This window comes from Panthera pardus, unplaced genomic scaffold, assembly GCF_024362965.1.
Source record: "Panthera pardus isolate Hobbes unplaced genomic scaffold, ASM2436296v1 HiC_scaffold_13, whole genome shotgun sequence".
Taxonomy (NCBI): Eukaryota; Metazoa; Chordata; class Mammalia; order Carnivora; family Felidae; genus Panthera; species Panthera pardus.
The window spans coordinates 187750040-188579284 of NW_026526688.1; the positions used below are offsets into that span (position 1 = coordinate 187750040).

General features: G+C 38.8%; 2 protein-coding genes across 8 annotated transcripts; one reads left to right on the plus strand and one right to left on the minus strand.

Moving 5' to 3' along the window:
- Positions 1 to 223494: 223494 nt before the first annotated feature.
- Positions 223495 to 760537, plus strand: KCNIP4 (potassium voltage-gated channel interacting protein 4). Of its 3 annotated transcripts, none has more exons than XM_019453907.2 (8): positions 223495 to 223682; positions 650170 to 650294; positions 726441 to 726510; positions 734307 to 734377; positions 754299 to 754406; positions 756483 to 756587; positions 757194 to 757256; positions 759045 to 760537. In XM_019453907.2, exons 1-8 carry the CDS (start codon positions 223583 to 223585, stop codon positions 759090 to 759092), a joined length of 690 nt encoding a protein of 229 aa, XP_019309452.1. In that variant the 5' UTR covers positions 223495 to 223582; the 3' UTR covers positions 759093 to 760537. The 3 variants fall into 3 exon arrangements, with proteins under 3 accessions (XP_019309452.1, XP_019309451.1, XP_053757620.1); XM_019453906.2 differs by lacking the exon at positions 223495 to 223682 and adding an exon at positions 534843 to 535372; XM_053901645.1 differs by lacking the exon at positions 223495 to 223682 and adding an exon at positions 627244 to 627375 and having other exon boundaries at positions 650174 to 650294.
- Positions 756726 to 779880, minus strand: PACRGL (parkin coregulated like). 5 transcript variants are annotated; one of them, XM_053901646.1, is made up of 10 exons: positions 779720 to 779880; positions 775558 to 775625; positions 775275 to 775429; positions 772161 to 772228; positions 770075 to 770165; positions 767250 to 767384; positions 766674 to 766781; positions 764851 to 764931; positions 761930 to 762027; positions 756726 to 761167 (listed from the first exon to the last, which is right to left on the minus strand). In XM_053901646.1, the coding sequence occupies exons 2-9, from the start codon at positions 775607 to 775609 to the stop codon at positions 761971 to 761973; spliced, it is 747 nt and encodes a 248-aa protein (XP_053757621.1). In that variant the 5' UTR covers positions 775610 to 775625; positions 779720 to 779880; the 3' UTR covers positions 756726 to 761167; positions 761930 to 761970. The 5 variants fall into 5 exon arrangements, with proteins under 5 accessions (XP_053757621.1, XP_019309446.1, XP_019309447.1 ...); XM_019453901.1 differs by lacking the exon at positions 756726 to 761167 and adding an exon at positions 777377 to 777624 and having other exon boundaries at positions 761238 to 762027; XM_019453902.1 differs by lacking the exon at positions 756726 to 761167 and adding an exon at positions 777352 to 777624 and having other exon boundaries at positions 761238 to 762027.
- Positions 779881 to 829245: the final 49365 nt, after the last annotated feature.

Below are 829245 nucleotides of genomic sequence, written 5' to 3' on the forward strand. Positions count from 1 at the left end.
TGCTGAAACCAGAATTTTCCTGGATGATTTTTTAATATTGTTTTGAGTAATGTCTACTAACATATTGTAGAAGTAGTATTCTGTGGAAGATCCTTGGTGGTAACCTTATCTACAGAGTTATTTCAACATGCCTGGCAGTTTGAGAAAGCAGACATGGTAACCATTTCTGAGATCTTCTGGGAGAAAGAATGCATGCCATCTCGTCCTCAAGGAGGCTCCCGTGTCTTGGGAGGTTTGACTTTTTATTCCCATGTAAACCAGGAGACCAAAGACTTGAGTCTGTGTCCCATCTCTGACACTCAGTTAGCAATTATGGGAACTGGGGCAGGTCTTCTCTAGACCGGATTGTCCTGGTCTTTAAGTTGGATATAGTGATAGCTGAACCATGTACCTATTTGTTGATAAAACACTTCATAAAATGAAAGAACTATGTAAAAAAGAATTGCCATTGTATCGACATCATTGTAATTATCCTTTAAAGGCTCTCTGACTTGAAAGCCAATAATCTGTGAACATTTCATATTTTTCTCAAACATCCATTTTCATTCATGTGTCGTTTTCATACATTTCTCATCCCTTAAAATAATATCTTGGCTTTCCAGATTTGCCGAACAAAACTTACTTAACTCAATTGTTTATCGAGACACAACAAACCAAAAGATACTCTTTGCCTTGTAATATTTGGGATCTGAAGTCATTCCTGGGTTAGCTAAGCATGCATTTTTATATAGCATACAGCTGGGTCCACAGACACACCTGGCCCAGTGAGCTTCCAGCCTCTGATGGACCAGTTAACTCGATCTGGAATTGAGATATGAACTCTGACAACTGTGGAATAACTGGAGACGTTGGTCCCAGTGATCCTATTTTTGTCCAAATATATAATGGAGGCCTCTCTGTTTTACATGCTTATGATAACTGGATATATTCAAAATTTATTTAAAGGAAAATATTTTCCAAACATGACAGAGAAGTCCTTCTGACATGTTTCTTATGCCTACCCATATTTGAGAATATATGTTGTCTAAATGGTTCAAGTTTCCCTGTTGTGGGCTGCACCTGATTTAGTTCTGTGTTCTTGTTTCCTTGACTATCACGCTTTGCCACAATTGCATGGATTTAGCTTTGAGGTTTCCGTTAGAAAAAGTCCAATTGGGAGCATTAGACACATCAAAAAATTGAATATTGTTAAAGACCCCATTGCCCTAGAAATCTCACTGAAGGCCACAGCTGTTAAATCCATTCATGCTGGCATAATTGAAGGAAGCAGACACTTTTCACTGCTTCTATGTGTATGTGTGTGAGGTATGGTCCACAGATTTTATTGATGGTTCAGAACTCGCGCATGACAAAGACAGCACAGCTCAGTGAACTCAGTGCAGGACAGGGATGGAAGAAAAGCCCCCTGAATCACTGTTCTGGTGCAGTGATTTGGTGGACAGGTTAATGCCCCTCACTCTGTCTCTGTTATCGCAGGTAACACAGGGAAAACACCCTCCTTTGCTTCTTGAGACATTTGCAAGCCAAGGACAATAGGCCAATACTTGAGAGCAATTCTAGTGAACAGTTAGAAAAATGTCTAGATTGTATTCTGGTACTAACTTCTACAAATTCATTAGCTACCAGAAGAGGGTCTATGTTTAATTAAATAGTGGGATGGAATAAATAAAGCCAGGCAAAATCACACCGAGACCAAGATTCATTTACACATTTCATGACCATTTATTCAGTGCCTATTGTAGCATGTGCTAGTTTCCAGGAGTATCCGGATGAATAAGGCATAGATGTGACCATAGAGAATGATATAGTCCAGTAGGGGTGGCAGTCCGGTAGACAGATGGTGAAAGTACAGTGAAGGAAATGCTCAGGGGAATACGTGCTCTGGGGCGCGGAGGAAGGGTGGGTGGGCTTTTCTGGGGAGTTGAGACAGAGGACCGGCAATAGCAGACAGGGGAAGGGCAGGCAGGCAGAAGGAATCACTTATGCAAACGCAGCGAAGCACGAGATGATGAAAAGAAATGGTAGGGAAAATGGAATTTGGTTTCAATATTGGCAAAGGAGTGCTCTTGGAGCTTTGTCTCATTCTTAGAGCCAATTATTTGAGAATGTAATATTTTAAATGGTTCAGTCTGTGTCTGAGGTTTGGTTGGAAATAGAAGGTCTGCCCAGAAGATGCAGATGACTGCGGCTCTCAGCCTTGCTGTGGCTCCACGTCAAACTCAGAATAAAATACATAATCCTCCCTGTGACCTCCATGCTCCTGCCTTAGCTCAGGCCGCTAGAACGGAATGCCATAGATTGGGTGGCTTATCAGCAACAGAAACTTATTTCTCAGAGTTCGGGGAGCTGGAAGTCCCAAGATCAGGGAGCCGGCACGGTCAGGTTCTGGTGAGATACTTCCAGGTCACAGATGGCCCTGTCTCTATATCCTTCCATGGCCGGGACAGAGGCAGGAAGCAAGCTCGCAGGTCTCTTACAAAGCACTAATCCCACTCCTAAGTATGGCGCCTAAATTATCCCCCAAAGGCCCTGTCTTCTAATACTACATTGGGAGTTAGGATTTCAACATATGATTTTGGGGGGACACATGCATTGAGGCCCTGACAACGCCTTCATCTCTTTCCCATTTACTGCACTGCTTTCTGCTGTGCTTCCGGCCACCCTGACTTTCCTGATTTTCCTGTCGTAGGTCTTTGCTTTTACTGCTCCCTCAGCCTAGAACATATGTCCCGTTTATTTGCCTGTCTTGCTGTCTCCAGTATTATTCAGCTCTTGGCTCAGATGTCAGCCTCGAGAGACCTTTACTGACTACTCTCTCCAAAGAGCATCTCCTCCTTTATCCCTTTTTTCTTTAGAGCACTTATCAGTCCTTGACATTCTGTAATGCATCAAGTTACATGCTTAGCCTCTAACTTCCTGTAGTGGCTTGAACTGTGATCCTCCAAAAGATACCCATTTCCTAACTGGGGAACTTATGAATGTGACTTTATTTGGAAAAAGGGTCTTTGTAGATGTAATGAAGGTTAGGACCTGGGGATGAAGTCGTCCTGGATTTAGGGTGGGCCCTGAATCCAACGACAAGAGTGTTGAGAAGAGAAAAGGAGAAGATAAAGCTCTTGACTCTCTTGCCCTATACTAAGGACGATGATGATAAAGATAAGAGCTAACGTTAACATATGAAGAGATTTGATTTTGTTTTCTTTTTAATGTTCCTAACAATCACATGAGATGGTGAATTATTACAGTCTCACTTTGTAACTAACCGAATTGAAGCTCACAAAAATCTCAATGACATGCCCTGAGATCACATAGCTGCTACTAAGACGCCTCATCCAGTGGAACAGGGTCTCAGATGGGACACCTGCATCTCTGTAGGCCTCGAGAGTGGTGTGGCCCGGCTCCAACTCTGTGCTCCTTGTAGATCTGTGCTTTCTAGCCTTGGCATTGGTAGTAGGGAAGAGAAACCTCCATCGGGACTGTATGATATGCAAATATTGTAGTAGGTATTTTCTCCCTCATCAGTCTTCCTGACATTTCTGTGAGGCTGCCAGTATTGGCTTCAATTTACAGGCATGAAAACGGATATTAGCACAGAGCTGAAGAGAGATGGAGGGACTGTAAAGTCTGCTTGGTTGACCCAAAAGTTCCTGATCTTTCCACCACAGACAACTTTCAGACTTTGCGCACCTGTGCTACCAGTGAGTTTATGCTGACTCTTGTGCCTCAGTTTGAGCTTTCAGGTGCAGTTTCTCAGAGTTCTACCACTATGCTGCACTCACCACCCTTTTCCATCCATCCTCTCTCGCTCCTTATTAGAAGGGTTTTGTTTTTCCCATCGGTCACCACCGGGAGCCTGAGATTCTTGCTGCTTTCTTTTCTTTGGACAGCCAAGTAGGATGTGAGCCAAAACTTGTAAGGCCACATCCGGGGTTTTAGTGTCTCCTCTACACTCAGTCTCCCTCAGCTGAAACTTTATTTTGCTTGTATATTTTTTGCCCCCACATCCCCTTTATTTTCCGACACTGCTTTTTCATTGCTTTGGGAACCCCAGGAGGCCTGAGAATAGAGCTCTGCAGAAAGATAAGCCGCCCTAAGGAAAGGTCAGTCTCCCAAGAAAAGCCTGGAAACTAGGTATTAATAAAGTATGCTTTGCTGTGGTGAGTGCAGATAACACTGTGTCCTTCACATCCTCCTCAACCTCTGTCTTCTTTGAAAATAAAAGTGTTCCCAGTTCTAGAGACTTTATGACTCCATGGTTATATCTGATTAGGGTAGGTGCAAGAAATAGTCCATAGGCAGGGACTATTCATGATTTGTAATAACAGGAGAAAGGATCCCAGTGTTCATTCCGTCTTCAGTTGATTCATTTTTAGATGCATAAAATGCTTCCTCTAATGTAAAAGTGGTAAACTGCCTCAACCTACTGGGTTAATTTTAAAGGAAAAAGACTAATGTCTTTCATTATTTTTTTTTCATATTAGTCTTTTACCGGTATTTCTGTTATATCTGATAACATCATTTCTGAATTAATTAATTGATACTTTTACTCCAGGATCTTATGTTTGTGGTTTGAAGGCAGTATCACTAAATGGTAAGGTCAGCAGCTTGTCTCCAAATAAGTGGAATTTGGGTAATCAGTCATTGAATTGACCGTTCCTAATCACACAATTCATTAACACAATTTTGCACTAATTGCATACCTATTAGTTGTAAAAAGAAGAATACTTAATGGTTTGTAACATATATAGGCTTAAAAACAAAGTTTCCCCTGTCTTTCAACCTACAGAATAACCCAGTGAACATATAGAACCAGACAGGATTAAGCCACTTTTACAAACAAGGAGACAGACTCAGCCAAGGAAGGAACTTGCTTGGAGTATCTATCTGAATATTTACCTACAGTGAGAATCTCTTAACTGGTATCTTTTCTTACAATCAGCATTTCTTCCATCCTTCCATTTTGCACTGCTACCTCTGGTCTTTAGAGATGTGTTCACATTTAGAGAGGAAAGAAAACAAAAAATTCTAGGGCCAATGAAAGGAAGGAAGGTATAAAGGCCCAGTGTGTGCTAGGCCAGGCTAGCTATTTTGTGGCTATTTCCTCCTCATGAAAAATCCTAGTGTGCCTTCTCCAAGAGAGAAAGGGAGAATTCTAAAATCTCCACACTTAACAGCTTTTGGCAGGATTGTATCCTTTCCATTGAAAGAATAATAATTAATTTTTTATCAGCCTGTCAAGGATGTTTAGTCTTTTTGTAACAGTTCACAGCACTAAGACGCATAGGACTGTCACATTTCTATAAACTAGAGCCAACTCCAAAGATCACTGAATAATTCAGCAGGGAAAGTTCCTAGTATATTAATGACAAGGAGATGTGAGCCTGGCTATGGATTGGGCACAGGTAGAAATCACAGTTCCTCACCAAGGGAAAAATGTATCATTAAAAGCTGGAGGAACCAAAGAGTTTCAGTTAGACATCTGTCAACTTTATTATTTGCTTCATTGCATTCCTCTTGAATAATCTAAGTGTGTTTATACATTTTACAAATATAATCAGGACCTTATTAAACATTTATTACAAATATTTCAGAATTTGAAGTGAAGATGTGAAAAAGCATTTATTTTCCAGTTTTACATATCACCTAAAGGATACATTTTACATGCAGCAATTATTAACAAATATATATATCACATTTTTGTGACAACACATAGCTATCACTTTGTGTGTGTGTGTGTGTGTGTGTGTGTGTATAACTGTGTCTCATGTTTGCCTGTTTTTTTATTTCTAGTCTTTTAAATCTTCAAGAATGTACTTGGGTTATAAATTATCTGAATATGTAGTAAGTGACCATGAGTGACCCTCTGAAGCATTTTAAAGTGTGGTAATGCATCTAGGTGTGACAGAGGACAGAGGAGGGGGTCTTTGGGATGAGACATAGCAGTGTGGAGTTTCTGGATGAGAAAGATTGAGAACTCCATTTTCCTTTTAAGATGTTAAAAATTTATGTTTATAGCCTAGTTTTGAAAAATTTCTCTGTCAAAAATTATATTTAGTAAATTCAGGACGTAGTTCTCCTGGAATGCCCTATTACATAAAAGATAGTTTACTATGTAGGTAATCATATAGAACTTTGTTTTTCCTTTCAGATTCATGAGAATCGATGTGTGGGATCATGTCTGTGGGTAGGGATGTTATGTGGTCAGGAATTTTGGCCCATCAGGGACAGATGTGGTGATGAACCATAAGGAATTGTGTGACATGAGCAGTAACTAAAACAAAAAGAGCTGGCTAGAGCAGCAGCTGAAATGATTTCTTGAGAGAGGACAGAAGCTAGAGATAAACTCGTAAAGAGCAATTTTTGGTGAGTTTATGGAATGGAACTTAGCATATTCTTGTGCACTGTAATCTTCTAATTTGTTGTGAGCATGGGGGTTACAATAGTCAATTTAGGTGAGGAAACTGCCCCCTTCTTCCAGTGTTCATTATTAATTTAATTAACACCCTTTGGCTGATCAAGTCTTTTGGTACTTACTTCAGTGTTGATTTTCACGGTCATCTGGCCAGCAGTTAACTCTTTTCTCCTACTGGCTATGCAGGAAGGGAAAACTTACGTGTATTCTCTGCAACCTTGTCTGTGATTGGCCATGACCTTGAAAACCTTGAGATGAGATACATGGAGAAATTTGTAAGACTGTTTTATAAGCAGCCTCTCCTCCCTGCCAAATTTTCTCATAGCAAACAGGTTTAAGGGGATATATGTCCTAAAACACCAAGAATTTAAATCAGGGAAGATGGATGGCTGCCATTGGGAACTGGGCTGCTGTAGCTGGACATTGTCTGATGTGTGGTCCGCTTGCCTTTAATGAAATGAATGTAACAACATAGATTTCACTGTGATTTAGGTGCTCACAAATTGTTAGCAGTGGAAGGGTCCTCTGAGGTCACGTGGCTCAGTTTCTAGATTTAGCAGATGAGCAAAGTGAGCTCTTAAGAGATACTGCTCAAGTGTGCAAGGCCCAGCTGGAATCCTGATGTCTCAAAGCCCATTCCATTTGAGACTTTCTCTCCATAAGTCCCACTGCCCTGTGTTCAAATCTTGGCTCTACTTACTACCTGAGCAACCTCTCTCTGTGTTTCAATTTCTCATCCATAATATACAAGTAATAATAGTATATAAGGCAAGTAGCTTTATGAGGAGTAAAACGAGTTGCAATGTGTCTGACAAATAGTAAACATCATATTGTGGCTATTTTTGTGCTGTTCTTAGCGTCTAGTATTAGAAGAAAGAGAGAATTGCATTGTGTTTCTCTAGATTGATCACTGGTTCTCAACTTGGGGAGATTTACCCCCAGGGGACATTTGGAAATGTTTTTGGTTGTCTTAGCTCAAGGTCAGAGGGTGCTCTGCCATCTATTGGTAGAAGCCAGAAACGTGGCTGAACATCTCTCATAATGAGCTGTGTTGCTGAACATCTTATAATGAATTCTCCCTACTTTTAAAGACTGTACGTAAGATGTATTTCCACAATGTCAACACCCTTCATTCTTCTCCAGCAATTAGTTGTTATGATCTCAGCAATTTCAGATGATCCAAGTTTTTTTCTTGACACATAAGTTTGCAAGAAGGTATACATTTTAGTACTGTGTATATTGGTTATTCACTTGGATTATGTAGAGTGTTGCTATGCATTGTTTTTGATTTCATGTTGAAATAGAAAAATAAATCTTAGGGTCAGAAGTCTTAATAGATGGTGATGTCCTTTTACAACTGTTGAAATAGAAGAAGGCTTTCCCAACCATTGACATTTATTTCAATACTGTTTTTAAAGTTTCTCCCTGCCCCAGTATTCTTTTTTTTTTTTTTTTAATGCTGTATTGGTGCAAGGGGACAGTTGTGACCTTGATGTAACCTGCAAGTATTTTTCTCTTATTTGTAAAAATGAAACATCAAATCTCACAAAATTAGATGTAATATATACCTGAGATCGTGTAGAAGGTTATAGCCTTTTCAAAAAGCAGTTTCCTGTAATGCCTATATTTATAGAGTTATAAGATCCCTTTAAAATTGTGAATAACCAGGAGAATATAGTGGCTGATAGCCCAACAGGGAGAGCTGACAGTTCCAGCTGCCTTGTGTTACATTTCATTGTGAGCAACAGCAGCATATAGAGACCTCTTTACATATAAATTTTAGCATGACAAGCTCTCCCAAAGGGAGCACTTTTATAAGTGTGATACACTTTTAAGAAAACACTACTCACACACATACACATATATGCTATATCATAGATACAGTGTGTAAATGTGAGATATAAATATGTATATATTAAGCTGAACTAGATTTAAATCTAAAGATGCATCTCTAGATTTTTTCCCTTACTTTCTCTTTTATGTTAGTCAACTAGGTTGCAATAATGCTGTGTAACAAACTATCCCAAACTCAGTGGGCTTGCAACAGTAAATATTTATCCTCCAATTCACATTTCTGCAGGTGACTCTGGTTCAGTGGATATAGACCAGGTTCAGCTGGGAGGCTCAGGCTTGTCAGGTGTCCGTATCTATGTGTCCTAGTGTGCAGTTTGAGACAGATTGGTTTTATCACAGTGGATAAGCTAGAGCACAAAAGCCAAGTCAAACCTCACAAATATATTTAAGGCCTCTTTTCAGATCCTAGTCTCTAAGGTTCTGTTGGCCAACGCAAGACACATGGCCAAGTCCAATGTCAGTGGACTGAGAAAAATACTTTTCCCGCAGTGAGAAAGAAAGGGGGATTTGAATACATATTTGTTCAAAACTATTTCCAATGATCACCTTCTTATTTCAGGTCATGGTAAATTTTCTCTGTTTCCTGGGGTTATGTTCTCTGCCTCTTCCCACCCTAAGATTTGAGGCCAGTTATCAGAAAAGCAAGCCCAGATCTGTGCCATATCATTTAGCTTGACATTCTATAGCACACATCTATGTTTTTCCTCATTTGTAATGCTATGTTAATGTATGCGTGGATGTGGTTAATTTGTTTGAGACAATAATTTAATTACAGACTCAGACGTTCCACAGCATAAACAGCTTAATAGGAAAGGAAGACATAAGAATGGCTGAAAACTTCAGATTTGGTACCAGAGTGGAATTATGAAATGGCACACCAATTAGGAGATGCAAATGAGTTTTAAGAAAAACAAGCATTTTGGAATGTTTTATGTCTTCTTCGAGAGAGCATTAGTTAGCAAGTCAGAGAAGAAAAATAGTACACAGTATTGCAGGTCATGACAGGTCTGTTTCATTCTTCTTCACTCTATCAAATTACATATTTTCTTGTCTCTTGTTCTCTCTGACGTATTTATTTAACTTTATATATACCAGGGTTCAAGCTCCCAGCAAAACAGTTAACTTTGCTACCCCTTGACATATGCTGTGCATACAAGAGGAAATCATGTAACCCCAATAGAATGTCTGTGATAGACACAATGGCCCTCAGTGACCCATCACCCTTGTACAATCCCCTCCTCTTTGAGTGTGGATGGCGTCTTTGAATATGATGAGTTAACATTCCTGTGATGATATTGCATGACAGAGCTGACCTTAAAGTAGGGAGATTATCCGTGTGGACCTAATATAATCACACGATTCTTTGAAAGGGTAGAGCTTTCCCCAACTGGTGGCAAAAGAACAGGCCAGAGAGCTTCCAAGCATGAAAAGGACTCAATGTACTGTTGACAGTTGGAGGATGAAGAAGGCCACGTGGAAAGGAATGGAGGACAGACAGCCAACGCATCAGAGCCACCCTGAGAAGAGACAGACAACGAACAAATGGGGACCAAGGACCTGTCACCACAAGGTACTGGATTCTGCCAGTAACCCGAATGAGCTTGGATGTGGATTAGTTGCTGGAATTTCTAGATAAGCACACAGCCAGCTGATACTTGGAGTTCAGCCTTCTGGGATCCTCAGTAGAAAACGAAGGATGAATAATATGAACAATAAATGAATAATGTTTTCAGCTGCTAAATTTTTGGTATCTTATTATGCAGAGGTGTAAAATGAATACCGTATCTTAAAACTTTTATACCTGTGTGTTTCTGTTTATCAGTGTCAATGTTACCCTCCTGATATGTTAAAGATGACACATTAGCTCTGACAAATCAAATTACATAGACTTTGCTATTTTTAGATTGGCCTTGGAGTTTACTTAAGTCATTTAATCTTGCCCTTGTAAAGAAGCAGATTTAGATTTTGTGGGGTTTGAAACTTACATAATTTTAGGTCTCCCTTTAAGAAAAAGATTACATGAATAAAATATAAAATTAAGTGTAAAGTTGAAGAAAGTTTATTTAGGATGAGATATTATAAATTTCAAAATTATAAATTTTAGAAAGTTGATAAGTTACATAAATATAAAAAACTAAAACAGTAGCATATTTTAAATGTTATCTGCTTTATTGAACTGTGTAATGTTTTTCTTAATTCATACTTACATACTATTAGATAATTTTGCAATATTTCTTGCACAGAGAATATAAAGGTAGCTCAGATTTATAGCAGAGTTAATAGAAATTCATTTTAAATTATAAATAAGAGATTTTCCCAACCTATTATTTGTAATAATATATAATTTTTTTAAAAATTATTGCCAAATACGAGACAATGTCTATTGATTTTCTTTCATATCTCAAACTTTGTTGTGCATTAATAGTAAATCATCTTTAAATTGAAACACCAGTTTCTCATTGGTGTTCTTGTGTTAGTAGTATATTAAGAGTTATTTTCTCAGTATCACTAATTTGTGTTATTTTAATGTGAAATTGAGTATTTTATCCGATGTATTCATTTGATACATTATTTATTTCTCTTCATTACTTGAATTATCAATCCAAGAGCTCATACATTACTTCTGGCCAAAATATATCTCTTCTACTTATGGCCATTCCTTTTATGCAAACTAATTTGGTTTTTTTTTTTTTTGATATTTTCTTCATGTCAACACAATTTCTAAATTGGTAATTTCACTTTTCACTTTTATCACTATTATTACTGTGTATTATTTTTGCCTTCCATTATTTTTTATTGAGATATGATTGGCAAATAACATTGTATTGTTTTAAGTGTACAGTATCATGAGTTGATAAGTATGTATATTGTGAAATATACCCCGATAAATATATTGAACATCCATAATATTTTATCATTATTATCTAAATTTTATTCCATTACTTTAATATGCCATTCTATAAGTTACAATAAAGGTAATTTCACATACATACTAATCAAGATCTATAATTTCTCGCTGTGTTATTGAAATGTGCTACAACATGTTTTCAAATTGCAGCTAAAATGGCATATATGAGCTCTCAAGCTTTCGAATATTTTACAAGCTTTTCCTTGTTAAGTTTTTCTTGAAAGTCTATAGAAATATATTTTTGGAGAGCCTGGTTGGCTTAGTTGGTTAAGCATCTACCTCTTGATTTGGGGTCAGGTCATCATTTTGCCCTGCTTTGGGTCCAGTGCTGACAGCACAGAGCCTGCGTGGGATTCTCTGTCTCCCTCTTTCTCTGTCCCTCCCCCACTCATTCTCTCCCTCTCTGTCTCTCTCTGTCTCTGTCTCTCTCCCTCTCTCTCTCTCACACACACACACACACACACAACAAATAGACATTTAAAAAATAGAGATATATTTTTGATGCCTAAAATATCTTTGACCCCAAGTTGCAAGTTGCGAGCCTTGAACAGTTTTGTAATGAGAGTCCATCCAGTATTCATATACTTTCATTGCTGGGGACTGCCAGAGGCGTTCATATCACCTTTGGGTAACCTTTATATCAAGACGCCAGGGAAGTTCACGCATTAGGTGGTAGTCAACTTTGAGGAAGCCTCTCCTATCCTAGGACAATCTTCTGTAACTTGGCTACACATAAAGTATGATAAGGAACCACACAAATCGACCTGTCTATTGGCTCAATGGAATCTTTTTCTTTTCGTGAAATTTCAAAAAGGAACCTATCCAATGACACTTGCTTTTGCCTCCTTTTGAGGATGATGTGGAAATGTGACATTGCATTGTCATTGAACAGATCCACTGCTACAGCCTTATTTGGTGCTTTTCTACAAAATTTTGCACTGTTTCCCACAGTTTACACATCTCCCTAATCCCCTTTGAAGTGAGGGATTCCTCTGCCTTTTTCTCCTCCTCTGCAGACAAGATCTCCTCCATAACCTCTTTCTGTTGCTTGCGATGCAGGTTCATCAGTTGTTCAGTGGTCAGCTCTCGGCTCTGTTCCTCCACCAGCTTTGAATGTCATCCTCAATCACCTCCAGTCCCCTGGTCTTCCCCAAGGACACAATTTCCTTGACAACCGGCAGCTCTTGTTCGTGAGCAAGCCTCTCTAAGTCATGTCCAAGAATGTCATGAGGCCACAGTGTTCTCCAAGCAGAATTGAGGGTTCTCTTGGTGACCCCATCCCATGTTTTGTCAATGATCTTGAGGCAGTTCATGATGTAGAAATGGTTTTTCCAAAACTTTTGGAGAGTAAGGTTGGTTCCTTTGGGCACCTCGAAGCATCACTAAAATAGTGCTTTGGTATAAAGGTTTTTAAAGTTCAAAATGACCTGCTGATCCATGGGCTGGAGGATTGGAGTGGTGTTGGGAGGGAGGAACTTAACCTTAATGAACTCAAATTCCTCGGGTAAGTTGTCTTCAAAGCCTGGAGGATGAGCAGGAGTATTATCCATAAACAGAAAGGATTTGAGGGTAAAATTCTTTCCTAAAAGCTATTTCTTGGGGCGCCTGGGTGGCTCAGTCAGTTAAGCGTCTGACTTTGGCTCAGGTCATGATCTCCTGGTTTGTGAGTTCAAGCCCCACGTTGGGCTCTGTGCTGACAGCTCACAGCCTGGAGCCTGATTCGGATTCTGTGTCTCCCTCTCTCTGTGCCCCTTCTCTGCTCATACTCCATCTCTCAGCCTCTCTCTCTCTCTTTCAAAAATAAACAAACATTAAAAAAAATTAAAAGCTATTTCTTCACTGCAGGACTGAAGGCCTCATTGATCCGCTCAATAAACAGGATATGAGTGACCCAAATCTAACATTTCACTGGCTCTTCTGCACTTTGCATTTCCTGAAGGCTCCTGGATTCTCGGAATGATACAGGAGCAGGAGCTTGACTTTGAAATCCCTGCTTGCATTAGCACAAAATAAGAGGGTGAGATGGTCTATTATCACCTTGCATTCTCTTCTTATGTAATGTAAGTCCTCTTTGGCATCTTTTCCCAAAAAAAGCCCTGTCTCATCGCAGTTAAACACTGGCTCCAGCAGGTAGGACTCAGAAGCCATGAGCTTATGGAACTCAGTAGTGAATGTCTTAGCTGCCTTAGTGTCCAAACTTGCAGCCTCTCCATGCCTCACAACACTATGGATGCTACTTCTCCTCTTAAAGTTATCAAATCATCCTCCGCTTGCCTTGAAACCTTCTTTGTTTTCTGTTGATGTACCTGACAGTTTACTTAGGAGGTTGGTATACAAGGCCTTTGCTTTCTTGCAGGTAGAGTTCTTGGTCATGGTATCACCTACTAGTTGGTTCTCGTTTATCCAAACCAGAAGCGACTTTTCTACATCTTCCAGAACACACATGTCTTTTGCTTTGATATTGTCATGAGAAATGATTTTGCTGCATTTAGCCCCCTTATTTCTTCTTTCTTCTTTAATATTGTGCAAATGTTCGATGTAGACTTCTTATAAAATGTTGCAATTTCAGCCACTTGCTTACCTTGTTGGTACTTCTTGATGATTTCCTTCTTAACTTCCACCATAATCATCTCCTTCTTCTTACTACCTTTCCTTTCGACCTTTTTCTGCATGGGGATCATTGTATACGCTCACACCGGTGTTGACCACAGTACAGTATTAATAAACTCATGTCATATACTGTATTTAATGAAATTGGCAATAGGCAGCAGAGGAAAGAGTCTATATCTGCAGGCAGACTAGACTAGAATGAAACAAAGCATTCCTGCACTTACTCTTGCATGGAAAAGCAAAGGACTGTCCATAGTTGCTTTGAAGTGACAGAAAAAAATACACTAGTGCCAGTTGTGGGCACCTTCCAATGTTCTGAAAAATTACTGATTTCTGCCAAACACTATGGCCTGAGACTAAGCATCCAAGCGAGATTCCACCCACAATACCACAGCAAGAATTAGACAGAGAGAGAGAGAGAGGAGAGCCATTGGCTCAGTTGTGATCATGTGACATTCGGCATCATGTACTACTCGTATTGCAAGATATCACTCATTTGTCAAGTTAAAATTTATTAGAAATATTTGCTCATCTTGTGGAACACTCACAGAAGAAATTACTCACAATCCAAAGTTTTACTGCATATCTTAAAATCTGGCATTGTGATACCTCCAACTTTGGTTTTCTTTCTCAAGATTGCTCTGACTATCCAGGGTCTTTTGTGACTCCATGCAGACTTTCATATTATTTGTTCTAGTTTTGTGAAAAAATGTTATTGGTATTGTGTTAGGGATTGCACTGAGTCTGTAGGTTGCTTTGGGTAGACATTTTAGCAATGTTAATTATGAAGTAGGCACTTTAACAAAGATTGGAGACAGCATTACTTAAAATCCTCTTTTGTTCCCTCGACAAAGTATATTTTGGACCCACATGTAAATAATTTTGGAAGTTCGGTGATTCAAGAGTGTAAAAAACATTTTCTTCATAACCTGGAGGAGAAGTATTACTCTGAGCTAAGCTTGTCACTATGGGCAGAACTTTTCAGTGTTCTTCATTAATAGATGGTTTTATCTAAGGTCAGTGTTACCCAAATGTAACTCTGTACTCAAGTGTCTCTTTTCACCAGAGATGTTAATCAGTGTTAAACTGGAAAAAAAAAAAAAAAAAAAAAAAAAACCAAAGAAACAAAATCTCAGAATCTTTGACTGAATTACTTTTGGAAACCCTGGGTTTAACAGTTTCCTTTAATGCAGAGCTTTTCAGAGTCTTTAATGTGCCAAAGCACATCATAAATTTACTGCAGAGTGATAGAATACGCAGTTTCTAAAATTTATTTGACCACAGTAATTTTGTGGGGAGTCAGATATGCAAAATGAGCTTATTAAGACTTAGACACCCTAGATTTTCTTGTAGCACTCTTTGGGTTAGGCGGGTCTGTGGCTGTCATCCTTTTACTGTCCAGATACCTCTCATGTATCCTGTTCTGGAACACACTAGCTCCACCGTCTCCAAGTTTTCTGATTCCTGTGTTCCAAGGTATTCTTTTGATGTTGAATTATTGTTTACATCACATTTACATCAGAAAATCCTTGATTTCTAGAGAAGGCCCCTGACATGCTATAGCTTCTTTCCATACTTTGAGTTTCTGATTATCCCTGATGAGCCAGCGGCCTCCCCCTTGCACATAATCACCTGATGTGAGCCTTGATGTCAAAGTACCAGTACTTACAATTTTAGCCATGGCTCATTGTTGGAAAACTGCGATTTAAATGCTGTGTATGTGTGAAGTTGTCTATTTTTGTTGTTAAAGGTTGTCAGGTGGCAGTGTGATTTTATACCATAAACCGTAAGACTTATTTTCTTCTTTATTTGGCCATGTGCCCGTTCTGTATTCTCTCATGATAACACGTGCTCTAGGATTTGTGTGAAAATGTATCTGGGGAGGGCACATGGTTTAGTGGAAAGAACATTTAGATTTTCAAATCTGAAGATCCAATTAAGTTCAAGGCCCAGCACCTCTATGTATTATAATAGTGTATGGCTATATACAAATTATCGAAGCTTTGTTGTACACCTCGAATTTATCCTGTGTAATTGGGCAAAATTAGCAATGAGATTCTTGTAAAGCAAATACAAAGGTTTCTGGAGCAGTGTCTGAAATGGAAGAGACACTCACGAATGTTAGCTCAATCCAAACATTAGTGTTTCAGTGGTCGTGTAATTTTCTGTGAGGTCTGATATAAATCTCTAAACACAGTCATTGGATATTATACACAATTAAAATGTTTCCTTAATTTATAGCACCAAGGAAACCAATGTTAAGAATTTGAAGAATCCTTGAAATTCACCCATTATCAATGTTTCCTTTCTTTTCCCTTTCAAACTTCCTTTCTTCCATCCTCCCCCTCCTTCCCTCTTTCCTTCCTTCCTTCCTTCCTTCCTTCCTTCCTTCCTTCCTTCCTTCCTTCCTTCCTCTAAATGGGGTATGTTCTGGTGGTTCTTTTAATTTTAGAAGCTGCTAGCTCCTATAAAAAAGTAATCCCAGAGTTTGGGAGGAAAAAACACTTTAGCTGTTGTGATGGAACTGGGAAAACTGGAAAACATGGAAGGCATATCTGGATGTTGTTTTTATACATTGGATGATTTTAAGAGCTATTTGTTTTACTATGTGCTTAATGGTTTTTGTTGTTGTTGTTGTTCTTGTTTTTGATAATAGTTTTGTGTCCTTCATCTCACCACAGTCATGCGGGGCATACACCTGCATTACAGGAGCTTGAATGAGATCTCACGTAACTCAGTTCCCGGGACACAAGCCTTGATAAAACCGGGAGGTCATATGTGCTCTATGTGCAGCATGTGTTTCCACCTTGTGCCATTTTACTATATTGCAAGGAAAACACAGTTATAAGGCATAAAATATTGGAAACAGAAGGAAATCCTAGGAAATCCACTATATAATAAGCTGTAGCTGAGGAGCCAAGGAATAATAAGGAAGAGAAAGGAAAGGAATAATGGCTTGTGGCACTTTGGAAGTAAAAGGCTAGAACTGAAAGGGAGAGGAACACTTTTGAGCTTCCTCCCTGCACCTACAGGCACTGATATGGACCACAGAAGCCAGGCTTAATTCTACTCTTCTGTATTCTCAAAATTGAACTGGGAACCTTGCATATCACAGGTGATATTTATGGAAGATGTCTTAGTTTCTTAGGGTGATATTACAAAGTACCACAATCGGGTGGCTCAAAACAACAGGAAGCTAGAAGTCCACAGTCAAGGTGTTGTCAGGGTCATACAGCCTCTGAAGTCTCCGTGGAAGATGCCTCTTCTAGCTTCTAGTGGTTTCTGGAAAACCTTGGCATTCTTTGGCTTGGAAATGCATCACTCAGGTCTCTGCCTTTGTCTTCTCATGGCCTTCTTTTCTGTGTCTCTGTTTCAGTGTTCAAATGTTCCTGTTCCTATAAAGACTCCAATCATACTGGATTTGGAGCCCACTCTAATCCAGTATGACCTCATCTTAACTGGATCACATCTGACCCTATTTCCAAATAAGGTTGTATTCACAGGTTCTGAGTAGACATGAACTTTTAAGGGGCACTATCCAACCCAGTACAGAGGGTTTTATTTGTTAGTTTGTTTGTTTCTGCAGTATGCCAAGAGCTATGCCAAAACACACACAAGTTGATAAGCTTCTGTACTTTAGGATATAAAGTTTAAAAGTATCCTACTGCCCTTTTAGTACCATGAACTTTAATGCATAAACAGTACTTAATCATGTGCAGCAATGTGCTGTGGTTCCACTATTCATAAACTGCTGTTTAATAACATGTTAAAGGCAACCTTCCACAGTATCCCGTCCAGTGAACTTGGATGTTCAGAATAGAAGTTGGAAAGTGACAAGAAAATGTTGAGTAGCTTTTACAGGAGCCAGAACCTCAATTGACCAAAGTTTGGGGAACCAAAGATTACCTGAAATATCTGTGCCAATTTAATCCTCAATGTGTGTTGCTCAGAGCAGACCCAGATTCTTCACTGAATGCATATGCACTGTGACCGTGGAGAAATGGGACTGTTGTGTGGCTTTGGAGGAATTCTCTGTCATTACTATGTGGCCTCAGTGTAATTTCGTAGTTGTTTTCTTTAAGTGCTAAGTAGTTGAGGGGAAGAAATGGAAGCAGTGTGGTGTAACAGGAAAAAATGAAGAGGTTTATTTTAATTTTAATTTTTTATTTTCTTGCCTTGGGTGTAATAGGGCTCAATATCCACTGACGAGATTTACTGACTTTGAATAAATTAGTTTTTTTTTTTTTGGGGGGGGGGCTTTGTTTTCTTTTTAAATATAGAAATTAACAATATCCTCTTCTCAGAGAAGCTGTGCCGATTAAATGAGGTAATAAATGTAATCGTGGTAGATGCATAGAGTGTCTTTTTCCATCTTTCAGTTAAGTGTTGTCACTTGTTGAAGTCAAATTTAAGACAGAAAGTAAAACAAACAAAACGATACTAAGAAAACAGAATTAGCAAATGCAGAGATGCAGTACTGAATGGCAATTTCCTTTTTTGGTGTCAGAGTCTGCATAACACGTTAATTTATAATCATCCGTAGCTTGCAAAATCTCAAATGCCCAGCCTCAGCAGGACACCAACCAGGCTCATGGGTGTTAGCATTTATGTTCTGTTGGATGGAGTTTTTTCTTCTTGACTTTCTGGAATTAATGAAGCATTTACCAGTCAATGACTCTTCTGCACCTGGGCCTTCCTTGCCTCACAGTGCCTAATTCGTGAGAGTGTATTTAGGTGAGAGTGCCAAGATATCTGTCAGGCAGGTTAAAGAAAGCTCATAGCACCATCCCTGAATTTAATCACTACTGTGGTGGATTACAAAGGCTGGAGGGTGAGATTCACTATGAGAGATTATTTTCGAGACTGAGCTACTGGCTCCAAAGATTTAGGTTTTCAGGAATGGGGTAGAATCCATGAATAGACATTTAAAAAGCACGCCAGGGATTGCTGATTTAGGTAATATACAGACCTATCTTTGAAAAACTCTAGAAGAAGCAAAGATAATATGTAGTCAGAGCAGTGAGGGACCCCAAGATTGAAATACATCCCCCAAAGTAAGGAACAACATAAAGCATTGAGTTCATTTTGTTTCTTCAGTCAATTCATATGGAAGTATGGTTTGTAAATGTAGGGTCAATAAAATTAATGGGGCTTCTCGAATCTCTGTTAACATCAAACAGGATGTTTCAGAAGAATAGAGAATGCTTACAAATGAAATGATGGTGTTTGAACTCCATTTGTCCTAAATAACTGAGGTCTTTGTACTTTACAGAAAGGAGGGATTGGCAAAAGTTACAGGAAAACATGATTCATAAAAAAATCTAGCAGTGATGGTGTAGCACCTTCAGGAGAAAAGAGAACCCTGATTTGAAATTATAGACTCTTGGTCTTAGTTTGGAGGTATCATCAGCATGGCAAAATACCCCCTCTAGTTTTCATGGTTCGTTGGAAATACACCCTGAAAACATCTTAGTTTTCCTCATGAGTAAAGTCCCCAAAGAATGAAGCCTTTTAAGTATATTTACCTACTAATAGGAAGAATGCTGTGAGTAAATCTGGTTCTAGAGCAAGGAGTATTTAAATTATTTTCCAATGTGTTCCATTTCACAAATTTAAATATGTTGTAAATTACTAAATTAGTTTTTGGCTTGGTGAACCTATTGATTAAATGAAGCTTGGTCAGCCTGAGAGTTCCTTGAGAGCAAATTCTAGTTTTATTCTTCTCTGTAACAGAAGTTGCTTCTTAGAGATTCACTTGAGATAAGTAGTCAGTAAGTTTGAATAGAATGGATGGGGATGGAGTGGAGGGTTGTGAAACAGACTGGAATATAAAAGAATACAATGGAATGGGAAGGAAAAGGTTGAAATGAATGGAATATGGAATGGATGGAATGTGGAATGGAATGGATGGTGTGTGGAATGGAATGGAATAGAATGAAATGGAAAAGGATGAACTGGATGGAATATGGAATGGAAGAAAGTGGAATAGAACAGAATAGAGTAAGTGGACTGGCATATAGTATTGGATGTGTTAGAGTTTTGACGTTGATCAACTCTGGATGAATGCAGTAGTCAGGAGTGTGGGCTTAATATCAGACAATACGGTTTTCCTTGTAGACTCTACCACAATAGCTGTAAACTCAGGCAAGTTATTAGAGTTTACTCAGCATTTATTTCCTCACCTGTAAGATGGAGATAAGAGTATCTACATCAAAAATGTTTAAATGAAATTAAAATAAAATCTATGTAATGCCCTTAGCATAATCCCTTTTATTGGTTAATGCTATATTAATGTTAGTAATTATTTAAAGGACAAGATGCCACTAATAGGACATTCCAATGCACACTGGTATTTCTTTCTTTTTTTTTTTTTTTTTAAAAAAAATATGCAGCCGAGAATCCTTTATCCAGCAAGTCTGTCATTTAGAATAGAAGGAGAGATAAAGGTCTTCCCAAACAAGCACACTGGTATTTCTAAAGACAACACAGAACTCTCTCTATGTCTTGCACCACAAAACCACAAGCAGGCTGTCTTCACATAAATCATTAGCGCTAACATTATCTACATGATTATTGTAAACACAGGACTGTGTTAAGTACTTTATGTGTACTTAGTCATTAAATGGTCACAGATTCTATGCAGTGGGTCCTCTTCCCATTTTATAGAGAGGAAACTCCATGCACAGATGGTAGACATCTTGCCCAGAGTCACATATTTAGTACATAGCAAAGCCATAATTCATAAATTCAGCAGTCTAGACTCTAAGCTCATACCCAACTACTCTTCTGTACCACTGTCACGATCATTTAAGTTTCCATGAAGTTTGCCACCAGAGTCATCCGTCCTCTGCTCGATCTGCTTCCATGACTTCACAAAGCTTCATGGCTACTCAGAGAATTTGCTTTATTATGAGGGTTTTTTTTTCTTGTAATTTCCTAATGCTTTGTAAAATTTGTTCCGACTTTCATTTCTTTTGCATCACTTTTGTCTTCCCAGCTTCAATTGCTTAAGTGAATGGGTTTTATAGGATTCCCTGAGGAGTAAATGCAATACCTAGCTAATACATGCCTGTAATAAATGAGGCACGTATCAAGATGTTTTTCTGCTTTCTCCTTGCTATTCATCCCTACTAAACTCCAAATCAATTTTAGTCAATTTAAAATCAACATGATTTTCTGTTCTCCAGAAAGTCATTATTGATTATTTATCTTCCCATTGGATATTAAATGTGTGCTTGGATATAACAGATGAAAATGGTCTCAAATGAGGTAGGACTATTAAGCTGGTTAGCAGGCTAGACAAGCTATTGGTCCTGGACCACTTCTTTCCTTTTTTTTTTTTTTTTTTAATGTTTACTTATTTTTGATAGAGAGAGACTGAGTGCGAATAGGGGAAGGGCAGAGAGAGAAGGAGACACAGAATCCGAAGCAGGCTCCAGGCTCTGATCTGTCAGCACAGAGCCCAACACAGGGCTTGAATTCACCAAACATGAGATCATGACCTGAGCCAAAGTTGGACGCTTTACCAACTGAGCCATCCAGGTGCTCCCAGTCCTAGATCACTTCTTGATGTCATCCTCAATTTACCTTTCATATTCTTTAAAAAAAGTCAGTCAATCGTGGGGTGCCTGGGTGGTCAGTCGGTTAAGCATCCAACTCTTGATTTCGGCTTGGGTCATGATCTCACAGTTGGGGAGTTGGAGCCCTGCATCAGTCTCTGGGCTGATAGCATGGAGCCTGCTTCGGATTCTCTGTCTATACCCCTCTTCTGCCCATGCGTGTGCTCGCTCTTTCTCCCCTACCCCCTGCCATCAAAATAAACACATATCAAAAAATAAAAATTAGTCAAACCATCAGGTAAACAAGCAATTTGCTTTCACTCCTATTAGTAATACTTTAGTGAAAGACGAAGAATTAGAGTAACAAACAGGACATGAGTGAATAGTGTAAGTGTTAGACAGCCACATGATCTAATAGGACAAGCAAGCCTAACTTTGGAGTCAGGCGCACTTGAGTTTGGATCCTTGGATCTCTTCTTTGCTGCTTTGAGACTTGGCACAAGTTATTCTTGGTTGCTAGCTCCAGTTCATCAGAAAAGGGGTGAGGTGGGGTATGGAAAACAGGGTAGGGTGATCATCAGTATGTCCTGGTTTGCTCGGTATGATATTGCTGGTTTTACCAGGGGACACCCTACTCACTGGGAAACACCTCAGTGTCAGACAAATGCAGATGGTTGGCGATCTTGCAAAACTGATATGTGGATTTAGTGAGATGACAACGTGAAATGCCTGTAAACTGGGCTTTAAGCAATTCTAAGTATCATATTAATTATTTTGGCATGGAAACCCTCTGTTCTAGGTTAGGTACTGCAAAATCAAAGCCTGAGCTGGGGATTCTTGTGCAGTGATTTATTGTGTGTTGAGGCGAACACATCAGGGAGGGAGGGAGGCTGTGGAGGATAGGGCTAGGCAAAGGTGGAAGTCCAGCTAAGTTCCACCTCAGCCTGCTCCTATGGAAAATTCTGGCTTGTGAATGGTACCACAGTCTCGTCCTACTTTGTGACAAAAGGGCTGGCCATTTGTATCCCCATATCATCCATCATTGGCTGTAAGCTACTCCAGTAGGATATCTTTAACCAAGGGAAATTCTCAGGAAGGGGGCACAGCTATGCACTATATACTAGAGAATGGGTGTGCCAGCCTGTGAAGAGGATCTGGACAGAGGCCACCAGTGTCTGCTACAACTGCTCAGGAGTTTTCTCAAAGAACATTCTAGCAATCAGTTGAAGTGAAGGAACCCACAGTCTTAACAGGCCATTACTTCCATAGCTTCCATTTTAATATTTAGATGTCTTACCACCTCGCTGATTTACAGACACTGTAAACATTTATGATTGGTCATCTAAAAGGGATTTTCAACTGCTTTGGAAGAAGGTACGACATTGTTATAAACAGTAATATTGTTGTATCAGGCATGTGTAGAAGAGGGTACTTTTTTTGTTTGTTTGTTTGTTTTAGTTCAGTAGCCTCCAATGGGAAATCTAACAAACTTGAGATGCAAATTAGGAAAGAAATGAAAGACGATTTTAAAATCTTGGATAATATAATATAGTAGATTCCTGTAATTTAGAACAAATGCCAAGTTAAATAGAATGCATCTTCTCCAGAGAGCCATATAATTTGGAAAACGTTTCAATTAGTCAGCAGACTTAACATTGCTGATTGCCCATCAGCAGCTGCAAAAAAAAAAAAAAAAAAAAAAAAAGGAGAAAGAAAGAAAGAAAAAAAAAAGGCAGAAAAAATACCCTTAAAGGCAAAGTGCTAAATTAGCTCATCAGTAAGTTGATACACATAGATTGATTTTACCCTCCTCAGATTTAGATATTTTCCAAAAAGAAAATTATATTAAGCATTGATAAATTTTAATGGAGGAAAGTGTATGCTACCTTGTATTGGCAATATAACTGATATCCCGTTTATATTTCTAATAAATTCTCCCCCACCCTACATATTTCCTGCTTCATCTTTTAGCATGCACATTAAGGGAGGGAAAATCACCCCATGCGTTCTGAAATAACTTGACGTTTTAATCAAAAGAGTGCTTTATCATAATAGAAAGGTAAGAATGTTAAATATGGGAGAAAATTCTATCATTGTAAAAGCCTATGAACCTCACCTGAAAATGGGATAATTGCATACATGGATTTGCATTTGAAATGAAGTTGCATTAAACACCATCTTCTACTTTGTTGTTCAATGCCAAGAAATATATATAGTCATTAATCTTCATATAATAATTATTAGCCTCAAAAAAAGACTCAATTTTTTTTTCAATTTTTGAATTCTTTTGCTATCTGTGTATTTTTATACACGTATTCCTGTATCAGTATGACAGTGATTTCATATTATAGTTGAATGTGCCAGCAATGTGCCAGTATAACAGCACATTAGAAATAAATTTCTGAAGATATTCAGAAAATATTTGCCATACACTGAACAGTGTTACTGAAAATAGCAGTGCACCCCAGTTTCTACCCATGTCATTATTAACTCACGTCCTGTCATCCTTTGCCACATCAATGTTTGAAAGAACAGGAAGTTGTTTTACTTTGACTCGCACATTATATTGTTACTGACCATTGACTACGTGATGCATATCTACCTGAAATAGCACAAAATGACATATTTTAAATAAAGTATTTTTGGTATAACATTTAGAAAATAGGAGACCAGCAAAAATCCCACCCCCCATCATAACTGTTTCTTTCATGTTTTGCACATTTGCTATTATTATTTTTTCAAAGGCAAGAATCCTGCTGCCTCCTAACCTGACAGTAATGACAAGTGAAAGCAACTGCAGTTTTCAAAACCACTTTCCAATTTCCCCTCTTTCTCCTCTAATTCTCGATGAGGCAAGACAAGCAGGTGGATGTTCACTTGGAAGCCTCGGATAACAAGTTCAAAGAGCAGGTGGAGGCTCCTGACTCTGTCAAAACCATATGACCAGCCCTCCTCTTCTGCTCACGGTCATGGTTCTTATCATGACTCAGAGCACTGTGCTTTGACATGAGTCCTTGAATCATAGTTTTCAAGGATTTCAATCCCAGCCTATAAACTTTGGACCTGAATGCACACCTGCCTCGTAGCCTCTGAGAAACTATCTCTGGAGTCTTTGCATACATCCAGCCCAAATAGCCCAGTTTCTTCCCTGTAGCCTAACCCTCTATTGTCTTCAATATGCTGAATGTGGACACGGGTTCCTGCTGATACGCAAGCACCAAGAAAACAGACTTGTTGCCTGTCCTGTTTAGAATGGTTGTTAAAAAATTATCGAGTGAATAAACAAATTGTTGAATCTACTCATTTTATTGTGATAGTTTCATTACCTTAGAGGCCTCTGATAACCCTTTATTCAGTGATCTAGAATTAGTATACAATGAGTCCTGTGAATCTTTTAAGACATTTACAAAGAGTTGAGAGATCTTGTGTTCTATTACTCCCCCCCCATGCATTGATTTATTATAATATCAAAAATTATTTAACCAGATTGTCAGCAGAATTATTGTTAGTACTTTAAATATTGTGATAAGCTATGTTGTGTTTATCCAGACTGTGGTTACTAACCCCATAGATCTGTCACAACATATAAAGATAAGACAAATATTTAAGGATTAGAAGTTCTAAAAATAGTTCCTAACTAAAACTGAATTGTAAATAAAGTATTCTAAAGAATATTGCAGTCGTGTTTGTGACATTTAGTTACTCTTACTTTCAGGTTTGTGTAGGACTCAGAGCTGTACATAGGACTGCATGACCCCAGTGCCCAAGGTATATTATATATTCGCCAGCAGATTTTTTTTTCCTACCAAAATCACAGTGAGAAAAATGCTGGCTCCAGAATATTCTTTGAGATTTATCAGTGCCTCATCCAAACGGAGTCTTAGGGAGGTCAAGGAACTTGTCCTTTGCCACTTAAGATTCTGTTTGAAAGACGAATGTGGTAATGACTCCTCATATTGGAATTGCAAGGATTAAATGAGTCCAAGTGTAGGCAGTGCCTCACATGGCGCCAGATACCTAGTCCGTGATCAGTGTGTGCTGGCTATTAATTATTACTTGGTGGATTGATAACTAGAAGAGAAGACTTCTGAGTTTCCTGACAGTTGTAAATTGCAACAGTGAGGCTGAGTAAAAGCTCAGTCGTCTCTGTTCACTCGGCACAATCAAAGTGCAAGTTTCCAGGACACATCATGAGGCATTTAGTGTGTCGTAAGACCAGACATCCTCAGATTCACAAAGCAGCAACCCTCTTGTCTTGTATCTCCTAATACCTGGGATCATGCATCAGAGGCCATAATGTTGATGGTAATGCCTCTCTTGATGGTCATTCCCATCTCTTTCCACTTAACACCCTGCAGAGCAATCTCAGGATTTATTACTGACAAAGTGACATTAAAAAGTGTCATGAGCCTGGAAGGAGGCCTGAAAATATTTCATTGTAATAAACCTTCTTTGAGAGAAAATAGGAGATGAGAAGACCAGAGAGATTGATTCCTGTAAAATTCTATAATGCATTCCAGTAGTCCTGGCTTTCAGTCACCCCTCTCTTGTCAAAACAAAGTTCTCTCAGCTGTGGAACTTTTCCAGTTCCTGAACTAATCTGAGGAAGTATGCTTGAACCCCTGTCTTGAACTTATATCCTTGCTGCTCTTTGCCCCATCTCTGGGTGAGCTGTGGATGCTGGGGTTCTAGGAAGCTTTCATGTACTTTTGCACCTTATTCCCCTCCACTGTGTTTGCTCAGTTTCTGAAGATCATTGTTCTTCCCATTCTGGGACAGATTATGACCGGAGCCTAACTCATTTGTCTAGAGTGGGTTCAGCAAACAAAGACTGTGGGGCTCTCACACAGTTTGCATTCTGTCCCAGACTTCAGTTTCCATCCTCACAATTCCAAGCGAGTTGTTGCCCTGTACCCTGTTTCCAGGGTCTAGGCATGAGGGAGGAACAAAAGCAATATGGAGGAAGGTGCCAAGCTTAGGAAAGGACAGCACAGCTTTTACAGAAACCCTCCACAGGCTTCTATTTCTCATTGGCTAGAGCAGTGTCGCATGGCCACTTGCAAGGGCAGCTGCGACAAACATGTAGTGTAGCTGGGCATCTTTGCCACACCCCCCAAAATTGAGATCTTGTTTCCATGGAGGGAAGCAAAAAGTGGATTTTGAGTAGTCAATAAGGAGTGTATAATCATTAACAAAATAAAACCAGGGGCACCTGGGTGCCTCAATTGATTAAGCATCCCACTCTTGATTTCGGCTCAGGTCATGCTCTCATAGTTCATGGGTTGAAGCCCCGTGTCAGTCTCTATGCTGAAAGTGTGGAGCCTCCTTGGGATTCTCTGTCTCTGTCTCTGTCTCTGTCTCTGTCTCTGTCTCTCTTTGTCTGCCCCTCCCCTGCTTTCTTTCTATATCTATCTCTCCAGAAAATAAACATTAAATAATAAATAAATAAAACCAAATTATTTTGTTTGAGCCACAGATGAGTTACTAAAGGAAGCCTTGGATTAAAGCAATGCAGAGAGGCACAGCCAACTATTTAATCTAAAGAATCACTGATCTGGGATCAGTGAAAGCAATGATCTCTAATAGCTAGGGACAGCAGAGGGTGCCATTCAATTAAATACTTTCATTAATTATTTAAAAGATCCTTAGTACTTGATGACAAATGTATTAAAATTAAGTGCTGATTGGGGCTGACCCAATAGCAATTTCTTCAGAAAGTTAAAAAAAAAGGGTTTTATTTAGGCAATATTTTTACCCCCTTGATGTGGGAGTACCTGGGAGGACACCTTTTCCTTGGAGGAAACAGAAAGCATAAATAGAAGCAGGCATTGGCTGGACCCTGTGGTATAGGGGTTAAAAGATGCAGTGTATCCTCACTAATTTTGACGAATTAGAGAGAAATGCAGATTGACTATGAGAAGTCTGATTGTATAATGGCTAATATGAGTGTCCTGCTGCTACATTTTATGATTATACAAATATAGTTTTAGGATCTTATGTAGTAGAAATTTTCATTTTATCCATTACAATTTTCTTGTACAACTGATATGACTGGCTCAAGGCCAGTCTTTGAGAGACACTTCTAAGATAATTTAATGCTTTTTTATGTACAAGCTAAAACAAAAGGATTAAAAAAATTATCAAGACATAACTAAAAATGAGTAAGTAAGAAAAGATGCCTTTTATATCACCATAACATCTAACTTTGGATTCAACTGAAATGGACATTTACACCTATAGAAGGAGCTCAAGAAACTAGGAATAGGAACTACAGGTAGTCAGAGAAAAAGAGAAGGGATGTCCTGCTGCTGGAGATGGGCTGGCCTATGTTGCTGAGAATTAACAAAGAAAAACCTGAAACCAAAGCAGGGGCTGGTGACAGAATCCTTTCTGTTCTTGTTGCCAGCTTCAGTGGGGCAAGTCTGCCTAGGGACACAGAGCATGTGACTTCTCCATCACTGAAGAGAGAAAGGGGTCCAGCCCAACTCTGGAAATAATGCAGAACCCAGCCTTCTCCAAACCAGAGCTGCCATTTTGATCTTGGTTTGGGCTATATCAGCTCTTGACTGATCCAGAGTGACTGGTTTTCCTGCCTCCAGGCTCAACCTCCTTCAGTCTTCTCAACACAGTGTGGCCAGATTGGTTTTCAAAGTGCCAAACTGATTATTGTAGTTCCTGTCTCATAATATTTCAGTAGTGTCCCACTGCCCAGAGGAAAATGTCCACTCTTCCTCTAAAACACATGTGAGGGGCACTTGTGTGGTTCAGTTGGTTAAGTGCTGACTTCGGCTCAGGTCATGATCTCACCAAGTTTGAGCCCCACCTTGGACTTGGTGTTGAGAGGTCAGAGCCTGGAGCCTCCTTTGGATTCTGTGTCTCCCTCTCTGCCCCTCCCCACCTCTTGCTCTCTCTCTCCCTTTCCCTCTCTCTCTCTCTCTCTCTGAACAATAAATAAAAGTAAAAAAATAATAAAAAAATAAAACTGCTATGATGTAGATGTAACTCAGTATTTGTGAGCACGTACTGTATGTTTTATCTCAGTCTCGTCAGTTGAAAGACAGAACATCATAGGGTAATGCTACTAGAAATATCAGGGCCAGGATTTGAACGAATTTCTTCTGCTGTCCAAACTCGTACCTTCTCCAGTATGCTGCACTTCCTTGTATGAGCTAAGGTGTAGTGTATGCCCAGGACTCCACAGCTCTTTATAGTAGGAAGGATTGCCTCTTTTGTCTGTCTCTCATTGTTTATTTAAATATATATATTAGGATGAGGAGGTAAGGATAGAGGAATATCAGTAACTGAGGGACTATCTTAGAGAGTTCTTTTCAGCTTTGTATTTATTTTTACTATGCTCCATATATCAACTTAAACACACTCATCATTAACTTGGGAAATGTACATTCATTTACTACCATTGACGGGAATCTTCCTTGGAAAGAAACTGCAGCCTAAGCATTTTATGAATATCACAACCCTCAAAAGAATGATGTCCTACTAAATGAGGCTCAAAATGCTGTAGATCAAATTCTGTTCTCTTATGTACACAGATATATGTAAGAAAAGCCTAAGTGACATCAACAGCTTAAGTGCAACGTTAGTTCTGTCCCCTGAAAACACTATTGAAAATAACCTCTTTGGGCGCCTGGGTGGCTCAGTTGGTTGAATGTCTCACTTTCCATTTCAGCTCATGTTCTGATCCCAGGGTCTTGGGCTCCAACCCTGTCTCAGGTTCTCTGTGCTGAGCATGGAGCCTGCTTAGGATTCTCTGTCCTTCTCCCTCTGCCCTTCCACACACACACACACACACACACACACACACACACACACTCTCTCTCTCTCTTAAAAAAAAAAAAAAAAAAAAAGCAAAACAAAACAAACCTTTGTGATTTGTAGTGGGTTATATCCAATAAGGAAAAAGCATCCCCCCAAATTGCTCAATCATTTCACTGAAACACATCTTATAGTGGAAGAGTGACTTTCTAACATTTTATTGGCAGCTTGGAGCCCTCTTTGCGTCCTTCAGGAACATGTCTGGAAATTATTGATGTTTACTTTTTTTTGTTTGTGGAAAATCCATAGACTTAAAAAACAGGCTGTAAGCTTAGTTTCTATAAATATCACCTCCATTTTGCTAGAATCTGAGCCCCCAGATCTCATAGAAGTCTTACTCTTATTTCCAACTCATGTGACATGATGTTTGGGGTATTGGATAATTCAGGACTGTTAAAATGAACTCAGATCATGTGACCAATCAAGGAAAGGCACATCACTTCAATTTTCCTACATGCAGATAAGAATGTTATTAGATGCTTACTTATATATTTGTCTACATATTCTTCCTTCCGTACATTTATTTATCTACCCATATATTCATCTGTCAAGAAATATGCCAGTAAAAAAGAAAAAAAAAATCCTGGCTAATTTGTTGCTTTAGTAATATGAAAATTGCTTTATTTTTCTTTGTACAAATATCATTTATAAGATTAATATAATTTAATTTTCGAATCAAGAACAACTCTTTCCCGGTCACTAATGATTATAATGATTAGACGGGAAATAATTACTGCTGATTTACTAAAATATGTCACAATAACTTGAGGATTGAATTGCTATTAATTAATTAAATTGTATAGCAAGTTTTCCCCACTTAAGAAGGAAAGAATCATGTTCTGTGATTCCTTGCTACATTTGTCAATCCTCAATTTAGGGTGACCACAAGCACAGGGATACACATTTCACTGGGGATAACACTGTTGTATTTGTATTTATTGCTTAAAGAAAGGGAAAAAAATGCCTTTCAGGTTTTAGGAAATGAGGTGTCTCTTTGACTGACTACCTAAGATACTGGTTATTTGGTGAGGCATCTTTCATTTTCCTATGTTTATGGGGATATAGGAAGTGGTTGGGTATATTCCCTGAAGTTAAAAATGTAAGCCTCTCTACTCTCCTTTCACATTTGAGTTTATAAGTGGCACAACATACATAGTTTACTTCATTTGTATTATATCCAGTATCTAAGGTAATATTATCTGTAATATAAAAGCTCAAAGTTAATTCAGCATGTTTTTATGAATTATCTATAAAGCACCTAACTATTACTAGGCATTTTAAAGAATACAGAGCTTGGGGCGCCTGGGTGGCTCAGTCAGTTAAGTGTCCGACTTTGGTTCAGGTCATGATCTTGCAGTTTGTGAGTTCGAGCCCCACATAGGGCTCTGTGCTGACAGCTCAGAGCCTGAAGCCTGCCTCGGATTCTGTGTCTCCCTCTTTCTGCTCCCCCGCCCCCAGCTTGCACTCTGTTTCGCTTCAAAATGAATAAATACTAAAAAAATTTTTGGAAAAAAAAAAAGAATACAGAGCTGAAGTTAGAACTTTTGACCTTCAGAATCTTTTTGTATCACTGAAAAGATGGAATACACAAAACAGTATAATGGCATGAAGTGTTTTTTTTTTCCATATATTATGTCAGATTTACACATAGCTATAAGATTTGGCATAGAAATTTCCTTTTGAAATATTTTGGGTTATATTGCTCCTTTTTTAAAATCAATAGTTCTTTATAGATAGTCTCTTTGCTAGTTATTTGTCAGATGCAGCATGGGAATTTATAAAGCTAGTGAGAGGAGAAGATGAATATCTGATGGTTCCAAGCTGGATTGCTACTGGGTATATTGGAAAACAGTCTTCCAGAGGGTAAGGGCACATGACTTTCTTAGCAAAGTACCTTCTTCATGCATAGTATATGATAAAATGATGGTAGTTTAGTTCAGTTAAGACAGAAGTCATCAGGGGGCACCTGTGTACCTCAGTCAGCTAAGCATCTGACTCTTGGTTTCGACTCAGGTCATGATCTTGCAGTTCGTGAGTTCGAGCTCTGCGTCAGGCTTGTGCTGATGGTGCAGAGCGTGCTTGGGATTCTCTCTCCCTCTCTCTCTCTGCCCCTCCCTCACTTGCACTTGCTCTCTCTAAAATAAATAAATAAATAATAAATAAATAAATAAAATTTTAAAAAGGAGAGAAGTCATTCATGGATCCAACAAGTATTGACTTCATTAAGTGTCAGACACTGTGCATGGTACTAGTTTGGGCCAACGAACCAACAGTGTCTTAACTTTTATGGAGCTGACAATCTGGTGATGGATGCAGACAGCAAGTGATTCAAAAAATAAGTGATAGGAAAAGACGAGATGCTATGAAAGAGAATAATAGGGGGCTTACTTAGAAGGTTTCTCTGAAGAGTTGATATTTGAAATAAAACCTAAAGAATGAAAAAAATTTAAGTATGTGAAGAATGGGAAGACAGAGGAAGAGGAATAGAAGTTGTAAAAGCTAGAAGTGGAACAGAATTTGAATTGTTCACAATGTTGGGAGGGGAAGAAGGAGGAGGGGGAGAAGAAAAGTCATAGTGGCTGTACCATATATCAGAAAGGGGCATGAGACAAAGTTTGAGGAACAGTTAAGTGCAAGATGTTGCATTTCACAACCATGTGAACTATTTGGGTGGGGGGACTCCAAGGGGCTACTCAATTAATAGCACCTCATCCCTATCTCAATCTGGGCAAAGTGAGACAATGCTAGGGTGAATATAGAAGCCAAAACATCTGCTTGGTGTGAGAGCCAAATGGGCCCACCCCCGGAACACAAGAATGATAGGTACTGCCAGCCTGTTCATAAGAAGGATTGCACCAAGGCCACCCAGCTGAGGGACAGGTGTAAAGGGCATCAAGCACAGCAGAGCATGCCAACCTGTTCTCTCACTTGCCAGTCAGATATGTATCATCACCTTCCTCAGGGTGTAACAAATTAAGGAGCAGGGGAGAACCAGGGTCACACCGAACCTCAGTCCTTCATAAGCAGGGAACCTCATGACGGCAAAGAGACATGGCGGGTATTATACACTTTGGCTGTTGTCGGAAATCCACTTTAAGGTTGTAAGGAAGGTGTACATGATCCTGTAAGTCATTACATATAAATAAAGTACCTTAGGGGCTTAATATAAATAACTACATAGAAAGATTATGAATATTATTTAAAACTAAATCATATCAAATCACCATTATCGATGCAATTTCATATTTACTATAGCAGAGATAAAAATAAAAAGCAAACATCATTTACTATGTGCTAGGAAGTGTTCTGGGTGCTTTATAAATATTAACTCATTTAAGGCACTTAATAACCTAATGAGTTAGGAGTTATTTTTTTATCCCGGCTTTATAGTTAGAGATATCAAACATTATAATATTTGAGAGTATATAGCCTGAGGTCAAACAGGTATTAACTGGTAGAGGTAGGAATTGATTTTAAGGCCTCTCTTACAGATGCATGGGGTAGGGGGAGGAGAATTTAGGGACCAGTTTGCATTTTCTTTGTCTTACGTTCTGTTTCACTGCTTTGAGTAGAGAGAATTAGTCATATCCCAAGTATGCTGTGATGGGTGAAAATCTATTTTACTTTATTCATAATTGCTTAAAAACATATTACAATATTATTGCTTTGAAAAGCATTAACAAAGAGGTTTAAAATTGCAGTGGCTACTGTTGTTCTTTCCTGGAGTCTCTGAAGGGTTAAGTGCAATTCCTTAGTCAGTTGGATTAGAACATGATAATGTGTAGACTGAAGTAAAATACCCTAATGCATATTATATTAAAATAGTCTTTTATTTTGCAATCACCTGTCAGGTCATTTACTTCTATTAATTCAGTGTTAACTATGATAGGCACAGGTTGAAGTCATTAGTGTTTAAAATGTCTCTCAAAAGTGTGTTACATTCCCATCATCCCCGAGAGGAGGTGGACATATTGATGCAGTATCTTGAAAGACAGTGGGCTTCTAAGAAGTATTTAAATGGGCCAGGCGTTTGTTTTTTTTTTTAAATAATGTTCATCACAGGTGAGTGTGGTTTTTTAATTTGCACATGTTTTCCAGATTGCCTGGAACTTCTGAAAAAGACACATCATTGAAACAATTTCCATCTATTTCATGATAGAAACTACTCTGGTGGCTGGGGAGAAGAAAGGTGGAAGATGGTTAAGAATGGAAGTGGAGAGAGCATTTCGTAAGCACTCTCAGGGGTCTGGACTAGAGATTGTGGTGCCTAAGATAGTGAATAGAGCCAAGATACAGTTGAGATCAGCATTCTGAGACTTGCTGATAGATTGGGCGATGCAAAAAAGGAAGAATTAGAGGAATCCCTTCTCTCAGGTTCAGGATATGAGGTAGATGATGATGATGATGATGATGATGATGATGATGATGATGATGATGATGCCATTCCTGAGTAAGTGAAGACAGGAGTGGGTGGCCTGACAGATGATCTTGGGGAAATGGGATGATTTCCACATGTCAATTTTGAGATTCTTGTGAGACCTCAAAGTAAAGAACTCAAAGTAAAAGAATAATAAAAGCTAACGCTGCATGGGCTACACTGTGTTCTAGGTCTGTTTTCACAGTTTATATCATGACTTCACTGAACCCTTACAGCAACTGTATGTGGTCATCAGCAGGACTATTGTCATACCCATTTTACATATAGAGACAGTTGTACATAAAAATGAGACCCTCTAGGTTGAAGTATACAGATCAGTGTCAGGGACTAAGAAAATACTCATTAAAATGTATCCATTAAGTTTCTTGCTTGGAATACTCACTGATAATATTTTGGAAGCTGTCCGATGCCCCTGCTGGATGCCGGATTGTTGAAAAAGTGCTGTATTTTGAACCTGGGTACAGAATTAGATGGTAATTAGAGGCACAGAATAGCTAACACTCTGGAGGACAAATGAATTAAAGAAGATGCTGAAATTATGACAAAAAGCACCGGCTGACAAATTCTATGCTCCAACAAGTTCACGATTCTACTTCACAAAATGATAATAGAGAGCAATTTAATTAAAAGATAATGGAATAAATTAAGACTGCTCCAGTATCTCTGTATGCCTTAAGAGCATACATATTCCCCTCATAAAAGTCAACCCAGAAATCTTTCTTACCCAAATGGAAGCAGTCTATAAATATCACACATTAAGGTTCAACTATATTGAAACAAAGCTGGTGGAAATATTTGCTTAAGTTTTCTCAAGTAGGCATATGGCATTTTTTTTTTTCATTTAAAAATGAACCGAGTTAAAAGGAAAAGTGTGAACAAGTCGTCTTGTAAAATTTCGACTTCTTTCTTAACGTATTATCTATGGAGTGCCAAGAACCGTGCTGAGACATCACGCCGAGAGTTGAGTTCACCTCTTAATAGATAACCCCACGAAGGTAAAGATTCTGTGAATTCTAAATAGGATCTGTGAGAGCAGAGACCTTGTACTCTTCAGTGTAATATGATGGTTAGAAGCGAGGGATTGAGGACCCTGGGTTCAAATCTCAGTTCTACTAATTCATAGCTGTGTGGCCTTAGACACATTCTTCAACCTTCTTGTTCTTCTGTCTGCTCAATTGGTTAAAGGAATGTCATAATGGCATTTCCTCATAGGCTTGTGTATTACATGAATTAATAAGTATGAAAAGTGCTTTGAACAGTCCATAAGAGGCACTCAAAAATTCTCAGCTGCTACTAAATCTAAACCTTATTTGGGACAGGATTCATATTCTCTTTTCTTGGGCACTAGGAAAATTAGGGGGTTGTTTGATATCTGTTTTAGTGTCCCCAAACATGCCCCCAAGTGGTGGATAGGCCGCTTGGAATTGGCTGGTCTTCTCTGACCACATGACAATTTACAAGGGATTCTACTCGTACTTTCAGATTCAAGCCTAATTTCTGACCTAGACATAAGACCACGACACCTTCTGCACTACAAAATCTTTGCAGATCCTGATAATCCTTCTTGGGGCTAAAGAAGTGCTGTCTTTAGCGGTACATCCTGGTACTTTGCCAAACTTAGTTCCTAAGGACCTGTGTTCTAGCAAATGAAATAGTGTCAGTCTCATAAGAAATAGGGCCACTGCTGAGCATTAGAGAGCCAGGTCAAGTACACTATTGGTGGTTCCATTGGAAATGCTGTTCTGCAGGTTCCTTTTATGGCCTGTCTTCTCCACCCATAGGTAGGACTTTCCACCTTCCCTAGTGAGGGCTCATCTTTTGAGTCTTATCAGGAGGCCTCACTGAGTAGACAGATTGAGAACTAAACTTGAACTGTGAGCTGCAGGGTTCAGGAAGTGATTCCTTTGCTCTGTGCTCTTCTGGTCACCGTTACTTGCTGCCACTGCTCTGTTGTGCCTCCCATCTGATGGCTGCTGTTCCCCCTCTACGTGTACCCTTGATCATTAGGGAGGGTTAAATTCCCCTCCCAATGAAAATAAAATGCAATACTTTACTTTGGGTGTCTTAGAACTGATTCCTGAGGAAAAAAAATAGATAAATGGGGGGATGGCATTTGCCTTTAACTCTTCAGAGTGAGATTGGATTTGAGTCCTGAACATTCACACTTGTTAATGCATTTACCCAAGCCAGTTACTTGGTTCCATGGAAAGACAAGGAATGTTTGATGGAATGAGTGGGTGTATTCTATTTGATTATATTCAAAATTCTGAGAAAAGGCACTGTGGAAAATGTGGGAAAGTGGCAATAGGCACAGGATTTGGAATCAAAAAACCTGGGGTGGGAAATCCTATGTTCATATCTTGTAAGATGTGTGGCGTTGGGCCAGGCTCCTAAGTTCTCAAAGTTGTAGTTTTCCTATGTGTGAGTTGGAAATAGTAATGCCAGGTCATAGAGTTTTATGTGGATTAAATGGGAATGAATGGAGTATGTCATTGTGAAGTGACATATACTAGTGGTGGCATTGTATTTGCATGACTTGATGTTTCCTCAGCCTTCAGTTAAGGGAAATTTGAATTATGTGCAGTGTTCTTCATCTCAACAAGTGCTTGCTTAATTTCAATCAATATGTCAGCAACAGGGTTAAGTACTGTGAAGAAATTAGTAAGACAAAATCCTTTGCCCTGGAGGAGAATAGGAACACATTAACTCACAATGGGCAAGATAAAAATCAATGATAAATAGAAACGTAAAATTTATTGAAAAACCTCAGCTCACTGGGGTGTAACAACGAAATGATTTTATGTCTCTCCATAACTGCCTCATTTGCAATATGTGCCCTCCCCGCCTTCTTTCTATTCCTTAATGACATCTCAGGAATCTTCTAGAACTTTCTGACCAATGTCAGATATTAAACATGAGTACTTTGAAACTCCTTATCACCTTTTTTATTCAAAATACTCTACCTCCCCTCCTTGTGTGTGTGTGTGTGTGTGTGTGTGTGTGTGTTTTGTTTGTGACCTAGCTCCTTTGGTTTGTGACCTAGATCCTTTAGTATATGAGGCAGAGTGAAAGAGAGAGAAATATACTTCATTTCTGTGTTTATGGTTGTTAATGGGAAGAAAGTCCCCCTCTAATGTAGTTGTTTCTCAGTGTGTGGTGCTCATGGTTTTCCTGGGTGTTGATATTCAGCTTCCATGGTCCTGCCTTAATTTAGAACCCTTATCTACATTGGACTTATCAGCTCTTTAGGCTGCCCCAGAACCTCCATGATCCTTCACATGAAGGTGTGAACATGACTGAGGTCTTCTGTAACATTCTCTGAGTGTCCTATGGACTTGGAATAAGTTGTAGCCATTTTTCCCAGGCACACAACCCCATATTCTCCGCAAGTATGGGCTCCTCTTCCAATTCTTCAATCTTGGGCATTCTGCAGACTATAGCCAGGCATCAGGCTCCATTATCATGCATGTTCCTAAACTCCACGTCTTCACAGGCATAACTCACCAGGCTCTTCTCCGACTTGCTGGTGGTACTAAGGTAGACCTGTGTGTTCTGCAGCTAAGCAGCCTGTAGCAGAATAAATAGATATAAACCTGGATAGGCACCCCAGATATTGACCAGTGAGTCATGGGTGTCATCAAGCAGTTTAGTTTGAGGGGCTATGAGAGAAGAGCAGGAAATTCTATCAGTCTTGTCTCTGCTGTCTTTTTTTCCACAAGTCCCCTCTTTAGTTTTCAGTGGGTCGAAGGGAAGGAGGGATTGTAGTTGACAAGACCTATTTTGTTCTTTTGGTATGCCCATGTGATGGTATCTAACCTTAGTTATAGGTGACTCATTAGAGTTGAATTATTTAGCACCTACAAGAAAACCTCTCAACATCAGAGAACAGATACAAGTATCTTTTTTTTTTATGGCAATGAAGAGGGGCAATGACTAATAAGTTTTCTGAAAATATTTAGGAAGGCTCCTCAGTCCCTCTCTTACTCCCTTGCTTCACACAGCACCTTGCTCAAAGTTAAAGCTTGTTGTGGATTTTTTGTTTGATGTTTTTCATTCATTGACCAGTCTTTTCATATGTGTCTTTATTCTCATATGCAGCAATCATGTATCAAGCTACTACTCGATGCAACTGGTCTACAAGAAGATGATAACACACAAAAGAGAGGACAGATAAAGCCCATTGAAGGAGGCACTTACAAGTGCAATGAATATGATCCTTGAGAAGTAGGAAGTTCTTACAGAGTAGCAGAAGCACTTGTCCCTGAGACCCAGCCTGGTCAAGGAGCCTCTGGAAAACTTCTTTAGGGAAGAGATGGTTAAGCAAGAACCTGATGGTAACATAGAAACTAGTGAGGCAGAGAAGGTAGCAATAGTTTCTAGATCAAAGAAGGGGCTTCTTCAAGTCACTGAAAGAAATTTAGAATGGTTGTAAGGTAAAGAATGAGCTGTGCTAGGTAATATTGGAAAATAAGTAGAGGCTAAATCAAACAGACCTCATAGGTCATGTTTAGAATGGAGGTCGGAATGGATGAATGAGCGAATGAATGAGAGTTGAATGAATACTCTTCTTTCACGCACACATCTCCCCTGAAAGGATGGATAGATAGGTCAGGTTTACCTATGCATAATGATTGAAAGCATAATGATGTTTCAATGCGAAGAAGTGACCAGCCTACATCCTTCACCATTTTTCCTGAGGGGTGTGAGGGTAGACATTTGGGAATAAAGAAACGAAAAGTCTCTGATGGGGAGACAGCCTTTCTTTCACCAGGGCCTTTTCAGCTATAATTTAATAGCCCCTTTCTATTTCTAGCCCTCCTTTTACTTTAATATTTCTTTCTTTTTTTCCTTGTGTCCCATCTCTTCTCTAACCCTCCAGTGACCCTGTGCTAATTAGGTTTGCTTATCTATCAATATACTTTTAATTCTTTTGAGGAAAGAAAAGTTATCGTCATATATTTACTGTTTTCCCCATTAGCACTGTCTTTGTAGGCTCCATGTTCTCTGTGGAAACATACACTCTGTTTGAAGTGGTTATATTTTATTGTGTGGATACCAATAATCTGATGATGTCTTTTCTAAAATATCTGCCCTTTTCCTCTGTGTACCATGGAGAAAAACATTAGGCTTGTAGCGATCCAATTGCCTTGAATTAGTGACAACAGGCTTTTCTCTACTGAACTGAAAATGTTTTCACCTTGGGAAATATAACTGAAGACATCATGTCACTGTGCCATTTTTGAAGGCATAAATACAACTTAGAAACAACATCAGTGCATGCAAATCACTCCAATGCCTTATTTCTGAGGCTCTATCAGGGAAGCTGCCTTGTCTCTAAAGGGTCAGGATGTAGCTTACAGTTAAGATTTCTTTCATTTCAGGGCTCTGACAGTCCCATCTTAGAAATATTAGGTGACTACACAAGGCTAACATCTTCACTTTTCACAGGGGCTTTCTTATTCCCCGTGATTTATGAAGCACCTTTGTTGAGAGGACCTACATCTATTTCAGGAAAGAAAACCAGACTTGGATGTGTTTACAATTTTTAGCCTGTTTTCTTGTAGCTGAGGTGCCCCATTTGCATCTCCATTAAACTTATTCATAAATCAAGCTCTCCTAAATCTTTCTCCTACCTCCGGGTCTCACAGATAGATAGAGCTGGCAACATGGACTAAGGTTTTTCTATACTATTGTTCAAGCCAAAGATGTGGTTTCTTTTCATCTCTTTTATGGTTATCTAAATGAGATCTAACTAAAAACAGCCAGGTGGCAAAGTTGAAAAAGTAGCTATCAGGGAGTAACGAACATGATAATAAAAAATGTATTGGCCATTTAGTATATGTCATGTAAAAAGGCCAAATTTAATGTTCACAACAAGCCCCTGGGAAAAGACTGTTGGTGGATGAAGAAATGTGTTCAGAACTGCTTAATAAATTGAATAAAATCCCACAGATATTAAGAGAAAGATCCAGGATTCTAACACTTGTTTTTCTGATTCAATTATACCAGCATTAAAAGATTCATATGTGTATTACATGGACCCCTGAATATATTTTTTTTATTTAAAACAGGTTTATATGTTACTTAAGTTTGAAAAAATACACTATGCTATACTGCTTTTTTTTAAGTTTATTTATTTGTTTTGACAGAGAGAGAGAGAGAGGACATAAGCTGGGGAAGGGCAGGGAGAGGGAGAGACAGAATCCCAAGCAGGTTTGGTCCATCAGTGCACAGGCTGATGTGGGGCTCGAAGTCATGAACCACGAGATCATGACCTGAGCTGAGATCAAGAGTCAGACACTTAACCAACTGTGCCCCCCAAGCACCCTATGCTATACTACTTCTTACAAAGAAGTAAGTATATTACTTCTAACAAAGAATTGTTGCACCAATCTTTCTCTTACTTGCTATGTGATAGTAGATATTGCAAACACTCCCTGAATCTCACTTCCTCGTCCGAAAGCTTTAAGGGCTTGAAAGTCTCTTTTGGTAACAAATCACTCTTTAAAAAATAATCTTATTAGTCATTAGGTATATTTATACAATTTGTTTCATTAGTATGAGGTTGATTACTCTTGTAATTACAAAGTAAACTACAGAATTGGTCTCATAATGATGTCTTCAATGTGATATCATTTGTCTTATTACAGGACTTGAGTATGAGATACTTGTTCTAATGAGAAAGGCCCAAAATATAAAAATGCCTCCATATATCTGAAAATATGGACATTTCAAGGAAAATTAATTCATCCTCATTTTATATATGTTGCTTTGTAGAACTTCTCTGTTCCAAGTCTACTCCCTAAATGTCACCAATATAAAATGTTGATGAGGCAAACGTGAGTTTGTTACGTGCCCTGGTATGGAAGAACACTGCCTGGGGAGAGGTTTGGCGATGTCTCTGAAGAGGGCCTCAAGGTCAGATTTTATTAAGAATTTCAAATTCGGCTTAAGGCTGGTCTTTCAATGAAGAGCCTTGATTAGGATTGAGTAAGGATCATGATACAACCAACCAAGATTGGTAGAAACAGCAAAGCAGGATTTTGAGCTGAAGGTTTTGTATGGTCTCAGGGTATAAGCTGTTGACTGATGCCTCCTGGGGAAGAGTTGATGGATCTTTCGGGAGGTTCCTTTAATGAACTATCAAGTCACTTGCTTGGACAAGAATCTCCTGGAACACAAAGATATGCTAACAGAGACAGCAGCATAGTGAATTCCTGTGAATGTAGACAGTGTGTTAGGGGTGGGAAATAAGTAGTTTCCATTGTCAGGGTTCATCTTGCATGTGGAGGTAGATGGCTTTGTTCTCATAGCTCATAGTGAGAAGGGTATTTAATTTTATTCTTGTCTCTACTGCTGGAGAATGAACTCTTCCATAACAGAGCCATCCTGCTAATCATTCGTGTTTCTCCACAAATGACTTGTATGTCTCCACCTGGAACAGAGTAGTACCCTAGTAGTAGAGAAGGGTTGGTGAAGGCAGCATATATGGTAATGCTATAATAGCTTTTCTCTGCTGCTCACTCCCCCCTTGCCAGATGTCCTGCTATGTACTTCCTGGTGAGTTATTTCATCCAGTCTTTATAACAAGCATATGGGATTGCTTCTATTTTCATTTCACAGATCTGTCATTGAGAGAGATTGTTTTCTTTGTTTAATGAAGGGTTGTTACAACTAATTGGGCATTCTTTCAATAGATTCGTATCATGGAAGTCAGTTTACTGTGTTTATCTTTATTCACTCCAACACAAATTTTAGCATTATCCACAGATTTGCATATTATCAACAGATTTGCAAAGCTAAGACGGAACATTAGCCATTAGTAATGTCAGTGAGTATCTTACAGTGATCATAAAAAAACTCATTAACCAATATTTCTTTTGTCAGAGTTTTTAGCACAGAATAATTGATTGCCATTTGATTCCCATGTATATCCTTCATGAGAATAGGTATCTCAATACTCTGGTCTCCCTGAATCAGACCCTTGAGTTGAACCCTCCCCAGCTTGTGGCTTTTCCAACTTTTTAAGTCTCTGCTGCCACACTGTGGGGAAACACAAAATAAAACATCAGCTTTTTAGATGTTGTTTTCATCTTTGTATTATGGAGCAATTGTCACTTACAGTGCCTCAAATTCAATTAAAAACCAAGGGACATTAAAGTAAAAAGCATTCAGACAAAGGATTATGTTAAGTGAAGTCATTACAAATTGAGGCAGTGATGGTACTATTATTAATAGGGTTACTTTATTGACTCCTTGGGTAATGAGTTCAATTCAAAATGTGGTCACTTTAAGAGAGGAAGCCTGGTATAATGAAACAAATATAAGCTTCAATTCTTACTATATCAAAGAGACAGACCTCCTTCCTCACTTCCTTGCTTTTTAGTTTTCTTTTTTCCATTCCTCTTTTCCTTTCTTCTTCTACTAAAATTTATTGAGTACCTACTACCCTGTGCCAGACATTATGCTGAATGGTACTAACACAAACTCAAATTAGGCTATGTCTCTGAATCTCAGTAGGGATGCCTTTTAGTCATAAAGGTATATCAAATGAAAATTAGAATATAAAGCAAGCTTGAGAGAATTCTGCACAAGATATCATGGGACTATGAAAGAACAGCTTCCAAAGCCACAGTTTGAATTATTGGCAGCAAATTTTGATACTTTCTTTTCTGAGTCAGAAATCCCGTCATCCAATGACTGTGACAGCTATTATCTGCAAATGGCATGAGCTCAAGTTACCTTACTTACAATGAGACCGATTGTTGTCATCTTTGGTTGAAGGCAATTGGAATATATGGGGATTAAGGAAAAGTGATTGTTAAACAGACCCCTTCAATATAATCAGTGCATTTCAAAGTAGTTGAAAGAGCTGTAGATAAAAAGGTGGAGATCTTTTCAATCTCCTTAGAAATATGCTGCTTTTTAATCACATATATTTCATCATGGATATAATGCAATACTGGTATTCCTCATCTGCTTTCAAGCATTTCTAAGCAGGAACACCTAGAATGAGGATATCCACTAGGGTTTAAAAAATAGAATGCTTAGTATTGCTTCAAAGAGCCTACAAAATGACATTATAATATTCAACCTCTACTATTCCTTTAAGTCATAAAAGTGGTAGCTATTTCCTAAAAATGAGCTTTATTTATTTTTCTTTAATATACTGTTTCCCAGCATCAAGAGCCTAGAAATACCCATATCTATTTCAAGGCTTAGCAAACCTGGGAAGCAAGATTAAAATGTTCATGTTAGTTGAGGAGATTCAATAAGGGAAGGATGCAAATTATTATTTTTTGAGTGTATATTATTCACAGGCATGTGTCAGACAATTTATATCTGTTAGCACCTCAAAAATAATTTTAAAAAAAGGTCAGTGTGTTAGCTCTATTTCCGAGATGAGGAAACTAAGGCTTTAAGAGGAAAAGCAACATGTTCAAAGTCTCATAACTAGTAGGTGGCAGGACTTGGGTGAAACCAGCCCCATAATGTCAATTCCACCATCTGAAAGGAAGCATTTATATATCTACATCCAAATGAAAATGTACATTGTTTAAATTTGTCTGAGTTTAGTTTTTAAGAGGAAGATCGTATCAGTGGTATCAGGAAGATAAATACAAAGATGTTGTTTTAAATCACATGAAAATGTATTTGCTTATCGTTGAAGTGCACATTTTTTTTTATTAAGGACATTTTAAATTAAGCCTTCTTCTTGGAGGTAAAAGAAAACTGTAAACTAATTTAAAAGTCAGGAATCTGAGTTCTTTTGAAGTGCAGGTTTTCAGAGCCAAAATTCATTAACATCAATTCGACGGGAAAATCAAGTCAAATAGTTTAATGCTGAGTCTTTTTATGATGTGGAGCAGATGGTTGCCGTTCATAAATCCAGGGGAGATTTATAGTCCAGTAGCAATGGAAAAAAACAAACGAAAAGTAGAAGGTGGGGAGAGTCTGTTTTGGCAGCTTGATTTGGGCTCAAGGACAAAAATCTGGCCTCCTAGGAGCAAAGGTAGGAATACGCAATGCAGGTTGCTAAGGAGGGAACAGCTTGATCAGTGGATGAGGCTGGCATGCTGCCCATGGACTGAACTTCACTTTCCACATCTGTAATGGGGATAATAGTGGTATCAAGCCATAGGATTACTGTGAAGATTGAACAGAGTAATGCATGTAAGAATCTTGATTCAGCAAATGCAAATAGCACATAGCACATAGCATTATACTTGGTTGATAAATGTTAATCTTTATTATCCCTACAGGCAATAGAATTAAGCAGACATAACACAAGTTACCTTATCACCATATCAGGTCTCCAGAAGCAGGCTTATATCATAATGGGTGCATGACATTCTAGACTGACTTAATTTTACCAACATTCAATTCTTGTCTTGTAAGAAGGGAATATTAAATACCTACTGTGCAAAGGTGTTGTGGGGTCAGGTGAAAGGGTCTTTGTGAAAGGCCTTTGTAAAATGTACTCAAATGCTGGTTGTCATCATTATCTCTTTCTTCCTAGTTTTCATAGGGATCTCATCTTTAAATTCATTAGTGAGTCAGATTAATTCATCAGTGATCAGGAATAATAATCTTAATAATATAACAATAATATAAATATGTTCATTAGCTAGGATTTACTCTTCTAGCTCTCTGCCATGAATACCGAACTATGAGGGGGAAAAAATCTCTGAGTTCGCCAGTTGATAACACAGAACTCTGAGGGGAGCACATACAGATTCACAGTGAACTGAGGGAAGTAAAATGGCAGCTAGGGAACAGAAGCAGGGCAGGTGCATATGTTAGGAATCTATTTAGCTACAAGTAATGTAGTGTTCAACTAACAGTGACCTCAATTTATGAGCTAATGCTTTATTTTTTAACACGATTATGGGATGATGGTTTCCTAGTCTTGGATCAGCTCATAGCAGTGCTGTCTGAGCCCCCAGGATCTCTCTTTTCCACTGCTTATCGTTTTCATCCCATACTTGGTATCTTGTGGCAGCACATGGCTGCCACAGCTGCATTGTCCATGTTTAAGGCAGGAGGAAGGGCAAAAGAATGGTACCAGCAATTTCTGTCCCTTACAAACAGAGCAAATGCTGTACCAAGATCCCCTGGCAAACTTATGATATCTCAAAGGCCAGATGATGTCAGATGGCTATTCCTGGCTGCAACCAATGCTGGGCAAATGAATATTTAATTAGGTACATGTTAAGTCTGAGCAAAATCTAAGCTTCATTAACAAGGAATATGGATGAAAGAAATTGAAGAAGACACAAAAACATGGAAAAAAAGATTCCACGCTCCTGGATAGGAAGAACAAATACTGTTAAAATGTCGATATTACCCAAAGTAATCTATGTATTCAATGCAATCCCTATCAAAGTAACACCAACATTCTTCACAGAGCTAGAACAAATAATCCTAAAATTTGTATGGAACCAGAAAAGACCCCAAATAGCCAAAGCAATCTTGAAAAAGAAAACCAAACATCACAATCCCAGACTTCAAGCTATACTACAAAGCCGTAATCATCAAGACAGTATGGTACTGGCACAAGAACAGACACTCAGATGAATGGAACAGAATAGAGAACCCAGAAATGGGCCCACAAACTTATGACCAACTAATCTTTGACAAAGCAGGAAAGAATATCCAATGGAATAAAGACAGTCTCTTCAGCAAGTGGTGCTGGGAAAACTGGACAGTGACATGCAGAAGAATGAACCTGGACAACTTTCTTACACCAGACACAAAAATAAACTCGAAACGGATGAAAGACCTCAATGTAAGACAGGAGGCCATCAAAATCCTCGAGGAGAAAGCAGGCAAAAACCTCTTTGATCTTGCGTGCAGCAATTTCTTAACACGTCTCTGGAGTCAAGGAAAACAAAAGCAAAAGTGAACTACTGGGATCTCATCAAAATAAAAAGCTTCTTCACAGCGAAGGAAACAATCAGCAAAACTAAAAGGCAACTGACAGAATGGGAGAAGATATTTGCAAATGACATATCAGATAAAGGGTTAGTATCCAAAATCTATAAAGAACTTATCAAACTCAACACCCAAAAAACAAATAATCCAGTGAAGAAATGGGCAAAAGACATGAATAGATACTTCTCCAAGGAAGACATCCAGATGGCCGACCGACACATGAAAAAATGCTTAACGTCACTCCTCATCAGGGAAATACAAATCAAAATCGCAATGAGATACCACCTTACACCTGTCAAAATGGCCAACCTTAACAACTCAGGCAACAACGGATGTTGGCGAGGATGTGGAGAAAGAGGATCTCTTTTGCATTGTTGGTGGCAATGCAAGCTGGTGCAGCCACTCTGGAAAACAGTATGGAGGTTCCTCTAAAACCTAAAAATAGAACTACGTTACAACCCAGCAATTGCACTACTAGGCATTTATCCATGGGATACGGGTGTGCTGATTCGAAGGGACACATGCACCACCATGTTTATAGCAGCACTATCAACAATAGCCAAAGTATGGAAAGAGCCCAAATGTCCATCGATGGATGAATGGATAAAGAAGATGTGGTATATATATACAATGGAGTATTACTTGGCAATCAAAAAGAATGAAATCTTGCCATTTGCAACTACGTGGATGGAACTAGAGGGTATTATGCTAAGTGAAATTAGTCGGAGAAAGACAAAAATCATATGACTTCACTCATATGAGGACTTTAAGAGACAAAAAAGATGAACATAAGAGAAGGGAAACAAAAATAATATAAAAACAGGGAGGGGGACAAAACAGAAGAGACTCATAAATATGGAGAACAAACTGAGGGTTGCTGGAGGGGTTGTGGGAGAGGGGACGGGCTAAAGGGGTAAGGGGCATTAAGGAATCTACTCCTGAAATCATTGTTGCACTATATGCTAACTAATTTGGATGTAAATTAAAACAAAATAAAAAAGAAAATTAAAATTCATAAAAAAATAAATAAAAATAAAAATTCAAAAAAAAAAAACCCACGAACACACCAAGGAATATGGGAAGAATGGGTAGGAATAATGACACAGCTAGCAGTCCCTGTCACAATGCAGTTCTTAGAGCTGGTGGAGAAGGGACCATTCCCAATTAAAGGTATAGGAACTCCAACATAGTAAGCATGATGGCATTTCCAATGAGGTTGGAACCTTGAGTTATTTGTGTATGTGTTTTTAGGCTGAGAGACAAAGAACATATAGAATAGATGGAGATTGAATTTTGAATTAAAGAAATGGAGTGAGGAGTTTGCTTTAAGTATCAGTTCCCTTATAAATTATTTCTCTCCTAATTGATGGAAAAATAATATGTGTACTTGTCATGTGCTATATCCTTAAGTGAAAATATCACATTTTTCCTAATCCAAGTTTTTTTTTTTTCCTGGCAAAATAAGTACTATCTACTCTGACTCTCTGGGACATTTGTCATAGTTTTGATTCTGTGTTCAGTGTTGTTCAAGACTGTAACTAAAAAAGAAAATTGGCTAAGGAAACTATATTTCTAAGCAAATGATTTAAACACCCTAAGCTTATAGGGATAAAAAGAGATTTCATGAGACACAACCTATCTGGTGAAATTCAACTCATTATAGAAAGTAGTTTCTGAGAAATCTGAAAACCTCATATCCTTGCACATAAAATGGGTGTGGCAAACTTCAGAATATCTTTTTTGAGGAGAATTGAGATTTGCCTGATTTTTGTTGTTGTTAGCTTCTTAAGATGGTGCTTTTTAACCCATTAATTAATTATAATTGTTTTTGTAGACCTTGGAATCAGCATAGCAAAGAGACAGTGTACTCTTAGACTCAACAAGATCAGTTTAACAACTTTTATTTAAGAACAGTATTTGGTTCCAGCACCACCCAGTGACAAATCTAAAAATTGCACGTTACTGAGTTGGGATGGCGTCTTCGTCTTAAGAAGCCATTGTCTACTATACAGGCTCTTGGCCATGGGCAGCCAGTGAGTGCTTGTAAATGTGGCTAGTTCTAACTGAGATTTGCTGTGAATAAAATGCACACTGGATGCCATTAATAATTTTTATATCGGTTGCATATTAACATGATAATATTTAGATATATTTGGTGACAATAAATATATTCAAATTCATTTCATTTAATATCTTTAAAATTATTTTTAGTTTGGCTATTAGAAAAAAAACTTAAACTCTATACCTAGTTGGTATCATATTCCTAGAAGACAGTGCTAACTTAGAGACTCATTTGGGTAGTTTTGTCCAGGTAGGTCATTTGGTAGAAGTGTGCGGGTAAAGAAGTTGATGTAAACCATCTAAATTTGTTCAAAAGAACGTATTGGATCATAAGTAGAGGTGGCCAGAGTGAATATACTCAGTTTTTTTTCTTTTTTAAGTTCATGATCACAAAGAATTAATAATGTTTGCAGATTTATTTCCTAATAAAGTACCTATATTGTGAATTCACTAGGTGCCAGGCATTTTTTAAAGAACTCTGTGCACATTTATTCACTCAATTCCCACAAAAATATTCTGGGAGGCAATTACTGTTATTTTCTTCATTTCATACAAAACAGAGTGAGGCCCATAGAACTGGTCTTGTCCAAGGTCACATGACTATCAATAGATAGAGCCAGGATTTGAAGAGACTGCATTGTTGTCCTCCTACTGAAAAGAAAATGCGGATGAAAAATAAAAACCACACTGGGCATAGAAAAACCATTTTCAGTATGTCTACCCTTGAAATTAGAAAGTAGTCACAGATTGTTGCTAAATTTTTAGCTATCACATTCTTATCAATAAAATTCAAATGCGTTTAGATAGTAATGCGGTCATATTTAAATACTATGTTTCAGGTTGACCATTTAGCATCCTTTGCAGTGAGGAGACACCATGAGGGTCCCAAGATAAGTCAGACACATGGTTTTCCTTCCAGGTATCCAGGAATTGGATCTATAAACAGATAATATATACATATGAAATATGCAGAAGAATGGCTCTTGGAGGAGATGGCATTTAACCAGAAGTTTGAAGGAAAAATAGGATTCGTCAGGCAGAAATAGGAAAAACTGGGAACGGACAATCTAGGTAAAGTTATATAATCATGAAACAGCATGGCACATGCAGAATGGTAGGAACAGTGCAGTATCGCTTGAGTTTAATATTGTGGGGAGAAGTAAGGGAGTTAGTCTAATGGGACAGTCATGAAGGTCTTTTACACCCCCATACTGAACTCAAAAATGTGCCGGCATGATGACCTGAGTAAGAGAAAATGATTCTGAATGGGAGATGATAGGTCCTGAGTTTGGTTTGATCTATTTCTCATTTTTTGCTTTCATGTTGCAATTTTATGTGATGAGATAGATGCCCTGGGGAAGGAAATCTCTGAACCCACCGTCACAGAAGTAGTTCAAGAACTTGTCTCTCTAAACTTTGAATGCTCTATGGGTCTTGTGAAGATCAAATGAATCCATATGTATGACACTGCTTTGAAAATAGCCCAGTGCCATGTAGTGTACGACTGTAGTCAGCTTGGGGCTAAATCAATCAGGTCATTTAAAGGTCTAGAGCACAGTTATTTAAAATTTAAAAAAGAAAAAAAAAAAAAACTTTTGGATGCCCTTTTTATTCGTTGTTACTATAGTGAATATTTTTAAAAGTTTTATTGGCTGTGTGACAACACAGGTGATGGTTCATTTTCCATGAGGATATTTGAGGCCACGATACACCAGTACATTGATTTTGATTAAGATGAATGGAAAATTTGGTAAAGTGATCCAAATGCATACATATGTACACAGACTAAGACTAATTGAAAAGTAATCACAGGTTGGTCTTTTTCATGACTCTTTTAAAAAGAACTTACTAAATATACATAGGTTTTGTCTGATAATATCCCATGAGACTCCCCTGGTCCTTTTAGTCTCTGTTGAGAAATGAGAAAGACTCAGCATAGAATGCCCTCAGACTGAGTTAAAGGTCCATTAGCCTCTCTAAAGAGAGACCCCCAATCGAGACCAGCAACTCAGAGACACAGGTCTCTAATTCCATCCTCACGGCAGTGTTGCCCCGGAGCTGTGTACAGACAGGTGCAATGTCTGATGGTGACTGGATTAAGTCACCCCAGGGATGTTTAAAATGCACATCTTTGAGTCCCATAGAGGCAGGTAAGGAGAGTCTGTGGAGGTGGGGCACGAGGACTGGTATTTTCACCAAACATCTTTGATGATTTGAATCTGTTTGCAAGTTTGAGAGGCTTAGGATCAGATTGTGGTTTACAGACAGTCAGTTCAATTGATCATCAGTCACTGTTCTATGGGATTCTCACTAACTACTTTTCCAGAAATCAAGAGCTGAGAGCCGTGGCTAATATAGCTTCTCCCTTAGCAAACTCTAAGATACTGCTGGCACGAAATTTGAAGCATAGCTCAGTCAATGCTGTTCTGATTTCATCTTGCAGTCTGATTTCATCTTGTCTCGACATCCTAGGGAATTAAACTAAATCGTCTCCCTGCTGACTTGCTCCATGACCATTTGGCAAGTCTTTTCATTAGTCACTTCCTTGCCACAAAAAAAGAGAAAAGTGGCAAGAGAGTATACCTTAAAATTTCTCATCACAACAAAAAAAAATATAACTATGTGTGGTGAAAAATGTTATCTAGATTTATTTCAGTCATCATTTGACAATTGTATGTGTGTGTGTGTATAATTATTTTGTGATCATTTCACAATTTATATATATATATATAATTTTATATATACATAATAATTATGTTATATACCAAAACTACTGTAACATGTCAAGCATATCTCAGTGGGGGGGTGGGGGGAGGGAAGAAAGAAAAAAGAAAGAAAAAGAGGCTTTCTTTTCTTCCATGGAGAAATTCTGAAATTCCAGTCACTTAGTATATATTCTTGAAAGGAAAAAAAATATTATTTCAGCACATGATTTGAAATGAACAATTCATGTAACTTTCCAGTTTACCGGTAAGTGAACAGATCCATTCTGCATGCCTGATACTTCCAGTGTGAAGTACACCAGATTATGTTTCTTATTATAAAAATAATTGCTATTATACAATTCATGATTAATTAGGATGATTGAGGTGTATGATGACAGTTTTATTTGCATATTTACCTCAAAGAATTACAGGTGATACAACATGTATGTTTGTTTTGAATCTCTCTCCACCCCCACCCCAAAAAGCTAATTGTTATGACTGGTTTATACAGAGGGAAAGGAATATTAAGGAGAATGTGGTTAAAGGAGCCAAAATTTGCGACAAGAAATATTAGAAAGATCACTTGTTGAGAAAAATGGTGGGTATAAATTACAATTCAGTTTACATTTTGGCTTAATCTTCTTTCCCATAAAATATAATCCTCTTTAAAGAAATGAGATACAGAAACAGCATACTTTTTTTTTTTTTTTCAAATGTCAGATTAAACCCAAATTAAGACAGTGGACTGGAATTTTATCACATCAAGTAAGCCCCAGTTCTCTTGACCATATTCATCCCTTGCCACTGGTATATGTGATTATAAAATCACTTCCAATAATAAAAGATGCTTATTCAGAAGAACTGGTAAATACGATTCCACAAATTACAGGTATATATTTTTTTTACAAAAAATTAGAATGCATCAGCCACTATGTGCTTTTATATGGGTACCCGAGGACCTCTTAGGTGAAGTTAAGGGTTACAGTAAGTCCCATACTATGTGCAAAATGCAGTCGGGTTTGTACATCTTAGTCTAAATTATGCCAGCTTTCAAAGCCTTTTCATAGAAAAACAACTTCCCTTATTAAAGGTAAAACTCAAATTTCTGATTTTATAATTTATTCCAGAAAGAGACAATACTGGAGAATAGAAGTAGTGACATTTCAATGAGAGAGAATTTTGTAGGGAAAGTTTTAGAGAAAGGAAGGAGCATCATGGATTCAGGGGACATTGAAGAAACAATCTTGGTTAAATCAGAAGATCTGAATGGAAAAAAAGTTATAAACCTTGAAAAAAAACTTCCCACTTAAAAACTGAGACCCTGTTTGCATATTCTTAGGAAAAAGCCTGACAATGGCAAAGAATTGTTTGATAATTTCTTTTATAATAACTGTGCAGTTTCAATTCATTTAGGTAAGATCTAACCTATTTTTTTGTCTGATGATTAATTCTTTCATAAAAAGAGGGCTCCCCCCTCACTCCAGTTTTCTCACTCTAAACGGTGCTATTAATTAGGGGAAAATGCTGATTTCCATTTTCAACATGTATCAGACCTTGAAATAGAGATGAGTGTGCCCTGTTTTCAGCTTCATCTTGATAGTGAAGGGATTTGAGCTACTACAGCATTATAATTTTCATACGGAGAATATGTCCTTTATGCTGCTTTCATAATTTTGAACCTTAGTTTAGAGATCCAGGGAGAATTGGGTAGATTCCATACTTAGAATTGTCAGCAAACCTTCTGCCTTAGGCTGCAGTGTGTGTGTGTGTGTATGTGTGTGTGTGTGTGTGTGTACGTACATTATATAAAATTCATCTATCTGTGCATCTATCTAGAGAGACAGAGTACCAGAGAGAGACAGAAAGGCAAGTTTTTTTTTTAATTTTCAGCAAGTGAGAAGTTGAACCTAGTATATGAGAAAGGGGGTGCATTACAAATTCTGGAATAATGCTGGTAGCGATATTTAGGCTTATTTAATCTAGACGTTCATAGACAAAAGGTCTACATGGTATTGGATATAGACCTCCTCTCCTAGGAAAGCACATTTGTGCATTTGCAAAATGTGAGATTTGAGGGTCACAGCACTTAAACTTAACTGAAACAAAGTTGAAGATCATTGTGATCCAGGCTGGGAGGATGGCTGAAAACTTTGTTCATTTCACCAGAATGGTTTCCCGCCACCTGCTTCTTTTCTAAATGGGAAATTAGAGAAAGTTTAACATGTCAGGTTCATGAACAGAAAAATTGAGACATCTGGGACATGAATGCGAAGATGACGGATGTGATGGTGAAGGTTTTCATTCAAATAAAACCAAGGAGACAAACTCAAGGTAAGGGTATGGTGTCCATTCCCAAATGGGATTCTATAGCTTTGTTCTTACAGGTGCAAAGCCATGAAAGGCTATTTGTTTGCAGATTGTTTAAACTGAGATGTGCACAAGTTAGGGCAAGGGTGTGTGTGTGTGTGTGTGTGTGTGTGTGTGTGTGTGTGTGTGTGTATGCACCAGAGCAAGAGGGATCTAAGAATAAATTAGTCCACTGAGAGTGATATAAAGTAGTGAGGCCGTTGTCAAACTAAATAGCTTTCATACTTAAATACTGTCACTGACTCAGAATTTAATGATTAACTGTAGAATTCTAACATCTTGGGAAGACACGAGAACATGAGATTATGTGGCAAGAATGTAAGAAATGCAAAAATACATTGAATGTAAGAAATGCAGAAGTTAGAGATGAGAGGTCTTGCCTAAATGTTATGCTCTCATTTGTATTCATGTGCCTGAAAAACTTTTCTTTACTTGGAATGATACAAACAAAGCTTTCGACACTAGAATGAAGAAGATGAAGAGAAATGGGAATCATCATGCTTGTTGACAACAGGGCCAAAGATGTGACTAGTGTCATCATCATTTGGGAGTCATGATATAATTTTTGACTTTACATAGTCAGCAGTTTTAACCTGGATTCCGTGGACTTAACAGGTTTTAATTTTGACAAGGTCTCAAGTGAAATTTGAAGCCCAGATATTCAGCTCAGATGAAGGCTTACAGGCATTTTAAAAAGGATTCATGATAGTGATTTTACTGTTGAGATAAAAGAAACAGTAACACACTCTTTATTTCCTAGATTTTTTCTCCATACATTAAGACAGGATTTAATACTGTGATAAACTTATAAATCTCTACTAACTCAGTGCCCTTATATTTGCATGCACTTTGCAGTAACTAAAGAGTAATGGTTGAATTTTTTATCTGCTCCATATACTGTGTTTAGTTTAATCCCTTTGGAGCAAGGAGAGTGGCTAATGTTTTTGTTTGTTGTGTTTTTTGTTTAAGGAATGTTTGCGAATTTTTTTTTAGTGTTTATTTTTTGAGAGACAGAGTGTGAGCAGGAGAGGGGCAGAGAGAGAGGGAGACACAGAATCTAAAGCAGGCTCCAGGCTCTGAGCTGTCAGCACAGAGCCCAATGCAGGGCTCAAACTTACGAGCCGTGAGATCATGACCAGAGCCGAAGTCAGACACCTAATCAGCTGAGCCACTCAGGTGCCACAATGAATGTGAAATGTTCAGTTTATTGCCTTGTATATTTTGAAAATGCACATCTGGGCAAATCAGTGGGACTAAGGGGTTTTGGTAAAACATAAATCACATCCCAAGTTACAATCCTTTTGCTCACTGAGCTGCTCTCCTTGGCTTGTGAATTCTGGCCACTTCTTGAAAAGGTGTGGGAGATTAGGTGAGATCAGCAACAGTAGGTCTCTTGATGACCCTGAGCGGATGTGCTGCAAGAGAACTTCCAGACAGTCTCTATTCAACAGAGTAGCAGACACTGCTTTGCCTGTGGGTTAAGAAAGGTGTGTTGATCTTCCTCTCCCCTTCATGTTAGATGGTCCTCTTGACAATAGGGTTGAGTATCTTATTTAAGGCATTTGACTCTTAAAGCATACTGAGGATTGTGAGTCTGTGTCCAGGCAGCCCAGTCGAAGGAATTACACACAGGAGCCCCTCTCTAGGAGAGGTGAGGGTAACAGCCTTCAAGGGGCATGTCTCTGTCTCTCCAGGTAACTGAGTAACTAAGGCTCAGGGAAGTACTCTAAGATGAAGTTGCCAAACATCAAATAAACTAATAAATGGTACATTTCAGAAACCAATTTGACTAGGCCATTTGACTCCCCAACCAGTTTTCTCTCCTATACACATGTCAGATGAAGGTGATAAAAGTTATAAGTTAAGTGAAATTTTCTCTTGGTAGTTCCCATGATGGTCTCCTAGAAGCACATGTTTGTAAGATGAACACAAAGACATAAAACTCTTTAGAAACATTGGTAGCATAGAAATTGAACACTGAAATACCTATTGGTTGGTTTTATTTGCTGTTGTAGTTGTAGCTTTTGTGGTTTGATTCTTGCATGTTGGTGTTTATAAAAGAACCCAATATTAGTGACCTTGTATATGAACTTGAAGTTCTGATTATCTCAAATTTTACTAACTTGTAAACTACTGTCTATGTTCCTGGATACTTTGTTTTCCAAAAATTTGAGACCAGGATCTGTTTTGTGAATATTCATTTGTGTGTGTATGTGTGTGTGTGTGTGTTTGCACACGTAAGATAGAAAGAAATTGGAACTTGGAAGATAAATCAGCTTTTAAAAGTAGTGGTTACAGTTATAAACTCTGAAATCAAAGTGGTTCTACATTATTATGTTCCATCTCAAAGTAACTGTATAATTATCAATTTTAATAAGCTTTCTGAAAATGAAATAGCTCTGTTACACTGCCCATATGCTCATAGAAGCCCTCTATACTCAAAGATGTAAGATTCCTTATACCATACCTAAGTTATTTTCCACCTTATATAAACTTCTATCTCATGTATTTGTCAAATAAATGTAATACTGAGATATTTCTGTGAAGGAAAAAAGGGAAAGTACTTTATTCGAGTTCATTTTTCTCAATGATTTGATCTACACATCACTTGTGCTATTACACAGTTTTATTGGCTTTGAATTATTATCAGTACTTATGTAGTATTTCCAAGACTTTTAAATAATATATGCAAAAGAAAGTTTAATAAAGAAAATTATGATATTATGTAGCCTTATAAGTAAGCCAGCCCTCCCGCCTTCATAGAAGCAGTGACTTCATTGCTTTGGTAGTAATGGAAATTAATTGCCCCTTTCTTGGTTTTGAGTTTGACATTTCGGTTTTGGAATCTGTTTTCTTGTGCGTCAGAGTCACTGTTGGCTTTACTGTCATTTAATATGCTGTCAGCCTCAAATTGTCAGGAGACAATAATTAAGCAGAAGTATTTATTTGGGATCAAAGAATTGCAACTTGGGGTACACAGATTTGGGTAACAACCCAAATAGTGTCCCATTAGGGAGCAAAAGTCAGGGCTTTTTAAAGACAACAGGGAATGCTTGTAGAAGTCGTTGACAAAGACTCTGATGGGTGTTGGTGGCCAGAAAACTATTCTTGGCTAAATGTAATTGGTTGTTGGGGTTGTCACTAAGCAAAAGTCTGCTACTGTAGCTCATAGCAAGTGTTCCTACAGAGTCCTTGGAGTATTTGTGGTTTGGCCCCATTCAGGTTCAAGAGTTCATGGCTCCACCTAGGGAGGAGATGGCTTCCTCCTGAATGGCTTCCCAACTGCATTTTAAAACCCCTCAACGTAAGTGAGCCTGTTTTATTTCCCCTTTCACAGCACGGTGCACTGCCTTGTGAGACACAGGTGTGTGATTCACGTTAGCAGCACAGCCACCCCCCAGCTCCAGCTTCTGTCACTCGTGTGCACAGTCGCTATTCCGGAGAAGCCAAACCCAAGTGTTGATCAAACTGGTTTTGCTGTCAGTTGCTGTGCCTTCAAACTGTTGTCATAAGAGATTGAGAAGTGAAAAAGTACTACCCATTGAGGGGCTTGCCCAATTTCCGGTTACCTAATTTCCACCCAGCTGAACTGCCTAAATAGATCAGCATATCACAGTACTGATCGTGACCTGGCTTATTTATCCATCCATTCGTGATTTATTTGGTTGTTTAGTAACATAATTATTTATATATCTGGGTCAATAGAAATTTTAGATAAATTATTTTTAAAAACCCAGAAATTAAAATAATAAGGTATAACCTAGAGAAGGGACAAGAGGAAATTCAAAAGCGAGGCAACACTATAACTGTAAAGGAATGTACAGATAGCACAGTGTCAGGACTTGAGCTGTTCTAAGGGCTGAGGCACATATTTGTCTCTGATACATCTACTGACCAAAGACAATTTCATAGTTCTTAATATCCAATAGAAAAAAGTAGTAGTTCTTTGGGAGGGGGGTAGTCAACTTTTTTCCCAATTGTTAATTTAAAGAATATCTTTCACACTACCTTCATTCCAGCCTGTAAACTTCAGTTCTGTTTGAAATTTGAAAATTTGAAAATTTGGCTTCCGTAGACAAACGATACTCAGGTGAGCTTTTTATTTCCTGTGAACTCTCACTCTGCTAGTCACTTAAATTTGTAAAGATCTATAGTTTCCTTCTCCCCTTTAAAGTCAAGGTTTGAATTCAGGGCTTTCTGAAAGATTGTGGCAATTTAAGAATCATTTGCTGAGATGGCCAACGTCAGAAAGCCCAACATTATAATAGGTGCTGAGGATATTATTACAGATTTTCCCATACCTGAATAACTTTTATATATCAGTGCAGAATTTCCCACCAGAGTGCAGGTCACAAATGAATTAACTGGTAGATGAACAAGGATTTTTGTTGTTGTTGTTGTTGTATCATAGTTATTATTTATTTTTAGCATAGTGTGAACTAACTTGATAATTTATAATAGTTATACAAAGTTCCCTTTGAAATGAATTTAAATAAGCAAAATTGAGAGTTGATTTCAGGAAAAATTTTCAATTATGGTAAAGGTCTATGAGGATACGTCATCAATTTTGAAGGTGTACAAATAATGGCATAGTTTGGGACATACTTGTCTCATAGGAGACTGTAAACTAAAAGACTAGTATCAGTACAGATGATTTACTGTAACAATAGAGTCTTGGACTTAAGGTAGCTTTAATGAAAGGGTGGGTATAAAATTGGGTGGAGTCAGGGAAAACCACAGGGAGGAAACATCTGAGCCATAGCTTGAGGGGTAAGTAGGAGTTCATTCCTTGGAGAAGGGAGGTACATTTGGACTGAAAGATCTTGGTGCTGAAGCCTGAGGTAGGAAACAGCATCATTTAAAAACCACACATAACTTGATAAGGATGGAGAATAAGAGTCACATAGAGAAATGACAGAGGGATAACGATGATCACAGTCAGCTCTTACTGAGAGCTAACTGTGTGCCAGGCACTACTGTACATATTTCCTATGCACTAAACTATTGAATCTTCTTGACAATCACATGAGGTATGGATCGTCAGGCTGCTTCCTTGCTCTGATCCAGGGGATGCTTTTTATTTCATTGCTCAAGTGAATGGTGCTCCGTAGAATTTCATGTGTCTATTTTATAAATGAGAAAACTTTAGCACCAGGAAGTTCAATAACTTGACCAGTATCACACTGCTGTGAGTACAAAGGCTAGATTTGAACCTGATTAGTCTACTTTAGATAAATGAGAAGTAACCTATTCCACATGGCCTTTAGAGAAAGAGTGGACATTATCCTCTGGGCAGTGGGACACTACTGAAATATTATGAGACAGGGACTACAATAATCAGTTTGGCACTTAGAAAATCAATCTGGCCACACTGTGTTGAGAAGACTGAAGGAGGTTGAGCCTGGAGGCAGGAAAACCAGTCACTCTGGATCAGTCAAGAGCTGATATAGCCCAAACAAAGATCAAAATGGCAGCTGTGTTTGGAGAAGACTGGGTTCTGCCTTATTTCCAGAGTTGGGCTGGGCCCCTTTCTCTCTTCAGTGCTGGAGAAGCCACATGCTCTATGTCCCTAGGAAGACTTATCCCACTGAACCTGACAACAAGAACAGGAAGTAGCTGAATCACTCCTGTCACAAGCCCCTGCTTTGGTTTCAGGTTTTTCTTTGCTGATTCCCAGCAACATAGGTCAGCCCATCTCCAGCAGCAGGACATCCCTTCTCTTTTCTCTGACTACCTGTAGTTCCCTTTCCTAGTCTCTTGAGTTCCTTCTATAGGTGTAAACTTCCATTTCAATTGAATCCAAAGTTCTTAGATATCATGGTGATATAAAAGGCATCTTTTTGGGGTGGCTGGGTGGCTTGGTTGGTTAAGCGTCCGACTTCGGCTCAGGTCGTGATCTCGCGGTCCCTGAGTTCGAGCCCGGCGTCAGGCTCTGTGCTGACCGCTCAGAGCCTGGAGCCTGTTTCAGATTCTGTGTCTCCCTCTCTCTCTGCCTCTCCCCTGTTCGTGCTCTGTCTCTCTCTGTCTCAAAAATAAATAAACGTTAAAAAAAAATTTTAAAAAAAAGCGTCTTTTCTTACTCATTTTTAGTTATGTCTTGATTATTTTTTAACCCTTTCATTTTAGCTTGTAACATACAAAAGCATTAATTTATCTTAGAAGTGTCTCTCAAAGACAGGCCCTTGGGAAATACAAGGGAGATCTTGACTTCTGGATTGTGTAGGGATCCAGTCTGCATTAGAAAAAGTGAAAGAAAAAAAGTCCGTGTTTAGCAATGTTACTTCTCATAATAATCATCACAGAATCCTAAAGCTACCCGTCGACCATCGTCATTTGGCATCTTCTCACTCTAAGCTTGTTTCCACATTCTGGTTTGATCCAATTTTCTGCCCTCTTCCAAACTCACATAGTCTTCCACTACGTCCGCTGGATTGCAGAGTGTCCCTTTGGCAAGATCCCTTCAGTTAACAATGTTCTTCCGCTTCTCCTTCAGTCTTGGGAAAATGGTGCTGTTCTCTACTCCTCCCTCACCAACACCACGGAACCAGTTAGGGTGTTTTCCTTCACCATGATTTCTGCTTTCCAATCTTGTCCCCTTTTCCTTCCACAAAACCTCAGGTGCTTTGGGACGCTTGTGAATCGAACTGTCTCCCAGTGTTGAGACCCTGACCTTGTTGAAAACGACCTGGTAGTACCTCTAGGAAAAGCAACTCATGAAGTGTTCCCATAGGGGCTTTCTACTAAAGAACTGCCCAAGAAGGGCTCTGGAGGGAGCGGCTGGCTGCTGTGTCCCATGGGAGCATCGTGCTGCACAAATCATGTGCACTGTGTATTTCTGTTCAGTAAGCACCCCAGAACCAGGAAGGAAACTCCTTTCTCCTAGAATGCCTCTCTAGTACCCCCTATTGACAAAGCTTACCATCTGGCCCCTGACAATGGAATGATATGTACTTAAAAGAACTGCCTGAGAAGGGTTCTGGAGGGAGCCGCTGGCTGCTGTGTCCAATGGATCCTGCTTCAGATTCTGTGTCTCCTTCTCTTTCTGCCCCTCCCCTGCTCACTCTTGTCTGTCTGTCTCTCTCTCTCTCAAAAATAAACACACGTTAAAAAAAAAGAATTAGGCAAAACTTAAATTAATTTTTCAAAAAATAAACCGTAGTCAGCCAAGAAATTTAAAATCTCACTAAACTTATCCAAGTTCATTTTTTCTCCCAATCAGAGAACTTTGGGATGTCACATCTTTTTTCATCCAGTCCGGAAGAATGTGTCACAATCTCATTGTTTATACAGTTTGGCTCATTCTATGAACAGTTTGGGAATAAAAGCTCCTGGTGATAAAAGTTGCCCATGTTCTGAGTGTACAGAAAGCTGGTGACATCTTTTAATTAGAGGACAAACTCAGGATATCTACCCTCCAGTCCTTTGCATCACCAAAGCAATTTCTAAAGATGGAATTGTCTGCAGAGAAGTACAATGCCGTTAAAAGTGTTCATGATACATCATGCAGAAATTAGAGTAAAACAGAAACACTTAATAATATAATTCCTTACCTATAGGTCTCTGGAAAATAAAGATGTAAGATGCTAGTGAACTACTTGTTAATGGGACTGTAGGATAATAGGATTAATTAAATGCCCTAATATAATTTATTTTTTAATCATCGATTTTAGTCCTTGCAGATAGATTACTGAATTAGTTATGATTGCAGCAATTAAGGTCTGAAAAAAAAATCATTGGAAAAACGAATATACCGAAGGCCCACCTTCTTAATCACCTGGAAGGGCATTGCTTTAGTGCTGGAGGGAGGGTGGTGTCTTTTCTTCTTCTTTTTTTAAACTCTGTTTATAAACCCTCAACGTCCAGGATTCTCTCTTTTCCTTTGTTCTATTTATTCAGCATGTACTCGGTTACTGCTTATTGCCAAGCACAGTGCCGAGTGTTGATCAAAAGGAACTTGTCATGGGCCTTGTCCTTAGAGACCTCACTCTCTTGCTTGCAAACATATAAACGAATAATTACAATAGTGGTGAGAACAATCTGTGAGATTTGGATGAGGAACCCCGATCTAGGGCCTCAGCGGCTTCTTGGGAAAGAGCTTTGTGTTGGATCCTGAGGGACATTACTCAATGCTTAAGATTAGCCAAATGCTCTTAATTTCTTGTTGATTTTAATTAATATTTAGACTTTTCTTCACAGAATCTATGTAAAATCCCTAAGATAAAGTACTATGAGACCTTGTACCTAGAGAGCATCAACTCTTTCCCTGTCATAGATATAGATTCTGAGATCCCAACCTTTTGGCCCTTTTCACTTTATTTTCATTACCTCTCCAAAGCTCTGTTTAGCTGGTCATTACCCTTTTTTTTTTTTGCTTTTCTCTGCTTTATGGAATCTGTATTCTCCTGGTATGGGTTTATTTACCCACTGCCAACACTCATGCTTTTTGTGTATTTCTTAATTCCTAGTACTGCTATACATATATACTGGAATTGAACCGTTACATAAACAGATGGTGGCTGGGAGAGCCAAGTTACTTACTTTTGAGGGAGAAGTTATAAATAAGCAAAGGGAGGAGACTAGACTAATTTATGTGGTGATGGATTAGAGCTGGACATATCCATAGAAACTCATGTTTAGCTCAATATAGATACAGGTAGTTAAATGTAGAAATAGCCATGTATATGGGTGTACACACAGCTTAGTACCAGACACGTCAGCCAAGAGGTCCTAAAATCAACAAACACCCCAGTAGCAATGAGCACACCTAGTACCTAGAATTTGGTAATTAATACCATTCTTCAATAAAAGGAACCAGGGCTCCTTGGAGAAATAGTTGATCCTAGCACTAAGACAGAATATACATAAGATGAGTTTGAAAGTAAGGAAATACTAAATTAAAAACACAAGCCAAAACACTAAATTAAAAACACAGTATGTCCAAGGGACACAGAAACCAACTGAGTTAACTTCCGCTGGCCAAAGCTGGAATTATTTGACCAGAGAAAAAAGGTGGTAGTTTTATTACAATTCAAAATATAAAATAAATATCCATGATTTCATGTTGAAGTCAATGATTGAATAAATTAATAAAGAATGACAGGCAAATGTCCATGCGGAAAAATTCCAAATAATTTTTTTAATTTTTTAATGTTTATTTATTTTTGAGAGAGGGAGACAGAATGTGAGCAGGGAGAGGTAGAGAGAGAGGGAGACACAGAATCCGAAGCGGGCTCCAGGCTCTGTGCTGTCAGCACAGAGCCTGATGGGGGGCTCAAACCCATGAGCTGTGAGATCATGACCTGAGCCGAAGTTGGACGCCCAACCAACTGAACCACCTAGGCACCCCCCAAATAATTTTTGTAGGTAACTTTGCTACCGTGGAGATGGTCTGCATATAGTGACTTCCTTCTAAAGAGCACAGTATGGAAAAGGAGAAAAAGAGAATACCTTCACACCAAAGAAGCCTGCCAAACACTACCTTAGCCAGGTGATCAGAGTTATCCTCAACAGTGATAGGTCATTTGATACAGCATGCATCCTTGATATGATATGATGAAAATAGCACTTTACCTCTGTGGTCTTCCTGCAGAGGAAAATATATAATCCTGGTCTAATTGGGAGAAAACTACATGACAAATCCCAGTTGAGAGGCATTGTGCAAAATACCTGACCAGTTCTCAAAAATAGACAAGGTAACAAAAACAAGGAAAGTTTGAGAAACTGTCACAGCCAAGAGGGCTCCTCTTGTCATGTCTGCTTAAGCCTAAGCAAATGTAATTTGCTATCCTCAGTGGGATCCTGTAACGGAGAAGGACTTTGGAGAAGAAGTAGAAAAGTCTGAATGAAGTATGGACTTTACTTAATAAATACGCATCAGTATGGTAATAAATGTGCCAAGTAATAGGAAGTATTAATAACAGGGGAAACTGGGTGTACTACATATGGGAACTCTCTGTACTAACTTCAAAATGTTTTTAGTTATATACAAAAATGTTCTAAATTTTAAAAACTTTATTTGAAAATTAGAATATAGTCTAGTTGATAGGAAACGACATAATGGGAGGAAGGAAAAATCTGGGGGAGAAGATTTACAATGATGTAATTGAGAAATATTGTCCTCAGCAGCAGAGATTTTAGAAGAGAAAAAAGGGCCTTTATTTTCTCTTAATAATTTTTATTTTATTTTATTTTTTAATTACTGCAGTTCACTATTTATTTTTGAGAGGGAGAGGGCGCGAGTGAGCAAGGCACAGAGACAGAGGGAGAGAGAAAATCTCAGGAGGGGCAGAGAGAGAGGGAAAGAGAGGGAAAGGGAGAGAATCCCACGCAGGCGCTGCACTGTCAGTGAAGAGCCCGAAGCAGGGCTGGAGCTCAGCTGATGCCGGGTTCGAACTCATGAATCCTGAGATCATGACCTGAGTCACCCAGGTGCCCTGCTCTCTTAAGAATTTTAAGTATTTAGTCAATAAATGAGGTTGAACTGGAATTACACAAAATACAAACATGAGCAGAACTCACAGTTCCACTGATGGTTCTTGAAATGAGTCTTCCCATTTCCTTTGATCTTGGGGGATAGAGTGCTAAAATTCTAAAACCACCTAAAATACATTACTTATTTCTTATCTCCTATGTTCAGAGCATCTCTCAACTTACAAAGTCAGCTTTTATCTTGGAGGTTGCTTTTGAGTTGTGGAATTAGTAAGTCTGTGTCCTAATCCAAGCCCAAAGCATACTTCTGAGCCCCTGAACCGCCTGCAGCTTCCACTCACAGCATTGCGAGAGGAAGTGAGTAATCCGCTGTAAGAAAGAAGAGACACATTGGGTCATTGCACTGCCATACTGCCCAGCAGATTCTTTGGCATGATCAAAAACACCAACGCTAATAAAAAAAAAAAGTAGATCCAGTTCATTTCTGCTAAGTTTCCAGGAAGCTGCCCTAAACTGACCAGCAGTTATAAAGCATAGTCATGGAGAAAACAGAGGGCTAGATCTTCCTGGAATTCTTTCCGTGAGTTTCCTTCTTATGCCACAAGGCAAAAATAATAAGGTAAAAACCAAATCCCAGGCCGTGCCCAGCAGTGGAAGGCAGCAGTGAAGTTTTTCCAAGGGGAACTTTTCTCAACACTAGTGATTGGGAACAGCCTGAACCAGACCGTCCTGTTTGCCCGTCACCTCTCACTGGTTAAGTGGCTACTAGGTGCCTGCCAAGGCTATCTGTCTTGGATCCTGGAGATTCACAAATAAGCGAGACTCAGCCATTTCTTTCAAAGGGGTGAGAGGTGGATGGGTCCTGTGACAAATAGTTACAAACATTGTGATACATACCGTTGAGTTGTACGCCCGGGACCATAACGGTTGCAGACAAGGAGCCCATGATTCCTCTGGGGCTAGGGAAGGAGTTGTCACAGAGGATGCGAAGTGGCTTTTAGGCTGAGACTAAAAGTATGAATAACCATTTCAAGTCGATGAAAGTAGGAAGGACATTCTCGGCTGAGTGACAGAATGTGCGAAAACCTAAAGTTGTGAGATGATCCCAGGAAATACGATTGGATCAGGGCAGCTGCACTGCAATTTCAGTTTACAGAGTGTCTGAGTATTCGTGTATGTCTGATGTGGCATGCGTGGGAGGGGGAATACGAGGGGCTGGCGGATGAACTTCGATAGACAAGAATCAAATTATCAGTAGCATTGTAGGCCTCACTGAGAATTTTGGACATTAGGCAGCGAGGAGTAATTGAATGGTTATAAATGAAGTAGGTGTTTTAATAATTTAAAGAACACAGTGATATAATTGTATCACTTGCTAACTCTTTTATTTGCAGTGCCACAAAACTTAATGTTGCAGTATTTATCTATGATGTCTAATAGTGAGGGCTGATAGGGGTGTTTTACTAACTGTAAAGATTTTATAGCTGAGAACTGTCTCCTTGCTAATTAATGTGTGAAAAGACAGCTGCAAATGCTTTCGATTCTTCTATGCCCTCCAGTAAATGTTTGATAATATCGCCAAATGGGAGCAAAGAAAATCCTATCTTGTGTGTTGCCACCCAGTAGAGTCTCTCTCTGGGCCTTCTTATTCATTTATTCAACCAGTGTTATTAAATGCCTACTACGTATCAGACCCTATGCCAGGAATCATTTATGCAAAAATGATTAAGACTTTCTGAGCTCAAGCAGCTTGTAATCTGATAGAGGAGCCAGATGAGTGAATCAAGAAGCAAGAGGCGATGTTAATGTTGTATGAGAGTAGGTTATGGATGCGACAATGGCAGGATGGAGAAGAAAGTGGTCACTTGTACCTTGTTGTATGTGCCAGGAGTGGGCCGGGAAAGACCTTTCAGAGGAAGGGGACTTTGGATTGAGTCTTGAATGCTAAATCCATGTTCACAAGGTAGATGGGGGAGGTGGGGAACGGAGGTGGGGAACACCTTAATGAGTTTAAGGAACTCTAGAAGCCTGCTGAGTTCAGTTGTATACCTTGTGTGCAGTAACACCCTGGGGGACATAACTCACGTCAATGTCTATGAGAATGCCACCTCTCCCCCAGTGCACATAATCAGTGGAACTGTGCAGTGCACAAGCTATACAACTTTATATGGCTGTCCTACAAATCAACTTAATGTAAGCACATTGTGCAATTAGTTATGTAATTAACTGTGAAATGGGAATAAGAGTACCTAGCTTGTAAATTGGAGTGAGGATTGAATAAGTCAATATACATAACCATTATTATAAGTACCATATAAACATCAGTTATTATTAATTCACACGCAGAACTTGAAACATTTTATATGGTCAAATTCAACCATTTTTAAATATATGGCTTTAGGTTTAGGCTGTATCCACCCTGATATTACACACTTATTTTCCTATACTTATAATAATATTTTTATCTGGCCTGAGATGTGTGCATACATATGTGGTACATGGAAAAAGTGAGGTTATGATCTGTTATATATCTGAGCCAAAGATGACCCCTATATATTGGCCCCGAGTTGTTCACTTTTTCATAGCAGTCTGGGACCCTTTAGCCCAAAAGCCCACCAGTGCCAAATTCAAAGTGTTACATTTCCAGTTGTTTGTTTGCTTTTTGAGTTTGTTTATTTATTTTGAGAGAGAGAGCATGAGTGGGGAGGGGTGGAGAGAGAGGGAGAGAGAGAATCCCAAGCAGGCTCTGAGCTGTCACAACAGAGCCCGATGAGGGGCTCGGTACCACAACACTCAGTCACATGTCCCCTTTAATGTGCATTACTGATTGCACGTGAGTCTTGCTGTTTGAGAACAAGACCATGAGAGACACATCTGCCTTCCCACAGAGTTAAGCACATGGCCCGTGCTTAGCAAATTGTTTTTAATTTACTGTCATTGTCTGCTCTGTTCTGTCATATGAGCCTTATCTCATATGTATTTTCTATTTTGCTTCAATCTGTTGTCCTTCTGGGGCAGCAGCACGGTAAGACCGAATAATGAAAAGATAAGGAGTTGGTAAGAGTTGAGTGTCTTCTATCTGAATGGTGCCCTACACATCCTGGGTTTATCCACATTTCTGTTCCTTCTACATCACAGAGGCTTACAGAAAGACCCAGTTCTAGTTCAAACTCTTCAAAGGCGAGTGCTAAGAGGCATAAAAGATCATCTACGGCATGATGTAACTGGCATATTGTTGTCCTTATGTATTTGTGGAAATAATGACGTCATAGGTGGGCCCTCTGCCTTCTACTTGAAAGTTAGAAAGCTGAGCAAAATAAGCACAAATGTCAAAACTTGAACTCAAGTTACCTAACTCTGAAATCCATGATATGATATTGCCATTCAGGTAATCTAATTTTGCTGAACCTACTAAAGGTTCTTCAGGAATGTAAGGGATTTACACTGAATCTATAAACCCTGTGATCAAACTAGAAAAATCTGAAACCTCTCCTGAAAACCACAATGCTTATCATTATTGCCCTCACTGTCTCACTTTCTCTTGGACATTCCGATCCTGAGAGAAAATGAGAGATGACCAGAATCAAGGCCGTTCCCTGCATCAAGGGAAGAGCAGACCTTCAGTCTCTCAATGTTATTTTGAAATGTTTAAAAAATAGAAAGTTAATTCTAGATTATGGAACAACAATAAGACACGTTGACCAGTAGCAACAATAAAAAAAATACATAAAATTCCACCCTTAAAAAATGAGAAGGGCAAAAGTTTTTCTAAGAAATAAGAATGGGATATTTGTTGAATAACACCAAGATATGTTGACAGTTTGATACTAAACAGTCAGAGACGTTGAAGGCAGACTTGGATTAATCAGTTTGTTTTATAACAACATTTCAAAAAGGAAAAAACAAAGGGGCACCTGAGTGGCACAGTCGGTTAAGCATCCAACTGTGGCTGAGGTCATGATCTCACGGTTCATGATTTCGAACCCCCCATTGGGCTTTGTGGTGACAGCTCAGAGCCTGGAGCCTGCTTTGGATTCTGTGTTTCCCTCTCTCTCTGCCCCTACCCCACGAGTGCTCTCTTTCTGTCTCTCAAAAATAAATAAATATTTAAAAATTTTTAAAGGAAAAAAAAAAGGAAATAAATTGTGAGTGAAGGTCATAATAACTCATGCAAGAAAATACCTTTAGGTTTATATTCCTTGGGCTAAAATGCTCTTTTGTCCCTGTAGCACTTAGGGGACATATCAGAGCAGCTTGGAGCCAGGAGAATGAGTCTCCAGTGGGTCTTACACACCTTTTTTTAATACAGTGCACACATAGGAAATTAATTATAACATACTTCGACTAATATTCTTGAGAGAACATCATGAGAACTAAGGTAATGATTTTTTAAAGTAACACAGCTTCTTGTTTCTGTCATAAATGAGCAAGTTTGGAGGGTCAGGGAGAGCCATCAATGCTCACATTCATCCACAACAAGGCTACTGGTTTTGCCATCATGACACGCTTCAGTAAACTCTGGAATCGTGGCCCCCGTGATACATGGGTTGGTTGATACACTGTTGACGGGGATGTTCTACCCAGAAAGGGGCTATTTTTAACTTCAGAATTCAAGAAAAGTCAATAGCATTCAGTGGGAATTAGTTTGGGTCACTGGATTTAATATTTTCATCAAGATCTAGAGGAGAAACTCTAAAATGAGCTCATTAAATTTGCTTCTGACACTGAGCTAGGGGTATCGAGCACAATCCTGAGAAATAGCTTGGTAATGCAAAGTTGCCCTCAGGAGCTGCAGAATATTTAGTAAAGACAGTTGTTTGCAAAAGAAAAAAAATTGAATAGATGAACTGAAGAATAATTGGCTCTAGAAATATGGCCAAAAAAAAATTATAGGGTACTCGTTCATTATATCCCAACCATGGGTCAGAGCTAGGGTACTGAACTTTTCAAAACACAGATGATTTTTTAAAAATTATTCAAAAATGGGGCACCTGGGTGGCTCACTCAGTTAAGTGTCCGACTTCAGCTCAGGTTATGATCTCACAGTTCATGGTTTCAAGCCCCTTGTCAGGCTCTGTGCTGACAGCTCAGAGCCTGGAGCCTGTTTCAGATTCTGTGTCTCCCTCTCTCTCTGCCCCTCCCCTTTTCATGCTCTGTCTCTGTCTCAAGAATAAATAAACATTAAAATTTTTTTTAATTATTCAAAAAATATTTTTTCAAGTGAGAAAGTGCTGGTGACACACCCTCAGCTTGTTCCTCCTTTGGGGACAGGGACTGTATTCAGGGTGCTGTTCCACCATCAGCACCTGGAGAAGTACCTGGTGTAGAGTCCTGCTTGGACCCTTCGTTAAAGGAGGGTGTGGGATGGGCAGGAACACAAAGAGCAAAAGTGCCCCACACTCTAAGGACAGAGTACCCTCAGGGAGAGGGGCAGACACACACTTCCTCCTAGAGTCTAAAGGAAAATGCAACTCAAGTTTGACTTTCAAATTCTCTAGGTTCTAGCACATGGGCCACAAAAAACTCATCTCTGTGTTTTAGAGTCCTCGCATTTAAAATAAGGCTAATAAATTCTACTTTCACCAATGCTATGAGAAGCTTGAATAGCATTGAATGGATGGATGGACAGATGGATGGATGGATGGATGGATGGATGGATGGATGGATAGACAGACAGGTAGATAAACATTACTTTTCTTCGCATTCCCTCTGTAAAATATAGAATTTAGTTGACTCTCAAAGGAAGATATAAACACCTCCAGTAGGACAGCTGGGCAGCTCAGTCTTTTGGGCATCCCACTTTAGCTCAGGTCACGATCTCGCTGATCATGAGTTTGAGCCTTGCGTTGGGCTCTGTGCTGACAGCTCAGAGCTTTGAGCCTACTTCGCATTCTGTCTCCCTCTCTCTCTGCCCCTGCCCTGCTTGCGCTCTGTCTCTCTTAAAAATAAACATTAAAAAGAAAAGAAAACAAAGGAAAGGAAAGGAAAGGAAAGAAAGAAAGAAAGAAAAAGAAAGAAAGAAAGAAAGAACCTCCAGTGAACCCTTCCTTTTCCTTTTTGGTTGGAAATGTTTATTAAGTAACAGATTTGAACTAAACTCCATTAATCTAGAAGGCAGGATGCTGGGTCTTCATATGAAAAGCAATGGGAGAATATATATTTTTCCCTTTAGAGAACTTATCTGTATGAAGGCACTGCAGGAATAAGAATTTAATGGCATAGCACTGAGGAGAAAGATGCTTTTCATGATAAAATGGTTTATGCATTTTAAAGTGAGGTTTGTGGAAATTAAAAATTAAATAACATGGCTACACCACCTAGAATATTTTTAATCTTCTAGAACTGGGTAAAAAATATGAATGTATTTTTTTACTTGTCAAAATTAGAAATTGCCAGTGCAATGGAGATGAATAGTTTTAGCTTTAATATCAGAGTTTCACAAAGCTTACATCTCTGCCGCTTCAATATAGCTGAATTTTGCATTTCAAGAAACATACTGGAGCACAAATTTGAATTTGAAATGGAGAACTTGTTTTTCATTACCCAAAAAGGGTCTTTGAAAAGTGTACCAAGGCTGGTCAGTATTAAATATATGGTTGGAATGTTTCCTGATCACTGGACAATTAGTTAAATCATGTTTTTCAATGATCCCATTTTAAACCTTTTCTTGCATTTGGTAGGAAATGCCAGTTAATGGAGAATTGAAACTCATCAGGTTCTCAGTCTTGGTTCCATGGGTAGGTGATGGTGTTTCCCGTGCCGTGTGGGCTATGGATGTGGTGGCCTGAGTTGCACCTTACTTCTGTCGTGTCTTTTCCGAGCATTTTTTTTTTTTTGTAAGATGAAGATAAGCGTCAATCTTAATGAAACTCAGTGTTGCTTTGGGAGTTAAGTATATTTCTAATGTGTAAACACTTGGCAAATTATAAAGCATGTTTAAATAAAAATACAGAAGGATGTATTCTCCAAAGTGTGCTTTTTAACAGCATTTTAGAAAGAATAGATTGGTATGGTGTCTGTTAAGCCTCCCAGTAAAATACACAGTGCATAAGGAAAGCTGTGATAAACATAAGGAAGAAAGCATAGAGCAGAGCTTTTTTTTAAAAATGTGCTTTCTTCCTCCTCACACAAAGGCTTTGCCCCTTTTCCTGCACTGCCACTGCCATGATCCGACCCAGGCCAGCCTGTGCACAAAGGTCTGATCATTCTAGATGATGTTTTTGGGAAAAGGCATTCTTTTCAAGCAATCTTACCAACTGTGGGAGGGAGGAGAGGGAGACTACCATAACATATATTGTTAAAGTAACTCTGTGGTTTTGCAAAGAATATCCATAAAGTAAGAAAATAGCCTGTGGCATGCATTGCCTGTGTACTGGGAGTTCAATGAATTTATCTTCTTTGATTCACTGTGATTATAGTAAAATTAGAATGAGAACATTCCTTTTTTTATCTACAGACTCTGAGTTAATATGACTCTGTAGTAGTAAAATGCTAGGTTAAGTGTGGCAGTCCTCCCTCCCCCCCAAAAAAGAGTAATAATAATGGGAAAATTTGAGTAATTGGCAAAAGCTTCAATGACATTTTTTTCATCTTGCTTATCCTTCAGTGGAAATTCAGCTAAATATTTCTCATGATTATAATTCACAAAAGTGAATCATCACTTTAATCATCATTAAAGGTACTGTTTTTATCTTGGCTTCTTTCTGCCGTTTTCCTGAGAAATTTAGAATTGTTCTGCAGAGGTTCAATTTTCTATCAAGTTCTGTTATTCCACAGCCCTGTTAAAAATTCTGAGCCTTCTACACTACCTCCATATGACTTCTCCAAGTGCTGACTTTGCCTCATTGTAAAATATGAAGTTCTTATCCAACTTTTCCTTACTGCTCACTAAAGTTAGATAGTCTAATAAAATGCTGTAAATTGAATTTCCACAAAGCCCTAATTTCTATTTATTAAATATGAACTTCCAAAGGACAGCATGGAAATCAGATCTCCAGGTGTTTTTGTTTTTGTTTTTGTTTTTGTTTTAACCCTTTTTGACTACCATCAGAAAATACTTCATTCTCTGTATCACAATTTCTTCTGAAAGTGAGGTAGGGCAGAGCTTACATTGTTTTTTTATTAGTGGTCATTCATAGGAGGCAAGGAAGGAAGAACAAGGAAAGTGCTAGACTTCTGGTTCTTGGTGACAAGTTTAACAATTTAAGGAGTTTCCCATATTCTCTGATTGAGAAATATATATTTAATCCATTTGTCAGAAAACCTGTGTTGAGCTGCAGTAACAAATGGCCCCCAAATCTCCATGTGTTATGACCAAAAAATGTGTCATCTGTGCCATTGTGGGCCAATTGTGGCTTTGCTGTACGTCATCTACTTTTAGGATCCAGAGTTATGGAGTGATTTCTAGTTAGAACACTGTCAGCTGTTTTATCAGCTGATTTTCAGCAGAAACTTTGCAGGCCAGAAGTGAATGGCATGATATATACAAAGTGCTGAAAGAAAAAAGCTGAACTCAAGAATACTTTATCCAGAAAGGCTATCATTCAGAATAGAAGGTTGGGTGGGAGGGAGATAAAGAGTTTTGCAGACAAACAAAAGTTAAAGGAATCTGTAACCAGTAAACCAGTCTTACAAGAAATGTTAAAGGAAACTCTTTGGAAAAGAAAGACCATAAGCAGGAGTAAGGAAAGGAGGAAGCACAAAAGCAGTAAAATTAAGTATATCCATAAAAATCAGTCAAGGAATGCACAAAATAAAAGGATGTAAAGTATGATACAGTAGACCTAAAACCAAGGAGGGTGAGAGGAGTAAAACTTTAGTGCTTTTAAAATGAGTTAAACTTAAGCAACCATTAATTTAATATAGAGTTCTATATGCATATGCATAAGATGTCATATATAAACATAATGGTAACCACAAATCAAAAATCAGTGATAGATATTCAAAGAGAGAGAGAGGGAGAGAGGAATCTAACTATATCACTAAAGAAAGTTAGCAAACCATGAGAAAAGAGAGCAAAACAAGAGAAGAAGAGAGGAATAGAAAAGAACTATACAAACAGCCATAAAACAAGTAAGAAAATGGAAATAAGGACACACCTATAAATAATTACTTTGAAAATAAATGGAGTCGATACTCCAATCAAAAGACATAGAGTGGTGGAATGGTTTAAGCAGCAGACCCATTCATATGCTGCCTTCAAGAAATTCATTTTGTATCTAAAGACACACACATATTGAAAATGAAGGGATGGGAAAGCACTTGTAAAAAGAAAGCCAGGGTAACAATACTTATATTGGACAAAATAGACTTTAAAACAAAAACTGTAACAAGAAACAAAGAAGGACATGACATAATCATAAAAGTAAGTAAAAGAAGATACAATAATTGTAAATAAGTATGTACCAGACATGAAATCACCCAGATATATAAAGCAGCTAATAACAAATGTAAAGGAAATAATTACTAGTAATACAAAAATAGTAGGGAACTTTAACACCCTGCATACATCAATGAACAGATCATATAGACAAACTCCACAAGGCTTTGAATGACATATTGGACGAGATGGATCTAACAGATATATTCAAAACATTCCATCCTAAAACAGTGAAATGCACATTCTTTTCAAATGCACATGGAATGTTCTCCAGAATAGATGACATGTTAGGCCACAAAACATGTCTCAACAAAGTCCAAAGATCAAAGTCACACCATGTATCTTTTCTGACCACAATGGTACAAAAATAGAACTCAACCACACACACACACACACACACACACACACACACACACACACAGTCTGGAAAGAACACAAATGCATGCTATTTATACAGGTTAAATAACATGCTATTAAACAATGAATTGGTCAACCAAGAAATCAAAGAGGAAGTCAAAAAGTACATGGAGACAAATGAAAATAAAAACACAATAGTACAAAATCTTTGGAATACAACAAAAGCTGTTCTAAGAGGGAAATTTATAGCAATTCTGGTCTACCTCAAAAAGCAAGAAAAATCTCAAATAAACAACCTAACCTTACACCTAATAGAGCTAGTAAAAGAAGAACAAACAAAACCCAATAACAGTAGAAGGAAGGACATAAGAACGATTTGAGCAGAAATAAATACAATAGGAACTAAGACAACAGTAGAACAGATCAAGGAAACCATGAGCTGGTTATTTGAAAAGATCAAGAAAATTTATAAACCTTTAGCCAGAATCATAAAGAAAAAAAAAAAAGGGGAAGGGGGATTCAAGTAACAAAATCATAAATAACAGTGGAGAAATAGCAACTGACACCACAGAAATACAAAATATTGTAAGAGAATATTATCAAAAAGTATATGCCAACAAATTGGACAACCTACAAGAAATGGATAAATTGCTAGAAATGTATAGCCTCCCAAAACTGAATCAGGAAAAAGTAGAAACTTTGAACATACCAGTTACCAGCAATAAAATTAAAACGGTAATCAAAACCTCCCAATAAAGGTCCAGGTCCAGATGGCTTCACAGACAAAGCCTACCAAACATTTGAAGAAGAGTTAATGCCTATTCAAATTCATTCTGAATTTGATACCCTGATACCAAATCCAGATAAAGGTTCCACTAAAAATGAGAACTGCAGGCCAACATCTCTGATGCACATAGACATAGAAATCCTCAACAAAATATTAGCAGACCAAATACAACAATACATTTAAAAAATCACTCACCACGATCAAGTGGGGTTTATTCCTAGGATACAAGGGTCGTTTATTGTTTGGAAATCAGTCAATATGATACATCATATCAACAGGAGAAAAGATAAAAACATATGATCATTTCAATAGATGCAGAAAAGCTTTTAACAAAGTGTCACATCTATCCATGATTAAAAAAAAAATACCCTCAACAAAGTAGGTTTAGAGGAAATATACCTCAACAAACAAAGTCCATATATGAAAAACCCAATGAGGAAAACCTGAGAGTTTTCCCCTAAGGTCAGGAACAATATGAGGAAGTCCACTCTTACCACTTTTATTCAACATAGTACTGGAAGTCCTAGCCACAGCAATCAGACAAGAAAAATAAATAAAAGGCATCCAAATTGGTCAGGAAGAAGTAAAACTTTCACTATTTGCAGATGACATGATACTATATATAGAAAACTCTAAAGACTCCATCAAAAAACTACAAGAATTTGAGGTGCCTGGGTGGCACAGTCGGTTAACTATCTGACTTTGGTCAGGTCGTGATCTCATGATTCATGATTTTGAACCCTGCATCTGGCTCTGTGCTGAGAGCATTGAGCCTGACTAGGATCCTTTGCCTCCCTCTACCACTCACACAAGCATGTTCTCACCCTCTCTCAAAAATAAATAAACATTAAAAGAAACCCACTAGAACTGATAAATGAATTTAGTAGGGTTGTAGAATACAGAATTAATATACAGAAGGCACCTGGTTGCTCAGTCAGTTAAGTGTTGGACTTGGGCTCAGGTAATGATCTCATGGTTTCCAAGTTCAAGCCCTGTGTCAGGTTCTGTGCTGACAGCTCAGAGCCTGGAGCCTGCTTTGGATTCTGTGTCTCCTTGTCTCTCTGCCTCTCCCCTGTGCTCACTTGCTCTCTGTCACTCTCTCTCAAAAATAAACAAATATTTAAAAAAATTAAAAACAAAAACAAAATTAATATACAGAAATTAATTACATTTCTATATATTAATAATGAAGTAACAGAAAGAGAAATTAAGAAAACAATCCCATTTATAAATGCACCCAAAATAATAAAATACCAAGGAAAGGAATAAACTTAACCAAGGAAGAGAAAGACCTGTACTCTGAACACTATAAGACACTGAGGAAACAAACTAAAGATGACACAAACACATGGAAAGATACCACATGTTCGTGAATTGGGTAGAGTTAAAATGGCCATACTACCCAAAGCAATCTACAGATTTAGTGCAGTTCTTGTCAAAATACCAATAGCATTTTCACAAAGCTGGAACAAATAATGCTAGTTTGTATGGAAGCACCAAAGACCTCAAATAGCCAGAGCAATCTTCAAGAAGAACAAAACTAGAAGTATCACAATTTAAGACTTTGAGATATATGACAAAGCTATTATAATCAAAACACTATGGTACAGGCACAAAAATAGACACATAGATTAATAGAACAGAATAGAGAGCCCATAAATAAACCCACAATTTTATGGTCAATTGACCTTCAACAAAGGAGACACAAATATGCAATAGGAAAAAGCCTTTTCCAAAAATGGTGTTGGGATAACTGGACAGCTACATGCAAAAGATGAAACTGGACCGTTTTCTTACATGATACACAATAATAAACTCAAACTGTATTAAGGATGTAAATGTGAGTCCTGAAACCATAAAAAATCCTAGAAGAAACACAGGCAGCAATTTCTCTGACATTAGTTGCAATGACATTTTTCTAGATCTATCTCCTGAGGAAAGGGAAACAAAAACATAAACAAATTATTGGGACTCAGCAAAATAAAAATCTTCTGCACAGCAAAAGAAACAATCAACAAAACAAAAGAGACAGCCTACTGAATGAAAGAAGATATTTGCAAATGACATTTCCAATAAGGGTTTAATGTCCAATACATATAAAGAACTTATATAATTCAACACACAAATAATCCAATTAAATAAATGGCCAAAAAGATATGAACAGATATTTTTTCCAAAGAAGACATAATAGATAGCCAACAGACACATAAAAAGATGCTCAACATCACTAATCATCAGGGAAATGCAAATCAAAACCACAGTGAAATAATCACCTCACACCTGTCAGAAGGACTGAACTCAAAAACACAAGAAACAACTGATTTTGGCAAAGATGTTGAGAAAAGGAACCCTTGTGCTGTTGATGAGAATGCAAATTGATGCAGCCACTGTGGAAAACAGTACAGGGGTTCCTCAAAATATTAAAACTAGAAATGCCATATGATTTAGTAATTCTGCTATTGGCTATTTACCTAAAGTACACAAAAACACCAATTTGAAACGATGTGTACACCTCTCTGTTTATTGTAGCATTATTTACAATACCCATTATATGGGAGCAACCCAAGTGTCCATTGATAGATGAATGGATAAAGATGTGGTATATGTATATACAATGGAATGATCTAGACGGATCCATGAGTGGATCTAGAGGGTCTGATGCTAAGTGAAATAAGTCAGCCAGAGAAAGACAAATGCCATATGATTTTACTCATATGTGGTCTTTAGGAAGCAAAGAAAATAAGACAAACAAATATATTAGAGAGTAACATATAAATCTATAAATATTAGAGAGCAAACTGGAGGGAAGGTGAGCGGCGGGATGGGTGGAACAGGTGAAGTGGATTAAGAGTACACTTATCATTGTGAGCACTTAGTAATGTGTAGAATTGTTGAATCACTAATTGTGCACCTGAAACTAATATAACACTGTATGTTAATTACACTGGAAAAAAAATACTGTCAGCCATCGTATCAGAAATAAAAGAGATCAGGCTGCAACTTGCAAGTGAGGAATCTTTTTCACTTACATTTCATTAACCAAAGCAACTCACATAACCAAACCCAATGATAATGGGGTAATAAAGAAAGTATAATTCTCCCCTGGGAAGTATCAGCAAATATTTTTGAAAAACTACCACCAACTGTTAGTATGATCTATGAGCTAGGCACTGTACTAGGCATTTACGAATATTCTAATCTTGATAATAATGTTAGAGGATGGGGACTTTTAACCTTTATTTTGTAGAAGAGGAAAGAAGCTCATCTGTTTGTCTGTGCTCACACACCTGGAAATGGAAGAGTCTAGAACTATATCCATATCTGTCTGAGCTGTACCTCAAATAGTGCATTCACTGTAACCAGCATTCTTTTTGAAGAGAAATAAAGAAAGTGGGGGGCAACCCATCAGGCTCCTCAAAATCTGAGCCAAGAACCTGGCTCATGAAACTCTATGACTCACACTTTTCCAAACATGGAAGTACCCCTCAATAAAACTTATCATCTAAGAGAGGAAATGAAGCGCATTAAGTAGGGTGTTGGTACTTGTAGTAAGATGCAAACCTTCAAATCTCAGCAAATTCACACCATGAAATTGGTTTTCTTCCTCACGTAGCTCCCTAGTGTGAGCCTCCCTGGTGACCTGGAGGCTTTCTTCTTCCTCCTGGTTCAGGAATGAAGGTTGTGTCTACCTTGTTGTTTCTCCATCTCCTAGGAGTTTAGGATCCTCTGCACTCAGTGGATGGGGAAATAGAAGGTGAAGGCACACATGTTTCTCATCTCCCTCACCCTAGATGTGACACACATTACTTCTACTCCCATTCTGATAGGAAGAACTAGTCATGTGGCTCCACTGAGATGCAAGGATGGCTGGGAAATGTAGATCCTGACTGGGCAGCCACTGCCTATAAAAACTCTTTATTATGGAAGAGTATTCATGAAATTTTGGTGAACTTAGAGGCACTTATGCCACATAGAACATTGTCATGTTTTATGATGATACAAACTAGAACACGAATTAGTTCCCTGGAGAGATATAAATCTACTTCAGTCCATGAAGTATTTGTTTCTTTGTTTCCTTTTTCTAAGTGCAGTCAATAAAATTAAATATAACATGCTTTTGCTAGGAAATCTATTAAATTACCTTCAGATGTTTTACTGGATAGTGTTAGGGATATAAAATCAAGAATGATACGTTTTCTTCCCTCAAAGGGACACCATGGGCTTCTCCCATTTGAATGTCAAATCCAAGGACAGAAGGAATTCTGTTTGAATCTCATCCACAGCTGAGCAAGTAGCTGGAAGAAACTGTATCTCACTTGTGAAATGGAAATAATAACAATATACCTGTCTGGGGGTGCCTGGGTGGCTCAGTTAGTAAAGCACCCAATTCTTGGTTTTGGCTCAGGTCATGATCTCACGGTTCGTGAGTTCGAGCCCTCATCGGGCTCCTCTGTGACAGCACAGAATCTGCTTCGATTCTCTCTTCCACCCCCTCTCTCTCTGCCCCTCCCCTGCTCTATCTCTCTCTCAAAATAAAATAAAATAAACTTAAAAATAATTTAAAAAATAATATACCTGTCTGGTAGGGTTAAAATTAGATAAGGATTATAAATTCTCATGAAGAAGGGCATTAAGGTACTGTTTATTTTCTCACTTTCCCTTCCACAAGCCATAAGAACTAGCATATATGAATATTGGCAGAGCCTGGCTTCTGAACACAAAATGCAAATTTAAGGAAACCCATTGAGTTCCATTTACATAATCATGGCAAAAGGTAAAATGCTCACCTTATAGAATTGAAATGTAGAGAGAAAGATCATCAGTAATTTGTTCATTATTCCTCCCTAATTCCCTTAGTCCCTAACTTGCGCAATTCTTTCACTCTACTCAGAGTTAGGAAATAAAGCCTAGCACTCCGGGAATTGGTAGTCTACTGTCCTAATTTCAATCCATCTACAGCTGAAATGAGAGAAGAGAATATGAATTACTAGGCCCAGCTCTAGGGGAAAGGAGTATATTTTATTAGGTCTATGGTAAAAGTTTCCCCTTGATACCTAAAGCGGGCCCCTCAGACACACAGGTCAATAACAGGAACCTAGAGCATGTACGAAACAAATGAAAGGACTTATCTGAACTTGCTTTTCAAACTTGAGCATGCTTCTGAATCCCCTCCAGAGCTTACTAAACGCAGATTTCTGGGCACTGCCCTCAGAGATTCTTATTTAATGGGTCTGGGGTGGAGGATACGGAGGATTTACATTTATAACAATTCCAAGGTGATACTGATGCTCCTGGTCCGGGAACCACGTTGTGAGAACCACTGAGCTGAAAGCCTTGGCACTCCGCCCTGGCTGCTCATCCCAGTCGCCTCTGATGTACATCTCGAGTTAAAAGTACTGCCCTAATGATTATAGGCTTCCAGAGCAGACAAATTTATTTTTATTATTATTATTATTATTATTATTATTATTATTATTAACACCTGGACTTGCATCAGCAATTTGGCCAAGGAACTTTGTTCCTTATAAGCGTCTTCGCCTCCTGCTCTCTCCCTGACTGGGACCCAGAAGGTTGTTTGGCCAAAGTATTGAGAGGTGCAAGGTAAGCAGTGTCTAGTTCAGTTGCCCTTCCTTTTTTTGTGCTTGGCTCTACCACTTACCACCTATATGACTAAGGCAAACTATAATTTTTTCTGAAGTTCAATGTTCTCACCTGTTAAATAGATGTTCACATGTTTATGTGAACAAATAAAAGTACTTAGTGCAAAGTAAGGGCTCAAAAATATTCTATATTGCCTTTTCTTGTCTGCTTTCTTGTTTCCTCATTTTCCTTTTTTCTTCCATTCTGTTGTTTTTTTCCTTCATTCCCTGCCTTGCCTTCAATGTAAAGAACAGATAAGAGATCATCTCTCCCCATTTCCTACCTCGGCCAAATGGTTCCATGAGGCCTGCTTTTTGCCAATATCTTGCTTTCCTTCTCTGGAACATGCTTTTTATCCTCAGGTTCTAGAAATCCGACCAAACGTAAAGCCCTAGGATCTCACTCTGTTCCATTGTACATTATTAAAATGATATCATAAAGCAACATAATTCTTAAATGTAGTTTTATGTATTATTTCTTAACAGACATTCTCATTATTACCTATACTCTCCTCCATTTTTTCTTTATAATATATCTCTGTCATAATTATGGCATAGGTAAATGTTAAAACACAAAAACGCAATATGTGAGCATCTGAAAAGGACTGAATAATTTCAAAACTCAAAAGTCCGGCTACTTGTGTGTTAGGTCATGTATTAAAATGTGAATAATATAACTTAATAACTCTGGCATTGGGGATAAGATCAACACCTATCTTTAAAGTTCTTTATTCTGTGTCAAGTCTAGTCTTAAATTTGTCCCTTACAGTGAAGCAGTTGTGTTTGAACACACTGAGGTAGGACCAGAAACTAAGAACTCTGATTCTCCTTTGGTCTCCATAATTCTGGTATTTCAATGGACTAAATTACTTTCCACAAAGTAGAGCTGTTATGCTGTTCTTGATCTGTAGAGGGCAGTAGAGGAGCTGTGTGAAAAAAAATCCCTCTTTAACCAGGAAACACATTTTTCTTTCCCAAGTTTTTCTGCAAAGCTTTCTCTTTGGAAGGAAAGTAAGGATTCTCACAGGTGAATACATTTTTAAAAATGAATAAAGTATATCCTGGTATACTTCATATATAAGCACATTTTCCTGTGAAAAATTTACCTTCTGCTGATTATTAACATGAGGAAATCCAAAATAAATTTTAAAAAGGGAATTATTGGCTATAAAAAACTAATGTAGGTTTTAAGTATTTTTTATTCCATTTATGTGGTTTTGCATTATGTATTTAGAAAGACAAAACGTTTTGGAAGACTGTGGCTTTGTAAACAGTAAATAGATAATGTTGACAGTTTGAGACATATAAACTTGTAAAAAAAATACTAATTTCCCAAGGGAGTGAGAAACCTGTTTTTGATTTAAGAATTTAAAAGCCAACAAATGAAAATATGAAACAGGACTTACTTTTGGGGATCCTTCTAAATTAGATTTTGTTAGCTAGTGAGACTTGCATCCGAATTTAGCCATCATACTATTTAGGAGAAAATTATTCAGAAAGCGGTTTCTGAGATCTTACTAAAGGCTACAATCAGAAATGCTCGTCCTGGATTTCCTCTTGTTCTCTGGGTGACCCCAAATCCATAGGCACATAGCCACCATGATGACTCATTCCAGTCCCCATCAAGTAGAATACTGTTAGGGTTGAAGTGCCATCTACACCACCTAGACCATTCTATTTATGATTTATTGCAAGTCTACAATGCAAGACAATAGGGTGCACTGCGTAGTATGAGTGATCAAAAAAAAAAAACAAACAAACAAGCTTATTCAGCTTTCTCTTGGTCTGAAATGTTTCCTTTGGGGATTGGGTCCTGCCTACCTGCTTTGCACTAGTGACAGATGGGGGGCTGCTCACAGCTGCTTCTCTCTCTGTCTCTCTCTCTCTATACACACACACACACACACACACATATATATGTTTTTTTTTAAGTTTTATTTATTTATTTTGAGAAAGAGAGCATGAGCAAAGGACAGGCAGAGAGAAGGAGCACAAGACAGAATCCCAAGCAGGCTCTGCACTGTCATGCAGGCTGGATGAGGGGCTCGAACTCACGAATTGTGAGATCATGACCTGAGCTAAAACCAAGAGCCAGATGATTAACCCACTGAGCCACCCAAGGATGAGTAACCCACCTGCTGCTACTTTTGCAGTAGAAGCCCATAGTTCACACCTTGCCATAGAAGCTTCCCTGCCTGCCTTGCGCAAATTCTTTTCCACTGCTCTGCAAGAGTTGGGAGCTCAGGTCTTTCTTCCTCCTTTGAGATGTTTATTGTCCTTCCTTTAGATTTTAATTCTTCTAGTAACCCTTTGATCATTTCCCTTCATCCTCATCTTCTGGCTCTCTTCTTTCTTTTGACTTTTTATCTGGGAATATATCTTCTCAACCCCTTATAACCTGGCTTGTGAGAAACGAGGCATGTGATTGGATAGCCCTATATTTTCTCCAGTAAATGTATTGGATGGTGGTCACTCCATCTTGCTTGTAACTCTCACAGGAGACCTTCTGGGGCAGATCTTCTGTCACCATCACTACCAGCTTTCCGTATAGCAGGGTCATTCAGGGTGTGCTGATGCTACCCAAGGCTCTCTGCCCACACGGACGAGATATCACGACATTTGCTAAAGCTTTGTGGTTCTTATTTTTTCAATGTAGTCATATTCTCCATGACCCTGAGCCAGCTGGTTTTAAGAATTTCACTCAACCAATGTAGCATGACCATTTGACATAATAAAGTGGGAAAGGACCTCAGAAACTCCAAAAAGAAGTCCTGATGGCCTTCAAACTTTTAAGAAATGTCATACTCCCTTAGTTGAAAAGTCACAGTCAATATGACAAAGCAGAATTCCAAGAGTCTCAAAACCCCAATTCAAAAATGATTTTCATGTATTCATATATCCTCCTTGGGCATGTGTGTCTTCAGTGAATTCTGTAAGGTGCTGTATCTAAGCATGTGTTCATGAAGATACCCACCTTCTGTTGCTTTTTTCCACTCATAATTCTGGAGAGGGAAATGGCCTGGGTGTTGAGGGCAGCCTGTTCTTTCTAACCCAGTAGCTCGCAGGTGGCTCCATCTTCACTGAGAAAGGGGTGCCAGTACCCAGGGGTACCTGCACAAGGTGAAGCATAGTGTCCATGAACAAATAGCAGGCTGTATACACCTCCCACAGCAAATCAAAATGCAGAGAAAGTTTACAAGTTGGAAAAACATTTCACTCATGCGTTTATCACATTTCCTCTCTTAGTCTTCTTAACCCAAAATACCCTGCATGCCTCCCATGTACCCAAGAGGCTACTCAACATGTTGTCGAATTAATAATCTTTAAGCAATAAAAATAAAAATAATGTGAAACCGAGAAGGAAAGTTATTATACCAGGATTTTTTTTTTCCGTGTAGGTTCTTGCGATGCTATATTGCATAACATTTCTAATTATTCTGGAAAGCCTTATGGCCAGGGAAAAGGAATTTTGTTTCTTTTTAAGTGTAGGATGGTCATTAAAATAACAGTGACCGATGTGCTATTTCTTAGGGGATTTTGCTCCATGTCTACTGACCACTGCCCAAGATGGGTACACTATGACTTTAGGATACAGATAGGATCACACTTCTTGGAAAAGATCCACCCAACCCTAAGTATGTTGGTTTTCATGATATTATATGGGAGCCCCATTAGGAAATGTTATGTGGGGTGTTTCTATAGGTGGGATGGTGTCTCTAGGATATCACAAAAATGATGCTCTTTGTGCCTTTAATCTTGTAACTATGCTCAGCATGATTTGCCCTCTCAATTTCACGGTCTTTCCTTCTCTCTTCGTTTCACTTTTTGTCTCTCTCTGTATTCTGAAATGATTTCGGAATCTTTTAGTACCACAGGTTATCACTGTGACAATTAATTATCATTGAACTGGCAGTGAAATGTTAGTTAATGGATGGTATTTGTTGATAAAATGCCAGATAGCAGATAATTAATTATAATAGCTCATCTTGGGGAAAAACAAGTCCATCAGAATGAGGATAATGATCCATTTGCCATCTGGCCTAGATTAAAGGACTGTCTGGGTCAGTGTTGAGTCACTGTAAGTTCCCTGAAGTGTCTCAGTACAGGCCAAATGCATCGACTGCATCTATGAACATTGTGGATATGATCCTGGAGTTCAGATTTTGCTGTCCATTTTGACTGGCCCTGAGTTCAAAGGGGTTTGAGTATTTCAGAAACCTGAACCAATGGGGAGAAGAGGAAGAAACAGAAAAAGTAAGCAGAACAGTGAGCCCGGATTCAGGGAGCAGCACATGCAAGGGGATGTGCACGGATTATAGAGGAACATGGTGAACTTGAGTGTTGTGGGAGCAAGTTGCTGATGTCCAGCAGCAGCTTGGGACCAGGTGACAAATTCATTCACAGCAGAATTCCAGCTGACAGCCGGACAGATAGGAAGAGGGGACACTTTACTCTTACCCATCCTTGCCCCACTCCCCCCCCCCACCCCCCACACACCTCCAACATGAAAAACATCAGTTTTTTTTGCAGGTGCTGGATAGGACAAAAAGAACAGGTCAGCAGTCTTGACTTCAGAATGAACTCAACCAGCTTAGAGTTTGATTGTTGGCCAGAAAACAGAGTGAGAAGCTAAGAATTGTTATTGGTATGTTTTAAGCTACCATTTGTAGAGAGTGCCTATTATGTGCCAGGTACTATAGTGTCATTATCATATTTTAAAATATTTACTACAATTTTGTGAAATGGGTGTTTTCATATCTGACATGCAGATTAGAAGACCACAGAATTTAGGCAAATCGCTCAATGTCCTGTATCTCGTAAGTTCCAGAGTCAGGTTTTATAGTTTGATCTGTCTATATCCAGAGATCTTTCTGCTTTAAGGCAGCAAGCAAGATAATTTAATGGGGATGAGAGGGAAAGTTGCATCTTGGAGGTGATTGGGGGAAAGAACAGGGCACATTATCCTGGACAATTGACAAGAGTTAAGTAAACCTGGTTCTACTTCCAACTGACTTGGAAGAAACGGGATGTGGTTAATCCTGTAGGCAGAAAGCAGCCATATCCCTAGCTTTATCTGGAAAGAGAAAGCTCCTACACCTGCTGATCATGCCGGATTATTACTCTTAGCTTCTTTCTGTGGGAACAACCTCAGATTTCTTTTTGGTTTGTCTTATATAATAGTAAAACCAAGTATAAAACCTGCTGTGAGTATTCTGAATACCTGGCTCACACTAGACATTGAATTCATTCCTCATGAATGACTAAATAAATGTGTTCATTTTCCAAACTAGCAAAGGCAGTGTGGCACTCCACGTATGTGTTTTCCCAACTGCAGCTCTGCTTAAAGCAGGAGACGGGCTGGCAGTCTGTCCTTGTACGAGCAACCCCCAAATAATTCTACTGAAGCGAACCTTCAGAGAGTCCTTAAGTGAAGGCATCTGGGGCTTTCACATTCTGTCACAAAATCTTCAGTTATTGGTATCCATGTTAGAGACTTTTTTTCCTGGTGGTAAAAGGGTATTGCTCGTACTACTTTTATGAGAAACAGAAAAATAAGACGAATGCTTTTAAAGATATATTAAATTAAAATTAAAAATAAATACTGAAATAGAAGATCAGCAAGAAACTAGAAGACTTGAACGACACCTTGATGAGAAACAATGTCTTGATAAGGACACTGCATCCCAAAACAGGAGAATACACATTCTTTTCAAATGTTCATGAAACATTCTGCAGGGTAGACCATTTTCTAGGACATAAAATAGGCCACAGTGAATTTAAAAGGATTGAACTGGGGGCACCTGGGTGGCTCAGTCAGTTAAGTTTCTGACTTCAGCTCAGGTCATGATCTCATGGTTCTTGAGTTTGAGCGCCGCCTGGGGCTCTGCGCTGACAGTTCAGAGCCTGGAGCCTGCTTCGGATTCCCTCTCTCTCTCTCTCTCTCTCTCTCTCTCTCTCTCTCTCTCTCTCTCTCTCTTTCCCCCTCCCTGGCCCCCTCCCCACATCACACTTTGTCTCTCTTCCTCAGAAATAAATAGACGTTAAAAAAATTAAAAGCATTGAACTCATACAAAATATCTTCTTGGATGACCATGGAATGAAATTAGAAATCAGCAACTTTTTTTTTAAAGATTTTTTTTTTTTAAGTAATCTAACTCACAACCCCGAGATCAAAAGCTTCATGCGCCACCAGCTGAGCCAGCCAGGTACCTCAAGCACCACACTTCTAAATAATCAGTGGATCCCCCCACCCCCCCAAAAAAAAATCACAAGTGAAATTAGAAAATACTTTGAGATAAATGCAAAAGAAGAAATACATAGCAAAATTTACCAGATGCAGCTATAGCAGCGCTTAGAGGGAAACATAACTATAAATGCCTATATTATAAAAAGAAGAAGAATCTCAAATCAATAAACTGTCAACTTAAAAAGAAAACTATAAGTGGAAACTTAACCCCCAAAAAGCAGAAGAAAGTGAAAAAAGAAATTTATAACACAAATAAGTTTAAAAGAAACGAGAAAATAAAAGCAATAAAGAAAATCAATAAAACCTGGTTGGTTCTGGGAAAAAAATCAACAAAACTGGCAAACATTTATCTAGATTTAGCAGGAAAAAAAGGCCTCAAGTTAATAAAATGAAGAGTGAGAGGAAAAATATTACTCCTTACCTTATGGAAATAAAAACTATCATAAAGGAATGCTACGAACATTTGTATGCCAAAAAAATTGGTAACCTGGATGATATAACAAATTCTTAGAAAGACACAAACTACCAATACCGACTCAAAGTGAAATAAAAACTACCTCCATATCAAGTAATGAGATTGAATTCATAATTCAATAACTTATTAAAATTGGTAAGATTCAATTACTAAATTAAAACTCAGACCCAAATGGCTTCATTGATAAATTCTACCAACATGTAAAGAGGAATTAGTTACAATTCTTTACAAACTCTTCCAAAGAAAACAGATGTGGGAATAAGCTCCAACCGATTCTGGGAGGCCAGAATTATCCTAATACCAAAATCTGATGAAGACAACAAAAGAAAAGAAAACTAGAGACCAATATCTCTTCTAAAGAGATGCAAAATCTTCAAGAAAGTATTGATAAATTCAATCAATAACATATGAAATGATTATACATCAGGGACAAATGGGATTTTTCCAGCAATGCAATGTTAGTTTAACACACAAAAATCAATTAATGTAATAACATATTAATAGAATAAAGGATAAAAACCACATGTTGATTTCAATAAATGTAGAAAAGGCATTTGACATAATCCAACATCCTACTCCTACTAGGAGTAGAAGGAACTTCCTCAACCTGATAGGGGACATCTATAAAAAACCCACAACTAACATCATACTTAATGGTGAAAGAGATAATGTTTTACCTCTAGGTTAAAAAAAAAAAAAAAAAAAAACAGGAACATCTACTGTTGCCAGTTATATATGACCTTTTATACAAATTCTAGTGAGGACAGTTAGGTAAGGAAAAAAGAATATATTCAGTTTGGGCAGAAGGAAGTAAAATTTCTATTTGCAGATGACATCATCCTGTATTTTGAAACTCTTGATGAATACACACACACACACACACACACAATATTAGAGTAAGTAAGTTCAGAAAAGTTGCAGTATACAATGTCAATATACAAAAATCATTTGTATTTTTATTGAACGATTCATTTATGACAGCATGAAATGCTTAGTAATTGGTTTAACAAAAGAAGGGTAAAACATAACTTACACTCAAACTAAAAAAAATTGTTGAAAATAAGTAAAGAAGATTTAAACAAATTGAAAGACACCCTATGTTCCTGGATCAGAAGATAATATTATGAAGATGGTATACTTCTCGAATTAATATATACATTTACCACAACTCCTATCAGAACCCCAGCTGGCATTTTTTTGCAGTAATTGACAAGATGACCTTAAAATTCATATGAAAATTTAAGAGACTAAGAATAGCTAAAGCAATCTTGACAAAGAACGAAGTTAGAGAGATCCTGAATTTTAAAACTTACTAAAAAGCTACAGTAATCAAGAAAGCATGCAATAAAAAAAAGAAAAGAAAAATAAAACTTAAAGGGGGGCACCTGGGTGGCTCAGTCTGTTAAGCATCTGACACTTGATTTCACCTCAGGTCTCAGATCTTCCTGTTTGTTGGTTTAAGCCCTACATTACGCTCTGTGCTGCAGCACAGAACCTGCTTGGTATTTTCTCTCTCTCTCTCTCTCTCTCTCTCTCGCTCTCTCTGCCCTCCCCTGCTCAGGCTCTCTCTCTAAAAATAAATAAGTAAAATTAAAAAAAAAAAACAAAAGCATGCAATAAAGTATGCAGCTAAGATAAGGAAAAATATATAGATAACTGGAATAGAATTGAAAGTCCAGTGACAGACCTTCACATTAATGGTCAATGATTTTCAACAAAGGTGCTGAAACAGTTAAAAGGGGAAAGGATAGTATTTTCAACAAATGATGCTGCACAATTGGGTATCCACATGAAAAATAATGAAATTGGATTTATTCCTTACAACACACTCAGATGAACTCAAATGGACCAGCTTCCTAAATACAAGATTCTTATGGGAAACTATAGGAGTGCATGTTCATTACCTTGGTTAGGCAAAATGTTTTTAGAAATGACACTAAGTGGTGCCTGGGTGGCTCAGTCAGTTGAGTGGCTGACTCTTGATTGTGGCTCAGCTTCTTGATCCCAGGGTCATGGGATGGAGCGCTGAATCGGGCTCCATGCTGGGCATGGAAACTGCTTGGGATTTTCTCTCCCTCTGGCCCTCTCTCCCTGCTCGCTCTCTCTCTCTCTCTCTCAAAAAAAAAAAAGACACTAAAAGCTCAAGTGACCAAAATAATAATAATTAATAATAAGATAAATAAATTGATTAATTAATTAATTGGTTGGCCTTAAAATTAAATGTTTTTTTTTTTCTTTAAAACACATCACCAATAAAGTCAAAATGCAGCCCATATATTTGGGAAAAATATTTGCAAATCATGCATAAGATTGTGAATATCTAGATAACATAAAGAAGTCTTAAAATCAATAAAAGTGAAGAATCTAATTTTAAAATGAGCAAAAGATCAGAATAGACATACTCCAAGAAAAATATATAAAAATGGTCAACAAACACATGAAAAGATGCTAACATTGATTGTCCATCAAGGAAATTCAAATCAAAACCAAATTGAAATAATTGCACACTCACTAACATAACTGTAATCTGAAAAGACAGAAAATGACAAATGTTGGCAAGGATATGGAGGAAGTGAAACTCTTCCTGTATTGCCAGTCGGGATGTTAAATGGCGCAAACTGCTTTAGAGTATAGACTAAGAGGTCATGAAAACATTCAACATAGCCTTACCATATGTGTTAGTTTCCTAGGGCTGCCATAATAGATGTCCACAAATTCTGTAGTCTAAAGCAACAGAAATATATTCTTACACCATTCTGGAGGCCAGAAGTCTAGAACAAAGGTATCAAGAGGAATTCACTTCCTCTGAATTATCTACCTGAGGCTCCTTCTTTGCCTCTAAGTTTCTGGTAGCCCCATGTGTGCCCTGACTTATGGCTGCATAAATCCAAACTTTGCTTTCATGTTCACTTGGCCTTTTCCTCTGTTTTATCTTTTTCTGTCTCTTACAAGGACACTTGTTTTTGGATTTAAAGCCCATACAGGTAATTCAAGATACCATCTCCAGATTTTTAACTTAATTACATGTGGAATAATACCTTATAGATTCTGGAACTTAGACATGGACATATATTTTGGGGGCCATAGTTCAACTGATGACATTGTATGACTCAGCACTTCCCTCCTAGATACATGCTCAAGAGAAATGAGAGTATATTATGGTGCAGAAACTTGTGTATGCATGTTTATATCGGTATTGTTTCTAATAGCCAAAACATGGAAACAAACTAAATATTGGTCATCTGATGAATGAATAAGTAAAATATGGCATACCCATTCAATCGATTATTAGTTGACAATAAAAATGAATAAAAAGTAAATGCTACGGGGTGGTTGAAACTTGAAAAAATATTATTCCAGGTAGAAGAAGCCAAGCAGCAGAGATCACATATTGTACAGTTCAATTTATAGGAATGTCAAGAACAGGCTTCTCTATAATAGAGACAGAATATATTAGTGGTTCCCCAGGGACAGGTGTGAGGTGAGAGGGAAAGGAAAGTGATTGGTAGTGGGTATAGGATTTAGGGAGATAATGAAAATGCTCTAAAATTGATTGTGATGATGGTTACACAACTCTGTGAATACATTAAAAGCCACTTAATTGCACAGGTGAATTATATGGTATGTGAATTATATCTTAATAAATCTGTTTAAAAAATACATTCCAAATAATTATTTAGTAGGTGTCGTGTTCGCTAGAGAGTGAACTCGCAAGGGCAAGAATTTGGACTTATTCACATCTGCCAGTGAGACTATAGGTCCTCACATACTATCAGCGGTCAATACATGTTTGTGGTAAAGAGAGAGACATCAGTTTTGGGACAAGCCTTCCAGATTGCTGTGGGAGTACAGGGAGACAACCCAAGTCTGTAGAGAGGAATCTGAGGTTTCTGCACTGAACCCTGACCCTTAGCACCTGAATTTTGGAGGATAAATTAAAGTGCACCAGCAGGTGCGGAGGACAAAGGCTTATCAGGCAGTTGAATAGCGTGGATTGATGTTACGCACAGACGAGCAAGCTGACTCTGTTGACATAACAGGTTGCAACTGGAGAAATGGCAGTTTCGTGGCCTAGAAGTGAAAGTGGTAGCTGCCTCTTGAAGTGCTCTTTTATACTTTTGGATTTCGACGCACGTTCTCCAACCAAAATGTTCTCCAAGGAGTTGTTTCTTGAACTGTCTGGGGGTAAGGACAGGATTTTTTATTATTGATTTTAATACTGATTAATTTTAATCAGTCGTGAACTGATACCTTTTAAAAACATAATAATGAATTACTAGAAAGATGAAATGAGAAAAAAGTAAAACACAAGCCCGCTGAGAGTTGCTCTTGGCAGCAGCATCAAGGTGCTGTAAAATTTTCTAAATATTTACTCTCAATTTCTGTATTTTTCTCATTGCAGACAAATAATAAATGATTTGTGAACTAGTACTGCTTCACAGACCACATTTTGAGTATCACAGGTGTAAACAACACATTTCAGAAAATGCCCTCACATCACAGTGACCAAATGTGTATGGGGTACATTGGGTATCTTATCTCCCTCGTCCTCCCCCAGGAGATGTGTAACCTGCACTATAAAATTAAAAGAGCCTTACGAAAATCTTGCAGTAAATAAATTTGCTTAAACTGGCCTAAATTTACAAAATGTTCCTTTCTTTATTCATGAATGCATTCATTTCATCTTTCATCGATCAAATGTTTGCTGAGCGCCTACTGTTTGCCCAGCAATGTTCCATGCACTGAGGATACAGACAAAAGTCCCTGTTCTCATTTACCTTGTGTCTCAGAGGAGGAGACTGACAAAAAACTGAATAACTCAGGAAGATTCGAGCGAATTAGATACTGGTAAGTGCTGGGGTGACCAGTGAGGTCCAACAAGGGATGTAGGAGTTAAAGGTTTTCACTGAAAAGATGTTATGTAGGTAAAAAAACAAAGGTGAGACAGCAAACCATGCAGATGTGGGCTGGGAGGAAGAGTGATCAGCCAGAGAGAGTGATACGTGCAAGTCCCCTGAGGCAGGAGGATGCCTGTAAATGTGAGTGAGAGCTAGAACGGAATGAGTGGAGAGAAGAGAAATAAGAAAGAAAGAGAGGTAGGAGGGAACCAGACTGTGCAAAGCCTTGTAGATCTTTGTCAGGTTTTGGCTTTTACCCTGAATAGCATCAAAAGCCATTGGAGGATTGGATCAGAGGACTTGTATCATCGGACTTGTGTTTGCACTGGACCACCCTGGCTCTGCTTCAGAGAAGAGATTAAAGGAGACACAGCTTTAATCAGGGAGACCAGCAGGAAAAGTTATTTCAGTAATTCAAGCTTGCAGTGGACAAGGCTCAGAATCAAGTGAACGTACTGGGGTGGTGAAAGTAGTTAGATTCTGAATGTACTTTTCCGGTACTTCTGACAGGATTAGCTCATAGATTGGATGTGGAGCGTGCGAGAAGACAGGGAAATGATGCTACTAAAGTGGTTGACCTCAGCGATTAGAATTCACCTATACTGAAATGGGAGAAAGCTCAAGGAGGAGGAGATTTGGGAGTGTGAGTATCAGGAGTTCAGTTTTGAACGTGATGAGTTTGAGATGCCTGGTAGACATTCTGGCAGGGAGGCCAAGTAGGTGATTGGATATGTGAGTCTGGGGAGCAAGAGGTGAAGATCTACCTTGGGGAGTTATCAGCATTTACAGGGTATTTAAAGCCAACAAACTAGATAAGACCCCTAAGGCAGTGAATGTAGACAAAGAAGTCCAAAGTCTGATCCCTGGGGCACAGAGCTTGTACAGATAAGAAGAAAGACCAAATAAGGCAGGAAGATCATCTGCAGAGGAAACAGGAAAACTAATATAGTTTGGTGTCATGGAAATCAAGTAAGGGATGTATTTCTAGGAGGACAGGGTGTTCAACCTTATTAAATACTGCTGATGGTCAAGTAAGCATAAGATTGAGAAACAGTGCTGGGATTTAGCAAAGAGAACATCACTGGTGACTTTAACAAGAAAAGTTTTAGTGACGGTGGAGGTGAAAGCCTGGTCGAAGTATGTTTAAGAGGGATATGGAGTAACAGAATCAAAGAGAGAGACCACAAAAACTCTTTTGAGGAGTTTGGGGCAGTAGCTGGAGGGGACATGAGAATAAGTGAAGGGATGATGGTGATGGTGATGGTAATTGATGATGGTGGTGGTGGTTGGTGGTTATGAGAAGAGTAACAACATGTTTGTATGTTGATGAAAAATGTAATGCTTTCGGTGGGGGGAGAGAGGAACACCATCAAGCAGGTGAGAGGAAATAGAGTCTTGTACATAGCTGTAGAGACTGGTCTTACTAAGGGCAGTTTCGGAAAGGAGAGAGGAATTTGAGCATAGATGAAGGTAGGTGAGCATCTATGGTGGCAGAAGCCAGAGGGGCTTCCTTTTTGATTGCTTCTCTTTTCTCAGGAGATTTTAAGCTGAGAAGGAGAAAAGGACAAGTATAAGAAACCTGAAATGAGAGTTAACATGAGTCAGTTGGCCAAGGAGTTGGGGGGGTGGTAGTGAATGTGAGTAATGTGCTTGGTGGCCAGGCAGCACTGAGGGCTCTCTTAGAAGTGATCATGGACTTACTGTGAGGCCTGTCGGCATGGCCGTGTGATTGAAGCACACACACTTCCCTTTTTCATGTAACACTTCTTGCCAATCAGCTGAAGCTTTTGTAAAGTACCCACTGTTCTAGATCATAGGTGGAAGGAAGGTTTTAGGCAGGACATTGACGTGGTCAGATTTACATAGAGGATCACTGTGGCCTCAGCGTGTAGGATGGATTCATGGAAATAAGATGAATAATTTCCCTAAGGGAAATTATTTCCCTTAGGGAAATCTTATTTCCCTAAGTTCTGAACTTAGGGAACTTAGGGAAAAGCCTACTGAGACAGTTAAGCAAGAATTGACAACCTGCGTATTGATTGTTTCATTTTTGGGTCTATATGTGGTTCAGAGATTGTCATATTTAAGAAGATATCCTCTTTTTCCAGATAGCAGTGAAGAAGCATATGCCCACCAAGCCTCTATAGCAGATGATTTTGGTATTTGCTTTTGATTAACCTTATTCTGGGGCTGCCATATGCCAGCTCTGCATACCCCAGCATTTCCATCTGCCTTTACTCTCTACAAGAGGCAGGTTTACAGGAAGGAGCGATGCTGGCCAGGTAGTGTGATTTTGTTTGCATGAATGAACTCGTTTTGCATTGTTACACGCCACTGTTTTTTTTTAGCCCCATGACTCCCCAAGACCAGAAGAACTTTCTTATAAGATGAAGCCATTTTTTACTGTCTTATGGAGTTCTTTTTATGGAGAGAGAAGCTCAGAAGATGAGGAGTTGAGATAGTAAATGATGGTGAAGGATTATCTGAGAAAATTTCTGATTGAGAATTGGGAGCTGGAGATTTGATTTTTTTTTTTTTTTTTCGTATCTCATTTTGGAAAAATTCTGAAAAAAAAAAAAAAAAAAAACAACATAGCTGGCCTGCTAAAAGGCAGTAAACCTGGCAGGAAGGTAAAGAGAAAGGGCCAGCAAGCTGCCAACAAGGAATTAAAAGAGATCATGGAATACAGCCCAGAGCTCTGTGAGGCTGCTAGGGGAGGTCCAGGAGAAGCGGCACCACATAACAAGGGATCATAAGCTGAGTCCTGATTCATTCAATGGGAAATGAAGATGGAAGCAAAGAAAGGAGCCTAGCCTCCGCTAAATTAAAGATGTCTTTTAGAAAACAGACGTAGTAAAATGGAAGGAGAGCAAGAATGCAATTTAGACACAATACATAGGATGGTTTTTCACACAGCTGAAGAGGGTACGTGCCAAGGCCACGAAAAATCACCAGATTCAGAATTTGACTCATTTGAAGTGTTCCAGCAGAGGAGAAGACGTTGAAAAAAGCTCAAGACAGCTCGGATCCTGAGTGAGCAAGGGGTGTATGATGAGGAGGTATTCCTTGGAGTTCTTGAACAGCACATCTTGAGATCTTTGGGGATCTGCAAATTCACAAATAGCATCGTAGTCTATACTTCATCCTGTAAAGTGAACTAAATATGACTCTAATGGAAAAACAGCTCCGGGTGTGTGGGCATAAGGAGAGCTACCTGGCAATAATCAAAGAGGAGCAAATTTACATGGAGCTGGAGGGGCTGGATGGGGCTAGCTTACCCCACAAAAAAGGCTCACTGAGCTTATCTGCTTCTCTTGGAAGTTGATTCAAACACATCCTAAGAATGACTCACAAAATGAAAGTAGCGAATGTAGCATTTCCCCAGACCAAGAGTCTACTGAACTCCCTTCTTTAAATTTATTTGGATTTACAAAGTGACATTACAGAAAAGAAGAAATCAACTTTTAGCAAAGTTGATAGAGAAAACTGTATAATAGGAAAATGACCATTTTTTATAATGTTTCGCAATCTGAACCTGTATTTATTTTAATGTGTTTTAGAAACTATGTCACAAGTGCATCACATCTATGGTTTTATGGATATTATTACTAGGACAAGATGTAATTGTCAAGAGTGAGTTGATTTAAAGAAATATAAAATTTAAAAAAAACCTATACAAGTGAGTAGTAGATTGATATAACAATTGAGCCAAGGTGTATGGCATAATTGTACTTATAAATATGGGTAACAGCATAACAAAGAAAAGTTATTTCAATATAGAGAAATAATGTGCCATCATCCAGACTTGCTCAGACTCAGAGGATATGTAAGCAAATCTTGATTCTACTGCAAAGAGATAGTTTGGCAAACTGGAAAGATGAAATTTTTGGGGGCAGATGGATCTAGATTCAAATGTTGGCTCTGCTACCCGTCCCCTACCCCCCCACCCCCACCCCCCGCCTTTTTTTGCTTTTTTTTTTTTTTTTTTTCCCTGAATGGGTTTAGGGAAACTACTTAATGTCCTTGTGATTAAGTTACTTTATTTCACTGTAATACCATACAAAGTGCTCAGCAAATGCCTTACCCAGAGAAAGCACTAAAGAAATTCTATCACCATTATTGCAGATATAAAAACAAGGTCAGTTTCTTCTCTCTGTGTTAACCAGCAGATAATAAGGCGTTCAAGTCAGATGGAGTGATATGACAGAGGAAAAGATGTATAAACAAAAGATTTGGGTTTAGTCTGCAGAGTCAAAATTTTTTCACTTAATAAATGTGCAACTTAGCCATTCATTTATTTTCTATGAACCTTATATAGAAAATCCAAGTGGGAAGGGTACACAATTACCCCAACAGGAGTATATCTATAAGATGATGTCTATAAGACTATCGTATACATATGGCTATATATGGAGACAGGGGCAGAGAGCACGAGGGAAAAGGGGAGGATGGGAGGATAAGAAAGAAAAGGGTATTGTGGACAGATAGTTGGCTTAGAGCTCAAAAATGATTTGATTCATTTGTCCATTTGAAGAGGAAGGAAATTTCAGCTTCCTTAAACATTAAATAAATGCAATAGAACCTCAATCAGTGAGTTCTTTGATAAATTATCTACCTACCTATCTATCCACCTATCAATTAGTTTCACAGGGTAAGTGCTCAGTGGATTTCAGTCACATTTTAGTTGTTTCTGTCACAATTAAGCTCTGTCCTGTGATCTAGGGGAGCATGGCTGATTTGAGTGGATCGTGCCTCCCTAGTACATTTGTAAAAGAAAGCAAAGTTGAATTTATAAGGCAGTCAGAGACACTTTCTGAGAGATTACAATAGATACCCTTTGGGGTCATTGCTTGGATCCTGTCTTCTCTGGGAATTGATCTCTATTTCACAGGAGTGGGCACTTACCACTGAGTCGGGGTGGTGATGACACAATTTGTTCCTTGCCTGTAGTTGACTGGGCCAGGAATAGACACGCCTGACCCAAGCCATTCCAATTTGGAGAAAGACAAAGAATGGGAGCAATTGAATCAGACTCACCTTGACTGATACATAAAAACCCTACTGCAAGGTCTCTGCTAGGGTGATCAACTCTCCCTGTTTGCCTGGGACTGAGGAATTTCCCCAAAACTAAAAGTGAGACAACCCCAGTAAACTAGGGTGGTTGGTCACCCTATGAACTGTCCTAGTCACTGTCCTAATCAGAGACCAATTATTCAGATCTTGCATGGATTCCTGCCTCTGTATCCTTTCAATAAACTAAATTTTCAAGCTTAAACTATCCAGAATTAAATCAAAAGAATCTTTTTTTAAAAACATTTATTTATTTTTGAGAGAGTGAGACAGAGCATGAGCAGGGGAGGGGCAGAGAGAGAGGGAGACACAGAATCTGAAGCAGGCTCGAAGCTCTGAGCTGTCAGCACAGAGCCCGACATGGGACTTGAACTCATGGACTGCACGACCATGACCTGAGCCAAAGTTGGAAGTTAACTGACTGAGCCACCCAGGCGTCCCATGAATCAAAAGAATCTTAAAAAAGCATAGTGCTGTATGCAAAAAAAAAAAAAAATACTGAAAGACCAGGAAGAAGAAAAGAACATTGATATAAAATGGAAACTGTTAACTCAAGCTGTCAACCTTGAATGGAATTCTTTATTGCCCGTAATATTTGTGCTAGAAAACTACTGCTTAGTTGGGTTTGCAAAAAGGATGCCTTTTCTAATCTCCTTAATATTCAGTGAATTATGTTAGTAAATTGAGAAGGATTATCTACTTACTCTGTTTGGAAAATTGACTCATTACCTCTGCTACAGAAAGGGATGAGGGTGTCTTAGCATCAGAAGCATTTTACCCTGAAGTCATGATGATGAATCAGGAATTCGATCAGGCTGTGTCTCCAGTGAATTGCACTGTCAAATAATGTTAATAGAACCAACTAAAGCTTCTCTCACGGCTTTCTCAAGCTTTACTGTGCCTTAGAATCTCTTTGAGAGTGAGTTAAACATTTAGTCTCCTGGGCCTCCTTCCTAGAGTGTGAGGCAGGGCCCCTGAATCTGCTGTTAATAAAACACTCTAGTTCATTGCTACTCAACATGTGCTCTGGTCCAGGCTCCAACTGTGAGACTGGGAGAAAAGTAAAATCTCAGGCCCACCCTAGACCCACTAAAGAGCATAATGCTTGAGGTGTGCTGTGCTAGGAGATTCCGAGGCAATGTTTTAAGGACCACATGTTGAGAAAATATATTCTAGTGTCCTCTGATCCAACAGTGACAACAACAGTTAATGTTTTTGAGTCCTAATTATATCCCAGGCATTATCTTAATACTTTAACATGACTTAACTCAGTGGATCCTCATGACAACACTTAGAGGTCATTTTTTTCAGATGAGGAAATGGAAGCCTTCACAAAAAGAAGGTTCTCAAGCTCACCAACAGATGAGTAATAAATAGGGCCTTGCTTCAAAGGCAGAAGGTTTGCCAGCTGGAAGGAGATGGGTACCATGTTCAAGCAGCACTTAGGGAAGACATTTCTTGTGGCCTGAAAATCAAAAGCTGCAAGGCAGTGTTTATTGTGTTGCTAATAATGAATGCCAAATATGGTTTCTGGGGATTCTGCATGGACTCAGTTGTCTCACCTGTGACGTGTGGATGACATACCTCAGCTCATGGTGTCTTTGTGAGGCTGGAGTGGGCTGCCTGAGCAAAGGGCAGGGAGAGGGCAGGACAGGTGTGGACATGGGGCTCACAATGTTTCACAATGTGGGAAGAGTGAGGTTGAGAATCTGGGATGGGACCCTCAGTTCTGCTAATCATTTTTTCCTGTGCAAAAATGTCACTGAACTGTGCTTACAGGTGTGTTTCCTCACCTGTAAAATGAGGTTTAAAAAAAAATCTTCTAGTATTGTTGGAGGATTTCAATGAGACATGTTCATTAGGTACCTATCTACCAGTTCCATATAAAGGATTCAATAAATTGTTATTACTTATGCTTTCCTATTGTAATAGTTTTCACCCTGAATTTTAAGCCATTATCCTCTGCCAGATAATTATGAAGTCTCAGCATTGGAAGGGATTTTAGAAGTTGTAAAATTTTTCTCCCAACTTTTCACCCTCAAGCCTTCACACTCTATGAGACAGCTGACTCACACATTACAAAGCAATGAACCTCTGCTTCCTAAACAAGAGGACCTTCTCTTTGAATCTGTGGTTCTCAAGGGACTGCCCCAAGGCAGTAGAAACTAATTTATTGATGGCTAAAAGTTACCTAAACTATGGGTAGCCCCCAGTGTCTCATCTATGAAAATGATTTTTCCTCTTGAATAAGCCCATACCCAGAATGAGGCAGGTTTATTAGTATTAATTAAAACAAGAATGAAAAGTGTGCATTCCCTTCATTAAGGAATACAGCCTCTCTTCACACTGGGAACTTTCATAGTATTAACTATTTTAAAAGACTTCACAAAAAAGGATTTTTTTTCTTAGAGATAACAGCTTTGGCTTTCTTCCTCTAAAGGAACAATTCCACATACAGGACAAATAATACTACTGATGACGACCATGAGGATGATAATCACAGCAGTGTCGACATGGTTATGATAATGGTACCTGGTATTTCATGTATTTATTTCATGCCAGGTGACGTTTTGAGCACTTTTTGCTTCAGGCATTTGTTCAAACTGTGAGGAGAGTATTGTTATTGTTACCCCCATTCAGGTTAAGTAAGTTGCCCAAGACCATTTGTATGGAAGCCAGGATAGGAACTGGACAGTGTGATGACAGAACCCAACTCCCAACCACCAAGCAATGCCAACTTGGGTAAGAGAGATACATCCCTTTCCAGCAATTTCTACCATTTCGTCTCTAGGAGTCTCCTCTTCTGGCAGCTTCTGACTTCCTTTTCCCCACGTCCATGTACTCTGGCTCTTGGATGTAAGGAGTCTCAGCTGCACACCAGAATTTAAAATATTGAATTTTCATTGCAGTGGCATCATTTGGTAGAATTCTACTTTTTTTAAATTTTCTTCTTTTAAATTGTTAAAATTTGAAATCTTCTGTTTTCTTTCCAACATGTGCAATGATCACAGATTCTCTCAGTGCCTAAATCCCCTAAGGTTCAAACCAAATGGTTAGGGAGGCAAACACTTTTGCTTTCTGGAAGGTTAGAGAAAGAATTCTTTTTTTTTTTTTTTTTTTCTTTTAGCTGTCAACATATTAAGATCTTATTTCAGTAAGCTTAGTTTCAATAAGAAATGATATTCTTTTTAATATTTTTTTATTTATTTTTAAGAGAGAGAGAGAGAGAGAGTGAGAGAGACAGAGCATGAGCAGGGGAGGGGCAGAGAGAGAGAGGGAGACACAGAATCTGAAGCAGGTACAAGGCTCTGAGTTGTCAGTACAGAGACCGACATGGGGCTCGAACTCACTAGCCGTGAGATCATGACCTGAGCCAAAGTCAGACACTCAAGTGACTGAGCCACCCAAGCTCCCCAGAAATGATACTCTTGTAAATGACTAAGAATCCTCAACCATCTTGAATGTTAGTTTAGTCATATGCTCTAAGAATTGCTCTCTTATGATTTTCTTTTTCTTCAATCCTCACTTGACTTTGGGTCTGAAAATGGCCTTGAAAGCTATTTGGTGCATCGTTACCAGCAAAGATGTTTTCACAATATTTTCTCACATGTCTTTTTGTAAAAATTACCTTGATCACCTTTAGTATTTTTGATTACGGTTACCACACCACTGATGTATTTGGTAACACTTGCCAGTGTGCAGTGTGGTTTCATTAAGGAATCTTTCATTTGTCATTGTGGAGGGGGGAAGATGATCATTGTTGAGTTATCTTCCCTGCCACAAAAACAGCAGTAACCACTAATTTCTTACAGTATGCTAAAAATGAAAGGACATTCAGATGCTTCTGATTCTTCAAACAACTTTGCAGAAGAGGGGTTATTATAGTTGTTATTATGTAAATAAGGAAAATCAGGAACCAAGAAGATAAATGCCATATGTCTATAAGTGAAACCAGAATTCAAAACCATTTTTTTCGGGACACCTGGGTAACTCAGTCAGTTGGGCATCAGACTTCAGCTCAACTCATGATCTCGTTGTGCGTGAGTTCGAGCCCCACATCTGTGCTGACAGCTCAGAGCCTGGAGCCTGCTTCAGATTCTGTGTCTCGCTCTCTCTCTGCCCTTCCTCTGCTAGTACTCTGTCTCTCTCTGTCTCAAAAATAAATAAAAATTTAAATTTAAATTTAAATTAAAAATTAAAAATTAAATTAAAATTAATTTAAAATTAAAAATTTTTTAAAAACACCATTTTTTTTTCTGATTTAATCTCTTTACCCCATGGAGTTGGATTCACTTGCAATTAGAATGTTTTCTGGGATATTATGCCAGCATGGATGTTTGAGTCTGTGATCAGAGTTTACAAATGGCATAAACCACTGTTTCTTACAATTGACATTTCACCTTCTGCTAGTGTTATTCTCAGCTACAAAATGCCAGATGGGAAAGCAATCTTGTTACTCATTACTCAGGAAAAGCAATAACTATGGAATGAAAACTAGCTTCAGACGACAAAGAACCACTTGCTGTTATCACAGGTCTAAGAACATTCGCCTGTTTCCTTGCGATTAGGACTTTGAATTTCCCTTATCCCCAAAATGTTTGAATATTCTTTTAATTTGATGAAACACCTCTCTTGTGCCATTTACAATCACTGTTATGTTATTTTTGCTCTGTGTCTAAAACCACCCATTTGTCTTCATATCTGTAAGCAGCATATGTGCTGAATGCTCACTTTTACAAATCTCAAAGTATTCCATGATTTTGAAATAACTGTGAATAGTGATTGGCACATGGTAGAATCTCAATAAAATATCTTCATGAACAGTAACTTAGATTTGTAAAGCAATTAAAATGTCAATGTCTTCACATGCTTTTATTTGATCCTTACAATACTCCTACAAATAGGCCAAGGACGTATAAGATTCGTTCTGTCGATGGTAAATGGAGGCACAGACATGAGAAGTAACATCCAAATCCACTGAACTATTATCAGGTTTCAGATTGGGAAGACCGAATGGAAACTAATTTAAAGGAAAACATCAAGAATTTAGCAGTGGCCATGCTAAGTTGTAGTCCCTATTAAATATGTGAGAGGAGTTTGATACGAATCCTGAAATGTCCAGGACATGGAGAGGAAGTTGTTAGAATACCAATGGATTTAAAGCTGTGGGTCTGGATAAGGCCACCAAGAGAATATGCCAGGATAGAAAAAGAATGAGTTATGAAAGAAAACTGGGGGTATTCCAAAATTCAGGGGTGGGGAAATGACAAAGAATCAGCCAGGAAGAATAAGAGGAACTTTCAGTAAGAATGGAAGAAAGTAAGTAGTTGTTTCCTGGAAGATAAAGAAGCAAAGATTTCTATGGAAAGAAGGTCATAATGGGTTAATGTTCCTGATATGCCAAATAAGATAACAACTGAAATTAATTCTTATATTTGGCAACATAGCAATAACTGTCAACGTCACTAAGAGAAGTTTCAGACTGGAATAAAAATATGAGACAGGACAAGAAGCAAGGAATTAGACACAGTAAATATAAACAGCCTTATTGAAAAACAAAGGACAGAGACTATGGTTCCCCATTCTTGAAGCATAGTTGATTCTTATGTCAACATGGACATAAGAGCCACTCAGCGCTCTTGATATCAATGGTGATGTCATGAACTATAAGTTCTAATGAGGGAGACGTATCCAGGGACTCCTGGGGATCTCTGCAGGCTCTGGAGAAGAAGGTGTCCATGGTAGCCTCTAATGCAATTTGTCAGGTATGATCTCTCACTGGCAGGGCCTGGAGTTGAAGTATTATTGGAGAGAAATTTCCTGATTTCAGCAATAATTCAAAAGGTTGAGGGAGGTTTAAAGTTTAAAAACTAAAGACAAAGAGCACAAAGATATAGGAAATAAAAATAAAACATAAGTTGGTAAGCAATAGAAAGTAGGATGGTCTTGGGGCGCCTGGGTGGCTCCGTCGGTTGAGTGTCCAACTCTCGATTTTGGCTCAGGTCATGATCCCAGGGTGGTGGCATCGAGCCTCTGCTCAGCGTGGGCCCTGTTGATGATTCTCTTTCTCTCCCACTGCCCCTCTCCCACACTCATGCTCTCTCTCTTTCTGTCTAAAATAAAAATAAGAAGGAGAAGGAGAAGAAAGAAAAAGGGGACCAGTCTTGAGTATCTTACCTTTTTCAATAGGTATTTGCAGGTACTTTTTAAATGAAGTAATGACATAAAGTCAGTAGATTTGATATTCAATAAATATTAGATCTTTTTCCAGAATCCCGAAACCAACCTTGCTGTTCTCCCTCAGATCCTTTGTCTCTAGTATATCAGACAAAGTATTTGAAATGAAGAGGAATTGCAGTAGATTTGAAAGTAATCATAGAAGGATGAGTGGTTATAACAAAAAGATACAGTGGGAGAAAAAGTGTCTGAGTAGCCCTTGATCTTTTTTCATTGGGGGTGGGGAGAAAAAAAGGTTCAGGAAGGTTACATAATTTGCTCAAGTACTGTGCTTTCTGACTCTTAGTTCATCCTTCTTTCAGTCAATTCTATTTTGGTATGAAAAGTCCTGTGAATTAGATGAACTCCAGTGAATGGACAATAGGGGAAGGGAAATTGAGAAAGGCATTGTAAACAAGGGCAGATGGAAGGCCCTGAAGCGGTGAGAATAATTTAAATTTGATACAGAAGGTGATAGGCAGCCCTGGAGGATTGAGAAAGGAAAGAATGTGGTCAAAACTATGGGCAAGGAAGATTATGTTGACAGCCTTTGGTACTGATTGGACATTTCATAATATAAAACAGTGCTTGAGGTCTTGGGGAAAAAAATATCTTATATCCGTTGATTTTTTTTTTTTTTTGTATTTTTCCAGTATTACATAAATTACCATACATTCTAGGAATTAGGCTCTTTGTTTTGCTTCGTTTAAGGAGGTCATGCAATTGAGTTATGCGACAGCACTAAATAACTCAAACCCAATCATTTCATTTGGCTTAGCACAATTTTCACAATATAGAAATGATTCTGATATTTATTCAAGCTGAATAGAGATGTATGATCCCATCAAGTTAATTATTAGCAAAAGAAAATGAAAGTATGATGTTGTTTAAATAGCAAATGTGTTAATACAGAGTAATTATGTAGACTGAAAATGAGCAGTTCCATCAGGCACACGCCCAATTTTTCCCCTACCAGTGTCAACACTGAATGTCTTTCAATACACCGGAAAATTACTAGGCAGATCTGAAATAACAAAGCAATCACTGAAGGCTTTGTTTAAAATTCCTCTAGAGAATAGGACAAATAAAATGATTAGAGTGATTTGAATCATTGGAATTTTATAGCCATTCACTTAGAAAAACAGTCTCCCAATTAGTTGACAATTGATAGCTTCTGATATTTCCTGAAGTGGTTTCTGCATTAGGAGTATTGATCTGTACTTTTATTCAGTAGGTTACCTGAGAGAAGGTTATTCTAATTGTAGTGAACACACATAAATGCTGTACTTACCAATACACATCTTTTACTATTTCAGATTTGTGATCCAAATGTCTTACCTAGATATGAGCTTTTATTGCTTGTACTGTTAACTATTGTACTATTAACTATTGCAACGTTATTATGCAGGATATTAGTGAATTTAGAAGCTTTATTTCCTTCTAGTTGTCTCAACTAGAGTTCTGAATTTAATGCTTTTATTTTTCCTTTGTAATTGGGGCAGAGAATAAGCAAGTTCACTGGATTTTTTAGCTTGAGTGTTTGAGAAGTCTGAACATGGACTGTGATTTTCTAAGGTTATGTATCTTAGAGTTAGAAGTAATCACAGGGGCACCTGGGTGGCTCGGTCCGTTAAGCTTCTGACTTCCGTTCAGGTCATGATCTTGCACTCCATGAGTTCTAGCCCCACATCGGACTCTGCTGACAGCTCAGAACTTGGAGCCTGCTTCAGATTCTGTGTCTCCATCTCTCTCTGCCTTTTCCCCACCCACACTCTATCTCTCTCTGTCTCTCAAAAATGAATGAATGTTAAATTTTTTTTTTTAAATAAAAAGTATTCAGATATTTGCTTATAAGTGAAATTGGTGGATTGTGGATTGAATACTCTGTTACCAAGTATATTAGATAGGTACTTCATGTATAACAGAAAACCAAATTAGCATGGCCTTAAACAGGTAGAGCTTAACTTTCTCACATACCAAGAAGTTTGAGAGTAATTTTATTTTGGTTTTGTGAATCAAGCCCATCCTAACCATGGTTTGGTATCTCTTGTGAGCATCTTTCACTCATGCTCACAAGATGACTGCCTGAATTTCAGGCATAATATCAAAAGTCAAGGCAGGAAGAAGAGAGAAAGGAAGTGTCAGGTTTGACCGTGTCAGTCCTCTTTATCACAAAGCACTATATTTGCAATCCAGCAGACTTCTGTTTGCGTCCCATTGGCCAGGACTGTACCACATGACCATCCCAACTTGCAAGGCAATCTGGGAAGATGTGTAGTTTTATAGTCTCTCTAGAGGAGTCAGGCCAGGAAGAGAGTTGAGAGTGAACATTGCATTAATTAGTTAGCCAGCCATATCTGCCACAATCTGAATATGGAACCCATACCCAGGGTTTCATTTGTTTTGCTATAGTTAATTCTATGTAAGAATCCACTGTAAGGGATTTACTAATGTAGATGTTCAGGTTTCATGTCCAGTGGGACATATATAAACCTGGGTTTGAATTATTCACCTGCATTCCCACAAGATACAAGATACACTGGCAAGTTGAGGTCAGGTCAGGATGTAGACTTCCGTCTTATTGGCTCCTTTCTCTACTTTTGGATCACTTCTAGTATTTGTTAACATAATTTGGCTTTATCCCTGGAATTCTCCTAAAACCATGTGAAAAAAAAAACAAAAACAAAACAATGTTCTCTAAATTATAGCCTCAACTGCATATTTAGATGAGCATAACCATGTGAAACACCTATAATTGGTAAAATATTATGTAACTCTCTTTCGATGTCAATTAATTTTATTTTTATGTGCATACTATTTAAATACCTACTTTATTGTATTTCATTCATACTTTGTGATTATATTTCTAAGTTTTTTATATAATCATCTAGGTCTTTTATCAAAATCTTATTCTGATTTTATGTATTTACTATACAACATTGGTATCTCAATTGTGCATTGACCACTCACTCACATTTACAGCAACTACCCATTCTAGGAAAAAAAAAGCCCTAAAAAGGCACATTCGAGTCATATTTTTGCACAGAAAAAAAATTACTATAACATATAGTATGCTAAATGTTTTGTAGAAATGATAAAATTCTGACCTTAACCTAAGCTTTTAAAAGATCATATATCTCTACGTAACATATTGCATATATAAAGATGTCTAACTCTATGTACATATATCAAATAGCAAATTGGGTACAATTGCATTCAGAATCCTCAGAGAACTTTCACTCTAGAAAAATGTTACCATCACAGCACCATCACAGGCTTATCATGTCTCCTTACACAAATGGATGTGTAAGATTGAGAAACATCACTTTTAGATGAACTCATGCTTTGAAAATATCTGGCAAGGAACACCGTCTAATAATCCCAAAAGCAAAATGTTTCATCATCATAACAAGATTCGAGAAATTCATTACTGGAAAACTGAGTTAACTAGTATGAGCTAAGTTAACAAGCACATAAAAATCCGTGCTCTCCTTCAGACTAGTAATCAAGAAAACACACACACACAGAGGGCCATGTGTAAAATAAGAAGCCATAAAAGCTTAAGTCCCATTGACTTCATGTTGACTAATCACTTTAGTCACACAGCTTTAATTAGAAGAAGATTAAAAGTAACAAAAGCTGTATCAGCCCTTTTTGTTTCAAAAGGAGTTAGTTTTTTGTTTTTGTTTTGTTTTGTTTTTTTGTTGTTGTTGTCTTGCTTAGGAACCCTATCAGTATTTAGTTAAACTAGTTTAGAAGATCCACAGTACTTCCTTTATTTATGCATTTCAATTTCCCTTCTTTGAAAACTGGACACAGTTCTCTAGCACATGGCAGGAAGTTAGGTTACTGGAAGTTGGGGCACCTAGAATTATTGGCCCCAAGACAGTGGATTTAAAATGCTCACCAGTGGGGGCCTGGGTGGCTCAGTGGGTTAAGTGTCCAACTTGGGCTCAGGTCATGATCTCACAGTCTGTGAGTTCTAACCCCTCTTCAAGCTCTGGAATGATAGCTCAGAGCCTGGAGCCTGCTTCAGATTCTGTGTCTCCCTGTCTCTCTGCCCTTCCCCTCCCTGTTCACTGTCTGTCTGTCTCTTTCAAAAATAAATAAATAAAATAAAATAAAATAAAATAAAATAAAATAAAATAAAATAAAATAAAATAAATAAAATAAAATAAAATAAAATAAAATAAAATAAAATACAAATGCTCACCAGAATCCTCAAAGTTCAGCAAAACTTCCTCTGGATCTTAGGAGAAAGGAAAGTAGCTGTTGGGTAGATTCTTGCTTTTGAAATCCCTGGAGAAATCCTAGAATCATTTTTTAGTTGTGGGCTTCCGTAAAAGATTTTGTTTGAAGAAAGTTTGTCTTGCTTTAAATTTTTGTTGTTGTTGTTGAAAAATTAGTTGTGCCAAGGGAATACAGATGCAGGAAAGAAGAAAAGAAGGCCTGAGCAAGACCCAATGGAACCTCCTGTGAACCTGTGCTTTCTTTTCTGACACAAGAAAATGGCATCCAAAGAGAAAATTAAATCCGAGGAGTAATGACCTAGCATTTCCACTGCCTACCGCTCTAATGCGCTCAGAGGATAAGACAAACGGAGTAACGTGTTGGGGGGATATAGCTATGGTGGGAAGAATACTGCACTTAAATTAGAAAATTCGGTTTCCTGACTTGATCCCACCTGGAGTCAAAGGCCACAGCTTCCTTAGAACTTGGACTCACCAGTTTATAAAATGGTGGCACAGTTCTTTGCAAAGTACCTGTGTACCAGGCACTGCGCCAGGTGCTGAGGACCCAGACATAAATGTGACCTGCTGCCAGGCCCTGAAAGAACTTACAGATAGTGTATTCATCTGAATAGTAAAGTGGCTAATGAGTTCCATAATTGTTCTGGGTCACGTAATGTCCTAAGTATTTTTACAAGAATTACTTTTAAAATCTTCGTGGCAATCCCACTAGTTACACAACACACTTATTCTGATTTCATAGGTATGGAAATGAGGCATTGATCAGGTATAATTTTCCCCAACTCACATTGCTAGCAAGTGCAGAGATGTCTCTGAGCATAGTTCTCAGAATGCCAGATCCTGTACTCTAAATAATTTAATTTTTTTGCTTTCCCTGAATCAAGGAGATATGGAAAAGGGAAATAGGTAGTGGTTTTGTGAAAGTGTTTTGGAAACAATGGTGTTCTGTGTAAGTGTTGGTTATTGTTAAACCAGAAGAGATAAATAAAAGTTATATAAATCACAATTAGAAATGTCCAATAATATGTAAAGTTGTAAGTTAAATACGGAAGAGTTAAGAGGAACTACCTCAGATTTCTAAGATATAAATAATACTTTATAAATTATTCCTGTGCCTGATTCAGACTCCATGGTGGGTTAAATATCAGTAAGGACCAGATATTTCCCAGGCCCTGACTATGTATGTATCATTCTCAGCAACCTGCAAGACCATTCAAATGTAGATACATTTGATTTTCATGGTATTGAGTTGATCTACTCCAAGAAAGGACTTGGTTTGGGCATCAGTAATGAAGAAATAAATCCTCTTTGAGCTAGAGGGTGAACATTTTAAGTGGAGAAATCTGTCCATACAATTTCACATGTGTCTCAGAATTAAGCAACTCTGGCATTGTCGAGATAAATAATAAGGAAAGCTCAAGGTGTATGCATTTCCTTTTCCTGTCGGAGCCTGGATTGTGTCCTGCTATTGTGTCTAAAATCTGTTCTCTCAGAACCTCTATTTGCAGAAACCACATTTGTAAATAAAAGCAGATTATAGTAACTTAAAGGTCAATGGCAAAGCTGAAATATAACCAGCGTTAAGCACAGCTTCTACTAGAAGACATTCTTAATAACAAGGTCCCCGCAAACATCGGAGGTGAGGAATTGGCTTTAATTCCACTAGTGGGGGAGAAAGAAAGAAAAATCTTGTCCGTATTTGTGATTTAGCTTTAGCTCTTCACTTCTAGAAAATGTGCCCTTTATTAAGAGCATGAAAATAGACATTTTAGAAATTTGCTATCCAGTGTCACTCCTCAATTAACTTCTATTCATTCAACCAGCAAGAATCAGTGTTCAGCCCATTAAAAATAAGAGGCTTCCTTTTCTATTCCCTTTGCTGTTATTGATATTGTTAATCATTTTAATTAGTGGCTTCCCACGATTCCAATCAAGCCCAATTAGACTCAAACCTGATAAACAATGAAGAGGTAAAAACAGCAGCTTAAAACATGGATTAATCTCACTAGTACAAAGTGGAAAAGCTGAATTTTAAATTGTTTCTGTTCACCTTTAAACCAGGGCATTCCTGGTCTCACTGACTAGAATAGCATCTGGATGTTTATATGAAATGTAATCCATGGTTATACCTTCCAAAGAACCTTCACCTTCTGTGTCCCCTCATGCACATATTTGCTTATCCACGTATTTTCCATCATACCCTGGTGTGCATTTTTTCCACACCAACTACCACAACAGTTTACATTTCTTGGGCTTTCTCTTTCTTTCTCCCCTTTTATGTGTGTGTTTGCCTACCTTTCTCTGACCTTAGAAAGGCCCATTCTCCTTTAGATAAGAGTGATTTCAAATCATTCTCAATGATGCTATGGAAGTTCATGGCATGTATTTTTAGGTAACCATAATGTATCTACCCTGGTGCTAAATTATTTTATAAGACACTTAAAGTTTATTAATGTTTATTTATTTTTGAGAGAGAGAGAGAGAGAGAGAGAGAGAGAGAGAGAGAGAGAGAGAGAGGCAGAGATAGAGCATGAGCATGAGCAGGGGAGGGGCAGAGAGAGAGGGAGACACAGAATCCTAAGCAGGCTCCAGGGTCCGAGCTGTCAGCACACCAACTGCGGGATCATGACCTGAGCCAAAGAGGTCAGAAGCTCAAACAACTGAGCCACCCGGGTGCCCCTATAAGACACTTTTTATTTAATTTCCTCAAGAGCTCTATGAGGTAGTTACTTCTGTTAGCCTCATTTTACAGATGAGGAAATTGAGGTTTCAAGAATAGAAGTAACTTCATCAAGCTAGAAAACGTTATATCAGGATTTAAACTCAGCTCTATATGGTCCCAGGGGCCAGTGTCGAACTCTTAAGTTCAGGCTTATTTGGGTCTTTCCCTTAGGAGCAGAGCAAAGACCATCTCCCAGTAGAAAAATGTACCAACACTAAAAATTCACCATTATTCTTAAAGTAGATGCAATTAGTAATATTACTTTTTAAATAAGAATTGCCAACCTATCATTGTTTCTCAGACCATATTTGCCAAGTGATACGGTGCATACTATCTTTTAGATGAGCCCAGAAATGTTATCAGTATTCCTAGGTATGCACAGTAGACACTTTTATCTCTTGGGAACTATTCAATTGTAACATCGACGTTTCTCTCATTACTCAGAATTGCATGATCTTTCCATTTTAAATATTTGATATGGAGTAGCCTAATGAGCAACAGTTGGGTTTGAATCCTGGCTTTAGCATTTAACTGTCTAGAATATCTCAAGCAGGTTACTTACCTTTTTTGAGCTGAGGGCCTGGAATATAAACAATAATAAAGAATTAATGAATTGGGCCCAGAAAATTACAATCATAAAATCTGCCTTGTAAGATTTTTTTTGCAATTTTGCAGAATTAAACCTATATTTAAAGGTGCTTGACCTATAATTTCTTCTTAATAAATCACAGTGTTGATGGCCATTTATTTCTATCATATGTAAATCATTTTATGATTTTTATATATTGAAGCAGGTGGATGGGAGATTTCATCTAGGCAGAATATCAAGAGAGTACGACAGCTAATAGCAAAATCCAACCAAAGGGACACAGAGTAGAAAGGAAATTGTGTACATTAGGCCTTTAACCTGATTATTGGAGATAGAGTAGAAAGCTAGGCTTGATTCAAAAGAGGAAGGTAATTAAAAGAGCAATTATTAACACTCAGAAGCAAGTGTCTCAGTCACCTATTGCCATAGTAATGCCAAGAAATAACTCCACAGTACAATGCTTATAAGAGCATCTCTTGCACACTCATTTTGCCTGATCTAAGACAGCTCACCTATATATCTCATGCTGTGGGTCAGCTAGGCTTAGCTAAAGATGGAATTTTGGTTTAGATATGTTCCATGATTTTTTGTTCTGGAGTCCAGTTTCCAGAACACTAAATAACAGAGAAATCTCAATTGTATATGCACATTTCAAACTTTTGCTTACATCAGGTCTTCTAATATCCTGTTGACCAAAGCACATCATATAGCATCACATAGTGAATTCTGTTCCAACCCCCATCAGACAGTATATGGACGTACAGTTTTATTACAGAGGGATGGAGAACTGGGATCAGTAAGTTAGTCTCGTACCCAAAGGTTGAATTTGAGGTGTCAGTGAGACTTTAGAGACTGCTAAACCTTGGAGCTATTGATCTAGAGATTCTTCTGCCTCCTTTGCAGAAGGTCCAGACTTGTTCCAGAACTGCGACCTGAAACTTAGGCTTGGGTTGTGAGACATGAACTCAGAATGGAACGAAAATTTCCCTAGTGAAAGAAAAAATCATCCTGTTTATGCCTGTGGTTCAACTATTTGATGTAGCCCACATAACCTTCTATTTGTGGGATGCCATCCTTAAATGCCTTGCTTTGGTCTTGGAGTTTCATTTGTTTGCTTTTCTCAAGGTTGCTGGTATACATTGATGGAGCTATTGATTACACACCTATTTGCCTTCCTAAATTATTTTCTCCAGGGACTTCATGTCTAACTTTTGATTTTCCATTTCTGGAGCGACATTTGTAAGCACAATGCAGAAAGTCTGTTATTTCACCATTGGTACTGGGATTTTTCCCAAATGACAATTTGAATAGTAATAGTGAAGACTCAATAAAATTGTATCTCCTTGTTTTGTGCTTATGGATAGATGCATTCTTTAAGGCTGTTAAACATCATAACTTCTGTTACACATCTGCAGTGTGTATCTTCCCCAGAATCAATATATGTGGAATCAATTCTAATTTAAGTGCTTTGCAGGTACCATTATGTTTCGCTAAATTGAGTTGCTTCCTATGGCCAAGGAATGAGAAGCAACTTAGACTAAGTTTTATTGGGAACTTTTGCTGGCTCTTGAGAGAAATGACTGTCATTATTCATTGAGCAGCTTGAACCTAATCTGGAGTTTTTCTGCCTTTGTTTAGAGTTATGTGATCTTACTGGCATAATGCCTTCTTAATGTGGTTTTCTCCAGTAGAAATTGAGAATAGCATCCCTGCCTCCAGATGTCTGTGCCTCCTATAAGAATTTTTATATATGGCACCTTGCATGTATTATCGGTATTCTATCTCTGTTCCCTAACAAGATTATGAAAGCGCTATGGCAGATACAGGGTGTTTATTCATGGTGTGCCCAGTACCTGACATATTTATCAATTACATTTTATTAAAAGGTTAATTGTTGTGGTGTTAGGTGCACTTTACAAGACACTATGATCAAGACTTCAAACACAAGTCACATTCTTTTTTCTACAGGTTTCCCTATCAGTCTTTCTCATTTCATGGGAGAAGTGGTGGCTTGTGGCCACTAGTCTATCCTAGAAGGTTGTAGTTCAGTCTTTAATATTTTAATCAAGTGACTGTGTCTTCATACAATGTTTTAATCTATCTTGAGAAATGGTCCCTATTTGAGTCACCTCCCTGTACTTTCCCAGACATTTCCATTCTTTATCATTTTAGTGCTGATTCTTTTTCTAGATCTCTCTGGTAATAATTACTCTTCTGTGGGTGGTACTGAGATACACACAGCACATAATCGATAGCAAATTACCTTTTAGAGTAGTTTGGAGTAGGGAGCAGTTTTGAGTTTATTATACATGTCTCAACATCATTTACTGACATTTTATGAATGCATTTCATTGTTGTCATATGGTAGGTATACATTCATAGCATTCAGTCTGGGAAGAAAAAAAGTCAAAGCAAACCAGAGAATTGTGGACGGTACTCCGTGGTTATAAAGATCAGTGTTTTGTCCACGTCCTTTTCATATTTATTATGTGTTCCTGATTTTACTTTTTGGTGATTGGAATGTTCTGAATGAGAACTTTCTTGCATTAATTAATTCTTGCATTTCCTTCTGTCCTGCAGACTCTTAACTTTTCTCTGAATTTTTCCTCGTCCTTTCTTATATTCTTCTGTATCTTCTTACACAGTTCTGTATTCTTTATCCTTCATTCCTTTGAATGTATTGCATGCCCTGGCCCTTCTCCTCTGTTCTTTAATTCAGTATATTTTATTGGAGAAAGGCTCACATCAAGTTGACAGCAATCTGCCTCATCTCTCGTATCTCCTTGTATCTAATGAGGTTGTTCTTGCAAGAAATGTGCAGCAGAAGCACATCACATTCTATGTTTTACATTGCGTAGATGCTTTGTTTGAGTTTCATAATATCTTAAATCAGTGCCTTTCTTTTGAAAGTCTTTGAATCTGTTTGGAATAGCGTGACTATTTTTATCTTTGGCTCCACACTTATATTTCATGATCCAATTTAGAAGCAGTAGAGTAGTGTGTAAAGAGCTGGATTTACTCAGCCTGAGGTTTTGAATCCTAGGTCAGCCACTTAACTGGCTAGGTGACCTTGGGTGAATTACTAATCCTCTCTGAGACTCAGATTTCTCACCTATTAGTCTTCTGTTATCACCTATAATGCCTTTAACCCTCACAGGCTATTTTGAGGATAGATAAAGAAAAAATATCTGGCACATAGTATACCTTCCATAGGTGGTGGCAAAATGATGCTGACATCCACTTGAGGGACATTCAGAAAATTACTCTGAGAATTAATGTTGAATAGATTGATTTCACTGAGGCTTCTTCACTCTCTTCAACGCCATCGCGCTGTGTTGATAATGGATATGTGGCAATGCTCCCCTGAAGGTGATTGTACAACCTCCCTCATATTGGGCTCATCTCTTCCTTTTTCATAGTAGAATACTTCTGATCACTTTTCCTCTTCTGTTTACCTTTCCTCTGAAGGAAAGCTATTCCGGAGAGCCTTTATCGCTTTGAAATATTTGTTCAAATCATTAAAATATGTGCTAGTAATTATGGAACATGATGTCAGCATAGACCACTGTGGAGCCATTTTAATTTCAGCTTCTTAGGATAAAAGATATGTCAACAGGGAAATAAATTGTACTAAATTGAAAAAGCAAACGGACAAAAATGCAGAAGAGAAAAGAGCATCGATTCTAAAATACTTATGAGAACATATTATGTGCAAGATACTGTTTTAGGATTGTCAGTGATACGAAACCATTTTAAGCCTGTCAGCAATGACGATTTTCTCGGTGGAAATTCTCCTTCCAATGGAAGTTCCTTTCTCATCCTCACAGGGACTGATAACGGATGCAGAATATATACCGGATTGAAGGACAGATTGGAGCTGAAAAAGGCATAGCTAATGTTACTTTGGAGGCAGCTGGATTGGAAAAGTTAGAAGCATTGTTTCAGTAAGAGTAGATGATCAGATAATAAGAGATGGGGGTTTTAAAAATATTACACTTTTCAGTCTGGAAGTTAAGAAAATAAACTTCTAGAATTATAGGTGGCCCAAATTAAAGAGATCTCAGAGATGATTCTAGTCTACTCTCCTTGTTTTAGAGATTTAACTGAGCTTAAATTTATACCCGAAAAATATGCGCCTATTTCTGACTATTTCTACCATAGGGTGTCACCTTTCATCTTGGCGAATTAGCCAGAAAGCATACCACTGGTCAATTTGAGTTATGTCTATGGGGCTCCCATTTGTAGTCTAAAAACTATCGTGGATTCCATGATAGCTTCCTCCTCTCCACCAAGCATGACTGTGGGCCACATGTTTTCATGTCAGCTGTAGTGGTTTTTGAAGATAAAGACTGATTTTAATGCTGGTCAAAGTACACGCAAGTTATATGAATTCTTCTTATGGAAAAATATCAGCTTTTCTTTTATTTTGGTTGATTTTTCTGGCTCCTCTCACTGTGGCTTCTCATCAGTGTCTACACTTGTACAATTATGTTGCTGGCAATGCAGGATATTACATTTCCAAGGGAGAGTATACAAATAAGCTCGGAACCCTTCAGTGTGTTTCCTTTAAAAATGACAATATAATGTGCTTGTCTGATTCACAGCTAGCAGCATGAGAAAATAATAGAGTCAGCTCTTCACTTGTAATAATAGTTCCATTTGCCATCCATTTGTCTGACCCCTACCTGCATAAAGGCCCTCTCAGATACATCCCAGCACCGGTTCCTCCTTCTGGGTTACCATATCCATTGTTGCTCAAACATGTTGCCTCATTTTCCCTGGAAACAAAGACAGCAGTTAGTCCTTACCTTGTTTTATGTTTCTGTTAGAAGGAGAATTCATGTTGACTGCCAGTTAATGCCTGCCAATAAGTTTCCTTAAGAACTTTGAAAAAGAGGACAAGCTAACTCTTCATTGAAAATGCTCTCCTACATCTGGTTCTTGATTTCAACTCAGGTCATGATCTTGCGCTTCATGGGATCAAGTCCCTCATTGGGCTCCTGCGCTGACAGCTCAGAGCCAGTTTAGGATTCTGTCTCCCTATCTGTCTCTCTCTGCTCCTCCCTTGCTTGTGCTCTCTGTCTTTCTCTCAGATAAATAAATAAACATTTAAAAAAAAGTGTTCTCTAGTTTCTGCGGTACCTGGATAATTTTTATCCATAGATATAATGTTAAAACCTAGCTCCTATCCACTCCTAGGAGATTCAATTTCTTCCAATTCCTTATAATCCTAAAGTACTATTCATATTCCTCCAATCACATGCCTCAGGATTTTTAGGCCTGAGAATCTTCACTTTAATGAGTCTGCAGGTAGGTTTTATGAACCCCGGATTTGAGAACCAATTCTTCTCAGTCAGACCTCTCTGAGTTACTCTCAAAGTTTAGGCCTCACCTAAAGACCAAGCCTGTTTCCCTGCAGTGAATCCCCTAGAAGTCCTAACTATTATGATCACTTTATAGTTCCCTCTACTTTTGAGCTCACCATAGAGGAGGCACAGTATAAGGAAGGCTGTGCTTGTCTTCATTAGCCTTTCCAAGGCGTGGGCACCATCCATTTTTAAATCACCTATAACACAATGTAAAAAACCATGAAACATTACCCGACTAAAGATTTGGAAGTATTGGATTGAAAATGAAAGTCTTAAAGTTGAATGTTTTTTCAGTTTTATCCCAAGATTTAATGTTTTATCCTTAAACCATTACATAGCCCATAGTAGATGCTCAATAAATATTTGTTAAATACATGCTAAGTATGACTATTCCCAAAGAAAATAAATTATAACTTTACCTAAAGTTTCCTCATAGACATACTCGTTTCCTAGCCTAAAGTTCCTATGTTGAGGCCCACTTTTCTTGTTTAGACTCCTAAATAAGCATTTTCCAAAAATGCAGGGGAAAAATAAAGAAATTAATAAGCATTTTTTAGTTGATCTACCCTCAGACTCACTTACAGAAAGATAATGATTGGTGAGAAAGGTATTGGGGGTGTGATTTGATATAGTGTATCATGCTTAATTGAAATGTTTCTTTAAAAGCAGTTTGGATTTTAAAGAAAATAAACCTAATTCATGCCGTAAGGCATATTTAGTGTTGATTCCTTCTCTTTATCAAAGGATATGTTTTTCTACATGTTAACTAAAGAGAATTACATGTTTAACTGTTCATGGGAAATTCAGATTTAAAAAAAAATATGTGTTCTAGAGGAATAACAGCGTAAGAATGAAGGTTTCCAGATTTCCAAAATCCTGTTATTTTATACTCTTCTTCTTTCTGTGTAGTCTAACTGTTTCTTCATTAAAGAGTGAAAGTACAGATTTTTAAAATAGCTTATTAAAGTGCAATTTACAAATTATAAAAATAACTCATTTTACGTATACACTTCAATGATTTTCATTAAATTTACAGAGGTGTGCGTCCATTACAACCATCTGATTTTAGAATGTTTCCATCACACCCCAAAGATCCCTCCTGCCCATTTGCTGTCCCTCTTATCTCCAAACTTGGGCATTGGCAATCACTAAAATACTTCCTGTGTCTATGTCTTTTCCTGTTGTAGAGATTTCATATACATTAAAACACGCAATACATCATCTTCTGTGTCTGTTTATTTTACTTAGTGTGATGTTTTTGAGGTTCTTCCATGCTATAGCCCATATTAATATTTTGTTCCTTTTATTGTTGAATAATATTCCCGCAGATTGCTTTCTAATATATGCTAGCATGTAATGCAGCATTGAAAGCAAACGTGTTTAAAACTCTGAAGAATTTCTTTTTTTTAAGTAATGTATGTTACCATAACGTCTGAAAAAATTATAATGAAGCTTAATGATATATAATATAAAATATAATATATAAATGTCATATTGTATATATAATCCGAATATACAGAAAAATCTTCCAAATGTTTATTTTATTCATTCATAATTCATTCTTTAAAATATCACCTGTTAAATTCTTCTCACTTAATTTGCATACACACTTAACAAATATTTCAGATATGAAGTGTAAAAGGATGAGGGGGAGTTAAGTTGTAATGTTTTCTAACTCATGTCAAGAAAAATGAGAGACTATAGTGTTAGTATCACAGACTGTTTTTAATTGTCTCTTGACAAGTCAAAATATTTAGTGGAAAGTACTTGAGGTAAAATTACTTGGGAAAATTAGCTATTTCTTAATTCTACAATATTGAACTTTAAGTTATGTTAGAGAAATATAGTATTTTATGCCTCATTATTTTATTTCATTAATAATTGAAAAGAGGTAAAGCAAAATGGAAAAAAGACTAGATACAACCAGAGTTTTTCAAAGGTCAAGCAAAAATAGATTTTTGAAGAACATTCTGTTTCCTTCAGCCTTCCTGGGTTTTCACACCTCACTTCCAATATCTCCTCCTACATCTTTTTATTATTCATCTGTCTCACTCAATACGTTTCTTCCCTTTCCTTTTTCCAAAAAGAACTTTGTTGTGAGGGGCAGGGGATTTGTGAAAAGTCATTATAAAATAAAAATTAAATTAATCTATGTGCATTTGGGGGCAGAATCTGTTCTACCCAGACATCTATCCCTCTCCCAATATGTAGCACTGAGCATATTCTATCTGTAAGACATTTGATTAATGTTTACTAATTTGAAATGATACATCAGAGGAGACATGAAGAACTTCCTGTGATATCCTAAGTTCTACTTTTTAATGCTTGAATTTGCCTCTCTCTTAAATTTTAAGAATCTTAGGTATATATTTAGTAGGAGTGTTGTAAAATGGTTCTAAAGAAAAAGGAAACTTCCTTCGCTATTTTTACTAAATATGTGTTATAATACATTATAGAGTCCAAATGTAGAGACCTTGTTCATTTAGTGGTAAAAAGTTAAATATGCTTTTTCACTTCCCTTTACCACTGTTCCATCCTTTTACCTTTCATCACTGAGTGAAAAAAGACATCTCATAGATAACATGGCTCAAATATAGGATGCTGTACATTCCCATGAAGTACCCTTGCTGTTAGGGTGGTTTTCTCTCCATAGATTTTGGTGGAAACACATCATCTCTGACATCAACAACTCTGTAAAATTACAAAAAAAAAAAATCAACTAGGTTGAAGAATGTGTCCCGGACTCAGTATACAGAGATGGGAGGGGCTGAAATAGCGATTGTGGGAAATAAGGAAACATGTTAGAAATTAATCACTAAATTGCTCTTTCCTAATTAGCATTTTTCCTTTACCTTTTCATTCAACATATGTTTACAGGGCATCTTTTTCTGTATTACATACACAAAAATGAGCTATAAGGACACGGTTTCTGTAAGTAGAGCAAAGTGAAAATTTAGAAACTGCATCTTAGCTAAGTGAACTTACATTGTTCTCACTTAAAGCATCACCCCCAAGAGGGCAGAGTGAACATCTAACCTCCCATCTCTCTTACATGTATCTTTCTCTTGATAGCAGAAGGCTGTCTAAGTCCTCTTTTCGACTTATGGAACCTTCTCTTAAATAAGTCAGGGTATGTCTGTCTAACTTTTTATTTATGTAATAAAACACTATTGTAAAAGTAGACTACAGATACTTTAGAATTAAAAAGAATCCCTTCCCATAATTTCAGTGCTTTGACTTTTGTGATTATGTTCAGGCTATGAACTTCATAGCTCATAGGAAGCCAAAAACTAAACATGCTTCCTTTTTCCTTTCATTCCTTCTGATCTTATCTATAGCAAAAGGATATCTCTCGTTAAATAGAGGGGAAGTGAAGTGCAAAAGAATTGATACTGTCACACAGTCTGTTAGAGACTCCAGATGCTATGTAAGTGATGTCATGTAAAGGGAGATATGATAGAGGGGATATAGATTCCACCAGAAGGAGTGGCAGTTTGGGTAGGTCCTGCATTGCTCTAGAATGAAGAATGTCTTCTCAGAGAAAAAGACACGTAAGCTCTAAGTTAAAGTCTTCATGTTGAATAGCAGTCATTCCACTTAAAAAGGAATTACATATTCCAGAGGGGAAACAAGGAAAAATGAAAGATGTGTGTGATAGTTAGAGGGTAGAATGTCAGGGAAGAATAAAGGATACTAAAGAGAAACCAGGCCAGGAACTGTAAGACCTCCTAAGGCGTATAAAGGATTTTGGACCTCCATAATGGGAAGATATTGAAGGCTTTTCAATAAGATACTGACTTTCACTGATGTATATGCCACAGATTCCTTCGTAGAACAGACCTCTTAGAGGCATGGACTAGAACAAGACCATAACGAGGAAAATCTATATGGAGCAGGATGATGATGATGATGATGATGATGATGATGGCATGGTGGCCTAGGGAAGGGTGGAAATATAGAGATAAAAGATTTAAATAAGATACATTTAGCCCATTTAATTTCATTTTTTACAGTTAAATTGAAAAAAAATAAATCCCCAGATATCTGGTACAATGTGTTCCTTGATTTTGATAATATTTTGTTATGTTTCTCTCGATGGAACTTGGGGCCCTGACAATTAGGTATACATTGTCTGTCTGCTTCTTGGGGTCACACAGGGCCACTCTTACAAATAGACAAAAGTGAAGCTACAGGACTAGCGACAGGTCTGACCCAGCTCCTGCGCAGTGTCAAAGCTACAAGTGAAACCTCTGTGCTTGTAATTATTTTTGATGTTGGAATGACCTCTGTGCAAATGCAGAAGGAAAATCAAAGTTACAGCTCCTCTGTAATTATCCAACCATCTCTGCCCAAATCTAACAGCGAGGCAGTGCAATTTCTGCATCTACTAGGATTCATTTGGGGGACTTGGTGTCATAAGCTTTTCCTAAATCTCTTCTGCACATCTCATCTCTTCCTGGATTGGTGATAATGGCAACTTGGCGAGAAGCAAAGCCAAATAGAATAAAATTTAAAAATTCAATTTTTCCCCTTCCTTTGCTTGCTTGTCCTCCTATGTTTTACATCCTTTTTAAAAGGACATTCATGATAAATAACAATAGCTAATCATTTTTAAGCCCTGCTAGGTGCTAGACACTATGCTATATACTGTGCACACGTGATTGTATTTAGTTATTCCCAGATAGTTATTATTTTATTAGATACAATAGATATTATTATTATGTCTACTACTTAGGCGAGTAAACACAGACCCCTAAAGTCAAATAACTTCATGACAAAGATGGAATTAGATTCAAGCCTCTCTGACTCAATATAACCATCTGGTTGTGCTCTTATACTCTCCATTTTGTTCCACCCAAATCATCATCATATCATCATCATCATCATTGCCTTTGTGTATGTGTTACACCCTGGAAATCAGGAATACGCTCTATGAAAGTGTCTAGGAAACTATTGCTTGGAATGGAAGGAGATAATATGCTCGATCAATTTTTCCACACATTTCACATTCCAGATACTGTGCTTGGTGCTACTGCTGAGAATGCAATTGTGAGTAAGTTTCTGTCTCCTACTGGGGAAAACAGGTGGAATGACAATTTCATCAGAAGGATACGCCAGCCTGGATTCAAATTCTGGGAATAGCGCATACTGGAGGGCAGGTGAAAACTCCCTGGTGGGCAACGCTGTAGCCCTCCCAGGAGTTGAGGCGAGTGAGCCCTGGCTTGCTCTCTTTCCTGTCTTGGCCTTGTTTGCCTTTGCTTCTTTCTCTCCATCTCTGAGCAATCTCATTCTAGCTTCCAACCATACTATGAGGAAAAGAATTACTATTATCCCTACTCTTGCGGAGAAATAGCTCTCCATGAATAGTCTCATGTGTCTGCATGGTTGGGGCTTTCTGAGCAAAGAACACTGGCACTTGGGTTGAAAGATGATTGAGTAGCAACTCTCAAGGTAGAGAGCTCCAAGAGAGAGAAACTCTGATCTGCCCTGGAGACATTTGATTACATCCCAGGATGTTAATATATAGCACTGCCCTCCACTCCCCAAATGGAAGCTTTTATATCATGGAGCAAATGTCCGTTTTGATCTCTTCAAAAGGACAGAGGGACATATGGGAAAGCCATCCTGCGTAAGGTCCAAGTTTCATAATTCTGGGCCTCCTTTCCTATGATACAAACCCCAGTGTATACACAGGGCACACCAGACTCTCACTGTATCATGTTCGGAGTAAAGACCTCACATAAGCTGCTCTGTGAGTGAATAAACACTCTGATCGCTGATCCAAAAGTCTTGTGTTCGCGTTAGTGTGTGTGTGTGTGTGTGTGTGTGTGTGTGTGTGTGTGTGCATGTGTGTGTGTACATACATGTCTATTTGTAGATATAGATCAATCACAGACGCTTCACAGTTTCAAACTTATCATCCCTATAATGAAACCGAGGCGAGAAACATATTCTCTTTACTGCTTTGTCGAGTAATTCTTTTGTTCTATTTTTTCAGTTTCTGTAGGGAGGTCCCAAAGGCGCAGTTCAAGAGTGTTGATTCCTGTCTCTACTTCCTTTTAAATACTCACTTCTGTTTAGCTGCCATCATGTCTACCTTAAGTCACACTGAGGAGCAGATTTCTGGGAAGGAGGGGCCATCTCAGAAAGGTGTGCCCTGGCCCAATGGCCTCAACTCAAACCAGTGGTCTACAGTAAAAGTGGGATTCTTTATTGTTCTATATGACCCTGCTATATCTGTCAATAGGTGTAGGAAGGCCCTACTTTGTTCTCCAAAGAAAGAAGAAAACTCAGAAAATTACTTATGATCTCTCGTGCTAAGGGAAAACTTTTCCAGAGCACCCTCTCTTGTCGCAGGTCACATGACCTGGGTCAGAGTGACCTTCAACCAGATTCAGCTCTGACTGAGTCCCTCCAGGAGATCATGAGCTCTTCTCTGTCTACTTTTCAAAACAGAACAGAGACGGACTTGGAAATGCCACCATATTCCTTAATGCCACAAAACTAGGAAGAATATCATTTTAGACCCTTAGAGATTATCCTCCATGGAGTTTCCCTTCTTGTTTTTTTCTTATCTTTTCACGAGCGCCTTGTCTGGTGTCCCCTCCCTCCGGCTACCTTTCAGGGTGCTTTAACAGGTATTGGGAATGCAGGCCCTGAGTCTCTCACCTTTCTTGTGCTTTGCCATTATGCTCTCCTGATGTTTGGGCAGCATGAAAAATGTGCCTTCCCGCCTCTAGACTTTGCTGTCCTCAGAGGGTGAGAGGGAGTTGGGAGCCTGATAGGAGAGAATGACGATGAGTATACAGTGCCTGTTCAGACTTTCAAAGAGTGGAGACTGCCCTCAGTTTCCTTATAAAACACCAAGACACACATACTTTGCTGCAGCAAAGATGTTTCTTTTTTATTTTTTTTCTTTCTAAAGGAACACAGTTTCACACAGGGAAAGCATCTTCCTCCTATTAGCATGACATTGACCCTACTCATTGCAGGTAATAACCTTGGCTCCCCTGTTTCAGGAACACATGACTCTGGCCCCTGGCTGAGTACACTAGACAAGTGGAATTCTTCTCAAATTCAGTTCTACTCAGCCGTGACTGACAGGTATTCCCCTGTCACAGTGGGAGATGGAACCAGAGTACAAATCCCTCTCAGTGAGCCTACATATTCCATAGGATTCCTCCTTTGCTTCTGCAGTTGAAATCAGTTCCTTAAAGAAATATGGGTGTGCGCTAGCTTATGTTTGTGAATTTGGGCAGCTTTCAACGTGTTTGATGTTCCATGTGCTTTGTTCCGTTTCCTTTCTTCCTAGCTTCAGACGTTTCTCTTTTGTATGTTTAAATGATGGTTAACTATGAAGAAGACCAAAATAGACAAAGTAATTGCCACTTGTCCCTTTGTCTCTCTGTGGCTTGCTGTGCTATAAATGTATTTAATCTAGACCAAACTGGGGAGGTAAAACCTAATTTAATAGCTATCAATCACAGGCAGCAGGTCTGCAAGAGGAGAGAGAGAGAGAAAAAAAAAAAAATTGGTTCTATTATGGAGTCCTCTCTCCGGAAAAACAGAGTGAAACATTAGACACTCCATATCTTTACAAGACGGCTTCTAATCCCTCTACCAAGTTACACATCATTCGAAACTCTGTGTTTTCCATTTCCACTTGTATGCCACCAACCTTATATTAAAAAGTAGGTGACTGACATGTGAGCTAAAATATTTCATAGGAATTAAATGCATTGAGCTTTGTTAGAAGGAAACAGAGCAACTTGATATGAGACCCAAATACTAATTAAATAAAGCCTCCCTCTGTGGAGCTAAGCAACTGCTTTTCTTAGCTCCAGAATAATGCATGTGGCTGTGCCTTCCCACCCTCCAATAGTGAGACTGTCGTCCTGTGTTGTTTGTTAAATCCTTCCAGAAGCTTCTCAATTTCCTTTTTTCTTTTAAGTTCATTTATTTATTTTGAGAGAGAGAGAGAGAGAGAGAGGGAAAACACGAGCAGGGGAGGGGCAAAGAGGGAGGAGAGAGAGAGAATCCCAAGCAGGCTCTGAATTGTCAGCGCAGAGCCCATCCCAGGGCTCAAACCCACAAACTCTGAGATCATGACCTGAGCTGAAATCAACAGTCAGATGTTGAACTGACTGAGCCACCCAGGCACCCCAGAAGCTTCTCAGTTTTCTCTGATTAAAAAGCCAAAGTCAGACAAGTTCAGTGGCTTACCGATCTGCATTATTTCTCTGATACCCTCATCCCCTGCCTTCCTTGATCACCCCCTCCTCGCTCATTCTGTTCCAAAAACCCTGGCCTCCTGATTTTCCCTTTCACACACCAGGTGCTTTCACATCAGAGTCTTTGCACTTATGTTCCCTCTCCCTGAACACTTTTTTCTGAGATGTGCACATATCTCCCTCACCTCTTCCGGTTGTCACCATGTCGGTGAGGCTTTCCCTGTCACTCTATTTAAAATTGTGTTCTGACCACCTCCAGAACTCCCTGCCCTAGTTCCTTGTTTTTTCTTCATAGGGCTTATCACCGTCTAACATACTCTATATTTTACCAATCATTGCGTTTATAATTTGACTCCCTCTGCAAGGACATAAGGGAAAGACTTCTGTTCACTGTCTTATCCCCAAACCGATGACTAACACAAAGCAGGCATTTGGTTAATACTGCTGAGTAAATGAATGAATGAGAGTAAAAGCAGTCTGTTGTGCAGACGCTATAAGTAATTTCAAAAGGAAATTGAGTGTAATGGAATTGGTAGAAAGGTTACTTGGGGGCAGAGACTAATAATCCTGTTATAAATAGGTTGAGACACTGCAGACTACATTTACCAATCCAGACACTTTACTTAAACTCTAACTTTTCCCATCTATTGGACATAACAGTTTTTGTCAAGGGATGAAGTAAGGAAGACGGTGAAGGAACCAAAGGTTCATTCGTTCATATATTGATGGCTTTTCAGAAAACCAGGCACTGTGTTAGGCTCCAGGGATATAATGCTGAACAGGACCTAGCCTCTGTCCTTACTGAGTTCATAGGTACTGGGGAAACAGGTAACAACACTTCATTACAACACAACACTTTCAGTGGTTGGTATGAGTGCTATTAAGCAAAATTCTGGGGGACAAAGAAAGAAAGGGTCAGTGAGCTGACCTGTCTGTGGGGATTTAGGAAGGCATTACAAAGGAAATTAAATTTTATCTGGATTTTTGTTTAAGACACTTTCAATTACAAATAATGAAAAACTCAGCTCAATTAGGCTTAAGCAATGAAGGAAATGTATTAGCTCAAGTAGCTGGGAACACTCAGAGGTAGAGGGGAACGCAGGGCTAGAAATCAAAGCTGCATAGCCACCTCTCTGTGAGTTTCTCAGGTCTGATCTCTTCCATGTGGCAGCTGCATCCTCAGGCTGGCTTCTCTCAAATGTGGAAGTGGTCCCATCAGTGCCACATCTCATATTAGTCTACCCTACTGCCATCCCGTCCACATCAAGAGATGAGTGTCCCCCGAATATTGAATAAAAATATAGTGGTCAATCTAGGGGGACCACCGAAGGTTACTGCCCGCTCTTTAACCAGTTGTGGCCAGGAAATGCCGGCCACATTGACATGTAGCTGAGTTACCTGCCAGGCCTACACCCAACACAGGAGCAAGGAGAATGGAACTAGGGGCTCTGGCTTGCAGCAGTGATGGTCCACCTTCGAAGGAATATGTTGTGGTTGCTCGTACACAACCACAGAATAGTTATACAAATGGGAAAGGAGGTGAATTCTTGCAGAGCAACTTCGATATGCCCTACAATCTTAAGGGATGAGTAAGCATTTTCAAAGAGATGATGGAGAAAAGTAATGTTGAAAGGAGAAGGAATGCCAGATGAAAAATCATAAAATATAAAATGGCATGCCCTATTGTGGGAAAATCGCGTTGGACACAGGGGCAAATGGACTGTCTAGAAATAAAACCCAAATGTAGGCTATAGACAGATTGGAATGACTCCTACATATCATAGAAAGAAATGGGATGATTCTGAGAATAACTTAAAGCTTTGGTGTTATGAAACAAAATAAACATATATTTCAAAAAAAGATTGCCTATATCAGCAAAGTATAGAGGAAGTCATAGAAGCAGAAGTTATGGTCCCTGTTCTCCAAAGGCTATGGAGACAGTCAAGTTGGTTAACTAAAGTACCAATCCAAAGGGTTTCATCATCAAGCTGTGTGTCCATAACTCTTAAGTTAGAGGTTGGAGAACTAGTGGCTAGAGGAAGACTTCAAAGAAGAGGAAAGAACCTGGGGAAACCTTGGAAATTGAATCCATGTGGAGTGGAATAAGTGGAAAAGAGCAGAAAGATTTCTTCAGGAGAGGGAATCAGCATATGATCAGGTGAAAGGTTAGGTAGGAACATTGTATGAACAGGAACAAAGAGGAGAATGGTGACTGGTTGTGTATATATAATGTGCAGCCATCAAAGAATCCTGAGATGTTAAGAACAAAAGGTCAAACTTTAGTCTTTAGCCCAAGCTCTGGACAATTAATTTATTTCTCTTACACTCAATTTTCTCATTTATATGTGAGGACAAGCATCTCTTTATTAATGGTAGTATACTTAGGAGTGAAGAGAAATTGAGTATGGCTAGCACCCCATACATGGAGATAATTTGTGATCAATACCTGTACCTTCTCTTTTCTCCTCTGATGAAGAGGATAAGGAATAGGAGGCTCGTGATGATGATGAATGAATAGAAGGCCAGATTGTAACTACTTCATAAGAACAAAATAGAAAAGGCAGAGAAAATGGTCAGAAAATCCTGACTTTTCATTGACAAAAAGTGAGGGAAGACATTTCTTTGGCTTTCACTGTTCTTCGACGATACCAGTGGTGTTGATCTTCATTTACTGTTGGTAATATCACTAAGAACAATCAGAAAAAGGTTTATTGATAGATTCCCATCATGATTGACCTGAACATGGCATAAGAGAACCAAATCTGGCTAAATATTGATCAACGTTCCTCACTATCCAAAAGTTATCTTGCCTACTTTTTTAGTGTAAAAAAATTGACAATTACATTAAAGTTCATTTTTGACTAACATAGACTCTTTACCCCTTCTCCATCCTCAAGGATCCTAAATTTTACTGTATCCAAAACCAAACCCCTCTTCCTAAGCACCTAAGAATTTTTACCTGAGACAGTATCAACCACTAAGACACTCTAGTTCAAAAATGTAATGTCATCCTTGAGTAAATAATTCCTGACATTTGTAAGTTTCATCTTTTATTTTTCTGTCTCCTCTCCCATTGTCCTTCTCCAGGTCACCTCTACTCTGGGAGACTAAAATAGACCCAGTCACCTTTCAGTATCATCTGTCTCCTGGCCATCTGATTCCTTTCTCAGTGTTGCCAGACTATAACTGCCACATTGGCACCATCATGGTGACATTTCAATTATTTATAGAGTGTCTGAAAGGTTAAAACACATAGGGTAAATTTATTTTTAAAGAGTATGTTTCCATTAGTTATTTATTGATGCCTAAATAAGTACCACACAACTAATTTGTATAAAATTATCAACATTAATTATAATCCAGAGTTTCCCATGGTTCTGGAAACTGGAAGCAACTTGACTGGATGGTTGTGGCTCCATCTTTCGTAGTGTTGCAGTCAAAAGGTTGGTTCAGGCTTCTGCCACCCAAAGGTCTAAATGTGGCTGGATGGGCCACTTCACTTATGTGCCTGGAAAGGTGGTGCTGGGTTATGTCAGGAGGCCTCAGTCCCTCTTGATGTGGGCTTCCCTGTGGGATTGCTTGAATGTCTTCACCAAATGAAAGCTGGCTTCCCCCTGAGAGGTGGTTGCAAGAGAGCCAAGCAGAGGCTATATCCCTTTGATGACTTTGCTAGTCACATAGCGAGTCACTTCTGCTACATTCTCTGGTTAGAAGGGAATCATTAAGTTCCAACCCACATTCATGGGGAGGGGACTTAGGCATATCCTTTGGAAGAGAGAACTGCCAAAGAATTTGCAGACCTATTTTAAAACCACTGTAACCTTAATTACATTTTCCAGGAATATGCTCAGTACAATTTTCTTCAATCTCCAGCACCTCTCAGGGAACAATAACTCGAAATTTAAAGAAGTAAGTCTCACTCTTAATCTGAACAAAGTATAGTAACTGTACCATTTCCCCTGTGTTTCCAGGCTTTCGGATACTCTGTAGTGTATTTGTTGTACTCCTATAGAAGGAGTCATATCAGCTGCATTTATTACGAAATGTGTTTATTTGCTTTTTCTTTGACTTTTCTAAGATGTAGTCCATCATGAAAGGCTGGCTCTACTCCTCCAGTTCCTATGTTTTTATCACTGCCTCTATAGCTTTACTGAGACCATTTCTCATTCCTCTCTTCTGCCTTTTAAACCCTTGGCACCTATGACAGGCAAATTCAAGTCTCACCTTTCCATGAAGAGTTGACCACTGTCTTTGCCATGCACAGTCCCCCAAGTTCTGACAGTTCATATATACTCATACATGTCTTTACCTGAGTATATCCAGTTCAACATGATTTTATCCGTGTTTGTACCTATAACATAGCAAGTACACATTAAATATTTGTTGAATGAATATTAGATTAAAAGATTTAATTTAATCCATGTATCGAAAATATTCTGTTTCAACATGTAATCAGTATAAAAATTATTAATAAAATATTTTACTTTTTTGTACTGAGTTTTCAAAATTTGATGTGTCTTTTACATATCTCAATTTGTGTGCTAAATTTTCATTTATTTAGATTTCATAAAACATATAACTTAAAAAAGTAGATTTATATACATGTTGCCACAAAGTACTTAGAAGTTTTCAAATAACTGGGGCACCTGGGTAGCTCAGTAGGTTATGCTTCTGACTTCAGCTCAGGTCATAATCTCACGGTTGGTGAGTTCAAGCCCTGCATCGGGCTCTGTGCTAATATCTCAGAGCCTGGAGCCTGCTTTGGATTCTGTGTCTCTCTCTCTCTCTGTCCTTCCTCCACCCACTCTGTCTCTTTCTCTCTCAAAAATAAACAAACATTAAAAAAAAAGTTTTCCAATAACTAAATTGAGTTTTCAATAACTAAATTTTTACATTTAAATGAAATAACATAAAAGTTATGTATTTTAGAGTCACTAGCCACATTTAAAGTGCTCAATAACAATACGTGACTGGTGATTACCATATTGGATAATTTAACTCTAAAATCACAGAACTAAGAAACATATTTGAGTGTCACTGAGTTGTAAACTAACCTTTACTAAAAGGAATGCTAATACGAGTGGAAGAAAATGTAGCTTGTGTCAATGCTATGTATTTCAAACTTCACAAATGAAATTTTGTTGGAAAGCCTCTGTAATAAGAGTTATATTGGGCCTTTTTATGACAAGGATCCATATATTGGTGATTGCATCTATAATTTAAAAAAGTGGGGTGCCTGGGTGGTTCAATGGGCTAAGCATCTGACTTCAGATCAGGTCATGATCTCATGGTGTTTGGGTTCAAGCCTGGCATCGGGCTCAGTGCTGACAGCTCAGAACCTGGAGCCTGCTTCAGATACTGTGTCTCCTTCTTTCTCTGCACCCCCCCCCCTTTCTGTCTGTCAAAAATAAATAAATAAACCTTAAAAAATAAAATGAAATAAAATTAAAATAAAATAAAATAAAATAAGTAAAATTCCAAGTGCGACCTAGCATAGCAAAGTAATTTTTCTTTCATGTTATTGCTCAGAATATCACATTGCAATGAACACAAACACCTCCCACATACTCTTTAAGCCCTTTCTCCCCAAACCCAAGTGTATCTCCTTTTTGTCCCCTCAAACTCTCCTCAGAAATCCTGAGCCTATGCTTTTCTGGCTTCTCCTCTTCCTCTATGCTCCCTTCCAGAAGCTTATTGTGTAAGTCAACCTATATTCCTTTCTTGTACTTTGTCTCTTTACACGTTCTCTGATTAGCAAAACTGGCTGTCCCCCAAAACCTGAGCAGATCAACATTGAATTCTCCTTGGGGGAGCAGAAAATTAGGACAAAAGATCTGGGAAGTCTCTGAATGCCAATGTTTCTGTCTTCTTATATTAATATAAAGGATGAATCTTAACTTGTGTTGTTTTTAGGACTGAAAGACACCCATTGTTCTCTGGTTAAAAAATCTGTATAAAAATGATAGTACAAGATTTTGAAATGGGTCAGAAAGATAGCTTGGGTATCTTCAGTGTCTGCAGGCATTTGTCTTGGTTTTCTGATTCTATTGGGTCTCTGTGTGTTTTGAGCTAAATTATTCATAGAAATTCAAAATTGTGTCCTGTGGAGATTCTGTTGTTCTTTTGCCCTGTGAATATTGATCAGTTTGGCCAATTTTGCATCTAATGAGCAAATTTATTTCAGCATTCCTGATGGCCTATGTTTGTGCAGTTTATAAGTCTCCTTACAAATGACTAGACTCTTTCTTTCCTTAAAATATTTGGAGTGGAAGACAACTTATCTAACAACAAAAACAAAAGCAAAACTTTTAAACTTAAGTTATAAATATATGGCCTAAAATAAAAGTTGGCAAGGGAAATGGGGAAATGAGTACTTCCAACATTTTAGAGAGTTCGAAATGTAGACTAGTAAGTTAGTTAAGAGTTTGGATGTTGGCACTCAACAGTTATCAATTCCAGTTTTGCCAACAAAAAACTCGGTAAGTTTGCTCAAGGTGTTTAGCTCCTCTGCCCCTGAGTATACTAAAATTTTAAATGTTTCATTGATCTGTTCATTCAACACCTATTTATTATGTAGTATACGCCCAGGCATTGTTCACGGCTCTGGCAAACAGTAGGAAACAAAAGAGATAAAATAAACCAATTTCCTGCATCACAGAGGTGACATCTCTTTGGGAAAACCCAGCAACACTTAATAAATGTGTTAGGGAATGACCCCAAATTATAAGCACAATGGGGAAAATTGAAGATTTGGAGAGAAGCTGCTTTGGATGGCACTCTCAGGGGCAATTTCTCTCTGAAGGGAATATTTATAGAGATCTGAATGAAGTCAGGAACCTGCTGTGTAGTTCTGTGTTCCTTAGACAGAAGGAATAGCATAAGTGACGTCCAGAGGCATGTTAACCAAAACAAAACGTAAGGAATCCAGTCTTGTTGGAAGACTGAACAAAGAGGAGGTGACAAGAGTCACTTGTCACAACCACGGAGAAGTATAGTTACTCTGGAAATCTATTCATTCCATCTAGGATGTTGGATCTTTTTACCCATACATGATATTGTGGCGCCATGTATTGGTCATTGGGAAAATATGGATTCACAAAGTTATGCATGTTTTCCAAAAGTGATCACATTTTGTTATAAAGCATTAAAAAATCACATTCATTAATATCATCACCAATTTCATCAGTAAAGGTTTGAACTATTGCAAAACTACCAAGTTCATAGTAGCAGATTGGAGTTTTTAAAATTCTAATTTTTATTTGAAAGCTCAAATTTTATCATTAGCCACCAATTCTGTCAGTTGTTTCCTTGAAGGGACAGGCTCACTGTTCATTTTCAAGAAGATGTCTGCCAAATACCCAAGTCTACATGACTGTAGTTCGTCCGTCATTCTCGCAAGTAAAAAAAGGTGACTAATTCAACTCACCACTCAGTTACACAAGTGCCATTCACTGAGACAAATGTACTTACATAGGCCATAGGAGTACTTCTATATACCTATTATGTCACAAGGAATATCAAAAAACATGGCCTCAAGACTTGAGACTTAATAAAAGTAATAATTTTATTGCTTATTAAGTACATTCAGAACTGAAACTGGCCTAGTTGGTTTCTGCCCGTGTGTGATGGTAAAGAACACAATGAACATTAATGCTGTTTGGTGCCACAGCAAAGAGACCAGCAGTTTCACCCACCTCTGATTTTGTGCGATTGGTGTAAATATCAGTCCGGTGAAAAAAAGCAAATAACATGTAGTATAATTATGAAAACATTTCTATCTTGTTGATGCTACTGTTTACATCCTCTGGATTATTAGATTAGGAGGAAAATGCGTGAATAAATAAATAAATAAATAAATAAGCATTAAGAGGGATTAAGAGGAAAATTCAGAAGAGGATCTCAATGTCCCTTTTTATTTTTTTTTATTTAAAAATTTTTAATATTTATTTATTTTTGAGACAGAGAGAGACAGAGCATGAACAGGGGAGGGGCAGAGAGAGGGAGACACAGAATCCTAAACAGGCTTCAGGCTCCAAGCTGTCAACACAGAGCCCAATGCGGGTCTCGAACTCATAAACCGTGAGATCATGACCTGGGCCAAAGCTGGACACTTAACTGACTGAGCCACCCAGGCAACCCTCAGTGTCCCTTTTTAAGGAAATTTTTGGTTTTTTTTTTTTTTTTAACCCAAGTATATTTTCACAAAGTCCTCTAAGTTTCCATCTCTCAGCCAAGCCTTTGTCCACCAGCCACTTATTTGCAAGAGAGGTTGAGAAATGTCAACTTCCAGGTGAAGAGTAAGGCCTTATGTCTTTAAGATCTGAAAGATGACAAGCCACAATGGACTGAGACCTCCCTATTGAGAAGAGGGAAGGATCTCATGCAGGCCAACAAACCTTAAGCCATTTACATATTTGTAGCTGATACTTGAGTTAATAGGGGTAACAATAGTAATGACAATGGCTGACATTTGTTGGGTCCTTTCATGTGTTAGGCATGATGTGTGGTCTGTTATAGACATTATTTCATTTTAATTCTTTTGAAGTGAGAAAGGATGTAAGGTGCTGAGCCAGTAGGTAGTTGAGGAAAGACTCAAGTTCACATCTGTGTGACTTCACAGACTGAACTCTTCACTTCACCACTTTTTGCACTTCCTGGGCAAATACCTTGGGGTCCTATGGTTGAAAGGAAACATCTGCTGGGGTGTCTTCCTGAAAGGTTCTGGTGTAGAGGGTATACTATCAGAAGTTTTTGTTTTGAGTTATGAAATTATTACAAAAGACTTAGGTATCTTAGAGCTATGACATAGGGTAGTTATCAGTTTCTCTCTTTGGTGCATGGCTAATCAACTGCAATTGCCAGTTCCAGGCTAATATTGTACCCTCAATCTAGAATCCTTTCTCATTAAAACCATGTATATAATTCACTTATAATCTGGTTCATATAACAACAGCTAGTAATTGCTTTAACATTCTTAGGTATGTCTATCGTACCGTAAAATGACAACTTTTCACAGTAGATGTGATGCGTGTGTACATCTCTGTGTGGATATAAACTTACATTTATGTGTGTGTATAAGATTGGGATACTTGGAAACAGAAGAAGTACTCAAAATTTAAGTGAAGTTCAGTGGTATCTTGAGGCAGGAAGACAGATACACATGATGTTGTATCACAGAGATGGAGATTCATTCAACCACAGGTATTTTCTATGTGACTAGCACTATTCTAGCCTTTGAAGGAACAGAAGAGAGTAAAACAAGTCCCTGCTGCCATGGAGCTTGTAGCCTAAAGGAGGCAGAAAAACACTAATAAGTAGCTGTTGTTATTGTAATAAGTGCTATTATAATAAGTGCTATTATAATAAGTGTTATTGTAATAAGTGCTATTGTAATAAGTGTAGTGAAGCAGGTTGAGGGGAATGTAGAGTGTTAGGACTAGGAGGCACAACTTCTTGCATGGTATCTGGGATTTTCGAAGGAGCAAGCTGCACAGATACCTGCCAGGAGAGCAATCCACACAGAGGACTGTGTGAGAGCAAGGACCACAGATCAAAGCAAAGCAAGCATATGCAGGGAACGGGAAGAAACCCATTGCATTTGCTGAGGACTGAGTGAAGTACAGGGAGTCATTCTGTCAGGTCCAAGAGGTGGGGCGGAGGGGATCATGTTGAAATTTAAATTTTATTCTAAAGGAAAAGTAGACTGATGCATGTCCACTGGGTTTTGAGCACAAGAGTACCTGACCTGACATATTTTAAAAGGATGGCACTGGCTGATGGGGCCGCTGGACAGAGAACAGACTGGAAGAGGCAAAAGTGGCAGCTAGGCCACTTCTAAGGAGGTCATTTTGATTGTACAGATGTGAGAAGATGACGATATGGACTAAAATGATAGCAGTGGGAATCTTGGGGCTCAGCTTCTGGATATATTTTAAATGCATAACATAACTTGGGTGTGAGTGTACATAGACAATAACAGAGGTTTGAGGACAGCACCTGGGGCCTTCTAGTATGTAAAAGATCAATAAACTGATAGTTAATAAAAAATAGAGGTGAGAAGGAATAGCCTAGAGGTGAAAAGAGAGCCAATAGCTTTCTGAAGCCAACGAGGGAGAAATGTTTCCAAGAGGAGAGAGCTTTTAGCTGTGCCAAATGCTGCTGCCCTGTCCAATAACATGAAAACTGGGATATACCACTGGATTTGATAAAGAAGTTTATTGAGTGATCATGACAATAGGGTATTAAAGACTAAATTCTGATTGGGAGTGAGCAAATGGGATCTTGCATGAGTAGGACGTGATGTGGAAGCAAAGGGGTTTAACTGCAAAGGGAGACATGAAATCTCTGTCTAGAAAGGGAGGGGGGTGTAAGGAAGGCTTTGTAAAAAGTGGGATTTATTGTAGAATGCCTGTATGCTAATAATCCAGTGATGAGGGAAGAGTGATGGTGTAAGGGAGAATAGGTGCATCCCAGAGAGAAAATGGGATCTGGAGCAGGAGGACAAGAGTAGGCCCAAGCTCCAAGCCTGGCTGTGCATTATTAATGGGAGGGAGCACTCCGTACCAGCAGGCGCAGGTGAGAGATTTTGTGGTGGGATGACGTGGACATTCCCTCTTGAAGTTTCCATTGTAGGGCTGAAGACTTTTAGAAAGAGCAGTAAAGGGTGAAGGGAAGAGGAAGAGTTTTAATCTTGTCTGTGCCTTTTAGGAAACCAGTGTAAGAATGGAGTCATCCTACCCTACAAGGAGGCACTGAGTGATTGATGAGGCCTATTGGCCACTTAATGCTTTGTCTTTCTCTATGAACACAATTCCACGAGGAGACAGTCCTAGTCAGTGTGACCATATCATATCCATGATTATTATGGTAATATGAAGAGACAGGGCAGTGGAGGGAAATTTGCTGTGATTCATTTGCTCTTCAAGAAAGAAATAGCCATTTAGGCCTCCATTGAAGACATTTAAACTTGCAGCCATGACAAGGCTATCTTTTTTGAATAACTGCTTTCTTAACAAATGTAGTATTCATATTTGGGGAAATTGAAGTACATCCAGAGAATCCATTTAGCCAGCGAATCTGAAGAAGACAAGTCTTTCTCCCCCCTTCACTCTGCATTTCAGAGCAGTTAAGAATGTGTTCACTCTAAGTAACCTGGAGGATAAAGTATATGCTTTTGAAAAATGGATTTAGATCAAAGACCCTTTAATGCTTCATTTTAAATTAATAGACCATGACTTTCTTTTTCATCTATGACATGCTGAAGGATCCTTTCCATGCATGGGAAAGTATGTGCTTCTGGGAGAAGTAAAAATGAGCACCATTCTTTTATTATTAAAATAGTAGGAGCTTCTGAAACACAGAGACCCAAATTCTCTCCTCATCAAAGGACTACCCTCATGCTTCTATAGCACCTCTGTTTTCTAGAACTTGCCCTCCCTAGAGAAAGGCCCCAGAATCTTGCTAGATTATATAATGCGCCCATGACATAAGGGTAAAGAATGAGCCATGAATTAGCACATCAGTCTCATTTTCACTGGTAACCTGATTTTACAGTGTGCATTGCACTGCTATAAGTAAAATCAGAAGGCATCCTGTGCTCTTTAATTTGCTGTTGCCAGCCTTTCTTAAGCAAATTAGTCCAGGTTTTGTAAGAAGCTGAGTGACTTCCTTTTTTTGCTACATTCACATCTGAAATAGGGAAATGTCGACTAGCCTCCAGTTTGGCAGACCCAGTCCAACAAGCTTCCCACTTGCTGCTGACTTTTTCGAACAGTGGCACCTTAATAGGTCTGCCCCAGAAAAAGAAATAGAAGTGTTTGGGGAGCCCCTTGGGTTTCCCTCTGAGCAGGGGCATAGGAGATTTGTAAAATGGGACAGTCCTCACTCATCGTCATTCCTTAAAGAGAAAGTCCATGTTTTTCCTTATTTGAGAAAAGTCTAAAAGATCATTCTAGGCTACTGGGGAATAAAATGAAACTCAGCTGTATATCTTCACAAGATAATCGTCAAAGGGGGAGAAGAATTGGGACATAAAGAGCCTGCTGGTTAAATGCCCTCAAGTAAGGCACAACAAGCGATTCTAGAATAACCACACTGAGCTCTAGCCCCAGATCTGCAGCTGGCATCAGTGACCTGATCTCTCGTTGCTGTCTCACCTGTACAATCAGGGGTTCCAGGTCTGAAGTCCTACACATTTGCTGAGTGCGGATCTCATAGAATTTGAATTCTGTATTCATGAATCCTAAGCAAACCAGCACCGCTCGACTCCACTCGACTTCACGCCCACTGTTGGCTTTGCCCTTGAAAATACATCATGATTATTAGAAAAGCAGGGGGACTGAGGGAAGAAAGGAAGAGCAAAGGGGAAAGAGAAGAGAAGGAGGAAGAAGAAAACAGGAATTGGTAATCTCTTACCAATTTGTTCAAGATGAGCACTCCAGCCCACCCTCCTGCATGCCATACCTCCCCACCAAAGTCCCACTCAGATTCCATCTCCTTTTTTTTTTTATTTTTTTTTTTAAATCTTTTTTAACGTTTTTTATTTATTTTTGAGACAGAGAGAGACAGAGCATGAATGGGGGAGGGTCAGAGAGAGAGGGAGACACAGAATCCGAAACAGGCTCCAGGCTCTGAGCTGTCAGCACAGAGCCCGACGTGGGGCTCGAACTCATGGGCCGTGAGATCATGACCTGAGCTGAAGTCGGATGCTTAACCGACTGAGCCACCCAGGCGCCCCAAAGCAGGCGGATGGAGGGAAGAAAGGAAGAGCAAAGGGGAAAGAGAAGAGAAGGAGGAAGAAGAAAACAGGAATTGGTAATCTCTTACCAATTTGTTCAAGATGAGCATTCCAGCCCACCCTCCTGCATGCCATACCTCCCCACCAAAGTCCCACTCAGATTCCGTCTCCTCCAGGAGTGGCGTTCTTGTCTTCTCTATGTCAAAATAATAGGTGTTATCATTCTCTTCTTTTTGCCTATATTTGTCCCTCTGGAAAGACTGAGGCCTTTGAAGTGGAGGAATTGGGACCCCCTTGCCCATGTTTCCCGACGATGCTCTCCATAGTGTCTGAGGCAGAGGCAGCCTCCTGTGAATGCCTGCCTGGGGAGAGAAAATGAATTAAAGTGAACCCCAAGAAAGTCATGCTTAATATAAAGGCTGTTACTACTACCTTCTCTGGTGGATGAATCCCAGGACCTTGGGTTTAAAGTCAATGTAGAAACAGGGGGAAAATAAGGAAATTTGGAACACAAGTTTGATAAATACCAAACCTTCTCTTTTCCCATTATGCGTGAGAACTAGCCTTTATTCCTCCAATAGAAGTGGATAGAACACCTCACTACATCCCATGATTTATTTGTCTCTGTGCAGTGGTCACAGCCTCCTTTCTTTGTCCACTGGCCTTGCTCAGCATGTGGAAATAGCTTCCTGTAGGAGTTAGGATCAGGGTTGTCAGACTTCCCAAATAAGTCTGGGACAGCATGGGACATACTTATACTGAAAAGCTGTTTGCTTTTGTCTGAAATTCAGATTCAACCAGACATCTTGTATTTTACCTAGCAACCCTAGACAGGACTCAAGTGGCTTGCAACCCAGCTCAAACTGGCTTCAACAACAACAACAACAACAACAATGACAACAACAACAACAACACAACAAGAATTTATTGGTCCACATAACTGAAAGGCCCAGGTGGTAATTCTGGGCTTCAGGTGGGACTTCATTTAATAGGTCATTAAGAATCCATTTAATCTCTCAGCTCTGGCTTCTACCTTAATGGCGTGATTTTCTGGTGTCCTGTGGTGCTAGGTGATTGCAGACAATGCCTGCCTCATATCCTACCACGGTCAATCTCACAATCGCAGTGGGTATGAGCCACTGCTTCCCGCCCAGCAGCTCCAGCAGAAGCTGCCTGAAGCACATGTCCCTGGGCTACACTCCCAAAGCTGTACTTACATCCTGGCCAGGGCAACACCATGCTCTGCCTGATCAGACCTGAGCCCCATGTCCCACCCTTAAGCCCCTCTGCAGGTATGTGGGCTCACCGTGGGAAAGGAGTAATTCCTTACAGACTAAATTGGGGTGCCCACATTTTCTCAGACAAAAAATGGATGCTGGGTGGCATATGTAAAAGGGGGAAAAAAAAAAAAGAAAACCTAACTACACTTACTATGGGTTCCTACACCTCGTAATTATTTTTTTTTACTTTTTAATTTTTAATTTTTTAATATATGAAATTTACTGTCAAATTGGTTTCCATACAACACCCAGTGCTCATCCCAAAAGGTGCCCTCCTCAATACCCATCACCCACTCTCCCCTCCCTCCCACCCCCCATCAACCCTCAGTTTGTTCTCAGTTTTTAACAGTCTCTTATGCTTTGGCTCTCTCCCACTCTAACCTCTTTTTTTTTTTTCCTTCCCCTCCCCCATGGGTTTCTGTTACGTTTCTCAGGATCCACATAAGAGTGAAACCATATGGTATCTGTCTTTCTCCGTATGGCTTATTTCACTTAGCATCACACTCTCCAGTTCCATCCATGTTGCTACAAAAGGCCATATTTCATTTTTTCTCATTGCCACGTAGTATTCCATTGTGTATATAAACCACAATTTCTTTATCCATTCATCAGTTGATGGACATTTAGGCTCTTTCCACAATTTGGCTATTGTTGAGAGTGCTGCTATAAACATTGGGGTACAAGTGCCCCTATGCATCAGTACTCCTGTATCCCTTGGATAAATTCCTAGCAGTGCTATTGCTGGGTCATAGGGTAGGTCTATTTTTAATTTTCTGAGGAACCTCCACACTGCTTTCCAGAGCGGCTGCAACACTTTGCATTCCCACCAACAGTGCAAGAGGGTTCCCATTTCTCCACATCCTCTCCAGCATCTATAGTCTCCTGATTTCTTCATTTTGGCCACTCTGACTGGCGTGAGGTGATATCTGAGTGTGGTTTTGATTTGTATTTCCCTGATAAGGAGCGATGTTGATCTTTTCATGTGCCTGTTGGCCATCCGGATGTCTTCTTTAGAGAAGTGTCTATTCATGTTTTCTGCCCATTTCTTCACTGGGTTATTTGTTTTTCGGGTGTGGAGTTTGATGAGCTCTTTATAGATTTTGGATACTAGCCCTTTGTCCGATGTGTCATTTGCAAATATCTTTTCCCATTCCGTTGGTTGCCTTTTAGTTTTGTTGGTTGTTTCCTTTGCTGTGCAGAAGCTTTTTATCTTCATAAGGTCCCAGTAATTCACTTTTGCTTTTAATTTTCTTGCCTTTGGGGATGTACCGAGTAAGAGATTGCTACGGCTGAGGTCAGAGAGGTCTTTTCCTGCTTTCTCCTCTAAGGTTTTGATGGTTTCCTGTCTCACATTCAGGTCCTTTATCCATTTTGAGTTTATTTTTGTGAATGGTGTGAGAAAGTGGTCTAGTTTCAACCTTCTGCATGTTGCTGTCCAGTTCTCCCAGCACCATTTGTTAAAGAGACTGTCTTTTTTCCATTGGATGTTCTTTCCTGCTTTGTCAAAGATGAGTTGGCCATACGTTTGTGGGTCTAGTTCTGGGGTTTCTATTCTATTCCATTGGTCTATGTGTCTGTTTTTATGCCAATACCATGCTGTCTTGATGATGACAGCTTTGTAGTAGAGGCTAAAGTCTGGGATTGTGATGCCTCCTGCTTTGGTCTTCTTCTTCAAAATTACTTTGGCTATTCGGGGCCTTTTGTGGTTCCATATGAATTTTAGGATTGCTTGTTCTAGTTTCGAGAAGAATGCTGGTGCAATTTTGATTGGGATTGCATTGAATGTGTAGATAGCTTTGGGTAGTATTGACATTTTGACAATATTTATTCTTCCAATCCATGAACAGGGAATATCTTTCCATTTCTTTATATCTTCTTCAATTACCTGCATAAGCTTTCTATAGTTTTCAGCATACAGATCTTTTACATCTTTGGTTAGATTTATCCCTAGGTATTTTATGCTTCTTGGTGCAATTGTGAATGGGATCAGTTTCTGTATTTGTCTTTCTGTTGCTTCATTGTTAGTGTATAAGAATGCAACTGATTTCTATACATTGATTTTGTATCCTGCAACTTTGCTGAATTCATGTATCAGTTCTAGCAGACTTTTGGTGGAGTCTATCGGATTTTCCATGTATAATATCATGTCATCTGCAAAAAGCGAAAGCTTGACTTCATCTTTGCCAATTTTGATGCCTTTGATTTCCTTTTGTTGTCTGATTGCTGAGGCTAGAACTTCCAGCACTATGTTAAACAACAGCGGTGAGAGTGGGCATCCCTGTCGTGTTCCTGATCTCAGGGAAAAAGCTCTCAGTTTTTCCCCGTTGAGGATGATGTTAGCTGTGGGCTTTTCATAAATGGCTTTTATGATCTTTAAGTATGTTCCTTCTATCCCGACTTTCTCAAGGGTTTTTATTAAGAAAGGGGGCTGGATTTTGTCAAAGGCCTTTTCTGCATCGATTGACAGGATCATATGGTTCTTCTCTCTTTTTTTGTTAATGTGATGTATCACGTTGATCAATTTGCGAATGTTGAACCAGCCCTGCATCCCAGGAATGAATCCCACTTGATCATGGTGAAGAATTCTTTTTATATGCTGTTGAATTCAATTTGCTAGTATTTTATTGAGAATTTTTGCATCCATATTCATCAGAGATATTGGCCTGTAGTTCTCTTTTTTTACTGGGTCTCTGTCTGGTTTAGGAATCAAAGTAATACTGGCTTCATAGAATGAGTCTGGAAGTTTTCCTTCCCTTTCTATTTCTTGGAATAGCTTGAGAAGGATAGGTATTATCTCTGCTTTAAACGTCTGGTAGAACTCCCCTGGGAAGCCATCTGGTCCTGGACTCTTATTTGTTGGGAGATTTTTGATAACCGATTCAATTTCTTTGCTGGTTATGGGTCTGTTCAAGCTTTCTATTTCCTCCTAATTGAGTTTTGGAAGAGTGTGGGTGTTTAGGAATTTGTCCATTTCTTCCAGGTTGTCCAATTTGTTGGCATATAATTTTTCATAGCATTCCCTGATAATTGTTTGTATCTTTGAGGGATTGGTTGTAATCATTCCATTTTCATTCATGATTTTATCTATTTGGGTCATCTCCCTTTTCTTTTTGAGAAGCCTGGCTAGAGGTTTGTCAATTTTGTTTATTTTTTCAAAAAACCAACTCTTGGTTTCGTTGATCTGCTCTACAGTTTTTTTAGATTCTATATTGTTTATTTCTGCTCTGATCTTTATTATTTCTCTTCTTCTGCTGGGTTTAGGCTGCCTTTGCTGTTCTGCTTCTATTTCCTTTAGGTGTGCTGTTAGATTTTGTATTTGGGATTTTTCTTGTTTCTTGAGATAGGCCTGGATTGCAATGTATTTTCCTCTCAGGACTGCCTTCGCTGCGTCCCAAAGCGTTTGGATTGTTGTATTTTCATTTTCGTTTGTTTCCATATATTTTTTAATTTCTTCTCTAATTGCCTGGTTGACCCACTCATTCGTTAGTAGGGTGTTCTTTAACCTCCATGCTTTTGGAGGTTTTCCAGACTTTTTCCTGTGGTTGATTTCAAGCTTCATAGCATTGTGGTCTGAAAGTATGCATGGTATAATTTCAATTCTTGTAAACTTATGAAGGGCTGTTTTGTGACCCAGTATATGATCTATCTTGGAGAATGTTCCATGTGCACTTGAGAAGAAAGTATATTCTGTTGCTTTGGGATGCAGAGTTCTAAATATATCTGTCAAGTCCATCTGATCCAATGTATCATTCAGGGCCCTTGTTTCTTTATTGACTGTGTGTCTAGATGATCTATCCATTTCTATAAGTGGGGTGTTAAAGTCTCCTGCAATGACCACTTTCTTATCAATAAGGTTGCTTATGTTTATGAGTAATTGTTTTATATATCTGTGGGCTCCGGTATTCGGCGCATAGACATTTATAATTGTTAGCTCTTCCTGATGGATAGACCCTGTGATTATTATATAATGCCCTTGTTCATCTCTTGTTACAGCCTTTAATTTAAAGTCTAGTTTGTCTGATATTCGTAATTATTTTTTAAAGAGATTTTGAAAGAAGAGATGGCATCAGAAGTTCTGGGCAATAATTCTGATGACTACAAACCTGTTCAAGTTGCTTTAACTTTGTGGATTAATACCCACACATGTAAAAGGAAGAACTAAGTGGTAGGTGGTTTCTGAAGTCCTTACTAGTCTAATACTTCTCAGTACTGTGAATAGTAGTAGAGGGAGAATATAAGAAAAATATAGAGAATTCTAGTGCATCTGATATGTTTAGGATCAAATGCAGGTCCTAAAAAGATATAGTCTTAATATAAATGGAATGAGTTTTATTTATAGTTATTCAGTATGGTTAGGTCTCTGTTTTTGTGGCTTCTTTTTTGAATACTTAAAAAATAAATGTAACTCTAGGCAAATGTTTGTGTGTGTGTGTGTGTGTGTGTGTGTGTGTGTATGCATTAAAATTACTGTTCAATCACTGACACCAAATTGGTTTTTCTCTCCAAATTAATTTATTAGAGAGGAAAAAGAAACTGAAATCTCAGAGGAATGATCAAACTCTTGTGATTTTATTTCAACATAGCTACCATTAAAATGACATAGATCATCTTTGTGTCATGGGATTAATAGTAATTTGTGAGCTTTTGAAAGCCCTTTGAAATGTTCAGATTAAAGGAATTAACTTCAATTTGAAAATAACACATCTAATTATGGGGTTTCCTGAACATTCAAATGAAGAAGAAAGTCATTTTTCCCTTCCTCCTTCCTTCAGATAGTTTTTAAATTTGTTCTCTTACAACAGAGCCTTTAAGTTCAAAGGCAGTTTTCATCATTTCGGCTTCAACTCTGGGAAAACAGACCTGAAGAGACTTGGCCAGACTTAACCTTGACAAGAAAAAAAAAAAAGAAAAAAGAAAAAAAAATTGAGTCCAACAGCCCAGGCCTTGGTTAAAATTGCAGCTGTTTGTAATAAACTTGTGAGGTCTGGTTTTTCAGCCTCCTTCAGCCATCTCCCCAAATCATCCCTGTGGGGATTGACCCCATGGTGTGTATTATTGTGCTTGCCTCCAAGTTTTGAAAAATTGTTTAAGTAAGTGCTGATGCGGAGCTTTCCGTAGACTGCCATCTTGGAATGACATGTCATTTTTATGATGTTTAATCCATCATCCCCTTCAGTTTGTAGGTGCAAAGCAGAGAACCATTTAGGGAAGAATGACATACCCAAGGGCAGAGAGCTACGAGAGACATGAATTCCCACTTCCATTTTCATGTCCAGCTCACATTCTTTAAGAGCAAAAGTGGAGGCTCCTGGGTGGCTCAGTGAGCTAAGCATCCAACTTTGGCTCAGGTCATGATCTTCTAGTCAGTGAGTTCGAGCCCCACGTCAGGCTCCGTGCTGTCAGCTCAGAGCCTGGAGCCTGCTTCAGATCCTGTGTCTCCCTCTCTCTCTGCCCTTGCCCTGCTCATGCGCGTGCTCTCTCTCTCTCTCTCTCAAAAATAAACATTAAAAAAACAACAACGAAAGTGATCACCAATCTGCCATATTTAGTTTTTTGACAAGATCATCAAATTCATTAAACTAATTCTAGGTCATTGGGTAAGACAGAGGCAACATATTTGAAAAAATAATTAAACTATTTATTAGCACTGAATATTAATTAAATCCTCTTTAATATCTTACTTTGAGGAATAATGAAAAAATGATTTAGGGTGTTATTGATACGTGTGACAGTATGGTTTCATGGGTGAAAGTATGAATCTCAAGGTTTTTCTCATTCCAGGTATACTCATGATCCTTTGAAATAACTTAAATGCCAAGGGAAAATTTGAAATAGGCTTGAAACTACAGAGCCAGACATGTCGATGTTTTACAAAAGTTGTCCCCTAGCTATTTGGACATAATTTATTAACCCTTAGGTATTGAGTTTCTTTTGTTTCAGATTTAATTTTTAAGAAGTCTGAATATTAACATGTGGTTTTGTCTTTCATATTCTTTTTTGTTGTTGTTGTATTTTTTTTTTTACCTTTTCACCTCAGTTAAAGGTTCAAAAGAAATACCCCCAGTTGAAGAGGCAGATGCCATGTAAATACTGTCTTTTATTATACATGTGCAATTGTATTCATTTTCTTTTTTTTTAATATTTATTTTTGAGAGAGAGTACAAGCAGGGGCAGAGAGAGAGGAGGACAGAGGATCTAAAGTGGGCACTGCACTGACAGCAGAGATTGTGGGGCTTGAACTCACTAAACTGATATCATGACCTGAGCAGAAATTGGGCACTCAACCAACTGAGCCACCCAGTTGCACCTTGAATTAGTTTTCTATTGTAGTGGTAATAAATTACCAGACACCAAGTGGCTTGAAACAGCACAAGTTTATTCTTCATAGTTCTGCACATCACAAATTAGAATTAGTGTCACTAGAACTAGACTAAAATCAGTTGTCAGCGGGCTGGGTTCTTTCTGGCACCTGCAGGCTAGAATCTGTTACCTTGCCTTTTGTGAGTTTCTAAAGGCCTCCCACATCTCTCAGCTCTGCCATAGTACCTGCTTCCAATGTTCCAGCTCCTTCTCTGTCCCTGACCAGCCTGCCTCTCTCTTGTAAGAATCGTTGTGATTCCCTTGAGCCCACTTAGATAATCTACACAGAGTTGTTGGTGACTTTGACATGACCTGGCTCCACCATTTATTATCTATGTAACTTTTGATAGTTTGCCTACTCAATTGTCAGTGTCAGAATCCTCATTTAAAAAATGAGATAAGAAGAATCGCCACCTCATATGGCTTGGGGAAGAATTAAATGAGATTATATATATGTATGGTCTTCAGAACCAGTTTTTTACCATGAATGACATGTGAAATACTATATATCAGTCATCTATGTAAAGCGAAAAGTCAATAAAAAAGCATGTTTCCATACTGAGAAGTTCTTGGATGAGATGGAACTGAAGTGAAAGTATATGCAGAATAAATTTTATTTTAGGCCAAATAGGTGCTTTAAAACTTTGAAATGACTTGAAGTATCAAATTAGGATTCATTATAGTTTCTTTGAAGGTTACTTTCCACTGTGTCATTTACAAGGAAGTGCTTCGATAATTTGATGATGATGATTAGCTTCCTAATATAAAGATTGTAGCTTATTTTTTTTGTGAGCCTTGTGCTTGGCACAGATGTTTAATAAATGTGAATTCAATAAAAAAGTGCCAAAGCATGCAAACCAATTTATTCAACAACATTAAAGGACAAGTGTCAGCCAAGACTCAATTATAGGGAAAAACATAACTGAATCCAAAAGGGAATTTATTAGCATATATTACTAGGAAGTGCATTGTGGCTGGTTTAAATCAAAGAATGATCTATAGAAACTAGGAATCTGTAGATTATAATTGGAACTCAAATTAGCAGGACTCTATCAATCTCTTATCTTTTGTTTTCTCTGTTGCCCCTTACAATAGATCCCCCTTATCCATGGGGTGTATGTTCCAAAGCCCCCAGTGGATGCCTGAAACTATAGAGAGTACCAAACCTTATATGTGCTATGTTTTTTCATATACATATCTGCCTACAATAAAGTTTAATTTATAAATTAGGCACAGTAAGAGATAAATAATAATAACATATAAGAAAATTGAACAATTGTAACAATACACTGTAATAAAAGTTATGTGAATATGGTTTCTCTCTCTCTTTCTCTGTCTCTCTCTCTCTAAATATCCTATTGGGCTGTACTCATGCTTTCTCTTGTGATGGTATGAAATGAGAAAATGCTTATGTGATACAATGAAGTGAGGTGAATGACATAGGCCTTGTGACTTAGCATTAGGCTACTATTGACAGTCTAATGATCTGTCATAAGGAGAATCATCCACTTTAGACCTAGGTTGACCACAGGTTACTGAAACCACAAAAAGTAAAAACTCAATGAGGGGGGAATTAATGTATATGTTGGTGTTGTTCTAGCCTGCTGTAATGAGTATTCTTAAGTAGCAAGGAACAAAGGGGTCTCATATTCCCAGGTTAGCAACCTTGCAGGATCAGAGAACATATTCCCTCCGGGGCCCCTATGAATAATGCCAGAGGAGAACACTGATTGAACATGAATTTTTCTTTCTCTGATTAATCACTGATCCCAGGAAGATAGAATCGTCTGGTCATTTCTGGATCACATGACTATGTAGTTGTGTGTGTCAGAGGTAGGGAGAAGTTGAAGAAATACAGATAGGACTGTCTAGAGAAGAAAAGGGAAATAAAAAAGACTGCCACGCACTTGATACTATGATCTATTATAAGAGTTAAGAAGTAGTGATTTTTTTAAATTTTAAATATGTTTTTTGTAGGGGTGCCTGGCTGGCTCAGTTGGTAGAGTATGTGATTCTTGATCTCAGGGTTTGAGTTTAAGTCCCATAGTGGTTTTTAGAGATTACTTAAAAATAAAATGTCCACAATATGTATATATTTCCTTTTGATTTAGTAAAAGAAACCTTGCTTCTGTGTAAACACTGAAATAATCCATTGCCATTATGGAACCGTGGGTTTTTATTTTCTTCTCCTAAATTTGCTCAAATAATCTAAAACTTTCCATAGGTTCATAATATTCCCCTAAATGCTATTCAGTTGATAAACATAAAGCACAAATTTGTTTTAAGGGAAATAAATGATACTTTGCAAAGCAGGCTGGTGGGAATTCAATTAATACTTATAATTACATAGATCATCTACACATTTTGATCAGTGGATTTGGGACCTTAAATCTTCATGTAGATTTGTGTAGGTTCTGAGTATCTATATGATTAACTATTTGACTGTAATCAGCACTTTATTAAGGTGTCTTAAAACTTAGGTACCTAAGTATAAAATGGTTTACGTAGTAGATCAGTGGAAAATTTCAGTTATGGCAGTAGGAAACCAAATAATTGCAACTAGAGAAGAAAATCATGTAACATTCTAAAAATGGCATCACAAAATGGTTCAAATAGTTAGAAAATTAAGATAAGTTTTTGATAAAAATATAAGTTCTTCATAACTTGAACTTCTTGGGGTTCAAATCCATAGTTTGTTTCCATTGGGCTGTAGCACAGCTTTGTTTGTGGACCAATGAACTAATGATATCAGGCCTGGGATATTGAATAACGTGCAGCATAGATTTCCAGTCACTCATTGGGCAAAGAGCCTTCTTCCTTACTCTTTATGATAGACTTTCTATAAACAACCGCCCCTGTACAGTTATAGGTAACTGTGCCCAGTGGTGTCCCTTCCTTCCTTTGCTTCTCTGTAGTCGAATTTTTTTCCATACTGTGAACTTTGTTGCAAATTTTGAAGATAAGATGTCAGAGTTAAATTAATTGGAAAAATATCTTCTAGATCTTCTTCTAAGGAAAAGAAAGAAAGAAAGAAAGAAAGAAAGAAAGAAAGAAAGAAAAAATGCAACTCTCAAGCATTAAACTATCTTTGACTTGACTTTTAGGTCCCATGGTATGCCTCGCTAAGGATAAATATCTATCCTGGTGGACATTTGAAAGAAGTTTTCTAATAATGATCTGACAGTCCTTTCTAACAAATATATCTCAGGATACACTTTCATGTCCGCCTACTGATTACATTTTTTCAGGAGAGAGAGACCAATCTTTGAACAGTGCATCACTGCAACAAATTTGATTCCATTTTTATGTTTATTTTTCAATGACAGGCCTAATACCTAAATCAATGTGTTTAAAAAGAAGCCCCCTTAGGTTTCTTCAAATGATTTATTGCCTTAGTTACATTATTGCTTCAGGTATAATCAGGAATATTTGTCTTCATGTCATTGCAACGGAGATATGGGATAGAATATGCTAATGTGCCTGTCTTTGTACATAATGTTTTATTAGTCTTTTGTTTGTTTCAGTCTCTTAATTAGTGACAGTCATTTAAAGCCATCCATCTTTGTTCAAACTTATGCAAATGTTGTAAGTTCGTAATGAGAGCTTCAAAGTACCGTTTATCAGCCTGTATTTTGAGTTTGTTAGTCTGTTTGTTCATCTAAACAAAATGTCTTTTTTAAAGCTATAAAGCTCAAATCCATCAATCAAATAATTATTAAAAGTTCTTTAGGATAATTTTATGTTTCACATCAGAATACAAATACCATGTGTGACATGTAGCAGCTCTTCAAATATCCCAATATTGCTTCTGCCTCGATGCAGCCCCCATCCGTCGCTTAAGTGACGACTTAGGAAAATGATAAGGTCCTGTTAATATGTACTCCCAAAATGGCATCTTGAATGTATTGACTTATTGCAATTTAAAACAGAATCCTTGTAGTTTACTAATGGTAATTGGAGTTAATGCTATAGAGGTTGATTAAAATGCTTGTTGGTACTATAAGAAATTCACCCTTAATTATAATCTTCTTAAGAGTTAGCTCACAAAATCAAGACAAAAATTATCACTTAGCTTACAGCTTTGCATATTCATTGTGCACTTACACCTTCGTATCTGGGTTATTACATTGTTTTATCTTAAAACTCATATGGCAGATAGCTTAGAAGTACTAACATGCAATTCTCAGCAGTATATTGCTGGGGTCTCTTCCCATTTATTGCTATTATCAAGAATCTATCTTCTATGGAATGTAGAAAGATCAGTAGTCCCAGTAAAATGTCAGAATTGCTTTCCTTAAATCCCAGATTTTTCCAGAGACTGTGCTTGGTAGTGAGTTTAATGATATGATCCTTGGGCTAAGAGTATCTGCAAGATAGTGGTGAAAACAGACACAAACTAGACTTTGAACTCTTTAGGGCAAGGGATTGGACATTGTCTACTATTGTATCTCCTCCGCTTTGCACGCATCAGGAACATAATGGTTACACGAGTATTGCTGGCTGGATTAAGAAGAAGTATATACACAGAGTAGGGAAAGGAATGTAACTGCAAGGGGGTAAGGAGAATGACAACTTTTGAGCAGATGGCCTGTAGAATCAGCAGAATTCTCCGGGAGACAGAAGAGTACAAACTTCCTTTACGAAACTGGGAAACTTGTGGTTTTCCAGATGCATGAAATGCAGGGTAAGGGAATGACATAGAATGAAGCTGGGTTGGTGGGGTGAGCCAAGAATGGGAAGGCTTTGAGTGGCAGGCTGAAGTTGAATGCTATTCTGTGTGTTGGAGGAGCCATCAAAGAGGTGCATTCAGGGAACATTCCTGATAGAAGTTGCAGGATCAGAGAAGGTAGCCCACAGAGGATGAGCTCATGTACTCCACTACGCTCAGGTGGTCAGCTAGCATCTGAAAAACCACCATGCATCCTGTGGTGTTAGCTAAATCTCAATCTGCCACATGTTCAGCTGGACAAAGTGCCCCATTCTCTGCTCTTTAGTGCTCTAATCTAAAAAGTGGGAGTTGTAATACCAATTTGCATAATTACTATTTAAATATTTGATATTATAAGTATAAAGGACTTGGAACACAGTAAGTGCTCTTTAAATACTGAGAAGGCATAGAAATGACTCCATAGTGATAATATTTGCTACCCAAATAATCCAATTAAAAGAGGGCAAAGGATCCAAATTGACATTTCTCTGAAGAAGATTTTAAAAATGGCAAGATGTGCATGAAAAAAATTCAACATCACTAGCTATCCAGAAGATGAAAATCAAAACTCCATTTATATAGCACTTTACACCCACTAAGATGGCTATAATAAAAATAAAATCAATACAGATCACAAACAGATGTTGGCAAGGAAGTAGAGATTTTATAGCCTTTGTGAACTGTTGCAGAATGCAGAAGGTTCGATCACTTTAGAAAAAAGTCTGGCAGTTCCTCAGAAGGTTAAATATTGAGTTCCCATATGACCTAGCAATTCCTCTCCTGGGAATATACCCAAGAAAAATGAGAAAAGATTTCCCCACACAACTCTCACGAGAATGTTCATAGCATTGTCGATAATAGCCTGAAAGTAGAAAACCCAAATGCTGGTTCAAATGATGAATAGATAAATAAAGCGTGTTACATACCATGGAATATTATTCAACAATAAAAAGGGGTGATGATGACACAACATGGATGAACCTTGAAAATATTGTGAAAGGTGAATAAAACCAGTCACACAGACCACATATTGTATGATTCTACTTAAATGAAATTCATATGAAATATCCAGGACAGGCAATTTTAGAGAGTGGTCATCCAGGTATGGGGTGTTGGGGAGAAGTAGAGGGTGACTGCTAAGGGGTAAGTACAAGGGATTTTTTTTTTTTGGTGCGGGGAAGGAAGAAAGATGTTCTAAAACTGATTGGGGTAGTTGTTGTATACCTGTGAATGTATGGCACACCACTGCGTTCACTCAATACAATTTAACGAGTGAATTATTTGGTACGTGGATTATATTTCAATAAAGCTGAAACAAAAAAAGTGAAAAAGTAATAATTCATGCATTGAGTACTTATAAGATACATGAAAAGTGATATACATAAATTACCTCATTTATTCACGGAAGCAGACCTTTTTATGAAAATAGGGACATTTTTAAATTCCACTTTACAGGCAAGAAAATTGAAACTTACAGGTCCAGTTTGTCAGTGGGATAGTTGGGGATTTTATTCATTATATTAAATATGTATAGCGTGTTGTCACATATGATATGTATTCTATACATACACTGCATATATAGAAAATATTATACTATGAAAATATGTTCATTTTTAAAATAGTGGTAAACAGTATAGTTTACTTACCTGTAGCTAATTTACTAGCTTCCCTCATTCCTGGTCAGGAGCATATTCTCAGGCAACAGTGGCCCTCTCCAGCTCTCCCTACCATTGCAGTTTTGTGTATAAATGCCTCTGAGCTCATCCCAGAGCAAAGGATGTATCTGGCTTTCTCCCTATTCACCATTCTGAGCTGCCCCTGATATCTGTTATGCAAGCCAAGATAGTCAGGAGCAGAGAAGGTCCATGGAAAAAGTGCTGCTTAGCACAACACCTGTCGCTAGTAAGCAATTTAACAGCAGTTGACATTTTTTAATGTTTGTAAGTATCAAGCATTACTATGAAATGCTTTTGAGAAGCATTCTTTCATTCAATCATCATAACACATCTATGAAAAGAGAGGTGAAGTGACCAATACATCCTTGTTTGCTGGGGACTTTCCCCTTTTAGCACTGAAAACCCCATGTCCCTGGCCCCCCTTAGTGCCTGGCAAACCAAAATTGTTGATCAGCCTCAAGAAAGGATTTATATTGATTGGCTTTCTGAAATGGGAATGTGACGGTGTGTACTGCTCTTTTTTCTAAACGTGGAAAAATTTTAGAGTGTAATTTCTAATTCTCATCCTATTTTACAAGTTAGTTTTGATGACATATCCCTCATTGATTGGATCACCAGGCTTCGTGAAGGGAAGCTGAAGACATTCTCAGAATAGTAACCGAGTGTATTTTTTTTTTTTAATTTTTTTTTCAACATTTATTTATTTTTGGGACAGAGAGAGACAGAGCATGAACGGGGGAGGGGCAGAGAGAGAGGGAGACACAGAATCGGAAACAGGCTCCAGGCTCTGAGCCATCAGCCCAGAGCCTGACGCGGGGCTCGAACTCACGGACCGCGAGATCGTGACCTGGCTGAAGTCGGACGCTCAACCGACTGCGCCACCCAGGCGCCCCAACCGAGTGTATTTTAGGTGACATCCACCAAAAGGTTGATCCATTAATTAGCACACCTGAAATCTGGTGCACAATGTAATTACATGTTGCATAGAAACTTTTATATTGAACCAAAGAAAAACATGTCTTCTATTTAAAATGTCAAACTTATCATTGTTCCTCATTTTTTCTCTTGGCTATAGAGCGACATTTTCATGAACACTCACTTCTGGTGTAGTGATACAGCAAAACACAATAGCTATTACCAATTATTTAGTTCCTACTGAGCTGTCCATAAATGACACCTGAAAGCAAGGGTATCAATTGATATTTCTACTCGTCGCGTCTCCTGCCTGCTCTATTTCAAGGTAACACTTTCCAGAGCTTGGCATGAAATTAATCTATCCTGAGGTGCTGGCCTCCAAAACGAAGTTTCTATCTTCACCTCCTGCATCTCATACCACAGGGGAGTTACTTCTTTGGGGTCATCCACAAAAATGAGAACTAAAAGTTTAGGCTGTGCAAGAGGAGGGATAGTGTCTAGGAAATGAACTTTCCACAAAGGTTAGAGTTTGCGGAAATTATTTCCTCAAAGACAATAAGGCCAGATAATAGGCAGCTACATGGTGAGCTAACTAGCCTGGGTATACTGCGAGAATAGGCTGGTTTCCTAGCCTTCTGAATATTTGCACAGCATCTAGCATGGTGCCTGGCATATAAGTACTTAAGAAATAACTTTCCTTTCCTCACTTGAGGGATTAAAGATTAAGTACTTGGAACTCAGTACTTCGTGTTTGTGGCAGCTACTAAAAAAGTAGGATTCATGAAGGTAGGGACAAAATTTCCCTGTTCGTTGTAGCCATGGCATCCCTTAATGGTGTGCAGCTAATACTAACCCCTAGGAATATTTTACGGATTAAGGAATAAATTAATAAGTTTCTTTGTCAAGGTGTTTCTCATTGGGGGGAAATTGTGTGGTTTGATAGTAGGTGGTATAGAGAATGTGGAGAGTAATTTCCCCAAAGTTTTTAAAGGCAGTCTCTTAAATCTACTTATATCTGGTTGAATTATAAACAACAGTCAAATTGCATCTTGAGCTGTAGATCAATTTAAAGGCCAGGTGGTTGAGGGCAAACAGAGTGGAATAGAGATCATCTGTCCCATGTACTCTTTGAGGAGCTTGATGTCTATTATTTGGGGAAATTTGTTGTTACAGCAGCTGTTCACTTTCATCACTGTCTAAGAGATAAGTCAATTCTGCTTCAAGAAAAAGTGAGGAATCGAGAACATACATGAAAAATGCAATTACGTATAAACCACCAGGTTCTGAAAAACAATTGTCAACTTCTTTATTGTTTTTAGAGCATCTGCTAATTTTTTATTAGTGTTTCTTTAAATTTATTTTGAGAGAGAGATTGAAAGAGAGAGTTCAAGGGAAGGCAGAGAGAGACTTATAAGTGTAGAGCCTGATGCAGGCCTTGGTACCACCAACTGTGAGATCAGGACCTGAGCCAGAATCAAGAGCCAGACTCTTAACCGACTATCCTGCTAGGCACCCCAGAGTATCTGCTATTAAAGTCATTCCCCAGAATTTATATCATCAACTACAGACTAAAATATAGTTTTAGAAAGAGTTTAGAGTAATATTCTTCCTCGGTGGATGAGTATTAAATCATCAAATTCCCATGGCATGGTTTATTCTAGTTCTCTCAAAGTTGTATCCATCAATCCCTTGTGTGATCCACTTTTGATGTGTTCAACAAAATTGTGGAGAAACTGGACACAATTACTTAGCGGTACTTGGGATGGAGTCGTTTCACCAGTAGTTGTTTTAATCTGGCATTCCATAACTAAATCTCGTGGCACTGGATTTACATTTGTGGTTGGCTCCATCCAGCACTTGACCCAACTAAGCACCATCCTCTCTAAGCTTCACAGTTTCAATTCAATACTTTGATGATGGTGATGTTGACTCTGATGGTGGTAGTGGTGATGATAATGAAAAACAACATATCCTAAGCACTTATTATGAGGTTGAAACTTACCTAGATACTTTAAATATCAGAATCATTTTACCCTTCATGATCATTCTATAGATTCTGGCATTGCTCCCTTATGGAGATGAAGAAACTGAATCTCAAAGAAGTAAAGTCAGTTGCTTGAGGTCACCCCACCAGGACACGGAAATTCAAATGCAAGCATTTTGGTACAGGAGCTCACATTCCTAACCATTGCACTATTTGATCTTCATTCTGATGCTCTTATTTCTTGCAAGACCAGTATCCTTCAGGGAGTGACAGACACTCATGTGGAGCATGTTGCTTAAGTCCTATCCCATCTCTGCCCAGTTGCTCCTAGTTCTATCTTTCAACCTTGAAGGTCTCTATCAATGAAGTCCCAGTAAGCCTTGCCTCATTACAGTATAGAAGTTATATAGATGGAGATTATCTTCAGGAAAGAGCCAAAGCACCCCTCCCAGTTCCAGGACTAACTCAGTAAATCATGTTGCAAATACAGAGTTGATGATATTTAGCTGCAATCTATTGCATTGCCATTCCCAATTTTATCCCCAGGGAGCTCAGCTACTGAAAACAAAAATTCCATTACCTCCTGAACTATTTCTATGCTATAAGAAACAGTATTGTCACCTGTAATTTACAGAACACTTTATATTGTTAAGTGTATTATTCAGAGTCAGATGACAATGCCAGTTGGCAAATCCTTTGGATCAGTTCTGTCCCTTTTGAATCACTGTGATTTGTGGGCACACATAAATGTGTAATATATTCTGCTGGGCTTCATAATGTGCCACATGCTATTCCACAACTATCTGGGATAAGATTTTACTGCTACCTTTATTTTCTTGTACCACAGGGTTAAATTTGTTTCTGTTCTCTAGGAGTTCAAAATATAGGGAAGTGATGAATCACTGGGTTCTTCTTCTGAAGGCAATACTACACTGTATGTTACCTAACTTGAAGATAAATTTAAAAATAAAATTAAAAAATGAATAATCATCCCACTGTTTACTGTATCATGTTCAAGATGGATGATGTGAATTTACAATTGGAGTCAGTTTGGATGATTTAACATTATTAATTTAACACATGCTTATATCGTATTTCCAGTGTGTCAGTCACTGTTAGCAAAAGAAGTGAGCAAATAGATGAGTCTTCTATTTCCACAGGGCTTAAATTATAGTGTGGGGGAAAAGAGGGATGATAAGGGAAGAGCTTAAGTAAACACTGTGGTTTAAAATAGGATAAGTGCACCCCAAAACCAAACAATCCAGTTAAAAAATAGGCAGAACACATGAATGAACATTTCCCCAAAGAAAACATCCAGGTGGCAAAGAGACACATGAAAAGATGCTCAACATCACTTATCATCATGGAGGTGCAAATCAAAGCGACAATAAGATATCACCTCACGCCTGTCATAATGGCTAAAATTATAAACACAAGAAACAACAAGTGTTGGTAAGGATGTGGAGAAAAGGAATCCTCCTGCACTGTTGGTAAGAATGCAAATTGGTATGGCTCTGTGGAAAATAGTACAGGGTTCCTCAGAAAATTCAAGATAAAATTTCCCTGTGAAGCTGTAATTGCACTAATATAGGGTACTGAAAATATAAAGACACTAATTTAAAGGGACAAATGCTATGTTTATAGCAGTATTGTATACAATACCCTCATTGTGGAAGCAGCCCAAGTGTCTATTGATAGATGAGTGGATAAAGAAGATGGTGCATAAATAAATAATGGAATATTTTTCAGCCATAAAGAAGAATGAAATCTTTATGATAATGATGGAGCTAGAGTATTATGATAAGTGAGATAAATCAGTCAGAGAAAGACAAATGCCATATGATTTCACTCATATGTGGAACTTAGGAAGCAAGACAAACAAAGGGGACACAGAGAGTCAAACCAAGAAACAGACTTAATTATAGAGAACAAATTAATGGTTACCAGAGGAGAAGGTGGATGGGTGAAATAGGTAATGGGGATTTAAAAGTATACTAATCATGATGAGCACTGAGTAATGTGTTTTTAAAAATAGGATAAGTGCTATGAAAAAAAAAAAAACTAGAGTAATAGAATAGATATAACCATGAAGGAGTAGAGGAAGGTTCATTTAGATAAGTTAGAGAGGACTCTTCTGAGGAGGTGATGTTTCGGGTGAGATGTAAAAGGTAAGAAGGAGATGGATACACTAAAACCTGGTAGAAGACTTCTAGACAGAAGAAGTAGCAAGTGCAAAGACCCTGAGGCAGGAGTGGATTTGGCTTTCTCTTGTGGAGCAGAAGGGAGCCTGCGTGGCTGGGGATGAGTGAGGTCAGGCGATGGAGAAAGGAATTGAAGGAGGTATGAAAGGTAGGCGTGTGATAGATCACACTGACCTTTGCAGGTAAAGATTATTTATGTAGATCTTTATTTATTTGCTTAATTGTAAATAGTGTGAAAAGTCTCCGAGGCTCTTTAAGGAGGGCAGTGACATTACCTAATTCAGGTTTTTTAAAGACTCTCCAGGCTGTTGTAGAAACGCAGGGGAGTAAAGAACAAGAATAAAAGCAGGGAAATCAATCCGGAGGTATTTGCATTAGTCCAAATGAAATCTGAGGCAATTTTAACCACGTTTAATAGATAAGCCCATAAAAGAGTCAGCAAACACACGTTGAGTGACTCAGCTATGCCAGGTGGTCAGGTTCTTCCAATTGTCACACTGTTTTCTGGGCTTTTCCACACATGCTTGCACACATTCTTGTGAAACTCTACCCTCTTTGTTGCCTTGCTACTCCTACTTAGGCTTCAACCTAGATTTCAGTCTCTCTAGGGAGCCTTCCATGACCCCTGAATTAAGATTAGTTACCCCATTGCACCCTCAATTCCCCTTATCATGGGACTTATCTTCTCTTTGTGTCTTTGCTTCTGTCTGTTCCCATTTGGACTATAATCTGCTTGAAGAAGGTTCTACAGTTTTGACACTGTATTAGTTAACTAGAGCTGCATAACAGGATACCATGGACCAGATGGTTTAAACAACATAATTTATTTCATTACGGTTCTGGAAATCTGGGATAAAGAGTTTAGCAGGGTGGGTTCCTTCTGAGATCTCTGTCCTTGGCTTGCAGATGGCCACCTTCTCACTGTGTCCTCAAGTGGTTATTTCAATGTCACACACATGCTTGGTATCTCTTATGTGTCTGAATTGTCTCTTCTTATAAGGACTTCAGTCATTGGATTAGGGCCTACCTATGTGAACTCAGATTACCTTGATCACCTCCTCAAAGGCCCTATCTCCAAATTCAGTCACAGTTTGAGGCACGGGGAGTTGGGATTTCAATATTTGACTTTGGGGGAGATACAGCTCAGTCCATAATAGTCACTGTTGTATATACAATATCTGGAACATAGTAAGCGTTCAATAAATATGTGTTGATGAAATGTATTTTATAATGTCTTAATAATTATATTAAAGGGTGTATTGTGATGTCTCATTTACAACTCCAGGTATTTTGATTTGGGGGTGACCAAGGGTTTGAGGCCTGGATACAGCTTGCTTTCCAATAAATAAAACAATTAAGTGGTAATAGTCTTCTTTATTACCAAGATTCATAGATCATTGCAGGTGAGGATGTTACTACATCTTGGAGCCTTATACTAATGTCCCACTTTTAGATCAAGATTCTAAAGTTTCAGCATCAGTGTGTGTTTTTGGATAATAGACTAAACCAGATTCTGTCATTTATACCCTGAGAGTGTATTCATTAACTCAAATGGAGACCTAATAATTTTAATTTTTACTTTGAATTTATTTGTATGACTCTCTTTAATCATTATAGTGATTCTTTGAAGCTATCAATACCATCCATAATTGTATTCAATTTTAAGTGAACTCTTTCAGACGTAAACCTGGTCAGATCAGTGGTTTGCTGAAAATTCACCTATGTTTCCCATTGCTCTATGAATAAAACTGTCATCACCATAGTCTAGATGCACTGAATACTTCCTTTTACCTCACTGGGCTCTTGGCCCACCATCGTCTCTCCTTGTATTAACTCTGGCCTTGGCAGACATCTCTGTCCCTAGATCATTCAAGTGTTACAGACATTAGTATGTGCTGTTATCTCTGTCAGAAAATCTGTCCTTCTGTCAGTTTTCATCCTACATTCATTTTCAGTTACATTATGTTTCCTTATGACCACTTTTTGAGATGTCTCCCCTTCCCTCAACCAGGTAGATAATGTTCCATTTAGTCTAGGCTGCCTTAGCTCCTCTTAATTGTCTAGCCACCTTCATAGCACTTTGATACCTTCAGTTACTTATTTAAATATGCATGTGTTTGACTAATGCATACCTTCACGCTAGACAGTCAGAACCCTGTGGGAGTTACTGGGTCTCTCTTTGTTCTCTGCTGTCTCTCCAGGGCTTATCTATTTAATACCTGGTGCTCTGTGAATAGCTGTTGACAGAAAATAAAGCTGGCTGTCATGGAAACATTAATTTACTCCTTGGTTATTCCAAAGCGGTAAGAAGACTGAAATTCCAAGCCCCCAGTTCCATTGCACCCTCCAACATGGTTATAAATAGATCATCTTTGGGACAGTATGAAACCCAAGCTAGAGTTTAAAACTGAAAATAAATCAACCTTAGTGAATTCAAATTTTAATTCACCTACACTGATCATTGGCTTAGCAGGAGAACTCTATTACACATGACACATGATTTTTCCCAAAGTTCACATTTTACCTTTTATCTTTATCTTGGGGGAAAAAGAAACAAGATTAATAGAATTAAAATTCTCACCCTCATTAATTTCAGTGGCAGCACTCACCAAGATTTTGGTAGGAACAATGCTGTATTATTTCTACGTACATGAGTCACTCAAGAATGCCAAGTACTTTTAAAAGCTACGTAAAAAATGTTAATCAGAGTGTGGAATCATATGAATGATAAATCCAGCCCCAAAATAGCACGTGTCATTGCTAATCATTACAAATCTACTATCTGCCTGCAATGCTGTGAAAACTATCCATTTCCTGTGACTTTCCTCCTGAAGGGATACAAAGATCTTAAAGCAAAATAAAAGCTTCAAGCTTAATTGGGTGACAGTGGAAAAGCAAAGAACTATAGTTTTAAAGCTGAGTTTTCAATAAAGCCAGAGGATAACTGGAAGAAATGACATCTTGTACCTTCTCTCCAGCTGACATTTAGTTATTAATGAAGGTTCAGAACACCTCTTAGTTGTTTACTTAAAACTATTGCCAAATCTGTAGACATTGACACTGCGGATCTCAACCATAGCTGCCTTTCACTATCTGTAAACAAGAGCTCTGACCCTTCAGATTCAAAAAGCAAAAAAGCAAACACACTCAGGTCTGCATCACAGGTTTAACCGGGCTGAGCTGAGAACCTGCACCTTCACAGAGCTCATCAAGTACCTCTTTCTGTGTTGGGAAAGTCAGTGGGCTGTTCCTCAAGTCAATCAGTATGTCTGTGTATCAGTGACACCCATGGAAATACTGTGTAACTATCAGTGGGGGGAAAGGTACGAAGAGGACCTTTGGAGATTATGTATGAAGAAAGCAGATCTGTCCAATAAGGTAAACAGCAATCTATACCTAAACATGTGATTATTGATTCAAGTTGAATATGTCTTTCTTCACTCACAACCCCTGGGTTGGAGTACATTTTAAGGCATCTGGGTAGCTCAGTAAATTAAGTGTCTGACTCGATTTCAGCTCAGGTCATGATCTCACAATTTGTGGGATTGTGCCCTGCGTCAGGCTCTGTGCTAACAGCCCGAAGCCTGCTTGGGGTTCTCTCTCTCTGCCCCTCCCCATCTCTTGAGTACAGGCCACACACACACACACACACACACACACACACACACACACACACTCTCTCTCTCTCTTTCTCTCTCTCTCTCTCTCTTTCAAAATAAATAAATAAACATTTAAAACATTTTTAATGTTTATTTATTTTTGAGAGAGAAAGAGACAGAGACAGAGACAGAGTGTGAGTAAGGGAGGGGCAGAAAGAGAGGAAGACACAGAATCTGAAGCAGGCTCCAGGCTCTGAGCTGTCAGCACCGAGCCTGATGTGAGGCTCAAACTCACAAACCATGAGATCATGACCTGAGTCCAAGTCGGATGCTTCACTGACTGAGCCACCCAGGTGCCCCAATATAAATAAACATTTTTTAAAGAGGTTTAAAAAAAGATATACCATCTTTCTCAATATTTCAGTGATTCATTTCTGGAGGCTAATTCATCAATAATCATCAAAACTCCATACATTATAGGTGATCTGTACTTTATGTTGGGACTGGGAGCAATATATACCATCTTTCAATCTCTCTCCCTTCCTGTCTTCCTCTTTCCCTCTCCTCCCCTTTCTCTCTCTCATGCTACTTAAGAGTGAAGGACAGATGAACTGTGTTTTTATTCCAGTTGTTGAGTCCGCCTCTACTTAAAATTCTGATCAATCAAAGAAAACATTAACAAAAGTTGGCATTGGCTAAACAGAATAGAATCTAGCAATGTTTGCATAGCATCATCTAAGGAGGTTATTCAGGAAGCACCTCCTGTGCAGCAGACAAGGAGATAGAAGAATGTGGTAACTTGAGGTGAGGTTTTAGCATCTGGACTTTTTGTACCACAAACACTGCCTTTTCCTTGTTCTGTAATCATGGCTCTCATTTTTTTCATCTGGAAAGTGGGAGTCATAGCAATAACCCCTCACCAATAGCAAGTGTAAATAGGCTGCATGGGTAAGAAAATTGCCCTGTGCTTGATCATGGATTATCTCAAACTAGAGAATTTTCATTTTATCTTCTTACACAGTAGTATGTAATTGAAGACCCAGTACTGAGGTCACGTAGTTCCGGGGGTGCGTTGCAAGGGTGAGGGGGTGCACAAAAATATATAATTATAATACGAACTGCAGGTGCAATAATAAAATTATTTACAATGCCCACAGTGAAAGAGCAAACACAAATCTTACGGAATGGGATATATAAGAGGAGCTAAGCTGGGTTGGGGATGGAAGGACTGTTTCTTGGAAGATGAGGAGTTAAATAAATAATTATTTACCATCTATTGTCTCCAAAGCCATATGCCAGCATGCTCCAAAGGCATACAATTGGTCTACACATTACTGGTGTGATCATAAATTGGTATAATCACTTGAGAAAGTAATATAGAAGGATCCAGTAAAATTTAAAATACTGTATGATTTGGTGTCTAAGAAACAGAATTTCATTGATAGGAATTTACTTAGAGAAACTCCCACCTCGGAGTAAAAGAAGGTTCTGTGCAGGATCCAAAAGATGCTAGAAAAAGGCATTAAAAGTAGGCAGTGCTAGTGTTTTATTAACCAAGAAATAAAATATGTGGAAGTTTGAAATCTTGAGATTTTGAAAAGCAAAAATGAGTGGAAGGAGCTCAATCTGAATGTTCTACTAGGTTTAATCTAAAAGAATTACCTAATAATTTGATAGTCATCCAAGAGATTGGTTTCTAGATCTGCAGGCTATGAAATGTAACCCAAAGGGTAGTTCAGGAGCAAGTTTAAAGCATGTGAAATACTTGGAGTGAAGTGAATGTTTGAACACGCTGGTTAAGCCAGAATGTTGATATGAACGGTTTCCTGCCTAAACAGCAATCCCCCGGCATCGCCATCATCACTACCACCTCATACAAATAACCATCTCCCAGGGAAACACCAACTCATCAACCTTGGTTTCTCCTGGCACTTCATTCAGACTGAAGGTCAAGAACATGAGGTGCTATGGTTTAGTACTTTGGTTTAGTGAAATCAGTGGACGGATGTGCAACTCACTTCTCTTTCTCACCAGCATCCCAACCAGAGCAGTTACAGTATGTAATAAGCTCTAAGGGGCATGAAAAATGATCATGCTACCCAAGTTTTGTCTCAGGTTCTGAATCTTTATTTTCATGTGGCATTAATTTACCACTTCCTTTTCTGTGTGCTTAATATGCTGACAAATTGCCTGATAAACTTGGATGCTAACAACCAGCAATGAGGCAGAATGAGGTACCGATATTGTGCAGTGATACGGTGCCTATAAGATCAGACTTGAGTTTTTCATTTTTTTTCTCCTTCAGCAGAGCCTTGCACAAAAAGACTTGATACAGATATTGTGTTTTGGTAAATTACCCGTATATTCACTCTATTATTATTTAAACCTTGTTGATAATAAATGGTCAAGTGAGCGAAAGCAGGAGTCTCTTATTATTTTTCGTAATCGTCTCTCTATGCCCTATCACCACTTATTTGTCACAGCTGGACTTGATCTATAAATAGCTCTGTGACATGATGGACAGTTTTTAAGGCTTGTTGGCGTGGAATCAATACATGGCAGAAGGGACCATATGAATCAATTACATCGTCCCTGGCAGGGTTACCATGGAAGCCTTAGCTCCTCATAGCACCTTACTTCTCTTGTCCTGGTAGTACTCTCTGTGTATCTTTAATTAGAATGGATGCAATTTATTTAGTAATGGAAAGCTGACTTGAGCGAGTTCTGTGAAGGTGTCAGACAGAATTCAACCAGCCATGCATATTCAGAGAAGACTAATGTGAAAATGCAAATGATTCTTCTAATTTAATTCCTTACTTAAAAAAAGAAAAAGGCCCTCCTATCTTGGAAGTAAGCTTTCTTTGATTGTAAAGAAATTATGTTTGATATTCTATCTTTACTCAGACACAAAACAAGCAGCAGTTCTTAAAATAACCTCTTCTGCTGTAGATATAATAATCTGCTATACACATTTATTCAGTTACTCTCTGGAATTTCTTAGTGTCAGGGTTGCCTACAACAGCTTCATGTTGGGCACAATGCACAGGGGCAAATGGGAATCATTATTGGATCCCCACTGTGTGCGTGGCCCACACACATCTTGTTCTCGAGGCATGAGTTGGGGAGACAGTCACACAGGCAAATCTAACAGAATAATAAGCTTCGTGGAGCAGGTCTGCAGGGAATGGTTTAACTAAACAGAAGAAGATGTGGGGGATGGGGACATGTAAGACATGCTTTTCTAAGGACGGAGACCTTTGTATGAATTTTGAAGGATAGGGAGCAACTGCGTAGTTTGATCAGGTGGGGGAAGGACAAATGACCAGAAGGACAAGTACATGAAAAGACACAGATTACTGAAAGACCTGGCTGTGTTTGAGGAACTGCAAATACGTGGTCAGGACTGGAGAAATGCATCCTAGGGTCTGGCACCGGAAGTTGGGCACAGATCATGAAAGTTGCCTATTGTCCTCAGATTCTGTTTTATTTTGAAGGCAGTGGTTGGGAAACTTTTTTTTTAATATTTATTTATATTTGAGATGGAGAGTGCATGTGGGGGAGGGACAAAGAGAGAGGGGGACAGAGGATCTGAAGTTGGAACAGGCTCAACTCTGAGAGCAGAGAGCCCTATACAGGCCTTGAACTCACGAACCCTGAGATCATGACCTGAGCCCCAAGTCCAACGCCCAATGGACTAAGACACCCAGGAGCCCTGGGAACATTTCTACTTTAAGAAAGAGTAACGTGTCATCATGTGGAATAGAGTATACTGGTTTTAGCAAAAACAAAACAAAACAAAAATAAAAACGAGAGAGAGAGTGAAAGAGAGTGTGTGTGCTCATGCATGGGAGGGGCAGAGGGAGAGAGAGAATCTTAAGCAGGCCCCCCGCTCTGCACAGGAGCCCATCCTCCCAGGGCTCACAAGACCCTGTGGTCATGATCTGAGCCGGAATCAAGAGTCTGATGCCCAACCAACTTGAGCCACCCAGACACCCCAGGTTTTAGCAAAATTTTGCAAGTGGCCAGTTTTTGGTAATGTTATTATTTTTAAAGTCCTTTTAACTTAAATTTTTAATCCACAGCGAAGGTTTCAAGATATGGGGAAAAATAAATTGCACAATATTAATTTTGGCAGAAGACATATTTGTACTTTTAGCGAGAACACAAAAATTTTCCCTGGGGCTTTAGATATTGCCGAGTAGAAACTAAAAGCCAAAGGATGAGACTGATTTCCAGGAACTTAGACACCCTGTGGAATGTGTGTGCCTATTTGTTTTTGGAACCCTCCTCCCTCAAGGAGGACACTAATACATGGCAAGTACCTTTTTGAACATGGGACTTTTTCACTTGCACAAACTCTGTTGACAAAGCTAATGATGAGGCACCTGGATGGCTCAGTCAGTTGAGCGTCTGACTCTTATTTTCAGCTCAGCTCAGGATCCCAGGGTTGTGGGATCTAGCCCCGTGTCCACTCAGCACTGAGCTTGGAACCTGCTTAAGATTCTCTCTCTTTCCCTCTGCCCCTCTCTTCCGCTTGCACACTCTCTCTCCTTAAAGGCTGATGACAATATAATGATTTACTACACTCTTAATAAGATGCACTGTACTGGACTTAAGCACTTTACGTACATTATCCATGTCACCTCCCCCACTATGCTGCGAGCTCATTGCCCCTCAGTTTATGGTTGAAGGAACTGAGGCTCCGAAAATAGAAGTAAATGGCTCAAGATCAGTGGGCCACCCTACCTGAGAAGAGGTAAACCTGGTATTTGAATCCAGGTTATTTTTACTTCAAAGCCCTTATTCTTATTCCACTGTGGAAGAACTTGGCTTCCACAGATATTCTTCGAGGTAGTTGAGTACATGTGCACCATTCTGTTAGTATGACTCAGGATTGGAAAGAATGTAAAAGAAAACAATAAACATAAAAAGCTACATCCTGTGGTCTTTATGACTAATGTACCTCCAGAAACGTCTGCTTTTGAATACTTGAGTAACCCATTTGCAAGCTGTTGGAAAATTTAAATCCGTAACACACACTCCTGAAATTAACACACTAAGTGCTTTTTGCTCCTCATTACCTCCGAATTCTGTATCACTTCTTCTGTGTATATGACATTTGAGGTTACTTAAAAAAATATAAATGCCAAATAAGCTGTATTTCTTCTGTCATTAGGGCAGTGCACAATCCTGAGGTAAACATGCTTTGGGCAAGTGGTTTTATCTCATTTACAAAAGGAAAACAAAATTACCCTCAATGGTAAAAATAACTCCCAAGAAATGCTTTCCATATCAGTGCCTACTAGACATGAATGGTGAGTGGGCCTAGGACTCTCTACCCAAGCCTGGTTCAAAGGGAATGTCAAATGGGCATTAATCTGATCCCTCCTTTTTTATAAGATACATTTACAGTCCTCACATCAATAATGAAAAGGCCATCCACTGGTCAAAGTAAGCCGCCATCATTTTTTTAAACGATCTGTTGAGGTATCACTTACATACCATACAATTCACCAATCTTTGCCTTCACTGTTTTTTACTTGCGATAAAACTTGCCTATCATGGTTGGTCATGCTGGTCTGCATTAGCAGGCACCCCCTAGGTATTCTTCACACCTGTGTAACAATTCTTTCTCATGCATTACTTATGTAATCCCCAAAATAACCCTGTAAGGTATATTTGTGTTAGGGTTTTGTGTTCGTACTGGTATTGGTTTCAGTCTAAAAATGAGAAGCCAAATCTTCATAAAGTTTACATGATTTGCCCAGAGTTATCCTGGGCCAGAGCCTGGCCATGAGCTCAGTCTGCTGGTCTTGTGTCCTTGACCTTCCTCTTGAGTCACACTGATACCAAAATAACATGACAGTGCAAAGTGTGGGAGGGGTAGTTTCCGTAAGGAAAACCCAGTTACCAACCTAAAATAGATGCTGAGAAGAACCAAACACTAGATATCCATCATACAGACCTCCTTAGGTCCCCCAGATCATTTTCACTGCTCGTTGTATTCAACTACTCTTTCTAGCTTTACTTTCTAAAATTTCACCAACAAATTCATGTATCACATCTTTGTATTTGAAGGATATTCTCATAGACTTATTTGTAACTAAGAATAGTTATAAATAACTCTTCAATATAATATGTACAATGAGCCATATTATCCAGTCCGTTATGACCAATTAATGGAGAAATTATATTTAAATTTTATTTTCTGCTTAAAATCTGGTAGGCTTCCATTCATTTCAATTGAATCCTATTAACACAGTCATATGAAATGCATTTTCAGAAGTTAAATTTCCTCCTGCGTCTAGCAACCTGTCAACTTGGAAATAATTTGTTTTGCACACTGGATTAGTGCTACTGTATTCACTCCTTAACATTTTGGGATGTGCAGTATTTTGAGAACTGAGAACAAAGCCTCTGCCTGATAAGTACTGTCTAATTGTTCCTACAGTGGCCTCTTGTGAATTTTTTTTTGTTCCATATTCCTTGTGGTTTTTCTTTATCAAGGGATGACATTTTATGAAATTACTTAAACTGTTCAACATCTTTGATGACAGTTCTCGATGCTACAAGGTAAATCTGTTATTGCATACCCAAATCAGCATCTTTTCCTGCTTTTGGTTGCAGATATTAGCTGATAGCCCCAAAGAGTAGAACCTTATGATTACATTTTAAAAACCTACCTGCTGTGATCTTTAATACATAAAACAGCAACGGAATGATAAGTGAAGTTCTTTCTCAGAGAGAGGCAATATCTATTGGTACTGAACCAGAAAACTATAAAGAGAACTAGAGAACCCTATCCAAGTTGATTCATAAAGCATATATTAACTTTAAAGGAAAGAAATTTGAAGATAAAATTAAGAAACATGTAGGTAGCAACCTATTCCTGGGATAGGTGAGGTAAGATTCAATTTATAATTTGGGGCTCTTGTCAACATAAAGACCATTTCTGAAGTAGGGTAAAGTATAACGCTATGTTCTCTATGAATTCTTCAGTGTGTCGAGGCCAGCTGTCATATTGAAATAAGTCTTATTACAGAGAAATGACCATCAATCATTTTTCTGAAGCACTGAATTTTGTTCCCAGACCATTTGAGTTCATTAAATATGAAAATTTGGCAGCAGTAGGAAAATAGGCATTGTGTTTATTTTAAATGACATACCTTTTTTTTCAAGTTTTAAGAGCTCCTCATAAATACCCTTCTATTTCCAGAGCTCAGACTTACTAATTATTAATTTTTTAGAACTATTCTGACCTCTGTATTATCTCAAGGGTTTAGCCTAGATGAATCCTGTTACAAGCCTTGGCCTTTTAAATTATGAATTTGGATATTAAGGATCAATATTTAGATTTATATAATATAATCAACCTCCTGAAATTATATTGCCTTCAATCATGTTTCCTTCTATTATGGTCCTTGAACCTGGGGCCAATCTCTCATATACTCTCCCAGCTCCCAAGGCACAACATATCATAACAGCTAACATTTTGTGAGAATTTACTGTGTGTGAGGTACAAAAGTAATACTTTATCCATATTATTTAATTTAATAACAGTCACAAGGGAAGTACTTTCATTATCCCTATTTGTGTAGGAGTGATTAGATAAAGAAAAATTAGGTACCAGGCCCAAGGTTACAGGGATAATCTGTGTTAAAGTCTTGACCTAGTAAGTTCCAAAGCTTTCCAAATATAATGCTGATTTTCCAGTCTTTTCTCAGAAGGACATGTTATTTACTGGTTTCCTATACTCCAGATTCATCCTCATTCCAGGTCATCACTATTGTTGACCTTCTTGTCTAGAATGTTCTCTCCTCTACCCTCTCATTAATTCAAATCCTATAAATGCCTCAAAGTTCAGTGTAAGTCCTACCTTCCTGGTGAAGCTCATTAGAACATTTCATTCCTGTGCCTAAAATACTTTAAAGACCTCCATTTCCAAAAGAGAAGTCCAGATATCTGAGCCTGGCATGACCTGGTCCCTACAAAACTCTAATTGAATGTAAGGCTGGACTGCCCTATTTGGCCTCTTTCACTCCCGCTCCATTACCCGTGCACACATTTTCTACTCCAGCCATGCTTGAGAACTAGATGCCTGCCCTTTCCACTACTCAAGGATTTTGTTCTAGAATTCTCCTCTTTTTCTCCCGAATCACCAAATTTTTGTTTTGTTTTGTTTTGTTTTCTCTATGTTCAACTGGCAAAGTTTTTCTTCACTTTACTTTGCTGCCCAAGTCATTCTTTCCTCCATAGGGTTACCTAAGTATAGTATCTCGTTTTTCTCCCCATTTCTTTCTTTTTTTTCATAATTTTTTTAAAGTTTTTTTTTTTATGTTTGAGACAGAGAGAGACAGAGCATGAACGGGGGAGGCGAAGAGAGAGAGGGAGACACAGAATCGGAAGCAGGCTCCAGGCTCTGAGCCATCAGCCCAGAGCCCGACACGGGACTCGAACTCACGGACCGCGAGATCGTGACCTGAGCTAAAGTCGGACGCTTAACCGACTGAGCCACCCAGGCACCCCATCTCCCCATTTATTTCTTGAGCTTTCTTTTATCTGGGTTTGCTGACACCAATCTCCCTGAAATGCTCCTGTCAAGTTTATTGAGGGGCTTCCATGTTGCTAAATCCAGCAACTCCTGTCTATTCCTCAGCCATGCCTGTCACCTCCCTCCTTGGGGCTTTACGGACGCTATCTCTTCCACTTGGCAGACATTCTCCCTAGCTGTCCCAATGGCTCACTCCCACCCCCTTCAGAGCTGGACTCTTCTATCTTGTGTTGGGCTATCTCTTCCCTGATTATCTGTTTAAAATAGGGAAATTTCTCTGCCCTCAATGTATTCACCTCTTCCCTGCTTCATTTTTCTCAATAGCACTTAGAATATAGGTTTTATACTTTGGTGCATGTTTTTATTTTTACTGTATTCAGGGCTTCTTGTTTTACTTGAATTGGTGTGTGTGTGTGTGTGTGTGTGTGTGTGTGTGTTACTTTGGGTGTCTCTATTCTAAAGAATAGATAAGGTCCACACAGGCAAGAATTTCAGTCTATGTTTTACAACATCCAGTATCTAAATCAGCCCCTGGCATATAATAATCCCTCAATAAATAGTCCTTGCATCAATACTCAATCACCCCAAATTCCTTCAATGTGTCCCGTGGTTTGATTTCTTTTTGTCATTGTTCTTACCGCTTCCTGTGTACTGAATACCCTCACTACCCATCTGCTCAAGAATGCCTCATAATGTTTTAAGACTCAGCTTAAAGCCTGCTTTGTTAATTTTTTACATTAGGAGTAAATTGGGTTAAGGTCTCAGCTCTTCCCTTTTTAAGTATATGATTCTAGGCACATACCATGATTTCTCTAAGTCTTACTTTTTTTATTTGTAAAATGAAGATAATAATAGAGTCATCTATTCTTAGAGTCATGATGAGAATTAAATGAGCTAGTAAGTAGGGGGTCTATCTTAGTGCTTGATACGCCAGAAAATTAATATATGTATTATTATTTATTATTATTATTTATTATTATTATTCCATTCCTGATTTCTCTATACCTAAACCTTGTAGAATTAACCATTCCACCTTTATCATACTTATGCCATGTCCCTATTAGACCACTGTGTTTCCGAAAGGGCAAGAACTGTGTCCTTTCCATCTTTATATGTTCAGAACGTAACTCAGCACCTGACATATAAGAGCCTGTTGATAGGCATCATTTCTTATGTTTAATTTTGTGCTAGATACTGTGCTTAGAAGCCTACAAACATCATGTTATTCAATTCTTTTAACATCCCCATTAAATAGTACTTTAAAAAAAATGTATACTTTAGAAGATTCAATTAGGTTACCTTACTTCCTCAAGTTCACAGTATTAGTAAGGGATAAAACGCAGAACTAAACTTGAGACCTACCGAACTCTACAATTTTGCTCTACATCACTTTACTACAACCAGAAAGTTGGTGAATGGTAGATGGATAGATGGATGGACGGACGGACAAATGAATGAAGACTGTTCTTGGTCATTCTAAATTAACTCTCTCTTCCCATTCTCTCAACTGTATGGTTTGGAACACATATAGACTCTGCTGCAGTATTTTCGTAATTAACAACACAGAGAGTAGAATTAGTATGTCAGGTTTTTTGTCCACTTTTCTTTTCAATTTAAAACCCCGAGGAAAGACTCTTTAGTTACATTAACACTATAGAGGGCTTCTTTTAATCCAACAAAGATGGTTGACAATTTAGGAAAGGCAGAGGAAGGACAGTTCCATAAATAAATGCACAGGCTATACCAGACTCCCAGAGCTACACCCCTGACTCTCTGTGTAACCTTGGGCAAATTACTTAAATCTCACTGGGACTTAGTTACCGCAACTGCAAAGTGAAGATAATATTTGAATTACAATCGGACTTAATATAAATGGCCGATTTAATGCATGTAAATTGTTTAGAAAAGGATCTAGCACATATTACGTATCGTATATTTTACCTACTTTTCCTTTGGGCACGTTTCTCTTATGCACAAGTATTAGACATGCCTTGGTTAATCACAATTTAGGCGCCACTAGAAAAATAAGCTTACACCACAAATTGGAGCTTTGTTCTTATGTATTGTTCAGTCGATACTATTGTCATTATAACTAACCATGCTTTTCTTTAGAGAAAGCTTCTTAAATTCTAGTCACTTCAACAAGACTCTTATACCTTGTTTCCATTGATCCCACCAACCTCAGCAGGTATTACTACCCCAATCAAAGTCTGTGTACCATGCAGATTCTCATACTGACACTGATAGAGCCTGAATTCAAACTTACATCTTTCTGAACCCAAATCTGGCCTTGTTTCTACAGCTCTATGCTGACTGGTTTGAAATGGCATTTCATCTCAGCCTAGCCAGGAGGATTTGAGAGTTAAAAAATATATATATGTGTGCTTGATTTCAGAATCTCTGCCAGTTACAAACAATGGCTACGAGCCTGCTTGTTTAGGGAGTCTTTGGGGAATCACGTGCATTTTTACTATCTCAGATCAAATGTTGCAGACATGGAAGGATGTCAGATTGTGAATTCTCCCAGTGGACTCTGTGTTTACAAGCAGTAACAGCCTTGACTTTGCATATGTAGACTTAAAAAAAATCCCTGAAGGGTAAAATGTAGCTATGTGTCTTCCTTTTAATAGGACTTCCTACACAGATGCATTTCTACATTTCCACTATTTGAAGCTCCCTGTGGAGCCACAGATTTCCATCATGTGTCTGGGTTTTGATACAGCTGCACTGGTTGGGAGAAATTCTTATCAAAGCCTTTTAGGAACAGTGAATATTCAAGTTGTGAAATGCTTCTGACTATAGAATGAATAACCTGGCCAGTCTTGGTTTTGATCACCACCACCTTTTATCATCACCATCTTTTAAGCTTTTGAAAGGCAATGAATGTATCCAATTTTGTGGGGTCTCTAGCATGCATAATGATGCTTGGCTAGGGTCCTGATAAAGAGAATAAAAGATAGACAAATAAAGTAAGCAAAATAAAACAAGAAAGGATCAGACAGTGCGGCTATAAAAAGTATAAGAAGGACAAAACAGATATAAGAAGCCAGGTGATGAATCTCCTTCCCCATCCATTTTAGGTAATTTGGCCAAATGTAAGATGCCATGTAGTTGCCATATTGTTTGTTTGAGGTATGACTGAGATGCAGTGAACTGGAACCCATCCCTTCCTCCTCCCATGTGCATGCATGCGTGTGTGTGTGTGTGTCTTCTTTCCCTCCCTCCTTCTCTCCCTCTGTCTTTCTCTTCTAATCTTTCATTTTCCTGGGTAAAGATCAGAGACCATAGGGTCAGGATTCTTTTTTTTCCTCTTCCTTCTCTCTAGCCTTAAGGCTTACAGATTTTGAAGGGTGAAAGGGAGATTTTCCTCAACCCAAGGATAAAGCTGCTTTCACAGCTCAAGGGTGGGCTGTGTAACTTGCTTTCTTCCCTGTCTTGAGCTAGCCAACACAAGACTTGCTACATTCTCAACTTTAGTGTTCTGCCTTTCATCCCTGACGGTGGCCCTAAAGCACTAAAGCAAGAATCTTGAGCCCCAAACCTCTGGAAGTTCCTTCTTGTTTTCCCTCCAGCTTTGCTTTTCTTTTGAACACAAGGCTACGAGGGAGATTTCCATATGAGGAAGACACGATTGCTTGAATGGCTAAAATTTTAGAAGGATTCATGATAACTGCATTGCAATGCAGCATCCCATGGAGGTTGTGGGCTAGAGTACAGGTGACTCTTGAACAACATGGGAGTAAGGAGCATTGGACCCCGTGCACTTGAAAATCCACGTATAACTTTTGACTCCTTAAAAACTTAACTACTAATAGCCTACTATGACTAGAAGCCTTACTGATAACAGAAACAGTCCATTAACATATATTTTATCTGTTATATGTACTAAATAAAGTATTCTTGCAATAAAGTAAGCTACAGAAAAGAAAATGTTTTTAAGAAAATCATAAGAAAAGGAAAATACATTTGCAGTACTGTGAAAGAAAATCTGTGCATAAGTGGGTCTGCACAATTCAAGCCTGTGTAGTTCAAAGGTCAGATGTGTTTTAAAATGTTGAAAAAGAGGGTGGCTCCTTGTTTGCCAAACCAACCAGGTGATAGTTTCTTCTCTGTCACCCCTGGGGTAGCTGGCTGAGTTTCATGTATTCACCAAAAGCAAACAAACCTTTGTATTTGAGGGCGCAGCTGATCATTAAGAGAAATAGTGGCTGTGTTTAAAGATATGTATGGAAAATGCAATACTGAAGTCTTTAATGCTTTTATCAGAAGACTGCTTTATGAACATAAACGTGGTTAGACATTTTACACCAGACAGACACCTGTTTCTGGTCTAGGCTCAGCCAGAAAGGTCGGCGTGAGAAAAATAATAGCAGAATAAAAATTAACCTTTGCAATTTTAGGTATTTCAGAATGTAAGTATTCTTGAGTTTGGTAGATGGATGTGAGCTAGTTATAACTGAGGTTTGAATGTTTCTGTAATGGACACAAATATATTATTCAGATCTCAGGTTTCAAGTTATTGCTAATCTGAATCATTTCTATTCTGGAGGCGTTTTAGATAAATGTTCGCTGCCAAGGTTAATCATGACAACATAAACCGAATGAATAGCTATTGGGTGAGGAAACAACATAGAATAAGAAACAAATTGCAGCTGATTTCAAATCAATCACATGTAAATACAATAGAGAAAATACAACTGTTTTAGATATGGAAAAGGTTTGATTTTTTTCAATATAAACTGGAAAGGAAAGGTAGTATTAACTGCATGTTTGAGCTTCAGGGAATCACAGTAGTCCTTGGCCAGAAACACTTTAGCATCTCTCAGTTCCCCACCAAAAAGTCCAAACCCTTAGGAGAAAACACCTCTCACTTAGTACAAACCGATCTTTCCAGTTTTCCCTTCCACTGCGGCATTCCTGTCAGGTGGAAATTATTCCATAATTCCCACTTTTTTTCCTTTCTCTCCTCTTTCACATCCACCCCCAGCGTTTTTTCTGGACTTTGTGCCTTTACTAAAGTTCCCCTGCCAGCCTGCAAATTCAAACTCATGTACTTTTCCTTCCAAGATGGATTCCCCTGACAAGTAGTACTCTTGATGTGATGAAGTCATCTCAATTTTTATTTATACCTTTCTCATTGTTCTTATCTCATGTTATCTTTTATTATAGTTAATTTGGTTTGTGTCTCCTCAAGATCTACTTGCTTATCTGCTTCTTGAGATTCTCCTAATCTTTCTTTGTTGCTACCCTTCCCATCACGTAGATGTATTTGCTTGTCCTTCATGGCTTCATTCATTCCTATCGTATAAAATAAGTATGTTATATTGTAAAACTTCAGTTTATAATGAGATGCTATCTTAATTAAGATTCCATCTACAACCGATAGGTTATATATTCTTTCCTCCAACACATATTATTGATGTCTCCTATATATATACTTAGTCCAAATCTTTTTTCCCATAACAATTTCTACACACTACTCTTATAGATCTTATCACACACAATAATATACTGCCTTCCAGAAATCCTAATATATCCCTCTTGTAGCGACTGTGTAATTTAGTTTTAAACTCCCAGCCCCTAGCACTTAATAGGCTCTCAATAAATGTCTTTTCAATAAACATTTGGTTGGATGCATGGATAAGTACAAGAACGAAGGCATGAATGAATTCAAGAAAAAGGAAAGTTTCTTCAGTAACATGGTTACTGTGGGCATAATATATTTGGAGGCAAAAAGTCCAATTGAGGATATACTATTTTTGATATAACATTACTAAATGAAGTGTTGACAATGAAAAGTACCAAAGAAGGATCACTAAAATGTAGAGATCTAATTGGGACTCATATTTTCCTGATCTAGAGATAGATAAGTAACTGCTGCCCTACTAACATAGCCCTGCTCCACCCTCCCTGCCACCACAACCAAAACACTCATATTTTATATGGCATCTAGCCTCTGGACTCCAAATGATAGCCAACAAGAGAGCTCTTCCTGCACCAACTATTTACTTTCTGATTCAGGAAATTAGTTTACCAGCATTTAGGCAGTATGGTGCTGGATCTTTATACATTTCTAGGGGTTGCAGAAAAGGAAGGGAGCTGATTCCTAATATGCTCTTCAAATCCCGAAGAATACATTTTACCTCAGCCCCTCAGGTGATAGAAGGGGCTACCTTCAGCTTTGGGCTCTCTTTGTGCCCCTGCTGTTCACATTGATAGTGATGATAGTCAAAACCATCATCTTTGAATTGCAAAGACCAGAAAGTGCATATCAAAAAAATCAGTAATGATATTTTACAGCACAGCTTGCAACCGAGAATTTGAAAAGTTCAATTTTCTCATTTCCAGAAGAGCTATATAACTTGTAAGCGTAGTGCAGATTTTCATTTTACAGATGAAAAATGTGGGCACCTGGTGATTTCCCTAATGCTGGTACAGTTGGTAATAAAAGCAGGTGGCAAACACTCCTGGTTCACTGTTTTATGTAGATGCATGCACACTAGCTAGAAAGACAAGCCCCACAAGACTAGGGCAAGGTTTGGAAAACATCTTTTATCCATAGTCATGGGTGGGGACTTGGAACTGGAAAGGAAGCCTGGAATAATGTTCCAAAGAGAAACTCAGAGCTACAATTTGGGAAGCATATCCAGCTGTGTAATTGGATCAAGCAGGGCTCATCAGAGTGCAAGGCCCAAGGATCAGAGAGGCCGGAAAGATGAGGAGAAGAGAACATAGATAAGTAAGCATCTAAATCATGGCTTCACTACTCGCTAGCTACTGTGTGGTATACAGCAGGTTATTTAACGTCTCTGAGTCTCTGCTCATTTGAAGTCAGGAGATGAAAAAGAAAACCTGTTCCCTAGACTACAATGGGAAGTAATTAAAATAAGAAGCTATCATTGGAAGAGAGAAGGGGCAAGGGATCAAAGCATGGAAGGGATGTGTTTTGTTTTGCAGAACCAACACTTCCAGGCAAGGAGACACCCAACTAGATGTTTCACCTGAAAGCCCTTTGCTAGATGTGTCTTCCCTGATAGCCCCTATGTGAGACAGCTTGAGCCAGATTGGAGCTGAGGACCTGAGCAGAAGCCCCCTCTGAGTAGTCCTGAAGTTGCTGTTAGCCCGTTACAACATTAAGATCTCCTCCTATGGGCAGAGTTTTCTGCCAGTGTTTTGAACATACCATGTATGCACGAGCAGACAGACATATGAGGCATGTGCTGTGGAGCCAAAAGTGCCTATGTGAGTTCCTTGTTCCAGCCCCCTAATCCACTGAATAAAAGCTTACTGTGCTAGCCCCACAGGGAAACAATACTTGAGAACTATCTCTCTGTCTCCTTACTTGTAATAGGTAATAAAAAAAAATGTTGTTTGCAGCATTCCTTGGGTTATGTTCATTTAGATGCACCCCAAGTGGCAAACCCCTTGAGTTTGGTTATAAACACTCCTCGAAAGCAACTGTATCAATTCAATGAGATTTTAAGTATACAGTGTTTACACTTCAGTTCAATAAATGCTAGCTGTTATCACCGTCATCATTAATTATAATACAATAGGTAAGTTGGAGATCTGGCTGAATAGCAGATACAAGAATGAAATAGTCTTTGTTATGCCCCATTGCATCTCTGAGATGTGTTCTATGGACAGGTGGGGCCAAATTAAATGACTAGATAAGAGTAACCCAGTCTGTAGTTTTTAACTTCAATTTCATGTGTAGAGGAGGTGTTTTAGGCTCATTAGTTGGGGCACCATAAGTTAGATGAACAAAAGACAGATTAACAAGAGAGAAACAAACAAGTTTATTAACGTGTGCATTGTCCATACATACGCTTGGGAACATTCAGAGACAGTAACTCAAGGGGGTAATTAGAATTTGGGTTTACATAGCATTTTAACAGAAGAACTGTATTTTTATAGAGAAGTGGCAAGATAAAGAAAGACTTTGAGCTCCTAGGAGTGGCAAATTGAAGGAAAGCAAACAGTGTAGGTAAAGGCTAGCTTTAGCAAGGTTTGTTACATGGATTCCTCTGGTTAGTGTCTGGACTGATGAGGACCTAAGAGTTGTCAACAGTGATTAACTTCTGTCCTTTCCGGTAGAGAGGGGAAGATGGGGATGCCTTTACAAATCTGGAAAATTAAAAGAGGGCAGGAAGGTTTTTTTTTTTTTTTTTTAGTATCTGCTTCCTTTCACTTGCCTTCAGCTGAAAAACAATCCTTCTGTCAAAGTGGTACACCTTGGGGTAGCATATGATGCTACCCGTTACACCCACTAGTGAAACAATCCATGGAAACATTTCTTGCTGTTTATGTGCAGTGGGAAGATTTGCATTGTTTCCAGAGGGATTTGGTTGTCTAGCATGTTTTGTTCCTGACTCATTGAGATTATTTTTGTAAAAGAGGGGCTGGGGCATATAGATTAGAATAAAAACTGAATGTGTATGACTTGGGGTTTGAAGTCTTTTACCAAATCTTTATCTCAACCTAAGAAATAGGTATTAATAATCTCATTTTCCAGGTAACAAAACTGAGGCTGAGATATGAAATAATCTACTCAAGATTACCTAGCTAGGAGTTTACATGGCAGATCCAGAATTCACACAAAGTGCATTAGATCCCAAAGCCCATGTTTCTTCTAATATCATCACTTTGGGATAGTTAGTGATTTTCCATGGTTATTTCTTCTTATCCTCAATTCTTACCAACAGCAGTTTCTAGAATTGCAAGTTTTGGGTCAGGAGAGGAGGTTCATTGCTTTTCCACGATAAGGTCCATCTCCATCTGGATCCAGGCTCTGGGCTATTCTGTGGCTCCTTCTTTTATTACGTGGTGTCTCATCTGCATACATTCCTGATAATTTATACCACTTTGGCTGCATTACATAGTTGTTTGTAATCTGGAACTCAAGACGTCTCAGGTTGAATTTGATGTATCCCGTTTCAAGAAGACAGAACAGCAGTTGAATGTACAAGTCTGTTTTCTCTGAGTCATGCATGTTAGCATCTTCTCCTCCAGTTTTAGCCCCTTCCCTCTTCACTTTCGCATGAGTACTCTTGTTGACCCCAACAAATATTTGATTCATGAGCTATGAAGCATGCTTCCTTCTTGGGCTTTGCTGTGTGAAGGGAGGCAGAACAGGTGAATTGACAAGAGAAGGGAGAGTTTGGGGGCTCATTGTTTCTTTTACTCCTGGAGGGTAAGTATAAGGTAATACTAGTTTTAGTTATAAATATGAACTATTTATAGTTATACAAAGTGCAACACAGAATATTCATATTATTAAATATTGTAACTTGTAAATTTTATATGATTACAACACTCAGCTTTCATGTAGTTCATTCTATAATCCTTTTGTGATTTTTGGAAACTGACTCAGTTGCAAATGCCAAAAAAAAAAAGGAACAGAAAAGTAAAAACCAATTTGAAAGACCTCAGGGGTTGAGATCATAGCCAGTGTAAAAGTTGTACTTAGTTCTCTAGGCAAAGTCAACTTAGGCAGTGATTGCAACTCAAATCCTTTTGGGAGCCAGACCATAAAAACAGTTAACATTTTTTAAGTATTAATTGTATGCCAGATAATGTCCTTCTCTAGGTAAAGTCCATAATAGAGGGGTTTTAAATGCATATTTCAGGGAACAGACAACAGCAATGGCTAACATGTCATAAGCATTTCTGTGTGCCAGATAGTGTTTGAGGCACGTGTAGGTAGTATCACAATTAGTCCTCACTACATAAAACTAAAGGCAGGACTATTCTACTGATTTTATAGATGGGAAAATTAAAGCATTACAAAGAGAATTAAACAGCTAAGCAGTGTTGGACCAAAGTTGTAAACTAAGGCATCTGACCCAAGAGTTTCTGTCTATAGCACTCAGCTTTATTCCCTTCTGTTCCCTTCCAAGTATCCAGGAATAAGCCAGTCATAAGTAATTCAGGTAGTAGAAACTAGACATGTACCCAAAGCATGTAAATAAAGTGACAAGGATGACAATGACAATGAGAGTGAAAAATGTGTTAGCCAAATAAAAACCCTACCTCTTTGGTCCAGTTTCTACCTCTGGGCTTTCAGTTTCAGCAGGATGCTGACTTAAAGAGATTTATGGAGTTGAAAAGTGACAATGATTCTGGAGATATTGATACTTGGCCCTTGATGGAGAGAATTGAAGGATAATTGCTCTTTTGTCTAACCCTGACCTTATAAGCAGAGAGTCATACATTCAGTCCCAAAATTCTGATTGAGTTTTAGACTGCTTCACCTACATTTATGCAATTAACATTATTTTGAATGTACATATATATTTTTAAAAATTTTTTTAGCATTTATTTATTTTTGACAGAAAGACACAGAGCATGAGTGGAGAGGGGCAGAGACAGAGGGAGACACAGAATCAGAAGCAGGCTCCAGGCTCTGAGCTGTCAGCACAGAGCCCAATGCGGGTCTCAAACTCACGAGCGGTGAGATCATGACCTAAGCTGAAGTCAGACTCCTAACCCACTGAGCCACCCAGGTGCCCCTGGAATATATTTTTTAAACATTTTTTTAAACTGGTGGTACAACTGTGAGGAGTTTTTAGAAACACAATATCCACTTTCCATTAAAGGCTGTTATGGAAAATACAATAAAGTACACGGAGAAGATTCATTGTTAGTTTAAAGAAATTCATTAATTTACATTGTATTCTTGTACTTTTGAAAGATAATGATGCACTGGCGAGGAATACTTCCTGGACAAAAAAAATAAGAAACAACAAAAAAACCAATTAAACACAAAAAGGTTTTTTTCACAGCATGTCAATTCTTCAGAAAGAAGCCACCAAGAAACCAAAACCAAAATCAACATTCTCTTTTAAAGCTCTGAATGACTTTTACTTGAATGGATAAGCAAGCCTCTTCATATTCTTTTTTGGAACTAGGTGAGATACAAATAACATTTATTATGAAAATGTTTTAACTTTCTAATATATTCATAAATAGAATATAATGGATAATTTATCAAAATTATTTTTCTTACCCAAATAAGTGGAACCAATGATTCATAATGATTCCCGATTATTTTGATTCACATTTTTCTACTAGATTGAAATAAATGTAAAGTCATGTCAATCAATCAGTATGAGATTAGATACCTTACTTCTAAATTCTGAAAAATAAAAGAAAACAAAGTTAAAAAAACAGTTTAAATTTTGAGACAGTGTTACCTGTAGTAGGGATCAATTAAGTGTTTTGGATGAATGGATAGATGACTGAGTTAAGTGAGTAAATGGATCTGTAATGCAAACTATTTGCAAATTCTTATTCCTGCATAGAATTTCCTTTTCAGATTTAAATTTTTCCCTTTATTTTCTTGATACTCAATATTGGTAACTGGTAGTATAATGACCAATTTTCCAAATGTTATCTCTTTAGCTAATGTAAATTCCAATAAATACAGAATGAAAATAATTAATTCATCTGATTTCTTCATGGTGCCCTCTAGGGACTGTTTGGAAACCCAAGACTGGTCTGATTGCCAGGAACACTATGTCATAGTGTGGTTACAACTCTGTCATGAGCTGATTAAGTGGTTAAAAGTCACAAGAAACTCACACTACTGTAAATAGTCACTGCAGGCGTTTTAAAGGTCAATCTCCTTCAAGACAATGGTCTTGAAGCACTTTAAATGGTGTTGAATGTTTAGGGGCACCTGGGTGGCTCCGTCAGTTAAGAGTCTGATTTGGGTCCAGGTCATGATCTCATGATTTGTGAGTTCGAGCCCGCATAGGGCTCTCTGCTGCCAGCACAGAACCCACTTCAGATCCTCTGTCTCCCTCTCTCTTCCTCTCCCCTGCTCATGCTCTCTCTCTCTCTCTCAGAAATAAGTAAATATTTTAAAAAGTAAAATAACTGGCCTTGAATGTTTAGAGTGTTACAGTATATGCTTTCCTAATTCATTTTTTAACATCCAAAGAGAGAACCAGAGCACAGTGTTCACATAGTGATAACTATCCCGTAAAATACCTGTATAAATACCTATGACTTCTCCGACCTTCATTTGGTTCATAGTGTCTATTGTAATTAGGAAGAATATCATATGCTCATCCTTAAGAAACCAGGGTAAAGAATGCTCTTCAAACTCAGCCTTAAAGATAAAACCCTATTTGTTTGCTAGTGTTGCCATAACAAAGTACCACAAACTGTGTGGCTTAAAAAAAGAAATTTATTGGGGCGCCTGGGTGGCGCAGTCGGTTAAGCGTCCGACTTCAGCCAGGTCACGATCTTGCGGTCCGTGAGTCCGTGAGTTCGAGCCCCGCGTCAGGCTCTGGGCTGATGGCTCGGAGCCTGGAGCCTGTTTCCGATTCTGTGTCTCCCTCTCTCTCTGCCCCTCCCCCGCTCATGCTGTGTCTCTCTCTGTCCCAAAAATAAATAAAAAACGTTGAAAAAAAAAAAATTTAAAAAAAAAAAAAAAAAAAAAAAAGAAATTTATTGTCTCACAGTTCTGGAGCCTAGAAGTCTCAGACCAAGGTCTTGACAAGGTTGGATCCTTCTGAGGGTGGTGAGAGTGAATGGGGTCCATGCCCATCTCCCACATTCTGGTGGTTTGCTGGCAATCTTTGGCATTCCTTGGCTTCTAGAAGCATCAGCACTGTCTCTGCCTTTGCTTTCACATGGCATTCTGTGTGTGTCTGTGTCCAAATTTCACCATTTCATTAGGGCAGCAGTCATTTTGGATTAGAGCTAACCCTAATGACTTCATTTTAACTTCTTACTTCTGTACAGATCCTATCTCCAAATAAATTCACATTCTGAAGGACTAGAGGTTGGGACTCCAAATATATCTTCTTTTAAGAAGACAAAAATTCAACCCATTTACATCTTTAAGAGAGAAATCTCTTAGGATATCATATAGTGCACACACACATATGCGTGCACGCGCGCGCACGCACACCCCCCCCCCCACACACACATAAAACAAACAAAACAAAACAAAAAAACAGGGCTTACCATAATCCAGGCATTTATTTGTTATATTTTTTTCAATCCCTTGACCACCTAGTGAGGTAGGTGTCATTTGCTATTTCAACAAATAAGGAATGCGAAGTTTGGAGAGGTCAAATAATTAGGGCAAGAATGCCCACTAGTAAATAGTGGGGCCAACATTCAAATCCAAGCTAAAAATCTATGTGCTTTCACTCTACTCTGCCTTTACAGAATGTGAAGCCCATATGGGCTAGGCTTTTTATATATGTATTCACTATTATATCTCCAGTATCTGGAACAGTGCCTGTCACCGAGTACATACTCAACTAAGTATCTGTTGAACAAACTAATAAGAAAAGTTAACTGATTTGTTCACAAGTGATTTTCCTCCTTAAAGGATGGAAGGAAATGGAAACCCATCTAGTATGTGGCCTTCCCACAAAATGAGGATTGTCGTTATGCACCATCGTTAGTCAGTTGAGATGTGGAGGGCCTTTTTCATTCTCAACAAGACTCTCAATCAGTATTGGAGAAGGAGCACACCATAGACCATATTTTAAAGTACACTCACACACAAAGACACACACAGAACATTTATAATAGGAAGATATCCTTCACCAAGTATGTGGTTCCCAGATGCCACAAAAACCTAGCCAGAAAGAGCATGACTCTTCAATGGTTAGGCTATTTCAAGAATTTTGTAACTCACATGCAGGAATATTACCTGGAATATTATCAGAGAACCAATGTTTAGTGCTTGCTCTTGATTTTAGCTGAAATAATTTCTCTGTCAAATGATGAGTGGACTGGAAAAAAAATGCAAAAACAAGGTCAGGCTCACCTTTAAGATGATAAAACTGCCGTGAATACGAAAAAAACATTTTCTAGTCTGAGCTTCATTTTAGTGGTATTAAAATTAAAATATATTAATCATAAGGAAAAACCTGAGTCAATACCTGACAGAGAAATTTTGAGAGAAATCACTGAATAGAAGATCTGTTGATGATATAAAGGTTATGCATATATCTGCAGAAATACTTCCTAGCAATAATAATGAAGTTGAGAATGGATGAATGAATGAATGAATGAATGAATGAATGAATATGTGAGGGCAGGAGTTACCTTTCTTGATGATCCTAGGGTATCATATCTGATGCTGCTTCTCCTCCTATACTCTATTCAGACATGTAGTTAGTTACTTGAATGACTTCCCTAAAAGAAGCCTTTTTTCAAAAAAATAATAATACCAATCAGCATCAACTGCTTTGTAGTTTGCACATCTCTGTTTTGATCTCATGTGAGGTACACAGTAACTCAATGAAGCAGGCCAACTATTACTCATTAATTACTCAAGTATTACTCAATGGTCCTCTTGAATCAAAGGACGTTCAGAAGATTCATTTGATTCAGCTCAACTCAGCATGTTGTTAACTAACAAGTGTCAGAGACAGGACCTGAACTGGCCTTAATTTTGTTTAGGGATTATTGTTAGCTGCTGTTGGACAGTTGAGCGAAGGGGGGGAAAAGACTATATTCCCTGTGCTTTATGGGCAGGGCTATTCCAAGCCACAGCCTCAAGCAGTTCATCAACTCTTCAACCAAGCAGCCTCAAAACCCACCAATTCTATGCCAGAAAGCATTTCATAATGGGATTAGGTTCAAGGCTGATATTTAAAAGAAAATCACTGTAATTAGTTATATTAATTTGCGAAGGCTGACATAACAGATGCCACAAGCTGGGTGGCTTGAACACTTTATCACAATTTTGGAGGCTAGAAGCGCAATATCAAGGTATGGGCAGATTGGTTTCTCCTGAGAGGTTTCAGATGATGTCCTCACACGGTCTTTCCCACATGCCTGAGCGTGTCTGTGTCCTAAATCCCCTCTTCATATAAGGACATTAGTCATCCTGGATGAAGGTCCACCCATATGACCTCATTTAACAAAGGTAAAATTACTTCTTTAAAGGCCCTGTCTCCAAATACAGTCACACTCTGAGGTGCCTGGAATTAGGACTTTCACACATGATTTTGAGGGTGGAGAAAACTCAACTTATAACAGTTAGAATGACAGTATATTTTGATTTGCCAGGAGAGTCTTTTTTTGACACCTGTTGTCTCAGTATAATTATCATCAATTTCCTATCCTACTCAAAAGCTTTCCAATTGGTACGATAAATTACACGGTTATTTTGCCTATAGTCAAGATAATCTTTGAATCTTCTTCACAATCACCACTAAAAGCATAGTGTAGATGTACTATTTCTCAGTAACTCCTCCCCAGCCAGGTTTTCTTTCATTGTCAGATACCATTTCTTCCCTTCAGTCATATTAAATTAAAATGCATATTGTTAAACACTAGACATATACGCAGTCTGGCAATATGCTCTCATTCTTTTTTTTATATTTTTTAATGTTTATTTATTCTTGAGAGACAGAGGGAGACAGAGCACAAGTAGGGGAGGGGCAGAGAGCGAGGGAGATACAGAATCCAAAGCAGGCTCCAGGCTCTGAGCTGTCAGCACAGAGCCTGACGCTGGACTTGAATTCACGAATGGTGAGATCATGACCTGAGCCAAAGTTGGACACTTAACTGACTGAGCCACCCAGGCACCCCAATATGCTCTCATTCTTAAAGGCATGTGGGAACTGAGACTGACAGAGAAAAGCAAGTTCCCTTCTCCAGGGTTATACACATTTAGAGGTGAGTATTGTGATGATGAGTAATGCGGCTTCAGCAGGAGGATATGGAGATCCTTATCTCACAGAAGGGACTTCAGTCCCTTCCCCCCAGGAAAAGTAACTGACCAAGGTTGTCCTGCAGGGCCATGGGATGCCCTGCCTCCACCAGTGGGTTAGGGCTTTCTTGTCTATGCAGGTTAAAATAATCAGATCTACAACTCAGAACTTCCCTGATGCTTTAAGTGACATTCGCCATTCATATTTGTAGTGTTCCTGGAGGACAGATTATAAAAGTCTGTTTCATGACTTCTGCTTTACCAGAAAAACTGCTGCTGGGAGTGCGAGACAAGGAAATCTGCAGAAAATGGAGTGTGGATAAGTGGGAAGAAATTATGGAGGAGGACACAGCAGTCTTTGGACTTAAAGTTCTTAATGAAAATGTTAGTGATAACTGGCATGTCCATATCACTTTTCTGAGGTTTTCCAAATGATTTTTACTAATGATAAGGTACCAGAATTGATGAATAATTTATTTTAAATAAATTTAGAGTCATTATTCCTCTAATTATAATACACTTTCATTTTGATGCATGTTATTGAGTGAGAGAGACAGAGAAGGACGTGGGGTTATAAATTACGTTCAGTAGGTTGAACATAATATTGGTGTACCCACAGGAGTGTTTCCTAGACTAGAAACTCTTCATTATGTAAATCAGCACAGAACCATAAGGTTGAGAACTGCTGCTGCTCTTTAGAGCAAAGTTAATGTCCTTGAGAACGCTATCCCTTGGATTTGCTTCCCCCATGCTTTATTGCCCTGGAGGACTAACAGAAACATCTTCATTATCAGCCCCTTGTCATGGCAGTTTTTTTACCCTTCCCCCATTTTGAGTCAAGGAAGGACTGGAAAACCTGTTCCTGCACACTCCCCCCTTAAGAACGCAGAAGTTCTCAGGGCTCCGGTGGCTTGCCATGTTAGCAATCCATACATTCTACAGAGTGAAGTCAGGTACCAGTGAGAGTCTCCAATACTTGTAAGGGACCCCGGATTTATTGCTGTGTGATTAAATGCATTTTTGTGCCAAGAGATTCCTCCTCTCAATGTTCTCTACTGCTTCATCAAAGGTTTATAAAAGAAGTTGCTGAATGACATGGTGCGTGCACTGTACTTCTAGATTCATCCTTAAAAGTACTCCTCATTGTGCCCCTGCTCAATCCCAGTGCCTCCAATAATACCTGTTTCAGCAGGGGAGTGTCTGGAATCTGGCCTATGGTCAAGGCATTTAATATTCCGACTCAGGTTGCTCTTCTGTCTTCCATATGGCAAGTACTCAACAAATGTCTATTGGAGGAAGAAATACACTCTGTACTTGAGTGATAAAATAACAATAACTAAATATTGACTAATGTTTATAATATGTCAGGAGGTTTCTATGTTTCTTTGATACTTAACAATAATCCCATGAGTCAGGTATTAGAATTATTCCTATTTTGCACTTGGAGAAACTGGTTAAGTGACTTGGTCCACGTGATTTATTAACTTACTGTGTGTCAAAGCCAAGGTTCTAACTTGGCCAGACTGGCTGTGGAGTTCAGGCTCTTGAATCCCGCCTTGTAGTGAGTCTCTTGCTGATCAGCCAACTCTTCCATTACCACAGCAAGCCTTTGTGCAAGTGCGTCTCCCATCCAGGTGCACCCTTGCTGCTCATGCCACCTTGGCTAGCCCCAAGTGGCCCATCAAAACCCAACTTGATCCCCACCCTGCCATGGAGACTCATGAGTCGTCCAACATGCCACTAACTCTCTTTCTTCAGAACTCACTATGCTCATTTTCTGCACCAATATTTTTTTTGGCTCCCAGCATATGCCAGATGGTAAAGTCTCTAGGATTGTTGCTTTGTATTATTTTTTAACTCAATGAATGTGTAATGAGTAAATAAATTATTACAATGAGGCTCTGAAGTCTCTTGGAACTCCATTTTGGCTTCTCGCTTACTAATACCTCAATGCTCTTTCTCACATACTCTTTGCTGTTCAAACAGGTCTATATTCAGATGAGTTGGTTTAAGACTAGAATGAGTTAGCTAAAGCAGTGACAGTCATTGTCAGGGAGAGCCTGTTGTATTCAGTATGGGTTTTGCTTGCTGACTCCCAAACAATGAGCCAGGATGGAACCATTAAACAGAATGCTGCATTTTTCTCTGCTGTATGAACACAGGCCAGAATATAAATGGGCTTGGTTATGTTTTCTTCCACAGAGGAGCTATATGCTAGCACTTCGATTTCTTTGCAGTATAACCTAGCAGAGACATCTGTGTCTATTTTGTAGGCTTTTGATGACTTAACTTGGGGAACAAATCTACTGAGGACACCTGTTCTTTTCATCACTGAGGATTGTTAGTGCTACAGTGTTTTTATCAAATAATGTAGCTTCTCAGTTTTGGCCACGACATCTGGAAAGGCATGCAGGCCTGGTCCTAGTCAAGAGAGAAAACGATCAAATTACCAGCCAATCTCAACACTCCTGAAGTTCAGAACAAGATAACATGTATACTGGTACATTGCACTCGATCAGTCCATGCAGTCAACCTTAATGGGTGAAGGAGAGTACCTTTCCCCTTTGCCTCCTTCCCTCTGTCTTTTCTCCCCTAAGCCCTTCATTTCTTCACACCCCTTGTCTTGAGCACAATCCAAATAGAGTCCTCACAAAGTCTCCAGTTTTGAGTGTTGCTCTGAGTGCACCTCATTGAGAAGCTGTAGGTTCTTACAGTGTGCCTAGTAGAAAGCCTCTCTGATTGAGTTTTATGGATGAAACAAGCAGATATTTCCCCTCTTAATACAATTTCTCACAGCATCATTTTAATGCATTATTATATTAATAATAATCTGTATCTAATCTCCCTAAGACTCCACGTACCAGAAGGAAGATTGGTGATAGGAGAGAATGGGATGAGAGACAAGGTTGTCATACCACACAAAGATGATGATGGTGATGATGACAAAAGTAATATACTAAGCCACCTATTAAGGGCATTCTATGTAAAACATTTCATTTCTGTAACATAACCCCCACATTTTACACATATGTGTGCACATATTAGGTGGAGAGTTAGAGTGTCAGTAACTTTCTGTGCCGGTCTTTTGCCACTTTGCTCTCAGATCCACTTTCTGTCTTCCCTAGCACTGATCTATATCACAAGGAACTATGTTTCAGGCTCTCTTGCTGACAGCTTCAGTGCTACTAAGTTCAGCCCATGGAATATTCCAGAAGTGATTGAAAGGTGGGTGGGAGTAGCCTGGGTATCTCTCTACTCCTGCCTCAGTAGTATCCCTGGCCTCTGCTCTGTGGCTCCAGCTTCCCTGGACAGTCCCTTGCCCTGGGGTGCCAGCTTCTGCCAGGCTCCTGCAACATCTAGTGCTCCTTCTGTCCCTCCAGGAATAGGAAACATCATGGTTTCTTCTATCTTGCTATTGTTATCCTCTCTGTCCCCTTTGTTCACTGGCCTCTAAACATTACCATTACCTGAGTCATAAATTCCCTATATTGAATCTCTTTGGATTAAAATACCTAAAGTGGTTTTTGTTCTTTCTTGGGCTCTGATTCCCTGGCACCAGGTCACATAGCTAGAATATTGCAAAGCCAGAATTCTAATCCATGCACATCTAACTTCAGGCCTGGATTCTTAGCCACTATTACTTATGTTCTGGAAATTAAATTTAAAAATAGGTAAAATAACATTTAATTTTATGCCTAGATTTGTGAATTTTACTATTAAATATCATCTTGATTTGGTGAAGTTTGGTTGTAGCTAAAACCTAAAGCCATGAGGCACAGTGTTGAGTCATCTTCTGCATCATAGAAAATGCACAGTTGCTCTCATTAATTGTGTAGATTAAAGTTTTGCTACTTAAAGTGTGGCCTGGAGTTCCAGCAGGATTAATATCACCCGGGATATTTTCTAGAACTGCAGAACCCCTGGTCACATCACAAACTATTTTAACAAGATCTCTAGGTGATTTGTATACACAGTAAAGTTTGAGGCACACTGTGCTAAAATAATATGATTTGAGTAAAGAATAAAGCAAAAGCATCCTTAAAATTGAAAGGAAAACACCATCCAAAAGCTTGTTTGTGAGTTCCTGGTTTTCCAAATTTAACAGCCACCGTGTTTCAGCCTTTTCCTCTGCTTACAAATGGGTGATGTTCAAAATCCTGTTTGTTGGTACAATTGTAGAATTCATTTCCTCACAAAAATGATGTTCTGGATCCTGATTAGGTTTCCAGGCTAGCCCATTAGAACTTAGGCTAAATTATGATGTGATGAGCACCAGATTAATTTCAAAGTAGAAGAAAAATGCCTCTTCTCTTTTCTCAGATACGAAGCTGGTGAGAGGCACTTTGTTGTTGTTTTTACATTCTCAGAGTTACACTGACATGATGCTGCTTCACTTGGGGAAACTCTCTCCCACTTTATCACCCCTTTCCCGAGGATCAGCCCACTGTGGACCCTTTCCCAGGACCACCATGTCCCGCAAGTACTCCAAAATGAGCTAACACCATGCCACTTTCATCAAACCCTGCATTTCTCAGCATTGGTCATTTTTGCAAAGAGTTATGGAAGTGAGTGAATTTTAATTCAAACTGATGAATGGTTAGTTAACCATTTAAACCCTCAGAAGACTTCAATTTGTAACAAGATGGTTCTGGGCTCAATGAAATCTTTAATTTGTGGAGTTTCACCTAGTATAAAAAAAGGAAGGAGGAACAAGTTCATCAGCGGGGAAGTGACCTGGTGAGGAGGCCAGCTATTCCTGGGGGGCCTACACTGGAGCCCACTCCAGTTTGCTCTCCTCGATGATCACCGCTTCTTTCCTTCAAACAGCTTTCACGTCGTTGCCACTCTTTGTCTTTTTGCAGAGGTTCCTTTGGAATAGAGCAAAAATTCCTGTTTGAATATGTGCTTTGCTTATAATCAGGATTACCTGTAATATAAAAATTGATTGGTTCCCTACTATGTTAATTATCACTCCTACATGACAAATTACCCCAAATCGAGTGGTTTAAAAAAACATTTGTTTTCTCACAGATTTTGTGAATTATCTGGATGGATCAGATTCAGAGTCTCTCATGAAGTTGCAATGTCACTGGCGGAGACAACAGTCAATTCAGTGCTTCACCCTAATCTGTTGGCATGTCTCAGTTCCCCACCACATGGGCTTCTCCAGAGGCTGCCTGGGTGTCCTCATACATGGTATCTGGTTTCCACTCTCCAGGGCTGCTGTGTGACATGCTGCCCTTAAAAGCACAGATTCAAGAGGGAGAAAGTATGAGAGAGTGCCACCACCCAGGAAGCCCAAGTCTTTAATAACCTAGTCTTAGAAGTGACATCACATCCACAGTGTTCTTCTTTCTAAAAGCAAGTTGCTAAGTCCAGCCTACACTCAAGGGGAAGTGAATTAAGCTCCACCTTCGAAGGAGAGGAATATCAAAAAATGTGTGGGGACGTATTTCTAAAAACAAGACACCTACATAATAAGTTGGTGCGGTGACACCAGAACTTTCTGTCAGACTTCAATTCTTTTGTGTTTCTGCTCCTGGGTATGTCACTATTTGAAGAGGGCACTAACATAGGAGTCTGGAGACCTGTTGTTAGTCCCAGATCCTACATTTACTGGCAATGTGGTCCCAAGAATTACCTGAATGTTTTTTGAAGTTGGGCGGAGATGTTGCTTTTATTTTCCTTTCTGGAAATTGGGAATATTGATGCTTATTCTACCTAAATATCAGGAATAGTGTGATGCTGTGATGAGACCATGGGTTTGAAAATACTTTGGAATATGCCAGGCTAGCATTCTGCTGAGGCTGGTTTGTTCCATCTACTCTCCTTCTTGATCCTATCTACCTCTTAGTAAATTCTGTTTTCTCTTTTGGTTTAGTGGTTGTTCCTTTTAGATTCAACAAATAAAACTTCTCCATCCCTCTGTTGTGTTTCTTATTTTCAAAGATTAGTTTTTAGAGAAATTTAAGGTCAAAGCAAAATTGAGAGGAAGGTACAGAGATTTCCCATATATGCCCTGCCTCCACACATGCATAACATCAGAATGGTGCCTAAATTTTGTTATCAAGGATGAACCTATGCTGATGTATCATCATCACCCAAAGTTCATAGTGTACCTGAGGGTTTACTGTTGGTCTGTACACGATGTGGGTTTGGACAAATGTATAATGCGTGTATCCACCATTATAACATCATACAGAGTATTTCACTGCCCTAAAAATTCTCTGTGCTCTGTCTATTCTTTCCTACCCTCCCAATGACTGATGTTTCTATTGTCCCCATTGTTCTGTCCCACTGTTTTTAGTCTCCACAATTGGAGATTAATCTCCACAATCTCTTAATCTCCACAATTTCATCTACAAGCTCTTTGGCTATTAAAAATCCAACTAAGGAATGTATTTATGAATCTAATGCCATTTTCACAGGTAGCCTCTGGGATTATTTATTCCTTAGCCTCTGACACAATTCTCTTGACCTTGTATTTTCCATATTGAAAAAGCCACATCAAGCCCTTATTCTCTTTGACAACTTAATGTTCTTTTCATAGTCCATATTAGATGGAGACTAATAATTACACCCTTCACCTATCATCCAACTGCCCTTTGAAGATTGGTTCTCTAGACTTACCAGGTTCTATGGTTAGAAAGTTATCTCATTCTTATTGGCTGAACTTGGCTTATTCTTCTTGATCCTTTGTCAGTACATGTCTTCTCAAATAATTGTACGCTTCCTATGTTCTTTTCTGCTCACTTATCTTACTAGGCATCTGTATACCTACATGATGAAGCAGAAAGGGTATGGCAATGGATAGATAGACCAGATACTTAAATCCTGGTCATTTACTAACTGTGACTTTAACCAGTATTCCCATCGGTAAAAGGGAGTTCATAGTTTCTTTCTTGGAGTATCTTTGTGAAAATTTAATGATTTAAAACCTCCAGTTTCCTCCTCTTTGTATGTTTCAGGTGTGGCAAGTAGGACTGGTCTGAATCAGAATTAGCAGGAGGGCTTTTAAAATGGGCATGTTTGAAACTTCTTCTAGGAAACCCTTTGGGAACAGAGTTGGAGAGTGTGCATTTTGTGCTCCTTTGGTTATTCTCATGGACAGTAAAGTTTGAAAATTATTGCTCCTTGGGAAATGACCGGGGCTCATGGGTCCTGGTAAACAGATTCATATAAAAGTACCCTTTTTATTTTATGGGTTGAATGGTCCCAGTCAATAAAGAACAAGCTCATCACGATATAAGCCATTTTACTGACTAAAGAGAGATAATACACTTGGAAGAACGGGATGTGTAACTCCCCAAAGAGCTACCTTTCCTGTCCAAAGTAGAGGTTTACCAAAGTACATAGATTTCTTTCTTTCTGATTATACTCTGTCCTCTCTTTCCACTTTTTCTAAGGTGTTATCTACCTAAATATATCCTTTACTTTTCGATACTTTTGCTTTCAGGGAATTTGTGACCTCGTTTACCACCTTAGCTCCAAGTACATTATGTACATTTTTATTGACTTTGGACCTGCAGAACTCTTTCTATTTATCATAGACATAAAAGCAGCTTCTCAACTTCCTTGCTGTCACCAGTATTATAAGAAAATGCAGACTGCTGTAATTGGGTCCATCTTTCAAAAACTCTTTCTTTCTCTGTTCACATATTGCTGCTTCTAAGCAGGCTGAAGCACCACCTTACGGAAGTGGATGGCAAGAGGTAGACTTTACAAGGAAAATTCAAGGCTCAGAAAAGATGAGCAGTTTTTTTTCCCTCAGAATCTATCAAGCTACCCACCACCACTATCTCTAGGCTCAAAACGCCATTGCCTATTTCCTCTGTGCTAAGCAGATGAACAAGATGTGTTTGAACCTTGACATTTAGGGAGGACTTGGATCAGGAAAGGGATATTCCAGAGGGAGGAACAAAGTACCCATGCGTTTGTGGCAGGATTTTTTTTTTTCTACAAGAGGATATAGCAACTGCTGAGCCTAGCAGCATAATGAAATGTTTTATAGATGACACGAGTAGAGAATAAGGAGGGAATAGAGTTTTTAGGTCATATTATAAAGATACTTGAATGGTTGGGTAAAACATTTATAATTTTACTCATCAGGTACTCACATGGTAGCAAAAAGATAAATCAAGGGTCTTTTATGACAATAAACTGGAAAGAGGACAATGGATTTATAGTCAGTAGAAGTGTGTTCTAGGTCTAATGTTAGCAGTTAATAGTCGTGCGTCCTTGGGCATGTTATTTAAGCCTTTAATTTCCTCAAATGAGGAATAGTGGCAATGCTTTATTCATGGGCTATTTAAAGGATTAAATGAAACAATGTGAAGACTGCTTTGTATACTCTAAAATAATACTATATTCCTATATATGGAAAAAATGCAAAATATTCAATTCCTTCGTCACTAAGTGATGAGTCAGTCAGTTCCCTGACTCTCTCCCATCCTATTCCCTTGCCCTTGAGAAAGATCATCTTCTCATAACTTGCTGGGCCTTCACCTGCCTAGGTCTGTCCCTTTCTGGATCCTTCTTCTATGCTTTTAAGTCACTACTTTTGCTTCATTTCCTCTTTCTCCCTATGTAGTCCTACCTAATTTTTTTCAGGGGAAAAAGTAATCTCTGCCAGCATGTCTGCAAGACTTCACCTAGGTGGCTTCTCTAAATTCTTCATTCTGATTGGTGTGGGGCAGCCCTTTGTGTGAACAAAAACACAATGAGGACAATCTGATCAATACTACCCAATAGTACCTTGTTGAGTAAAGATCTTTCATTCTTCACCATATCAAATTTGAAGTCAACTACAACTGAAAGCAGGGGAAGACATCAGACCAAAGATCAGGTCAGTGATCAAAGAGAATTGTGGATCTGGTGCCATCAGAATTGTGGTGATAGCAGAAGACCCAGAGGGCAGACAAGCCCACCCTGGAAGGCCCACGAGGCTGAGGGCCAAGAACTAAAAACAAAGAGAGATTGTAGGAACCAGAAGCACTGAGGAAGAGGAATAGTCAGGAAGACGGAGAGGATACTGGTTATTAATTGTTTCAAGAAGGAAATAGGACCAACATGTCTTCCTCTTCTTACTTGTCCCTTGGGGGCCAATAATTTGTATATCTAGGGATGCAATAGGAATTGGTAACTAAAAGAAACTATTAATAATGGCATTTTAAAGTTGATTAGCATTTCCCCCAAATTGTTTTGATTTTAAAACATTTTTGACTGAAGGCATCAAAACACATGTATTTTATCAATGCATTTGCACAACTACTTATCAAGTATATAGGAGGAGGGTGAGTGTGGAGGTGGTATCACTCTGAATCTGCCTCTGACTTTGTAAGGGAAGCAAATAAATTTAGAGTTGTCAATTTGTCATGTAGAGCCTGCATTAGTTTCCCAGACTGCCCTAACAAACTGGGTGGCTTCAAACAACAGGAATTTATTCTCTCTCAGTGCTGGAGGCTAAAAGTCTGAAATCAAGGTGCCTGTGGGGACATGTTCCCTCTGAAGGCTCTAGGGCAGAATCCTTGCTTGTTCCTTTCCAGCCTCTAGTAGTTGCTAGTAATCCTTGATGTTCCTTGGCTTGAAACTGCATTGCTCCAAACTCTGCTTCTATTGTTATATAGCCCTCTTCCCCCTGTGTCTTCCCACACAATCTTCTTACAAGGCTTCCAGCCCTTGGGTGTCCGCCATGTGGGGCTCAGTCTAATCCAGTATGTCTTCATCTCATCTCAACTAATTTCATCTGCAAACACCATGCTTCCAAAAAGGTCACACCAATAAGGTTCTAGGCAGACATGAATTTTGAGAGATGCTATTCAACATAGTGCATAGCTTTTTATCTGCCATATGTCCCTTAAATATACACAATGTAATGTATAGAGCTGGCCATATTGAGGCAAACCTGAAGAATCCACTTAATGCTTCTTTCTACAGAAGATTCAGTTCCCACAGATTTGGCTGTTGAATCTCATAATGGACTGGAATTTTGTGTACTTGAGATATTGCATAAAAACACAGATACATTTTTTTTTCTAAGAATGTTTTTCTGGTTGTGTGTCAGTGGGGTAAGTACTGATTATACACAGAATTCTAAAATGTTTTTGCCCTTTAGATGCCCTTAGTAGATGTGTGTGATCATGAATCTTAGTGACAGTTATTTCGTAGATTTGCACCATGCTATAGCTGCTGTGAGATCCTGCCAAGTTATTATTCTATACATACTAGAACTAACCAGAGATAATATAAATCAAGTTCTGATCTTTCATGTGCATCAAATTTGAATTTAAATAACAGATGGCTTCAAATAGTTTTCTGAGATCAGGCCTACAAGAATAATTAGAAAGAATAATCTGGTTAATACTGATAAGATTTTTGAAATGTAAATGGACTGTTTTTAAATGAGAAGGAATTCATTAAAAAAACTCTCAACAGGTGAGATAATAGATCTTAGAAAGTTTTAGCAGGTCATAAATCTGTAAAGAAGAATTACAGTTAATTTTTTTTTAATGATTTTGCTCATTGACTAGGGGAGGGAAAAAAGTTGATTAACATTTCCTTTTGAATCATCACTAAGGAGAAAACAATAGGAAAGAATGTAGGCTCTCTCTGAGACTGTTTCATTTTTTTAAATGGGAAAAAATACTGCCTGCATTGTACAGTGATTACTGGTTGGAGGGGTCATGTGAAGCAGCATTATACAAAAAGAAGTTGAAAGTTTGCAGAATTAGATGTATACAAAGAAATTGAGTGATTGATGAACATGAGGATATAACAAGACTAGAGGAAAATATTGAACATTATGAAAAATGGCAAAGGACTTTCTATAACTGTCAACTCTGTTCTCACATTGGTACGAGTTATGCCATTCCAAATTCTGTATGTATTCTGAGAGATATTCTACTGGCATATCATACTCAACATATAGATGATGCAACTTCTTTTCTTCCTTCTGGTGGCTGTTTTGTTTCATGTTAGCTTGTTACGTCTCATGACAACAATTAAGCCAAGGTTGAAATCATAGGGGATCTTGAAAGCTTCCATCTTTGCTTACTAAAAATTATCTTTAACTGACATTTCCTCTCTACCATTCCTTTCTAATTCTCTTACCTATTCCCTTTCTGTCCATCTCCACTTTGGATCCCATTTTTAGATCTATTACCTATATTCAGGACATCATTTTTTCTGCTTTCCTTTTCATTCAGCATACCAGATGAAACCTCCAAAGCCTGGTCCTGACTTTGTCATAGGATTACTTAAATATATTCAATTTCTTGATAAAATTGCTTAGTTTTCTGCTTTTTAAGCTGCTAGGAATTGCTTTTCCATATCCTGTGTTCAAACTAAAGCATACTACCTCTCATTCTATGAATTAAAACTATGCATTACTGCTTTTATATTGATTCACACCATTTACTCTGAAATAATTTCCTTCTTACTCTTACACGGTACATACTCAGCAATATTAAGGTGAAAAAATAGTTACTTCTGTAATTAGGTAACACTGAGCTATCATATTGTCATTTGGCCAAAGTTAACTACTTACGTGATTCTGACCCTGTAGTCAAAACCAATAATGCTTTATCTATCTAGCAGCAAAACACCTCACTTGTATAGGGTCAATCCCTTTGCAGATCTCAGTAGAAGGCAGGGTGGGAAGCTACTCTCTGTTTTAGTAGCTAGCAGAGCACAAAACACACCCTTGATGTTTATTCTCATGAAACTTCTTTACGTTTCTGTGTTTTGCAGAGGCTAACTCTCTGGCTCTCTTCTCAATTCTACAATTCTGTATCCTTTTCTGCTTGTTTGTCAGATTGTATTTCATCAAATATAATGAATAAGGTCTAAGTAGCAGAATCAGAGAAGGATCTTAATAGGTATGGCATTTGATTTGGGCTGTGAAGGCTTAACATATCCTTGAAGGAATAGACATAACTTTATTAATCATACGTTAATATAATTATTTTGAGGTAAGAGTTATCGAACAGTTACTTGTATGCTAAGACTTCCATTAATTTTCTTTTTAAATTTCAAAGTAACTCTTTAATGATAATATATAGTAGGCACTGTTAGTTACCTATCAGCTATTCATTTTGACATCTTTCTTGCTAAGAGAACCCTGATTTTGTCGGGGAAAGCTATATACTTAGCAAAAAATCTTTGGTCTTTCAGTTTCCCATGGAACAAGGTATAATCATCTTTCTTAGTTTTGGCCAATGGACCTAAGTGATAGTCTCTGGGGTACAATGTCCTTCTGAATAAAATTGTAAAGTCTTACAAAGGGAAAGATTCTGGACCCTTTCCTTTTTGTTTCTGCCTCAAACTCAGAAGCAATGCTCAGTCGTAAAGGAGTGATCTTAAAACCAAGGACAGGAGTTACATATTGAGAATAGTGAAAAATGTCTGTTCAGTTCCTTTGCCCATTTTTAATTAGGTTGTTCAATTTGTTTGTTTTGTTTTGTTTGTTTTTGTGGGTTTTTTTGTTTGTTTGTTTTTTGTTTGTTTTGCTATTGAGTTGCATGGAGTTTTTTTGTATGTTTTGGATATTAACCCCCTATTGGATCTATAGTTTGCAAATATTTTCTCCCATTCCACAGGTCACTCTTTTAATTTTGTCAATGATTTCCTTTGCTGTGAAGAAGCTTTTGAGTTTGATATAGTCACATTTATTTATTTTTGCTATAGACATTTTTCCAGGGAAAACAGGTAAGTGGCCAACAGGTACATGAAAAGGTGTTTAACATCAGGAATCATGAGGCTAATGCAAATCCAAACCACAATGAGATATCATCTCACATCTGTTAGGATGCTTTCTATCAAAAAGATAAGAGGTAACAAATGCTGGGGAGGAGAAAAGGGGACCCTTGTGCACTGCTGGTGGGAATGAAAACTGGCATTTTCACTATGGAAAACAGTATGGAAGATCTTCAAGAAATTAAAAGTAAAACTTCCATATGATCTAGTAATCCCTCTTCTGGATATATAATCCATCCACAGAAAATTAAAACATTATTTTGAAGAGATATCTTTATTCTTATGTTCATTGAAGTGTTATACACAATAGCCAAGGTACAGAAACAGCCTAAATGTCCATCAGTGGATGAGTAGATAAAGATGATGTGGTATATAATAGAATATTATTTAGCCTTAAAGGATATCATGTTATCCATGGATGAAACTGGAGAGCATTTTGCTAAGTGAAATAGACCGAACAGAGAAAAACAAAAACAAATATTGCATGGTATCACTTAGAAGTGGAAACTTAAAAAACAAAACAAAACAAAAAAAGTTGAACTCATAGGAACAGAGAATAGAATGGTGGTTGCCAGGGTCTAGAGGAGTGAGGGAAGCTGGGAGAGGCTGGTAAAAGATTACAGACTTTCAACTGTGAGATGAATAAGGTCTGTGGATCTCATCTATAACAGTGACTATAGATGATAATGCCATATTCTGTATTACATAATACTTTATTGAGATTTGCTTAACAGGGGTGCCTGGGTGGCTCAGTCGGTTAAGCGTCCAACTTCGGCTCAGGTCATGATCTCGTGGTCTGTGGGTTCGAGCCCCGCGTCGGGCTCTGGGCTGACAGCTCAGAGCCTGGAGCCTGTTTCAGATTCTGTGTCTCCCTCTTTCTCTGACCCTTCCCTGTTCATGCTCTCTCTCTGTCTCAAAAATAAATAAATGTTAAAATTTTTTTTAATTTGCTTAAGAAAGTATAACTATTGTTCACACACACACACACACACACACACACACACACAGATATACAGATGGCAAACACATATGAAAAGAATCCACATCATATGTCATCAGGGAAATGGAAATTAAATCAACAATGAGACACCACTACATGCCTATTAGAATGACCAAAATCTAGCACTCTGACAACACCGAGTGTTGAACGTGCAGCCATGGGGACTCTAACACACCAGGTGGCAATGCAAGAATGCACAGCCACTTTGGAAGACAGTTTGGCAATTTCTTCCAAACTGAATGTACTATTACCATACAATACAGCATTTGTGCCCCTCAGCATTTACCCAAAGGAACTGAACACTTACGTCCTCACAAAAACCTCACACAAATGTTATTACCAGCTTGATTTATAATTGGCCAAACTCAGAAAAAACTGAGATGTCCCTCAGCAGCTGAATGAATAAACATTGGTGTCTACGTGGAACCACAGTACCAGCCTTGAGCTGCCTGTCTCTGATTTATTACAATATGGGGAAAATAAGAAACTTAATCACATAGGGATTAATTTAGGAATCTGGCCACATGGAGCCAAATGCAATTCTAATATAGAAAACTGAGCTTCAGTACTTTACTTGAATGTTCTAGTTTATAATGGGGTTGTCAAGATTTGAACCCATGTATATTGCCTGCCAGGTCTGTGTACTTAACCAACACTAACTTAGTTTTTTTCAAAATCAGATACATTAATTATTTTTCAAAGTGCAATTCTCAGCCATTTTAGCCATTCTGAAAAAAAAGAGCTTCTTAGAAGGCATTTTTTTCCCTTCCAGAAATGATGTTTATTTTGAATATTCAATTTAAGTTTTTTTCTGGGAATACTAAGAATTCCATTAGGTTCTGAGTTTTCTATTACCAGGTATAACTGTAAAACCATGAACTCTTTTAAACCAACCTACTGGAATTCAAAAATCAAAGGAGTGTGTTTATTCAAAGTAGTCACCTTCAGAGGCTGCAGTCTTATTTCTGCAATGTGCCCTCCTACTTCTCAAAACCCCTGGGCAATCCTGTTTGAGAAGTGACAATCCAGTCAGTCTGCAAGCCTCACAGAAATGAGTTTTATGGCTTCATTTTTAAAATGAAAATCAAATAAATGACCATCTGCCTTGGATACAAATTTGATTCCAAATTGCTTTGGGAGGTTTTAAAAATCAAATCATCAACAAAATGATGAAGATTTATTGCACTTTGACATAAAAAACACAACAGAGCTGGCCTCACAGCCCAGCGCTTACCCTAACACTTGTGCTTTCGCCACAAGTACCTTTGTTGACTTCACCCTCCTGCCTGTAGACTTTCACCCAGGGGGCTTCTGAGTGCCTGTCAGTTAAGCATCTGACTCTTGATTTCTGCTCAGGTCATGATCTCATGGTTCATGGGTTCAAGTGGGGAGTTCAAGCCCCCTGTAGGGCTTTGTGCTGTCAGGTCAGAGCCTGCCTGGGATTCTCTCTTTCTGCCTTTCTCTCTCTCAAAATAATTAAATAAACATTAAAAAAACCTTTCTAAAAAACAAAACAAACAAACAAACAAAAACAACGAACTCCACCCAGGCTCTTTCCTCTTCCCAAATTTCCTTACCACCATCCAGTGCTCAGAGTATCACCCACACAATTCTGGATACAGCTCCTCTGAACCTCCTGGAGAAGATATTTCCAATTCTTCTCTCTTTCCTACTTGGATTCCATCATCTATACTTTCCTAGTACCTTATTTGTGTATTTTGCAGGTGTTAAAGTTACTTATGTGCATGTTGTTTCTCCTACTTGCTTGTGAGCTCCCACCGGCATCATAGAATCACGGTCAGAGGCGAAGAGGCCTGGGAAATGCTCTTGTCTGGTCCTTAATATTACAAAAGAGGAAACTGAGGCTAGAAGAGATTAAGGGACTTGCCCAGGTTTTCAAAGGTGGCAGGAATGAGGCCTCAATGGTAGGTTCCTCCAGTTTCAGTGTAATTTTGTCACCTGTTGCTCTGCATTCCATACTGAGCCAAGCACAGTGATGCATCCAGAGGAGACACTCAAAGATTATTAAATTTGATTTCTAAAAATCAAGTTAGTGATCAGCAAAATTTAAAATGTTTAACAACACTAAGTTTTGGGGGAGTGTGGAGCAATGAGAATTTTATACCCTCATAGGTAGGATGAATGTTGGTGCAAACATTTAGGAGAAAACTTAATAATAAATAGTACAGATGAAGATGTCAATTTGCCATAATATAGAAAATCTATCCCTAGGAAATAAGCTGGACAAACCCTCTGATGTGCACAAAGGTGATAGACACAAACATATTTATAGGTAAAGTGTTTGTGGTACCAAAATATTGGATATCACCTAAATATGCATCAGTAGGAAATAGGAAAAATCGTTGAGCTTTGTTTTTTTTTTTAATGTAATGCCCTACAGTATGAATATTGATGAAGTAGAATTCATATTACTGTGGGTAAATAACATAATACTGAGGGAAAGCAGCAGGTTGCTAAAGAATACTTTGAGACATACATATATATGTATATCTGAAAGAAGACATTGCCATATATTACTTAGTACAACATATATAGAGAGGGAAGGATAAATATATGCATGGGGATAAGTATGTTCCAAAGCACTGGCACTCATTTATTTTAAAGCTTTGTGATTGGTGCATGCATGTTCATTTTATTATTCTTTATACTTTTTGCTATATGTTAAGTATTTAATAATAAGTCTTAAAGTGAATTTGAAAAAAAAAAAAAGCCTAATCCATTAGTTTAGAGGACAATTCCAAAGTGAAATATCCTAGATACTAGCTCTGAGCAATGTCAGAATAAATGAAAAAAAAGTGTATAGTCACTGAGATGACTGTTTGGAAGGTAATGCGTGTTACTTAGATTCATATAATTTTAAATGTTTGATAAAATAATCTACCCTATTCTGTTGTAACGATGTTTGTTTTATGGCCAGTTAACTTTGAATGAAATAACTGCCTTAACAAAATATGGCCAGAGAAATATAGCAATATGCACGAGAACCTCAAAAGCAGAAGAGGCATATTTATAGTATCAACTTGTGAATCCTGGATCCTACATGCAAAAATAGTAAACAAATACTTTATCCTTCACTTTCTGTATCATTTTTTTGTAACTATTGCTGGCCTCCCACATAGTGCCCGGCCCTAGAATATGCCAGAGGCAGGGGAGATGATTTATTGAGTGTATGTTTTTTTTTTGCATTGGTTTTAAATTCTCTAGTAACTGAAAGTATTATATGCTTTTAAGGTAAAAGACGGTTTAAAGAACATCTATTTGCTGTGTTTGGTTCACAAATGGAGACACCTAGGCATTAAAAGTTATATTTCTCTCCCAAGGTCACAAAGAGACTCAGCAAAAGAAAGAACAGACAAAAATTGACATGCTTTTTTCCACTTCATTGTATGAGCTGACCATTCAATAATCATTAGTGATGGAATTTGAACTCTTCTCCTCTCCCTAACTAGTTGCACTGGAATCCTGTCAGGGACAGATCCTTTACTTAAAGTGAAGGGGAAGTCATAGGAATCTACTCAAAAGAAATGAAAACGTGTCTAGAAAAAAGACTGTATGTGGGGCATCTGTGTGGCTCAGTCAGTTAACTGACTTTGGCTCAGGTCATGTTCTCACAGTTTGTGGGTTCGAGCCCTGCATCGGGCTCTGTGCTGACAGCTCAGAGCCTGGAGCCTACTTCAGATTCTGTGTCTCCTTCTCTTTCTGCTCTCCCCTGCTCGCACTCTCTCAACAATAGATAAATGTAAAAAAAAAGAAAAAAGGACTTGTATGCAATTGCTTACAGTAGCATTATGTGCAAGTCAAAAAGTGGAAACAACTCAAATGTCAGTCAACTAGGGGATAGAACAATAAAATGCAATATATTGATAGAATTGAATACCATTTAGCAGTAAAAAGGAAGTAAGTACTGATGCATGATATCATAGAGCTGAACGTCCACCTTATGTGATATGAAAAAGCCAGACACAAAAGGCTAATATTGTATAAGTCAATTTATATGAACTATCCAGAACAGTCAAATCTACAGAGACAGAAAATAGGCTAGTGGTTGCCTGGGGCTGAGAGTGTGAAGGGTAATGACTACAAATGGGCATGAGAGATCTTTTAGGGATGATGAGAATTTTCTAATGTTGGATTTTGGCAATGGTTGTGCAATTCTGTAAATTTGCTAAAAGTCATTCAAGGTGCGCATAAATTATATTATGCAAATTACACCTTGATAAAGTTGTTTTAAAAAATGTGGAAGGAGCACAGTTTCTCCTGAAAAAAAATATTACTTAACTCCATTCATTTCACTCACTACCCTATTACTCCTCTCCACCCCCGCTAAAACTTATATGCTCAAGATTCAGGATGCCTTAAACTTTTGCCCCATTGGACACATTATTCTGCGACAAAAACTAACATTTCTTGAGATCTTTCCTACACCGTTGGCATTTCACTCGTTTTGTCTTTTATTCCTCATCACAACCTCATGAGATTGTCATAATGTCAGCCCTATTTCAAGGATGAGAAACTGAGCCATTTGTCAATGTCATACAGCTCATACAAAGCTGAGGAGAGACTTGAACTCTTGATTTCCAGAGCCTAGACTCTCAACCACAATGCCACTGCTTGCCACAATGCCATCCAGATGATCTATGAATGTTTGTTGGATGACAGAAAGGTGAGTTTATGTGGCTGCTTTCCTGAACTGGCTTTGCTCCAGACAGCGGGCAGCTGTATTACAAACCCTTTCTGTCACAGTCTTGGTACATTTAGGAATATAATGCCTTATTATTTCCTGAAGTTTATTTCTAAAGCGAAATGATAAAGTAGTAGTATAAAAATGTTCAAGGTTTTTGGACTGAATTACTAAAGAATAAGCAGGTGATTGCCTTTCTCTTTTGGCCACCAGCCATTAGTCTTATGACTGGAAGGATCCATTTTCTCTAACACATCTTTAATTTACTATTGCGGGCTTACATAGGAGATTACTATCCATGAGGTTTTTGTTTTGTTTGTTTGTTTTCCAAGAGACAGTGACAGTGTATGCTGTCATGTTTTTTTTTTTTTGTTTGTTTCCTCAATTAAAAAAATATATACACATTTACCTGGGAGAACAAAATTTTATGGTGAAATGTCAGCAGGAGGTAGAAACTAGTTTTTAAATTAAACAATGATTTTGATGAGATAGAGTATAAACAAAGCAAATCGCTGGAATTGGATTAAGGGACTTAGGTTAATACCTGAAGATGGTTACAAGCACTTTGAGAAAGTTAACTTTCCTTGTTGGTTAAATAAGAATAAGACAATGTACCTTACAGTGCAATCGTGAATATCAGTGGGGTATGAATGTGGGGATATACCTCTGTGCCGAGAGTGGATGTTCGGTTAGGGCCCATTGAGTTTATCTATTTTTAATTATTAATGTATTTGCTGTTTAACACATAATATTTTAAGTGTTTTGCTCTATACTGGTTCCTGGGGATACAGTGGCAGGCAAGAGAATCAAGAGTCTTTACTTTAAAAAAGTTTATATTTTAGGGGCGCCTGGGTGGCTCAGTCGGTTAAGCGTTAGATATCGGCTCGGGTCACGATCTCGCAGTTTGTGAGTTTGAGCCCCGCGTAGGGCTCTGTGCTGACGGCCCAGAGCCCAGAGCCTGGAGCCTGCTTTAGATTCTGTGTCTCCTCCTTTCTCTGCCCCTCCCATGCTCGTGCTCGGTCTCTCTCTGGGTCTCAATAATAAATAAGCACTAGAAAAATATTTTTTAAGTTTATATTTTAGGGAGGAAGGTAAGTATGACCCCCCAAAAGAGAAGTATTATTGTGTTAACAGTTAAGAATCAAATAAGATAAAAACTGAAGAATTCTGTGTTTCTGCAAGGTTGAGGGAATGGCTATTTAAATAGCATGGTTAGAGAGGTTCTCTCTGAGGAGATATTATTTGAAATATTATTTGAACAGAGAACACAATTCTGAGAAGAAACCAGCAATGGAAAGAGTAAGAGTGAAGAGCATTTCAGGAAGAAACATGCGCAAAGGCTCTGAGCAGGTAAAGAACTTCCGCTACGGGAGCTCAAAGATCACGGAGTCTGGCACATCGTAGGAACTAGAAAGGAGGGCTTGTCAGTACTTGATAAGCCATAAAAGGAGTTGGAATTTTATTCTAAATAAAATGAAAAAACACTGAATTCTTTTAAGGAGTAGGATGATGCAATATATATTTCAAGAAATCCCGTCAGATTGGAAGGAGTAAGAGAAGAAAACAGGAGGGTAGATAGGAAGTTGTTTCAGTACTGAAGAGAAGAAGTAATAGGAATCGTTACTAATGCAATTCATTACAGGGGATGGATATAAGGGTTTGATTTATTTTGGGTGAAGACTCAGCAGGGCTTATTAAGGGTTGGACGAAAGTGGAAGGAAGAAAGGCAGAGTCAAGATCACATCAAGGTTACTGTGCCTGGGTTTCTGATGTGAGATAGTGGGTGGAGCCATCATAGTGATGGGGAGACTTAAGGGTAAAACAGGTCCCTTTTGGGCCTGTCATGGTTGAGGTGTCTCTGAGACATCCCAATGGAGATGACTTGTACAGAGATGGAGAAGAAACTTGGAGTGCACGGACTTCTGAGCTGGAGTTACAGAATAGGAGTCATTACCATAAAAGTGGTAAAGTTGAATGGTTGTAGGTAATTAAGTGGGACTAGGTAAATAGCGCTAACAATAAACAATCAGAATCCTTGGATTCAGCTCCTTAGAGTATACCGTCTTAATTAACTTATAATATCTACTATGTCTTGTGGCAACAGAGGACATCATTCAAGTCCCCAATGGGTTTTACAGTATGTTGCATTTTAGGAGATGGGACAATCAAATGTATTATTTATGATTCTGTTCTTCTTTAAACTGGTCTGGACTAATGCTATATCGCTTTTAAAATGTTGAGAGATCCCTGGAATCACTTGATTTGGGCTTGCTTATGGATAGCAATGCTAAACTGCAGGATGTTGATTTTATACTAAATCCTATACATGCAGATCCTCAAGGTTATTATCATACTTACTGTTGGTTGAGGACCTACTATGTGCAGTGCATTGTTAAAAGTACTAGGGAGGTAGAAATCACATCTCATCTCACTGAGTGAGTCTCATTGGGAGAAGACAGATAGGTGAGCAAGTAATTACTATGAAATGTGGTAAGTGCCATATTCTGGGGGTGATATTAAGGAGAAGAAACTGGTTATCTTCTAAAGGTTAGAGAATATTTCATGGAAAACCTGATATTTATGTTGAATCATGAAGGATGAATAGAGATTTCTAGGAAAACAAGATAGAGGGTATTCCATGAAAGAGGTATGTGCATGGCAGAAAAGGTGAAACAGACAGAAATAGATCATGTGGCTAAATCGAACGTTGAGTGTAGTACTTAATAGAAGGCTCAGGACATATCAGGCACTCAATAAATATCTGTTGAATAAATAAATGGGTGAATGAGCCCCCAGATTTTACTCAGTCAATAATAGCCTCCAATGTCTAGGAAAAGGAAATAGGAAGATTCCTTGTGTATAGATTTTATATAGTGTTATGAGATACAAACTATGTAATTACATATGAAATTCCTAAAGACAATATAAATAGATATTTAATAGTGTGGTAAATGTGCATATGTTTGTGTGTTCAGGAGAGAGAGAGAGAGAGAGAGAGAGAGAGAGTGAGCAGGGAAAGAGAGAGAAAAAAAGGAAGGAATGGAAAATCAAAAATCACTTTAAAAAAGCATCTTGTGGGAAATGAGCACTAAAGGAAATTGCTCTAAGATGGCAATGGGCAGAACTTGTGAAGTCAAAACCATGAACTACTGAATTCAGGAAGAGAAAAGCCTGCCTAAATATTGGTTTTAGCTGAAGGAGCCAGAAGCAGTAAGACTACAGTCAAAGTATGTGTTAGGGAATCAAACTGAGAGCCTCTGTCTACCAAGGAGGAACAGGATACAGCTTTACAGAGGAGCCAGGCCAGGTTATGAGGAACTGAGGAAACAGGGAAGTCAACAGGAGAGTGGCCCATGGAACATGTCAAGAGTTAACCCAGTTTAATTATAGTGCCTGATTCAGGTTTGACTTTGAGGAGACAAGTCTTAGTTTTCTGAACTAGCCATTTTGGTGTCTGAGCAACTGAGCTCTTCCAGAAGTGGTGGGCAAGGGGCAGCTCAGAAAAAAAAAAGCCTCTTTTCAAAAAGCAACGAAAGAAATAGGGATAAGTAAGGACACTGCTGAAGATGGAGTAGGGAGATTCTGCTAAAATTCATTTGCAAAAGGTAATTGGAAGTAGGAGTGACCAAGTTCAATGACAACAGTGATTATGTTGGAAGAGGAAGGTAGAGAGGTGGTTATTCTTTAAAGACATCACATTTTTGTGGAAAATCATTCATGTGGTATGTTCTATGAGGTTCCAGTTAAATTTGTTTAGGATTGAAGGTGAAATTATTCCTTGTTTTCACTTCAAGAGAATTAATACCTAAAGCCCTCCTTGACCTTATAAATTGACAAAATGAATGCCATCGCTCAGTTTTCTAGTTGATTTTTGTATGAAGGTGGATAGTGTCACTGTTTAATTCCTGGAATTCTTATAATCAGAATTCTCTAGTCACAAATATTATTGTCTGTGGTTCCTTAACTTTGATTCTATTTTATCTCTTACAGTCAGTACATCAAAAGAATACTTCACAGCAGTATTCCTGAGATTCTATGACTTACTCAGATTCAGAAATTTCTGTAATATATCCAGGCTGATCAATTTATACACTTTTATAATTGTTTACTTAAAAGGAATGATTTTTACTTCTTAGCTTTGTATTAATCAAATGTCCCATGATGCCTCTGCAGCAATTACAGTTAGTTTGCAAGAAATTGGTATGCTCTTGAACACTACTGAACACTCAGATTACATAATAGATGGTTTATAAAATGTTAATAATGGCCCTCATATATTAGATATGCTAACCTAAACAGGAGACATGTTTTAGCTTATGTAGTTTGAATACATTGCTTTTAATAAGTTCTCCTACAGTGAAGAAGGGAAATTTGCAATATATTTGGTTGGGATGTTAACATTCTGCTTGAGATGGCCTTGAACTCATCACAGTATTTATTGATATTTAAGTAGACTTGAAAAAAATCCAAAATTGAAAAATTTTAGGTAGTATTTATGCATCCTCCTGATCAAATATGAGTAATTTTGCAAATAATACTTTCTTACCACAATCTGCCATACTCTTCTGTTATCTATTATCTTTATACCTGCATTGACTGGCATATAATGTTCTTTCTTCTGGAAAACTCTTATCCACTGCTCAAGAACTATTGTGGGCCTCGTCTCCTTTAGGAAGTCTTCCTTGATAAAACCTTCAGGCCTGCTATCAGCTGATTCAAATCATTCCTCTTCTGCATTCTTTAGAGTCATATGCTTTCTCTAAATCACTAATGTTGTTTTATAACTGTGTGTTAGCAAATTTTCTCCCTCACTAGCCTGTGGGGTTCTTGAGAGATGATCCCAACTAATATTTTTTATTAGCAATGCTTTGTCCAAGTTCTGGCACGTAGAAGGCATTCCATAAATACTAGTTGAATGAAATCTATTGGAAAGAAAAATCTCAAATGGCTGTTTCAATTTTATTTACCTTCCCATGCATTTATGTTTTGTCTCCCAGTGGACTTATAAGCTCTGTAAGTATAGGGACTGAGTCTCCTATTTCCAAGTATAAGTATTCTCTTAGGAGCACATAAACAGCATTTTTATATTTATGAAATCAAATATACTAGATATTGATTTTCAGTCTTATTTCTTAGCACAATATCGTACAAGACATGAAGTGATTATGTGGATTGTTTTACAAAAGTTCAGCATCTCTTGAGATTATCCAAATATTAGACCCACTTTATATGACATGGAGGATATCTAGCATATTTTGTGATAACGGAAGTAACAAAGAAGGGAAAAGATTTTTGTTCTCAAAAAAGGCCATTTTATAGATACGGACATAATTGGCTCCGACCTAATTCAATAGTTGGTGAAAATCTGGCAGCGTTTCAACAACTCATGGCCAAAGTTGTTGGAGATGCTTTCCTGATCTCAATTATACCATCAATTCCCTCCAGTTCAATTTAGCACATCTTAATTGAGTGCTTACTATGGGTTATGCATCAGGCAACTTGCTGAGTGTTAGGTATGATGGAAACACTGAGTATAAGCTGACTGGAATTATATTTATTCCTGGCTGTTTCTCATACTTTATCTAATTGATTTAGACGACATGACTTCACCTCTTTGACCTCAGAATATTTTAATCTGTGACACGGAGGGTATGAGTCTCTACCTCATAGGAGGTTATAAAGGGGGTAGGGCTGGCACAGTGTTTGGCACGCAACTGCCACATGTGAACCTTGTGATTTACCTTTTTCACCGGACTTTGACCAGTCTACAGTAGAGGGAGGAAGCATGAAGGACTCCGTAAGAAGGCAGGTGCCAGCTACAAAGAGGCAATTGGACTATAGGTTATTTCCAGAGGTCTTTATTTTAGTAGCATTATTATGTGTTGGATTTTTAAGTGGGGATATGTGCCAGGGTGGTGTTATAATTCAATTTCAATTACAGTAACTGTTATGTGTAGCAAGCTAGCCAAAGGTTGCCAAGTTCCCTGTGCCCAGGCCCTGAATTTAATAGCAGTAATGGCTTTGCACAGCGACTTTAACTCCCCATTACTGTCTCCTTTTGATTTAGTGGCAGCCTTCTCCCCTGAGGTAGAGCACTGATGCCATCTTCTCAACTGGCTCAGGTTTCTGGGGAGATGTTCATTCTGCCTGAGACCTGCCAGGAATCTATTTTTTAATTTTCTGTTATTAGATATGGTGGAATAAGACATAGTTCCTTCTTTCTTTCTCTTTTTCTTTCTTCTTTTTTTGGTACCCTCTCTCACTCACACCAAACAGAGCTGTTTTACAGAAGCTTTCCTTACACTGTATGGATTCTATATGTGGAAAATCACCAGTACACATTTATATGTTAAAATTATTGCATGACTGAGTTTTGTATTAAAAAAAGTCTACACAAAACACAATTATCAATATTGCTGGTGTATTTTATAGAGAAATACATACAAGGGAGGATTTGAAATGTCTTGCTATCCTTCCTTTATTCCTTCTATCCTTCCTTCTACCCTTCATTTCTTCCTTCCTTCCTTTCTCCATTCCTCCATTCCAGTTCTTCATTTCTTCCTTCCAAACATCATTCATCTATCCATCATTCCTTTCTTCCTTCCTTCCTCCATTCAATCCTTCATTACTTTCTTCCAGCCATCATCCATCCATCCATCCATCCATCCATCCATCCATCCATCAATCCATCCACCCATCCATCCCTCCTTGTTTCCTTCTCTTACCCTACTTCTTTCACTCCCTTCTTCCTTCCTTGCCTCCCTCCTCCTTTATCCCTTGTTTTTTCTTCTTCCTCATACTCCTGTGCTGTTTTTTATTCTTCTTCCCTTCTCCTCCCTCCTTTATGTTTTACTCCTTAACTTAATGAATCCTTTTGCAAAAACCCCTCTTCTTATTGTCTACAGTTTCACATTTTCTTCCTGTCCATTCCTGCTAGTTCTGTCTAGTATGTACTTAGAAGTCCTTTGTACCACCCATATTTTTATCCTCCCAATATTTGTAGATTCTTATCCTATCCCCTGGTTGTCAGTTAGCCAAATAATATGCATGTATCTCCTTTAATCTGGCCTCATAAATCAAACCTTTCTTTTCCCTAATCTTTTTTTTTTTTTTTACTTTTATTATTCCCTAAATGGTTTCCAATTTGTCTTCATCTTTCTGGAATGGAAATGCCTCAAATTTAACACAGGAGTCCAATTGGGGCTGAAACCTCACTGGCTGAATTTTGCCATTTCTTTTCCTCTGAACAAACATTTCATGACAAACAAGTATAGTATGGTTCTTTGTCTTGCCAATTGATTGCTTTGCAAATTCATGCAGAAAAGTCTTTGCTGAGGTTGTCTGAAGTAGATTAAAAAATGCACTTTTTCCCAGGAGGCAGGGGGACAAGGGTTTAAACCCAGATTCAATGCTGTTTGTGACATGTGCACTTAAATTCTGTGTGACTAGAGTTCCTAATATCTAACACAGAATTAATAATGTTTGTTCTCATGAAAAGATCCTGGACCAGTGTGAGGTGAGCAAAGTGCGCAGAGCACTTGCAGGACCCTGAAGAATGAGTACCCCCTTAAAGTGCGCCTCATTTATTTCATCCAAGTTCCAGTCCTTCTCATGAGAATAAAATAACATGTGTGACAATGCTCTGAAAAATGTGAGCATATGGACAGATATAAGGTACTGTGATCATTGTTCTTTACCAGTGCTGTTGAACGTGACTCATTAACAGTGGAGTCATTGCACATGCTCAGCACCCTTTGCCAAGTCCCTCCCTCTGGTCTCAGCATGTCATTCCTCCAGGCTCCAGGTGCCCTAATTATGTTAGCCCCTGCCTACTTAGGCACCTCCAGGCTGAAACTAGCCCAGTGTACTGTTCATACACAGGCTTTATTATTTCTTTATCTTGACATCAATATGTACTCATTTAGATTCCCGTTCCTTTGGATTTCTGCTTATCTGCTTCCTTGAAAATAACAAGCTTATCAGATGAAATTGCATTTGTCACTGTGTCTATAAGGAAGGACTGGTTTAATGTGTGATCCATCTCAGGTCACAAATTTGTAATTTCATTAAGGTGTTTTGTAGATACAGTGCCTTGCTCTCCAAGAGCTCTAATATATGGCTTATAAAACTATTTGATCATGAACTACAATAAGAAGTGTATTTTTTAGCATGACCCAGAACACACATGAAAACAATTAGAAAAGAATTTCACAAGATACTACTGACCCATTCTACTTCTGAAGATTTATGTATCCTAAGACAAGGATTCCATTTTCTTTCCTAGTGTACTCAATTCTAAATTGAGGATCATGAACTCATTAAGTTGATTTTGCTAGCCATTAATATGACACAATCATTCTTGAAAAAAGCAACACTCAAAAGTGTTATTTTTTCCACTGGAACTGGGCGGATGGCTGTGACACAGACTTTTAACTGATATTTGTGTGCCTATGTGTATCTGGTTATGCCTAGGTAAATGGTAGAAGACAGTGCTTGTCTGACTTCACCATGGACATTAAAGAGTTCGCCTTGATGGGGACATGACTGTCTCCTGTGCACTGATAATTAACAGGTTACTAGGTGATTCAAGCAAATTTTGTAAGAGGCCACGAGGCTCATTATTGGGTAAATAGCTAGAATACCACAGTGGGGCATTGAGGAGAAGGCAATCTCCAGAGATCCAGGGAGGCAGCCAGCATTTGGGGATTTCCTAAACAGAAAGAAAAATCTGGCAATTGAGAGGCGGGTATTAGAGGTAAACAGTGGATTTAGATATAAGAGAGAAACTAGTTACAACTGTATCATGAAATCACAGTGTGACTTCAGACAAGGCTCATTCCACACTATATCCTATGTCGGTCTGTTGGCTTTCTGCACCTTGTATCCCCCTTTACTTCACCTATGACTGATGCAGCTACATGCAAATAGAACCAGGAGATCAAAGCTATAACGGAAGCCAGTCCGAAAGTGCAAAGAATGAACAGTGCCTGGTAGATCCTGGGAAGCCGGTCGGCCTTGGACCCTTAGACTTTTGTTTTGATTTTCCTCCTTTTGCCTGTGAATAGAGCAGGCCCTGAGTACCGCATTAGAATATGTACCTCTGTGAATGTATTTTAATGAAGTTTTTTTCTGACTTATCAATTCTGTCTTCAAATTGCTCTGGTTTGCCATCTACTTGGAGTTGTGCCTCATTCTTCCCAGGTGTGCACAGCCATTATCAAATTCATAATATTTCAGAGTTCATTTTTTTTTAACATTTACTTATTTTTGAGAAAGAGAGAGTGAGAGAACATGAGGGGCAGAGAGAGGGGTAGACAGGATCCGAAGTGGGCTTTGCTCTGAAAGCAGATATATAGATATATATATATATATATACATACATACGTATGTATGTATATATGTATATATATATATATATATACACATATATATATACGAACACACACGTATACATGTATATGTATATACATGTATGTGTATATATATATATATATATATATATATATATATATATGTATACGTGTGTATATATATATTTTTTTCCTAAACAATTCCTGATTGAATGACTCTTCATATTTCTGATGTCCAGGAAAAATATAACCTTGTGAAGGTTTTTTGCTAACCTTATAAAATTACAGGATTATCTACATGAAGAGAAAAATAAGCTCCTCTTTATGCCCAGGCTCTTTCAGAAAATGAATCCCAAGTTCATGTATAAACTTGCAGTTACTAAGGACACATATCAGGGAGCAGTACAAAAGTAACAGGGTTTTAGAAAGAAAAAAGTCACAGAAGAATGTGTCATTTTTTTTTCTTCCGCTATTTGGTGCTACAACAGTAACAAAGTACTTTGATACACAATGCATAAGTCTCAAGAAATATAAAAGCAAATAACTGATAAAATATATAGAAAAATGACCTTTTCAAAATCCCATTTCAAACTTTCAAAGTCAGGAGCTTAAGTGAATGATGAATGTAAGATGCCTTTTCCAAGTAGAATAGAATTGTAGAGGCTCATTTCTACCCTGGGTAGCAAGAAATTATTAGGATCACCCTGACTCACAATGATGCTGTGAACTTCTAATTACCCCAGGTAATGTAGGCATGGGTAGTACATAATTGAAGTTCAATGATAACACAAAAGGCTTCTTCTAACCATGCATTTCAACCTTCTTTCCTAGCAAACATTTGTGTAAGCCAATGAAAAATAGCCAAGTTGCCCTCTGTGTCCTTTTACGTCTCTTGCATATCTTCCTTTTTGGTGATGCTGTTTATAAGACATAAAGTAGTCAAAATGTTATGAAAAGAGGCTATGCCTTCCTGTGAGTTGGATAAAGCTTGAGTTATTTTTCATACTGATGGCAGTGAGGATACATGTAAGGTTCAGGAAGACTCCAGGTTCTATTGATTAAACACACACAGAAACAATCTGCAGGTGGAACCTTGGCCAACCACAGCAAGCTTCAGGAGCCCATGGTTGATGGTAGCCACATATGATGTTCATGGTGAGGTGAGACAAAGAAGCTACCATGTGAAGCTCAAGCAGCTGCCAAGATGCTCATCACATCTCCAAGGCCCACAGGCATCCACCATGGGAGCCACCCGCCATTTACAGAAAAGCTTGCTAATAAGATATGGCTCTAAAAATGCCATCTGTTCTCATTTTCACTGATGCAGAGGATTGAAAGGTTTGGGCCTGATGGCAGCCAGAATTTAAAGGGAATTCCCCAAAGGGGAGTTCCAAAATATTTGAGCAAGGGCAGCATCATTAGAAGCACTGCATAACTTCCCAACACGGCTTCTTTGAAGGGTAGAGGCGCCACTGGATTCACAAGTCCTGACAGTGAATACTCACACATACTGGCACTTACTTTATATCTTTTATAGTTAGAGCTTCCCTTTATATGTATAATAAGAATGGATGTTTGCTTATTTATCAGGTTGTTGAAATTATCTAATTGTTAAAAAAACTTGGTTGATGGAAATATTTACTTTCCTATTTGATTTCTTCCATGAATATTAGTGTGTGTGTGTGTGTGTGTGTGTGTGTGTGTGTGTTTTCCTTCCAAAGGAAAAAGAGTCATATAAAAATGATTAAAAGTGTTTTTTTTTTGTTACTGAATAGCAAATATATTTTTATGGTTATATGTTAAATAATCAGAATGACTCACATGCTCATTAATAAAAATGTGTTGATTAATTTTATGTTAAAATCATTAGGGTTTAAAAATTATGAAAAAGGGACTGTTGGCATCTGAATTGAGTTTGACCAAATTCAAGATATTGTAAAAGCAGTGTGAATACTCAGTACCTAGATCAGATGCAAATTTTTCTTCTTGCTTATGACAAACATTTCCATCCCACAAGAAGCCTGAGCCACCTTTCCAGTGTCTCCGGAATGGTTGGCCATCCACAAAGAGTGAAGGCCTGCACAGATCACAAGAGCAAACTGATGTTACCCTGGAGAGGAGAGTACCACATGAAGCGGGGGGGTGGGGAGGGTCCTAAAGAAAGGGAATATATGAAAGCTAGTCATTCCCAGTTCAGAAGCTGACCACTATAGAGTTGCTTTAAAAGTTTGGGAGGCTGCATCAATGAAGTGAGGGTAGTGGCCAGTAAATAATTATTTCAAGAAAACAAATTTGTTCAATAGAGTAAAAATTTAATAGAAAACAGGGGGAAAAGGCACAATTTTGTGGATCAGTGATTGTCTTAAACCTCCGGATGGTTTTAGAATCACTCCGAATTTTCCAATTTGCCTAGCTATTCCATTGGATGAGCTTCATACTTGCTAAGAGACTGGTTCTTAAAATATCTCCTTCTTCATGCATTAGTGTCATCAGGCATCAAGTTGTCAGGTTTCCAGTGGTCTCACTTTTCCTGCACAGATGTGATGAATGAAACTCTTTTTCACACCAAGGTGTTAGAGATTAATTTTTTTCTGCCATTTAAGTTCTTTTTAGGACCCCTGGAATACTTAATGTGAAAAAAATTAAATCATTAACGGTGGGGTTCTAGATATGGTGATTCTTTGTTGGAGGCTTATGCATGTGGCTTAAATCCTGCCCTACAGGTAGCATACCATTTGTTTCTTCCTTCTTTCCTTCCTCTCCTCCTACCCTCCTTTCTTTGCTATAACTTTTACTGATCAACCAATGTATCCCAAGCACATGAATAAGTACTGAGTACAGAAGGATGGATATGATCCCTCCTCTCAAGCACTCATAGTTTCATAGAGGAGATAGTTATGTCAACCAGCTCATAAACCTTGAAATGATCATAATTAAGTACAAAGAAGAAAGAAGAAGGGGATCAATCTTGTTGAGGAAGGGACTTGTGAGAGACCCCACTCAGGTGAAAACATTTAAGCTGATTCTTAAATGATGGAAAAGAATTTCTCAGAAGGAAAAGGGAGGGATTAGAGAAACCGGCCTGAGAGTTTGGCGACAGCAATAGTTCAGCATGACTTGAACACAGGGTGTGAAGAAAATATGTCAGGAGATGAGGCGGGAGAGCTCCCCAGAAGGTTGGGAGGGACTTTGTGGGCCTTGCTATGGTTTGGGGATTCCATTCTGTAGTCGGTGACATACTACTGAAAATCGAAGCCAGAGAATAACATGCTTCTATCACTCTGACAACAATGTAGACTGTGGATAGGTCAGAAGAGGAAGAGGATTAACAGAATTTTATCATCCTAAGAGGGACTATCACAGATGAGCCTAATCTAACCAAGTTATCCCTGAAAAGAGGTCAGCAAGATTTGAAACATAAGAGAGATTTTCCCACTAGCGGTGACAGAGCAAATTGCCATGTTGTAGAGAGAGCAAAGAACCAAAAGCAGTTTCTGGGGGCTGAGAGTGGTCCCTTTCCTACAGCTAGCAAGAAAACAGGGACCTCAGTCATGCATCCACAAGGCAATGAATTCTGTGAACAACCAGTGGTCTCAAAGCAGATCCCGACAGAGCCTCAGATATGATCATAGCCTCAGCTTAAACTTTAATTTAAGCTTGAGTAGAGGGCTCAGATAACCCATGATCAGACTCTTCATCCATAGAACTGTGAGATATAAATTTGTCTTGGTCTAAGTCAGTTTGTAATCATTAACCATTCAGCAGTGGAAACCTACTACATGCATGTACTAATGGCACAGTTCAGAGAGGTGCTGTCCTCAAAACCAGCAGGTATTGCTTGACTGACTTTTTTTTTTTCTTAGAGAGAGGTTGTATGCACACGCACGCACACGTGCGCAGGGGTACAAGTTGGGAAGGGGCAGCTCAGCACAGTGCCCAAAGGCTTGATTTTAAGACCTTGAGATCAAGTCTTGAGAGTTTAACCCACTGAGCCACCCAGGCACCCCTTGACAGACTTGTTTTGATGACCCTTCAAAAAAGTTTTAATCTGCTGACGGCTATATATACGTTTAACATAGTGTGCATTCAGTTATCTATAAAAGTTAATCTTTCATTCTTTGGGGCCATTTTGTTATTTAAGAAGCTATATTTCCATTACATTGATGATAATTTTTCTTTTCAGTGTGGTCCTACTAATGGCAAGTCTGTATGTGTGTTTCACATGAAATATACACTTTATTATTGCACAAAATTTGGTTCTAGCATGATATAAATATTATGGCTATTGTATTTGAAATATTCTTTTTGAAAAGCAAGTTTATTAAAAAGTAATTAAGTTGGAGTTTTTAGTAATTAAACTACAACATAAAAGTAACATGAATAATTGTCAAGGAAATTGTTGTGTATTATTTTTCATATTTTTATTTCTTTGGTGCAGAGAAAGAAAATGACAAACCATTTTTATACTCTATTACTGTGAGGAAATACAACATATCAACTGTAATGAGGAATAATTTGTTGGAAGGAATAATATTTGGAATGAAATCTGGCTAAATATATATCTCCGCTAAGATTTCCGTTAAGCAGGGCTAAAATCTGTAGAAATTGCCCTGGGTTTAATGATCACATAAATAATCCTGTTTCAATTATCTGAGACTTAGATAATTTCTTAATAAATGAGTTAAGCATCAGACAAGTTTGTGTCTTTTGTTACTTTACAGTATTGATCTAGATAAAGATTATCCACAGTGGAGTTATGGGAAGAGGCTCCATGTGGCTGCTGTTTTGTTTTTTTATTAGATTTCCAACTAAAATATCTACTTTATCTAAATCAGCTTCACGCTTCCGAACATCGGCATTCATCAATTGCTATTTATTTCACTTTGCTGGGTTATTAGGATGACTGTGTCTCAGTCTTGTCCCTCACTTAGGTGCCTGCATTTGGAGCTAAAAGAGGGATGTTTAGGGGTAGATTCAAGAAAGGAACTAGGATATGTAGCAACGCAGAGAAGCGTGAAAAGGTTTATCGTCCTCTCTCCATTTACGTTGCATCTGAAGCTCCCTGGTGAAAGAAACTTGCGATGGATTCAGAGAATGAGTCATCAAACAATACTTTGACAACATGGAATGGAAACGTGTATCTGTTCACAAACGATTTAAAAATATCTTACTTCTGGTAGAAGAACAAACTTTGTAGAGAAGTTTGAGAAACTGATGGAGCGCCTATCTATTCTTAACCATGACGAATTTGTGAAAGGTGTGAGTCGCGGCTAGTTTTTAATAAGCTGGGGAAATGTCTTCCTGGAGGCTGTGTTACTTACTGGGTGAGAGTGTTTGAGCAGATTAATGCAGTGTTTCTCATGGTGCGGTCCAGAGAAGTCCTGCATTAGAATCATTGAAATGTTTGATTGAAAAGGAGATTCATGGGCTGTACCCAAGACCTACTAAATCAGAATCTCTGGGGAAAGTCTGAGGATTAATTTTTTTTTAGTTTATTATTTTTGAGAGAAAGAGAGAGAGAGAGAGAGAGAGAGAGAGAGAAAGCACAAGTGGGAGAGGAGCAGAGAGAGGGAGGCACAGAATCTGAAGCAGGCTCCAGACTCTGAGCTGTCAGCACAGAGCCTGATGTGAGCTGAAACTCAGAAACCCTGAGATCATGACCTGAGCTGGAGTCAGATGCTTAACCGAATGAGCCACCCAGGCACCCCATGAGGATTCACTTTTAAGAGGATCTCTAAGTAATTCTGATGCATGCTAAATTTTGAGCACCACCAGTTAATATATACATATAGCAGCTCCCTGTTCTTTCTTGCCATTGCTGGATACTATCACTACTATTTACAACTTCCCCCATTTACCCTCAGTCCTGTAAAGATGCGCTAAGGTACAGCTTCACAGTGTATCTGAATCACTGCCTATTGTTCCTCCTTTTAACTACCTTCAGCCACTTAGTAGATTGCTTCTGCTATTCATCCTGAGGTCAGCGTTGTCTGGTGAATCCTGGTATAATGTTGCTTCTTTACCACTGAGGATATTGCCTAATCATGGAATGTTGAGTGTGATGCATCGGTGGAGTTGATGAGACTGACGGAGGAGAATATGTCCTTGAAGGGGAATTTCCTCAGCAGATGACAGAACCCTTAGAAAACACAGATGAACCTGAGTAGAGTCTGTAGTCTGATGATACACTGACACATCACTGTATCTGTTCGTTATGTGGAGTGTTCCAGAAGGGAAGGTGACTAAGATGTTGTCAAAAACCAGTGCCCAGGAAAGTTATTTCAATGCTGTGTGTATATGTATGTATGTATGTGTGTGTGTGTATTTATATATATAACTATATATATATAGATAGATAATTATATATATATATAGATAATTATATATATATATAACTATATATATATAAAATTATCTATATATATATATAATTATATGTATATAACTATATATATATAAAATTATCTATATATATAATAGATCCTAATCTTAATATATCATCTTAATATAGATAATTATATAGATAATATAAATAGATAATAATTATATAGATAATATAATAATATATAGATATATAATATATATAATATATATTATATATAATAATATATAATAATTATAATAATATAGATATATAATAATATAGATAATAATTATATAGATAATATAGATAATTATATATATATATATAACTCTCTCTCTCTCTCTCTCTCTCTCTCTATATATATATATATAATTATCTATATATATAATTTGCAACAGGGATACCTGGATAGTAGTTTTCTTAAGAAGAGTTATTTAAAAGCCAAGTTCATTATAAATGGATAAATTATTCCTATATTACTTGTGGTGAAGATGGTGGTAATCTTGATGGGTGAATGTGAGCAGTGTGTTTTCTTTAGAATCCCAACTCACCTGAAGACACCTCACAACTTCTTATCCACATCGTGGCTAGAAATAATAACAGTATTTAGCTAATTAAGTTGTTCTGTGGATTTATTGAGATAATTCACGGAAAGCAATTAGAACAGTACTTGAGGGGATCCTGGGTGGCTCAGTGGGTTAAACGTCAGACTTCAGCTCAGGTCATGATCTCACAGTTCCTGAGTCTGAGCCCCGTGTCCGGTCTGTGCTGATAACAACTCAGAGCCTGGAATCTGCTTTGGTTTCTGTGGCTCCTACTCTCTCTCTCTGTCCCTCCCCTGCTTGTACTCTGTCTCTCTCTCTCAAAAATAAATAAACATTTTTTAAAAATTTAAAAAAAAGAACAGTACTTGATATGTGACAAGGACTCAATAAATATTAACAATAATAGGTACCATTTATTGAACATTTACAATGTGCCAGTGTCTGTCCTGAGTGCTTTGCATGAATCATCTTAGCAAGTTGCCCAAAGTCATGGAGCTCTAAAATGGCAAAATTGGGATTTGAACTCAAGCATGCTCCTAACCTCTGCATTATCCTTCCACTTCCATGAATGTGGGTCATTATTCCTTCACAATATTATTACTGAAATAAATTCCTCATTTGATGCCTTGCTGCTTGGTTTTACTTCAGCTCATTTTGAAAATCCAAATAACCTCCCTATTCACTCAGTCACAGGATTTAGCCAGGCTTCTTGTGGATCAAATAACTACCAAAGAAGGGAAATGAGTTAGAGGCAGGCAAAGGGTGCTCATTTTGCATGTCAGAATGGGAGATGGCCTGAAAACTGAGAGAAGAAATGTCATGAGGGCATTGGGACAAGTGAAATGGCTAGCTTTGAGTATTTTCCAGGCTCTGGGCAAGTTCTCTGCCAAGACTAGTCTTAGTCCCCAGGGGTCATGCAATGCAGACTGCCCTTGCTGTGGAAAAGAAAAAAAAAAAAAGTCACCACCTAATATGTGTATGGTGTAAGCCCTATGCAGTAAAGTTGATCTCGGTTCCATTCTCCAACCTCCCGCTGCCACTCAAACCTAAGTGGTACTTTCCATATTTGCTTAAATGCTTCCACCAGATGCTGCCATGGATTTTATTTATTTACATTTATACTTAAAACACTATCTGATTATGATCTCTGGGGTCAGCCCTGAGTTTAAATCCTGGGTTGGATATTTCCTGGTATGATCTACTAAACCCTCTGTTCCTCAATGTCCTCCTGTAAAATGGAAACGAAAATGGCACCCATCTCATAGGGTGTATATGAGGATACTGTGAAAGAATCCATATAAAGAGCTTAGTTCACTATTCTGTGTCAAATAGATTTTCCTAACAATATTAGCTATTATCATCTAAATTTTGTTTTAGTAGATTTTTAAGCTTTGCAAAGACAGGGGAGAGGATTTCTATTGCCCATACACCCTTGTATGGTACCTAGACCAAAAATCTAACAAATAAATAAATGACAAATAATCAGAAATAAATGGAATGAAGTTTAGTTTTGACCAGGCCAACTAGTTGAGGCTCTGAGACTAGGGTATGGAGAAGCCTTTCTCCCCTTTCCCTCCAGTTAATACCATCCCCAACCTGCAATAATAAAAACTACAAATAAGCAGAATCTCTTGCTTCTCTGCCTTAGTTCACAAAAGGGCAGCCTCATCTCTCATTTTAGAAGGAAATATTGTTTTCCTTCCAAAGACATATTGCAGAAAACAAAGCAGAAATGGGTTCATTTCTGCCAGGAACTGGTGATTTTGAATAAACTGCACTTTAGTGATATGCTCTGAAGTGCAAAAGTGTCTCTAATTAAGTGTGTTTATTTTTCTGGGGCCAGGCCAAGGAAATCTTCGTGTGACAGTAGACATTGAGCGACTCCCCAACGTTGTTTTGTTGAACCCTCTTTCAAGCAGTGAGACTGAATCTGCCTCTCACCCTCCTCATTAGTTTCTTGAGAGAATGCCATGCAGAAGCTTTTGGCAAATTGTCATGCCAGCGTTCCCTTCTCTCACTTCTGCATCACCTCCATCCCTCCCCACTCCACTCTCAGGGCTGGGGCACTTGCATCTAAAATTGCATCAATCCAGGAAGGCCAAGCAGTCTTTTCAAAGCTCCTAATAAAGTGTTGGCTACTTACCTCAGTGATGTTTATATGTTAGTGAAGGGAAGCATTTATCAAGTTCTTAGTGTATACCTGGTTGCTATCAAGTCCTGGGGAAGGTCCTGAAAGTCAGTATACAGCTACCAGCCTGAATGGTTTCTGATGCTTTGGGACGTGGAACAATGTACCAACTCTTCCCAAGGCTCTGTTTCTTCATCTGTGACAATGAAATCTGGATCTTCTTCAAGGAGTTGTTGAGAGGGCAGGACAGCCAATGTGCTTAGCTCAGTGCTTGGCAGTGTGTGTGTGTGTGTGTGTGTGTGTGTGTGTGCATGCTTATCACATTTTCTCCATTCATCCATCAACAGACTCTTAGGTTGTTGCCATGTCTTGGCTATCGTGAGTAATGATGCAATGAACATGAGAGTGCAGGTGCTGATGAACTGATTACATTTCCCTTGGGTATGTACCCCAAAACAGGGATTGCTGAATTATGTGGTGATTCTATTCTTAATTTTTAGAAGAAATTTCATACTGTTTTCCGTCATGGCACCACCAATTAGATTCCCACCGACAGTGCACAAAAGTTCTCTTTTCTCCACATCCTTGCCAACACTCGTTATCTTTTATCGTTTTGATAATGCCTGTCCTAACGGGTGTAAGGTAATACCTCACTGAAGTCTTCCTTTGCATTTGCCTGGTAATTAATGATGTTGAGCATCTTTTCATGTGCCTGTTGATCATCTGTATGTCTCCTTTGGAAAAATGTCTATTCAGGACTTTTACCCATTTTTTTAATCAAGTTATTTGGGTTTTTTTCTATCTTTCTTCTCTTTCTTTTGCTATTTAGTTGTATGACTTTCTTACGTTTTTGAGATATTAACCCTTTATCAGATATATGATTTGCAAATATTTTCTCCCATTATGTAGGTTGCCTTTTCATGTGTTGATGGTTTCCTTTTTGGTGCAGCAGCTTTTCAGTCTGATGTAATGCCACGTGTGTAGTTTTGATTTTGTTGCCAGGACATCAATTTTAAATATGAACATAAAGGACCTGATCATTGGCTTTCATTTACAGTGCAAGCTGAAGGGCTCTACTGGGTTCCCTTGGGTAGAAAAAACATAGAACAAGCCCCTCTGGACACCAGAGGTGATATATGTTTAAGTAATGATAATCCTGTGAAAAAGCAGGAAGAAGGGTCCAGGAATTCACTTAACTACTAGTTTGGAAACTTCTTATGTTGCAAAGTTATAGGGGCTGGTGGATTAATTAGAATGTCACAGAATAGTTTGCAAGGATCATTTTGGGTACAACCTGCATTTCTGGGCTGACAACTATTTGTGCCGATGTTTGGGTTTTTAATTGGTTTAAAGCTGTGTAGAATAATGGGAAAAATATTGGGCTTTGAGTTGAACGATCAGAGTTTGAATCTTGGTCCTATTACTCACCAGTGGTATGACCTTGAGCCTGCTATTTAAACTCTCTGAGGCTTAGTGCTTCTCTATAAATCTTATCTAATTATGCCTGTTTTCCAAGTGGCTAAGAGGGAAAAGCAATGTATGTAAAGGATCTGGTATATGGTAATTACCCAATTAATAGTGACTGTTGTTATCCAACATGTATCTATTCCATTCCATATGTCTGTGAACTATAAAGTGCCTTCCACGGAGGCATGTGAGGAACATAAAGGTAAAGAAGGCATGATTTCTGCCTTCTAGAAGCTTACTCTTAAATTGTGAAGATGTGTGCTCGACTGTAATATAACGTATCATAAGAGGAAAAGGTACTGTAAAAACACACAAAAAAAGGAAGAGCTTTCCTACAATTCTGCTTGAAGTTTTCTGGGAGAGTTTTAGTAACTTGACAGGCAGAGAAAGGACTTTCCAGATAGATACCGTGTTTTGAACAAAGGCTGGAGACGGAGAAGCTCAGAGTGAGTTTGGGAGAAGGAAGCTGAGCTGTCAGATAGGGTGATATACAGAAGTAGTGCCCATGAGGTGCGATTTTCCAGCTGGTCTCAGATCATAGAAGGACCAGGATGCTGTTCAAAAGAACTTGGACTGTTTTTCAGTAGGCGACTAATCCCATGGAAGGTGTTTGATTAAGGGAATGATAAGATGAGGGCTACATCCTAGAGTGACTACTTTGGCAACCCTGTGTGGTATGAATCAAGCGTGGAGAGACTTGTGATAAAAATAAGAACTGGTAGTGATTGAACACTCTCTCTGTTCTGGAAGTATTACTCATTAAGTCCCTCAACAGTCCCATGAGAAAGATGCTATCATCATCACCTTTTATACAGATGAGCAGATTAAGGCATGGAGATGTTAAGTAACTTGTCCAAGGTTGCACAGCTAAAAAGGGTAATACATGTGATCTAGGCATTCTGGCTCTGGAGTCCAGACTCTGAACCATTATACTACGTTGCCTTAAAAGCCAACCAGCAGTTAGGGACACCTGAATTCTACCGTGTCCTGCTTTTGTCTGCCCTTCCGTGCTCTTTCTTGGCCCTCAGTTTTGTTCATCTATGAATTGGCTTTCTGAGATGCTTTCTAACTCTTGTTTTTGTTTTTGTTTTTGTTTTTAAGTTCTGTATTTTAACGTAGGCCTGATCTATATGGGCAGTAATGGGGTGGAAGGGGAATGAAATGATTGTGCAAGATAAAGACAGAAACGCCAAAGTTTTGTTTCTGATTTTTTGGTTGTTGTTCTCAAACTTTTTCTGGCTCTAAATTTATCAATATCAATTAAAAAAAAAAAACAAGCATAGGAAGTACACATTGTAAAGAAGTATATATTTTGTCATATCGAATAGCGATGGGCTAATGCATAAGATAACTGCTAAAGTCTAAAATTTACAAATATTAGGGATATTTATTAGTTTATTATACTCAGGCTTTGACACAGTATGATAGGTATTATTCAAGTGAGAATATTAGTTCACAGTGACTCAGATCGAGTCCTAGCATAAGGCATCTCTTTGAGAAGAAAGTAAATCCTGAACGACTCTCTAAAGCCCCATTTCTCTCCGCACTCAGCTAGTTGGGGCAAAACACACACTTGCTTTTCCTGACTAGTAAACAGTGTTTCTGAAGCAGCCGAATCCAAGCTGTCACTCTACCTCTCGGCATTTTCAGGCTTTTTCTTCCTATTTCAAGATGCCGAGCTTGGTGGCTGTCTGCAATGGGAGTCCTGCCCTTGCTTAGTTTCCGTTTCCAAGGCAACTGACCAGCCCAACAAAGCCACCAGCGGGAGCGCGGGTCCTGGAGCCGCGGAGCCATCACTGCCATGCGCGTCGTCTTTCCTCGGGACCGTCCTGGTGACCTCGGGGTCTTCGGGTGATCTGCGCGTTACTTCATGCGTGACTGTCTCTCTGTGTAAGAGTGATAACAAGGAAGCCGATAATTCCGACAGGCCCCACTTAATCCGGCTGCCACTTCTGGCCTCTGCTACAGTAGACAGGATGGATGCATTTCTCTTATTCACGCCCTTTCTCTCAGCCTCTCCATCTCGCGCCTCTCTCTCTCTCTCTCTCTCTCTCTCTCTCTCTCTCTCTCTCTCATCCTCTCTCTCTCTCTCTCTCTCTCTCTCTCTCTCAACCTCTCCTCCTCCCCTTCTCCTCTGGCAGTAGCCTTCTTAATGTAGTTTAATGGCTTTACAAAGAAAGCCAGGCAGAGGAGCACTTCTCACTGGCTGTGGTCGGACCATGACCTAGCTGACCATGAACTTGGAAGGGCTTGAAATGATAGCAGTTCTGATCGTCATTGTGCTTTTTGTTAAATTATTGGAACAGTTTGGGCTGATTGAAGCAGGTTTAGAAGGTAAGGGAGTGCTTTTTAGTGACTTCTAAAAATTCTCTGTTTTGCAATAAAAATTTCTTAAGTGAATGTAAAAGGCACCTGAAATGGGATCAGAGAAATGTTACTCTGGGATGGACAGGCAGACAGGCAGGTCTTTCAGAGTAGGGAAGATGAATAAAATAAACTTTTTGTAAGTTTCAGTAATGTTTTCAGAGCAGAACATTAAGACTCTGAGAACCACTTTGAATCAAAATGTGGAAACCAAAATTGAGGAAATTAAATGTTACTGATTGGTATGTCTGTTATATTGAGAGCATCTAGTCCATATTGATGTTAGAGTTTGTTTAATCTAATATCCCCTTTTATTGCATCAGCAATTTTATTTGAGTATGTTGTAAGGTCTGGGTTTTTTTTTCTGCTGTTGTTGTTGCTAGGCAAATGCATTCATCAAATGAAAACAGACATTTATTATAATTTCTTATGGTTTAAGATTAGAGCCTAAGAATGACAAGCTTTTTGTAAGGTTGTCTTGAGAAGTATTTATAATATTACCTTTTCACATTTCAACGTAGAGGCTAAGGGGAAGAGTCCCCAACTTACGAAGGACTTTAACACAGATTCCAAACGGCCAATGTATTTCAAGTCTTGCTGTTTACATTCATCAGAGGCTCATTCTCCTATTCTCCTTAGCAATCATCTCTTTCTTAAAAAAATAAGGTGTGTTCTTGGCTGTATTTTTTCCGGATTAAATGTTTCTTTGAGAATCTGAGTAAATTTAGATTATTGTTTTCTTATTGCTCGCAACACATTTGAGAGCATGTTTGCATACAGCTAGTTAACTGTTTCTCTAAAGTTGTCAGAGCAATTTCCAAAAGCATCCTTGGGTGATATTTGGCATGGCTATGCTTTGGTATTCTTGTTGCTTCAGATTTTAAACTTGAGCAAAAATGCAAATATGTTGTAAATGTATTTATATCCACAACTAATCCAGCCCTCCAGAGAAAGACTACCACATGTGACATGATTACATTTACAAATAGCAAACATCAAATTACAGTATATGTGTCACTCTGATGTAGGTTATCAGAAACCTACATCCATAACTCCTTGTGGGGTAAGGGATGGTGGAAAGCAAGGTTTGCTAAAGTAATTTTAAAGTGAGTTTGCAGAATACTTCTTGGAGCCTTCTGTGATGGAAACTTTCATAGTGCCAAAAAGAAGATAATTCCTAAATTCCGGAAGTGTGGAGAGTTCTTTAAAATGGACTTTATCTTGTTCATTGTTATAAAAGCAATCACTTGTTTTGGCTTCTCTGTTCATTTCTATGTGTTATTTTACCTGGCAAATGTGACAGGGACCTCCCATTTTAATGGACTAGTTTGGGTTTGTTTGTTTGTTTACGTTTTTTGTTGTGTTTTGTTTTATATTCTGAGTCTGACAGGAACATGAAATAGTGTCAGTATTTCTAGCCACATTGAGGGATTTGTTTTACCTGATTTTATAGATGGTGTGTGCCCATTCTTGAAACTCTTTTGTTGAGGGCTTTTACTCTGGATTTGGGGATGAAATCTACTGTAATATTAGTTTTGTTTCAGGAGCACAAACATTCACGCTCCCAAACGAGACCAGGTGTTTCCTTCTTCTAAAGGCTTCTAACCTCTAAGAAACTATTTGTTTTTCCTTTTCTTTATTACTTGCATTCCAAATTGTACTGATTCGTATGAACAGTTTCTTTCTTGCATTCTATCTATATTTTACCCTATCAGCATTTTCCAAGCTAATATTGTACTAATGGTATGGAGAGAATGTGCTCTGTCATAAACTTCAGTAAAAATTTATATCTGATTTGTGTCCACTGTTTTTAGAAAACATTTTGAAATGGCAAAACGTTGATAACCACCTGAAGGATGAATTATATTTAATCTGTAAAATTTGATTGAAACAGAGAGTAATAGTGCTTTCCATTTTGAAGTTTGTATAGGACTTATATCCCAAGTGAATGTGAGAATCAGAAAAACCTTCAAAACAAGATTTAAGTTGGCCGCATACTTTGCTTACTGGAGATGTAAAACAAATGAATAGACTGAATTGTTATATTTTATTGTATATAGTGTGAATTTATAGATCAGAATGTGCACACTCTAAAGTTACAGCCCAATATTAATTAATGAAAATGGTAAACAGTATTTAATATCAAAATAGCCTCCTAACAGATTCTCTAGAGCTTTCTTAGAAACAAACACTGATGCTCACTTCATTCAGGTTTATTTTCACATAGGAATTTTCTTCCTTGCCCACCATTTTACATATCTAGGTTGGGGATAATGATTTCTTTCACCTTTCTTCGTTCTGTCTGCTCAAGAGTCCTATTAAATAAATTTGAATACTAAGTAGAAAAATCTGAACCTAACTTAAAGCCCTGTGAGGATGATTTTGATTTTTTCCCCCTAAACTATTAAACCTTTTCTTGTAACGTTATAACTGTTCTACAATGTAGTTATCATTCAGAATGCAGTTTTTTTTTCTTTTTGTGTTATTGTATATGCAACACGCATTGTGTTCTCAAGGGCACATATAATACTATGTCTGCATAATGTAGTTACTATCTTGCTTTAAATATAGAGAGAGTAAATGGACTTCAGAATAAATTGGTAACATTAAAGTCTGAAATATTTGTATTTGGTTGTCTTGGAGTACTTTGAGTTCTCATTCTTTGTGGAAGAACTGGGGATTAGGTCCTGGATGTCCTGGGTCCTTCTGTGCCAGTCTATGTGTGATGTGCATAAACACATAACGCTACACATACATCCATGGCTTATATTTATAAACAAAAAAAGAGTTGCGTTTAGCAGGTGACATTATTTAACATGAGACAATGAAACAACAGTAAGAATACAGATTCTTACCCCTCCCCTGCCACACGCTTGTTTTCTAACCTTGGATAAGCCACTTTACGTCTTTTGTTGTCTAAACTGAGAAAACTGGAGTTGAAAATCTCCATGGAACTTTCCATTTCAAAAAGTTTGTGAGTATCAGGTAATTAAAATTGTTCATTTACATAATACATATCCTTTCTTATGAAATAGGTATCAATGGCCTACTTTGTAATTGATATGAAGTGCAACCATGAGACTGGTCTTTCTTCCTCTTCCATAGTGGGATAATTCATCATACCTCAGGGAGATTTTCATTGTATTCCAAATGAATAGAGAAATGTCCTTTCCTGTAGCTCTAGACTTTGACATTTGGGACTGCTATTTTAGGCATCCTTGTGATAGAATTTCTCAAATCTTACATGGAGTTCTAATAACAAATAAACACATCGTGTTATGATTTATTAACAAAGGTCAGTAGTTTTATGTTTTGGTGTTTTGTTCTGTTTGTTGGTTTTTTGTAATTCAGTTAAATTTCCATAAGTTTTTCCTTTTTTTTTTTTTTTTTAAGCAAAGTAAGTAATCTTAATACCAGGTCAGTATGCATACAGCTGTTTTAACTTGAGCAAAGTTATAGTTTTAACTTGAGCAAAGTTTTGAGGCTATCACAGAAAGCCAATGTTTTGAATTTTTAAATTCCCTCTTCTTAGTGAAGAATTTAGGCAGCTCAACTCATGTTGCTTTGGAATACTCCTAATACCCCACAACAATAAATTGCCTCTTTTCCAGCTATAAAAATGAAAGTGGTTTTCTGTTAACGCATTCCAGGGAGAAATTGAATCAAAATTTTAATGGCAAAGCTATTTCATTATCTCTATGCAACAATGGGCTGTGAAAATATCTACTTTTCATCCAAATATGCATTAAATCATGGTGAGGTAGTTACTGAATTAAGAAAGAACCATCTTTCTCCCTTCTACCAACCTTAGTCAAAGGCAAAATTTTACAAAAATGCAATCACACACATGGCTTGGGAAAAAAAATCACTTTTATTGGTAATGGTCTTCAATAAAAAGACAAAAAAAGAAATTAACTGATAATCTAAGTCATCTTTCTCCCTTCTACCAACCTTAGTCAAAGGCAAAATTTTACAAAAATGCAATCACACACATGGCTTGGGAAAAAAAATCACTTTTATTGGTAATGGTCTTCAATAAAAAGACAAAAAAAGAAATTAACTGATAATCTAAGTCTTTTGTAGAATGTATGCACATTAGAATTTCTTGTGTACTTATTCAGCTCGCTTTATTTATCATATATCTGCAATACTGTAATACAAGTTTCCCCAAGAGTTCTAAACAAGGTATTAGCCATATACACAAAGATGGATTTTTGGAACCCAAGTTCTTAATTATCCTGTACTGTTGACAGAAGTGTGGGTATGTTGGGTCTGTTAATAAATTGGGTCAACTGGAAAACAGTACTGACTGTGTATACATTGGATGTTGTCTAATGAGGACCAAGGGGCTGGAGATGCCTGGAAGGGGGCAATTATTTCTGTCTCACATAGCTTAATTGAAAGTCATAGAGCAGACTCTTTTTTAATTCTTCTGGCATTCTGCTTTCCTAAATGCAATGGGATGCCAAAACCGATGTGTACTTGGACTATCAGAAAAGTTTTGCTTAACTGTAGTGTTTAAGAAGTATAAACGTAATATGTGGTGATATCATAAAATGGAAGCATACTCTTTATACCACTTAAGAATGGAATACAGGGAATATTTATATTATTTGAATTTCTTTAGGGTGTTTTATAGTTAATATGTGCTTTATCTCAAGAATATTAATGTCTAAGAAGTGACTAAGGAAGAGGACTTAGTATATTCAGAGGCAGTATATTCTCACAGAGAATCTAGAGTTATTTTGCTTGGATTCTGATCACAGTTTTGCCTTTTGACAGTCATGTGATTTGGGGTTATTATCTTTTTTAATCCATAAGATTAAATAATGATAAATAATATTAATGTCTTGCTTTATTGAAGATTACCTATATGTAAGGCAAGTGTTAAACATGATATACTATAAAACTGTGCATAGCATTGTATTACCATAGTAATATCTTGTTAATCTACACCATAGTCCTCTGAGGTAGGTACTATTATTCTCAGTTTAGATGAGAAAACTTACACTTGCAGAGGCTAAGTAACTTGGCTCAAGGTTACTCAACCAGTAAGTCACAAAGCTGCAGGTCAAATGCAGGCCACAAGGCTTTATATCCTAGTCTATAACTTTAACTTCCTGGACATTTAAAGCATGATGGCAATGGCAAAGAATTTGGTGAAAAGGATAGAGCGTTAGGTCAAGTATCTATCAACTTTTTCTACTAGCCTCTCTTGAACACATTCTATATGCAGAATACCCTTAATCACTCACATTGTATAATACCTATCTTATAATTAAGACAAAATCTTGTAACATAAATGAATCTGCATTAAATTCCAGTCAAGTCAAGTACAGTCTTTCATTCAGCTTTGAGGTGAAAAATGAGGAGAAAGTAGATATACATATTTGTTCTCAGACTGAGCCTAGTTTCTGTTTGATTTGTCTGTGGCTAACAGGTGGGACAGCTAGAAATAGATGGGACAGAGAAGGTCTGGTGATTCTGGAAAAAGGAGAAAACTCAACATAAGATACTACAGTGTAAAGAAGAGACCTTGAATCTGGGAAGGGGATTATTTATGAAAGGGTCTGAGATTTATGGAGGGGATTGATTGGAACACAGATAAACAAAGGTAGTAAGATGATTTATATTGGAGGAGGATTTGGGGTTAGGTGCATTCAGTGATGATTTAGAGCATCACATAAGCTTCAATGGGGTTTTCAGCTTGATTGGGATGGTGGTCAACAGAAAATGTATTCCAGCCTTTATCAGCAAATATAAAGCAGTAGAACACAGGTTATTCTTATGGGGAGCAGAGGGCAAGGGAGGAAGAAAGCTTGCTTTAGTTGAGGATCTATAGGACAAACCAGGTGAAAGAAGGGTTACATATGCTATGCCCTGGAATTATCGTATCAACCACACCAGTTTGCAGGTGTTACTTCTGGTTTGCAGGCAGATAAACTGGAGATTCAGAGAGGTTAATAATTTGCTCAAGGTCACAAGAGAATAAGTGAAGGAATCTGAATTAGTTCCAGTATCTTCAGAGTGGCACTGATCCAAATGGTGTTCACTATGACTACGGAAGATAAATATTCAAAAATAAGAAGAAAATGTACACAGATAACTAAAAGCCATACCAAATATAAAACCTATAGACTATTAAAAAAAACAGTTCCTTTTTAAAAATTTTATTTCTTTTTTTAAACTTTTTTTTTTAATCTTTACTTATTTTTGAGATGGAGACAGAGTGTGAGCAGGGGAAGAGCAGAGAGAGAGGGAGACATAGAATCCAAAGCAGGCTCCAGGCCCTGAGCTGTCAGCACAGATCCCAATGAAGGGCTAGAACTCACTAACCGTGAGATCATGACCCGAGCCAAAGTCGAACACCCAACCAACTGAGCCACCAAGGCGCCCCGAAAAAAGATTTATTTCTTTTTACTTCTGTGGAGAGGCATTTATATCAAAACACGACTGTGACAATGAACCAAAATAAATGAAGAAAGAAGGGGAAAAAGGGAAAGGCATATCTATAAATCACATATTGAAGTTCTAACTTAATCAAGACTTCATAAAATGGAAATTCTTCAGAAATTACAAATTCGGAATCAATCATTTTGTCGATGAAAACACTGAGTCCCAGAGAGATTAAGCAATTTACCAAATGAGTTGTTTTTGACAGAAATCTTCTCTACAGAGAAAAAATTCTAATGGATTATACTCCGAAAATAAACTTTGAATATGACCTAAGTTCCACAGAATATTTACCCAAAATAAGGATAGCTCTCCTAAGTTAGTTATTTTGCTAGCAGACCAGTAATTGTAAAGTTCAAGGATTCTAAGATTTCGTTGATGGTAAGTTAATTTCCAGCATAGTTTTATCATTTGAAGTATAGGTAGTACCGGGCACTGGGGTGGCTCAGTTGGTTAAGTGTCTGACTTTGGCTCAGGTCATGATCTTGTGGTTTGTGAGTTCGAGCCCCGCATAAGGCTCTGTGCTGACAGGTTGCTCAGAGCCTGGAGCCTGCTTCGGATTCTCTTTCCCTTTCTATCTGCCCATCACCCACTCACACTCTGTCTCTATCTCTCTCAAAAATAAATAAACATTTGAAAAATTAAATTAAAAAAAATTTAAAAAGTAGGTAGTACCACGAAGAATCCTTAAGCTGAGGAACTTGGCTGTAAATTAAGGTGTTTTCTACTTGATGATTTGTCTAAGTTAGTGGTAGACGGTATTAACCACCTGACAGCCATTCAGTGTCCCAGTGGATGAATAACAGAAGACCCAGGCTTAATACCCAGTAGCAACATATACAAATCACAAGGGCAGGTATCCTAGTTGTTCATCACTTTGATTATTAAAAACGGAAGCTAAACTCCTTACTTTATTCGCTGCTTATACTCTCTCACAGAGGCCTACCTTGGCCTCTCTGTTTGAAATTCACCCATACCATCCAGGTTTTGGGATGTAATTATTTGAAAAGCATTTGACCAGGTCAGGAGACTCATCATCAAACAAATCTCACTGCTGAAACAGTACCAACTGTATATTTCAGTTATTACAGAGAGATCTTGGAGTATAGACATTAAGAGCACAGACTCTAAAGCCCAAAATAATTGGATTTAATAATAATTAAGTCCCAGTTCTAACACATATTAGCCATCTTGGGTAAACACCCAAATCTTCTCTACCTCGGTTTCTTTATATCTTAAGTGGGAATAATCATAGCATTTCCCTCTTCTGTTTGCTGTGTGGTTTCACATGAGTTTGCGAGCTTAGAACCCTATCTAGGATGTTATAAGCAATGTGTGTGTTTTGCCATTATGGCAAGGCACCATCACCTTTCTTTCCAAAGAAAGCAGGTGACCACTCAATATCTGAAACTAAAAGTTGAATTCATTGCTTGCTAAGCAAGTGCGAACCATACTTATAGGGTGCAATTGCTTGGAGCCAGACACTGCTGATGTTATACAGGGTTTTGGGCTTTCCACAGAGTGGTTCCCACTAATAAGAAGTTGTCTTTGATTGATTTGGTTGGGTTTAAAACTGGTTCTGGTGCTACTTGTTACTGTAATCAAAAAACCATTCACTTTCTGTCTTGAAACTATTGTATAGGAACGTCTTATTTTCATGGTGAATAACATTTATGATTATTTATTGAGCAGCTCCCAAGTGCCAGTCACTGTTCTAGACACTGGGGATGCAGCCCTAAGCAAAAACACAGAACTTCCTTTCTTGCAAGTTAACCTGCCAAGTTTTGAGATACAAACTATAAATACTACAAAAAGGTATGGGAGGCAGAATAGTTATAGTAGAATCCATTCATTCATTCATTCATTCACTCATTCACTCACTAAATACATGATCCATGTAGACTACTATAGCGACTACTATAACCCATACATTGTTCTAGGCACAGTAATGAACACAATCCAAGTTTTGTGGAATTTATGTACCATTGAGGAAGCAAGCCACAAAGGTAAACAAAGGGATATATAATCTGATGTTTAATAGAGACAAGCACAAAATATAGTAGGGGGTCAGAAACAGGGGTGTTGTTTATAAGAGCGCCTGGGTGGTTCAGTTGGTTGAGCGTCAGACTTCGGCTCAGGTCATGATCTCGCAGTTCATTGGTTTGAGCACCACTTTGGGCTCTGTGCTGACAGCTCAGATCCTGGAGCCTGCTTTGGATTCTGTGTCTCCCTCTCTCTCTGCCCCTCCCCCACTCACTCTCTGTCTCTCAAAAATGAACAAACATTAAAACAAAACTTATAATAGGGTAGTCAGAGAAGGCCTTTCTGAAGAACTGACTTTTCTGCTAATACTTGAAAGAAATGAGTGTGTAAGACATAGTAGAGTTTGGAACAAAAGGATTCCAGGTAAAGAGATTACCATGTACAAGAGCCTTTGACTAAAAGTATGTTTCATGGGTCCAAAGAGCACAGGGAGACTTGTGGACCTGGAGCAGAGTGAGCTAGTGAGGGTAGTGGGAGCAGTGGAGGCATGGCCAAGGTCATGTCGTACCAGGGGATTATAGGACTTTGAGTCTTATTCTTTTCCTGCTGGGAAACCATTGAAAGATTAGGGTAGGAGGTCGCTACAAGTCTCCCATTCCAGCTTCTTTTATAAGCCCTGATAACAGTTTCTAGGCCATATATGCCTACCACAGTCTCTGCATGGGGTAGGCAGAAACCCCTTTGCCCTGCCTCAGACACCTGCCAGGACACTGATTCATTACCTTCTGTCAGAACTCTCTTCCCTGGAAAAACTCCTTGTACTTCCCATGACCGATCTTCCTCATATGCTCAGGCTAAATGATTCATTCCTCATTCCTTGTTGTGTAGCCAGGTCTGCCCATCTACCAGCCACCCGGGGTGGTGAGCTGGTGAGCAAGTCGAGCTCACCAGGTGAGCAAGTCGAGTCTTTATTTCCCCTTACCAGAATGCTTCAAGATCCTTGGACATAAACCACACTCTTAATTGCATCTATAGGACTGTTGTAAATTGTTTTAATAAGACCTTACTAGAAAAGACATTTTTAAAAATTCAAATAACACACCTTGAGCACCTGCCACAGTGGGAGTATTATGACAGTGAAGGCAAACAGGCAAGTTCCACAAAAGAGAAAGTCATGTTGTTTTCCTTTGGGTAACTCCTTCTCCCCCACATATTAGCTTTAAATTCAAGTTGGCATATCCCACACTGAGAGAAGAATAAAACATTTACATTCCAAATATTTGTAATAATAATAAGTTTTCTTTGTAACTAGCATGAATTGTAGAGACTAGTCCAACCCCCACATTTTATGAGTAAATTGAGGCCCAGGAAGGTTAATTGACTTGTTAGAAATGACAAAACTAATTGGTATCATTAGACACTATAATAAGTACATCATCTATGATAGAATGATAAACCATATTCTGGGTGAGGCACTAATTTTACATATTTATGGCATCCAATTTTTATAAAACCCTCTAAGAGTAATCGTATTAGCCATAATTCCAGGAATTCTGGTTCTTTATTTACTTAAGAATATATTATGAACATTTTTTCATCACATTCCTATTTTCTAGTTTTAATGCCTTACGCCCAGGAAGATGGGGGGATTTTCTGGTGCACAGGTAGAAACAAGGCTCCTGAAAAAACTGGTGATGTATGCCACAATGTGATCCACAAGAGTGAAAACAGCAAGTTAAATCCAAAGTGCCTAGTGTTCAGGCATTCAGGCAGCCATCAAATGAACCAGAAGTGGGGCCTCAGAGAAGTCCCAGACCAGGTGAACAGGAAGATGGTGTCAGTTGCTAAGAATACCAGTAACACCTGAAGGAGCACTTTGTTGAGTAAGTGTCAGATACTGTGGCCAGCATTTTGTATGCATTATTCACATTGAAAACAATTTTTAGGAACCAATTATGTAATTGAAGATTTAACAAATGATAAAGTATTTGTTCCAGAAGTTTCCATCACTTGTCTGAAATCTAGAAGTGGTGGAGTTGGGATTCAACAGGTTCTAAGCCTAAGTACTAGATAGGGCTAGGTTATGGTCAAAGACAGAATTATCTTGAGATAAATGAAGCTTAAGCTACAGAACCCCTCAAGTGTGTGGGCCCTTTCCCATTCCCATTCCCATTCCAAATAAATGTTCACTTCCATGCCAAATTTTGCATACGTGATGTTTTTATTCTTTTCTTACGGACTTTTCTCCCCCAAATTATATAAGGTTCAGGCCCCTTAAAACCAAGATCTGCCCTTATTGTGAGCTTCGAAGAAGTGCCTTCCTTTCTATGATTAACATTCATGTCTGGGGACACAGAATACTTTCTGTGTCTATCCTCCAAGAGGAAGCTGGCTATGAAGTTTCCATTAGGGGTTCTCATGTCTCTGCCTATTTCCACGGCTACTCAGACTTCATGCCTGACTGACAGGGTGAGGATGAGATCATCTGGCAACATGATGTTTCCAGGCCTCGCTGATTATAAAGAGAGTGCAGTTCCTTTTGCCACAGAACGGACTCAGAAACTAGCTGGGTGTGGGCCTGCCGGAGGGTTTCAGGAGCCAACTGACAGCATGGCTGAGTGGAGAGAGCATGGGCTTTCACATCAGACGGATGTGGATTTGAGTCCTACCTCTTTCACTTACTAGTTGACCTTGGGAAACTTACTTGATCTATTTGAGCCTCAGTTTCAACATATTGTAAGCTTGTCATTGTTGTGAAGACTAACAGCAATGAATGGATGGTGCCTGGCTCCATTACTGTGGTCTGTAAGTGTGGTCATTAGTTGTTAGATCCAGTGTGAAAACCAGACAGGATGAAGACTAGGGAAATGAAGCACAGGTAAACATCATGTATTATTTACCATTTATTTTATATATGATTATCTAAATATATGCTACAGATTTGGATACCACCATGGATATATTTATGTCTGCCCTTGTCCTCCTCATCATTTAGGACAGATGGACCCTTTCATATTAATAAACATTCATTCATTCATTCATTTATCCAGTATTTACCAAGTTTCTACTGGATGCTATTCTAGGGACTGAGCATATGAGAGGGACAAAAACACTGAGGCCCCTGCTTTGGTAGAGGAGTTGGCTTTGGTTGCAGCAGGGACTCTCCTTCCTTATATTATGTGTTAGGAAAGGCAAAGAATACTGGTATAGATGTGGGTACATTCATAATGAGAAGTTGAGAGACATTGTGTCTGATTGTTTTCTTCTGTTAATATGAAATGGGATGAGGTAAAAAACATTTGTGGGGTGGCAAGTAATGGATACTTAAAGGGAACAGAAAGTACAGTATGGTCTTTTCAGAGACTGGGGGGAAGTGAATTTACCAAGCAAATGTGAGAAGATTGCCCGGTGGTGCTTAGTGACCATTTGAGGCCAGTGGTCATAATTTTAAAAGAAGATGCTCCCTGACTTGGATGCACTAAACACTTTCATGGGTACATTACTTCAAGATCACTCTTTCCAAATATGTTCAAGGAGAAGGATTAAATGGGATAGCAAATGTAAGAATGGGGAAAATAGCAAGGAGATTAGAGGGAGTATGCTCAACACAACCTCCAAATATGCAAAAACAGATATAGAGGCTCAGACTATGGAGGTCCAAAAACAGAAGACTTGAAATTGAGCCAGCTGGGAACTGAATCCTCCAGTTGTAGGATGAGGCAGAGACCAATGATTGAAAATCCCATTTCTCAATCGTGTCACTATAATGGTAAACTATAAATCAAAATAACTAGTAAAATTGCTCAGGAAGGGGGGCACCTGGGTGGCTCAGTCGGTTGAGCGTCCGACTTCGGCTCAGGTCATGATCTCACGGTTTGTGAGTTCGAGCCCCACGTCGGGCTCCGTGCTGACAGTTCAGAGCCTGGAGCCTGCTTCGGATTCTGTGTCTCTCCGTCTCTCAGCTCCTCCCCTGCTCATGCTCTGTCTCTCTCTGTCTCTCAATGGTGGATAAACATTATTTTTTTTTAATTGCTCAGAAAGGGGATCCAACAAAGTGTTTACAAATACTGGTTCATCTGTTATGGTGAAAATACTTGAGAAAATACTTTCAGACTGCTCTTCAAACAACTGATGAATTCCATAAAGTTGTGTCTGCACTGTGCCTTCATAAATGGAGTACAATTCAAATACAGAGAGAGGGATTTTCTGCCTAAGTTCTGAGTTTCATAAATAAAGCTTTTTCCATTAGGTTTTTTAAGATGTTTTTAATGATGATGCATTTGCACTTTTATTTGTTTCTGCAACTTTCAGCCACCAATCTCTTACTAGCTTTTAGAAGATTCAGTATCTATTAGCCACAGATATGATCCCTACATTCCAAAATGTGTGTTCAATGGCTGCCAAAATTAATGAGGTATGTAACTTTTTATGTTCGTGTACATATACCCACTTGTGCACAAATATGTTTGTATAAACATATACTGGACTCATCAGGGCATGTGCTTACACACTTCAGACACACACATACACACACTCCAAGAACATAAGCTATGAAATTTATCAGTTAATGTAATAGGCCACTGTGCTCATTGAAGAAACAGATTCTTGATTCTTTGAACCAAGGCCTGTGAAGATCCCTCACGGGGTAGATTTATATTTAACCATTTGTATGAGTACAAAGGAGAAAAGGGGGCATAGTGAAAAAAAGAAAAGCGAGAGAATGAAGCTTGAGTGTGGGCTCATGTGGAAAATGCTATGCTCTGGAATAAGAAAGCCCTACAATCTCTAACTAGTTGTGTGATCTTATCCAAGTTATTTAACCTCCTGATTCTTCTCTAAATGACTCCCCTGAATCTAACTCACAGACTAGTGTCAGAAACAAATACATATTTAATAGACATTAAGTGCTTAGAATGACTAGTTTTGGTCCCTAGTAAGTGCCCAGGTGAGTGTTCTCACCTTTGCCTGATTCTTGGTCACCAGGTCATGTGCCTCTATCCTTGAGTTTGGAAGGGTTCTGTTTGTGTTTTCCTGGATGCTTCTTCTGGGTCCAACCTGCTGCCGTTCCTAAGATTGGGGTCCTCCTTCACTGTTTGGTGGCATCTCCCTTGGCCACACTTCAATTCTGAACTTTGTTTGGGCAAGAGCCTTATTTCGTCTGCATGCTAATAAATTCCCCCATTTACCCAGCATATGTCCCATGAGACTGGCACTGTTGCAAAGATGTTCAGAATATATTTCTTAAGTTAAAAGAACAAGTTTCAAAACAGGATGCAAAATAATGATCCCATTTAAAAAATACAGAGGGTGGATGGAGAATGACCTTGAACTTGTACATTTTTGTTAGCTTTTATATAATTTTTAGAGGTTACTTTTAAAGGGAAAAGAATATCAATATGAAATGCACATTTATTTTCCAGTAGAAGTGCAGTGCCCATTGGAGCAGAGTCATTTATCAATTGAAAATGAAAAGCATTTTTTTTTTTGATCCAGAAAACATATTTAAAATGGAAACGTTCTGTTTGTTTGTTTTATCTTTAAAAATAAGATAACTCAGAAGACATATCTTGGAACTAAGGACAGAGTTTCATACCTTGAAGTCATTTTTCAACTTCAAGTCAAACATTTTCATCAGTGATGTTGATAAAGAGCTGTCTCTATAAATATTCCTATGTCAAAGAACTTATCAAGGGACTAGGATATTGATATTTTGCCTAAGAGCCTCACTTACCTAAAAAAGGAACTCATTTTCTGCACCTTTTACGAGGAATTGCAGTTTTATGATTCTTGGGCATAAACTAGTTCACTCTATTGATGTGTTTTGCTTCATTTCCTCTGAAAGGGGAAATTGACCTGGGTGTGTGATATGTGGAAAAGGGCGGGGCAGAGGGGAGTGTGCAGGGGACCATGGTTGCTGCTACTTGGCTGTTCTCCACAGCCTCAGTAATTTTCTTTCTTGAACATCAGCTTGCTTGCGTCTGAGTGGGCACCATTCGTGCAAAAGCTTAGGTTTGAATTCTTTAATATGGGGAACAGATTAAAAGGAAAGAAGTGACAGGAAGAGCCTTCAAGAAGTGCAAGGAAGTATTTAAGACCCGTGCAAAGATTCCATGACATGAGCCCCTAGCAAAGAATTATAAGGAGTTCTCACACATTTTTTGTTTCTTTCAAAAGTACTTTATAAAATTTGGCCATAGGGATCATCCACCTAATTTTCGTTTTTCATTACTAGATTTTTTTTTTAATAATGAATGTGAAGAAGACTAGGTTGACCTTGATTCAAATCAGTGCAGTTTGGAGCATAAAAAACCCTACTTTGAGGAGCTAGGCTGAAATCTGGGGATGCAAAGGAAAATATGATCAGCACCTTTTCAGAATGTAAGTCCAAGAATGATTCCCCCACATTGTGGATGCCATGGAAGGAACAAAGCATTGGTTTCAAACAGTCTATATTTTCTTTTTCTTTCTTTTTTTCTCCCTCTCTTTCTCCCTCTCTCTTCCTCCTTTCCTTCCTTCCTTCCTTTCTTTCTTTCTTTCTTTCTTTCTTTCTTTCTTTCTTTCTTTCTTTCTTTCTTTCTTTCTTTCTTTCCTTTGTGTATGCTTCCAGACTCAGCTTTACTAGTTACCTACTAGTTAGTTTTTCTTCTCCAACAGGTTGAGATCAGATCAACCCCAGTGCATTCCTGTGAATACTGCTGTTTCTACAACATCACTTGCAGTAGCCAGCTGAGAAGGACCACTCAACCAACACTTGTTACACCCTGTATCACAGGTGGCCTGATGGTAACAGGAGCATGCACTCTGGGATCTAATGCCCTGAGTTCAAACCTCAGTCCAGATACTTACCTGATTTGTAATTCTGGGCACACCACTTTTCCTTTCTGTGCCTCAGTTTCCTCATCAGTAAAAAGGAGATAATAGTATTCATATTGTATATAAAGCGTCTGAAGTCCCTGTCTCAAAATAAGCACTGTGTGTGTATCTGCCTTCCTTGTTTTTAATAATTGTCAATTCTTTTTCAAAATCGAGTCTAAGTGGTTAGTCCATTCTTTTCTTTTTTTTTTTCCTTTTTGTAATACTCATAGTGGCTTCTACTTACCTCAAGTTTCTTTGATTTTACATTGTTTTGCATGTGTTTTTCCTATAGCCTAAGCACACATCTGTACATGGTTAAACCTTCACAGAAAAAAAAAAAAAAGACAGGTGACAGGCTCAGCACTGCGCAGGGAGCCGTGCTGTGATCCAGTGCTCAGTTCATGGCTCCCCCCGGGCTAGCCACCATCCAGCTGTACATATGCCTCTGGGCACAAGCAAGACCTCCTGAGAAGCTGGGTATGAGTCAACACAAATCCTGCCACTGAGGGAGCATACCCAGCTTCTGGTAGCCAAGCGGCTTTCCTCCCCAGTAGAACCAAATATCTTTCTTCAGGCAGAAAGTATTTAACATATGCTTAAATCCCCTGCAGCAGTACTTAATAGATACTCAGCAAATGGCTATGAATAAGGAAGTCAGACAAATGACTATAAAATACTACTTTTATATTGCTAAACCAAGTTTATAGTTTTTTGTTCTAAAATATTTTTATAGGGGCACCTGGAAGACTCAGTCAGTTAAGAGTCTGACTTCGGCTCAGGTCATGATCTTGCAGCTCGGGGGTTTGAGTCCCACGTTGGGCTCCTTGCTGACAGCTCAGATCCTGGAGCCTGCTTCAGATTCTGTGTCTCCCTCTCTCTCTGCCCCTCCCCCACTCACATTCTGTCTCTGTCCCTCTCTCAAAAAATGAATAAACATTAAAAAAAAATAAAAAATAAAAAATTTTATATATTACATATAATTCAACTTATAAATGTTAAATAATATTATAAAAATTATAAATACTTTTAAAGTTACAAATTTTATATATAATTCCCAGTAATGAAAGGGTAGAAGGTAGGGAAGATGGGGGTAGAAATTTAGAGAAGGGAAGTAAAATAGTGGGAGCCCTTATTAGTCTTTACATAGCCTAAAGAAACCCTCCAAAGACATCTAGATTCTTTTGCAAAATAGGTTTAAGTGCGGGTCATAGCAGTATAGAATTCTTGAAAACCAATTGGTAGCAGGTTCTGACACATACTTGCTTAGACAAGTCACTAGTAGGACTTTTGTGAAATAAATTAACTTACCTGTACCCCCGGTTCCTCATCTGTCCTGTGGAGCAAATAATGTTTTCTCAGAGGGTTGTTGTAACGATTAAATGGATTAACATATACCAGCCACTTAGAACAGTGCTTGGCCTTATGTAACTGTGTTTGTTATTGCTTTATTATTCTAATACTCATCAGACATTACGTGAATATGTTATTTTTTTACATGAATATAGTCTCACTTCTGTCTTTACATAGTGATCATAAAGCATATGGAACGTTGTTTAGTGCATCTTTATTTTCATATATTTATAAATGCACTCTAATGGGAATATACTAGTGTTATTAGCATTAGTATAATTGTATTATATTGCTTCATATAAATTATACTTTGGTTTTTTTTCCCCAAATTAAGGCAGGTTCATAAAATTTGGGGCAATGGAGAAGTCTGTGAAATAAAAATGTAAGCCCTTTGGGTACCTGTTCTCTCTCCTCTCCTGCTGTAGAGTACTGCTGGAGTAACAGTACTTTCTTGAGTATTTTCAATAGAGTTTGAGGTTCAGGCAGGACAAGGTCTCTAAGGTCATGGAGTTTTATAAACACTGAACTGTAGGCCCCCGGGGCGCACACAGAATACACTTGGACATATTAAAAGTGTTGGAAAGTATTGTAAACAAACTGGCCTGCCTTTGTTGAACCATGAACAATGCTTACCTCCCATTAACATCCAACAGAACACATTTGGAAAATGTTGTATAAAGCTATAGTCAGCATGAAAGAGTGGAAAGTCCATGAACTTCTGGGTCAAAAGGGTCTGGCTTTGAATCTAAGCTCTGTCCTTTAGTGAATCTGTGTTAATTCTTTTACTTTCTGTTTCATTTTTAACATAATTCAGTTTTCTTGTCAGCAAAATAAGGACAATGTTATCCCCAAAGGTTCATTGTAAAAATTAAATACCAGATGAAAAGCATAAACATACGTCACAAATATTACCCCCCTTCTCTTCTCTCCAACGAATGGAAAGAAATTTACATAGAGGTTTCTGACAGACATCAGGAATCCCTGGGGAAGTGTTTTGCAAATTGCTCATTGAAGAGAAATGTTTCTGGCTGTGGTTTAAAATCGGATATAAGATGCCTCAGTTTATGAGAATCCCTTTTCAGAGAAAATGCTTCCAGGTTCTTGGTCTTGGCCTCATACTTCCTTCACCCCAAAATAATATACCTTATCTCTTCATTTTGTCACTTTCATGGCTTAAGATATAGCCAGTTGGGGTGCCATTTATCACATAATAAGCTCAAGTCATGTTAATTCTCACCTACCCAACCAATGACTATGTCCTTTTAACAGGGCACTGTGGCCTTATCAAATGCAGGCGTCCAGAGTAGCATTGTATTTTTCACGTGAAATGCACACACAGTCAAATATTCTATTTACTTCAAATGTTCTGAATTCTTGGCTACTTATTCTACAGTTGAGAGCTCTGAGCCCGGTTTTCAAAATAAGCAAAACAAGAGAGATAAGGGGGAAAAGAGAGGTATGCATGATAAGTGGAGGACAGAGAAATCCCTTTGAATATCTGCATTTAAATGGAAAGGATGCCGAATTGGGGGAAGGACAGAAATGGATGAATATAGGCTCTAAGGGCTCAGATGAGCAATTTTCATTTAGAGTTTGTCATTCTTTATAAACAGAGCTTTGTAGTATTGCAATAAGTCATGCCTTTGTTGGAACAAAGCCAGTTCTTTTGTACAATGCTGGATAGCAGGCATTATGCCATGGTTTGATTTTGTTTGCTTGTTGTTTAGATTGTAGTTTCTACCATCAAATTCCCCTGGCCTTTATGATTTTATTTTTGATTTAAAAAATTTTAAAATACATAGTAATTTCTCTGAAGTTCAGACTGGCTCATTTGGAATGTGTAGTGATTGGGGCATTGTCTGAACCAAGCTTCTAAGCAATTCTTTATTCATAGAGAGTTTTAGTCTAAAGAAGATTTGGAATAGGAAATATTTAAAATGCTGGAAGAAGTCAACTGCTTTCAAGCAACATTCAAGTTCCTCAGACGCTATTTAAATAATGCATGTAATTAAAAATTATTTTTATCTATTCATTAACAGCAAGATTAAAGAAGGGTGTCAAATAGTCTTGACTTTGTTATCCTAGTTTGAATTAATATTTAGTTTAAAAATAGATGCTAATGGATCGACCTAGGCCATAACTGGGAGGGTTTGTACATTGTGTGTGTGTGTGTGTGTGTGTGTGTGTGTGTGTGTGTGTGTGTGTGTTGTATGTTTTAAGGACAGAAAATAACAAAATGTGATGCTAAAAAAAAAAGGGGGGTAAGGAGGTAAGAGCACTGATGTAGAGATCACAATTATTGGGGTTTGAATCTGAGGTATTCTTCCTAAGGGTGTGATTTGAGCCAAGAACTTTAGCAGATGTTACTGGTACCTACCCAGGGCTCTCAGAGCCTTTTTTTCTGGTGATAGTGCCTATCCCCCAGCTGTGGGCACTCCCTAAGTGCTCATAACTCTGACTTTCTCTGAAGGATTACCCTTGAATGATTGTAGCCAGGGTGCCTGGGAGTTATTACCATCCCCCACCCCCTACACACACATATACACACCCAGACTATCTGGGACAGTAGGTATATTTAAGCCTCACTCCCTTGCCTCAAGACAGGACAGACTGCTTTCCTCTTTATCTTGCTCAGCTCCCCCTGGATTAGACTCCTTCTCCTTTCCTTTCTTGCTTCCTACATCCATTTTTAGTTTCTCCTGAAAACATTCCCTCCATAAGCCATTTGCATGAGAAATGTGCCTCAGGCTCTGTGTCATCCAGGGCTCACAGCCTAAGACAAGTGGCTTAACTTCCCTGTGTCTAGTTTCTCTCTCTGGAATAATATCCACAGAATGAGAAGCACGTGAAGTAAGTGTCTGGGACGACGTTGCTGCCTTTGCTGTTGTTTTTATTACTCCTTGAATTGGTAGCCGATAGGTTGAGATATTAAACTACTTTTTAAACTTAAATAACAAAGGGTAAATTCTTCATTTCAGAGCAGCCAACCTAAGAATAGCCACCATGGGACATTTGCACATGTATTTTCTTTACCATTAACCATCATTAAATAACATTTGCATCCAATACTTAGATTCACCAATATTTTTACATGGAGGAGTCCACCATAGTTTGTATCTACAAAAACTTGTAGTCCAGTAAGGATATTAGAGAAATACAATACAAGGAAGGGTTAGAAGGCACACAAAAGGATCCAAGAAATATAAAAACACAATGTGTGTTCTTTCAAGAAAAGGAAAGCTACATTCAGATTGAGGCATGAAATAATCTTGAAGGAAGGAAGAATAGATGAATAGATGGATAGCTAATTGGCTGACCTTCTGGCTGGAATTTTTAATAATTTTAAATGAGGAATAATTTATATTCCACAGTATAAATTTACCCATTTTAGGTAGACAATTCACTAATTTTAGTAAATTTATCATGTTGCCCAACTATTCTATCCATACAGTTTTAGAACATTTCCATTATCCTGATAGGATCCCTCCTACCCATTTACACTTAATCTCTATGCCCACCAGGAGTTCCAGGGAACCAGTAATGTTTCTGTCTTTATAGGTTGTCCTTTTCTAATGTTATACAAATGTGTTCACATAATATGTGGCCTTTTTACCTTTCTTTTTTATTTAATGTTTGAGATCCATTTATGTAGCATATGTCACTAATGTATTCTTTTTTCTTGCTACATAGTATTCCATTATGGCTATACTACATCATCTTTAACCATCCACTTGTTGGTGGACATTTGGATTGTTTCTATATTTTGGCTATTTGCGGTGCAAATATTTGTGTAGAGAATAGATACATTTTAACAGTTGAATAGAGCTAGAAGTGAAGGAAATGCTGTGAAAAAGGAATGGAGATGAAAAATTTGTATTGTGTTTAAGAAAGAGTGATTACTTATTTAGCAGAAGCAAAGAGCATCATAGAGGCATAGAGAATAGAAAAAAAGGAAAAAAATAGCACAGTTTGTCAGTATGTATCAAGAGAAATATATATCTTATGATATGTTCTACCTAGAAAATATATCATGCTCAAGACATTTTGCAAAATGCTTGATCACATGCCCCTCTGGGAAAATAGCAATCAATTCTCATTAACATTTTAAAAATTCTGAAAAGTCCTGTAGGGAAGATAACAATTTTTTAAATATATTTTTAAAATATCTAAATTTTGTTTAATCTGGCATCACACACACACTCGTTAGAATCTATTTTTATTAATTAACTGTATTAATATTTCATGAATCTCAAGTCCTATGGATTCACTGTGGTTAGTGCATATAAAATAGATACACAACAGATTCTCTATGAAGGCCAGGATAGTAATTATGGGGGAAAAAAAAACGACTCTCTATAAAAGATAATGTGGACATTTCTAAAATTAACGTAGCTCTTTGATTCCTTACCATCTTTTAATTCATACTTCTGTTAAGGCAAATTGCATCCCAAATATTAAAATGGGAATACCACCACTCTAACCTATTCCTCCAAGTTTGTGTTTTACAAACTATTTGTCATATGCCATTATTGGATTAAGAAGTCATTTGTGTGCATTTTGAATGAAATAGAAAAAATTTCAGAGTGCACTGCGTGTGGTTAAGGTAAGTATTGTTTCACAAAACTTTTGTTTCAATTATGTGTGTGTTAGTGTATCTGTGTCTGTGTGTTGTCCCAATTTATGAACAGTGTGTTATAGTTAACTAAAAAGTGAAAGTCATTGTTCTAAATCATGGTTTCTCAGAGTTTAAGGAAAATATTATGATGATGCAAGATGCTTTTTGGTGATATATGGACATCATATTAGTAGGGAGGTATTTATACCCTTCCTAATCCTAGTTCAACCCTTTGATTTTAGAAATGAGACGATCTCTTTTTCGTACTGGTCTTTAACACACCAAAACCAGTTTCTTATGTCTCTTCTTTGTACAGAGATAACAGTCCTGAGATCAGACCTAAAACTCCAAAACAGTGTTGTTTTATTGTATTTGTATTTATAATTACCTCCTTATCACAAATGGTACTTATCTGCAATTTGATTGTGATATAATATTCCCTTGTAAGTAGCATTTTACGTGTAAATTAGAAGTAGCATTTAAGTATAAATTAAGTGAAGTAATTAAAAAAATAACAATTGTGTGAGTGAAATAATGGATTTGGGTAAAGATATTAAGGTGTTTGTGAACAACTGAAATTTTGGAAACATTCTAAGCTTTACCTAAACTGATAATGTCTTTTACTTAGGAAATCTTCCATGATATATATTTTTAACGAGTTGTTTAATGTCTCTTTGGTGATCACATTCTGATACCTGGAAACCAATCATTCCATTTTAGACGCTACCCAAGCAAACAACAAGGAATGCTCTAGAACTCAAAGTTTGCTGGTGAAAGAGGCAGACATGGCTTTTATAGAATTTGTTTTTCTTCTTTCTTTGCCAAGGAATCTGTAGAAAGACTGCAGCCTGTCGTGAAAGGCCCATAGCTGTTTTCCACATCCCTATCTCATTAGATGAAATCAACTCAGTTAGTTGTCAATGCCAGGGTGTTTCGCTTAATCCGATATTCAGATCATTGAGAAGTTGCCATATGTACATAGACTACCAATTTTCAAATAATTAGAATGCAATAAAAATAGAACCAGTGCTCTCCTGATGGCTGTGTATAATTTAATCTCTTCTTGTTGAATCGCAATTGAATTCAGGGTCTGAAAGACTAATGAGAATATTAATTGGATTTGTATTATATATGTGCAAAGATACCACTTAATCAAGTTGCAATTTATTGGATGCCAGATAAGAGTTTGCTTGGGCTCTGAGTTTGTCTGCCACCTTCAAGAGGGGCCTGTCTCTTCTAAATTTGACACATCAAGTCAGTATCTTAATTCAGTCTTATGTGTCTGCTCTATGAGGAATCCAAACAACTGTGGCCCACATCAGCTTCTTTTTCTAACTTCTCAAAAGGTCCTTATTCACACAACTTGTCCTGGATCCCAGGATTTAATTGTTTTCCAATGTTCTGATTGTTTTTTGGGTCGATCTTAACAGCTAACAAGTCACTGAGGGCAAGCATTCAGTTCTACATATGACCCGAGGATCACTGATGATTGATTAATTAATTGATTGATTGATTGACTGATTGATTCTTGCATTCAACAAATACTTTTCTAGGTTATTGCAGGGAATTTGCCCTTATGGGGAAGACCATGAAGGTTTGGGACAGAAGAACGTTATGATATAGCTTATATTTTCGATAAGTTATTCTAGCTGATGGCTTCGTGGAGTAGGGGGCAAAGGAGAAGCAGGAAACACAGTCTGGAGGCTTTTGTGATTACCAAGCTAAGACACGATACTGGCATAAACCAGGGTGGTGGAAGTCACATGTGCTCGTCTTGTACTTTGCGATGTGCCTGGTATTTTTCTCTTTCCAATAAGTTGTTTAATAAGTATATGATAATATATTCCTATCTGCCGTATACCTCCCCACTTTAAAACTCCTGACCTTCCAATAAATATAAAAAAGGCTTGTCTCTGCATATTTACAAAATAGTCTCAGAATTCGAGTTGGTGGGCAGGGAATTGGGATACATTTTATAGCTGCTGTGTTCAGCAGAATCATTCTTTTGCATCATATGCAGTTGAGTGCATTTTGATTTTCAATAGTTTTATTAGGTTGTTTTTTACATAGGCACAGGAAAAGAATGGAATTGATAGGACTGCATAGGCTACAAATATCAACATCAGTATTTAGACAAAATCAAGTGACTAGATGCAGAATTGGGCAAACTGCCTTTTAGGACAAAAGAGAAATGTGGTGATCATTTTGTGATGTTGGTGGCCTCGTCCCCCAACAGTTCAGTTTTGAATGCCAGAAATAATTGTAAACTTGACTCTTTGAATGTAAAGTAATGCTTTGTGAGATGCTTTCTTTAGCACAGGAAAATTCTAATCTGGACACATCCCCAAAATTCATTTTACAATAATGGGTGGATAATATCATGCCCACTTGACAGATGATGAATCCAAAACTCCAATAGAATACCTGACTTGGTCAAGGTCACACTATCCCAACACTCTCAAAATAAAACCTTGATGTCAATGGAGAGTGAATATTATGAGAGTCTCTTGTGTTCACTGCTGTATCCCCAGCACCTAGACTGGTGCTGGCCGAATAAACAGTTGAAGAAAAAATGACTGACTGAGGGAATAAATGAAAGTCACAGAACCAAGATTATGATAAGACCTGACTTAAAATATTAAAAGGGGAACAACTTGATAAAAGTATAGAAAATATGTGCATCCATAGTAGTGATAAACTAGAAACAATAACTGTTATTTTACTTCTTATTCTTTAATGTTTATGTATTTATTTTGAGAAAGAGAGAGAGCACATACATATATATGCGCGCGCGCACACACACACACACACACACACAAAGATATACAGGATAAACATCACAATGGGATTACTCCATAAGGAATTAAGTAATTATATACAAAAAGGGATAATTCGGGTGATCATCAGCTGTAATTAAGATTCCCAGTGGGGATTCTCTTCCCTCAGGCATTATGTTAGTTTGCTAGATTGGCCGTAACAAAGTACCACAGACTAGGTGGTTTACACAACAGATATTTATTGACTCACAGTCCTGGAGGCCAGACATCTGAAATTAAGGTGTATAAGGAGTTCTTTACCTCTGAGACTCTGAGGGACCATCTGTTTTATGCTTCTCACCTAGTTTCCAATAGCCTCCGATATTCCTTGCCTAGTAGTGGGTGTTCTTCCTGTGTCTTCACGACATTTTCCATCTATATGTGTCTATCTCTATGTCCAAATGTCCCCTACTTATAAGGACACAATCGTGTTGGACTGTGACCCACCCCCATGACCTCATCTTAACTTAATCCTTAGCAAAGACTCTATTTCCAATAAGGTCACATTCACAAATACTGAGGGTTAGGACCTCAACATATTTTGGGGGGCCCAATTTCAAATGGCATGTTCCTTTTGTTCTGTAATTCCAACTTGGACAGATATTTTTTCCCCTGGCACCATAGGATATCATGGTTTTGCATACTCCTCACCCTTTCTTCTTGGTTGGTCTCCAGCAGAGCTAAGGAGCCTCTACAGAGGTTGCAGGTGTCACTGGGAGAGATGGGGAGTGGTTGTGCTAACACTCCCCTGCTTCCTGAGGATGATGGTGGAGGGTTTCAGTGTGCTGTTAATATTGACTACTATTTTCCTGACATATTGTGTCATTCTAGTTGGGTTGAATGTAGCGGTACCACTCACACATGACAGGGGAAGGTCAACAGTCATAAAGTCCTGCTGCCTTCCCCCTCTCCCCTGCCCCCCCAACTGCCCCTGTGCCTAAAGAGGAGGCCTAAGTCCTCAACATTCTACAGAGTGGACAGAACAGAGTTTGAATCCCAACCATGTATTATTATTCACTAAGTTGTGTTAGAGTTGCCTCCTCAAAGCCCCTTTTATCTACAAAATGAGAACAGCAACTGTGACTTCTCGTAGGATTTTAGGAAGATTGGATGAACTCTTGTGTTTTGTTTGGACCTACCTGCCTGCACTAAAAGTATTAATAAATTGGAGTTGTGTTAACAAGTGTCATAACTATAAGCATGAACACTTGCATGATTTGAGTGTCCATTTGCTCATTCTGTCCCACTAGGCTAAATTCTATGACTTCAGGTTTCCTGTTTTATGTATCTGCCTATCACTGTGATCTAATGTGGCCAATGGCATTCAGTATGGGCTCGAAAAGTATATGTTGAACGTAGACGCTCAGGTGTGTGACCTTCTAGGATGCAGCGACTGAAAATAAAAGGAACACTGGACTGGAAGTCAGAAGACTTGGATTATGATCATAGCTTTATCATGAGTCAGCTGGGAGAGTCCAAAGGGCCTGGGAAAAGTATTTTTCTTCTCATGATCTCAAATGTTTTCATATATAAAGTGAAAAGGCTCAATTAGAAATTCATAGACACAAATGAGATTCACCTGTTGGCATATCAAAATCAATGCATGCCTATTAATCATACTAGATCCTAGGATTTAAGCCAATGGGATCTAGACCATTCTAGACCAATCGGATCTGAATATTAACAGCAGGACTGAGATTAGTTTTCCTTTAGGAATTGCTCCAATTTTGAGTACAACGGGATTCAATGATCAAATTCTTTTACATTTTGGAATTCTATGAATCTAGATTGTCACATTCACTTTTTTTAAAGTTCCTTAAAAGTCATTTGTTAAAGGGAGTAAAAAAGTCAAATTAACCATCTTCATAGTGATTTTTAAGCAAGATCCCCTGTTTTCTAGAAAGCAAACACAAAAGGGACATCAAGTATAGACCCCAGCTGAGTGAGTTTGTTGGGGTCCATACATTTAGAACTCTTGCTGAAACATTTAAATATTAGGACTTTGGCTCCTAAGTTCTTCAGATGTCATGAACTTGTGCTTAGAGAGAATATATGTACTCACCAAATCATTCACAGCACTTCATACCTTGGAGATACTAGGTTCAGATCCAGGCCATTGCATTAAGCAGGTATCACAATAAAATGAGTAGCATGATTTTTGTGGTTTCCCAGTGCATGTTAAAGCTAAGTTTACATTGTAATGTAGTCTATTCAATGTGAAATAGCATTATGTTTTTAAAACAATAGATATGCCTTCATTTAAAAATACTTCATTGCTGAAACATACCAATCATCATGTGAGCTTTTAGCAGATTGAAAGTTTTGTGCTGGAAGAGGATCCTGTGTCCATGCTGATGTCTGTTGACTGATAAAAATGGTGGCTGCTGAAGGTTGGGGTGGCTGTGGCAGTTTCTTAAAGTAAGACAACAATGAAGTTTGCCACGTCTGCTGCTTCTGCCTTTCGTGAATGCTTTCTCTGTAGCATGCACTGCTGTGTGATAGCACTTTGTCTACACTAGAAATTCTTTCAGGATTGAGGTTGGTGCTCTCAAACCTGCCACTGCTTTATCAACCAAGTTTATGTAACATTCTAAGTCCTTTGTGGTCATTTCAACAATCTTCATAGCATGCTCGTGAGGAGTGTATTCCGTCTTTAGAAGCTACTTTCTTTGCTCATCCAGAAGAAGCAATTTGTCATCTGCTGAAGTTTTATCATGAGACTGCAGCAATTCAGGTATATCTTCAGGCTTCTCTTGCTATTTTCACCACATCTGCAGCTGCTGCTTCCACTGAAGTCTGGAACCCTTCAAAATTATCTATGAGGGTTGAAATTAACTTCTTCCGAATTCCTGTTAATGTTGATATTTGGACCTCTTTCCATGACTCATAAATGTTCTTACTGGCATCTAGAATGTTGAATCCTTTCTGGAAGATTTTCTTTCTTTTTTTAAAACTTTTTAATGCTTATTTATTTTTGAGAGAGAGAGAGAGAGAGAGCAAGTGGGGGAGGGACAGAGAGAGAGAGAGAGAGGGAGACACAGAATCTGACACAGGCTCCAGGCTCTGAGCTGTCAGCACAGAGCCCGCAAGATCATGACATGGGCTGAAGTCGGAGGCCTCACTGACTGACCCACCCAGGTGCCCCCAGAAGAGTTTTGATTTACTTTGCCTGATCCATCAGAGGAATCACTCTCTATGGCAGCTATGGCCTTCTGAAATGTATTTCTTAAATAATAATACTTGAAAGTAGAAATTACTCTTTGATTCATGGGCTCCAGAATGGATGTTGTGTTACAGGCATGAAAACAACCTTAATCCCATGTACATCTCCATCAGAGCTCTTGGGTGACCAGGTGCATGGTCCATGGGCAGTCGTATTTTGAAAGGGATCTTTTTTTTCTGAACAGTAGGTCTCAACAGTGGGCTTAAAATATTCAGTAAGCCATGCTGTAAACAGATGTGCTGTCACCTAGGCTTTGTTGTTCCATTTATAAAGCACAAGGAGAATAGATTTAGCATACACTCTCAAGGGCCCTAGGATTTTTGGAATGGTAAATGAACATTGGCTTCAATGGCATTAGCCCCTAACAAGAGAGTCAGCCTATCCTTTGAAGGTTTGAAGCCAGGCATGGACTTCTCCGTAGCCATGGAAGTTGTAGATGGCATTTTTTTCCAATAGAAGGCTATTTCATATACACTGAAAATCTGATGTTTCATTTAGCCACCTTCATGAATGATCTTAGCTAGATCTTCTGGATAACTTTCTGCAGCTTCTACCATTCGCACTTGCTGCTTCAGCTTCACTTTTATGTTATGGAGATGACTTCTTTCCTTAAACCCAACCTCTGCTAGCTCCCAACTTTTCTTCTGTAGTTTCCTCACCTCTCTCAGCCTTCACAGAATTAAAGAGAGTTAAGTTGTTGCCCCAGATTAGGCTTTGCTTTAAGGGAATATTGTGGCTAATTTGATCTATCCAGACCACTAAAACTTCCTCCATATCAGCAATAAGTCTGTTTTGCTTCTTTTCATTTGTGTGCTCATTGAAGTAGCACTTTTAATTTCCTTCAAGTTTTCTTTTGCATCCACAACAGTGTGGCTAACTCTTTGGTGCAAGAGGCCCGGCTTTTCACCTGTCTTGGCCTCCCAACATGCCTCTTCACTAAATTTAATTGTTTCTAGCTTTTGAATTATAGTGAGAGACACGTGAGTCTTTCACTTGAACACTTAGAGGCCAATATAAATTATTAACTGGATTAATTTCAATATTGTGTCTGAGGGAGGCTGGAGGAGAGGGAGATGGGAGAATGACCCCTCAGTGCAGTAGAGCACAGACTATATTTATCAATTAAGTTCACTGTCTTCTATAGACACAGTTTGTAGTGACCGAAAACAATTAGAGTAGTAACATCAAAAAATCACTGAAGGGGCACCTGGGTGGCTCAGACGATTAAGCATCCCACTTTGGCACAGGTCATGATCTCATGGGTGGGTTCGTGAGTTTGAGCCTCGGGTCGGCTCTGTGCTGACACCATGGATCCTGCTTCGGATTCTCTATCTTCCTTGCTCTCTGCCTCTCTATCACAAAAATAAACATTAAAAAAACAAGAAAACATTAAAAAAAAAAGATCACTGAACACAGATCAGATCACCATAACAGACATAGTAATAATAAAGAAGTTTGAAATATTGTGAGAATTCCCAAAATGTGATACAGAGACATGAAGTAAGCAAATGAAGTTTGAAAAACAGGGCCACAAGCTTTCAGTTTGTGAAAAAATGCAGTTATCTGTGAGGCACAATAAAATGACGTATGCCTGTATTTGAGGAAATATGATGATTTTCATTACAAATGAAGACATTATAATTCTGTGCTATTTTAAGTAAAGCCCATTAGGAGTCCCTAGTAATTGAATTTTTCCATTGTAGTAACCTTTTAGATATATGACCTTCTACATTGAAGTTGGAAGTGATTAGTACAAGTGTTCTCAATTTCCTCTTAGCTCTGTTGTCTTAAAGGATTCTAAATTAATTTGTTAAATGTCATATCCCAAAGGGAGAAATAAAGATTCTCCTTTTTGTGATTAGAATCCTAAACCCTTTCTAAAACTGTTGATTGTTAACTGAGACATGGTTTCCAAAAAGTACACCTCTTGAGAAATCCTGTAAGAGTAGTTTCTCCTTCCTTGTTTTTCCTTTATTGGGTCCACAATATTTTAATCTCTCACACGTGGCACTTCACAGCATCTAGATGGTTTTCACAAATCTTTTTTTAGTTTGATTTTCACAACACATCTGCTTCCTAGGACATATATTAATATGTAAAATAAATTTATGGGGGATTCTTTTTTCTTTTATTTGAGATTAATTTTGAGAAGGCGGGGGGGGGGGCAAAGAGAGGGAGAAAGGGCAGAGAGGAAAGACAGGAGAATTCCAAGCAGCCTCTGCACTGTCAGAGCAGAGCCTGACATGGAGCTTGATCTCACAAATTGTGAGATCATGACCTGAGCTAAAATCTGGAGTCAGACATGTAACCGAGACACCCAGGTGCCCCTAATATGTTAAAAAAAATTTTTTTTAATGGAAGATTCAATCAAGTAGAGAGGAATTAAGTGATTTCTCCAAGGTTATGTGAGACCTGTAAGCAAAACCTTAGTCTGTTCTTTTCTGCCTGTCATCTGTTTATTCTGCAAGAATTTATTGAGTACCTCCTGTCCTACCACATTCCAGAAACTGCGCTGTACATTTGGGATTCAGATGTGACTAGGACCTTGACCATGGAGAGCTCCAGTCTTATGGAGACACACACATACACACATGTGCATGCAAATACACCCACACACATATACGTGCATACATGTACACAAACACACAGTATAGGAAGTGCAACGGTAGATGTATATACAAGGTATGCCTGTGGACTATGGAAATGAGTGATCAACTCCCCAGGGGGTTTGGGTTTAGTAAGAGAAAAAATTAGAGGAACTGTGGCAGCTTCAGATTCCATTATAGGTGGTGCTTGGGAGCTCTGCAGTTTGCATGGAAATAGATATTACATTGTTTGTCTTAAATATATCAGGAAAGAATTTATGGAAGATCACAGCATACACAGAATATGATGATGCCAGTAGGCATCCTTTGTCTCTGTCACTGTCACTGTCTAAAGATGACTCTCAGATTCCTGGCCTGAGTGACTGCTTGGACAGAAATGGCTTTCACTGAGATAGGGTAATACAGACTTTCTATGGGAGATAATTCAGCAGCGGTCTCTCCATTACACAATATTGCCTCCACCCAACATGCTTTCCATTAGTAACAATCCACAACAGAAAAGGGACTTCTCTGGAAGTAGTTAGATCTATAAATGGACTAATTAGGCAGGTGCTTGAGGTATAGTGGGTAGACACTTATGGAGGGTAGACACCGATGGAGTCAGAGGGACTATGGGGACCATGTGCTTCCCAGTTGAGTTTGAACTAATAGGAAAAACTTTTATTCAATTATCCTTTCCATCTTTTGATGTACTATCAGTAGTAATTAAGAATAACAATAAATAGTGGCAACAGTATTATCAACAAAGCGGCACCTTAAGAATCTGCCTGTATTGTCCTTGGCAATGAAATGAGATGCTGTAGTCTAGTCATGTCATTCTTAAGGGTGTTGCCGCTAAAATGCTTCATTTAAGCGAAGGCGATACCATTAGGAAAATATAGAAGTGAGATTTCTTAGTCTTAGAATAACTGCTATAGATAATTGACAACTGACTTTAAAGGAAAAAATCAGAGAATCTTAGAACTTCATTAGCATATATGCCTTTCATCATCCTAACAGCACACAAGAAGGGTCTGAATAAAATATTTATATGTACAAGTTGCCTAGTAAAATAATGGCATTAAAGTGAAATACAGTGAGCACAGCGTCATGGCTTATGGAGGTATGAATTGTTGAGCTGAATTAAACAAGAATAGTCTGCCTTAATTCTTCTTCTTCTTTCCTTGGTTTAGCCATCTTTTTAGTGAAGTACATTTATTTCTTTAACTGTTCTACAAGATGAAGGAGATATTTGAAATGACTGGAAAAAGAAGTTCAGAGTTCATATTCAAGAGCTGGCAAAATGTAATGATAAAGCACGTCAGGCCTAGGGTTTGCTGCTCAGTTTCTTGATCTGTAAAGTGGGGATAATAAGCCTTCTGCCTAATAGGTTGCCATGGTGACATACTTGCATGATATCTGACTCACAAAAAGCACTCAGTAAATATCAGCTATTATCGTCAGTTAGCGTTGTTTTACAGATGACTAAATAATAATAGCCAACTCTAATGTAGTATTTATAATATGCCAAATGCTATTCTCAGTGCTTTTCATGTAGTAGCTTATTTGCTTTTCCAGCAACCCTATGCAGTGGGCACCACTACTATCCCGAATATAGGTGATGAAACAGTGGTACAGAGGTTAAGAAAAATGTCCAAGAAATACCTACCTGAGAATGGAGCCCAGTGGTCTGTCTTTGAGACTATGTGCCTGACCATCATGTGATAACCTCCTCAAGATAAATTGCCAGTAATGCAGTTATCACAAATAATAATGCTATTTGACCAAAAAGAGGTATTCTTCATATTCTGGCATTTCCAGATAATGATGGTTCTCTTAAAAAAAACAGCAAAATAAGTCAAATATATGGGGTGCACTCTTTGTGAGTGCTTCTAAGAATTTTACCTCTTTGCCTTGCCCTATCCTGAGAGCTTTTCATGATTGCTAATGATTTCCCCGTCTTGAGAAATTATTGCCAGACTACTTGATAATTCGTTTCCTTTCCTGTTTTCACCAGTAGTTTTGGTTCTGTTTTCTTTCACTGTGAGCCTTTTAGCAACCTGCTGCTTTGTTTACAGAAAGGTTTTATTTCTCCTGTTGATCCCAGCCTTCTAAAGATGCTGTTCGAAGCACCATGCAGTGATTATGAGGCCAAGACCACTGCCCTGTTTATCCCTCCTCCCGCAGGCTGGTAACCAAACAGGAAGTCCCCCTCTAGGCCTCTCCTTTTGGTCCCATCAATCCTTTGGACAATGCTAGTCTAGTTGCTTCCAAGAAGTCTTTATGAGCACTGACACCCTAAGAGTCATAAGTAACACAGGTGCAAAACGCAGATGAACACAGGTTGCATGAGCCATGCCACAGTCCAGAAATTGAACATCTCAAAGCATGAATCGGTTCTTTTGACTACCACAGCTTCTGCTTCGTCCAGATGGTAAGCTCAATATTTAGAAACGAGAGGCATTTTGTTTTCCTGTCCGATTGTCTCCATTCCACCCAGAAAGACAGGAGTAAAATAGATGCTCATCAAAATATCTCCAATTCATCAGCTCTATCAAAGCCAGGAGGAAGTGTTCTGCCCTGAATATACCAGACTAAATATTCTGAGTCTGTAGTGTCTGACCATGACCTGACACTGTTGCAGAAAGATAAACAGGCAAACAAGTAAACTTTTGGTTAGTGATCCCATGGAAGAACCTCCTGTATGCCTCAGATTTTATACATCAAAATCAGATGGCCAGATTAAAACACTGATCCTCAAGCCATATTCCTGAGAAGTGCTAGTATTTCAAGCTGAATCAACATGCTTCTCTCCACCCTAAATTAAATAATGCAGCCATTCCTCATTTGTCAGGGGAAAAATATATGGATAGAACTTTTGCAACTTTAATCTTTCTTCTACGGTCTATCCTTAAATTACTGGTGTCTGCTGGAAGGTTCTGGAGGGAGATAAACTGAATGGGCAAATAGCAAACATCTATCAATGCAGAAACTAAAAAAGACTAGCTGATCATATTTTGATCTTTGGATTTCTTCATGCATATAAATGATGATTGAATGTGAAATATTCCTCCCTTCTGCAATTAAAACTGACCTTGTCCATTGGATAGAAGGAATGCCATACTGTTAATGCCATAGTTTCTAGGTGCTCTGGTGTCTGAGCATTCTTGAGCTGCTATCCTTCCCTTAGCAAAAAGCCACCTCTCAGGCCTGTGAGTATGAGTGTGCACATCAGCGATGCCTGTGGTTCCTGAAGAATTGCTATGTCGTGGGAGATGAGAGAGGACCCATCATCTGGGCCCTCAGACCTTCCTCAACTAAAACAGCTGTACTTTTCATCCTTTGCATGGTTGGCCTTTTGCATTTCCATGTTAAGTGCTAATTTGATTTTTTCTTTAAATGAGTGGCTCAGTCAGTTAAGTGTCTGACTTTAGCTCAGGTTGTGATCTCATAGATCGTGAGTTTGAGCCCTGCCTCAGGCTTACTGCTGTCAGCATGGAGCCCTCTTTGAATCCTGTGTCCCCCTCTCTCTGCCCCTCCCCTGCTCACACTGTCTTTTTAAAAAATAAACATTTTTAAAAACCTATTACTACAAAATGTTGAGAACCACTGCCCTAGCCAGTGTGTAAGATAACCCAGAGCTTGAAAAGTCTTTGTGCCAATGAAACTTGCTGGTGGCCAAACTATTTACCAGAGTATGACAAGTTACCACCCACATCCCACCCCAACACACCTGACTTAATTGTCAAGTGAGGTGTTCAACACGATAAACTCAGATGAGCTTTGCTTAAAAATGGGAGAGTAACAGGGTAGAACTAAGGCAAGTTCCATTTAGGATCTCTTGCCAAACTATTTCTCTTTAGGTCATGTCCAAAACCAAGGACAATTACAGAAGTCATGCAGATGTTGGGGACGGTGCCTCATTTGAGCTCTGACTCCCAGAGTCCCAGTTCTTTTCATGTAGCCTCAATCTTTTTTTTCCCTCCCCCAAATTTGGAGGGTCTATTTTCTCCTTCCTCCTTACAAATTTCTAACTTCGTGCATGTGAGTCTTGGTTGTCATGGCAGTATTCACCCAGGCCACTCTAAAAAGGGAATGGGGATGAAAGAGGCGGTGAAAACCTTATAGATGGATTCCTTGGATTTACTCCATAGAAGCAGTCCCTGTGGCCCTTATTTGTGATAGCTAGTCAATCACCAAACCCTGTCTGTTGGGTGTCCCAATTATCTTTTGATACAATATATCATCTCTATGCCTTCTATCACTAGAAAAGCATGTTTCACTTGGATCATTAACCTTCTAAGATGTTTCCTTATCTTCTTTTAGCTTTTCAGCCTTTCTTCCTCATCATACACAGGTTGTGATTATATCACTGTCCTTTATAAAACCACAGCTGGGTTCCTTAACAGGGCAGACAAGGCCCTGGTTCATTGTTGTGATTCTACCTCTTGATATACAATCTTGTAAACTGTATTTTCCAACCAAAACGAAGCACTTGTAGATCCCTAATCAAGACCGACTCTACCTGTACATGGCATGCACAGATGCTATTTCTCCTTCCTGATAGACATGCCTCACAACTCACCACACCACCCTCACTAGTTTCTTAGGTCAGTCTTCCTCATTTTCCATATCTCAGTTTTAACCATGACTTTTGTCCAGGAAGCCCTCCCTCACTATCAATCCAAAGACTGGACTGGATATCCTTCTATGGCTCCCAAACCATCTCTGTCATGACCATGAACACATTGGATTTTAACTGCCTTTCCTATTTAAACTCCCCAATGAGGCTATAAAGCCCTTGAGGGCATGGACTGTTATATCTTGTGCATTCACTTCTCTCCTGCCTGCCCATCCCCACCTTAGGCCTAAACATTGCCTGATACAAAATGTGTGTTCAGAAAGTATTGGTGAATGAATTGCCCCTTAGTTCAAATATCCCACGACCGTTTCAAAGACCACATGTAAAAGAACTATTCTTCTTCTCCTTGAGTGAAGCAGTGACTAATACATGTCTATAACTTCCTGTTCTCCCCTACCTCCCTCAAGACAAAGTCAGGCTCATTAATTTAGAACCCTGCCAGTGATCTGTGTCTTCCAAAGGAACATTAATGGCTAATTAGTGAAAGAAAGCAGTAGTATTGGTGTTAAAATGAGAAAATATTAGAATGGGGAATGGCATCCCTATACAACATTCATAAACGTTGAGAGCACTCTGTTTCACTTGGTCCCATTAAAAGATCAGTAAAACCTGTTTATGTGCAGCCAGAGACTCTGTTTTCATCTAAAAACATGATGCAGATAGTCATTTCAAAATACACACTGAGACTTGAATATTTATTCAGTTAGTTTAAGAAAATTCTGCTGTTGAAATTCCAGAAAATGTAAATGTAGAAAGATTGATACACGGAAAGCCCAATTCATTAAAAGTGACCTTTTAGAATGGGTTGCAAAACTTAGCTGCAGGATTGTTATGTTGTACACAGGATAGATGGTATAAAAATAACTCCAGAAGAGATTTTTTTAAATTCACCTTTTCCATTCAGGACTTGAGATTAGTCAAACATAAGGTTATGACATTATCCTCATAAGAGAATGAAAAGGCAGCTTAATGCACTCTTCAATGAAAAACAAATTCAATTAAAAGAACATATAAAACAGTAGGAAACTGCCACGATGAATATTATCCCAGCTAGGCCAATTCAATAAGACAAATTTTTTGAGTCAGTCACACTTGGGGAAAAAAAAAAAAAACAACTAAACTTGAAGCAGTATCTGTAATGTTCGTCATCGCTGAACTAGTCCTTCTGCCTGTGTCGTTTCATTGAATGTCAAAACTAGCCTGCATTGTAGTCACTGTCACCCCCACTTTACAGATAAGGAAAGTCACTATGTGACGTGCCCAGTATCTCACGGATAGTAAGTGCTAGGGCTGGGACTCAAAGTCCATCCTGGCTGACTCCAGATCATCCAGTGGTCAATAGTGCATTATACCCCTTTCTGCCAACAGGAGCCTGTTGCCACAGGGTCATTTTGTGTTGTCTTCAATCTTTTTTAAACTTAGTTTGCTTGGCATTTTGTATTCAAGTAATAATTTGTTACTTTAAGTCAGATGCTGGGCCTCAATAAAAACATCATTATATGAAAATGAAAGCATAATAATTTGTATGAAAATCTACTGGCATAGGAAAAACGATGCCTTAACCATGCACAGCAAGCTTTGGGAAGTAGTGTGTTCATTTCCCTAAAAGTATACCTGAGCTCAAATTCATCAGTGCAAGAGCTGACACCACAGACATCATCATTATGGACTCCTAACATTCAGAAAGACTTGTGTTCTCACTCTGCTACTTGATATCTCCGTTAGGGGAGTAGCTAAATACATTTAAACCCATATTTATCATCTGTGAAATGGGACTAATAATGCCTATCTCCTTGGATTATTGACAAGACTAAATGAGATAATATACATAAATTGCTAGTATAGTGGAAATGAGTAAGTGCTCAAGAAATTTTGACAATTATTATTACAGTCTCACTGAATTAATTCCTCAATAATTATTTATGGGAATTACCGTAATCACAGATAAATTATCTTATTATGTAGGAAATTTATAGAACTCCTTAGCCCTTTCAAACATAGAATTGTTTCCAGCAGCACCTGGGTGGCTCAGTTGGTTGAGCATCCAACTCTTGATCTCAGTTCAGGTCATGATCTCACCGTTTCATGAGTTTGAGCCCCGCATTGGGCTCTGAACTGGTGGTGTGCAGCCTGCTTGGGATTCTCTCTCTCTCTCTCTCTCTCTCTCTCTCTCTCTCTCTCTCTCTCCCCCTCCCCCACTCATGCTCACACTCTCTCTCTCTCTCTCTCTCTCTCTCGTATAATAAGTCAGTAAACTTAAAAAAAAATCTTCTAACATGTAATTGTTTCTTTACTGTTCCAGGTAACATAAAAATTGACAGTTTATTCCATGAGTTCAAAAGTCAGAAATAAACGGTGTGCATTTAACTGCATTCCGTGTATCAAACAGGAGACGACGGCTGGCTTTTAATTTGGAGCACCAAGTTCTGATTTGTGAAGCTTATTTTTGATTGTGCTTTTATCTCTTTGCCTTCAAGGTCAATACCTTCACTCAAAATAAGCTGACTACAAATTTGACCATAGCAAGCAAAATTGGTTTGTCTGTTGCTATTATTCCAGGCTCTTGCCATTCTTGCCGGGCTTTTACGCCTGCAGCCCAGTAAATGGTTTTCATGCTCCCAACTCCACTCAACAAAATCCATCCTCCCCATTGTGGTCAGAGTGATCTTTGTAGATTGCAAGTCTGATCATGAAATGTTTCTTGCTTAACATTCTCTAATGGTACTTCATACATAACATAACAAGGCCCTTCATGGCCTGGCTCCTCTTAGCCAATCATCTTATGCCTCACTCCCCTCTCTTGTTGCTCCTTGTGCAAACACACTCAGGTACATAGCAAGCAGTTTCCCATTTCCCTGCTGTTCCTTTTGCTGGTCTTTCTCTTTCCCTCCCCTCTTTCATTGGTGATTTCCGGGTCCTCTCTTAAGAGTCACCTCAAATGTTACATCTCTGTGATCCTTTTCTGGTCCTGTAGACTCAGGCCAGGTGCAGTCAAGTATTTCTTCCCTGCGTACTCCGTAATATCTTGTGTCTATTTTATTCTAGCTTTAATGTATTTCTTGTACAACTTTGATGTCGCTCATTGTGTGTCAGGCACTATTCTAAGCACTTTACAAATATTAACTCCTTTAATCTTCAGGACCACTCTGCTCAGTGGGTGTAGTGTTTTTATCTTCATGTTATACATGAAGAAACTCATGCACAGAGAGATTAAGTAATATCACTAATATGTGGTAGAGCCAGCGTTCAGATTCAGCAGTGAGCTGCCTGCATATACGTGCTTAGCATATGCACTGTGTTCTTAGCCATTTTGCTAACCAGCTGTGTCCCACACTAGTTTTGGGAGGAATCTTTCCGGTTCTTATTTCAGTGTGTCTTTTTCCTATCAAGTGCATACTTGCCATATGTAGGTGTTGTATATATGGAAGTAGTTGAATACATTCATCATTCAGTGCTATCCCTACATCATTCCATTGGTTTTTCAGGCCTTTGAAATTATTGTCTCCTTGGATCACAAGGCTTCCATTTATTTTGTGGAATGCTGGGTATCAGAACAGATCTTCTAAAACCCCCCACTCAGCCACTCATGCTCGTCATCCATCCTGAGTTTCCACAATTGTTCCTATGGCAGAGAAAGCAAAAAAAAAAAAGCTCCTTACCCTTAGTACCCCTTGTCATTGGAGCTGAGTAGTTGCTCAAAAAAAGTCATAGAATTCTAGGATTTGGCCAGCTAGATGAAGGCCCAGGAGCTTATTCTTTTCACTTGATTAATCCCCAAGAAGATGACTCAAGCTAAGCAACCTAGAACAGAAGCAGCATGATGAGAGTTAAGACCATGTGTCTTACAATCAGACTTGTGTTCTCATAGAGCCTTTGCCACTGACAACCTGGGTGAACTTGTGCACATTCTTTAGCTCTAAATCTTATTTTCTCTTCTGAAATACATAGATTTGTTTTTTAGGAACTTTTTCCATTTCTTCCAGATTTCCCAATTTGTTGGCATATGATTGTTCATAATATTCTCTTATTGTTGTTTGTATTTCTGAGGTGTTGGTTGTGATCTATCCTCTTTCATTTGTGAATTTACTTATTTGAGTCCTTTCCTTTTTCTTTTTGATCCAAATGACTAGGGTTTTTAAATTTTATTAATTCTTTCAAAGAGCCAGCTCCTGGTTTCTATGCTAAGTGAAATAAGTCAGTCAGAGAAAGACAAATACATGATTTCATTCATATGTGGAATTTAAAAAAACAAAACAAATGAACATGGGGAAGGGAAGCAAACATAAGGCAAAACCAGAGAAGAGACAAACCATAAGAGTTTCTTAAATACAGAGAAAAAACTGAGGGTTGCTGCCAGAGTATTAGGTATGGGGGATGGGCTAAATGGGGGATGGACATTATTAAGGAGGGTGCTTGTTGGGATGAGCACTGGGTGTTACATGTAAGTGATGAATCACTAAACTCCATTCCTGAAATCATTATTACACTATATTGTAACTAACTTGGGTTTAAATTTTTAAAAAATGAAGACAAATAAAAACAATAAAGTAAAATAAAAAGAAATACATAGATAACGTATCTGCCACACCAAAGTGTTTGCTAAAATTTAATAAAATATTATATCTCTACCTTAGTTCTACCCAGCAAATAGTAAACACTCAAGGGATAATGACATGTTATATCAACTAGAAATGTCACATGGACAGAATACTTATGTCACCATGACACAAGCATATCACCAAGGCATGCTACCCTTATAGTTAAACTCCATGAAAACCTGGATTCTAATCAGAAGCTATTTGATGGAAGCCATGGAAACCAGAGAAGGGGCAGGTATTTCAGCCTTGATTATGAGCGGCATCAGGAAATGTTTTGTTATTTTTTCAATCATTCATTAAACAGATGTTAATTAGACACCTACTATGGGTCAACCACTATACTAGGTGCAGAGGATACACTAGTTAAAGAGAAGGGTAGAGTCCCTGCCCTCAACTTGCTCACAGTCTTATAGGAGATATAGATAAGACACAAGTGAACAAGCAGATCAATGTAAGATAACAGCTTTGACACATGCTACAAACAAAATTAACTTAGGGCACTGATGGAGAATAACTGGGTAAGGTTGAAGGGCTGGCTTAGCTGGATTTCCCAGATGCATATCCTGAGATGAGATTTTGTGTCAGTGTGATTTATTAGAGCATGCTCCCAGGGAAAAATGGTAGGAAAGTGGGAATAGGGCAAGCAAAGGAAGGAGGGCACGCAAGAATGCAATATCAAGCAAAGACTCTCAGAGGACAACTTTGGCTCAGTCCTGCAGGAGAGCTCTGAGGGAATTGTATTTCAGCTTCAGAGTTGGGCCCATCATCCACTGAGGGAGCTGGAGCATTTTTACTCTTCATCCACCAGACTTTGGTTAGGGTTGCATTCCAGGGCAGAGAGAAATAGAAATCAATAGACACTTCTAGCTCTCCAAGTGGTCACTGAAATTCATCTGCTGACAAAGATACACAGAGCTGACTGTTGAGAGTGAAAGCTCAGTGACAGTTCATGTTCATGAAGACACAAGCGTGGCCCAAAATGACATGGGCAGAGTACCAGAAGCACCTACTATGGGGATTGTCAGCTGGCGAGGTGATGCTAACCAAGACCTGAATGATGAGAAGCATCCAGCCTTGTGAAGAAGAGGGAAGCATTTTCCAGAAGAAGGAACTGTTTGTAGGAAGGCATCGAGATAAGAAGAAGCATAGTGTGTGTAAGGAATTTGAAGGATCTGTATGTTGGCAGTGTCACAAGTGAGATGAAGAATGTTATAAGACTAAGGAAGTATGCAGGGGTTTGAAATTTGTAGGCAACATGGAAGAGCTAGGATTTATTCTGACTGCATCAAGTTTCCATTTGAAGGTTTCCAGCCTTGGAGTGACATTACGTTATTCAGGATTTAGAGAAACCTCGCTGACCGTTATATGGAGTATAGATTGGAGCAGGGGAAGAAGAGCAGGAATAGAGCTAGCATTCTGCAGTTTATTGTTGTAGTCAAGGTGTGGGGAAGAGTAGCATCAACCAGGGTGGAGAATAGCAAAACCTGGAAGAGGTAGACGGAGATAGCATTCATTGTAGAAGTAAATCCAGGAAGTCTTGCTGATGAGTTGGGTGTGTGGGTGAAAGAATGGAAGTAGGTGAACGTAAGGCTCAGTGTTTCTGGGTATAATAACTGGGAAGGTGTGGTGGACATTTACTGATAGCAATGCAAGACAGATGGGGATAATGCTAAATGTCCAATCATCGAGATGACATTCCCTTGGAAAGAAATAGAAGCAAGAGTTTTGTTTTGTTTGTGTTTGTTTGTTTGTCAGACAGAGCCAGGGCAGTCAACACCCAGGGTTGTCACCCAAGACAAGTTGCAAAGAACTGAGGCTGAAATATAAAAAGACCAAATCCCTTATGTGTTTACATCGGTCTTTCCCCTACCTGTCTGTAAGATCCTTAACATAATGGACTGCTTTCTTCTTTTCTATATCTATCATGCTCAAAATGGGCCTACTATGTAATAAGATCTGAACACGTGTTTATTGAAATAACAAGAGTTCCAACATCAAAACTTGCAGCCGGAGGCAGAAAATGAGATGAAGAGTGGAGAGGGGTAGAGGATTAGAGGTGGGATTAAATGGTATTAGAATTTGAGATTGCCATCAACCTATCTGTCACTAGACTTTAAACCAGGAAACTGAAGGCGTTTTTTATTTTCCAGCCATGTGTATTTACACTCATGTAGCCCAACAGAGCATCTATAAAATGTATATAGACCCACTGTGTTTGACCCTATGAACTAAATGAGTCTTCTCAATGCCTGTATCATTAGCTCTGATGATAGGCATTTAGCAGTGCGGTGGTAATTACCTTAAGGCAGGAGTCAAAATACAGTTAATTCATGAGTTTTGGAGTCTAACAGTTCTGGATTCAAATCTTGGCTTAACTGCTAAACTTGAGTGTGATTTGGGAGGTTACTTAAACCCAGTGAGCTGTAGTTCCATCACTACTAAAGTAAGAACAATAGTATCTCCCTCAGGGCTGGATAAATGTTACCATCCATGTTAAAGCATCGCTGAGTGGTTGGGACATAGTAGGAGCTCAAAAATTACTTGCTATTACTGTTATGATCATTGTAAGTGTCATTAATGGTTCAGTGTATCACTGAATGAATGTCCAGAATGAATGTAACTAAAGAATAAATAACACTCTTTTTTTTTCCTTTGGTTTTAAATGTCTATTAGGATAAAAACCAAATAATTGTGTTTAGAGGTTTTTAAGCGAAGCTAAGTCAGACTATATTTTGGAAGCACATTGAAAATTCTACAGCTTTAGGCAAATATAGGGATGTTTCATTATTATCACGCATCTGGTAGGCTAAAAGCATTCCAGTAGAAGAGGGATATGTCTTAGGTTTAAAATAAAGAGAGGCAGATAACATTGGCAAGAAGCAATTACAAGGTGAAGGACATGTTGCCAGGTTTTTGTTTTGTTTTGTTTTGTTTTGCATTTCTTAGGTAATTCAAAACAGATCAAAATACAGAAGCATTGAAACACTTTCAAATTCACAATCGACAGTATAAGAAAAGTAAAGGCATCAAGAATTATAGAAACTATATCAATTGTCTTAAAGAAATAGGAAGAAAGTGATAGTTAATAGCTTCAGAATTTAATTTATGTCTCTTCCCCAAAACTTCCATGCTTCTGGATCATGGGTCTGGATAATGTTGCCAAATGTGATGAGCTGGTTAGTGGATCTCCAATTAAAGAAATGCTCAGGCTGATATATTATTCTTGTTTATTTCCCTCTCCCTCTCTCTCTCTCTTTTTTTCTTTTTCCTTTTTTTTTTTTTTTTTTTTTTTTTTTGTTCCTTTTTGCTGAGGTGAGTCTGCATTTTCTTAGAACCTGCAGTCTGCAGTGTCTGTTTCAGGAATTACTAACTCAGTCAATGAATATTTATTTAGCATCTATTTTATAGTAGATAGTGCCCGAAAGTTATAAGGAAAACTCAAGACTGAGCTCTATTCATCCCATATTTACCAACAGTGAATTTTTGTCTCACATCTGCCTAAGCCTGTAATGTGAACATCAATAAATCACCCAATGGGACAGTCCTAAATATGGTCATATGTGGCGTGGGGCTAGAACTCCCATCTCTACTATTTCATGGCCCCTCCAAAGCTAACATTAAATGACAGAAGAGAAAGTGTTTTGAAATGCTACAATTATGCTTGGGAAGTTGTGTTGTTACCATTGCCATATAATTGAAAAAGAAAACATTTGATTCTGGACAAAGTAATTCAAGGCTGATCGATAAAGCAAGACTTGGTGAGAGCCAAGAAACATAAGAGCAATTTGTTAGCTTGAACAGTTCCCCAAACCCTCCATTGACTATTCAACTCTTTCTGATGACTGTAACTGACAGTGGTTTAGATGAGTGGTTCTTCAATTTGAGTGTGCATGACAGTCATGAGGAAGGCATGAGGGAGGCATGAAGTCATGTGAGAGAGAGAGAGAGAGAGAGAGAGTAGGGAAGGAAGGAAGGAAGGAAGGAAGGAAGGAAGGAAGGAAAGAAGGAAAGAAGGAAGAGAGAGGTAAGGAAGGAGGGAGGGAGGGAAAAAGGGAGGGAAGAAGAGTGGGAGAAAGAAAGAAAGAAAGAAAGAAAAGAATGAATTCTAGCCCTAAGCTCCATATACCTGTAAGTATTTACTTTCTAAGAGGTGTCTTATATCTAACATACCCAAGATGGAGTGTTTTCCACCCACAAACGTGTTCTTCTGGTCTTTCCCACCGCAGTTGACAACACACTCTCAACCCAAGGGCTCAAGTCAAACACTTTGGCGTTTATCTCAGCACCCACACCCAAGCCGTTTATTCATTTATTCAACAAATGTTTACTTATTTAGCATCAGCTGTATGTCAGGGACAGTTCTAGATATTGGGGGATAGAGCAGTGACCAAAAGTAAGCTTGCAATGCTCAAAGAACTTAAATTCTGATACGTAAAATATAAAACACCAAGTAAATAAATAAGTATATAGTATATGGCATATACTGTAACCAAAATATGAGCATTTCACACCATCTTCATTGCCACTACCCCAATATCGGCCATCACCCTGCGTCTGGTCTACTGAAATGGACTCATTACTAGTCCTCCTGCTTCTGCTGTCCCCCAAGCAGTCTATTATCCACACAGTTTTTAGTTGATTTTTTAAGGTATTTATCAGATTATGGCATTGTCCTACCTTAAACCTCTTGGTGACTTTCCTTTGCATTTAGTGTTATATCCAGATTCCATAATTAGCAGGGCAAACAAGACCTCTCCAAACTGTCTTACTTGTCTCATCTCTTCACCATTCAGAAAGCTCCTGTGGCCTTCTTTCTGCCCCTCTGAATGCTAATTTCATTCAGGCCTCAGGGCCTTTGCACTTGCGCTTCTTCTTCATGTAAGTCTCTCCTAAATATCTGATTCTCATTGTCATCATTTAGGTCTTAGACCAAGTATCACCTCCACAGAGAAATAGTTTCTGACCCCACTTCCAGCACACCTCACTGCCACAACTCTGTGTCTTATTACTTGTTTTTTTCTCTTGTGGCATTTACTGTTCTCTGATATTATTTTGCTAGCCCCATGGGTAATTGTCATGAAAATGTAAGCTTCATGGGGACAGTGACTAATTCACATTTGCTCATTGTTATGTCTTCAGTGACTAGGTAATTGCTTGACAAATCATAGGTACTCAATGACAATTAAATGAATAAATGAATGAAAGAATGAATAAAATACTATGACTAATTGTCACGATGTCTCTTCAGATCACTTTGAAGTTGCTTAAGGTCATTGACTGTGCCTTTCAACTTTAAACCCGTGTTTGACACAGCACTGTGCATACAGTAGATACTCCACTGGAGTGTTGAATGAGTAAATAAATAGACAGTTGACTTCCCTGAACCTCTGCAGCAACATTCTGAGTTAGATGATATTTCTTTATTTTAAAGGTAAAGATTCAGAGGTTCAAAAAAGTTGAAGGGACTTGCTTAAGCAGAGGCAAAGAATAAGAAAAACAAAACAAAGGTAGATCATCCCAGAGGCTGAGGGAGGGGAGAGTTTAGGAAGATTAAATGTCAGAGGACCAGATGCTGTGGAGGAACTGAACATTGACAAATGGATTTGGCCTGAAGATGGATTTTGATAACTCTGAAGAGGATAGTGGAGCTGAAGGAAGGGGTATGAGAAAAGAAAGAGCATGGGTATAAGAGAGGGTGTTTAAGAACACAGACAAAATTTTTTTTAAACTCAGATGATATTATTATTTGGATATGCGGGTGGAATTTAAACATATTTGGGCTAAGGTGAAACTATTGCTAGTGAGAAGGGGAAAGTCCAGGTTGGGGCGTGAGTATAGGAGTGAGAGTGCCAGGCAGTGAGAAAGGTGAGAAAGGTTGGGATCCCAGAAAGGCTGTTTCTCCCTCCACAGTTGTGGGAAACCTGGGCAGAGGCAGAAGCCAGTGCATAATGCAGTACACACAGCAGTAGGAAAAGAGCTTATCCAACACTGGCTTGGTTTCAGTAAGATGTGATGGGGCAAGGGTGAGAGGTCACCTTCCCCTGAAGTCAGAAAGACCTGGAAGCTTCATGAACGATTATTGAAAATGGTGGTTCATTTGTGGATGAGTCCAGGGATGGGTAAAAGGTACAGAGCATTTTAGGGACCATATTAGAAGATGGAAGCAATGGGGTATTGAGAGGCCAGTAGCTGATAATTTGGGGGGGATGATGTGATTGTCACAGAATAAAGTCTTAAAGCGTTTTTAAGAAAAATAAACCTTTGGTTATTATAAATAAGCCAGTGTGGTTACTGGTTTTACCCTTTGATAAATGTGTAATCTTGGATGAGTCATTTCCCCTCTCTCCACCTTCATTTCCTCTCCTGTGGAAGAGGATTACTGCCATTTGTGAAGATTAAAAGAGATTATATATACTCAACCCTTACCAGAGGAGCTGGGTCAACAGAAAAACTCAAAAAATGACTGACCAGCAAGAGTAAGGAAAGGTCCAAAGAGGGCCATAGATATCATTGGAAAACTTAATATACAAGAATACATCGGGAAAATAATTTTAAACACATAAACTTGCCTGTCTCCTGCTATGAGATTCTGGGTCTGTAGGTCTGCAGTGAGGCCTAGGGATATGCACTGTAACAAACCAACACTCTAGCTGATGCTCTTATGGGCAATCCATGAGTTGTGCTGAGAAGAACCTTGAGAGATGGAGTGGTGATTGGTGGAGTCGCACAGGAGGGAGCCAGCCCCATACAGCTGCAGTGACATTGGTGTAACAGCCATGTTTGACCCTCTAGATCAGGGGTCTTACTTAGTAAATAATGGAAAACCATCCGTGTATTTATTTATTTGTTCATTCATTTGATATAAAGTGTGGTATATGCACCATTTCTACCTAATTTCAAAACAGTTCCATCACCTCAAAAGGCAAACCTGTACCCATGAAGCAGTTGCTCCCCATAACCCCCTCTCCCTTGCCCTTGGAAGTGACCAATTTGTATTCTGTCTTTATGAATTTACCTGTTCTAGATATTTCATATACACGAATCATAACAATATGTGAAATTTTGTGTCTGGATTCTTTCACTTAGCATGAGGTTCATCCACGTTGTCACATATATCAGTATTTCATTCATTCCTTTTTATGTCTGAATAATACTCCATTCAATGCATATACCATGGTCTGTTTAGCCATCGATGGACATTTGGGCTGTTCCCACCATTTGGCTATTGTGAATAATGCTGCTATGAATACAGTTGTGTGGAGACTCTTAAAACATCTCTCTGCAGAGGCAGAGATTTAACCCACCTAGTTGAAATCACTCAGGTAATCGTAATATGGAGCCAGTACTGAGAACCTCTGTTCAAGATGTTGACTTGAAGAAAGATTTGAATTGCCGTATGATTTTAGCACTATTTAGCAGGCACGTTCCTCTTCTAAGACTGATGAAACATTCCTCTAAAAGGCTTAGTACACAGGTAGTACTCAATAATGAAGGTTGGATAGCTGGAGAAAGAGGTATGATTCCAGACTAGGTCAAAGTGAACAATTGGTGTGAGTGAATTAGCTGTGTCCTGCCTCAAATGGGGCCATAGCACATGGAGTCACAAATGACCTCCTGGAATGTATTCTACTTTTCTCTCCTCAGACGATTGCTTTCTAGCAATGCCTAAAGAGAGAGGTAGGGGGTAACACATTTTATACCTGTCAGCTGAATAATGCAGCTGAATGAGCCAAAAATGAGCCTCAGAGACCCCTCACAGTGATCTGAGAAGGAGTGTTGGGATTTGTCAAGGCTGCATGAGAATAATATCCAGGTAGGAAAGAAAAGAAATTGCTGTGGCAATTATTTCAATGAAAAGGAACACTCAGTGTCAGGCCTATACATTATCCTATCCCTGAACCACTCTTGATGTCTCAGAAAGGTATGAGCGTGTCCTTTGATGCAAGGGTTTTGTACTTCTGTAAAAGCTTACTTCTGAAGAGTTCAAAGTGCCTTCCGTGGACTCTCTCGTAGTCTCTTTCAACCCCTTTGTGGGGTAGATGGCAAGTGCTATTCTCATCTCACAGATGATAGGAAAGCTGAAACACAGAGAGGTTAAGGGGTGTGTTCAAGGCTTATCCTCAAGTCTTTTAGGATGGGACTCAAGGCTCCAGGTTTCCAGAGTCCTCACGGTTGGCCCTGACACCCCCTTACCCTTTCATCACAAGGTCAAAATATAATAGTTACTTAAAAAAAAAAGAAAAGAAAAGTATCTGCCAACAGGGGAAGATGGATATTTTCAATATAGTACCATCAACTGCCTGAGTGGAGTTTTCTGTCAGGGTCACAGTATCATTATTGATTCATAGCATGGGGAAATTTTTTACCTTCATTGTATTATTATTATTATCATCATTGTTATTGGAAATCAGACAATTGTGTTAGCATTGTTGGTATTTCATCAGGTCTCATAAGTTGCTGTCCTTAGATGGGGGTGTGAAATGGTACATTTTTTTTTTTTATCACACTTCATTTCATTGTGACAGAAAAAGTATTATAAAGCCACCTCAAGCACATGATCTACTTGAAAGATAATTAAAGTGTGAGCATTTCTGAGTATATGACAAATATTTCCTTCCCTGGAGAAAATTTAGAGTAATATTGTTGTCTGAACTCTGATTAGACCTTAGTATAGCACCCAAGCATTATAGGAGGCCCCTAGTGTTCTTACCACGGGACAAACATCAAAACATCAGAATTCCTTTTACACTTATAATTTACTTTATTATATTACAAAAGCAATACATAGAAATAAATATTAAAGGAATAAAATTCAGCTCATAGAGAGGGATTTAAGATGAAACATAAGTACCTCTTTCTTTGTATCATTTCCCTAAAATTTTCTGGATTATACTATAATATACTATATTCTATTGGATATCTTGGATAGCTTTTTGAAAATCCATTTCAACTTTATAAATCTAACGTTTAATTTCTATTATGTGGTATTCCATTGTTTGGCTATATAATAACTTCCTCAGTGTTGGACATTTATCTCTAATTCTCCAATAATTAATAAGAAGCTGTAGTAAATAAATATTTCCCCATATGTGTAATTTTTGTGTCAAAATAGAGGATATTGCAGAAAATGAATTTCTAGGATAAAGCTTAGATATGGCTTATATATGTTTATTTTAAAATCTATAACATATAGATATATATGAATATAATACATGTTTATTACCTATATTACATATATTCATATTTTTTAGAATGTGCTAGATATATATTGCTACTGTTCTCTGAGGAGATTTGAAACAAAAAAACACAACTTCTCAAGTCCCAGCATAAAGCACCTCTTGGATCATAATCTCCCAGAGTATTTGCTGAATATCATTTTTTGTTTGTTTGTTTTAAAGCCAAACATTTAATTCTGAATCACAGTTCATTTAAATTCTCCATTCCATAGGATTACCAGCCAAAAACATAAAGGTCAATTTGAGTCTACAATCCATGCAAAAATCTAACTTTTAAAAATTATAAAGACTAGGGACACCTGGGTGGCTCAGTTGGTTTCAGCTCAGATCATGGTCTCACAGTTTGTGAGTTCAAGTCCCATATCAGGCTCAGGCTCTGTGATAAGAGCATGGAGTCTGTTTGGGACTCTCTCTCTCTCTCTCTCTCTCTCTCTCTCTCTCTCTCTGCACCTTCCTCCCTCCCTCCCTCTATCTCTTATCGACCGTCTTTCTCTAAAAATCAACAAGTAAACTTAGAAAAATTATAAAGACCAGGTCTATTTTTATATAACTATTACTCTTGATAGGAAGATCCGTGCCAGTTTTTGTCTTGAACATTGTCCCAGGAAAACCAGTGTGAAAACTCAGCAAAATAATAGGTTGCTGCTTCACAGGATGGGCATTTTTGGTGACTGGCACTTACTGGAAAGATTGGGTATCCACTTGAGCAGAGCACTCATTGTCATTTTCTCAGGTTAAAGTCTCAGAGCTGAATAATAAATGAACATTGTTATAAATATAGGGAAGAAGTTTCATACTACATACAACTTTCCAAGTCTAGAATTTCTGTTTGCTATTTTTATTATGATTATCAGCATTTTCATGCATATATTAATATTTTGAACGCTTGGGATTTTGAACAAAGAGTATAGTTGTCTAGAATCTTTTATGACCACCTGTGTTCTTACAGAGAAATATTCCTGGAAAATAAAAATGCAAGAAATAAATGGGATGCTTCAGGCTTTGCAAACAGTTTACTACTCCCTTTACACTTTTAGAAAATGTGTTGCTTGGATAAGATCTCTACTAAAAAGCCTTAAGGGATATCAAGAAATCACCACTCTGAACCCTTCCTTATTAAAAAATACATAGAAACCAGCTTTGTCACAAGGCAGTGCTTTCAGTTATCGAGAAGCTATTATGCTTGCATAAAATAATTAAACCACTGGCTGTAAGCTTATTGAATATTTCAAAGAGAAAAAATTCCTCCATAGAAAAATATTGCACAAATGTTAACATAATCCATGTTATCGGCACAGTTTTTCATTACCAAAATGTTGCTACATTTTAAGATATGCTGCTGATTTGAAGAGCGATCAAATTTAAATAAAGATAGGTGTGCACATTATAAATGAACACTTACAAATCTTATCTCATTAATGTATTTAACTCAGAGAAGAACAAAATATGTGTGTGGGGTGGGGGGGGGGGTGGGGGGAGTGGATATTGGATCAAAGGGGAAGGTAACTATTACCTAAGAAGAAATCCTAGATTATTTCATGTTTCACTATCAAGAGTGACGACACAAATTCAAGAATTTAGGGTGCCTGTAGCTACCTTAACTATGTCTATTCTGCCATCATCTGTTGTTATTTACTACTGTACCAAGGTTTAAGTTTCTTGGCGGAGAAACAAGTTCATGTTCAAGCGCCACAATTTATCAGACAAGTTAAACTTGGACAAGTCACATAATCTTTCTGTTGTTCAACTTCATTGTCTGTGAAATGGTTAAAATAGCAACTCTCTCACAAGTTTGCTACGAGGCTTAATTATTATTGGACATGCAAAGTTCTGGGCACAATGTCAAATAAATGGGAGGCATTCATTGTCACCCTCAATTAGATGTATCTCTCGGGCCATTGTGGTTAGTTGACCCTACAAGAATTGTCCCCAGTCCCTGTGCTTTGAATATGCTCTATGAGCAAAGAATCAAGGAAAAGAAAAGTACCCACTCTGTTCTAAACACTCTGCTAGGTACTTGATACACAGTATTTTATTTAATCTTTTCACCAGTCTTTACAAGGTCAAGAAAATAAAACTTAAAATGATTATAATTTGCCAAAGTTCACAAAGTTAGCACGATATGGAGCAAGTAGTTTAAGCATAGTCTGGCTACAAGGTTGGAAGGTAAGAGACTCAATACTTACAGAGATACTATTGACTTCATCTTCTTCAAACTCATTGTATCTCCAGTACCACCACTAATTTGTAATGACAAGGACTGCTACTTGGACTTTTGACACTTCCATTTCAGACTACAGGATTTCTTCTTTCTTTCTTTCTTTCTTTCTTTCTTTCTTTCTTTCTTTCTTTCTTCCCAGACAGGTTTCTATTATCTAAGTCTACTTTATTTTTATTTTTATTTTTTTAATATATGAAATTTATTGTCAAATTGGTTTCCATACAACACCCAGTGCTCATCCCAAAAGATGCCCTCTTCAATGCCCACATCACCTACCCTTCCCTCCCTCCCACCCCCCCATCAACCCTCAGTTTGTTCTCAGTTTTTAAGAGTCTCTTATGCTTTGGTTCTCTCCCACTCTAACCTCTATTTTTTTTTCCTTCCCCTCCCCCATGGATTTCTGTTAAGCTTCTCAGGATCCACATAAGAGTGAAAACATATGGTATCTGTCTTTCTCTGTATGGCTTATTTCTATCTAAGTCTACTTTAAAGATATATCTATCTATATCTATATCTATATCTATATCTATATCTATATCTATACCATCTATATATATTACCATGCTGGAGGCATACCAAATATAATAGTATGATTACCCCAAGGATTGAAATTTTCAGCCACTTTCTTTCTATTGCATTGGCTGCTGTCTACACGATATCAGAAAATCTAGTCATTTCCACTCTAGAATTAAAGAAAAGTTTTTTAGTCTAAACTGAAAAGAAAATTTGTTCATTAGACTGTTCTCTGTTGTATGGAGAAGGTATGTGGTACTTAGGAAATTTTTCACTTATTGACAACTTATATTGGATTCATAGGGGGAGCTACAATAGCAAAAACATTGACTTTAAAATTATTATATGCATGTTCCAATCACACTCAACCACATAATGGATGTATGACTTTGCAAGTTATTTAACCTGTTTAAAATAAGTTTTCCAGATGAATTTGAACAATAATAGTACCTACCCCATAGAGTGACTATTTGGACAAGGACTATTTGGACAGTACAAGGGCTGTGCCTGACTCACATTAAGCCTGTTAGAATGGTACATGACGTCAAGAACTGCTGAGCTCCCCACCTCTCAACTGGGCTTTGTTAACACCTATAATAGGGGTAGATTAATCTCAGAAGGCAGATTTGATTCTCAAGAACTCCTATGAAAGACAGAGGACACAAGTTCATATATACCATTCATACCATTTGCCTGGCTAAAAAAATGCAGTATTTGGAAATTCTCCAGTTATCAAGGCTTTGGGTAGGCTAGGCAATCACTAGTGAACCACCAGACGTTCAGAGAAACCCAGTTAACAACTATATGCAGAACTTGTGTGAGCACAGCTTAGGGGAGTCCTCTGCTTCGAGTCTCATAAGGTGGCAATCAAGATATTGGCAAGGAGTGAGTTCTCATCTGGAGGTATAACCGGGGAAAGAGCTGTTTCACTGCTTATATGATTATTGACAGCATTTGATTCCTTGTGGCAACAGAATTCATGGCAACTTGCTTCTTCAAAGCCAATAATAAAGAAACTCTAGCAACACAGACAGTACAGCATCACATGATGTAATCATGTACACTGTATCACAATTGCCATATTCCCTTGGCTACACTCAAGTCACAGGCCCTGCCCAAACTCAGGGGAGAGTACCATACAACAGCACAAATTTTAGCAGGCCAAGGTCAAGGAGGGCCACCTAAATCATCTGTCTGCCACATGGCTTCTTCAGGTGCTCTAATTCTTGATGTGGCCTCAGTTACTTCTTTCAAATTTCCAGTTTGAACTCTGACATATTCTACTTCTCCTCATCTGACTCCTAGTACTGGTTTTAGAGATTATTCTTTTCTCAAAAACTTATCACACATGGTTCACAGGGATTTCACGTTTGTTCACTCAACGAATGTTTGTTGAGCACATGCTATACGAAGGTGCCATGAAACCATGGAATATACAAAACTAAGCAAAAATAAGGAGCCAATGTAAAGAAAAGCAAAGTATTGCATTCATAGAGCTTACACTTAGAGCTCCATGAATTTGTGATACCTATTTACTTACCTGTATTAGAAATGAATAGACACAAATGAGCGATTGTAACTCATCTATGTGTTGTGAAGTGTGGACAGTGAATACGATGTGGTGTCTTCAGGCAGTCACTGAATGCCTGGGGGAAAGAGCAAAAGTTCAGAAAGCCAGTCTCTTCCTCATTGCCTAGAGAAAGTCAAGGAAATGACATTTATTTTCTCATTTTAACCTCATAGAAACATAATAATTCATGTTAGCAGCCACATTTAATAAAAAGAAAAAAGCCGAGAGGTCAAATAGTTTAGATCCCAAGTGTGAGATTTGAGACGAGATCTTCATATCACTAATATCAGTGCCCCAGGTTGTTATTCATATAGGATAGGGCGGGATTTGTTTCTTTTTCTATCCATTTTATCCTTAATTTAGAAATAGCCTTCCTGTAATAAATTTGGGCAAATTATCAATCTATACAAACTTATGATTCATTAACATTCAAGAACTTTTTTTTTTTTTCTAAAATAAATTTGAGGGGCGTCTGGGTGGTTCAGTCAGTTAAGTATCTGACTTCAGCTCAGGTCACAATCTCGAGGTTTGTGAGTTTGGGCCCCGCATTGGGCTCCATGCTGACAGTACAAAACTTACTTGGGATTCTCTCCCTCTCTCTCTGCCCTCTCCCACTTGTGCATGCTGGCTCTCTCTCTCAAATAAATAAATAACTTTAATAAAAATATTTTTGAATAAATTTGAATTTTAGTATTGCATAAACAATATTCAATTTATCATCTTATTAGTAATGAGATGGAAGCATTAATTATTGTTATTGAGGACTTAGCAACTTAAAGAATCAGGGCTCAGAGACGCGTCTCATTTAAATGTGCATTTTAATAAAGCATTTGTTTTAAATGTTGAAAAATATCCTAATAGTTTCAACTAACCTCAAACTTGAGTATTTCGTGATGCATTTAATGGAATATTTTTAGAATCAGAATTCATCAACATTGGTGCCGAATTAACATTCTGTGTCTCAGTTTGATAGAGAATTCAACTGGAAAGACATTTTCCTCTCTGTGGGATTAGTAGGTTTATATTCAGTATTATAAATAGAATAGATACATAGCCACTCACAAACGTGTTCTTCCCAAACAACCTCTCTCTACTGGTAGAAACATAAATGTGAACTGTCGATGTGGTAGAGCTTTATGGCTAGTAAACGTTTGTCTATCCAAAAAGCAAAAACAAGTATTCAGATTACTGAACAATGTATAAGGAAGCCATTTTAGAAGTGGCTTTGGTCTTTAGCCATTGATAGCCTGGTTTTGGTGGTAAGTGGTACAGAGGGAAACTGTCAGTATGTGTTAATCTTCCACAATTAAGAGAAACGAATGAACAGTGAAGATGAACTTTTTATTAAAATATTGACCCAACTAAATGGGCCGATGAAAAGTTTCTTTCTCCCAGAGAAAGCCATTTCAGCACTAACAATTCCTCCATGTTTTACAACATGCTAAAGCTCTCCATATGTCAATGAATTCAGCAAATCTGCAGTCAAGTCTATCCTTGTGGTCCATGGGGCTTGGCATGTGTCATTTCCTCCAAAAAAAAAAAAAACCGACCAGGGATCTTCTCCAACCAAGGTATTCATGCACTAAAGCACTCTAAAGAACAGGAGGCTTGTTTTAGTTTTGATTCGGTTTTATAGCCTCAGGAGTATTTTATGCTCAGACAATGAAAAGGTATAAACAGGTTTATAAAACCAGTTGCTGAAGGACCAGAGTAACTAAGGGATTTAACTTCATTTGCTTCTGTATTATTTCCTGCACTGCAGAAAGTATTTATAATTTTTTAATGTTGATTTATTTGAGAGAGGGGGAGACTGGTGGAGGGGCAGAGGGACAAAGGGCCAGAGCCTCTGAAGTGGGCTCTGTGCTGAAAGTAGAGAGCCCCATGCACGACTGGAACTCACAAACTGTGAGATCATGACCTAAGCAGAAGTTGGTTGCTTAACTGACTGAGCCACCCAGGTGACCCTGCAGAAATATTTAAGGTAACTGTTAATTGCAGGTGGAGAGTTTCTAGTTCCTGGATTTGCCCATGTGAAGATCTCATACATAGATTTATCCATAACTCCCATAATCTATTCAAACTCTGAGATTGCCAGGCTCCAACCACTCCAGGATGTATTGGGGTTGTCCTAGTGACAAGGAAACAAACCTGCATTCTTAGCAAACCCATTAGCAAGTGTTATGTACAATGCCATTTGCTTAGAATTTGTTAGCAAAGACATTTCCACAGAAATATAAACTTCTTTCATTATTTTTATCTGTATACAGAAAAAAATAACTCTTCGGTCCACACATAAAGTTCCTGAAACAACTAAATAGATCTCTACTTTTAAATCATCCTTATATATTTTTATTATTACCATTAATTACTGAAAATGCCCTCTATCACATAGAGTGTTCTCTATTATTAAGCCGTTACTTTTGCTCAGAGAATAAATAAATATAGCTTAGGAAAGTACCAGTTACTTCTATGAATCACCTTGAGGAAAGTGCCACATGCTTCAAGAATAATGGTTATTCTTGGGGCGCCTGGATGGCTCAGTGGGTTAAGCGGCCGACTCCGGCTCAGGTCATGATCTCGCGGTCCCTGAGTTCGAGCCCCGCGTCGGGCTCTGTGCTGACAGCTCAGAGCCTGGAGCCTGTTTCGGATTCTGTGTCTCCCTCTCTCTCTGCCCCTCCCCCATTCATGCTCTGTCTCTCTCTGTCTCAAAAATAAATAAACGTTAAAAAAAATTTAAAAAAAAGAATAATGGTTATTCTTGACTAACAATAAGCACTAAACACTCACTAAACACTCACTCACACTTAGACACTCTGCTCACTATTTTATATACATGAACACATTCAATCATTGTAACAACCTATGAGGTGGTGACTATTATTATCCCCATTTTACAGATGATATCACAAAGGCAGAGTCTCAACAACAGTACAGTATTTGCTCATGGTGTCTCCTCAGTGTAGTGTTTATACATTTGAAAGATTTTTCTTACACAGGATTTGTTTGGTTAGTTGTTTGCTTTGGATCTGTGATGGCCTCCCAACAACCCTTAGAGGTGAAGAGGACAGAGAAGTCATTCCTACGCCCACAGTACATGTGAACACGTGGCAGTTTTAGTGGCTAAATGCCCTGTACAGAGTCTTGGAGTCGAACTGTGTGGCTTCCAGTTGGTAACTCGAGGCCCCGTGTGGAGCTTAAACCAATATAAATGCAAAGCCCCAGCCTATTCCAGGGAGTGACAAAGCCTCATGAATTTCCACCCAATATAAATAAAAGCCCCAGTGGCTAATTCTTAAGGTTTCTCGGATTCATTCATGTCATTTCCTGACAGAACCCCTCTTCCCCCATCTGGCTCATTCCCCTGCAACGACTGGAGTTCGTCGTCAGCTCCGTCTGCACTGCCACCTTTAGTCCTTACCTGTTTTACCTCAAGACTCAGCCACAGGCCTCTGACTTGACTCTAACCCTCACTTAAGTGACAAACAATGAACCTGTGTCTCTTCAACAAGTGTTCACCACACAAAAAGATGTATTTTCCTGATTATAAAAGGTAACTCATGATTGCTTTAGAAAGTTTTGGAAAAAACATGAATAAAAAGTTGTGTTTTTTTCAAACTACTCAATTTACCACTATTAAGTTATGGGGAGATAGATAGATAGATAGATAGATAGACAGACAACACTGCACATACTGTATGTAAACTGCCTTTTAATTTTCATCTAACTACATACCATGCACACACTCCCACTAAGTATTCTTCTGCAACATCACTTGTAATGGCTCTAAAGTATTCCTCATATATAAACATATAAGTGTGTGTGTGTGTATATGTGTCTGTGTGTGTGTGTGTGTGTGTTAATGTAATCTAACCAGTTCCATATTTTGGCCTACTTAGATTCTTATTTTCAAATTTTCAATATTATAAATAACAATGAGATGAACATCCTTATGGATAAATATCTGATTGCATATCTTGTTATTTCCTTTAGGCAGACTTTGACAAGAAAAATGCTATTAAAGCACACAAGCAATTTTAAGGGAAAAATGTTTCAACATTGATTTAAGGGATTGCTGTCTATAAAGTGACATTCTTCCACCTGAAGACTGGAGAGGAAGGCATTTGGAGATGGCTGCCCTATTGGGAAGTGATTTTTCTTCCACTTTCACCTTTGATTTCCCGACTGTTCTCGTTTTAGCCGTCCCCGTTCTCCAGTTTAATCTACCACCACCTTCCAGATTTACATGGAAGCCAGAAAGCCTTTCCTAATTTACTGTACCATGCATTGGGCTTCTCAGACAAAAATCACATAACTTGAGGCTAAGGATAGCCAAGTGAAAACAGACGAAAGGGGATGAATAATATTTGGAAAATCTTGTTGATGGAGGATTATACTGGAATGAGTAACTTGTTGGGAGAGATTGGATTTTAGAAAAGTAATATTTGCATCATGGGATCTGTTGTAGGCTGCATGTGGCCTCTGTAAAAGATGTAGGAATTTCTCTTGCTGCTACTTTTGAAGTGTGAGGGCTTGGTTGGACCAGAGATTAAACTTCAATTGCTTTTATTCTAAGGGACTTTGAAGACCTATACGGATCAAATCCCTTTATTATTCATTTTATTGTCTTCATAACACTCATAAGTACGTGAATTCATTCATTTGCTTGTTGTTATCTATCCCCTTGTTAGAAGGTAAACTCCAGGAGATGGCACCTTGTCTAATTTGCTCCCTTTATAATGCCAGCACTCAGCACAGCATATGGCATTGTTATGATCCCAAATAATATCGGTAGGACAAATGAATGTAAGGATTGTTATCTTTCTCTAACCCTTTGTATACCTACATTTTTAGTATGTAATATATCATGTACTGATTTTTTTGTCTTCTATAAGGCATCAGAGATTTTTCTCTGCATATGCGCACCCTCGTGGTTTTCTGTTATGCTCTTAAAGGACAAAGGGGCATAACTGAGAGAAAAATGTATACCAACTGAATGCCTATTTTAAAGGACAAGCTTAATGACCACTTATTAGATATGTGTTTGCTAACTAGAGGCTAATTAAAATTATGTCAATTTCTGATTTTCAGTACCACCTGTAACTTAGTGGATCTGGCATTTTCAGATAAAGCTTGCTGACATTTATCTTGAAACACTCTTTCAATCAGCATAAAACCATGCCTGTCTCAAGTCTGGTTAATATAAGAATTTGAATGAGGAGAAAACCATTTCAGTGAGGAAAAAAAGCCAGTGGCATCAGTGATTTGCTGGTTGAGATTCAAATGTTACATTTCCCTTTTGATGGATTTGAATGCTTGTAATATGTCTTAATGGAAACATGAATCAAGTTTTCCTTATGAAAAGTAATGTGGTTCTATCAGTACAAAATGCAGAGCCCGTACCACCTGCCCGGTTCTTTGATAATAGAACTCATCTTTGGAACTCTGTTATTTATTTTGCCAACTTTATGTTGCTTCTTAAAAAAAAAAATCTTAATTAATGCAGGGCTTAGAATGTAAAGAGCAAATACAAAATCAAGACCATTAAAGTATGACTGAAAAAGCCATTTATTTTCATTAAACATGACTTGAGACCTTCTAGATTGGAACCTAAACATCTCTCCAAATGAAATGTTTCATATTCTTCTTTCCTTCCGTCTCTGATGATTTTAAGATGGTATCTATACAATATCTCCTCCTTGGAGCTGGCCTCTTCTCTGAGTCCCCAGGACATTGGGTTTGCCCCATTTAAGCACCTACCATAGCTTGTTGAAATGATCTGCTTCAACAAATGTTAACTGATCATGCTGTATGCCAGTTTCTATGAAGTTGAGCCAGAGACATCGCTGCTTCATAGAACTTGCATTCTAATAGGCAGACAGATCCACGATATATTACTAGGTAAATGGATGTTGTGAATTGAGAAAGCAGGTTAAAGCAATACAGGAGGAAGGGGGGCACTCTTCTAGGGTCTCTGGGGAGGAACATTTGATCAGGGACCTGAACACAATGAAGGAGCAAGCTATAAATATCTGACGAGACTGTTATAGACAGAGGAGGACATGGCAGGTATAAAGGCCTTGGGACAGAAGCCTGCCCTATGTGTTTGACAAAGAGCAGGAAGGCTGATATAAGGAGAGCAGGATGTGTGAGGACAGGAATGGAGGAGATGAGGCAAAGCGACAGAAGGCAGTCAGTTCTTCCCAAACTGCCATTAGCACAGGTGTGTTAACCCGGGCAGGTGGACCAGAGCATTCAGGGGGTCAGTGAACTGGATAAAAAGAATATTTTATATGTATTTTCATTAACCCTAACCGAAATTTAACATTTCACTTAAATATAAATGCAGAAAACAAGCCACAGTATTATTAGCAGCATCTGTGACTTCATAACCAATAGACTTTAAAATATTTCATATCACATTGTAATGTGAATATCTCAAAATGCTTTTTATGTTCTTTGCTACTTTAAAATTATGCTAATTATTAGACCTGTTGCTACTGTGTCTTTTTTTTTTAATTTTTATTTAAATCCAAGTTAGTTAACATATAGTGTAATAATGGTTTCAGAAGTAGAACCCATGATTCATTATTTACATACAACACCCAGTGCTCATCCCGACAAGCGCCTTCCTTAATGCCCATCACCCATTTAGCCCATCCCCTTACCCACCTCCCCTCTAGCACCCCTCAGTTTGTTCTCTGTAGTTAAGAGTCTCTTATGGCTTACCTCCCTCTCTGTTTTTATCTTATTTTTCCTAACGCATCTTTAATATTTTGATAACTCTATCATAATAGAGCTGATTTGTTTTGTAACCTTTTTTAATATATTATATATTATATAGTATATAATTTATATATTCAAACAGCATTTTTCTGAGGTATGTATAAGCTCGACCACACTACCACGATGTCATAGTACAAAACAAGTTTAAGAACCCTTGCAATAGTAATAAATATTGCACTTCTTAACCAGATGTTTTTAATAAAATGGAATAAGGTGAAAACACATAATAACACACAATGCATGTCACATACTAAGTAAAAGTGTATACCAGGTAGAAGTTTGGTAAAACTTTTGGGTAAGATGTCTGTGTGTGTGTGTGTATGTGTGTGTGTTTTGCATCATGATCTAAGATGTGTTTCTTAATATTTTTTAATGTTTATTTATTTTTGAGAGAGAAACAGAGCCAGAGCATGAGTGGGGGGGGGGGGCAGAGAGAAGGGGAGACCCAGAATCCACAGCAGGCTCCAGGATCTGAGCTGTCAGCACAGAGCCGGGTGATGCAGGACTTGAACTCAGGAACAGTGAGATCATGACCTGAGCCGAAGTCAGACGCTTAACCGACTGAGCCACCCAGGCATGGCAAGATGTGTTTCTTAATGTAGGATCATAACTTTAAAAAGGATGAAGTCAGTGGGTGAAGGTGGGAGCATATGAACAAGAGGCAGGAAGATTCTGACACATTTGTGAATCTCTGTGGGGAATCTTACAGTCTTCAGAACATGGAAGTGCCCCATATACATTTCTTGCCACCACCTGCCTAAGGAGCTGCTTTGAGGCTCATCCCTGTACCAGTGTGTTCGATTCCTGCCCCCACCCCTCCCTCTCCTGGGCTCTTGCTCTGTCAGTGTTATTAACTCCCCTCAAATCATGGCCCTCTTTCCCGAAAGCCTGTACTCTCTCCCTTCTTGTATTTATGTTACATATTATGAATGTATCCACTCAGTAGTAGGAGACGATGCTTAACCTCGAATCTGAAAGATAATTAGAAATCTGCTAAAAGAACATCCAAGACAAAAGACATTCTAATGAGATGAGGAAAATGTGAGCAGTGAACGAGAAAAAGGAAATATTTACGCAGCACCATCTGTGTTCAGGCATGGTGAGCGATGCCCTGTCTTCTGGGACCCACAGCCTCAGAACCCATTATATTCCAGCTTCCTTCCCTGACTTCACTGAAATAATGTCTCAGGTTACCATCCTGAACTCATCCTGAACTCACTGGAATATTTGCGGTCTTTGTCCTACTTGACCCTCACCTATCTCTCTGTTCCTGATCCCCACGCCTCTTGAGTTCATGCCTTCCTATCAGTGATCTCAAACTATTTAGTTACCCAATTTTTCCTGTTTCCTTTTTCTCATTCACTGCTCACATTTTCCTCATCTCACTGGAATGTCTTTGTCTCAGATGTTCTTTCAGCAAATTTCTAATTATCTTTCAGATTCCAGGTAAAGTGCTGTCTCCTCAGTGAGCTCTCCTGCCCCCTTCATGCATTTCTGCATTCCCCTGAGCTAATTACCTCATTCTCTCTATCGCCAGACCTCATTTATTATATATATCATTATTATATTTGCATTTTAACCACTTATCTTCTTTTCACCTTCTGTGCTAGCCTGGGGGGTTTCCCTGAAGATGAGGAATAACTCTTTTTATTGTTTTGTTTTTTGTAAGTTTATTTATTTATTTATTTTGAGAGAGACAGAGACAGCACGGGTCGGGAAGGGGCAGAAAGAGGGGGAGAGAGAGAATCACAAGCAGGGTCCACACTGTCAGTGCAGAGCCTTACACGGGGTTCAAACCCACGGAACCATGAGATCATCAGCTGAGCTGAAACCAAGAGTTGGACACTCAACTGATTGAGCCACCCAGGTGCCCTGACAAGGAAGAGCTCTTAACATAATTCTTTGCACAGCGTATGCACTCCAAGAATACTTTTGAGTGACTGGATGACTGAATGAACTCATAAATAAATGAAAATAAGTAATCCTTCTATTCATTCAACAATAAACTCTAGATCTAGGGCAGTGCCTAAAATACACAGTGAGTTCTTAATAATAATTTATTGGATAAGATATTTCACTCATAATAGGTAGACATAAAAACTATTGAATGATATGTAAGAAGTAATTCTTCAATTTGGATATATTTTGCTTATAAGACACATGCCCCACAGCCAATTGTTATTACCAACTGTTACCCAATTCCTTTTACTAAGTTCTCCTTCTTTATCCGTAATGTAGTCATTGATAAGGAACTGTTTTATAAGTGGATTAAAATATTGTCTTCATTAAAGCGTTGTATATAATAAGTCTGATTGTGCAATTCAGTAAGTCAATTGCATTGCTATTCTGTGTGTTCAGCTCCTTCAAAGTGACACTGATGCTTTCCACTACTGAAGTTAACGCCTTTGTTAGGAAATTTGTACCTGCGCTCACCACGGGAAAAAACAAAAATAATATCTCCGACAGATGACAGGGTCTGAACATAGGCATTCATTCTACCCAGCAGTTTATCAGCAACAGTGGATCAAGGCCCCTTGTCAAAAACAAGCACTGGGGTAAAGAACAGGTCATTTCACCTTATTGATGAGAGCATTATTAACCTGCTCATATTCTTTAAGTGTGCCCTTGCCTATCGGGCAGCTTCCTTTCTCCCTCTGATTGAGTGCATGTGGTTATCTGTGTCTTGACATTGACCACAATTGGGAAAGTCAGGCATCTGTGCCACAAGGTTTGAACACTGGAGATAAATGGACTCGAGAGGCCACAAATTATTGATATTATTGCAACACCAAGTGCCACGCTTACCCTCTCCCTCACCTTCTGACAAATGGCTTCCCATATTTGTCATTGAGATGGATGCTAACGTGGTACTCTCAACAGTAGGCAGAACCATTTAAAGAGAAGTGTAATCATCTCAAATCTTCCTATAAATACACATGGTAGCCCACTGAGAAGCACTCAGTCATTATCAGAGAGAGGAGTTACAACAACCTATTTTTCAGGAAAGAGCCAACTCATTATTGAGGCACAGTTCCAAGATATACTGGGTCATGGAGAACCTTCAACTCTATCAAAGAATATGCACTAGTAAGCTGTATCTTTTTTTTTTAATTTTTTTTTAACGTTTATTTATTTTTGAGACAGAGAGAGACAGAGTATGAACAGGGGAGGGGCAGAGAGAGAGGGAGACACAGAATCTGAAATGGGCTCCAGGCTCTTAGCTGTCAGCACAGAGCCCGACGTGGGGCTCGAATTCATGGATCGTGAGATCATGACCTGAGCCGAAGTCGGACGCTTAACCGACTGAGCCACCCAGGTGCCCCGTAAGCTGTATCTTATACATATGTTCACAGGCTTGGATAGTTTATCTGCACAGGTTACTTGTTCTTAATCAATTAAACAACACACCTTGGGAAACAGCACCTTGTATAGATGTGACAAATATGTCCTGAACCTGGAGCTACTTTATATGACAAAGACCCATATATACAAAGAGCATCAAAGTTTTGTACTCGGAACACGTGATGAAACCCAAGTTTATTTAAAATTAAATGAGATTCACTTACCTAATTTTAGTGGATTTAGAGAATGAGAATAAATTCATAGGCCTTTAAGAGAATCTGGCCATGCCTCCGATGTGCAAAATTTCAGCAGAGTGCTCCATGGAAATGAAGTGTCTGAGGCTGGAAGGGAGAAGATGTTTCTGAGATGATTGGCCAAATTAAGGAAGAGTTTACGTCTGATCTATTTACGTTGTTATATTAGTACCCTAGGGATGCTGTAATAGCCATAAACTTGGTGGCCCAATGCTGTGGACATTTCTTCTTTCATAATTCTAGACACTAGAAGTCTGAAATCAACATGTCATGAGGACCATGCTGTCTCTGAAGGCTCTAGGGGAGAATCTTCCCCTTGCTTCATCACCCCTGTGGTTGTTGGCAGTCCTCGGTAGTTCATGCCTTTTAGCTGCACCACTGAATTCTCTGCCTTTTCTCCACAGTGGTGTCTTCCCTCTGTGTGTCTGCCTCTGTTTCCAAATCTTCCTCTCCTTATAGGGATGCCAAATGATTTTGGAGCTCATCTTAATCCAGTATGAGATCATCTTAACTAATTTTATCTGTAAAGACTTATTTCCAAATAAGTTCACATTATGAGGTTCTGGGGACATGTGAATGTAAGGGGTTGGGGGAGTGCTCCATTCAATCCAATATAGTTGCTGGACTGCTTTATTTAGAAACATGGTTGGTTGAATGACTCTTAGCCATGGCCAACAAGAGAACTGCAGCTGCCTATAAGTCCACAAAGAAGTCTCAGGGAATAAACTAGAGTTAGACTCTCAGGATTGCACCAGGGAGCAGAATCAAATGGGAAAAGCAATCAGATAGCTGTAAAATACCAGTAAGTCAAAATGGCTATGTGAATATTAGCATTGTGTATCATTCCTCACTACTTTTTAATATTCTTGGGGTTTGTGTTTGCTTGTAAAACCAATCTGTTTGCAAGAAGCACTGCTTTTTTACATACACTCGTCCATATGCTCCATCTTTCTAAGTAGCCACCTCTCTCTCTTTATTCTCTAGTGATGGGACCTGCCTATACCTACTGTACACCAGACAGCTGTTTCCTGTCTTGGAACCTTTGGGGTTCCCAGGGGGACAGCCTGAACACTTTCCCCTGGCCCCCCTCCGGCGTGCCTTTCTTGGGCTTGCTTATCTTTCTCCGTTGGCACCTCCTGAAGAATGACTCCCTAGGCACTGTGCTCACCTTTATTCTGAGCTGGGCATCCTTCCTCCCATCTTCTATATTGCTTAATGCAAAACACTCTCTTTGCACTTACCAAAAACAGCTTGATAATTACCTGTTAATGTATCGGCTTTCTGCCAGCACACTGGGAGTTTGGGGATGGCTGAGAAGGTATGGCCAGCACTTAGAAGGTTCAGAAAACTGTAGGCAAATAAAAAAGTAAATAATTGACTGAGGGTCAAACAAAGGCTAAGAACCTACTAGGAAGGAAAAAGGCACTAAGTGTGACCTCAGAGAGCTTGCATGGATGATAGGTGATAGGTGATGTGCCTACAAACCATGTTTTGAGACAGTCTGTAGTGCCAGAAGCGAGGCAAAATGGAATAGATTAGGAAATTAGCAGATTGAGTAATTATTCCAACTGTGGGATGATCTTCTGAGATTTCATGGCAGGTATGGTATGGTATTCAAGTTGGGCATTGAAGAATAGCTATTTTCTGCAGAGAAAGCTCAGTGGGGCTGGAGAATAGTAAAGGGGGGGGGATTTTTAAGGCAGAAGGAAATAAACATGACTGAAGGCATGAAGGTGTGCGAGTCCAGGACCCATTGGAAAACAGTCAATAATTCAACTTCGATGCAGGGCTGCTGACATGATGAGATTGCTGTGGCAAAACAAGTTGACAGGAATTAGATGGCAGAGGCCTTGGGTGGCGGCACAAAGAGACGTTGCATGAGCATAATAGTGGAAGGGTGTGTTCAGACCTCTGTCTGCCTTGGTGTAGTGAGTCCTACTCCCTAGTCACAAAGGCTCTGAAGAAGCGAGTGCGGGAGTCAGTGGAGAGTGTAAGGATAACACAACACAGAGGGACAAGCCATGACAGGAAAATGGACAGGAGGAAAAACATGATATAAATAAAAGAATAGCAGTGTGTTTTAGGAGGGAGTGGGTGACCGGATCGAGGGCGATCTGATGGAAGCAAGTGGAAACTAGACCTTCAAGTAAGCAAAGATGGAGGAGGAAGCGAATGAAAAAGTGGGTCCTTATGTTTCTCTGGGAGACTGCTTTCATGCCGCAGCCAGGATGAACTGAACACTCACGTGTTTTCCAACCGCATCTTATTTACGATGTTTTAACAGAGTGCTCTCAAACTGTCGTCTGCAGAAGGAGGTGTTTTGCAAACTGTTGACTGCCCACTTGTAAGGGCAAAGCACAGAAATTGAGCATAAGCGGGGCACCTGGGTGGCTCAGTTGTTTGGGCGTCCGACTTCTCAGGTTATAATCTCACAGTCCATGAGTTCCAGCCCCACATCGGGCTCTGTGCTGACAGCTCGGAGCCTGGAGCCTGTTTCAGATTCTGTGTCTCCCTCTTTCTCTGCCCCTTCCCTGTGCAAGCTCTGTCTCTGTCTTTCTCAAAAATAAGTAATCATTGAAAAAAAATTTTTAAAGAATTTGAGCATAAGCATTTAAAAACTGTTGCAACAATTTGATATCATCACAACAACTTTAAGTGCTATTTTTTATTATATAAAAGTATCTGTGTGCAATGCATTGGAAATTAAAACAAAACTGATCCTTCACTGTAGATAGTTTGAGAAACACTGTTCTATAAAACCAGTCATTCTCCCTAAACTAAAGGGTAGTTTATGTGTCTACTCCTCCAATAGCTTGTCAGTTCTCTGTAGAAGATAGAAGAATGTATTTGAATCCTTTATGAACCTTCAACTTTAAGCATGGGAGAGAGCACAACACTCATGATCGAGAAATAATTAGGGTGAAATTGATCTTGATAACAAGACAGTCATTTTTTTTTTTTTTTTTGCTGTTGAGAGGTAGTATCAGGTTGACTATTTGGGGTAAAAGCCACAGAACTAGAATTTAGGAAATAGGAATAGACACAAGCAAGAATAAATCCAAATACATAAAATGTAAGCAGGCAAGAGAAAATTCACAGTAGATGCCCCAAAAGAGGGATGAAGAGTGAAAGGCAGCTAGAAAAGGTGAACAGTGGTATGCTTCAAACTTTGGGGAAAATGGGCTCAAGAAGAATGGGCTCACAATGTGGACAGAGAGGAGAGGCTAAAACTGAAACTGTCTTCAAAATCACAGCGCACAGTGAGGTCCAAATGGTGAACGCATTTCCCTTCTGAGACTTTTGCTTTCTGTAGAATCAGAAAACTGCTTCTGGTTTCCAAGATCCTAAGCATGAACCATCCCCAGTAGGCAACCCAGTGTCCTTGACCCAACAAAACTCTGCTGCCGGTGATAACTTAACCTAAGAAAAACAGATGATTACCAATTTCACTGCAACACACTGCGTGTTGTTGACAGACTGAAGCCGTTCTGGACTAAGGGTCTGCTACAGGACTGTGCAAGCTTTTGCGGTTACACTTGATCTACCTAAAGAATTTCAATTAGTTTCCATCTGTGAAATATAAAACTGCATTCTTCTGAATGCCCTGAGCACTTTCTAAGCACCAGGCTATGTTGCCAAAGTGACAATTTGCAAGGAATCTAGGCCATATTTCAGAGAATCAGAATCTGGTCAAACTTGAAAGGATGTTAATGACAATCTCCCCAAGCTTTCATTTTATAGAAAGGGTAAGAAAGGCACAAAATAGTAAAATAACTAGTTCAAGCTCATGTGATGAGTTATTTCAGACCAACTGGAATAAAGTTTTCCGTCTTCAAAACCCTAAACACTTTCCAGTATCTTTAGTTCTTCTCTGTCAACTATACAATCATTGCATTATGGATTTCCCATTAGGAAAAAAAAATATTCTCTCAAACCCCACAACCAGTTGATTGTTTTGGAAAAAACAAACAAACAATTCTTATGTGTGATTCTTGTCACTGACCATTAACCACAGAGCACCTTCCTACGTTTCAAGATATTGTAGCATTTCATGGTGATTAAAAAAGGAAATACTAGCAAATAGGAATTAACATTTGCCAAATAAAATTCATAAAACTAAAGCAACCTTTCCAACAAAGAAAGCCTTGCAAATTATTTAGATGTTTCAAGGACATTTTGGACTCTTGTGTTCTTCAAGCACGGACCTTAGGGTTCTAATTGTTTCGCCAAAATCCTCTACGATCACCAAAAACTTGTTAGGAGGCAAGAGACTGGATTTTTGACTACACAGCCTTGCAAGTCTCACCCTCACAGTGAAGTTCATGGTGCTTACCTTCTATAACTCTTGTAAAGATGATTTAAAGTAATACATGGACGATGCAAGTCATGATGCCCTTGTCATGATAAGCACTCCATACATGTTAACCACTCATCATAATCAGGAGATGGCTTTGTCAGGGATGTTGCAGGGAGGTTTCTGTATGGTGGTGGGGTGGATTGGATTTGAAAGTGAGGAAGATCTTTTCTGTTTCTGAGATTCTGTGATTCTGCTGGTCCTTTCTAGCTGTGGCAAGTTGACTGAGTCTGTGTTTCCCTCTCCGGCTAAATCCTGCTTTTAAGTACCTTCTTCTAATACTAATTAATCAATGGACCCCACAATGTTTGCATCTCTGTTTTTAGTTTAAGGCGCTCAGTCATTACTGGAAGGGAAGGAAACTCATTCAGAGTGAGCATCTTCTGTGAGTGCCATGTTCATCATTCATGTTACTTAATCCATCCAGCATCCTACAGGGGAAATAGTGTCACTTCTTTTTATAGATGAGGAATAAACTCTCAGATATATTAGGTGAGTCATCCAAAGTGCAGGATGGAGTGAATGTATAATTCATTGTGCAAACCAGGACACTTTGAAGAGTAAAGGGGGCACTATTTATTATTCTGGGTCAATAATTATAAATTAGGACTTTTCCCAGGTAAAGTGGGACAAGTGATCTCTCTCCCCTGTGAATAAGTTATAGAGCCAGAATCAAAACACAAGACAATCTCTAATATCCTGTGTTTAACTATAGTTATGTTAAAAACACCTTCCTTGTTACCATTTTATTATGTTGGGCTGAGGCCACTGTCCAAGTATAAGTGAAAACTGGGGCACATATGAGAACCTGCTGACCTGAGATAGATAAGGAAGGAGTCATTGACACTTATGGCATTTGGTTGGTAATTTGTCCTTTTACCAAAAGCTAAATATTTATTGAGACCATAGGACATGCCAAGCACTTTTCTGCATGATTTGCATATATTTTCAGATTTAAACTATGCTGTGAGGCAGGTGCTGTTTATCCATTTTACAGATCAGGAAACTGAGGCACAGAGGGGATGATTTCCTTTCCTGAGATCTTTCATATGCAAAGCAGGCAGATACGTTTCTTATGGCTACTGGAAGGAATGACCACAACCATAATGATTTAAAGCGACACAAATTTATTCTCATACATAGTTCTGGTGGTCAGAAGTCTAAAATGGGTTGACAGGGCTGATTCCTAATGGAAGCTCTCAGGGAGAATTTGTTTCTTTGTCTTTTCTAGAGTCTGGAGGCCTCCTATGGTCCTTGGCTCATGGACTTTTTCTCCAATTTCAAAGCCAGTAACATAGCATCTTCCTCTCTCACTCTCTTTCTCTCTCCCTCTATGCTTCTGTCATCATAATGTCTTTTTATGACCTTGACCCTCCTGCCTTCCTCTCATAAGGACTTTTCTGATTCCATTGGACCCACTGAATAATCCAGGATAAGTTCCCCATCTCAAGGTACTTAATGTAGTTATACTAGTAAAGTTGCTTTTACTACGTAAGATAACATATAGTATTCTGCCTTCCACAGCAGGGTTCAAGCCCTTCTGGCTTCCTTAAACCTCTGTAATATAGTGTCTGAAAATTCATAAATAATTTAACTTGAGAATGTGTTATATGCCAAGTACTTGCCTCATGTTTTATAGGAATTGAAAAAAAAATACGATGATCCCACTCTTATGTGCAATGCTGGCATTAAAAAATATTCAGTCACTGTAAAAAATTGTGTTATGTTCTATAAAGTATGTGTGCTATGGAAAAGGACAATGAAGACAAGAAAGGATCCATGTTACAAATTAGAAGTTAAGGAAGACTTCTGTAAGGAAGAGACATTTAAGCAAAACCCAAAAGGTGAAAAATATTTGCATAGATGTGTTCGTATAAATAATACTCGAAAAAAATTTTAGAGAGTATTTACATTTGGTTATGTTAAGAGATTAAATCAAGGAAGTGATTGCATCCTTCTTTCTGTGTTTTTGTTTCCTCTTAATTTTCCAAAATTTCTAAATTGATTAACTTTAAAAAATTTTTTTAATGTTTATTTGTTTTTTGAGGTCGAGATAGAGACAGAGCATTAACAGCAGAAGGGCAGAGAGAAAGGGAGACACAGAATCCGAAGCAGGCTCCAGGCTCTGAGCTGTCAGCACAGAGCCCAGTGTGGGGCTCAAACTCATGGACTGTGAGATCATGACCTGAGTTGAAGTTGGATGCTTAACTGACTGAGCCACTCAGGTGCCCCCAAATTGATTAACTTTTAAATGAGAAATATTACCTTTAAATTTAAAAAAATTGAAAGAAACTTTAGTTTATGAAAGATGTGGCTACTGTGTTGCTTTTTAAGACTGAATCTACAGAAAATATCCTCAATCATCTATGAACATAGACACTCAGCCTATTTCTAAACTGCCTCTCATTCAAATACATTCAAGTTTCTTTAAGACCAATACTTCCTTAGATTATGCATTTCTTTTTATTCAACATTGTGCTACCGTGAAAGAAAGTATGAGGTCAACACTCTAAAATACAACAAAAATTGAAAAATATTTGAGATGTTTTTAAACATTTATTTCTCACATTATGGTGTATTAATTTCAAGCTTGCTTATATTTGTAGTATGGAATGGACACTTCTGATACTAGAATCCATTCTAGTCACTTCTATTGCTCTAAGAAACATGCTTAGTCTATATTTGGAACAACTGACTCAATAGAAAAAAGAAACAGGCCTCTCTCATTAATGTTTGATCTGATAGATGCGTCCAAATGCTGGTCAGCTTTCCACTGAATGTTACCATGGGCAACGGTTTTAAGAACTTCATAGGAATACAAGAGAAGAGGAAAAAGAAATACTGTATGAACATTCAGCTGTGTGGCCATGTCCATTTTATTCATGTGGCTGTTTATATTTAGATCTTAACATTTTGTTGATTTATTTCTCTGAGCCCTTATCCATTCTTCTCTGGAATACTGAAATGCATACCTAATTGGCTTCACTCCCTATTGCTCCCTCTCCCATCCCAGTCTTTCAGCCCACTGCTGCCAGAGTAATCTGCCACATTCTCTCACCGCATCCCTCCCTGCTCTAAAAGTCAATGTAATGCTACAGCTATTCACTATGTGACGGGCATTATGCTGGGGCTCACGAGTCTGGCCGCATGAGTAAGAAATAGCTTCTTCCCCCAAGAAAACTCAAGGAGTTTTCATTTACAATCTAGTGAAAGAAAGAAACATTTGAACAATGAGCTCTAAGACAGGGCTGGGTAACATCAATGACAAGTGTAGTCTATGGAGCAGGTTCTAAGAGCACAGTGAGATGAATAATGAATTATCTAAAAGCCCAAGCTCTAGCTAATTAGAGTATCTCTCAGAGCCCTTTGTTTTCTAGTTCAGATCATTCTAGATTTAGCCCATCTTTTGCCTTCATGAACTTTCGTCTCTACCTTGGCCTTCTCCATGAGCTACTAAAGACTTTTTTCCATGAGGACTTTTGTTAAAGGCAAGTTTAAGAAAATTCACATCATACCAGTTTAAATAAAAATGATAACATATTACGTACCTGGAAAGTTTAGAGATACTTCTATACTTTTAGAAACTATCTAAAAGTGAAGCTTCAGGTAAAGTTTAATCCAGCAAGTAAAATGATATCGCATGAGTCTTGGCTTGCCTCTCCTTTCCTATGCCTTTCAGGCTGAGGACCTCTAGCCATTCTGGGCTCAGCCTCAAGTTGCAGCAAAGGGGCTTAGTGCTGGAAAAAAGGAAAAGTTTTATTTCCTAGGAGTCTAACACAGTCTTTGAGTCTTATTCTCATTGCCTGGAATTGAGCTGCAGCGCCATTCATGAATCCAGTTATCCTCACTGGAGCATTGTATCAATTATCTTAGCCCAGTTTGGGCCCATTCCTAGAGTTGGTGGTGGTGGTCATCTGTTAGCTGCATAGTGAAAATGGGGGAGGAGCACTTACCTGAAGGGAGAGTGTGGTAGTGATTTGCAAAAAGATGGGTGAATAAACTGGATGGAAAAATGCTAAACAAGAAGGAAATTAATGAATTAAAAACTGAGTAAACGGTAACTTTTTGAGCCCTCGTGATTCTTGGGTAATATTTTCCATAATGTCTTCCTATGCTGTTGAAGGAATCTTGAACTCAAACATTGTTTCCTTTCATCAAGTTTGTCTTATATGTTGCATTTTCCCAACAAAACCTGGCATAATATTTTGCACAGAACAAGCATTCAATATGCTTGTTAGCATTCTTCAATTCAAAAGTTTTCACTCTACCATTCTACTGAAATATTTTTCTTAGAATTTGACCAATGTTCTCTCCGATTTTAAAACAAAGGTTTCTTCCGTGGTTTTTTTTTTTTTTTTTTTTTTTTTTCCCATGGCTTCATTTCTTTTTGGCTCATTTATTTTTAGCACTGAGTAATATTCCATTGTCTGGGACTTATCCATTCACCTACTGAAGGACTTCTTGGTCATTTCCAAATTTTGGCAGTTATGAGTAATGCTGCTATACACATCCATGTGCAGGTTTTTGTGTAAGATTTCAACTCCTTTGGGTCCATGCCAAGGGACATGATTGCTGTATAATCTGGTAAGAATGTTTAATTTCCTAAGAAACTACCAGACTCTTTCAAACTAGCTGTACCATTTTGTATCCCCACCAACAATGAATGAGAATTCCCGATGCTCCACATTCTCACCTTTGCTTGGTGTTGCCAATCTAACTACAGTTTTTTGAAACCAGTTCAACTCATTAAAGAGAAATCATGTTTCTAGAACTCCTAAAAATACTGTCAAGATTTACAGTAGCTATATCTGGAAATTTAACTCCTGACTTGGAACCTTCAAACACGAACCTGCTATAGGGTGAAAATTAAAGTTAACTCTCATACATACATACATTTTATTGAGACATTTTAAAATAAATTGTAAAAAAATGTAACAGAAATCCTAAATTTAGGTCCTTCTCAAGGTTTTCAGTGAGAGAAACACTAACTGAGCCCAGAGATTTTTGTCTTGAATTCCATGGAGACTAATTCATAGGCCTCAGGGCATCTGAGAATTCCCTGTCATTGTATGAAAACTTGTATGTGTGCCTTTTCTAAGAAGATAGTTCAGAGGTTTCTTTGTTTTCCTAGCAGTACCAATGCCCTATTAGAGGTAAAGAACAAATTCTCTATCACGGATATGAAAATACTCATTCATTCACACAGGAAGTAAGCACTGAATGCCTTCTATATGTCAGGCATTATTCCAGGACCTGGGAAAACAATGGTGAACAAAGTTGAACAAAGTCCCTATAACTATGGAAAGATGAATACAGGAAATAGAAAGTAAAGACAACTGTTGGTATCATACAGAATTTGAGGGACTGAAAATTCTACCACGAATCAAACAATCAATCAATCTATCTACCTATTATCTATCTATCTATCTATCTATCTATCTATCATCTATCTGTCTATGCAAAGTGTGAGTAACCACAAGCTACTTTGGATACAGTGAGTAACATTAAGTGAACTAATATTACCCAGTTCTGGAACAATCCGAAATCTGCAATATCAACCTGTCTTTTCTTCTAGTGGGCTATCCCAGTCGCACAAATTTGTAACAGCCTGCTGGACCATCAGGTGTATGTCACATTGACTCCTGTAAATCAGAGTTTCCCAGAACATGGTTAACATTTTCCTCTCATGACCCCCTTCCATGCCTTTGACCCAGCCCAAGCCCATTTTTATAACCTTGCACCCTATTTTTATTTAGATGACCCCCCAAGTCCCAACCCACTTAAACTCAATTCCTCAAAACTTATTTTGTGCACTTTCTGCCCCCCCCCCCCAACCCGGGTCCTATGCAATCACTTTCCAAGTCTAGCTCAATGGTCTCTCAATCCCAAATGTGCGTTTCAAATGTGCGCTCTAAAAGTTGTGTTCTAGTTAGGTTGTATACTATAAAATGTTTGTTCCATGGTAGTTTCTCAAATTGACCCCTTCTGGACTTAATCTGCCTGCACTCTGCACCCCATCCTGCCTTTAACACATACCCCTAACCGCTCCCAAAGCTAAGCCCTTTCTGTGGGCTCTCTGAAGACTTCTCTGATGTTGTTCTCGGTAGTCGCCCTTTTGCACCTTTGACAATAAAATGACTGTGAAGGGATAGTCGCCTTTATAATTATTATTGAGCATTTATCATGAATTTGACGCTGAGCTAAGAAAGTACATTGCATTTATGAAGGGGAGTTCAGGTAACACAGTGCGAAGAATTTGGGCTTTGAATCCCGGCTCTGCAGCCTATTTAACGCGGGCAAGATGCTTAAATGGTACACCTCGGTTTCGACTGAATGAGAGACAATGACAGCCAATTCATAGGTTGTGGTGAGAAGTGGTTAAGATCATGTAGCCTCACGCCCTGCCTGATGTGCGGTAATCACTCAGTGAATGTTGATTGTTAGTATCGTCATTAAAATTCATGACAAGTATTCAGAATAGTTATTATTGTCTCTCTTCCTGCTTGAGACTTGCTGGAAAGATAAATACCGCATATTCTTCTGGTAGATAGCCTCCTTCACATTTCGGCAAGTGGGAAATCTTTGCATGTTCCTTGCAACCTTCTCCACAAAGATTTTAATTGATTTCCCTCCCTTATATCATTATTCATTATTTATACCTGATCTATGCTATTCTTCACATAAGAGGGATATATGTCTGTGCGTTTTATCTTCCTCAGATAGTAATTCCTTTGGGAGCATGTACTAGAATTAAAGAAGCTTGAGGGCTTCAAGCTAAAGGGCTTGAGATAAAAGGAACTGGTTTTGAAGTCTGGCTCTGCCATTTCTCAGCAAATTGCTCAGTCTCTCTGTTCCTCAGTTTTCTAATCTCTAGAATGGGAACACAAATGTTTCCTTCGGGCGTGTTTGTGAAAATTAAATAAGCCAGTGGAGGAAGAGCACCGGGTACAGTGTCTGACATGCGGGCAGGGTTCCGTTCAGAATAAATTCTCCTCTTACAGTGTCCTCAAGAGGATACAGTCCTCAGCCTCCTATTCTCCACAGCAGTCAGCACACTTTCTTGCAAATATTTGGTGCTGAGAAAATTTCCAAAACACTGAATTACTGTTGCATCTGGTGATAGCAAATGGCAATATCAACAGTGAGGACACATCACAATATAAATATACTAGTGAGTATATGGTTGCTATAAAGTTATCTTCTTCTTACGATGTAATAACTGCATATCAGAATTATCCCTGGGGTTATTCTTACAATAACTCTCACAAACCACTAGTCTGGAGAGTTTGTTTTTGTGAAATCGTCACTACCGTGAAATGACCTCACTCGTCTCTGCATTCATCGCACTTTGGAGGTACCTTGGTCACAGACTTTAACCCTTGTGTTGTACTTGTTACTTTACATTTCCGTTTTTCCTACTGACCTGTGATCCCTCAAGGAGGGGCTCCCCTCTTACTTGTCTTTCATCCCTAGTCTCTGACACAGCATCTCGTCTGGAGAATGTGCCAGGCCACACGGCTTGGTCCTCAAGGAACTGACGAGATAGAGGATGATGATGAAGTGTAATCATGCTCCCTCCTGCATGAGGGTCCAGGTGAGCACAGAGGAAGAGCCTCCATAGAGGGAAGGATCCCACGGAGGCTTTCTGAGGAAATGAAGCATTCACTAAGTTTCAAAAAAAAATGAGAGAGAAGAAAGCACTAATAAGAGAAGAACACTCATTTGGTGGAATGAATGAATGTGTCTTTTAGTTAAATCTCAAAGAAATGTAGCTTATAACATTGACTACTGGACTGAACCATGAAAAGCCTCACGTTTTTTATTACCACAAAGCTGCACCATTTGCTAATTGAATTATGTTCATTAATCGGAAAAAAAAATACACCAACGAAATGAAGAGACTTTATAAGCCATGCTTTATACATCAGATCCTTTTAAACTCCTGTAAGATGTTTCACTGTTTCAAGCCCATCCTTGAAATGATCGAATAGGTCTCCCTGAAGATCTCCAAAAGCATGCCAGAATGAAGATAATACACTCTGTTATCACTCAGTTAATTTGTGAACGTGAGTAATTAGAGAAATTGGCTGTCAATACGTACCTGTAGGACTGAGCTCTATTACAATCCTGTGGGTAATGGCTGCCAGCACACATTGCTTGGCTATCAGCACAGACTTTTCTTGCAGATACTGGGAGGCTGGTGCTCTTGGGACTTATAACAGAAGGTTGCAAGATAAATACTATAAATCTTCTGGAAAAGTCCACCCAGCGCATTTGCTAAAAATTAGCCCTGGGGCACTGGAAAGACTATGTAAATGAATCACGTCCTGCTTGTCTGTCTCCAAAGCTCAGCCTCCATGTATGCAAATGGATGATAATAAATGAGAAAAACAGCATGAAGAAAGTAACAAGGATAGACTGTAGAAGACAGGGGCTGAGATATATTTTTTATATGTAAAGTAGTTTTTGCGTACGTACCTAGATGTATCTGAATAGTTACAAGGTAGTCAAGTTTTAAACTAATGGAAGATAAATTTGTATAAAATGGTAAAAATGTATGTCTCAGCTTTAAGATATGAGGATAAAATGCTGTATCATTTTTTATATATAGGTGAGAAGAGGAAGTCTATTCATGCAACACAAGTAATCCAATTGTATCAATTGGAACAACAATCATCAACAATCTTTATTTTAGGTACTAAACATAGAAAATTATATAAGACAAAAGATCCTCATTCATATGGAAGTTAGGAGTAAAGGAGATGGTCAGATAAACTCACCGCTCATTACACAGTGTAAAAAGCACAACAAAAGAAGAGGGAGCCAGGAGCAGAGTCAAACTGATGAGGCTGAAGGTAGGACTTCTTTCTGGAGATGACATCTGAGCTGGGATTCTTGACTTTTAATGCGGCACATACTGTGTATCGCTCCAGATCTAAAGAGACAATGAGTTAGTTGTTGACATTTTTACATTTTCACCAAGTAAACACTAACAGCCAGGCACAGTGAAATGTTTTACCTGTTGTTTTTTTTCTTCATGGCTAAAGAGAGAGTATACATCAGCATTCCCACTTTATAGATAGAAACACCACGGCACAAGAAGAACATAAATCAATTATACTCAATCGTAAGTTTCAGGGTCAGGATTCAGATCCAGGTCCTTGTAAATAAATGCAACACCTGTGTTGTAAGGCACCTGTGCGGGGACATCAGAACTTTCCAGAGGAGAAAAGTAGATGTAAACTGGAAAAGTCAAAGATTTCTTGGAGGTGGGAAATAGGACTGGCTCCTGGCAGATGGAAGGATTAGGAAGGCAGAGTGATGGGGGAGGGCATTTTGTGTGGAATGGTGAGCCCTTTGAAGACATGGTTTACTCTTGTATGGGCCAAACCAGTTCCCTCTGATTCTCTGATTGTTTAGAATCTTAGTGGCTTGATCTTGCCAATTCTTCCCAACTTCCAGTTCTTCCACACTTGGTTTGGATAGCATTTCAGCACTCCAGTGCCGGGATTGTCCCCACTCTACCCCATGTGTTCTAGGATAATATATGGCGATCATACCGTCCTCTGTGGCTGAAGCAGCTGAGAAACAATGATTCTTACTTGATTCTGACCTTGCTGAGAACCAAAGCCATTGTAAGCTTAGTTCACTGCAGTTATATACTCTCTCTTCCTATGCCAGTGTTGCTCAACTGTTTTTGTTATTGTTCTATTAAAATGCCTTTTTAGAAATTTTTGTATAATCACCACTGATTAAATTTTAATACCCAGATATGTTGTATATTTAGGTATTATATGCAAATCTGTGCTTTATGCATAAAACGAGTAAGATTTTTTTATCATGAACCAATTATCGTCCCCTTGGGACTGATAAAGCCCCTGATGATAATGAATGCCTTATGCTATGCCTTGTTCCCTATTTTGCATTCTGATCTTTTGGGGACAAGGAGAATGATGAAAACAGACAATCTGGAATCAAACTACCTTCCAAGACAGGTTACCTAACCTTCCTTCATGCAAATTTCTTCTGTGAAAAATGGTAATAATACATACATACCTAGGGAAGTTTTATTAACAGATTAAAAGAGATAATCAGAAACAAAGACATAATAGGAACTTAGAAAATACAACTTTCTCCCCTTTCCAATGCATAGTTTCTTTCAAACTCTGCCTTTATACTGCATTTTTCATCTGCTGATTTGCTCTTTTGTTCAAGAGGATAGAAGTAAGGAGGCAGAATAACCCCAGAAGGATTTAGGACATGGAAAAAATAGAAAAAGCCTCACCGGGGAAATTTACAGAGCAGGTGTACTGTCACAGTTGTCTGAAGAGGGAGAGTCAGGAGTCCTCTCTCTACACTGATGGGCAGGTACCTTTATCAGGAAGGTGTGTTCCTCCCGGAAGTGAACTCTCACTTTTATTAACCCTGCCTTGGAGGAGAAGCTCTCCACTGCTGTGTGGTGAAGAAGAGAACAGTATTTGAAGAAAATCTAGGCAGAAGTTAACTGTGCTGTTTGTGCTCTGACCTGGCCAAGTATTTAAATGCTTCCTGATCTATAAACTGGCTTTAAAATGAATACCTGAGTTAGAGGATTATTTTGAAAATTAAATAAAATAATACCCATTACAATGCCTGGCACATAGTTAGGTGCCCAATATCATTTATGCTGTTTTCTCTCCAAGCAGCTTGGCTCTCTGAAATGCCATAGGGTACAATGATTTCATATACATGAGGGATTAAAAATGTACACTTTATATAACAATAAGTGTAAGGATAATAATAGCTTACCCTTCTAGAGTACTTCATAGATATATAATATTTTCTCATTCATATTCTGCAAGAACACTTGGTGAAATAAGTGTGAATGACATTATTATCCCTATTTTAAAAGTCAGAAAACTCAGACATCATGTGACCAACCGAAGGTCATAAAGTAATAGATTATATAGCTGGAATTCAAATCCAATTTCTCTGATTCTAAATCTAGAGCTAAACCTCACTGTTGCTTAAAATTGCTTATAAATCCTCACTTCTCAAGCATGAAATCTAGTGAATTTTTTAAAGTTCTTAAAATCTTTAAGTAGACCTCACTTGTTTCAATTTTAATAATTCTCCATTGGTAAATGTTAAATTTTTGTGCATTTTACATATGACCCTACCCATAATTTTCATTGAGGTCTCATTAGGTCTTTGAATAATGTTTGAAATTCAGTTTAATTCTCCATTTAAGAAAGGATTTGAGAAAATAGGATCTCTTATCATGGGCTTAAGTTGGAAGGATGGAAAATTGTAGCCCTTTCGGCAGGTACTTGGAAGAAATACTGAAAGAAAGGTTTTATAATAATACTTACACAGCTTTGCACATACGATGCAATCTTGGGCAATAATGATCAAACTGTTTTTTTTTTTTTTATATCACCTAAGTTATTACATAAAGCCTGTCTCTATTTCTTGCAAATGTCTTAAAAAATAATTTTACTTTAAAAGCCAGTGGTAATTATTTTAGATAAAACGTCTTCCTTTCTGTGCTTGGATCTATGCAAATAATAGATTTCTAGCTTTCAATCACACTCAGAGCCTAGTTTTAATCTGTGTGTTAACTCTCTAGACAATTTTGATGGTGGAAAATTTCACCAAGGGAGAATGCCTTTCAGAATACTAAATTCCAAAAGCACAACCTGTCCTTCCATATTGGATTTGGCAGTTTAATAAGAGCAGGAGCTAAGTACAGAACTGCTCAGAAATATTTAGAGTAGTGAAAGGAAAGAGGCAACAAATCTTAATGAGCCCACAGTCTTTACCAGGCAGCTAGTCCACTTAAGCTAATTTTCCCATTATTCACAAGTTCTTGAGAGCACTACAATATAGGTTCCTTTATTAATAGCTCTTCTGTCATCCATTATTTAGGCGTCTTCCATATTAAATCACCAGTGCGTCAGTCCCCTAAAGCAATACACATAAGAGTTTTAAATAACCAATTGACAGGAAGTTGTCAGGAGAAAAGTTTATTTCAACTAGTTAAACATTTCAGCACCAACAATGCTTTGTTTATAGAGAAGACAAAATAGATGAGAAATTGGTTATTAAACTTTGCTTAATTAGACAAAGTCTTGTACTCAAAAATTGCCTTATAAATGATGGAATTGTATTTATTTGGTGGAGGATTAAATTCAATTAGTTATCATGAACCTAAATATAATTTAGTGAAATTCTATCAAGCATCTTCTATATTCTTAACACCTACAAGGCACTGATAGGGATATAAATAAAATATAGATTATTTCCCTGACTTTCAAACGTTTAAAGTTTTGTTAGGGAACCAAAGTACACATAACACATCCACACCCACACCCCCTATATATATATATATATGTAACATTAATATCTAATAATAAAATAAGTCTTATTAATGATAAAATATATGATAAAGATTTGCATTACTAAAGGATAATTAAAAAGAGTGCGTTTACAGGCACCTGTGTGGCTCAGTTGGTTGAGTGTCCAACTCTCAATTTTGGCTCAGGTCATGATCCCAGAGTCACGGGATTGAGGTCCATGTCAGCGTGGAGCCAGCTTAAGATTCTTTCTCTCTCCCTCTGTCTCTTGCCCCTGCTTGTGCATTCTCTCTCCCTCCCTCTCTCTCTCCCTCTCTCTCTCTCTTAAATAAAATTTATAATGAGTCCAGAACTCATGGTAATTGCAGAAAGCTTTGCAGAAAGCTTTGGTAATTGCAGAAAGAGATCCCACTGGAAAGAAGATAAGCAGAAGAATAGATGAAGACTGTCATCAACCAGAAAAAAAAATAAGAATCAAAACACAAGACCAGAGACTGAGCAAGGTCAGCTTATGCAGCTGAGAATGTTGATGTGTTAAGACCCCTGGGAAACATGGTTTGGTGTAAAAGTAACAGAACCAGATTATGAAGAGATTATTCTGTAACTATTTTGGAAAGGATCTACAGATAATGGGGAAATTACCATCTATACTCAAAAACCGCCATGACCCACATTATTCTTAGAGAGTAATATAGTGGCACTGTGTCTGTGGTTGAGAATCATGAGGTCATCAGGAGGGAGGACATTTAGGAAACTGCATAATAATCTAGGAAGAGGGAGAAAAGGTCTTGGCATAGAAAATGGAGGACAAAACGAGAATAAAGAAAAGAGGATGCATCTTACAAATTGTAATTTTTTAATTAATCCACTTAAGTTGTTAGTAAATACAATTCTTTTAAAAAATAGAAATAATTAAGTGATTGAAATAGGATCTTCCCCTGAAGACATCCTGTCATATGGTTATTTAAAAGGTACATTACCTTAGGAAAACATTACACTGATGATTTACATGGAATAAGGTTAAAAATAATGAATGACACCAGAGAGATTAATAAAAAGACATAAATTTTTTGATGCCTCCATTGCCCGTGAAGTTAGCCTACTCTAGAAGGCTGCCACAAAGTAAATTTCTGTCTGAGTTGTTAGCTAACCAAAGATTGCTTGATGGTTTGTGATTTACTTACAACAAGGCATTGTGTGTGTATGTATTAAATTTTTAGTGCACAAATAGCCCGTATTTATTGTGAAAAAGTTAGCAAAGTTTAAAAAGAGAAAAGAAATGAGAAATTCTGCAATCCCACCACCCACAGATAAATATTGTTAACATTTTGGAGTATTTTGCTCTTGTAGATCTTCTGTGTAATAAATATATTTGCTTGGCTTACCTTTAGTTCTTGTTTTCTCTTTTTGTCTGTCTCTTTTATTTTTATTTTAATTTTTTAAGAGATAGACACAGAGTGAGCACAAATGGGGGAGAAAGAGAGAATCATTTTTTTAATGTTTATTTTTACCTTCTTTGAGAGAAACAGTGAGTGGGAGAGGGGCATAGAAAGAGGGAGACAGAATCCCAACCAGACTCATCCATGTCAGCACAGAGCCTAATGTAGGGCTTGAATTCATGAACCATGAGATCATGACCTGAGTGGAAATCAAGAGTCTGATGCTTAACCAACTGAACCATCCAGGAACCCCTGTCTCTTTTATTTTTAAATACACGTATTCTAAATCATCATAACCTATAAAAATAAAATCATCGCATTTCTCTTAGTCTCACAATATGGAAACACAGCATCGCTTATTTTCGGTATGGAGTGTCTGGGAGACTTGGAAAGGAAAGAGCATGAGTCTTGCCTTTGTTCAGGGTCTGGGTTGTTTTTGTTTGCTTGTTTGTTTGTTTGTTTGCTTTTACTTTAGAGGGTGGACTCCTGTATGTGTCCCCTCAGGCATCCAGGAACTGGTTACAATGAAGATGAGGGCCTGGGTGTTATTCCTTAGAGCCACAGGGCCTTGGCATGGAGATGCCTACAGGCAGGTGGTCTGGCATGCACATGTGATGGCTTCCTCCGGTCATTCTCACCTGGTCCCTCCTTAGATATTATCTATCCTAGAGGATCATTAACTCCTTATCCCTCGCAAGGAGGACAGTATGAGGCATGGGTAAAGTGGGGTGAGGGTGCAGGTCCTAGCAAGAACAGAAGCAGGAAAAGGAGCAAACGCAGATTATTATGGGGTCCTTCGGTTTCCCTGAAAGTTGCAATAGGCTACCATAAACCATGAACATTAGACATATTCAGGAGAGAAATGGGAAGAAGTGGCGACACCAAAATGCACTAAGTCTCCAGGGACGATGAGTCATTAAGGTGGAAAGCTGACCGGCCCTGGTTTCCCAGCTGCACAAGCCCTGTGGGAGTCCCTGCTCCATTTCTTAATAGCTGTGTTGGGAATGTGAGCATATTGCTTAACTTCTCAAAGGACAGTGTTCCCGTCTGTAAAATGTGAATAAAACATCCATCCCATAGGTTTGTTCTAAGGAATAAATCCGATATGTCATGTGCCTGCCACAACACCATCCTTCAAGTCTGAACAATGATGCCGTGCTGATGCAATATAACCGTTAGAGCAGTAAAGCGCATGGGTTTCAGAGCAGGTGAGAGACAGCTCAAGGTCACGTAATACATCAGTGGCAAAAGTGAGATGTGTGGAGGCCTGGTTCCCAGTCCAGTTCTGTCACTTTAGAAGGAAGCCATTCCATTCCCAACAGATGGAGTGCATGTTGGAGTAAACATTCAGAAAGCCTCCTTATGCCATTTCCCCCAGCTCAGGGAATCGTGGAGCCCTGCATCCCAACCGGAAACCTCTCTCCGTGAGGTATTCACAACTATTTAAAGCAAAATAAGAACAACAATGAAAACCCCTCTCAACATAGTCTGTTTGACTGTTAGGAAAGGTCACAGCCACGTAGTATGACTAATTTGGACTGCAATCTTTTAGTTACTGCAGTATCCAGAAATAATTTATTATCCTGACATTAGGTAAAAGAAGGAAGTACAAAACAAATATTGCGACTGGCATTTTATAAGATGTCAGTGGAGCAGATCAAAGAGTCCCTATTCTTTATTTTATATCAAGATGAACCTGTTTGGTACCTGTCATGGAGTGAAGCTTATCTAGAGGCAACAGGAAGCAAAGGTTATCTTGAATACAATGGAAAAGGGCAAATGAATGTTAACGTTTAATTAAAGCCACTGGAAAAGAATGGCCAAGTGCAGGTGGGTGCTGGAAAGAATGGTGTGTTGGTGCCTGAAGGAGGCAGGCTGGCTGAGCACCCACCGGGAAAATCTGTATGCAGGCAGTTGAAGGGACAGCTCTCTTGGGGTCACTGATGTTACATGACAATTGTTTGCCTTCCAAAAAGAGCACACAAGAGAAAGAGGCCATGCAGTGTGGTGGTTAGCTGCAAGAGCTTTGAAATCAGACTTCCTGGATTTGAGAAGCAAGGGCTGGGAGCCAGACCACCTGGCCTCAGACACCAGCAGTGACCATTTACCAAATGTGTGACCTCAGGCAAGTCACAGAGTCTCTGTCTCTTCCTTTCCTCTTTTATAAAGTGGGGATAAAACTACCTAGTCACAGTAATTAAATATTTAAAAATAAGGTACTATTTGTAAAATACAGGGCAAGCTTTATATATAAGTATTTATCAAATAGAGTCCTGAGTCCTTGCCCACCATATACTCCTAATAGAAGTTACTTCGACTTCTAAGCCTCAGGCCCCTCATCTGGAAAATGGGTCTAATCACCGTCCCTGGCTTACACAGTTGTGAAAGCTACATGAGATCAGGCACACATACACCTAACATACAACCATCAAAGACTTACTATCTTGGTTTCTATTTCACCAACTAGACCAGAAGCTCCCTGAAGCAGATGTTCTGTCGTGTTCTTCTTTGGGTCTACTTCAGGGATTTCCTTATTAATGTTTGTAAAATGAGCAAAAAGATATAAAGACCCAGATAAAATACTCTATTTACATGTAATACAGACACATTCGTGCCCAAACTTAGAACATGCCCTCAGAAAAGAGTCACATGGACACCCTCTAAGACATACATGGAATATACTCAGATAATTGTAAAGAAATGAGATTTGATCTAGTAGTCACATAACACACTGATATTTTCTCTTGTATCCTTGACAGATGGTCTCCAACCTCTCTCCAAAACTTCCAACAAACAATCCATAATCACGTCTTTCATGGAGCAAATATATTCCCTTTTCTCTTACATCCCAGTGGAGCTTTTAAAAATAGCTCTCTTTGGTAACCATGAAAAAGTCTCATTATTGCAGTCAGTTTTGAGCCTGTCTCCATCAATGAGTTGTAAGTCCTTTGAGATAGAGGATAAAGGAGCGCCAACATTCTCATTCTTCTGTCTCCCAGCTGCATATAAAATATTCTTATGCCCCTCGTAGATGTTCAGTAGCTATTAATTTAACAAGTGAATCAAATGATTAGAGATCCCATATGATGTTTCCCTTTCTAAGAAGGTAGCTTATTTTAAGTAAAATATCTCCTAAATCCAATCTGCCCTTCTGTTAATGTATTATTTATCATATTTAAAATCTCAAAATCTATAAGCGATCGGTCTTTATTTCCTGACTCAGGGATCAGGAATTTAGATTTTTTTAATAGCTGACATTTTAATGTTATGGATTATTAGACCTCTAAGGGGAGTCAAAATTGCCTCCTCATTTTACATATTGGAAATCCAAAGCCAATCATTAGCCAAGCCAGGGTTTAAGGCTGTGTCACATGACTCTTAATCCCACATTTTTTTTTCTACCCTACCATTCTGCAAGCACTTTATTATTTACAAAGTTCCTTTAACCTGCAAAAAGCTATATAGCTTTTTGATCCTTAAATCTATGCGATAGAAACAACACATTATGCTATTATGTGTCAGAGAGAAGAAAACAAAGTCTAAAATGTCCAAGGACATCCTGCCTCAGGGGAGTAGTAAAGCTGTAAGAGTACCCAGATTCAACTCAGTTTTTTTTTTTTTTCTTTCATGGGAGCAACCAGGAAAATGTACATGAAAGAATGGATATATCTTTAAAAATGGGGAGAGTGGAGAAAATAAAGGTATATCCAAAGTGGGTGGTGATAGTCAATGTCAAAAGGATTTCCTACCCACTTCCCTCATTAAAACCAGTGGGACAATTCTGGGGATTAAAACAACTGAGCTCTGCATGGAAACCAACTGAATGGTGAGCACAAAGCAAGTTTCCCTCACTTAATGCATGAGAATAAACCCATGTTTTCCACCACTGAGGAGCCATCTTGGGATAGAAAACAGGAAAAAAGAGAACTAGCCCTTGCAGAGAGTTGGACTTTGGATAATTTGTCTTAACAAAAAGAGAAAACTGAGATATGTCCAATTAGTAAATTTAAATCAACACACCACCTCTCATTTTCTGCTATCTTTATATCATTTGTGTCATTAAATTACATGAAAATCCTTTAAGACATTCAGGAGAAACACATATGCGGCTGCCTCATGGGTGTAATATTTGGCATAAGGTCCCTAGAAGGATGTGTGCTTACTTACCTTGCTTCCCTGCAGAAGTGGTGTCTGATCCCTACAGAGTGAGAGCTGGCAGGGGTGTGGACAGGGCAGTCCCCTGCCTTTCGGTCCTCTGCCTTTCAGAGGCAGGAGCTCCAGAGGAAGCATGCAGGTTCAGCAAGCCGGAGACGTGTGTCAACCCAGGCAGAAAGAAATCACAACCTTCTTAACCAGGCATTGCAACTTGGTTGTTCTCAGTTGGAATCAAAGGAGAGTAAGCTGGAGTTGTCTTGTAGATGCTGAATAATTAGTGACTCTGAGGAATAAAATAAAACCATGATTATGGCTCTTTTCTTCCATTTCTGGAATGATCCCATTTATTGCAATGCTTCTCCTTCCTGCAAATCAGCTAGTCAGTAAACATCATCTGAAGACCCACAGGCACCATGATTTTGAGGGGTCTCTTCTGGTCTCTTCCAGCTGTGCCCCTACCTATAGGACCAAGGACACCTGATCACCTGAGCCCACACTCTGCCTCTGTTCCACATTCTGAGCACCCAAGACCTCAGAATCACTGAGGTAGCTAAATGGCCCACGTCTGTTTTCAGGGCCTGCATGAGCCACTCTCCTGAGTTCAGCTTATGAATGGCAGACTGCACAAGGGTACGTGCAATTCTAGCCTGGAAGAAGAGCCACTGTTGGTGAGTTCACAGAGGGTGTGGAGTGAGATTGGACTTATGGCCTGGAGTATCCACACATACTGTGCAGGACTGAACTAGGGATGTGACTAGAAGAGAGCAGGCCATCAGCCAAGAACTTCCACGTGTATTCTTGTCATGGCCCACCAATGAGACAAGTGGGCCCAGAAGCTCCTTTACATGTTCTATTTAGTTCCTTGGTTTTCTATTTAGTGACGTATCAAGCACCTTCACGAAGTTGTAGGGAGGTACTGGCAAGCAGGGCAGTAACCTGGCCCATTATAGGGTTTATAAGTCGATGTGTGTGAATTCATTAAAGTCCTGGAAGCATGAACGAATATGATGGAAGAAGCAATGTAAACAAGTGGGAAGAACAGGGTTCGAAAGAAACAGATCGACACCCAGGTTCTGACCTGCCACTTCTTACATTGGGGACCTTGTGAAAATTACTTAGCCTCTCTGAATCATGGCTCCAAATGTCTGACTCTAGATTTCGGTTCAGGTCATGATCTCATGGTTTGTGAGATTGAGCCCTGTGTCAGGCTCTGCACTAACAGCACAGAACCTGCTTGGGATTCTCTCTCTCTGCCCCTCCCCTTCTCTCTCTCTCTCTCTCTCTCTCTATCTGGGGGGAGAAAACCTTTAAATAAATAAATAAATAAATAAATAAATAAATAAATAAATAAATAAATAAGGCTTTAAATTTTACCTACCTTCTAAGCTTATAGTGGCAGGAATAGATGTGAATACAATACATTAGGATACTTCACCCGCACAGTAAGCATTTTATAAAGGTAGTGATTTTGTAAGTGTGAAGGGTAATAAGAAAATAACGTTTGCAACACAGAAAAGACCTAGGATGCAGTGGGGATAATTGATCTCAGAAAGGTTTAGATTAATTGGAAGATGACATCTACTGAAGGTCAAACACAATAGATATTTCTGTTTTGAGAAAACTTATTTGCCTAAACATTCAGTAAAAAGTATTTTACCCATTTTAAAAGACTATAATAAATGGACAGTGGATGCTTACAATTCAGAGTGCAGCTGTACAATCAATGAAAGTGTGTGAGCACTTAGGGGTCCTGAAGGCATCACTTCTAAATTCTTCTCTGACACTTAATCATGTGTTCCGACCCTTTTTGTGTATCTTTCTCTTTCATTACCCTTTACTTGTTGTCCTTTTAACTTGAATGTTTTTAAAGCATGTCAACCTCTGGACTGCAGCAATTAAAAGATGTGGGTTAACTTACACAAATTAGTGCCTCAGGTTAAAAGCATGTCGGGCAAGAATAGACATTGCTAGAATAGAAGGCTTCATGAAGTTCATATTTGGAAACTATCATATAGGCATAGGCAGTCTTATGTAAATCCTCAAAACATATTCTCTAATAAAAAGGTGTGACATAATAAAAGTTTATAGGAGAAGAGTATAAAGAAAGTCCATATTTGGAATGAGAAAGATCAGGTTTCTATACAGTTCCACATATCATTGTTAATAATTCCTTTAAAATTTTTTCACAAGATGGGGTGCCCGGATGGTTCAGTTGATTGAATGTCCGACTTCAGCTCAGGTCATGATCTCACAATTCATGAGTTCGAGCCCTGCTCGCTGCTGTCAGCGCAGAGCTGGCTTCAGATCTTGTCTCCTTCTCTCTGCCCCTCCCCCGCTCACATTCACACTCTCTTAAAAATGAATAAACATTAAAAAATAATAATGAAAAAATAAAAATTAAAAAATTTCGCCAGAATATCTTGATGTATTAAATGAAGTGGTTGAAATTGATTCCTTACTCTAAGGTTTGAAGCAACATATTGAGGTTTTCTTTCCTAATTAGTGAGACTCAAGCATATTTGTGTTCCTGGGATCATCAAATCCAAAGTTCAGATATTTTTAGAACTGTGAATAAGTAACCTAAAGGAAAATGTTCAGAAAAATATAGATTGCTTATATAGGTTTTTGTTTCTAATGGTGAGATAGTCATAGTTCAATTTATATTTTTGGAATATTTATTAAGCATCTAGTATGTGTCACGCATTTGAATTCATGCTCTCCCAGACCTTTCTATGGCTTTCTTGCATGACTCCTCTTTAATATGTAAGTACAATAAAGTCATATAATTTGCATATCAATCAAACTAAATTAGTATCAGATCTAGATTCGATGTCATTGCTCTGGTTGTAAATCTCAACATGGAAAAAAAATCTGAGAATTGAGAGAATTTTCTATCTCAGAGGGTTATCTATCTCAAAGGTTTTAGAAGATCTAAATATGTGATGGAATGCAACATATTGCACTGGAATCAAAATAATTTTTAAGGGGTTCCTGGGTGGTTTATTTAGTTAAATGACCAACTCTTGTTCTCAGCTCAGGTCATGATCTTACAGTTGGTGAGTTCGAGCCCCACATATGGCTACATGCTGTCAGTGCAGAGCCTGCTCGGGATTCTCTCTCTCTGTCCTTCCCCCACTAACACACTCTCTAGCTCTCTCTCTTTCTCTCAAAATAAATAAATAAACTTAAAAAATAAGTTTTAAATGATGAAGGCATGGATAGAGCACTATAAAATGTTTTCACTTTGGGCATGCAAAAGCCAATACTTGGGGCGCCTGGGTGGCTCAGTCAGTTAAGCGTCTGACTTTGGCTCAGGTCATGATCTCACAGTTTGTGAGTTCAAGCCCCGCATCAGGCTCTGTGCTGACAGCCTGGAGCCTGGAGCCTGCTTCAGATTCTGTGTCTCCCCCTCTCTCTGCCCCTCCCATGCTCATGCTCTGTCTCTCTCTGTCTCTCAATAATAAATAAATGTTAATTTTTTTTTTTTTTTAAAGTCAATACTGGTTTCTACTAAAGCAAACATAAGTATACACTGTGAACCAACAATTCCCCTTCAGGTGTCCATCCAAAAGAAAAGTGCATACATCCATCAAAAGACACGTGAAAGGATATTCATAACACCCTTATTCATAATAGCCAAGTATTAGAAACAACCCAGATAGCCACAATAGTACCATGGATATATTCATATAATGGAGCACAACACAGCAATAAAAAACAAACAAACAAAACAATAAAAAACAAACAAACAAAATTCACCAGATCATGGTGAATTGCACATATATAACGATGAAAGAAAACAAAACCAAGCACAGTAAACTACATTGTGTATGATTCCATCAATATGAAGTTCAAAAACAAGCAAAATGAATACTTTGGTGATATGTCAGAATAGTGGTGGCTCCTGTACAGGCAGATATTGACTAGGAAGAAGTATGAGGGGCACATGAAGAGTTAAAAAAGTTCAGTATCTTGAGGTGGGTGGTGGTTATGTGTGTGTGTTCACGTGCGTGTATATGTATGAGAAAACTTATCAAGAGATACACTTAGGATTCGTGTACCTTACATATTTTCCACCTCAGTATTAAATTGTATAAAGAGACAAGATTATACCTGTTTTTCCTGAATAATGAGCATTGTGTAACATGTGAACCTATGTCTTTGTGTTGTGGTATATATTTGCATAGAGATAGGGCCAGTGCAAAATGAAACTGCTGCTCCCTTGTTTAAATATTAAAAATTTTAGGGGCGCCTGTGTGGCTCATTAGGTTGAGAATCTGACCCTTGATTTTGGCTCAGGTCATTATCCTGGGGTCATGGGATTGAGCCCTATGTTGGGGCTGTTTGGAATCCGCCCCCCCCGCTTACGTGTGCTCTCGCTCTCTCTAAAATAAAATTTCAAAACTATTTTTAAAATATTAAGAATTTTATGACGGCAGTAGCAGAACGTTAAGCCGAGCGTGGGAACCTCTTAAGCACAAGGCTCTAGGGCACACCCGTGATGCCAGCCCTACAAGGAGATACTCAGAAGATAGTCTGAAAATCAAGGAAGGTTGCTAAGATCAGGCATCTACATGGTGTAAAATGAATGGTGAAAATTCCTGGTTCTGCTGGGAAAGCGTAGTTCTGGGTTAAGGAGGTTATGTCCCATTGAGCTGGATGGCTAAGACGTGCTAGTACTCTACCGAAAGGCAACAGGATAAAAACTTATTATGGGAAAACACACTAAAATGGAGATTAGATAGAATGCCTTAATTAAGAGAAATCTACGTGAGAGTTATGAATAGAAAACATGTGTTCTATTAAAATGAAACATTCAGTGCTCTCCGTGCCAGAAGAGAAACACTGAAATTGTACAGAGATAATAAGCTAGAATAGCATGAGTGCCAGTGATGACTTCGGCTTCACTGATTGAAAATGTTTGACGCTGTATTTATATTACTGTAATCATTAAATACACCAAAACCCTTTGGGAGATTCATGCCTCCGGGGTGAAGTATTGGACCTATGAGAACAAGATGAGACCATGAAAACACACTGGAAGCCAAAGGAGGCTGGGAGGCTTGGGGATGCCCAAGTAGCTGGACATGGACTTTGTTTCCTTACAGGATTTTGTTTTCTTCTTACAAAGTGAGATCCAGCCAGCTGGGTGTCACCAGGCTTTCAGAGGCAGGGTCCATAAGATTAGCCCCAGGGTTTAGCACACTGGAGAGTGAGAATCTCCCTGGACAGAAAAAGGTCGCAACATTTTAAAGTTTGTTTTTTTTTTTTCTTATACTGATTTCTTTTATTTAAAGTGTATATCATGGTGATTTGATATACACATATGCTGTGAAAGGATTCTGCCCATCTAATTAACACATCCACCACCTCACATATTTATCTTTGTGTGTGTGTGTGTGTGTGTGTGTGTGCGTGTGTGAAAACATTTATGTTCTACTCTTAGCAAATTTCAATTATACCATACAGTGTTATCATCTCTAGCCACCATGTTTTACCTAAGATCTTTAGATCTTATTCATCTTATGGCTGAAAGTTTGTACCCTTTTACTAACCTCCCCTTCCTATTTCTCCCCTACCCAGCATTTGGCAACAGTTTTCTACTCTCTGTAAATTCGAGGTTGGTTTTGTTTTGTTTTTGTTTTTGTTTTTTGTTGTTGTTTTAGATTTCACATATTAAGTAACATCATGCAGTATTTGTCTTTTTCTTCTGGGTTATTTAACTTAGCATAGTGCTCTCAAGTTCTATCCATGTTGCACATGGCAGAATTTACTTGTTTATCGTGGCTGAATAATATTCCATTGTATGTATATACCACATCTTCTTTTTCCATTCATCCATTGAGGAACACTTAGATTGTTTCCATGTCTTGGATATTGTGAATAATGCTGTAGTGAACTTAAGGGTGCAGATTTTTCTTCAATATCCTGTTTTCATTCCCTTTGGATATATACCCAAAACGTGTGATTGCTGGATCATGTGGCACTTCTATTTTTTTTTTTAAAATAACTGCCATACTGTGACTGCATCGATGTACATCCTTTTTTATTTTTTGAAGGACCTCCATACTCTTTTCCATACCGGTTACACGAATTTGCATTCCAAAAGTATACCAGGGGTTCCTTTTTCTCGACACCCTTGCCAACACTTGTTATCTCTTGTCTTTTTGGTGGTAGCCATTCTAACAGGTGTGAGGTGATACCTCATTGGGATTTTGATTTGCATTTCCCAGATGATTAATGATGGCACACACCTTTTCATTGGCCATTTGTATGTGCTCTTTAGAAAAATGTCTTATCACTTCCTCTGCCTATTTTGGTTATTGAGTTGTATGGATTCTTTGCATGTTTTGGATATTAACCCCTTATCAGATCTGTGATTTGAAAGTATTTTCTCCCATTCTAGAGGTTACCTTTTCATTTTGTTGATTGTTTCCTTTGCTGTGCAAGAGTTTTTTGATTTTTTTCTATTTTATTGACTGGTAGTTGACATGTGATGTTATATTAGTTTTGGGTGTACAACATAGTGATTCAACAATTCCATACACTATGCTCTGCTCGCCACGATAAGTGTAGTTACCATCTGTCCCCATACAATGTTACTATGATATTATTGACTATATTCCCTATGCTGTGTTTTTCATCCCTGTAACTTATTTATTTTATCATTGGAAGTTTGTACCTCTTAATCACCTTTGCCTATTTTGCCTATCACCTCAACACTCTGCTCTCTGGCAAACACCACTTTGTTCTTTGTATTGATGATTCTGTTTCTGTTTTTCGTTTGTTTTGATTGTAATAACCTTTAGGTCCATCCATGTTGTTGCAAATGGCAAAATCTCATTCTTGTTTATGGCTGAGTAATATTACAGTGTATGTATGTATGTGTGTGCCTGTGTATACCCACCACATTGTTTTTATCCATTCACCTATCAGGGGACACTTAAGTTGCTTCCATGGGTTGACTATTGTAAACGACGCTGCAGTAAACACAGGAGTGCATATATCTTTTCAAATTTGTGTTTTTGTTTTCTTTGGGTAAATACCGAGTGGTGCAATTACTGGATGATATGGCATTTTTTTTTTAATTTTTTGAGGACTCTCCATACTGTTTTCCACAGTGGTTGCACCAATTTACAGTCCCATCAATAGTGCCCAAGTGGTCCCTTTTCTTCACGTCCTCACTTACAATCGTCATTCCTTGTCTTTTTGATAGTAGCCATTCTCACAGATATAAGGTGATATTGCATTGCACACAAAATTCTCAGTAAGGCATCGCAACCTGGCTGTTCTCAGCTGGAATCCGAGTGAAGACAGTTGTCTTGTAGATGACAAATAACTGTCAACACTGAGGAGTGACACATGACAAAGCTCAACTAAACTAAACTAAAATAGCCGTTATTGGTTTTTTTCTTCCGTTTCTTCAATGACAACTAATGTTCCCATTTACATCAATGCCTCCTTTCCAACTACACAGCAACTATAAGGGCCTCTTGAAAATCTAGTGGCATAAAGCAAGCACTCCCTTAAAATTAAAGTGAGCTCACTCTGAGCTGCATGGGTTTACAAATGAATGTGGGTCTTAAGACCTTTTTATAAAAATCTTCATAATTTTTGAATGGATGGCTATATTGTCAGTAAGTCATTCTCTAACATTTGTAACAGCAAGTTTCCAAAAGCTTACAAGGCTGCTGATATAAATAAGACTTTATTTGTACTGGCATACCTTGTTTTATTTTTCTTTGCTTTATTGTGTTTCACAGATATTGCTTTTTTTTTTTTTTTTTTTTTTTTTACAAATTGAAGGCTTGTGGCCACCCCGTAATAAACAAATCTCTCAGTTGTATTTTTCTAACAGCATTTGCTTGCTTCATGTCTCTGCGTCACATTTTGGTAATTCTCACAGATTTTTCAAACTTTTTCATTATTTTTTTAATGTTTATTTATTATTTCTGAGACAGAGAGAGAGCATGAGTGGGGGAGGGGCAGAGAGAGAGGGAGACACAGAATCCGAAGCAGGCTCCAGGCTCTGAGTTGTCAGCACAGACCCCGACATGGGGCTCGAACTCACAAACTGTGAAATCATGACCTGAGCCAAAGTCGGTCACTCAACCGACTGAGCCACCCAGGCGCCCCAAAACTTTTTAATTATTATTATGTTCTTTATGATGATCTGTGATCAGTGACCTTTGATGTTGCTGTTGTAATTGTGTGGGATGCCACAAACTGCATTCATATGACAGCAAACTTCATCATAAATGTGTGTGTTCTGACTGCTCCACCAGCCAGCTGTCCCCTCCTCCCCCTCTTGGGGCCTCTCTATTCCTGAGACATAATAATGTTAAAATTAGGCCAAATAATAACCTTACAATGACCTCTAAATGTTCAAGTGAAATGAAGAGGTGCGTGTCTCATTGTAATTCAAATAAATAATTAAGAAACAATTAAGCTTAGTGAGGAAGGCACATTGAGAGCTCAGGCTGAAAGCTAGGTCTCTTGCACCAAACAGTTAGCCAAGCTGTGAATGCAAAGGAAAACTTCTTGAACGAAATTTACTCTCCAGTGAACACGCAAATGATACGAAAGTGAAAGGGCCTTATTGCTGATATGGAGGAAGTTTTAGTGGTCTCGTTACATCAGACCAGCCATAACAATTCCCTTAAACCAAAAGCTAATCTGGGGCAAGGCCTTAACTCTCTTCAATCCATGAAGGCGGAGAGAGGTGAGGCAGCTGCAGAAGAAAAATTTGAAGCTAGCAGAGGTTGGTTCATGAGGTTTGGGGAAATCAGCCATTTCTATAGCATCAAAGTGCAAGGGTGAAACAGCAAGGGCTAATGTAGAAGCTGCGACCAGTTATCTAGAAGATCTAGCTCAGACAATTCATGAGGGCCTCTACGCTAAACAACAGATTTTCAATGTTGCTGAAATAGCCTTCTACTGGAAACAGATGTCATCTAGGACTTTCACAGCTAGAGAAAAATCAATGCCTGGCTTCCAGTCTTCAAAAGGCAGGCTGACTCTCTTTGTAGGGGCTAATGCACTTGGTGACTTACAGTTAAAGCCAATGCTCATTTACCATTCCAAAACTTCTAGGGCCCTTAAGAATCACGCTAAATCTATTCTGCCTGTGCTTTATAATTGGAACAACAAAGCCTAGATGACAGCACATCTGTTTACAACATGGTTTACTGAATATTTTAAGCCCACTGTTGAGACCTCGACTGCTCAGAAAATAAAGGTTCCTTTCAAAATATTACTGCTCATTGACAGTGTACCTGGTCACCCCAGCAGTTCTGATGGAGACGTATGTGATTAATCTTATTTGAATGCCTGCTAACACAACACCCATTTTGCAGCCCATGAATCAAGGAGTAATTTCAACTTTCAAGTCTTATTATTTAGGAAATATATTTTGGAAGTCTGTAGCTGCCATAGAGAGTGATTCCTCTGATGGATCAGGTAAAGTAAATTGAAAACCTGCTGGAAAATGTTCACTATTCTCATGTCAGTAAGTGCATTCTTGATTTATGAGAAGAGGCCCAAATATCAACATTAACAAGAGTGTGAAAGGAGTTGACTCCAACTCTCATAGATGACTTTGAGGGACTCAAGACTTCAGTGGAAGAAGTCTTCAATGGAAGATTTCAATGCAGATGGGCTGGAACTAGCAGAAGGAAGAGAATGAGAAGTGGAGTCTGAAGATGTGATTGAAATGCTGTGATCCCATGGTAAAACTGAAATGAATGAGACATTGTTTCTTACAGATGAGCAAAGAAAGTGGTGTCCCGGGACAGAATGTCCTCCTGGTGAACATGCTGCAAAGATTCTTGAAATGATAAAAAGGATTCAGTAAACTTATTTGGTCAAGAAGCAGCAGGGTTGGAGAGGATTGACTCTAATTTTGAAGGAAGTTCTACTGGGGGTAAAATGCTATCAAACAGTATCCCATGCTACAGAGAAGTCGTCGATGGAAAAGAGTCCATTGGTGTGGCAGACTTCACTATTTTCTTATTTTTAGAAATTGCCACAGCCACCCCAACCTTCAGCAACCACCGCCCCGATCCGTCAGTAGTCATCCACACTGAGGCAAGACCCTCCACCGGCAAAAAGATTACAATGTGCTGAAAAGTTGGATGATGGTTAGCATTTTTAATCAATAAGCTATTTTTAAATTCAGTTACGCACACTTTTTACATATAATGCTAACACACACTTCATGGCCTACAGTGTTGCATAACCATTAACTTTTATGTGCACTGGAAAACCAAAAAAATCATTCCACTTGCTTTATTGAGATATTCACTTTATTGCAGTGGTCTAGAGCCAGATTTGCTGTATCTCTATGTGTGCCCATATTAATATTTGAACGTAGCCACACCTGTATCACATCAACTCTCAGTTATCTCTGGGTGTCCAATAGGGTGTTTCATGTGGACTTACCTGCACTTCTGCCCTGGCCTCCTGGTAGATGCCCACAGGTCCTGAGCCACTTTGAGGTCATTGACGACCTTGTGGAAAGAGACATTGTGGCAATCCCTGGGGGAGTGCGAAGAAGAAAAGTCAAATGATGCTAAGGAGATTATAGGAGAGATGTCACTAATCAGGAAGGGAACTTTCCCCTTTAGAAGTAATACTTGTGCTGAGATCTAAAGGTTAGGTAGGAATTAGCAGGGCACTATCAGAACAGTAGGAGCAAAACCGTTAGGAGAGAGGGAGCTTGGTGTGGACAGGGGAAATATGTTAAAGAGAAAATGTCTGCCCTAGCAACAACAACAACAAGCCCCGAAACATTACTTCCTTAACACCACGGCTCTTCATTCCTGGCCTCCATAGTGCAGAATTGCAGCAGGTGGCAGTGTGTCTGTCACACAGTCTTTGGGGAACGCTGGCTGGCAATGATTGGATACGCCTCCTTGGACACTTGACCTTCCATGTTATTTTGTGCATTGACAATACAGCTGCCGAAGGACAAGAGAAAAAGCATGGCGGGGGGTGTAGTGTGGGGAGGTCTGGAAAAGCCATATAACATTTCCACTTACATTCCAATTACTCTGTCTCAGGAACATGGCCACAAGGGATGGTCAGATCTATGGAGGAATTAAAATTTTTAGAAAATAATTCATAGTTCTGAAGCATCATAGATTATAACTGAGACCATAGAATCCAAGATTATTTATTACTGTGGCTGAGTTGAGATATAGGCTTATTCCTTTACTCATTCATTCACTCTTTCACCCATTTATTCCTTGAACATTTATCAGCGACCTACATTATACTATGGGATTGGTCAATAAACCACATTTTCATGCCGTGATTAATAAGGTGGACAGGTTATAAACAGAAATGCCAGAAGGAGACATGGGCAAACTTTTTTCATTTCACATTCTGGATAATCATTACGGAGAAAGCTGTAATTGCTCATTGGTGCCTAAATGAAATTCTTATGAATATAAAACAGGTAGCATTAGGGAGAAAGTTTTTAAGTAAAGAATTCATTTAAAAAAAAATATTTGATGGGGGGCACCTGGGTGGCTCAGTCGGTTGAGCATCCGACTTCGGCTCAGGTCATGATCTCACAGCTCATGAGTTCAAGCCCCACACTGGACTTTGTGCTGACGGCTCAGAGCCTGGAGCCTGCTTCAGATTCTGTGTCTCCCTCTCTCTCTCTGCCCCTCCCCCGCTCACACTCTGTCTCTGTCTCTGTCTGTCTGTCTGTCTGTCTCTCTCTCTCTTTCAAATAAATAAATATTTAAATAAATTAAAGAAAACACTTGATAAACTAAAATCTGTGAATGTATGTTTATGAAATTCCATTGTTCCATTCTCATCAATTGTTCTGCTTTAGATGTCTCAGGCATTGTCACTCAGACCGCAGCACATAACCCCCCACATTTTATGCACTGAAAGACTCAGCAGTTTGATTTGCTTTAGTAATTGTCAAGTAAGATGTTAGAAAACATGTAATGATTTTTGCCATTCCCTTAAGTAGTTTTAAAATACATTTTAAAATTGCAGTTTGTGATCAATACTGTATGATTGCTAGACAGGGATTTGCAGACCCAGAAGTTACCCAGGCAGAGGAAAATATGATATTTCTCCATATTTTTGACTATTTGGAGTCAGGTGGCTGATAAAACACTTTCCTAAGCAGGAGCAGGACGCTGCTTAAACACCCTGCCAATCATCATAGCTTATTTTACATTGACATTTAAAGCATTTCTCTGCTATCTGTACTTTAAAATCCTTGGCTCAGTTGTGACACATAAAGATAGCTTTAAAAGAAGTGTGAGTAATTAAAGCAACAAGCAATTAACTAATTGATCCTAGAAAAAACGATAGCTTACACAACACCAACAGGGTAATTGTAGCCATTTTGTGAGGCAGCCTGGTCTATGATCATGTATGAGTCTCCCTTGTTAATTCTTTTGCAACAAGCAATCAGAGTGAAAATACTTACAAACAAATTTCCACTGGGATTGTAAACCTTTGGACCTGCTCTCATTTGCTATCTCCCCCCTGTGTCTCTTTCCTTGTTCCTCTGCTTGGATGTCTCCCATCCCCAGTCCTCCTATGCCACTTAACAGATGATCCATTGCTTGTATGGGAAACCTTCCCTTACGTCCTCTTCTGCCTTCCAGAGAATCTGTGTAGACACTTGTGCTGGGCTTCTGTAGCCTCTCGTTAGGTCCCATCATAGACAGGACCAGTGAAATAACGTTCATGCCCAGTGAAAGATGAAAAAGCAGGGCCCATGCTGACAAACTAAAAAGAATTTTTAAATGGTGACATCAGAGCAGGAGAAGCAGGAGATCAAGCCTGGAGGCCATCTGAGATGGGGGGTTGGTAAGGAGGCGTGAGGAGGTGGGGGTAGGGGGCCCATGGCACTGCAGGGATCGCCTGCTCTGTGAAGCCAGTTCTGTTCATAGCCTCAGCTTGGGATTGCTGCTGTCTTTGCCTGTGAGGGTAACACTGCACAAAGCAGGAGCCATAGTGTAACTTGTCTGTATCGCCATCAGCCACAAGTGCCTGCCTGGCCCCGGTAGGGTTAAATGTCATGATCTGCAAGGCATTGTTTAACTTGGATGTCTTCTATGATTACATCAACTCCTCTCTAGCTCACTCTCCTGGAATCTCACTTGCCTTACTGAATATTCACTTTGTCTCAGGGCCTTCAACATGTGCTTTCCTCTTCCCCAAAAAAACCATACGGTTCTGTAAATCTTCAGGTCTTGACGCAAAGCTTCTTTCCTCAGAGAGCCCTTCCCTGGCCACTGCTAACTCAAGTAGCCCCCGACAGCCACTTTTCTGTTGCCTTTGTTTATATTCCTGCACTGATTATTATTTTAATTTATATATGCTGCATTTCCATTCCCTGTCTCTTGTCTCTAAAATGGAAGTTCCATCAGGGCAAGAACTTTGTCTCTCTTGGTTTCCCCTGTATCCTCATAAGGAAAAATGAAATACAGAGCCTGATACCTCTAAGTACTTGTTGACTAAATGAATACATAAGTGGGGCGCCTGGGTGGCTCAGTCGGTTAAGCAGCCGACTTCGGCTCAGGTCATGATCTCGCGGTCCATGGGTTTGAGCCCTGCGTCGGGCTCTGTGCTGACAGCTCAGAGCCTGGAGCCTGTTTCGGACTCTGTGTCTCCCTCTCTCTGACACTCCCCGTTCATGCTCTGTTTCTCTCTGTCTCAAAAATAAATAAACGTTAAAAATATATATATATAAAATAAATGAATACATAAGTGAATGTATGTTTAAAAACTGCTTTTTATGGGGCGCCTGAGTGGCTCAGTCAGTTGAGTGTCCGACTTCAGCTCAGGTCATGATCTCACACGGTTCATGAGTTCTAGCCCTACGTCGGGCTCTGTGCCGACGGCTCAGAGCCTGGAGCCTGCTTCGGATTCTGTGTCTCCCTCTCTCTCTGCCCCTCCCCCATTTGCACTCTGTCTCTGTCTCTCTCAAAAATAAACATTAAAAAAATTAAAAAATAAAAACTGCTTTTTGTCTGATCTTAATTATTTGGCAAAAATTTGAGAATAAAAACTGAGTTTCTGTTACCCAAATGCCGGGTGTCCACAACCACAGCCCAAAAGCCAAATCTAGCTCACCTGTTTTGGTAAAGATTTACTGGAACACAGCTATGCCCATTCATTTCCATCCTATCAGTATCTACTTTCGTGAAACAGTGACAGGGCTCAGTAGTTTCAGCCGAGACTGTATTGTCTGTAAAGCCTATTTTCTCTCTGGCTTGTAGAGAAAGGATTTACTAACCTCCGGCATAGTGCACACACCATTTGAGAACATAAGAAAAAGTTACCTGTTAGGGCAGGACCTGGGTGGCTTAGTTGGTTAAACATCCGACTTTGGCTCAGGTCATGATCTCACGGTTTGTGAGTTCAAGTCCCTGTCTGTGCTGACAGCTCAGAGCCTGGAGCCTGTTTCGGATTCTGTGTCTCCCTCTCTCTGTGCCCCTCTTCCGTTGTGCTCTGTCTCTCTCAAAAATAAATAAGCGTTAAAAAAAATTTTTTTTAAGAAAAACTACCTGTCAAATAGTTTAGAGTCATCTCCATTAACAAAACAAAAGTGAGCCAACTGCAAAAAAAATTCATTTTCATTTTAAATGAAGAATTCTCACATTTATCTTCCTTTAAGTGAAAACAGCTCCATGTGAGTCTGTTCAATGAATACAATGAATCCACTGGGTGCTTAGCTAACTATTATTTAGGAATGGAGAGAGCAGGAGAGGGGAAAGAAAACAAAAGTGAGAAGGCAACACAGAAAAAGACAAGGCATTTTATTTTTTTTTAATTTTTTTAACATTTATTTATTTTTGAGACAGAGAGAGACAGAGCATGAACAGGGGAGGGTCAGAGAGAGGGAGACACAGAATCTGAAACAGGCTCCAGGCTCTGAGCTGTCAGCACAGAGCCCGACGAAGGGCTCGAACCCACGGACCGTGAGATCATGACCTGAGCCGAAGTCGGCCGCTTAACCGACTGAGCCACCCAGGCGCCCCAAGACAAGGCATTTTAAAGAACAAGCCAGGTGGAGACTGAAAGCACGCTAAAAGGAGAGTTGGGTGGAAAATCCTTTGGTGGTTCCTCAGAAAGTTGAACAGGGAATTACCCTGTGGTCTAGTAATCCCATTCCTAGGTGTGTACCCGAAAGAATTGAACACAAGAATTTAAACAGATACTTATACATCAGTGTTTATAGTAACACCCTTCAGGATAGCCCTAAAGGAGAAAAAAAAAGTGTTCTTCAACACATGAATAGATAAGCAAACTGTACTGTATGCACACAAAGAAACACCATTCAGCCAAAAAAAAAAAAAAAAAAAAGAATGAAATTGTGACATCTGCTACAATATGGATGACCCTTAAAAATGTTATGCTGAGTGAAGTAAGCATTTTTTTTTAAATACAAATATTGCATGATTCCACTTACATGAACTGATGTAGCCCAATTCACGGGAACAGAAAGTAGAGTATGGTTACTAGGGACTAGGGACGGGAGGGAAAGGGATTATCACTTAATGAGCATAGAGCTGTTACTTGGGATGATGAGAAATTTCTGGAAATAGATGATGATGATAGTTACACAACATTGTGAATGTACTTAATGACACTGGATTGTACACTTAAAAAGTTTAAAATGGCAAGTTTTATATCATGTGTATTTTACCACAACACCAAAAAATTATTTTAAGAATAAGAAACAAGGGCGCCTGGGTGGCTCAGTCAGTTAAGCATCTGACTTTGGCTCAGGTCATGATCTCACAGCTCATGGGTTTGAGCCCCGTGTCAGGCTCAGTGCTGACAGCTCAGAGCCTGGAACCTGTTTTGGATTCTGTGTCGTCTTCTCTCTCTGCCCCTCCCCTGCTCACGCTCTATCTCTCTCTCCTTCAAAAATAAATAAACATTAAAACATTTTTAAAAAAGAATAAGACAACAGAGACTGGCAGCAGAGATACCAGTCTCCTCTTTGTCCCTAATGCCATGCACAATTCTAGACAAAAGGCATATAACCTTGAGACAACAGCTTATGGAAAAGCAAAGGTCATACTGCATGTGGAAGCTAGAACTGATGAGTGACCAAATTGGGTATTTAGCTGGGGAGATTTCTAAGCGAGATGTTGAAGGAACAGCTTGGTAAGAGATGAGAAAAATGAAGACGGAATTGTTGAGCCAAAAGGGAGCAGGACTTAAAGATTTGGAAAATTCTCAGCCTGTCCACATTAAAAAGAAAAGTAGAAAGTGTGTGTGGAAGACAACCCTAAAGGTGTGGAAGAACGACCATTGGTCAAAGAGATTCGTGTGGGGATGAACCACAGAATTCATCAGCCACCCCAGCAGGAAACTGCCAATTTGAGCTGAGCGCGGAGGAGAAGGGACCTAATGGAGGAAAGCTGCAAATGGGTGTTTTTACAAGACAAGGGAAGAAGGCTCCTGAAGGCAATTCAGAGATCATCAAGGCCATGGTTTGGGTTTTCGTAGGCTCTGACAGAAGCTCTGTGGATAGGACCACTCAGAGCCCTGGAGCACAGTCTGTGCCTGGTAGAGAGCTGTAGTGTGGGCAGGATCCGTTGAGTTGCGGGGGTGCCATTGCCACCCCAGGGAGTCTGGAAGGTAGAACACTGAGCCAAAGTAGATGGTTGCCAGTCCTAAGATCTCATGGAGTTTGCCTTTCGAGGTGTTGGACTTACTTGGGACCCATCACTCCTTTCTTCTTCCCTGCTTCCCCCTTTTGGAATGGGAGTCTCTCTCCTCCATCTCTCCCATCATTGTGTTTTTGAAGCATATAACTTGTTGGATTTCACAGACTCTTAGCTGGAGAGGAACTTTGTCTCCAGATGAATCCTACTTCCAATCTCTCTCATATCTGATTTAGATATTTAGACAAGACTTAGAGTTTAAAATGGATGCTAGAACAAGTTAAGATCTGGGGACTCTTGGGGCGAAATGAATATATTCTGCATGTGACAAAGACATGAATTTTGGGGGGCAGAAGGGATACAAACATTTGATCCACAGCATTCCACCAGACTGCTATGTATGGGTTGTTTGTATGTCTCCAAAATTCATATGTTGAAGCCCTAATACGCTGCTAATTAGAGGTAGAACTTTTTGGAAGGTGATCAGGTCTACAAGGTGAAGCTTCCATGATGGCGTCCGGATCTTATAAGAAAAGGAAGACAGCATGGGGTGCCTGGGTGGCTCAGTCAGTTAAGCGTCCGACTTCTGCTCAGGTCATCATCTTGCAGTTTGTGGGTTCGAGTCCCGCGTTGGGCTCCGTGCTGACAGCTCAGAGCCTGGAGCCTGCTTCAGATTCTGCGTCTCCCTCTCTGTGCCCCTACCCCACTCACACTCTGTCTCTGTCTCTCTCGTTCTCTCTCTCTCAAAAATAAATAAACATTAAAAATTAAACCAGATGATTTCTAACTGATCTGTACATTGAATGGAACATTTTTATCAGGAACAAAACACACACACACACACACACACACACACACACACACACACACACTTGAGACTCATCTGATGATGTCCCTGAAAATTGAGGTCATCACAGAATTAAAGCAGTACAACATTTTGATGAAACTATTTACCTATAAGAAAATGCTGATGTTATCCTACTGGTAGAATACTCTACAGTTAAATTTCTCTCCTTAACCGCAATAAAGTTGCCCTCAGAGTGTCACTGGATGGCTGCTTGTAAGTTATAGGTCTAGACAAAAGGATTCAACATTAATTCATATCTTTAATATAAAACAACGTGAAGTGGATGAATATTAGGGAGAGTTATGAATTAAGATCTCTATTTAGAAGCATAAAAATGAATCATGTGTTGAGGTCATATGATTCTAGTAAGAAAAAGATCATAATAGTAGGAAAAATAAGGATTTCTGCCATTCAGTGTATGTCCACTGTGTGCCAAGCTATGGACCCTTTGCTTTACATATATCCAAACAGTCAATAAGGAAGGTATAATAGAACTGATGAATCAGGAATAAACACACTGCTTCCTTTTACGTGTTTTAAACCATATTATTTGAGACTAACTCCGCCACCTTTAAATTGGTTTCATCCATCATTTAAGAGTCTACACTTAATATTACATTACCAGATCTTTGGAAAAATCTGTTTCATCCATGAGGGACTGTTCATTTTCCAAGAGCAATACAACTGTGTTTCATAACCGGGTCCACTGGCCGTGTTACATGGGGATCCCTGGTCCTCATTTCCTAGTTAACTAGCATAGCATTCTGTTGTTGCACATGTGACCACCATCTTTTGGCACTAGGGGAACATCTCCTTGACGTGTTCAGGAAGGGGATTACATGGCACCAGTAAGACAAATTGGCCTGTGGCAGCACCGGGTTTGTGGTTTCCTTGCAGCATAAAAATTTTCAGAAGACCTATGCCCACCTTCACTCATTACGCCGTATGCAATATACAAATTATTTCCAGGCCCTAAGTATGGAACCGTAAGATGCTGCTCACAAGTTCCACCCTATCCAATATCATGTCCACCCTCTCCAATAAATCTGATTTCTTCTTCCTCTGCTATCAATACACAAAGCTGTCAGATGAGGTGACTCAGAGTGCCGGAGTAACAAATGTTATTTGTTCCTCCATGTTTTTGCATGCTCTCAAATTCTATCTTTGTTCAGAATATCTCTGTGCTTACTGCAAACAATTCTCTTTTGGACCATTTTGCTTCTTACTGTAACAAATGACAAAGAAATGGAATTCATAGAGGTATTGCTTGGAAAGATGATACTAGCAGATTGAATTTCAGGGCAAAGCTATTATTTTGAAAGCCACAATTCTCTGATCTACCGGGATTTGCCTTTCTTTCCCTATCCAGGGAAGGATTACTGCTGACAAATTGTAACTCCTTTTCAAAACATTTACTTTTTCCTTTCAAGGCCTCCTTATGAAACCTTTGAAACTCACAAATAAACACTGTGAGGCAGGAGTAACAGCAGCTGTGCCATCTAAATGTAATTACACATGTAATTTGCATGGGACTTGGTTAGGTAGAAGAATATGTAAACAGATTCTTTGTTGGTCATTAGGATTTCTTTCTTTTTTTTTTTTCTAATCTCTCTCTTTCTTTCTGTCTTTCTCTTTTTTTCTTGGAAAGGCAAATAAAGTACAATGTCCTTAGGTTTACTTTTCAAGCCTGTGGAGTTTAGGATGTTAGTTGATAACTGTTTGCTAACCTTTCACTTTTGGTTACTGTTCATCTTTCCTGGTTTATCACTGAATCTCTGGCACCTGATCCCATGTCTGAAACGTGGGATCTCTGGCACGTGATCCCATGCCTGCCCACCCGCAACTCCCAGCAAAAAGAAACAAAGAGAAATTGCACTTAGTTCCAAAAAGTAAGAGGAATGTGACACACACCACATTCTTAATGGGCAGTGCTTTCCTACACTCCTGAAATCATGTCAACCATTGCAGCCAAAGAAAGATTAGGCTGCATCTTTCCCCCAGTTAGCTGAAGGACGGGGAGTGAGGTCTGTGACCGGCATGCCCCCAAATTGTTTAGTAGATGGTACTTATAATGGTTATCACAGTATCACCATGACGGTAATGAGAAAAAGCCCAAAGGTCTTCCTCTTTGTATCCTCTTACAGGAGAATTGTAGTTTTAGAATGAGCAAAATTCATATTCAGAAGTGTGAAATGGTCAAAGCCATTAACACAGACACAGGAATTTTGAAATCTTCTTTGGCACTTTTTTTCTCATATATCTTAAGAATCATATTTCTTCAAAAGGATCACATTAGGTTTTTATTTTTTTATCCAATATTTAACCATAGGAATGGACTTGAACTACAAAGTTGTAGACACTCAGGAACATCAGTGGTTTGATGGTAAAGCCTCACTGGTATGGCTAAGGACATAAAATGCAAAAAGGAATACAAAATTCAGAAATAAAATGAAGGGTAAAATGAAATCCCTGAATTCGATCTTTTACTAGCCCTCTGGCATTTGAATGAAGATTGTATCACCCTGAATAATTACTATAATAATCATTACAAAGCTGAATAATTTTATATTCCTCACAGACACAAAGTGCTGCTAACAACAATATATTTTGCCCTTCAAAATATTAATTGATAACAGGATTGGAATTAGACTCTTTACAATATTACATTTCACTGGCATCCCATTTGGTGTTGTAAGATACATTCTGTTGACGTTTCAGAGGGACCAGGAAGATGGATGTAGATTTTAAAAAGGTGTATGGATGGAGTTGTAAAGTGGGATGATGAATTTGAAAAGCTTCAATAGTACCAAGCCTGATCCTCGTTCCTCACATTACATAATCAATTCTACATGTATCTACTATGTTAGAATTATGATATTGATAGCAATTATTATGAAACATTTGACACATATCAGATAAAATCTTCTGTGTTTGAAGTACATTTTTTTTTACACTTTGTAAATGTTTATTTTATTTATTTTGAGAGAGAGAGAGAGTGCAAGCAGGGGAGGGGCAGAGAGAGAGAGAGAGAGAGAGAGAATCCCAAGCAGGCTCCACACTGTCAATGCAGAGCCTGATGCAGGGCTTAATCTCACAAACCATGAGATCATGACATGAGCCAAAATCAAGAGTTGGACACTTAACCCATTGAGCCACCCCAGCTCCCCTCTTTTATGCTTTATAATAGCTCTGCAACATAAGTATGATTCTCATTTTATCAAAAAGAAAACCAAACTCTATGCAGAGTATAGAGTTTTATCCAGGTTCAAATCCAAGTCTTTCTAAATCTAAAGGTGGCTCCTTACCATGGTCTGTTCTGTCTCTCTAAACTTTTCTTAAGGGTCTATGTGCCCATCTCCTTTCTTAATTTTGGGAATGAATTAGTGAATGGGCTTGACCCCTACCCTTAAAGATATTGCCCTTTAGCTAGTGAGTTAGATTTTTTAAAGTTTTTTTAACATTTATTTATTTTTGAGACAGAGAGAGACAAAGCATGAATGGGGGGAGGGTTAGAGAGAGAGGGAGACACAGAATCAGAAGCAGGCTCCAAGTTCTGAGCTGTCAGCACAGAGCCCGATGTGGGGCTCAAACTCACGGACCGTGAGATCACGCCCTGAGCTGAAGTCGGACACTTAACCAACTGAGCCACCCAGGCGCCCCAAGATTTTAAATAACTATATTAGCATTTAATCCATTACCATGATGGTTAATATTATGGAGGAAAAGTCCAAGATGCTATTGTGGGTGGGGGCATGGTCCTCAAAATAGACAGAAAGAAGTCTTAAATATGGAGGAGTAGGAGTTATATATATCAGGAAACTTTTTTAACTTAGTTTTCTAAAATCATCAATTCAGGGCACTTGGGTGGCTTGGTCAGTTAAGGTCACGATCCCAGGGTTGTGGGATCCAGCCCTGCATCAGGTTCCATGCTGAGCATGGAGCCTACTTAAGATTCTCTCCCTCTCCCTCTCTCTCTCTCTCTCTTTCTCTTTCTCTTTCTCTCTCTCTTCCCCCCTCTCTCTTTCTGCCCCTCTTTCCCACTCATGCACTTTTTCTCTAAAACAAAAAATAAACATATAATCAATTGAAAATATTCTTTTCATAACATGTTTAATTATTTTTGAGGGCTGAGCTGAATTTCCTGGCAATTCTCTACAGATAATAAAGGTATCTTTTTTAAAAAACAAAATAACATAAGAAACCTTATCTATAATATATTATTATCACCTTTAACATTTTTCTATGCTAATTGAGAAGAAAGGAGGAGAAATCACACTTTTGGTCAATGTTTTGATTCAAGTGCATGTTTGGGACTTTTGGCCCTTGGTTGCTTACTTGAATTTAGCAGTTTAAGTGAGTAAAATCAGGGTATTGTTAGCCAGGAGGTTTTGCTTTGAAGATTTGCTTTTCCCCTTCTGATTTTTTCTTTGATCCAATGCAAAAAAAAAAAAAAAAAAAAAAGTGTCCTTTTATAAAACTACATCCACAAGGCAATTGCAACAGAGATTCTTTGGAACAATGTTGTCATCATTCAAAACTCATGATAAAGATAAATACCAGACACAATTGTGAAATATGACAAACCTTTCCTCCACCTAGAGAAGTAATATTTCCTGGCTGCGAATGAGATGGCAGGTGCTACATGATTTTTAAAGGTTTTCTCATTTCACTGTCACAGCAACCTGATGAGCTGGGAATTAGTGCCATTACTGTTGTTAGTAAGGTGAGACTTGTGACAGATGCGAACACTGAGTTTCAGAAAAACTAAGTGAATTTCCCCAAGCCAAAGGCTAGTGAAGTGCACAGTCAGGTTTCAGTTCTGGGGTCATTGGACCACAGAGCCTCTGCTCCGTCCATTGTAGCTGGGACGTTATTCTGTATTTGATGTCATTTTCTTTCAGCCCAGCTAGAATAGGAGCAGCATGTTTTCAGGATATATCAAGCACAGAGAGGGCTCAATCTACAGGCAGAGCTAAAAACTAGAAAGAAGGAAACGCTAGAGAATGAGGAAGGATAATCTAACTGCCCTAATGCCAGACTCAGCAGGTTGCTGCTAAAGACTGACTTCCATGCAATACAATCCTGTAACATGACACTCTTCTGTTCTCTTAATTAATCAAAACCCTATTAAATTTCTCACCCACCTTCCGCTGTGCCTAACAGAGGACAAGCATGCATACTGAAAATAAGCAAAAATGTATTTCGATAAATTAGGTAGAAATCTTCTCAGTGAGGATGAATGAGCAGGTCTCACTCTTACAGGTTATGCCCTTCATAACTTGCCACAGTCTCTTGGCTATTCTTTTGCCCTTAATAAATATCAGTGATCCGATTATATATTTATTACCTCAGCCATTTAGACCATCCATTTGAATGCAACTGTGTACAGCCACGCATGGTTAGCTTTCCTTGGGATTTCATATCTGTTTAGTTTGGAAGGGGAAACTTAAATATACATATAAAATTGATGTTTAAAAAAATAAATCTCAAGCTGTGGTCTTGAGGATTGTCAGAAATGGACCATATACCCATGTAAATGATAACTTTGACTTTTATTGGCTTCAGCTGAGCTATCCCTTAGAGGTATAACAAAATAAATGAATTACTTATTGTCATATTGCCCAGAAGAAAATGAAATGAGAAAATACCCACGTTGCCTTAAGCCAAACATATGGAGTCTAGAAAAAAATAAAAAGCCATGGTATCATAAAATATGATGTTTGGTGGCTGCCTTTTGCAAAGCCTGTTAAGTTGAGCTAGTAAATGGGTTGAGAAAGGCAGGAAGGGAAATTCTGTGCTTTCATTTTAAGGGTATAAAGTGGCGCTAGTTTGTTGATCAAAATCCTTCTTTAATTATTGAATTTTTAAATAAGATTAGGAATTTGAACCGATTTCACTAAGAGATGCTTGAAAAGGTGAAATGTACTCTTTAGGAGAACCCATTTTACCTCCACTTATCTCTCCCTTATCCCACCTTGACCTTGGGTCACCTATCTACTTCCCCAGAAAAAGAAAACTTTAAAGAACCTCTGATATAATGAAATGTTTCTGTGGACACAGCAGAAACCTTTGCTGGAAATAGTTGTAGGTATTTGCTAGGTGTTTCAGTGCAAGCAATTGGGCTAAGCAAAGTATACATTTCTCTCATAAAATCATTGATTCTTTTTGGTAAATTAAGCATAATCTCTCTGATAATAACAGTTTGGAGCAGCAAATTCTCAGAAAAGTAAAGAAGAACAGAGAGAAAGGAAAGAGGAGATAAAATTTTTAGAAAGAATATTGAAGATCTATGCTTGGAAAAGTGGACCTATGAGCAAGAAAGCAAATAGAGGGGGACAGTTACTCAAACTAGATGTAAGAGTTGGGCTATTTGTGTTTGAAATCGAGAAAATAAGATGTCATTTAATTATCTCAATGAGAGGGAAAGTCTGTATCTCAAAGCCCGTGTTGATAGATGCCCTCAGCTTTGAACAAGTAGTAGTGTCATCAAAGGGTCAGGAATGAAGAGAGCCTTATAAAAAAATAAATATAAAGTGACAAAGAGCTTGTGTTCAGCCAGTGGAAATTATTTTTTCTCATGATGCTTCTTGTCGCTGTCTGCCGGCATTGCAGATGGCTAGTGTGGACCCATTTGCCATTGTAGAAATGGTTTTAAAGGGGATTACACTCGTTTCAAAAGCAAACAAACGAAAAATGACCTGGAAGTGTTTTGTCCCTAAAGATTAGTTGAAAAGGTCCACAAGGATGATAATGACAGTGATTAACATTGACATGTTTTCACACGTGTAGAACCTGGTAGGGCACATATTTCTATCCCTGTTTCCCAGATGAGTGAATGGAGGCAGGCAGAAACATGTAGCCATGAATCAAGCAAGAAAAGTCAAAGAAGACAAGCTTCTGGCGACGTGCCAGGTAAATGTCCCAGGGAAAAGGTAGACTTTTCCTGGAGCCCTGAAATCATATGACTCACTGAGCAAAACATAAAGCTTCCCTGGTATGAAAATCTTAGTCACAGAAACATGACGTTTTCTCCTAAATCTCAGCACAATTTGAATTTTAGAGATAAACAAACATCTTAAAAGTCCAAACCAAGAGTTATGTGTATTCTGTCCTACACAATATTTATATTTCTAGAAATTATACTAAAGGAAAACAACTTTTTGTGACTGTAAGCAATTGTGTATATAATGAGCTTGCACTTTCCTGTTTGGCTGTGCTTACCTAGTACCACCTGGTGGCAGCTAACGTTATTTCAGGACAGGAGAAGACTGTAAACATTCCCAATTTCTCAAATTCCAGCTTCAGTCTCAGGCAGGAGATGTTCAGCACTGGCAATATTATTGGTCTGGGATCCCAGGTGCTAGGGAGTTGGAACTCGGTGGAAAGGTAGCACTGAAATCTCTCGTCATGTTGCCAAGGCCAAGAATCAGCCCACTATTTATTAGGAATGCACTTTCAGGTGAATTTTCCTTAGTCACCACGGGAGGATGTTTATTTCTTTGTTCTCTTTCTTCCTGATTCCAGACATCGATGCATAAGGCAGCTTAATAGCAGTGGGAATGCCAAGTAGAGGGTCACAACGGAGAACAAACCTAAGTGGAACATACAAAGGTGTCAAACCTACCACCTTGTCCTCATTAATATCAGGTTACAGCTAATTGTGCTAACAACACGTTTCAGTCTCTCCCCTATCGTTATGTAATAATGACTTTCTTTTCATCCCTGGCTTAAATTGCTTTTTTAGGTCTAGTCCCCTGGAAATTTCTTATGTTTCCCTAGACGCTCCACTGTAAAGCATTTATTCAACCAATATTGATTTGAGTGTCCACTATTGCCAAATGCCTTGCTAGATACTAGGGATTTCACTTCGAACTAAAGGATTAAATTCCTATTCGTACAGTTCTGATGGAAGAGGCTCCTACTATTGCAGCTGCTACAATTACTATTGGTACTGCTACGCTTTTCCTACTGCTATGAACTTATTGAAAGCTGTGCCAGGCTCTCTTCTAAGTGATTTATTTTCATTGGTTCATTTAACTCTCACAACAAGCTTATGAGGTAGTTAACTATTTGTATCCCAGTTTTATTCGTGAAGAAATCGAAGCCCAGGGAAATTAAGCAACTTGCCTATAGTCACCCAAACAATAAGTGGTAGAGATGGGGTTCAAACTCAGGCCGATTCCAGAGTCTCTTCTTTTTTGAAATTTTTTTAACGTTTTTAATTTATTTTGTGAGAGACAGAGACAGAGTGCGACCAGGGGAGGGGCAGAGAGAGAAGAAGTCACAGAATCCAAAGCAGGCCAGCAGAGAGGCCAATGTGGGGCTCGAACTCAGGAACCCCTTGACATCATGACCTGAGCCAAAGTTGGACGCGCAACCCACTGAGCCACCCAGGCACCCCCAGAGTCTGTTCTTAACCACTGCTTCTCAATAAACAAGAGAAACAACAATCAGCAGAAACACTAATAAACAGATTTACAATAATTTACAATAGCAAATAATTATAATTTATAATAATTGTAAAGTAATTTACAGTGGCAAAATGAGTCATAAGGAAAATCTAACATAGCCACGAGGATACACAGTGGATGGTCTGGGGGGAGAGAAGTGAGAATAGAGGGGCTCCTCTAGACTGAGTGGCCAGAGACATTTCTGAACAATAAGAGAGGATCCATTCTGCAAAGATGGAGTGTGGGAAACTCCCAGGAAGAAGGAACAGCAGGTGTAAAGGCAAGAAGAATGTTTGAGAGGACTCAGGCTGGGGAAAGATGGTTTCTGCAGTTGGAGGTTAGTGAACAAGGATGTGGAGGAGATGAAGTTGAAAAGGTATCAAAGGCCTGATCCTGCAGAGCCTTAAATGTCAAGGCAAAGAGTAAGAAAATGTGTGGTCTCCTACTGCGGACTCTGCAAGTTCCTCTGAAGAGATTCATTCTAATGACAGTAAGACGTCACTGGGTAGCCTTGAGCAAGGAAATAATATGATCCCTTTCATCATCGTGACTGCTTCTACTGAAAGGCTTTCGCCTATTCATAGCTTCTACAGTTTTTCTCAAAACATTTCACCAGGCACATAAGAAACCTATATCTAATATCCCAAACCTCCTTAGCTGGGTTCTCTCATTGAAAGGTCAACAGCCTTCTTTCTCTTGACTATTCTTCGAGACATTCTTCTTTCTAATTGTTCTGAATGTCCACTTACAGCGTCCAATGTCAGTGAAAGTAGAGCCATAATTACATCTCCTCTGACTAAGGGCTCCAGTAGAGGCATTCCAACAGTGCTGAAAGCAGATGAAATCATGTTTTATTGCTAGAAACTGGAGATTGTTGGCATTTAGTAAAGCAACTGTTTGACCGAAGGGCACTATCATGCTAGTGTTAATCATGAATCTCTTCTATGTTTGTTTTATTAATTTTCAAGATTTTACTATCTGATGAATAATATTCCCACAGTGGGTGTTAAGGGTCCAAAGGAAAGAATTATGGCATCTATAGTAATGGTATGGAATGGATGCAGTGAGGTCAGAAGAAAAGCTGTCTGAAAGGAGGCAGGACATGTGCTTCTTCAAATACATGGTGTCTCAACTTCCTCAGCATTTCATATGTGCTTCCCATATGTGTTTGACTTAGGCTTACTTATTAGATTGAAAAATCTCTAATTAAGAAGTTTTATAGCTTTTTATTATCACAAAATCAAGCATGACACAACACCTTGTAGTTTATAAGGTGCATATGGTTAGTTGGATGGATGTGTGAGTGGGTGGGTGAATGGATGGATGGATGGATGGATGGATGGATAGATGAGTGGATGAATGGATGGATGGATGGATGGATGGATAGATCGATACATAAGTGAGAATTCAAAGGTCTTGACAGAGTGCAGTCCTGGTAATGCTTCTTCCTTGCAAGTCAACCTTGGTGATGACCAAACCAGATGAAGTAACATGTGGTCAGGAACTGAAATAGCACTGATAGTATGTCTTAAGAGAAACATCAGCTTTAATGTATAGAGAATGGCTGAGTTTTAGGTGTCGTATTTCTAACTGTGGAGCCAAGCAAGTCAAGGGCATTTAATCTAATGATATTAGTGCAGGACAAAACTTGTCAACCTATCCTAACCCCCTTTTAGACTGGCTAACACCATAGGTTTTAGATTAAAGGTCTCTATGTCACTGCCTTCAGGAATATATTCCTCACCCCCATGTAGATTAAGTGCCCATCCCAAGTCCTTCTACTCCACAAGAATATATTGTAATTTCAATGTAATGTGTGTCGTTTCAAGTTATATCCTCTGTGTTTGAGGCCTTGTATATACTAAAATGACCAAGGATGTTGTTTCTTAATGAGTGAGTATAACTCCTTCCAGTATAAATCCTTAAATATATTCTTATAATCAGTAGATTAAGATATTATTGCATAATCACTTTATGGTCAGTATTATGTTCACTACATAAAGATACTACAAATAGGTAGGTAGGTAGATAGAGAGATATTTGCATTTTTAATTGATAGAGGCTATCTGTGAAGATGTAAAATAATCATTCTTTTATATATTTGCCTACATATACTCGGGTGGGTGGGGAGCACTTGGACAATAGAAGCCATTTAACTGACCAACATTATCTTTTTCTCTCTTTATTGAATTTAAACAAGAAAAGCAGTACAATATTTGTCATTTGAATGCATCAGTCAAAGAGACACCTGGGTAGCTCAGTCGGTTGAGCGTCCAACTCCTGATTTTGGCTCAGGTCATGATCTCACAGTTGGTGGGATCGAGCCCCACATCAGGCTCTGCACTAACAGCATGGAGACTGTTTGGGATTCTCTCTCCCCCTCTCTTTCTGACCCCCGCCTCTGCTGGCGCTCTCTCTCTCTCTCTCAAAATAAATACAAAACATTAAACAAAAAACTTAAAAAATGAATGTATCTATAAAAATAGGGACTATGAAGTACACTCAAAGTTGTTAATTTTAATCATGTTTTATATATATATATATATATATATATATATATATATATATATATATATTTGTTTGTTTTGTTCTTGTGCTCTCTTCCATACGGCACCTCATTAATTTTTTCTCTTATCCATTTTTTTTTTAATTTTTAGAGAGAGAAAGAGAGAGCAAGCAGGGGAGGGGCAGAGGGAGAAGGAGGGAGAGAATCCTAAGCAGGCTCCATGCTCAGTGCAAGCCCCATGCAGGGCTCAGTCTCACAAACTGTGAGATCATGACCTGAACAGAAGTCAAGAGGCAGACGTATAACCAACTGAGCCACCCGGGCGCCCCTTTTCTCTTATGCGTTACTTCAAATATACTCAAGATCAGCTACCTCCATTTTCCTGCTCATTTATTCTTTATATATTTTTGTTTTATTGGCCTTTTATTTAGTTTGTAAGTTTTCACTAATTAACATCTATTACTTTTTCATCAAAAATAGATATTAATATATGTACAGTAGAAATCTAAGAGAAATCTAAGCATACAAATATTTATGCTATCTGTTATTATTGTGAATCATTGTTTTTTATTTGTAGGCAATGAGAATGAAAAATTATTATTGGAATTCTAGTTATAAACTCTGGAACTGAAAGTCTGATTCATGCAATTAATCTGGAATTACTTTAAGAGCATTTCAACTATTTGTCCATGGATTTTGGAAGGATGCAGATGTCAGATTTATGAGAGTTTGGGTAATTGTGCTTTTAGGCATTTATTTAAAGTGGTGTCATCTTAAACATTTCAGTGCATTTATGTTCTTTATTGACTTGGGTCTTGAGTAATTAAATGCAATGGAAGAAGTACTTGGTTTCTTAGCAGCCTGTTATAAGCCCTTGATAGAAAAAAATATTTATTGCCTGAACTGTCTCCTCAGCCACCACTGTCATTATAACCTCAGCGACCTACTCTGTACTTTGTATGGTGCATGATGCCTAGTGGGGGCTCCAGGAACTGGCATGTGATTGAAGAATAAATGAGCTAAAAGAAGTGGAGAGAGATAATGTAGACTGTACTTTAAGGAGATGGATAAGTGAAAGAAAAAAATAAATGAGGTGTCATTTGGAAGAAGACACAAGGACAAAAGAAGCATTTATAAAGACCATTACTTTCCCACCTGTTATAAAAGCCACATAAATTAGTTATAAGAAATTAAGAAAATTCAGAGAAATGCAAAGAAAATTAAAGCCCTGCCTAATCTCATAAGCTAGAAATAACATTTTAATTTATTTCGCTGTAAACACCCACATGTACACACTACCACACACTCATTTATAGGAGCTGAATTTCTGAATTTAATTTGGAGAAGTTATGGTATTTTACTCATGACTAAATTTTTCCCATGTGATTTGTCATTTTTCAAAACATTCCATCCTACATATCTATCGATCCACGTACTCTACTCTTTTATTTCTGCCTGAGTAACTACTGAGGATGCATGATTACTATTCCTGGAAATAAGCTACATCTATGAGTCTACCCTCCCTCATATGAACTGCAGTAACAATAATGGAACTGGCATTAAGTGACACCAGGTGACCCCTAGAAGCACCATACTCAGATTTGAAAAACAGTGCTCTGGACAAGAGGTACAAGAAAGACAATGAAGTCTTTATTCCTATCAATATTTATGGTTTTCAACTAGAGAAACAGGTGATAGAACTTGCGTTGACTTTCAAGCACATCTTCTAACTTATAATTGCATATATAATCAAAATTAAGCCTTGAAGCTGTCTTATGCCCTTTGGAGCCCCCAGACTAACCACTTTCATTAAGAGGCTGGACCTTATTTCTAAGGCAGATAATTAAAAGTTGTTGTAACAAAGATGGAAATGATAGTGTCTTATGCTAAATCCATGGGGATTTGTAGCTGAAGTAGGTTGAGGCTTTAATAGTGAAAAGATGTTTTTGATAAAGCTGCCTGGGGCATGCTAATAGATAGGTCTTTCTGAATTTAATTTGGAGAAGTATAATAGCTTGTGACATGTGGGGACATTATTGGAAACTTTGTTGAAAGTTTGCTTTTTAAGATGTGTTATAATTTTATTGCAGGAATTTGTTTTTAAATATTCATTCAGGCATTAATGGCTGTGTCAGAGCTCTCCTGATACGTGCAAGGTGCATGCAGGATGGAGGGTCAGAGAGAAAAGATGTAAATATGAACATAAGCTTTCCTACCCTTGGGAATCTCAAAATCACCTGTTCCCATAATGCATGGTCTGATAAGACGTCATGCACATAGTTTATACTTGAAGACTTCCTGATGCCCTAAACTCCAAAGCACCTAACCAGCAGTCCTACAGTTTAAAATTTCGAATTCCGAGAGTGTTGAGGAAAGGCAAATATCTTCCGCTAGGTTGTATTGTCCACGAGGTCAAGGGCACTTTAACTTCACTCTACACTGAAACCCCTCCACAATGGCTACATGCAGTATACAGTAGGCACTGAATAATTTGAATCAATAGGCCAATTGCACCAGGCATCTTGGAACAAGGATCTGGAATTCCCATTACTGAAGTGATTGTGTTATGGATTTGGACATTATATCCAAAGTATAGCTGACTAAAATGTAAATATGTATTCTCTGAGGGGTAGCTAATTACTAGATGACTTTTTTATCAGCAGCAGTATTGGACTGATATATGAAATAACTGAAACTTTGAGAGCAGACCCTGGAGAACAGAGAGAAGTGCTGAATTTGCTTTGCTATGTTACCAGGGGGCTTGAGGTCTGGAAAGAGCCTCAAAATGTGAGAACTAAAAGAGCCCAGAGATTTCTAGATGTGTCTCCCAAGGCAAGGAGAATAAAAATAAATCACAGGGGCTACAGGTGTCCATCGACAGATGATTCAATACAATGGAATACTATTCAGCCATAAAACAGGAGGGTACCTTGACATTTGTGACAACATGGATGGACCTAGAGAGTATTGTGCCAAGTGAAATAAGTCAGAGAAAGACAAATACCGTATAATTTCACTTATATGTGGAATCTGAAACACAAAATGGACAATAATAGCAGAAACAGACCCATAAACACAGAGGACAAGCTGATGGTTGCCAGAGGGCAAGGTGTGGGGGATGGACAAAATCGGTGAAGGGGAGTGAGAGATCCAGGCTTCCAGTTATGGAATGACTAAGTCATGGGAATGAAAGGTACAATGTAGAAAATATAGTCAATGGTAATACAATAGCGTTATATGGTGACAGCTGGTAGCTAGGCTGGTGGTGAGCACAGCAGAACGTATAGACTTTGAATCACTAGGTTGTACACCTGAGATTCACGTAACATCATGTGTCAACTATACTCAAATACAAGAAAATGAAAGTGCCCATAAAAACATCAGACTTTAATTTTACATTTTTTTTCAGCTGCAGCATTACCTGTCTTTCAAATGAGGTCAGAAGAGAACCCACCCGATTTATTTTATTTAAGTGTAGATGATCTCAGAACCCTAACCAAGGCTCTTTGTGGTCCCATTTCTCTTGTTCATGGAGGCTTGTGGGGGAACTTCCAGATCCACCTATGAAGCCAGGAATCTTGTCCACCTTCCTCACTTTCCAAAGAGCAAAATCAAGGCCATCTGAGTTATATTACTTTTGCAAGATAATGTCCTTCTTAGGATAAGAATTCAGATTACCATCTTGGTCCTGAATCCCACTCAAGTCCATATGAGAGGAGCACCTGTGATCTTAAAATCTCAGCTTTGCCTTGTCTGGTTGGTGACTGTGGGCCAGTGCTCCAGTGGAAAGTTAAACAGAAAGAAGGCTTTATTCAAGACTGTTGCAATAGGGGATCAAGACTATTGCAGTAGGGAAAGAGATTGAACCCAACTCCTCTGTATTAAAAAAAATGGTGAGATGATTTTTTTTTCTGTATTAAAAACTGCTTCCTTGGTCATTTTTTCAGGTCTTAATTTCTATATTGGGCCTCCATGCACACATAATAAAACCTTGATATTTTTTCCTCTCAATATGTCTCATAGAAACTTAATTCTCTTTTACTGAGATAAAGTTGATATACAATGTTACATTAGTTTCATGTGTACAACATAATGATTCAAAGTCTATATGTTACGCTGTGCTCACCACCAGCCTAGCTACCAGCTGTCACCACGCAGCCCTATTACAGTACCATTGACTGTATTCCCTATGCTGTACCTTTCATTGTGACTTTTCATTCCATAACTGGAAACCTGTGTCTTTCACTCCCCTTCACCCATTTTGTCCATCCCCCCACACCTTGCCCTCTGGCAACCATCAGTTTGTCCTCTGTGTTTATGGGTCTGTTTCTGCTTTCCTGTGTGTGTTCATTTGTTCATTTTGTCTTTTGGATTTCATGTATAAGTGAAATTGTATAGTATTTGTCTTCTCTGACTTATGTCACTCAGCATAATACTCCCTAGGTCTGTGCGTGTGGTCACAAATGGCAAGACATCATCTTGTTTTATGGTTGGGTTATATTCCATTATATTGAATCACCTGTCGACAGACACCTGGGTTGCTTCTATATCTTGGCTATTGTAAATAATACTGCAATAAATATAGGGGCTCATACATCTTTTTAAATTAGGGTTTCAGTTTTCTTTGGGTAAACACCCAGTAGTAGAATTACTGGATCACATGGTATTTCTAATTATAAGTTTTTGAGGAACCTTCATGCTGTTTTCCACAGTGGTTGTAACGATTTACCATTTAAGGTGGGGGAATTTTAAACATTGAGTTGAGCAAGTGGTAAAGTATTAGAGAACATTAGGGAGTGGTTGGTCAATGTTATTAGGTCATCTGGGTTTGCTAATTGTTACTCATGAAAGTTAGGCTCCTACTCTCCCACAAAGACTTGGAAACATGTGCTCTTTCTTTATTGACAATTACAGTTCAAAGGGGATATAATCAGGTCCTTGAAAAAGAGGTTTTTGGGCGTAGGAGATTTACATCGCCAAGGGTCAGAGAAAGAATTTATAATCTCAACCCTTCCATAGTAAATACACTAAGAAAAATAAGATTAGGAGCCTATATTTAGGAAGAAATTTGTCTCAAGGTTAGTCAATGTGATGGGACATTAAGTGCCCTCATCTCTAAAGAGGAGGTAGCAAAATCATATCTTAAGAAAGTTTTTGAAAATCACATGGGTTAATGTTATGAATGCATTTTTTTCTTCCAAGATTTTATTGAAATTCAAATTAGCTAACATATAATGTAGTATTGGTTTCAGGAGTAGAATTTAGTGAATGAATGCATCTTTATATGTAGAACTTAATATCATGCAAATATCAAGTACCAGAGAACCTATGAGAGCTTGTCACATGAGACCAGCTTTGGGTAAAGGATGTAAAGACAAAACCAATACTTCCTCATGTATAACAAGTTCTTAATGAATGTCAAGTACCTAACATATTATGTTCAAGCCTCTAAACTTTATCCTTGTTTTCATTTTGCAGGGAAACAAACTGAGTCACACAAAGTTTAAGTCCTTTTTTCAAGGTCAAACACCAGCAGGGGTAGAGTTGTGATTCAACCACAGGACTGTCTAAACTCTAAGCCCTTGTTTTTTGTTTTTTTTTTTTTCCCCCTCAAATACCAGACTTCTTTTCAGAAACTTTATCAGGCCTGAGGCCAGAGAAGACAAACCTATACAGTCTTTTTGTACAGAAAACTGAGAGGTCAAACTTACTGTTATTTTGTTCCCAAGTTTTGTTGACTGTGAGTGTTAAAATGAGAGGCAAAGATTGAGTGGACCTATTGACTGGACAATAGACCCATTCAACTAACTGCCAACTAGGAGCTATAAGGGTGCAATTTGACATTTTCTCGGACAGGCCATGTGAGCACTTAAGGACATCAGTACCCCATTAGGTGGAAGGCAGGTGACCTTTTCTTTCCTTGCCTTCTATACTTGGCATTAGCAAGAAAGGAGTGGGGTGTGCAGAGACAAGAAAAGCTCTCTGTCATAAGCAAGAGCCTTTTACCTCCTTGGGTACAGCTTGGCAAGAAGTATTTTATAGGAGCCACACACAAAATAAAAGCTTTCCTTTTTTTTTTTTTTTTTTTTGTTTAGACTGCAGCACACGACTTTCTCTTCCACTTTGCTTATCAAGTCAAAGAAAGTCTGTTCGATAATTCTGCTGGAGATGTGATTTAAGAGGTGAACTCACCTAGCTGAAGTCAAAAGCTCTTTGCAGATAGTACTGGACCTATTGTCACAGGCTTGGGTTTTAAGCTACTTTCACTAAGAGGTTATGACCGTAGAAAAAGCAATATTTTTTTTCCTCTGAGCCTCAGTTTCCTCCTTCATAGAAGAATACAAACTAAATCATTCCTGTGATTGATTTCTTACAGTCTTTAATTAAGATTCTAGGGAGCTGTCCAAATAATGTTTTTCCCAGGGGTGTTTTGGAATCACCCTAGCCGGAAGAGAACATTTTTTCTCTGAAATCCCATCCTGCTGACTCTCTGGACCTCTCAAATATACTGCCTTTGTTTGTGTAGGAGGCACCCTCAAAACAACATCCAGAGACAGGCAGATCTGTGCCTATATGCTCACCCTGATGCTTACTGCTTGCATCATGTGGAATAAATGATCTAACCTCTGAGCCTCAGTCTCCTCATCTGTAAAATGGAGAAGTAGTGGCTATTTTCCTATTTCCCCAGCTAGGGGTCTTCCTCTCCAAATTTAAAGCACACACTCACTTTTCCATCTTCCCTTGTAGTTAGGGATCAGTCATCTGACCAAACCCTCCATCAATCAGATACACAATCTCAAGACTTCGATTGAATGTGAGGAAGCAGATGCCACTAAGAATCCATGTCCTGACAAGGGTGGTAATAGAGTCATTCAGGTCCCAAGGAGAGAAGTACTGGGATTTAGATGTTCATGCTAGCCACGTAGGCTGTATTGCTGCTCCTATAGCCATCCTGGGATGTGATTGGTGTATGAACTTGACCAAGAATAATCCAAGAATGATATGGCAGCTCTCTCAGAAATTCTCAGAGCTAGTGAATATCCTTGAATGAATTCCACTGTTACTCAAACTCACTACCGCAGCATCTGTTTACAACTGGAATTTGCGACTGTTACATGTGGTGCCAAATCAGTTTAAGGGTTAAAATCACATCCGTAATGTGCTGAACTTAATACCTGGAACAGAGTGGGTGCTTTATAAATGGTATTGTGTTTTGCTATCTTTGCATATTCAATCTCCTCAACTAAATGAAGAATTCCTTGTAGGTCAATATCCATGCCATATCAAGGCACCAGGTTGAGTGCTTAGAGGGCATCAAAGAAACATTCATAATTATTGTTCCTTTAAAGACATTACATCTCAGTAGGAGAGAGGCAGGAGAACATGAGCTCGTGTGTTAGACTATCTATATTCCCATCCCATCTTTTGCAGCACCTAGCTTTCCCACTAATTTTGCAATACAAGGCAATCCTATACCTGTGTTATATTCTTGGTAGAATAACCTATTATTTTCTCCCTTATACAGTTTATGTAAATACTAAATGAGTGAATTTGATGAAAGCATTCAGAATAAAGCCTAGTACCTAGTAGGTGTTTCCTAGATGTTGGCTCTTAGGAAAGTGAGATACCTATGCTCGGTTATATTGCTTAAATGATCAGAGTGTGCAAAGCACAAGTTCCCAAGTGTCAAAATCACTGAGGCAAGCACTCATGGAAACACCAGGAAGCTCCCAGAGTCTCAGAAACTTCTGAGAGCCACCATTAATTGAGTATGTACTGACAGCCAGGTGCTCTAAACCCCTTACACACACATCATATTTACTGTTCCCCAGAAACATGGAGCTAACGATGACTATTTTTATTCTGCAAATAAGCAATTGCTTGGTGAGTTGGTCAAAAGACCCAAGATGGAAAGAAGGGCCAGGACTGGATTCCAGGCTTTCTGATGCTAAACCCATGTTCTTAATCCCTACACTGCAATTTTTCTGAGTCCTGGGTTCTCCTGACCAAGTGATTCTGAGTGAAGTTTGATCTCCTCAGTCCTTCTGAAAACACTTGCATTTATGTAGTCTATGGAAACAGATTACTGCCCATTATTTTAGGACGTGTAATGGTTTGGAAACTGTCCACTGAGAGGGTGGTTCCTGCTTGAGTATAGCTATCCAAGAGCAGCACAGATGTAGTGTTCTGTCTCTGACAAAGAAGGAATCCTCTTTCAGCATAGGACTGTTTTAATTACAGAATCTGATTTTATTGACTCTACATAGCTCACCATCTGTCTAGGACCTTATTAACAGTTGTTTTAGGAAAGTATTGTTGACAATTTCCTACAGGATAGGACTCATTTTCTCCTCTACCCCAATGGTTTAGACAAAACTCACTTTGTCATGGATGCAGTTGGATTTGGCCATTTAACTGTCTAAAAGCATAATTAGAAGTTTGCAAAAAGAATCAATAGGGAAAATGGAGGCATTTATGTAGATTTATTTGTAATATAAACCTGAACCAGTTGAATCCTCAGTTATTGAAGTCAACTGAATTGAAAAAATCTTACCACTCTCAGAATACAAGTTAAAGAAAGCTAAGGAAAGCAAAATAGTTGGCATATAAAGGTTCCTACGTCACAACCCATTTCCTACTTAAAAATTAAATTTGCTATGGGTGGCTCAGTCGGGTAAGCATTCGACTTCAGCTCAGGTCATGATCTCAGGGTTTGTGGGTTCAAGCCCTGAGTTGGTCTCTGTGCTGACAGTTCAGATCCTGGAGCCTGCTTCAGATTCTACATCTCCTCTCTCTCTCTGCCCCTCCCCTGCTTGCAATTTGTGTCCCCCTCTCTCACTATCTCAAATATAAATAAACATTAAAAAAATTTTAATTAAATCTACTCTGATTAAATACAGCTGATTGAGAGTTAAGAAACATCTGACACAGGGAATTAAAAAAGAATTAGAACATGAATCAGACTTCCATATCTGTAAAAAGGGAAATTTACCTTTTATCTAAGCAAAATATGTTTCACCTGATGTATAAGCAATAGATATGTTATTGTAAGTATTATCAGGGTATCTTAAAATTATTTTTTGGTGTTTTATTTTCCACATGTCACATAAAATCTCAGAAATTCACTTTAAAACACTCCTTCCTGCAATACATACCAAGTAATCATAATGCAGTTAAATTCAAGTTTTACTAGACTTTCAAATGGCATTTATTACAATATTGCTTTTTATGGCCTGTATTCTTTAAAACAATGATTTTTTCTTTGCCTGCTTTCTGACTCAAATCCCAGGGATTAATGATTTAGAAGGAAAATATGGAAATTTCCTATTGGGGTAAAATTATTTTAGGTTTATTGACAGTCTCAAATATCACTTTTTCATGTTTATTTAAATTTTCCAAAGAGATTTGGGGGCTTCCACTAGTGACTGGCGACAAGGGCAAAATTTTTTTCAAAGATGTCTATTAGACACCCAAGCAAATTATGCATTCTACTCCATAGTTATGGTTATATTGATATAAAAAACATACTCCCCTCCATCCTGTAAAAAATAGTTTTATAAAATTAGCACTAAAGAAACATCTCCCATGTTTCACCTATGATTTTAAGTATTGCTCAACACAGAACACAGAACTCCATGAATGGGGAGCCAATTATCTGGCTGGGGCATCATGGCAGTATCCAAAATAAACCTCAGTGGTAAAGCTTTACTAAGTGTAATTTGATATCTCCTTAAAGGTACTTTAATCTCAAGAGTCCCTTTTTTCGTACAAACATCCTGTTTATTTGAACTCCTAGTCACTTAGACTCTAAATAAAAAGAATTTCCATTTTTCTGTCTTTAGAAATAGGATAACAAAGTAAGGGTGTTCCTCTTTGATATGTAGGGGGACTGTTTGCAGACATTATAGAATAGGTCTAACAGGGGTCTAATTGTTTACGAGAACAATGGTTTTTCTGGAATATAGCAAAGTAAGAAACATAGAAATGCACAAAAGACCCTTGAATACAAAAAATCAGGGCCAGAGCCTAAGAGAGTGTTTGAGGAGCACATGGGGTCAGTCATTCAGGGGTCTTTTAATTTAGGACCAGGTTCATATATCAGAAGCCTAAGGGGAAAGGACTACCCTGAAAAGCAAATATAAAACATAACAGCCACAAAAAGTAAACAGAACCAACAAAAAACTTCCCAAGACTGTGACCAAATTTAGTAGCATTGGGCCCTTATTTATTCCATGAAAACTTCCTCTGAATATCTATTTTGCAAAAAAAAACAAAAACAAAAACAAAAAACAAAAAACAAAAAAATACCCTACTGGTGTGGAGTTTGATAACATCATTGAAGTGCTTTAATGTAGCTTCAATTCCTGATTTGGGGGCCATAGGGTTCAAATCTACAGCTATAGATTGACTTACACACTTACATCAATTCTTTATAAAGAAGAATTTTTTTAATTAATTTACTTGTGTGCACGACATCCCTGGTGCTATTGGCAGAATAGAAGTGGTTTCGCTGTGTTTTTATGACTATCAGCAGCTCTAATAACAGTCATAGATCAGAACGGGAATGAGCAAATAGAAAGAAACTGTCAGGTGTTTCCTGGTACCTGAGAAGATCTTACTGAGATCACATGTGAGATATTATCAGAGAACTCCCAGAAATACTTGCAAGTCATGTTTAAAGAGGTGGTATAGCCATGGGGGCAGTGAGGACAAAGGCAGATATGCTGTTTCATGATTCTTGTCTTGACCCTACTTTGTTTTTTCCAGGTTAATGTGGCCTTGAGATATAATGTTGACAAATATAAAGTTCCCAATCATGTTGAGTATATAATGGGAACTAGTAAATATTGGTATTCTGAATCTATTGAAGGTCATTGAGATATTTTCTGAGAATACTGGAAATTATGTCTCCATCTACCTTAGGATAATAGGTCTTTGGATATGAAGAAAATCTAGATGGTTTCTATAAAGCTGTCCTTTCTTTATTTGCATATTTATTTCTATAACCTGCCTAGGCTAGGAGTAAGAGAGACCCTGAATACCTATGCTTAAGAGAGTCTTTTCCCTGTATGGACATCTCTCTCTGGTATACCTGGGAATGAGAGTCCACCATAGCCATTAAGTTGCAAAAGGGAATGGAGAGAGGTTAGCACTCTTTGTGGAAGGCTAAGGATAGTCGCCCTTGGTTCCATGCTACCATCTCTAAGTATCTCTTTGTGGTCATTTCCCCCAGAGAAAATCTTCCCATTCAATACCAAACCATCAGCACACGTGGCTGGAATGAAGGCAAAGATTAAAAGTATATAAGGGACGCAGAGAAAGACAGATACCATATGTTTTCACTTATGTGTGGAGCTTGAGAAACTTAACAGAAGACCATGGGGGAGGGGAAGGGGAAAAAAAAGAGAGAGGGAGGGAGGCAAACCATAAGAGACTCTTAAGGACTGAAAACAAACTAAGGGTAGATGGGGGATGGGGGAAAGGGGAAAGTGAATGATGGGCAGGGAGGAGGGCACTTGTTGGGATGAGCACTGGATGTTGTATGGAAGCCAAGTTGACAATAAATTATATTAAAAAATAAATAAAATTTAAAAAATAATAAAAATATATAAGGGAGAGGTGCCTGGGTGGACTCAGCGGGTTGAGTGTCTGACTCTTAGTCTGGCTTAGGTCATGATCTTACAGTCCATGAGATTGAGATCTGTGACAGGCTCTGTGCTGAAATTCTCTCTGCCCCTCCCCTGCTCTCTCTTACTCTCTCTCAAAATAAATAAATAAACTTTAAAAAAAGTAAATAAGGGAGGATTGCTCTAGTACATGAAACTAGCCCTTCCTTTCTTCTTTCCTTCTTCCTTTCCTTCCTTCCTTCCTTTCTTCTTTCCTTCCTCTCTCCCTCCCTCCTTCCTCCCTTCTTCCTTCCCCTGCCCCTTCCCTTCCTTCTCTCCCTTTCGTTCCTTCTTTTTTTCTTTTTCTTTCTTTCTTTCTTTCTTTCTTTCTTTCTTTCACTTTCTATCCGTATTTCTGTCTTTCCGTCTTTCATTTTTTTTTTTTTCAGAAAAATAATGCTCTTTTGAACAAGCAAATGGGCAAATGAATCCTTTTAGGAACAACTTTTTTTTTTTTTAAATAATAGTTTGCTCCCTGGAAGGCAAGGTGGCTTAAAAGCAGGCTGAATTTCTTATGATAATAGCCACCGAGCTCTGAGACACTGATTTCCGAGGACACTGAGGTGGCTTCATCAGCGTGCCAGCAGTCTTCCCCAGGACCATGAATCACTGCATAATTTCTATACAAGTACTTTCTGTTCACAAAAGAAAATAAGTGAATGCTGGCATCAGTAAGAACTGGAAATGGCGGTTCATCATCTTTGTCACCCTCATTGTTAATCTTAAAGAAGTATTTAGAAGTGGGAGGTGGGCAGGACTTTCATTTTGCATTCCTTACTCTTGGGCACAATTACAATTTTTATTAGGTGTGAGCATGCAGTGCATTTATGATTTTGTAAATATGCATCAAATAAAAGTCACTACTGATAACCAGTGACCAACTTGATCAGTAAGGAGCAGTAATGCTTTTAATGTCAATTTGAAGACAATATTAGCAGAAGCATTTAACATATAATATGTTTATGTCCACATAATAAAAAATGATTTTTTAGGCGTGCCTGGGGGGCTCAGTTGGTTAAGTGTCTGACTCTTGGTTTTGGCTCAGGTCATGATCTCCTGGTTCATGAGTTCAAGCCCCTCATCGGGCTCTGCAATGGCAGTGCTGAGCCTGCTTGGGATTCTCTCTCTCCCTCCCTCTGCCCCTCCCTCACTTGTGCTCTCTGTGACTCTCAAAATAAATAAATAAACTTAAAACTAAATGAATTTCTAACACTAGTAAGTGGAGACACACTAATAGTTCCATGCCAACAGGATCTTCAACTCTCATGCAAATGGTTGAAAGAATGATGGGAAGCAGAGAGTTTGATGAATTCATTACATGTCCTGAATCAGGAAATATCCCAAGTGATAATTATTTTTCTTTTATATTTTTACGTTTCTCAATTAAGGTAAATAGATATAAAAGAAACTGCACATATTTAAAATGTTTAAACTGCACATCTTTAAAATGTTTAATACGTTTTCATATACATTACAAAATATATAAAGTATATATATAATTCCATATAAATAATTCCAATCAAAATAGTGAACTTATACATCTATCATCCTCAAAAGGTTTTCCATTTCTCCTAGTAATCCCTTACTCCTGGCCTTCCCTACCACACTTCCCCAGGCAACCATGGGTCTGTTTTCTATATTAGTTTATTTTGCTTTAATTTTACTTGTATTTCTAAAATTTGAGTGTAACTGACTCAGAATGTTATGTTGCATTAGTTTCAGGTGTACAACACAGTGATTTGACAGATTTATACATTATGCTGTGCTCATCACGAGTGTAGCTGCCATCTGTGACCATACAGTACTTTTGAATTATCCTTAACTATCTATATTCCTAATGCTGTGCCTTTTATTCCTGTGACTTATTCATTTTATAACTGGAAGACTGTGTCTCCCATCCCCATTCACCCATTTTGCCTACCCCCTCCCCTCTAGCAACCATCCTACTGCTCTCTCGATTTATAGGTCTGATTCTGCTTTTTGTTTGTTTATTCATTTGTACGTCTTCTAGATTTCACATAAGAGTCAAGTCATATGGTATTTGCCTTTATTGTCTGACTTATTTCCATTAGCATAATACCCTGTAGGTCTATCCATACACTGTGTACCCTTTCGTCTCGTTTCTCACATTTCGCATAATTATTTTGAGATTTTCTTGTTGTGTGTATCTATGGGCCATTCCTTTTTGATTCCGAGTAGTATTCCACCATATAGATGTACAACAATTTATCCATTCTCTTCTTGTGGGATATTTGGGTTGCTCCAGTTTGGGACTATTATGAATAATGCTGATATTAATATTTTTGTACAAGCCTTTGTATGCCTGTGTATTTTCTTTCTTTGGGGCAAATCCCTAGGAGTGAGATGGATGGATGGTATGATAGGTATATATGTTTAACTTTTTAAGAAACAGCTAAACTGTTTTCCAAGGAAGTAGGACCACTTTACATTCCCTGTAGCAGCTTTTGAGAATTCTCGTTGCTCTACCTCCTTACCAACACTTGGTATGATTAGAATTTTAATGTTAGCCAGTTGTGCTGGGAGTATAACGGTATTTCATTAAGATGTGAATTTGCATTTTCCTAATGACTAATGATATTGAGTGTCTTACATATATGTCTATATACCAACCTATATGTCTTTGGAGAAGTGTCTGCTCTGAACTCTTGCCCATTCTTTAAGCTGGTTGTTTGTTTTCTTTCTATTGAGTCTCGAGAGTTCTTTACATATACTGGGTACAAGTTCTTGACACTCTCATATATGCTTTGTAAGTAATTTTTTCTGTCAGTGTCTTTCAAAGTACAGACATTTATTTTAAATTTGAGGAAGTCCAACTTAACGATATTTTTTTCTTTAGTAGATTATGCTTTTGTTGTCATATCTACAACATCTTTACCTAATCTTAAGATCATTAAAATTTTTTCCTCCTCTAGGGGCGCCTGGGTGGCTCAGTCAGTTGAGCATCTGACTTCAGCTCAGGTCATGATCTCATGGCTTGTGAGTTTGAGCCCTGTGATGGGTTCTGTGCTCATAGCTCAGAAACTGGAGCCTGTTTCAGATTCTGTGTCTCCCTCTCTCTCTGCCCTCCCCCCACTCACACTCTGTCTCTCTCTCTCTCTCTCTCTCTCAAAAATGATAAATAAACATTAAAAAAATTAATTTTTTTCCTCTTCCGGATTTATGATTGTAGATTTTAATTTTAAATTTAAATTTTAAAATTAAATTTGATGCATTTTGAGGCAATTTTTGTAAACTCTGTGAGATAAGGATTGAAAGAATTTCTTTTTTATGTAAATCAAGTTGTTTTAGTACCACTTGTCAAAAGACTGTTCTCAGTTGATTTGCCTGCACTGTTATTAAAAATCAGATTTTCACTTATTAGAGGATCTTATTCAATTCTCTCAATCTGTTTTTCTGTTTTTACACTTATGCCACACTGTATTGAAAATTATGGCTGTATACTAAGTCTTGAAATATGGTAGCATTATTTCTTCAACTTTTTTTTGATTTTGTAATTTCCTCAGCTAGTCTAGATTCTTTGAATTTTCTTATGTATTTAGAATCAGCTTGTTGCTTTGTACCAGAAAAAAAAAACAAAAAACAAAAAAGAAAGAAAGAAAGAAAGAAAGAAAGAAAGAAAGAAGGAAAGAAAGAGGAAAAAGCCTTCTATGGATTTGATTCGGATTGTGTTGAATCTATGTCATCTTGGGGAAAATTATAATTTTATTGTCTTTAATTTTTGATGCTATTATAATTTATTTTAGTTTCTTATTATTCAACATCAGTATAAAGAAATGCAATTACAAGAAGTTTAATTATTATCTCTAGTAAGTTTTTGTGCAGTTTAATTGGAATTTATACATGGATATGTCATCTTCAAATAGAGACAATTTTACTTCTTCATTTTCAGTCTTGATAACTTCCTTCTTCCTTCCCTCCCTCCCTCTCATTCTCTTTCTGTCTTCCTTCCTCCCTTCCTGCCTTCTTCTCTCCTTTTCTTCCATTCTCTCCTCCTTTCTTTCTCCCTCCTTCTCTTTCTTTCTCCTTCCTTTTTTTTTCTCTTTCTCTTCTTTCTTCCTTTCTTTCTTTCTTTCTTTCTTTCTTTCTTTCTTTCTTTCTTTCTTTCTTTTTCCTCCCTCTTCCTTCCTTCCTCCCTTCCTCCCTCTCCCTCTATCTCCCTTCCTTTTTTCCTTCCTTCCTTCTTACCTTCCTTCCTTCTTCCTTTCTCTCTCTCTCTCTCTCTCTCTCTCTTGCTGATTGCATTGGCTAGAACTTGCACTATAATGTTTAATAGAAGAGATGAGCAGATATCCATCTCTTATTTCTGATACTGGGAGAAAGCTTTCAGTCGTTCACCATTAGGTTATCTGCAGGTGTTTCAAAAATGCATTTGATCAGGCTGAGGAAGTTTCCTTTTATTCTCCGTTTGCTGAAAGTTTTCATTAGGAATGGATGTTGGAGTTTTATCAAATGGTCTTTCGGCATCTGTAGAGATTATCAGTTTTTTAGATGATCAATTTAGTAAATTACAGATGTTGATTTTCTAATGTTAAACCACTCTGCAATCCTGAGATAAACCGTACTTGATCATAGTATGTTGTCATTTTAATGTATCATTGAATTTGAGTTGCTAACGTTTGGTTTAGAATTTTTCTGTGTTCATTGGAGATATTGGTCTGTAGTTTTCTTTCACTGTAATGTCTTTGCCTGGCTCTGGTATTGGGATAATGCTGACCCCATAGAATGTATTGGGAAGTCTCTTTTCTTCATTTTTCTTGAAGAGTTTGCTTAGAATTTCTATGATTTCCTCTTTATTTGTTTGGAAAAATTGCCAGTGAAACCATATGGACCTGGAGAGTTCTATGTGAGAAGACTTTTAACCACAAAGTTAATGTTTTTACAGATGTAGAGTTACTCCGATTGTCTATTATTTTTTAAATTTTCAGTTTTATTGAAATATAATTGACAAATAAAATTGTAAGATATTTAAAGTATGCATCATGGTGATTTGATACCAATACACATTGTAAAAGGATTCACCCCATAACTAACATATGTATCTCCTCATATATTTATTTTTGTGTGTGTGTGCATGAGAACATTCAAGTTCTATTCTGTTAGAAAATTTCCATTTTTTAATTGAAGTGTAATTAACAAATGATATTATTTTAGTTTCAAATAAAAGCAAATTTCGATTATACAATACAGTGTTATCAACCATAGTTATCATATTTTACATTAGATCCTCAGACTTCATCTTATAGCTGAAAATTTGTACTCTTTTACTTATTATAGTTTCAAATTCATTTGTTTTTTTATGCAATGTATAATCTACTGTAAACCCTGTTTACTGCAATTTACATCTCAGACATTGTAGTGTTTATCTCTAGGAGCTTGATCTAGGTTTCCTTATGTCTTTCATGTTGTTTAATGTTTTGAACATACAGAATAGTTATAATAAGTATTTAATGTTTTTTTCTTCTATTTTATTAACTTTTGTGGCAGTTCTGGTTTGGTTTTGATGGAGTAATTTTTATTCTCATTATTGGTTCTATTTCTGGTTCCTTATATAGAACCTAGTAGTCTGATTGGACAATAAATTGTAGTGAATCTTATAATATTGTGTGCCTGGAATTATTTCCTTATTGTAAATGTTCTTGAGCTTTGTTCTAGAATTCAGTTAAGTTGCTTAGAATCAGTTTATTCCTTTTGGGTTTTGCTTTTAATATTTGTTGGCTAGAATGAAGACAGCATTTTGCCTATGGTAATTACTTTTTACTCTTGAGTCAAGACCTTTCTTCATACTCTAGCCAATGTCCTAATGTCCCATGAGCTATGGGTGTCCCACTCCCATAATTGAGAGGATAGTCACTACACCTGGTTCTGTGTAAATTCTGAGTCCCATCTCCTCTAATCTTTGGTAACGCTTCTTTCACCAATGTTGGGTCATTTCTCACACACATATGATGATCATAACTCTGACCAGTGATCAAGGTGGATGTTCTGCAGATCTGAGTTTTTCTCTGTGAAATTCTCTTTTCTCTGATGCTCCATCCAGTAAACTCTAGCTTTGTCAGTCTCCCAAACTCACAAACTCACCTGAGATTCCATTCTCAACATGGCCACCTGAAACTTCTCTTAAGGTAGCAAACTAGGGCAATTGTAGGGCTCACCTCATTCATTCTCAGAGATCACTATGTATTATTGCCTGGTGCCCCGTGTCTTCCAAAATATTGTATAATATATTTTGCCTGTTTGTTGTTATTTTAGGTAGGAATTTAAAGTGCATCTTTGCTACTCCATCTTGGATAATTAGAAGTTTCTAAATGGCAATTTCTTCTATTATGGGATGCTAGGAAAAAATAAAATTAAATGGAATATGTTGTTGGGGCACCTGGGTGGCTCAGTCGGTTAAGTGTCTGCCTGGCTCAGGTCATGATCTCGCGGTTTATGAGTTCGAGCCCCGCATCGGGCTCTGTGCTGACAGCTAGGAGCCTGGAGCCTGCTTGGTATTGTGTCTCCTTCTGTCTCTGCCCCTCCCCCACTTGTCTCTGTCTCTCTCTATCAAAAATAAATAAATGTAAAAAAATTTTTTTTAACTAAATGGAATATGTTGCATGGAAAGAGGCAAGAATTTTGTGTGTTTTGCTAATTATTGTATCCTTGGTGGCTAAAAGAATATCTGATGAATAGTAAGCATTAAATACATAGTTCTCGATTGAATTAAATTACGATCTATTATATACTGAATAATTCATTAAGATTTTTATCATTAGTATGTATTATCATCATCCTAAAAAGCTGGTAATTCTGTCTTTAGCAGAGGAAGACCCACAGCTCAGAAAGGCTGTATGTCTTGCTCAAGGTCATAACAGGTCATGTTTCGGTCCAGGTATTTCTGACTCCTCAGCTCTTATACTTTCCCCTAGGTCATATTATATCATCAACCAGAAAAATTAGGAGAAATTATCCATTGAACTTGGAACAAAATAACAAATCCCATCACTGAACCTCTCAAAGCAAATGATACTTTCCCAGTGAAATTCATGTTACTTATCAGTAATTCATATTACCATAATACCTGGTTATGGGGCCTTGCAAACATAGACTGCACACCTTGAAATGTAGGATTTTATAATTTCTTTCTAGCCTATAAAAACAATTGCACCAAATCTTCACAAATTTGTGTAAGAGGGTGATGATGATTCTGAAGTAATACACTCCATGATCTAATCCCAGTTCTGACACTTAATATCTTAGGAAAGTTACTTAATTTTCCCAAACCTAATTTCCAATATATACCAATGATAATGTTAATATTTTCTAGTAGTATGTTAGTGAGGGCATGCCAGATTTGGCTCAAAAGTCTCAGTGGCTTAAGAAAATTAATGTATATTTCTTATTCATGTCACAGTTGGACATGTTCCAGATCGCTGTCCTGGGTAACTCTTTTCCATGCAGTAACTCAGGGATCCAGAATGTCTCCAATCAGCTGCTACACCATTCCTTAGAATCTCCTTGGAATTTACCTCTAGAGCCTCAACATTTAGCTGGCTGGTGATCGAAGAAAGACAGCATAGAAGTCCTACTGTGTTTCCTTATCACTTGACCCAGAAATGATAACACTCTTGCCCACATTTATTGGTAAAATCCAGTCACAAGGCTCAACATTTAGCTGGCTGGTGATCGAAGAAAGACAGTGTGTTTCCTTATCACTTGACCCAGAAATGATAACACTCTTGCCCACATTTATTGGTAAAATCCAGTCACAAGGCTTCACCAAAATTTTATGGATACAGGGAAATGTAGTTCCTGGCAAGACAGCTTTTTCTTAGCTAAAATTTCACACTATTAAAGGTGAGCCTGAATTTTTGTTGGTAGCTCTCCTTCTCTGCCATACCTATGTCAAGGGATTTTTATGAGGACTACAGAAAGGATATATGTAGAGTTCTTAGCATTTGGCAAATATTATCTCCTTAAAATTTTAGGAGTGTTACTCTTATTAAGTCAATATATTGATCCAGATAAATTAAAGAATATTTAGGTACAAATCAAGATCTGTTCTTACCTATTTATTGAAAGAGGTTCAGAGATTTAACTAAATGATATAAAATTATATCAGACGATAGAAAATGTTCTGAGTGTTGACCCATTTATTGTTCAGTGAAAATAACTTAACAGCATAGGTTTACAATATAAGTCTTCAGTGTAGCTCATCTATATAACATAAAGATAAGTAAGGCAGCTAAAAATAGTTACGGAGATTGAAAGACCAGAAATTTATTACCTATATGTATATCAGGCTTCTTCCTCCTTTTCTAATAGTTGTATACATTTATTTAACAAATATCATTCTGTACATTCAGCCCCTAACTGTGGTATATCAGAATTAAGTTTTTCTTTCTACTTTCATTTCAAACTTTTAAGCTTAATCCCTCCAGGATAATCAGCATGGAGCTTCTGTGATCTAGTCTGGAATACATCACTAACAAATGACTTTTTCTAAAATATGGCTTTGTTCTGTACTACCTGGGATTAAGAACCTACAGTAGCTCTTTATTACCTATTGGATCAAGTTCAAACTGCTCCGCCTGACTTTTAGATCTGTAATTAACTGTCTCCACCTGATATATCAATGAAATACTGTTTATCAAAATGGCTTAACATAACCTTCTCAGCAAATTCTTCAATTTCAATATCTCTACTAAATATGTCCCTGTAATTTTTTTTTTTCACAAACATGCTTTGGCTCATAATACTCCTCCTAGAGAGAACATCTTCTAAGGAATGTCTTCTTAGGCAGAGGCAATATGTGCGTTTCCTTCAAGAGAGATTTAATAGGATGTTTGCATATAATAGAGAACTCAAAATAATAGTAACTCAAATAGTTGGATATTAATTTCTTTCTCATGTAAAGAAAGTCTCTAGGTAGACAAAAAAAGGGTTCTGGCACCATTTCCACCATCAAGGGACTGTCCAATTTTTTCTTCCACCATCCTAGGTCAAGGCTCAGCTAAATAAAACTGATAGGCATATCTGGCCCATGACGGTTTTGTGTGATTTACAAGCTAAGAATGGCTTTTACTTTTTTTTTTCCTGCCACATATATGTGTTGCATCTACTTCTGGACTTTCTGTTCTGTCCCATTGACCTATATAGGTCCATAATTTCACTAATAATACTTTGTCATGATTATTGTAGTTTTATAATACATTGCAAAAAATGGATAGTATGTATCTTCTAACTTTGTTCTTCTTTTTCAAAATAGTTTTGGCTTTTCTAGTTTGCTTACTTTTCTATATAAATTTTAGAAATCAGCTTGTCAAATTATACTGGAAAAACCCTATGGGAAGTTAAAATTTTTTTTTTTGTTTATTTATTTTTGTGGAGAGAGAGAGACAGACAGACAGAGCATGAGTGGGGTAGGGGCAGAGAGAGAGGGAGACACAGAATCTGAAATAGGCTCCAGGCTCTGAGCTGTTAGTACAGAACCTGATGCAGGGCTCAAACTCACGGACAGGAAGATCATGACCTGAGCCGAAGTCGGACACTCAGCCGAGTGAGCCACCCAGGCACCCCCCTACTGGAACTTTAATTGGAATTGTGTTTAACCTGTAGATTATTTGGGGAAAACTTGATGACTTCCAATCCATGAACGTAATATATCTCTCCATTTGTTTCAGTCTCCTTTGATTTATCATTGTGTAGTTCTCAGCATGCAGACCTGTTATCTATGTATTTGATGGGTTTTGGTGCTGTTGTAGATGGTGCTTTTTAAACATTTACTTCACTTTCCAATTATTTATTGCCAGTATACAACATTCAAATGGATTTTTGGTATAATGACCCTGTATCCTGTGATCTTACTAAACTCACTTATTAGTATTAGTAGCTTTTTTGATAGATTTTGGAGTGTTTTCTACATAGACAATATTTTTCTTAATTTTTTTAATGTTGATTTATTTTTGAGAGAGGAAGAGAGAGAGCATAAATAGTGGAAGGGCAGAGAGAGAACGGACACAGAATCTGAAAGCAGACTCCAGGCTCTGAGCTGTCAGTACAGAGCCTGACACAGGGCTTGAACCCACGAACTGTGAGATCGTGACTTGAGCCAAAGTCAAACGCTTAACTGACTGAACCACCCAGGTGCCTCCATAGACAATCTTGTATGTGAATAGTGCAATTTTTCCCTTTTCAATCTGTGAGCCTTTTATTTTCCTTGCCTTACTGCATTGCCTGAAACCTTCACTACAATGTTGAAAAAAAAATGGTAAGAGTGGGCATCTTTGTTTTAAGTCTTCCATTTGTGCTTAATACAAGAATGTCTCTCCTTCAGAAGTTTATTGCTAACATTGGTAGTTTGTTGCTTGCTAGTGAGGTAATGAGGGGTGGAGGTGTTCACATTTTCTATTCTCAGTAATCTTGTTCTTCTCTCAGCAGTAAGAGATCTCTTATAATCTGGACCTCCTCCTTTTTTTGGTCTCTCCCCCGTAGATCCTCTATTCTCTTCTCCCACCTGCACTAGATCTTTCCCTGTGCTCTGAACACTGCCCTTTCTTTCCTGAACAGCTTAAAGATTTGTTTGTAGTGGAGAAATTGTTAACAGCTTAAAATTTTGTTTGTAGTGGAAATATATAAGCATCTAAGGCAAGGCTGTGTGTGTGTGTGGGTGGGTGGGTGGGTGGGTGGCTGGGTGTGTCCACACGTGTGCATTCTCTGAAGTGGTTACTGTACATCCTTCAAGTAAAACAAAACAAAAACAGGAAAGAAAAATATGCAGTGGAGACCAGATGTAGCCCTCAGAGGGGAAAGCAGAAAGGAGAAAAGAAGAAAGAGCAACGAGGACATGCCTTCCAGTTGAAGCAGCTCCGTTTAGGGAGCTTTCCTGAAGTCTTACACACTGCTTCTTTGTTCTGCGCATGGGACTGAACTTTGCCACTTGGCCAGATCCAACTACATCAAATCTGGAAACAGGAAGTCTTTAGGCTGAGACATTATTACTCCTAATAGAATTGACCTTCTTTTGTTAACAAAGACAGATGTTGGATAGGCAAGTATCCATCTCTGTTGCACATCTGATAATGAATCATATAAGCTCTCTAGGCTGCTGTTCCAGGGTCAATAAAGGAAGAGTCTCAGCAGTTATGAATGATAGAATGCTTATGCAATTAAAGTGAATTGTAGATTGAAGGGCTGGTCACAGTCCTGAAATAGGTTATAAGCACAATGAATAATGACTGTTCAGCACACACTTTGAGATCTCTTTTCCTTTGGATTTCTGTGTTGCTTGTATATAAACATGCATTCACTCTTGCTATACTCTGAGTTCCTTTAAGGACAGGGACACGTCTTGTTTATCTTGTTATCTCTAGAGCTCTTCAGTTGTTGTAGAGGTAAAATTGAGGTTTGGTTTTTGTTTTAAACATGCTGAGTCACGTTATTTTACTTTAAAATTTTTGCCATAAGGAGGAATGCACTTCTTCAGTGATGAATAATTACTGAGTGCCTGCTGCAAGCCAGCCCATGTCCTAGGTGATACTAGTGAATAAAACAGGAGAAAATCTCTGTTCTCAGGAACTTATATCCTAGTATAATGGAAAAAAAACAATAAATATATAAATAATAAAAATATATATTATGTTAGATGGCAAATGTTATCACAAAACTAAAGTAGAATAAACCAATGCCGGATAGGGAATTTTGTGTGTTGGGGGGAGTGGGGATTCATAGTTTTAAAGACCTGTTCAAGGAAGGCTTCAAGGATAACAGGTAATATGAACAAAAAAAGAAGACAAAGATGGAGGTGGAGGAGGAGGAGGAGGAGGAGGAGAAGAAGAAGAAAAGAAGAAGAAGAAGAAAAAGAAGAAGAAGGAGGAGGAGGAGGAGGAGGACGAGGAGGAGGAGGAAAAAGAAAGCAAGCCAGCCACATGGGTAGCTATATGAAAAGTTCTTAAGACAGGAAGGATTCAAATGCAAGGCACATGGTAGACATGTTCAAGTAAGAGCAAGGAAACCACGGGCATGATTAGAGCAAAAGAAGTGAGGGAGAATAGATTGAAAACTGATTGGTTGACGTGCAATCTTGTAAGCTATTATTATGACTTTGACTTCTACTTTGAGTGTCAAGGGAAGCCATTGGAAGGTTTTGCAAAGAAAAACAATATGATCTGGGTGACCTTTCAGAAGTATCACTCTGCTCGTTATGGTGAGAATATATAGAAGTGGTGACGGACTAAAGCAGGTAGATTAGTTAGGAACTAATGCAATGATCTAGAGAGAGACTATGATGTCTAGGATAAGGTGTTAGAGGTGTTGGAGAGAAATTTCAGATTGTAGCTACATTGTGAAGGTAAAGCCAACAGACTTTTTTGATGTATTGAATATGGGAGTGAGAAAAAAGGGAAACAAAGATGTGTTTGAGAATTATTGCCTGAACAACTAGAAGATAGTTTTCTTTTACTGAAAGGATAAAGAATAAGTAATCCTACCAAAGAAATTCATTTAGAAGGATAAAAAACTCAGTAGAATACATTGAGTTTGAGATTCCATTAATGGGCCCATGTATAGAGGTGACAGGAGAGACTGGCATTCAGTGGAGAGTTGCAAGATGGAATACAAGGCTTAGAATTGTTAGCATATGGATAGCATGTTTGGCATCCAGGAAGCCACGTGAAGAAAGTATTTCAAGGAGAAAGGGTGATCGATTGTATGGAAAACCACCAGCTGATCAAGTTAGATAGGAACTGAGAATTGCTTGTTGGATTAGCTACATAGAGGTCATGTTTGATCTCCACAGTGGAAATTTTAGTAATGTGTAAGGGGAAAAAACTTTATTAGAACAAATTGAAGGGATAATGTGTTCATATCACAGATAATGGAATAATCTCTTTAGTATATAAAGAGCTCAAAGAAATTGAGAGGAAAAGGACCAGCAACAGGAAAAGGCTTTGTGTATAAAAAGTATTAAAAAGTACTAAGAAAGAAATAACGACAGGTCTTTAACCATATGGAATAAAATGCTCAATGACACTCATAATTAAAGAAATGCAAATTAAAACCACACTTAAATATGATTTTTTGGCACATCTATCAGTACCAAATATGACAATATGCTTGGTTGGCAAAGTTCCAGGAAAATAACAGTTTCATATGTTGTTGGTTGGAGTAGAAAATGGAGCAACTCCTAAGAAGTGAAAACTTGGTAGTAAATTATAGATGCACTTACCTTTTGAGTGAACAGTCTACTTCTAGGAAATTATTCTGCACAGACACTTGCACAAATAGGAAATGCCACATGGAGTATTGTTTGTATGACAATAACAAGCACATGTTCATCAAGAGAGGAATGGCAGAATAAATTATGACATGCAGCCATCAAAGAGATGAAACATGGGGCACTGGGTGGCTCAGTCAGTTAAGCATCTGACTCTTGGTTTTGGCTCAGGTCATGATCTCATGGTTTTGTGAGTTCAAGCCCCGCATTGGGCTCTCTGCTGTCAGCATGGAGCCTACTTGGGATTCTCTCTCTCCCACTTCCTCCCCGTCTCATGCTGTCTCTGTCTCTCTCAAAATAAATAAATAAACATAAAATATTATTTAAAAATTTTAATTTAAAAAGATGAAATAGAATAAAGAAGTTCTTTAAACACTCACAGTGGTAAGATCTTCAGGCTATGTCTTTGAGACAAAACAAAGAAAGCACCAGACAGACTGTATAGTATACTGACTTCTGCAAAAGAAAGGATCAGAAAATTAGAAACCAACAGAATGGTTCATCTATGAATTGGGAGGGGCAGGAGCAGAAGCAAGATTTCTTTGTTTATAGTTTTCTATATTGTTTGAAGTTTGAATCATGGCATTATTTCTTTTTCAAACTGAGAGGATGGAGGGAGAGAAGTTAGAGTGCATATAGACACCTTACTTGGGGTGATTTGCTATAATGGAGAGTAAAGAAATGAGGCAGTAGGCCTAGAGGGGCAGGTAGCTCGAAAGTTTCCTGCATTTTATTTTTATATTTATTTGAAAGATAGAGAACTCATAGTATTGTGTAGACTGATGGCACTGGTCCAGCAGAAAAAGGAAAATTGGGGATAGAGAAGAGAAAAGAGGACTTGAGGTGATATCCGTGAGCAGGAGGAACTCCTCAAAGCCAGTGGGCAAGGGGGTGGGCAGGCTTAGACAGGAGCCCACACCCTTCATCTTCAGGAAGGGAAGGGAAGGCTATCATAGAAGTACAGAGGGACTACTATGGACTGCATTGTGTCCCCACCCCCAAAATTCATATGCTGAGGCCCTAGCCCCAATCTGATGGCATTTGGAGGTGGGCCTTTGGGAGATAAACTGGTTTAGAAGAGGTCAATTGGATGGAGTCCTGGCTATGGAATTAGTGTCCTTATAAGACAAGGCATAAGAGAACTTGCCCTTTTCTCCCTCCATTATTTGTAGACATAGCTAGAAGGCAGCTGTATGTAACCCTGGAGGACAGGTGTCATCGGAACCAGACAGTGCTGCCATTCTGATCCTGGACTTCCCAGCCTCCAGAGCTGTGAAGAAAACTGTTGTTGTTTAAGCCACCCAATCTGTGTTATTTTGCTGGGTCAGCCTGAGTAGTCTGAGACAGAGCTGAGGGCCAGATGTGACTGTAGGAGCCTGTGAGAGTCATTAGTTAAAGTTTTAACTTTAATAAAATATTCATGGTTCTTTTATACAAATTGAATTACTTAGAGTGTGATCAATGCTGTCATTGTCTCTAGGATTCATTTAAAATCAACCTCCAATGACAAACTGAATTTAAGTCTTTTAAGAAAGAAAAGTTTCTTGGAATTGTTCTAACAAAGGTAGTTTCCTTTAACACACATTACTAATCATCAGTTTATAGTCTATATTTCTTACAGTTATTGAAAAGAGATTTTTCAATATTACAGGAAGGCTCTTTGTCCTTCTTAGCAAGTAGATATTTAGATAGAAACATAACTCTATGATGACAAGGTACAGAAGGAGTATAGAGATGTAATTTAAATGTTATGAACAGGAATATAAATTTTATATTCATTAGTTTCTGTGTCTATTAACAAGAAGTAACGGCTAGCTCCCGGCTTGTCTTTTCAAAGCACCCAAGTGAACAGATTGCCTTTATTCCAAGCTCCTTCATTAACTGCTTATTAAGACTGATAGTCTCTGAATTGAGGTCTCCTTTTCTACCACAGCAGAATTACAGAATATGGGGCTTATAAATTTCTGAATTGACTCCATTGAGCTCTCAACAGTTTTCTTATTGAATGAGTAAACACACACACAACTTTATACTCACAAATTGCCTTGAAATAAAAACCAGTTGAATGATGTTGTTATTTCTTGCTCGGCTTATAATTATTCCCTCCCCATTGTGCACATTCACATACACACAATAACCTGACTATATTGAACACTCCTCCAAGACAAGGGGTGATGTCTTTTGCCAAAGTCTCAACACCTGGTCTGAGTCCCCAGGTTGGGACCAGGCTAACTGAGATCACAGTCTGGGGAGCCCTTCCAGAAAATCAGAGTCAAGGGTGGTTTTGCAAATGATGCTTCCCTGACTGGCCTCATAGATGCTTCCCTGACTGGCCTCCCTGCTTTCAGGCTTTTCTCCCTCCAAGCTTATTTCCACCGTGTATCCAGAGCACAAATGGAGTCAGGCACTACCCTGCTTATGACTGCCGTCATCCTTAAGTCAGTCGTCAATCCCAAACTTCCCCGAGTTCTGTGGATCCTAGGCATCAGCTGGAGCTCCCTCTCCTTGGAATCTTGAAGATTGACTCCAAATCGTGCACACTGTCGTATGAACAGTCTCACACCCTCTGCCACACTTCTGTAGGTTCACCTCTCACTTCTACACCCTCTCTCCATTAGAGTTCTGTTTTACTCTACATATTGATTCTAATACGTAATTCTTTCTGCCCAACTCCACCCTGATATCCCAATAGATGTGGATTCTTTCTTTGATTTCCACAAGTTCAAAACAAAATAGTAAACATCCTACAGGTCTTTGTGGTAGACAATCCAGAATACTTCAGGGAGAGGTGATAAAAGGGCATTTTCAACAGAGCAAAATGAAAAGATTAAAATAGCTGTTTTATAACTTCTTTGTCCCCTTTCATATTTCGATCCCTGCTTTTTTATCTCCTCCCTCCATCTCTTTTTCTCATGTCCTCAAACCATAAAAGCCAGTTTACTTCCGAAGCAGGTAGATCAGCTTTCTCTATTCTTGCCTTCACTGCTTGCTACCAGCCTCTCTTGAAGTGTTGCTCCTTAGCCCAAGTTCGGGTATATCCCTAACCAAAGCTCATTTCCTTCCTCACAGGGATTTGGAGCCAACCACTAAGAATTTTTTTTTCACCTCACAATTCTAAAAATTCTTTCCTCATCTTATTCCATGTCAACAATGCCCTCTGTAGAAACTTCACATCTGTTCTTGCCAAACTCAATCTCTTGGGATCCCGGGTGGTACAGGGCCCTCTTATTTCTGGCCTTTTGAAGATATTATTATCTTTCCTTGGAAATCCCTTCACTCAGATAATTCCTCTTCATCCTTCAGGTCTCAACTTAGAATTCATTTTCCAGGCTCCTCAAGAGTAGGGCGGAGGCTCCAGTTACTTGGTTCTGGTTCACTTAGAGCATTTTCAGGTATGTGGCCATTCCAATTACTCAGATGAAATCCTCTGACCTTTTTTATGTTCCTTGAAGACAGCAAAGTTTCAATATCTAATCCCCACTTCCTAAGACAGACTTTGCACTTAAAAGTATTTCAATAAATAGTAAAATGCATAAATGCATGAAGGAAGAAAAGACTGAAATTTAGAGTTTCGCCAAATTGTTTAGTCTGAAACTATAAAACTCTTTCTAATTCACTGCCAATGTCTTTGATCAGACTAGCTATTTTTCTTTGTATAATCCTCTTAGGCTTTTACTGCATTTAGAATTTCAAGAACATTTCAAATGTAGGAACCAAGACAGTATCAATTATTATTTTAGTTTACACACTTATGTGATTCCTCTTAAGAAAAGTAGTTGGTTCAAATAAAGCTACTGGAAAGATATTTCTAAGCTGGCAATTCATCTTTTAATGCAGTATATTCAAAACCAATTTAATTCACATCTTCTTTAACTGTATCCAAATTTGACATGTTAGAAGCAGTGCAATTTTCCGTTCAGCAAAGTTTGAGTGTTCATCAAAACAGATAGATCATTCATATTGCCTCTCAGAGATAAATAAAATAATTTAGCAAATTGAATTGTGATGTCTTTCTCAGTAGGGATAAGTTGTCTATTATTCGCTGTGATTTGTCACTTCCCTTGACTTTTCTTAATGTTGTTTCCTTCAGCTGTGTTTTTTTGTTTTTTTTTTTTTCTTCAGGAATATCACATTTTGAATTTGGTCCGACTCTCTTTTAAGACCAACACTGTTTAAACTGAAAAAAGAAAAACCAATGATTAATGCATCTTGACAGCAGAAGTTATGTTAAAGTTAGTAAAATAATTAGCATACGGTGAAAGTATTAGATGGGGGAAAAGATATAAGCATGCTTTGATACTAGATAAAACACAACTACTATCATCAAATACATTACAGTTATTCAGGGAGGTGAAAAGGGTGACATTAATTTAGTCATCCAAATATGGTTTTGGTAGTGTCAGTATTCCATATTTCCAGATTATTAACTCCATTAGTCACCATTTTGTCCAAGATCTTAGCAATTGTTGACTCAGGCATACTCTGTTTTTACTCTCTGTGGGTTGTTATTTTGGGGATAAATTGTTCTTTTATAATAAACAATGTTTAGAAACACATGGTTTCTTAGCCTAAAGGCTTTCAAAACAGTGTAACAAATGTAAACATTGCCATGGATTTAAGCTATTGAGCAAAAAGCATTCTATCGAAAGTTGAGTCATTAGCCAATAGCTTCCCAATTTTCATATTATGAAGAGATTAATTGAGTAATATTTAGTTTATGATTTGGAAGAAAATGTTGCTACTGATTGTATGGGGATAAAATTACTTAAAATGTCAGAAGTCATAGAAATATTATTTGATTTTATTTATCTCTTTTTTAAATGGACTAACCCATAACCTAAATGAAATATGCTATAAATCCATTTTTTAGTTCATTTACTTATTTTGAGACAGAAAGAGAGAGAAAGAGAGAGAGAGAGAGAAGGGGAGGTGCAGAGAGAGAGAGAGAGAGAGAGAAAGAGAGAATCCCAAGTAGGTTCTGCACTGTCAGCTCAGAGTCTGGCATGGGGTTCGAACTCACGAACCAGGAGATCATGACCTGAGCCAAAAGCAAGAGTCGGATACTCAACCAACTGAGCTACCCAGTCTCCCCACCATAAATCCATTTTTGAAACAAGTGAGAAATACGTACATCTTTTTAAAACTTAAATAATAAAGTAAGATACACTCTGTGTGAGAAGCTAAACAACTTTGAGGACATTTATAAGCAATAGGCTTACCACTATAATATTCACTAGATCAATCAGGGGCCAAGTCAGAAAGATATGGAATACATATTGGGTATGTGAGAAGAGTTTAATAAAGGAATTCTGTGCAAAGTATATAAAGAAAGCATAAGAAATGGTCCAGTCTCTCAGGCTACTACCAGCGGGGCCAACTGGGCAATCCTGCAACCTGAAGAAGTGAAGGAGGAGCAGCTGCTAGAACCTGGTGGGGTTTGGGGGTAAAGGGGTGAGTGTACAGAGGGCAAGAGGTGGAAGTGACCTTTAGTCAAAGAGCGCACCCAACCGCAGCCAGGCCTCTGGGAAGGAGCTTAAACATTCCATTTCTCTCTTCTGCTCTCTCTTAACTCAAGCCAGGGCACCCTAAGGGCCGAACTCCACCAGAAGCTGGAGGGTTTGAGAACCTGGAGGGTTTGAGAGCCTTGACAGTTCCTGGTTTACCACCTGAGATCGAGCAGGCAGTGCAGAAGGACGCAAGGAGGGGCAGAGATGCACCTCCCGGTCACCATGGGGAGCAATGGAACGTGTGTTGATAGAGCAAACGAACAAAAAGTATTTCTTTACAGCAACTTTCATTCCACTTAATATTAATTATATCCTATTTTGTTTTGAGTATAAAAATAGTTTTAGGGGCACCTGGGTGGCTCAGTCCGTTGAGCGTCCGACTTGGGCTCAAGTCATGATCTCGCAGTTCGTGGGTTCGAGCTCCGCGTCCAGCTCTGTGCTGACAGCTCAGAGCCTGGAGTCTACTTCGGATTCTGGGTCCTCCTCTCTCTACCCCTCCCCCCGCTCATACTCTGTCTCTCTCTGTTTCTCAGAAATGAATAAATGTTAAAAAAATTAATAATAAAAATTAAATAAAAATAGTTTTATGTTCTGCTGTGTTTTAAAATCTCATCATACTAGTTTCTGGAAGGAAGAACTTTCTTCTAACTTGCAGTATTTTCTTTCTTTCTTTCTTTCTTTCTTCTTTCTTTCATTTCTCAGAGTCTTGCCATGTGTAAACATATACCTCTGATAACAAATTTGCTGAGGGCTCTATCTCTGGGTGGTTATTTGGAGACTGTGAGACTGTGGCATAAAGTGACAGGAAGATTTATTCTCATCATTTTGGAAGTGCAGAGGACTCTTTAACCTGCATTTCATATTGGGTGGGTGTATGTGGTGGGAATGTAAACATAATGCTGGTGACTGATCTTCCCCGTCTGGCTGACAGAATCTGGATTTTTCATATCAGTGTCCCACTTGTAAGGAGTTTCCTCTTTCCCACCAACCCGTACAATTATTTAAATGATGGACTTTAGAAAGCCAGTGCATAACTGGGAATAACAGAATTTACACTTTAAAATGGATTGCATATACTGAGTTGAGCAGTATTATTTAAGCATAAAGACAGAAGGAGTAAGTTGCAAATAATATATAGACACACTTGCAGTGTAGCTGTGATGTTTATGCTCAACCTCTTCTAGCTAAGGGTTCAGTGAAATCTTTAGAGATGTTGGAAACATCTCTTTTCTGGATCGGTCTGACTGCTCTTACACTTACGATTCCTGTCCTCATCACCTTTGAGTTACCAGGTCATTTTCTGGGCTATGGTGATTTTCATCAAGCTCATTGTTTTCTTTGAATCAAAGCCAATGTAGTTACTTCAAAGACAGAAAAACAGTTCCTTCGATTTTAGGCTTTAATCAAAGCCCTTTCTACCTGCATTTTTTATGACGTCTGCATTCTCTACTGTACAGAGCCCAGTGCCCAGGAGACGTTGGAGGACCGTTGCCCTTATGAGCTTTAGCTGAGCTTGGAAACATAGGATCAGGTTACTTTTTGAGCTAGAGCAATGGTTTTCAAACTCGTCATACATAGGCCAGTTGCATCCACTTCACCTGTGAAGCTTTGTTAAAAGCCCAGATCCCCTGAAGTTTTTATTCGCTTGGGCTGCAGTTCAGGAACACATGTATTTAAAATCTCCTGTTTGTAACTTTCTCCACCACCTCCATGAAGCTCCAAACAACTTTCTAGACCTCTCATTGCACAATTTATGGCTTTTACTAAGAATGCAGAAACAATTGGCAGAGGGCGCTGAAGAAGCATAAGGTTTAGGGCTTTATTTGCCTGGCTCCCATGAGTGCTCAAAGTTGCAGAAAGTTTGGAATGGGGAGGGGACCAGGTTACAGTCAGGAATCATTTCTACATAAATGTTTCTGGTAAATTGCCGTAAGAAATCTCAAAAAGAATGGGCATGAAGGTTTATGACTTTGCTAGTTTGCTATGATATCTTATCTCATTCTGAAAGACTATCTAATTTTTCTTCTTCCCCCTAAAGATGGCCCTCCAAATAGTAGAAATGCCAGGCACCCCAAACTGGATCTGGCTCTATTTGAGCTTCTATTAGTGTGAGAAGGAATGAGGATGATTGGAAGCAGAGGCAGAAAAAGGGAGTGACTACAAAGGAAATGGTAGATGTTGAATTCACAGCCTTTGATAAAGGGAGGGAGGGAGATGAAAGGATAGAGTGCTTCTAAGTTGTGAAGCCTGAGTGACTAGGAAGATGTTGGCATCAAGAGTGGACTAAGGGGGGGCACCTGGGTGGCGCAGTGGGTTAAGCGTTCGAGTCTTGATGTCACCTGAGGTCATGCTCTGTGTTTGTGAGTTCGAGCCCCGCATCAGGCTCTGCACTGATATTGCAGAGTCTGCTTGGGATTTTGTCTCTACTTCTCTCTGACCCTCCCCTACTTGTGCTCTGTCTCTCTTTCTCAAAATAAATAAACTTAAAAAAAAGTTTAAAAAAAGAAGAATGGACTAAGGAGATGGAGGAAGAAGTGTTGGATATGGCAAAAGGAGATGAGCTCCATTTGGCATTGGAAAACTATATGGCAAAATAGAAATGAGAGTAACTTCAAATTTCAGTTTGTTAAAATCTCAGCTCCAGGACTCCAAAACTGTGTGTTCTTCAATAATGTTGTGATATATCTGAGTCTCAGTTTCCTGATTTTACATGGGGACTCCTCTTAGCAGTCTTGGAGGTTTGTTGTGAGGAATAGATGAGAATTTAAGTATGGCATTTAGCTCTCCTCTGGTCTTAAGACATGAGATGAATAAGTATTTGTCCCTTCCCTATAACATTTGGAAATCTTCAAATAGATCACTGTTAAATGATACATTTCTAAATTAGTACTCTTATACAGACATAAAATGAACACGTTAAATATTTTATTTAACTCATCAATTAATAAGGGAACCAGCAGGATGTTACAACTGGATCAAAAAGCAATTTAGTGTACCACCCATATACAGGCAGGTAGGAAATTCTGAAATGAATTTACAAATAGAAGCAAGGTAGCTTATTCCTTGGGGTAGAGGGAGATTATATTTCTAATGGATAAAATTCATTTGCATGCCTATGTCTATGGACAAAAAACATTTGTATTATGAATTATCTATGACTTATAGAATTATACAATCGTTCAAGGAAAATGAAAGGTACAGATATTCCATAACATAAAAACCCTGAGGGTTGATACCCGTGTATTAGTTTTCTATTTCTGTGTAAAAATTATCACAAATGTAATGGCTTAAAATATACCCATGTAACGGCACCTGGTCTGCTCATTCAGTTGAGAGTCCAACGCTTGATTTCGGCTCATGATCTCAGAGTTCATGGGATCGAGCCCTGTATTGGGGTCTGTGCTAAAGTCCAGAGTCCGCCTGGGATTCTCTCTCTCACCTCTCTCTCTGCCCCTAACCCACTCGTGTGCTCTCTCTCTCTCTCAAAATAAATAAATAAATAGATAAATAAATAGATAAATAAATATTTTTTTAAAAAAACATACCCATTTATTACCTCACAGTTCTACCAATCAGAAGTCCATCATGGCTTAACTGTCTTAACTGCTTGGGGTTTCATAAGAGTTGCCCAGCCTGGGCTCTTCTCTGGAAGCTCTAAGGAAGTCTTTCCTTTCAAGCACATTCAATCATTGGAAGAATTCAGTTCTATTCGGTTGTAGGACTGAGGTCCCATTGTTTTGCTGGCTCTCGGCCCAGGGTTGCTTTCTGCTCCTGGAACCAGTCGTATTTCTCCTCATGTGATCCTCCCCATCTTCAAACCTACAATGGCTTTTTAAATCCTTCTACTGCTTTGAGTCTTTCTCCCTCCTTCTTCTGCAATCAACTGGAGAAAGCTCTCTGCTTTTAAGGACTTGTGATCAGAATAGGTCCAGGTAGATAATTTCCATATTTTAAGGTCAATGGATGTATAACTTTATCTTTTTTTAAGTTTATTTATTTATTTTGAGACAGAGAGAGAGACAGAGAGAGTGTGAGCAGGGGAGAGGCAGAGAAAGAGGGAGACAAAGAATCCCAAGCAGGCTCTGTGCTGTAACACAGAATCCTATGAGGGGCTCGAACTCACAAACTGTGAGATCATGACTCGAGCTGAAACCGAGTCAGATGCTTAACTGACAGAGCCACCCAGGTGCCCCAAGGACTTTAATTACATCTGAAAAATCTCTTCATAGCTATTCCTAAATTAGTGTTGATTGCATAACCAGGAAACCAGAATCTTGGGAGGAATGAGCTTTAAGATTCTGCCCACCATCCAGTAATCTTCTTGGCTCATTTCAATATCTTGCACAATTTTTTTTTTCTCACAAAGCAGCATAAAGAAATTGCTTTATGTGGTTTAAATGTTAGGGTCCTCTCCTATGTATTTTAGGTAGATATGAACTAAACATAGTAAGAACATGTAAATGCTTCCTACTTATCCATAGCTTCAGCCTGTTTATAACACCAATTTTCAATACCCAAACATTATAGGTCATACAAGTATTCACAGTGTAATTCATTAATCCCCAAATCATTACATGGCCATTAGAGTTATTGTCACTTTCTAATAGCCTTGACTTTTCTCGGGAATGCATGCATCCCATTTGTGTCAGTAGCATTTGCTCAGAAAGCGTGACAAAAGGAAGGGAGCTCCTGAGAAAGCTAGGCTGGGGGAGGGACAAGAAGAGAGCCTGGTGCCTCTGCCTCAGATCTCCACTGCTTACCTGCAGCTAATACATCCAGGAATCAGCAGAGCCCAAGGAACGTTGGTTACAAATTACATTTCTGAGGCAGCAAGTCAGAGAGGATTAGAAAAAATCTTCCTTATTAAATCTCCACAATGGGGTCGCTAAAAGCCAAAGAACCACCATAAGCCAAGAATATGAAAGTTTTAAAATTTCTGCATGTAACGGGGGTGCCTGGGTGGCTCAGTCGGTTAAGCATCTGACTCTTGGTTTTGGTTTCTGCTCAGGTCAGATATCACGGTTGTGAGATCAAGCCCTGCAGCAGTTTCCGTGTGGAGACTGCTTAGGATTCTCTACCTTCTTCTTCCCCTCTGCTGCTTGTGCCCATGCTCTTTCTCTCTCTCTCAAAAAAAAAAAAAAAAAAAAAAAAAAGAAAAGAAAATTTAAAATAAAAAAAATGCATTTAGAATTTCCACATGTAACTAACCCCTCCCATTTTTCAGTGTCATCACTAATTCCTAAAGCTAGCCAATTTATCACCCCTCTCTTTTTTTTTTTTTTTTTTAAATTTTTTTTTTTCAACGTTTATTTATTTTTGGGACAGAGAGAGACAGAGCATGAACGGGGGAGGGGCAGAGAGAGAGGGAGACACAGAATCTGAAACAGGCTCCAGGCTCTGAGCCATCAGCCCAGAGCCTGATGCGGGGCTCGAACTCACGGACCGTGAGATCGTGACCTGGCTGAAGTCGGACGCTTAACCGACTGCGCCACCCAGGCGCCCCTATCACCCCTCTCTTAACTTTCATTGTGGTCCAAACTTATTTACCTTTAAGACCAAACTATTCTCTGAGCAAATAATACAGAAATTTATTGAGTCTCCATCAGACCTTTCTCCTATCAAAGTATATTCTAATACCTACCAGTTCTTGGCAGCTTTCCTGTTGTTCTCTTGTCCTGAAGCTCTCTACACAGACCTATATTCCACTCCATTTTATCCCATTTATATCTAACGCCATAAAATGAGATTTTCTTGTCAAATCAACTCAGACTCATTTGAATTGATTATTTTCCATTTAAATACATGTGTATTTCAATGAAAGATGGGGCATGCTTTTCCTAAAATTTCACTATTTTGCAAATATTTAGCCAACACCATAAACTACACAAATTTCTACATTAAAAACAAGGAGTTGATATCTTACAATGAAGAGACAAAAATTCTCTTTGTTTACATTTTTTTTCAAGTCATAGCTGATAGTTTTTTTGGACCAACAATACAAAAAAGTATTATTATATAAATACTACCATTCAAAGGAAATCAATAGGTAGTTATTGCATATCTGTGATAAGAAAAACTAACTACTATATTCCTTTCTATGGAAAAGGGATAAAACACAGACTCCCCCTCCTTAAAGCATGCACAATCTAGTTTATATGCAAGCCACAATTGACCAAGATGATCAATAACAGTGTGCAGTTCTTAGATGAGAGAGAAAAATGATTATTCTAAACAATACATGCTAGTAGGGGCAGAGATGGAGGCAGGTTTGGAGGGAAAAACAGCCTTCATGGAGAAACCGAGCTGAAAAGGCTTTAAAGGTGATACATAGAGGGGCACCTGGGTGGCACAGTCGGTTAAGTGTCCAGCTTTGGCTCAGGTCATGATCTCCCGGTTCATGAGTTTGAGCCCTGTGTCGGGCTCTGGGCTGACGGCTGAGAGCCTGAACCTACTTTGGATTCTATGTCTCCTTCTCTCTCTGCCCCTCCCCCACTCACTCACGCTCTCTCTCACTCTCTCTCTCTCTCTCTCTCTGTCAAAAATAAATAAACATTAAAAAAGAATTCAAAAATACGATACACAGAGAGTAGGGGGTACTTTCCAACCATGGAAACTAACTTGAGTGAATACATTCTTGCAGAAAGGAAGGAGGCCCAAGGAGTATGTTAACTTGGCTGGAGTGGACAACAGGAAGTCAGAAAATATACTGGAAAAGTGGTTGCAAGTCAGACGGTAGAGGATGTGTTATTCTTTGGGCTGCCATAACACCACAAACTGAATAGCTTGGACAATAGAAATTTCTTGTGTCACAGTTTTGGAGGCTAGAAGTCTAACAGCAAGATGTTGGCAAGATTGGTCTCTTCTGAGGGCTAGAAAAGACAATCTATTTGATTCTTCTCTCCTAGGTTCTGGTGGTTTGTGAGTGATATTTTATGTTCTTTGGCTTCTAGACACATCACCCTGATCTCTGCCTTCATGTTCACATGGCACTTTTCTGTGTGTGCATGTTTTTGTTCCAATTTCCCATTTTTATAAAGGCATAGTGTATTGGGGGCCCAACCTACTCCAGGATCGCCTCATTTAGATGATTACATTTACAGTGATCCTATTTCCACCTATGGTTGTATTCTGAGGTACCAAGAGCTAGGACTTCAACATATGAATTTTAGGTAGACACAGTTTAGCCCCAGACAGAAGGCACTGGAAAGCTGCCTTTAGTCTGGACTTGATCTGTTAGGCACTAAGAGACTATTTAAGGTTTACTTATTGCTAAACTTAAATGTTAAATTAAATGTCCTTATTGTTAACAACTTCTTGTTAAATTGGCTTTTAGAGCAGTGGGGTGCACTGAGAAAGAGAGAAACCTATTAATATGAAGTTATGAATTAAAATGTAGACACAGAGGTGGCATATCATATCGATAGTGTATGGTTCTTACAAGTTTATTAATTAATTAATCAACTACTCTAAGCACAGAGCAAAGAGAATATATCTATGAGGTTTAAATGAATTTTAAGCACTTCCTGAGCACCTAAAATGTATCAAACATTGTTCTAAGAACTTTACACAAACCGCTTAATTTAACCCCTTTCAATATCTCAGTGGTATATATATTCTTATGGTTTCATTTTCAGGCAGAGAGGCTATGGTATAAAAAGGGTAGGAACTTGCATAACTGGAAAACATGAATTCCAACCCTAGGCAGTCTGACACAGTAAAGTAACCAGCTATAAGTTGGAGATTATTTTTTGAGGGATCATACATTAGTTTAAAAATTCATCACATTTGGCACTCTACTCTGATATATTTTTTTTTAAGTTTATTTATTTTGAGAGAAAGAGAGAGAGTGTATATGAGCAGGGGAGGGGCAGAGAGAGGAGAGAGAGAATCCCAAGTAGGCTCCGCACTGCAAGCTCAGAGCCCAATGTGGGGCTCAAACCCACGAACTGTGAGATCATGACATGAGCTTAGATCAAGAGTTGGATGCCTAACCAAGGCACCCTCTACTTGGTATTTTAATATTTTTTTTTTTAATTTTTTTTTCAATGTTTTTTATTTATTTTTGGGACAGAGAGAGACAGAGCATGAAAGGGGGAGGGGCAGAGAGAGAGGGAGACACAGAATCGGAAACAGGCTCCAGGCTCTGAGCCATCAGCCCAGAGCCCGACGCGGGGCTCGAACTCACGGACCGCGAGATCGTGACCTGGCTGAAGTCGGAGGCTTAACCGACTGCGCCACCCAGGCGCCCCTCTACTTGGTATTTTAAATCTGAAACCAGTGTTTTAAATTTCTGGCAATTGAAAATTTGCCCTGCAGAAGATACTCATTCTGTGACTTTCACTTGATGAAGTTCCAGGAGACATAAAGCCCAGTGTGAAAAAGTACATGGAGCCTGGAGGAAGACAGTGGCTCAATAAATGTGGCTTTGAGAAATTAGTTAACCTCTCCACACTCTGTTTTCTTCACTCTGGAAATTGTGTCACAAGTTGGGGTCCCTGAGAAGTAGCCCCTGAGAGACGTTTCGTATGCAAAATATTGATGGTGGGATGCTCTTGGGATCAACTTCTATGACAGGAGAGAGAGTAGACAGAGGAAGATGTTGAACTGTGATATAGTCTCAGTAGAAGCTTCAGCCCATCTCCTGGAGGGTGCTGGCAATAGAATGGCCTTCGGGGTTTCTGAAGTAGGGCATAATGGAAAGCTAATACGTCATTGGATGTGGGTCAGCCTGGGAGAGACATGAACATGGTCGGGGGGGCTATCTGCCCCTGAGGCCATCCCTAAAGGATGCAGTGTAGTCTGCTGATAGGTGTGTCAGCAGCTGGCTGAAAAGTCCTTCCTTGAAGGGGCATCTGGGCAGGGCATCCTAATTCATAGTTGTTCTAATGGCAAGACTTACGTGACAGGTGCTCGAAAACTTGTTGACTTTCTTCTCATTTTACCTCAAGTACTTCTGACTGGTACCATAAAACTGAAAGTATTGATTACTTTTGTTGACTTTTCCTTTTATGTCATTTTTTTTCTTCTCTTTTCCTTCTCTTCAAAGCACAAATCAAGTATTTGAAACAAATAATGAGTTTATTACGGACTGAATGGTGCCCACTCTTCAAAATTCAAATGTCTAAGCACTCATCCCCCAAAACTCAGAATGTGATTGTATTTGGAGATAGGAGCTTTAAAGGAGTGGTTAAGTTAAAATGAAGCTCTTAGGGTGGGCCCTATTCCAGTTTGACTAGTATTCTTAGAAGAAGAAGGTATTTGGATACACAAGGACACCAAGGATGTGCACGCATAGTATAGGAAAGACCATGTAAGACTATGGCCAGAAGGTGTCCATCTTAAAACCAGAGAGGCCTCAGCAGAAATGAAACTTGATGACACCTTGATCCTGAGCTCCCAGCATCTAGAACTGTGATAAAATGAATTCCTATTGTTTAAGTCACTCAGTCTGTGATATGTCCTTATGGTAACCTAGCAAACTAAAACAGAGTTCAAACTAATATAGCCAGTTCATGCTGCAGTTTCCCAGGTTCCTAATTATTGTTTTAGGGATGATATTAAAAAAAAATCAAAACCTTGGTGTGATGTGGGGTACTTTATTTGAAGCAAAATCTAAAATAAATGCAAAATACAAACACAAGTTAAAAAATACCTAGTGTTGGAATGGAAGAAGTATATTCGTTTCCTGCGACTGCTGTAGCAAATACTACAACTTAGTGGCTTTGAACAATATGATATTATTGTCTTAGAGTTCGAGAGGTCAGAAATTGAAAATGAATTTCACCGAGCTAATAACATTTTGGCAGAGTTGCATTCCTTTCCAGAGGCTGTAGCAGAGAATCTGTTTTGTGGTCTTTTTCATCTTCTTGAGCCTGCCCTGACTCCTTGACTCATGGCCCCTTCCATCTTCAGAATCAGCAACAGTAGGTCAAATCCTTCTCATCCTGCATCACTGGGACACCCACTTCCCTGCCTTCCTTATGACCCTTGTGAATTCATTGGACCCACCCAGATAATCCAAGATAATCTCCTATGTCAACATTATTAACTCTATCAATGTGCAGTCCCTTTTTCCATATAAAGTACAGGTCCTGGGAATTAGGACTTGTACATCTCTCTTTTTTTTTTTTAATGTTTATTTTTGAGAGAGAGAGAGACAGAGCATGAACTGGGGAGGGGCAGAGAGAGAAGGAGACACAGAATCTGAAGCAGGCTCCAGGCTCTGAGCTGTCAGCACAGATCCTGACTCGGGGCTCAAACCCATGAGCCATGAGATCCTGACCTGAGCTAAAGTTGGATGCTCAACTGACTGAGCCACCCAGGTGCCCCAAGGACTTGCATATCTTTAGAAGGCCGTTTTTCTGCCCCAGCGATGTGAGATAATTATGAGAGAACCAAAGAAAATGCCTTGTCTCTGCCCAGGTTGGTGATGGGACCATCTTCAGAATTTGAGCTTTTGGTATTAGTAAGTAATTCCAAGGGGAATAAAAGTGAGGATCCACTCTAGACAGAAAGATCACAGCATGAAAAATCATATTTGTTTTTGGAGAAATACAGGAATATATGTTTTGTTATTCAAAGCAATATATAAGCACAATTAAAAAATATAAGACAATTAGATGGGAAATAGGTCATTTGAACTATGTTTCAAGGAAGTAATAATGTTTAATAATTTGAATGGGATCTGTAGGAAGCAATAATGAGAAGAAATAGGAAATAAAAAAGAGAATTCCATGTGGCAGAGACACTACCAGCAAAGTCATGGAGATAGTAATGCCTGGGCACATTCATTTTAACTCTGCCTTCAGGAATGCAAGGAACATACTGGGAAATACAATCATCAAAGTTTCTGGTAGACTCAAAGAGGCTTCAAAATTCCAAAAGGAGGTAGGATAGAGGAGACACTACTCATTTTAGGAAGATACCATTTTCACGAGACATTAATTCTAAACATGTACATCTTAACCTCCAAAGTTTTCCATTACTATGGAAAGTTTTCCTATCGCTAAGTCTTCCACTGGTATTCCCATGACTATGTCACATCAATAATCCAACCATAAATATCCTGTATCTAGTTCTTTGCCAATGCAAGAGTAAAGGCTACATTAAGACTCATTGTACCCATGGAGCAGATGAAGAATAAAGGCTCCGACAAGTTAAAACATTACTGTAAGTCACCCAGAGACAGATCTGAGACATTTTTCTGAAAACAAAATTCTAATAGGGATTACAAGAAGTGAAAATAGTTTTGTCAATTTATAAAATTGCAGAATCAGAAGAAGCTTGCTTTTTCCCCCTAAACATATAGTATCTTCAAATGTAAAAGTAATGCATAAAAAAGATATCAAAGAAAGAAACAGTGGAAGAGGGAGGAAGAGAAAGAATCTCTTCTGGCTCTCCTGATTAGAAAGGTTTTGAAGAACCACCTGTTGACAGCTGGGAGTTGCCACTTACAGGGATTTAAGTGCCTAGGCTAGTTACATCTCTGGGGATGCCACTCACTGCAGTTCTCCTTTGGCTGAAAGAGTCACTTTTTCTTCAGGAAGATGCAGTGATTTGCTCTCTGATGGACAGCCCTTCCAGTGAGTAGTCAGGTCCCAGAATTCCAAAAGGACCCTGATGTCTCCTGACCTTGAAAACTAACCATGAAAGTTAATCTTTTACCATGATCTACCCTGATCCTTATTGCTGAGATATTTCATCAAGATAGAGGGAAAGAAAAGAGACATTCACTCACTGTATTCATTCATTCACTAGGGGCGATCAAAGGGATGGAACACAGAGGCCAGTTCTGAGAACAGGTTAGAAGTTCATAGGGAACAAGCCAACGAAGAGGAATGGGAAGAACACAAACATAGCTAAGGTTGTATAATAGCAATGGTATGAAGGTAGCAGAAGTCTTGTTGCGGAAGAAGGGAGCCATAAACAAATGGAAAAATTCTCAAGGAGAAGGGACCTGTGGTCATTAAGACACATCTTGCCAAATTAATAGTTTGTCTCGAATGAATTTTTATCTCCGAGTGGTATCAGGACTCAGGAGTCTGGCTCCACCCTGTTTTCTCCTCAGAATTTATCTTGCTGAGACCCCCCCCCCCCTCCCCCAACATCAGCATTAGTACAGAACTTGATTATTTGGCCTGGATTGCAAGATGACTCCCCAGCATGTCTCTTAGATACTTAGGTCTCTGAACTTTATGGCAGAAGAATTGTAATTAAAAGTAGGCTTTTAACATATTTGCTAAGGGAAGAATGGACAAGAGGAGGGGACACATCTAGAGCATTCTGGTTAGAATACATCTCTAATAATTGGATAGTTTCCTCAAGATTCAGCATACTGTAACTTCTAGCTTAAAAACCCAGTGACAACCTAATCCTTATTTACTCTACTAATAAACATAGAACAACAGTCAAATCACATTTCAGTGTGGTTATATTTAAAAAGAAGAATGCATTGTTTGGTCTGTGTACTTTGTTGCTTTCATTGTTCCTTCTAAAAATTATTCTTTGCTAATTTTCCCAAAAGATTACTAGCTTCCTTCAGTGGTTGTTTGTTCTTCAGGCAAGTCATTAGGTGGAGAACAGAAGGTCAGAAAACAAAACACTTTGCACCATAGGCCATTAAACAGTGGTAAATAGAATTAAAACACAGAGATATGTTGAAACCTTAGGGCATGGCAAACATTCAGAAACATTTTTTGTGGCTCAGAAAATTTAAGGCATTACTTTAAATTACTCAGTTAGTGTCGGAGCTAAGGCTGTGTTCTAAAAGCATCTTTCTCTAGGTATCTACAGAGTGTATTTTAAACCTGTGGTAAAATAACTTTTCTTTGGACAATGTAATAAATTCTGTTACTTAGGCTGTGGATTATAACATTAATGGTAACAGTTAAGATTTACTGACCATTTCCTTTGGGCCAAGGACTGTTACACATATAATTTGGATATTTCAAAAAATATTTATAATATCATAATATTATAGATGAGGGGATATTATTGTAAATGGGGGTAATACTTTTCCCCCATTTGACAAAAGAGGAAAGTAGAACTCAAAGATATTCATGGGCACACGGGTGGCTCAGTTAGTTAAGTAACCAACTCTTGGTTTCAGCTCAGGTCATGATCTCACGGTTTGTGGGGACAAGCCCCGCATAGGGGTTTGGGATTCTCTCCCTCTCTCTCTGTCCTTCCTCCACTTGTGCACATGTACATATGCCCTCTCTCTTTCTCATAAACAAACTTAAAAAAAAAAAAAGATATTCAATAACTGCCCCAAGGTAATGTGGCTAATAAGTGTCTAAGCCCTGAGTCAAACCTATTGTGTTTGGCTTTTTTTCTTTTTTAAGTTTATTTATTTAGTTTGAAAGAGATAGAGAGAGCAGGAGAGGGGCAAAGAGAGAGAGGGACAGATTGAGAATTCAAAGCAGGCTCCAAGCTCAGGTCAGAGCCCGATTTGGGGCTCGAACTCATGAAACATGATATCATGACCTGAGCTGGAATCAAGAGTCAGATGCTTAACCAAGTAAGCCATCCAGACACCCATGTGTTGGGCTTTTTAGTCCATGTTTGTCTTCATTGGACAGTTATTAGGGTGCTCTCAGTATGCAAATATTCTGGATAATCAAAAACTACCACTGACATACTCTTAAGAATAAGTTTTCAATAGAATAAGTTGCACAAATACAGATAGATAGATAGATAGATAGATAGATTATATATATATATATATATATACATATATATATATGTATATGTGTGTGTATGTGTGTTTATATAATTAAATTTAACCAGCCTTTCAGCATTCAGAAAACATTTTAGGATTTTGCAATGTATCAAGGTCATCATCCCCAGTAGAACTTGCCGATTTTCCGTTAAAAATGCAAACATGATGGCTAACAGAAAGTTTTGTACTAAAAAGCGGTAACAGGTTTCATGATTGCTGAAGTATATGATGCAGCCCATATGCTCTATTAATTAAAGGTTTAGAAAAATGGGGATTGATCAGTGAGATCAGCCAGTCACAGAAGGACAAATGTAATATAGTTCCACATGTGTGAGGTATCCAAAAGAGTCAAACTCCCAGACACAATAAAGTGGTGGTTACCAGGGGCAGGGAGGAAGGGACGTGAAGAGTTGCTATTCAAGAGATAACATTACAATGACACAGATGAGGAAGTACTAGCATTCTGTCATAATACTGTACCTATAGTTACCAGCGCTGCGTTGTGCATGTCAAAATTTGTCAAGAGGGTAAATATCTTGATCTACCACATTAAAAAAGAAAAGGGTGATTAATAGGACATCTTTGCTGTAGGGATCCCATAGATCTGCACTGAAATCGGTTTCTCTGCAAAAAATACGTATTGAAGCCTATGAAGTCATCTTAGCAACTACAATTGTCTAATGCCAGTCCATACCATTTCGAAAGCACTGTATCTTCCCTCTTTGACCCGTTCCACATCTCTGTTCATCTTAAATGAAAAGAATAATGCTTTTGACCAGCAGAGAGCAGCAATGACATACTTTATAGAGCAAGTCTGGTGAACCCGACCATCTTTTATTGTGTCCACGTTGTGAGACCGACACAGACTGTTTTGCATGATCCCAGTATTTGAGGGGCGTATTGTTAAAAGATCCCCGAGGTCCCCTGAGCTCGCTGGAGGAGGCTGTTCTGCCGGCCCGTGTTCCCATACCATGTTACATCCTACTGGTTCCATGGGTGGCGCTGGTCACTGATTGCAGCATCGCTTCTTGGTACTGCCAACAGGGGTCAGATGTCTTGATCGAAGAGTGCCACTCCATTGTAGTGGTATCTGACATCATTACTCAGTTGTGTTCAAGGCTGGAGGATGTGGTGCCTCACGATGGTGTTCCCTGTTGACTCACGATGTGGCCTTCTTGTATAAAAGACTGTTACGGATCTTAGGGATAGCGGAACAAATCGCATTGGTAGAGCAATATACAGGGACATAAGCTGGGGAGGCTGTATATTTTCAGACAATAGGAATAAAGGAGATGGAATAGGAATCTAGAAAAAAAAAGACAGAAAATGAAGAATCTTTGAGTAGAAGCTAAGAGAAGAGATCATTTCAACAAGATGTTTGATTTCTAAATTTTCCTGGTGATGGTGAAAGTGAACTTAGCAATGTTATTGACTTTGGGAATAGAGGGACTTAAGGGACCTCAGAACAACCTTGGCCTCATTTTGAGGACTCAAGCTAGAGTACATGGGGTCAGAGGGAAGTAGTTAGGAAAGAATCATACGGAAGAGAGTTGGTGTCAAAGAAACTTGGGGAAGAGGAAAGATTCTTTCCCTTCAGTGCAGGAGGGAAGTAGAGAGCTATGAATAATGACACAGAGAGACTTTGAGGGGAAAAGGAAATTAGCAATTAATTATCTCAATCTGCTCAATAAAGCAAAAGGCTTTGGCTTCTAGAGTGTGTGTGTTTGCTTCTTTGAGGGTGGGTGGTTTGAGAACAGAAAATAGAAAATGAAATACAACTTAATAAGAAGGATGCTGAAAAGTCTCCTAAGTCTCGCTGAGATCATGTAACACCCAATTGTGGTGGAACTAGAAGAAGCTGAGATTTTAGGTATTCGGAAGGTAATAGATGGTAAAATTTACTGAGTGGCATCGAGGAGGATGGTGGAAGGTGAAGGGGCTGATAAATCCAGGGAGAGGATGGTTGAATCACCTAACCTTGGATTCTAGGCAAGATAGAAGACAAATGGGCCTTGATGCTGGACTGGGGAATAGGAATTTAAGAAACCGGAGCCCTATTGGACTCCAGAGGAGCATGGGATGCAGAAGAGCTGAAGTTTTTCTCCTCATTTCCCAACTGGCTCTCTGATCTGTCTGGAGCGTTTTTAATTCTTGGCACAGAGAAGATAATCAATTCATATCTGCTAAATAAATTAATAATTACTATTAAACATAGGCCGTCTATAAAATAAAGCATTACATTTGTATATACCAAGAAATAAGCACCCTTTGTTATAAATAGGAAAAACCTAGAGACATTTAAAGTGAGAATATTTTAACTACGTGTCCCTCTCCGTAGCCATCACCCAAGGAGAGAAGTATTAGCATCATGTAATAATTACCAGTGAGGCAATTAATGAATTCCCTTCTGTTAAAAAAGGACTCTTTTTGACATTTTCAAAAAACTTCTTACTCTGACATCCTGTTAATTACATGTGCTGCACGGCTGCAAACCCATAAAGGGGCTTTTGCCCGTCACTTGCACTGGCTCGTGGAATCCAGGCTCCATCTGCAGGTGCATAGATGGCTAGAGATCTAAAGATGGAAAATTCCTTGGGAGCAGCAAGACCGTATAATTTACCTTCCAAATCAAGACAACTCTGAGAAAGAAAGGGGACACTTTTAATACGTAGCCAAATTGCAGTTTAAAGTGGAGAATGTCAGTAAATGCAAACCCCTGCTCTACATGAGAAATGAAGGCTCTGAGACGGTTAAGTGGTTTCTCCTAATCCAGTGTCTCCATTCAACAAGGACAAGGATTTGGGTAAACAGCAGAAGATTCCCATGGTTTGTTGGGTGCTGTGTTACAAAAGCAAGTGGCAAATCCATTTCTGCCAAATATGTAAACGTCTAACGACAAGTGGTACAAGCACAAGGTACATTGATACAAGCTGTTCTTACACGCTTGGTGAGGTTCCTGCTCTTGGCCCTTTTATGCACCGTGATAAACATTTTGCATGAAAAATCTCAAAGCACATGCAACAGAATTCTCTTTTTACATTTTTTAATGTTTATTTATTTTTGAGAGAGAGAGTGAGACAGAGCATGAGCGGGAGGGGCAGAGAGAGCTGGAGACACAGAATCCAAAGCAGGCTTCAGGCTCTGAGCTGTCAGCACAGAGCCCGACACAGGGCTTGAACTCACAAACTGCGAGATCGTGACCTGAGCCGAAGTTGGACGCTTTACTGACTGAGCCACCCAGGCGCCCCTGTTTTTACACTTTACATTATTAATTTTGAAATATTTCCAAACTCATAGGAAGGTTACCAGAACAGCACAAAAAACTGTCCTTCACTTCATCCAGAATCCCCAACACCTGTCTCTCTCTCTCTCTCTCTCTCTCTCTCTCTTTCTCTCCCTATGTATGTATGCGCGTGTGTGTCTCATAATAGTTTTTGAATCAGGAAATCAAGATCAATACTTCCATTTAATCCAGTGACCTCATCTGAGGAGCCACATCTGGAAGGTAGATTCTTTCAAATGTTAATTTAGCGTTCTGGAGATTAAGATAGAAATTATGTTCTATACAAGTATACACTGTACTGTTTATACAAAAGTATTTTTTTAACTTTTTTTATTGATGAATAATGGGTATACAGAAAAGCATACATATGCGGAGTTCACATCTTGGAGAGTTTTTACAAAGCAGACACTTTTACAAAGTAACCACCGACCACATCAAGGGCATAAACAGCATCCCATACACCACCCTACATGTTTACTCCCTGTTATTATACCTTCCCTCTGTGATGACCATTCTCCTGATTTCTAATAGCAGGGATGAATTTTGGGGTTTTGGTTCTCTATGTAAATGTACAACATATGGTATGTACTCTTTTTTTAGTGCTCAAAATTATCTTCACCACCTTCATCCACAATGTTGCATGTGTTTATAGGATTCTTGCTGTTCATAGTATTCTATGAATACTAGATGTAGTATACATAGTCTGTGTGTGAATAGGCCCTAATTATTTTTCCATTCTACAATCTCAGCCCGTGTCTCCACTTTCAAGGAACTTACAGTACAGTGGGATCTACTGGGGATTAGGATGGACCATAAAGTGATGTTTTTAATACTAGAGAGAAAGACCGACATTACTCCTTGGAGAAGCTTCTTGGAACTAGTACCTTTTTAACTTTGAAGACTGGCTAGGAATTGCATAGTGACAAAAGGAAAGAAAAGGATTTTCAATTGTGCAGTGGTTCAAAGGCAGAATAATTAATGTACTGATTCTCAACCCCATTTACACGTTAGAATCATCTAGAAAATTTTTAGAAATAGGATGTCTGGGCTCCGCGTCAGACCGATGAATTAAGAATCTCTGCAGGTGAGGCCTAGCTATCTGTAGTTTTTACAGTTTTGCCAGCGGATTGTCGTGCAAGGTCATGATTGAGAACCACAGGTTTGCAGATTTGAAAAATTACAGGTTTGTGCATAGCATAGGAGGGAGGGAATAGTAATCAGAATCCTGAAGTGGAAGGTCAACAGGCAGACTACCCAAAGCTTCCTCCTCGGTCAAAAAGTTTGGTCGGGGGGCGGGTGGAAAGTCACATTGGCTCGTTAGGTAATGCAGCTTATACAGTGTGAAAAGCAGGTCTGGAGTGGTGTATGAGAATTTTCCTAGTCTGTGATGTTCTAAAACGTAATTTACATTCACACTGGTTTAATTAGCATTTCTGCTTCAACACCCTTTATATTATCTCACATTTGTTGACACATTTGTCTCAAGAACATCAACTTATATCAAACAAGCATGTTTTAAATAGCAAACTTAGAGAATCTGCCCCCCCCACACCCAATATTTTACATTTATCGTGACCCCAGGCCAGTGTCTCTACTACGAAGTAGGAAAAATTCCCCAAAGTTGAGGACTTCTGTAAATTCACTGCTTTTTAAAAGTCAACAACAGCCAGTTCACTACTTCAGAAGTGGGATTGGGGATGCCAGAAAAGCTGCTGTGTGTGTGTGCACAGGAAGCCAGACTGAAAATATGAGACATTTATGCCTGAAGTACCTCCCCTGCACAAGAGGCCTTAGAGTGGACAGAAAGACGGCGGTTTCTGTAGTTGGGGAGACCTGAGCCCTATTTACTGAAATCCCAGGGGGGTGATCCCGGAGAACGCCATTTAATCCTTCTGAACCAGAGTTTTCTCATCTGTAAAACGGGAGGGAAAGTAACAAGTATTTTGTTGAGTGTGAACTCTGTCTCCAGCATTGCATGCGTCCTTTGGACAAGTACAACCTATAGAATCCCTCAAGGAATAAATTCTTATAAGTAATTGGCATTAATGGCTCCGTTTTATCTATCAGGAAAAGGAAGCACCTGATTCCAAATCCTGATGTTTCACTTAACGCACACCATTCACACCTTACCACAAAGCATATCCGGAAGTAGCAAATTCTCTTTTTTCTCGGGGGGAGGTGGGGGGAAACCAGATGTAAAAAACTGCAGACTCACAGGGCCTCTTACTGATCCTCATATAAGTAAAAAATGGGCTGCACTGGTTTGCAAGTGATGTTGCAAGTGAGACTCTTTTCTCCCAGAAAAATACAAGGAATTGTACCTTCTGTCTTTAAATGAAGTGTTTGTGGAGCCCGTCCTATATGCCAGATCCTCTTCTAGGTGCCGTGTATGAGAGGAGGCTGGCAATAAACAGGCCAGTTTCCACATTCAGTACCCTTTCATTTCTTGTGGAGGCCAAGCATTTCGGGGAAGAGCATCCTCATCCTCAAGCCACAGAGCCCCTATACGGGCCTGGCCTGCTAGTGGGAATAAAACTGCTACATACGCTCTTTTTTGTTGAACGGGGTTTGTTTGTTTGTTTAAACAAACTGTTAATCGAAGTGTAACTCTGTTGTCACGTTTTGAAGTGTCAGCTGCTTCATAAGCTAATACGCATTTGATGTTTGCTTTGACAATGTATTTTTTTATCCGGGGAAAATGATCTCGAAAGCCATTGGTTTTTGTCCTCTTCATTCCGCGTGAGCATCTCTAAACACGAGCTCTTTTCCCTCAACTTTCCTTCTTCATCTCGCTGAAAGCTGTTTGTTCCTTCCTGTGTTTTTATGTTGTTCTAGCTTCGCCTTGCAGCTCTTTGTAGTATGAATGATTGAACAAGCCAATACAATTTATTCTAATTCCCTAGCTTATTAAATCAAGCACTTCAAGGTCACTGTCAAACCGAAGCAGACCAGGGGTTCTTTTAATAAGCGTAGATGGTTATGCAAAGCTAATGTGATAGGAGCCAAAGGAGCAGAGACTCCTGATTTAGGATGTCTTCAATATCTGCTTATAAATATAGATGGAGGAGAATAATGAAGTTCTTGGCCCCAAAGCCTGGATTGATTTTTATATGCCTTTGTAAACTTTGGATTGTGCAGGACAGCATATTTAACAAAAGTGATTGATCAAGGAGAGGGTACAGAAATGGAAAGAACTAAGACACCTGATTGGGAATAAAGCAATAGGAGAATGCCCCAGTTCAGTAATTCAAGAGCATGACTGCTCATCGAGATTCCCCTACATTGACAAGTTGCAGAGTTTCTGGTATCCAGTGTCTTTATTAGTTCATTTTCCTCATTCAACAGGCATTGTGTTGAGCACCTACTATGTACTGAGTAATGTTCTCAATTCTGGGGATACCACAATGAACAGGTCGGGCAGTCAGACCACCATGATATTTACAATTTTTTTTAATGTTTATTCATTTTTTGAGAGAAAGAGAGACAGAGCATGAGTGGGGAAGGGCCAGAGGGAGAAGGAGACACAGAATCTGAAGCAGGCTCCAGGCTCTGAGCTGTCAGCGTGGAGCCTGATGCGGGGCTAGAACTCCTGAACCACGAGATCATGACCTCGTCAGAAGTTGGATGTTTAACTGACTGAGCCACCCAGGCACCCCAGACTACCGTGATGTTTAGATTTTATTTTATTTTTTTCAGTTTTTATTTTAATTCCAGTTAGTTAACATACAGTATTATATTAGTTTCGGGTGTACAATATAGTAATTCAACAATTCCATATATAGCCCTGTGCTCATCACAACAAGCGCCTTCTTTAATCACCACCACCTATTTAACCCATTCCCCCACTGCAGTCCACTCTGGTAATCATCAGATTGTTCTCTGTAATTAAGAGTCTATTTCTTGCTTTCTCTCTCATTTTTTTCCCTCTTTTCTCATTTGTTTTGTTTCTTAAATTCTACATGTGAGTGAAATCGTATGGTATTTGTATTTCTTCTTTTTTTCCACTTTGCATTATACTCTCTAGTTCCATGCATATCATTGCAAATGGCAAGATTTCATTCCTTTTTATGGCTTAATAATATTCCATTATATTTATATACCACATCTTTTATATTCATTCATTTATCAATGGACACTTGAGCTGCTTCCATATCTTGGCTGTTGTAAATAATGCTGCTATAAACAGGGGTACGTGTATATCCCTTTGAATTAGTGTTTTTGTATTCTTTGGGTAAATACCCAGTAGTGGAATTGCTGGATCACAAGGTAGCTCTATTTTTAAGTTTTTGAGGAACTCCATACTGTTTTCCACAGTGACTGTACCAGTTTACATTCCCACCAAAAGTGCACAAGTGTTCCTTTTTCTCCAAATCCCTGCCAACTCTTGTTGTTTGTTATGTCACTGGTTTTAGCCATTCTGATAGGTGTGAGGTGATTCCTCATTGTAGTTTTGATCTGTGTTTCCCTCATGATAAGTGATGATGAGCATCTTTTAACATGTCTATTGACCATCTGTATTCTTCCTTGGAGAAATGTCTGTTCATGTCTTTTTCCCATTTTTTACCTGGATCACTTGTTTTTTGGGTGTTGAGTTGTGTAAGTTCTTTATATACTTTGGATATAAGCCCTTTATCAGATAGGCCATTTGCAAAGATCTTCTCTTATTCAGTAGGTTATCTATTAGGATTATTGGTTGTTTCCTTTGCTGCAGAAGCTTATTATTTTGATGTAGTCCTAGTAGTTTACTTTTGTTTCTGTTTCCCTTGCCGCAGGAAACATACCAAGAAAGAAGTTGCTACAGTCAATGTCTAAGAAGTTACTGCCTGTGTTCTTTTCTAGGATTTTCATGGTTGCAGTTTATTGCATTTAGGTCTTTATTCCATTTTGAATTTATTTTTGTCTAAGGTGTAAGAAATGGTTCAGTTTCATTCTTTTGCATGTTGTTCTCTAATTTTCCCAATACTGTTTGGTTTAACTTTTTTTAACTTTTATTTATTTTTGAGAGACAGAGAGAGATAGAGCACGAGTGGGGGAGGAACAGAGAGAGAGGCAGACACAGAATCCAAAGCAGGCTCCAGGCTCTGAGCTGTCAGCACAGATCCCAATGCAGGGGTTGAACCCACAAACTACAAGATCATGACCTGAGCCGAAGTCGGATGCTTAACTGACTGAGCCACCCAGGCGCCCCATTCCCAATACCATTTGTTAAAGATATTTCCTTTTTCCCATTGGATATTCTTTCCTGCTATGTCCAAGATTAATTGGTCATATAATTGCAGGTTTATTTATGGATTTTCTATTCTGTTTTATTGATTTTTGTGTCGGTATCATACTGTTTGATTACTATAGCTTTATAATAAAACTGGAAGTCCAGAATTGTGGTACCTCCAGCTTTCCTTTGCTTTTTCAAGATTACTTTGCTTTTTCAGGATCTTTTGTGGTTCCATACAAATTTTACCATTGTGTGTTCCATTTCTGTGAAAAATTCTGTTGGTATTTTGGTAGAGATTGCATTAAATGTGTAGAATTTTTTTTGGTTAGTATACACATTTAAAAATATTTGTTCTTCCAATCCATGAGCATGGAATGTCTTTCCGTTGTCTCATCTTCAATTTCTTTCATCAGTGTTTTATAGTTTTCAGAGCACAAGTCTTTCACTTCTTTGGTTAGGTTTATTGCTGAGTATCTTATTTATTTTTGATGCAATTATAAATGGGATTCTTACCTTACTTTTCTTTCTGTTGGTTCCCTATTGGCACATAGAAATGCAACAGATTTCTGTATGTCGATTTTGTATCCTGTGATTTTGCTGAATTTGTTGATCAGTTCCTATAGTTTTTGGTGGAGTCTTTAGGGTTTTTTTGTATATAGTATCATGTCATCTGCAAAGAGTGAAAATTTTACTTCTTCCTGACCAATTTGGATGCCTTTGATTTCTTTTCCTTGTCTGATTTCTGTGACTAGGATTTCCAGTACTGTGTTGAATAAAAGCGATGAGAGTGGACATCCTTGTCTTCTTCCCGACCTTGGGGGAAAATCTCTCAGTTGTTCACCATTAAATATGATGTTACCTATGGATTGTCACAGATGGCCTTTATTATGTTGAGGTATATTCCCTCCATACCTATTTTGTTGAGGATTTTTATCACAAATGAATGTTGAACTTTGTCAGATGTGTTTTCTGCATCTATTAAAATGATCATATGGTTCTTATCCTTTCTCATTGATGTCATGCTTCACATTGATTGATTTTCAAATTTGGAACTACTTTTGCAACCCAAGAATAAATCCCACTTGATCATGGTGAATGATTTTTTTTAATGTATTGTTGAATTCGGTTTGCTAGTACTTTACTGAGAAATTTTGCATCTGTGTTCATCTGGGATATTGGCTCATAGTTCTTTTTTTTTAGTGGTATCTTTATCTGGTTTTGGTGTCAGGGTAGTGCTGGCCACTTGGAATGAATTTGGAAATTTCCCTTTTTCCATTTTTCAGAATAGTATAAGAATGGGTAGTAACTCGGAGTGCCTGGGTGGTTCAGTTGGTTAAGTGTTCGATTTCAGCTTGGGTCATGATCTCTCAGCTCATGAGTTCAAGCCCCTTGTTGGGCTCTGTGCTGACAGCTCGTAGCTTGGAGCCAGCTTTGTTTTCTGTGTCTCCCTCTCTCTCTGTCTCTCCCCAACTTACACTTGCATACTCTCTTTCTCTCTCTCTCTCTCTCAAAAAGAAATAAACATTAATAAAAAAATAGGTATTAACCCTCCCTGAATGTTTTGCAGAATTTGTCTGTGAAGCTGTCTGATCCTGGACTTTTGATTACTGACTCAACTTATTTGTTGGCTATTGGTCTGTTCAAATTTTCTATTTCTTCCTGTTTCAGTTTTGGTAGTTTATCTAGGAATTTATCAATTTCTTCTAGGCTGTACAAATTTGTGGCATATACTTTTTCATAACATTCTCTTATAATCGTCTTTCTGTGGTGCTGGTTGTTATTTCTCCTACCTAATTTGTGATTTTATTTATTTGAGTCCCCTCTCTCTCTCTGTCTCTTTTTGAGAAGTCTGGCTACAGGTTTACTGTAGATCAAAGTTTTGTTGATCAAAGAACCAGCTTTTGGTTTTATTGATCTGGTCTACTGATTTTGCAGTTTCTGTATTGTTTATTCTCCTCTAATCTTTATGATTTCCTTTCTCCTGCTGGTTTTAGGTTTTGTTTGCTGTTCTTTTCCTAGTGCCTTTAGGTACAAAATGAGGTTGGTTTTTTTTTTTTTTTTTTTTGAGAATTTTCTTTTCTTTTTGCTAAATTTTTTAAATGTTTATTTAATTTTGAGATAGAGAGAGACAGAGTGCAAACGGGGGAGGAGCAGAGAGAGAGGGAGACACAGAATCTGAAGCAGGCTCCAGGCTCCGAGCTGTCAGCACAGAGCCTCACGTGGGACTCAAATTCACAGACTGCAAGATCATGACCTGAGCCGAAGTTGGACACTTAACAGACTGAGCCACCCAGGTGCCCTGAGATTTTTCTTTCTTCTTGAGGTAGACTTGTATTGCTATAAACTTCCCTCTTGGAACCACTTTTGTTGCATCTCAGGCATTTGGACTATTGTGTTTTCATTTTCATTTCTTCCCATGTACTCTTTTATTTCTTCTTTGATTTCCTGGTTGACCCTGCCATTGTTTAGCATATATTATTTAACCTCCATGAATTTGTGTTCTTTCAAGATTTTTTCTTGTGGTTGACTTCTGGTTTCATAGCATTGTGAACAGAAAATATGCATGGTATGATTTTGATCTTGAATTTGTCAAGGTTTGTTTTGTGGAGTAAATATAGTGTCCATAGTCCATAGATAATATGTGATCTATCCTGGAGAATGTTCCATGTGCACTTGAAAAGAATCTGTATTATGCCGTTTTAGGATGGATTGTTCTGAATGTGTTTGTTAAATCCATCTGTTCTAGTGTGTCGTTCAAATCCATTGTTTGCTTGTTGATATTCTGTTTATATGATCTGTCCATTGATGTAAGTGCGGTGTCAAAGTCACCTACTATTATTGTATTATTATTGACTAGTTTTCTTATGTTTGCTATTAACTGTTTTATGTATTTGGGTGGTTGTGTGTTGGGTGCATAAATGTTTACAATTGTTATATCTTCTTGTTGTATTGTCCTCTTTATTATTATGTAATTTCCTTTCTTGATTCTTGTTACAGGCTTTGTTTTAAAGTCTATTGTGTCTGGGGCATCTGGGTGGTTCAGTTAAGCATGTGACTCTTGATTTCAGCTTGGGTCATGATCTCACCATTCCAGAGATCCAGCTCTGTGTTGACAGCATGGAGCCTGCTTGGGATTCTTTCTTTCTTTCCCTCTTTCTCTCTGCCCTTCCCCCATTCATGCTCTCTCTCTCTCTCTCTCTCTCTATCTCTATCTCTATCTCAAAATAAATGAATAAACTTTTTTTTTAATTTAAATTTTTTTCATGTTTATTTTTGAGAGAGAGACAGAACGGGAGTGGGGGAGGGGCAGAGAGAGAGGAAGACATAGAATCTGAAGCAGGCTCCAGGCTCTGAGCTGTCAGCACAGAGCCCCACGAGGGGCTCAAACTCACAAACTGTGAGATCTTGACCTGAGCCAAAGTCGGACACTTAACCGACTGAACCACCCAGGTGCCCCAACCTTTTTTTTTTTTTTAATTTAAAAAATAAACTCTTTTTTTTTTTTATATAAGTCTTGTTCCCCTGGCTTTCTTTTGACCTCCATTTACATGATAGAGATTTCCCCATCCTCTCACTTTCAATCTGCAGATGTCTTTAGGTCTAAAATAGGTCTCTTGGGGCACCTGGGTGGCGCAGTCGGTTAAGCGTCCGACTTCAGCCAGGTCACGATCTCGCGGTCCGTGAGTTCGAGCCCCGCGTCAGGCTCTGGGCTGATGGCTCGGAGCCTGGAGCCTGTTTCCGATTCTGTGTCTCCCTCTCTTTCTGCCCCTCCCCCGTTCATGCTCTGTCTCTCTCTGTCCCAAAAATAAATAAAAAACGTTGAAAAAAAAAATTAAAAAAAAAATAAAATAGGTCTCTTGTTGGGTCTTTTTTTTTTTTTTTTTTTTAAATTCATTCTGTCAGCATATGTCTTTTGTTTGGAGCCTTTAGTCCATTTACAGTCAAAGTAATTATTTATAGATAAGTATTTATTGTCACTTTATTACTTGTTCTGTGGTTGTTTCTGAAGACTTTCTCTGATCCTTTCTTATCTTTCTATCATGTTTTGATGATTTTCTTTAGTGATTAATTAGATTTCTTTCTCTTTATTCTTTACACATGTAATAGTGTTTTTTGAGATCTCATTACCATTAGGTCTGTATATAACCTCTTCTTCCTATAGCAGTATATATTAAGTTGTTGGTCATTTAAGTTTGAAACCATTCTTTTCTCCTCTACTTCCCACATTTTAGGCATATGTTATTATATTTTATATCCTTTTTTGTGAGTTGTTTTAATTTTTACACAAATATTTATTTTTACTGATTTTGTTTTCCCTACTTTTATACTATCATTTTTATCATACTATTTCCCCTCAAATAATCCCTTTTAATATTTCTTGCTGAATTGGTTTAGTGTTCACAAACTCCTTTGTCTGGGAAACTGTCTATCTCTCCTTCTAATCCATATGATAGCCTTGCTGGAAAGAGTATTCTTGGCTGCAGATTTTTCCCATTCAGCAATTTGAATATATCATGCCAGGGCGCCTGGGTGGCTCAGTCAGTTAAGCGTCCAACTTCGGCTCAGGTCATGATCTCACAGTCCGTGAGTTCAAGCCCCGTGTCGGGCTCTGTGCTGACAGCTCGGAGCCTGGAGCCTGCTTTGGATTCTGTGTCTCCCTCTCTCTGACCCTCCCCCATTCATGCTCTGTTCTCTCTGTCTCAAAAATAAATAAACATTAAAAAAAAGTTTTTTAATATATCATGCCACTCCCTTCTGGCTTGCAAAGTATCTATTGAAAAATCTCCTGCCAGCCTTATGGGTTTTCCCTTGTAAGTTAATGACTTCTTTTGTTGCTTTATTTTTTTTTTTTATCACTACATTTTGCAAATATAATTACAGTTATGTGTTGGTATCAGTCTGCTTTTGTCAATTCTGTTGGGGATCTTCTGTGCCTCCTGGATCTCAATATCTGTTTCCTTCCCTAAATTAGGGAAGTTTTCAGCTATTATTTCCTCAAATAAATTTTCTTCTCCCCTTTCTCTCTCTTCTTCATCTGGGATACCTATAATTCGAATATTATTATATTTGATGGAGTTAGTGAGTTCCCTAAGTCTATTCTCATTTTGCATAATTCTTTTCTCTCTTTTTTGTTCATCTTGATTACTCTCCATCACTCTGTTCTCCAGCTTGCTAATTCATTCATTTCTTCCATCCTGCTGTTCATTCCATCAAGTGTGTTTCTCATTTCCTTTATTATGCCTTTTATCTCTGCTATGTTATTCCTTACCTCTGTGTTAGGGTCTCACTCATGCCTTCCACTCTTTCATCAAGTCCAGTGAGTATCCGTATGATCATTGCTTTACATTCTGTCAGGCATGTTACTTATATATGTTTAGCTTAGACCTCTGACTGTAACCTTGTCCTGTTCTTTCATTTGGGATAAAATTTCTGTTTCCTCATTTTGTCCACCACTCTGTGTCTGTTTCTATGTGTTAAGAAAGTCAGCTGTGTCTTCTACAATTGAACGTCACAGCTTTGTAAAGAAGAGGTTCTGGGGGCACCTGGGTGGCTTAGTCAGTTAAGTATCCAACTTCAACTCATGTCATAATCGTGTGGTTAGTGAGATTGAGCCCTGCATTGGGCTCTGCACGGATGGCACAGAACCTGCTGGGATTCCCTCTCTCTCTCCCTCTCTCTCCCTTTCTCTCTGCCCCCCATCTGCTCATTTTCTCTCTATTTTCTCTCAAAAAAAAAAAAAGTTCTGGAGTGTCCTGCAGTATAGTGTCCACTGTTGGTCAGAAGCTGGCACTTCAGGAGATTATCTCATGCCTGTTGCTTATGCCCTGCTGTCGTGCCTGAGTCATTTTTCCTTTCAGTGCAGTTGTCTGCACTGCCTCTCTGCCTCTCGTGGGCTTGCTCACTCTCTGTGGTATTAGTGGAACCCAGTCAGCCAGCTCTGAGGGGAGGGGGGGGCATGCCTTCCAGGGAATTTGGGAACAGGGCGGCATAGATCACAGGGGCGGGCCATTAGCCCTGGGAGCGATCCCCTGAAGCTCTGCATTGGTTAGGAGTTTGGGGCTTGGGCGGCTAGGGGCACAGGCTGGGCAGGGCATGTGACATCAGCTGGGCACCCGGCAGCACACGAGCTGGGCTGGAGGCATAAGGGTGGGTGAGACACACAGCTCCCACCGAGGGTGACCGGTTGGGTGTGGTCGTAGTGCATGGCACACGGTGGTAGCTGTGCACCCACTGGCTGGTCAGGGCACCCATGAGGTTTAACAAAATTGCCTCTGAGTCCTGGTCCGAGGCTAGCAGGCTTGGAAGGGTGTGTCCTCAGCAGAACTTATGGGAGTGGTACGACCCTCTGCTAAGGGGTTACGTAGCAGTGTCTGTGCAGCCCCACCTCCCCACGGGTGTCTCTGGGCTTGTGCTGGGATCAAGGGAGAAAAATAGTGCCTGCCCGCTCCTTTGTTTTTGAACTCCCCGAACATGCTCTGAAATCTTATGAACAGATGCCTGTCCTGTTCTCCTCTTTGCCGCCCCCCTCCCCACTGCATCGTGTAAACGGCCATTTTTGTGTTGCCTCTCCACTCAGGCTGCTGTTTCTTCAAGAGCAGCGACCCAGCTGTCACTGCCCTCCCAGCTGGTCCAGTGCTGAGACAGCTGACTTTTAAAGCTCCAAGTTCCAGGTCCCACTGTTTTTACAAACTCATGAAATACAGCCCCTCTGGTTTTTAAAGCCAAATGTAATGGGGATCAGTTTTCCTTGTGTGAATTCCCTGGTGCGAGGGCCCATGTCTCTGTACTCTCTGTATGCCCAGCTCCCTCCCTCCCATAAGCAGCCTCCCTGCACCTTTCTGACCTCGCTGACCTTTCAGATGAGGCTTCTTCTCTATATTTAGTTGTGGAGTTTGTTATGCTAGTCTTTGGCTTGCTCTCCAGTTTATTGACTTGGATGTGGATGATATCTAGTTGAAAACATGGGATGGGATGAGCTCAGCGTCCTCTGACCCACCACAGATGTTTATATTTTACTGGACACCTGGTCAGTGGGGTAGAGAGGGTTGGGAGGGATAGGAGGATCAGATAGGATGGCAGTGTAGATGACCTACAAGTAAACAGACTAAAGTTAGACACTTTTAAATAGGAAGCGGTGCTATGAAGAAAATAGTTATGAAGGACAGGGTCAAAATGACTTTGTGTCTGGGTTGCCGTAAAAGCAGACCCTGACACAAAAAGGTGGAGGCAGGTGATTGATTGGGGAGTTGATCCCAATAAGTAAAGTGAGAAAGAAAGGAAGTGAGATGGTAAGATGATGAAAGGCAGTTGAGACTAGGGAGTACCCTCCCCTCCTTCTGGCAGTTGGACACAGAGAAACCTTGCCCTGTATGGGGACTGCCAACCTGCATTCTCAAGACAGGCTGGGGATGTAGTCGGCATTCACAGGTATCACACGGAGGGAGGACCTGTTGGAGGCATCCTCTTGAGTTGAGACCTGAATTAGGTGGAAGACTTGGATCTGCAGAGATCCAAATGCAGAATATTCCAGGCGGACAGAATAGAAAAGCTAAGGCCTCCAGGTGAGGAGAGGTGAGGTGAAAACAAGTTTCGCCTGTTCAGGAACAGAAAGACTAATTCTGAGCCTAACCATGGATGGACTTTGATGTCAGGGTGAAGATTTAGAATTTGATATCCATGCCTGACCTTGGCAGAAAGACCATGTGAAAGCCTAGATACCAGTCTTCCTTCTACCTTGATGGTTTGCCTTGGCAAGAAATAGATTTCCTTTTGTTTTTAATATCTCGTTTGATTGAGACATGTCAGAACATCATTGCCATGTGCTATGTGACAACAAAGAAACCATTCGGCAACTCTGGACATTGGTTTCCCTGTGTATAAAATGGGAATGTTAACTGGATCCCTTCCAAGAATACAATCATTCGTCTTCCCTAAAATGGAAGCACCACGAGGGCAGGGACTTTTTTTTTGCTGGGTTCTCTTCCTCTCCACAAAGTTGATGCTTAATAAATATCTACCGACTCAGTATTGATTATGCTTCCTGAGGGCTGTGGTCTTTGGAGTCAGATATGCAATAGCTCAAATTTATGTTCTGCCCATTTGAGCTGTGTTCCCTTGGACAAGTGATTTCTTACTACAAAGAATCACCAGAATTACATGACATACTATATGTAAAACCACCCAGCACAACACTGAGTGCTTACCTGATTTACTACTGTCCCACCTGTTGGTCTTGTGAGGCCAGTGAGAGCTAACCCCATGCCTATTACAATCTCTAGGGAAGGCTCTGACTGTCGTCCTGGGCTTCCAAAGGTCGATCATCATTTCAATAACATAACAGACGACATCTATTCTAATCACTAGAGTCTTTGATGTGGTGTTTATACTTGTTAAAAGTTCATGGAAAACAGAAGCTAAACCCAGATTGCAAAGTCGTGGGCTCAGTCTGCCCAGGACAGCTGCGGATTATTTCTAAACTCATGAATCATAAATCAAAGCCCCATATTCACATCTAATACTTCACATCTGAACTCTAATGACTAGGAAGGAATTGTTCAAATTAAGACTTTGGTCATATAATAATCCCTGCCATCCCTGTATGGAAGTCCTCTCCCTCTCCTAGAAGAAGTAAAATAGCAAATGAGCTTTTTAAAAATGTTACAATGGAGCACCTGGGTGGCTCAATGGGTTAAGTGACTGACTTCACTCAGGTCATGCATGATCTCCCAGTTTGTGAGTTTAAGCCCTGTGTTGGTTGGGGCTGCACTGGCAGTGTGGAGTCTGCTTGTGATTCTCTCTCTTCCTCCTTCTCTCTCTCTCTCTCTCCCTCCCTCTCGCCCCCTGCTCCTTCCCTACTCACTTTCTATAAACAAACAAACAAATAAACACCTTCAAAAAATGTTATCATTTCTGTGCTTCTTACAGAATCCACCACCGGGAATAGCTATGCTAGAAAATGTAAGGGATGATGTGACCCTCTTACTTCACCCTTAATAATAAGAGGTCGGAATAGAACAGAGTTATATTATATGTAGCCTGATTACAGAAACATTCAGAGTCCAAAAAATGTGTTCTTTTCTTTTAGCTCAAATCACTTTCAGTAATTTACAGTGTGCGAATGGTTTTCAAAGTGTGGTCTGAGGTCCAGCACCCGGGCAACAGTATCATCTGCGAACTTACTGAAAATGCAAATTCTCAGGGCTTTACCCCAGACCAACTGAATTAGAAAGTACAGGAGTGGGCCTATAAATCTGTTTTAACAAGTCTCCCGGAGCTTCCGATGCACATTCTGATAACTGCTGCTTTCCTCATCTGGCCAAGCGTAAGGGCAGGGGGCTTCTCCAGAGCAAAAGGTGGGGGGCGAGGGCATCGTTCAGGACTTCAGAGTCCACCATCTACAGGTGGGGCAGACTTCCCTGGGGACTCCATTTGCCTGCTTCTTTTGAGACCTTGGATACTCCTAAACTACTTTGCTTCTTTATTTCTCTATCTCAAAGCCTCACCACTTGTGTTAAGCCTTGGACCTCAATAGCCAACCAGGATTTTCCAGGATGTGGATGAGGACGATTGAGGTCATGTCGATGAGATCATGCTGGTGAGGGAGATGACAAATAACAAAAATAAAATCTGCCCTTACTAGTCCATTGTGGTGTCAGGACTAAGTCAGGCTCGTTCTCAAGGTGGCATGTTTCTAAAATAGCCCTGGGCTTTCTTTTGCTAAGAAACTGTAGCTTTTTCATTTCTGAGTGTCATAAACACTCCCATCCTTTGTCCTAGCTCAGTGGGCACCTGGCCCAGGCACTCCCCAGGAAGATGGGGAGGAGGGGGAAGCAAAAGAAGAAGGAAAAGTCTTCTCCATTCAAATATTAAATGCTCCAGGGGGTGCCTGGGTGGCTCAGTAGGTTAAGGAAGCATCCAACTCCAGCTCAGGTCATGATCTCAGGTCTGTGAGACCTGAGCCGCGTTGGGCTCTGTACTGACAGCTCAGAGCCTGGAGCCTGCTTTGGATTCTGTGTCTCCCACTCTCTCTGCCCCTCCTCCACTCCCACTCTGTCTCTCTCACTCTCAAAAATGAATAAATGTTAAAAATAACTTACAAATATTAAACACCCCAACTCAAAGAGAGCAGCTGGGAATGTCATAGCTGGAAACGATTTTGGCCAAAATTGAATCCAAACCACTCATTTTCGGAGGGAGGAAGTGGAGGCTTAGAGAAGTGAAATAAATTCTGAAGATCATAGGTTAGAACTCAGGTCCTCCAAAGCCACCTGCTTTTTCGGGGACACCAGAGGTTTTCAAAGCAGAGTCCCTGAGCTCCACTCCATGGGTCCCTGACACCCTTTCCAAGGTCCATAAAGTAAAAACTTTTTCATAACAATATTAAGAGCTAATGTGCCCTCCTCTCCCTTGTTCTCTCACACACAGACCCTGGAGCTTTCCAGAGACTGCATGCTGTCAATACCACAAATTGAATAAAGACACAAACACAAAAATCTAGCTCTTCTGTTAAATCAGAGAGAAAACAGATTTGCAAACTTGATGTCACTCTCCTCACTATTTGTTTCAGAAAATGTAGTTATTTTCCATAAAATATGTTATTTGAGGCATGTAATGGGTTCATAATTCTTTTTTATTTTTTTTTTGATGTTTATTTATTTTTGAGAGAGAGAGAAAGAGAGACAGAGCGTGAGGAGGGAAGGGTCAGAGAGAGAGGCAGACACAGAATCTGAAGCAGGGTCCAGGCTCCAAGCTGTCAGCACAGAACCCGACGCAGGGCTCGAACTCCCAAACTGCGAGATCATGACCTGAGCCGAAGTTGGACACTTAACCCACTGAGCCACCCAGGCGCCCCTCATTATTCTTTTTTTAATGTTTAGTTTTGAGACAGAGAGAGGGATCTTGAGCAGAGGAGGGGCAGAAAGAGAGGGAGACAGATGATTTGAAGTGGGCTCTGTGCTGATAGCATAGAACCCGACGCGGGGCTCAAACCCACGAACCCAGAGATTATGACCTGAACCAAAGTCAGTCGCTTAACCCACTGAGCCACCCAGGCACCACACCCACCCCTGCCCCCATTTTATTTTGGTTTGATTTGGGGGTTTTTGGTACCAAGTTTATCTTAAGATGCAGAGATGTGACCTGGAAAATATAATTTAAGAAATATGGCCCCATTTCCATTTCCACTTGGTTCAGAATTATCAGATGACCCTGAATAACTGGGTGAAAAAAAATCTTGACTCACAAAAATTGCACACTGCCCTACTTTCCTCAGGTTGCTGTTTTGGTCTTATTTTGCTAAGAAATAATTTTTGTAAGAGAAATGTTCGGTCAGTTTACTAAACATTTCAGCCTCCTGGTAACTTGCAAGGATTGATGCTTCCTCCCCAAAGTGGAGCTCCACCTGACAGAGGACGTGTTCCTGTCACATCTGCAGAGCTTGCTGTGTGCAAGGCACGATGACTCTTTTTGTTTTAGTGCTTTGCACGCACTGTCCTCCTGATCAATTGTGTCGAGTGCAAACGTTGGCCATTGTCTTAGTCCATTTGGGCTGCTATAATAAAATACCAGCTGGGTGGCTATAAAGAAAGAAAGAATTATTTCTCACAGTTCTGGAAGCTGGAAGTTTGAGATCAGGGTGTCAGCACGGTCTGCTTGTGGTGAGGGAGGGCCCCCCTCCATGTTTTAGAGCTGCCAGCTTCTGGTTGTATCCTTGCATGGTGGGAAAAAGCTAGCCCTCATCTTATGAGGGTTCCAGTCCTACTCATGAAAGCTTCACCCTTAGGACCTGATTACTTCCCAAAAGACCCACATCCAAATACCATCATATTGGGCATTAGGATTTCAAAATATGACTTGGAGGAGAAGGGTGAGACACACACATACTGACCATAGCAGTCATTATCTGCATTTTAATATGGAAAAGTCTGGGGCCTAAAGAGGCCTCATAGCTCTGAAGAAACATTAAGTTGGGGTTACAATCGAGATTTTTGGAGTCTTTGTAAGGACCTTTTATTTTCATGACAATATAAGGGAAAGTTCTGGCAATCATATTTCCACCTGCATAATTAACCTAGAGAAGAAAAAGGTTATGTGCTGGGCAATGTGCTGGGCAATGTGCTTATTGTTTTACATGAAATATCTCACTTCTCCCTTACCTGATCGCATTGCAACTAATGAGGGATAGGCAGTTCAGGGAAGTTAAGTAACTTGTCCAACGTCACACAGCCTGAATTAGAGGTAGCATTTTAATAAAACACGTTCTATGTCTTTGTGGATTCCACTGCAAGATACTGCCTTCAAAATGAGAAGACATAAAGACAGAAATATTACCTTTCACATATAATAAGACAGTGATTTAAGCTGGGGTGCATGATTACCCAGCATCAAATAATGAAATTAAAAAAAAAAAAACTAAGATGATTTCAAACCTTTAAGTAATTTAAGTTGTCTAATCTGGAATGGTGGACTAGAGGAGAAAATCAGTATTTATAATACATCCATCTCTGCAACGTTGTGATCTCTGTACTAGGAGAAGAGGAGAGAAACTACAGCCTCTGCTATCATCTGAATGTGTCGCTTCAAAGTTCATGTGTTGATCACCTAATGCCCATGATGAGGAGGTGGTGTCCTTGGGAGGTGACTAGGTGAAGAGAATGGGGCCCTCGCTAATATGATTGGTCCCTTTATAAACAAGGCCCAGAGAGGGGCGCCTGGGTGGCTCAGTCGGTTGAGCGTCCAACTTTGGCTCAGGTCATGATCTCGCGTCCGTGAGTTCAAGCCCTGTGTCAGGCTCTGTGCTGACAGCTCAGAGCCTGAAGCCTCCTTCGGATTCTGTGTCTCCCTCTTTCTCTGACCCTCCCCGGTTCATGCTCTGTCTTTCTCTGTCTCAAAAATAAATAAACGTTAAAAAAAAAATTTAAACAAGGCCCAGAGGGCTCCCTGGTGTCTTCCACCATGTGAGGGCACAGTGACAAGTTGTTGGTCTGCAACCTGGAGAAGAGGCTTCACTTCCCTAGGACCCACCCTGAGCTCAGACCTCCAGCCGCCAGAACAGTGAGAAATGAATTTGTGTTCTTTACAAGCCATTCTGTGGTGTTTTTTAGCCTGAACAGACTAAGGCAGCCTAACTAATTGGAATCGGAGGCTCCAATGCACAGATTGACCAGAGTCTAGACACAGGACGACCATCACCCACATGGCCGTCTTGGTGCCTCACCCAGAAGAAAAGGGACTGGGGATGCTGGAGGGGTCCCAGAGATGGTGCCTTACTCACTTACCCATCCCTCCCTAGAAGCACAGCGCACTCAACGCCTTCCTGTTCTGCTCCCTTGGGTGTGAGTTTTTTCTCCTCTGTGTTCCTAAACCACACAAAGCATTGGGTTGTCGCTGCGGACGCACTGAATAACACTTAATTAACGAGCACACACAAGTCTAGCACCTTTTACTAATTAATTTACCCCAAGTTTAATTTTATTTGCCTCTCGGTTTCTAAATTCTAACTAAACCTGCTAATTACTTTGTGCTAATTCTGTTGCATTCTGCTGGAAAGGAGATTAAAAAACTCTTACAAATATCAGTTTGGGAAATAAAGAGGGACAATGAATTTCATAAAAGACCCAATTTCTGTTTAAGGAATGTAGGTTAGGTGGTAGGGAAAGAGTTGTTATTGTTGTTGTTAGGTAGTAGGAAAAGACTTGTTGTTGAATTTAATAATTAGCCTTAAAATTTTTTTAAAAGCCTTAACAGCTTTTCTCGGTGTTTGGTTATGCCTATTTTTTTAACCACTCACATGTATTTAATAACTGTAGAAATCAGAAGAATCTCCACATCACATCTACGAGGCTATGAGTGAACTGATAGTCTATGGTTGGCAGGAGATGACTGGGGGGCGTACCTTGGTGTCTTTGCTCCCGCTCTGCTGGTTCCAGCAGGAGATCGATGTCAGTGCAGTCACTGTGCTGACTTCTGTATTATGTTCATCATGTGGGCTTATTCCAATAAAGCACCTGTACTAGTGGCTCTGGGCCTTAGAGGTACGCGTATCCAAATCCTTCCCAGCTTTCATGGCCTGCTCAAGATGCTGTCTCCTCCATGAATCAGGCATTGAGATCCTCCCTTTTCCAGGGCGTACTGTCGTCTCCCCCACATCTCTAAGAAGCCTACTCAGGTTAGCACCACTCAAGTATTCAACTGGGCCAAAACAAACTTTATTCTCTCCTAACTGACCTTGATTTCTATCCTCAATTTTCCTTCTGTCTGATCTTAAAGAAAACAAAGCCATCTTTTTTTTTTTTTTTTTTAAGTTTATTTGTTTTGAGAGAGAAAGAGCATGAGCAGGATAGGGGCAAAAAGAGAGGGAGAGAAACAAAGAATCCCAAGCAGGCTCTGCAGTGTCAGCACAGAGCCCGAGGCGGGGCTTGAACTCACAAACTGTGAGATCATGACCTTAGTGAAAATCAAGAGCCCGACGCTTAACTAACTGAGCCACCCAGGCGCCCCAAAGTCATCATTTTTAGGTAAATTCACTTGATGGTGTGATTGTTCTCATATCAAATACAAGGGTGATTAAATTCACGATTTCATCCCTTTTTTGAAATTGATGCTAAGGTTCGAGGTTTTTACTCAAACGCCACTGTGACATTGAAAAGAGGTCAAGTCTCTGCTTCCTCAGGTTGATCCCTCTGGATTTGATGCGGGTCCCAGCTACCCCTTCTGTCATAGTGCCTGTCACCTCCCTGAAGGCATCTTCAAAGGGAAGCAGGGGGATTTCAGGGAAACATGAGAAGGCCACCCTGGAGAGGGTGGGCTCAAACTTCTGAGTCCTCCCTCCCCTTGCTCTATGGAAATAACCGAAGACTATTCAGTGAGAACGAATGGAGATTATTTATTCAGAGCTTGCTACATCTGAGTAGTCAACACCATCACCGTGCTTGGCAGCGGCTCCAAGGCAGGCAAAGGAGTGGGCAAGTTTTATAGTGAGAGAGAGGAAAGCTTCATGTATGCTCTGGTTGGAGGTTGTTGGCTCTGGTTGGAAGTGGGCTTAGTAGAAGTGGAGTATCTTCTGTGATTGGTTCAGAAAGCAAATTTAGCTTTCTTCGGTGGGTTATGAGTTGGAAGGAGGGCAAAAATAGGGCAGCTGACAGTTGTTCAAATCCCACCTGCTCTGGGTTGATTGCTATAGGGGTTGTTGTTTGTCTGCCTGGATTGTTTGCTGCAGCGTTGTGGGTCAGAGTTTCATTGTCGTATATGGTCTGGCCATTATCTGTTTATATATTGAGTCTCCCAGCTCGAAGAGGAACAGGTAGGACCAGCTGAATACGGCAGTGGATCTCAAGCGTTAGCGTGATCAGACTGAATCACACACGCTGAGACAGACACGCGTACTCACAATCAAGTGAGAACTTTACAACCCATCTTGCCCCATTTGTCTGCAGGTCCCCCTGCAAAGTTATTAGCTCTTTGGGAATTTCTCTAAGTCATTTTATACTGTCACTGTAGTGACTAACACCTAGCAAACTGGTGCATAAGAAGTTATTTTTAGTTTGGTCTCTTTTATCGGTATCTTTGGTTTGACTGTGACTAATAGAAAAAATTTGGCTCCAGAGTAGAAAGGAAAGCTCCTGTTGCCTACTTTGAGTGCTAATTGCCTGGCGTGCCGTGGTTCCCCACTCTGCAGCAGACAGGCAGCATGCAGCACGGTGACACATTAAGGATAATAGGGTGAGGGAATTGGGGAACATAAAACAATGAAATGGACCAAGGAGCCCATTTGAACAACTTAAGTCAGTTTGATGCACTCAGTAGCTTCCCCAGTGCATCCCTGTCCACATGAAAAAGGGAGTTAGACTGAGCTGGTCATTTACGGAATCTGCTCACTGCCTCTCTCTGGGAAATAGCAGTGACTCTTTGGCAAGTGGTCTGGTCAGAGTAAATCAATTTTGACAAAACTCATTTTATTATTTTCTCTGAGTGGCCAATTAAATGCTATTATTATTTTTGTTTCAATGAAACTGTCAATATGTATTTCTTACAAAACATAGAAAATGAGGCGATAATGCATTAATGCCAAAATTGTTCATTAACTCATTCATCACCTAATGGTTAATGGTTAATAACTTAGTTTGTACTACAGCAGTTATCAAGCTTGGCTGCGTTAGTAGAATCACCTAGGGAGATGGGGGGGGGGGGTGGGGGGCGGGAATCTCATCTCTACAGGCTGTGCCTCAGATCAATAAATCAGAAACTCTGAGGGTGGAACACAGGATATTGAAAACTCCTCAGGCCATTCCAACATTCAACCAAAGTTGAAAGTTGCTGATCTAGGATTAAATTTCCTGATTTAAATCCCAGCAATTTGCTTAACTTCCCTAAGCCTTAGTTTCCTCGTCTGTAAAATGGTGAAGGGAGTAGCATCTGCCTCAAAAGGCTTTAGAGAAGACTAAGGAAAATAATACATGAAAATACTAGTACAGTTCCTGACACATAAAAAGTTGTATGTTCATTGCATTTTTATTTCAATGCATATTGTAATGACATTATTTCTATTATTAAGCCCAATAGAAATATAGAAATCATGAAATAAAAAGAAATATTTAAATAATTTTAACACTGGGAAGAATTCTATTTCCTGGAGCTATGAAGACAGAATCATTGTGCTGGAGAAAAAGAAAAAAATAGAAGCAGATTCATGGAAGGCACCATTGAAGTAGGAACAATTAGTTGGGTCTCAAGTTTTTTCTTCTAATAATTGGATCTAGGAAGAGGAAAACAGTATCCATTAATAGCTGAATTGGCAATCTTATTTTAAACTGAAAAGAACTACTCAATTTGTTTTTTTGTTTTGTTTTTGTTTTGTTTTTTGGTTAAGTATTTCATTTTTGTTATTGATACAGCAGACATGAATGGGGAGCACAGGAAGATGTATTTAAATGTTGGGTCGTATTACACTTTTGGAAAATCCCAAGGAGAAAGAAAAATTGGTTAAGTTCATGATGTACCTAGCTGCCTGGGTAAATAGGGCTAAACCCCATGTGGGACAGCTGAACAGCTGCCACAGTTAGTTCTTTTCTGAGGGAAGACCCTCTGCCCACAGTCCCGGCCAAAGAGTTGGAATTGTCAACAGCATTTTCTACACAGATAGGCTGGTTCTGTCCACATAGCATCATGCCATAAAGCCACCCTTTGACCATATTATCTGTAGGCAGCCAATTTATGGCTGGAAAATGGTCTGCTGGGTGGTCTACTCTGAAAAAGTTGGCCCAGTGAAATTAACTTATAACAGAGACAATCACATGCCTTTCTTGGGAATGGTAAACCAGAGATAAGAAGAAGTAAGTACTCATAGCAAAAATTGAAAGATGAATGGAGGGAACCATGAAGTTGCACAAGACGGGTACAAGCAGAAGCCATAAAGTATAGAAAGATATCCAGGGGAAAGCGTGATATAAGTTATTAGTGACAGAAGCTGAAGAACAGGAGACCAGAAGTTATAGTCATTTTAAAGATGTAACATTGATGATTTCTACCTGCCAAAAATGTGATTAAATAGCCTACTGCCTAAAGCTTCCCTTTTCAGTATCCAGTTCTAGACTAGGTCCCCAGGCCTGCAAGGTCCAGAGCTATCCCAGTACAGCCTGAAGTCTGACTGCCTGAGGCTATTTTGTTTATTTCCACATTTCCTCAACTGCCATTCTTCCATATAGGACAGGCGGCAACAAGAAGGAGTCTCTGTTCCTTGGATGAATGAATGAATGAATGAATGAATGAATAAACCTAAGAAAACCAGAATAAAGAAAATCTTTGCTAAATGGAATCTTAAAAGTTTCATGGATTCCAAGGGAACACATGCTTGTGATCAAAAGTCAAATGAAGGTTTGTGGGACTGAAGTTTGAACAGTTTGGAGGCTCTGTTTAAGAAAAGGAATTTAAGGGGCACCTGGGTGACTCAGTCAGGTTAGGCTTCTGACTCTTGATTTCAGTTCAGGTCATGATCTCCTGATTCATGAGTTTGAGCCCTTCTTGAGCTCTGTGCTGACAGTGTGGAGCCTGCTTGGGATTCTCTCTCTTCCTCTCTCCCTGCTTCTCTCCCCCTCTCCCACTCTCTCTCTCTCTCTTTCTCTATCTGTCAAAATAAACACATAAACATTTTTTAAAAGGAATTTAAATAATCTTATTAGAATGAAGTGGGGCATGAGTTTAAAGGAGGCCCTAAAGCTTCAGCTTCATTAGATTCATGATGAATCTGGTAGAAAGTGGAGGGAAGGGACACCTGAGTGGCTCAGTCGGTTAAGTGTCTGAGTGGAGCTCAGGTCATGAACTCGCGGTCCGTGAGTTCAAGCCCCGCATCGGGCTCTGTGCTGACAGCTCAGAGCTTGGAGCCTGCTTCAGATTCTGTGTCTTCTTCTCTCTCTGCCCCTCCCCCACTCGCACTCTGTCTTTCTCTCTCTCTCAAAAATAAATAAAACATTAAAAAAATTAAAAAAAAAAAAAAAAAGAAAGTGGAGGGAAAAAGAATGAAAAGGACGGTCAAGTGTTCCTGACATGGTCTTCTCCACAGTTTGCCTAGACCTGACCCTGGCAGAAACTTTGGAAATTCTCATGATTCATTGCTAGTCATTCTAAATGATTTTATGACTTTAGCAGTGGGATTGGTCCTCTTTCAAAAACTTCTGGTGACACTTGTGTACTTAAAAAGCTTATATCTGGTGGGGTTATTATCGCGCATCGAGCATTTGTTTATCTTGCTGAGGCTCTATCACATCTTACTGCATTCCAATGAAATATGACATTGATTGTAAAATAATTTTGTTTACTCACTAGTGTTAGCCCAGAACATCTTTACTAAGGTTTGCTTTTCTTTTTGGTACCCATTTATCCCCAAGGGTTAAAAATCCAATTTATTATTATTGATCATTCAGCACGGTGCAGAAATGTGTTGGCTTAGATTTTTTTTTCATCTTTGCTTAGTTTAGTTTTATAATTAAACTCCCACTGAAGCTGAATTGTCTAGCATTTCAGTAAATATTGGAAAGATATGTGTTTATGCCTTTTTCTATCATTTCAAAGTAATTTAAGCCAATGTGAAATCTCTAGAAAATTCATGTAATACTTTATTTTGTTTGAAATTAGTTCTTATTTATTTACCTACACAACAATTATTTATTTAGTCTTCTGTAAGTTTAAAATTCTGTTTGGAGGTAAAAAGACAAATTGGGAATCCACTGACCCATAGGTAAGTGTTTGTTCTAGATAAAGTAGGAATGAAATCTACAGAAAACCAATGATTACCTATAGAAACTTAAGTATGGATGCTTGTTCTTTTGCTACTGTATTGGCGGTGTGTGGTTAGAGATGTGACCTAGAAGGTAATACGCGGAGAGAATAACAGTGGCACTATGGAAGGAGAGACAGGAAATACATTTTGCAGAAAACACTGTGAAAGAAGGTGACAAAATGTATACAGAGCCATGGCACAGACTTCAAGGAAAATGGCTTGGGGGATGGGGATCCAGGTAGAGGACAGGTGAAAATAAAGATAACATTAATAAGAAGCAGCCAGATCACTGGAAATCTTAAGGTTTTCTCTTACTCTTGTATAGGACATGAAGTCATTGATGATTCCTGAGTGGGAGAATAAGTTTATTATGCTGCCAAAGATTTAATAGCTGAATTTATAGTCAAAGAGATCTGTGTTTGATTCATGTCTGAAACTTACTAGCTGTGTAACTTTAGGCAAATTCCCTAGCCTTTCTAAGTTGAGTTTCTTCATCTATAAATGGTGGTATTAATTAACAGTTGTATGTTTCACAGTGTATGTTTCATAGTGAGTTTTTAACAAAGTATCATAAATAGTCTTGGCATCTGAGAACATAGTAAACACGCAATGCATGATAACTTTTGCCATGATTTCAAAGTTAGAGTCTAGTGTGGTTAGTATTCTAGTGCTGACCATCGCCCAAATGGAAAGACTGTGAAGGCTTTTGTTTTGTTTTGTTAAAATCTATTGAATTTAGGACAATAATGAAGTATGTAATTAGGTAGTATAAGTAAAAACAATATATACGATTTTAAGTCGCATTATTTTATTTAGGGCACTGGATAATCTACAATAGTATGTGGTACTCTAGATGGGCACCACTGTGTATACACATGAAGGCGAAATGAAAAATTTAAACAATTAGCAAATTAATCTTGGCCTTGATTTGTACTTTTGGCTGCATCCTATAAAACACTGATGAGTTGTGCTTGTTTATTTAAAATGAGTCATTTGGATGATTGCCTTGACTCAGAGAATAGTAGAATCTGTGTTGAGAGAGGCAAAGGAAGAGCTTCCGTGGTGGACATAAGCACTTCTGTATAATTACTTTCCCATATTCTAAAGCTGTGAGGGTAGTTTTACAGATTATGGAAAGGGATCTGATAAGATTGAATCAGGGATAGGAAGCAGGCTACAGATGCATATGGACCACATTGAATTCTCCGGCTTTCCCATTTTAGCCTCATCAATGTGACCAGCCAAAGGAAAGGGGAAAAACTTCTAAATTCTAGACTTAGATCAAAATGAACTCATTTTATTTTTTTGATGGAGAAAGAAAATAATTATGAAACATTAAAGTTAAGTAAAATGTCCCCTATTTCTTGGTATGGTTCAGACAATATATCTGTGTGTGTGTGTGTGTGTGTGTGTGTGTGTGTGTGTGTGTGTGTGTTTAAATGACTTAGTGTATGATTTTATTTCATTTTACACAAATAATAATTAAATATCCAGTAGTCAGGCAGATGACAAACAGTAGGAGACAAATTCTTTAATGAGATTACAAGTAGAGTTTCTCAGATTTTTAGTATATCTAGGAATTAACTACAGAGTTTGTTAAAAACACAAATGTGTAAGCCAAGTACCAGGTTTTAATTTAGTAGGACTGGGATAGAGCCTAGGAACCTGAAAATTATTTATTTTTAAGTTTATTTATTTATTTTTAAGAGAAAAAGAGACTGAGAGAGTGAGCATGAGTGGGGAGGGGCAGAGAGAGAGAGAGACAGAGAAGGACAGAGAGAGAGAATCCCAAGAAAGTTCTGAGCTGCCAGCACAGAGCCCAATGTGGGGCTTGAACCCATGAACCATGATATCATGACCTAAGCCAACATCAAGAGTCGGATGCTAAACTGACTGAGCCAGTCAGGCAATCCTAGGAACCTGAAAATTATTGATCAATTTAATGACTCTGATAAGAGATAAAGAGATTATTGTAGAGTTAAGCTTGTCCTTATATTTCTGGTTTGAACTGGACAAATAAATAGATGATGGGTAGGGTAGAATGAACACCATTAGGAAAATTAAAGTAGAGGCAAGAACAAGGCAAGGTATTTTAGCCTAGCTTAAAAGGCTCTGATTAGAAACAACTTCCTGTATGAAAATCAATAAAAACAAAACAAAACAAAACAAAACCTGAGGGTTAGAATCTTGAAACCATTGAAAGTTTCAGAATTGGGGACTAATAAGACTAATTTTTAGTGGAATGTTGATTTGATGGGATGAGCTAGAAAGCTGGAAAGCCAGTTAGAGAAGGTTTAGAATGTCATCTTATATATTTTTCTTCCTTCTTTATTTAAAACAACAGCAACAACAACACTAATACTAATGTTTGCTACTCAAGCATCGAGCATTGGTGAAAATACCCGTCTCTTATACATGCTTGACTTCAATCCCAGAATAGTCCCATATGTCCACAATGGGGTCTAGCTATGTAATTGTTTTCAGTGCTGAAAGAAGACATGTTGGGCAATCTCTCCCCAACCAAAGAGCAAATTGTGATTTTAGAATTCCTTAGTTTAGATTAGGTCCCAGTGAGACCAACTGAAGTGATTCTTCCATCCCCTCCACCGAATACATCTTTCCCTTCTCTCTCAAATAGATCCACTTACTCCCTTATATTTCGTCCAGCCTTCTAAGCAAGAGAGAAAAGCCAAACCATAAACAAGAGGAGAGGAATCATTTTGTCAGTAGAAGTAGACAAGGAAATGATATTCCCCGCTGTTTGCCTCAGCTGAATTACAGCCCCATGTCTGCGTGAAATCCAACCTGATGAGATTTTCTTTGTCACCGTTGCCGAAAGAACCTGTTGCTGAGGAGTCCTGCCTGGAGCTAGATTGTGCTGTCGCCACCTCCAGAGTTCCTCATCTCCTCGCATGCTCAGGAAGCCTCATTCCGCTCCCTCCTCCCTGTGCAGCTCCCCTGTGCCTTATCAGTTATTTCCCTGGGATTTGAATTCAGGAGAATAGATATTGTCAAACATGTCAAAACTCTGATTGTTATGTTTTAAGAGTTGATGGTATGTACAGAATAGACTAAGTATAGAAGACATTCTCCCTGGGAGTTTATCGTCTGGGAGAAATTTGTCAACAAACACAATCAAATCTCAAAAACGGTAGCAGATCGGCTATTTTCATATCAGTACGATGAGACTCTTTTTCTTCTGCGGCTGTTAGAGGAAAAGGAAAGAAGAACATACCAATCCCTATGGGCTAGAAGAGTAAGGAAACAAGCTTCCCTTTTCTGTATTTCTGATCGATTTGAGGCAAATAAACTACAGATTGTATTTAGGGGTCTGGGAGACTGCCTCAGTTTCTCTAGATGACTGAGAAGTGGATAGGCCCAGTGAAGTTCAGTGAAGCAACGCATCTGCCCCAGAACCACGTGACTCTGGGGCACACCTCAGTGACCCAGGAACCATTTGCCAGGGCACAGTGGTATCAGTAACCACAACATTGACACATTACTGGGAGATGTCATGATTATGCATGAAACCTCTCCCCTCTGCCTTTCTTCTTCTGTGGCAGGTCGTCCACCCTTATATATCACTGTCTGTAAAGTGGCACAAATGCTTGTCCTTACTTGGAGGGTATTGGAAAACCTCCCATTCCTGGCCCACTGTTTTTCCCCTCAAACTCCATTCACATGCAGAGTGGGGACCAGCGCACCAGCGTTGCTTCTGCATTAGAACTCTGGCATGAAGGCTGCACCGTAGGACCAGGATTAAAACCCAAAGGTCCAACATTGTAGAAATTCAGGGGTAGTCAGAGCAACATGCGTCCTCAAGGATTTTGGTCTTCGAATCCCTCTAATATCTACTTTTCTCCAAGTTCATTTTACCCTTTCCACTCCCATCCTCAAAGACATCTGGTGTCTTAAACTCTACCACAGTCTTAATTTATTGAGTCTCAGTCCACCAGAAACTTCAGGTAGATAGAAAAATGGATACAAGGATACGTGGGTAGATTCATGGATGGATGCATGGATAGAGAGAGATTTGTTACTTCTTTATACTTTATTTTGTATGAGAAACTTCATTTCTATTTCAATTTTCTCAACTATGTATCAGAAATGTGAATGAGCACCCTCTCCCCAACCCTTTCCCTTTACACAGAGCTTATTAATATGAGAACCTGGTGGGAGCTGGTGGTTATGGGATGCGGATGGGGATCATAGCTGGATCTTCATTACCTCTGTACTGTCCCCACTGTGTCCTGCCTCACTCCTGTCTGTAAAATGTCTTCAGGTCAATGGTTGTCTGAGCCAACCCACCCCACCCCTTCCCCACCACTGGAGGGTAACAAGAAGCATTCTATGTTCCTGAAGCAGTGGTGGGCTAACGTAAACCTATACTCAGAGCCCCTTTGGGCATCATCTAATTCCTCTGGTGCCAGAGAATCTGAGAAGCTGTGAGACTGATTCAGTTCAGCCCATGTGCAACCTTGGCAGGAGCCTTTTCTGTTCCCACCTCTGCTAGACATAGACCCCAGGGGATTGCTAATTGCCTGGGTTTTATGTGGAGATGGTTGCCATGTCCCTCATAAACTTCATTCCGTAAACCTGTCTGGGATTTTTATTGTTTCTCTTACTTCCCTACCTATGAATTCAGTGCGGTGGAATCTTGACTTTATGTGAGGATGGGGTTAAAGTGCAAGTAAACATTTCTCTCATCATATATTCTACTAAATCTTTTGTCTTATGTCAGAGCCTATGCTATTTGAAACTCAAAGCGAAGGATCAATTCTTTTGTTCTCTCTTTCTCTGATGTTCTCTTTTGGCTGGCTGCTGCTGAAGCAGGAAAACATAGAGCGATAATGAAATGCTGGGAATCAAAAACAGAATTGATGAATAAATCAAGATATTATCTCTCTGTATAGTAGTTACTGAGATATTAGCAAATTAGAGCAGTGTTTATAATTCTGATGATTAGGAGCCGTTTTAACACCAAAAGCCCATCAGACTCAAAGGGGCAAAAAGAACTAACATTTCAAGTCCCATGATTTCCACTGCAAAAACAAATGAAAATATGTTACTAATGTCCTTTAACCTTCAAAACAAACTTCTGAGGTATGCAATTATTTTTCCCAATTTAGAGATGACCACCTTGAGGCTCAAAAAGGAAGCAGTTAGCTGCCACACAACTAAAATGTGCTAGATACAGAATTAGATTTTTGATCTGTCAACCGGGCTTCAAAGTGTGGACTCATTCCTGGTGCCACACTGGGTGAGTAAATGACTAAGCTGCATCCAATTCAGGTGGGGGAAGTTATATTTGTAGCAGTAGCAAAGAACTTTTGAAGATGGAATTGTGTTTCATTTTGTGAAATAATATTTAGTAGGCATTTGATACACATAACATCATGTCAGATGATGAGAAGGAAGATAAGAAACCATCTCTGCCATGAGGGAACTGATAGAGACAAAGACGACATGGAAAGGATACATGTAAAGCACTGTGACAGATGCCGTTATAGTGGTACACGTTTTTTGAAACAAAGGGAAATTGATCCTATGCTTTATCTGGAGGAAGCAGAGAGGTCTTCAGAGGAAGTTGCTGCCGAGCTCTTTTGAACAATAGAGTCCATTAAGCTGAGGGAGGTGAGTCTAAGAGATGTGAAGCCATGGGATATATGCATTAAGTCAGAAAGTTTCTAGAGTGTATTTAATAATATTCATTAATTGTATTAATAAATATAATTAATTATATTCTAAGCAACTTGTAAACATTTTTTATGTAGTTTTCTAATGTTTGCATTTGTATTTTAAGTTAATTTTGATATCTACAATGGCATCAATATGCTTTGAGGCAGTAGTCACAAGAAGACATACTTATGTGGTTCCCAAGAGTCCTTCGTGAATCATTGAGAAAAAGGCAGGAAAGTCATTCCACCCAAAGGGAGCTGCTGCTTCATTACATGTTGTAAAATGTGAAAAGGATTTTGGAAATGTTTTAGTTCAATGTTTCTATAGCTTCAGTAAAGTAGAAAACTCCTTCTAAAGGATAAGGTTCTCTAGAATGTCAACTATGAAATCGTATTTATTAAAATGTTATTTAAATGTGTACAAAGAGAAAGCATAAAACTCTTTATGTTTATAGATTTTTTTTAAAAAATTCTGTTTTAGAGAATGAGTGAGGGAGGGGCAGAGGGGGAGAGAGAGAGAGAATCTTAATCAGACTTTACACTCAGTGGGGAGACCGACACAGGGCTCCATCCCATGACCCTGGGATCATGACCTGAGCTGAAATCAAGAGTCAGATGCTCAACCGATGCAGCCACCCAGACACCCCTATATTTATAGATATTAAACAACCTCAAAGGCTAAAGTAAAATATGATCAGCCTCATTTATAGATAAAATATAAAAAAGTACAAGGCCAGAGAAATCTGAAATAACTGGCAATAATGTGACAGAAGATTATGGTACTGACTGCCAAGAGCAGGGTCAAGTTTGACATGTTTATTGCCATAGGTCATTGTTAACTCAATTCTTTTTTCATTTTTCGCTTCCCAAACTCTGGGAGAATTTTCAGTGGTACAATGAGCTGAGATAATGTTCAGGCTTCCCTGTTACGGATGTACCATTTAGACATGCTAGTTCCTTCTGTCTTCCTTAGTCCCACAAAAGTAAAGTAACATAACCATTCTGGTGATGCAGACTATCATTTTATTTATTTCTTTTGGCATTGTCATGAAAATGTAAGCCCAAATCTAAAATTCTCAGAAAAAAAGAGCAGCAGCCAATAAACTTCTAGAGACCTCAATTCCAATCTGACTATTTTGGACATGGAACTAAATGATTGGTTCCAGAAGATTAAATATTGGACCCCAAGTACGTAATTAAAAGTAGAGCTGGAACTGAAGGCGGATGTCTTTGTTAGGTTTTAGAATGTTAGGTTTAGGAATGTGCCATCCCTAAATGATGAATTTGTGTGACAATCTATAGATATGAACAATAACATCTGTTTTTCTTACACATTTTTTCCTTTAAAAAATTAAGTTCTTGAGTCCTTCAAAAAAGAGTAGTTTCAAGTAAGCCAACAACGAGTTTCTAAAAGCGTCTAAGATCAAAGGGGAATGCTAGAGGGAAATTACAGGGAAAAAATCCATTTTAAGATGTGTCCAAAAAACTTGGCTACATTGAAATTTTGTGGGAAATGCATCTGAATAATGCCTCCTCTGGTTTCAGATCCCATTACATGTGGGAAATAATGGTATAATGAGAGAAATTTCCAGAATTATCCTTTCTACCATCTACGAAGGATGAATTCATCAACCAATTTTCTTGGGTTTATATATTTGATCTCAGGTTACCCTCACCAAAACCCTACTGAAGACATACATATATTTCAGTTCTATGGATGAAGAAACTGAATTTCAGAAATATTTTGCAATTTACCCAAGATCATAAAGCCAGTGAATGGAAAAAAACTGTTGTTTAAATCAAAGTTCACTTGATTCCAAATCATAGATCTGTCACCCTATAATTTACCCCTTTTTGATAATATCTTATCGAAATAGCTTAAACATTAAAGCTAATATTTCAAATGCTACATAGCAAGAATGAGTGGATTTATATTGAATAAATGTAAACATTTCATAAGGGAAAAACCATTATACCATTTTTCTTTTTTCCTACCAACTGCTCTGTAGATGGACTCACATTTTTTCAGACTGTGGATAGCTCAAAAGGAGTGTATTGTAGAAAGGTAATAGTGTGAGAATAGAAGGAGAAATTAATAATTGCAGAGTGAGTCTGTCTCAGAGGGACTTTTGCATGGTTGAAGGTAATTGGAGAGAACAGAAAAAGTTCTCAGAGCCAACAAAAGCAAGCTTTATTCACAGCCACTATTGTTTTCAAAGAAAATGCATTATGGTTGAAGATTTTAATAGTATCTTATTCAGATTTAAAATCAGCCAGGGCGCCTGGGTGGCTCAGTCAGTTGAGCGTCCAACTTCGGCTCAGGTCATGATCTCGTGGCCTGTGAGTTCGAGCCCCACGTCGGGCCTGTGCAGACAGCTGAGAGTCTGGAGCCTGCTTCCGATTCTGTGTCTCCCTGTCTCTGCCCCTCTCCTGCTCATGCTCTGTCTCTCTCTCTGTCAAAAACAAATAAACGTTAAAAAAAAAAGTTTTAAAATTAGAGCCCAAAATAGAACTAATTACTTGGGAATAGTTTCTGTATAGCTTAAAAGAAATTGATTTGTTATTGATTTGTAAGTCATGGACACCCATGAGTTAAACTACACTGAAAACTTCCAAATTTATATCCTTAACCCAAAACCTTATATTGAGATATAAGCCAAACAGCTCCAAGTCAATGGGATGAGGTCCTCTTAAATAAATTCCATATGTCCAAAATTGACCTCATTAGCTCTCACTCATACCCCAAACCTGCTTTTCATCCAAATTTTCTCACATAGCCCATGCCCATTGCCCTTGAATTATAATATAGCATGTATATGTAATAATTCAATGTATAGATAGTTCAATAGTTTTCCTATTTGTCTATTTTAACGAATATTTTTTGAGCATGTACTATATGCCAATCAGCAAAGCTGATTTACATTTCAGCCTCAGCAAACATAGCACATAAACTAATGATGTGCAGGTAGAGACTTCTTTCCAATATTTTACAAATGCTGGGGATTTCAGATTAGAATCAAACACCAGAAAACCTATATTGTATTACATTATCATTTATCAACCTTTCTCCTAAAGAGATTTTCTAATTCTTATCCATGTGTGTATATAAAGGTCATGGTCTGCAAAACAAGCCACCCAGCTTGTTATTGTGACCCTGGAACTGACCTGGACAATTCTTTTGTGCCCCAGTCTTTCTATCACCCTTAGCTTTCTATACATCACTTTTTTTTTATCAAAAGGAACTTTGGTTACTTAAAGATCAGCATACACTTAATCATAGTTTCTACGTTGAAGGCCACCTCTGTATGTGATGTGAGCATATAGATTATAGACTTTCAATAACCACAGCAATGTTGGTTTTATGACTGTTTATGCTGTTTGTTTTTTAATAACTTAACTGAAATATGATTTATATCCCATAAAATTCACGTTTCAGTGTATAATTGAATACATTTTATCATAGTTATCTAGTGATCACGGCAAAGCAACCATGTAGCATTTTTATCAGCTCCAAAGGAAGCCCTTTGTTGCATTTGGTTGCTACTGTTCGTCCTCCTTCCCCAGCCTTAAGCAACCACAAATCTACTTTCTGTCTCTGTATACACCCCTACACTTTTTTTTTTTGACATTTCATGTAAATGGAATCATACAACATGTGATATTTTGTGTCTAGCTTCTCTCATCAAGTATAATGTTTCTGAGACTCAACCGTGTTGTAGCTTGTATTGAAATTTTGCTCTTTTTTATTGTTGAGTAATGTTTCCTTGTATGGATATACCACGTTTTATTTATCTCTTCACCTGTTGATGAATTCACTGTTGTGAATACAATTGCTGTGAACATTTGCATACAAATCTTGGTGTAGACATATGTTTTCATTTCATTGCGGAAGATACTTAGGATTGATTGATATTGCTAGGTCCTATGTTCATATGTTAAGTCTATTTGTAACTTTTTAAGACATGCTATTTTTAATTAGTAGAATTGTTTGTTGTTTTGTTTTAATTTTGAGGCATTTGGAATTTGGTGGCCAAATAGAAATTGACAAAACCTTCTTGGAAAGCATGCCACGTTGTTCTGTTGTTTTTTCAGCTTTGAATTGCCTGTATGTTCTCAGGACTGGAAGGGTGTTCAGGCACAGCATCCTTTGAAAACCTTCAGACATCCCTGCTCATAAGATGTTCTGATCCGTTTCCTAGCTATTTATTTACTGCACAAAGTAAACCTGTAAGAGGCTTTATGAGACAATTAGAAATTGTGTCTTCTTTTTAAGTTAAAGTTATTTGGAAGTGACACATGAACACGTCAAGAGGAAATCAAAGCTATATAGATGAATGTAAATATTTAATATCTAAAATGTGAAATACAAAGCAATCCATTTTCTACATTCAAAACAACTATTTTCAAATGAACTGTTGAAGATCTAGCTTTAATGTTTTGGATCGTGGTATTTGTTGGCTTCTACGATGGAAATTGATGTTTGGTGTCTATATGAGTAGCTGTCTGATGAAGACAATGCATAGTGACGGAAAACATAAAAGCTAAAGATGCCTAGAACAAGCACGGTCCGTTAATCAGCCTATTACCTGCGTAGTGAGCATTAGGGTCCATTTAGAAATAAAATGTGACTATTATTACAATATCCAAAAGGTAAACGGAGGATTCAGCAACATATTGATTGTTAGAATCTTTTTTTTTTTTTTTTTTTCATGAGCATAGGAAATGGGAGAAAGATTGCACGGCACTAAGAAATGAGATGAAGTCATGAGATGGGCAGTAAAGCAAGAGTGGATGATAGAGCAAGAGTATCCACTCATTACCAGTAGGGTGGTTAATTGCATCACTCCAGTTATTGTTTAGTATATTTTGTCCCCCTCTCATAAAAGCTATTCAATGTCTCGTTCTGCATTTTTGTGTATGGTAAATTTAAATCTCTCCAGAGACTCTCTGTGTTTTTAATTTTATTTTAGTAAAGTACAAAGATAAGCCAAGTGACATATTCAGGCTTGTAAATACATGCAGTAGAATATCATAGTGTATACATTATGTATTAGGATTTGTCCAATTTCACTTTTGCTGGTTTCTTGGGAATTTTTGTTGTAGCATCTGTGCTGAATTTTCTTGGCCATTAAATGCAGTAGTGTATTACAACTAAGCAGCTGTGGATACATACAAAACTCTTCCAAAATCACACCTGCAGGATCTGCCTTTTTGTAGCTCTCCAGAGAGAGAATCTTATTTATTAAAGGGACTTATATATTACAATGAAATAAAGTCACATACCTGGAGTTATACCAGAATTTCCCTTGGTGGTTGCTAGCCAGGAGAGAAAAATGGAGAAAACGTTAATTCTCAAACTTGAATTTTTTTTGTTACACACCAATGAAACACTGGGTATACATTCAGAGTATTCAGAGTTTCTATTCTAGTTATCACAAAGCAACCAGTCTAATTATTTTTTATTGCATTGATGTTTTAACTGAACTAATTTGTTTGGATTTTATTTAACTGCCACTTGCTTTCTAAGAGACAGGTGTTTTGTTGTTGTTGCTATTTTAATTTTGGATCATGCCCACATCTAGAATGATAAAGATATGGTCAAAAAAAGTGAAGGGGAGTGAGGAATTTTCTAGCCTTTTATCAATCCCCAGAAAGAGGGTAATATAAACATTTTCATTTGAGAGAAACCGTCTTTTAACCATATGTTAGTGGAGTGAAACCCCTCTGGAATTTTCCTTGCCTGGAAAACTCAAATCAGGGATTTTCCACACTAGCCCACTCATTACCTTCCCTATGTATCTACTTAGTTCTCCAGACGACTCCATGAGTGAGCACGCATACGCACACATCGCTTTCCAAGCTGCTGGTATCTGATCCCCTCATCTTCATTAATATCCCTAGTATCCTCCCTGTTATGCGTATCTGAAAAATTAGATCGTTTTTAATCTTCCCCTTGCCCTCTCTCATATCTCATATCCAACTAATTTCTGAATTTTAGCATTCTTTTCTGCTGTGGTTATGTTTCATACGAATACCAGTACTTTTCTGTCCTATGTCTTCCATCAAGAGGCAGTACCTAAAATGCTTAAGGACACAGACTCTGGGTTCCGAACCCTAGATCCGGTACTCCCTAGTTGTGTAAACTTGAGCAAGTCCTTTATCCTCTCTGCCTTGGTTTCTTCATCAGTACAACGAGTAAGTTGATGCTGGCCCTTGGCACGAGGCTTCATTTCTTCTCCGTGGGAACCTTCCAGTAGGATTGCTTGAGTTCTCTCACAGGTAGCAACTGGCTTCCCCCAGAGCAAATGATCCAGGAAAGTGCAAGGCAGAAGCCACAAGATCTTTTATAACCTGGTCCCAGAGGTCGGACAACTTCATTTCTCTGAGAACCTATCGGTTTCATAGGTCGGTGTGGGACATCTCCCATAGGGTAGGGAACCAGGAGGCCAGGAATATTGTGACTACCATGGAGGCTTGCTAGCTATTCTTATTAACAGCACTCTGTCCTGCAGCTAGTTTTCCTTTCTTTTCTTGTGTTATGCTCTCAATTGACTTTTCCTTCTCATCTTGTGCATCTCCAACAATTTTCCAGTCATTACCAACAAAAACTGCTTCATACCATTTTCTATGAACGTCTTATACAATTAAGATACTAACTCTTCCTCATATTAGATGTTAATACCTTCTATAATCACATCCCTTTGCTTTAAATAATAATTTTCATTGTATGAAAAAGTTTTTGTCTGGAGTCAAATCTGTCAGTACTTTTGTTGTGGTTTCTTCTATCCTTCTATAAAAGTACTATTCCTCCAAGAAGCTCATACCTATAGTTCTATTTTGGACTAGAATGCTATCTATTATTTTCAGTTAAAGTTTTGATTCATTTGAAATTTGTTTCGCCATCTGTTACAATGGTGTAGATCTAAATTAATTTACTGAACAAGCTCTTAAAAAAATTGTGTTACCTCTCTGCTTATTTCCATTTTATAAATTCTACTGGTCTCTATTTTCTTTTTATAAGCAGAACATTAATTATCCTTTATTTAAAGACTGTCACTTTCTTTATAATGATCTCATAGTGTCTCTAATTCAGTGTCTCTGAAAAATTTAAAGTAGGTTTATAAACATGTATTTGATTGAACTTGGTAAAATAACTGAGTTTGTGTGTGTGTGGTTTTTTGTTTTGTTTTCTTTCGTTTTTATTATTTTTTTTTTTTTAGCATCTCTCCCACTGAGATCACAAATCTTGAAGTTAAAAGGGCTCTGTAGGATACACCGATGTTTTGGTCCTGATGAAATTTCCTACTTGTCATCCTGGGGTACAGTGTTACTGTTAATTCAATTCTTTTTCTAATTTTAGAAGGCAGTTTGCATTCAGCTTATGTTGACCTTTAAATCAGGTGAAAATGAGAGTCCATGCTTTTATTATTGGAATGCAAGTTAAGTCACATTCTGATTGTAATTAAGGGCCATTAAGAAGGTGACTTATTTTCCTGCAGATTTGATGCCAGTCATGCCTCGATTTGCAGACACCATATTACCCACTATGTAGAGCAATGGCCAGTTTTATGAAGTCACGTACAAAATACAATTTGTTTTTTAAACAATGTTGCCTGCTCAATCTTGAGAATTTTATGGGAGCAAATCTCAAAAACAGCTCTCATGGTAGAAAGCAAATTATTTTTTCAGGGATAAGCTTTTCTGAATATATACATATAGCCTTTTCAATGATGTATCTTCACTAACAACATTGCCTCAACATCTGTATGTTTTTTGAGGTCTTCTGGTGGCAGGGTGCTTATATGCTTTTGAATGATGAGTTCTAGCCTCTATCCTACACTTTTGCGTAATAAATTCCTTCCTGGTGCTTTCAGATGATTTTGGCTCATTTGTCTGTAATGGCGCTCATCACACTATATGACATTTAGTCATTTGTGCCACTGTTTCCAGACTAGGTTACAAGTCGGCACTTACTTGAGAAGTTTGATAGGAAACTGGCTAGTCATTGCTTGAGCCTGGATGTTTGTTTATTTCCATCATGAAGCCATGCTCCCTGTCACCATCTACAATGCCCCTTATCTGGTACTGTGAGGACTGAAAGGGGAAGCAAACCACATTGCTTGCTCCTTCATTGGCTCTCTGTCCTTGTACTAACAAGTATTGCCAGAAATCTCTACGTGTGGTTGAGGATGGTGGTAGGAGAGGAGAAGTCACAACAGAAATTTAAATAGATGGCTCTGATCCAGATACTTACTTAAGTTTATTCTTTAGCTGTAATATATATTTGCAAAAAAAAAAAATAGATAGGAAAGAAGAAAATGTTGGCTACTCTGGTCTTGAAACTTGTAATGAACTATATATGTGATTAGAAAATGATATGTTTTCTGGCTGGTGAGTTAAGTAGATGACTATCCTTTTTAGACTGACCCCTGCTGAGGCGTACAGAGACATTAGTCCTTTGACTCTTCATCTTTGGGACAGCAGATTGCACTCAGTATGCTTATCGTATAGTGGTGCCTACCTAGTGTTTTGTGAGGATTAAAAACGTTGAATCATGGAAATTACCTTTAAGGAGGGCCTGGTACATAGCAAATGCTGAAATAGGGGTAGCTATTTATAGCCATTAAATTATTGCACAGATATATGGGCTTGAGTAAACTGGAATAGACAGGAAGCTGGGGAGAGTAGACATTGTATAGATTGCAGAGTTGGACAAACCTGAGTTTGAATTATAGTTCTGCCATTTGCTAACTTGTTAACTCTGTAATTTGGGCAGTTATGGAATCTGCCTGAGCCTTAGTTTCCTCAACAGTATATTGACAATTACAATTGTTCTTTTTCATGGTTATTTAGGATTCCATGAGGCTTATGTAAACTATGTATCCATATGTAACATAGATGGCATGGAGCCTGAAGCACTCAGCAAAGGGAAATTGGGGTATAGGAATTGGGAGACCTGAGTCCAAACCCCCATCTTTTCATTCATTATCTGTGAGAACTTCATGAAACTACTTTACAGTAAACACATGTGTTGACTCTACCACTTAGCCATTTTTTATTAGCACTTTCTTTTGAAAATAGAAGTATTGGGGTTTTTTTCTTGTCATATTTGAACTCTTAGAGTTATTCATCTTTGCATATCCGGAGCCTAGCACAGTTCCTAGAACATAAAATTTGCTCAATAAATGGTGAGTAAAAGAATGAATGAATGCATGAGTGGAAGCTTACGTATTTTTGCAAGAATGATGCATGAGGAACATGCAAGGACAGAGAAAAAGTGACTGCCCTCATTTCAAGCTACAGCCAGGCATTAGAAAATTAAAAGTTGGTTGAGCAAAAAGTCCCCCAGGATATTAAAGATGAATAGCTCTTTCCTCTATGTGAAACTATTGCCAATGCAATTACATGTGTCAAAATTAAGTTTACTTTTACTGCCATTGCAGTGTGAGATGTAATTGGCATTGGTTCTATTAAAATTGGTCTGTTTTTGCTCTATCATTTTTGTAAGGTTAGCACACTAATATTTTCTCAGTCATTTACCCAGTTTTTTCACAAACAAATTTGAGGGGAAAAAATGTCATTTGCAATGTTTTAACCTTGTAATACACATTTGATATCAAATCTGATTACTTTTCAAACTGTAACACAACAAAAGACACTGAGTTTCATAAATGCAAAAATCTATTCTGAGGTTTGCGTTTTTTAACAAAAAATAAAACAAAATTATTGCTATTAAAAAGATCTATGACTACAAATAATTTGAAAATATCTGGGGGAAAAATAAACCTCGGTAAGTAAAATGCGTTAAAAATGGAAGGCTCTACCCTTTTATTTTCATCTATCTACTATTTAATCTGAAATAGTATATTTCACAAACATTTGTCTTTAAATAACATCTTTTGAAGGCAAGTTTATCTCTGTCACCTACCAAACTTTTGGGGATATATGTTATTCTTTTTTTAGAAACACTCATATGCCTCAGAACTCTGCATTGGTTTTCTATTGTCCTTGTTTCAGGAAAATGTGTCTGCTTCATTGCCTCATTCATTCAATAAGCAATCATTTAGCAACAAGATATGCATCACATTCTGGTATATGAAGCCAAATGACATCATCTTGATGGCTGCCCTTCTGGAGCTCAGAGTTCAATCTAAGAGACAAACATTACACAAATAAACATATAAGTAAATAATACAAAGACAACTTTGGACGAGAACACAGTGTATGTTTGAAAAAGAATGGTGGCAGGGGCAAAGGGAGGGAGACTGCTGATTTACAATGGCAGGATTGCAGAACATCTTTCTGAGGAAGGGAAGTCTATACTGACCCTTATAAGATGAAGAGTTGAAGCAAGGATTGAGGGTAGTGAGTTGGAGAATATTCCAGGTAAAGAAAGAGGGGAGCATATTTTAGGATAGAAATTTTAGGTAGGCATATCAGAAGGATAGAAAGTAAGGAGTGTGTGTCTGTAACAGAAATAATAAAGATGGGGTTAGGCATGGTTTCGGGCGGTGTGATCACGTTTGCATTTTGAAATGATCACTCTGGATGAAACGTGGAGATTAACAAGTTCAAGCATGCAAGGGAAGACACCATTTAGGAGACCACAGCTTCAATAGCCCAGGAACGAGGGGATGGCTCCATGGACCACTAAGGGAATGGGGGTCTAAAAAGAAGTATGCAGATTTGAGATATGTTTTGGTACTTGTTACCTTGTGGACTTCCTCATTTTTTTCTTCATTTTTTAACATCAGAAAACTGGATGTGTCTTTTAGTCAATGGCATTTCATGGTTTATTTTCCAGCATTATTTTCATGTCTTAGTTGTACTTAAAATAATGACACATTATATTATTGATGATATCTTAGATTTAATGGAATATGGTAAAACTTGCTAAATTTTATGAAGGATAATGGCCTCAATTCCCTTCCTTAATATAGTTTCATTTTTAATTGAGATATCTGAAGTTATAATAGGATGTGACATCATACAAGGGAATTTTCTATTACCAAATATTCATTCATTTCAAAAGTATTTATGGCATCCCCGGCACTGAGAGAGGTTCTGGGGATACAATGGTAAGAGAATAAAATAAGAATACCGATCTCTTAGAACTTCTAGTGTGGTGGGGAAGACAGACATTCGATAAATAATAAATTCTTTTGAGTTCTGTGAGGAAATATAGCATCCTATGGCCGGGAGGAGAACATGTGCCTGATCTTGTCTTGGGTGAAAAAAAAAAAAAATTCTTAAGGAAATGACATTGAATCTGAGACCTGAAAGATAAGGAGTTAAAATGGAGAATGAGGAAGGGGAAGTCATTCAAATATTTCCCGACACATTTGCATAATGGAAATGTTAGTATGGCTGGAACCCAGAGAGAGAGAGGACAAGTGATGAAGGATGAGGTGGTGGAACAGGTGAGGGCAGATATCATCTTATGGATGGTGAGAAGGGATAGAAGAGGTTTATATAATAATCTTGTTTGTCATTAAGGTCTTGCGATCACAACGTGCAGAAAGCATTTGCAGAAAAGGAATGGAGAGTAAGAGGGGATGCATGAAGCCATATGGAGAGACAGTTGTAGTCCTGGGACTGGAAATAACCGGACAAATACAAGAGATACTTAGGAGGTAGAATCCACAGGACTTGGCGGTGAGCAACTATTCTGATTTGACCAGTAGCATCCCAGTTTTAACAATATTTAAAGTTCTACACCCCAGGAAATGCACCAGTCCCAGGTAGAACAGGATGTTTGTTCATTCTAGCTGGGAGATTGAGAAATCTTATTAGCCTCCTATCTTTCTGGCTTGAACAATGAAGTAGATTCCGGTACCACTCCCTGTGTCAGGATCCTGAAGGAGGCCAATTTGGAGTGGTAATGGCTAATGGATTTGAGTTGCCAGAGAAAAAACAAGTACCCATTTGAATAGAAATGTCTGGAATCGGAAGCAAGATCAGTGCAGTGATAGATATTTAGGACTTGGGGATTTAAGTAATGAAAGAAACCATGGAATTGGGGGAAAAATGAACTAGTGAGATTATATTGACTGAGAAGTACATGTCCCAAAGATTTTCAACTTTAAATGTCTGGTAAGGTAAATCAAGGGGTGGGGGTGGGGGGAGGAACATTGAGGAGAGTGGCTACAGAGAGGAAGAAACAAAGGAAAGCAAGACACAATGATCGCTTCGAGGGAGTACTGAATTGTGTTGAATGTTGTTAACACATATATGTGATGATAAGTGAAATTCATTGGATTCTGATACAGTAGCAAGAACAATGTTTATAGATTGATTCAAATATAAACACAGTTGGGGTGTGATTGTCTTGTGAAGTAGGGGGGAGGAAATGGAGAGCAAGTGAAAGCTATTTAAAAGCCTTTAACTATAACAACTATAAAGAAGCTGTCACCTGAAGGAGTGCGGGAAGAATTATCAGTGGTTGTTTGAGAGAAACTTGAGCCAACAGAGATGGAGAATTTGAAAGAATTGAAAGGAGAGAGCATAGGGTCTTAGAAAAAAGAGAGAGAGAGAGAGAGAGAGAGAGAGAGAGAATCTAAAGAGAAGATAAAAGAATTTCTCTTAGCTGTGAAAAGGGATACCTTCCGAATTGTAACAGGAGGGAAGTAAGAAATGAAAGGCACAGGGATGCAATTCAGGGCCATGTTTGTATATAAAAGCATGCTTCATAAGGAAATGTTTCATTACGCATTCATGGGCAAAAATATGCTTTATACGGAAAAGTACAGTAAGCAGCCCAGTGAATGATTTTTATACATCACATATTCAGAGTTGTATCTACTATCGATTTACTATCTGATCAATTATTTTTCAAATTTTCAGTGACATGTTTCAAAGCAAATTTATTGTAAATCTAATACCTGCCAAGCATTCATGGTGCCATCAAGGCCTTGCGGTGTACTGATGGAAATGGTACAGATGGTAATGTAATCTGACAGGAGGTGGGACTACAGTGCAGTGGACGTAGAGAGCAGGGAACAGTTTCATGAGTCACATGAATTAAGATATGGGGTTAGCCACCTGATTGAGGCTGAAATAACGCTGGCTTTACCATATAGAATTGTTATGCACTCCAAAGGTGGGTGAGTGGAAAGACTAGAACTGCTCTGCTCTATGAGGTCATGCAGGGATCCATATTTTTATCACTTGGTTGCTCCGTTATATCTGGATGATGGAAACTGGCTCCCTACCACCATCTTCTTGTGTCAGTGCACAGGAAGTGAGTAGAGGCAAGTGAGGGTGTCATCTGGGTGTTGAGCACATCATTTATGCTCAGATCCTGTATTACCAGTGAAAACTCTTATTATCATGGGAGATGAGGAGAATCCCACCTGGGGACAAACCACTCATCTGTCACGGGTGGTGGACATTGATTTAAATCTTCAAGGACATGAGGAGTTTTCAAGGACAAAAAGAGGCTTCTGGGTTAAAGGACTAACATATGTAAAGGCTAAGTAATAAAAAAAATTAACAACCATATGCCACACATTTTATAGTAGACTCATCCAGTGCCTGTATCACCTCCCTTAGAGCATGTCTAATATCGGCAGCAGGTGTGGTGGACAATGCCACAGGAGCTCAGACTCAGCTTTTAATACCAGGGTTTTGCCTCGCTGTTCACTGCATATCTCTCTGATTCAGCCTCCTGGCCTGGTGTGATGTCTTGGGAACTCCCTTAGACTGTCCTCAAATACAGCCTGGAAGTGGAAAGAAATGAACAGACTCAACCCCAATGATGGAAGGATAAAAGCTGTATCTTTCTGGATAATTCTGGGAGCACTGAGTAGGCATCTCAGAGGTCCCCACATATTTGAGCTTCTGATTCCTCAGCCGCATCCTTGGCAAGGCGCATTTTCCTCCAGCCCTGTATCACTCGCTGCTTTCTCATTTCTGCTTTTATTTTTTTTAATTTTTTTTAACGTTTATTTATTTTTGAGACAGAGAGAGACAGAGCATGAACGGGGGAGGGGCAGAGAGAGAGGGAGACACAGAATCGGAAGCAGGCTCCAGGCTCTGAGCCATCAGCCCAGAGCCCGACGCGGGGCTCGAACTCACGGACCCTGAGATCGTGACCTGAGCTGAAGTTGGACGCTTAACCGACTGAGCCACCCAGGCGCCCCTCATTTCTGCTTTTAAAGATCACCTCCTCAAAAAACTACTAAACTACTTGTATCCGATTCCTTGTCTCAGGCTCTGCCTTTGCCAGAGCCCAAACCCCCCAATCAAACAGAGCAGATGCCCTGATCCATCAGAATAGATATCTGCTGCTTTGGTCTCACCAGTGTATCCCTACTCAACAGCAGCTATGTGTGAAAACATGAAGCTGGGAAGTTGGTGGTTCCAAAAAGCCATGAGACATGTGTAGAGCTCTAACACAGACTCCATTATAGGATAAGGCAGAGGAGGGTGCAGAAGTAGATGAGGCTCAAACTGTGAAGGCATTTTAATCTAGGTATTATACACTCACATAATGTAGTTGCTATATAATATGGATGCAATATATCTAAATGTATGACTGTATATATTTATGTGCACACACACACACACATATATATAGTATGAGATCTATATTTAATCCTGTGGAATGACAGGAATCCAACAGTGGTGAATTTTTTTTTCAGTTTTTTTCTTTGTGTATTTATGCATTTTAGTAGAGGAGTTAGATGTTTGGATTGGGTTTAAAGACAGTTTGTGTTGAGAATAAATTATAGGGAACAGTTCTGTAGGAAGAGGGATCTCTGAAGAGGCTATTTTGGGCACGCAAGTGGGAGACAAGGATCCAAATAGTGGCAGACCGGAGCCACAACACTGGGATGGAAAGAAGGGAATATACATTCTAGAGAAAATGGATAAATTGAGATGATGTTAAAAATATATGATTCCTGGTCCTACCAAGCACCAACTAGCAAGACTGGATTTTACTGTAGGGCCCCAGTATGACAGAGCTGGTGCATCCTGGCTGATTAGCAGCTTGGATGATAAGGGTCCTCACTAACTTTCCAACTGACATAGGAGAATGGAATCCTAGCCCTATGTAATGCCATTTAGATGTATGTACTTGCCCACAATTCCCATTTCTCCCATTTTAAGGATTCCTGGAAAATTCTATTTTAATATATTAAAAAATAGCAGTGCGCCTTTGGTGACTAACTCATGATTGCCACCACACCTTGAGGCCTGTGCACATTAACCATTTCATTTCTCGCTTACCTTTTCTTTTAGCACGTCACAGAGGCTAGCTAGTTCTGACATGCTGATAGACCTAAACGCATGTGAGAGCAGGTGTTAGCACGCTGATGAGTATTCAGACAAGAATTAACACTTCTCTTAGGATAAATGACCTTATATTCTTTTCTAAAATGTTCCAGTTCTGCTAGAGCTACTGAAAAGTCAGGTCGATTTGCTCAACGAATATCTATTGACCGCAGGTAATATTCCAGCAATCAGAAGATGTTTGGGCACAAAGAGTAGAAAAAACCCAAACCGTATGATCATCAGGAGCTTTACAGGCTTATGCAGAAGGAAAATGCCCCTGTCTTTCCTAAAGTTTATCTATGTTTTCTACTACCCACAGGGCTAGAGTGAGCATGCAGTGTTTTCACATTACAATTTCCCCTGCCACCAATTTCAGAATTAAAAAGAGGGAGTAATAATAGTTTCTGTGCCCGCCATGACAAATTACCACAAACTTCAAAGCTGAAAACAACAATTTGTTTTCTCATGGTGGTGGAGGCCAGAAGTCTGAAATCAAGGTATCAGCAGAGCCATACTCCTTCCAGAGGACCTAGGAGACAATCCATTCCTTGCCTCTTCTACTTCTCCAGGTAATTTCTTGGCTTGTGACTTCCTGACTTCAAGCTCTACTTCTATGGTCATATGGCCTCCTCTTCTGTGTGTCTGTCTCCCTGTAGAGAGAGAAATCCAGAGGGAGGCAGATATCTTTATCTTTCTGATAATACATGTCATTGCATTTAAGGCCCATCTGGATACTCCAGAATAAGCACTTCTTCTCCAGATCCTTAACCACATATGCAAAGACCCATTTTCTGAATAAGGTAGCAGTCACAGTTTCTGGGTTTAGAAGCTGGGCACATATTTTAGGGGGGCATAATTCAGTACTCTAAAAAAAAAGAAACATATTTTGAGAGAGTGAGAGAATATGAAACTTCCATAAGAATAAAATAATCTGATGAGACAAAGAAGTCTTTACCTATAGTCAGTTCCTACCTTTGCCTGTGTTAAGAAACACAGAGAAAAGGGTCATCTGTGTGGCTCAGTCAGTTAAGTGTCCAACTCTTGATTTCAGCTCAGGTCATGATCTCAGGGTTCATGAGACTGAGCTAAGCATGGAACCTGCTTTGGATTCTCTCTATCCCTCTCTCTCTGCCCCTCCCCTGCTCTCACTCTATCTCTCTCTCTCTCTCAAAATAAAAAAAATAAACTTTAAAAAAAAAGAAACACTGAGAAAGGAAATACAGAAGAAAAATGAGTAAGACCAATATGATGTAGCATAAAGACAACATACTTTGAAACCAGTAAGACCTGCCTCCATATCCCACCAAAACGATTTACTAATGGTGTTACTCTGGGAGCATCTTTAATGTGGCAATGATAATGCCTAAATGCAGAGTTAGTTTAGCACTTACATGAAATTATATATATATATTTTTACATGTGTTATAATTTATATTTTTACATAATATAATTACAATAAACTATATGATATAATAAATTATATGTAAATAACTTACATGAACTATATATGGCCTGACACAGAATGTGGCACACAGCTAGGATCCCCACACATTTTTCTCAAGAGTGTTCAGTACACATTAGGTATAAGCACATTTTCCTTCTGAGGGAGAACAGATTCAGAGCCCTCTTCTTCGGCTCTCACTGAATTAATAACACGGGCTTAACCCCTTGCTCATCATTTCTTCATTTCTGATAATGACCTCATGTAACTTTTCTTTTTTTTAAGACGTTATTACTTCTGCCTCTTGCCCCAGAAGCTGTAAATCCCAGTGGTACCCAAGAGAAGGGGAAGTACGACAACTCTTCGAGGCAGATGCCTGAGATATTGCCATCATAAAGCAAGTTGTTGGGTTAGCATATTACAGAGGCTAAGTTCATCACAACTCATGAGAATCCAAATGATCTGTTAATGGAGTGGCTCTTTGAGTTCTGTATCATTTTAAAATATGGGGCAAAGGGTACATCAGAGTCTTTACACAAATTCTCTGGGGTGTGTTTGCTCCTAGTAGCTTTCTTTGCTTAAGTGCCCCTAATGACACCCTCCGATGGAAATGGAAGTGTTTGGCTAATGCATTCTCAAAATGGAAGTTGTCAACTCTTAGGGGAGTCTTGTGTGCCTTGATGAGCTATCAACCTTTGCCTTCCTTTAAACACTTAAAAATCAGCATGAGAAAAAATCATTACAGTTATTTCTAACACAGCAAAAGAGAAATTTAAAAAAAAAATCGCTAACACCAAAAGCTAAACAAATATGAGAAAGCCAGTTTCTGCATTAGCAGGATCAATTCAGAGTGACTAAAAAAGAGTAGACTGCTTGTCTGTGAAAGCATAAACAACCTACCTTTTCAAAGGAGAATTACTTTTTCAGTATGAGGTTAGTGGCATCAGAAAGGAAGGTCTGTCTCTTCATTTGACATAGATAGGGTTTTGAAAAGTTTGCAAGCTGAAGACATGTTTTCTTCATTTGTAATGTATGCTGTTTTCAAAGGTTGTCCTCTTCGGCATCTGAATGTATGAGCCTCCACGTTTTCTGCTTTTACATAAAAAATTCCCTAATTATTGTAACTCTCAAGCCAGTGAGCTGTTCGATGGAGTTACTCTTGCCTCAGTATAGCATGCATAGGATGTAAGTAAAGACTTGTTTTTATATGTCATTAAATTACAAATATTTTACTGGAATGTCAAAATAGTGACAAAAAGCAGAGTCATGTAAATTAGCTTCTTATTACAGCCACTAAATCAGAGTTTGTATGGTTTAGAAGATTGAAGTCCCCTCCTTCTCAATAAGTAACTTTCCCTTCCACAGTTTAAAAAAAAAATTGGGACTGTTGGAGAATAATTTCAAAAAATACCACCAAGGTTAATGACAGTTGGTTTTAATTGGATTTCATTTCTTGTGCTGTGCTAGGATATAACCTCACAGTAATTATCAGTGTTTTGAGACTTACTAGATGTGTGCAAAAAATGAACATAAAAACTAACGAGAATATTAATTTTAATATTTAATATTAATTTTAGAACTTAAAATATTGATTTCTGTGGTAATTATGTTTGTACTTTTTTCACCCCATATCTGAAATACTGATCAGCTGACCACTATTAACAGAAAACCCTCTGAAGTCAACTTTTTAACAACATACCACAGTCTTAATGGAAAGGTTCTAGACATTCAAAAATGAGGTCTCCTGTCATATCTTTGCAAAGCACTAAAACTCAGTCCCCACAGCATCATGCTTCAAACTTTCAGAGCAGACTTATAAAATATACTTTAAAGGAGAATTAATTAAAAAGAAATCTTAACCTGACGTGATTTACATTAAGGTTAACATCTAGAGTGAAAGAAAAACAAAATCTGAATCCTATCAATTACCGTGGAGCACATTTTCTATGAATGTAGTGACACTCTTGTTGGTTTTGATTATTTCTCGATACAGATGTTGCTAACCACTATTTGGTGGGTGATTTAGTTTGTTTTTTGAAAACACCATTCGTAGCTCAAAATATGTTTCTCAAACACTTATAATATGCAACAACTGGCCCCAAAACTGTGGAAATAATAAGATTAATGTAAACAAACAAAACACATATCAGTAACTAACTTTTTGCAAGATTTTATAGCTTAGAGATGATTCAACATGCATGAAGGTGATTAAATAAAATTTAAATTGCCAAGGGCAGTAAAAAAATTATAAAGGTAAAGTTCTCTGTGGATTTAAGGAAGTGAGATCTTATTGCCCAGGAAAGGAGAAGGGATAGGCATTTTTTTGGTGAAAGAGATGACATTTGAACTGATTATCAAATCATTTGTAGAGGGAGATATACTACTGATAATAATAACACCCACTTTTGTACTGTTTATTGTGTACCCATTGCTCTAAGTGCTTTCATGTATATTAATTCATTTAATCCACTCAACAACCCTACAAGGAAGGTATTATTAGAATCCCTATTTTGTAGATGAGGGGCACAGAAGTTAGATAACTGGGGTCACAGAGCTAGCAAGTAGAGGAGCCAGAACTCCTCTCTGGAAGTCTGGTCGATGTCCATGCATTTATAAACTCTCACTCAGGGAGGAGAGGAAGAACATGTTGGGTTGGGTGAATTGCAGAGGATATTAGTTTCTCATTATCGCTTTAACTAATTACCACAGATGTAGTAGCTTAAAACAACACAAATTTATTATTTTACAGTTCTGTAGCTGAGACGTTGGAAATGGGCCTCACTGGAATAAAATCAGATGTCATAAGGGTGCATTCCTTTCTGCAGGCTCTAGGGAAGAATATGTTTTCTTCACCTTTCCCATCTTCTAGAAGCTGCCTTATCTTGACTGGTGGTCCTCTTCTATGTTCAAAGTCAATTGCATCACCTTGCCCTCTGCTTCTGTCATCACATCTTCTCTGACTGACTCCTCTGCCTTCCTCTTTCACCTATAAGGACTCTTGTGATTACAGTGGAGCCACGCAGATAGTCCAGAAAACCTCTTTATCTTAAAGTCAGCTAAATAGTAACCTTAATTCCCCTTGCCATGTACCAACGTATTCACAGGGTCAAGGAATTGAGATGTGGAAATCTGTAACTCCACTTACCACACAGAGCATAAGTTAAGTATCGGTGACAGGAAGGAGAAAGATCTATTAAGGGAAAGGCAATCCAGCTGGTAAAATTGAAAAGGGGACAGTTTGTGAATTATGCATGAGGAGTACCATAAATTAATATCTCTAAATCTTTCTAAAACAATCTCTAAATAGAAGATAATTATTTTCCCCATCTAATTTGAAATATGTAAACTCCATAAATACTTACACAGCAGTTATAATGTGTTATGGAAGATATACAAACATATGACATGCTTTATTATAGTTGGCTCAACATTTAATAATTTATATGAGTCATTTTTGTGAGATGCTAAAATAGGGTCTTAAATGTGTTGTTAAAATTACAGAAAGGTTCAGGAAGATAGCTTGTTGGAATCTGAGAAGTCCTGTAAACCACATCTTTCTTTCCTACTCCAATACTAAGAAATCTGAGAAATGAGGAGCAAAGATGGAAGTCAAACCATAACTAATTTGGGACATGTAACTTACAAATGTGTGTAAGTGAGGCAGCTAGTTTCAACCAGGAACTACGCTGGACTGGGACAGCATGGCCCCCAAAAGGCAGGTTCCTATGCAACCTGAAAATCTACATTGTGGCATAAAAGAGCACAGATCATACTCTCCACAGGCAAGTTGCTTCCTAATGGAAGAGTACCCCTGCCAATGTTACTCTTTCCAGTTTTACCTCTCAAATGAATCATTCACCTTCCCAGAGGCAAAGTGCATAAAGAAGAGAAGCCAGAAGTATCACACTAGAGGAATTTCCTCAAGTATGGACGGACGTATGAGAAGTAGGAACAAACATTCCTCGAAATACACCTCAAGTTCATCCCACCCAAAGTAAACTCATCATTTCTTTATGTACTTATCTAAACTAGACACCCTGAGAATCACCCTTGACTCTTCCCTCAGAATTGGCTCATTCCAGTATTTCACAAAGTGTGACCTTTTCTCAAATGGGTATCTGTCCCATCTCTTCTAATGTGTTGTCATTTTACTAGAATAATTCACGTTGGTCCTTAAGTTATACGCTCCACTCAACCGCATTCCTTCCTGCTAACCTTACCCAAAATGTAAATGTAGGGGCGCCTGGGTGGCTCAGTTGATGAAGCTTCTGACTTCAGCTTAGGTCACAATCTCATCGTTTGTGACTTGGAGCCTTGCGTTGGACTCTGTGCTGACAGCTCGAAGCCTGGAGCCTGCTTCAGATTCTGTCTCTCTCTCTCTCTCTTTCTGCCCTTCCCCCACTCACACTCTGTCTTTTGTCTCTCTCTCAAAAATAAATAAATAAATAAAACATTTAAATAAATTAATAAATAATAAATAAATGAATAGAATAGAAAAGAAAAGAAAAGAACAGAACAGAATAGAATAGAATAGAATAGAATAGAATAGAATAGAATAGAATAGAATGTAAATGTACCCAAGCCAACTTGTCTCCATCAATGACTTTTAATCTCTAAGACTCATACCAGTCATGCTCTGCTCCAGGTATACTTTCTCATACCCAGGTTTTGTGAAGTGCCCTCTTCTCCCATCCAAGTACTAACCAGGCCCAACCCTGCTTAGCTTCCGAGATCAGACGAGATCGGGTGCGTTCAGGGTGGTATGGCCGTAGGCGTGAAGTGCCCTCTTCTACACTACTTTGGCATCTTGGTCTAGTTCTAAAACTTTATTAATTTTATTATGTTTTAATCAATAATATATCCCCTACTCAAAAGTTAAGCTTAACGGTAATGATGATTGAAATATAATAACAATACTATTATATTATGTTAAAAATGGTGCTCATATACAGAGTAACTTATCCTTTAAAATCTTACATGTTTTTCTTAACAGTTCTAATAAGATTATTTATGTGAACAATTAGGTTTCACAATAATCCTGAGAAATAGATATTGCTTTGTCAATTTTCCCTATCCATGCAGAAACTGAGACCATTAGATTTACTTAGAGCCATATAACTAATAAATAACAAATATGGAGTCTAAATTCACAGCACTTTAATTATAAAATATGTGAACTTTGTTTTTGAGGTGTTTATCCAAATACCAGCAGATAAAGGACTAAAGTGGCCAAAATGATGTATTTTGAACATTCTTCGAACTGATAAAGAGACCCTTGTGACAGACCTCATCTTTATGTAACTTCTAGAGCCTCTGACCTATAAGTGAGAATGTTAAACTAGATGATTTCTAAGAATTCCAAATCCTAATGAAAGCCTCTTGTCTTAGTCCTGTCTGGATCTAGTCCATGTGTGAAAGAGGATAATATTCCATGCAAATTAACCCTTTGTATCACCTTGATTTATTGTGAGGATAGGACACCAAATGGTTGACAGCAACACAACTTAAGTAAATAGTGAAATAAATCACAAAGACCTCTTTTTAACTAATCTACTTGGTAGGTAGTGATGACTCATTCCAGAACTCAAAATGTAAGCAAGCTCTTTAGGATGGCCTTTTAGTTCATCACTACTGTCTACTCTATCAACTAGGTATCTCAGTAACTGCCAGAACCCAGGTATACTGAATAAGTTTACCACTCAGGGTAATTAATATAGTCATCTTTGGCCTTCTTGTTCTCTGTTCTTTAGTACTGTAGAGGTACAGAGTTATAAAGAGCCTAGAAAACTCATATGGTCAATTATTTATACTTTGAGTAGCTCTTATGTGGTCATGTTTTCTAAATGCTGAAGGAGAAACAGAAACGCATGAGAATTGGTCCTTTCCTAAGAATTTACAATTTAGCATGAAAGAGAAGATATCCTTGACACAATTAGAAAACAGCACAAGGAAATATATAATTAAGTACCTAATTTTGTGGTGCAGGCAATGAGATTTCAGAACAGGACTGAGAGTAGAGTAGGATGGAATTGTCAGAGGAACTTAAACAGGGGAGGTAAGAATATTGGGAGATCCTGAAGAATGGATAGGAGGGAGTAAAGACGAACCCTGAGAATGCAAGCAGGAGGTATATTTAGGAGACTGGCCTGAGAGGAATAGATGTCCCATGTTAGAATGAAATGGGAAACAAAACTGACTCTTTGTTTTCTTTTTTCTTCATGTCATGTCTCTAAACTGCATTGGATAATAAATCTAATTATAAAATTTCCAGAGAAAGAAATTCTCAACTAATTTCCTTGTTTTATGTACTTGCATGTAATTCTTTCTCACATCCATGTGTGTATAATACCACGGCCTTACAAATAATCTTTTACATTTATTGGATCTATTATACTTGCAAAGCCTGTGAACATTATGATTGCTGATACTTCCCTCCCTAAGCTTTTTGTGTCTTATTGTCTTCTATTTTGCTGTGTAAGGAGAAAACTCATAACTATCTGAGTAATAATGATGGAGATAAAAATAACATTTATGTTCATAAATAACAGCAATTTAGAAAATATTTACACATTTCCTAACTAATTTGATCAATACAATAATTCTGAGAAATAGGCAAAGCAGGTGTTATTACTACTGTTTTACAAATTTGGAAACTGACACCCAGAAAAGTTAAGTGACCTGTTCTAAGAAAAACAGCCAGACATTAGAAGAACCAGGACTTTTAAATCTTCTGTCAGAACTTAGAAAAATATCTCCCGTTGGCATATTTCCAAACATAGACTATTTTCTAACTCCTATCTTGATCCAGTATGATTTTTTTAAATGTTACAAATGGTCAGTTCTGAGTGTTGGGCACATGTATGCTTGTTATATTGTTCCATGTACGTTTCTTTCTTTCTTTTTTTTAAGATTTTCTATGTAAGTAATCTCTATACCCAACGTGGGACTCAAACTCGTGACCCTGAGGTCAAGAGTTCCATGTTCTTCTGATGGAGCCAGCCAGCCACCACCAGTATGATTTTTTTTAAATGATTTAATGACAATTTTATTCATATAAAAAGAGCCTATTCTTTAAAACCCAAGAGTTTAAATTTTAAAAATATAAACATTTGGTACAAGAACAGTTCCATGCACAAACTGACCACGTACAAATGGATAAGGCACTTAACTTCCTTGTCCAACATTCTCATAAGTGGAATGGGGTTAATACCTGCCTTTTGTAATGATCTAATAAAGCTGAAAATCGAAACACACATTGAAAAATAGTAGCACTTCTCTGTAACTTTTATCTTCTGCTTCCAGGAAGATGAAATTCATGTACCCTATTTCTCCTGCTGGATAGTTAAAAACCCCAGACAATATACATAAAACAAATACAAGGAGACTCTAATAGATATAGAGAAGGAAGCAGACCAGTTAGAGATCACAGGACAAAGGAATGACACAACGAGGAACCCAGCAACTTGGAACCAATAGATACAGACAGAAGAAGCCTGCTCTCTTCAGCCAAAGAATCAAAACAGGACTATCCAAGCAAAACAGGAAACTTCCAGACAATACTTCTATTCTAGCCAACACCGCCAAAAACACTATGGCCCCACTTCCACCCCTGTCAGCAAAGGGCTAGTGGAGAGCCTAGATTTCCATGCTTGACAGGCTATAGAGTCATCCCCAAACCACCAAGGTGATGTCACAGAAGGTCCAGTGGGGAACCCCACCCCCCACAGTATCAATGGAGATAACATAGCACCATCCAGCCCCATCTGGCTGACAACCACAAGATGCTGATGAAAGAAACTGAAGAAGATCTAAATAAATGGAGACACATACAGACTGGGATGACAATACAGTAAAAGTGTCAATTCTCCCCAAGTTGATATACAGTCTTAACACAAGTTCTATTAAAACTCGGGCAAGATATTTGTACACATAACAAGACTAATCTAAAATTTATATAGGAAGCCAAAGAAACTATAATAGCTAAAATCATTTTGCAAAAGAAGAATAAAGTAGGTAGAATCACTATAACCTGGGTTTAAGACTTATTATATAGCAACGGTAATCAAGATTCTGTCGTATTGGCAGAAATATAAACACACAAAACAATGAAACAGAATAGAGAACCCAAAAATAGACACATGCAAATATACTCAAGTGGTTTTCAACAAAGAGGCAAAAGCAACTTAATAGAGGAAAGATAGTCATTATCAGACAATGGTAATAATAAAAAAGAAAGAAAGAAAAAAAGGAAAAGGAGAAGAAAAAAAAAGAACCTCAACCTAAAGTTAATGCCTTGAAGGGAACCAGAATGTGTCACCCCCAAATATGCCACTTAGGCACATTGATTATTTTGAATGAAAGTGACTTAAGAAACAGCTGGTACAAGCAGAACACTCTGACCTTCTCTGTCCCCCTGAAGTAGGAGATAAATCTCCCATGTGAAAGGTACCTTCCCTCTACCTGGAGACTAGAAGGCATCCTTGCCACCAGAGAATTTAGGGCTGAGAAGGCTGAATAAGGCTGGTTACTTCTTTATTGATTTGCCAACCCAAACCCAAACCCTCCGTCTTCTTCATTCTTCACAAATTTATCATTTTCTTGTCTAAAAATCTGCCTGCTTTGATCACTTTTTTGAGTCTCATATTTTATGAGGTCTTGTATGTATGAAATTAAATTTGTCTTTTTAAAGTTTTTATTTTTTGAGAGACAGAAAGAGTGCAAGCAGGGGAGAGGCAGGGAGAAAGAATGAATCCCAAGCACGATCCATGCTGTTGGTGCAGAGCCTGATGCAGGACTTGAACTCATGAGATCATGACCTGAGCTGATATCAAGAGTCAGACACTCAACTACCTGAACCACCCAGGTGCCAGCAAATTAAATTTGTTTTAATACTGTTAATCTGTCTTATGTCAATGTATTATAGCAGCCAAAGAATCTAGAAGAGAAGAAGGAAAGTTTTCCTCCTCTACAACCTCATAAAAAATTAGCCTAATACAGAAGATTTTTTTTAATGTTTATTTACTTTTGAGAGAGAGAGAGAGATAGCGACAGAGAGACAGAGAGACAGAGAGACAGAGAGACAGAGCTCAAGCAGGGGAGGGGCAAAGAGAGAGGCAGACACAGAATCCGAAGCAGGCTTCAGGCTCTGAGCTGTCAACACACAGCCCAATGCAGGGCTGGAACTCAAGAAACGGGAGATCATGACCTGAGCTGAAGTCAGACGCTTAACCAACTGAGCCACCCAGGCGCCCCAAGATTAGCTTAAAATGAATCATGGATTTAAACGCAAAATATGAAACTCTAAAACTTTTAGAAGTCAACATAGAAAAAAATCTTTAGAACTCAGGAGTTCTTAGATATGATCCATCAAAGAAAACTATCAACAAATGAACTTCATCAAACTTAAACAACTCTTGCTCAATGAAAGCCCCTATTAAGAGGAAGAAAAGGCAAGTAACAGACTAGGAGAAAATATTTGCCAACCACATATCAGATAAAGGACCCAGATCTAGAATATATAAAGAGATTTCAGAGCTCAACAGTGAACACAAGCAAATAAACAATGCAATTAGAAAATGGGCAAAAAAACACAAAGGTATTTCACAAAAAATATATATATTGGTGGTAAATAAGCCTATGAAAAGATGATCGGTATCACTATTATGGAAACTGGTCTGGATCACCCAACGGAAGAACCAAGTGGTACTCAGAGATCTTGGAAGGTAGGAGGTTTATTTTACACAGGCGGGTTCAGAGGAGATCGCTCTCCAGAGGTCTGAGTCCCAAGCAAAAGCAGAGAGGACAATTTATAGTCTGTTCATGCATGGCAAGTGGGGTGGGAAGAAAAACCTGGAAGGGGAGTCTTCGGGAAGGGACTAGAATTCCCCTATCAGTCCTGTTGGCCATCGTATAACAGATTTTTTCCTATCATCATCAGGCATCAGGGAAATATAAATTAAGATGACAAGGAGACAACACTACACCTGTTAGAACAAACTAAGACATAGTGACAATAGGAAGCTAAACTAATGCAGCCACCCTAAAGACTCTTAAAAGCTATACAGTCACCATTCAACCCTGTAGCTGCCCTCCTGAGTGTTTATGCAAGAGAAACAAAACCTTGTGTCTACACGAAAAGCTGTGCGTGATTGTCCATAGCAGCTTGATTTTTAATAGCCCAAGACTGGAAATGATCAAACTGCCTCATAGGTGAGTGGTTAAATTAACTGTGGTATATCCTGCCCATGGAATCCCGTTCAGCAATAAAAGGAACAAACTGTTGATAAATGCCACAATGAGGATGAATCACAAGGGCATTATAGTGAATGGAAAGGCAATCTCCAAAGGTTACATACAGTATGATTCTATTTATATAACATTCTCTAAATGGCAAAAATGTAAAAAAGGATAACAGTAGGTCGATGATAGTTAGGAATGGTAGAAGAGAGGAAGGTGGTAATGATAAAAGCATAACACAGAGGTATCTTTGTGGTAATAAAATATTGATTGCTGTATCTTGAGGCAGGCAGAACTTGAATCTCCCCCAGCACTAAAATGACATGGCCCTCTACATGCGTTATACTGATGTCGAATTCCTGACTTACTATTATTAAGTACTATATAGGATTTAACTACTGGGGAAAACTGAGTGAGCATTCTCGGGACCTCTCTGCAATTTTCTTTGAACTTAGAATTGTTCACAATGAAAAGCTTAAAAAAAAAAAGTTCCTCTATATCCATGTTGCTATTTTCCCACGTCTCCTTCCCATGATCCTGATCCTCACCAGTGGATGTCCACGTGCTTCATTTGTCTTCTGTCCTCCTCCTCTACAGCCCCGGTCCTCCCCTCGGGTCAGGTCCAGGTGTTCACAGGCCTATGCTTGGTGCAAAGGAAAGGCAGTTGCTAGAAGAGGGCCCCATGAATCCTCTCAAAGGCCTGTAGACTGAGGTCACTAGAGTTGAGTACCTCAGATTTTAGATTAAGACCCTGGGTCCAAATATCCAAATTGACACTTAAGGAATAAACGAATTGAAATTGTCAGCACTTTCAGCAGCTTCGAGTGATATACTGAATGTGACAAAATAAAGCTGATCGATAGAAAATTCTATAGTTGGCCCCAAAAGGCAACTGCATAAGCACAAAAAGATCAAGATGGCAGTTCCCAGCCGCACACATAAAAAAAAAAAAAGACATAGATTTTTTTACCTTATACAAGTGTAATACACATCAATGCTATAGCTGCCCCAAACACTGAACATGAGGCTGAATTTACTATTCATCGCAAAAGTTACATAGCACTTATCATCGCATTATACGCAACTGTTTAAATTTATCTCATCCTTCCAATAACCTTAAGAAGAAAGTAGCATTCTCATCCTCATTTTTTTTTTTAGATGTATAACGTCAGGCCAGGAAATGTTCGTAACTTGTTCAAAGTCTGCCAGCAAGTGCAAATCAGCAATTCAAACCCAGGCTCAGGCTCTTAGGTCTCCGTCACATGGCACATCACAGCTCTGGATCTGCTATTCAGTAGCCAGGCATACATCGTGCACACATTCATTCAATACTACTTAAGCACCAAACATTGCTCTGAATGCGATCATTAAGGTTGCTGCTACTGTGGGCTTTATCTCATTAGGGGAATAGACTATAAATAAACAAATGATAATATATTAATGACAGCAAGTACTATTACAGTATTAAAATAGGGTGACATGGGGTTCCAGAGTGGCTCAGTCGGTTAAGCCTCCGACGTCAGCTCGGGTCATGATCTCAAAGTCTGTGAGATCGAGCCCAGTGTGGGGCTTTGTGCTGACAGTGCAGAGCCCGCTTGGGGTTCTCTCTCTCCCTCTCTCTCTCTGCCTCTCCCAACTTACACTTTCTCTCGCTCTCAAAATAAACAAACTTTTTAAAAGATTAAAGAAAAAATAAATAAATAACATAGGGTGACATGATTGAAAGGAATGAGAGAAGCTATTTCACATTCTGTGGCCAGGAAAGGGACACGTAACCTGACCTCGAGGACAAGGAGGAGGCAGCCATGCAACTGTGTGCTGAAAAGGCTGCTGTGCAAGGACAGTCCGGGCAAATGCCCTAAGGTGGATCCCCTTGGCCTGACTGAGACAGAAGGAAAAGACAAATGTGGCTGGAGCACTGGGAGTGGTATGAGGGGAGTCTGAGGTAGGTGAGACTACAGAGATGACACAAGGCAAGAAGTCGGGATTTCATTCTCCTTGTAATGGGAAGTCTCTGGAAGGTTTTCAACGGAGGATGACTGGACCTACTTTATGTTTGCAAAAGAGCCCTTTGGCTTCTAAATGGAGAATAAACCGGAAAGATGTATGAGGGGAAGAGGATGACCAGTTCAGAGCCTGTTCAGGCTGCACAGGTGACAGACAATTGTGATGTAGCCACAAGAAGTGCCAGAGGCCAGGGAGAGAAAGCAGGCAGGGAAAACAGGAAGTCGCTGTCAGCTCTGCTCAAGTCTTGGCATCATTCACTGAAAGGATAGGTGACAGGATAGGACAGGGAGGAGAGCCTGTTAGAATAGCCAAAGAAGTTTCTTATGTATATTATCACACTTTAAATATTTTAACAAATGATCCCTCTTTTAATATAAAATTTTTAATTTTAATAATATCAACAATTTTTTTGAGCAATAAGCAAACCTCCTCTTTCGTATAAAAACTGTAGGAAATAAAGCTTGATAAATTATGCTGACGGGGCTAATTACAGAAAAGACTGAGAAACCTCAAACTGGGACATGGTCGGAGGAGATTCACCTGGGTGGTGAGTCAGAGCCTTGTTCTGGGCAGAAACGCTGGAGACATTGAGTGCTTAGTCTAATGAGAAGAAAGTTGAAACTAGATACCTGCCTTCTAGTGGTTAGAAGACTAAGGAGGTAAGGAAGACAGAACTCTTACTTAGCACCAAGAGGAAGACTTGAGGAGCACCTGGATGGCTCAGTTTGTTAAGGGTCCAACTCTTGATTTTGGCTTAGGTCATGAGCTCATGGTTCCTGGGATCCAGTCCTGTGTTGGGCTCTGGGCTGAGTGTGGAGCCTGCTTGGGATTCTCTCTCTCCCTCTCTCTCTGCCCCTCCCCCACTCACAAACTTTCTCTTTCTCTCCAAATAAACATGAAAAAAAGGAGGAAGACTTGAACTTAATGAATAGAAGCTACCGGTAAATAAGTTCCTGCTTAGCGCAATGGGACCATTAGAGCTGTCCACAAAGTAATGGATTCTTGAATATTCCACATCAGTATAGTTTATCCTGTAAATAACCCACAAGGGTGGGGAATGAAGCAAAGGGTAGGGTTCTTCTAGATTCTATTAGAAAAATAGGAGAGGTAATTAATTATTAATTTCCAATGTATTTTTCCCTATACTATGCTATTTTTCTTTCATACTCTTAAAAGGAATTTCACAAGTAAGCATCTTGGTAGGTAGGCACTATCAAAATTCTAAAAATCACGAATATTAAAATACACTATTATTCTTCCAGGGTCATACTGGGAAGATCTAAGCCATATTTACACTCTAAAAATAAATAGTAAAATATAAAATTCATCTTAATTCATTTGATGTTTGATTTTACTGTTTTTAAAAGTAAAATTCTGATGTTAGATAGATTCCAACAAGTAATATCAACTTATAATATTTTATTGCAGTAACAGCCAGTATAACCTGTTATGCTGTAGTTTTAATGCTCATGATATTATGCAGTCAGCAAGTTGAAAAGATAATATATTTGCGTTATTTATGCTTGTAGAATTTAGAAAGAATTCTTCTTTAGTAGTGCATTAAGAAAATCAATTAATAATGAATTAAAGCAATTAAATAAATTGTTTTAGCATTTGAGATGCTAGAAGCACTGTTACCTTATGCTGTAAATCAAGCCAATTTCAGCAGTAGATGAGTTTGGTCATGTGTATGAAAGCCTTAAATGCAATTCCAGGACATCTTAGTACCATTATCTAACAAAACCTGGGCTCTCAAATTGTTTTTCCAAGCCCAAAGTTGTGCCAGGTACTCATTTTCATGGGAGCCTTTCAACTAGAATTGGCACTTTGCTGGCGTTAAGGAAGCTTAATCTTCTTGAAACGTTTGTAAGTTACCCACAAACCATTCTGCTAAGAGTGCATCATAAAGCCTTCCTAGAAGGTCAGACATAAAAAAGGAATGAGCTTACCTTCAAAGGGAAGAAAGGTGTGACTATGTGCTTGAGAAACAAAACACAGGGTGGCTACAAAGGCTGGAAAGTGAATCCCCAGAGCATCGTGGACACTTGTAAATCTTTGTTGAATGCATGAATGGATGCATAATTGAGTTAATCGATTAACAGGTACCCAATGTACTCAAGATTAAAATATTGGCAGTATGGTTGTTGAATAAAAGCAGTAACTTTCTGAAGTTAGATGCTGACACATATTTTGCTTTTGGTTTTGCTTTAGAATGTTATTATTGTTTTTTATTTAAATCCAAGTTAGTTAACATATAGTGTAATAATGATTTCAGGAATAGGATTTAGTGATTCATCACTTACACGTAAAACCCAGTGCTCATCCCAAGTACCCTCCTTAATGCCCGTCACCCATTTAGCCCATCCCCCCACCCAACACCCCTCCTGCAAACCTGTTTGTTCTCTATATTTAAGAGTCTCTTATGGTTTATTGCTGACCCACACTTTAACATTAAATTATTTTTGAGCGCATTGCTGATGACTTTATTGACGAAACATTCTTGTTTTTATTTCGAGTTTCTTATTTTGCAAAGTGCATTCACGTATGCTATCTGCCTTTTTACTTCACAACACTGTTTGTGAGGTCTCAGAGAAGTATGGCTTCCTCATCTTTATGTCCCCCCTCCCCAGCCTAACACTTGGCCCTGAGGAGTCCCCAGTAAGTAATGATTATAAAAACATCAAAGAGTGACTATTCATCACTTACCTGATGTTCCTTCTACCTAACTTTCCAACGAGCTGCATGACAGTAGTCCCCCTTATCCATGGTTTCACTTTCCACCATTTCCATTACCCACAGTCAACCAAGGTCCAGTAGCGAATGATCCTCCTTTCTGATGCACTGGCAGCAGGTCACTAGTAGCCACAGTGTCTGTGTCGTTCACCTCCCTTCAGCTCATCATACGGGCATCTTAGCATCTCACATCCTCATGAGAAGAAAAATTAGCACAGTACAATAAAATACTTTGAGAAAACTACGTTCACGTAATTGTATGACAGTACATTGTTAGAATTTTCTTACATTGTTTATTGTTAATATTATATATTGGTTAGTATATTCTATTTTATTAGTTATTGTTAATATCTTACTGTGCCTAATTTATAAATTAAACTTCATCATAGGTCTGTATATATAGGAAAAGACATAGTATATGTAGGGTTTGGTACTATCTGTAGTTTCAGGCAACCACTCAGCATCTTGGAACATACACCCCCATAGATAAGGGGGTATTCAATCTTTCAAAACACCTTTGGAGGTGAATACTCTTCATGATCCCATTTATAGCTGAGACAGTTATAACATAAGAAAGTAAACCACTTTCCCAAACCACAGAGCTAGTTAATGGAAAATCCAAGATGTACGCCCTGCTCTACCAGATTATAATGCACATACTATTAATCACTGTGACCTACTCTTGTAGCATTTTCTCTTTTTTTGTGTGTATGTGTGAAGGAGAGGGATATCAAAATGTCAAAGCACTATTTTTATTGATCAGTGATCATAAAACATTCCCTTTGAATGCTTCTACAAAAAGTTTGGAAGCTACTCGTCAGTATAATATATTTAAGAGAACATTTCTTTTTCCAAAGCAAAAACATAAATCATTAACTAAAAGCCATATTTCTTGTCAATGTATCTAATTTCAGCTTGGAAATGTTTGTATTGAAGTGTGTAAAGCAGTAATGTGATAGTAAATTCTCATGATGACAGGCTGTCACCAGGAAATTGTTGGATTAGCAAGAGGAGAAAAAATTGCTATTTTAGTGACAATCCTTGAAATGGAAAGTGAAAAATTATACAGCTTAACAATTAATTATGTCTAAGCTTCCATTCAATTACAGTTTTCTAACACTGAGATCTTAGTATAAATCTTTAAACTTGTGGAGATTTAAACACAAAGCTGTTTCCTTGACATTGACATGTGGATCATAGATGTTCCGTTTGTGAAAAGATTAAAAATACTTCATGTTACTACAGACTCAGGAGCCATTTGATTAAGAACATCATTCATAAAAACATGTAATTTCATACTTCCTTTCCCCCAAAACTATTATGAATTCAGAAGTTCTTTCAAAATACTTCAACTGTTTGTCTTTTCCCTTCTTTAAGTAACCCAAAAACTTACTTTCCAGAATCAGGACATCTATTTTAAAATCCTGGGATTTGGAGTCAGAGTGGATCTGAATAATATCATGTACTCTATTTGATATTTCTATCAATACTCAGTCAAGAGTTGAATTTTCTTTACAGCTCTTCTGATAATCATAATATTCAATGACATAATACTGGTGATGATTATGATGATAACTTCAGCCTTTTTGTCTAAATGTCCTGGGATAAGGAAAAAAAAAAAAAAAACTAGCACAATCTTAGATTTTATTCGAAGTTTTTTCTCTAATCCTTATAACTTAGACAAAATCTTTTTTATGTTTTCTCATAAAGATTGTGATATATTGTATTGTAGTTTAACATAATGCAATATTTTTTCTTATTAACGAATCCCTTCTCCCTCACACACACAGCATGGAAAACAAAGAGATTTTTTATGCTATTTAGTCCAGGGCTCTAATCTTACCTTCTTTCATATTGAAAATGCACCCCACCCCTCCATCCTGGCCCCACCAATAATAAGAGATTTGAAAAAAGTGAGTTATCCAGATTTTACTTACTGATGGTGCTGGTTGCTGTAGAAGGTATCTGAAAACAACTGAGTTTTCTAAAGTACTTGTTTGGGATGAACAAAACAAAACAAAACAAAACAAAACAGAGAGAAAGCCATCTTAGTTTATTCCAATATGGAAATCAGATCATTGTGAGAATACTGGGGTTTTAGACTTTTGTAAAGTTAATAGTAGTCTCCTGTTCTTATCTACCACAATATAATAAATAGGGCCACTTTCTAAATCTAGACAGGTGTGTCTTTGCAAGTGTAGAGAGAAAAAAAAGAGGAGGGGTTTATAAAATAATAAGACAAGTAGTTTTTGTTTTTAGTTAAGAGCAATTAAATATTGGGTCACCTGGGTGGCTCAGTTGGTTAAGCCTCCGACTTCGGCTCAGGTCATGATCTCAGGGTTTGTGAGTTCGAGCCCCGCATCAGGCTCTGTGCTGACAGAGCCTGGAGCCTGCTTCAGTTTCTGTGTCTCCCTCTCTCTCTGCCCCTCCCATGATTGCACTGTGTCTGTCTGTCTGTCTGTCTGTCTCTCTCTCTCTCAAAAATAAATAAAAATTTAATTTTTTTAAAATAGCAATTAAATATTCACCTGGAAATGGGGAAAACAAAGAAGAGTAGGTTATTCTTAATAAAGAGCAAAATGCCATGAACGTTGGATTGCTACCTCCTTCAATATTGTTGTTTCCCACACATCCAGGAATTGTTCAGGGAAAAAAACAAGACAAAACAAAATGATAAGAGAAACATTTCTCCATTCTTTCTTCTCTTTGTGTTCCCAAATTCTTCTAAAGAGCAACTAGGGATCTTCTATTTTTCTCCCCTACTGATAAGTACTTTATTTTGTGATTAAAGTTCACATAGCCCATCTGGCCTCTTTGATCTTCTCACCCCTTAACGTGTATTTAGAGGTGACATTACCTTTAGGATTTATTTTCTTTTGCTCGGCAGAATATAAGCAACTTTAATTTGAAATTAAATCGATGCTGAAAATAAATCAGCATCAGATAATTATTCCATGTCTTCCCAGGAACTACATCACACTCAAATCTGAGATTGGCATCTCCTGCTCAGTGGCATTTGTCACAACCTCTATGGCACATTATAAAAAATAGGGATGAAAATACTCAGTAAGGATTGGTTGAAAGAATAGAGGGTATGTTCATGAATGGCAGATAAAAGAAAATAAATAGTACAAGACTGGCATGGCTTATTCCCCTAGCTCCAAATGTCAAGCAGCAGGGTTTATTTACTGATTCTAGATTTTAAAATATTTAACCTTCATTGTGGAATGGATGATGTATTAGTTTGCTAAAGCTGCCATAACAAAGTTCCACAAACTGGGTGGCTTAACCACCAGAAATATCTCAAAATTCTGGAAATCAGAAGTTGGAAATCAAGGTGTCCGCAGGGTTGATTCTTTCTGGTTATGCTCCTATGACAAAAAGATCTTAAATACAGTTGAATAAAAAAAAAAAACCCACAAAAGTTTACTTATCTCTTATGTAACAATAGTTTAGAAGTAGTCAGAAGTCCAGTGATTAACAGCCTTTGCTTTGTAAGGTCATCTAAACACCTAGGTCCATCTATCCTGTTGCGTTTCTATTCTTTCAGGTATGATTCTCATTGATACAGTTGAGACTGGCTCACCACATTGCTTTCACTTTGCCAGACCCAAGACTAAGCACTTTCACATGTATATCATTATAATTGTATGTTTTAAATATTGTGTCATGAAAAAGAAAAAAAACTATTAATGCATAGTATAAGTGAGTAAACTATTCGTCTTGCCTTTCATCTCCAAATGGGAGGGTCTAGAATTATTGAACACATTGAGTACATATAATGCTCTCCCCTTTAATGACATAACCTGACAACACATGTTAGAAGCTATGAACATATATTCAGATGATCATTTGCTGAATATTGATGCATATGCGAAAGCCAAATTCCAAATTACAAAATGTTAATCTTCAAGAGAATGAAGATTAAGCAGTTTCTACTTATCCACCCGCTTACAACATCAGATCAAGCCACAAGTACGTCGCTCTTTTAGAAATTTAATTTGCCTTACTGAGGAAATGTTACAGTGTTAAATTCTATTCAATCGTTTAAAATATGCATATATTTTAATAGACTTGTTCTATTGGACCCAGTTTCTCATTAACATATGTGTTTCCACCTTTCCATAGGAAATTCTTACATTCAACCTCAGGACTGTAATATACTTAAGATAATGCATGCTACTGTAACAAATAAACATACAAATAGACAGAGATTTCTCACTCTTGTAAAGCCTAAACAGGTATTTCTGATTAGTGAACGGTTTTGTTTTTTTGGGGGGTTTTTTTGGTTTTTTTTTTCAAACAATTCTTCAAGGACCCAGTCTCTTTCCATCTATTCCTTTTGTCATCTCCCCGGGGTTCACGGCCTTTAGCTAATCCTTGCTTCTGAAAGAAAGTGGAAATGGTCTCACTGCTTCTTAACCACTTTTGCTCATGAACATTCTGTTGGCAAAACTAATTATGTGACCCTTTTATATGCAAGAGGTACAGGTAATGTGTCCTTGGCTGGGCAGCCACTTCCTGGCATTACTCTGCCCTGGAGAAGGAGCACAGGTGTTTGATAGAAGGTTAATCATCCCTGCAACAAACATTCCCTTTAATTGAGCATTGCAATGACCTTATGTATCTTATTGGAACAATATCTTGACATCACGTCAGATGCATATGATTTCTCTATAAATAAAATAGTTATTTTGTGGAGAGAAGCAATTCTGAGTTGAGCCAGAAGATACTATCTACTGAAAAATCTTTCTTAGTCAGTTGTTCAGTTAATATATATTATGCATAATTGTTTTAAGCCTGTTGCCAATCAGTTCAAATCTTTGGGCAGACCAATTATCAGAATAGGTATCCAAATCCTCTGGGAATGTGTGTGGCCAATGTTGTCAATCGTTATTGTAAAAATTTTAGCAGGTATTTATAACACCCAAACAGAACACTAAGAAACTGGAACTTCAGAGATTTAACTATAAAAACAGAATTTAACTATGAAACAGAATTTTTATGGTATTCAGTAACTAATCTTAAATTGTTATAATTACAGTTTGTCCCTGTTGTTGTGAAACAAAATTGGTTAGGACATAAAAATTTGATCTGGCATGTATATAATAAGATATAGTTATGTTGGATTGTAAGATAATGAGGCATAAATGTGAGGTTTTTGTTTTGTTTCGTTTTGTTTTGTTTTTAAGACAAGGGCCAGGTTTTAGTTAATTCTCTGTTCTGGTATCTAGTACAGTGTCTAACCTTGAATATTTTCTCACTTACATGATATTGATGACTAAAAGAACAAGTGAGTGAAATGGAAAGAGGTTCATATAAATGAATAATGATTATTTATTTTACTAAGTAAATGTACTTTAGTGGTATTTGTTTTTCAGTTATTTCTCTAGTTCTCTAGAATCTACAATTAATATCATAATTTATCATTTTCCTTCTTTATCTCATAAATGCACTCTCATTAAAAGCACAAGTTCCAAATCAGTAATGTGATCCACATCCCCGGTACTCCTTTGCCCAAGACTTAGGACCCCCACTGTCGTCCTTTTCTTATATGGCCCAGACTGCTCTTTCCAAGCTGTCCTAGAACAGTATGTCAGAGGATTCCTACCGCAGGCCTGGGCCCAAGAGGATCTGAGGTACTGAGGATCATTAGGCAACTAAACGTTAAAGCCGTGTAGCTTTCTGAGTATGAGAAAGAAACGAAGCACTGGATTTCTGAAGAAGAGTTGGAATGGCTGAAGCCTACCGAGGAGACTGGTTCTCCAGGAGTTTGGTGTACAGTGATGAAAAATCAACATCTCTAGAAGAGGGAGGGTAGACGTAAGATTATGGAGAGAAGAAAGTCTAAGTATTGCAGAATCACAAAGTCTCAACCAACCCCATAGAGAGTTCTGGGGCATCAGAGCTATCCTGTGATGGCCCAGAAGAGTTTGGGGCTTTATACCCATTCCAACTGGTCCTTGGGCGAGGCAGCTCTGTGCGGATGAGTCGAACCCTGAAGCTGCTGATAGCCTGAGTCACTCTTCCAGGCTAGAGCAAACGTTTCTTCCCCTGAAGGAGGAGAAGGGCAGCGGAACTCTGTATCTATCACACAGATCAAACACATAGCAAAAGAAATCAGTTTCTCAATTCATCTATGTTTGATTCAATCATACATATCCATGAACTAATGACATATTCTGGCTTCTTAGTCAAAGTACCAAACAACTGCTGCCCCCAACTCCACCCATCAGAACCAACACCATCTAAAAAACTCCATTTGGCCCTTATCAGTGTGATCCCCCTGAGTGTCAACCACTCGTGCAACACCTTTGCAACTGAAACAGTAAATTTGTTCAAATCTTCGGTGTTAAGAAAAGAGTTTATCATGGGGAAAAAAAAAGAAAAAAGAAAAGTTTGGGTAACTGAGCTTATTAAAGGATTGTTAAAGGCCCTTATCTATTTTTATTAATGTAAGTGAACATTATGGTCGGACTCCACGAGGGCTTGGTAAATGCCAGGCATTGTGTTCAACCCTTCGATGATCTTATGTAACATTCCCAGTGCTGTGAGACAGGTACCATTATGATCCCTTTTACAGGTGATGAAATTGGATGTTAGGAGTGACTGAAATGCTCATGGAAAAACTTAATATGCTTTAGAGCAAGGTTAGGAGTCCATATTCATCCAAGTCTAGAACTTGACTCCATTGACTGCTATGCTGCTCATTTAAATTTCTGAACATTCATGGATTTATCATTCCCTGTGTCTATTGCTTGCAGAAGAGATAGGATTGTGAACAATGACAATGCAATTTCTTCTTATTCAATTTAGTTTCTTCCTTTTCTGTTTCTCTGGGCCACCAATCTTTAGATTTACCACACACTGCTCCAAGGTTTTTCCCTGACTAGCCACTGAAAGTTTGCATCTTTCCTCTTATGACTTTGCTAACCCCTAATTAATTAGAGTGAAGAAAACCAGAGGATCTGAGTAGGTTTTTTTTTGGTTTTTGGTTTTTGTTTCAAGTTCAGGTCATTGAATTGTGGCCCTAAAATATATACCTACCAAATACTGACTGTCTTTAAGCATACTTTTATCTCTTTTCCATTCTTCAACTTATCTTTTCAATGTCTGTGAATATAAAATATTGTTATGATAAGTTTAAATAGCGTGCAATGCCTGAAACTCTTTAAAATTTTCTTTCTTGTTTGGAAGTCACTGTGACACTTTTAAACTATGCCATTGAATAAGATACAGATAACCAACATGCCACAATAATGAGAACCTCAGTTTCTAACATCTTCATATATTTTAGTTGTTATCATTGCAATTCTTATCCACTGCTTTCCAAACAATAAATTGAAACACATTAGTAAGTCATGAGAATTTTTCTGTGAAATGTAGCCTAAGAGAGCTAATAAAAACAGATAATTCTCACCTCAAAGATAACCACTATGCTATGAGTTATTTTTGAACCATTTAAAAAGAAGTTAATTTCAACCTTGTAGCAAAAGTCTTTTTCAAATGGAGATGCTATTGTTTGAGTCTCACAGAGTATGACTGTAAGAAACAATTGTTAATCCTTGTTATGAAAAATAGATTTAAGTCTATGTTCACTCTGGGAAAATTTTGAGGTAATCAAATAAAGTTTAAAAGTATTGTGTTGATATTTTTTTCTTTGAAAAATAATTGCTACAGCTACATTTTAGGCTGACAAAGTCTCCCTTCATAAATGATGTGCTGAGAAAGGATCACAAGTGCTTTCTAAAATAAATGCAAATGCAGAAGTGATTGAAAATCTACTGCACAGCAGACCTGTGTGCTTCTTTTGAATCCTAAGAACTTTCCACAGGAATAGTGGCAATGTAGAGACATGGTATACAAATTATTGCTGGTCCCTAAGTGGTTCTCCACACAGATATGCAATGGTAACAACCAATTAACAGAATCCATATTGCAAAATGCAGGGAGATCCTCTTAATGCGTTATAACTAATTACATGTGAAAATGCGTAGCCAAACAAAAAATATTTCTGAATGTTCTCCATGTGTAAGTCACTCTCTAGATGTTGTATACTTAGTTAGCTGGGACTGCTATAACCAAATACCATCAGCTGTTTGGCTTACATAACATATACTTATTTCTTACAGTTCTAGAGGCCAGGAAGTCTGAGATCAGGTGCCAACATAGTTGGGGTCTGGTGAGGGCTCTCCTCCAGGCTCCATATAACTTCCTTCTTGCTGTGTCCTCACAGGGCCAGGTTTGGGGGAACAAGCGAGCTCTAGTCTCTTCTTGTAAGGAAACTAATCCCATCATGAGGAACTCACCCTCATAACCTCATCTAAAGCTAATTATTTCCTAAAGGCTCTACATCCTAACACCTTCACTTTGAGGGTTAGTGCTTTAATACAGGCATTCAGGGATGACACAAACATTCAGTCCATAACACTATGTCGGTAGGAGATGTCTTCTGAGGGTTTCAGCTCTCTGTCAACAGTTTACTGTTACCCTTTTGATGAATTGATGTGTATGGATGTACATTTATAGTGATCCCTGGAAGGACAGAAATAGTATTTTTTTCCTGGTGTCATCTTCAGTGCCAAGTACAAGAATACAGAGTAGGGAACAGGTATTTGTAGAGTGAATGAATGAATAATGAAGAGAGATGAGACAGACACATGGATGTTAAAAAAATAACAGCAACATCAAAAAGAATATCTTGTAGGCAAATACATCACACTTGGTCATACATGTGGTAGAGACATTTTATCTCACAGTCCTATTAGGAAGGGGTGTCATTATGGAGGGATAGCCTGGGCTTGGTGAAGAGGTGGGACAGTGAAGAGAAGGAATTCTTGAGGAAATAACTAAGGAAATTTTATAAGAATAAGCCATAGATAGGAAATTCCAGGGCATCGACCTAGGATACTGAATAGTCTATATTTACAACAAAGATGGTGGAAGGAATTGGGGAATTCTGCCGTAATTGCAAAGTTCATGAACTTGGGCCTCTAGATTCCACATTAGCTAATGTTTGTTTATTCTTTGTTCTGTACTCTTTTAAATATTTGTATTAGTTGTCAATGCATACATGTTGGAAAATTTCACATAAAAATCTAAATTCTCAGCTTTTCATTAAAATTTTGTCATTTAACATTACTCTCACATCCAATCAGTGAGATCAGTGGGAATGAAGAAGCAGCTGGCGAGACTGTCCTCCTGTTGTTTACCATTGATCCCACAGGATCATTTCTCTCATCTATGCTTATCTGTCTGGCTCCTTACAGTTTGAGAGGTCTGATGAGGATGTGCTTTGAGATCAAATCTCTCTCTCTCTGAATATGCACCTGGTTGAATCCTCATAAGCTTTAACTCTTCCAACCCTAGAAGCTGACAGCTGTTCTGGCAACTCACAAGTGGCAATGTGAAGTCGGCAATCGTCACAGCTCTGAATGTGACACTAATTCAACAGAAGACCCTCTTAAACCTGAGAAAGACAGAGGAGGTCCAGGAAGTATAAGTTAGAGAGGTTAGACTTTAGATTCAATGTTGAAATTCTTCTAAGGGATGGGGGGTTATTTAATAAAGTATGCCTTACAAAAGGAGGGATTCGATGGTCCCTCTTTTGGTGACTAGTTACCATCAAGAAATGTTTCTGCACATTCCTTAGAAGTCTTAACTGCTGCTACTTCACAGCGTTTAAAAAACATATGTTCTCAACGGTCTGGAAGATATACAACTTCCCAAATTCGGAAGGGCTCCTTTTGAGCATATGTAAGAGTCATAGGCCTTAATCCCAGGAAAATAAATAACAGTTTTGCATACAATTTCAGGAGGTTCAAGGGATTCTTGAAAAGACCCTTCCTTGGCATCTTGGTTGTACATACACATTCTAAATTAAAGGCATTTTGTTCAAGGATATTACCAAAAGATGATCTGAAGGTTAAACTGATGAAATTTGAAACTCTCAGCAAAGGGTATGCATAAGACTTTCAATTCCAGACAGTTGGAAAACTGGTGAGATGTATCTCAAATGTGAGGATCATGGATGAGAGGTGACAGCTTGATAGACTAGGAGAGGAGCGGGGGGGGGGGGGGGGGGGGGGAAATAGAAAGAGACAACTGGGATAAGAGATGGGTGTGGTGCCTGGATGACTCAGTCTGTTAAGCATCTGACTCTTGATTTCAGCTCAGGTAATGATCTCACAGTTCATGGGATTGAGCCCTGCATTGGGCTCTGCACTGTCAGTTTGGGAGTGTCTCTCTCCTTCTGTCTCTGCCCCTCCTCCACTCATTCTCTCTCTCTCTCTCTCTCTCTCTCTCTCTCTCTCTCTCTCTCTGTCTCTCAATAAATAAGGAAATAAATAAACAAACATCAAATAAACAAAGAAACATTGAAAAAAAGAGATACTGGGGCGCCTGGGTGGCTCAGTCGGTTGAGCATCTGACTTCAGGTCAGGTCACGATCTCACAGTTTGTGGGTTCGAGTCCCGCATCGGGCTCTGTGCTGACAACTCAGAGCCTGGAGTCTGCTTGGGATTCTGTGTCTCCTTCTCTCTCTGCCTCTCCCCCACTGGTGCTCTGTCTCTGTCTCTCTCAAAAATAAACAAAGAATACCATTTTTTAAAAAAAGAGAGAAATACTGAGGAAATAGAGTCTGACTGATGTTCCCTCTTTTTACAAATTCCAATGTATGGAAGTGTGAGCCACATCAGGGACTAAGACCTTCTGATATCCCAGCGATTATATATTAACAATATGAAATGTTCCCAATTCTTTCCAAAGTCAGCCTTCCCTGTAGCATTCACTTACTTTCTTTTTGAAACCTGCCTCTCTCTCTCGTGATCTAAATCTTATTTCATGTTGTAAAAATTTCAAACTAAATTTCAAACTAGATTAAACTTGAAGAGTTTAAAATTTAAACGACGAGCCGAGTTCGTCTTAATCTTCCATGCATCTTCTCTGATGTGCTGCACACTCTCGAGTTTTAGCAGCAGCTCAATAACTTTATTTAATAAGTCAAAGATTGTAAGTAAAGTTATGTTTTAGGGTCCAAAAATTTCAAAACTCAAGGGACAAGCTGCTTTGTTTTCACTTTAATACTGAGAATGGCCAAACATTTTCCATTATGTATAAAATAAATGAGATAGAACTAGACAATATTTAGACAACATTTATACCTGTACTTAATGATTCAAAGGAATGAGTTCTGTTTTTCTACAATACCTCACGCAGTGACAAGTACATGGTAACATGTAATTAAGGGAAGCTTAATTACCATTTTTAGTTTAGAATAACTGTCAATCATGAAACCAAATGGACCTCAAAATTCAAATAACTGAGAGCTACAACTGATACCATAGCAGAAGAGAATTTTTCCTGTTTTCCTCCTAGACTTGTGATTTATTTCGCTCATCTATCAGACTGTAAACCTATTTCCCTTAACACATGAAATGACTTACAAAGATCTGTCCTAGGAAAGGACATGGATTTAAAAAATAAGTGAAACAGAAATGACACTTTTTGATTTCGGCGTTCAAAGAAGCCAGGCCCGAGTGCCGTGCCCCCCAAAGGAACAAATGTGAATAAAACATGTGCTCTGCATCTTGAGAAGTTTCCAGTCTGGCAGAGGAGCTAATGCATGGAAAGAATTGCAATTCAGAGGGGAAAATACAGAATTCCCGGTGCGTGCTACAAGGAGCCCTGAAAAGAAGAGATGCTCTAGGAAGAACCTGAGGAGCCATTTGTGAAACGGCTGGTGTTTGAGCAGGTCTCAGAGAATGAATCGAGTTTGGATACAGCTCTCTTTAAGGGAGTGCTAGGTGTGAGCTAAATTACTGAGAATGGAAGAGGCCAGTAAATGAAAATCACTCAGTTACATTCTTAACTGGATGCGTGCTTCTGATCTCCAGCTGCTCAATTTACCATCTAGCTTTTCCTAATTTGAATGTGTTGAAATAAATATGATATTTTTGAACCTAAGTAACTGACCACAGGAAAATAACGTTTATTACTACGATCACAGTACCACCATGATTTGATCCTTTTGTATTCTTAGTGTAATTATATTATGATTGCATTGCAGCTACAAATGGCTTGAATGTGAAAGAAAAGAAAGAAAGAAAGAAAGAAAGAAAGAAAGAAAGAAAGAAAGAAAGAAAGAAAAAGAAAAGGTTTAGGCATAATTCCTAAATATTTATTTTCAGCTTTGTATGTCATTGCCAATTTTGTTTTCATTTATTCACTTTTATGCATAAATATTCTCATTTGCTGGCTACCTCAAATGGGTAACTTCAGACTCAGGGATAAATCATAAATCCTCCCTATAGGGAGCCTTAAGCGTTTTACAGCTAATAGGAACAGAAATGCTCTTCAACTCATGAATATATTAAAGCAACCTCTGTTGCCTCTGGTTGCTGGATAAGTGGGAAAGTCAAGATGGAGTTCAGTTATAAAGCATGCATACAAGTAAATTTAACTAACAATAGCTTATGTGAATGATTGGCTTTTAAAATTATTAATACATGGGAATGAGTTAAAAGCAATCTTTCTGACACTACTGCCCTAATTCACTTGTGTTTCACATTGTTTCCTTGGGTGGAAGATAAGAAATGGGAAATGATAGAGGCCCTTAAAATGGGCACTGGAATGTGGCCCGTGGTGAGCACACTGGCTATGCAGATGACAGCAAATAAAAACTAAATATGCAGAAGTAATCAGGTGTCCTGAGTGTTGTGAGAGATGCACGTATACAGAGCCTTCAGGGTGTAGAAAAGAAGACAGTCTTCAAACTCATAGCAGAAGAAAGATAAGGAGTTCACTGAAAAGGAACATTTGTACGATAACATGAAAAAGCTAACATCTTTTGGAAAACCTTGAGCCCGAGGTCCTGAGAGGTAATGCGTGCATTAGGGCCAAGACTGCAGGTATTGAGGTTGAACAGGTAAGAGTCAGCCACCCACAACCAATTAGTGCAATTATCTGTTGCAGTATATCAAACCACTCCAAGCTTAGTGGCTTAAAAGAGCACTTATCAAGACCACATATTTATTTTGTGGGTCAAGGATTTGGATGGGGATGGTGTGCTTCCGCTCCACAATGTCTGTGACTTCAGCTGAGATAAGCAGAAAGTGCTGAAAGAGCTGGGGGGCTATTAGGACATCTCTGTTTCTTCCTCCATGCAGCCTCCCCAAATGGCGAGCTTGTGCTTGCTCACAGTATGGCCATCTCAGGATTGTCAGATCCACTTCATGGGGGTTTAGGGCTCCTCTAAGACCAAAATGGAAACTGCCAGCTCTCCTACAGGCAAGACCTTCAGCTGGCCACAGTGTTACCTCCTCCGTAATATACTGGTCAAAGTTATCATAGGCCAGCCAAAATTCAAAGCGAGGGGACACAGACCCTACTTCTCAAGGAAAGAAGGATCAAAGAATTTGTCACCTTCTGTAATCAATCACAAATAATCTTTCATTTAATATCAAGTGTTCACTGCCTACCAGCCACTGTTCTACACTTGATCTTGTTTCCATGACAAATAAAAGAAAATCTATAACGATATGGAGAAATTTTCTAGTGAAAGGGAGAGAGCGGAGAAAAGTAAATAAATACAAACACTAGTGTAGGGTAGTGTGGCAGTGATAATGTTCACTAAATATACATGAGCCACTCTAGATGTCCCAGCCTTGCTTGCGGTTAGTTGAGAGCCAAGGACTCGTTCTGGTCAGTGTACTGTGAGCAAAAGTAATGTGGGTCACTTTCACCACTTTCAAGCCGAGCCAATTAAGATCCAACATGCCTCTCTCATCCCTTCTTATCCTTTTGTCTTTAGTGTTTCCTTATGCCAGATCATATAGCACTGACATGGAGGGGGAACATCTGGCCTACCTCAAAGTGATGGAAGAAGGAAAAAGCCTGGTTGTGCTAACCCACTGGGGTTTGGGGTCTTTATTACTATCGAATGAGGTAGCATTAGTTAAACTGACTAATGTATATAATTAGAGCTATGAAGAAAATAGCTCAGCAAAAGGAACACAGAGTAACTGTGGAGACAGGAGCATAGTTACAGGCAGAGTTGTCAACGCAAAAATTAAGAAACATTACTATAAGAATGTACTAGAACTTTTCAACCCACCCAGACTTCCTCCACCATGCCACACTGTCCCCACATATATTGGACAGTTGCAGATGTCCTTGATAGTTGCATATACATGATACAACCATGAACTTAAAAAAAATGATAATAAGTGGTCTGTTGAGCTTTAAAGGGGAATGAGGAAAGATGAGATTGGAATTAACTGATGGAGAAAGATCTTGCAAGACAGACTGTGGAGGCCATATTATTTTAGCAAATAAAGTTCTACGCTCTTCGACATGGGGATAGCCTTCAAACAACATCTGGCAATTTTTTGGGCATGTGGAATCAGTGTGGTTTGGCAAAGCTTACTAAAAAGAAAGTGGCCAGCACAAACTTTCCTTAAAACACTGTTTTCTTAGCTACTTCTCCAGCACTGAGGTGTTGCTGGATCCGTTTGGAACCAGAGAAAACAAGGCTCGTCTGTTTACTATTTCTATGACGTGAGGCTCACCAGGAACTTCTCTGAGACTCAATTTCCTCACGTGTCAAAAAGGAAGAATGATGCCTTCTTAGTTGGGTTATTGTCATAAGTATCAATTATATGTGTGCAAAACTTGCCAGAATGCCTGTCAAAGAGGGATTTTCAATAAAATGGTAGCTACCATATGATTATAATTAATGTTGTGGACAGGACAGATACTAATCATTTTGTGATAGGCACTGTGGAGGGTTCCATGAATTCCTGGACATAGTGCTCATTCTTATGCTCAAAATCTTAAGACAATAAGAGAAAAAAAACACAAAGAGATAGATTTTCTAAGGCACGAAAAGCCTTAGCAAAAGAGATGCCACAATACACTAAATACATTTTAATATGATGATGGATACCATATATATTTTGTCAGTAAGAAGATCATCTATTTTAGAACCACTGAGATTTTCTGTTGTTAATTTTAAAAGTATGTTATTATTAATAAGTGGCCATGTAGGTATTTTCCCAGGTAGAGAAAGTGACTGTCCTAAGACTGTGCCTTTTATGTTTTGTTCTTTAAGGCTCATGCTCTTATAGTGGCAGAGTACAGTAGATATCATCTGAAAATAGGCTTCAGTGAAAAATATATATAAAATTTATCTTTAATAAATTAGCCAGTAACTCTCTCCCTCAAAGGTCTCTTCTTTTTCAAAGGGAATATTTTCTGACTTGTTTTAAAAGTCTAGATTCTACCATCTTCTACTCTGTTTCCCACTCTGAATCTGAAACTCAAAAGAGAAATGCCAAGGCATAAAGAAGTAACATCTTCACAGCCAGGACAAAAATTGAGTAGGGAATGACAATCCATATGTTATAATATATTTCAGCAAAATAGTAAGGACTCCAGAGATTTGGGTGGGTCAGCCTTTCTCTCTACCAGTGCAGGGCTTTGTTTCTTTTTTCCTACGAGGTCCATTTTGGATCATTTAAATATGCCCAGTCTTCTATTTGTGATTCTCCTCAATCCTGGACACAGACTGAACAGCGGTGTTTTCCTCCTAGGAATGAAGATAATTCTGTGTTATGTTACTCTTTTCATTTGCATTGCATTCAAAATAGGTCAGTGGGAATGAATACCTTTCTGACTGTCTTTTGAATTTCAATCATCATAGGTAACCCCAATAAATGCATTGAAAATTTGCCGTCATTGTGACGGCCCCATCAGACATCTTGTCAGCCATATCAAATTAAAATTTCTCATTCTTCTGAATAAATCACTTCACAGTCATTGAAAGAAATACAGAGATGGTGTACAGCATAAAACAAAGGCAATAGCTGTCTGAGTTTATCAAATTACACATATAATCAATCACTCATTTCTGGAGTATTTCGTGAGTCATGTAATGATATGTCTGGCACACGGAAAGTGCTTAATAAACAGCATAATAAATATTATTTCTATTGAAGAGTAATTTGTATTTTTAATTCTTTTTTTTTTTTTTTTAGTTTATTCAATTATTTTTGAGAGAGACAGAGACAGAGTGAGCAGAGGAAGGGCAGAGAGAGAGGGAGACAGATAATTCCAAGCAGGCTCCATGCTGTCAGCACAGAGCCCGACGTGGGGCTTGAACTCATCAAACCGGGAGATCATGACCTGAGCTGAAACCAAGAGTCAGATACTTTAACTGCCTGGGCCACCCAGGTGCCACTGTTTTGAATTAATTATTCATATTTTTTCCTCTGCAGTTTCCTCTATTCATTTTTCCATGATTCCATTTCCCTAATAATTAAAATATGCACTCAAGGGTTATGACTTCATGTCAGCTGTATTATCTAAGAATGTCTTTTTTTAATCTAAGAATACGTCTTAAATGTTTCATTCATCTAAACTTATACACAATCTACGCTCAGTGGAATTGAGGCGAGAGTAGTACAGAGAGCCAAAGTAATTGTCAGCAACTTTGGGTTCTGATTCTCCCTTTAATTGCATGAGATTTATTACATAGGAATCAGAGCTTTGGCCAATCGGTAAAAGGTAGTGAAAAATGAAAGAATGGAAATATTTTGAGACAAACCAGATTATAGAAATTAGAAGTCATTTGCAAAGTTCTCATGTTTTGCTACTCAAAGTGTGGTGTGTGAACCAGCAGCTTCAGCATCATCTGGGAGCTTGTTAGAAATACAGAATCTTGGGCCTTACCCCAGACCTGCTGGATCTGTCTGCATATTATCAAGATCCTCAGGGGACTTGTGTCCATTAAAATGTGAGAAGCACTGTGCTAAGACACACAAGCATTAACCTCCATGTGCATGGGGGGACAATTCAAGGAGAAAGGCTTCCCATAAAGTTAAGGAAACTAGAATTGAGCTGTGTGGCTTGCCAAAAGTCATACGGTTAAGTGGTGAAAGCAGGATGTGAATGTAAATCTCAGTTGACTTTTGATCTTTCCCTACATCACCTTGAGAAAGAATTTTATTGGTAATCTCTAACAGAAATATTTCCTTTCTCTACTTTTAAAATTTAAATGATGATGCCAGTGTGCCTGACTTAACTTTTTAAAACATTTATTCCTTCTGGGTATTAATGTAATGCCTATTAATTCTCATACCACAAATGTCCTTTTCACCATCTATCTGGTTCCATCCTTTTCATAATTTTGTGCTTTTCTTGGTGATTTCCCTCTTTAAGATGGTCCCCGTGCAGGGGTACATGGGAGGCTGTATTTGAGCAACCAATTCTTTATATAGGCTCAGGTCCTGATCCTAGGGTTGCGGGACTGAGTCCCGTGTCAGCTTCTGTATTGAGCATGGAGCCTACTTGAGATTTTCTCTCTGCCCCTCCCCCTCTCCCTTGCTCATGCTCTCAATCTCAAAAAAAAAAATTAATTAAAAAAAAATGGTCCACATGCATTGGGCTAAAGTGCTGTCTAATCTTCCTATGCTTAAGAAGCTGTGAAGTGCCTTATGGAGAAAACATGTGTACTAGATAAGCTTTGTTCAGGTGTGAGTTATACTGTCATTGGCCGTATATTCAATGTTAATGAATCAACAATACAGTAGTCCCCCCCCCCCCCATTTGCAATTTCACTTTCAATGGTTTCAGTTACAGTCAGCTGCATCCGGAAACAGATGATCCGCCTCCTGATCTATAGTCAGAAAATCAATAGTAGTCTCATGCCACATCAGAATGCTTCTTCATTCCCTTCACTTCAGCTCATCACACTGGCATTTTGTCGTCTCACATCATCACAAGAAGAATGGTGGGTTACAACAAGGTATTTTGGGAGAGAAGGGCACCTGGGTAGCTCAGTCGGTTAAGCATCTGACGCTGGATTTCCACTCAGGTCATGATCTCACGGCCCCGCATTGAGATCTGTGTTGACAACGCAGAGCCTGCTTGGGATTCTTTCTCTTCTGTTCTCTCTCTCAAAATAGATAAGTAAATTTAAAAAAAAAAAGAGATATTTTGAGAGAGAGACCACATTCACATGACTCATATTACAGCATAAAGTTATAATTGTTCTATTTCATTATTAGTTATTATTGTTAGTCTCTTACTGTGCCTAATATATAAATTAAACTTCATTGGGGCGCCTGGGTGGCTCAGTCAGTTAGGCATCCAACTTCGGCTCAAGTCGTAATCTCAAGGTTCGTGAGTTCAAGCCCCACATCGGGCTCTGTACTCATAGCTCAGAGCCTGGAGCCTGCTTTGGAATCTTTGTCTCCTCTCTCTCTGTCCCTCTCCCCCTCACTCTGTCTGTCTGTGTTGCTCAAAAAATAAATACATATTTTAAAAATTTTAAATTAAACTTTATCAAAGGCATGTATGTATAGGAAAAAAATATAGTATATATAGGGTTTGGTACTATTTGCAGTTTTAGGCATTCACTAGGGATCTTGGAATATATCCCCTGTGGATAAGGGGGGCCTATTATACATATTAAATAAGGTAACTTTAAACAGAAATACACATATACCAAAGTGATATATTGATTAGTTGATGAAAATCATGTGACCAGAGGTTTGTAGGAACTTAATTCTGTATTTCTTCAAAAGCAGTGTTTCAGTATTCACTAATTCAGTGATTTCAATAACTTTACAGAACATACATGCTGAAAATCATGAGAATTGACTATATATAAATGTTTTTGTTATTAGGAATATGTCATATTATTTTTCTGTGCCAATTTTACCTGAGCATCTATACACACTATTATATATATATATATATATATATATATATATATATATCACACTATTGTATATTTATATTTATAATATATACACACATACTTCATATATATATGTGTGTGTATATATATATGCATACATATACTTTACTTTCTATGCCTCTATATATTATATAATTTCTAAATCTCTATACATTACTTTTTGTTCATGAACCATTATATCTACCAAGAACATTTTTCAGGCATTAATTTCCCTTGGGAAATGACAGTTTAGTTTGATAATGTGGTATATATATATATATATATGATAATTATGTAATATAGGCAATTAGGGTTCAGGACAGAATAATGAGTATTCCTGTTGGGTTACTTGAATCAATAATGGCTGGAGTCCTCATAAAAGGCTCCCTAATACAAGTGTAGTTTAAACCCGACACTGATGAAGAAGTGTAATTGTCTTAGTTAATTAGGAAGAGGTCACAAAATCTATACATGAGAAACAGGAAAAGTACCAAGGTCAAAGCTGGCAGGTTCTAGAAGAGTACAGGGGATAAGAGGAGGGATAATAAGAACAGGATATTTGTTCAAAGTCAAAATTAGGGGTAATGAGACGCAGACAAACATGGAATTGTATATTCTAGAGATCTGGGAAAACCCCTGCCAAGAGACAGAGATGCTGTGTGAGAGAGGAAAAAATAAATTTACCTCTACTCTTCTAGTTCTTAGTTAAGACCCCTGTAATAAAAGATTAACCAGAGGAAAACAAGTTTCTGTTTATTAACAGATATACCTCAGCAGGGAAAAATCAATGGCCCAAAGAGGTAGCTTAGAACTCTGGCTTATATTGCATTTTTAACAAAGAACAATACATTTATGAAGAAATGATAGGACACAGGAAAGCAGTTTTAGGCTTCTAAGAGTGAAGATGAAGGGTAGCTAGTAAAGTGTGTTTTATAGCTGTTTCTGGTTCAGTCTTCTGGCTGCTAGGGTCAAAAGTTGTTTCTGATGATTAACTTTTCTCCCTCCTGGTAGAGAGGGAAGGAGGGACACCTTTGAAAATTTATGTCCTGCTTTTAGGCAAATAGAAAAAGGCAGAGATCTTTTCTTATACTGCTTCTTCTGAATTGCCTTTCAGCTCAGAAAAACCCTTACATTCAAGTGGCATATTTGGGAGTGGCATGTTATGCTATCCTTACTTGTGTCTTTATAGCGAAATCTAGAACTTACTAGTTTTCAAAAACAAAAGAGGGACTTAACATGCCTTTATAGAACACACTGTAGATATATTGTTTATAAAAGAGCATGAAGGAAAATAAATAAAAGAGTAAAAATAAAAACAAAAATTATGCATCTCCTTTGCTGGGAAGTGTGTAAGTCCCATAATGAATAATGAGGCTGTCTTATATTTGTATATATCTTGAAAATCCCATTCCATTTGCAAGATCTCATTTATTCTCACCACAAACCTGGGCAGCATGCATTGTGATGATCATCTTAATGCTTTAAAGGTGAATCCTAGTTGGATAAAAAAGCAGGTAGTCCCAAATCTAATCCCTCAGTAGTGTTGGAAGGTGGGGGAATACCCAGGACCAGTACCCAGGATGAGTCTGTGGGGAATCCCTCCAGACTCATCAAAGTGACTAGATAACAGAAAAAGGTATGAAGGAGAAGACAAAAGAAAAGTCCTGGCAGCAGGGGGTGGGGGTGGGGGTGCTGCAGAATGGATTTGGCGGTAAACATTGGCAGCTTTGCGGATTGGATCTCTTCCTATAGGGGAATGTGGGGGCAAGTCTGCCTTTCTTTTAAATGGACAAAGGGAAGGAATGCAGGTGCCGTTTATTTAGGAAGTAATTATTGGTGAGAAAACTGAGGCAATAAAATCATTTACTAGAGAATTTACTAGAATAAAATCATTTACTAGAGAATTCAAATTAGAATCCTACAACAATGATGTGGAGAAGGATTTGGGGAAGATATGAGTGAGCTGAATGAGTAGAAAGGTAGCCACTGTCCCTTCCAGGAGAAGCTATGGATTCCATGAGAGATTCTATTAGGATCACCCAGCCGTGGGTGGAGCCAGACATAAAGTTCTCAGCAGGTGTTTGAGGAGGTCATATCTGCCAGCACCCAAGGGAAGAATTTCTACTCCAGAATTGTAAGACTGATAACTGACCGAACTCCACTATATTCCTAATCCATCCGATGGAAACTAATGTTAAGTGCTCTAGACAACATAATATAGTAATGAAATGCATGGGTTTTTGTGTCCAATGGATTTGACTTTTGACTATTTTCAGTGTTTCCCTTTCTGTGCCTCAGTTTCTTCCTATTCATATGAAGACTAAATGGCATAATGTACACAAAGCACCTAGAATAATACTTGATACATAGTTATTTTTGATATTATTTACCTGAAAAATTAGCACAGTTTCTGGCACATAGTAGCATTCCAAAAAACATGGGTTCTATTTTCTTCTACTACTCTGTATTCAAAAAACAACTACAAAGCAAAAGATACCTCCAGAACGCATTGCTTATCTCAGTGTCACAATCCATTTGTATTCTTTTGGTGGAATTAAATAAGAATCTTTTTCCACATTATGGAAAACTGAAGCTAACAGAGATTGTCCTACTGTCATTGGCCAAGATAGCTTTCTTTCCTGACAATCTGGCTCTCTCCTGGTATTTAGACAGCTGTCCAGCAACCGCGTGCTAAATCATCTCCACAATGTCATGGAATAGAAAACTATATTGAATGTCCTCCATGTAGCCTACTAAAGCCTTTAAACAGTGGGCAAGATCTGAATCAATTTGCCTGGACAGAAAATTCTCCATTGTTATGATACATTTATGTCACTTAGATCTCTGACTTCTCCTCTTAAGGAAAAAATCTTCCCTTCCCCCTTCTAGGATCATAATGTTCATCACATTCTCTCCCCCACAAAAAAACAAAACTGTAGCATTATGAAGTCACATTCTAACCCTCTTTTTGGAATCATAGGGAAACATAGAACACCCTTAAGGCTTTTCCCATCTCATAGATGTGGAAACGGAGGCCTGGAGTGGACCAAAGACATATGCAAAGGAGGGAAGCAGAGAAAGGAAAATGTTGTTCACTGAGCATCTACCCTGAACCAGATTTGTGGCTTGTGTTTGTCCATGGGTCACCTAATCCTATCCTTACACCAGGTCCCCAAGATCCTTATGTACTTTATCTGTATTTTACAGATAAGGGCATAGCAGCAAGGGGCAGGACTAACATCAAACCCAGTCCTCCTGATTCCCACTTCCTTTACTTCATGCTGATTTCATCATGGAAGCTGTTGGCTGCCAAATCCACAATATGTTTCATTTAGATAAAATAATATTTGCCTCCAGATATTTATACCATGCTGTGTGCTTGTGTTCCCATGTTTTCTCCAAAGTTGTTTTTCCTCTAGTTACTGTACAGACCAAAAGCTTAGTTTTTTGTCATCACCAAGAAAATTGTTTCTAGCTTCTTTGCCTTTCCCTGGGATGAGTTCCTGTCTGGCTGCAATTATACTGTGGTCAGCAGCAAATAAAGCACAGGGAGAAACATTTTATTGGTGTCTTTCCCAGATGTGGGATTTTGCAAATAAGAACAGTAGCTTATTTGAAAATGCCCTTCTTCTGTCTTACTTGCTCCATAATCCAAATTCAATTACTTTGATTTGAATTTGCATTGCATGGTTAGTTTTTTGAAAAGTGAAGTTAAATCTTTAAGATAGAAGCTGCTTAAGAAACTTCTGATAGAAAACTTCATTGAGCAAGGAAAGTGGAGAAGGTGTACATGCTGCTTGCTAGTTCTAGATAATGGGTCAGTTTTCATGAAATATACTGGCCAAAAGAGAGTCGATGCAACTCATCCATTTCAGAGTCAACAATGTATCTAGAACATGGTAAATGTTCATATATATTAGCTTAATTCCTCACTATCTCACTGTACGATATCAATCCTCACTATTTTATATCTGCAGGTACTCGTATATTATCAGAAATCCTTGCTACAAATCTTGCTATCAAAGAGTTTTGGGAGTTAAAGGCTGAAGCTGAGAAAAAAATAAAGACGTGTAGAACATTGATTGGTCTGGTTTTGTATGGTAATTTTGTCTTCTTCAAAACTCAGTTCCATTTCAGGTAAAATAAAAGTGCATTTATCTTATCACATGAAGGAAGTTAACCAAAATAATAATAATATATGATTAGGATTATTAGCATATATTATATATATGTATATATATATACATATATATAGCTAATAATATATTATTAGCTACATTATTAGCATTAGGGAATACACGTTACTTGAAAAAGAACTTCACATGTTTTTGGACAAGGCATTTGAAAGCCTGTCTTGTCAGTTCCATCCACACACTGTAGATCTGCTTGTGAATTTTCAGGTGTGTGAGGTCTTATTCATTAGTCCTTAGTAACTTGAAATTTTGATGTAGTCAAAGCTAAGCTGAAGGGCAGATTGTATGGATTCTTCCAAAAAACCTTGATTTTCACATATATCCTGCCTAAAGTAGCACTACAATAAAGAAGAAGATGATTATATTGAGCAGGTATTGCTTCAGTCCTAGGTCTGAGATAATTTAAGACATTCAGTGTTAGGTAGAATCAAGAGGCACTTTTAAAATGTGACCCTGTTCGGGGCACCTGGGTAGCTCAGTCGGTCTAGCATCGGACTCTTGATCTCAGCTCGGGTCATAGTCTTTTGATTCAGTTCCTGAATGGAGCCCTGTGCTCTGTGCTGACAGCAGGAGCCTGCTTGGGATTCTCTCCTTCCTCTCTCTCTCTCTCTCTCTTTGCCCCTCCCCCACTCACTTGCACGTGTGTGCTCTCTCAAAATAACAAAATAAAAGAATAAACATTTTAAAATGTGAACATTTTCCTTTCTGTAAGAGGATCAGCTGCAATATTTTGGTAATGAACTTCCTTCTAAAAGCCCTTCCTTCCAAAGCCCTAAGCCTGAAGCCCCAAATCACTGTTCCTCTTTAATTATCTTTAATCCTTTCTAGAAAATAGCCAGTTGTGACCTTGTGTCTCTTAAAGTTTTCGGGGGAAGTAGCCACTAGTGGAAAATGTGATACAGTCTATCTCTCGTTATAGGAACATCAAATGTTTCAAAGAGCAAACACGGGAAAGCTCGGTGGCTCCCGTTTTAATGGAGACAATAGGCCTTCCTTTGAGCTACCATTTCTACTCTTCAGCAGTCTTTCGGAGCGCTTCATTGACAGGTGCTCCATATGTTCATTACTCTATTCATTCATTAAATGGGCACTCATTGCGTCTCTAAAATCACGCTAGAGATTAGGCATGTAAAAATGAATAGGAAAAAAGCACCACTCCCAGGGCTTTACAGTCTGTTAATAAAAGCAGACTCAAATAAATAAGAGTAATGAAAAGTTATCATTGAATTACCGTTGAGTCACTCGATTTCCTTAATAGCAGTTATAACAACCTGAAATTGTCCAGTTTATTTTGTCTCTCCTACTAGAATGTAGGTGACTTGAAAGCAGGGATTTAGTAAATGTAGGCACCCACTGAGAATCAGTTTAAGAAATAGAATAGGACTTAAAACAAAAGAAGAAGTAGTATAGAATGGAGCACTAAGTCCCTAGGGGGGATTCCAGGGCCTGTGAGTGATTAAGTCTATCTAGGGTTACAAAATATTCTTTGCTACTCTCCTGAAGCGAGTTTCTGCAGATATACCTGTCTACCTGTCCTGTATCTGCCACTTCAAGCTTCACTATCACTCTTGAACATTTGGAAAAAATGCCTCCACTCGCCTACCTAAACATGAGGATGATGACCTGGAGAAGTGGCTGTGGCCTCTGCACAAGGTAGCCTTTTCCATCTTGGACCCCTGAGCCCAGTGGTCCATCATAAGGGAACTCAGGCACTGAGCTCCACCTGGAGACACATGGCTTTGAAGCTCAGCTCTTTCACATCCTGGAGCGAACAGGTCATAATGCTCTTTGACTCTCAGACGCCTCATCTGTGAAGGAGGGAGGCAATCGTACTTTCCTCACCAAACTGATGTGCACAGAATGTTTGGCATTTCACGTGCATTAGCTGAATCAGCATTTGTGCAACTAACGTTGAGAGATAATCATCCTGTTTCCTGAGAGCTTCATTCCATGGAAGTTATTCCTCCAACTGTGTGGTAAGGCTGCAACGTTAACAATTTTACCGCGCCCCGCCCCCCCACACACACCTGATATTGGTGAAGAGATTAAAGCCCTTCCACAGAAGGTGAATTGGGCAACGTTTGTGTGTCTCACCTGAAGCTCTGGGGAAGTGGGAAGGAGGTGGCCAGTCTAAGAGTCACAGCCCTCCTGAGGCTGTTAGCAGTGCTTATTGTATGAGTCATAAACAGCCCTCCAGCTCTGGCATCTCTGAATTCCCCAAGCACCAAAGGTAATAAAGAAAAAAAGCAAAAGACAATGGAATCTTTTGGGTAAAGCTAATGACAATCTAGGGGGAATGTTTTATTGTGGAGGTTGTGGAAAGCATTTCTTGTATTTGCTTTCAAGGCTACTTTATAAAACTAATTTTGTCAGGAGCACAGTGGAAGTTATTAATGAGAAAGACCAAGCTAAATACTAACTATAATTCCATCCACTGGAGGCCATTAATCGGAATTAATTTGCTATTAAAAATCCAAGCTGAAGGTTTGCGGGCTTTCATCATCTTCTGCCAAGTTTCTTAACTTCTCTGGTGAGCAGCAAAGGGTGACTTTATTGATCTACTGTCTGCAAAGATTTGTTTCTAGCAAAGGCCATGTTACTGTGAATCTAGCAATTTCTAATTTAAGTACTTTATTTTGAAAAGTAGGCTGAGGGGTGCCTAGGTGGCTCAGTCAGTTAAGCATCTAACTCTTGATTCCAGCTCAGGTTATGATCCCAGAGCCATGGCATCAAGCCCCATATCAGGCTCTGCACTGAGTGTGGAGCCTGCTTAAGATTCTCTCACTCTCCTTCTGCCTCCCTTCTTCTGCCCTCCTCCCTCATTCATGCTTGCTCTCTCTCTTTCTAAAAAAAATAATAATAATAAATAAATAAATAAAAAGAAACAACACACACAGGACTTTTTGAGTCTCACTTCCAATGTCAAGAGATATGCTTAATTCTTTTTTTAAGTTTTAATTTAAATTCCAGTTAATTAACGTAGTTTCAGGTGTACAATATAGTGATTCTACACTTGCACACAACACCTGGTGCTCATTACAACAGATCCCCTCCTTAATCTCCAACACCTATTTAATCCATCATCCCACCCACCCATCCCATCCTTCCCCTCTGGTAACAATCGATCTGTTCTCTGTAGGTAAGAGTCTGTTTCTTGTTTTGCCTCTTTTTCCCCCTTTTACTCATGTTATTTGCCTCTTAAATTCCATGAGTGAAATCATACGGCATTTGTCTTTCTCTGAATAATTTCGCTTAGCATTGTACTCTCTAGCTCCATCTATGCTGTTTGCAATGGCAAGATTCCATTCTTTTTTATGGCTGCGTAATATGCTTGATCCTTGGTATTTTTTTCAACCAACAGACTGTGAACCTGTGCTTATCGTTTTCCTTCTCAAATGATGTCTTTTCAGTAAGTAGTTAGCATTTACATTGTGCCTAATGTGTAAAAGCCGTCTATCTGCAAGTGCATTTATTCCCAAAATAGTATTTATGCATTTTATACCCTTTGCCTGTGCTGAGAATGGAATAAATAAAGTGATAAAACTAGGGTTCAAAAGGCCATACTTCGACCACCTAATGTCTCTATGATTTTGGGCAGGTTAATTAGAATCTTTGATCTTCAGTTTCCTCCTAGATTGTGTGAATCATATGCACAGTATATATAAAAAGGCATAGCATATGTCATAAATGAAAGCCATAGCATATATAATATAATATAATATAATATAATATAATATAATATACACAAAAGGCATAGCATATGTCATAGAGTATACATAAAATGGACAGTGTAGCACATCCTAAGCCGACCCTGAGACAAGAGTCTTGGGCAAGGGATTGATTAAGGTAGTGATCCCAGGAGAAAGAAGGAAGGGAGTGGGAGAAGGCAGACTGGGAAGGAGAAGAATTCAAGCAGGGATATGACTTCAGCAGATCCTAGAGAGAGGAGCTTTGTTGTGCAACTTATGTTTCAGAGTTTCCTATCACTTAAGGCCCAAGAGCTGGGCCTTCTTCTTCCCTCCCATATCAATCTGGCTACAGAATAATGGCCATAAATCTCAGGCACATCCCTTTCTGCTTCTGTGGGAAAAGTCTCCAGCAACCTGAGGGCCAGCCTCCCAAGCTGAGCCATAGATTCATGCCTCTGATAAAGCCAAAACTTATCGATGGGGTGCTATAACCTGGTAACAGGGACCCAAGGGGACCCAGGCAGAGCACTGTAATGGTGTCCACTGTAATGATACATAGTAAAGTCTCAGTAAATATTAGTTCCCTGCCCTTCCTTTTCCTAAATAGTCTCCACTTCTCTCATATATGCTAGCCACCTACTTAATGAAGCCTTGAGGTCAGAGATTGCATACTTTTTGACTTTCCAGTCACTATGCATCACGACCAATGAGACTTTGCTGGGCCTACAGGAATATGAACATGAGTCATAACATGTGAGAGTAAGATCATTATGCATTTCTGATTTGCTTTAAATCTCAGAGCCGCATAGGGGTGGTGGGCAAAAATGGTTTTTACTTGTCGGTCGTTGGCTATAGAGCACATGACAATTTTAACCACTCTGCTTTTTTTATTTGAATGATTAGTGAGATGTCATACTCTAATCCCCAAATGCTTCTGATACATACTAAAATGAGCTGTGGCAATTGCAGACAAGGTTACAGATTCAGTGTTTTGGAGACTAACGGTTCTGACAAATTCATCAGAGAAGCAACTGTTTTTCAATACATTAAAGATGAAAACAAGAACCGACGTGTAACTAAGAAATGAAGCCTGATGCTCTCACACAAAACATTGCATCTGAGAAATTTTTGGTAACTGACAGCCCAGACTCACGTCCGCTAAAAGCAAATGTAATGGAGAGGCAAGGATAAGAGGAAGGAATTGCTTTGGGCCATTATCAGGTTGTTCTATCGATCGATCATGCTGGACGGCAATGTGCTGTTTGTGGATCTCTCGCAGGCTTCCTGCCTTTAGTCTGTGCAAATTAATGGTAGGAGAGAACTATCCAGTGATCCCTACCATAGGGGGCAGCTGAACTATGAGGTTCTCCAGATGTGAACCAGGTCTGAAAGCACCCCATTGCCTAATTCCAATAGCTGTCACTAAGGCAAAAGGAAATATTTTCCTAAGCTGTGTTTACTGGGCTGAGTTTTAGGAAGTGACATTTACTTTTAATTCATTCACTAACTCTTTGTCTGGCATATAATCTACACAAATGCTTAGGATAACAGCTGGAACTTGCATTGTGCCTTGAAATTTAATATGGCCTTCCACTGGTGACTGACAGAGGAAAACCATCCCTTGTGACTAAAGATTTCTAAGCCTGTGCCCTCAACTTGGAGAAGTATCACAGGGTACCACGCTCAGGAAGACCAAGGAAAGACAGGAGTGGCCCTTGATCTTAGGACATGAGAGACCTTCACCGAAGTTAAAGGCCATTTTAATCTTCTGCACTTTGCATTTGAAAGTGGAAGCAAAGCAGAAGAACATATGTGGCCCAGACAAAACGTTCTCTATATAGTTTGTGCTATTAAAGAGGCAAACTGTATCCTTCCCGCACAGCTAAGGCCTCCAGGCTGATTTGTTTTTAATACTGATCAGTAAACAAATACAAGGGATTCTCTTCAAGCTGTAGGGTGATATGCAATTTGGTTTGGTTCTGCTCTATCCTAGAACCCTGGGGTCCAAGAGACCCAAGTACAAACAGTAAGTATGAACTGTATCCCAGGGATAAGATGGTAAAAACTTCTCCACTTTCTCTTCTGACAACTGGTTAGGCTTTACATGGAAAACATAGATATCTTTTTTCGCCACAGCCCTTTCTGCATATATTTAAAACACTACTCAGAAAACCAAATGGAATTATATTTGTTTATCGTGTAATTATGTGTTTATGACACTGGCCATACAAAGTAACTTTCTTATTAACATGAATTCACTAGCCAGAGAAACCATATGTAGTTTCCTTCAAAGCCTGAACAGTAAGTATAAATCAGTATTTTCCACTGTTAGTGTTGTTGTTGTTTATTAACATTTATTTAATTTTGAGAGAGAGAAAGAGAAAAGAGAGAAGAGACAGAGCACGAGCAGGGCGGGGGGGGGGGGGGGGCAGAGACAGAGGGAGACACAGAATCAGAAGCAGGCTCCAAGCTCTGAGCTGTCAGCACTGAGCCCTACTAGGAGCTCAGAGTCACAAAAGGTGAGATCATGACCTGAGCCCAAGTCAGATGCTTAACCCCTTAACCATCTGAGCCACCCAGGTGCCCCTAGTGGTTTTAACATAAGCAAAATCCCTGCTTATTGCTTTAAAACTTTCCACTAGAAACAGTTTTCCCAAATTACCTGTGTGTGTGTGTGTGTGTGTGTGTGTGTGTGTGTGTGTAATATACATAATATTTATATATATAATTAAATCAGATGATGTTTGTTTCAAAGTTCTTCTTTTATAGAAGGCATCAATATAGAATGTATAGAATAATAACCTCAACCATTTATTTGGCTAGTAAATTTTAATGAATACCTGCCATTCCTGATTTACATTTGATGCTGATACCATTGGATTTGTTTGTATTCTCTATTAATACCTGCCTGCTTTTCATTGTCTTCTCTGACTCTATTTAGGAGAATTTCAGCTGTAAAGATTCATAAAAATCTAAAAGTCAGGTGAGGAAACAGCACAAAGAGTTTGCCCCTCAGGCCAAGATGTACTAGGCCAGTGGGTAGGAACTAAAGGTTTCCTTTTGTTCCTATCAATAAACACAGCTTGACTGTGTTTGGCTTGACTTTTTTAAGGGTTTGCTTGTTAATGATGACTAAAATCCTAAACCTAATGGCTATTCCTTGTGAATGAAAAACCTATGGAGAATTTTCTACCCTTTTATTGAAAGTTGGTTGTAAAAATCTACCAAGAATTAAAAGGTTTCCTATTTGCCAAAGGAGATGAGGATATACCAGGAATGAGAAGGGAAGGAAAGAGTTCTCATTTAGAATGTATCAAAGACTACTTGTAGAACATTGAAAATCTTAAGAGTTAGAAGAAATTGAAATATCTGTTGCCCAGTGGTTTACATTTTATTTTCTTTATTTTTAAAAAATTATTTGGGGCACCTGGGTGGCTCAGTCGATTGAGCGTCCGACTTCAGCTCGGGTCATGATCTCCCAGCTCGTGAGTTCAAGCCCCACACTGGGCTCTATGCTGACAGCTCAAGAACCTGGATCCCACTTGCGATTCTGTGTCTCCCTCTCTCTCTGTTTCTCCCCTGCTCGCACTCTGTCTTACTGTCTGTCTCTCAAAAATAAATAAAGAATACAAAAATTAGAAAAAAAATTATTTTAGTAGAACACTTTCTTCAAAGGAAAGCATTTTAAATATCCAATATGTGCAACAGGTGAAAACAGAGCTTCTGTAGATCAAGGAGGAGGTGGGCAAAAGGTCAAGGTGTGGAGTCCAAGAAGCTTGTCTGGCCTCTCCCTCAGTTCTGTCTCACAGGTGGTAGGTGGGCTCCCTAAAGCCTGTTTGCTCAAACCCTCACAGAATGCAAAATCTCTAAGCAGTATCAATGGTGAGTTGTTATTCAACTTCTGCTTGATTGCATCTAATCACAAGAAACTCATTGGTTCACAAGGTAGCTTATTCATCTTTTTATACCTCTGAGATACTTCTGTAAGTGTCCTGTACTCCCATGGTTACAGATTACCGGTCCAGGAAAGATTTTCAATAAAAGTGGAATCTTAAACGGGGTACTGTGGAAAAAAACCACCAGATGCCGAATAGAAGCGAGGCAAGATTTTATTCACGGCCGGGCCAAACCTGATCTCCTGATCTTAAGGAGGAAAGTGCAGAGAATGGCCCCGAAAAAAGGCAGCAGTGAGCTTATATGGATTTTAGCAAGTCAGAATACGTCATTATTTGGTTAACCGATTACAATTTACAAGATTTCATGGTAGCCGATTATATTGTGACACACAGACGTTAGTTTTGGCGGGAACCTGTCAATTTAAAGGTCTTTGTCCTAAGAGGGTTTAAAATGACCAAGCATAGTTAGACACCTGAGATACCGGAGGGCAGTGAGTACCTGACTTTTTACATGTTGGTGTTGCCTAGGCCAGACCTTGGTAGAAGGGATGGGGGAGCGTTTTGCATCCTAAGTTATCTATTTAGCAAGCAGGTGAGGTCACAGAAGCGAGATAGGGCCATTAGTAATTTCTGATAACCCTAATAGGGAACTACATAAGCCTTCTATCTCAACTATTCATGAAAGGTGAGTTTAAGCGGAACTTATATACAATAGGTTTCTGATATCTTATAAGTTGACCTATTACAGAATCAGAAATAATATTAGACTATGTTTATTCATTGTCGGCTCAGAAAACTTACTAAAAGTTCACGCATGAGGCAGCAATTTCTCCTTAAGGATTTTTTGGGCTCCCCGATGCAGACTCAGAACTTTCCATGGGAAGTTTCTCCAAAGAAATGTATCCCTTGAATAACATCAAGCATGCCAGATTCATCTTTGACAAAATGTTTGTTCTGAATCATAAGTCCTGTAAAAAAGCTTGGTGTTACAGGGGTTATAATGAAAATGCCAATAATAGACCCTTAGCAAGCAAACCTGTTCAGAAACTTTGTTGAAAAGGAAAGCGCATCCCCAATGCAATATTTATATATTCTCCAGCTCTCCAGAGGACAGCACCATTCCGTATTGACTGTTCTTGGCCCTTAAGCCCAGCACAAACACAAACACAAACACAAACCACTCTCTGTCAAACAGAAGCCACTCAGATAGGCTCAGGTAAGAAAGACACAGAAAAGCTTTCCTTTTTCTTTGTCTCTGTGAGGAGCTCTGTGAGAAAGACCTGCAAAGTTTCTAGGAGGCTGGTGAGACAGAAAATAAAAGCACTGTTTGGAATTTTCCTGTCATCTCTCATCTGCCACGTCTTGACACAAGAATCTTAGAGAACTGTTTTCTGTGAGTGGAGAACCAGTTGCTTGCTGCCTGTTTTTGTAAATACATAGTTTCAATGTGGTTTTGCGGTGGTGGGGGTCCTCAGCCCACAGCTAAGAAAGAATTCTTTTCTTTGGTGCAAAAAGGTGATTTTATTAAAGCATGACGACAGGACCTGAGGGCAGAAAGAGCTATACTGGGGTAGTGAGGAGTGATTGATTACATACTAAGGAGTGGGGGGGAGGTAAAGGCCAAAGGGAGGCTTCCAGAGGGACTTTCATACGCTAACGAGGACTCCTAAGACACTGGGGGCCTAGCTATTGTCAAGCTAAGGTTGTTTCACCTCTAGTAAGGCGTTAACATTAAGACAGTAGGGGCGGGGGGGAGGTCCTATAGGATTGTTATATTCTGCCTGCCTCAAGTATTTGTCCACGGGCTGCAGGTTCTAAGGAAATTTAATTTTACCTTCCATTTCCTTCTTGCCTTTGTTCCCCACATCACCATGGAGGGGAGGGTGGTGTTAGGACTCCAGGAAACCGAGTCTGTTTCTGGAGATTAGGCTATTAGTAAGATTGCCTTTTTCTTGTAATTTACTAAAACACTTGTAAATTGACAAGAGACTCATATCCTGCATGAATGTGATCTCGATCAGTTACTTGTTTTTCCCTTTCCTTTATTCTGGGGCAGCCAGGAGTGCCTGAGGATGTCGCACACAGCCCACCTGGTGGGGGAGGGGGCGGTGTTAGCTCGTGCTTTGCCCACAGCTGGCCATTGGCTCCCTCATCGATTTCATTGGAAAGTAGCCACACTCATTTACTTACATATTGTCCTTTGCTTCTTTTGAACTACAATGGCTGGATTAATTGCAGCAGACACCTTACTAACAATGATGCCTAAAACTTTTTCTATCTGGTGCTTTATAGAAAAAATTTCACTGACATCTGCTTCAAAAGTGGTTATAAAGAGAATTCAACATAAAACCAAACCAAAACAAAACAAAACAAAAAACTAGTGGAATTGGCCAGAGAGACTAGACTACAAAGAACTCAGACTTCTGTAACATTAACTTTTTAATAGATCCTGAAGATCATGGAGACCGAGGATTTTTATTTTCCATTTGAGGAAACTGAAGCCAAGAGCAGGGAGCAGGTGAGTGGGGGAGCCGCTGATGGGAGATTTTCCAGGGAAGAGGAGGGTTTTTCGCACGTGTCAGAACAAAAGGACACAGCCTGTGTCTTTTAGGTCAAAACCCACTCACCAATTTGAATTTTGGGGAGTGTAACTATGTAACAGCAGTTAGGCTCTGTTCCTTTTACTGATCAAAATTCACAGAATTAGTGACGGTAGAATAAAATGGTAAAAGCAATAGGAAAATAGAAATGGACTCTGGGCTTTGCTACCTATTATGATTTATAAATTATTCGATTAAACTCTCTGGACTTCAATTTATCATCTGTAAAATGGGTATTGTAGTGATGGGACAACTGTTTCTGAGGACTCGGACATCATAAATGAAAGATGTCTCACCCAGAGCAGGAATTCAATAAATCTCAATGAAAAAAATGAGCAAATAAGTGTCTTGGTTAAGGTTTCCGTCTCTGTGCCCCTGAAATCAGATGCAAGGTAAGCCTGTAGATGCAAGGAGTTTGTTTGGGAAATGCCGCCAGGAAGCCATGTGAAAAGAGAGAAAGAGGAACAAGAAAGCAGTGAAAGATAATAAAGTAATTAGGGTCCAATGTGGCTCAATCTCAAGGAGATTCTCTAAGGGACCATGTGGAATCTGCCACCAGGTTGTCCCCCTGGGATGATTCCTTGTTGGATCAATGCTGCTCTTGTTGGATGAATGTTCCCTAGTATACATTTCACTGAGCTCGGAAAGCATCCTCAGGCAGAGACATGGGAAAGTGCTACTGTGAAAGGAGCCATCTTAGATGGCTTCCACTGTAGATCAGGGGGTGTGCTTAAGACATCAACCGCGTTTGTTACAATAAGCAAACAAATGACACCGCATGTCCCTTTATTGTAGGTCAGTCACACAATTTCTAATCAACAAACCTTTCATTTTTGTAGCAATTATTAACTATATACTTCATTGAGCTTCTGAAGATGTTACATCAAAGTCTAGTAATTTATTGTTATTATTAGTGTGATTATAAGAAATAAGAATCTTAAAAGCAAACCACAGAAGTCCTGAAAACATTTGTTAAGTCAATCAATTTATGTGTGGCTTGACGAAGAATAAGAAACAGACTGTTCAGTGCCTTGGGTATTAGATGAAGTCGCTAAATGAATCACAAAAAAAAAAAAAAAAACTGAAAAAAGTATGAGTTTTACGTCTATGGAGAGAGGTCAGTAATGAGTGTTTTGGATGTAGAAATTATGTAATGAATTAGGACTGAAATTTTTTTATTAATGGAAATTCAGGTAAAATACCAATAAGAATATGAGATTGAGGAGAGTCATTATTTTAGCATTTCTTGCAGTCAGAGACCTCTTGTGTAATTAAAGTTTCCCACATCCATTTAAAAACATAAGGGCCAACATGGGGAAGGGAGGGCCACTCACGTTCCTTAAGGATGCTCACCAACCAGTGTAAACAGAGACATTTCTTTTTTTTTAATTTTATTTTAATTTCAGGGTAATTAACACACAGTGTTACATTAGTTTCAGGAATAAAATGTAGTGATTGAACAATTCCATACCTCGCCCAGTGTTAATCAAGATAAGTGTACTCTTAATCCCCATCACCTATTTCACCCATCCCCTACCCACCTCCCTTCTGATAACCATCCCTTGTTTTTTCCTTTGTTAATTTGTTTTGTTTCTTAAATTCCAAATATGAGTAAAATCACATGGTACTTGTCTTTCTCAGACTGGCATATTTCACTTAGCTTTATACTAAGCTTTATACTATCTAGATCTATCATATTTCTAGATCTATCTATCTATCATCTGTCTATCCATCTATATCTAGGCATATTTCACTTAGCTTTATACTGTCTAGATCCATCTAGATCCATCCAAAGTTGCTATTGCAAAGGGCAACTTTTCACTTTTTATGATTAAGAAATATATATACTATATATATATTCGCTGATGATGAGCAATGTTGAGCATCTTTTCATGTGTCTGTTTGCCATTTGTACGTCTTCTTTGGAGAAATGTCTGTTCATATCCTCTTCCCATTTTTTAATTGGATTATTTGTTTTTTGGGTGTTGAGTTATATACGTTCTTTATATATTTTGGATACAAGCTCTTTATCATATAGGTCATTTGCAAATACTTTCTTCTATTCAGTAGGTTGTCTTCTGGTTTTGTTGGTTGTTTCCTTTGCTGTGCAGAAGTTTTGCCTCAAGAAATATATCTAGAAGAATGTTGCTATGACCTATATCAGAGAAAGTTGCCTGTGCTCTCTTCTAGGATTTTTATGGTTTCAGGCCTCACATTTAGGTGCTTCATTTTGATTTTATTTTTATATATGGTGTAAGAAAGTGGTCAAGTTTCTTTCTTTTGCATGTAGCTGTCCATTTTTCCCAACACAATTCATTGAAGAGATTGTCTTTTTCCCATCACATATTCTTACCTCCTTTGTTAAAGATTAATTGACTAGATTGTGGGTTTATTTTGGGGTTTTCTATTCTCTTCCACTGATCTTTGTCTATTTTTGTGCCAGTAACATACTGTTTTAATTATTACAATTTTGTAATATAACTTGAAATCTGGAATTGTAATAGCTCCGTTTTTTGTTTTTTGTTTTTTTTCAAGACTGTTTTGACTGGGGTCTTTCATGGTTCCACACAAATTTTCAGACTGTGTGTTCTAGTTCTGTGAGAAATGCTGTTGATATTTGGAGAGGGATTATGTTAAATCTATAGATTACTTTGGGTCATATAGACATCTTGACAATATTTGTTCCCTAATCCACGAGCATAGAATATCTTTCCGTTTGTTTCTGTCATCTTCAATTTCATTCATCAGTATTTTACAGTTTTCTGAATGCAGGACTTTCACCTCTATGGTTAAGTTTATTCCTAGATATTTTATTTACAGTTCAATTGTAAATGGGATTGTTATCTTAATTTCTCTTTCTACTACTTCATTATTAGTGCATAGAAATACAATGGATTTCTATCTTGTGACCTTACTGAGTTCATTTATCAGTTCTAGTAGTTTTGTGGCGGAATCTTTAGGGTTTTCTGCATATAGTATCATGTCATCTGAAAATAGTGAAAGTTTTACTTCTTCCTGATCAATCTGGATGCACTTTATTTCTTTTTGTTGTCTGATTGCTGTGGCTAGGACTTCTAACACTTGTTGACTAAAGTAGTGAAAGTGGACATCCTTATCTTGTTTTGGACCTTAAGGCAAATGCTCTAAGTTTTTCCCCATTGAGGATGATGTTAGCTGTGGGTTTTTCATATGTGACCTTAATTATGTTGAAATATGTTCCCTCTAAACCTACTTTGTTGAAGGTATTTATCATGAACAGATGATATACTTTGTCAAATGCTTTTTTATTTTTGCATCTATTGAAATAATCAAATGGTGTTTTCCTTTCCCTTGTTGATGTTATATATCATGTTGATTGATTTATGAATGTTGAACCATTCTTGCATCCAAGAAATAAATCCCACTTGATCATGGTAAATTATTTTTTAATGTACTATTGGATTTGGTTTGCTAATATTTTAATGAGGATTTTTGCATCTATGTTCATCAGAGATATTGGCCTGTAGTGCTTTTTTTTTCCCTTTTTTTTGGGGGGGGCGTCTCTGTCTGGTTTTGGTATCAGGGTAATGCTGGCCTCATAGAATGAATTTAGAATTTTTCCTTCCTTTTCTAGTTTTTGGAAAATTTTGAAAAGAATAAGTATTAACTCTTCTTTAAATGTTTGGTAGATTCATCTGTGAAGCCATTTGGTCCTGAACTTTTACTTTTTTGGAGTTTTTGATTCCTGATTCAATTTCATTGCTGGTAATCAGTCTATTCAAATTTTCTATTTCTTCCTGATTGAGTTTTGGTAGGTTACATATGTCTAGGAATTTATCCATTTCTTCTATGTTGTCTAATGTGTTGGCATATAATTTTTCATAATATTCTACTATAGTTGTCTTTCTGTGGTGTTAGTTGTTATTTCTCCTCTTTAATTTCTGATTTTATTTATTTGAGTCATTTCTATTTTTTTCTTGATAAGTTTGGCTACATGTTTATCAGTTGTATGGATGTTTTCAAAGAACCAGCTTTTGGTTTCATTGATCAGTTCTATTGTTTTTATAGTTTCTGTTTCATTTATTTCTGCTCTAATATTTATTATTCCCTTCCTTCTGCTGGTTTTAGGTTTTATTTATTATTCCTTCAGGTGCAAGTTTAGGTCATTTATTTGAGATATTTTTTTCTTCTTGAGGTAGGCTTGTATTGCTATAAACTTCCCTCCTAGAACCACTTTTGCTGCATCCCAGAGGTTTTGGACCATTGTGTTTTCATTTTCATTTGTTTCCATGTACTTATTTATTTTTCTTTGATTTTCTAGTTGATTCAGTCATTGTTCAGTAGCATGGTATTTGACCTCCATGTATTTGTGTTCTTTCCAGATTTTTTCTTATGGTTGACTTCTAGTTTCAAAGTATTGTGGTCAGAAAATATGCATGGTATAATTTCTATATTGAATTTGTTGAGGTTTGTTTTGTAGGCTAATATGTGATCTATTCTGGAGAATGCTCCATGTACAGGTTAAAAGAATGTGTATTCTGCTGTTTTGGGATAGAATGTTCTGAATGTATCTGTTAAATACATCTGTTCCAGTGTGTCATTCAAAGCCAATGTTTTCTTGTTTATTTTCTGTTTAGGTGATCAGTACATCAATCGTAAGTAGGGTATTAAAGTTTTAAAGTCCTCTATTATTATTGTATTACGATAGATTAGTTCCTTAATGTTTATTTTAACTGTTCTATGTACAGTATTTGGGTGCATAATTATTTACAATTGTCATATCTTCTTGTTAGATTGTGCTCTTTATTATTATATAGTGTCCTTCTTTGTCTCTTGTCACAGTTTTTTTTTAAGTCTATTTTACCTGATTGAGTACAGTAAAACCTTGGATTGTGAGTAAATTGGTCTACAAGTATTTTGCAAGATAAGCAAACATTTCTAACTTTAACTTGATAATGAGCAATGTCTTGGAATACCAGTGGCACGTGACACCGAATATCACATGATCACAACTGAGCCAATGGTTCTTGAAATTCACTTTGATATACGAGTGCTTTGGATTACAAGCATGTTTCTAGAACAAATGCTTGCAAACTAAGGTTTTACTGTATTACTACCCTGGCTTTCTTTTGACATCCGTTTGCAAAATGTTTCTCCATCCCCTCCCTTTCTTTTTTTTTTTTAATGTTTATCTATTTATTTTGAGAGAGGGAGTGGGGTAGAGGCAGAGAGAGAGAGAGAGAGAGAGAATCTCAAGCAGGCTCTGCACTGTCAGCCCAACACAGGGCTTGATCTCATGATCCAAGAGATCATGACCTAAACTAAAATCAAGAGTCAAATGCTTAACTGCCTGAGCCACCCAAGTACCCTAATACCCTCACTGTCAGTCTGCATGTGTCTTTAGGTGTGAAATGAGTCTCTTGTAGGCAGAATATATATGGGTCTTGTTTTTTTATCTATTCCTTCACCCTAGGTCTTTTGATTCGAGCATTTAGTCCATTTGCATTAAAAGTAATTATTAATAGATAAGTATTTATTGATATTTTGGTACTTTTCTGTGTGTTTTTCTGTGGTTCTTTTCTAATACTTTCTTCTCTTTTGGTCTTTCAGTTTGCTGGCTTTCTTCAGTGATATACTTGGATTTATTTCTCTTTATTTTTTACATATCTATTACTGGTTTTTGATTCGCTGTTACATTAGGTTTGTATATAACATCTTCTGCACATAGCGCCTGTATTATGTTGGTGGTGGCTTAAGTTTGAACCCAATCTATACTCTCCCCTCCAACCTCCCCACATTTTACTTATATTATGTCATATTTTACATGCTTTTATTTTGTTAATCCCTTGACTGATTTTCATAGATACACTTATTTTTATTGCTTTTGTGATTCATACTTTCCTTACTCTTACTTATGGTCTTTTCCACTCAAAGATTCCCCTTTAACATTTCTTGTAGGTCTGGTTTAGTGGTCATGGACTCCTTTAACTTTTGTTTGTCTGATAAACTCTGTATCTCTCCTTCTATTCTAAATGATAGCCCTGCTGGATAAAGTATTCTTGGCTGCATATTATTTATTCCTTTCAGCACTTCAAATTTATCATGCCACTCTCTTCTGGCTTATGAAGTCTCTGCTAAAAAATCCACTGACAGTTTTATGAGGTTTTCCTTTTATGCAAGTTATTTCTTTTTTCTTGCTCCTTTTAAAATTCTCTCTTTATCACTATTTTTGATTATTTTAATTACTATGTGTCTTATTGTAGACTTCCTTGGGTTGATTTTGGTGGGGAATCTCTGTGCCTCCTGGATCTGGATATCTGTTTCCTTCACCAGATTAGGAATTATTTTTTCAGCTATTATTTCTTCAAATAGTTTCTGACTCCTTTTCTCTCTTTTTCTTCTCCTGGGATAACTATAATGTGAAGGAGTATTATGTGTTATATGTGTGATGGAGTCGTTGAGTTCTCTAAGTCTACTCTCATTTTGCATATGTTTTTTTCCTTTTACCTACTCAGCTTGATTAGTTTCCATTACTCTGTCCTCCAGGTTGCTAAATTGTTCTGCCATTTCCCCTAGCCTGGTATGTATTCCATCTAGCATATTATTAATTTCATTTATTGTGTTCATCTCCAATTGGTTCTTTTTTTATCTCTTTGTTAAGGGTCTCACTGATGTCCTCCAATCTTTTCCCAAATCCAGTGTGTATGTTCATGATCATTATTTTAAATTCTCTATCAGGCATGTTACTTATATTTGTTTCACTTAGTTCTCTTGCTGTGGTTTTGTCTTGTTCTTCCATTTGGGACATATTTCTCTGTCTCCTCATTTTGTCTAACTCTCTGTGTCCGTTTCTATGTATTGGGAAAGTCAGCTACATCTCTTGCTCTTGAAAGCAATGGCCTTATGAAGAAAAGGTAGTATCCTGCAGTGCAGTGTCCCTGTTCATAGGAGCTGGTGCTTCAGCAGGTGTCTCCTGTGTGTGTTGTGTGTACCCTGCTGGTCTGTCCTGACTTATTTTCCCTTGAGTCCAGTTGGCTGCGCAGGCTCTCTTTTCTTGTTCTGGGCAGCGTTTGGTCCCTGGCTGGGGTGGGACACATAGTTTTAACAAAGTGCACACCAGTCTATTTGCAAAATGAGACCTGTTGCTGCTGCAGGGACTGGGGCTATTTGAAGTGCATACAGTTTTAACAAGGTGTGCCTTAGGCTTCTGCAGGCCCCACCACTGCCACCACTGTAGTGACCAAGGTCTTGCAGAACACACAGGTCGGGAGATGTGGTTTTGACAAGGTTTATGCATATCCTCTGGGGGAGGAGATCCACTGTGCTGGGTCTGAAGCAAATGTGACTGGGAAGACTAAAATGCTGAAGCCCATGAGAAGCTGGGCATGATGTTAGCAAGTCAGGCAGCGAATGCTAACACAGCACTGTTTCTTACAGGGGCCTGTGAGTGTATGCTGGGGTGTGGGGGACATTATGCCTGCCAGCTCCTTTGTTCTTGGAGAAGTCCCTCAGCTAATCCTGCCCCTCCAGGACATGCTCTGACACGAGTAAACTATTCTTCCTCCTGTATGTCCCTAGGTGTTTTTCAAACTGCTACTTCTATGCTGTATTTCTGGGGGCTCTTTGTCCAGCTGTCTCTTTAGGGAAGGGCCTGAGCTTCCCATAGGCCTCCATGTTCTCCCAGAACTGAGCCTGCTGATTTTAAAAATTCTAGTTTTTAATTTCTTCTGGTTGTAACACCTCACAAAATTCAGCTCCCCTCACTTTCAAAGCCAAATATTGTGGGAATTTCCCTTCCCCATGCAGACTCCCCAGTGTCATAATCTGTTTCTCACCCTTCTCCATGCCCATAGCTCTCTCCTGCCCGTGGATGGCCATGGTTTACCTCCCTACTGCGTCTCTTCCCTTCCTACCCTCTCTGATGTGGCTTCCTCTCTACCCTTAGTTGTGAAGTTTGTTCTGTCAGTCTGCAGGTTGTTTTCTGTGTTATTTACAGAGATGTGAGTATTATCTAGTTATGTCTGTAGGATGAGGTCATCTTAGGGTCTTCCTGCTTTGCCATCTTCCTAGCCTCCAATAGATACACTTCTTTTTTTTTTAAATTTTTTTTTCCAACGTTTTTTATTTATTTTTGGGACAGAGAGAGACAAAGCATGAACGGGGGAGGGGCAGAAAGAGAGAGGGAGACACAGAATCAGAAACAGGCTCCAGGCTCCGAGCCATCAGCCCAGCGCCTGACGCGGGGCTCAGAGCCTGACGCGGGGCTCGAACTCACGGACCGTGAGATCGTGACCTGGCTGAAGTCGGACGCTTAACCGATTGCGCCACCCAGGCGCCCCAAGATACACTTCTGAGAGCAACCTCCCTAAAGGAATTCAGCAGTCTCTAACAATGGAGGCCCAGGTGGCAGGAACTAAATTCTGTAGTTTGTCTCCAATGTGATTAGTTTACCCTTGCCTTTATAAGGCAGGAAAACATTTCAATCCACCTAACTGGCCACAGAAACCTTTCTCTCTGATCTTCAGAACAGTTAGGTGATTTTCTACTGCACCTTAACCATCCAGTTTCAACTGGACCATTTAGGTCTATAACATACAATATATCAAAGGATAATGGATTGGCTATAAGGCATAAGAGAAACTAACAAAATACTCCCTAGTACATCATACAAAGTGTTCTGCATGTTTCATATATTATCATATTTAGTTTTCAAAACAATCCTGTGAGGTAGAAATTAATATAATAACTTTGCATGCAGGAAATGTTTAAGTGAGAGTCACTTGTCAGCTGTGTGCCCTAGGGTGGATTTCTTAAGATCTCTGTACTGTCTTCACATTAACATTAAACTTACCCTCAGATTAGAAAGAAGGCAATCTAATAGAATAATTCAACTAAAATGTGGGCCTCTCTTGGAAGGACTGCATTTGCATTTTAAAGGTATGGATAATTAAGTGAAATCTATTCTTGGAACAATGTTTGTGACTCAAGTTGGGAAGCATTTTTTAGAACTGCCTTCGTCTTTCCAGGTCCTAAAAAGGGCAGGACCAATTCTGAAATATCAGCAGCTCCTATTTTAGCTCATATGCATTATTACCACCTGTAAATACTCTCTTCGCATATGATGGTTTTTCTATTACCTATTTTGATTTTTATTCATTTATTTAGTTTTCAAGATTTGGCAGAGCTGGAGACCTTTGGGTCTCTACTCTAGCATCCCTTTTGATTCGTAAGCACCTATGCCATACAGAATACTAAACGTGTTTCATATTACCTATTAATTAGCACACAAGACATTTCTACAAATTTGTAAGAGATCCCAAGTATATCGAGAAATGTTGACTATTGTAGTAGCATAGAGGAAGCCATGACTGCAAAAAACGTTTTTCTAACTTCTTTCACCTCCACCCAAAGTGAGAAGTACCTTCAGGAGATACAGTGCCTATCTACATATATGCCTGTGTTTTTATATAACTAAAACAAGTTTTAAAAAGCAATATATACCCTTACTGCATGCAGGACACTCTGATATTTTCTCCTCTATTTTTTCTACTTTATCAAGTATAATTTACAAAAGTGTAAGATATTTAAAGTGTATATTGTGCGATTTGACATACATATACATTTTTAAAGGATCCCCTCAGTTAATTAACATGTACATCAGCTCATGTATTTATTGTTTTGGGTTTTGTTTGTCTAATCGTTTGGGTGAGAATATGTAAGTTCTGCTCATCAAATTTCACTTGTACAATGCAGTGTTATCAACTATAGTTACTATGTTATACATTAGATCCTCATACCTTATTCATCATATAGCTAAAAGTTTGTACCCTTTTACCAACCGCTTTCTATTTCCCTGACCCATCCAGCTCCTGGCAACCATTTTTCCATTCAGTTTCCATGAGTTTGGCTTTTTTTCCCTTTAGGCCCATCCATGTTGTTGCAAGTGGCAATATTTCCTTCTTTGTAATAGATGAATAATATTTTATTATATATTATCTTCTTTATTATTCATGTGTTGATGCATACTTAGGTTGTTTCCATATCTTCACTACTGTAAATAATGCCTAAATGAACATGACAGTGCAGGTATTTTTGATATCCTCTCTTTATTTCTTTGGATAGATACCCAGAAGTGGGATTGTTGAATTATGTGGTAATTCTATTTTTAATATTTTGAGGAGTCTCCATACTGTTTTCCATAGTGGCTGTGCCAATGTACTTTCCTACAAACAGTGCACAATAGTTTGCTTTTCTCCATATCCTTACCAACACTGTTCTCTTTTATCTTTTCAATGATAGACATTCTCACAGGTGTGAAGTAATATCTCATTGTGGTTTTAATTTACATGGTGATTTAATTTCCTTGATGATTAGTGGTGATGAGCACCTTTTCACTACCTATTGACCATCTGTATCTTATCTTTGGAAAAATGTCTATTTAGTTCTTCTACCCATTTTTTAATCAGATTGTTTGACATTTTGGTATTGAGTTGTTTGAGTTCTTTATATGTTTTGAATATTTACCCCTTATAAGATATATGACTTAGAAATATTTCCTCTCATTCTGTAAGTTGCCTTTTTATTTTGTTGATTATTGCCTTTGCTGTACAGAAGCTTTTTCATGTGATGGAGTCCCACTTATTCATTTTTTCTTTTCTTACCTTTACCTTTAGTGTCAAATCAAAAAAAAAAAAAAATCACTGCCAAGACCAATGTCAAGGAGCTTACTTCCAACATTTTTGTCAAGAACCTCTACTGTTTCGGGTCTTATATTTAAGTCTTTAATCCATTTTGAGTTGATTTTTTGTGTATGGTATTAGATAGGAGTCCAATTTCATTCTTTGTATGGCATAACATAGGAGTCCAGGATCATTCTTTAGCATGTGATTGTCCAATTTTCCCACCACTTTGTATTGAAGAGACTATTCTTTCCTCATTATATACTCATGGCTACTTTATCAGAAGTTATTGACCATATATGCATGAATTTCATTCTAGGTTCTGTATTCTGTTCCACTAATCTATGTGTCTCTTTTAATGCCAATACCATACTATTTTGATTACTATAGATTTGTAATATAGTTTGGAATCAGGAAGTATAATACCACCAGTTAGGTCTCCTTTCTCAAGGTTGCTTTGGCTACTCAGAGACTCTTACAGTTCCATACAAATTTTAGGATTGTTTTTCTTTTTCTGTAAAGATGCCATTTGAGTTTTGATTAGGGATTACACTGAATATGTAGATAGCTGTAGGTAGTATGAGCTTTTTTAAAAAAATGAATTTTTCCAATCCATGAGCTAGAAATATCTTTCCATATATTTGTGTCTTCTTCAATTTCTTTCACCTATGTCTTACAGTTTTCAATATACAGATCTTTCACCACCCCCTTGGTTAAATTTATTACTAGCTATTTTATTCTCTTTGATGCAATTATAAACAGGATTGTTAATTTCTTTTTCTGGTAGTTTATTGTTAGTGTTTAGAAATGCAATTGATTTGGTATATCTATTTTGTATCCTGAAACTTTACTGAATTCACTTATTAGTTCTAACAATGTTTTAGTGGAGTCTTTGGGGTTTTCTACATATAATATCATGTCATCTGCAACTAGGCACAGTTTTATTTATTTATTTTTTCTGGTTTGAATGATGTTTATTTGTTTTTTCTTGGCTAATTGTTCTGGCTAAGATTTCCAGTATTATGTTGAATAAAAGTGGCACAAGTGGGCATTATTGTCTTATTCCTGGTCTAAGAAGAAAACTTCAGCTTTTGCAACTGAATATGATGTTATCTGTGGGCTTGTCATATATGACATTTGTTATGTTGAGGTACATTCCCTCTATACCCACTTTTTTGAGAGTGTTTATTATGAATAAATGTTAAATTTTGTCAAATGCTTTTTCTGGATATATTGAGATGTTTATATGATTTTTATCCTTCATTTTATTAATGTGGTATATCACATTGATTTGTAGATGTTAAACCATTCTTGCATCCCTGTAATAAATCTCATTTGATCATGGTAATTTTCTTTTTTTGTGGTGTCCTTGTTTAGTTTTGGTGTCAGGGTAATGCTGACCTCACAGAATGAGTTTTGAAGTAGCCCGTCCTCTTATATTTTTTAGAGGGGTGTGAGAAGAATTGCTATTATTTCTTATTTAAGTGCTTGGTAGAATTCACCAGTGAAGACTTCTGTTTGTAAACTGCCTTTGTTGGGAGATTTCTGATTACTGATTTAATTTACTACTAATGGTTTGTTTAGACTTTCTGTTTCTCCCTGATTCAGTCTTGTAGATTGTATGTTTCTAAAACCTTATCCATTTCCTCTAATTCTTCAATTTGCTGGTGTATATTTTTTTATAATAGTTTCTTCTGATCCTCTGTATTTATATGGTATTAGTTGTAAATGTCTCCTCTTTCATGTTATAATTCTGTTTGCGTCTTCTCTCTTTTATTTCTTGGTAAGTCTAACTAAAGGTTTGTTTATTTATATTTTCAAAAAACACTAGCTCTTAGTTTCATTGATCTTTTTAGTCTTTTCAGCATTTTTAGTTTCTATTTCATGTATATTTCTGTCCTGACCTTTGTTATTTCCTTCCTTCTACTAATTTTGGGCTGAGTTTTCTCTTCTTCTTCTAGTTCCTTGAGGTGCAGTTAGGTTGTTAGTAGAACTTCTTTTGCTGCATCTCCTAAGTTTTAGTATATTGCATTTTAATTTTCATTTTTTTCAAAATATATTTTATTTCTCTTTTAATATCTTATATGCCCCATTGATTATTCATTAGCATATTTTTTAATCTCCACATTTTATGAATTTTTCAGTTTTCTTCTTGTAATTAACTTCTAGTTTCATACCATTGTGGTCAGAAAAGATTATTAATATGATTTCAATTATCTTAAATTTACCTATTTTTTTAAATGTTTATTTATTTTGAGAGAGAGAGAGAGAGCGGTCACACATGAGAGCAGGGGAGGGGCAGCAAGAGAGAGAGAGAGAGAGAGAGAGAGAATCCCAAGCAGGCTCCAGCTGTCAGCACAGAGCCTGATGTGGGGCTTGAACTCACAAACTGTGAGATCATAACAAGAGCCAAAATCAAGAATCAGATGCTTAACTGACTGAGCCACCCAGGTGCCCCTACCTACTTTTTTAATTGTGTTTGTGTGTCTACATGTATCAAATACTTAATGTCCTGGAGTAGGTATAAGACTACAAATTTAATATGGCCCTTTGTAGCAACGTGGATGGAACTGGAGAGTGTTATGCTAAGTGAAATAAGCCATACAGAGAAAGACAGATACCATATGTGTTCACTCTTATGTGGATCCTGAGAAACTTAACAGAAACCCATGGGGGAGGGGATGGAAAAAAAAAAAAAAAGAGGTTAGAGTGGGAGAGAGCCAAAACATAAGAGACTCTTAAAAACTGAGAGCAAACTGAGGGCTGTTGGGGGTGTGGGAGGGAGGGGAGGGTGGGTGGTGGGTATTGAGGAGGGCACCTATTGGGATGAGCACTGGGTGTTGTATGGAAACCAATTTGACACTAAATTTCATATATTTTAAAAAAACAAATAAATAAATGAATAAAACAATTGTTTTACAAAAAAATTAAAAAATATAATAATAAATGAAGCTCTGTCCCTAGCTAGAAAAAAAAAAAAGAAATTTAATAATGAATTTTGTTGCAAAGAGCATTAAAAGAACTACTTTGAAATATTCCATAGAAGCTTGCAGAATGTGTATGATGCCTGTTTTAGGAAACACTTGCAAAATATTTAGATTCTTCTTCTAAAAAATTGGACATAAACCTATTTTTTTACACTTTCTCTGTTTATTTCTCTCCCAATATATAATCCACTCATCATATATTTTGTCTTTATAATTAACATTTCACAAGAAATTATCATTAATGTTTTATACAGAAAATATGCATTTGGATTTATCTGTTTATTTTTTCAATATATGAAGTTTATTGTCAAATTGGTTTCCATACAACACCCAGTGCTCATCCCAAAAGGTGCCTTCCGCAATACCCATCACCCACCCTCCCCTCCCTCCCACCCCCCATCAACCCTCAGTTTGTTCTCAGTTTTTAAGAGTCTCTTATGCTTTGGCTCTCTCCCACTCTAACCTCTTTTTTTTTCCTTCCCCTCCCCCATGGGTTTCTGTTAAGTTTCTTAGGATCCACATAAGAGTGAAACCATATGGTTTCTGTCTTTCTCTGTATTGCTTATTTCACTTAGCATAACACTCTCCAGTTCCATCTATGTTGCTACAAAGGGCCATATTTCATTCTTTCTCATTGCCACGTAGTACTCCATTGTGTATATAAACCACAATTTCTTTATCCATTCATCAATTGTTGGACATTTAGGCTCTTTCCACAATTTGGCTATTGTTGAGAGTGCTGCTGTAAACATTGTGGTACAAGTGCCCCTATGCATCAGTACTCCTGTATCCCTTGGGTAAATTCCTAGCAGTGCTATTGCTGGGTCATAGGGTAGGTCTATTTTTAATTTTTTGAGGAACCTCCACACTGTTTTCCAGAGTGGCTGCACCAATTTGCATTCCCACCAACAGTGCAAGAGGGTTCCCATTTCTCCACATCCTCTCCAGCATCTATGATCTCCTGATTTGTTCATTTTGGCCACTCTGACTGGCGTGAGGTGATATCTGAGTGTGGTTTTGATTGTATTTCCCTGATGAGGAGCGACATTGAGCATCTTTTCATGTGCCTGTTGGCCATCCAAATGTCTTCTTTAGAGAAGTGTCTATTCATGTTTTATGCCTATTTCTTCACTGGGTTATTTGTTTTTCGGGTGTGGAGTTTGGTGAGCTCTTTATAGATTTTGGATACTAGCCCTTGGACATAAACCTTTTAGAAAGATAAAATGTTTAACACTCTTTTATCGTGGGTGCTAAGGGTTAAAAAAAAAAGGTATTAATTTTAAGTGAAAGAAACATACCATATGTGTACCTTTGGTTGTCTATTTCCCTGGGCATCCTAGCTTATTTGAGAAAATCACCAAGATTTTATTGCAGTTTGGTTCTCAAGTTATCTTTTACTCTGCAAATCATTTTAAAGAGGTATTCATTAGAACAAGTGATCTCAAACTTCTAGATTTTGCATCATTTCAGGATGGCAATGTTCCCTATAACCATTATCTTCACTAGCTCATGGGAAGAAAAAAAATGAAAAGAATTTATAATGTTCTTGAACTGTGGCAAAGAGGAAAACAATTCAGTAGTTAACTCACTTCCCACACAAGAGCATAGACATGGTTACTGTGGAAATAATTTTACTGTGTAGAGATACCTACAAGTCACTATATAGCTTAAAATACCTAGGTCCCTCCAGATTACCTAGGTTCAGTAAATTTACATGGTAAAGGATCTCTGTCCTTGGTTCTGACATGGCATTCTTTTATTGCATCCTGCCATTCTATGTCTGTATTTATGACATTGTTTTGCATTGGTTGGTACACATATCAGTTTTCCCTACTGAATGGTTAGTTCTTGTTTTTTATTGATTTTGCTATCACCAGCATCTAGCAATTACATAACACATAGTAGAAGGTACTAAATGTTTTGCCAAATGAATTATGCCAGGAAGGAAGGAATAAAGGAAGGGAAGAAGGAAAGAAGGACCAAGGGAAGGAACAAAGAAAAGAATGAATAAAGGAAGGAAGAAGGTAGAGAGGGAGGAGGGAGGGGAGTTATCGCAAGTCATCTCACTAATTCTTCCCTAAAATCACGTTTATTTCCCACTATTCTATTATAGTATACCTGGAATAGGAACATGTTCATTCAGAGAAGCTTTTATGGTTGCAATGGAGTAAAGAGTCAGAAGAATAAGTGGAGCTCAGATTATTTAATGACTTGTGGACAATTTTAGGGACTTTGAGTGAATGAAACAGGGTTATTAATGGGTTGTGAAGTTATGTGATATGAATTCCATTTTATTTTATTTTATTTTATTTTACATATAAATTATTGTCAAATTGGCTTCCATGCAACACCCAGTGCTCATCCCAACAGGTCCCCTCCTCAATGCCCATCACCCACTTTCCCCTCTCCCCCACCTCCCATCAACCCTCAGTTTGTTCTCTGTATTTAAGAGTCTCTTATGGTTTGCCTTCTTCCCTCTGTAACTTTTTTTTCCCCTTCCCCTCCCCCTTGGTCTTCTGTTAAGTTTCTCAGGATCCACATGAGTGAAAACATGTGGTATGTGTCTTTCTCTGCCTGACTTATTTCACTTAGCATAACACTCTCCAGTTCCATCCACGTTGCTACAAAAGGCCAGATTTCATTCTTTCTCATTGCCAAGTAGTATTCCATTGTGTATATAAATAATGTCTTCTTTATCCATTCATCATTTGATGGACATTTAGGCTCTTTCCATAATTTGGCAATTGTTGAAAGTGCTGCTATAAACATTGAGGTACAAGTGCCCCTATGCATAAGCACTCCTGTATCCCTTGGGTAAATTCCTAGCAGTATTGGGTTGTAGAGTAGATCTATTTTTAATTTTTTTGAGGCACCTCCACACTGTTTTCCAGAGTGACTATACCAGTTTGCATTCCCACCAACAGTGCAAGATGGTTCCCATTTCTCCACATCCTCTCCAGCATCTATGATCTCCTGATTTGTTCATTTTAGCCATTCTGACTAGCGTGAGTTGGTATCCCAGTGTAGTGTTGATTTGTATTTCCCTGATGAGGAGTGACATTGAGCATCTTTTCATGTGCCTGTTGGCCATGTGGATGTCTTCTTTAGAAAAGTGCCTATTCATGTCTTCTGCCCATTTCTTAACTGGATTATTTGTTTTTCGCGTGTTGAATTTGGTGAGTTATTTATAGATTTTGGAATCTAGCCCTTTATCCAATATGTCATTTGCAAATATCTTTTCCCATTCCATCGGTTGCCTTTTAGTTTTGTTGATTGTTTCCTTTGCAGTTCAGAAGCTTTTTATCTTGATGAGGTCCCAATAGTTCATTTTTGCTTTTAGTTCCCTTGCCTTTCGAGATGTCTCAAGTAAGAAATTGCTGCAGCTGAGGTCAGAGTGGTTTTTTCCTGCTTTCTTCTCTAGGGTTTTGGTGGTTTACTCTACTTGTTTGAAAATAAAATATAGGTGGCAAGACTAGAAACAAGTACGCCTGTTAGGAAGCTATTGCTGGAATTCAGGCTACAGACGATGACATCTCTGAGCAGAATGGCACCAATGGAGATAATGAGAGATAGGGAAACTCTTGATATGATCTGAAGGTGGAGATATCAGAGTTCCCAATGGAGGACTCCGGTGTTGTTGACTTGAATGACTGGAAGAATGGTGTTTTTATTAACTGAAGTGAGAAAGCTATGGGTAGAGCCGTTACAAGGGAGGTTAGGAATTCGGGTTAGTTTGTGTTGACTGTGACATAGATATCTGTTAGACATTCATGTGGAGATGTTGACTAGGCAATTAGGTATGAGCCTGGAGTTTCAGAGCTTCATACTACAAATATAAATTGTGAGTTGTTGACGTATAGAAGTTATTTAAAGCCACGAGGTTAGAAAAGATCAAAAAGGAACAAATATATATAAATATGAGGACTGAGTTCTGAGACACTCTAACAAAATTAGAATAGTGATTCTTTCCTTCTATAATTTTCTCCACTTTTATTCTTCAAAGGAGACGCTAGATCTATTAATCAAAACAAAAAAGCAAAGGAAGAAGTTTTATTCAGCATTGGAATGATTTGATGCCAAATTCAAGAAGATTATAGATCAGAATGGTGATGGATCCTGTCTGGAAAAGCAGTACAACTGTCAAAACCAACATTGAATAAATGTGACTGTGTCAAACACAGAATTTATGAAAGTCTATCCTACAGCCCAACATTCTTCCAGTAAAAACAGGCCTTTGGCATTCCATCTCCACTACTGGAAATTATCTAGGTGCCTCTTACTGTCTCCAAGCCAGTAACTCCTGTATTAATTTCTTCCTGGTACCATAACAAATTACCACCAATTCTCTCCACCACTTTTGTAGGGCAAGTGCCTCTCATTGGTTGAATCAAACTGGAAACCAGAAGGCAAGGGACGCTGAGAGAAGCAGTCTGTAGAAGTCAGTTCTCCTTACATGTTCTTATAACAACTATTTCCCTTCTAACACTTTTCATGATGTAATATTTTTATTTTCAGGATTATTGGATTAGTATTTCTCTTCTCTTAGAATCTACACAGCATGATGTCAAAGTTTATGCCAGTGTTGCTGACAATTATATCATCAAATCCTGTCCTAGGCCTCTCATACTGAAGGTACTCAATAAATAGTTATTTAATAGTTGAAGGAAAGAAAAAAATCAGTCAATGAACTGTTTTCAGTTTTCTCTCTCAGTTATTCTCACTTCATGCACCATACTGGTGTCTACTTGGCTTCTGGCAACAGTGTTGTCTTGTCTCTCTTCTAAGTCCCTTGCTAACCACTTGGACTTAAGAACAAAATTTTATTCCAACTGCTTTGACAATTGGTCCATCCTAGGACAGGATTTCTAGCTCCTCTGTTCATTTGGTTCTTGTTCACCTGATGAATAATGACAAATGGCAGCAGTTTAAATGATAGTGACTGTATGACTTTAGCATGCTAAATTCTCATACTTCTCTTTTGTTAGGAAACTGTTCATAACCTTAATTCAAAAGCTCTTTTGGCTTTTCCAGTAGGTCTCTTCTCAAGTTCTACTTGGTCCCATCCCACATTCTCAGAGTTCAGTGAACTCGACATATTTAAATGAATACATGTTTCACATGAAAAAAAAGTTACCACTTTTCTTTTTCTTCTTAAAATTTGTGGGGAAAAAAATGAATAAAAATGTCCTGTGAAGGATTTGGCACTTTAAAAAAATAACATGCTTACTAGGTCCAAAAATATATTTCCTAAGATTTGAAGTAGATTTTTTTTTCCATGATAAAGTCAGTGACAATAGGATCTTATTACACAAGGCTGATTTAAGTGTCTTGACATTCACTAAATGCCAGCAAGTAAGGTTGAAATTTTGAAGCGACCATTAAGGAAAACTTTCTACTCAGCCCAAGTATATCCAATTAGTAGATATAACAACAGATTTATTGTTTTGGGTTTAGTGATTACCATAGAAAAGGTATTAACACATAGGGATTTCTTTGGAAATATATGCAGATGAAAATGTAAGCTCTAAAAATCCTACTATAAACTCTACTATCTGACAGGTTTGTCAGATATTTTAGTTGTCAGAAATAACTATAAATACTATTCAAGGTTTGCCAACTTTCCCAGAATAAAATGACTTAACAAAACATAGTATGGAATAGAATTCAGTGTTTCATTCATGGTTCAGAAGGAACTTCAGGATAATCTCCACTTCTCATGTCAACTTTGTTGACATTAACCACCTTGAACCAGAGAATCTGTTAAAGAGAGGATTCTGTCCACAAGAGATGGCTAATAGTAATTGATATTTGAAGTCTAATCATACCAGTTAATAAAATTATAAGTCAAAAAGCATTAACATATTTGTTTTCAAGCCATATTCAACTGAAAATATGTAGATGTGATTTCATCAGTAAAATAAATTTTGTCAGTAACGTAAATGAATTAAAAGTGGACAACAGAAACCATGATACAAAATCACACGTGCTAGATCATGAGGTACCTCTTCCATTTAACTTGATTACTTTAACTTAGTTATTTTAAATTTAGTTAAGAATTGTCAGACTTTCCAAAGAAGCTTAACCATTTCACCTTCCACCAGCAGGGTTTAAGGGTTCCATTCTCTCTTCATTCTCACCAGTCCTTGTTCTTATTTGTCTTTTTTGATCACAGCCATACTGATGGGTGTGAAGCAGTATCTCCTTGTGATCTGGATTTGCATTTCCCGATGGCTTACAGTTGTTGAGCATCTTTTCTTGTGCATATCAGTCATTTGTGTATCTTCCTTGAAGAAATGCCTATTGAGATCCTTTCTCCATTTTTCAATTGGGTTATTTATCTTTTCATTATTGAGTTGTAGGCATCGTTTTCCTATTCTAAATATAAGCCCCTTATCAGATAGATGATTTACAAAAATTTTCACCCATTCTGTAGGTCATCTTTTCACTTTCTACTAGCAAATTTTTCATTTTGGTTGTCATACTTTCAACTGAAGCATTTTCATTTGGTTCTTTTAAAAAAATAATTTCTATATCTTTACCTGAGATTTTCTACTTTATAATATTGTCAGCATAGCTTACTTCTATAAGAATGATTTTTTTAGGTCTTTGAATATTTTCTTAATGGCTAAAGTCCTAACCATTGTTTTAGTGTTTTCTTTCTTGAGCCACTCATTTTTCTTATTCACATTTTAGGAGTAAATAGGGGATAAAAAAAATATGGGTTAACAGGATAAGAATCATTAAATGATGGTCAGAGTCACTGAGACCCAGTAATTCATGATTTTTAAGGAAAAAATTTAAAAAAACCTCTAGAATTCGTTTGTAATAGTTTTAGTAGGAATTTGAGGAATACCTTTTGAATTTTACTTATTGTATTTTTGTATATATACCATTCCTGACATGAGAAAAGAAGGAAGAAAGAAAGAAAGAGAGAGAGAGAGAAAGAGAGAAAGACAAGAAAGAAAGAAAGAAAGAAAAGAAAGAAAGAGAGAAAGACAAGAAAGAAAGAAAGAAAGAAAGAAAGAAAGAAAGAAAGAAAGAAAGAAAGAAAGAAAAATCAAATTGCTTGGTTCAAATGATCCAATTCCAGGTTTAAACTTTTTTTGTATTTTCATCTCAGGCTAGGGTGTGCTAAATTCAGTGCAAAGATGTCACTTATATCTAGTCAATATAGTCAAAATTATCTAGAAAATCCTTTAAGTATTAACCTCCTAAGCACCTCCCAATCCCAATATTCTATGGCTTTGACATTCTGTACCAACAGATTTTTTTAATAGTGTCAGGTGAAGTGGTTGGATTTGCCTAGAGGCCATGGAGTATGAAAAATGGGTTTGAGTTTGTTTATTTTCGAGATGCTTGTATAGGCTGAATGTTTATAGGCTTAGGTGCACATATGATGCAGTTTGACCAAGTATGACATGATCTTCCACTCTCCAATGGTCAGAGATGCTATGAGAAAATGTGGAGTGATTAAGAAAATGGCAACACCAATTAGAGTTATGTTAAGCCCCTTAAATGTATTTGAAAGATTCAACAGGTCTTTTCTGTAGTGATTTTCCATTCCTGACAGACTGAAATGATTCGGTTTTCAGAAAGACAAGATAGTAACCCTTCCTCTCAGCTCCTCTTTGGCTTTCCTACTCCATCATACAAATCATTTTATTCATTTTCTTAAATTGACTGCCTTCACACAACATTTTCATACCCATCTGGAAGGCTGAACCATGATAATAGCTTTCAGTTAACTTCTAGACTTGATAATGAAAAATAATGCGGTCAAAATTGGAAAAGTGCTTTATTTTCTTGGATACCAGATAATGAAGTCATCTTTTTTAAAAAAAAGCAAGCTCATATATCCGAAGGATGATGGAATGGCAACACTATCAAGCATCCACAAGACAAAAACTTCTCTGTGCACTCTGAAGATCATGTCCTTTCTGGGTGCATAAATCATGAACAGTTTGGCAAATTTAGGGTGCAGAGGGTACTTACCTAACTACAGACAGAAGAGGGAGTATCATCCCAAACATGCTAAGTTTCAGATTGAGTGTGCATGTTGAAAAAAGACTTGGCGCATCACTCATTATTTTGTTAATTAATATTTATTGGTGACCTAAGAACAGCCTGAGAGAAAGGTAGGAGGAACCAATGGATGTTGGATGAATGTGAGCATTTCTAGAGGACAGAACACCAGAGGCACTTGAATCTCCTGCAGCTAATTCAGGGAATACGATAAAAAATATGTCCTTTTCAGAGTAGCAGCACATCTGAGCCTATGGTCTGAACTTCAATGTCTGCTAACTCAAAAGACTTTAAGGGATCAATATTGTACATGTGTGATGCAGCCGTGTGCTAGGGGTACAAGTGGACCTCTGGAAAACTACAGAGACATCTTCTATTTAGGGGCTTTTCTATTTTTATTTTCAAAACAACACACATCTATAGGCCAAGTTTGCCTCTTAGCTACCAGGTTTTGAACTCTGGGTATAGCTCAAATAAATACACCAGACTCAGGATCATCGAACTGTCACAACATAAACATGAAGCTCATGATCTGAATTTTAAAATTCTTTCTGTTTCCTTTTCAAGTTTATCATATAATTCTACTTCATATAACTATTGGATTATATAGCTTCTATATAATTTATTATTAAATAAATCAATGGACAATGGTTCTAATATATGAGGGGGTTCATAATGAGAAAAAAACTATAAAGATTGACTTATGTGTACGAGTGACATTATATATGCAATTGTATTTATTGTACAATTGTATTAATTGTAATTAATAACTCTGACTCAGAGTTATTGGCTAGTGTTATGGGCAAAATGACATTTCCTCAAAATTCATATGTTGAAGTTGTAACTTTCAGTATCTTAGAATGTGACTGTATTTAGATGTAGTTCCTTTATAAAGAGGTGATTAAGTGAAAATGGGTCCTAATTCAATATGACTGACATCCTTATAAAAAGAGATTAGGACACACAGACACATAAAGGGAAGATGGTGTGAAGGTGCTAGGAGAAGATGGGCATCTACAAGCCAAAGAGAGCAGACTCAGGTGAAGCCACCCCCTCTGAACACCTTGATCTGGACTTATAGCCTCCAGAACTGTGTGAAAATAAATTTCTCTTGTTTAACTCATACACATTTTTTACTGGAGGCCATAGCAAACTAATACAGTTAGTAATTCATAAATTCAACTCAATATTATCAGAATTCAGAATTACCTATACCCCAAACTCCCATAAACAAATTCAGCTTGAAATAGCTCTGACATTTCTGTAGTTCTCATTACTATCCCCTGTGTTAGTCTAGACTTTCCAGGAAATAGATCTCAAGATAATGTTAATTGTGCAAAAATGTTATTATGAAAATCCCTATGAGGGGCACTGGGTGGCTCAGTTGAACGTTGGTTAAGCGTCTGACCTCAGCTTAGGTCATGATCTCACAGTTTGTGGGTTCGAGCCCCACATTGGGATCTGTGCTTCCATCTCAGAGCCTAGAGCCTGCTTCAGTTTCTGTGTGTCCCTTTCTCTCTGCACCTCCCCTGCTCATGCTCTGTCTCTCTCTCTCAAAAATATTTCTTTAAAAAAAAGAAAGAAAAGAAAATGTTCATGAAAGAAAATGGAGACAGCAAAGCTGGGATAGCCATTAAACTGTGATACAAGTTTGACCCCAACTGAAGGAGATATGGAAGGGAAGTTGAAGGAAGCCATCTAGACTGCTGTGTAGTGTAAGTAAGATTCAGCAATCTTAAGGGAAATCGTGAAACCAAAGTTAGCTGTGAAAGAGTTCCTTGCATCCTAGACATAAGCCTGCCTTAGTATCCCCTATAAGCTCAGTCAGTGGCTGAAAGAGTCTGTGCGAGGTGTGGCCTTGGTGCAGACATACAAAACAGTGTAGCAACTATGACTCAAGCTATACCCACAGTTCAGAAACTGGTAGCTAAGAAGCAAACTTGGCCTGTACATGTGTGTTGTTTCCTTAGAGTGTTTTAAAAATCAGTCGACTACCTCCTTGTATTTGGAGCTCTATATGATGCATTCCCATGAATACTGTTAAAGAAATAATATTATCATTATTGAAGAAAAATATTCAATGATATTTGTTAAAGCAAAATAAGGCAGACTTTATTCTCAGGAGCCCATGGCAATAGGTGTAAGGACCACAGCAATGGGATTGTGCAGTGGGGGAGAAAAATATTGGACTCAACTCTGAATACAGCATGAGCAAGTGGGAATTTATAGCCAAGAAGCAGACTGGTGATCATTGGATAGAAAATTACAAAGTGGAAACATCAAAGGGAAGAGGGAATTTTGGCTAAACCAACCTAACAGGATTCTTGCTGAAGACAGCAAGACAGGAATTTTGGCTAAACCAACCTAACAGGATTCTTGCTGAAGACAGGGTGATCAGGTATTACCAGGGGGATAGTGGAAGATGAGAAACCCAATGAGATATAGAAAGTGAACAGATAAGGAGGATGGGAGATTCTGGCTAAACCAACTGAGCAGAATTCTTTCTAAAATTGGACAATGCAGAGATAAACACAGAAGTTCAAAAGTCCAGGCATTGTTGAAAACTTTAGGAGAGCCCAAACAGAATTTGGTCAAGAGGAGCTTTGTCAACACCTCACTTCCAAATTACCCAACTGATGAAACAGCTTTGACTTTAAGAGAATAGATTATGTGTGTCATCTCTGGACCAACACTATATTTAGTCATCAGATAGTTGTTGAGTATGTGATGAGGGCTTGACAACAGTCAGGGAGCTAAGGACCATAAAATGATAGCAGCAATGAAAGAAAGTCATTGCTTTCAAACCATCTACAAACTTGCTGAGCAATCAGAGTTGTGCCTGGAGAATAATTTAAGAAGCAGTAAATCATACAATTAAGATTCATTTCCCTTTAAAGCATGATTTATATGCCACATGGTGTAGGAAGATGACTTCAGGTGATACATAGATGAGCTTTTATTTTAATAGCTAGTCGTTGATTTCAACATACTAGAAAAAAAAAAGGAAACAACACATCAAAACTGCCATTTAATTGACACTACAGCTTGAGGTAAAAATGAACTTAATTGGACATTAGGACAATGAGTCTGTGGGTAGAGCAAACAATACACAGATGTTATAAGACTCATTAGAGTTTGGAAAATATTGGCATGATGAATTGTACGGTTCAGATGTAATCCTTCTGAGTCATCAAATGATAGAATCCATGACAAAAGGAAAAAAAAACTGGCTCTTATTGAATTTCAAATAGAAATGAGACCTCTGGAAGACAACATTTTGGCCCTTATGTCAAAATTAGCATTTAATTTTTTTTTTTAAGTGTGGACCAAATAAGCTTTAAGATTCCTTCTAATCTTGGTATTTCATGTTTTTTGTTTGTTTGTTTTTTGTTTTTTTAAATACCTACTTCCTCTTGAGAGTTTACTGCATGCTAGGCATTGTGCTTAAAAAATACAGGCTGTAAAAGACTCAGTTCTTTCCCCCAGGAAGCTCTCTATTTTATGAGATAGTCAAAACCAGATAATCACAATTCAGTGCACTTAGGATAAAGGATAGGTGTGGACATTACCGGTCAGTGAGGCTGAGCCCTTCATCCAATTCCTGAGGGAGCATGGAAGGAATGCTGGAGAGGTCCTCATGTGTCAGGCTAATATGGACAGGGTGACAGGGTGTATAATGCAGATGAAGATCGTATGGGTGATTGTAGAACCGCTGGAGTCCAACGTGTGAAGTAGGAAGTTGCATGTCATTAATTTTTTTTTTTATTGTTCATGTTATATATATAACAAAATTTACCATTTTTACCATTTTTAAGTATAAAATTCAGTGGCAGTTAAGTACACTCACATTGTTGTACAGCCATCACCATAATCTATCTCCAGAACATTTCTATCATATTAAGCTGAAATTCTATACCCATTAAACAAAGATTCCCCATTGGCCCTTCCATATAGTCACTGGTAACACTATTATTTCTGTCTCTATAAACTTTCCTATTCCAAATACCTCAAACAAGTGGAATCATACAATATTTTCCTTTCGTATCTGACATTTCGCTTAGTAGAATGTTTTCAAGATTATAGCATGGATCAGAACATCATTTCACTTTACATCGAATAATATTCTTTTAAAGGTGTATTATACCATATTTTTTTTATCTGTTGGTTAACGTTTGGATTATTTCCACATTTTGCTTATTGTAAATAATTGCTTTGAACATGTGTCTTTTGAGTCTCAGCTTTGATTTTTGGGGGGTATGTATCTAAAAGTAGAATTGCCGGGTCATATGATAATTCTATGTTTAACTTCTTGAGGAACCACCATGTTGTTTTCCACAGCAGCTATACTGTTGTATGCTTCTATCAGCAGTGCTGTTTTCCAGTCTCTCCACATCCTGTTTTGTGACTTTCCTTTTTTTAATATTTATTTATTTTGGGGGAGAGTGCAAGAGGGGAAGGGGCAGAGATTTGGAGACAGAGGATCTGTAGCAGGCTCTGCAGTGACAAGCTGACAGCAGTGAGCCCCATGTGGGGCTCGAACTCATGGACCATGAGATCATGGCAAAGTCGGATGCTCAACTCAACTGACTGAGCCACCCAGGTGCCACTTCTTTTTTTCTTTTTCTTTTTTTTTTTAAATAATGGCCATCCTAATGGGTATGAAGTAATACTTCATTGTGGCTTCACTTTGCATTTCTCCAATGAATGGAATGTGGTTTTGAATGCTATTCTTTAAGGAGATATTGATCAGTTATAATCAGTGCTTTCCTGTGTTTCAGGGGTAGGAGAATATTTGCATTTAAAAAACTCACCCTGGCTTACAATATAAATTTGGGTATAGGGAGAGGACTGGGGCATGAAGACCAGAATGAAGTTCAATTCAATAGTCTGGGAGAGAGTTAGAAGAAATAAGACCCATTCGATCAGTAATGTAGTGGTCATGGGAGCTGAACTTGACAAATTAGACATGATGGGCTTTGAGGGGAAAATGAGAAGTCAACACACCTCCTAAATTCTTAGTATGGCTGACATGGGGTGTGTGGTACCCCCACAGTAGAAGGAGGTTTTGGATGTGAAGATAAGTCCTGATTAAGTTGCATTTGAGATATCTGTAGGATACTCAGAGCCAGAAGTTAGAAGTAGTTATATAATTTTGAAGATCCGAAGTCTGGACCAGAGGCAAAGATATAGTTGTCTTCCAAAGAGAGATATGACTGGAGGAAGAAGCGTGGGTGAGATCACAATAGGGAAAGAGAGGGCAAAGCATGAATTTCCAGGAATAGCAGCATTTTTATAAGTTGGGAAGATAAAAAGGAATCCGTGAAGAATTCACAGAAACAAAGAGGCATTGAGAAGATCTCTGTCCCATGGAAATTGACCAAGGAAGGAGTTCGAAGGAGTTCATAATTTTATTGTACCAAATATAGCAAGGATTTCTAGAAATATTAGAGCTGATCTTAAAAGAAAATCTAATTATAACCTAAACTAGAACCTAGGATTCTATCCACTGATTCATATTCGTATTTCTGCATAACTTCTAAGCCCAAATTCCAAGTCCAGGTGCAGAATAGACACTGATATCCGCTACATTAGCCTATTTGATGTTCTTCTACCTGACATAAATCCTGCGTAGTGAAAACTTCTCTGTGAGGCAAAGTTTGAAAGTACTGAAGTGTTGTACCGTTTCAAGGGCTGATATAGTCTCCATCATAATTAATTCTGAGCCTAAGGGCCTGCTGCTATTTTCAGGGCTTCTTTTCAGCTACTGAGTGGGACTATAAAGAGCTAGTCAGCCCCTTGTCTGGTGTCTGGGAGTCAGTGGGTCATCGGGGGGAATTTAGGCCCGGAGCACCTTCATGAACATCAAGCTGCACCTTGTGTTCAGTAGAAGCTCAGCATACTTGACACCCTTTATCTGGCTTCTGGTGCCCAATGTCATTTCCCGAAAGTTCTGACCTCCTCTCCTAATACCTGCAATCCCCTTTTTCCTAGGGCTGGGTTTGCTACCATTGCCTGTCACATCATCTCAGCTTGGCCTCTTTCTAGTCCTGCTGATGCTGAAATGTTATGCATATCAGGATTCCACCACTGCATCTTTCTATCTCCTCTGTTTAGACACCTTGCCTATTGGCTCTGGCCCAGAATTAGCCAGTTTACCTTGAATTCACTAAAAGACTACAAGCATCCATTTTTTTTCCCATCTCACTTTATTTTGATTTCCCCAGTGAGAAGTTCCCTCTGGGCTCCTTGCCCTGCGCCACGATATTCTACCTCTAAATTCTTGTAATTTCCAAGATTAGGAGGATTCACACCTTTGAATTAAAGCATTCTGTTCTAAGCTAACTGTGTTACATAGAAGAACAAGCATAGTGAGTTGCCATTGTCTGTTAACATCATGACATGTATCAAATAAACTGGTCATTATCCCATCACCAGTAAGATCTTGAGGGATAAAGGACAGAGGTCTTTTCCAAGATTGATCCATTTTCAATATGGAAGGTAGACATAATTTAGTCCTATTTCCTATGTGGTATACAAACCCCTACTTTATAACCCTAATCTGGTTTTCCAAGGCATTTTCTGTGACAAGGAATACTGAACATACAAAGAACTTATGTCTTTGGAGAGTCTAGTGGTTAGATTTGCTACTCTGAACTCCAAACCATTATTTCCTCCCCAGAAGAGCTTAGACTAAATTATGTTCAACAAATATTTATTGAGCATCTACTATATGCCAGGCACAATGCCAGGTGCTAGGCACACGAAGAGCCAGGGGGCTTGATCTCTGCCCTTTGTGGTAAGTCCATGTCCTACCAAAATGTTGGAATGATGGGTAGAAACAGTATGTGACACTGTCCTTCAGTTTTGTCACGGTTGCTTCCTTACAAATTAGCTTAGCACATTCTAATCATGCTTCTGTTTGAGTATCCTTCTCTTTCTTTCTGAAAGACTCCAAACATCAAAACTATTTTGAGACCAGTTTGGGATTTTTTTTTTCATGATGAACTAGTTAGGAGATAATTCATCCAGCTTGTCTCAATTATGCCACAGAAGCTAAGTGATGAAATTAGATCCTGAAAGGAATAAACAGGAGCATTAACTCCACCCCAAAAAAACATCTGTTGAATCTAGGAATAGCGTGAAAGAAAGGGACTTTTTCAGAGGCACTTTGGAAATGAGGTTTTAATGGAATTGGTTATTGTTCTTTAAGGCCAAGTTTGGGAGAGCTATCTGTACAACCATTATCAAAAAGGGTTTAATTTTTGTTAACTTGGAGATAAGATGAAAAAGAGTTTTTCATTATAAATGTATTTTTCTATTTGAAAACTAAGAAGCAGAAGCACTCAGTAGGCACATATGTGCCCAGAGATCTGGTTACCACGAACATCTTCTATAAGTCTAAATTATAAATAATCATTTGTAGTGCAGAAGCAGGTGCAAAGTAAGCATGCAAAGCTGTTGTGATGATAGGTGCTATTTTTTTCAAGGTTAGCTATGAATAACACAATATTCTAGAAGATGGAAAAGTACTGAGGGAAATAATAGCATTGTCCAAGTATTCGAGACCCTCAAAATATTTTCAGAACAATGAAATCTTTAGAACGGTTACTCTTATGACTCAGTGATCAGAAGACATTTCAGAAGCAAGGGTTGTCTGAAATCTTGACTCAGTCACATGGCATGCAAACAGATCTCTTGCAAAGCAACCGTGAAGTGAATATGATAGAAGCAGCACTTCTAAAGTTAATGAGGAAGATTCATGAGGCTGGGTGAATGTGTATTTCACAAGAAGGCAAAGATGCCAATTATTTCCAGTTTTTCTAAGTGACTACATTCCCCCCCTCTTTTGCTGCCCCTAATTACAATCAAAATTATTATTAATCTTTTGCCCAGTTATTCCATTACTGAACATATGTCACTCCGATAGCATCCTATCTTTAGTAGAATAAATAAGGAATATGTGCAGGCTATGTTTCCTAAAAGGTAGATCTCAGGATAGAATGAACCCACCCAAAGTATTTTTTGAACAGTATTGCTTTATCAGTCTTTGACCTGATGACATCAAATTAGCTAATATCAACTGAAATTGGTCTAATTTCAAATAAAAACTCAATTTCACAAAGACAATCTTGAAAAAAAAAACAAAAAAATATTATAGCTTAAGCTTTCGAATGTGTCTTGCCCTACAAATTTTTCACCTTAATCTACACATTTAATATCTATGCTATTATTGCTTAAACTCAGGAAAATATCTGTATTCTTGGAAAATATCTATATTGTAATTGGTGTCAAAACAAGTTTTTTAAACCTGGTAGTGGACATACCCATCACTCTATGGTCTTTCACAGTTTTGTTCCAAAGCAGAATTCCTTAGTGTGATCGCTTAACTTCATTGCAGATCTTGTCTCCATACACTTTTGTTATTTCCAAGAACCAAATCTATGGTGTAAAGGTCAGGGATTTTCCTGGCAGTAGATAGTCAAAAGAATATGTCACAGACTCTGCAGGCCTGTCTCATGGGGAATTCAAAGGGTGTTTGAGCCTCAGTAGCACAATTAAACTAAGTGTACGGGCACCCCAAGGGACTTCTTGGGAGAGCATCATATTTCACTTAGATATATAGGTTCTGTTTTGAATTTTTTCCAGCTTTACTGAGATGTCTTTGGTATGAAAAACTGCACATAATTAATGTATACAATTTGGCGAGTTCAGAACTTTTAAACACTCATGTTAACATCATCATAATCAAGGTAATAAACATATCCATCACCTCCAAAGTCCCTTTGTTTCCTTTGTTGTTATTGTTGTTTTTAATTTGAAAATAAAACACATGACTTTATAGTCACATCTTTCATTCTTTCAGTGAACAGGAGGAGAAAAAAGTCAGACATATTTCTGTAAGACAGTATCCAAGAAAATGCCTGGTGCATTTTCAGGGCTGTTGGTGCTGGTGATGTCTGTGTCTCCTATGGCTTCTAATATCTTCAAGATCCTCTGTACTTAATAAGTGACAGAGACATGTCTAAGAAGCAGTAGGTGTGTGACTGTAATTACCCCTCTTGGACAAAGTCTACGGTTGGTGTATGCTCATTACTTCCTAGGGAGCCAGTGACGATCCCTGAAATGGTGTCTGTCAAGGACATCAAAGATCATTGTTACACTTGAAAGGCAGCATCAGTATTTATTAATATTGGAGAGGCAGTGGGGTGAGGTACAATGGTTTCCAAACAGGCTGTGAGTCACAATCCCCAATGGAAGTTTTTTAAAATGTAGAGAGAGGTGGCCCTATCACCAGAAGGCTGAATCTTTATAATAGGGGGTGGGTCCTAAATGTTGGTGTTACTTAAAGGTCCCCACAAGTGAGACTAACACATCTAATCTTCAGACCAGTTGGTGCAGCCACCTGAACGTAGTGAAAGGAGACCTAAGTGAGGGTCCCTATGCCACCGCTTCTTAACTATATGACTATGCACAAGTTGATTAACTTATTGGAATCTCATTTCTAAAATGGGAGTCTGCATGGCTACGTGTGATGATACTAAGATTTAATAAACCACATGTGAGATATATTTGGCACACAATAAGCTCTCAAAAGAATTCCTATTTCCTCTTCTTCCAACATTCCCCTTTCCCCTGGTCAGTAGGTGTTATTAACTGAATGTTTGCATCCCCCTAAAATTCATATGTTGAAGCCCTAACCCCCAGTGTGATGGTATTTGGAGATGGGGTGTTTGAAGGTCATTGGGATTAGGTTAGGTCATGAGGGTAAGGCCCTTATGATGGGATTAGTGGCTTTAAAGTAAGATGAAGATCCCTCTCTCTCCCTACTTCTCCCTCTCTCTCTCTCTCTCTCTCTCTCTCTCTCTCTCTCTTTCTGTGTATACACACTATGGAGAGGCATTGTGAAGAAATAGTGAGAAAGTAACCATCTGTAAGCCAGGAAAAAAGCTCTCACCAGGAACCAAATCAGCCAGCACCTTGATCTTGGACTTCCTGGCCACCTGTGAAAAGTAAATCTGCATAGTTTAAGCTACCCAGGTCAGTCTATGGTATTTTGTTATGGCAGCCTGGACAGACTAAGATATAGGCAAACAAGACCTAAAATTCCACAAGCAGTCAGGACAGTTCAGTGGAAAGGGGCAGTGGACAAAATTTCTTTCCTGAGAGTAAGCCCTATGTGAGCATCTTTTCAGAGTGTATGTCTGGAAAAGTTCAGATTGGGCAGCCCACCAGTGCACTGCATGTGCCTTTGGCAGGACATGGACTCAGATGCCCCAAGAGTTTAGAAATAGAGGAAAAAATAATGTCTTCTGAGAATGAAGATAAATACATTATAGTAGATATGGAGGAAAAAACCAAGAGATGGTAATTAAATGCATTATAGAGTAATTTAGAATGACCAAATCTTCCATCATGGAAATCTGGAGTGATCTCTCTGGGAAAGGCTGGAAGTAACTATAATTCTCTGCATGGAAATTTAATCAAGCATGCCGTGGCTAGATTTAAATGGTGGTACAGGGAGGAAGGAATGGCCAACCATTAACACAGAAAAGGAAAGAGAGTTTCAAGGGTCAGAAAAAAATCAGGAGCATTTAGTTTCAGAATGCTTTTCATTCCAAGTGGAGGCTCTGAACCCATAGTTTATTGAAACTAGCCTTCACGGCCATCCAAACCCACCCTGCAATTTTGTTCACTCATTGATTCATTCATTCGCTCATTGAACATGTATTTGTTGAGTATCAACCATGTGCCATCCAGTGAGCCAGGCGTTGTGTATGCAGATCATGGAGCCCACTGTTTATGATCTGTGTAAGAGGGTGTGTGTATTTGCCTTTTTTATGAACTTCCATACCTTTAATCAGATTTTCAAATGGTTAAGAGCCACAGAACAATGGGAAAATTAGCTCACTCTGTTTGATTATTATAATCCAGGAAACATCTGTTCCCTCATTATTCGTGGAAGTTTTTTTTTTTTTTTCTTAGTGCACTAAGTTAGATGGTTTGCAAAATGCACAGGGCAGACAGAGAAATCCTGAAATCCCAATCTGCATAAGGGGGGGGGGGGTGAAAGGGATGTAGAAGCTGGAAAACAAAGGCGCTTAGAGTTAAATTATTTAATAGTTCCCCTACAGGAATATCCAGAGATCAGCACCTTGTAGATTTCTAAAAGGAAAATGTCCGTATGATGAAGTTGAAATTATTCTGAGCCATAAGTATTACCAATTTTGTAAATAAGAGGTTTATTTTTAACAAAGACATTTATGGCATAGAGCAGCTCTTTGGCAAACAGGCTAGAAAACCTAATTTCAGGCAGAAACACTGGTTAAGACTCAATGGTATGGACCCCCCAGATTATCACTCTCCAAATGAAAAACCAACTAGAAAACAACATGTTAAAGGTTTGGAGTTGGAGGGAGAGTGTGGTCTCAAACCTTGGGAAGTGAATGTAAGTCTACTCTGGTTTCTATAGCAAAATACAATTCGCATGACTGGATTTTGATCTTTCTCTTTTTTATTTTAAGCTAGAGCAATCAACGGTTTTTTTCTCTTCTCATCCTGCCCGCAGGCCTCAATCCTGAGCAGTGTTGTTTGGTGCAAACGTTTTGGCAGCTCCCGTATATTATAGGCTTAAGCAGGTTTTCAGTCATCCCAGACAGAGGGGGGACATGTTATTTCAAACCAGAAGCAGGCTCTGAAATGGGAGACTCGTTAGGAACAAAAACAGACGAGCTCCAATTAAATGAACTGTTCTCTGGCAAACCCCCCGTGTCTTGGAGCGTAGCTGTTTAACTAAGGTTTACAGAACAAACAAACGTGCTTCAGGTGTGCTTATGGAAAAGCAAGTCAAGGCATGACTCACAATTGCTTTCTCAGTCAGATTACTTCTCATTTACTGTCACTTGGGACTGTTCAAAGTCAGCGCCCCACCCCCCCCTTGGCACCACTGTTTTCTTCTGAGATAATTACTGAGGAGTGTTTGGGGCACCATTAAGTTCAGATCTCTCCATTAGACTTCAGAGCCTGGTTGCATAACCATTACATGTCTTTCATTTGTTTTACCTTGAAAATGACCTTTTTTTTTTTTGTTTTGTTTTAACCCCGGAACATGGACGCTGTTGGTTCGAGGACAAGTCCTTCCCAACTCCTTCTGTCGTGCGTGATTTCTTCCTGTGCTGGTTATGCACCATGTGAGATGGTGCATGTCTTCAGAAGAACTTAGTTTCCCTGCTGATCCATCTGGAAGGAGTGACCCTCAACACTGGTTGCCCATTAGATTCACCTTTAGAAAACCTCCAGTGTCGAAACTCCACTCCCAGACCTTCTGATTTTAATTGCTCAGGGATTCTTTTCTTAAGAGAGAGAGAACATAAGCAGGGGAGAGGGGCAGAGAGAGGGAGAAAATCTCAAGTAGGCTCCATGCTCAGTGCAAAGTCCAACCTGGGGCTCAATCCCATGACCCTGGGATCACGACCTGACCCAAAATTAAGAGCCAGATGATCAGCCAACTGAGCTACCCAAGTGCCCCATTGCTCAGGGTTTTTTAAAAATGTATTTATATTTATTATAAATGCCTCTAGTGATTCCAATGAACAGCCAGGGCTGAGAACCACTGACTTAACCAGGGTACCTTCCACCCATTCATCAAGAGAACTTGGAAAGCCAGACAGGCACTGCCAGGAAATGCTGGCAGTGGAGCATTTTCAGGGACATTGTCCTTAAAAACAGAGAAAAGAACTTATTGCAAGGCCTTGCCAGCTAAATCATTTCCAGGTGCTGCATTTTGTTGAACTATCTCGTGACTCCCCGTTCCAAACCCTATGTTAGCTCAGTTGTGACAAAATACCCAGATAAAATCCATGTTCTATCATGCCTCTATTCCGTTTCACGTGCTGTTCTGAGCCAGGCACGGCTCATGCCCACCACCTCCCTGCCCATGTCCCAGGCTTCTCCCTCCAGACCCAGCTGAGCCCCCACATCCTTTCCTGGCACACTTATTCCACCCACAGCAAACCTCCATTCTTCCATGCTTCCGTAGCATCTTGAACATATCTCCGTCATAGCTCGTGATATCTAATACCATCATTTATCATTTGACATATCTATTTCCACCCTTAGATGATGGGCCTTGGAAGGGCTATACTTCGGGCTCACAATAGGAAATGTGTGATTTGAAAGTTGGTTAAGAGCAAGTTTTTTCCTATCTCAGGGCCTTTATGGCTGCTCTTCCTTCATGCAGTATGTGTTGTTGCTGTAACTAGGGTAGGGAGAAACTCATATGTTACCTCCTGGAAGAAATCTGCAAGAAGCAACTCCGTGGTCTGTCTCTATCACCGTGCCCTATTTTATTTTCTTTGTGGCATTTAGGGCATATCTGAAGTTCCTTTACCTATTTGTTTCCTCTAGTGTCCGTCTCCCTCCCTGGGATGCAAACAGCTTGAGGGCAGCTGCTCCACTAGCCTATCTACTACTACACACCAGGTAAATGAATATTTGTTCTTGACCAGCTTTCAAAATCAGATAGACCTGGGTTTCCATCCTGGCCCTTTTAATTCCAGTTTATATCCCTAGGCAAGATAGGTAACCTCTCTATGCCTCAATATCCCCCATTCTAAGGATCATTATTGCTAGGGCTCCTGGGTGGCTCAGTGAAGCATCCAGCTCTTGATTTCAGCTCAGGTCATGATCTTGCAGTTTGTGGGTTTGGGCCGGGAGTCAGGCTCTGCACTGATAGTGCAGAATCCTCTCGGGATTCTCTCTCTCCTTCTCTCTTTCAAAATAAGTGTATAAACTTTAAAAAAAGGATAATTATTGCTATCCTGTTGGTATAACCACTTCCAAGGAGAAGAAATGAATACTGTATACCATGAGTGGACCAACCAAAAATTGCATGCAAATTCCAGTAAAATGTCAGAGGAAATAGTACGTTTTAGCATCATACTATTTCAAAATAATTGTTCACAATAATTGGATAATACTTCCCTAGCGGGGCGACTGCTGTGATTAAATAAGAAGGTGTCTGACACACCTGAAAAGGACCTGTACTCTCTTTTTCACTGTGTCCAAAGTCACTCTGTATTCAAACCATGCAAGAATGCTGGATACCAGCTCCCTCAAATTTGATTACTCCATTTTCAAAATAAAGCTGTGTCAAACTTTATTCATAGTGAAATTCATCAAACTTGCCCCATTGTTTAGCATAATTTGAGAATCATTTTGGTCTGACCTCTCAGGCAAGTTAGATGTTGGAAAAAGTTGTGTATATATATATATACATACATACACATATATACATATACATTCACACATATATACACACATTTGCTTACACATACACACACATACTATGTTTCAAGTAAATTTATTTAATAAGTAAATATTAAGTATAAATTCTCCAACCATCTGTATATTAGAGCTGAAGCAATTAAAGCTTTCTATGATTAAGACCTTTGGTATTTATTCCAAAAGCACTTCAATAAATGAGGGAAAATGGGAAGGGCCCAAGGATTACTGGTTTGGTTTACCTGCCATACCTGTATTGCCAGAGTATATTCTCATTGTTATTCAAGAGATATGGAATGTGCTTGCCAAATCAGAGAAAGCATGTGGCTGGATTTGCCTTTGTACTCAAGTGAGGCACTGTGTGACCAGATGGGTGTCAGAAGAAACTTGTTAAGTCTTTCCAGACATCTGATCTGCAGTTAATATTATAATGTAGGAATCCCTGGTGTTTTACAAGAACCCTCCAGCTGTAGTATAGAATTAACTCCCATAAAATTTACATGTTTGATATACAAAGGTCTATACTTATAGGTATTCATACAAGTTAACAAGATTTCTCTAAGCCAGAGCCAAATAGCGCCTGTTGACCCCTCCACTTTCAGAAATTCCCCCTCAACTGTCCCATATCTCTCTAACTTCTTTGTCTCTGCTGGCTCTGCAATATGTTTATATGTTAGATGTTTAAATTATTCTGATCCTGCCCATGCTATCCTCTTGCCTTGGGCAGCCTCATACTTTGTGATTTTGGCTATGGGCCAGATGTGTCGACTGTCTCCAGGATGGCTCTGCAGTGATAATCCAATGACACAGTGACCTCGGTGCTGGGTTTACAATTTCCACATAGCCAGTGATATTCCTTCTTGCTCTCCCTGCCTCATCACCATCCATCAGTTACCCCAAGCTAATACTCCAGGAGTTACGCTTAAACCCTCTCCTTTCAATCACTAGTGATCAAAAAATCTTTGGAATCTTCCCTCTCTCTTGCTAGTAGAATTGACTTTGCACAGGCTATACCTTCTTTTGCCTAAAATATTACAAGTCTAACCAGTTCCACCATCTTTAGTCTTGGATTCCTCCCCTCCTTTCTTCACCCCTTAAATTGTTGTTTCATAGTCCACATTGCAGCCAGAAGGAGCTAGGATACAAATCTGACAATGTCAGTCTCTGGCATAAACTCTTTAATAGTTCTTTATCAATTTCAAATGCCCTAGAATGACATATTCAGTCCTCCATGACCTGACCACTCCGTATATCTCTCTCCAGCCTCCCTTCACTATGCTTTCTAAATTGCACTTAAAATTTGTTAGTAGTATGAAATTTTCTAATAGTTCCACAAACACAGTCCTTGATTCCAGAACCCCGTAATGTTGCTTGGGCTGTTGCCTTTGCCCAGAATGATCATCCCAAATTTATTAGCTTGAATAACCCTCATGCATCATTTAAGATTCTCTTGTACCACAATTTCATCTTGCTTAGAAATGTCCCTTGAACATGGATGCATGGCTATAAAAAGGAATATTCAGTTTTATTTAATAACACCATATCAGCAATAGTACCAACTCAGGTGGGCAGTTAGATACATTCTGGTCAGATCTTCCATGAACCAGCTATGTGATCTTGGACAAATCACATTGTTGCTCTGGTTCTAAATTCCCTTTTGCTTATAATGACCTTTTTAAGATAGAAGCTTTTCAAAGATCTCTCCACCTTTCATTTTCTGTATCTTTTCACCAGGGACAAAACATCTCAGACTTGTCAATAAATCAGCAGTTTAATACAACTACAAGCCTTGTTTATTGATCACTCTTAGGTAAAGTGGCTTTTATATGAAGTCAATATATGTGTTAAATATATTCAAAGTAATTGCTTTATATACTTAAACAAATTGTCCAGTCTGCCTAGCCCCATCTTGTGGACTGCAGCAGTTTTTTGGGTTTTTTTGTTAGTTTTGTTTTTTTGTTTTTGTTTTGTTTTGTTTTGTTTTGTTTGTTTTGTTTTGTTTTGGTTTTTTTTTTTTTTTTTTTTTTGGTTTTCCTTGTACTGAGGAAAGATCCCAAATCTGGGAAGGTAAACCTTGGCAGAAGGGAAGGAGCATAGATTTTGAAATCCGATCTGGATTCAAATCCTGACACTGGCATTTCCTTTTTGTGTGTGTGTGTGACCTGGAAGAAGTTACGTGACCTCTTTGTTTCGTTTTTTTTTTTAATACTAAAATCAAAATAACTACTTCTAGAGGACGTATTTCAAACAAAAGTCAAACTCCTAAGAAAGTGCATGGCACACAGGAGGCACAAAGATATTACTGTTATTTTTGTTATTATGATTTTGATTATTATCATTATACTAGGTAGAAGAGAGAAGACCAGGCAATCATTGTTAGCCAAATCTTTTATTATGTGGCAGTCATTTATACCAGCATCAGCTTACCATAAGGTGCTCTAATATTATGTTACGAAGTCATTCAAGGAGGGGTGCCTGGGTAGCTCAATCAGTTGAGCGTTGACTCTTGATTTTGGCTCAGGTCATGATCCCAGGGTCCTATCCCAGGGTCATGGGATTGAGCTTTATGACTGGCTGTATGCTGAGCATTGAGCCTGCTTAAGATTCTCCCTCTCTCTCTCTCCCTCTCTCTACCCCCACCCCCCAACCCTGTCCCCCACTCACACGTGCATGCTCTCTCTCTCCCATCAAAAAAAAAAAAAAAAAAGTAATTCAAGGATATTAGTTCAGCTCCTTTACAGATAAAGAAAAAGAAAGCCAGAGTGATTAAGTGGCTTATTCCAAAAGAATTCTCTATCAAGTATTGCTGCAGGGACCTGAATCCTACTCTCTGGGGAAAAGGTTACATACTTCCCTTTAGTTTATGTTCTCAAACGTTAGCGAGCATCCCCATCGCCAGAGTGTGCACAACACGGATTGCCGCATCTCACCCAAGAAATTCTGATTCAGTAGACCCGCAGTGGATCAGAAATTTTGCATTTTTAACAGACTCCCAGGAACTGCTGTTGCTGTCCTTTGAGGAACATTGCAATAGACAACTGTGGTTCGAATTGGCTAGGAGGATTTCTTGGCTTCCTTAAACGCCTCGCACTCCGGAAGTGGCAAAGAGAGAAAGATGAGGCCATATGCCTTGATGATTCCCTACCAGGTTTTGTAGGGGGTACAGTGCTGCCAAAGAATGGAGTCTGAGCTATTCTGCCGTTCTTGCCTCTTCCTACTACACTCGTAGACATGGAGCATTAGGTTTCAGAAAAACATGCTTCCAGATTTATTTTATAAAAATTACAGTTTGTTTTGGCTGACATGTTTATAGTCATATTTGGAGCTTGCAGATGCACCTTGAAATCTGTAGTGTCTGGGATGAGAAATTGGCTCTGGTGCTCCTCACTTAACTTCTGTGCAGTAGCAAATCTTGCAGCTTTGGTAGTTTGGTGGTGGGAGAAACTACAAGACCAAATGCTGTCTGGGAAGATGATACATGGAATGCGTTGAGGAATTGAACATCGTCACCTATTTATTTCGTCTCAGAAGAGGGAAGCAGATTACATCCCCAAAGTTCATTCGTTAAGTTGGCAGTTTAACACTCCTGGCTCATATTTCCATAGAAACAATCATGATCTTTTGGCTGTTTTCTGCCTTACAAAAGGTTTTAATTGAACTTACCTGGAAACCAAATTACCATTTGTGAGATCATTTCTGAGGAGAAATGTCTTCTGCTATGTGGCAAGAAGGAAAGGGTGGTTCAACGAACAAAGAAGGAACATTTCTTGGAGAAAGAGGTGTTGTGGCAGATGAGGTTCAAACTCAAGCGCCAACAAATTCTGTGCAAAATCGAAAGCCCTTTAAATCTCCCTCAGGCTCCTTATCTGCTAAGAGCAGATAATATACACCTCACAGAGTCCTCGTGAGAGTAAACAGGATAATGTATGTGAAGGCTGTCTGCTACCATATCTTAACCAAAGTAGGCACTCAATAAATTACTGTTGCTGAAGGAGTGTGCATTCTCTGAGTTCTGTTTCCTCACTTCCATTGCTTTTTTCCCCTTCCTTGGGTCTGAGGTTTTTACCCACACAAGTGCAGTCACTGAAGACACAGGAAACAGAAGAGATGGTGCTTCAAATCCTATCTTCCTCAATCATGCATAGCAATTCCGCTAGCCCAGTTCAAATCCAAATGTTATACCAGATTCTATCTTGGCACTCAAAAAAACAAAAACCAAAAAAATCAAAACAAAACAAAACAAACCTCTCCATTTCAGGACTCACCTGCTTTGAAAGGAGGCAGATTAGTGACCTTTTGTTTTTTTCCTTTATCACTCAAATGTTTTTTTGAACTTTAGTTATTTGTCATATTTTCAATTTCTGCATAAGCAATGTATGAAACAATTCCTAGGGTTTTTTCTTAGAGGAAACTGAGATTTTTTTTCCTATCTATATTCTTGTTACATATAAGTATAAAATATTTAAAGGTGATATAGTACATCTATTTGTGTTAATTAAGGGGAAAAACTGTGTATACTTAAGAATGAATGTTTATTGCTTTGGTAAATATTTCAGGAAGCATTCATCAACTCATTATCTAGCACCTAGTACATGTCAAGTCTGTCCTCAGTGTTTGGGATTGTGAATGAAGCTGATAAAAATCCTGTCCAAAGACATTTTGAGTCTAGTGGGGAAAACCACATAAAGAAAATACAAAGTCTATATGATGGTGATATTTTCTAAGGAGAGTAAAAGGGTTTAGAAGAGGTGAGGGGACATTGGGGGTGAAAGAATGCAGTTACGGGTAAGGCAGCTTTCAGAGGTGACTAAGGTGATAATGGGATACTGACCTGACACTGTCAAGGGAGTAAATCATGTAGAAATCTAGATGAAGGTTGGTCTGGGTAGAAGAAACCACTAGTGAAAAGACCCTGAGGCAGGGGCATGCATGCTTGGGAAGATCAAAGCACATTGAGACCAGTGTGGCTGGAGTCCATGAGTAAAGGGGAAGCAATGAATGCTGAGATCAGAAAGTTATCATGAAGACTCATACCACATTTTGCCTGGGTCTTTACTTTTTACTTTTAGACAAATGAGAGCTATTGGAAGATTTTGAACAAGGTTGTCACATGATTTATGTTTTAAAAGGTTTACTCTGGCTATTTTTTCTATAGATTCGAACATGGGAAGTCAAGGGCCCAAGATGAGAAATGACCTAGAGGACAAAAGTCAGGAAGGAAACGATGGCGATTTGGCTCATGGGGTGGCAGTGAGGTGCTGAAAATTGATCCAATTCTGGATAATCTTTAATGGATTTGTTAGTGATTAGTACAGTAACCTAAGAGCTTCCTACTTGGCATTACAGAATAGATAGCATAAATCTACCTGGAGAATACACCTTTCTGAGAGAGGAGGAGGTGGGGAGAGTCCAGCAAAAGCATTTGATTTTTAATGTCCATGAAAAAACGTTCTCAATTCTTTTACTCCATTCCTTGATAACAACTGAGCGTTCCAAAGGTGGAGGTGGATGCTCTGGGAAGGATTAAGTTGCTTAGATTACAAAATTCCAACTTGTGATGCACATGCCTGATTTCCATCTTATCTCTAACCACTGTATTGAATAGTCACTAAACTTTATGCTTCTTGTTTCAAACCTGCATGTACCCCTTTGTTAGTCCTTGACAACATGAGTCATTTTGCAACTAATCCCAACTTTCAAGTAGAGGGGGTAAATGTTTTTGTTTTTGTTTTTGTTTTTGTTTGTGTTTGTGTTTTTTCTGGAAACTTGCTCTTCCAGGATTCTCCCCATTTCTAGCTCTCATGGTTAATTCAGTTCTTAGTATCTAGAGATTCCATCACCTCCGTATCTCTCACATCTCCCCACATCTCCCCAGCTAGTTGGCCACATTCCTAATTCATCTTTCCCTTGGAATAGCCTCTTATCAGTCTCTTTGCCTACAGTTTAGCTACACTTACTTCCCAGTCAATTCTGTACAGAGCAACCCCAGTGATGTTTCTAAAGGACAAATGTGATGATGTCTGGCCTCTGCTTACGATCTTCCATTGGTCCCCCAACGCTCTCAAGACAAAAAAGCAAATTCCTTTAGCATGCTTAAAGAGTCCCTGGGATCTGGTCCTGCTTACTTCAGCAGCCTTATATCTTGAAATACGATAGTCCCCATCCAATCCATCCACTCTGTGTGACTCCTGTCCAAGCATGCCCACTCAGGTCATGGAGTTCTTGCTCATGTCTGAGACATTGCAACCACTGTTCCTTCTACCAGCAACACGGTTTCCTCATCTTTGTGTGGCCCTACTTACCCTTAAGGTCTCAACTCAAGTAGCATCTTTTTTTCGAGGAAAACTGTCCAGATTCAAATGCGGGTTAGGTGTCTGTCTAATGAGCTACCATGATGAACGACTGATGCTCCCACATTGTCTAACAACTGCCTATTTGCTTCTCTGCATTCCCCATTGGCCTGTAGGCTCTAAGAGGGTAGGGGCTGCCTCATTCATACACATATCTCCAGCATCTGTGTCAAGTTGGGCACATACTGGATGTTTGGTAAGACTTGTAGAATTGTCTTGGCTTTAAGTAAAAGAGCATAAGAATCATAGTTGAAAATCCCATAAAGCATTATCTTTTTCCTTTCATCCCTGAACTTCAGTCTTCTGTAAATGTACACACGCCTACAGCTACCTCCCCTGCCCCCTCTCCACATATACACTTGCACTTTGACCAGTCTCAAATTAATTTGTGCTAGGATCACACTTTAATTTGGAGAATGACCGGGTTTTTCATTTAACACAACAGTTAACTCTGTACCTGAAGCTCTTTCTTCTTTTAACTCCCATGAATATACTACTTTCTGAGCTCTCTAGATTTCTCCCACCTCTCCTGTCTGGCATTCTAGAATGCCAGCATTCTAGAATGTTGACTCCTTGCTCTTGTCTTTCTTTCTCTGTACATCTCTCTTCCCTGAATATATCTCATTCACTCTTGTCACTTCAACTATCACTTACAAGGATTAATCCAACTTTTCTGTCTAGCTCTGGCCTCTCTCCCAAGGTATAGCTTCATGTTTTATCAACCCAGAAGCTCTACTTGAATCCCTCCTGGTTATTCAAATGCAATTCTATAAAAATTATAATTATCTTCACCTCCTTACATGTTCCTGTCCAGTTTCACCCGGGGATGAGTTGGAGTAGCTGCCTGGACCCTCACGAGTTTCCTTTCTCCTGAAAGGATCCCAGACCACAGGAATGGGTCTTCAGTGCTCTTCTAGGTGACCCAACTCCTGGCTACAAAAATTGATTCAGAGATATTTGCTTGACCCAAGGTGGGCCAAGCAGGGGCTCCCTTTTTGAAGTTTGAAATTTGGAGGTGGATAGATGCCATGGTTAAAAGTACCTGAAGATGAGACATGTTAAGGGCAGCATGTTCAAAGTGGAGCTGTATGAACTATTGTTGTAGCCCCTACCCCTGAGCTGCCTTCCTTCTGTCCTTTCCTTGATGGTTCTTCCTTCCAATTCATGAGTTTTATCCTTGCATCCTTTCAATACATTTCTACCACTTTTTCCATTCTTGCACTAGTTAGAGCCAGGAAAATGTTGACAAATAAACCTCCATGCTTCACAGTCAGGTCAGATAACCTTTGATGCCTCCTGTCCTTGGTCTTGGCATCACTTGGTTCAGCCAAGTTCATCTTTCCATCTTTCTACCCAGGGATGTGACCTCTGGCTCAGACCCTTGCAGCAGCCAACTCCCTGGTTTCCCTGTCCCTGATTTCTTTTCTCTTTTCTTTCATCGCTGTGGTCGCTTTTGTTTTTATTATTGCCAGATGAAATAAGTAGGACACTACTGTCATCATGCCACTTCACTACCCAGAAACGTTAATTAGATCCTCATCATTCAACTCTCTTACAGATTCTTGTAATTCTTCATAGTCTGGCCTCTCTCACATTTCCAGTCTGGTAAATTTTCTCTGGAATCCACTGTGCTATAAAATGAAGTTAGCTGCTAATCTCTGATTGTGACCATTGCTGAGACAATTCATGTGGTTTCAAATGGCCACATGTGGGGAAAAAACCTTGTTTTATGTCATTCATTCATTCACTTATTCATTCAACAAATAGTTATGAAAAGCCTATAGTGGCCAGGCAGTCTTCAAGGTCCTGGGGATACTGTAAGAAGATAACATTTGCATCTAGAACAGAGTGATGAGAAAGAGCAAGAAAGAAGAAGGGGCCGCCTTGAGGGAAAGAGGAATCACGAAACACAAAGGCCTTAGGCAGGGATAATCTTGGCTTATTAAAGAACTAAAAGGCTATGTCAGGAGAGAGCTGTGGACACAGGGGGTAGGGGTTCAGAATAAAATTGGTCTCATTTGAGACCAAGGAGACGCCAGTGAGTGGTGAGGAGTTTAAATGTCATCCCCAGTGTAGCAGACAACTATTGAAAGGCCATCGCAGGGAAGTTGCATGAAAAATATACTTTTTAATCTGGCTACTGTGTACAAGCAGACTAGAAAGGTATAAAAGTAAAAGCAGGAAAATTAGATGAGAATCTGTTGCACGGTGGCTTGGGTCTATGGCTATGTTAGGAGGCTTGGTGACAATTAGTACTATAGAGGTTATATGTTAGAGTTAACAGAAGTTGATGGCGGGATTATATTGAGGGCTCTTGCATATTTTAGCACATTGTGGACACTCACTACATGTTGATTGAATCACTGAAGGAATGATTGAACTACTATCAATCAAACCCAGATTCCAGGAAGTATTCACTAATGACCTCCACCCACCTACTTCTCTATTCCTCTCTCTCTTTGAAATTCCCAGTGCTCTTGAAACATTTTCCCGTGAACACTAATCTTCTTCCGGGGATTTATGTGCACTCCTTACCTCCCCATCTATACTATAAGTTTCTTCATGATATTACCCCCCATAGTTCCTTGCATATTTGGCATGGCACATAATCAATGTCAACCTTTCTGAAGGATGAATGAACACATGCATGAAAGCAATGAAATGGAAATTATGTGAAAGTCAAAGTTCTCAAATAAAGAAATGATTACTGAGCTACATACAGCATCTGAAACCTGAGGACCTTTCCAGATGGATTAAACCATTCTGCAGCTTGGTTTCTTTAGGCTCCACCTTGCTTGAAAGCCCGGGACTAACTGAGTGACCGAGAGTGTCTCTGTTTCAAAGAACCACACCCAAAGAGGCAGAGCGAGGCTGACTTGTGTGAATCAGGATGGGTTCTCATGGCTGCCTCTGTCACACACCAGTTGGCGACAAGTCTCTAGCCATTCTGAATCATGGTTTCCTCATTTGTCAAAGAGGCATAACAATAGAAATGCTTCAGAGCTGGTTTGTGAAGAAATATTACCAAGTGCTCTTATGAATAAAGCTCTTGCTATGTGTCCTACAGTCCCCCGAGTGCTTTAACTGTACAATGTACTCACCTATTTATTGCTCTGGACAACACTAGCAGCTACACACTTTTATTAACCTCATTTTATAAATCACAAATATGAGGCACTTGCCACAGCATGCAACACAGAAAAAAGCAGTCTGTAAATACTAGACATGAAAAAAAGTTCAAAACTAGATATGCAGCCAGAACACATGGCTTTTAAAAACCAGGTTTGCTGCTGTTTTTGACCACAGATGAGGAAACATAACCTCAATTTTCTCGTTTTTAAAATGGAACAATACAAGGACTAGGTGAGACAAAGTCTGTGAAAATGCAAATCTATGTAAAATTATAACAAAATCCCGCATAAATGTAGGTGTTTGGAAAGTGTTAGAGGTGATTTTTAACTCCTGTGTGTAAGCTACCAGCCCATTTAAATGCAGTGTTTTTAGCAGGAAGCATCATATGGATCTTCAAAGGAGAAAACTGCCCATTTGCCATAGTTTTGTTACTTCAGTGAACAGTCTTTGTGAGAGTCATGGTCTGTGACTTGTTTGTGTCCAGCAGATTGACAACTTTAAGTAAAATGAATACCTCGGTAGCTGAAGATGTAGGTTCATTTCTAGTCTTATCTATTGCAGGGCATCTGGGCCAGTTGGTTAAAGCATTACCCGTGAGTGCTCTTCCCCCACTTATAAAGCACCTCCTCCTCCATTATCTTTTGTGATCCTCCTGGAAATGCTGTAAAGAAGGAACATTATCCCAGTTCTTTCTTCTCCGAGGCTCCATCTCTTGTAACTCCTAGGTTAGTCCTGGGTTTACAGGAAACACCGCCTCTGCATCTAATTGCTTCTGACCACTAAAATGAAAATAGAGTGTCCCTCGATCTGATCATTAGCTATGTCTTCTAAATTGTTTCATGTTCCTTTTTAGTATTTTGAAATGTACTTTCTTCAGAATCCTTTCTTACTGAAAACTGGAAATTCAGAGATAGGAATGCTAATGAAAGCTGCCCTTTCCTTCCGAAAGAGAAGGTTCTTTTTCTGTACATTAAACACACACACACACACACACACACACACGGACATATCTCAAGTGACTTGGGCCTGATGAAGTAGAGTCTACCTTTGTGGCTTTAGTTTAGGGGGTAGCTTTTCTTTTCCTAATAAAAGCAGTGTTTCTTATTAAAAGCTATTCATATATTTTAACTGTGTGGTGGACATAATAATGGCCCTCCAAAGATGTCATCCTAATCACCAGAACCCATGGCTGTGCTAGTGACATGGCAAAGGTAATTAAAGTTGCTGATGAAATTAAGGTGCTACTGAGCTGATCTGAAAATAGGAAGATTATCCTGAATAATCCAGGCAGGCATGATGTAATCACAGGATGAGGGAAAGAGAGAAGCAGAACAGTCAAGTTCAGAATAATGCCAGACTCAGCTGGCCATTGCTGGCATTGAAGTTGGAGGTAACCACAGCCAAGGCATGCAGGCCGACTCTAGAAGCTGGAAAAGGTCAGGGAACAGTTTCTCTCCTGGAGACTTTTAAAGGAACACAGCCCTGCCAACACCTTGATTTTAGCCAAAGGAGACCCATTGAAGACTTCTAACCTTGACAGCTGTGAGATAGTAAATTTGTGTTTTTTTAAGCCATCAATTTTGGGGTAATTTTTTATAGTAGCAATAGGAAACTAATACAAACTGATTTCAGCATTAGAGTCATATAAGTGTAATGATAGAAAACAAGCAATCTCCAGCAGAGACAAACTACTGACCGATTATAGGTTCTGGGAAACATGTAATTCTCAGAAGAGGAATGATTCCCTTTCCAGCCCTCTAAGCCTCTGACCTTGGAGCTGGGATAGGGAGAAAAGTTTTCCTTTATCTGTCTTTTTTCCAAATGAAATTTAGTCCCTTTTACCAAAAAGATTCATTCGGATGAAGCCCCCAGCTTCACCAGCTGCTAGTTTGTAGTGGATATTGCAAAGAAGTCTTAGATGTGTCTGATTTGAGAGCACTACTAAGAGCTAGCACTCATGGGCAGTACCTGGACATATGTAACATCAGACTTGGCCTTCATGCCTCATTCGCTATGTCTTCTCTTTCTTGTGGATATTTCTGATCTCACTAGAAGAAATCTCCCTCTTCTATAGGGCATGGTCCCTCCTTGCTTCTGTCTTAGCTATTGTGCAGATGTCTTATCTTCCTGTTAGGGTGGAGAGAACACTGGACTGAGGGTCTAAAGCCTTGGCTATGAATTCTAGATGTCAAGCCTGGGCCAGGCATTTAAAGAGCAATGCCTATCTACCAGGACCCACACCCTACATCCTAAACATTTACTGTGTAGGCATTCACTGAACATTTCCTGTTGCTTCTCCATCCCCAGCAGGAATGTGCACACGCTAAGCTCAGTGTAAAAGGGACTTCTGTTTTCACTGTGGTCTCACCTATTCTGACTTTGCAGATGATAGAAATGACCTTGTGGGGTGTGTGTGTGTGTGTGTGTGTGTGTGTGTGTGTGAGAGAGAGAATGAATGAACAAACAAACAAGGGGGATTTAGAAGTGCTTTCAGAGAGGGTCACCTGGGTGGCTCAGTCAGCTGAGTGTCCAACTGGCTCAGGTCACGATCTCATGGTTCATGAGTTCGAGCCCTGTGTTGGGCTCTGTGCTGACAGCTTGGAGCCTGGAGCCTGCTTTGGATTCTGTGCCTCCCTCTCTCTCTGCCCTTCCTCTGCTCATGCTGTCTCTCTCTCTCTCTCTCTCTCTCAAAAAATTAATAAATTGTTAAAAAAAATTAAAAAAAAAAGAAGTGCTCTCAGAGAAGGACCTGGAGACTTCTACAAATATTCTTTGCAGAATGGGTAGAGCAATATCCATGGAGATGCCGTTCTTAGGCTTTTACAGCCATCTGCTCAATTTCCAGGCTTTGGTTGAGAAAGTGGAGGGAAAGAGACAGTCTGTATTGCTAGTTATAGGGGCCCCAGAGCTTGATGGACCAGAGAAGAGGGATGAGTTCAGGAAGAATTAACCCTTTGCTCAACCCTTTCCTATAGTCTGGTTTACTTCTATTTTAGATCTTATGTCCCAGGAAGTCTGAAAATCTCACAAGCAGAAAACACATTCAGCTCTGTGTTCTTGACACTCACAGGGCATTGCTTACCTCTTCCCTCATGTCTCCCCCTTCTTTTTCTTCTCTTCTCGCATCCCTTCAATTCTTCTTCCTCTCCTTATCTCCTGAGCCCCTTCCCTCATCTCATTTGTCTTTTCTTTGCCCTCTTGATCTCCTTTCCAGGAAAGAACTTGATAATAAGGATGTACATTTCAAGGTGAGGTAAGTGCCACACCACCTGCTACCTTTCTGGAAGCCATTTGCATTTTTTTGCCATTTGCATTTTAAATCTTGTCTCTCTTTGTTTTGTAGGGCCACAATAAAAACAAAATAAAACAAAAGTAGTGATCTTTACAAATGATACCCGATGGATGTAAGAATACTGAAGCTTGAGTGAGAATTTCTGAGGCTAAATCCCAGCTCCTTGACATCTAGCATGTAATTGTCAGGGAGGAAAAAATATTTCTTCTACCCTCTTAGGTTCAGTTTCTGGAGGCCTGCAAATTAGATAAACAAAAGCCATATTAATAGAAGAAAAGGTATACCGTTTTTATTTTATATGTATGGACATTCACCGAAAAGAAGTAAAACTCAGAAGCAAGCAATTAGATTCCAAGGCTTATTGCCACTTTAACAAAAGAAAGGGAGTTTGGGCTTCAAGGGATGATAAATTGTGGGGAAATGACTAGGAAGTATATGAGGGAAACTAATAAAAGACAAGGCTTCTTTTAGTTAGGATATTTTATGCAGACTGATCATGGTGCTGACTCTCAATCCCCATTGATAAGAGTAGCTTTCTGATTCCTTGTACAGAAGGGTTGGGCAGCTTCACAAAGGGAAATTTATGCCACGGTTGGGGAGATAAGAGGAGGACTGAGAAATCTTGCATTTGCTGATTCTCACATGCCTTGAGCTCAACATAATCATTATGCCAAAGTAGCATATTTTGGAGTGGCATATTCTGATTTTTTTTCTTTTTATAATCTTGGGCAAGTTACTTAAGCGCTGGCATTCCAGTGTCCTCAACTATAAAATGGGATTAGTAATTATACCTAATGTTTGGTGGGTTGCAGTGATTCAATGAGAGAGTTTGTGTAATGTGCACAGTACAGTTACATGGAAAAGGAAACCAGCTCAGGCAAAAAGTCATAAACTGTAGGGAGATTATATTCTTGGGAATGTTTCCTGGTTGAATTTCCAAATAATATGCTAATTTGTTTTTATATAGTGCATAAGTTTTGATTATACATGAGACCTATGTTCAAGATACATTAGTGCGATATTGCTAGAGATTTCTTAAAGTGGAAGCTATCCCCCCCCCCCCCCACTTGCGGACTCAATAGGCACTCAGGCCAGAAGGTTGGATGCTTAATTGTTTAATGGACAAACATATACATATTTTAAAGAAATCCATTCCAGATGCATTTAGGAACCTTTCAGAATGAGCCCTGCAGCTAAGTGAAACAGCGTGAGTCCTGACATGTTTGAGTAGAAAGTTTATCCGGAGAACATTTAGGGATCTTTCCAAGTAATTGAGAAACCCCAAGACAGAGGGACGTGATATAGTTTGGGGTGGAGGTGAGCACTGGGGATAAAACTGAAGGCACAGGGAAGCGAATAGCTTTCGTCATTTTGGTGAGAAAGTCTTAAATTTAGAAGAGATACTGTCACACACCAACCCTGTCCTCATTACTTGCTCTATTAAGATGTTAAGAGGCCTCTAAACAACAATTTTCCAGCCCCATTTTTCTTCCCTGCTTCAGAGGCCTCAGTGCAGCTATGCACTATGAATTATGCCTTAATGTGTGCCCATTTCTACTCCTGGGAAAGTCATTCCTCCTCTCCTCATTTGTTTTTAAAAACCTAGATTAGGGGCACCTGGACGGCTCAGTCAATTGAGCATCTAACTCTTAATTCAGCTCAGTTCATGATCTCACGGTTTGGGAGTTTGAGACCTCAGTCCGCTCTGTGCTAACAGCATGAAGCTGGCTTGGGATTCTCTCTCTGCCCTTCCCCCATGCTTTCTTTCTCTCTCAGAATAAATAAATAAACTTCCAAAAATAAAATAAAATAAAATCCTAGATTAAGCTTCTATCTTCAGTGGAATCTTCTAGATAATGCCAACCCCATTGAGGCCTTGCTTCCCCTACATCCTACTTCCTGTGTGTGGAATCTGACACCCGGGATACCCAAGTTCAAATCCCAACTCTGCCAAGTCCTATCTACAAGACTTTGGGCTGATTGCTTAATCTTTTAAAACCCAAACTTTCTCCTTGAAACCAGAGCAATAATATAGATCTCATAGAATTATGAAAAAATTAAAGTAGTTAATAGGTGTGAAGATTTTAGAATAGTGCCTGGCATTTACACCTTCTGCATAACTCTTAGCAGACATAATGGAATAAATCACGTATAAATCATGGCTGTGCCCCCTTATTGAACATAACTTTGTAAAAATAATCTAAATGACCCTCAGCTTTATTTATTTTTATTTTTATTTTTTTTTTGCAATAGGAATAATAACACTTCCCTTATTAGTGTAGGGTAAGATTAAGTAAATTTATACATGTAAAATACATAATATGGTACTGGGCTTAGAGTCAGTGAGAAGGAGATGTTAGTTTATTCCTTTGACATTCTTTTCTTTTGGTGTGGGAAACAGATCTTTGCTGGACATCCACCACAATGTGCAGAAAGGAGTGAGCCTAAGAATAAGGAGAGGAAGTCAAGGCATATTTTAATGTAACAAACTAGGTTGGGGCTAAGAAGCTACTGTAATAAAATTATAGAGCCATCATCTGGATTTATTTATTTATTTATTTATAACTTTTTTTTAAGGTTTATTCATTTTTTGATACAGACAGAGTGTGAGTGGGGAAGGGGCAGAGAGAGAGGGAGAAACAGAATCTGAAGCAGGCTCCAGGCTCTGAGCTGTCAGCACAGAGCCTGACATGGGGCTCAAACTCACGGACAGTGAGATTACCACCTGAGCTGAAGTCGGACGCCTAACCAACTGAGCCACCCAGGCGCCCCTGGAATTATTTTTTTAGAAACACATAGCCACTTGTTCTTTCCCAAGATTGCCCTAGAAATACACTCTTCCTCAGGTGTCCCCCAGTTCCCTAGACTGGTCACATGATAATGAAACTCATAGTTGGCACTGTTAGCTTCCAGAATCCTGCTGTGGAGGGGTGCCTGTGACAGAGCCCCTGGCATTCTTGAGAGCCAGAAGATCCTGTAGCTGGAACTAACAGGACGAGCTTAGAAAACCAAGTGGTAGAGGTAGCTAATGCAGATGGGGATTGGCTGGGCTGCCAAGACTCTCAGTTCATGGATCTCATGTTAGGAATGCCATCGTTCTGAAGCGAAGTCCTGCCTGGAATCAACAAAATTATGTCCGTGGGCCTTTTTGTGAATTTCAAAGATGGTGGGGATTTCTTTCCAGGAAAATGAGATGTGACAATTTAAAAATTCTTTGCCTAAGTCTATAAATCAAGAATTCAGTGGAAAACTATTTTCTGAAACCTGCTGAGGGGTGTAAAAGGAAAATCATGAATATCGGAATCAGACAAAGCAGTGTTTAAATTCTGCATCTTGGGGCGCCTGGGTGGCTCAGTCGGTTGAGAGTCTGACTTCGGCTCAGGTCATGATCTCGTGGTTGACGAGTTCGAGCCCCGCATCAGGCTCCGTGCTGACAGCTCAGAGCCTGAAGCCTGCTTTGGATTATGCTTCTCTCTCTCTCTGCCCCTCCCCCACTCATGCTCTGTCTCAAAAATAAAATAAACATTAAAAAAATTTAAATTCTGCATCTAGAGGTTTTTAGCTGTGTGACATTGGTCAGATCATATCACTTCTCTGTACCTTAGTTGTTTTTCTTTTTTAAACTTTAATATGACATTGTATAGGATTAAAAGACATAGTTACAGCTAACTTGACCTAATTAATTTCTCTAATTTTTTTTTTAACCTTTGGATGTCCTATAGCCAAATGTTTGCAGGAATTTCAGAGAATGGATACTTAAAACGTTTCCTTACCAGTCATCTTCCAAGAACTGCTTCCCCTTCACTGGCTTGCTGACAAACTGAAAACAATGTGTTTAGATAGATAGGTGGTTGGGCAAGTAGACAGATATTGCCCATAAACATGTAACCATAAAATGAAAAGCACCATCATAAAAGCCAACTTGGTGGCCCAAGTGTATTACAGGTGCCCAGAGAGGGTGCTAGGACCAGTGAGGAGCAAAGTCTCTTCATCTGTCTAGACCCACCAGAGCCTCTAAAGTGTTGGCCTTGCCACCTGCTGAGCAGGAACCTGACTCAGCTTTCCACAGGTAACTCTATTAATAACAAAAAGGGGGCAAGTGCACTCCCATCTTGAACCTGGAAAACTGAAACTCAGAGATGCAGCGGCTTCCCCAAGGTCACACAGCAAGCAAGAAGTGACAGAACCAGGATTTAACCTAAGACTGTGTGCCCCAAAGCCTGTGTATGATGTGTAACTTCTAATAATAATGAGAGCTACCGTTTTTACGGTTACCTCTTCTATAAAGTCTCCCTCCCATTATCGCCACCCATCTCTCCCCATGTGGAGCTGGCCCTTCATTCTTGTGCCCCCACTGTACTTCACAGAGAGATCTCTTCAAGTGCTAGTGCATTTATCAGTCAAGTTCGAGTTCATGCCTGCCTCCTTTATTATATCATACGTCCCCACAGGATAGGATTGGACATCATTTGCCATTTTATCATTCATGTACTGTTGCTCGTAGTACCAGGTTAATAAATGTTAATAAATAACAAATGAGTGAATGAATGCCTATTGCCTACCAAGCACTCAGCCCACCACAGCTTTGACAGGATAACCTCTTTATGCTTCAGTTTCCTTGCCTATAAAATGAAGATGATCATAACACCTACCAAACAGAGTTGTGGGGATGAGTTAATTGTTGATAAATTACATACTCTTGATGAGCACATACTAAATGCTCAGTAAATGTTAGCCATTATTATCACCACACTTAATTCCCACAATTCCCTTTATGTTTAAAAAACTTTTTTTAGACTTATTTATTTTTGAGAGCTGGAGAGACAGAGCATGAGTGGGGGAGGGGCAGAGAGCGAGGGAGACACAGAATCCAAAGCAGGATCCAGGCTCTGAGCTGTCAGCACAGAGCCTGACATGGGGCTCCAACTCACAGACCATGAGATCGTGACCTGAGCCAAAGTCAGATGCTAACCAACGCTAACCACCCAGGTGCCCACCCCTCACAATTCCTTTTAAATTTTTTTAAAGTTTATTATTTATTTTGAGAGAGAGAGGGAAAGTGTGAGAAGGGCAGAGAGAGAGAGAGAGGGAGAGACAATCCCAAGCAGGCTCTGTGCTATCAGCACAGAGCCTGTCGTGGGGCTTGAACCCACAAACTGTGAGATCATGATCTGAGCCAAATGGAGAGTTGGAAACTTAACCAACTGAGCCAGCCAGGCACCCCTAAATGGAGAACTTTAAATAAGGTATTATAATCTCAGTTTCACAGAAAAGGAACTGTTTTCAGAGACACTAAAGTTCTTGCAGAAAATCACATAGCCAGAAAGTAGCAGAACCAGGAAATGCCCCCCAGGGTCTAAGATATTTTTCATAAACCCTTATTTTCATAGTGAGTTCCAGGGCCTAAAACCTCTTTTACATACAGGGTCCCAAATGATTCTCTTCACCAGCACTGTGGGCCTGGGCTTCAGCCTAGAGGAAGAAATTGGCAGGTGATTAAACCAATGTGGTCCTGATAGCCCAGAGTCCTAGACCATTCCACAAAGCTGGCTAGGATGTTTGGTGGGTTTTGTGGCAGAACACCCCATGGGATCCTTCAGGACACCCTAACCCACTCTTTCCTGATAAGAGTCATCTAGCTTCTTGTTCTTGATCCAGAACGCTCTGAATCAGACTGTCCACAAGAGAGCATTTTTAAAAAACACCCCTGGGTGATTTTTATGATCAGGGAAGTTTGTGAAACTTGGCTTTGAAAGGAGGATAGTTCAGTCCCCCTCCAGCGGGCAGTTACTGAACATCAGTGTTCCTCCAAGGTTCTGCTCTGCCCCCATCCTCCACCCCTTCATGTTTGTAAATATAAGGACTAAATCAGACTCCCTAAAAATGTTCTCCTGTGTCAGCGGGGACCACATAGCCCCAGTGGGGTGGCAGGTGGGAGGCGGCTTAGATGCTCCCGGGTGACAAAGACACTGAATCATGGTTCTTTTGCTCCTGCACTTTTCTCCCTAGAAAAAGTGCCCACGGGCTTCCATGGGGGGCTTTCTGGAAGGGGCTGTAGGCAGCAGCCGAGAAAGCCGATTTTGTCCCAGCATCCCAAGAGGGGCCTGAGCTGTCTGGCGCAAGCTCCGGGAGGCGAGAGCCGCTGCTTTGGCGAAAGGGGGCATTCGCCGGCTTCCCAGGCAGCAAACTAGCGCGCAGCCAGCCTGCCCAGCCCGCGCCGCGTCGTCAGCGCGTGGAGCGCGGCCGTGCTCTCCGGGGCAAGTTTCCTGGGAGTGTCCCTCCTCTCCACGGACACAGCAAAGTCCCCCGTTCTCCGACAGATGCTCCCCTCGCAGCCCTAAGTGCAAGGACCCGCTGGCGGCCGCGCAGAGCCGGGAGGCCGGCGCGCTGTGGTTGGGGGGACCCCCCTAGGAAATGCCAGCATCAGCATGAGAGGCTGGACTCCAGCCCAGGTCGGTTCTCACCCCGGGGGGCCGCTGCTCCGCCCGGTGCGTCTGCGAGGAGCTGCTCACTTTTCCCCCTCGCGAGTCTTTGTTCCAAGCCAGAGCTTGCTCGGATTCTCTAATTAACTCCCTCCGCTCCAAAGGGGGCCGGAGGCTGGGATGCTCTGCCAGCTTGAAAGATGTTGACTCTCGAGTGGGAGTCGGAAGGACTGCAAACAGTGGGTATTGTTGTGATTATATGTGCATCTCTGAAGCTGCTTCATTTGCTGGGACTGATTGATTTTTCCGAAGGTAAAGTGGTCGCTCCCACTCTGTGCGGTTGGTCAGGTCTGGTTCAGAACTGGATACAGACGCTGCAGAAGTTGAGGAGGCTTACTTAATACCCAAAGTCAAAGTTTTAAAATATTGCATGCTTGACATGGAGCAGCCTAGCACTGGACAGTTCGTTTATGTTTACCGAGATATTTGACATTGGGAGGGAGGAGATACTGTACCCGCGGTCTTTCTGTTTGAAAGCTATTGAGTGCAGGGTGATATTGTGGGTTAAATATATTTCCATGGTGCCAAGTTAGGACTCTACTCTGGGGTGGTAATACAGGTTGTTTTTTGGTCATCAAGTTCATGATGGCTACCACGCCTTAATGTCATTAAGAATTCCATTCTCTGGAGGAGTACCCTGATTTGTGAGGGAAATATCTGTGTGTGCCTCATTAGTTAGGAGGTGCGGGGGTGGAGCTGAGTTGTTGATTATGATATAAAATGGGTAAGCGTTTCGGTTAAAATTGAGTTAATGGGTGCTTAGCAAAAATGTGCTTCGAACACTTAATTTGCAAAAGTGTTTCATTTACATTTCCCAGTGAGCCACTTTGCTCGTTTGTCTTTTGAGGGGGAGCTCCTATGCACGGGACATCGTTGTTGCTACCAACAAGTATTTTATCCACCTAATATAAATTTTACTACTCATATCAATTTTATTATTCAAGGATGGGGGTAAAAAATGTTGATTAACTTTGCTTTAACAATTTGAATAGATGTGTATGTGTGTGTGTATGTGTGTGTGAATATATATATATACACACTCTATATATGCACATGTATTTTTTCATGAAATAGTTTTTCTGCTGAAATGACATACTTTGAATCTTTTAAACCTCAGCATTCAAGATCAATTCTACATCTAAGCTCTCCTTTCTTCTCAAGCGAAAGAATGGAGTTCCTAAGACACTTGCTAATATTCCTTCTGGATCAGGATTCGATCTTCTATTGCTGAGTTATTTATGACTATTCACTTCTCACATTGTGTGTAATGTTGGAAGATGATGGAAATATTTAGCCTGCCCATGCTTAGCTAAAATGACATCATCCCAAACTACATCCGGTACACAGGTTGTTTCTGCTAATATGTTATAATGGTCAATGTATTTTATCTTTAGGAAGTCTTTTTTTTTTTTTTTAAAGTTTAAAATGTTTGTTTGTTAGGTTCTAACTGTTTAGATCACTATAAGAACGTAAGAAGTTCCCATTTGATTTTCATATCATCTTGTAAGTATTCTCACTCTGTGGCAAGTTCTGTTTAGGCACACAATAGAATAATGTATTGGGATTAAATAAAACTTCAGAAATTAATTTCTTCCTTTTCTCACATTACACGGTGATTGTATTTAACCCCTGGAAGGAAAACAATGCATAAGCAAACTTCTTCAAGTACTACACTATAATCTTGCATTATTTTGAGATTCTGCCTCAGTGTATTAACGTTGTTATCATAATAAAATGCAGATGAGATCATTGCAATTTCTTTGATGGAAATAATTTCCTTCTGTTAAATTTTATCACTATATTAGTTTTTGTTCTCTGAACTAGGTTGAGCCATAGTCACCCAAATTAAGTGCATAATACTCAACATAGCTTGGTTTCATAGCTAGATGTAGCATTCGCTAAAGGAAAACAGCCATGGGGGTATTGAGGAAGTCAACCTTCACAGAGCTATGGGGTAGCACACAGTTCTTTCATTGCCAGTGTTGACAAGGTACACGTTTAAAGTCAGAGTCCCCAGGTTTAAGACCCCTACACATGACTCAGCTTTTATTCTTTAAGTTCATTTTTATGTCACTTAAAGTTGACAGTTTTCAGATGAAACCTTCAATTTGACTTCCAACAATATGAAAAGTAGAATTGTAAACCAGACTCCCTCAACTAGAATCACAGAATTTTGAGCTAGTCCAAATGTCTTTCTTGGGATGGATATCCATATTCATATTCTATTACTACCTATATCCATATATGAATCTATATCTCTTATACACACACATACATATAGATGATGTACATACACATTTATAGATATTATTTAAAATGTTGAATAAGCTGGGGCAAACTTGGATTCAATATGTAGGCCTTGATCATGTTAAAATACAAAGATATAGGTTACCATCATGCACGAGGTATAACCAATTTTACTTCACAAATCAATCCTTTTTTGTTATGAAGCTCATATTAGAAAATTCTGCTCTAGTTCAACTCTTTCATTTTATGTAGGAGAACAGCTACAGCCCAGAGAGGTTAACTGATTTATCAGAAGGCAAAACTAACTGAAGGAGAAACAGGACCAAAACTAAGGACTACTGAGCACTTTATGGTTCTTTTCCTACTATAACACCCTTTTTACTTATTTCTCTCCCCTAATATTGGAAAAGAGAGTTAATGAAAACACATGTGGGAAATGTTCTGAATTCTGGAATCTTGTCCTGAACTGTCTACTAACACGCTGAAGAATATCTGAGGGAAATACATTCACAAGAAATAATATTACACGCTAGCCACACAGTTTCTGCAAGGCATTGAGCCCAATACAAGTGTGGGACCCAAGAATGGCATTTAAGTGAGCTATGCCTGACCACTGACTGTATCATAGAGTGGAGGCAGGATTAGAACAAAAGCAAGCCAACTGGTGTCCTGATCGTCTTTGCCTCTAAGACTTGCCCAACATTTTGACTGTGACACATAGTCAATGGCAATGAATGCATAATCCAGGTAGAATCCAACAGTGAGATCGAATAAGACCATAAGAACTCTGGCCTAAGCCACCTGTCTGTGTTTTCTAAGGCTGTGGCATATCCAAGCAGAAACAGACTTAGGGTGTATGATCTCCAGCCAGGTGGAGGAATAAGAAAAAGGCACAAAATACAGAGAAAGTCACCAAATATCATCCTTTCTACCTGCAAATGATAAGGTGTCCCAAAGGGCTATCCCCATGTATACTGCTAAACTTTTCACTGACTGCAGTAGAAAATACAGCCCAGGATAAGGCCAGGGAACTAACCATTCTTTTTCATGGAGAAATGAAGATGAGACCCGGAGTAGAGCTGTGAGCTTTTAGGCCACGTTGAACTTTTATACTATCCTCATGGCAATGATTCTTCTCTGGTACAACTGTAGAGTATTTTATTTAGTATGACTGTGCATTGATTTACTTAGAAAGCAGTTCTGAGTCTGTTTGAATGAGAGAGTCTATATTAGTGTTGGGATAAAGCAATGCTACCTTAGTATTATCATCTCCAATGGCTAGTGAAAATTAGCCATGGGTGGAAAAGAATAAAGGGAAACATTTCTGTTCCCACCTAAATGAGATTCCGATTTTGATAAAATCTTATTTTAAAAATGTAATTCTCTTTCAGTTGAAATTCAACATTTAGAAAACAAAAGCAATTTGTAAAGAGGATTCAAAAGACTAATGGGATTTTAATATGATGATTTGAGGTTTTCCACATAGCCACTCACTACGAAGGAGAACAAGGAGGAACACTCCGAAAGTGAATCTCACTGTGTCGTAGATTAGTCTATAATATATTTCCTTTTGAGTTCTAAACATGTGCAGATTTCTCTGTTAAGCTGAGACAGTAGAGAGGTGTGCAAGATGAGCATTAAAAGAATGTACCCTCAGTGAACTTACAGTCTAGGAAAAGAAACTAATTACCAAACAAGACAGAAGGGGATGAACTGACGTAAGCAAGAAATGGCCTGTAGAGGCATAGATGGGGTGGTGCCTCCTGAAAGGGCTCAGAGGAAGGCTTCATGGAAGGTAACAGTTGTACAGGACTTTGCAATGTGAGAAGGGCTTCCCAAATTGGAGGAGGGGAGAACATTCTAGGTTAAGCAAAGATCTTGAGCTGTGCCCCTAAGCACTGACAAGAGGTAGCTTTCATGGATAAGGGCAGTGGCTTTTGCACACATGGGTGTTGAAAGTTGAAATGGGAGATATAGCAGAGGGGGTGACTTGAAGCTCAATGCTAAGAGTGTATGCTTGCTCTTGAACCCGTGAAGAACCACTGATTCAAAGTCTTCCACTTTGGGGAAACAAATGAGTAACGTAGCAGACCACTGTTTTAGGTGGGTCTATCTGGGAGTAGGTGAAGATTTGTAGTAAAATAATGGAAGCAGATGCTAGTAATGCTCTTGGAATAATTCAGGTGAAAGACAATAGGGCAAAAATCTATAGATTCCCTTTCTCAATAAAATACATAATGTGAACTGTCAGTTTCCAGTTTTTCCAGAAATTCGTGTTTAGTAGAACATCCTTGGCCTGCACTTGTTCCGGCACAGCATAATTATATTTTATTTTAGGGCAACGTTTTAGACTTTAAATATCTTTTTTAAGAGAAGAGAAAAGAAGTGTGAAGCACACAGAGGTCATAGTTATAGATACGGTAGTGCCACTTACCATAGGAACGTAACAGTTCTGATATGTATACTGACATCTTGCAAGGTCTTCAACCTTTTTACTTTGAACTTTTTATTTTGGAAAAAGGCACAGAGAAAAGTGTAGAGAGTAGTGTAATGCACTGCCCCACACCCCTCAATAATGACCATCACTTTGCCATTTGTGTTCCAGCAGTGACTTGCATTTAAAAAATATTTCTCTATTGTCTACAATATTCCAGGCACTCTGCTAGGCCCAGGATACAAAGATGAATTAAAGATCATCTCTACCATCACAGAACTCTCATTTGTGTAAGGAGATGGGAAATATAAACAAAGAAAAGGCGATGCATTATGGTAGACAGATCAACATAAGTCCAAGATATAGAAAAAGAATGGAAAGAAATTAAGTCCAAGTGGAAAGGCTAGAAGTGATCAGAAATGACTCCCTGGAGGAGTTGGCTTTTAGCTAGACTTTTATGGATAAAGAAATTTTATCATAGTCATATGCCAGCAATGGTGTATTCAGGGCTCTGGGTAAGGTAATACCATAGACCAACACAGGGACGTGATACACAATGTGGAATTCCTGGAGCAATAACAACAAAAAGTGTCAGAGGGAATTAGCACAGGTTTATTCTTTCTCCTTGATGACGTAATTATCCGTGCTATCTACCACAATGCTTGGTGTATAGAAGACACTCAAAACATCACGGGGTGAGCGCCATTTAACTGTCACAGAAGAATGGTGCCTGTGCACTTCTACGTACGCTACATAATTGAGGGCCTCCAGTGCCTCTTTCAAGTTTCCATGGTAGCCTGGAAACTGTTGATTAGTTGGCTACATTGTTTTATTTTTTTCTACGAGGGAGATTTCAGATCAAAATCCCACTGCAGAGTAGAGATACCCATGTACCAGAGGCATCTGGAGCAGCTGTTCATTAGAACCCCACGGCCATGGGAAATAATTCCAAATGCGATACCCAGCAGTGAGTTGGAAAAGCCCAGCTTACATGGGCTTTGATTTGGCAGGGAAAGTAGCCCTTTCAATTTTACAACTGGAAAAAAAAAACGCATAAATGTACAAGTGAAATTGAACAAATATATATCAAGCACCTACTGTGTGAAGGAGGATAGAGGAAAAAGGGGTATTTTACTGTCCTTAAAAGTTTTCAAATTGAGATTTTTTTTTTCCAATTAGACTCCAAACATGAATAACAAATCCAAGACTAAAAAGGGTCTGGTGAGAGGGAGAAAGGGTTTTGGAAAACTTGAAGAGAAGAGCCTTCCCATCCAGTTGGAAGTTTTCAGGGAAGTCTGCAAGAAGACACAGTGTGGCATTGAATCGAAAGACTGACAGATAGAAACTGGAGGCTGTGAATTGTAATTTAGAAAAGAACAGTTATTTCCTGAAATCGTTGTTTGTAATCAGGTTCCTTCTAAAAGTCCATTAATCCATTTAAGACCCCAAGTGTCTGCTCTGGATCTGGCATCATGCTCAGTACTGATTGGTTTGGGGAATATTATTTTTCAGTTTTGCTTACTTTGGGAACCCATTCCCCACCCCAGCTAGAAACAGAGAACTGGAATCTTAACGAGGAGGAGAGATGAAGGTGAAGAAGTTGTACATTTCAATGGCCTCTAGCCAAGGTCATCAGGAGCACACCTGTGGTTGAACAATTTGGCTTCGTTGCTCTTTGCAGAGATGGGGAAGACATACCATGGAGAGCAGTGAAACATCTCGGTAAGGAGGTATTAGAAAGGACTTGACAGTATTTGAGCTTGTGTCAGGGGATTATGATTTGGAAGTGGGGCTTTGCTCTGGATTGAATTAAGTCAAGAAGCCAGGCTAATTCCATGGTCGAGTATCTCAATAAATCTTATCTATAAGCAGTGAAGACTAGACAGAGGCCAAAGCTGTAACTGGCAAAGAAACAAGCTATAGTAACTAGGATGGGGGTATTTGGTCATTTTTGTGGCTTACACAGAGTTCATATTTATGCCTCTTCTCACATACAATTACAGAGTGGTCTTGTTTTTGTCTTGATTGATCAAAGGTACAGAGTGATCTTGTCTGATGCTGATATTCTGTGAGATTGGACTTGCTTAAATTCACTAAGGGAACACGAAGGCCCAGTTGATAAAGCAGGGCAGCTCCCTCAGAATGGAAGGGGTCCGTTTTCTCCTCACACATGATCAGAAGGAGGGCAGAGTAAGGTGAGAGGCAGGTGTATAGGGTATATAGCAGACAGATCTAAGTTTAAAGTTTCCCTTCCTGAGCTTGAGTTCCTTTTTCTGTAAAATGAGGCTCATAAATCCAACCTTTCAAGATTGTTCTACGGAATACAAAAATATAAGTGAAACATGTAGCTAGTGCCTTGAATACAAATAGGAGCCAATAAATAAATGCCTTGCTTGTAATTTTGTTGGGATAAGATGTTCAAATTCCTTGAGTTATACCAGTGGTTCTCAAATTTTACTGTGTATCAAAATTACCTGCATGACTTGTTAGACCACAGATTGCTGGACTCTATCCTCAAAGTTTCTGATGCACTAAGTCTAGGTTAGGGTCTGAGAATTCACATTTCTAAGGATTTCTCACTTTAAGCTAACACAGCTGTCAAGGACCAGCGCTTGGAGAAACACCGAGTTAGGCAATAAACCCATAATGTGAGCAATGTGTTCGCGGAGTTCTTTGGCACCTGTTAAACTTTATTCTGGAGCAGTGATGAGACTTTTGTTCTATAGTAAATATTTTAGGCTTTGAGGACATGCTGTCTATTATAACTACTCAACTCCATTACAGTACAGAAGCAGCTGTAGGCAATATACAAATGAATACGCGTGGCTATGCTCTGATAAAACTTTCTTGATAGACATGCAAATCTGAATATCATATAATTATTCTGTCACAAGATATCATTTTTGTAGTTTTATTTTTTAACCTTTTAGATGTAAAACAATGCTTAGCATGCAGAGAATGCAAACAGACAGCAGGATCAATTTGGCCTGTCACTGTAATTTGCCAACCCCTATTCTAGAGCTGGCAGTAAAGGAACCCATTGAGAAGGGATCTGAGGTTGAGGAGTTACTGCTTTTTGGAGACTTGTCTAGATTTTCTGAGCCCTCAGTCTCATTGAATGGAGAGGAGTCTAGTCCCTCTTTGGGGTTTGATGAAATTATCTGCCAAATCAGCAAATAATTTGAATTAGCATGTATGTGTTTGTCCAATAAAATGCGTTCTCTTCCCTGATTCCGCATATTCAGGCCAACGTAGAGGTCATTATATAAAGTAAGGCATCCGCATGATTTTGTCACACAATGAGTCAGCGCTGGGGCTAGACATTTTGGGATGCCCTCTTACTGCTTTTCATTTTAGGTATCGTTGCCTCTAGGACAGGTGGCATTATGCCCTTTCCATTTCTTGAAAATGAAAGATATTCAAATCCTGAGTAAGATCACATTTCTCGAAGTGAGACGGACCTGAAGTCACTACACATCTCTACCTTTCACTGGCCACATGGTCTCAGTCAACGTTTATTTTCCACCTTGACCTCAGTTTTCTCACATGTAAAATGGGGAGAATAATAGTAACTATGTCATAAGAGTATTGTGAGAAGAAAATTAAATATCTGTTAAAATTCTGCTTAGCCCAGTGCCTGGAGCTGAGAGTTCAACAAATACTGAGTGTTCTAACATCAGTATCACGGCTGTCTTTGTTCTTCACATCCATCATACCTGTTCCTAAACATGGTCATTCATTCAGTCTGTTAAAGAACAAAAACTCAACTGAGTAAATAGGAAGGTCTAAATAGCTTTGTTAAATGATTCATGAATCAGGCAGCGTCCCATCTAGCAAGCAGAGGGGGCTCTGAGGAGTTGTATGAAATGCAAGGTTTTTATGGGAAGGAAAGTGGGGCAAAGAGTTAATAGCAGAAGAAAAGAAAGGATTTTTCCAGGCAAAGTCGATTTCCTTAGGGGGAAGACCAAGGAACATTATCACACAGAATAAGTCATCTTCCTTTGAGGGATGGAGGGCACTCCTGTGACAAATTACCTCATTGGTGCTTATCAGAAAATTCCTGACCGACAGGTTAAAACTTACATTTCTGGGAGAGGTTGAAACTGCAGTTAGTTAAGGCATTAAGCCCTGGTTTGATGACTTGGCCTATGTGACACCATCTTGGGCATGTTCTGTTCTTTTAACAAATTATCCATGAAAGAAACGTTTTTAAATGTAATCCTTGTACCAGGCACTGTGCTAGTAATTGGGAACTGAAAGCACAGATTTGGTGAATAGGGGTTTATATACAAATGAACGTGCAAACACATCGGTTTAGTAAATTGCCCTGGTCTCACATCTGTGCAAGGATGTGTGTGTCCCTCCGGGGACATACGGAAGAGACTGACTAGTCAGTCCTATTTAGAAAGGGGTGGAGGTTCAGGAAGGACTCGCAAAGGTGAGCTTTGAGCTAAATCTGGGTGACACTTTTAGCACTCGGTATCACTCATTCTTGAGAACTACTGACAATTGATCAAACCTATTTTCACATTTTCAAGGATAACTCATGTTGATCCCAGTTTCTAAATCCTGACTCACATTTTATTCCCTTTTCTCCCACAATGCCTCATTTACTCAAATACACCCATATTTCTTCATGTAAGCCCTCACTAGAACCTATTCCCTGTCTTCATATCCTAATCTAAATTCAGTCAGTCTTGATACATGTTATACCACATAACACAATAATAATAAACCTTCATGCACTGTTCACCAAATCACGTCATTTGTGTAATTGATTTTCTCTTCAATTACCTCAGTACAGAGTCAATTTTCCTTGTATTTCCACTGGGTCCAGAGCAGTAGAGAGTATATAATGGAGCCTCAACAAATACTTATCAGTGGGTTTCTCAGCTCCTTTTTTGATGGACTCTTTACATCAATATACTTTTCCCATCTTAACTGCATTCCCCCCCCCCCCCATTCTCTTCCAATCTGACTTCGTATTCTCACAACAGAAATCTCTCCAAATATGGGGGGACTGAGATCAGGCTCAAGAGCCTTCTGTATCACCTACAACATAAAATCTCCATGTTCTTTGCATCTGATACAAAGATGGGATCAGACCAGTCCCTTCTCTTCCTCCTTCTGCTATTTCTTGTTCCAGGAGTACTGTACTGTACTGAAGTTACTTGAATAGCTTCACGCTGTCTCCAGCTGCCACATTTTTGCATATACTGTTCTTTCTCCCCAAAAGCCCTTCCCTCCTCATATTCCTGGAAACGACTTTTCAACCTTCAACTCTTGGCTCATATTCTTCCTTCTCTAAGAAGCATTTCTTGGCTTCCTCAAGCATCAAAAGACACTCTGACTGTGGGGCTTCTCTGCCTCTGTGCCCATTTTATGCTCCATTGCTATCAAACCTATATTTCTCAAGCGCTCTGTGCTGTTTCCTGCTTCATGCCTTTGCTTGCATGCTGAATGTCCCTCCTTCTAGAATACAAATCCCATCGGTCTTCACCTGATTAGCTCCTTCTCATTGTTTAAGCTCAGCTCTGGAGCCGTCTGTTCCAGAAGCTTCCCTTGAACCACCTAGCTGGATTAAGTGTCCATTTCTGTTATCCTAAAGTACTCTATCTTAGCACTTCAAACTACATTAAATTCTTGATTTCTATGTCTTTCTCTTTTCCTAAATTTCAAGCACCACGTAGGCAGGCACTTACCTCTGTATTCTCAGTACCTTATGGAAAGGTTGGGTAGATAATGGATAGACAATTTATTCAGAGGTCTTAGTGATAAACTTCTCAGTTTTCACAACATCTTTTTTTAAGTTTTTATTTAAATTCCAGTTAGTTAGCATACGGTGTAATACTAGTTTCAAGAATACCATATAGTGATTCAACAATTCCATACAACACCCAGTGCTCATCACAGTAAGCGGACTCCTTAATCTCCATCACCTTTTACGCCCATCCCCCCACCCAGCTTCTCTCTGGTAACCATCAATTTGTTCTCTGTAATTAAGAGTCTGTTTCTTGGTTTGTCTCTCTTTCTCTCTCTCTCTCTCTCTTTTGCTCATTTGTTTTGTTTCTTAAATTCCACATGAGTGAAATCATATGACATTTGTTTTTCTCTAACTTCGCTTAGCATTGTACTCTCTACCTCCACACATGTTGTTGCAAATGGCAAGGTTTCATTCTTTTTTATGGCTGAATACTATTCCATTGTGTGTATATATACCCCATTTTCTTTACCCATTCATTAACCGATGGGCACTTAGGGTGATTCCATATCTTGGCTATTGTAAATAATGCTGCTATAAACATAGAAGTGAATGTATCCCTCTGAATTAGTGTTTTTGTATTCTTTGGGTAAATACCCAGTAGTGTGATTGCTAGATTTTAGGGTAGTTCTATTTTTAACTTTTTGAGGAACTTTCATACTGTTTTCTACAGCGGCTATACCAGTTTGCAGTCCTACCAAGAGCGTGTAAGTGTTCCTATTTCTCCACATCCTTGCCAACACTTGTTGTTTCTTGTGTTTTTGATTTTAGTCATTTTGACAGGTGTGAGGTGATATCTCATTGTAGTTTTGATTTGTGTTTTCCTGATGGTAAGTGATGATAAACGGCTTTTCATGTGTCTGTTGGCCATCTGGATGTTTTCTTTGGAGAAATGACTTTTATGTCTTCTGCCCATTTTTAATTGGATTATTTGTTTTTTGGATGTTGCATTTTATGTTCTTTACATATTTTGGATACCAGGCTTTTACTGGATATGTTATTTGCAAATATCTTCTCCCATGCCATAGATTTCCTGTTAGATTTGTTCCTTTGCTGTGTAGAAGATTTTATTTTGATGTAATCCCAATAGTTTATTTTTCCTTTGGGTTCTCTTGCCTCAGGAGACATATCTGGAAAAAAAAGTTGCTACAGCCAATATCAAAGAAGTTACTGCCTATAAGTAAGAAGTTACATACCTAGATTTTTCTAGGTCTTTAATCCATTTTGGATGCATTTTTGTATGTGGCATAAGAAAGTGGTCCAGTTTCATTCTTTTGCATTCTTTTCCAGTTTTCCCAACACCATTTGTTGAAGAGACTGTCTTTTTCCCATTGGATATTCTTTCCTCCTTTGTTGAAGACTAATTGACCATATAATTGTGGGTTCATTTCTGGGTTTTCTATTCTGTTCTGTTGATCTATGTATCTATTTTTGTTCCAAAATCATACTGTTTTGATTACTGCAGCTTTATAATATAACTTGAACTCCAGAATTGTGATGCCTCCAGCTATGCTTTTCATTTTCAAGATTGCTTTGGCTATTCTGGATCTTCTGTCGTTCCATATACATTTTAGAATTGTTTGTTCTAGTTCCACAACAGCCTTGAACTGATATAATTTTTAGGGTTTTCAACCTTGACACTATTAATATTTTGAGCTAATTCTTCATTATGGCTGCTCTCCTCTGCATTCTAGGACAATTGGCAGCATCCCAGGCCTCTACCTATTAAATGCCAAGAGCACCTCTTCCTGAACTGTGACAACCAGAAGTGTCTCCAGGTGTTTCCTAACATCCCAGGGGCAGGAAGGCAGACAAAATCACCTCCTCTCATCTTGAGAACCATTGGGCTGAGGTCTGATCAAACATAGTGTATAAGCTTTTTTAATACACATATTTATAAATCATAAAATTAAACTTAAGTTGGGGCACCTGGGAGGCCCAGCTGGTTAAGTGTCCAACTTTGGCTCAGGTCATGATCTTACATTTCTTGTGTTTGAGCCCCATGTCGGGCACTGTGCTGACAGCTCAGAGCCTGGAGCCTACTTCGGATTCTGTGTCTCCCTCTTTCTTTCTGCCCCTCCGCCACTCATACTCTGTCACTCTCTCAAAAATAAATAAACATTTTAAAAAAAGTGAACTTAAGTCTAAAAACATCATAGATTGAAATTATTGGAAACCAAAACTGAGTGTTGAGGAGTATGTTTTTCATTACACTCATTATTGGAAACCAAAACTGAGTGTTGAGAAGGAGTATGTTTTTCATTACAAAAGTAATAAACAGTCATCATAGAAATCTTATAAATATATAAAAAGAAAGAAATATGAAGAAAGTACCCTTAGACCCACCAAAGGAAAACACTGGTAATATTTTCTATTTACTTTTAGTTTTTCCCACATAGACTTGTTCCTTTAAACTTCAAAATAATACTTAAAAATTACAAAAATTATAGATTTAAATTCAGTATTAGAGCAGAAGTATTTTTATATTAGCTCACAAATCCTTCATAAATATTTTAATGCCTACATTATATTCTATAAATGTGTGTGTATAAATTACTTACCCTGATTTTAGGACATGGAAGTTATTTGCATATTTTCCAGTATTTGAAAATTTCTTTAATAAAATCTTTGTGTATAAATTGTTTATATAATTAGAATTATGTTCTTTTTTTTTAAAATATGAAACTTATTGTCAAATTGGTTTCCATACAACACCCAGTGCTCATCCCAACAGGTGCCCTCCTCAATACCCATCACCCACCCTCCCCTCCCTCCCTCCCACCCCCCATCAACTCTCAGTTTGTTCTCAGTTTTTAAGAGTCTGGCTCCCTCCCTCTCTAACCTTTCTTTTTTTTTTTTTTCCTTCCCCTCCCCCATGGTCTTCTGGTAAGTTTCTCAGAATCCACATAAGAGTGAAAACATATGGTATCTGTCTTTCTCGTATGACTTATTTCACTTAGCATCACACTCTCCAGTTCCATCCACGTTGCTACAAAGGGCCGTATTTCATTCTTTCTCATTGCCACGTAGTAGTCCATCATGTATATAAACCACAATTTCTTTATCCATTCGTCAGTTGATGGACATTTAGGCTCTTTCCATAATTTGGCTGTTGTTGAGAGTGCTGCTATAAACATTGGGGTACAAGTGCCCCTATGCATCAGCATAGAATTATGTTCTTAAGATAGGATCTTAGAAGAAGAATTAATGGGACAACAGAATGAAATGTTTCAAATCTCTGGACATATATGTAAGGGCAAATTGCTTTTTAAAGGAATTGCACAATCCACTTGCCCCATCATAACGTAGGTATCCCCAGTGGTTTGCACACTATCACTGTGCTATTGGTTAGGGGACATTTTGAAGGTCGACCCTAAAAACCATATTGGCCAGCTCAATGCTAAGAAACTGTCCTAGGGGTGAATTGCTAATGGCTTCTAAGCTAACATTAGGAATCTTATTTTGTGCAGACAGGAAATTTCCATTGTGGCCTGAAGATGTTCTTCCTGTTCTGTTGTCAATCAGGATGCTCTGTCTGTATGAAACAGTACTAGCCTTTCCCAATCATCATGCCCATCTTTGCAATCAAATTCATCAATTTTTCTTAGATGAATTTAAATGGCAGGGAGGGAGAGAAATGTCTCTTGTTAGAGATATACTCAGCTCAAGGAAAAATTTGGTGTGTTTTGTTCATGTAACAAGGTCTAAAACCAAGCATTATAGATCCTTGTCTAAGAAGATATGAAAATCTATCCAGTCAAACTCTCTTATGTTAAATAGGTCATGATAAAGTAATTAGGCACATAGAGTCCCTTTGTGAATTAATGGTAGAGCTTGCTTGCCGAGGCAGAGCAATACTGAGGTTAGGAAACACTGAGCTTTGAAGACAGAAAAGACATAGGGTCAAATCCTGCCCCTGAAATATGCTGGCTGTGAGTCCTATGCAAATCTCCAGACCTGTCTGGACTTCCATTCCCTTGCCCACAAGATGGAAATCACCATAATATGAACTTTATAGGTCTTTAAAATTGTCCAGTAACTTTGAGACAGAAGAGTTTAGAGACAAGGCACTGACTGTATTGTAGTTCAAAATTTCTTTTTTTTAAATTTTTTTTAGTGTTTTTATTTATTTTTGAAGGAGAGAGAGAGACAGAGCATGAATGGGGGAGGAGCAGAGAGAGAGGGAGACACAGAATTCAAAGCAGGCTCCAGGCTCTGAGCTGTCAGCACAGAGCCCAACACAGGGCTCGAACTCACAAACTGTGAGATCGTGACCTGAGCCGAAGCTAGACGCTCAACTGACTGAGCCACCCAGGCACCCCATGTAATTCAAAATTTCTAATGATTACTTTGTCTCCCCTTACATAACTATTGGTAGAAAGGATCGCAGACACTGTGAGCAGAGTTGCCAAAAATACACATTTCTTTTTGTTGATTCTGAATATTTTGTGTTGCAATTTATACTAGGTTGCATGTCAGACAGTTCATAGGTATTTTCTATAACCACTTTTATAGATGAGAAAATTTGTTCAAAGAGGCTACATAACTTGTCTACTTTATGAGCAATCAAACAGTAGAATTGGAATCAACCAGAGATTTCAGAAGCTAGAGCTCACATTTTCTCATTCTGACCTTCCCTATAAGAGCTAAGTTTTTGTTTTCATTTTCTAAATCTCTGTGATACGTGAAGAAATACTCCAACATCTCTGGATTAGTAAAATCAACAAAGTATATTTGGGGCCAGTTACTCTCCCAGACATCCATTTGAATAGAATTAAGTAGGAGTGACTTATATGTGTCAATAAACATCTAATTATTAATGACCTGGTCACAGAAACTCTCTAATAAATAAACAGGAAATAATGAAGATCTGGCAGCAGTGAGGTAAATTGGTGATATGATTTCAAATTTGAACAAATTACAGGGGAAAATGGATAACTATAAAATAATTAGAACACTTGGGGTGCCTGGGTGGCTCAGTCGGTTGAGCATCAGACTTCAGCTCAGGTCGTGATCTCACAGCTTGTGAGTTGGAACCCCGCATCAGGCTCTGTGCTGACAGCTCAGAGCCTGAAGTCTGTTTCAGATTCTGAGCCTCCCTCTCTCTCTCTGCCGCAACCCACTCGCATTCTGTCTCTGTCTCTCTCAAAAATAAATAAACATTAAAATTTTTTTTAAATAAATAAATAATTTAAAAAATAATTAGAACACTCAGGCACCTAAATAAATAGCCACATCCCACATCTGTCTTCACTATACCCAGCAATTCCTACATATCACTGGTGCATTGAAGAAGAAATTACCAGAGGCTTCTAAACATCACCTGAGTAAGAAGTAGGGTGAACACCTTGCTGCAAATGTTCAAGGAGACACGGAGTGAATTAGCCAAATGCATTCCTCATGACAATAGGTGATTGTCTAGCTAAAACTCTCTTTGAAAATGTACCTCATTAAAAATGTGCACAAAAGTTCTAGGTCCCTAATAAGATTTTAGACTAAAAATATCATGCTCCAAATAGTAAGCTGGCCTCAATATTGTTGTATATCTCTTTTATAATACATCAACAATGAAGCTCACACATAGCTTAGCATTTTATAGGTGTACTCGAGGGAAAACACAAAATCAGCGAAGAAATCCCATAGTTGCAAATTCTTTGTGAAGTTCAGAGTTGACCTGTCAAGTTAATGTATTCAAAAACACACATTTTACAATAATAGGAGCTATTCTTGCTAATGGCTGTTTAAGGTGAGCGGGGAAATTTTTCCATGAAGACAAATCTCTTCACCCCACCCCACTCCAGAGGGACCTGAATATGTCTGTTTTTAAGGGGACAATTTAAGCCCCGGAATACTTATTTAAGGAAAGTCTGTCAGCTACTTTCAATAAGTTTTCTCAGGCTGGGAATGGAGGGAAATATTTCAAGTCGGTAAAAGTGGTTTGAAACCGTGTTCCATGACAGCTACACCATGAACTGCCTCGTCTTAGAGAACTTTCCACTCACTTCATTTTGAATGGTGTCAGTGGGGGCGTTCCTTAAGGCGCCATGTTCTTCGCTCTTAGACCTGGCTTATGCTTTGCATGGTAAGCCACAGACAGTCTGCTGATGTTTCAAGCACATTATGTATTCTGACATATCAAGAGTATTAGTCTGAAGCCAAACTCACAGATAAGCAGGGATAAAAGATAAGAATTGACTAACTCTGGTTATCCTTTCCTTGATTTGCTTCTTCTTGTTCCTTCTTCTGAGTGCTGGGGCACTGGAGTGGCTCAGTCGGTTAAGTGTCTGACTCTTGACTTCAGCTCAGGACACAATCTCATGGTTCCTTCATTCAAACCCCGCATTGGGCTCTGTGCTGATGTTGCAGAACCTGCATGGGATTCTTTCTCTCCCTTTCTCTCTTCTCTTCCCCGCCCCCCCCCCCCCCCCCCCGCCCGAGTCTCTCTAAATAAGTAACTAAGTAAGTAAATAAATAAATAAATAAAGCTGGGTTCTGATCCCATTAACATGTATCTATGGTGGGAGAGACTAGAGGCAAATCCCAAGTAGAGGGTTGATGGGGCGCCTGGGTGGCTTGGTCGGTTAAGCGTCCGACTTCGGCTCAGGTCATGATCTCACAGTCTATGAGTCGGGCTCTGTGCTGACCGCTCAGAACCTGCAGCCTGTTTCAGATTCTGTGTCTCCCTCTCTCTCTGCCCCTCCCCTGTTCATGCTCTGTCTCTCTCTGTCTCAAAAATAAATAAACGTTAAAAAAAAAAGAATAAAACTTCCAAGCAGAGGGTTGAAAGTTAAATTAATTACATTATTATTTCATTCTTTTCACCCTCTGTTGGTTAGAGAATTTGATTAAATAGAATTAAATAGAACTATGTAGAATTATTTAAAGTGTCATGAAATTAAGTAAACAAATGAGAGATTTCCCCTCCTCTCGACCCTGTATGCTGCTAGAGAATATTTATGTACTGTACCTCCTAATTAAAATGATCTTCCCCCAAATTTTCTAGCATAATGATAAGTCTGACTCCGTAGGTGAGAATTAGGCTCCTTTACATTTCACTTGGCCCTGTCCCATCTCAGCATCAGTTACTCCATATTAGCTCTGTTTTTCCTTCAAAGATGAGAAAATATTTAAATATTTATTTCCGATGATATCAACTAAGCACTCAGTCTAGTCAATATTCACAACGTTACTGCTCAAGGAGAATAAACATGATGAGTACAAAACAGGCTTAACAAATGGTTCCAAATAATTTTTGTGCCAGAATTTTAACCCAGAGTAGCTGGAGAAATCATCAGAAAAGAAGATGAAGGCTAGAATGTTCACTTAGTTATTGCACCCCCACAAAGAAAAAAATTGCTTAGCTTCAGGCTGAAGAACACTCACTTTCTTTTTTTTTAATTTTAATTATATTTTTTTAAATTTACATCCAAATTAGTTAGCATATAGCGCAACAATGATTTCAGGAGTAGATTCCTTAATGCCCCTTACCCCTTTAGCCCATCCCCCCTCCCACAACCCCTCCAGTAACCCTCTGCTTGGTCTCCATATTTAAGAGTCTCTTATGTTTTGTCCCCCTCCCTGTTTTATGTTGTTTTTGCTTCCCTTCCCTTATGTTCATCTGTACTGTGTCTCAAAGTCCTATGGGGCGCCTGGGTGGCTGAGTCGGTTAGGCCTCTGACTTCGGCTCAGGTCATGATCTCATGGTTCATGAGTTTGAGCTCCAAATCGGGCTCTGTGCTGACAGCTCAGAACCTTGAGCCTGCTATGGATTCTGTGTCTCCCTCTCTCCTGCCCCTCCCTTGATCACTCTCTCTCTCTCTCTCTCTCAAAAATAAACATTAAAATTTTTTTAAAAGTCCTCATATGAATGAAGTCATATGATATTTGACTTTTTCTGACTAATTTTGCTTAGCATAATACCCTCTAGTTCCATCCATGTAGTTGCAAATGGCAAGATTTCATTCTTTTTGATTGCCGAGTAATACTCCATTGTATATATACCACGTCTTCTTTATCCATTCATCCATCGATGGACATCTGGGCTCTTTCCATACTTTGGCTATTGTCGATAGTGCTGCTATAAATATAGGGGTGCATGTGCCCCTTCGAAACAGCATACCTGTATCCCTTGGATAAATACCTAATAGTGCAATTTCTGGGTGATAGGGTAGTTCTATTTTTAATGTTTGAGGAACCTCCATCCTGTTTTCCAGAGTGGCTGCACCAGTTTGCATTCCCACCAGCATTGCAAAAGTGACCCTCTTTCTCTGCATCATTGCCAACATCTGTTGTTGTCTGAATTGTTAATGTTAGCTATTCTGACAGGTGTGAGGTGGTATCTCATTGTGTTTTGATTTGTATTTCCCTGATGGTGAAGAACACTCTCTTCTTTGTTGCCAGATCAATATCTCTTTTCTTCTAATGATTGTTAATAACCTATACGGTCATATAGATCATCATAAGAATGATGATATAAAAATAATGAAATATTTGAATCATATATTTTCACTATGGTTGAGGTATGTTTCTTAGCTTCATGGCAAAATCTAATTTTCAACCCAATCAGTAGGTGGTGTGGCCAGAGTTAGACTATGTATGGTGGTCAAGAGTATACGTTTAAGTAGGTTTGGATTCCTGAGCATTGTTTACAAGATGTGGGGTCTTGGACAAGTTATTTCAGCTTTCCAAAATTCAAGCTTGTCTTATGTAAAATAGCAACAGACCTTCATTGGGTTGTTGTAAGAACTAAGGGTTGAGGAATGTGTGTGTGTGTATGTGTGTGTGTGTGTGTGTGTGTGTGTAAAATACAGATTCCAAAGTAAATAACGCTCAATAAATGGCAATCCTGTAGTCATATATAATAATGTGTATCCAATTATTTTTATACTGAGAATATAACAAATTCAAAAGTTGTTTAAAGACAATCCAGAGAGGTTTTATAAGAGACTTTTTAAAATCATACTTGTGCCACGTTCCTACCAAAAACCATAACTGAGAAGTTGGCGTGCATGCTTGTTGAAATAGACCATGCTTCATGAGCTGTTTACCAGAGGGAAGAAATCAACTTGAACAACTACTCTGGCACTCACACCATGTCCATTCCTGTCTGATTTTACCCATGTGTTCATCGCCATTGAAATTACCTGCCTGCTCTCCTCCATCCATTTGGGGCTAGGCTGACTTTAAAATCAAGCCTATGGCGCCTGGGTGGCTCAGTCGGTTAAGCGTCCGACTTGAGCTCAGGTCACGATCTCATGGTCCGTGAGTTCGAGCCCCGCATCGGGCTCTGGGCTGATGGCTCAGAGCCTGGAGCCTGCTTCCGATTCTGTGTCTCCCTCTCTCTGCCCCTCCCCCGTTCATGCTCTGTCTCTCTCTGTCTCAAAAAATAAATAAACGTTAAAAAAAAAATTATAAAATCAAGCCTAGTCCCCTTTTAATTTTTTAACCTCCTCTTTCCTTCTGATTTTTACTCCACAAAGTCCACTTTCCTGTTCTCTTTTTACTTTTTGTTCCCAGTGTGTGTTGTATCATTCTCTTACATAAAAACTTCTTGACAACGGGAAGCATGTCTTGTTCCTTCATTATCCATAAAACAAAAAGCACCTTTCCTAGTACATGTAGGATTTCCTCTATCAATCATTGCTGCTTAACCTGAAAAAAGTACATGTAGAAAAATTACATGATTCCTTGAGTAAAAAAAAAAATACCAAATTCCTGAATAATAGGATTTAATTCATAAAAGAAATAATAATTCATAATAGCGTATTATTTTATTGTGGATAAATCACCATGATATGGACTCCCATTTTATTTTTGCCTTAGCTTTTTAAGAAGAGAGATAAATTTTTATTCCTATTTTACAGAAAAAATAAAGATTAGAGAAATTAAATGGGCTCCCAACGATATTCTGTCAAAATATTCTAACTATTTATGCTTTATTTTAAGTCCAGATCTGATGGGTGATAGATGAATTGAAGCAACTTTGGAGATTTGGGTAAATGTCTTAAAGCTGAGATTGCATGTTAGTTATAAATCATATTCTCACCACTACAAATTTTTCTTTCTAGGCTTGTTTTTGGATAAAATGGGACAAACGTAGCTTGTTGGTTTCAGTGTTGAGATCGATGACTAATATTGCTACTCTGATATCTGCCCTTGTTCTGACTATCAGGGTTTTGAAGGGAGATGGATAAATAGCATCCCTTTTCTTCCCACCTTATTTTGAACGAATAACAAAGACAAAGGAATGGAAGAGAGAAAAACGCAGTCTGTTGATGGTAGAAACCAGATGGAGGTTGTAGCTCCATGTGAGAGCCTCCCGGACTTGCTGACTGGATTCAAACTAGACAGACCTGGCCTCTCAGTCACAAGCAATGCTGCCTAGGATGGACCCCCCCCCCACCCCCCCGGACTCAACCTCCCCAGCCACAGTCTCTGAAGGGTGGTGCTGCCCAAGGGAGACTGAGGTTTAGAAGAATGCAGGGGAATCTTCCTCTTTGTGGGGAGTTTACTCCCAGAAAAACACAATGGAGAACATGCACAGAGCAGGAAAGCTATTCCTCCTAGATTTACTAATCAGATAAGTCATTCCTCCACAAGGAGAGAGGGAGTGAAAACCAAGTGATGCCATGATGGTTTAGGGAAGATGTGTCATCATGGAAACCAAAGGGTGGGGAGGAGCTTCTTTCCTAACAATGACCTGTGGATAATCTCCAAATAGAAAGGGCTCATTTCAGGAGTTACACACATGGGTTGTTAATTATAAAGCCACTCTTAATCAGAACGTGTGGAAATATTTATGGGTTGTGTGTGCAGTACTTTCATATTTCCTTAGGTAGAAGTGGATTTTTTGTTTATTTTCATTGCATTCCAGGGGCAACTACATTTTGTCTGCGGACCCCTAGAATCCGAATCTCCAGGGTACTTGATTCTCATGCAGGTTCTCTGATTCTATTTTCAAATTCTAATCTTGAGACCTGAGTCTCCACTTAGCAGTTTTAAGAAGCACCCAGGTGATTGCAAGACAATGTAAGTTTTTGAAACACTAACAGAAAGTTTAGTTATTGAAATCAATTTCCATTTATCCAAAAAAAACCTTGTATATTTCAGAGGTACACTATTTGTTCATTTCCAGCAAGAATTTGAATTGTTGCCTCTGATGAGTTTTGGGAATCTTTCATTTTCCACTGGAGATCAGTGTATTCATTTCCCAAAACCATAAGCGTCTTTCAAACTCTCAGAAGTTGGAGCTTTATCCACAAAGAAGATTTTGTGTGATCTGTTGTAGAGTATGGAGGCTTGATGAAATTGAATAGCTTTTTAGTTTCTGATGTTTTCTTCATTTGAACAACCAAAGATGGTTTTAAACATTTCCTTTGTTTCTTCAATAGTCCCAAACATAAAAAATAATTTATTGCACATTTTGTGATCTGCTTTGGGAGTTATTATCGAAATGCTAATAAATAGGAATTTAGTTTTTACTGAATTCTTAAGTTCTATTTTATTTTTTCTTAGGCTCTTTTTGGTCTGAGGAATTCATATCTAGTTATACAGTGAAATAGCAATGGAAAATGTTTCTCATTAGTCACAATTTACTAAATAGGCAAATGATTAAGAATGTTAGTTTTCCATGACATAAGTTATACCAGAGAAGAGCAGAAGTCTGTTTTCAAAAATAAAAAAACTCTTTGATATACATACTTCATGTGCATGATCCTAGTTTGCCCAGGCGCTGTGATAAATTACCATAGACTGGGTGGTTTAAACACCAAACATTTATTTCCCACAGTTCTTGGGGCTGGAAGTCCAATATCAGGGTGCCAGCCCAGTAAGGATCTGCTGAAAATTCTCTTCCAAATTTCAGACTGCCATCTTCTCATTATATCCTCCCATGGTGGGGAAAAAAGCTAGTCAGCCCTCTGGCCTTTTCTTATGAGGGCACTAATCCCATATATGAGGACTCCACCCTCATGACCTAATTACTTCCCAAAGGACTCACCTCCAAATACCATCATATTGGAATTAGGATTTCAATATATGAATTGGGGGTGGGGCACAAACATCTAATCCATCCCACAAAATCCCCAAGTCTCCATGGGTTCCTCCCTTACCCTCACATCTAAGACTGCATATCTGCTTCCCTTTCTTTTAGGATCATCTGACCCCCTTTCCTGCTTTATTTGTCCCCATAGTACATCATTCCCTATAGACTTTGTTTTCTTTAAGGTCGGCTTAGTTGGTTTTGCTTTTTGGGTTCACTGTTTGCTTCCTAGCGCCTGAAATAACGCTGGAACTTTGTAGATGCTCAGTATTAGTTGGCTGAATTGGATACATTCCAGTCAGAGTTTCAGTGGGTTGTCGTCCCTGCTAGATGGGGAGCCTTCTCAGGATGAGGACACTGCTTTGCACGACTCTCCATTCCCTGCACATACTCCTGGCTCCCTGCTCCCTATGTATATGGTGAAAGCTTTTCTGGGACGTTCACTGCCAGAGAGGTTCACCGGGAGGCAGAGCAGGGACAAGCACCAAGTGTCCGTGGCCAGAACACGAGAGTTTGGCTCATAGAGTTTTCGGTGACTGGGAAGGAGCAGCTCCTTTATTGCTTCCCAGGCTGTACCTAATTTTGTCAAAGTGTTTCTGAAGAAAATCATTTAATACAAACGTGGTCATCCAGATCCACTGTTCCTTGCCTGAATTGTTTTAGAACTCTGTAGGGCATAAGAATGTTTACAAGTACTCTTGATTTCTTATAAAATATTTTAGGAAAATAACTGGAGGCTCAATGAAGAAACTCCAACGTCGGACAAGGGGGCAATCAAAGTCAGTCCCTGAACACATACTTTCATCATCTGCGCTCCTTATTTAACTCTAACCATTTGGAGAACTGACAAAAAAACCACATTAGAAGTGCATTTTTGTTATGGAATTTCTTCTTCCTTTTTATACACGATTACAGTATGTCAATGCTGACATTAAGCACGACAATAGCGATCTTGAAAGAAAAAGAAATAATGGCAAACACTTACCTGAGCCTGCTGCTATTCAAAGCACTTTGTATGTTATTATCTCATTTAATCCTTGTAATAACTCAATGAGTACATAGTCTAATTTTCCTCATTTTGCAAACAATTTTAAGGATTGTGCCCAAACTCACATGGCTGTGGAACCAGGGTTGGAACATAGGTAGTTTGGTTGCAGAGCCCATTTTAACAACCATATACCAACTTTATTAATGATTTGGTTTTCTTCCTAAAGGGTTCAAAGTTGGAAGAGAGATATATAAACAAAAATGTCATAAAACATGATAAAAGTGGTGTGATACAAAGAACGACAAAGCACCAAACTCTGTTTCCTGGAGCTGGGGAAAGCTTCTAAGAGAGATAGCACAGTGGGCTTTGAGGGATGATTGGAAGTTTTCTGGTAGAGGAAGGAGACAAAGACTAGGGATAGAAAGAGGAAAAATTTTAATAATCAGTCTCCTTTATGACTTTACTTATGCTAGTTTTAGTAATTCCCATCCATGCTCTTTCTTCCAGGTAATATTTGAGCATTTTGGAACTAAATCTTAACCTGGTTTATTTGCTTTTTTATTTTTTTTGTTTTTTGTTGTTTGTTTTTTAATTTTTATTCATTTTTGAGAGAGAGACAGACAGAACATGAGCGGGGGAGGGGCAGACAGAGAGGGAGACACAGAATCTGAAGCAGGCTCCAGGCTTCAAGCTGCCAGTACAGAGCCCAATGCGGGGCTCGAACACACAGACCACAAATCATGACTGGAGCTGAAGTCAGATGCTTCATTGATTGAGCCACCCAGGCGCCCCAACCTGTGTTTATTTGTAAATAAATATGTAGGTCACTATATGAAACAGTAACAAGTTAAATGCTATCTAAGTGCACATCATTATAGGATAGCCAATGTAATAATAGAAGACAGTGAACACTTCCTGTTAAAGATAATTATTTAAAAGTATAGTCATTTTGACTACCTGTTGTCAGGAGCTGAGAGGTGGGTCGTGTTGTCCATTGGCCGTATGACTATCCACTCTTATGCTGTTCTTGAGTAATGGCCTTAGAGCACATGAAAAGTACCTTATTTTACACCCTCCTTCCCTCTTCAGTGTTATCTGCTAAACTCCGTGCAGCAGGCAGTAAATGAACCTTTTCCACCTGGCCAGAGTAATCGTATAGAGATTTATATACACCTAATGATTTCAGTGTGTTCCATGATGGTTGGCTTTCAGGTTTGCTTGGCTTCCCACAACTTGAAGGATTAATCCCAACACTGTTCCCAGAGATGCCAATCTTTTCATAGGCTGTGTGTGTCCATCACTTTCCTCCCCTGGTAAGAGGGTGTATGCAATTGCTGGTTTTCACACTAGTGAAAATCAACATACCTCTTTCCAGGCACTGTTTGATGCCGGAGACATGAGTGGGATTGAGTACCCTGATGCTTCTTGTCAGCTACAGATACTTGCTAAGTTGTCTCAGATTATGTTAGAGGTGTGCATGTCTCCCAATTCGTTGAGCTCTATGGGAGCCATCCTGTAATAAACCTCTAAAAAAGATACTATTGCTTATCTCTGCAAAATAAGTGGCATTTGGGAAATGACTGGTCCAAAGTCTTCTTTTCTTCCTTAATTCAGTTGAAAATAATTCTAGGTATAATGATACATCTACTGAAAGCTGTCTAAAGGAAAGCCACACTTTGTTCTTCTTCACCAGTTTTTATTGTACAGGAAGAGGGAAAGAGTCTGCATTTGCTCTCGCCTCCGGAGGAATCTGTAACTTTTCTGGCTTACTCAACAGTGTGAAGTGGTTAGAAGATACAGTGGGTTTCTATTGCCCTTTGGCTTTAGTGGAAGACTTTCTTTTCCGTGCATTTCTCCCATAGGCACCCTATTTTCCAGCTGAGGGAATGAGCACAGTGACGTCACACTGGATTTGTGTTCTCCTGAAGAGGAAGTTCACTGGCCATTAGGAACCCCGCCTACCACATCCTCTGGGCCATTAAAGTGAATCACCTGAGTCCAGTGAATTTCACACGGCTCCTTCTACAACACTAACATTGGATACTTTCCCATAAATGCTTATTGAGTAAGGTTCCAAACATATATACAAACCAAATCATGACTTTTAGATAATTCTATACTTTGTCAGTTTGGTTATTAAATTATAATTATTAATACTAATATATAAAGCAATTTATATGCTTACAATAACTATAGTAGTACCCCAGGGGGTTTCCACATGTATTTCACTATTTGTCTTCATAACCCATTATGTCAGGAAAGGCACGGATCATTGTCTTATTTCCCAAGGTCATTGGCACTGTAGTACAAGAGTATAGACAACCTGCTCCAGGTCATGTGGTTGATTTGTGAGGAGACTACTGGCCCAGTAGCAGGACATGGGCTTTGAATCCAAACAAGTCTAATTTCTAATTTTTCTCTCTCTTCCTTTTTTCTGTGCTTTTAAGAATTGGAACGGTACTAATAAACCTAATGCATACATCAGATATCTGTGGCTGAGGTGAACTTCAATGTATTTAGAAATGCTTTGTATTTTATAGATGCTTTACAAATGTTAGTAATCATTTGTGTTTTTCTGACTTCTGTTAGGTGCTCTTTCCCCATATAATTCTGCCCAGTTCTAGCAAAAACTGTCCTCTCAACACCTCATAAATTTGTAACTGGTAACTCTTCTTTTGTAAAGGATTATGTTTTATATCTTGCTTTGGCTGCTAGGAAGCTCAATACCCAATTTAAAACCCATACCGACTAAGTGTTGGGATCATTATATTTCCCTAACCTGGCTTCATTTTTTTTTTTACTCATCTTTTATTTTGCTTAATCTATTGTTTTATTCTTCTGCAGTGAATATACATTTTTGAACACCACCTCCAATGAGGTTGGAAAAAATTAACAAAACAATAGCTACTTAATAGTAACGATGAAGTCAGAGAAAACTTAAAAGAAAGCACTCTGAATTTTAAGAAGAAAAGATTTTATTAGCAGATATTAGGGGGCAGTTGAAAAGGCTGGAGAAACAAATGCTAGGAAGCACTTCTAGAAATGACTCCCAGCTCCCAGACCCATCCCACGTCTGCTGTGATCAGTGAGACTAACTAACCATTGCCGCTATGAGTCCCCCCTATCCAGGGGCTGAGGGCACAGAACTACACTGCTTCTGCCCCAGCCCTGCCTCTCTCCCCTCCACTCCAAATTCAAATGGAATGGAAATATGGAATGCTGACTGCAGGGGAGTCTAGATAAGACAGGACTTAACTTCTCAGTCTCTACAACAAAGGATGACTTGAGAAGGAGGTCAAAATAGATATTAGGTGAAACAATTGAGACTGTCTGCCAGAAATCCAGGAGAGTGCTAAAAAAATAGGATTAGGGGATCCAAGCCACATCATGTGAGGAACAATATAAGACAGAGATGACAAATAGATTTCATTTTGCCAGCCAGTTCTAGCTAATTGGCTGCCAAGGACAAAGAATTGAGAAAGATTTGAGAAATGCATCTGGGCCCAGCAGGATAAAGCCCAGTGACTGATTAGTGATGTCTGCCAGAAATATGGGCATGAAGCAATCAGAGTTGTATGAATGCCACATATATCCCGTACGTCAGTTGCTGCCTGATCAGCTTGGTTGCAGATTATCCCATAATGCCTTATGGCACTGTTGATGTTGTTGTTGCTGTTGTCTAATTAGATCTTGATTGGCTTCTCTGCCATGTCATGATGATCGTGCCTTATTGAATAAAGCAAACTATCAATTATTAGATGAGTTAATTATCCCCTCACCCTACATCTTACTTGATATACATTAAGTTAGTATCTATTGATTTGATTTTAAAATCTCAACCATTCCATCAAAAATCATTAAATCGGTGTTTGCTTTGCACAAAATAGCATCATATGCCATGGTTTCAGGCTTAGTGAGACCCAAGTTTTTAAGGGATTTCCCCAAGCCTCCTCTTAAAAAGAATGTTTTGTCCATGTTTTCAGAATCCCAAGAGGTCAATTTGGAGCAACTTAGATGGTGTACTTGTTTATGGACCATGGCCTCAGTTAATAACTTTAAGTCCATCCAGTTTTTTTTTTAATGTTCTTGTCATAACTTTATCTTGAGCTTCTCTGTTTACTTGAGCCGATACTTGTTCATAAAGATAGTTTTACTCTGAGAATGTGCAGACAGGCATCACATAGAATGGATACACTTAGAACTTTGAACCGGGGCTGTTGATTTATTATTTCTGTAGAATATTCTTAAATACTGCACAGAAAGGCTGCCTACTTCTTGAGAAAGACAGGGAAGTATTCTGTGTGACTACTTACTAACTCGCATGGCCTGCTGTCAGTAGGGAAAGACTGAATCACACTCTAGGAGAAGAAGAAGAAACTGACCCATTTTTGGTGATTGATAATGACTCTCCTTCGATAAGTTCATGAAGAAGACCACTTGTTGGGGAACACTGGTAAAGTTAGAATGAATATTTGTGGCTATGGAATACAAAATGGATCTCATTAACACCATCCATTTACTGAATACATTACGGTGTATTTATTATTATGCACGATGTGTTTTTATTTTTTATGCATTGTGTAGGTCTCATGATATGGAAATCTCAAGTTGCATCTGGTCATTAGGGGTCTGACAGATACAATGAAAAGGTGGATGTGTAACAAATGAACTCTGCACCAAACCATTATGAGGCTCCTTGTGCAGAGACACAGAGCTCTTAAGGTGTGTGGCAGAGGAGAAGGTAACTAACTTATGCTTCACTGGCTGAGAAGAAGAACTGTTGGGTTAAGCAAAGACTCAAATCCACACTTCACCATTTAACAGCTGTAACCTTGGCAAGTCATACAAGTTCAGGGTCCTCATCCCCAGGGACTGTTACAGTATTAAATCAATAATTAGTTTTTTGATCTGGTATAAAATCAGTATGACAAATTAGTAATTCTAAAGTTGTATGAGTCAGGTAAGGAGAAAAGTTATACTTTCTAATGTAAATCATTTCTAAATAAGAAAATATTGCTGAACCTTATAAGGTTTTTTTACAGCCTTTGGACATAGCATTTTTGATTTAGCAAAATTTACTTCTTGTCAAGGTTTCTATTACTAGGTAATACAATTCTGTAGTTTTCAGGGTGATAGCCAGGGAAGAGTAAATGTAATAATAACTTCAGAACTTCCTATTGTGACCACTGAATTCTTAAATAACGTCACTGTCAGTGGATAAAGGAGTATTGAGATGATAATGAAAATGTTAATTCTAAATCTGAATAAAATTAAGTGCCCTTTGCTCCTTGCATGTTTGAATCCATGAAAATGCCTACCCATAATCCTCCTGTTTGGGCCCTGGGCTTGGAGGAGGGAGGCAACCACTGACATTTTGAGAAAAAAAAATACTTTGGAATAGATTATGGCAGAAAAGTTTGGCAATAATATTTATTATTATAATCCCAATCTCTTCTGTGAAGTTTGTTACAGATAAATCACAAAAGCAAAAATTATATTTTTTCCTTATTAAAAATGTGTTTGCAGTGCAATCAGATTATTCATTTACAATCACTCACTGGTATTTATTTATGAAGTGCCTACACCAGGCACCTTGTCACTTACATGATGTAACAGTTAGCAAAGCATACATTTATTATTGTTGCAGGAGGAGGTTGAGTTTGCTCTTTAAAAACTTTATCGTATATATTTTTAAAAAGAAGGAAAGAGCAACTGCTTTTTGAATGCTCTGTTTCCAAATCTATTGTGCTATCTTTAACTACTTAAGCAGGGCCAGATTTTCCTCCTCCTGTTTTCTGGCTTTCTTCCATCAGAAAAGTAAAGTCATTAGCTCAGTAAAACACAGTATTGCAGGCTCAACACTCAAATGAATAGATATATTGTTGGTCTGGTCTCAGTTATAGTGTAACTTTACTACCTTTAGGCAGAAGTAGATGATGCCTATTCAAAACAGGTGTATGAGGGTGTTTGTAGGGGAAGAAGGAGGAAGGGGTTAGTATTTAGTGTTCTATCAAACAGGAAAGTCCATGAGCAGAAGCTGCTAGTTCCCATTTGAGCCTTAAAAAAAAGATCATATGCTAATTATTTCTAGATGATCAAATGTTTTCTCCTCAGTATTAATTTAATATTAATTCTAATCACATTTGCAAGGATTTTGAAATAATTCATCTAACCCTTCTAACAAATTCATTCAGATATCCAACATTGCCCAGATCAGTTGTGGATTAGTCAGCTTAGGCTGCTCTGACAAAATACCACAGTCTGGGTGGCTTAAATAACAGACACTTATTTCCTCATAGTTCTGGAAGCTGCAGGATCAAGGGGTCTGCACAGTCTGATTCTGGTGTAAATTCTCTTCATAGCTTGTGGATGGCTACCTTCTCACTGTGTCCTCTGTGGGGGCAAGGAGAAAGAGAGAGGCCTCTCTTGTGTCTGTTTTTATACACGAATCCTATCAGACTGAACTCACTTAACCTTAATTACTTCTGTTGAGGCCCCATCTCCAAATACAGTCATAGTAGGGATTAGAGAGCTTCAACATAAGAGTTTGAGAGACATAAACATTCAGCCCATAATAAATAGATCCCTGTATCACCCCCACACACACAAAATAGGGTTTTTTGACATGGAGAACAGAAAGGAAGTTCAGCAAAAACAACAGAGTGCAGTAGCAAAGCTGTGTACCTTGCCTTGAATGCTAGTTTCTCCTTGAGCATTCTGGCATCATCAAATTGTTTTGGAAAAGTCAAGTTGGTTTTGTAAGACTCTTGGAGCAAAAAGCCATGATTGCATTATTAACTGCAGAATTTGATTCGGAGGCTAAAATCTCATTGGCCTCAACATCACATGCCTCTCCAACTGCTTACAAAAACCAAGTCTGTGAACCTACGAAGGGAGAGGAGCCCATAATGGCATCACACTCCCCTGTACAGAGCACTGATTGCATCAACTTGGAGTTAAATTGCCACCAAAATCTCATTAGATCTCTTCTCAGTGACTTGGGAATTTTGACTGCAGCATGGCTGTGAGAGGAATGTTCTCCAGTATCAAAGAATAGCAATGGAGATGAAAAGGAATGCAGCTTTACTTACCCTAGCCAGGACATATAGACAACGAAATGTCCACAGGTATCAAATGAACCTTTTGGCAAGTTTTTATGCTTTCTACTCAACAGTATAACTCAAAGTCAAGAGAAAAGGCAAAAGGTTAGAAGGCCAAAGAGCTGAGATAATGGAAAGTCACACTAGCTAATGGCTGTAGATCTTCTAGGTAAAAAAAAAAAAAAAAAAAAAAAAAAAAGAAGAAGACATTTCCCTGGGTATCTTTCCTTTACAGAGAATGAAGCAGCATTTCCATTGGTGACAGATAAAATCTGCCCCATCCAATTAGTGAACCACATGGGCAGAAAGCCAAAATAATGACCCCATAGTCAGCTAAAGGATGAGCCCATAGCCAGCTCTGTCACAGAGTCTATTAGAATAACATATAAGGGTATTGGACCTATTTTTAAATGAGTACAGGCATACTTTTCATTCAGAACTTTCAAGACACTACAAAAACATGACCGGTGGCTTCAGTATTTACAAAGGATTTTATTCAGTGACCCACATCTCGGCCTCTCCCTTTCTTTCAAGCAACTAGAATTATTATATTTTATTCAGGAAGGCTATGAGGAATAATAAGGGAAAAGCCAGATTTATATGAAGACATGTGCTTAAAATATCATTACCGCTTACCAACTGTGTGACCCCTGGGGGAATTACTCTCCCCTCTGGCCTTCAGTTCTTACCATAAAGAGGATTTTTGAGGATTCAATCAGATGATTCAGTTAAAGGGACTCACACACTGCCCCGGAATCTATTCTGTAAGGCCCATACTTCCTTCCTGTCAGAACTAAGATATTAATACTTTATATATTACCACTCTCAGGAATATTTACTGTCATTGAAAAAAAAATAAATGAAAGCAAAGTGAATTATCCCCAATACTTGAATTTCAAACAATAGTGATGCTGATATTGAGAGGGAGACCAAAAGGTTTTCCTGATTCCACTTAAATAATATGTACCTCCTTCTCCTGGGGGATCTCCCAGACCTATGTCTGAAAGAGCCGCATCCTGAACTGTGTGTTTAGGCAAAGCTGTACGAGGCCGAACGTCTGTTTTCCCACGGACTGTAATTCCTTTCCTTGGTAGCCACCAGGCTGCAGAAGCAGAGTGAATATTCTCCCTCCAGCCTTGGTGGGTGGGTCACACTCCACTCTGGGATAGGAGAGCCCCCTCAGAGGAGAGCAGCAGACATGAAAGCTGAGCAGTGGGCCCTGCCAAGTCCAGCCCGTTATTTGATTCGGGGAAACACTGGCTTAATTAATTGAAAAATAAAGGTTATTGTCAAAGCAAACTAGAATTGAAGGACCTTAGTCAATACTTATTGAATTTTGCTTTCCTGGGCTCTTTAGGCTTCCAATATTGCATTGAATCAAACTCTCTTTCACTTATGACCTGTTTCTGAGATAAGTTCACATTGAACCAGTAACTTAGAAATATTGCAATAAATAAGGTCCATTTCTGGAGCAGGAAAATGAACTATCTGTTGCTTTTGGAACTCTGGTGTTGCCCCAGAAACAAGAGTTACTTTCTACTTCTTAATTTTTATGTTTGTCCTTCTTTAACACATGTTTACATGGCACTTGCTGTATTTTCTCATTTGATTCTCACAACTACCCTGGAAAAGAGAGAAGTCAAGGGTTTATTATAGCATTTTTGCAAATGTGTAAACTGAAACCTAGAGAGATTGGGAAGGGCCTACTCTATTGATCGGTACTTGAACTGAAACGGGGTCCAAGTTTTCTGAGAGCATTTCCCACCAGGCTGAGTCTCTTCAGACCAAATCCATGGGGCTGCAGGTAGGGATTTGACAAGGAGCAAGTCAGATTATTAAATGCTGCATCCATTGGCCCAATATCTGGCATCCACTATGTGTTCAGAACCAATTAGCCATTATCAACATCATTGGTTGATTATTGCTGTTGTGATTATTTCTCCCCATCCCAGAGGGAACCAGAATACAGCTAAAACACCCTTGCCTTTTGAGGCTTGTCTGTACTGATGCTGTTTTTATCATCAGTAATAACCATTTCTTACATCTATTCAGAGCAGGAGGCTAGGTACCTGGAGGATGAAATGATAAAAGATCAGCTCAAGTCCCCGAGGTACCATTCTCCAGCTGGGGTGGGGGTGGAGGATGACCAGTGAGGTCTTAACGCCCAGGAGTAGCACTCAGAGCACCCTAAGTGAGAGATGTTCCTGGAGAGTTGATAACGGAAGACAGGGACTTGGAATTGATCCCAGAAGACAAAGGGCAGTTGCCGGGTGTGGAGAAGATGGCAGGTATGCCTGAGGGAGCCTCAGGGAGGAGGCTGCAGGTGATTCTTGGCACCACTGTGGAGAACGTTAAGCACAGGCAAGCCCACCCCTATAGACTTTTCTTCAGCACAGTCGGATGGAATCCTAGTTGTACCTGTTACAAATTCTGCAGTACAACAAACCGAAGTTTCTCTTAGCAATGTGGAACCACTGATTGCTTTGGAGTAGTGATCTGGCCCTAATCACAGAGAGGAATTGAACCTCATAAGAAAGTTAGTCAAATGTTCATGCTTGCAGAGACATACACAGTAGCTGCCTTCGTTGCTAACCACCCTTCTCTCTGTACCTGAGAACTCCCAAGTTCATTCTCACTTTGGGATATTGATATTGCCTTGGAAGCTCTCTCCCTTTGTCTGCAGGTGGCTTCTTGTCCTTGAGATCACAGTTGAATTTTCATCTCGGAGGAGCTGCCTTGACCATCCAATCATAAGCAGACTCCTCCAAAGTACTTCAAAGTACTTTTTATGACCCTAAGTTGTCTTGCTCATTTGTTTACTTTTCCATGCGTTTCCTGCTCCACCACAGCTGCTGGCCCTAAGACATCTAAAAGAAGGATCCTTGCTGGCCTTGTTCACAGTATGTCCCAAATCCCTAGAACAATGTCTGCCATATAGAAATTGCTCAGCAAATATTTGTTTAATGTATGATGGATACTATCAACAGGACCCTCCTCCCAACCTTTGTCCTCTTTCTCTCATTTGTTTTTTCCTATCTCGTTCTCTAAACCACATTTGATTTGAGTAGCTCCCAGGAATTCTCTTTTTCAAAAGAAGCTGTCCATCTCTCCTGGGTAGTTTTTCTACCTGATCCAATGGCCCCAAATCTAATGCCATCTGATATAAAACCCCATGATCTCAGGCTGCCTTGACTGTGGCAGTGGAAACATGTCAGGGAGGCCCAGAGGGCCTGTCCATTTTGAGAGCCCTTCCGAGATTTAGAGGAGAGAGTATTCTTTTTTTGGCAACCAGTCTGAGAATTAGGTTACATTCTAAATTAAGTAGGGCAAAATTTTTCATATATAGCCCAGTTCTGTATTTGGAACTCCTGTGCACCTGCACACTCGCACCCATGAGTGCGTGCACACACACACACACACACACACACACACACACACACAATCTTTGAGGATTCAAATTAGTTTGGTTTGACATAATGACATGCATATTTGTTTGTGTAAAGTTTCTTGTTAATAACGTGCTTTCACAGATAGTATCACTTTTTATACCTTGAAGGAGGCAAGGCAGTTGTGAGTATCCCCATTTTACAGAGGTGGAAAGGAAGGCCCATAGAGGTCCATGATAGCATCAAAGGTTATTACATACTGGCATCTAATCTGGTTTCAAATGTGGGAGGTTCTGGAAAGCCATTTAATTGAAGCTCACTTTCTCTCCCTGGAAAATGAGGGGATTGATTGCTCTCCAAGGCAATGTTTCTCAAACTTCAGTGTGTCAGCAGGTCACCTGGAGCTCTTGTCAAACTGCAGTGCTGAATCAGTAGGTCTGGATGGGTCTTGCTACTCTGCATTTTTCACAATTATGAACAGCTCCCAAGTGATCCCCAAGTTACTGGTTCATGGGCCACATTCCAAAGAGTAAGGCAGTGGAACTAAATGGATTGTTGATGGATCAAGATCCCTGAGATTTCACCAGCACATAGATGAATTGGAGAAGCACAGCTCTAAAGAACTACAGGTCTGACACTAAGGTTCTCCTCTCAGTTGCATCTCTGTTTGGGTTGTAATCTTTAGGGAAATCACTGGGTCTTGATTGAGCTGGCTCAGTGGGGAAAAGCAAGGCAAGGAAGGGGGTATTTGGCAAACAATGGCTTTGAAAACAGAATTATGAGCTCCCCAGAAGTGGGTGGCATTTTTATATATGAGTAAGTGACTAGATATTGTACCCACATCTTTCTGGCTTATCTTTATCTTGGTTTATTTGGGGATGAAGGCAGAGGGAAAGTTATCTGGCAACAGATAAACAGCCTAAGGCTTGGCCAGCCTCCTGTTTTTCCCGGAGCCATGCAAAGCCTGGGGGAAGCACGTAGGCTAACTTGCAGAATTCTTTGTCTCTGTCAGAATAAGTGTAGAGCACTGTCACAGTGAACTAGCCTTTGTGGATTTGCATTTGAGAAGAACACGCCTGGGCTAATAAAGAGAAAATAAATCACTGTATTTTACTTTTTTTTTTTTTTCATCATCTAGTGATGCACAAGTAGATTTTCCATTATGCCTTGTCTGGACCTGAATCCTCAGTCACTGAGGAATGCCTGATTGTCCAGAGATACAGTGAATGAAACGGACAGGGCCCCTTCCAAGTGGCAGGTCAGTCCGTGGTCTAAGGAAATGGAGGTACAATCACGTTCAAGGTGTGCCTGTTTTCCTCCACAAGATCACAGCCTGGATCAGTATAGACATGGAGCTGTTTCTTCAGATGGCATGGGGTGACCAAAGGGCCCATGCTGGGTCACTGCAGCTAAGAAAGATTGAGAATGTTAGATACAGGGTTGGAATAGGGGGCCATTGGTGAGTCTTGTGTATGCACAGGAATGGATTTGGGTGCTCTACTTATTTTCATACATTTGACCTTAACTACCCAATGAGTTAGGTCTGATTATTCCCATCTAATAGAACATGGAGGGAAGTAAGTCTCAGGTAAAGCAACTGGCCAAGGCATCCTATGGTTCCTTGGATTTACCTTGTTGATTCATTCCTTATTGCAGCTACCAGAATCAACACTTTCATCCTTCTCTCTGACATCTATAGTCTCCCTACCACTCGAAGAATATGTCCCTTTCATATTTCATCCTATGCTGGGCTGCCATGCAAAATCATAGTTTGGCAGAACTGAGGAAACAGTGCTTTGCTGAGCTTGTACAGGACCTGCATGCCTAGCCCTTATTACAGAGCTGATGCTGTTTCTTACACAGTCACATTACTGTCCCTGTTTAGTCCTGTAGTGTTATGTAGTAAGGGCAACAGGCTGTTAGATCAGAGACACCTGGGGTTCAAATGCCAGCTTTGCAGCTTATTAAGTGTATGCTACTGACAATTTATTTTTCCTCTCTGAGCTCAGTTTTCTCCTCCATGAAATGGGATTAATAATCTATTTTTGGACCATTAGGGGGATTAAATATAAAGGTTGTGGAATAGTCTCTGGCCCACAATGAGCATTCAGCAACATAATGAGCATTTAACAAAAAATCTGGAGTAGGCTGCAAATAAACCATAATAAATTGCAGAGCAGGGATTGAACCTCAGCTCTTAATCACGAAAATATTGCCTCTGCCATAAATGGTAGCTCTGGCTATTAATAGATGTTCAACATCCATAGGAAGAGACTAAAGCATAATAGAGTATACACTAGTTGGCATGCACACTGATGCTTTCTGAGAGCATTTGTGGCTGAGGTTCTACAAACCAATATCTTGGCAGCGTCTTGTCTTCTGAAGAACATAGACTAGTATAACATCACTGGATTTCTCACCAAATATATTCTACCTTAAAGGAAATGTAAGAACTTAATAGTTATAAATCAGATTTAAAAATGTAATGGTTATATTTGTACATTCTACATGTGTACTTTGGGATTTTATTATTTTTCTAGATGCATTTCTTAATCAGGCCCATTGATCCTGAAATCAACAACCTCAGGCAAAATATGTAAGCTCCTTAGATAAAATTAAATACCAGGGATTAGTTGTTCATTATGGATGTGCCATCACTTTGAACAAGTTATTTAACCCTGTATAATCTCAGTTTCGTTATCTGATCACTGCGGATAATAATAGCCCTACCTTATAGACATGTGGTGGGGACTGAAGGAGATAACACACGGAAAACATCTGGTGCTTAGCATGATTTCAGTAAAGGTTAAGCATTATAGTTGCTAGTGACGTATTAGCCTTAGATGTCCTTAGGGATGCAATATTGCATAGGCTTTGGTTTGGAGACTGAATTTTTTTTTTAGTTTACGTATTTATTATGAGAGAGAGAGACAGAGAGTGAGGAAGATAAAGAGAAAGCAGAGGAGGGATAGAGAGAGGGAGAGAGAGAATCCCAAGCAGACTCCATGCTGTCAACCCAGAGCCCAATGCAGGGCTCGATCCCACCAAGCCTGAAATCATGATCTGAGCCGAGATCACGAGTTGAATGCTTAACCCACTGAGCCCAGGCAAACCATGGAGATTGAATTATTAAGAGTTTACTAGCTGAGAGCTCTGGATGAGTTCTGGGGGATAAAGGGAGTTTAGCCTGTCTTACAGGCTGGTTAGGAAAGGGGAAGTGAGATGGCATTTATCTTGTGGCTTGCCCAGCGTCCAAAACAAAATTCTGAGTTCTCCTCCCACTCACCCACCCCTGCAGCAGTGACCAGGGACAACAGTGAAGAGAGTTAAGACTGGAGCCACCACCAGGCATTCTCGCCTCTGCCTGAGTATCCACACATTTGTCCCCTCTTCTCACGAGGTCTCTCCTTCCATATAACCTCTGTGGACAAACTTTAGCTGACCCATTATTACTGTACTGAGTGATCAGGAAACAGGTGTTTTCAAACCCTAGCTTCTTTCTTCATAGCACTTGTTACTACAGGACACCCCGTTGTATTGATTTCCCTAAGGTGGGTCTTTCCCCACTAGAGTGTAACCTCCATGGGGCTAGGGACCTTGCCTGTTTCGTTCATTCTCTTTCCTCTGTGTCGAAAGCAGTATGTGGCACAAAGTAGGGCCTCCACACATACATTTTGTTGTTTTCAAATCCACCTGGGGTCCGATCTGCGTCAACCAAAATAATTCTGGACTGAAGTCACTAGAGAAATGATCAAATGTGAATGTTTCAAGTGAAGGACCAAAAATCACTATAATTTTTTCTCGTATTTTTATGTATTGGACAGTTATAAAATAGTCCTGCCCCTTCTCTGGAACACGTATTCGTTTCTGTTTTGCCAGTAAGCTCTGTTTCAAAACTAATAACAATGACATTTTAAATACAAGAATACATAACATTCTTTAAAATAGTTAACCTTTCCTTGTGACATTTCATTGGATGTCTAATTAGCAGTAACATTTTGTTGTTTGCCGTCTTAAACGAGCAGGTCCTTAAGCCTCAAAAAACTACCTCGCTTTAAATCATCAATCTTCATAATGAGAGAATTTCTGTCTTTAAAAAGTTCCTCTCCTTTTGTCCTTCTTTCTCCATTCATTTGACACCAGAATGTTCCATTTGCAACTTTCATTCTGTGCTAGACTTTCTATTAAGGCTATCACTCTTTTAGAACTTTTTCTTTGAGGTATTTTTTTTTTTTTTTTGGCCAATTAAGAAAAGTTCATCCAATTTCTACTTTCATATAGTCAAGGATAAAACTTTGGCAACCAGTCAAGCAAAGCAGAAATAAGTTCATTACCAAGATGGAAAAAAAAAATTGTATCATACTATCATTTTATGTCACTGATAGTCTTCCTTTTGAGAAACCCTATTTTTATTATACATGTTAATATGAATTAGAGAGAATGCAAAAAGTTAAAATACTCAGACATTTATTTAATTCTCTTAGGCTCTCCTATGTAGTCCCTGCATACCAACTCTAAATGAAAGGGGAAATCAAATTATTATATTTTATGTTAATTTTAAAGGCATTAGTTTATGTAATCTCACAGTAATCCTATAGCATAGCACTTTATTTCCCTTCTTTTTTTTTTTTTTGAGAGAGAGAGCGAGCACCCCCACCCTCCCAGCGCATGAGTGGGTGAGGGGCAGAGGGAGAGGGAGAGAGAGAAAATCCCAAGCAGGCTCTGCTGTGCCCCACAGAGCCCCACAAGGGGCTCTATCCCACAAACTGTGAGATCACAAACCTGAGCCAAAACCAAAAAGCAGACATTTAACCAACTGAGCCGCCCACATGCCCCTATTTCCCATTTCAAAAGGGAATGGAGTGAGGCCCGCCGTGGTTGAGAAACCTGCACATTGTTACCGAGTCATTAAATGCCTGGCATCGGAGTCCAGTGGGTCAAGCTCTAAGCCATGTTCTTCCCACAGTCTTGCCCTGCCTTCCTACAACAGGGATTCAGTCAATGTAGACATTGTCTCCTAATAATTAGTCTTTGGAGGAGGCAGAACAACAGGTACACTGAGAGGTCCAAGACTGAGAAAAGAAATAATGATGAGAACAGTCCTCTGGATGAACAGTGGTGTCCTGGATAAGATACTTGCTTAAAAGAAAGTCTCAACTGGGTGATAATCTGCAGAAGTTATTTTCTAAGACATTTGATTCTCCTAAGAAATGAGCAAATCAGAATATCCTTTATAGGAAACTACTACATAAGACATTTCACAAGTTTTATTTCTCAAATGTATAAAAAGAAAGATTTGAAGAAAGTACTTATCCCATTAATTTCATCAGTCTCTGAGCATGAAAAGCACATCTTATTTCTGTTTTTTATGGGAAAAATAAAAGTGAAAGTGAATCACCTCCTTAATTGTCAATGTGATTTTTTTTTTCATGTCTATTTCGTGCCTGGCACCTTGCGAGATGTTGGGAGCACCTAGATGTTTGAGATACAGCCATTTCCCTCAAGTTGCTCAGATGCTGTTGGGGAGATAGTTTTCAGAACAAATATAATGCAAACCAGTTAAGTGATGATTGAAATAATTGGTCACTGTAGATGTAGTGAGCTATGGTAACTCCTTCAACCTGGGAAGGGGAAGGAGGCTTCTAGAGGAAATTATGATGGGGCTTTTCTTTGATGGACAAATGAAAAAGAGCTGATGGAAAGTAGGACCAGAGGGGCATTTCAGGTGGAGAACATGTAAAACCAGAGGCACATCGTTGTAAAATAGTTGGTGGATATGATTGTTGATCTACATAAAGTGCGAATCAGGCACTTGTAAGAAATGCATCTAGTTGTAGAATGACAAAGTCAATTTTGTGTCTTCATGGAAAACCATTGCTTAGGGGTTCACATATGAGGATAAATAAAGCTGGAGATGGAGAGGTAAGTCAGGGTACTACAGAAGAAGTTATTGATAAAAGACCTAAACCAGCGTAGTTGTCATTGCTGTGTCATCTGTAAAGAACAGATGGAGACAGTAAGATGGAGACAGTAAGATTCTGTAAATATTTCAGAGGTAGAATTAAGAGCATTTTGGGGTGAGTTGAAAATGAGGTTGAAGGGGGCGCCTGGGTGGCTCAGTCGGTTAAGCGTCCGACTTCAGCTCAGGTCACGATCTCGCAGTTTGTGAGTTCGAGCCCCGCGTTGGGCTCTGGGCTGATGGCTCAGAGCCTGGAGCCTGCTTCTGATTCTGTGTCTCCCTCTCTCTCTGCCCCTCCCCCGTTCATGCTCTGTCTCTCTCTGTCCCAAAAATAAATAAACGTTAAAAAAAAAAAAAAGAAAAGAAAATGAAGTTGAGGATGGCCAAAGATGACTCCAGGGGTGCCTGCGTGGCTCAGTCGGTTAAGCGACTTCGGCTCAGGTCATGGTCTCGCGGTCCGTGAGTTCAGCCCCGCGTCGGGCTCTGTGCTGAAGGCTCAGAGCCTGGAGCCTGCTTCGGATTCTGTGTCTCCCTTTCTCCCTGCCCCTCCTTTGCTTGCCCTCTGTCTCTCTCTTTCTCAAAAATAAATAAACATCAAAAAAAAAAAAAGTCACTGGAAAGAATGTTCTGCAAAATTGGAGAATATCAGAAGGAGATTTTGTTTTTGTTTTGTTTTGTTCCTATTATGAAATGTGGGTTCCAGAAATCTCAGTGGAAAGTGTTTGATGGGGAGGCAAGTTGGAGGAATTAATGACCCGGAAGAATTCGGTGTGGGGAGGAGTTTAGACCTGGTTGTGTGATAAAGGCCAGGAGGGCCTAGTTCTGTGCCCAGTAACCAAGGACAGCAGGAAGGAGAGACATGGTTGGAAGAGTCTGCTTTTAAAGGGATAACTTAAAGTCTCATCATTTTGGTGCCTCAGCAGACACTAGTCATCAGAGAACAGTCACAAAACCCAACAAACTTTATAAGTATCGTGGTGAGCTGGTTATTTAGTGGTGACAAACACAGTGATATAAACACTGGCAGTATTGGATTTGGCTTCATGAAATATGACTAATCTCTGAGCCAGTCAATATCAAAAGTAAACAAATGGACTTTCATTGGCTCCTCCTTGCTTTGTCTCTCCTGATTCAACACAAACCTGTAATTGAGCAGTGAACTTATACTGAAAAATGCATTAGTAAAATCTTTTGTATGAGAAAAATCTAGGGAGGATTCAACTTAAGCACATCAAAAGCTCCATTTAATATACAAGGTGACATTTGCATGAGCTCTGTCTCTTTGGAATCTAAAGATGTGTATTTATGAGAACGGCTATTCATGCTTGGTTAGCTGTTTCTTTTGTTGTGACTTAAAATTGAAAGCCACTAAACAGGATGTAGTTACTTGTTCTAACTTTTCAAAAATCTTCCCATGGTATCTTTGATAAAAAGAAAAAGTAGAACTGTTTACCATTATGGTTAAGATTGTGAATTGAAGAAAAATTAAGCTTATGTGTTTATTAATTGGCAAAAATAATTGTGGCTTAGTTTTTCATCTGTGACATACCTTGGACAGACTGAAAGCTAGGCTATAAACAGTGAAAAGTAGCACTCTGTGAAACTCTAACTTCTACTCAAAATCAAGGCCATGCGAAAATTTCCTAAAGCCTTGAAAATTTGAAAGGCTTTAGTATCCCCCCTTACATATTAAAAATCAATTCTAAATGATAAAATAAAGGCAACAGTTTTGAATGACATTCTGATTTTTTTCTATGATGATTAAAAAACGTGTTTTTTTCTAATTTCAAATATAAAAATTCTTTCTAAAAATTCTTTGGGGTCACCTTTTACTTGTGCCCTGATCAAGTGCTCATGAGAAGTAAAGACCTTCCCTACAAGTCATGTAAGTGGCCACACTCTTTAGGCAGGGGGTTCACACCAAGTCAACTCTTGCCTGAAGAAGGCTTTGTCCCTCTTCTTTCATGCTGCCAAACTGTGCAGCAGAATAAAGCAGACATCAAGAAAAGAGCATCATTTTTTTTTTTTCCAGCTGACAGATTAGTCCGCTGATATGCCTGCCTGAGATCATGCCCTAGATAGAGCTGAAGTCCTAGAGTAGCCTCAGGGAAGGCTCACAGGGATAACTATTATTCAGGTTTGTGTTGTGCACTCTGTCTTTAATAACTGTGGTTTTATTACTAACTGTTTTCCAGGTATCGGTCTTGGGCTAAATTTTATTTTAACTGCATTGCTTTGTTTGGCCTGAGTGGGAAGTAGTGAAGGATTAAAACAAAACAAAGACACACTTTTCCCACCAATTGCTTAGAGGCTAGTTTAGGACACAGTCCTATGCAAATATATGGGAGAATGAAGAGATGAGTGGATACAGGTAGGATATGGGCAATATTGTATGCAGTCTACATACTAATGTGGTAAACTGCTACCATGTAGATTGAACGTTGAGATTATTTTTGTTTGTACCCATGAGACAACTGGACTTAGAGTGTTTAATAAATATTTGTTGAAGGAGTGAAAATTATTACTGAAGGAAATTTCACGAAGGATGAAATCTTCAGTAAATGACTTTAAAAAAGAAATCTATGTAATCTCAGAGTCGGGCACACAAAAGATCCAAGAGGAATATTTGTGAAAAGAATGAATTATTGGAGGTGCCTGGGTGGCTCAGTCAGTTAAGCATCCGACTCGGCTCAGGTCATGATCTTGCGGTTTGTGAGTTCGAGCCCCAAGTTGGGCTTTGTGTTGACACCTCAGAGCCTGGAGCCTACTTTGGATTCTGTGTCTCCCTCTTTCTCTGCCCCTCCCCCACTTGCATTCTCTCTCTCTCTCTCTCTCTCTCTCAAATCTTTAAAAAAAGATTTTTAAAAAAGGAATGAGTAATTGGAACAATTTACTCCAATTCTATTCTTTCCTACACAGTGGTTGTATTAAGGTAACCCTGCCTTAGTCAGAGGGGTAGATACCTGGATGGAAAGAACAGCTTTCAATACTGTTACAGGCTCAGGATCAACTTTATTGTGGACAGAACCTTTCCCTTAAGCATCTCACAGAAGATTATAAGGTGTGATGATCTTTGTCATCAAGAGTGTCATTGCTTGAAAACCCGCTAGGTGCCAGGGCCTGTACTAGATGTGTTTTTTTTAATTTGTTTTTGTTTTTTTAAGTTTATTTATTTATTTTGAGAGAGAGAGAGATGCAGGAGGGGCAGAGAGGGAGGAAGAGAGAGGGAGAATCTCAATCAGGCTCCACACTGTCAGCAGAGAGCCCAATGTGGGGCTCAAACTCACGAACCATGAGACCATGACCCCAGCCAAAACCAAGAGTCTGAGGTTTAATTGACTGAGCCACCCAGACACCCTTGTACTAAATGTGTTTTTTAATTCATCCTTACAATGACAGTTCTGTGAGGTGAAAATCATTAACACCAGTTTATAGGTAAGAAAAACATATCCTATGTATGATCGAGGACCTTGCAAGCAACAGCTTAAGCTCTTACATTTCAATTTTCTAGTTTATAATATGGGAATCATAGCACCTACCTCATCAGGGTTCTTATGGAAATTAAAAGTTCCATGTACACTGTAGGCACACACAAATAAATACTATCAGGCACCTTGGTACTCACTAAGAGATGAGGGTGATAATTGGTGGTACAGCTAGAGTATGGCTGGTTTATGGAGCGTTTGGAGAGTTGTGGCAGGAGAGGATGGAGACTATTGGGTAATTCAGGATGAAAAAAGTCTTTGGAGAGCACAGAAAGGAGTTTTGAGTCATGAGAGCTCCTTTAGGAGCATCAGCTAAGAAAACCTGTGTGAAACATCTATTTGTTTGTACGTGTCTATCTCAAATATTGGACAACTACTGAAGGATTTTATGTAGAGGTAACATGATGAGGTTTTTTTTGTTGAAATTCCCTCAAAAGCAGTGTAGGAAATGGGAATTGGAACTTGGAAAAAAATAAGAACAGCCTAAATAAAGTAGTAGAATAGGGATAAAGATACCTTGATACACTTTTAGGAGGTAAGATTGACATGAGGCAAGGTTGCATGGGAGCTAAGAGTCTAGAAAAATTCCTAGATTCTTAGCTGAGGAACAAGGGTCAGTATTTAAAAGAGGTCAGAAGCTGGCTGTAAGAGGTCACCATAATTATGGTGACTTCCATTTTGAATATGTGGAGTCTGAAGTCCTATGAGCTACTTAGAAAGGAATATCTCAGTGACTTCTTCATTTTCTCCATGTATCCCTGCAACAATTTAGTCCCTATTGTGGGTGGATAGTGTCTCCAGAAAATTCATGGGTATGTGACTTTATTTAGAAATAACATCTTTGAAGATGTAATCAAGTTAAGATGAAGATACATGGGTTTGGATGGACCCTACATTCAATGACTGGTATCCTTATAAAGAAAGGGAGATTTTGAGACACAGAGGCGTGGATGAAACAGACACATAGGGAAAAAAGCCATGTGAATACAGAGGCAGAGACTGGAGTTATGCTACCACAAGCTAATGAATTACTGGAGCCCCTGGAAGAGGCCAGAAATGATTCTCCCCTCGAGTCTTTGAAGACAGTACAGCCTCCCGGAGCCTTGATTTCAGATTTCTGGCCTCCAGAACAGTGAGAGGATGGATTTATGTTGTTTAAAGCCACTGAGTTTGCAGTGATTTGTTTGTTACAGAAGCCCTAGGAAAGTAATAATGCCTTCTTCCTAGCTTTCATTTTCTTTGCAGTACTTAGGGCACACTGATAACAATTTTTTTTAATGAGTATATTGTCCATTTCTCTTCACTAGAATTTAAGCTCCATGATGGTAGAGATTTTTATGTGTATTTTTTAACTCATTGCTATATCAGCAATGCTTATATATGTGTGGATTAAGGAGAGAAACATATCAATGACAGAATTTGAGAGAACATGAATATTCAAATTTAAGGGTAGTAGAAATAAGACAAATCCCAAGTACAGATCGAGAAAGAATGGACAAGGATTTGTGAGAGGAAAGCCAGGAAGATGTAGTGTAAATAAATCAAGAGAGGGGAGAAATTCAAGGAGGGAAGGTCACACGATGCAAAATGATTTGGTGAGCTGAGAAGAGATATGGAAAGTCTTGAGGAACTTTGGAAGAGAAGTCCAGAAGTGTGGTAGCCTGAACTTCTGATGCTAGATGCCAGCAGATAGAGGAATAAATTGTTCTAATTTGCTAAAATATGAGAGGCCTAAATGTGTGTACTTGGTGGGGGCAGGCAGGAACAAATGGACAGGGAAAACCTAAAAGAAGAGAAAACCAAGTAGATCTATCTTACAAGCTCCATTCCACTTTAAATGTTTACTCCATCTATATCATAACTTCTTAGATTTGCTTTCTAAAATTTTCACCATTTATATAGGAGGGGTCTTTTTTATGTATATTTTCCATACTTCAAACAAGTGCTTGTTGCTGATCTCTTAGATGGCTCTTAACTTTATCAAACCTTTTTCTACCTGACTGTGTATATGCAAAGAGAGGGGTAGGAATGTAGTCCATTGACTGGGAAGAACCCATGATTAACGTGACCAACCATTCAATTTGCCTGAGATTGAGGGATTTCCTGGGACATGAGATTTTGAATCCTGAGATCCTGAGAGACCCTAGATAAACCAGAATGTGGCCACCCTAGCCATGAACATTGTTGAATAATTTTATTCAGAGATAGCTAAATTTCTTTCTGTTTTCTGTTCTTTTTAGCTACATGTGGTATCTAAAACTATAGAGAAAGGAAGGACTGGAGAATTAAAATCAATATGCTTCCAGCCTAAAGTAACCGTTGTTTGGGTTAACATTTTCAACATTTACCAATGTTGGATCTGCTACATCTTACCTTTAAGTTCTTATTCAAATATCATGAATTATAACTACATTGTGATATACTTGAATCTACGTAGGAATCCAATTTCTGTGTCATCCCTTTTGAAAAGCCTTTGTAAATATATCCCCTTCAATAGATAGAGTCAGGTGCCCCTTCTGTGGATTTCCACAGCATTCTTATTAACTTTGAACATTGTATGCCTCAGGTTGCATTGTAAATATTTATTTAATTGTATTTATCTCCCACTGGCACATGAGATTTGATCCAAGATTTATATTGTAGCCATACTGGGCATTTTTTTTTTTTTTAATTTTTTTTTAACGTTTATTTATTTTTGAGACAGAGAGAGACAGAGCATGAACAGGTGAAGAGCAGAGAGAGAGGGAGACACAGAATCTGAAACAGGCTCCAGGCTCTGAGCTGTCAGCACAGAGCCCGACGCGGGGCTTGAACTCATGGACCATGAGATCATGACCTGAGCCGAAGTCGGACGCTTAACCAACCAAGCCACCCAGGCGCCCCCATACTGGGCATTTAATAAATACTAGTTGGATTAGCTAGGTTCTACTCTGTATAAATAATCATTCCAAGTGTGGCAAAGGGTACTCAGACTATGAGAACTTCTCTAAATTGCAGTCACACTGGGGCTCCTGGGTGGCTCAGTTGGTTAAGCACCTGACTTCAGTTCAGGTCATGATCTTGAAGTTCATGAGTTAGAGCTCCACATCAGGCTGTCTGCTGTCTGCACAGAACCTGCTTCAGATCCTCTCTGCCCCTCCCCTAGTAGTGCATACATGCTCTCTCTCTCTTTCTTTCTCTCTCTCTCTCAAAAATAAATAAGCATTACAAAATAAATAAATAAATAAATTGCAGTGATACAGATTCATAATTTTTAAAAGCAACGATTATATTTTTCCATAATTAATTAAACATATAATGACCTGGTAAAACTTCTTCTGATTTATTTATATTAATTTATGCATATCAAAAATCTTAAAAATTGATTTATGTGAAGATCGTTAAAAGCTTAAAGTTAAAGCTATACTTAAGCATGTTTTGACAAGTAAGCTGCAATTTAAAAAGAATAAAATATGATGAAATTGGAACTGTCTTAGAAAATTTGTATTTTCTAAGCATAAGATAATATAATCTATAGGTTTTACATAGTTTTAAATGTGACACTAAAATGCCATTAATTAGAGCACATTCTGAAAATAATACATTCCTTTGAACATATTTTATGACTTATTCTTCTCTGTGTCCAATTACACACATGCAAATACACACACACACACAAAATTCTTAGTTTTAGTTTTAATATTTCTTTCTGTTCCTTTTAGAATTGAGTAAGTTATTCCCCTGGAAATAAATCATGTCTTCAATTATTAAAAAGCCCTAGAAACAATAGACATTTTAATATAACACTGCTTAGAATTATAGTTTAAAAATATATGCTGCTGTATTGTCTTTTAGCTTTAAAAATACCAAGTATAGATAAATGTGACATTTTCTGTGCCACTGAAACTGCTCAGCTGTATACAACTGAAATGGTATTAGGACATTATGACTAAATCCCACACATTTTAATTTAAACTGCAATAAATAAATACTGAAAACAAACAGCTAGAATTCAGTCTCAAATCCTCCTCCAGAAGTCAGAATGCTGGCAAGAAATATTTTGCCTTGGCTTTTTTCTTTCATAATAAAGCTACTCCATGAAGAGGTTAATATTGCATCAAGGAAAAAACTTTTTACTTTTACCCACCTGTTATCATATTTCAAAGAGCCGCAAATAAAAAAAAAAAACATAATGGTCTTCAAAATATTTTAAGATAGGGATAAATAGCCTCAAATTCTAAACACTGTAGTCCCACCAGCTATAGGCCCTATCACAGCTGCAAGGGAAACAGCAATTTAAATATTTTATTCCCACATGCTTCTTTCTCCTGGTCTGTTCACTAAAATAATCACTCACTTTCTTGGATAAAGGCCATCCAGCCATAGTCCCAAAATAAAACCAGCAAGAATATCTTAAGAAAAACACAACAAGATTGCATTTTGATACTAATTGTTGATTTTGTAGTTTCTTGATTTGTTTAGAGAGGTGTAAGAGTTTATTTTTGGCCATACGATCATTCCCAAGGGCCAAATGCTACATTATTTGAGCAGGAGAGACTAAGCCAAAAGCATAAATTTCATACTGTAACAAGAAATCCAGGAGACCCTGTTCTAGATTCAGTAATTTCTAGGAAAGTCAGTATGTTGGATTGATTCATGTAGAAACTCAACTACAAAAACTTCAAATGCCCCATGGCTGTGCCTTACTTTACAAAATCTCAAAAACACTAAATTCTGAACTTAGGGGATCAATAACTTAAGAAGTGAACTTTATAAATGGATTTCTCACTTTCCCAAATGGTTCTGCAGAGACTGGCTTTAAACTGTAGGCTTCAAAATTGATAAAACACAGGGACACAATATATGAGGTACTTTTCAGGAATGCAGCCACAGTTGTCTTGCATGGTGTATGGATTTAAAATCACCTCTGATTCCTTTGTGATGAGCAACAAAATCAAAAGGTAAGGCATGCAAATGATGTTATTAACCCATGCATTATCCAGACTTCCCTTGCTTTCTGCCCAGGAAAGGGGAGGGGAGACAGAACCCCATTGTATTCTTCCTTTACTCTCTGTACTCCTCACTCTCAAGCTTTCCTTTCTTTATAAAGCACTGCAAAGACCCAGAAGCCCAGGCCTTTCTTACATGAACACTCTTAGGTGCTATGTAGAAAACAGTAATCATACAGTCCCAAGATTGCTCTCCATAGAAAGGCCTCCTACAGAGTTGACCCTGTCTGGTGTCTGGGAATGTGGATTTCAGAAGAATTCCCTTTATTCCCTAATTGCTAAGAATAGCTCACTGTTCCTGAACTGTATGAAAATTATGATTTATAGCAAACACCTAATTTCCTTCTAAGAGTCTGAAATCTTCGTATATCCCAAACTAGTGTCTATATGACCTGCTCCCTATAGAATCCTTGGGAGCTGTGTCTTTAATGAGCTTTCCAGGTAGACAACAATTCAACATGTTATCATAACTCATTCTGGGAAAACTAAGTGTGTCCCATATGACTCCATTGGGAGAGTCGGATGCTTGCATCTGGTTTTCTCTGGACTTTGCCCAAAGTCCCTTTCCCCTTTGTCAATTTTCTTTTGTATGCCTTTGTTGTAATAAATCATAGCCATGAGTACAACTATATGTTGAGTCCTGTGTGTCCTCTCAGTGGATCACCAAACCTGGGGGTGTCTTTGGGAGTTCCAACAGAAGTATCTGTGATAAAAAATGTAATTATATAATAAATAATGCTTTCAACCAAATCAAGGTAATTAGGCTCAAAGTGCAAAAGCTTCAAGACTGTGTCTCTAGTCATTGGCATTAAATGCCCCAATAATTGAAGATATACATACTCAAAATTCATTAGGAATATATAAGGCATTTTAATATATTGTAGAGTCAAATGATTGAAACCAAATATGAAGAAACAATAAGTCATGGGTTAAGTACCCCCTATGTTCTAGGAGCTACACAATGAAAATAAGATGCAATCTTTGATCTTGAGGAGGAACATGCAGTTGAGTATATGACAAGATACCACAAAACTACAAATATATTGAATATATTGGAGCTTAATTCAGTGCTGTTGTCAACTTTGAATGAAAGAAATGTTTAAAAATGCAGTGTTAAAGCTGAGTGAATCAGACAGGGCTAGACATTGCTTCTATCCGTTCTCTTTTCTTCCTCACTAACAGAACACCAATTTTAATTGGGAAGCAATGTGCCTACAGAAAATATACCATCATCTGGACTTTTTTGCCGTTAGAGATGTTCATATGACACAACAGCAAACAATGAGCTACAAGTGATAATCTGCTGGGTAGAATTTTCAGGTGCACTGCTGTTTTCCTAATTAAAATGGAAGAGTAGGAGGAACAGACTCATTCAAATGTGCTTTTCCTCCTTCAGTCATTCCCTTCTTTGTGAAGGCAAGGAAAGTGGGGTGTCTGGAGGTATGGTGGCCATCGTTAAGCATGGGAAAACCACAGATTAACATGACAGCCAAAACTAGAAGAAGGCTTAAATTGGACTGCCTACTTCTAAAGTTTGTCTTGTTGAAAAAAACAAAACAAAACAAAACGCAAGAAAAACACTTATTTGCTTAAGTCACTATGGTCCATATGAAGCTGGAAACTAAAGCTAAATCATACCCCCAATGGTTCTCCTGCATGTAATCCTTTGCTTCATTCAAATTGCTATTCTGAGAATGTCCGTCCTTAAGGCCATTTTAGAGTCACTCCTTCACATTATAAGTTAAGTATTTGTGGGTGTTTTTGTGATGCTTCTATACAATGAAGAATCTAGACAACATGCCATGCAGAGGATTCTGCTGATTCAATACCCACTGCAGAGATCCCACTTTCCAAACAAGATAAAGTGACAAGAAGATGGGAAGGGTGGGGTGGAAATTCACAAGCTGACACAATAGTTGGGTTCCTTGTGTGAACTTCACATTTGTCTCAAATATGACCATGTCACTGGTCTGCTCATGGCTTTAGCTTTGTGCCAGGTATGATTTGAGGTGTTTTCTCTTGCAACTAAATGAGAAAATAAAAATGCAACTTGTGACTGTAGATACAGACAAGTTTTTAGCAAACACACTGGGATTTATACATGCAAATGATTCTTGGCCTTTAATGAGACAACCATGAAAAACTGTTCTCTGATTTTGATGACACTAACAGAATCTTTTGATAAATTACCCTTTTGAAATGGTCTAAAAAGCCAGTTTAAAACCCAAGGAGGAAATCCATCTTACTTCATATTCACACTCAAGGAAAAACAAACAAACAAACAAACAAACAAACAAACAAAAACAATCCTCTCGCAAATTCAACTATGGACTATATATATATATATATATATATATATATATACATGTATATACATATATATATATATTTCAAATGTTAACTGTTCGTTAAAAATATTTTTTATACAATTTATTTGATATGTTTCATTCTCCTGATGTAAAACTGTAAGGTATCTCTGACAAACTTAAGAAATGCTATATCTATCTATCTATCTATATATATATATATATATACACACACACACATATACATATTTTTATATATATATGGTCTATATATATATAGATATAAGATAGATATATATAGATATATATGTATATGTGTGTGTATATATAGCATTTCTTAAGTTTGTCAGAGATACCTTACAGTTTTACATCAGGAGAATGAAACATATCAAATAAATTGTATAAAAAATATTTTTAACGAACAGTTAACACTCTTGAAAGAATTCCACATCTTGGCCTCTACAGATCTTGCAAGAAACATTTCTAGGTAGTTGTCTTATTTAGTTATTCCACATTTTTATTCTTATAGAGTGCTTTAGACTGTTTAAGAACATTTCCATGTGTTACTGTTAATTTTCATATCTAGTATCATTTTTACAGAGAAGAAAAGTGAAGCTCAAAGACATTTATGTAAATTTACCAGGGTCCCAAAACTAATAGTAGTCACTAAACTAAGCCTAAAATGTTGATCTGCTGCATCCAAATCCACTGTTTTTTTAACCAATATTCTTTTATTTTCTCACATCCTCTAAAATAATTTTGAGCAATTCTGTAACATCTTTTAAATATATGAAGTTGAATCTAACTGCTGTAGCAAATTGATACCCATCATGCATCCATTATTTTTCTTAAGAGGTAGAAATGCTTATCTTTTTTCTTTACTTTTTCTGGAGACATTTATCTAAATATAACACGTACATTTTTTATGGTTGAAAGACTTTTATTCATCATGCTATGATATTTCTCTGAAGAAAAATATGTATATGAAATGCAATTTTGTTTTAAATTTTTTTCAACAGTTTAGTTGAATAACAATCATTAAGAGTATTGATCAAAATAATTTATTTAAAAATTTAAAAGTAATTAAAACAAAAGAACAAAATTTTCTTGGAGTGCTGTCTCTTGGTTCACATATCTATGGAAGACCCATACTAAATACGCGAATAAGGAAGGACTCATTACCAATCATAGTCCTCCTTTACATTCTTACGGATGGATGTAAGGTGCTAAAAATTTTGCTCGTAAATAGTAATGACACCTCAACTCATATAGTGCTTATTACTAGGCATAGATCCAAATGCTTGCTGTTTTGTTTAACCCATTTGGTCCTTACTACATAGCTCTATGAAATGTCATACTCTTTCTGTTTCCTTTATATAATTTTTAAATTTTGTAATTTTAAAATACTTATGTTTATGTTTATCGTTTTGATCTCTCTGAGCTTCGATTTCTTAATGTAAACTGAGATAATAACATTACCTACCTCACAGAGTTATTGTAAAGGTTATATGAATTGATATATCTGAAGTGTCTAGATATTAGTGCTAGCTATTAGAGTTTAAAATCTAGGCATATAGAAGGTGATAACCTGCCCATGGTCACACAAGTAAGTAAGCAGCTGAGTCGGAATTCAGCCAGAGTCTGGCTCTGTATGGCCCCTTTAAAGTGCAGCAAGTAGATTGGAAAGGAATGAGTTTTGTTGAAATCATGTTATAATTGTTGGAACTCCAATTTATTTGCCAAAAATCACCTAATGATTCATCATAAAAATCAGTTGTGATGATTCTATCAGCTGAAAATTTAGTTATATCCTCTATTAATTTCGTTGAAGTGAAGAATTAAAAATTGACTTTGAAATGATGTGTTACCCTAGGAATTAGCATCCAATGGGGAATCATACAGTAAAACCTTGGATTATGAGTAACTTGTTTTGTGAGTGTTCCAAGATGAGCAAACATTTCTAATAAATTTTAACTTGATAAGTGAGCAATGTCTTGCAATATGAATAGTACCTCATGCCGAACATCACATGATCACAACTGAACCAATGGTTCTTGAAATTTGCTTTGATATATGAGTGCTTTGGATTACAAACTTGTTACTGGAATAAATTATGCTTGCAAACCAAGGTTTTACTGTATATGATATTGTCCCTGTAATTGACATTCCAGAGGACTTTACACCCCAGAGTCATACACCATAGTAAGTTTCTGGAATGGCCAAGAAAATGACTTATTTGTTTTTCAATGGGAAAATGGTTTATGAAGGGGAAGGCATGCAAGGAAAATCAAAACAACTGATTCTTTTAATACTATATGCACTCCCTAGGACATGTTTGTGTTCATCTCCTCACTCTAAACAACTATACAGTTTTCTGTTATGGCAATCAATGAGATAGAATATAAATAACATGACACGGTTGCCTGCACCTTATTTATTCCAGGTTGTGCCTTTCAGTGGAACAAATGTAACTAACTGGTTAGTACTGCATTTCCAGAGGCCATCTGTCCTTGCATGGACAGAAGAACCCTTAAATTAAAAGTAGCCTATGTTTTACATAGATTAGTAAATGTTTTTTTGAGGGGTCCTAAAGAGGAGTTCACTATTTTCCCAGGATATTTCTAACAGAATTTATTGGGGGAAAAAAAGGAGAAAGTGTCATTCTTCTCTAGATTAAAGATAACCAAAATTAGCATTGAGAGAGCAAAAGAATATTCTAAATATGGCATAAAACCAGATTTCCTCTTAGAGAAAACACAGTTGTATAAGAGACAGAATACATAGGGCAATGATCTATATATCATCATTTGTCTCTAGAAGAAATGTCTACTCTAACTCTACTACACATCCACAACTATTTGTCTGTTCCTTAAAATTACCACCTGAAGTCAAGACATCTGGTAGGTACATAACAATTAATATTTAAAAGACATATTCTTTGCAGATATCAATATTATAGACAACTAACCTGGATTATTGAGAATTCCAGTGGGTTAAGTTAAAAGGATCTCTCCACTGTTACTCACTAAATTGATTACCTTACCACTGTGCTCTTATAAACTTGGAAAGTATTCAAATGAAAAGCCATAAATTTCAAATACTACTTTGAGGATGTCAAAGGGAAAGTTTTGGAGAATATCAAAATATTACCTAGATACACAGTCCAGGAAAATTAATTATGTGTCAAAGCAAGGTTATAGCAAAAGATACTTCATTTTGATTAAATCGTGGTGGGTTTTGCCATAAAATTCTACTTTAATAATTAGAAGATTAACAGATCATTATTCTAATAGTTGAAAATTAAGGGAATAGAATAAGATGTTTTTCAATACTTCCTTTTCAAATGGATAATGTTAAATATGTAGTTTGAATATAAATATGTCAAAAGATAAACTTTTTTAGCAGAACTATTCACTGATGACTCAGGGGAAATGGTGGTAACTGTCTTTGGTAAATGTCTGGCATCCATTTATTGATAATGTAACTGATAAGGTAATTTATTGATAATGTAATATTGATATATCCTGTCCCAAATAGATATCAAAAGTCCCATAAAACAAATGTGGTAGAGATAACCATTCATTAATTTTAAATTTGTTAACATAACCACATGAACTTATCAACAGTTGTTTCTAGAAATTAATTATCTTTTTTATTTCAGACGTATAACATGTTTCACAAGGACCATACACACACAAAAGAATATTGTGCAATTGTAATCACAGTTTTTTATCATTTCAATCCCACAATTCCACTTTCTAAAACCAGATAGTGAATACGAAGAATTCAAATATTTCCTAAGTGTTGTGATTCCAAGTAGTTTTATTTATAAATATGACTTTCTCTATTTCACTGGATGTATTTAATAAAAAGGAACATGATATAGTAAACACATACATCTTCCACTTATTATCAGGTGACCTTGCCAAGTAAATTGACTTCTCTGAGCCTTTGTTTCCTTATCTACATAGCTACCTATTTCACAGGATTATTGTGTGGCTCTAATAAAGAAATGTACTTGAAATTACTATGAACAATTTAAAGCACTACAGAAATCTATACATTTAAATACTGGTCATCATAAATTCATACTGCATCTCTTTTGGTTCAAAAATTGCAAAATTGGTTTTAAAATGGCAGCTAAAACAACCTTATTTATATCATTCTCTATCTATCATGTCTTTCAAGTGCTTAACACTTGGTGTTATCTGAGATTCTTCTCCCTCCAGTCTTGTCAATTTTGCCTCAGGAGCACCTCTTGAATCTAGTATCTTTCTATATTCCCAATACCAATGCCTAGTTTACCTTTTCATCCACTCTTGCCTTGTCTGTAGACACAACCCCTTGTCTACTGTTCCTATTGCAATGATTTTTCATACTCAAGTTCTTCCTGCACCCTGCTGCAAAGGTTATCTTCTTAAAAATGCAAATAGATCATTTTTATTCTTACTATTTTCCACAGGAAGTAAGACCTGACTCTTCCATGTGTCATTTATGTTCATCAAAATCTACCAAATTTAATCTTAGGCACACTTTGTCTCTCCTACTGGGTATCCTTTGCCCCAGCCGTTTTGAAATTTACAATTCCACAAACTATGCCTTTTTATGATTTTCAACTTATGCTAGGTTATCCTTTCTATGTAGAATGTTCTCAATGTGACAGGATTGTATAAAGATAGAAATGAAAGCATTTCAAGTTGAAAAGTACTGTAATATGAAATTATTATTAATGTTATTGTACAAATCTTAATAATTTCAAAAATCTTAGCCCACACATACAATGACAATTTTTTTTCCCTAATCTCTATCTGTAGGACTGCGCAGGAATAGTCTAACAAGTCACTTAGCTCACCGGAATGTAACAATCTTATAAAATGAATAGTTTTAAAACTGAATAGCTTTGGCAATATAGAATATTCAAATAGGCTTCTCCCTCATATCTCTTGAAAATTGCATATAATTGCATATAATTTGATGTTATAAATTTCAGTGCATGAAAATTACATTCTGAAATAATTTAATTAGTTAAGAATGGTATAATGATACTATGCTTTTCATTTTTTATAATCCCTTTATTTAAAATGGCCTAAGGTCCTTTAATAAACATTTCTATGATAGAAATATGGAGGCAGCAGTTCCTCTTCAGACTTCAAAGCAAGGTCCTAGGAAACAAAGATGAGACTTTACTACACATATAGAGTGACGTGCAAGGTTGAAATTGAGTTTCTGAGGCCAGTTTCACAAATGATGAGTGATGGAGGAATGGAGCCAGGGATAATGATAATGCTTTAGGAAACATTCATTGAGCATCACCCATGCACTAGGGTCGTGAGAGTCATTTGACCCTCAAAACAATGCTAAGACATATGTATTTATATTCCTTTAAAAAAAAAATGAGAGTAAAAAACGATGAGGGACCCAGCCCTGAGGCAGGAGAACAAGGAATTCTCTTTTCATTCAGAACCATCCATTGTATGTCTGCCATGCTCCAGTTAGTGCCGTGGCCTGGAATACAAATGACAGGTACCCCAGAGACCTTGCTCTCCAAGCACAAATGTCTATTGCCTTGACACTCAGGACTGCTTGGCTCCTTTTTCTTATACGGAATAAGGCATGTCAAATTGTAAAATATGATAGATCTGTTATTGTTATTTTTATTACTATTATTATTTTTTTCTCATTCATCTACCCTGCTGTTAATCCTGATGAACTTTACTTTCTTGAACATTTTCTGAAATAGAGTAAAAAAGAAAGTAGATAGAAAATAGAGAGGTTTTTCCTATTATCGGACCTTTACACCTGGCTGCCTTCTCTGAGCACCTTTGTATGACAGGACCTTGGCAAAAGAGAACATTAGCCGACAATATCTGCACTCCAGATTGTATCTTATTATACTTGGCCTACTTTCCACTGACCTTTTTTCTTACAGATTTGGTTTTCCCACTGTTTAGACTTCCCTTGTAGATTTTTTGGATCGAGCCTGGACTCAGTTATATACTCCCTGGTTTTGATGCAAAGTGCATTTTTGATAAGAGACTGCCTTCTCCAATTCTAAACCATGAAATCTAAGAAGGAAGATTCAAGTGAGTGGAAGGGAGAATACAAGAAAGAAAAGGAGGCAAGATGAGACGACTCTGGCTAGACTGCAAGCTTCAGGAGGGTGGGGAATGTGGCTGTTGTGTTTACTACTGAATTCCCAGTTCCTAGAACAGCATCTGAAGCCATAGGAATTCAATAAATATGTGTTGAAAGCAAAAGGCAAATCCAGAAGAGCCAATGGAAGGTTCAGGATTACAGAATACTTTTCATATTCTCAGAGGAAATACTCTGAAAATCCATGCCTCCTCCCAAAAAATTTTGAAAGAGAAAAAAAGAAAATGGATAGACTTGGTTCAGCATCAATCCATGCCACATACAGCTTGATATACTACTATATCTGATAGCCACGAATTCTTTAATATCAGAGAAGCCAATTTCTACCAAGCATATGAAGGGTTTCTTCATGTGTACTTAAAATAAAGAGTAATATAGACTTAGAGTACAAAAAAGAAGTAAGCTGGCTAATAATTTCCTGGTTAAGAGGTTATGAAGCCCTGGAACATTTTACAAAGGAAGCTTCTGTCAGATTAGCACCCCATCTCTTTGATGGTTTGGCAGAGTTGTCCTGTCTGGAGGCAACAGTGGAGGTGAGCTTGCTCAACATCACTTTCAACTCTGTGGCTTAGTGATTTTTGAACAATTCATCCTAATATAAATAATTCACAGAGAAGAAAACTTGCACCAAAAGTGTTTCAGTACTTTTGCCTTTAATAATGCCTGAGGTCTTTCTTGGAAAAAAAGGAACATGAAAACTAAAAAGGATTACCTGCAGACAATTATAGCTGTGTCAGTGAAAATTAGCCCCAATCCAGAGAGCAGGCCAAGTTGGCTATGTTAAAACAAAAGGGTTCCAACATGGTAGTCTTTTTAACATACTTAAGTCAGTTGGCTGACTAAAACAGTTTTTTTCATAGGAGAATCATACTTTAACTCTCTCTTTCTATAATTTATTCAAGATTGCTTGAATTTAGGGAGATGATCTGTTGAGCAGAGAACTCCCAAAATTCTTAAGTGGATATTGCAAGTTTTCTTTTGCCTAAGAGAAAGCAAGATGGAGTTCTACAATAAAGCATATTTTTTATATAGCCAGCAAATATTTCTGAGTTGTTACTACTACACGTACTATGCTGGGTTTTAAGGGGAAGAGACCAAAGCATGCTTTCTTTTTTTTTTTTTTTTTTAATATATGAAATTTACTGTCAAATTGGTTTCCATACAACACCCAGTGCTCATCCCAAAAGATGCCCTCCTCAATACCCATCACCCACCCTGCCCTCCCTCCCACCCCCCATCAACCCTCAGTTTGTTCTCAGTTTTTAACAGTCTCTTATGCAAAGCATGCTTTCTGTCCTCCAGAAGTAACTAGTCTAGGAAAAGAGATACCCAAATAAATATTAGTTCATTCTGAGACAAATCTCTTTTTGGTTCATGGAAGGTAATTGTTATAAAACTGTCTTCATTTCTACAGGCTGTAGAAAAAAGCAATTAACATTTAGAATTAATATTATGAGATGTTTTTAGTAATTTCAAATCAAAGCCCCAGTGTTCCTTCATGTTAACAAAATTCCCACCTAGGAACATTCTTTGTGTCCCTCAAGTAGTTGAAAGATTGGTATCAACATGGCTTATTATCCCTAGACTTTCCAGTACTTTCTCATAAGTCGCAAATAATAATTAAAAATCAACTCCCAAACCATCAGCAACAACAACAATGCTATTTATTTAGCATCTTCTGCATGTTAAGCATTGTACTGGTACTTTCAAGTACTGTTTCAAATTATGACAAGAAATCTGCCAAATGAGCATTACTTCTTGTTGAATACAGACTCAGAGAAATTATATATCATCTCTGAAGTCATATATCTCAAAGGTATCAGTGCCAGAATTCAAATTCCAACTTACTTGGAATGTGCTCACACTGCACTGGACCATTCTACCTTTTCAGAATCTTCAACTTTTTTTTTAAGACCTGCTTGCCTCTTTTTCTTCTCTTATGCCCTGCTGTAGAATAGGCCCTCACTAGCCCCTTTAAGGAACAGAGGCATAAATAGAAAGAAGGAACAAGCTGCTTACTGATTCGAAAGCAGATCATTCCACAGAGAAGTCAGAGCAGGTGCTATACCTATGTCAGTAGGGTAGATAGAGGATCCAATAACTTGAAAGAGTGCTAAAGAGATTTCCATATAAAAGAAGGAGGGCTTGGTACAAGAGAACCTTTAACAATAAACAGAGTATGATTACTATCTCAAGAGCAATGGAAAAGCACTGAAAGGGTTGGATTGAATTTGGGATGAGAATGAGTTTTAATCAGATTTGTCTTTCAAACATGACCTAATCAGCCCGGAGATGCCATTTGAGGCTTTAGACCATCTCCCAAAGTCCCAATCCTGGTTCATTTCCTTCTTATTCCTTCTCAGAAACCCTTATTTCCTTTCTTCCAGGACAGTGTCTCCTATGTGGTTTTATAAACATTAATGTGCATAAGTCACCTGCTCCTACTAGACCAGAGCTGGTCTCGATCACCTCTGCATTCTAGGGCAAGGCACAGAGGGTACTCAATGCATGTTTCTTAAAACAATGTGGAGAAAATTTTAAAACTACAGGTATGCACTCTCTGGAGAAACGAGTTGAAGCAAGAGTCCTTTGACAACTATAAATGATAAATAGAAGATAGTCAGTGGCAGAACCCTCCTCCCGACCCCACAAGTAGAAGGAAAAGAAAAAGGAAGAAAAGGGAAGGGAAAATAAAAAATGACTGGGGCTCAGCAAAAACAGTTTAGCTCAGGACATTGGAAAAGATAATCATATCAGACGATATTAGAAAAGGGGTAGTCCATTATGGATTGGGCTTAAGTGTTGCTGCAGGACAGTTAAGACTCAGAACAAAAGGCTTTGATAACTGAACAGCCATGTTTTCTATGAACAAGACTTTGCTCCAAGGGTTGGGGCAGCAAAGAGGAATTTTAAACTAGATTTCCATTTAGCTAACATAAACCGCATCCAGAACATGCTGTGATTGTAAGTACTGTTATTTCTGATTTTTTGAGTGGATGCTAAGGGCTACCAATTAAACTGAACTTCTGAAATTCTTTTGAACTCATCTATTCATGGAAAATTCATTTTCCCTTCCCCACTGTGTCTGTCTTCTATTTTATAGTACTATTTCCTCCCCTCATCCTTGGGTTGCACACAGAAACCACATATGTATTTTCTATTAGTGGGTGAATCTACTGAAGCTCTCCTGAGAGAAACAGGCAACATCACGACAATGTTACGGGATGAACCAAGTGTACCATGACAACCACAGAAAGATAAACACTTCTAAAAAGCCACTCTGGGGGCATCTAGACAGGAAATGTTAGTGGAGGTCAGAGAAAAGAGATCTTTGGGGCAGGAATAATCAAAAGAGCCTGAGGGAGTGGAGAGAACATATTATAAGAGAGGTGATTCTGAGCGGAGGTGGACAGAGCTGGTTGTGGTAGGACCACAAAGAAGCTTGATGGATGGTAGGGCCAGGGGAACACTGCAAATTGAACTCATTTATCCTGTGCCCTAAACTCTCTCCCTCAGGAATGAACTCAAGAATATATATTTGGGAGCCTAACAAAATGTCTTCCCCTTATCCAATTATGTGATAAAAGAATCTAAAAGAGGAAATTTTAAAATTCGGTTTGAAAAGGTTTTTCAACACCTGTGTGCCCAGAGAAATTTTTTTTCGCATTAAATAAATTCAATCTCATTCATTCCTTGCAATGTTAAACTCAGGGAAAACACTTTATCAACCTTCTGTATAAAGGAGACAAGATTAGAGTGATTTCACAATGACAAGTCTCTTCTAAATATTACATCTAAAGTCATAAAATCTTTACTTCTTCACTGATTAGTAGGATTAAATACTATTGTGTTTCAAATCCTATATGTGTGTGTGTGTACCCATACATATTCTTTTTTATTCTACATTAGACAACACCAAATCCCTTATTTGACAAAGAAGAAACTTTATTTCCCTGAGTGGCTTGAAGCTTATCTTAGTGAAATGCTGTTTTAGAAAAACCTACCGACTATATAGGTATTTCCTTCATTTTGCAGAAAGAAAATTCATTTGTTGTATTCACTGATATATTTTTAGTATGCTCTCTGTAGAGCTTACATAAATAGCAGTTTCTTCTTTGTTTCTTTTTGCCCAATCTGAAAATATATACCTCAAAGCAAATATTTTCATGGTTTTAATTTTCTTTCTGGAACTCATCCTTCCTAAAAATAAGTAATGAGCCATTTTCTCATCTTGCTTTGCACTCCTGCTGGGTAGATCTGAGGGTGAACTTCAAAGAGCATTGCTATGACTCAGTTGTAAGAACTGGTGCATAGGACAGCAAACTGAACTCATTTGAGTGTAATATTTTCTTTCCTGGGGCACATAAGAGAAATATTCATGTTGAGAATGAACAACATTTGTTGGCACTTCAAAAAATATATGTCATGCTGGAAGATTATAAACTGATGAGTAAGAGTCGTTTGAAGAAAGAAAACTACAGGATAGGGAATACCAGCTATCATAGAACTTTTTTTCTCCCTAGACTCTGTCACTGCAAGGATGTGTAAGCAATCTTTCAGGGATATAAAAGGTCCAGGACTTCTCAGGGAATTATTATCTCTCAGAGCTTTCTGTTAATTCCCCCAAACTCTAATATAAAGGCAAGTTTGTTTCTTTCTACACTCACATAAGCAAATGCATTTCTTAGAAGAAGCAGATTACAACATGCTGGGTGTATCATCCAACCAAAAGGGCTGGTCACCGTTTTGACCATTTCTATACTATTTGGTGAAACATGTTGTTACCAGACTACATTTGAACTCTTGACTCCTGAAGAGGCATGCTATGACTCCCATTAGACCCTGGGGCCGGTCATTTGGAAACAACAAATATCTAAGTGCCTATAGTGATGGAATATAGGATACAATGCCAAAGAGATATAGCTGATAATAATAATTAATGATAATTACAATATAATGTAATATGATACTATTGCCTTATGAACAACAGTTAATTTATTACTTACTTATTAAATACCTGGTCTGTTCAGAGAGCTTTGAAAAGAACTAACTCAGAAAATCCTCACAATAACTTTATGAGCTAAGTATACCGTTATCACCATTTCACAGATGAGGAAACCGAGGCCCAGTGAGATTAAGTAACTTGCCCACAATCATTCACCTCGAGAGGAATCACCTAGAAAGGCACTGTCTCTACATCTCTACCACTCCACTAAATTGCCTGTAATTGCAAAAGCCGCAATGGAGTACTTGGGGAAGAAGTTCTGCGAGTGGGCTTAGGAGTTAGGAAGGTTTGTGCGGAGAAGTTGGTAGATCAGCTGAGTTTCTTGTTCTATTGAAATATAATTCAGACACATACCATATATTTCACAATTTAAAAATGTACAATTCAGTGGGTTTTAGTGTATAAACAAGGCTGGGCAATCATCACCAGTAGCTTATTCCAGGGCATTTTCCTCACCCCCAAAAGAAACACCATACCCATGATCAGTCACTCCCCATGCTCCCCTCCCCTCAGCTCCTGGTTACCACAAATCTGTCTGTCTTTATGGATTCGCCTATTCTGGACATTTCGTATAAATGGACTCATGTGTGGCATTTTGTGTCTGGCTTCTTTCGGTTGGCATGCCATGTTTTGGCAATCATGTTTTCAAGATCCATCCATGTTGTAGCGTGAATCGCTATTTCATCCCATGGCGTGATATTCAACTGTATGAATTTACCGCATTTTGTTTACCCATTTATCAACTGATGGACACTTTGGTTGTTGACACTTTTTGACTACTATGAATAATGCTGCCATGAATATTCATGTACAAGTTTTTATATGAACATATGTTTTCAATTCTCTTGGGTATATACATAGGATTGGTATTGCTGGGCCATATGGTAACTCTATGTTTAACTTTTTAAGGAACTTTTAAACTGTTTCCCAAAGTGGCTACACCACTTTACATTTCCACCGGTAGAAATGAGGGTTCCAATATCTCTGCATCTTCCCTAACAATCATTACTGTCTACCTTTTTTACTATAGCTATGCTAGAGAATATAAAATAGTATCTTACTGTGGTTTTTAAATGAATTTCCCCAATGACTAATGATTCTGTACATCTTTTCATTTGCATACTGACTGTATATCTCCTTTCAGAAAATATCTATTCAAATCCCTTTTCTGTTTTAAAAAATTAGTTTGTCTTTTTATTACTGAGGTATAAGAGTTCTTTATACATTCTGGATACTCGGTCCTTACCAGATGTATGATTTGCAAAACTATTCTCCCATTTTGTGAGTTATCTTTTTTCTTTTTTTTTTTTTTTGATGGTATCATTTGAAACACCAAAGATTTTTTTTTTTTTTATGGCATTCAATTTATTGATTGCTTTTTCTTTAGTTGCTTGTGCTTTAGGTGTTATATGTAAGAAACCTAACCCAATGTCAAGAAGGTTTTCACCTGTATTTTCTTTAATGAGTTTCATCATTTTAGCTCAGATATTTAGGTTTTTGCGTTAACTTTGGCATATGATGTTGGTTATGGGTCCAAATTCATTCTTTTGTATATGGATATATGGGTCATCCCAAGATCACTTGTCAAAAGAAATTCTTTTCCCATTAAATTATTTTGGTATCCTTATAAAAAGAAAATTAAAAAACAAAAACAAAAGCAACTAAATGTAAGTTTATGGAGTTTCTTCTGGACCCTGGCTTCTATTTCACTCACTTATATGTCTGTCCTCTGGCCAATACCACACAGCCTTGATGTCTATAGCTTTACCAAGTTTTAAAATCCAGACTTGTGAGTCTTCCAACTTTGTACTTATTTTTGAAGATGTTTTAAAGGTATCTTGGGTTCCTCACATTTTCAGTTCAATTTTATGAGCTGCTTGTCAATATGTATAAAAAGCCAGCTGGGAATTCGACAGGGATTGTACTGACTCTACAGATCAGTTTGGAGGTATTACCATCTTGGAAGTAGTGTCTTCTACTCCATAAATATGAAGTATCACTTCAGTTATTTAGGTCTATGATTTCTTTCAACAACATTTTATAATTTTCAGTGTTAAGTCTTTCACTTCTGCTGTTAAACCTATTCCTAAGCATGATATTCTTTTCATAAAGAATATGTTTATTCTGTAAATGGAATTCTTTTCTTGATTTTATTTTTGAATTTTTCATTGCTACTGTAGAGAAATACAATTACATTTTGTATACTGGCTTTGCATGCTGTGACCTTGTTGGACTTATTTATTAACTGTAATTGTTTTTTGGTGGATTCTTCCATATTTTCTATACAGCAGATAATGCCATCTGAAAATAGAGATAATTTACATTTTCCTTTCCAATACCGATTAATCTGAGATTTGAAACATATGTAGAACTTAACCTGGAAGATAGACAGAGAAGTAATTCTAATTAGAGTCACAAAAATATAAAATAATCTGCTTTCTTATAACTGTACCGCCAGGTTATGAAGACCCTAATTTAGAGAAGTATGTAGCAGAAGATGAGAGTTACTAAGAACTAAGGGATAAAGTTAGGGAGTACCTTATTATGGAACAGAGGAGTGGTGTGGAGACACTGATGCGTTGTGATCTGGGTTAGGGTGTGACCAGATTACTGCTTTGGAAAACTCAATCTGGTGTCCACATGGATAATTATTTGAAGGCAAAAATCTTTCCTGTCACGATTCCAGTGTTCTGGTTTCTGCAATGGAGGGGATAACAGAGTCATTCACAAATTTGTCTGATAGGCTTATAACCTTATTTATAAATACCTGAAATGAAAAAACTGTTAGGATTTATTTTCTGAGTCAAAGAATAAGGTGAATCCAACAAGTGAAGGCCATTTCTATATTTATTTATTTTTAATAGAGAAAAGGAAAAGTCCTTCCTAGGAGCAAAGCCTCAGTTAATCACTGCCAGACTAGGTCATTAAGATGTCAAGAAGATAGCAGCACAATGCAATCTAGCCTCACTGCACTCATCTTTTAAAATGAGTCACGGGATTAGACAACACTGAAGTTGTGAACTATTAACCAGAAATTTACCTGCCCTCCTCTCCTTCAGACGGGATCTTTTAAAACTAATATAACCCATCTTAAGGCAGCAGACATAAGATAAAGTCAACCCTTTTTTTTTTTTTTTTTTTTTTTTTTTTTTTTTTTTTGAGAGAGAGAGAGAGAGAGTGAGCAGGGAAGGGGCAGAGAAAGAGGGGGATAGAGGATCCAAAGCAGCTCCATGCTGACAGAAGTGATCCTGATCTGATGGAGGGCTCGAACCCACAAACCGTGAGATCATGACCTGAGCCAAAGTCAAGCACTCAACTGGCCACCCAAGTGCCCCAAAGTCAACCTATTTTTACTCACACTGGATTAGGGGGTCCCTTTATTCTATACAGTGTTTAAGCCAAAAGCGCATGGCTTTTGAATAATGAACCACAGAAACTGAACACCATGAGTAGAGTTAGTGCTATAAGCAAACAAAATTTATGTTACAGTTAAGTGGACACTTATTTAATATTATCCATAATGGTCATTGTGCTTTATTATAAATTTGGTCATAAAATGAGGTCATTTCTACAAACAGGAATAATTTGTAGGTTTCAGAGTCAAACAAGTCAAACTAGAGAAAAATTGCTTAGTAAGAGGAAAGGGTAACCCTGCAAAAAAAATCGACAGAAAACCTCTGCTACAACGAATGCAGACTTCTGTTCCGGAACCTCTTTTTCCTAATCTAAGTTTATTAAAAATAGAGTTAGAAGGTTAGAAATAGGGGTTGTGCTCGAATTTACTCATTTTTCCTCTTTTTGAGTAAAAGTCTTCATCGTGAAGTTTCCAGAGTATTAAGAGTTCAGATGCTTTTCATTCATTTTTCCAGAGGGGGAAAAATCAAATTCTCAACTACAGCGAGAGGCAAGGCTTCTCTTACCTGGGTCCAAATGCTGCCCCAAGAGGTCTGTCACACCCAGAAGGGGCTGAGCCGGGCAAGAGGCTCAAGACAAGAACAAACAACTGTATCTTCAAGGTGGTGTAATCAGATTGCTTTCCAATCCGTAAGAGGAGCAGAGCTTTATTAGAGAGGTGGGATCGGAAGAGATAATTATGTTGGAATAAAGAGCTATATGCGGGTATGAATAAGCTGGGCAAGATACTGCAGGTTTTAGTGAAACCAAGGCTGCCATTAGATCACTGAACTTGTGGAGGGAGGGACCAGAGTTATATTAGAATTGGGGAGTGGGAAAAAGAAGGGAAAAATGTCCTGACATTTTCTTGAGTCTTGTTTTGCTTCATTTTCCTTTGAGACCTAAATTAGGGTCATGATTCTTGCCAGACTTGGCCCCATGTCCTAACCCTGGCATGATGCAGAAGGAGGCTAGGTGGAAGGGGAGGAAGAAGTGAAGTTGACCTAGTGAAGTAGATCTGAAAGGTGATGGTGCTTGAAAGGGGCTGGTTTCACCTGGACAAATGCTGTTGACAAAACGTGTACATGATGATCAAAAGCTCACTCCCTGCTCTTTTTTTTTTTTTTTTTTAATTTATTGTCAAGTTAACTAACATACACTATAAACAGTGTGCCCTTGGTTTGGGGGGTAGATTCCCATGATTCATCATTTACATACATCATCCAGTGCTCATCCCAACAAGTGCCTTCCTCAATGCCCATCACCCATTTTCCCCTCTCCCCCGCACCCCAATCAACCCTCAGTTTGTTCTCTGTATTTAAGAATCTCTTATGGTTTGCCTCCCTCTCTGTTTCAAACTATGTTTTCCCCTTCCTTTCCCTTCCCCCGGTCTTCTGTTAAGTTTCTCAAGTTCCACATACGAGTGAAAATATATGATTTCTGTCTTTGACTGACTTATGTGTACACACGTAAGACACACATGTGCTCCTTCTCTCCTTCTCTAAGTAGGAAATTCGTCTTTTGGAGGCCATGTTTAGTACTCTGAAGTGAAGTGAACCAATAAGGAAAATTCAAGTCAATTAGAGAGGAAATAAAACATGATTATAACAAAACACTAGAAAAAGAAACCCAATAGGGTGTGGTTCCCAGCTGGATTAGTTAGGAACGATGTGTTGATTACAAATATTTGGGAGCTACAATAACTGGAAAAACTGTCTAGTGGCTGCTTAAACCTATGGGACTTTACTTTCCTTACTTCATGAGAAGACTGTTAGTAGGAAGTTTTTGTCAGCATTGATTTTGTGGCTCTATAATATCAGGGCTGGCATCTCTGGGAATCCTTTGGCCTTTTGCTCATGGCCATAACTGCAATGGCTCAGTGGTATCCATTCTCAGGCAAGTGGGAGGGACAGATATGCTGGCCATAATAGCCATTTTATCATGAAGCACAAGCCTCCCCCCCACCCAGGAAAACAACACCATAGACATTCACAAATGTCTCATTGCCCAAATATTATCACTTCAACAATTATGAATGGAAAGAGGACAAATGATATTAGTATTAACTTCTTTTCAGTCTTTATAGTAGAAGCAGGCAAGAAGAAAGAAAGTTGGAATAGGTAGGTATAAATATGGCCAAACTAAAATGTTCCGAATGACAGAGTGACTAAGGGGAACAGGGGAGCAAGTTTGTTTCTGGCGTGCATGTGCCCCAACTTCCCTAACAGAAGTGTCACTGGACCATTTAAAGGGGATGATAATCTGTGTTCTGAATGTTTGTATTTAAGCAACTTAGTGGGAGTTGTGTGTATATTATAAAATTTCAAGCTGCTATGGTAGTGAGACAAGGGTGATACACATAGCCAATTCAATCATTGTGTGGATGTCTAATAATAGGAAGATTATATGCTGAGTGACAAGGGCTATACCTTTCTTATAAATAGGTTTTCTTAATAAAATAAACAGCACTCTTTGAAAACCATTGGAGAAAGCAGGAAAACACAGAGGTAAAATAAATAACAACAAAAAGGTCCCCAAATCTAAAGGTAGTGATTAGTCACATTTTGGTGTATGTTTTTCCAGTCCATTCCATGACTGAACTGTTTGTAGCCTACTTTCTTCACTTAGCAACAGACCTAGAGTATTTTTCAATGTCCACATCTATTCTTCTATAACATTATTTCATGGCTGCATATCATTTCTGTCATCTGGAGTTACCATAATTAATTCTCCCATGGTCTGATTGTGGACATGAGGTTGTTTCCACTTGTCAGTTGTCACAGTTTGCTGTGGTTAAAGCTTTTATCCCAAGAAGAATAACAAATATTTATGAGCTGTTTACAAAGCAATAGTCGCTGTGCCAAGAACTTTACATTAATTATTTCACTTAAGCTCTGAATGAACTCTAGAAGAACTAAATGAGGCAAATACTATTATAATCCTTGCTCAACCCATGGGGAAACCGAGCCTTATAGCTTAAGTAACTTGCCCAAGCAATACAGCTGTATGTGCCCAGCATGCGTATGTTACAAGCTCCACAAATGGCAGCTATTCCAGTAATAATCAGCTAATGATTGCATGGGAAGAGGAATGTAAGGGAGGACTTCACTGGGGAGATGTCACTAGAACCTGGGTCATGGCTGCAAAATTGCCCCTAACCTGTTCTCTATTCAAAATGGCAGAATATACACGATTCAATATACATCTTAATCCATTCCTCTGAGATAAATTCTCACCAGCTTTTACAAAGAAATATTAGAAGACAGCTTCAGACCCTTTGAGGAAACAAACCTAAAGCAATTTTCAGTGCAATTAGTAGGCTGGGAAACCTGTAATAACAATAGGTAGTATTCAAAGTATTAGGCTTTAAGAAAGAATGACGAGTGGACTCCCAAAAGAGATAAGAGAACAGTTATATCTAATTTGGTTAATTAGATTAATACTCTGCAGCACATACTCAGGGATATTACAAAAATGTACAGTGTTCTAAATCAGGAATCTCTTTTTATCAGAATCAGTTATTATGAGTAAGTAAATGTCCATGAAAATTAGCTTTAAAATGTTGATCATTTGATAACAATCCAAGGAAATTTGATTTTTTTTAAAAATTCCTTCAATTCTCACAACAGCACCAAGAGAAAAACCAGAGTAAATAATTAATTATATCCCTTAATTATCAAACTAGCATTCTCTCAAATTCCCATTGAAAATGCTTTTAAATAAATTCTATATTTTCTACCTGAATTTATCAAAAGCAGAGTTTATTCAGCAAAACTGTTACCTTTGTCATCATGATTACCTGTAATATACAATGATGTTTTTAGTTTTTAATGGTTTTCCATATTTATTTATTTCGTTTACATTTTCATAATCAAAAATCACATGAGGTAAGATTATATGTCTAGGTTCTATATAGATTTAAAGAGATCTAGTTAGTAACTTAGCCAAAGTTGTAAAACTAGTGACCAACAGAGCTAAAATTAGGGCTTTCTAATTTTTGGTCAAAATCCTTAGACTACTATATGTTAATTGACCCAAAATTAATATTAAAGATTATCTTAATTTACATAACACCATACTCAATCTCCTTAGTTCTAACCTATGTTAGTATTTACAACTCAGTTTCCATTATAATGAACCCCAAGGATGAAATTACTCCTTTTGTGGTGCTGAGACATTGTTATATGTGTGTGTCTTTTAAATAAATGGGTGCTTACTGACTCTCTGATTTCTGACATAGCATCATTTCCTTGTTTATCAAGGACAACAAGCATATACTTATTAAACCAAATGAGTATTACTGTATGGCAGGAACTGTTGAGGGCACTAAATGTTCAGCAATAAAAAAATTAGAGCAATGTGATTCCGTGGAGCCTCCAAAACTGAACTCAACCCAACCTCAGATATCATACTTGTCTCTCATGTTTCTATGTCTCCATTGAGTGGTTCCTTCCTCACTCCTCCCAGACACCCAATGTAGAAACATTTAAAATGTATCCTTCTCCTTATTTCCAAAAAGTCTCACTACGGTGTGCCATGGTAGAGATCTAAAGATGGAATGAAAGAATACATAGGTGAGGGGTCTATTGGCTGTAAAATGCAAACTATATTTTGAAGATGAAAAATTGCCCTATATGAATACAGTAATAGGGACATTTAAGGAAGGGACACTGAAAAGTGGGTAAGCTGTAAGTACTGAATGCCCTTGAATGCCACGTTAAGAATTTTGGATTTTATCTGTTAGGCGATGGAATCAATGGAAAGTTTTGTCTGCTCTCTCTTGGATTTCCTGTGCCTAGTAGAGTTCTTGGCCTGGGCACACTTAGACGTATGCATTGCCTGAATTAGTGAGTGTTAACTGACTTGTCATGTTGGAACTGTGCTTCAGAAAGGTCAATCACACGGAAGTGTGAGACATAGATGAGGATGGGTGGCCAGTTATAGTATTATTATCATTCAATCAAGAGGGACTATGGGAATGACTGGGAAGGGGCAACATGACCTTCAGAACCAGAAGAACATTGACGCTTCCCATTTGCCACCACCTCATCGGATGATGTTGAAAGGAGCTCTGAGGATCATTTCGTTTCTCAGTAGACAGTCGTTTGCCCCTCAGCAATTAGCAAGCACTTATTGAAAGTCTCCAGGTGTGGGCTACACTGTGACTCCTGCGAAATTTATAGGTTGAAGCCCTAATCCCATCTCCTCAAAATGTGATTGTATATGGAGATGAGCCATTTTAAGATGTGATTAAGTTAACATGAGGTGATAAGGGTGAGACCCTCACCCAGTATGATTTGTGTCCTTGAAGAAGAAGAGACATCAGGGATTCCGGAGAACAAAAGAAAGGCCAGATGAGGACACTGTGAGAAACCTTCTACAAGCACAGGAGAGAGGCTCAGAAAAGAAAAAAACCTGTTTGATCTTAGACTTGTAGCCTCCAAGACTGTGAGGAAATACATCGCTGCTCTTTAAGCCATCCTGTCTGTGGTATTTTGTTATGATAGCCCTAGCACATCAATACACCATCTATGTGTAGAATGACTCTTCACAAGAGAAAACATTTTTACTTTTTTTAAACATTTATTTATTTTTGAGAGACAGAGTGAGACAGAGCACGAGTGGGGAGGGGCAGAGAGAGAGGGAGACATGGAATCCAAAGCCCCCCCGGCTGAGCTATTAGCACAGAGCCCGACACCAGGCTCAAACTCAGGGACTGCGAGGTCATGACCTGAGCCAAAGTCCAACGCTCAACGGACTGCACCACCCAGGCGTCCCTAAAACATTTTTACTCTTTAATTCTAATAACATTATCTCATGTTTGAGTTGGGCCGAAAAATGCCTTCCTTAAACCCCTTCCTCTAAAACAACTTCTTTTTCTCCTTCTTTCTCTTCTCCCTCCCTCTCTCCCTTTTCTCCCTCTTCCTCCTCTTCCTCCCCCTTCTTCCAAAAGCACCTTCTTACTACTGTCTCTCTACTGCTCAGTCCTCAGATGACTAAGGATAAACATGACTAGAATTACATCCTCATGGATTTGTTTAGACAGAAAAGAAATTTAATTTGAAGCAAGTGTTCTTGCATGAAATTCGTAAATTTAAAAATATTAATATTTAAGATTATATGATTAGTTTAACAATTTCTAATCAGGATGTAGGAAAAAAAGTTAAGGTTTAATTAAACAAGCTTTTTGTTAAGTACTCTCCAATCAAGGATACTAGAAAAAAATAGATGAGTTATTTCCATGCTATGCATTTAGCTAGATATGCTCTGTATTAATTTTAAAAATCTATAAAGTCCATCCATGTTATATTTAAGCACTTACTTAAAAAAATAATATGAAAATCACAGTGTTATGCAATTATTTTTGTTGAGAAAATTCTGAATCATCGATGCATAATTGACAAAGAGCTCTAATATGAAGCCTTGACACATACAAGACTTTGCTAGGGTTCGAATAGTGTTTAGTGTTAAACCATTGTTACTAAATCAACATTCTATAAAATCAAGCATATAGGAGAACTTTTTTTTATTTTTATTTTTTGATTCTTGAATCTTAACTCTGTGAGAATAGCTTAACTATGGGAACAGAGAGTTATTCCGCTAGACAAAGGTAACATATATACATAAATATAGAAAGTTCTATGTTTAGCTGATTAAGTTCTCCATTTACGTTTTACTCTTTGGACTAGAATGATGGAATTCTAACTGAGAAGGAAATTAGCTCAGTGGGTAAACGTGATTTTTTAAAATACTGCTTCCATAAATCTTTGGCAAACTGAGAGGAGCCCATCCAAGGAGAGTCAGCCACCACCTGCTGTGTTTGATTTAAAATTGATAATCTAATAGAGTGGGATAGCAAGGACTGCCTCAGGGCAGGGAAGGGCTGATGACAGTCTGCTCAAAGTAATCAGCTCGGGCAATTAAAGGTATTGCCAGTTGGTCGTGAATTTTCTAGATAAGCTCCAGGCTTTGCTTTCTTAGTTTAGCTTGCCTGCATAGATTTATGAGGCTGCATATCTTTGGTGTGTCTTAGGTAGTGATTGCATGACAGTCTGTTTAGAGATATCCTCCCCATGGTATCTGCCTCTTATTAACCAGTTGGTACATGATATGCCAGACATTGGGCAAATGATTGCTAAGGGCCCTGGATCTGGTGATAGATTACAAGGGTTCAAGTCTTGGCTATACCAATTTACTAACTCAGTGACCCAGGCAGGCCGCTTAATATCACCCCAGGTCTCAATGTCCTCATCTATAGGTTGGGGTGATATTTTGAAGGGTTATTGGGAAGATTTCGTTACTGCATGGAAGGTCCTCAGGAGAGAGTCTGACACACAGTACTAGTAAATTGCTGTTTTTGTCAATAGACTCATATAATCCTTAATAATCATTATAAATCATTATTATCCTTTATAGGTTTTTAAGTGCCCCCTATGAGCCAGGTAATGGAGAGCCAATGAGAGCGAAAAAGGCTTGAGCCACCTCTCTCATGGAGGAAAAATAAACAAGAGAAAGTTCCACCCAGACACAAGCACTCTTGTTCAGATCAAAGTTTCTAGGCCAGATGCCACTTTTATGATCACTCTTCCTGCCGACCGTTGTGAATTTAGAATTAAAATTAAATATAACACTCAACAGAAGAAAATTAGCTTAAAATCTTGTAAGATGATAAAAATTGAGTTATAGATGTTAAATATTTCCAAAATAAATAGGCTTTTAAAATCTAAAAGAACAAAAAACAAAAAACTGAAACAATCAAAAACTCAATTAAAATGAGAGCAACTTAAGTTACTAAAAGCCTGGTCTTACTAAGAACAGTAAATATAAGGTAGAAATAAGAAATATGGATGATACATAAGCTATGAAAAACAAAAAAGGAAAAATAGTGAGGCAAAACTTTTAAAATAGAATAAAATATGTTGAAAAATGATTAGAAACCGGACCAAAATAAATAAATAAATAAATAGACCCAAGTAAAGCTGTAAAAGGATAAAATTAAACTTGATGTGATAAAACACAGTAATTTTTCAGTTAAAAATAAGCAACCAAAGGCACACTATAAAAAAAATAAAATCTCAATAAGGTGAAAGATAAAAATGAATTCTTAAAGAGTTTTAAAAATGAAGGAAGATACTTCAAATTCAGCTAAGAAAGAAGCCACAACTAAAAGAGCATGCAGGTGAAACTATGTACTGACTAATTTATAATGATTTGAAGATGGCTCTCAGCTCTTTAAAAATATGGAGACAGGGGCACTTGGGTGATCTCAGGGTTCATGAGTTTGAGCCCCACTTTGGGCTCTCTGCTGTCAGTCCAGAGCCTACCTGGGATCCTTTGTGGCCCCCTCTCTCTGGCCTTCCCCTGCTCATGGTCTCCCTCTCTCTCTCTCTCTTTCTCTCAAAATAACATAAACATTAAAAAATGTAGAAAAAATAAAATATACAGAGACATACATATTTAAAATTTGAATCTGTTTTACTTCATTTTTCAAGAAATAACTCTTTTCCAACTAAAAATAAAAACTTCATCTTTGAAGACTTAGAAAAAAATCTGTGACATCATTTTTTACTCACATTCTTAAAGTTCATGGTGAAGAAAAAAAGACTGCTTTCCTTTCCTTTGGCTCATGAAAGCACAAAGTCCTCCAGTAGGAGGAAGGCACCGGGCTGTGTCGGAATGAGCAAACCAGGAAGAGGAGGAAGATGGGCTTTAAATTCCTGCCATGGCACTCATCCCCTCTGTTAATATTTGTCCAGTGAAAATCAGCAGGAAATTGGGAGTGCCAGATCAAGTAATGATGCAAAACAAAAACCCACAGAAAGATACGGTATTGTTGTTCAGTAGGAAGAACAAGAAGAAGAATTAAGATACTCCACTTACATTTCGTTTTGCATTGTTAAGTTCATAGCATGCCTTTGACAGTTCCTAGTGTTTTCAGATCTTTCTCCCAACCTTGTGAGGATTTGCTAGCACTATAAAGAGTAATGATGCTGTATCCAGTAACAGCATATTGGTATTAGCCTTCTATGTTTTTACCCTAGTCATTTCTGATATTTAATTTTAAATAGCACACCACACATTTTGAGATTATGAAATTCCTTCCACATGAGAAAAAGCACACAATTTTAATTAATAATGACTCATCCTGCTAAGCACATTTTAGTAAGGCATTTTCCATGTTTCTTGTCTCATGTGGAATAAAAGTCAGTTCTTCATACTACCTCTGCCTGTAGAGACGACACAACCAGTTGGTTTATTCTTAGTACTTTACTATAAAATACCCCGATGGCACCAGCAGAATGGAGCTGGGGGACTGAGTTGAGGACCCCATGGTTCCTAGTTATCAGCTAACTCTGCTGTGATCAGCTCCTTTCCTAGAATTCAATCCCTATAGTGTCCCTGGATCTCTGAGCACTCCAGCATAGACAAACCCTCCTCTATCCTCTTATGTCCAGACCCCACAGAGAATTTATCCAAATTTCTTCTCAGTTGTTCCATGGATTTTAAGAATAATTTTTTAAAGTTTATGAAACCCTAGAAGGGCCAGATTTTCAGGTCCCAAAAAGGAAGAACTCACATTACCCCATTATATAAAATTTTGGCTTGTTAGAATGTGGACAAAAATGAACATTCCCTGGGATGAAAAGACTAGAAAATGTGCAAGGGTTCCTTCTGGGGCAATTCACTGGAAACCACGATGAACTTGTGCCTCTTGGCAGAATTCCGTAGATCAGAGTCAATGGGAAGGGAGTCTCCTTGATAGTGTTCAAAGGATTGACTTAATGAAAAACCAAGAGAAACTCTTTGGAAGTTTTTTCCTTAGTAATATTGACAGCTAGAGTGAATCTCTGTTGTGTACCATGCTTAAAATAATGAGCATTACTGTGTACTACTCAAGTATCAGCTCTGAAGACTCATATGATGATGTTCACAACAACCTCATGAGGTTGGTGTGCTTGTTACCCTCACTTCCAGAGGAGGAACTGAAGCCTCAAGAGTTAAAAAATGTTCCCAAAGCTTCACAGTAAATGGCAAAAGCAGTGTTCAGAGTCTCTAATCTTAACCTATACTATATTAACATCACTGGTGCCATCAATATTTAAATCTGATTATATTTTGAGAAGATTCAGAGATCGGTCACTTATTCTTATGATTGTGCCTTCACTTACCCTCCTTCGTAACAAATTGAGATAAGATTCCCAAACTAGAGGCATTCCGGATGAGTAATACAGCATAATGTATAAGATGCCTTTCACGATATAAAGCGCATACCAATCACCTGAGGATCTTATTAAAATGCAAATTTTGACTCAGTAGCTCAGGGATGGGTCGGAAGATTGTGCATTTCTAACATGCTCCCAGATGATGCTGAGATTCTGAATACATTTTAAGTAGCAAGAACATACTGGAAAAGAGCAACCCTGTTTGAGAGGATCTGCAACAGAATCTCAGCCAGGCAGCTGTTGAGCTGTACATTTTCTAAGCTTCCTGAAATTTCTCATTTGTAAATTATAGGCAATAGTACCAAACAAGCTTATCTCACACAACTGTTTTTGATGATCAAATTAGATAGAGCTTTTTAAAGTGCCCAAAAAATAATGGGGATCTTGGGTGGCTCAGTAGCATCTGACTTCGGCTCAGGTCATGATCTCGCTGTTCGTGAGTTGCAGCCCCGCGTGGGGCTCTGTGCTGACAGCTCAGAGCCTGGAGCCTGCTTCAGAATCTGTGTTTCCCTTCCTCTCTGCCCCTCCCCTGCTTGCGCTCTCTTTGTCTCTCTCAAAAAGAAATAAACATTGAAAAAATGTGTTTAAGTGCTCAAAAAATAAATAAAAAGGCAGCCGTTACTATCATTATTAACATGAAGCTCAAATTTGATTAGTTCAATGTCCTCCCCAAAGCCTACCTGAACCTCAGATCTATCTTGCCTATTAAAACATTTATCAGACAAATTTTTCTGCTCGGTTCTGTGCACATGTGATCCTGAGGTCACATTGAATTCAATGGCTTTAATCACTCAAAGAATAAGGACCCATAATTCCTTATCCACAAAGCTGTTTTTACAAGCTTCCTATGAAATTATAGCCTGAGAAGACAGTATTACACACACTCTCTATGGATCTTATCTTAATTTCATGACTCTGGTCTGTTCCTGGGAGTGATCTGAGTGTGTTTTAACAGTGTTGTTATCTGAAGTTATTCAAGTTTGTTGACAATGTGGGTTTCCTACCATCAGCACCTCCCCTTGCTTCCCCCCTAATTCCATCAATCACAGCCTAACACCGAGGGCCACCAAGTAAGGGCAGTCTCTGCAAAGTCTCAAGACTCAGCTTTCTAAACACCCTTGACTACGAGTGACAGGTTTGCCAGGATCTGGCATCTCAGATTGTCCCTATGAAAATGCTAATTGTGAAAATGCCAATTGTTTTTTGGAAACCTTGAAAAAGTCATGATTTACTCATAAATAAAGGAGTCTCCCTTTTTCCTGTGGAACTCAACCAGCATCTATTCATTCATTTAACAAATATGTGTTGAACAGCTGATGCTGGGCTTCGTGCATGACTTGTGGGAGACAAAGATGAATGAATCATAGATAGTAAATGTGTGACCTTAGTATTCAGACAGTCCAGGTTCATACACCCATTCCATTAGTTTTTAGGCTTCTGATCTTGGGCAAACTAAAAAGTTATTGAGTTCAGTTTCTTCCTTGGTAAATGATTTGGATGAAGCTTATATAAAACAGTATTTATAATATGACTTTATAATATTTGGCCATAGCCAATTTCTAAAATATGATGGTTTGGGGTTACTAAGCAGTCCTATATGGAGTCCACGGAGATCTGGAAGATCCAGAGAATCTAATACATTCAATACAGTGTCAGGAGTTCTGAATCATAGAGAGAGGCACAAGATCGGCCTCCAGAGTAAAGTGATTTTTCTAAATTATTTTACTTTTATCTCTCAAAAGTTTACCTTCTTTTCAATAAAATCCTATGATCCCTAGGAAGAGAAAGCATCAAGGAGCATTTAATAAAACTAAAGCAGGAACAGACATTTGTAGAATTGAATTAAGCGATGCTAGGATTTTCAGGATTAAAATTTTTGTCCTACTGTATTTGGGATTCACATTTGGTTAATGTGAATTACAGAGGGATTATACTTCATTTGAAGAACATGTTCTTGAGGACCTCAAGCAATTTAAAGTCTTAAGTAGATGTTTCCATAAGGCTAAAAAGAATGACCAGGGTTTCTATTACAAGCATTAAAGAATATTGCCTTATCCTGGCTAGCTCACCATTCATTCAGCCTGCCAGCTTTGAAGTTATGAAATTCTTAACAAGTGTAACAAAAATTTGAGTATTGCCTTACTTTAAAATTTCACTTAGTGTGAGACTTTATTACTTATACAGTATTATTTCAAATTTGCATGCAAAATGCGACTACACTTTATGGAAGGGTAACTCAAAGCATTCTCTCAGGTAAGTAACATTTTGATGTGGTCAAGATGGTTACTTACAAAAAGGTATCGGACAACATCTGCCAGATTGGCATACAATTAATTTTCTTTAGCAGGACATAGCCCCTCAGCTGCTGTGATAAATTTTAACATCAGATTTTCCTGGCTCAGTTTCTAATAAATAAAAATCCTAAGCATCAGACAAAGCTGCCTGTTTTCAAGGACAATATTTTACATTGTGTGTCAATCTAAAGCATTACTTACTAAAAATAAATTAGCAGGGAAAGCCACTCATATCCATCTTAGGGACATTGATTTGTTGCTCTTGATTTTTCTGTAGTGCTGATAGAGAATTTAGGATTAAAGTATTAGGGAATCTTTCCACTTACACAGTTTAATTCCACATGACTTATTCTGAACCCACATTGATATAATTTGTAGATATCACTTCTACCTCGACATGTACAATATTGTGACTAATGCATATTGACCATTTCAATGGACTTGTTGAGTTGGAAATCTGCATCTGTGTTCTTTTCTAACTGCTGAGAATGTGCAAATATCTTTTCTGTATTAGGAGATGCAGACCTGAGTTTAAATCCTTACCTACTTGCTGAGGGATAGAGAAGTGACCTAAAATCTCTGATATATTTAGGTTTTTGAGTATAAAATAGGGATCAAACCTAGCTTACAAAATCCTTACAAAAAAGGATGAGGGATAACATATATAAGATGCCTAGCACTCAGCCTAGCATGTAGCAGGTACAAAATAATTGGTAATCACACTACGATCTTGTATATAACGTCTTAACATACAGATCCGTGGGCATCAGCCACTCAACTACAGTTTACATTTATTTATTCAGCTTATTTTTAATTGAGAATCAACTATATGCCATACACTTAGGTACTGGGAATAAAGCAGTAAAAACAGAAAACCCATGCCACCAAGGAATTTACTATCTAGTGGAGTCAGGCAGACAATAAACATATAACTAAAGTGCATTGTATATTAACAGTGACAGGCACTATGGATAGGGCTACGAACGTGCTGCTGTACCTGGAAAGTCACTGTTTATGTCAATTGTCCTGGTATCATTATCATAATGCCCCCTTTTATTTTCAGTGGTGTTCCAGGTTAGACAATAGATTTTTATGATTAACTGTAATAGTTGCCCAGGGCTGCCATAACAAAAGACTGGGTGGCTTAAACAACAGAAATTTATTTTCTCATAGCTCTGGAGGCTAGAAGTTCAAGATCAAAGTGTCAACAGTTTGGTTTCTCCCAAGGCCTCTCTCCTGAGCTTGCAGATGAATGCCTTCTCTCTGTATACTCACATGCCCTTTCCTCTGTGCTCAACACATCCCTGAAGTCTCTTCCTTTTCTTCTAAGGACACCAGTCAGACTGGATTAGGGCCCACCCCAATGGCCTCATTTTAACTTAATTCTTTCTTTCAAGGCTCTGTCTCTAATACAGTCACATTCTGAGATACAGGGAGTTACGTCCTCAACATCTGAATTTGTGGGAGACACAAATCAGCCCATGTAATAAACCAATCGGTGGGGTAAAGTAAAGCAGAAAAGAGGAATAGGGAGTTGGGTGACAGTTCTGGTTTCAATAGGACGGCCAAGGAGGTCTCACTGTGTTGGCTGCGTTGGGAGTAGAGACTTGGAGGTGAGGGAGTGATCGTGAAGATATTTGAGGTGAGATATTACAGGAGCAGAGACCAGTCAGTGGCAAGTTCAGAATGAGAACAGTGAAATAGGAGATAAGATAGACAGATAAACTTTGGTGGGAGGACTGTGCACACTTTGTAGGTCGTTGTAAGGAGTCTGGCTATTGGTCTAGATGATATGGAAAATCATGTGATATTCAGTACATATCTGATTAGTTAGCTTGAGAAGGAAGCAGAGATCCTCACTTCTAGTTTAGTTCTTTGTAAATGCTTATCCTCAGCAGAGATTTACCCAAAACCCTGACTGCAGAATATAGAACATATCATCTCCAAAAGGGAGAAATCCACTCAATCATGGTGTGTCATAAATTAATTCACCTAGGATAAACATGCTTAGTGGGAGTTTGCAAAAACATATCAGTACTATTAAGAAGTACTATTAATCAGTGCTATTAAGAGCACCATGTCTTATATTTTGAAGGACTCCATATTCAAAGGAAGTGTTCTAGAGGATGAATATATGGCCATGATACCATTTGATTTTTTCTGACATTCTTGAAAATTTGTTAATTGACTTCTGTATTAGTTTCTTATGGCTTCTGTAATTAATTACTACAAATAGTGGGGGTGCCTGAGTGTCTCAGTCATTAAGCATCTGACTTCAGCTCAGGTCATGATCTCACAGTTCATGAGTTCGAGTCCCACAGTGGGTGAACTCGAGCCCTGCTTCAGGTAAAACACAAGCCTTGGGTGAGCCCCACTTCTCTCTCTCTCCCTCTGTCTCTGTCTCTCCCTCTCTGTCTCCCCCTCCCTCTATCTCTCTCCCTCTCCCTTTTTCTCTGACCCTCACTCACTTGTGCCCTCCACCTCTCTCTCTCTCTCTCAAAAAAAAAAATACTATAAATAATGAAAAGGTATTCTCTCACAGTTTAGGAAACCAAAAATCTGAAATTAAGGTGGCAGCAAATGTGGTTCCTCCTGGAGTTTCTGAGGAAGAATCTATTTCATGCCTCTCTTTTAGTTTCTGGTGGTTGATGGCAATCACTAGCATTCCTCGGCTTGTAGCTACAGTAATCCAGTCTCTACCTCCATCTTCATATGGCCTTCTTTCTTAGGGCCCATTTGAGTTAGCCGATTCACTTGGTCAGGGGTGATCAGACATAGCTAATGTTTAAGCCACCCTGGCGATTCTAATAGGTAGCCAGGGCCAATTAATTGGTATTCACAAAATCGTAAACACCTGAGCTTTAATGCATATCGTATCTGATTATCATCCCAAGTGCCTAACACAGGGTCTGCCTTATAATATATTCAATAGATATCTATTGGTTAAAGAACAAATAATTTTATAGAATAAATGCAGTTTTGAACGAAGATTACATACAGTGACCCAAAAGAATAGGAAAGTAGTGTTTCACATTGGAAGTCATAACGGATTATATGTTATTTCTTCTAGCATTTGAAGGTTTTGCAGAAACAATTACTTCATCCATCTCCTAACTTCCTTGAGATTAGTAAATGTCACATATTATTAGCCCCATTTTTCAGATGAAGAAATTGGATCTCCTAGTGCAGCTTTCCCTTCAACTGCATTATTATTTTTTAATACCACAAGGAGTTTGATAGATGTCCTAAAGCAAATAGAATTAGAGGCAGCATTTCTAGTAAAGGAACATAGGTCACCAAGTTTTCAGTACTATATTCAAGATGGGATGATTTAAGAAGCCTAACTGAGGGGATGGGGGAGGAAATAGAAAACCATTCCACAAAGTGAAACAAATATGCTATGGCAAAAGGTTTCACAGTTAGACCCAGTAAGTGAAATAGTCCAATGATCTATTAGAGCCATTATTAGTGTAGTAGAGAAGTCAGAATGTCTGACCCAGATTCAGACAGATGGACATGTGGACATCCTGGGCCTGCCACTTAAAAGCTGCATGCATGTCCCTACCTTTCATTCCCTTGGCTGTCATTTGGCTATCATGTTATTATCTGCCACATGGAGTTCTTGTGCAGGTTAAATGATACAATGCTTGTAAAGTGCTTGGCACATAGAAAGTCCTTCTTGTTGTTGGGTTATAACACTGCATTTTAGGCATCATTTATCTCCTTCTTTCCTAAGGGCATGATTGAGTTCAAGTGAAATTCAAAGAACTTTCCTGTTTTACTGTTAATCCTGGCATTATTCTGCGTGTGACCCAGGTGAGGTCAAAGAGGCTCAGTGAGGTTAGGTTACTTGTCCGAAGTCTCACAAACAAAAGTGGCAGAGCTTAGATTCGAACTACTTCTTTCTGATTCCAAAGCGGCATGTCTTTCCACTACAAATGTTATAATCAATTTGTCCCAAATTGTTTACATTTTTTTATGTTGGTAAAAATACTTAACGTGAGATCTACCCCTTAAAAGATTTTTAAGTGCAAAATGCAGTATTGCTGACCAGAGACATTGTCACACAGTCCATGTGCAGAAGTTATTCCTCTAGCACAACGGAAACTTTATACCCATCGGAAAACATCTCCCGATTTCCACCTTCCCCGAACCCTGGCAAACACCAGTCTCCTTTCAGCTTTGAATCTGACTACTTTATAAATTGAAATCATGCAGTATTTGTCCTTCTGTGACAAATTATTTCACTTAGCCTAATGTCCTCAAGGCTCATCCATGTTGTCATGTACAGGATTTTCTTCCGTTTGAAAGCTGAAAAATACTATATAGTATTATAATAAGATTGCATTGTATCCAAATAATTTCATTTTAGATCCCTGTTTCATTTTTCCTGCTAATTATAGCTATTTTTAAAATGAATTTCCATGCTTACATTATTTACCATGTAATGAAGTGGCCATTTTGTCAATAACTGCACATTATTCTACAGGAACAGACCTCACTGGTTGTTGCTAATATAATTTATCATCTTAAATTGGAACACTTTGGATATGAAGAGGGGTTGCTAACAGATGGAATGTTAAGACCATTGTCATAAATTGGTGCTGTCCTGGGCAAGCCCTACCCACAGAGAATTCCAGATAATTTCCCAACTCCCACACAAAAGATCTCACCACATAAGCAGTTTTGGTAATTTGTGCAAAGGAACAAAGGAAAATTGGGTTTCAATGATGAATTTTATTTTTTTTTAATTTTTTTAAATGTTTATTTATTTCTGAGACAGAGAGAGACAGAGCATGAGTGGGGAAGGGGCACAGAGAGAGGAAGACACAGAATCTGAAGCAGGCTCCAGGCTCCTAGCTGTCAGCACAGAGCCCGACGTGGGGCTCAAACCACAAACCGTGAGATCATGACCTGAGCCGAGGTCGGTCATGCAACCGACTGAGCCACCCAGGCGCCCCTCAATGATGAATTTTAAAGGAACCCAAAGAAAACTGACACCTTTTCCATGTTGTTTTCTGCTAGTATTCTCTGACTAGTTCTGCCAAGAGAATACGGCAGTCATGTGGACAACCACAAGCACTTAGTACTCATTTAGGAAGCATCACAGCTCAGGACGCCTAGGTGGCTCAGTCTGTTAAGCACACGACTCTTGACCTCAGATCAGGTCATAATCTCACTGTTGGTGAGATCGAGCCCAGCATCAGGCTCTGTACTGACAGCATGGAGCCTGCTTGGGATTCTCTCTTTCCCTCTCTTCTCTCTGTCCCTTCCCTGGCTCTCTCTCTTTCTCTCAAAATAAACTAAAAAAAAAAAAAAAAAAAAGAAAAAAGCATTGTAGCTCTTGACCATCCAGTTGTTTACTAATATTTGCCTATGATAATGTACAATAATTATCCTGTACTCAGATAAAGCTTTCTCTAAATTTTTCATGAGGCATGCAGTCAACACAAAGGTTAAGATTCAGTGGGACCCTGTTTTGATTGAGAGACTGAGCCAGAGGCAGAGAGAGACAGAGACAGAGATAGAGCAGAGAAAGATAAAGGAGAGGTGCAAATAGAGACATTGAAGGACAAAGAGAGAGAAACCTGGGGCCAGAGAAACACGGAGGTGGAGAGTACATGGGAGACAGAGAGGCAAGGAAGTGACCAAGGCTAAGGAAGAGACGGAGAGGGGGAGCTGGAGAAAACAGAGGCAGAGAGAGACACGGAAGAGACCCCCAACAGCTGACAGAAAGATTGGCATTCATTTTATGAGAAACAGGTGTCTTCAAGTAGCAGCCCTAAATAGAGGCAAATTTACTCTATTTGCATTGAGATTCTGTAGATTATTTCCAGCAAATTCAGGCACCTTGTAGCTTCTTTCTTCTGGATTAACTGATAGATAAAATGTAACTCTTTTACAGTCAGGGAAAACAAAACAGGTCAATTAAGAAGGTCAGTGCTCTGCCTCCAAAAGTCATAAAGTTCCAAATTAAATGTAGCTATTTCCTCCTCATTTTCAGTCATTAACCCTGATGCTGCCCTTCTTAAAGGTGAACAATTACATTCCGGGCTGACTGCGGGATCATTAACAATCGGTATGGATGAAAGCAATTTTCAGTAAGAATTATCACCAGAGTATGAACCCCAAATTATCTGGTCTCTGTTTTTTTCAGGAATAAATTTGGAAATACAAAATGAACTGCATGTGTGTGTATTTATAAGCTTTAAAGTTATTTAAAAATAACTTATTTGAAAAATAAACACACTGGCAGAATAGTTCGCATTTGCAGCTAGTCAAGAAAATAGTCCGTCGCCTCAACATCAAGTCAATGTTCATACATCAGCTTGTCACTGATTCAAAGGAGGGAGACACAGATGGGATCACAGTACCACTGGAACTCCTGGTGATTTGGTCATAGTTATTGATTCCTGGGAAGACACCATGTCTATGGAAACATCATTAGCTATTTTTCTCCACCTGCCATCCACAGGCTGAAGATCTAGGAAGAAAAATACTGTCCATAGTTCAAAAGCACAAGATAGAAGCTGATCAGGGCTGTGAATTATGGAGTAGGAACCTTTATTCCCATGCAAAGCCACAGAAAATACTCATTTTTGCTACAGGAAGAAGAAAGATAAGCATAATTCTCATTGTGGTGAAATTACCACTTCTATTACCATCATCTTTACTTGTTCAATTCATAATTCATGACCCATCACTCACCGCTGAAACCTGACATTTACATGTAGTGGTATTTCTTGTGGAACAGGAAAAGCAGTCAGTGAAAAATGACCACTGGCACATAGCTCTCCTGAAATCTGGAGGGTCACAAATACAGGGCAACCAGCCTGATACTGGGCTGATTGATTTTCAGTAATGTCAGGCTTTGTAAGATGAAACCTTTCCCACCAGGAAAAATGAATGCATTTCATCCAGTTATATCACAGTTTGAAGTGGCTTATGTATTTGCACACTTACTTTTTATTCTTTTTGCATTACTTTGTTTCGGGATTTTTGAAGTGCTGGAACTCTAGTTTGGTTTGACTTCTCAGTGCAAGAATAAGGGAGTTGACTTCATTTTGATTTCTCAGGCAATGAATTTATGAATAGATCCTTGGACTCGAGGTTTACATAGCCAATTAATTTAAGGTATCAATCTGCCTATTGTAGGTGCCCATAAGTATTAATTGAATAAACTAATGAATAAAGTTAATCACTCAACAAATATATATTAGTGCCTAATATATGTAATACATTGCACTAGTTGATAATAATGCTAGTAATCAAAACGGAGTAAGAAACTGTCTCATCTCATTAGATATGTTTTCTCAAATACCGCTCCACTTAATCCTTCCCTGGCAACCACATTGAAAAGTACCAGTTTACCCCACCCACCTCCCAACCCATCCAACAGAAGTCTCTGCTTTCTATCTGACAAACTTTATATTTTGCTATTTATTTTTGTTTATTATTTTTCCCTGACTATAATGTGTGATGAAAAAAAGTGGGAATTTTGTCTGTTTTGTTCACTACATTATTCCCAGCACCCAGAACAGTGTCTAGCACATTGTAGGCACTCACTGAATGATTTTTGAATAAACGAATTAATGAATGAACAGAATTCTCTCTTCGGTGCATTTGAGATTTAGTGAAAGAAACGTACAAATCAATCATGCAATGCAATAGGTCTTACAATTGATGTAGATGGTTGGAATCTGGAGAGCAGGGACTTTTTCTCGTATGACTGCTATATATCCACAGATCTACGATACACGTTATTTAAATGTTTATAGCACAAGTGCTATGATAAATGCTTTTTAAATAAATGAATAAATATTTATGTGATGTCAGGTTTTTAATCTATCAAAGAGTATTTATGGGGGTAAAATGTCCTGCATACTAAGGCTCTCTGCCTGATGACCTACCTCACGCTTAATTTTCTTTTAGTGCTATTGGCTGGGGAATGCAGCCAGAATCATCCTGAGTGGAGAGCCTTCTTACACAGACGTCTGTTTAGTGTGTGGGGAAGAGACTCTTCACACACTGTGAGGAAATACACCACATGCAGATTTTAAATGCATCTGCTAAGTATAGACGTGCAGCTAATCTGTTTATTTTGAGACCTTCATATAACACAGATAGTCTGGTTTATTCTTTGAGCAGATATTGATTAAACACTTTTTACATAATAAGCATTATGCAAGGTAATTAGGATACAGTAGTAGATAAGACAGACTTGGTTTCTGATTTCATGATACAGTTGAATACAGTCCGCTGTGTTAGTATGCTCTCTCTATGCTTTTCTGTTCCTCTGTCCCTGACTTCTTTGGGGCTAACTGAATATTTTTGGTATTCCATTTTAATTCCTCAATTGGCTTTTTAACTGTACCTCCTTTTACTATTATTTACTTGTTTCCCTAGCATCTAGAGTTTGTAATATGTCTCCTTCACTTAATCAGACTACTTAGCATGAATATTGTACCACTTAGTGTAAAATGTACTATCAGTAAAAGTTCCATTTACCTTCTCCTATGTCTTCTGCTATTGTCAGAAATTTTATATCCACAAATGTAACGAACTCCACAATACTTATTTTTGTTTTATACAAAAGAAATAAGAGGAAATAAGATACTATTTTATATTTGTTCCCATATTTTCAGTTTTTCCTTTATTTTGCTCTTTACTTATTTCTACCTGTAGATGTTCATACCACGTCATTTCCTTTAAGCCTGAAGAAATTCCTTTAGCACTTCTGGTAATGCAGCTCTAGTAGCTATGGTTTTTCTCAGCTTTACTGTATCTGAAAATGTCTTTATTTCACTGTCCTTCTCAAAAGATTATTTTCACTGAATATAGAATTCTCAGTTGAAAGTCTTTGTAGTCCCTCAGCACTCATTCCATTGTTTTCTGGCTTCTATTGTTTCTGATGAGAAACCATTCTCATATATTATTTTACCTCTGTATGTAATATGTCCTTTTCTTCTAGGTTTGGGGGTTTTTTTAAGTTTTTTTTTTTCTCTAATTTTTTTTACCAGTTTGTGATATGCCTATGCATGAGTCATCCTGTATTTATCTAGATCATGGTTCAAAATGTTTTCTGGATCTGTACATTAATGTTTATAACTAAATTTGGAATATTTGGGACACTTTTTTCAAACTTCTCTCTTTTTATCTTATTTTTTATCTTATTCAAGCTCATAAATCTTTTTTCAGTAGTCCCTGTCTGATGTTGTCCATCTAAAGAAGTGTTTCTTTTTTTGATATTTTACTTCTCATTTTTAGAATCTTCATTTATTTCCTTTCTATACTTTTAATGTTATTGCCAAATGTTTTCAACTGTTTACTGATTATGACCATCTTTTTTGCTAATGTCATTTTGACATCTGTGTCATCCCAGAGTCTATTTCTATCGATTGTTTTTCTTAAAATCTTGATTATGGGTCACATTTTTCTGCTCCTTTACATGTTTTTTCATTTTTGGTAGCATGACGGACATTATTACAATACATTGTAAGGAATTTGGAATTCATTATGTTCTTTTCAAGTGTGTCAAATATTTTCTGGAACGTATTCCATAGTTACTAGCACTTCCTTTTGGTCTTACCAACTTTTGTTCTACTGTTTGTTAGGATAGGTTAATTTTGGTTTTATATGTAGTCATGGGGTGTGGCCTTTACCCTGGGAAATGATCCTTACTCCAAGAACATAGTCTCTGAGCTCTCCAGTGAATGCCAGTGGTATTTAATGCACCACTGCACTTTACTCCTTCATTCCTTCCTTTCCTTTTGTTTTTCTTTTACTTTTTCTTTTTCTTTTCTTTTCTTTTCTTTTCTTTTCTTTTCTTTTCTTTTCTTTTTTTTTTAATGAAGTCAGAATTTCAATATTTCCCAGCATGACATGACTTCTGGTATTTCCATTCAATTCTCAGCCCTTTAGCAGCTTCTGCCTCCTAAGTATTATGGAGTCTGATCCTGAACATGCATCACTCAGGCCTTGATCAGTGACTATATTAGGCAGGCTTCTCCAGAGAAACAGAATCCACTGGAGATAGATAGATAGATAGATAGAGATACAAAGAAAGAGATTTATTATGAAAGAATGGCTCACACAATTATGGAGGCTAAGAAGTCCCCCAATCTGCCATCTGCAAGCTGGAGGTCCAGGAAAATTGGTGGTATAGTTCCAGTCCAAACCCAAAGGCCTGAGAACCAGGAGCCCCAATGTCTGGGAGCAGGAGAAGATGGATGTTCCAAATGAGGCAAAGAACAAATTCACCCCTCTTCTGCCTTTTGTTCTTTCCAAACCCTCAACTTACTGGATGATGACCACTATCATTGGTAAAGGTGATTTTCTTCACTCAGTCTACCAATTTGAATGCTAATTTCTTCCAGAAACATCCTCACAGATACCCTCAGAAATGATGCTTTACCAGCTATCTGGGCATCTATTAGCTTAGCCAAGTTGAACACAAAATTAATCATCACAATGACCCACATTTAATCTTCACACAAATCCTCCCTTCTGATGCACATAGCAGAATCTCTCTTTTCCTACACCCTCTCCTGAAAATTCCAGTCCCTTTAGGAGTCCAGAATTCTGATGTCTGCCATTTCATCTCAGTAAGCATGGTCTCCACCTCTCGGAACTATGGAAAGGACAAGCCACTTGGCAGAGAGAGACAGGGCATTTGTGGAACTCAACTCTTGGGTTTCTTTTCTCTCTTGCACTACAGTTCTACATTGCTTGTTTTTCAGCACTTGAGAACAGTTGCCTCATGTGGCTTGACCAGTATTATGGATGCTTATAGTGGGATAACACATTCAGCAACATTTACTCTCTAAAGCTGGAAGTAGACATCTTCAATCTTACACCGCAGTAAGGAAGACATATGTCAAATATCTAATTGAGTCATCAATTGTTTTAATTAGATTCATGATAATGCCATGAAAGAGAAATATAGGAAACTCTAGGAGCATGTAATAGAGCTGTTCATAATCTAGTTCCGTTCATCATGCAGGGTTTTTCAGAAAGTGATTATCGACCTGAAATCTCAAAGATGACAAGAGTTATCAAAGCCACAAGGAGGTAAAACAAAAGTTCAGTGAGAGGTAATAGCACCTGGAAAGGACCTGTGGCAGGAGGACCCAAAGAACTGAAAAAAAAAAAAATTAATATCTAGCATCTATTGAAAGTACATTGTGAACAATCACTGCTTTATATTATATCATTAGATTCTAATAGATACTATTACTAATCCATTCTGTTGACGAGGAAACTGAGATTCAGAGAAATTCAGTAACCTTGCCCAGTGCCATAAAGTACTGAGATCTGAATCCAGGTTGTTTTAATACAGTGCTTGAACATTCAACCACTACACTTTAAGGGAAAAAGAGCAGAATGATCTATAGCAGAGAAGGGGGCGGAGATAGGGGAAGTTTTATGATGTCTGCATCCTGACTTACAGAAGCTTAAGTTCTCATTGAGTAGAAAAGACCGTAAAAACAAGGTAGATTAAGGAGTGCATGTTGTGATGAGCACTGGGTGACATATGGAATTGTTGAATCACTGTATTGTACACCTGAAATTAATATAACACTGTATTTTTACTACACTGGAAATAAAATAAAATTAAATTAGATTAAATTAAACTAAATTAAATTAAATTAAATTAAATTAAATTAAATTAAAATGTTTGCCTTTCCACATATTTTGGGAAATTTTATGTTATTTTTAACACTTATGATAAATCATTTTCCTATTTATTTGGAAGGTAAAGCCCCTAGAGAATTTGAATAATGTCTGTAGTCAAATAAAAGTTGATTTATCCATCTACCAGGGGTAAACAAAAAAGTTAGAAATTATACACAATTTCTATTTAAATATACTTCAAAACGGGATCTTTAAACTGTGTTCTTACAACCAAGATCCTTTAGTATAAATCCTTTTGTTTCAGAAAGAAAAGACAGAAACCCAAAGAAGTTTAATTATCTGTCCAAGGGCACTCAACTTGAAATAGTAAAACAGGGGCCTGAAGTCTGGGACGTCTGACTCCTGATTAGAAACAGCAACCTGTCTACCTTGTAGTCCCAAGAGAATTTCAAAAGACATTCCAAGGAAGAACATCATTAATTAGCAAATTGGGGTAGAGTCGGGGAGTGACCATTAATAGTTGTGAATGTTTAGGAAACAGGTAGATCCCTCCCTACACCCAGAGCTGAGGGTCCAGCAGCTGTCACATAGAGTGAGCTTGGCAGGTATCAGAATCTAAGGGAAAAAGAGGAAATCGAGCAAGTGGTAAATATTTCTTGAGTGTTTGCCATGTGCCAATTTCAGGGATGATAGTGGAGTTTGGCTGGACATCAAGAAATCAAACTTGAAGTATAGGAGCTGGGTAAGAGGTACAACTACAGTCTCTCTTCTGCTGATAACTGGTAGAACCTTTGCTAATTCCTTATCATAATAGGGTCTCACTCTGTAATAGGATGTGGTACCCAGAATAGTAGAGTGTCAGCACAGGAGCAACAGAGAAGATGGAACAGAGGATGGAAAAGTCCTTTCCTTCAGGAAGGTTGGAGATACAACAGAGAAAGTTTACTGGAAGCAAGTGTGTTTGAATTGAGTTTTAAAGGCTGGATGGGCCTAGTGAAGTTGATAATTGGTGGAGGGCCACTGGACTGTACATACAATGGCAAGGGGGGTTGGAAATGGCACATAGAAAGAGGAGCAGAATGTTCTACTTGGGACACTAAAATCAAGCAAAATCCTACTGACCCAGAGAAGTTTACAAAGGAGACAGCACTTAGATGAATGTGTCCCTCTTAAATGTAGAAGGAAGAAGCCACCTAAATGGTCTGCTTTATGTAAACCAGATTTATTTTACAAGTTTAAAAGCTTACTTATATACTAATCAAGGAAATGAAATCAGGTCTTGTTTTGGTATTGAAAGTAAATTTATTCACTCGTTTGTCAGACATTTATTGATGTCCACTTACATGCCAGGCCATCAATTAGCACTCGGGATATCAAGGAAACAAGACATTTCACACCTTATAAGTGTCAAGGGCAGGGGAGAGATTTGTTTTGTGTGTTCCAACAAAGGCAAGAACAGCCTGGTTATTGGTTGATGGTCCAGTGCAAGAGGGTGGTGGAAATCTTGCCAAAGAGGGAGACAGAGCCGGCAGAGCTGGACTGGGGTCCACGGTAGGAAGTGTGTTTTGTTCCTAAGGATAACGTGAAGGTTGTAGAGGGCTTCTAAGCATAGAAATGATATGATTTGATTTATGTATCTACTGGTTCACTGTCATTCCCCGTCACAAAAGATCTATCAGATTTTTTTTACCCGGTTCCCACTGATGATGGGGTCGCACATCTCCAAAGGGAAATAAATTAGTAGACTTGTGGTCAGAGCTCTACAATTCCATTGGAAGACGGTCTAGCCTAGATTTAAATGGATTCTCTTGTTATTGCTTTATGTTCAACACCTTCTGAACTAATTTGGAGGGGGGACAATATGTATGCATCGGCAGGCAAACTCAGGCTCTGGGCACTCCGAGTGGGCAAGCTGATGCTGAGCAGGGCAGCTGTGGCTCCTGACACCCAGAGTAGTTTCAAGCATTTACCAACCTGACCATCCAAGTGCTGTGGATTTTCCTTGATTCCTCCCCAACCATCGGAAGTGCTCCGTCTATTCCTGGGTTAACATTTTGAGAACACACCTTGTTTCCTTTGCAATTACTCCGCTTGAGTAATTCTGTCCATTAATGTCCACACGTGAAAAATGTGAAGGATTGTTGCATCCCTGGGCATGGCAGCTTATGCTAATGAATCTGCATATCAAGGACATCTATTTTCTCATTTTCAGGGAAGGCAAAGGTACTAACAGGTGATTGCAGTGTGAATGATTTATGCAGAGCATCTATCTCCTCTGTAATCAAAGATGGGGAGCAATGAGAACAGAAGATTGTCACGCGGGCCCTTAACTCTGGTTTGAATATAGAAATTTCAATCCAGTTAACTCTTTCAGTGCTTTTCCCAATCTAAGGCCAAAAAAAAAAAAAAAAAAAAAAGAAGAAGAAGAAGAAGAAAAAGCCAGGAGATTTTCCCTTTACTACTGGAAAGACATACTCGCGAGATTCTATTCCCGCTTGCTAACGCACCATACACTTTAATGCAAGAGACAGAAAGTTTTGAACAGAAAACCTAAAAAATAAGAAAAACGGAGGGAAAAAAAAAGGATTGATTGATTGATTTTTTTCCTTCCGGGGTCCCAACCCACTGCCTGTGATTGCCTGAGCAGATGGCTGCCTCCATACCCTGCCTGCCCAGTTTCCTGTGCTCAGCCGTGTGGCATGCCCGTTTCTCTCCGCAGACAGCATTAACAGCACCGATCGCCTGTGTTCTAGGTTTCCTCTACGCCCAGAACAGCACCAAGCGCAGCATTAAAGAGCGACTCATGAAGCTCTTGCCCTGCTCAGCTGCCAAAACGTCGTCTCCTGCTGTTCAAAGCAAGTTTGTTTGTTTGTTTTCTCCCCCTCCAAACTGTTTGTTTCCTTCATGTAGGTCTGCATGCGCTGCAGTTCTCGCTTCTTAAAAAAAAAAAAAATCAGTATGTTATATTATGCAAAACCAAGTGTATTGATGTACTCTTGTTTACCTAAAGACCCAGGGGATCTTTTGCGCAGTTAGGAGGTGCACATGCTGGAAGAGGGACAGCACAGTGTTAGTGACAAGAGCCTGGGCTTCAAAACACTTGGAAATCTGTGTGCGATCAGAGGGTGGGAGTAGACTCGGAGGGCTCTTGGGATTCCTATCCCCTGACTTGTTGACAGAGCGCACTTCAACCTGCATTACCTAATAGATTTCCTGATGCACGTGTATGCATTTGGTGTGTAATTTAGATGATGCCAAACCTCAGAAACATCACGACGTTAGAAAAACTACTACACAGTGGAAACCATTGATACAGACACAAGTTATTTCCTTTGTCCATTCTCTCTGTGTTAGTCAGGGTTCCGTCGAAAAATAGAATCAATATATACCATGCATGCACACACACGTATACATATGTGTATACACATATACGTATATGTATGCACATATATACATATACACAGAAACATGTATATAAAAGTGTTTATTAAAAAATTTTAGTATTTATTTGTTTTTGAGAGCTAGAGATAGAGACAGAGTGCAAGTGGGGGAGGGGCAGAGAGAGGGAGACACAGAACCCGAAGCAGGCTCCAGGCTCCGAGCTGTCAACAAGGAGCTTGATGCGGGGCTGGAACTCACGAACCAAGAGATCATGACCTGAGCTGAAGTCAACACTTAACCAAATGAGCCATCTAGGTGCTCCCTAAAAACGTTAGTTTTAAAGAATTGGTTCAGACGCCTGTTTTAGGTGCCCCTAAAAGTGTTTACTTTAAAGAATTGGTTCACATGTGGGCTGGCGTATCTGAAATGCATAGGGCAGCCTGACAGCCTGGAAACTCGGACAGGATTTGATGTTTTAGTCTGGAGGCAGAATTTCTTCTTCCCCAGGAAACCTCAGTTTTTGCCCAAGGCTGTTCAGCAATGGATGAGGCCTGCCCACATTATCTAGGGCAACCTCCTTTATGTAGAGTCAACTGATTGATTGCAAATGGTAAACAGGTCTGCAAAACACCTTGACAGCAATATTGAGATTAGTGTTGATTAACTAACTGGGTGCCTAACCTAGCCGAGTTTACACAGAAGACTAACCTTCACTGTCTCCGTCTTCTCTTTCTCTCCAGTTTTGTGACATTCTTAAGGAGTAGAAAGTAGTAGCTAGCCAAAAGTAAATGCTTTATTTATTTTGTAAGGTTACCATATATAATTTATAATAAACCTTTACAAATATTCTGTTTACCAACATTCTTTAATGCACAATTTTTTTCAAACATCAAACAACTGTTAGAATGAGACAGAGAAGGCGGTGTTCTTTGACAGCTAGGAAACACAATATGAAGAAGCTGACTAAAACTTTTTCTAGGTGTGGGGCTATTATCCCTATCTTTGCCAGCTCTCTTTATATCCTGATGCACCATTTTATAGGAACTAATGGACTTAGTGATGTGAAAAATGAGAACACCCTAAAATGACATTAGTCTCTACAACACAAATGGAGAAAATATAGTAAGCACCTCAAACGACCAAATACATCCAGTCAAAAATCCCAGGATGAGAAAAACAAAAAACAAAAAACAAAACAAAACAAAACAAAAACCCGTCTTATTTCAGTGGCATTGGTTAAACACAATATATCATGATAATAAGATTTAATTCACTTATTCATTCAACATAAATGTATTATATGTCAGTTCCTATTCTGGTTCTGGGAGATAAAGCAGCTTTAAAATAGCCCTACCCTACTAGAACATTCTGTGGAGAACAAGGGCAGGACAAAATGACTTTTATTAGTGACAATCTGATGTACATTTAAATTATGTATATTTAAATTATGGTTGAGATCCATTGCTTTGATCATTTTTCCCCTCATTGCACACATTACACACACCATCTCACAAACAAAAACATAACGTGTCATCAGCAACCTAGAAGGCCATAATCCCAGAATAATGCCAAAGCCCTAATCCTCCACAATATTGAAGCTGCAGGCATTTTTATTGCCACCATTTGTCAGCAAATGTTTATTAGAACCATTGCTTTTCTCATATCAAGTTGGAATCAAAATGGCCAATTTACCAGAAATTCACTGCAAACGTAGTCATTTGTACACAGTAGACAGGTAAAATATAACTTTAGGATGGGTTCCAGTACTCACTTGGGAAGAACAAAATCGCCATGCCCTAATTGGTCTTCCTGCACCAATCCCTCGTAAAGCCATAACCCAAATAAACGTTCATGGAAAATGCAATGAACGTTTTAACTAAGCATGAAGGAAAAGTCAAGATGTTTCCTGAAAGGAAAAAATAAAAAATATAAAAGACTCCAAATAATGAGCAGAATAATTCTAAAAACTGATATTTTTATAAAAAATGGGATTTCAGGGGTGCCTGGGTGGCTCAGTTGGTTGAACACCCCACTTCAGCTCAGGTCATGATCTCATGGTTTGAGTTTGGGCCCCATGTCAGGCTCTGTGCTGACAGCTTAGAGCCTGGAGCCTGCTAGGATTCTGTCTTCCTCTCCCTCTGCCCCTCCCCTGCTCATGCTCTATCTCTCTATCTCTCCATCAAAAATATATAAAGATTAAAAAAATAAAAAATAAAATAAAAGGGATTTCATAAAACTGGCTGATATTGAACCCGTGCTAGACTTGGATTGAGACCCAAAATTCTGCAGACATATCTCCCTTTCCCACTAGCCACCCTCTCCTCACTAGCCACCTGTCACAAGAAAGCTTCAACATGTGGAAGTAGATTATTTGGAAAGGAGATCACATTAATCGCATTGCTATATAAAAAGGGTGGTATTCATGGATCCCTATCCATCATCGGACCCTAAGCAGTTGGGCACAGACTGAAAAGATGATATGAAAACACAAGGCAGATGGTGAGAGCCAGGTGCCCGGAGTGCCAGAGGACCCTTAGGCCACCAGGATGAAAAGCATGGGCACCAAATGTCTGCATGCCAGACCACAGAGAACCCTATGATGAGGTTTGACAATGCTAGTTCTAGGCTTGAATGAGCTGCACTGTGGCTGAGGGAATGAATATTCGCCATCAGATCCCATGCATCTTCAAAGCTAAACGGGCTGAAAGGTAGTTAACAAAGGGCCAATTGTCGTTCAAAATTCCATTTTATTTTCCACAAAGGCAGGTAAGAAAGCGTCTTCATTCCTCAGGTCAGGAAAGTGAGCATTTATCAATATTATGCAAATAACAAAAGAAAAAAATTTCCTACAGAAAGGGCCCTAAACTCCTGCTGAGTTATGGAGCACTTGGATCTCTATTTAAAGAACCTGAGGGGCACCTGGGTGGCTCAGTTAAGCATCTGACTTCGGCTCAGGTCATGATCTCATGGTCCTTGAGTTCAAGCCCCACGTCGGGCTCTGTGCTGACAGCTTGGAGCCTGGAGCCTGCTTCTGACTCTGTGTCTCCCTCTCTGTGACCCTCCCCCATTCATGCTCTGTCTCAAAAATAAATAAACATTAAAAAAATTAAAAAAAAAATAAAATTAAGAACCTGAGAGTTTGGAGCAAGTCTAGGAAGACTTGTAGCATCATCTCACATCTGGTTTCCAGACAGACTCCTCTGTCATCATCGGGGAGCCACGCTGCTTCTTCAAGGAGACACCCATTTGGTGGTTGCCAACTTTGAAGAGCATTCTTCCTCACGCTGTGCCCAAATCAGCCTCCTTTTTAACTTTCAACCATGTTGGGTCCAGTCCAATGCTGGAGAGTAATCTGTAGCACCTGCTCCTTCCTCCACAGGATGACCTTCCTCCTCTTCCCCCTTCTCCTTCAGAACTGGGAGGGTGAGTGGTTGATTCACAAAAGTCACTCCTGTTCATGGCAGTAGATTTATAAAGTATAAAAAAAGATAAGAAATCACACACATACACACACACACACACAAAACACATTCCTAATCCTAGTATACCCCTCTGCCTTGAAGTAACTGCAAATAATAAATAATATCTTTTTCCATTGATGTGTGTGCATTAATGATATCATCTATACCAAATTTTATCCTTCTCTTACATTGCATACTTTCAAAATATTAACCTTGTTATTAAAACTATATTGTCATTCTTAATGGCAGCACATTATCACATTGAAAAGTGACTATATACTATCTTTGACCACATTCCCTGGCTTCTGAATATTTAGATTTTTTTCCCTTTTCCCTTTTTATCCCATAATATAAATAGCACTGAGATAAACATCTCTGTGTATACATCCGTGTATGTCTTTTAGATTATTTTTCTCCTGGATTTTGGAATTATTGGAGAAAAGCATTAAATTATGTGAATGCGAGCTTCCTCATGTATATTAGTAAATTGTTTTTTGCGTTAGCCTTTTAAATATTTAGACACATTATGCGTATTATTTGTTGAGGGTTTTTTTTTTGTTACATGGATATAATATCATCAATATTTGGAAACTATAGTCATTTTTTTAAATGCAGACTTGAAATATTTGTTCTGCTGTTTGCCCTTCAAATGAAAGCATTAAAAGAAGTAGCACATGACACAGAGTTTCTACATGAAACGTTATTATAGACATTATTAAATTTTTGAAAATCAAACATATTACTCATCTTTAACAAAAGGCAAAAATAATAAGCCCCGACCTTTTTGTGTGAAAGCACACATCTTGACTTTGATGCTTGTCAGGCAGATATCAAATTCTAAGTGCCTTGGAAAGAGGTTGGGGAACAACAAACGTGCCTCTGAGAAGGAGGTGGCAGATCGAATCAGGACAGGAACTGAGGCTGGGGACACCTGGGCTGTGCGTTAAGGATTCGCTTTCAAGTTTTGGCCCTGTGCCCAATTTCAAGCCAAACTGTCCACTGCTCTTTGAGCACCCATCTCTAGATGCAGAAAAGAGCCCTAGCCAGCTATTGGTGGCCTGGTCACCTGCACCCAATCCCCCTCCCCGACTTTCTTGTATCATTCATTGGAAGCTGTCCACTTGCTGAAATTAAAATCAGCTTTCTTTCACCTTATGCTCCCCACCCACCATCTTACTAGCCACTAGAGTCTGGCCAATTTTCTCTTTGAAATATCTTTTAAGTGGACTTCTATTTTGTGCTAGGGCTCTTGCTCAGACCCTCGTTATGCCTTCCAAGAACTACTGAAAGAAGCAGATGGAGGCAGGGTGGGCTTTAATGTCCTGTGGCATATATTTGAATTCCTGTTGTGCCTTCTACTAACAAAAATGGCCGGAGTTATTTAATTAAATTATTTGGCCCCTTAGTTTCCTTACTTGGTCATTTGTTTCACATTGTTATTATTATTATTTTGAGAGACCATGTTTTGCCCACACAATTCTAGGGACTGGCTTTATATTGGAGGATTAAGACACATTAATTCACTGCCTTCATGGAGAGTATATGGGAAGAAAGATGATAAACATGAAAACAAAGATAATCTTAGATGGTGATGTGTATTATAAAGTAAACCTGTGGCAAAATGATGGAAACTGAATGTTGGTAGAAGAGCTACTTTGAGTCAAGGAAAGCTTCTTTGATGGGGTTACTTTTGAGGCCCAAAAACAAGAGGAGGCCAGTAGCATAAGGGTCTGGAGAGAAAGTTCCAAGGAAGAGACTAGAGCAAAAGCAAAGACTCTAAGGACGAAAGGAGCATAACTCATTTGTGGTACAAGAAAGACCATTGTGATCATCAGAGAAATGGGTTGTTATGGGATGAAACGAGATAATTCATGCAAAGTACTTAGTACATGAAACATCACCAGTATGAATATACAACAAGTATTAACTCAGTTGACAGTCCCAATCGCCTTCTGAGGCAGATGTACTGTTTTACTCTGATGCACTATTTTCCTCTAATGGCTGAGAAAACTGAGGCACAGAGAAGTTAGATAATTTTTCCAATCAACAGAGTTGGGATTCTGACTCCAGAGCCTGCTGTCTTCATCACTTTATCAAGCTGAGATTCACCAGCTACCCCTGATACTGATTGTGGAAGCCTCTTTAGGTGTGTAATTATAGCTCGGTTTCCTATTTTGAATTACAAATCTTCAAATAGGAAGGAATGGTGGGAAAGCATTAGGTCTGGCCCTCTACACCCAGAAACGTAGGTCGTACATCCCCGTTTCACAATGGAGACCGCTGTGTCCTGAAAAGGTTTTAATGACTTGTGAAGAATCTATAACTAAGAAGTTGGAATAAACGCACACCCCAAATCCTCTTAGTCCCATGATACAGATGCACTTATTGAATGGCTGCAAGATATAGGACTGTCATAGCAATAGAAGAACTCTTCCGGAAAAAATTCAAGGAGAGAGTGAAGGGGAATTTCTGTCTAAGCAAAAGTTCATCTTATTTTACATGTTTTAAGTATTTATTATAACAATAGCAACAGCAACAATAGCCTATTACAAGGAGTATAGCCTATTTTATATATGAGAAAACTGAGATCTATATAAAAGAAGAATTTTCTCAAAAGAACAGAGCTATTAAAGAAATCTAAGAGGAGAGACTTGACTCAGGTCCAGTACTTTCCAACACTGAAATTCTGTGATTTAGTATCAATCAGAGTCCAGGCAGGAAACATAAGGCACACTTTAATAGGGCCATCAAAGGGAATTTAATGAAGAGATTATTTGCAAAGTTACGGGCAGGAATTGACCCAATGAGGCTGGTGAAACACCCAAGTCTAGTAGGAGTGAAGTCATCATTTCTGTACTGTTACCAGAGAGGAAGAAAGCCATAGCTACAGCTTAACAAGCAGAGAGGGTTTCACAATAGGGATTCTGGCCCTTGGAAGAGGAAAGCAGCCACTATAGCCCAATCTCCACCAAGGAGGGATCCCAGAGGGATTCCTCCTCTCTGATCTCCTGTTTGTGCTTTCCTTTGGCCAGAGGGTGAGAAGTTGAGATAATATCCGTAAAGGCCAGTCTCCCAGACCTAGGACAGCATGTAGAAGGATAGAGAGTGGCTCCAGAGGCCAAATGGAGATTTTCCAGACTCTATGTATCTTGGAAGCCATGGATTGGTGATCTACAGGACCAGTATCAATTCTCAGTCATGCTGCTCTTCTCAGAAGTTTTGTTCCCAATTCCATGATAGGCTGACAACTGGCTGATAAAATCTGCTGGTATTCAGTAGACAATTTTAGGTTTAAGGACTTCAACTAGCTATTTCATGAACAGCTTACTATCAAGAAATCCCTAGCTCCTATACTCTGGGTAAGCACAAATACTTTTTTCTTTAAAAAAAAAAATGCTGTCAAGTCTTTGACTATATCTCTGTATCTCCTTATCAGATAACTCTGGGTAATTTTCTTTGTCTCTCTGTGCCCCAGTTTTGTTTTTGTAAAGTAATCATTTTCCCTATTTATTCAAAGGACATTATGGTAACCAAAAGATTACTTACTAGACAATAATCAGGAACCAATGCAAAGATAAAATATTAAGCACTCGATTTTATGTATTTATATTTATATATATGTTTTTATTTAAGTGCATTTCATAATATCTTCCCGGTAAATCTGGGCACCCCCATTCAATCAAAATGACTGATTCACTAAATGAAAGCTTCATTCCAGTGGCTTTTGTTGTTGGTCTGAACACAGGAGAGTGGATGCAACAAAATAATTTTGGGGCTAGACTACTCATAACCCAGAAGCCATAATCATCATATTACCTTGCATAATTGCAAAACATAATTTCCTAACTTTTACTTCAGATTTTGGTATCAAAGACAGCAGAACATTTCAGTGTGTTTTGTTTTGCCTGGTGGCATATTGATGATCATGGAAAGTTTTAGATGTCTCTCTTGGCAGAAAAAGCATCAACACTTGGCTGTTGGAGAATTTGTTTTCAAAAAGTGACTTAAACTGCTAACATGCTGCCAATTAAAAATACAACAGTAACCTCCAGGAATTTTTTTTTAATGTGTAACTTCCTCACGATTAATTAACCTCATGTTAATTCTTTAGTGACTTTAAGTAAAAACTCTGACTGGACATATAGCCAGGAAAATTTTTGGAGGAACAAAAGTATAACTCGTGAAGTTTTGTAAACTTAAGTTGCAAGGAGAAAGCAAGGTCCTTTAATTTTGTTTTATATATGAGCCTTAAAAATGTTATGTTCAAATACTCAGATGTTATTTTTATTTATTTAACAAGCATCTAGTACTTACTATGTGGTTGGTACAGTTCTAAGCGCTTTGCACTGTTTAACTCATTGTAACTTAAAATAGTCCTATAAGACAGACTCCCTTTATTAGTCCCATTTTACAAAGTAGGAAAATGAAGGCTGAGAATCACATTATCAGTAAGTGGTGTGGGGGTGGGGGAAAAGGTTGACCCAGAAGTTGAGCTCCAGAGTCTGTACTTTACCAGTTCTCTAGTTATGTGCACCCCACAGCCTTGTGCCTTGTGCACCCCAGATTGTCCAGAGAAATGGTGGTAGCCCCTTGAATGAGTTCTTTCCGCTCTCTGGACCTTAGTCTCACCATCTACAAAGGAGAAGCACAGACTGTGCCTCAAGTCTCCTTCCAGGTCTAGCATTGCAGGAGCCAATGAGATGGCACCTTTTATTCCTGGCTGTGACAAATGGTGGATGCTTCAAAGGTAGCATAAAATTTCCTCCTTTCGTGGCATTTCACCACCAATGAGAAGCAGGAAGTGGGAAAACTTAGAAATTCCACGTAACCCAGATTTCATACCAGTTGGCACTATCATTTACTTGCTGTAAACTATGTTTTACTAATCTGAATATTTGTCCCTTTTTTCTTTATTTTTTAATATTTACTTATTTTTAAGAAGGAGAGAGAGACAGAGTGTGAGTGGGGGAGAGGTGGAGAGAGAGAGAGAGAGAGAGAGAGAGAGAGAGAATCTGAAGTAGGCTCCAGGCTCTGAGCTGTCAGCACACAGACCAACATGGGGCTCGAACCCATGAGCTGTGAGATCATGACTTGAGCCGAGCAGAAGTTGGACACTTAACCGACGAAGCCACCCAGGAACCCCTGCCCCTGTCTTTTTTATGGTCTTTAATAGTTTCTAAAATTCTGTATCCTGATTATATCATTTCATCTTCATAAAACTCCTGGGAGAATGACAGATCACAAGGTTATACTCTCCATTTTGCAAACTAAAAAAATGGAGAGATAAAGTGGCTTATCCAAAGTCACATAAGGTATTTAGTAACAAATAGAAAGATGAGCATTCTTTTTCCTGGTCAATCATATATTTACCAAGAATCTTCATTAAACCATGAATGACTCTTCGTATAAGAAAGACAGAGACAGGAGTCCCAGCACAGCTGGTTTACTGGATTTCCTGTCAACGTGGCATACATTTATGGAGCACTATTTGAAAAGCAATACTTCCAGGAACAGGAACTAATATTACACTTATGTTAACCAGAATTTAAATAAACACTTTAAGCAAGCAAACAAACAAACAAACAGAATCAGACTTGTGAATTTGGAGAACAAACTGATGGTTGCCAGAGTGAAGGGGGAGAGGATGAGCAAAATAGGTTAAGGGGGGTGGGAGACACAGGCTTCCACTTATGAAATTATGGAATGAATAAGTCACAGGAATAAAAGGCACAGCATAGGGAATATAGTCAATGGTGTTTTAATGGCGATGTATGGTGACAGATGGTAGCTACACTTGTGGGGAGCAGAGCATCATGTATAAACTTGTCAAATCACTGTGTTGTACACCTGAAAGTAATGTGACCCAATGTGTCTACTATACTCAAACAAAGAAAAGTTACTAAAATTAGTAGTGGAAGGGAGAGGATAGATGTGGGACACACACTGGGAAACAGTTGGTACCACTGAGGTAAGACAGGAAAGGGGCAAAGTGATTCTACCAAAAGGATAATTGGGGGCATTAAGCAAGATGAGGAACAGAGAAGGTCACAAAAATGGGTTAAGATGATGATTTTATTGTCTACAAATTGGCTTGAAGTGGCTGAAGAACAAAAACCGTTCTTGAAACAAGCTTTATTTTTAACTGGTGTATCTTTTCTTTCCAGGTTACTTATATGATTAAGTCTGTTGCTTCCCACTGGATTTTTCTACTATTTTCTTACTGTTAATGTGGGCCAAAGGGGTAGAGTTATAACTATTTATAAGTAGTTACATAGAAGCTTAGATAACCAAAAGCCTTCTCTATTTTTTCTTTTATTAATAATTTTAGGATTGGTCACTCATGCACTTTCTAATAGGAGTCATAAATACCTATTTTCCATTAGCGTTGACCTAAGAAGTAACATTTGGGCTGAACATGAATCCAGTCAATGCCAGTTTCTGCCTGTTTCGTTTAAAAAGTGAAATGGGAGCCTAACACTTCAGACTCAATTTTACACTCCACCAGGTCTATAAAATACAAAGCATTGCTATGTTAGCTGCTTAGATTGCAGGTTAAAGTTTAACTTTCTTACTTTCGAATTGCCTTCTGCCAGTGGATATAGAGCAGCAAGTGTGATAGGCAGAAGTACTTTACACGAGCATTGGTCCGTCTTCGCTTCCATGCTTCCAGAAAAAAAAAAAAAAAAGAACAATAAGACAAGTTCTGGGGCTAAGTAGGCAGAGGAACTTATTCACCTTTCAGCAAAGAGTTTGAGCCTTTGGGTAGGAAAAACAATTCCATGGTACATTGTAGTGTTCTCTGAATCTGCTCGACGGTAGACATTCTCCAGTGAGTGTTCCTGGAAGTAATAAAATCACATTTAATTTATCTCAGTGACAGTGAAAAATTAATGAACACTTTAGGTGAACAGATGTTGGAAGGATGAGTGGCAAAATCATCATCATAATAACAGAAAGCATGCATGTAGACTCCTATGATGCACCTTATGCTATGCAAATCCTTTGTATGTATTATTATATTTAATCTTTAGTTATTTTTCATTCAGTAGGAGATAGAATTATTTTGTTGTTGTTGTTGGCATTTACTCCCTTAGTGATATTACTGAGTTTTAGGGTCTTGTGTGTGATTTATATGGTGATGACTCTGACATTTACATCTTTAGCCCTGACCATGATTCTCAACTCCGGACCCATATATCCATCCAGTCAGCTGACAACTCCACTCGGATGTCCAATTAGTGACTCTTCCATTAGAAGGAAGGTCTACATGAGCAAGGATTTTGTTGGTGGTGGTGGTGGTGGTGGTCATTCTAGTGTCCATAGTGCCTTGAACAGTGCACCTGGCTCATAATAGGCACTCAATAAATAATTAAATGAATGAAAGAACGGACAAATTGTCTCTAATATCCACAACTGTGCTAGACATTAGTGGTAACAACATAACCGGGATAGATCTCTTGTCTCCAGATGGTCACATCACAGAAGAAATGACAGATATCCAAGCAGGTCAATGATCTGAAGCACTCAGAGCTGAAAATAGACAACCATGCATGCTGCGTGGGAGTCTGAGAATGCCTTTGCTCTCGAAAGCCTCATCTACGTTGAGATGATCCTTAAAGAGAATAGAGGGAGAAGAGGAGAAAGAAAGGCAGATCCATGTAGAAAGAGATGGTGTAAGCTAGAGGATTAAAGTTGACAATGCAGGCTTCGTTCAGAGAATAGCAAATTGTCCAAGAGATGATGTCATAAGGTGTGTGGGGAAAAATGACAGGCAGTAAAGAGAAATTATTGTCTCAAATTCCATTCCAAAAACTGGTCCTTATTCCTTTGTTAAGACCAAACTGAAAGAGTATAAAAAGTCTATTTTATTTATTTTTTAAAAAATTTTTAAATGCTTATTTATTTTTGAGGGAGACAGAGTGTAAGCAGGGGAGGGGCAGAGACAGAGGGAGGCACAGCATCCGAAGCAGGCTCCCAGCTCTGAGCTGTCAGCACAGAGCCCGATGCAGGGCTCGAACTCCTGAGCCGAAGTCGGATGCTTAACCGACTGAGCCAACCAGGCACCCCTAAAAGGTCTATTTTAAATGCTTTCTACACATTATTTCATTTCAATCTCTTGACAGTCCTTTGCAGTAAGTCCTATTATTGTCCTCCTTTATGGATGAAGAAACTGAGGCATAGAGAGGCTAAGGCACTTTGCCCAAGGTTACAGAGCTAACGAAAGTCAGCAAAGGGATTCAAACTCAAGAAGTATAATAACAGACTCCTAACTCCTGAAGATTCTAGAACAATGCTTCACTAGTAAGTGTGCAATAATTATTAATAATCATAATTGCTTCCCTTTATTGATCACTGTATGTAATTCAAACAGTCTCTCAAAACAACTTCATGAAATTTATATGAATATTATTCCCAGTTTATCGATTTTAAAATTGAGGTTTGGGGAGGTCAAACACATCATCCAGGATCAGAACTGATAAATAGACTCAGGAGAGAGAAATTGGAGCAACTAAATAATTTGCTAGAACGAGTGCTCCCAGGCACCTTTCTTTTTATTGTAAGGGTGGCAACAGATGTTTCTGTCATTAACACTCGTAGTTCTACAAACAAGAACAATACTATGGTTGCTTACTATGTGCAAGTCACATGTACGAGCTCATTTAATGCCCAAGGTCCCCCTACACTATACTATCAGGTTAGATTTTATGCTCACCTTTATACCATTGAACGTATGGCAGATGTAAGGCACAGAGAGTCTTGCTAACTTATCCTAGTCACACATAAATGCCCAGATGACATGTGGACTAAGCAATTGGCCTTTCTCTAAACCAAGAACTAGCTTAAACCTAGAAGGAACATAGCATAACCTAGATCACTGCTCAGTTTTCCTAATGCTCTGTTTTAAATAGGACCATGACAGATAAATGCTTTGTGGCAGAGTTACTGGCATCCCTGATACTAGCCCCAAAACATCCCCCCGATACGCCGCAAGATATGCAGCAAGAATTTATTATTACTAACCTTACCCAAACTCTTTTTAACTCCCTAGGTAATAGACTCCAGCTGTTTATTCTCTACGTACTAAAGCAACACAAAACCCAGTAACATCTTATGAATTGAACATTATATTTTACGTAAATAAAATTTCTATCTGTCTAGTTCATACCTGATAATGAATGTTAACTAGACTTATTGTGGTGATCGTTTTGCAAAATATGCAAATGTTGAGTCATTATGTTCTATAGCTAAAACTAGTATAATGTTATATATCAATTATACCTAAATAAACAAATGAATACATAAAATTTCCATATGTTTATTCTTCTACAATGGGTTTTAAATTAATGTTTTAAAAATGTATCACCTGTATATTACCTTCTGAAAAAAAGTAAAGAGAATAAAGCCTTTTCCTAATGACCAAGATCAAAATTTGGTCTTACTTACTTACTATAATATGTGCCTTTCCAACTTACTATACTATAAGTTATTATTACTTACTATAATATGTGCCTTTCCAACTTTATGTTTCCTCCTGTGTTCTCAGCCAATCAGCTGTCACTTCTAGACTTTAGAGTCATTAAACTTGGGTTTAAGTCCTCACTTATAGCTTCCAACTTCTATGTCCTTTGTAAGTTGCAACGTTTCTTCCAACACTGATTTCCCTCATCCATAAAAGCAGGGTGACAATATTTGTGCATAGGGTAACCGTGAGGTTTAGCAATAATAATGAAACTGAAAATAATTTTGTTTACTACAAAGTACCAGCTGTCAAATGTTAGGTATTATTATTGTGACTCTGGGCTTCTTTTAGTTTGCACTCCCCCATCCTATCCCCAGCTGCTTCCAATGTGGAGTTAGAAGCGTATTCAAATTGTGGCTATAATAAGCATGGGGACATCCTTAATGACATAGGACTTGTGACAGGCATGTGGCAAATTGCTGTACGAGGAGTCAAGGAGAGCGGGATCTAGGCCCAGATCTGCTGCCAATGTGCCCAAAGGCCTTTGACATACAACCAGTAGTGCTAACACTCTAAATTTGAATATAAATTTACAAAGTCAAGGGGCCGGATTCAAAAGCTGTTCAATGTGAGGGTGGCTAGGTGGCTCAGTCAGTTGAGTGTCAGACTCTTGATTTCGGCTCAGGTCATATCTTGCCTCAGGTCATGATCTCACGGTTCCTGAGATCCTGCACTGTCAGTGTGGAACCTGCTTGGGACTTTCTCCCTCTCTCTCTCTGCCCCTCCCAGCTCATGCTCTCTCTCTCTCTCAAAATAAATAAACAATAAAAAAAAAAAAAAAAGAACTTCAATTCTAAGGTAACTCTATTTTCTGCCTAGAGCCCCTTTGCTACTAATTTTCTGATTCTAGGTTGGGTGTGTGATTTCCAGATAAGTGAAGGATCATTCTCCTTCCTTTTCTTTGGCAGGCGGAACAACACAATAGTTACTTATGTGAATCCTTGCACCGGACTATCCAGAGTTCATGCTCTGGCCGTGTAACCTTGGGCAAGTTACTTCATCTCTCTGTGCCAGTGTCTTCATCTGTAGGACAGAATTTAGTGTCCATAGTGTGCTGATGGGGATTTTAGGAGTTAATATAAGTAAAGTGCTTACACAGAGCAAACACTATAAAAAATGCTGTGTTATTGTTATTTGATTTTAGAGACAAACTAAAGAAACTAAAAGAAACTAAAAGAAAGTCTGTCAAACTTGAAGAGAAAATTTTTTTGTCAGGCCATTTTTAATTTGGTGAGCTATCATGGGCTTTCTTCATCTCTCTCCCTGTTTCACTGTTTTTTAAATTTTCTCTTTGATCGTATTTCCTCTCAGCTGTTGACTTTCCTGGCTAGAATATCAATCGGTTGGGTCTATCTTTATGTGTAAGTTCAATCACATCCCTTGTTTCCTTCTTCCCAAACCCCAGCATTTCTACTGTAGATTTTCTCTCTGTGTATAATGACTTGCAATATAATTTTTACTCATTTACCAAAGAGCAAGTAAGACCCACCATCTAGGAAATCAGAGCTCCCATCGTAAGGAGTCACGCATGGCTTGCTGCAGTAATAATATGGTTAACAGTAATAACAAGCGTTCCAATTAGGTGATTCTATTTTAAAATCTAAGCTTGTGCGAAGAGTTATTATTTATGTTTCTAAATAAGGTAAGGACAATCCATTCATAAGTTCTGTGAAAAATATCTCCAGCCATTTACCTCTGAGTAGTTATATTTTATAAGTGCTTGAATTCGGTCATGAAATTGGAGAGTGATTCAAGCTCTCCTGGAACGGAGATTTCAGTGTCATTGCCCACAACCACCTCTAACAGAAGACATTCAAACTAATTGGCCATTTTGAAAATACTTTTCCTTTCCTGTCTGATATATATTTATGTAAATGTTGAATAGTATAAAGTACTAATTATAAAGGGCTTTCTTGGTCCCAACAGCTTTTCAGGGCCAGAACTGAATAAACACGTGTCTGACTAACAAAAATTGGGGGGATTCTAGTTGTTCAGGGTGGTCTGGGATGTGCTAGGCCTCCCACAGTGTTTTGGGTGGATTGATTGCTTTCTACTCCTGGTCTGTGCTCCATTAGCTTGGAGTTAATTGCTCATGTACTCTGCATGTGCAACTGAAAATAGCTCTGGGTGGGTGGATAGGTGTGTGGTCATGGACGCAGCAAGAGTCAGGAGGCTCCCAGATCTTCCTTTTTTTGAGATAAAGCATTTAATGTTGGCAAGGTTTAAACAGTTGCTTACAGCACTTGTCCCAGGTTTGAACTCCCCATCCGGGGAAGTCAAATGATTGAACAGAAAATAGGAAGACAGGTTTGTGTCAGATCTCACCTCCCCCACTTATCAGCTCTGCGGACTTCAGCAAATTCCTTAATCCTGAAAACCAGTTTCCTCAACTGAGTACAACGCCGGCCCCTCTGATACTGTGAAGGTTGGAGCTAAGGAATGGAGCGCTGGTGTATATGGCATCCTATCAATGCCTGTTCAAAGTTTCAAAATAGGAAGAAAGAGAGGAAAGAAATTCCATCGGTGCCATGTGCAATAGCTTTTGAAATCTTCACATGGACAGCTTTATCTCTGTCCTGCTGGGTCACATGTGAACGTTAACGAAACAATAGCTAACATCTTCTCCTTATTCTAGCAGGTCTCACAAATAGTTTCCAATATGTAATAGTCAAGAATCTTCAAGCACTATTTAGCATAAATCTAAAACCTGGAGTAAAAATCACCCCCACCTCCAATAACTGCCGCCGAACCAAGCTTCTGTAAATCATTTGTAACATTATCATTAGGAGGTGATCACCCTCATCATGATTTTATTGCCACGCTGATTAAGTCACAATTAAACCAATTTAATAAAGGGTAAACATTGGGAATAAAGACTCAAAGTTTACTTTTATACATGAGATAAAGCAATATAAGTCAAGCCAGCTGAATCTTTGGCTAGCCAAATCAATTTCAGCTCAAATAGAATTAAAATAATTTTTTTTAATGTTTATTTATTTTTGAGCAAGAGACAGAGTGGGAGTCAGGGAGGAGCAGAGAGAGAGAGAGAGGGAGACAGAATAAGAAGCAGGCTCCACGCTCTGAGCTGTCAGCACAGAGCCCCACAAGGGGTCAGAACCCATGAACCGTGAGATCGTGACCTGAGCCGAAGTCAGATGCTTAACCGACTGAGCCACCCAGGAGCCCCTCAAATAGAATTTAAAAGTCATGGTATTTATGATTCATTTTATAACGAAAAATGGATACATTATGTAAAGAAGGGTCATGTTGTATTAAGAAATGGACCTCCTATAGATACATCTACTATGTTTGGGAGGCTTATTCATTGATTTCCCTTTTTTTTTCTTTTTTTTTTTTTTTAATTGAGCATCTTTAGTGTGCCTAACTAGATACTGTCAGACTCCTGTAGCCAGTGGTCTGGCAGGACCTAGGTAGAAGGAGGCAGTAGCCTCCCAGTGTCCATGCTATGACGAAGCAAGCCTCCTCTCTGTGTGCCCAGCCTGGGATCTAAACCAACTTTCCGAATGGAGTGACATTGTTCATAAAATGGTTTTATGTCAGCATTACAGCCTTTGTTTCCAAAAACCTGTTGTAGGGAGGCAGACCTCACACTCATATTTGTTTGTAAAGCAAGATGTTCTGTAGTTATGTTCTGGAGGGTATGGTTTGATCTCGGGTAGAGTCAGGTTTGCATAAGTGTAGGTCGGGCAGTAATAATCTTCTACTGTACTGTAAGAGAAGTTGTGAGAAGGAGGAGAAAGACGCCTATTTTTAAAACTCATTCTGTAAATTCCAATTTCCAGCCCACCTGAGTCACGACCTGAGGGGACTATTTACTCAGACGTAGGACAACCTTGGCCCTGAGAGAGTTAAATCTAGGAAACAAATAACAAAAAGAGACAGCTGGGAAGCTCAAGGATGTCTGGGTTTGGGAATTAGTTGTCTGATTAAAATTAAATCTGTTAGAAGATTCATGAATTAAAATGCTGTTTGTATTCAGCTTGTCTCGGGATGCAAAAGCAGCACAGAATTAGCAACTCAGCAAGATGCCTGCCTACTTAAATCTTGGCAGAGGCCTGAACATGATTCAGGTGGCTAGGGTCCCACCTAGTTCTGGTTTTAATCTCGGACAAACCACCCAGCCTTCTTGAACCTCCATTTCTGGGCAGCCAAATGTGTCAAAGCAAACAGACTTTTCGGTGTTTTTCCACCTCTGAGACAGCATCCCTTCCACACCTATTCTCTTTGTTTCTAAATCAGTACAGTTTCAACAGCCACCATGGTGATCTCTCGAAGGCGCTCAGACATGTTTCCCCTGAGGTATGGGGGGTTCACTGGCAGCCTGAAACATTTTTCTGCTAGGATTTTAGACCAAAATATGTAACTGTTGCCATCTCTAAAACCAGGGATCAAATCCCAGCTCTGTCCCTTACTAGCTATGTGACCCTGAGTAAGTTACTTAAGCTCTGTAAGTCCCAGTTTATTCCTTGTAAAATAAGGGTGAGAATAGGTCTCCCACAGCATTTTCATCAGTATTTAAATGAGATGATACACAGTCAGACTTAGAGCAAAAGCTCTCTGTAGAGTCATGATTTTTATTAACAATCTCAGCAGAATGCTTAAAAAGTTGGACTTTAAGGTGCTAAAGACACCTGTGTGCCTCATGACTAACCAGTGATTTGACCTTGAACAAGTTAGACCTTCCAAACCGTAGTTTTCTCATCTATAAAACGGGGATGCAGATCCCTCTTTTGAAGGGTGTTGCAAAGATTAGATGATATTGGCTGCCCGACTGTCTCGTGCTCACTGAGCAAACTTTGCGGGTAACAAGACCCGCTTTTATTAGTGTTGTGGATCATTTGAATATATGTGGGTGTATCCGTTTCCTAGGACTAGCATAACAGACCGCCACTGACTGGAGGGCTTGAACAGCACACTTATGTTCTCACAGTGCTGGAGGCTGCAAGTCCAAAATCAAGACGCCTGCAGACTTGGTTTCTCCTGACACCTCTCCCACTGGCTTGCAGATGGCTGCTTCCTTGCTGTGCTCGCAACGGCCTTTCCTGTGTGTGTGTATATTCCTGGTGTCTCTCTCTCTTCTTATAAAGACACCAGTTACATTGGATCAGGGTCCCTATGACCCCATTTAATGTTAACACTGCCTTAAAAGCTATATCTCTAGGGGCACCTGGGTGGCTCAGTTGGCTGAGTGTCCGACTTTGGCTCAGGTCATGATCTCTCACCGTTCATGAGTTCAAGGCCCACGTCAGACTTTGCCCTGATGTTGGGGAGCCTGCTTCAGATTCTGTCTCCCTATCTCTCTGTCCCTCTGCTAGCTCACACCCTCTCTCTATCTCAAAATTAAATAAACATTAAAAAAAAAAACTTTTAAAAGCTGTGTCTGTACATACAGCCATATTGGAGGTTAAGCCTTCAACATACAAATTTTAAGGGGACACAATTCAACCCACAATGGGGCCAGAAGTCAGAATGCTGGGATTAAGGAGAAAGCAGGAGGTAGAAAATGGGCCCAGTGGACCTAGACCACTTTTCTGAGACATTTGACAGTGCAGAAAGGAGAGGAGAAAAAAAAAAGGTTATTTTTATCATTGTTACTTCTGTGTTGAGAGAGAATATGACGAAGTAGAAAGAACATTTGACATCATGGATTTGGGTGTAAACCCTGTGTCTGTATTTCTCCTATGTGACATCTGGTCACTCATTTTTTCACCTCTATAAGACTATCATATGTGTAAAAAAAAATGGACAATTATGGGGTGCCTAGGTTAAGTGACCAACTTCAGCTCAGGTCATGATCTTACGGTTCATGGGTTCGAGTTCCGCATCAGGCTCTGTGCTGAACGCTTGCTTAGAGCCTGGAGCCTGCTTTGGATTCTATGTCTCCTTATCTTTCTGCCCCTCCCCTGCTTGTGCTCTGTCTCACTCCATCTCTCAAAAATAAATAAATGTATTAAAAAATGTTTTTAATGGACAAAATATTTGAGGTTATTTTGAGGACTTGAATTATATCAATGGAGCACCTAGCCCATCTCCTAGCACATAACAAAGGCTCAATAAATGTTAAGCACTGTATTAAAATCCTCCCAAATGCATGGTCTTAAAGTGAACTCTGGAGAGCACGGCATGATTCTGCACAGGAGGGTGAGGAGGCTGGAACGTTCCACAGGTTTCACAGTCCTGTGCAGAATCATGCTGCGCTCTCCAGTTTGCCTGCAGGAATCAGCCATGAGGGAGTGAGGCGGTGTTGCTTTTTTAACTTATGCTGGTGATTGCTGATGATTTCAGGTATGTTTTTAGAGCCTGTCAACCTTCTAGATATAGAAACAGCCCTTTGGCAGGTAGGAGTCATTAAGAAGTAAGGTACCAGTCAGCTGGGAGAACAAGAGTCCGCAGGCAGTTGCTTCAAGTGTGGTGCTTTGAATACTGCGTGTGATGCCCATCCTATCACACACTTAATTCAATTACACTGACCCTCCGGCTCTGGGTTTTTTGTCTCAGTCTCAGCATCAGCAAGTCTGTGACAGCTGGAGGGAAACACTGTGTTGGTGTTGCGGTTCAGATTGCTGTGTGGTTACAGAGGCCAAGGAGTGAATGCACTGTTTTGTTTCTTTCCAGTGGAAGGGTCAGTGGGTCTAAGAGAAGGTTATGCTATGATTAAACGACTGCTCTGAAAATATGATTAAAAATGCCCCTGCTTTTGCCTATACTGTGTTTCTCAGAACAATGCGTGGTGAACACAGTAATTCCAAAGAAGGCATTTAAGGTCTACCAATGGTCCACAAACCTCAGTTTGAGAAATGATTTTCTAGAGGGCAGCTAAGGTTCAAGAGGTTCCAGGGGAATAGAAACTTCAGTAGTAACATCATTTGCTTACTGATTCATTGATTCACCATACAATTCTTGAGTGACTATGGGGCATCCGACTCTGTTGGGTCCAGAGGATATACAGATCTGTAAGGCTTTGCCCCTGTCTTCAAGGGACTCACAATGCATAAGACAGGCATGAACAGGTCATAATGTCATGTTTTCAATGCTGTATGAGAAATATGTATGGTGTGAGAAGTCTGCCTAGGGAGCTACCAGTTCTGCATGGTGGAGCAATCTGGAAAGGCTTGAGAGGAGGGAGTAGTATTTGAATTAGATCAGTATACACACACACACACACACACACATGCACACACACACAATATAATTATATAAATTATATTGTAAATGACACAAAGGAAGCTTACGTGAGAATATTTTTCAAGAAAGCAGAGTCTATCTATTATCTGTTTACATTACGTCTGCTCCACAGCTTTTATTCCTGCATTACAATATTTATTTATTTACTTACTTACTTATTTATTCTGCAACTACAATAACAACAACACCGTCTAATTCATTGGATCAACAGAAATCTCAGGGAGCACCTCCTCGCTAAGCTCAGGACTTCTTGAATAGAATCAACCCATTCCACTCAAATGTTCCAGTGAATGAAGGAGAAAATTGAAGGAGCCCCACTTGGGCTTTTTTGATTTTCCCCATACAGCCCAATCTGAGGTCAATTTGTTAATGCCTAGCTGCCATTTCCCCACTACTTTCAGACCTTTGCACATCTTTCAGGTGCATATCTCGCTTACTTTCTCATCGATTTTATGCTTGTCAGCTCAAGTTTATTCTTGGGCTTCCCATCTTTTCATGTCCCATTTATTATTCTTATCCATCCGTCACTATTCTGCAGCTTTTCCATCTCACTGCTCCAAAATAATCTATTATAATATGAAAAGTACAAAGCACGTGTCTGATTTTATCCCCTCTTCCTCATTTTGACAAACACATCCATTCCAAGTATTTGTTTGATCACAATTATTGGTCTTTTGCAAACTTGAGGGAAGTCATTAGGACATCCCAACATTAGAGTTCTGCTGAAACTAACTTTTCCCTGCTATGTGATAGCTCTGCCCCAACACTGCATTTAGTGAGACAGGGCAGGAAGTAGGTACAGGTGTTGGCGAGAGGCAGCATTAAGTATCAAAATGGTGGGACTTTTAACAACAATGACATTTCCAACTGACACATGAGACCTGGAATTGGAGCGCTAGTAGCCTGGGTGCAGAGCTAATGAAAAGGAGCTCTTCTCCTGAAACTCACTTGTCTGAGTTAGGAATCCATAGCTAAGAGGAAGGAATATAATGGAGGCTAGCAAGTCATGGTGTCAGAGCTGGTCCTGGATACTTCTGTCCCTGGTGAGTTATTTAGCTAAGGTGTCGATTGGACTATGGCAAGAAGAATTTCTTAGGCCTCCATTGGGCCCCACTGCAAAGAAGGTAAAATTAGTCAAGGATGGTATACTTTAAGACCTGAGCACCCAGATCCTAACATATTCCATCACCTCCCATCTTGTGTTCTACATAACTCTAGGGCAAATATGTAGAGGTTACCAGATGTGACTTGTGGGGAAAAGGAAAATGGAAAAATACCCTTTGGGGTCAATTGGGTTAAACAAAGTTAACCAGAATTGTTTACTGCAGATCCTCTGGAAAATTAATTTCCACTGTTTTGGTCTCAAACTATGTTAATATTTACAGCATTTCCAAAATTTATATGGACACAAAATTGTTTTTACATAGAGCATCTTTGAAAAATTATAGTGTAAATATAACTCACAAAGCAAAGTTCAATATTTTAGAATTTATTTCTAGCTATAGACTCCCCTGGCTGCAGAATACAGTCTAGCCAGAAGTTCCCCCAGTCCAGTCCATCCAGCACCCATGAAGACTGGTTTTATGCCAGTCAAATCGGGGGCTGGTTACTCTATTCACTTCAGCACCCGACCTGACTATTTGTATCCCCAAGCCAAATATTTGATTTCAGTGGAAACCTCAGAGAGTATTTCAGAGTCCCACCTCATAGTTGTGTGACACATAGGGTGGAACTAATTGTCATTGAACTGAAATTCCATTTTATAACCAGTATTTGTTATATGCACAAATTTCCGGTTTTAAGGTTATTCGTGACTTTGTGCACTTTTCAAACTGTAGTATAAAAATGCTAGTCTCGTAATACCTAATGATTAGAGTTTGTGGGGAAGAAAGACTATGTGGTATTGCCTTAGCTTCATTCTGTAAGTTATGGGAAATGTAAAGACTACTATTAGCCATATGAGAATCCTTCCTCTGGAAAAATCACAGACCTCCAGTAAATGTTTCATTGTTTTCCTGTGTTGTTGTGTGTAAGTATTGGTGAGCCATGACTGTTCTTCAGACTCTTTTTGGTTCTTCTCCACAGACAGCGTGGAAGATGAACTGGAGATGGCCACCGTCCGGCATCGGCCTGAGGCTCTGGAGCTTCTGGAAGCCCAGAGCAAATTTACCAAGAAGGAGCTCCAGATTCTTTACAGAGGATTTAAGAATGTAAGGACTTCCTTTTTGACTTTATTTTCACACTATTCTCAGCAAATATATGCTTCTGTGAGAGCCCCATCATATGCACATTTCGAACGGATCTTTCCTAGATATGAATATTGTCAATATCCATTTGGACTTTGAGTCATTTTGGCACAAGAATGCTCTACAATGTGGGTGGACATTCTTACTCAATTCAATTCTAAGTAGTTTTTTTTTCTTTTTTGGCTATAATTACATCATTCCAATAAGCTTCAATTATTTCTACATTACTGAACTATAGTCTCATGTTTGACTTGAATCTTGGCTATAGATTAAGGCCCATCAAACAACACCATTCCTAGCATTGGAGAAGAGTCACTATAAGTTTCTAAAAGACCATGCTACCAATGACTCTAGACCACAGGTGTCTGTAGGTAATCCCTGCATCTGGTTCTTTGTGATCCAGGTACACCCATGATTCTCCTTTCTGAGTGAATCATCTTCAAAAGCGGTGATAGTCCATACATACCAGAGGGTGAGGGTGAGAGACAATGAATGGTCTGGACAATTGAGCAGGGACATACTCTCATTGAATGCTTGGAATGTTGTGTTCAGTATTAATCTAGATACTGTAGGTTATTCAAAAGTCAGAAAAGATATTCTTCTGTTCTCAAGCTCATGGTCTATAGGGAGAGAAGTCTTACCATGAATTTATGAATTTATTTATGAAAGCATTTCATCCTTAAAAGTATCAAATTGTTGTATATCAAATGGCATACATAGACCGACATGTATTATGTACTTACACATATATAAACCATAGTAGCTACAGGTACCCTTTGAGATCCAAATTAAATTACATTGATGCTTCCTCAAGTCTTCCCCCTAACAGCACCGTTACATGGCCTGTGGACTCTATAGTGTCCAAAGAGTTCTGCTAATTCCATCCTCTTCCAATCTGACCTCCTCAGTTGCTACCTCTGTCCATCCTCATGCAGACCAGATGAGAAACTCCACCTCTTCTATGGTATCTACACAAAAATTTCCCCAGGGAATTGGTAACACTGGTCGACTTTTCAGAATATTTTTATAGGGTGCCATCATGCATATTGCACACATACTTCCAGCATCTCTCTGACTCCACGGGGTCTCTGTCCACCCCATTTCTGCTCCTCACTACTCTCCTTGCCTGGGCATTCTAAATCTCTGTCTCCCCATTACTAATCTGAAGCCTGGTTCTCTGCTAACACCCAGGCTTTTGTGGGGGTAGGCTGAGTGGGAAGGGGGGAGATGTCATGGAGGTAGGCACTTGCTCCACACAGACGGGACTCACACTAAAAGAATCTTGATGTGCAGTCTCTCAAGATGACACATGTAAATCAACATGCATAAGGAGAAAGTGGCTTTGAAAATGAGGCTAGAGAATTATTAGTCACATTTATGCTGCACAGTTTGCAGAGAGAGCAAACACAAAAAGCAGCTGCGAAGACTACTGGCCACAGCAATCAGATACAGAATGGTTGTCAAATAAAGGAAAACTTAATCCAACCCCTCAGAATCCCTGCTACGTTATCACTCCACTGCTGTGACTGTAGGTCTCTCCATTTGGGGTCAGGCTGCCTTTCATCCCGTTTGTTGCAAATTGAAATCATGATTACTGCCATCGTTAACCTCCAGAGGCAGCGTCTCTGCGGGTTGGTCTTCTCCAAGTGGCACTTCACAGAAATTGTCCAGGCTCTGACGTCTGCAGTCTTTTATTTTTGTTTTTTATTTTATTTTTATTGCTCTCTTTTATTTTTGTTTTTGCCTACTCATCTTCTTTTCTTCCTCTTCTCCTCTCCTCCTTTTCCAAACACGTTTTCTTTCCCCATTTCCCACCCTTCTGATCTTTGCTCTATTTCTTTTTCCTGTGTTCACTCCTTCCTACCTCCTTTGTTTCTTCTCCTTGTTATTTCACTTTATTTCCTTTATTTCACTTCTCCCCTTTCCTTCCTCTTTTCCTATTTTTCTCTTCTCTCTTCATCAAGTTATCTGCTCCCCCCCACCATTTTGCCCCATGAGAAATTTCCATTGGACCTGAATGTGCCCAAAGCATATTCACATACTCCTTTACAAAAAAGGATTCCACGATTTGCTCAGAAAATATTAATTGATGTCTCTGATAAATAAAACACAGTTGTTCTTTACATTTTGGTTATTTTCCTTTAGTCAAATGTACAACTCTAATAAATATACCCTGGAATATATCAAGAGAGGCATGAAAGCAGAGAAGTGGCACTCATGTTTTACAGGATGGCAGCAATCTGAACCAGCTTAGCATCAGAGAAAGCAAACCGACTACTCTTGGTTTCCTGAACACCAATTATCTTAAGCGCATAAAATCAAAAAATCATTTCCATGGAACAAATTGGGTTATTTATTTTTATTTATTTTTAATTTTTTTAAGTTTATTTTTTGAGAGACAGAGAGAGACAGAGCATGAGCAGGGCAGGGGCAGAGAGAGAGGGAGTCACAGAATCCAAAGCAGGCTCCAGGCTCTAAGCTGGCAGCACAGAGCCTGATATGGGTCTCAAACTTGTGAACCGCGAGATCATGCGCTGAGCCGAAGTCAGATGCTTAACCAACTGAGCCACCCAGGCACCCCCCAACATAGACTGTTACTAAAAATTGGGAATGGGAGGAAGGAAAGATAGTAAGAGAAAATTTCTCAGCCTGTCACTCTGTCTTACCCACTCAATCACCCCTGCATTTTTAGTTCTCTTACCACCTGCTGAACTGAGTCTCAAATCTAAGCAGCTGATAGAAATGGAGAATGTAGTACAGTGTTTTTCAGCCTTTTGAGTGCCTTGCAATCAAATAAAGGTTTTCTAAAACACAGATTGCTGAGCCCCAGCCTCAAAGTTTCTGATTTAGTAGGTCTGAGATTGGGTTGAAGAATTTGTATTTCCCATATTTCCCAGGTGATGTAATGCTGCTGGTTTGGGGACCACACTTTAAGAATCACTGTGAAGCTATCATAAGCTTTGGGGTCACTCAGACTCAGGTCCATATCTTACTTGTTTAGGCAGCTCCCTCTGAATCGGTGGCCTGTGTCCCTTATCTCTACAAATTGGGATAACAATATGTGCATTGCCTGAGGTTTGTTTCATTTTGGCTTTTTTTTAAATTATCTGTTTTTGAGAAATTCAGATAATAAAAATGAAGTTCAATAAAAAATAAGTATTATAATATGTCTTCAAATAGTCAACCTCAGTTTTGTGTTCCATCAAAGTGGGGCAGTCATGGTTGGCCTACATACTCCCCCACAGTGTTTTGGGTTTTGAGCTACATAACTATGTATTAGAAAGGATGCTGAAAGATACAAGGTATTCTCTCCATTCAGCATCTTCAAACTTAACTGAAAGTTGAAATCATGCCAGGACCTTTAAAAATTACAAATAGTTTGGTACCATGCTTGGTGATTCTGATATAATTGCTCTGGGAAGAAGCTTGAGCATCAGGATTTATAAAGCTCCCCAGGTAATTATAATGTGCAGCCAAGATTCAGAAACAAGGAACTAGAAGCTCCTCGTCATGAGGTGCTTCTGTGATGTGACCTAGTTGTGATGAGTCCTATAATGCCAAATAACAATGGTTAGACTAGCTACATTGGAACCTTATGATGTCCTTGGTGGGTTTCCACCCCTTGATGGGATGTATGTGTAGGTAGGTAACAGGTCTTGCCTCTGATTATTCTGACTCAGTTAAATCTGAGGTAATACTCAGTAATTTTTTCTAAACTTCTTAATTTAAAAAAAAATCCCATTTAATATATAACTAACATAAAACCACATTTGATAACCACTGACTCAGCAGATCATAGGAGTATCTAGATACATGATTCATAAACTTGATTTGCTGTTCTCTTTCAAAAGCAAGCATAACTTCAGTTCAGTTTTAAGTGATCATGAATGGTCTTTTGGGGCATTAAGTTTTAATATGGCTATGCCTCTTTGATATTTACTTTCATTAATTAATAACTTACAGCATATTCTTCCCATTGTTCAAGGCACGGGGTGAGAATTACAAGAAGTTAGACATAATGCTTTGGACACCTGGGTCTTTCCTGCCCCACATCATTTCCTGCTTCTTTTTCTTTTACTACTTTGAACTATAATAGATCAATGTATCCATTAGATTCAAATATATCTTTAAGGTATCACTTTAATTCTTGTTAATGTCTTTTTTCCCTAAAAATGCTAATTTCCTTTCTACCTAAAAATGAAGGATGTTTGTATTAGTTTTTTATTGTATGTAACAAATTACCACATATTTACTGACTTAAAAAACGTGCATTCATCATCTCACAGTTTTGAGGGTAAGGAGTCCAGAAGCAACTTAACTGGATTCTACGTTTAGAGTCTCACAAAGCTGCAACCAAGGTGTTGATTAGGCAACGCTTCTTTCTGGATCCTCAATCCTCTTCCCAGCACACATAGTTGTTGGCCAAATTCATCTCCCTGTGATTGTATTTTTGAGAGCCCCACTCTCCTGCTGGATGTCATCCTGGAGCCACTCACCATTCATCTCCTGGCGGCTGCCTCTGATCCCTTGCTGATGGCCTTCTTGCAGACTGGCTCAAAACATGGCAGCTCACTTCTTCAAAGTCAGCAACAGAGAGTCTCTCTAGTCTGCTAAAGCAGAGTCTTATATGATACAACATAGTCATGGGCAGGACATCTTATTCCACCACTTTTGTATATTCCAGCACTCAAGACAAGGAGATTAAAAAGAATGTGACTTACTAAGAGTCACCATAGAGTGTGTCTATCACAGCAGTGTTCCTGAGGAGACAGCAACCCCAGGAGCCAGCAGCTGAAGCAGCTGATTAAATCTGAAGTCACATCTCAAGCATGATTAATCCCCAACCTCGGTGTTGTACCTAAAATCCTGACACCTCCTTGGGGATTTTACCAGTAGTGGCACCAAACTTTTCCTTGATTTCTGCAAGAAGTTTGATGTTGTGGCCAAAGGAACCAGCAGGAGATAAATGTGTTTTGACGGGTTTTTTTCCTACACCACTTGAAGACTTTGAGAACTCATTGCATCTTTAAAAATAGATGAAGAGAACTGAGGATGAAATTATAGGGGTCTACATTTTTTACAAAGTACCTTTATATAAAAAGCCCTGATCCCACTTATGGTGGAAAGGGAGGCAGGAGGAGTTTAGCACATGCTTGAAAAAGAGCGGGATATGGTGTTTAGGATAGAGAAATAAGCTGCTAATTGCATAAGGCAATTGCTCTTTTGTTACGAGCCTTTGGAGTTATTCTTGAGGCTTCACAGACTGATTGTGTAACCTTCAGTAAATCACTTCATCCCTGGCAGCTTCTGTCTCCCTGTCAGCAAATTAGGGATTAAGATCTTTTCTTCCAATCATGAAGGGGGGTGGGTAATAATTGGTTTTGTTCTGCTCTTGAAAGACTCAGATAAAAGATCTTCCTTAAGTGCAAAGTATTACTCATGTCCTTTAGAATCAAGGTATAAGAACAGAGTTAAAATGTTATTTTTCTTTGCCCTAGCAGAATTTTCTGTCAGACTTCCAGGAAGCAAGGCTTTCTGAGAAGTTTGTTTACCGGTCTCAGCAGATAAACATGGCTGCCCTTCTGACTTCCAAAGACTGGCATGGTACAAGTGCTTTACTGGACTCAAACCTTTCAACTGACATTTTCTACATTGGGCAGGTAGTTTAGCTTCTCTGAACATCAAATTCTTCTTCCAGGATTCAGGCTATTAATACCCACGCAAATGAGAAGATGATGAAAAATATTTTGCATAATTTCTTTCATTGACAGTGTGCTCAATAGGTATTAGAGCCCTTCAGCTCTTTCCTACTCATCCCACTAAGTACAAAAGTAACTAAAATCAAAATGAACATCCCGAGATGTCATCTTGAAGTACATTACCTTACACAAGAGTTTATATTAAATATATTCTGTGACATTTGGATGCTTCTTGCTTTATTTGTTTTTGTTTGTTTTGTTTTGTTTTCTTGAAACTAATTAAGTGTCATGCTAAACTTTTGAAACCATGTGAGGGACGTAAATTGAAATATGTACGTGTCTCATCTACAGTCAATTCCACCTTGTTGGAGAGAAGTACACTTAGCTTTCTTCTTTATTCCTTGACATATTTTTATGTGCACGCATTTCATTGTTTGCATAAGGATTCTTTTGACACAAATGGTTTTGACAATACCTGTATCCTACAGATTATTTTTACTTAACAATGAGCAATTGTGAATATTTATTTTCAAGCAACCATTATATCCATGTTGGTCAGGAGGTCCCTGTTCAGGGACACTTTCAGCCTGACCTGGCAGATGGTCTAGTGGATCAGCACACCAGTTCTCAGCCTCCTCTTTGTTTGCCTGGGGAGTCCCATAGGGGAGGCAGCAGTTTGGGCACTGCCCTTCTACCTTATCCCTGTCCAGGGATTTGCCATTTTAAGGGCTGAACCAACCCTTCACCACACCAGTACCCACAGCTGTCCCTCTCCCCACCTCCACCCCCCAAAAAAGGAGAGAGAAATGAAAGTGGACAAAGGACCTTATTTCTGTTCAACCTATGAGTTTCCTAAAAACCGTGTCCTGAGCCTAATTCATTTTGATATACTCTACTCCTAATGCCAAGTGTCTGGCCTGTTGTATCACTCAGTATCTGATTTTAGTATGAAAGTCCTAGATCCTGGTAACAGATTAAAGTCAGTTTGCATCACCCATATAATGCCTAACTTTGGAGTGCCTGGATGGCTCAGTTGGTTAAGCATCCGACTTCGGCTCAGGTCATGATCTTATAGTTCATAGGTTTGAGCCCCGCGACAGGCTCTGTGCTGAAAGCTCAGAGCCTGGAGCCTGCTTTGGATTCTGGGTCTCATTCTCTCTCTGCCCCTTCCCTGCTTGTGCTCTGTCTCTCTCTCTCTCTCTCAAAAATAAATAAACATTAATTTTTTTTAAATTAAAAAAATAATAAAATAAAATACCTTTTACATTCATTAAATGAATATTCAGGATATATTCATTAAATATATATGCAGGGTATTTAACTCTTGTTTGTTGAGAAAACCTGTATTTTCTCAATAAGTGTTACCTTTCCATGTATCTAGTCACCTAGAAACTCAGATATCTTTCTGGATTCTTTCCTCAGAACCTGTTGCATCTAATTAATCTCCAAGTTCAGTCAATTTTTTAGTCTACCCCTTCCTTTTCCTACACACAGCCCATGTCTCTCTGTTATTTCTCATCTGCATTGCCATAATGAGCTCCCAGTCTCCTGGAGTCCAGTCTGATTCCTCTGAAACAGTCTTCACAGTGTCACTGAAGGCATCTTTCTAAAGATCTTGTTGATTCCTACTTACAACCAATTAATGTCTGTCCATTACCATTAGGAGATAGACTCAAGTGTCTTATGCACTCATCCAACATATATTTGTTGAGTATCTACTATAAGTCCAACCCTGAGTTAGATTCTGTCTGTACTACAGTGACCCAAGTAGCCTTTGCTTACTTTTCCAGTCTTGTCTCTCACTATCTCTTACTCACTCTGCTCAGGTCATAAAGAACTGCCTGCAGTTGATGTGATTCCCTCTGAGGAGTCTTGACCTTCATTTTTCCTCCTGGAGGGAATGCTATTCTTCATGACTCCCTTACCTTTCATGAGACAAACTCTTATACCTTCTCCACATCTTGGCTTAGATATTTTCTCTACGTAAGTTCTTCCATCATTCATTCTGTGAGTGCTGAATATGAGCCCACCACTCAACTAGGTAATTAGGATATATTGACTAAAAAGATGGGTAAGTTCTCTTGGAGCTTACATTCCAGTGGGAGTTGGAGGGAGGTGGTTAAGGGGAGTAAGAAGAAAATAAGCAAACAGTTAAGGAAATTCCTGGTGTGATCAGAACTGTGAGGAAATATAGAAAGGCATAACAGAGAGCTTTTTTGATGGGGTGGTTAAAGAAGAGTTCCCTGAGGAGATGGCATTTAATTGAGTCTAGAATGTCAAGAAGGACACAGCCACATGAAGGACATTCCAGGCAGAGAGATTAACCACAAATCCTGAGGCAGGAGTGAGGCAAGAGTGTATGGAACCTAAAATATCAATTTATTTTACTATTCCTAAAGATATTGAGAAACTACTGGTTTTAAAAGGGTCAAATATAATATATAGTAATTATTTTTAACAGATGATTCTGGCAGGCTATTCTGAGAGAATGGAGTGCAGGGAGCCAATGTAAAACAGGGAGCTCCTTGAGAAAGAAGTTTCAGGAGAATAAGGAAAGAAGTATTGCTTAGACCAGGATGGTGGCAAAATATGGAATATGGTGGAAGCTAAACTGATTGGACATTTTGATGGTTTGGATTGAAAAAGTGAGAAGAATCGAGGACTCAAATTAACTCACAAGTTTATGGTTCAAAAGGATTGTATATGGGAAAACTTTATTTGACACCCTTGTAGGGTGGATTTGGAGACCCTCTTTTAAGTGCTCCTTACCATTGTACTGACGTAAGGATCCCTACCCTATTCTATAGGCTCCCTGAGGGTGGATACTGTATTTTCTTTATCTCCATATCTTTCACTCTTCAGACTATCCCTTGTAAATAACATATAATCAATAAATGTTTATGAATGAGTGATCTCAATCAAAAAGTGCAGGGATTCATCCCAGATAAAAATTTTATCTTCTCTCATTTTCTTTTTAGTTCCCTCCACATCTACCTAGTAAGATTGAAGAGCTGTTTATTGATTTGCTCTTGGGGAAAAAAAAATCCAATGATAAGGAAAGTGAAAGAGCATGACTTTTCTTATAAAAGACCTATAAAAATAGCTCGACACACTTACTGGGTTTATCAAGTGCTCCTCACAAATGTTAAGGGCAGTCTCATATGGTAACAAAGAACTACTAGTTCTATTACAAGTGTGTCCATAGTTTTCATCCAGTAGATTCTCATGTCTTATAGTGTTCATCAAATATACTATCAAGTGAATAATATAATCTCTGTAGCTCAAGAATCCTTCTCATCTTAACAACATAGTTCAAAAATTAAAAGATATTAAATTTCCATATATATTAGAGTAGTTTCACTGCTATAACACACAGCCCATTATTTCAGGGGGTTAATCCAACAGAAATTTGTTCCGCTCTCGTCTCCCAATTCCAGATGGGTCATTAAAAGTTGTGTTCAAGTTGAGGGCTCTGCTTCACCTGTTCATTGAGGATACTCCTTCCACCTAGTGATTCCACAAATTTCTATGGCCTCAGCACCCTCCATTGGCCAACTGTGTCTGGTCCTTGGTCAAGAGAAATGACAGAAAGCAAAGAATACCTGGAACATGTTGGAGCTGTCTTGGAGTGGCAGACATTCCTTCTGCTCATATTCCACAGGTCAAAACTCAGTTATATGTCTCCACCCATCTTCAAGAGAGGCTAGGAAATATGTATTTAGGAAGATAGTAAAATTAAATTTCCTCCTAATTAGAGAATGGAATGGGAAAAAGTTATGTTAGAGTCTCCCAAGATCACCCCCAAGCTCAAAGATTTGCTAGGAGGACTCACAGGATACAGTATGTAGTCATATTTAATGCTACCATCTATTATGGCAAAAGTATACAAAACAATATCAACAAAGGAAAAAAGGTGCATGGGATCGTTCTTGGAAGAAACCAGATGTGAACTTCCAAGAGTGCTTTCCTAGTGAATCACACAGAATGTGTTCAATGTTCTTAGCAATCAGTAGTGACAACATGGGTGAAATGCTGTTTACCAGGGAAAGTCATTAGGTACTCAATCTCCAAGGCTTTTATTGGGGTTGGTCATATAGACACCCTCTGTCTAACATATACTGAAATTCTAGACCTCCAGAAGCAAAACAGATGTTCAAAATAAACCATATTGTTTGCACAAACAGTGTAGACACAGTGAGCAATTCTTACCAGGGTGGAAACTGTCCCAAACTCCAATTTCCCAGATTCCAGCTGTTATAGACTAAATTATATGTCTCTAAAATTTATATGCCATGGCAGCAACCTCAATGTGAGTGTATTTGGTGGTAGGACCTTTAAATTCAAGTTAAATGAGGTCATAAGGATGAGGCACTAGTCCCATAGGACTGATGTTCTTATAAGAAGAGGAAGACACACCAAGGATACAGAGCACAGAGGAAAGGCCATGTGAGGACACAGCAAGAAGACAGTCAGCTACAAACCAAATAAGGGAAGCCTCAGGAGAAGCCAACTCTGTGAGCACCTTGATCTTGGACCGCCAGGCTCCAGACCTGTAAGAAAATAAATTCTTGTTGTTTAAACCACCTGTCTGTGGTATTTCGTGATAGTGTTCCTAGCAGACTAGTAGACCAGTTAAGGGTCAACCTTGCAAGTAGACTTTATTTTTTAATTTTTTAAATGTTTATTCATTTTGAGAGAGAGAGAGACAGAGCGTGAGCAGGGGAGGGGCAGAGAGAGAGGGAGACACAGAATCGGAAGCGGGCTCCAGACTCTGAGATGTCAGCACAGAGCCTGACGTAGGGCTCAAACCCACGAACAGTGAGATCATGACCTGAACTAAAGTCAAACACTTACTGACTGAACCACCCAGGTGCCCTGCATGTAGACCTTTCTAAGTCCAACAGTCTCAGTCCTGCGATAACTCACTTCTATACAAAAGTGTACACATTTTGGAGTAAATATGATAATGTAATTGGATTCCAGTTCTGGCTAGTGTTGGGCAAGATCCTTGGTATCTCTGGGCTACACTTATCTAATCTGCAAAATTGGAGAAATCGCATCTCACAGATGATTTGCAAAGATCATGAATGTGAAGCACAGAGCACAGAACCTGTCTTATGATAACACTCAAAATGTACCTATCATTATTATTATTCCTATCATCATTATCATCATTAATAACATTGTCTTCATGCTGCTTCTCTGAATGCTATTACTGTCTGGAAGCTCTTAAAATGTCTTTGCCCCACACCCTAGCCTGAGGACAAATTTGGAAATAGTGCACTTCTATTTTGGTTTCATTTTACTCTGTCCTTTGAATTCTTGGAGCAACCGATACAGTATTTCTTGTAATAAGTTCCTCGCTGGGATTTTGTGGAAATCAAAAAAGATAACATAATTTGTGATGTTTTGAACACAAAAGGCAGTGTAGAGATGTAGATAATTTTTAAAAACAACTTACATAAAAGCAACCCTTATATAAAGCAAAAATTCACTAGAAACATTTCTAAAATCTTTGAGATTTTTAGCCATTTAAACACAACAATCCTGTAAGTAAGATCAAATTTTTTCTTTCAAGTCACAGGCGAGTGGGTCCAGAGTGATGGGGAGGTTAGGTTCCATCAGTGCATTCAGAGATGCAGGTTTCTTCCCACACACTGCCCCACACTATCCCTTTGCTTGGCTGCTGTCCCCATCTGCATTGTGTTAATCAGGTCACTCCCTCATGCCCGTGTCCTGAGGGAAGGTGAAAGAGCCATAAACCAGAGGTGACTTGTCTCAGCTTAGAGGTAACACAAAAGTTATACATACCACTTCCGCTTACATCCCATGGACTCATTGGTCTCATGAACCACCCAGCTCCAGGGGAGGTTAGGAAATGTAGTCTCTCGCTGGACAGCAGTGTGTATATGTAGAAGGAGAAAAAAAAATTGGAACAGCTAGCACTCTGCCAAAGTCAATAAAACCTCCTTCCACTGAAATTTTCTAGAGAATATCCTAAAGGTTTCTGAAGTTAGTTCAGCTAATCCTTCTAAGACAAATTTCTCGGTCTGAGAGCAGTGTGTCGACTGATAGATATTCAACCTCCTATATCCGTTGAAGGATCAAGATTTTTAAAATAATAATAATAATAAATCTCTGTCTTCTGAATGCTTTGAGGTTTCCTACTTCCTCGGCACTGTACATCAGCATTGACTCCATAACAAGTTTATAAGCAGTTTCATCCAAGGAAGTTGCTGATACGTTTCTTTGTGCAAAGAACCCAGTCTTCACAGCACAGAACCCAAGCAGTGGGAGGTGGTAAGACTTCTGTGTGCATCAACTTTTAACAGCATTACTCTTTCTCACTCTTTTTGGAAGAACTAACTTGTTCACACAAATGTGTCACCGGAAGTCTAGTAAATAATTTTTCAAATTCACTATGTGCTCTTCAAAGAGCCTGCTGTGCAACTTTGGACGTTTTGGGGCTAATAGTAAAACCAAATCTGGGTACCATTCATCACTGCAAGCGGCTGGCAGTGACCCTACCTCATAAAGTCAGATCATTTTCCATTTTTTTTTACAGTTCCCACTTAAATGTGTTCATTAATACAAGCCTAACTGGCAATTATTCTAGTGATCCTGGCAGGCATTCAAGTCCTCATTAATATAAAATAAATTATGAAAACTTTGGAAGTCTTTTCAGTGCTACATTTGAGTTGAGTATGTTAGGCTCTTGAGTATGTTAGACTCTTAAATCTGTGTTGATTAATTTAATTGGAGGGAAATTCATTTTTAATTTTTTTTCATTTTATATATTATAGAGAGAGGGAGAGAGAGAGAGAGAGAGAGAGAGAGAGAATGCAAATGGGGGAGGGGCAGAGGGAGAGAGAATCTTAAGCAGGCTCCACACTCAGTGCAAAGCCTGACACTGAGCTAGATCCCATGACCCTGGGATCGTGACCTGAGCCGAAACCTGGTCATGACCAGATTCTCATGACTGATCATGACCACTCAACCTAATGAGCCACCCACACATCCCTAATTGGAGGGAAATTCAAAGAAATGTGTCAAAGGAAATTAGCTAGGATCTGTAATGCTTTTTATCTATGCACATTTTAATGAATTATGCCTAATATGTGACATTTCAACTCCCACAGAATTTTAGGAGTTTGAGTCACAACTTGTCATCTCAAGCTCTTCCTGGTTGCTAATCCTTTCCACAAACATATAGAACATCTCTCATTTACTGAGTACTTACTGTACTCCAGGTACTTTGCTAGTACTGGATATATATTAATGAGTAAAAGAGAATTGTCCTCAATTCATAAACACTGGAGTCTAGTGCAGGAAGTGTGAAATTAATAAGCAAGAAACAAATTAAGTGCAAATTGTGGTACATTCGAGGGAAAAAATAGAACAGGATTCTGTGAGAGACACTCATGTGGGCACAGGGGACCTAGAAGGTATGATGGTTAGATTCTATTTGTTGACTGGGTTAGGCTTTGGTACCCAGTTGTTTGGACCAACAGAAGTCTAGATGTTGCTGTGAAGGAATTTTGTAGATGTGATTAACATCTACATTCAGTTGACCTTAGGTAAAGATTACCCTTGATAACCTGGTCTGCATCATCCAATCAGTTGAATGCCTTAAAAATGAAAGCTGAGGTTTCCCAGAAAAGAAGGAATTCTGCCTCAATATTGTGACATAGAAATCCTGCCTGAGTTTCCAGCTTGCCAGTCTGCCCTACAGATTTCAGATTTCCCAGTGCCCACAATCCTGTGCCAATTCCTTAACATCGCTTGCTGATTCCTCTCTCCCTCCCTCTCTGCCTCCCTACCTCCTCTGTCTCTCCCCCCTCTCCTTTCCCTCCTTCCCTCTCCTTGTCTGTCTCCATCTCTCTCTCCCTCCCTCTCCCTTCCCCCACTTCCTTTTTTCTCCTCTCTGTCTCTCTCTTCCTCTCTCTCTCTCCTCTCTTTCTTTTTCCCTCTCTTGGTTCTGTTTCTCCATAGAATCCTGACTGATACAGAAGGCTTTCCTTAAGTCAAGGCTTTTTATGCCAGACCTAAAGAGAGAACCACTCTTCATGAGCAAGGAGAAAGTTATCCCCAGTGGAAGATAACAGCAAGTGCAAAAGCCCTAATGCACAAAGGGTTTATAACATCAAGGGAAGTAGTGAAGGTTTTTGTGGCTGTGGTTGAAGGAGAAGGGATGTCAGATGAGACCGTCCAGGAGGACATGGAGGTGGGCAATGCAGCAGGTCACACAGAGTTAGACTTGATTCTGTGTAGTAGGAAGCCACTCATGGTTTAAGTAGGGGAGTGCTATGACCTATATTGTTTAAAAATTCTGTTTGGCAGGTAATGGGTTTGGTCGGAGGGAAGAACAATGAAGAAGAAAGTAGTAAGGAAGTTATTACAGTAGTCTGGCCAAAATGTGATGGTGAATTGGACTAAAAATTGTGGTGTCTGAGATGTAGAGATAAGGTCAGAGAAATACCTGTATCTTTAGAGCTTTTTGATGGGCAGCAGAAACCTAGCCTGATTGACAGGAAAAGAAAGAGAAGTGCTTGGAAAGATCTAGGGCATCTTAGCACAGAGTGAAAACAGGAGCACCCAGGCCTTGCAAGAGAGCAGGGTCTGGAAAGCTCCAGGTAAACAGAGGTAAACCAATGGTGAAGGGCACAATATTGAAAGAGAGCTACATCTATGTCTAACATTCCTGGATATCTGCTTTGCCCCATGCTGGGCTTCTTTCACTTTACAAAACACAAGTTCTTTTCAGAGAAGTAACCAAACTGTAACACCTGCAGGGGGCAATCTGGAGGCGGAGCCTATGTGCTGGGAGAGTCAGACCCTACCTACAGGGAATTCCTGGTGGCTAATTCTTCCTTTAGGACCTGCTTCCCATGATATGATATCTCTGGTCTCCCTCTTGTTTCTTTGTCCTGAGTTCTTTTCCATCCTTTTGTGAACACTCTGTGGGGGTCTAGACTCTGGATCCCCCACCAGCTATCTTCCAGGTATTCTGGGATTCCGGGACCTGCAGTCCTTAGCAGGACTGCCCCCCCACACACACCTTTTACCAAATACCTTGTTTTGGGGTGTTTCTCTGGCTCTGCTTGTCTGCAAAAAAAAAAAAAAAAAAAAAAAAAAAAAAAAAAAACCTGGAACGAGAATATACAAAGAATAAGGAAATGATGGTTCTGTTTTCAAGTGCTTTCCAAACTAATTACAAAATAAACATTACTAACGGAATTACTGAAGTAAAAATGAGTCTAAAAATTTGACGGCAAAGCCCTAAGAAACCCTTTAAAAGCAGTGTTTTTGAGCTTATTTGCCTCATTGTAAGTGAGTGGGATAAGAGGCTAGCAATTCAAGAAAAGAGTCAGTATTTGAGCCAATTTGGTTAACTACCATATAAGTTATTTTGCATAAGTGACCAATTTACATGGTACCAAAGATCATGTTAGAGAAATGGACAGAAATGTATTAGAGTTAATAACTTACGGCAAACTGCAGGATTGGAAAGGCAAAACTGCAGAACAGCAGGGGGCAGTTAGGACCCTTAAAGGTTTTGAGAATCATCACTGAGCTATTAAAAAATAAAAAGAACCATGTCATCACATGTAGTATATTATTAATATGTTAATGAAGCTTGAAGTATAGTATGTACTATACATTATCATAAAATGCTTTCACATACATTGGTTCATATCACCGTAAAGCCAAATCAAGAGAAATATTGACATTTTGTGGAAGAGGAAATAAGGGGCAGTACATTTATTTCTAAGACTCTCCCAGAATGACAAGCTACTTGTTGACAGTACTAGGACTCAAACAGTTTTGTTTTGTTTTGTTTTTTTCCAGTTCCATTTTGCCATAGAAGCCTCTACTCACCATGCACAAAACTTTAAACACTCTAATCTATAAATAATACAAGGAAGAGTGCCTTTAAAACCACAGAGGAACAGCAAAGGAAGATTAATTCATGGTCTTCTTAAACCCCTTCCTTCTATTGTTCAAAAATCCTTGGTTGACAGAATCTAGACTGAGCTAAAATATCACCTACCAACTCCTTCATCCTGGTGGAACTTTTTTTTTAAGCATCCAAGTAAGCCAACAAGGAAATTAAAAAAATCATTTTTTGCCAACGTGAATTTTAAACTACTGTAAGTAGTCTAGTGTACAACCTAGTTTCTATTTTCATTTCTAATATATCACCTATTGATCACCAAAAAATTCTGAAATTTGCATAAGACACACATACAATACGACATCATGGATTCCACAACATTGAGAAAGGAGAAAATTTAATTTTCAAAAATGTACGTCAAGAGACTTACTGCAACTTGGTATCATATTTAGTCCTTAACTTTTCAGAGGCCAAGTATTCCCTCCCTTTTTAAAATATTTATTTATTTATTTATTTATTTATTGCGCTGGTTTTGCATAAATGGGTCAATGATACTGTTTCTTATTTTTTTTAAAAATTCTTTTCAGGTCCTTGAGCATAGTTCCTATTTACATCACTATATCTATAAACCGTTATCTGGTTATTTTGTCTAGCTTGCTTTCTAAATCATTGTAGCCCTTCTTGTTTCATAAAGAGACATAAAAATTATTTGTTGAAAGGTCTAGACAAAGGAGGAACAAAAAATATTTCACCCAGAAAATAGATAGCATAATTCCTGCAGTTAAAATCCAAGTTGTATCTTCTTACCAGAAATGTAGTCCAATGGAGAGCTCTTCATGGAAAAAAAAGAAGAAAGAAAGAAAGAAAGAAAGAAAGAAAGAAAGAAAGAAAGAAAGACATTAAACATTATTTAAATAAATTCCGGGAAAAGATATGATTAAGTTGCTTTGTGATTTACTGCTAAAGCTTGTGGTCTGTAATTATTTTAGGATTCATAGTCCCCATATGTCATCCATGATGATCAGAAGTGGGGTGAGAAATATAATTTTTCACGGAACTAATAGTAGATTAAACACATTTTAATGCACCGTATACAACTGAGTATTTTATTGCTTGTCATCAACAGAATCAAGGCACCATGTAATCTGCACAATGAAGCAAATGCTAGTGATGCCTACTTGGTTTCTTCTGGAACTCCAAATAAAACCCCGTATTAATTCCCTAATGGAAGGCAAGCCTATTAGTGAACACACTTTGTATTATCTATTCTCATTAATAAATGCTACTTATTTGTTAGATTACATTTATTGAAAACAGAATGGGAGCATACAGTAATTACCAATTTTCCCTAATTAATTAGTGTTTTATGTGACTAGAATATTCTTCAGTTGATCATAGCACTTGCTGCTAGAGTTGGATAAATGTGAAGTTTAAGAGAGCCGATCTCTAGCAGTTCCCTGAACTGCCCTCTTTCCTTCATCACTAGTACTGGAGAGGTAAGGAGGATCCATGAGTCAGTGCAAAGATGAGGAATTAAGAGACATCCAACCCTGTACTGAAATCCTAGCTTTGATACTTAGTCATTTTACCCTGAGAAACCTCCCTGAATCTCACCTTCCTTATTTGTAAATGGGAACGATATTATCTATTCTAGAATACAGTAGTTATTCTTATATTGGTGAGACGTCTAAAAGAAATAATTTGTAAGTGGAGATGTTGATATGCAATAGATACTGATGCTGAGTTCGTAAGCCCTTCCATGAATACATCCAACAGAAAAAAAAATTTTCCACGTGCACGCTCTGGGTATTGTGGTGAAGGTAAATTATACAGCCAGGTCTCTGTTAACGTACCTTTGAGAAAACCAATCCCACCGTCTCCAAGTTTTGCAGAGACAAATCAGGAGATGTGACCTATGTGATGGTTATTTGTCCTGAAGTCAAATAATCAATGAAAGAGTCAATGAAATAATAAAATATCTGCTTCTTTGCCTTCAGGCTTGTCTTCTGCCTTTCAGTTCTGGAACTGCCTCTGGAATTCTCAGGCATCTTGTCCATACTACATACCATATCATGAATTCAACCAGTCATTTGCACAAATTTGTTGAGTTTCTGCAGAAGGTAGAATTGCAATAAACACTTGAGAAACCAATAGTAAGCAAATAGATGTGATTCTTGCCCTCAAGCAGTGAAGGGACCTTGTAACTTGAGTTATTTTTTTAACTACATTATTACTGTAGAGCTTGGACCATCTACTGCATGCATAGCAATTTTTGGCAGAGTGAGCATAATATCCAGAGCTTTAGAAACTTCCCAAGGTTATACAGCTAATTAGTAGCTGAAACAGAATTATAAAAGACACATCTGATTTTCCATCTCAAAATCCCAGCCTAGTATCCCAATAAGAACACACAGAATGTCTGAAAAAATAGAGTGCAAATAATTAAGAAAAAAATCTTGGTCCTAAACAAGTAGAATTTTCAGCTCTTTTGTCTGTCAACTAGGTAGAACCAGAATTTATAGTTCTGATTTGATTTAGCAAGCCACCTCTGAGGTAAACAGTGGATATTTGTTATGCAGATGCCATATGAAGTTCAAGATTACATGAAAAGGGGTTAATAAGGTAGTACAGCACAGGTAAGGAGTGTAGACTCTGGAGTCAGACTACCTGGGTTCCCATCCTGATTCTGCTATTTACTTATTTGTAGATGTCACTGAGCTCTCTGTATCTCGGTTCCTATTTGTAGATAACTCTGACCCTTTTGTCTAAGCAATCAGAAGAATGCGTTGACATTCAGAAAGATTGAAGGAGGGCCATATTTGGAGAAGGTCAGGAACCCCCCCTGTTTCCTTGTTTGGGGATTTAGGATGCCTCGTAGACATCCATGCCTACTTATGCCATAGGTAGTAATAGCAAAAGTATGTGTGTGTGTGTGTGTGTGTGTGTGTGTGTGTGTGTGTTTAGAGTTTAAGGGGAGAGATCTAGGCTGAAAAAGAAATATTGGTAACCTTGATATCTAAATCATATTTATCGCCATAAGACTGGATGAGATCACTAAGGGAATAAGCACAAGATATGTCAGATTTATGTTTTAGAAACATCCCTCTGACAGAGCCGAGTAAGAGGAACCAGAGCAGAGGCTCTTAGGGCAGCTTGAAACCTATTGCAGTAGTTCAAACTTGAGATTAGCCAAGGATGATAAACAACAGCCGTAACCATGGTAATAACAAAAATGAATTGTAATGCAATGTAATTGTAATGAAAAATGAATACGATACCAGTTACAATAAAAAAAAAAAATACAGCAAGACTGCTACAAAGGCCGGGACTCTCCTCTTATTTTTGTGATCTGAAGCCAAAGAAGGCAGAGATTAGTTTGCCTCTTAGAATCTCTGTGGCTGGCCCCACGAGGAAAGAATGGACTCTCATCTTAAACTAACTCAGAAATGACAAATTTCACAATGTTTTAAAGAAGCACTCTCACCCATTTTTAGAATATATACTCTAACCTGTTATTGATTTTATCTTCCCTCACCCCTGCCATCACCAGCACAAACACCTACAGACAGTATAAAAGAGGCAGTGAGGGAAGTTTCTGATATTTACATTGTTTAGGGTATTGTCTACTGTCCAGAAAATTTGGACATTAGAAAAACCTATTTCTCCTATTTCCGAGCCCTCTCTTCTTTCAAATGCTTAATTATAATTCTTTATTCCTGTGTTCAGCAATCATGCATCAAAAATCTTTTTACAAAATTTTTTAGCATTTATTTTATTTTTGAGAGAAAGAGAGGCAGAGCGTGAGCAGGGGAGGGGCAGAGAGAGAGGGAGACACAGAACCTGAAGCAGGCTCCGAGCTGTCAGCACAGAGCCTGATGTGGGGCTCAAACCCACAAACCACGAGATCATGACCTGAGCCAAAGTCGGACACTTAACAGACTGAGCCACCCAGGTGCCCCATGCATCAAAAAATCTTATAGGTGTGGAGAGGTGGGAGTAGAGGTATGCATGTTTGTGTGTATACATTAAAATTCAATGAACAAGGTGCATAAGAAAATAAAGAATGGAATAGAAGAAACTGGAACCCATTGCTTAGAAAACAAAAGGAATAAAAGGGAGAGAACGGGTGATTCCGCTTTGGGGAATGTTTTGGAGTTCCAATTACAATGCAGGGAAACGGATAAAGAGGACAATTTTGTCAAGTCTTCCACCCTTCCATGTAGATGATCCTGATTTTATTTGAAAATTAGACCCCTCTCTCTGTACTTAAAATTAGTTGCATACAACAAGGTGGACCTATTCACGCAATTACTTAAACTGGCAACATTTGACTTTCTGTAGATTGTAAAGTTTCAGATTTGTGAACTTTCCAAAGGATGAACAGAACCTATTATAGAGGTGTGGGAAAATTAGTTTGCAATTACCTTTATTGCCCAAATTATTTGAAGTAAATCCGGGGAAAAACAGACATACAGAGTGGGCTCTGTCTATACATTATATACGACAATAGTATCAGAAGCCAGTGATGTTAGCAGGTTAATTTATTACTTTTATATATAGTAGCATAATCTCACGAGCTAGGCATTTAAAAAAATAATTTCACATGTCAAATTTAGTTCCATTAAGAGATGTAAATGTGTGTGTGTGTGTGTGTGTGTGTGTGTGTGTGAATTCCAGATAAAAGGGTGTTCCTGAAGCAGGAAAATGGTGATAGTGTTGGCACTGCTTTACCCCATATGCAGGAATGACCTTACGTGAAGGGCGATTTTCTTTGTGAAGATACAAAGCTCTGAATAAAAATGGATGGATCTCCACCTTGTCAGTTCTGTGACTTTCTTGGTCAAGTCCGATTAGCTTCGGTACTTGTTTTACTTTTCTATTGTTGCACGGAGAAGAGAGTAACATTCAGGTGCTCTAGATTTGGACTGTGGCTTCTCACAATTTTTCAAATGGGACAGGGCCCAAGCAGAAGTTCTGCACCTGGTGTTTGAGAAGCTAGAATCTCTGAGATGGCTTCTTCACTCACAAATCCATTCCTTGGCTGGGAAGACTGGAACAACTGGGGACTGGTTGAGAATCTCTCTCTGTCTCTGTCTCTCTCTCGAATGACCTCCGTGCATGACTAGTATTATGGGCTGAATTGTGCCCTCCTCCCAAACCTCAAAACAATTGAAGTTCCCAACCCCAGAACTTCAGAATGTAACTGTATTTAGAGAGAAGGTCTTTAAAGAGGACGTTAAGTTAAAATGATGGGGACTTAATCTAATATGATTGGATTCCTCCCCCATAACAAGAGAAAGAGGAAGAGAAATGAGGGTCATATGTGCCCAGAAAACAACCATGTGAAGGGGTAGCAAGAGAGTAGCCGTCTGCAAGTCAGGGAGAGAGGCTTCAGAGGAGGAAACAAACTCTGCCAACACCTTGAACATGACCTCTCTGGCCTCCGGAATTTTGAGAAAATAAATTTCTGTTGTTTAAGCCACCAAGCCTGTGGTATTTTGTTATTGCAGACATGGCAAAGTAATAAGCCAGATTGCATTTTCTCACAGTGTGGTGATTTCAGAAGAGGTGAACTTCTTTAAAAATGGTAGTTGACTTCCAAGAGAGAAGAAGGGGAAATCCAAAAGTGCTTGTAAAAACTAGGCCAGGAACTGGCATAACATTATTTCTGTTGTAGTCTGTGGAACAAAGTCACGAGTCCTGTCCATTTTCGAAGGGAGGGAAAATGGATTCCACCTCTTGATGAGTGGAGAAGAAATTGATGGCAGCCATCAGTGGAGATTGTATGCCAAGGGCTCTATCAAAACTTCACAATTCTCTTTAGCCCCTCTATTTAGGCATCCGTCCTGCTCACTTTAAGAAGATCTTGTTTCCTACTTCAGTTGGAACATTGACACCATCTAGTGTTAAAACTCACAGTTTTTATCCTCTACTAAAAATACATGGTAGCATCCATTGTTTCTTTTGCTCCTTTCTTCCAGCCCCTGACAGGAAAGAATTTTTTTCCTGCCTGAAGATAAATCATGCAGAGCACATGGGTGGTTCAGTCAGTTGAGCGTCTGACTCAACTCTTGATTTTGGCTCATGTCATGATCTCGTGTTGATTTCGGCTCATGATCTCATGATCGTCAGTTGGAGACCCACATCAGGCTCTACCCTGAGTGTGGAGACTACTTAAGACTCTCTTCCTCCCTCTCCCTCTGCCACTCCCCCCTTTCAAAATAAAAATAAATAAAATAAAATTTAAAAATAAAAAAATATATAAATCATGCATCTGAGCCCCAAAATGTCCTTCATTCCAAGATGTTTTTCTGCAGCCATCACTCTCTTTCTAATCTTAAACTGGCCACTCTATCCACTCCTTCCACTTAGGCAAATATCTTTCCTGTTCCCAAAGTATGTTCCACCTTGGCTCAAAATTTTTCAAAGTATACTCTTCCATAATATCACTCTTTTCCTGTTTTCATCAGAATTGTTAGAAGTGGGGCTTTCTTTCCCTATCTCCACATTATGTCTTAGGATTAGTTTCTCAACCCTCTATAATATTGCTTCTATCTCTAACATTCCACTGAAACTGTCCTCAAGGAATTTAAAGTGATAAATGAATAAATCAGCATAGTGTAGTTTGAGTGCTATCTCTGTCACTTATTAACAGTGTACCTTTGTTGTCTCAATTGTAAAATCAGGTAACAGTGCCTTCTATTGTAATATTTTGTGGAAGATTAAGTGAGATTATATATATACATGTATAGATAGATATATAGATAGATACATATATGTTATACATATATACACACATATATTATGTGTATGTCTGTATAATATATACACACCTGTGTGTATATATTAAACAGATATACACACATATATTACACATGTGTGTATATATTATATATATACACATAATATATGTGTGTGTATATATATATTATATATATACATATATAATATATATAATTATTAAGAGGGTGCCTGACACATAGTAAATAGCCCAAAAATATGAGATTGCCTTCTTATTATTATTCTGGGTCATTTACCACCATAGTTTTCATGAAAATGTCATGCATATTGTTGCAATAATCCCATTTTGTACCTATTGTAGATTGGGTTTAATTTCCCAAACAGTGAACTAACTCCAGCCTATTGGACTGATGTTATAACCGGAAGGAAAACTAGTAGAGTTCTCCCAGATGCGAGCAGCAACAAATTCCCTCACTGCAGCACTTCTGCCCAGACTCTGTGCTTGGGATACTCCTGAGAAACAGCCCTTAGCACTCGGAGAAGTGATGCTCTCACTGGTCAGCTACCTAAATCAAGAGGATTTTAGCTTTCAAGAATTGTGCCTCCAAGGGATGGCACTATCGTGAGAGTTGAGCCAACCCGCTGGCAAGCTACACCAGAGGCTAGAGTTGGCTGCTTCTGAAAAGGACTGTGTTTCTTCTGGTAACCTGGGGCAGGAATTTCATCAAATTTATTTCCTAAAATAGTCTTAGTGCTACCTTTGTTTCATAGGCTTCCATATTGGCTTAAAAGTTTTGGAATCGATACTACCACTATTGCCAATGCACCAGCTTAGTCTTCTGGCATTGCTAGTACTAGGATGTTATGGACTGAGCATTTGTGTCCCCCTCCACACTTATATGTTGAAATCCCAATTCCAATGTAATTATATTAGGAGGTGAGTCTTTTGGAGGTAAGTAGATCTTGGGAGTGGAGTGACATGAGAAGTGGAGTGACATTATAAGAAGTGACATGAGAGAGCTTGCTACCTCTTTCTGCTCTTCACCATGGGATGATTTAAGAAGACAGTCTACAAAACAAGAATCAGGACCTCACCAGATACAGTATCTGTTGACACCTTGATCTCAGACTTCCCAGCCTCCAGAGATGTGAGAAATAAATTTCTGTTGTTTAAGCTGCCCGGTCTATGATATTCTCTTATAGCAGCCTGAACTGATTAAGAAATCCATTTTTGAGGAACTTCCCTTTAGTTTAGCTATTATTTGGTTATAAATAACCATTATTTAGCTATTTGACACTCAAAACATCATTTGAACACCTCTGAAACTCAGATTCCCCATCTCCAAAACTGGACTAGTAATGTCTCATATGCAGCATTCTGACCATCAGATATCATGTTCATAAGCATCCTGTGCTGAGGAAGCCATATAACATGTGCCCAATCCATGGTACTAACAGTATCATTAATCTTCAGTTAATCCTGTGAATGTTAACTCATCATGAATGTGTGTACATAGAAATAAAGAGTCATTTAGGGTTTTTGTGGGTTTTTTTTCACAATTCAAATGATTGACCATTTTGGGGACTCAGCTTTTAGTTTAGGTATTACCCATTTTTCCCATCACCTGTCACCATTGGTTGGAATGAGCCATTGGATGGAAGAAGAATAACTTTTCAAAAAGGCAGCATCTGATTATATAGCAAATGTAAGAATTTTATTTTAGATTTTAAAATCCACAGCAATTGAATAGTTATGACATGCTCATCCAATCATTCAGTAAATATTGGACATTGGGCAGGCAGATTAAAAAACGGCCCTGGGGCACCTGGGTGGCTCAGTCAGTTAAGCTTCCAACTTCGGCTCAGGTCATAATCTCATGGTTTGTGGGTTTGATCTGCATGGTCAGGCTCTGAGCTAACAGCAAGGAGCCTGCTTCAGATCTTCTGTCTCCCTCTCTCTCTGCCCCTCCCCCATGCTCTATCTATCTCACATGTGTGCAGTCTCTCTCTCTCTACCTCTCAAAAATAAACAAACATTTAAAAAAATGTCCCTAAAAGAGCTTGTAATCAAGAGGGAGAGACAAATGGTAAAACAAGCTACTACGATAAACCACAATAAGGTAATAGTAAAGGTACAAGGCAAAGGTGAAAACAGTTAAGCTCGCCAAGCAGGACGAGAGGAATGAAAAGGGCACCTGGAGAAGATGATATCTGACTCAGGACTAAAATGATCACTGAGCATTCCCTTGACAGGAAAGGGGAATTGCAGCCATTGGAATGACCAGGCAGGGCAGGGGCAGGATGGAGTTGGGTGTATGTCAAGTGGGGCTCATGGTGAAGAGTCATCCAGTAGCAGCTAGGGGATATTGGAGCCAGAATATCATGGGGTGTATGTTCATAAGAAAGTTTAGGAACTTGTCCTAAAGGTAGAATTTAAGAATCTGGCTTCAGGTAAAAGACACTTTGGGCTAATCCACAGGCTCCATGGTCTCTCCAGAATTACAGGTATTAAAATTCTGACTGGCTCATATAAATAATGTCATCTTTTATGGACCCTCCGTCCTCTCCTAGTGACGATTGAGACTTGATGACATTATTTTCTCAGCAGAAAATATTCCTGACCTAATGGTGTTGGTTCATGTTTGGAATGAATAAAGTATTGACTTATTTCCTTCTCCCCTTAAACTACTTTGAATGCCTCTAAATTACTACTCTCTAGGAAACTGTCCTGAACATCTGATGAGCATGAATTTTTGTTTCTGCATGGAATTATTTAGACAACCAATGTCTAAGTCCCCAGGCCAATGCAAATTTCAATTTCCAAAAGAAATGAATGTCTAGGAGAGCCCCAGAACTGACTCTCTCCTAAGAAAATATGAATTCATTCTAGAGTCTAGGATTTGAAAAATCCAAATGTTTTATGTAATCTCCACAGTCCTGTCAGTTTTGCTTAAAACTTTCAAGTAGAGAAAACTCCAATTACTTCCAAAAGGAAAATCTGCCCTTCCTTGAGTGCAAAAGGACAAAGTTACCAAGTCCTCAAGATGACAGTTTGCTGAAGGGCCTTCCGCTCTTCATCCAAGAACTAGTCAGTCTTCTTTGAAAATAATTCCCCAGCTCAAGGCACTAGAAAATCATAATGATGTTGAGTTATGCTTGGCAATCAGGCACTGCCAGAGGTGAGGAAATTTCATTCCATGGCATCTGGAGAGGATTTTATCACCCTGGATCTGTTCTTGCAGGGCTTGATTTGCTGGGAAGTGTCCCCAGTGTCATTCACCCTTTTACCAGTCACAGCTCTGAAGAAGGGACAGGTTCCCCTAAAGCATTTTCCCCACCTCTTAGGAAAGAAGCATATGGAATTTCAATCGAGTGGCATCTTGAGAAAGTCCTTGCTTCTACTTAAAGATTTGTTGCTAAAAGCATCTCCATGTGTTTTTGCTAAACAGAACTATCCGTATTTGCCAGAGTGGTGAGCTGCAAACCTTAGGAAAGGTATCTCCTCTCTCAAATGTCCCTCATGTCAGTACTAAAACATAGGATATGATGACACATGTTGTACTTTAAAAAGCAGCTCGGTAAGCCTTGCCGTCCAAATGGTGGTTATTATTATTTATCTTTAATGCTGATAATAAATATCTTCCACTGAACAATGTTGAGTATTTTACACATTCAGTGATCAATCCTTTGATGAAAAGAGTTTGGAGTTTTCAAGAAGTCAGTGTCTCAAGAAGGATTCAGGTGAGTGTGACCAGTAGGTCTCTGGGGTTGTCTGCCGCCCGAGGTAAGGGTCTGCAGACTATGTTATAGGAGACCATGGCGGCAAGTGGGACCTAGAATTCTTCATTTTATAACTTGTTATTTTTGTTACCTGAGTCACTGAGTTGACCTTTCTGACTTTAGTTAGGACTCCTGTAAAATCTGAGTAGCAATTTGGTACATTACAGTCCTGAAGCGTGAGGTAGTCCCTTCTCTCCCTGGTGCCGCAGTTAACGTACACGACGTGTTCTTATGCGGCAGCTGCTGTTTGTGGTTAGCAATTGTAGGCATCATCAATTCTTCAGTTAATTCTTTGAACAGCAATCCATCAGTGAGTATATACATGTTTGAAGACAGTATTTCTTTATTTTTGGTCATGATGCAGGTGATTGGTTTTCTTACAGCTTTGAGAATTAATTATTAGCTACTAAATGTGAATGAAAATATAGCCTGGGGTAGGAGGTATTACAATAATAATAATGATGTTGATTGTCCAGTAGTAATAATAAAAATAATCATAACCACCATTCACTTAAAATGTATTGCGTGATCAGGACTGTGTGCATTTAAGAAATTTAAGCTAATGTAAGCAGTTCAATTACCAGATGAGTAAAAGGTATTTTAAGGAACTCATCAGCAGCCAAGTACAAGTGAACTTCAGTAGACATAAGAATCCCAAATTGGAAAACTATCAGGAATTAAGGTTCATATTTCCAGAGTCATAGTGTTTCTGCTTTTTTTTTAAATTTTTTAAATTTTTTAAATTTTTAAATTTTTTTTGCATCTCTGAGCCCCTAGCTCAGAAATAATTTCCCCAGGTGTTCGACAACTCCTCTTTGCTTAAATACCAGAAGGACAACTAGTGTCTCTGATTTCCCCATCCAGATGCTCCAGGGACTAGAGCTGACTGACCAATCTTGTTTTAGGTGCTCTCCCATAATGCCCCCTAGTGTCCTCCTCTGTTCCACTCAGTGATGGGTGTCAAGAAAGAGTTAGCAGTTGCAAATAGGGCTGCAGAGTCTTGCTTGTGAATTGGGATAGAGGAGGCACAAACATAGAATTTAGTTAATTTGTCCCAGGTCAATTACCAACATGAAGCAGAATGTGGAATAAACCCACTTTCAGACTATTTCTTTGGGCTTTCTTGCTGTCCAATCACAGTATTAGATCACTGGTGCTCACTGGTGACTCAGGGTTGATTTCAGTGGGTCACAACAGTGAGGGACTTTGTGAAGCTGGGCCTCACCTGAGAACCCACATCCCATGTCATGAAAGGATGACAAGGAAGTGAGAGGGCCTTTGGGGAAGTGGTGAGTCATTGCCTATTGCACAAGATGGCTTCAGACAAGTCTTTAACATCAGTGCCTCTAGAACATTAATGTGCACACAACTCGCCAGAAAGTCTTATTAAAAGGCAGATTCTGCTTCAGTTCTCCTTCAGTGGGGCCTGAAAGTCTGCATTTTTAGCGAATTCTTAGGCGGTACCAATGCTGTGGGTCCTGCTCCAGGAGCACACTATGTGGAAAAGAACAAAAGAATCTGAAGCAGCGAGAATTCTACAGTTCCCTGGACCTAACCCACAGCTGTTCAGATAGTTGGGTACTTGGCAAGCTCGCTCCTCTGTGTTTGCCTTTCCACCCCGTCCAGTGACAGGATGAGCAACGACACCTTCAGCAGCTTGCTGGCCCAGCTAAATAAAGAGCATGTGCTGGCTAAAAAAACTGTTGGCAAATAATCAGTGGGTGCTGCAGCAGCCCATTTATTTGAAGTTTGTCTTGTTAAGATACACAGGCTATTTTGTGCCAGAATTTTTTTTTTCTTTTTCCCTTAATTCAACTTTGGAAAAACTTACTAATATGCATGGTGAGTGGAATTTTTGCACATTTTGTTGATTAAAAAAATCTATGGAGTGCACTCGGAAGTCATTATTTGACATTATTTTGATGTGCGTGTGGGCTTTTTGGTGCTCCCCTTCCTGGTTCTGACAGGAGCTCAAGGCCTAATTATTGCTATATATTTACTGATGCTTAAAATATGTTACATAAAATAGAAAAATCAATTGCACATATTATCTCATTTTGTCCTCACAAAAACCTAGGAGCTATGTGCTATTTTTATTCCCATTTTAGCGATAATGAAACTGAGGGCAAACCATGTCATAGGAGGTGACCAGGAACAGTCTAATACTATTTAACGCTCATTTGACCTTCACGAAACATTTCCACACTGCCCTTGCTTTCCCATGGACACCATCCCCTTGGCTTTCAGTTGATGTTGCATTCCAGTGCCCACCTCAACTCATCTTCAATCCAGATTTTCTCCCCTTTTGCCCCCTCGTAGAGAGGTTGGAAATGTTGGGAAGCCATTTTGGCTGCATCCAGTCGCCGTTTATTTTGGGTATGCTTTATTGCTGCCTTCATTTGACTTATTTCATTAGCTACCATTCTCAGCATCCTCAATGGTAGCCCCTGATATTTTCCACACATCCCAAACCCAATTCCCAGATGTGAAAAAATGGACGCAAACTTTCCTAGAGTCACTTACATATAGTTTTTACTGTAAATATTAGAAAAATGCAAATTATTATTATTTCAACATTAAGAATACAAATCTCTCTCCAAACAGGAAACTGGAGGTAAGCAGTTTCTCAGATAACACACTTGGTTAATGTTGTCATTAGACTCAGATTTATTTTCCTCCATCCTGAGCATCTAACTCTTTGTCCTTGGCTTCTACCTCATAGTTACAAGATGGCTCCCTCAGTCTAAGCATCATGACTTCATCCGACCAAGTTCAAGGGAGGAAATTTATTTATTATGAAGCAAAGTAATTCCCCAAAGCATCCTCAGTAGAGATCTCTGTAATGTACATTTGGCCCAAACTTTGTCGTTTGCCAAACCTCTGCCACCAACAGAGGGGAATGGGATAACCATGCTGAGTTTGGATCAAACATGGTTCATTCTCTGGGACTTGGAGAGGAATCCACCTTCCCTAAGCACGTTGCCACAGGAACAAAACTTATACGGTTCGCTTCTACAAACTGAGAAAGAAGGTGTAATATGGCTACTGAACAACAACCTATAGTGTCTAAATCGCTTCCCTCATCCCTTTTCTCCTTCTCCTGCTGCTTCCTGCCTACCTCAGAAGTGCCATGCGGAGTCAATTGTTCTCTTCAGCTTTCTGGTCTCTTCCTTTCCAAGTCCAGATTCTTCACCTCTCCTCCCCTCTCAGTCCCATTTCTTCTCTCATTTTCTTTGCCCTACCAATGATCACTTCTCCAGTTTTCAACTTCTCTTTCTCATTTTCTCTCAAATACATTCCAGTATCTTCTATAAGAATGAAAAAAAATTAAATTAAAAATTTAAAGAATTAAAGCAAAACTAAACAAAAAGTAGCCTTTTTCTTATCCCTGTAGTGTCTTTAAGCAGCTATTTTGGCTCTGACTTTTTTTTCATTAACAAAATCTCCAAGAAGAAATTGATACTCTACGCTTTTATTTTCTCTTCATTTGCTCATATAAGTCTGCAACCCTGCTTTTTTTGCCACACCAGTGAGAAGAGCACAGTGCCATCAACTCTGATCCAGTTTAACCTTTCTCTCAGGATCTATCCTGGTCTGGGAACCTTAGTCTTCCCTTGGTCTCTGTAGCTCTGCAAAAGTCTGCAACTATCCATCTCCAATCTGTGCACCCAGCCAGCCACTTCTTTGACTTGCTCATCTGTGTCTCATGTATTGGATCTTCTTTTACTAGGTTTGTAAGCAACTTGAGGAAACAGAACTCAAGTTTCCTCAAGGAAATAAGTCTTACTCATCATTATGACCTGCACAATGTGTGGGACAGAAGTTTAGATCAAGCCCTCCTCTCTTGCAAAACTACCTGTTTCCTTGACTCCTCCTTTTGCCTTCTCCAAACCATCCTGCTATCAGAGTTACATGTCTAAAAGTACAAGTCTGATCACAGTAGTTCCTTATTGAAAAACATGGACTCCTTAGCATGTCAGCCAAATTCCTTCACAAAACAACCCAAACCAACTTTTTAACTTGAAGTCCTTCCACTCTGTTTCCCCATGACACACACACACACACACACACACACACACACACACACACACCATGAATACATTGTAAGACTGTTTCTCAAAGAATGGTCCATGGATCACCTTCATTAGAATCACCTGGGAAATTTCCTTAAAATGAAATTTCTGGGCTATACTAGGGATCAACTTAATCAGAATCATTGACTTAGGCTGGGTAAGTACATTCTCAATATGCACTCAAGGCAATCCTAAATACACACTAAAGTCTGAAGCCATGGCTTTATATCATACTTAATAAGCAAAAACTGACAGTTAAATATGAATTGCCCCATTTTTTCTAATTCCTAAGCATATATTATACCCAATTTAATTTTTTTTTCAATTTTTCTCTGTGAGGATGGAAAAAGGAAGTCTCTAAGGAAGAGCTGAGAACTAGATCAAGTATCACTGGGTCAACAGGCTTATTAAAAACTTGTTTCTGTTAACAATTTAATTCACCTGAAGGAGAGTTCTGCATCATTGCTTTGGTTATCTTTGAACAAAGTACACCAGATCATTTGCCTTTCTGTCTGAATATTTTGGCAGTGATAGAATTTGAATACCTAATTTTTGAGAAGACTTATGATCTGTGATTTACTTTCCTTCTGTAAATTAAGGGAAGGTTCTGTCCTTCTGGGTTGGTTGGTGGCATCAATAGTAACACCAGCCATGAGTAGCGACTTTGTGTATTCCCCCATGTGTTGAGTTCATCTTCCTTATGCACTTTGTATGCACCATTTCTACTGATGCTCCAGTCCCAGCATGATGACTTTTCATATCCCTGGAAGAATCAAGTGCAATGGCATTTAATAAGCACATAGCTGTTTTTAATGAAAGCACTCCAAGTCTCCAATTGAAATTCAAATGGAAAGTTTTTTGAAATTTTACAAATGGCAAATCCGGAAGTTTTGTGAAAACTTATTTATTTCATATACTTACTGTAAAAACTCACTATTCAATGGCAAAAGACAATTTATCTTCTTTTTTTTTTTTTCTGTTGGTTCTCTCCCCATTCTTCCTCCCAGATCCAACCCTCTCCATTCATCTTGGTGACCATGAATATGGGATAAAATATTAATGGATTGTGAAAACTGTGTTCATGTTAAAGATTGAAGCTGATTGTTACAGTGTAAACAGCATCAGGATTAGTAAGGAAAATGGTCAGAATTCCAGATCCAACTGTAGTTATGTTTCCTTTTCATACAGACTAGGCTTTAGTCTCAGTTGGTCTCTCTTTCTCTCTCTGCCCCTCCCCCTTCCATTTCCGTTGGCTTTCTCTTCTTCCATTGACTCAGATAAATAAACCCACCAAAACACATTGCTTTTGATATTGTCTCTGACCTGAGGTCATAGAGAAAAGACTCAAAATGAAAATAGAAATCAAATCAGATCCATAAATGGATGCCAGAGGGGACGATAAAATAAAGGACAAAGAGACTGGTCCAAGTATCTCATTTTCTCCACCAAATGACTTTCAGCTTGAACAATGGTTTGCTTTTGCAGTCTTTGCTCGCCAACAAAACAACAAAGAAGAAAATTGTTTCAAGTGATGAACTGTCCATGCTGGGAGCTAGAGAAAAGCAGTTGGCCCCAGTTGCCAAAGAGGGGCAAATATTTTCGAGTGCTGCAGTTGGACACAGACATCAGTGTTCACCTTGGTCTGAGTCATGCAGAGTTCACATAAGTTTATGTCCAGTGGAGTGCTGCTGAGGAAATCAGATTTATCCAACTTAGCTTCTGAGTTCCTGCCCTAAACACCATGCTTGCCAGCACTCCAACAGGCAGTAGCTTCTGGATTTTAGGAACCAGGGCAGGGTTTCAACCTGCTTTGGAATAGGAAGGTTAGAAGGAACAGTGTAGATACAAGCAGCCTCCTGAGATGAGCGGAATTTGCATGCCACCTCCGTGGGGCAAGCCCAAATGTGAAGGAAAATTTTGTATGAAATTGGAGGAGAGTGAGTTTGTTACTCAAACATTCCTGATCTAGGAAAGCAGGATGATGCACACTATGACTAACAGAGTGACGGTGATTGAAACTCATCCTGATAATGCACTTGATGGCCGAGAAAGGCAGAAAGTATATAACCAGGTCATTGAAAATGTATAAATTCATTGTAGGAATGGAAAGAGAGAAGACAAAGAAAGTGAGAGCTATTGAGAGAGAGAAAGAAAGGGAGAGAGAGATCAGTAGCTGGGTTCCAAATCTAGACAGAAGTTCCAGAGCCTCCAATGTTAACTTTGCACTGTGTAGCTTGTACTGTGGCCTCTCAACATGTGAAGGGATTTAAGCAGGTCAAACGACAACAACAATAACAACAACAACAAGAATGTATTCTCTAAAGGCCCCAGGTGTTTCTCCATCCCAGCTTTAACACCCTCTAACCAGTCCATTCAACTGCTGAATGGCACAAAGTCACGCATGCACTTTCCAGTTCTTTGTTTTCTTCTCCTAACAAAATTCCTAGGTCACATTGTGTCAGAGTGGTTCCCAATTCCCAACTATTTGCAGAGTATAGACTACTACTGCCACTGAAGGGGACAGACTACTAAATACACAAATGTGAGCTTGCCACCTCTGAAGGACTATAATACTAAAGACATAAGTTGTTTTTGCTCAAGGTGTCCTGGGTATAGAAGGTGTGGAGGGGACGGATGCAGCTTTACTCCATTGCGGGGATGGCTGCGGGAAGACAGATGCCAGCCTCTGACCCTAAAGAGCTAATTTTGCTTAGGCAGGAAACAGTCGATGCTGGGTAGATTATTGACAGCTGATTTTAAAATCAAAGTTGAATGGAGCTTCCAGAAAAAAAGTATTGGATGCCATGGTGGAGATGGGGGTGAATGGCTCCAAATAGTGATCTGAAATCTTCTCATAACTAGTGCACCCTTATTAACTCTGGACGTGGACCTGTTTGACAGAATAGAGAGTATAGTTGACTTTTAATCAATGATGACACAAACATCAACCCATCCAGCATATTAGAACAGCTACTCCTTCAACAAACAGCAAGGTGGGGGTTATCAGGACATTTTCCAAGCTGTAGGGGCTCTGATTTCATCATATTGACTGAACTAGCATAAAATATGACAAGACAGGGGTGCCTGGGTGAGCCAGTTGGTAAATGTCCAACTTTGGCTCAGGTCATGATCTCACAGTTCGTCAGTTTGAGCCCCACATCGGGCTCAGTGCAGACACCTTGGAGCCTGGAGCCTGCTTCAGATTCTGTGTGTCCCTCTCTCTCTGCTCCTCCCCCACTCACTCTCTGTCTCTCTCTCTCAAAAATAAACGTTAAAAAAATAAAAATAAAATAAAATATGACAAGACAGGTGACTAAACAGTTACAAATAAAACATAAATGATTGTTTATAAATAAATTACTATGAATAATTACATTATTTTAAAGTACAGGAATTAAAACATACAAAGATTTGTCTCTTGAGAGAGCTGCATCAAGTTGCCTCTAAATGGAGGCAGAGATTTCATCTCAGCACTTACTGACATGGATGCCACTGCTGGGTCGTGGTCTCTGATGTGTCCTCTGTCATTCTTGCAATATATGAACAGAGGAGTTGTAGATCTGTTGCTTTCATGGCATCAGTAAGTGCTTTATTTATGTGTTTCATCTTATCCCCAGAACTTTGCATTGCCGTGCTCCCAGGAATACGCTGTGTTCTTTATGGGAAAAACATAAAATGGGTATGAAATTAACCTGGCAACATAGACAAGCTGACCTCCCGTTGTGTGGCAGGGTGTTTACTCCTGTGTTCAACGCTCATCCAAGATAAAGTATACTAAGAGAGATTTGCCCCATGGGCATCCAGTCTCTCCTCACTTCCAGGTCTACAATCTAGTCTTACATTGAACCAGATCAATAAAAAGCTGAATACCTGACCCACAAAGTCCTTGGAAAATTGCCTTTACCAAATCAGATTTTGGCATGATGTCATCAGGCTATTTGTAGGATTGCTATATAAAATGGCTCCGTAAAACTTGCTGTCACACACCAGAGAGACATCATTACATCCCATAGTGTCCTCTCCATGACAATCCTGGGAGTAATTCTGTCTGGTCTCAATACCAAGAACAGCTGTGCTTCTCCTGGGCAAAGGTGTGTCTGTGCTTTTATCTCACAAATATCGGACAATGAGTAACTGACCACATTTTCCAGTAAGTCGCAATGTGATTTCCTCCCTGGTTTCCAGAAATGTACCCCTGGGGGTCCTGAAGCTTTCTAAAATACACTTTCCACATGATAATCTTTTTAAAAATTACATAAATACAGGAATCAGGAGACATTTTCTATAAATGAGCCAGATAGTAAATATGTTAGACTTCACGGGCCTCATGCATCTCTATTGTATTATATTCTTTTTCCAACCATTTAAAATGGTGGAAACCGTTCTTAACTCAGGGGCCTTGCAAAAATAAGGGTGCCTGGATTTTGCTCCCAAGCCATAGTTTACTGACTCATGTTGGAGGATCACCGGATGGCTTATTTTTGAAAACTGACATGTGATTGCAAGGCCTTCACAATTGTGTTTGTATTAACGTTGGTGTCGGTGCCAATTTGTACTGTCAGCACTGACATGAGGTAGTAAGAAAATAAAGAAGGTTAACAGTACCTGTAGACGACAGCTTGGTCTACGTGAAGGCCACTGTCATAAAGGCAACTGTACAAATGAAGATGTCACGTCATCCAAGGTTGGAAGAGAGCTAACTCAGCGCACAGCTTGCTGCCATGGCAGAGTCATGCAAACTCATAGGATGTGAGTTTGTTCCACATGGAATGGAATTCTATTCCATACTCACCCTGTGTGGGGCAATTTCCTGAAAGCAAATTAGCAGGATTCATCTATGAAGTAAATGTTACCTTGAAGTCGGTTAGCTTTTTAATTTTGTTTATGCTTAGCTTATTAATTTGGCTTGGTCTTACATCTGTGTAAGAATATTGCGCAACATCCACAACCACACTCCTTGGTTCAAAACCCAGCCCTGCAACTTCCTAATTAAGATCAATGTATTACATATTACATAAAGCTCTTAGAATGGATCATGCTGCCATTTTCTTGTACCTGTCCATTTATACACGTTTAAATAAGGAATAATAAAAATAATTTGAAAATAAGGAAGAGAAGCAAGAGAAAAGTATACCTTTAGAAGAATTCCGTATATTTCTCAAGCTGGAGGGAAACCTTGAGTAGTCATGAATATGTGCATTTTATCCTCTCCCTATTTACTTTAAGACTTGAGCTGGGGGGGCACTGGGAGGCTTAGTTGGTTAAGTGCCCAACTTCAGCTCATGTCATGATTTCACAGTTTGTGAGTTTGAGCCCTGCATCAGGCTGTCTGCTGTCAGTACAGAGCCCCCTTTCTCTCAGCCCCTCCCCAACCCGCGTTCTCTCTCAAAACTACGTAAACATTAAAAAAAAATACTGGCTTTGTTCTTTTATGCAGTCTCTTACGCTGTAACACCCTTGTCTCCCTCCTACAAACATGTGTACCCTGCAACTAAGCTATTTTAATTTTTAAATTTATTTTTAGGTAGTAAAAACAAAGCACGATTATGGTAACAATTCAAGAGTATAGGTGATAGATCTTTCTCCCAATATAATCCTACTTCTTGGTCCCTTCTCCAAAGGAAACCACCATGAATATTTTCCTGAATTTCCTTCCAGAAGCTTTGAATTGTGTTCCATTTGCAAAAATACTATCTTTTTACATTTCAAAATTACATCTTTCAAGAAACCGAAAGGGCTAATTTAAAAATACAATGATTTTTGGTGTGGCACAGGGGACAGAGAGTTCTAAGAAACCCATACCTGATGTAGGGTGGCTATGGAAGATGAAGGAGACAAAATTGCTTTCTGAAAGGCCCCAGAGATCCATGAGAGCATGAATGCTCAAGAAATACACACCTGTACTTATTGCCAGAGTGTGGGATGAGCTCGTGTTCTAAGGGGTGGGAGATTGGAGGTGAACATAAGAAGAAGCTAGAGGAGACAAGAGCCAAATCCCCGGTGGTTTTGAAGTCATGCCTTTTGATTCTACCCAGAAGACCTTGGGCAACCAGTATCCAATTTTAAGCAGGAAAATGATACCTTGGAACTGCACTTTTGAGAGAGATACAATTCCAGAAGCCGCGAGATGGATTCAGATGTCTGAGATATGATGGGACCACAGGTCACAGCCCCACCTCCAGAACTTTGGACTCGGGTTTGGTGTGAAGTCTGAGCGTTTGCATCTCTGACAAGTTCCAGGGATGTGGATGCTACTGGTCCAGGGACCATGCTTTGAAAAACATTGGGTTAGAGAGATGTAGTAAAAATGGAAGGAAAAAAAAGCAAAAACAAAAAAGTAGGTTTGGATGCCAAGTAGCTAGAACAAGAGGGAAGAAAGAGAGTTGGAAAGATTCAAGGCTCAGGCCAGGTTCTGATTGTAACATGCAGTCACTGAGGCAGGGAAGGGAGGAAGAGAAAGAATGTTTGCCAAAGACAAGATAATTACCTTAGGGAACAAGATAATGCTTTACCTTACTTATAACATGATTATGATGTATGAAGGGGGAATTACTAAGTTGGCAGATAATTGTATTTGTAGGTAAGAAGAGATGTCTAAACTAATAAAGTTTAAGGAATCATTATAATATAAGGGACAGCAATCACACCGGTTAATGAGAGAGAAATTGTAAAAATGAGAAGAAGGCCCAGAATAGATCATAGGTAACACTAACACAGATATTTTGAATAAGGTAATCCTATTTTTTAAAACTCTACTCATAAAAGAGATTCTGTGGCCTTCTTTTCTCTGCTCAAAATAGAAGGAAGTAGAATCTAATATGTTTACAAAATCAATTAGTTAATTACTAAAGTGCTACATAGTTCATATTCATAATTTTCAAAAGAAGAAACTGAATCAAAGAAAAACTAGCTTAAGTGACTGACAGAAGTCATTGCCGGGCCTCAGGATGAACTTGTTACTTAAAAAAGTTTTTTTCATTAATACCTTGGGGCACCTGGGTGGCTCAGTTGGTTGACTGTCTGACTCTTGATTTTGGCACAAGTTATGATCCCCGGGTTGTGGGATTAAGCCCTGCATCAGGCACCACTCTGGGCATGGAGCCTGCTTGAAATTCATTCTCTCTCTCTCTCTCCTCCCTCCCTTTGCACCTCTCTCCAACTCATGTTCACTCACTCTCTCTCTCTCTCTCTCTCTAAAATAAATAAAATGAAAAAAATCATATTAAAAGAAAGATACCTTCAAATTTGTGATCGGGAAAAATCAGGACATTGGGAATGTCCATGAATAGGGAAATGGATTAACGAGTACACAACCTAAAAAATGATCCAAAAGTTTTGGTTACAAATAGCAAGTTTCAGAATATGTGCATTATGATAACTCATGAGGAAATCACCAAAACAAAATATGTATTTTATTTGAGATTCTTTGCCAATTTGTTTTCTTCCCTCATTCTTTTATTATGAAATATATCATGCCTTACAAAGAGTGACTATAACATGTGTATGATTTAGTGAATGGTAGTAATAGAACAAATGCCTCTCTACCCAGCATCCAGCTTAGGAGAGAAAGCACCACCTTGACGAGCCCTTCTCCAGGCCCATCCCCCACCTCACACCAGAGGTAAACACTGTGCTGGGATGTGTGATGACTATTCCCTCCATTTGCTTTATTCCCTCCATTCTCAATATGTCTAGTTGAATCATTATGGAAACAGAATCATGTTGTTTATATTCTTTTTTTTAATAATGTTTATTTATTTATTTTGAGAGAGCACGAGCAGTGGAGGGGCAGAGAGAGAGGGAGAGATAGAATCCCAAGCAGGCTTCACGCTGTCAGCGCAGAGCCCAACACATGGCTTGAATTCATGAATCACGAGATGAGGACCTGAGCCAAAACCGAGAGTCAAATGCTTAACTGACTGAGCCACCCGGGCGCCCCTATGTTGTTTATAGTCTTATGTGATTTTCACTTTTTTGCTTAATATTATACTTGTGTATTGATGCATACACATGCATTGTTACAAGCTGAATTGTGCCCCCACCTTGCGATTCATTTAATCAAGTCCTAAACAAGGCATCACAATCCCAGACTTTAGCCTCTACTACAAAGCTGTCATCATCAAGACAGCATGGTATTGGCACAAAAACAGACACATAGACCAAAGGAATAGAATAGAAACCCCAGAACTAGACCCACAAAAGTATGGCCAACTAATCTTTGACAAAGCAGGAAAGAATATCCAATGGAAAAAAGACAGTATCTTTAACAAATGGTGCTGGGAGAACTGGACAGCAACATGCAGAAGAATGAAACTAGACCACTTTCTCACACCAGTCACAAAAATAAACTCAAAATGGTTAAAGGACCTGAATGTGAGACAGGAAACCATCAAAACCCTAGAGGAGAAAGGAAAAGACCTCTCTGACCTCACCCGCAGCAATTTCTTACTTGACACATCCCCAAAGGCAAGGGAATTAAAAGCAAAAATGAACTATTGGGACCTCATGAAGATAAACAGCTTCTGCACAGCCAAGGAAACAATCAACAAAACTAAAAGGCAACCAACGGAATGGGAAAAGATATTTGCAAATGACATATCAGACAAAGGACTAGTATCCAAAATCTATAAAGAGCTCACCAAACTCCACACCCGAAAAACAAATAATCCAGTGAAGAAATGGGCAGAAAACATAAATAGACACTTCTCTAAAGAAGACATCCAGATGGCCAACAGGTACATGAAAAGATGCTCAACATCACTCCTCATCAGGGAAATGCAAATCAAAACCACACTCAGATATCACCTCACACCAGTCAGAGTGGCCAAAATGAACAAATCAGGAGACTATAGATGCTGGAGAGGATGTGGAGAAACAGGAACCCTCTTGCACTGTTGGTGGGAATGCAAACTGGTGCAGCCACTCTGGAAAACAGTGTGGAGGTTCCTCAAAAAATTAAAAATAGACCTACCCTATGACCCAGCAATAGCACTGCTAGGAATTTACCCAAGGGATACAGGAGTACTGATGCATAGGGGCACTTGTACCCCAATGTTTATAGCAGCACTCTCAACAATAGCCAAATTGTGGAAAGAGCCTAAATGTCCATCAACTGATGAATGGATAAAGAAATTGTGGTTTATATACACAATGGAGTACTATGTGACAATGAGAAAGAATGAAATATGGCCCTTTGTAGCAAGTGGACAGAACTGGAGAGTGTGATGCTAAGTGAAATAAGCCATACAGAGAAAGACAGATACCAGATGTTTTCACTCTTATGTGGATCCTGAGAAACTTAACAGAAACCCATGGGGGAAGGGAAGGAAAAAAAAAAAGAGAGAGAGAGGTTAGAGTGGGAGAGAGCCAAAGCATAAGAGACTCTTAAAAAATGAGAACAAGGGGCGCCTGGGTGGCTCAGTTGGTTAAGCGGCTGACTTCGGCTCGGGTCATGATCTCGCGGTCCGTGAGTTCAAGCCCCGCGTCAGGCTCTGTGCTGACAGCTCAGAGCCTGAAGCCTGTTTCAGATTCTGTGTCTCCCTCTCTCTGACCCTCCCCTGTTCATGCTCTGTCTCTCTCTGTCTCAAAAATAAATAAACGTTAAAAAAAATTAAAAAAAAAAATGAGAACAAACTGAGGGCTGATGGGGGGTGGGAGGGAGGAGAGGGTGGGTGATGGGTATTGAAGAGGGCATCTTTTGGGATGAGCACTGGGTGTTGTATGGAAACCAATTTGACAATAAATTTCATATATTTAAAAATAAATAAAAATAAAAATAAATTAAAAAAATAATAATCAAGTCCTAACCACAAGTGCCGTAGAAGGTGACCTTGTTTAGAAATAGGGTCATGTTAAAATAAGGACCAATGTTCTCATATAAAAGCAACATTTGGACACAGAGACAGACACATACACAGGGAGCAGTCCATGGAGAAAAGACAACACAGGGAGAAGAGAACAAGCTGTGAGTTAAGTAATATCTGAGGCTGACAGAAGCTCAGAGACTCATGTTAGAGTTCCCTCCCCACTACCTCTAGAGCAGGCATAGCCCTTGATTTTGGACTTTCCAACGACTGCAGAACTTACTTTATTTGAAGCTACCCAGTTCTTGTCACCTCGTTACAGGAGCCCTAGGAAACGAATCCATGTATGAAAGCCAGTGCTCATCTTTGCTGCTTGTAAGGTATTCTGTCAAATCCACAGACCGCCATTGTGTAGGCACCGTTGTGTCAATGCAAATGTGAGTTGTTTCCAGTTTTTGCTTCATGACTTAGGCTGCTTTGGAAATTCCTGTACATCTCTCCTGGCGCACCTAAGGTAGACTACATCTAGAATATCTGTCTAGCAAGAAAGATATGCTGGCTCTTGGGGTTTGTACATTTTACATGGTAAATTGGAGTACCTTCCAGAGAGATGGCGGCAGTATATAACCCAGCAGCAGAGCATAAATGCTGATCTACAGCTTACCCAACACTATTATTGCCTGCAGCACTTTGCATTTTCTACAGGAATATATAAATTAAATGGTATTAAATTAGTAGTCTGGAAGGATACATAGCAAACATAAAATGTTGGTTACCTCTGAAGAAGGGAGGAGAGCATAACCGGAAATTGGGATAATTAAAAGCGAATACAGAAATGAGAAAGAAGGGGCACCTGCGTGGCTCAGTGGATTAAGCATCTGACTTCAGCTCAGGTCATGATCTCACAGTCTGTGGGTTCAAGCCCCATGTTGGGCTCTGTACTGACAGCTCAGAGCCTGTAGCCTGCTTCAGATTCTGTGTCTCCCCCTCTCTCTCTCCCCCTCCCCCCTCACACTCTGTCTCTGTCTCTCTCTCTCAAAAATAAATAAACATTAATTTTTTTTTTAAATGAGAAAGAAAGAGATGGGGAAAGGAAGAAGTAGTCAAGAGGGAGGGAGGGAGGCATAGAGGAAGATTTAAGGGTGAAGGAAGGAGGAAAGGAGGGAAAGAAGGAAGGGGAGAAGGAGAGAGGAAGGGAAGGAAGGAAAGAGGAAGAGGAGGTAGGGAGGGGGAGGGAAGGAAAGATAGAAGGAAGGGAAAGAAGGAAGGGAGCAAGGGGGAAATAAAGAATGCAAAAGAGAAAGGAGGAAGAGAGAGTTGGCAAGGAGAGAAAGTGAAAGAGGAGACATTCCACATTTTCCAGAAAAGCCAGGGTACAAACTGATTAGCAATGTGTAAGTGCAGAAATCAATCTGTACCCTGTCTTTTCAGCTACCTGCAGATGCCATGAAATATCTGGCCTTGGGCCACCTAAGTTTTTCTGTCGCTCAGGAACAAAGCTTTGCATGGAGCTGAGGTGTGTTAATTCGCTCTCCTTAGTCTAATAAGCAAAACCCAGCATAGGCCAGGGAGTTCCTTTCCCCAAAGGCATGTGATTTGCATAACGGATGGAGTGGACATCAGCACAGCTGGGAAGAAGGGTCTGACAGCAATCCCTAGGCAGGCTCCTATTTGCTTCCCCACCACTGTGGAAAAAAATAGTAATAATAATTAATTGGTCTAGGGCACTGTGTTTGGAACTTCCAGGCATGATAATCATTGGATATCTGGAAAAGTACGAGGCAATTTCAGTAAGTATGTGAAGACAGCCAAAATAATTAGGCCGAAATAGTGCCATCTACTGCCTTCTTTTACAAATGATCGATACTTGCAGCTTTCATTAGGCCCGCCGAACTTTCTAAGTGAGCCACAAAACGACATATTGAATTGTTTTCAGGTTTCCCCAGCTGCAAAGTGTCTGCATTATCTGTATTTGATCATGTTTGGAGACAGTAGATGGTATTACATTCCAGTATCCTAATAAGGTAGTTTTCAGGATTTGGGTCATGCAATTCTAAGTTTGAAACTCCTGATTAAGCTTAGAGCCTGGCACTAGGCTGGCACTTAAGGAACGTACTCACAAATGAAGGAACAGGTGAACAAATGAATTAATGAATATAAAATAATAAAAACACTTTGGGTAAGATCCAAATCATGTGCATTCATTTTCTATTACTGCATAACAAATTATCACAAGTTTAAGGGCTAAAAACAACACTCACTTATTAACTGACAGTTGTGAGCCTTAGGGGTCCAGCATAACACGCCTGTGCTCTCTGCTAAGGAAATCACAAAGCCAAACTCCAGGTATCAGCCAGGCTGAGTTATTTTCTCTACGGGAAAATCCACTTCCAGGCTAATTCTTGCTGATTTCAGTTCCTCGCAACTCTTTCCATGAGTTTCTACCTCCTTGCTGACAAGGAGGGGCTCTCAGCAGCTGGAAGACTGCAGACATTCCCTGCCATGTAGCCCCCTTTTCCTTTAAGCCAAAAATGGTGAGTCAAACTTTTTCTGCTTCCCGTTTCTGGCTTGGTTTTCCCCAATCAGCCAGAGAAAGCTCTTTGCTTTTAAAAGGGCTCATGTGATTAGGTCAGGCCCACCCAGATAGGCTCCCTATTTTATGGTTAACTGGTCAACTGTGCCATATAACGTTTCCTATCACAGAGTAAAGTCCATCAAATTCACATACGGTTTGCACACACAAGGGCAGGAAATCGTGGGGCCACCTTAGAATGCTTTCTCCCACACCATGGAAGACTGCTGCGGTCTACTCCAGGCCACAGCACTGGACTTCTCTGAAGGCACCATTTGATGTTCCCAGGCAGGCTTGACTGTTATGTTGGAATACCTTAGGATTCAAAACCAATAGATCACTTTATTTTCCTTTTGTGGTCTTTTAAAACATATTTTCTAACTTTGCATCTATGTACCTCTGAAAGAGCTTCTATAGCAAATAGAAAAGTCCTATTACCTCCCTCCATTAAATGAGTGGAATACAGATGTAGGCAAAACCAGAAAATATCCTCTTAGAAAAATCCAGTGACACTGGAACCCTTTACAGTTTGTAGCACTAAAGTTGAATTTTTATGTTCATTGTAAGTGTTGGCAAGAGGAAACATTATTATAGAACAGAGCCAGCTAGGGTGGGAGGGCTTGCCCTCATCTCTTTGATATTAAAGCAATGGAGGTCATCTTGTGGCTTGCTCATGAGAAACGGAAAATATAGAACATTTGTAAAAGTTTTGTATTCTTTGAACACAAATGTTATTAAAATAGCTATTTATTGAAAAGTTTGCTATTTGGTAAACCAGCCTATGATGCAACATAGATTACTCCCATCTACTACTACTCACTGTACTTGTTTTATGCATTTTATATATTCACTGCAAACCATTTGTATTTGGGGCCCCAAAAGCTGGGGGGGGGGTTGTATTTATAAGTCGTTTCCATCTTTCTTGTTTACTTTGCATCACAAACTTTTCTCAAATTTGAGAAATTAGACATGCTGGCTTGAGTCACTTGGGTCAAGAATACAAAGGCTATGACTCAAAGACTGCATTATTGAGAATAATCATAAGGAAATGAGTAAATTTTAAAAATTAGAATCAAAACTAGACATAGTTATTGTTAGTAATGAAAAACAAATTTTTTTTTAATTTTTTTTTAACGTTTATTTATTTTTGAGACAGAGAGAGACAGAGCATGAACAGGGGAGGGGCAGAGAGAGAGGGAGACAGAGAATCCGAAACAGGCTCCAGGCTCTGAGTTGTCAGCACAGAGCCCGACGCGGGGCTCGAACCCACAGACCGCGAGATCATGACCTGAGCTGAAGTCGGACACTTAACCGACCGAGCCACCCAGGCGCCCCGAAAAAATATTTTTAAGAATTGCTACATTATTTAGTGTTAAGGACCTTAATCATTTTAACAGATCTGTATGACTTGATTTTCATAGCCACACTATAATTACTGATGCTCATTTCACAGAAGATATAAGGATATCTCTGTTTTTATGACTTTTTTGTATTAATTTAGTAATTGTTGTTATTTAATTTATCTTCCTTTTTTTGTCTTATTACTTGTATTAGTCAGGGATCTTTAGAAAAACAGAACCATTAGGATGTGTGTGTGTGTGTGTGTGTGTGCACCTGTATATGTGTATGTGGGTATACAGAGAGACAGACAGACAGAAACAGAGAGACAGAGAGACAAATATTTCAAGAAATGCTCACACAACTGTGGAGGCTACCAAGTCCAAATTCTGCAGGGTGGGCTGGCAAGGTAGAGACCCAGGTAAGAGTTAAGTTCAAGTCCAAAGACAGTTTGCTAACAGAATCCCCTTAATCTCAAGGGCAGTCAGACTTTTTCTTAATGCCTTCAACTGATTAGATGAGACAATTTGCTTTACTCAAAGTCCACTTATTTAAATGTTAATCCCATTCAAAAAATAAAACAAAAAAACCCTTCAAAGGAACATCTAGAACAGTGCTTGACCAAATATCTGGGTATGGTGGCCTGGCCAAGTTGACACATAAAATTAACCATCCCATTAGTTATCAAGTTTTCTTGTGTTGTTAGTAGTTCTATGGTTTAGTGGTTGCTTTAAGGTTTATAGCACACATCTTTCATTTATCACAGTCTATCCTCAAGTGATACTATTTTTTTTCACATATAGTTTGAAAATCTTATAATACTATACTTTCATTTCTCCACTCCTGGCTTCCTTGTTGTTTTCAAGCATTTCATGTTTATATAAGATACAACTTTATAAACAGTTGTCAAAGGGACTTCCCAAGGGCATCGGTTTAGGAGAAGAGGTATTCGTGTCCCTTTTTGCAATCTGGTACATAGTTTTAGTGCTCCTTTGGAGTTATGAAGATGTTGTCCTACATTACCTTAAAAAAGTTTGTTCTGCCTTTCCTCTATATGGAATATCTTTTTTTTTTTTTGAGTCTGTAAGGGTGTTTACCTTCCTTGTTTCTCTTACATTTGTTACCTAAGACAAATTTTAAATATATAAACTCTAGATCTGTCAGAGACTTCTTACACTATGGAAATGGTACAAACATAACAAAAGCTTATTAATATTTATTGAGCAATGTGGTTCTTGAGCTGGTGTAGCAGTGTTCCAGCAAAAGATTTTTAACCAGAGGAGATAGCCCCTTTTAAATCATTCTTGAAATATGGGGGTCAGAAGAAGGGAAACTTCTTACCCTCCTTTTTTTTCACTCTGAGCAACAGCTTTGCAGTTGCAATAGAATCTGTCTACCTCGTCAAAGTAGAAAACTCTAATAACACATGTAGAAGGTGTGTTTGCTTGTTTAACTTGGGCACCTTTGAGGGCTAGATGCACACTATGGAAGGAAGCCTTAATGCATGGCTCCTTACTCATTAACTGAAGTCTTCATAGAAACAAACTATTTTACTCAATGATAAAGGGATGGTCATATCAACTTCCTCTTCCTTCTCACTATGGAACTCTGAATTTAAATCCCTAGAAATCCTTTATTTTGTGTGGCTGAGAAAATATATTTTTTCCATTTCCATTTGCTCTGAATTCACTAAATACTTACTGAATTATTCTCTGGATATCTCTTCTTCCTCTTCTTGGTAATCATAATGGGTTATTATTTTTTTTAATTGGAACCTTATAGCATTTGCTGAAGATCCATAGTCTTTGTTTATGCCCATGGTTAAAGTTCTTTTTGAGCATAGCTATAACTACATTGTTTGGAGTCTCTGCGTTCTTTCAGTATCCTCTATGAGATGCCGAATTCCAACAAGATCAACTATGCTGGACGACCTTCTCTCTCTGTTTTCTGAGAGCTGAATTTCCCTCAGAGGATGCAAGCTCTGGGTTCTCTGCTCATCTTCCACCATTCACAACAGTAATAGGTTAGGCTAGATTCTGCTCTTTTTGATGGAAAAACTGGTTTGCTAATTAGGGTCCAAGGTATTCTTCATTACATAGAAAAACAGCACTCAGGAATGTTCTAAACAATATTTTTAAACATTTTGTCTGATGTATTTCAGGGTTTTATTTTTTAACATAACATTTCATGTGGATTTTCATGGTATTATAGCTTCATGTATTAAATGCCTATGTTTTCCCTTGTCTCTTGCAGCTTATGGCTCATTCATTCATTCATTCAAAATGTTTACTAGTATGTTATTTGTTAGCCACTTTGCTACATGTGGGAATAGAGCAGTGGACATGTGATATGAGAAAACTTCCTTTCCCCCACAGAACTTATAATCCAGTGATATGTGTGTATGTATATGTAAGTGAGCTATCACAATACCGAATAAAAAGTGTTTAAAGGAAGAATAAAATACTCTGGAGGAAGCATGTAGTAAAATCTGTATAAATAAGGGGGGAAATGATCATTTTATAGACTAGCCCAGATATTAAAAGCTTCTTAAGAAAGTATAATCAGACACTCAGACAATTATATCACAGTTGCTTTTTAATGGAAAAAAAATCCCAAATGTGAATTTCCATTAAAAAAAATTATGCTGGGAGAAAAAGTAAATGATTTTAAACAGTTTTAACATTTAAAATTAAAGGTGAATTATGGATAACATTCATTGAACTATTAATGACAAAAATGCTCAAAAAATCAATAAAACATGCTTACTGATTCAACATGATTTAGAATTTCAGCAGCAAATTAGTATTTACAAAGTATCCTACACTAAATTTAAGTGCATTCTAAAAATGTCTGTACCTATAGATATACCCCTATCTACCTTCATTTCAAAAGGGTTTTCCCCTGGCACTTCTTTAATGATGCTACAAAATAAAATCAATATGAGAAGAGCAGGAGAAAAATTCTAAAATGAAAATTAAATTATAAGCAGAAAAGAAAATCTTCAAAGTGCATCAGAAGTATAATGCGGGTTTAATACTCTTATATAACATTCTCAGGCAGAAACTCCAAAGTGTTCAAATAAACTATTATCCTCTGAGTAAAACTGTCTAAAAATTAAACTGCTGATAGCAAATCTTTTGGAAGATGTGAACATTTGAAATGGAATTTATAGATGTAAATGTTATTATGAAACATGAAAACTGCCTTTCCAGATATTAAATGTGGGGAAGGATAGATATTACAGTTAGACCATTTCCAGTTATATATGTATCTAAACTACCCACTCATATGCTAACATAATTTCAGAAAGACCTCTTTACCAATTGCACAACAAGTATATCTCTAGAACAAGACCCCTTATGTTGAGTCTCTAAACAGTATTTAAGACTATGAATAATTGTTCTTAAAAACAACTTATTTGTGTACGGCATCTTGCAGCTTGCAAAATATTTTTACCCCCTTCTAGCCACACTCTCTGGTAGATGGGGGATGTATTATCAGGCCCACCTTAGGTTGAGAAAACAGATGATACAATATTAAAAGAATTGTTTAGGGCCATATAATGGACAGGGAAAGAAAAGAACCATAATCTACACCCCCTGACTTCTAGTCCCATATTTGTCCCTCCTCATCATATCACCCCTCTTCTTGCAACTCATCCACTCTATCCCCAGGCTAAAAAAACACTTGCAAGAAATTGCCAATGACCACACATACTAGAATCCCACAGTGTAAGTTCCAAATGAGCAAGAAATAGCCTCTTTTTTTTTTTCACCTTTCATAAGAGAACATGATGGAAACTTACCGAGGTAAATTTGTTGATGCAGTGATGATTTTATTCTTTTTATAATAATACTCTTATCTGTTTCTAACTATAAAACTAATTCGTGTTCATTACAGAAAGATGGAAAAATATAAAAGACTATAATGAAGAAAATTTAAAAATTACTAATTACATTCTATCCTTTATTGTTATTTTCTTTGAAAGATCAGCCAAAGCCTTGTCATTTTTTTTTCCCAAATTCATCCAAAAATCACATTAAATAAATAAAATATATTACCCTCATTGTGCTCTGAAATTGTCTCACTCAACTTAGAACCAGGGTATCTTGAGAATTCTATATGTTATCAAATCAACTTCTGATGATCTGAATTAATTGCCAGATTATCAGCAGAGATCATCCCAGATAAATGGTTTTGGATAGCATTGCCCTTCCATCTGAGAACACTAATACCACCTTTTAAAGTGATTTCTACATAGCTGGTTGAGAAGCAAGTAAATCATGAATCCATTTCCAACATTGAGAGCAATGGTCAAAGAAGCGTGGTATCAGAAAAAGCAAAGAAGGAAAGTGCTAGTCACTAATCCATAGAGAAAGCAGTATGCATTTACATAGCCACCAGTTGGTTCTATGTCTCCAAATTCATGAAATCATAGTAATAGCCTGGCTCATTCACTCTGTTTTATTTCTACTTCTTCTGCCATCGTTTCTTTTTTTTTTTAATGTTTATTTATTTATTTATTTTTACATTTATTTATTTTTGAAAGACAGAGAGACAAAGTACACGTGGGAAGGGGCAGAGAGAGAAGGAAACAGAATCCAAAACAGGCTCAAGGCTCTGAGCTGTCAGCACAGAGTCCGAAGCGGGGTTCGCACCCACAAACCGTGAGATCATGACCTGAGCCGAAGTGGGAAGCTTAACCAACTGAGCCACCCAGGTGCCCCAAATGTTTATTTTTCAGAGAGAGAGACAGAGAGACAGAGTGGGACAGAGGGTCTGAAGCAGGTTCCGCTCTGACAGCAGGGAACCCCACGTCAGGCTCGAACTCACGAACCTCAAGATCATGACTTGAGCCCAAGCTGGACGCTCAACTGACTGAACCACCTAGGTGCCCCTACCTCTTCTACTGTCTTAATCCTTTGTTGACTGAGGTGATTTGTTAGCCCCACCTTACAGTTGAGAAACAGATGCTAGAATAGTCCAGTGGTGTTTTCTGTCTACCAAGCATATCTTTTTCTAATTATATATCACTAGATACTGTGGAGCAGGAGGAAGGGAAACCAGCAGAAAATACTATTTGCCTTTACAGGTGGTAGTTCTTCATCCTGGAATGCCATTTCTTATTTCAAAATCTGGTAAATCTGTAACTAATCTTCAGGCATTTTCTCTCCACAAATCCTTCCCAGCCTCCCAACCCTTAAACCTCTCCTCTCCAGAAAACAGTTCCACAATGGATGATAACATTCACAACACACTGTTTTATAATTATCCATTTACACATCTTTCCCTTCCACTTGATTGTGAACCCTGGAGAACGGGGAGTGTGCTTACTTATGTTTGCTTATATCCCTTTTGCCCAGCACACACGCCCTACATGTCAAATAACTTTGTGAATTAATGATTGTGTAATGAAAGAATCAGAGAAAGAATGGAAGAAAGTAGGAAAAAATGAAGGAGAGAAGGAAGATAAAAAGAAAGAAAGGATGAATTTGTCTTTTATTGTTCGAAGTTCTTCTATAATGAGAGTTCTAATCTTATAGAGCAAATCATCCTAAATTTGACTATTCAGGTAACCTAATAACCACAAACATAAAAAATGTATTTCCCATTATGGCTTGTATATTTGAGGAAGAAAGGAAGAGGGTTTTAAACTTGGCAACCTTATATGTCATCTTCTACAACATGGTTCAGGGGAACAAACATGAGCTCAGAATGATAAGAGAATTTTATTCCTCCTTGAGCGGATCATTCAACACTCCTTGCCTCAATTTCCCCAGATTGAAAATGACACACTTGAACGTGTTGAATCTTTATAACTTAAGCAAACTCATGTTCTGGAAATAATTATCAGTTATTTAAGCATCAAACTGGACAAGGATTAGGAATTCTATTTGGGGTGAGTAAAATAAAAATAAATGAGGCCATTTGAGAGACCCTTGTAGTGTTTTAGGACGCTCATGTTTGAATGTGAGTTTTGTCACTTACTAAATATAAAAAGTGACATGGGTAATCTTTATGACCCCTCAAAGGGTCCCCCGATGTGCACTAAGGGACAAGGGCCAGGAGCCAGACCTGCCTTTTTCTCAATGTATTCCTAGTGCGTAGCCCATTGCCAGACATACAGACAGGGACTCCAAAGTATTAATGGAATAGATCTTTGTATTTTCCAAATAATAGCATATGGACTCTTCTAATTAGCAGATAATGTAAGGAATTAAGAGGCATCTGAACTGCACTCACTACAGAATCTTATTTTTACATTATCCTCAATAGTTATTCATATATTTCAGACTATATTTCACTATGCCTAACCTAGTGCTTCTAGTTCAGTGTTTTACCACATCTTGTGTCTCAAATAAATTCATCATATTAGGTAATCATTAGGTCACAATGAAAAGTCATTGCAAATTGCTCATCTTATTCATTTTATATGTGCCTGGTTTACAGTAAGGGTTTAGTAGAGATTTGTTGAATAGATTTGACCTAAATAAGAACAACTGTGAAATTAGCATTTCTTGAAATTTCAAATGTTCTTGCAGATTAATTTGTTTCATTTGTTGTATATGTGTGCTTTTTTCTTTTTCCACATCATTTCAGCTTCCTGCTGGTCTTTAAAATGATTCTCTAGAGCTCAAACCTCCTGGTTGTAAAAATGAAGTTCATAAAATAGACTAATACATCATTTCTTGTGCCTGGGGTCAGAGATTAAAACAATAAGCAAGAAAAATATGAACTCTCCCTCATTTGTCTGACTGTTATCTCCTGAAGAATTGATACACACCAACAAGAGAAACAGGGGACTACGTTTATTCTTTGTAGCCAATCCTGTAAAAAACAAAAAGCTGGGAAAAATATACAACCTGATATGGATTAGGATATTTTGAAATACATGTAATAAAAACCTAATTCAAAGTATTTTGAAGACTTAATTTTTTAGAGGAATTATAGGTCCACAACAAAATTGAAAGAAAGTTACCAATATTTGCATATGCTTTCTATCCCGACACATGCACTATCTCCCTCCTTAGCAGCATCACTCACAAGAATGGTGCATTTGTTAGCAAAGATGTACCTACATGAACACATCATAATTACCCAAAGTCCATCATCAATTTTAAGGTTCATTTTGGTGTTGTACATCCTATGGGTTTGGTACATTCTATGAGTTTTGTCAAATATATTTTAATGATAAAGCCATCATTCAAATACAATACAAACTATTTTTACTGTCTTCTGTGCTCCATTTTTCATCTGTCCCCAACCTAATGTCTGCCAATCCCTGATTTGTTACTGCTTCCATAGTTCTGCCTTTTCCAGAATGATGTAGATTTGGAGTTGTAAGATATGTAGTCTTCTCAGAATGGCTTCTTTCACTTGATAATATGGATTTAAGTTTCCTCCATGTCTTTTCATGGCTTGGTAGCTCATTTCTTTTTAGTTCTGAATAATAAAATTTTATTGTCTGGATGTATCACAATTTACTTGTCCATTCACCTACCAAAGAACTTCTTAGTTACTTTCAAATTTTGGCAATTATGAATAAGCTTGCTATAAATAATTTTGTGCAAGTTTCTATACGCACATAAATTTTCAAATCCTTTGGGTAAATACCAAGGAGTATGACTGCTGGATGGTATGGTCAGAGTATATTTCGTTTTGTAAGAAACTACTAGACTGTCTTTCAAAGTGGCTGTATGGTTTTGCATTCCCGCCAGCTATTTAGAGAGTTCCTGATGTTCTACATCCTTGCCAGAATTTGGTATTGTCAGCGTTCCAGATTTTGGCCATTCTAATAGGTGAATAACAGTATCTCATTGCCATTTTAATTTGCATTTCCCTGGTGACATATGATTTGGGGCATCATCTCATATGCTTATTTGCCATATGTATATATCCTCTTTGGCGAAAAGCCCATTACAGTCTTTGACTCATTTTTTAAATCAGATTATTTCCCTACTGTCGTATTTTAAGGGTTCTTTGTACATTTTGGATAATGGACTTTAGATGTGTCTTTTGCAAATACTTTCCCCTGATCCATGGTTTATTTTCTAACTCTGTTGATATTACTTTTTGCAGAGCAGATATTTTTAATGTTAGTGATTCTAGCTTACCAATTACTTCTTTTATGGATCATGTCTTTGGTGTTGTATTTAAAAAGATATCACCATACCCAAGGTCATCTAGGTTTTCTCCTATACTTTCCTATGAGTTTTACAGTTTTGTGCTTTAAATTTAGGTCTATGATAATTTTTGAGTTAGTTTTTGTGGAAGTTGTAAAGTGTGTGTCTAGATTCTTTTTTTTGTTTGTTTGTTTGCAGATGAATGTCCAGTTGTTCCAACACTATTTGTTAAAATTTTTTTAATGTTTATTCATTTTTTTGAGACAGAGACAGAGCATGAATGGGGGAAAGTCAGAGAGAGAGGGAGACACAGAATCTGAAACAGGCTCCAGACTCTGAGCTGTCAGCACAGAGCCCAATGTGGGACTCAAACTCACGGACCACGAGATCATGACCTGAGCCGAAGTCGGAGGCCCAACCGACTGAGCCACCCAGATGCCCCTCTAACACTATTTGTTAAAGAAACTATCTTTGTTCCAATTGTATTGCCTTTGCACCTTGTCAGAGATCAGTTAGCTGTATTTATGTGGGTCTACTTCTGGCTCTTTATTCTGCTTCATTGGCCTATTTGTGTGTTCTTTCATCAATATCATACTATCTTGATTACTGTAACTTTATATTAAGTCAGGTAGAATCGACCCTCCAGCTTTATTCTTCTCCCTCCTGTTGGCTATTCTGGGTCTGCTGTCTCTCCGTATAAATTTTGGAATCAGTTTGTCATGATCCATAAAATGACTTGATGGGATTTTGACTAGGATGCCTTGGATTTATAGAGGAATCTGGGAAGAACTGACATTTTGGGACTACTGAGTCTTCCTATCCATGAACTAGGAATGTCTCCCCATTTATTTAGTTATTTTTTATTTCAACCATCAGAGTTTACAATTTTTCTCATTTAGAACTGATACATATTTTATTAGATTTGTACCTAAATATTTCATTTGGGGGTGTGCCAATGTAAATGATATTGTGCTTTTAATCTCAAATTCCACTTTTTTTAAATGTTTATTTTATTTCTGAGAGAGAGAGAGATAGCATTGGTAGAAGAGGTGCAGAGAGAAAGAGGGAGACAGAGAATCTGAAACAGCCTCCAAGCTCTGAGCTATCAGCACAGAGTCCAACGCAGGGCTCAAACTCATGAACTGTGAGATCATGACCTGAGCCAAAGTCAGATGCTTAACCAACTGAGACACCCAAGCACCACATCAAATTCCACTTTTTCATTGTTGCTATATAGGAAAGCAATTAACTTTTGTGTATTAACCTTATAACCTTGCTATAATTGTTTTTTGCTTGTTTGGTTGATTCTTGCATTGACAATCATATAGTCTGAGAACAAAGAGTTTTATGTCCTCTTTCACAATCTGTATTTTCTTTTCATGCCTTATTGTACAATTTTTAGTCCTCATGGCATAATTCAAAAATTTTTTTTTTTAATTTTATTGACTCATATGACTTAGGGAAAGAAATACTTATAGCATCAGGCACAGCTGGATCAGGACTCCAATAATATTATCATCAGGATTCTCTTTCCCCTGTCTTCCCTGAGAAAACCCAGGTAGCTACAGCAAGAAAAGATTGGGTTTAGTCACATGACATACTTGAATCAATCACTGTGACCGGGGTAATAGAGAATTGTTCTTGAACAAGCCTGCAACTTTGACCTAGCCCTGTGATCTGAGAAAACAGAGGGTATTGGGATTGGGAGCCCCACCAATATCATGTAAATGGCAGAACTTCCTAAGGAAAACAAGAGTAGAACAGAACAGAGCCAGGGAGAGTCAGAATCAATGGATCTTACACTGTCATTCAACAGTCACCATTTCATAATCATTCAAGATTTTTATCTCTGACTTAAAAACCTTTTTGATTTCTTGGCCTGAAAGCAACATTTTTGAAGCTGACCTAACAGAAACCAACCTGAACTTCAGTGTTTGTTGACTTTTTGAATGCCATTATTTTCTTTTCCACTCCACTTTTCACTCAGATGGGCATAACATAGACTTCATAATTACCTGAAAGTGTGCAACTCCACAAATCTTAAAATCAGTCTCCCCCTTTCAACCGCAACCTTCCCTTTGTTCAACTGACTTGGACCCTGTCTCCTACTACATCCTGTGTATTGACTGTACAGCCAGAGAATTGTCATCACCAGCCCCTCTGTAGTCTCACTGTAATCCAGACCATATGGCTTTGATCACCTGAAACACCTCTCGAGCATTCCTGCTCCTTCACTCTTGTTCTATGATCTATGATCTATGAACCAACCTGTGTTGGTTTCTTATGACTGCCTTCACAAAATATCACAACAAATAAGGTGGCTTAGAACAACAGAAGTTGTTCTTCCACAGTCTGGAGGCCAAAAGTCTAAAACCAAAAACACTGAGCCCAAACCAAGATGTTGACAGGCCTGTGTTCTCTCCAGAGGCTCTAGGGAAAATCTGTGTCTTGACTTTTCCAACGTCGGGTGAGTGCCAGCATTCATTTGTTGGCTTGTACCTGCATCACTCCAATGTTTAAGACCAGCATCTTCAAAGCTCTCTCTGCTTCATCTTCACATCACCTGCCCCTCTGCATGTGAATCATATCTATCTGCCTCTGTCTGATAAGCACACTTGTGATGGCGTTTAGAGCCTACCTGGGTAATCCAGGAAACTCTCCCCATCTCAAGGTTCTTAAATTAATCACATCTTTAAAATATAAGATAATATACAAAGTTTCCAGGATTTAGAGTGAGGATATCTTTTGGGGTGTCATTTTTTAGCCCATTACAAAGTACATATGGCAAAAAGCCAACTCTGAGGTCAACAAATAATTTCTCCTTACTCCTTTATTCCTTGCTTGAAAGGAGAAAATCAGAGAGGGGCGCCTGGGTGGCTCAGTTGATCAAGCACCCAACTTTTGATTTGGGTTCCGGTCATGATCTCAGTTTGTGAGATAGAGCCCTGCATCGGGCTGTGCACTGATGGTGCAAGGCCTGTTTGGAATTCTCTCTCTGCCCCTCTCCCATTCTCTCTGTCTCTCAAAATAACTAACTAACTAACTAACTAAATAAATAAATAAATAAATATTTTTAAAAACAAGAAAACCAGAGACGTAACAGTCACCACTAATTTACAAGTTTTATGCCCAATTTGATATTTCCTTTATTTCTCCATAATCAAATGTCTCTCCATCTACACTTAGCTAAAATTAGATACCTTTACATCACTCAAAAGTCTCCTGGTTTTATTAATAAATGCATCTACAAAAGCATCTGTTCTTTCACAGAGAATTTTGACAATTACCACCACATCCTCAACTCCAAGAAAAGGGTCTAGTACATAGTTGGCACTTGATTTATATTTATTTACTGTCTTATTCTTTCCAGTACAAAATAAAAGAATATTCCCTTTCCCCTGTATTCTTAATCTTATTCCTTCTGATAACTTGTTCCCTCTTTACTCTATATCTCTAATTTCTCTCCACATCCTCTCTCTCCTGGCTGCTTTCTTATCTCCTCTAAACCTACTCAAGTCTCTTTTACACTTAAAAAAAAATGCATAGGAGTACATACTCCAAACCATCATAAACAATATTCATCTACAGAGTCCTCTCTATGTGTTGGCAAATTTTATTCTTATGCTGTTCTTATACAATTCCTAAAAGAATGGTCTAAATTCAATCTATAGTCTCTCACCTCCAACTTTTCCTCAGCTATAAACTTTTTCCTGCCATGTCATTTAAGCTGCCCTTCCCCAGGTCAAAACTTTTTTTTTCCCCCATTATTATGACTTTATTTTAAATTAATTCCTCTATTTTGAGATGACTGTAGATTCATATGCATTTGCATTACATAGTGCAAAAAGATCCTTATGTACCTTTTTCTTCTAATAATAACATCCTGTAAAACTGTAGTACACTATCACAATCAAGATATTGACACTGAAGCTACCATTGATCTCATTCAAATGTCCCGTTTTCCTTGTAGTCAATTGTGTGTCACACTCTTTTTCCTTTGCAAATGAATTAAATACTTTCCAATCTTGAAATCAATTAATTGCTTGATTTAAATTTAGTAAACATATTTAGTGCATGGTATGAACCAAAGACTGGCCTAAGGTTTTACAAATATTGGCCTGTGTCGTCTTTATATTAATTCTATGGGGTAAGTATATTATTGTTAGCCCCATTTTACAGATGAGGCAGCTGAGGGACAGAGAAGTTAGAAAACTTGCTCAAGACAGCACAGCTAGTATGAGTAGTAAAGACTGGATTCAAACCCATGTGGTCTGGTTCCAGAGTTTATGCTTTTAACCCTTCCTTCTCATGACCTCTTGTGTCCTAACTAAACTCTGCTAAGTTTGAAATTAGAAGTCATGAGCTCTTTAAATGTCCTTAGTTTCACTGGCATTATTATCTGTTGCTTCTCCTTGAACCTCTGTGACTACTCCTTTTTGGACTACTGCTCTTATTCCCATCTTCTAATTGTTGCTGTTCCCCAAGACTGTGTATTGAGCTCCCTGATATGTTTCAGTCTCTAGTTTCTTTGAGAGATCTCTATGCCTATCTGGTAAAGGCACACAAATCCATAGATAGAAGCTGAGACCTCTTTCCTGAGCTCCAGACTCATTCCTGATTATTGACTCTCCATCTTCCCCTAGATGTCCACCAGACATTTCAAACTTCAGTTTGTCAAAAACACCACTAATCCATTTTTCCATCTTTTTCCCATAACCCACTTCCCCCCACATCCCCCACCAAAGAAAGTCTATTTCTTTGACCGCATTCTGAGCTTAAAGAATAACGCCTCCATTTATTCAAAACTAGTCTATAATTGCCGAGGCCCAGCCCCAGCAGGTCCAGGGGTTCCTGAAGGATGAACGGCGACGGCGAAAATAACAAATGGGCACAGACAACAGCAGTGGGTTGAACTGGCCCCTTTATTGTGGCAAATGTGGCATTATATTTGTTAGCGATTTGCTTGTAGCGTGCATCATCTATGTTTCTCTGCATTACCTAATTCTAAAAATGTTCCTTTGTGTAATCACCCATTAAGGGAAATCATGATTATTTTCTTGTAACGTTGCCTCCTGCCCTTTGCTTATTGATTAATTTCTTCATACTACTTTCATTATGTATCTACGCTTATGTATAGTCTATAAAGCATTTGCTTTGCTGTTTTCCTGAAAGGTCATCTAGCTTTCTACACCTCAAGTGGAACGTTTACAGGGACATGACTTCTTAATTGTTCCTTTGAGCCATTTGTGGTACAAAGAACAAAAGTATTCACTTTGGTCTGGGGTGCCAGGAGGGAGCCAAGAGGGCCCTGGGAACCCACACCTTATGCACTCCCAGAGAGACAATATATACCTAGGAACTAATGAACCATTCTGTACCTTAACCCACCAGGTCCAGTTATCATCTCGAATGGCTCCTGGGGACCAAGTGGGCCTAGGGGTTGGAGTAACTTGTACCCATAGATACATTCCTTTGTTGCCAGAATGGAGATTTTGAACCCATTCGTCCCCTCCTTGGCTGGGAAATATATGGGGCTATCCTTCCGTTAGGTAGAGGGGTCTTTATAGGGGGTGGCAAGGGCTAGATGTAGGGCTGCATAATTTCCCTGCAGAATCTTCTTTCGTTCCCCAGTGGTTCTTTTCCCGGGGGCCTGTCGTGGGCAATTCCCCAACCAACAAATCCCCAGGTACTTTCATTGGTAGGGGAGCTGCCCTGACCAGTGCAAAGACCAAATTACATCAAAGCAGGAGTACAAGAAGCTTCACTGTCGTTTGGCCACCATGCAGTCCAGATCCATCCACCGCCCGGGCCCTGCCGTCAGGCTGGTTGCAGAGCTCAGCTTCCAGCATATAATAGTCACAAAATGGAGAAATCATAATATAGGTAATAACTGTGCTCTTGGTGATTAATTTGTATTCTACAATAACATTTGGTTCATATTTTATTCTGAAGTGATGAGCTGGATGAGTTTGCTTATAGTGCCTGACACAGACATAAAATGGAAAAATGCAAAAATCAAACACTTAAGGAAAGATGTGACAAATCATCTTCTGATGGTACAATCAAGGAAGTAGTTCTTAAAGAAGGACGATACTAGTTGTGAGAATGAAAGTATAATTCAAAAAAATAGGTAAAATATAGTTGTTCCAATTGTCTGTGGGGAAAATTGTTCTTTTTCAATAGTGCATTGCAACTACCAGAGGAAATATTCTTTATCTTACTAGGTATGTTAGGTTATGAAGAAGCAAGACTGTTTGGATTATTTTGAGAGGTTATATAGAAAACAAACCCCCCAGACTTCTCATCTCCCGACAAAAATAGCAACAACAACACTACCAGCAAAAACGAAATAGAGAAGACATGTGGGAAAGCCCTCATAATTTAAGTCCAAACACTAATCTCTCTTTGGGAAGCAGTAAGGTTAACAGCTGATGAGCAAGAAAATGAAAATATCTATTAAGATACTAAAGAAAATATGTATTGTTTTCATTTCATTATGTGTCAGGAATATAAAACCTGTAGCTTTATGTCTTGCTAGAGAGAATAGAAATTGTTATCACAAACTTATATAACATGGGTTTTGAAAAGGAAGTCTTACTGATTGAAATAATGCCTTCACCATACTTGCAAAATGAATGTCTTAAATAGCGATGAGCTCTAAAAATGAAATGGGTATAGATGTAAATGAAGAGTAAAAGTGGTCGTTTTTATGATTTGGTGATTCTTTTCTATGTCTGGAACACATTTGAAAAGTCAACATTCTTCTATGTTAAATAAATAAAGGAATATGTAAGAATATATTAAATTAAATATAATAAGAATTAGACTATTTCAGTCATTGAGGTAAATGTATCCATATAGCTACATCTAATAGGGCGCTAGACTTCCAGCCCTCTACAAGGATGCTAGGTCCCAGGCGCCTGGGTGGCTCAGTTGGTTAAGCGTCCAACTCTTGGTTTCGGCTTAGGTCATGATCTCACAGTTTGTGAGTTCGAGCCCCAGGTTTGTCTCTGCGCCGACAGCATGGAGCCTGGTTGGGATTCTCTCTCTCTCTCTCTCTCTCTCTCTCTCTCTCTCTCTCTCCCTCTCTCTCTCCCTCTCTCTCACTCTGTCCATCCACTGCTCACACACTCTCTCTCTCTTTCAAAATAAATAAATAAAGTTAAAAAAATTAGAAGGATATTAGCTCCTAAAATAGTACTATTGCAACCTCATTAGCACTTATAATAGTATCAAGATCCACCCTAATCAGCATTCCATGTACAAGTATGAATTGTAGACATTATCATCATCATTATTATTAATTATTGTCAAAAGCAAAGAAAGATGCAGAAGTAACTCCTACAAAGTAATAATCCTAAATTATTTACATTGTAATCTATGCAATGTGAGTTTATTCTGTGTTTGTTTCTTTTCTTTTCTTTTTTTTTTTTTTTTTTCCAGTTTTTAGAGATGGGAGCAAGAGGGTTTAATCCTCAGCTATGCTGAAACTCTTGTTCAGGTGAAATAAATCTACCCACACACAAAGAACATAGTAGCTGATCAGTGGAAAACCTCCACCAGGACAAGACCATATCTGGTTTTTCTTTCCTGTTTGTTCAGTTTATAGCAGAAAGCCTGGTACAGAATAGATGTTAAAGAATGATGCATTGTAGAAATACCACACCAGAGTTAGAATTCAGCTCTGGTAGGACAAAAAGAAAACAGAGCAATATTGATTGTGTAGAATGTGACTTGCCCTTTTGCTGGGGACTTTGCAAAAAGGACCACTTAATTCTCTCCAGATGCCTATAAAACAGTATATTACCTCTATTACATGAATGGTAAAGAACTCGATTCTTAACATATCTAGCAGGCCTGGGATTAACTAACTGGCTCTGAGACTATCACTCCCGGACATTTGCCATCTCTTCAGTCCCTGAAGTTTCGCCCGGTTTTGCACATGCCCTTGACCTCTCCCCCAGCTCTTGCTAACTCCTTCTCATCCTTCAGGTCTCTGCTTAAAAGTCACTTACGCCTGACGTCCTCAGGGAGGTCTTCCCTGTAACCCTTCCTGGATTAGATTTGTCTCCCACACTTCCTCTGGAAACCTCATCACTACCCTAGCTAAGTGATTATCTGTGCAGCTCCTTGATTTATGCATGCCTTCTCTGATGGATTCCAAACACCCCAGAGAGCTTCATCTGTCCTGGTGATTGTTTTATCCCCAACACTTACTACACTCTCTGACATATATTTCCAAAAATATTTGATGAATAAATGAATGATGGGAAAACTCAGGCTTGCAGAAGTTAAGCAACCTCTTCTTAGTCCCCAAAGTAGTGATTTGAGTAGATTTTAAGCCAGGGGCTATCAAATTCCAACGGTTACAATTTAGAACAATAAAAAACTAAGAAAAAGGAAGATGGGTTTAAGATTATAAAAACCCTCTGAGAGTAAATAAACAGAAGGCATCTGATAAGGATAAATACAATATTCTCCATTAAGGGAAAAAATAACAAATCTGAACAGGTTCATAGTGATCACCCCACCATTACAGAAATCATGCTCATCAGAATTAATGCCAGCTATTGCACTAAACATTGTATATGGGTTATCTTTATTCAAAACTCATAATAATCCCAAGATAGGTATCATCATTATTTCTGTTGTAAAGATTTAAAACTTTCCCCAGTAATATAGTCAAGCAAACCCAAGCAATCTGACTTCAGAACCCACATGCACTTAACAGCAAATTTATTCGAATTTCAGACTTGGAATTTTTGTTGTCTTGCTTATTTATTTGCTTCCTTAGACCTACAACCTACAGATCTTTGATGACTAAAATTAAGGGTGACTCAACTTCCAAAAAAGAGATTGCAATTTTATTCCAACTGTAATATCCAGAATGGAGGAGATTAATAGTCTCTGGGCCCCTTTCCCTGAAATAGTTAATGTTTATATATATATTCCTAATTTTGGAACAGGAGCTCACAGTCACCTTTCATAAAGGGCAAATAGCTTTCTGGAAAGAAATCTATCCAGACTTGCACCAAGTTTAGGGAAAGAACTCTCAGAGCATGAACTAGAAATCAGGTTTCCAGCTATCATGGAAGACACTGCTGCCCCCTTGTGTTTCCATATTGTAATAAAACATGCAGAACCTTTGAAACCCACTGTCTGAATGGCACATCATCTGAGCTCCGGAGACCCCTTTGAAACACTCTGGGCAGCTGCCCCACAGTAACCAGCACCCAGGTCTCCTTCTGGGCCACTCCGCCCACAACAGGGAGCCTAGAAGCATTGCAGGTCGTGGCAGGGCTGTCCTCCCAGGCAGTGACCCTTTCTAATTGTCCCCTTTAGAGAAGAACCTCTGAAGAATCACAAGAGGCAAAGAAGGGTAAAACTTCTTATGTATTTGCAGCAAACAGAATTTAATTACACAGAGTAAATATTCCTCTGACTTGTAGCCAAGCTTCAGAGACTCAGGGCTGCTCCTGGAACCTGTAGCTTGCTAAGATGCAAATACCTGAGAGAAGGACAAAAAGTTCCTTTCTTGGAATTAGCAATAAGAAAGTAGAGGTAAAGAAATATACGATAAAATATGTTTAAAGCTGGGATTGACCGTGTGCTATACCTTACTCAGGAAATCAAATAGAATAGCTATCCTGTGTCTCCTCACCTGTGACATTTGAATTAATTCATGAAAAGTAGTTTGATTTTTCATGCTGTTTTGGCCTCATGGGTTTTAATATGACACTTATTTGGGGGAATATTTGAATAATGCCTTACTTCTCCATAGACGGTAAGCTCCAAATGGGTGGACACTATACAGGCTACTTTAGGAATATTTGTTGAATAAATGATTGATGATGTTTCTTTTTTGAGTGCGAATAAATAGATTTGAAAAATATTGGATAAAAGTTCCCCATGAGTTTATTTTTCTTTTCTATCATTACACTTGCCTTTCACAGAGGCAGCTTAGTAAGATACAAAGGCTTTATAGTCAAACACCAGTTCAAATCCCAGTCCCAGGGCTGAATATCTGCCTAACCTTATGGAAGTTGCTTAAACCTCTCTGAACTCATTTCTTTCAGACCATGTAAGAAAATGTCTACTTCCTTTACCTGTTATGAGGACTTAATGAGAACACACATCTACTATGCAACCTGGCTCAGTGCCCAGCAGACCGAGGGTGATTGTGAAAGGCTGCTTTTGTTCATCTTGCAAACTCGGCAGTGTCTCAAAGCTGAATATATCTTAAAACAGGTTTTTCTAAAATCTAGACTAGACAAATCTAATCAACAGCACATGCACACGTACACACATGTCTATGCAATCTCTAGATTACACTTCTTTGTCCCGTAGAACTTCTACCAAATTTGCCAGCCAACAATAAAGTGCATTTTCATTTTCATTTTCCCATTCTGTAAACAGATAAAATAAAATGACAACAGTGTCATTACTTATGTTAGCTTGTTTTTGACAAGTAACTGCAAACCAATACAGCAAAATGGTTTACACAATGAGGAAAATGTGTGATCTCACAAAGGAAGTCAAGAGATGATAGGCATTATGAAATCATCAAAGAGCCAGAATCTAGCCAATTCGGTAGGTGAGGACAATGAGACTAAGGTTGTTGCAAAGCTCCAGAAAATCCATCCTCTTACAACCATACATATCCGTCTCTATGTTTACATGTATGTCACCATCTTAGTTTTTTATTCTTTCCAGTTGAAACATTGCACATTTCTTTTAAGTAGAATTTTCTTTTATTCAGTTGTGTTTCTTTTTTCAATATCATTAGGCTGATGTCATGCCAATTTGAAAGTGATCTAATCAATTCATAAAATCTGCATAATGACCTTGGTGATACAGAGCAGAAATAAATAAGGGCAGGGCACCCCCTCAGCAGATGGAATGTTATTCACAACATTCATAAAAAGAATATTCAATTTTGCAGTCACTGCTGGTCCTCTACACTGCTAAATACAGCCTACACAGGGTAGATTCCTTTCCAGTGTTGTCAAACCAGGGTTCCAAGTAGTGAGTTCTCCTGTAGAAAAGACTGTTAGGCAGAAACTGCTGTGAAACCACATTGACAAGAAGCAGACTGTGGTTGGCAGACCTCTAAAGATGGCCCTGCTCATGATACCTGTCTCCTGGTTATTCAACTAAACACTAAGCAAGTTATTGCCCTGAAGAGATTTTACAGGTGTAATTAAGATCCCCTATCAGTTGAACTTAAGATACAGAGATGATCCTTGTGGGTCTGATCTATTCACATGAGCCCCTTTCAAAGATAAGGGAAATTTGAACTCAGGAGAAAGAAGCCAAGCAAGTCACCCAGCGAATAGCTCACAAGATAAAGGGGACCTCAGTCCTACAACCCGAAGAAACAGAATTCTGCCAACAATCTGCATGGGCTGAGAGGACCCCCCCGCAAGGCCCAGAGGAGAACCAGGCAGCCGACATGTGGAGCATGAGACCCTGAGTAAAGAACACAGCTGAGCCACGACAGACTCTTGTCCCACACAACTGAGATCATAAACATGTGTTGTTTTAAGTCACTAAGTTTCTGGAAATTTTCATACAGCAATAGAAAACTAATACTCAGGACTTCTCCCCATGCACTGTCATCTCCTCCCCCACAATGGTTTTAGATACCTGCAGAACTTAACTGTGTCAGAATTGACAAAATGAACCTTGCCCAAAGGAACTCTCTCTTTGCATGTAATTGAGGAAATCCTTTTCTGAAGACTCCTAAATCAAATAACTTCATGCATTCTAATAAACGTTTAAAACTTGGGCCTGATCCCAGAAAGCCTTTTCTTGCAAAATTTGGGCAACTTAATTTTTGCAAAATGAGCATAAGTGACTTCGGGAATGTTAAAAGATACCAATATTTGCAGTTTCTAGAGTAGTGCTAGGATCTTTATATACACAATGCCAATGAGTTATCATTTCCTCACTATAAGATTCTATTACTTTCTACATTTCATTGACTGAGACTTAGAGCCTGGGATATTTCAGTGAAATCTTTGTTAGCAGAATTGGAACTTGAGCTGTTTTGTTTGTTTGTTTGTTTGGGTTTTTTGTTTTGTTTTGTTTTGTTTTAAACTGTAAATCTGTCTTTTCCCTCTTCCTTATACTTAGAGAAGAGAGTTTGAGGTGTGGAGAAAATTTGCCTTGTGCCTGGGATTTCTCCTTCACCCTGGATGACTGGAACATCACTGGGCTCAGAATGTACCTATATCCTTATGCTCAAGTAGCTGAATTGAATCTCTTTATATATATATATATATATATTTTTTTTTTTTTTTTTTTTTTTTTATTTCTGAGAGAGAGAGAGAGAGACTCAGCGTGAGCAAGGGAAGGGCAGAGAAAGAGGAAGACACAGAATCTGAAGCAGGCTCCAGGTTCTGAGCTGTCAGCACAGAGCCCAACACAGGGCTTGAACTCGTGAACCACAAGATCATGACCTGAGCAGAAGTCGGACACTTAACTGACTAAGCCACCCAGTCATCCCCTGAATTGAATCTTTGCTCTCACCCAGCACTTATCTCTTTTCCAGCATTATGGAGAGAAGTCTTTCTCCACCTTTTTTTTTTTCTGATATGAAATTTATATTTAACCCAAAGAGTGTATTCGGAGACTACAGAAGGTTCTTAATGCAAATTTTGAAAGCAGCAAAATATACCCATCATGTTGGTTGTATCCTAATGTTTTTTTTCTTTTTTTATACAGTGTCTATTTTAATTTTCAGTTGTTTTTTTACATGTGATGTCAGTATTTCTTAGAGGTCATTTTACAGGTGAGGAAACTTCGATTGGGAAAAAATAAATGACACTAGAACAGAAATTTAAAACCAGTTCTAGTTCTTAGTGATCAACTTTTATCAACTGAAGGGCCAACCTATTATTTTAAGTGAGCTTTTTGCAGCCCGATGGTTGACTACGGTAAGGATTTTACAATTCTTGTTGAAATAAGTTTGGTGTTTTTTTTTCCCTGACCCTGACCTCTTAATTTCTGTGAACATGTTTATGATAAGCAGTAATGAGGGTTGGGCAGTGGAAACAAGATTTTGATCTCAAAAATTCTTCGTAACCATTTAATTGTCCATAGTGGTGGTTACAGACGGATGTGTGTATAAAAGAAAGAGATGACTTCACGTAACACAGCACAAGACATCAAAAGTGTTCCTCAGCAAACCGGATACAGAAGAACAGGCAAATTACAGGGGACAAAATGTTGGGGAGTGCATGGGGTTCCAAAAATTTGCACTCAAGTTTTTCAAGGAAACTCCCAGAGCAAATTTATTTTCTAATTTCTTAAAAGCTAAGAGCTAGTTGAGGGGCAGCTAGCAGGATGAGTCAGTAGAGCATGGGATTCCTGATCTTTGGGTCATGAGTTTAAGCCCTACTTTGGGCATAGAGCCTACTTAAAGAAAAAAACTAGGAGCTGGTTGAGTGTTTATCCATTCCAGGTAAACATTTTTAATATTCTCTGTTCTAAACATTGCTGGGTTGTATAAAGATCAATCCTTGCCTCCAGGGTATTTACCAAGTCTCAGGGGAACAGAGAATTCCACATATAGAATCTGGGGCTATCAACAGTACAAGTCATGACATAACACCATTTAAATTTTGAAATTCCCCTATCGTTGTGAAATGCCAGGGCATGTTTAAATTGTCATGCTACTCAGAGAATGACTTTTCAGAGCAACCCCATTCCTAATGAGGGAAGTGGGGAGTGAAATTTAATTTTTTTAATTTTTTTAAGGTTTATTAATTTTCGAGAAAGAGAGAGAGAGAGAGAGAGAGAGAAAGACTGGCAGGGGAGGAGCAGAGAGAGAGGAGACACAGAATCCAAAGCAGGCTCCAGGCTCCGAGCTGTAAGCACAGAACCCAACACCGTGGGCTTGAACCCACGAACCATGAGATCATGACCTGAGACGAAGTTGGATGCTTGACTGAGCCACTCAGACGCCCCAGGAGTGGAATTTAATTTAAAAGAACGTATGCTTTCCCATTTGGATTAGGAATTAAACAGGGCACAATAATACGTAAAGAGTCATGCTTTCTTATTGCCGATCGCTGAAAATGAAACGTTCCATCCTTCATACTTATTGTATCAGTGAGTTCATTCTGTCTTGTGAAAGTAATCCCTACGGGAGGTGGTGTGGTGTTTTCTTTCAACAGTTTAGTCAAATAATCAATGGGAAATCCGAAAGAAAATCTCAAAGGATAAACAGTTTTCTTGGCTATGAAACAATTATGCTATAACTCAGCTTGAGATGTTCACATCTTGAAAATGAAGAAAATAAAAAGCTAGTATATCATTCCCAAATGTTATGATATATCTGTAGCATAGAACACAGCTGGACAAAAATACACTTGTTAAAGCATCCTCTGTAAGGAGTCTTCTTATCTGATTTGGGAGCACTGCAGGCACCAGAATCTTAACTCTAATAGAGTCCATGTGGTAAACATAGTGGTCATTTGAAAGTAGTTTTAAATTATGACTTTGTAAAATAGCAAATAATTAGTAAACTGTTGGATTCATACTCAAAATAAAAACTTCATAGTTTATTATTAAATTCACTTAGGTATAAACAAGTATATACACGTAAGTTCTCAGATAAATTTCAAATACCTCCTCACCATGTAACCAATAAAATTATTTAGCTATTATGGAAAAGGGAAGAATGACTTTTCTGTCCTCTCCTCGTGTATCAGTCAGAATATTATTTAGTAACAGAATCGCAGTGACTACAAATGTTAAAAGATGTACTTCTCATTCATTCTCCATGTTCATCTCTGCTCAGCAAGGGTATTTTGCTCATAGATGTCCTTTAAGGACTTTTGTTAATGGAGCAGCCACCATCTTGCACATGATTGCCAAGGCAGAAAGAAAAGAGAGCTCTGGCACGTCTGGCATCTGCAATTATACGCTGTTTCCCAAAAGTGATGTGTCTAAAATGGTCTGATCACAATTCTGACGTGATCAGGAATTGATCAGGAATTCCCCTATGGGAGACTCCCCACACTACCAGGCAATTCTCCAACACCATCTTGGTGTTCTACAATCCAACTTAATTCGAACAGCCAGGCAGAAGAGATGCATAGGACAGTTTCCATGCCAGCTCCAAGCATGCCACTCTCCCCAAATCTCCATACGCTCACTAACCCAGTTCTCTGATCTTTGTCCTTTGGGGGTTTTATGGAGGCTTCGTTACATAGGCACAATTGAATAAATCATTGGTCATTGGTGATTATACCCAACCTTTAGCCCCTCTTCCTTCCCCAGATGTCAGACATGTGGAAGTGAAAGTTCCAACCTTCTAATCATATGGCTGGCTCCCAGGGCGACCAGCCCCCCATTGTCAGGTGGGGTCCAGAAGTCACCTCATTAACATAACAGGAGAGATTTTATCTCTCTCAACCTAGGAAAATCCAATGGTTTTAGCAGCTCTGTGCCAGGGACAAAGACCAAATATATATTTCTTATTATACATTACAATATCACAGTGTCACTTCTCCTTTCCATTCATTGGACAGAATGTGTCATGTGGTCCCACCCAACCATTAGGGGCCCATCAAATGCAATCTTTCCACATGTTCCGAAGCAGGAAGAACTTGTTGATCAATCGCCCTGGAGTCTACCACACATGAAATCCTGTCCGCCTTGCCTTACCTGCTTCAGCTGTTCCCTTTCTGTGTATCTCCTGAGTTGTCGCCCCGAATCCTTCTATGCGTCCCGATGCTTGCTGGTCTCTGCTTCTGACCTTGCACACAGTCACGTTAAGTGTGGTAACAGGAAGTGTACTGCTTAAGAAGGTAACTTCCTCTAAGAAGTGCCAACTTAACCGCCAGCTCTCCTTACCAGAGGAATGAATGGATGGAGACTCACCTGATTTGGGTAGTGATACGAGCCCTCCTCTTTCTTTGCTCTGATCTGAGTGTCCGGTGTCCAGCCTTTGTGTTCTGTTTGTGTAATTCTGTCCACAGTCTGCCGATGCTACTTCTCAAACTGGTGTCAGTCGACTTCCTCTGGAGAATAACTGAAAGAACAGCTGTCGGAAAAAACAAGGATGCCATGACATTTCTGTTGGTAGAAACTGAGGATTTTCAGTGGAAGCACCTCACAGCCGCCACCAACTATACTCTACTTAGCAGCAGAAGTAGTTGTGAGAGTTGATGAAACATATGGATGCTTAGGGGCGCCTGGGTGGCTCAGTCGGTTAAGTGTCTGATTTTACCTCAGGTCATGATCTCACGGTTTGTGAGTTGGAGCCCCGCGTTGGGCTCTGTGCTGACAGCTGGGAGCCTAGAGCCTGCTTCAGATTCTGTGTCTTCCTCTCTCTCTGCCCCTCCCCTGCTCGTACTCTGCCTCTCAAAATAAATACACGTTTTTTTTTTAATTTTTAAAAAGAAAATAATTCCTTTAGCAATTTCCTATCCATGCATGGATCTCTTTCCAAATCACCGTTCCCAACATGTTTCATGGACTGCTGTATTTCTAACGTACTCATCTAAGTATGTCTAGGGGCAACTTTTCTCTAAATCAATGAATAAAAGTTCGCTGGGGTTCTACTAACATTTATTTCCAATATAATGGCCTTTATTCTTCTCAGCTGTCATCTACAGTTGCAGTATTTCCCTGCCCTTGAGGGTGAACCCTGATGATATTGGAGTTGGTTCAATTTATAGTGCTAGAGGAGGAAACATAACTCATATTTGCTGTAAGCTCGTTGCATTACATTTTTTAAATTTTTGTAATGTTTATTTAGTTTTGAGAGGCAGAGCACAAGCAGGTGAGGGGCCGAGATAGAGGGAGACACAGAATCCAAAGCAGGCTCCTGGCTCGGAGCTGTCAGCACAGAGCCCGACGCGGGACTGGATCCCACAAACTGTGAGATCATGACCTGGGCTGAAGTCGGACGCTTAACCAACCGAGCCACCCAGGAGCCCCTATAGGCTCATTGCATTATGTCAGACCTGAACTATACTAGGTTCAACTACTTTGATGAATACCAGTTAACTCTGGTATCTCTGCACTGATGCTACACTGACTGTGTGTAATGGAGTTCTGCTTACCAAGTTTGAGATTGTTACTACCATACTCACGACTCCTATTTAATGAGCAAATATACAAAGAGGGCGTTAAGATAATCACAGAACATACAGTATCTTATTAATTCTCTTAACAGCACACTGATGTCAATCGTTATCCCCATATTAGAGGGGAGGGCAATGAGACACAGACTAAACCATTTATCCGAAGCTATATAGCTTTGCAGTGGCAGAATAGGGGTTCAATCCAGTTATACTTAAGTTCAGAGCCCAGAAGCACAAGCATTTCACTAGATTATTCTAAATACTGCCAGGCAGAACATGCCAGCTATTGTTTGGACATGAAGGGGTTTCTGAAATCCATGCAGGAGCCTAGACCTCAGGAAACCCAGAAGCAAGAAGGCTCAGCAGCCCGCCGTGTGCTAACGGGCAATTCCTATAACCTCAGCCTCATCTCCTCACATTTAAAATGAAGCCATTGAGGGGCGCCTGGGTGGCTCAGTCGGTTAAGCGTCTGACTCTGGCTCAGGTCGTGATCTCACGGTTCATGAGTTGGAGGCTTGTGTCAGGTTCTATGCTGACAGCTCAGAGCCTGGAGCCTGCCTCGGATTCTGTGTCTCCCTCTCTCTCTCTGGCCCTCCCCTGCTCACACTCTGTCTCTCCTTCTCTCTCAAAAATAAATAAACATTAAAAAAAATAATAATAAAATGAAATCACTGAACTGGGTTTTCTCTAAAGTTGCCTAAACATTCACGTTTCTGGATTCTGATCAAGAGACTAATCTGCCATTTTCTAATGGTCACTTTGTATTGAAGGGTGTTTGCTTATCTGAAAAATGGAGGTATGCTAGCATCGATCGACATAAAGCATTTAATACAATGCTTGGAACACAGAAAGTGCTCGGACGTATTTGCTTATCATCATCACCATCATCATCATGTTAATTGTTATCAAAATCACTACTTCATTAGCATTGACGTTAGCAGTAGCAAAATACTCATCATACATTTGCAACTGATTTGGGCCCTCACGTGTATCAGGACACTATCCAAAGGAATTGAAATGGATCATCAAGGAATGCATCTGGAAGGCCCCAAAAGGCAAGTGTCTTTTCACCAGCTGACAAATGTATGGCAGTTATGTGCTAAGAAAATCTCAATCTACATTTATTGCATACTGATCATATCATAGTGAAGGGTTTAAGGAGCAATAAAGGAACATCTCGCTGGTCATAGCAGATTAATGTGGCAGCCAGAAACTGCCGGGAAACTCTAGCTCCTTGACACTTGATGAAGTAGTTCATTTAACCTGTCCTAAACACTGGAACTTTTTCCAGAGCACTTTAGTGTCTAGCCATTCATAATTAGAGTAACTTGTATATGGTGAGGAGGAAGGTATACAGACCCTTGTTGGACTAAAGGCAATGATTTCTCAAAAAAAGAGAAACACAACCTTTGCCACAAATCAAACAAAGTGTAATTCACTATATACGTGTGTGTGTATATGTGTGTGTATGTGCGTGTGTACATGTGTGTGTGTATATATATATATATGTATATATATATATATATATATATATATATATATATATATATTTGTAACCAATATCCCCAGTTTTGATTGAATGGCTTCCTTTTACATGGTATTGCCTTCAACACAACCATGATAGGTGGTCTCTGGGAACAGAAACCACTGTGCGTCTTCCCAAAGTAAGTTGTTTACATGGATGGCTCACCAGAAGGCCATTTCTTAAATCCTGGTAGAAAAAAAAAGATAATAATCCAGAAGGCAAGACAACATCACAATTAAAGGTTAGGGAAGTATGAGTTTGATTCCACTGAACTTTAAATTCTATAAGAGCAAAACTGGAACTTTTTTAAACTCCTCAGTGCCTAAAACAGTGCCTGAGGCATAGAATGTTCTAAATAACTATTTGTTGAAAGAATTAACCAATGGATGAGTCTGTAAAACTGTGACTCCAACAAGTTACTTAACTGTTATTTCTCAACTTTCACTTTCCTCATCTCTAATCACCACCTTTCAGGGTTAGTGAAAATGTTAGAAGAAATAATGTATGTAAGAAGGCATTGAATATGTGCTCGATACATAGTTATGACTGCAGTAATGTGGTTCAGCAGATTGCCATTAAAGCATCCTCATCGGGGCGCCTGGGTGGCTCAGTGGGTTGAGCGTCCCATCTTCGACTCAGGTCATGATCTCACAGCTCATGAGTTCAAGCCCCACGGCAGGCTCTGTGCTGACAGCCCAGAGCCTGGAGCCTGCTTGAATTCTGTGTCTCCCTTGCTCTCTCTGCCCCTCGCTGCCCTGTGCTCTGTCACTGTCTCTCAAAAATAAATACACGTTAAAAAAAAATGAAAAATTATAATAAAAAAACATTAATTTAAAAAAATGCATCCTCATCTGCACAAAAAACACACACATCCCTTTGTCCCTCAGAGGGATCTGTATAAATGCCTGATGTCCACTGGTATTTTCCAGAATGATGATTAGATTCACAAGGGAAGCAAATCATTGCTATTTGTCGTGGGATTTGGAGCATGTCAAATCCCCATGTGATTCTGGTCAGCAGCCTGTCTAGATGTGAAGCTTTCTCCTAAACCAGCAGTGGTGGTATATATTGATGCAGTCTTTCCGGAAAGCAATATGGCTGTTCATATGAAGAGCCTTAAAATGGTTTAAACCTTTTGGTCTCATGATTCTCCTTCTGGATTATTCATAAAAAAAGAACTATAGGTGCAATCAGATGTATGTGCTAAAATATTAATTACATCATTATTCCTATATAGTCCCCCAATGCTAAAATCCCCTCAATATCCAACAATATGGGAAATTCAGTGGACACATAATTACGCAGCCATTAAAAATAATGACACGGAAAATGTTCCGGATGTTTTGTTAAGTTAAAAAAATAATAAGATTCAAAGTATATTCTTGTATTGTCCCAATTTTATTTGTGTGGCGTATTAATATATATGTAGATAAATGACCAAAATAGCTTTACAGTGGTATAATTATGGGCAATTTTTATTTTATTTCCTTATTTTTTTCTGTGGACAGCACGTTTTGACAGAATAATCATTTTTTAAAGTTTATTTATTTATTTTGAGAGAGAGCAGGGGTTGGGGGCAGGGAGAGAGGAAAGAGAGAGAATCCCAAGGAGGCTATGCACTGTCAGTGCAGAGCCTGATTTGGGGCTCAATCTCACCAATCGTGAGATCATGACCCGAGGTGAAATCAAGAATCAGGTGCTTAACCGACTGAGTCACCCAGGTGCCCCATGGAGCGTCTTTCAAATAAGCTTCTGAGACAAACACTGCTAACCATTCACCAAATCTGTGAATGGGCACGTGAGATTTGTCTCGTTGTTTGGGGTAGACATTAAATGATTTCTAACAAAATGAGAGTGGAAATTATGCGTAGCACTCTGCACTTAGAGACCTAGTCCATAAACACTTCCCACAGACACTCCTCAATGATCGTTTTCTCTTTCTGGATGAGAAAATCACAGATTTTAGAAGCCACATGAAGATGGCCAAGATTCCATTAGTCTCTGTCCCTTAAAGATTCTGGAGAGAACCATCAAGTTAGATGGTTAGATGATCAAGAAATACACCACATTCTTTTAAACTTGTTATATTTGGGGGCTTGTTTGCCACAAGAGTTAACCTACTAATATAGCTGCATTGTTGATCATATATATTTAGTTGTATACACCGCCTGATCAAATTTATTCTTGATGGAGAGGTGGAGATACTACTTCTGTGCAGAAACCATTCCACAAAAGAGATGAGGGAAAAGTTAGAGAATAGATCGTTTACACATTTTGTAAATCACTAGGGCCCTATAGAAGTTAGTTGATCATTCTCACCTGAAGGTCGTAAAATGCATTGCTTTTCCATAAGAACTCTTTAAAACAAATACAAGATCCTGACTCTGTGGATTTCCTTTTATCTCTTTTGTCTTTTTTTTTTTTTTTTGATGTAGGCCCCATGAAGGCAAGACCTTTGACTTGTTTATACTGCTGCTTCCCCAATTCCTTGAGAACTGTGAGAATAATCAGCATACAATATGTATTGGTTAAAGATGTAAATTAATGTAATGAATGCAAGATGGGTAAAGACAAATTCACCTGGTGAGAATGACCACCCAAAAACTTGGCCAAGAGCTTTCAGAGGGCGGAGAGGGTTTTATCTGACTTATTCGTGTGATGGAACATAAAACAAATAATCTGAGACAGCCAATTTCTAAATTTGATTTCATGTTATAAGATATATCTACCGAATGCATCTAGCGATCAAAGGCAGCTGACAAGTTTGCTGAGGGCAGATGGCCCTTTACTTTCCATCTTCATCTCTTGCAAGAGTCTACCTCCCAGGTAGGTTTCTAGCTGGACCTTCCACAAGTTGGCCACCTGGTGGCACAGCCAACTATTTGCTCTCTTACCACCCCAAGCAGATGGCTCAGAGTTAAACAGACAACAAAAGACAAGTTCCATGTGTGAGAGGACCCGACTGCAAGGTGCTTATTTACTCTTAAAATTGGTTCTGTTGCTGCCAACTGAAAGTCATTGAATCAAAACTTTTGAGTGATTAGCTAGATACACGCCATTTTCTTTTTCCTTTTGTAGTTGTAGCCGTTGATTGTTCATTCATTTATATCTTAGTTGGGATCCTCTAGAGAAGCTGAAGCAAGGGATGTGTATGTCAACAGTAAGAGATTTATTTCAAGTAATTGGCCCACATGATTGTGGTGGTTTAGCCAGTTCAGAATCTGATGGTGGAGGCAGACAAGCTGGAGGCTCAGGAAAAAGTTGTAGTTTGAGTCCAAAGGCAGTCTGCCATAGAACCTAGAAAAGCCAAAGTTGCAAATCAGGTCAGAAAGCAGTGTGCTGAAGGATTCCCTTTTGCTCAGAAGAGATTAGATTTTCTTCTTCTTCTTCCTATTAAGTTATTTATTTATTTATTTATTTATTTTGAGAGAAAGAGTAGGGAGGAGCAGAGAGAGAAGAAGAGAGCCCCAGATGTGGGTCTCAAACTCATGAACCATGAAATCATGACCTGAGCCAAAATCAAGAGTTGGATGCTCAACCAGCTGAGCCACCCAGGCATTCCAACTTTCTTCTATTTAGGCCTTCAGCTGATTATATGGGGCCCACCCAGATTATGGAGGACAATCTGCTTCACTCAAAGTTTGCTGATCTAACTGTAAATCTTACCCAAAATTCCCTCACAGAAATAACCAGAATAATGTTTGACCAAATACTTGGTCATCATGACCCAGACAAGTTGACACATAAAATTAACTGTAATAGTTCACTTCTCTTCTCATTCATTTTTGATTGTCTTTTCTTTGCTCAAATCCTCTTAGGTCCTTGGGGGTGATTATTTTTAGAAGGGTCATCTAATCCCAAATCTTGTGGGAAAATCAGGAAAATCTCAAGCCCTCATTCCAGCTCCCCTATCGGCTAGCTGATTAAAAGGGAACTTGACCACAGAACCTCCAGTTCTGCTTCATTGAATGTAGATACCTAAGTTATAGGTTTATTTTAACGTTCAAATGGGAGAAATATGCATTGACAAGCTCTGTAAACACAAGTTCACATTGAAACCATTATTTTAAATTGTGTTCATATATCAAAGGCCCTACCTTTCAAACCAATGAATGAGAGAAAATAGAAAACTTCTCATGTAAAACACGTTACAGCTGTAACTGGCTCATTGGAATAAAGAAAGATCAAGTTAATAAATCAAGTTTATTCATGAGGGGACAGTGATTTTAAGGGTTAAGAGAAGCTTTAAAACCACATCAGATGATTTTTGAGGATCCCAGGAACAATGTCAAATTTAAAGTACATGGAATATTCCGTGTAAAGGCAGGGAAGTTAGCACACCTCTGATGCTCCCCCGTGAATCCTGGGGAGAGCCAGGCAGCATAGGAACACCATGAGTCCAAAAGCAAGGGAGCTCAGATAATACGGGACTGTCCATGAGAAGCTGCTCAAAAAGATGGGACAGAGCTTCTCACTTCCACACATTCAATGTACAATTAACATCCCACATGTGACGTGATGTCAGATTATCACATGATTGTCAGTGATCGCTGCTCGAGGGGTCGCTACACATCAGATTCCTGACCAGACCATTCTTTAACTCCAGGGAGTAGAAGAAGTTTTGCCCTCGTCTTTGTTTAAGATCTTTATTTAGTCCCCATTTTCAGCACAAACACAGATCTCTTCTAATATTTTAGATTTTAGTTCCTTTTGTAGAAAATGCCTAATCTACCCTGGGAGGGGTAGCCTTTTCCTCTGGTCCCACCAGGTCAGTGATCTGACATTAGTAGAGTTCCCAAGGTCAGTATCCATCAGTCTTGAATAACTCCACCCATGGGTCACAAAAGGGAAATCTTTACATTGAGACCTCTTTTCAGACCCTCCTCTCCAGAAATTAAACATATCTTGAGGTCCTGTCTCACTCAAGGTCATTTGTTACAATCCATGTTATTTTGCACTCCTGAACAAACTGTTGACAGAAATTAGGAACTATTCCTGCTTGGGTCATTTTAGAGCCAATGGAGCACACCATTTTCTCCCCGAACTACAGATTATGTGGGTCCAGCAAATTGCCAGAGGAACACAGCACCAAAATCCAACAAAGAGCATATCAAATCATCTTGCAATCATTGCTCTAGGAAAAACAATGTAATTTTCTCTTACCTTGTTGATAATAAGCATATGTGTTCTTAAAAGCAGCAGTGTGTTCTTTAATGTGTCAGACCAGCTTTAATATTTATAATATGCAAAGATTTTTACATCTGTAATTTTTTTTCATTCTGTGAGAACTGGAACAAAGAGAAATTTATTGTGTCCTTTTATCCTCTGAAAAAAATGGATGGGTGGTTAACTTCCTTGGTGCTGCTTTGCACAGCAAAGCAAAGAGAGTTCTGTTTCAAAATGTGCAAAAAATCAGTTTTATGAACACTTTGCTCATATTGCTTCTCTATGACTTTCTTTAGGAATGTCCCAGTGGTGTTGTTAATGAAGAAACCTTCAAAGAGATTTACTCACAGTTCTTTCCACAGGGAGGTAAGTGCAAATGTGGACTTGTTAACATACTCTCCATTAGAATTATGCTTGCAATCTTGAGTATGGTTTAAGCTTTTATGGCATGATTCTACATTTTTAATCGCTATGTAAAAGAGTTAATACACAGCATACGAGTGCGTATAATTTCCAATATATCATAAAAGTGAGCTACTTACAAGTTGTCAAATATCCAGGATTTCACTCTTCAGTTGCACGCAGAAAGGAGTATTACTGTGTGCCTCAGACTATGACTATCAAATGCACAAGCACTTTTGGACTACGATGGCTTGGTCCTAGAAGTGCTGCAAAGCTCTTTAATGTGCATTATAGGTATCATTTGATTCTCTGCACACGGAAAATTAGGACAAATATAATTATCATCCATTTTCACATGTGAAATCTGGGCTTTAGAGCAGCTAAATGGTTTGCTCAGGATCACGCATTCACTAAGTGGCAGGTATGGCTTAGAATCTAGATTTTTCTGTAAACTCACCTAGTGTTCTTTCTGCCCTTTCTCTTTTAGGACCTCTTACTATCACTCTCTCCCTACATCTGAGAAAATTAATATCACTCTAAATAATAGTAATAATGATAACATTGTTGTTGTTATTATCATTATTAGAGAGGGGGGAGGGGCAAAGGGAGAGGGATAGAGAATCCCAAGCAGACTCCACACTCAGTGCAGAGCCTTTGCGGGGATTCATCGCACGACCCGAGGTCATGACCCAAGCCAAGATCAGGAGTTGGATGTTCAACTGACTGAGCCACCCACGCACGCCTCTAAATATTATTTTAAATGGAAAATAAACAAGGAAAGCATAATGATAACACATACGTGTTAGGGATGAGTGGGAAACTATTTGCCATTTGACCTTACAGGTTCTCCTTTGGTCATTCAACAGGAGGCCTAGTCAAACTTGTTACACAGTCTCTTGTGTGCCCAGCTATGTGTTAGGTGCTGGTAATGTAAGAGGAATAAGGTGTGGTACCTGTCCAAAAGAATGTTCTAGTTTAATGGAGCAGATGGGAAATGTTGACGTAAGGTGTACAGGGAAGGTTAGGCTTCAAATCCCAGCATTACAAGAGCACCTTCAGGCACAACCACACCAGCTGATGAACAGGGAGGAAATAGAAAGGAATCTCTCCAGGTAAACCGACCTAGGCTGAAGTAGTTACCATCTGTGAGGCGTCGAACACGTGCCTGCCCTGGCATGCACTGCGCCCATCTCCCAACTCCCCTAGCTGTGACTCTGCCTTCTTGATAAATGTGGAAACCAACGTGCAGAGAAGTTCATCCATTTCCTTGTCATCATCTTTTATTGCTTCCCCCTTAAAGGAGCTCCATCATCTCACGCCAAGGTAACTGCAATAGTTTCTAAACTAGTCTCTGATTCTGACTCTTTCCGGCTCCCCCAGCAGGGGGGTTTCCTAACATGGCCCGGAGTAATCCTGTTCAGCACAAGCCAGCTCTGGTCACTGCTCTACTCGGAACCTTCCGTCGCATCAGAGCCTAAGCCACAGCCTGTACAGTGGTCCACAAGTTGTAACCCCTGGTCTCCTGCTCCCTCTCTGCCTCATCCTTCATCCCACACCCCTTAAAGGACTCACTATGTGCCAGCCACACTGGCTTCCTTGCTGTCCCCGCAGCACACCAGTCATGCTGCCGCCTCAGGGTTTTTGAATTTGTTAGTCCCTCTGCCTGGGATTATTTTTCCATCTCAATGTCCCACCACCTTTGCTTTTATTCAAATGCAATCTTCTTGGGACGCCTGGGTGGCTCAGTTGGTTAAGCATCTGACTTTGGCTCAGGTCATGATCTCCGGGTTCAGGACTTCAAGCCCCATGTGGGGCTCTGTGCTGACAGCTTGGAGCCCGGAGCCTGCTTCAGATTCTGTGTCTCCCTCTCTCTGTGCCCCTCCCCTGCTCATGCTCTGTCTGTCTGCCTGTCTCCCTCTCTCTCTCTCTCTCTCTCAAAAATTAAAAAAAAAAAAAAATTAAAAAAAAAATCAAATGCAACCTTCTCAGCAAGACTTTCCCTAGCCACCCTATCATAAACCACAACCCCTTAAATTCTCTCCACGCCGGCTTTATGTTTCTCTTTAGCACTCAAGAACACCTAATAATACATATTTTACCTATTTTTGTTGTTGTTTATTGTCTCTTTCCCCACTAGTAAGAGGGACCAAAGGGTTTTGTGTTTTATTTGCTGCCATATCCACGGGTGGTGTGACAGTGACTGACAAGTAATCACCCTTGACACATATAGTATAAATGAGAGAAAACGTGCAGGGATGATGCATGAATGATACATGAATGAATGAATGAATGACGTGCATCTCAAATGGTGGCTGTAACGGGACAACGGAAGAATACTTGCAAAAGGCATTTTGAAAGTATAGAACACTTAAATATTAGCTCTTTTCAGACACAAATTAGATTCTCTTTTGGTTTTCGATATTTTAGGGGGTTAAAAACAATTTTACGCATGAATTGTCAAAATAGACATTTTCATTTAAGACGGCCCTTTAAAAAGAATTAAATTAGAATTCTGAGAAAACACAAGGTGACCTGTTATTACATGAATTTGGATCTCTCATCGGGACCAGTCCCCTTACCCCCTCTCATTAGTAACAACCCACAGACAGCTATTGGTCATGGGGCTGGATGCCTAGATTGCAATGGGCCCATTGTCTGCATTAACAAAGAACTCAGAATATCATTTCATTAACATATTTCTAAGTTATTTAAAAACCGTGGAGTTTTTGAAGAAAAATCATGTTTACATTATATCTAAGTGTCTGTCTGCATATTGATGAACAGTAATATCAAAGCACCAAGCACAAAAGGAATTCTTTACTTTTTATTATCTCAAATGAAAGTTATTACATGCTACAAATAGGATAGAGTTCCACATTAAAAATTTATCTTTATTTGAAAAATAGCATTTTGGCATTGGAGAACATCTACTTAAGCACAATCCTTTGCAAATGATTCTTCTTACCAAATCTAAAGGGATTTGAGGAAAAATCACTTTTGCTTTCTTAAAAATTCTTTGATTATTCATGTTAATTGAATGGATAAATCTAAAAGTACCAGCCATTACTGAAGGAAGTGACATATCTTGAAGAATCATGACTTACAATCTAAGAAATTAACACTGCAATGCAAATTATATCTTGCAGCGCGGCTAGAAAAAGGGAAATGTCCTGAGGAAGAACATGATCTCTGATGGCAGACAAATTCATGTTATGGCCATGCTCACGGTTCTATAGAGCCATGTATTTTGGTCTAAAAGCAGCAGGTTTCTCCTTATGAGCGCTAACAATGATGGGTCCATAAATCACAACGTCTCACCGTTTCCTCCAGGAAAATACTTTGTCTTATCCACAGAACCTGCTACAATTTGTATTGTGTCAGGCTCTCAGTTTTCTCTACTGCTTAGCCAGATGGCTTTCCAAGCACAACTGGTGTGGTGTTCTGGATGTCGGCACAACTGACCTGAACGGAAGCCACTTGTTTGTGGGGAATAAAGTGGGCCCCCTATAAACCAAGCTGAGAGGAAACGAATGGCTGGTTGGAGCTGTTACTGGTCTTGTTACAGCAATGCCTTTTCGACTCCGTGTACAGTGGAAGCTTTGGGAAGCTCTCGGCTCACGGAGCATTCTAAAAGCTCGTGGAAAGTTCAGTTTCCTGGGCCACTCCTCCTCATGTAGTGGAGATTTTGTACTTACTGTGTCTATACCAGGCACCTGATAGCTATAGAAGGAGCAGATGAATTAGTTCCCGTCTGAAGACTTCAGCCAATAAACATTTATTGAGCAGTCACTGTATACAAGGCTCTTGAGGTACTTAGATGGGGTCAAGAGGTATAAAGATTTTTTTTTTTTTTGATAACACCACTCACTGCATATCCTTCTTGTACCTAGGACAATATTTCTAAGAATTTTCAGGGTGATTTACAGAGGCCTTATTAAACAGAAACTACTATTCATGTATACGAAGCTGCCTTACCTCAGTAACAGTGCATGAATCATATATTCAAATGCATTAAACTAATTTTGTACCTTATGCTTGAATTCAAGTGGGAGTAGCGATTTATAGTAGGAAGAAGAAAATCAACCAGATTGATTTCAATCCACAGACCTGGAACATAATAACCAACTGCATTTGTTCAAATTCTCTGAAATGTATGTGCATTGATGGCTTTTTTAATCAAGGGGTTAGTTGGTATTATCAGTGTGGTCTGGAAATAGTTGGGCTAAATTCACTAGACTAAGTTGAGTCCTGGGTTTGTGGATAGACTGAGTCACCACCAAGGCATATGACTCAAATGGTGTATTTCTCCGGGCCTCAGGTTGTTCCTCTGTAAGTTGTAGAACAATACTTTTAAGACATCTATAAAATGTGGAACAAAGGAGTCTTCAGTTTTCTTTCTAGCATCCTTTATTCTTCCTAACATCCTTTGTTTCTCAGAATTCGTGTTGGAATGTCTTGATGTCGTTACCAACTCTAGCATTAACTAACTAGGTGACCATAGCTAAGTTACTAACGGTACCCGTTCCTATTTTCCACCTTTGTTAAATGTAGATAACTACATAGAATCCAGGATACCTTCCTATCCTAAGCATCCCTAAATTTTGTCCCCCAACTATAAAATTTCCACATTTTTTCAACTTCACCAGTAAGATTGTAAAGAAACTGAGGCATTCTCAACGTGTCAAACTCAGTAACTGTTTTTTTGTTATCTGTAAGGAAACGTGGCCAAAGAAAGCCCATCAGGTCATGTGGAGAGAAGAGAGATCAATGTTATATCTTTTGAGTCCCAAATTGCACTGAAATCTAGAATCGAGGATGCCAGTTATTCACCATCTTAGGAAATATTTACCCAAAAAGAACAATAATAAGGGGCGACTGAGTGGCTCAGTTAAGTGTCTGACTTTTGATTTCGGCTCAGGTCACAATCTCAATGTTCGTGGGATCAGGCCCCGTGTGGGGCTCTGCACTGACAGCACAGCGCCTGCATGGGATTTTCTCTCTCCCTTTCTCTCTGCCTTCCCCTGCTTGCACGCTGTCTTTCAAAATAAAGTAAAAAAAAAAAAAAAAAAAAAAAAAGAACATATTTTTTAAATCTTAAAAAAAAAATAAGATGAAAGTTGACATGGAAGTTTTTGTGGACAGCGTCCCTTTTCTTCATTCATCCACCTCTGTGCCCAGCCAGATGCTCTCAGTGCCTCAGATCCTTCCTCTTGTCTAGTCAAAGCTCAGAACATCACTCCCCTTCTTCAGAAACTTTCACAATCGCCAAATGCCTGTCAGAAAAAATCCAAACTCCATCAGAAGCTGAAACGCCCTTCATGACACACTTGCTTCTATTGGTCTTTATAGAGTGTGAAGTTGCATCAGATTAGAATGTCAGTCACCTAGACACGCAGTAGAGATTTCACAAGAACACAAGAACTTCTTCAGGTGGAAATGTACTATATCTGTAAAAAAAGTTACTCATATTTCTTTCAGGTGGCTTTGAAAGGATAATTATAACAGATACTATTTATTGAACATTTATTATGTGCCTGGGACGATTGTAAGCACTTTACATGTGGTATCTCATTTAATCTTTTTATGATGGCCCTTTGAAGTACATACTGGTGTGGTTATTCTGTAGATGAGGAACCTGAGTCCCAGAGAGGTTAAACAACTTTCCCAAAGCCATGCGGTTAATAATTTGGGAGACCTGAAATTCAAACCTGACTTCACTCTGACTTCACTACGGTAGTAATGAGTGCTCTCTGCATGGTATATCTGAGCTGGAAAACCAGCCAAAGTTCATTTAGAGGAACAAGGAGTCCTCTGTACCACATCAGAGCAAACCTCGAGACTATATGTCCCACATGTCAGGCTTTAAAGCTAGAGTGACCCCATTTAAGAAGAAGGCTAATAATTGTACGTTCATGATAGCTTCTTTTTTTAATTAAAAAAAAATTGCCAACATCGTTTGTTTTGAACCATTATTCATGTTGACTTCTGCTTGCTAAGGTAAAGGCATTTACCCTGATTGTCTAAACAGGATACCAGGAGACCTGCTTAATGAAGCTCGTTATAAAATATACAGAACCTCTTTCTCTCTCCCCCGAAAGTAAGTTTAACACACCACCTGTCAACTTATGTCACCATAGGACACTAAATAGTTCAAGAAATCTGTGTCAAAGAACCGTGGAGAGCGAAACAACTTTGCAAATAAAAAATGGGCTGTCAGTTCTTGATAACTCTATCATGGAACTTCCTAGCAATGGCACTAAATTGATTAGAACCAAACCTTTGGTTATAATCCATATTCAAAAGGATTTCTTTCTGCAACTCATCAATACTATGTGAACATCCACTCGAGATACAATGATGGGACATACTATTTAGAACCAATTTTTGGTCCTGGCTTAGTTCATAGAAAACTGTGTTGATGATTCATATGTTCTAAAATAAGTGGTTTTTTGTATTGTGTTTAAAGGTAAGAGGCAAAAGAAAACGCCACCATCATTTTGAGAAACTGAGGCAGTGTACCGTCTACCTTATGAAAGATATGAGCTTCCATAGCATTTACCGCTGGGTGAAGCATTCACGATAAACCATCCATAAGTGGGCCATGGGTGCTTGAGACCTGCTTTTAGAAAAGCAATTTATAAAGGAAAAGGTGAATAGAAATTTTGTTCAAGCCCAGTAAAAATAAAGGTTAGAAGTTATAAAATAGAAAGAGTGGAGATTTTAAACAGAAGATAAAAAAGCTAGAACCAATGAGCTTAAAGGTTACAACTTTTTTTTTAATATAAAAAAGGTTAAGGGAAAAGCTAAAACCATGAGATGAAACATTTAAAATAATCAAGTAAATTTGATCAAGGGTCAAACACAGAAGCACTGAAAAATTAAAACTGCACTAAGAAAAGAAAACAGTAAGAAAAAATATAATTTTACCAAGAAAAGCAGAAAGCTCTGAAGGGAGACAACAGAGAAAAAGTAGAAGGGGAAGAAGGAAAAATTAGAGGGAAAACCCACTAGAAGCAAGCTAAGTGGAAACGTTGGATTTCAGAGTACTTCAGAGTTGTCAGGCAGCCTTGTGAGGTGCTGGGGGGACTGACTGTCCCAGAGCCGTGAATCCCACCCAGGGCCCAGGGACCCTCAGAACCACTCACTCCCACGGTGGCCACAGAAACTGCCCGGTTCATCAGGCCACTTCACTGGCCATGGGTTAGCCTGATTTTCCAGTCAGAAGGACTCAGTTGTGTCTCACGTTGCTCCTTAATCGACTGTGTGATGTAGGTGAGTTTCTCAACCTCTCTGAGTCCCCGTCTTTATCTGAGTTGTAAAACTGATGAACACATTCACAATAACAACACTAAAAATACCAACTCACATGCGTCTCACTATTAGTATCTTTATTATTTTACTTGTAGACGTAGCCCCTGACGATCACTTAATTTTCAGACGCATCTCCCTTAGCCCTCACACCGCCTACTCATCTTAGTGCCGGGAATACACCCAAGACTCCCATATGTTCAGAGCATTTCCAGCCAGAAACTTACAGAGAATGTGTATCATCAATGCCCTGGGTTGTGGAGAGCTGACTCCCATGAATCTCAAATCACAATCCGCTACTGGAAGAAGGTGGGCAGCTGGGAAGAAAGCACAAGTAGAGGAGACAGAGCAAATTTTTCCAAATAGAAGGAGCCTTGGGCATGCTAGGCCAGTCTTCTGTAGGATATTGAAGTGCTTGCTGCATTAACGATACTCCCTTTTCAACATTTCAGACTCTACAACATACGCGCATTTTCTGTTTAATGCATTTGATACGGACCACAATGGAGCTGTGAGTTTTGAGGTAAGTCTTAGAATTTTTATATATATATATATATATATATATATATATATATACACACACACACACACATATATATGTGTGTGTATGTATATAATGTATATGTGAATATATATATGTATATATATGTATATGATTTGACTTTAGACACACTGAAAGAAATTTGGTCTTATTTCCTGGGAAATTTTGAATTTGGTGGTTTAATAACTTTTTGCTTTTTGAGACTTCTATTTATTGTTATTATTATTATAAAATATTGAGCATGAGATCTATCCTCTGAACAAAATTTTAAGAGTATATTACATTATTGTTGACTATAGGTACAATGTTGTACAGCAGATCTCTAGAACTTATTCATTTTGCTTAACTGAAACTTTATGTCAGTCAGCAAGTAACTCCCCATTTCCCCCTGTCCTAGTCCCTGGCAACCACCATCCCACTCTTCCATTCTATGAATTTGACTATTTTAGATACCTCATATAAGTGGATTCATATAATATTTGTCTTTCTGTGGTGGCTTCTTTCACTCAGCATGACCCCAGTTTCATCCATGTTGTTGCATACTACAGACTTTTTTTCTTTTTAAGGGTAATACATTTCATCGCATGTATAAACCACATTTTCTTTATCCATTCATCTATGGACATGTATGTTGCTTCCACATCTTGGCTATCGTGAATAGAACCACAATGAATATGGGACTCTGGTATCTCTTCAAGATCTTGATTTCAATACTTTTGGGTAAATACCCAGAAGTGGGATCGCATGGCGTTTATATTTTTAATTTTTTGAGAAATCACCATACTGGTTTCCATATAGTGGCTTCACAGCTGTGCATTCCCACCAAGACATCCTCATCAACACCTCTTGTCTTTCATTTGTTTGATAATAGCCATCCTGATAGGCGTGAGGTGATATCTCATTGTGTTTTTTATTCGCATTTCCCTGATGATTGGTGATGGTAGGCATTCTTTCACATACCTGGTGGCCATCTGTATATCTTCAGAGAAATGTATGTTCAAATCTTCAGCCCATTTTTTTACTGGGTTGTTAGATGCTTACTACTGAGATGAAGGAATAGATTCTTATATATTTTGGAGATAACCCTTTATCAGATACATGGTTTCCAAATATTTTCTCTCATTGTGTATGTCGCTTTTTCAGTCCATTGATTGTTTCCTTTGAGGCTCAGAAGCTTTTAGTTTGATGTCATACCACTTGTTTATTTACTTTTTTGCCTGTGCTTTTAGAATCATAGTCATGAAATCATTGCCAAGACCAATATCATGAAGTCTTTCCACTGTGTTTATTACTTCTATGGGTTTTATGGTTTCAGGTCTTATGTTTAAGTCCTCAGTCCATTTTGAATTGATAATTGTGTATAGGATTGGGTAAGGATGGAATTTCATTTTTTTCAGTGTGGATATTCAGTTTTTCTAATACTATTTGTTGAAGAAACTATGCTTTCCTTTCCCCATTGTATATTCTTCACACCCTGTCAATTATCCGTTGACTGTGTATCCATGGATGTATTTCTAAGCTTCCTATTCTGTTCCTTGGTCTATATGTCTGTCTCTGTGCCAGTACCATACTGTTTTCATTAGTATAACTTTGTAACATACTTTGAAATCAGGAATTGTGATGCCTCCAGCCCTGTTCTTTCTTAGTATTGATTTGGATATTTATGGTCTTTTGTGGTCCCATATGAATTGTTTATTTCTATTTCTGTAAAAAGTACCACTTGGTATTTTGATAGCGTTGCATTGAATCTGCATATAACTTTGGGTAGTATGAATATTTTCACAAAATTAAGCCTATTCTATTATTTCCTATTTTTTATTATATTCTTTTTGATTCTTTTCGATGCTATTATAAATGAGATTGTTCCTAATTTCCTCCTGAGAAGTTGTAGGTGTATAGAAACACAACTTATTTTTGTATGTGATTTTGTATCTTGCAACTTTACTGAATTTATTAGTTCTAAAAGTTTTTTAGTGTGATCTTTAGGATTTTCTTTATATAATATCAAGTCATCCGATTTCTTTTTCTTGCCTAATTTCTGTGGCTAGGGCTTCCAATACTATACTGAATAGAAGTGTCAGTATTGGACATCCTTCCTTTGCTCCTGATCTCAGGAGGAAAGCTTTCAGTTTTTCATCATTGAGCGTTATGTTAGCTCTGGGCTTGTCATACATTTATTTATTATGTGGAGATACTTTCCTTCTATTCCTGGTTCATTGAGAGGTTTTTTTTTTTTCTTTTTATGATGAAAGAGGGTTAAAATTTGTCAGATGCTTTTTCTGCATCTATTGAGATGATCATGTGATTTTCCTTTTTATTCCGTTACTGTGTTATATCACATTAACTGACTTTTATATGTTGAACCATCTTTCCATCCAAGGGATAAATATTATTTGGACATGTTGTATGATCCTTTTAATATACTGTTAGATTCAGTTTGCTAGAATTTGTTGATGATTTTGCATGTATATTTATCAAGAATATTGGCCTGTAGTTTTCTTTTCTTGTGATGTCTTTGTCCAGTTTTGGTTCCAGGGTACTGCTGGCCACATAAATGAGTTTGGAAATATTCCTTCCTCTTCAATTTTTTGGAAAGTTTGAAAAGGATTGGTATTAGTTCTTTAAGTGTCTGGCAGAATTGACCAGTTTAGCCATCTGGTCCTGGGTTTTTCTTTGTTGAGAGATTTTTGATTACTGATCAATCTCCTTGTTATAGGTCTGTTCAGGCTTTCTATTTCTTATGATTCAGTCTTGGCAAGTTGTATGTTTCTAGGAGCTTATCCATTTTTTTCTAGGCCATCCAGTCTACTGTTCATAGTAGTCTCTTATGATTCTTTTCATTTCTGTAGCATTAGTTGTAATGTTTCCCCTTTCATTTCTGATTTTTTGTATTGAGTCTTTCTCTTTTTTTCTTAACCTGGCTGTGAGTTTGTCAGTTTGGTTTATCTTTTCCAAACACCATCAGTCAGAAGCACAGATGACACCTGGACTTGCATTTAGCATCTGAACTGGGGGGAGGTCAGTCTTGTAGGACTGAGCCCTTAACCTGTGGGATCTGGCTATATCTCCAGGTAGAAAGGGTCAGAATTGAGTTAAGTAGTAGGACACGCAGCTGGTGTTAAAGAATTGTTTGGTGGTATGGAGAAATTACACACACACACACACACACACACACACGCACACACACCTACATTGGAATTGGATGCAAAATCATTACCATATATAACAGAAACAAGGTAATTGGGAGTGGTACACTTTTGGGGAGTAGAGGGCGGTGCATCTTACATATGAGCAGAAATTTCAGTGAGTGCCATGTTAAAGGAAAGCAGGTGATGAATGAAATCAACAAGGAAAGGTACTGATAAGGCTGTGTCAAGGAAGCCTGCCTGTGGACTTGATGAATCAGGTGTAAAGGACAAGCACAAGCTGGTTAATAGAATAAGGGCTCAGAATGGGAAGAAGAAGGGAGTAAGGCAGAGGCAGAGACAGAGGCCTGGGAATGAAGGGGAAGCAACTGTAAATCACCTAGAAGTTAGAATACAAAGGAAAAGGCCCAAAAAGGAAAACTGGATGAGGAGGCAGAGGCAGGAGGCTAAGGAGGCTGGATTCTCTTGTGGGAGGTGAGGAGTCCTTGAGAAATTTTCAGCAGCGAAGTTACAGGATCAGGGCTATGTTTCCAGAAATAAGAAGTTCACTTAACAGCTCTATAATCCAAGAATCCTGGCTGGAGCTGATGTAAGCCCAAACTACAATTAAGGCATTGGAGATAAGGAAGAGATGAGTTCAAGAGATACCAAAATAAAATTGGTAGACTTACATTTCAACAAAATCTGTCATGTTTAGAAGGGGGAAAGTCAATGTGGGCATCGCCAGCTATCTGGGAGCAGGGACTTTGTGGAATCAGGATGAAAGAAGAAAGCACTGCCTTCAGAGATAGCGCTCAGTCAATGGAGCCAGGGGCAGAGTTCTCAGGGGAGCAAAGTGCCTCCTCAAATATACTAGGTACTTGTGCTAAACTGAGTGCACCGAGAATGAAGACCCTGGGCCAGGAAACTCAACATGTCATCTATTGTAACTTAACCAAGAAATATCACAACCAAGAGAAGAGTAGAAGACAGCAGTAGCTGAGCATGTGGGAGACATGTGACAATGTCAAGGACAGCATCTGTAACATTTCTTCCATGGATGGCAGCTTAGGATCACCCCATGATAATCTCATGTTAGCATTTGCGACACTTCACCAACAAGATTCATTCTGGTGCAGCCTTAGTTTAGCGAGAATATAGAAGGCAATGGCTCCCACTCACCTAATGAAATCAAAATGGGTTTGCAAAAACTGAGTAGGGCAAAAAATACTAACGATTTCATTACTCAAAGTTACTTACATATCAGAAAGGTACAATCAATTACCTATAGCATGTTGTATCCAATTTCACATGTAAATTGAGTCTGGTGTTAATGATATGGGACTGTGCACAACATTGCTATTATAATATTTATGTAAAATGCTGGTAATTGTGATGAATGTTGATTATAATTTGGAAATTAGTTGTAATGAATATATATTATAAGTGTGTTGGTAATATGTCTTTTCCTTTAAAAACAAACTAATGGCTGAATTAATAAATGTTAAACCAAAATCAAATTTAACACCAGGCTATTGTAATTATTTTTCTTCAATTGATCAGCTGCCTGGAAAGTCTCTAGACCACAGAAATGATTCAGCTATGAATGTATTTTGAGTAGCAGTGGCATTCTGGGAGGCATAGCAGAGACCATTTTGATTCTGTAATAAAGAGAAAAGAAGTTTTCTACTGAATTTGCTTAAACCCAAAGGACAGAGTGAATAAGATGTGGGAAGGGGATAGCATCTGGACCTAGCTGTGAATTGGTCCAATCCTCTTTTTGCCATTCAGTGGCTGTGAGATCCCAGGCTGAGTGTTTAAACTCTCTGGGCCTTGGGGCACCTGGGTGGCTCAGTTGGTTACGTGTCCAACTCTCGGCTTCAGCTCAGGTCATGGTCTCAAGGTTTGTGAGTTTGAGCCCCTCATCAGGCTCTGTGCTGACAGCGTGCAGCTGGGATTCTCTGTCTCCCTCTTTCTCTACCCCTTCCCCACTTGTGCTCTCTCTCTCTCTCTCTCTCTCTTTCAAGATAAATAAATATTTTTAAAATAAATAAATAAGTAAAATAAACTCTGTAGGCCTTAGTGTTCATCTCTGTCAAATATCAGCAAGCAAAGCTACTTTATAGGGGAGTATGAACATGAAAAAGTAATAATGTCAGTAAAGGGCTTGGCTTAGTGCCTGGCACCAAATTCATGCTCTATAATTATTAGATGTTAGCCATAGCAGTTATTACACAGGAAATTTTTCTAACAAAGCCAATTAATTAATAATTACACTGGTCATCTTGTTAAACAATAATCATGTCATTGAACATATTCAATCAAATATTCAGTCAAAGGTAGACGGTTGTTCTTTCCATGATGCTACGAAAGATCGTTCCACAACTAATTATATGATAAGCACTTACCGTGTGTCAGTTACTATGCTATTTAAAAACGGCATTAACAATAATAATAGCTGCATATAGTAATAATAACTGACTCTTGCTTAGAACTCATTTGAGCTTATATAAGTCAGGCAACTGTGCTGGCTGTGTTACATATACTAACTTCATTTTCATAGGTATTATTATCTCCTTTTTTAGCATATGAGGAAAGGGATGAACAGAGAAGTTAAGCAGCCTGCCCAAGGTCACACAGCTAGAAAGTAGGAGAGCCAGGATTCAAAATCAAGGCAGTCTGGTCCCAGAATGCATCTCTTAGCGACTATGCTGTCCTAGCAGAGAGGTGTCATGTAGATCTCCAGTCCGTCATCTGAAATCCTCAAAGCCAGCTGAGTTTTATCATTCGGAGCCTTTCAGATTTAGTCAGGTAATGCCAGGCATATACTGTTCCATATTATTTAATGTCTCCAGCAGGGTCTGCAGGGTGTTATAATCAAACGTGTAATGTTTGTGCAGCGAAACTATGATAAATGATAAACATAGCAGAGACTGCTACTGATGACCAATGTCCATGTGCTTCTATCACACCAGTAGGCCATAATCCCAGGCTGTCCTGCAAGTAGGTGGAGCCATGACTGAGATTTTATCAATGGGATATGGGTGGAAGTGACCACATCGCCTTCCTCCTTTCCCATCTGTGGGGACTATGAGGTCACATATTTCAGTTGGCTTTGCAACAAAGGGGAAGGAGCTCAGTTCTCAGAATGACTGCATGGAACAGAGCCCCCTCTCCTCTTTATTTCACCGTGTGTGAGTGACAAGCGAGATGATAAGGTGCTAAGCCACTGAGATTTGGAAGTACTGATATATCTGTTAGTGTCCTCTGCTTAATATGATATAGACTGATTAGGTGATAGGTACATAGATTTTTCGATCATAGGTAGATAATTAGAAATAGATTAGAAATAGTTTTATGTCAGTTCACTTCAAGTTTTGTCACCAAATGAATTTTGGCACCAAAATTTACCACCTCCCTCCTGTCTTTACAATAATTATTTTTCTTTTTTAGTTTATAAAAAAAAATTTTGGAGGGAGGAGATGAATTGCAGGTGAAAAATAAAGGGCCAGCATTACTGACCACATGGTAGAGATGAGAAACCCCAAACTCAAAGACGTTAAGTGACTTGTCCAAATTCATTCAGTTCCTAAATGGCAGGACCTAGATTGGACCGCAGATCTGCCTAAGTCTCTAAAACCTATGGTTTCAACCAGGGATCAGGCCCTTTGTAGAGGGCCAGATAGTAAATACTTTGGCTTTGCAGGCCATACAGTCTCTATTGTATTTACTCAAGTCTGCTGTTGTAGCACAAAAGCAGACATAGAAAAGTCCTACGTAAATGGGCATAGCTATGTTCCAATAAAACTTTATTTACAAAATCAGGTGGTAAGCCTATTTGACCTCCTGCGCCATAGTTCTCCAACCCCCATTCTTAACAATTATAATAGACTACCTTCTCTTGAGGTACTGAGCCAGAATGTCTGCTGGATGACATCTAAGGTCTCATTTTATCATCTGATTACTGAATATTATCACCAACTTTTACAATTACCAGTCAATCCACCCCATTCACAAAAATCATTGATTACTGACACAATTGTTGACTACACAATCAACCCTGAGTCTTTACCACCATTTCAATAATTACCTTCTATCGAACATTATCACCATCAGGGCAATGCAATCCTCTGAGCATGTCCCAAATGGCAAGTTTACTTGAATTATTGAGGCTGGGTTAAACGATATGTTTCCTTTGGAACAATTCTGGAATAGCTTCCTGCAGGTGGCTGATGATTTGACATCAGAGACACAGTTCAAAGCTTCAAGAAAATATCATTCACTGACAATCCAATTCATACTGAATAAAATGTTAGTGACACCTTCCGTAGACATTATAAACCTAAAAAGTAATCTCTTTGTCATTCACAGCGATGAGAAAAAAATCTTTTTCCCAATATATCATTTATGGTTATAGGAAAACTTTCATTCTGGGATGAGTCATTTTGTCAAAATTAAATAGCTAGGCTCTTTTGAGATGTCAGATGTCAGTGAGAATTATGTAGGCAGTGTTACCAAGAGGTATATTATTCTGATTTCATCACATTAAGGTTTTATCCTTCATCTCTCAACACATACACACACACTTGCACAACCTGTACACATAATTCTGTTCTTGTCTATTGCCCATTCCAGGGAGCTATTAGAAGGGGAGGGAAAGGTGGCTTCAGAAGTTTTCTCATTTCATCTATTCATTTAACAAATATTTATTGAGCATTACTATGTGCCAAACACTCTTCAGGGTGCTGGAGACACAACAATGAACAGAAGACATGAATTTTTGTCCTCATGGTGCTTATACTCTCCCATTTTCATAGAATCCAACTGTTCTTTTTCATTGCCAAGTAGCATTCCAGTGTGTGTGTGTGTGTGTGTGTGTACACACCACATCTTCTTTATCCATTCATCGGTTGATGGGCATTTGGGCTCTTTCCACAACTTGGCTATTGTTGACAGCGCTTCTATAAACATTGGGGGACATGTACCCTATAAATCATCAATCTTGTATCTTTTGGATAAATTCCTAGTAGTGCCATTGCTGGGTACTACGGTAATTTTATTTTTAATGTTTTGAAAAACCTTCACACTATTTTCCATAATGGCTGCACTAGTTTGCATTTCCACCAACAGTGCAAGAGTGTTCCCCTTTCTCCATATCCTCGCTAACATCTGTTTTTTCCTGAGTTGTTAATTTTAGCCACTCAGACCAGTGTGAGGTAGTATCTCAGTGTGGTTTTGATTTGTATTTCCCTGATGATGAGCGATATTGAGCATCTTTTCATGTGTCTGTTAGCCATCTAGATGTCTTCTTTGGAAAAGTGTCTATTCGTGTCTTCTGCCCATTTCTTCACAAAAGAATGCAATCTTGACATTGGCAACAATGTGGATGGAACTGGATGGTCTTCTGCTAAATGAAATGAGTCAGTCAGACAAAGACAGATATCATATGTTTTCACCCATATGTGGAATTTGAGAAACTTAACAGAAGACCATAGAGGAAAGGAAAGAAAAATGAGTTACAGACAGGGAGGCAAACCATAAGAGACTCTTAAATACAGAGAACAAACTGAGGGTTGATGGGGGAGGGGCAGGAAAAATGGGTGATGGGCACTGAAGAGGGCACTTGTTGGGATGAGCACTGGGTGTATGTAAGGGATGAATCACGGGAATCTATTCCCAAAGCCAGACTACACTGTATACACTGTATGTTAGCTAACTTGACAATAAATTATTTAAATCAATCAATCAATCAATCAATGGTATTTTTCTTTATATTTAAAGATGACATGACTGACAGTGAATACTATCTTTGTGTGTACTGAAGTGGCTAAGACAAGCATGTGACTATCACAGAGATAGTACATTTGGACAAGAATAAGAAGGCAGAAGATAAACAGGTTTTATCAATAATCTTTGTTACTGGATAATAACAGTGAGCCTTTACCTTCATTCTGTAGTGTCTACCTTGCAGGCACTTGGAAGAATGCAAGTTACGAGATATAAAGGATTAAAATAAACATCGATATTGCACAGTAATAAAAAAAAAAAATCCAACCATTCTCATTATGAGGGTCCACCCATACCTTTGACCTGGGCACCTTTGACCTCGGCAACCTTTTTGTTGATTCCCAGGGAATGTGACCAGGCTGCATGTGTCCTAACTTTTGCTGGTCACCCATCATTCTGGCCTGCTCTTTCCCTTTAGTCTTGCCTAGGCTTTCTATGGGGTACCCAGCTCTTCATGTATTTGCTTACCACTCCCTGTGGGCCCCAAGGGCGTGTCCCTTAAACCCCTCATAGCACAGGCTATAATGTTTAATGAAACCTGGGGTAACAGAAGATGCTTATAAGACAGGCAAGAAATGCATACAATAAATGCATACAATAAATATCTCTATCTGACAGACTAGAGGTCTGTCTTTAAATAAACTTTCTTATTTTAGACCAGTTTACATTTACAGAAAAATTGCAAAGAAAGTACAGAGAGTTCTCATATACCTCACACCCAGTTTCCCCTATCATTAGTGTCATACATTAAAATGGTATACTTGCTACAATTATCTAATATTGATGCATTATTAACTAAAGTCCATGCTTTCTTCAGATGACTGTAGTTTTTACCTAATGCCCTTTTCTTGTTCCACTATCCTATGTAGAATACCATATTACATTTAGCCACTATGTCTCCTTAGGCTTCTCTTGGATGTGACAGTTCCTCAGACAGTTCTTGTTTTTGATCATCTTGACAGTTTTGAGGACTATGCGTCAGGTGTTTTGTAGAGTATCAGATTTCCTTGATGTTTTTTCTCATAATTAGACTGGGGATGTCTGTTCTGGGCAAAAAGTCCACAGAAGTAAAGTGCCATACTTTATCACGTAAAAGCAAGAGTGCCTGGTATCGACATGAGTTATGGCTGTTGACTTCCACCTTGACCACCTGGTTGAAGTAGGGCTGGTCATTCCCTACTGTAAAGTTACTCTTTCTTTTTTAAGTTTATTTATTTATTTTGAGGGAGGGGAGGGGCAAAGGGAAAGGGAGAGAATCCCATGCAGGCTGCTCCCTATCAGCTTGGAGCCAGATGCAGGGAAGACCTGAGCTGAAGTCAAGTCAGACATTAAACCAACTGAGCCACCCAGGCAACCCTAAAGTTACTCTTTTTTCCCTCTTTCCAAGCCATACTCTGGAAGAAAGTTATTACGCACAGCCCATATTTTAGGATGGGGGGTTATGCTCCACTTCCTTGAGGATAGAATTTCTACATAATTTACTTGGAATTCTTCATGAGATATTTATCTCTTCTTCTCCTTTTATGAAATTATTCAATAAGTCACTTATACCAATATGGAATATTTATTTTGTATCTTGGATATTTATTTTGGATTTTGAGTTATAATCCAGTGTAACCCTATTTACTTTCTTGCTCAAGTTGTTACAGTTTGGCAACTGGGAGCTTTTTCAGTTGACTCCTGTGTCCCTTCGACATACTCCCATCATTGTGATTGTTTTTCTTTCTTGTTTCTTCCATCAAGTCCTTATTTTCTGGCACTACGAGATGCTCTGGGCTCATCTTACATCTTTCCTGCCCCAGTCCTGAATTTACCTCTAAATTTAACGCTCCAACCACTATGGAAGCTCCAGAAATCTCTTCTCATCTAAAAAGAACAGTCAGTTAATGTTGGTGACCCCAGTTGACATCTAGTCAGTCTCTGAGAATTGACCTCTCTCAGTCTGTTTCAGTCACTCTTGGGCTTCTGGACTCCTGGACATGTCACTCTTGGGCTTCTTAGCTGATCTTCTTAGAGCCGCTCATAGTCACACACATGTATTTGTATCCTGACACACTTGTTTTAAAAAAGAAGCTGAGGCTATTTTCCAATTCATTTATGCAGCAATTTTATAGCAAGAATTATGAATTCCTGGCACCTCCAAATGTTCTACAAATGTTATTAGTAAGCAATTGAATTGCAATCCGTATGAGTCACTACTTTTTTTTTTTTTTCATGAAATTTATTGTCGAATTGGTTTCCATACAACACCCAGCGCTCATCCCAAAAGGTGCCCTCCTCAATATTTCACATCACCCCACAATTCTATCATATAGTACCAAGAGATATGACATATGTTTATATCATACTGTTCTGTATAAACACAGCCTGTTGCTTCAGTTCTAGTCCAAATGAGGCCTGGGCATTGAGTCAGAGTTCTGGGTTTGATTTTCAGCTCCCTGCTCACTGGCTGTATGCCTTGGCTCGGTCACTTGTTTTCTCTGAGTCTCTGTCTCTAATTTAAAGACAATACCTACTCCCTATGGTTGCATGAGGCTGACATGAAATAATGCACAGAAATTTCCTAACATAATATCCCGTACACATCAATAAACTGTAGTCATTATTACTATTGAATTTCAGTGTTCCCAGGACCCAGGACTTCTACTCCTTTCCTAAGGAAATACGTGAGAATGATGGGAAATAGTTACAGAACAATGCTTACATAGCATCATTTATAATACAGAAAAAAATTAATTAATTTACATAGCCAACAATAGAAAGTATGGGTAAGTGAATTACAACATATCCATATGACAAAGCAGTGTTTCAAACTCCAGATTGCAATCATCAGTAGGTGGTAAAATTAATTTAGAGATTAATATCATGAGCATTTAAAAAATTAATAGAAGAGAAATGGAAATAATTACTTTCTGGTGTGTGTGTGTGTGTGTGTGTGTGTGTACTAGGTTGCCATTTAAAATACAATTATTGTGATTTGGGGTCCAAAATGTTCAAAAGCCACTGTAATAGTATTATTAGATTAAACCATATGAAATTATTATTCTTGAAAAATACAACAAAAATTATCAGCAATTTCATATGGTTCCATCTAATATGTAGCTATTTAAATGATGTCACAATGAATTTTCAGTGATGTGGGAAAACCCTTGTAATTTTAAGTGAGGCATACAGAATTATAAACACACCATATGACCATATCTGCTAAGGGGTGCATCAAAAAATGGAAATGTTCATTTTGAATAGGTGATAGGATTATGTGGTGATCACAATTTTCTTCAGAACAGTTTTCTGTAATTTGTTACACAAATCAGGCCTTATATTTATGTATACATTTGTTATATATTTATATTTATTATTTTTGGTTAAAAATGTGTTAATGGCCTTTAATGAGACCATACCAAAGAACTTTCTTCTAACTTAATTGAATGTGTCTATCATCACCTTTGAAAATATTAAATTACCTAAATACACAATATTGTATATCAAACAAGGTAAGTGGATTATCCCTTCTGTGAGATAAAATCAGACCACAAATCTTGGAAAATTTACTTGTTATTTTTTAGACATATCGATACCTTTTATTAGTTCCAAACAAACACAAACTTTATGTAATACTTGAAATTTTGTTCCTTTTAATATTTTAAAAAGTAGCTCAACTACTGTGGAAGTTTAACCCCAATCAAGAGAGGTTATACTATAGAAAATAAATAACCTTTAAAATTTTCATGAAAATATAAAAGCAAGCATAAAATAGGAAATATACCAAAGACATGTATGATTTCCATATTGGATCTGTCACTGACTAGTTAACATTTTAAACCTGTCGTACGTCATTTAATGTTGTTTTCCCAGCTATAAACAGGACTGTTTGTTGCAAATACCCCCACATGCATGATTATAAGCCATGATGCTCTTTGGGCACCAGGCAGGAGGGGCAGGATGTTGGTTTGCAACCTCAGTAGTTCCTCTGGTGAAATTCCAAACCGGCCCCCCGTACTCAGAGAACAAGGAGAGACTGAGGAAAGAGGCAGGCCACCCTAGAATGGTAGGTGGCAGGTGTGATAAGCAAGGAACTTACCTGTGAGGCTTATCTTGGGCAAACACAAGACAAGTAAATCTCTGTACTGCCCACCAGAATCTCAACAATTTTTATGGAGACCTTAATTGGATTCAGTCACATATACAGTCCAGATGGTCTCAATAAGATCTTACCTTCTCAAGGCTGCATACTTGAAGTGGTTCCTTGTCCAGAAATGGTGGACAGACCATCTATCACAAGGACAGGGGAGGGGTGAGAGCCTCGGATTGCCCAGGCCAGCTCGTGGGTCAACTGGTGTTTGCATCCTTTGATGACCTCCTCCAACAGAGGAACACTAGTGTCCCTGTCATAGTAAAAAATTAATGTACTAAGCAAAAATTGGATAGATACCTAAAAGCTTACTACTGAACAAGACTGGGATATTATGAAGTCAAATCTTTATGCCCTTCTTCCTTCTTTTGCTTTGATCCTAAAAGAATGGAAAACAGAATTCAGTATCATTTTCCTGCATTAGGGAACAGATGCAACCGTCTTTCACAGATAAAAGGTAATTATGCAAAGTACTCTGAGAGTTGTTTTTTTTTTTACGCCTTGTGACTCCTGCTCGGCAGATTTCAATTACCATTCAGAAAAGCATGGAGCAAAACCCACATTAAGACTCATTGAGTTTCTCATTTTCCTTTGCCACAAATAAGGAATCATTCTTGTTTGAAATGACTATTGATATTCTCTTGCAACATGGTAGAAAAGTGCTCAAGGTCCACAGCCATCTTTCAATGTAAGTAGTTTGGGGATACACAGTACTTAAAAAGAAGATGTAAATCAGGTGTCAGCCTATGAATCAGGATATTTTTGTTGACAAATAATAGAAAATCACACACTAGCAAAAACAATATGATGACTTTTTTGGCTCAAAGAAACAAAGAATCCAGAGATAGGGCTGGCTACAACTGAGGGTGCACTCTCTTGTCATCACAAGAAGATGCCAACAGCTCCTTGGCTCCAGGCTTGTTCATGTCGAGCAGATGTGGACCGGGTTCATTTGCCTGCCACCCACAGATCGCACTGCCTTGACCAAAGGGCTCATCTGTGCCTTCTGACTCTGCCCAGGTCATAGCTCCATCACTAGAGCCGGAGGTGGAGAGTACTAATGCGGAATTGGATGGGGCACCAAATGGAAATTAGGGTCTTACCAGGAACACAAACAACAGAAGTCCACATGTGACCTTAAAAGTGCTTTCACTGTTGCTCTGGTCTGCTCTGTTTGGTGATAGGGCCAATGCCACTGATTTCTGTAGGCCAGTGGTTCTCAAAGTGTGGTTCCTGGACCAGCAGGATCAGCACCCCTTGGAGTTTGTTAGGAATATATATTCTTGGGGCGCTTGGGTGGCTTAGTTAAGCGCCCGACTTGCGCTCAGGTCATGATCTCACGGTTCATGGGTTAAAGCCCCGCATCTGACTCTGTGCTGACAGCCTGGAGCCTGAAGCCTGCTTCAGATTCTGTGTCTCCCTCTCTCTCTCTCTGCCCCTCGCCTGCTAGCACTCTGTCTTTCTCTGTCTCTCAAAAATGAATATAAACATTTAAAAAAAATTTTTTAAAGAAATATATATTCTTGCACCCCAATAAATCAGAAAAACAGAGGGTGGGGCCCAGCAATCTGTGTTTTAGCAAGCCCTCCAGGTGATTTTGTAGCAAACTAAATTTTGAGAACAATGCTTTAAGCATGTTTTCCAAGACCTTGTATCCAGCCCCCTTTTCAACTAAGGGCATATAACTATTACTTTGTGATTTGAAACAACAGGTAAGATTTGTATTGACAACCATCAACCTCATCTGGCCTTTTAAACCTGTCCAGCAATCTCTCTCTGATGAGCCTACCTTCTCATGCTTGGCAGTGACTATTTTGTACCTTCCCAAATGCCAAATCTTATAGCTTGCAAGTTGTGTATTTCACATTACCTCTTAACTATAGTGTGTTGTATATTACAGGTCTATATAAATTACAACTTTCCAGGAGATAGCAAGGAAGTGTCCTGAGCAATGTCCACCTTCTTGGAGTTTGCACGAGTCACCTTATTGTCTAGTAGCGTGGCTGCCTCCTCCTTTCCTCAAACAGCTGATCTGAGGAAATCCAACCCTTTCTGCCATGTCATTCAATCCCAAGCAGATGACATCCACTAAAGCTGTCATGTGGGGACTCACTACCCATCTTCCTGCCCTTATCAGCTGCTGGCATCCACAGGCTGTTCTCCTTCTTCCATGTCAACTGAAGAAATGTACCTCCTCCCTCCAGAGCTCGGACCCTCTACCTGCACTTGGATCTCTCCCCTCTTCTCAGAAGGATCAGTCCATTTCTCATGCTCCCCCCTCTCCCTCACACACATCTTTAGGAATTTTCTCTTCATAAATACTTCCCTCCAGTAATCAAAATGCTCACCTTCCAAAATCTGTCCTGTGATCCCATACTCCTGTTCATTTATACTAGCCCTTGTCCCTCTATTGTCACGGCCACCCAAGAGTTGTGAGTTTTCTACACACAATCTCCATCATTGTTTGCTTCCTCTATTCCAACAGAAAGTTCTCCCATCGGTCATTAGTGACCTCCATGCTGCTGATCCAGTGAACACTTTTCATTGCCAGCAGCATCATAGTATCATGATTAACCATCCTTTCCAAGGAAAATGCATTCTTCACTTAACCTCTCATACTTCTTCAGCAGTTTTATTTAGCTTACTTTCCAGATCCCTTGACAGCTTCTCTTCTCTCTGCCTGCTGAATATTGCAATTCTTTGTGGCTTTCTCCTGAGTTCTCTTTTATTTTCTCACTTTAAATTTGTACCCTGAATAAAGATGTGAAATAGAGTACAGTATGCTGGTTCACACAGCATCAATTGTTGAAGACACTATTCTTGCCCCACAGCTTGGTCCTGGCACCCTTGTTGAAAATCAATGGCCATAGGTGCTTATTTCCAGATTCTCAATTATATATGGATATATTCTCATACATATATATATATGTATACATATGTATACATATATATATATATATATACGTATATGTATATATATATATATATATATATATATATATATATACACACATGCTACACCAGTGCTACACTGTACTGTAGATTTGTAGTGAGTTCTGAAATTGGAGTTTGAGCTCTGTAACTTTATCCTTTTCCACATTGTTTTGGCTACCTGGGGCCCTTTGCAATTCCATAGGAAGTTGAAGATCAACTTTTCCAGGTTTGCAAGAAAGTCAATGGTTATTCTTGATAATTTTTTTTAATAAAATGGGAATTGTCTACCTCCTTGGCATGACTAAGCCAGTAACATGCTTAAAGGAGAAAACACTAGAAATAGTCTTATGAAATTGAGTAACAAAATAAGGATGGCTATTACTGTTGTTATATAATATTATTCCAGATATATTGTTCAATACAGTTAGAAAAAAGGAGGTAATTAAAAATGTAAAAATTAGAAAGAAGAGGTAAAGTTAATTCCATTTGCCGCTAATATGATTGTACCCATGAAAAACCCAGGAGAATTAATTGAAAAACTATCATATACAATAGAAACACTAAGTTGGTTGGCAGCATAAACAATTATTATACAGAAATCAATAGCTGTCATATGTACAAACAAATCTAATTTAGAATCTGTACTAGAATAAAATACCTCACTTATAACAGCAACAGAAAGATTAAAATACCTAGAAATAACTATGACTAAGAAATATGAAAGAACAATTTGGAAAAAACAAAAAGGCCTAAAACATATCAGAGTTTAGTGTGCTAGATAATGGTCCATGAAAAATGTCTACACCCTAATTCCTGGAACTTGTGAATATGTTACCTTACATGGTGGAAGGAGCTTTGCAGGTGTGATGAAGGATCTTGAGATGGGGAAATCATCCTGGATTATCTAAGTGGGTCTAATATAATCACAAGGGCCCTTCTAAGAGGGAATATGAAGATCAGGGTAAGAAAGGAAAGATATGACAAAAGGAGCAGAGACTGGACTGATGTGCTCTGAAGGTGGAGGAAGGGGCCACAAGCCAAGCAATGCAGGTGGCTTCTAGATGCTAAAAAAGGCCAGGGAACAAACTGTCCCTCCACATCCCCAAGGTGTGCTCTGCCATATTGGTTCCAGGCCAGTGAAACCATTTCAGACTCCTGATCTTCAGAACTGCAAGATAATAAACATGTATTATTTTGAGTCGCTGGAGTTGTGGTAATCTGTTATAGCAGTAGCAGAACACTGATAATGTTCAGTGACAAAACTGACCCAGACAAGAGAAAGGTCTTTCATAGTCTTAATTAGGAAGACCCATCAACATGCAGCTGTATGTCAATTCTGCCAAAGCTTATCTGTAAATATACCTCAAAGCCTACAAATTCCCCAAAAGGTTATTCAAAAGATCTTGTGGAATATTAAGACAAACAAACAAAAAATAGAGAAAACAGCTGAAAAAGAAGACTGATTAGGAGAAAACTGCCCTAACAGCTGTTAAAATTACTAAAATGCTTTCATAATTGAACTGATGTAGTAGAGGTATATATATAAACAAGTTTACTAATAAAATAAAATAGTAATTTCAGAAATACAAACAAATCATAAAAGACGTAAGGATATGATAGCCCTTGCATCTCATATCAGTGGGTCACAAATAATAAGTGTGAAAAAAGATGACTACCTAAAAATATTGGATACATTCCAAGTGGAATAAGGGTTTAAATGTAAACAAGTAAATTTTAGAAGTACTTAGAAAAAGGCATGGGAGTATCTTTCTATAACTTCAAATGGGGAAGGCCTTTCAATATGACATAAAGCAAAGACCTAAAAGAGTGACAGATTCTAGAATATACAAATAAAAAGTTTCCTGCTTTGCAAAATTCAAAATGAGAAAAATAAAAAGAAATAGCAAACCTGGGAAACAATACTTGAAGACACATCCCAGATAAGGGATAATTTCAGTAATATGTGAAGCAAGGATTTCTATAAATCAAGACATTTGAAAAAAAATGTTCAAATTTCTTTATAATAGGATACAAATGTAAGTAATCTGAGAAATAGTTTTCTATAAAATTGAAAGCCATCAAAGTTCGATGCCATATAGTGTTGGCAAACTATAATATTCTTATACATAAAAAATATTCTTATTCATAGAGTTTGAGAGGGTAATTTGAGTGCAATTTGGAAGTAACTCTAAAATTTACAAATGTTTAAATCCTTTAAACAAAAATTCCACATCTAAGCATTTATTCTACAGATATATTTGTTCAAGTATGAATTATGTATACATGAGGTCACTCTTTGTAACACTGTTTTTAATAAAACTGGAAATCTTTAAATACTCCTCAATGGAAGACTAGTAAACTGTGTTACATTCATACATACTATGAATGTGAAAAAGATTGGAATTATTCCTAAGATTGTTAGGTGGAAAAAAAAAGTACAGAATATCCTGTCAGACTATTTGTGTAAAGGGAGGTAGAATATATATAAGCAAATATGCCTTATACTTGTATCCGCACAAAACTCCTTGGAAGTAAATTCAAGAAGCTACTAATGCCACCTGCTTATGGAGAAAGAAAAAGGGTGGCTGGGTCCAGGAATGGGAGAAAGATTTTTTTTTATCAAACATCTTACATGTTTTTAAATTTTGAACTATGTGAATATTAACTACATTTAAAAGTAAAGAAATTAAAATTATCATTAAGAAACTGAGACAAGAAAACAGCTATAAAATGATGGAATATGGAAATGCAGAGAAAAAAGGAAATTCACCCAGAAAGCCACTTCTGCATGTCCCTTCTGCTCTTTTGTCCCTACCTAACAATGGATTATCAAATCTGTGTGAGCTCAGAATTAGCACATTGCAATGTTAGCTTTGCTTCACATGACAGCAAATATATAGGGAGTTGATCAAGTCAACGTGATTCGTCTGCAATGCAGTCACACTAGCCTCACCGTGATATTGGTTAAGGGCTCCAACTGGTTGACAAACACAACCAATGCCCTTACTAGACACTGTCCTAAATAGCTTAACTCTCATAATCCTCACCAAAACTTTAGGAAGTGGATACTCCATCCTCCATATATAAAAATTGATGCAAAAGGATATTAAATTGTCAGAGGACGCAAAGCTCTCAAGTGACATAACTGGAATTTGAGTTCAGGTCATCTGGCTTCCAGCTCCATGCTCTAACCCACTGCGCACATGTGTGTTATAACTTGATTTCTAAGCAAGTTGGCCCATATCTTTCAGACCATATTTCTTGTTAGCAGATCTTTGTCATGTGAAATGTGCTATGTATGTGCTCATGCTGGTATTTAATAAGATACAGTGTTACTAGATTTTTTGCAGTAGAAGAATTGTGTGCAATTGTGGTAAAAAAAAAAAAAATACAACCTGGGGCGCCTGGGTAGCTCAGTCGGGTAAGCCTCTGACTTTGGCTCAGGTCATGATCTCATGGTTTGGGAGTTTGAGCCCCGTGTCAGGCTCTGTGCTGACATCTCAGAGGCTGCCTGGAGCCTGCTTTGGATTCTGTCTTCCTCTCTCTCTTCCCACCCCCCCCCCCCACTCATACTCTCTCTCTTTCTCTCAAAAATAAATAAACATTAAAAAAAATTAAAAAAAAAAAAAACAACTTAGAGCATGCATTCTGTCATTTGGGTGTCTGCCTTCATACAATTTTCAGTTCCACAGTTGATTTAAGTCACAGCTTCCAATTCAAAGATGAAAATGTTAAAGGTATGGAGTGGCTTATGCCCACAAAGAACTCTGAGAAACAGACGTCCAAGAACACATTACCTTACTAATTGTTCAAAATCGAGGGTTATAACCCTTGCTTCCATCATTTCAGAGAGACTTGTCTCACCCTTTGTGTTGTATTTTTGTTTTTTTAGAAATGTTGTATCAAATTATACTTTTCTTTCTAGGATTTCATCAAGGGTCTTTCCATTTTGCTCCGGGGGACAGTACAAGAAAAACTCAACTGGGCATTTAATTTGTATGACATAAATAAAGATGGCTACATCACTAAAGAGGTAAGGGATGCCTCACCAACACCACCCTCTGCTTTTTTTTAACATCCAAATGTTAAACAATTGAATTTATTAATTTGAAAATAGCTTTTTCAGGAAATCTAAAATATTTTATGTGGTGGTGGTGAACTATTCTAGTAAAAAACGGGCAATGAAAAGGATTAGTTTTTGGTGCATCTTCAAGATGGAAACAAATCACCTAAGAATTATACCCCGGTTTCCTAATGACATTCAAATAAATACTGTAAATCGGATAAAGACTGTGGTTGGAATCAGATAGGAAGAAAATACATTCAAGCCAGGCTAGAATATTTGACCTGTGACCTTCCCCCTCCAATATAATATGGTCCATATGGAGACAATTTTAAAATTACATAGGCTGTGCAATGACCTGTATCGTGCAGAACAGGACCTGGTGCATTAAGGGGCCCCTAAACTTCCAGGCAGGCTATCCAAGAAAGAAGGCCCACAGACCAGATTAAGGTGCTCATATCAAATGGTTTGTTAAAGCAATTAAAACACAGTGAGAAGCAAGGGGAAAGGAATGAGGTAAATTAACAAATTTAGGATGGGGTCCAAATGGGGTTGAAGTACCAACTGAATCCTGGAGGGGGCGCTCAATATCCATACGTCCTTTCTCACTGCCTCACTTTCCTCCCCTCCGTTGAGTTTTGAGCATGAAGCCTCTTAAACAAAAGGTACCCTGGGCCAATGACCTGACCTTGCTCAACTAGGGACATAGGGACAAGTACACCTGATCACAGGTACAGTGTGACCATTGGCCTGTTCAAAGGCCATAGGTTTTGTGTTTTTTGAGCAGAATACACATGGGACCAGAATGGAAGTAAGACCTCATGAATGTTAAGTATTTGTGTATATTGAGCGTATCTTGAATAGTTAGTGCCTCTTATATCTTGTGTACAGTAATAAAGTAAGGTTGGTACTCAGATGCCTCAGGAATATTTGCTACCTCTTGGCCCTTCAATCCCTTTCTATCTCTATGTTTAACATATACATGCTAGGCTTATATTTCACACATTTCATGAATTCTGAAGTCAGACAAACTTCTTGCTACTTATCTAAACTCAAAACATCTTAAAATGTTTATGATTTATAAACTATAAACTCCTTCATCATTAATAATAGAATTGGATACTCTCATCTGTATTATCAGCTTAATCTAGTCTAGACTTTTATATGGGAATTTCATTATGAAGGCAATAAACGTGAAACAATAAATCTGAATGAGTAATTAGATATTATTCTTACTAATACTGACAATGGAAAGTCAAAAACTAGATTTTGTCTGAATTAAAAAATTAATGAAATTTCAAAGGATTTCTCAGTCATGATATCTTGACTAACCTACATGTGTAATTTCTTCACTTCAAGCCACAGTAGGAAAAAAAACAATGAAAATCCTCATAAGCTTTGAGACTTACCAGCTAGTTTTAGTATAATTCTCATGATATGGAGTTCATTCTCAATAAATGGAGTTCATGATATGGAGTTCATTCTCAATAAATCAACATGTAAGACATATAACAAATCAATAAAACAAAAAACAGTCTATGTGAAGTGTATAGAAATCCAAATCTCAAACCAGAACATTCCTGGGGTGCCTGGGTGGTACAGTCAGTTAAGCGTCTGACTCCTGATTTCAGCTCAGGTCATGATCTCCCAGTCCTGAGTTCAAGCCCTGCCTCCGACTCCATGTTGGGGGTGGAGCCTGTTTAAGATTCTCTCCTTTTGCTTCTCCCTTGCTCTCTTTCTCAAAAAAAAAAAAAAAAAAAAAAAAAAAAAAAGTTTTAAGAAAAAACAAAAACCAAAACAACCAGAATATTCATTTCCTGATCATCTCAGATATGTGGGAATTTACTTCATTTTGAAACCAATATCAAAATTAGTTCTGACATTCTGATCCTGCAGCTTTTAAGGCACAAAACTGTTGTGTTTTCCTCTGGGACAACCAAAACTTAACGAATAATAAAAAAATTTTTGAAATTGAGTAGGAATAATGTCAGACTGGTTTCTTCATATAATGCATGCAGTCTCATGTGAGTGCCTTTTACTTTTCAGGAAATGCTTGATATAATGAAAGCAATATATGATATGATGGGTAAATGCACATATCCTGTTCTCAAGGAAGATGCTCCCAGACAACACGTCGAAACATTTTTCCAGGTAGGAATGCAAGTAGAAATCAGAGACGGGGCAAAAAAGAGTAAATTTCCTAAAGCTTGCAAAGTGTCACGATGATTCAAAAGAATGCAAAGGAAAAAAAAAAAACTTTTACTGAAAGGGACAAAATAATAGACCATGAAGTATCATACTAATTTAATAATTTTGGATTTGAATGCATTATAATACTGATAACTACACTTATTGAACAGTCACTATATCCTGGAAAGAACACTAAGGAATTGCCATGTTTCACATGTTTGTTTCTGGGTTTGTTTTCAATTATTCTCACAAGAATCCTTAAAGTTATAAATCCTCATTAGCCTCAATTTACAGATGAAAAAACCAAGGCTCTGAAAGTGTCCGCAAACTGCCTGAACTCTGTCAGAGCTAGAGTGCCAGATTTTACGTAGGGCAGCAATTCTAGATCTCCACCACATTCTTTTGAAAAGGGAACAGCTTAACAGCAGTTGGTCATATGATTCTTATCACTAAGAATGAAGCAGATCCTCCCCATGAAACAGGCAGGTGGATTTTTCATTCGCTTCAAGTGTCAGGGTAACAAGGGATAAGTCGGAATAAAGTTTCTTGTTCTTTTCTTCCAAACAGAAAATGGACAAAAACAAAGATGGAGTTGTTACCATAGATGAGTTCATTGAAAGTTGCCAAAAAGTAAGTTCATAGTAGTAAAGAAACTATCCCTTTTGCTTTCATAACAGCCAGACTAAGTCAAGTCAGCTAGCCACCATGAACTGAGCACAATATAAACTTTACCTAAGCTTACCATTCGTACGCAGCTAAGAGAAGCTACCACTCTAAAAACAATTGTCAACTTAATTATAGTTCATTAATTAACATTTATAGAGTGCCTACCCTTAGGAGAGCCACACAGAAAGCCCTAAAGAGAACTATTACAAGTATACTGCATTTTCATTCCTTAAATCCTTTAGAGTATTCATTACTGAGGGTAAAACATATGTGAGCTTTGAATTGCTCTTTGCCTAAACTTAGCATATAACATATTATCTCCATAGATGTATAATTCCAGTACAGCCAAGTGTACATCACAGGCCGAGTTTGCATCCGATTTCTGAGAGAAACGCGTTGCTTTAACGTAGGCGCACCCGAAATGGCTCTTTGGCTGCGCCAGTAATGGCCTTCAGTCATAAAAAACAAAGCACAGAAAATTCAGAGAAATCCAAGTGGTTCTCCATTGTCTGATGGGAGGTTAGTTTTAGCTTACCTAAAGTTATTTGACTTGATGCATGGGTAGAGCCACAATTAAGAATGAGTATTTTTAAATAAATACAGAGAGGATGAGGTTTGTTGATCTTTAGCTTTTCTCTTCATTTTCAAGTTGATACACTTTTCCTTTGTTGGCGCCTGCTCGTTTCTCAACTCACATTTCGATGTGGCGGCCTTTGCAAGGATCAGTTTGGTGGTATCAGTCCGCTGATGCAGTTACTTGCTTGGCTGATGCAATTACTAGAAGGGGAAGTCGGCACAAGTTCAGCTATTTATCATCACTGTAAACAGCTCACTGAGTGCCATTCATATAGAATCTCCAAGTGCCCCTATAATGTCAAAATCTGTGCTCTTCAGTTTCTAGGGAATATGCTAAATTGCACACAGCCACTGTCCAAAGGTTGCTCTCAATAGTCCCTCCTCTGGCACTGAGAGACCATTCACTTTTTTTTTTTTTTTTAATGTTTATGAGAGAGAGAGAGAGAGAGAGAGAGACAGCAAGCACGCGAGCAGGAAGAGGGGCAGAGAGAGAGAGGGAGAGAGAGAATCAGGCTCTACACCACCAGAGCAAAGCCGAACGTGGGCCTTGATCCCACCAGGGGAACCGTGAGGCCATGACCAGATCCCAAATCAAGAGTCAGACGCTCAAACAACTGCACCACCCAAGCACCCCATGAGAACATTCATTTTTAAAGGCTCCTGAAGGCCATACAGATTTAACCCTAAGAGACCCAGAAAGAGAGGTGAAATGACTACAAACATGTCTCCCAAGCCCCCCCTCCAATCCTGAATGAAGTTGGCTCTTGGCTCGCGCACAAACCCTGCTTCCTTCTACATGTACAAATCTCTGTGATTTGGCCTGTGATCTACCTGGAATGCCAAAATTTTGCATTTGCTCCATTTTTTTTTTTTTTCTTACTCTCTACGCCTCTCTAGTTTCCATTCTGGTTTTCTAATTTGAAAAAAAAAAAATCCCTATTGACACCAACTAAGATTCAAATGAAATACTGAAAGCCTGCAGACTTTACATTTGTAAAATGGGCTCTCCATAGTTATCTAGATGGAAAAGGGATAGAATGATATCTGTATGTGCAAACACTTAGTATTTGAGCTTTTGGCATACGCAGTGGGGGGCGGGCAGTACTCAGAAGCAGAACAGTGTACTTGCCCTTGCAGCTACGCTTAATTTAATCCCACTGTGTTTCTCCCTTACAGGATGAAAACATCATGCGCTCCATGCAGCTCTTTGAAAATGTGATTTAACTTGTCAAATGCATCCTCAAACAGACAAATGTGAACTATTGTACCACACTTAAACTTGGAGCTACCACTTTTAGCATAGATTGCTCAGCTTTACACTGAGGCATATTATGCAAACAAGCTTTGTTTTAATATAAAGCAATCCCCAAAAGATTTGAGTTTTCCAGTTACAACTTTGCATCCTTTTCATAATGCCACTGAGTTCATGGGATGTTCTAAGTCATTTCATGCCCTGTGACTCTTCCAAAGTACAGAATCTGGCAGAGAGTTTTACTGATTCTTTAGCCATGGGATTATTCAGCTTTCCCATTACCAGTGATTTTAAAATATCAGTGTTTTTTGCTACTCAACTGTACGTATTCAGCCCCAGGATTTTAAATGGTTTTCTAAACTATTGGCATCTGCATTTAATTTCCAGAAATTAATTTTCATGTTTGTATGCTGTAATTCCATTTATACACTAAGTAAACAAAACAAGATTACTATGATTAGTAACAAGCAAACACACAGTCCCAGTTTCTATGGATTTGCTGCTTTCTGTTAAAGATATTCATTTATCTGGCATTTTTTACAACATGAAACAAATTAGTTTATCACCAGATGTCAGCATATGCCTAATAAAGCTTATTTAATAAGCATTTCTTAATTTTTCATAATACATATTATAGCCAAGGCCTACATGATATATATAATTTGGGATTTGTTCAATCCTACAGGTGGCCTATTTTCTATCTTGTCACTAAGTGGAAGTCCGTGAAGGTGTGGAACAAAGCAAGGATGTTTATAGGCATATGCAAAGGGTCAGGGTATCTGTCCTCGAGTTACATGGTAATGCTTAGTAACAAGTAATCCCTAACAGCATTGAGGGCCTACTCCATCCCCTCTCCCTCGACTCCTTCAAGACACCTTTCTATTACATGCCATTCAGGGACAAAGAAACCTGGACTACCCCAAGGCCTACAGGGAACAAAGAGCAAGCAGAATTCACTTTGAAAGCATCAGTGACTCCATTTTATCAATAACTACCATACCAAAACTTCGTTAAAGATGAAAATAAATGCTAAGCAATTCATCTGGACTCTTATGATTTAGCTCATCGTAACACTCCAGCAATTCAGATTCTCTTCAATGATCTTAAGCCAAAATTGTCAAGTGGCCACAACATCACTTAGGATACACACACCTTCCCTACTTTGCAGAAATATCACAAAGACCGAGAGGCTACAGTGGGAGGAAATTAGCGACTGTCCTTGCAACACTCAATCAGGTATCTATTCTGGTGTAGAGATAGGATGTTGAGAGCCGCCCTGCTATCACCAGTGTAGACATTCAGAGTAGTACAGTACATGTACACTGAAATCCGCCATCGCGTGTTTGTGTAAACTCAATGTGCACATTTTGTATTTCAAAAAGGAAAACTAAAAGCGAATAAAATGTTTCTAACTCTACTGTCCATGTTGCAGGTATTTTTATTCCAACAAGCGTTAAGTACCAGATTGAAAATATCATGTCCTTCTTTTGGCACCGTCGGGTCGTGTGCACGTTTGCCTCAGGGTGGGGCTGGGTGCGATGAAGAAGAGTAAAAGCAAGACCAGTGGGCCGGCGGGTGTTTTAGCTCATGTGGTCCGCGGACATGACGGGAGCAGAGACCTGAGGAAAGAGTATCCCAGACGGGGGGACTGGGAAGGACCAGAGCTCTGAGGGGCGATGGGCATTTCTGCACTTATGACTCCTTAGAAATTACTTGTGTTCTTTGACATCCCAGCTGTGAGACTGTATCTGAGGTGAGAACTGCAAAGAGATCACTCCGTGTATTTGAGAGAAGGAGCGAGAGGGTGGTCTCTCATGCTACTGAGACCGAAGACGGCTGCTCCTGCAGAAAGGAGTGATCCCCAATCTTCATCCCTCCCAAAGAAAATCTGCTTTGGATTCGGTGTGGTGGCTACTCATGTCCCCACAGCCTCTTCTTGCCCTCAGGATGGGAAGTCGTACTCTGGTTTTCTATTTCTCACTCCATTCCTTTCTCTTGTAGAGCGATCCAGGGTCAGCAAATACAACACCATCACTGAGGGCTATGCCTATAAAGTATGTTTTAAAAGCTTTTTTAATTAATGGTTAAACATAAGCAGGCACGACAAAATCACGGAGTGCATTTAAATGTTTTCAGATTTTAATTTCTAAAGATCTTCGTGACATGAGTATCTTCAGTATTTTCAGACTACGGGATACAAAAATGACATTTACTTAAATAAAACCCAACACCTAAAGTTTAGGCAGTTTTAATAAGTTGTAATAAACAACATACTTACAAGAGAATTTACACATGTAAAAAAAATTCTTAAACTAGAATATTCTGGCATGGGCTTTTTCCAAGGATTCTACATCGTAAGATGCATATGTACAGACAATAATTAAAAGTGAACTCACAAATGTTTATCCATACTTTAAATTTCCATAGCTTTGATAAATGACAAAATGACAAAATGTCTAAAAATAAGCACACAGCTACAAACTGAGTGTGAAAGGGATATTATAAATACAAAGCATTAGAAAATAAATACAAATGCATCTACTATAAACCCAGTAATGGTTGTTTGCACTAAGCTGTAAATATATGAAAAACCGACCCCACAAAATTATACTACTGTAGAACTGTTTTTAACAACTCCCCATCACTGACCATTCTTTCCTGTTGATGGGTAACTTTTATTATGATTCAGTGGAACTAGGTTTACTCATCTTAAACTAGTAAGGAATGAATGGTGGCTGTGATTTACAAAAGAACAACCTGAAGTGAATCTGAAAAGGTACCATAGGTGCCCATGGCCAGCATTTCACACCTGTCACCAGGAAGTAAGGAGATTTTTGTGGGCTCCTTTCTTCAACAGCATATGGAACAATATGTTGGAATTTTAGATTTGATGATGATAAGGCTTCCCTGTCAACAGAAAAAAACGTAGCTTCATCAGTATCATGCAGGGTTCCCTAACAGGCATTAATTACACCTGTAGGAATAAGCCTAAAGAAGTGTCCAACACTCAAACCAAATGGAATGAGAACAGAATGATGGAATGAGAAGTGTAACATTTTTTCTGAGTTGAATACAGTATAGGTGGTCCTCTGTTTAAAAAAACGTTTCACTGGAGACTTAGTTAGGAACCAGATCACCAGTGTATGAATCCAGCTGCTGCCAGTCGCTTCACTGTCAAATCTGGGGCTAGTTCTCTCTTTGAGCTTCAGTTTCTAGGTCTTTAAAGGGGGATAACGACAAATTCTACCCCTGAGGGCTGCAGTGATGATTAAGTGGATACAATGTCTAAAAAGTACTCAAACTGAGTACCTGACAGGTAATCACTTCCCACGTGTTCGATCAAGATTGGGGTGTGTGCAAGTACGTACCTTTTCCAAGACAGATGTGCCTATGATTTAGGATGAAAATTATATCAAGGTTGAGAGTGAACCGACTGCAACTTAAGGCAGGTAGTCAACTGATTGGTTATAAGAAAACGACACTGTGACTATAACTCACTTTCCTGTCTGCCCTGAAGCTGAATGTTTCCATCACTGTGGCACACACAAGCCCCAAGAAACGAGAAACTGTAATACTGAGAAGATTCTTTTAAAGACTCATCTCTGCAGGGGCGCCTGGGTGGCTCTGTCGGCTGAGCAGCTGACTTCGGCTCAGGTCATGATCTCGTGGCTCGTGAGTTCGAGCCCCGCGTCGGGCTCTGTGCTGACAGCTCGGAGCCTGGAGCCTGCTTCAGATTCTGTGTCTCCCTCTCTCTCTGCCCCTAACCCACTAGCATTCTGTCTCTGTCTCTCTCAAAAATAAGTAAACATTAAAAAAATTTTTAAAGACTCATCTCTACTATTTAGAGAAGGAGAAAGATATAAAAACATTTGGTTTTTGAAGACAAAGAAGAGCACTTGTTAATTTCAGGGAGGATTACAAAGTACTGAAAGCAAAAGCATAATGGTAATTAGGCCAATTTTTAATAGCACACCAACAGAAAATCTCTGATCAAATATTATCAAATTATTGAAATATTATGCACGACAGTAGAAGTCGAAAACAAGAAGAGAAAAAGTCTGAAGGAGCAAACAATACTTAACTTCAAAATCTTTTTTTACCCTGTATTAGCAAGATTCCAAACAATGACATCGCGTGGCAACAAGCGGAGCTCCCTCGCTGCCTGCCTCGGGAGCTCCGGGCTGGGCATGTACACCCCTCTGTGTTCTCCTCCAAATCTCATGTGTTCTGTCTGAAGTTTATTTACTCGAAAACTATGCCCTCCTCCGCACACCTACTCATGAAATCTAACATGCTGGGCCTGCCCCTTTCTTCTTGCCCGATTCCACAGGATGTGTGTAAACCACCCGGGGAGAGTTTCAGATTGGAAGCTGTATCATCATTATTTAGCATCCGTTTACTTGCATTTCACAAGGGAGGAATTGGCAAATTATTTTGCATTCCAATTCTCAGAAGCACATCTATAAGCAAAAAGAAGTTCCCTTCTGCTGAGGACACTGGATTGGCTAGGGGATGGTTCTCTACCTCTCAACAAGGTGTCTGAATGCTAATCCTCCACACGCAATAAAGAAATCCGTTACCTAGTAGTCTAGGGACTTACCTGCTCCACCTAAACTTTATTCTAGGCATTCATCACAGAACGAATATAATCAATTTTAAAAGTCGCTGTAATTGGTCAAATTAGGTAACTTAGACAAAGCTTAAACTAACGTATCTGACATTTTAAAACTGTATATGATCACACAAATTTCCTTTATAATTCCTTTAGGAAGTAGCTGCAATGAAACTAAGTTCTGCAATGTTAAAACAGTCCCATGCAAAGCTATCATTAAGATCCGATTAAACGTTGGGGCGCCTGGGTGGCTCAGCAGGTTGAGCGCTTGGCTCTTGATTTCGGCTCAGTTTGTGATTCTTGAGTTTGAGCCATGCTGTGCTGACAGCGTGCAACCTGCTTGGGATTCTCTCTCTCTCTGCTCCCCATCCCCAACCTCTCAAAATAAATAAATAAACTTAAAAATTAAAAAAGGATCTGATTACATATAATCTCCAAAACAAGATAGGATCACTGCTTTACAGAAATATTTCCAAGACTAGATTATGTGAACACTGCTTTAAATGATGAAAATTCACTTAACCTAGTTATTTGACACCCCACATATAATGAGATTCCCCCAGAGAGTCCCGCACATTCTTGCAAGTCAGAATAATTTGATTCATCCTCGTGTGTGTGCGTGTGCACACACGTTCCAGATAGCATGCACTTCGAGACATGATATTGCAGCCATCTGGGAATCTCATTTCAATCTCTGAAGATGGGAAAATTGTAAATTTTTTAGACAGAAAAGATGGGAAATGAAAGAAAAAGAAAAGTACTTTCTTCAACGAGCTCTCTGTACTAATCCTTTTGTTTTCTGAATTTTCCAATGGTCTAAGCAAGAACATCCAAACTAAAGGAAAAAAACCTGTCAAGTCGCACCACGTGGAGGGTATAGTCAGAGCAGAGGAAGCGAACGGCCGTGTTAACACAATCTGGTCCGAATCCCAATGCTTAGAAACCGTGTGATCTACGTAAGATGGAAGCTCCGAACTCTCAAATGAAAATATCAACTGCACGTGATAACTTGTGGTTGAAATAATAGATGTCATACAGTCAGTTTCATAGCATAAAAGTAAAAAACAAAGAAGCAAACAAACAAAAACCCACGACTTAAGGAGTAAGGCTTTACTTACACTCCCACCATGCTGCTCTAGCTTCTGTAATGCACTGGTGATGGGCTCTTTGAATTTCTTATCCCTCAGTCTCTTGGAAAGCTTTTAAAATAAGATTGGGAGAATGACTTGGCAAAGTAGCAATATTCACCACAGGCATAAGTAAAACTTCACTAAGGAGTATGCTAACTAGAAATAAAATCATTGAATCCTTACCGTATAGTTAAGTACACGAACACCACTTAATTTGTTTTAGATTCCAAGGCTTCTTTTAGAAAATATCTCATTGAAATTTATATGCAATAGACACCACTATATTTGTTAAAACAAGTTCAGCATTATAGTTCCAGTGTCCAGCATATTACTTGGCACAGAACACAAAACAGAAGGGCAGAGAGCAACAGATTTGTCAAAATGTTGAATGTCTGAATGGAGTAATCAATCTAAAATAAGTCATTTTATATATTAGGGTGAAATTCCTGTGGCTAGTCAGGTACAACCTGCTGACCTAAAGGTTGTAAGCAAACACCTGCCAGGATCCTCTTCCTTCTCTCCTAAGGCTTCCCATATATTAAGCTTCGAGAGTCTATTCCCACTGTGTCTTCTCTCCATCAAACACCTGGTGTTGGTGGGAATTCATCTCCCGCTATTCCTAACCTCAGCATGGCAATCCTGCTAGATTCACTCCCATCCCTACTCTCTATAGGCTTTGCCAGGTGTTCCCGGGGTGTATGGTCTCTCTGCAGAGTAAGAAGCTAAACATCCAGTTCTAGGATCTCTCTAAATGGACTGGTCCAAGAAAAAAACAGTGAAACTATGACTGAACTACATGCCTCAACTCTGAACTACAGAAGGATGCACACAGAGAAATGCCAGCTGTGGGTTATTCCAGCAAGGACTTTAATTTTTTATTAGTGTGTGCAGTAACGGATTAATTCCACCTAAAGAAAAGATCGGCCCTTGTCTCTGGCTCCCGTATGGGAACCTCTAAGCCCTTGGTACGATCCTGCCAGATAAGAGCGTCTTTGTTTACATGGGGCCCTTGGGCCACATGATCTCAGCTCAGCTTCTGAAGAGGCTGGAGACTAAGGTCGGCCATGCAAGCAGCCAGTCATGCTTGCTTGACAGAACCCTAATATGAACCCTGGGACACCACGCTGAGGGGAGTTTCTTAGGACGGCAATACTCCATCTGTGTTGCCACATATCACTTCTGGCTGGAGGAAGCAAGCGCTGTCCAACTCCAGTGTGAGAGAGGTCAACTGGAGACTCCACATTTTGACCTTCCTGGGCTCTGCTCTGTGCACCTCCTTGCTTTGTGGCTTTTACTTGGTAGCCCTTCACTGTAATGAACGAAACCGTGTAACAGCTTTTTGAGTTTCCCGAGTCCTTCTAACTGCCCAGTATCCCAGTGTGTATCTGTCCTAAGGATTAAGCTACACATAACAGGGAAACGTCTCATCCTGAATACTGTTTACAGATTCACTAAAAACTTACAAGGAAAAACAAAGAAAATGATGAAAATCATGACTGTGGCAATGTACAATTACACAGGAGGGTGGATGAGCTGTCTTTATAATCCGTGCTAATCAACATGGGCATAAGACCATTGTACTGTTCGTTAATTTTTGTCCCCTCCCCAACTCTCGCTCTCACTCTCTCTGTCTCTCTCTCTCTCTCTCTCTCTCAAAACTAAATAAACATTAAAAAAAGAAGAAGAAGAATCAGATTTTTTTTAGGATTTCTGAATCCGTTAACGACTAATTGGAAGCCACTGATCACGACAAGATACAGACAGTGCATGATACGCATACACAAGCACTCTGTCATCTTTTCAGTACTTACACTTGTCAGCAGATGTTTCAGATGGTCATTCAGAGAAGGACCAACGACGACACTTAGCTGCACGAGAGCATTCAGACCTCTTGCAAACACGTCATCATCCAGGTGTACCTGGGGGGGGTTAGACAGTCAGGGGTACAGGGACAGAAAAGGAAAGAGGAAAGACAAGTAAGAAGAAAGGGTAAGCAGGTGGAGAAAAAAGTAAGACTGAACATTCAAAATTAGAAGATAAGCCACTAAACCCTGAATCTAAAAAAATACCTTTAATGTTATACCATCTAGAAGCAAAAAAATAAACTGGCTTGACTGAAATATTAGCTTAGCTGTATCACAGCAAGCAGCAAGGCTGATGTGAGGTTTCTTACTTTCTCTCATTACTGAAAATGTCCCCTTTTACCTTTCGGATATCCTCTACAGGTGTCTTCAAGTAAGTAATCATCTGTCCCTGAATAACCATGGCCTAATTTTGCACACACATCAAAATCACAGGTAAAGGACTCATTTGCATACAATTTGGAAGAAAAAAAGACATAAAATATTCTAAATGTACCACAGAAAGTCCAAAGGAATAGAGGATACCAGAGCCGCCTTTAGCACAGGAACCAGTCTTGGAAGCAAAGGCACAGCTTTTTCAGGAGCTCCTTGGACCAAAAGTAATTCTCTAAATCCCTCCTTTGACACGAAGGTGTATGGATGTTTAGTCTCTCTCAAACCCTGCCAAAGACAAAAAACAAACAAAACAAAACAAGCAAACAAAAAAGATTTACTAAGCATCTGGTTATACTAACAACAAAACTGAATTCTTACTAGTCTAAATGAAAATCAAGTTTTATTATGGTTTTCCTAATCATGATTTATAATTTCAATAATTACAATTTCAATTAAACCCAGAAATTGTGGAACAAAGGACATACATGGGACAGGACGAATTTCTACCCACAGAAGGAAGGAAAAGATTTTGAACATTAAAGAACAGGAAAAAGAAACGGAAAAGCAAGGAAAAATAAAGGAAATAAAGAAAAAGAAAGGGAGGAAGAAAATAAAAGGGGAGAGGAAGAGAGAGGAAAGGTAAATAATAAAAAAAAAGAAAAAACGTAAAAGAAACCCTCACTAGGATACTGAAAACATTTTGTGTGTACTACCAAATACTGTCTGCAAGCACAGAAAATCAGCCAATGATGGTTTATAATTATTGGACCTCCTACCTTTACAGTGACTTTACAACTTGTTTAATGAGTTTCTAAAATATTGTATTTCCTTCATATTTAAATATTTTACATTAAGATATTTAAAAAACATCGTTTCCTATGAAAATCTTACAGAAAACCACTGTAAGATTTTAAATGTCATTTTTAACATTGGAATGCGAAATAAAAATATGAAGGGGAGTCTGAGTGGCTCAGTCAGTTGAGCATCCGACTTTGGCTTAGGTCATGACCTCACGGTTCATGAGTTCAAGCCCCATGTTGGGCTCTGTGCTGACAGCTCAGAGCCTGGAGCCTGCTTCAGATTCTGTGTCTCCCTCTCTCTTCGCTCCTCCCCTGCTCACACTCTGTCTCTCTCTCAAAAATAAATAAGATTGAAAAATATATATATATATGAAAATAACCCGTATCCTTTCTTTCACCCTAAATGCATCAGAAACTATTGGATAGTACTCTTTTGTGATTTAATCCATCACTTTGAGTCAAGACAGAAGAGCCACCTGACTTTTTTTGAAAACGTAATACAAAAAAAAGCAACAGCAATACTCCATCAGTTTGACTAATTATTATCTGTGAATAAGTAAAACTGCCTGCAAAGTCATGCCTAAAAATACTAATTTTCAACCAATTTGCTCTTTAGACCAAACTATCTGCTTCCAAACAGTGATCAAACACTTCTTTTCCTGGACCGCCAAGCACAGCAGCACCACTTTGGAACACAGCTTCTATCACCCTAAGGTTGTGCCTCTCCTGGCCATTGTAGAGATGAGGGATCAGGTCAAGAGAGGTGGATTTCCATAGTGGTGGTTCTGTCAGTACTTTTCCATTATTAAATAAGTAGAAGGAAAGGCTAATAATGTACCCAACACAGAAATAAAGGCATTGGTGTTTGGAAAATAATTATTCAAAGCACTGACTTTATGTAATCTCAACTAAACACAGAGTCCCTTTAGGGACTCTCCAAATTAAAGAACTCCCCTCACCTTCCTCACTTTGTGATTAGCTAGAGCATTTTTTTTTTTTTAATGTTTATTTTTGAGAGAGAGAGTGAGTGGGCAGGTGCACCAGCTCATGGGGGAGGGGCAGAAGAGAGAGAGAGAATCCCAAGCAGGCTCCTCACGGTCAGCCCAGACCCAGATGCGGGGCCTGATCTGATCTCACGTACTGTGCGATCATGACCTGAGCCGAAATCAAGAGTGGGATGTTTAATCAACTGAGCCACCCAGGCACCCCTAATTGGACCATGTTTTCAAAGGTGTCACTATAGTTGTGATTCATCTAAAAAATGGTTTGCTACCATATACAAAAGGTTTAAAAAAATTTTTTAAACTAATGAAACATTGATACATTTTTAAGTTTTTAATACCAAGTTTAAAAGACTTTGATCAAAACTGAATTTCAAAATAGGCTACCCATAAAAATATGCTGTTATTAAACCAAAATAATCTTGTAAGCAGAGATATAAATTAAGAAAAACAAAGACCAACAAAAATGATCCTAACTCTTAAAAAAGACAAGTATCTGTAACTTAAACATAAGACAACTGGCTAGTTCATTTCTCAACTTGTGACTCTAAGGGAATAAATTTCACAGAAGAGATCACTGATCCACTTGAAGCTAATACTCTGCCAACTTTTTCCTGACATGGTAAAAAATATAAGGAATCTATGAAAAATTTTCTTAAAATCCTCTACAAAAACGATCTCCCTGACATTCGACTTAAAATGTACAGGTGGGCAAAAGCCCAGAGAATTTTCCAAAAGGATGTTTAGGTAGTTAGTATCAGCTCCCTAAAAAACATATCACATTCACGTTAAACATGACTGGTTGTATAGAAATAGATCAACCACCCATTGCTATCTGATGTAGTTTAAGTTAAAGCACTGATGTTCTCCTGATATGACTCATTCAATATGATTCCAAGTACTTTTTTGGAATTAAGTGTGAATATTTCATCTACTTATCTACAAATCCCTGTGTAGACTAAGTTGTTTATAAAGCTGATTAATCAGTTTCTAATAAACATATACTGATCATAATTAGTTCCTAAGGGAGCGCTGGTGTTTTAATGACTTTCGCTTGGCTCTTATTCCAAAAGCATAAAATAAGATTTACTGATGCGTTGTGAAGTAACATTTAATACAGTTTTTAAGGTGTTTTTTTCCATAAACACTCAGGAGAAATGGAAATCACACATACCTCTGCTAAAGTAATAAGAAGAGGATCAAATGGAAGATTTTCAGGAGGACATTCCCACTGCAGTCTGTGTTTCACTGAACCATGGACCAATCTAAAATAACAAACACTGGTAAACGCAACACGGACAATGTAATTATATATTAAACACTAATTCTCTAACACATTCAGACTCTTTCCAGAACATAATCATATTAGAACTATTCTGTAACATGTAGGAATATCATGGCTTGCAACGTTATTACGAAGGCATCTCACACAGCAAAGTCTGTAACCCCCACTCCTATCCTTTCAGCAAAACCGTTTCGCGGGAAAACTCAACTCCACACGTGTTCAGCCTACAGTGTTGGGAGTTCAAGCATGGTGCCATCTGTGAGTCTTAACACAAATGCTACACTTGACATGTTTAAGTCATAATTGTAACAAAATAGGTAACCTACCAATGTGCAAACAAAGAAATGTGATAATTAGAAACAGTAACGTGTTTTATATGGAACATTATTTTTCAGATACAGATTCTTTAACCCTCATGATCTAAATACAAGCCAGATTTCCCCTCTGTTACACAAAAGAAAACAGAGGCCAGGAGGTGAAACAGCCCATGCAGGGTTACAAAATGATAGCCCCTTGAATTGGTCACTGCTGCTGCTGTTGCTTTAAAAACATTTTTTTTTATTAACAGCTTTACTGAGTCTTAACCAACGTACAACAAACTGTACATGGTTATGAAGTGTAACATTTGATACTGGTTTTGATATATAAATACATCAAGAGAACCCTCATCATAACCATGACAGTGAACTTACTCAAGACGCTCAAATGTTTCTTCACCCTTTTGTAATGTTCTCAACTTCTTGACACCTTTTTTAGTGTTATTTTCTTAACAGCAAGAGGCCTCGGTAACATTTTTACAATTTTAGCAACCATGATTGCTTAGAGTGGGGGGGGGGGGTGTAAGAATATGTAAATATGGTTTTGACTCAGAATAAAATAAAAAACTAATAACAATAAAGTGAGGAATGCCTCTTGAGCTCATTTCTCCAAATCTGCAAATACCATTAAAAACTACATTTCTTGAATTTTAGAAAACAACAAAAAGAATGTCGTGGTTATTCTTTCCACAATGAAAATGACATTTCCCATCACCCAGAACGGCTAAAACTGGATACACTTAGAAGAAAGAAATGTTTCTTGGTAGTGAAATCTTAAAATGGTATCATTCTATCAGTAACTATATCGTTTTCTTTAAAACACTTCTGATGTCTCTTACAAAAGGTGGCAAAAACTGTATCAAAAGTGAGGAAGAACTACCGTATGTACTCATTAATAAATATAATTTCAATAAATACAACTTTTTGAAATTTTTCAAATGTCATTTCAAAAACTAATGAAACAGGGTATTATGCTAAGTGAAATTAGTCAGAGAAAGACAAAAACCATATGACTTCAGTCATATAAGGACTTTAAGAGACAAAACAGATGAACATAAGGGAAGGGAAACAAAAATAATATAAAAACCTGGAGGGGTACAAAACAGAAGAGACTCATAAATATGGAGAACAAACTGAGGGTTGCTGGAGGGGTTGTGGGAGAGGGGACGGGCTAAAGGGGTAAGGGGCACCAAGGAATCTACTCCTGAAATCATTGTTGCACTATATGCTAACTAATTTGGGCATAAATTTTAAAAAATAAAAAATAAAATAAGAAAAAATAATCTCCATTAAAAAAACCCAAAACAACAACAACAAACAAAAAACTAATGAAACAATCCCATTCAATTATAAACTTTCAGTTTCAGACTATTTATTTGCAACTCGCCCGAGGCTATGAATGCTTATATTGTTTCAGAAACTGGTTAATTCCATTTCTTAAATTACAGATCTATTTGTAATTCTATTTTGGAACTGAAATGATTTTCTTCAACAATGTCTCACGATCTACCCCAGTCCAACAGCCAAAGTGTAAATAAGTCACCTTTACTGCAACCTCCTAGTATATAAAATTTTCAATACATTTAAACTAAATACTGTTATTGATTTGACTCAGTTATTTTGAATAATCTGGTCAGTTATCATCCGTACTGATTTACCTGCAAGGAATACCTCCTTTAGAGTAAATAGCCGCAAATGCAGAAGGGGCTCGGGACTGTTCACCAAACTGAAAGAAAAAGATGACACGAATGCAGTAAGTATACCATCACCTCCACTCTGTGATACCTGCCCGATTTTCATCCTGCTGAGGTCAGAGGCAAAGGGACATCCTGACTTTTCACCCACGATGCTGGTATCAAGTGCATCACTCAACTCGGCAACACACCTGAGGAAAACGATCGGTCCCCTCAGTACTGGACCCACAACCACAGCCACAAGCTGTGTCTTTCTTTTTAGCCCCTAACTTGTTTCCGAAGGCGTGAAGGAGCTGGGATCACATATATAATATAGACAAATACTATTATACGAACATCATAAATAAATATAACAAAGATAATACATCTTTCTACCCTCCCCCACTGTGAGCTCTCAAGGTGAGGGCTACATGGGGAAGAAGTGTTAGGTACAGGGAAAGCAGAATTGTCTTCAGTCGCCAGCGCATCTCCTACTTGTCCTCCAGTCAAATATGGACGGTCTGGAGGGTCCAGAACCTGTAATCTCTCCCAAATGGTTTCACGCTTCTACAAAAAACAAAGGCTTACGATTGGCAGGAGTGACAGAGCTGAAGGTGGTGCAAGGCTCCCACGAACATGTGCTCAGATGTGTTTGCTTAGATATATAACTTCACAACTTTGTCCACATATTATCTTACGAATCAATTAATTCTGGGGGTGACTGGGTGGCTCCGTTAGTTAAGTGTCCGACTTTGGTTCATGTCAGGGTCTCATGGTTTGTGAGTTCAAGCCCCACATGGGCTCTCCGCCCTCAGCACAGAGCCCGCTTAGGATCCTCTGTCTCCCTCTCTCTCTGCCCCTCCCCTGCTCGCGCTCTCTCTCTCAAAAATAAACATCAAAAAAAAAGAAAAGTTAAAAAACAAAAGAATAAATTAACTCTGTATCTATTCCCAAAGATCATTTAAGAGATGATCAATCACAATGGTTAAATAATCACAGGATACATGATTTCAATGCAGTTGATCCTTAGAGAATTTAGGCACAAAAAGTTATTATTTCATCACACAGTACTTTGAACATAATCAAATAAAATATAGTTGTCTAAATTATAAAATATAAATGGACTAATCTTTTTTAAAGATACAACTAGATAAAATTATTTTTCAATCACTTGCAGTAATTTAAAAATATATTTAAGGGTATAAGTTTAGAATTAGCCTTTTTTCCTCTGGAAAAACACATGTTTGAAGTTACAACACACAGATGAAATGTCATTGACACATAATACTATAATAGGAGATTCATTTACAAAGTTCAACCCAAATTCTGCATAATAATTCACAGAAATAGTAATGTTTCATTCATTTAATTACAATTCCTACTAAGAAAAATTTATTTTAAAAACTGTTTTCAAGTAATTGATATCAGATAAGGAAACTTGAAAAAGTGTTTGTTGAAGTGGGGGGGGGGAAATTAAGACAAATTAGGACTACAAACACTTTTTTAGTTCTACCACCTATTAGGAACTGATTTTATTTTTTGGACCTACAGATCATGTAAATAATCCCTAAATATCCAAAACAACCACCAAGACAAAATTTCTGATTGAAATTCTAAGCCATTCCATTCTTTTCCTTTAATTTGTAACTCCTTTTAGAGACAATCATAGCTTTATCTTCCAAGTCCCACATTATCAATTTTTCTTTCTACCAGTGGGTTCATTTTATCAATTTTTACCAAATTTTACCAAAATTCCATTACCATGAAAAAAAACTATAGTCCCTTCAGTTTTTAACAATATCATCACACACTAGATTTCAACTGTAAAATAATCAACATTAAATATACTTCACTATACTGAGTTTCAACACATGTAATTTTTGATCCAAGTGAAGTGCTCAAAATTTACACACATTGAAGTGTATAAATTATAGGTACGTAGACCGGTGAATTCTCCAAAACAGTGGGGTAACAACATGCAGGTATGGAAAACCTGAACGTGACCGGCACCCTAGGAACCTCTGCCGTGCCTCGTCCCAGTCACTAACCACCTTTTTCCCTAATGGTGACTTCTGTCCTGACTTCTGACTGACTTACTCTGGTTTGGTAGCTTTTACAGATCTTCGACATGGTCTTGTCTAATATCCTCTATTCTCAGGTCAAGTCATTATTTCCCCAAACTTTCCTTAATTAGCAATAAAATTTAAGGTTAGGGCCACTAAATATTACTACTTTACAAAGTTCTTTCCCCAAAGAGAGGAAGAGAACAGAAGTGTCACCACGAATCTCTCAATTAAACGTGGGAAAAAGAAGCAAGAGCAAGGAGAGAGGAGGACATTCTCCCGGAGTCCCACTCCTCTGACACTGTGCAGTTTACAGAAAGAAGCAAAGCAACACATATGCTGACACAATTTTTCACTTGGAAAGTCAGAAAATCTCCTGCCCTTGGCCAGTTCATCGTACCCTTTCTATGTTTTACCCGCCATCAAAATCAGTGTCTCAGCCATTCTCATAATCCCCTTTAAAGGCTGAAACCAGGATCATCTTACCCTACGCAAGGTTGGGCCACACACTGCCTGGTGTTGTAGCACACGTGTGCCCACTTTCTGGATAATTCAGTGATCTACACACTTAACGATTATCCTCTTTCATGCGCGTAAATCTCCTATTTGTGGAATGTGGTTAAACTGCTGTCAGAAGGCAAAGGGAGGCTGGTACTATAGAGGCATTTCCTGGGGAGCTAATTTATAAATCAAAGTAAAATAGGGACGTTTATGCCACTGTGGAAGCATGTGGTTCCTCCCACGTCAATTGAATACAAGTTTACTCACTGACATTAGGAAGTAGCAGAACTAAAGAAAATAAAAAATAAAGCTGATATGCAATTCATCTTACACTCTACAGTACTGCTCCATGAATGTGACAGGATACGCCACAACTGCCTATTCCCCATTTGACACCTTCTCATTTCCACACTCCCATCATCATTATTTCCATTCTTCATCATGATTACCATATGCCCTTCATCACTAGCCTAAATGTAACAAAACAAAACAAAACAATGCCTACAAGGCAGTCCTGACTGTCTTTTGTGCCTACCGGGTTAATTGTCTTAGGGTTAAGTTTATCACTTGGTCGAGGATGAGATTTTCTTGCGGACTCTGGGGAACTGGTTGATGATGAGGATTTGCCTTGTTGAACTGTAGTCCTATGTTTTATTTGTATGCTCGATGATGTCCTTTGATCACAGTTATCTGGAAAAAACGGAAGATCAACAACAACAAAAGAGGTGGAAGAGATAAAGTTCACTCTTATCCATCTGTGTAACAGAATGTGTCACTAACCCGATTCACCTCTTCATTTAAAAAGCAATGTTCTGTACCTGCCCCTCTGTTTCTCAGCTGAACGCCTCCGTGGCACTCTGATTTCTGCATTGCTTCCCTTTCACGCCTGCAGTTAAATGCAACTTGATTTCAGAATTTGGGGAGTAAGAGATGCATTAACAACATAAAGACCAAAACAGAACAGAGTAAATAATACAGTAAAAGACACACAAAAAAGATATGGCATGGAGCAAAATACCCCAAAGACCAATGAAAAAATACAAAATTATGTCAACTTCAGTATCAATAACAGTAAATGAAAAACAATCTGTAAAAAAATAAGATAAATAAAATAAACATTTTTTCCCATTCAAACTGTCAAAATAAGCTTTTAGAAACTCAACTGCAGACCTCTGGCTATAGTCAGAAAACATGGACTGGATTTCTGAAAGGAGTAAGAGGTTGGCACATCCCCTGGCGTCTCTATCTTCTCTGGTCTCTATTTCCAAAGGCCCAAATGCTAACACCTGCATATCAAGTCCGACTTTTCAAGACATAATGACCTCTCCTAGTCAAGGGACTGAAGCTCCTTAACCTGAACATAACCAAAACTACAGTTATCACACTGAAGTTATGGACCTCTTGTTAATTCAAGGTACCACCAATTTTCTGGTCCCTCAGGCTAAAAGACTTAAGAGCACTGCTATCTTCTTTTCCTTCACTTCTTACAGACGTAATCAATGTGGTGTGATGAGGCGGAAGCCGCTTTAGGCTCAGATCTGGGTCTACACCCTCATCTCTACCGATTACCAGGTTTATGAATTAGGTAGATCATTTAATCTCCCCAAGCCTGGATTTCCAGACATTTTAAAAGCGGAGGATAATACAAGCCTATACAGGCTGTTACTGAGGAGTAAAGAAGGCATTATATCAAGTTGCTCAACCAGCCAGCGATGGTTCACTTCTCCCTCTTCCACGCTTTCCTCTTTTCCGCTAATGGGAGGACTCTAGTTCCCAGTGATGATTTTCTGCCTGATCATAAACTCCTATGTCTACCAAGCAATCCACCACACGCACCTGGATTCATATACCCAACTGCCTGCTGGTATTTCTAGGTCTGGCTCCAGTCCCAAATTCCATGCGGCCTTTCCCGATCTCCTGTTTCTCAAATGTGTACGTCCATGGCACTCTTGATTTCTGCACTCTCTCCTTATTTCTACTTGATTATTCCACTCCCTCACTGCACAGCACTCTAGTCATTCTTCCACTAGAGCATTTCCCACTCTAAGCCTTTAGAATTGCTATTAAATAGATAACTACCCTGGGGTGCCTGGGTGGCTCAGTCAATTAAATGTTGGACTTCTGATTTTGGCTCAGGTCATAATCTCAGAGTTCCTGGGTTCGAGCACCACAGCAGACTCCTCTCAGAGCCTGCTTGGGATTCTCTCTCTCCTTCTCTCTCTGCCCCTCCCCCCACACGTGTGCATGCTCTCTCTCAAAATAAAGTTTAAAATATGTGTGTATAGGGGCGCCTGGGTGGCTCAGTTGGTTAGGTGGCCAACTTCGGCTCAGGTCATGATTTCGTGGTCCGTGAGTTTGAGCCCCGCATCGGGCTCTGTGCTGACAGCTCAGAGCCTGGAGCCTGTTTCAGATTCTGTGTCTCCCTCTCTCTGACCCTCCCCCATTCATGCTCTGTCTCTCTCTGTCTCAAAAATAAATAAACGTTAAAAAATAACAATAATAAAATAAAAAAATAAAAAAAATAAAATGTGTGTATATACATATATACACATATACACATATATACATATACACATACACATACATACATACACATACACACACACACACACACGCATATAACTACTCCTCAACTACACTGTAAGATCTTCCTTTAAGGCAACATAGATGAAGTCTTCTTCCACTTCCAAATGAGTTTTTCAAATATTGGAGACACAGACTCCTTCGTTTTCTCTTCTTCAGGATAAACATTGATGCTTTGGCAAGTGATTCCTCATGAGATGATTTTAATCCACTTGCCAAATTAGAATTCTTCACAAGGAGGACAAAACTCCGTTAACTCAGCCCCAAGATAGTTCAAACATGATGTGACCACATCCAAGTGCCTTGCAAAGATAAATTAAATGTAAGATCGTTTCATAAACAGAACAATTTTCATTCACCTAATTTCCTCATCTTACTACCAGCAGATGACTTACTTCCCAATATCACACTTCACTTTCATTCTTAAGGCATTTACCAGAATTATGGTAATTAATGGCTCATTAAATTTGTCAGATAATATTCTAAGTCAAGATAAGCCAGGCTTTAAATATTTCAACCTAACACTGCACTTCAGTGAATATTCAACAAGTATTTACTATCATGCCAGGTCTCAGTTTTGAGAATCTCCTGATGGGAACAGCATGATCTAAGTTTCTGTATGTACGTATGCATACATATGTATGTATCAATCAATCAATCAATCAATCTGTGTCTCTGTTTCTTCAACTCTATAATTGGGGACAATTACAGTAACTGCTCTTAATGTTGATGAAGACTAATGAATTAATATTTCTTTTGATCATAAATTGTAATAGCTGTCACAGCTGAAAATGAGGCATCACAAAGATCCTACCCACAAACACAAAAAGAGCAGAGTTGGACACATGAAACCACGATGCATAGTTTTCAACACTACCTACCAAATCTACAAAAGTTTGTGTAGGAACAACTAAATTTCTATCTTCTTTCATGTGAAAAAGACGTTCCTGAAAGGTACCTGCAAGAAGGTGCTGCGTTATATTTTGAATGAATTCAAAGAGCCGCTGAAACTCTTCATTTTGAAAAACTTTGAAACGTGCCAGAAAATTGAGCCTCCAAAGGTTTTACACATACAGGGCAGTTTTTATGTATAATATACTTAGGTAAATTTCAGCAGTCATTTCAAAACACACATACACGATGCAAACATTTCTGCGTTCACTTTCAAAACACCCTAGAGACTTGTTTTCCAAAACAATTATTTTTCACCTATTATTAAAAGAATCCACCTTTACCTTACAAATTAAGTCTGCTCAATTTTTTAAAACGATACCCATCTGGGAGCATACCACTGACAACAAAACCGGAACATGAGTTGTTTGTAAAAGAAAAAAGACTTAATTCATCTTACACTCAACAACTCTTTTAAGTATTTTTTCATTAAATAACATGAGGAGGGTGGTGTAAAAAGGTAATAATGGTGGAAGGAAGTGAAAAGGTAAGGACTGTTTCGTGCTACAAATATTATCGCAGTCACCTCTCATTCTTTTACAAAACAATATAAAGATTCTAAACAGGCACTAGAATCCCCTTGACCCAAACATCTAAACTATGTCATAAACCAGAGAGCAAGCAAATCAAGCAGGGCCCCAACAGCAGAACCCTCATTTTCCCTTTCGTCTCCTTAGGTGCCGCGGATCATCCGAAAGGGGCCATAGACATCCGTGTCAGTGCTAGGAAAAGCATACTTTGGTTTTCATTGTTTTGGACAGCTCACATATCCTATTTCTTTCCCTATATGCACTTTCTTCCGGGACCACGCTTTGAGACCACCGCACTAAAAGGCTTGCTAAATTCTCAAGGGGCAGAGGCCACTTTTTTTCCTACTCTCTCATCCGTTGTTCAGAAAGTTCCAGAAGTGACAGGCATCCCACTGAAGAAGCCGTGACCCATCTCTAAAGCTCCTTCAAATTCCAGAGTGCAGCCACAGAGCCCAATATCCACCTATCCCTTTTTACCATAAATCCACAGGGCCAATATTAAGGGTCTTAAGTTTGCTTTCCATTTTCCTACCCTCTTCCTCTCTAACACCACACTCTTCCAAACACTTAAGACCCGTTCAGGGACAGAGTGGTGTCAAAGTTGGAAAATCAGGAGGACGTGTAGGAAAAAAATCCAGAAAAACAGAGTTGAGTGTTTTTGGGGTTTTTTGGCTTTTTTGTTTTGTTTTAAGGAGCCGGGGAGCTGGGAGGAAGAAGGGCGGGCTACTTTCCGCCAAAGCCTGACCCCGGGAAAGGAAGGGTGCGTTCTCCGCGCTCGGCAGCTTCAAGGTCCTTAGCAACGAGTCCGGCGGCCCTAGAGACAGGCCAGCCCGGAAGCCTGCAGGGCGGAGACGGGGCGGGCGGCACGGCGGGATCCCCGCACCCCTGGCCCACGGCACCCCGTACCCGATCCTACCGCGCCTCTCTCCCGCGGCGATGCGCACGCCGGCCGCCACGCCGGCTGGCACTTTCGCCCTGCGCCCGCTCGGCCAACTACCCCACTCGCGTCACCGACCGCCGGGGCTCGGGAAAACGAGGCTTCGCGCGGTCCCCAGATCTGACCGCGCCGCGCAGTGACGTCAGACGCACGCAGCGTCCTCTAAGCCTTTAGCAGGAAGGCTGCGGAGGCGCCGGGCGGAAGAGGGTTGTCCTGGCAACGAGGCGCCGGGGGCTGGCGTTGCGTGGTGGCGAAGGGGCACCGTGTGGAGGGTCTTTGAGGACTGATGAGAGGTGCAGAGAGCAGAGGAGAGCACAGACTCCTAGTTCCCTGCACCACAATCTCTCCCTAGTCCCTGTACCTAACACTTAACACGTTTCTTGAACACTTAAAATTTTCTCCACCTGCCCTAGAACCTGAAAGCTAAGGATCCTGAACTCCAGCCCCAGGGTCTTCGGGAGAGAGAGCCAAAGCCACCTACAGGCCCAGCTGTGGAATTTCGTTTCCTTCCATAACTTCCTGATTCGCATGCCACGGCATTCTATATAATACATCCGTATTTCAAGAAAGTGGGTGTGGGGGTGCCTGGGTGGCTCAGTTGGTTAACCGGCCGACTTCCGCTCAGGTCATGGTCTCACAGTCCATGAGTTTGAGCCCCGCGTCGGGCTCTGTGCTGACGGCTCAGAGACTGGAGCCTGCTTCAGATTCTGTGTCTCCCTCTCTCTCTGACCCTCCCTCGTTCATGCTCTTTCTCTGTCTCAAAAATAAATAAACATTAAAAAAATTAAAAAAAAAAAAAAGAAAGTGGGTGTGCTTTTAAACTTCAGATTATTTTAATAAAACTGATGCTGCAGGAAAATGAATGTCCCCATGTGTCTACCAAAAGCAATTTGGATTGTCATAGTAAACAGTCCTTCAAACCTGTCCACTGCATTCTTTTCTAGCGTCTTCTGTTGTCATCCATAGCCTTAGCATTTTTGCTCAGGTATTAGCTAATTATACAGTCCTCATTGTCTGAGCCCTCCAGGCCCTATCATCCCTCCCTGCCCTCGGAGCTCCATTCTTGCTTCCTGAGTCACTGCTGTGGAAGCTTCTCCCACAGACTGTGACTTCTTTATGACAATGATTACGCCTTTTCCCTGCGTTTCTCCACCTTCTGGCACAATGTAGCAGGACTCAGAAAGTACTCTTTGAATAAACGAAACAAACAAACGAATCCTATGTATATCTAACTCCTCGAATGTACTGTGAAATTTGCATACAAGTCTAAACTTTTAAAATTCATTATGTGTTTACCTATCTTCCCCATGTGACCAAAACTGTCTCTATCCCTTTGGTCTCCAATTAGCACAACGTGTGCTTGAGAGTAGTGTTAATTTTTTTTAACTTTGTTTTTGTTTTAATTCCTTTTGAGAGAAAGAGCAGGCAGGGGACCGGCAGATAGAAAATCCGAAGCAGGCCCCACTCGGGGCTCTATCCCACAACTGTGAGATCATGACTTGACCCAAAAAAGAGCCAGAGGATTAACCAACTCAGTCACCTAGGTGCCCCTTAAGTAGTGTTTAAAAAAAAAAAAAAAAAGGAAGAAGAAAAAGAAAAAAGAAAAAAAAAGATCATCTTTCTTAGCTATTTTCACCTTATGATCTCCCTTCTTCAGATTCTCCATGCCTTATGATATCTCCTTGCCCTCTCCCTCCCACCTAGCATCCCCACTGATAGACTTAGCAGCACCTGGCTCATGGCTGTTACTAAACATCTCACTATACTCACTATACAGTGAGTACCATACATCTTCCCTATTCCCCTACTAATTTACTCTCCGCTGTTCTCCATCTACTGTGCACTCTGGGAGCTGATCACCATGGATTGGCATCGACAAGGCTCCCATGCCCTCCAGATCACACTTGGGCTTGGCCAATGGGGAAGCTTAATAACAAATTGTAGAATTTGGGGAGAGTGAAATCAGAAGATTTCATTCTTCTGCTTCATCTCCAACGGTTTCCCTGGAACTGGCTACATCCCTAAATGAAGGTCACAGCTCCTTTCTAAATAGCCAACTTCAGGACTACAGGTGTAAAATCTCAGCTGCTTCCTGCCCTTGATTAATGCACTCTCTGTGCAGTTACCCTATACTTTAAAAAATAGTCCCTTTGTAAACAAACCCTTGCCAAATCATCCTATGTTTAACATATCACTTCATGTTGTGTCAGATTATGAAGTAGATAAATGTAATCAAAGCTGAAAACTGAGAATATTTTTCTCATCATTTTGATTTCTATTTCACTTGGGAGCACATCTTAATTATATTTATTTAGTCACCAAGCATTTTTAAGAAAATATCAGAGGTATTGTTGGTGGGGGCTTAATTACTTTAAAGAAAATCTGTTCCTTTTTGTAAAAATTTCAGACCAAGAGATCATTCCCGATTATTAGGAAATGAGATATAAGCCATTTTTTTATGTAATTTCTAGTACACACTGTCAGGAAATGTTAGACATCACCATTATATAATCATTGCAGTGCCCATATGGAAAAATTAATTGCAATTGTAATTTTTTTTCCATATGGAAAACATTAAGCAGTGATAGTAGCTACTCAGGTGAAACCAAAGATCAACATGAATGAGGACGTCGGTCAGCATTTGTACAATAGAAGTCTAATGTGAGTCACATATGAAATTTTAAATTTCCTAGCAGTCACAGTTTTAAGAAGTAAAAAAAAAAGTGAAATTCAGATTAATACGATATTTTATTTATTATATTTTATGTAATAATTTATATTTATAATTTTATATTTTATTCATTTTATATAATAGTTTATATTTATATCAATAAATATTTTGTTTCTATAAAACATGTCCAAACTATTATCAGTGTGCAATGATTAAAAAAATATTAGTATGATATTTACATTCTTGTGTCATAGTAAATCTTCAAAATCGGGTACAGATTTGCTTCTCAATGCAGACACATTTCCTCAGTAGCCACGGGGGGCTAGTGGCGATCATACTGGAGAGTGTCATGGGAAAGCTGTGGCCTTACTTAGTGGTCCAAACAGAACCAAGGAAATACATGGATTGTATCAAATGGTTACAGAGTCCACGGTTTATGTACAGCATACCATTAGATGTTGGAATATCAGTGCAAAATCTAAAGAGATAACACATTAATTGATTATGAATCCTTGTAGAATCAGTGCAAATGACAACTTCCTTTGAGATTCTGAGTTGAGTTTAATTTCTTTTACAAATTCCCTTTTTGTCTGTGGAAGAGACTTAATCTTGTTCTCCTTGGAAATGTGTTTGGAGAGGGAGCGATGAAGCTTGGAGAGGTCAGGCGTCTGGTCCTCTGTTGTCATCTGCCTGTGTTGCCATCTGCCCAGAAGTACTCTGACTTTCCTGGTCCTCGGTTGGTCACATATCCTCTGTCCATGTGGATTGCTCATCCATCTCTCTCATTCCGCGTTCTCATTCATAGTTAATTCCACTCTTCTCTTAAGTGCCCAGGAAATAGTCTATTCTTCCTATCTTTTTTTTTTTAATTTTTTTTTTAACGTTTATTTATTTTTGAGACAGAGAGAGACAGAGCATGAATGGGGGAGGGTCACAGAGAGAGGGAGACACAGAATCTGAAACAGGCTCCAGGCTCCGAGCTGTCAGCACAGAGCCGGACGCGGGCCTTGAACCCACGGACCGTGAGATCATGACCTGAGCCGAAGTCGGACGCTTAATCAACCAAGCCACCCAGGCACCCTTCCTATCTTTTTTTTTTTTTAACGTTTATTCAGGTTTGAGAAACACAGAGCATGAGCCGGGAAGGGGCAGAGGGAGAGGGGAGACACAGATGCTGAAGCAGGCTCCGGGCTCTGAGCTGTCAGCACAGACCCTGATGCGGGGCTCGAACTCATGAACCATGAGATCACGACCTGAGCTAAAGTTGGATGCTTAACTGACTGAGCCACCCAGGCGCCCCAATTCTTCCTATCTTAAGTGAGAGATACTCATATGTTAGTTTCCACCCTTTGGAGATCATAGAAACCAGTGAGACTGTCTTTGAGTCCTTTGCCTAGCCACACCATCTGCCAATTCCTGTGATCCTGTGCCCTGCTAGGTTCAGGACTACCTAGAGGGTATCGGGGCATTCGTTCTGAGACATTGTCCTGGGGGTAGGATGAAAGGTGGGAGAGGCAGGGCACAGTGTGTCTTTGTACTCAGCTCTAGGCCTTGACTCTGAATGATATACTGTTCTTCCAACTCTTCCAAATAATGACTGGTCCTTGGACTTGAAACTTCAAGGCCAACAATTTGATTCTTGTTGTCAATACTTTTATGATGATATCCGCCTCTCTGAGGCAATACATAGAAAACACTCCAGTTGTAGTCTGCATGGAGGAAGTGTCATGAGGTAGCAGGAAATACTATTTTTATAGAAACTATTATATTCATTTATAACTGATTTTAGGATATTTTGTAGAATATTTTTATTCTGAGGTCTCAGTCAGAATAATACACTATTTAAAGAGTGTTTCATCATATTTCATTCAACTCTAGCCTATTAAATTGAGGTTTGGGGGTAGATAAGGAAAGAATGAGCTCTCACATGTCTATCAGAAGTTAAACCTTGTTCTGCTGCTCTTGGGTTAATGAATCCTCCTTCAGAAAGTCGTTTACAACAGGGCTCAAAGAAATGGAAATACCTGACAGGTGCCCATGGTGATGATGTCAGGTCATAATGGAAACCTTTTTCACATGATTTCATCTACGTAACATCAACAGTTAAAAGTACCTGGTACAGTCTTTTCCTGAGGCAATTATTTTGTTTGTTAAGTTTCTTTTTTTCCAGATGACTTAATTTCTGATCCATGACTTGTAGAAGAAACTGTATCCTTGCTACTCAGAGTGTGGTCCTCAGATCATCACCACCACAACCGCCACCACCACCATCATCATCATCTGGGAGCTTGTTAGATACAGAATCTCAGGCCCCACTGTAGGTCTACTGAATCAGGTTCAGCATTTTACCAAGATTCCCCAGATGAGGAAATGCACTTTACAGCTTAAAAAGTACTGATTTAGGCATGTGTGAGGGAGAAGCAGAAACTACCTCTTGATAGTGAAGAGTTTTTCCTGTTACATTATTGTAAAAACCTCCGTATCAGAATGAGGGAGAATGTAATTCTCCATTGAGTTATCATGCATAATACTTTTATAGGAATTTAGCCAAAGGTTACACTGAAAGAATGCTTTATGAACATGAGGGTTGTTAAGAGTTGATTTTATCTCTCCTAAATTTATATGTTGAACCAATAAGGGATCAATAGTCTACAGCTATTGATCTGACAAATGCCCTTTTTTCCATACTGGTCCATAAGACCCACCAGAAACAGTTTGCTTTCATTTGGCAAGTCTAGCAATATACCTTTACTGTCTAACATCAGGATATAATTTAATCTGCAATGATCATAATCACAGATCAAGGACCCTTCCCTTCCTTGAGATATCATACTGGTCTATTACATTGATAATTAATATACTGATTGGACCTAATGCACAAAAAGTAGCAACTACTCTAGACTTATTTGTAAGTCATTTGCCTCTACCTCTGAAATTTCTAGAAGTCCAGTAATGTAGAGCATGTCAAGATATTCCTTCCCAGGTGAAGCTACACTGTTGCATCTGACCCTTCCTATAACCAAGAAAGAGGCACAATGCCTACTGGGCCTCTTTGGACTTTGGAGACAACATATTTGTCATTTGGGTGTGTTACTCTGGCCCATTCACTGGGTTATCTGAAAAGCTGCTAGTTTTGAGTGGGGCCCAGAACAAGAGAAGTCTCTGCACAGGTCCAGGCCACCGTGTAAGCTATTCCAGTACTTGGGCCACCTTATCCAGCAGATCCAATGTTGCTGGAAGTGTCGGTAGCAAACAGACCCTCTGACATAAAGTAATCATTGTATTGAGGTGAATGAGAAGCAGGTTTTTAAGCTTTTCCCAAATTCTCTCATATCCTTCCTTGTCCCTGCTGCACACTTCACCTAATGTGATAGTACATTTTATGTGCCAAATTGCCTGGGCTACCATGCCTAATTGCAGTTACACAGTATTCTGGTTGTTTCTATAAGAGTGGTTTTGTTTTATTTTGTTTTGTTTGGTTTGGTTTGCTTTGCTTTGCTTTGTTTTTGAGAGAGAGAGAGCACAAGCAGGGGAAGGGCAGAGGGGGGTGGGGAACAGAGGATCCGAAGTGGACTCTGTGCTGACAGCAGTGAGCCCGATGTGGGGCTCGAACCCACGAACTGTGAGATCATGACTTGAGCCGGAGTCGGACGCGCAACTGACTGAGCAACCCAGGGGCTCCTGTAAGGATATTTTTGAATGAGGTTAACATTTATGTTAGTGCTCTTTAAATAAAGCAGATTGCTCTCTATAATGTGGGTGGGCCTTGTCCAAATCAGTTGAAGACCCAAGTAAAATAAATAAACCGTCTTCTCCAAGCAAAAAGAAATTCTGCAGCAGACAGCCTTTGGACTCGAATTGCCATATCAACTCTCTCCTGGGTCTCTAGCCTGCCAGCCCACCCTGCAGATTTTAAACTTGTTAACCTCCAAAATTGTATGAGCCAAGTGTAAGTTACAAATCCCCATTATAAATTGGGGACCATCTTTATATTAATACATCTTATCAGTTCTGTTTCTCTGGAAAATCATAAATCAGATTTCTCCATGCTATGGAGTACTTGTCAGCTGCCTAGCAGAGCAGCCTTGGAAAGTAGTATCAAAGCTGTATAAAAAGTTACTCTCCAATCCCAACCTCTAACTCCTGACCCTAGAATCTCTAAAATACTTGTTCTGTGCTAAAGGGTCCTGGCTGAACTTGGTCTCCAGCTCCCACACTGGTTTAAAAATTTTTTTAATGTTTATTTTTGAGAGAGACGGAGACACAGTGTGAGTGGGTTGGGGGAAGAGAGAGAGGGAGACACAGAATCCAAAGCAGGCTCCAGGCTCTGAGCTGTCAGCACAGAGCCTGACACTGGGCTCAAACGCATGAACGGAGAGATCATGACCTGAGCCGAAGTCTGACGCTTAACTGACTGAGCCACCCAGGGGCCACCCACATTGGTTTAAACAAAGAGACCAACACTGGGAATACATTGAATAGCTCCAAAGAGCAGAGTGAAGATAAGTGACCAAGTTAGCTTCTTCAGTGATGTCTATAGATTTTCTGATTATGGCCAAATACAGTTAGAATGGAACATTCTTTTTTTTTTTTTAATTTATTCATTTTGAGACAGAGAGAGACCGAGAGAGCAAGCATGGGAGGGACAGAGACAGAGAGAGGGAAAAAATCCCAAGCAGGCTCTGCTCTGTCAATGCAGAGCCAGATGCAGGGCTCGGTCTCACACACTGTGAGATCATGACCTGAGTCAAAACCAAGAGTCAGACGCTTAACCAACTGCGCCACCCAGCGCACCCCGAGGATGAAACACTCTTGATCAGCTGTCTTCACGGGGAAGACTGACAGATAATTGCCAATTTTTGTTTCACTGTTTGCTCCACATAATCTTACCTGATTCAGTATTGTTGGGATTTGAATAGTGTAGTAATACATTTAAGTTTAATGTGTGTGATGGATATTAGAGGTTTTATTCAATTTTTTTAAAGAATCAAAATATTTTAAAATATTAGATAAAATGCCACCAGCATTAATTTCTCTACCTATTTTTTTTGATTAAAAATCCCTTTTTAATTTGGCTTTGATATATTATTTGTTCCTTTTAAAGTTTAGTAGTAAAACTTCATTTCATTCAGAACATGGTTGGCAATTGAGAGAAGGAGTAGAAGAGTAGTAACTGATGAGGCTTTTGGGTGATGGTGGGGGTCTGGAGCTGAGGGCCAAGAAAGAAGTCTTGAGAAGTCCTGGGTGCAAAAAGGTAATTTTACTAAAGCATGGGGACAGGATCCCTGGGCAGGAAGGGCTGCCCCGGAGTAGCAAGGAAAGTCTGATTACGTACTCGGGAGTTGGGGGAGGTAAAGTCAAAAGGAAGTTTTCAAAGGGATTTTAATTTGCCAAAGAAGACTCACAGGTGACTGGAGGCCTAGCTATTGTCAGGCTAAGGTTGTTTTCCCCTCTAGCAAAGCATTAACATTAGGACGGTAGGGGTTCCTGGAGAAATGTTAAGTATTTGTCAATGGGCTGCAAGTGATGAAGAAACTTAATTTTATCTGCCATTTCCTTCTGCCTTTGTTTCCCACCTCAATCTCCCTGAATAACTTTGATTCTTAAATCTTTCAGGTTGCTGAGTGTGAAGGTCTTCTCTTCTGTAACTTCTTCCTCCTGAATAAGGGCGGAGCGATATCCCTGCCTATGGGTCAACATTGGTCAGTTGGGGTATTTATATACAGGAGTTACCAATGGCAGAGGCCGCCAGTCCAAGGAAGACAACATAAATGACCCTCCTGGAGAAGAAAGGATCATCTATCAGCTAGAAGTTAGGGCAGCGAAGGAGTCTTGGCACCATGCAAGGAGACACCGGAAAAGACAACAAAATAAGGTTAATAATAAGAAAAAGAAAGTTGAATAAAAAAACAAAACAAACAAAAACAAAACAAAACAAGCAAACAAAAAAACTTTGTAAGTTAATGAAAATTTTCCTTTAGTCCTTTATTGTCCTTTGAAGAGAAATTGGACACCCTACAGGTTCACGGGAATAAGAAGGTGTGTCAGCTGGCAGACTAGATTCCTGTGAGAAAGGTACACGTCTAATTCTTGATATGTGAGTCCCTGAGGAAAGTCCTGATGTTACTGCAGTGGGAGCACATAATATGACCCAGTAGGGGACGTTCTATTTATGTTAGAGCAAAAGGAAGATCCAAAAACTTTGGTCCAACTTTGGTTTGCCCACTAGATGGCGCTAACTAACTATCTCTTCTCTTGCTTTGCGGTCTTCAGGCCCAGTTAGTGTTTTCTATTGTCAGCTGGCAAATTGAAGAGAGGAAAAATATAAAGGCTATTTACTGAGGATGTTGAACAAGAGAGAGGTTTTATTAATGGAGAACTGAACACATTTGGTAATTCAATTGCTAACGAAATTATTTTCTTTATTGTCATGTATTTGCACGGTTAAAAGCAGGAAATAGGATCAGCATTGAAACATGTACAAAGAACATGATCAGGCTAAATGCAATCAGCATTGACTGGGAATGTTTATCTTAACCAAATAATAAGTGGAGGGGAATGAGTATGACATAATACATCTGCTGAGCTGCTTGGAAAAATTGTTTTTGACCGCATATAATAGATCAATTTGCATTTTCATGATTCCAGCACCCAAGATCTCCTCTAGTAGATCTTACAAATGTCAAGAGAGATTGTTTTTCTGCTGAAGGGTTTTACCTCAAAGTAAAGAAAAATGGACCATGTAAGAAAAATTTGCTTGGGGGTCCAGGATTTAAATGTTAGCACTGTTTTTGGTTTTTTTTGTTTTTTTTTTTTTTTTATATTTAACACTAGACTGTTCCAACCTGTATAAAACCTTCCGTGTATCCATAATGGCCTTTCAGTGATGCCCTGGTTATAAGGTAGAGCTACAGTTAGGAAACACACATGGCATGAATTTTTAAGACCTTTCAGAGGCTAAATTCTGAATTTAAAATGGATCGGGGGCGCCTGAGTGGCTCAGTCGGTTAAGCGTCGTACTTGGGATCAGGTCATGATCTCAAGGTTTGTGAGTTCCAGCCCTGCATTAGGCTCTGTGCTGACAGCTCAGAGTCCTGAGCCTGCTTTGGAGTCTGTGTCTCCCTCTCTTTCTGCCCCTCCCCCACTCGCATTCTGTCTCTCTCAAAAATAAACATTAAAAAAATTTAAATAAAATGGGTCAGGATCTGTGATAATATAAGTGGAGAAGATCTTGGGACTATCCATAATGAAGCAATCCAAAGAACCCTGGCTTTCCTCCCTAAAAGCTTAGACTAAGGAATATTTCAAACCACAAATGTTGAGCAAGATATTTGTGGGCCTGAAAATCATGTTTAAGCAATAGGGAAGGAAAGTATTAATGTTCATTAGAATGCTTCTCCAAAGAGAAGGAGGCAAGATACATCATTACATTTAACAGCATCTAACGTATTTGTTGGTATTTTTGGAGATCAGCTAGGGAAGATCATTTTTTACAACCAGGGCCCTCATAACAGCTTAGTGGGGACGGCCCCCAACCCTGAGCCTTCCCCTGCACTTTTCAGTGGTGTGGTCAATGCTCAGGATAACTAAGGTACCAGGAGCCAGACTTTTGAAGTATGTTGGGAAACTAGAATTCCCCCAGCCCACAACCCCATCCCATTCTTATCCATAAATAAGAATCTCTGAGGCTTCTTTTTAGAGTGATGAACTCATGCCCTTCTTTGGGACAACAATGAAGGAAACAAATGTATACATATTGGATACTATTTCCCAGATGCCAAGTCCGTCTCCAGGTGGTAATCAGGAAAAAGTTTTACCGAACATTTAGTAATGGCGCCCTGGGAGTCTGAGTTAATTTCTCTCTTTAGACAATTACTACCAAAAGGTTACTTCTGGGAGGAAATCGGCTTTATTCTGTTCATAAAAGAGGTGAACCTGGAGGCGGAAGTGAGGTGGGGGCAGACGTGCATTGTTAACATCTTTAAAACCAGAAAATAATAGGATTCAAGAAGACCTCAATAAATCAAGGAAACGCCCTTTAAAAATAGTGTTATGTACCAGATGGCACACTCAGAAATCAATATTCTGAGTCCTTTAGGGACTGGGTTTAATTCTTTGGGGTCCCCTGTAGCATCTGACACAGAGATTTGGACTTAGTGGGTACCTAATATTTACTGAATCAGATTGCATCGGCCACAGACATAGCGCGCGCGCACACACACACACACACACACACACACACCAGTAGACCACAGGCTGAAAAAATTGCTGATGCACCAGTCTAACCAGGTATGGGCAAGTAATATTTCAGCTATAGTTGCTTAATTTCCATGACATTTGTGTTTCATTTTAAACTTTACAGTTTAAAACTTGAGTTGGCATTAAATGAAATAATTCAGAAAAATGACAATAGCATTATGTTAAAGGCATCATTCCACTCATTCATTCATTCATTCATTCACTAAACAAACCTTTTGTGATAACATAAGATAGGTAAATTAGCTGCCTCTGCCTTGAAGGCGTTTATAGAAGAATGCATGATTCTTTTGAAGCACATCCCTGCGCAGAGAAAAAATGACAAAGACATTCTCTGGAGCAGGGCGGGCAGGGTAGGCTCCAAAGAACTCCTATAGAAAAGAATAGCCTCCCTACCCTGGTTCTGAGGCTCTATCAGCCTCAGTCTCCCTTCCACGCTCTTCTTTGTGAAGCTGGGGCTCGGTTCCCCTATGCCAGCCGGCTCCCTATTGATCTCCGCCCTTAGGGGGTGCTGGAGGGAGGTTGCAAGATGGCTGAGGTGGGGCCACTGGCCCATTTTTGCTGGCTTGCTGCTCCTTTCTGCATTGGGCCAGCTTTTTTGTGTGAACTTCACGACCCCATTCCACATTTATAGCCCCAGTCATCCTCCAATGCCTTGTGAATCCATTCCCTGTGTGACATTCTCGTTGTTAAAATTGCTGCTGTGTTTTTTGTTTCCCTAATCAGACCCTGACTAAGCATTGCCATCATTGCATTTGTTAATGCCAGACACGTTGGCTCTCTTCTTATTTACTGTCCTCTACATCCATTTGGATATAAGTTCCATGAGAGCAGAAAATCTATTTTTGCTTCTTTACTGGAATGCCCAGCCCTCAGAACAGCTAGGATGCTCTATTTCTGCTTAGTATGCTCTCAATACATATTTGTTGAATGAAGGAATGCATGAATGAGAAATGATGAATGAATGAGTGAATGAAATAGCTAGGGCTCTTACCAGTTTACTGCACTTGCCCTCTACTCCCCATGACCCCATTGTGATCCCATTCCTGTGGCTCTGTTACTTTCCCTAGACTTACTGTTCACTGGTGCATGGATAAGACTCTCACTATTGGATAGTTCAGGCTAGTAGTTCTCAACTGTCCTCCCCAGGGGAAATTTGACAATGTCTGGAGGCCTTTTGGATAGTCGTGACCAGGAGGTAAAGGGCCTTCGGGCATCTAGTGGGTAGATACCACAATGCTGCTAAACAATGCTCTGGCCACCCCCCAAATAAAGAATTCTCTGGTTTAAAATGTCACTGGTACTGTTATTTAGAATCTTCATTTAGGGACTAACCAGTTTAGACGGAAGGGATTCCTAAGATAATGTTTTTAAGCACCTTTTGGTCCTGTGAATTTATGTCTTTGCCTTTACGAGGTCAAATGTTCTCAGCGAGAAAAGATACAACTCACTCAATTATGGCCGAAGACCCAGGTGTTTTGTTTTGTTTGTTTGTTTTTAATGATACGTGGAATCCTGTGAACAGATCCAGATGACTGGCTAAGTATCCGGCTCTTTGGTTGGTGTCTTCCAAGTCATATGGAGCCAGCCTATGGTGAAAGGTAGGGACAAGATTGATAGCTGGGGCCAGGGTGGATGTTGTGCATGAAGGTGCATAAGCAATGTTTACAAGAGCAGTGTCTCCTTTTGATCAACTCAAATCCCTTAATAATAATTATAAGAGCCAGCTGGTTTTCCCCAATAATCTAGAGAAAAGCCATTCACTGGAGATGTGGAGTTTTAAAAATGACATAAATCCCTTGGGTATTTGTATTTTGAAGACCGTGTTGGATGAACCAGGTGGTTTCCTCCTAGACTTCAATTATCAAAATCTTTTCCCCTAAAAAAAAAAAAAAAGGAATTTGACCCACTTGGGTAATTGCTATTCTGATGAACTCCAACCCTATGCTGCTGGCTGCTCCTTGTTCTCCCACACTTCCTCACCCAAGTTCACTCTATCATCTTAGCTACCAAAATATCCAAGAGATATATTTTTCTTCTCCGTGGATGGCAGGAATCCCATCTAATTTATCAAGTGGAATCCAAAGATACAAAGTACTACACGACTGTCATAAATTTTTCTAGCACATTCCCAGAACCAGTACTTACTGGCATCCTCTTTCCAAGGTACACTTCCTAACTTGTTCATAAACACATTTGAGCCTTCATCTGTATTTCTTCTCCTTTACAGTATAACTCCACTAATAAGATAACTAAAGATAGTCGTTAAAAGGACATTAGTTGGGTTCCCATACTTGCTGCTAAATTACAGTTAAAAGTATTAAAGGGTATGTTCCAGAGGGTACCTGTGAAGTTTACCAGATAAACATAGACAAGTCCAGTTAAATTCAAATATCAGATAAACAACACATTTTTTTCAACATAAGTTGGTCTCATATAATACATGAGATATATTTGTATTTTAAAAAATTGTGGTTTATCTGAAACTCAAGTTGAACTCGGTGTCCTGTATGTTTACTAAGTCTGACAACTGTAGTGCCTGTCTGTCAAGGGCCTCCTTTAATACAGAATTCATTTTAAGTGTTATTACCAAGAACACTCTCTTTTTATGTGATTCATGCACACTTCTCTTTTAATGAAGAGATGCTCGTAAAATAATTAAATAAAATAAATGCTCATAAAATAATTAAATCCGTAGGAACGTTTACATCCTTGAAAGTAATGCAGTCATGAACTCTATGAGACTGAAGTGCTGACTACTGCACTAAGGAGGCACCGTATGAACTCTAGTTTCACATTATGGACCCGCGATATCCTGGAAACAGGCTCTGTGATATCGACCATTTGCAAAGTGCATAGCTGCTGATCCCTTTATGCTCTCATGCAGCTACGACTCCATCTCCTCTCCCTCCTTTATCACAGTTCCGTGGGGAAAACTCAGTGATTCCCCTTCTGGTTGATGCTCAGTGGACATGGCATGTGAAGAAAATAACTCCTTAGCCATGTCACATATGGTCATCAAACCAGACACGGGCTCAGCTGATCTGATTACCTGAGTTTTCTCCTGATTAATTCTGAATGACACAGAGAAATCAATCATGAGGACAGCCAAAATTATCATCAAGTCAGGTGATTCACTTACATAAACTTGACCTCAACCTCTTCCTCTCAACCTGTGCTGATTTCAGAGAGATTTCAACCGGTATAAGAAAACTTACAGAGGTAATGTTTCTCTCAGAATCTGCTATCTTACATTAATGCCAGTAATTTGAACTGATTCTATTAAATACGGTTTCCTAGCTATAGGAATCCTTTTGTTTTTCCTCTTACTTTCCTTTTTACTAAGCAAGAACCCACAACATAAAATCTCAAGCACAGAAAACATCGACTCTGGATTGAAGACCACATACGAAGCAATTCAGCCCAAACTTCACTAAAACTAAAAACATTTCAACAAAAAATTTTCTAACGATATCCTGGTAATCTGTATTCATGAAAAAAAAATACATCCTATTAAAAAATAAAGTAAAATGTTTTGTCTTCCCATTTCAGGGCACTATAACAGAAGGTTTTTTTCTGTCCTACGTGAAAATTACATCTGCTCTTCTCAATATAGATGTAAATATGTCTTACTTTAAAATTCTAAAGATTTGATCCCTAAATAGCACTTATTCATTAACTCATCACATACAGATTGAAAGCCCGCTTACATAGGGATTGAAAGCCTGCTGTGTGAAAACCATTGTTACTGAACACGAGGTTGGAGACACTATCGTGAAGGGGAAGAACAGGAAGAAGCAGAGTTATCCAGTGAGGACTAAGTCATCAATAACCACAATAAGGAAGTTTAAAAGTAGAGCCAACAGGAAGATTTGAATACTTATACCTAAGAGGTCAAAGAAGTCTCCTGGATACAATGTATGGTTTGAAGGACAAATATGAGTTTCTGACCCAAACCAAGGAACCACAAGAACAAGGATATACACATCACAAAACCAAAATCAAAACCAAAAACCTCTTCACCCCTGCCCCCCACTAAAAAAGCCAGCCTATGTGCCATGGAAGTATGACACAAAGGTTGTGTTTGGAAACTCCAGGCATCTTAGGGGCGTTGAAACACCAAGTGTGAAGTGCAGAGTAAGAATGAGGCTACAAAAGTAAGAACAGCATTGACACTTCCATTTAAAGTATTGATGGCTTATCTACGGAATCTGGCCAATGGCTGAGCTGTCAGAGGGAACAGATGGGCTTATGGGGCTCAGGGAATGGTCGTCAATGGCTGGGCAAGGGAAAGAAGAACTAACTAGAAGCATCTACAGAGAAGGCCAAAGAACCCAGTGCATTTCAGAGGGGGCAGACACTCCAACAGAGAGAGGGAGTTTGCTTTGTGACATTTGGACACCATTCATTCATTCACCGAACATTAAGTAGCTGCCGTGTGCCAGCACTGGGCTGGGTGTTGAAAGTGGAAGACAATTAAAATGTTGTCTCCTTTCCTTAGTTTCCTATTCCTGCTTTAACAAACTAGGGTGAACGGTGACTTAAAACAACACAACACAGTTCTGGGTCAGAAGTCCAGATGTGTCTCACTGGCCTGCAGTCAAGGTGTAGACAGCACTGTGTTCCATTCTGAAGACTTGAGGGAAAATCCATTTCTTGCCTTTTCCACCTCCTAGAGGCAGCCCACTTTCCTTGGCTTGTGGCCACCCTGCCCACCCTTATAGCCAGCAATGGCCAGCCAGATCTTTCTCACCTCACCTCACTCTAAACAGATAATCCTGTCTCCCTCTTCCGCTTTTAAGGGCCCCTGTGATTACAGTGGGCTCACCTGGAGAATCCAGGACGCTTCCCATCTCAAGGTCAGCTGATTAGCAAATTTAACTCCCTCTGCGGTCTGAGCTGTCCTTTGCCATGCACCACAACACTTCCATAGGACCCAGGGGTTAGGACGTGAACATCTTTAAGGCATTATTTTGCCTGCCACACTCGCTTTAAAGGATTACGGTCTAGTTTCAGAAGACTCTGATAAGATGTGCCACCCACAGAAGCCACTTAAACCTTACAAGATATGCTTGAGATGAAGAAAATACCTGTTTCATTAACTGGCCTGTGGACAGGGTAGAATGCACAGCCCGGTCCATTCAAGGTCACATGAGATCAAAACTGAGCATGGATACCTTGTGGATTTACTGGAAGAGAGGAGCAGATTTTTGCTTTATTTAAGTCTATCCCCCATTAGAGAGGGAGCAATCCAGTAAAGCTATGGGAGAAAATTCATCATGAGATAGAGTAAGAATAAAAGACCACGCAAGTTTGATGATCTTTTCCAGGTGGGATAAACAGTGAACTCTCAGTAGACAACGTTTTCCTGTTGCTGGGCCAGCTAGCTGTGGTGGCTGAGTTGTTTATCTTTAAGAAAACATACCTATATCTTTCTACTTGACAACTACAATATAATCTGTCTGGGAGTTGTTCATCATTTAAGAAAGGGTGAAAAAAGTCCTCTTCCAGAAAGTGTTTGAATCCATGAGCCGAAATGATGATAACATCATGAGAGGCATCATAATTTATCTGGAGCATGTAAATCACCGGGGGCCCCCCTGAGGATGCTCACCAAAATGATGAATAGCTCTGTGAGCTGTAAGATCAACCCCCAGGAATTCACCAGCGAGCCTTTGACAGGAGAGCCGCCTCCCTGGCTCCCAGTTGGGAAGAGGCAATGACTTAACAGATTTCAAAATTCAGTTTTTCAGCCACTTGTTAAAATGTTTAGTTTAAGGCTTTTTCCCATAAAAACACAGCCTGGAAAGAGGTGAACAATAATCCCAGGACACTGATCAAAATAGAAGCTGGTATGGGTAGTGCCGGCTTGCCAATATTTTCTTTTTAACTTGGTAATTCTGCTATGTCTCAACTTGCTGTTTCTTTGCCAGTGTAACTAGTCTTATAGCCAAATAACCTTGCATTTTCCAAGAAAATAGGTCTCTAATGTGCATGCATATCCCTGCTGCCTCCTGCATAAAGTTGAAGTGGAAATACTGGAAAATGGGAAATGTTTTGTGGGTTTGATTTTAGAAAGTTTAACATTTATAGTAAAAGGTTAATAGAGAACAGTATATTGAGGTTTATATTTACAGTACATTTACAGTATATTGACTGTATTATTCCATATAGGTATGAATGATACATACATTGTTTTCTGTTTTTGTAACTCTCATGGGTTGAATGTTTGTGTTCCCCCAGATTCCTATGTTGAAACCTTAGCCCTCACATGGATGGTATTTGGAGATGGGGCCGTTGTGAGGTATTAGGATCAGATGAGGTCATGACCATGAGGTCATGGGGCCTGCATGATGGGATTAGTGCCCTTGGAAGAAGAGGAAAACAGAGATCTCTCCTTCTCTCCCTCTCTCTCTGTCTCTTTCTGTTTTTTTTTTTTTTTCCTCTCTCTCCACATTCATGCACAAAGAAAAGCCCATAAGAGTACACAGTGAGAAGGCAATTACCTACAAGCCAAGAAACAAGTCCTCACCAGGAGCCAAATCTTCCATCACCTTGACCTTGGACTTTCCAGGCTCTAGAACTCTGAGAAATAAATGTGTGCTATTTAAGCTACACGGTTTATGGTATTTTTGTTATAGCAGCCTGAGCAGATTAAGTAATTTAAGAGTAAAAAATATATTATTAATTTTCATATTCATCCATCATAGTGCTTTGATATTGAAGTCACTCAGTATGATATTATTATTAAAATAGGGATGCCTGGGTGGCTTGGTTGGTTAAGTGTCTGACTTTTGATTTCAGCTTAAGTCATGATCTCACGGCTTGTGAGTTTGAGCCCCATGTCAGGCTCTACGGTGATGGTGTGGAGCCTCTTGGGATCCTCTGCCTCTCTCCCATTCTCTCTCTGCTCTCTCTCTCTCAAAAGAAGTAAATAAACTTTAAAAAATAATTAGCGATAGTGATAAAATAACAAAGATAATGAGTGGTGTTAAGAGTCATGCACTGAGTGCTCACTCTGTGTCAGGTGATTTGCTAAACATATTACACATTTTATCTCCAGTCTCACAGAAGCCACATGTGATAGGTATTATTATCTACCCATATTACATCTAGGGAAGTAACATGTGAAGAATTAAAACTGACCTTCTCAAAGTCTCCCAGCGAGGAAGCCATGGAGCTATAGTGTGACTCCATGTATCCTTGAGTCCAGAGTGCGAATCTGAATCTGTGCTAACCGAACTGTATTAACTACCTAGGGTTGCCATAACAAATTACCACAAACTGGGAGCTTAAAACGAGACAGGTTTATTCTGTCACAGTTTTGGAGGCTAGAATCGAGGTGTCAGAGGACCATGCTCTAAGTATGGAGGCTCTAAGCTCTGAAGGCTCTAAGGAAAAACATTTCCTTACCTCTTCTTAGATTCTGGTGGGGTTGCAGCAGTTGCTGGCCTTCCTTGTCTTGTAGACCTGTCACCCAATCTCTCCCTCCATCTTCACGTGGCCCACTTACCTGTGTCTATGTGTCCTCTCCTCTTCATATAAGGACATTTGTTGGACTAAAGGTATATTGTAGTCCAGTGCAACCTCATCTTAAGTAATTATGTCTACAAAGACTCTGCTTCCAAATAAGTTTACCTACTTAGGTCCACATAGACATGAATTTGGCAGGGGGGATACTACTCAGCTCATGAAAAGAGGAATCTCATATTCCTCCATTTTCTGATCTGAACATCCTCCTTTCTTGACAAGACTGTCTCTCACTGACTTTTCTTATTCACTATGCACATTCCTCCTTTTACTTCCTATTAACATTATTACTTCTGAAAAAAAAAAACATGTTCCTTTTGCTCATCCATATAGACATACCTTCAAGGAGCAGCTTCAAACCCAACCCTATGATGAAGTGTTTATTTCTTGTCGTATCTATGTCACTTACTTGGTACAAATTCATGAGATGCTTCTAGAGATTTACATTCCTGACATTTTATTACTTTGCACCCTTGCATTGCTATTTAGAATTTCAAGTCTCCACCACTGGCTTGTTTGCTAGTTGGGATCTGGAACTTTTGAGTTTTACTCCCTGTTGTCCACCCTGTTGCTTAGCCTGGGGCCCAACAGAGACAACAAAATACATGTGCAGTGGACATTCATTGGGTGGCTAGATGGAGAAATGGGTGAATGGTACTTGTGCCCATTTGTCAATACTACACCATCTCCAAGTTACCTTTATAGTAATGAAGAAGAATGAGCCACTTGCACTGGGTTGGGCCCAGCAGGCAAAATGCATTGCAAATCTGTGCATTCTCTTCCTTAGGAGGAACTATAAAGATGAAAAAACCAGCAAACAAACAAACACAGACTGCCATGGTGGAGGGCAGTTCTAGTTTGGGAGACAAAGGGAAGAGGAGGAAGAACAGTGTCTGAAGCCATGTCATAATCTCACCCATATATTTACTGACCATAAATCTAACAATAGCCCTTGATTAGCTAACAGCGCCATTCCATCCTAAGACAATGATTCAGAATCTTTAACTCTGAATTTTATGATTCACACAAGAGAAAAAGGTCACCTTTATTAAGACAAAATCCACGGATCTAGTTTTTAGTACAATGGAACTAGTTAGGCTGTAGTTGTTGAAAAAAGCAAGCCCAGGACTTACAGTTTTGGGGAGACTCTTCCTAGCCATCCTCCATAAGGGGAGCCCTGTTCTTTGTATAGAACTCTGGGCTTGACATCAACACAGCTCCTGCCCATGGTTATCTTTGCACAAGTGAAGAAGGCTGGCTTTCTCAACACTGTGTTTTCTAAATTCCAAGGAATATAAGACAAAACTTCAAGTAAAAGAGAAAGGGAGAGGGAAAGAGACAGGAAGAAGGCAAAGGAAAGGAAGGAAAGGAAGGAAAGAGAAGAGAAGGGAGGGCTGCTTAAATGTCTCTAAAATCACAGTGCACTGGATTTTAGTGGGGCTGCATGGTGGGCACCGCACAGGATTTGGGGTCAGACCTGGGGGGCTGTGGGACTCTGATTTACCCCCTTCACCATGCCCTGCACATTTTGGACCAGTGTCCTTGGCAGTCTTGCTGCTTTTCTCGCCCCTCAAAACTCCCTTTCTGCCTGCATCCTGTGGGCACCACCTTCTTTCCTACTCTCTCAGAGTCAAGTGCCTAGATCAATCAGCATTTCTTCCAGCAAGCTCAAAAGGCCACGTGCTCTCTCATTTTCAAACATGGGTCTTTCCTTTCTCTTTCTGTTCCCAGCTGTAAGAATCTCATCTGGAGTTAACTGGCAGGATGGTGGCACCTGCCACGGTAATGATGGTGGACTGTGGCCTCAGTCAGGTGCATCTGTCTGTCTTCGCTGATCCACTCAACTCTCCTGAATGAAGAATTTAGTTTGGTCCTGGAACACAGAGTCTAATAAGACAAATTCAGGATCTCAAGGTATTTAAAGTATAGGATGCAAAGAATTAAATTAGTAATTGCAGAGAAGGGCAATCATTTCGAAGAAGGAGGAGTGCACCGGCTCTTCAGGTACCAAAGAAGAGATTCATCTCAATGATTCTGGAGGTGGAGGGTTATGGAAGGCTTCTCAGAGGACATAAAACTCTCAATATGTTCCACACTATGATCAGACCTTCCCCATGTAGGAGCTAATGTTGTTTCAGTAGGAAATACACACCTGAAAATAAACGACTCTTTGATAACTTTCATTGTGTGTGTCTTACACAGAGCCAGTAGGAGGGGCATGTCTCTAACACCTGTCTCTCTGGGTTGTTCCTGTGGGAACCAGACAAATCTAGGAGTGTGGATTAGTCTGCATGGGCTGCTGTAACAAAGTGCCACAGACTGGGTAGCTTAAACAGAAATTTATTTCCTCACAGTTGTACAGGAGGCTGGAAGTCCAAGATCAAAGTGTCAGCAGGACTGGTTTCTTCTGGAGCCTCCCTGCCTGACTTCTAGATGGCCGTCATCTCCTTGTGCCTTCACATGGTCTTTCTTCCAAATTTCCCCTTTATATAAGGATACCAGTCATATGAGGGTAGGGTCCATCCAAATGACCTCATTTTAACTTAATTACCTCTGTCAAGACTCTATCCCCAAATACATTTTGAGGTCCTGAGGTTAGGACTTTAACATATGTATCTTGTGTGGACACAACTCAGCCCAGCACAGAGTGACTGAGAGACCATGGATCTCGGAGCCAGACCAACATGGATTCAGATCTTAGTTCTGACTGGGTGACCTCAGGGAGCCACCTTCACCTTCTGGCATCAGTTCTGCCCACTCTGAGAGGACAGATGAGACTTGTCAGGGGTCTGCCGCACTCAGAGCCAATGCCTGCAGACAGCAGCCATTTGATAAACGGTGGCTGAGATTCCATGGCTTATGCCCAGTGTCATCAAAGACAGTGGGTGATGCTCCGCTGGCCAGCAGGTCCTCTCCCCCGGCTTCTTCCTTCTGTGCTAAGTTTCTTGCAACTGGAGGACCTTTATACAAATGTCTGCCCAGTGGATTTCCGCCCTCTTATCAGTAGAGCTGGGACAATGGGAAGTATTCTGGTCTCCCTTTTGTCTCAGTGCCAGGGACTGACTGTGCACTTTTTGAACCTTTCCTTGACTCTTACTGGAAATGAGAAAAAAATAAAAAGAGAGAGAGAGAGAGAGAAGTCTGTGGTCTTTGCCTTCCAGTAATATAATGGAGTTTGTTTCCTTGGGGTTTGGCAGAAAGAGGTGCTGGTGGCAACATGACAGGGTCATGCCCTCCTACCCACGGTTGATGTTCCAGTTGAGGACCCCTCTGGACACAGACTGAGGCCATGGCGAGCCCACAATACAACCTGTCACCAGGCAGCCCTGGGAAACACAAATCATATTTTGGAATAAAACAAACAAACATCAGCCTTTGACTACTCTCACGCCCAAGGTCATTTGTGTCACCCACGTGGCCTGTGGGACCCCAGAGAAATATGAAACCAGAGAACGGCCTTTTGATCTTGCACCTTCTTTGGAACGTTTTATTTAATCAATTAACCATGAAGTCCCTCCGCTTCACTTATGCAAGCCTATATATAAAATGACTTTGGTCTAGCTGACACTTTCCTGCATCTGAGATCAAAGATTGGAGCAAATACCAAATTCAGCCAGGATAATTCTGAGCCTCTCCCCCCCGGCACACTCTCCACCTCCCCCCGAACCTCAGCTCTCAGAAGCACCCTTCTCTCAAAGACAGAAAGGAGAGAAGATACATGCTGATGGACACACACAAAAAAGCGTCACGAGGCTTTAAGGAGCCCATCAGGGTAAGAGGCCAGGTGGTGACCAGCAGAGGATGCCGGGATAAATCAGCTGGAACAAAGTCCATTTTAAAAGTTAAAAATGTAGGTGGGAGAACAAAAAGAAATACACTTTCTGGAGGAATTTTGAGAGTGGCCTCCTATTTAGGAAATCAGGACATAGCTGTGAGATGAATTAGATCTGTGAGAGCCGGCACCGAATATTCTGAACTCAGGACTGCAGTCGAACCTCATCACCTGCTATTAATGATCCACGGTACTGTCATTCTTAGGAAGAAAAGTCCTTCCCAGGCATGTGTGTGTTAGTGAGAGGATGGGGGGATACGACAATGGTTCCCACCATTTTGCCACAAAGGGGGAAAGAAAAAAACGATTATTTGTGGAGAGCCTGCTGTGTCTTAGGCCAGTGCTAGGAACTTTATTATCTCAATGTTCTCCATCACAATGACCTTGGGGAAGGCACAATATTTTTTCAACATTCTCAGATGATGAATCCAAATCTCAGAGCAGTTCAAAGGCTTTCTGGTGGTCAGACAGAGACTCAAAAACCCCAGCCAGCCCTTTCCTTATACTCACTTGTCACTGCTCACTTGTATAATTTTTTTCACCTGTGGGTTTCATTGTGTGAAACAGTTCATCACCACTCAACTGTATACCCCAAAATAATTTGTTTTCAAGTACAGACATCTGTAACTGTTGATCATAGCTTTTGGTCAGCATGAGCTAATCAGTGTCAGGACACCGAGCTCATAAATTCCCATTCAAAAAGGAAGAGAGTACAGACTCCTGGCAGGAGAATAAATTATACTGTCCCAAATAATTGAAAATAATCATAATTCTTTATCAAGCACTTTTTATATGCCAGTTGTGGTTCTGGGCACCTTACTCATCCGATCATTAATCCTTCCCACATCCTGTGACGTAGACGTTTGTATCCCCATTCTACAGACACAAGACCAAGGCTCAGTAAGGGGAAAAACTTTCCTCAGCCTTTCGCAGCTAGTACCTTGGATTTGAATCTCCAGTCTCAGTCTCACATAGCTTCTAAATCTTTATTAATTATCTAATTAGAATATTGGGGTTTGAGAATCCAGCCTGGGAAGGCTTTGATGTAGAAACTATTATGATATTAAAGAAAACGTGATATTCTGCCAGAATTTGAAGAGTTTTATGAGATGAAATGTCTTCACCGGATCACTGTGGTCCAGCCCTTGACCTGGAAGTGCATGCCCAATGGATTTCCAACAGGCGAAGCTCCATGAAACCAGCACAAACACACTGAATTGGCCATTAAGTTTAATTCTTATTTCATATTCAAAAATATTTCCTAATGCTGGTCGCAACAGAAAAAGACAAAGGGCTACTTAGAAGCTTTTTGAAATAACTGGCTCTAAATACTGTCAAACGAAGCAAAAGAAAAATTACAAAGAGTGAAGTAAAAGAGGTTTTCAGCAGAATTTCAAGAACAGTCAAGACTCAGGAGATGTACACAGAGTCCAAACGGGCTGAGCCACCATCATCACATGAAACAAAGTGGAAAGTTTGGGGTGAGGTTTGGAAAGGAAGAGAGCACGCCTGTGTGGCGTGGGGATTGTGGTCCAGGGAGCTGGACGGAGAAAGAGGCCCCTGCTTCATGCCATACTTAACGACACATGTGGTGGGGATGAAGATTAGAAGCACCGAACGCAGTAGAGGAAGCAGATGTCTGTGTGGTCAGTACAGCAACTTAGTTGACCAGAAATTCTGAATAAACAGAAGAGTGGTTTAGGTTCATGATCCAGGAGGAGACCATTGAGGGGAGGTGGCTCCAACATAGCCACCGAAGCATTGGATGAAGATGCTCTCACATGTTCCTATTGGGTTTGGAATCCCCTTCTGAGGACAGAGCAACCATCTCAAAAAAAAAAAAAAATCCATTTTCAGCATAAACACTCCAATAGGGAATGAGACAGATTCGCTGATCATAAAAGCTAACATTTGTTGAATGTTTAATAAGAATTTAAGTACTCCATAATAGCATGCCATGTTACTAAAAGTAGCCATTTTTCTCTCACAGCAACCCTCTGGGGGGGGGGGGGGCTATTTACAGATGAGGGAAACTGAGGCACAGAGGGGTAAGTTGACTGAATGAAGGTTACACAGTGGATGTATGCTGGAGATGAGGGTTAAACATCAGGGAGGCCCTGGACATCAGAGGCCACCCACTAGCCATCATATGACAATTTCACACCCTGCATATTAGAGTAGCAGTGTATTCAGATAGCTTCTTTTCACCCAGCATTCTTTACAATAGATACGGGAACTTCACTCCAGGATGAGAAAGGGAATTGAATATTACCTTACCACAGTGTTTATTTTTTACCTGGAAGGAACTCTGTTCTCCAAAATATTGACTTTAGAGATCTTAGCATAGTCCTGATGTCATGATTAGATGATCACCTGAAGGGAATCATGTCAGCCAAATCTGACCAAATATTTCTCTGAGGAGAATCTGCTCCAGGGATGAATAAACGAGAGGCCCGGTGTCTGGGGGAAAGCAGCCGAGTCCTCAAGAACACTTAAGGGGAAGCGAGAGACCTACCCTGAGTACCTACTGTGCATTAAGCACCCAGTTTAGGGCACCTGCCTTCATTAACCTACATGCCATCCGCCCCATCCATCCACTCTGTGAGGTCATCATTCCCGCTAGCTCAAGGACACTCAGCCGTATTTGACTGTGGTGGTATTTGAATATAACCACTGTATTTTACTCAATTATTGGTGTCTTTTTCACTTATCATAGTGCCTCCCCAAAGCAGGGGAAACTCAAAAAAATGAAAACCTTACAGGCTTTGGTCAGAGTACATAGCCTTAGTGGTCTGCTTTGCAATTTTCCTTAAAAGGTGAACTGAGGTAAAAGAAATAAATTCAGTATTTATGGACAATTAACTAAAACAGAGGTCCCCATGCTTTTTGATCATATAAGTTAAAAAGAAACACTTTTGAACATATTCCACCAATATTGGTATATTCATTTATTAACAGGTTGTATGCATGGAGTACTAGGAAAATACATATGTTGTGAAAAAAATAGAAACCGAATAGGATTGGATAAATACAAATGCAGCTGGGAGTTCAATATTTTCTCTTCTTGCCCTCTGGATTGTTTCTGCATACATTCTTGTGTGTTGGTACCCCCTTTGGGTAGCAAAGGCATAAAGGATGTGTTCATTCATTTTTGTGGATGTTTGAGTGTTGTCTTTGGGTCAAGTGAAATAATCAGAATGCTACTTGGAGTCCATTTTGTTATTCCTTATAGAATTTAATGTTTTGGGATTTTTTCCTCCCCAAATTTGGTTTTGGTAGTGTGCCCATGAGAGAAATTATGACAATAAGAGATGGTTCTAGAACATTTGTTACTCATTTGAGGGCTTTGGTTGAGAATGTGACCCACTTCCTAAACCATTGTCCCTATCCTAAAATTTCTCTCAAGCTTCGGTGTCAGGAAATTCTGTTTTTGTTCCAGACAACTGCTATGTTTCCATGTTCTGTACATGGGCTATGATCATGTTTCCCATTGTTTTGGCTACTAAAATTCTGTTTCTCAGAATTTAAGTTCAACCTCTTTACCATTTTTCAAAGTTTTAAGACAATCATGTATTAAATATTTTGACTCTCTCCTATTAGTTAAACCTCATTTCACCTTATTCTTATGTATCTAATAAGAGCAATTGCATCAGAAGAGCTACTATTTATTGAGCTTGTACTATGTACCAGGCATATTTCAGGGGGCTTTCTGTGCATTATCTAGTTATAATAATTACCCAGTAAAGCAAATACTATTCTCTACAGTTTACCAATGAAGAAAACAAGATTATTATTATTATTTTTTAAATGTTTATTTATTCTTGAGAGAGAGAGAGAGAGAGAGAGAGAAGAGCATAAGCAGGGGTGGGGCAATGAGACAGGAAGACACAGAATCCAAAGCAGTCTCCAGACCCTGAGTTGTCAGCACAGAGCCTGACGAAGGGCTGGAACCCAAGAACTGTGAGATCATGACCTGAGCCAAATTCTGATGCCCAACTGACAGAGCTACCCACGAGCCCCAAAACCAGATTTATTGGTTCCAAAGCTAATGCTGTCTTTTCACTTTTTGTTACAGATGTAATTTGGTAAACTATCCAAGTCCAGTTTGTATACAGACGCTTACAAATCAAAAACTCAGTAAGGATAAACCAAACTGCCCCCAAATTTAAAACTTACGTATACAAGCAGTGTATAAATAAACAAAAAAAATCATTTTAAATCCTTCCTCTGGCATTCCTAGATCAAGCACAAGAATAATTGCCTGCGATGGGAGAGACTAGATATTCTATTCACTTCCCCTACTCATTTTTTCCCCTAGGAAACAGCTAGTCTTCCTTTCCCAGCCCAGTTGAAGTGAGGTGTTGCCATAAGACTGTCTTCTAGCCAATGGGCTGTCATCAGGAGCTACAGGCAATGCTTCCAGGGCAAGCCCATAAAGCACTCCCTGGACAAAGCTCACCTCCTTTCTACTAGGGAGATGCAGATTATCACTACAGTCTTGTTGACCACGGCAGAGCCACAAGGTGGAAGGAGTCTGGGTCCTCGTGGGCCTTTGGAGGAGAACTCCATGCTCATGAAGAATACCCTTTTTCATTTTACTTGAGTGAAAAATTAACTTCTATTTCAGAAAGCTTCTGAGATTTGGAGTTATTTGTTAGTGGTTAATTTCATTTTCTATGAATTGGGGTATCAACTCCACAGGGTTATTGTGGAGACTAAATGAGACAATGCATGTAAATATGGTATCTGGATAGAGGAGGTGTTCCATTTGTTACAGTAATTACTGTAATGATTACTATGTAACTCAAGTGAAAACTAAATGAGACAATGCAGGTGAATATGGCATCTGGGATAGAGGAGGTATTCAATTCATTATGGTAATTACTGTAATGATTACTATGTAATTCAAGTGTCATCAAGCTGAAGAGCGTTCTGAGTAACCCTCCATCTTGCAGGAATTCTAGCCTTCTCTCAAGTGCCTAGAAGAATTACCTTTTCTTGACGATTATCTGTACTAGATTTCTTCCTGATTACCTCTGGTCATATCCTTATTTCACCCCTTGGTGCTTTAGCCTTCCCTAGTTTGCCTTACCCCACACTTTATTCAAAAGTCAGTGTTAACATAGAGCTGATACTGGGTATCACTAAAAACTTTAAAATAGAGTAAGTAAGGGAAGCACAACACAGGAAGAAAACTTTTAAATTGCCTGTTAGACTTCATTTCTCTGAAAGTATCTCAGCAAGGTTTCATCTCACAGATTTCCGTTGGGACCATTCCTATGTCTAGACCCGTATGAGCAGCCCCACTCAAATCAGAGTCCCCTCTCCCTCCAGTTTCCCCCCAGGACAAGGCCCTCAAATCCCTGTGCCAGATATCCAGAGAAAAATCTAGAAATATATGAATAACAACCCCAAATCTCTCAGAATAGCAAAGGCCCACACTAACCAGAACCACTACTGCCCTGGGCTGCCATCCAAGTCTTTCATATGATTAAATAATTAACATTCTTGTGTGCAGTGTTTGCATTAGGATTTGATCATCAAAATGCAAGGCTACCATAAAATGAAAGCATAGATCCCTGACATATGAGCATGACAGCTGGGTTTACCAAAGTGAGTCCTTCTAGAAAGAAGGAAAGAAAAACTTGGCTCCTACTGTTAGAGTCACAAGCAAATTCCATGCACTTTTAGAATTTTCCTTTCCTCCCTCTCTCCAGCCTTCCTTCTATTCCTCTCGTCTCCTGCTCTTCTTGACCCAGAGCTTTGACACCAACTATCAGCCTAAACGGCCCTTCATTATGTTTTAACAGAGCTCTCTGGCATTCAACCCAAATGCTGCTTCCTCCCCCAAGGAACCACACAGGGCTCTCTCAATCTGCCCAGGTTCTAGGTATCCTCTGTATTTTACCAACCTGTTATTTTATAGAACTTACTATTATCTAAAGCAAGGATCTCCAAAAGAATCATCTGTAGTGATGGGAGTGTTCTTTATCTGCACTGTCCAATATGATTGCTACAAGCCACATGTGGACACAGAGCACTTGAAATGTGTTGGTTTCACTATGTTGTGCACCTGAGACCAGTGTAACATTGTGCGTTGACTCTACTGCAGATAGATAAATACATACATACATACATACATACATACATAAAAATGTGCTGGTTTTAATATCTTACAAGTTCCCCAATTAACTAATATGCTAAATAAAATCTGTCATGTGTTCATCTTATACTTATATGAGAAACTTGCATTTACCTTTTTGAAAATTACACTGTGGCAGTAATGAAAGGTCTACAGTGAATTCATCGGAAACATTTCTCCTTGGAAACACACTATCACCCTTAATTCTAGACGATTACAATAGACGCTTACAACATTCTCAAGTCAACACAGACAGCAATGGGGACTTGAAATGAATCCTAAGTATCGAATTATCCAATCGAGCCAGCACTTGAATAGGCATGAAGGGATAATGATCATTCCTCCATTTTGGTAAAGCAGAAGACTCCTATGCACAGATGAAGCCTCTATAACGGAGACAGAAGAAAATAAAAGTGAGGTTGAAGTTGCCTTCACCGAAGTGGGAAGGGTGGGAGCGGTGTGCTGGAAGTCAGCCTCTTCCTCTTCAACCTCCACCCCCTTTGCTACCTTATACCCAATTCCAACGTGTGGACTGGGGGGCAGGGTGTGGGAGGGAGGGCCCTATACCACCACACAATTCTGCAACATCCGCTGGGTATCCTACAGTGCAGCCCAATTCTGACACTCTCTACATAGGAGAGCGTCAGATCCCATAGATTAAGGGCTCAGTCGCACAAGGCCGCTCCCCACCCCCGTGAGATGCCAGACCAAGTCCACGTGGTCACCTGTGCTCCTGACTGACTGGTTATAAATCAGAGGATCCCACACCCTCCCTACCTTGGAATCTATTCATTTGCTGGGGCAGCTCACAGAACTCAGGAAACCAATTTACTCCGTGGATGACCGGTTTATTAAAAAGATATTAAAGGATATGAATTGGCTTGATGAAGATATGCATAGGACAAGGTATGGGGAATGGACAGGGAACTTCTATGCCCTCTCAGAGTATGGCCCCTGAACTCAGTCCTTTTGGCTTTTTAAGGAGGCTTTATTACATAGGCATGATTGATTAAATCATTAACTGCTTGTGATTGATTGAACCTCAAACCCCTCTCCTCTCCTAGGAGGTCAGGGGGCGGGACTGAAAATTGGTTCAACTGAATGTTGGTTCCCCTGGCAACCAGTCTCTCATTCCCAGGTGGGGTCCCTAACTCACCTCATTAACATAACAAAAGATACTTTGCCATTCGTACCACCTAGGAAATTCTAAGGTCCTTAGGATGTCTGTGCCAGGAACAATGGAAGGCTAAATGTCTATTATTATTAACCACAGTATCACACACTCCCACGGCTGCAGTTTAAAAACTACTGACCTCCATCAGCTTATGGGTGCCCACTCAGTATCTCCTACCCACATTCCTAAACTACTTCTACCTTTCCTTGGGTTGGGAAATCAGCCCCATTATGGCTACCTCCCCCTCCCTCCCGCCACCCCCACCCCCCCATTTATCACACAGTCTTGAAAGTCTACAATGTGTGAAGCACTGAGCTAAATAAATGTTTTTGGCAATATAAACAGGAAGCAGGTGTAAAACCTACCACCGCTACACGGATCCTCTGGTTAAGGAGATGACATTGTACGTGATAAGAGCAATGGAAAGCAGAAAGTGGTTGCAGCTGCTGGGATGTTACATATTAGTACTGATTCTGATTTTGGAGGAAACCTTCTAGGCAAGGAAGGGGAGGGAGATGGCAGGGACATGTCTGAGTCTCTCTGTCGCTGATCTGGGAAAGTATTAGAATCTTTAACCTAACCATAAAATAGAAACAACCATTTCATGAAGACTTACTTGGGTTTCAGGAACTCTTCTAAGCATTTCAGGTGTCTTAATTAATAATCTCACAATGACGTGGATGGTAGCTGATATCTCTATTTTTAGTTTACCAATGAGAACACAGATGTGGAGAGCTTGAGTAATTTGCCCAAGGTCACAGGTACAGCATGAGTAGAGCTGGGATTTGAACCCTGCTGGGTGGCTTCTGACCTGCTCCACAGTCCCATTTCTCACCAAGGAAATGATCCTCAGGTTAAATTCCCATTTTTCATCAAATATGTTGATTCTTACCTTTGACAAATATTTTGAACACCTACCCCATGCCGGGCGTTGAGCACATCATGGAGAAAGCTGTGCTCAGAATTTGTGGTCTGGAACAGGAGAAAGACAAGTAAACTTTCAGTTCTAATTCAACTAATGCAGTATAAGTATTACAATGAAAGTAACCAAGAAATATGAGGAATAGCGAATTTGTACTTCCATAGTGTTTTGCAGTTTATAAAGTACTTTCATATGCTATAGCCCTTTCAATACTCACATGCAAAAAAAAAAAAAATAGCAACGAGGTAGGGCAAGCAGGGATTAATATCCTCGTATAATGGGCTGGAGAAAAGTGTATTCAACAGGATTCACGTGTGGAAGGGCATTGTATTTTGGAAGGGAAACAAACTGATTTAGAAGATGAGCCAGAGGAAGGGCATGAGTGTGAGGGAAGCAGTTTTGCTCCAAAGAAACATTTGCTTTCTCTTTGGGGACCAGCAAGAGGGAGCTGGAGGCAAGGAGGAAGGGGGGGGGGGCAGGAAGTGCCGTGGGGGGTGGGAGATAAGGAAGGAAGGTTCTGAAGTGCAACCTCCTCTTTTAAGACCTAGTATCGGAAGCCCCTCAAACAGTTTCCAACCACAGACTCCAATCCACCTACTATTCGTCTTTATTTTTCATCCTAAAGGTGTAAATGTTCGGTGAACAAAATATAGAAGATGCGTGCTGATGTAACATAGGCTCCTTAGCCAAGGCATCACGTTTGACATTTTACTGCTTTTCTTTCCTACCTTTTTCTTCACATGGCTTGGTTCAAAGTTAGTATAACACTGCTTGTGCCATTTTGTTGCCTGCATTTTTCACTTAATATGTGGTTAGCAGTTCCCCAAATGTCTCAGTATCACCTGAATACTTGCTTCTTCCTTAGGAAATACCACAACTTCCTTTTTATACCTTGACCTTTCACAAAGCATCCTCACCTGGTTTCCTCCCTGGGCTTCAGGACCATCTCTCTGACTTGGTGAGAGCAGCGCTTCTCACCTACCTTGAACGATAAGGAAACCCAGGCTGGTGCTTGAGGGTTTAATCAGTTACTCCATGGGGTTGCTGCCTTGGCACCCATTTTGTTTGGCCAAGCTGATTGCAGGGGCCTTAAACTTACACTAGCCCCTCATGCGAACTAATGCCCTATTCAGCAGCCTACAGAGTCACAAGCGAAGTAAGTTCCTCACATGACTTCCCGCAACAACCCTTGTGGACAAGTCTTCCCCTCCTCCCAGGGTCTTCTTCTGTGACTCCCTGAAGCACGCTGTGTACTTCTCTATGGGGATGTCTCTTGTGGCTCATTGTTGAATGCCACTCAACATTTGTCACCTTGTGCTGGACTTAACAGATGTTGATTTAACAAAGACATAACACCTGTCTGGGTTAGACAACTTGCCTGAAGGTAACAGAAGGTCAATAAGAGAGAACAGGAAAACTCAGCTTATCCCTTCAAGTTGTTGAAAAACCTGGCTATTGGAGTCTCCATCCAGGATACATATCTAGATAGTTTACACAAAATCCACAGCCCACTATAGTCATACAAAATAGAGATTTTCCAATCCTATTTGCCAAGAAGTATTAAAAATTATTATTAACAAATAATAAAATAGAAAGGAAGGAAGGAAAGAAGAAAAGAAAGAAAGAAAGAAAGAAAGAAAGAAAGAAAGAAAGAAAAAAGGAAAGGAAAGGAAGGAAGGAAGGAAGGAAGGAAGGAAGAGGGGTACCTGCGTGGCTCAGTCGGTTAAGTGTCCGACTTCAGTTCAGGTCATGATCTCACTGTTCCTGAATTCAAGCCCTGCATCGGACTCCATGCTGAAGGCTCAGAGCCTGGAGCCTGCTTCAGATTCTGTGTCTCCCTCTCTCTTTGTTCCTTCCCCCACTTTGTGATCTGTCTCTGTCTCTCCCTCAAAAATAAATAAACATTTAAAAAAAAAGAAAAAGAAAGAAAGAAAGAAAGAAAGAAAAGAAAAGAGAAAAAAAATTTTCTGGACACTTGTTAAAAATGTCAGGGAAGACTTTATTCGACTATTGCCATAGGGGAGAGAGATTGAAGTCACCTCTGAATACCACAGGAACAAGTGGGGATTTATAGCGAATGGGCAGGATGAGGGGTGGGATGGAAGGTTACTAGGAGGAATTTTGTTAGGTGTTACGGGTGGGGGGTGGGTGGTAAGACGAATTTCAAGAGTGTGAGATGAGCAACTTAATTGGCTACCAAAGATGGGGGGTGTTTTTGATAAACTGGCTTGGCAGGATTCTTTGCTAAGGCTGGGGTTTGCAGGCACAGGACAAGACCTAGCTAAGAGGACTCGAAGGAGCCTGACTAAAGTGTGGTCAAGGAAGAAATCCTTGTCACGGCTACTGCCATGAGGTCCTCATGGCCCCTGGCCTCCCTTGTTTTTCTCCAACGGGGGTTGTGACTTTTCTCTTTTTCTCCTTCCTCTTGGAAGCTGAGAAATCTGCAACCTGGAGCGATCACTTCCTTTGGCAGCTGCCCCATTTGTCCTGGGCTGGTCCAAGGCCAGGGAGGAGAGGATTAGAGGAAGGGGAGTAGGGGTGGGAATGCTTGATGGCTGCCCTGGAGAGGGGAGGCTTAGCTGGGGATTTATCCTTGTGGTGGGATTTTTTTTTTTTTTCTGGGAAAATACTTCCTGAGTTCTGACTATCAGAGAATTTACTCCACAGAGTTGAGAACTGCCTTCATGTTCCCAGGATATCCGCTTAATGAAAATACAGGATCCGTGCAGTGATTCTGCAAAACTTTCTCCATATAAAGTCCTATTATGTTTGCATGCATATTTATACAGAGTCATAACCCAGGAGAGAAAAATGCTACTGTCCTGTAGGACTAGATTCATTGATTGTGTGGGTAATGATGAAAATCAGTACTCTGGCCTCATTTGGGGACCATTACTGAGACTTTAAAATTCAAGACATATCACTTTCCCAGAAAAGGCAGCCCGAGTGTAGACATGAAGTCTTTGGGTGATTAATGGTTAGAATCCCCGAAGAGTGAGCTGTGGAGGAACCAGACAAAATGGAATTAAAATGTTGCATGTTACCTAGCATATCCTCAGATGGCTCAGAAACTCCCTGCCCATTTGTCATTTTTTGTATCCTTTTAAAAGTCAGCTACATTTCCAAATATCTAAAAGTTTAGTGAGAATCTTGATTGAGGTAGGGTTTCCTTTCTTTCTTTTTCCCAGATGATAATGACCTTCAAGATTAATGCTCCATTATTTCCACGGTGTTTGTTTCTCAACAGGAAAATTTGGATATGAATACTTATCCCATAAGAGTGCTATAAGAGTGAATAACATAGGTGAAGCTCCTTGTGAAGGACCTGGCACATAGTAGGCCCTCAATAATGGTAAGCATTGTCAGTATTATTATATGTGACAGACATTGGTGATTTGGTCTTTACAGAATGTAGTTCCTGTAGTTCTCATAGCAACACCTCGAATTTTCTTTGGGCTCCCATTCCTCCCTCACTGAATTTAAGTTGTTCAGATCATGCTGGAAGATCATGTCTTAGCAAACAGTAACAATAATAGCAATTAATTATTTACTGGAACTTTGCCAGGTACCAGGCATGGTTCTAAGCACCATATGTACATGGATCGTTTACTAAACGACCTCATGAAAGGACGCACTGGTGAGGATAAGGAAGGTGCTGTCACATAGGACCCCAGAATATCCCTCCTTAAAAAACTCAGAAGCTTATTTTTCTCTCCTGAAATAATCCTGAGTGAAGGGGTCCAGATGGGCTGGATCAGCTGTGCTCGATCTGACCTTTCAGAGACTCACTTCCTTCCACCTGGGGTTCTCAGGGCATCATTCTCGTCTGCTTAGAGCTGGATCTCTGCCACATTTGTGTTTCTGCTGCCTACATGGGAATGGAAGAGTGCAGAAAAGATATGCTCAATACCTTAATTCCCGGGTCTGAAACAGGCTCACATCCCTCACACTACATTCCATTGGTCAGAACTTAGTCACAAGGATGCTCTTAACATCAAGAGAGCCTGAAAACACCAAGTGTAGCTGGGCACAAGGCTTTTCTATGGGTGAAGAAGAGAATAGATTTCAGTAGGCACTAGGTGCTACAAGTATTAGAGAAAATAGAAGGAATACAGGTTGAACATTATTCATTCAGTTTTACGAAGTGGAGAAACAGACTTTGTGAGATTAAATCACCAGAGAGGATTCTGTCAGCAACCCATCCACACACCTAACCCTACCTGGAAGTTCCTGTCCCACTTTCCTGAAGTCTCTGAGACAGACTTCTAGCCACGGGATCAGGGGCAGCCAGCTCCTACTGTTCCAGAGCAAGCCTCAGTCAGCGAGAAGCAAGAGGTAGTGGGTAAATTACCCAATATTCTCTGTCCATCCATGGCACCATTCTGAGATGTGATGCACAGAGTCAGAGTGACCACAGTGTGACTCTGAACTGTCCATAGCAGTAACCTCCTCATAAAACGTCCTTGATTAACTTTCTTTAATTTTTCTCTGACTTCCCTCTTCCCTCATATGCTTCATGGGATTACCTCCAAAATAAACTACTTGCATTTAAATATCTGTCTCGACTTCTGTGTTTTGGGCATTGAATCTAACACATGCACACAGTTAGCAAATTCTGGGGAACCAGAACTTGAACTTGGCTTGCTCTATCCAGACCTGCCTTCTTAACCACATGGCGAAACTTTCCCAAGTCCTGAGCGTGAGACCTGTGTCTCGCTCACCATTTCATCTACTGATAGTGGGTACAATGTCTGACACACAGGACAAGGCAAAGGAAGGACTGATGGTTCCGCCTGGAATGTGAGTTTCCTGTGTGATGAGCATGGAACTAGTTCCTTTACATGCCTTGTTTAATTTCATCCTACCCCCAGGACCCTGGCTATCAACTCACCTAATCGTCTTTGGATCTCCAGAACTCAGCCCAGTGTTTGGTACAAAGTACATGCCCAACAAATGAGTGTTGAATGGCTAAACTGAACCAATTAATTAATGATTCTTATGAAGTAGATGTTATTATTAATTTTTGTTAGATGGAGAAACTTAAATTCAGAGAAATTAATAGCATTTCAAGATGACAGCTGAAAAGGAGGAAGTGTGGGTAGGAAATGCGATGGTTATTGAGTGTCTGTTTTAAGGTTGACACTGTGCAGAGAGCTTCATTTACACTACGGTAGTTAGTCGCCACATCAATACTGTGAGAGAGGCTGTAAGTATCATTTTTTGGATAAGTAATTGAGGATCAGAGAGCCTAAATGACAAACATGAAATCATTCAGCTAATGGGAGACAGGGATTCCATTTGAAGCCGGATCTGTTCATCTCCAACTTCTACATCTTTTTAACTATAATACATAATCATAACTAATAATAGTAAACATTTAATTACTTATAGTAATTATAAACATAAAATCACTTGTCTGTGCTAAGTGCTTTTTCATATCTAACTCTTTAAAGCCTTATAGCAATCCTATGAGGCAGGTACTATAATTACCCCCAATTTTCCATTGGGTCAACACTACCTCTATTTTAATCACATTGAATTGAACGGTCCACCCTATAGAAAATTCACTGCCGCTGTCTTCTAAGTTCCATTACTTCCATTGAGAAGAATGCCTTCAGTGAAATTGTGAATAATTGCATAACTTGTAGGTAATCTTTTTTCCTCCATCTGGCTGTGTTTCGGATCTGGTGTTTTACAATTTGATTACAATTACAAAGTTAATTTCTACTTATTTATCTTGTTTGGGATTTGTCATGTTTCAAAGGAATCATATTTTTGATCCATTCTGGAAAATTCTTGACCATTATCTCTTTCACTATTTGCTCTTTCAATTCCTTCCATCTTTTTATTTTTACTAAATACTTAAATAGATATACTAGACATGAATAAACATGCTTTCTCATACTATCATCTGTTTATCAAAACACTCCCTCATATTTCTGTCTTTGTCTCTTTATATTGGTAATTTCTTCAAATGTATTTAGGTTCATTAATTTTCTTCTAAGTTGTATCTATTACGTTGTTTAATTCATATTGTTGCTTTATTTCAGCAGGGTTTTTTGTGTGTGTTTCTTTAGTTCTTTCTAAAACTTACATGGTCTTATTCTTGGTGAATATTTTAATTTCTTTCTATTTCTTTAATATTTTACATATACTTTTCCCATATTTGTATATGACAATTCAAATATATAAATGCTAACATGGATTTAATGGATTCTTGTTCCTTTTAATCCTACTGATAGTGGCTTACTTTGTTTAGTGTTTTATAGGCTATAATTTTGATTTTCAGCTAATGTTCGGATTTCAGGGATTCAATCTATGGAGAGTATTTGTGCTTGTTTCTGCCAAGTCTCCTGAAATCTGACAAGACCACTTTAAATTAATTTATTGTGAGAGAATGCAAGTTTAAAACTCAGCCCTAATGAAAGCAGGCCTGTGGTTATAGCTTCTCCCAGCTTCCTGGTTTCTCTACTTTCTTACATATTCAGCTATGAATTTAAAAAGGATAATTGTAGGGGCTCCTGGGTGGCTCAGACAGTTAAGCATCCGACTTCGACTCAGGTCATGATCTCGTGGTTTGTGAGTTCAAGCCCTGCGTTGGGCTCTGTGCTGACAGCTCAGAGCCTGGAGCCTGCTTCAGATTCTGTGTCTCCCTCTTTCTCTGCCCCTTGCCTGTTCATGCTCTGTCTCTCTCTGTCTCTCCAAAATAAACATTAATAAATAAAAGGATAATTGTGTATTTTTCTATTATACCAGATATTTTGTGACAAAACGGATTTAAAAGATATATTTTCTGACATATTGCTGGAAACGTAACTGAATTAAGGCCCATCTTCAATATGTCATTCCCCCACCCTTTCATAAAGGCACTGAATATGTTCATCAACTCCTTCAGACTGCATTTCTAGGCCCCAACCTGGCAAGCAGTGATCAGGCATAATATTAACAGATTGGGATGGGATGAGGTCAATAGAGAGACAAACGTCCTCTAATTAATCAGTTTTTCTTAGGAAATGTGGCCACCAATTAGCCCTAGAAGCACAGCCTGGGGCTTGCCCGTCTATCCTGCATTTGGCATCCCCAGGTGGCCAACATTTGCAGTTGCCTTGCAATGGGCCTCTGTCCTGCCAAACCCGACCCTGGCCCCAACCCCAGCTCCAGCCCCAACCCCAACCCCAAGAACGCTTCATCTCAGTGCCAAGATGGGATGGGGACTTCTATCCTCTTTTCTCCATTATCTATGCCAGACTCAACGCCACCTCCTCTAAGAAACCTCTTTTAGCTCTCTTTGACCCAGTTGACTATCTCACTCCCTAGTTTCTGCTACTGCTAATTATTTTGCTTATACGTATGAAGGGAATCAGAATATATCAGTTTACAATATGCCTCTTTGACATAAACATTTTGAGCTGAAGGCAATTAGGATGTAGCACACACAGGCAAAGCTCTCTCTACTCTCTCCTTTTCTGCCTATAGGCAAGATACGCATTCTCCTTTTATTAGAGATACTCCTCTCAGCCCAGTGACTGTGTGAGAGGAAGCTGTGAGCACACCTTACTCTATTAGTTTCTTCCCATTTATTTACCTTCCCACAGTCTGCTGCCCTTGGGAGCCTAACACCGCTTTGCATTGTCCCGTCTTTTCTCTACAAATATATTGTTCTCTGTTGGAGATGTCATATAAGCTCTAAGCTACTCCTTTGAGTTACATTTCCTTGAGGTTTCTCTTGCATGATGTGTGCTCTGCCTATTAATAAATTGTTTTTCTCTTGTTAATTTGTCTTATTAAAAAGCGCCAGCTGAAAACCCAAGATGGGTAAAGGTTAAATTTTGCCTCCCCTACACTTACCACACAGGCTGTTCTTTATTTCCTAAATACCTATCTCCCTTACCAAACTAGGAATTACTTGATGGCTATTGTCCCAAAGTTGTTTCTTTTTTTTAATACATTATTTTATTTTTGAGAGAGAGAGAGAAACAGAGTGCGAGTGGGGATGGGCAGAGAGAGGGAGACACAGAATCTGAAGCAGGCTCCAGGCTCTGAGCTGTCAGCACAGAGATGGACGGGGGGCTCAAACCCACAAACCATGAGATCATGACCTGAGCCGAAGTTGGACTCTTAACCAACTGAGCTACTCAGGCCCCTCTGGAGTATTTTTTTTTTTAATGTTTATTTATATATTTTGAGAGAGAGAGAGATAGTGAGTGGTGGAGGGGTGGAGGGAGAGAGAGAAAAGGAGACAGAGAGAGAGAGAGAGAGAGAGAGAATCCCAAGCAGTCTCCACACTCAGCACAGAGCCTGATGTGGGGTTTGAACTCACGAACCATGAGATCATGACCTGAGCCAAAATCAAGTCAGACATTTAGCGAACTGAGCCACCCAGGTGTCCCTGTCCAGGAATTCATTTTTGTTTATTTAATCCCCAGTAAACTTTATTGAGATATTTTTTCATGAGTATCTCTGCTTATTCAGTTAATATTTATTGAGCATCATCTCTGTACCAGACACCAAGCTCTCCCAGGGCTACAGCAGAGAAGATGACCCAGTGGCAAAAATACGCTACCGAATTGAAAAGAATTCTCTCTAATCATCTACAGCTCTTTGGCCATATTGCAGTTAGGGTATTTACTTACTAATTTGGGGGGCAATTATTTTATTTCATCATGTGTCATGTGTTCAATGTGACTATTATTTCTTCCAAGACAGAGAACAACAGCTTATTTATTTTATATTCCAATTATTAGGCATAGGGGTCACCAAACTATGGTCTGTGGGCCCAATTTTACCTGCTGTCTATTTTCTTATGTGGCCTGTGAGCTAAAAACAGTTTTGATAGTGTTAAATGTTTGAAAAAAAATTTGAAAGAATATTTCATGACACATGAAAAGGAAAATTATATGAAATATGAATTTCAGTGTCCGTAGACAAAGTTTTATTGGAATGTAGCCTCTCAATCATTTACATATTGCCTGTGGCTATAATTTACATATTAACAATGCAGAGCTGTCTGGCTGTAAAAGAGACCTTTTGGTCACAAGGTTAAACATATTTACTATCTTGCTATTTGCAGAAAAAAAAAAAAATTATAGACTCCCTTCTAGCACATTAACCTTTTTAGAACAAATTATGCTGGTGTTGACTCCAGGAGCAGGTAAGGTCTGCGTTAGGAGAAGAAAGGAGGAGGAAATCCATCACTATGTTTTGACAAATAAACTTCACCTTTTGGGTGCCTTATAGTTAGTGGTACTCATGGGGTTTCTCTAGAGGAAAAGGAAACACTCTACTAAGACCTGGGTTTGGCTCCCTTTTCTTCCCAGAATGAAAGGTAAGCTTTGTTCTGGTACTGTCTCCATTTCATTCTGGAAGGGCAGTAAGTATCACATGATGAAGTCATGTCATCACATGATACTAGTCTTCATCATATGCTACTAGTTCTAAGGGGAGGAGACATGGCTTCCTTCACTGGGTGCAGGGAAAAGAAGGGCAAGATTATTGAAAGGAAGGAAGTATAAGTCCTCCATGATTATATGTGATTATATGTGATTATACTTTCACTTAATATCCAATTTCTCTTTTTAAAAGTATTCAATGACTCTTCATATTTGACTTTGAATACAATTTCAAATTTTGCCTCTTACAAAGCTGAACATGAACAAGCCAGCCAGCTCTGGCTCCCCTTGGCTATCTCAGTTGGTGGCACTAGTCCCCTACCTATACCTTAGCATCACATGCTGTTTTCTTTTCCTCAGACACACTTTTCTCACCACAGGGCTGTCCTGATTCTCCTTCTTCCTGGAAGGCTCTTCCTTCTTGGGGTAGCTCATTGTCCTCTGTCAGGGTTTCAGTTCAAACATTGCTGCCACACTGAACACTTTTTCTTTCTCTTTCTTTCTTCTTTTTCTTTCTTTTCTTTCTTTCTTTCTTTCTTTCTTTCTTTCTTTCTTTCTTTCTTTTGTGTTCATTTATTTTTTTGAGAGAGAGAGAGAGTGAGGGAGGGGCAGAGAGAGGGGAGACAGAGAATCCAAAGCAGGGTCTAGGCTCCAAGCTGTCAGCACAGAGCCCGACATGGGGCTCGAACCCATGAACCCCAAGATCATGACCTGAGCCAAGGTCAGTTGCTTAACTGACTGGGCCACCGGAGTGCCCATTTTTCTTTCTTCTTTCTTTCTTTCTTTCTTTCTTTCTTTCTTTCTTTCTTCTTCTTCTTTCTTTCTTTTGTGTTCATTTATTTTTTTGAGAGAGAGAGAGAGAGTGAGGGAGGGGCAGAGAGAGGGGAGACAGAAAATCCAAAGCAGGGTCTAGGCTCCAAGCTGTCAGCACAGAGCCCGACATGGGGCTCGAACCCATGAACCCCCCCAAGATCATGACCTGAGCCAAGGTCAGTTGCTTAACTGACTGGGCCACTGGAGTGCCCATTTTTCTTTCTTCTTTCTTTCTTGCTTTCTTTCTTTCTTTCTTTCTTTCTTTCTTTCTTTCTTTCAGTTTATTTATTTTGAGAGAGAGAGAAAGAGAGACAGAGGGAGCACATGCGAGTGGGGGAGGGACAGAGAGAGAATTCCAAGTATGCTCTGCACTGTCATCATGGAGCCCAATGCAAGGCTCAAACTCACAAAGTGTAAGATCATGACCTGAGCTGAAGTCAAGAGTTGGACGCTTAACCCACTGAGCCACCCAGGCGCCCCACTGAAACCTTTTCTAATCCCCTTACATAAAAGAGACTCCTCCCTATTATTACTTTCTATTCCAGTATCCCTCACAGAACTTATTACAATTTTGAATTATATAGATATTTTTTTGGTTTACTTCATTTGCTGGCTTCTCCACTGTAATGTAAATTCTACAAGGGTGGAGGCCACCTATCCTATGTTGGGAGTTAGGGCTTCAATATAACTTTGGGGGAAGACAAGCATTCCATGTAAACATCTCTCATCAAGGCTGAGACAGGAATAAAATCCTCTCTGGCCTGGTGCAGCCTACAATCATTTGTATTGGCCACAAGTAGAGCAAGAGACCAGGACGATGCTGGATGCTTATTGCTCTGGCCAATCAGATGCTTACATGAAGGGATAGTGTTTTAGTTAACAGTTGTATAACAAATCACCCCAGAACTTAGTAGCTTAAAGAGTCAATGATCATTTTCATCTTTCACAGTTTTCTTTTGTACAGAATTTGGGAAAGGGCTAGATTGTTAGTCCTGTGGGCTGCTGTCATCTGAAGTCTTGACTAGAACTGGCTGAGGGCCCAACATTCAAGTTCTTTATATGTTGAATCCACACCCCTTGATGTGATAGTATCTGGAGGTAGGGCCTTTGAAGAGTAATTAGTACTAGACTGGGTCATAAGGGTGGGGCCATCATGATGGTTAGAGCCATTTTGGGAAGATGAAAAGAGCGATATCTGCCCTGAAGAAAGACCATGGGGGGATACAGAGAGAAGATGGTCATCTACAAGCCAGCCAGCGTTTCACCAGAAACTGAATTGGCTGGCATCTTGACCTTGGACTTTCTGGGCTCCATCACTGTGAGAAATAAGTTTCTCTTCTGTAAGCCACCCAGTCTATCTATGGTCTTTTGCTACTGCGGCCTGAGCTGAGACACCAGATAATTTCTTTCTTGCTCTTGGAAGAATGAAACAGCCTGAGTCATAGGATGCCTTTGGGTTGCCAAGGTCAGGACCTTTGGGGAGATGAAGTTCTACTCTCCAGTGAGGAGGTGGTAATCATTTCTTTTTCTATTTGAGAGGCTGAATGAGGACACCGCAGGACCTTGGAGGAAGACTGTAAAAGAGAAAGTACCAGCATCCTGCGTTTGTAAGATAGAAGTCTGCATCCCGTATGGAGGGATGTGTGAGTCCTGTGGCCAAGGTAAAGGACAGCTGTGAAGGGATCTTCTGTCAGTTTCTAGTGCACTAACCACATGGGGGCTCAGGTGGTAATGACAGGCTCATTCAAACAGGCTGCCACTTTGCCATCAAATCTCATTTTAGAAATGCCACCTACTTCCTCCCTGATTTCCCCGAGGTGGAAGTTTGCCACTTTCTGCCCCTCAAAGGGCCGTCTCTGTTGCACTGCAGTCTCCTGAGTGCCTGGTGGAGACTGGAGTGGCCGAGTGGCACAGGCCGCGCTCCCTGGGAAGCTCACGATGCACTCACTGCATGCATAATGTTTATGAAGAGTGCTCTTCGCATCACCACCCATGGAAAGGAAGGGAAGGAAGCAGGCTTAGGCGAGGGGAGAAGTTGCATTGTGATGCAGTCTTCAAGAAGGTTTTGACTGATCCCCTGGGGAGCTCTGCAGCTAGGGTGGTCCTTGACACAGGTTCCAAACTGGGGTGAGGGGATCAGGCATTTCAATGCCCGTGTCATCCAGTCATTACATCTAGACCTCCCTGGAGAGAATGTGTGGCCCGGGAGAAGATGTTTCTCTTATGCTGGCCTGATCCAAAGGGAGCTGAGAACTGAGGGCTGTCCACTGACACAAAACCCAGTAGCTGGCAGGATAAGCCCTTTGGGCCTGAAGTATTTCCAGCAGAGATATGTCATAGTGTCCACTAGTATATCCTGAAGATGGGGTTGGATCCATATGTCCCCTTAATTGTAATGTGAGAGAACAAGATTCAAGCTGAGGTGAGGAAAAGGAGCTTAGAAAAGGAACCCCTGATGCTCTTAGGTCAAGGATTTCTTTCTAGTTGTGGCATTGTTCCTATCACAGACCCGCTGGTTGGGTTCCATATTGTGTCATGACAGTCATTACTGAACTTGTTCTGTTGTGTATGAAGATTCTACTTCTAAAAAGAAAAGGATTGGGGCGCCTGGGTGGCTCAGTCAGTTAAGCGTCCGACTTCGGCTCAGGTCATGATCTTGCAGTTTGTGAGTCTGAGCCCCGTGTCGGGCTCTGTGCTGAGAGCTCGGAGCCTGGAACCTGCTTCAGATTCTGTGTCTCCCCCTCTCTGCCCCTCCCCCACTCATGCTCTGTCTCTCAAAAATGAATAATCATTAAAAAAATAAAAAAAATAGTCTGAAAGTCTTTAAAATAAAGGATTCAAGTAAAGAAAATGGGAGCATACAAAGCTGAAGTGAGTCTTCCTTCATATTGGATCTCAGCCAATTCCTTGAGTCATGTAATTTTTACCTGTGTTCCTATATGAGGGCAGATGAGACTTCTGGAGTCCTGTTTGTTTTCCTCAGTTCAGGAGCTGACATGTCATCCAGTCTGTGAGTTGGACCCTCCAAACTATCTGCAAATGTAGGGACTTTAGCTGAGGCTAAAGGCTCACATGACGAGATATCACGGGGTTCTCCTTAATTTATTCTGACCTTGGAATCAGTGAGTTTATAGGTGAAGTTTTGTTCTAGGAAATCACGTGGTGTGTGTGCGCGTGCATGTGCACGTGTGTGTGTGCACACGTGTGTGCACGTTTGTGCATCAGGGCTCAGAGGAACAGCGTCAGGTCTGATGGAACTGAAGTGACCGGTCCTCTTGCCTCTGGCATGTGCTTGGTTTGTGAGTGTCCCACATTTCGCTTGCAGCTGTAATGTCTATTGCTACACTCCCAACTCGGTTCTCAGACTATCTTTCCTGTTGGGACAATCCTGTGTTAATATTCTAAAATACAGAAGCATTTAGAAGAAAGGGTGAAAAAAATGAAAATAAGGTTAAAAGAGGAGACAGAGATACAAGGATCTCTGCTTCATCATTTTTGGAGCTAGAGGACCACCATGATTTTTTTTTTTTTTTTTTTTTTTTTTGCCAGATGATAAGAGATCTATTTCCTAATCACAGTATGTGTGTGACATTCAGAAATGTGTTCCTGCTCATTTCACAGCTCCAAAAAGGAGCTGACAGGCATCAGAAGAGAAGAATTGTAGCGAACATAAGAATAATAGGAACGAAAAAATCAATGTGGAGATGTAATTGAAAGTTAGAACTGGTGGTCAAGGTAATTGAATGGTAATATTGTGAGCAGAAACCAAGTAGGGTCAGGTAACTGCAAGATTAGGCAATTCACCGATGTACATCTTTCTCCTTCCTGGGATAATGCGGGCCTCTGAGATGGTGGACAGAGATGTTATCAGGTGTGCTCATTCAAAGAGAAGTTCCTCTCTAGTTTTCTTCCAAGTCTTGTTTTTTTTTTTTTTTTCCCCCTTCCTCACAAAGAATGCTTTGAGACCTGGAATGAGTCCAAGGCTGTGACTTTGCAACTGACAAAGCTGGACTAGGGCATGTTCGATCCTGTCCTTGTGACTATCTTAGCAACAGATTTCAATTGGTCCCGGTCAGACCACTCTATGGAGGCACAGCTGACTAGAAGTATGACCAGAAATACTTAAGCAGCCACACAAAACTCATTCAATGTCACCAGTCTCAGTTCCTGGAAGAAAATTGCAGTTAAAAGTGTTATTTATTTTCTTTTACCCAAGAAGAGATATAATGAAGATTTTATAGTGTTATTGGGAAAGCAAGTGCTATTTACGGGCATTTTTCAAAAACCAAAATAACTCCCCTTGAGAAATACTCATTCCTCCAGCATTACCTCATGAAGCCGTTCATAGACTTTGCCTATCAATTCCAGTGAAATCAATATCACATTATGGTTGGAGTCAGATCTGGATTGTGTGACCTTGGGCAAGTCACTTAATCTCTCTGCCACAATCTATGTGAACAAGCTGAAAATAATTCTAGCCACTTCAAGAAGGGAGGGAAGATTAATGATGGCAAGTTTTTTCAGATGACTGTCTCTGAGGCTGTTTCTCCCACTCTTTGGTTTTGTGTTTGCTTTATGTCTGATTTTCTTTAGAATCCAAATTCAGCCACCCACACACTGACACAAAGACAAATCTAGTTCCAAATGCAGGATGGCAATGCTTCCACTCTGCTGAATCTCGTATCTGTGGACTCAGCACTTGTAAGTGTCCTCTATTTCCCCGTTGTGGGAGGTAGTGGAGGGAGGCAGAGAAATTCATTTGGAAAATAATTGTTGCATATACTATATTACCCCCTTCACTCTGGGTGATTTGTGGTTTATTTTTCTTGGGCATCATGTTTCCTCAATCCTGTTGTCACTGGGCCCCACTTTTTACCTACCGTTGTTTAACAAGCTCACATAATTGACGACCCACTTTGCTTTTCCAGCCTGGGCCTCAGTGTTCCCTCCAGGATATACCTCGAGTGTATGCTCCACACCTTCTTAAGCCGTGGCTACAGGGGATAAGCCAATACTTATTGACCCATTAAATGCAAACCTCAGAATCTCACTGAGTCTCCCAGTTGCCATCCTCACTCTCTTCTTGTTTTGCTATCAGACTTTGTGAGAGGGCATTCTAGTAGCTCGTAAATTCCACTCCTAACTCCTGGTTATCCAGCTCTTACCTCATCACTCTGTTATTACAACTGCTCTTTTTTCATCACCACTCTGGGGCCACTGCATTCTAGAGATGTTAGCATTATCTAAAGTTGCATCTTATTCCAGTGGTCAAGTTCATTGTATTGTGTCCAAATTCACTTGCCTATTTTCTTGGCTTCAACTACCATTTCCATGTAGATAAGTCACAGATCTATGTTTTGGTTTTTTTTATTCATTTGCTTAAAAAAAATTTTTAACATTTATTTTTGAGAGAGACAGAGCATGAGTGGCGGAGGGGCAGAGACGGGGGGGGGGGGGGTACAGACTCTGAAGCAGGCTCCAGGCTCTGAGCCGTCAGCCCAGAGCCCGACGCGGGCTCAAACTCACTGACCGCGAGATCATGACCTGAGCTGAAGTCGGACGCTTAACCGACTGAGCCACCCAGGTGCCCCTCTCTTACTTTTTTTTGAGAGTGTGTGTGTGTGTGTGTGTGTGTGTGTGTGAATAGGGGAGAGGCAGAGGGAGGGAGAGAAAGAATCCCAAGCAGGCTCCAAGCTGTCAGCACAGAGCACAAAGTGGGGCTCGATCTCATGAACCATGCGGTCATGACCTGAGCCAAAATCAAGTCAGATGTTTAACCAACTGAGCCCCTCAGGTGCCCCACTTCCCTCTTTCCATATCATTCTAAGCACACATTGCTACCACGGCTCCTGCAGGCTCAATCCACATCTACAATAACTTATTTATAAAGACTACATCTCTCAATATTCAATACAATGCAATCGGTCTTCTCTAGTATTTCACGCACTGTTTTGGTTTCTTTGATGAGAACTGGAGCATCCTAGCAGATGAAGTGAGATTTTACCTCCTTGGTTGGAGGCACAGCCCTCTGTCATTCTCACAAAGTGGCACCTAAATGCACAGTTATTTTTTGATGGTTTTCCAGTTGACTCATTTCCTGAGTCTCTGCCCTTGGTGTACACACAAAGGAATGTGCATGAGTCTCAAAGCACGGGTTGGCCAGCAGTTGTTTCTTTCAGTCTAGCCTCATCAGCTTTTGAGTTCATGAAAATTCCTCGGAGATTCCAGAAATATTATTCTTAATTTTCAGTGCTATTTTAAGTATTCATATTTTCTGTGTCATCAGAGGTATTTCATTTGGAAGTTGAGGAACGGCATTAAACACAACTAACTACTTGCTATTTTTAAATGGAAATCCATTTCTGTTGATAGTTTGAAAGATCACCGCAGACAGAAGCCAAAAGAAAAAATATAGAACTATTTAAAGTAAGTTAATAAAGGCAGAAAATGGCCAGTGCTGTATTACATGTGGAAGAGGAATCTATGCCTTGCTCTGGCCATAGGAACTTCTTTTGCCTCCTTGACCACATGAAGAGTTCCTTCCCTCCTCAGGCCTATACCCGGTGGCTCTTTCTGCACGGACCCCCACCCCTGACCCCGTCACATATTCCCACAGTTCTTCACCCTGGATTCCACTTTATCCTTCACAACTTGTCTTACATGTCACTTCTGCACAGTCATTCCCTGACCTCCCACTACATATTTGACTGGATTCCTCTGCTATGCTTTTTTCTAGTATCTCATAAGTTTCCTGAGGGCACTTATCACAATCTGAAATTGCATGTAGTTTGGTCACTTGTGTGATATTTGTTACTCACTTTAACCTCAACTCCAAGTGCATACAGTGTATGCTCTCAAGTGTTAGAAGTGACGTCTAGTTCGCCTGAACTATGTATCAAAAGGTTAGCATACTTTCTTGCACATGACAGGAGATAAAAAATAAAGATGTATTGTTAAATGACTTTTGAGTACATAGAGAGGATTAAGAATGAAAATAACTTATGCATTTCGTTTAGTTTTACTTATTTTATAAAAAGCTTTATATAAAGCTTCATATACTTTTTATAGCTTATATCTTTTTACAAACATGAGTTTTGAAGTAACGATCACTCTAGGGGGTAGACAGCTCCATAATGCTCCAGATCTAAGTCCTGAATCAACTTCAACAATCTTTCAATCATTTCTTTGGAAAGAGCTGCTGCTGACAAAGCAAGCCATCCCAAAACCAGAATGGTCAGAGCAATTCTAACACCGAGGTTAGTCTATCATTGCTTCAAAATAATTTCAGGAAAGGTAGGGTGAGCACAAATTGCAAAGACTGAGATGGTTGTTATTCAAGGAACACATCTGAACTTGAACACATGTCACATCCCCTGGCTTTTCCTGATGGTGCTTCAACTCATGTGACAATTTATTTATTTATTTATTTAAATGTTTATTTCTTTTTGAGAGAGAAAGAGAGACAGGGAGGACGAGCAGGGAAGGGGCAGAGAGAGAGGGAGTCACAGAATCTGAAGCAGGCACCAGGCTCTGAGTTGTCAGCACAGAGCCCGATGCGGGGCTTGAACTCATGAATGGCGAGATCATGACCTGAGCCAAAGTTGGTCGCTTAACCGATAGAGCCACCTAGGTGCCCCAACTCATGTGAGAATTTAATTTTTTTTAATGTTTTTATTTATTTTTGAGACAGAGAGAGACAGAGCATGAGCAGGGGAGGGGCAGAGAGAGAGGGAGGCACAGAATCCGAAGCAGGCTCCAGGCTTTGAGCTGTCAGCACAGAGCCCGACGTGGGGCTCGGACTCACAAACTGTGAGATCATGACCTGAGCTGAAGTTGGACGCTTAACCGACTGAGCCACCCAGTCGCCCCTCATGTGAGAATTTAAAGTAAACACAGTAGGGATGTCTAATAACTATCTTTTCATATTAGAAATGTACATTGTTCTGGGTGATAGCTTTGACTCCGCATGTGCAAAATGTTTTTTGTTTGTTTGTTTTAACTTACTGAAGTCTGTTGGAAATGCTCTGCAATAGTTTCTTATTTAAAGGAATCCTAGGGTCAAGGCTTTTTAAGTGAAAAGCCTTTTATAACATGAGTGGGTGCCCTTAATTTGTTTCATTTGCTGTAATTATTTGGCTATTAATTTTTCTCAAACAAGGGCTCCTGTGCAGAATGCAGTCTCATTGCAAGGCAAATGATCCCCTAAGAAACCTGCTAGCTCAGCCCAAATCCCTGGCATGCATAATTCTATTTGTGCCTTCATAGGCAGGGAGGAGAAAGAATATAATCTGAAAGCTACTAAGACTTCACTTTTCTTCCTTAGAAAACAAAAACAAAAAACCAAACATATCTAATCTGGATTACTTAATAATTTTTATATCTGTTTTGAGATACAGATAGAGCATGAGCAGGGGAGGGGCAGAGACAGAGGGGAGAGAAATCCCAAATGGGCTCTGTCAGAGCCGGATGCAGGGCTCAAACTCACAAACTGAACCATGAGATCATGACCTGAGCTGAAATCAAGAGTGCGATGCTTAAATCAAGAGTGGGGTGAACCACCTAGGCACCCCTCTAATCCAGACTCCTTAAATCAACGTGATGAGTAGGGAGAACAATTGTGCCAGGAAATAAGTTTCCAAGGTTTCTAAAAAGCCCCTAATAGAGGGTGCCCTCTCTCTTAAACATGGAGCCACTCTGGTCTAAGAGGGCTAAGTGGGATTCAGCTTCTCTGTCTTCAAGCTCTTTATACCTGTGTAAAATGGGAGTCCCCAAAATG

What these genes read in the sequence shown, in the direction of transcription:
- KCNIP4 (XM_019453906.2), top strand. Translation starts at nt 535,261, where the DNA reads ATGTTGACTCTCGAGTGGGAGTCGGAAGGACTGCAAACAGTGGGTATT. An exon ending in ACAGTTCTTTCCACAGGGAG is followed by an intron (nt 726,511 to 734,306) that starts GTAAGTGCAAAT and finishes TCAACATTTCAG; the next exon opens with ACTCTACAACATACGCGCAT. An exon ending in ATGGCTACATCACTAAAGAG is followed by an intron (nt 754,407 to 756,482) that starts GTAAGGGATGCC and finishes TTTACTTTTCAG; the next exon opens with GAAATGCTTGATATAATGAA.
- PACRGL (XM_053901646.1), bottom strand. Translation starts at nt 775,609, where the DNA reads ATGCAGAAATCAGAGTGCCACGGAGGCGTTCAGCTGAGAAACAGAGGG. An exon ending in TTCTTATTACTTTAGCAGAG is followed by an intron (nt 767,385 to 770,074) that starts GTATGTGTGATT and finishes TGTCTTTGGCAG; the next exon opens with GGTTTGAGAGAGACTAAACA. An exon ending in TAGAGCAGCATGGTGGGAGT is followed by an intron (nt 762,028 to 764,850) that starts GTAAGTAAAGCC and finishes TTCTGTTGACAG; the next exon opens with GGAAGCCTTATCATCATCAA.